This window comes from Zootoca vivipara, chromosome 2, assembly GCF_965207765.1.
Source record: "Zootoca vivipara chromosome 2, rZooViv2.hap1.1, whole genome shotgun sequence".
NCBI classification, from domain to species: Eukaryota; Metazoa; Chordata; class Lepidosauria; order Squamata; family Lacertidae; genus Zootoca; species Zootoca vivipara.
This window is the reverse complement of record NC_142584.1, coordinates 75,702,289-76,851,002: the sequence shown is the minus strand read 5'-3', so window position 1 is coordinate 76,851,002 and position 1,148,714 is coordinate 75,702,289. Positions and strand designations below refer to the sequence as shown.

Here is a 1,148,714-nt window from a genome sequence, read left to right as displayed (position 1 = left end):
AAAACCTATTATTACAGAGCTTTAATTACATATCTGTAAAATGGATCACTTAGGAGAAATACCTACTGACTAGAAGTCATCACTAATTGTTTCTTTGTTGTTGACATACTATCCAACTTGAATAATTATAGAGCTCTCCCTCACTAACCTTTGGTCCGATGGTCATTGAGACATATTTCTTCTCGGTCTATGCAGTTTTGAGTGTATCCCGAGAATAGGTTTCCAAGAGGCCTGTCAAGATAGGCTGCAGACTGAGAGAACAATTCCAACTCTTGGAACCGGTGAATATTTTGCTTCTGGTTTGACTGGAAGCTGGATTGTATTGGGGAAGGATAAAGATCGATCAGAATTAAATTGGAAAATCTAATAAAAATGTTTATTAAAAAAAAAAAAGATCGACCAGAATCTACGGATAGATCTCTGGGAAGATTTGGAGCAGACCAACCAGGGTTTGCTGACTCCTAATATTTAAACAATAACAATAACAAAATGATCCTAAATTAGACTTCTGAAATCAAGGAGGGTCCATGTGTCAAACCAGGGAGATAAATTTTTGTGAAAGGAATATGAGCTCTCTTCTTGTTTCAAAAATAATTTCCAGGGCTGACTATATACCATTCATGTCTAACTAACTTCACCCTGTGTGAAAGCTGTGGGTGAAAGTCAACATTGTACTCTTTCAATCATTCTGTCTGTGCAAGCATTTTAGCTCTCTCTTCCCCCTGCACATATTTCTCCAGACCCCCACAAGGCTATTTTTTTGGGGGGGGCACATTGGGGAGGAGAGGGGGAGAAAGCCGTCTTGTGCAATCAGATATCCTTGCATAGGGGTTCTGCCGACAGGGGTCATTAGGGGAATCCTGCCCTCTGTTTCTTTTTGCTGGATTCAATCAAATTCATAATTATAATAATTATTCATTATCTGAAATTTCTTTTTTATAAACTTTGGACTAGTTCAGATATTCAGAATCTTTTCCACTTGATGCACCCCAAATATTCCCAATGACACATTCTCGAGGAGAATGTCATGTGCGATCTGGCTTGTCCATGGATACAGCAGAAGCTTTCCAACTTTGATTTTCATAAAACAAACAAACCCCGACACATTTTCCAGCCATCATCGTAACAAGAATGACTTCTGATTCTCTTTATAAGTGATATGATTATCTTTTATGTTCCATAAATGCTTTATGGAGTCAATTAATGCATTGCTTTACGGTCCCCCTCCCTTCAGAATCTGGATACTTATATCCAGCACATCTGATTTATACAAGCCACAGGAATGCATATTTGCCTTCCATCCATTTTTAAAAGAAATCTTATAACCTGAACTTGCAGTTTGGGGCCATATTGTCAGTTTGGGATGGTAGAAAATAAATTGCCAGCCAGATACCCCTATCACCCTGGATGCCTGCTGCTTAGACACATCAGCCTCTGACTGATAGTAATGTAAGTAACTGAGTCAGACCCAAGTGTTTGGTTTATTACCTGGGACCAGTGAACTTCTTCCCATAATCACCAAAGTCAAATAAAGCAGCCTTGAGTATTCTAGTGATCTTAGCATGCGGCCCTAAAATTCAGCAGAGTTGTGTTTTATTTTTCTGCAAACCGATTGGCAGCCGAAAACAAGACAGGTGATCCTCTAGGTGTCAATGTGCCTTGTAGGTATGCATTTTCTTTATGAAGATATATATCTCACTCATAATGAATGTGCCATGTGATGGCAAGGTTGTCCTGGTTACAATGCAAATGATTGAATAACACTATGAATTGGTATGTAAACAGTAATACTTATCTAACTTATTGGCACAAAAGCAACTGCTGACAAGTGCATTCCTTAGGCTCCAAATACATTTCTTCCCAAAGCCCTCTTTACTTAAACAGCCTGCTCCCAACTTTGACGGAGCATTCCTCTCACCTCGTTGACTTCCGAAAACAGGGGACAAGGATGCTTCCTATGTGCATGTTTATCCTGCCACGCAATCAATGGGGTCTTCGTGGCGCTTTCAAGAGGTGGCATTGCATAACTGCTGCTTGTTGACTAATGTTAAAAAAAGAGGAAAGCTCCCCAAGTGCTTGTCAATAGAAGAAAGAAAAACATATGCCTGTTTTAGCACAATTTTAGCACCATGATAGTAATTCCACCACAAAAAGAAAACAGTTCATTTCAGAAAAAAATATATATTGGGGGGATGGGACCGTTATAAAAAAAATGAAATTCAATTGTCTTCTGGTTTAAATTACTCAGATGGAATAATACCAGTTTGTATCAATAAGAGCAGGGGTCAGCAAACTTTTTCAGCAAACTGTCCCTCAGACCTTGTGGGGGGCCGGACTATATTTTTTGGGGGGGAAATGATGCAAGAGCACCATGAGCCCCAGTGGCTGCTTATCTGTGTCTTGCGAGCTGCAGGGGCTGGCGGTGGCATCAGCGACTCCAGAGGGTCTGCTTAAAATGGCGGTCGTGCGACCGCTGCTGCTGCTGGCATCAACAAAGCCCAGCCCCCTTCCTCCTCTAGGCAGGGCGGGGAGAAGCCAGGAGGAGAGAGGGAGGGAGGAGGCACCACCGTGTGAGGGAGAGGGAAAGAACACGTGTGCTGGCGATTCACGCGGCGATTCCCGGACCACGTGCGGGCCGGATCCAGAAGGCAATTGGGCCTGATCTAGCCTGTGGGCCTTAGTTTGCCTACCCATGAACAAGAGGTTTGCAGCCTCAAGTGGTTCACCACACATTATGCTAGCCAACTGACCCAGAGATTGCTTAAGCGTACAATGCGCAAGAAACAAAAGGCAGCATGGCCTATGAAATGGTCCCCAGGAAATTATTCAGCTTTCTGTGTGACTCATGGGTTCATACCCCAAATCCATTACCTATTTGAATGCATAAGTGGCTATTTTCTGTAAACTTATATTTAGAGATGTTGCTGTTTCCATGTGCACAACATTAAAAGTGAAACCCTATATTTAATCCTCCACATACAGACTTTTGCTGTTGTTTTCAACTGCCTTTATCTGTTTACTCAGGACTATTTTTTTTTTAAAAAAAAAACCTGTCAGAAAATTCTCAATTACTACACAATATTTACACAATGCCACTTTGTACTTCCTTTCTGTTAATTGATAGTACAGTGACAGAAGGTTCTAAGGTGAGACCTGGAGTTCAGACCAAGTAATGTGTTGATTTCAAATGGATAAATTTAGACTGATGGGCTAATGAAAGGGGCATTGACAACCACTTGTGAGCTCCTTTAACATATCTATTTTCAGGAAATGTAACATCTGGTATATACCACATTCATTATCCCATCTGCCCAGTTTAAGTGCACACGAATAATATATGTACATGACCAATGTCTATGATAATGTCTTTATTCTTATGCTGAGCAGATGAAATTGGTGTATTGGGACTAAACATTTATCCGTACAATTTATATAATGCATACTTCTGTCAAATTGCATGAACGTGATTCATTACTCGATGTGTTTCACCTTTCCTGGGCCCTTGTAGTTTTTCACAGCTGAGACGATATTTGGAACATGTATATATCAATACAGACCAACCAACACTGTTTTCAGTTTTGGATTTTGAAGATTTTTGCTTCTGCCTACATATATATATATATATATATATATATATATATATATATATATGACACTAAGTGGAAACAATGCAATCATCTTTGCTGATCGTCTCATTTTTTATGTTTAACTACAACAACATTCACTGTTTATAAAGCACATAACGTATAGAAAGGCCCTACTGTGTATGTTCAAGATCTAAAATCATGCAACAATATAGTGTCCTGTTGTTTTATATGCCTGCTGAAAATTCTATTATTTTGGCATAAAAATTCATTTTCTATATTTCCTTCAAAATGTTTTACTGCTTTTATCTGTGTCATGTTGATAATTATTTTGTAGATTTGTTTTTTTAAAAGTTTTGTTGATTTTATCTGTGTTTTATTGATAATTTTATTTGGTTGAATCCAACATTTATTGCATTAGTTTAGTAAGTTCTGCTCAGGCAACAGAGCTTACCATTTGTGCAGCCCTGACTAACACACCATAGGAGAAAGCTCAGCATAGATCTAAAGGTTTCTGGTTCCAACTACAGCGGCTTCCAACACACACAAAAAAACACCTACCTTGCAAAACTTTAGATTTGAGTTATGATCTAATAATTGCTTAAAACACTTAGCAAAATGTATTAATTAACTCACAACCAGTTTCTTAATTACCTTCTTTGCCAGAAAGCTAAGATACAAATGATAATTTAAAAAGTAATGTTCTAATTTACTGTTTAGCCTGAAGCATGGCAATTTGAAGTGCCTTAAATATATCTGCTGTTGGCACACATGTAGGAATACCATCTACAAATATTAATATCCATCTGCCAGCTTTCATGTATGGGTGAAGGACTAAGGATAAGGCTGAAGGAACAACCAGAGCAGGGCGAAGCACTTAACTCTCCCACATTTTAAAATTTCAAAATTGGAGAGGGATGGGTTCCATCTCTCGCATTTATAGTCATGCCACCTGAAAGTTGCAGTCCGAAAGATTCTTACTAAGGAGTAAGTCAAGAATTCATTTGGGCCTACCTCTTAGTAGACATGGTTAATGGAGCAGCGTAAGGCTGTAGTGCACACATTGGTCTTGAAGCCCATGGTAAGTCTAACAGAAGCTGAGGTCGCATATTTTGTCCTTTCTAGTTTACTTAAATTTTCCCTTCAGTGTAAGCTTAATCAAAGTATTGTGGATTGTATCCAGCGAAGTCATCCCATTTGCTCAAGGGCTTCTAGTCGTTCAATGCGACTTCCCCTCCCTCTCCTACTCTCATGCCCTCCCCTCTACACACCCACCTGCTCCATAGCTTAGGGGAACCCTCAGAACAGATTTTGGAGTGCACAGGGGAGGGGGGGGTTCCACTCTGCAAGCAGAAGCACTTGTGCAAACAGGACAAATTGGTTAGATACAGCCCTAAGAGCTTTTTAGAATCAGTAGCTTAAAAAAGAAAAAGCCCAGAGAAAATAGGAGGTAGATCTATGCAGTGGCAGACTTTGGGCTTTCACATTTCAGCGGCGCTCTGTGCAGTGCTAAAATTCTGAACCCCTTGCCTCTTGGGCTCCATTCTGCAGCACTGTTGTGCTGCCCCCTGTGGTGTGGCACCTTGTGCAGCTGAACCAGCTGCCTACCTTAAACCCGCTTCTGACATATGGACATGGGACGCTATCTTATAATGAGTCAGATCATTCTTCTGTCCAGCCCAGTATTATTGCTGGAAAAGGCCATGTCATCACTAGCTCCTTGACAATTTCACTGGTTCTTCATGTAAATCATGTAGCGTATGAATCACTGAACGATGCCCCCAGAGCCTCTAATGTACAGGGCTCACTTTTTGAATCAGCTTGGCAAGTAGAGCTTCCCCAAGATCATACCTGGAGCCTTTCAGTTTTTAAATCAAAATCATAAGAATGCTACTGTTTGGGGTAATATTTAAATTCAGATCCAATTCACACACAGCGCCACCTGTCTGCAGGAGTAGTGACTTGTAGCTTTGTGTGTGTAGCTCGCCATAGCAAGCCATTTTTCTATTAAGCAGCTGTGCAACATGGCTGCAGGTTGTTGCCTACTTAAGCTGAAATCATTGCAACCCACTCTGCTTAAACAGATTGCCAAGTTAAGCTAGGTATGAACTCCTGCAATTCAAGTAGCCAACCACAAACAGAACTGCATGTGTGAATCATGCCATACATCAACCGGGAATTAGGTTTAAATACAAGGAAAATGAAAGACAGAAAGTGACAGGGGACTTCCAGTTATAAAAATAGGCTCCACATCCTTAAACGCCTCCCCTCAAAAAAACTAGTTGCTGTTTAACTAAGGAGAAGCTGGATAGCCATACATGAAGGAAAGAGAGTGTTCTGATGAAAACTGTGTTTGCTTTGACGTTCTTAAGAGTCAAGAGTCATCCTTTATGCTACAAATATTTTAGCACGTTCTGAACTGCAAGCATTATACACTGATTATACACTGTTCCACGGAATCCTCCCTAGGTTAGGTCTAGCATGCATCCTACCTGTGATGATTAAATCATACATCCTCACTCTTAACAAGGCATTTATTTACTAAGTTATTTCTTTAAAAATCTATTTCTACCTCACGTCTCTAAACTGAAGCACTGGGCACCATTGTTAAAGTCATGAAGTGAAGGAATAAATAAATATTTACAATGGGATGCTCTACAGTTCATGCAAAAAGGAAAAGAAAAGAAAGATAGACGCAGAGCGTAAACAAATCAGTTCTGAGCAAAAGAGCATAGGTTGGGATCCAAAGAGCTGCATGTGGTCTACTGTACGCACACAGTAGTTTTTCAACCCCTCTTTCTACTAATCCCTTTCCCCAATCCAAAGCCACCCCTAAAAGTTAAAGCATCATTTTAATGGAGTAGTTAGAGGGGCTGACAGAATGAAAATTAGTATGCCTCCCATGCATGCAGGCAAGGGCACCTTGGGATCCTGGTGATGTTCTCTGGGTGGCACCTGACTCAGTCATACTCAGTGAAGACCCATTGAAACCTACAGGCCTAAAGACATTTGAAATTAGTGCTAATAAAAAACAAACTACACCTGGGGTGTAGGCAGCGGCAGAGCATATGCCCCAGGGTGGGCATGCTCCCGAGGGGGGCAGGGCACAGAGGGTGCCCTCCCAGGCGCGGGATAGCTGCTCAGGTGCATGGAGCGGTGTGCGCGCCCTGCAGCCAGGGGCGGAATGAGCCACCCACGGGGGCCGATGGAGGACATTTGGCATGGCGCCCGCCCGCGACTGCCAAATGTCACCCCCCCTCAGTGAAGACACCCAGGCTGATCCACCCACACCACCTTCCTCTGCCCCTGGGCAGGGCCGTCTTAAGCGGGTCGGGCGCCCTAGCGCCATGGTGCGGGGATCGCTTCAGCGCCCCCGCCGAACCCCGTTTCTTCCCGCGGCTGGTGGGCGGGCACAGCGTGGTTTCCGTGCAGTGCCCCCCTGCCGACCCGGCACCTGGCGCCCCTCGCCATCCAGCCTACCCCTAGAGCCGGCCCTGCCCCTGGGTGTAGAAGGTGCTTGTGTGCGTGTATTTATGTTTCCTCATCACACATGCATATGTTTTTAAACATTAGTTTACAAAGTTTTTTTTTACATATATCTATAACATATAAAACTTTTAATGAGTCAAAACACAATAAGGTAGGAAGGCACAACCCAGAAAAAGGAAGGTGTGTCTAAGTTCCATTGAAATCAAGTGCACAATTAAGTGCTTAATTCCTGTAGATTTCATCGTGACTTAGGTGAGCTTAACTTCTTCTGAACTGTGCCCAGAGATCAGAATTCTCTGTAAGACCTCACACCAGCTTGCTGAACAGAACTCCTACTGCCAAATAATTAATGCTTGAGTCAACTTGTGGTTCTGGAGAATGGAGGTGATCCAGCCTTGTTCTTTTAAGCACTAAGAACACATACAATAATATGTACAGCACAAGATGCATGAAAGATTCAATACTTTTTTTTTTAACCAATGAATAGTGTAGGAAAGCATTTAATGGCTCCCTAAACAAAATAATAGACATACTGTGCAGTGTTCTCCAGAAACTGTGCTCTTATTTATTTATTTTTCATTTTCTTCAAGCCTTCTCCCCAATAGTTTCTTCTATAAGAGGTTGCTATAGCAATGATAATTATTCTTGATCAGCAGGATACCATAATTACCACAAGAGAGTTGTGTAAAGCTTGCCACAACATGTGTGAGCCAGGGATATTCTTGTCAATTATGTGCTCTTGTCTTTCAGATGAACTCAATTTCTTTAGTAATGAAACTGCAGTAAGTAAAACACGAAAATGAATTTTACATTTAACGAACTTCATTTTTAGAGCAGGGGGAATTACTAGCAGTTGCTGACAGCTTTGGGGTTTAACATGTCTTATTACTATCATTTCCATCCGGATCTTCTTTAAAGATTTATCTCTCTCATATTTCAGAACTTGTTGGTTGTCTTAAACCTATACTCAGTTTTTTGTTCTCCTGTATTACAGCAGTGATCTATAATAATAAGTAACACAACATTCAGAGACCCAGTCTGCTGTTGCTGAACTTTGATACCATGATTATCATGAAAGCAATTTATAATTTAATCTGTAGCATTCGGTATCACTGTGAACAACAAAATGAAAAAGAAAACAGAAAGGTATGGATATAGAATAAGGGATTGCTGTTAGTCTTGAGAAAGACCTGGAAAGGCTGAGTATGTTTAGCCTGAGTATGTTTAGCCTGAAGGCAGAAAGAGTGTTTCCTGCTTGGCAGGGGGTTGGACTGGATGGCCCTTGTGGTCTCTTCCAACTCTATGATTCTATGGTGATTGCAATAGCCCTAATAAATGTGATTATGTGATTATGTTACTTCAATGACAAATGCTATTTTAAGCTTTATGATGGAAGGAATTGTCTAAGTCCCCTTCACACTTATCTGGTGGTGATCATCTTCATTGCAGATCCCATACTACTTTGTGAATAATATGAAAACTTCTGTTCATGTGGTTTGGCTTCCTTGCATGTTCATATATCCACAAAGGCTGCTCACTTTGGAGAACTAGTGTGGTGATATGTACACTCAAGAAAGCCTAACCGCACCTTCCTCAGAGTTATTCCTGGGAACAGCTATGGAGATAACAGCAGCCATATCAGCCAAAGGGGAACCAAGAGAAGAGGTAATGCTGTATGCCTGTTTGGAGCAGGTTAGGCGTGAAGTATGGTGGCCATTTCAAGGAAGATACAAGGAGACAACAATGGAGATCATTAAAGTTTGGGATAAGTGACTTATGTGGAAAGGCTGAGCATGTTTAGCCTGAAGGCAGAAAGAGTAATGGGACTGAGTTTCATATAACATAAACAGAGAGAGATCAGTAGTTTACTAGAAGCCCTCAGGGAACATCTTTGCTGGTTTGTGTTGGAGCAAGATTAGGAAGAATGTCAGGAAGGATTCCCATCTGTAAGAATAACTGGAGATGGTGGGCTAAACGAGCATATTTTTATACCCTGGTCCCAGACCAATGGTGGGGAACCTTTGGCTCATGAGTCTAGTTAGGGCCTCTGGGCCTTCCCACTTGGCCTTGCAAGGTCATTTCAGTCAAGTCATGCTCACCTGCTGTACACCTGACATCAGAGATGACATCAGGTGTGGGGTAGGCAGGGCTGGCCTGCAGATAGGGCACCATGAGACAGTTGCCTCAATCTGCAGATTGGGGAACAGCTGGGAGGGGCAGCAGATCCAGGGAGTTGGAAGTCAACATCACCTGAGGACCACAGCCTGCCAATCCCTCCCTTACAGGATAAGTGGTATTCACTTGTTAGATGGGAAAAGAGAAAGTCTATGAGTGATCATCCTCATATTCCTGCCCTGCTTGGAAGACACTTCCTTTTCAATCCAAATTGCTCCTTCAGACTATCAGTAGGAGCACAAACAAATTCTCTAGCTATTGTACCACACTAGCCATCAAACTGAAGCATTTCCAAATGAATTAAAGAGAGAGAGAGTATGAGGATATGGTACATTTAATATATCTGGAATGTCCCAGCAAGCAGACAATAACAACATTAGAATACTTTGCTAGAAGATGACGTAAAAACAGCATGCAATCAGTTTGGTCCCCTTGCCTGGAAGTGTTTGTTCCAAGCACATCTTTCATTTCTCAAGGCTCAGAATTTTTCTTCCCATAAGGCGAGTGGCAAGAGATCAGTGTTTCCTTCTGTGTAAAACATGCAGATCTCTCTGTCCAAACAAGACAGTGTTTCATTTGTTCGTCTTACAAAAGGAAATGTTGGAAGATGCACAGACCTTCCACAAGGAGATCAAAGAGCTGACAAGACATGTTGGTCAAGTATTTCCCTTTCATCTGGATATATTGTTTGTGACATGCCATTCCTCAAGGGTGAGGAAGGTTTCTAATCACTATAAGGAGGAGATGACAGGGAAGAGGAAAAGGAAAGATTAAGGATCATCTATAAACAAATTGCAGAGAATGGAAGGTAAAATGGCAGTCAGAGGTTGACAGTTTTAATACAATAGGAAAGTCTCACCTTTATACGAATAAAAGAGGTATATTGAAAACATGGACAGTGTGCATGTAGAATTAGTTGAGAAGAGTAAGTAACGGGATTCTAGTCACAGTTGGTGTGACCATTTATTTTGTTAGGTGAGATACTCTGATAATCCTGTGAAATTGAAGAAGTGGGGCAGTAAATGTAAACAAAATAAATAATTATGAGTAAAATTTACTTCAATTATATGATCACTAAATCATATAGGTTAAAATTTATTTTATACTCCTGTCACACAGTTCTGTAACTGATTTGCTGGAGTAGAAGACTATTTCAGTATATTAAAAGATATGTAATATTTACCTGTCACTTTCGCAATAGCTAAATTCATAAAATGAAAAAAAGTGTGAGAATTCTATACTATGAGTGGAGAACTTGATTTCAGTTTTGTACTACAGCTGGGCATCATAAACCCCATGGGTTTCAATAGGGCTAAAGAAGCCCAGTTGTAAACAGGATTGTGATCTAATTTCCAGATAGACTACAGATGACAACAGCATGCTAAAAACCTTAGATGAGTACAACATAAAACAACATAAACTTTGGGCCTAGTTTGCTTCTGAATCCTCACAATACTGAACAAGCAATGGACTAGTCATTGAAAACACTGCTTCTTACTGAATGAAAATGTAGAAAAAAATTACAGGAAACACACAATTGCTCAGATTCAGTCATTAGTGTGGGCACGAAGCCTTCTGACCTAAACCATTGTTGCTGTTGAAAAAATACATTAGATCAAAAAAAGTACTCTGTAAATAGACATACTATGCTGAAATGCGGAAAGGACTACATTAAAAATATATTAGAAAATTTTGTGAGAGGGTGGAGCTAACTCTGTAGAAAGCGTTGCAGATTTCCAGGATAATTAAATGAGTTCATTGCCGCCGCCCCCTCCCTCCACATCACGGCAGGAAATAATTCAAGCCGTTCCCATCGTGTGTTTCTACGGTGGCGAAACTTCAATGCAGTAAGTTATTAGCCTAAAGCCAACTTCTGTGGTGGGTAATGAAGAACACATTGCCATTAGGAACCTATTGCAGATGCTGCATACATCTTGTGTCACTTTACATTGTAATGGCATTATCCCTTTTTTTTTGCTACCGTGGAAATGAAGAGATACTTGCTATGTAAATATTTATATAATGCGAACTATTCTGTGTAACCTGCAGGTGGACAGACAAATATTCAGTAACAAATGAAGTAAATAGTAAAATAGCCTTCAGACACAAAAAGCTTGTGTGTTTGGACAGATGGTCAGTCTGAATTTACTACCATTGTTTTTCCAGCGATGGACACAGCACGGGAGACAAACCTGTGACATCCTTTTGGTAGTTCCATACATAAAATTTTGAAGTTACCCGCAATACTCAGTAAGGAATACAGCCTTTTCACAGAATACACAGGCAATGCGATGGCGTATTTCCCCCTTCCTTCTTTGTCCCTGGACTGCACAATATAAAGCAAATATAGAAATAACCCTTTACATTTTACATAAGTGTGTGTGTGTGTGTGTGCTTAGTGACTTTTAAATAAAAGCTGGAAAGGAAACATTGCATCATAAGTTAAACAGGCTATTGCAGAACTTAAGAGGGTTCAATAAGTCTTTCATCAGTTCCTTTCAGTGGATCAAATAAGTGCTGATGGCCAGTGGACTCTCACTTCCATGGTAATTAACAATATTGTGTCCTTCTAAAGCTTCAGTGCCCTATTTTGACAACAAAAAGTGGTCTGCCGTGCAGTGCGCTACATCCGTGCAGGTTAGAAATGCCACTCAAGTATCCAGTTGCCGATCTGCAGATAGTTTACCTTTAAAAGCCCCTGTCAAGTGGCTACGTTTATGAAGAAATAAAAGGGTTTTAGTAAAAAACAAGCTCACCTGATCTTTTCCCTCAACATTTACCCGGCTTTCAGGAAAGGTGAGATGAAAGTATAGGATTATCCATATAAATCAACATACTGCTCAGTTTTTATTTTATTTTTTTAAATCCTGTTTTGTTTCTTTTCTCTTCCATGTATCACAGAGTGATGAAATATGGTCTCACAAAGTGCCACGTTCTTCTGGACCTGCTACTGAAAACAAGGCAACGAGCAGCAGCAACACCATTTGAGGAGAATGCAGGCAACCCGTCCTCCCATATTCTTTATGAAATATCCTTAACAAGTGCTCTTAAAATACTGTACACCGGTTTTTTTACAAGCAAGAAAGGACACCATTGCTGTGATTCTTGCTTCGTTCCCCACTGGAAATGTTGCTTGGCCCTGATGAATAAGCGCAGTCACCACTGCTTACAATCCACCTTTTGTAAATCCATGCTCAATTTCTGAGTTTTCTCATAGGAAAGCTTGCACCACATTAATGAGGCACATACATTCTAGCTGGCCAAATAGGATTCTCATGCTGTTCCTCCTTTTGGCCTTTTTTCTGTACCCTCACTTTTTCCTTTTCTTCATTGGAAGTGTTTCTACCTTCCTTCAAAATGCAGAATCGGTCATCTCCAGGCTTGATTATTGTAACTCACTCTACATGGGGCTGCCCTTCAAACTGACCCAGAAACTCCAGTGGGTGCAGAATGCCACTGCGAGACTCACCCTGCTGTGGGATCACATTAATCCAGTGCTATACCAGCTGCACTGGCTCCCCATGGAGTACAGGATCAGGTTTAAGGAGCTTGTTTTAACCTTTAAAGCCCTATACAACCAAGGACCCTTGTAACTATGGGACCGCCACCTTGGAGATCCCAAGCCTCAGAGAGATTAGGCTGGCCTCGATCAGGGCCATAGTCTTTTTGGCCTTGGCCCCGGCCTGGTGGAATGCTCTGCCACAAGAGATCAGGGCCCTGTGGGATTTGACATCTTTCCACAGGGCCTGCAAGACGGAGTTGTTCCGCCAGGCCTTTGGTCAGGGCTCAGCCTGACTCCCCTTATCTTTTTGTATAAGAATTAATACGAAAGAGGCCTCCCAGCATTCTCACAGGTGCATATAAGATCAGCGTAAACAGCTGGGCCGATGAGCACTTACTGCTCCCAACCCTAACTCTGTGGAAAGCTATATGATTTTGACCTGATTTTTAGGAGGTAATTTAATTATTGTTTGATTTTATACCAATAGTATATATCTGATGTTAGCCACCCTGAGCCCGACTTCGGCCAGGGAGGGCAGGATATAAATAAAATATTATTATTATTATTATTATTATTATTATTATTATTATTATTATTATCCCACTCATCTATGGGGTAATTGGCTAATTTCAAGCTGAAATCAATTCAAAGCCAGCAACTTCAGGATTATGTCCTCAGTTACACACACCATTTTGGGGACCACAGTTCAACCTATTTGCAACAAAGAAAATTCAGTTCATTTGAGACAAATAAATGTTCAAAAAAGCCTCTAATTCCTAGACTGCTTTAGAGCCTTTTAATCCTAAGAAATGCATATGATGGGCAAATACACAGCGATAAACACCAGGATTGGAAATGACAAAAATGAAATACACATGTTCACTCAGGAGTAAGTCCCATTGAGTTCTCTCGGGCTCATTCCCTAGCAAATGCATTAAGGATTGCTTTCACGATGAGCTGCAAACTAAACTACAAACAATTACAGAAACAATTTCAGCTTAACTTTCTTAAAAAGCAATTCCAAAGTGTTTCTCACAGTGCTGAGAATTCAATTTGAATATGAAAAGCTGTGTTAATAAAAGCAGAACACATTCTTTAAGATTTAGCAGAGAGACAGCAATTATATTTCAATACAGAACAGGGGGGAAAATCCCTACTAAATCTTGGGGGGGGGACTCTTTTCCTCCCACACTACCCATTTACAGTACTTAACTTGCACATTTTAGCACAATAATGCAAACATGCCTTGAGAAGACAATTTAAATTACCCTTCAAGTGATGTTTCCCCCCCCACACACACACGTGTGAGGGAAAGTAACATATCATTAGCATGACACTTCTTTTCTTTAAATGCAGTGAAGTGTTTGTTAGGCTGCAGTAAAGTACCAGGTAGGTATAAATGAAAAACACATTCTTCAGTTGGCGATAAAGAAAACGTGGAAACAAAAATGCCAATGTGACATCCTGGCTTCTGCTTTTTCTCACTCAAAAAAGGCTCTAACATCCATTTTAAAAATGAATGTAGGTCAGACATATTGGATGGGAAGCCTTTTCTATTGGCCTGTACTAAAATATAAATTATAAAGGGAGGCATCTTTCCCCCTCTTTTTATTTCTTTTAAAAAGTATATGTTTCTTACCTACTGTGGTATTTTAAAAGTTTCAGATATTACCACATAAAGGTAAAGGTAAAGGGACCCCTGACCATTAGGTCCAGTCGTGACCGACTCTGGGGTTGCGCGCTCATCTCGCATTATTGGCCGAGGGAGCCGGCGTATAGCTTCCAGGTCATGTGGCCAGCATGACAAAGCCGCTTCTGGCAAACCAGAGCAGCACATGGAAACGCCGTTTACCTTCCCGCTGGAGCGGTTCCTATTTATCTACTTGCATTTTGACGTGCTTTCGAACTGCTAGGTTGGCAGGAGCTGGGACCAAGCAACGGGAGCTCACCCCGTCACAGGGATTCGAACCGCCAACCTTCTGATCAGCAAGCCCTAGGCTCAGTGGTTTAACTACAGCGCCACCTGGGTCCCACATAAGGGACTCTTAAAACAATGTCCACCCTTTCCTATCTATTTTGTTCTCAAATCCTGTAAGAAGCAGAACAGAGGGTATTCAAATCTTACCCTCAAATTATTGGTTGTACCAATGACAAACAGCATCTTAACAGGTGAGATCACTTAATCATTGATATTGTATTTCATTTGGAGCTATAAAGCCGGAAGCACTGACAGAGTTGGTTTGGTTGCAAAGAATGTTCAGTTGTTAAGGTAGCAAATAGTTTGGAGTCTACCTTCTGTGAGGAAAGAGAAAGTTGTCAGTTTACTATTTAAGCCTCAGAAAGGAGCAGCATGAAGGTATGGAGGAAGTTCTGGGAGAACTACATGTAAGACTTATCCTTATTGCTGTGCTGCCCCTGATTTTGGCAGGTTCAGGGCAGAGATCTGAAAAAGGAAGTCTTTCTGTTAGCAACTGTTCATGCACAGAGGTTTGGTGTGAGCAGGATATTTCTATTACACACACACACACCCGTCCCGGTTAAGACTTCCCTAGTTGTGACATCGGCTAATTACAGTTAAGTAGTGCATGTGATAACCTCAGTGACACTGGGTAGCTACTCCGATTTGGCTGCATGCTGCATCACTGAGGAATGGATGGATGAAGATTATAGGATCTTCATTCAGTGTTCATATTCATTCTATATCCTTGATCTATAGTGAGGCTGATATTTCTTGGTCCAATGGGTGGACCAATCTGTAAAGTTGAGGACAAACAAATTCCTCCTGAGCAAGTTGAACACAGAATTTCCAAAAGCTTGTTGAAAGGGAGAGAGGGAAAGGGTCTTCATAAATCACTCCCCGGCCCCACTTCCTAAAATTATTGTCCTGCAATGGCAATCATTATGACTATGTTATGCAACAAAGCTTTCAATTTGCTATTTTGGTAGATCTAAAATGTAAGCAATTTAAGTGACTAATCCTTCAACATTCCACACTATTATTATTTCCACACATACTACAATATACCCTAATTAACCTAATTAATCTTAATTGGCATTTTAAATTTAATATCATAATTAGGGAAATATTTTGGCTGTCAGGTGAGCGTTACGCATCTAGTGATTTGTGTTTTTATAAAGTATATACCACCAGCTTTGATGTTGTTTGATTATGTAGGTGGATGCGCTGCTATCACCTTAAGCAATTCCCATTGAGAACTGGAAGGAGCTGCCAAATTTGAATCTTGAAATGGAATCCTGCATGATAGACTTACAGCATTCAGAAGTTCATCAGCAATGCCTTAGTAACACCACCAACAACAAAACACACACAAACACACACACACAGCCTTAAGCACCTGTCTTCTAAATGGTGTATTCACTTTGCTTTAGCTTGGTCAAGCACCAGAGGACTGCCACCGATATTCTGTCTGGTTATACCGAAACGCAGTAGTAAAAGGCTAATATATTTTAATTGCCTTTCTCTGTATAACGTTACGTCCTTGAGGCTCTCCCTAAATATCACTATTATGTCACTGCAGCTGGGATGGGCATGTATGAAATATACTAAGCATGTCTCACCAGGCAAATTTCAGGAGGCATATTGGGAACTAGGATCCTCCCATAGCTGCCAAGTTTTCCCTTTTCTCACGAGGAAGCCTATTCAGCATAAGGGAATTTCCCTTAAAAAAAGGGAGAACTTGGCAGCTATGGATCCTCCCTGTCTAGAGTGCAAGAGTACAACCCATATATTTGTGATATGGGGTTAATCCCCCAATTCACAGGCTGTGATCCAGAGCGCATGAAAGTATGGGACTTAATATCAGTCATGGCAAATGGAGTTCTGTGAATGTATGGGATTTTCTTTCTGTGCAATTGCTTACAATGGTTGCAGAGTTAGGCAGTCATAGTGCAGGTGGGGGAAAAACCTAAACAACTGGAACCACTGGGGGGGATTAGCTAGCAGAAGGGACAAGCTGCTTTTCCATTTACAACTGTTCAACCTGGTCATTGGCTGGAGTAAACAAGTGTAGTCTTTGGAACCTGAAGATGTGGACAAGGTTGAATCCTGTATGCTTGACAGTTGTGAACAACTGGCTGAACCTATGACTGACAACATGTGACACAATTGTTAAAACTTCTGCACTGGCTGCTCGTCTATTACCATGCCACTTCCAAAGCCCTTGGATTAATTAAAAAAGGTAAAGGACCCCTGACAGTTAAGTCCAGTCACAAACGACTCGGGGGTTGCGGCGCTCAGCTCGCTTTACTGGCCGACCGAGCCGACGTTTGTCCGCAGACAGTTTTTCGGGGTCATGTGTGGCCAGCATGACTAAGCCGCTTCTGGCGAAACCAGAGCAGCACATGGAAACGCCGTTTACCTTCCCGCTGTAGCGGTTCCTATTTATCTACTTGCATTTTGATGTGCTTTCGAACTGCTAGTTTGGCAGGAGCTGGGACCGAGCAACAGGAGCTCACCCCGTCACGGGGATTCGAACCACCAACCTTCCGATTGGCAAGCCCTAGGCTCAGTGGTTTAGACCACAGCGCCACCTGCGTCCCCGTGCATTCATTTACAAAGCCCCAAACAAGGTCCAAGGTACCTTGGGGACTGCCTGAGCCCTTATACAGTGGAACCTCGGTTGTCAAACACTTCAGAAGTCAAACGTTTTAGCTTTCAAATGCCAACAACCCATAAGTGAATGCTTCCGTTTTAGAATGCGCCTCAGCAGTTGGAACAGCTTCCAAGGTGCGTTTCTCCATTTTTTCAATGGATTTTGCTGACTGGCAATTGCGCCTCAGTTGTCGAACGTTCTGGAAGTCGAACGTTCTTCTGGAACAGATTACATTTGACAACCGAGGTTCCACTGTATCCCAGTTTGACCAAAGAGATAATTCACAAGAACATTTCTAGCCTGAGTTGGCAAGGCTCATTTGACAAGAAGCACAGACTTCAGTGGCCAGAATAGACAGAAAGTGTGTAAGAGTCAGGCAGAAGTAGTCAAAATAAAGACTATTCAGAAGATGTGCCGGAGCTGAAGTTGTTAGGAGACCCTCTACTCCCCTCACAGAGCTACAATTCACAGATGGTTTAACAAACAATATTCATTCGCAAGGAACTCTGGGAATTGCAGCTCTGTCATGGGGTGAAGGAGATGAAGGCAAGGTTCAGGATATGGTCAGAGGGCAGTGGAGCTTTGAGTTTATGGTGATGAACCTTTATATTTGCAATTCAACTCAGCAACAGCTTATAAACCTGTTACTTCTCTCCCTCTCTAGTGTTTGCACACACAGACAAACCCTTATCCATCAAGCAATACCAATTGCTTTACTATGCCTACACATTGAAGCAGGGGCGACTAACCTGTGGCTCTCAAGATGATGTGGGATTCCCAGCTCCCATCAGCCCCAGGCAGCATGGCCAGATATTTGGGAAATTGTATCCCAGTAACAGCTGCAGAGCTACAGGTTAGGCAATTCTGCCTTAAAGGTACAGTCATACCTCGGTTTAAGTACGCTTCGGTTTGAATATTTTCAGTTTAAGTACTCCGCGGACCTGTCTAGAACAGATTAATCCACTTTCCATTACTTTCAATGGGAAAGTTTGCTACAGGTTAATTACAGACTTCTGGAACCAATTGTGTTTGTAAACCGAGGTACCACTGTATTGTGAAGGGAAGTCTTATATAGTGGTACCTCGAGTTACAAACGCCTCAGGTTACAAACTCTGCTAACCTGGAAGAATTACCTCAAGTTGAGAACTTTGCCCCAGGAAGAGAATGGAAATCATGTGTTGGCGGCGCAGCGACAACAAGAGGCCCCATTAGCGAAAGCACGCCTCTAGTTAAGAACAGTTTCAGGTTAAGAACGGACCTCCGGAACGAATTAAGTTCGTAACTAGAGGTACCACTGTACCCTGCACCACATGACTGTTCACAAATAAGCGATTGGTAATGATGGTGAGAAACTGTCAAAATTCCAGATGTAACTTTGGTATCTTACTGACATTCAAAAGAGCAGAGAATGTTTTAATGTGTTCCTCCCCAAGACCTCTGGATGAATAAGTTCCGTTGGAAGGTAGGTTCTCTGACATGTAACTTTCTTTTCAAAACGAGTGAAAAAAAAAATACATTATCTGCAATACATTTACAGATGTTAGCAATTAGACCACTTGCTGCTGTCCCCGTTGACCAGAAATAACCCTAAGAAGCTGCATGGATGTACTCTGACAAAGAAGTTTAAAGAGACATTCTGTCTTGTTTATAATTAAGAGGTATACTGACTTCTTCCTCTAGGCTGACTTGCCCTGAAGTATTGGGGCTTGCTGGGAAACAAATGTCAGTAAAGGAATGTGACTTGTTCAGGTGCTTGAAGGTTATTCAAGAATTCCCCTTTCCTCTTAACTCGCAACTTTTGGTGTTTCAATAATGCTGGCTGTTTACACATACGTATATTATGTCCTTATCCTTCATGTGTGTGATTGCATACTTAAAAGCAAGCTGAATTGATTCTAGTGAATGTGGTTCACACATTTCAAACAAATAGAAAAGAAAGGGAAAATGTGATGTGAGGGTACCAGCAAAACCATGTCAATATTTGTAATTTCTAAGGACACTCCAGGTTTTAGGGCAGAGAATCATTTTCTGAAAAAAAGAAATTACATCAAACAGTAAATATGACCATATATTTATGATTTGCATTGATTCTCTTTAAATAATTTTTAATCTTTGTGTTCTGGTCACTTTGGTTAAGTGTCTTTTCCTTGTAAGCTGTTTTGGGAAAATGTATCTTTAAAATAAGATGTCCAATAAATCATTATAAAGTTAATTTGAGGAAATACATTGGAAGAACCTCTTATTATTACATATAAGCATAAACTACCTATATTGTATAGTTAGAAATGTATGTAATCTTGAGGACCATTCAACAAATTTAGGGCTCATATTAAACATTTCTCTGTTAATTAATAAGAATTATATTTTACAAAGTAGCCAGAGGTGGTTCACATTGAAGAATGCAACAGATACCCAATACACTCAGATTTTTTTTTATTTGTTCTACATATGAAATAAAACATGTTACAGCAAAGAATGAAATTTGATGAGGATTCTACCTTAAGGACAAAAAAATTCACCTTTTATAATAACAAATAGTTGGAACCGATGCATTGCTTTAGTGACATTGTTCACTTCAAGACAAGTCCAAACTGTTCAACATTATGAAAACTCTGCCTATTGCTTTGTAACAGAAAATTTATTACCCCCAAATCATTTACAACAGACAGCATGCATTCCAAAACTGATTTGTTACTTTAGGCCACAACAACTCACTTTCAAAGTCTAAAGAATTCATTATATTGTACAGCAGGAAGAGCGTGAATGAAACAACTCACTGGAAGCAGATTTTAATGAACATCTTCTCTAATGTATGCAGCTTCAGTTCAGACAAGCTGCAGTCTTGTCTATAATTTGGCAAAAACATTTCAGGCACACTAGAATTAATATAAAACAGCCCCCAGATCCACTGGCCAATCCTCTCATTTTTTTTTCATTTAGTTCTTTATACTATAGGGTTACTCTGACCAAATCTGATGCTATCCCTACTTTGATGTGTGGCAAGGACCACACAACAGAGGGCATTGTTCAGTTACATGAAGTTTTAAATATTGTAAATAAACAATTTACATTATTTATTAATTTATATAGTCCATGTTTCCTCCAAAAAGGCGAATGTGGTGTACATGGTTCTCTTCCTACCTATTTTATCCACAAAAACAACCCCATGAGGTAGTTTAGGTTGAGATGTAGCGATTGGCCCGAGGTCCCTCAGTGAGCTTCACGGATAAGTGGATCCTGAGTTCAAGTTCAACACTCTAACCATTACAAAATGCTGGCTTTCAAGACTTTGGTATTGACATGTTGAGATATGGTGACTCAGGAAAGGTTTGGCAAAAAAGGGGTTTGGAGGAGATATTTAAAAAATGAGAGGAGGGATAACTTTTCCAGAAATATGGAGTAGTATGATCAATAGAAAGCATCTATGGACTAATAAGAATAATTTGTTATTTGTACCTGCTGAGGTACAACCTGCTGGGTTACTAAGGCCATCCACGCATTGCTGACCTTGTCATGCAGTCAAGGTGGGGCTGCTCTCGGACCTGACTGATAAGTTCCAGAAGTACAGAATGTAGCAGCTAAACTGCTGATAGCAGAGGGCCAACAGTATGCAACACCTCTGTAACACATGCAACATCTCAATGACTTGGGTCCAGGATATCTTAAGGACCGCCTTATATCCTAGCTTGATCACTGACATCATCCACTGTGTGAGCACAGCCCTCTCCCCCCCAAGTGCGTCTTTCGGGCTCCACGATCTCATGTGGGTCACAAGACTCACGTGTGAGCATGGGTGGGAAGAGGCGCATTCTTGTCTTGGGACTCAAGATGCTGGAGGGTATGCAACGTCAAGGCCCCTGCTATTCTTCCTTCTTGTGGCTCTTGGTTTAGACTGCGCAGATAAAGGAAGGCAATACTTTCAATACATTCATACCTCATGTTGCGTCCACTGCAGGTTGCGTCTTTTCAAGATAAGAACGCGGCAAACCCAGAAGTGTTTACTTCTGGGTTTCGCCGAGCATGCATGTGCAGAAGCGCTCTATCGCACTTTCGTGCATGCGCAAAAGTGCCACTCTAGTTACGGACTTTTCGGGGTGCGAACGGCACCCCGGAACGGATCGAGTCCGTAACTAGAGGTACCACTGTATCGGAGGGATTCTAAGCTCACATGTTACACTGCTCACACAAAAAGACCACTCCCATGAGAGGAAGAAATCAAAATAAACAGCAAAGATAGGTGAATAAAAACAGAAAATCTCATTCATTCAACCATCTATAAATGATCCCCCCCCCTGCAGTAGCAATAATAACAATAATAACCCACAGACAATAAATTTACGAATTCCTATGAAGGAATCAATTAAGTCTGCAATCCTATACTGCTTACCTGGAAGTAAGAGCCATTGAACCTCATGGGCCTTAGTTCTGAGTAGACCTGTTTAGGAGTGTGTTGTAAGTTATTCCCCATCCATAACCCTGCACACAGCTTTTCATGAATGAAATCAGGCAAATTTTCTTTATATTATGCCAGAGAGGAGCTCTTCACAGTAGATTCGAAAGCAAGCCAGTGCTGTTGTTTCTGGATGCTCAGGTTAGTTCCATGCATTTCCCTATCATTCAAGAGTCATATATCTATATGCATCTATATGTCATAAACTTGCATATTTTAGCATTGTTTCATCCCTATCTAAACCCTTAATCTTGACTTTTTAGAACTATGAAACTAAGGCTATACAGATGCAGTAGCACAGGCAAATTCTGTGCAAACCTATCTCCACTTTAGCCACCACCGCCCCTTTTTGGTGACGCTTTCTCTCTCTCTCGGGGTGATGCATAACTTAACTCACCGTCCTATCTAGGAATAAATAGATATAGGGCAGTATTCAACCACATTTCTTGCTAGTGCAAGGATTAGCGCTAGTGTGAGGGGTTTATCCCATCATTCCACTGTGTAAGGCACTACTGGAACGAACTGCATCACACTATGTTGAATACAATCCATTATGAACACCCAAGCTACCACATATGTTACATCCAGTGTAAAACAGACTCCTGTTAAATCAGATATGGCTCACTAGGTGTGGTTGAACCAATATAGTTTCTCCCCATTCGCCTCTTCCCACCTGCCATGAGCCTAGCAAAGCAGCTTTGCCCCAGCGGGTGAATCACTCTTGGATAAAATTGGAGGGTATGTTTCCTACTAAGCTAATTGCTTAACTATATTTTAAGTGAATAAAGATGATGAATTTGAACCCATTCACCCTCAAATTTCTAAGGCTACAAAGGTGAGAGGGAGAAAAGATTTCTGTTAAAAAACCATTTCATGCAGAATGACAGGATTTCAAGTCTTGTTTTATCTTTGGAACATATCATTTGCTTCCCAAACTCATTGTCACAAGGTGACTAATATGAGGCTGCAGTTTATGGGTTTAAGTTCAAAAGGATGTGTTTCTAGTTCTCAAAACAAGCAAGCCATAAAGGACTTCTGCTTTTACAAAGTAGCAGTGTGCTAACAGACAGACAGGCAGCACCACACAGAATGTCAGCATAAGGATCTGTCATCAACCTTTGTTACACCAAAGCCTCCTTCAGCCAGGTGTTGAAAGTGTGGTTGGAAGGGCAGGCTCTTAAAGGCCTGCAATCTCTCTCCCCTGCTCTCCCGTTTAGGTTTCCAGCAACTTAGTACATCAGAAGACAGATGAAAGCCTGAGATTCTGAAGGCACTAAGGCTGCAACCCCTATGCACATTTAACTTGGAACTTAGTCCCACTGAACTCAAGGAAACTTGCTTCCGAGTAGACATGTACAGGATTGCACAACAAATCCACATGAAAATGCATGTGCCATATTCATTAACTCATTCTTTATGGAACTTAGATAATTATCCCACTCTTGATATTTGTAGAATGGAATATTTCGTCAAATAAATATTTGAATTAGAAAGGGACAAAAATGGAGGTTTCATGTGCAGAGGCAATACAACTCGGATTATATCTTACCAGATGTCGGGGACAAGGATCGAGGATGGTTATCTTCAACATGCCTTGCTTGTAAGTCTCCTAAAAGCACCTGCCTGTCTACTGATGGGAGCAAAATATTGGACCAGATGGTTCTTTGCTGCAATCCTAATCAGGCCTGGGGTTAGCCCCTAAGGCTGGGGCCCATCAGTGCTGACACTTGCCTCAGGCCTCCATGCTGTGAGACTAGATCTGCTAGTGTCAATTGTAATTTTCCCACCATACTCCAGACTGACACTACTTTGGGTGCCCTGGGCACTGTGGAAGGAAAAGAAAGGGCATCTCCCAGGCACTTTTAGAGTGCTGTTACTGCTGCCAGGTAAGCCCAAGGGGCATACCTGCCAAGTTGCTGTCGGAGAAATAAGGGACCGGGCCAGAAGTTGCACTGCAGCCATTTTGGAACTGGGCAGAGCAGCATCAAAAGTCGCTTCTGAGCATGCTCCGCCCAGTTCCAAAATGGCCGCCGCGCCAGAATAAACCAGGAAAAAACAAAAAAAATCCGTTTTTTCAGCTAGGAACAGCTGGAAAAACGGGGATTTCCCGGGGAATACGGGAGACTTGGCAGCTATGCCAAGGGGACCCACTGATGTAGGAGAGGGCCCACCAGAGGACACTTTGGCCAGGGCCCCCAGAAAGCAGGAACTGGCCCTGTTTTTAATATTGGCCAGTTATTCAGGTCTTTTCAGGACTGGCTCTATAAGCACAATAAGCACAACTGTGAACAGTTCTGAACTCTCATTTTTCACTAAAATATTTAAGGGTAGCTTGTTGTGTTATTCTTCACTGCATTGCTTTTATATTTACTTCTCTGAACAAGAATAACTGTGACTTGCTAGTTCTCTCTATTGGTCTTTAGACGAGTTTTCAGAAACCACTGAAACAAAGCAACTTGGCATACAGCCTATGAAGCAGTACATTTAAGGCCTTTGCAAACAGAGGAGAGGTTAGGGGCAAACATTGCATAAGTGGCATCAGAAATCCCTGAAATGCAAATGAGATCTTGGAAGCAACACAGAAACACATCTCCCAAGGCTTCACACTCCTCTGTTGTGAAATTAATAACACAGCCCCAGTAACGAGATATAAATTGTCACTGGGACTTCTGACATCAGCTATATGCAGTTGCCATCCACAGCTGCCTGCCAGCAATCAAAATTAATTAGTGCCTTTCTAGGCTAGAATATATTAATGTAGTGAAGCAGTACTATGTGGTTGTACTGCATCAGTTAATCTGTAAAAAGTTGCCTGACGACATCAACAAGTGCATGTCATTATTTGGATTGTTACTGAAAAATCAGGAATGGATTGCCACAATGTTCTGAGCCTGAGTCTATTTATTTATTTATTTATTAATAAATAAATGCATCAAGAAGGAAATGTAATAGATAGTATGCCTCTGAATGTCAGTTGCTAAGGAATCGCGTTGTGGAAGAGTGGTTAGGACCCTCGTACCTATGGGACCGCCTCTCCTGGTATGCCCCGCAGAGGACCTTAAGGTCCACAGATAACAACATTTTGGAGATCCCGAGCCATAAGGTGGTTAGACTGGTCTCAACTAGGGCCAGGGCCTTTCCAGTACTGGCCCCGACTTGGTGGAACACTCTCTCACAGGAGACCAGGGCCCTGCGAGATTTGACATCTTTCCGCAGGGCCTGCAAGATGGAGCTCTTCCGCCTGGCCTTTGGGCTGGACTCAGTCTGACCCCTATGTTTTCCTCCCTTAGGGTTTTGATTCGGGCTACTTTAAAATGAGGCTGCATTTAAAAATTTTAAATTTAAATTGTATTTCAACCCGTATTTTAATTAATTGTTTTTCTTTCTTTTACGTCTTATTGTAATTTTACTGGTGTCAGCCGCCCTGAGCCCGGTTTTGACTGGGGAGAGCAGGGTATAAATTATTATTATTATTATTATTATTATTATTATTATTATTATATTGTTGTTGTTGTTGTTGTTGTTTTGTTGTTGCACTCAGGTCATTATTTTGGGCTTCCCACTGCGAGAACAAAATGATGGACTAGATAGGCCTCTGACCTGATCCAGCAGGGTTGTTCTTATGCTACTTTGAAGGGCTCCCAACTCTTTGGAGATGGTTTTTTTGAGGTGCTAGAGCAGGCATCCCCAAACTTCGGCCCTCCAGATGTTTTGGACTACAATTCCCATCATCCCTGACCACTGGTCCTGTTAGCTAGGGATCATGGGAGTTGTAGGCCAAAACATCTGGAGGGCCGCAGTTTGGGGATGCCTGTGCTAGAGGCTTCAGGGAGGAGGAGGAGGAGCTATCAACAAAAAATGCCTTCCCTTTTATTTTGCTAGTGAAGATCTTCACTGGATCAAGTTATGAACTAGTTTCTCTTTGTCTCTCTCACTCTCCCTGTGGGGAGGGGTTCAACTCCTCTCCCTTGCTGCCATGACTCTAATCCTAATGGCTCTCTGCAGCTGCTTTGTCAACCACCAAACATGAATTTAACTCAGTTCAACAAAGCACCTAATGTAGGGGCGAGCCAAAATAGTCATCAAAACAGGGAGGATGTTTTTGAGGACAGGGGAAATGGTTGAAACATTTTTGTGAACACGGGGCTTACCTAGCAGCTTTATGAAAGCAGCCCAAGAGAGAGTATCGAAATCACCCCACCCTCTTCTGGAGACTGAAAGAGAGGGTTGTTGGCTGTCGCCACCTGCTTTTCCTCCAGAAGACAACAGGGCCTCTTCCTTTTGGGGTAAATTAAATGGAAGCTGGCAGTCCCCTCTCCTGCAAAAGTGTGAGGAGAGAGTACCTTGGAGTACTTAGAAAAAAAGGACATTCGGAAAGATAAGCAGCCCCACCTTGAATGGTCCTTCCTGTTCCACGACCCAGTTAGCATGGAGGGCCATTTCAGCCCAGTCCTATAACATCTGTCACACATAGTTTGCCCCTTAGGTCCAGTTCTTAAAACCCCTGCACTTTCTCAGATTTGCAATGGGAGTCTTGTCAGTGGTTCAGCATTGTTTGCAAAACAAGGTGTCCTTGCATGGAATACTTTTAAAACATTTTTTCAGAACATGTTCTGGCGTGCTTTGAACTTGTGTTGAACCATTCACAAGACTGGCTGATCATGTGTGCAACTACTGGAATTGTTAGTTCTGCTGTTAATTTTGAAAGAGAAAAAATAATTATTCCTGTGGACTGACTTAGATGATAGGAAAATGGGGACTTTGGTTATCATTTTCCTTTACTATCTTCTCTACAATGCGCGCCATCTTTCACTGACTGCAGTTTACCTCTGCTAATATTTCTAGAATGAATCTATAATTATTTAAACTATAACTTAATTGCAAATGCATCATTCAAATTAAATTCACTTTAGCGATATTTAATTTCATATGGCTGCAATTAAAATACACATAGCCACACACCCCAGGACATCTCTTTAAGAAATATAGTAAATAACTCAGCTATACTGTTACAAAATGGTATAGCCTCAGTCAAATAGGCATTCCAGTGGGAGTTAAGAGAACATCTAGGAATGCAGATTATGTCTTGCTGCACTTCTGATGTTTTGAAGCAATGCTAACTGGTACTTTTGATCTTGATCCCACCATCTCTATGCATTCATCATGAAGGCCAAATGATAAAGTGCCATGTTGGGGTGGGTCTATGGTTCATGTTGGGAGGAAAATGTTATTATGCATCTTTCTTCTGTTGTAACATAGGATTGTGTCCCATTAAATTCACACGGAAATGACAAGTGCTGCAGATATTTGGAAATAAAAACACATTACAGAGCCATTAACACCAGAAAGCCTGTAACACATTCTATCTGTCTTCTGTGAAATAGCTATCACAGGGAATCACAAGCACAAATATACAACAGGACACACTGATAATTCAATGAAACAGCTAAGTCTGGCTGGACAAGCCATTTTAGAAAAACCAGCACAGAAGAGGAATGGGTACACCAGTTCCTTCTGGCGTAAAAGGGGAGTCTAGCTATAGATCAGTGTGTGTCCGGATGCAGGACATTATTCAGAGGACTAAAAGCCTTACACAAATATATAATTATGGAGCTGCTGGCATGGATCTTCTCTCTGTGCATACAGATTTGGATTAGGGAGTAGAAGAACTGCCACCAGTGAGCAGTCTGTGCAGCTGGCATATCATTACTTCACTGAACATTATGGAGAGCAATAAATCACCCAGAGCTTGAGGGATTAGGGAACTCTGCCAAGTCCTCAAGAATGTCTGACACTTGATAAGAAATAAATATATGAGTTAATGCTATTTAGGTTCTATGTTTCTCTTTAAGAAAGTATGCCCAATATTTATATGCAATGTTCTTGGGTTGTCAGAATATTTTATGCCACTGTCTTGACCTGTTCTGCGATATCCCAGCTACAAAATCATGACACTACCATGCTGCTAATCTATAGATCCTTAACATTGTCTTCTGAAACCAAAGGTGTTGGTTCAATAGAGACCACATGGCAAAAGCACTCTATTCCAACAGAAAGGACTGTTCTGAAGCACAAAAACTGGACAAAGGCTGCCTACTGGTGAAGGATATTGTAGCTGCTTAATCTGTTAATTACATTTCCATACATGCTACATAACGCAGCATCTCAATAACATTATTATTATTTTTTTGTAATCTTGAACAAGAGAACAGTTTCCCTTTACGAGACAACTTAATATTTTGAAAAAAACAACAGACCTACCTCTTTCTGCTTAGAACAAAAAAAAAACTATCTTTATTATATTCCTCATGTTTATTAAACAGATGTCAAAGCCAGGCATCCCCAAACTTCGGCCCTCCAGATGTTTTGAACTACAATTCCCATCATCCCTGACCACTGGTCCTGTTAGATAGGGATCATGGGAGTTGTAGGCCAAAACATCTGGAGGCCAAAACATCTGGAGGGCCACAGTTTGGGGATGCCTGGTTAAAGCCTTCCAAGGGATATCAATTTAACTGGAGGTTTCTGGGACAAATGTAGGTAACAATACTATGGTCTTGTCCTTGTCATTGACTCACAAGGAGACATAAAAAGAACCTGCTGGATCAGGCAATGGCCCATCTAGACCAGCATCCTGTTCTCACTGACCAGATGCCTTTGGGAAGCCTGCAAGCTGGACTCCAGCACTCTGCCCACCTGTGATTCCCAGCATCTGGTATTCAGAGGCATAAGGCCCTTGACAATGGAGGTAGACCATAGCCATTGTGACTAGTACCATGGGTAGCCTTGTCCTCCCTGAATTTGCTGAGTCTTCCCCCCCCCCAAACAATCCAAGCCACTGTTGCCTCCTGTGAGAGCAAGTTCCATAACTTAATTATGTGCTGCATGTTTCTTTTATCTGTCCCGAATCTTCCATTATTTGGCTTCATTGGTCCTGGATCACTTTGAATGTGGCTGGAAGTGTGTTGGCAAAGGCAAGCTTAGAGTGTCCATCTCTTCCCCCAAAGTCTGGATTCCTTGTAGTTAATGGGAAGAGGGAATGAAATTGTAGTATTAACAACCCTACTACAGGCATTTTATAAATTGTTCTTACGTGGGCTTCCTTGGCATGTATGTTTGAGCTTGGAACATACTAAAACAACTGAGCTCACTGTCTAACATGTAGTCTTAGGGTTTTATCCTACACAAACTAGACTCAGCAAAGTTAATAGGCATGACTAACGTAGGTTCATTAATTTCACTAGGTCTACTCTGAGTAGAACTTAGTTGGCTAAGAGAAGATAGACTTTTACCAGACTGTACACTGTACAATAGCCACTCCGTTTCACAATCTCACAATTACAGATTTTCTAATGTTTTTAAAAAGCTACTTTTACCTCAGTTTTTATTGACATATTAATTTAGCTATGGTTTTGTTTATAAGATGTGTTGAGATGTTCCCAAACTTCACCTATGATGGCTATCTCTTGAGATTCTGAAAAGTATTGAATAACCTAGGGAAGTATGTCAAAACAGTGTGTGTTATGTGGTAATTTTTTTCATTAATTTTAATTACTGTCATTCTGTTTGGTAGTTAGCATCCTTAGCCCTTCGTCTCCCCAGAACGCGCTGGGATTTATGCCAGTTTTGCTATCATTCACTGGTTCCCTCAAGCACTGTTTAATAATGGAAGTGCTTTAACATGTTTTAATAAAAAGTGTAAATGTGCTGAAAGAGTTGTGAATGAGAAGGAAGCTATATTGTAAACAAAATATATAAATCCTCAATATGTTTTATTTCAAATAATGTGAGACAGGGAACTCATAGATGACTTGCTGTGTCAAGGAAGTATCTTTGTAAATGGTAAAGATATGATGAAATGTTTCTAGATGTGAGAAAAGAGAATCAAAGTATCACACACTCCTCATAAAGCAAATATTAAATTATCTACATAGATGTCCATATTAGATCCACATGGAAAAAACACAGAAAATCAAATATGAGCAGAAGTGACCTCACTCTCATATGTTTGAATGCAACAAGAATAGCCATTTTTTTTCAATTGCTTTCATTGTTTGGTACATGAAGAGATGTATCACTCAGTATCAGCGGAATTAGAGAATATACTCTATGCCTTGAAATAGAGCAAAGTTGATCCTGCACCAGCTTTTAGTATTATCAGAAAATCTGTATGTTGTGCAATCTCCATTACATTCTCAAGCAAACATTAGTAAAATGTGTAGTAAGTGAAAGCATAACAAAGGAAGCCACACTGCCAAGTTTTAGTTCTTCATTTAAAGGCTAGTGTCACAAATTAATGCACAATTTCAGTCTCTACTGTTCTGTGTTGGATTCTACCCTATACTCATGAATTCCCTAGGTTAGATGAAGTGGGGCTGGATATAGAGAGAGTTGCTTACTCAAAGCCCACCAGTAGGCTTTAGGATTGAGAAGACACTTGGTCTTTCTCACACCCATAGCCAACTTTCTCCCTAATTACTTGGCTTGTGGCTCACATCAGGGTGGGCAAATTGGCTCCAGCTCTTTGTGGGGACGTGTTGCAGGTGAGTCACCAAGCCTTCCCCCCCCCTCAGCGTGTGGGGGGGATGACTGCATCCCGCCTTTCACTGGGGAGGCCCAGCCATGCCAGTTAGCCAAGTGGCCAATCAGGTGGCTTGGGGGGCGTGGCTGGGGCTAATATAAACCACGGTGCGGCGCTGAATCTCCCCTTTTCAGCCTCGTGCCGCGGATCCCTCCCACCCTTTGTTCAGGTTGTGTCATTGGCCTTGTTATGGACTTTGGTTGGTTGCCGTTGAGGTGCCTGGTAGGACTTTTTCCAGTTGGCACTGGCCACTTGGTTTTCGCCTACCTCGTAGCAATTGTCACAACTTTGTAAGGTTTGGTGGTTAGGCATTGGAATAGCAGTGTGTGTGGGAGGGGAGGTGCGGCTATCACCTGCCCCTCCGTGCTCAAGGGTATTCCATTAAAGGAATCCGGGGGGGTGAATCTCGTCCGAAGCCCGGGGAGGGGCTAGGGCCATGCCACGACCCCAGCGGGAACCCAGGGGATGGTCGAGTGAATCCACATCAGCGGGGCTCCCCCTACTGGTGGTTTACCCTTACCAGACTTCCTGCAAAGGGGGCAGGAGTCAGATTATGCCAATGCCTAAGCCAATACCGCTCACATTCTGTAGCCAATAAATTTGTGGCCTAAATTTTGCCCATTAACAGTAACCTAAAATTTTGTGTCCTTGTGTCTTTATTCTCTTGGGGGCGGCTTGGGGCTTTGACATGCTAATACGTATGGTTTCTTTTTCCCAATCTTAAAATCATTTTTCCACATTTCCACACGAGTTTGCGAATTTGATTTTTTAAAGTACGCAGGAAAATTCATCAGCATTTTACTTCAAATGTCTCCTAATAGACACAAAACAATTTCTCTTAATACGTTGCCCCCCCCACTAACATGTGCATTTTTATTTTGGAAAAGTGTGAATTTCAAAGGATGTCTGTGCTTGAGTTTGCATTTTGTCATGGAAAGTGCAGATTAGGTAAGTTTGCCTTTATTTATTTTTTAAAAAGCAATTTATTAAGTTTTCCAATTAAACACATTTAAACAAAAAACAAACGACACATATAACCACAAACACAACAACACATATTAAACATAATAAACACAAAAAATTTCTCCTTAACATCTTATCAATTATTACAATTATCTTTGCTCTGCCGAGCTTTGACTTCCCTCCTTCCCCCCATTCAGTTTTCTTGTCCACTCCTATCTCGCAGTTCCTTTATTTCATCTACTTACAGTCAATTCGTAGGATTTATTTCAGTCCTGCAAGTGTTTTTAAACTTCTACAGTTCTTCTCCATATAGTCCACAAATTTACTCCAGTCTCTTTGGAACCTTGACTCTCCCTGGTTTCGGATCCTGCTAGTCAGTCTTGCTAATTCCGCATAGTCCATCATTTTCATCTGCCACTCTTCAAAAGTTTGCCTTTAAAAGTGATATGAATCAAGTTTCTTCATCATCCCATGACATCTATCTGACCACAACACAGAGGGTGATTTCTAGGCCCATAATGTGGGAGAAAGGGGGGGCTTGTGAGGGACTTCCTTCTACACCTGTGGACTTCCATCTCTACCCTTTGAAACATGATTGCTCTCTTAAGGACTTTGTTTATAGAACACTTTGGTTTCGAAGACTATGAGATCTGTGCCTATAAATATAATTCAGTTTATGGGTGTTGTTTTAATTACAAATGGATAAGAAGCTATATCTACCAAAAATAATGAATCTCAGATTTAACTTCTTATATAATTATAAAGTGCAGACAGGCTACTGTGAGAAAGTACACATATATGGGAGAGAAATGCTCAAGGGAATAGCAACAGTAAATATCTCCATTGCTCATTTCTGCTATAAATGTGAAAACCATATCCCAGATATTATTTACACCGCCTGTAGTAATGAATTGAAAAATTATGTTTCAACTAGATCCAACATGGTCCTACACAGCTTCTATGCAGAAGTATAATGAAAGCTACCTGAGCTGTCTTGTAGCATTGGGTGAAAACTATTGAATTCATTGTGTTTCCGCAAAAGCAATAAAGGGTTTTTATTTTTTTAAAATATTTATAGCCTGCTCTTCATTACCGAAAAGGCAACCCACGGTGAGCTGTAACATTAAATCCTTCAAAGACAACAATAAAACAACATGTGCAGCAACAAAACCAATAAAATTTCATCAGAGCAAAAGCCTGACCAAATAGCTGGGTTTTAACTGCATACCCCCCCCCAAGTGTCCCAATCTTCCAGGGACAGTCCTGGAATTTGGAAAACCATCCTTGCTTCTGATTTGCCCCTAGTTCCCCTGCCAGTGCCGCTGTCGCCAAGCTCAGGGAGGAGGGTGAGCCGCACTTGTTCCGTTGAGCTGCTGCTTCTGCAAGGAAGCATCCCATTGCCTCTCCATGTCCGCCGCTGCTGGGCTCCTCCTTTGGGCGGCTCGTAATGGGTGAGGAGAAGAGGCTGCTGCCCCAGAGGCCCAGCGCTGTGTGATGCACTACTCTGAGGGGCAGGCAGAGGACAAGGCTACCCTGGGAGGGAAGAAAGGGAGAGCAGAGCAGAACATAATGAGTCTTGATTTTTATTTTTTTAAAAATGCTTTGTGTTTCCACATCTACTCTTGCTGCTTTGTCAATCTACCAAAAAGTAAAATAATATCGGGATTAAGGGGTTTTCTCAGGGTGGTGGGTGGCATGTGTTCTGTGTTCTGTTCTTCTGATAGGAAAATCTCTGCTGGGGAGGGGTGTCCAGGAGGGTCAGTTGGTGGGTAGGGGAGTGAGAAATGTCCCATTTTCATCTGACAGATGTTGGTGTGTGTGTTCTTTGGCGATCACTCGTAGCCAAGTAAGATTGTCTTCCACGATCATGGTTTTAACAGTGAATGCGTAAGTGACTGTGGAGGCCAATTCTGGATCCACACGTCCTTCCACAGTGGGGATATGGTGAGGTTTTGCCAAGAGTGCCTTCCTCTTAGCACATTTCTCCCATTTCGTCCTGAGTTTGAGCGTCTTCAAAGCCCATGGAACATCCAGTTGGAGCGCTCACAGGCCAATGTTGTCGGTGTTTATATTGGAGTGTATGTAACTGGACCCCGAAGCACATAATGGTCAGTGCTGCCCTTATTTGAGAGGGGAAGGAAATTCATATGAGGGATGTTTGCACTGAGAATGCCCTTGCCTGCATAGCTGTATTAATGAATTTGAGGACAGGGTGACACTGCCAAGAGAGCAACTTGGGGCAAGTCTATGTAGGAGCAGGCACTCTGCCAAGTATCTGGGTCCCAAGCTCTTTTAAGTCTTTGGATGTCAGTACACATACCTTGAGTCTGGCATAGTAGCAGCCAGAATCTTGAACCTGGCTTAGAAGCAAATAGGTTGCTACACTCACCATAAATCACTGTGCCGCGAGAACCTAATTAAGTGCTAATAATGCTATTTTATTTACTCCTAGAATCTATAACTGGGGAGTCAATGGAATGTGTGTGTTACTTTGAATTGAGCATAAAATAGCACAACTACTAAATAAGATGAGCATGAAGTCTATGAACCCTTGCGGTGCTCTATTAATAGGGCTCATAAACTCATTACCCAAGCAGTGGGACTCCGGCTTCTCATGGTGAGTGAGCCCCATCTTATAGACAGGCTTGCAACAGAGAGTACTGTCATCACATGGAGAGTCTCCACACCCCACAGGACGTTTGTAGCCCTTGCCAGTATGTAGATGTTCAGCATGTTGCTGCTGATTCATATTGTAAGCACTTTTAAGGACTGAAACAAATAGCATACTTGCCACAGGGATTCCAGCAAAATCAGTGGGAGATGCAGAACCACACTTAAATGAGTAACTGTTTCCCTGCAAGTTTTCGCTTGCCTATGATCTGATGAAGAAGGAGCCAGACTGCAGCGAGGTTCCTCCAAGCCAGAATTTGGTGTCTTCCAACATTGGGGAATTTTTGAACAGGGGCCAAATGATGGCTATAAATTATTTTCTGTGCTGCAAACATGGCAGAGCAAGCACAAGATGGCTGTGTCCAGATGAAAACATGACCTGGCTTCATTTGGACTGGTAGTAAGAAGAATCATAGAATCATAGAGTTGGAAGAGACCACAAGGGCCATCCAGTCCAACCCCCTGCCAAGCATCACAGCATTCCTGACAGATGGCTGTCAAGCCTCCGCTTAAAGACCTCCAAAGAAGGAGACTCCACCACACTCCTTGGCAGCAAATTCCACTGTCGAACAGCTCTTACTGCCAGTCCAAATTTTGTAGCTAGAGCAGGAATACATATGAAACATGAGAATTTGAATATACAAATTAAGATTCTGAATGAGTATGGTCACTTCAGTTTTATTTCAACTGTAGTATAAACACCAAACATGCAGCTAAGGCAGCCTTCCCCAACCTGCTGATCTCCAGATGTTGCTAGCATAGCTAATGGTCAAGGATGATGGGAATTGTAGTCCAAAACATCTGGAAGGCACCAGGTTAGGGAAGCCTGAGCTAAGATATTCCTTCTGAAAACCAAGAATAGCTTAAATTCACAACTGTTCCAGTGAATAGCAATACTATCCTACACTTCCTGAATAATAATAAAAACCCACCATGTCCTGCAGGTCCTTCCAGAAACTTCAGTCAACAGACAGAAACATGGATTAAAAACTTCATATAGTCTTCCATATTGCATCCTGTCCACATCTTTGACAGCAAAGGACTGAAATTCATCAGCTGAAGAAATGATACGCAGACATTACTGACACTCCAGACATATGGACTCATTCTTAATTGTGGCATCCAAGATAGGGATGATTTTATCAGCCGGATGACTGGGAAACAATGTTCACAATGACCTGTAGATGATTCATTCTCAGGATGTGAATGGGAAAGCAGTAACAACCACATCCACCACCTAGAAGAGATATAGTTGACACACCGACAATACAATGGTAAGAGAAAATAACACCTTGACCTTCTTATACCACCACATCATAGACCCATAAGTAGGCTCTATGACTTTTTGATCAGATTTACCAGGAGTCTCCTAACATTTCCACTCCAGTCATCATCTTAACTGCCTCACAATTTTTTTCATTTGGAGTGAGCAGAATATGTCTAAGAGTCACTATATGAATGGGTGCATAGAGCCTTTGAGAGACAGACCATGCCACTGACCAAGCAGCTGTTGACCAGACCACTCTAGGAAAATAGGAAACTGCCTAATACCGATTCAGAAAATTGGTCCATCATGCTCAGTATTGTCTACCTTGACCAGGCATCCCTAAACTTGGCCCTCCAGATGTTTTGGGACTATAACTCCCATCATCCCTAGCTAACAGAACCAGTGGTCAGGGATAATGGGAACTGTAGTCCCAAAACATCTGGAGGGCTGAGTTTGGGGATGCCTGACCTTGACCAACAGCAGGTCACCAGGGCTTCAGCCAGATGTTTTTTCTAGCCCTTACTTGGAGATGCTGGGGATTGAACCTGGGACCTTCTGGGCGCAAAGCAGATGCTGTACCACTAAGATATCGCCCTTCCCACAACAGGGTCCTTACCATATACTTTGCAGGTCTATTGGATCCATTTCCAGGTGGAGACCATCCTACCAGAAAATGTATTATCCTAATTTGGGGAAAGACTATGCACATTTTGGCAACTCATTATTTATTTGGAACAGTCTACTTTGCCACATGTCCTGATTATGAGAATCACAACTGTTTTCAGGCTGAGAATCTGAGCAGGCCACAAGAGAATGGAAGGCAGTTTTGTAGAAGTCACTACTGGAATGAATTTCAATCTTCCTAGGGAAAAAGCTCCTCATTTCTCCTGTGTAGGATGAGCACAATGCTGTTTATTTTCACTTGCATTGGTGTCATGAGCATTAAATAAACACCATGCAAAGCTAAGACCATTTTTGCATTAATATAAATTTCCAAATCACAATATTGCACTTGGCTGCATTTACATCTTGTTCTGAGCTGTGATGGGGAAAGCAACGAATAAAAGATCCTTAACCCTACAACTAATTATTCTTGCCTCTAATTGTTTTAACTGGCTGCATTGTGGTATCTTTCTGTATATATTACTTTTCTTTCCATGAGAGCAATCTCAAAAAAGGGCAGGTATTTCCTTCTTTGTAGGCCTACTCCCCACATTTGTTTAGGCCTACCCTGCGTCTTCATGGTTTCATAATGGGAATTAGAAAGGCCACCGCCCCACCCCCACCCCCAAGGAAATGGTTTAAGATTATGCAATTTCCGGGGTGTAAACAGTTAACATAATTTTAAAATAAAATGATCTGATATGAGAACATTTCTGTTTCAGTTAAAAAAAACCCATAAAGATTTGTTATAAGATACTATTCAAAAATAACTAATAACAAATGTGCTCATTATGGCTACTGATGAAATGAAAATTCATGGAATTGCACATATATACCAGATCTGCCAAATTCCCATTAGGAACAGAACACACCCTACTTTAGGCATAGTTTCTGCCCTTGACACTGGGAATTTGGATCTGCCATTTTCGTCTTTGTTCTGGTTCACTTTCACATTTCCTGATGTTTTTCTTTAATGCAGGCCAGTTCGTGCCATCTAAATTTCGGATTATAACCCCTTTTTCATTTTTAATATTTTTGAGCTGTGTCTACAAAAAAGTGGTAAAATTATTTCAGACAGAGTTTGCCTATGGTTTCATAAAGGCAAAAAGTGGCATGTATCAACAAATTTCAATCAAGTTTCAAAGCTATGCCTTTGAGTAAAAAAGGAAGTCTTTTGAGGCGGAAAACAAAAATGTAAGTACTGTACTTAGAAGTGAGTCTCATTGAGTTAAATGGGACTTCATTTTGAGAAGACACATATAGGATTGTAAATTAATACAATAACGTGACTTGACCCTTATGCTTACACCAAGCATTCCCAAACTTCGGCCCTCCAGATGTTTTGGAATACAATTCCCATCTTCCCCGACCACTGGTCCTGTTAGCTAGGGATCATGGGAGTTGTAGGCCAAAACATCTGGAGGGCTGCAGTTTGGGGATGCCTGGCTTACACTATGGCAGCAGTAGGTTTCTTGATGTCCAAATTATATTGCTAAAAGGTAACAATGTTATCTAAAATCCTCCGCAGGAAGCGGCAATCTTGATAAATTATCCTCTTTGTATGATTCCACCTTGTCACCTGAGTTCCCAGCAATGACACACAGGATTGCAGCAGCACTGTTTTAGCCACCCCAGGAACCATGTCCAGCCAGCTCACATGTTACTTCCTCATAACTGTACCTATTGGGTTGCGCCACACAGAAGATTTTGAAGAGTAATAAGCGACCCGTTGTTATTGGCTATGAAGATGAGCTTGCTAGTTCAAAATATAGAAATTCAGCCCCAGCAACATGAAAGTAAGGTAAGTGCAACAAAATTGAGAATTCAGCAGCATTTTCTCCCCACTTTGATAATTTTGAATGCAGTTTATTTTCTCATTAATTGCAAGAGAAAAGATGGGGGAAATGAAAGAACTTATTTTATTCTATCCCCCCCCCCCCACAGCACTGTGCTGGTGGTAGAAGACACCAGCACAATAGCTCATCAGATGCATGTGTCCAGACTTGCATCAGATTGACCATCAGAGACAGAGACTGAAAAAAGGCTGGATTGATCTGAGTGATAGTGTGTGTGTGTGTGTGTGTGTGTGTGTGTGAGAGAGAGAGAGAGAGAGAGAGAGAGAGAGAGAGAGAGAGAGAGAGAGAGAGCGCTTATGGGTTCTGGTTGAAGGGCTGGCAGGCAGGATACTCTGAGCTATGGAGAAATCTCCTCTGAGAGATTGTCTTGTGGGCAAAAAGTTAATGAATATGTGGGGGGGGGGCAAGAGAGAGGCTGGGTTCTTCTGGATTCAGGGATCTGGGGGGGTCCTAGGATTCTTGGGAGGCTGCTGCCCCTGTTGACCAAGCTGACTCCCCTCCCCCATTCAAATACTTCAAGAGCACATCTATCATTTAAACGTGAAGACTGTATTGTTAAATATCAAAGAACATAGCCAGTGGAACGTACAAAATGAAGTCCACCAATGTAGACTAATTTGTCAATGGAGTATAACAGTTGGTTAGCAGTTACACATTTGTAACAGCAAATACAAAATACAGTTTGGCAATCCCGCGCATACTTTTTGTCAGAAAACAATTAATCCAAGAATAATCAACTCCTGGAAATCATTCACTGGCTGCTGGAACTGAACACAATGCACTAGCAGTTTGCCGTGCACCAGTGCTTTCAAATTGTACAGAAGTGACTCAAGAAGGGGTGGCTAGCCTTACAAATCCAGGTTGCATGCGGGATAAAATATCACCCACAGGATGAATGTTTCAAGGATTTATATTGTGGGACAGCTTGTATTGAAAGACTGGGTTTTGCTTTTCCAGTCAATGATGTCATGCCTAAGCTGGATACTTGTTATCCTGGAGCAGACTTAATAGACACATTTAACAAAACTGTGTTTTTGTGCCTAGCTTAAAATAATGGTTCTGTTCCAATTCCTAACGTTACCAATGCAAAATACATTACTACCCACTGCTCTATTGTTGACAAATGATCAGAAGGAAATATGATAAGCAACACTTAGATATCTGTGCTGGAGGAGACTCTTGAGAGTCCCATAGACTGCAAGAAGATCAAACAACTTAACCATTCTTAAGGAAATCAGCCCTGAGTGCTCACCGGAAGGATAGATCCTGAAGCTGAGGCTCCAATACTTCGGCCATCTCATGAGAAGAGAAGACTCCCTGGAAAAGACCCTGATGTTGGGAAAGATTGAGGGCACAAGGAGAAGGGGACTACAGACGATGAGATGGTTGGACAGTGTTCTCAAAGCTACCAACATGAGTTTGACCAAGCTGCGGGAGGCAGTGGAAGACAGGAGTGCCTGGCGTGCTCTGGTCCATGGGGTCACAAAGAGTAGGACACGACTAAATGACTAAACAACAACAAGAAGGGTATGGGTTGAAGCGGAGAAAAGAATTGAGCATACCAAAGCTTTAACAACTTGCAGAAAAAGGGGGAAACATATCAAAAAATAATAATTGGATACACATAAAAAGGCATTCATTAAACGAAGTGTCAAGGATCCACTTAATTGAACAAAATATGCTATTGAATGGCATTGTATGTTGAGATTTAGTACACTGTAAGGAATGTACACAATCTCCATGGTTAAATGCTCATGTCAGTCTTTGCTGCCAAATCCATGAACAAATGAGTTTTCATACTAGTCTTGGCTGAGCTCCTAGAGTAAAATCTTTACTGATGACCTTTACATGCTCTTTTTAGTATGCACTGCACCGAGAACTTACTTCAGCCTAAACAATAGAGCCAAACAAGTTAAAGATCCATTAAATATAAATGGCTACCATACATGGTCCCTATGTACCTTGAGGAAGTGCAGGGTGTGAGTTGACACAATAATCCAGAGACCAAAGCCCTCTAATGGAATAAGGCAACAAGGCAACTGGCACATGCAGATGATCTGTGCATAAAATGGTCTTCTGATTGGGGCATATAATAGTTTTTATCAAGAATGACTGTTAGTGGCAACTTTCTCAGGAGCTATGAATCTGAAATTATTTCCATGCATGGCCCAGCATGAAAATGTCGGCTTCTTGCTTCTGACAGGGTAGTCATAATTTTTTCAGGCTTGTGACTTCTGTGGGGTTATTTACAAGGCTATTCAAAATCCTGTTTATTTATCTATTACCTGCTACATAATTTCAAATACTTTAATGTATCCACTATGAATTGTGTACTTTTTGATAATAAATGTGGGAAAGTAGCATTGTAAAGGTGAGGTAGGCAACATTCAATTTTAATCAATAACAGGAGATGATGTGCGCATGGAGGGAGATACAATATCAGAGAGCAAACCCATTGATGAAAGTTCAATAATAAATCATTTTGTAACAAACACACATTCTGTATTTTAGCCTAGCAAAAACACAAGGTGTTTTGCTCTGCAGAAATTTGTTTCATATAAGAGCATTAATCATCTCAATGGGTAGCAAACAGAGTTAATTGTTAATCATGTGCAAAATTCCCTGGAAAATGACACAGTGCTAAAAGCAGACAAGCCAAACTCAACTAAGCCATAAATATTCAAAAGTTTAAAGACGAGCTGTCAGCTCTAACAATGGGATTTATTGGAAAGTATTGTTATATTCTCAAAGAAACACTATAGTCATAGCATTAGTCACTACCATTTAAGGGTTTGAGGACTTTAGATCCAAATTACTAGAGCTTCATTATCATGGCATCTTGATCAGCTGTGTAATTCCTGGATTACCTGAACACAACATGTTCAACACCTACCCAAGTGGTTATGAACACATTCCTAAATGAACAATGCCAACCTTATGGGGTTAGGTCAAGTCACCGGTTAGGAATGTGTCCATTTCTTCAGGGAACTTTCAGTTCACACAAACAAGGAATGTTTAATACATGTACAGGACTCTATAGAGAAAGATATATAGAAGGAAGGTTCGATCTTTATGGCTACCTCGTTTCAATCTGTCAAGAGAATAGCTGATGCTGTCCCTATGTGAGCACCCATGTTTTTACCACATAGTGATATACTTGAATGTGGGGTCCCATGGAGCAAGCCAGCACTACTTCTTTGACTGAGCCATCTGCAGTGTGAAAATGAGGATTCCCTGAAATGTGGTGTGAATGGACTGTGTCATCATAACTGAGACTCCGTATGGCCCTCCAATGGATTGGCTATAGACTCTTCAGACTCACTGAAGAGACTAGTAGACAAACAAACAAAAGGCATCAATGTACTTACGCGCTCTTTACTGCAAAGACAGTAGAAGAGAACGGCTTTAACAGAAATGCCTGTGAAATCTGGGCTCTGGAAGGTGCTGTGTAGATCCAGAGAAGGGTTCATAGAGAAATGAATTGTCTCCTCCAGCACCATAATTCAAAAGCATCAATTCTTTGGCGATCAGCCTTCTTTATGGTCCAGCTCTCACTTCCATACATCACTACTGGGAAAACCATAGCTTTAACTATACGGACCTTTGTTGGCAAGGTGATGTCTCTGCTTTTTAAGATGCTGTCTAAGTTTGTCATTGCTTTTCTCCCAAGAAGCAGGCGTCTTTTAATTTCGTGACTGCTGTCACCATCTGCAGTGATCATGGAACCCAAGAAAGTAAAATCTCTCACTGCCTCCATTTCTTCCCCTTCTATTTGCCAGGAGGTGATGGGACCAGTGGCCATGATCTTGGTTTTTTTGATGTTGAGCATCAGACCATATTTTGCACTCTCCTCTTTCACCCTCATTAAAAGGTTCTTTCATTCCTCCTCACTTTCTGCCATCAAGGTTGTGTCATCAGCATATATGAGGTTGTTGATATTTCTTCTGGCAATCTAAATTCCGGCTTGGGATTCATCCAGTCCAGCCTTTCGCATGATGAATTCTGCATATAAGTTAAATAATCAGGGAAACAATATACAACCTTGTCATACTCCTTTCCCAATTTTGAACCAATCAGTTATTCCATGTCCACTTCTAACTGTAGCTTCTTGTCCCACATAGAGATTTCTCAGGAGACAGATGAGATGATCAGGCACTCCCATTTCTTTAAGAACTTGCCATAGTTTGCTGTGGTCGACACAGTCAAATGCTTTTGCGTAGTCAATGAAGCAGAAGTAGGTAGATGTTTTTCTGGAACTCTCTAGCTTTCTCCATAATCCAGCGCATGTTTGCTATTTGGTCTCTGGTTCCTCTGCCCCTTCGAAATCCAGCTTGCACTTCTGGGGGTTCTCGGTCCACATACTGCTTAAGCCTGCCTTGTAGAATTTTAAGCATAACCTTGCTAGTGTGTGAAATGAGCGCAATTGTGCAGTAGCTGGAGCATTCTTTGGCACTGCCCTTCTTTGGGATTGGGATGTAGACTGATCTTCTCCAATCCTCTGGCCACTGCTGAGTTTTCCAAACTTGCTGGCATATTGAGTGTAGCACCTTAACAGCATCATCTTTTAACATTTTTAAAAGTTCAGCTGGAATATCATCACTTCCACTGGCCTTGTTATTAGCAGTGCTTTCTAAGGCCCATTTGACTTCACTCTCCAAGATGTCTGGTTCAAGGTCAGCAACCACACTACCTGGGGTGTACGAGACCTCCATATCTTTCTGGTATAATTCCTCTGTGTATTCTTGTAAATAAATATACTATTAAATAAAAATTCATATATTCATATATATCACAACCATACAATCGCTGCTAAATTCTATTGAATTTGCAGAAAATATACACAAAGCTTTAGCATTACACAGAAGCTTGGATTTAGTAACCAAGGAACTGAACTTGACCTTGAAACATTTCCATATTTTGGATCGTGCATTCTCAGTTGAAAGAAATTCAGTGATCTTGGCTGTAGGGTGAAATTGAAGCCTTGTTTCCAATTACAAATCCAGTTTAATTTGAGGGGGAAAATGATTGTAGGGTATATGAACATAAATTAAAGATAATCCATGTTAACAATGAATTGAACTTTTTTCTAAGCGAATAATGATCACTTTCTGGCAAAAGCAATTATTTTTGCGAGACGGTCAAATAATTTTTCAGCAACAATATTGTTTACTCATAGGCCATGAAAACCTGCCCAAATACATGCCCAAATTTGTAGATCTTCTAACATGCAAAACAGAAACTGACTTTTGGAACCGTGTCAAGTTGTCTCTCCTAGATTACAATGCAGGTCAAACCACATAGAGCAATCAAAGTCCTGGTTTATTAAAATTTGTAATTTATGTGCTGGAGAAAATACTTCATGTCTGTCTAAGATGAATGAGCTTAAAATTAACCCCTTTACTAGGGAAGATTGTTTATAAGTTTAATGAAAAAGGAAGCACAGGATTTCGGTCAAAAGCCTGATAATAACCAAGATGAGAAACCTCCCACACTAATGGCAACTGGACTAGTTTTTACCCAATATATCTTCCATTATGCCTGATTGTTGTGAAGGCTCACCAATGTCTTGACTGATGGCCAGAGTTCCCAGAGTCCCCCAGTTCAGGCATGGCTTCTGGCATGGTCCCTTACATTGCCCGAATTGTGGAAGCAAGGATTGGGAAGGTTGCTACTGTAGAGATCTTTTTCAAAACTGCTCCCTCAGGTACACAGCTGGCCATAAACATGAATTCACACCTCTTGAAACAATGGCTGCACTAGGAGAGATAATGAAAACATTTTGGCAAATGTAAGCAGGAGTCAAATTTAGGGGACAATGTTCAGGCAGTTTTCCTGTGGCATAGGACACCCATAGCCCCAGAGAACCATGGGATGTCCAGCGGATTCCTTCATATGGCAGGCTTTAACCAAACATGAAAAGCAAGGCTCCATAAATGAAATGAGCTTAAATAGGTTTGAGGAGCTCGTTTCTTCCTCTGCAACAACTGAAGCTGCTGTTTTTCTGGATAAGCAGAAGCCAAGGTTAACTCTTGCCCAGGAGCTGTGAGCACAAACCTTACCATGTCTATGTAACCTATGTAACCTAACTATGTATATGTAAACCTAAGTAACTCCTATTGAATCTGAAGTGGAAGGAATTGTAGAGTCCTGGTCACAGACTCCCTCCTCTGTGTATCTTGCCACCTGCCTACTGAGTTCAAAGCACTGGGCTCATGTTTGCCTTTTTCAGATTCATTTTGCTGGTGTCCCTGTTATCATACTGCAGTACACATGCTTCTGGGTTTTGGACTAGGATGACCTAATTTCTTGGCACCATTGATTGTGATTAGCTCTGGTGACCGTGTAATCAATGTCTCCTGGATGGAGGCCAAAGTCTGCCATCACATACATGTGCAACCTGCTCTGAATGTAATGAAGCTGAGCAATCTGAAATGAAGACAGCATTTGGCCTTTCTAATAGAGCAAAGAACCCCGTCCTCCACTTTTAGCTGCCTGCGTCATTCTTACTCACTCATTACAGAACATCAACAAGGGCCCAAAGGCCTGTGCTTAGAATTGCAAATGTTCTCTGTGGCAACTGGGTTCCTTTCTTAGCACTTGCCGTTAATGTTTGTCCTTGCTTTCACTTCCCACATCTCCTTGGCTTTGCTTCTTAACACCATCCCCCCGCCCCCTGGACATTTCTGGTCTTGACTTTGAGACGAATTCTCTGCCTGTACCACAAGGGAAATACTTGTAAACAAAATATTTCTCAGTAAGGTAAAAATGTAAAGGACCCCCAGACAGTCAAAGGCGACTATGGGGTTGGGGCACTCATCTCGCTTTCAGGCCGAGGGAGCCGGCGTTTGTCCACAGACAGCTTTCCGGGTCATGTGGCCAGCATGACTAAACCGCTTCTGGCGTAATGGAACACCGTGATGGAAACCAGAGCGCACAGAAACACTGTTGACCTTCCCACCTCAGCAGTACCTATTTATTTACTTGCACTGGTGTGCTTTCGAACTGCTAGCTTGACAGGAGCGGGGACAGAGCAACGGGAGCTCACCCTGTCACGGAGATTCGAACCGCTGACCTTCTGATTGGCAAGCCCAAGAGGCTCAGTGGTTTAGACCACAGCGCCACCCGCATCCCAAAGTAAATACCATTTCTCAGTAAATACATATTCAACGTTGATAGGATAGTTGAAATGGGGAGTTGATTGCGCAATGAAGAACGGAAAATTATGTGGTCAATATGAGACTATAAATCATGCCTCAAATTAATCTCAATTACTACCATAGGTGTTTAGTTCAACACCTACATGAGGTTGTTGTGACCACTCACTAGATTTGGAGCACAAGGACAGCTCCATTTCTCTAGAGCATCTGAATCAGGAGGTGATCTGAGCCAACAAACTGAAGCTGAATACCAGAGGCTCTGTGGGTGAGTTGTTTTTGGGTTGCCTGCTAGGATGGGGTTACACACCTTCAGAAAGAACAGGTGAGGAGCTTAGGAGTATTTCTTGGTCTAGCCTTATCACTGGAGGCTCAGGGGCGCCTTTGACCAGCTTTGTCACCAGCAATGGCCATTGTTGGACAGGAATAGCTGCACTTAACATGCAGCTGCCCTTGAATTGGGTCCAGAAGCTGCAGCTAGTGCAGAATGCTTCTGCATGTGGCGCCTCTGTTGAAAGCACTGCACTGGCTACCAATTTTTCTACTGAGTTAGATTCAAGTTTCTTCTGGCCTAGGGTCTCTGAGAAGCCACTTCTCCCTCTCTATCCCACCCCAGTCACTTAGATCTATGAATGAAGATTTGCTTTCAGGTTTGTGGCACCAGCACTCGGATAATCTGAGCCAACAATCTGAAGCTGAATCCCAGAGGTTGGGCTTCAGTTTCCCTGGAACTGAAGCAAGACCAACCTTGTTATGTTTTTGACGTTCTTCTAACCCCTCCATGCCGAGCCAATTTTGGGGGACTCAGAGGGCACATGGGGGTAGAAAGGGAGGAAGCCCCATTGCACAACCGGAAGTCCTTGTGCAGGGCTTCCGCTGATAGAGCTCATTAGGTGAATCTCACCCACTGTATACATATTGACTGTACCCAGTGTAAGTTGTGTCCTGCTGTTGGAACAGAGTGAAGTCCGCAACTGAAAGTAGAATTTTGCTCCTTTTAAATACGCATTAAATCTGTTGGGTTTGATCCAGATTTAGTCATGCTCAGAGCAAGCCAGATTAGGTTAGTCCAGTTAAATCACAATGGTTGCAATGGATCTGGATTAAGGATGACTAAGCCTGGATCAAACCCAGCACAGTCCTATCGTGTCTAGTCAGAAGCAAGTCTCACTGGTCTTACTCCCAGGTAAGTGTGCACAAAATTACAGCCTTTATCTCTCTCTCATATGGCAGAAATATGAAAGACTGATGTCAGTAACATACCTGGAAGGAATGCATCTTATTAATTCTTCCTTATGAAGCTTACAGAAGTTTTTTTTTTAAAAAAAAAGTTTAAGAGAACCAGCAAAAGGTGGAGGTGTATTCTGTAACATGTATCCTTTTACTACTCTTGGAACTGGATCCTTGATCTGCAATATGAATGGAATGAAAGAAGAACACTCCTAGCCTCTGGCCACCACTGCCAGTAATTTAATAGAGTGTCTTAAATCAGATCTCTTATTCAATCGACACAATTATATTAAAGGACTTGCATAATATGCACAATTAGTAGAAAGAAAGAAAGAAAGAAAGAAATACAGAAAGAAAGAAGTCACTGATTGTTAAAATGAAAGTATTTTTTCCTATTAAAGGAATGGTATTTAATGCATCTGGTCACAAATTTCATGTTCCAGTATTGAAATGATAGAGACTTTAACACTTTCCAGCTCCTTTTAAAGTTTAAGTGGTTCAGGCCAGAAGGAAGCATTGCCTTAGGGAGTTTGTGCATTAAATTTTCTGTGAAGATTTTTATTATTATTATTGTCATCATAATAGCTAAGTGAAGTCATTGGTGTTCCGTAGAACAAAGCAGGGAAAGGAAACCAAAAGCTATAAATCAATACCAGCTTCTATTAAAATATTAGTTACTGGAACAACAGGTGGCAAAGGAGACAAATCTGTAAATGAATTTTTGGGGGGTGGGGGGATGGGGGGAAATCAATCTGAAACACATTTCAGAATGATGGTGGGGGCTAAATGTCAGCCTGAAGACAGAGAGGAAGAGGAAATACCCGTGTGTTCCATCTTATTTATTTACTACATATGCTATGCTCTTCCTCAATGAAGCTCAAGGTGGCTTTTTTCTGTTTTATCTTCACAGCAACCCTATGAGAGAGATCACACACCACTTGTCAGTTTACGGGCAAGGGCCATAGTTCAGTGATGGAGCATTTGCTTTGAATGCAAAAGGTGCTGGGTTCAAACTCTGGCATCTCCAGCTTGATTTGGGAAAGTTCCCTGCCTGAAACTCTGGAGAGCTGCTGGCAGTCAGTGTAGATGATACTTCTTCTTCTTTGGCGATCACTCGTAGCCATAGCTGCCAAGTTTTCCCTTTTCTCGCGAGGAAGCCTATTCAGCATAAGGGAAAATCCCTTTAAAAAAGGGATAACTTGGCAGCTATGCTCGTAGCCGAGTAAGATTGTCTCCCAGAAACACGGTTTTAACAATGGGTCCGTAAGTGACTGTGGCGGCCAATTCTGGATCCACACGTCCTTCCACAGTGGGGACATTGGTTTCCAGGTGATGATACTGACCCAATAGTCTGACTCAGGATAGTGCAGTTCCTAATCTAAGGCAGGAATGGGCGTATGGTAGATTGCTGAAGGACTTGCAGCAAGGGTTCGTGACTCTCAATAATTCAACAATAGCTTGTATAATCAGAAGGAAAATAAAATACTGCTGTGTCAGGTCTGGCTTTTCTTGCTAATAGCTTACCAGCCTTTGTGTTTCTCTACAATAACATATGAATATTATTTGGTTGCTTTTGAGCAGGTCTATGTGCAGTTCTGGTAGCCAGTTTAAGACCTTTGCGCATGTGGCTATATTTTGTATATTCCAATATTTGACTTATGGGATGTAGTACATAATGGCTCTAGCCCATAGTTGTCACTTTTGACCTGGCAGACCTTGGAGTTCTAGCAAAACCACAAGCCTGAAACATGCTCATACGTGGTCTAAAGCAACCTATGTGAGATTTTAATCCAGATCCACTTCACCACACTCACTCCACTTTTACACGGGGTTTCACACTGTCACAACCATGAAATGCTTGACACTAGTGCCCAAATGAAGGATCATTCACTCAAGCTTCTCCTTTCCTCTTGTGTAGGGCCAACCTACATGTTACACTTTCAAAAAGATGCTGTCACAAACAACTTACCACAGGGATCATGGCTGTAATGTTCAGAGTGTCTCCACACCAAACCTGGATGTAGTAAAGGAGGAGGAGAAACATCAAAATGCTGCTAAGAATCAAATCATGATCAAATATGGGGATTTATATCACAATAATGTTTTCAATAAGTTGGTTTAAGTCTATATGACTAGTTATCATTATTAATAATTTCTTTTATATTAATACTAACATAGGAAGTTGCCTTACTGTGTCAGGGACCGTGCTGAGGAGGGCAGCACTGAGGAGGGATGGTGGGAGCCACCCCCTCGTTCTGATCCTGAATCTTCCCAGGAGCAGGAGGACAGTATAGATTTGGGAAAGTGGTTTGCAGAAGGGCATAGTTCAGAAGGCAAAAGCTGGGAAATATTGGGTGGGGAACAGCTGGCAGAAGAAACACCAGAAGAGAGAGAGTTAACAGCTTCACAGTCTCTGGAGAGTGTCCACCTCCCTTTCCCGAAGTCCCAGAGAGCTCAGAAAGTGGCAGAACAGAAAAACACAGTGGCTTCAAGCTCAGATGACAAGACATAGGAGTGATGTAGTTTAATAGGGATGGAGGGAAGAGGGAACTTAATTGGGAACACCACCATTTCTAGAAGGTGTGTTCTTTGTTCTCTCACTGTGATTATTAAAGTTTCTAACTGGTAAGAAGGCTCCTTTTCCTTTGTTCTGCTTATCTACTGCCACAGGGGGAAGAAGCTGATTCCCGGAAGCCTGACATACTGAGTCAGATCATTGATCCATCTACCTCAGTACTGTCAGCACCTGAGGTTCTCAGACTGTGACCTATGGACCACCAGTGGTCCACGAGCTTCATTCAGGTGGTCCATGGAATGTATGCGGATTTGTGGTTGGATATTTTTGTGATACTTGCATTATGATTTAGTTTAGGTCAGGCATAGACAAACTCGGCCCACCAGATGTTTTGGGACTGCAACTCCCATCATCCCTGACCACTGGTCCTGTTAGCTAGGGATGATGGGAGTTGTAGTCCCAAAACATCTGGTGGGCTGAGTTTGCCTATGCCTGGTTTAGGTTTTACTTCACAAACATGACATGAAGGCTGGCAACATTAACCCCACCATGTAGGAATCCCTTGCGGATGACTGCAGTGCCTGGAGACAGACAGACAGGTCGTGCATCCAGAGAAGTGACCAGAGGATGAATGAACACTGGGAGGAACACAGAGAGAAGAAACATCCTGATGTTCATTCATCTTGGCATTCATTCAGCACAACTGGGTGCCTTCATCTGCCTCAGCTGAAACAAAGCATGTGTCTCCTGTATCATTCTCTACAGTCACAGCTGTAACTCTGCAATGGTTTGACTTCATCCCAAAGGTACACTCCTGCATTGTCTCCCAAGACAGATGGGTGCCAACCAAGTTTTAGAATATGCCCCAAGTACAGCGGCACCTTGGTTTAAGAACAGCTTAGTTTATGAACAACTTGGATTAAGAACGCTGCAAACCCGGAAGTAGGTGTTTTGGTTTGTGAACTTTGCCTTGGAAGCAGAACATGTTTTGCTTCTTCCTGTTGAATGTGTTCCATTTGTAAATTGAGTTCCTTGCTGCTATGGGAAAGCACGCCTTGGTTTAAGAACGGTTTGGTTTAAGAACGGACTTCCGGAATGGATTAAGTTCGTGAACCAATGTATAAGAGTGTAAAAGGGGCTGGGGCAACCCAGTCAGATGGGCAGGTTATATTGTTGTTGTTGTTGTTACATTTAACAATAACAATAATAATAATGATGATTGTTCTTAGGTAAGTATTGTTTACTTAGTCCCCCCCCCCAGTGCCACCAAAGAAGGTTGTTTTTGACTGAAACAGGGTTGTACATTTAGCATTTCATAAAGCTTGACCCTGAAAATTACTGTATATCTATTTTTTGCCTTCTGGTGGTGTTTTTTTGGGGGGGGGACTATTCATTTTTGTTTTTGTCCCCCCCCCTTATTATATGATTATTCAACATACTTATATCAATTATTGTTATTGACTAATTGATTTTATGTTCAGGATTTATCAAAACACACAGAGAGTTCTTACCACCATTTTGAATTGCCACCCCTCTCTCTGTTTCTCTCTTGGTTTTTGGTGCCACCCCTCCTTTCTTTTCCTGGCAGAACGGAGGTGGTTGTAGCCAAGACATTCTTCAGTGGCTAGATCAGGCTTTAATGATAAATGCCATTTGGCTTCCCTGGGTTCCTTTCCCATACAGGACTACAGCAGTGCTGTGCTTTGGAATGAGGGAAATGTATTAAATTGTGTGGATGTGCAGTGTTTAGGAATTAGAGATATTTCCCTCAAGTAAGAAATATCTAGCAAGCCTAGATTAAACACCTACGAAACTTCCATTTCCCTCATATAGAGATATAAAGTCAGCATGTCATGGAAGGTTGCTGATCAGCCATCGTCCATCATTATTTCTTCTTCACAGTTTCACAAATTCCATACACATTCAGGTCAAATACAGTTTTTTAATATATATATATATATATATATATAAAGAGAGAGACATTCCACTGCTGTCTGTTAGAGATGGGGCAAATAAGAAAATGAGGAGCTCAAGGTGCCAACATGAATGATGACTAACCCAAACTCCATTGAAATCAATAGGTGTTAAGTGAAACTAACTGGATTTTACCTATTTCCTGTCACTTGCAACCCAAGAGTCAGCCAGAACTGCCTACTTATGATGCTGCAAAAACAAAATCGCAATTAGTGAAATAACATCACTGACACTTTGAACCCTTACACACAAAGAATCAGAACTGGCGCCCCGGACAGGAAAACCAAAAACAAATTTGCCCACTGATAGTAAACGACTAAACAACAACAACAAAGTACTAGGAGAATGAATTACAGGACCTGTTCATAAATGAAGAAGAAGAAAAAGACAAGGAGGAACCCCTGGAGCAATTAGATACCAATCACTTCACCACCACAAGGTTAGAAACAGGAAAGGACCTAGAGCCTGACACATGCGCCCAGGTCTCTTTAATCCTTTTTTTCCTTTCAGGCAAATTCCACCCGATTCCCATTTTCCACCTGCCTGCTACATAATTGCTGATCAATTACCCTGTTGAACTGAAAGTGAACCTGCTGCAAAGGGTTAAAATGTACTCTTGCAGTGCCGACTACCAATTTGAAAGGAAGGGGTTTTTTTTTTACTGTTGGGTTTTGTTTGCTTTCAGTATAGTGAGACCCAAGTAATATTACTAATTAATACCAATTTACAGCTCACTGCTGCAGAAATGTAAGTATATTTGGGGACCCATCTGAGCCGTAGATAATATGCCACAATTTGGGATTTACTTCCATATGAATATGCATAAAATTGGGGTTTTTATTTTAAAAATCTAGATTTAAAAAAAATCTCAAATTGATAGAGGTATTGAAGCCAAAGTCTTTTATTTGCACACAGCAGTGAATATAGAAGAAGAAGAGTTTGGATTTAATATCCCGCTTTATCACTACCCTAAGGAGTCTCAAAGTGGCTAACAATCTCCTTTTCCCTTCCTCCCCCACAACCAACACTCTGTGAGGTGAGTGAGGCTGAGAGACTTCAGAGAAGTGTGACTAGCCCAAGGTCACCCAGCAGCTGCATGTGGAGGAGCAGGGAATCGAACCCGGTTCACCAGATTATATCCCGCCCATCTGGCTGGGTTTCCCCAGCCACTCTGGGCAGCTTCCAACAGAAAAATGAAATAAAATAATCTATTAAACAGAAAAATGAAATAAAATAATATATTAAACATTAAAAGCCTCCCTAAACAGGGCTGCCTTCAGATGTCTTCTAAAAATCTGGTAGCTGTTTTTCTCTTTGACATCTGATGGGAGGGCATTCCACAGGGCAGGTGCCACCACCGAGAAGGCCCTCTGCCTGTTTCCCTGCAACTAGGCTTCTTGCAACGAGGGAACTGCCAGAAGGCCCTTGGTACTGGACCTCAGTGTCCGGGCAGAACGCCCAAGACTGTCTCCTTCAGCTCGGTCAGAGAAGCTGCTGAACAGCAAGGTGGATGGCACATCAGCAGTAATCCTAGTTTACTATCTCCCTTGCTGAACACCAGGTGGAGGCCCTCACCAACAGCATTCAGATATAGGAGTTTCCTGGATGTCCTGTGGACCACAGCAACTCCCTTGGCTCCTGTCACTGCAGCCTCTGGGCTGGCACACCTGGGTCAGATAACTCCCCAGGCGTCATGTCAAAGCAGCACCCTCATCCATGATCAAATAAAACATGAGTGTGGTGTTAAATGACAGCATACAAAACACTAGTGGACAGAGAAGACAAGCAAACAAGAACTGAGCCACAGGGGTGGTGAGAGTGAGGAACAAGGCACAAATAGTTTTGACTCACCTTACCAATGATCACTGAAATTGAATATTAGTAACAATGATTAGATTACAAATTACTCATACAAGCTTTGCAGTTTCAACACTTTTAGCTTTGCTAAATTCAAGTAAAGCAAACATGCTAAATCAGATCAATCTTTAGGGCAGGGGTAGCCAACTCCGCAAGAGACTGCGATCTATTCACAGAGTTAAAAACTGGCAGTGATCTACCCCCTTTTGGGGGGTTCAGGTCAAAGTTGTTGAGCTTTTCTTAGGAAGGAGGAAGGCCCAGGGGGGGGGGGTTCGGGTCAAAGTTGTTGAGTTTTTTCAGGGAGGAGGTAAACTGTTGAGCTTTTTTTAGGGGAGCCACAGTTGTTCAGCTTCTTTGGGGGAAGCCAATGATCTACCAGTGATCTACTGCAGACAGTAATCTACTGTTGGACGTGCCTGCTTTAGGGCATCAGACACGGGTGGCGCTGTGGTCTAAACCACTGAGCCTAGGGCTTGCCAATCGGAAGTTCGGCGGTTCAAATCCCCACAACGGGGTGAGCTCCCGTTGCTCGGTCCCAGCACCTGCCAACCTAGTAGTTCGAAAGCAGTCAAAGTACAAGTAGATAAATAGGTACCGCTCGGACGGGAAGGTAAACGGCATTTCAGTGTGCTGCTCTGGTTTTGCCAGAAGCAGCTTAGTCATGCTGGCCACATGACCCAGAAAAACTGTCTGTGGACAAACGTCGGCTCCCTCGGCAAGTAAAGCGAGATGAGCACCGCAACCCCAGAGTCGTTTGCAACTGGACTTAACTGTCAGGGGTCCTTTACCTTTACCTTTAGGGCATCAGAAATTTTCCAATGCAAACAGAAAATGTACAAATTTTCCAGTCCAATTTTTTCTGGAAAATCTGCACCACAGGTAAAATAAATAAATAAAAATGAGTTGATGCAGTCATGCTGGTGAAAGTTGATGACCTTCATGACTGCATCTGAAATGGCTCCTGCCGAAGACTACAGTTTTATTCGACTTGTTTATGTGCCAAAAGCTGCACACAACCAGGCCCTCTAGTAATGATCACATACATCACACAGCCCTTGTCCATGGGACATCTTTGTCTCCTTAACGGGAATCCAGCTCTTATGCCACTTAAGATAAATAGTTTCTCTTCCTATTTTCTTCTCTATCCTCTGCTGATCACTTGGTAGCCTGAGTTATAGACTTGATTGCCACCTTCTGCCCACTGCATTCCATTGCAACATTATGTCAGACTAGGAATATAAATGTATACTCATGTAGGAAATGGAACACGGAAAAGGAAAACACAGGACAAAGGGAACAGGGAACTGCTGAAGATGCTAACAAACATGAACCAGCAGTGTATGAATCCAGGCCCATGTGTACGTGATGTTATCTGATGTTGTTTTTATTTTATGTTTTTTCTTCAGTTGTGAGTGGGCAAGAAAATAAATAGAATAGGTATTTATTGGAACTCTCTATTTGAGCCATCCAATTTGAGACACCAATATGGTGTCCTCCAGATGTTGCAGACTACAACGTCCATCATTCTTGACTAATGGGCTATGCTGATGGGAGTTGTAGTCCAAAACATCCTGGCTATCCTTGTTTCAACTTATCAGTCTTCATCATTGTCTGACACCAAGGCTACCCATGCTGCTCCTGCTGCTGTTTACAACTGACCCTGATCCCCTTTCACTACCTAGAGATACAACACACATCTTAGGCAGTCGTGACTCCTCTAGACCTCCAGCAATACTGCCTTAGGGGCAGTACTGATCTTCGCATGAGGATTGCAACTGCAGATCAGCTAAAAGAAATCAATCTACCGTTGGCACCCCAGACAAAACCCCTTCTCATTCACTGTCGATTAGTGTGTTCTACATTGTGCCTACCCTTGTTTAAACTATTTGGGGTACTTCAGTTTATGGGTTTTCCACTTTGGCACAAATGAACTGTGAGGCATAGCTGAAATTCTTCTAGCCCACAAGGCAGGATACTTATAAATGACCACACAAGACCAAGGAGAAGCAGGTGTTTTCACTTCAAAGAAATTTACAGACAGGAATTAAATAATTGTCACTACATCCCTAATTAGGTAGGCATTATTATTTCATGCTTTTAAAGATGTGGAAACACGGGAGATAAAAGTATAAATTATGAGTGTGCTGGTTCATGGACAAGCAGTGAGTCTAATGATTTAACGGCTGTCAGAATATGATAAATTCATTTCATTTTCTCAGGAGTTACACAAATAGTATTTAGGGATGTGCTGCACCATTAGGTCAACCTCTGGTAGACCAAGGCAGAGCGCTTTCTACCAACAGGAGGTCTGATCATCATTCATACTTTAGAAGTGGGCAGAGCTCCAAAAGCAGGCGGAATATTGGTGTGTGTGTGTGTGTGTGTGTGTGTGTGAGAGAGAGAGAGAGAGAGAGAGAGAGAGAGAGAGAGAGAGAGTTGTGATGATTCTGCTTGGATGCTTTTATCCAACACACACACACACACACCTTTTCCCCTGACAGGCACTCAGAGTGGCTTCCAGATAAAATGGGAACAGCTAAAAACATGCACACCCCTTCTGTACATGCTAGCCCCTGCAAATCAGGCTTGGAAATCTTCCAGAAGGAGACACTTGCGAGGAAGATTTGAAATATTGTACTTCCCATTTTGGGGTAACAAGCGCACAGAAAACATATTGGATTGAAGCCAGCTAAGTTCTACTCAGAGTTTGGACCACTGACATTAATGATGCTAAGTTAGTCATGTGTATTCATTTTAATGGGCCTACTCTAAGTCAGAGTATATTGGATACACATGCACCCCTTAGAAGATAATTTTTAAAAAATCGAAAAACTAACATCCATATCATTGAATCCAGCCTCAAAAGTTTTGTCCCATTTTGTCGCATCACAAAGATTATATTATACGGTGTATGGTATCTTTATTCCAATGTGCAGGCAAATGTGGTCTCCCAAAAGCAATTCACATAAATAATAATTGTTGTTGTTGTTTAGTCGTGTCCAACTCTTCGTGTCCCCATGGACCAGAGCACGCCAGGCCCTCCTGTCTTCCACTGCCTCCCACAGCTTGGTCAGACTCATGTTCGTAGCTTCAAGAACACTGTCCAACCATCTCGTCCTCTGTCGTCCACTTCTCCTAGTGCCCTTCATCTTTCCCAGCATCAGGGTCTTTTCCAGGGAGTCTTCTCTTCTCATAAGGTGGCCAAAGTATTGGAGCCTCAGCTTCAGGATCTGTCCTTCCAGTGAGCACTCAGGGCTGATTTCCTTCCGAATGGATAAGTTTGATCTTCTTGCAGTCCATGGGACTCTCAAGAGTCTCCTCCAGCACCATAATTCAAAAGCAATAATAACAGAGACAGGCTTACAAACCAAAAAGGACGAGACACACAAGGGAAGGGATGTGGAGGGAAAAGGCAGAGCAGGCTGGCCAGTCTTTGAAGGCCAGGAAAAAGCATTGATGTGTTAACAGGCATTTATATCCACTGGGTGGGGTGGGTGGTGGAGTGAGGCTGATCTTCATCTGTTGCCTGACTTGCTTGGTTGGAGCTGCTGCATGTGACACAGCAGCCCTTGCATTCTGGCTGGGGGCAGAGGCCAGAGTGTACTTCTCTTCACTTCTGCAGACTGGGGACAACTGTTAGCTGGAGCTGCAGGTAAGTATGAAAGACTCCATATGGTTTGCTTCCGGGCTGAAAAAAGTTGGCCTGGGAAAAGCAAGATCAGTTACGCAATGGACATACATTGAAGTTCTCACATGATTGTTTAAGGCAATCACGCTCTTCAGGTGTTCAAGGGAACATGCAAAGAACATGCAGCAGAATCGCACATGCACCGTGGTGTGGCATGGGCTGCCAGAACTTGGGACCGCACGGAGGGGTGGGTGGGATACCATTTGCATCACCCTAGAAATCGCAGCCACAGAGATAAGAGAAGAAGAGTTGTTCCATTGTCTGGAGAGGTCACTTCCTGGTTCGCAGAGTATAAATTTATATTTCTAGTCTGACATAATGTTGCAATGGAATGCAGTGGGCAGAAGGTGGCAATCAAGTCTATAACTCAGGCTACCAAGTGATCAGCAGAGGATAGAGAAGAAAATAGGAAGAGAAACTGTTTATATTAAGTGGCATAAGAGCTGTTTTCAATGGAGCCCAGTGACGGAGGCGGCACCAGGTGTTGAAATTTTGTGCTCCTAACAATTCTGAACTTGGGGCAATGTGCCCCTGTGCCCCCACCCGCATGCTATGCCACTGTGTGCGCAAGCCCCACTCCCAACTTTTCCACCCCATAACTTTGTGTATTGAACAGAAAGCTCTGAAGGGGGCCTCTCCCCACATCTAGTTGAATGCAGTCAGAAGCTTCTGTATTCTCAGGGCTCCCAATGCCAGGGGGGGGGGGCTCCTAAGCGCATTCATTTGATATGCCCTTACCAAAGTCCCCTTCAGACCTTCCTGCTTAATGCCTGAAGGCTGGGGCACCACAAGCAGGTTGGGGGGCCAGGGCCAGCCTATGGGTTCCCCTGCCCTTTCTGCCCTTCCAGTCTTGCTTGGACTCAGAAGAGGGTGCTTGCCATCTGACTGTGTGTGAATAGATGGCTCGAGTCCAGATCCTCGCTGCAAGTCACAGAGATTAAGTTTAAAGCCTGGTTGTAGCCAAATGCAGCCAGTATCTATCCATGAGCTTGGAAAAAATAGCTCTGAAAGGGAATTCTAGGGAGTTGGCTCCGGTGTCAATGGGTGTCACTGACTTTTTATTATTATTATCAGTGCAGAGGAAACAAACAGGAGAGGACATGGAAAGAGAAAGCAATGGAAAGGCCACATGACATTATGAAAAAATGTACTCCACCGCTATATCTGAGATCAAATGAGCCACCCATTCTAAACGGAGTTTAGTAGCTGAGATTGCCTTTTGTCTATACTGCTATCATCATCTGGGACTGAGAGGGGAGGGGGTCAGGAGGGATTCAGGAATGCAAGGTAAGTGTCTGAATAATGTGAAAGAAAGAAAAAAGTGCAGACATACTGCACCTTAACTATTTACATTCCTATTTTATAATTATCTTAATTAAAGAGTCATTATTTCACTTGCAGATATGCTTGCCTCTGACAAGACGCTACCTGTCTGCCGCATTGGAAAATAAACATTAGAATTGTATTGGTGATATGATTCAGTGATTGCTCTTTGCTGTGAAGACAGTTTTAACCACAAGCAAAATACATTATAAATACCACTGGTATTCTGTATTCAGGATAAAAACAATCCGTTTGCTAATTCTGGAAGTACAATTTCCAGAGGCAGAAAGTCTGCTAGTCAAAAAAGTAATTTGCTTTTCCTTTGAAGAGATAATTTTAAACCAAGAAAGAAATTTACAATACCAAGAATTGCCTGTCCCTGTTACATGATTAACTACATTACCTTCCACTTTCCCCAAAGAATCAAAGACTGAATTAATTCCATTTTCCTGTAAGAAAACTACTATATAAGACTAAGCTTTCAATTTCTCCCCAGCTAATCCAAATTCCCAGTTAAAGGGACTGCAAGAACTGTGGTTTCAGTTATTTTGAGGTAAATAGCGGCACTCCATGTATTTATACTATGGATAAGGAGCAACCCACAAGTGGAATGGCAGGATGGGACAATTTGCCCTCTAGGGAATAGGTTAAATCAGGGCTAAAAGTAGCATCCAAGGCAAAATACAAAGACCACTAGTAGCACTCCAAAGAAATAACAGTGGCAAAATGGAATATTATCTCACTTTCATTTCTGGACAACATTATTTCAATGGCAGCATATTTACAAACAAACTTTACCTTTAGCTCAGCCTTATGCAAGACATCCTTGTTGAAGATTCATTGCCCGTGTCTGCAGTCATGGGATTGTTGTCTATCACATGACTGTGTATGTTTTAATTCCACAGAGTGGGAAGTGACGAAGACAGGATGTTTGTGTTACTGTGTGCCATGAAGTGGGACTATTGTCCTTTGTTCTCTCTTTGTTGCCTGATGCTAGAGAGAGAGGGAGCCATGTTGCAGTGCTCTTTGTGTGTTTATATGTAAATAAAAGTAGATTAGACAAAATGCTGAGTTACTGAGTTCTGTTATGCAACTGCACAAACTCTGTGGATCCATAAGTGTGCTGATGTTTCTTGGCATCAATCGCTGTGATGTTCGGGCTGAAGAAAGCTTTTAAAGCTCCTGAACGATCGACCAGGAGGGAGGGAACATGCCAGTTGGGCATGTGTCTCTGCCAGGGTCCTACTCGTGAGTAGGAGATCCTAACAATTCTGAGGGACATGGATCAATAAAAAGGATGAGGCAGCTTTCCTTAAGCTTCACTTTCACTGCCCCCTCCTATGAGTTCAAGGCTACACTTCTGTTCCTTTTTCTATTATCTGCAAGAGAAGATAAAAGGAGAAGGTGGCAGGTTTTTCTTACACAAATGAGATGGATGACCAACCCAAGACAGTACAAAAATGGCACTTAAAGTGATTTGGAAAGGAACTGAATGGCTATAAACATTTGGGGGAAATGTGTCACAGATTGCATGAAAAGGTCATTCCTATTTATATGAGTTCTTATCTTGACCTTACAATCCCCATGATTCACACTGTCCTCAATCATGAGCCTATAGAATGGGGATGAACTGAAGGCAGAATAAAAACAGCCATCTACTGTTTTTATATCAGTAAGCACTGAAAAGAAATAAACTATGAAAGGACATTTTATGATGGTGGTGGTGGTGGTGGTGATGATCTTTTTTTGTAAAAATGAGTTAAAATAAACACCTTACACACATATTTAACACACAGGCAAGCTCTAGTTATGTCTGCAGAGAGTGTGGATGTCAATTTTGTTATTGCCACAACCAGCTAACTATTTTCCCATGCAGTATATCAGCATCAGTTTGTTCATGACAAAGTTATAACTCACAGTGGTTGAGGCAGCCACCTAGATGGGAGAAGGTGTTATCACTTTTCTTACTGACAACCACAGAAACTTTATCTTTGAACTAGAGAGAGGCCCATAACATACACTACACTTTTAAATACTTTGCTTCCGAACCTCATGGCAGAGTTTGCCATACCTCCTCCACCCAACAGATAGATATATCCCTCACCATCTTATGTATTTATATTAAAATAATTTATCTACTGTTTTTCATGCCAAGGTGTACAGCAACAACACCTCATCAAAGTACACCTTAAAGTCAGATCACTAGCAAATTATCAGTACTGTACAATAACCATGGTGGCGTCAGGGACTGACATGGGAACAAAGGAGACAACTGAGGAAATAGATGCATTTTAGCTGTCTGTGGAAGCACTCTAGAGTTGGTGCCCGGGAAGGTCATTCCACTCACTTTGCATCTTCACAGGGAAGGCCTGCCTTGATACCAAAAATAAGACAAATGCCTGTAGACTGTGGTGTGGTTAAATAGGCCTCCTCCACAGATTCTTCTTACAGTAGGAGGTGTTTTCTTAGATAACCTGGTCCTGAGCTTCTGTAGGGCCTTATAGCCCCAAACGAATGCCTTGGCTCAGTAGCCAACAGGCAGTCTGGGCAGTTTCTTGGTTCTCGAACGGCTTAGTTGTCAAACAAATCGGCTCCTGAACGCTGGTTTGCGAATGTTTTTCGGAAGCCGAATGTCCGATGCGGAGTGCAGGAAGCTCCTGCAGCCGATTGGAAGCTGTGCCTTGGTTTTCGAACGGTTTCAGGAGTCGAACGGACTCCTGGAATGGATTAAGTTCGAGAACCAAGGTACCACTGTATATGCATAGAAGGAAGTCCTGCGGAGCTACTTAGCTGCCGTATTTCGCACCAGGTACAGTTTGCAAGTTAATTTTGGAAAGCCATTTCCAGCCAACCTTACTCTGCAAAATTAGCACTTGGGAATAGCAGAGACAAAGCTAAAATGAAATCAAACTGAAAATAAGAAACTCAGTGAAAGACCGGGGAAAAAAATTCTATAAGTACTAGGTGCCAGTATATTTATTTAACAAAATGTATAGCTTTCTTAATTAAAAAACTAAATAAATCTCTGCGCAGTTTACCTAGAACATTTATATGAGTCTTTCATAAATGTAATCAACTTTTTTTAAAAAAAGAAATGGTACAATATAGAAAGGATACTACAACAATGTTTAAAATTTGTAATAATTAAGGATAAGGAAATTGTACACATGTACAATATAAGACATTATAAAAGAACCAGGGGAGCAATTGGAGGGAAGTCAAGGGATCTGAGTAATCCCAAGATATGGATTAAATTTGGTGTGGAAATGTTGTATTTATTTTTTTAAATTGTTTTCGTTTGTTATGGTTTATATGATACTACATGATACTACAATGGTTACATAAGGGCATCTTCACTTTAACACTGTCAAGGTACTGAACCTGAACTGAAGAATATTAGAGAGTGTCTCCAGTGGCTTTGTGTCTCTCCCCCATGGGGGAAAAAAGATTTAAAAATAAATAAATAAATAAATGGAGAGTTGCATATCCACTTTCCTCCCCCTCTAACAATTTGAAAGTAGACGGGAAGGGAGCTGTAACCCCGAGGCTAAAAATGGCTCATTCCAGAAGCTGACACCTGGCATATTTTAAACTTATTATAAAATGGTTTTCTTTCCCTGGCCATTAGTTTCTTTTACAACTCTCTTTTTAGGCTTACTCTTGTCAGTTAAGGAAATACCTAGGGTTGCCTTGATCAGGCAGTCATATGAGTTTAGAGATATTTTTGGTATGCACATGATTGCAGGATCAGTACAGTTTATCCATCAAAATGAAGAGAGGCATAACTGCAGCATATTTAAAAGAAAGATGTGAAAGAGCAAATATTTGCACAGCGAAGGTCTTCCTATTCTCTAGTCTGCACCTCTGGTCTGCCCCCTAGTGGTTGTACAATGACATAAACTAAAACAAAGGGACCTGTATGTCCTCCGTGAATGCTTTTTACTTCTTTCAGAACTGTCATAGAATGTCCCATGGAAGATGGAGCAACCTTGTTTTCTTCTGCTCCGGAGGGTAGGACTTGAACCAATGGCTTCAAATTACAAGAAAGGAGATTCCGACTAAACATCAGGAACAGCTTTCTGACAGTAAGAACTAATAACAGTGGAATGGGCTCCCTCAGGAGGTGGCGGACTCTCCTTCCTTGGAGATTTTTAAGCAGCGTTTGGATGGCCATCTGTCATGGATGCTTTTGCTGTGATTCCTGCATTGCCGGGGGTTGGACTAGATGGCGCTTCGGGTCCCTTCCAACTGTACAGTTCTATGATTCTGTGACATAGTTTGACAGTGGGAAGTTTTATGTCTATATCTGTCATCATGCCAGCAGTCTTTAAGAATGAAGGCTGAGCACAAGGTGAAGACCTAACTTGGAAGGTCAATACAGCCATAGCTGCCAAGTACCCCGTTTTCCCCGGAAAACCCCCGCTTTTACTTACCTTTAACCCGGTGGTCCCCCGTATCACTTCGTCTCCCGTTTTTCTCCGTTATTTTCTCCTGCCGGCGGCCATTTTTTTCCTTTCCGATTTGCCCTTCTATGGGCACCAAAAATGGCCACCACCGGCTTCAAAAGTCACACCTACGCATGTCCGGAAGTGCATAGACACGACTTCCGTTGTCGGTGGTGGCCATTTTTGGTGCCCATAGATGGGCGGAGCGACACCGGAAGTTGCGTCGATGCACTTCCTGACATGCGTACAAGCGACTTTCGAAGCCGGCGGCAGCCATTTTTGGTGCCCATAGAAGGGCAAAGCGACACCGGAAGTTACGTCGATGCAACTTCCGGTGTCACATGGCTGCCGGTCCCGGATTCTGCAATCCGGGACTTGGAAGGTAAGATACAGCCCAGGTGGTTAGGAAGGCCCAACAGAGACTTCATTTCCCGAGGGTCTTGTGAAAGAACAAGGTTGGACAGAAACTGATGATTTCCTTCTATCGGTCCACGATAGAAAGTGTTCTCTCACACTGCATTACGGTGTGGTATGCTGGTTGGACAGCCATGGATGGAAAGTCCCTACGGAGGGTGGTGAAGAAAGCACATGATATCATGGGCTGTCCCCTGAGTCCGTGCGAGACCGTTGCCTCAGAAGAGCAAGGAACATTCTCAGGGATGACTCACACCCTGGCCAGCACCTTTTTAATCTCCTGCGCTCAGGCAGGAGATATAGAAGCAGGATAAGCCACACCAACAGGTTAAAGAACAGTTTCTACCCGTGGGCCGTGAGGCTGCTGAATGGAAGACAGCAACATTGCAGCTGACGTTCGGGGTTGGTGCTCGTAGAAGAGCACACAGAATGTAACAAAGACTGAGAGATTGTGGGGGGGAGGGGGGCTCGTTTAATCTCACTGTAAACAAGTGGTACAGTGACAATAAAGAATTTCTATTTCTATTTCTATTTCTATTCTATGTGAGTGATCTCCCGCAGGGAGGGAAAGCCTAGGCAGCCACAAGTGACGGGCAAGACACCAGTCTAGCCCAGTACTCCTCTCCACCAAAACCCCCTCTCTACCATTTAAATGGGATACCAATGAAGGCAAACTCTTTGAAAGTTTAAAAGATGTGACCAGCGGCTGTTGCCCATTTAGCAGACACCAATGACAGTTGTTGGTCCAGCCTTCAAACAGAAGTGCCCTGCTCTTTCTCCGTAATGTACAGAACATATTCAAGTAGGGCTTTGCCATTGTCTGCAGGAACACATAGATTGAGAATCCTGCAAACATCATTTGCATGAGTGCTCTGGTATCAGAGCTTCCTAGTCTCTTCATTAGATCCTTATCACCATCTTGAGGACAAAAAAATTAAATGGGGGGGAGCACATCAATTTTTATTGAAGGGTTTTCTGCCATTAAGAAGCTGATTTGGCTTGCTGTGTTCAGTGTACATAGAGGGGGGGAAATCAGCAGGCCTTATTTCAAATGCTAATATGCCTTCCCAAAGAAAGGGTGGCATGTGTGTAATATTATCCACATTCTACCCCATAAATTGGGAAAGACTGAGGGCACTTTGTGCTGTGACGTGGGGTTTGTGATTTCAGCTCTCTTGACAAAACATGCTGGAGACAGTTCTCTAGTAACAGCTCTTTATTAAAGTGAACAAGACTGACTGTGAGGGCAGGAAGGCTACATTTATAGGGACAGGGAACTAGCTAGAAGGGGATACATTTTGGAGGGAACAATATCAGGCAATCACAGTGCTGCCTTTTGGAGGGAACCAATAAGACAGAGGATCCAAATACAGCAGCTTAAATGAACCAATAGTAGCTGTACCCTCTGGAACCAAAAGGCAGTTACTTTATCCTAATGCAAATACAGACAATAATAATACAGAGATAAAATCCTTTGACTCAATACACAACACCCCTCCCCCCCTAGTGAGCACAGCAGACGTAATCCCTCAGGTACTGTGGGGTCCTACAACTTCTACCTGATCTCCTGACAACAGGTGTTGCAGGTTCTGGATTGGGTGTTACCTGTGGTGGAGGGGCTGCTATAGGGGTTTCATCAGGAACAGAGGGAGTCCCAGACATCTCAGGGTCCCCGACCTGTACCTCGTCATCATGAGGACTAGCAGACCCTGGTTCATTTGCTGAAGCCCCTGGTGACTGCACCTCTGGACCATTTTCACTCTGGTCTCGCAGCTGTGCGTCATTAGCCAGGGATGAATTATCTGACTCCTCCCTGCTGAGCGCCCGGCGCCTCAGCTGATCTATATGTCTCTTCCAAACTTGCCCATTTTCCAAGGTCACATAATAGGACACAGGTCCACTAGCCCGGGTGATCACACCGGCCACCCACCGCGGACCTCGTGAATAGTTCCTCACCCAGACCAGATCTTCAGGGGCAAGATACCTTGTTGTGTCAGTCTCAGCCTGGGGGGTTGCTCTTGAATTACGGTTTGGCATTTTATCTGGGTGGACATAATCCAGCACTGTTACCAGTCTTCTACCTAAGAGCAGCTCAGCTGGCGACTTGCCCGTCGCAGTACACGGCGTCGCATGCTGCAAAAATAACATTCGCGCAATGCGAGCCGACCAGTTACCCTCCATTAAGCGCGCAATGGATTCTTTGGCTGTTCTTACCATGCGCTCAGCCTGCCCATTGGAGGATGGGTGAAAGGGCGCGGATGTGACCCCTCTTATGAAGTTATCAGCCAAGAATGCCCTGAATTCTTGGGATACAAAAGCTGCCCCATTATCTGATACAATGGTCTCAGGTAACCCGTGGGTTGCAAACAGCTGCCTCAACACCTTGATTACGGCAGCTGATGCCATGCTAGGGACCAACGCCACTTCTAACCATTTGGAATATGCATCAACGATAACCAAAAAGACCTTCCCTTGGAATGGCCCCGCAAAATCTATGTGCAGCCGGCTCCAGGGAGTCCTGGACTGCTCCCACCAGTGGACTGGTGCTCTGGCCACTTCTGGCCGCACCTCTTGGCATGCCTTGCATGTTCGTACCCATTGTTCTATGTTCTGGTCCATTCCAGGCCACCACACATAACATCGGGCTAGCGACTTCATCCTGACCATTCCCGGGTGTCCCATGTGAAGCGTCTCAAGAACCCTGTTTCTCAGTGGTGCTGGGATGATCACCCTATCTCCCCATAGGAGACAACCCTTATGCATGGACAATTCGTGCTGCCTTGTCGCATAAGGCCTGAATTTTTCTTCATGCGGACCACCTGGCCACCCCCTCCCCACCCAAGTGAGCACACGGGAGAGAACAGCATCTTTCCTCGTTTTCTCAGCTATATCCGTAGCTGTTACAGGAGCCCCCGGAAGTGTTTCTAGCATCATAATGTGCTCCGCCGGAGCAGGATCCTCATTGCTCCCGCCAGGAAGGGGCAATCGACTCAGCGCATCAGCATGGCACAACTGTTTCCCCGGCACATGGGTCAAGGTGTACTGGAACCCATTCAGGAATATTGACCAACGCAACATTCTGGGGGAGAGAATTTGTGGCGTTTGTTTGTTTGGGTTGAACAACCCTAACAGTGGTTTGTGGTCCGTTTCAATGGAGAAATGGCGACCATACAAATAATCATAGAACCTTTTGATTCCTGACACAATTGCTAGTGCCTCTTTATCAATTTGAGCATAGTTGCGCTCCGTGGGTGACAACGTACGGGAATAGAAAGAGATGGGCTTTTCCGACCCATCCGGTTCCCTATGACTCAGCACAGCCCCCAGGCCGTATTGAGAGGCATCACATGCCAGGACCAGCGGCTTCGACTCATCATAATGAGCAAGGACGCTCCTGCTACTCAGCATTTCTCGCAAGGAGTCAAAAGCCTTTTGCTGCTCCCGCCCCCATCGCCACACATTCTTTTTCTGCAAAAGTCTATGTAATGGTTCAGCTACCGAAGCTTTCTGGGGTAAGAATGAATGATAAAAGTTAATAAGTCCCAGGAATGACTGCAACTCCGTCTTGTTCTGTGGTCGTGGTGCCTCGATGATGGCCTTAATCTTAGCATCTGTGGGGTGGATGCCTGATGCATCAATTTTAAACCCCAAGAAATCCACAGTTGGCACCCCAAAACTGCATTTTTCTTTTTTCAGTTGCAACCCCACCTCCTTGAACTTGAGCAACACTGCACGGACACGCGCAACCAGTTCCTGTGGGTCTTTTCCAGCAATCAAAACGTCATCAAAAAATGGCAAGACCCCCGGCAGACCCCTTAACAGGCGTTCCATGAGCCCTTGAAAAATCCCTGGGGCCACACAAACTCCGAACTGTAATCTGTTAACTCTGAACGCCCCTTTATGTGTGACAATAGTCTGTGCTTCTGCTGATTGTGGGGTTACTGGCAGCTGTTGGTAAGCTTGTGCCAGGTCAATTTTGGCGAACACCTTGCCCCCAGCCAGTTTAGCCAACAGATGTGATACGACTGGAATGGGGTATGAGTTTCCCCTGAGTGCCTTATTGATAGTACATTTGTAATCTGCACATATCCTGACTTCCCCATTTGCTTTAAGGGGCGTGACGATTGGAGTCTCCCACTTAGCAGAGTCCACGGGTGAGAGAACTCCCTGCTTGACCAATTTATCCAGCTCTGCCTCGATCTTGGGTTGCAGTGCAAATGGCACTCGCCTTGGTTTGAGTCGGATTGGGGCCACCCCGGGGTCCAACTCGAAGTCAACTGGGGGCCCTTTATAACAACCCAGTTTTCCATTAAAGAGACCAGCAAATTCCTTGCATAATGCCTCGCTCATCTCAGGGCAGGTTTGGATTGAATTAAGCCCTGAGATACTCAGTCCCAGGGCGGGGAACCAGTCAGTGCCCAGGAGACTGGGGCGACTGCCCTTCGCAATCACCAGTTTGAGTACAGCCTGTTTGTCCCGGAACTGTACTCTCACGGCACACATTCCCATAACATGGATGCGGCCTGCTGAGTACGACTGCAAGGTTGCCGGGAAGGGCTCCAGAGGGGGCAACTTACCCCTGGGGAAGAATGTCTTCGCGGTCTGGTCCGACACAATGGTGAATGCAGATCCAGAGTCCACCTCCATGTCGCACTGCTGACCCTCAATCTTCACCTTGACGTGTGCCTTGCCTTGCGCTGGAAACTGCACGGCCCTCCCGTTGATCTCCGTTATGTAGTGGCAGTCCTTTCGAAAATGAGTTGCTGTGGGCGGTCTGCGATGCTCCAGTCTAGGTGCTCCTGTTGCTCCCGCCGCCGCCGATCTACAGACCCTGGCGATGTGACCTGTCTTCCCGCACATCCGGCACATAGCATCCCTGAAACGACAACTCTTCCGCCCATGGTTTCCGCCACAACCTGGGCAACTGCCTCGGTGATCTTTGTGCACTGTGCAGGCCTGACGCACCAACTCGACCCCACGGACTGGGCTCTGGCTCGGAGTAGCCTCTAGCTCGTCCATGGCATGCGCAACTTCTATCTGTGGCTTAGTGGCCTTGCGACTGGCATCAAGCTCCTCTCTTTCATAATTCTCCGTGGCGGTGGCCTCCTTCAAGGCTGAAGCAAGGGTAACCTCTTCTTTAGCCACGATGCGTCTTCTGGCTTTCTTGCTGCTCAGACCACCAATAAACCGATCCAGGAGAGTCTCTTCCAGATTTTGGAAGCCACAGTGCTGAGCGAGCTTCCGGAGTTCAGCCAGAAATGCGGATACAGATTCCCCAGCATGCTGCTGCCTCTTATGGAACTCCATCCGCCGGGCCATCTTGGTCTCAGTAGGCGCCAAGTGGCTTGTTAGGCAGGCAAGAATATCTTGGAGAGATGTCTCACTCAGCTTCGCTGGAGCAAGTAATGCCTTGGCTAGCTTGAAGGTCTCGGGCCCACAGTAGCTCAGGAATGTGGCCCTTCTTTTGCTGGCATCGGTGATCCCTTGAGCCACTGCGAAGAACTCGAAGCGTTCGACGTAGTCTTCCCAGGTGTGGGGCTCTGATGGCTGGAAGGGCTCCAATACCCTTGGACTCTCCATTGTCCTAGCGGGCAGGGTCGTCTTCTCAGCTGGCCAGTGAGTCTTGTTCTCAGCTGCAATCCGGACTCTGAGGCAGGGTTGTGTTTAACCGCTCCTCAGCATTCCGGATCCCATCCTCGTCGCCAGTTGCTGTGACGTGGGGTTTGTGATTTCAGCTCTCTTGACAAAACATGCTGGAGACAGTTCTCTAGTAACAGCTCTTTATTAAAGTGAACAAGACTGACTGTGAGGGCAGGAAGGCTACATTTATAGGGACAGGGAACTAGCTAGAAGGGGATACATTTTGGAGGGAACAATATCAGGCAATCACAGTGCTGCCTTTTGGAGGGAACCAATAAGACAGAGGATCCAAATACAGCAGCTTAAATGAACCAATAGTAGCTGTACCCTCTGGAACCAAAAGGCAGTTACTTTATCCTAATGCAAATACAGACAATAATAATACAGAGATAAAATCCTTTGACTCAATACACAACACTTTGGGAAAGATTGAGGGCACTAGGAGAAGGGGACGACAGAGGACGAGATGGCTGGACAGTGTTCTCGAAGCTACGAACATGAGTTTGACCAAACTGCGGGAGGCAGTGCAAGACAGGAGTGCCTGGCGTACTATGGTCCATGGGGTCACAAAGAGTCGGACACGACTAAACGACTAAACAACAAAACCCCATAAAAGCAATTCTCATATTTCTATTGTTTCCTCAGGAAAAGCCTTGTCTGTACAGAGAGATTTGTTAACGCCATTATTTTTGTGTTGAAAAGGTGATGGAAATGTCTTAAACATATCTCCGATGACAAGGTTTGCCCCGATCCCCAATATAAACGCCTCTTCTCTATTTGCTGCTGCTTTAAAATTCTGCAGAAAATAACTCTGGCTCATTTCCTATGCCTGGGTATTCCGAAAAATGAACTGGCATTTTGTCAAACAATGTCTTTTTTTTTATTTGCTGATAAAGTGACTGGTGGAAGCAAGCAATTTGTCAAACCTTGCTATCCTTAAACATACAGACAGCTACAAAATAATATACGGAAGAGTTCCCGGTTAGTTTCTGAGTGCAGAAAGGAAAGGGTCAGCCTCATGTTCACTGTTTCTGAGTTATATGAGTGGCAAGAGTGCGCTTTTCCTATCGACTCATTAGCAGAAAGGAAATGAAGAAGATACCACGCTCTGTTGCAACCTGGGGCTGGAAGAGGAGGGAAGAGAATCGAGGGACGTCTCTTAAATCACAAAGTGCCCCTGCTTTAAGGAGGTGCGGGGGTGCTTACTGTTTTGTGGGTTTCGGCTTAATTGCCAGTATTGATTTTATTTTTCTTAATAGGAAGATAAAGCCAGAAACCTCTCTGCAAACATTCTGCAATTAAAATAAACTGTCCAACCATTACAGAGAAACTTCTGAGATACAAACATCGAGGTTATGGGATTAAATTGATTCATTCCTAGTGCTATACTATGACTCAGAGAACTGCAGCTGAATGATTAGACAACACTGTATAAAGGAGGGAACATTCCCAAGATGTTTTTCCAGGCTCTGAGCAAGGACACACTCCATAGGAAATGGTGGGAGCCAAGGGGGAGATTAGGGTATTTTAGGAGCCTGGCAGGGAAAAGGTTAGGGGTAACGAAGGTATGATCTAATCCCAACTTCCCTTTTATGAGAGGAATCAGTGCACTTGTTTGCTGGATGAGGCTGGGTAAATGTACTCTCCTGGTCACAGATATTCCCACACTCAAGGAAAGAAGAGACAAGACTCCCGTCTTGGGGTCTGAAGGAGAAATGACTTTAGCAAACATTAAAGGGACCTGCAACAGATTATTACGGTTAATGTTAATGAATTTCTCCCTCCAGTGCAGGTACACGACCAGGTTGACTTTTCGTCCTTTTCTCTCAGCTCTTTCTGGGTGAGCTTCCTTTGGCTCAGGGCCAAAGGCTAGTCATTTTCTTATCATGGCATCCCAGGGCTTTCACACTGAGGTACAGAAGAACAGGTCTGGCCAAAGATATTTTTTCCTGCCTGAGGCAAAAATCCCCCACCTATATTCTATATACAGAAACTGACAAGAGCATCAGTGTGATGCAGCAGCTAAAAATGCCAATGCAATTCAGGGCTGCATCAATATAGCATCTAGATCTAGGGAAGTAATAGTACCACTGTATTCTGCTCTGGCCAGACCTCACCTGGAGTACTGTGTCCAGTTCTGGGCACCACTGTTCAAGAAGGATATTGACAAGCTGGAACGTGTCCAGAGGAGGGCAACCAAAATGGTCAAAGGCCTGGAAACGATGCCTTATGAGGAACGGCTTAGGAAGCTGGGTATGTTTAGCCTGGAGAAGAGAAGGTTAAGGGGTGATATGATAGCCATGTTCAAATATATAAAAGGATGTCATATAGAGGAGGAAGAAAGGTTGTTTTCTGCTGCTCCAGAGAAGCGGACACGGAGCAATGGATTCAAACTACAAGAAAGAAGATTCCACCTAAACATTAGGAAGAACTTCCTGACAGTAAGAGCTGTTCAGCAGTGGAATTTGCTGTAAAAGAGTGTGGTGGAGTCTCCTTCTTTGGAGGTCTTTAAGCAGAGGCTTGACAGCCAGTGGTGGAGCTTCATGCTCCGGCACCAGGGGCGGGGCTGGCACCCGTTCTGGGGGTGGGGTGCACCTCCTGGAGGGGCGGATCACACTTCCCAGGGCTGCGGCGCGCCTCCCGGAGGGCCATGGCACGCGTTTCTGGGGCGTGGTGCGCCTCCCGGAGCGGCATGACATGCGTTCCGGGGGCGGGGCGCACGTTTTGGGGGTGGGGCAGGCGCCCACAACGGCGCCCCTTGGAGCCTGCCACTCAGGGCGGCCCGCCCCTACCGCCCCTATCTTCCTACGCCCCTGTTGACAGCCATCTGTCAAGAATGCTTTGATGGTGTTTCCTGCTCGGCAGGGGGTTGGACTGGATGGCCCTTGTGGTCTCTTCCAACTCTATGATTCTAGGATTCTATGATCAGTTCAATCCTACCTTAATACTGGCCTCCTGTGTACTTGGAGCAGGAGGCTAGGCTAGGGCATTTATGACAAGCCTGTAGCATCCATAGCTCTGATCTCCAACTGAGGGGAATGGCTGGGGGGCTCAGGATTGGGTGGGGGTGGCTGCTGTTCCTCCCCCCTCCCATCACCTACAGAGGTAACTGCTTCCTTCTGCCCAAAATGGAGAGTTGACCCTGCTGCAGGAGCGGCTGGCAGTACCACCCCACCCCTGGGCCTTGGGCCTTGCGTGTAAATGAGTGGGACAGGCTCCAAGGGAAGACCCTGTCCCTATCCTTTCTACTCCCATAGACCTGAAGGGGCAGGTCAGAGGAAGTTGCCTCCCTTTTCACCTTAACAGATGCCCTCAGGGTGCTCACCAAATGGCCGATTTCTTCAGTTTTGTTCCCCTTAAACTTCACCTGCCAAACTATGCCACTGTGATGCAGTGGCAGAACTTCATGCTCCGGCACCGGGGTGTGTGTGGAGAGCAGGCAGGGGCGGGGCCGGTACATGTCCTGGGGGCATGGTGCGTTGCCTGCGGGGGCGTGACACCCAGCGCGCGGGGGGGGGGGAGCCGCAATGGCACCCTGTTGGGATTGCGCTGCTGGGGGCGGTGTGCTCCCCCCGCACTCTTCTTCCTCCGCCAGTGCTGTGACGTCCACAGGTTTAACTCCCATTGTATACAGGGGGAGCAGGCAGGTGCTGAGCCAAAGGCGAAAAGGGAATCTGGGGCGTTATAGCACAACCATCCAATTCATAATTCAGCTATCAGGGCAGATAAACAGGAAGCATTTTGTCAATGAGCTGTGCACTTTCCTTCCTTTCACATGTACCATATTGGCCCAAATATAAGCCACACCTTTAAAATTCAGGGGGGGGGGGGAGAGACAAAAAAGACAATATCCAAATATAAGCTGCTCCCTTAAAATTCCACAGGCACTCGCACCTGTTCCATTTTACCGTATGTCTGTTTCAGCAGCAATATCAGCCAATTTTTGTAAGGTCACAAATTCAAGCCACACTTTAACTTTTCATGGTCAGAATTTGGGGGGAAAGTGAGGCTTATATTCAGGCCAATATGGTATGTGGATAGGTATAGTTCAGATAGACTAACACACAGTGCAATAAGCTGGGAGCTTATGAGAGCCGCCAACTCCTCCAGAAGGAGGGTTTTAACAATTACAAAAATGAACAAGAGGCACTTAGCAGTTTTAGAGTAAACCTTAAGAGTGCGGCACTCAGCATGGCAGAAATCCAGTGTATGCATGCCTTTTCTCTCTGGAAACTGCCACAGGAAACAGCCAAGATCCTTCAGAAACACTATCAAACTCTCAAGTGGGTGTTCAGCTGCTGCTGCTACTTCACACTTCAGGATATACTTCATTCCTAGGCTTCTCTTGGGCTCCTTGATCACTGCAGATGGTGACAGCAGTCACAAAATTAAAAGACGACTGCTTCTTGGGAGAAAAGCAATGACAAACCTAGACAGCATCTTAAAAAGCAGAGACATCACCTTGCCTACAAAGGTCCGTATAGTTAAAGCTATGGTTTTCCCAGTAGTGATGTATGGAAGTGAGAGCTGGACCATAAAGAAGGCTGATCGCCGAAGAATTGATGCTTTTGAATTATGGTGCTGGAGGAGACTCTTGAGAGTCCCATGGACTGCAAGAAGATCAAACCTATCCATTCTTAAGGAAATCAGCCCTGAGTGCTCACTGGAAGGACAGATCCTGAAGCTGAAGCTACAATACTTTGGCCACCTCATGAGAAGAGAAGACTCCCTGGAAAAGACCCTGATGTTGGGAAAGTTGGAGGGCACAAGGAGAAGGGGACGACAGAGGACGAGATGGCTGGACAGTGTTCTCGAAGCTACGAACATAAGTTTGACCAAACTGCGGGAGGCAATGGAAGACAGGAGTGCCTGGCGTGCTCTGGTCCATGGGGTCACGAAGAGTCGGACACGACTAAACGACTAAACAACAACAGGCTTCTCATGAACTTGGTTTTCAGCATCTCTACCTAAACAGCCTACTTTCAGAGGCAACAAATTCCAGCTATAAGTATAAATATATTGTTATAGGGTTGGTGTTTTTTGGAGGGGTGGTGTCAGTCTGTGGGTCCCTTCCTGGTCTGCAATTCTCTATCATGGAGGTTTCAAATCTAATAGAAGAGGCCTCTGAACCAGTCAGACCAGTTTCTTTGTAAGATAATGGCCACAGAAGGCTAGTCAAGTACTGCCATTTTTTTGTCCAAAGAGGTTTCCCTGTTGCCATAGAGACAAATGGGAGTAACCTTGTTATGCATCTGGCTGATGCTGGAAGCTACAGACACAGAGGTTTCTCTTGCACTATGATGGACCCAAATATTTGGTTTGGTTTGGGGATCTCCCATGGAACCTAATGGCTTGGCAAGATCTGTTGGAGTGTCAATGCTGAGAGCACTTCCATCCTACTATCAGGTTGTATATATGTGTAAATAAAACAATTTATCCTAAAGACACCACAGTTTCCACTGACCTTCTTTCCAAGGAAACAGAACACTGGGTAAATGCTGAAACCTCTGGTGTCTCTCACCAAGCAACAATACGTTTAGAAAAGATGTAAGAAATATATAAAAATCACTACTGTTGTATAACTAACAGAAAAAAACAACAGTACTGTAATATTGGGATTAGGAAAATACATGCATTTTAAAACTCCTTCAAGTCTTTAAGCATACAATTTTGCAAACCTTTCAAGCATAGATACTTTTTGAAGAGAACAATAAATGTCCTTTGAAGAACGTTATTTCCACCCTACAGTAGAAATTAGATTATTTCTGACTCATCCTAATCATTTTCTATTGCTTTCTTAAAATCTATCAGTGGAATACCTTCCACTTTTATTTGTGACTCTTTTCTTGAATCATACTAATGCATGCCTTTGTTTTAATCAATACAGCATGAAGAAACTCCAACGGCTAAATTAAAGGGATGAATGAGGTAATTTCTTTTATTCAGAGATTATTCATCAGAGAGAAAGCCTACAAAACTAGACACTAATGAACAGCATGTACACAAATGTACTACTGGGAAGGACTTGATCTTGGAGCTATTCACCAAACAAGACAATAGATAATGAATGGATTTCAACGTCACGCTAATACAATAATTACCTTAGTGCAACCGTTTCTGCTTGCCAGATTATATAATTGCAGAGTTGGAAGAGACACCAAGGGGACGCAGGGGTACACATTCCCCTGAACATTTTGGGAATCTAATGGAAGAAGAAACTATTATTATTATTTTTAAATAGTTTCTTCTCTAGCACAGTGAGTCGTCAGTTCTGTTGCTACCCCCGATGGCGGCCTCATTTCCTGTCATGGTGTTTCCTGAGTCTCAGATGGAAGCCAGTGTTTAATGTGTGAAGTAGGTGTTGGAATCTAGCACGGGGTGATCGGCCACTTTCGTTGTTACCACCTCCGATGGCGGCTTCCTTTCCTTTCCTGGTGATTTTCTTGAGTCAAAATGAGAGTACAGTACCCATAAACATTTTTAAAATATATATATAGAAAAAAGCACTGCTCAGAAATATATACATTTTCCAAGATTGGCACCCATGTTAGTTTGTTGCATAAAAAGCAACAAGAGTTTTGTGGCACCTTAAAAAACCAACACATTTATTACAGCAGAATCAAGATACATTATGTGTAAAACCCACTAGAGTTATCTAAACACATGAGTATAAAGGGGGAAACTGTAAAGGTTGGCTTAAATGGCAATGAAATGCAGAACGTACAGTCTGTGACAATTTAATTAGACATTAGAGCTTAAATGTATGCAAAAATATGTGAAGTGACTTGCGAAAAGTGAAGTAATTGGTGATAATGCAGCATTACGGCATAAGGGTTGGGGTGACCTCTACATCCCCTGCCCCAAACTGTGCACATTTGATGCCAGGGAATGTGGAAGAAGGACGCCTCAGTTAGGTGCAAACTCTCAGCAAGGCCAGTGCTAGGGTTTTTTGCGCCCTAGGCGAGATCACCTTCTGCCGCCCCGCCCCCCAATCATATTTCAAGCACAGATGTATTTCACATCCAACCATAGCTGCCAAGTTCTCCCTTTTCTTTAAGGGAAATTCCCTTATGCTGAATAGGCTTCCTCGCGAGAAAAGGGAAAACTTGGCAGCTATGCATCCAACCTGTTCCTTCATGTAACCATGATCTCTGCTACATGTTCCGAAGCAGTGGCAGCCCTGCTACCACAGAATAATAGTGCAGGGTGGGGAGGGAGGGGGGAGAGAGAGAGAAGGAAGGAAGGAAGGAAGGAAGGAAGGAGAGAGAGAGGGAGAGGGAGAGGAAAGGAGGGAGGGAGGGAGGGGAGAGAGAGAGAGAGAGAGAGAGAAAGGGAGAAAGGGAGGGAGGGAGGAGGGGGTGAGAGGGAAATAGCAAGATAGAGGGAGGAAGGGAAGAGAGAGGGAAGGAAGGAAGGAAGGAAGGAAGGAAGGAAGGAAGGAAGGGGTGGGTAAGAGAGAGAGAGAGAGAGAGAGAGAGAGAGAGAGAGAGAGAGAGAGAGAGAGAGAGAGAAAGAGGGGGGGGAGGAAGCCTGCTCTTGTGAGAGGCGGTGGTGGGATGAGTGCCCTGAAAGGAGCGCTTTTGGGGCGCTGATCCTGTCGCCACCTCTCGAGGGGCGGCCGCGTATCCCTTCTATCTAGCTCACTGTGGGGCGGGGGGAGGGAAAGCGGCCCAGACAGAGCCCTCCCTCGCTGCTCGCCCCAAAGCAGTGGGGCTAGGCAGGAGCTAAGTGTCTCCTGCGCAGCCCCACTGCTCCAATACAAGCCGCGAGGGAGAGAAACGGAGCCCTCCTTCAAGGCTTTGAAGCAGCGAAGCTGGGCAGGACTGTCTCCTCAGGATATGCTACAGTAAATTAGTTAATCTTTAGCTGCCAACCAACTCTTTGTTGGTTTTGCTGAGCTATTAAGAAATATTAACATTATTTTGTCAGTTTCCAGATACTGACCAACTTTAAGGCTGGGATAGGAATCTGTGGGCCAAGGGCCTTCGGTTAATTGCATGTGGCCCTCTACAAGCAATCAGCTCATACCTGCATTAATGGGGCAAATGGGGTGGTAGCAGAGGGGCCGACTTGGGCCCCAGACTATGGATGCCCAGTGGCGTGCGAGACATAACATCATGACGTCATGTCGCACGTGCGCTGCTCGGCCTCCACCTGCCACTGCTGCTCTCTGTGGGCCCAAACAGAGGCCCTGTGGTGGAGAAGGAGACCCTGGCCCAGTCGCTGCTGGAGAGTCAGAGGTAAGGCAGCAGGTGGTGGTGGATGGGTGCCCACAGAGAAAATTTTTGTGGGTGCCCAACACCCAGGGCGCCCTGGAGTTGGCTCCAGTGGGTGGTGATGGAATAGATGGAAAAGAGGAGGAGGAAAGCGTAAAGAAAGAAGGAGACAGATGGGGTGGCAGAGAGCAAGAAAAATGAGACAAGAGAGTGTGTGTTCTGCGATCTCTGCCTGCATGTGCCTCTTGCTGTACCCACCACTGGACACAGCCTACAGCTGACATTTCCTGCATGTCAATAACCTTTCACAGAGAAGAAGGTCATTCACCTTCTGCTGAAAGACAAAACCATATTGAGATCCATATTGAGATCCAAAAATAATCAGCCAGGAAACCGACAATGCTATTAATGGCTCATCCAGCCGTGGGTTGAGGCAATGTATGGTGTGCCCAGAATCCAGGCAAGAACCTAGAAACAGGATTACAGTCGTAGCTTGGGTTACGTACGCTTCGGGTTGCGTACTTTTTGGGTTACGTACTCGATGGACCCAGAAGCGTTTACTTCCGGGTTCGCGGTGCGTGCATGCGCAGAAGCGGTCTGCGCAGTTTGCGCATGAGCAGAAGCGTTCTTTTGCGGTTATTCAGGTTACATACTTTTGGGGTTACATACCGCACCCCGGAATGAATCAGGTATGTAACCTGAGGTACCACTGTACCTTACACCTGTAAGTGTCCAATCTGAAGAGCAGTTGGTCTCTAGATCCTTGTGCAAAAGTCCAACCCAATATCATTTATTTATTTGGACATGCCATGTGCTCTTGCACTGATCTGTTCTTGTAGAAATGGCTGCTGGTTCACAACACGTAAAACTCTCATTTATTTAAAAAAGGCTTTAGCTATTAGTTATTTATTTTATTTTTTTATTTCATAAAGCTATTTATATATTGCTCTATTATAAAGGAATAAGGTGGTGTACAGCCACATAAAACATATTATCATAATCGCATGAATGGCCAAGTGAGAAATTTAATAGTGTTAAATAGCCCTATCTACCCCTTTTCTTATGTCATCTATGCGGAAAATATATGACTGGGGGGGGAGGGAGTTTTCATACCATTTTTGTTAAAGGAAGTGCCAAGGTGATTCATGCTGAGTAACAGGAATAAATCATTTGCACCAGTCATCTTAAATTATGCAAAAGAGGTGACTTGTATTTCTGGAATGCTGACACATTGTTTGTAAATCCTCCATAGCAAGTGGATATCTGTTATTGTACACTTCATTATCTATGAAGGAAATCTGAAATGCTGCAGCTTATCAAGGACATCTTTTTCAAAACGATGCAGCCAAAATTCTAATCATCATGGTGTCTGAACAATTGCAAACAATGACAACTTTCTGGACTTCTATATTCAACCTTGACCTACCGAGCTCAGCATAAGTGCTATAGCTCAGAGTGCATTCCTGCGCTGTGATTCTAATGCCGGTACTCAAAATATGCTGGCAGTGGCTTGCTGTGAAATGACACTGCATAAGTTTATTTCCTGATTGTTTAGGGTTCATTTTTTTCCATTGTGGAGGAGGACAGTTGTCCATGGTGGCTGATATTCACATTTCTGGTCATTCTACTGGATTATATTTTGCAAGTCAAAACAAATAAATGTTAGGAGTGTGCAAGGGAAATGGCTGTGATTTCTATGGTTTAGCAGGCCTGTAGGGAGTGCAAAGGGATTTAACAACTGACTTGACAGAAAGAAAGGATTAAGTCCATTCAGCCAAAACATGATAGAGAACTCATTCAGCCCCCCACCAAAAGAAGCAACCGAACTAACTGTCAAAACCCCTGGACTGAGGCTCAAAATCAAGTAGGCGCAGCCTCTGGGCTTTCTTATTGTCAACCTATTAACCCTTTCTCTCCCTCAATTCAAACGTATCACCAAAGAATGGGGAAACGCCACAATAAGTTTTTAATGTTTGATGTTTTATCGTGTTTTTAATATTCTGTTGGGAGCTGCCCAGAGTGGCTGGGGAAGCCCAGCCAGATGGGTGGGGTATAAATAATAAATTATTGTGATTATGATTATGGTGCAGGCCCAGAAATTTATGAGGAATTTGAATGTGATAAAAGAGAGAACAATCAGAATGTGTAACTAATGGAACAAGCCAGTAGATGTCAGCATTGTTGCACACAATGCAGTTTTCATTCACTTACGTTTTCCCCTTTCTGATTTGTTTCTTCATTCCTGTATTTTGGCATCTTCCCTCCATCAACATGTTCTTACTCATCTTAGCTTTTCATCTTCCTCTCCATTTCTTATCTTCAACCTCTGTCCTCAGTTGCTGTAAACAACATATGGCAGTCTAGGGAAATTGTTGCCTGCTGGTGATATCTTTGGTTTTATATCAAAGCAGAAGATACTAAAGGTTGGATGTTATCCACACAAACTCAGAACCTTCTGTTTGCCTGTGTGCTGCCTGGGTTTAATGCAGGGACAAGAGCAGCCCTCATTTCCAGCTAAGATATGGGGCTGGGAGTTGGGGAGAGGAGAAAAAGTGCAGATTTCCCTGACAACCAAGTGATCAGGTTTTTTTTGCAGTGAGCCACTCCTGCTGAGTGCTGACTCCCTTTTGGGGTCCATCTCATCCATACAGTCAATCCCACTTTACTATTAGGAAGAGTGATATTTGCATTATTGTTTTGAATATACATGTATCCTACTGAAGTAATTTAAGCTTCCACCTTGTATTTTTAAAACACTGGACGTCCTACAACAAACTGAAATGTCCAGGTATTGCAAGAATATTTTTTAAAAAACAAAATATACAATATGATATAGCCTTGCTTTCGCTTAAAATTTCCTCTTGGCAAAGTGCCCAAGGCCAAGATAACCCAACCCCAATGCCAAATCGACTCATAAATCTACTCCTCGTCACTGCTTTTCTGGCTCAGCTATCTATAGCCAACATCTTTCTTTTCTCAACCCATGTTTTGGGTTACTTACAGGTGCCTAAGGCTGGCCAGACATTTTTCATTCAGCATCCTCTAGCTCTGCTTTATCTGGACCTTTTTCTAGAAGCTGAGAATGATATGAATCCAGCTCATTTCTAATCCACAAGGCTAACTTCTTCTTACTAACCAGACAGCAACCCCATTTTTATCATTTAAGATAAAATCCTTCAAGATTTATGTATGAGTCACGGCTGACTATAATTTCCTGTATTTGAACTGAAGATGTCAGTAGTTGCACACTGGTGTAGATCTTTGTGTGGGGAGAGAGGTAAGCAGTCGTCTCCATTTATAACCTAATAACAAGGACTCAGCAACTATGACTCTCTCTCATGCACCCTCTCCCATCCCGCTCCCTCACAGATAGCTGATGTAGAAACTGCCAATTACATTTACATTTCCAGAGCAACTTTGCCAACCATGAATCCTGATTGGCTCATTTTTCTTTGCTGAAAGGCAGAAATCTAGTAAAAATGTAAATTTCCTCTTGCTAACAGCTGGGAAACAAAAATCAATTCCAACAGCTTGCTGAGTAATGAAATTAGCAGAGGGCTCGGAAATGACAAATGTAGCTTAGGAGTGAACACAAGGCCAGCGCTGTCATTTCCACTTAACCCCTTTGACTAGCTCTCTTTTTCCCATAAACGTCCGGCAGATATCTCTTCTAAAGAGGAGAACTCAGTATTCTGTTTTCATTTTAAAGGGCAACAATTCTTGTTGCAAGCTGTTAAAATTCTGTCCTTGAAAACATGAAATGTGCTGGTAGTGTATGTTTATCAAGCTGGTTTTGTCATGGCAGTGGTCTCCAAGCTTTGGAAGGTACAAGCTTTTAGAAGGCATCTGAAAGCAGCCCTGTTTAGGGAAGTTTTTAATGTTTGATGTTTTTATCATGTTTTTAATATTCTGTTGGGAGCTGGGGAAACCCAGCCAGATGGGTGGGTTGTTGTTGTTGTTGTTGTTGTTGTTGTTGTTAGACACAACACATTTTTTTTAAAAAAATCACAGGTAGACACTTGTCAGCAGCACCACCAAGGATGGACCCAAAGCACAGATCCTTGTGGTTTTTATGTGGTATGCTAACAAAACCACCATCAAATCATGGACCAAATATGTGAACGAAGATGCAGCCTGCGATTTATTGGTGACTTACTTGTAAAAGAAAGCATGCCTCTCAAATCCCAATTGCACCGTGCTAGGGACAGCAGGTCTATGGAGCATTGGAGGGAGCCCCACAATCAAACACCTACCTGCATTAGCTGCCATCAGCCTCAGATACCGCCAGGGGAGAGTATAATAGACACCCAATTTCCATGTGTACTACAGGGACCAAATGCACCAAAATAGCACATCCATTGAAAGCTAGGCCCTCTCTCTACCCAGACCCTTGTGACACCCCGCTTTCTCTCCCCTTGGCTGCCGGTACTGCATACCAGCGCATACTGCCAGAAAAAAAGAACTGCTTGTTCCACGCCTGATGTCAGCTGAGTGACAGTGGGGAAGGGTGTCCAGGGGAAATGGTCCCATAGGGCTAAATTGAGGAGAGCTGGCCGGCTAATTAGATTTGCAGACCCAGAGGTTCCCCACTGCCTGTGATGTGGTACATTGCCGGCACCACAGGAGAATAAAATAAAATCTTCCTGAGGTTATCAACATTTGTCTTTGAATGAACTAGATTCATTTAGCTCTGGGTTTTGACAACATTGATAACCTACCATTTTTGGCCATATGGCTCTGCCTTTAACTGGGAACACCATGAAGAGGAAGGACATCTAGTTACTCCTAATTATGAACCTAACATTACGGGGCAGAAGATTTTTTTTATTTTTTTAAGTTGCTGCCTTGCAGGTCATACTCTGAATATAATGATGTGCAAGCACTTCTCACACAGAGAGGATCAGTCCAAATCCAACTATTAGTGCATAATAGCCAATCAGGCTCAATGGAAAATAGGTATGAAAAATGATGATCTCAGAAGCTAGCTCATTCAGACACTTTGTAGTGGTTTCTGCAATGCATTATTATTATTTTGCATTATTTAAAATTTATGTAATGATTGTCTTTAATTCAAAGGCCTCTTTCCAAATTGGCAAATCAGTATTCATAGTGCCAGAAGTAGAACCGAGGATCAGCGTTTTCATTATGAGCGCCTGATTCAGGAGCTTTGCTTATATATTTATTTTCCCGAACAAAAAGAAAACCACGCTGGTAGCAACTTGACATCTGGCTGCCAGCCCAGAAACACTTTAAAAATGTTTAAAAACAAAAAAAATCCATTTAGTGCTCCTTAAATTATAAGAATGTGCAAACACAGAGGTTCACAAATATAAAGGGAACTTTAGAGGTGCTTGCAATGTGTGCTGAGATTTTCAAGTGTTTATTTTAAAATAATGGCCCAGTATGTCAATGGACGCTATGCACAGTATGTTAGTAATCTTTCAGTGTTCAGATGCACCATAAAATTCCAGTAGTGCCAGTATAAGTTAGGCGCTGATAGCGTTGGCTTAATTCATCTCTCACTTTATTGGAAACATTTTGATTTTCAACTTAAAAGGCATGCTATACTCACAGTATCCCCTGTTCACCACTCCCTTCATACCAGGGAAAAATGAGAAATAGCTTTCATTGAAATTCACAAATATGTCTTCTCTGAAAGCTTACATGGCTTTCTTACGTTCTAATAGGGTTTCTGGTGTTCAAAGACAAACCTCTGCAGATTCAATAGGGCTGCTGTAGGCCTCCCAATAGGAGCCCAAAGCTCTTTAGATGTAAACCTGAATTCTCCAAATTAAATATCTCTGCATACAGGGAAAAGTCTAGGCCAGACATTTAGGGAGGACTGTGACCGTGTTGGTCAGTTGCACAGGCATACAAGCACAATGTGTCTGGTCACATGGACAGGGGCATACGAAGTGGGGGGCGGAGGGGGTGGTTCGCCCCCGGTGCAAACTCTGGGGGCGGGTGACAAGATGGCCCCTGCCTCCTCCCAGCTGTAGAGTGGCCATGGGGGTGCGCAGTCCATATGGGCGCCACTCGTGCAGTGTCTGTACGGGCTGCCGCTCTCGCGCACCGTCCATACAGGCGTCCGTAAGGGCTGCCTCTCACACGGCGATCATACGGGCTGCTGCGCGTGCGCACTCTGTACAGGATACCACACATGTGCAGTCCATACGGGATGCTGCACATGCACACTCCGTACAGGATGCCGCACATGCGCAGTCTGTACGGACATTGCACGTGCATCACGGGGCGGTTCATTCCACCCCTCGCTGTCCCCCCTCCCCAGGTGCCAGAGAGGGTTCCTCTGCCACTGCATGTGGAATTCTTTCACATTGTGACAAGGATCCACGCACACCAAAAAAAAGCTTCCACATGGAGGTTGGGGGAGGGAGGATCAAAATGCAAAACTGGGGTGTAAAATTGATGTGCACTCCAGTGTCATCAGAATGTACACATGAAAGTATAATAATAATTAATTAATTAATTAATTAATTAATTAATTTATACCCCGCCCATTTGGCTGGGTTTCCCCAGCCACTCTCGGCGGCTTCCAACAAAAGATTAAAAATACATCAAAACATCAGTCATTAAAAACTTCCCTAAACAGGGCTGCCTTCAGCATCAGAGAGTTGTTTATTTCCTTGACATCTGATTGGGGGGGGGGCGTTTCACAGGGCGGGTGCCACTACTGAGAAGGCCCTCTGCCTGGTTCCCTGTAACTTTGCTTCTCACAGTGAAGAAACTGCCAGAAGGCCCTCGGAGCTGGACCTCATTGTCTGGGCTGAACTATTGGGATGGAGACGTCATTTAGGGCTTTAAAGGTCAGCACCAACACTTTGAATTGTGCTCGGAATCATAGAGTTGGAAGGGACCCCATCGACCATCTAGTCCAAAGCTCCTGCATTACAGGAATATGCACTCATATGGGGATCAAACCTGTGACCTTGGTGTTATCAGCACCATGTTCCAAGCAACTGCAGCAGCTAGAATGGCCGGCGGCCGCCAAGACCACATAACACCAGTCCTGAAAGACCTACATTGACTCCCAGTACATTTCTGAGCACAATTCAAAGTGTTGGTGCTGACCATTAAAGCCCTAAATGACCTCAGCCCAGTATACCTGAAGGAGCGTCTCCACCCCCATCATCCAGCCTGGACACTGAGGTCCAGCTCCAAAGGCCTTCTGGTGGTTCCCTGACTGCGAGAAGTGAGGTTACAGGGAACCAGGCAGAGGGCCTTTTTAGTAGTGGCACCCGCCCTGTGGAACACCCTCCTAAGCAGTGCCCCCCTGGGACGCTAGCCCCACCCCCGTGTGCATAACATGTGCGCTGCTCCAGGTGCTGAAGCAGCTAGATCCACCTCTGGGCAGACCTACATTTTTGGAGCCCCGAAGCCCTTCACAACCAGCAACGAGATAACCCCTGCTCTCTTCTTCAGTGGGGTTGTTCCACGACTGATCACTACACCTTTGCAACACCTGTGCTACTAACTTTCAAACTTTGGGATTGTTGAAATTGACACAACAGAAAACGCAATCAATTTGATTACTAGTCCAAATATTTTTAAGCCGTGTAGACTAAAATGAGGCCCCTGTGGGATTAGGGGCCCTGTAGCTTCACAATCCACTCCTGGTTGTGGGCCCTTGCAAGGGCCTGAAAATGCCTACCAAGACCTGACTCTGCCTGCACTGAGCTGGATTCCCCACATTGCTGAAAAAATTAGCAGAATTATTATGACCTGGCTTTTTAGGTGGTAGGAGGAATACTGGAGAACAGACGATCCCCGTGGTCCCTTCCAACTCTATGATTCGATGATATTCAATCTACCTGTGCCACAACTGCAAATACCGGTATGAATAATGAACACTGGCTGCACACGCAGGTATAGCTGAAAGACCTCGAGGTCTTGTGGCTCTTCCGAAACAAATACAAAACTTAAGCAATAATGTCCACAGGGTGGCACCCTTGAACTATCTGAAAAAGGAGCTCTGCCGCCTCTGCTACGGTATCCCTGCATGACAGAAAGGTGTGCATGTGTGTATGTCGGCTTTGAAAAATCATCTTCCTAGATTACCAAAGCAACAGGGAAGGCTATTTTGAACTAGCAATCTACCCAAATCAACAGCAGTCAGGCAGCAATACATCAAGGCCCACACCTCTGTGCATTCTTCATGCCTGTGTCCAAATCCTTTGGATAAGCTGTTTTCAAAAATGGCTGTTGGTTCAGAAGAAGAACAGAATATCTTGTTTTCCTTTGCTTCTCGCAGATCTGCTCAGTTGACATTTAACATAGACTCCGTGACCAAAAGGTGCTCATTAACAGAAATGAAAAACCTCATACCTTATCAAAAACAATGTTGCTTTCGTAAGCACACTTTCTCTAGGACATTTTTATTATTATTATTATCCCACAGTTAAAAATAGAGTCAGGTTTCTTCAAAGAAACAGGCAGTGAGATGAAGAGGAGCAAAACAACCAGCCTGGTTCGGTTTAAGCTTCCACTATATCGTTAAAGGTCCAAGCGAAGTTGAAGGTCGAGGGATAAGCCAGGAATGACTCAATGTATGAGGCTTGCTTCACTTGCAGATCAAATCCATGTAGAACAGAACTGTATGAAATATGTATGACACAACTGGTCAAAATGGGGGGGGGGGGTCTTTAATGTAACATACATGAATTAGCTTCCCAACGTTGCCACTCGCAAGACCAAAACCAGAATTGCACTCCATGCCCAACCATGATACTTGTCCATGCCGATACATGATCTCAGAAGAGGCAAATGGTCAGGTGTGAAGCAGCCTTTCATCCAAATAAAACCAAGTCTATCACAAAGCAGAGCTGAAATGAATTTGTTCCCCACCTTTATCCTTCTGATCCTTCTGTGACGTTTTACGCTGATATTTCACTAGTGCTCTCTGGTTGCTTAAATAGAAGCTGTATGTTCTCGGAATATTTGACAGTTGTACATGTGATATTATTTGAGCTCATAATTTGGTCTTTGAGAGAGGATGCACACTTATGTGTGTGCAGGTCCTTTTGTGAGTGTCCTCAGTAGCTCACAATCATGCTTTTTAGCATCCATACGAAGCCGCTGGGAGAGACCATCAGCAATGTTCACCAATATGCAAATGATACCCAGCTCTACCTCTCATTTGAACTGAAACCAGTGAAAGCGGTGGACTTCCTCTGTGAGTGTCTGGAGGAGGTTGGAGGATGTTTGGCAGTCAACAGATTGTTATGTACTGAGCTGAATCCTAGAACAATAGGATTCAGAATCAGCGGGAGCTACCCAATCCAACTCCAGGTGGAAGTGAATCCGCAACCTGATTGGCCTGCTGGAGCAGCCAATCAGGCGACTGGCAGAAGTGAATCTGCTACCTGATTGGCCTGTAGGAGCAGCCAATCAGGCTGCAGGCAGAAGTCAATCCACAATATAATTGGCCCACAGGTGTAGCCCTGAAGTAGCCAATCACGCAAGGCCCATTGTGTAAATAATGTATATAAGCAGATGGTTTTGGGAAAAGAGCCATTCGTCTTCTCTTCTTCTCCTTGATGAATATGAGCTGAATAAAGAGCATGAAATTCACTCTCGACTCCGAGTATATTTCACTGGCGACGAAGATGGGATCCTGCTGAGCTGACCGCCACCACGCACTGCACCGCAGCACCGCCACCTGCTGCACCGCTGCATCGCACCGTGCATCCAGGCTTCAGCTCCAGGACCCAAGGAACCCAGAATGGCAACCGACAGCAGCTTCTTGCCATTCAAACCAGCATCAGGAGACTGGGAAGGGTACGCCGCCCGTTTCAACTTCCTCCTGCAAGCGAAAGAAGTCACCAACGATGCCATGAAGAGGGCGACATTCTTCAGCGTCTGTGGAGAGGAGACGTTTGAAATCGCCCGGGCTCTCCTTGCACCTAGAGATGTCGCTACCGTCTCTTACAAAACAATAATGGAACGGCTGAAGGAGCACTTTTCACCACAGCCCTCGGTGGTAGCTTGCCGAAATGCCTTCTACGCAAAGCGGCAAGCCCCGGGGGAAACCATAACTGGGTTTGTGACCTCCCTCCGCCAAGCCGCCCGGTTATGCAACTTCTCAGAGTTGGAGAACATGCTTCGTGACCGCCTCGTCGGTGGCCTGAGGGACGAGATGTTGCAACGACGCCTCTACGCCAAAAAAGACCTCACGTTCCAGATTGCTCTGGAGGAAGCCCTGGCAACCGAAGCCGCCGAGAGGTCAACGCAAGAGGCACGACCGGCCCCGCCATCCCAACCGAGGGTCTACCACGAAGACCTCACCGACGAATCCGAATCTGACAGGGAGGAAGTACACCGAGTACAGCGGCGCACTCAAGCAGCACACACACCACAGCAGCCTCGACGAGAAGGAGGGAACTGTGCAAGCTGCGGGGAGAACCACGAGAGGAGGACCTGTCGTTTCCGCAACGCAGAGTGCAGGCAGTGCAGAAAATTGGGACACATCGCCCGGGTGTGTCGGGCTCGACTCACCCGTCGACAAGCATCAGATGACCGACCCAGGAGCCCCAGGTCACACGGCACCATGCACCAAGGCAACTCGACAGAGATTACGGACTACCAGGTATTCCAGTTGCCCCATCCCAGCACAGAGAAAATTTATATAGAGGTACAGATAGAGGGAGCCCCATGCCGCATGGAGCTGGACACGGGTTCAACTCTATCCATAATCTCGGCCCGAACATTAAGGGAACTGTGCCCTAATGGGGGTCCCAAACTAAGGCCGGCCCCATTCACCCTCCGGGACTTCCAGAAACGTAAGGTCCCTACAATGGGGGTGGGGACCTTCAGGGTGCAATATCGAGGGCGAAAGCAACAATTGGACTTGCTGGTAGTTAAGGGCCCCTACGTTAGCTTACTGGGACTGGCATGGTTTGGACCTCTGGGGCTAGCCGTTACCGGGGTGAACCGCACTAGCTTACAAGTGGACGTGGACGCCATATGCAAAGAGTTTCCAGGGGTTTTCGATGGGGCATTGGGACGATATACAGGACCCCCCATTGCCCTACAGCTAGACCCCGCTGTACGACCTATCAGGCACAAGGCCCGCCGGGTCCCGTTCGCCCTGAAACCCCGCATAGACGAGGAATTGGACCGGCTCGTGGAGCAAGGAGTGCTGGAGCCGGTGCCCAACGCCCCCTGGGAAACTCCAATTGTCACACCCGTCAAGCCTAACGGTTCGGTCCGCATCTGTGCAGACTACAAATGCACCATAAACAAGGCTCTCACGGCCCATGCATACCCAGTGCCAGTGGTCAGCCATGTCCTCGCCACCCTGGCTGGGTCAAAAATCTTTGGCAAACTGGACTTGGCCCAAGCGTATCAACAGTTGCCTGTGGACGAAGCCACAGCAGAGGCTCAGACGATTGTGACGCACAGAGGGGCATTCAGAGTAAAGCGGCTGCAATTTGGCGTTAGCGTGGCACCAGGCATATTCCAGAATCTAATGGACTCTCTCCTTAAAGGGATTCCTGGCGTCACCCCCTTCTTCGATGATGTACTGATCGCCGGGCCCACACCAGAGGAATTTGAGGACCGCCTCCGCTCCGTCCTGCACCGTTTCCAGACGGCGGGCCTCAAGGTGAAGCGGGAAAAGTGTTTACTGGGAGTGCCGCAGGTGGACTTTCTGGGATTTAAGGTGGACGCAGAAGGGGTCCATCCAACCGGTGACAAGGTACGGGCCATTTGTGAGGCCCCAGCACCCAAGAGCAAGCCCGAACTTCAGTCATTCTTGGGACTATTGAACTTTTACCATGCCTTCCTTCCCCATAAGGCAGCGGTAGCGGAGCCCCTACACAGACTCCTAGATAAAAGGGCCCCTTGGGTGTGGGGCCAGCGACAAAGGGCCGCATTCCAGGCAGTCAAGGACTTGCTCGTCTCGAACTCGGTCTTGGCACACTTCGACGAGAGGCTGCCAGTGGTGCTGGCATGCGACGCCTCTCCCTATGGCATCGGCGCTGTCCTGGGACACCAACTCCCGGATGGAAGAGAGGTGCCGGTGGCATACTTCTCCCAGACGCTTGCTGCAGCCGAACGAAACTACTCACAGATTGACAAGGAGGGTCTGGCAATCGTGAAGGGCGTAAAAAAATTCCATGATTTCTTGTACGGGCGGCCCTTTACCATAGTGACTGACCACAAGCCGTTGCTTGGCCTGTTTGCCCCCGAGAAGCAGACCCCCCAAGTGTTGTCTCCACGTGTCCTTAGGTGGTCAATTTTCCTTGCCGGCTACCAGTATGCACTAATCCACCGCCCTGGGAAGGCGATGGGCCACGCAGACGCACTCAGCAGGCTACCACTACCAGAAACAGGCCCCGACCCAGCGCCTGCGCAAGAGGTTATGACCCTGGAGCTGCTTCCCGACCGACCCATTCAGGCACAAGAAGTTGCGCACCATTCCACAAAAGATAGGGTCATCTCCCGGGTCCTGGACTGGGTGTGGCGAGGATGGCCCAGCAGCAGCCCCGGGCCAGAATTCGCTGGCTACACAAACCGCAAACATGAACTGTCGGCCCACAAGGGGTGCCTGTTATGGGGAAGCAGGGTTGTTGTTCCCCAGCCCCTCCGCAAAAGGGTCCTCACAGCCCTACACGAGACACACCCAGGGGTAGTGAGGATGAAGGCCCTTGCCAGGAGTTATGTGTGGTGGCCGGGGATTGACAGAGAGATAGAGGCCTGGGTCCAACACTGCCAGACCTGCCAAGAATCCCGCCCGGATCCCCCAAGGGCCCCAGTCCAGCCCTGGGAGTCCGCCCGACATCCATGGTCACGCTTGCACGTGGACTTCGCTGGCCCCTTCCAGGGAAAAACATTCTTCATAGTGGTGGATTCCTACACCAAATGGCTGGAGGTCGCACTGGTACCGTCCACTTCTACGGCGGCAGCCATCCGGGTACTACGTAAGCTGTTTGCAACCCACGGGCTCCCTGACACCCTCGTCTCGGACAATGGAACCGCATTCACGTCAGAGGAGTTCCAGACCTTCACAGCGCAGAACGCCATCCGCCACATCCGCTCAGCACCATTCCACCCTGCCACCAATGGCCAAGCGGAGCGCATGGTGCGGACCACCAAGGACAGCCTCCGCCGCATAACACAAGGGGACTGGGAATACCGCCTTGCCGCATTTCTTCTAGCACAGCACAGCACCCCAAGCACAACGACGGGCCGGAGCCCAGCTGAACTACTCATGGGCCGGCGCCTTGCAACTAGACTGGACCGACTTCACCCCGACAGAGCTCAGGATGAGGTAGTGGTGGGGAAAGGCAGGAACCCCCGGACATTTGTGGCCCAGGACCCAGTGTATGCAAAGAATTTTGGGGCAGGCCCAGCATGGGTACCCGCCACAGTCACCAAGGTGACCGGTCCCGTGTCGTACGAGGTACTAACGGAAGGGGGGCAATGTTGGCGCCGCCACTGCGACCAGCTACGGCGACGATTCCCAGGAGGAACCCGGGAGGAGAGCGGGACAGAGGGGTCCCAAGGGGACAGCAGGGCAGTGAGGCCTGTAGAGCGAGAGGGGTGGGCAGGGGAAGCAGAAGCAGTAGGCACAGAGGGGCGCCCCGAGGCTGGAAGGACACCGGAACCAGAGTCACAACCTAGTGGTTCAGTGGCGCCAGACCAGACAGCCCCGGCACAGCCAGCAGCCTCGGAACACGAGCCAGAACCAGAACCCCTGACCAAGGAACACCCCAGGCCACAACGCACACGGAGGCGGCCAGCAGACCTTGGGGACTACGAATGCAACTTCCCGGGCAGGACTGGAACTTAGAGGGGAGGGGTGTTATGTACTGAGCTGAATCCTAGAACAATAGGATTCAGAATCAGCGGGAGCTACCCAATCCAACTCCAGGTGGAAGTGAATCCGCAACCTGATTGGCCTGCTGGAGCAGCCAATCAGGCGACTGGCAGAAGTGAATCTGCTACCTGATTGGCCTGTAGGAGCAGCCAATCAGGCTGCAGGCAGAAGTCAATCCACAATATAATTGGCCCACAGGTGTAGCCCTGAAGTAGCCAATCACGCAAGGCCCATTGTGTAAATAATGTATATAAGCAGATGGTTTTGGGAAAAGAGCCATTCGTCTTCTCTTCTTCTCCTTGATGAATATGAGCTGAATAAAGAGCATGAAATTCACTCTCGACTCCGAGTATATTTCAAGATTGAGGTTGAATCCTGACAGAAGTACTGCTTCTGAGGGACAGAGGGTGGGCAGGTGTGAGGGACTCCCTGGTCCTGGACAGGGTATCAGTGCCCCTAAAGGACTAGGTGCACAGCCTGGGGGTCATTTTGGACTTACAACCATCCATGAAGGAACACATTAACTCTGCATCCAGGGCAGCTGTAAACCAGCTTCATCTAGTATGCCTGCTGAGACTATACCTGCCTGCACACTGTGTTGGCAGAGTGAAACATGCTCTGGTTATCTCCCTCTTGGACTACTGCAATGTGCTCCATGTGGGGCTTATGCTGCAGCTCCTCCCTTGTGGCCTAAGGCTCCTCCTATGTTATCACAGCAGAATGGGCGCTGCAGCAGCTCCACTCTTTAATAGAGCCCAGTTTAATAACCATAGCTGCCAAGTCTCCCGTATTCCCCGGGAAACCCCCGTTTTTCCAGCCATTTCCCGCTGGAGCCTGGATTTTAAAAAACCCCGTAAATCCCCCAGATTCTTACGGGCCCTGGGAGGCTCCTTCTGCGCATGCCTGGAGTCTCTGGACATGCGCAGAAGCAATTTCTGGCACTGCCGCCATTTTGGAAATGGGCAGAGCATGTGTAGAAGCAACTTCCGATGCTGCTCTGCCCAGTTCCAAAATGGCCACAGCGCAACTTCTGATCCCGGATTTTTCAATCTGGGAGTTGGCACCTATGTTAATAACACAAAGGCATGCTGAGTAGTTCAGACACTTTCATTATCTCAGTGAACCCAGAAATCTGGCAATGATAAATGCCATCATTTGTACCACCTAATTATTTCCACTGATTAGTTCATTTCATATTTATTTTATTATTTGTAATGCTGCATAGAAGTATAAATGTAAATAGGCGAAAGATTTATACGATCTGAGGAGAAGCCAGAGTCCTGGGAGATACAATGAATGACAAGATCTTGAATTACATCACTACTCTGTATGTATTTTCACTGGGAACCAGGAGTAGAGAAGCAAAATGCTTCGTTTTTCCCTGGGTCTTGCGCTGCACATTTAAATAAAAGCAATAGGTCTAATTAAGATCATTAGAACTGTAATGGATGAATGTTAAAATATTAATGGAGCCCAAACCCTGGAGAGATAGCTGCATAGACCAAACAGATTCATTACAAGAGATGAATAAGTATTTGCAGGGGAAATTCCTAATTAATCAGCTCAAACAACTTTACATTAAAAAGAAAAATAAGCCCTTGTTTAGACCTAGGCAGACTTCCAAATGAACACAAATAGGTTGAAGGGGCAGTCTTTCCTTCCTGCATGCATTCACTACGCAAAGATAATGAACACCTGAATGGAGCTAAAGAGCTGTTCACATATAAAGGCTTTGTGCACAAGGAGGATTTTTATTTATCAGTTTATGAACTGAGTCAGCATGGAAAAGAATGGAATGTGTGAAATTCCTCCCCCTAAAGGTCAGAAATCTTATGGAAATACCGCCACATGTTCTTTTGAAATTTCTCAGATGGTTTATCTGTAGAGGATCTTCAGATTTCAGTGAAAAACATTGTGTTTAATTTATCTCCCTATTTCTCTCAACAAACTTTCTAATGATGGGGTGATAAGATACTGTAAGGCACCTGAAATAGGTCAAGTTAAAACTTAAAACTTCAATTCTGGCCTCTCAGAAGCCAGAATGCTACAGAGTGAAAGCAACAGGAAAGGCTTGTGTACAACCCTTCTGTCTAAAAAGATAGCAATCTGCAATATTTTCAGGACAAAGTCATTTCCTTTTCTGCCCTCTAGTAAATACTCTGTGCCCTTTAGTGATCAAGTACGGCTATTTTGGTAGGAGGAAGGCACAGCTGAGTCCATTTTTGTACAGATAGCCTAAACAACTGCTGAGCTTTACAGTAAAGCACACTGAGGTCCTAATAAAGTCATTGATTTCCTCACTGTCAAGGGAGTGAAAGGTTACACTTATCTTCTCACTCTGGCAATGGCAGTTAATGGGATGCTCTGCAGAATGCCCTACTTTGGCATAAATGCAGAGGAAATAAATGATACAAAAAGAAGGATTATTTCATGAATATTCTTAACTCAAATACATAACTCCTCACCTTTCAGAAATAAAACAACCAGGGGCAAACCATTTAAAAACAGCACATCTCTCAAAAGATGGATTGTATTTGATATCCCACTGTTATTATCATTATTTTTTAGAATGTGCTTTGTGATTGGGTGATGGTAATGTGAAAGCTGGCTGCAAAACTGCTTTGAGCATCAGTTTACTGACTGAAAGATTTGCTCAGAAAATCTCAATGGAAGGAAACAATGACAAGAGGCAGGTGAACACAGTATGGATTCCCTGCCCCCAAGCAGGAGTGACCTTTGGAAGGAAGACACTCGCACCAAGTAATCTAATATGTGATGCTCAGGATTAGTAATATATTCAGCATAAATTCAAGCAATTGTCATGGGATAGGGGAAAAGTGCTGTTTTGATCAAGGCAATTGCCACCAACCTTTCGTTCACACAGAATGTTTCTTCACATTGACTTTTTGGGAGTGCGCAGGTGAAGACAAAATCTGTATAGTCCAGCTAAAGTTTTTATCCTTTATGGGATGAAAAGCTTTGCTGAACAACTTGGCTCAGATATATTTTCTGGAACAATGCATGGCTCAGTTATGCAAAATAAGCTTTGTGAAACTTTGGAGCAGCAGAGATCTTTGCAGTTTCTCGGCACCTCCGAAATCTCCACTAATAGTAAGACAATCCTTGGACAGGATTGTCAGCAAATCAGAATTTGGAAACGGAAAAGAGCATGGATACAAATAAGTTGTTTAGCCCTGGCAACATCAAAGCATCTCAGCCCCTTACAATCCAAAACCAAATTTGATTTGGGGGTAAGTTCCCTCCTTGTCCCACTTCATAAAGTTGTCTCTTTTCCCTTTCTGAAAACCAGATTTATTTTTACTTATTCGCATTTTCCCTTTGAAGACTAAGCTCACACAGCTACCCGCAGTGCGATTCCACAGTGCTTCATTCCTGTAATGTCTTGGTACAGGAACTACGTGCGTAAATGACACGGCCCCTTCCCAAGCTAGCATTGCCCTTGCTGGGAATGCAAGCCAAAGTGGCTTAATATACGCTAATGCAGGCTAATAAGGTTCAGAAAATGCTCCAGTGTGCACTTTGCATCTCCTGTGAATGAATGGCTTTTTTATTTTTTACTTCAGTGCTTTCTTGAGATGTTAACTAATGAATTCCTTTGTGCCGCGTCTCAGCATTGTGAAGCTTTTCCTTTGCGAAAAGCCGCTTCCACCATCCAAGTCGTTATGTTGACTTGAGAAATCAAACGTATTTGTCAGTGTCATAATGAAGTGATGAAATTTAATGAGAAAAGCTAGCTCTGACTTTCATTTTAATAAGCAGCATATGTGAAAGCACTGCGGGGACACCGCTAGAGAAGCCAATGAGCATAATAGAAAGTAACCCTATGTGCCATTCAGTTTTGGGGACAGGATACAATGAGCTTTGCTGAGCAGCTAGGAAAGGATGCAACCAGAAATCGGAAAGTGATGTAAATGCAGCACTTATCTCCAAGGAAAACACTGCTGTAAGAGAACTAGTAACTAATGTGCTAACATTTGTTGTAGAATCATAGAATCTTGGAGTTGGAAGGTAACCCCCAAGGGTCATCTAGTCCAACCCCCCGCAATGCAAGAATCTCAGCTAAAGCATCCATGACAGATGGCCATCCAACCTCTGCTTAAAAACCTCCAAGGAAGGAGAGTCAACCATCTTTCGTGGGAGTCTGTTCCACTGCTGAACAGCTCTTACTGTCAGACAGTTTTTCTGAATGTTTAGTCGGAATCTCCTTTCTTGCAGCTTGAAGCCGTTGGTTCGAGTCCTGTGCTCCAGAGCAGGAGAAAACAAACATGCTCCCTCCTCCTTAAGATATTAGAAGATGGCTATCATATCTCCTCTCAGTCTCCTCCTTTCCAGGCTAAACATACCCAGCTCCTTTAAGCGCTCCTCATAAGGCTTAGTTTCCAGACAGAGGTGGAGGAAGCGGGGTGTGGTGGGTGGGTGGGTGTCGTCTCAGGTGTCACCACTGAGGGGGGGGGACACAAAATGTTGGGCGACACTCACCGCGGGCCTGCAACGTACCCGAGTCATGTGTCTCCCCTGGGAGATATGCAATGGCTTGGGCATGCGCAGGCTCTACGCTGCCCAAATGGTCCGCCCGCCGCCTTCACCCCCCCAGCTATAGGGCGATTGGGTGGGAGGAGGTAGGCAGACTCCGGAGGCCCTGCGGTGTGCCCCGTCCATAGCTGCCAAGTTTTCCCTTTTCTCGTGAGGAAGCCTATTCAGCATAATGGAAAATCCCTGAAAAAAAGGGATAACTTGGCAGCTATGGCCCCGTCCCTATGGGCTGCTCACCCTGCTCCTGGGTGCGCCGCCCCAGGTGCCCTAATGGCTTTCTCCGCCGCTGTTTCCAGGCCCTTGATCATCTTGGTTGCCCTCCTCTCCACATGTTCCAGCTTGTCAGCATCCTTCTTAAATTGTGGTGCCCAGAACTGGGCACAGTATTCCACATGTGGTTTGACTAAGGCAGAATAGAAGGGAACTATTACTTCCCTTGATCTGGACACTAGACTTCTGTTGAGGCAGCCTAGAATAGCATTAGCTTTTTTTGCTGCTGCATCATACTATTGACTCATGTTAAGCTTGTGGTTCACCAAGACCCCTAGATCCCTTTCACACGTACTGCTAGTAAGCCAGGTGTCCCCTATCCTGTGTTTGTGCATCTGGTTCTTCCTGCCTAAGTGCAGAACCTTACATTTGTACCTATTGAAATTCATTTTGTTAGCTTGCACCCAGTTCTCCAATCTATTAAGGTCATTTTGAACTCTGATTCTGTCTTCTGTGTCATTGCCTATCCCTCCCAGTTTTGTGTCATCTGCAGATTTGATGAGCACCCCCTCAATTCCTTCATTCCAAGTCCTTTATAAAGACGTTGAACAACAACAGATCCAGGACAGAACCCTGCGGCACCCCACTTGTCACTTTTTTCCAGGATGACGAGGAACCAGTAATGAGCACTCGTTGGGTTCGGTCAGTCAACCAGCTACAAATTCATATAGTCTAATCCCCTGCAATGCAGAAATCTCAACTAAAGCATCTATAACAGAAGGAGTATAAGGTGTCTTTATTAATTTCTACATGTTTCTTGGTGCCTGGGGTAGAGAATCAAAGGTAAAGATATGACTAGTGTTGACTTGTTCCAAATTCAGTTTCTTCAAGAATCAACAATGCTTCTCAGTGCTGAGCGCAATTCGATAAACGGTTCCTGGGCAACATTCCTGGAAGAGTGCTAACAATTTGTCGCTGGTGTGGATGGTTCTCGTTTTACATTAATGAACCTCACATCCTTAATCAGAAAGCCGATGAATGCAAAGATGATCATTAGCGCACTTTGGAGATAATGAATCACATTACTTTGCATGGCAGCAAAGGTGTGATAATCACAGCGATTGAGTCATTTATAGATCAAATTTGGCTGCAGCAGTTTTAACCCACCTCATAGCTACACCTGGCATGCAATAATAGAGGACTATGCGATTTCTTTCTTTTCTCTGTTTGATACCAACGTTGCATGCTTTTATCTGGATTTGTTTGCCAAATGATTCCCTGACGCCCAGGTCACATTCAATACACCATTTGAAAAGTGAAACCAGTTCCCAGTTCCCATCAATCTATTGGCTGCCATGGACAACTCCCTCTTATTTTCACAGCTCATGTGCAACATTTGTGTTCATGTCCTGCTTTGGTTTATCAAACACCAGCCTGTTTCTAGAGTAAACCCAATATACATGTGTTGTGCAATCACCCTGAGCTCAAGTAAGTGTGCATAAAATTGCCCTATTATAGTACTAAAGTTCACTTTAAAGCTCTTTTTTTCTCCACTTTCCTTTTTGGAACCTCAAGAATATATCAAATGCAACAAAATATAAACAAAAATTTAAAATGTGTTTCACAAATTGTGAAATAATGCAGATCCCAAGAGCGAAGGGATCTCTGACTCCTAATATGACTTCAAAATGTGCTGGTATGTTTTTGTTTGAGACTATATTGGTATTAAGCAGCATATAAATCTATTAAATTCTCCATGATAGAAGAAATACTAGAGGTGTCCTCTAGGAATCTGCCTAACCACCTTTTAAAGCCATCAAGATTAGGGTCATCATTACATCTTGTGGGAGTTGATTTCATACATCAGTTCTGTGTTGTGTAAATATTAGTAGTTTTTGTATTTTTTTTGTTCTGATTTCTCTGCCATTCTGCTTTCCTGGATGACTCAGAGTTCTTTAACTGTTGAAGACGCCTCATATAGAAACAGGTTTTTAGAAAGTAGTTCAAATACATTAGACAAATCAAATTCAGCAGATGACAAGGGTATACATTTCATAGATCTACACAAGAAGAAATTTCAGGAGGTGTGGTTTTTCTCACCTTTGCATGACAACGCCCACAACGCTCTCTTCCACCCTTTTCTGCATAGTCAACGTACAGCATGAGCATATCATGTTTACTTAGAAGTAAGTAGCATTAAATTCAATGAGACTTTCTCCCAGGTAAATAAGTACTGTATATGAGTGCAGCCTTAATGCTATTAAATAAGCCAAATTAAATGTGCCACAATTATACACGTGCATGAGCGTCAGCCATTTTCCTCCTGACAAACCAAACTTATGCATGCTTTCTTAGAAGTACGTCCCACCGTTTTCAGTGAGGACCATTCTCAGGTAAATAACATGCACAGGATCACAACCTTGTAGAAGTGGTATTACTAAGTAGTGAAGCTGTGGAATTTTCCCAGCAGAGAGCCTACAGATCTGAGCAAAAAGTGCAGCCTATTTGACTTTAAATACTGAAGAATCATGTCTTGCTTTCTTGTGGCACATGTGTGCACCTGTAGGGTTACTGGATACAAAGGAGAACTGGGGTCCCCTATCTTTTAACTGATATTTTTAAAATGCAAGGTGGCATTTGGTTTATCCTGTGCTTTGTTTTGTTTCCTTCAAGTCAGAAATACAACCATAGATGGTTTAAAATTTAGTCAAGGAATTCCTGCAAAGCTGCATCCTGCATGTTTGAATGATGCCCATCCTAAACATGAAGATATGCTCTAGATGCCAGTGCATCACTTTAAATGAATAAATAAACCTCTGGTGACTAAGGAGGATAGCAAAGCCAAGCCAATCTTAGCCCTTTCAACTTCCAAGTCATCCCTTCTCCAATAATGGAAAGGTGAGCTTTAAAATTGTTTCTGGAAGACTGATAAACCACAGCCTGGAATTTATACTAATCTGAAAGTGAACCTGATAAGCACTCTGCCAGTTGGTCAGCCCACATATGCAAGTAAGAATTCAGCTATCCTACTGCAATATAGGAAAAGAAGACAGCTCCCAAAATAAACTGTTGTCAGTCTGACAATTGTCTGGATGGAGATGCCCCCCCAGCACCTGAACTCATCCAGTTTTCATTTCTAAAGATCACTTGAGATCAGTTAGCCGTCTTCTTGAGCAGTGAAGTGGATCACCTGCCACTTACCCATTGGTTGCCAACCTTTTTTATCCAGTCATTTCCCCGCACCTTTGCATTTAACAACAGAAATTGAGCATGGGGGCCATTTCCCCATCAGCATATTCCCTTGTTAAGAAAAGACATACAGTGGTACCTCGGGTTACAGATGCTTCAGGTTACAGACTCCGTTAACCTGGAAATAGTACCTCGGGTTAAGAACTTTGCTTCAGGATGAGAACAGAAATGGTGTGGCGGCAGCGGGAGGCCCCATTAGCTAAAATGGTACCTCAGGTTAAGAACAGTTTCAGGTTAAGAATGGACCTCCAAAACGAATTAAGTTCTTAACCAGAGGTACCTCTGTACTAGGAAAGGACACAATCCTAACTAATCCAGTCCAGCTAATAACTAGTTCACTCCTTAGTGTTTCTCCATTTCCTTTCATCCAGAGCTGCTATATCTGCTGAAACTCTGAAAGTGATAGCAGATGGTGACATTTGGAATTAATGAGCGTCACAGAGTTCTACAGAGAAACCACCCTATGGCACATGGAACAACCCCTGATAACAAACTGTATATTATTTATAGAGCCAATTAGGGTAGACCAGGAAGAGGGAAACTTTTGTCCTGTTGTTGGACTACAGCTTCCATAATCTCTGACCTTTGGTCATGCTGTCTACTTAGGAGTTGGAGTCCTTCAACATTTAGAGAGCCAAAGGTTCCCCAGCTCTGGGATAGTTGGGGGTTTGTGTTCCTCCAGCTTGCACTAGTCAATAGGGCTATAGAACAAAACAGGAGAATCCTGTCAAACCAAGAAAAACCAAGTGCTCTTGAAGATGGGCTTGAATATCAGGGAGGGTTCCCACCTTTTTCTGACAGAGATGTTCTGTGCATATCATTTCTCCCTTCTTTCTCCATTGTCATCACATTCCAGGGAAGCACTGGAGCCTAGTGGAAACACACAGCTGGCTTATATATATATATGTGGCTGAACTTTATATGTAAGGCAGAAAAAGGGTTGTGCATATCCCCAACGTGTTATATTACTTTTTATTCTAAAGGTATGGAAGGGCTAGCAAATTTGACGAGGTTCTGGTTTGCCCTGCCAATGGCCTACCTTCTGGTTCTTACTGCAGGGCTGCTGTGTACCTTTGCTGCTCGCTTATTCTGGAATATGACTCCATGAAAGTATTCATATTTCACCTCAGCTCAGACTTTGCGGTAAATCCGCTGTAAAACTTTGATTTATTAACTGAAAATTGCAGCCATTTGGATGAACTCTGGGAGTAGGAGGAAAGGCAGGGAGGTTGATTCCCCCTCCCCTTTATTTTGCTGCCCTATATAGAATTAAAGGCACTGAGAATGAGAAGGGAAATGCCTTTAGTTCTGCCCCCTGATACTCTTCTTACCAAGGGAGGCTTATGTGCAACAGGGTAATTTCTATCACTAGCTCTTGTAGGTCGGGGTGGCGAACAGGATTTGTCTGGTGGGGCAGGTAGGTCTCTTCCTCACCCCTTGCAGGCCAGGTTTGAGAGGTGGGCTGGGGTGCTCACCTGTTGGCGACCTTTTTTCACCCGCATTGGTCTTGCAGAGGACTCAGCTAGAGTGCAGAGGCTAGGTCTCCATCCCCCAGTAACACCATGGCAGGAAGACTTACCGGAAGGCAGCATGATGGCATTTTTTGGCAGTTAGACACAACTCTGCCAACGTTTTCGCTTACCTATATTTTACTCACTACAAATTACTTGGTGGGGAAAGGTCTTCACTCAATTTCTAGGCAGTAGTAGGCCACAGCTACTGACAAACTTGAGCAAAATTGACAGAAAAAAAGGAATGAGGATCTGCACACAATAAATGATGGACGCATCCCAATAATCACGCTATATATTCACAGCCACAAAACAATATGCACAGAAAATAAAATAACAGAAAGAAACATGAACGCCTCACCAATGGCTGTGAACAACAATGGCCAAGTAAATTGCAGCCTGAAATTGCACTGGCTGCACAATAAGCACCACACACAATATTTTATGTTGTTGTTTTTACTTTTTAAAAATGTACGGCAGTTTTCTGGTTGTGGTGACAGTTGTATACACTACTTTTATATACACTGGGAGCCAGTGTGGTATAGTGGTTAAGAGCGGCAGACTTGTAATCTGGGGAACCAGGTTCGCGTCTCTGCTCCTCCACATGCAGCTGCTGGGTGACCTTGGGCTAGTCACACTTCTCTGAAGTCTTTCAGCCCCACCCACCTCACAGAGTGTTTGTTGTGGGGGAGGAAGGGAAAAGGAGATTGTGAGCCGCTTTGAGACTCTGTAGGGTAGTGATAAAGCAGGATATCAAATCCAAACTCTTCTTATTATTATGTTTCTTGCCATAATTTTCTATGTACCTTACATTTTCTAGCAACAAATTAATATATACATATTGGAATTCCAGGAGTTCTTTCTTTCTTTCTTTCTTTCTTTCTTTCTTTCTTTCTTTCTTTCTTTCTTTCTTTCTTTCTTTCTTTCTTTCATTACCATGCATAGTATTTTAACTGGCAATACAAGCTAGCCAAAATATAGATGAAGGAAGTTGCTGTCCTGACATCCTATGTACAGAAACGTTCTAGGGCTGTGCAATTTGTGTCTGATCTTCACAGTGCATTCAAAACACAACAGACAGAAAAGTGAGATGACTAATACTGGACTATCTTCATGTTCTGAGTACTTTTCCTTGGTGAACTGTGAATATATGTGTGTAGTGGGGGGATATAGGGGAATGACATGTTTCTTAGTCCATAAGAATTGTTCCGATATGGAACATACCACTCGGGGAAATAAAAGCATTTGGTTTGCCAGACGTGTCCAAAAGCCAGAGCTTATTTTAGTTTGAACATAATCTTTTGTCTCAGTGTCAAAATGAAAAGCGAGAGCGAAGAGAGATGCCAGGCCCTCACTGAAAGAAGTGTTTGTGGAATGCCGTGAAATGACAAGGAAAAGACTCTTACAGCTTATAGGCTGGCACTTCAGCCTGTGGCCCTGTGAGATCCTGCCCTTTTGAACTAGTTGTATCAGGCATAAATTTCCTTGGGAATTGAAGCTCTACAAGTGACTATTGTGATTAGTTTGCTTCTCAAGCCACAAAATCATGCCAAATGTCATGTTGCAGGAAAGGGTGGGGAGAAGGAGAGCAGGAAACATACACTGATCTGAGTTAAATTTTTTGTTCATTTCTCCCTGACCCCAATAGTTTTAAACAATGACAAATTTTGCAATGCCTGAAAGAAGTGACTCTCCAATCCTATTTGCATTTACTTGGTAGTAAATTTAAATAATTTTAAATCCCTGTGTTTTCAGAAGGTTCTCTGCAGACGTACGTAGCTCTGAATTCCTGTTCCACTGGCTGCACAAAATTAGAGTCAGTCTACCCCCAGCCATAATTTCCTGAGGCAGTTTAAAGCAGAGGGCACCAACATTTTTGGGGGGAGTGGATAGTAGGCACTTTGGAATTTCGAGACAGTCACAACATGGGAATGGAATAACACAAAATGGCAGTGCTTTTTTTCACAAAATGTGGGCAGTGCTTTTTTTTCTAGATAAATAGATGCTGGTACTCACAATGAAGTTTACAATAAGTGCCACACTTTTTAACAACAACAAAAGAGGTGCCAGTACTGTGTACCCTTGAGTACCCTCTGGAAAAAAAGCACTGACTGTGGGGGTTGGCATAACAAAAATGGCTGCCATGGTGGCACATATCCCTTAGATATGGCTGCCATTATCTAAGAGAACAGAAAAAGAGTCAGGGCCACAAAATTCTACAAGCAACTCCTCCCCACACCCAAGCCTCTTCTTAAATGTAAAAATGCACCTATGTTGATCTTGCTCATAGAGTAAATCTTTGCCCCTATCCTCTGTTCATAACTGAAGGGTGTGGGGATGTCCTGTTCTGTCATCCAATGAAATGTGGGCATGTTTAAGGGAGGGGGGTGTTTAATGTAGAACAGTCAAAATCAGTGCAAACCGGAACTGTTCGAGGGGATACTGAGATCTTTCGTGAAAGGCATAGGAAGTACCGTTGACCACACTGATGACCCCAAGTTTAAAGCAAAAATGGAGTGCTTCAGGCGCTGGCCATTTTATCTGATCCATGGGAGTCTCCCCACGTCCTGTTGCGTGTCCTTCTTGAGCCACTTTACCTGGCTGAAATGCATCTTTGAACTGTGATAAGCCTCTTGATTACCTGGATGCAGTGCAGTGCATGTGACAAAACCTCTGACTTTGCATGGCTGAATGTAGCCTATTATACAAAGTCACATCCATTGCTCCGCCCATTTTTGTCTCTGGTCCCACCCACCATAGGCATGTGATCCACAGAAGATTGCCTATGACAGAATGTATCCCTTGGGTTGAAAAATGTGGTTGGGTTTTTTTTTTAAAAAAAAGGAATGGGGAAATTATCCTTTCTTTTGTCCTCATTACATTTCTAAAAGCTCAGCATTTGTACACTTTTCTTCTGTCTGTGAACTCTGCGGGGCAGTCCTTGTTACACATCAAACGAAAACTTTGGAGACTAATACCTCATTTTAGAACAGTTTCAAGAACCTTTTGGTTCATTTTTCTCTTTCTTGAGAATGACTTAACTGGTGTCATTTCATTTGCCTGGCTTGATTTTTTCTGGTGAATTGGGATGTGATATCAGACTCTCATAGAAACATAAATCCCCATTTGTATTTCAAAATGTCACCTTTGATTTTGTTCCGCTAAGGCAGATGAGGGTTTTTTTTTCTTGCAAGATAAGAGAGAACTGAGCCTCTGGACTGACCCCACAGAAATAACCTTTATGTTACAATATAATACTGTTAAAGTTTCCTGTAATGATTTTATTTTAGATACACATTTATCTGATCAAAATTTTCACATCTAATCCAATGCATATCTTTTAATGAAGTAATTCTGTGCTGTAATGCTTGGATTAAGAATTTGGGCTACATATTTATCTGATGTCAGGCACCATAGCATCACTGATCTCAGACTAGTCATGCCAATTCGTGTGTATTTTTAAGGGTTCTGTTATGTACTGGGTGCTCCTCCTTCCACTTCAAAAATGGTTTTCTGTACTGCTGCACTATTGACTTCTCACTCTTGTCCTCTGCATAGCTGCCAAGTCTCCCGTTTTTCGCGGGAAACCCCTGTATTTAAACCCGTTTTCTGCTGTTATCCCGAATAGAGAAAAATCCCGTAAATCCCCCGGATTTCCTACCTGCCAGGGAGGCTCCTTCTGCGCATGTCTGGACATGCGCAGAAACGGTTTCGGGTGCCACTCTGCCCATGTCTGGGCACTGGAAATCGGGCAGAGTGGCACTGGAAGTCGCTTCTATGCATGTCCAGACATGCGTAGAAGCGACTTCCGGTGCTGCGCCGCTGCTGATACTGGATTTTTCTTACCGGGAGTTGGAGGGTATGGTCCTCTGACTCCTCTCAGTCTTTCGTTTCCATTCCTGCCATCTGCTCTTGCCTCCATTTCCCCCTTTTTAACAGCAGGAGTTAGTTGTGCTATGAAGGCATGGTATTTAGACCGCCACATGGTGCTATTATCTCCTGGCCTGGTATTCAGCAAGATTCAGCCAGTATTTGTAAAACCTTAAAAAGAGACAGAGAAACACCCCTCCCCACAAAAGAGGCATTAATTAGACTTGTGTGGTCTTCACACCTTGTCCCAATCCCCACCCCATCCCTTGCTGAAAGGAATGGTTGGAATCCTGCTTGGCAGTGTTTTCTCTTTCCCACTCTTAGGTCAGCATGCCTGACTACAAGAAACATTCACACAGTTACTGCCCACTATCCCCCACTTTTTAAACTGTAAGGTAGTTGCACTATAGTGAGAGAACCCTGAGGCCAGAGAGCAGGGCCCTCAAGATGGCTCCTAGAGCTGGCTCAGGAAGGGAGGGAAATGTGCAAAACAGAGACAGGTGGAGAAAGGCAAATACATACAAATGGACAGGGGGCAAGCAAATGGTGAGGGGGGGGGGAATGGGCTAGCTGGCATGGAGCAGACAGGTGGAAAAGCAAGCAGTGGGAAGGGCCAATGGAGTCCCTTGTACGTGTGCCCACATGCCTCCTGCTACCTATTTTTTTTTTGGAGCAATTTTAACTCACCAAATTGCCAGGGCATCCAGGCGCAAACATCTCCCCCTTCCTGGGCCCCCTTCAAGGGTGGTTATTTGTGCTATGACATCATGCCAACACCATGTCACCACATTACACTTCTAAGATATTTTAAAGTTTGTGATTGCTGTGCTTGTTTCCACCACCCCAGGAATGCCAGTATCCAGCATCAACAGGAAGCATGTCGCAAAGAAGCAAAGTTAAGTTGATGCATTGCCAGGGCATTATGGCACTATGACACAATGAAATCAGGACCAAAAAAGCTCCAAAAACAAAACCTGGAACATTTGTGGTATGAAAGGAACTCAAGTGCCCTGTATTATATAAAGATAGTGGCACATTAGCCATTTGTGAAAGTTGATGGAGTCACTGTAAATAGCAGTTCATTGTCAAGTGAGGTTGCACATTTTTATGGGTAACTGTCACTGAAATGGCATTGCTCCATAATTTCCCCACAGTTTGTTGTTTACCAGCCAGTAAAATCAATATGCAACCAACTGTGATACAGCAATGGAAAATTAATGTGGTGTTTGCTGTTCTCATGCCTCAATTCTACCACAGAGGACTCATCTATATAAGGATGAATAAATCTGAATGTATGAACAGAAAATGCCATCTTCTTGTGACATTTCCCCATCATTACTTTTATATAAACGTACCTGGAGAAACTAGGAATAACAAACTTGATCATGCATGAAGAAGCCGATGCTTTGTTAAATAAGTCAGAATCGAAGTAATTGTATTAATGAAATAAATATTGTAAACCTATCCATGGTCTCTAAAGCTGCGGAAGCTTAGTCAGCCTACATAATTCTTTTAAAAATGGTAATTAATAACAGTGCCTGCAATTCTAATTGTTACTTCCCATATGTCAATTCAGGACGCGGGTGGCGCTGTGGGTTAAACCACAGAGCCTAGGGCTTGCCAATCAGAAGGTCGGTGGTTCGAATCCCTGTGACGGGGTGAGCTCCCGTTGCTCGGTCTCAGCTCCTGCCAACCTAGCAGTTCAAAAACATGTCAAAGTGCAAGTAGATAAATAGGTACCACTACAGCTGGAAGGTAAACGGCGTTTCCATGTGCTGCTCTGGTTCGCCACAAGCGGCTTTGTCATGCTGGCCACATGACCTGGAAGCTGTACGCCGGCTCCCTCGGCCAATCACGCGAGCTGAGCACCGCAACCCCAGAGTTGGTCATGACTGGACCTAATGGTCGGGGGTCCCTTTACCTTTATATGTCAATTCAAGTTTGCTTCATTGAGTATATACTGTACCTGTATACCTATATGTGTATGTATATCTATATACAGTGGTACCTCGGGTTACAAACACTTCAGGTTACAAACTCCGCTAACCCAGAAGTTGTACCTTGGGTTGAGAACTTTGCCCCAGGATAAGAACGGAAATCGTGTGGTGGCGGGGTGGCGGCAGCAGGAGGCCCCATTAGTGAAAGCGTGCCTCAGGTTAAGAATGGTTTCGGGTTAAGAACAGATCTCCAGAACAAATTAAGTTCGTAACCCGAGGTACCACTGTAGGTCTATATAGATTATATCTACTACCTACCTATCTTCCTTCCTCCACCTATGGAAACAATGCATGGCCCTCTCCTCCATGAATTTGTCTAGCCCTCTTTCAAAGCCATCCAAGTCAGTGGCCATCACTGCCTCCTGTGGGAGAACATACCTGGGTCTTCAGCCACGTTTGCTCAAACATGTTCAACTTTTCTCTCTTTACTATCTAGGCTTCTTAGACTTTGTAGGTGACTGAAATACTTACTTATCAAAGTCTAATATATTTTTCCCAGGATATGTCCTTAATTAAACCTGAAGGAGCATCTCCACACCCATCGTTGAGCCCGGACACTGAGGTCCAGGTTTGAGGGCCTTCTGGCGGTTCCCTCTCTGTGAGAAGTGAGGTTACAGGAAACCAGGCAGAGGGCCTTCTCAGTAGTGGCGCCCACCCTGTGGAATGCCCTCCCATCAAATATCAAGGAAATAAACAGCTATCTGACTTTTAGAAGACAGGCAGCCCTGTTTAGGGAAGTTTTAATGTTTGATGTTTTATCATGTTTTTAATATTCTGTTGGAAGCCACCCAGAGTGGCTGGGGAAACCCAGCCAGAGGTCTTCTTCTTCTTCTTCTTCTTCTTCTTCTTCTTCTTCTTCTTCTTCTTCTTCTTCTTCTTCTTCTTCTTCTTCTTCTTCCTCCTCCTCCTCCTCCTCCTCCTCCTCCTCCTCCTCCTCCTCCTCCTCCTCCTCCTCCTCCTCCTCTTCTTCTTCTTCTTCTTCTTCTTCTTCTTCTTCTTCTTCTTCTTCTTCTTCTTCTTCTTCTTCTTCTTCTTCTTCTTCTTCTCCTCCTCCCTTGTCTTGGCTAATAGGCCTAGGTCTCCTTTACATTGTTGGTAAGTTTCTTCATTGGCTACTGTAACAGAATCCCCTGCATCTAATTCCATGTCTACTAGATGATTGTGAAACGGTAGGCTCCACTTTATCTCCCTGCCACCTCAATTGCACACTGTGAACCCCCTCATCTGCTTTCTCTCCCCTTATTTTCTTGTCCATTTCTTGACCTGACTTGGTTGTCCAACTAAATAGCCTCTCTGGCAATTTCTAGCTAAATGTCCAGTTTTTCTGCATTTCTGGCACCAAGACATTCTGTGTTTACAGAGGATGAATGCATTCCTCCACAATGACAACCCATCTCCAGATCTCTAGGCTTCTCCTGTGGGCTGTGCGCTTGGATTTATTGACTCATTTTGTCTGTATTTTGTCCTTATTGTTAAGTTCCATATCCTGTAGATTTCTCACTGCTGCTTCCATGGCTGTCACCCCCTTTAAAGCTTTGTCCCAGGTCAGCTCCATATCAGCCAGTCATTGATTTTGAATTTTAATATCACCAACTCCACACACAAAGTTGTCTCTTGACATCCAGAACATTTGCAAAAGAACAGCGTTCGGCAAGCTTTTTGCCACCAGCAATATACATTCACCTTCCTTCCTCCTCCTACAATGGCATTTGAAACGTTCCAGTGTTGTGCTTGGCCTTGGAATATAGTGGTCAGACAAGATCTTGTGCAACTCTGCTAAACTTTTGTCCCCTGGCTTTTGTGGTTGCACTAAAGATCTTAAAAGGGAGTAAGCTTCACTGCCAGAAACCAGCAGCATTGTTGCCTTTTGTTTCTCACCCTCAGTGATTTCATTAGCATGAAAATAGTGGTCCAGTCTTTCCACATTGCTGCCATTCTGCTGTTTCTGAATTAAATCCCTCAGTTTTCCCATAGGCGAAGAAGAAGAATCTTTACTACGGCTATAGGCCAGCATAAGGTAAAAGCACCCACATACGTACATTGCTGTTGTTGTTTAGTCGTTTAGTCATGTCCAACTCTTTGTGACCCCATGGACCAGAGCACGCCAGGCACTCCTGTCTTCCACTGCCTCCCACAGCTTGGTCAGACTCATGTTGGTGGCTTCGAGAACACTTTCCAACCATCTCGTCCTCTGTCGTCCCCTTCTCCTTGTGCCCTCAATCTTTCCCAACATCAGGGTCTTTCCCGGGGAATCTTCTCTTCTCATGAGGTGGCCAAAGTATTGGAGCCTCAGCTTCACGATCTGTCCTTCCAGTGAGCACTCAGGGCTGATTTCCTTCAGAATGGATAGGTTTGATCTTCTTGAAGTCCATGGGACTCTCAAGAGTCTCCTCCAGCACCACAATTCAAAAGCATCAATTCTTCGGCAATCAGCTTTCTTTGCTTTCTTTATGGTCCAGCTCTCACTTCCATACATCACTACTGGGAAAACCATAGCTTTAACTATATGGACCTTTGTCGGCAAGGTAATGTCTCTGCTTTTTAAGATGCTGTCTAGGTTTGTCATTGCTTTTCTCCCAAGAAGCAGGCGCCTTTTAATTTTGTGACTGCTGTCACCATCTGCAGTGATCATGGAACCCAAGAAAGTAAAATCTCTCACTGCCTCCATTTCTTCCCCTTCTATTTGCTAGGAGGTGATGGGACCAGTGGCCATGATCTTGGTTTTTTTGATGTTGAGCTTCAGACCATATTTTGCGCTCTCCTCTTTCACCCTCATTAAAAGGTTCTTTAATTTTTCCTCACTTTCTGTCATCAAGGTTGTGTCATCAGCATATCTGAGGTTGTTGATATTTCTTCCGGCAATCTTAATTCCGGTTTGGGATTCATCCAGTCCAGCCTTTCGCATGATGAATTCTGCATATAAGTTAAATAAGCAGGGAGACAATATACAGCCTTGTCATACTCCTTTCCCAATTTTGAACCAATCAGTTATTCCATATCCAGTTCTAACTGTAGCTTCTTGTCCCACATAGAGATTTCTCAGGAGACAGATGAGGTGATCAGGCACTCCCATTTCTTTAAGAACTTGCCATAGTTTGCATGCTAAATAGGCAATAGGGCAACTGTAGAAGTAGTGGGTACACATATTCATTCTCTCAATTACAACAAACCAGCATAAGATAAAAACACATAAAACACATAAATCATGTGGCACATACTATAGGATAATATGATATTCATTTACTTGTTGCTGCTGTAAAGTTCTTACTTATTTAACATTAAACAAAGTTGCTGCAGAACAACAGGTTGTTTGTTGATGAACAGGCTAGCACACAGCTGCATAAGAAATTGAGAGTACGCACAAGAACAAGCTAAAGGGGGGAGTCTTAACTCCAACGCATAACATGCTTGACTCTGAAATTACCAATTACTACATAAAGACGGGGGTGGCGCTGTGGTCTAAACCACTGAGCCACTTGGGCTTGCCGATTGGAAGGTCTGCAGTTCGAATCCCCACAATGGGGGTAAGCTCCCATTCTTCTGTCCCAGCTCCTGCCAACCTAGCAGTTCAAAAGCACGCCAGTGCAAGTACAGAAATTGGTACCGCTGTGGCAGGAAGCTAAACAACATTTCCGTGTGCTCTGGTTTCTGTCACGGTGTCCCATTGTGCCAAAAGCAGTTTAGTCATCCTGGCCAAATGACCCAGAAAGCCGTCTATGGACAAACGCCAGCTTCCTCGGCCTGAAAATGAGATGAGTGCCATACCCTATAGTCGCCTTGAACTGGACTTAACTGTCTAGGAGTCCTTTACATAAAGAAGCACAACAAGCAACAAGACTCAAAGCAGCCAAAATACCTAGGATTGTTCAAAAAGGCCAAGGTGAGCTATGTGCATAACTGAGACTATTTCCCAGAATCTTTTTCAACAATAAGGGGTCTTGTGATAGATATGTCTATGTGGAGAATTTTCTTTTCTGAAGGTAAAAAGTTTGCAATTTATTCTTCTAATTTATTTGGTGTTGCAGTAATTGTTCTATATTTAAAACTAGGTTAAACTAGGTTAACTAGATTAATTTTTAAAACTAGGTTAAAACTAACATTTTTTGCCTTGCTTTTGAACTGTACAGACTCCCAAAGCATCTTAAATGTGAAGAAATGACACAAAAAGAATTAAAGGAGTGGGGGCTGCAGAGGGGGGAGGGAAGCAGACTCAGGCACCCTTTATTCCAGTCGCATGGTTTTCATAATAATCAGCTGGGGTAGAAGCAGTACAGGGAAAGGAGGAGCTATGAGGAGCTGGTGTTTCAGCGGAGCTGGTGGAGTGGGCCTGCTTTCCTTGGCTTCTCTTCTCTCCTTCTATTGCAATGGCACTAATAAAATGCAAATAAAATGTCATTTCCTTAGCTTTGAAGCTGCTTTCATCATAAAGCCAACTGGTACACATGGACAAAATGAATGTGAGGTTTACTTTACTTTTGAGAGCCATCAGCTATGCTCACCTGGTTTAGCCAGTTAGTCAAAGCTACTTCCAGGGTGTGCCTGCTATCGCATGTGGACAGCTTCTAGGAGTCACAGGTGAGAGCTGACTGTAGGGTGGGGACCAAAAGTGAACAAACTACCCCAGAAGAAGTATGATATGTCCCCCAACCAGAGGTACTACCCATCTCCTAACACCTCATACCTGCTCATGTGTGGATATTGGAGTTGAGGGCAGCTTCTTCAGCATCCTAGGTTTAAGCTCCCTCACATTCTTTTGAGCATTTGAATAGTTCTGAGAAGATTGATAGGGAAATGAGCCTTAAACATTTTTTAGATTGTCCAAATTTATTAAAAGCTTTCATCATTGATAGGAGTGCAACGATTGCCCATTTATCACTTTGGCAGTAGCTTTCTTCAAAGCAGCTTAATCTGGGATTATTTTAAGGTAAAGCTAAAGCCAATTTCAAACTTCCTTAAAGCTTTTGAGTATCTAGCAAGACTAGTAAGTCAAATTCACATTTACACTCTCATGTGGCTCTATGAAAGAGCTTTGAAATTGGCATAAATTACATTATACTGACTTCAAGGATACATCACACACCACCGTCAGATGAACTGTCTAACTATAAAATGGCTGTCAGCTGCTGATAATCATTCATTCATTCAGTTAATCAATTAAACCCATTTGGTTACAGTATAAAATAAAGGCTCCTAAAGTGAGCAAGATCCTCAGTTTGCAATCCTACACACAGTTTCTTGGATGTCAGACCTATAGAATTTACTTCAATGTAGACATGTATAGGATTGCACTGTTAAGGTGGCTAGAAGTAAAGATACTTGATGCCTTTGTTAAACCAATGTTGACGTTGGAATTTTAGCTGTAAAATAACTTGTAAGCCGTAACATTCTGATCTGCCCACTTGGGACATCAAGGTTACATTGTAATCTTGGGACTCTTTTCAGACGACAACAGTACCCATGTCTACAGAGATTCCTGTTCAATTAGAGGAGAAAATGCACTAGCATTTCCACAAAAGCTAAAATGGTGCTTTCAGTGTTGGGAAAAGGAGAGTGGGCATGCCAAATAAAGTTGTTGCAAAAGAGTCTGTTTGGGACCCCACTCTCACACTGGACTTTATCAATTACCTCCATTAGAAAATGAAGAGTTGTCATTGGAAACTGCCTGCCAGTGACTTAACAAAATGATTGACTGCGGTTGCTTCTAGTCAGCGGAAGGTCTCTACATTACAAATTGCTTGTCCATTATTTCTCTGACAGGACAGACCAGTGGAGCTTGAATGGCATTTATACTCAATCAAATGCTAATGTTGATTGAAAATGCTGGGTTTCATAGTTTCTTGATGTGCCCTGCCGGGGCAAGGAGAACTCCACCACTCCATCATGTGTTTATTGCACAGAGCTTTTAAAAAAGCTTTCAGGTCTCATAACTGCATACTGCCCTGCTCCTCCTCTTTGCAGAAAGATGTGCTTAATTGTACTGCATATGCCTTGGAGATGGGCACACCATTCCACATTACTTATGGAATTCATGTCTTAGTTTGGGACACTTGGCTTTTGGCTTTTAATTTACTGGACTCTGGGACTGTAACTGAATCAAATAGGCTCCCAGTCTGTTCCAATGTGATTCATCCGCAGTTGAAGCTACAGCCCTACCCTGCCATCTCGGGTGGAATTTGAGAACTTCTCTAGTAAACCTATTTCCACCTGCTCTTTTATTGCTCATTTCTCAAGATGGTGTGCAGTAGAAAATGTGTAGCTCTTAGGGCTGAAGCTGTTTACACCAAGACACATTTTCTGTAGTTAATCTGCTTGTATCACATGATTTTCTGCAACTCTGCTATATGGTACGGTAGAATCCCGGATTTTGAACGTAATCTGTTCCAGAAGACCGTTCGACTTCCGAAATGTTCAAAAACCGGAAACCGAAAGTGGAAGCCTCAATACCATAGGGAAACTCAAAATGGAAGCCACGTGGCACGTTCAGCTTCCAAAAATCGTTCAGAAACTGGAGCAGTTACTTCCAGGTTTTTGGCGTTCGAAAGCTGAAACATTCATCAATGGAGACGTTTGAAAACCGAGGTTCCACTGTATATGGATAGCCTTTGAGTGGTGTGGTGAGATGCCTTTCTGGGGGAAGGGCTGTAATTATTTGCTAGACCATCTCTTTTATGTTTCCGAGCACAATTGAAAGTGTTGGTGCTGGCCTTTACAGCCTCGGCCCAGTATACCTAAAGGAGCGTCCCCACCCCCATCATTCTGCCCAGACAATGAGGTCCAGCGCCGAGGGCCTTCTGGTGGTTCCCTCGCTGTGAGATGCCGAGTTACAGGGAACCAGGCAGAGGTCCTTCTCAGTAGTAGCACCCACCCTGTGGAACGCCCTCCCACCAGATGTCAAAGAGAAAAACATCTACCAGACTTTTAGAAGACATCTGAAGGCAGCCCTGTTTAGGGAAGCTTTTAATGTTTAACAGACCATTGTATTTTAATATTCTGTTGGAAGCCGCCCAGAGTGGCTGGGGAAACCCAGCCAGATGGACGGGGAATAATTTATTATTATTATTATTATTATTATTATTATTATTATTATTACATGCAGAAGGGTTTCAGGTTCAACTCCTGGCATCTCTAAGTAGGGCTGGGAGACGCTCTGCCAGTCAGGGTGGACAATACTGAACTAGACGGATCAATGATCTGGCTCAGGATAATGCCAGCTTCCTATGTTCCTATACCCTTCTAAGTAAGGTTTCCTTGTTCCTAGTAATTAGAGTTCCTGGACATTGGCTCTCCTTCCCCATGTGTCCAATGATCCCTTTCCCATTGCTCTGTGAAGGAAAAATCTAGTTTCAGGAACCAACAAGTCATTTACTGAGACAGATGGACGAAGAAATGACCAGAGAATTGTGGTGGGAGAGATTCCTGCTGTATTTTCTCTTGTTGCCAACAGGCTATTTGGAGTAACAGCAAACGTCTCCAGGTTAGTACCTAGTAATTCCACTTTTAGCTCTAAGAGTCTATGTATTAGAATGGAAGCAAATATGCACTAAGAGACCAAGAAAAGAATTTATAGAAGCACAACCGTGTACTGTATAACATTAGCTAAAACCATACTTATGCTTTACTATGGACTGAAATCTCGACAGAAATAGCAGGGAAGACAACATTCAATAAATCTGATGACAACACATCTTTCCCCTCTCCCCTCACTCCCGTTAAACATAAAAAGCATTTACATGTTTAATCCACAGTACAAATTAGTATTTTACATTTCATAATACTGCAGCATTTTATAATACTTTTTATACTACTGTATAAAAAGGCCCTAAGGCTTGGCTTCTTCCTTGTTTTATATACAAAATAAGATCCACTACAATATAACAAAAGGATTAAACCATATCACAAAAAATCTATAAGTTGCAGTTATGGTTTTGATCAACAATATTTCATATGTTATTTATGTATAGCTGTGCTAAAACAAAATAAGTAAAAGATTTGCACTAGACTGTTCTATCTTTTTTTAAAAAAACCACACCATATATTTATTTTAAAATTCTGCTATTCACTTGCAAAAATTTTTTTAAAGTCTTTTGATTAAACTACTCATCAGTACACATGGCTGCTTGATTTGGCCCTTATCCAGTTTTCTATAAAATAAGAGAACTTGAAAAGAATTTAAACCTTGCATTGTTCTATTAGTATAGTATATGGTTTATTCAAGCTGCCAAATTAACTAAATTCCTACTTCTGCCATGTCATTTAGGCTGGAAAAGCAGAAAATAAATCTGATCTATTTCAAGTTTTATCTTAACATTCTAATTGGATAGCCATGACATTCAATAAGGTGTTAACAATGGTTTAGCATCTTTGGTCTGTCATGCTTCATCTTTGGCATTTCCTTAAAAAGTATAATACATCTTGTATGCACCCCCAAAAAGAATGGGCACCTTCAGTACTGAATTTAAATACAAAATCAGGCAAGTAAGGCGAACTGCAATGCCAATTTCAGCAAGAAAGCACAACACATCTCTCTATTCCATTGGATCTGAAAATTATTCAGCTTTGTTTAACTGTAAGCATGGATTAACTGCCACCCAAACTGTGTTCTTTCGTTAAGGGACCCGTGTTTGCAGATAAGTAGACATAAATTATGAGGACAAAAAAGAAAAGACATCTAATAGTAAGTGATTGACAGCACTATGCATGTCTAATAAGAAGTAAATCCCATTGATTCCAGGCAATTGTGTATACGATGTCAGCCTAAATGTTACCTAATATAGAAGTGTGGAATCTTTGGCCCTCCAGATGATGCTGAACTACAGCTCCCATCATCTCTGGCCACTGACAATGCTTGCTAGGGCTAATGGGAGCTTGCAGCCCAGGAACATCTAGAAAGATGGAGGTTCCCCACTCCTACTCTAGCACCACAGCTTGAACATTTACAAACAGCCCCACATAGCAAATGTGATTGCTGCATGTACACAGGCTGTACAGTTTGAGTCCTCAGACATGTAAATACTGGCTCCAGGTTTTAGCGGGCTTCGATTTCCCACATCCCAGCAATCCTGATGCAGCTAATATCACTATCCCCATGCTGTAAATAGCAGTGCAGTGACAGCAATCTTTTCTTCACTGCAGAGAGAAAGAGGATGGGCCTCTCTGTATAGGAGGTGGCCCAAGGCTGCTCACCTGTGGATTCAAAGGATGTATCCCTTGCTGATTTGCTGTGGCTGTATAGCATGCAGGACCAAGGAGGGGGGAAATTCATACCCAGCCCAGTGAAGAGGCAGAGATCAGAAGCAACAGGCCTGCCGCATTTGCCTGAGAGTACAGTGTGCTGACACTGGCTATATGTATTTCCCATGATGGGTGCAGTGGGTGGTATACCCTCAGCAATTGCAATTCCCATGTAAAGTGTGACACTGATCTGGCACTACTGGTGCTATATCTCTGATATGCCAGAAGGTGTAATTCCATGGCACCTGATAAGAGAATGCATGTAAGCATTGCCTGGGAGCAATCCCCATTTAATTCAATAGGACTTATTTCTGAGTAGACGTAGTTACAATTTTGCTGGTTGTCACACTCAGTGCACATCCAATGAAATCAATGGACTTAGGGTTAAGTTCACTGATTTCAGTGGGTTATTCTTAGCATGATGAACATTGGATTTGACCCGCTCCCCCCCCCCAAAAAAAAATATTGTTCAAGCTTCCTGGACAAGACCCAAGTGCCTAAGGAGGCTGGATTTCATCCCACCCTTTGGATTTCCACCTCTTGTCCTCCAAAGTTGAAAACACATGTAACTCTATAAGGAGAGCTCGCTGTGCTGTGCATTAGATCTGATATTAACCTTTTGCCTTCCTCCTGCCTGGAGGAAGAGAACGAGGCAGCTAAAGTTACTGAGCAGGCAATTGCATGAGGAGGGGTGAGACTATCATGTCCCCATCTGATTTGCTGGCATGCCAGAACGCAGCATATTTTTTTTGCTACGCAGTCCAAGCATAGTGAGCTCTCTTTGTATATGAGATGTAAATAAGTGGAAATATATTAAAGAGACTTTAAGGGCTTTGGGTCTTTTTAAAAGCTGCACTGGAAGAAGCTCAGCAGGTGGAAAGAGATCACTTGCTGAACAACTGTCTTCCATCAGACATTGCCATGGGCAAGGACTGACATCCTGCCTGCCTGCCAACCAACGCAATCCAACTGAACTTAAGCACAAAGTCAAACTAATTTCAGTGCCCGCATGATTAATTCTCTGGGAAATCAACAGGACCTTTAAGTGCTTAAGTTTGGATAGATTGTGCCCCCCCCCACCCAGCAACTCATTCTGAAATTGTCACTGGCACAATACCAATAGAAGATTTTAGAGCATCACGTAAATACTGTACATATATATTTGCTTTAAACCACAATGCCTTCTGCTGCTCAGTTAAAAATCCAGTTATAAGAGAAATGGGTAATGCGTTTTAAGTTAATTTTACAAAAACAAAGATGTTTTTAGAAAAATAATAAGGGAAAATGATTATTATTTTAAAAAATCTATAACTAGGTATCATAATAAGCTTTGGTAGAAAACACAAAGGTGATAGCACCAATAAACTCCCATGAGAGTACATATGCCTCAGTAGGCATGAGAGGAGATAAAGATGTAAATTTTAGCCAGGAAGGTCGTGTAGGTTCCTTGACGCCAAAGCTTCATTTCAACATCTAACAAAAAGTCTTTGGGTTCCTTCACTTGCCGCTGAAGGTAGACAATGCCTGTGTAGGAATTAAGCTTCCTGGTGTTGAAGTAGTTCTCTTCGTTTCCTTTGTTGATTGTGAGGATTATGTTGTCTCCAGCATAAGCAGGCGAGGGACCAATCCGGAAAATATGCGCTGGGATGACAATGTTAGTTTGGAAGTTAAGCTGATAGTAAGTAATTCGCAAAGGAGTGTTTTGGCAGTCCACATAGTTAAAGCAGTTGATACGCTCGCATCTCCTGAGAGAGAGGGGAGAAAAGGGAAATAGTTAGCACTGCAGAAACTGTGATTCAAAAGGATGCACATCTGGGCAATTTGCAAAGTCCCAGAAAAACCTCTCTCATGTGTTAGGCAGATGCACCACAGAGCTGCAAACTTTGACTGTGCAATTAACAGCTGCTCGCTCTTCTTTTACAACACTCTTTACACTGATGCAATTGTCAGCATAACAGCCAAGTATCAAAAGATCATGAACCCTGAAAGCCCCCTCTGGAAGCACCACAATGAGCACATAGAGGAAAACAGACAAAATCGTACTGTGCCGTTTGCCTGCAAAAGGAATCTGTGAACCATCAGAGTGCAGTGCTCTGATCAGGCTATATACAAAATCCCAGAGAGTCATGGTTACAAAGGCAGCCCGGGAGCGCCTTTTCCGCTTTCATTTAAAGCAGTACAGATCTAGGATAAAGAGCTGTCTTATGCTAAGTCACCTCAAATGTCCCAGGACCCACATGCCTGACAGCTCTGCAAACTCTCAAGCAGAACCTCCAGGTGACTGTAGTGGGTGCACTTCTGCCAGGGAAACACCTTGACATTATGCTGCCGTTATGTCCTGCTTTCAGGCTTCCCATAGGCATTGGGTTAGCCACTGCAGGAACAGTATTCTGTACTAGATCTAACTGGCCTCCTCTTATATGGTTATGACATGGTTTTGCAACTCTGTGCTATTGTAGAATATCCACTGGTGGCAGAGAGGGAAAGATCATGATTGCCCATTCTCCCTTCTTTTGCAGTGCCCCCCCCCCCACTCCAGAGAGATGAGGGACTAGGCCTGCCCTAATTGTCAGAGTTCATAATTTGGGTATGGGGTATACGATTTATTGTTTTTGGTGATTTCCGTTTTTTGTTTTAATAATATTGGTATGCTATGATGGATGTTTAATGCAATTTATGTTTGTATATTTTACTGTTGTAAGCCACCTTTTTTTGGGGGGGAGAGGGAGAATTAAGGATATACAGGATATACCGTCAGAAAAAAAGAAAGAAACCAAACTACCAGCAAACTACTGAACTACAGTGGTGCCTCGCTTTACGAATGCCTCGCACAACGAAAAACTCGCTAGACGAAAGAGTTTTGCGTTGCGAGAGGCATTCGCAAGACAACAAAATTTTCTTTGTCTTACGAAGCGCGGCCATAGAAAGCGGCAAAGGAAGATCAGCTGTCAGCGCAGGAAGCTGACAGGTAATCTTCCTTTGCCAGGGGGGATGGAGCTGAAACGCGGCGGTGCGGCGGCTGCCCCTGCCTGTCTTCCCCTTGGCTCGGGGAAGACAGGCGGGGGCAAGCAGCGCCTGCTGCGATTCGGCTCCGTCCCCCAGAGCCACCACACCGCCCCGCACCACCGGGGAAGACAGGCGGGAGGTGGCAGGGGGAGAAGCGCTTCTCTCCCCCGCCGCCTCGCCCCGCACCAGCGGCATAAGACGGCGCTTCGGAGGAGGTCTCCGAAGCGCCGTCTCATGTCGGGGGAGGCAGGCGGGAGGCGGCAGCGGGAGAAGCTCTTCCCCCGGCCGTGCACAGCCGGCACGGAGCACAACTTCGGAGGTCTCCGAAGCTGCGCTCCATGTCGGAGGAGGCAGGCAAGGCGGTGGCTGGGAGAAGAGAGCTTCTTCCCCCGCCGCCTTGCACACAGCCGGCATCGGACGGGGCTTCAGAGACCTTCTCCGAAGCCCCATTGCATGCCGCTGCCAGTCCCCCAGAGCCTATAGGAACACATTGATTAAGTTTCAATGCATTCCTATGGGAAAATGGGACTCGCTAGATGAAAAATTCGTTACACGAATTGACCCATGGGGCGAATTAATTTCATCTAGCGAGGCACCACTGTATTTTTATTATCTTATTATCTGCAGTTAATGGTGATTTTCCATTTGAAAGGAGGCTCTGGAATCCTTTTTTTAAAAAGTCATTATTTTCTTCTGTTTCCATTCTTGTGTCAACTAGTGCCAATTGCCACACTTCTGCACACTGTAAAAGTAATTAAAATTAAATGAGGTCAGGATGAAATGTTTGTAGGCAAACATTTTGGTAAGAGAGCTTTCAAAGGGAGGGGTCCAAAGTATACCCCAAACTCGCTCATTCATATCTTTTTGCATCTGTTTTATGCTTTTTGCCAGGGACAGTAGGGGTTCAACAAACTCTCTACGATATACCTACTGAGGAGAACTTTATCAATATCATCTGATTTAGTGGCTGTCTTATTGGACTTACATTTCAGACACTTTTCTGTAGTTCGCTGGGCACTCAAACAAAAGACACCGGAAGCTGCCCTGAACATTGTAGCAAGATTCGGTCGAGGAACAATTGTGGGTTCCCATTGCACATTCATCAATATCTGGGAATGAAGCACATAAGAAAGATCACGTAACATATTCACAAAACAGTGTAGTTGCAGCCTTATTCCAAATCACAAGATGCAGCTTTATTCCAAAACTATGCAAGAAATATCACTCACATGAGCAGAGTAGGTATGGGAACTATTGCTGTGCTACTGTATGCTAAGAGAAGCAGAGAATGCATTAAATTTGCTTTGATGTAACCATTTTTAAGGTTCAAGTACATCTGCTTCTTTGGAAAATACTAACTGCCAGTAGGGAAACCTGTCATGCTTACAGAGAAGTCTAATTGATCTAAACAAGCTTGATCCCAAGTAATTGAGCACACAACTGTAGCTTTAGAGTGCTGACTCAGGCATCTGAATCCTGTGCATGTTTATGGTGGTAAGACCTCCTGAGATCAGTAAGGCTTAAGACCAAGGGATCAGGCACAGGACCTCAGCCTTAGACTCAAAGCTTTGCTTCGTACACACAACAGTACAACAGTTATGAACAGTACAACAGTTATGTGGTGGGGAATTGATGCCAACCTCTCCACTTCTGCACACAAATAGCCTCCAGGGTGACACTCTGGGTGTGCTGCACTTTTGTATGTTTTGCAATAGGAATATGAGAAAAGCCCAGTTGGATCACACAAGCTTGAGTTCTTCTAAAGTCTAGCAACCTGATTCCAGCAGTGGCCAGCTGGAAGACGCCAGGGAGCTCACAAGCACAGCACAAAGTCAATAGCCCTCTCTCATTGGTTGGCCCTCAGCAAGGCTATGCAAATGGTGTGTGGCAGTATTTGTCTATCACCATAGCTGCCAAGTTCTCCCTTTTTTTAAGGGAAATTCCCTAATGCTGAATAGGCTTCCTCGCAAGAAAAGGGAAAACTTGGCAGCTATGCTATCACTCAGCAGGCATCTGCTCTGATACTTATATTTAAGTTGATATTTGGGCATGTACACCTGTGTACTCTGCAATAACAATGGAAAGGGAGAACCAATAATCAGTATTTGTTTCATACAAGTAGAAAGATAAAAGGATAAATATGCAGATTTGGACCAGACTATCATCCAGACTAACCACAGGTGGTGCTGTGGTTAAACCACTGAGCCTAGGGCTTGCTGATCAGAAGGTCGGCGGTTCGAATCCCTGTGACGGGGTGAGCTCCCGTTGCTTGGTCCCAGCTCCTGCCAACCTAGCAGTTCGAAAGCACGTCAAAATGCAAGTAGATAAATAGGAACTGCTCCAGCGGGAAGGTAAACGGCGTTTCCATGTGCTGCTCTGGTTTGCCAGAAGCGGCTTTGTCATGCTGGCCACATGACCTGGAAGCTATACGCTGGCTCCCTCGGCCAATAATGCGAGATGAGCGCGCAACCCCAGAGTCGGACACGACTGGACCTAATGGTCAGGGGTCCCTTTACTTTATCATCTTATTAGGACACTTTACTAAAGAAACAAAACCAGCAACAGAACCTTCTTCTGCACTTATAGTTGCATTAAGCTTTAAAAAAAAGATTGCAGACTTCCTGTATTTACCCTGCATTCAGAGAAGTTTATTTCCACAAAATGTGCTTAAGATCAGAATGAAAGACTCCTTTTGTTACTGAGCACAATAATGGTTTTTTTGAACAATAAGATGACAAAAAGTTAAATTGTGGTTCCGAAGATATGGGATACCAGATGCGATGGATCCAGTTCAAGGAGGGAGGGGAAAAACTGTCTGAGGACTGTGTGTAGCCACACAGAAAACTCTCAGATGTCTAGACAGCATTCAGAGGTTTGCAAATAAAATAAATGTTAACAGACAAACCATGTGGCAAAATCCTGTGGTGAAATTTGCCCGTTGTCATGCAGGAGGCAGGCTCTTAAAGAAATACCATAGCCTTCCCTGAGGGTCAAAATTGCTCTTGCATGGAGTGTGGCTTGGTTTAAAAGCCCAAAAGGCAAAAAGTTTAATAGGAAGTCAAAGAAAATTAAAGTAAATTAAGCCCCCTCCTCGCTGTTTCTTAAAACTAGGTGAAAAGGTTAAATTGTTTCCATATGGAACCCGATGTTGCAAAAAGATTTACTTCTCCATCTTGGCTGACTGAAGCTTTACCACATAGCTTTAAAAACAATGATCCATAACATAAAACTCTAGCATGCCAGTTCAAACAGATCAGCTTGAATTCACTCAACTATAAAAAGGCCATGAATGAAATGGAAGGAAGGGGGGTGGAATGACTCATAGGCGAATATGTCCCCGATACAAAAATATTTTCCCCTACATTCTCCCTGTGGTGTGGAAGTGAGCTCACCCATGTCTAAAGTCTCTGGAGTCCACAACTGGGCTTGTTGTTTAAATAGGCTTCCTGTGCTGAAAGTCCAGCATTGATAAATCATGTAGCCAGTATCTCCCCAAAATCTGGGAAGCAGCTATGTGACCCAGGTTCATGACCATCGGGTGTCCTGCTTGGTTTTTATGCCCATGCATGGGCTTCAAAAGGCAGTATGATTATGATCTTACTCTGCCTTCAAAAGTAGGATATTTTGGGGTTAAGATATCATCCAGGTGACTGGGCCAGTAATCCATTCAATGATCCTCAGCTAGGCAGCTTTCGACTTGTACCAGTTTTGATGCTGTAATCGCAGAAGCCCTGATATGCTACCAGTGTTATCAAATTGTATTAGGAAAATCAAGCAGAAATGCTGGTGTTTTGTTTCAGAGACAGCAGAGTATTATTTACATAGCCTATGATATCACCCCGGGGACATGAGAATAACGCTAGTGGTATGTGTCTATGCAAGCATTAGGGCTTTGTTACCACTGCAATTTTCTTATCACCTGTATAAATTCCTGTAATTCGAGATTACTGTGAAACAAAAAATAAACTAGCTGCTTATTCTATTCATTTACAAATAGTTACAGATATGGATTCTCCCAGATATAAATCATTTCTATTTTGCATTTGGAATATCTGACTCTAGGGATGGAGCAACCTAAATTCCAATTTCTTTCAGTTTCTCATTTCTCCAATCCTACACACAGTTTGCCATATTTCCACATCAGTTTTTGTAGGGTTTTTAAACAAACAAACAAACAAACAAACAAACAATGATGATGAAAAATTTTCAGCATTTGTGTCCTTATACATCTTTGTTTCCCTAATCCAACACATGCAGTTCTCCTAAAGTGTCATTTTCTACCCTTGTTATCTTTTCTAGATGTTTGTTCTTCTGTTCAAGTCCATGGTAGTCATTTAGTTAAGTAACAGACAGTTCATGCAAGCATATTATTGAAGTAATATCAAATGTAATATCAATGTAAAGGTTAAAAAAAGGTTAAAAAAAGTCTTCTTCTGAGTTCGGTTGATTGTTGTTGGCTTAGTCAGCAATTGCTAATTTTTGCTCAACTATTTAAGAGAGTATCACAGAAAGCACAGCAACCTTTGCTTGATCCATAGGATGTGAAATTACAACAAATAATCTAGCTAAATTGTAAAATTCTATTGACAGGGCACATATTTCAGCCTTAACCAATTCTAATAAGCTACCAATGTACATTCTCAGTTGTGATCATTCCCAGCACCAGCAGCACTAGCCAAAGACTCCAGGGGTTCAGAAAAACCCACCCCGGTCCTTCCTGTTAGGCCTCCATAGCTGTTGCAGCATTGGGTGGGGAGTATTGCAATTTCTGAATGGGACTCAGACTTGGCTCCCATCCACAGTGGAAGTAGTTGCCTACCATGTTTAATTACCCAACCCCCCTGCCCTGGATTATGTAGCAATAAAAATCTATAATCCTGGTGCTATCAGCACTGTAGATCTACTAAGTCTATAGATTTCATAGTTCTATAGGCTGGGGCACTGTAGTTTGGATAATTAAACATGGTCAGCAGTCATCATGGGTGGAAGCCAAGCTTGGCTCACATTCGAAAGGGCTGGGGGAGCTTGGTGGGGAGGATGACGTGGTGGCCCAGGGGGAGTGGGAGTGGGGGTGGGCATGGCAGCGAACAGGGCAGCTATCCTATCCTACATTGAAGGTGACCAAAATTATCTCTCCCCCTGCCAAACTCTCTCCACCCAGTGGAGTATTGTGATGAGAGCCCTGCTTGTACTTGAAAAACCAAGCAAAAGAGCCTTCTGTACTTTTGCCCCAAACAAACCACATAAGAGAAACAGAGCATGCCCTTTCAAATGCGATCTTTCCTTCCAAGTCCCCCCCCCCTTGTGCAACCTCAATAATAACTGGACTAATTGTTATTTTTATTGCAATCGTAATAATAGCAAACAGTGCGATAAGGATGTTTGACATGATGGCTGAACAGGTAGAATCTGAAGCACTTCCATCTCCTCCTTACCTCGACAAGTCCTTCCATTTGTTGCCATGGTATATCCTTGATCAGGACAAGCACACTGATAGCTTCCAGGCACATTCATGCAGCGGAAAGTGCACAGAATACCTGCACTTTGTGCACATTCATCAATATCTGAGGAAAAACAAGAATTTATAGACTTGTGAGGACAACAAAGTTGCTCTCCAGTAGGAACGTGCAATAGTAATGCCAATGGAAAGTTCAAAACATACCTTTGCAAGAATGGCTGTCTTCTGCTAATTGATAGCCTTGCCTGCAGTAACACTGATAGGAACCATATATATTAGCACATTCTTGACTGCATGGATTGTTGTCACATTCATTGATATCTGTATAAGAAGTATAGAAATCACTTTTAATCAGTCCAGCCACTGCCATGCCAGTCATTGTCTGTTATCAAATGAAGAACAGAAAGGTTAAAGAGAAGCCCCATTTTTTTGACAGTCATTGAATATGTATTGACTGTTGCAGAAATGTCTTGTGTCTTGAAGCATGATGATACATTTGATTCATCAGCAAAAATAATTGTTGATTGACCTGGTTGGATTCTTCTTTTTTTTACATATTTCATTCACAATGACATGTAACAATGAGCACATGGAAATGCTTGATGAAGAAAAGTTAAATAACAAAACAAGGGAAAGTAAAGCCATATTGAGCTAACTGTGTCTAAAACAGTAGAAGTAATTCTTATAACAGCCGTTTCATTATGTATCCAGCTAAGAAGATCAACACATACATAATGCAACAAAATCACTTGCTTGATCAGCAGCACAAATAAAACCTAGATTGAGTTGCATATCTGAATGTATATGTATATCCAAGGGAGGATACAGAGTATTGCTTTGAATGGGATGCACTTTCAGATATACGTTTGCATTGCCTTCATAGGTTTTTACACAACCAACTGCCTAACCTCCCCATTCAGTATCAAGTTTGGTGTCATCAGTATTTGTTCATGCAACCATCTGCTCACCAACACAGATAAAAATAACTTATTAATATCAGTCAAGCACATGTGAATCTCTGAAACCTAGAAATGTTTAGATTTAGATGTTTAGCCAAATACCTTCACAATGCTTCCCATCATATGCCAAGCGAAAGCCAGTAGAACAGGAACAATGATAGGATCCAGGAGTATTTTCACATGAGTGTTGGCAGAGTCGGCCAGGATAATTCCAGCATTCATTAATGTCTGCCACAAATGCACAGTAAACAAAAATATAAATCAGGAGAAAGAGAGAGAGAAAGGAAAGAAAGAACAGGAAAAATGTTGAGGACTGCATTGATTAATTGCTTTGATCTCAATTTTTATTTTCCTAACTTTGTATGCTACTTTGTATTAACATATGATGTAACAGACACTCAATTGGCATTATACATTTAAAGCAGTGTTATGTCACTTTAAACAATCATGACTTCCCTCAGAGAATCCTGATAACAGTAGCTTGTTAAGAGTGCTGGGAATTGTTAGGAGACTCCGCTATTCCCACCACAGAGCTACAGTTCTTGGAGGTTCTTGGGATTGTTGGTTAGGAACTCTTGCAATAACCGAAGATATTGCACATTTTCACTTTCAAAATACTGTGCACAAGATTTAGAGCAGGGGTTCCCAAACTAAGGCCTGGGGGCCGGATGTGGCCCAATCACCTTCTAAATCCGGCCCGCGGACAGTCCGGGAATGAGTTGAATGTCTCCTTTTATTTTAAATGCATCTCTGGGTTATTTGTGGGGCCTGCCTGGTGTTTTTACATGGGTTGAATGTGTCCTTAAAAAAATGCATCTCTGGGTTATTTGTGGGGCATAGGAATTCGTTAATTTTTTTCCTTCAAAATATAGTCCGGCCCCCCACAAGGCCTGAGGGACAGTGGACCAGCCCCCTGCTGAAAAAGTTTGCTGACCCCTGATTTAGAGTATCCACTGCCCCCCCCACTAGCATGCACACATTTTCCTATCCAGCTGCCAAACATTTTCCTCCCAATGAAAATTAAATTGGATAGAATTTGACATGAGGAGGGTCCAGAATATATACATGCCCCAACAGAACTAAGATACCTGCATCTAGGGAGGGGCATATCTGTCAGTTTTGGAATCTTTCAGTTTGACTACCCCAGGCATCCCCAAACTGTGGCCCTCCAGATGTTTTGGACTACAATTCCCATCATCCCTGATCACTGGTCCTGTTAGCTAGGGATCATGGGAGTTGTAGGCCAAAACATCTGGAGGGCCGCAGTTTGGGGATGCCTGGACCACCCCCACCCCTTTCTTAAGTTTGGTTCTTAAGCTTAGTTAAGAACACAGCCACATCTGGTGGTTTTTTTCAGTCCTCATGAAAATTCATTAACTCTTTAGTGCAATTTTCTCCTAGCGGACACCTTTTTGCATGCAATTTAACATGATATATTGTATTTTTGTATGTTATTTATGTGCACACTTAACCCCAGTATATTCATTTTTGTGGAGAACTGCATTGCAAAATTCAGAGAAGTGCTAATTTCAAAGGATGGCTGTATTTCAGTTCATATGCTGTTTCAGAAATGAAAGTGTGACTTGGGTAGATTTCCCTTTAAATGGGAATTGAATAGAATTTCTCCTCCAACCGTACTTGTGTCAGAAACTGAACTACTCTCTGGTCCACAAATTGTGGAATCTGGTCACAATTTGTGATATATTTACAGCAGAAGGATTTTTCACCTATGGAGTCTTCCCAATTCAGTTCTTATTCAATCAATTGCTTATACTTGAAATAAAATTAGAACATATTCTCTCTAGTGCTTCTGATTAAGAGACAAGCAGGTCACTGCGAGTGAAGGTGGTTACAGAAGCAATTCTATTATCTTGTTTGAGTTCTAGTGCTATGGAATTAATAATTGTGCTGGAAACGGCAGCACTGCGCACTGGCCTGAAGTCCATGTTTCATCAATCAGCAATATCATCTCCTCCTGTGCCACACATACCAATGCAGGTCCTGCTGAATGAATCATACTGATATCCTGTCTTGCAATCACAGCGGTAAGCTCCAGGTAGATTGTGACAAATCTGTCCCTCGCCACAGCGGTGTACGCCGGTTTGACATTCATCAACATCTACAGAAGCAAAAGGTAGCAATTACTCTCACCACAGAGGGCCAAGCTGATGGTCATTCTCTGACTATCACAGTTTGCAGGCAGCTGTACTGAATGAAGAGGCTTGCATCATGAGAGTCAACCTGGAGCAGAAGCACGGTTAACTTTTTCCTGACACTGCAGGAAAAGTGATTAGCGATCAGCAATCCCCGTTTCCCAAAGCTGGTTTCATGCAGGTCTATGCTTCCAGAGGCCAGTGTTTCAAAATGTAAATGAAGATGTAGCTGGCAAGATCTTAGAATGCACTCTGTGGTTGATTCCAAACAAAAAGATTATCAAAATAAAAAGAGATGTGCCCTTGACATTGTAACAACATCTACATTTATCTGACATTCTCCTGTTTGGTTTGTGATGCATTGATTCATTAAAACAGGATTTTCTGAGAATGGATGAGTTAGGCAAACAATAATAGTTTGACTTAATCACAATAGATATCTGTTTTCTCCCCTTAATCTCTCTTCCCACCTATTAAAAAACAACAACACACAGTCTGAGGATTGCTCACACAGAGGCATAGGTGCCAACTCCAAGATTGAAAAATCCGGGATTGGCGTGGCGTGGCACCGGAAGTCTCTCTGTGGCCATTTTGGAACTGGGCAGAGCAGCACCGGAAGTCGCTTCTACGCATGCTCTGCCCATTTCCAAAATGGCCGCAGCACCAGAAATCACTTTTGCACATGTCCAGAGACTCCAGACATGTGCAGAAGGAGCCTCCCCGGGCCAGTAAGAATCCGGGGGATTTATGGGGTTTTTTAAAATCCGGGCTGCCAGCGGGAAACGGCTGGAAAAACAGGGGGGGGGGGTTCCCAGGGAATACAGGAGACTTGGCAGCAATGCACAGAGGGTTGTAGCCTCTGGATACAATCCACCGTAAATTTCCTATACTCACACATTTCCCATGGTGTATGGAATCTACAAAGTGCTGGAGTCCCACCCAGCTATCAACTCCTTAAGATGAGGGAGTGATGGAGAAATGACATTTGCATATCTTTCCTATAAAATGGACTAAGGGATTTACCTCCAAACAAATATAGTTGGGTATATGGAAATCATAACCAGAGCACCAAATAACAACCCTCAATGATAGACATCAGTCATGTACTTAACGCTCAGAATTAAGAAGCAACCAAGGCCATTTTAGCTGAAATCTCTGGTGAATGATATTTGTATACAGTCGTACCTCGGGTTACGACCACCTCGGTTTGCGAACAGTTCGGGTTACGAACTGCGCAAACCCGGAAGTGTTTTCGCCGCACGCGTGCAATCGCACGATTTGCGCATGCGCAAAGCGCGAAAACCGCAAAAATCGCGCTTTGCGCATGCGCAAAATGGCGGCACCCATTGCGTTCGGTTTGCGAACTATTCGGGTTACGAACTGCGATCCGGAACGGATCGCGTTCGTAACCCGAGGTATTACTGTATATTAATGTTGATTGTAAGGCCTCACACTATGAGGCCTTCTGCACCCAGAGGTCTGCCAGACTGCTTTCCTTCTTCAAGATTGTTTTCTGGTTTCCACATCGCCTTAACTTGGATGCTACACAGGCATCTCTTGGGACCATTTATGCAGTGATAACTAATATCACATGCTTCTGGACAACTTACCATCTTTCCCCTTTCCTTTTTCCTCAGATAAAATAGCTCCTTGTCCAATCACTGTTGTGCTAGGCATAAGTTTAGGCCCAGCCCCCAGGCTGCATGAACTTACTGATCTGAAAAAGCCCCACCTCATGATGTCTTTCCCTGGGTTTAAATTGAAGTGCAGAAAGCCAGGGTAGCAGGTTCAAAACACATGAGATAGATGCAAACACCAGAGGAGGTATTGAGCCCCCCCCCATTGTTAAGAATGAATACAGGCCCTGCCATGTATTTTGGGAGATGGCAGCTCTGCTGTTGGGCACACAACAGGAACTGCCTTTTATCCATTATCTAATCAGTCGTGTTTTAAATAAATATATGAATCAATATTGGAAAGGATGAATATTTTTCATTAAAGCACTGTCCTTTTGCTTCTGTATTGCAGCAAGCATGGAAAGTTAATTTTAATATAGATTTAAATCTGCAAATTAGCAACTTTAGTTGCCATTAATTCATTGGTCCAGCCCTTTGATTAGCTTCTGTGAAATTGTGTGTTCCAGTGCATTCAGCTTTAATTATGTCCAGAACATTATTCAGTCAGAAGTGCACCATATTTCATGATAGCTACAGTATTTTTCAATTAAATATAGGATAAAGGTGCTGCTAACCAATCTACTGAATTAGAGAGAACGAACATCAATGAGAAGATGAATTTTCTAAACAAAAGAAAGCGACCACACAGGCTCAGTTTTGCTGCAGAGGCTTGTCCAGATGATCTATTTATATTACCATATGTTAATCCAATCTGAAAGCTAATTATCCAGAAAGATGCCTCTTATGAAAAAAGGAGAGAAAAGTCGAACCACAAAATCTCCTGGTTCTGTTGTTTATGCTCCTCCCTTACAAAAAACAAAAAAGAACACAGTTGAACATTTAGACTCTAACCAGAGGTGCATCACTTACCTGTCTAGAGAGAGGCGCAATGCTTTCATTGAGTGTGCCACAAGGCTGATCTCTGTACTTGCCAAATTTATAAAAGAATTGCAGTTGGGCAGAGGCAGGAAAATGCAGACACCACTAAGCAATGGTCTGGATTGACAGGATTGAGTGGCGCGCTTGGCAGTGGAGGTGGATATGTCTCCAAGAGCAATGTGCAGGAAAGGCCAAGGAGGTTCTTCCTCAGAACAAGGCCTTGTGGGGGAAGTAGCCAGGAGAGGGGCCTGCACCATCTCCATGGTTTGGGGATGTGGTGGTTTAAGCTTAAAAAGTGTTTAAATAAGTCACCACCAGCTTTAAACATTGTTTGCAACAAACGCTTCTATGTGTTATGGGAATCTGGGATGTACATATGTATAGAAAATTGTAATAATAAGATCTTTTTTGTGGTACAAATGATGCAATGATTTCAAAAACTCTCTTCTATATGTGGTGAAGCGTGTATGTCAGATATCAGATATCAGATCAGGACAGGGCCCTGTTTTGAATATTCTTTCTTCATCAGCAACGTCTTGGTGTCAGCGTTTACATGTAGTTCAAATTGCATCATTTGTATCACAAAAAGGACCTTATTATTACAGTAGCTTGAGTTCTTGTCCTCTTATCTTTTTTGTGCGATCCTCAGTCAAGAACTCCAACTTACTTATTTATGTATAGAAAACTGTAAAAAAAACAAAAACCCAACCCTATTTGAATGTAATTACAGTATTGGCATTTAAGGATGGGGGATATCCAGCAAAATCAGACAGGTTACATAGTCTGTCTTACCGACACATCTGGCTCCATCTTCACTCGAATGATATCCTCTGTTACACACTAAGAGGTTTCTCTGACAAGTATAAGACCCAACAGTATTGATGCAGTTGAAACCAGCCTTACATGGCTCCGTAAGTGATGTACATTCATTAATATCTGTGGAAGAGAATATACATTAAGCTTTCAGCTAGTAAATTAATCAGGGAGCCATCTTCCAGCTGTCATTTCCTTTCCTATTCATTTGGTTTTGATTTATTATTCAAGAAATTCTATGTTGCTGGAACTCTATGAAGCCAACGTTTATATATTTAATGCTATGTAAATCTAATCCTTTAAAAATAAAATAAAAATAGTGAGATAGGTTTTAGGGGGAGAACAGTAAAATCTGAAAGACCATTAAACTTGAACAATTATGGGTAATATAACAGTATGTGGAGCTCATTCATCTACAACTATATTGTTCGAGTTGAACTCACCAACACAATTACCCTCTGGATCTTGTAAAAATCCATCCATGCACCGCTGCTTTGATTCACAATAGAACGATCCTTTTGTATTTTGACATACAAAGTTTATCTTGCAGCTGTGAGTTCCTCGTTCACATTCATCAATGTCTTAAAGGAAATTAAAAAGTAAAAGTGGATTAATCTAGTGATAGCTTTCCTCATTTTGTTGTCTTGGCTTCTCTGATGTCTTTCATTTGTTCATTAATGTAGATTAGCTAAAAAAAAAAGGTTTTTAGAGGGTGACTCTACAATGCGAAGCTGCAATAATGTACAGCATCACAATTTAATCTGAGATCATTTATGGCATTCTTTTATTAACTAATCCAACTTAACCGGAGAATGTATTACTCTGTGTATTACGGATGTGTAACGGCAGAGCAAAATTCACACAGCCTATATGGTGGCTAACCTTTTCTTATTAAATATTCTAAAACAGAACATGCATCTTCATTTCATGTCAGATAAGCCATCTGAAGAATATTTGCGGAAAGAAAACCAACTCGTGCTGCCAACAATTCCAATCTGTAGCAAAATTCATGGATGAAGAAATCCAAAGACAGATGTCTCCTGCTGTTAAGTATCACACTCATATGTTACACTCTTTCAAATGTTGCCCACATTGCCTAGTTATTCTGCCAAGAAAACAGGATGAGGCATCTTAAAAATAATAAAGATGCATCTACACCACATGCAAATGCATGGAAATGACAGCAAGTAATCAGGCATTACTTATTATAGGGGCACTTGAATTATAGCCCTAGAGGCCGGCCATCCATCTGAGGGCCACTTAGGCACCTGCTTTGTAATTTTTAATACATTAGCTTTCAAATGAATAGCATATTAAATTTGGCATAAGATGCTACATAGAGTATGTGTGGAGAGATGTTCCTCAGCAGGTCACACTGCAAACCCTTTCCCATCATGCAGCAGGTCCAGCCCCTACCAAATTAAAGAAAATTTCACAGCCAAGTTCATAATTAAAATTAATTTATTCATCACATCAATTTCCTGCTCAAGGTAGCATGTACAGGGGGCAGTCTTCCATGCTAGTTTTACTCAGAGTAGATCCATTGAAGTTAATGGACATGATTAACTTAGATTAATTAATTTCAATGGGTCTACTCTGGGTAGGGATTAGTTAAATGCAACTCCGTGTTCCTAGATCATCTCCCATTCAATTTTATGGCAACAATTTTAGATATCAATTTGCTAAAATCATTCTTAAATTCATAAGCATCTGTAAATGCTAATGATGACAAATATTTGAAACCAGCTAACATAAACTGGAGCGTCTGTTAGCAATTCCAAGTTAGAGAGTTTCCTTGACAATTGTTATCACACTCCCCTTCATGTATCCAATAAACGTATGGAGAGAAGAGAGATAGTAGCTGCTGGACCCACAATGAACTTGTGTTCAGCTGATGGTCCTGCTCCAGCCCTAAGCAGAATGTAAGTAAATCAGGGAAGTAAATTACTGCCTGGTGCTTGGATTTCTTCCATATGAACACCTTTTCTAAGCATTAGCAGGGCAATCAGAGCTGGTGTAGCAAGCAGGACTGGATTAGACCCAATGACACCTAGTGACAGCAATAAGCCTAATGTAGTATAAATGTAGTATAATGTAGTATTAACACAGACAATTGGGAAACACTGCCCTGCGAGTGCTCCAATTGGAGAACAGCCTTTACCAAAGGTGTCATGGGTTTTGAAGATGCTCAAACTCAGGATGAAAGGGAGAAATGCGCTAAGATCAACTCCTGCCCAGAAACCTATGTCCCCACTGCAGAAGGACGTGTGGATCCAGAATTGGCCTCCACAGTCACTGTTATAACCATGTTTATGGAAGACGATCATACTCGGCTACGAGTGATCGCCAAAGAAGCAGCAGCAGTGGATCCCATGCTACCTCAGTCCATCCCTGCCCATAGAACATCCTGCACTTTCAGCAGGTAGAAGAGACCTTGTACCCTGATGGAATGGTGCTAGCACCACTTTATAGGCTGGGTGGCAGGAGATCTCCGCCACATCCAATCCTTCCCCAGTGTAGCGTATTTAAGATTTGAGTTGCACTCTGATTCATGTACTAGGTACATCTGCTTCTACTAAGAGGCTTTCTCTTTTTCTAAAGTATTAACTGCAACCCAAGATTCTTTTGGAAGACACATCTCATTGCATTTAGGTTGTTGTTATAGTGTGTTGTGCTTATACAGTATTTATTTTGAAAATTAAAAATATACTACCCCCAGCAAACAAATCACCACTCATACTAAAATAAATAAACTCACCAACACATTCACCATCCTTCAGCTCATAACCTGATTCACAGTTGAGTTGCTGAAGACATGTAAAGGATCCAATTGTGTTAACACAGTGCTCCCCTCTCTTGCAGGTATGAGCGTCTGTTATACATTCATTAATATCTATGAGAGGAAACAGATGTCAGTATAGCACACACCAAGGAACCTACCTCTTTTAAGTTCACTACAGGAAACCAAACATCTTAAAAGATTTAGTAGAAGTTATTTTGTCCAAAAGGAAAGGTTTACATGGTGCTATTTCCAGAGTTTCCTGCCAAGGTAGAGGAGCTTAAAGCACTTTCATTTTATAGGTAGAGTTATGAGACATATTCCTTCTTTTGATTTTGCACTGAATGATGCATTCATCAAGGTCACAGGGGAAAGAATTGATTAGACACAGAAGTTAGGAAAGCTTTGATGGAAAGCTTTACATGTCATGTGCAGAATGACCCCAGTTAAGACAGCACATATAATTTAGATTTCATGTTCATTAAAAACATTTTCAGAGAGATTAAACCACTTAGGTGCAACAGGGCGCAAAGGACAAACATGAGTGGAACAACAAAGCAACCAGGAGCAAGAACCACAAAGGAGGACAGATATTTTCCCCAGCACTTAAGTAAGACTAGTTCATGCTACACAATAGGAGTTTGCTCTAGGGCTGTAAAGAGGACCTATGGTTGACAGTTGGGCTGTGGAGGTCCTAAGATTTAAGCCAGAAGCTGAGTCTTGCCATTTCCAATTCAACTGTGACAGCAATACAGATATAGTCTGTAACAGATGTTGTGGTGGAGCTGTGTTCATCTGACCTCCCTCTGGCTGAGTTACTGCTGCAAACTAGGACAGAGAGAGTGAGGAGTGAGGAAGCAGCAAGGTTGGGGTACAGCAGATGTTCTGGCAAGAGCACTAGATTGGTTCCACTGGTTCCATTTGCACTATGCTGACCACACCACTAGTTCACTTCTTCTTTTCTCCATCCTGGTATGCAGCAGCATCTCAGCCAGAGGGAAGGCACTGTATGCTACTGGGTGACAGGCACATACATAGCAAGAGGCTGCAGCGGACTGAAATCCCTTCACTTGTTTTGCGAGAAGGTCCAGGAATTCCTAATATAGCCATATCAGTTCTATAGCTGCCAAGTTTTCCCTTTTCTCGTGAGGAAGCCTATTCAGCATAAGGAAATTTCCCTTTAAGAAAGGGATAACTTGGCAGCTATGCAGTTCCATATCCTCAATCAGTTGCATATAGACTTATTCACCAGATCTTACAGAAGGCAGTGTTCGCTAGGAGTGTTCACAGGTCCCAAGATTTCCTGTGTGAGTGTGGGTGTCCATGCTCTCACCATTTTGATCTGTGAATTAAAATGAAGTTCTGTGTCCCCCACTTGCTATAATAGAGATTCTTAAAAATATGCATAGCGTTCCCCCTTTTTGGCCAGAGTGGATAAAACTTGAGCCTCCCTCCTCCACAAACGGATTAAGCCTGCCCAATGTAGGCTGAGTGTATCTGGAGATTTTCATGCGGGAGACGTTTAAATTTTTCTTCTTTAAACAAAGGAAAATCTGTAACTTTTCTGTTTTCTATCCAAATTGGTGCAGTTTGCAGGCATGACCATCCCTTCTGAGCCTGTCAAATTCAGAATGATAGTTGCAGTGGTTCTCCTAGCAGGGAAGAACATTTTGCTGTGGATACAATGGAATTTGGGGCAGGTGGGATAGTATGGGTGGTGGGGAAAGAACATGGAAAGACTGGGATGGGGAAAATGTCACCACCCAGCAGGGACCCTGTTACTCCAAGGTTGGGAGGCAGTGGGTAATCTTCTGCCTCTCATGGATTTTTGCGGAATACAGTATCTTTTCCCTGGAAGAGAGATAATTCTGTATTTATTTCCAGAGGAGAAGCGAGTGTTGAAAAAAATATCCCTGAAAGTCTGGGGTGGGGAAATGTAACTTTAGCACAAGGACCATTACCCCAGCTTGCTTTTGTTTCTCAGAAACAATATGGCCATGCATTCTTTGGACAACTGAAGCCACAGATCCACCCAAAAGCTTAGATAGTCCCTGAGTTATCTTGAAATGTCCTGAAATGTCTGGCAACCCAGCCAGATTATTGTTGTTGTTGTTGTTGTTGTTGCTGCTGCTGTTGTTAATGGCACAATCCAACTCAGAAATGTGAGACCTTTCCCTGAATCACCCCAAATCACCTCATCGTTTGAGGTACACTCCACTAGAATCCAGTCCTTTTAGGAAAAGAGCAACTACAATAGCAATGTGTTCAGATAAAATAAATCCTGAAATAAATAAATCCTCAACCAGACAGTCCATCTGTAATGTACAGGCTTTATTTGATAGAAATACAACCAACAAGCAACTTACGTCTCATAAGCAAGAATAGTGCATCTCAAAAATAAATCATTTTTAAAATGTCAAAGGCAGAAAGGGTGTAGAAATACTACTGGGAGCCACAGAATAAGCCAGGCTGACAGTCATTATAAAAGCAGCCACATACTGAGTCAGACCAATGGTCCATCTAGCTTAGAATTGCCTTCACTGACTGGCAGTGGCTCTCTATGGCATCAGTCAGGAGTCTCTTCTAGCCCTACCTTGAGATGCCAGGGATTGAACCTGGGGCCTTCGGCATACAAGACAGATGTTCTACAGTACATTGTATTACAGTAAAGTAATATAATGGGAGAATACCTGACTCGGCAGTACTGCATGTGAAAATGATCTGAGGATTGCAGTTAATCACAAGCTGAGGGATGAGTCAAGAGTGTGATGATGATAATGACCTGATCTAGAGGTTCTCAGACCCCCTGAGCCAATTTGGGGAAGGGCAAGTTGTGGGAGGAGAAGAGGGGGCAAAAATACCGTTGAACTAACAGAAGACCTTGCATGGGCTTCTGCTAGCAGGACTAAGCTGAATCCTGTCCAATGAAGTTGGTTGGTGGTATGGGAAATAAGTCATATGAGAAAAGTCTGAAGGTCCTGGGTATGTTTAGCCTGGTGAAGAGAAGGCTGAGGGAGAATACCTGAAGGGCCTTCATATAGAAGAGGACAACAAATCCAGACACTGTTCCAGCACTTTCACAATGTCTCCTGATGAAGATGGAAAGGAGAGACAGAACTGAGTGTCGTCTGCACAGAGGTGACACCACACTCCAACTCTCCAGATGACTCCTCAAGGAATAGGAGGGTGGATTTCAGCTGTACATTAGGAGAAACTTCTCAGTTATGTTTGTCAACAAAACAAATTGCCTCTCCCTCACTGTCAGGGTCAGGAAGGAGACCAAAGGGTGGACAGAGGAACAGGAGGATGATCCAGGGGAAGAAGAAGAAGAGTTTGGATTTGATATCCCGCTTTATCACTACCCTACACAGTCTCAAAGCGGCTAACATTCTCCTTTCCCTTCCTCCCCCACAACAAACACTCTGTGAGGTGAGTGGAGCTGAGAGACTTCAAAGAAGTGTGACTAGCCCAAGGTCACCCAGCAGCTGCATGTGGAGGAGCAGAGACGCGAACCCGGTTCCCCAGATTACGAGTCTACCACTCTTAACCACTACACCACACTGGCTCTCTAAGGGGAAGTGGCCAGTGATTTGTGGGTTTCTACGCCACTCATGAGGCAGAGATGGGAGAAGAGGAGGCAGGAGAAGAGGTGCAGGAATGCATAGAGGTGGAAGACACAGCCTCAAAGAGAACTGGGATGTTAGCATTTCCTCTGTCCTCTCCTCTGCTGTCTCCAAAGATGAGGAGGGTTTAAAGTGACAGGAGCAGCTGCTGCTGCTGCACAGGAGAAGCCACCAGTTGCTTGCATACACTACATCAGAAGGTGGAGTTTAAATGTGCTGATTGAGGCATGATGCACATTTGCTCCAGGTCTGAAGAAGGAGATGCCTAGCTAGCTATTTAACAGGAGCTGTGCATGTGATTCTTGCACCTTAGGAGCTGATGTAATAGAGTGCTGTGCTTATAAAGAACTAAACTTCCAATCCAATGTCCTCATGGGAGCAAGGTGGGTTGTGCTCAGGACACTCACTAAAGTTTCCAAGCTGAGGCTGGGAAATCATCTGTTGGGAGAGGAGCAGGGTATGCTCTTGCTCTCTTCATTTCCTGTATCAAGCAAAGGGGCTGAGAGATGGTGTACAAGGCCCCTTCCAACTTTCTATGATTCTCAAAAAGCTGTCAGAGATTAAAGATGGAAGGAAACAGAATGTACTTGGAATCCCTAAGCTACCTTGAACATTTAATTAAAATTAGAATGATATGGAAACATGAAAACAGAAAAGACTCCAATTATTTCCACCATCTCCAATATGTATAAATAGCTTCCTCTCCTCCCTGGAATTTATACAAGTGAAATAAATTTCACAGGTTTGACTTGCATGCTGATTGATTTCAGTTGAATGTGAAGACTTGGTTGAGAGAAGAAAATGCAATCTATATTCTTTGGGAAATACTGACCTTTCTGGACACAAACTGAATCACACTGCGAAACAAATATTTTCAACATTGTCTAATTTGTAATGTGAAATCATGAAATTTGATGAATGCCAACAAAAGTTAAATAACTCACTGAGTCTAAGGAAATATTCACAGAAAAGTTTACTTGTGGCCCAATTCTATTGATGTTTACTCAATGAGACTTACTTCCAAGTTAGCATATCTTGGCTGTAATCCTCAAGACACTTACTTGGGAGTGAGCCCAAAGAAACACAATGAGGAGTGCTTCTGAGTATATCTTCTGCATAGCATATCTCCAACACTCCTAAAATATCTCCTTGAAGTATCCTCCCAGTCATCACGGAAATGTTCAGCTGATCCTGCCTTTTTTCTTTTTTTTACAACAAGCAACAGCGTTAACAAGTCCTCTCATGTTCAGTTCAGAGTCAGCTTTCCAAATATGTACAGCATATGGTTGCATTAATATACTGAAACCTGAGTGGATATTTTAATGGAATCTTTCGTGCTTTTTAGTTTAATTACTTTTCTAATATCTGCTACATTTCATTATTGCCTTCTGTGAATATTTGGGTAGCTTCAGACAAAGGAGCTGCAATGACATGAGTCAAAGACTTTCTGAGAGCTTGCAAGACTCCCACTGTAAACTGCTTGCTTTTACTCTAATGGCCTTCCTTCAAGGGTGGACTCCTAGCCAGTCTATCCACCACAAAACGACTGTCTGCAGTCATTTCTTGGCAAGTATCCATGTGCGCAAACTTGCAGAAGTGGCTTGGCAGATGGAGGTGGAGCCACTATGCTAGTTTCCTGGCATGCAGGCCACTGTTGCTTACCCAGAGAGAAAGAGAAGGGGGTGAGACCACAGGAAGGTCAGTGCTATGCAAACTCATAAGCAGGAGCAATGCAATGGCAACACTAGCACCATGCCAACCTCCCCACCACCTTGCCTCTCTCCCTACCCACAAGCAATAGTGACCCACCTGCCAGGAAGCTAGCATGGTCGCTCTGCCCCCGCCCAATGAGTCACTTGTGATGGGATGCATCAGCCTCTGCTATTCCTGCCAGCTTCTCAGTCATTTGAGGCTCTGCAGAGCACAGAGCTGACTACCGCCAGTAAACAAAGGGTAGTTTGGGGAGGGCCTGATATTCCTCAGGTGTTCATGACTGCGCTCAGAATTCCCATCCAGGAACACAGGGAATCTGCCATCCTACACAAATACACCCATGACACTAAAACTCAAGGTTGGTTAATGAAACTGATCAGCGGTTGAGGAGTTTAAAAGGAAAGTGTAGACCTGTATAGAAAAACAGACTCAGTCACAACTAAGTCTATAAGTTGAAATATACTGCTGAGCTGAATGCTAAAAACAGAGGTCTGCTAACCTTTGCGGTAAAGATCCCTTCCTGTGACCCCCTTTGGCAGAAGTCACTAATAAGTGGACTCATCCTTCCTGCCTGAAACCACTACTAGGATGAGAGGTTTGTGAGCCACACTTGTAGCTGGGATCTTGCTTACACTTCCTATTGGCCAAAGTGGCAAAGACCAAAAGGATCTACAGCAGCCATTTTGCTGCCACCTGTTGGTTGAAAGGATTTGTAAGAACATATACTGGTGGACAGTTTATGTTGCAACTTATTACATTTTTGCACAAAAGGAACACCACCTTACCAACTGCATCTTCAAATTACCATAACCAGAAGTACAGCCAAATGATTTTCATTAACACATCTAGACCTTGGGAGGAATATGGGTTTTGTTTGCTACCAGTCTCTTGTTGCTGTTGCCCGTTAGCTTGAATAGATGCTGTTGTTTGGCCATATCCCGGGGGGGGGGGGTTGTTTGAAGGGTGCTACCTAAAGATCACTGCCTAGACATCCAAACTGGGTCACCAGGGTTTCCTTGGGATAAACATGCAGAGCTAAAATTCCTAGGGTTGCCAGACTCAATAGAGGACAGGACTTCTGTGCCTTTAATTGCCCTGCTCTCTTTTGAGTCTGGAAACCTTAAAGAGAAACCAGCAGACCCTTTGCTTGGAAATTAAACAAAGGGTCTGCTGGTTTCTCTTTAAGGTTTCCAGACTCAAAAGAGAGCAGGGCAATTAAAGGCACAGATGTCCTGTCCTCTATTGAGTTTGGCAACCCCAAATGTTCCCAATGTTTGTAGAAGAACTGGCTGTTAAACCACTCTGAGAATTGTAGCTCTGTTAGGGAAATAGGGGTCTCCTAACAACTCTCAGCACCTTTAAAAAACTACAGTTCCCAGGATACTTTGGGTAAAGCTATTGTATATGTATAGCGCAGATGGGATGTATGGCTTTCCAGGATTGTGCAAATGTGCAGGACCTCAGAGACAGGCTCACAGCTGCTTTGCTCTTCCCATCCTCTATATTCCAATGGCACACTGAGCTAAATCAAAGTTTGGCTTAGTGTGTTGTCCAAACTTACACTCACTCCTCACCACAAGTTGCGACCAAGGAGTTGGAATAAAAAATGCTGGAGAGGAGCTTACTGTGTTGTGTGAACTAGGGCAAACATGAAGCTTTTAGGAGAGAAGAAAATGCAGTTCTTATTCATGGAACAACACAGAAGAGATGTCTCTAAGCTGCATTATAGACAGTGACTTTTACAGCATGTCTGACTATCAGGAATTCTGGAAACCCACTTAGGAATGCAGCTGGAATTTCAATCTTTCATTATTTAACTACAGGAAATTCAAGAGACAATATTCTTCTTAAGTGATCCATTTTGGAACCAGAGGAGATGGCTCCCTTAACGCTAGGTTTACACATACTGATACTATTAACAACTTCAGACATCAGAAATGTATAATTTGCAGGCATGAAGTTCAAAATCACTTGCATTTCCCCGCAAAATAGTTCAAGACGGGGCATGAAAGCAGTTGAGCTGGCCAAGGATTCTTTACAGCTTTTTCGAGGGACAGCAACTCAATAAAGTAGAAACCATCATATATCTGTGGTTTTCCCTGCCTCCTTAAAAAGTCAAGAAAATGTTAATAATGGCAAATGAGTACTCCATGTACCACACGTACAGCAAAGTCAAATGCAAGGACAGGAAACACGTGCAGCTGGAATATGTGTCAGAAACAACATTTATCTAGAACCATTTGTGCTGCAGTATAGCTCAGACAAAACTTAACTAGAAGGGGCATGTCTCGTTTTGAAAGAACAGCCACCATTTGGTATGTGTGAAAATTGTATGCATTACATCTCACACTAATAAGGAATCTTGGCATCAGTTACAACCAGTGCTGTTTTTCTATATAAAACAGAGGTGCCAGAACTCACCATGAACACCTCTTTTGTTCTCTTATAATGGTAATGGCGCCCACCTTAGAGGTGCCAGAACTGAGTTCCTGTGAGTTCCTGCTGAAAAAAGCCCTGGTTTCAACTGGGTTCAAATGTGAGCTTGGATTGGAACCAGCTGAAGGTAACAGGGAATTTTCAGAATGCTATCAAAGTGGCATAAAGGACAGCAACGCAGCCCAGGTTTGGCAAATCCTTCCACTGGATCACTGGCCCACCATTGACCATGCAGCTCCATGGCTTCCTATTAGGGATGGGTAAAATATAACCATTTCAGTTCCTCCCAGTTCCTTCTTCTCTCCCCACAGTCCTTCCTGGTTGCACTGTCTTTCACCGTGGTCATGAGACAAATACATGAAGCTGATATAACAAGACAAAAGCCACAGATGTTATCATGTTCATACAAAGGTAGGTGATTGAAATGGTTGCCTCTCCTCTACCAGAATGGAGCCATCACAGCTATGGATGTTTAGGACTATATAGGGATTTTGCCCTCAATCTTTGGGAAAGATTGAGGGCACTAGGAGAAGGGGACGACAGAGGACGAGATGGTTGGACAGTGTGCTTGAAGCTACGAACATGAGTTTGACCAAACTGTGGGAGGCAGTGCAAGACAGGAGTGCCTGGCGTGCTATGGTCCATGGGGTCACGAAGAGTCGGACACGACTAAACGACTAAACAACAACAACAGGGATTTTGCTTGGGCAAATGCCACACAACAGAAAATGGACACTGTTAAACACAATCCAGATAACAGGGCATGCCTTTCCATGAACTTAAATACAGAGATGGAAGGGGGGATTATAGTACCCAAGATATGAAGCTGAGCACATTGCGTAGCATGAAGAATTATGGTGCCGCCTATCATAGCCTCTTACCAACACATTTTCTATGCATGTTGAGTACAAAGCCCTCTGCACAGATAACACTGTGGTTGACACAGTAGAATGATCCCCATGTGTTCACACATAATTGTCTTCTGGAACAACTGTGAATACCTGTAAGGCACTCATCCAGGTCTTTATTAACACATTGCAGTCAAAAGGGAGGAAAAAAATTGGATTAGAATTACTCCGGGGATGAAATAACATTTGTTTCACACTGAAACTATCTAATTAACAATGTGCCTGAGTTATGGTGCTATAATTTCCTTGTGCTAAATTTTCAAATCGTTGAACTCGTTCAAGAATTGAAGGTCTCTGGATCTTCAGCTGGGCCCTTCTGCACTGTTGACTTCAATCTCTATGAATTGCTTCTGCAAACTTCTCCTTCAGCTTCCTTGGATTTAGTGGTGCTCTCTCTTACGTCTTACATGCCAAAGAGGCAGGAGGTGAAACACTGAAGCCCTCACAGGGTGAGGAAGATCCTTCCCAAAAGAAACATATTTGCTTCTTCTATTTGTTCAAGCAGACTAGTCACACAATAAACATGTGAGGTCGCTTTGCACAATATTACCTTTGACATCTTAAACTGAATGGCAAAGTCATTGCCCAAGAGTAGCACATATGACCGTCTTCAAATGACTTTCATTGGCCCTCAGCCAGAGTGGTTTCCTATTCGGTTTGCCACGGGAAACAGAACGTTTTCTCCATACTATCAAATCGCTCTCTCGCTCGCTCCCTTTTAGTTTGCGGTGGCATGAAGGAAATGCCACAATTCCTGTGGTATGCTCTTGCTTAAGCAAGACCTTCTTGCGTAAAGGAAGCAACCACAGGAGGCTTTCAGTGCAGTTTTCACCCTGTGGGTCATACACCAGCACTTAGGTCATGGGCAAAAACCAGGGCTTTGGTCTGATCATGAGGAAGGCAATGAAGGAGGTGTCTGACTCTCAATTGGCACTTAAATTAATTCATTTTCCACCCAGCGATATGTATCTCCAGGACAGAAAATTAACTTAGGTGCATGACAACATCAGAGGGAGTGTGGGCTTCTTCGTAGGGCCCTGAAAATAATGAATGGCAGTTTTATGCATCAGATTTTAAAGCAGGGCTGTAAAGCCTGTGGCCTCACAGCCACATATGGAGTTCACCCTAGAGGGAAGAAAAGGTTGGGGAAAGATGGCACAGAAAGAGAAAACTGGGGAGGGGAAAAATATAAAATATATACAGGTGAAAGTTGGAAAATTAGAATATCGTCAAAAAGTACATTTATTTCAGTAACGCAACTTAAAAGGTGAAACCAATATATGAGATAGATGCATGACATGCAAAGCAAGATATGACAAGCCTTTATTTGTTGTAATTGTAATTATTTGTTATTAGGCGGGTCAATTATAAATGGAATGTAATTAATGAAATGTAATAGCGATGTTCATTTTTGTATTATCGTAACTATTTGTTTTATTACTGTGGAATTTCCAAAAGAAAGCATTTGTAAAAATTAAAATTAAAATAAAAAATAATAAGTTGAATTACTGGAATAAATGCACTTTTCGATGATATTCTAATTTTCCGAGTTTCACCTGTATATGTTGTACTAACTTTTGGCCTTCAGCCCAGTCGTGACAAGCGTCAGCCCTGTTGACACATGGCCCTCAACAGAAACCTCACAAGGGATTGTGACCCTAGACACATTCTCCCTATTTTTGAGACAACAAATGCTGTTCAAGATCATCCACAACCCTTCACCCAACAAGGTGACAGCTATTTAGCACGATGTATAAAACTTGCCTCCAACAATATCAATGAACTGAGCAACTGGGCTGCCCAACCCCTCTTGTGTCATGGCCTGCACCAGTTAGCTAATGTTCTCATGAACCACTCCTGCAAACGAGCTGCTAGGAAGCTTCCCTGATACATTTCAATGTATGAAACAGAGTAGATAGAATTTCAGCATTCACGTACCTTCACACGAAACCCCGTCTGACATCAGAGCATATCCAGGTGAGCAAGAGCACACAACTGCCCCTTCCAAAGTATTACATATGTGCTTGCAGGGACCATTATCTAGGAAACACGGTGTTTGAAAAATGCATGAAATTCCTGTCCAAAGCAAAATTCCTTTCAAGTCCCAAGAATTCCCTCCTCTAATTATAACCCCTGTCATTGCACCAGGATGTAAAATGTGAAAACAAACAATCTATTCTCGTAACCTTAATCACTATGTAGGAGCCTTCTTTTATAGGCAAACACACCTGTGTCATTCATTCCCATCTGTGCATTTGAAATTACCATGTACAGCTGTGTTGCCTCAACAGCCCTAAATAGATAGTATGAAATAACCTTGAGTTCAGAAGCTAACCTCGAATTACCTCAGCACGTTACCTTCTGAGATTCTGTCCGTCTCTTGCTCTCTTCAGGCTAATACTGGAGGCAAGCAATGTGTGGACGTGTGTTGAAATCAAAACAACCGAAGAAGCTTTTGAATGTACTGCAGACTTGTAAAAACAATCTCAAGTCTCCACCTTGCCTATTTAGACATACCTTTACACTTCTCTTCCTCTTCGTTGATGGTTGCAGGCTGGATATTCAAGGCTTCTGGAGCAATAGTGGCTTTGTCCTGTAAGGCAGTATTTGGTCCATCTTCTTCAAAATCTATACATTTATATTATATAAAAAGGGAGGGAAACAACTTTAATTTGCTTCATATATATCTCAGTGACCACAGGGACATGAACAGTAACTAAACTATTATTTGTGGCTTATAAGGAAACACAGAATGCTTCCAGACAGAGAGCTGATGTTGTAAATGGATTGTTTAGGTCCAATTTCACTTTGTTTGGTATGTAAGGTCCCACATACTCCTGCTTTTTCAGTAATCCTATTCATGGTTGTTCCATTGCTTGCGATCCACACCAGTGGGTGAAGCTTTGTCCATTCCTCGCCTGCTCATTGAAAATTGGCTAAAGACAACTACTGTACAGTCATATTTGAGAAGGGAGGGATAAACATTTCTTTGTAAGGATACAAAGATAAAATGTAAGGATACATTTGTGACCGTATAATGATATTTTGAAGATATTTGTCATTATGATTGCTGACAAATATGTTTTCTGATCAAATGATGGGTATGGTCCATTCGAAGGGGAGCACTGGAAAATCCCATTGAGTTATTTGGAGTTATTCAGGAAGTGTTTAAACCTCTTCCATTTGTTGTTGTTGTTTAGTCGTTTAGTTGTGTCCGACTCTTCGTGACCCCATGGACCATAGCACGCCAGGCACTCGTGTCTTCCACTGCCTCCTGCAGTTTGGTCAAACTCATGTTCGTAGCTTCGAGAACACTGTCCAACCATCTCGTCCTCTGTCGTCCCCTTCTCCTAGTGCCCTCCATCTTTCCCAACATCAGGGTCTTTTCCAGGGAGTCTTCTCTTCTCATGAGGTGGCCAAAGTATTGGAGCCTCAGCTTCAGGATCTGTCCTTCCAGTGAGCACTCAGGGCTGATTTCCTTCAGAATGGATAGGTTTGATCTTCTTGCAGTCCATGGGACTCTCAAGAGTCTCCTTCAGCACTCTTCCATTTACAACTGTGTTAATTAAGGTTCTTAACTTTGGGTGGATGCTACCCATGTTTTAGCATCTCAAAAGTGTATTTTTCTTCTATTTGAAAGCATACACATATATTAGACACAGATGAATATGAATGGCTAGTCATCACTAAGAGAAGGAATTACAGTGTACGTCCACAAGAATATTTGATATGATTTTGTATAAATCAAGTTGTCCTATTTGATATTTAGAAGGCAGCTTGCAAGTATGAAAACTGTATTTGATACATTGGATCTCTTGCTGCAATTTAGTTTTGTTTGTAAAACAGTAAGAGCAGCATCTACTTAAAAGATAACAAGAGGTGGTTGTGGGGCAGGGGCTGCATGAGTTTCATATTTTGATTTAGTTACTTCTATTTGTCATAGAAATGTGAACTGTTTCACTTTAAGTGTGTGTCTGGCTTCATACAGAATACTACTCTGCTCCCTGCTATAGATTTAAAGCTGTGATTTACTTCCATCCATGGATATGATATATACTGGATGTCTGATTTTGAAAATGTGGGGCTGTTGTTACTATAAGAGGATTTTCAATAAAGTTTGCCAAGTAGTTAAGAAGTCCTAAAGCTGTAGGAGGATGAAGCACGATAAAAAAGGCAGGATAACATGACTCAGTTCTAGCCAAAGAGAATGCCCACATCCCACAAGGAGGGAGAGAGGTTCATATAGTCATGGTTTCCTAATCAGGACTGTCTATACAAATTAAAAACCAAGATCATGGCCACTGGTCCCATCACCTCCTGGCAAGTAGAAGGGGAAGAAATGGAGGCAGTGAGAGATTTTACTTTCTTGGGCTCCTTGATCACTGCAGATGGTGACAGCAGTCATGAAATTAAAAGACGCCTGCTGCTTGGGAGAAAAGCAATGACAACCCTAGACAGCATCTTAAAAAGTAGAGACATCACCTTGCCGACAAAGGTCCATATAGTTAAAGCTATGGTTTTCCCAGTAGTGATGTATGGAAGTGAGAGCTGGACCATAAAAAGGCTGATCGCTGAAGAATTGATGCTTTTGAATTATGGTGCCGGAGGAGACTCTTGAGAGTCCCATGGACTGCAAGAAGATCAAACCTATCAATTCTGAAGGAAATCAGCCCTGAGTGCTCACTGGAAGGACAGACCCTGAAGCTGAGGCTCCAATACTTTGGCCACCTCATGAGAAGAGGAGACTCCCTGGAAAGGACCCTGATGTTGGGAAAGATTGGGGGCACAAGGAGAAGGGGACGACAAAGAACGAGATGGTTGGACAGTGTTCTTGAAGCTACGAACATGAGTTTGACCAAGCTGTGGGAGGCAGTGGAAGACAGGCGTGCCTGGCGTGCTCTGGTCCATGGGGTCACGAAGAGTCGGACATGACTAAACAACTAAACAACAACAACAACATACAAGTTAAACAAATTGAAAGTTATTTGTACTTTCCACATCTCTTCCCAACCCCCACCTTCCAACCACCTTCTTATTTTTAGTGATGGGTGAGGAAATTACACACCGCAAACATTTGAAAAAAAAAATCCCGACAGTGGACAGAGTAAGCATAAAAATCCGAACCACCATGCTGCAACACATGTTTTTATGAATGCAACATCGCTGCTGGAGGGACTGCACCTAAATCCTGCTGGTTATCCCCCTGAAAAACTAATGAAACATGATTTTTTTTCTAAGAAAAATCACAACCTTTTTGTAGCGATTCTGCTGGAGTTTTCCAAAGGGAAAATAAGAAAGAGAAAGGGAGGGCGGAGAGGAAAACGTAAGGGGTGTTTTTTTTGCAGCAAGAAAATAAATGACTGGAATAGCTTTTGAAAAAGAAAATGTAAGGCTGGAAGCAGTACAAGCGAAAAGATCTTTGAATCAACCTGAGTTGTAATCAAGGACTGGTGTGGCACCAAGTATTTTGGAACCCTGGATGAGGAAATCTTATTGGCCTCCCATTCCTGCAGAAGCCAATGGAGTTATGCTTGCTGAGGAATTTAACCCTCTGGAGCCTGGGGCACCTCCATGCATACTATTGCAGGTAAACAAGCCACCGCCATTGCTAAATTCATACCCCCAATGAAGAGGCCTCCGATAAGGCCAAATATACCTCCAATGCATATTTGATGTCTCGTGAGACCTTAGTCATTTGCCAACGATCCCTCCTCTCTGCCCACAGGAGTTGCTCCCGAGTGATTCTCATGTGCCACTATACCCATAGAATTCATGCTCTCTTCAGCCAGCCCAAGAGCTGTTTGCTGTGCTGGATGAGCACCCTTTCTGTTGGGGTTGGAAGACACTGGATGTGCAGAGCATCCCCACACACCTTTCACAGATGAAGGTTTCATAGTACCTCACACACAAGACTCTTCAATGGACGCATTTCATACATTTGGTTGAAGATCATCAAGTGATTACAGTAACAGCTGATGCATATGTACATGTGTGCTGGCAGATTAGGAGGGGCTAAATATGAGAGTAAACCTATTGTAGTCAGACCCAATGCACATTTCCCCAGTGTGTCTTCTTCTCACCTGGATTGCAGCTGAGTCCATCATCCTGCAGAGTAAATCTTGGGAAACATGAGCACTTGTAGGATCCCACTGTGTTGATGCAAAGGTGTTGGCAGAGCTCTCCAGGATAGGCAAGACACTCGTCCAGGTCATCTCCAGGTAAGCTGTTTGACAATTCAGCTTCATTACTGATCGACAAGGCTTCATGGTGATCCTCAAACTCTGAAACTGTCAACATGTCCAAGCCATTAGTAAAGGCAAGGGGAAATGCATGTTCTTTATATGCAGATTACATGACTTTGAGCACTGTATACATTAGTGAAAAACCCATCAGTCTGACAGGCTGTAACTGGGAGAGTAGGAATAACCTTACTCCCATAGCTTGACTTGTCTCTGAATGACGATGGTAGCAGTAATTCATCTGACAGGTAGACTTTGGGGGATACAGGCAATGGTATACCTCTTTGCCAGGGTTCCTGTCACTAAGTGCCATGGTGGCAGAAAGGGGAGCATTTCTCATGACAAGAGCCCTGTAGACACATCATAATAGGCTCCCTATGCTTTGATCACACAGAGCCTTCTAGTTAGCCCTGCAGATGTCAGGGAACGGTATGAAGACGAGGACTAGGGAATGCATTCTATGGCAGAACAGCTTCTCTCCGATGGAGAGCTGGAGGAGGGAAAGTCACCCTCCTTGTCCACAGCATGTTCAGAAGCCGAAAGAGAGACAGAAGCTGAACAGTTTAGGAGGAGTTACCCAGTTTTGAGATAATGACAAGAGAACCAGAAGGGAGGGGGCAGCTAGTTGAGACGTTGCTTGAGAGTGTTCGGGGACCCCACCACTACCATGGACTTGGAGGTCCGAACGTACCAGAGAGCAAAGGAGTCAGAGGGAGGGAGGAACTTCCCGCTGGTGCCCAATATGCTGCAGAATCAGAAGGAGGGTTTAGAGTAGCCAACTGCCCTCTTTGCGGAGAGCTGTGTATTTGTGCTTGCAACATGATACTGTAATAAAAAGACTATAAATCTATCAACCGCTTGTTAATTCTTATCTGTGAAGTTACCGAAGGGAGGGGAGGACTCTCCACGCCTGACAGTAGAGGACAGGAGGGTGCAGGCCACTGGGAAGCCATATTTAAATGTGTAACACTGCAGAAAAATGCAAAGAGGTGGAACGACACTAAGAACAGCGGGGTATGGATGGAAATAAAAGTGATACATTTCCTGAGCTTCAGATATTTTCTGAATGTACAGCACCATCTTCAAGATGACAAGAGCATACAGAAGCAGCAGATGGTGGCTTACAAAGGCTGAAGAAGAACATGTGCCATGAACGAGGCAAATCCAGAGGATTTCCCTCATTCACAGTGCATGCATGCAAAGTCCACAGTTGAGGAACATATTAAAACCCAGGAGAGGGGATCTGTTTTTAATGGTGAACATCTTGTTTCAAGTTCTATCTAGAGCCTTGCCTCTGGGCAAGCTCTGAGCATACATCCACTTTAGCACATTGGACAACTTAGTCTTAGCCCTCCTCCGTTCTGCTCTCCCTGCCACAAGGAGGAGGGGAGGAGGCTGGGCAGAGAGGAAGCCTAAAGGTTAAATGCAATTGATCACAAACCTGGGAGGAGGGAGAGCTCTGAGAGAGGGAGAATTGAACTTTAAAATGGCCATTGATTAAAAGGAATTGCTTTAGCTCTTCGTGCACAGCTCATTTGGTCAGCAAATGTGGAGGGCAAACAGAGGAAATAAAGGAAAACCTATTTGCCGGAGGGCATGCAGAATAGGCAGTGGCTGGTGTAAACTTCGGTCGTCTAGAGACAGATTCCATTGCACTGTGCCATTTATCAAGAAATGGACTTTATAGTGCATTACAGATGATGATGCAAAATGCAACCATTTCCAGGGGGTTAGCCATGTTGGTCTCTTGCAGCAAAAACAACAAAGAATCTTGTGGCACCTTAAAAACTAACCAATCAATTTTGGCATGAGCTTTGATGAAATATCTTCTAGTACTACTAGTAGCATTGGGGAAGGAGGGGGTGCTTTTTTCCTTATGCTTCTGTATTGTTAGTGACTATGATCTAAAAGAATAATTCTGGAGCATGATGGATGTAGCCAGAGCTGATTAAATTCTGAGCTGGTTCTTTGACCATTAAATAGGAAGTGCCAAGTGAAAACAGATGACCACAAAAGAATCACGATCATTCTATTGGTGTCCAAAAGTCATTCTTTTAGATTCATGACTAAAGTTCACACACAGACACACACAGACACACAGACACACTACTTTTTTCTGGGGGGGTGCAGGGGTACGCATACCCCTAAACATTTTGTGAATCTTTGTACTTTTGTCCATTTACAGTATTTATTTTTCCCAATTTGAACTATAAAATGGTGATTTTCTGGAGTCGAAATGAGAGTACCCCTAAACACTTTTTTTAAAGAAAAAAACTCACTCTCTCTCTCTCTGTGTGTGTGTGTGTGTGTGAGAGAGAGAGAGAGAGAGAGAGAGAGAGATTAAGGGAGAGATAAGCAGAGCACAAGACAAAATAAAACTAACTTGACACCCAGCTCACCTACCTCCTTTGAGCAAGGTACAAAGTTCAACTGTTATGCTTGGCATATAAATAAATCTTCAAGATGCTCTTGTAAAAACCACCACCCCTTTATTTGAGCTGGCAGATGAGTGGATGGGGGAGGCCCAACCAAAGGGGAGGGGACCAGGGGCAACATGAGGCTGGTCACCTGGGCAGGTAACCTTCAAAAATGGGTGCTTTGGGGTTACTTTGCCCAGAAAGGGGATGGGGTACAGTTCGGAAAGCTCTCCTCTAGGGATGCTGCTATCAAAACACAAGTCACTCCATTCACATTTTAATCAGAAGCACAGAGTGGGCGAATATCTCCTTTGCACCACTTCTCCTGAAGTGCACAGCATCTGATCTCATTGTACCTCTCCCCCTCTTCTTTCCCTTCTCTCCTGTGTCTAAATTTAGATTGGTTCCTCAAGCAGGGAATTGCCTTTCTTGTGTCATTCAGGCGAAGTGCCATGCACGCTGATGTTCCTTTGTACACAAGAAATAAACAACAACAACAGAGCTGGACTCACACCTGCCATTCTATAAATCAGTGGTTCTCAAACTTTTTTTACTCTGGACCACACTTTCAGAATAAAAAATTACTCGCACCACACCATATATTTTTTATGGATAAGAAATACATTGGAAAACACTCCTAGCAGTGTTTGATTCATAACATAGAACACAACTACTTCATAATATTATCACGGGACACCCAGAAAGTATAAAACAATGCAGCTGCACAGGAACATGAATCATTCCCAAAATGTAATGTTGGGTGTCCTTTAATCTGCCTACAACACTAGCCGTCCTCTCCTGCCACAGCCTTTTGAGAACTACTGCTATAAATGGAAGGGTTCCTCCCATTCATGGAAGTGAGCTGGATCGAGCAGAGGTTCCTGCTCCACAAATTGGATGTTCTCATAGTAGGTGGAACTTGCCAACTCTGCTTCCTCCCTAAAAACCCCAGCAAAGCCTCCCTTGATATTCCAGATGTCCCTTCAACTCCTGGAGAAGGCTTTCAGGGACAGAGAGGGTTACGGAGGAGAAGGGATTAGAGAAATCCCCGCTTCCACCAGTAGGAGCATCCATTTCATGGAGTGCCACCGCACACAACTGAGAATCCAAGCTATAATCTTCAACTTTACACTGCAATCCAAACCTCCCCAATGCTGGCTAAACTGGCCTTCCGCCACCCGTTACCATTTGAGCAATGCCAAGTGCTACTCTATTGACACTGCACTCCCCCTTTGGCCCACCACATGTGCAGATGTAGTGGTTGTGGGGAGTTCCACTAGCAGATTCCCTGCTGATGGGAGCCAACACAAGGACCTGAAACAGGGCGGAGCTGAGTCACCCTGGAATCCTCTGGAACTCACGTCAGTCTCACTGCCTTTTCATGTCAGCATCAGGCCTGATGGAGGCTTGATCATCCTGCACCCCACCTTCCACTATTTGGGTAGCGGGGCTACAGATGTCGTGATGTTCTCGTTTCTCACCAAGTCTCCACTGGTGGCGGCATTGAGATTAGGATTGCCCCTTTAGCTATTGAACACTAGGGAGAAGACTTCAACGTTCCCTATCATTTTACTGCATTTCCCATAAATATTTTAATGCATTTCTACGTCAATGGAGAGCCTTTCCTTTGCCACCTGTCCAGCAAAGAAGCACAGTCGCTCTCTTTCAAGCGTGAGTCACCTTCATGGTTTTGTTTTTAATGCAATGTTTGAAAATCCATTAATATTTCTAAGTTTTTGAAAATGGCTTTTAAAGGAAACAGACAGAAACAAGAAGCTAAGAACATTTCAATAAAGGGGAAAATGGGGGGGGGCAGTAACAACAGACATTGTACAAGTTGCTAATAATATATAAATAAATATCAGCCTCTGAAGGGTAATGATATATTAGGCAGAAATTGTTCGCATTTCCCCAAAGCAGCTACAATCCAGGAGGGAGGAATGTGTTTGCTTCTGATAAGCTCAGCATTGCCAGTGTAAGTGACTAATCAGTGTTTTGTTACCTTTTTCCTATTCATTTCTTTTTTTGTGGCTTGCCAGTGGTTTGAAGTGGAGTACAGAAATAGCAAGGATAAAGAGGCAGGTATCAATTTACATTTTGACCTGGAGAGTTAAGGCAGGTCTCAGCTGATTTGAGATTTCTTTTATTCCTGTGGACTCTGCCTGAGTACAACAGACAAAAATGTTGGGTCAGGCTGTGCAGCTGCACAAGAAGCATCTCTTTCAGAAAAAGCACGTAGCTCCATAACACACATAAGTGTGTTCTTTCTAAAAGAAAGAAGATTCCACTTAAACATTAGGAAGAACTTCCTGACAGTAAGAGCTGTTCGGCAGTGGAATTTGCTACCAAGGAGTGTGGTGGAGTCTCCTTCTTTGGAGGTCTTTAAGCAGAGGCTTGACAGCCACCTGTCAGGAATGCTTTGATGGTGTTTCCTGCTTGGCAGGGGGGTTAGACTGGATGGCCCTTGTGGTCTCTTCAGCTCTACGATTCTATGATTCTATGAAGTGTGTGAACATTAGCAAATAATAAAAAAATGTTATCTGCTCAGGCAGTGCCATCAGCTTGTTGTTGTTGTTTAGTCGTTCAGTCGTGTCCGACCCTTCGTGACCCCATGGACCAGAGCACGCCAGGCACTCCTGTCTTCCACTGCCTCCCGCAGTTTGGTCAAACTCATGTTCGTAGCTTCGAGAACACTGTCCAACCATCTTGTCCTCTGACGTCCCCTTCTCCTAGTGCCCTCCATCTTTCCCAACATCAGGGTCTTTTCCAAGGATTCTTCTCTTCTCATGAGGTGGCCAAAGTATTGGAGCCTCAGCTTCACGATCTGTCCTTCCAGGGAGCACTCAGGGCTGATTTCCTTAAGAATGGATAGGTTTGATCTTCTAGCAGTCCATGGGACTCTCAAGAGTCTCCTCCAGCACCATAATTCAAAAGCATCAATTCTTCGGCGATCAGCCTTCTTTATGGTCCAGCTCTCACTTCCATACATCACTACTGGGAAAACCATAGCTTTAACTATACGGACCTTTGTCGGCAAGGTGATGTCTCTGCTTTTTAAGATGCTGTCTAGGTTTGTCATTGCTTTTCTCCCAAGAAGCAGGCGTCTTTTAATTTCGTGACTGCTGTCACCATCTGCAGTGATCAAGGAGCCATCAGCTTAACAAATATCAACTATGCATTCACCTGCACCATAATTCATATAAATATAACCCTCCCCCTCTCTTCTCTTCCTACTCACAGCCTTTGTCTATAATTTTTTGAGAATTCCTGGAGAACAGGTGAAGTCCCTGCAGACTGGAGGTGGGCAAATGTTGTCCCCATCTTCAAATAGGAGAAAAAAAGAAGACCCAAGTAACTATCAGCTGGTGAGCTTGACACTGATACTAGGAAAGGTCCCAGAGCAGATAATTAAACAGTCAGTCTGTGAGCACTTAGAAAATGATGGTGTGATTACTAAGAACCAGCATGGGTTTTTCCACAAACAAGTCATGCCAGATGAATCTCATTGCTTATTTTGATTAAGTTGAAAAGTTGGTGGATCAGGGGAATGCTGTGGATATAGTATATCTTGATTTCAGTAAGGTTGTTGACAAAGTTTCTTGTTCAGGCCAAACCTGGAAAACTGTGTCCAGTTCTGGGCACCACAATTTAAGAATATCATCAATAAGCTGGAACATGTGCAGAGGAACATGTCACATAGAGGATGGAACAAGCTTGTTTTGTCCTGTGGACCTGAACCAATGGATTCAAGTTACAAGAAAGGAGTTTCTGACTAAACATCAGGAATAACCTTCTGATGGTAAGAGCTGATTGACAGTAGAACAGATTCCCACAAGAGATGATGGACTCTCCTTCCTTGGAGGTTTTTACGCCATTACTTATATTATATCTTTCACCACCACATATCCAATTCAAATCTATTAACTAGTTATCCTTTATATTCTATTTAGGTTATTCTCATTGTGCACTTTTATGTCAGTCCTGCTAATGATTTAAGCTGATAGGAGGAGGAGGAGGAGGAATTTGATATCCCGCTTTTCAGTACCCGAAGGAGTCTCAAAGCGGCTAACATTCTCCTTTCCCTTCCTCCCCCACAACAAACACTCTGCGAGGTGAGTGGGGCTGAGAGACTTCAAAGAAGTGTGACTAGCCCAAGGTCACCAAACAGCTGCATGTGGAGGAGCGGAGACACGAACCTGGTTCACCAGATTACGGGTCTACCGCTCTTAACCACTACACCACACTGGCTCTCTCTCAGAAGAACTGGATTGATGCAATCAGACAGCTTGGTTCCAATGGACTCCATTCATTTGTTATTGGCACACAAAAAGGAATTATATGGTAGGATGTTATAAAAGAATATATTTTAGTAACTTTGACAGTATTTTTTTTCCAGAAAATTAAAAGAAGCAAGTAGCTTGTTTATCTATTTTTATATATGTATACAATATAGCAGAAGACCCAATAATCAATGTCTCAAAAGCTATGTACAACCCTCTAAAATCTGTGTAGAGTATCTGAAGAAGTGTGCATGCACACGAAAGCTCATACCAATGACAAACTTAGTTGGTCTCTAAGGTGCTACTGCAAGGAATTTTTTTTATTATGTTTCGACTACGTCAGACCAACACAGCTACCTACCTGCCTCTAAAATCTTGATATACATCACCTTATGGTGAAGCTATAAACCCTCAGTGGTGACCACAGAGGCACAACATCTCACTGAGAGTCAAGCAAAGCAACTGACAAGAAATATTACGGAAATATTCCTTCCACCCTCTAAAAGGTCCTATGAAAAGCTTCACAGTTAAATGCAAATCAGATGCTTTTACTCCTGGCCAGTTAACTTAATCTCCATGGCCACTGAGATGAGGAATTGAGATTGATTGACTGGCGGTTAAAGGGCAAAAAGTCATTAGTTGCGGAAAATAATCAAGTATCCTGTTGCCCAACTCAGACCAATATAACAGCTGTGCACATTCCTGGTTTAGTCAGTCCTGGCCATGATCTGACATGCATTATTTACATCTCATAGAATCATAGAATTGTAGAGTTGGAAGGGACCCTGAGGGTAGTCCAACCCCCTGCAATGCAGGAATCTCAGCTAAAGCATCCATGGCAGATGGCCATCCAACCTCTGCTTAAAAACCCCCAAAGAAGGAGAGTCCACAACCTCCCGAGGGGGTCCATTCCACTCTTGAACAGCTGGACTATTATCTCCACTAGACTATTATCCTATGCTCTATAAGGGGTTGCTCTTGAAAACTTCAATCAGTGGAGATTACTGCTGCTAGACTCTTGATTGGGACCTTGGGATCATGTGACCCCTTTATTTTATCAGCTGACTGGCTGCTGGTTCATTTCTATGTGCAATTCAAGGTGCTGGCTGTATTCTTTGAAGCCCCAAATAGCTTAGGACCAAGCTTCCCAAAGAACGGCCTCTTTCCATGTGAATCTGCTGGTCCTTTAAGATCAGTTGATGTGGCCCTCTTAAGCATGCCATTGGCTTCTGTTGGCAATTTGTGAGAGGGTTTTCTATGAAGCACCACCCCACATGTGGAACTCCCTGCACCAGGAAGTCAGGCCAACCTTCATCTTTACCTGTGTCCTGCTAGCAGCTGGAGACTCCCATCATCCTCAGCCAACATGGGCAATGGAAAGGGATCGTGAGAGTTGTAGTTCTCCAGCATATGTAGGGCTACAGGTTCCCCACACCCATTCTGTAAACCCGTGTTTCCAAAATTGGGTCTCCAGCTGTATTGGACTACAATTCCCATCATCTATGACCACTGGTCCTGCAACTAGGGATGGTGGGAGTTGTAGTCGAAAAACAGCTGGCGACCCAAATTTGGGAAACACTGTGTAGACTAATCTGTGCTTTTATTAAATACTTATTTTCCCTAATAGGTGTGACTGCAATAAAACTGCATCACACACTTAAGAGAGGCTTTGTTTTGAATCTATGTGAGTTTCAATCTGCTAACCTCCTTCTCTTAAAAAAAGGGGGGGAGGATTCATTGAATATTATTCTCTCTTTACTGCATTACTCCCTGACATGGATTTTGCTGTAATATATTACCGTGCTCTGTTTTATGTAAAACCTAATTAAACATCAAAAATAATAGTGTAATGCATTAATTACTTTACGATTTCCAAAAGCATAATTTATGGAACATTAAACCAAAATAATTCAGTTACACCCATAAAGTAAGTGAATTTACACCCTGAAGGTAAAAAGAACAGGAAAGGGAAAAGGTGCAGAATCTCCATAGCGACAGCTGGAAAAATGGCACCTGCAAACGACTGGAGTAGACATAATTTCACCTGGAATGTTGAAACCTTTCAGCTCATCAACCCCATGTTTTAACAAGGCCCAACCTACTCATAAGGCAAATCTCCTCTTACCCTCCCTCCCCCCCAGGCACTGGGCATTTGGAAGGTCCCATGCCACCAGCTGCCCTGTGCAAATGCTTTTGTTTTCTCAGCTAGCTCTCTTGCTACTTCCAGCCAAGAATGAAATTGCTTACAATTACTAGCAATTACAGGGAGCACTCTCAACAGAAGTCGGAGAAGAAGAAAGGGGGTGCGTGCACACAGTCCAGGAGGATCTGCTCGAAATGATTGTTTGGGCAGATCAATGGACTAATTTCTTTTATAATAGCTTTTATGCTGTAACCAAGTAGCAAATGTTATTGATTTTGTGGAGTGCCTGTCATTTAGGCAGGCAGAGGATGGGAGCAAAGAGGGATTGTGGATCACAGAGTCCCTAAAAAAGGGCAGAAAGGAATAATGCAATTCTATGTGGGTGGCACACAGAGATGCAAATCCCCCGCTCCCTGCGTCCACACAATAGGATCATTGTCCACAGAGGATGGGCTGTGTCCCAGAAACATCCATCCTTCCCCTTTATCTGTGTCAAGGAGAGAATTGGGGGGGGGCAAAGAAAACTAGTGTTTATGTGAATTCCTACATCTTACCAAGCCTTTTTTTTAGCTGTGAGATTATTTGGATTCAGGGTATTCTCCAGATACCTCTGAATTCCCTGGGCACCCTCTTCCCTGACATCAGCTTCTTAGATGGAGCTCTGCCACTCACTTCACTAGTTCATGAAGCTCCATTTCTCTCCACTCTTGATTCTTGTTTTCTGGAATGAACAAAGCAGGAGTTCCAGATCCAACAGCTGCAGTTCAGGTTCCCTCCCCACAATAATTCTGTTTGTGTTCTGAATGAAGTTGCCTTCTACCCGGTCATGTGAAAAATTAATAAACATATCAGTTGAAGGACTGGAACTGCTGGACGTATGAGAAGTAACTGGAGATGAATGAATCACACCCAAGAAGTTGATTAAATGAGTTGTGCAAAATTACAATGAGAAAACAGGAGGGATGTGAATGCAGCTGATTTTAAAGCTTGATTTATATCTAATTATTATTATTTTCTTATTAAGTTTTATTGCTTATGATCTCCCCTTGCTCATACAGAGCCCAAGGTGGCTTACATCATCTAAAACCACAGGCTTAAACAATATAATTAAAACCACAACCTAAAAAAAAAAGTAATCAAAGTGTAGAACAACCAGTGATACAGTTATAGCAAACGGGTCTCTCTTACTATGTCACAAAGGCCTGCAAAAACAAATAGATTTGGAGGTGATTCCTGAATGAAAATAGCAGGGAGACAACAGAAGTTCCACAGAGAGGATGCCACCACTGAGAAGGCCTTGCTGTGTGTAGGGCAACCCAGCGTTACATTCACCAAGGGATCCACAACCAGCACCAGCACCCCGACTACAGAACTCAAAACTTTGTTTGGCTGGTACTAGGGCAAGCTTGTTCAGGACTGTGCATGCTAGTATTGGCAACCTGAAATGATCTAATAAAATGGTATTATCGTGAACCGTATTTTAGTTTATGCATGTAGCCTGAATCCACATTTGCCAAGGGCAAAGCATATTACCCCTCAGTCCTCACCTCCCAGGAAATTCGAATAAAACCCCAATTTGAGTTCATTGCTAAGATTTTTGTCCAAGTGGTTGTGCTGCAAGTGGTCCAAGTGCTGCAGGAAGTAAGATTCCTTGGATGTGAATTTCGTTTTTTGGCTACAGGTTCCCTTGGCAACTCTTGCAACAATTTATTTTATCTTATTTCAACATTCATAGACCACTGATTATCCACTTCTTCTGGGCATTTATCAAGCAACAGGGTTATCACTTGGTAACATTATTTCTCATGTATATGTGTAGTAATTGCATTGTAAGAAACGTCTGTTGATATTAGCTAATCTTTGATAGCCATTTCCCATTCAAACAATGTAGTTTGATAACTGAAATTTCCATATCATAAATATGGTTGTATGATTGGTGCAGATTCTCTTACAACCGAGTATGTTGGGGATAAATTTTATGGTGTCTTGTTTTATAATGGTAACTAAATGTATCTTGTTCCAATATGTGTTTATTTTGTTGATGGTGTTTGTTTAATATTAAAGGCTGCCGATCAAGAAAGCAGGGGGAGACAGACAACAGACAGATCCTCAGTTAAGCTTTTGATGAACATAGACTCAAGGGATTGGGGGGGGGCAGGAAATACAAAGTATAATGTTATTGTTCTGTAATGGTAAAGGTAAAGGGACCCCTGACCATTAGGTCCAGTCGCAGACGACTCTGGGGTTGCGGCGCTCATCTCGCTTTATTGGCCAAGGGAGCCGGAGTACAGCTCCCAGGTCATGTGGCCAGCATGACTAAGCTGCTTATGACAAACCAGAGGAGCACACGGAAACGCCGTTTACCTTCCCACTGGAGCGGTACCTATTTATCTACTTGCACTTTGTGCTTTCGAACTGCTAGGTTGGCAGGAGCTGGGACCGAGCAACAGGAGCTCACCCCGTCACAGGGATTGGCAAGCCCTAGGCTCTGTGGTTTAACCCGCAGTGCCACCCACATCCCGCATAATGATATTGAAGCACACATTCCAAATACTTCTGTAGTAGATGTAAAATTATGTCCCACAGTACCTATATATTGATATGGTTTATGAAAACTTTGATTCCAGAAATGTACTACTGCAGTAAGGAGATTTCATGCCCCTCAATATGTGTGGATAGCATAAACTCTATGCTAAAAACCTCCATCTCTGTAAGTTGGAAAAACAGGTATATATACATTGTCCTTAACAACCCCTTATAAAACCTGCTTGGCCTTGTGGTAAAATGTGGCACTTCTCACAAATACTGCAACAAACAATAAACAGAAGAGACAGGAGCAGAATCGAGCATTGTGCAGAGGCAAATAATTGCTCTTGCAGTTGAGAGTCACCTAAATTTCTTGGAAATGGTTAGCCTAGAGAACGCAAGTTACCTCCAGGTTGATGGTTTTTACGGAGTGTGAAGAAGATGCCTCACATCTCTGCTTCCTGTAGTTAACAATGCAACACTTACGTTTCTCTGGTGTCGCTGTTGGCAGCGGTTCAGGGTGCCTCTTTAGCTCTGGAGGGATGAGGTGGTCTTCTCCTTCACAGCAGGAAAGCATTACATGGCTGCAAGGGTAGCCAAGATTGGGGTTGGGCTCGCAGCTTTGACCTTCACTTTTCACTCGTAGGCCCAACGCACAGCAATCACAGCATTGCTGCAAGAGAAGGGGACCGTTAGCATGGCAACTGTGGCAGTGTCACCAAATAACTACTATATATTATTCTTATTTACTAATCTATATACCACTTGTATGCCAAAATGGCTTCGAGCATGTTGATAGTCACTGGTGGGCAGGGACGTGAGAGGAATTCAGTTCAATTCATATTGAAAGTGAACCTACTAACTTCACACTTCCTCCAATAATACATGAACTGAAGCATGGCCATCCTAAGAAATGTGCACTTCCTTGTGCTTTTTTTCAGTTGGAGTGTGCCAGAGTGTCTCGGCACCTCTCAGGTGGGAACCATTGCTGGCTGGCACTCTCTCCCCCCCCCCACCTCGCTTCTTGCCTTTACGTACTTCTCAGAAGCCCAAAACAAACAATGCATGTCAAAATGGAAGCTGGTCAGCGTGTGCAAGTCTCCACTTTTTTAAAGATCTATGACACCACCTAGCTTTAAGCTGCAATTGGTCTAGCTACGGGGTGGGGCAAGTTCACAGTTTCTTCAATCTGTCTCCCTTGTAGTGGCAGCAGGCTTTAAGCTGTTTAGGAAAGCTTTTAATGTTTGATGGATTACTGCATTTTAATATTTTGTTGGAAGCTGCCCAGAGTGGCTGGGGAAGCCCAGCCAAATGGGTGGGGGTATAAATAATATAAATAATAATAATAATAATAATAATAATAATAATAATAATTTCCAGCTAGGCCTCTACCATTGCACACACACATTTGCACAAGGGCCCTTCCGAGCTGCCCTAGCCATCAGCCCGAATCTAAGAAAATGAGGGAGGCAGGCAGGGGTGCATTTATTTCACCTGCACCAGAATCAGGGGCACTGGAATCTGTTCAGGGCTGCCCTGTGTCACTCAGTGACTAACTGTAACAAATTCATGTGATATTTAATATATCAGGCTCATCTATGAACCAGCTTTTCAGTACAGCTGCACAAGACCTATTGTGCTTGGGCTTCAGCAGCTAAAATGGCATCTTTATGGTGGATGTCATCATTCTGCAAATCGGGTCCTCCTTTACAAGAGGGTACGTGTTGCAGTGGGACCTGGCAATCAGGCCTTCTGTTGTGGGTGGGAACATTGGAGCGGCCACAACACCCTATTGGTGGTCCCTCGATCTTGGGAGCAATTGGGTTAGCGGGACGCCAGTCAAAGCGATCGAGGGACCACTACTTAAGCCCATGCACGTGTCCCTGGGCTTCCTCTTTGGGGCTCAGTGCATCGGAACACCCGCCCACCTCTCCCTATATTTAGGGCTTGTGCTTGACCTTGCTATGCCGTCGTCTGTTGCCTGTCATTGAGACAGGGGCACGGCAGGAATTTTCCCCACTTGGCTGATTGGCTGGTGCCATTTGGGTTTCGCCTGCCACGTAGCAAATCGTCACAACTTGTAAGGTTGTGGATAGGCTCTGGTTCAGGTGATAGGGATGGGAGAACAGTCTCGCAATCCCTATGCATTGGGTATTCCGCTAAAGGAATCCATGGACTCATGGTTGGTCTTCCCTGAGAGGGGTTGTGCCCGGAGCCTGAGTCCAGGGGCCATCTGGGTGGAGGCCTAGCAGGGCTCCTGCTTGCCACTGTCCCAGGTGTTCACCCGAGGCCGACTTATGGTTGGTGCCCAGGGTCAGTGCTATCTGCAAGGGTGCAGGGAGCTAGTCAAATCAGAGCCTATGCAACCACTCACTTGATTGTAATCAATAACGTTGTGGCCTAAATTCCGCCAAAAACCAAACCTAAAATTTGAGCCTTGTCTGAATTTATTTTGGGGGTGGTTAAAAGGTCTACACATGCAAATCCCTGTTTTCAACGCAAAGGCTTCAGGATCATATATCAGATCTCTTCCCCCCCCCAATATGTTTCTTTATGATTTGTGACAAAATTCACATTAACGAACACAACAGTCGATCCATACCTACTAGTAAATGTTGCAATCACCCACAACAAGAAGTTTCAAAGCTGAAAATTCAAGTATAATAGACCTGTTCTTTCTTACTGAGAAACTTAATTTATAGCAGCAGGTAATTATAATTACCCCTACGGCATCCAATTTATGATTCCATTTTCAAACTGTTAAATCAAGCCACCACAAACAATAAAACTGCACATAATTTTCCAACAAACAAAAACAACTTAGAAGAGCTGGATTTTCCACCCAACAGCTCTTTCTTTCCTAGGTGCAATATAGAGAAGACAACTGAATGAGATGTTTTAATGTGTTTTTATATTAATTTAATGCTGCAACAAAGTGCTCATGTGTATTTTGAGGTGATGCCAAAATACCTCCCCCTATTCCTCCATTGGCAGGCAGGCTGATTGACAGTATAAGCAGCCAGTCACAAGAAATGTATTATTTTAATCTCAGGCCCATTTCTCTCTGGGCCTCATAATGTCTGCAGCAAAATTGCCCCCATTGCATATGAAGGAAGTGGTGAAGGGGGTAGTGCTCCTTAACTCAAAGAGGAAATAGCACCAAAGGCTCGGCATCTTCACAACTGCCCTGCAGAGTTCATGCCCATTTTCTGAAAATTACATTGGTTGCTGTTTTGATTACAGGCTGCTTTCAAGGTATTGATTTTTAACTTGAAAGCTGCAACCCTATAAGAATTTGCCTGGGAATAAATAAATCAGGTGCAAACTAAAATCTGGTGCAAACTAAAAATAATTCATTTTCCAGGTAAAGTAACCCCCTCTGATTACAATGAAACTTTTGCTTTGTCTTCTCCCCACTGTGCTATTGCCCAGGGCCGGAGCGTCCATTTAGGTGAACTAGGCAGTTGCCTAGGGTGCCAAAATGGAGGGGGCGCAGGCCAGCCTGCCCAGGGCCGTCCTGTCCTAGCCTAGCTTTGGCTGAGCAGGCGGAGGCGGCACAGCTCGGCGGAGCGCGAGCTAGGCGTTTCACCTGCCACATTTTGCCCTCCCTCCAGCTCCCCGTCACGCCCACCGGCAAGGCCAAGCGCGGCGGGTAGTCAGAGGGCGCGACGGGAAGCTGGAGGGTGCAACGCGGGGGGCAGGAACGCTGAACTCGCCTCCTCAGCCCCGCTGCTTTGGGGCAAACCACAAGGGAGCGCTCCGTTTCCCTCCCTCGCTGCTTCCTTTGAAGCCCTCCTTCAAGGCTTTGAAGCAGTCAGCTTTGAAGTGAGCCAGGGAGAAGGGAGACGCGGCCGTCCCTGCGAGAGGTAGCGACAGGATCAGCGCCCCGAAAGCACTCCTTTCAGGGCACTCATCCCGCCGCCGCCTCTCGCAAGAACAGGCTTCCTTCCCCTCACCTCTCTTTGTTTTTCTCTCTTCCTTCTTTCTCTCTCTCTCTCTCTTACCCACCCCTTCCTTCCTTCCTTCCCTCTCTCTCCCCCCTCCCTTCCCACCCTGCACTATTATTTTGTGGTAGCAGGACTGCCACTGCTTTGGAACATGTAGCAGAGATCATGGTTACAAGGAACAGGTTGGATGTGAAATACATCTGTGTTTGAAATATGGTTGGCGGGGTGGGGTGGGGGGCGCCAGAAGGTGATCTCGCCTAGGGCGCAAAAAACCCTAGCACCTGCCCTGCAGTATTGCCCATCACTCCTCCCTGGAGTTATGGTGTTATGGCAGGCTTAGAGACAGTATTTTTGCTTTTAATAGATACCTGTCTGAAGCAATTTTTTATTTAAAAAAAATCTGGATTGTGTTGGAGCCATGAAGCACTTCAGAGGTGCTTCAACACATACTGCCTTGAAGAGACCTCAGTTCACCTTTGGCAAGCCCTAAACCTTTTCAAAGCCGTCTTCTTCAGCTTGGGATTTGGAATTTATCTGAATCTGATGCACACCTCTAATATATATGTCTCCATGGAGCAAAGGTGATGTTTTATCAAACTTCTGAGATAAAATTAGCCTCCACCTGAAACATAGCAGGACCTGCACTGTGATTTTGCTCCCTAGAGAAACTGACCAGCTCCTTCCCACTGTGGTTTTTGTGAGATCTGTCAGGATGGCTTTATTCCACTGTGGTGTCTAAGAAGTAGGGCTACTTACTTTGACTTCTTAAGAAGACAGGATTGGTTCATTTGTGTTTAAGAAGACGGAATATTCTTAACATCTTGCATTCTTATGAACTGATTTTATAATGTTTTGCATTGTTGATGTTTTATTTTTCTTATAAGCTGCTACTTTGAGGACCCTGGTAGTCAAAATGTAGTAAACAAATTCAAATGTACATAAATACATTTTATATTCCTCCTAGAGTCTTCCGTAGACTCGAGAGTCATTATGAACCAAACTTGGAATCTTTAATGAGCAGAGCGTCCTGCAGCATTTTTTTGTTTTCCACGCCTGCTTTTATTCTTTTCTTCTAACTTCCTTCTCTTACAGATGTCATCTTTATTGTACTTCCCTCCATCTGGGCTTGAGGTTTTATCTTTTCAGTGCGTTGGATGGTTTCATATTCATATCTCTGTAGCCTGCCACAGAATACTAAATGATGTTTACGAGCTTGCATGCTTTTAAACCAACATTAATTGGCTCAATAAAAGGAATCTGTTATTTTATTTCTTTTTTATAGGTACACTACCCTTAATCAAAGCACAAATAATTTCAGTGAACTATAAGGCTGATTGGGCTGTCCCCAAAAAAACAGAATGCCCTCAGGACTAAGTGTTACACCTGTCTTAGTGACATTCACCACAACCTAGTCCAGGAATACAGATATGACAATATGCCTCCCTTTCCTATTCAACTTGTTTGCTCATTCTTGCCAATACCCCCACAGTGCACATTTGTAGTTGGGAAACCTAATCCCATTTTCTCTGTGCCTCAGAAATACTTTGCAGTCTTATTATTAACTGTTCTTTTGAAGGGATCTTCCTTGAACCATCAGCCAGTGAAGGCTGGCCCATTAGGGCAAATCAAGCCTTGGACTGCCAACCTCAGGCTGCCCTCAGCTGACCCCCAGCTGCCTGCCTTCTTAGTGACAACCAGCCCCACTGCAGGCCCTGGCCCTCAACTTCCTCCTTCTCCTTAGTCTGACAGAGTTGTAGAGTTGGAAGGGATCGCAAGGGCCATCTACCTGAAGGAGCATCTCCACCCCCATCGTTCTGCCCGGACACTGAGGTCCACCTCCAAGGGCCTTCTGGCAATTCCCTACCTGTGAGGTTACAGGGAACCAAGCAGAGGGCCTTCTTGGTAGTGGCGCCTGCCCTGTGGAACGCCCTCCCATCAGATGTCAAGGAAATAAACAACTATCTGACTTTCAGAAAACGTCTGAAGGCAGCACTGTTTAGGGAAGTTTTTAATGTTCGATGTTTTGTTGTGTTTTAAATATTCTGTTGGGAGCCACCCAGACTGGCTGAGGAAACCCAGCCAGATAGGCAGGGTATAAATATTAAATTGTTGTTGTTGTTGTTGTTGTTGTTGTTGTTTCCAACCTACTGCAGTACAGGAATCTTTTGCTCAATGTGTGGCTAGAACCCACTACTCTGAGATTAAGAGTCTCATGCTCTACTGACTGAGCTATCATATCAATGCCACACTTGTTGAACAAAGCAAGCAGGAGGATGGGAGCAAGCCATGCCATTGGCTTTACCTGTCATTGGCTCTGGCTCCACCTCCTCCACTCCCAGTCCCAATGGGCACCAGCCACCACTGCCAACAGCAGGAGGCTGAATGCTAGCAAACATGGCGCACATTTCCTATTTCAAACAGCTCACCATTCAACATGTATTTATTATGTGATCAGGTGTAGTTGCACCAGTAATACCACCCTGACTTCAGTGCTGCTTACAATGCAATTAGGTGCATGTCTCCTCATAAGCAAGTCACATCAGACCTTTTTATGGGACTTGCTCCCAGGTAAGCATGCATGAAATCACAGCCTCGTTCTCTGAAATAACGCACATGGAACAAGACTTCACTGCACAAAAAAGTAATTCCCAAAATGTTGAGGCGTCCTTGACAAGCAGTTCTCCCTGTTCACTCACTTGGAATTTTACGGCAAATGGACTGTACAGTTTATATCGTAGCAACATCCATTGCAGAAAAATGATCCATGACACAAATCTCAACTTAGAGTTTTTACTCATTTTCAGAAATAATCAAATACTGTAATAATGTCCTGAAAATTAGATTATTCAGTAGGAATAATAAGCCGCACCAACCAATTAACCCCTGTGTTGCACCAAGAATGACCTTACATTTTTCATACTAACAGAAGTTATTCGTAAGACACTTTGATATTACAAGACTTGGCAGGATTAATGCATTTCCTGCTGAGGCAATGGAAAATTACACTTGGGAGTATCAAACAACTATGTAAATGGTGATCAATGTTTAATGAATTCTGAAACCTTCAGTTTGGCTACAATCTGGAAGAAAGGACATAATAAATAAGGAGGCAGATCCTAAGCAGGCAGAAACTGGCAAGGCTCCATTGTACGGGAATCAATGAGGTGAATGAAGCTGTGGGATTTTTTTGCCAGGGGAAACACACACACACACCCCAATTTAGCATCTGCATCAATCTTTATTTATGAGCTAAAGTTTCTGGAGTCAAACATTTCTTCTTCTAAGTCAAGTGTTCTGTTCAACTGCTCAGTTCAGCTTCAGTCCAATAAGTGGCTAAGCAAGGAGAGGGAGGGGGCTGATGTAATCTACTTCCCTATCTATAATATGATTTTTAAAAAGCAAGTAACATGCTGTTAAGTATAATACTGGAGATAGACTTCTTAAGCAATTCACTAATGAAATTCTTATCTATTAGATATATGGAAAAGCAAATTAAAATGAAAGCCCTGAAATTCAAGATTGTGCATCTGGTTGAAGCAGAGAAATAAATATGAGCAGTCAAAATGCTTAGCTAAGTGAAATTTTCATTCCTGGTCCATGATGCTTTGCAATTAAGGAGAGAGAGAGAGAGAGAACAAATGCCAAACCCTTAAAAGTGCCAAAGCTTAACCTGATTTGAATTAGTTGTGGTGCCACAAAGGTTTCAGCATTGTGCCTTGCCTTATAAAATGATCCTCCGCAGGTCTCACTTTCATCCGGGCCACACAATTCACCTTCTCTGGCAGCAATCATGCCAGCAATGCAGCTGTTTTCCTTTAAATACGAGACACAACACTGCTTCTGAGCAATTCTACAACAAATAAAACACACGTTGCTCTCAAAAGGCAGGTTTCTACTTGCAAATGCCATTATTCAGTAAGAACTGACACCACTGGACATGCCAAATAGATATTCTGCATGCTTTCTTTGCCTTTCATTGACAGCACTATTTTGCAACTCAAAATGCTGAATCAAGAGGTCAATAGGGGCAAAGGTGTGTGTGTGTGTGTGTGTGTGTGTGTGTGTGTGTGTGTGTGTGTGTGTGTGTAGGGGCAGTACTGTGTTTGCCACAACAGGAAGGTTGTGGAATGATGTTAGTGGAGCTCTAGGTTCATGGCACTGTTGCCCTGCAGGGATCAATCCTGCAGACTGCTTTGCCAGCATGTTTCCCACAGGATTTCACTTCTCCACTCAATCCTGCTGGCTGCAAGGGGCTGCTTTGTGCTGGCAAAGCAGCACCCAGCAGGATTAAACCATCTGCTTGCCAGCTGGTTCAGTGCTGACGACTGCAGTGGTTTGCTTCACCACACCCAGCAGGACCAAACCCGGAGATTCCCCCCGCCCCTCCAGCACTTTACATTTGGCTTGGGAATGCATTGGCAACTAGCGCAACTGATGCAATCTTGGTCTTGCATGATCCAACTGTTTAGAGTTGACCGTGATTTTAGCAACCATGATTCAGAAAGATCTAGAGACCAAGTGGTGGATCTCACATCAGTTTTTCCATGTCCTTAAAATGCATCCATAACAACATGACTATTAGTACTGTCCATCTCAAGGGGGGGGGGGGTTCTGCAAGATGCCTAGCAATCCACTGGATGCTTACTTGTGAGTAAGTCCCTGTTCTGAAACCCGGGAGAGTTCTGACCTAGATGGACCAACAAGTCTGATTTAATACTGTAAGAGGCACTTTCCTATGGTCTCTGTGCAGAAACATACATTCCAGGTCTTGATCAACATAGAAATATTATATATTGCAGGGTGCCAACTTGAATAAAATATTGGGGGGCAGGTAAGCCCTGTCCCAACGTAATAGAGCACATGACACAGTGCACACACACTATTTGAATGGCAATGCTCATCAACCTTGGGGAGGACCAGCCCCCTCAAATATTTTATTCAGGGGGCCGAAGGGACCTTGGCCCCTAGGAGTTGGATCCTGTGTTATATTATCTTGCCAGAGACAATCATTACCATTCCATCCATGTCAAACATGGATCCAGTCATTCTCATTCTTTATTTATTGGCTCAGTATACATATATGCAGTCCATACCTTCCATTAGTACAATGCTCAGGCCATGATAAGAGGCAGGATTGTGCAATTGCTACACAAGCATAAAATGAGGAGGCTTGACAGGCTACTCTTTGTATAAATACATACCAAATATCATGCTTCCAGGGGCGTAGCAAGTGGGGGGTGATGGGGGCGGGCCGTCCCGAGCTCCACTCGGGGGGGGGGGCAACGCCGCCTCCCCACCTCCACCTCCGACGGCCGGTGCTGCCATGGCGCAACCGCTATCGTGGAGGCCCCAATGTTGCTCAGCATGCACTTTGTTTGTTCCTGGGTGAGGGGCGGGCCAGGGAGGGGCAACAGTGGCCACCCCTCGCCAAGGAACAAGCAAAGGTGAGCTGCAAAGTGCTGAGGATCGCCGAGGATCCCCCCGCCGCCACCAGCAACCCGCTCCACGGCTTGCTTGCAGTTTGCTGGCGGCGGCGCTCAAGCGTCAGGATCGCAGAGGATCATGGCACTCGAGTGCGGAGCTGCAGATGTGCTGCACGGAGAGGGTTGCCGGCACTACGGCGCTGGGGTCCTAGCGCTGGTGGCGGTAACCCACTTCGGAGTGCCCTTTGCAGGAAGAAGCAAAGCAAGCTACGAAGCGGGTTGCCAGTGCTGCGGGGCCGGGATCCTAGCGCCACTGGCGGTAACCTGCTTCAGAGTGCCCTTTGCAGGAAGAAGCAAAGGGTGCTCCGAAGCGGGTTGCGGGGCCGGGATCCTGGCGCCACCGGCAGCACCCCACTCCGGAGCTTGCTTTGCTTCTTCCTGTAAAGCGCGCTCTGAAGTGGGTTGCCGGCGCTGCGGGTTGCCGCCCCTGGTGACTGAGCGGCTCGCTGCGCCGCTGCATGCTTCTATCACCAAGTGCACTGTTTCCTCCTCGCTAAGCTCCTGTACTCCACTAATATCAGATCTTCTTTGGTTATTTGTAAACTTGCTATAGAAAGTTGCAGTGAAATGAATATAATCTTTTGAGCAGGAGTTCAGTCTGATATTTACATATGGAACGAGAATAAAGACCCATTAATTAAATTCTAAATCCCTTTGTAAGGAGCTCATTTACTTAAAATTTGATCTTTATTTATTTAGTTTCCATTTGTGCTAGACATTTCCCCCCACAAATGAGAGAGAAACTGGCTCACATTTTCTTAATTGCAGCATTCCTGCTATTTTAGACCAAGAATCTTGATTCCTTTACGCAGCTATAATAGTGCACTTCTTAGCAAATGGGTCATATCAAATTCTGTGAGATTACACTGGGGAAATAGATTTTGCAAAGGCCAAGATTCAGGTGGCAGTGATGGAAAGTAAGCATCCCATTAACTCAGTTCCATATGCACAGTCCTTTGCACAGTGCATTTTATGTGTGCCGTTTATGAGAAACAGACTTTTGCACTTAGCACAGATTCTCAGGAGGGAGCTTGATTTTTATCAGGCAAAATTAAAGGCCTTATCTCATTCATCTATAGCATTAAAAAAATCAACGTATGATCTGCGATAAGCCAAAATAATTGTTCTCCTGTAATTGGAGGAATGTGCATATTAAAAGGTTCAAGTACATGAAGGCTCTATATTTTGGGAGAGAAATGTTCCTTATATATACGTCAGGCCATCTTGCCACACTTCAGTAAGTTTATGCAGCATGTGCGCAGATGGGCTTATCCATAACTTTCTTCTGCACTTTCCAGACATGGTCTACAATGCATCCCTCCTCCCACCCCTCTGGAGCTTTCCCGGTGAAAACCAGCTCTTTATAGCTCCATCAGAACAAACGTCAATCTGCAGGAAACATGGATTGATGTTTGGTCTGATTTAAGTTTTAAAGAACAGGTTTTCATGAGAAAGGCTTGGGGGCAAAAAAAGGAGAAAAAGCATGCTTGGACACGGAGTGTTAAAACGTGGAACTCTGGGTGGAAAGAGCAGGGCCAATGGTAAGTGTGGATAATCCCTGTATGTGTGTAACAATCATATGTCAGATTATAAAATGCAGACTGTGATTTTTCAGCTTCTTAACTTTAGTTTACATACCTGCAAATGTCGCCATCAGCTCCACTTACAGGGATTTCTCTGCATTCATTGTTGTCAATAGCCCACTGTTGTCCAGCAGCACAGCAAGTTTCAATTAAATCTTTTGTTGAACCTGAAAAATAGCAGATATACAACTATATAAAATACGCCTTGGGAAAACGGATTTTTGTATGCTAGGATGAGTTCTGTGACCTGGTCTCCTGATTTCGTACAAAGGGAGACACCTGGGTATAGGTCTGTGAAAATTCCATTGTGCAGAAGCTTACAATTACAGCACAGTCATACCTTGGAAGTCGAATGGAATCCATTCCGGAAGTCTGTCTGTCTGTCTGACTGTCTGTCAAATGGAAACCAAAGCATGGCTTCTGATTGGCTGCAGGAAGCTCCTGCAGCCGGTAGGAAGCCGCAGAAGCCCCGTCGGATGTTCAGCTTCCAAAAATAGTTCGCAAAACGGGACAGTCACTTCTGGGTTTGCAGCATTCAGGAGCCAAAACGTTTGAGAACTAAGCTGTTTGAAAACCAAGGTACAACTGTACTGCTTCTTACACTTCTGTCTACTTAGAAGTAAGCCCAACTGAGTCCAATGGGAGTTACTGCCAGGTAAATGTATACATGGGATTGCAGCCTTCAAGCTTCTCTTGGACAGCTGCTCCAGCTGAGGGATACAGATCCTGTCCGAATATTTACTATTAACAACATATAACCTATGAATAGCTTCACCCACCTTGTCTTCCATCCTATACAGTGAGCTCATATAATTGATCCTTATATAGCCAAATTATACCTTCCACAGACAAGGTAGATGTATCAGCAAGCTTAGGGGAATACAAAGGTTTGCAGAAGTACCAAAATGTAAGGGGATTTTTTTTTAAAAAAATATGCCCAAAATAGCCCTATGGGGACTGAGCATACTCTGTGGCCACAGAATGCTGGCTGATTATTGGAAAGGAGAGAAATGGAAAGCAACGAAGAGGTGGGGGTGGGAGTGGAATGGAGTATCCTGTAAAAGGGCATGGATGTCTGCCACACCTTACTGCAACATTTTTTTACAGGTACCACTTGCATTTTCAGTTCTGCAATGCATTTTTCTTCAAGGTGGTTTCACAACACATCCTAGCAAGTGTTAGTTAAGATCAGTTAACCAGATTTTACTTCTCGAAAAGGAGCCTGCTTCCCAATAGCCCCTTCCAGCTTTTGAGGGCACAGGAACCTGTGCAACGCCATTGCTTCCAATACTATTCGGTATACAGTGGTGCCTCGCTAGACGAATGCCCTGTAAGATGAATTTTTCGCTTAACGAAGAGATTTTTTGAGCGGAGGTTGCCTCGCAAGACGAATTCGTTTTACGAAAAATTCGTCTAGCGAATTGCGGTTTCCCATAGGAATGCACTGAAATTCAATTAATGTGTTCCTATGGGCAAAAAAAATAATTTAAAAATTCCAATGCATTCCTATGGGATTCGCTAGACGAATTTTTCGTTATACGAATTGACCCGTGGAACGAATTAAAGTTGTCTAGCGAGGCACCACTGTAATTGGAGAGCCAAGGTTGTATAGAAGGAGCTTTCTCTGCGGCTCCTACCACACCAAAGCAGGAGCAACACAATCATGGAAATGAGCTGTGGTGTGACTTCGACTCTCCAAGATGACAGAAAGATGAGGAGCAGCTTCCACACCACTAAAACCAATGGCAGAAGGGACCAAAACTCAAATTCCAGAATTTGGTGTTTTATCTTTCCTAGCAGTCATATGGATTATTTTCTTTTTGTTTTGTCACTCACAAAATACATGTTTGATTGTGGTGTTTCTACGTAAAGCCAATTTTGATTAATCTTCTATATTGCTGATGGCAGAAGCAACAATGTAGCATACAAGAGGAATAACTATCTGGCAAGGATTTAACAAATGTTACTGTTTTGGATCAATATTCATGTGAGTAATATTGCATTAGAAAGCCATGTCTTTTATTGAATTATCATTAGTCAAGTACAGTATTGACCATATTCAGTGAAGAACAGACTCCTCAGGGCCTTAAGGCCCCCAAGAAAAAGAAGCTGAACTTTCCTTGTCGTGTGAGACCCTCAGTGCTCAGATTCAGTACAGAAGGTCAATGGGATGACTCCAAAATGAGTGGTTTGTGGCCAGTAGCTTTAGGCATACTCAATTACCAGCCCAATTTACAAGCCAGATGCAGCTGGCAAACCATTTAAGAATCCAGTGCTGTCAGCAAACAAAGCATATGACAGGCAGGCTGAACACTATCCGCTTTCATTGTTCATGTATTTTTAAACTCTCACAGGTAATAGCTTGTTCTGCAAGCTAAAAGAAAGAAAGAAAATCGGTTTCTTCTGTTGTCCACAGTGCAGCTTCTGGAAACAATTGGGTGTTACCTCAGGGTGGGGGTGGGGGGGCAGAATGATGTTCATAGCCCAGGCAAGCAGAATAAGCATGCTTCCCATACTGTAGGATTTCAGGAATAGGGTTAGTAGATCCAAGGAATGGTGTCTGTCTAAGCATACACATTGGGGTGAGGCCAGGTGTCAGTTCCTCCTCCTCATCATAATTTATTTATACCCTGCCCATCTGGCTGGGTTTCCCCAGCCACTCTGGGCAGCTCCCAACAGAATATTAAAAACACGATAAAGCATCAAACATTAAAAACTTCCCTAAACAGGGCTGCCTTCAGATGTCTTCTAAAAGTCAGATAGTTTTACTTGACATCTGATGGGAGGGTGTTCCACAGGGCGGGCACCACTACTGAGAAGGCCCTCTGCCTGGTTCCCTGTAACCTCACTTCTCGCAGTGAGGGAACTATCAGAAGGCCCTCGGAGCTGAACTTCAGTGTCCGGACTGAACGATGGGGGTGGAGACACTCACTCCTTCAGGTATACTGGGCTTTAAAGGTGAGCACCAACACTTTGAATTGTGCTTGGAAATGTACTGGAAGCCAATGTAGGTCTTTCAGGAGCAGTGTTGTATGGTCTCGGCGGCCACTCCCAGTCACCAGTCTAGCTGTTGCAGTTGTTTAGAACATGGTGCTGATAACACCATATCCACAGGTTTGATCCCCATATGAGCGCATATTCCTATATTGCAGGGGGTTGGACTAGATGGCCCATGGGGTCCCTTCCAACTCTATGATTCTATGTTTCTTTATTTATTTAAAGGTCTAGCCTGTTTCGCATCAATTAAAACTGCAAAACAAAAGCACACATAAACCAGCACCAGGATCCAAGAAGTGTTAATGATTCATTGAAGGTATCATCCACCTTGAAAGTACATCCCAACCATAGTACAAGCTTCCTGGTTCTAGGAGTATTTTAACAACTATTGCTCTTTGGGGGCAATGTGGCATTTTTTCAGCCTCTATCTCAAGTGTAGGTTGCAAGCACAAAGGCAATTATAGAAAATGTTTGGTCCTACATGGCCTTTGAACTTTTTTTCTGCAGGAATATCCACAAGAGACTCACAGATCAGCTATCATAGTTAAAATAATGGAAGGGTAAAAATACTTGCTGATGTTTGAACTATATGGTTCTAACATCTTTGCTTGATTTGGCTGGGCAGTGTTTGCAAATGAAGTGCCCAGATGAATTCTGATTTCACTCAAATTACAGATAATTTGTGGTAATATGAACTTTTTTGCAGGAAGGTTTGAAGTTCAGGAGGAATTTTTTTGTAGGAAACTCAAATCTCAGCATCAGAAACAACATCTAAATTACAGGAAATTTCTCATTTGCTGGTACATACTGTGAAAATATAAAACTGCAGGCCTTCTGCCACCACAGTGTGTATTTGGTATTGGAATTAGAGAAAGACCTGTGCTATGGAACATGTATTCTATAAGGTATAATCTAGCAGACAGTAGATGACTCATTCAAACTTGGATTACTGGGTCCTTGCCTCAAGAATCCTACAACTTCAAGCTGGCCTCAGATGCAGTCTAAGGAACAGCACTACACAGGAGACCTGAGTTAAGAGGATTCATCACTTGGCTGTTCCCCAAAGCCAGGAATCCAGACTTCAATCAAAGAATCACATTCTCCAGTTTCTCATCATCTTCTTGCTCTCCCTCCTTCGTAAGCTCTAACAAGTAGCAGAGAACATGATGATAATGGAAGCTGCCTAGTTACCACGTTAATTGCTCAGTTAGGCTCAGACCCTTACCAAAGCTATTTCCATTGCTCCTGGGAGTTAACACAAGGGGCCAAGTTGCCCCCAAAATTGAGGGGGCCCTGTACGCTGCGCGCATGTGTGACATCACATTTTCTGAAGGCTGAGCACTCTGATGGAGCCGGCCACTGAAACTGTGCTGCGCTCAGTTCCACACTTGGCTCCACTCTTGGCCTCCTCTGCTCCCTCCAGATTGAGGAGGGCCGGCCCACTTCCAACAAATATTAAGGGGGCTGAAGACATCTCCGCCCCCTAGAATTGGCACACCTGCTAGGGGCTATCCCAGATCTTGCCCTGCTTGAAGTGGCCTGCATCCTTTTGGAACAGATTTCTAGATCACATTAGTGTCTAGATCAGTTATGAGTCGCCTCTCCTGAAATATATGGACTACTAATACAGATCTACTTTTCTTTCTAGACGATTAACTCCAAGGACAGTAAGACAGTTGCATTAGTGAACTGAGCTTGTTAGTATCCTTGCCAACTCATAGTTTTTATCTGTATTATGTCTCATACTCTATTGCCATGTCAGCCTCTATGAAATCAAATGGAGGTTCTGAAACAGAATCAGGTAAAGTGGATTTCACCTACATACAGTGCACACACACACACACATTTTCAGGCATTTGAAACTAAATATTTATATGCAGAACCAATAAACTAAAATGATCAGGTTCTGACAATTTATTTGATTATGAACATGTCTTAATCCTGGAATTTTCCTAAATATACTGTACCTATATTTATATATAATATCTGATTTCAGTGCATCTACTTTGTGTATCACTTAGTCAAATAACACCCAGAATAATTGCAATGTTTCTAACATGAATTGGAATGACGGTAACAAAAAATTGTTCCTCAGTACAGTATTGCCTTAGTGCATATATATCCACACACAAACAGACATACATACTGTGGTTGATATGACAAAGATGGTAAAAACACAAGAATAAACAAATATTGAAACACTAATAACAATATCATCATTCCATTGAACCCACTGTGAATACTGAATAATTATTTGAATTCAAATTATAAGAGATTGAATTATGAAGGAAATTATATTGTGTGGAAAGTGTAATAATGGTTGTTAGGTGGCTGTTTCGGGGTGGAATCAAGAGTTTCCCATTACTATCTATTTTTCTTTATTAGTGACAATAAAGTTCTTGTCTAGCTTCTTGCCTTGTGTGTCCTCTAAGGCTTGCATAACAGAGGTATACAAGTTCATTGCCTTCAACCAGGGGTCAGCAAACTTTTTCAAGAGGGGGCCGGTTCAATGTCCCTCAGACCTTGTGGGGGACCCGACTATATTTGGGGGGACGGACAAATTCCTATGCCCCACAAATAATCAAGAGATGCATTTTATATAAAAGCACACATTCTACTCATGTAAAAACATGCTGATTCCTGGACCGTCCGTGGGCCGGATTTAGAAGGCGATTGAGCCTTAGTTTACCTACCCATGCCTTAAACTGTAAGGACAGCATTCTGAACAGTGTCTCATATTTCTGAATCACATAACTTGCATTACTAAGACAGGCAAGTAATTTCTCTGTCCTGAGAGGACCTCTGCTCACGTATACAAAATTATCTATAAGAGATCTTATATAGAGAAATGGTTTGTTTTTAAATTTATTTTTCCCTCTAAAGCTATTGCCATATCTGCTTCCAAAGTCATGCTTTCATAAATTGCTTGTTCATTTTTTTAAAAAAATAAAAATGGGTCTTTGATATGATTCCAATAATCCTCTCTTTGTTCATAGCTTACACTTTGCTGCATAAATGTTCTTTGGCTTGATTTCTCAGGTTAAAAATCCAGTTAGTCTGAAAAAAGACAACTAGAAAAAGCAGATAAATTGAGCTATCTCCTCACCCCATGAGCATATGCACATAACCATAAGCCTGAATGATTTGGTTGACTTTGCTCCTAATGCAAATGAACAGGCAAGTTAATATTCCCTCTGGCCAGAGTGTAGGATAATCCTCCTACTTTGAACTTTGAACCATCTGAGACAGAGGTCAACTAATTTAGCATGCTTAATCTATAATGTTTCCATGAAAGCATAATTTATTATCTCCGGGTTTAAATGGGGAAAAGGTAAAGGCTCTCTGTTGATGCTCAAAGATCCTTCAAACTTGAAAGTTCTATTCAAATAAATTACATCCTGTCTTCAGGATCAGTAGCTTAATGCATCCATTACTACTTCACACAATACCTACAGTGGTGCCAGGAAAATAAGAGGCCCTTCTCTTGGTTCCACCATCTTCAAAGGCATGCTTGATGGGGATGTGGGAGAGGATCTTCTTGGTGTCTGCTCCCAGACTTTGGAACTCCCTCCCTAGAGATGTTAGATTGGCTCACTCCTTGTTCTCCTTCCACTGCAGGTGAATACTTTTTTATTCCAGCAGGCTTTTTGGATCTGACTGTTTTGAATAAGGAGGTTGGCGAAAAAGTGAAATCTGGACACAAAAGTTGAGCTTTCTTTGGCCAAAGGGTGTGTGTGTGTGTGTGTTTTCCAAAATCTCAAACAAACAAAAACCAACTCACAACCAATGAAGTTTTTGAGCTATTTTTAATGATATTCACCAAATTCCACACATCCGACATGAGTTGCCATATGGTTGGATTTTCCCAGACATTAAAGCGTTTTCTGCCCAGGGTGCTGTTTCCAACAGCTGAATCCCAGCTATGTCTGGGAAATTCCAGATGTATGGCTGCCCTAATACAGTTGATCTCTAAGGTGCTACTGGACTTGCGTCAGACCAACACGGCTACCTATCTGAACACAGAGTATATATATGATTGAGCAGTGCTTACTGCACACACTGTAGAGGAAAATGAGGGCAGATGAGGCTCTTCAACCTTGGAGAGGGAAACTCTGATCCTAAACCTACTACCTTGCAGCTATGCTCATTCATGAGAAAGGCTTCAGGATTAAACCCCAAGGAAAAAATCCATACCTGTCCTGCTTTGCGGGACATTTTCTGGAGAAGAAAAGGCTAAGGAGTAAATGGCACACAATTCTGGAGTGGAGTCCCTAAGAAGGTTGGGTGGCTCCTTGTACGCCTCCTTCTGTCACCTCCTTCTGTCAACACCTGCAGCCCAGCTGGTGCCAAATGTATTGCTCTGCTTTCCTTTGGAACACAACAGCGAGATCAAGAGTGGGGTCTTTCGTCTGGGCAGCCCAGGACCTCCATGCACACTACCCAAGCTTGTGTCTCGGAGAGGTCACTTCAGTGCAGTTGATGCAGCAAAAACAACATAGGAGGCAGCAGTTATGAGTTAGCTGTCTCTGCAGCCAACAGATGGCATCCACTGGCTGCAGGCTTCTGTTGTTGGCATCCATCTGTCTCAAGAGATAGTGGAATGTGCCTCAGGGGGTGAAATCAAAATGTTGTGTAATTTAGTAATATTTTGTTTTAAGTTATTTGTTGTTGCTTCTTTTTTGTACGCCACTTAGATTTTTTAAAATATAGTAATATAGAAAATAATAATAATAATAATAATAATAAATAATAATAATAATAATAATAATAATAATAATAATAAAAGGCACCTCAAACTTTTTTCTTGGGCAGTAAAATGTTTGAGGCTAGCCATGCTAGGCAGCACAGTGGAGGAAGTCAGGCAGACCCTTGGCAACGGGACAAGACTCGGTCACCTACTCCCAGAGCAGTCTCGAGCAGGTCGCACGCCCTGGCGCTGAGGGGCGGAGATTGCTCCAGCGCCCCTACCCTCGCAGGGCGCAGCATGGCTGCCACGTGGCGCCCTGGCACCCCGCACCACCGGGACTCTACCTAGAGCCAGCCCTGCCTATTCCAGTAGATTGCAACTTCAGAGGCTGCATTACTTAGGACAGCACCACTACATTGCTTAGATCTGCTCTCCTTCTGCCTCTCAGCATGGTGCTGGAAGCTGCTTTGCATCAAGACAACATGGCTCAGAGCAGGGCCACCACCAGCAGTCATCATGGCTGCCAAATGCTGGGGCACATGAGGCCAGGTAGGCTCACCAAGGCTGACACCAGTTGTCAACATCCATTTTATCCCCTCTCTTCTGCCTCTAACCTGATTTTAGTTGAGGTGCAGGTACACTGCAAATCACCATCCAAGGCTGCCACCTCCTGCCACCTTTATCTCCCCAGAATGCCTTAGGGCATCAATGCAGATGAGCAAGCAGAGCTTGTGAAGGAATACGGCAGAAAGTGTAGCATCTTTTCTTGCTGCCTTGAAAATAGCAAAGGTGTGGGCAGGATCAGTGGGTTGCAATTTGGGCGTCCTATCTCGACTGTCATGAGCTACACTGATGAGAGCCAGAGCCAAAGTCAAGATAATGTGGTGTCATGAGTCGAGCATTTGCTTTCAAATCCCAAACACCTCAAAAGCCCAGTTCCTTCTAGATAAGAGAGGTTTTGACAGGGTGTTTGGCCAGAGGCCACTGGCTATTAATAGGAAGGAAATGCTTCAGATTCTCAATAGACATGAAGATGTCAAAACCTCCTTTTGGGGGGTGGGGGGAGGGACAAAAGCTCAAAGGCTTAGGACAGACATCTACTAGTCCACAGAACCATCTTTACAGATGATGGTGTCTGCTTACTATGTTCTGGGGCAAATAAACATAACATTTACAAAAGGCCAAGCACCGTTGCTCCTTATGGCTTGCTACTTTTGTCGCTTTATTAGCTGTCATAATCAGAGCTTGCAGAAGAATGTCAGCAATTAAGATTGCGGTCCAAGGTATTTCCTGGATTAAGGAAAAAGTTGATAGTCCAAAGCTCTGCCTTGATCCATTAAACTTGGCCAGCTCTGAAGTCCCCAGGAAATGTCTGCACTTGGAGCTATAACTGCTGTTAAAATTCATTGTGAGAGAGGTGGTTGGGAGAGATGGGATTAGTCAACATTCCCCTGCCTCCCAATATTGAAATATTTTTGTATGTGTTTATAGGATGACTGGGAAATATCATCTGAAATGACTGTCTGCTTATGTTATGAGCAAGTCAAGGAAATCACCAGGAACTATCAGAATCATAATCATAAATGTTATCTTTATATTCAGTCATGAACTTTGCATGATTATGCAAGAAAAACGGACTTTTCCAGTTTAAATCACCTAAACATGATAGCTTCTGCACCACTCTTTGACTTGATTTTTGGAAGGTTTCTTATCCAGGAGCACCTCCATCTTGCCCCCAGTCTTCATGTGATTCCCCCATCCCCAAAAACCTAGAGGAGGGAACATTGATTTCTGTTTTCCAACCCCAAAATGGCAAGTCTGTTATAGCAGCAGAACCACTCCACCTATCTTTTGGAATCTGGGCAGCCTGCATCCCCAGAAGAGAGACCATAGGAGCCAACTCCTAGGGGCCATGGGGGCTTCACCCCCCAATAAAATATTTGAGGGGGCTGAGCCCCCCAAATTGATGGGCACTGCCATTTGAATGGTACGTCATGTGATCAATTATGCAGAGTAGGGCATACCTGGGCCCTCACAATAATTTATTCAAGTTGGCACCACAGGAGAGACAACCACACCTGCCATCTGCATCCAATTCTAGCAGTTTTGTTGTTGTTGTTGTTGTTGTTGTTGTTGTTGTTGTTGTTGTTGTTTTAAGAAGAGGAGAGAGAGCTCAGATTGAACAATTTGAATCAGAATGACATAAAGTGGGTTGCAAACAGAAGGGGCTGCGTCCAAATTTTACAAAGGTGAATCTTGTGGTCACTTCCATGCCAGAACTCCTCCCTCCTGATCTCTAGGTTAAAATGCTAGAGCACCCAGGTTGGGGGTTATCTTCAGAGGCCTAACACCACCGCTTCCCTCTTCTCTTGGGCACAGGGGAGCCTGAGCTGCCCCATAAAGTCTGTCTGCATTTATAGGATAGATCATACCCACAAAGTTATTTCACCATTGCACCACAGTTACTTTATTTCATATGCATCAGCCAAGATATTCTTTTAATGCACCAAAACTCTTGTATTATTTTAAAAATTATCTTGAAGTGGAATGCTCACACTTGAGAGGGGTTGCAGGAATTTTTAAGGGGGAAAGTTTGTTTTTGGACATATTTAAAACATGTGGGATACAGCAAAGATGCCTGGCTAAGTCATAAATATGTTTTCTTCCAAAATAATGACTACTTTCCCTACAGTACACTTTGCAAAAATAAATTGGAATCACTCCATATATGTAATTTGCAGTTCAAGAACATATCCCTAAAAATTGTTGGAGATTCATTCCCCGTGTCTGCAGTCATGGGATTGTTGTCTATCACATTACGGTGTATGTTTTCATTCCACGGTGTGGAAAGTGACAGAGAAAAGGAGGCCACTTTTTGTGTTTTCACTGGATATTCACCATCATGTTCTGTGGTGAACTTCTGTTTTTCTCTTACAATGTAGCAGAACAATGCTGGGTTCAGTGCATTGCAAAGATGCAAAATGGCAGGCTGCCAACACAGTTGCCGCTGTAACTGCTTGCAGCAACAGCAGAAAACAAAACAAAATGAACACTTAAAAAGGAGGTGGGGAGAGAATTGTGCTGCTCCCACTCAGGGATGGCACTTCCCATTTCACCTCTTGAGACCAAACAGGAAGTGCTGGCCCGCCCTGCCATCATGCCTCCCCTGCCAAAGCATCCCTTATCAAGGCTGCGCGGCAGTGCTGCAAAGCAGAGGTGGCAGATTCCAGCAGGATCTGATGAGATCTCGCCAGAAACCAGCACTAATGCCAATGCCGCCTCTCCACAGCAGCAGAGGGGGCAGGGCAGGTAGAGTGCCCACCGCATGAGGCAGCTGCTTCATCCCACCTCATCTGTGAAGCCAACCCTGCTCCCACTGCTAATAGTGGGCCTCACTCCGGAGAAACCATTTCTCCCAGGGAAATTTGGTGCATCATCATAATTTATTTATACCCCGCCTATCTGGCTGGGTTTCCCCAGCCACTCTGGGCGGCTCCCAACAGAATATTAAAAACACGATAAAACTTCAAACATTAAAAACTTCCCTAAACAGGGCTGCCTTCAGATATCTTTTAAAAGTTAGATAGTTGTTTATTTCCTTGACATCTGATGGGGGTGGTATTCCACAGGGTGGGCACCACTACCGAGAAGGCCCTCTGCCTGGTTCCCTGTAACCTCACATCTCGCAGTGAGGGAACCACCAGACGGCCCTCGGAGCTGGACCTCAGCGCCCAGGCTGAACGATGGGGATGGAGACGTCGTTTAGGGCTTTAAAGGTCAGCACCAACACTTTGCATTGTGCTTGGAAACGTGCTGGGAGCCAATGTAGGTCTTTCAAGACAGGTGTTGTACACTCCCAGTCACCAGTCTAGCTGCAATATTTTGTTCTGCAAACTCAGTAGTATGCTAGGGCTTGTTTGCTGTTCTCCAAAATTGGTGCCAGGAGAATGCCTTCAAGTGGTGCCCTGTTAATTTCTCATTAGGGAAGTTTTGCCAGACTTTAATACTAGTGGCGCTTTCTTGCAGCAGTCTGCTAAAATGTAAGGACACACGTTATAGACCTTACTCATCCAAAACTTAAGCTCTTTTAAGCACTAATTATTTACAGCAGGAGACTTGCTGCTGAACTTTCTCCATTTGAAATCCATGACACTTCAGGTGTTTATCTTTGGGGGAATTCTGCCCTTAATTTGTAGAAATGGGTAAAGAAATAACGAGCCAGATGGTTATCGAGAGAAATGTGGGTCATAGTTGTACATCAAAGCAAGTATAGAAGGGGTGGGGAATTGGTGTCTCTCCAGATATTTTTGGACTCCATCAGCAGGGTCAACAGTCGGGGATAATGGAACCAGTCTAGGAACATCTGTAGGGCTACAGTTCTGTACTAAAGAAATACATCTAAGGCTGCAATTCTATATCCACTTACATAGTAGTAAGCCCTATTGAACTCAGTGGAACTTATTTCTAAGTGGATGTGTATAAGATTGCACTAGTCCATCAAGTTTCTAGGTAAATCTTGCAAAGGGAATCTTGGTAGATTCTCAGACCCTTTGTTCCTTGGTTGTATGCATAATAAATACCAGACATCTGTAGTAATACAATAATCAAATGATTCATTCATTTATTTTTTGGCCACATGAAGAGGAGGATATTTTAAAATTGTATTCCCATCAAGAGGCAAGCAATTGATGGTAACTACTTCAAATGACAAATTAGCCGAGGATCAGCCATATCAATAATTCCAAAACCGCAACCATAGTCTGCAAGACATAAAACAACACTTGGGAACATACTTAACATATAAAACGCATCTCTGCTTTACAGTTTAGTCTCAAATTTACTATTTGTGGAAAAACATAAAGATAATAGAAACACATAAAAATTATATAAACAGTTGATGTTTAGTGCACCCAAGTCTGGGATGGAATCTACACACATATAAAAAAAAGTTGTGAAAACGCTTTTTAAAAGAAGTTTTGAAAAATATATTGAATTTGCCGTAGCTCACAATCGCCATCTAGTGCCACATTTGTATAATACACTTTTTATTTGCAGCTCTATAGCTGAGTCCTCAATGTGGAATGGAAGTTGTGACATTTGGGAGGCATTGTAGCAGTAAGGAAACATGAGGCACTGCATTCAGAAGCATTGCTGCCTCCTGGGTCCTAAGAGTATGAGAGAATAAAAACTTATTCCCACCAGTTTTCATGACACCATGCATAATTTTATACACCTCTATTTTGTTCCCCGTTTACTTGCTTTTCTCATAAGCTAGAAAGCTTCAAACATCACAACCTTTCCTCGTGGAAGTAGCTCCAATTATTTTGGTTGCTCTCTTCTGCCCTTTGGTTGCTCTCTTCTGCTCTTTCGCCATTTCTGAAATGCTGTACACATTATTCCAGGTGGAATAAATGTAGAGATTTGCATAAAAGCATTATGACAGTAGCAGTTTTATTTCTGATCCATTTCCTAATGACTAATATTTCCATGACTCCCCAGCCCCAGTTCATTTTCCTGCCAGTTCAGACCCAGTTAGTGTGTATGAGAAGTGACTGTCCTAGGAAACCAACGATGTGCTAGATTTCTCTCTCTCTCTCAGAAGCAATGCTAAGAGAATGACAGCTCCAAGTGGCTTCAAGTGGGATGAATATGAAGATAATCCTGTCCAATTCCCAAGGCTCTTTCATATAATCCTTTCCATCTTCTTCATGCTCCCCCCCCACCTGTACACATATCAGCTAGAATACATCACAGAATTAGAAGAGATCGAAACACCATCCAGCCCTGCCACAATTCTACTGCCACCCATTGATCAGCCTTCCACAAGTCTACCCACTCAAGCCAAAATACAATGCACCACAAGCAAGAGAGCAGATGTACAGTGTCAAAGAAAGGGAAAGAAAATAGCTCCAGGTGATGATGATGATGATGATAATTATTATTATTATTTATTATTATTTATACCCCGCCCATCTGGCTGGGTTTCCCCAGCCACTCTGGGCGGCTTCCAACAGAAACATTAAAATACACTAATTTCTTAAACATTAAAAGCCTCCCTAAACAAGGCTGCCTTCAGATGTCTTCTAGAAATCTGATACCAGTGATACCAGGTGATACCAGAAAACAAGATATAACTATTTTTATTTATTTCAAAAGTATTTCAAAACTGTTTCACGTGTCTAATCAGGGCAGAAAAATGTAAATGGTAATAGTACAATGGTACCTTGGTTCCCGAATGGCTTAGTTATTGAACAAATTGCCTCCCAAACGTTGCAAGTAACTGTTTGGGTTTGCAAACATTTTTCAGAAGCCGAATGTGTGCCGTGGCTTCTGTGGCTTCTGCTTGAGTTCGGGAAGCTCTTGCAGCCCATTGGAAGCTGCGCCTTGGTTTTCGAATGGTTTCAGGAGTCGAACGGACTCCCGGAAAGGATTAAGTTCGAGAATCAAGGTACCACTGTACCATAAAAGAAACAGATAAAAACAGAAATCTAGTAGTAACAGAATCCAACCTTAAGAACATAAGAAGAGACTGCTGGATCAAGCCACTGGTAACCCATGTATTCTAGCATCCTGTTCTCACGGTGCCCAACCTGTGGGAAACCTGCAAGCAGGATTCGAGCACAAGAGCCCTCTCCCCTCGTGTTTTCCAGCAACTGGTTTCCAACTTCTGTGAGTGCAACAGGACTTCCCCTCCCTCTCTTCCCCCTTGTACACCATCCCCAAGTCTGCAGTGGGGAGTTGTGGGGAAACCTGGAGCAGATTGGGAAGGGCAACTCACATGAGGAGGAGAAGGAAAGAGTAATTCTGTTGTGCTTGCCAAAGTCATTCCCCACACAAAATGATTTTGTTAGATACAACCCCTCGTAGCGATGGCAGCAGTAGCCAATTGTGACAAAAGCAGAGATTGTTGTTTTAAAAAGTATTGTATATGACTTCAAAATGGGAACAAGTTTTGAGGAGGGAGATTGGAATGCAGGTAAGTTGTTTTTTTGCGATGTAGTCATTGCTGGAAAAGAGATTGGGCACAGTAACTGAAGCAACATGCTTAGCAGCTACTGTTCCCTTCTCTTCTCCCAAAGTGGGTCTTTTAACTGCTTGTTGAACTGCTTTCTTGCTTTCCTTGTTTGGTTTTGCTTTGAGTTTTTGTATTTGTATTATTCTTCTCTTTTTTCAAAAAAAGTCAATCAATGGCAAGTGTTCTAGCCTGCCTTGTCCCCAAAGCCTTGGAATCACTGTGGGTTGTAGCCAATGCTGGTCCTACTCTGAGTAGACCCCTTGAAGTTATTAGGCATGGCTATCAGGTTTGTTAATTTCAACAGGTTTCCTCTGTGTAGGACATAGTTGGATAAAACCCTTAATATTTATTATGACACAAACATTCCCACCTTTGCCAGCTTAACACGAGGCACCAAAAGCTAAGCCAAATAATAAAAAAGAATCTTTATTTTGACATGTCTCAAGAAAAAGTCCTTGAATCCAATGTAGTTTATGTAAACCAGATGGTTACAAAATGTACATAGTACACATTTTTGCCATAAAGGAGTCCCTTTGTTCTGAAATGCTATCCATGATCCAGAGCAAGTTATTCTTCTTCTTCTTCTTCTTCTTCTTCTTCTTCTTCTTCTTCTTCTTCTTCTTCTTCTTCTTCTTCTTCTTCTTCTTCTTCTTCTTCTTCTATTACAGATTTCATAGTTAGATATGATAAGTTTGAGAGTCTAGATTTCCCTGGTTTAAGGATGAGGTCTATTTACTTTGAATAGACTCATAGAATTGGAAGGGACCCCTAGGATCATCTAGTCCAGGCATCCCCAAACTACGGCCCTCCATATGTTTTGGCCTACAACTCCCATGATCCGTAGTTAACAGGACCAGTGGTCGGGGAAGATGGGAATTGTAGTCCAAAACATCTGGAGGGCTGAAGTTTTGGGGTGCCTGATCTAGTCCAACCCCCTGCAATGCAGGAATCTCAGTTAAAGCATCCAAGACAGATGGTTATCCAACCTCTCCTTAAAGACCTCCAAGGAAGGAGAGTCCATAACCTCCCAAGGTTGTACTGCTGGTTCAACGTAACTACAAGACTTAGCCACAAACTGTTAGCCAGGTGCTTTGCCCCAGTGACTCATCAGACAGAAACAAGTAAGCAAGTAATCCATATTACTAAGGTCTTAGCTAGATTGGTAAAGATAAAGCATTTCATATCTGTGACACCGGAGGGCGCTGTGGAGTTCCATTTTTGCCAACACGGTTTCTCATACAAAAACACATTGAATTGAAATGATTATTTGATGTATCTAGATCCAGCCTAAGTGTACTTAGAGAACCAAGTACACCATCCTAAGCTCTTTGGAAAAGTAAAAAATAAAAATAAAAAAAATAAACATCCAGTCCCCAAATCTTAGAACAGCTGACTTTTTTTACTGTATATTCCGGTGTATAAGACAACTGGGCATATAAGACGACCCCCGACTTTTGAGAAGATTTTCCTGGGTTAAAAAGTAGTCTTATATGCAGGAATATACAGTACTTATTTACTGCATTTAGAGCCCACATTTTTCTCCAAGGAGCTCAGGATGGTATACAGGTTTCTCCCCGTCTCATCTAATTTCTGCAACAACCCTGTGAGGTAGGTTAGGCTGACAGAGAATGATTGGCCCAGTGAGCTTTATGACCAAGGGCAGATTAGAGTCCTGGTCTCCCAGGTCCTAGTCTGGCACTCTAACCACGCTGTCTCTGAAATAGTCAGCATATACCTTGCCTCTGCGCAGCGTAGTTTTATTTTCCATTCCTAGCACCCAGGGCAAGCACATGCTGGCACCACGCACTAATTGTGGTAAGGAGAGTGCAAAGGAGACCTCTCACAGCTCCATGCAGCCAGCGTTTCAGGAAACTGTATCATGTCAAAGATTTTTATTACCATAAAATTAGCAAGATATGCAGTCAAGTCTATTATTTGGAACGGAATTCCCTTTTTCTCAGTACAGTAGAAAAGATTGCTATCGTCTCATAAATACAAACTGTAATGTGGCCTATGGAGACTCCAAATATATTCAACCACAGAGCACATTCCAGAAAGAGTCTGGTTCAGAAATGTAAACAATGTGAGGGGGTTGGTTGTCATTTGCAGCCTGCAACTAATTAAATGCCTATTCCATACCACCTACCAAGGGGCGGAGGGACTGGAAAGGAAACAAAACACAAAAGGCAGACTATACAATCCAAGGACCAGCCTTTTGACTTGTGTAAATTGGCAGAGCTACATCCACAGCAGCGAGAGACACTGAAATTCTGTTTTGACTTATGCCAACTAAGAAACTGGCCACAGATTGCGAATGTGTGCAAAGATATATAGATTTAAAAATATTTACATCCTGCCTTTCCACTAGAAAGTACCCATGATCGCCAACAGCATTATAGCTATGCGTGCTTAGACAGAAGCAACGCTCCCTGAATACTGTGGTCTCCGTTCTGACCAACCTCCCTCGCCCACACACACAAAGAATATCACAAAAGAGCAAACAATTAATGCCGATAAAGAACACTCTCAGTCAACACAGAGTAATGCAGATAAGTTCTATCCAACTAAGGAGTTGCCTGCCCAGAATCACTTCTGAGAGTGCGATGGAACTTCCTCTCCTTCTGCACTGTGTCCCCAAATCGGCTCTTGGGGCTCCCCCAATCTTCTGGAGCAGATTTGAGGTGTAAATGGGGGGCACATGACAGGAGAAGAGGGAGGGGAAGTTCCACTGTGTTTGCGGGTGTCATTCCATCCTTGTAATGATTTAGCTGGATTCAACCCAGTGTCAAAAAAACAAAAATTAATCTCCTTTCTCCTTCAAAGCGGGTATTTCTTTCACTTATCATCTAAACAGCAGGGAGGAGGCCAAGAAGACTTTTCTGTGGAGGACATTCTAAACGGCCTCGGTCCTGTATACCTGAAGGAGCGTCTCCATCCCCATCGTTCAGCCCGGACACTAAGATCCAGCGCCGAGGGCCTTCTGGCGGTTCCCTCACTGTGAGAAGCAAAACTACAGGGAACCAGGCAGAGGGCCTTCTCGGTAGTGACGCCCGCCCTGTGGAACACCCTCCCATCGGAGGTCAAGGAGATAAACAACTACCTGACATTTAGAAAACACCTAAAGGCAGCCCTGTTTAGGGAAGTTTGTGATATTTTAATGTATTTTGGTATTTGCTGGAAGCCGCCCAGAGTGGCGAGGGAATCCCAGCCAGATGGGTGGGGTATTAATAATAATAATAATAATAATAATAATAATAATAATAATAATAATAATAATAGGTCCCCCATGTCACTTTTGACAATTTGGTACACAGTGCAAGGTCTCCATTGATCAGTGCAGCATACATGCATGTTGATATTTATTTATTTATTAAGGGGGGCAGCACGGAAATCTTCTAAATAAATCTGAGATAAGACAATTCAGATATCATGCTCCCAATCAATTTATAGTGTAGGGTTTCAAAGGGCACAGTCAGCAGGCTGAGTTGTGCTTGATGATACAAATCATATACAGTAGAAGTTACAGTACTTAAATGACTGGTCTCAAACGCCTTGTAAGGATCAGAACAACAGCTGCCACACCTGGATAAGGTCAGGCATAGGCAAACTCAGCCCTCCAGATGCTTTGGGACTACAACTCCCATCATCCCTAGCTAACAAGACCAGTGGTGAGGGATGGTGGGAATTGTAGTCCCCAAACATCTGGAGGGCCGAGTTTGCCTATGCCTGGATAAGATAAAGAGGAGAAACAGAGCTAAGTGCCATCAGCATGTTGATAGCACTTTTGCCTCAAACAAACAGGTGACTAAGTTAAACAGCAGGGGAAATATTTAAGCACTCCATGTAATTGGGATACAGTGAACAAATAAACATAAATCCCAGCATTAGTTTCTGGAACTTCCAGTGTGATGTCTCAAAATTCTTGTCCATATAGATTGCCAGAAAGAATACTCTCGTTCAACAGAACCAGCAGACCCTCCCCATTTGGCTCATGAGGTCATTTTGGTCAAGCTACACCCACCTGACCTATCTACTATCAGGTGTGGGGCAGGTAAAAACACAGTTGCAGGCCGGCCGATGCTACCTATAAAGCATCTTGCCCAGTGCTTTGCAAGCCTTGAAAATCAGCTGATCAAAAGTGATCAAGGTACCCCGAAGAATCAACATAGCCATATTCTCAGTCTATATAGACCAGGCATCCCCAAACGTTGGCCCTCCAGATGTTTTGGACTGCAATTCCCATCATCCCTGACCACTGGTTCTGTTACCTAGGGATCATGGGAGTTGTAGGCCAAAACATCTGAAGGGGCGCAGTTTGGGGATGCCTGATATAGGTGCAAGCCAGCATAATACATACTACATCCTCTGCAACAGACCCAGTGAGGAAAAGCCATTATTTTGCTTTTTTCAGGATAAGCCAGAGATCACTGAGAATGTCATCATACCACAAAAGCATTCACATGAACGACTCAAAGCATATAGGGTAACAGTTGAATATTTCCAAGTCCCCAGAGCTAAATTCATTTGTGGCAACCAAAACTTTTGGAAAAGCTTCCCGCGCCGCGCACAAAGCCAAACCATTTTCATGTTTTCTTTGCACATTCTGGAAGGGGATGAAGGCAAAGTTGGCATGATTTCTAACATTGGAAATATTCTTAAGGAAATAAATTATTTGGGAAGAATGCCTCTTTTCAGCATTAATAATCTAATGCCCTTTGGCTGAAAAAAACACCCTTTAAATCTGAGAGTCAGCCCCCCCTTTTTTTTTGTAAGGAAGCAGCACACCATAGGGATACTGGAGCTTGACAGACCTCCTGGGGTAAGAGACAAGAAAGCCCTTGAAGTGCGAAGATTATTGTTTTTTCTTTCTTTCCAGAGACTCTGCCAGTGTGAACTCTTTCTGCAGTAGCTGCAGAATGACATCAGCAAGCCTTATCTGCTCTTTCCACAGCAAAGCTGAATCCCTGACCATGATAAAACAGGCTTCAGCATGACTTCATGCCTCCTGAGATGTCGATAATCTGGCTTGCAATATATTTGAGAGCCCCATTCAGAATCCTGTTTTCACAATTCTTTAAGATGGCGCATGTGTTACCCAAACACGTAAAAGGTTTGTGTGTGCTGCCATTAACACCTCTTTTATACTTTGAGCCCTGGGACCACTTCGTACCTTCTCTTCCTAATGGGACAAGAAATGTTGCTTTCTTTGCACCTATATTAAAATACAAGGAAAGCCCTGCCTGTATTTAGCCAAGGCCTGAATAGCTCAGTTGGATAGAGCATGGTGCTGATAATGCCAAGGTTGCAGGTTCAGTCCAACAGCTGCATATTTCTGCATTGCTAGATGATCCTCAGGGTCCCTTCCAACTCTACAATTCTATGACTCTATAATTCTATGAAGTTTTAATCTAGTCCATCCTCTTTCCAACGATGGACCACCAGATGCCTTTGGAAAGCCCCTCAGGTGGTGGTCAGAACTCCCCACTGATCTTTGCACCCTTCCAGAAACTTGAATCTGGAGGTTGCAATGACTTATCATGGCTAACAACCATTAACTCCCACTTGGACTACTGCAATGCACTCTACGTGGGGCTACCTTTGAAGGTGACCCGGAAATTACAACTAATCCAGAATACGGCATCTAGACTGGTGACTGGGAGCAGACGCCAAGACCACATAACAGCAGTCTTGAAAGACCTACATTGGCTCCCTGTACGTTTCCGAGCACAATTCAAAGTGTTGGTGCTGACCTTTAAAGCCCTAAACGGCCTCGGTTCATTATACCTGAAGGAGCGTCTCCACCCCCATCGTTCTGCCCGGACACTGAGGTCCAGCGCCGAGGGCCTTCTGGTTCCCTCGCTGTGAGAAGCCAAGTTACAGGGAACCAGGCAGAGGGCCTTCTCGGTAGTACCGTAGCGGCCGCCCTGTGGAACGCCCTCCCACCAGATGTCAAAGAGAAAAACAGCTACCAGATTTTTAGAAGACATCTGAAGGCAGCCCTGTTTAGGGATGCTTTTAATGTTTAATCGATTATTTTATTTTTCTGTTGGAAGCCGCCCAGAGTGGCTGGGGAAACCTAGCCAGATGGGCAGGGTATAAATAATATATTATTATTATTATTACTACTACTACTATTATTATTATTAATCTCCCTGGCCAATGATACTAGACAAATGCTTTCATTGGATTTTTTTTTAGTGCCTTTTTTATTTTGTTCCAGTAAGGCTACCCAGGCATGTAATTTTAGTCCCATGATTATAGTATGTTTCAAAATTACTTGTTTAATATTTGTAATTTCTTTAGTATTTATTTATTTCATAAAATTTATTCTAAAAAAAACCCCACACCTCAGAACAGTTACAAAGTATAAAACAGGAAAGTCACCACCATATAGTCATGCAAAACCTTTGCAACAGGGATTCTGCTGTCCTATTGTGAGGGTGGGAATTACATGTGAGAGAGCAACTGAATAGGACTTCTGTCACGGGATGTGCGAGAAACACTCTTTTTTTCAAAGCAAAGTTTAGTTCATTAAATTCAGCCCATGTTCGCACTCTGAAAGAGTGACCACATGATTAATTTATTGTCATTGCTTTATGCATCTTCATGTAAATTATTTCTGCCCAGAAGACAGAAATTCCCTTATGGAATTTGCAAAGCCAAGGCAAATAGCTACAGCAACGTTTGAGAATAATTATTGTACATTTCTATGAGGTAGGTTTCAAATAAATTAAGTATAAGAACTTGGAAGGCAGAATTTGATTATTTGATTGTGCTCTGTGTCGGATGTGTATATCTGAAGAAGTACAGTGGTACCTCTAATTATGAACTTAATTCGTTCCGGAGGTCCATTCTTAACCTGAAACTGTTCTTAACTAGAGGTGTGCTTTTGCTAATGGGGCCTCTTGCTGCCGCTGCGCTGCCAGCACATGATTTCCATTCTCATCCTGGGGTAAAGTTCTCAACTCAAGGTCACTCTTCCATGTTAGCGGAGTTTGTAACCTGAAACATTTGTAACCTGAGGCGTTTGTAACTCGAGGTACAAGTGTAAATGGAACATCAGTAGCAACGGCATGAAATGGATGCTGAAGAGCAGAAGTCGGAGATCTTCTGGCTAGATGTCACACAGGCACAAAGATGGGGAGCAGATTATGATCACTAGAGACAGGGCAAGGAACCAAGAAGCAAAGAGGTTTCTCTAGCAACAGCTGCAAGACAACTGAAGTATTGCAGCTAGAATTCCAACTATACACTGAGTCCACCATGTGACAAAATGCTTGGCATTTCAGGCTCAGAAACCAAATACAGCTCTCTAGGCATCTCTAGCCAGTCCTCGCGGCTTTACCCTCCTCTACATCCTCCTCCAGTTCGTTTGTCAGGATGGAGCTGTAATAATGCCTCTTGCTTGCCTAGATTGAAAGATGTACATGGTTTTGCACAGCTGGATATAGCCTCCTGTCAAAGATTCAAGTCACATCCATTGCCCTGTGGCCCTCAGCATGGGAATCCACTAGGGAATGCAGCCCTTGGACTCCAGAAGAGTCTCATTCCCTGTTCTAGACAGTTCACACAGCCATTTCCCCACTACTTAAGGGCAGCTAAGTCTCTCTTTCAGCAGGAACAAGTGAGCATGTTCATACGATCCATGCTATGCATTAATATAGCTATTTCCTAAAATGCAGCCATGAGGACTATAAAAGAGTCAACAGATCTACTACACCTTCTTGTTTCCTGACATGATCAAGCTTCCCTGCTTGCATGCAGGAAGATGTAACTGTTGTAACTGCAGGGAATTGCTCTGTCGATTGACCTATCCCACCTACATATCTGCTTACAGAGTAAATATGTCCTCTCAGAAACTGTTTGCTCTCAGAAACTTTTTGAGCACACCAGAACTTAAAGGCCAGCTTCAGAAACCAATCTCTTTCTGTCACTCATAGGACTCAAAGGAACAAGAGAGAGAGAGATTTCTCAATGGTGGTGCTGTGATTTATTTATTTAAATTATTTATATTCCACTTAATCACCACAATTTTTAAGCAGCAAACTCCCTCCGGGTTATGATTCTCTTTCCATCCATAGACAGATGGTAAAGTCTTTTTAATCCCATCTGGTTTTTAATCTGTGATCTACTTGCTTTACAATGTTAATCTTGTCATTTGGTAGAAGCTTTAGTTTTACTCTCTTACTGAACTATTAAATTCTTCTTGTTTTACTGTTTCGATGGGGGGTATAAATAAGTTGTTGTTGATGTTGTTGTTTAAATTGCTCTTGCTTTACTTTTTAATATTGTAAGCAACTTTTGTTATTGTAATAGAGAAAAGGGAACACAAATAATGAACTAAACTGAGTAACTAAAAACAACAACCCTGTCCTTATAAATGTGGCTTTATTGTGTACTAATAAATTTATTTCACTAAACATACCTTACAGGAGATGTTTGAACTAGCAAGAGATTGATACTGTTAGCCTCTACTCGAAGGTATGCTGATGAAATAATGGATCGTATCTCCCTGATTACTGTCCATGATAAATGACTGGATGATGAAGCCTTGATAATGTTGTCTTTAAATGAAAAATGAGCTTGTGAAACTGTTATTATAGACCAAGTAGTGACCTGAACTAATCCACACTGATAACAGCATGTTCACTTGTTTCTGTAATTGATGGCTTTAGAAACTTGGCAGTCTCCCACATCTTTTATGCCTCATTTTTAAAAAATAAAACTGCCATAAATTGCATAAAGGGACTATTTCTAGGCTTTGATTCAGAACCAAGGAAAGAGCAAATGTTGTTATCTGCAGGATTGGGCATTACCTGCCATTCAAGTGATTTCAATGGCAAATCATTCCATATTGGGTAGACAGTATCAACATTTTACAATAATATCATCCATGGAGCTCTGATGTTTTTGAAACAGGAGGTGGAAGCCACTAAAGATTTGGTCCAAGATGCAGTCTAAATAAGTTGGAAATGACTAATGAACTCACAAAATCTGAAAGGCTCATTAACCTGGCTAAATTCACAGCAATGTGGTGCCTGAACTCATATTGCAAAATTCAGCAATAAAGCTAAGTTTCAAATGAGAAAGTATTTGATAATTCATTCTGGTTGAGCAGACAGCCCACCTTACCTGTCACTCAAGATCATGCCAGAGCAAATAAAGATCTCAATTTCGATCTAGCATGCTAACCAAATAATGGGTTTAGACAGAGCTCTGTTTCTTGATTTATCTGATTTGACTGAGAATCTAGAATTATAAGGAGCTTCTCTGATGACATCATTATGCCCTTCTCTTAGACAGCATTTGCTTCTTGTTTCAATATTAAATTTAAGTGGAACAGGGTCTCATACTATTAATGTGCTATATATTTCAGATTAACAAAGGTTTTTCTTCTTCTTCTTCCATTCAAAATTTCCAAAGATCAATAAAGGTTGCTCTTTTTCTTACAACTTTAGTTCATGATCTCCCCAAAACAAGGGACAAATGTGGTATGTTTCTAAATCAGCCCACTGATTCCACGTGTGCTTAGCAAGCAAACAATGCTGGTTCACAGACGTGGGAAGAATTAAAAATTACTTGCTATGGAGATTGAAGAATGGAATTCAAGGGGACCTAACGCGGTGCCTTCCAAATGATGTTGGACTCCAACTCCCATCAGTCCAACAGTCAAGAATGGTGGTAATTGGAGGGCACAATGTTGACTACCACCATTCTAGTGTAATTAGACAAACTGAGCTTCAAGGAAACACTGCAGGAGCCCCCAACATTTCTATGTATCTCTAATACAATACTGTATATCCTCCCATTTCTCAAACCTAAGAAGCATGCTCACCAACTGTGCAACAAGCCCAGTTCTCTTATTCCTTGCCATTCCCAGCATCACATCCCAAGGCCCATAAAACTCAGTTCCCATGGTTTACTCCCATCTGCTTTCTGCCTCTCTTTCAAAATATGACAGAGATAAAAGAGGACATGGACTCCTGGCTTTTAGAATCCTTGAGGAAATAAGGTTTTCCTCCCTAGGGCTGGCTCTGACGTTTAAGGTTAAGAACAAAACTGGATCAGACCAGTCCAGCGAGTTCAGCATCTGTTTCCCACATACCACTGGGAAGTCCACAAGCAGGAAATGAAGGCAACAGCCCTCTCCTGCTGCTGCTCCTTTCCGAGCAAAGACAAACCACTGGTAGCCCTATCCACGGACTGTCCTATCCATCGGACACATCAATTCCCTTTTTTGGCATCTGAGGTAGTGGGTATTAGGGTTGCCATATGTCGGGAATTTCCCAGACATATCGTAAGAAGTCGTAAGCAGTGTCTAGGCAGAAATCGCTGAAATTTCTGGGAAAATCTGGATGTATGGCAACCCATGTTGGCAGTGTTCACAAATCTTGTGATAACAAATCCTAGAATCTAACCCAGATGTCTGGGAGGCAAAATTCCACACCAGTGCACTTTCTGTTGCAGAATTTGCACAGAGGTAGACTTGCAACAAACTTTCAAGGACATTGTCACCTGCACAGTAGGTAACATTATCTTCAGGGTTCAGCCATTTCCCATTTACAATTTTCCTTCTATACACAAAAAGTGTCTGGGGCACAAAATATCCCCAACTTAATTTTACAGGTAGGTGTGTTTTGCCTTTGGCCACAGCCAATGTAATGCATTTGGGGCAATTCCCCCCTGCCCCAAAAATAAAAATGATCCAGTGATGCAATTTGAGTGACCAGAAAGTGTTTTCTGAAGAAATTTCTTTGTTTGTTGTTGTCCTTACCACTGGAGTGTCTGTTCGCCCAACCCAAATGTTAATATGATGAGATTTAAAGAATGCCGCATGGCTTTTTGAGCCAAAAACTGACCCAAGGAAGCCTACTTCTTCTGACACTACATACTTGTGGTTTTACTACCACAAGAAACATCCAACTGTAGCTTGGTGGTTGCAATATAGCCACACCTGCTTTTCCAGGCCTGGAGTCGAAGAGCCCAACTCACTGTTGCCACTGCTGCCTACCAGGGCCCCAGTCTGACCACTAATCAGCTGCCTAGTCATGTGGTCAGGAGCCACTGGAGCACATGACAACCAGGAAGGGCAGCAGCTGCAACTTCAGTTTGCTCAAGGGATAAATGGTCTCTGGGAAAGGGGAACCACCCTCGCTTCATCTGCTTCCCACTTCATCCTGGTGGGAGTCATCTTTCATCAATCATCCACTCCCTGTGGAGCTCTGCAGTGCTCTGTACGTCTCTCCTGTCCACACACACCCTTCCTTCCCTTGTTGCTTGCCTTCGTCTGGCATGCCCAGAATTAAAGACAGCTTGCCACTGGATCTGAAAATGCCACTAGGCAAAGCTCTGACCTGCCAATGGGCTTGCTACTGTTTTTGTGTGCCGCTTCTATTTGAAGAGACATATTATTGCAACAAGATCAAATGAGATGAGATGGTGATGTTGCTGGGAAATTAAAGGCTGTCTGCGGTGATTTATTAGCAATTTGGGCCAATGGAGAAGTGGGGAGAGGGTGGAATGTTGCTTAGCATTTTAAAGACTTGAGGTGGGGAACAATGGAATTAATCTTATTGAATTTCTCATCTTTCATCCCTTCTGCACTCTTAGCAAAATAATGTGTGTCATGAGAAATGAACATTTTAAAGGAAGGGGGCTAGAAGGTAGGAAAGATGGCCTAAATACAGCTTAATATTTTGAGATGTTTTAATTGGGATCTGTTCAAGTGCATGGATAAGATTATCCATTCCTCTACCTTTAGCCCTAATTTAGACTACAGCCATTTACCTGGGAGTGAGCCCCATTGAACTCAATGGGACCTACTTCTGATTCTATGCTAATATGATACAAAATTGTGCCCTATAGGTTAGTGCCCACAGGAGCCAACTCCTAGAGGCTGAAGGCCCCCCCCAATAAAATATCTGACCCTCCCCCAAAGTTGATGAGCATTGCCATTCAAATGGTGTGTGTGCACTGCATCATGTGATCAATTATGCAGGAAGGGGCTTACCTGCCCCTCCCCCCAATATTTCATTCAACTTGGCAACCCTGTTTTTGTCCCTTAGTATTTTAAGTACCTAGCAACAATCTTAGTGTGGCTTGTCTATACATGTGGATGGTGTCTATAGAGGTTTAAATCACCAGTAGGGAATTTCAGACCCAGGGACCTCATATGGCCCTCCAGCCCTCTCAATCTGGCCCTTGGGACTCTCAACAGACCATAATAACTCTCACACTACATCTGTCACCATCCAGGCCAAAACCCTCTAGGAGGACTTTTGCCTAGCTAGAGTGTGTCTTAAAACGAAGATAATGCCTTTTGCCTGCCTGAATAGAGAGACTGGGATGTTTGTAGAAACCTCTAACATTTACATGGCTGGAATTTAGCCTACTGTGTAGAGGTACGGGCTACATCCATTGCTCTGCAAAACTTTGCCTCTGGCCCTTCCAGCAATGGTCTATGGTCCCAGGAGACTATCTGCAAGCAAATGGGGCCCTAGAGATGAAAAAAATATTCCCTACCACTGATTTAGATTAATGCACGGGGCTAGATGCAGAGCCAACAGGTATGACTCATTTTCCTAGATTACAACATGTAAAGTTTGAACTAGGAAACCAGATCCTATTCGAACAAGTCTGCACAATTTTATATATGACAATGGTTTATTAACATGGCACCAGCACAAAGTCCTGGCCACTGCTCGTACAAAGAGTTAAGAGTCGCTTTTAATGTTGAAGAAGCATTAAACCATCACTGGCTTCCATTTCAGAAACTCTCTTATTTTGGATCTTAAGGACTTCAAATTATCACTCTCAAATTAGCTTGCTGCACAAATTAAAGTAATTTACCAAAAACAAAAACAAAAGTTCCTAAGCATTATACAACTAAATATACCACTTAAAGACATGCTTGGGGGCAGAAAGTTTCCCTCCAACCTAATTAAGTTTCAAGTTTCAATTTGAAAAAGAAAATAGGAAAAGCCTTAAAACATGGAAATTCTTTGTCATCCCTGTTTGTGGTTTCTGCAGTCACAATGCAAAATACACAGCCAAGTTTGAGCTCTTGAGTCTTTGCCATTTTATATGTAACATAATTCAATAACGAAAGGCTCAAAGCATGCACTCCACAATCAACGATCAAAAAAATGCCCTACAAACAATAGTTCCTCAGGAGTTTTTGACAAAGGCAGGAAGGGGTCAACATGCTATAGAGGTTTGCTGTTTGGAATGATAACGTAATGACTTCTATCTCTCCAAAGAGCATTGGCTAAGAGCCATACGTGGCACCAGAGGGGGCGACAACTCATCTTGGAGAAAGCAGACAGTCTGGTGATAGTCAATAACATACAAAGCCTTTCCCCCACCTGAAAGCCTTTGTAAAAACCACCAGATACTTTTGACTTGCCATTTAAGAATCCCTCAAGAGGTAAGAGATATTGTCTATGGCAAGATCCAGCCTATTTTGTTCATGAGTGAGCATGTGTTACACAGTTCCTGCCCTGAGCTATGTGCACTCAAATCTCATTTGTTCGACGAAACACAACCATGCTTTATTGGATACACAACTGCAGCTGTGGAACTGCATTTCCCAGTGTTTGGGGGAAGAAATAATAACAGTTCAGCTCCCTCCCACCATGGGTTTAAATGCTGAAGGTGCAGTCCTGCTATCGGTTTGGCACAATTCCACAAATTCCTAGGCACAGGATTTCAGCCTTGGTATAGATGTGGTATGGCTTTTATCTACCACATGAATGAGCACTGAATCGATTAAAAAAAAAATCATAACCACGCGGGAGTAAATATTTTACATAATGTCTTCCTGCCAGTATTGTGTTTGGTTTTGCTGGAAGAGTTTTTGACAGTGGGCGGTTAATTAAATTAAACATCTCCTTTACTGAGGGATTGTCTATGTTCCATCTCTAAATTGATTGCCATCCACAAACAAAACAAAAGTCACCCAGGAAGGCATTTCCCGCATTTATAGTACAGTATATTCTTTTCCCATGTAGCCTATCCAAGCCTCATACTGAACATATTTCAGGAGTAATGGAAGACGTGTCTGTCTTGCTGTGCGAGTACTCTATACCAGCACAGGGAGTGGTATGGTCAGAGATAGGCAAGGACTGCTTTTCAATTCTTGCAGACATTTGTGGGAATCATTTATTTTATTTTTTTTATTTGCATTTTCACTCTTTCTGATACAGTGGAAATATACTGATGCAATGTGTGGATGAGCTCTATGGACCGTAGAACACATTCACGTATCCCAATAAGCCATACATACATACACCATGGCTTTCTGTGAATGTACAGCATGCTAGTTAATGCTGGTGATTCAACTCCATCCTTTGGCTCCTGGAGCCAGTAGCAACTAACCACGGACTTTGGCTTACTGCAACATGCAAACCAGTGCTCGCACTTTGGTGAAGGGAAAGAGTTTTGCTTTGGACTTTCGAATTGCAGATTGGGATAAACGAGTGCTGGTTTGCACATCGAGGCTCTCAGTTTGTTGTGTGCAGCTCCAGAAAGGATGGAGTAAAACAGGGGTGATTTAGCAGAGGTTTGGCATGCTGCTCATCCATGGTAGGTCATTTCTTTATGGCTCACCATGATGTGCAAACAGTATTTTCTCCCCTTCTCATGATTGCAATTCAAGTAAAATTAGTTGCTTTTAAGATTGTTCCAAGTACCGTGTTTCCCCTTTTTTAAGACACCGTCTTATAACTCCCCCCCCAAAAAAAACACAGGGTGTCTTATTTTTGGTGGGGTGTCTTTTTTTAAAAAAATTACCTGTCATCTAGCCCAAATTCTACCATCAAGTTACCCCAATGCAGATGCAGCACACGAGTGTCTGATGAGAGGTGAAAGAGACAGAGAAGGAGGGAGGGAGAGAAGTGCCAGAGCAACCCCCCAGTCCTCCGGATGCTGCAGGCACCCTCCCACCCAGTCCCCTGATTTCTGCCGATCCGGAGGCCACAGGCTCAGGCACTCCGCCCGGCCCGGCAAGGCACTCCAAGCACTTGGCATTGCGGAGCGCTCGGCATGCTCCATGCTGCAGCCACCAGTTTCGGGCGGCGGGGAGGCAGGCCTCCTTGGCTGGGCCAGGTGGATGCTGCTGGCTTAGGTGATCCGCCCGGCCCGGCAGGGCGCTCCAAGCGCTCGGCGCTCCGGAGCACTTGCTGTGCTCCACGCTGCAGCCGCCGGTTCTGGGCGGCGGGGAGGCAGGCTCAGTGTGCTCCACGTTGCAGCTGCCGGTTCTGGGTGGCGGGGAGGCAGGTCTCCTCAGCGGGGCCAGGCGGAGGCTGCTGGCTCAGGCGCTCCGCCCGGCCCGACAGAGTGCTCCAAGCGCTCGGTGCTCCGGAGCGCTCCACGTTGCAGCTGCCGGTTCTGGGTGGCGGGGAGGCAGGTCCCCTCGGCGGGGCCAGGCGGAGGCTGCTGGCTCAGGCACTCCGCCCAGCCCGGCAAGGCGCTCCAAGCACTTGGCGTTGCGGAGCGCTCGGCATGCTCCATGCTGCAGCCACCAGTTTCGGGCGGCGGGGAGGCAGGCCTCCTTGGCTGGGCCAGGTGGATGCTGCTGGCTTAGGCGATCCGCCCGGCCCGGCAGGGCGCTCCAAGCGTTTGGTGCTGCGGAGAGCTTGACATGCTCCACGCTGCAGCCGCCGGTTCTGGCTCCAGGCACCGAGCCCTCAGGCCTCCTGCTGCTGCTGCTGCTGCCGCAGCCAATGTTCTGAGTCCCGCTGGCTGGCTGGGGCGCTCGGCGGTCTCGCTCCACACGGCATGGAGGTATGCCTTATTTTCGGGGTATGTCTTACATTTCGCAAATGTTTTAAAATCCTGCCATGGCTTACTTTATGATTACGTCTTAAAAAAGGGGAAACACGGTACATGCAATCCTAAATTAAAGCAATGTAACCAAGCAGAGTAAACAAGTTCTGCTGATCAAAACAAACAAACAAACAAACAAACACCCATTGTCTTGTGGGAAAACATATCGGAAAGGATGGGAAAGCTGTAACGAAACTTGAGAACAATTCTTCTAAGCTATTCTATCTTCTCAACTTTGTTCATGACTTTTTTAGGATGAAGAAAGAGGACATATGGCATGGCAATAACTACCCCTTTTTGTTACTCTTGTGACACTTACAAGGTTGGAGCAATATTAATGCACCAAGCAAGGAACTGAATGAAGCCAAAGTCAGTCTTGACTCCCACCCTTTTGGTTGTAAACGTGCTCAAGTAATTAATTTATGCCTTCTGAGCTGAGTAGCTGCTTGTACTTCACTCTGAATGTTCCCAACAAATCCTCATGGAATGTACTAATTAGCATTTTTTCCCTTCTGGGAACAGCAGAAAGGCTAATGTATTGCTGGGGTGGAAAGGACGGGTCTGAATATAGGCAAAACAGAAGTATTTAAAACGTTTCCACGAGTGATGCAGCAACACAGACAAGAATTTAGAAAGAAAGAAAGAAAGAAAGAAAGAAAGAAAGAAAGAAAGAAAGAAAGAAAGAAAGAAAGAAAGAAAGAAAGAAAGTTCTCTTAGAAGGTAGAACAGTAGAAAACAAAATAATAAACTGTCAGGATATACGATGGGAGACCCTTGCTCTAAACAATGCCCTTTCTAGGTAGACATATCTCCCAGGAATGTAACACAGCAAAGCCCACCTGCCCAAACATGACGACCAAAGCATGGAGGGGGCACACCTTGGAAGAAAAGAGGGAGATGGAAATATTGGGAAGGAGTAGAAATAAGATCAGCTGGAGGAAGCGGATGGAGTGTGTTGTTTTTTGCTTTGTTTTAAAAATTGTAGCATTGATGGGGAGCATTCTTCCTAACCCAGGACTTTGGGGACGGCAGGATCTGGAGCTAAATGTGCCCCTCATGCACACATTGGTTTCCGTTTTACTTTTCCCATAAAAGTCAATGAACTAGTATTTACTGGATGGATCTGTATGGAGAAAGGGAGAGGGCCTGCCAATTACAAGGACCATAGCTATAGGAATTCATACCTACAACAAATCACACATGTTCTCTGCTTACATGTATGGCCATAGCTAAAGAACATTTTGAAAACCTAGAGGTACACAGGGCTGTCTGTAGGCCCGGGCTGAGTGGCACAAGGCGCCAGGGTGCCTGCTGCCACTCTAGGCAGGAGTCTCACTGATTCTCCTTCATAGAGGAAGCTCAATGGCTGCGCGCCACCACGACGTCCTGGAGCGGCCCCTGGAGGGAGGTGCGAAGGAGGGGCCGGTCCAGGGCGGGAGGCCAAGCAGCCCCCTCTGCGGGAGGTGGGCTCTGCTCCCAGGCCAGCCCTGCAAGGTGGTGCGTGCCGTCCAGACTCCGCCATCCTCCATCTCCGCCCCTCAGCCGCGCGCTACTGCCACCGTGGGGGGGGGGGCGCCAGAGGATTCTTGCACCACAGCACTGGATACCCTTAAGACGTATGGTACTGGAGGTACACCATGTCGTAAGGATCTGTAAGCAAAGAATAGTTGATTTAAGCAATCTGCAAGGTTCATGTGAACCTGGCCAAATACCAAGCCAAGAACGCTACCAAATGGGGGAAATTATTTTGTTGGCAAATAGGTCAAAGTCAACTAGATCCTTGGTTCTAAAAAGTCAATCCATTCACCTTCCTGAAGAACAAGACATCGTTTTCTTCATCTAACATAACTTTCTGTTTCTAGCTGTATGTTCATGTCCTTTTTACACTGAGAACTACCGGTAGTTTTGCAATAGCTAGGCTCCTAATATGATTGTTGTTGGTTTACAAAGTTCGCCTTCAGTATAAGGGTGATCAGTTCTGTCCTGAACTCAGTTCCTTTCTACCTAGGCCACAGAATAACTCTCCACCTCTCTCCCCTGTGTGGTGGTCACCAGGTTCTTTCGCCCATCCTTGCTATGGGTATTGGCACTGGTTCCATTGGGTGTCATCCATCAATGGCAGCTTCACCACTGACTTCGCTGGAATGCAGATCATCCCCATTATCTTCAAATCTTCTTGCTTTGATTTGTCTCTATTGTCTCAGATCAGCCCACCTGAACAAACAAAGGGCAATTTGCATTCACTGGTTTCCCTGATTAGCTTCCTGCATTGCTTGAAAGTTTGCATTGTGTTTGCCTTTTCTGAGTGTTACTTCAATCATTGTTGTTGTTGTTTAGTCATTTAGTCGTGTCCGACTCTTCGTGACCCCATGGACCATAGCACGCCAGGCACTCCTGTCTTCCACTGCATCCCGCAGTTTGGTCAAACTCATATTCGTAGCTTCGAGAACACTGTCCAACCATCTTGTCCTCTGTCGTCCCCTTCTCCTAGTGCCCTCAATCTTTCCCAACATCAAGGTCTTTTCCAAGGATTCTTCTCTTCTCATGAGGTGAGCACTCAGGGCTGATTTCCTGAAGAATGGATAGGTTTGATCTTCTTGCAGTCCATGGGACTCTCAAGAGTCTCCTCCAGCACTTCAATCATTATCTCTTAACTTATTCCGTGCCCATCAGTGTTGTTATGTATTAGTGTATATAGTTTTCCCTCAGGTCCTCAGGTCCTTGACAGTTGTTTTAGGAGGGAACTTTGAATTATGTTTGATACATTGTTTGAGCCAGCCTCTATAAAAGCAGGCCAGCTCGGCAATGCAGTGAGTTCTGTTCCAGCTTCCAAATAAAGAGCTGCTTTTGAAGAATCGCTGTGTCGCCTACCCACTATTTTACAAGTGTTATTCTTCCCAGAAAGATAATACAGTGTGCTTATGCAATACTAAAATCCCAAATTAAAAGAAAAATTGAAATTGAGAAGACAAAAAGAGGGAGGGGAAACCCAAGCTACATTATGTTATGATATGACACTCTACAGGTTAAAAGCTCACATGATTCAGAAGATGAAAACTGAATACCAAGCGGAGACATTAAAAAAAACACACACAACTTAAGTAGTAAAGCCAGATGTTTAACCAAAGGCATGAAGGAACCAACCACATCTGGATTGTTATTATTACGGTATTATTATTTGCCAGGAAACTTAATAATAAGAACAGAAAGATCAGCATTGCTTCCCACATTAGTAGAAATATAATAATCTGTTTGAACCTTTGCAAAGTTTCTGCTGTGAAAAGAGTCTCCTTTTGCATGCATACTTATACAGCTTATCTTTATATATTTATGTAGATTAGCTCTTCTGTAAACTTTCAATACATGCATAGATTTTTCAAGCTCTATAAACAAGAATAAAATTACAGAGACAGATAAGTGTGTGCAGAGACCAGTAATGCACATTTAAAACTCTACCAAGGGCAATCCTAGCCATGTCTACTCAAAAGCAAGTCGTACTCCGTTAAATAACCCTTAAAAGTGGTATATACTCTATGCATAAGCAACACAACCTGGCGTATATGTGATGAATCATACTGGGTTGCACAGAACTGCAGCTAGGGCAAATGGCGGACCCTTATGTCCTCTCATAGAATCAAAAGCTGGAAGTGACCAGTAAGGTCATCTAGTCCAACCCCCGCAATGCAGGAGTCTTTTGCCCAATGTGGGGCTCAAATCCGTGACCCTCTTAAGAATCTCAGGATCTACCGATTGAACTATCCCATACTGATACAGATTATACTCATGATATTAATAAGATTTAACAGAAGTTCAGTTATTAGGTGATTTTCATTTAATTTATTTTTACATTTATATATCCTACCTTTCCTCCAAGGTGGCGGGCATCCTTCTCTCTCACCTGCCCCACTCCAACCTCCATTTTATCTTCACAACAGCCCTGTGAGATAGTTTAGGCTGAGAGACAGTGGGTGGATCTAGACATGTCAATGAAGCGATTCAGTTTAACGTGTTGTAAACTCATACAGGGAAATCCAGTAGAGAAAGATGGGACTCCACAGCTCTATCTGATGTCACAGTGTTATATCACATATACAACACATACAAAATGCTTTTTCTCTACCAATCGAGCGGAGTCCGGTGTCTGGCCCTAGGTCACCCAGTGAACTTCTTGTCTGAGTGGGGATATGACCCCCGATTTCTTAGATCCTTCTCTGACACTAATGACTACACCACACTGTGCTCTGTGGTTGCCAATACATTTCCATCGCAAACCTTTCAGCTGAAAAATGTATTCACCCATTAAACGTCTGTGAACCTGAGAAATTTCAAAGCCCACTGCATGCTTGTATTGTCATCAGAATTATTAAACAGACTACCTTCTTCACTGACTAGAAACCATTAATTTAGAAGCAGCTAATTTCACCTTGCTTAAACCATTAGAGAGAAAGAGAGAGCTTAACAACTGCCCTCTTTAAAACAATTATCTCATTGCTTTTGTCAGTGAGTAACTGTGGGTTTCTGGAAGGCACTGGAAGGCAATTCCAGCATCTGCACTAACTTTCGCATTAGATGTGGTCTTAACAATCCCATTTCCCCCCCATTCCCAGCTAGTCAATTTTCTTTCAAACTCTCCACTCATACTAGCTCAAGGAATTACCAAGGAAAAAACCCTCAACATGTGTGTTTAATCATGAAACACATATGGATGCACTCATATGAGTCACTATTACCCCCAATTAAAGCGACTATCATTACCAGGCAGTAATTTGGTCCCACTCCCAACAATGACAGAAGACATTCCTAATTATGAGATGCTTTTTTAGATCCTTTGCAGTCTGCTTGTTTTAAAAGTGTGTAAATATCACCTATTTTCAAAGGGAAAATGGAAAACAAATGCCTTGATTCCTGTAATTTGTGCAGCTCTGATCATCGGTCTTTCGCAGCTGCTGCACTCGTTTCATGTCTATCCGAATAAGAAGGGTTATAGGGTTGCCAGACTCGATTGTGGACAGAACTTCTGTGCCTTTAATTGCCCTGCTCTCTTTTGAGTCTGGAAACCTTAAAGAGAAACCAGCAGGCCCTTTGTTTAATTTCCAAGCAAAGGGTCTGCTGGTTTCTCTTTAAAATTTCCAGACTCAAAAGAGAGCAGGGCAATTAAAGGCACAGAAGTCCTGTCCACTATTGAGTCTGGCAACCCTAGTTACATACAAAGTCTAGCCATAGCTATCCATGCTCTGCTAGTGGCCCATTTAGACTACGCTAATGGGACTGCCCTTGAGGATTGCCCAAAATTTTCAAGATTGCTGCTGTTGATACAATTTTAACTGGAATGGGATGGTGAGAGCATATCTCACCAGTTTTGCTGGCTGCTGGTTCACAACTAAGCCTGGTTCAAAGTGCTGATGTTCACATATAAAGTCGTCTCTGGCTAAGGGCCAAACTAGGACCCTGTATTCCATGGTTTTGAAGAAGTGTTGCCATATTTCAAAAAGTTGAGGTGTTTTTTTTTAAAAAAAACCAACAACAACACCCCACTGAATTCTGAAAATTCCGCCTCTATGCTATTTTCGATGGATGAATCCCAATATGTCTGGGACATTCCGGGCCTATCGGAGCCCTACTCTTGTCTCCATACAGTACACTGTTAACAGAGGTCAACCAAACAAGCTGCCTTACATTTGGGCCTCAAGTGGCACAATTGGTTTGTGCATCTGGCTGGTATCCAGAAGGCTGGTGGTTCGAGTCCACCCAGGGAAGGCTGTGGGTAGGATTCCTTTATTCCAGGGGATTGGACTAGATGACCCTCAGTGTCCCTTCAAACTCTACAATTCTATGATTCTAAGGCAGACTACCAGTCCCTCTAGCTCAGTATTGTCTATTCCAATCTGTGTCTATACCAGGATTTCAGACAGGGGACATTCCTAGCCCTACCTGGAAATGTCAGGATTTGAACCTGGAAGCTTTTGTATGCAAGGCTGATGTTCTACCACCGAGCTTTTGTCCTCTTACCTGCATCTACAAAACTTTAAAATGGGATGTCGGTCCTCCACTGTTGTGTTTTCAGCAACCAATATTCTATTTAGCTATCACGGCTGGCAGGACCCATGTAAGTAGAATACAGATGAAGGATAGCTTTAGGACTAAGTCTGAGTGTATAGAACTGACAGAAAGCATGATAGCTTGATAGGTTAGGTGGGACTTACAGCACTCCCACTTTTTGAGGCACCGGCAACCTTCGCCTTCCTCTAAAAAAAAAAAACCCATATGGCTCAAGTCTATGGTTTAGAAAATTTGCTGGTGCTGCCACAAAACCTATCCAGTCTGTGTCAGCAAAAGTAATATCCACAAAATATCACCAGATACTTTTCAAATGATGCCAAAATTAGTCATCGCGGCTACCTTGGAGCCATGATTGTAATATAATGGAGGAAACCGAAAGTGTTGAATGACTTAGTTCCAGCGTTCAGAGCTATTTCAAGATCCTGTAAATGTGAGAGTGGTAATGGATGTTTTCAGTGCCAGAAAGTGCATCCATTTCTTCCTAATATACCAATATATTTCTCAGTGAAGTTTAGATTTACTTAGATTTGCTAACACTTTATACCCAACTACATTTGCTGTTTTCCTTTCATGCTATCAAGAAAAATAACTGTGTTTACCTTGGTTAATGCAGCCACTCCAGAACTGCGCTACTATGTCTAAGTGTAAAAGCCAGGTGTGTATCTCACACCCACCATGAACCAGACCCTCTATGAGATACCCATCAGGCAGAGGCCTAGTTCAAATTAATCCCCCTCCCACTTTTTTGAGGGTCAAGAATAACATGAACAAGGCCCCTTGCATGCTTGTTGTTTAGTCGTGTCCGACTCTTTGTGCTTAGGTGTACGTGATTGTAGGCAGGCTGCTTCGCTTTGGGGGCTGTGTGGCAGCAGGGGGGGGCTTTACAGTGTTCCTCCATCACATGGTAGTGCTGCTTAAGATTGAGTGTATACATACTGTGTGTATGAAAGAAACACCTTTTTAACATGCTGATGAAGAAACAGTGCTGTAGCAAAAGTTTTTGTGGTAAAAACTAAACACAATTACCCACAGAATCAAGTCAGATGCTGACATGCAGTTCTGCACATAGCTGCCCTGTGTGGTGAGCCAGAAGGGTTACAGACCACCAGAGAGTGTCTCCCTGGGACAGGAGTAGCCAATGCGGTGCCCTCCAATTGTCCATGGAGTACAGCTCCCATCATCCTTGACCCATAGCTGCCAAGTCTCCCGTATTCCCCAGGAAACCCCCGTTTTTCCAGCTGTCCCCAGCCAATAAAATGGATTTTTTTGTTTTTTTCCTGGTTTATTCTGGTGCGGCGGCCATTTTGGAACTGGGAGGAGCATGCTCAGAAGCGACTTTTGATGCTGCTCTGCCCATTTCCAAAATGGCTGCAGCGCGACTTCTGGTGCGGCGGCCATTTTGGAACTGGGCACAGCAGCTACTTCCGGTCCGGTCCCTTATTTTTCAGAGAGGAACTTGGCAGGTATGTCCTTGACCATGCTGGCTGGAGCTGATGAGAGTTGTACGCCAACAAAACATCTGAAGGGCACCATGCTGGCTACACCTAGCCAAGGAAGAAAGCATCTCAAGGTACTGGAACTGGAGTAACAGGCTTGCCACTGATTTCTTTGCCAGGAAGAGGCTATAAAGCAGGGGTCAGCAAACAGGGATGTACCCAGGATCAAAATTAGGGGGGGGGGCAAGCCATGGTCGTTCAGGTTGTGACATTTCAGCATGGAAAAGGCGAATGAAACCATTTTATGAAAATTATATATACCATGTTTCTCTGAATATAAGACACCGTCTTATATTTATTTTCCTCAATAAGTCTATGGCTTATTTTCGGGGGGGGGGGTGTCTTATGGCAATTCCCGCCTACAATAAGCAGAGCAAAAAAACGCCTGACCACGCACTATGATGTACTCTTAAAGCAAACAATTTAGGCTACCACAAACAATAATACAAACGCCTCCCTCTAGAACAGAGAAATAGCCACAGATCGCAGCAAACTGCACCAACTGCTGCCCCGGGAACAGAACACAATTATTAGACGCAGTAACGGCTCCCATTAGGGAGCTAAGGACCTTCATGTGCTCACCCCCCCCACCAGCAAATCAAAACAATGGCAATGAACAAACGTTGTACAGCAAATACCGGTAGGAAGGAGAAACTCGGGCTATGATTTAGAGCAGGGGTGGCCAACTTCCAGGAGACTGTGATCTACTCATAGAGTTATAAACTGCAGGTGATCTACCCCGTTTTAGTGGGGTTCAGTGGGCTTTTTTTAGAGAGGGGAAATGACCTGTTCAATCACCCATTTTATTGGGATACAAGGTTAAAACTTCAGTTTGGGGGAGCCGCCTAACTTTCAGGGGCAAGGGGATTACTTGCTCACCAAAATATCACTGCAAAAACTCCATTCTTCATTCCACGGAACAGGATAAAATGCAGGGAGGGGAGAGGGGGTGGGGCCAGGTGCTCTTAGAAAAAAGCAAAGGAAAAGGAGCCCGCAATCTAGCCAAGAGCGATGGGAGAAAGATAAGGGTCGGGGGAAGAGATGGAGGGGAGGGTCAGAAGGGAAGGAATGAGAAAGGGAACAGGTGGGGGGAAATTAGATTGGAAGGCCAAAAAAAGGACGATAGAGCGAAAGAGGGAAAGACTAAGAGAGGCTAGAAATCAAAGCAGGGGGGACTTCGGAAGGATTAAGATCAGATTTAAAGATAAGGAGTGAATGAGAGGGTGGAGGGAAAGAAGCGAGGAGGAGTGTGTACCTTGTTGCAGGGGAAAAAATATTAGCCTCCTCGATTCATCACTTTATAACCATTTAATTTATTTTTTGCTTCTGGGGGGGGACAGCTGCCCCCCGCCCCTCGCTGGGTTCACCCATGTCAGCAAACTTTTTCAGCAGGGGGCCAGTCCTCTGTCCTTCAGACCTTGTGGGGGGCCAGACTATTTTGGGGGGGGTGAATAACCCAGAGATGCATTTTAAATAAAAGGACACATTCTACTCATGTAAAAACACGCTGATTTCTGGACCGTCCGCGGGCCAGATTTAGAAGGCGATTGGGCCTACCCATGCTGTTTAGGCTGGGACTTTGTTTAGGCAACAGTAGTCTATATTATGCCTGTCCAGTTCTGACACTCAACTTCTCTGAATTCTCAGCTCTGATCTTCTGCTTGACTCCTGTTTCCTGACCTCTACTCAGTGGCCAACTATGCCTCAACCCTGATGATTTTTGGCCCCATGTCTCCTCCTGCTCCTCCCCTCCCCTGGAAACATCAAAGTAATGTCTGACATGGTGTCAACATGCTATACCCCATCCCCTCATGCTACACTGGATGCTGCTTGCAGGGGTAGGGACACTCACAGTGTAGTGACATGTCGTCATGTCTTTTATAATAGCACAGGTTCTTGAGGGGAATGAGAAGTGCAGGAGAAGCAAGGCTGCTGCTTTGGTGGCAGAAACATGTCCCAAACTATATCTAGTTCCAACCTTAGTTGGATACAAACCTGAATCTTTACTTTACAGTACTTGCGTGTGTTGATTTCCAGTAAGTCGTTAAGTGGCAACTTCCCAACTTTAACACCAGCCAGGAATACAGCCCATTTACTGTACGAAATGAGTGCATTTTATCTTTTTGGCACTAGGCTATTTGACCTAGTTCAGGATATTATTTTACCACAGTTTGGAACATATAAGGTCTCCGTCTGATTAGGGTGGCAATTGTGACTGATTAAGTCAGCATTGGCAACAAAACAAATGAGAAACACAAGCCTGGGGACTCTCAGATTGACAGGAAAGGGAGAGGCAGACGTCCCAATCTTTAGATCGTGGATATGGTTTATTTTGGACAAGAACCATTGTGATCTGATCTCAGTTCTCATCTTATCAGAGTGGGAACAGGAAGGGATCACTTTATGGCTTATTGTTACTGTGAAGAAATGCAATGCAAAGTCAAGCCTCCAAAATAATCAGGGCCTTCCTGGACGTTTTTCAGATATTAAATGCGGGTACAAACAAACATGGTAGTGTGCTTATTAAGAAATATGTTAATGCCATGATCAAGGTGACATAAAGTCTGACAGAAAATGAACCCCAACTGTGTCACATATTCGTCACTATTCATATCAGTGGCCTTAGCTTTCACTGCTCTAAGGAAAATTAGGTTACTATGGATTACCACTGATAAATTATTTTTGCAGTCCCACAAAGTTTTCTAGAGCACAGACTTATGTATATGCACTTTACTTTATTCAAATCCACTGGGTGGAGGCTACCTACAGCCGTATCAGTAACAGATCATCATCAGTGCACAGTCATGTAGTAATAAGGCAACTTTTACCTCTTTTCTACTTTGCCACACTTCAGATTGCTAACAAAAGGAAATACCCACCAGCTCATGGCTAGATGCTACAGATAACAGGGAGTTTTGTGTGTACAGTGGTGCCTCGACTTACGATTTAATCCATTCCAAAGGCACCTTCGTAAGTCGAAAAATCCGTAAGTCGAAAAACGCCATTGGAAATGCAATTTCCCATAGGAATGCATTGAAACCAAAAAAAATCGTAAGCCGAAGCAACCCTATCTAAAAATTCGTAAGTCGAAAAAATCCCTATCTAAAACCGCTGTGTTTCCCCCCCCCCCCCGGATGTCGAGACATTCGTAAGCGTGCGGCCACTACCCCCATTCGTAAGTCAAAAAAATTGGTTGTCAAGTCATTCGTAAGTCGAGGTACCACTGTACTATGGTAAGCCCCTATGGCAAATGGTCATTTTGGTTGACACACTGTAGAGGCTAATCACAAAACATTGTAACCACTTAGAATTGTAACCATTTAGCAAACAATAATTAACAAACAGCATATCTGTCAGATAGATACTCCCTCTACACAGTTCATGAGACAATTGTGTTATATCTTGAGAGGATATCCCATAATGCATAGAAATGTCACAACAGATACCGTGTTTCTCCGAAAATAAGCCACACCCCGAAAATAAGCCATAGTGATAGGCAGTTTAACCTTGTAGGTTAAACTGTACCATACTTAATAAAAAAAAATAAGACATCCCCTGAAAATAAGCCACCGTGGGGTTTTTTTTGAGGAGAAATAAATACAGTATAAGACGGTGTCTTATTTTTGGAGAAACACGGTAGTACAGTATGTTCCAAATTCAACAGTTTATGGAGATTGACTTAACTTTCTATAAGCATTGTGCTTGTCACTAGGTTTACTAGCAACATTATTTTTAAAAGGCCATCATTTAGCATTTTGACCAGATATTTATAGCCAGGTGAGTTGTTTCTCAGACTGAACATCTGTAACGAACATCTGTAATGAAGATGCATAACTATAGATAGCACTGGCCAGATTCCATACAACAGTATGGACCTACAGATGTTGGTGGCGCCAACTCACATCAGTCCCAGCCAGCATAATCAGTGGTCAAGGGTAGATGGGACTTGCAGTCAAACCTCAAACCTCTGGAGGGCCACATATTAGCCACCTCTATGGTAAGACATAAGCCATGGTTTACTGTACATCACATGAGGAACCTCATGCCCAGGGACCAAATATGCCACACCATGCCTCACTATCCAGCCATCAGGACTCTGCCCAGGCCATACCCCACTCATACTCTGCACCCTCCTCTGGTGGTTTTACTAGGATGATGTGTGAACTGGGCCACTGTGAACAATCTACAAAGGAAAGTAGAGTGGATAGGAATACAATAATGAAAGTTCTACAAAAACAAACAATTATTCGTGGTTGTTTTTTAAAAATAATATATAATGCAGACGTTAAACTTCTCACTCTGAGAAATAGTTCTAATAAAACAATAGGCCACAATGGAACAAAGACTTGACCATTGATTGAGGCCACTCACATTGAGAATGAGTCGATAGTTTTGAAGATTAGAGCTATGTTTGACATCATACAAGGCAGGCAAAGCCAATATTCTGCTCTATTTCTTTTGAAACATTTAATGTTATGGTTTTGAATACAAAATCTTACCTTCTGGTAACTTGGACGAAGTCTGAACAGAGTTGGGATCTATGTCCTCTTCAGATGTGTAATGATAAAGAGTCTGGGGCTGTTTTAAGGATATCCTGTTGTTGTCTTCTTCCAGTGCAATGGGAGATTGTTGTGTTGGATTGAACTTGACCTTGGGGAACTTAATTTCCTCATGGTTCTCCTGCAAAGAGTTTAGCCCATGCGTTTGAGTCATATTGGACTCTTGTAAGACCAACAACCTGTTTTCTTTCTGCTTGTTGTCTTTCTTCATGTTTAGCTTGATTTTGAAGCGGGCATTTTCTTCTTGTTCATTCCTCTCCCTGTTGGCTGGCTTTCTCCTCTCCACATCTGCCATATTTCTGGGCCTCTCAGTTGTAACCGCAGCTTGTTCCTTTCTAATGCGGTTTGCAATGGTTGTGGGATGATGCCTTTGCTGTCCTTTGGGGGTTGATACCGTGCTTCTCGTATAAATCCCTTCCTCACTCTTTTCAGTGGTGCGACTAGTTTCAGGATAGTGCAGAACACGAGCAATTGTGGTCGTGGGTGGCAAAGCTTCCGTCCTTGAAGCAGGATGAGTTAATGACGGAGGAGTAACACTGCTGCTTGCAAGGTAATCGTAATCCTCTTGGCCCATGCTCTCTTGCTCTGTATGAGCCGAAAAACTGTAGAACTTTTTAGGTGGCTCCACCTGAGTGGTGTCACCTTCTGGTGCCTCCTGGTCATAACTGTAGGAATCATCATAGTGCCGCTCTGGTTCGGTGTCTCCGGTATCCGATGGGCTCTGAGGGTTTAATGTGGATTCATTACAGTCTGGGAGCAGGTAGCACATGAGATCCCCTCCAGAATTGGGGCAGTGGCAAACCTTGCACGGAGGCATGTGGAACGTGTGTCCCGCCGCATATTTCTGCTCTTCGTGGAGGCAGCCGATTCTCCCACACTGAGGGCACCCATCCGCGGGCAGCACAGCATCGATGCAGTTGGGCGGAAGGTCTGGACAGAGCATAAACTGGCAGCTGATTTTGCCACCCCCTTTGGGACAGGAGCACTCTGTGCTTCCAAAGTCGACATAGTAAGACTGCCCTTCGGGGACCTTGCCGTTGATGAAACCGACATTCACACAGTCATAGTACTGATAGCCTTCACAGGTGCAGCCATGCTGGAGACAAGAGGCGCAGCACTCGTCTGGCTCAAGCACTTCCTCAATGCAATTTTCCAGCGGCTTACACTCCACACCTGTGCAATCCTTCTGTGCTTTGGAGATGCCAATCCAAATAAGCACCAAGAGGACTGTGTTCAGCAAGCATAAATGTAGCACTCTGTGCCTATCCATAATCTTCCAAAACAAGTGCGGCAAAAATCCAGCCGTTTATTGGATTCGTTCTTTCTTTCTCTCTCTCTCACACACACGTGTTTTCCCCCTTTGGAATTTCTGCTCACTCAGCTCCTGGTCAGAAATATTTCCCTGGATTCTGCTTTGCAACTAGAGCCTAGGTTTATGAAAGAGAACTTTGTTAAAGGCTATACTCTGCACATATCCTGTTAGACATTAGAGATAGTTTTAAAATGGGATAAAATTCCAACATCTGGAAAGCTACAAGTAAAATTAATCATAATATCATCCAAGCACTATAGACACCCAACTCCAAGATGCATGTTTTTCATTTCTCTCTGTCTTTTGCCTCCCCTCTACCCTTTTTTTAAAAAAAGAAAGAAACAAGTGGCCTTTTTATCTATTCATAAAATATACACATAGTAAAATAAAAAGCAGTATTTTGTACTTTTGAAAACATTTGGTATGTATTTTTTATCTTTTTTATTTTATTTATTTTAGAAGCCTTGGTTTTTAAAAGAATAATAGTTGGCAGACAAATATACAGTTTTTTCTTCTTCAGATTTAACTTTCCTATATTTGATCATGGAATGTATTTATAGTGTCTGTAATTTTGCTTTTGTATACTGTATTTTACTTTGTGGAAACTGCCTTGTGTGTGAAGGGTTTTGCCCTGGAAGGCTGCCTGTGTGTTTGTGTGTGTGTGTCTATTTGAAGCAGTTTCTCAAGTCGATACACGCACACATTAAATTTCAAATTAAACTTCAGATGGGGCATTAAACTTCAAATGGGGGAGGGGTGAACATACTATATTTTGATCCCTTTGGAGTCTGAATTTGACCATCAAAATGGTCTCAAGTTTGGCAATTCTGGCATGAGTCCTTGTCCCTGATCCAAACTAACTTGATGGCAACAACTGCTCACAGCTGGACCTTCACTAGGCCCTAAATGCTGCGAGAAACATGAACCAGAAGGCCCTAGAGACACCAGGAGGCACAGAAAATGTAGAGAATCCGGGAATCTGACCAGCCATTTCCCCATGATTTATTGGGGCCCTAACCCCAACTGTGTACAGTATGCCCCTCACCAACATAGTCATTGTCACCGATACTATTATGATGGAAGAAAATATAAGAGGAGTCCCTCAGGCCCATCATTCTTATATTAATTGACAACGAAGCCCTTAACAACTTGGGTTCCAGGATACCTTAAGGATTCCTTAGTTCCCTGTTAGTAGCGCCCCCCCCCAATGGCACAGACATGCAACTCATATCCACCAGGAAGCATGCATTCATTATTATGGGTCCAGTGCTGAGGAACTTCTTCCTGGCTGAGTTAAGATAGACCACCTCTTAGTTGAACTTCTGGAACTTGGTGGAGACCTTTGTATTTCAAAAGGCATATCAAGCAAGTTTTTATGATTTATTTTAACTGATTTTTATCTATATTGCATCTTTTGCAAACATACTGTACACTGCTTATAGAGTATGGAATTAAGCTGCATATTGACTGTGGAAATGAAATAAATAATAATTTTCCCAGTGGCCTCACTGAGAGCACAGTGAACTCCAGTCCTAGAAAGGGATGATTGTAGTGTGTGAGGTGGGTTGCCACTGCTGCACTGGAGCTCAACAGGAATGGTATTAAGTGGAGAAATGCAAAGATGTGAAAGCATCCGACACGACCAACCCACTGTACCCGGGAAGACGATACAGGAATGGTACCCCACTTCCCATACCACACCTGTAATAGGTTCACCCCAAAAATGATGTTTTCCTCTGTGAAAACTAATCATTTTTCTTGAGTCTATTCAGAATCTTACTGGGAGAAGTTTAGCAACCATACTTTGTGTTTATAAATATATTTGATATGAATTCACTAATAGGAATGTGAATTTCTACGGCCCTAGAAATGAAACAACAGTGTGACAATGTGTTCCGAGAGCAGCTCAAAACAAGGAGAAACAAGGAGACGAGGGTTGTCTGTGCTGACTATGAATTCCAAACAAGAGCTCCTGGAGCTCACAACATCTGGAACTCAATTGCAAGAAAAGCCAGCCTCCTTTAGGTGTTACAGTCTCACCAAAGACCGCAGAAGCAGGAGTTAACTGCACAACTGCTTCCCCCGATTCGCCATAAGTTTTGAACTACTTCTTCAAGCAGTTTGCATAAGTCTTTCTTTTTTTTCCTTAAAAATACTGAACTCACCACAGCAGTATTCATCATTCAATGAAATGAGTCCAGGTTGCATCAATCATTTCAAACCCTGCTCCATCTTATTGCCAGAAAGAGCCGTTGTCTTTTTCAGCAACTTTACCAGCAACACAACATTATGAAATAGTGTTTCGGGCATGCAATCCATTTAAGAGAATCATAGAATTATAGAGTTGGAAGGATCATCGAGCCCAGCTCCCTACAATGCAGGCATCTCAACTAAAGCATCCATGGCAGATGGCCACCCCGCCTCTGCAGTTAAACCTCCAAGAGGTGTTATGTGTTGCAAGTCTTGAGACCAGGAGTTGCGGGGGATGGCCTCTTCTGGGCGGGGTTGTACACCCAATGGAAAGGGCAAGTCTGTAGCTTGCAGGGTGCTCATGGGGTGTTTGGACATTGAGGTGAGTCAGGGTGGTAAGATTAGGAGTTGCCTGTATGCTGCTTCTTGCACATAATTCTTCTCTCTGCTATACACATCCCTCTATCTTCTTTAAACCATCCTGTTTCTCCTACAGAGTCCATGCAGCCAGGGCCGGCTCTAGGGGTAGTCTGGGTGGCGCGGGGTGCCAGGGCATCGGCCCAGTAGGGGGGCGCCGCGTGGCAGAGCCACACGGAAACCGCGCTGCGCCCGCCCACCAGCAGGGCGCCAGACGTGCTTGAGACGGCCGTGCATGCAGCCTTGCCATCCTGGCCTGGGCCCTTCCCCACACACCCCAAAAGCCACCCATCCCTGCATCCTGTTTCCCAAAGTGCCTAGCCAGATGCCTCTGGGGAATCTCAGAAGACACACAGGCAACAAGACGTAGAACATAAGAGCCATGCTGGTCCACAGGGCTAATTCCCCTCCCCCTGCTTCCCTTTCTTTTAATATGTGTTTCTAATCTGATTTTTATTTTTAATTAGCTGCAGATTTTTTTGTAAATATTCATTCTTTGGTTTTATTGTCACATTGTTTTCTTGTTAATTATATGTGGATTTTCTTGGTGTCAACCTCATCATTTTACAGAATGGTTGGAGTAGGAATGTAATAAGTAGATCTGGAACTTATTCTAAGGGTTTGACTCAAATAAATCGTAAGAAGAAAATAAACATGGAAACGCCAAAACCTTATAACAATATGTTGTAATTTTTCTATGAGCCATGTTTTCCACTGTTGTACAGAAAGGTGACAGATGAAACTATGCTTGGAATTAAAATACAATGCATTTGAGAAAGAAAATAGGCACACTGACCAATTGGGCTGCCTCAACATGTTCATCCAACATCAGTGCAAAGTCGGATGCTTCCCCTTTCGCTATCAGTTTTTGCTTCTGTTTATCTGAACATGCAAGGTATCTTGGGGAAGGTCATTACTTCACTGCAACATTGGAGCTACAACTGAACAGACTTTAAAATTCTTGCAGTATTTCCTGCTTTTCTCATTTTCAGTAATCCATAATAGGAGGAAGTAATTCTGAATCTGATCTGTACAGAGACTCTTGTGCAAGTGCCCATATTCCAATGGCCATCTTATTGAATTATTCAAATGATACTGGTGAACAAAAACTGTTCCATGAAGCCTAAGGGCAAGAGGATTCCCCTCTTTATAAACATTTTCTGAGTTTTCTGAATTTAGGGTGATTATATTAAACATGTCTTTAGGATTTAAATGATGTCAGTTTATGCCATTTTTTTGTCCTCAAACAATGCTTGCTATTCCTGCTGTCTTTGGTTTCAGGAGTCCAATTCTGATCCATCTCAAGCAAGCAGTTTATCCTATACACTATATAGGATAATTACGGCATAATTACTGGCAGTTGCCAGTTGTTCGTTCATGTTCTGAAAAGCACTTCGGTTACCTCTGACAGTGTGGTTTGGTAAAAACTCCAAGAATATTCTCACACTAATTTTTGATGAGCTCACACATTTCTGGATTGTGGGTGTGTGAAAGGAAGCACTTATCTAATGGTTAGCACAGACTTTAAGTTGTATGTTTTATATATTTTGAACCTTATTCCCCTATTACTTCTTTTTGTTCAAAACATGTTTTCATACTGATCCGGCCCATCTCAATTACCTTTGTGCTTTGAAATTTTAGATTGCTTTTTGTACCAAAGTCAAATGGAACTAGCAAGTTTTGGCAAGTCTATCATGGTAAAAACAGAGGATATAATACTTGTGCTATACACTATGTATTTTTCAAATAATTATATAATGTAGAACACTTTCTATTCTATGTATTTATTGACCTGGATTCACTACGTAACACTGAGACATTGTTCATTTAGCGAAGGTGTGATTTGTTTGAATATCTGAACACTGTCTGACAGACAAACCACACTGTTTATTGTTTCCAGCAATAAACCATGATGTGAAGCCATAGTTTCCTGTTGGCTCATAAACCATGGCTTATTTTAACTATGGTTTAGCATTACATCCCAACCCAGCAACCTTGTTAACAATGGTTTGTTTGGGTACCCCACTGCACATACTTGCAAATCTACAGAGGCAAGAGACAAGAACAGCTGGAAAACAAAGTAACTTTGAAGAAACAAACTATGGCTTGTTTGATCATCTGTGAGACAGCTCTAAGGTTTATTCAATAAACCATGGGTTAAACAAAATGTGGCTTAGAATTATATGTGAATTCACTCATTATCTAGTCCACCTAACTTTGTGACTATGCTAACTGTGAACAGAGACCTCTATTTCCATGCCCACTTAAAAATCGTATACAGTACAAGAAAACAGAACATTCATAATCATAAGGAAATCTGAAAAACAAAAGCAACCACCAGCTGTGGGGAAAACATTCTTTTGAAGCAAAGAACATTGATTGGTGAGCAAAGCAGAAAAGTATAGCAATATAAAAGGAGGGAAAGGAAGGCTGAAAAACAATGGAAGAAATTGGCATATGGGCTTGCTATCCTAGACAGTAGAAACAAAACTGCTTTAATGGCAGTAATAATTTTAAAACACACACAATAGGGGCTGATTCTGCATCTTCTGTTTATGTGTCTGTTGTAATTATGTGGCTTACAAATATGTTCACTTTAATTTTATAATTGAGGTTTATACGATAATGGTAAATAGGTGTTTGCTTGTCTGGATGGACATGCAAATTAATGTGGATGAGATTAAGGAAGTATGCTGATAATTCTGTTAGGTTTCCAGAAATACGCGCACGCACACACACACGTTTGATATCAGGATACACACACACACACACACACACACACACACACCCAGTGTTTTCATGTCCTCTGGCACTCATCACTGTGCTCCGTGCACCAGAAGGGGTTTAGTCATGCTGGCCACATGACCCAGAAAAGCTGTCTGTGGACAAACACCGGCTCCCTCAGTCTGAAAGCAGAGCTGGGTGTTGCAGCCCATAGTCAAATTCGACTGGACTTAACTGTCCAGAGGTCCCTTGCCTTTTCTATATATGCAGGTAAAAAGGTAAAAGATAAATATCATGGACAACTTGAGTATACAGCGGAGTGTGAATGTGCTTAGTTCCAGTATTTCAGGCTTATGTGGCAAACTAAGAGTAGAAAAATGGAGCCATTTAGTAATTTTGACCTTAAAATACAATGTTCATCTAATTTCGTTATCCTCATTATTTCTCCTTCAGGACTTACACGCCTGCTTGCTATCTGTGAATTTGCCTGCCATGCCTTCAGTTCAGAGTGCGGCCTACATTCTTTTTCTGCTGGGAACTTCTGAAGAGAATGGAAAACGTAAATGTAAAATAAATAGCATTCTTCTGCCACTAGAAATATTATCTTTAGAGCCAGCTTTTAAATAAATCTCTCCCCCCCCTTTCTTTTAGTGCTTAACTTGGTAATATATTATTTGAATGTTACTCCAACATCTATGAATAGCCAGTTGTTATACCAGGGTTGGTTGGGGGAATGTGTCACTGGAAAGATCATACACCTGGGCTATTCTCACGAGACCCTTCCTTTTCCTCTCCCTTGCACTATTCTAATTAAACACATATTTTCAGCCACAAAAAAATCAAGTTTGTGTTTTGACTGGGCCTCTCGCACTCATGTGGACATGCTGTTATCCTTAGCACTGTTCTGTTAGGATTTTACCTGGTGGGTTCTTACTGAACTGCATGGAAGATATAGCTATATAGATATTGATATAGATGCTATAGATATTCACTGCTAAGTTTTGAAATGCCACAAATTAGTCAATGGATTGTGAAGGCGAGAGATGTAGAAACAGAAGGGCTGAGTTTTAGTCCTGCCAAACTGCATATGAATTTCCTTGTGCAGTGTGCAGGATACCCTACAACTGCAGATAGTAAGAGCTGGATTTCCAGGCTAAATCCAAGCTTTCATGACATTCTCTCACCGGAAACAGACAAAATCTTGTACATACAAATCTAGATAAAGAACAACTGTCAAACAGGCCCATTGAAACGTGCCATTTTCAAAGGAGCTTGCTAAGAATTTGACTTTTGACGTCAAATATTGGGATCCTTTCTATTTCTATGTCAGCATTTCTAGTTGGTTCTGAAATGACAAGCAGATCATGCCAGGGGGAGGCGAGGGAGACAGGTTATAGGGATGGTGTTGAGGGACGGTTCTGGAAAACGTTCTAGCTCACATAACACAAAGCCATGGTTTAGCATTATGAGGATAAGGCTAGCCTAGCCTGGGGTTCCATGAGTTCCCCTTTCTGCCTCTGGTGCAGCCACAAAAAGGAGAATAGGAATTTCTGCATTTCATCAGTTTGGCTTCTATTAAGTTTTTGCCTAGCACCTTTGCCAATTCAAGGAGAACCTAGATTACTCTTTACCTATAGAGGAACTTCCACCTATGAAGGAACAGCCAGTTCTTGAATTGTTGGAGATGGAGACCCAACCATTGTTAATCCTCTTTTTCAAAGCAAGATTTGTTTAATCCTGATTCCTGTAGATTCCCTAAAGAACAATTTTGGATTCCACATGGTGACCAAGTGCAAAATCAATGGCTTCAACACCAGCCCTTCCATTGCTGTTTACCATCAGCCTGATCAAAAAACAAAAACCTCTGGAACTAATGCTAATCCTTTACATTATTAGTTGCAAATGATGAGGATATTAGTGATCAGTCAATGAGCCATGGGAAATTTCAGTTTCGATCCCAGTTATCCTGGCTCCCCAAGCTGCCCAGGCTGAATGCTAGGGATATGTCAAAGCTGTAGGACCCCTCCCCCATGACTATCTGATCTCTTTAAACCACACTTTTTTGTTACCAAGATTCCCCCTGGCCAGGACATGGTAAATTTAGATGGGGGCGAATAAACACAAGCCTTCATCATTATGTACTGAGGCCATGATGGATTACGAACTAATTAAAATTCCTTCAATATCCCGATTGTATATATTAGCATATCATATGCTGAAACAAATCAGCATACAGCCTGGGAACTTATTTACTTAGAGTCTCCAAGTTCATTATTCATCTTTGTAACTGAAACAAAAAAACAAATTATGTAGTTCAGCATATTCCTGTTGCTCATAATTACATAAAAATACATCACATGCAACATTTAAAAGGGTGGGACAGAAAATTCTACAATATGCATAGGAAGATGCAGCCAGCATAGAGATTTCCATGCTCACAACTGGAGCAATTTTTCAACAATTTGTACATGCTGAACCAAGTAAAAAATAGTGAAACAATGTTAACATGCAAGAAAACTTGTAGTCAAAGGTCACCATAGCGGTCAAATCAATTATAGTACTTTGTAAAAAGGAGACAGATTTGCAACCAATCAAAAATGGGCTGGGGGCTGAGTCATAGCTGTCAACCCTCCCGTTTCTGGCGGGAAACCCCCAAATTTAAATCAGTTTCCCGCTGCACCCCCAGATTGTAAAATACCCTGTAAATGTCCCGCTGCTCGCTCACTTGCTGAGTGCTGCTGGAAATCGCCTCTGCGCATGCGCAGAAGCGATTTCTGGTGCCCAGACATGCGGACACGGGCAGCCCGGCACCTGGACATGCGCAGAAGCAACTTCCGGTGCCGCTCTGCCCTTGTCTGGGCACTGGAAATCGGGCCGAGCCGGCACTGGAAGTCTCTTCTGGACATGCACAGAAGCGACTTCCGATGCCGCGCTGCTGCTGATCCCTAATTTTCCAATCCAGAAGTTGACAGCTATGGGCTGAGTTGCAGCCTGTAAGAATGTATTTGGGAAAGAATTTGGTTTAATTGAACTGGTCCACATACTAGGGAATACTGGGCTGGGAATAGGAGCAAGCGGGTTGGGCAGGGAAGTAGCAGGGAAGTAACAGGAGTGGCAGGATAGGGGGTGTGGCAAGGACAGGAGATTATATTTTGCTTGCATTTTCCTCCATTTTTGTCGACTGTATATATTATATATGATGTTATCCACCTTTGGGATAAGGTAGGCCACAAGCCAGAATGAATAAATACATTCAGATATACATACACTGACCTTCCCTTCTGCATGTATAAAAGGTTACTTGTGTCCTTTCCACAGGCTGCCTCTCATACTTTCCTTTCCCACTCTGTTCTCCAAGGCATACACAGGTTATCCCCCAGAAATACAAGAACTACCCAAAGTTTAATGTTTCTTTGCATGTTTTCCAAAGGGGCTTGCGCATTTAAAAATATTAAGCAGAATGTGAATTTATGAAGGCTCAATTCACTGCAGGCAATTTTGCTGTTGAAATTTCTCCAGATAAATTACAAGTACAGTGGTACCTCTAGTTACGAACTTAATTCGTTCTGGAGGTCCGTTCTTAACCTGTAACTGTTCTTAACTAGAGGCGTGCTGCCAGCACACGATTTCCGTTCTCATCCTGGGGCAAAGTTCTCAACTTGAGGTAACTCTTCCACGTTAGCGGAGTTTGTAACCTGAAGCGTTTGTAACTCGAGGTACCACTGTATGTGTTGTTACCAGGCTCGCACATTACACAGAAACATGCATGCAAACACGTCACCACAGAGACATGATCTCTCAAGATTTCAGTTCTAGAGTCATGTTGCCTTCCACTTCAGGTAAAAATAGGAACATAGAAATATGTTTATCAGCTGTTTTCAGCAAACCAAGACTGTTCCTGAAATTGTTGAATTTCATGTTGGGAAATATCAGCATCAAAGCCCAGCATCCAGAAATCTTCCATAGTATGTCCGTCTTGGTAGTGCACCCTGAATTGTCAATTATACTTAGTGGTTTCACCTTCTGCTATAGTCATATCTCCAAAATAAAAGTTTAGTTTTGGTTCAAGTCTGATGAACTCTGAAAAAATCATGGAACATTTGTATCACAATAAATCTCACCACAAGAGTATTTGCTATTTATTGTAATAAATTGTCCGTCAAAGTTGTCTAGACGATGCCATTTCCATGATTAACAGTCATATTCGATTGCATTATACAGTAACATGTTAATTGCACCATATTGTGCTTTCTCCATATCAATCTCCAGCATGTTTTGGTTGCAGCCTTTCTATGATTTTGCACTCTCTGACAGCAAGAGACTGATTGCTGCAGATAAAGCTGGAGTCTATTAATGTGCTTGTGCTTTGATCTTCAAAATACTTGTGAACCACCTAAGAACTCTGGTTCTCCAGAGGATAAGATGCCAGTCATACCATTTTTCTAGCCTGGCTGGTGGTCTTGTAATGTGGGCAAATACACATCAGGCTTTTTAAAATAATAATAATCTTTTTTGTGTTTCACAAAGAATGACCCCTGCTGCTTTTCAAACAACACTTTTCAGAGCAATTTAAATGTATTAAACTGGTTCCTTTTCTGTGCTGCACTCACATACCTGTTACACTTCCTTAGATAAAAGGTAGTATATAACAATTAACTACTCTCCTTGTGTAAGGTCACACTTAAAAAGATGAAATATTCCACCTGTTATTTCTTTAGAGAAAAGATGCATTTGGCTTCTGAGTGATAAATATAGATATAGAACAACTCCTGCCAGGGCCGGCTTTAGGTAGACCCCCGGTGGCGCGGTGAGCCAGGGCGCCGGGCTGGTAGGTAGGGCGCCGGGCGGCAAAGCCGCGTGAAAACCATGCTGCGCCCCGCGAGGGCGGGGGCGCCGGAGCGATCTCCACCCCTCAGCGCCAGGGCGGCCGACCTGCTCAAGACTGCCCTGACTCCTGCTCTTCACATCTCTGCTTACCCATATAGCTGGTCCCGGTCCTACCCTTAAATATACTGTAGTGAGGCTGCCACCCCTAAGGCATCTGATTTGAGATGTCATGAAATAGTAAATTAAATAACCAGCAATTTGCTGCTAAGTGGGATTATCTGTCTCAGGAGCCAAAATGACTTGGCTGGCCTTGGGCATTATGCACCATGACTTGGAGATGGGGAGGCTATTGCTGCTCTGCTTCAAGGAGCAAGTAACTTGAGCTGCGCACCTTCCAGCCGACTTTCATTGACAGCATCTGCTCTCCATTAGACAGCGAGCTCTGGCACTAAACATAGATACTGTGCCTTTACTTAATAACACAAGAAGGATCCTTCAAAGTCCTGCATTCTAGTCTCACAGTAAGCAAGCAGGACACAAGCACAATAACCCTTTCCTAATCATAGAATCGTAGAGTTGGAAGAGACCACAAGGGCCATCCAGTCCAACCCCCTGCCGAGCAGGAAACACCATCAAAGCATTCTTGACATATGCCTGTCAAGATCATGATCCCCACTCATGATCCCCAGCAACTGATGGTTCGAAGCATTCTGCCTCTGATGCTGGAGGTAGCACAAAGTCATCATGGCTAGTAGCCACACACAGTCTTATCCTCCATGAATTTATCTCATCTCCTTTTCAAGTGATCCAAGTTGGTGGCCATCTTGCGGAATCCAATACATAGTTAAATTCCGCAGTTTAACCATGCATTGGGTGAGTTGGCACAACAGCTGAAATTTCTTGGAAATTAAGATGTGGCATAAATGCATCTAGCTTTTCCACTCACACCAGCAGCTTGTTTAGTTTACTATGAAACTCAATTGACAAAACAAACTTTCCTAATAATAATATATAAATACCAATTAATGTCATTTAGCTGGAGGCGAAAAATTATTGTTTTAATGCAGGACAAGCTGAAGCACGTCTTTGAAATACTCTGACTGAAATGTTAATCACTACCACAGATTTCAAACAAATTGAATTCAGACAAATGTTTCAGGAAGAGGGGAGTTTTTAATGACACAAAACCCAAACATGCTGAGAAACAGTACTTTCTAGTTTTCCTCCAGGAATGGAAGCAAAATCTTTGAAACTGAAGCTTAAATCTGTCATGCTGTTAATGAGTCTGCAACCATTAACCATCAGTCAAAAGCTTGTACAAAATCTCTCCGTAAAAGATAATGAAATTAATTTGATTTGTTAAGATACATAGATGCATGCCTTTCTCTTTGATGTAAAATGCTGCCATTCAGAAATATCAGTATCACCAGCTATAGAGGTTTCTCCAACAGATTCTCCCATGTAACTCATGTTTGCTTTTCAGTGTGCTGCACTTTGAATAAAGAACTGTGTGAAGTTGTGTGAGGGGTTTAAACTACAGTGTCAACAATATGCAAACCTCTCCCAGTTCTCTCTCTCTTTTCCATCAGATGCCAAGGAGGCAGTGCGAAACCTTAACAATGGTTTAGAAGCTGGGGGGGGGGCTTAATGCGAGCTAGCAAATGAAGGTTTATGTCCTGTTCAGAGTAGACCTACAGAAATTAATGGACCCAAAATTAATGGCATACTTTCCAACACTGGAGTGAGGAGAATTGGGGAAACCACCTTGATGGAGGACACGCCTCCTTTCACTCTGGCCCCACCCACTCAGGGCTACCTCCCTTGCATCTTTGTGCACTGCCTTCAGTCGCAGCTGCCATGGTCGCTGATACCATTGTGGCCAGTGTGGTGCTGGCTTCTGGAAGTATGTTAGCTGGAAAGGCACGGTAGAAGGAGAAAGAAAATTGTTGAGATGGGGGGGGCAAGGTAAGTTTTGCTTCTTTTTTGGTCCTGCACTCTGGTGTGAACCAATTTATGTGCGCCACAGCACCGGGGGGGGGGGAGCACACCCAGAGCATGGGAGCAAAAAATGGGACACCCAGGATTGGGGTCAGAAGCCAGGGTGGCTTCTGTAAATCTGGAATGTCCCACTTTAAATGGGACAGTTGTGCAGTATGTAATGGGCCCAAGAAGGATTCTTTGCTACACTGTCCATCAGTTATAGTAGAATCCTACACTACAATCCAGAAATTTCCCATTATGAGAACTGATCTGAATTCTAAACACTCTGGACTCCTCCCCTTTCATATATTCTTCTCCCTGTGTTTCTAATGTACATGGAGATCACCAGCTAGACATTTTATGCTGTGTGCACCACCTTGAGATCGTCAGATGAAGGGCAGTATGCAAATTAAATAGAGGAGGAGGAGGAGGAGGAGGAGGAGAAGAAGAAGAAGGAGGAGGAGGTGTTGTTGTTACTATTATTTGTGCTGTGGACTAGGAAACATCTAGTGAGAATCTTGTGAAATGGTCTTCTCTCCATAAAGTAATGGAAGTAGTATGCTGGGCACAACATTTTTAAAAAAAATAATTTATTTGCTCAACACACAACAAAAAAAAGGACAAAATAAGCCATATTTTAAGACGTACTCTAGGAAGCTAGGGTGATGTAGTGGTTGGCCTATGGCCTGGGAGATTGGGTTCAAATCCCCACTCAGTCATGAAGCTCACTGGGTGACCTTGGGCCGGTCACAGTCTCTTAAACTACCTCACAGGGTCATTCTAGGGATTAACTGAGGAGGGAGGTGAACCATGTACTCCTTGGAGAAAAAGGTGGTATACATTCAATAAGCTCTTCTGCTTACCTGCTTAAGAAAGGTGGAGGGCTCAGCCAGATGGAGATGTCACTCACCAATCTGGCATTCAGAGATCTCCAAGTAGTTGAAATTGGACCAGCACCAGTGGCAAAATGAGAATTTAATGAAAATCTATGTTATGCACCAGGTCTATCTTACATGGGGCTATTGGAGACCAGGACACGTGTTGGGAACCAGTTTGCTATTTTAGATGTGCTTAGAGATGCCTAGCAGATTTACTATTCACAGAACATCAGGCTTCAATCACTTACAATAAACTTCTTTTGAAAGTTAATGTTCAAAGCAGGGTGCCACGTGACACATGGGGGTAAGGAAGTAATGCTTGTGAATTACAAGCTACAAAATTGTGGGTTTGTCTGGTGGCTCAGACTAATTCTAACCCCAGTTTCCTGGGAGTAAGCCCCATTGACTTCAATAGGACTTACTTCTGGGTAGACAGGTTAGGAATGCATTGTAACTAACCTTTGGAAAAGAGCCAATATATATAGGTTGCATCATTATCTTAATTCAATTTGCAAACCCTTGAGGTCTGGGATTTTGTATACTACAGCTACATGGAATCTATGCACAGTAATTGCAAAGACCAGCCTTTCTGGGAATTTGGGGGAAATACTTACAGTCACATTATGCCCTTGATGTATTTGTGTGGTTCTCAGGATCTTAATGAGCTTGGAGCTTCATACCAGATTTCCTCCATAAACCAGAACCCCATTAGAATATCTGTTTTGGTTTCTTTTGTAAATTATATATTATGTTCCCTTATTACCACAGGAAGTTATTGTGGTCTTTTCCATAAGTAACATGTGGCTTACAAACCAGTCCTGTACCAAATGGGTTGCGCTGTACTTTATTAACAAATAAAAAGAAAAGGCTAAAGTGAAGGCCCTTGTCCATCAAATGTTGTATTACTGTGGCTAGTGTCATTGCCCCAAGTTGTATTATTTCCTGCTCAAACATAAATACCAGATGAAACAGACTGAAAGGAAGGAATGAGCACTTAAGCACAAGTCTGAGCATGGTGCTACTGGACAATTTTTTATTTTTTTTATTTATTTCGACTGTGTCAGACCAACGCGGCTACCTACCTGAATCCTTATCCTACAGTTGTTGCTTTTCTGGGGCAGGACCATTGTGCCTAAGTCTGCATCTAGCTTGACCCTTATTGACTTTACAGATCCGAACAGTCCGCAGGGAACTGTATCAAAAAGCCACCTTCCAACAACAGTTAGCTCCAACAGATTTTAACTCATCACCAAGGAACCTTAATGTCATTTTGTCAAAGTCTAGTCTCAAGATTGGTCCTAAGTGACAGGCCTACACAGCAAATCCACAGCAGTAACATTCAACCAGAGGTCAGCTGGCCGAGATGAGCCCCACATGCCCCAGTCAGATGTGGTAGGCTGACCCATTAATATCATAGGGTTTGGGTGTGGTCAGGGGACAGAGCTTGACAAGAGTGAAATTTCTGTGAGAGAAACAAGAAGAGAAACTCCTGTGTAAAATCTGTCATGGGCCAGTAAGGTTTTTCAAGTCTGACTGCTAAATTAAGCTTCCATTCAGGATAGAAGGGAGATGCAGTTATTGGTCATTCCGAAGTGCTTTACTACACAGCTGCCAGGGAAGCTATGAGGCATACAAGCAAGTTGATCTCTGGAGCAACCTCCACACATGCATTTTCACTGCCCTATTTAGTTAAAGTCTCCTAGACAAGTACAAGCCCAAATGTATGATACTATATCCCTACCACTTGGCATAAATGGGTGAAGGCAAGTCATCTGAGCATGGTAGCCACTCCGCGAAATGTTCTACTTTTGTCAGTTCTTCATTGCTTTGAAAACGAGCAACTTATTCGTTTTCCAGTAAAGGAAAATTATAAACACAAGCGGGATTAAGCAAGGGAATATAACTCATTATTACAAGGAAGGAAGAAAATGAGCTAATGCTCAAGCAATCCACTCATGTTGCCCACAGTCCGTAGACAACAGATAACAGAGCCAGTAAAAATTAATGCAACAGAAGAAAGCATGAAGAAACAACTGACATGAAAAGAAAGGCAGCTTCAATCTGATAGAAAGCACCATATGTTATCAATAAAATTAATACTCTATATATGTCTGCAACACATCTTCTTCCCCAGTGATAAGAATCGAACATTAGCTCTCGATTACATTTTGATTTATTAGAATCACGGTATAGACAGTGATCACACTGATAGGGAGGGAGGGAGCCCAGGGCAGGGCCCAATAAATATAACTTAGAGTTTGCTGCCCTTTCACAACACCTCAACACACTCTAGCTAATGGTAGGACGAGCCCTCTGAGGACCTGATGTAGCTCTTTAATGGAAGTGGAAGGCCTAGGTCAGGCATCCCCAAACTGCGGCCCTCCAGATGTTTTGGCCTACAACTCCCATGATCCCTAGCTAACAGGACCAGTGGTCAGGGATGATGGGAGTTGTAGTCCAAAACATCTGGAGGGCCGAGGTTTGGGGATGCCTGGCCTTTCACCTATTACATAAATATATAAATTGTTTGATGGGGTCCATGCATAGCCTGGGGTACACAGATGGTCCGGGGTGTGTGTGTGTCATGCTGGCCTATAAAATGTTAAATATTACATATTTTGAACCCTTAGCTGCAATACCATTCTTGCCCAGTGTAGCATTTCTGGAATACAAATGTACAAAAAGCTGAAGACCAAATTGGGATAGACCAGGGGTCCCCAAACTAAGGCCCGGGGGCTGGATGCGGCCCAATCGCCTTCTTAATCCAGCCCACGGATGGTCCGGGAAGCAGCATGTTTTTACATGAGTAGAATGTGTCCTTTTATTTAAAATGCATCTCTGGGTTATTTGTGGGGCATAGGAATTCGTTCATATTTTTTTTCAAAATATAGTCCGGCCCCCCACAAGGTCTGAGGGACAGTGGACTGGCCCCCTGCTGAAAAAGTTTGCTGACCCCTGGGATAGACCTACTGATAAGCTGCTAACTAGATGTTGAGGGAATGTCAAAACCCAGTAAGACCCCAGTTTATGAGCACCCACCAGGCAGCTGTAGCCAATATGATGCTCTCCCTGTGTGATTGGACTCCATTCCCCATCAGCCCAGCCAACCTGACCAGTGTTGAGGGAAAATGGGAGCTGTAGTTCAGTAACATCTAGAGGTCAGCACAAGAGAGTAAACAGGTGGCCCTTATTCCTATCTTTGAACAAACCAACCTCCTAGGACCTAGGTCTTTGGTCCAATCTAGTAGGGCACTTCTTATATTTTTTAACTCAGCTGATATATATTGTGCTGGCTAGGGCTAAACTCTAGCCAATTTGGTCAACAAATGCAACAATTAGCCTCATATACAGATGTATTTCTATAAATAAAGAACATCTGGTTTTTTTGGCAGCTTGTAATAGCTCATAAGTTTCTGAGCTTATTATCCTGGGCAGTGACCACTGTTCTCCACTGTCCTATGGGTACTTGGTGTTTTGCGCCTTGCTGTTTGTGCCTATCTGACAAAAATAGCACATTTAAGTGTACATGATGCCTTTGGACTGGGTAATGTTTGAGATACAGAACCACAAACAGCCCTTTTTCAAGACTGAATTTAAATTCTTTGAATTTATCTTGTTTACTTTACACAAACCCTGTTACTTCCATACAGATGGATACGATCTGTCAAAGACTTGGAACATTTTATCCCATAGCAGAACTTGTTTAAACTACCATCTGTTCTTTCTAGATGGGCACAATAGGACCAGGAACTATTTACCATTCCATAAATTAAGAACAGAATTTGGACAGCTGCTTACAAAAACGAGGTAAGGAATGAATCGGATGACTTCTGCTAGCACATCCTTCATAATAAACCAATATCAGGAGTTGTCTTTTTGTCTCTTGGTTAAGAAGTCATATACTGCTTAAGATGCACAGGGATAGCTCCTGTGACTTCTTCAATGGAGATAGCTGACCCTCAATCTTTTATGCATCATGATAGTATATTGTAGGCAGAGATTTATTAGTATGTAACACTACATCTTTGGTTAAATACTGGAGTCAAAGATCTGGACACCTATTTCAGATCAGTATGTGAACTTTGGCCTGTCTCACCTTTTCTCATGACTTGGCTGCATGGTCCTATTTTCGGTGTCCATTCTCTCTTACAGATTTTCTCCCATCTGATTCTTCTAGCTCTGACCTTTTATCTCATTCTTTTATGTTTCTTAGTATTTCAACTATCTTATTCAACTCCATCCTGGATATGCTGCTTTATGAGCCCACTGCCCCCTTCTTTCTTGGGGTCTCACTCCTTTGAAACCCCCCTTTCCCCAGACCCTGATTTCCTTTGCCCTTATCTAGAATTAGGGCAGCTGCTGTCTGCCCAACACACATTTAATACAAGCACAGCTCAAGCAATTGCTGACGAAAGCTTCACTTCCCCTATAAAATGCTTTAATGCCTTATAATATAGATGATTAATTCTCTTATATTCTGATGCATCTGTTATAGTGTATGCAAGAAACACGCGTGAATGCACAAAAATGCTCCTTTTTCTGCTTCTCAATAACGTACACACACACACACACACACCAATATCGTCTATTCACAATCGGCTCTAACATTGTCCCAGCTCCTGGAGGATTAGGCGAAGTTTAAAAGAAAAAAAATGTGCTCAGACACACTGTATCAAGAGACCTCATGATTAACCAGCAATAGGACTTGCAAAACAATTATGTCTTTCATTTGTCTTCTACATAATGAAGACAATTACTCAGATTGGAAGAGAATCTATTCATCAAAAGATTGCAAATACACACACTCTCTCTCTTTGCTAAAAAACAAAAAGGAGGCAGCAAATCGATTCATTGTTATGGTCTTCTTAGGGACAACTGTTCAGAGTGAACGTGCAATTTCTGTAAGCAGTGTTAATGAGAGTCGTGCTAGTTACATTTCATCACATGCCACAGTGAAAATGTAATCCTTATTAAGAGAAGACTGGTGCTTGGAGTATGCTGTATCTCATAGCATGTTTCCTAATGCAGAAAAACCCCTAAACATAGCTAATTTTGATTGATCTGAAGTGATTTAGCTATGACCATCAACTGAAAATACTACCCCTTGCTTACTCTGCACTCTTTGTAGCTGTTGTGATTCCTTAAGAATTCACATCACAAGAAATTCTGCAAAGAAATGCCTGCTCCCAAGCATTTTTCATCACACGAGCTAATAGAATGAGGAAAGGAAAAAAGCTCATGAAGCACTCGACACTGTCAGAATCTAAATTATTCTCTGATATTTTGTAACACACGCAATCAGCTTTTATAAAGGCTTGACCCTCTCAGTCTCATATGGCTCACATTCAATCTGTCACACTGAATCACAACTCCTCCTTGATTTGTACCATACCAACAAAAGCAAACTTTCTCTAAGAATGTAAAGTTTAAAAGACGTTGCTTAATTCAGCCCAAAGGCCAGACGCAGCATCTAAAGCAATTGCTTCTCATTAAAAAGAATGCATAAACCAATTTAAGATGTAATTAATACAAATACTTCTTTTTGCATCTGAGATACCTTGCAGAAAATTAGATTGCAAAGACTGTGTGTGCAACCTTCACCATAGTTTTTACAGTCAATAGCTAAAAATACCCACTAAATCATTTTACATCTGCTAAACGTTTTCAAACCTTGTCAGACAGAAGAAACTTAACAATAACTTTAAATGCTGAGACTTAAATCTTAAGAACAAAGCCTAGGAATAAAGAGGACAGCAATATATACTTTTAGAACCAGCAACTCGCAATATGTAGCAAAACCAAGGCTAAACCAAGAGATTTTTAAAATTCTTATGCATTAACAAACCTAATAGATGCATTTAGTTATCTATTACAATGCACATGTGGGTAGATTTACAGACCTGTGACTATAGTTACAGTTTCTTAAAACCTTTTGTCTCCAATCATATTACTGGTCCTCTTGTTTCCAAGTGCTGCTTTCAACTCACATCCATTCCAAAGGAACTGCCTAGATTTTGTGGTGTAATCTGAGCAGGGAAGTACCATGTGCCTATGATATGGTTAATTCACTTTTTACCTCCCTCTGATGTGCAACGGGGTGAGGGGAGAGCATAAAAATGGAAATACTGTTTTTCTGTTCAGCAGGATTTAGAAATTAACAGCAGCATATTTATATGTGGCCATTTTGGATTTTTTGTGTTTTATTGTGCATTTAAATAGATTCACTGCCTTGAAATACCACCACTTGGCTTTCATGCAGACCAGCTCTAACCCTGCCTGTTTGGTACAGATCTTTTTGCTAACTTTTTCTAGAGGCTCTGGAGGGAGTTGAGATGACTGAGATCAATCATACTCAAAGTAACAGTCATACATTGTGCAGGAGCACAGGCTTGCCAGCACTGCCTGTGCAAAGAATAGACTAAAAATATAATGGCTAGTTTTTCCTACTATTTAATCTTTATTACTTCATGCTAGTTGGGTTATGTGCTGCTTAAAGTCATCTAGAGATGTATGAAATTTGTTTCTTCACTAAAGTTCCCTGATTGGCTATCAATGCAAGCAATAATAATGGGCATTCTGTCCTGATATCCTTATTTGCTTTTCTGAACCCTTTTCTTTCCCATGAACTCTCCTCCACATCATGGGATGCTGCAGATTCACAACTCTTTGGGGCTCCCTCCCTGTTGCCCCCCCCCACACTTTTCTACAGTTGAGTCTGGAATGAAAACCTAAGTGAAATAGAATTTGATGAAGACACTTCCGTTGCCTTCCCAGATAGCCTGGAGAGAAAGAGACACCTGGAAGGGAAAGCTACATGACAAACAGTTGCAAGAGGAGATTAAAGATAAGCAACAGTGAGGCAATTCACAATAAGAAATAGATATAAAGCTAGAGCACAAAGGAAACACAAATCGTTTCATTAAAATTAGTGTGCTAGTTAAGTTGGACTCCTTAGAAGTAAGCAATTCTTCTTTAACTGGCTTGTGGAATGGGATATTTAAAGACATTGCATTTCTAGGTCATGCTAGAATTCATGGTTTTCCCCCCTACTTCTGTTATCGCAAGACAGCTGGAGTGAGACTCAATCAACCTTCTCTCAAAGAAGAAGAAGAAGAAAGAAGAAGAAGAAAGAAGAAGAAGAAAGAAGAAGAAAGAAGAAGAAGAAGAAGAAGAAGAAGAAGAAGAAGAAGAAGAAGAAGAAGAAGAAGAAGAGGAGGAGTTTGGATTTGATATCCCGCTTTATCACTACCCGAAGGAGTCTCAAAGTAGCTAACATTCTCCTTTCCCTTCCTCCCCCACAACAAACACTCTGTGAGGTGAATGGGGCTGAGAGCCTTCAGAGAAGTGTGACTAGCCCAAGGTCACCCAGCAGCTGCATGTGGAGGATCCCGGTTCACCAGATTACGAGTCCACCACTCTTAACCACTATACCACACTGGCTCACATCCCTTCCAGTCCCTGTATTTTGAATGTGTGGTGTTTTTTTTCCAGAGTCCCAAGACCTACCCCCTCTCTGCTTCCCTCAGAGGATCTCCAATGAGTCATAATGTTTATGAATATTCCATGACATTACAGCAGCTTGGCCAATAGCTAGGCAGACACAGGATATGGGAAATCAGTTCTTAGTCCATTGTGAAGATTCAAGGAAAATAAGATTTAGCTGATAAGTAATTGTGGAAGTGTAGACATTGCTAATATATGTCCCAGATAAAAGAAATGGAAAGAGTCAATCCTTCCTTCATAGGTGTCCATGCTGTCTCCCCAACAGGATCATACACAATTCTGAAAGGTCTTCAGTTGAGATAGCATCCTCCGAATAGTTCAGCAGGGTTGTATTTGATCCCTCATTTCTTCTGGCATTTTTTTCTGAAATTTTGCTCTCTATGTTTTATAGAGAGAAACAATCATTCTGCTACTCCATTTTTGTTTCTGAAACCTTCAGACATTTGGCCTACTACTAGCTAAGCCAGGCATAGGCAAACTAGGCCCTCCAGATGTTTTGGGACTACAGTTCCTATCATCCCTGACCACTGGTCCTATTAGCTAGGGATTATGGGAGTTGTAATCCCAAAACATATGGAGGGCTGAGTTTGCCCATGCCTGAGCTTGGGCAAGATAGTCCACGCTATCTTTAAGAGTTTTATTCTGCATACTATTTACAGTGCAGAGACAGCAGAAAACATGACCACCTAGTCACTTTCAGAGATCGGCAATGGCTTCCATCTGCTTCGGGGCCAGCATAAAAGCCTGGGCACCCAAAATGCCGCCCCTTAGCCCTACATGTGGGCGCGTGCCTCAATTCGGGCGCCGGAAGGAGCGGTCTCCCCTCTTGCTGGCTGGGGTGGCGCCTGGGCTCCGACGTCTTGCTAAGTCCCTCACCCGCTGTCCCTCTGACGCGTCTCTGAGCCCTTCCTGCCCGCTCTGTTCTCCAGAGCGTTGCCAGGGCCCGGACTCCTAACTGAGCCCTCCCTCCATTCCGCTCCATTCCTCGTTCCCTCCTCCTGACTTGCTGCTCGTGCTATCGCTGGGCGAAGTGCTGGTTAGGATGACGGGGGGGAGGCTCTCTGTAGGGAGTGCCCCTGACACCGCCCTTTGGGACTTCCCATAGGCATCTCTTATTTTTCAGCTACTAGAGGCAGAAAACCACCTCTGCCATCTACAAAGCCATTCCACACATGGGCTCCGGGTCCTGCTCCACTCTTGTGTGTGCTTGGCACGGATCTGTGATGTCACGCACGTGGCACACGTGTGACATCACACGGCAGGAGGAGGCCTGCAGAAAGTCTAATGGGGCTTGTTGCAGTCTCTGGAAAACCCAACAGGGCCCATTGTGGCCTGCAGAAGGCCCGACGGGGCCCGTCATGGCTGCAGGCAGGCTGCAATGGGCATCATCAGGCGTTCCTGCAGCCACAGTGGGCCCCAAAGAGCCTTCCGGAAGCTGCAACAGAAGGTAAGGAGGCATGCGGTTTGGGGGGGGTAGTGACAGTGCACTCCGGGGCCTTCTGGATTTGGCTGCCTCTCTCCTCAGCTGGACGGAGTGGGCTCCCTTGGGGACACACCCAGTGGGAGCATACGTTCTGCTGCTGGTCATGCTGATGTCAAGCACACATGCCCCCACAGTGTGCATGGCCCTGCCGCAAAAAATTGTGGGTGCCCTGCCTCTTCATGGGGTATGTTGTGTGGGCTGGAGCCCTCAGAGCCCTGCACACTTGGCGCCTGTGATTCCACACATTAGTCTCCTTGGCCATCCACACTTACAGCCCAAAGTACTTAATACAATAATGTATTGTGAGTTGAGTTTTGCTCATGAAACATGCCCAGCAGCGGAAGAGGAGCAGGCCATTTTTGCCAATTCACCCTTCCCTTGAAGCCAGCCATGACTTCTGAAAATCTGCTCTAGAAAGGTGGAAGACAGCACTGGAAGTACCACTGAGCACTGCAGGGGAAAGAAGATTGGTGGCAAATGTCTCCCCTCTTCTCCACCAGTGGGAATCTCTACTGAATAAAGCCCCCCTCCTCAAAGGGCAATGCATGGTCCAAGATTCAACATGCAGGAATCATTATCATTCATAGCTGCCAAGTTATCCCTTTTTTTAAGGGATTTTCCCTTATGCTGAATAGGCTTCCTCGCAAGAAAAGGGAAAACTTGGCAGCTATGTTATCATTGGCCATGATGGCTGGGGCTGATGGGAGTTGGGAGTCTAGCAACACCTGGATGGCTACAAAATTTCAATCCTTGGCCAACATAATAATTATTGGTAATTTGCCATTATGGTGTCTTATACAAGCTTGTTCACATCCACAGAGTTCTGTTCTTATGCTCTATATCAGGCATCCCCAAACTGCGGCCCTCCAGATGTTTTGGCCTACAACTCCCATGATCCCTAGCTAACAGGACCAATCTTCGGGGAAGATGGGAATTGTAGTCCAAAACATCTGGAGGGCCGCAGTTTGGGGATGCCTGCTCTATATTATTTTATAAACTATTTCCCCTTTAAAAGAAAATATAGTTTTCCTTTTCTTTTTAACCAGTGTAAAACTATTTATAAAAAAAAATAGTAGTCTGGAATCATCTGCAGGAGGGTAACTGGTTGTTTCATGAGTTGGTGACGCTCATTTGACAACAGCAAGAAGCCAAGATTTTAGTGTCATCAGTGGAATATAGATTCAGAAGACACCTTCTGTTTCAACTTTCAAACACCTGCTTTTCTATTCCATCACTTTTATGTAGGCAATTAAGAATAAATATTTCCATAACAGTTAATATATTTCTGACTTTTTATATGGTTTTTATAGTATGGTTTTATGCATGATTGTTGTGGTGTTTTTAAAGAATATAAATGCTCTGATGTGTTTTTTTAAGAACATAAATATTGTTATGAATCAAATAAATAAAACTTTTAATTGCATTATTTTTGAAAAAATATTTCATCTTATGGTATACCTTTCTTGAGCACTTAAAAGCACTGTGCAATTTGTAGACTACAGGCATCCTGATGAAATTAAAATAAACATTCCAGCCTATTAATCTAGTTCATAAATCCATTAATGGAGTGTTTCTGAAATTATTCCTTTAAACATTCTTGGTCCCAAATTGTTCCAATTAACCTCATGCTCCTGGACGCCAAGCTACAGAAGTATGTTAGCCAATTAGTAAGCCAGAGACTTCCAACTCAAATAGAACTGGTAGACTCACTTCAGGAGGTACATAATGGGTGCAGTTCAATTCTATTGAAATAAATGGCAGAAAAATAATAAGTGGGATAAAAGCAGTATTATACCACCCCAATCCAAAGACCAAATATGAGTCAAAGTGTTAGCAGATGTGCTAATGGATAATCTAGGTAAATTCTCTTCTGCCTGCTTGCCTGCTTCAGAAATACACACCTAGCGCATTCTGGAAAAATAAAAGGAAGGCCATCAGGAACAGCCATCCAAATGTGCTCTGTGGCTCCTCTATCCCCAAATGAATGAGAGATGGGCACACCTGGTACAAAATAACAAACTCATCCATTGGCATTCATTACTCGTGACATTAATTTCAGAACAAATAGAAATTGCACGAAGCAAGCTTCAATTGGTTAATTCTTATGATTTATTTTCAAATGAATTCAACCCCCAGCTGTTAAAGGGAAGCTACCTGCAGTATTGGGTATTTTTGGAATGGCCCTATGTCTATTACTCACTACAGTGGTACCTTGGTTCTCAAACGCCTTGGTACTCAAACAACTTGGAACCCAAACACTGCAAACCCAGAAATAAGTATTCCAGTTTGCAAACCTTTTTCAGAAGCCGAACATGCTCCATTTTGAGTGTTACGCTTCCGATTTGAGAGCCACAGTTCCGTTTTGAGTGTTCACGCTGAGGTCTGTCTGTTTTTGCTATTTACTTTGCGTTTTTGTGGTTCTGTTTGTTTTGTTTTTGTAACTGTGTGGGACCCAGTTCAGCTGCTGATTGATTGTGTGACTGCAGTACATTGTTTATTGCTTTCATTTTATGGATCAATGGTCTCGTTAGATAGTAAAATTCATGTTAAATTGCTGTTTTAGGGGTTGTTTTTAACAGTCTGGAACGGATTAATCCAGTTTGCATTACTTTCTACACACCTTGGTTTTGGAACGGACTTCCGGAACGGATTAAGTTTGAGAACCAAGGTACCACTGTATTTGCAAAAGAGGGGGGGTGTTAAAAGCAAGATGTCCAAAGATACTTTCTTGCCAAGGCAAACATAGTGACCAGTGAGTATTTCTGAAACTTTCTTCACTTCAGGTCCTCAGTGAACTACCTAACCTTTACGTTACAAATTATTCCAAACTTCACAAGGGGAAATCAGCAACCCTTTTTTACACTGGTTAAGAAGGAAAGGGAAAGTAAAGGAAACAACATCCTTTGTTTTAAAGGGGAAATGGTAAAGAATAGGAAAAACCACTAAATGCTCAAACTAAACCTTTAAAATTTGATTTTCCACCTCTGTTGCCAGCAGTGAGAGATGTCTCTCTGCTCTCATATAATTTTCAACGACCAGAAGAAAAGCAGGTTTTGCTAACTGTGGTTGCTCTTTTCATTCAAAATCCTTGATAACCAATGAAAACTATAATAGCAATCTGCTTATGAGAAAATATAAATAATATAAAATGAATCTAGATAATTAATGTATAATGTTGTTTTGGGGCAGCAGGTTGCTAAGACTATGCATGCCCACTCACACCACAAAGAACTCATAACCCACCTACTTTCAGCAGCCAGAAACATCATAACCAGACACTGGAGAGACCTGTCAGGAGTAAGCATAGACCAATGGTACCAAATAGTATGGGAAACAGCCCTACTAGAAAAATTAACCAATAAACTGAAACTGACATGGAGACGAATAGAAGAAGATGCCTTCCTCCCAGTATGGCTTCCCTTTATCACATACCATAGCTGTCAAGTTTTCCCTTTTCTCACGAGGAAGCCTATTCAGCATAAGGGAATTTCTCTTTTAAAAAGGGAGAACTTGACAGCTATGTCACCTACACAGCCCAACAAGACGACAAAAATTCACCAACAGCATACGAATCAATATGGCTAACCTGATACAAGAACACCCACCCACCCAACTCACACATGAAAACAAAGATCACCACAGCCAATCACAAATGAACAACCACACCCTAGGCCAACCCCAACCTCTCTCACCACCAAAGGAACACAAGCGAATAGCAAAGAGAACCTGCACAAGTGGCGCTGATACAAAACCCCACATATACATTAAGTAAAACAGAAACATCGCCACCCAACCCCAGCCCCACTCACCATGCCCCCTCCACCTCTTTCCCCCTTTCCCCCCCTAATGTAACACTAATGTCTCAACAGATGAAAGTGATCTGTAGAAAATTTAACTTGAAAAAAGAGACATAGCACATACTTTTGTAAACCAAGAAATCTTTAATAATAAAAAATTAAAGAATGTGAACTTTGAAAAACTGCTACAGAAAAGTTTGCATTTATTAGTTTTAATAAAGTTGCATTTTTATTTACCAAGCTGATATCAGACATTCTACAGTGTGCACATGCATGCACCAGTTGCTTCTGTAGACAGTTTTAATATGTGCAAAAGACAGATTTCTCTCGGACTCTCTCTCACACACACTTGTCACTCATTCAGTGATGAGAAAGCAGCATAACCCCCCTTTGACAACAGCAAATGAACTGATTTCAGTGGCCATCCCTGATGATTGTCCATTTTATGTTCCCTGAATGCCTCTGATTTTACACTGGGGACAGCACAAAATTGGAGAACATGCTTTTAATCCCCAGCATCTGCAGGTGGAGCTGAGAAAGATTCTTGGGGAAATAAAGAATCCTGAAAGAGCTGCTGTTGAGATTGCTGCATTGCAGGGGTCTCAAACAAGGATGTGGCTCTCCCATGCCCAGATTCCCGGCATGTTCAAACTCCTGTCTCAGCAATGTTTACACTGGCTTGGTCATGTCCACAGAATGGAAGATGGCAGGATCCCCAAGGCCATGCTCTATGGGGAGCTGGCTTCAGGCACCAGGCTTCTTGGTGGAGCATCTCTGCATTATAAAGGTGTCTGCATATGTGACATGAAGGCTGGCAACATTAATCCCACCGTGTGGGAATCCCTTACAGATGACCCACAGTGCCTGGAGACAGTCAGTCAGGGCATATATCAGTCACCAGAGGAGAAATGACAGCTGAGAGGAGTGCAGAGAGAAGAAACATCATGGTGCATCTGTAACAGTGAAACTGGATGCTTTCATCAGCCCCAGTTGCAATAAAACATGTCTCTCCCCTATTGGCCTCTACTGCCACAGCAGGTGCTGTAACCTTCCAAAAGATTGACTTCACCCCCAAAGGTGCACTCCTCCATTGTCTCACAAGACAGAAGGATGCCAGTCAGGGGGTTGGGTTTGAGGTCCCTTCCAACTCTAAAGTTCTATGATTTTATAATTCTGAGTGTAGGTAAAAGGTAAAGGACCCCTGAATGGTTAAGTCCAGTCAAAAGCAACTATGGGGTTGCGGTGCTCATCTCGCTTTCAGGCCAAGGGAACCGGCGTTTGTCCACAGACAGCTTTCCAGGTCATGTGGCAGAATGACGAAACCACTTCTGGCGCAACGGAACCCATGACACAAACCAGAGTGCACGGAAATGCCATTTACCTTCCCACCACAGCAGTACCTATTTATTTACTTGCACTGGCGGGCTTTCAAACTGCTAGGTTGGCAGGAGCTGGGACAGAGGAACGAGAGCTCACCCTGTCATGGGGATTTGAACAGCCAGCCTTCTGATCGGCACACCCAAGGGGCTCAATGGTTTAGACCACAGTGCCACCCGCATCCCTTCTGAGTGTGAGCCATACTGAGGTATATAGACCAATGGTCTGCCTCAGTATAGGCCAGTTTCCCATGTCTCACTCATATACAAGCACACAATAATCCACATTTACATTGACAGAAGAGGCAACCGGTCCACATACACAATGGGATGTATTCACAGCCCTCATATTTATATTCAATTTTTCCACCAAGGAGCTCAAGGAGGCATCCATCTCTCCCATCTCCATTGAATCCTCACAACAGCGATGTGATGTAGCTTAGACTCCGAAAGAGGCACATGGGGAACAGAAGTCACTTACAGAGAACCCTCAAGTGTGTTCTCTACATCCAAGGTATAGGTGGGGACCATTTTGCATGGGGGTTCCGTTTCTGGCCCCCACATCTGTTGGTGGAGCGAGCAAAAGCTGCACAACAATTGGATGAGCCTAAAATAGTTGCTGCCTGTATTTTTAAATATTTTTTTGTAGTCTCCATTCATCATTTGCCCAAATTAAATCTAACCATGGTGGAAACCATGGCTTGAACTGCATAGCTAAACCTGGCAAGGAGAGCAAACAAATGCTTCTGCCTGCTTAACTTTGCCAAGCAACTCCGAGGTTGCTTGGTATGCTGAGAAACCAACCCTGTTATGGGTTTTGAATGGAAGGACAAAGCAGCAATACTTTTGAGATTCAATAAGAATACATTCCTATCTTGCCAGAAAACATTAGCACATCAATTCTGCTGATAACGTTGGATTGATCATCATAGGCAGGAAGCCTGTTCTGTATTTTCTGATACTTACATTAAACCAAAAACATACAAAGTAAAGAGCAGATAAAGAACATTAAAGGCAGAAAAGCCTATTTGGTATCAAATATAAAATCCCTTCCACATGCAAAAATAAGGAGAAATAAAATCCCTGCAGATTTCAAAGGAAGTTACACAAGTAATCTGGAATGGGCGGCGTAACATCTAAGAGCAGAGCAAAAGTAAAGCTTGTATCAATATTCTAAGTATTCTGAAGTGTAGTCATTTGTCATGCCTCTGCAAATAGACAAGATTCTTAAAGTATCAGAGCATTTCATCTTTTTAAAACACATCCAGTCATTTTTTATTTCTTAGCTGCACACCTTCAAATGCAGAGTATTTATTGCCATTCTTTAAAGACATTTCTTTCCTGTGTTGTAACAAGATAGTAGATGTTCCGTATTTATTGTGTTTCACATAGATCTATATTGAATGCACTTAGGATATAAGGAAATGGCTCGGTTTATTGCCAGCCCTGTAAACTCAGCCTGGCATTTGAGGTGTGCCTTACACAAATGAGTGCAAAGTGCTTCCAGACCCTTCACAAACTCTTCAAAAAATACCTGTAGGCTTTGATCATTTGGTTTTAATGTAGAAATATAGAGATTACCTTTTGCTATAAGCAAAAGGCCATCACACAAGTCACATTGCCTCATTTGTCAGGTATACTTTGTGCACATCAACACCCGCCAGCCAATTAGGCAAATACGCCACCAAGCTTATTCAGGCAATTAAGAAATACCCTACTATAATAGTTGATTTCTGATCTTAAGGATCTCTGGGCTCCTTGGGGAGAAGGCCAGGATAGATATTTAATAAATACTAAATATGTATGGAGAGAAACAATCCATAGGCTATCAGCCACAGTTTTCTGGGAAATGTGGCTTAAATTCAGGGTGACTATCCCACAGTTCAGAGAACAGTTCTGGACACAGTACCACAATGACTTTGGAACCAGCAGCCCCCTCCCCCCAAAAAAGGTGTGAAATAGTGCTAGGGTCAGTAGAGTGCAGTGGCCTGATGGGGATGGAAATTGCCCTCTTCCTGATTTTCAGACAGATCATTTGATGAGCAGATCAGCTGGTGAGAGGAGAGTGTATAATAGGTGGCTCCACCTGCTTTTGCTGGTGTGTGTGGTCCTAGGAGAGTTGGCCAAAGATTAATGCAGCCCATGGATAAAAAGACTGAGCCACCCCTCGGTTGAACTAACCATGGTTTTCGATGTCTTCTAAAGGTTATATACTTATATTCTTGACTTGGGGGTTGCATAACTCCATACCCTCTTCTTTGATGAAAGTACAGACATCCTAAGGAAAAGCAGGACATTCTGGGATCAAATCAGAAACCAGGATGGCTTCTGTAAATCTGGAACTGTCCCTGGAGAAGAGGGTCTGCTACTGCAAGCAATATGAACGACCAAGCACCAATTCATTTATATGCTTTATGTCTCAGTCATTCCAGTAAAATTGCTGCCCCTTCTTGCCACTCCACTTTCCCCACTTCCCAAAAAAGAGGAAGGTGAACATGTCTAAGAACAGGGAATGGGGAACCTCCTGCATCAACCTTCTTCCAGGGATCGCTTACCAATTGTGGGTGTAGCAAAAGGGGTGGCCAGAAACACACTACTCTCCATCTTCCATCCAGGCAAGCAAGGTTACAGTGCAGGCAGGTAAGGTCACTAGAGGATAGTGCACAGCAGGGCCAGTGAGGGGTATGACCTGGGCAGGGTTCCAAAGGCCAGGCATGGAAGAGCACATCTAGTTGCCAGGGCTAAGGCTCCCACCCCTGCTAAGAGTATAAATTATTACAAGTCATTAGTTCAAATGTTAACACAGTTGTGGACCACGTAATGTTCATATCATCCCTCTCACCAGGAATGATAATCCTGACCAGGGCTTTTTTTCAGCTGGAACTCACCAGAACTCAGTTCTGGCACCTCATAGGTGAGTGCTATTGCTGTTGTGTCCTGAACCCCTGGCCTACCTGGCAGCAAGTCAGTATGTCAAGTCCCCAGTCCAAGGTCAACCCACATGTCGAAAGTCCAAACCAAATCACAGTCCTGCAGAGATCCTGGAGCATCCGAGTTGAGGCTCATAAACATGGGCAGCCACAGTCCCTCAGCTCCGCTGCCCTTTTATACTCTGCATGCTGATTGCCGCACCTGGGCTTGATGAGGCATGTGACCCTCACCTGCCCCAAGCCTACACCAGCTGAGGAATCACACACCTCTGGCCAGAGCTAGCACACCCCACCTGGCCAGCTAGGAAGCTGGGCTGTGGGTGCTTGCCTGCATCAGCTTCCTAGAGTGCTGCTCCTATTGCTCCCTATTCCTCAGAACCCACCATGTTCATGAGGGCAGGGACCTCTCTAGCTCTGGTGATGGGTCCTGCTGCTCTGGTTCCTGTGCACTGACCCCCACCCCCTCAATGTCCTCTGTTACCCTGTGAGTACTTCCTACACCAACATCACCTTCCCCAGCTTGCACTGGTGTGTCCCAGTCATAGCTGCCAAGTCTCCCACTGAAAAATGCGGGATCAGCAGCGGCACGGCATCGGAAGTCGCTTCTACGCATGTCCGGACATGGGTAGAAGCAACTTCCGGTGCCACACTACCCATGTATGGGCACCAGAAATCGGGCGGCACCAGGACCCAAAATGGAGCCTCCCTGGCAGGTAAGAAATCCAGGGGATTTACGGGATTTTTTCCAATCCAGGCTGCCAGTGGGAAACAGTTTAAAATACGGGGGTTTCTCGCAAAAAATGGGAGACTTGGCAGCTATGGTCCCAGTCCCAGCTCTACCCCTTGCTGGGATCCTTTTCCTCTTCTTCCTCCTCCTCCCCATTGTCCTGCCGGTTCACGACACATTATAAGACAACAAGGGAGACATTCAAGGTGAGTTCTGGCACCTCTTTTTCTAGAAAAATAGCACTGATCCTGACCTATATTATGATTGCATCAAAAGGCATCTTGCTACAACTTATGTGAAGTATTCTGAGCACCTGGGCAAAATTGAGATAAAAATACTATTATTATTATTATTATTATTATTATTATTATCATTATCATTATCATTATCATTATTAATTTATGTTCCTGTGTACATTGGGTCAAACTTAAAGCTTAACAAAGCTTCAAAAGTAATTGGGTAGATTTGAATGACCTCTGTGTGGGTCTAATAACCATTCAAACTATATGGCCACTGTGATTAAAGAGGGCTGAAAGAGTTAAAGGTTCTCCACAGGTTCAGGAGGTAATCAGCCAAAGAGTTGCCTGGGGCCTCACACAGTACAAGATGTCTCAAAAGCAGCAGTACTTAATCCTGTGCAACTCAGCACTGGTGCACTTTGTCATCAAACTACAGGGACACCCGTCTTGTGATAGATTATTCTCATCTCGGCCAAAAGGAAAATATCAGCTCTTTTTCTCTGCTTGGTATTACTGCTGGGAGTTTTGGGTTATGCGGTTGGTGTCTAGAACTCATTCAACCATCCATCTCAAGGTTACAGCTCAGTACATGTCCTTCTGCTACTTGCCACTAATGGGACCCGCACAGCTTCCGATACCTACTTCCATTCATAAAAATTAAAGTTTGTTCAGAGGTAGGGTGTTTTTTTGAACAATTATTCCCAATATCAATTAAATTCTTCTAGTCACATTTCATCACTAGCAGCATGGAATCAGGGCTGTTTATATTTTCGCTGTGCTTCTGGATTCAATCCAGGAACAGCAATCATTAGCAAGTAGGGTTTTTTTTTTTTTAAAGGAAATGTTCATGCCCTCTAAAACAGGAGATTACTGTAAATTGGAACAGCTTTGTGTTAGAGAACACAAAAGGCTGCATGCAACACAGGTAACCAAAGGATAAATACAACTCAGAAAAACATTTCTTCCTTCCAGCACCCTCAGCACAGGGCTAATGGGTCAAGAAAAAGGCCATCGTCTCTTTAATATTTTTATACTTTCATATAAATTAGCTCACTGAGCAACCATCTCCTGAAAAACATACAAATGCACTCACAATATACCAGTAAAAGGTGAAGGGACCCCAGACCATCAGGTCCAGTCGTGACTGACTCTGGGGTTGTGGCGCAAATCTTGCTTTATTGGCCAAGGGAGCCGGCATACAGCTTCCAGGTCACGTGGCCAGCATGACTAAGCTGCTTCTGGTGAACCAGAGCAGCACATGGAAACGCCGTTTACCTTCCCGCCAGAGCGGTACCTATTTATCTACTTGCACTTTGACATGCTTTCAAACTGCTAGGTTGGCAGAAGCAGGGACCAAGCAACAGGAGCTCACCCCGTCACAGGGATTTGAACCTCCGACCTTCTGATTGGCAAGCCCTAGGCTCTGTGGTTTAACCCACAGGGCCCCCCACACCCCAATATACTTGTAGTCTACCCAAATATCTAATGTGCAATTGAGCAGGCAGGCAATTCAGAAGATTATCAGTATCAGGGGAAAGAGGGAATAAAATAAAATAAAAATATTTTGAACCAAATTTACATTAGATCTGTTTATTTATTAAAAACTCATTTGGAGCCCCCCAAAGGTTCCTGCATACATAGCAGAGCGCTTGGCCTTTTTTCGTTCTGAGCACAGATCCTCTTAGAGCCAGCTTCCGGATGTGTCACAAGTCATCTGGTAGCACAGAAGCTCTAAATGAAGTTCACTAACGATGTTCTTTGTACCATGATCCTAGCTGGAGAAATGTAGTTTAAAAAACTGATAAGATATTAGTGGAGCTACACATATGCCCATAGCCTAGTGTTAATTAATTAAGTAAGCATATTTATAGCCTGCCTTTCTTTCATTAGGGATGCTTCAGTTATCTCCATCTTCAAATGAGATGAATTTTTAAAGATAAATATGCTCTTGATTCCTGGTCACATTTCATTCTTCATCGCTCTCTCTCTCTCACACACACACAAACAAGCTGATTTCTTCTTAACATTAAAATAACAAAAATATTATTTTTTCCTTCTGTTTCTTTTAAATCGGCAAAGAGCCAAAGCTTAGTAGAGTGCGTGCTTTAGATTCAGAAACTCCTCTCCGCTCTCTGGTTGTGGTTCCCTCTATAGCCAAATGGGAACCAACTGCATGCCCAGGCGCCATGTACCCTCTGCACTTCGAATAAAATAGCCACACTTACAGACATTCATTTGGTTCAAATTAGGCCACAACTTTATTGATTACAGATGGGAGTGGCTTGGGCTTAAGCATTGGGTATAACCATTATCAACCAAACCCGCTTGAAGCTCAGTTCTCTCAAGTGTCGTCAAACCCATATTGAGGGAGTCTATAACAAAAATCAAATAGGTATATCTGAAGAAGTGTGCATGCACACGAAAGCTCATACCAATGACAAACTTAGTTGGTCTCTAAGGTGCTACTGGAAAGAATTTTTTTATTTTTTATCAAATAGGTACAATCACACAGATATCATCTTGAGGAGTGCTATGGCCCTAGCCACTGCCTGGGGATCCAGAGAGAAACACCTCCTCCGGGATCCCTTTAATGGGATACCCCAATCATTGGAGGAGCAGGCAAGGCATACAACCTCCAGCCATGACTAAGGCTTTTACCCAGTGCCACCAGCTGGGACCTTAGTCTTTCCTGTGTGGCAAGTTCTGGCTGCTATGTTGAGTTGCTGTTCTGTTGCTTATCAATAAATGCAACTACTGCAGTTCTCTCCGCTCCTGTGGCTTCCTAGCGTTAGGGAAGACCCCTTGCAATGCTTCTTCTGGATACTACGCAGGGAGCCGTAGTAATGTGAAGGAAGGGGGAACCCCTTCACAATGAATGGGAAGTTCTTCATAGGAACTGGCATTTATCTGTATCATTCAGTTTTGTCAACCCTGACTGGTAAGGGTTCTTTAGGGTTTCAGAGGGGGGCAATACCAGCCCTACCTGAATGTTGCAGATTGAACCTGGGGCCTTTTACATACAAAGCATGTGCTCTGCTGCTGAGCTGCAACCTTTACCCCTTCATTCTGCATATGTTCTCAGGATCCATGTCTACTTACTGATGCTCGGTTTGTTGTACATTCACCAGACATAAGAAAAGCCTGGGAGAGGAAGGAGCATAAAGTACATTTCTGGTTCACAGGAACTAAAATTAGCACCAGCTAAAGACAAAAGAACCACACCAGGAGAATTGCAGTGGTTTTTATTACACTTGGTTATAATAAAATAAATTAAAGATACCTGGGGGAACTCTGGACCAGCAATTACTAGCTCCATTATGTTCCAGACCAGCCCAATTTGCAGTGGTTGGAAAGCTTCATAGATTTCTCAGCAAAATCTTAACTTTGGAGTATCTGATACAATTCAAAGAAGTACACTCTAATGAAATGATTTTGAGTTCGCTCTTTTGTTTTTATACCCCTAAATCAATATGTGGTGTGTGTGTGTGTGTGTGTGTGTGTGTGTGTGTGTGTGTGTGTTTACCATATTCACATTAGAGGTGGGAGAGAAACACGACGACACAGAATAATCATGTTTGTACACCTAACATCATTAACAAATCACTAAGGGGGTGTGCATTTTTCTTCTTCTGGGTATAGAAAAGACTGTGTTTCAGTTAATGCAATGATATTGCAGTGTTAATGCATTGATATTGCAGTTAATGCAATGTTACTGGTGCACCAAAGGTGTGTTGTATTGTAAGCATAAGAACCACCCTGCTGGAACAGAACCAAGGCCCATCTAGGCCAACATCCTGTCCTCCCCAAAGCACAGGAAGCCCCAAAGCATATCATCAGCCCCTGTGAGCACAGCCATGCTGGCTGAGACTGGTGAGCGTTACAGTCCAAAACACCAGACATCACCAGGTTGGCCAAGGCTAAACCAGAGGAATGAAGATCACAGGCTGGGATGTGCAGTGAGAATAGGGGGTGAAACTATGGAGGGCCATGAAGGGAATCACATTGGTTTTAGAGTACTGTAGATGAGAAGCCAGTGTAGGGACATCACATGTTCAGAGTGATAAGAGAGGGTTTTATTTTGCCTAGATGATGAGATGAGGCTGACCCGGCAGAAAACCAGAAATGAAAATACTGTAGAGGTCTAGGTGAGAGATAACTAGAGCATGGGCCAGAGGAACAACAAGGAAAGGATATATGTACTGTATTAAGGGTGAATGGCAACATTGTAAAAGAAAAAGCCAAGCATACATGAAGAAGGAGGCTTGAGATGAAAGACCAGACATTTGATCTTTGACATATTGAGTATTCCAGCAATAAGATCAGAGAGGCACTTCAAGATGTGGGGTGAGGAGGGCGGTTCAGAGGGGGGGAGGGTTGCTTTCATCAGTGTTTTAGGGGTTTCTGGGATCTGATGAGGTCATCCAGGGACAGCGTGCAGAGAGAGAAGAGAATAAAAGAGAGGGAAAGCAGAAGAAGAGTTTCCACATGTGGAGAAATTGAAAGAATGATTAGACAGGTAGGAGGAGAAGCAGATAAGGACAGAGTCACAGAGGAATCAAGTAGGAGAGAGTAGTAAACTATATCAAAGGCACTGTAGAAGTCAGGAATGTGGGTCGAATACAGGCTTTCAGCAAGGAGGACATTATCAGTGATTTGTGACATACAGTACAGTACTGTACAATGCTAGTTTCAGTGTAACCAACTCTTGACACACACACACACATACACACACACACATTGTATATAGCTGTTATTTTCCCTTGCTCACCATGATCTGTTGTCTTTTTTTATGGTACTCATATTCACTCATCTTGGCTTTGGGGCTACTGTAACTTTTAAATAGACCATATAGTACCTCTCTTTAAATAGTATGTGTGTTTGTGTGTGCAAGTGTGCATTACTAGTGCTACTTACACCATGTTTGTCTTTTTCAATGACTGTCTTTCAAGTCTCTGTGTTTGTTGTCAGCTTCTATCGCATCTCCATGGTGCACATTTAGAACCTAATGCCTAAGGGGTGACTCATCCCAACCCAGGGCTTTCTCAGCATCTGTTGGATTCCCCCAGGTGAATTCCTCAGCCCCAAATGCTAGATAAGGTGTCTTTTGGGATTTATTATTTCAGGAAGGACTTCTGAGAAGTAGCAAGCTATATTGCTGGTAGAAGAAGTGGCCTTCTGTTAATTGGGCACTAGTCTCTTGCACATCGTTTAGAGAACCACTGGCCTATACTGATGTCCCATTCTACCTGTGTATAGCAAAACACACACACTTGAACTATCACAACACCACCCTTTTTTGAGGCAGAGCCAGCTCTGTATCCAAGGCCAAAATGTAAGAATTGGCCAGGAAGTCAACAACTGAGATCAAACTGGCATCCTTCGCTTTCTCTCCTCAGATTTCCCTGGTATGCCTGCTAGAAGAAGTTCCGGTTAAAAGAATACTTTTTATGACAATGAGAGAGAGAGAGATGAGAAGCTTCCTGGAAGAGTAGCCTAGCTAGAGGAAGGAAGGAAATACCATCTTTTTGACTTCACAATGGCCCATGCTCCTGTGTAATACTGCTACATAGAATTACCTGGTGCTTCCTGGACATTATCTTGTAATCCTTACAACAACCCTGTTAGGTAGGCCAGTGGCATTATCACTTATATCACAAATGGGAGGGCTGTGAAGTGGAATTCTCAAGTATACCTTTTGCCCTTGTCTTCCCTGCTCTGCTCAGAAGCATAGTAGGAAAAGATTAGATTCATATCTCAACACACCTGACTTTGAGCTCCTTGCAGGAAAAGCAGAATATAAAATAAGTAAGTAGAGAAAAGATAGGTCATCTCCAGGGTCTCAGGGTCACTTCTGTGTTGGAGACCACTCATCAGTGACATGGATAGCACACAGTATACATTACAGGATGAGGAACCCTGCAGCTGACTGGTCGCCATGACATTCTTTCCCAAGTTCAGGGGTGAGTCCCCTTCCCTCTTTCTTTAAAGCTTTCCAGCCTAACCTCTAATCAGGCTAGAAACAAAGAAGGGAGCTTTATTTTTCCCCCAACCCTGCCCTGCCCCCAGCTCTGAAGCATCGCTCCATTTACAAATACCGTATCCACTAATCTGTCTCCACCCAGGGAATTGTTTGTAGCAAAGCAACAGCGCAGAAACATTCTGAAGTGCTCTTGTTTTGTTTTGTTTTGTTTTGTTTTGTTTCCTTCTTTCTCCCCGCCCCTTTTTTTTGTCCATGTATTTTCTAAATAACGTCAGGGAATATTGTTACACATGCTCCCCTCCCCCGTTTTAGAACCCTGAAACAATCTTTTCCTGGCTCGTGTAATTTCATACATTCTACCGCTCTGCGGCAGACTTTATACGTGCCAATGGGGTTTCCATCACTTCAGGGAGGGCCAATCGCTTTAACGGTGCTACAAGTTATGAGGCTCACAGCCTTGGCTTGAGAGAGTTCAGAGCGTGCTATGTTAGGCACCTCTTTAAAGCGTTACAAAGGAGAGCCCAATTTCGCACCGGAGGCGCCACAATGAGGATTTTTGGTGCTCTCTCTTCATTCACCAATTCTGTTCGTTACACCTGGGTTGAAAAAAATAAATAAAACCAATAACTTTTCAGGGAGAAGACGAGCACAGGACCTCTGAGACACAGTGCCATGGAGTATGTTTCCAGCCCTGGATGGGAGGCGGAGAGGAGGAATAACTTTGGGTCTGGAATTGATCTTTGCTCTAAAGCCTGCGTGGATTGCTGAAGGTCCATCTGTCCCTCATCAAGGACTCCCACCACCACCACCCCGGCCGCCCCCCCCCCTCTCGTCAGTTGCACAGATTGGTCCCTCCCGACGCCCACCCCTTTGGTCGCTTAGCTGCTCCACAAAAAAAAAGACTTACCCCCCCAATGCAGGCGCAATCGGCGTGTGCTGTTGCCGCCACCTCCACTGCCTTGTAAAAGGGGGATTTTTGGAAACCAGGAGGAGGAGGAGGGGAGGAGGAGGAGGAGGGACTTTTAACACCAAAAAAAAAAGTTTCAGGGAAGTTGACCAACTGCACGAATTGTTTATTTAACCTGAAACCCGGAGGCAGTGGCCCATCAATCATCGGTAATTACACCCTGATGCCAAAGCCTTCGGAGACCCCTTGATCTCTTCACACACACCCCGCCCTCCTCCGCCCCATCACCTTTCCACGAAAAGCCAGCGTTGCTGTATTGGTTGAGTTATCAGGGGATAACGCCTCGCTCCTATTCTGTTTCGCTGGATAAGTTTTATGGGAACGGAGACGCACGCAGCACTAGGTGCGTGAGAGAGAGAGAGAGAGAGAGAGAGAGAGAGGAACACGAAATGTACATATATATATGAACCCCTTGTCAATCTCTCCAGCAGACTGATTTCACCCACGCCCCCGCATTGATTGTTCGGCAGGCGGGGGCAGAAAAGTGGGGAAAGTGGATACAAAGTGCGGGGGGGGGGGCGGGGCGGATCTGGAACTGTTTCACTCTGGCATGAAAGAGAAAGAGGTGGGTCAGGTCTGTCCCTCTTTCCGCTCTCAGCCTGCATCTTCTCCCAAGAGAGGCTACAGCATCTTCCTCGCAAGGAACAGACCAGAAAGGCTCATTCCTTTCAGCAGCCGAATGCAGAGATGGGACGCACACACTGGAACAATAGCACAGTGTTGTGCTTTGCAGTACTAAGAGAGCAGGCTTTACTGATCACCCTAGTTGTTTTCTTAAAGGAGCCCAAGTTATTGGTTTATTATTCGGTTTCTGTCCTCCAAAGAGCTCAAGGTGACATGCCATGGGTCTCTTCCTCCCCGTTTTATCGTCCCTGCAACACTGCAGGCTAGGCTGAGAGTGAGTGAGTGGCCCAGGGTTCACCCAGTGAGTCTCATGGCTGAGTGGGGACAGGAAACCTGGTCTCCCTGGTCCTAGTCTGACACACTAACCACTACACCGCACTAGCAGTCTAACCATGCCACGCAAAAGTGCCTGGGTCAATTTGATTTATTTTTTATTTTTAAAATTATCATCATCATCAACCTGCCCTGCACTCCAACTATTTAAAAGACAATTAAAAAGGAAAGAAAGGAAAGTAATACTATTGACAGTGAAGCTCTATTTGGGATACAGGAGAATTTATCATATTTGTGTGGCTTGGGAGCCTGTTTATATAAATTCTACTTGGTCATAACTGTTGTATGTCTGCACATTATAAAGCACAATCAATGTTCATAAGTCTTTACACAAAGCAAGAGAATGGGCCCCTGCCCCTGGGAGCTTACAATCTAAAATTCAGCATGGGGAAAGGGAGGTGGGGGGGAGTGGAAGCAGGAGTAAATGAGGATGAATATGCAGAACTGGACAGTGTACTTCAGGTGAGGTTTGGTGCTGTGTGCAGGTTTGCGCACCTCATTTTCAGGAGGATACAAACCAGTTGTGGGCTAGGTGCTGAAATCCCAAAGGAGCAGAAAATACTACCGGTATTTATGTACGGGACCATGGCTGCATGGATGTTACTGGCCCAGAGATGGAAAGAAGATAAAGTCCCTACCAGATAAGAATGGCAGATGAAGTTAATGGACTATGCTGAAATGATGGAAATGACCAGAAGAGTCAGAAACAGGAAGACCAAAATTTTAATAAGGAATGGGGAAAATTTATAACTTATCTTAAAGACCATTGTAAACAGTTAAAATCATGCAGAGGATTGGAATATCACTTGTAGTTTAAGGTTGAATTCTGGACATAATGGAAGAGGTAAAGGATTTGGATTATCATAAAAGATACGTGAGGAAACGATTAATAATAGGACCCACAAATGGGAAGATGGAAGTCCAGGAAATTCCTAGGAATCTTGTTTTTATTATTTATGTTTATATCTCTGTGAAATTTTAATTTGAAAAAGCAAATAAATAAATTTTCAAAAGAAGACACCCAAAAACAAATTCAGGTGTGGGCAATCTGTCTGCCAGCATGTGTCTGCCAGCATAACAGAGTACCTCCAAGCAAAGACAGCCCTTGATGGGGGTAGGTGGGAAGGTTCTCCACTCCTGACATAGACAAATTGGAACAGACAACAGAGTTGGCCAGCAGTGTGGAAAGCACGTTCTATAAGGAAAGGTAGAAGGAACCAGGTGTGTTTAGCCTGGAGAAAGAAAAGACTCAGGGAGGAAATGAAAACAGCACTCTTCAAATTCCTGAAGGACTGTTATCTGGAAGATGACAAAGACTTCTTATCTGGTGCTCCAGACAGCAGGATTAGATTGAATAGGGTTAAATCACAAGAGGGTAGATTTTGGTTGAACATTAGCTGTCTTGACCATAGGAGCATTTGGAACCAGTTGCCTCAAGGGGTTTTCATGCAGAACTTGGACAGCTGTCTCTTGTAGATGCTCTGAATCTGGGTTTTCTGCCCAGAGCAGGGAGTTGGGCTACATGGCCTCGCCAACCCTGTGGCCCTGTTGTTGTTTTCAGTTACAGGTTACACTACAGTTAGCCGGGCATTCATGCAAAGCAAGGCTTAGGCAAATGAAACCCAAAGTGGAGCAGAGCTGTGTCCTGTTAAGGAAATATATTTGAAAGCCATGTTCTTCCCACTCTTGGAAAAAAGACAGCTTGTAAGCCAATAGCCATCTTCAGCTGACTTTACCCAAAAGAAGCTGTCTCCTGTGCTTAGTCTGTTGGTAATCACTGCTTTATTAAATAAGGCAGTGGTTTTAAGCAGAGCTTGAATAGTTTGTGAATGTGAATCCTCTGGCGGCAGTGCTCCGAGATGAAGGGAAATGTGGGAAGGAAGCCAAATAGAGTGACACGTAATTTGTCACCTAGAGGGCTTTACAGGTGATGCTCAACAGCCAAGCATTAGGCCAGGCACCCCCAAACTGTGGCCCTCCAGATGTTTGGCCTACAACTCCCATGATCCCTAGCTAACAGGACCAGTGGTCAGAGATGATGGGAACTGTAGTCCAAAACATCTGGAGGGCCGAAGTTTGGGGATGCCTGCATTAGGCTCTGCATTCACATAAGGAAGGATTTTGGGACAATTGCAATGATACACGCTTACTGCTGCTGGGGAAGCCTTTGCCCCACAGGCTCACCAAGAGAGGAGAGGAGCCTGTGATGGAACTGTGAGAGTTATTTGAGAGAAATAATGTTGGTAACAAAATTCCCTTAGGGGGAAGGCCGCAGCTCAGCAGAAGACCATCCTCTTGGCATGCAGATGGTCCAAGCTCAGATTCTGGAATCTCCAGATAGGGCTAAGAGAGAGGCTAGTCTGAAACCTTGGACAGCTGCTGGCAGTTAGTGTAGGCAATACTGAGCTCGATGGACTAATGGTCTGGCTCAGTATGAAGCAGTGTGCAACACCCACTCAAACAATCCAGCTATCAATCACTCTGAATAAGCGGCACATCTCACCAGGTTTTGAAAAATGCCCAGTAGCTCCTATTATTACCTTTTGTTGACAGCATTTCTGATGACCTTAGCCCTCCAGTATGTTGTCATTTGAAAAACGGGCCCCAGCCACTGCTGAGCTCATAAGCAAAATGTGCATGCAATTATGAAAGACCAGAGATGTAAGAGTTTCCACATTTCAGTAATATTATATCCTCTTTCCCATGCTGTCAAGGCTATTTAAAATAATAATAATAATAATAATAAAATACTACAAAATGTTACATTGTCGTACAAATTTTACTCTTGTTCCTCTGATCAACATTTGTTTTGCCATGGTTGTCCTCCCCCCCCCCCTAATTGTACAAGGCCATTGTAAAACTCTAATCTGAAGGAAATGATTGCTATCAGATGGAATTTCCCTGGGTGTAAAGGATGAAAAGCAGTTTGATTTTTCTTTTTTTTTGGAGGGTGGATCAATTTTTGTAAGTTGAGGCATTCGAGGTGCATTCTGTTTACAAAGCAACACAACCAAAGGTCAAATGAGGGTGCAGTATTTATCTCCTGCTAATCAGTAGTTTTATGGTGCAGCATTAAATGTTAAGTGTTGTAACTGGCTGTGCACATAACACAGAAGAAACAGCACAAAGAAAAAGGGTAGGAAAGAAAGTACACAGTGCTATCATGTTTGATGGGGGCAGAACGGAAGATTGAAAACATTTGTTCTAGCATGTTACAGACTGCGCAATTGGGGGGGGCACAAAATAAACTGTCATCAATTTGTAATAGCAAAAGCCTCAGTCCTGCAATGAATTGCATTTTAACAAATAGGTGAGATGAAAGGGGGGCAGTCAGCCACTCAGATTTCTTGACCCCTGTGGTTATTTGAAAGAAAGGTACTTTCCAGACAGAAATAGTAACTCAATCGTAATGCCAAATTAAAATACAGCTGCAGTTCTATGCTTATTTGAAAGTAAACTTGATAAAGTCACCAGAATGCCCTTCAGAGAAAGTATGTTTAGGATCATAGGCCTGTAGAGTTGGGACCATGAGGGTCATCCAGTCCAACCCCCTACAATGCAGGAATCTTTTGCCCAACATGGAGCTCAAGCTCACGACCCTGAGGTTAAGAGTTTCCTGCTCTACCTACTGAGCTATCCCCCATCTGGATGGAAGGGCTAATGTGAAACATATAATTATTTCTCTTTCAGAACTAACCTTGATCTGCCACTCCCTGAAATATAGTTTGTGCTCTTCCACCTTCCGCTATATTTTTCTGGTACCACCACCCAACTAAATGGTGATTGAATCTGATGTTGTAACACCTTTGGGCTGGGGTGTGCGGGTGGGATTGATGCAACAGCAATGGGACCTAATTCCCCTTTTCTTGTTGTGTTCTTCTGCAGCGTTTGGGGGGGGGGGTGTCCCGCCATCATTGCCTGCCCTCTTGCCCCATCTACAGCAGTGAAAGCACAACATCTATCAACAGCAGGCAGGAGAGAGATGTGGCTCCTGTCGCACAAGCAACAGTACTCTGCGTAATGTCCCATTAATCTAAACTGTTTGAAGAAATGGATGCAGTCTCCAGTTCAGGAAGTGAGGATCCTCTGCACCTAACAGCTGGAAATAGTTAATAAGATTGATGTTTAGCACACCTGAGTCTGGGGTGGAATCTACACACATATAAAAAACGTGTAAAAAAAAATATTAAAAAAAGTTTTGAAAAATATATTGAATATGCCATAGCTCACAATCGCCATCTAGTGTCACATTTGCATATTGCACTTTACAACACATTTAAAACGTTTAATTTGCAGTTGTATAGCTGAGTCCACATGCACACACACACCTGCTAATCCTTTTAGATTTTGATATTGAATATACAGAAGATGTTGATACCCTGCAATATCCTGTAGCAATATTAGCAATCTGTAATGAGAATGAGAAGTAATTTAACATGATGCATATAGAAACATCAGATTTGTGATATGGTAATATATGTGAGCCCATTCATCAGTGTGCTAAAAGAGCTAGAGGTAAATAGAATGGCATAATTAATATTTATGTCCCTGAAAGCATTGTTTTGCAGGAGGCTACCTTGAGTGGGGGACGTGGGTGGCGCTGTGGGTTAAACCACAGAGCCTAGGGCATGCTGATCAGAAGGTCGGCGGTTCGAATCCCCACGATGGGGTGAGCTCCTGTTGCTCAGTCCCAGCTCCTGCCAACCTAGCAGTTCAAAAGCACGTCAAAGTGCAAGTAGTTAAATAGGTATCGCTCTGGCGGGAAGGTAAAGGGCGTTTCGTGTGCTGCTCTGCACGGCTTAGTCATGCTGGCCACATGACCTGGAAGCTGTACGCCAGCTCACTTGGCCAATAGAGTGAGATAAGCACCGCAACCCCAGAGTTGGTCACGACTGGACCAAATGGTCAGGGGTCCCTTTACCTTTACCTTTACCTTGAGTGATATTTTATTATTGGAGACAGCTGTGCACATGGCAGATAAGGATGCAGGGGCAATTCGTTTCAACTGACATTTAAAAGTGAAACTACCTAGTTTGCAGTTTCCAAAACAAGATGTGGAATGAAACACCACCATCCATTAAAATTCACATTTCTCTGAAATTTGCAATGCAGTTCTCCAAAATTTTATTACAAAAAATGCATGCATAAAATGCATATATTACTTCAAATAGTATATAAAAATGCATTCAATTGGGAAAGTTGCTTTGCAAAAATGTGCATATTAGGCAGAATTGCATACAAAATATGTATACAATAAATGCTGATGTGAACATTTTTTAAAAAATGTGAACTGATATACAAATGTGAGCTGCATTTAAGATTGGGGGAAAATGAGAAACAGTGAGAAATCACAATTGACAGATTCCACTGTCATCTAGTGGTCCCATCCAACTCTACAATTCTATGATTATTAAAATATTGTTGTTGTTGTTTAGTCGTTTAGTCGTGTCCGACTCTTCGTGACCCCATGGACCATAGCACGCCAGGCACTCCTGTCTTGCACTGCCTCCCGCAGTTTGGTCAAACTCATGTTCGTAGCTTCGAGAACACTGTCCAACCATCTTGTCCTCTGTCGTCCCCTTCTCCTAGTGCCCTCAATCTTTCCCAACATCAGGGTCTTTTCCAAGGATTCTTCTCTTCTCATGAGGTGGCCAAAGTATTGGAGCCTCAGCTTCACGATCTGTCCTTCCAGGGAGCACTCAGGGCTGATTTCCTTCAGAATTGATAGGTTTGATCTTCTAGCAGTCCATGGGACTCTCAAGAGTCTCCTCCAGCACCATAATTCAAAAGCATCAATTCTTCGGCGATCAGCCTTCTTTATGGTCCAGCTCTCACTTCCATACATCACTACTGGGAAAACCATAGCTTTAACTATACGGACCTTTGTCGGCAAGGTGATGTCTCTGCTTTTTAAGATGCTGTCTAGGTTTGTCATTGCTTTTCTCCCAAGAAGCAGGCGTCTTTTAATTTCGTGACTGCTGTCACCATCTGCAGTGATCAAGGAGCCCAAGAAAGTGCCTCCATTTCTTCCCCTTCTATTTGCCAGGAGGTGATGGGACCAGTGGCCATGATCTTGGTTTTTTTGATGTTGAGCTTCAGACCATATTTTGCGCTCTCCTCTTTCACCCTCATTAAAAGGTTCTTTAATTCCTCCTCGCTTTCTGCCATCAAGGTTGTGTCATCTGCATATCTGAGGTTGTTGATATTTCTTCCGGCAATCTTAATTCCGGCTTGGGATTCATCTAGTCCAGCATTTCGCATGATGAATTCTGCATATAAGTTAAATAAGCAGGGAGACAATATACAACCTTGTCGTACTCCTTTCCCAATTTTGAACCAATCAGTTGTTCCATATCCAGTTCTAACTGTAGCTTCTTGTCCCACATAGAGATTTCTCAGGAGACAGATGAGGTGATCAGGCACTCCCATTTCTTTAAGAACTTGCCATAGTTTGCTGTGGTCGACACAGTCAAAGGCTTTTGCATAGTCAATGAAGCAGAAGTAGACGTTTTTCTGGAACTCTCTAGCTTTCTCCATAATCCAGCGCATGTTTGCTATTTGGTCTCTGGTTCCTCTGCCCCTATATTAAAATATAGCATAGTTTAAAAAAATAAAACAGTGCTTGCTAGTTACTGTACAAAAAAATCCTGACTCCTTGCAGTTCCTCACTGACAGTGCAGTTGAACACAGGTGATGTCCTTTCCAAACATTACCATGTGAACCATTGAGCCTACATCTAAAACATAATGTGTGATGGCCACAAATGTTTCAAATGGGTGCCTTCCACGGAGAACTGTGATGGGCTCCCTGTAGACCATGTACTTAGTGGCAAATGTGTTTTGTATGCAAAACAGTCCTATATCATCTCACAGAGCTAAAGCATCTACCACAGGGGTCAGCAAACTTTTTCAGCAGGGGGCCAGTCCACTGTCCCTCAGACCTTGTGGGGGGCTGGACTATATTTTGGAGAGAAAAAATGAATGAATTCCTATGTCCCACAAATAACCCAGAGATGCAATTTAAATAAAAGGTCACATTCTACTCATGTAAAAACATGCTGATTCCCAGACCGTCCGTAGGCCAGATTTAGAAGGCAATTTGGCCCCATCCGGCCCCCGGGCCTTTGTTTGGGGACCCCAATCTACCACATTTACCATAAAACATCCATTAATAGTGGAGATTGGAATCATAGACTTGTTGAGTTGGGGGGAGGGGTCATTTCATCCAACCCCCTGCAATGCAGGAATGTCAACACATGGTCCTGCTTTGAAACCCTCCTTAGCTTTGCAAATGTGCTAGCAGTTTTATTGCTGTTGTTTACTGGTAAATTAATTTGGTTCAGTGCTGGTCATTTCTCCCGTACTTTATGACTTTTTAATTTTATGATGTTTTAATGATTTATTGTACATCAGCATAATGGATTTTTTAAAAATTAAAATAAAAAATTAAAATTAACTGGTGGTTTATAAATGCCAGACACACATTTTTAACCCCTTTGTTGGAAATAATTTGTGACTAGAAATGTTGGCCTGGGTCTTCCATTGTCCTTTCTGGCAGAAGTCTCAGGTTTAGGTTCCTATTGCTTCATAGGGACAGATTCCAGTAGAGTTGCCTAGCTTGGTTCCTTAGGGGCAAATGGAACCAAAGCAAACTGGAGTTTGCTGGCTGATTTGCCCATTTCCTTTGGCTTGACTAGAAGCTCAGTTTGGTTAAATAAGCACACCTTTTTGCAGGGCAAATGTCTAAGCAATGATTTCAGTTGAAACAAAGTATGGAATTCCATTTGTCAAATTATCTGTTTGATGTCAGGAAAAGGGGGTTATTGTGAAGTTTAAGAGTGCTGATCCTGCTGAGGTAATGGCTCTTACGAGGTCAGCAGTCTCCCTTTCACTTCCTTAATCTCATCTGCTGATGCTTCATGGCCCATCTGCAGGTAGCTTGCCTAATACTTAGCATCTGTGAACCAACTTTCCAAGGAAATGGCTCGCCTGGATGGGGCGCACATGTCAAATGTCAGTTGAGAAGAGGCTGCTCATTAGGGAACAGGCAGCTTAAACCTGACACTGATACAAATGGTCAGATGTTAGTTACAGTTTGATTTTTCCAGCAGCCCTGACTTGGAATTTCCGCTCACCTCTTTGTAATCATATTCCCTCTCTCAGAGGAACCAAGATCTGTAAATTAGGTCAAGCGCAGTCAGATACAAAGCCCGAGCAATAAGCTACCTTTCTTTTTAGGCCTTCACAGTTGGCAGGGAGACGAAATTTTCTACTTCGGAGAAAAACTAAGCAAACCCTGGAAATCTGCTGTATGTTGAAAGGTAGCTTAGTGGCTAGCTCAGTGGCAGAGGATTTTGCCGGCACGTTTAGTCGGAATCTCCTTTCTTGCAACTTGAAGCCATTGGTTCGGGCCCTACCCTCTGGAGCAGGAAAAAACAAGTTTGGTTTGGTGAACAGGATTCCACTTTACCAGATGCACAAAATGCCATTGATCAGACGGCAAATATGGGGGCCATTGGCAATGAAATTCAAGAAGCCCAGTCTGAGACAGCTTAACTCGATTAAAGATGACACTCCTCTCTCAATTCCATATACAGATGCCAGCTGGAATGGCAGCTGAATCTCACTTCAAACTTTGGCAGCAGAGCACCATCCTCTTCTGCATCTCAAGGCAGCAAGTTAGCTTAGGTCAAGCACAGCACACACTGTTCTCTCTTCCCAACACCTAAGCCAGGCATCCCCAAACTGCGGCCCTCCAGATGTTTTGGCCTACAACTCCCATGATCCCTAGCTAACAGGACCAGTGATCGGGGAAGATGGGAATTGTAGTCCAAAACATCTGGAGGGGCGACGTTTGGGGATGCCTGACCTAAGCACTGCCCCCCCCCCCACCTCCCAGGATCTGCTGCCTGAGTGATGCCTAATGGTAGGGGTTTGACCATGTTGTGGTCCAAAGAAAGAAAGAAAGAAAGAAAGAAAGAAAGAAAGAAAGAAAGAAAGAAAGAAAGAAAGAAAGAAAGAAAGAAGGAAGGAAGGAAAGAAAGAACAAGCCATTTCTATGTTCTGCTCCATGTGAGGTTAGTTAAGAACATACGACACAGCACTATGATCACTCAGTCATTCTCCGCTGCCTTTAGTACATTGAGAAAATGAACCTATGCTGCCAATTCTCGTAGTAGACCGATATGAAATAAGCAGCACAAAGACGGCACACAAAAAGCTACCACACTATTCCACGTACTAAATCTAATGAAATGTACAAAAACTGTTACAGAAGCCACAAACAGACAACGCGTACAAATTTTGTCCAAAAGGAAATTTCAGTCTTTAGAATTCCTTAAGCCAGGCTCCTGTAGATATCAACGAAGGTAAAGTTGATCAAACGACGTGTCAATGGTATTGCACACAAGAATAAGACAGGGTGCCGGCATTTGTCACCTGTTTCGCCCATGAAGGGTTTCGGGCTTCTTCAGCAAATTCTCTCTCAAGGTTTTGTATATTTGTACACATACAAATTCATATGTTACATCTCAAATTTCTTTCTTCAGGAAATTCTCCACTTCATATGCTAAGTTCTTTTTGTGTGCCGTCTTTGTGCTGCTTATTTAATATCGGTACAGTACATTGATGTCTAGCATTAATTTACTAGGCAATCTTTCCCAATCATTGTATCTTCACATTAAGCACCAATTGACTTTTGTTTTATTAAAAAAAACTTGTCATGTGGCTGTTAAAATCACAGGAACCCTCCCAAACCAATCCTGCTTCTCATCCCAGATGTGTGTATGTGTGGCAGCTGGATGTGGTGTAGGAAAAACACTTTGCACATTTTAAGAAACATCCTCTAATCTTCTTTCTTTTAACTTCTGCCAGACTGAAGAGTACATGCACTATGCATTAATCCAATGTCTGCAGCTAGGTTGAGAGGAACCTTGTCATCACAGGGAGTAAAAAAGTGCATAAAGGCTGGTCTTTAAAGACCAGTGCAAGGGAAGGCAGAAGAGCAGACAGTTAGGCCACGAAAGGTATGGCGCTAGCTTCTGAAGAGCCCCCCGGAGGCTAGCTGTTTGCATTGCTTTATCTTTTTTTTTTTTTAACTGTGGTATATTCAATTGCAAACCTTGTATGGTGTGGCAGAAATGCTGCACAATAAACAAACAAATACCAAGAAGAAAAGCAATAGTGACCCAGCACTAGGAGAATGCAGGAAATCATAGAATCCTGAGTCAAGCTGGATGGTGCGGGCAGGCCATAAAAGGCATCATTCTGATCCGGTAGAAACAGACATTTAATAATATGGGCAGAGGTATAGCTGCCAAGTTATCCCTTTTTTACAGGGATTTTCCCTTATGCTGAATAGGCTTCCTCGCGAGAAAAGGGAAAACTTGGCAGCTATGGGCAGAGGCGCCATCTTGGACTGAAGATTGGAGGGGTCCAGAGGCGCACTGGGAACCTGTGACATCACAAGAGTGATGTGAGCACATCATTGGGAAGAGGCCCTGCCCAGCACCACGCAGCTTCAATGGCCACAGCTCCTCCTCTGTTGCACTCAGGAGGAGCCTGCATTTGATGGGGAGCCATGCTTGGCTCAGCAGTTCGACCTCCCCCGCCCCCTCAATATTGAGTTGGGGGTTGAGCCCCTTACTAAGGAATATTGAGGGGCTGACGACACCTCTGCCCCCTAGAGTAGGTGTGCCTGAATATGGGGATTCTTGCAGCCAATAGAGTTGAACAAGACTATGTGTGTGTTTGTGTGTGCACACATATACACACATGGACCACAAATACACTCCACGGGGTATTAGTGTGCAGGGAAGGGCTGTAGCTCCATGGCAGAGTATATACTTACATGCAAAAGTGTTCTACTTTGCAGAGGACAGTCCTCTCTTTCAAAGGACCTGTCAGATTGGAAGGTGTCCTCTATTTGAAGGCTGTCCACTCCAAAGCCACCTTCCTACCCTACATTTAAAGCCCTGTGATATTTATTTATCATTTATATATTTAACATATTTATATCCCGCCTTTCTCCCAAGTTGGGATTCAAGATTGCATTATAAAAACATCAAGTCTGCTTTAAAGATGTTGTTGTTGTTTAGTCGTTTAGTCGTGTCCGACTCTTCGTGACCCCATGGACCATAGCACGCCAGGCACTCCTGTCTTGCACTGCCTCCCGCAGTTTGGTCAAACTCATGTTCGTAGCTTCGAGAACACTGTCCAACCATCTTGTCCTCTGTCGTCCCCTTCTCCTAGTGCCCTCAATCTTTCCCAACATCAGGGTCTTTTCCAAGGATTCTTCTCTTCTCATGAGGTGGCCAAAGTATTGGAGCCTCAGCTTCACGATCTGTCCTTCCAGGGTGCACTCAGGGCTGATTTCCTTAAGAATTGATAGGTTTGATCTTCTTGCAGTCCATGGGACTCTCAAGAGTCTCCTCCAGCACCATAATTCAAAAGCATCAATTCTTCGGTGATCAGCCTTCTTTATGGTCCAGCTCTCACTTCCATACATCACTACTGGGAAAACCATAGCTTTAACTATACGGACCTTTGTCGGCAAGGTGATGTCTCTGCTTTTTAAGATGCTGTCTAGGTTTGTCATTGCTTTTCTCCCAAGAAGCAGGCGTCTTTTAATTTCGTGACTGCTGTCACCATCTGCAGTGATCAAGGAGCCCAAGAAAGTAAAATCTCTCACTGCCTCCATTTCTTCCCCTTCTATTTGCCAGGAGGTGATGGGACCGGTGGCCATGATCTTGGTTTTTTGATGTTGAGCTTCAGACCATATTTTGCGCTCTCCTCTTTCACCCTCATTAAAAGGTTCTTTAATTCCTCCTCGCTTTCTGCCATCAAGGTTGTGTCATCTGCATATCTGAGGTTGTTGATATTTCTTCCGGCAATCTTAATTCCGGCTTGGGATTCATCTAGTCCAGCCTTTCGCATGATGAATTCTGCATATAAGTTAAATAAGCAGGGAGACAATATACAACCTTGTCGTACTCCTTTCCCAATTTTGAACCACTCAGTTGTTCCATATCCAGTTCTAACTGTAGCTTCTTGTCCCACATAGAGATTTCTCAGGAGACAGATGAGGTGATCAGGCACTCCCATTTCTTTAAGAACTTGCCATAGTTTGCTGTGGTCGACACAGTCAAAGGCTTTTGCATAGTCAATGAAGCAGAAGTAGACGTTTTTCTGGAACTCTCTAGCTTTCTCCATAATCCAGCGCATGTTTGCTATTTGGTCTCTGGTTCCTCTGCCCTTTCGAAATCCAGCTTGCACTTCGAAAGGGTAAAGAACCACAAAAAAGATAAAGAACCACAAAAAAAGAGAGAGTGGGAACTTTGAAGTTGCCCAGTAAGAGTTAACAGCAGATACACAAGTCAAGAGGTGTCTTCCTCGCTATGGTGAGATGTATTGTATTTTTATATAAAGTACAATAAATTTGCAGCTGTTTATATAAATTACCTTATACAGTTTTATGCAAATTGGTGTCTGTTTGTTCTCTTTTCTGGCTATACCTACTGTAACTGGGGGACCCTAACAAGGTCCTAGGATCAATACCCAAATATCAGCAGGTAAACCTAGGATAAACCCCTGTCTGAAATTCTGGAGATCTTCTTCCAGTCAGTGTAGACCAGAGCTTTCCAAACTTTTCATGTTGGTGACACAATTTTTTAGACAGGTATCATTTCACGACACAGTAATTCAGTTTTACTAGCTACCTAGAACAGTGTTTCTCAACCTTTTTTGGGCCAAGGCACACTTGTTCCATGAAAAAAATCACGAGGCACACCACCATTAAAAAAGTTAAAAAATTTAACTCTGTGCCTATATTGATATATATATATATATATATATATATATATATATAGAGAGAGAGAGAGAGAGAGAGAGAGAGAGAGAGAGAGAGAGAGAGAGAGAGAGAGAGAGAGAGAGAGAGAGCCCAGTTTAGTTTGTGGGGTAAGTCCTAAATCTCAGTAAATTATGACTGTAAGAAACACTTGCCAATTGCTGTGTTGGTTGCAATCTCCTGTAATAAGGCTTCACAAGCCGCTGATTTCTCTGCCAGCACGTGCTCCTCGCCGAAGAGGCCACTCACTCCCTCGTAGACGCTGCTGGCTGCCCTCCGGAGGCTGTTCTGCTTGTCGGCCCGCGGCCTCACGCCGATCAAGCCCCGGGCGCCGCCAGCAAGAGCAGCGAGAGCGAGACAAACAGCAGCAGCAGCACCCGCTGGCCGCCTCTCACGTCCGAGGCCGTGGTGGTGGCTGTTGAGAGCTGCGCTCACCCCGCGTCGTGACCCGGCCGGCTTCCTTTCTGGCGGGTCAGTGCTGTCTATTGGCGGCCGCCAGGCACGTGACAATGCAAATCGCCCTTCTCGTCGCCGCACGTCGCGGCACACCAGCCAGCGTCTCGTGGCACACTAGTGTGCCGCGGAACAGCGGTTGAGAAACGCTGACCTAGAAGTTAAACTAAGCCCTTTTCAACCCCAGGAGGAGCATGGGGAACGTTTGCATGACACATCTACACACTGTCGTGGCACACAGTTTGGAAAGCTCTGGTGTAGACAGTATTGAGCTGGATGATTCAGCATAAGGCAGCTTCCTATCTTCCTAGGTTGATTGTTCCAACTAGACTGAAACTCAGAGGCATAATATTGAAAGTAAACCCTTTACAGAAATGGCATCAATTGGGCATCAATTGGGCTAAGTAAAGGAAACAGGTTAGTTTTCAAGACACCTATTGCTGCAGAAAGAATAAGGAGGCATATTTTAAATGAAAAACAGTTGCAAAAACCTTCGCCCCACTCCACTTGGTCCCCCTCCAAACTGAGAATAACTTTGGGGCTGGAACGCACTTCACCAGCAACCTATATGGAAATTCATTCCCTGGTGCTGACATTTACACCTAACCACATAAGGAAGTAGCATGGCTGTTACTCTTATGTTTCCTGGGTTGGATCCTACTTAAAAGCCAAGCGTGCAGAAATAGGTACCACTGCCCTGAACACAGTTCTCAGATTTCTGTAAAAGACCCTACAAAAGAATAGCATGACCCTCACAAAAGAATAGTTTTTGAGGCAAGGCCTCCTTTGCAGCTGCCTGCAATTTTATTCCTACTGTTTGGCCAGATGGTTCCTTGTAGGTCCACATCACAAGCATATACATGGAAATTGGGGGCTAGGGCAGAGGAAAAGTGAGAGGCAGAGCACATTCCATTTTCTTTGTAATGGTACTAGAGAAGACAAAAAGCAGCCCCGTGTTTTATTGCTCTATTAAAAACACCACTGTGAAGATTCCAATTACAGCAATGCAGCCTATTCATTCTTCAGCTCTGCTATTTTGCAGGGAGGTGCTAGGTTATAAGAAAAGAAAGATAGTCCCTTACAAATAGCTATTTGTTCATGAAGTTCTCATAGGTGGCCTCCTACATTGTAATTGATTGATTGATTGATTGATTGATGGCTTGCTTTTCACATATATCTTAAGACAATCTACAGACAAAACCACAAAACAGCTCAAGTTGTTTTAAAAACAGTGTAAAAAAATAAAAAAGATAGAAATCAACAGAAAACGAACACCTATAGGAGGAGTGGGGAGCCTCAGGGCCAAGGGAACAAATGTGACCCACACACCCAGGACTTCCCATCTGGACCTTGGACAATGGTGGGTGGTGGCTGTTGTTTTTTTAAGAGCTGCTACTTTGTATTTTCTGAATAATAAAATAGCTGCTTGTTGGAAGAATTTTCTGAATAATAAAATAGCCCATGTTGGAAGAATCCGTGGAACTGCAGTGGGGTTGCGGGGAGAGAAGCACCATATGAGAAACCCAAGAAAAGGGGGCGGAGAATTAATCGTGAAAGAAACACATTGCATGTTGACCTTCAACATGACCTTTACTAGGTAGCAAAGCGTGAAAAGGCAGCATTAATTTTAAAAGTTTAATAAACATGCTGCACGTAATTAGCACATTCCACAAGGAGCCACAACACTTGAACTTTATTACAAGTTAGATTGCAATTTAAAATGTAATAGAAGCAAGGTTTTCAATTTAATGTGTGCACAGAGCAGATCTTAATTTACTGCATTTATATTCTTCCGTAAGAGGTCACTTCTAGCCACACACCTTTTGTGAGTGACAGCAGGCATTTGATACCTGCACTCCACCTGGGTACAGTGGTACCTCGGTTTTTTAACGTAATCCATTCCAAAAGACCGTTCGACTTCCGAAACGTTCAAAAACCGAGGTGCAAAGGGCGGTTTGCAAATGCAATGGAGAAAATTGAAGGAAAAAAAACTCAGCAGAAGCCATTCGACTTCCAAGGCATGTTTGAAAATGGAAGCATTTACTTCTGGGTTTTTGGCATTCGAAAACCAAAACGTTTGGCTTCCGAGACATTTGAAAACTGAGGTACCACAGTATCTGTGATAGCAGCAGTGCAATTCTATGCATGAAAACACAGAATAAAGTCATCTGCATTAAATGGGACATACTCCTAGGTCAGCATACATCAGATTTCAATGTTGGTGCATGCCTACACTAAAAACCTTAACTGATTTCATACCAGTTTATCTAACATGGCCTCTTCTGCAAGAATCCTAAGGCTGCAATGCTGTTGGAAATTATGCCTGAGATATCTCGCTCACAAAATTATAACTCCCAGAGTTATTGACAGGGAAGAACCAAGACAGATGAAAGGATAAAAATGTACAATAGAAACCCAGCTGAAATTTAAGCTTTGTAGAGCAAATTTCAAGAATATCCAGTTGTGTGTGTGTGTGTGTGTGTGTTTAAAAAGCGGAAATCTTGGCTTTATGTAGATTTTATAATGGAGCTATTCAGTTCCATTTCCTTTACAGAAACAGTCTTTTATTGTGAGTCACAATCTTTCTGCAATTTGAAATGATTCTGGTAGTTCTTTTACTCAAATCAATTTAGTTTCATTACTTTGAGAATGTGCTCAAAGGCAGTAAGACATTCTCTCCCGCCAGATGCTTTACTTACAGGTGATTTACATGAGAAAAAAGTGCAAGGAATAATCAACACTTACATTTTTAACATTATTTGAAGATGTCTGCTCATTCATTTTCTTCTTTAGTTTTTTTCAATATACTGTATTTAGAAAGCTCATTTTGATTTTAGTATACGAACATATGAGTCTCATTAGCTTAATGGTGTACTTAGTTATTCTTCATCAAAATGCTGGCATAGGAGTTTCTTTAACTTCAGCAAAAGGCTAGATGAACTGCTTTAAAACATATACACACACATGCAAAACTACTGGATTTGTAATTGACATAAGAAATGACTTTGAAAAATTAGATACCAATAACCGGATCTATAATTTTGTCCTTGATTGTTATTTCCTTTTTGGACCAAGGAATTGAAACTTCTGCAGTGGGATGGTTGAAAATCATTTTTAAAATATGCTGAGCCCAATCAGCCGATATTTCTGCAATATCTTGTATCCATTCTCATCCCACCCACTCCCAGTAGCACCATGTGCTTAGCAGGTGTAAACCTAGAACACAAAATGGCTCCCATTCAAGAACAATCTTGGCCGTGAATCCTAGAAGACCTGTTCCTTGCCCTGTCCTGGGAGAGTTGGGGGGGGGGTCCTTACTGACTCTAGCTTTGGCTCTGACTCTGGTTTTTTATATCTTCATTTTAGATTTTGTAATTTAGATCTTGAAAATTGTTCAGTTGGGTTGCTCTTTTTCCCATGGTAGGGCCAGCCCTGCAGACAAGTATTGCGTATGTAATGTCAAAGGGAATGTATGTGAGTTTGTAGGGGTATAGACCTAGATAAAGTAATATCACACAATGTCATTCCTTGCCCCAAAGCTGAAAAGTGCAGTGCTAAAATTAAGGACTATCAAATATGACTCAGTAGCATACAGCATCTATATCCTATGATGGGGCAGTACAGGAAATAAGTCTATTAGTGGAGGAACCGGATATGTAACAGGAAACACCTTGCTGGTCTGCGATACGGGAAATTTTAAGAGACTAATTGCTGTGTGTCAAATAGTACATTACCATTTTGTGTATTTAACTCCCTATACAGTATAGAAACATGCAGCATATAATCCATGTGCTATACTGGCACTATGAGACAATTTTGATGTCTCGACATACCAGAATTTCATTCTCTCTCTCTCTCTCTCTCTCTCTCTGTGTGTGTGTGTGTGTGTGTGTTTTAAAAAAATGTTTTGTTCTGATAGTTGGAGGCCAGTTTAGGAAACCAAAAGGCTTTCTGGGCTAATACACTCCTTCAAGGAGGGTTGAAAGAAGGCTGGAGGAGAGGGCTGGGGGGGGGGACCTGTGACCACCCAGATGATGTCGTAGCCCAACTCCCATCACCTCCAACAGCATGGTCCATGGTCGATGGGGATTCTAACTCAACAACATCTGACTTAAAGGCTTAGAATACCACAAGTAGCTAGTGTTTGGAGTATGGGAACCACCTTAAGATACTATCACTACTGCCTGAGCACAGAATGCTCCCACCCCCACCCTCAACCACCTTCATTACTGCTGCATCTGGTTTTTGTTTTTATTGACAAGGAGCAGTGAAGGAGCTGCAGTAGAAATAGGGCAGGTCAAGAGCTAGGTGCTTGGGGAAAAAAGGGAAAGGGAAAGGTTTAAGAGGCAGAGCGTACAAGGTTGTTGCAAAGCTAGAGCGGCATGGTGGAATGTAGAAGACACAAAACAGAAGAAAGAAAACTATACAGGTGACTGAACAGGGGTTGGTGGAAAGAGGAGGCCAGGCTGTGCTGTAGGAGTAGCTGCATAAAAATGCCACCACTAGCTAGAAGGCAGCTCCTCATGGCAAATTATACATATGACCCAGGTTCCCCCATTGACTGATGAGAAAAAAATGACCCTTCTGCCAGTGCACAGACATTACTCAAGACTTCTTGCATCCATTAAAATCACAATCTCACAATAAAATTAACAACATCAGTAAAATACAATAGAGAAATGTATGGTGAGTTTTTTAAACACACACACACTCAAATCTGGGCATTATGTACCTGAAAATAATAATAGTTTAATAATACTTTATTACTTGTACCCTGCCCATCTGACTGGGTTAGCCACTTTGGGAGGCTTACAACAGAATATAAAACACTAGACATTAAAAGCTTCCTGATGTAAAGCTGCTTTTAAATGTCTATGGAAGGTCATATAATTGTTCATCTCTGTCAACTGATGGGAGGGCATTCCACAGGGTGGGTGCCACCACTGAGAAGTCCCTCTGCCTGGTTCCTTGTAGCTTCACTTCTTGGAGTGTGGGAACCCCCAGAAGGCCCATGGAGGTGGATCTCAGTGTCCGGGCTGAACGATGGGGATGGAGACGCGCAAAAGCCTGCTGGAACAGAAAAGTCTTCACTAGCCAATGGAAAACAGTGAGAGATTGCTCACCAAAACCTTATAGTGCAAATGTGGGTACAGTTTTAAATACCATTACCCCATAAACACAAACTACCCAAATGAGTGACAGTGATTACATGGTGAAAATCATAGGAGTGCACAGGATGAACATCACTCTCTTGGGCAGATGAACCACCTACTTTTAGTACCTCCATCTTGCCTGGACTGAGCTTCAGTTTACTGGCCTCAATGAGTTCATTATTGTGCTCAGGACCCAGGTGGCGCTGTGAGCTATACCACTGAGCCTAGGGGTTGCTGATCAGAAGGTCGGCGGTTCGAATCCCTGTGACGGGGTGAGCTCCCGTTGCTTGGTCCCAGCTCCTGCCAACCTAGCAGTTCAAAAGCACATCAAGTAGATAAATAGGAACTGCTATAACGGAAAGGTAAACGGTGTTTCCATGTGCTGCTCTGGTTTGCCAGAAGCGGCTTTGTCATGCTGGCCACATGACCTGGAAGCTATATGCCGGCTCCCTCGGCCAATAATGCGAGATGAGCGCGCAACTCCAGAGTCGGTCACGACTGGACCTAATGGTCAGGGGTCCCTTTACCTTTACCTTTAATGATGTAGCACTTCTACCATTTCACCTTAATTTGATGGAAAGGAAAAGTTGGGTGCCACCAGTACACTGATGACAGCTCAGGAAGATTTCATGCAGTGATCTCGTGCAAGTGTTAGATACCATGAGGAAAAGAATTGAAGCCCACAAGTCCCCCTAGCATAAATGCCAAGGAGTCAAGCAGTGGTCCCCTTGAACCCTTTCTGGAATCAGCCATTTGGGTGCCTCCAGCTGACCAGGGCAAGCATTAGAGCACTGCATTGCAGTGGTTGCATCAATGCTCGCTCCAGGCAGCTTACGCAGAAGGATACCATGGTTTATGGTACTGAAAGCCACTGAGAGATCTAGGATAACCAACAAGATCACACTTGCCCTTCCTTTGCCCTGGCATAGGCCATCCGTCAGAGCAGCCATAACAGCCCCAGTGCCAAGATCAGGCTTGAATTCCAGTTGAAATAGATCTAGAAACTCAGTTTCATCTCAGAGTGCTTGGAATTGTATAGCAATTGCCTCCTTTTTGTATCCTGCTTCCTTTCATTAGTCATCCTTAAATATCTTGTTACTGGCACTGTGTGCAGAAGTCAATATTCCTGTTTACTTTTAGTCTGGGAAACTCATCTCTTAGAGAACACTCATTAAGCATGTTAACAGAACCTTGTCTTGAATGTTACTTGAGACTGTTAGAGATTAAAGGAGACCAGTCATAATGGTCTGAAATCTTTCACTCTGCCAGCAGAAGCCAATCCTTCTGGGAAAAGGAGGTTTTGTGGGTTAGATGGATCAAACAAGGCATTTCCTGGAGGTAATTTACAGGTGTGTGTTTTTTTTAATACCAATGTATAAAAATGTTTTAGTCGTCAGGTCAAAGTGAAGACCATAAGCTTTTACATCTAACGGTGTCATGCTTAAATAATGAAAGATAAATCATGAGACAAGAGCATGTGTCCAATCATCCACTTTATTTTTTGCCCTACCTACACATTTATGTGTCTATCCAAAAGCCAAAAGGGAAGGAAGTATGGAAATATTTTTCTGAATACCCTTTTTTGCTAGGAACTGCATTCGAGAACACTTTTCTCCTGCTATGAGGAGGAAGTGCTTTTGTGATATCAACAGACATAGCACAAATCCACTCTCCAATCTATTTGCAACAGGGCTATGCACCAGCTTCAGTTGAATCCCATATAAAATCAGACCAGTTCAGCGGGATCAGGGCTTTGACCAAATTGGGCAGAGACTGCCCTGAATCACTGCAAGTTGGACAGGGCTGTGTGTGTCTGGCTCAGATTGTTGCAGAAGGTGCCTTTTCAATATTTGGTTGCTGCTGTCTTTCCATATTTTTGTGATTTTTTTCTGTTGTGTTTTCCCCCCCAAAATTCGCTTTCTGACACCTCCCTTTACATAGAAACAGAAATTTATTGCTGTCATCCCAGTGATTTGCCCTTTTAAGGTGAGGACCTTTCCCATCCCAAACAACTAGCTTGCTGCCTGCCTACCACTGCTGGGTGGTTCCCTGCAAGAATGCTTGCCCAATCGTAAAGCTCTCCGTTCTTTCTGTGCTCTCCCATATATATTTTCTGGTACCAGCACTGTTTTTATGTGTGAATATACATTAGCTTCACTGAAAACTAGCAGCTCTGTGTTTGTACGAATAAGTAGGCATTTTGCACAGATTAAAAGTGCACTCATATATTTTGATTCGGAAGTGAAAAAAGAGAAACAAATAAAAGTTAAGAAAAGCTTTAATACACAACTGGCAGTTGAACTGTGTTTTATTGGTCCTTTGTGACTCACTGATTAAGATATTTCCTCTGCGCTGGGAGCTGGGAGTGAGATAAAGATCACCTGTTGTTGAGTAGGAGCATGGCCTTTCCTCTTCATTTGTTGACATTAGATAAACCAGAGAGAAGTGACCTGATGATAAGCTAGCCATTGTGCCTGCTCTCCTTTAAATAATTGCTATTTGATATTCCTGAGACACCTACGGGGGCTCAAAATAGCTTCCCTTTTCCCTTAGAATGCCACTGAGTGAAAGCTTCCACACAATGATTGGATTAATTTCCTCTATATCTAATGAAATGTTAGAAAGAGCAAAACAAATTACCCAGTCTAACCTATTAAGATGATAACAAATAGAATCTCATTAGTATGTTTCAATGGTGATTTAAAAGCCCAAAATGAATAAAATGGCATTTAAGAATTAGACAGCAATTAGGTTCAATATCCTCCACATCTGTTTTATCACACATGTGGTGACACAGCACAATGAAATATTCATTCAAGTCACAGCTCTTTAGTTGATGGAGAATGGTAGCTATCATCATTTCAATATCTACTCCCAGGCTACTTCATTTGCAACTAAGAGCCAGTGAGTTCTTCAGCAAATTGTGTCTTTTCCAGCTGTATGGAGATATGGCTGACAACTCATGAGAAACTATGTCACGCTATAGCAATTAATAATGGGTCTTCTCATCTTCCATTGAGTTGTAATGTGCCCTAGCCATGCTGTGGCTTAGTCTTCTAGAACAAAGATGGGGAAGTTGTGGATCTCCCAAAGTTGCTGGCTGGGCATAACAGGAGTTGAAGTCCAACATCTAGAGAGCTATAGATTCCTCAACCCTCTCTGCACCCCTTCTACTTGTAGGTGGCAGCAGCACTCACTGCCACTTGGACTCTACTCAGGGCCGGATTTAGGTTTGATGAGGCCCTAAGCTACTGAAGGTAATAGGGCCCTTTATATGTCCAGCTGTCCTTTGTCAACAACAAACTGTCGCTATTTTTTGTGTTGAATATATGCTAAATGGTAATTTGTGGACCTGTCGTTGTTGTTTAGTTGTTTAGTCATGTCCGACTCTTCGTGACCCCATGGACCATAGCACACCAGGCACTCCTGTCTTCCACTGCCTCCCGCAGTTTGGTCAAACTCATGTTCGTAGCTTCGAGAACACTGTCCAACCATCTCATCCTCTGTCGTCCCCTTCTCCTTGTGCCCTCAATCTTTCCCAATATCAGGGTCTTTTCCAGGGAGTCTTCTCTTCTCATGAGGTGGCCAAAGTATTGGAGCCTCAGCTTCACGATCTGTCCTTCCAGTGAGCATTTGTGGACCTAATAGGTATCTAAAGCCTTTTGAGCATGTTGCCATGCAACCAGTCCATGCAGAATGTAGGCACCCTATATATAGAAATGAGCAAACCAGTGATATTTTAGGGAGCAGGCTAGCAGGCGGAGCCCATAACTTACATCATAGGAGCCTACACAATACAAAACACTGTTCCTCTATGTAGGTTTTATTTTATTTGTTTTTTATCTTATATTTTTGGAAATGTCCATCCAGTTTGTTTTTCCCTTTATTTATTTATTCTTTATTGGGGGGGGGCAAGAGAGTGGGGCCCTAAGCTATAGCTTGTTTAGCTTATACGTAAATCCGGCACTGAGTCTACTCAAGGTGCTGGTGTTTCTCTTTGAACCCTTCCATGGTATGCACCTGCCTGCACATCCTTAGGAATAGCAAGCCATGTCCTGCTAACTGAAACTTACCTTGATCTTGACTGCAATTCAAGCAAGTGCCAAATGAGGCACAACTACACAGCCAAAAAAATACACCCTCCTGCCTCTAAGTCCACCATGCTGCCTGCCCCTCCCATTTCCAGTTGTGTGGTTTCTGCAATTGTGGCCTTTCACAGGTGAGTTTTGCCCATCACAGTGTGTCCCCCCCCCAAGCCTCATTAATTTTATTTTTTTGAATATTCTGTTGCAGGGTTTTGTGTTTGCATACTTTTTACTGAGTTGTTATTTTGTTGTTTTAGAAAGCTGTGGATATATGGAACTTTTTGAAAGCCCTCCTGGGATATGAATACAGTAGGCAAAATAAATAACAAACTTGTCTTTCCTGCACAAGTCCTGGTTCCTTTCCATCTTTTTCTGGCCATTTTAAATAATAATGATAATAATAATAATGATGATAATGATAATAATAATAATAATAATAATACATTAAAACATTAGTCATTAAAACCTTCCCTTAACAGGGCTGCCTTCAGATGTCTTCTAAACATCAGATAGTTGTTTATTTCTTTGAAATCTGATGGGAGGGCGTTCCACAGGGCAGGCACCACTACAGAGAAGGCCCTCTGCCTGGTTCCCTGTGACTTCACTTCTTGCAATGAGGGAACGGCCAGAAGGCCCTTGGAGCTGGACCTCAGTGTCCGGACTGAATGACGGGAGTGGAGACGCTTCTTCGGGTATACTGGGCTGACGCCGTTTAGGGCTTAAAAGGTCAGCACCAACACTTTGAATTGTGCTTGGAAACATACTGGAAGCCAATGTAGGTCTTTTAAGATCGGTGTTATGTGGTCTTGGTGGCTGCTCCTAGTCACCAGTCTAGCTGCCGCATTCTGGATTAATACACTATTTCACTCCCATTGTTCCAAGTGGACAGCAGTGGGTTTCCTTTTCTCATCACACCTTCACATATAAGTGTAGAACAGCCAGCTTTGCACAGTACCAAGCAAGGCCACATGCTCATTATGCTATATTTATACTTTCAAGTTATCTGCAATGACACCCATCATTATACTTTTGTTATCTACAGTACATCTGTCTTGCACTGCAATCCTCTACCACTTACCACCGGGCAGTAAGCTCCATTGAATTCAGCTGAGCTAACTCCTGAGTAGAAATGCATAGGGTTGTATTGTTAACTACTCCCTTGGTGAAGGATTGGGAGGGAAAGGGGGCAACCTCTTAGATCTGATCTGTATTTCTTTTTTAGAGTTATTCTGAATCAATGGGCTGCATGCAGTATAAATTATTCAGTACCATATTGTTCAGTGACAGATGAAGAATTAGTGAATCATTTATATGTGATCTAGAAACTGATTTAATAATAGAGACATTTGTTCAATTAATTGATTCAGCATGAATGGAGGAAATATTCATTGGATCCATTATTTGTCATTAGTATCAAAGTGTACCTAATTATTTTAATCCATGCTTTGGTATGGAAAGAACATAGCAAACTACCAAGTAGAGCTGAAACTTTTTATTCAGGGCACACTGAATATCAAACCATCATCTTGAGAACAAACAAAAATGCAGTAAGAACCAATACATCTTGATTTTTACATCGTCATCCCTCACCCCTTATGGTAGTCAAGAGAACTTAATGAAGAGGTTTGGAGGCTTTGACCGGTAGCAGTGAATGGGTGAAGCTCCGTAGTCACTGAAGTATAGGTGGGTTTCCATGAGGCAAGACACAGTGATAACAGCAAGAACCTTTATCGAACTTCCAGAACTGGACAACAGGGGCAAAGCAACTGCATATACACATTTCTGAAGGCCTGGGCCACTCTCACTTCCAACATTATTGGCTGTCTCAACTTCCAAGCTGCGAATCATGACTGTGTTTAAGGGCCAATGGCAGAAGCCCAAATCCTGAAATGTTCTGTCATTGGATATCATGTATTGAATCAGAACACAGGGGCTCAGAATCCTTAGTCCAAACTCAAGCTCAGACAAACACAGACCACTGAATACACAACAGTCACCAAACCACAATTTCTCCACCAGTCCCCAAGAAACAGGACTCAGACAAAGGATGGAGCAGGCACACAATTTAAAGCATATTCATGGGCTGCTGTTGTCCATTCTGCAGTTATTCATGTTGATGATCCTTCCCTATCCGTCCTGCATGAAAAACAGTGGCTGGTATCTGTGCATTGCTGTGCCATCAGCGGTGGAACACAGAAATGTAGGAGGGTTCATTATACTGTGTCAGGCCACTGTCTCATCTAGCTCAGTGCTGTCTACACGGACTGGCAGCAGTTCTCTAGGATTTCATACAGACCTTCTTAGTCTTATGTGGAGATGCTGGGGGCTGAACCCAGGACCTTTTCCATGAAAGGTAGATGCTGTACCACTGAGCTACACTCCTTCCCCATAAATAGTCCCATTACTGTATATAGGCCTACTTACTGCAAGGCTGTGTATACATTACCAGTGTAAATCACAGCTAGGTTATTCCTTTTCACAATTTGAATCTAAGCTTGGGGGGGGGGATGCATAGAAATGCAATATTTCATAAGGAATGACAGCAAAGTCCGTGTGACTGGTAAGAGCCTCATTCTAGTCCTGCTGCCAACTCAGACTACAGTCACATGGGATGGAGGTGAATTAAAGAGAATATATAAGTATATCAAGGAACTCTGCCAGCCTGAGCTTTAGCTTTCTCACAGATTGCACCATTTCATTGGGCCCAAATCCTGAGAGCTTCTCTTGGTTTTGTCCTTTGTCAGTCCCTAGAGCATTTTTTTTTAAAAAAAAGAAACAGCCTTTTATGCTTGTGTACTTTAAATCCTCAGGAAAACTATCAGCAAGTTTTTGCAAGTTTTCCATTATTTTTAAATATTTAATAGAGTGCACAAAAGTGTTTGGGTTTTTTCTCAGACTGATTCTGCAGCATGTTAACATGCACTTTATTCCTGAACGTACACTTCTTTTGAGATCTATGTGTGCATGTTTTAAACGACCTTTAAAAAGCCTTTTCCTGCATTGACTCATCAGAAATAAATGTTCCCTGGGCATTACAAAGTATACACAAAAATGAAAAGAACATCAGAGTTCACCTTGCAAACGCTTTGTTGTTTGCAGGGGGACTTGAATGCAACCTGTGACCAGAAAAGAGTGTGTTTGCCCTTCCATAGTGTTCTTGACAAAACTAGACAAGGGTTAACTGTGCAAGCCACTCAGGATCATAGCTGTCAAGTTTTCCCTTTTCTTGCGAAGAAGCCTATTCAGCATAAGGGAATTTCCCTTTTAAAAAAAAGGGAGAACTTGACAGCTATGCTCAGGATAAATGTAGCAAATCAGGTGTAAGGGCCTGTGTCTCAAGGACCATCTCAATGCACATTCTTCCACAATCTGCATTGGGTGGTCATAAAATCCTACTTACTATTTGGCAGGACGTTGCTGATGGCCAAGCTCCAAGGGAGCTTGCTTCCCCTCTCCCTACCATAAAGCATGCTCTGCTCCAACTGCCAGTTGCCCTGGGACACCAGAGCTACGGGAATTTTGCTCTGGCTCCAGGCAAGGAAAGACTAACCAGGCCACATCTATCGGCCAGGGAAGGGACAGCTGCAAACAGCTTGCCATGCTCCCCCAGAACACTTGGCTCCACTGCATGCTTTCCTCTCCCCTCTCCCCTCTCCCCTCTCCCCTCCCTCATTCCCTTTTCCTTTTGTGTTCTGTCTATTAGGAGGAGGAAGAGGAAAGGCCTCAAAATGGCACTGCGAATGTACGTACTTGTAAAATTATAATAGAATGTCCTTATAGTGAAACATACGACTTGTTTCAGTAGGAGCTCGTCCACAGCCCCCTTGTCCTGTAGGTAGAAAGCATGGGTCTGAGCGGTTTTCCATGTGTCCCAGGCCTTCTATGCACGAGTCTGAGTGCCCTGATGCTTTCCCCCAGAAAACCCACTCTTCAGCACTAAATCAGAGCAAACCTGATTGATGTTTGCTCCGATTCAGCAGTAAACTGCAGGTTTTCCCCGGGAGTGGGGACACAATGGGGAAAGCAGAAGTGTGGGTGAGTCATCGTAGGTCATTATTAAGGGGCACTTTCCAAGGATGCCATTTTCCTATTAAGGCAACATCTGAATACTGTAGGGTGTTGCCTGGAATGTATTGTTTACTGCAAATAGCAGCTACAGAACCAAAGAGGAGGTGGGGTTTCTTTTCATCAGGGAAACATTGTGAGCAGGAAAAGCAAACCCCCTTGCCCCACATGGCAGAGACCTGATCTGGATCAGAGCCCCAAGTAGCAGCTTTCTGTGGGGAAAGTGGCAAATTCTAAGCTTACTTTTACAAATATTTGTGCTTAAGAGGATGGCCCTGATTCAGAAATCATATATATTCCATTCACCACATATGGGGGGAGGAGGGAGGGAGGGAGGGAGGGAGAGAGAGAGAGAGAGAGAGAGAGAGAGAGAGAGAGAGAGAGAGAGAGAGAGAGAGAGAGAGAGAGAATGTCTCAGAGCATGGAATGCAGTTTAAACAATACAGAAATCCCAGCGTCTCAGTTCTTTCCACATTTTAGCAATACTTCCACCTGTCAAACCACCACTTGACATCTCTTTTAACTAGCCTCTTAACTGAAATGCTATTATACTCCAATTTAGTATTACTTTAGCAATTAAGATTTGAAAAGCAGCACAAATCCAGGTCACTGCCGCTAAGCCCATCTATATACCAAATGCCAAAGAAAGGGAAAATGCCAGTGAGATTACGGAGAAAGAAATCCTTCAAAATGCTTGAGGAAAAGGATTGTAATCTAAGGTCTGTACATTCTGCCAAAAAGCAACAACAACAACAACAACTCCAAAAGAGCTGATTTCAGTGTGACTACACACCAGCTCCAAAATGGAATACAGAGATTCTGTTAACTTCAAATGCCACTTTTAAAATACATTTTGACATCATTGGAACCTTTCTATATTCTATTCCAGACTCACTTCTGTAAGTGCCCTTTCTAAAAGTAGCCACCACCCCCAAGAGGTTGGTATCAGTAGACTTGAGTCAACCCTGATGTTTGACAAAGTACGGAAGAATTTTTATGTTGTGAACGGCCCTGTGATCTGTGGATGAAGGATGGTATACAAATGTAATCAGTAAAATTTATTAATAAAGAAGGAAACCTTCAGAACCCTCTTCCTCCACCACGAAAAAGATAGCGCAATGTGTACTGAATGTGCTTAGTTAGTATGAGATGATGGCTGATTTTGGGGGGCAGGGAAATGGAGAGGCTGGGAAAGGAGGTCAAAGGAAGGGACTTGTAGATTCATTCACTAGTGAGCATAGTGAGCCAGTGAGCACTCACCATTCCGTTGCTTTCTCAACAGCTGACACCCATCCATTCACTCACCCTGGACAGAATCCTGCCCGTAAAGGGAAAGAATCAAAGGAACCTCCCAAACACACTTGCAACATTTTGTTGTGGGGCCCCACTTTTGAATTATTGCCAATCAACTATTACGAGAGAATTCCAAAGTTATCTAAGTTCTAGCAAGGCAGGATAGTGGAGCTTCCAGTAGTTGTCCATTGGAACTTGACCTTCATTCTACAAGCTGGGGAGGCAGGTGGGGGGATTCAAAAGAGAAATCCAGAGAGACAGTGTTTTGTTATAACGTGGTTGCAGCGATGAATTAATGCACCATAGAGAATATTGTTCTAGGTGTTTGGGGAGGGGGCAGAGAGAGAAAAGAAATAATGATGATCACTTTAATGTTCATTTTTTCTTTGCGAAATTGCCTACAGGCTAATTCCATTATTAAACATGACTGAGTAGCTTTAATATGTTAATGATAGATTCATGTCACAGCAACCTATTTCAATAATTGGGTTTCTTTCAGCTCTCTATTGACTAATGGCACACTTATAGCAATTATTAAAATCTGTTAGAGAAGGGGGGTAACGTTCTCTCGCCTCCCCATTGTTCTAACCACATCTCTCTGTTCCCAGCTCATTGCTTGCATCCGATCTGGGAATGGAGCATAGTGCTTAGGAACAGAGGAAGCCACCTTATACAGAGTCAGACCATTGCTCCATCTACATTGAGCAGCAGGGGCTTTCTGGGTTTCAGACAGGGTTCTCTCCCAGCCCTATTTGGAGATGCCGGGGATTGAATCTGGGGCCTTCTGCATTCAAAGCACTAAGCTATGGGCCTTCCCTTGCTTGGAGTAGCAGACTAAGGTAGTAAGGTGAAAAAGGGAGAAGCTTTAGCAGGCATGGTGTGTGTGTGTGGGGGGGAGGATGTAGTAATTCTCCATGCAATCCTTTTACTGTTAAAAGTAAAACACACATCTGCGTTACATATGAATGAGGTGGATATGTGAATAAAGGCCCATCACTTTGTGTTTTGTCATTAAATGCTGCAAACGAAAGCTCTCTAATGAATTAAGTCACCTACAGTGAATGCTGTGGCTGGTGGAACAATTGATTCCATTGCTGAGATGGATTCTTACTTTAGCAGGACAGAAGTTACCAAACCCTCTTAAGGGTATGTTCATATCAGCAGCTTTAAACACAACCAAGTCATTTTCCTCCACTGCATGTCAAGCTACATATGCATGGTATTATACATATCGGAGAGGGAGCAGGCATGTCTTGCCATCCAACAATGCATGACCTTTTTGGTCCACCCCCACCCCCACAAAGCCCCCTTCCCACAAGAACTATTCAGGAAACTGTCATATGCGCATGTGCTCTCATCTGTGGATGTGGGATGGCTGCCTCAAATGTTCACATGATTCTTAAGTACAAAGTGAACGTGACTTAGGTTTTCTAGTCAGGTTGAAGATGGCTTGATAAAAAATGCATCAAGCAGTAATATTTGTCAAGAAATTGCATTCTTGATATGGATTGTGGCTAACATCATGTGAATGTAACTTTGAAAACTAGCAGTGGGAGCACACTGGGTGCAGAGTAACGATATTGTGAACATACCCTTAATTAAACATCCTGGGGTGTTAATCCATTATTTAGATTTGAGCACTATAGACTGGCTGACTCCAAAGCAGAATGGCCAAAGTCATTAATCCTATTTCCTGTTTCTCAGTCAGGGGAAATTGTCTATTGACTATGTCTTATTGACAAGACAAAGCCCTGCCTTTCACTTAATTCCTATACTTCCTTTTTATAATATCAGAAATGACAGTTACAAGTTGCGAGTGATGAACATCTCCAAGTTTCAGAGTATATATTGGAAACGGATAAGGCTATGAACTGCTTAACTACTATGAGCTACTTAATTGTTATGAGCATAAGTGCAGCAGAAGGCGATGGCTATTAAGGCTGCAAACTGTAATTAGTTTGATCGGTAGATCAATCAACTGGAGCCTAGATGTCAGATTAAAATTTGGTCCCTGTTTATAATCAGTGGAGTTGAGATTAAAGGTCAGAGAGCCATTCAGTCTGCACAGTTGCACCAGCACCTCCTCCTCATAGTAAATTTGATTAAACAGAAGCATAAAAGCTAGATATAAAAGATTTAAAAAAATTCAGAAGAAGCAGAAAGGAAGAACACTGAAAGTGGAATTATACATATGGCTTGCTTGCTTTTTATAAAAGAGTTCCTTGTTAAACTTCTCTAGGAATTGTAGCTCTGTCAACTCCTAACAACTCTCAGGACTCTTAACAAACCTGTACATTTCCCATAATTCTTTGGGGGAAGCCATGGCTGTCAAAGTGGTATAACAGGGCTTTAAATGTATGTTATGGATGTGGTCCTAGCACTAACAACCACAGAAGTAGCTGAAGGTGATCATTTTCAGAAAGGTAGCCATGTTAGTTTTTTGCAGCAAAAATAACAGTCTTGTCTCGTGGCACCTCAACAAATTCACTATGCCATATGGAGAAGTGTTGCTTCTGTGGTAAAGGTTTTATTGTAAGGCTATTACAAAGGTTTTGGTACTGAGTTGGATGCAAAGGGTTAACCCTAATGTAATGTAAAGTGATGTGGTGTCTGCTGGGAGCTATATGTGTCAAGAAGCCAGAAGGTCACCTGAGTGATGGCTAAATTGACATTTGTAATAGTCTGTCAAATGAAAGTTGGTTGTGGCAGTGAGGTTTTATGACTATATATACAGAAGCAAGGCATTAAACTGTAATGAGTAGATGGACTGATGGTCAGCTTCCTACCATATACAGTACCTATGAATGGAATTTTTGAAATGCAAAGCATGTGTTACACCACTAAGTAACAATCGTTGTCTGAAATGCTAATCTGGTTTCACATGGGCACATCTGAGCTTCATCTCGGATAGCTGCAGGATAGCTCAGTTGGTAGAGCATGAGTTGCTCTGTCCCAGCTCCTGCCAACCTAGCAGTTCAAAAGCTCGCCAGTGCAAGTAGATAAATAGGTACCACTGTGGCAGGAAGATAAATTGTGTTTCCGTGCACTCTGGTTTCCGTCACGGTGTTCCGTTGCACCAGAAGCAGCTTAGTCATGCTGGCCATATGACATGGAAAGCTGTCTGTGGACAAATGCTGGCTCCCTTAGCCTGAAAGCAAGATGAGCGCTGCAACCCCATAGTTGCCTTTGACTGGACTTAACCGTCCAGGGGTCCTTTACCTATTTTGCCTTTAGAGCATGAGGCTCTCTGTATTGGACAAAAAGATTCCTGTACTGCAGGGAATTGGACTAGAATCAGGCATCCCCAAACTGCGGCCCTCCAGATGTTTTGGCCTACAACTCCCATGATCCCTAGCTAAGAGGACCAGTGGTCAGGGATGATGGGAATTGTAGTCCAAAACATCTGGAGGGCCGAAGTTTGGGGATGCCTTGACTAGATGATCCTTGTCGTCCTTTTCAACTCTACAATTCTATGATTCTAATTCTATTATTCTAATATCTGAGCTCCAAATAGGTTGGCCAAAATTTAGGGACAGGTGATTTCTAGAGGTGTGTGTGTGTGTGTGTGTGTGTGTATACACATGCACCTGTCCTTTTTTATCATGAACCCTTTCTGTGAAGAGCCAAGTTTAGACAGGAAAATATCCTTTTATTGTGTCTAATGTTTATTTTTGTATTAGCACTCATTATTTTGTTAAACATTTTTGGGTCTCTTGGGTTAGCTGCTGAATAAAATATCATTAAGCAAAACAGGCTATGTTTTGGAACACAAGAGAATTCATTATTCAGAACATCTAAAATTACACTGCAGTTGTTTGCATAGCTATCTGAAATGAGCTTCTGTGGGGAAAAGGTCCTGTAGTCTGTGTAAAATTAATCTAAAATGAAGCATATTTAATATGAAAAGTATTCCCAGTTTGTTGCTTTCCATTATAAAAAAATTAAGTTTTCAAAACAATATAATTGTATTTAAGATTATATCTAGCTGCAGAACACGTGAAACAATGAAAATTACCTGTATGAAAAGTTTTATTGAAAGCTAGTTAATGGTAGCATTGGCATATGCTAAGATCAAGTTTAGGTCGCGTTATCTAACTGTCTTTATTTACAGCCATTAGAAATACTTCAAAACAAAGACTGAAGCCTTACGAGTTGATGCACACATTATGATTTAGGTGTACACATAAGGTGACTTAGGTATAAGTCCTATGTGTCATAAATGTATTCTTCAAAGTACTGGTATGTTGTGAATATAGAAAGCACAATTATCAGAACAGCCACAGTCATAACTGGTTGCAGCTCACCTTTCGAGTGGAAAATCCCATTTGCCCTGAATTATATGTGCATATGTCCAAAGCCTTTGTTCTTTGAGAGAAGTTAGCCTGGCTCAAGTCTCTGTTTCAAATCCTGAACCATCTTTTTGTGTAGGGAGAAATTCCAAGAACATAACAGTAAAAAGTCTGGTATTCCTTAAGAATTTGCCCTTTTCTCAGCTGCCATAACCTGGGTCAGCATCTTCCCTGAGCTATCCACTTCAAGGTCTCTTTCCTGGTTAGTCTTTGTGAATTCAGACCCCATGAATGTATATGTGAAATTGGGATTACTTTTGTTTAACGACTTAGGCTGGCCCTGGCAGTCCATATGAAGTCCTGGACAGGGGAGCAAAATTCAGTCCAAAGGCTCTCCTCTTCTCCAGCAAGTAAATGATGCTGATTTTGGATTCAGCGTGTTAAGGCGTAAGAGAGAGAAAACCTATGAACATACAGCACACAGGGTATAAACCAGATGACTACAAAGTAAACATAATATGCCATCAATAACAAACAGAGTTGGATCCTGTTTCTGACTTAACAAAAGGCTATGCAATGGATTGCCAAAGCACTGTAAGCCAGATATCTAATCAAGTTCTGTAATGAATGACAAGAGCGTGACTGTACTAAAACGAAAAGCAAAATAAAAAGATAAAACAATTGGTGCAGGTCCATGAAGTAAAAATATATATGGAAAAGCCAGCTATAGGAGACGAGAAACCTACAATTCCAGACATTTTGGATCCAAGAACACACTTCTGAGACTATCTCTTACTATAAATCCCATTCTGTTTTCATTGTTGCCACTTGCCAACTGGCAACAGTTAATTAAATGGGAGCTTATCCTGTCCTTTTATCTCCTTTTTTCTGGCATTGGTTTGCAGGTGCTGCTCTTTGCCTAAATTGCAAACTCACCCCTGATACAATTTCTTTCTTTCTGATACACACCCTGTTCTTTCCATTTCCTAGTAAGCAAACTAGTGCTTACAGTAGCTGAAATGCAATGCTGGGGTTCAAATGTGAATTGTCTCTAGGTCAACAGCTGTAATGACGGTTTGAAACTTCCTAGTAACTCCCTCCTTCGCTTCACCATGCTACACAGATAAAATATTTGCCCTTTGCCCTTCCTCCTAAAGAAAACTTTGACTTCACTCTTCAGCCTATGGCTACCTCTGGGGCTTCATCACTGCCTTGAAGAAGAATAAGTCCAAACAGCAACAGCAGCAGGGCACCTAAACCATTCCTCCCTTTCCCTTGGGATCAGGGTGAGTTAACAGAGTTGCAGTTAAAGGTGATAAATGGCCAGGAAAAGCATCTCGTCTAAATAAATAGATGCATTCAAACCCTCCTCTTCCATGCCTCTAAAATGTTGTTGTTGTTTAGTCGTTTAGTCGTGTCTGACTCTTCGTGACCCCATGGACCATAGCACGCCAGGCACTCCTGTCTTGCACTGCCTCCCGCAGTTTGGTCAAACTCATGTTCGTAGCTTCGAGAACACTGTCCAACCATCTTGTCCTCTGTCGTCCCCTTCTCCTAGTGCCCTTAATCTTTCCCAACATCAGGGTCTTTTCCAAGGATTCTTCTCTTCTCATGAGGTGGCCAAAGTATTGGAGCCTCAGCTTCAAGATCTGTCCTTCCAGGGAGCACTCAGGGCTGATTTCCTTAAGAATTGATAGGTTTGATCTTCTTGCAGTCCATGGGACTCTCAAGAGTCTCCTCCAGCACCATAATTCAAAAGCATCAATTCTTCGGCGATCAGCCTTCTTTATGGTCCAGCTCTCACTTCCATACATCACTACTGGGAAAACCATAGCTTTAACTATACGGACCTTTGTCGGCAAGGTGATGTCTCTGCTTTTTAAGATGCTGTCTAGGTTTGTCATTGCTTTTCTCCCAAGAAGCAGGCGTCTTTTAATTTCGTGACTGCTGTCACCATCTGCAGTGATCAAGGAGCCCAAGAAAGTAAAATCTCTCACTGCCTCCATTTCTTCCCCTTCTATTTGCCAGGAGGTGATGGGACCAGTGGCCATGATCTTGGGTTTTTTGATGTTGAGCTTCAGACCATATTTTGCGCTCTCCTCTTTCACCCTCATTAAAAGGTTCTTTAATTCCTCCTCGCTTTCTGCCATCAAGGTTGCGTCATCTGCATATCTGAGGTTGTTGATATTTCTTCCGGCAATCTTAATTCCGGCTTGGGATTCATCTAGTCCAGCCTTTCGCATGATGAATTCTGCATATAAGTTAAATAAGCAGGGAGACAATATACAACCTTGTCGTACTCCTTTCCCAATTTTGAACCAATCAGTTGTTCCATATCCAGTTCTAACTGTAGCTTCTTGTCCCACATAGAGATTTCTCAGGAGACAGATGAGGTGATCAGGCACTCCCATTTCTTTAAGAACTTGCCAAAGTTTGCTGTGGTTGACACAGTCAAAGGCTTTTGCATAGTCAATGAAGCAGAAGTAGACGTTTTTCTGGAACTCTCTAGCTTTCTCCATAATCCAGCGCATGTTTGCTATTTGGTCTCTGGTTCCTCTGCCCTTTCGAAATCCAGCTTGCACTTCTGGGAGTTCTTGGTCCACATACTGCCTAAGCCTGCCTTGTAGAGTTTTAAGCATAACCTTGCTAGCGTGTGAAATGAGCGCAATAGTGCGGTAGTTGGAGCATTCTTTGGCACTGCCCTTCTTTGGAATTGGGATGTAGACTGATCTTCTCCAATCCTCTGGCCATTGCTGAGTTTTCCAAACTTGCTGGCATATTGGGTGTAGCACCTTAACAGCATCATCTTTAAAAATTTTAAATAGTTCAGCTTGAATACCATCACTTCCACTGGCCTTGTTATTAGCAATGCTTTCTAAGGCCCATTTGACTTCACTCTCCAAGATGTCTGGCTCAAGGTCAGCAACCACACTACCTGGGGTGTACGAGACCTCCATATCTTTCTGGTATAATTCCTCTGTGTATTCTTGCCACCTCTTCTTGATGTCTTCTGCTTCTGTTAGGTCCTTACCACTTTTGTCCTTGATTATGGTAATCTTTGTACGAAATGTTCCTTTCATATCTCCAATTTTCTTGAACAGATCTCTGGTTTTCCCCATTCTATTGTTTTCCTCTATTTCTTTGCATTGCTCATTTAAGAAGACCCTCTTGTCTCTCCTTGCTGTTTTTTGGAAATCTGCATTCAGTTTCCTGTATCTTTCCCTATCTCCCTTGCATTTTGCTTGCCTCCTCTCCTCCGCTATTTGTAAGGCCTCGTTGGACAGCCATTTTGCTTTCTTGCATTTCCTTTTCCTTGGGATGGTTTTCGTTGCTGCCTCCTGTATAATGTTACAAGCCTCCATCCATAGTTCTTCAGGCACTCTGTCCACCAAATCTAAATCCTTAAACCTGTTCCTCACTTCCACTGTGTATTCATAAGGGATTTGATTCAGATTGTATCTTACTGGCCCAGTGGTTTTTCCTACTTTCTTCAGTTTAAGCTGGAATTTTGCTATAAGAAGCTGATGATCTGAGTTACAGTCAGCTCCAGGTCTTGTTTTTGCTGACTGTATAGAGCTTCTCCATCTTTGGCTGCAGAGAATATAATCAATCTGATTTCGATGCTGCCCATTTGGTGATATCCATGTGTAGAGTCATCTCTTGTGTTGTTGGAAGAGAGTGCTTGTGATGACCAGCTTGTTCTCTTGACAGAACTCTATTAGCCTTTGTCCTGCTTCATTTTGAACTCCAAGGCCAAACTTGCCAGTTGTTCCTTTTATCTCTTGATTCCCTACTTTAGCATTCCAATCCCCTGTAATGAGAAGAACATCCTTCTTTGGTGTCATTTCTAGAAGGTGTTGTAGGTCTTCATAGAATTGGTCAATTTCACTTTCTTCAGCACCGGTAGTTGGTGCATAAACTTGGATTGCTGTGATGTTAAAAGGTCTGCCTTGGATTCGTATCGAGATCATTCTGTCATTTTTGAGATTGCATCCCATTACAGCTTTTGCCACCCTTTTGTTGACTATGAGGGCCACTCCATTTCTTCTACAGGATTCTTGCCCACAGTAGTAGATATGATAGTCACCCGAACTGAATTCGCCCATTCCCTTCCATTTTAGTTCACTGATGCCCAGGATGTTGATATTTATTCTTGTCATCTCATTTTTGACCACATCCAGCTTACCTCCATTCATGGTTCTTACATTCCAGGTTCCTATGCAATATTTTTCTTTACAGCATCGGACTTTCCTTTCGCTTCCAGGCATATCCGCAACTGAGCGTCCTTTCGGCTTTGGCCCAGCCGCTTCATCAGCTCTGAATCTACTTGTACTTGTCCTCCGCTCTTCCTCAGTAGCATGTTGGACGCCTTCCGACCTGAGGGGCTCATCTTCCAGCGTCATAACTTTTATATGCCTGTTGTCTTTGTCCATGGAGTTTTCTTGGCAGGGATACTGGAGTGGCTTGCCAGTTCCTTCTCCAGGTGGATCACGTTTAGTCAAAACTCTCCACTATGACCTGTCCATCTTGGGTGGCCCTGCATGGCATAGCTCATAGCTTCTCTGAGTTATTCAAGCCCCTTCGCCACGACAAGGCAATGATCCATGAAGGGGGCCTCTAAAATAGCTTGCAAAATATACTTATGGGAGCAGCAGTACCATAGATCTAATGTGCTAGGAACATATGAAGCTATCTTTTGTGGAGTCAAACCATTGATCCCCCTAGCTCAGCACTGTCCATACTGATGGTCAAATCTGTCATTTGAACAAAAAGGGTTGTTAACAGTAGGAGCTCTTTTTATTTCCAGCTCTTTTTCTCTCAGGTATTTTCTTAGGCTTTCCACACAAGTATACTGTATATCTCTGACGAATATTCCATTGAATGGATTTAATCGTTTTTATGTTTCCTTATGGGAAAGACAAACACCGCATGTGCAATGTACAGGCAAGCTGATTCAATTTATCTCGCTACCAATCAATACCTAGGGAGACACCACAGCTCATGCTCATTTGGCCTCATCCACTGATGCTTAGATACAATAAATCAGACAGCTGTACACCACATATTTATTCCATTAATACACAGTTCATGGTGACCAAGCCAGAAACCATCCATTGATTGATTTCAGGCTCTGCTAGATGTCACAACATATCTGCACACCTCATAAAAAGCCCTATAAAGCTATTGTATTAAAGTGGTACGGTTCCATTGCCATAAAGCGATGTCATTTCTTCCTTAATAAAAAGAAAGGAAGAAACCCTAATTCAGCAGGTTATAACTCAGGTGTAAAAATTCTCTCTGGGCTAAAACTTGGCATGACATGATTTCAAGGAGAAAGCTGGGCATAAATTTTGAAATGTTCCATCTGTTGCATATAAGGTTCTGCTGCTGTTGTTCTTGTTGCACATCCTACTATCAGAGTGGAACCAGCCTAGGAAAGCTTTCGGCAAAGCTTTATTTAATTTATTTTTTTGTAGAACTGACTTTAGATTGGTGTTAGTCTGTTGTAGCAAAAACACACACAAAAACTAGCACACAGGGAGCCTTAAGGTTAACCATAACACAGTAATTGTAGCATAGGTTTTCATGAACCACTTTATGAGATCCATGAAGTGTTATCCCAAACTGGCAGGTTTTCACATAGTTCAGAAGAAAGTGAAGTGGAGTGTGGTAAGCGGAATCCAAAAGAAAACAAGAATAAAACGTGATAATGACATAAAAGCAAAGATGTTACAGTGATAATTGACATGGCATTATTGGTGACAGCACTGACATCCTGCCACCAGTCAGCTAATTAACACATACAATGTAATAATAAAAAAATCATAATCACAATTTAAGTCACAGATGGTAGAACTGAATTTCCTGATAAAATGTAACTCAGCAGTTTTGTGCTGGACTCTCCCTTTGAGGTTCACTTGTTCAACAATAGCTACTGTAGAGTCAGCAACAGCGTGTTCTGGAAAGTTGCAATTGGCTTCTGAACGTTGCCATTTCTGATGTCAGATTTGTGCCCATTTGTGAGCCAAAAAAAAGAGACAGGCACAGGGTTGGGTTTAAATTACCCACAACTTTATTAAAGAGTTAAATTTATTTAAAGGCAACCTTAATTAATCCAAACCAGTGACAGATGAGAGACCTAAACTGCGAACAACCTGGAATCTGTCATGGCTGTCCTGGTATATGGTGTCCAGTTTTCAAGTCAGAGTTGAACTGCCCATGAGGTTGGGAAGCCACCATTCCTAGTCAGCAGTGTCATTCCTCAGGTTGCCACATGACCAAATCATGGGGCCAGCACCTCTCCCATGACCTAACCTGTTGAGAGGTTACAGAGCTGTTCCAGTGGCCATAACTGCTTTCTAATTGCTGTTGACTTTCCAGTTTAGACCCCAGACTCTGAACCCTTCACTACCGATTCACTGGCTGATTCGTGATAACAGGTACAAAATTATCAATGCACCCTTCCCCTCCACCACCATCTCCCCAGCTTATATAGTTGCTGTACAGTTTGACAATTCTGCTTTGTCTATTGTCCTTGAAACTTCTTCACTTTTTATGTAATTATCACTCTCTATCATTTTTGAACTTTGTTTCCTTTTGACCTTTTTATTCCCCACTGGCCAATTTGGTCTTTACACTTCATGCATCTGATGAAATGGGATCCGGTTCATGAAAGTTTATGCCATATTAAGTGTGTTAGCCTTTAGAATGCTACAACACTCTTGGTTGTTTTTCCAAGAGCTACTTTCAAAAATAAATAAATTGAAAACTACATTAAAGTGTTCTTTAATCAGCTGACGGCCCTAATAATTTCAGCTGAGTTGCAGACGTACCAAACTGAGGCAGCAGACAACTGCCACAGGGACATACACAGAGGGCGTATTCTTTCTTGCAAACTTATATGGCCTGTACTAGCTTAACTTTCAAGGTTTCCTCCAGGGAATTCTGGGAGCAATAGTTTGGTGTGAGATTGCTGAGAGTTCTCAGTTAGACATTTCCATGCCTTCTCAGAGAGAGCAACAATTCTCAGAGTTCCCTGCAGAGAAAGAATGATTACCAAACTAGTTTTAAGTCTGAATAGGCCTGAGGTCCATGTAAAACATTCCAGCCATAACTTCATGGATGTGAGGGCGATCTGGCTGCAATATCTGTCACCCTATTGATCCCCAGGGTTGATTCGGCTGATCTGGCTGGCTAGGCGGGTGTCCCCCTCCCTCCCTCACCTCTCCATGTGCGTCCCTCCCGAAGCTGCGCGCTCGGTGGAAGAGGACAACCATCCCAGATAGAAGGTGTGTTAATAATTACCTCTCACAAATCAGACTTATTCTTGAGTTCCTCAAATTTCAAAGTTTCATTATTTGAGGCACAAATGATTTGAGCCCAAGGAGCAATTTCTTGCTTTGTCCACTACAGCTTATTATGCTAATACAATAGGTTCACAATGTTCCAGGTTTGGGGAAGTTTCCATTAAGTGCACTGGAAATTGTGACTCTTTTAATCTAAGTCTCACCCAGTTCTTCATATTAGTTCATTAACAGAATACAAAGCACAAGTTAGTGTTTGTATGAGCAGAGCTTCCTATGATGCCTAAAGGGATCATTGGTTTGGTATTCTTTGTAGAATAATATTATGGATGTTTCTTTATTAGCTTCACAGCCTGCAGAATATTTAACAAATGTGCCGAAACCAGCAGCCGCAGCTTCGTATGTTGTGTTTTTGCTGAACATCCCCCAAATTTCACATTGCTATAAATCTAATGTCATTCTTCCTGCAGGTTGAAAATCCAAGTGTAGCCCCTGGGAGGTGAGTCATTTCCCCAAACTCTTCCACTCTGCTCCAGCTGCAACCCTCCCAACCTTTGGTTACACTTAGTGAAAGAGAGAGATTCATTTAAACAGCTTTAATCACACTCTCCGGGTAATTGAAAAAAAAATGCAATATAGGAGAAGTTAAATATTCTTATTCAGTCTCATATGGCAGTTAAATAATGGCATTAGTGATGTAAATATTAATAGCTGGGGAGCAGCTTGAGCGATCTCTACAGCATAAATCGCTTAGGTTGGGAAACGGATCGCGATGACCTCTTTTAAGTGACAGAGAGGTAATTTAGAATCTCGCCAATTAATCGCGCACTTATCTAAATAGTCTACCGTCACGCAAAATTTGCACCAATCCTGAGCACAGGACAAATTCCAGATAAATATTTCTTTCTTTTAAAAAGTTACATAAATGGGACATACATTTGTAACATGAGAAAGCAATCTCACATCTGCTGTGTTTATAACAAGCCAGCTTTCAAGTACTTTGGGGATATGATTCATTATTATTTTTTTAAAGGCACACCCCTGTACTTTTACTACTGAAAGTCTGTATTGTAAGGAAGTTGAGTTCCAAACTGGAAGGGCACAAAAGACAGATAGCTCAGAAATGTTACTTAGTTATTCCATAAAAAGTCAGCATCTTCTCAGCCTTAGTGAACCAATGAGTACACTTGCTCGGAAGTCAGTGACTGTGAACATAGTGGTATTTACTCCTGAGTGAACTAAACATAGGTTTGGATTTCAAACAGTGCTCTTTTTCCAGAAAAAGAAGTGATGGAACTCCTCATGAACACTCCCCTCATTACCTTAGAATGGCAATGGTGCCTACCTGAGAGGTACTGGAACTGAGTTCTGGCAATTTCCAGCTGAAAAAAAGCCCTGACTTCAAGTACGATGTTGTTATTATACCTAGTGATGAGGGGGAAATGAGAGGTTCAGTTTATTTGGGGCACCTTCAGAGGAAATAATTTGATTGTTAAAGTAGAGGAAAAGCTGTACATGTTTCCTTTTATTATGCACATTCATAGAATAGGAATACGTATTGCATATTAAGCCATTGGCTTTGCTCTCTTGAAACCATGATGCAAAAAAAATCAAAACTGGTTCAGCGAAAAGGGCTGTGCATGGTATCCGTGTTTGCCTGTGACTGTGCTGTTCCAAATTCATATTGCTACACTGCCCAGCTGAAATAACATGCAGAGCAGTGTGAACCAAATGTTCACAGTGGGCACATTTTCCCTCCTTCTGTTTGCAAATAAGAATCAAATGCAAACAGCAGCACCAGAATCCATCTCTGCCGAAAGGCAGCGTGAGAACATCAGCAAAGCCTTGACCAAGGTCGTAGATATGGCTTGCACTGAAATTATTATGGAGTGCAGCAAAAAACAAAAACAAAAAAACCTTTGCACTTAAAAAAAAGTTTACATTTTCATGCACACTCTTCCAAGCAGATGAAGTCAGCATAACACTATTTTTTAAATAAAACTTTATGGAGTTACAGCCAATAAATAATACATTGCATATCATCTCAGCTTCAGTACATTATTATACATTTATTTTCACATACGGTAACTGTTTTGAGCCTTTGACTTTCCTGTTCTAAAATATTAACTCCAGGCATATAGGTGGCATAACTCCACCTAAACATTAGGAAGAACTTCCTGACAGTAAGAGCTGTTCGGGTAAGAAAAGAAGGGTAAGAAAAAGGGTGAGAAGAAAAAAAAAAGAAAAAAGAGGGGGGGAAAAAGAAAAATTAAAGTTTGACTTCCCGTTACCTCTCTGTACCTCGTACATTACATTCTAATTCATGGCGCGAATCTTAATTTACATTTACATCTTATTAACTTACATCTTTTTTTTTTCTTCTCACCCTTTTTCTTACCCTTTTTCTTACCCTTTTTCTCCTTTCCCTCGCCTCTTCTGAGTTTATTAGATGAGGCATATACTTTTACTGGTTTACTGGTTTGTATTTCTTTATTGTGACTATGTATCTTCTCTTTTCGTTAGATTTGTATAAGATAGATATATATATATATATTTCTTCTTTCTTTGTAATATTGTTGTAATATTGTTGTATAGTGTGATTTTTAAATGGAAAACAATAAAATACTTTTTAATAGAAAAAAAAAAGAGCTGTTCGGCAGTGGAATTTGCTACCAAGGAGTGTGGGGGAGTCTCCTTCTTTGGAGGTCTTTAAGCAGAGGCTTGACAAGCATATGTCAAGAATGCTTTGATGGTGTTTCCTGCTTGGCAGGGGGTTGGACTGGATGACCCTTGTGGTCTCTTCCAACTCTATGATTCTATGATTCTATATACTGTATAAGTGATTGCTTTAAGACCCTGGGGGTTAATCAGGCTAATATCAACGTGAAGTTATGAGAATCTGAAATCACATTTCATAATACTGTTTGTGTGTGTGTGTGTGTGTGTGTGTGTGTGTGTGTGTGTGTGTGTGTTATTCATCAGAGAATTATCTTATTTCTGGAGTGGGTTACTCTTTCTCCCAACTTGTCACAGCAAGGAAAATCTGTCACAGCTGATGTATTCAGTGACTGTTTAAAATTGTGCTATTTATCATTAAGGAACAAACAGTATTATAAAACAAATAATTCTATTTAAACAAGCTTACTATTTGACTCTCTTGCTGCTGTCTCTCTATTCTTTCTACGCTGCATCACTTCCTGGTAGCTGCTCTCTTAACCTGTGCCTTCCTAAATGCTGTCCTAGCCCTCTTACTTAGCTCCACCTATGATGATGCATCTTTCCTTTTAAAACCAAAGAAATCACAGTTAACTATATCATTTCAAAAGTCCATATACAGCCTTGAATTTAGACAGTCTTTTAGGCAATGGAGTTTCTGTACTAGCCAACCTGCCCCGGGCCTTTATCTGTTTTGCCACAGAAGATGGAGTTCTTTCCTGGTGGTGATTAAAATCTGTGGTATCCAAACAGGTCATAGGGTTGCCATACATCTGGGAAAACCAAGATATGTCCTCTTTTGGGGGGCCAACATGCTCATCCAGATGGATTTTTACATTTTAAAGGAAATGTCTGGGTTTTGCGGGGACTTGGGTGGCTTGGGCTCAGGCTGTTCTGCACACCATGGAAGCTGCCAGCCCAAGCTGGGGAAAGAGGTATGGAGGCATGGCGGTGGCAGCCTCAAACTCCCACACTCGCATGCCTCTTTCCCCAGCTCAGGCTGGCAGCAGCTAGGGGTGTCCTCTTTTTGCTCTTCAAAATATGGCAACCCAGAGTGTGAGGAGAAGCTGGGCACTTTCCAGGCTGTGGGTCAAAACTACTGCACTGACATCTACTGCCTCCTGAAATTGCCTCTTCTTTAAGTCCTAGTAGTTGGTTGCTGCTCTGCAAATGTCTTCAATTCCTTCTCAGAACTTGGCCCTCTTGAGTTACCACCTCAAACAAGTGTATGCCCACTTGACTTTGATGTTGAGGTCCAGCTATGAAGGCAGGGCCGGCTCTAGGCCCACCCCCGGTGGCACGGGGCACCAGGGCGCCAGGCCACCAGGGGCGCCGCTGAGAGGCATGGCTGAGGCGGCCCTAGGCACGCCTCCACTGTTCAGCGGCTTCAGGCCGCTCTCCGGAGGCGCGCAGTCCTGGGGCCGCCTCTGCCACGCGCAGGGGCGTCGCAACAGGGGACGGGCAGCGCCCCCTGGCCCAGGGCCACCCCTACAGCAGACTGGGTGGCGCAGTGCAGCTGCGTGCGGCACCCACCCCCCGCCTGCCGCGCTGGGAAATGGGGGGGGGCACCGGAGAGATCCGTCGCACCACGGCGCCAGGCCTCAGGGCATGCTTAAGACGGCCCTGTATGAAGGCCTTCTGGCGATTCCTTCACTGTGACAAGTGAGGTTACAGGGAACCAGGCAGAGGGCCTTCTCGGTAGTGGCACCCGCCCTGTGGAACGCCCTCCCATCAAATGTCAAGGAAATAAACAAACTATGTGACTTTTAGAAGACATCTGAAGGCAGCCCTGTTTAAGGAAGTTTTTAATGTTTGATGTTTTCACTTTTTTATTAATATTAATATTCTGTTGGGAGCCGCCCAGAGTGGCTGGGGGAACCCAGGCACAGTATAAATATATTATTATTATTATTATTATTATTATTATTATTATTATTATTATTATTTGAACCTCAGCTTTCTTCCACTCGTTATGGTGTTACTCTGTTGGCTGTATCCAAATCTGCTCACCCACATGTAGTATGTGGTCCTTCATTGGTAACACAGTATTTGTCCTTCAGCCCATCAGTCCCTGTGCTGAGATCCCATCCACACCTTGTGAAGTAGATATGCATCAGTCCCTGCTTTTCTGCCTTTCTCTTTGCCATTTTGACGGCTGATTCAGCTTTCCCGTGGCTTGGGGGATAGGCAGGTGAAGATGTTGGAAGCTCAAATTCCCACTGCCTTTGGAACACCCTGAAACGTTCTGACACAAAATGCTCCATGCCTAGTGTGCAAAGAGATCTCTCAGATATTTAAATTATTTGCCTGGGAGCATCGCCCTTTACAGCATTATGTCAATTGGTTGTTCTTTCCAATGCAGCAGGATCCTGCTCATGATTTATGCTCTTTGCTCGGTTCCGTTATAAACCTCTGAACCCATGACACAAAAGTAGCCTTGACATTTTCCAAAATGTTCTCTTCCTGTCTCACGAGAGAGATCTATAAGGAGCAAGGCATGAGAAATTGCTTCCCCAACGTCTTTATTGGTGAGGGAAGAAAAAGAGCACAAGGCAGATAGAGCAACAGTGAGGATGTGCAGTATATCTTCTCCCTTCTACAAAGGGGGGGGGAGGAGCTAGCTCTGAGCTAGCACACAGGGGCCTGCAATTGGAGTACAAAGAAAACCATCTGTTAGCAGGAGAGGAGGAAGGGCTGTATGCCCTCTTGCGCCTCAGCTGCCAAGTGCCATTAAAGAGAGGGAGAGCGCAAATAGCATTGCAGTGTGGAATATTTCCCTTTTCATTAAAAAGACAGCAAGGTTGCAATCTGTTGCTTACATATATAAATGTCAGTACAGAGAAGGGTGAGTAAAATCATGGCAACAACAGCTCTCCAAACCTACATGCACAACAACCTTGGAAAGCAGCAAGCAGCAATTGTGTAAGGGGGCTTGAGCTCTGCAGCAGGAACATAAGTTTGGATAAGCAAACTTATCCAAGTTGTATAGTTGTACACTGTAGTTCAGGTTGTCCATGTGCTGTGTGCACAGTGCTGTGGAAAAGCTGTGACAACAAGTTATAGGAATACAAGGTTCACATACACAGCTTTACATGAAGTTGTGCAGATACATGCAGTTAAATTTCCAGTTGCTGGTTTAGTATCTTGAGTCACTTTCATGGTAGACATGGCAAATAAGGGAGCACATTACCATAAGGGAGCATTTATCAGCATGGCCGTCTTTACCCAGGGGTGCAGGGCACCTGGGCGCTGAATTTGGGGGGGGCGCCAGGCGCCCGCCGCTGAAGCCACCTAAGCTCTTAACTATCTACCTGTTATGAAATAATAAATAATTTTGATCAAGCTAGAAAAACAAAATACATATATTCTTAGGTATTACCGAAATGTATGCCTACTGTTTCACTAAAGGACTTTCAACTTTGTGCGCTCATTTACCAGACGTGCCACGCCAATGGCAGTGCTTTTGATTCACAATGGCGGTGCTTGTCATTCTCAACAGCGCTGTGCATGCAAAATTAACGCTTACAAACTAAATTTGGGGGCGCTGGGCGGATCTTTGCACCCCAGCAGCGCATATGCTAAAGACTCACTGTTTATCAGAAATAAAGGTGGAATCGACACACAAATTTAAAAAATGCTGTGAAAATGCTTTTTTTTAAAAAAAAAAGTTTTGAAAAAAATACATTGAATTTGCCACGGCTCACTTTCGCCATCTAGTGTCGCATTTGTATATTGCACTTTACAACACACTTAGGATGTTTTATTTGTAGCTGTAGAGCTGAGTCCAAAGTCACACACCTTTCCATTATTCCTTCCTCTCCCCCTTGTAGGAGGAAGGGAAAGAGGCATGTGCACCCAAGAGAATGCTTGAAAATACTCAGTAGATTAGGCTATGCACTTACAACTATCAACTACTTCAGGCAACTGTATCCATAGCTAATGCTCAATTTGAGGGTAGGCAGGAGCTGAGTCCCTATTGGCTCAGCTGCATGGCTTGCAACTACCAGAAACGCTGCATTCAGTGTAGTGGTCTGTGGAACTTCCTCCCAACTGGGACTGGAGAGATGCCCTCTGTGACAAATTGAAGCACTTTTGAGGCGTTTATTCCTACCCGGCTGGCAAAGAGTTAACCCACCTCCAGCCTGACTGACACAGAATTCTGATGGGGGCGGGACTGTGCCCGGTTCAAAAAGAGGGAGTGTCGGTTTGGTCAGTTAGGAGGGAGAGGGAGGAGGGTGTGGTGGCTTGTATGTAGAAAGTGGAGAGGCTAGGAAAACTTAAAGTTAAATGTTTGACTGAGTTTTGTTTTTGTACAACTGGAACAAGGCAATTAAATACATGACACGTTAAAGAAACACTTATGCTTTTAAAACAATAAAACTTCATCTCTGTTTTGCCAAAAAGGTTCGTCCTTATTTTTCCAGCGAGGTACCAGGACTCACAGCCGTGGTGGTTCAAGAGAGGGCAAAACTCACCTCAGGCAGGGAGGTGGCAGTTTGTGTCCTGGAGTTACACGGAGGAGGCTTAGAAGGGTAACCTGAGGTGCCAAGAAGTTGCCAGAGTGAAAAGGGCAAACTTGTACAGTGGGGAATCTAACTGAGGGAGACCCTTTACTGTAGGCAAGAGGTTATTCCATCGGACAGCCTAGAGTTTCTTAAGGTACCAGGCCACGTAAGCTGGAAAGCTCTCCTTACTAAGAAACCCACTAGTAAAAGGGATTTATTTTTGAGGCGGCAGGAGAAGAGGGTGGGTGTTTTCCCCTCTGGATTCCTGTGTCGCAGTGATAGTAAGAGAGAGTGGGACCGGTTGTCACACCCTCCTTGCTGAGGGAAGGTTGCATATAGCTCAGTACAATTAACTCATGCAATATGTAGGCATTCAATGGGGGTGATATCTTAACGTCATCCACACCCAGCAATCTGTGCAAAAAGGAGCGCCTTTGAAATGTTGAAATGTATATAGTAACAAGGAGAGATGTACCTTCGGTCAGAGCATTCCACAACCAAAGAAAAGATCCTCTCAAGTTCCACCACCCCACAAACGTCCCCTGCAGGTCTATAATGTTAATCTACATGACTTGCAGATTCCAAACCTTCCTCAAAGGCAGCCAAACACTGAAGCATTGTTGCTGTTTTCCAACAGTGTCCCCATCCTCTGAGATGGTCAACTGAGACGGCCGTTCTCTGGGAGCTGTAGCCATCTGAAGTGCGGCAAGCAGAGCCGCAAGAGACAAAGAGAGCCTTTTCAGTGGTGGCCCCTTGGCCTTCAAATACACCACCACCGCTAGGCCCATTGTTGTTTCCTGGCATCCTTCTTACCAAGGCTGGTTCTACCATTAGGCAGAGAGAGGTAGGAGCCTCAGGCAGTTACTTTTGGGTGTCAGCAAACATTTAGCTAGTTTATTTGTGACTGTATTTTTAGTGCCAAGGAGAGGGAGAGATGTTCTGACTCCATTGCCAAAATAACTTGGCTAGTCTTGGGTACGATGCACCTTGACTAGGTGAGGGAGGTGTGCATGCCATTTGCAGCTTCACTTCAGGCAGCAAAATGTTTGCTCCTATCATTTGAGCACCATGCAAAGGTATACCTATTCCCCCCCATGCATTTCAGAACTGCTACTGTTAGCATTTTTTAACATATAGCACTTTTGATTTTATTACCAAAAGAGTCCGATGAGCTGTAGCTGTTTTTACTTTGTATGCTCTGTTGTATCGTATGCCGTATTTATGGCACTTTTATTGCTTCTTCCTACTTTGCTAGCTGCTTTGGGAGCACAAATTTATGTTGAAGGTGCGGGATATAAATTATGCAAATACATAAATAAGTTATCAATCCTGCAGTGCCTTCCTTGGCCTGGTATTTTAACAAAATTGCATCAGCTGCCTTTTCTGAACAGCCTTCTGTCGTGAGGCCTATGGAATGGATTGCTCTGATTTAAGATATTTGGAGAAAGAAGTTCTGGCTGCCCCAACCTGGTGCTCTCCTGTTGTTAAACTTCAGCTTCCACCCCCCTTGACCATTGGCTATGCTACCTGCGGCTGATGAGAATTATAGGGTCAGATTGAACTACCCTGTTCCACTAGTGGAAGCCAGCTCAAAGACTCCCACTATTATTATTATTATTATTATTATTATTATTATTATTATTATCATCATTATTATCATTATTATCATTATTATTATTATTACCTCACCCATCTGGCTGGGTTGCCCCAGCCACTCTGGGTGGCTTCCAACAAACACACAAATGCAATAAAACATCAAACATTTAAAACTTTGCCATACAGGACTGCCTTCAGATGTCTTCTAAAAGTTGTACTATATCTCTGTGACATCTGATGGGAGGGCATTCCACAGCAGTGCGGATTTATGTATAAGCTAAACAAGCTATAGCTCAGGGCTCCACTCTCTTGGGGGGCCCCAAAAAAAATTAAAGGAAAAAAACACTGGATGTACATTTCTGAAATATAAAATAAAAAACAAATAAAACCTACATGCAGTTAGAGCTTAATAATTATTTCACTATTAATATTTCACTATTGTATTTCAGTTCAACAATTACTTTGATAAAATACATATTTTGTATGTGCAAATGGCTTTAGATACCTATTAGGTCCATCAATTACCATTCATATATTCAACACAAAAACCAGCGACAATTTGTTGTTGACAAAGGACAGCTGGACATATAACAGGCTCCATTACCTTCAGTAGCTTAAAGGTAAAGGTAAAGGGACCCCTGATCATTAGGTCCAGTCGTGACCGACTCTGGGGTTGCGGCGCTCATCTCGTGTTATTGGCCGAGGGAGCCGGCGTACAGCTTCCAGGTCATGTGGCCAGCATGACAAAGCCGCTTCTGGCGAACCAGAGCAGCACACAGAAATGCTGTTTACCTTCCTGCTGTAGCGGTACCTATTTATCAACTTGCACTTTGACGTGCTTTCGAACTGCTAGGTTGGCAGGAGCTGGGACCGAGCAACAGGAGCTCACCCCATCGCGGGGATTCAAACTGCTGACCTTCTGTTCGGCAAGCCCTAGGCTCTGTGGATTAACCCACAGCGCCACCCGCATCCACAGCACCACCCGTGCAGTAGCTTAGGGCCTCATCAAACCTAAATTCAGCCCTGTTCCACAGGGAGGGCAACCACTGCCTGGTTCCCTGTAACTTCACTTCTCGCAGTGATGGAACAGCCAGAAGACCTCCATGTTCAGGCTGAACGTATAGGTGGAGACACTCCTTCAGGTATACTGCAACGGGGATTCCTGCTACTTCCCCTCGGGCCCCCAAATCCACTCTGGAGCATCAGGGGAATCCCTCTTTTCAGAACAGCATGCAGGGGGAGGAGAGATGAGATTGTTCCATCTGCTTGCCTAACTGAAGGATCTGCTTAGTGCTACGTGGAATTCAGCTCATAGCCCCAAATGCTTGGAGGGTGCAGTGTTGGGAAGGCGGATCATTTGACATTTTGAAAGATTTATTCCTCGCTTTCTAACTCTGATTTGGATAGTCTTATTTCTAAGAAATATGGCTTCTGTGCAATCCATAAATTCAGCTGCTCCCCATACAGCAGACTTCAGATACATATCAAAACCAGAGATGGTAGCACCGGCGTTGACAAAACCCAGGTTTTCATCACTTCCCCTTCTTTTAAGAAGCTGTCTCAGCCTATTTTCTTTTTTAAAAAAAATGAATTACAGAGCCATAATCCATGGGTTTTCCAAGGTATCTGCCTGGTACACCTCCGTTCAGACTTGAAGCATATTTGCCTTTTTCGTGTAAAATCGGGCAGTGGATTTTTAATGCAAATGAGAAGAAAATGAATGGAATGTTTAATGTCTTTTTAAAGAGGTTGCTAGCTATATGACCCAGACATTAATCTATTACACTTACCATGGACTTTTAAATACAGATATTAACTCTGAAATGCAGAATGAAATATGTTTCTTAAAAGATGACTATGCTGCTCACTAATGAACTGCAGATGGTAACATGAATTTTGAGAGACTTTGAAAAATATTAGAAAAAATTCTTAAATGCCACAGTACATTGCTCTGTCTGAACTGGCATAGTATCAGTTACAAACATTTAATATTACATGTGTTGGTACTTTTGTTTAATTTGAGTTTAAAGTCTCAATGAGTTGATGCATGTATAATATAGACATAAATATTCGTCTTCCACAATACACACATGTCAGTAATAGTTAAGCTCTTCAGAGGACCAGGAAATCCCTGTCAGTGCAATTAGCCATATAAATAAGCAGGGCCTTTCAGAGGAGGAAATAACAAATCTGTTGTGATGTGAATCTTTTCATCATCATCATCATCATCATCATCATCATCATCATCATCATGTCTACCAGGAGAAAAAAAATACATTCTTCTTAAACCAAGAAAGGCCAAGCGGTTGGGTGTCTATCTGTCTGTCTATCTATCCTGCATAGAGTCTAGTATAGTTTTTTACATAATGTGACCTGGACAAGTCACTCCAGGGTGACTTATTATACTTAATATAATAAGTATATTATTATACTTAATATAACCCAACAATCAGCGGATTGTCAGGTCTTGAGAAGCAAATGGGTTTCTAGAAACAGCTGATCCACTGTTTGGCAATTCCTGAAGACCACTTCCAAATGATTCAGGTCTTTACCTGCCTCATACCTGATGCCATATATGATGTTGGGTGCAAGGAAGGTGAGCATGAGTTAGCCAAAATGATCCTGCAGGCCAAATGGGGAGGTCAGGTGGGCCTAATGAAACCTGTGGGCTGGAGATTCCCTGCCCCTCTGCCTTCCTGCCTTCTTTTGATGTCTCAACTGGCTTTGCTTCCCCTCAGCTATAACATCACATAGTCGAAGCAGATTGACTGTAACCACAACTTTTGCCATTTTTAGAAGATTGTTACCTGCCCCAAACGAATGGGATGAGAAAATGAATGATGGCACACACATCCCAAAAAACTTTTCTTACTGCAAGTAAGGCTGATCATACTGAAGGACAATCTTCTGTTCATAAAGTAAAGCTCATCTGCTCATCTGACAGACCTTCTGGAATGAAGCCATAGATGTTAACAAGGAAAATCTGCTAGATTTTGCAACTAATGCATGCACAGTGTGAGGGACTAGTACCCGACAGGGGGGGGGGATGTAATTTTTTTTGACAAACTGATTTTTTTTACTCCCAGAACCAGACTGATATTTGAAATGGTGTTTGGCACCTTCTGGGCACTGACATCAGAAAGTATCACTCAGTATTCCAACACAAAGCACAGCAGGAAATATAATCCCATGCATGAAGGCTAAACAGTGTATGCGAGAGAGAGTGTGTGTATATGCGTGCACACAAGTGTGCATAGCCATTTGGTTCTCATTCATGATCCTTGCAGAGGAAAAATCCAAGAAGGAAACCTAACCCCAACCCCAACCCCAGTTCTTTGTTCAATAGCTCTTGATTCATTTATACCCAGTCATGTGTAAGGCAGCAATGTTCCGATTTCTGAAATTCATTAAAATTAATGCTTGCTAGGGGGAAAATGTGAATCAAACCTCAGTGAAAAATGTGTGTCTTGAAAAGTTTCTTGGGCATATTTCCTGTAGCTTTAGCACAAAATGTCATGATTCCATATAAACATACAACTTTTTATGAAATAAATAACTATCACATTTGCTGGAAATGCCAGGTTGGGGAGACTGCTGCTGACTCGGATTCTGCTTTTGGGGTTCCCCTGGGCATCTGCTTGGCCACTGCAAGAACAGAGTACTGGGCTATATGGAACCTGATCCAGCCAGGCTCTTTCTAATGTTCTTCTGTTTCCACAACTTTAACTTGCTGGTCCTTTTTGACATAGCAAGTGCTGCTTTCTCCCTGTCCTTCCTGTAGAGTTTGCATCCAGATTTCCTGTTAAGCCCACTATGTCTACGTTGTCCTCTTAGAGCAAGCCCACCTTTGGCTCAGTTTATTAAGAAATAAACACTTATCTATTGTGTATCCCACCACACACCCACGGCGCAGGTGTTTCACAGCGCTGTGGCCTCTTTGAATTGCCATTATGTGCCGCCGCTCTCTCAGTCCCTTGGTTCTCCACTCCACTCCACTTTCCACACTTTAATCCCTTGGATGGTAAGCTGAGCACAATGTCCTGTTATTACTTCAGCAGCAAGGAAGTCTAGGGCTAGACACCTATGGCTGTCAGTTTAATATGGTACCTGGAACTACTGCCAGCAGCTTACTCTGATACTGCAGGAAAGAAAACGCTACCATAATGCAAGTGACCAAATTTCATTAAAAGTCAGGAAGTAAGTTTGCAGATAGCCCCTTTGCTGGCGCTACTGACGTCTCAGCAATTGCAGTGTCAGCATACAGGGAAAGAGAATTTCAGAACCTGGTTTGAAATGGCCTTTATTACCAGCAGTTGTAGTTATTCTCCATGGAATGTTGCAGATTTTGCTGAGAGGGGCTTAAGCAAATCAATGCAACATAAACCTGCATTATTCATCCACCTTTCGGTCAACTCTTCTACTCAGACAACCATTAGGGACTTCAACCTGCGTAAAAGGTAACTGTTCACAACAATGGATTCCAAAGGAATAATTGCTACAAAGCCCCACTCAGCCATGAAGCTCACTTGGGCCAGTCACTGCTGCCAACTTACCTGTTGTGAGAATTAAATGAGGAGGGGGAGAACCATGTGCAACACCTGAGGTCTTCGGAGAAAAAGGTGGGCTATAAATGCAATACACAAATCAATAATATATAATACAGCTGTTGACTTCAATGGCTACTAAATATAGGAGCTCACTCTACCCCCACCCCAAAAATAACTCAAAAGGTACTAAATGTAACAAAATACACGATTGCAAAATGTTATTAGAGAAGTTCATTGATCTGAAAAATGCTTAATAAAAGTTATGCATTTGGAATAAATTACGATTTCACTAGTCAGATCTTTAATTACCCCAATTATTCATTAGTCAGCATTCCCATTCTTATGGCTGACTTCAGCAAATAATGGAAATGAAAAGTTTTTGGGAAGCTCTAAAATTAAATTATGCATTTTAGGGGGTGGAAATGATAGTACTACTTCTTCTTTATTTGGCAATCACTCATATCCGAGTAAGATTGTCTTCCATAAACACGGTTTTAACAATGGGTCCGTAAGTGACTGTGGAGTAGGGTGGGTCATAAAAAACTTTTTTTGGAAAATGTTTCCTCCCTCGATCTTATATCAGGCGTATGGTATAAACATAGTCAAATTTCAAATTTGGGACAAATCGGTTAATATTTAGACCCTGCTCCTACAGATTGAAATTTTGCCTCACTACGAGTGATGAAAACATAGGAATTTGACTCATTTATTCTCAGTATGTTAAATTGTGAACTAATAAACATAAATTTTAGGTTTTATTTTTTGCAATATTTATTTATTTAAGATAAAACATTTTGATAATTTACATGAAAAACCAATGGTTTTGAACAAATTATATGGAACAATAAAGCAAACGGTGTACTAAACAAGTAAACATAAATATTAAACAATAAAACACCACTCATATTATGTGTTGCATCAAAACATCACATTATACTTAATTACTTAATTACTAATTACCAAAATAGAGGTTTAGTGTAAGGCATAAAAGCATATTTTTAGCATATATGGTGTACAAGTACAATATATAATATTGCATGCGGCATAATTTTATTAATTACACAAAATGTAAGCATTTAGTACAATTTATAGCTAAGTATTTTGACTATGTTTATACCATACGCCTGAAATAAGATCAAGGGAGGAAACATTTTCCCAAAAAAGTTTTTTATGACCCACCCTACTGTGGAGGCCAATTCTGGATACACACGTCCTTCCACAGTGGGGACATTGGTTTCCAGGCGGGAGTTGATCACGGTGTGGATTTGCCAAGCGTGCCTTCCTCTTAGCATGTTTCTCCCTTGCGTCCTGAGATTGAGTGTCTTCAAAGCCCATGACACCTTTGGTAAAGGCTGTTCTCCAACTGGAGCGCTCACAGACCAGTGTTTCCCAGTTGTCGGTGTTTATACTACATTTTTAAACATTTGCCTTGAGACAGTCTTTAAACCTCTTTTGTTGACCGCCAGCATTACGCTTTCCATTTTTTAGTTCGGAATAGAGTAGTGCTTTGGAAGACGATCATCAGGCATCCGCACAACATGACCAGTCCAACGAAGTTGATGTTGAAGAATCATTGCTTCAACACTGGTGATCTTTGCTTCTTCCAGTACACTTACATTAGTTCGCCTGTCTTCCCAAGTGATGTGTAAAAATTTTCGGAGACACTGTTGATGGAATCTTTCGAGGAGTTGGAGATGGCGTTTATAAGTGGTCCATGCTTCACAAGCATATAGTAAGGTTGGTAGTACAATAGCTTTGTAAAGAAGCATTTTGGTTTCCCTGCAAATGTCCCGGTCCTCAAACACTCTGCACTTCGATTGGGAGAAAGCCGCACTCGCAGAGCTCAGGCGGATTTCAGCATCAATGTTGGCCCTTGTGGAAAGGTAACTGCCTAGGTAGGAGAAGTGATCGACATTTTCCAACATTACACCACTGAGTTGGATTTGTGGCGCTGCAAAGGGGTTGTTTTGTACTTGTTGGTGCAGCACTTTGATTTTTGGGATGTTGAGTGATAGGCCAAGGAGTAGAAATCATATATCGAACAGATGAAAAGCTCTTCAATCTGAGCAGACTGAAAGCAAAAAGTAAGGTTACCGTAACTTCCGTCATAGAGATTCAGTATGCTGATGACAACGTAGTGTGCGCACGCTCAGAGGATGACTTCCAAACCATCCTAAATATCTTTGCAGTACTACTATCCCAATGGCGGTGCATTCTGCCAAATACTGTGACTTCATCCGTTCAGCATTTCCACATATAGGACAGTATCCAAAACATGCTCTGGCCTCTGTGGTTGTGAAGATAAGCCTTTGTATAGCTGGGACTGTGAGGAGATCAGATTGTAATGATAAAGGTGATCAGGACGGTGATGCCAAAGAGCAGCACCAGGATCCTATGAGGACAGTTCAATGCTCAGTGATCACAACTCCTGTCTGAGCACCTGCCAGTCAGACAGACAATACTGAGCAAGAAGGACCAACATTCCAACTCGGATGAAGCCTTCCTAGAGCAGATTACCAAGCATTCAAAAACAGGGAGGAACTGATCTATGAAATGAAAGTACTGTACTCGGAAACTTGGGAGGAAGTGATCACGTTCTCCTGGGTTTGATGATACAGAGGCAAGGGAAAGCTGAATGTAGTTGGACATGCGCTCTGGACATTAAGAAGGCCAATTTCAAAAAACTGAAGGAGCTACTGGGTGAGATCCCATGGTCAGAAATACTCAAAGAGAAGGAAGTTCAAGATGGATGGGGGTTTCTAAGAGGAGAAATATTGAAGACCCAAATGCAGACAATCCCAACAAGAAAGAAAAGTGAGAGGCATCTAAGGAAACCAGTGTAGTTTTCTGATCAAAAGTACTATTCACACTTCAAAATCAAATCCATGTGACAAGGGAACAAATCACACACAAACAGAAAGACTCCGCATAGTCACACTGGAAAAAGTAGACAAAATTCATATCTGGGCATTTTGTTTAATTTGGGGGTTTGGGGGGGGTGTATTTTATTTTATTTTTGTAAATCCACTCACAGGCAATCTGAACAAAGGAAAGCTATTAAAGCCACAAAATAATTGATAATTTATTACTCTGAGTCTAGTCAAGACAGGAGAAACACGATAAATCTCCCTGTGGTGAACATGCCTTGGAAAAAATGCCTTGGATACGTACGAGCAAATTCCCTGTGCAGTCATAACGAATTATGGATATAGCACTTATTCGCACATTTGAAGATGCCAGCAATTCAGCTGTAGAAACATGAATATAGGAGAGCAGATTACACAGAAATACATTACTGCAAACAAACTCAGCATTTTGGCAAGGAAGGCAGAAAGTAATAATGGAAAAGATAGACTTTGTAAAATGTACCACCTATATGCCCTGGAATTTCAATGTAATGTGTTGGCTGCAACTCTCAGACCCCTTGTTCTAGAATAGTCCCACAGGGTTCAAAGATCACTTGCTCAAAGTGGCTTGAGGAATAGGTTCCCCGGGGGTGCCAGCAGATGGGTAGAAGGGGCAATTGTGGGTCTCCTTGGGTCAGTTCTCAATGGCTGGTAGGAGACATCACATCCTCTTCCACCAGCCGTGAGGATTTGAACTTGGCCCACTTGCAAATTGGCCAATCACAGGTAGGCCTGGAGGCGGGCTTTGGTGGGTCAGAGCTGCCTGGGACTCCTGGTGGAGTAGGTCAGGTCCATTTCTTGGACTTAAATAAGGCCCGCCTCCAGTGGCGGAGCAAGCTGATTGGGCGCCTGGGGTGGCGCACGTGCCCTGCGCCCAGGGGCAGGGCCAGCCTCCCACAGGGTGGGGCGAGCGGGGCAGGGCACTCCATGGGGTCTCCAAGGAGTCCGCCTGCCTCCTTCCACTCAGCCACCCTACAGCTGAGAGGGAGGCGATGGGTGGACCGTTTGGGGCAGCACGGAGGTTGGGGTCACCCAAGCCACTGCGTCACTCTCAGGAGAGATGCGTGGCTCAGGTGTGCTGCAGAACACAGCTATCGTGGAACTTCACATACATCCTAACCCCCTGCGGCCCCTCCCCCCCAAAAAAAACCTAGGGAGGAATTCAACATCACACTTTTCTAACTGTTCTGTCAGCGCAAGCATTTCAGCTTTGGAGAGAGCAACCTGTGATTCCATGGAAATGGATTTCGTTCAGGGAAGGCTGTTAGCTGTACACAACATGCAAAAAGTTCCATTTCCAAGCCATGACATCTCCAGGCAGAGCTGAGAAAGTTTCCTGTCTCAGACCCTGGAAAGACACTGCCAGTCAGTGTAGACAATATGAAGTGAGATGGAACAAGGCATCTGACTTAGTATAAAGCTTCTTCCTGTGTCCTTAAGTGAAAGTATGGCAAAGATATTTTAGGCTGTAGGGTTTTGCAGTTTAATGTAATTCTAATTCTAGTAAAAAAAATCAAAAAAAATCTTTGCAGCACATGAATAGAACCTTATTTTTCCGCCCAAGGGCAAAGCTTTGATTAATCAGCCAATCCTATAAATTAGAATTTCATGGCATATTCTTTTTGATAATTCCCTTTGGCAGGACTGTGGTGTTTTTCCTCCCCACACACCACAGTGTTACACATCCAATACTTTCCAAACACTGCGCTCCTCTTCCATTGTTTTGACCTTAGATACTGTAGCAGTGCCTCAAATCTCATGCATCTGTCTGTCAAAAATACGTTTCCCATATGGATGTCTTTCAGTCAAGAGCAAACCTCCAGAGATCTCTGTATTAAATGACTCTCAATTGACAGAAGTGTTTTTTCATCTTTTGTAAGAATGGATCTCACCGTTATTGCACAAAAAAGAAAAAAGGTGACATTCTCACATATTGCTTCTTTAGTGCACTGCTCCCTAAATGGGGAGATCTTAGATTTAAACTCAAAGATGATACCTACCATATATTATCATCTGAGCCAATTTACCTTCAAGGCATAACTCCTCTTGGCCGTTTTCCATTGAGATCATACTTTCTGGATTACATAAGTTCTTCTGTCTCAAGAGGACCTTATTGTTTTCCCTCCTTTGTCAAAATTTCAGACATTATTTGGCTATGGTTTGCAAGCACAGCCATAGCAGATTTTTCATATTAAATGTTTTTTTCCTTTCTTTAAAAAAAGAAATCACAGCACTGTATATTTTATGGCGAGCCAAGGGTATTCTGATTATTAAAGCTATTCCGAGGGGAAGCTGCTGCACATCAACAGCGAAGGATGTTATAGAAAAACATAAAAGTACACTTGATGCAATGCACATGGCTGTCCCCATGCAAGGCAGGGGCTGCATCTGTATTGACGACCGAAACCCTTTAAGGGATTGTGTTTCCCCATGACCATACCATCACTTATTGGAGTTGGCTTCCATCCTAGATACCCTCTCTGCAACTCCCAAGGACTGAATAAAGGCCAGCTCTGTAATTCAGACCAGGGAAAGGCCTGTTTCTCTCCAACAGTGTGCAGCAGACAGTATCAGTAGCCACCAATTTGGAGGAAAAAGAATGTGTGGGATTCATAACTAAGAAAAGGTTTCCAGCTCCTCTGGAGTTGTATATTACCGTATGATTAATTTGGGAGGTTTAAGTAAGTGGCTTTATGATTAGCAAGTCCACTGTCTCTGGCTCAGAAGGTACTTGAGGGCCATACTGGGCAACATACTAAGTCTATGCATGCATTTGTATGCACCTAGTTTTTATTTAAAATCCGGGTTTTGCATGTGGCATATCAAAATTACGTGGGATAGCTCAGTTAAGCCGATGTAGAGCATGAGACTCTTGATCCCAGGGTGGTGGGTTCAAGCCCCACATTGGGCAAAAGATTCATGCATTGCAGAAGGTTGTGGTCCCTTTCTAACCCTTCTGCTTACCCTTTTAACCGGAGACCCCAGGGATTCAACCTGTGACCCTCTGTCACAAAGCTATGGGCACTCCGAGCTGAAGCTGAACCAGCTGCCTAAGAATGCCTTCAAACACAAGGTACACAGTTATGTGCCCTACCATATTAGCTCATTGGATCCCTCTTCATGCATTCTTCAAATGGATGGGCATCACATGAGTAAAGGGTCTGTGGGGATATGCCTGTGACAGTGACACCCTCTCAATGATGTGCAACTCCTCTCAGCCCTATCCCCACCATTCATGCATTGGCATAGATCTCTGTGCTGGAAAAACGTATGCTTAAACCCTGCATTAATCAGAGTTCCAAAATCAAAGGACACCTGAATGTTTAGAGGGAAGTCTACTTGCACACAGACTTCCCTGCCTTGGGTGTCCATGGAAGATGGGACCAGAAGAAGACATGAGCCACTGAGCGTAGGGCCAGAGGTTCAGACCTTGCATTCACACCAGTAATGCATGAAGGGTGCAAAATCAGTGCTTTTTTTCCTTGGGGGACACAGGGGGACGCATACCCCTAAACATTTTGTGAATCTAACAGGAGAAGAAACATTTTTTTAAAAAATGTTTTCTTCTCTAGCACAGTGAATCGTCAATACAAAATCAGTGCTTTTTTTCCTTGGGGGACACAGGGGGACGCATACCCCTAAACATTTTGTGAATATAACGGGAGAAGAAACATTTTTCAAAAATTAAAAATGGTTTCTTCTCTAGCACAGTGAATCGTCAGTTCCATTGCTACCCCAATGGCGGCCTCATTTCCTATCATGGTGTTTCCTGAGTCTCAGACGGAAGCGAGCGTTTAATGTGTGAAGCAGTGTGGAATGTGGATGTGTGGTGTTTTACTGATGAAAGTTTGGCCCTATTGAGGGGCAGTATTTCAATATGAGTAGGAAGATGTTAGTGCACACAACCTCATGCCAATGTGGAAGTTGTTGTGAGCTGTCAGCTGTGTAATATGAGGTAATGCATCTTCTTTGTGCTTTTGTCCATTTACTGTATGGACAATTTGAACTATAAAACGGTGTTTTAAATGTCAAAATGAGAGTACCCCTAAACATTTTTTAAGAAATAAAAAGCACTGGGTAAAATAGATAATAGTTTCTGAGCCATAATGCAAAAATCCTCTCTAACAATGATTAAGAACTAACCCACCCAGCCCATCTGCTTGGCTACTTCACTTCCTTTGCCACAAGTAGAGCAGTTCTTAACTAAAGGGTGAGATATCTCACCTTGAACCAAAGACACAATTATCAACAGATGCTGAGCATCATGGGTCCCATCCAGAATGCTCTTTGAAAGACTGCCAAAAATGCACACATATTCCCAACTGCAGTTGTATCCTTTTCATACAGCGCCCCCTCATCCTGCACCACCACATCACAAAAGGCTTTTGAAACCTTTCTGCTCCCCCCATGAGTGCCAAAGAGGATTCTCACATGGTGTTAAAAGCTGTTCTTTCCAAGGGGAGCAAAATTTTATCTCGTTTTTGTGATGCCGCCTAGCCCCGTGATTTTGCAAACATGCAAAACTACTGTATTTCACACAGAAGAACACAGCCGGTAACCATATTTTTGTCATTTTATTAATACCTTGAAAGCCTGTTGATTATAAACTTGTTGAAACACAACGCAGTCCGCAAATCAGCAAGAGCACTCAGGCTAATAGGGGATAACAAAGAGTCTTGTGCTTTTTCCTGTGTGTTTTTCTGGTACATGTTACAACTCCAGAATTTACTGCCATAGAACACCAGGTTTCCTTGTCATCACAATTTATTATAAATTAATCAAATTGTTTAGCAGAATGCTTCAGCCAAGGGAATTAAATTCTCTCCCTCTTTTATTTCTGTGCAGGACCTGCATTTTTAATACCTCCATCTCCACACTTACTTTAGTAATACTCCTTTCAGCTCCCATGCTTGAAGTTAGCACAATAACTAAGAGGTCCACTTACTAGTTTCTAAATCACTTTACACCTTGTATTCTGTTTTTAGGAATAGCTCACCTCTCAGTTTTAAATCACTTCTCTTTAACCAGCTGCGCTGTAGTCCTTGAGCTTGAAATGAAATATCACATTTTCATGCTTCCCTGTGTAGACACAACAATCTGTTTTGTTTGTATTTAAAGGGGGGGGGGAAACCACCAGGAAATAAGAGTTGCCATAAACTAAGGTCAAATATGCCTGCATGACAATAAATCACAAGCAAACCGAAACTTGTTTCCGTTGTTATTGGTTGATAAACTCAAGGATTTTTCAAAAGTCCCTTGTAGATAAACTCAGTTTCAAATTGTGCCAGATTATCACTCAGCCTAGGCTTAAAATAGGCAAGTCTTGGAGCTCAGATCTGCAGAGTTACTTCCAATATAGTTAATGAAGGAGAACTGAATTCCTTTAAATAAGTGGAGTCAGTCTCCACATGGTTAATGTTTTTTTAAAAAAAGAAAAAGAAAAGAAACACCCTTTAACACCGGAGGAAGCTCACAGCATGAAACTGGAGAAGGTGAAACTGGACCCAGTTCAATATTGTCTATACTCAGAATACCATATAACATATGTACTTGTAATTAATATTCTAACTCATTGTAAAATTGGTGGTTTTCCAAATTTTAATCAGTTTGCTGCACTGGAAACATATTACTGTGGAATTTGACAAGAGGCAATAGTCCAGAGATTTTATTTTATTTTATTTTTCAAACATGGTGGGAGTCCTGGAATTTTTCAGACTATGGCACATATTTCCACATCTCTACTTCAGCCAAAATCAGCAGGCTTAGTTCATTGTTAAATGGTTCTCCTGGGCATTCGCAGTGGAGACAGGAGTTCTAATCTCTTTTCAATTGCGCCAAATCTGCCTTCCAAATTCCACACACATTCAGGAGAGCTTTCCTTCAGTACAAATACCAGTTTGCAGGATCTCTAACACAGTCGTTTAGAAAGCACCATTTCAGCAATGCCAGGATCAAAACATACCGTTATATTGGCATCATGGAAAATAATTTTGGGATTACCAGCTGCCAGAGCAAATGTTTGAGACATAAGAGATAACTTGAAGCTAGTGGGATTTATTATCGTCAGCATTCATTATGTTCCAGCAAATAATGCCACTCTGGGTCAAGGACAGCTGGTGGAGCATGGCAGAATATCAGCAAAATTCCACCATATGGTCTGAAGGTACATGAGGCTACCATGTTGCTGAAGCTAAGCAGTTCTGGGGCTGGTCAGCACCTGGATGGGATCGTCATGTATCCTGCTGTGGGTTCCAGGATGGAAGAAATGCAGAATGCAAATAACAAGAAACAAATAAAATTAACCCCCCTCATGATTTCACTACTAGCCTTAGACAAGGCACTTGTATCTCAAGGGCAGCACCCCACCCACCCCCAGCTGCATTATGGGAAAAATAATAGTGTCTACTTCGTAGGATTGAATGAGATTACAAATGCGAATTACTAAGAATATTTAAAATGCACTCCAAATTCACATTCCAGCTGCACAGGGATGGCACAATCAGGATTTTAACCATGGTACACATAGTGCTAATGGAAATCTCCTCTCAAAACAGCTGTTGGCTTCAGAGAACAACCTTCCATTAGCGGAAGATTCTGTTCCAGAGATAATAGAAACTTCAGTGAGGACTGTGGCAAGGGATGAAAGGGGTTTGCCACATACTGTGGGTGTGATGTCATTCATGACCCCCCTGCAGCTTCCCTTTAAAATGAAAAAAGCAAGGGCATTGCTTGCATGCATGCATGCAATATAATGTAACATGTAGTTTGGTCCTAAGTCCCAAAGATTTTACTGGTTACATGTGCACTTAACTGTTTCCATCTGAAATCTACAGGTCCACCAAATCCTTAGCTTTAACTGGATTGTGCCCATTGTGTTTTCGAATTGGACCAACCATCAAACATTTGCAACCCAGGAGTTATAAACAAGCTGAACAATAAATGATTGGATTCTATTAAGTAATTTATTTGGTGATCTTTTGTAATTTTGATATTCTTGGAAAATATCTCTCTGTCTACACAAATTATGTAGATGCATTTGAAATGATATACAGGCACTGAAGGGATAGACTTTTCTTTGGTCTAATTTTCATAGTATGTGCTTGGAAACGCAATAGAAAAGAATCAGATTTCTCTCCTGTTTTAGAACACGTAGGTCAGCTGATTAAGAACTTGGAAGAGCTATAACAAAGGACCTTGTTGGCCTCCATTTGACAAAGAGGTATACTGGCCAAGAACTGCAAACCCACAGCTAAGTAACTAAAACATTTCACAATGTGATGTCCCCAAATGTATAATCTCGCTCATATTCAGCTATTGTATAATTCTCTTTCTACTCCAGTGATACATTGTCCAGAATTTTGTTAATGTTATTCTTTGGGTTCATTTTCTACCCAAACACTGGATTATAAAAATTAGATGATTTATTATTATTATTATTATTATTATTATTATTATTATTATTATTATTATTCCACCCTATACCTGGAGGCAAATACAACAAAAGCATACATGTGCATTTAGATTGATGCTGTGACTGCTGAGTTCATGTAAAGGGAGTTCTTTCCCACATTATTCCATAATCCTATACCAGTTGCAATTCATTCCAGGCCATTTTGTGTCAGCCAAAGGAGACACGCTCAGACTAAATGTTGCATGCATTTGACCTGGCATATGAAAAACTAGATTGCCACAACATTTGCTCCCAGCATATGAAAGCAACCTTTGATGTTGCGGCCATCCGTAATCGTCAGCAAAGTGACATGCTAAACGGCCTCGACTGGTTCAGGGGTTGAGAGCAAGGAGGACACCATATCCCTGTGCATTAAAAAACTTGGTTGTAGCAGGGTAGGCAGAAGTAGAACAGGAAACAGCTAAGAGAGGTCTGGAGGGTGGCAACACAAGAACAGGCCTTCTCTGCAGTGGCTCCCCGTCTGTGGAATGCTCTCCCCAGGGAAGTTCGCCTGACGCCTTCACTATACATCTTTAGGCGCCAGGCAAAAACATTCCTCTTCAACCAGGCCTGTGCCTGACCTGACATCCTATACCCTTTTTAAAATGCTGGCTCTTTTCCGGGGGGGGGGGGGGTGATCTGGTTTTTGTTTTGATTTTATGTAAGGGATTTTTAATGTGAACTGCCCTGAGACCTTCAAGTACAGGGCGGTATAGAAATAAAATGAAGAAGAAGAAGAAGAAGAAGAAGAAGAAGAAGAAGAAGAAGAAGAAGAAGAAGAAGAAGAAGAAGAAGAAGAAGAAGAAGAGCCTGACTTTAGTCCCAAAACAAACTGTTGCAATTGGATTCAGGGAACAGTGTCTGCCTAATACATGGACAGAGGTTTGAGATGACTGGAAGATGACCATCTTGCCATTTCTCAGGTCTCCATCAGTCATCTCTTCTGGGTCATTGAAGTTTTTGCAGTTGCAGTGCAATCATGGTTCCCTGTTCTGCCTGAACCAAAGCCATTGTGGTCATTTTCCAGCCCTGGTGAATGCACACTGGAAGCTCAGCAGTATGCTGTTCCTGAACAAAGCTACAATCCTGAGCATACTTACTCGGGAGTAAATCCCATTCGACTCTGTGTGTTGTATCCATCTTTCAATATGGTTGTGTTAGAACAAAGATGTCTGTCTGCACAAGGGGACTTCCGCTCCCTCTCCTGTTCCCATGCACCCCACCCAATCTGCTTTGCAGGATTAGGGGGAAACCCAGAATTTCAGCACAATACAATAAGCACACATCACAGACTTGCAGGTTAGAGATTTTTGTATTCTGTTCACATGCTTTTGGGTAGCATATACAGAGTTCTTTTGTTCGTTATTATGGTTATCAGGGCCGTCTTCAGCATATCTGGCGCCATGGTGCAAAGCTCCCTCCGGTGCCTGCCCGCCCCCGCCCCCCGTTTCCCATAGTTTTTTAAGGAGGATGGTGCTGCCGGCAGGGCTGGAAGAGATGGGCAGTGGCTGGACACGGCACCTCCCGGCTCAGCTGGCCGCTTCATGCCATGGTGGCCACAGCAGATGGAGGCTCCGGGCACGGTGCTGCTTCAGCGCGGCATGGCAGAGGGCGGCGAACTGATGCTGGGAGGTGCCGCGTCCAGCCTCCACCTATTCCCTGGTGCCCTCCAGAACTTGGCACCGTAGCACCCCCCACCACTATGGGTAAGACACCCCTGATGGTTGCAAAAGTATTCTAACCTGTGCCAGAATATACTGAGGTTACATGCATACTATACCTTTAAAGCACATTCAAAGCACATTTCCCCCACAAAGAATTCTGGGCACTGCAGTTTGTTAAGGAAATTGTAACTCTGTGAGGGATAAACCACAGTGCCAAGAATTCTTTGAGGGGTGAAATGCGCTTCAAATGTTCTTTAAAGGTATAGCATGTACTCAGTAGGAGTCAAGCACAATGAAAACTTTCAGGATCTAGCTCCTGAATAAGGAGCAGAGACAAAACAGTTGTAAAACACTCACCACATTCTGGAACAAGGGCCTGCTTGATATGCAAGCACCAATGATGAGCAATGCTGGCTATCGTGTCCTTTGACTAGCTAAACTTTCACATTCGATGACTGGAATGGAGAAGCATCTGTTTGCCCACAGATTTTCATATTGAAAAAAATGTGAGATGCTAAAAGACCAAATTCCTGACATTAGCTTTGATATATATTTTCTATTCTGGGGGTTATTTTAATCTATCTAATCTTCTCATTCATCCTTTATCCACCTCAGAGGAGTAAATCATAACATGAATGTATCATTTGGGTCAAGCAATATATTGCCATTTCCTCTTGGAAAATGGAAACACTAAATCATACATTTCTCTCTCTGCCAACATTTTGAAAGGTCTGCATTCTTTCTTGTTTCAGTCTCAAGTCTTCCCACAGCTAAAAAGTTATTACGAAGCCATTCAGGTTCACAGGGCATTCCCGCTCTAGCTAGCCAATTAATCCCAACGCAAAGCTCTTTAACATGCAGACTTGGTAATAGCACACTTATCCAAAACAAATAACGGTGCCTTCTCACTAGAGATTTATTATCATAATGCACTTGGCTGCACCTTGGCCTTGGATTAGAGGTCTAGGGGTTCTTAAAAAAAGTGAAAGTGAAAAAAGGAAGATCCTAAAACCCCTAAAGTTACAAAATTCTATTAGGAAGCAGATGGGGAAGATAATTATCCTGCAGCTCAACCATACTACTAATTAGGTATACTCTTTGCATTACATTTGCTTTATGAGATTGCAAAAAGTGTGTGTGTGTGTGTGTGTGTACACCTTAGCTCTTATGAACTGCTCAATATGAGTCAGAGATTAAATTAAGTTTCTTGCAATCCAGTTTTTCTCTTGCATTTGTTCTACTAAATGATACTAATAGGGCCACTTAAGAATAAATCAGCCAAGAGGCATAGGATAGTCCATAAGCAGAAGTGTGGTTTTATTTATTTGGGGTTTTTTGTTCATCAGATTTGTGTAACACCTTTTGAAAAATGCCTGTGGCAATGGAAGCTCCTGTCCCATCCTCCATCAGTGTACCACCATGTGTACAAGACTGTGAAGGAGAAAGATTTGAGTTAGCAGACCCAGCTAGGAGCCGCAGCAACTCATTTGAGTCATTGCCTTCATTTTCATTTTATAAATTAAAATCTAACTCCAGGGCTCATTCTCAGTGAGCTAGCAAATTGAAATATGGTATCTGGTGTAATAATTAAACCCATACAATTTTTGGAAATTGAACCCTTAGTGATATACTGTTTGCCTGTGATACAACATACAAGTGCACGTATTAGCAGTCCATCTTAAAAAAAAGAGAAAAAAGTGGCCTGGTTCACACATAACATGATTTCTGCTCGTGGTCTGTTTGGAGAGAACCAAACCAGGGGTCTCAAGAAGAAGTGTCCCAGCAGCATAGCAGCAGCAGAAGGGTGGTGTAGAGCAAATCAAGAACTTCCACCAGCCTGATGCATGATGTTCAGAAACCAAAGTTTGTTCTTAACTATGGTTTAATCCAGGGGTCAGCAAACTTTTTCAGCAGGGGGCCGGTCCACTGTCCCTCAGACCTTGTGGGGGGGCAGACTATTTGGAGGTGTGTGAATGAATTCCTATGCCCCACAAATAACCCAGGGATGCATTTTAAATAAAAGGACACATTCTACTCATGTAAAAACACCAGGCAGGCCCCACAAATAACCCAGGGATGCATTTTAAATGAAATGACACATTCTAGTCATGTAAAAACACGCTGATTCCCTGACCGTCCAAGGGCCAGACTGAGAAGGCGATTGGGCTGGATTTGGCCCCAGGCCTTAGTTTGCCTACCTATGGTTTAATGGGATGTGTAAAGCAGCCTGTGTGTGTTGTTGTGTGTTAAGACCTTTAAACCTCCCCCTTAAATTCAGACAAGACTCAAATTTTGGTTTGGTTTTTGGCAGAATTTAGGCCACAACTTTATTGATTACAGCAAGTGAGTGGTTGCATAGGCTCTGGTTCAACTAGCTCCCTGCACTGTTGCAGGTAGCACTGACCCAGGGCACCACCATAGGTCAGCCTAGGGTGAACACCTGGATAGCCAGAAAGCCAGGAGCAGGCTATGCCCGCCACCCGGATGTCCCCCTGGACTCTGGCACGGGCACATCACAGGGTTGACCAAACCATTGAGTCCCTGGATTCCTTTAATGGAATACCCTTCACATAGGGATGGCAAGAGCTTTTCCCCATCCCTATCACCTGACGATTTGCTATGTGGCAGGCGAAACCCAAATGGCACCAGCCAATCAGCCAAGTGGGGAAAATTCCTGCCATGCCCCTGTCCCAACGACAGACGACACACAACGGCATAGCAAGGTCTAGCGCACAAGCCCTAAAAGTAGGGAGAGATGGGCAGGTGTTCCGAATGCATGCACCGAAAGAGGAAGGTCTGGGTTACGTGCATGGGTATATATAGGTCCCTTGATCCATTTGGACTGTGCCCCATTGACCAGATTGAACCCAACATCGAGGGACCTACCAATTGGGTGTTGTGGCTGACCAATCTTACCTACCCACAACACAGGGTTTGGTTGCCAGGTCTCACTGCAACACTCTTTAAGGGAGGACCCGATAAATATGAAAAAACAGATACCGTAAAAGATGTGTTTGTCTTTCACAACTCACAATATTTGTATTTCATGACTCACATTTTCACAAATTGAAACTACAAAGAAGTGCTAAATGCAGGATCATTTTCTGCAATATTGTGTGAAGTGTTTGTAATCTAATCGCCACCCAAACATTCAAAAATATTCCTTCATTATTACACCCTATGTTCCACCCAGGTTGATACTTTTACCTATAAATCTCTAAGTGGCCTGGACTTTTCACATTTCCATATGTGCTCCTCAGTTTTCCACAGCAGATTCTATGATACGTCTGTGCATCAAAGCAGCACAAGCTGAGATCAAAAAGAGAAATGTTCTTCCTGGCTCTTTACCAGCTTTCTTCCCAGGGCTTAAGCCTGACAATTTTGAAGCAATATTTGGCTTTTTTCTCTCAACAACATTTATCATTAAGATAATTAAATGCCTGTTCATAAATTGTTATATGTTGCTTAGCGTAACATGAACTTAAGCTGCAACCCATGTGGCTTAAGATCTTACTTAGAAAGTTATCTCTTTCGGTCCCCAATAAGGTTTTTACTGTTAACCTTCCGAATTAAAAAATACATAAGATGCTGTAGGACAGGTATCCCCAAACTTCGGCCCTCCATATGTTTTGGACTACAATTCCCATCATCCCTGACCACTGGTTCGGTTAGCTAGGGATCATGGGAGTTGTAGGCCAAAACATCTGGAGGGCCGCAGTTTGGGGGTGCCTGTTGTAGGATATGGATAGTGTACGGCACTAGTGTACGGCAGTGTCGGTGTGGTTATGTAATAATGCATTTGTTAGTTGCTTTTTATCCCAAAGCAACTGAACAGCGAGATAAAAACAAACAGTTAAAATCAATTAAGAGCCAAATTGAAAACAACATAGAATTCAAAATTCCTAAAATGCTCCCCCAGCAGATTGTCTTGGCATATTTCCTACCAAATAAAAGCATATGTCTTAGTATAACTATTCTGAATTTACCACAAATCCAGAAAGGCCTTATTGCACATATCAATTATATTTCTTATATGGGGAGTATATCCCAAACTCTATATTTTAACTGGAAAAGTTAGGGGTCGTCTTATACGCCCAGTCGTCTTATACACTGGAATATATGGTAGTTTATATGATGGCCAGGTTCCTTGGGTATTTTTCCTCTTGACTGCACAGGCTTCTATTGGGGAGATCCATCAGAAAATTTTGGGTTCAAGCAGGCTTCTGTATGACTTGGGTGGGCACCAAATTTTGGCTTCTCACAGGGTGCCATAGTACCCAAGTCCACCACAGCATGCACATGTGCACACAGAAGCATCCTAGTCACACTAACACCAGGTGTGTTTGGTAAGTGTGAGAAGAAACCCTATGCATGTGCCAATGTACATGGAGTTTCTCCACACAAGAGGAAAGGCTCTCACTTGTGCAGAAATGAGCTTCTGAGTAGAATCTATTGTCATGTTTGCATGAGGTTGTTGCTGGCATGAGAGTAGGGACAGGACCCTCCCAAAGCATTTTCGATGGAACATTCTTACTGTCAGTATCTGTTGAAGGAATTATGGTTTTAAAACCAAAATTCCCCCAAACTATTTATTTCTCCATAAAGCCATAAAACTTCTTTAGGCAAGATTTAATAGTAAAAATTCCCCAGGTTCTCATGCTACATCACCAGACCAGTGTGTGTGTGTAGTAGTAGTAGTAGTACTCTATATCAATCAAAATCTTTGTCAAGCAAACATATTCATACCAAAGACAGGTTATTGGATATTCTTCATCTAGCCAACAGTGCTTTTTGCTAGCTATTCACGCATCTCAAACTTAGGCAGAACAATAAGGAAAGCAATTCATGAAACGACTGCATAACACAGACTCGGTCGTTATTTCAGCTGTTACTGGTCCAAACCAGTACGACTGTAATGGGAAAGCTGCAAGATGCAGCCCAAAACCTATTCTAGAAAAAAGCCCAAGGGATATAGAATTATAATTACAAACTAAATTTATGTGCAGATTTATTCAGGATGCAACAAAGTGAACACTGCTTCTTTCTTTACATATACTTCCCATTGGAATTCAGCACCAGCTGAAATGGAATTTGTAGCTGACAATGAATTTTATTCATTCATTAAAAAAATACGTTTGATTTTATAACCTTTGAGATTAACCTTGTTGACACTAATATATCTGTTGTTACAGTTATATGAAATTTGAAATGTAACTATTTAATAGTCTCTCCAGCTCCATGACTGAGGGACAGAAATAATAAGGCAAAGGAAAGGAAACTATTAATAATTGTTTCCTAAAGAGTGCCTACTGTAGATAAATCAAATGAGCATATGGTTTCATAAACCTAAAGCTTTGCATTCCGACAATCAAACTGCGACCAAATATTAAAACTGGAAAGGTGATAAAATGATTCTAAGAAAAGTGTTGGCATGGTAGACAAACTGACAAAGTGTGCGCAGTGACAAGAACTCACTTTAATTTATATTTTACTATTTTGCTTCTCTGATTTAACTGCTAGTGCGTCTAATATACATGAGCTGGATCACGTGAGTTGGCCTTATTTCTAAAATGAATGAAAATAAAAATGAATGCACCCTCGTTTGTTTCCATGGGAAACAAATGAAAATACAGAAATGAATGAGAAAACAAATGAATTTTATTTTTTGTTTCATTTCCCCTATTAATTTTTCATCAAAGAGATTCCTGACACTGTTAGGAGGCATTGCATTGCATGATAGAGCATCATTACATATACTGATATAGCCAGGGGACATTCTGTATGGAGCAGCAATCCTGAAAGTGGCCCCAAAGTGACAAGACATGAAAACAGTGCATTCTGAAGAATAAAACAGTGGGAAGCTTAAAGGATGACACTCCTAACTGCTTAGAACAGGGGTCAGCAAACTTTTTCAGCAGGGGACTGTTCCACTGTCCCTCAGACCTTGTGGGGGGCTGGACTATATTTTGAAAAAAATATGAACAATTTCCTATGCCCCACAAATAACCCACAGATGCATTTTAAATAAAAGGACACATTCTATTCATGTAAAAACACACTGATTCCCGGACCATCCACGGACTGGATTTAGAAGGCGATTGAGCCTAATAATATTTATTTATTTATTTATTTATTTATTTATTTATTTATTTATACCCCGCCCATCTGGCTGGGTTTCCCCAGCCACTCTGGGCAGCTTCCAACAGAATATTAAAATACAATAATCTATTAAACATTAAAAGCTTCCCTAAACAGGGCTGCCTTCAGATGTCTTCTAAAAGTCTGGCAGTTGTTTTTTTCTTTGACATCTGATGGGAGGGTGTTCCACAGGGCAGGTGCCACTACCGAGAAGGCCCTCTGCCTGGTTCCCTGTAACTCAGCTTCTTGCAATGAGGGAACTGCCAGAAGGCCCTCGGCACTGGACCTCAGTGTCCAGGCAGAACGATGGAGGTGGAGACGCTCCTTCAGGTATACTGGACCCCGGGCCTTAGTTTGCTTACCCATGGCTTAGAATATGGGATCTCCAACCTATCCGACACTTGGCAGGGGCAATCCAGCAGGGAATACCTCTAACATTAAAAATCATGCCATTTGGATAAAAAAACAGTAGCATTATTACCTCATAGATTTTTAAGTAGTATTTATTAGTTTCTCGCCTCTAATATAATTCAATGGTGAATGTTTACTGTACTTCTCAGATGTTTCCCCCTTATTGGAAGTACAACAGCAGAGATCATTATATGTTGGGTGTTGGTAAGAGGATATATTACTGATATTTAAACATCTCTACACCCACGTGTGTGGGTTAACGAACAAAAGAAAAACAGCTAGTGCCTGTTTTTAAAACCAGAGGGCTAGCAAATAAAAACATCACTAGCATAGGTTATTAAACCTTCTTTTAACAGAAGACCAAAACCTGTCTATTTTTTAATCCTCTCATTATGTACTCTTTTAGTTCAGTTTACCCAGTAAAATATTACCAGCTTATTTTCTGCTTATTATTTGTTCCTCTGGTAACACTACTTAAATCGTGAATGTTTGGGGATCAGTGGATTCCATGTGGACTCAAATGTCAACAATATCTTTGTTTTCTATACAAGTTATAGCAAAATGACTGACCCTGCAGCTGTACTGAGATTTTAAAAAATACTGCTCAACTATTTTTGTTGCTCAATATTGTTTGCTAATTTTTTGCTTATGTTTTGCTGTTATCTTTTACTCCCTGATTCCTAGAGCAGCAGCGGGGGCGGGGGGGGGAGCCCTTTTTGTGCCTCCTTTTTATATGTCTTTGCTTTTGGGTTTACTGCCATATGTATGATCAGCTAAACGTCTTGTAAATTGATGGGGATAAGCTCTGGAATCCATCTCGGAGGAACCGCAGTATTTTTAGGGCAAGAACTGCCAAGTACATTAATTTCTAAGACATCTGCAAAAACAGTTCACTGTCTACCAAAGCTGGAATCATCTCCTCCCACTACCACCACCAAATAAAGGTAAAAATGGATATTAATGCAAAAGTTACGCAGTGCACACTTGGAAGCACTGAAACCCATAGGCATTCCTATCAAGATTTGCTGTACTTGCTCTGTAAAATTGCAGTGTGGAGTATTTAAGAGCATACAAACTCAGCCAGCGATTTATCTGCCCATTTATGTGTGATAAGTCATGCACTGGCAGGGAAACTGCTACCATCGCAGGCTCTGCTGACCCAGAGCTAGCCTTCCAGAGGAGATGGTGCAAGATCAGTGCGCAAGTGGCTTATCATAAGAAACAGAAACATATTATAGATACAGAATATAATAAGATGGTTTCTCCCACCACCAGAGGATTCAGTACAGTGCTGAATAAATATTTGCCTCACATACGGAATTGATCTTGTCATCCGTCCTCCTGGAGGTGTTTGTGCATTAGAAGATGCTGAAGGAATACCAGAAGAGTACTTCTGAGGCCCTTCCTATATGCAGCTAGACATTCAGGCTGACCCATAACTTACAAAAGGTTATTGTAAATGGGTAGGTAGTAGAGATGTGGCAGGTATCAGAAACCAGATATTAATGCATTAATGTAAATAAGCCAGAACTTGGTGTATTGGTATCTGATGGTATCCTAGCATCTGTTTCTACTTCTAGGTGGAATGGGTTATTCTCAGCAAATACAGAAATATTGAAAGGAGGAAATGATTTTGTAGGAAGAACAAAAGGCAGAGAGAGGGTAGAGTGTGTGAGGTCTTGATGGAGACAAGGTGGTGGCCAAAAAGAAGCTATCCCAGAGCAAATATAATCTGATTTGAACAGATTGTAACAACTGCAATAGTCAGTTTCTGATCAGGAAAACATTAGAAGTTGCTGTGCAACAATTGCTGAGACACATCTCTAGGCCTAGATGCATTAAACGTGTGAAATGACACAATTAATGCCCTACATCTGCATTGATGCTAATTAATAAAATGAAACAACCAAATAGTAAAAAGCCAATGAAATGTATTTTCTACAGAATGTGAAATAGCTATGGACTATAATTCTAAAAGCAAATTATTATTATTTTGTACTTTCTGTATCATTATGAGGCATCTTAAATTTCCCACAAATCATGATGCATTTGAAATAATTATTGCACTTTCACAGAAGTTGCAACCAACCCTATCCAACACTTTACTGTATTCGCACCCTGGGGCCTTTGAGTGAAGAGTGGATTATAACTACTTTAAATAAATACTGATGGTTAGTGATAAACTGGATTACACTGGAGACAACAGCCCTTGTGGAGGCCAGTAGGCACTCAACAATGACACAATACCTCAAGGACCACCTCTCCCCGTAAGAACCTGGAACCATGTGATGATCATCATCTGAGACCCTGGTCTGGAGAACAGCTCCCTGTTTGTGGAATGTTCTTCCCAGGAAGGCTTGCTTGGCACCTTCGTTATACATTTTTAGGTGCCAGGCAAAAACACTTCTCTTCAACCAGGCCTTTGGTGATTAACATTCCATGTTCTTTTAAAGGTGTTTGTGGAGGAAGGGTTATGGGTTTGTTCTTGTTCTTATTATGTATTTTGTGTTTTTATTTTATATTTTTATGCTGTGAACCACCCTGAGATCTTTGGAATGAAAACCATTATACACATTTAATAAATAAATAAACATAATTATGTGTCAGCGCAAATACAAAGACAAAACCACAAGCGGGTTTTTGCTGAAGCAGTTGGATTTTCTGTAGGGACCTGCTGCCCATAGCAGACTACAGTGGAACCTCAGTTTATGAACACCTCGGTTTATGAATTTTCAGTTTACGAACGCCGCGGACCCATCTGGAATGGATTGATTCACTTTCCATTACTTTCAATGGGAAAGTTCGCTTCAGTTTATGAACGCTTCAGTTTATGAACAGACTTCCGGAACCAATTGTGTTCGTAAACCGAGGTACCACTGTATATCACATCCAATTTGTTGGAATTCTGTGAGGGCAAGAATATACTTATCCATCTGGAGATTGTCAAAGATGCTTCAAGGTTTTAATTTCAGTTTGAGGTGATACCTGGCGTTAATTGAGGTTTAACAGGTTGCCTTGAATCAAGTCTCTGAGCCTTTGTTGTTGTTTAGTCGTTTAGTCGTGTCCGACTCTTCGTGACCCCATGGACCATAGCACGCCAGGCACTCCTGTCTTGCACTGCCTCCCGCAGTTTGGTCAAACTCATGTTCGTAGCTTCGAGAACACTGTCCAACCATCTTGTCCTCTGTCGTCCCCTTCTCCTAGTGCCCTCAATCTTTCCCAACATCAGGGTCTTTTCCAAGGATTCTTCTCTTCTCATGAGGTGGCCAAAGTATTGGAGCCTCAGCTTCACGATCTGTCCTTCCAGGGAGCACTCAGGGCTGATTTCCTTAAGAATGGATAGGTTTGATCTTCTTGCAGTCCATGGGACTCTCAAGAGTCTCTTCCAGCACCATAATTCAAAAGCATCAATTCTTCGGCGATCAGCCTTCTTTATGGTCCAGCTCTCACTTCAATACATCACTACTGGGAAAACCATAGCTTTAACTATACGGACTTTGTAGGCAAGGTGATGTCTCTGCTTTTTAAGATGCTGTCTAGGTTTGTCATTGCTTTTCTCCCAAGAAGCAGGCGTCTTTTAATTTCGTGACTGCTGTCACCATCTGCAGTGATCAAGGAGCCCAAGAAAGTAAAATCTCTCACTACCTCCATTTCTTCCCCTTCTATTTGCCAGGAGGTGATGGGACCAGTGGCCATGATCTTGGTTTTTTTGATGTTGAGCTTCAGACCATATTTTGCGCTCTCCTCTTTCACCCTCATTAAAAGGTTCTTAAAAGGTTCTCTGAGCCTTACGTAAGTTAATTCCAGTAGCTAGGTTTCATTATCACATTTGTCATTCAAGTGAGACAATAAAACAGCTAATCGCAAGAAGCAGAAAATATTTGGTGCAGGGCTGCAGGGAGGAGAAGGGGCATTGTCAAATGTCTACCACACTTTGACACAAAGCCACAACATTATTTACATTTGGTGCCTCAGATAGTAATTAAAGGTAAAAGGTAAAGGGACCCCTGACCATTAGGTCCAGTCGTGACCGACTCTGGGGTTGCGCGCTCATCTCGCATTATTGGCCGAAGGAGCCGGCGTACAGCTTCCAGGTCATGTGGCCAGCATGACAAAGCCACTTCTGGCAAACCAGAGCAGCACATGGAAACGCTGTTTACCTTCCCGCTGTAGCGGTTCCTATTTATCTACTTGCATTTTGACATGCTTTCGAACTGCTAGGTTGGCAGGAGCTGGGACCAAGCAATGGGAGCTCATCCCGTCACAGGGATTTGAACCGCTGACCTTCTGATCAGCAAGCCCTAGGCTCAGTGGTTTAACCCACAGCACCACCTGGGTCCCATGCAAAAAGAGAAACATCTCACGGTTGCCTCCTTTCATCACAACTTTGTTGCTATGGCATGTCTATGAAAGTCTTGAATCCAAACAAGAGCAGAGAAATAAGAAACAGCAGTATCCATTCTCTAACACATTACCCTGGCAACCTCTGCCTTCTGAACAGCTGCAAGAGTCTAAGCAGAGGCATTTACTTTGTCCTGCTTCATCCTATGCCAAGGCTCAGTGAGAAGTCCTTTCTCCTTTATGAACTTGATTGTACATGAGGCATGGATAGGACATTTAAAAAGGAAGTTTTTCCAGTGAAAAAACCCACTGGAAAACAACTGTTTCCTGTCTATATCTTTTCCACAACATGCCTGCCATATTACATATTATTTCAATAGGCTAAAATAGAGGCCTCAACTGACAGTCATTAAGGTCTTCTATGTTTCCTTTAACAATGTAACCGTGCAATCCTATATATGTCTGTTGAAAACTAGGTCCCATTGGGTTCAATAGTCCTGTTCCCAGTTAAAATAGGATTGTAGTTTCAGTGTCCCATGGCATACTTCTTGTTTGAGAGTGCTAAATAGCATTAAAAACAGTTTGAGATAATTCTATAAGCCAGAGATTAGGGGACGCCTCTCCCCATATGAACCAACTTGGACCCTGTGATTATAATCTGAAGCCTGAATATATTTAGGATTATAAAACTAATCCTAAATATTGTTGTTGTTGTTTAGTCGTTTAGTCGTGTCCGACTCTTCGTGACCCCATGGACCATAGCACGCTAGGCACTCCTGTCTTGCACTGCCTCCCGCAGTTTGGTCAAACTCATGTTCGTAGCTTTGAGAACACTGTCCAACCATCTCGTCCTCTGTCATTCTAAATATTAAGGCTAATAAAAAAAGATGCAAGCTCCTAAAGATATCCCAAGCTTTTACGTTGGTCTAGTGGCAGTGCGAAAGAATTCTGTACAAATCCATCTGAAAATCTAGACTCTGACGATAGCTTCCGGTGGAGTATTTCCAGAAAGGATCCAGGTCCAGGAGCCACTACTTGCCAGCAGGTTGCAATCCAATTTGGAAATTTGGAGCAGCCTCACCTTCAAGAAAAGTGGATTCCCACTTCCAACTTGCTTTGTGACATGCTGCAAGCCAGGAAAGATCAGAGTGGCAGAGCAACCATTGCATCCTAAGCCCTCTCCCATAATACCGGAACTCAGGGTCATCCAATGGAGAGAAAAGTTGAAAGGTTCAGGACAGGGAAAAGAAAGTACTGCTTAACACAGTGCATAGCTGAACTGTGGAATTCACTCTGACAGGATGCCGTGACGAGCACCATCTTGGATCGCTTTAAAAGAGGACTGGACCAATTCGTGGAGGAAAAGGCTATGTTCTGCCTCTACTGTTGGAGGCAGTGTGCCTCTAAATACTAGTTGCTGGGTGTAACAAGTGCAAAGATCACTGTTGAGCTCATGGCCTGGTTGTAGGCTTGTCATGGGCACGTGGGAGGTTGCTGTGAGAACAGGAAGATGCATTAGATCAGTGTTTCCCAACCAGTGTGCCTCCAGATGTTTTGGGACTACAACTCCCAGAACCCCCAGCTAGCAAGACCAGTGGTCAGGAATGATGGGAGTTGTAGTCCCAAAACATCGGGAGGCACACTGGTTGGGAAACACTGCATTAGATGGACCTGTGGCCTGATCCAGCGGGGATTTTCTTATGCACTGCTGGCAGTTGCTTTCTGCCTGCCGTGGTGCAGCTGAACCCCCAGAGCAGCATGTATGTGTCAGGGACTGGACTAAGGAGGAATGGTGGAGACCGCCTCCCCCTCCTCCTGAACCTTCCAGAGAAGAAGAAGACAGTGTAGATTTACAACGCTGGTTTGCAGAAGGTCACGGCTCAGAGATAGAAGAGGGGCAAAGCTGGGAAATAATAGGAGAATGGGAGAGGGGAGAAGCACAGTCGGAGCAGCTGGCTGACACGTTATCACTAGAAAGCATTCCAGATGTGCCCCTTCTCCCAGAACCCGGCAAGCAGTGAAAGTAGGAGAGCAAAGAGCTAAGAGGCCTTAAGCAGCCACCGTAAGGGGGGTGGTGCTGTTGATAACTGAGAAGGGAAGGGGGTGGAGATTACTTAGAGCAACGCCATTATGGCAAGAGGCAGCATTTCTAAGCCTCTCTCTGTGAATATTGAATAAAAGACATTGGTAAGAGCTTCTTGTCTTTCTATTACTGGCAGCCTGCTTGGGGGGGGGCAGATCCGATTCCCTGAAGCCTGACAGTATGCACCATCCTAACCCACAAACAACACCAGGGTGGGGAGGTTAGAATTGTAGCCTAAGATGCAACTGTGTCAAGTCAACGTGGCTTGCTTCTTCGTCCCTCAAATGCCTGGCACAAGGAGGTGGGATTCAGTCATTCATAAACTCCGAACACATTTTTATGCCGTCATATTAGCTTCCCAAATTATGCAACTCAAGCTTTATAACAAAAGTTGTTCTGCCCTTTTGTTTCAGTAATTACACCCAAAGTGTTAGAAGGTAAGCATCAATTTAAGATAATAGTGGCAGTATATACTATAAACATCTTTGATGCATGGAATGCTTTGGGTAGTACTGCAATATCAATAGAACCTAATTTCTTTTTTAAAAAAACACAAAACAAAACATTGATTTCCACCACCTAACGACCCATTTTTCTTACTTTGCTGCTGACGACATTGCCTGAGTTCGTTTAATATTACAAAAATCTGTATTTAATAAAAGATGCATCAGTACTTATTGCACTGAGAAGAGACTCTGGCAGTCAAAAATGAACAAATTCTCTCAGTCAATTGCACTATTTTGGCCTCAAGCTGAATATTCACCATTAAACGTTCATATAGGCATTTGTTACTATCTACAAAATGTTCCTCATGTAATATGGAAGACCCTTTGGGAAGAGCCGATATGTCCATGATTCATAAAAGGAAGTATTTTTTCACACAGCACACAGTTAAGCTTTGGAACACTGATGGTCACCAGCCTGGATAACTTTAAAAGAGGATTGGACAAATTCATTGAGGAAAAAGCTACCAATGGCTACTAGCTTTGATGGCTATGCAGTACTCTGCCTCCATGGTTGGAGGCAGGCAATGCTCCTGAATACCAGTTGCTGGAAGCCACAGGAAGGGAAAGTGTTCCCATGCTCAGCTCCTGTTGCAAATCTCCTACAGGCATCTGGTTGGCCACTGGGAGAACAGAATGCATACAGCCATTGGCATCTTTGCACTAATAGAAAGCACCTCTACTCGTACAAAGTGGTGCTCTCAATTTCCATACCCATGGCAGCCCCATCCCAAAAAAAATTGGATCTGGAGTTGCAGCTACATTAAAGTGACTGGTGAGAATCAGGTACCTTTCCTTACATGGGATTTTCAGTTTTATTCCCATATAAATGTGCTCTGAGAATCCCAGAAAAACAGCAGTACTCAGACACTGTCTTTATATCAGTACAGTGGTACCTCGGGTTACGAACACGATCCGTTCCGGGTCGCAGTTCGTAACCCAAAAAGTTCGTAACCCGAAAAGGGCCCAAACCGCCGTTTTGCGCATGCGCAAAGCGCTATTTTAGCTATTTTCGCGCTTTGCGCGCGGCGCTTCTGCGCACGTGCGCGGGGTGAAAATACTTCCGGGTTTGCGAAGTTCGTAACCCGGGTTGTTCGTAACCCGAGGTGTTCGCAACCCGAGGTACGACTGTACAGTATTCAGTATTCAGGACCAGCCCACTATATCAGTATATCAGTATTCAGGACCAGCCCACTGTTACTGCCATTGCCAGAGTGGCAGTAATGGCTGTGGCCCACCCCATCTGTCTCTATAGTGGCCTTTTTGAAAATAGGAAGCACTGCTGGTCTCCCCCTGCCCCTGGGAAGAAATGGTAAGGGCTGCCTTCTGGGATTTCCCAGGCTCTGCACCCTCCCAGCATGATTCAAAGCAGAACCCTTCCCCCCTGCACAACAGCCTTTGATTTCCACTTCAACCATTGGTTAAGGTTTATTTGATTCCGCCCTTGTTCCCGATGTAGATTTTCACTCTCCCCTTCTTCCCTGGTGGTGAGGGTGCATCATTTTGTGGTTCCACTCAGGTTCAACAATGTCTTGGACCAGCCTGGTATTCTTATCTAACCAAAGAAAAGCATTGGATTTGAGCCATGGTTCAGAAGCATAATCTGCTTTGAAGGCCTGGAAACGATGCCTTATGAGGAACGGCTTAGGGAGCTGGGTATGTTTAGCCTGGAGAAGAGAAGATTAAGGGGTGATATGATAGCCATGTTCAAATATATTAAAGGATGTCACATAGAAGAGGGTGAAAGGTTGTTTTCTGTTGCTCCAGAGAAGCGGACACAGAGCAATGGATTCAAACTACAAGAAAGAAGATTCCACCTAAACACTAGGAAGAACTTCCTGACAGTAAGAGCTGTTCGACAGTGGAATTTGCTGCCAAGGAGTGTGGTGGAGTCTCCTTCTTTGGAGGTCTTTAAGCAGAGGCTTGACAGCCATCTGTTAGGAATGCTTTAATGGTGTTTCCTGCTTGGCAGGGGGCTGGACTGGATGGTCCTTGTGGTCTCTTCCAACTCTATGATTCTATGATTCTTAGTCACATAAATATAGCCTCTGAGCATGGGCAGAGCACCTCTCTTTCATCACCGGATAACTATAGGGCAGGTCATGCGGAAGAGCTTGGAGAGTGTGGAGACTGGACTAACAAAAAAGTGAGGCAATACGAAGATAGACACACGCACACACACACACACCAAACAGAATGCTAGAGACTGTTCTAATCATTATTCATTAATTGTATATTTCCTTCCCTAAAACGTTTGCTGATCTTCTTTATATTCCCTAATCATCGTTTCTACCTTCGGGTTTTCAGCTTCAACATCACATGAATGCTTTTTGTCAATAAGCCCTAGACTGTGCAAATTGAGAAGAGAATCTGCAGTTATCCATGCCTTCCTCTTCTGATCGCCTCCAGATGTCGCCATCAGGATCAGAATGTATGTTGTCTACCAGCTCCAAATACAATTTCATCTCTTTTTAAAAAGCAAAGCATCAAAAGAAACTGACAGAATGTGAATATTGAATTTCATTGTAGTTTGTAAACCCTCACAATATAACTTGTAGCTTCATAAAACTGGAGAAAAGAAAATCACATTTCTTTTGTTAAATGGAAATTAAAACAGGCGTTTTAAAGCTAATGAAGCATCTACATCAGGCATCCCCAAACTTTGGCCCTCCAGATGTTTTGGACTACAATTCCCATCTTCCCCGACCACTGGTCCTGTTAGCTAGGGATCATGGGAGTTGTAGGCCAAAACATCTGGAGGGCCACAGTTTGGGGATGCCTGATCTACATGTTCCATGCTGAGCTTCTGATGAGCTCTGGTGTGCTGGTGTTACAAGACTAAGGCAATTAATATATTATCCCTTATTCGTTAGAATCAATGAAGTGGATGTCTCTTTACCTTGGTACAAGGCTGGGTTACCTGTGTACCAAGGCAGCCTATCTATCACCAAGTTAGACCATTGGTCCATCTAGCTCAGAATTGTCTGGAAATAACTTTCCTTGGTTTCAGGCAAGGGACATTCCTTGTCCCATTAGGAGATGCCAGAGTTTGAACCTGGGACTTTCTGCATGCTCTACCATGGAGCTACAGCTCATCTTAGAAATCAGGAGCTGAAGCTGCCATCCTAAACACGCTTTTTAGAAGGCAAGTCTCATAAAACTCAGTGGGAGATACTCCGGAGTGAATCTGTTTAGAATTACTTGTCAGTCCTTTATCTGTAGCATACAGTGCCTCAGACAAGACCTCCCAAATGAAGCCATAGTACATTAAAGCTGTAGTATACCGTTTTACGGTATGCTGCTGTTCACTGACATTTTGCTCTAGGAGCCTTAGGTTGGTCTGAATCATGCTCATGTGCCTGCCTCTCTCTCTGCCAAGCAATGGCAAGAGCCCATGGGGTCCCAGGCACACACACATAGAAGACACGGTGGAGACTGTCATGCTTTAAGAAATCTGGTTGACTCGCCTATTTACGTACACCTTCAGTCTGAATGGAGGGAGTTCAGATCTTACGGCATAGTCATTCCAAGAGGCAGCAGCATAAGTTGTCTGCATCCAGTACCCTCCAAACATGGATCTTAGTCCTTCTTCCTCCTTCTCCCTCCCAGAAATCCCTTGTCTGAAAACTCCCTTTTCCTGTTCCCTCTAACATACATCCCATCACCTTGATACAGGGGCATAGGAAGATAGGGGCGGTGGGGGTGGGCCGCCCTGAGCAGCGGGCTCCAAGGGGTGCCCACCCCGCCCCCAAAATGTGTGCCTCGCCCCCGGAACATGTGTCACGCCCCTCCGGGAGGCGCCCCCCCACCCCCACCCCCGATGCCAGAGCATGAAGCTCCGCCACTGCCTTGATAACATTTCACCCCTAAGCTAAATTATTTCTCTCCCCAATGGCCCATCAACACCTTTTGTCATGTTAGGTTTGTTCTTCACTAAGCCAGTCAGACTGGCTGCATAAGACAGCCTAGGAATTCCTTGCTTGCATTCTCCTTTCATAACCCAAACCCTAGCATTGATTAATTTCTAAATCTATAACACCATTGTATATGTATATCCTGTTAAGCATTAGTTAGACTTACAGATAAACCTAGGTTAATAGTTCTCATATGCAGGCATGTAAAACGTTCATTTTTATATGTTGAGATGCACATTTTAAAAAAAATGCATGCATAGTTTTGTCTAAATGCATGCATAGTTTTGTTCTTGAAGCCATTTCCAATGTCTAAGGCTGTAACCCTATGGACATTTTCCTGGGGGTAGGGATGGGAACCCATTACTTTGGATAGAGATACCTAGAATTCCTCTGTAAATGGGTCGTTAACAATGCCTTCACAATTACCATTGAGCTCAGACGGACACTAAAGCCAAGTGAAAAGCCCTTCTTTGTATAAAACTGTGTCGAGAACAGGGTTGAAGAAACTCGGTCCCTATTGCAGCCTACCTGGCCTCACTATGTGGTCCCCAGGTTTCCCCCCCCCCCCACTCAGCCAGTGACACTTCCTTCTCAGTCACATCCCTGGTGTCTTGTTCAAGTGAATGGCACTTTCCTCCTCCTTCAGGTGTCGTACTGGCAGAGCACCTGCAAGTTAGCAGGGGCAGTCCCAGAATCAGAGTCTTACAGCAGTCCAAAGTTTAATCACAGGCTATGAAGGCTGAATTCCCCACTCCCAGTTACGGACATTAAGTAAAAGCGAAACAAAAGAAGTGCCATGGTCAGATCACTTTCTGGTGCAACTGGACTTCTCCGCAACCCTTTCCCTCTGCAGGGAGGTGGGACCGATTCGGATGGTCCGCCCCCGCTACTTAATGGATCCAATTGGCTTCCAAAGAGTGGTAGGGGATGTTTTATCCCATGTCGATGGCCTTTCAGCTGATTCCCTGGTGGCCCGCTGGAATGCGGAGTTAACCAGCGCTATTGACTGTCTGGCTCCGAAGCGCCCTCTCAGATTGCATGGAGCCCGGACAGCCCCGTGGTTTTCCCCGGCGCTGAGGGCAATGAAACAGTCGTTGAGACGGCTAGAGCGCCGGTGGCGGAAAACTCATTTTGAATCAGACCGGACACGGGCTAGAGCTCAACTTCGAGCCTACCAAGTGGCAATGGCGACGGCGAAGAGGACCTTCTTCACCGTCTCCATCGCATCTGCAGAAAACAGCAGCAGGAGACTCTTCCAGGTGGTTCGCAATTTAGCGGAACCACCTGCTCCATCCGGGCCCAGTACGGGCCACATGATCTCCTGCAATGATTTTGCAAAGTTTTTTGCAGATAAAGTCGCTCAGATTCGGGAAGAGGTAGACTCCACCGTGGGAGCAGGGCCGGGGCGGGGGAGTGCTAGAGTCCTGTCTAGTCAAGTTTTGTGGGATCAATTTCAATCTGTTACCTCCGAGGATGTGGACAGGCTGCTTAGACGAATGAAACCAACCACCTGTCTCCTTGATCCTTGCCCATCCTGGCTTATAAAAGCTAGCCAGGAAGGGCTGGGCGATGGGCTTCGCGGGTTGGTAAATGCTTCTCTCCATGAGGGAGCCTTCCCAGACCCGCTGAAAGAGGCGGTTATTAAACCGCTTCTTAAAAAACCATCTTTAGATCCGGCCAATATGGCCAACTATCGCCCAGTCTCAAATCTTCCATTCTTGGGCAAGGTGATTGAGCGAGTGGTTGCGGAACAACTCCAGGCACGCCTGGAAGAAGCGGACCATTTGGATCCCTTCCAGTCAGGATTCAGGCCTCATCATGGGACTGAAACTGCCTTGGTCGCACTGGTCGATGATCTCCGGCGGGCTAGGGACAAAGGTAAGAGCTGTTTCCTTGTTCTGCTGGATCTCTCAGCGGCTTTTGACACCATCGACCATAACATCCTTCTGGACCGTCTAGAGGGCTTGGGAGCTGGGGGCACTGTCATGCAGTGGTTCCGCTCCTTCCTCCTGGGCCGTGTTCAGAAAGTGGTGGTGGGGGATGAGTGTTCAGACCCCTGGGCGCTCACTTGTGGGGTGCCTCAGGGTTCTGTCCTCTCCCCCATGCTTTTTAACATCTATATGCAGCCACTGGGAGAGATCATCAGGGGGTTTGGGCTGGGTGTCCATCAGTATGCTGATGATACCCAGCTCTACCTCTCTTTTAAATCAGAACCAGTGAAGGCGGTGAAGGTCCTGTGTGAGTGCTTGGAGGCGGTTGGAGGATGGATGGCGGCTAACAGATTGAGATTGAATCCTGACAAGACAGAAGTACTGTTTGTGGGGGACAGGAGGCGGGCGGGTGTGGAGGACTCCCTGGTCCTGAATGGGGTAACTGTGCCCCTGAAAGACCAGGTGCGCAGCCTGGGAGTCATTTTAGACTCACAGCTGTCCATGGAGGCACAGGTCAACTCCGTGTCCAGGGCAGCTGTTTATCAGCTCCATCTGGTACGCAGGCTGAGTCCCTACCTGCCCACTGACTGTCTCTCCAGAGTGGTGCATGCTCTAGTTATCTCTCGCTTGGACTACTGCAATGCGCTCTACGTGGGGCTACCTTTGAAGGTGACCCGGAAACTACAACTAATCCAGAATGCGGCAGCTAGACTGGTGACTGGGAGCGGCCGCCGAGATCACATAACACCGGTCCTAAAAGACCTACATTGGCTCCCAGTACGTTTCCGAGCACAATTCAAAGTGTTGGTGTTGACCTTTAAAGCCCTAAACGGCCTCGGTCCGGTATACCTGAAGGAGCGTCTCCACCCCCATCGTTCTGCCCGGACACTGAGGTCCAGCTCTGAGGGCCTTCTGGCGGTTCCCTCATTACGAGAAGCCAAGTTACAGGGAACCAGGCAGAGGGCCTTCTCGGTAGTGGCACCCACCCTGTGGAATGCCCTCCCACTAGAGGTCAAAGAGAACAATTACCAGACCTTTAGAAGGCATCTCAAGGCAGCCCTGTTTAGGGAAGCTTTTAATGTTTGATGGATTTCTGTATTTTAGAATTTCTGTTTTTTTTTTTTGGAAGCCGCCCAGAGTGGCTGGGGGAACCCGGCCAGATGGGCGGGGTATAAATAATAAATTATTATTATTATTATTATTATTATTTAAGAGGGAGAAGACCCAGGGAACATTAGGAAGAAAAGCTGGCTAGTGCAGAGGAGGAGTCAAGTAAGGAAGAGAAATTAAACATCCCCCTGTGTCACTTGTATTCCTGGGTGCCTTAAAGCACAGAAATATGAAGTGCCTTCAACTTACATTTTAGTGTGCATTTATATTTGCAAATAAATATGTTCTCGAGGTCTATTTCCCTGCTCTGCTCCATCCTTGTTCTCATTCTACAATGAAGACTCCAGGCTCAATGAGAAGAAATTTTCCTGTTTTGATTTTCAAAAGCTGGCAAGTATGATCATAATTATTTGCAATCAATCAAGTTAGCAAACATTATGCAAATACTTCCTCCAACAGTCTGCTGAATATTCCAACACTCAAATGTTTGCTATGACCTTCAGAGTTTTCATTTGATGTTTAGATAGAACTTCAAATGACTGACTCTTTCTGGTAGAACTCAATTTTCTCCAAGGATCTGTATATTTTAGTCAGTTTAGGAATCTATCCATTTTTATTTCTTTTAGTTTCTCATTTCTCCAATTTTGAGTTCAGTTGTATGCATTTCCACAGCAATCTGAATTCTTAAAAAAAAAAAAAACTCACGAAAATTTATTAGCAGTTTAGGACAGATTTTTCCCAATATGCATACTTTTGTATGCAACTTTGCCTTATATACACATTTCTGCAAGCAATTTCCCATTATATAGTGCATTTTGTATGTTATATTACCAAATATATTCACACTTTTCATACACACTTTACCCCAGTGCACATTACTTGGTTGGAGAACTGCTTTGCAAAATTCAGAAAACTGTGAATTTTAATAGATTACTGTGTTTCAGGAAGTGTGTATTAGGTACAGTTGACTTCAAATGCAAACTAAAACAAATTTCTCCCCAACTCCTAGCTATCGTGCATTGCTGATGCAAGGTGCAGTTATAAACAGGGGCATGCCAGATCAGTCAACACTGGCAGCCAGGAAGCAGACCTGTGATTCAGTCAGCTCAGACGAAGCTTCAAGGCAGCCTGTGGCTAGAAAACAAATGAAACTGCTTAGGCTGTGTAGCTGGACCAGAGCCCATAGTTATATAGGGCCCTATGTGAATTCCTTAGCTTCTTAGTGGCCCTAATTCTGCCATACTGAAAGCTGCAGTACTCCTGCTGGCCATTTAGAGGATGGCGCTGCAGAGCAGCAAAACTCAGACCAGCAGTTCCCTCTACTGTACAAGCCATCTTAGTGGAACAGGAAGTAGATGCTGCCAGATTCCTGGTACAAGGCTCAGGGCACCTTACACTTTCTCTGTATCAATCGACCCCGTTCACTGATCTTCATCAGAAGTTCTTCCTTAGGAGTGCCCATCATTTGAGGCAAGGCAGGCTTTAGCTGGAAAGAGAACTATTTCAGTGGTGGTGGCCTGCTGATGGAATGCCCTCCCCAATGTTTCCTGACACCCATTCTGCTGTCATTCTAACAGCTGGCAAAGGCACTTTTTATTTTTCCTACCTTTAAGAAAAAACTTTTTAAGCTGTATCTTATTTCTTGTTTCAGCTAATCATTCCATCCCACATTGAGTTATTTTGAGTTCTTGCTATTCTATTTTTGTTCTCTTCCGTTCTTCTTTGAATCTTTGCAGTTTGTCTAGAGATCGTGAACCGCCTTGGGAATGCCAATATGCGCTGAAGGTGTGGAGAATAATTTATAAAAAATAAATACATACATAAATGAACAAACAAACAAACAAACAGATTCCCTTCACACAGCTATGCCCGGGGGAGGGGGCACACAGTGATTTTAAGCAGCTAAGCAGAGGGATGGGGAAAATATGGTACAATATTCTCAAGAGCAATTTTTCAACAATATGAATGGCAATACCATAATTAGGAAATGTGTTTTGAAGTCATTCTAAATGGCTTTACAAAGTCATATCAATTATAACATCATCTCCTAATGCTTAGCAATCCCGTCTCCTAGATAGATATACCCGTTGTAAACATTCATAATTTACAGTCTTCTGTTCTCCATAAAAGTACTTTTAATGGTTACCCCCCCCCCCTTATAAGAGAATTGCAACCAGTTAACACAAATCCAAGGCATATTACTGATGCTCAACACAAGTTAATGCATTGTTTCCTGTGAATATTGCTCCGAAGAATCCACAGGTTGCAACATTCATTGCAATGTAAAATTACAGTAGGTTAATATATTTACACATACACACTTTCTCTAGTGTATATTAAGGGATCTTCTTTAACCACAATATTTGCACTTCTGAGAATATTCCAGTGAAACATGCATCCAAATGAAACCTTTGAAATACAGATTTTTTTTCTTCACTTTTGGTCCGGGGGTGGGGGCAGGGGGAATAGAGAAACCAATTCTGACTATGGTACAAAATAAATCTGCGTGCATTCTAGAGCTGAACTGATATGTCCTAAAATCTCCAGAACACCTTATCTATACTTCTCAGAAGTTTTCTATAATGGTGAATATTTCAAGCTTGGCTTGCGCTTTTCTCCTGTCCCAAAAAACCTGAAAGTGTAAATTTCCAGGAGGACAGCAGGAAAATTGTGTGTTTCTGTTTCATTTGTAGTACTGAAAGCAAAATAGAAGTGTCAGGTTAAAAATCCTGTTAACATCATTTTGCATTGTAGGGGTTTTTTCCATCATTGTAATGATTCATTCTTAGACTCATTTAGCCTACTTAGTATAAGTTATCACACCTTTTAGATCACAAACTATTAGGAAAGTATTTTAATTACAGGTGACTTGATAACTTGCAAAAGGTAATCCTGTACCCAAGGCTCAAACAAAAAGTCTGAAAAACCATATTGATTTGTATGCTGTTGGTGGATTCTTGTCATTATCTTGTTGGGCTGCGTATGTGATACAGGGGAGCCATACCAGGATGAAGGCGTCTTCTTCTATTTGTCCCCGTGTCAGTTTCAGTTTATTGGTTAATTTTTCTAGTAAGTCTAATAATACCCACCCACCCCAATCACATAAAAACAAAGTTCACCACAGCCAATCACAAAGAAGCAACCACACCCTAGGGCAGGCATAGGCAACCTTGGCTCTCCAGATGTTTTGGAACTACAACTCCCATGATCCCTGACCACTGGCCCTGTTAGCCAGGGATCATGGGAGTTGTAGTTCCAAAACATCTGGAGAGCCAAGGTTGCCTATGCCTGCCCTCTAGGCCAACCCCAACTTCTCTCACCACCAAAGAAACACAAGCGAATAGCAAAGAGAACCTGTACAAACGACGCTGATACAAAAACTCACACATACATTAAGTAAAAGAGAAACATCGCCACCCAACCCCAACTCCACCCACCATGGCCCCCTCCACCTCTTCCCCCCTTTTCTTCCTCATGTAACACTAATGTCTCAACATATGAAACTGACCTGTAGAAAATGTAACTTGAAAAAAGAGACATTGCACATACTTTTGTAAACCAAGAAATCTTTAATAAAAAGTACTTTAAAAAAAAATCTGAAAAACCGGACTCAAAGCATATTTTTGAATTGCTTTTATTCCTTGAATGCTTTAATTTGTGCCTGAGACATGGCATAGATAGGATGGTTTAACTTTTGGGGTTTTTTTTGCCAACTCTGTTTCATTTAAGCAACACAAATGCTTCAAAATAGTTTCATGCAAAATAAATTTTCAAATAGCTAATTGAATCAGTGCATCTATTTTTTTCTTTTCCAAATCTTCTCTTTGAAAATAGAACAGCAAAGACAGCAATTATCCATCAATATGGCCAAATTAGACTTGTATAGCAAATTCACGCAATGCTCTTTCAACCCTTTTATAGAATTTAAATTTTGATTTGACATAATACATAATGAAAAGACAGAGTTGCTATTAATCCTTTAGCCCCGTGCCTGCGCTCTAGTTCCAGTACTGAAGGTCAAACTCATCCATTTTAGAAAATGCTGCTGTGATTATGCCTGGTGAGCTGATTATAATTCTGTTTAAGATCTTCCAGTGTCTTAGATTATAGCAAGTAAGCCCAAAGAATTCATCTGTTTCTGTAGTAAATCAGAACACAGCTTTTACATTCCAGCCACACGATGGAGCCACAGATCAGACGAAATATATAGCACACAGTATTTTGTTTAATTAATTGCATCCCCACAGTCAAAGATCATAAAATGTGTCTCTCAAGATAAGGTTGAGTAATTAATAATCAAACCCAATAACTGATTATATGGTGATTTTATATGACCAATTAGTTAAACGGCTGTTTTAAGTTTTGTAGCAAACAAGGCTAGAAACGTGAGGCTCATTTCATTTATTTTAGTCATAAGAACATGAGAACCCAGCTGGACCAGAAGAAAGGTCTATCTAGCCCAGCATTCTGCACCCTGCAGTGGGAAACTATGTAGATGCCCACACGAAGCACATGAACAGGCAGTGAGGGCAAGAGCCCTCTCCTGCAATTGCTGTCCACAACCGATATTCAGAGGTGTCCTGCCCCTGATGCAGGAGGCAGAATACAGTCACCAGGACAAGTAGCCACTGATACTGTCCTTGGATTTGTTTTAAATCCATCTGTTTGGCAACCAGCACTACAACTTCTGGCAGTGAATCCTATAACTTAATTCTGTTCTGCATAAAAAGTAGCTCCTTTCGTCTGTCCTGAATTTCCTTTTTAAAAAAAATATTTTTCTAATTTGATTTTACATGTATAAGAACCATACATGTATTACAACCATATTTACATCCATATTTAAAGATTCCTCTGAATCTCTGGACTTCCCACCTACACCTCTATGGGTCCTATTGTCAACCCTTTCAACTGCATATTATTCAGTAGTCCATATTTTATATCACTCCATTGTCTACATAGTATTTGCTACATTACAAGTGTTATTGCAATCCTGCTAGTGTTTTCGTCTGCTTCAAGTGGTCTCTTAGATAAATTATAATTTTTTTCCCATTCTTTATTGAAGTTTTGGTCTTCTTGGTTCCTGAGCCTTCCGATCAGTCTTGGCATTTCGGCATAATCCAACAGCTTAATTTGCCATTCCTCTTTGGTAGGGACTTTGTCTTTCTTTTCATTTCTGGATTAGTAGCATCAGTGCAGCTGTTGTCACATAGTGTGTCCAGAACTTCCCACTATACACCCCAAATGCTGTAACCTTTCCTTAGTGTGGAACTGATGCAGCCCCCCACTCATTTTGGCGCTTTTCACCAGCTCTAGCATCCTTCCTTTCTTTCACTTTCTTAGAAAGAGGCAGTGTGGTGTAGTGGTTAGTAAGACCTGGGAGACCAGGGTTCGAATTCCCATTCAGCCGTGAAGCCCACTGGCTGACTTTGGGTCAGAGATTGTCTCTCACAGGGTTTTTGTGGGGATAAAATGGAGGGGGGACAAGTGCATGCCAGCTTGAGCTCTTTGGATAAAAGGTGGGATCATAGAATCATAGAAATGTAGAGTTGGAAGGGACCACGAGGGTCATGTAGTCCAAACTCCTGAAGTGCAGGAATTTTTTTGCCCCACCCATGACCCTGATATTGAGAGTCTCAGGCTCTACCTACTGAACATAACAATAAATAAATTCTTTCCAGCTGCAGCTGTCAGAACTATGCACAATATTCAAAGTGTGATCACCCCATAGATTTGTATGAACAAACTGTGATATTGGCAGTTACCTATATTTTCAGTCCCTTTCCTAATGGTCCCTAGCATGGAATCTCTCCTTTCCACAGCTGTCTGACACTGGGTTGATGTCACCATGGGCCCAAGATCTCTTTTCTGCTCGGTCGCCACCAGCTGAGGCCCCCATCAGTGTATACATTTAGCCCCACTGTGCATTGATCTTCACACACTAACATTGAACTGCATTTGCCATTTACCCATTTTGAAACTATCTTTTTGGCAGGAGTGGCCTGCAGCAAGGGATACTGCTGCAACCCTGGTCTCCCAGCAGGAGCATTGATACAGAATACCAAGATGAGGTGGGTGGCAGGGCAATGACAAGGTTGGGCAGGCTGAGCTGATCAAATACTCCTGCTACATTGGCAGGACTCCGGACTTCTGCTTTGAATTAAATTGCTTAATTCCCACACCTGATGCCCATCCAGATCTTTAACACATCCCTTCAGAAACACATTCTCTACTTTCCAATGAGAGCTGGAATAAGATTTTTTTTTAATAAATAAAAAAGTAAAGGTAAAAGACAGTTGGGGAAAGGTGTGAGCCATTTAAAATGTAATGTTTCATCCTTGTGTAGAAATTCCATATTTGAGTGAATTATGGTACATATAATTTGAAAACCTTTTATAATATCAGATAAAGTAGGTGCATTCATTTTGAAACAGTTTCCTTAGCTGGATGCTTGTTAAATTTGCATTAAGTCTTTTATACTAGATTATTCAAATGTGCTTTCTTCCATCCATGAAACAAAGACAATACAGATTTCCTTTATTTACCAAAACAAATCTCAATATATCCATGTATCACTTTTGTGATCAATTTTCAGTTATCCATACAATGCCTATGTTTCCTGTGCAGAGAATTGACATCGCCACCCTTGTTCAGATCCCACCTTTTTCTTGAAGAATATTGTTGTGGGTTTGGGGAGTCAATCTGGATGATGCCAGTCCCCTTCAAATCTTGGGATCCTACATCTGTGGAGGGTAGAATGTATACAAGCAATTTTGTCAAACCAGTCCTTGGTTAATGGCTTCAGCTGACTAGTTAAGTACCACCATTAGCATAACCAAAAGAGTTGCTCTGTGCCATAGGACACCTAATTGCTAGTTAGGAGAATCATTGCCAGAGGTGTGCGAGAGCTGAACTAGAAGCAGGCAGGAAGTTGGACACAAAGATATGCTTGTGCTGGATCCAAATCTGTGAATAATGGAGAAGCAAGATATTTTAGAGTGTTAATGGTGTGAGCCCCTCCATCCTGTGTTCAGGCTGCATATATGCGTAAATAAAACCAAACATCCTCAATCACTATTTCTGCTGAGCTGACCTTCATTCTAAGGGAATTCTGGGCAAGTACTGCAACCTCTTGAATCTCTCACCACTGGAAGGTAGGCATGGCTTGTATGGCAAAAAAATCAAACAGGAAAAAACTCAGAATGTAGGGGAAGAAGTGATTGTAAATGTATTACCACCCTTTAGGCAGCTATCAAGGAATCAAGAAGCCACAATAATGCCAGAAAAATGCTGATGTGGATTGGACCCAGTTTGGTCTTTGGCATTGCCTAAATGGGTGTGTGCCTGGGAAGAGCTCAACTAAATACTTGTTTTCTGACATTCAAATGCTTTGGCTTCATAGGTCTCTCTGACTGGGTTGGACTTGTGATAGACACTATAATGTTGTACAGCCCTTTGATAATTTTGGCTGTCATTGAAACAGATTTAGCATAGTCAGTTATATTTTCCTTAAGAGTACACCTGGTAAAAACGAATCTAAATTAGTGGTTACCCATTAATTTCAATGGACCTTCTCTGAGCAAAAGCTAATAAATAACAAAAATAGTTGAGTACGGCATTTGCACAACATCCTCCACAATGATATCACTTGAAGAGAGTTGTTTTATTCCAATGATACCTGCCCTGGGTTCATATGAGAAAAGGCAGGCTAGAAGTGATCTCAGAAATAAAACAGTGATTTAAAAAAAAACAACCTAGAGGGGTAAAATAAAAAAATTCCTTCAGTAGCACCTTAAAGACCAACTAAGTTTTTATTTTGGTATGAGCTTTCGTGTGCATGCACACTTCTTCAGATACAGTGAAATAGGAGTCCCCAGGCACTTATGTAGAGAAGGGGTGGGGAGGGGGAGGGGAGGGGGGAATCACTCAGAAGGGTGGTGGAAGTGGGTGATTGACTGACTGATAGCTGTTGATGACCGAAAATGACCTAGAGGGGGAAAATGATATATTTGAATACATTTAGTTTAAATGCCAGCTGTTGTGGAAGATATCATTGTCACTATGAATATGAGGCTACTGAACAGATTGCTTCATCAGCCATGCTCCATTAGCCAGACCCATAATATCTTAATGAACAGCGTCTCTCGTTGTCTTTCTTGTATCCTATCACAGCAATGCTGCTCCTGAACATTCCTCATTCTTTACCCATCGAACCCAAACATAAAGAGGTCCCAGCTGTCAGCAGGGCTAACCTCCACCTTCCAAAAAGCAAATGTGGGGCATGCTAAGCCCAAGAAACGTCAACCCACATGTGCATAAAGATAGCAGGGTGGCGCTGGCAGCTACTGGAGTTGGGCTCCAGGGGTGAATATCAAATTGGTTTCATTTCATTAATCAGTGTTAGATGTCACTGAACAGCAGATGCAAACATGACCACCTTTGTTTATTATTTATTTAAAAATATTTTAAAATGCCTATTCGTTCTTATGGGTATCCAGGTGGTATACAACTAGCCGTACCAAAATAAAAGGTAATAATACAAGAGCAAATGGACAAAGGGCAGCTAACGTATCAACCTTTAACAGTGCAATACGACACACATCTCAGGAAATTGAGTAAAGCAAGTGTGGAGAATCTTTGGCCCTTCAGAGGTTGCAAGAACTCCCATCAACTCTGGCCTCTGGCCTTGCTTGCTGGGGCTGTTGGGAGTTGTAGTTCAGCAACATCTGGAGGGTAAAATGTTCCCACACCTGATGTTAAGGAATGCAGCCTTAAATTAATGTTGTAATTGCCTGGATGACTCTAAGATTTTTAACATGGCCCAAAGAATTAGTGTCTCTGCCATTTGTGCCCCTATAGGAAGGGTATTCCACAATTGGGGTGCCACCACAGAAAAGATCCCAGCAAAGGTAGGCAAAGAACAGCCTCTGCTACAACTGCAGATCTCAAGGCAATGGCACCTTGGTATAGGGAGAAGTATAGCAGGTCTTTGTATCCTAAGCTTTTAGATCATTAATGGCAAGCACCAGCACCTTGACCAGTGAACCAACACAGCTGTTTTAGAAGTGTAATATAATTCCACCAGTTAAAATTCAGGCCGCTGGATTATGCAATAGTCATAGCTTCCAAGTCATCTTCAAGGACAGTCCCACCTACAATGCAATGTGGTCCAGTAGTCCAATTGGGCTGTTGCTAGAGCATGGAGGACCATAGCTGAACTATTGATGTTCAGGAATGGTCATAACTGCTGGATCAAGGACTATCCCCAAGCTACATACCTGCTGTTTCAGGGGGAGTTCAACCCTCTTGCACACCCACTTGAACACATCTGATGCACCCTGGAGTTTGCAACTTATCTAGGCAACAGTATAAATAAGGTAACAAGATTCTTCTTCTTCTTCTTCTTCAACAAAGATATTCAATAACTCTTTCATTCTTATGCACCCCCAAACTTGTTGACACAGCTCTTTACTTCTAACTTTCCCATGTCATTTCTATAATAAGCCTGCAAGAGTTATTAGGAATGTTTTTGTTTTTTGCATTGCTATATAAAAATTACTCCAAAAGCATTAGTCCTCGAACATAATGAAATGCACCCCATTTTTCTTTTCAGTTGCACAAGAAAGATGGTATGGAAGCATGTTGTAAGGGGGAAAAGATCCTGTATCATTTTATACGATCAGGCTAATCTCTTTAAAAGCATCATTTACGTGAATATTAAACATCAATAATGTACAGGTTGAAACACTCTGTATATCAAAATGAAAGCAATTTCCCCGAAGCTTTATGCTATTAATCTATAAAAGCTGAATGCTTCAGAAATGCATCACAGAAGAGAAAAAATTAAAAAGAAATCCTGAATTTGTTTATTTCAGCTTCCTGCCTCAGTTTAAAGCAAAATCCAAAGAAGCTTTCGTCCAAGTGGTTAATAACTGTACACAGAGGCAAATCTTTCAAAGTTTTGCCACAGTATGGGATCATTATGTGTTATCCCATTAAATCCCACATTGCTTAGGATGGTAAAAATATAAAATGGGGCTGCAAAACATTATTGAGGGATCTGCTCAAACTGGTGAACAGGGAAATAAAATGATACATGTGGTTCAATGAAAGTAAGTGTGGTATATCGGGGCAAAAAGCCCGTACTTGCCCCCAATTGTTCTCATCCATCAGAAACATCACTCCCAATTTGCACCAATGGTACATCACCCCAAGTGACATGTTGGACATGTCATGTCTCAAGGGTTGAAATTGTGCCTCTAGAGATGGATATAAGCCAGGCATCCCCAAACTCCGGCCCTCCAGATGTTTTGGACTACAATTCCCATCCCTGACCACTGGTCCTCTTAGCTAGGGATCATATGAGTTGTAGGCCAAAACATCTGGAGGGCCACAGTTTGGGGATGCCTGATCTAAGCCCACACATCTATAGCTGAATCTCAAACTGTTGCACTCAGATCCTGCTTTGGCATCTAGCTGGCCACTGTGAGAACAGGATGCTGAATGACATGCACCTTTGGTCTAATCCAGTAGGATTGTCTTCCCCTGTCAAACCCCTCCCCTGATTCTACAGGATTAAAAATTGGGGTTGTACAACTATGAACATTTGTCATCTATTGAGCATCATAGGCGATCCTTGCAAGTCAAGCCTGAGATTCCTTTCCAAATCTGTGTTAAATTTTGTTATTCAGATACTCACGTCTATTGGGAGGGAGGAGTTTAGCCCATTTATAAAAGTAAAGGGACCCCTGACCGTTAGGTCCAGTTGCGGACAACTCTGAGGTTGCGGCGCTCATCTTGCTCTATAGCCCAAGGGAGCCAGCATTTGTCCGCAGACAACTTCCAGGTCATGACTAAGCCACTTCTGGTGAACCACAGCAGCGCACGGAAACACCGTTTACCTTCCCGTCGGAGTGGTACCTATTTATCTACTGGTACTTGACGTGCTTTCGAACTGCTAGGTTGGCAGGAGCAGGGACCGAGCAACAGGAGCTCACCCCGTCACAGGGAATCGAACCGCTGAGCTTCTGATCGGCAAGCCGTAGGCTCTGTGGTTTAGACCACAGCGCCACCCGCGTCCCTTTATCCCCTTTATACCCACCCCAAATCAAAGAAGCTGGTCTTGATTGTGTGCATTTGACAACCTAGGGAGCTTCCCCCTCCCCACCAGATCACACTTTCAAGCTACATGCTGTCACTCATGAGACGCAAGAGAAAAATAGATCAAACTTGTTAAACAGTGACTGGGGAGTCAGTTAGTAGTTCTCCCGCTGCCCCCAGCCTGTCCTAAGAGAGGGATGGTGGACTGTGACCCTACTCATTCTCCTGGGCTATTCTCTCAGCAGCTCCCAATACCATCAACCACTGTCTCCATTCCAATAAACTGAGTAGATTGGGAACTGGGTGCTCTGTACTTTAATGATCCTGTTCCTATTTGGAAGGCTGCTTCCAGAAGGTAATACTGAATAATTATGCTGTATATTCACATCAGATGTAATGAGGTTATTAAATCATTCCTGATGCAGAGATGCAGTACTATTATTCAACTTCAGAAAAGGCATGCCCTGGTGAGTGATTCTTACAGAGAGCACAGCACATGAGCTCTGCAAGAGACAGGCAATTCTCACACACACGCTAGAAGCAAACCTTGGGAGTGAGTGAAGCATGGCTCCGGTTTTGATCCCGAAAAGAAGTGTGGTAGGAAACACTGCTCGTAACCTCCTTGGTGCAGAGACTTGGCTTTTTGCATATGTATTGTTACACACCATCCCCATCTCTGAGTGGTGCAAGTTTCCAAGAGGTCCAGGCACTTACCCAGGATTCAGTTTCCTTGGAATGAAGGACAGTGGAGATGGTGGTGTCTTTAGGCTATATGGTTTATTTACACATATATAAACCCAAGCCTGCAATGGAGGGCTCACAGCATTAACACCCCATAAGGTCTTTTTTCTCCCATAGCCACAACCTTGATTTCCAGACGATATCAACCATTGCTGTCACTCTCTTGCATTTGCCTGCTTCTAGCTCAGCTCTCTCTCACACACACTCTGACTATCCTCCATCTCACAACAAGACAGGTGAGGGATGGCGCCAACTCATTTGCCCTCTGGCACGGAGCAGCTTCCTTTGTTACACTAAGGAACATACTTAAGCCCATTACCAAGAAGCTGGCCTGGATACTTCAACAATTCAATCCTCCATTAGATGTTAACCCTCTGTTGGATACAGGGGATTGGGTAAAGGTAAAGAGACCCCTGACCATTAGGTCCAGTTGCGAACGACTCTGGGGTTGCGGTGCTCATCTCGCTTTATTGGCCAAGGGAGCCAGCATACAGCTTCCGGGTCATGTAGCCAGCATGACAAAGCCGCTTCTGGCGAACCAGAGCAGCGCATGGAAATGCCGTTTACCTTCCCGCCGGAGCGGTACCTATTTATCTACTTGCACTTTGACATTCTTTCGAACTGCTAGGTTGGCAGGAGCTGGGACCACGCAACAGAAGCTCACCCCATTTCATGGATTCGAACCACCGACCTTCTGATCGGCAAGCCCTAGGCTCTGTGGTTTAACCCACAACGCCACCCGCGTCCATACAGGGGATTAAAAGGGACTTAATCATATTTTTAGGGAAAGGATAGGAATGTATTGCTACTTATCAACATTAATTGTCCTCCCACTATCAGTGACCTGTTTCCCTACTTAAAAAAAAAATGGAGTGGGGAGAATTTGCATGAATATTATGGGAGGTTACAGGTAGGTAGCCGTGTTGGTCTGGATCGAAGTAAAATAAAAAAATTCCTTCAGTAGCACCTTAAAGACCAACTAAGTTTTTATTTTGGTATGAGCTTTCGTGTGCATGCACACTTCTTCAGATACAGTGAAATGGAAGTTTCCAGGCACTTATGTAGAGAAGGGGTGGGGAGGGGTGGGGATGGGGAGGGGGGATCACTCAGAAGGGTGGTGGAAATGGGTGATTGACTGACTGATAGTTGTTGATGACCGCAAACGACTGCAAATGGTTTTGCATGAAAAAGCAAGGGTTGAGATGGCTGAAGATCGCTTATCATGTATAATGAGATAAGAACCCGATATCTCTGTTCAAACCAGGTCCCCAACATACCATCTCAGGACTATTTAATTGCTCATCCTCTAACATTGTGTATGCCATCAAATGCCAACAGTGCCCTTCAGCTCTCTATATTGGACAAACAGGCCAAACCCTACGCCAAAGGATAAATGGACATAAATCTGACATCAGGAACCAGAAGACAGAAAAACCAGTAGGAGAACACTTCAATCTCCCAGGACATTCTATACAAGATCTCAAAGTAGCTGTCTTACTACAAAAGAATTTCAGAAATAGACTGGAAAGAGAAGTTGCTGAATTGCAACTTATCACCAAGCTCAAAACCATGGAGGGACCTGGTTTGAACAGAGATATCGGGTTCTTATCTCATTATACATGATAAGCGATCTTCAGCCATCTCAACCCTTGCTTTTTCATGCAAAACCATTTGCAGTCGTTTGCGGTCATCAACAGCTATCAGTCAGTCAATCACCCATTTCCACCACCCTTCTGAGTGATCCCCCCTCCCCATCCCCACCCCTCCCCACCCCTTCTCTACATAAGTGCCTGGAAACTTCCATTTCACTGTATCTGAAGAAGTGTGCATGCACACGAAAGCTCATACCAAAATAAAAACTTAGTTGGTCTTTAAGGTGCTACTGAAGGAATTTTTTTATTATGGGAGGTGTTCAGTATGTTCTCAATCTAGGTATTTCTATTCATCCTAAACTGTATCCAAAGCTCAATAAATGGAACCACTTAATACATACCAAAGTAAAGTATAGCTCTTCAGCATAGTGCACATGAAACCCTCACTGTAATTAATACACTTTGCATGTTTCAACCATAATTTGGTTATTTCACAACTAATATTAATTTTGCTATGTAAGGTTGAACACTGACCCCTAGTAGCCAAACTGAAAAATGCGTAATATATTGTCTTTAAAAGATCTGCAAATGGCTATTACAAGAATGTATCTGAATACAGTTTCAGTTCTTAAGGAAAGTAACAAAGAATTCCTAACTTCCCCTAAAGTATAATTTGTAGTGGAGGATTGTTTCCTTTTCAACACCAGTGCAAATTATTTCTGTACTCTAAAAAAAATTCATAAACACCATTGAACATTCTGAAAGCAGAATTGAAGAGCAGTGATTACAATTATTTTTGTGTGATGTGTAGCTTAGTCAAGCTGCTTTGTCGCTGGTCATCAGCAAAACTGTACAATGACAAGGACAACACAACTAAATTTAATCTGTGGGTGGTTGGTGCTCATTGAGGTCAGCAGGGTGGAGGGTAGAACAGCCAACCAAGAGCCAGAGTCAGTGGTAGATAAGGCCAATTAATTCTGGTTTAATTCCCACCCTCTTCCTTTGTGTTGACACTAAGATCACTTAAGTACTGCATTACAATTCCTTGCTATCTTACTGAATGTAAGAATAGTAAATTTGTTTGCTGTCATCTTTGAATCTCTCTACTTGCTTCTACCACACTTGTTAATCCGGGCGCATCTGTCTGCTTCTAGTTCCACATTAGTTAAAGTGAAAGTTAGAACTGCCTGACCTTTTCTTAATGTATCTGAGCAAGTATAGCAACATAGGATTTTTTAAAACATTTAAGGATAAGGGTGCAGTGCTTCTGAAAATGATGCTTAAACAGCAACGGCGGCATATGCAGAAAAGCTTCTTCTGAATTACAAACCAGCAGATCAATATGACTTTCCAATAACCCTTTCTCAGTTTCCAAATACAGGTGGAAAGCATCCAAATTCAGATCTTAAAGGAAATTGGCTTCTGCATTAATCCACAGTTGCATCAACAGATTTACTTTGCCCATGTAATATTATATTTCAACAAGAATAAGCCTCTCCAATTAAAAGTATTCAGCTAATGTGCTGTGTGCAGCTTTAATATGGAGATCTATCAGCTGGTTTGTCAAGCTTTCAGATACAGATGGCAATGCAAAATTGTAATTAAGGCCTGGCGCACCCTTGGGCACTCACTTTAGTCTTTCTGTTGTTTTGTATTCTGTTGCTGCTTGTGTGTCTTGAAGTATAAAGCCTCTCTTTTCAAGGCACAGGCACAAAGTAATCCCAAAACAAATGTCTTTCTAAAATTACATAAGAATTGCTTAATGGTTTCAGGTTTTTTATTTATAGAAGAGCATCATGGGACTGAGTTCTATTTTTAAACCTATATTCTATATTCTCTTCCCCACCCCCACACCACAACGCATCATCCTCACTGTAATCCTAGCACTATGTTGGCAACCCAAAACTTTAAAAGTTACCCATGGATATTAGAATACTGAAACTAGTGAGGAAATTTTCTGTACCGTAGACATTGCTGCTTTGCACGCTTAAATTTGCTGGAGGGAATCTCCCACCCACTCCATCTCTCTGAATCCTGCTCCTTTCTGAGAGGGAGAGAAATATAAGAATAAGAATTTATTTATACCCTGCCCATCTGGCTGAGTTGCCCCAGCCCCTCTGGGCAGCTTCCAACACACATAAAAATAATTTTAAAAAATCAAACATCAATAGTAATAATCTGATCCAATATAAAAAGTCACAATAATGCGTCCCCATTTAAAGGGACATAGATTGCTTAATTAGCCAAGAAGTGAGAGACCAACCTGGGTTGTTCAATCACATCTCAGATATCCGAATGCATTTGTCAAAGTGTTTTGTATAGTGCAATTAGTAGAGATGATAATGATAATAAAAATAAAAATATGGGAATGGTGGGCTTGAGGACTGACCTGAATTTTGCTTTCTTCCACCAACCCAACCCCTATTTCATGTACAGAAGCTGGCTGGACTGAGATTTAAAGCTTCCTTCATCAATGACAACAGGCAAGAATCTTCCACTGAGCACAGCAGGCTACTTTAAAGGGTGAATGTCAACTCATGTGGCACATGGAAGAGAATAGTAGGGACATCAGGAAGAACAGCCAGGAGGCTGCTGCTACCACCTGCACATCCCAGAGCACCCACAGCCTGATATAGCCACCTCACGCTGCATATTGGATGGCTCAGCCCTGGTAGGGCTGTTTTGGACATGTAGGTCCAAATCAGTGCTTGTCCTGATTCGGTAGGTATGCCTGAATGGCCCTCCCCTCTTTCCTATGGTTCAGTTGACCCCTGGTCAATATAAAATGTACCTCTGAAATAGGAGGCCTGCATCACCTGTCCTTCTGCTTCTTTTAGGGTGTTTTGTCTCCACACTCAACCCAAGTCCCATATCCAGTGCTTTTTGGGGGGGGGAGACGCAGGGAGACGCATACCCCTAAACATTTTGTGAATCTTTGAACTTTTGTCCACTGACTGTATTTTTCCCAATTTGAACTATAAAGTGGTGGTTTTCTTGAGTCAAAATGAGAGTACCCCTAAACATTTTTTAAAGGGAAAAAAGCACTGCCCATATCCCATGACACGTGTGTTTGATGTCTGCTGCTGCTGCTGACTCTGTGATGTTGGAAGTGTGGCTTCATGTCCCAGTTATCTTAACTTGAGTCTTTAAAAAAACAAACCCAGATGGTGAAGTTTTTCTCCTGCTGGTCCTCCAACCTCTTGTCCCCACTTTCCCAACCATATATGCTATGCCATTATTGGGAATGGTGCTACTGCAGTGTCATTGTGTCTGGGTATTCTGATAATGGGAGCATGGCAACATCATTGGCTGCCTCCTATCTACAACATTTGTCATGTGAGCACCATTTTGGCTCTGATTGATGGACTGTTTCATAGTTTTGAGTTACACTGTGTTTATCAGTTTCCCACAGTTTTTGTTCTTTCTTTTTCCAATGAGTGCTGAGTGGGCATAAAGGTAAAGGTAAAGGGGGCCCTGACCATTAGGTCCAGTCGTGACCGACTCTGGGGTTGCGTGCTCATATCGCATTATTGGCCGAGGGAGCCAGCATACAGCTTCCAGGTCATGTGGCCAGCATGACAAAGCTGCTTCTGGTGAACCAGAGCAACGCACAGAAATGCAGTTTACCTTCCCGCTGTAGCGGTCCCTATTTATCTATTTGCACTTTGACATGCTTTCGAACTGCTAGGTTGGCAGGAGCTGGGACCGAACATGGGAGCTCACCCCATTTCAGGGATTCGAACCGCCGACCTTCTGATCAGCAAGCCCTAGGCTCTGTGGTTTAACCCACAGCACCACCTGCGTCCCGTTTGAGTGGGCATAGGTAAAGGTAAAAGCTAAATGACCCCTGGATGGTTAAAATGGTTGCGGCGCTCATCTTGCTTTCAGGCTGATGGAGCCAGCATTTGTCCATAGACAGCTTTCCAGGTCATGTGGCCAGCATGACTAAACCGCTTCTGGTGCACGGAAATGCCATTTACCTTCCCGCCACAGCAGTACCTGTTTATCTACTTGCATTGGTGTGCTTTTGAACTGCTAGGTTGGCAGGAGCTGTGTGATGGCCTGGGATTCGGACTCAGATGCTGAACCTGAGGGGTCTCAGCCTGCACAGGGTTCCCCGCCACCAGAACCAGCTGAGCCGGATCTAGGGCATGAGCCTGAAGGGCCTTCACCTGCGCAGGATTCTCTGGTGCAGCTGGGTCTGCATCAGCTGGGTCTGCTCTGGGCCCTGATGGGATGGAGGACCCATTGCCTGCAGCTGCTCCACTCACAGCCCCATCAGGGGAAGCTGAGGTTGCCCCTGCGTCCGGTGACCCACCAGCCTCTCCTGAGCTGCGGAGGCTCAGGGTAGAGAGGCGAAGGGAACTAAGTTCTTGCAGGAGGAGTGCTCGCCTCCAAGCCAGAAGGAGAGGCGAGTCACCGGAGGATCGGGGCTGCCCCTTGCCTCGGAGCAGATAAAAGCCAGCCAGACCCAGACCCAAGTTGCGTGAGCAACATAGATGCTAATGTGAGCCTGCCTGAAACCTCGTAAAATGCCTTCTTTTACTTTCTACAAATAAACTCACATAATTAAGACCTTTGCAATTTCTTCTTCGTCTTAATTAAAGGGATTGTAATATGCAAATAAGATTCACCTTCCAATACTACAAATGCCAGTGCATAACACTTTTCAATTATGCAAACTGGGTTTTTATTTTTCTTTAAACATAACTGCATATTAAACAGATAATTATAATACTTTATACGGGTACAAGGAAAGGTATCATATATGTCAATACTAAAAAATGTTTATAAAATGTTATAAATGCTCCTTTTTGTACAATTCAAAGCAATATTATTACCGTAAATGTTAAAGAACAGAGAGAAGATATGAGGCTAAGGAAAGCAAAATATATCAAAGGGTATTTGTGTACCAAACACAAATAGCTAGAAGATTCAAGCCTCATGCCATTAATTATTTACCTCAGTTCTTTACTGTCCTTTCCTGGAAAATCCACAGCCAAGTATGAGTGTTTAATTCACTAAATCATTAGAGCAGAAAATGCCAAAATTCAAAGAACAATAATGACTTAGGGAGGTGTGATAATAAATGAACATTTAGGATTAATTGGAACATTTAGCATTGTCAGCCCCCTATTGATATTTAATTTGCAAAAGCTGGGGCAAAACAACCCTCTAGCATAGTGCTTTCCAAACTTTTTTCTCTGGGTCACACTTTCAGAATAAAAATTTGCTAATGCCACACCAAAAAATTTATTGATAAGAAATACATTGGAAAACAAAGAGAAGCAACTCCTAGCAGTGCTTGATTTATAACACAGAACACAACTACTTTAAAATGCCATCATGGGGCATCCAGAAAGTAATGAAACAATGCAGCTACATGAGAACATGATTCGTTCCCAAAATATAATTAAAAATGTGCAGTCTGCTACATATGTACCTTAAGTTTGCTTTTGCCTGGTATTCTGTTATGATAGGTCTAACTGGAGACAAACAAACTGTCATCTACTCAACAACATAGAATCATAGAGTTGGAAGAGACCACAAGGGCCATCCAGTCCAACCCCCTGCCAAGCAGGAAACACCATCAAAGCATTCCTGACAGATGGCTGTCAAGCCTCTGCTTAAAGACCTCCAAAGAAGGAGACTCCACCACACTCCTTGGCAGCAAATTCCACTGTCAAACAGCTCTTACTGTCAGGAAGTTCTTCCTAATGTTTAGGTGGAATCTTCTTTCTTGTAGCTTGAATCCATTGCTCCGTGTCCGCTTCTCTGGAGCAGCAGAAAACAACATTTCTCCCTCCTCTATACGACATCCTTTTATATATTTGAACATGGCTATCATATCACCCCTTAACCTTCTCTTCTCCAGGCTAAACATACCCAGCTCCCTAAGCTGTTCCTCATAAGGCATTGTTTCCAGGCCTTTGACCATTTTGGTTGCCCTCCTCTGGACACGTTCCAGCTTGTCAATATCCTTCTTGAACTGTGGTGCCCAGAACTGGACACAGTATTCCAGGTGAGGTCTGACCAGAGCGGAATACAGTGGTACTATTACTTCCTGTGATCTAGATGCTACAAAAATAAGCATTTCTCTTTTCTGATCTTTCAAATTTGTCAGAGTTGAAAATCCCTGTTTGCAACAATAGGTTCAGGAGAACTGTAGACCATGCGTAGGCAAACTAAGGCCCGGTGGCCGGATCCGGCCCAATCGTCCTTTTATTTAAAATGCATCTCTGAGAATTACGATTACCATATTCTGTTAATAACACTGGTGTAGTTAATTAACTGCCATTCCTTTTGTTTATGATGGGGTCCTTAAACAGACCTCCGATTACTAGGTTTAAAATATGACTTATGGTGCTTTCAGATATCGGTGGCAGTGGGCGGTTTTCTTCCAAAGTTATAGAAATGCTATGATTCCTTATACTTGAAGCAGACTTTCATTTTGCTGTGTAAATGCAACAGGCATACTGGACTTTTGAGATTATCAAAGTGTTACAGTGAATACAGGGTAACGATTGTGCTGGCTGTTTGGGCTACAGTTACTGATTCCACCTGTTGTCCCTTTGCTTCTTTCCCCAACAACAGTGACCTAGGTTGGAAGTGTGTGCCAGCAAATAGAGTGCAATAGAGTGTTAGGGGCTGACCATAAATGATGACAACAGTTTGTAGCCTATACTTCATCACTGAATTTTGGTTTTACTCCCCACCCCACCCCCCATGTAAATGCATTCATACAAAAGCAAGAACAAAAAATGCAGGTGAAACAAAGCCATTCTACAGTAGTTATCAGAATCTGTTGTTCCATAATGTGAAGAAGAAGAAGAAGAAGAAGAAGAAGAAGAAGAAGAAGAAGAAGAAGAAGAAGAAGAAGAAGAAGAAGAAGAAGAAGAAGAAGAAGACAGGAAGGGAGAAATTATAGTCTGCAAACATGCCTTTGTAGCAAAAATTGAAAACCTACCTGCACACTTTTGTGCAGAAAGTGATCCACAGCACTGTTCTACAATGACATCAGAAAAACCAAATCCATCACCTCCACTCCAGCTGGAAGGGTTCTTTAAATGGATTGTGGAGAAAAGTGTTCAGTCCAGTGCTGATTTGTCTTGATCAATAGGATTGACAGTAGGGAAAACACCTGCTAAAGTGAAACCCTGGCTGGACCGAGCGGCTCTGTTGGAGCCCAGGCTTTGCTTTATTACATCCTAGGCAGAAAATAGACACATTACTGAAATAGCTCTCAGTATAGGCTTATGGTTTCTTTTCAGTCTCACAGCAATTTGCAATCAAGTTCTAGTGCCTACTGCTAGGTCTTTCAAATAGTTGTCCTTAGCTCACAGGGAACATCTAATGCTTCTTCTTTTGCCAAATGTTCTTCGTTGTATACACCTTAGAGAAATTAATCTCTTTTGAAACTTGCTTCCTCACTTTTTTTAAGAACACAGCTGTGGGGTTGTGACGTACTAAGTCATGCTCAGAGCAAACCCACTGGAACCAATACCCAGAATTTACCATTGCCTTTTGCATTCCAAAATATAATTTAGACTATTGAAATGTTCTCCATCTCTTTCTGGAGCAGTGACCTCATACTCTTCTGGCACAACATCTCAAACGCTTGAGATATTGCCATTTTCCATCAGGTAGAGCACAATGTTCTATGTGTAGCAGAATTTGGATGTTATCAAAGGCTCAGGTGTCTCAATATATATCTGATACAGTTTTGAGAGGCCAGTGGGTATATTCTCAGACTTATTTGCAAAGTGAAAAAAAAGAAATCCCCTCATTTGAATAACCTTTTATGCTCCTACCAAGGCTATAGAGAAGTGTTATCAAAGACAGGTGTAGACTTGCCGCCAAACAGCTGGTTAGCCAATTTACCTCCCCCAAATCAGATAAACTAGACCAGGGATAACAAGAAATGAATGCTCTCCAGATATGGTTGGATTGCATTTCCCATCAGTGTGACCAGTTCTGAGGGGAGATGGGAGTTGTTCCAACATCATCTAAAGGGCACTACATTGGCTACCACTGAATCAGACACATCGGGTCCTCCCTAACAAGAGGGCACGTGTTGCAGTGGGACCAGGCAACCAGACCTTGTGTTGTGGGTGGGAACGTTTGGATAGCCACAACACCCTGTTGGAGGTCCCTCAATCTCGGGAGCAATTGGGCAAAAGGGACACCAGTGAAAGCAATTGAGGGACCTCTATTTAAGCCCATGCACCTGTCCCTGAGCTTCCTCTTTTGGGCTCTGTGCATCGGAACACCCACCCACCCACCTCTCCCTATTTTTAGGGCTTGTGCGCTTGACCTTGCTATGCTGTCGTGTGTCGCCTGTTGTTGGGACAGGGGCACGGCAGGAATTTTCCCCGCTTGGCTGATTGGCTGGTGCCATTTGGGTTTCACCTGCCACATAGCAAATCGTCACAACTTGTAAGGTTGCAGATAGGCTCTGGTTCAGGTGGATAGGGGTGGGAGAATGGTCTCGTCATCCCTATGCGTTGGGTATTTTGCTAAAGGAATCCACGGACTCATGGTTTGTCTTCCCTGTGAGGGGTTGTGCCCTGAGCTTGAGTCCAGGGCTCATCTGGGTGGAGGCCTAGCAGGGCTCCTGCTTGCCACTGTCCCAGGTGTTCACCCGAGGCTGACCTATGGTTGGTGTCCAGGGTTAGTGCTCCCTGCAAGGGTGCAGGGAGCTAGTCAAACCAGAGCCTATGCAACCACTCACTTGATTGTAATCAATAACGTTGTGGCCTAAATTCTGCCAAAAACCAAACCAAAATTTTGAGTCTTGTCTGAATTTATTTTGGGAGTGGTTAAAAGGTATCCACAAGCAAAAGAAAAAGATAAATGGGGGCTACAGTCTTTGAAATCTCTTTTTGTTCTGACACTGATAGTTCAGCTAAACTATTTAGGTGTCATCAGTGCTTTTTTCTTTAAAAATGTTTAGGGGTACTGTAAGGGTGACTCCCTACAGGGACCCAGCCCCCATCATCCTGACGTCCACCTCGTCAAGTACAGAGAGCACCAGTGGTCTGAAGCAGCCACAGGGGGAGAGAGAGACTCGGAGGAGGAGAGAAATCAGAGGGAGGAAGAATGGGAAAGCTCGGGGGCGGAGGGATGCAGGCAGACGCTTAGGGATGCTGCAGAGCCAGGGAACCGACCACTGAGAGAGGAAGCTGAAAGGGCATCACTCCTTCCAGTGCCAGAAGTAAGGAGAGCACCGCAACGCAGGTCAAGGGGGCGGCGTTTTGGGGTGCCCAGACTACTTTGGCGTAGGAACAGACGTACGCCATTGCCGGATTCTGATTCAGGATGAGAGGTCATGTTTTAAGCTGTCTCTACACTGTAGATAAATAGCGCAATAAACATCTTTGAAGACAAACTGGACTCAGGCGGAGTTACTCCAGAGTAGCCACAACGACCCTCTGACAGGTACTCTCATTTTAACTCAAGAAAACCACCATTTTATAGTTCAAATCAGGAAAAATAAATACAGTGAATGGACAAAAGTACAAAGATTGAGAAAATGTTTAGGGGTATGCGTACTCTTGCGTACCCCCAGAAAAAAAAGCCCTGGGTGTTATAAAATGTTTTATAAGCATTCTGTTGTTTAGAAGTATAAAAACCAATCAGCCCACTGACCCTCAAGTCAGCACTCTCAGAGCCCCAGCTGACTTGGTGCCATACACAGAACTACTGCATATTTGCCAGAGCTCTCAGGTCTGACTGTGCCAGAACTTAGTAGAAAGAGGACTCATTCCAGTTGCCCTCTTCTCTCCCAGCTTCTCTTATTTAAGAAACGGCCCTTCCACTCGTTTCTCAGATTATTTATATCTGCACATTGTGGTTTCGTTTCTCTCTGGGCTCACAGAATAATTTACTCTTCATGAACTTATCTTTCAGTTAGAATATAGAATGGTACATTTTGAAATATTGGAAAGCTGCAGCCAAGTATAGGATTATACTTAAATTGCCAATACAGCATTCTCTTATTCTTTACTTTAAAAGTGCCATGTAATGCCAGTGAAACCTTTAAAGAGCTACTACATCCCATTTTGCTGAAAGGTTAATCCCCGCACTATAGAGTAGCTAGGATATGAAGTACTTCAGGATGATAGATGGTCCGTATCTCCATGCAGAGGCGAGAGCTAATGTGGCTGTTACTTGGCCGTTTGCTGGCATCATTCACATTCTTCTGAAGTAGGTTGCATTCGCTGCTGATGGAGGGTGGAATCATGAGCACTAGATATATAAACACTGATCTAGAGATACTCTGTTAATTATATCTAAATGTACTTAAGTTCTGTCGTATTGGAGGGTCGTATTTCACGACGAGCAATGATTTCACTTTTCGAACCTAAACACATTTATTTATGTTTCATTGGCTTCAATGAAGCTTGCATTCAGGTAAGGGTGCTTAATCTTAGCTAACTATGTACTTAACGTAGCTACGAGTTGTGACGGAAAAGTTTTTTTTTGCTGGGGCAGGTTGGGTCCCCAAGTTTTTTCTTTTCCCCATGCCAGAAAAGGGTTAATGTATGGCAGCCTCTGATTGGCCGAGGTTCCAGGAGGGGGAGTTGAAAAGGAGAGGATTTGGGGAGACAGTGAGTGAGTTTTGGAGGGAGTGTTGGGAGGAGGTTTTGGAACAGGTTGGTGTGTGTGTTTGGTTAATGAACAGGACTGTCCAGTTTTTAATGACACTTTTCTTCTGGAATTTTCAAAGAGTTAATCAGCAGGTAAAGTAGACTCTTCTTCGATGCCTTAGTGGAGATTGTGGGAGATTAGCAGCCCAAACTAACAACTGCATATTCTTCCTAGTTAACTTGAGAAGGAGCTAAGTCCACAGAGCTGTATTGCTGATAGGCAGATATGCATAGCTGCCAAGTTATCCCTTTTTAAAAGGGATTTTCCCTTATGCTGAATAGGCTTCCTCGCGAGAAAATGGAAAACTTGGCAGCTATGAGATATGCAGACCATAGAAATAGAATTGGTAGAGAGGGCTCTGTGTGATGTCATTTTCCCTCCTCTCCTGGAAGGAAAGCATATTTACCTTCCTGTTGCCTCCCCCCTTCCTTCAACCACCCAGTTGCCTGAAGATGCCTGAAGCTGATTATGCTGTAAAATTGAGCATTTTCCCTGCATAGATTTGCTGCTGCCTTTGCTGTGAACTAATACATGATTATAAAGTAAGCGAATCTTATTTTTAAATTTACTTTACAAGTTGTTGTCTGATACTTTCTTAAGGGGGGTAAGAAGGGGGAAGTCAGCTTACTTCATAGCCGGACTATGAAGGTTTTACAGCCTAATATTCCTATGTTTTTATTTTTGCTGCCAAGGATGGGATTATGAAACTCTGTACAACCCACACATGTGGGTGCCTGGAGAGGTAAATTGCAATTAATATATCCTCTCCTTCCTACCCATCTAAACTCATCCCCCAGGGATGATCCAAAAAAACACAGGCAACAAACTGGACTTTTATGACCAGCTGTCCTGTTCTCTACAAATGTATCAGGCATGACTGGATAACCATTATTTTTTAATTTAATTATTAAAACATTTATATCCTGTGCTTCAGGTGCAAAAGCAGCAGTAAGGTCTGTACAACATCTATAATTGCAGTTTCATTAAATGCCAACCAAGGAGGTTGCCCTCTCGTACCTGTAGGTCCTGCGCTAGCTGGATGACGAAGAGTGGTTTCTCCAGCTGAGGAACTGCCTCGGGAAGACACAGAGGAAGAAGGCTTAGACTCAGGGATGTGGTGGTGGGACACAGAAAACAGATCAGAGGAGGGGAGAGGCTTGAGTGAACAAGAAGTGGCAAGAAGAGGCAGGGAGCCTTCCAAGGAAAAGGACTAGATGTAATGGGATAGACATTGAGCTCAGGATCTGAAGGAGAAGACAGGGAGAGACCAGATATTGCAACAGCTTCACAGCAGCTGCCTAGTCCCTCTGCCTTGAGATCCCCTCCAAGGTCACTGAGCTTTACACATAGCTGAACAGAAAGTTTTTTAAAACCACAGGGGGGCACTCCTCCCCACTAGAGTTTAGGAGGTTTAAAAGGGGGATGAGGTGCAAAGAGCCAGTCTTGACAACATCTTCACTGAGGCAGCTGTGCCTGAGTGATATCTCTTGTATGCTTTTCCTGAATAGAAGAGTTGACTTTACTTTGAGTCTCTGAGTCTTCCTTCTGACTTGTTGATGTATCTGCTCCCCTGACAGCCCCCTGGCAGTTTGAATATTAGATGGTTTGTTTTGGTCTGCTAGTTTGTTTGTATTTTGAAACTTTAAATGTATTTGTTTAACCCTATCCCTCATGTACTAAAGAAGAAACTTATCTTCTCCAAGCACAGCTAATCAATAAAAGTCTACCAGAAACAACTGTCAGTGACAGTATCCGTCAAACCAGCGATTGGAAAGCTTTATCATTTTCTTTGAGAAACAGAAATAACATCATGCCATGACAGCCCCAGATGAATGGTTTCCAATTTAAAACCCCTTTCTTTTGTGTTAATGTTTAGTTTTGATGGATGCCTGGACATCACCTTGGCATTTATTTAGCAATAGGGAACAATTTCTGACTATATTCTGTTCTTTTGACTTTTATCTTTTAATAAACATTTCCTTTTATGGTGGCCTTTTATGCCAATAATTCAGATCAGTTGTTGATTGCTAATGACTGTCTTTTTACTGCTACTACTTAATTCTCTATACTAATTGGAGTTGATAGTTATTTTACTGTATGCGATTAATATGTGGCAGTTATTGCATAAGTATATCTATCTATCTACAGTGTATTTTGTTGTTTTAATTCCCATTTGTTTCTGATTCAATTCTTTTGGTTTTAAAGCACTTTTTCTCAATACAGTACTCGTAGAATTGTATATTCAGCTGAACCAGAGTCACTAACTATGTTTAAACCAGCCTTGGAGGACATTCCATTCGACTCTTAGAAATGACAAGTTCTGGATGCTTACTATCCAGGACTGCCACTTCCCCCCTTAATGGGCTCCTGTGCCTTTAACAACTGTGTGAGAGACAAAAATTCAGAGGCAAATAACCCTGTTACGGTCACTCTAGGAACTGTATCACCTGTTGAATTCCTTCCTCTCAGGGAGCTGTGTTTTTAGCAACCTCAGTCTGTACAACCTCAGAAATTCTTGTCATCATATATTCAAGCCTATCTCTGTTTAATAGGGGCTAGAAATGTACCCAAGCAAGTAAGCAAAAAAACAAAACAAAACATAATTGGAGAGTGCATGCCCATTCCTAATGTACACAATGTATCTAAGACAATTTTAAAAACCGAGATAATGGAAGTTAATGTGTTTCTCAAGGTCACTCAGCAAAATCATTGCAGTCGCAAATAAGATTTTCCTCTCTCATTCTTTAAACACTGTATGCTCTTATCTTGCTGCACTGAGAGAGCTGCAATCATTTTGGAGCCTTTTATGTACATATAAACCACAGCCTTGTGTATGGAGGAACAGTTCAATATCTGGATAGTGAAAACGCTAGAGAGTTGATGAATAGGGGGCACAATGCTGAGTGGGGTTGTGGTAAAATGCAGTCAGCAAAGGATCCAGATTCTACTGCCATAGATTTCTGCATTGTGCAATGCAAAGTCGTGCACCTGAGAATTTATGAGAAACTTGGATCAGTTTTGCATTGCATTGATTTATTATCAATTAAATGTGATTCAAAGCATGTTTCCTCAATTGTGCAAGTTCACATCCCAGACAATAAGGCAGCACAGCATTTAAATAAACAGGCAGGATATCTTCTTTCCCCTCTTTGCTGCCCTATAGAGCTCCATTACATGAATCTCTGAGGAATCTTTAATTACTACTTTTAGTGGAAAACATTTTCAGGACCTGTTCTGCTTAAATCTTTTTGATCCTCGATGCCTTTATCACTTACAAGGTGGCATGATTGAGATCAGAAACCCGTTTCCACAGTGTGCAGGAAATGTACAACTATTGATTTCTATAATCCAGCCGTGCAGAAAAAAAGAGCTGTTCTTTTTATAGCACAGAAGCAGCTTTAGTTTTCATATCTTAGGGATGTTTCCAGATGCTGGGCATGCAAGGCTTAGATGCTTCCGGAATACATCATTTTGCCATTCTCACAGTCTCATTTTTAACCACATGTAGCTCAGGTTCACATCGCTGGATTGTTGTTCCTGTTGTTGTTTGCAGTTCATGTATCTTAAATTCACCTTTAAAAAAGTGTCAGTCTTATCTTCCATTTTTTTTAGGACTGAAAATAAGGCTTTGTTTGTTTGCTGCATTTATATCCCACCTTTTCCTCCAAGGAGATCAAGGTGGCATATTGTACATAATTTTTCCTCAGTGAATTCCCACAACAACCCTAGAATCATGGAACTGTAGAGTTAGAAGGAACACCAAAGGTCATCTAGGGTCACATTCCTCCCTGAGAGGTAGTGACTCGCCAAAGGTCAGCCAGTGAGCTTCATGGCTGAGTGGCTTTCTTCCTAAACCAGCAGGTGTGTCTTTATAAATCAACAGAAATTACAAATCATTCCCTAGAGTTCTCTTTCTGCTGTCTAAAAGAAGCTCAACCCTGTACACTTACTCCTGGTCTACTCCCCACTTGGGGAAACGAGAGAATTGCGTAACACTTACTGTTTCTACTGATTGAGAGAGACTGCTAAATATAGCTGCTTATACTGTACTATGAAGGCTGTTAAAACTTCCCTTTTTAATCCAGCCTTTGAGCCTTCCTGAGTATTTCAGCTGCAGTGAGTTTTGTTCGTGATTTCTTCTTTGTTGGCTTTACTGTTTTTAATGTGCACTGCTCTGATCCCCTTAGGAATGAAGAGTGGGACAGAAATAAATAAAGATTGCTTCCAGCCAATATTTGGCACACACACCCCAACAGCAGCAGGAACAGAGCAATAGCCAGGTCTACTGCAAAGCAGGTGATTTTTTTGTTACCATCTTCCAGTTCCCCTGAAGGGAGAGGAGAGATGCTGGCAAGCATCCCAAGGGGGCGGTGTGGTGATGTCACACACCCCTCAGCGATGACACCCAGGTCAGACCGCACCGCCCACCCCCTTCCTCTGCCAGTGGCTGGACCATCCCTGAGGACACTGGACCCACCCACCTCTGGCCTTGACACCAGATGTCTTGGTGGGGTGGGGACTGGGAGGTTAAAGGGGAAAACATTGGTTTGATGTGAATGATTTTGGGGCTAAAGGGAGGTTGAGGTTTAGTTTGTTTGCTAATTAGTGGTTCAGATTGTTGTTTTGCTTATTATTTGAGGATTGCTAATGTTGTTCGCTACTATTTATATGGCTGGTGTGTTTTTTTAATTTTCCACGGGTGTTATGTTAGACGAAATATTAATGTATTATATGACTTTTTCTCCCCCCCTTTTGGCATTATGTGCTGTATATTTTTCTTTGCTGTAAGTCACTTGGAGACCTTTGGGTGACAAGCAACTAACAAGTTTAATTAATAATAATAAATATTAATGATGATGATGATGATGATGTGAGAGATGTTAATGACTTGGGGAGGGCTGTATTCAGGAGCTCGCACAATAACTTCATGGTGAACAGTTCATGGACCTTACAGATTCACCTCCCCATTGTGGATATGCATACCTATGCACTTTAGGCTGCAACTAGTGCAGAAAACTAACATGGACTAGTCTATATTTGTTTAAATATTCCTAACAGGATCATCAAAATACTATGAAATCTCATAGCTGTCCTCAAAGTGCAACCCTGCATGCCTCTTCCATCAGGGGGTGGTTGGGTCGTTAAAGGGTTCTTAAAGGGAATAAGCAAACTTGGCTCATCCTTGAAGTAGCAATAAAACTGATGTTTTTCCTAGATTTTTCTAATGACAATGGCACATTCCTTTCATCATTAACCCCTTCTACCTTTCTTTCTAGATGAGAGCGCCCCCTTGTGCCAATAAATGTTCCCTGCAGTACTATAGTGGCTTCTTTCTGTTCCTCTGGACAGCAAGGGCTGCCTGCTGACTTGGTGTGCTCAGAAGAGGATAGTTATTATTATTATTATTATTATTATTATTATTATTATTATTATTATTATTATTTATACCACGCCCATCTGGCTGGGTTTCCCCCACCACTCTGGGTGGCTTCCAACAAATACCAAAATACATTAAAATATCACAGATTAAAAACTTCCCTAAACAGGGCTGCTTTTAGGTGTTTTCTAAATGTCAGGTAGTTGTTTATCTCCTTGACCTCTGATGGAAGAGCGTTCCACAGTGCGGGCGCCACTACCAAGGAGGCCCTCTGCCTAGTTCCCTGTAGCTTTGCTTCTCGCAGTGAGGGAACTGCCAGAAGGCGCTCGGTGCTGGATCTCAGTGTCCGGGCTGAACAATGGGGGTGGAGGATAGGTACCTTGTGGCAGTTCCTCCCTTCCTTGCTGCACTCTCCACTCTCTCCTGAAGTTTGAATGGCAGCTAAGTGAGGGGAGAGGAATGCTGGGACACTGGTACTGACTGACCTCCCATTTTTTTCAGCCTGACCATGTTTATATCTGATCAATGCACAGCAGATGCCATTCTCAGCTACCACCCCAGCACTCCGTAGATACATTTTAATTCTTGCTATGATTGTTAGCTTTCTTTAAAATAAAAAAATTCCTTCCAGTAGCACCTTAGAGACCAACTAAGTTTGTCATAGGTATGAGCTTTCGTGTGCATGCACACTTCTTCAGATACTGTACACTGAAACAGAAGTCACCAGACCCTTACATATAGTGAGAGGGTGGGCAGGGGTATTACTCAGAAGGGTGGTGGGAATGGGTGGTTGGGTGACAGGTGTGGTAAACCTGTTGACAACTGTTAACAACTGCAATTGGTCTTGCAGGAAAAAAAGCAAGGGGTGAGATGGCTAAAAATACCTTTACCATGTATAATGAGATAAGAATCCAATGTCTCTATTAAGACCAGGTCTCTCCATGGTTTTAAGTTTGGTAATAAGTTGCAATTCAGCAACTTCTCTTTCCAGAAATAGACTTTTTATATTTTGTTTCAACTATGGCAAACCAACACAGCTACCTACCTGTAACTAGCTTTCTTTAAGTTTATGTATGAAGATAGATGCATAGCTATACTGTATACATTTGTGTTCAACTTAAAACTTTATAATTAGGAAGTAAAATTATACAGCTTATGACATGCTACTGAATGTTTCATTCCTATATTTTGCTGCTGGACATTTATGTTAATTAGTTTTAGTCCAGAGGCAGAACAAATAATTTTTTTAAAGAATCAAAGGCCCTTTGCTGTTGGAGCTGTGAATTATGAACAAAGTGACTCCGTCAATGAGAAACCTACTTTTTTTTCCATAAACCTAAAATATTCCACAAAATCAGACCTATATAGAACACATTTCCCACTGGGAGCCCTACATGTGGTTCCATTCTACAAATGCAGAGCTAAAACTAGCATCTTGTAATTAATTTTGTGAAATTAATGCATAAAGGACACGAAGAAAAAATCACAAAGAGAAGCCACATGCTGCCAAGTAACTTTGAAACCTTATTCCCGCTCTTCATAAATTAGCATTTCAGATCTCCATTTATATAGAGCAACACTGCAATTATCTTTTAATTGGAATAATTTAAAATAAATTATATTGCTCGCCTAGCATGTGATTGAAATTGTTGTGGTAAACTGAGTAAAAAGAATGAGATTTACTTTTTGAATTGTATAACATCAGGTGAAATTAGAAACCTTTGATTACAGATGCTCTGGCTTTTCTATAAAGTGGAAACCTTTGTTAAAACAATGGCAGGATGAGCTAAGTAAATGTATTTGGGAAGTTGGGCTGCTCTGTAATTTAACTGCTCTATGATTAAAGATTTCCTTGTAACCTTGAGATCCACCAACCAAGGAGCTATGGGAATCGGCAGAAGTGCCACTATGCTAGCAGAACTCAAGATACAGAACTTTCTCACAAAGCCAGCAGGACACTTGCCAGTGAAGAACATAGGCTTATCCTCATTGACAGCAAAACTTTACACCAGGCACCCCCAAACTTTGGCCCTCCAGATGTTTTGGACTACAATTCCCATCTTCCCTGACCACTGGTCCTGTTAGCTAGGGATCATGGGAGTTGTAGGCCAAAACATCTGGAGGGCCGTAGTTTGGGGATGCCTGCTTTACACAAACCCCAGATTAGTCTCAGGAATTTATTCTCTTTGCATGTGCTCCATGTACTGGTATACAACAACTAAAGGTGTTGCTAAAGATGGAGCTGGTATCCTAAAAGCCACTGGACCTGATACATTGCTGTCTATCAAACTACTGTCCAAGGCACAGGAGTTCTGTTACTTGGTTGGTAAGTCCACACTTGTCATTCCCTTTAAGGATCTCCTCCATCCCTGATGCTGTTCAGTGAAGGTTTTGACATTGTCACCTGCATTGCTTCCTTGTTGCTAGGAAGGGCAGAAGCCATTTCCGGCGCTGCACCGCGCCAGAAAAGGCAAGTGCACGCGTTCCCCTGCCCTCCGGCCCACTGCACGATCGGCGCCGGAGGAAGCGGCCTGAAGCTGGGTAAGTTTGGGGACCCCTGCCCTAGAATATCCAGGGGCTGGTGTTACTGCTGAAGCTAAGCACCAAACAGATGCACCTCCTGTCTTCAGATCTCAAGAGTATCTTTGGAACAACATTGAGTCTAGAGGCACTCAAAGGAACTAAAAATAGTGAGTGTGACCCTCTGCAGCTTCACTCCAATAACAGTGTATTTACTGACTATATTATTTTTAAAAAATATCAATTATTATTATTATTATTATTATTATTATTATTATTATTTTATTAATATACTGCCCTATACCCAAGAGTCTCAGGGTACCAGTAGTTCACCGAATAAAATCAAGATCTAAAACCACAAAAAACAAAAATAAAAACAACCCAATAGCCCCCCCCCCAAAAAAACACATTTTAAAGGGCATAGGATGTACATCGGATCAACCAAAGGCCTGGTTAAAAAGGAACGTTTTTTGCCTGGTGCCTAAAAGCATATAATGAAGGCGCTAGGCGAACTTCCCTGGGGAGAACATTCCACAGACGGGGAGCCACTGCAGAAAAGGCCCGTTTTCAAGTTGCCACCCTCCAGATCTCTCCAGGAGGAGGCACATGAAGGAGGGCCTCAGAAGATGATCTCAGGGTCTGGGTAGGTTCATATGGGAAGAGGCGGTCCTTGAGGTATTGTGGTCCTGAGCCGTTTACAATATACAGTACAGTATATAAAGGTAAAAAGCGGTTGAAGAAACTGCTAGTCTTTGTGGTACCCTTGTTGGCGGGGAGGGGTACAGATCTGTGAGCATGTGGTCTGGCCCTCGCAGTGCTACTGGCCAAAGGGACTGATGGAGAAGGTGTGCTCTGGTGCCATTGTGTGTGTTGGAGGTGAGTTCACTGGCTGCCTTTGTTTGCAGTCACCCTGCAGACATTGTCTTCAATCAAGAGTTGCTGTGACCATTTCTGTCATTTCCTGCTGTTTGGGGATTTTCTTCTCGTGTGTTTTCCCTCTCTTGAACTGAGCACAAATAGGATTTGGCAGCTGTTCCACCTGTGTGGTGGTGGCTGCGTATGTCCAGAGCCAGTGTAAGGTAAATAGAGGGTTATTCAGCCCCAACCCAACCATTTACAAAAGACAAGGATGAAAATAAAATTAGAAGATTCACAGCGATGGTCCCTCAGTTGCAATAATAAAAGGATATTTATGGAGCGATGGTATCTTGCAGAGAGCTGAACGTTTTAGTGATAACTCAGCAGAAATGCATCTGGGACCATATCAATAAATGGAATCAGGTATAAATAATAGAAGACAAGTTATAAGCCTCAATTTAAACATAATACAGAGAGAGGCGAGACATGAGGGTTTCAGACCAGAACAGGTCCCCCCTGAAGTGACATTAAGACAGCAGATTATAACAGACTATAATCCAACATAAGAGAAATGGTTTAAGTAAAGCACTGGAAATAATAAAAACTATTGAATCATGAAAGTCCGTGTGGTTAATATAGCATTTCAAATGTCAATCTGATCATGAATCACTCTCTTTCCATGATATAGTAGGATCGAAATGCTGCAATCAAATAAAACGGGCACCAGCGGTATATTAAAAAAGGAACTAACTTTTCAGACTTGATTGAACATAGGTAACAATAATTATTTCAGCAGCAGCATTGTCTGGGGGAAGGTGCAGCTATCCTAGTAATGAACAGAGTTCAGAAATTAGTACCATACAATGAAGCTAAAATGTTAAGATAATCAGTTTCTCCAATCCTTGCAAAGATGCTTGAGTGGGTTTCACTGATCACAGAAGTGGTCCGCCAGTATTGCCAATGATCCAGGGATTATGTAAACCGTAGTTCAACAAGGTGTGGAGGACCACTGGTTAGCCACCATCATCTATGGTTACATATAAATGAAGTTATTGGTTGGTTCAGTTATATATATGTTTCGGAGCACAATTCAAAGTGTTGGTGCTGACCTATAAAGCCCTAAACGGCCTTGGTCCTATATACCTGAAGGAGCGTCTCCAACCCCATTGTTCAGCCCGGACACTGCGATCCAGCACCGAGGGCCTTCTGGCGGTTCCCTCGCTGCGAGAAGCAAAGCTACAGGGAACTAGGCAGAGGGCCTTCTCGGTAGTGGCACCCGCCCTGTGGAACGCCCTCCCATCAGAGGTCAGAAAGATAAACAACTACCTGACATTTAGAAAATACCTAAAGGCAGCCCTGTTTAGGGAAGTTTTTAGTCTGTGATATTTTAATGTATTTTGATGTGTGTTGGAAGCCGCCCAGAGTGGCGGGTGAGACCCGGCCAGATGGGCGGGGTATAAATTATTATTATTATTATTATTATTATTATTATTATTATTATTATTATGTGGCCAGAGCCTAAGGGAAGTTGAAGAATCATGGAAAAAAACATGGGCCCCTTTCAATAAACAATAGGACAATTAATATGTCTGAACACACCTGGATCTACAAATTCTGCTGTAGAGAGCAAGAGTCTGCACTATCACCCTCTTCTCCCTAAAGATAATTTAAAACAAACAAACAAACAGGCTTGAGTTAAATAAGTGGGTGGCAAAGGGGGATTTGAAAATGAGTGAAAAGTCCATTTTCTTTACACTTCCCCATTAGATTAAAATTTCCATTAAAGGCAAAAATTTAAAAATCACTTTATAGCTTAGTAGCCAGGATACTGTACTGTATTGCAGGATGGTGGTGAAGATAACCCAAGACCAGTAAGTGCAGGAAATTAAGGCATATTATTCAACAACAACAACAACAACAACAACAACAACAACAACAACAACAACACAAACACACATTTCTGTCTTCTTGAATACAGTTGATGGCATTCCTTATCTGTCCACCCATGTGCGTTACTAACTGTAAAGCAAAGACAAGGGACAGAGTGTAGGGAAGCACCTGCAAGGGGGTCGTTCTCCCATCTTGCTCTTCCCAGTGACCACCTGCGCACTTTGCCTAGTGCAGCTGCTCCTAGGAAGGAAGAGGTGGCAGCTGGCAAGTGAAGGAGTCTGTGTTGGAGAGGCTTATCTGAACCCTTCTTCCATAGTGGGCTGGGAACCTTGATGTCATTTGCAGAAAGCTGAATTTGGGGGGGGGGGGAGAAAGAAGGAGAAGTCTGGTCCTGGTGCTGCTGTGGACACTAACCTGGGCATTTCCAACGAGCAAGGGAGGAGGGGGAAGAGAGAGGGAACAGTGGTGGCTGTATTGGTGATGGAGGAGGAGTAAATGAAGGAATGATGGAGAGGGGTTGCCTCCACATTGGAAATAAATGCCCCCCTGGGCCAGGGGCATAGCCAGGATCAGAATTGGGGGGCAAGGGGCGGGGCCAAGGCACAGGGGAGGGGCTACAGTGGGGCAAGGACAGCCATGGGCGTTCAGGGGCGAGGGGGCGCCAGGATCAGCCCAAAATTGGGCTGCTCTGACCCCCCCCTCCGCAACCGGCAGGGGCGAGGGGGCACCAGGATCAGCCCAAAATCAGGGTGCTCCGACCCCGTCCTCCCCCTCCACGATTGGCAGGGGCAAGGGGGCACCAGGATCAGCCCGAAAATGGGTTGCTCTGACCCCCCTCCCCCTCCACGATCGGCAGGGGCGAGGGGGCGCCAGGAGCAGCCCGAAATCGGGCTGCTCCAACCCCCTCCTCCCCCTCCGTGATCAGCAGGGGCAAGGGGGCGCCAGGATCAGCTCAAAATCGGGCTGCTCCGCCCCGCCCCCCCACGATCGGCAGGGGTGAGGGGGCGCCAGGATCAGCCCGAAATCGGGCTGCTCCGACCCCCTCCGCGATCGGCAGGGGCGAGAGGGCGCCAGGATCAGCCCGAAATCGAGCTGTTCCAATCCCCTCCTCCCCCTCCGTGATCGCCGGGGTGGGTGGAGGGAAAGCTGGCTTTCCCTCCACCCGCCCCACAGCCAGCAAGGGAGAAGGGAGACGTCCCTTCTAGCCGGCTGGCTGTGGGGCGGGCGGAGGGAAAGCCAGCCAAACGCTTTGCACAGCTCTTGGGCTTTCCCTCCACCTGCCCCACGGCCAGCCAGGGAGAAGGGAGACGGCACTGGGCGGCGGTGGGCAGCGGCCCTGCTTCTAGGGGGGCAACTGCCCCCCCTTGCCTACGCCCATGCCCTGGGCATTGGTAAATCTGGGCAAGGCGGAGAGGGCAAGAGAGGATTAGGCCAGTGGTCAGAAATAGTAAGGGTGTATGTTGAAGCAGGTAATTTTGCCACCCTCCTTAACTTGCCTCCTTGGACATATGCCCCCTTACACACATGCACACTGATCCAGCACTATGTCATAATATTTATTGTAGAATTACACAAAAGTAGCAGCCTATCATCGTCAAATACAAAAGGTCCCAAGATATTACATACACACAAACACATATATTATGCAGTCTATTAAAAAAAAGATCAAAGTCTCCATAAGGCTGTACCAGACAAATTGGTCTACTGAGTTAATGGTAACATTGCCAGAACACGATGGCAAACCAATAATGTACTGTTTTATTGTAGCTGGGTTTGTGATATCAGCATTTCCCAGGAGCAGTATTGAAACTTGCATCTCCTGCTTCCCACAGAAGTTGTGTTACCCCACTGAGCTGTAGCCTCTTCTATATATGATATTGTTAATGTTGCAAAATTAAAAGAATGAGTTGGGGGGGGGATGATCTTGCTCTTTCTATTCCACTAAAAAGCAATATAAATTGGAATTGCTATCACGTAGTACATATAAGTGTATTTTATAGTGTTCCAGTTATCCTGTTGTTAATATTTACTGTTATGGAAACCACATTGGGATAAAAATGCAAAAAGTAGCATATAAAAACCTCAAGATCACTATAATTTCTGGAAAGTTGCTTGCTCACTGTGTGTTTGAACACTTATTAAGATAGTGTAACCATTTTTTGCATCATGGTTCCTCAGATCAAGGAGGTTTCATCTGTGTTCAGATATAATTGGACACCATTCTGAATCAAGATGGACTGAACCTTTCAAAACTGCACTGATCTTTTGGGTTTCTTAGAATCCCCAAGCAATGTTGGATAGGAGCCTGCTAGCAAGTAACTAAAAATACTATGTCCATTATATCCATCCTATGTTCATTGTCATTTTGCTGCAAAACTAGCATCTCCATGATGTGGCTGCCTAAGCACAGTGTACTGAGGAATCAGCAGAGAGGTGTTGGTGCTGATATAAGTGGGCACTTGAATGCCTATCATGGGACTTTGAAGTCATTTCCAAGTTCCTCATGCCTCTGTAACCACTGAAGGAAGCAATGGGTTAGAATAGGCTATAGTTATGTGATGATGAGAGTAAGAAATGTTTCAAAGAACATTATAGGTGTTGCCCTTGGGTATCTGCTGGGTAAGGTACCTGGCCATTTGCCCCATTTGACACCTCAAAGTTACACAATTTCTTACTTTCCATTTCTTAAAATGTTAGATGAATTCCATCTATTTCCATTTGGCTTCTTTTTTATACAGCAAAAGTTTTCTTTGTGCTGTTTGCTTTATGTTTCCCAGTGAAGTATTAGAGTCCCTCGCCTGCAATCAGGTTCTGTAAAAGTCAAGAGTTTGCTGCTCATTCTGCTGACACTTTTCAATGCTGATATAATGAAACTTAAAGTTTTTCAAAACATCAGCAGTACACTTTTCTGAATTCTCAGGATGGGCATCACAAATGCAAACTTTGTCACGAGGCCCTCCTCCAGACTTCCTCCCAGACCCAATAGATTGTGGTCATAAACTAGTAAAGGCTGAAACAGTCCATGGAAGAACATAGGTAAAGGTAAAGGGACCCTTGATCGTTAGGTGCAGTCACGGACGACTTTGGTGTTGCAGCGCTCACCTCGCTCTATAGGCCAAGGGAGCCGGCGTTTGTCCACAGACAGCTTCCGGGTCATATGGCCAGCATGACAAAACCACTTCTGGCGAACCAGAGCAGCACAGGGAAACATCGTTTATCTACTTATCTACCTATTTATCTACTTACACTTTGATGTGCTTTTGAACTGCTAGGTTGGCAGGAGCTGGGACCGAGCAACGGGAGCTCACCCCATCTCAGGGATTTGAACCGCCGACCTTCTGATTGGCAAGCCCTAGGCTCTGTGGTTTAGACCACAGCCCCCACCCGCATCCCATAAACTAGTAAAGGCTGAAACAGTCCATGGAAGAACATAGTGGTAACTTAACAACTTCCTCTCTACTCCAATGCCAACATTGATAAACAACAACAGCCCAGGGGTCAACAACATCTGCACCTCATTTTCAAAGGTCTGTCTGTCTCCCTCCCAGCAGAAAGATAACAAGAACCTCCTTTGGGAGAGAATTCCACAATATGGAAGCAGCTAAGGAAAAGTATCTCTCTATGTCCACCAACCATACCTCTGATGTTGAGGGGACTGAGAGACCTGAAGATCTTAGCACCCAAGCAGGTTAATAAAGGTAGATATGATCTTTCAGGTAACCTTTGAACTGTGCCTGGAAATGGACCAGTAGCCAGTGAAGTTGTTTTAACAGGGCAGTAACAGGCTTCCTGTAAGCAGTATGGCCACAACATTCTGGACCAGCTGAAGCTTCTGAACATTTTTTTGAAGGCAACCCCACATAGAGCATGGTAAAGTAATGCAGTAGCACACATACCCCTATTAGTGCTATGTTGGGATTCCACAGGATTGTATTCCTCTAAATCTTACTCAGAGTAGACCCCACTGAAATTAATGAACGTAAGTTAGTTGTGCTGATTAACTTCAATGGGTCTACTCCAAGTAGGACTAGCACTACCCATTGTTATCACTGACACAACATAACTTGTTCCACTTACATTGTAAAGGACGCATTTAGAGTAATAGAGGCAGATGCCAATTTTACCAGTGACACTGATATTAATATCTTGAGGATCAGATAGCCAGACTTCACTAAATCCATAATGGCATGAATATGTGATAGTTAAAGGTACATAAAGTAAAATTGTTTCTTTTCAATTACCACTTCATCATTTCAACAACTGATTTTCTGTCCATAAAAATAGTATGACTTCACCATCAGAATCTGGCTGCTATGTACATTATCTTAAGTTAACACACATTTCTCTGAAGAACGAAGAGACTGATGGAAGCAATAAAACCAATACCCCCCTCTCTCTGAATCTGCCTTACTCTTCTAATATTTTCTACATATTTTAATATTAGTGATAAAGTAGAATCCAAGTTTAAAGCAGCAATCTTCAAACACTGGCATAGGAAGCCGCTCGGGCACCGGGAACGGCAAACATGACGTGCACCCGGGGGTGGGGTGTCGATACGTAACACACATGCGCAGCGTCACTACGTAGCGACGCTGCACATGCGTCGCTCATGGAGCTGGTAGCGGCGGGTGGGTGGGAGGGGACGCTTCTCCCCACAAGCCTCCCAGTAAAAAGCCTCACTTGGCACAGTGGCAGCTGGCTGGTTTGCTCGCTGACCTGCTCGGCCGGTGCACACTTTGCTTCTTCCTTCCTGCTGGGTGGAGCCGCGGAGGCGAGGAGCAGGCCAGGGGCCTCACCTCCATGGCTCCACCCAGAGGAAGAAGCAAAGTGTGTGCCAGCCGAGCAGGTGAGCGAGCAAGCCAGTCGCCGCTGCACCGAGCGAGACTTTTTACCGGGCGGCGTGGCTCGGCTTGGGAGTTGGGGGGCGCCGAGTGTCACTGCCCTCCAGGGTGGCACCCGGGGTGGCCCACACCCTACGCTACGCCCATCCTCAAACCACTGAGGAGTTTGGTCTTATAAGGGGTCTTATAAGGAATGTAAACCACTAGCTTAAAAAAAAACACCAAAGGATTTGACATGTTTACAAAAAAAGAGTTGTTCTGTTATTTGTAGACTGGGATGTCTGGAGGAATATGACCATAATAGAAAAGGGCTGCAATTTGGGGTTGCCTTCTGTGTGCACGTGAATAAAGTACAGCTCCTGCCAACATTAATGTCCTGTTCCAATACCGTATTATCCTTTGCACTACTATCCCTGGGCAAAGTGGTGTCACAACTGGAATGATAACTTCAATATCCAGTGAAATTTCTGTTTTCCATTTTACCTTGGGCACCCAGAGGCATTCTGAGGCTAATAAAGATAGTGGCAGCTGCTTCACACAACACTTGTCAGGCCACTGGGTAAAATGTAAAATAAAGATATAAAGATATGATAACATGATGTCCACATAGACATTTTCCCCGCCATGCCAGGTACCGATGCCTGAAAGGCATCCTTGGTCATGGTTGTAACCTGAGAGTCAAAATTAGATCTAGAACAACCCCTAGAGTATGACCCTGTGTTTTCAAAGGAGTGCTACCCATCCAGCACAGCCTGGGCCCCTATTTCTAGAATGGCCATTCTACTAATTTCTGCTTGTCTGGATTAAGTTCCAATTAGCTGGTTCTCATCCACATTGTTACTGATTTCATACGCCATTGCAGAGCTTCCATTGAATGTGGTGGAGACAAAACTGGGCATCATCTGCATACTGGGGGTACCAAACAAGGAAACCGCTATGATTTCTCTCAGCAGTTGCATACAGATAACAGCAGAACCCTGTGACACATCATAGGCCAATGGCCAAGAGGATGAGCAGGAGTCCTGTACCTTCTAGAGTTGTTTCTCCAGAAACATAACAGATGGTGCCTCTAAGCCCCAAGCCAGACAAGCAATCCCAGGAGGATACTATGATACTGGATGGGTTGCAAGAAACAGAAACAATATTAATAATAATAATTTTATTATTTATACCCCACCCACTCTGGGGAAGCATAATGATTATATATCCAGACATTCCTATGTTGCATTCATTATTTGCAGTAGACCCGTCCCAAAAGGTTTTCTCTTGTGGGTTGGCTTTCTGTATACAATGGTGTATATTCTTCATACAATTTAATATATTCATATATAACACACACCTGCAATTTAAAGTTTCAATGTTGGAGGCAGTTTCCATCCCCTTACTACCACAATAACTGCTGTGACTGAGAATTAAGCTATAGCATTAGCATTAGCATTAGCAACAAAGTATTCTGAGATCAAAGGACATGGGTGGCGCTCTAAACCACTGAGCCTCTTGGACTTGCAGTTCAGAAGGTTGGCGGTTCGAATTCCCATGATGGAGTGAGCTCCCATTGCTGCCCCAGCTCCTGCCAACCTAGCAGTTCGAAAGCATACTGGCCCAAGTAGATAAATAGGTACCGCTGTAGCGGGAAGGTAAACAGTGTTTCCGTGCACTCTGGTTTTCGTCACGGTGTTCTGCTGTACCAGAAACAGTTTAGTCATGCTGGCCACATGACCCGGAAAGCTGTCTGTGGACAAACACAGTTTCCCTTGGCCTGAAAGCGAGATGAGCGCTACAGCCCCATAGTCGCCTTTACCGTCCAGGGGTCTTTTACCTTTTACCTATTCTGAGATCTATAGGAGATGAACTAAAAGAGGCAGTGGTGCTTTTTTTTTTAATTAGACCAATGCATGAAAAAGTATCATGAGTTTTGATTAAGCCTATTATTGACATCGATTACAAGATCTGCAGGGCTCCGAGGCTGCCCTGTTAATTATAGTGTGATAGTGGGCTCCAAACTCCTCCTTGTTAATTCGTGGTAGTGCCTTGGCATCAACATTACCACCAAAACATCTGGCTAGGAGAAAGAGGCACGTGGAAGGAGGGAGGGAAAAGAGGGGCAGTATCTCCTTCCTCCGGTTTCCTTACTTCTATTTCCCTCGGGGATCAGGCCCCTACGGAAGCGCCCTTGGCGGCGAGCTGCGCTGGAAACAAACAAACACCCAAGCTGCCTCCCCTGCGGGTCAGGAAGCGGCAGCCTGCAGTGTCCCCAGCGGCCAGCAGGTGAGAGCAGCCTGGCGGCACCTGCTGCCGCTTCTCTCTCCGCTAACGGCTGCAGGCCTTCCTTCCCCGCCTCCGGCGCCTGGCCCTCAGCGCGGGGTCTCTGCCTCGGCTTGGCCCGCTGCGCCGTGACGTCCCTCGAATAGCAGCTCGAGGCGGGCGATTCCTGTGAGGAGGTTGGTTCAAGAGACGGCGCTGCCGCCACCGCTCCAGAAGCAGCCGCTTCCCTTTCCCTTCGGCTCAGGAAGGGCTTCGAGCGGGTCAGCTGCAGGGCGCGCGCTCCCCCGAAGGAGAGCTTGCGGAGAGCGGCGGCGGCACCCATTTCGCTTGGCGGGAGACGGTCACGAGTCCAGGCGCGATGGCACCCGCAACACCCCGCGCGTTGCTCGGGCTCCTTCTCCTCCTCCTCCTCCCCGTCGCCGTGGTGCCTTCCAAGCTGAACATTCCCAAAGTGCTGCTGCCCTTCACCCGAAGCACCAAGATCAACTTCACTCTGGAGGCAAGCGAGGGTTGCTACCGCTGGTGAGTGAGTGAGTGCGCGCGTGCGAGAGAGAGAGAGAGAGGCAGGACGGGGTCGAGCGCGCGGGGCCCCGCAGAGTTGAGCCACATGGCGCAGGTGTGGCGTTCAACTTTGCTGCTGAAACTGCAACACGTGAGGGTTGGGGTGCGCGCGAGAGAAGAGAGAACTGAGGCTGCAGCTCGCAGAAAAGAAGCCTTTGCCTGCGGCAGGCAGCTTGAGTTAGCGAGGTATTACTCCTAGGGTGGTGAGCGTCTTAGCCGGGCGGTACCGTTTTACTCGACTCATAAAACCGCGCAGCTGTTGAGTCTCTAGGACGCTTGCGCCATGCTTCAGGAGCGAAGGGACTGCTTTAAAAAAAAAAAAGTTTACAAGAAACATGATTGTTGTGGAGAGTTTGGCGCAGTTCCATTGCAAAAGATCAGATCAGGCGGTTTGGGGATGCCTGTTCTACACACACACACACACACACACACACACACACACACACACACACACACCGCTGCGATTTTTTTTAAAAAATTTTTTTTCAAAAAATACGTTGAATTTTGCAGAGCTACCTGTCCCCATCTACTGTCACATTTGTAGACTGGACTTTACAACACATTTTAAACATTTTGTTGCTGAGTCCACAGTGTGTTTTCTCCCCCCCCCTTTTTTAATTATTTTTTTATTAAAGATTTTCTTGGCTTACAAAAATATGTGCAATGTCTCTCGTAACATCCTTACAAATTAGTTTCATTTGTTGAGACATTGGGAAAGAGCGCTTTCTAAGTGTTGCAGGGTGTGTGAGAAAGAGACAGTCTGAAGTTTATCTGTCTGGGTTGACTTTGTCACTGTGAGGCATAGGCAACAGTGTGCCAAACCTAAGAAGCTTGAAGTGGTACAGTGATCGTGGCAGAAATCCAACCAGTACCAGAATGACAATACTGTGGATGCATAAAAGCCCTGAAGCTTGGAATACAGTAGCAACATGAAGTTACAAATTGTGTTTCTCAAAATGAGAGCAGACATTTTAATGTGCTTTGTTAAGACAGGGCAGGGGCATGGCCATTGCCAAGATTCAAGGACTGGCAGCCGACCCCGCCGCTTCCATGTATAACAGGTGGATGCTCAACAAGTTTTTAAGCATTTTAAAAGTGAACCTTTATCTAACAGAGATACGGTCTAACAAAGAAAGCTTCTCTGACTGACACATCATTTATTCAATGGTTGCCTGCCTCAATGGTGGCAAAAGTACATGTGAGCAGTACGGTACAGTACTGTGTTTTTCATATGATAGAAATTATTTAAAAAAGTTAGCTCTACCTCACAACCTCTTTTCCTGTACTGCCTTAACAAAATTTCAGTATAGAAGAAAAGGGGAAATGGTTCTTTTTAAAGTCTGCAAGGAAAGCATGCATTATGCACGTGGCAATAATCTACTATACTAAGAAAGTATAAAGGAAAACATCTTTCAATATTCTTGTAGCTCAAAACTGCTTGCTCATGTAAAATGAAAGAGTGTTTGATTTCCAAATGCTGTCCTATTCTAACCAAACAAACTATTAGGCTTGCTAATTATTGAGCATTTCTAGAGTGGCACTCCAAATGGCTTCACCTAGCAGCTTCATACTGATGTTAAACAGATGGGACATCAACAACTGGGTTGCACAGAAATTCCCCAGTAGCATATTCTGAAGCTGGCTTTGTAGATAGGAGTGGACCCAGCATAACATCATGTCTCCAACCTCCAGTGCACATAGCTGGTCAAGTAAATACCGGTCCATGGATCAATTGGTACCAGGCTGCCCAAGGAACATTTAAATCCAATTAAATTAAAATTATTAAATCAAAAAAATCTAACTAAAATATAAACAATCAACATCCCCCCTCAGCGGGCCGCGGTAAAATTATCAAACGTTGACTGGTCCGCGGCGATAAAAAGGTTGGGGAGCACTGCCATAACTGATAGTATCAAAAAGCCACTGATGGAGATTGAAGATCACTCCCCCAGTTCCTCTCTTGATACAGGTTTTGCAGGGCAAACAAGGTTGTTTCAATTCCAAAGCCAGACATGAATCCAGGCTGAAATGGGTCAAGATAATCTGCTTTCTGCAAGATTATCTGCAGCTGCATGTCCACCACCTTCTCGATACTTTTCAATGCCTGTGTGACCACCACACAATACCTTTATGAAGGGGTATTTTCACTAAGAGAAGGGACACTAGGAGAAGGGGACGACAGAGGACGAGATGGGTGGACAGGTTCTCGAAGCTACGAACATGAGTTTGACCAAACTGTGGGAGGCAGTGGAAGACAGGAGTGCCTGGCGTGCTATGGTCCATGGGGTCACGAAGAGTCGGACATGACTAAACAACTAAACAACAACAACAACAATTTTCAATTGAACAGCAGCTGTCATGAACCTCCTAGTTCTTGGGTGGACTTTTTCCAGAAGCGGCCTAACCACTTCCTGTATGAGGGTGACAGGCACCACTCCCTCTCACAGAGACCTTCACAGTCAGCCCATGTGTAGCTTCAAAAGGGTAAAGAAAGCAGGTAGTAGTCCATGCAAATCCAATCATCTAGTGCACATCCTCAGGTTGTAAAAGAAAGATGTAATTGAACCTTTAACACGTGGTAAGATATAGTTCTGGACACTCCCTCAATAATGGAGGTCAATAATGTGTTTTGACCTTACTTATATTAAGACCATAGCAGTGTGTGTAAAAATAGATAATTTCCCTCCAAAAAGAGTCATCAACTGATCATGTTAAAAAAGTACAGGAAACTGATGTTAAACTGGCCTGACCTGGCATGGGTATTTAACTGGGATCTTAGTTTTGATTATTGAGGGGAAGTCGTCATTCTAAAGTTTTCTCTTTGGACATTATTTTAATATTTTGATTTCTACATATATTTATTTTTTTACTTTTTATATCCCATCAACCATGGGCGTACCCAGGATCAAAACTAGGGGGGGCAAGGGGAGGGGCCAAGGCACAGAAGGGGAGGGGCCACAAAGTGGGCAGGAACGGCGAACTCGCGCTCCGCCGGGCTGTGCCCCTCCCTAGAAGCAGGGCTGGTGGGCGGAGGCGGAGCCCAGCCCAGTGGAGCGCGAGTTCAGCGTTCCCGCCCGCCGCGCCGCGCTCTCTGGTTCCCCGCCGTGCTTGGCCTTGCCAGAGGGCGCGACGGGGAGCTGGAGGGAGGGCGCAGCGCGACGGGCGGGAACGGCGAACTCGCGCTCCGCCGGGCTGTGCCCCTCCCTAGAAGCAGGGCTGGTGGGCGGAGGCGGAGCCCAGCCCAGCGGAGCGCGAGTTCGGCGTTCCCGCCCACCGCGCTGCGCTCCCTGGTTCCCCGCCGCGCTTGGCCTTGCCTGAGGGCGCGCCGGGGAGCTGGAGGGAGGGTGCGGCGCAGCGCGGCGGGAATGGCGAACTCGCGCTCCGCCGGGCTGTGCTCCGCCTCTGCCCACCAGCCCTGCTTCTAGAGTAGGGCAGCTGCCCTAACTTGCCCCGTGGTGGGTACGCCCTTGCCATCAACATAGTTCAGCAGAGCCTTCAGGATGTATTGCTCTAAGACATGGGAATAAATGGGGAAAATATCCAAATAACTGCATTGACTTTGGTCCAACACCTGTTCAGACAATCTAATACCACTAATAGGTTTAAACATTTAACTACCCATGACTGACTGATGTAATTAGGTTTGCTCAGCACAGCAATACTCACGAGATATTAGCAATTATCTTTGTGTTAGAGCTTCCCTCTTTTAAACCTGCTGTACAGACAGCTTGTGACATGTGTTTGGGAGCAATTGTATGTAGCCCTGTCACCAGTTTCTAGCGTCAGTCACCCAAGAAGCACAAGGGACCACAGGCTTCTTTGCCATTCATTCTGAGTGTGTAGCTGGGCCTCATGCAATGAACATGCTTATATGATTTGACCAGTTACTCCTGAAAGACAACACAGTAGAATTTATTATGAATTATCCTTAAGAGAACCATATACACATAGGTCAAGGTATTTATGTTCATAAGTCTATAACAGATAGATTTGACCAATTAGGAGGAATGAATATTAAATCTCAAATATTAAGTGCAATTGTGATTGCTCATGCTTCTTGATCCAGCCAGTGTTGTTGTTGTTTAGTCGTTTAGTCGTGTCCGACTCTTTGTGACCCCATGGACCATAGCACGCCAGGCACTCCTGTCTTCCACTGCCTCCCACAGTATGGTCAAACTCATGTTTGTAGCTTCGAGAACGCTGTCCAACCATCTCGTCCTCTGTCGTCCCCTTCTCCTAGTGCCCTCAATCTTTCCTAGTGCCCTCAATCTTTCCCTTTGTCCATGGAGTTTTCTTGGCAGGGATACTGGAGTGGCTTGCCAGTTCCTTCTCCAGGTGGATCACGTTTAGTCAAAACTCTCCACTATGACCTGTCCATCTTGGGTAGCCCTGCATGGCATAGCTCATAGCTTCTCTGAGTTATTCAAGCCCCTTCGCCACGACAAGGCATTGATCCATGAAGGGGCCAGCCAGTGTTAAGTAGCTGTAAGTCCCATTGATTCAACTGGCATGTGCTTAACTATTGCACCATTCACCACCTGATAACATTTAGCGAATGCAATAAGTATAATTAGTCCCAGCAATCTAACAAACTCCTAAAATGTGGACAGATGTTAGTATTAATTCTGTCTGTCAGAGTCCTCATAGCAGACAAATATTCCCTGTGTGTGTCTGAGGGGGGAGGTTAAATTTCTAATTTGTATAGCTATGAACTGGTAATTTAAATATGCAAATTCTACCCAGAAAGTCCTGAACTGAAAATATTGTAATAAATTATGCAAATCATGTGTGTTTTTATGTATGTACTTAATTTGCTTGCCTTTCATCTGTCTCAGAATTTGGAGTTGTCTAATTTTTTTATAGATCCAGGGAGAAGGGCATGGGGTTTAAGGAATAAGAACAGGGTAAGGCATGTGGGAAGCAGAGAGATGGATGAAAGTGGAGTTAAGAAGCTTTATAGTCCATATATATATATATATATAGAGAGAGAGAGAGAGAGAGAGAGAGAGAGAGAGAGAGAGAGAGAGAGAGAGAGAGAGAGAGAGATATGTTGTTGAGTATGTGTTTCTGGATCTGAATATATACTGTAAATCACATTCCCACACATGTGCATTAGACCCTTTGGTTTTTTTTACTATCTGAATGGCAGTTCCTCAGTATTCCAAACTGTTTATGAAAATAGGTTGGATGGATCAAGAATTGTCATCCCATGAATGGAAAAGCTTCTTCCATTTGCAGTAGGGACTCAATTCTAGCAGAGGCTTCAACAAAAGAAAGCAGGAGGGCAGGGAGAGAGAATTTGCATGGATTCCTCCTTCCCTCCATAGTCTCCAGCAGCAGTAGTCTGGAGGGTCACTCAACTATCCAAACCAGATTTTTTTTGGGGGGGGAGGGGGTTATAGGGGCAACAAGGGAAAAAGTGGAAGTGTCCTGTGAGCAGAGCTGTGCTGATCCAACCAACTGTTGATATTTATGGCAGTTTCTGATTTGTCATTTGAGTTATTAATGTTCTTTGGAAGTGAAGGAAATAACCCAGAGGGATTTCATTTCCACCTTGATATTTTTCTCTCCTTCATTTGGTATTTTGCTTATAACAATTTAATAGGTCTGTGTTAAATGACTTTTTCCCTTTTTGCTGCACTTAAAAAAAACAACAGAAAGTATAGTTTCATCTAAAGTATGCTTATATTCTCTGTTTGGGAAACAAAACGGAAGTAAAATTTTATATGTTGTTTTAAAAGTAAATAAATTGTTGATAGATGATGTGTTACATTTTCACCTGGAGCTGTTAACAAGGAATTATTTATGGAGTATTTTTTTTTAATCATTAATGGTTTCTAGAATCTCACAACAATCTGTTTTGCTAATTGCTTGTGGGAGGACTTGGAAATGCATGACAGATCTCATTGCACACACTATTCTTTTCCTCCCTATGCTCATCCTGCAAAGGGGTGTATGATCTTGAGGAGTAATGATTGCACAGGCTAGGCTTAAGTGTGTTGAACTCCGGTCACATAAATCTTAGTTAAATGTATTTTCAGTGTTGCATGGACAAATACAAGGTGAACCTTAGGCTGAAGTAACTGTGGGGCAAGAATGCAGAGGGACTGAGTGTGATTCTGCTTTCTCACTGCATACACAATCTACACATGTTAAAGTTTGGAAGGTGCACTCAGTATCAGCCACTGAATAAAAATATTCACAGTTATGCTGGATATTCGCCAGAAAAGGGAAACTTACTGAATCAGGCACTACAGTTAGAGACACTGACTCTAATTGTTAGGGACATTAACCTGTAATGCTAGTAAGTGTTACAGTTTATCACCAAAATTTAGAAGTTAGGTTATGGAGATAGCTAGATTAGACAACAGCTGTTTAATATTTTTGCTTGCTTGTGCATGGCAGTGGACCATATAACGTACTTTAGCAGTCTAGAGATGTCTGTTGACCACAAGAATAATATAGAGGCAGCCTGAGCTGTGTTTGTGGTCAGAAGAGTCTAGATGGCATCACTGTCCACTAAAACCAGTAAATGCAACCAAGAGTGAGAAATAGACACATTTTCCCAAAGATTAAATTGTGGTTGGCTCTTTATAATTTGTTTTGGCAAGCTGTTTATCCCACAATGTTTCAGAAAGTTACAGTTACTGGTGGCACCACCATCAGCAGCAGTGAGTCTATTTGCTTTATCTTTGCTTATTTAGCTCTTCAAATCAAGCTCCTTTTAGTACTTTGAAGTTAAGTCTTTAGATGATTCTTTCAAACACAATATAAGTATTCTTTTTCTGCTTTAGGGTTGTTCTCTGCAGCACAACAGACAGGATGTGTGGGTGATATGCTGTATTTGAAAGAATATGTGGAGGAAGTTGCAACACTAATAGTGAAATCCTTACTCAGTGTTGCTGCCCAAGTCGATTTGCAAGACTTCGTTTTTTAGTCCTACTTTTGAGTTAAATATAAGATAAAATCAAGTTAATTTGGCAGTTTTGAAAATTAAGCTTCTTCAAAGGATATAGATAAGATCAGGGGTAGGCAAACTTAAGGCCCGGGGGCCGGATTCGGCCCAATCGCATTCTCAATCTGGCCTGCGGATGGTCTAGGAATCAGCGTGTTTTTACATGAGTAGAATGTGCCCTTTTATTTAAAATGCATCTCTGGGTTATTTGTGGGACCTGCCTGGTGTTTTTACATGAGCAGAATGTGTGCTTTTATTTAAAATGCATCTCTGGGTTATTTGTGGGGCATAGGAATTCGTTCATTTCCCCCCCCAAAATATAGTCCAGCCCCCCACATAGTCTGAGGGACGATGGACCAGCCCACGGATAAAAAAGGTTGCTGACCCCTGATATAGATGGTTAATGAATGAGTTCACATAAATACACAACAAACTTAAGCCTGTGATGATGATGTTACATTGTCTACCACCCTTCACCTGACAATCGCAGGGCAATTTGCAGCATTAAAATAGAAGATAAAATCACAAAATGCATAATACCGTAAGAACAAGAACAAAACAACCCAATAACCCCACCCTACCCCTCACATGAAGTTTAACTCCCAGGGGCCAGACGGATGGATGCGGCAGACTGGGGATTCCCCATTCCTGTATTAAAGTGCAGTGAAAGCAGTTTCAGCACATGTTGTATCTGAATATCTTTGTACCCAGGAGAAAGTCAGTGGATCTGTGTTCGCCTTATCTCCACATTTAGGGTTTTTTTTAAAGACACAGTAGTATTCTCTGTAAAGTGCCAAATATAAAAGTGTTTTATATAGGATAACAACCTCATTTTTCTCCAGTTTTATCAGGAAGTAGAAAGCTGCAGCCTGCAGGGCAGTGAGCTCTTCAGGAATCCTGAATCTCTGCTTGTTGTCAGGCCCACCAATTAACTGGATAAAAATATTATTCTCTGATTAAAGGAGTAGCTGAACATTCCTCTACCAATTAGATCAGGCATAGGCAAACTCGGCCCTCCAGATGTTTTGGGACTACAACTCCCATCATCCCTAGCTAACACAACCTGTTATCAGGGATGATGGGAATTGTAGTCTCAAAACATCTGGAGTTTGCCTATGTCTGACGTAGATATAGCAGAGCTTGAAATCCAAACTTCTACATGCCGCTTTGAAAGTGGGCAATAAGATTTCTGATCTGTCTTGAATCTTCAGGGTTGCCATTCTTAGCCACCTCGAAAGAATTAGTACCATTTTTGTTCTATGGACTGCTTCAGTGAGTCATAGAATTATTTGCTGTAATAGGAGCCCCCACCCACCCACCCAGCATAGGCTTATTTTCTACTTGGCAGGGTAGCTAATCAAAAGAAACTAAAAGTACAGCAAGATTCAACATAGAACCAATGTGTTTGTAATAAGTAATAAGTGAAGCCGTAATTTAAAAAATGATTGGCTTGAAGATGTATTAGTAGGTTTTTCATTTGAAACTGACATTGCTGAGAAAGCAAGAACAATTTATATATTATACATGAATGAGAAAGTGAGAACAAAAGCTTTTCAATGGGTTTCTACATCTTCCAGACCTGCGGCATAATTCAGCTGAGAATGTGAACAATAAATAATTTCAAACTAGTAAGTAAATGACATCGGGTTGTCGCCCCCCCCCCCAGCCAAGCCATTTGGGGAAAGCTTTTCAGAACTTTATCTCCATAGAAAGTGGTAGAATGAGCTGGCCGTGATGCCATTGCTTTCTCTGGACACCTAGATGTACAGTATATTCAAATATACCTATACCGATTTTGCAGCTGGTGATACATTACTTAAAACTGATAGGAACTGCTGGTAATACAAAGTTAAATATAGCATGACATGTTAAAGGAAACTTTAATGGGCATCGACATTTATCAATAAGTCTCACTCCAGTAATTTTTGTTTGATTGTTTTAAGGTCTTCTACCAGACCAGAAGTTGCTAGCATAGAAGCTATAGAACAAGACAATCGTCAGTGTTCACAGAAGGCTATTGTGCAGGCCCGTTCATCGCAGGTGACACGCCTTACAAGTATTATTTTGGCTGAAGATATTTGTAAGTAGAGCAATATTCTTCCCATCTTATTTGGAGACGTGTATGTTTTAGATGACTTTGTTGTTAAGTTAATTCTACGCTATTCTTTGGTTGGAACACTCTATGCCCTGCATCCATGAAACTCTTGGTGGATACACTAAGCGCAAAAATATACTCTCCTACTTGTGTGTGTTTAAAATTTGTAACGAGCAAGGAAAAAGAGGGAGACAGAGAATGGCATGCATTACCTCCTTTCTACATTGAGAAATGGGAGGCTGAAAGATTGACATGTGTCCACAGAGGGAGTAGTGGAAGTGGAGAGGATACTATTGGGGAAAAGGGAGGAGCAAGGGTTTTTTTTGGGGGGGGGCTGTATTCTGGAGAAGAAGCATAGAGGGTTGAAAAGGAGCATACTGTACATTCAAAGTCATGAGATGCTAATAAAATCAAAGTGGAAAAAATGGATGAGACTTACAGTACCTTACTGTTTAAATTTTGCATTTTGCAACAGTTTTAAACTTGCTCATAGAATTTGCATTTGTGGAAGGACTCAAAGGATGTCCATAGCTTATATTTGCTTGGATTAATGACTAGTGTTTGTGGTAGGGATTTCCAAATTGATAACTGAAATGTATAGCTGATAACTCTGGCAGTTCTTTACTGAGTGAGTTTGTGTGCCTAGTGAGTATTCAGCCTGAAATTATGCACCCTTAAGCAGAAGTGTGTCCAGCTCAGTATGGCTTACTTTAAAGTAAGTAAATGGAGTTGGCTGTACATTAACAATAAATGGATTTTGCATATAATAAAACAGATTGCACGAGAAAATACACTTTAATGAATATGTTAGCGATGACCTTTTGAACATACTGTATATGAAACTGCCTTATATTGACTCCACAATGACTGGTCGTAACCCTTAAGACTAGGCAGCGCAGATTGTCCGTGGCCTTTTTTCTGAGATCCCTTTAACTGGAAATGTGTGGTGTTAAGCCTGGGATCTTCTGTATGCAAAGGATCCTCCTCACTATTGCAATCAATTGATAAATAATTGCATTATTATTTATTATTTATTTATTAATAAAAAATACAAAAATCAATTTGTTGGCATATAAAGTTACTCTTATATGATAGTTACCTGTGTGAGTTTAAAATGGCTGGCATTAATTTAAAATGTTGAAGCTTAACATTAAAGTATAAGTGTACATGAAAATGCCTCTAAACTTATTTTCTGCATCATTGAGCAAATGGAGAAAATTTCCACACACCTGAGTTGGATGGAATATATTCTAAATCAGAGGGTATTTTTGCCAGACAGACTTCAGCCTTGGCATCTCCCCTGCCTTTTGAACTTAAATATGATAAAATGGCTTGGAGCCAGAGGGTTAATGACAGAAAAGGGTACTGCTCCTCTCCTGACAGCAGCCTCATGGAAAGCCTGTTGTGGGAGTTGTTGGTGCCCTCCTTAATGGGATGGACTGTGGTTCTGAGGAAGAAGGGGGATTACATTCTGTGAACAATTCCCCCCCCCCATTCCCCATAGCCCCAGTTTACCTCAGTAAAATATTATAAATTTCTCTGGACTCTGCCTGCTTTATTCCAGTTTCTCTGCTAACACATGAGAGGTACTTTGGGGTGAGGAAGAGAAAGGAAAATCACATTCCATCAACCCTCTTTCACCAACACTTGTCTGGATCCAATACTACAAATAAAACAAGTCATGGAGTTTACCAAAAGCTAAAACAGCAGATGTTTTTTGTTGGAAACATATTGAAAGCTATACAGTACCAGCTCCCTTCAGTTTTGCTATTATTGTATTTAATTGCATATGTTTCATTTTGAACAAAACCATCCACTGAGGGATAATGGCATGCTTTCTCACAATGTCTCATCAAGTAACTGGCCAAGTCCTTCGCTGCGATGCTATAGTTGACCTTATTCATGATGTTCACATCGTGTCCACCACAAAAGAACTGTATCTAGAGGATTCACCATTGCAACTGAAAATCCAAGCTTTAGATTCTGAAGGTAAGGCTATATCTCTTTTAACGTAAAATTTTCATCCAGACAAAGAGCTCTTCCTGATGTTATGTTGGCTATGGCCACACATTTTCCTTCCTAAATCTACTGCTGTGTATCAGTAGGCTCAGCTTGAAATTCCTATCTGCATAAATGAGCTTCTAAATTTGCATTTTAATCATATTGGTATTTCTCTTTAAATTCAAAAACCTCCACCAATAAGGGGGGGGGGAATCACTGTCTCAGTCTAGTTTTGGGGTCAAGTGTCTCCTAAGAAAGCCATACAGATAAAATACCTGGCTGAAAGTATCACACACCCTAACACAATGCTGTGCTGGATAGTGTGCCCCCACCTCCCTTCATAGGCTGATTTGGTGCGATGTGAAGGTAGAGCCATCCTGTTTAGTGCACCAAAGAGCTGTCTCCAGAATACCCAATAAAACAGCTGTGTCGCTCATCTGGACCAAGTGAGGTTACTCTCTCTTTGCCTCAGCCTATGGTGGGTGGTGATCCTGCTTAGCCCTAGGCTTGGGTTCTCTGAAGGGAGCTGTTTTGTGAACCCAAACTCAGCACGAAGCAGCCTTGCTTCTCCCATCCCTGTCAAGTAGTGGGTAGGAGGGAAGAAAAGCTACCTTTTGCTAGTAGAAGCAGCAAACTCGAGAAGTCTCACTTGTTACTGTTGCTTGCAGACTCCAGCCTTGTTTCTCCCATCCCATCAGGTGTCAGGAAAGGGATAAGCAGAGCGATGTTTTGCGAGCAAAAGCCGCCTGTCAATCATGTGGCATTATAAACCTATCATGTGATATGTTTGGGCAGCCCTGTGACTTTGGCCCGCGGGGCTGATCCTGCTAAGGATGTGGTTCATGGAACCAAAAGGATTCCATCCTCAGTCCTGCAGTAAAGCAATATAATTGCAGAGGTGTCATTGGGATCAACAACACCCCATAATATAAAGTACATAAAGCTGCAAGACCTATGTGTGGGGCCTTAACATAAAATACTGTGACAGTAACAAAACATATGAAGTAATTATTACAGTTGTATTAGGACTGCAAAGGTCACGACTTGTGAATTACCTATAACAGGCCTTGCAATCATAGCTGACGGTATTTGAATAGCCTTCTAACTGCAGCTAACATGCAGGTAAAATGTGGTGGGAGGTATTCCTTTCTGTATTCAGAACCTCTAAAGATGAGAGTAAAAAAGAAATGAAGGAAGTATAGCATTTCCATGGCTAGTCAATGATATCAATATTTGTCTGCACTGGATATCAGAGATTCCGTTTCATGCATTGGACTAATAGACATATGCTGGTATCAGTTCAAGTAAACTTAAATTTTGAGGGGAGTTGAACTGTCTCCCGGGCATATTGTTCTTACAATACATGTGCGTAGGGGTGCTGTGGCCAATGTCACAGCAAGCATTTCACATCTCTTAGTGCCTGCTGCAGATTTGCAGCTTCAGCACTGTTCCGTTTCTCCCTGCGAAAGAAAAAAACACACACGATTTGATTTGTTTTTACTTTACATTTCAGCAACATTGAGGGAAGATTTACCTTAGCTCCGCAAAGTTCAACCAAGTGTTATGAAAACAACCAATTATGATTGTACATCTTGTATAAAATACCCTTGGGCACTTAGAATTCTATTTTCTGTGGTAGATTGCCTTTTTAAATAGAAATTTTAGGATGGAGTGCTAACCCACAGCACTCTACTCTGTATTAGGAACCCATGATTGAAAGGTATGTTTAGTCTTTGATACACTTAGATGCACTTTGAGGTGGAGGATGGTCATAGAGTGCATGTGTGACTGCAACAACATTTTTTACTGATTTTGCAGTAAAATCACACTATTGATTATTCGCCAATATTGAACACAACTACAAATTCATTTTTAATTAATCAAAATAATTTGAAAATAGAGAGAAGTGAAGGATCAAGTCTCAGATTTGTCAGATTGAGGAAAAACCTCTTGGGTTTCTGAATTTGTGTTATCAGTTAATTGTAAAAACAACCTTATTTCAGGCTTAGTTTTTTGGCAAGGTAGGAGGGGTTGGTTGGTTATTTATTTCTTAAAATTTATATGCCACTTGATTGTAAAAGAAAACTCAGACTGGTTTGCAGAAAGATGCAGGAATCGTTAAAATAGAAAAATAGAGAGAAATTAACAGAAATTCACTGCAACTACATCATCCATAAAGTTTTTATTGTAGGGCATTTCCATTCTTTTTAATTGCTTTAATTCTGGTTACATTGTTAGATCGACAACATTTGAGACATAGAATCTTTATTTACTTCCATTTCCAAATGATAGTTTGATAGGCTAAAAAAAAGATGTTTTTTTCTTTTTAAAAAAGAAAATTAATTACAGGTAAGCAAACAATAATTTTTATTAAAGTGATGTCTTTGAATTGTTGCTACATGAAACTTAACAATAAGAATAAAATTCTAAGCTTCTGAAATAGGCCTAATTCATGCCATCTTGTTTTGTAAATATATTATTCTGGTTCCTTTTCTTCTTCTTCTTCTGCTTATTGTAATTTCCAAGCATTTGGATTTCCAGGCAGAAAAGTTATTGATTGAGCTTTTTTATTTTTACTAAAGCTTAAAAGATTGACATTTCTGAGCTATTTTTAAGGAAAATCAGTGAAAACGACACTGCCCTACGTCTGGATTTTCCCGAACATATAGCCGATTTCCACCTAGACACTGCTATGAACTACAGTATTCTGGACATATGGCAATCCTAGATGTAGTTTTATGGCTGATTACCAAAATGTGGAAAGATTCTATAGCTGTTCTCACATTTGATAGTTTCTTAAATTACTTTAAGGAAACACCTTTAGCACTTTGGCGGGACTTGCTTTTGAGTGGACAATTATGAAAGACCCAGAAACTAATGGATTCTCAGATTCCCACAATGCACTGCGGTAAGCATCATTAAAATTGTTTCATTTGTTACTTTATGCATAAAGGACAATGGGCAGGGAAATATCAAGTACCAGCTTTGATCTCCAGTTCCTGTTGACATTGTCAAGGCAACTCATGATATAAAAATTTAAAGCAATCAACCAACAAAAAACATACTGAAAATGAAACATTTCTCAGAGAGTTAGGGATAGCAGATAAAATTTCATAGAAAACATCATTGATAGGCCAACTGGCAGCAAAAGACCATCAAAGGTGGCTCAGATCAGGCTTCTTTAGGCAGTGGGATCCACAACCAAGAATTCATAGAATTGTAGAGTTGGAAGGGGCCATGAGGTCCAACCTCCTGAAAATGACATTTCCTCAGTGTTTTTAATAGAACAATTAAAAGAACTGCAGGAATCTTTTGCCCAACATGGACACTGAGATTAAGAGTCTGAGCTATCCCATCTCTCAAGGTCCGTGGGATGGAGGGAGTACTCCCTCAGGTAAAAAAATGCTCTCACAATATCCCTGCTCAACTCCTCCAGCAAAGTAATCCGGAGGGGAGAGATGGAATTGCACACAGATATTATAGATAGATAGCCCAGGCCTAGTGCACCCCACCCACTGTGTTTTTCAGTTCTCAGCATGACACAAAATACAGTACAGGAAATTCATTGCATCTCTGGTGGCTGATGGGCTGTCTTCAACTTACTGGATCACAAGTTGTGCAGGCTTGAATGCTCATCTTCTTATAAGTAGCCTTTTATCTTGCTGATTTGCAGTTAAAAACTGAACTTAACTAAAGTACTGAACGTTAGTTAATTAACTTAGATTTATAACAGTTGCATGTTCCAGTTGGTACTCTCAGCAAACTCGTATGCCATTAAAATTACTCATAATTAAAACAGACTCGGCTCAATAATACATGCTCCATGGATTTAATCCACAAAGTAGCAATAAACTAAGGATAATGGTTTGCCTCAAATTGTGCCCCCTTCCTCTGACAGAAGCCTCTTCAATCCAGCAGAGGATTCACAAATTCCCCTGTTCTTCTGCAGCCCCCCTTCTGCCCCCACCTGTTTCTAAGGACTCAGCAATACAGCTGCAAATAAAACTATTTAAGTGTGTTTTAAGTGCAATATACACACTAGATGACGATGGTGAGCCTTAATAAAAATTCAATGTATTTTTAAAATGCTTTTTTTTAATAAAAAAGAAAAAAAGCATTTTCAGAACATTTTTTATAAGCGTGTAGATTCCACCAAAGGGTCCCTTATTCCTCTGGAAAATGTCTGAGTCATGAAGGGGACTGCAGGGAGAAGAGGGGAAGTTGCTTTCAAAAATTCCCAACTTCCCATAGCATAGAAAAAGACTACATGTTTGGTAAGTTAAAAATGGTTCACTCTTCAAAGGCTAGCTAGATTCATGTGCTTTTCCATACAGCAGCAAGAAAATATAGACAGTATAACTTAGGTTCCAAAATGGTAGGTGTTTTTAAATTATTTGTAAAAAAACACAAAGATGGCTTGCTTAGGCCATGCAGTCTAAACTTAGAGCATCCATCTTAGACATCCTTACTGGTCATGTTCACGTGGTAGAAAGAGAGAATTTAGTAACTCTTCCTCCCAAGGTGAGGGGGGCAGGTGACCTATCTAAGCCTTGCAGCAGAACTTTGTGATCTTAACCTCTTCATGCATTAGATTTAAGCATGTTGGCTATATGATAATACATATGCTCTGCAAAATTGTGTAAAGCAGTACACATATGTTGCATTTTTGCTTCCCCCAGTGTTTACAACACTTCATTGCTTTCAGACAGACCTTTTGAGTCTAAGTTTCCATTTGGTTAAAATTCCTCAGTTTTAAATCCTATCCAAGAGCGCTGTCTCTTTGGATATTTTTCATTTCATTCAATGTTGCAGCTCTGCTATTGATACTGACTCTTTGAAAATGGGTCTTCAATGAAGCCGAATCACTTTGTATATACCAATTTGGTTACAATCCATCATAATAAATGAAACAACAGGCATTGCATTTGTTTAATTTTTTTTGGAGCCTCCAAAGTACTTTTTCTGTTATTTTGGAGTTTCTAACCATATTCAAGAAGTACAAAGAACACTAAATCGGTTTTCCCTAATATAATTTTGCATATTAAAGCCAAGTAGAACATTAAACTGATAATCAGCAGCAAAAGGAGCTGTAAATTTAAACTGCACTTCAAGGCCCTAATTTTAAGGAGCAGGGCGCAGCCACAATTAAATACCAAGGGTTGAATTCAGCATGGTGCTAAGGAGATCGTTCCATTTTTTTTCTTGTCTAACAGAGCGATCTTCCTTTTCCTTCCCCCTGTGTGCTGTTCTAGGGTTTCTCCTGGCCCTCCAGAGTGGATCTGGAGGAATCATAGGGGAAGCAGGGGAAGCCCTATTGCACTAATGGGTGTCCTTGCTCTGGCTTCAGCTAATGGAACAGGGTAGTTGAATCCAACCCTAAGATTAAATATGTGCTGAACTCTCTTGCATTGAAATCATGACGACGACAACAACAACAATTATTAATAATAATAGTTTTATTCTGCTTTTCTACCAAAGTTCAGTTTGGTAGAAGTTAACAAGTATAGTATTTAAAACAGTAAAATAATATATAAGATTAATTACTAAAATAAATTTACAAATTTAACAGCAGTAGCTCAATTAAACTTCAGGGGGGAATGAAATGCATAGGCGTTCACATCATATGCTACCACAGCCTTGGGAGCATAAAAATGTTATCAGCTGGTGATGAAAGAATAGTAAATAAGGGACCTGGAAAATATACAGAGAATGGATTACGTGGCAATAAGAAAAAAGGCTGTGTCTCTGGTAGCCAACCTGTAAGGAGCTAAAAGTAGTTGCCATTCTGTATGTTAGCTCCTTTACGGGCCACTTGAGAGCAAGATTAAGAAAGCATCGTTCAAATACAACTTCATTAGCAACTTCACAGCAACTTCTTTAGAGCAAAATAAATTATCGTCCTTTGCCATCATATAATACAGGAATTTATGGGGGATTAGCAAGAAACGCAATTACTCCTTGGGCTAGCTCGTGCTTTTAAAAGAGGGGAAGAAAAGCTACCAGTAAGCATTCCATTATGAAATAAACAAATTAGAATAGGACTGATAGCATCTAATCAGCTGACTTGAAAAGAGAGTTAACATTAAAGTGGAACCTCGGTTTATGAACACCTTGCTTTACGAATTTTCAGTTTATGAACGCCGCGGACCCATCTGGAATGGATTAATTCACTTTCCATTACTTTCAATGGGAAAGTTCGCTTCAGTTTATGAACAGACTTCTGGAACCAATTACACCCATGCTTCGGGTTAAGTACGCTTCAGATTGAGTACTCCGCGAACCCGTCTGGAATGGATTAATCCATTTTCCATTACTTTCAATGGGAAAGTTCGCTTCAGTTTATGAATGCTTGTTTATGAACAGACTTTCGGAACCAATTGTGTTCATAAACCGAGGTACCACTGTATTTCCGTTCATCCAGATTGCTTCTATGCTGTGTACAGAAATGCCCCTTTTAACAGACAAGCATCAGTGCCTTGTGCTATCTTTCAATATAAAAATGTTCTATAGTCAGCACAGTGGTTTCCATTTCTCAACTTGGCCACCATATTCTGAAAAAGGAAGTTTTCAGATATGCATATTAGGCAGTCTCATGAATAACACATTACAACAGTTTAACCTGGACATTATCAAGGCATTGATGCCCCAGTAAGATCATGCAGCTGCTAGGTACAGTGATACCTCAGGTTACAGACGCTTCAAGTTACAGACACTTCAGGTTACAGACTCCACTAACCCAGAAATAGTGCCTCAGGTTAAGAACTTTGCTTCAGGATGAGAACAGAAATCATGCTCCGGTGGCACAGCAGCAGTGGAAGGCCCCATTAGCTAAAGTGGTACCTCAGGTTAAGAACAGTTTCAGGTTAAGAACGGACCTCCAGAACTAATTAAGTTCTTAACCCGAGGTTCTCTAAATAACAGGTGTCACTTGAGCTTTCATAGGTCAAACTGGATCTGTAGACTTTATAACTAAGGAGGACTTGCAATCCCATCTAAAGTAAACTTAATACAGTACACTGCCAATCCTTTGCATTTTTTAGATGACATTCCCCCTTCTTCATACAAAATACAGGTATATGAATATCTTAAGTTATGAACTATTTTTACAGCATCCTGAAGTTCTCAGAATCAACATATACACCACCTTCCTATATATTAGAGATGGAAAAAGTTGCCAAACAAGGGGACATTGTTTTAGTATCGGGCATGAAAACAGGAAGTTCGAAATTAAAAGCAAGGATACAAGAAAGTGTTTATCAGGTAAGGTCTTCTTCTGCAGTACGTTTATTATAGCAGTCTTCCGACAGGATGCTTTTTCTCCTCTTATAGCTATTGCCCAGTGATGGAAATAAGGTGATACTGATAAGTGAAACATATATACTGATCACAAAGCACAATTCAAAAACGTTCTTCAGGACTAACAAATGTACTGTGGCATAAGCTGCTCTAGACCAGATGCATGAAGCAGACAGATGCATGTATAATGTGGATGAAGGAATCTTTTACTGCTTTGTGTAGTGAGACTCAAAGGTGGCATACCATTGAATGTTGACAGTCACCTAAATGGGTTTCTGCATTCATTTCACTTCACATGTCCCAAAACTGCAAAAAAAAATGTACAACCTGTTTTCTGGCATTTGCAAAATTTATCTGGGATTTTTTTTGTGTCAACATACACATATGAATGTCAACATTCACCAGATAATTGCTCGAGATTAGAACAGACACCTTATTATTCCTCTGTCCCTTTACCCCTTTTTATTGTCATTGTTTGTATGGTTGTGAACAGTCCACATTTCTTTTCACTACTTCAGAAATGTCTGTACATAAACATTCAGGAGCTGCTTATATAATTTTATTAATCTAGATTTTCAAGATAGCCTACAAAAGAGAACCATAAAGCAGATATAAAACAGATCAAAAACACCAGAAACAAAAGCAATTATCGTAGCAACAGTAAAAGTACAAAAAACCAACAACACAGTAGATATAAAATCATTTAAAAACCTGGGCAATTTTTTTTTTAATGTCTAAAATGTGGCTCTCTGGTTAACCAAGTCACGTGGCGCCTTATAAATAATAGTATTTTTTATTAAGAAAGCCTACAGAAGGCTTCTGAATGGTAATGGCAGTTCAACAATGCAGCCAATTATGGTACATTTAGAAGGAGCTGTCCTTTGCTATAGGTCTTCAAGCAGAGGCTGCTGCAGACATTAGATTTCTGAAATCCCAGTATCCAGCAGGGGCATAGCAGTTGATGGCTTGTAAGATCTCCGCTGACTCTACTCGCCACTTATCATTGTTATAGGCTGTGGGAACTCTGGAAGTAGGGACTGACACACACCAGGACTGTTGAACCTGTTGTTCTCCAGTGATTCTTTGGGGGCTATTGCTAACTTTATTTTGCTGGTTTTGCTCAGTAAAGGATGTTGTAAGTGGAACATTGAAGAAGCGGTTAACAGGACTCCTAGGCTTCTGGGTGTTGTTTTTTCAGGGATTAAAAACTGCAAAATGATGCATTGTTTTCTGCATATTACAGTTCTTCAGGGTATTCAGATGCCTGACAGATAAAAATAGGTATCCATTACAAGTATGGATTTTGCAGCACCAACACCACTGTGGCAAAGTCAGCAAGATGCTACTCAGCAAGATTCTTTTCATATCAGCAGAAATGTATGTGTTTAGGGTATATGCAATTTTAAAAATAAAGAAAATTAACTAGGACTCAAGTGGAAAAAAATATGAAACACTTGGGTATTTGTATCCCACTCTGAAAAGACCTTTTTCTTTTCTTTTTCTTATTACTAATACTTTCTGCTGGAAATAGAGTTAAAGGGGGGGAAAGCATCGACTCTGAAGCTCCCCCTCTTTTAGACCCTCACAGTGCTATCTGGGAATATCTAGACCAGTTTTTTGCACAATCAGCCAAAGGTTACGGTCTAAACCAAGTTGCTTAATGTGTTGATGAAGAATGTTCCGCTGCAGCCTTATATTTTTTTAAGGAAGGTAAAGACCTCTGTGCATCTCTTTCAAGGTGCCCACCCTTTTTTAAAAAAAGTTTATGTATATGCATACAGTTATACAAACAATATTCATTAAATGGGTGGGAAAACTAAACTAATGGTGAATGATTGTGTACAGGAAATACATGACAAACGAGATACCATGTACTGGCAGTGTGGCCTGGGTGTCCCATTGAAGATTCCAGATAGCTGTAGGCTAACCTAGCCTGCCACACATCAGCCTGGGCTAGTGGCAAGATTTTAGTCTGAAAATTATTCCGCTGTATTGCATCATTTTATGAGCATAAGCCAACAGGTGTTTTAAAAAATCTCATGAAAATGAATATATTCACTCATACTTCCATGTGTTACAGCCTTTACAATCCACATTTACTGTGCATTTTGTTGCAACTGCAAAGCAAAGCAGTTTGGTAGTTGCTCTGTAATAAAATAGATTAAAGAGGAACTAGATAATGACCTTTTAGGAGACATTAACAGTGTTGATGTTTTCAACCATCAGGGTGCAAAAATTGGTGTGAGATCTGTACATAAGATGATATGGGAGTCTGGTGCTGCCTTCTCAATATTTTAAAGTTATTTTAGTCTAAGGTCAGTGAAATCTTCAAAGAGAAAGAAGTGGTGGAATGAAAACCACTTTCTGTTAACATTTTCCCAGTTTGTTTAATGGCATAGTTGAGCAGTTTTTATTCAGAATGGCTAGTTCAGTGGGACAGTGCTGCAGAATTCCCCTCCTGACACACCAGTGTTGCTGCTGCTTTCTTGGACTGTGTGTGGGGTGGGATAGGGCAGCAATAAGATTGCGGCTGTACAGGCCCACCAGTGGGAGTGCCAGATTGACCTGACCTCGCTCTCATTCTGTTTTGCACACTGGTGTCAAGGGAATAGATCCACAGTGTCATCCAGTGCAGCAAGAAACGGGAGTGGAGGGGGCCATGGGTCCCCACCCCGATCAATCAGCCAAGGCTGCCATGCGGCCTATAGCCGTGGCATGTGCTGCCCTCTTGGGCCTGGCACAGCACCAGCGGCAAGAAAAAATGGGAGCAGAGGGGGCCAAGTGCCCCCCTTCCCCATCCCGTTCTGCACACGCAAAGGCCGCCATGTGGCCTGAACGCTAGAGCGGGGGGGCATGCGGCCCCCCTCCCCGGGGCCAGTCACCAGTCGCCCAGGACAAGGCAGGCCGCCCTGTGGCCCGCCACCCGCTCAGACAAACCCGCAAGGAGGAAAGACCGCCATGCAGCCTAAGGATGGGGAAACCGACACCCAAAGCAAAAAAATGCCTTCCAAGAAACCTGGGGAGGGAAGGACCAAGGAAGCCCGTCGCCCCACCCCCTACACAGAAAAGCATAAGGACTTACCTTAAGCAGGTCTTCAACTGTCAGAAGGAACACATCCTGATCCTGGAAAAGAAAGACAAGTAAGAGTTGGCGGGGGATCAGGCCCTGTACATAGCAGCCATTGGCCTGCCAGGCAGGGGCGGGCCAAGCACTCAGCTACCTGGTGGGTGGCACCCGGCCAGGTGGCCCCACACGGGGTCGCAAACTCTGCCCACCTGTTGGGAGGGGGTGAGTGGGACTTGCACACTGGTGTCAAGAGAATAAGTCTACAGTATCATCCAGTCACAGCCCACCCATGAGGCACGGTGAGCCAACTGCCTCAGGCAGCAGGTTTCTCCAGGGTCACAGATCCTAATATAGTCCTCCCCCCTTGTTCCTGATGTAGAACTTCCCTGATCCCTTCTTTACTGGTGGGGAGAAGAGTGCCATTTTGGAGTCTTGGGCCAGCCCTGGTATCACCAGACCCCATCATTTGCAGCTCCTTTTTCCTAGCTGTCCAGAAGATCTCCAGTTAGGCTTGGCTTTTAAGTTTTCATTTCAGAATGAGAATTCTAGCTGAAAGAATGTGTCATATTAATTGCTTGCTTGTTAACACTGGATGTACCTCATTCACTGATTGCTTGAGTGCACATACATTTTCAGTGCTTGTAAAATTTAAAAGGCAATCATGCAGATTTGTGTATGGCAATATAACTAACCGTAGTATAACAATAAACAAACAGAATGTGATCTGATAAGGGCTTGACTGCTCTGTCAATACGTATTGATAGATGCTTACCACCATGCTAAGGTCCTTGTCTTAACTTTGTGCATAAGTTAGCACAAAGAATATGTTCATTGCATGATGTTCCTATTTTCCATTAATCCAGAGTATGGCCTTAGAAGAAGTTAACACAGTCATATTCATGTGAGAGTAGGCTGCCCTTTAGGTACCCAAAACCCCAGCTGCTTAAGTCTTTAAAAATCAAACTCATTACTTTTGACATCTACCTTGAAAGAAACTAGAAGCCCCTGCAAATCTATAAACACTGGCAGTGTTAAACCTGCTCCATAGGTCTCAGTTAATTACCTGGCCATTATTGAACTAGTTAACGTTTCTGAATACACCATGTTAGTTACCCCAATGAAGATAAATTTGAAAAAATCAGGTTCTCTCAAGAACACCTTCACTGGGGACATCAAAAATATGCTTTTCCCTTCTGAGACCTCGCAAGGAAAGGACTGAAAAGACACACACACATAAAGGCTGTGCACACATTCTGCCTTTAAAACTCATTCTTTCCCTCAAAGAATTGTGGGCAATGTCGTTTTTTAAGGGTCCTGGAAATTGTACCTCTGTGAGGAATAAGCTACATCTAGGGTTGCCAGACTCAATAGAGGACAGGACTTCTGTGCCTTTAATTGCCTTGCTCTCTTTTGAGTCTGGAAACCTTAAAGAGAAACCAGCAGACCCTTTGTTTAATTTCCAAGCAAAGGGTCTGCTGGTTTCTCTTTAAGGTTTCCAGACTCAAAAGAGAGCAGGGCAATTAAAGGCACAGAGGTCCTGTCCTCTATTGAGTCTGGCAACCATAACTGCCAGAATTCTTTGAGGGAGAGAATGTGCTTAAAAGGTAGAATGTGTACACAGTCATTATGTGTGTGTCTTCTAAACCTTTTTTTAAAAAAAGAAAAGAAGGAAAATTAACTTTTGAAATTACATAAAATGCAATTTATCTTTTTTTGCAAATCAACTCTTTGTTGTCATTTAAAGTTGGCATGTATCTTTTTCAAATAATTCTCCAGCATTTTTCTCCACACTTCTTCCTCTGCTTTCCTGGCTGAGCTGACTTGAGCAAGTACTGGTAGAACATTTTCACTAGAGATGTTAAGGAATCCCTTCTCACTGTGCTCTTTATAACTCACATGTGAGCTCAGAGAAAATTGAAAACCATACTTCATTCATCCACATGGCACTGCAGAATACCCACATGGCAATACAAAATACAGTTGCTTAAGTTAACTTGCTGCATTCTGTTTTCTCTGACAAGTTGACATTCATTTCTTCCCCCCAAAGCACCAAGAAAATACTTTCAAGAAAAAGTAATTATAACCACAGAATTGAATAATGTACATCTATTCTCAAAGGCAAAAACTAGACTTGGTACAAGAGATTTTTTTTCAACTGTTCAGGTAGATAACTTTTTTCTATTTTTTAAAAAACTAATGTTTTAAAAGACAGGCCACTGTACTGGGAAAAACACCACAACATGCATCGTCTCTGTTCCTCAGGCAGTGAGAACTTCCTGGGGGCAATGCTTACCCTGACTTGCTTTCCTTTGAAAGGGAAATCAATGGAGACATAAAGAGTTTATGTGCAAATATACAAGTTGAGCAAAGGCGGAGACAGACAGCAAAGCACTTGTCTATAGCAACAGATCCCCGAAAGAGGTAGCGCTAGAAGTTGCTTTTCAGAACTCAAAACTCTTCATTAGATTACATTATTCTTGGAGGGGGGGGTTATCTGACTCCATCAGAACCCTCAAGGAAGATACGACAGATCAGCTATTCAGGCCCATTAGCCGAAGCATTTGCCTGAAAAAGGATGCAGCTGGCACACCTGGCCTCTGTCTCCTGAGGATGTTAAGCCCTGTTAAAACTCTGCTGTCCAAACCCCCAAATTTAACACCAAGACATACAAATAGAGAATGGCCAAACTATTGAAGTTTTTTTTTAAAAAAAAACGAGAGAACTTATCCTTCAGCAGACTCCAGTAGAACTTTATACATTTTGCTATCTATAGAGATTTTGCTATGATGGTGGTGTCCACACAGTGGAAGCAGCATGGTTATTTATTATTGCTTAATTCCACAACAAGCCAGGTAATATGTACATTTTGCAAGGCCAACTGGACTCAGTTGTAGCCAGCTCCTGAGACCCCTGAAATCTTGCACCTTACAAACATTGGCAGAGCTATTAATTTGGGGATCTTTACTGGAGAAAATTGTGTGCTTGATAAGTCCTACTCAAGCAGACCCAATAAAATTCCTGAACCTGAATTGGCCATGTCTATTAACTTCATAGGTCTTCTGTAAGTAGTATTAGAAGGGTCTCTGCATACAGCCCACAAGCACATAACACTACTTAATTTGCTTATAACCCTTCTGAAAGGGCAATGGGACCAGCTGTTATTCCAAAACAAAATGAGTGCTTTTCTTGCTTTACATTTTCCAAGTTTGTTTTTCAGTGTGAAATCAAAACTTTACCATGAACCTAACTGCTTCTTTGGAAATCCCATTTGTGTGAGAGTTTTTAAACCTATATTCCCTCCCCCCCCTTCTTTTTTAACCTACAGAATGTACCTGCTGCTGAAGTCAGGTTGTTTATTTTGGAAAACATCATTCTGAATCCAGCTTATGATATCTACCTACTTGTAGGAATGTCAGTGCAATATAAAGTTCAGAAAATCAGACAGGGGAAGATTACAGGTTTGTCTTTTTGTTTTTTCAAACGTTGATATTTTGTATTCAGCCATTCTCATGAGAAAGACTGGAATGCAGATCTACCTGACAGAAATGATTACCACCCTTTATGTGTATCTATAGACCTGTACATATCCTCATTTAAGTCAAGAAGGGTGAGACTGTGAGTTGCAGTTCACTGAGCCAAATTTTGAGGCGTCATTTTAATATGCCATCTGGCAGACATTTCCTCCAAACTCTTGTGACAGGAAGGAAGGTTTCAGTTAGGCTACATCATATCAACCTGAGTGTATTCCTACAAATACTACGCTCTGTGTGTGTCTATACCAAAGAGCTCTCAGTAGCAGTATATGGAATTATACTTTTATCTGTTGCGTAAACCAGTTTTAGTGAGTATAAGGTATTTCCTTCACTTGATTTGAGTTGCTGCTTCAATCCATTTTTCTTTTTATTTATCATAACAAATTTATTGATGACTCGATATTTTACACTGGCAGGACTCCAAGGGTGACACCTTTTTGCTCTCATTACTTCTTGTGTCTTCTTCCTATATGTACAGAATTAATAATGCCTTCCGATCAGTATGAACTGCAGCTTCAGAACAAAACACTCAGCCCTGGGGGAGATCCAGCCTGGGCTGTTGCCAAGTTGGATCAGGAAACATCCAGAGTTACTGCATTGCAGCGGGGACAGATGAACATTGTACTTTGCCACAAAAATATCCTTTTTGAATAGTGTCCTACTGTTAGCCTTGAAGCTTGGTGAAATTATAGATTCTGGCTCACGCAGCAGTTGGAGAACTAGCCAGTAGACCTAGTTCACATGTCGTGCTGGATCAAACCTTGGATTAGCACGAATGCTGGAACATATAGGCTCCCAGATCATAGCTGTGTCATGATGAACTAATTCAAGTTTTGGCTTAGCATGTGGTCTGAACCAAGGTTTGTGGCTAAGCGGTTTCCAGGCTGACCACAAACTATAACCAAGGTTAGTTCAAACATTGGCTTAGCTCAGTACTTACAGCAGCATTAGGAATAGGGGGGTATCTTGTGCTTCTGTACAGTTGTGGCAGCTGCCGCTGCAATGGCCTGGAATCCTTTAAAAACATGGTAACTGAAACGGAAGCTGTGTGATCCAGACTTTGGGGGGGTTGTTTTTTCATGCATTGGTTACTTCAAGACTGGATTACTGCAATGCATTCTGGGTGGGACGTTCCTTGCACTTGATTTGGATGCTGCAGTTGTTGCAGAATCCTGCAGCACCATTGCTGTCAGAAGTGAAACCCTGATCTGTTACTGCGCCAAGTTCAAGGTGTTACTGTTATTATATAAAGCCCTTAACAACTTAACAGTTTACTTGTGGGGTTGCCTCACTCTGTATATGCCTACTCAACTGCTTCAATCTGTACCACTGACACTGTTATAGGTGGCATGTAATACTCGTTCTGCACTTGTAAGAAATTGGTATTTTAATATGGCAGCATTTCACTTTGGAATTCCTTGCCTGTTGACATCAGGCAGGTGCCTTCACTATACTCTTTTTGGCACCTGCTAAAACCATTTTTGTTTAGTCAAGCCTATTCAGAAATGCAGAATGTTGACATATGCTTATTGATTATTATTTTTTTAAAAAGTAGCCATTTTTAGTGATGATTGTATTTGTTTTATTACAATCAAGTGATATATAAACCCTGCAAAATAAATAAAACTTTTTTTTTTGCAGTGGTTAGGCAAAATGCAACATAGTGTATGGAACCATACAATCTTGAGTTGTTGCAAGTTGAGTATCAAGTCACCGGCTGCATTACCATATAATGCTAAACCATGGTTTAGTTTACAGGCATCCCCAACCTGCGGACCTCCAGATGTTTTGGCCTACAACTCCCATGATCCCTAGCCAACAGGACCAGTGGTCAGGGATGGTGGGAATTGTAGTCCAAAACATCTGGAGGGCCAAAGGTTGGGGGTGCCTGGTTTAGTACTACATGCATGTGCTATAGTGAGCTCATTTAAAGCACACAGAATGATTGAATTGCAGAGTTGGAAGCAACCCCAAGGGTCATCAAGTCCAACCCCCTGCAATGCAAGAATCTTTTTGCCCAACATGGGGCTTGAACCCATGACCATGACATTAAGAGTTTCATGTTCTACCAACTGAGCTATCCCATGAACTCCCTCGTCCTTCTCCTCATCCTGTGCAGCCAGGAAGATTTTATTGAAGATTAGTTTCATTTTTATGAAGGGCAGCATATCATGTTCTGTGCAGTGCTTTTTTTTCTTAAAAAAATGTTTAGGGGTACTCTCATTTTGACTCAAGAAAATCACCATTTTATAGAACAAATTGGGGGAAATAAATACAGTAGAGGAAATGGACAAAAGGCCACCATTGAGGGTAGCAATGGAACTGACGATTCACCGTGCTAGAGAAGAAACTAAAAAAAAAAAAATTCTTCTCCTGTCAGATTCACAAAATGTTTAGGGGTATGCAAACCCATGTGTCCCCCCAGGGGAAAAAAATGGTTCTATGAACTAGGAAACTGGTAAATTGCAAAGCAAACTAACTTCAGACTATGGGTTATGAAGCTGACTTGTTTATCTAATAAGAGTTTGACCCAGGAATCCTAGTTTACAACAAGGCAACAAAGTGAAACTGAACTCCAACTAAGTATTTTGCATGGCTGCCTGGGAGGAAGAGGGATGCCTGAGCCTGTTGCTTTGCTCAGGCTCACAGCAGCTCATGCATGCAGCATTAGATCACCGTATGCAAACATAGCCCACTGTGTGTTCTTTATGATGGCGTTATTCTCCTCATTAGTTTCAGTTAAAGAAGAAATTGTGTGCTGCTAAACTGTAACTGTACCAGAATCTCTTGACCTTGACAGTTTCCAAGCATTTCTATGAAAGGTGCTTCCAAATTACCAAATGGCACCATTTACGTTGTAGACCCTGGATACTTAGGTTAGTACTAGATGTTCAATCAAATGAATCTGTCAGTTTTGTCTTGTTAACTTTGGGGGGAAATAAATACTGTAACTTCTTTCTTCTAGCTATAATAACTTAATGTGTCCATTTATATTACAGTATGTTGATTTTTTAAAATATAATTCATATCTGTGGGTGACTGATGGGTGGCCTTTAAATTTGCATGGCCATAATTACAGCCTACTAGTTCATCTCATTTTCATTAGATTTGCAAATGTGTGAATGGTTAAACATTGTGCTTATCATACACAAAGCCATGAGCTTACTTGCCTCTTATTAATCTGTGGTTCCAAGCCCCTTCTCCACCTTTCTTCAAATGTCCTTTCCCTGTTTCCAAGCATTACTCTTGCCTTTGCTTGAAGTTCTTATGTTTCTAGCTATAACACACACACACACACACACACACACACACACACACACACACTGGGCATGTTGCAGATCAGGGAGCCTTTTGGGACTAACAGGTAAAGTAATAAATATTTACTTAATTGTTTTTCTACAGTCACAGAATGTGATTGTTGCTTATTTTTTATTGTGCCAAACTCTAGTGCCCTGGCTGAATATAAGAAGCCTCTTATCAACAGAATAAGAGTATTTTATTGAAAATATGATTCTGATAGCTCTTTATTAAATACGTATTTCTGTAGAGTATGATTTTCATTGCTTTCCTACTTTATAGGATTTTCAATTCATCCTGCTGATAGGTGGGTCTTGGAAACAGAGAGGCTCTATGAAATCACTGTTGATGTATATGATAAATCAAGTAATAAGGTGCACTTATCAGATGTAAGTGAAATATGGGCATACATTTTCTCTTAAATGTGTTTGTGTGTGTGTGTATTCTTATTCAGGCGTTTAATATTCATGGGGAAATGGGCTCACTTCATCCCAGTATGTGATGAGTGAGCAGCTTCAGCTTGAAGGAGGTCATTTCTGTATACATAGGGTTTCCTCTATGGAGAGGAGGGTGGTAACTCAAGAATAGTCCTTTTATGTGGTAGCTCCCTGTTTCTGGAATACTCTCCCCAGGGAGGCTCACCTGGTGCCTTCATTACATATCTTTAGGCATCAGGCAAAAACTTTTCTCCTCAAGCAGGTGTTTGGCTGATATCATTCCCAAAGTGTTGGGATGTTTTTGGTTTGTTTTTGTATTGTATTGTATTTTCTATTCTGAGTTTGTATTTTTATGTTGGATGAAGGCCTGTATACATTGTTGTTGTTGTTGTTGTTGTTAGTGGTTACCTTCAAGATGATAGTGATCATGTATCACCTAAGGCGAGCGCGAGTGGCTGGCATGCACATAGGCCTTGAGGGATAGGGCTAGCCCCATACATTCCCATTGACTCCTTCACATATCTGGTGCCCTTAATACCCCATGGGTACAGAATTATGGAATCTGGCTATTGTCGAATGGCATTTTAAGAAATTGTTGGATTTTGCTACCAGTTTAAATTAGGATTGAGGGAATGGGCTTCACTCTGGTGACTGAAAGCAGCAAAAAAATGTATTGAGCCTGCTGCCTTTCTTTTTTATCAAGTCAGGCTGATATTTTCCTTAACCCTATTTCTGTATCTATGACAGCAGGCTGGCATGCTTAGATTAAGTCAGTTAGGTTTACCTGTGTATGCCTGCCTACTATTAAAACACTAGAGCAGGGCAAGTAAAGCACCAAATATGAGTAGTAACATATAAAAACATTGGGTGGTTGGAACCATAACCAACATTAGACAAACAACTCAGAGCAGAGGCTCTGAGTTAATGGCAAGGGCTAGCTTAGGTCTCTTAATTTCATTGAGTCTACTCATGAGTAGAATTTAGCTGAGTAGAACAAAATTGGAAATACCATATACTGGTTTGGATTTGGAAATTTCTTGCATAAGGAGAAAAACTCTTCAGCTTTCACAAGGTAACCCTGCTAAATTGCTCTGATTTCCCTGTCCTGCTGCTGCTACCGCCACCACCTCCCATGCTCCAGCCCACAGCATTGCCAGAGATCCCCAGAATTCTGCAGAGAATGAACTGTATTCAGCCGAAGGAGTTAGGAAATCCCTGCTTTGTGAATGAAGTTCTGCTCAATCTTTCCTTGATCTATTCTATTATAGTATTTCTATGTCATATTTTGTGTTTTATTCAGAGTACATCCTCTTATGTCCAAGTAATTACACTCATCCTTTTTAAATTTCAGAATCTCAGAATTGATATTTCCTGGCCAAAAGCATACTTCAGGGTTCTTCAGTCCTCTCCAAATGGATCATATCATCATGTGAAAGCAATAAAGGAGGGACAAACCATTATAAGTGCTTCTTTAACATCCGTTGTAGATCAGGTATGTCTGCTGAAAGAGAAACATTTTGTCTTGCATTTGTTTAAAGTTGAAGCCTTGATCCTGAATGGTGTCTTAAGAGCAAATATGATACATCGAAGTTCAACATAGTTAAGGGGGAGTGGGAATTAACTTGTTTTAATAGAAACGGAGGACCCCTTACAACTATAAGCATATCTATTTGAAAATAAGTTCCATTGATTTCAGAAGAATTTCATTTCAAGTAATTGTCTTCGCAATTGCAAACTGGCTACATATCCCTAAATACATTAATTTGAAGCAACTCAGTTGGACATTTTCAATCACTGGGGCTTTTTTCTAAGTATTCAAGTAGTAAAGCTTTTTCTGAACTGTATTGTTTCATGCTATAGATATGGGTTGCTCAGCCATGATGAAAAAGCCCACTGTATACAAAGGAAAATAATGTGTTTGGGAGCTGACTAGGTTGCCTCTATTTGTTAACCTGACTCTTTTGTATATGCTTGAAGTTAGGGGCTTTCCCTCTCCTATCAGGGAGCATTCAAACATCCTAGGCAGGACAGTCCGGTAAAACCTTTACCAAACAATTAAGTGGAATGTTTTAATTGGGCTTCAATAATTTCCAAAACGCGAGGCTAAGCTGCAAAGCTAACTTCCTATAGACTGGCCCCATTTGCAAGTTTTGAAGCCCTTCCTGGTGTCTCATTTTACATCCTTAAGATATCAATGACTTTGCTTCTTTTCTTTCCATGGTTCATTTTACATATCATAAATCCCTGCATATTTTACAAAAAACTATACTATTCAGTATTCCATTATTATATCCATCAAAACTTGTTTACACTGTTGAATTTATCTTAATGCTGCCAGTGTTTTCAGCTGTATACAATTATTTCCCATTTATTCAATAAACGTTTTCCAGTCTTTTTTAAACATATGTTCTTCTTGTTCTCTTATTCTATATGTTAAGTCTGCAGGTTGTGCATATTCTGTCAACTTAAGTTGCCATTCTTCTTTAGTTGGGACATCGCTCGTTTTCCATTTTGGGGCTAACGAAACACGGGCTGCAGTGGTAGCATACATAGATAACCTTTTCTGACACCTGGGAATTTCAGTCTGAATTATCCCCAACAGAATGGACTCTGGGGTTTTTTTGGGGGGGGGGAGTACTTTAAAATATATTTTTTCAATAGTGTTGACAATTATTTCTTAACAATCTGACACCTGTTGGTCCTGAAGAGGCTGTAGAGGCAAGAGGCTTTTGCAGCTGCTCATGGAATGACGGAGGCCTGGCAAGTTTCTTCAGTGTTCAGTTATATGCTTCGCTGGCACCAAGGAGAGGGCAGGACTGTGAAGTTTTCTTCATACCTAGCCAACATGGGTATCAAAAAGGAAATGTTCCAATAATATAATTAAACCTGTAACATTCCTATAGTCCACTGGTGACTGAGTCCCTGCTATCAGTCTGGATGTGCAAAGTATCCCAAGGATGTAACACCATGCCAAAGTTTTGAGTGCCCCCATAACCAACATCATTGATTCCAGAATATCTTGTTAGCAACCTCCCACAGGAAATAAAGCAATGCTTCTGTGACTAATGAGAAGTTGCTGCTCAAGGCTGCAGATCTTGGCAGCCCTGGATAGTTGCAAGCTGATTTACTTGGGATAATTGTCTAGGGAATTGTTTCTTGACTTAGAATGTAATTGCCGGTATGGAGTTCAGAAAAACCTATTAATGGGAACAGATAAACAGCTTCTATTTTGAAATATACTTCTTTCTGGTTTAAAGTTTAGTGGATGTGGTCTTATCTAAGCATGGAAAGTGATGCATAGTTTAATAAGGAGACTGACTTACTTTATAATGCTGTTGTAAGGATTACAACTAGGTAACATATGTGAATTTAAAAGTGCTATTAAAGTGTTTATACTAATGTAGTGAGGAACGCGGGTGGCGCTGTGGGTTAAACCACTGAGCCTAGGGCTTGCTGATCAGAAGGTTGGCGGTTCGAATCCCTGCAATGGGGTGATCTCCCATTGCTTTGTCCCAGCTCCTGCCAACCTAGCAGTTCGAAAGCACGTCAAAGTGCAAGTAGATAAATAAGTACCGCTCCGGCAGGAAGGTAAACGGCGTTTCCGTGCGCTGCTCTGGTTTGCCAGAAGCGGCTTAGTCATTCTGGCCACATGACCCGGAAGCTGTACGCTGGCTCTCTCGGCCAGTAAAGCAAGATGAGCGCCGCAACCCCAGAGTCGTCCGTGACTGGACCTAATGGTCAGGGTCCCTTTACCTTTTACTAATGTAGTAGTAGTAGTAGTAGTAGTAGTAGTAGTAGTAGAAAATACTAAGTGGTTTTTTCACAATTAACTTTATTGTAAGCAACGTGTCTTTGGTTAACAATAGTAATTGTTATATACTGTAAGCCATTGCTTTTTGGGGTAACTATAGAGCATATCCAACTGAGTTACTTAGAGTAGACCCAATGAAATCAATGGATGCAATATTCATTAATTTCACTGAATCTACTCTGAATATAACTAATGTCTTAATATTGGAAACAACCTTATGATCCTAACATTACTTGCTTGGAGTTGAATGGAAGCCCCCAGAATGTAGTAGGGCCTTTGGACCAGAACCCATATCTTCAGGTTATCAATATCATACATTTCTAATACATATATGTTGACACAAATGTGCTCTGCAACACAAATTAGAAGGCTACTCTCTGTATCAGCTTCTTAGCCCATGTATGTATTTTTATTACTACTACCGTGTTTCTCCGAAAATAAGCCATACCCTGAAAATAAGTCAAAGTGATAGGCAGTTTAACCTTGTAGGTTAAACTGTACCATACTTAATAATAATAATAATAATAATAAAAGACATCCCCTGAAAATAAGCCACCGTGGGTTTTTTTGTGGGTTTTTGAGGAAAAATAAATATAAGACGGTGTCTTATTTTTGGAGAAACACAGTATTAAAAGACACTACCGTACACCTTTCAGTAATATTCTCTGGGTAACTATAGATTAAAACAGTAAAACAGCTTAGCAAAATAATAATCAGCACGCAGTCTTTAAATGGGGAAAATAAAGAGGTCTTTTCCTGGTGCTGAAAGTACATTAAATTGAGTGCCAGCTGAGATTGCCACCTCTGTAGGGTAACTTCAGAGACAGGGAGACATGGAGAAGTGTCTCCAGTGTATGTGATGATGCAGGAGTTCATGAACATGTCAAAAATGAAATAAGCATCCCTAAGTTCCCCCCAGCATTTCATCTTTTTAAGATTCAGACAGATTTTGTCAAATAAACAAAGTTTAATTAGTGCATAATTTATTTTAATAGGATGGAGGTGTTCACACACTACCTGTTCCTGTACAGAATCAGCAAGAAGTAGACATTTATCTTCCCATTGCTCTTTCGCCAAGCATTTTGACGTTTCCATGGCAGCCGAAAGCTGGAGCCTATCAGTACACAATAAAGGTAAGTGCTGAAAGCCATCTAAATGCAGAAAACAGTCCGCCTCGCTATTGGGTACTTGATGACTCTATTGTACGTTATTAACTTTTGAGGCTGCAACCCTCTTTCTATTGGAAAATGGAATTTTGTTACTCTTCTGCTGCAATTGGACACCTGCTGTTTCCAGAACGGCATTTTGTTTTATGGCACACTTATGATTAAGGAGCCTTCCTTTTAAAGTAGGTATGATTGCAGAACATAACCTGTGGTGGTAGAAAATGACAAATAGAAAATAAAAATTCTTATGGTTTACGGCAGGTAGGTTCCATAAGTTAGGAGCTGTGTTGACTGCTGAGAAGAGCAGCACTGGCCCCGACATACTTCACTTCCTCTGTTTCATCCACCATTGCAATAACATTGCTGTTGGGAGGCAAAGGCCATGACTTTATTTATAGTAGATCTTCCAACCATGACTCTTCTTCTGCAGTTTTCATGCTTTCTCAGTTTCCGGTAAATAAGGTTAACCAGAAGCATCTTTTCTTTGAACTTTCCTGGGAAAAACAAATTCTGTTACGCAAGCTTTTTTGGGGGGGGGTGTTGTTTACAGGTAACTCAGTTAAGGGTGTCAGCTCTTCAGATCTCTTACAAAGATTTTCGTCCTCTTTGTATGAGAAATTGTTTAACTCCAAAAGAGGCATCTTTGTGAAACATACTTTAGGAATAAATGCCAAGCTGTGTGAGCTTCTGACATGTAAAAATACAGAAGTCTTAGTTAAGCAATCTGATTTGAGAGAAAGAAATTTAAGTTATTGAGCTGAATCTAGATTTTTGCTTTCACAGGTAGGAGCATCTGTTGACCAGAATTCTACTCAAGGGATGCTCCTTGAGTGTGTGTATGTGTGGTTTGTGCTCCTGTTAATCTGTTAATCCAAAACCCTCCCCTTTGAATGTGAGAGGTGGTACAAGGGGATGCAGTGGGGACAGAATGTATTAGAACTCAATCCAACTCCAAGGGTATGGGAGATGTGTGGTGGCAATCAGCCCCTATTTAGAAATGTTTGATTATTTGGGCAGTTTGGCTTGTGAAGGTGAAATTATTTCCTGGGATTTTTAAATTTGTGCTTCTGCTTAGAATAATTCTAAACAAATTATTTATGATAATTTGAGAAACTCTCCTGCATGTGCAACCTCTCTGCATGTGGAGAATAATCTGACAGTGGAGAAGATGAGTGGTAAGGAATTCTGCATGTGGAAGAGTGTGGGTATTATAGGTAAAGGTAAAGGGACCCCTGACCATTAGGTCCAATCGTGACCGACTCTGGGGTTGCGGTGTTCATCTCGCCTTATTGGCCGAGGGAGTCAGCGTACAGCTTCCGGGTCATGTGGCCAGCATGACAAAGCCGTTTCTGGCGAACCAGAGCAGCACATGGAAACGCTGTTTACCTTCCTGCCTACCCATTTATCTACTTGCACTTTGACGTGCTTTCGAACTGCTAGGTTCGCAGGAGCTGGGACCTAGCAACGGGAGCTCACCCCGTCGCAGGGATTCAAACCGCTGACCTTCTGATCAGCAAGCCCTAGGCTCTGTGGTTTAACTCACAGCACCACCTGCGTCCCGCAGTGTGGGTATTATACAGTGCCCTTATTGGGTCCCCCCCCCCTTGCCAGAATTTATTACACATATCAGACTGCTATTGACGATATTCTACTTATGGCAGTGGGTTTTTTATAGAGCTGAAACAGATGGTATACATCTCTGATATGCATAGCATACAGAGCTATCCCATTGCTTGATCTGTGAGGTCATACATCTCTCCATAGTTTGCACGCTATAAAAACAGAGTACTGTAAATGCATCTTCTTGTTCAAGCCACAAACACAAAACGAAGATAAATGTGTGAAGATTTACTTAGCAGTTTTGATTTTAGGAAAGGACTTAGGGCTGATGACATGCATTTTACAGCTACTGAGTCCTTTAAAAGACTCTGGGTGTTGCAGGCCAAAGTATTCAGACCTTTGTAGGAAGCATAGTGAAAACTGGCACTCTTCATTGTTGTCAGCGGCTGACTTCTGATGAATTTTGGAAGCAATGTATATACACAGCTAACTTCCCCTTAAGACTAAAAATAAAGACATGATGACAGCAAGAAATCAATTTTCTGTGCCCCCTTTTGCCATTAATACTTTTCAGCAATTCCCATTGGTAGAAAAACACTTTCAGCAGTACACAGGTTAGCTGCACTGAGACTTGAAATCATTCAGTTGGCTGTCTTTGGCTTTCAGTAAAACGGAATTAATCGGAGTTCTTAAGAACGCAGCAATGCTATATGCTGGGCCTCTTGTGTGCTGACTTGTGAAATGATATGCTGACTACTGGCACTATTAATCACTGAGGTATCTCTCGGTATCAAAAATTTTGCCGGCGTAGAGAACCAGAGGGAGAGAGGTGTCTGTGGCCATTATAACTATGAATGAAACATCTTTGTGTAAGGAAATAAGAGATTAAAATGCAGCAGAGTGTGGATCCCTGATGTTTCTAGTTTAGCGGAAGAGTGTTTCTCTCCATGAATGTCTGGCTAGCAGTTCTAGGCTAGGCTATTCTAATCTATTTGAGTAATTTGCAGAATGGGTAACTTAGAGGTATATATGAGAACAAGTAATAAAATGAATATATATATTTTTAATGTTTTTTTCATTTGCCGTCTAGGCCCATGGTGGAAGTGGCAATTTTACTTGGTCCTCGTCTAACCAAAACATTGCTACAGTAACAGTCAAGGGAGTAATGACCACTGGAAATGAAATTGGTGTCAGTATTATACGTGCCAGTGACGTTCAGAATTCATTGCATTACGGGGAAATGAAGGCAAGTAATACTTATTTTGCTTTTCCTTCCAAGAAGGGTCTTATCAGAAACTGCAGAGAAGGCACACCATGCTATCACTCATGAAGCAGAAGAGTTCATGTCTGTTTCTGTGCCTAGGGAATTCTACCTGTGGGGCTTCAGAGCAGACAGGAAATGTTGGACATCCTTTCACTTCTCTCACAAGAGGGTTTCCCTAGATGAATTATTTATGTTTGTTAAATACCGCAGAAGCAGCTTTTCATACATATGGAGTACGAGACAAGTGGGGAAAACAGGATAAAATGCAAATACACACAGGATGACTGAGGCATGTCCCCTCTTACTATTGGCTAATTTTCTTATTTTTAAAGAAAACTCTAGGACTTGGAGATTTAGGGAAGTTAAACAGGAAAAAGGTTTCATTTTACAACAAAATTGGTAAAACAAAAGATGTGCCAGGAGGTAGAATTTTTTCAAGAAACTGTTAACTAATATTTATAGAACAATTCAGTGGATGCTACAGGTTTCTAAACAAGACGGTAAATACATACCATATTTTAATTCCTTAAACTACTTGCAGAGGTTTTGCAGCTTAGGTATTAATCCTTGAGTCCCGAGACAAGGTGGTACTTTGTCAGTTTCCCAGTCTTCTATAAATCTCATTCCTGAGGCTCCTCTACTAGTATAGCAGACCAGGGGATCAACACACCCCTCCTAATGGGTTTGGAATTATTCCTCTCTCTTTCCAGAAGATCTGTTCCCTTCTTACTGAATTGAGACCAAAGTAGAGTGTTTCCTCACAACTCCACTTCTCGTTTTTTCAAATTCAGCTTCCCAGTTCTCACTGCTCTGTATACTCTTAAAAGACAATAGTCACTATTTTTAATCTGAGTTCAGAGTCTTCTTTCTCTGGCTATAGATACTTTCCTCAGGGTGCATTTTACACAAAGCTCAAAGGCTGTTCTCCTATCCAGCTGGACACCAACTCCCAGCTGCTTTTCTTTTTCTCTCACAAAGTTCTGTCTCCCCTCCCCTCTGGCTAGCTGTGCCTGCTGCCAACTCTGCAAGCTGCACCAGTCTGGCAAAATTTCACAGCACTGCATCACCAAATTCTGGTCTACCTGAGCTTTCCGTCACAATGACCAACATTTTAATTTTGGCTCCTTTTTAAATTGCTAAAAGGTGAATAATGCTGTGCTTTATCCATTGTCATATGTATAAATGCTAACACCCTACAGATGTAGAGAGCTGCAGAAAGATTTGAATGCACGTGTTAAAACCTCCACTTCGCACAAACCTTTTAGCAAGGTTGCATTGGTGAAATTCAGGTTCCAAGACACAAAATTGACTTACCTGAAATAGTCTTTAGCCAGAAAAGGAAGAAGGAGGCTTCTAAATTATCTGTTCTCCTCCCAAAGTGAAATTGCAAACATTTAAAACTCCTGGAGAGCCAATTTTCAGCTACAATTATATATAATGACTGATCCATAGTTCATGCAGATTTCTGCACACTCACCTGTCAAACAGATGGTTAACCACACTTGTCACCTGTTGTGATTCTGGATTCAACTTCCCCTCTTCCTCCTAGTATTTCATTTTTTTTATAACTATTTTTATTAAAAAAATTTATAACATAAAAACATACCAAAATAGCTCAACAAAACATCAAAAACATCAATATACCAAAACCAAAAAGAAAACAAAAACACACCAATACAAACAAAAAAAACCACATACATCATCTTATATCATCTTTTTAACTCATTGTCCCTTTTGCTTCCCCAACTCCCCTCTATCTGATTTTCATTTTAGATACATCTGTAACAGTTTCTATTTCATTACTTTTAATTTTCATCATCCTGTATTTTCTTTAATTCCTCTTAATCCCATCCTCTTATTTATGTCTCAATTTTCCTACTTTATAATCTCCTCTTTTCTCCCTATTGCCTTTCCTCCTAGTATTTCAAATAGATGATGGCGCCATCAGAGCTTACCATATTTAACAACTGTGAAGAGGTGCATGTGCAAACCTAATCTAGTATGAATGGCAATACATGCAGAGCCAGGTGCTGAATGTGTTGTATGTTTGGGAGGGATAAATGTGGGTGATTGTGCACCCAGGCTAGTAAGCAGACAGGACCTAATTAGCAGGTTGCAGGACAATTGCTTCAGTCAAACTGTATACGGTAGCTGTAAACCAGAGAGAGAGAGAACTTACGAAGTTCCTAAAATGCTCATTCAAAAACACAGTAAGAAATGCCTGCCACACCCTACTAAAAACTGAGCACCATAGTAGAGGCTAACTTAACCAGCAAAAGCCTGGGTAAATCATGTCTTGGCCTGGTGCCCCCAAACTGACAGTGATGGTGCCAGACACATATCCCTGTGGAGAGCATTCCACAGATGGAGAGCCCCATTGAAGAAGCCTGTTGTTTTGTAGCCACCTTCCAGACCTCCCTAGGAACAGACACATGGAGGAGGTCCTCTGATGAAGATCTCTAAGTCTGGGCAGGTTCATGTGGAGAGAGGTGTTCCTTGAGGCATCTTTAGCCACGTAAGACTTAATACAGTAGGTGAAACCAGCACTTTGAATTGAGCTCAGAAACTAAACAGTAGCCAGTGTGATTGGGCCAGAATTGGTGTAATATGTTCAGATCTTCTGGTCCCAGTCCGTAATCTCACAGCTGAATTCTGTACTTGCTGTAGTTTCTGAACTGGCTTCAAAGACATCCCCACATACACAATTGCCCTGCCTCTAATAGCACAAGCAAAGCCTGACTTCTAAGATCAGCCAGGTATTATATGTGCCCAGCCTGACTCTCTAGAGCCTGTGTACTTAAGAATATATATGTTTTCATTTGGACTACTGTGTTATGTCAGCTAGATGGTACCACCTGGACCAGTTATAATGCAACAACTAATGGAGAGGAATCTGGTTAAAGAGCCACTGCCTGCTATTTTAATCAAGAGCTACTGGAATCCTGCCAAGTTCACATTGCGTGTTTGTTTTCTAAAAGCCCTTTTGCTAGGGTGCATTTTCCAGGAACATGGTGACTGTTCCAGAGCGAAAAGCCATTTACTAGACAGTCACTCTTGGTATGAAAGTAATACATGTTGCAGGAAATATATTTCTAAGCACGTTTTGTTCACTAGAACTGTTCTAGAAGTTGCATCTGCAGTGCCTATGGTGTATGTAACAGCTTGTTTTCAATCTGTTTTAAGCAGTCTGTCTGTCCTTTCAAAAATAATTTAAATGGACATTAAACACAGCAGTTTAAATATTAAGTTGCAGTGTTATCCTGCTTGCTAACCTACTACTAAAGTTAGATGGAGGTTTGTTATGCAGTCTTACACTGTGTGTATGTGCCACATAATATCTCTGTCCCCAAAATGTCATTTTCAGGAAATGATAGCTGCCTACATGAGGCTCAGAAATGAGATGTTTAGTTAAACCTTTACTTTGAGATTCATGATTCAAAGCGCAGAGCAATATGAGTGCACTTCATCTCATTTGAACTTGCAAGAATGAGCATTAAATGAAACAAGTGCCTTCAGTTTAACATTTTAACTGTCTCTGTTCAAGCTTTGCATCTTGTGTTTGAAGCAAACATCTGCCTGCTGACCTTGATTACCAGGTTATGCAAGTAGTCTATATGTTTCATGAGGATTGCATTTTTAACACCATGCCATATGGTCCACAATTTAACCTGAAGCATTAGACAGGTGGCTTAAAAAGTTAGACACCCTGAATAAAAGCTTTGATCAAGCAGTTGTTATGAAATGTTGCTATCCATCTGTGATGATTTCTTGATGATAGCGAGGAATAAAATATAAACTTGGAATTTAAGCATCTGCTTCTCCCCACATTTGAGGTAGCATTTCCATGTGTATATTATAGAAAATATGTGACAGAAGTGAGCTGTCAATAAACAAAACAGTCACATGCGTACTAAGCACGCGCCAAACCTGCTGTGCATTCACTCTGATTCAGTGTGATTGACCACAATCCTGTTTATATTTACGTGTCTGTAAGCTTTGTTTATTGAAATGGACAGAGCCTGCTGCTGCATGTAACAACATGTGGAGTATTAATGCAACACAGGCAAACAAAGGAGAATAGAAGAGGTTCTCTGACCTCCTAAGTCCATACACAGATAAAATATAAGAAGTAGCATCTCTTTCCACGTTCCCTTCTTTCCAAGTCATATTGAAGGAAGAGTGATGTCACCCCCTACAATCCAATCACTAAAGGTCTACTCCCAGGGGACATTCAATTGAGCCAACCTGTTTTGGCTTGGAGAGAAAAGCTTCACCTGCCACAAGGTCTTATGCTTCCCTGGGATTCCCTAGGCCTCTGATACACATTTTGAGAGCCATGGTATTGGATGCCCTTTCTGAAGAGAGAGAACTCCTTGAAGAAGTGAGGGGGATCAGAGTAATACACATACAGTGACTGCAATGTTTATAGGTGCTAAATTCCTATTCTACTATCATGCAGTGACATCCACACATTCACGTTTGGACAAGATGGTGTTCAAATGAGATGTTCAAATGCATTTCATTTTATTATTTCTATCTCTACAAAAGGATCTCAGCTTATCTGTTACCAGTAGCGTTGTCACTATCTCTTGCCCAATTCCTGAGCATTGAGCCAGAGATGAAATGAAGAAAGAATTTCCCTTTTGGACGACAGAAATTCAGCTTGGTCACTTTCATTGTCAGCATGTTATAAAGAATAAGCCCCAAATATTAAATCTCCTTAGGAACAGTAGGCACTCAACAAATGTTATATTAGCAAAGCCATTGTGGTGTTTGGCCATATGGTCAATACACAGATTTTAAATTTTGAGAAAATATCAAACCTAGAGGTTCTTAAAGCTTATCATGCTAAAAAAAAAAAATCCCACAATTGCAGAAATCTAGAGCATTTGCTTGCATTTAGATTTTCTAAAAAGGGTCTACTGCCTCTGTTATTCTTATATGAGGAATTAGATAAGTGTAGGTCCATTAGACATATGTATATTATTGAACCTTAAAGAACTAAAGTGTAATTTATGGGAAGTTAGCAAAGGATGTCATGTCTTCCCTAGTGCAATTCCATTGCCTTCTAAAGTCAGTTGCCACCATGCCTCTTTAATACATAAACAAAACCATATTGATGGGCTTTGCCCATGTCTGCCTTTGGACCTCTCCCTAGGTCTCACTTTTTTGACTGTGTGTGGGCATAAAGGGTGTAAGCTGTGTAATCGGGGTGTGTGTGTGTGTGTGTGTGAGAGAGAGAGAGAGAGAGAGAGAGAGAGAGGTCTAAGAGTCTCAGGAGCTCTGCAAGTTATTTGTGTCATGCTTTGTTCTGATTATAACTAAGTTGTTTGTCTGCAAGTCACGCATTTCAAATTAGAAGTAGGAAATTTTTGAGGTTAAAAGTGAAACTTTCAGATAGTTAAAAGCGGCTAAAAATAAGTAACTTCCTCTTGGCATTTCAAATTTTCCAGTTCAGGTTTTGTTCATTATCTCCATTCTGGCTGCTGTGTCTTACCTCATTATTGTCTCCTAGGTGTATGTGACAGAACCTAGTGGCATGGAGTTCACGCTGTGTCGAGTTGAAGCACGTGTGGGTGAAACCCTGGAGCTGCCTCTGAAGATTAATGGCCTAATGAATGAAGAAACCAGTCAGATGGTCACCCTGAGTGACTGTTCACATTTTGATTTAGTTGTCGAGGTTGAGAACCGTGGTGTATTCATTCCACTTCAAGGTGGCTTAAAAGGAATTACATTCATTTCAGTTTTTAAGATAAATAGAGGAACAAATATGTAATCCACTTACTGGCATGCTAAGGAATCTTTTATCAATAGCAAATGCTTATGAATAACTAAGAGGTGTTATATAGATCAGGGGTTGAGAGGTTATTGCTTTCCCAGTTGTTACAATTCCCATCACTCCTCACCATTGGCTATGCTGAATGGAGCTGATGGGAGTTGGAAGTCAGCAACCTATGGAAGGATACAGGTTCCTGGTCCACATTTGCTTTGTTTCGTCCATTTGTAATAACAATAATAAATGTGGGACGTGGGTGGCGCTGTGGTCTAAACTACAGAGCCTAGGGCTTGCCGATCAGAAGTTTGGCAGTTCGAATCCTCGCGATGGGGTGAGCTCCCGTTGCTCGGTCCCTGCTCCTGCCAACCTAGCAGTTCGAAAGCACGTCAAAGTGCAAGTAGATAAATAGGTACCGCTCCAGCGGGAAGGTAAACGGCGTTTCCGTGCGCTGCTCTGATTCGCCAGAAGAAGAAGAAGAGTTTGGATTTGATACCCCGCTTTATCACTACACGAAGGAGTCTCAAAGCGGCTAACAATCTCCTTTCCCCTCCTCCCCCACAACAGACACCCTGTGAGGTGGGTGGGGCTGAGAGACTTCAGAGAAGTGTGACTAGCCCAAGGTCACCCAGCAGCTGCATGTGGAGGAGCGGAGACGCGAACCCGGTTCCCCAGATTACAAGTCTACCGCTCTTAACCACTACACCACACTGGCTCTCAGAAGTGGCTTAGTCATGCTGGCCACATGACCCGGACGTTGTATGCAGACAAATGCTGGCTCCCTCGGCCTATAGAGCGAGATGAGCGCTGCAACCCCAGAGTCGTCCACGACTGGACCTAATGGTCAGGGGTACCTTTACCTTTAATAATAATAAAAGATTGTAAAAACAAAACAAAACACCCCACAACTGGTTGCATAACAGGGATTGATTGTACAGGTGGCACCCATTTTAGGCTTGTCCAACTGACATGCGATCACAACTCACGGGTCCTTTGAACCCAGAAGAAGGCAGAACAGGGGTGGGGGTGGGTCATGCTTACACATGCTCTGTCGCTGCGCACTGGGGCAGAAAATGGAACTCCTACGCAAAAAGGTCACTGACCTTTCCTTTCCCCACCCTCCACCCCAAGACTTTCTCAGTGCTAGGAATAGTGTTTTGATCCGCAGACTTTTCACTTCACTATTTGTTTTACTTTATATGTGTTCTTGTTCTTGTAAACCACCCTGAAAAATATTTAGGTTTTTCAGGGTGGTTTACTTATAAAAACAACATGAATAAATTTGATTTTAAATTTACTTCAGTAATATACACATTGCACATTTTTACTCTCCTTTTATTTCCTTAACAGGAAGACTAAAGCCAGCTTCTGAATACTGCAGTGGGGTCAGGGTAAAAGCTGAAGCCCAAGGATATACAGCACTTGTTGTTAGTTACACCCATGAACATATCCACCTCAGTGCCAGTATTACAATAGCTGCCCATCTGCCACTAAAAGTAAGCCTTTAGTTTCCCCTTTTTCTTAGTCTCCGTGGCTTTTGATTCTTCAGAAAATACTTACTTGCAATGTGAAGTGATTTGAGGTGAAGTATTATAGGAACCAAAGGATTTCTATCAAAATCAAATAGCTTCATTCCCTTATGCTTGGATCTCTGATGCTTTCTACCTTGAATAATCCCTATAAACTGTTTACGGGTTTCAGGAACTACAGAATGTCCAACCACTTGTGGACATGTACCCTTGAGCCTGTTTCATTAATGATGCAGTAATGTTGTTGTAGTTTAGTCGTTTAGTCATGTCCGACTCTTCGTGACCCCATGGACCAGAGCACGCCAGGCACTCCTGTCCTCCACTCCCTCCCGCAGTTTGGTCAAACTCATGTTCGTAGCTTCGAGAACAGTAATAGCTAGCTTGAATTAATCTAGAGCTTTTTAGTAGGTCTCAGTGGTCCAGAGCACTAGCTGTCACTTGCTTAAATAGATATCACATTATTTTTTAAAGCAGGTTTTTTGGGGGAGGGGGGAGACAAAGTGTGTGGGGGAGATTCAGAAAAGTCACTTGCATGGAGAAATTCCATGTTTGTAATGAGCTACAACTTTGGGGGGGGGATTAAACCAGCACTATGCTCTGAAATGTTATGCTTGTAAGCAAAGATAGTGAGGTAATACAGGTTTTGTCCCAATATTCCATTGTTTTCTAATGTCACTTCATATTCAGACAGCACTCCGAAACAACTTTAAGCTGTGCTTAAATCATACGATAATAGATTCCTAAACTTGGGAGAAAGTCGTTCAACATGAGAGATGATTTGATTTTTCACTGCTAAGTGTTCATTTAGTTAGGTTAGATTTATTTATACTTAGAGTTGCTGTTTTATTTTTTATAGTAATTTTGGATACAGTTTGGAGGCTTCAATATACATTTCAAGAATTCCAAGCAAAGTATATAATGGTAAATCTCATAGGTTAAACATGAAGAACAATGTGAGACAACAGTATGATGTGCTATTATTATATTATTCTCAGTATTTTTGTAGATTTGTACCAAATTCTAATCAGGGTTGTTTTTTCTTCTAGACTGTTGATCCCATATCTGCTGCCTTAGTAACTTTGGGCTCCTCCAAAGATATAATATTTGAAGGGGGACCCAGACCATGGGTTCTAGAACCATCCAAGTTCTACAGGAACATCAGTGCTGAAGATTCAGACAATGTCGGTTTATCATTACTAGGGCCACCTACAACTAGGAATCCTCTCCAACATTGGGTTAGAGCTTCTTGCAAAGCCCTGGGGGAACAAGTGAGTAAGACAGATGGAGATGATAAATTTTGTTTATCCCACAAAAATATATATTGAATTGCTATGCTTGTTCACTTGATGTCTTGTGAGCCGCTTTGGACACAGTTTTGTGGGAAAGTGGCATACAAATAAATTGAAATGGGGGGGGGAACCTGAGAGAGACAATTTTAGCCAACGGCTAAGATAATAAGGCTTCATAGAGTTGCATTCCATAAAGCAGGCATGTCCAACTCCCAAGAGACTGCGATCTACTCCCACTATAAAAGAAACTGGCAACCCAAACCCATTGGATTGACCAAAGTTGTTGAGCTTTTTTGTTGTTGAGCTTTTTTAGGGCGTGCCAATACAGTATAATACAAAGCTTGAATGCATAAATTAGTTGCTGTTCTTTATATAGATTCTGATAAATCTAATATCACTCTTGAGAACTAAGCATTTTAAAATTAGGTTAACATCACAAGTGCTTTTTCACAGGACCCTTTTATGTCACAGAATGTGTTAAAAGCTTCAACAGCTTAGTTCAGTTGCTGAGTACAAGACCACTGCTTTTTTTTTCAGAGGGCATTGAACAGTCACTGGTGTTTTTTCCTCCTTAAACTATTTTTGGAGGTTCTGCAGATATAAATGGAGAACTGTAAGAAAAGATAAGTGGCAAACTGTCTTGGGGTTATTGGACATCTGAACAATTTTCAGATATGTCATAAGTACAAATAGGGTGGGGGGAGACCAAAACAAACACTTATGGTCACCTAAGTCTCTCAGCTGTTCAATTTGCACTATTTGACTCTATTATCTTTCTGTGAGTGTGCTCAATTTCACAAGTGTCTTAAGACTTTGATGCACCCCATAAAAGGATCTGCATTTGCGTGTTCATTTAGATGAAAGTCACCTACTGTCTATTATCAGGTACAGCCAGGTATGGTCATTAAATATATTCATGTTCAGGTCAAGACAAAGAGAGGAAAAAAATATAGAACTAGCAACACTTAGAAAGTTGCTCTCATAGTTGTTCATATAAGCTACAATGACTTGAAATGTGCTGTCAGTTGATATTCTTATAGGGTAAGAATATTGCTTTTGTCAGGAAAGAAAATGAAAAAGCCTTGAGCATTAAGAAATAAACTAACAACTCTTAAACTAGCCTTTGGTATATGTACATACCAGTTACTTTGTACTTTCCTTTTTCTTGAAGAAAGAAAGCTCTGCCATCTGTTTCAAAATCTTAAAAGCTTGAATTTTGTTTTGCAGTGTTAAGCTTGGTATAATAGCAATAATCAGTGAGAAGGTGTGCTTTGATAACGGGCTGGAACTGTGTATAAAAATAAATGTCAAAATGATACATCTTTATATGTCAGGAGTGCAGGTTATTACTGGAACATAAACTCATGTTGGCTTAATGTTGAGAGAGAGAGAGAGAGAGAGAGAGAGAAAGAGAGGTGAGTTTGTTTTAGATTGTGCGACAACAAAATGCCTTCCTAGCACAGCATTCATATTTTCTTTTCATTCATTTTTGTGCAGGTAATTTCATTAATAATTGGAAACAAGCCCACGGTTACTAACCCCTTTCCAGCTGCTGAACCTGCTGTTGTGACGCTGATCTGTGCCAGTCCCTCCCGGTTCACTTTGGCACCTATATATGCAGAACCTGAGATAGGTCTCTCCTGTCCTTTTCTTCATCAAAACAAGCAAGGGGTAAGAATGATAGTACAATACCTATACCCTTTAGACATTTAAGAAAAGGCATATTTTTCTATGGCTTCATCTCAACATGCTGATTGAATGATTAAATTCCTGCTAGCACATGGTTGGGGCCAATCATGTAGGCAACCTTTCAACACGCTTGAGAGACGGGAAGTTTCCCCTGTTTTTTTCACAGAAATCCTCAAACATTTATTCAGTTGAAAAATATGATCGTTGCATTACAATACACCGTGGCTTGTCTTTCAATTCTACACAATTCCATGGATAATTTTTCCTGTTTGTAAACGAAATGATTTATCTTTCAGGTCCCTGTCTCAAAATATCGCAATCCGGTGTTGGAGATTGAGGTTTATGATCAACAGGGACGTAAATTTGACAATTTTAGTTCCCTTAATATTATCTGGGAATCAACAAAATATTCACTGGCCAGCATAGAAGCCAATAGGCCAATGGAGCTGTTTTCGAAAAATCATGGAAATGGTCAGAACAAAATGCATGGTACGACTCCAGGACATTATGTATTATTTGTCTAGGTGAACTGGTTGAACTCGGTGGCATTAGTGCTAGATCAAAATACGTTGCTTTCTGTAGGATGTTTTTTTCCTTCTTGGAATGGGTCTGATCCTTTCTTTTTGTTCACACTTTGATGAGAAAAATGCTATTTTAAAAAGTCTATTTTAAAGATACAATGAAATGATGGGAAGAAGACCAGTTACCTCCATGCTTCTGTATACTGATGCTTAACCAGGCAGTAAATGCTCCTTTTCCAGTTTTGTCTTTCTTTTTTCCTTAGGACTGCAAACTGTTTTAGTTCACAATAAACCTGGAGCAGTGACTATATCTGCCACTGCGGCTGGATATCAACATCTTCATCTTGCTGCTGCAGAAGTGAATAAACCGGTAATGCAGTTTTATTCCAGCTTTACCTACACTGCCCTAATGAGGTATATTTGCTATAGCCAGGTTTTTTAGTACATTTATAGAGCATTTTAGTAGCTTTAAAATATATTCATCATAATGCAGACAGTTATGGGCCTGACAGAACCACTTAAATACATTTATCCAGCACCAGAAGTGTGATTGCTCCCTTTTTCTTTTAGTACTATAAATCAATACTGTACTATGGAGTTCTGTGTTTGTATACCTGATTTGATAACTGATTCTGCCTTGATGCAGAGCATAGAAGTCACTTATTACAGCTGCAGCTCTAAATGCCTCATCATATGTCCCACATGCTTAACTAATGTCTCGCTTGCACCCTAATCATCCTCATCTACATTAAGGGAGCATCCATTGTCAGCATCACTACATAGTACCAAGTAATCTCTAAGATCATACGGTATTAAGTTCCATCTCACGAAGAGAAGGAGTGGGAGTTAGGAGATTTGGTTGAGAATGTAGAGCTAATGTGAGGAATTAATGAAGTCTGATTTTACTTCAGATCTCAAGTGGAAAACACAATTAGATGCCATTTCAAGGTACACCATTGAAACATGAGCTGAAGGAACAGGCTTATTTTGCCGAGGCTCGCCAAAATACATTGGGATGTTATGCCAAGATAGAGAAATACAGGAATGATGAACTAGCTACTAGGCAGTAGCGACCGACAGGGTGGCATTTCTTATGGGGCATCCTATCTTGGAGGTGAATTCCAGTAACTAAGAGGGTGAGGTGATGGGAAGTTGGCACTGGGCAGGTGCAGCAGCAGAGCCAATGAGATGTTCCTGCAGCTATACTGTGCTGACCTCTCTGCCACCACAGTCCTCCCTCTCACAGCAACCAGCAGCAACCTCTATGTTGGAAAGCCAAGTAAGCAATGCTGTCAGGTCCAGATACTACCTGCTTCTGGGAAGCAGTCGTCCACAATCTATTTAACTATAATAAAACACTGTGGTCTGAAGCTCAACATCAAAAAAACCAAGATCATGGCCACTGGTCCCATCACCTCCTGGCAAATAGAAGGGGAAGAAATGGAGGCAGTGAGAGATTTTACCTTCTTGGGCTCCTTGATCACTGCAGATGGTGACAGCAGTCACGAAATTAAAAGACACCTGCTTCTTGGGAGAAAAGCAATGACAAACCTAGACAGCATCTTAAAAAGCAGAGACATCACCTTGCCGACAAAGGTCCGTATAGTTAAAGCTATGGTTTTCCCAGTAGTGATGTATGGAAGTGAGAGCTGGACCATAAAGAAGGCTGATCGCCGAAGAATTGATACTTTTGAATTATGGTGCTGGAGGAGACTCTTGAGAGTCCCATGGACTGCAAGAAGATCAAACCTATCCATTCTGAAGGAAATCAGCCCTGAGTGCTCACTCGAAGGACAGATCGTGAAGCTGAGGCTCCAATACTTTGGCCACCTCATGAGAAGAGAAGACTCCCTGGAAAAGACCCTGATGTTGGGAAAGATTGAGGGCACTAGGAGAAGGGGACGACAGAGGATGAGATGGTTGGACAGTGTTCTCGAAGCTACGAACATGAGTTTGACCAAACTGCGGGAGGCAGTGGAAGACAGGAGTGCCTGGCGTGCTCTGCTCCATGGGGTCACGAAGAGTCGGACATGACTAAACGACTAAACAACAACAACAACTCTGCATTTTCATTTATCAATTAAATATTGTACATGCCACCATTTATATACTGCAATATCAGTATATGGTGTGCAGTGATAAAGCATAATTACAAACAGTACAAAACAATGTTTTTCTAAATGACCTCAGATCAGAAGATTAATGTGGCACTTTTGGGTTGCCTTCTTTATCCCTTACAGTATGAACCTCTTACACCTGTGTCCTCCAGCGTTGAGCTAATTCTTGTGGACGATGTAAAAGTGAGTCCTAAAGAAGTGACTATCTATAATCACCAGGCTGTCAAGGTAAGGCATTCCCTTTACACATTACTAAGCAAGCTGTGCAAAAATATAAGCTATGTAAATTATATAATATGTACTTTTCTTGGCAGGCTGAACTGTTCATAAAGGAGGGCTCTGGATATTTTCTTGTTAATACCAGTGCTCTCAACATTGCAAAAGTGACTTATGAAGAAGCTCAAGGTGTTGCAGTGGTAAGTAGCATAATGCACTGTTTTTACTTTAGAGGAGAAACTATTTAGTACACAATGTTTTTCTAAAGTAGAGTGGTGGGAGCCTGAAGTCATGATCATTAGTTTTAATAAAGCAGCCTTAGAATTTCCAACGAGAACTCCTCTATGTTAGGGAAATCATGGGTACAGCCTCCCAGGAACATATCCCAAACAAATCTATTTGGAATGAATAGGAGTTAAACAAGGCTCTGTATTTAATCTTAGCGGGCTTCTGAGAGATATATTCCTGGTGTCCAAAGCTGTGCATACTGTAAACCATTTTGAGGTTTTTTTCTTACAATCAAGTGGACTAGAGCCCAGGAACATGGTAAATCAAAACCTTGGATCTTAGTACATTGTATGCTGCATACTGCCTTGATATATACTTTTATGAAAGTGCAGGTTGTAAATACTTCAATAAATAATAAAGCTGGCTGACCACTATGAAGTTCTGGGAAATCAGAGAATTTTTCCATTTTACCCTGTGGTGACTAGGGCCTACCAAGACTCTTGACTGACTCTCCTCTGAGGCCTGGATAAAATATTCCCTGGCTAATTCAGACTGTGTCATTAAATTCAGCAAAACAAAAAACCCTTCTGTGTATGACTTATTTTGTTGCTGGGCAAATGTGTAGATAAAACATCTCTTTCCAAATGTAGAAATACAAGCATTGAAAAGAATTCTGTAGCTGTAATAATATAAACAATTACGTTAACAAAACATCTTAAAACTTGGATTAATACAATAATTTCTAATTCAGAGATTAGTTGGATCAGTTACTGCACCAGCAAGATTAGCTTGGCCCAAACTGACTGTAAATGCCTGTATACAAGTTGCCACTTCATTGGCTTTTTCAAACTGATTTCCTTCTTCTGTCATTTCCCTCCACTCCCCTTTCCTTGTGTGTCTTGTCCTTTTACACAGTTGAGGGTAGGACCTGCCTCTCATTTCTGTGTTGATGTGAGCCACTTGGAGAAGCAATAAAAAAAAATGGTTGTAATTAGTGCTATCTCAGGCTCGTTGATTTCAGTGGGTCTACTCTTGAGTAGGACTTGCTTGGCTACAACCCGTCAATTACATAAATAAATGCATCAGCCAATCAGATTTATGCATATTGCATCTTATGCCTTTTGTAGTAGTGAAATTAGGCTCAGCCATTCCAGAAAGTGTTGCACTTTAGCATGATATACGTTATCTTGCTTTTCTCAAATTTTGTCTGTATTTTCTTTTTGAAGGTCTTTTAAAAAAAGACCTCTTCCTTTCTCTTCATGATTTGTGTTTTGTTTTTGTGTTACTGATGCCAGTGGGGAGAATACAGGTCTAGAGGTTACCTTCTGCATTAGGGTCTGTTAATGCAATTGCTACCTACAGGCCCTTTGCACTAACTCAGTGACAGGAGAAAGCTTGTTTACAGCTTTACTTGAAAGGGGTAGATTCTCCTTTAGAGGAAAAATCCCTTTTAAAATGTTAGTGCAGTTCTCTTTTATCCAGGATAGCAGTGTTCCATTTGTTGATTGCTGTAAGAAAATTCAGAACCATTAAGAATTGCCTTTTGTATGTTCCCCCCTCCCACCCTTTCTGCTATTTTAGGTATATCCTTTACATCCAGGGTCACTGTCTATAATGATTCATGATTTGTGCCTTGCTTCTACTACTCTTGCCAAAGTGGAAGTGCATGTGTCTGATATACAAGTAGTATCTGTTGGAGTTGTTGACAAGGTTAGTATTAATTTCTATGTGATTACTCACGTACAGGGGAATAGCATGTTGGTTTCACTTTTAGCCCTGCCCCCAACTTTGTGTAGGCTTCCTTTGAAGAACCACTTGCAGTGGTTAAAAAAATGTAGGTGCTCTGGGCGATTGTACACCTGCACACCTAGGTGTCTTGACCCCACAGCACCCTTACTGGCAAGCAGAAGCTTGTGCATCAAGGTTTCCTTACAGACAACCACAACTCAATATGGGAACCAAATCTGCCAGCCCACTCAGCAGGAGCAGCAGGAGACGAAGTGGGAAGTGCTGTCTTGCCTTGCCTGACAGCCACTGCCAACAACAACAACCTCCTCTTGCCACCGCTGCCTGCTCTGCCACCACCGTGCATGCTGCCGCATCTGCTGGTGGCAAAGCGGCAGTGCCATCAGCGCTGATTTCAGGCAAAATCGTGCCAGTTTGGGATGTGATTTTGGGCAAGATATCGCCCCAAATGGATGCAATCGTGTCCAAAATCACCAGCAGTGGCACTTCACCACTGAATGAAGGCGGCAGGACATCGGCAGGTGTGTTGTCTGGGGGGCTTGTGCCACCTGCGGCAGCAGCCTCACCCTGCCTAATGACTGGGCCGGCTCTACCACTCAGAAGTCAACACGGTATTTCCCTTTACATGCATCTAATATGTTAACAGAACTTACTCTGTTGGCTATAAGACATTCTACTCAAGTGGGCTTTGGGGGGCTCATTCATTCATTACAAGTGGTGACTTGTGGGCTTAATTAGGATATTGTATCTAAGCTGCCCACATGCCCTAAGGAGTCCTGAAACAGAGTAATAGAGAGCTAGTAAAACATGCTGCCAAAGATACTGAAGTGAGAACTCACTAGGTGGCCTTCGACAAGTCACTATTTCTCAGCCTACCCTGCAATATGAGGATAATAATACTGACCTACCTAAAGTTACTGAGATAAAGGTCTCATTTAAATGTGATGCAATAACATAGCATTACCTCTGAACGAGACCAATGTATGCCAACGTTTTAACACTCTAATGTGCTGTGTTCCCCTCCCCTGGCCACCACCCAAAAAGTCATTTCTAGCCCCATACAAATATCACAATAATAATACCGGTAGTAGGCAAGGATGGCTATTCCAAGTCTGAGCAGGCTATCACCTCTGAAGGGTAAAGAGAATGACTTCCCTTCTTTTGCTACCTTGCAGTAGTCTGAGCCGGCCCTGGTAGCTTAACAACTTATCAGTATTAATCATAAGGGTGTTGACAATCTGGGAGAATTGCTTCAGAGAAAATGTGAACATCTGTAAACAAATGCATTGCAGGTAGAGATTGGCAAAAAAGTTACCGCTTACGTCAGAGTGCTGGATGCTTCCAAGAAATACTTTCCAGCTAAATACTTCGCCTTCATGGATTTAAATCTAAAGGCAGCATCTCCAATTATCTCATTAAAGTAAGTGCTATTTTAATTTGTGTTCTCTTATAGGCAAAAGGAACAAAAGTAATACTGCAAGGTATTTGCAGAGAGGCTGTACTGATAGTATGCATTCACAGAAGGGATAAATAGAAATATATTATGATGGATCTGGAAGATTATGTTAAACATCACTGCATTGTTTACAGTTATTATTTATATGTTTATAATCTTGCTTTTCTGTTACAAAATGTTCAAGATGACTTGCAAACTGCTAAAATGAGCAACTCACAAAATGGAAGAACACTCTGTGGAGAAAGCCTATCTGTGTCCATGTTAAGCCAGGAGCACTATAAAAAGTATCAGCATCTTTATTTGCCAGCAGAAACTATTCAGAGTGGGAGCAAAATGGGCCATGTTTGGAAGGAAGCTCCAAAACTGAAGTGCGACTGCTGAGGAAGCCCTGTCTTGCACTTCCACTGTCTTGCACTTGCGAGGCTCTTCTGAAAAGTCTCATTTTGGCAGTTGGGGAAATGGCAAGGAGATCCCATTGTCTTCTCTTCTAGCCTTAGTGTTCCATACCTGGGCTGCCAAGATCACACATGTGTCTCTCTGATTGTTGTCTCCTCATGGCAGCAGCTGTATTGCTGTGGTGAGGTGAAGGAGGTTGTGGCAGACGGGAGGATTGCACAGCTGCCAAAGAAGGTGGCAGAGCTGAGGAGAGGGACAGAGCAGATGGAGTAGAGGCCACAAGCCAGACTGAAAGACTGTAAGGACTGGGACCAACCCAGAGGCCTTCAGTTTCTCATTCCCTTCTACTCAAGGGGCTTTACATATAGATGCTGTTCCAAATAGATATTTTCCGTGTCTGTTGAGCAGATTGGTATTGGCAGGGATACTTGCTAGGGTGTCAGTGCCTCATCCTTGACAAAAGCTACTTAAGATTCAGTCAGCATCTGTGCCATTTTGTTTTTAACTTGTCGTTGTTGTATATTGCTCTACTTAGGACTTCATCATTCTAGACCCCGGTGCTGAATATTGTCTTCATTGCTTTGTACGCGGTTTGTCCAATTAATGTATTTTCTTACACTTCAGGCCTCTCGATGAAGCTTCTGATGAATACACTGCTGCTTTTCTAGTTCATGGACTGGCCATAGGTCAAACCAGTCTTACAGCATTTGCCACTGACAGATATGGAGAGAGGATCAGTTCAGCTCCACAGCAGATTGAAGTAAACCTTTTAACTCTTAACAGATAATGCTTTCTGGTTTCCTTAATATGGGGCTGCTTGGTTTCTCAAAGAACTCCTTTGATATGAATAAGATGAAATTATTAAATAATAATAATAATAATAATAATAATAATAATAATAATAATAAATAAATAAATAAATAAAGTATTGGTATCATTAAGCAAGAATATAAGCATGGTAATTCCTTCCATGTATTTAGCTTGTCAAAGCCAAAGCATTATAGTTCCCTGCAATGGTAGTGGCTAAGCAGTGGTTCTCCAGATGTTGCTGAACCATGACTCCCATCGGCCCCAGCCAGCATGGCTGATAACAAGGGACAATGGGAATTGTGGTTCAGGAACATCTGAAGGGCTACAGGTTAGCCATCTCTGCTATATAGTTTTGTTGTGTGTGTGTGTGTGTGTGTGTGTTGATACAGAAAGGCCCAAAAATGAAGGATAGATGGGACTTGATGGGGGTGGGATAGTAGTAATAGGGAAGGATAGCATAAATCACAGGAATATGTGATGAAGGTAAAAGCTCATGAAACAAGCACAGAATTTTATGGGACCTTCAATGAAAATACTGACTCATGGAAATTATAACAAAATGGAATTTAAAGATAAGGTCAACCAAACAATTAAAAAGAAGAAGAAGAGGGGAAGCTGGGCTGTAGATCTCATGGGCCAGAGCCACAATAAGTGACTAAAAACTGCTAAATGGCATTTCAGAGATGGAAAATGTAAGGTAAGGGTGAAAGAAGGAGATTTGAAAATGACCTGTATTGGAGAAGAGGAGGCCCTCAGCACCATCTCATTCCTCACCACAGGAAAGAGTCAAAGAGGCATAATTAGGAGAATAAACCAAATGTCAAGAAGTCCACATAGATGGTAAGGCATAGTGGGAGGTGTTGCTTGTATAGTCATTACTGTATTTTCCAGACATAGTAGCTGTCACTGATATAGATTACAGAAGGAGGAGAGAACACATGAAAAAAAGGAGGACAAGAGGAGGATTTGGACAAGTAGAAGAACTGCAAACACAAATTAAATGGATACGTAATCCTTGAAAAGTGGGCCTAAGTGGGCCTTTATTAATGCTTGCCCTTTCACTTCTAGGTCTTTCCACCTTTTAGACTGATGCCAAGAAAAGTCACATTGCTCATAGGTGCAGTGATTCAAGTGAGTTTTTGTTTGTTTATTTGTTTGTTTGTTTGATTATTGCACTGAATGAATTGTTTCTTAGTAAACCATCTATAGGTCTCATCATCATTGGCCATACTGGTGGGGCTGCTGAGAGTGATAATAGAAAGAATCTGGAGGTCATCAGATTGGGCAACACTGCTCTATCCTGCCATGAACTGTACTACAGTCAACTGTACTACAGTCAATGGACTGTACGGTACAGTCAATGGAGATCAACCTCTTGAAGAGACCTCTGCAGTAAATTAGAACTAAAATGAGGTCCTCCTAATAATCCTTTCACAAGTCCCAGACTGCATTATTTTCAGATGAAACAGATTCTGATCTTAAGATACAATCCAATACTTTTTTCCCCCTTTCACCTGGCAAGCATTTAGTGACTTTCGAATCATCCTTGTAAGGGGTTAAAAAAACAACAATGTTTTGGTTATGACTTTTAAGTTTTTGTTCCACTTTTGCAAGGTCCCTTGAATCTTCAAGGGTATGAGCCCTGTTGTATGTAATTGCTGTTAGTAATTAATTTGTTTTTTCAACAAACACAGATTACCTCTGAGGGAGGACCACAGCCGCAGTCCAACATAATATTTTCCACCAGCAATGCCAATATGGCCTCCGTCTACAGCAGTGGCCTTGTAACAGGAGTGTCATTGGGCAACAGTACTATAACAGGGATGGTTCAAGCTGTTAATGCAGACACTGGTAAAGTTGTGGTTGTATCCCAGGTAACGTTTGTTGTTGTTGTTTAGTCATTTAGCCGTGTCCGACTCTTTATGACCCCATGGACCATAGCACGCCAGGCACTCCTGTCTTCCACTGCCTCCCGTTACGTTTAGATATATGCATATCTTGTAACCTTGAGCTAGACTTTTATCTTATTTATTCTGCATTTTATTCTATAACCCAGACTTATACTTCCACATTGAGTACATTTACACATATAATAGACTGTGGTCTAGACATATTTTTTACATTGTGAATATGTCAAGTGAGCTCAGAATCGCTGTAGTTCACCAAAAGGTCCCACTTGACATAGCTATTTTGGAACAATTATCTGTTCCTTTTTTCCCCTTTTATACAAAGGCAGAGGCTGATAAACAGCTCCATTAAAATCTTGAGAGATCCAGTTTTCTGAAGGAGGCTATAAATGGATTTTCAAATGAAACCAGTGAAGGAAAAGTGCCCAAGATGGAAATAAGAAACATGTTATTTTTGGCAAAGCAGAGGAGACTTCCTGTCAGGAAGCAGACTGTCTTGACTTGTACGGAGTAATGGTTACTGAACTTTGAATCAAAATGGCTGCAGTTCAAATTCGCTGAAGGAAGCCCAATTCAACATGGCCGTCATTCTGCACTACAGTATCAGCTTTCCAGTTCGAAAACCTTATAACATAACCCCCATTTTGAAGGAAAGTTTCCTAAGTGCAGATGCTGGCAAAGTTAATCTTTCCCTCAAAAGTTATTACGTGACAGGCAACAGTGAAGGAGCACTTCCAGCAATGTAGGCTTCAGGCCTAAAGCTTGTTCCAAGCATATGCAGCAGCAGCCAGCTGGCAAATGAAGATAAGATCCTGGCCAGCTCAGTGGCAACATCAAAAGCAAGAAGTACCCTCTTCAGGGAGGATAGCTCTAAAACAGGCAGGGGGAAAGTCCAGACCTCTATACCCACACCCCATTCCTTGCAGCAGGTATCTTCAACCTTTTCAAATCCAGAACCCATTTTTAACCCTAACAGGCATTTAGGGACCCATTTCTTAATCTTTAACTACATATTTGTATGGGGATGCGCAGGCATCCCCAAACTGCGGCCCTCCAGATGTTTTGGACTACAATTCCCATCTTCCCCCACCACTGGTCCTGTTAGCTAGGGATCATGGGAGTTGTAGGCCAAAACATCTGGAGGGCCGCAGTTTGGGGATGCCTGGACTAGCAGGTCCCAACTCACCAGCTGAAGACCAGTAGCCTAGAGCAAATGGAACTGATGGTTGGGAGATAATGAAGTAAAATATCACACAGAGCAAGAAGCTGCTTGCAGTGATAAAATATACAATATACAAAATTTAAAAGAGAAATCAATCCTCAAAAATTTAAAACATCAGTTTTAACTCATTTACTCCTTTCTTTTCTGAAGGGGTGTACTTTCGTTCATGTCCATTTTCATCTGTACCATTCACCACTTCTTAGCCTAGATACATTAATGGAGATTTTTTAAGTTTCTGAGTAAGGACTGTAAATGTGAACCTGAACCTGATATGCAGCCTTAAAATGTCCTTTTATAACAAAGAACCTGAATCCTGTTCTGTTGATGTATTACTTTACTTTCCTGGATTCTGATGTGTCATTTACGGACAAGCACTTCATAATAAGTTGGCTTTGATCTGTCATTGAGTTTTTATAGTGTCCTGATTTATATATCACATCTGTAGTTTCATCTGTTCTGTCAGCACAGGCATACCTCAGTTAAACTTACATTTTTTCGAGACTTTGTTTACTGTTTTTTTAACTCAGTGGGGAAGAAAAGCTTTTAAAAATAATGATACAGTTCACAGCAAGATTATCTGATATTCTATTTAATCATAATTATACAAAAGTAGATGTTTATTAAAAACTTGGACCTCCTTCATTTCTTCCAGTGGCTAGTTCAGGATCTGGCAGGTTTTATTTTTAAATTGAGACATCACGTTTCCAAACAAAATAGAAGTGTGGATTATATACTTCAAGCCTCTGCCTGCCTAAACCTGTTAGTGGATATAGGGATTCTGTCAGGCTTTTGGTCAGTGGAATGTTTTGTCTGTTGATGTTTCCCGGATTCCTTGCTTTTATTTGATATTATTATCTGCTGTTTCCCACATATAGTAATTCTATGTATTTTTGTATTCGTTTTTTGTTTTATTGATCATGCTGTGGATTGCCTTGAGTGCCTTATTTGTTGCATTCCCGCATCACAGTAAACCATTATTTATCTTCATGGCAATGAGTCTATGGAAGCTTTGGGTTCACATACTCCTCCTCTCTCTTCGCCCGACACAGCTGCAAGGAGGGGTTTGGAAGATTCCATTTCTATTTTTTTTATTAACTCTCGCTTTTTTGATATCTGAACATGACGAACATGTAGTTAACTTAAAATATGGTTTGTTTGAAACAAACCAGCTTCAACCATTGGGTTATGAAAGTAGCTGGTTTCAACAAACCATAGTTAAGATTAACTACAATTTAGGCTTTGGGCAAAACACTATACTATGGTTAATTGAATGCAACAGCTTCCAATATTTTATTTATGTATTGAGGGGGGGAAATATCCCATCCTTCATCACAAATGATGTCAGGGTGAGTCACAGTCAATAAACAAATGCACTCAATGAAATCCTTCAATAAAACATTAAAAGCACATAAACTTCCACTTGAGTTTACCTACTCTCTATAATAGGCTCAGTATATGAATCCTCATCAAAGGCCTAGCGGAAGAGATGGGTTTTCAACTGGTGCCAGAAACTGAGCAATGTTGATGCCAGCCAATCCTCAGGATGAAGAGCATTCCACTTCTGGGTTGGAGCCAATGAACAGGCCCTATCCTATGCAAAAGTAGCCCTCTAACAGCTGCACCAGGGGGTGGGGAAGGGGAGGAGGGCACAAAAACCTCTAAAAAACATCACAACAAGGAAGGAGCATACTCACAGACCATAGAATGTTGACTGTTAATTGGGGGAAGGGAAGCAAAAAAAGGGTGTGATAGTCCTTTCTCTGTACAGTACATATCACAGGATGGGAATGTGAGCTCCCCATTGTGGATGGAGGCCAATTGCTACTTTCACTTCTTTTTGCTGCTTCTCCCTATATCAGATTTGATTTCAATTTGCCTTCACCAGTGCAGATCTCTCTTCCAGCTCTCCTGTGCTTGTTGTGAATCATCTGGTTCAGGCTTGCACTTTTGTGTGTGTTTTCTTTGTGTGTTGTTTCTGGTTGCAGTTCTCTGGTCTCTTTTTGTCCTGTCAGCTAATTTTGTTTTTTTTCTCAGACTGTTGTACTCTGACCTAATTTGCTAGTCTTTCCTCTTATATTTCTGCCTGGTATGTTGTTTGTTTGTTTGTTTGGTCTCCTGGCTAGAGCCATAGGCAGAAATCCCCTAGGGTAGATAAAGATACATGGCTGTGTGTGTGTGTGTGTGTGTGTGAGTCACTTGTAACAATATATTAAAGAGAAACCATTTTCTTATTTTGAATCTCTTCTATCCAAAAAATGACATGACTTACCATGTTTATGTTTCAGGTCAATTGCATCCCTTGTAACAAAATTCTGATTCTAAAACCACCTGCTTTCTGAGCAAAGCCTTGCAACCAGCATAGCTTACTCACCAATATTATGTGCCAGCATAAAAAAAAACATGTAGCTAAGTTATCTAATAACCTCTGCAATTTTTAGCATTTGAGTTTCGTGTTATTTGCTCAGAACAAGTCAAAGTTGCAGGTTTAGGAGAACTGCCTTTTCCCTAAAAGCCACCCAGTCAGCTAGCTTTACCCTCATTGAATATACTGTTGGTGTGCCCTCTTAATGACTCTCCACCCGACTCCTTTAGGCAACTATTTTCACCTTAAGACTCACCCAAACCTTAATTTAAATGTTCTCAGAACCACTGAAATACTTTTCCATTCTTGGCTAGCCCATGTTAGTCAGCGTTAAACTGTTAATGAGCATAAAAAATAATAAACATTTTATTCTTTTTTATTATTCTGCTGGATGGTTTACTGTTCTTGGTATTGAGCTCTAGGGATAAAGCAGCCTAGAATGTGAATAAATGAAGACAGCCAGGTATCCTAGTGGTTTATACACTTATCTCTTCCAAGGGGAGCAATTCATTCAAAAGATACAGAAGTGAAGTGAAAATCCACCTTTGAAGCCCAATTAATTAAATTAATATTGGACTTTGTATCTTTCCTTTTAGGATAAAGTGGAAGTTGAGGTAATTCAGCTTGAAGCTGTTAGAATTCATGCACCCATTACACGAATGAAAACTGGCACTCAGGTGAGTTGAATGTAGACAGTTCTCGATTTCATTTTCTTTCGGTTATGGTCAAATAAAATAGGGCCTGTTTTGACATAATATAATGGGGTGACTTGATGCAACTGATTATTACTACATATATCAACTTATTCTGTGTTTGTGACCTCAGCTTAGGAAAAATGCACTGGGTGATTTCTTTGTTAAAATGTGTGCTTTTCTTCCAGATGCCAGTGTATGTGGTGGGCATCACCAGCAACCAAGCTCCTTTTTCATTTGGCAATGCAGTGCCAGGGTTAACATTTCATTGGTCTGTCACAAAAAGGGATGTCCTGGATGTGAAAACAAGATTCAGTGAGGTAAACTTGTAATTTAAAATTTAAACACAGAGTGAGCCCCCCTACACACACACTAGGTGTTTTTTCACCCACGGGTGCATTTACTTTGATCTACATTTTCTAATAGCTTACCTTGAAGGCAGCTACAGAAAGTTAATTGTGTTTGTATATCTTCTTCCTTCAAGTCCCCACCCCCACCCCAATATTTTTTTTCTCCTGGTGCCAGAAATAATGGTTGCTTGGAGTTACAGGCATCATTTCCCATGTACAACTGGGTTAACCAATTCTGTTACCTGATTTCAGTGCCATATCTGTTGCTTGGAATGAATCTGATGGGCACCTTCCACTTCATAACAGTCTCCCAGTATCAAATGGTCACTAGGCATCATTCAACCTTAGAGCAATCTCATGGCAAGGTTTGCCTGGTGTCACGGGCTAACACGGGTTTTGTGTCAAAATGGTAGCTAGAGATCCAGCTAGAGGGTTTCACTGTGGTAGGTTGTTGTTTTCAGATAAGTATTTAGGAACAGCACAGGATGAGCCTTCCTGCTACTTCTGCTAACATCAGAACTCATTTGGCAATAGTTAACTGTACAGTGTGGCTTAGTCCACATGCTACATACTGTAGCCGGAAAAGGATCTGTACATACTGGCATGTCCTAATACCAATCTTCTCTAGTGCCCTCTGAACAGGCCCAGCCAACAGCAGATTCCTTTGGAGGATCCTAGTCCTACAACAATTCTGATTTTAAGTTCAGAGAAGAAATCTAGTAGCAACCAAAGTATACCTACATTTATAGGACGGCTTCTAATGATAATTCTATGTAGCTCTGTTGTCAGAGCTGAGATCAGGAACCTAAAGACTTTTGAAGTATTTTAGAACCAATATATTAAATGAAATTCCTTCCTTACTTAGACTAATATTTTGTCTTTCAGGCTTCTCTTCAGCTTTCCCCCCAGTGCAACTTTGCAGTGGATGTTTACGGTAAAGGGAAAGGAAGAACAGGGTTGAAGCTTGTTGTCAAAGCCCTTGATCCTTCCGCTGGGCAATTTGGCCACATGGTAAAAGAATTGTCAGATGAAATCCAAATACAGGTATTATTATATTGCTATTCCTTACAGGGCCATTCTGTTGTGCTTGGTGAAAAACAAGTTTTAGCTGTCAGGGCCAGTGCAGTACCGCAAGGCCTGTATGTGTCTTTCACAGTTCCACTTGTGCACATGGTGGGGAAATTGACAATGGCTGCATAATTGGCTGTGACCATGAGAACCTGAGTCTTGCTTGTTTTTATGCTGTGTCTATGAAGATGAACTCATAGGCAATATCTGGTAGAACCTCTGGAGCCAGAAGCATCTTAAGTATCTCACAGCATCCTGTCCCAGTCCTTAACTAGGAGAAGCACAACACATTGCTCTAAGCAAGTGAATATATGCAAATTTGTTGACATTTGCATAAGCTAGATGTTTCAGAATCCTGCTCTTCTAGTTACAGATTTTTTATATAAATTGTTTTCATAGTACAGTATAGGGTACACACAATCCTGAAGTTAGTGCATTGTAGCATTGGGTAAGTGCATCAGAATTCTCAGTTCAGTTTAAATGTGGAATTTCAGCCGTGCATCTCAAGGTCCTTACATTGGTAATATGTGTAGTTATAGAGAAATAGGGCTATGAAAGAATCTCTGGTGTCAACAAGATCATAATGCATATCAAGATGAACTCAACTTCTACCAGTATTTCAGATCTCCACAGTATTTGGATTTGTTTGTTTTGAATGTGATGTGTTTCATGATAACTTTTCTGGGGTTTAGCATTTATTTAGATGCTCTCTGATTGTGATAGTACAATTATGATCAACAGTCTTCAGTGAGTCTGTCACTTCACTCTGAACACAATTACAGCAGTGGTCCCATTGATTTCATTGGCTCCTAATTTGAAGAAAGTGTGCTTAGGATCACAGAGGAATTAATGAAGCTGAAATGGCATTTTCATGGAGCTAAATTAATTGAATTAATTAAAGCTGGCTAAAAAGGCCAACATACATTTATTTAGGTTAGTTTTTTAATTATGTACATCAGTGGTGTTCAAATGAATTCAGCACGTTCATATTAAACTTGCAAACCTCCATAAGTATATATAATTTGGAATTTGTTTTTTAAAAAGCTGGTTCAGGCTCCTTTAAATGTATACACAAGTAAAGCCCTAAGTGTAAGATATTTGAACCTGGCATTTTTATCTATATGCTGGTCCTGATCCAGTTATTGCATTCAAGGAAAGAGCTCCATGACAACATCAAAACCTGCCCTCCTCTCCCCCTGGGTTCTCCTCACACTGCCCCCAAATCTGTTCCCAGAGGATTGGGAAACCCTCAGAGCAGATTTGGGTGGCAAGCTGGAGGTGGAATTCGGTTGTATTCACAAAAGTTGTTCCTTCAGTACAACGATGGATATATTAATAAGATATCAATATCAATTGGCAGACAACATCGATACAGCTCAGTCTTCTGCTTTCATATCTTTGCCTAACAGTTGCACCTGCTTTTCCCAGATACTTTATTTTGCACTGTGTCAGCCAAGAAACCAGTCACAGAAGTTATAGGAGGCAAAAGTATATATGGAATGCAGACTCACAAAAATATGCCTGGGCTGCCTCTTAATTTCAGAAAACCATAACACTTTTATAATTCAAAAAATAATTTTTACAGACAAGTCCTTAACACTTACATTGAGTTCTTTTGTCGTAAATACTTTATTTAAGATTTGCTGCCCAAACTCCTGTGTGCCTGATTTCAATGATGTCAGTTTCTGTTCTTCCTGATATAAGTTTGGTTTCAGGATGCCATAATTAAGCCATAGATATTTAATAATCATCACTTCTAAAATGGCATTTTTAGGTTATCCTGGTGCAGGAGAATAGTTAGTGCTCTCTTTCCACTGGTTAATGGCACTACAGCTAGAAACTTCATGAGTCTCTATAAGTCTAACAATATCCCTTGCTACTGAGTATTCTGTGCTAGGAGCACTCTGGATGAAAATACTTTGTTTCAGAGCCTACACATTGCAAAACAGTTGAATGGAATCTAAATTTTTAAAAAGTTACATAATTTAACAAAAATGGAAAGAGTAGCTATCTGCATAGGGCTTTTAGCTAATCCCCTGCTTCAAGTTTGCTGGATGGAAATAATGGTCAACAGAAATTGCTGTTTAAAGTGCAGCACGGAAGATTTTCTTCTTTTCAAATTCCTTTTGCTCTCGTGTGCTGCTCGCTATAAGAAAGAAGTTGTAGGGAGCTAAGAATAAGATTTGTTGATGTGAAATGCCTCCATGTTTGGAGCTTCCATTATCCTTTATGACGTATCACATGACTCTTGAGATGCAATTGCAGCTGGAGAACGTGTTCCTTATGTGTGGTGGTAGAAATGTTTTTGACTCTACTGCACACTGAAGTACACTGGATATCAAATTACAGATTATGGCCCGCTGGTGTTCATACAATTTTCTTATAGGAACAGAATATACCTTTCAGCCCCCTTGTTTTTTCTCCAACTCTTAAGTAACATTAATGTCTGTCTGTCTGTCTGTCTGTCTGTCTGTCTGTCTGTCTGTCTGTCTCTGTTTTAAAAGCAGGTATATGTGCTATGGAGCAGTCATCTGCTCACAGTTGTGAAGTTGTATCTTTGTTAGCAGATAGGAAACAGAGAGATTTCATGTCATACATTTAGAAAGATAAGAAGAATAAATTGTTTGGCTCTTACGTACCATGGTAGTTATACAGCATCTGTGGTATTTACTGTTGCAGTAGCAATTGAGACTGGTTCCCATTCATTTTAGTAAAAGTACCCCACAAGTGGAATTCTTCTCTCTCAAATCTTACCATCCCACATCTTACATCTCTCTATTGTGAGAACTGTAAAAAATTAGTGAGACAGGACTTACCCTTGCAGAAGCCATGCTGGTTCTGCTTCAGCAAGACTTGTTTTGCTATATGCTTTGTAATTCTATCTTTAATAATGATTTCCACTGTTTTTTCCAGAGCAGATGTTAAGTTCATTAGCCTGTAATTCCCAGGGTCCCCCTTGGATCTCTTTACAAAGATGGTGTTACATAAGGAGAAGTTACATATTTTTGTTAGGAGATCAGCGGTTTCATAATTGACTAGTACATGTATCTATTTGCTACTTTTGTAAAAGCCTGAACAAATTTTTCTTCATTTTGTAGGTATTTGAGAAACTAGTTATTCTGGGAGTGGAAGTAGGACAGATCCTAATGTCGCCAAACTCTTTTTTTAAAGTTCAGACAAACAGGTTGGTGGTTAGGTTTTTCACATTTTGGTCTTATATATGATTTGATATAATAATGGTTTTTAATATGGAACCAAAAGCAAAATCATAGGGGATGAAAAACCAGGAGTAAGGGGGGGGGAGTGTCTTGTGGCACTCTAAAAAAATGTGTTTATTGTGGCATAAGCTTTCATGGACTAGATCTCCCTTTAACAAGGCATCTGACAAAGTGAGCTCTAGGCCATTTGTCAGTCTTTAAATTGCCATCTCATGGTGGTGGTAGTGTTGCATAACATGGTGGCCGCTCTAAAACTTCATAGAATCATAGAGCTGAAAAGGACCCTGGGGGTCTAGTCCAACCTACCCACCCACCCCCATGCAGGAATCTCAGCTAAAGCATCATGATAGATGGCCATCCAACCTCTGCTTTAAAATATTCAAGGAAGGAGAGTACTCCACTTCCTGAGGGAATCTGTTCCAACTAAGCATGTTTTAAGATGTTTCATTCTAGCTTTTTTTCCTAGAATTTTGCTTTGTATTTTTATATGTCACATGGAGCAAAGCTCTTTCCTAGAAAGGTGACTAATAAATGTTACGAGCTAGAATAAATGAAAATGTGTTTTTGACAGATGACAATCTGTTGATAGTTCTCATTCTAGCTTCTGAAACAATGAACAAACTGATTGTTTACTATGGGTAGTTAGTATTAAAGTACTTGTTCTTACAAATATTTTCAATTCAGCTATGTTTAGGAAAATGTAATCATTTTCAAATATAAAAGGGGAAGTAGATATCTGCTTTGCAGTGCAATCCTGTATAGTGGTACCTCGGGTTACAAATGCTTCGGGTTACAAACGCTTCAGGATGAGAACAGAAATCACGCAGCGGCAGCGGGAGGCCCCATTAGCTAAAGTGGTACCTCAGGTTAAGAACAGTTTCAGGTTAAGAACGAACCTCTGGAACGAATTAAGTTCTTAACCAAAGGTACCAGTGTACTCAGAAAAAAGACCCATTGAGCTGAATGGGGCTTTCTCCTAGGTAAGTGCGTATAGGACTGTAACAAGAAACACTTGAAATGATGATTTTCAAATTACACTTCCTTAAAGATTCACACATACAGACAATTTGGGATAAATGATCTCCCAAAGAAGTTTTAGTGTCCAGAAATCAGTTATTTGCTTCTGCTTAGTCATGTTCCTGTTGTGTATTTTTAATACCAGCTCTGAACCTGGCAGACTAATCTTACTCTAAAGCCTGTTTATAGGAAATACCTCTGAAGGCAGGCTGCATCCTGGAGTCCTGTCCATTAGTATTCTGAATCAAGTTTACATCAGTGAATGATGACACTGCAGGGCAGCAAACAGCAAGTGGATTGTAATATATGCATAAGCACAGATACGATGTCTTACAAGGATGCTTGAAATCAAAATCTGAACCCTTGAATCTTAGATAAAAATTCAACAGCATATCAGTGGTGTGCTGACATATGGCAACATGGTTTATATAAAATCATGTTGCGAACCTTGAGGTTTGCATTTTAAGAGTCTTAAAGTGGTTATATTTATTTTTCTCTTTGTTTTATCAAGGGACCGAGTTGCTGCTCTAACTTACCATGTCTTGGATGGTCAGGATAGAATTCCTGTGGTGCAGATTGATGAGAGAGGCCTCCTTAATTCTGGATCCTTGATAGGACTGTCAACAGTACAAGTAATTTCACAAGAGCCATTTGGAATCAACCAGACTCTTACTGTCACTATCAAGGTAGTGTTTTTGTGTTCTTTTTTCCTGTTCTCTTCAGGGAGATTAGAATGGCGAGTGCTATTTGCCTCTGATTTAAAATTGTAATTTCCCATTATTCCAGCTGGAGACAGTAATTGTAACTTCAGCTTGGAAAGTGCAAAAGAGTAGCCATCAGTTCTGTTTTAACAGAATGGCTAAGCACTTGTGCTGTTCTGCAATAAAACTTTGACATTGCTTGTTTGGAAAAGATTAGATGTAACGATGCTGACCAAAATTAAGAAAATATGGGTACACATGACTAATATATGAACCTGTTTTGCTGGACATAGATATACTAAAAAAAAGTTTATATATTGAAAACTAGATTGTAAAAATAAATGTGAAGCTTAAGCAACATTTTGTATAAGCTGTAATAAGTAACTGTTCCAATGCCTGTCAAAGCATTTGTTCTTGAAAGTTGCATATTGCTTGTGATTGTGGGGAGAGCATGTGTGGGGTACTCCCTGGTCCTGAAAGGGGGTAACTAAGACTCTGAAAGAAGAAGGATTCCCACTAGAATTTAATTACTTATAGGCTCATTGTGCTGGCTATAACTTATTCTGTTGGCATTCCATGGGCAAGGGGTAAGTCTGCTGTGTCCCTGCACATTGGCTCATTAAATGAGCTAGTTGTACCAATGGGGTGTGTGGCAGAAATCACTTTTTTAAAAAAATATACAGACTTTTGAGACAAAAAGGTTTGCCAGCTAGAACACCATAATATATCTACTGTACTTAAAACATAAAGAGTAATATAGGGGGTTTTTTTTAATCAGCAACAGATGTAAATTGTCATTATTATTTATTTCAAAGCAGACTGGATCATCCAGTCCTTGTTAAAAACAGTCAAGGATAGAACCAAGTTCATACCCTGTGGAAGGCAGTTCCATAGTGGTGGGGCCACTGCTTAAAAGGTGGGTCTTATTGGTATGACCTGTGGGAGTTAATAGTCCAGCAACATCTAGCAGGCCACAGGTTTCCACCCCTGCTTTAAAGGGCACAGGCAAACCTACCTCCCCATAGAAGTATCTACTTGCCCAAAGGGGGAATCTATTGGCCACAGCCAGTAGACAAGCTCAGGTCAGTAACTGGTGTGGAAGCAGCAGTTAAACTTCTAGTTTTAATTCGGGAAATATGTCTCTCAGCATCAGAACTTTGGGAAATATTGGCATAGAACAATATTTAGAGGTAATATAAAGTAAGAGCAAAATACTGTGTTGGAGGTGGGAAAGAGGCAGTACTAAATGGTAAAGTTTTTTTCTTTTAGAAAAAAATGTATAGTAGTATCAGACTTGTCAAGAGAGTTAACTGTAAAAGCAACTTGAATGCATGCTTGGAAAAGAATGGATGGACTTGGCATGAAGATAGCAGCATTTTAGAGGCAGCAAGACATGGCTTAAAATATAGGTGTATACAGCTCTGTCTTCTATTATTGGATATTACAAACCAAACAACCATGATATATGTCCTTTGCCCCAGATAGCTAGTAAAACACCATTTTAGAGTACATGTACATTTTGTAGGAAAACGTAAAACTATCAGAGCCTCTTCAGGAAGAAAAAAGAAAGGCCTTTCTTTGCTACAATGTAAACTAAGAGGAAGGGTTTCTCGTAGGTGTGTGAGGGTGTTTCTTTGTTTCCTTCATTTATTTTTCAGAGCAGTATCAAAGAAAATCCCCCCCTTTCTCTCTTCTTGAAAGCTAACCTAAAAAAGTCAAGCAGGTTTGCCTTCATTAATTAATAACAAAAATGCAGTCTCATAATAAATCCTTTGTAAATCCATTGACTTGACAGATCCTTGCAAGTTAATACTGCTGTGTATCTATTTAGGTTGCAGTATTTGCACACTTCCGGGAGTGTGCCCTGCTAATCACACAGTGATGCTTGCTTCTGAATAAACACACATAGGATTGTGCTTCTGAAGACCACCTATGGTGCAGTCAGCATGGAATGGATGAAACATGGGGTGTATTATGGCTTACCAGGTTCCTTACTTTCCACCTGTTTCTGCAATCCCAAGCAAGCAGCAAAAGCAGTGAATTAATGAGCCCATAGTTGTACATGACCACAAGTTGTACAGGCCTGAGAAAGAAGTTTGGTTGATACCATATTCACTATAGAATTTATTTATAAAAGGACTTGTCAATGATAGCAAGGTATATGAGTCCATGTACATTTAGTGGAACCTATCCTAATACGTTTTTATTTTAAATCCAGTGTCTAAGGAGGCATATAAGCATATTTCTTCTTACCCATGAGGTCTTGTGGCTTGCTTAATTAGTTTGTACATCGACAGAGCTTAAGCTTTTTTAAAATAAAAATAATCATATTCTCATGTTCTGTTGGAGTTTGGGGCTCATGGGAAAAGTAATAGTAATTACTAGAACCTATTAGAATTAAGCCAGACGGCTCCCAGGAGGCCTTGCTGGATGAGCTAAGGAAGATAACGTTTCAACAAAGGACCAAAGTCCATCTGTCAGGGCCTTCTCTTTAAATGGTTCTGCCCCTTTGGGACAGCTTACGCAATCTTTAAGGTGCACACTGTTGATTCTGTGGTCACACACTCCTAAGTAACTGAGGAGGAGGACTGGCCTGGGGAAGTTATCCCCAGGAGTTTGGGGATTATGGAGAAGCTACATCAGATGATACAGAATGGTGTAGATTAGAAGGCCCCTTATGGAGTGGGGTAACCTGGGAATAATCCAAATCAGGGTAAAACTGGGACCTGGGTGCACAGAAAATGAAACACGCAACCATTAGGATCTTTACATAAAAATCTGGATCCTAAATTGCTCCTCCATTCACATATATAGCCTCCTATATATCCCACACTATCCCTCCTATTCATCCCACACTAAATTTAGAAAGATAAAACAGCTTCGGAACTCCGATGGCATAATAATAATCCACCTTCCATGCAGTGAGTAGGAGATACACACATGCACACACTCACTATTCCACATCCCTGAAGCGTTTATTAGGAGTGCAATAAGGGTTAAAGATAAAAAACATTAAAGCAGGCACCCCCAAACTTCGGCCCTCCAGATGTTTTGGACTACAATTCCCATCATCCCTGACCACTGGTCCTCTTAGCTAGGGATCATGGGAGTTGTAGGCCAAAACATCTGGAGGGCCGCAGTTTGGGGGTGCCTGCATTAAAGGATATGATAGCTTATAAGCAATTTGGCCAGTAGGAAAAACGATCTCATACTCTTGTTTCCCCGTTTCCCTAGGTGGCTCCTATTTCCTACTTGAGAATATCAATGAACCCAATTTTCCGTACACAAAACCATGAAGCATTATTGGCATTCCCATTGGGCATGACGTTGACCTTGACCATCTACTTCCATGACAGCTTTGGAGATACTTTCCATTCACAAAATTCTGTGCTTAGCTTTGCAATCAACAGGTACTTGTCTATACAATTAGCTTAATTTTACAGGAGATATAAATAGCCGAGTATGTGAGTTGATTCAAGGTACTGATACCTCAGCAACTGACAACCCCCTTGGGCTAGCTGTTTAACTTTAAACATGTTCAGTGAACATATAAAAGAACTGAAAAGTGTGAATGAAAGCTGGTATACTGGTGCTTTGATAAGATCTGAACAAACCACCCGCCTGGAAAGTGATCAATGCACATCTTCCATGGAATTACTCCAAGGCTTTGCATGTATAGGAAAAAAGAAAGGAGAGTGCTTAAAAGTTCTTTAAATAACATTTTTTAAAAATCTGCTCAGGTCAAATCAGTGCTTTGAAACCGTGTATTTTCCCAGTTGGATTAAATAGTAATGCCTGTTCCTACTCACCTAGCAGTTCGAAAGCATGTCAAGTGCAAGTAGATAAATAGGTACCGCTCCGGCGGGAAAGTAAGCGGCGTTTCTGTGCGCTGCTTTGGTTCGCCAGAAGCAGCTTAGTCATGCTGGCCACATGACCCGGAAGCTGTCTGCGGACCAACGCCGGCTCCCTCGGCCAGTAAAGCGAGATGAGCATGCAACCCCAGAGTCATCCGTGACTGGACCTAATGGACCTTTACCTTTTAAACACATTTACTTGCCATAAATCCCACTTGTTCACAGAACTTTCAAGCCATTTTACTGAGCATCAAATACTAGTAATTTATAAAGTTTGCTCATCCTTTTTGGCATATTACAGCAGTTGCAGCCCAGTGTTGTTGCCTGGGGTCTTCTTTTCCAGCTCCCCAACAGCTAGTGGGAAGACATCACGTCCTCTCCAACTGGCTGTGGGGTTTGAATAAGGCCAGCCAGTGAATTTGGCCAATCACAAGTGGGCCTGAAGTTGGGTCCCAGATGGGTGCACCTGGCCAAGGACTCCTATGGAAGTCTTCACTCAGGTCAGCCCCTTACACATAAATTAAGACTGCCTACGGACCCAATTCCTATGGGATTCGACTTACAATTTTTTTCTACTTACAAATGTTCATTTGGAATGCATTAAATTCATAAGTAGAGGTACCACTGTATGTCATAGGGCAGTCCTAACTCAGGATCAACTCCCAATAATAATAGCAGGTGGGCTAGATATTTCGGGACACACCCAATGCTTATGTCAAAGCCTACTTACATCAGTAATCAAGATGTGGCCTGTTTTGATCCCAAAACATCATACTCTGGTTATGACTTCTGTCCACACCCCCAGCCTCAGAGGCGTCAGACACACTGTGTCTGGGCATGCAAATGACTCTTAACAGTTGATGATGGTTATGAGTGGCTGGTATCTGATACTATGTACATTTGCTTGGAAATCCTGCAGAAGGAACTGTGTATTGGAGTTCAATACCTTCCTAAAGTTTAGCTTTTGGAAAATATAAATGTTAACACAACTTTCTGTTGCATGTGGCTATTTTGATCTGCTGTCTTTTGACTTCCCTTGATTCTGGGATATAATAAAATGCTCTCATTTCCTTGGATACCACTTTTAAAACTATTTACTTCTTTTTGTCTATAGAGATGATTTTGTACAGGTAGGGAAAGGAGCCTCCAACAACACGTTAATAATCCGAACAATGAATGTAGGCCTAAGTTTGCTTAAAGTATGGGATGCAGAGAACAGCATTATTGCCGATTATGTGCCTCTCCCTGTGCAACATGCCATCTACCCTGAGCTCAGAGATATCGTCAAAGGTGACGTCCTTTGCTTAACTTCCTCACTGGTAAACCAAGAAGGTAAGGAATCAGAATAATAATTGACACTAACTGAGAATTGTGACAATAAAATAGGGTGTATGGCAACATTAAATTGCCATGGAAACTTCATACAGTTGTGGGTGCAGCACATTTTCAAAACAACCAAATACATTATTCATTATGTTGTTCCACTATCAAATGTCAGGCCCTATCCCTGCTAATGAGATGAACCAATTTAATCAGCTCCTCTGTCTTTAACTATATCAGATCGATATGTCATTTTGCTCTGAATGGTTGTCATTTCTATTGATCTTTAAAACAGTAATATAATTGAATTTTGCTATACGTATATCGAAAAACCAGAGGGACCACTTTTTATGTGAAGTAGGTCATGAGGCAGACAGTAAGATTTGAAGGAATGCGTGTCAGAGAGCCAAAGTGATGGCAGTCTCTTTTATATCATTTTTTAAGAAGAAAAAAATTCATAGAGTGATATACAGATTTCAGAGGATGGATTTAAAACTAATATGGTGTTGGTGTTGGCATGAGTGTGCCAGGATGCTGATTAGGAGGATAGGCCACACGATGCATGGATGAGAATGTGGCCTTCTGAAATATGCTAAATAATTCCACCATACCAGAAACAAGGTGCATGTATGAGATAAATAAGGCACTCCAAAGAAAGCTAATATGCCACCCATAGGCAGTTTTTATGTAACCTAGGCTGGGATAAAGTGGGCAGACTGGTTAAGAAGCCCTGTTAAGTTTTCTATCAGTGCCTTTTTCCTCTTGCTCTACTTGTGGGTGTGGTTGGTGCTGTGGGAAGACCAACTAGTTTACTCTTAAACTGCTTACCTTCTTGCCTTTAGTCTTTGCTGCAAGTGCTGCTGGTTCTGCTGTTTTGTTTTGTTTTAAATCCTGTTTACTGTTTATCTTCTGCTAGTTGTATGTTACAACTTCTTTTTGAACAATATAGTAGTCCCTTTGGGAGGGGGAATCCAATTACCAATTACCAATTATCGCTTGGGCCTATCATATCCCCCCTTTTCAAAGCTGGTCCGGTTTGGAAGGCCCCTTTTTCTATCAGTGATGCTTTTGGCTTACTGTATAAATGTTGTTGTTGTTGTTTAGTCGTTTAGTCGTGTCCGACTCTTTGTGACCCCATGGACCAGAGCACACCAGGCACTCCTGTCTTCCACTGCCTCCCGCAGTTTGGTCAGACTCATGTTCGTAGCTTCAAGAACACTGTCCAGCCATCTCGTCCTCTGTCATCCCCTTCTCCTTTGCTTTTAGAGGCAGCTATCACCTGGAAGTCATTTAAACTGCTCAACATGTAGGCTAGAGATGTGAGACAAGCGATTTGGGGCAGTTTTCTTCATTGGATCACAAACTGTGTTTTTCTCAGAGGTTTGTACTACCTTTGGAAGAAAAAGGAACACCCTCAGTACATGACTAGTGTTACCCCAGTTGCAGCGCTCACAGGCCAGTGTTTCCCAGTTATCAGTGCTTATACCATGTTTTTTTTAGATTTGCCTTGAGAGCGTCTTTAAACCTCTTTTGTTGTCCACTGGTATTTTGCTTTCCATTCTTAAGTTGGGATTCGAGTAGTTGCTTTGGAAGACAATAAGAAGCACGAACGCAGGGCGAAAAGGAGAAACGAGTTAAGAGGAAGGCTCATTTGGCAGACCCTCACCGTGATCAACTCCCACATGGAAACCTATGTCCCCACTGTGGAAGGATGTGTGGATCCAGAATTGGCCTCCACAATTTATGGACTCACTGTTAAGACTGTGTTCATGGAAGACAGTCTTACTTGGCTACGAGTGGATCGCCAAAGAGGAAGTAGTGTTACACCATGATCGGTGCAATGGAGCAATTTTGATCAGGACTCGTGTCACACCCATAATGAGTAGAGCAGCATTAAGCTTAACTCTGAAGGAGTTCTTCACCATTCTCTTTGTGGCCAGATAATCCACCTGTCTGCTTCCTGGCTGAGTGGCAGCAGTGACTAGTGTGGCTTTTGCTAAGGCAGTTGCTGTGACTGATCCGGATGCTGGGCTTTAGGCAGGATGTAAGACAAAAGCAGAAATCCCAGCAGGGTAGATGTAGCTCTACCCTGAAGCTGCAAAAGATGAACAAATGCACCAGGCCAGACCTTCTCATGTTTTGCCTTGTAAATCATTGTTCCTCACTAGATGGATGTCTGCCCCTGTTTGCAAAAAAAAAAAAGTGATCTCACACTCTGTATACGTGTGCATATTTTTATTCAGTTTTTATTAACCATGGCACATTTAACATTTAATTTTCAGAATCGGCATCAAGCTCCATGTTACATGCAATAGGTGTTCTTTTTGAGTAAGACTGGTGAAATAACTTGATATAGCAATAGTTAATCTGATTATATATTTTTCACAGGTTTGGCAGGAACGTGGAGTTCTTCTTCAAATAGTATTCTTCAGATTGATCCAAAGACAGGAGTAGCAGTAGCGAGGAATTCTGGAACTGTTACAATATATTATGAGATCCATGGATTGCTTAAGACCTACCGGGAGGTGAGACACTTCTGAATTTCATTTGCCACGTGGCTCTGTGTGGAGACTTCCTGTGACTAAAAGGAAATATATGCAGCACCTGAGTGTCCTTTTCTCATCAGCTGTGTCCACAGACCAAATTTCTTCAAGTTTAAAAAGCGTCTTTGAGATTTGATCCGCAAACTGTTTGAAAGGAAATGCCATGTTTTTAATAGTTCTATGCACCAAGCGGCATTTTTAAATTTGGGAAGACTTGCTGAGAGAAAAGCCTCTAATAAAATGCTTGAGGATATCCCATCTAGTCATCCATGTCAAAAGCAGCCATGTCACCTAATGTTACGTTTGCATCCGTCTGTTATTCTTATATGACAAGTTTCATCTGTGCATGGCTGAAATGTTTCTAAATTCCAAATAGCTTTGACATATTAGTATTCTATACTTGACTAAGTAGTATGAGTGAATTAAACAACTGGTGAGATTAAGCTATACTACAATTTTGCTCTGAAAAGGCTCTGTCGTTCAAGTACTGTGGGCAGGATTCTCCTAACGAGCCCTGCCAATGGAAGCTCTGCACAAGGACTTCTGCTTGTGCAATGGGGCTTTCTTCCCACCTCCCTCCACATGCTCCCCAAAATTGGCTTGGAGTGGGGCTCAGAGAATCCCCAGAACAGCACATGGAGGAGGAGAGGTGGAGTTGCTTCACAGAAAGAAGGTTCATCATTTAATTCAACTCTGCATAGCCAGATCTTTATACACAGACGGAAGCTTTTTTGTGGCTCCATGGGAATTGTATCCATATAAATAAGTGATAGTATGATCTCTTATTTTTCCCTCAAGGTGTTGATTAATGTACCTCAAAAGATTGTGGCAACACATGGAAGTGGAATGAAAGCAAGTTTGCAGGGCACTTTAACTTCGAAAGTTGTAGTTAAAGTTGGGCATGGAAGCAAAAATCTGAAAGGTATATTTAGTCACTTTCTTTATGTTTGAGTGTGAAAACTTGGACCAAACAAGCAAACTTTTCAGTGTAACATTAATTTTATGTATAAATACTACATTTATTATCTCTGTGTACAGCTTGTTGAGTTTCATTATGGGAAGGCATCTAAATAATTATTTTAGGGCATATGTAATTTTTCACTTAGCTGAATTAATGATGTTCAATATGTTTTAGTGGAGCACATACCTTTCATGGAAAAACAGCAAGGTTTCAGCCTCAACACAGACATGTATTTCATACATGCCCCTTAGGGGTTAAAGGAAGTAACCCATTTTGAAAGCGTTACTGGAAAGCAGACTATGACGTTAATAAATCAATAAACTGGGTGCTGCTGCACATATGCTAGTTTTTGGTGGAAGCCCGCCTTGTGTGATCCTTCCCTCTCATTAAATAACACAGGCATCCCCAAACTTCGGCCCTCCAGATGTTTTTGACTACAATTCCCATCATCCCTGACCACTGGTCCTGTTAGCTAGGGATCATGGGTGTTGTAGGCCAAAACATCTGGAGGGCTGCAGTTTGGGGATGCCTGAAATAACAGGAGAAGAAAATAAGAATCATGATTGTATACCCATGCTTATGTGCACATATCCTGGCTCAATTATGCCTTTATATGATCAGCAGAGGGGAACACAATCATCTACTTCTTTCACCAAGAGTGGCAATTTTTGGATGAGTGCATTTGGCCAACCATCTGCCAAACTTGTTCAATACTTTGATCTTTATTCCTTTTGAAGAACTTAATTTTGAGTTTGGGAAGGTGTTCTGAGAACATATACCTCTAAAAATTACTTAGAAGTATTTCTATGTTAAAAGCATAAATAGTAATTTCTGTGCCATTTAACACATGTTTAATGATTAACAAGCAAGCATATTCTAACAATGCAATGCTGAGTACTTTCTGATATATTGAGTACATGTCCAAGGGAACTAATGCTTCATTTCAATCCAATAATAAATGGCACAATTTATCTTCTTGACAACCTCTGGAAAACACATTAGTGAGACTTCCGTAGAATACCAGGCTTGCTGGTTACAAGGCCTTGATCCAAAGTTTAAATGAAGTGAAATTACCTGTGGCATAATATGACCCATCACCTGACAACACTTTATACCTCATTCACTCTCAATAATTATTGTTGTAAAGCTGTCGGTGTTAAATGTTTTCATGTCGTAGGTGAGAAAAGGCAGCTCTATAAGTCTTCCTGCTCTAATAAATGTCTCTTGGCTTATATGCTTAATGGTATAAAGAAAATTACAGTTAAAAATTAAATTTCTTACTACCAGGTACAGTACTGCTATTTCTTTTTTTTAAAGTTTGTTTTTCTTGAATTTTAATTCCTTTACACAATTTTCCTTAGGCGAATGTTCACCCACCCAGATTGAAGTAATTGAAGAAATGAGGCCCCAGTCTAGTATCAATTGCCAACTGCATTTCAACAATGATATATTTGATTTTCCAGCCTCTGAAATTTTTGCAGCAGAACCTGGGTTTGATGTAGATTCAGGTAAGACAAATGGAAGCCCCAAATCACACCAACCACTCTCCAGCCATCATGCATGCTACGGTACTATATTTATCCTGTTAAGATAATACTGAGTAATGAGTTGAGGGAGCAAAAATAATAATCCAGTACATAAGTAATAAAGTAATAATGAGCAACATGGGAATATAGAGATACAAATGTGCCAAACAAGTTTAATGATGATTGGCTAGAACTGCAGTGTTAAATGAAGACAACACAGCAGGTGATAGCAAGCTGCTTTTCAGTGTTTGCAAACACCCTTGTTTCTCAGTGCTTCAAAAAAGTGCAAAACATTGGACTTGGAAAGCTCTTCGCTCATTTCAATTTCAGTTTGCAAGCACAGAGCACTGTCTCTTATGTCAGCTCTACATATGACATTGACTGTGGTGTTTTCATGCTAAGGTTGCCCTATTGACATTAACTGAGCCTCTGAATAAACATGCTTAGGACTTGAGTGCAAAACACTCAACAGTAACACAGTGAAAACTACATTGAAGGGGGGAAAGCTATTATTCAAATTGTTCTTGGTTCCTTAGGACATTATACTTGTTCCATCACAATGCACAGACTTGCGGACAAGCAGCTAAAACAACTTAGTATGAGCAAAACGACTGTTGTTGTAACAGCTTCAGTCCAAGGCAGCCATTTCTCCGAGTGGATCAGTGCCGAAGTGCCATTTAATCCGGGGTTTTACGCTAATCGGACTGAAATTGCCTTGAATAATCATTACACAAGTTCTGATGTGAAGATATTTGGAGCCACTGAAATTCTTGAAAATCTTGTGGTAAGTCATGACCAGTATTTTCAATTTGTTAATGTCGTGTTTCCATGAGCCAATGTGGATACCACGCACAGCAGTCCAATAAACAGCAGCATTTGAGCTGCAATGAAAAATTCAAAGTGAATGGGATTTCAGGCAGTAACAGAAATTTGGGGTATGAAGACAATATCCATCATATTGTCAATCTTTGTATGAAAAGTTTAAAATAAGTTTAAAAGAGACCACTGAAAGGAAGTCAAAGGAGGCACTAACTTAGATCAGCTTGGGCTTTTATCTGTGCACTACACTATTCTGCATATATATTTCACATAGTTACTGTTTTGATTTCCTGTAATTAGGTGGGTGTTATCTAGGCCACCCAGTGCAAATTCTCCTTTAATTAGTTACATTAGTAAGCTAATAAAATTAGAAGTCAAATTAATTGAAGTTCATCTTTATGTGAATATACCCAAGGGTGGGAAGTAGAATGTAAGCAGTCATTAAAGGAAACAAATACTCATATTCAGCTTCATAAATTGAGTGGGGGGAAATACCATTAGCATTTTAGCTACCCTATTTTTAATACAGAAGGGTAGAGTTGGCAAGGGACTTGAACAAATGAAGACCAAAAATGATTTATGATACCATAACACACCTTTGGGAATATCAGGAGAGAATAATGCTCTACATAGTTCTCTGCTTCAGATGTTAAACTATAATCCATATAGGCACCAGTAGAAAGAGATACAAGAAATGCATAGCTGACGTGACTTGGAGAAAAGACTGTCCAGCTTGGTATGGCAGGTCGTCTTGAGCAGAGGGTGTCTATCAAGCAGCTAGAGAGCATCTGTGAGAGCTCACTCTTCCAGGGGAAGGGTTCTCTTTAATGGAGAAGTGCCATCAGAAGAGGGAAAGAAAATAACATTTTTTAAAAATCGAATAGATCTGTCTTGGTTGTGCATCTGACACAGGACTCAAGTGGCTCAAAGTCAAATTAAGAGAGGAGAGACGATCCCACAGTACAATTTTTCTCTATCTCTGAGTGCTGTCAGTAAATAATACGTGTTTATCTTGTAGGTGAAATCTGGCTCACCTCTGGTGGTGGCCTTTGAGAAGGAAAGGTCCTATGGCTTGCCTAGTTATGTAACATATACTGTCAGCTTATCAGATCCAAGACTTGCAAGCAAAGGGTCTCTATCTACTACACTTACCATATCCAGCACAGGGACTGACCAATCTATCACAATCCCAGTGACAATGTTTTATGTACCTGACAGACCCTTATCAGTGAGACGTAAGTTTCTCTTTCTATATTTATACCTTCCATTGTAGTAGTCCCTTTAAAAAAAAATTAAATGTGCTATTGAAAACATCAGTGTTTTTTTAGTGCTGGATTGGCATAAGTTTTATCTCCAAAGCTATATGTAGGCAAATGTGGTAGTGTAGCATTGCTAGAACATAGATTTTATTGCATACAGATTTTTCCTAATTTGAAAAAGTTCAGAAAATCAGTGCCAGTTTGGTATTCAATGCCTCTGTATTCACCAACATCCCAGAACCTTCCCTTTCTAGGGCAGGTCTTCGTGCTTCCAAAAAGCTCGTACAAAAGGGAGGGGACCCAGAGAGTGGCATTAGATCTATGGCTTTAGTTGAAAGAGCAACCTGGGAAAGCACCAATTTGCACATAATTATGTTTGGGTGCATGCATGGGAATTTTTGCTGTTCACTCACCATTGATCTCTCAGGAAGCACAGCATCATACTCTTAACTGATAATTCTTTAAAGCTGTATTTTAAGGATAATGGTATAACATTTTCAGGGGCTCTGGAAAGCAATTAATATTGACATTTAAATATATTTTTGAACTATCACAGGCATGCACATTCCAAACGTTGCTTTGAAATAGTCAAATAATGTTATTTAAATAGATAGCACAATCGCATTAAAAACAGTTTAGGGTGTTAGGTCTGTTTATAACATGGATACCCATATATCTTCTTTTCAATATGATCCTCAGATGAACCAAGCTTATTCCAACACTTCCTTGATTCCTATCAAGCCATGTTTTTCACACTTTTTGCACTACTAGCAGGGATGGCTGTTACAGTAATAGGTAAGTGTCAAGGAGTTCTGAAGCATTCCTCCCCCCTTAATGTTTTCATATTTTGTGTGGTTTCAACTTAATTTCTGCCCATTTGTTCTGCCATGTCTTTCAGTGCACTATGCTGTTTTCTCACCAAAGGAGCAGCTCACTCACCCAGCTTTTCTCCCAAGGACGAGTCCTGAGCATAGACAACGTAAGCAGATCTTCACCATTTTGAATTGAAACAAACTTTTCTCGCTTGAACTATTGTACTGCATAAACATTGCAGCAAGGGAGAGTGTTCCCCTCAGAGTAGACTGCCTGAGCCAAGTGGCATAACTGTACTTTGCAGGATACTGAAACTTGCCAATTTTGACTCTTATCACCTCACACAGGTTTCTTATTTAATTGTGGCTCCTCTGAGCCAATGGGCACACTAATTTTAGTTCTGTGCTTATGAAAGGAAACTACAAGAGCAGCTGTAACACTAAACCAAATCCTCTCTTCTTCTTAAAATGGCACAACTTTCAAAGAAAGTCAATCAGCTCGTGATAAACCCCAAAGAGATGTTTTGCCCCTCTTTTTTCTTATATAGCAGGGTGGGGAACTTGTGGCTGTGGGTGTTTTTGGATTCCAACTCCCATCAGGATGGCCATTGGTCAGGGATGATGGGAGTTGGAGTCCAACAGTGTCTGGAGGGTCAAAGGTTGCCCCTACCTGTTGCAGTGGTTCTCATTACAGAACACAACATTTGGAAATGGGGGGAAAGTTTCCATTTTCACTAAATTCATAGACTTTCTTCAGCTGCTATCTGTATACAGTAGTTAAAAGCAGCCCCAGAGGCTGCAGTTGGGAGCAGAATAGTATTGAGGAAAAATATTGTTGATCCTTTTCCCCACCCGCTATTTGTAGGTCCCCAGCTGCTTTTCTACCTATTGTCATCTTAAGGCTAGTTCTCAATGGCCTGATAAACTGTGGCTGAGCTTTCCTACTTCAGATTGTATACACATGTTCTTCCATAAAAAACAACTTCTCTCACCATGGAAACCAGGACAAGGACTCTAATCTAGCCTTTACCTGACATGCTAATGTTCTGTATGGAGCAGTGTTGCTGGGGGGTTTTTGTGGAGGAGTTTTCAGACATGTCAGGCCATCTGCAATCTGAAGTGTTATTTGTGAGAAATAGGTCTTAGCTGGTAGAACACTTGTTCGGAATAGTTGGTTGACGTGGCATTGTGCCTGATTTGTTCTCAAGATTGTTATTTAATGTTCAGTCTTACAAAGTTACATCCTGCCAATAGCTCAAGGCAGATATCCCTGAAGCCATCTCACATTATATTAGGGGAATTATTTTCAAAAGTCAAAATACAGTGGAACCTTGGTTCTCAAACGGCTTAGTTGACGAACAAATTGGCTCTTGAATGCCGAAAACCTGGAAGTACCGTAAATGTTCTGGTTTTCGAACGTGTTTTGGAAGCCGAATGTCTGATGCAGTTGTCAGCTATTGTTTCTGGGGCGCCTGCACCAATCGGAAGCCGCTTCTTGTTTTTTTAATGTTTCGGAAGTTGAACCGACTTCCGGAACGGAATATGTTCGAGAACCAAGGTACCACTATATTTGAAACAAAATCTACACAGCAGTAAGACAATAACAGCAAATGCTGGTAATCTTGCATCCCTCCTCTACAGATGATTTTAAATGAATAGTGGATACTTTTTAAAAAGTAATACTGAATATTTGTGTTCTGCGGCATTAAAACCATACTGGCCACATATGACACTGAAGACCACAATGACCTCTGCCACTACTTTCAAAATGCCCCCCACCTCCACCTTCTCCCAGTATCCTATTCACTGAATTGAAAATGGCTTGATAAAAATTTCATATATAAAGGGTAGGATTCAACTAAGTTGTGTGCACCTAATGAGGTTCACGGGTGCAATGGGATGTCTCCCACTTCTCCTTCCCCCGCAGCCTGAATCATGTTTTTGTGACTCCATGAAGATCCTTAACATGAAACAATCTAGCAACATTTTTATCATATATATGAATAATAATTCTGCCTTTTGTTTATAAATGTAGGATTTCCTGCTCGATCTGCAACTTCCTTCAGTTCCTCATCTTCAGGCACCATTAATGGCTCTCCCACCAGACTGTGGAGTCCTGGTTATGCTTCACAGTAGACAGAGCTTTTTCCCTCTCAAAAGACTCTTGTTTGTATTTTAAAGTACTAGTGCTTTTACTGGTAACTAATTCATTACCTGATGGTAGCTTGTCAAAGCTTAGCTTTTTGCTCAGTTTATTGCGACTCTCTTTCTTTGACGAATGCAACAAAATTTCTGTATACCTTAATTCACCATGCCCATATTATTTAAGGGTAGTAGAACCTACTCTTCTACAATCTATCATTATTAACAGTACTATCTGGATGTTGGGAGAGGAATTTATGGTTATTGCCCAGTATCTGTGTTGATCTAGCTTGCCTTTTCTTTCTTTGTATACTTCAGTTAATACTAGTTGTACCTCCTAGTTGTCCGTATCAATGCAGTGCATATGTTTGTTTACTTCCTGTGGAAATTGTATTTTTATAGTTTCATAATGAGGCTTAATGCAGATAAGGAAGAGAGATACAAGGACATAAACCAAAAACGTGAAAGGGATATATGCTTTTAAAGCCTAAAGTTTTAGTTTGGTTACAGATTTTATTAATTTATTTTGAGACTCAGGAATGAAAGTGCTGCACTATTACATTCTCACACCCTTTAGCCTTATAAATAATTTGAATTCCCCAGTTTAGAAAGTAGTTATGCTGTAATAACTATTGAATAGTTGTGCCTTTTTTGTGTAAGAATTGTAGTAGGGTCTCCTCTCACCTAAAAATAGTCAGCATGCACTTCACCAGTTGCTGCAAGTACCAAGACCCTCTGCTATTTACCTGCAAATGGATTTTTTATTATAGTTATTCTTTGACTATGCAGGGTTGTTTTTTTCTTTAAAAAAACAGGAATAGTTTTATTTTAAGGAAAAGTTTATTTTATGCTGAGCCTTTTTTTAAAGAAAATAATGTTGATATAAAGTGGGTGACCGTGTATTTTTTTAGTTCTTTGCAAATGTTAAATACCTCATCAGAAACTGGCCACATTTGGGCATCATGCTAAATCAGCGCTGGGGAATGTCTTTAGCTTCATGGGCCAGATCCTTTTCCAAATATGTCTTGTGGGTCAAATTTGGACAGGTAAGTGACCTACCTGTCAATCTCTTGGTGTTACAAATGACATTTCTATCCTTTGAACTGCCAAATGCCTGGAAGGAAAGGCACTCCTAAAAGCAAGCTTTCCCCCTTTGTTTGCAGTGAAACAGCTTCTGAAATGAAGGGGGAAACTTGCTTTTAGCAGCACCTTGCTGCCTGCTGCATACTTAGAAAATTAGCCAAATTGAGCAGGTAGGGGTGCACAACAGGGTTTCCTGCAGGGAGCTCTCTTGCACGCCCAGATCCAGCAAGGTTGCCCTTGCTGGGTTCCTGCTTTGTGCAACGCTTCAGAGGCTCCCGACAATCAGTTTGTTATTAGATTCTTTGGAAGAAGCACAAGGAGGCTTTGGCCAAGGGGTGCCCTTTTGGCTGAGTCAAGCCCCACCTTTACCTGTATGATGCCATGTGTAGGAAACACCCAAACCACCCTGGTGGGCCAAATTGGCCATACAAAACCATGCAAAATTGGCCCACAAAAGTAAGGTTCCTCACCTGCGTGCTAAAAAAAAATAGCTCCAAGGATGAGGCATCAGAATCCTAAACTGTGGCTAATGCTGATTAGAATATTCAGATTTATAACCTATGGTTTTAAGTTCCTTGTTTCAGTGAGCCAAAGTGACAAACAATTCCAGTTTGTCAAGTCTGAAGAATATGGTACGTTGTGGTAAATCTGAACTAGAAATGGAAAGCTTCCACATTCCTCCTGAGTGCATGGGAGTGGGGCTCATACAAGCCCAAAGCCCACTGTGGTTTATTGGCCAAGGCTCCGATGTGGCCAGTGAGTCTCACTGAGCACCTCTTGACCTGATACTGTGGCCTGGATTAGGACCCTTATACTTGAAGTGCTGCATGAGTGTCATGGAAATGTGGATAAGGGAGGGTACACAAAAGAGCAGTTCAGTCCTCACAAACTGACTCCCGCAACAGGAAATATTTTTATTTTTGTTGCGCTGTCTATACGGTTGTGAACTTCCCACGTGAACGTGTGCATGCCTTAGCTCTACTGACGTCAGTGCAGTTATTGTTCATTTCAAGCAGAACAAAAAAATTCCCCAAGGATTTAGAAATACAGCTGGTACAATAAATACTTTGTGTCGGCATGTAATCTACAATATGCACAGGTAGCCAAAGAAGTAACAACATACCACCACATATAGTATAAATTTGGACTGGAAACGTCACATGGTTTCTTGTGGACTTTTCTTCCTTCCTTTTTTCATACAATGGTTGCTGGGAAGTTCAGTGTCTACAACAACCAGCAGTGTGGTTCTTCGATGCCATAGCAGTAAGGAACTCAAAGATTGACCTGGAGTAATTGTTTCTAAATTCCAATTCACTAGCTCAAAGCTTCTGAAATGCCTGGCTGTTCAGTATTTACTGGGCCCAGAAGTAGGTCGCTGTGCAAATGCAGTGTTGCCAATCTGCCAGGAAACAAGACTGCCAACAAAATACAAAGGTGAAGTTTTTGCAGAGGTTCAACAAAAAAGAATGTGATGTTTACCAAGTGAATATTCTCTAGGTCTGGTCTTTGTACTGTGGCTGACATCCAACTGTGACAGCCCACTTGTACAACAGATTTCTGCTCAGCCAATAGGCGTTCCCTTTCTTTTCCTTCCTCCTATAATCCCCAACTGATCCAAAACTGCCATGAAGATTTGGAGAACCCTCTGGAATAGATCAGTGACATGGGGGGAGGGGCTACAAGAGGCAGGAGAACGGTGGGGTCCCATCACATTATCTGATGTGACATTGGATATCACCTACTGTCTGGTGTTGGGATTGTATCATAAACACCTTCTTTTCAACCCTAAGTATTAATAATTAACATTTAACAGGGATCAGTTTAGAACAAGAAATCTTAGTGCCTAATTCTAACACTGTGAGTGTATGTGACTGTGAACAATCCTTATTGTGATGCTTTAAAAAATGTCAATGCAGGGAATATTTCATGGAAACTTTGAAAGTTGTACAAAGATACTGTGACAAAGTTGTATTTGTATATTGAAAAGTTTTTGCTTGGTTTCCTACAGTTTATTTGCTTGAGAAATAAAAATATGGTTTAACACAAAAGCATTACCTAAAAATTATTAAATATAAACATTCAACCTTAGACATTTTTGTAATATAATCATGATGAGATGGATGTATAAATTGGTAACAAGGGAAGGGAAAACTTATACATGCAATACAGAATAATAATAAACAAAAGGCTCTGGAAGAAGAGCAGGGGGGCGTTGACGTTAACTGTCTTTTCACAATCTCCATGTTTTTGTTTTCTCACCCAGCTGTCAAAGGAATAGCCTTTACATTTGGGGATAGCATTTCCTTCTAATTCAAAGACAGCTACTGAGTTCATTGGGAGACGACCAGAGGTTCCCGGTTGCCCTAGGAATGTCTTTCAAGTAAAGTAGGCAGTGGCATCTGAGTTAAATTCTTATAAGCTCTGTTTTTACCCTAAATAAACTTTTATTTTGCTCTGTGAACCCTCCTCTTTCTGGGTACCAAAACAGAGTGATAGGGGAATAGGAAAGGGAGGGAAGATATAAGACCTTTTTCTAATGATGATGGTTGCCCTGGTTATTCCACCTAATATGTCTCTAGCTTTAAAATTTCTGCACCTACTGTGCTTAAACACTCTAGTGCCTTACATTTTACTGAAAAGCAGGTGTTGCAGTTTTCTATGAGAAAACTGAAGCACCCCCAAATCTAGAGAGAGCTAAAAAGAAAGTGTGTTTGGTTTTGGTAGCAGCTGATTAGAGTTTTGTGGGTTTATTGGCATTTCTTTTTAATAGGAACCATGTGAGGGTCAACTCAAAGAGGTTGGTAAAAAAAAACCAACAACACACATTGCTTAAAATCTATAGGCATATAACATTTTGAAGGTTTCTAATTTTGTGCTCTTTCCACTGAATTCAGTAGAGAATTGGATGTTAACTGCTCTTGAGCTGTGGTTGGCTGTAGTGCACATGTCCAAACACTGTTATTAAGACAAGTGGCTCTGAAGAACCCTTGGGAAGTCTGAACCCTGAAGGCTCTCCAAGCTATTGGTTCCAGACAAAACACAGTCCGACCACAAGAGGAAGATACTGATGTGTCTAGACTAGCTGCCTTCCTTTTTAACATGGCCTGCCACAGAAAACAGCCTGTGAATGTTCTGTGATCTGTCACTGATTTATCCCTCTTGCCTGATTTTCCCACACTTAAACTTGTATTTCTATAGCATCATATTATTTCCATAACTGGCTTAAACTTAATGATGTGTGATTAGAATTAGTTTCTTCTCCATACTACTGGGTCAGTCTTTTACTCTTCCCCTACTGTGATACTTGGAAGAAAGGGAACAATCCAGAAGAAAGACAGCATGGAACAGGGAAAGGCGCATGTAGTGGTTGTGCCCCCCAAGTGGCTAACATGACACCTACCTACAACATTTAATAGATTCTTGTAATTACGAGCACAGTACCATTATACATTGTTGAAGGCGGAACCTGCTATATATGGTATTTATGTATTTGCTTACAGTGAGTACATGACAGTGGGGTCCCAGGGTTAAATGTAGATTTTTTATATTGGGACTGAGGAACTTGAGATCCAGGAGCCAAATGCCAGAGGGTTCCCTATCTGAGCCTTAGATCTCTCCCAGCCAACACCCTTCCCTTCTTCACACCACAATCGTTTGCCTGGTTGGAATATGTCCTGGAACCCTTAGTGCCACTTGCCTATCTTGATGGAGTGGGGTGTGAGAATGTATGTAGAAACTAGCCTACTGTACAAAGATTAATAATAATAATAATAATTTATAATAATAATTTATTATTTATACCCCGCCCATCTGGCTGAGTTTCCCCAGCCACTCTGGGCGGCTTCCAACAGAAAAATAAAACACAGTGATCTATTAAACATTAAAAGCCTCCCTAAACAGGGCTGCCTTCAGATGCCTTCTAAAGGTCTGGTAATTGTTGTTCTCTTTGACCTCTGGTGGGAGGGCATTCCACAGGGTGGGCGCCACTACCGAGAAGGCCCTCTGCCTAGTTCCCTGCAACTTGGCTTCCCGTAGCGAGGGAACCACCAGAAGGCCCTCAGTGCTGGACCTCAGTGTCCGGGCAGAACGATGGAGGTGGAGACGCTCCTTCAGGTATACTGGACCGAGGCCATTCAGGGCTTTAAAGGTCAGCACCAACACTTTGAACTGTGCTTGGAAACGTACTGGGAGCCAATGTAGATCTTTCAAGACCGGTGTTATGTGGTCTCGGCGGCCGCTCCCAGTCACCAGTCTAGCTGCCACATTCTGGATTAGTTGTAGTTTCCGAGTCACCTTCAAAGGTAGCCCCATGTAGAGCGCATTGCAGTAGTCCAAGCGAGCAATAACTAGAGCATGCACCACTCTGGTGAGACAGTCTGCAGGCAGGTAGGGTCTCAGCCTGCGTACCAGATGGAGCTGATAGACAGCTGCCCTGGACACAGAATTGACCTGCGTCTCCATGGACAGCTGTGAGTCCAGAATGACTCCCAGGCTGCACACCCGGTCCTTCAGGGGCACAGTTACCCCATTCAGGACCAGGCAGTCCTCCACACCTGCCCGCCTCCTGTCCCCCACAAACAGTACTTCTGTCTTGTCAGGATTCAACCTCAATCTGTTAGCCGCCATCCATCCTCCAACCACCTCCAGGCACTCACACAGGACCTTCACTGCCTTCACTGGTTCTGATTTGAAAGAGAGGTAGAGCTGGGTATCATCCGCATACTGATGAACACCCAGCCCAAACCCCCTGATGATCTCTCCCAGCGGCTGCATGTAGATGTTAAAAAGCATGGGGGATAGGACAGAATCCTGAGGCACCCCACAAGTGAGAGCCCAGGGGTCTGAACACTCATCCCCCACCACCACTTTCTGAACACGGCCCAGGAGGAAGGAGCGGAACCACTGTATAACAGTGCCCCCAGCTCCCAACCCCTCTAGACGGTCCAGAAGGATGTTATGGTTGATGGTGTCAAAAGCCAATGAGAGATCCAGCAGAACTAGGAAACAGCTCTCACCTTTGTTCCTAGCCCGCCGGAGATCATCAACCAGTGCAACCAAGGCAGTTTCAGTCCCATGATGAGGCCTGAATCCCGACTGGAAGGGATCCAAATGGTCCGCTTCTTCCAGGCGTGCCTGGAAGATAAAGTTTACATTTCTTGCTCTGTCCACTTTTGCCTCTTACCTTGCCCATCACTGGCACGTGAGCCTCAGAAGGTTGCCCAGAAGGGAATGCAGTGCATGGGCTGACTGATTCCTGTTTTAGATACTCAGATATTGCATCATTATTATGTATCTGGTCTGCAGAATCTGCAAGGTATGTGTTAAATTCAAATTAATCTGGAAAAACTTTGAGGGTACAGTAAATGCAATTCCCTACTTAAGATTCATCTAGATCTGTTTTAGAGTGATTCTTCAACCTTTTTTCTTCAACCACACTGGCATAAATATTTAATCTTGATGTTCTTATGTCCACATGGATCTTTTCACTGCATGGACAAATTTCCATTGTGGACAGTGTTCTTTGAGACCAAATTAATAAATCCTTGGCTCTGACTTACCAGGTCCAGTGGAGGAATGAAGCTAAGGCCCTTTTTTAATACCGGTAGCTGCTGAAGTTTTCTGTATTTGGCCATAGTCATTCTGTCCCTTGTTGCAATGTCTCCAACAATGGAGAAGTCATGCTGGTCTTCCTAAATTGATCTAAATACATATCCTCTAAGTGTCTGAAATACACACTGAGTTTTAAATGTGTACGCACTTCTGTTGTTTGTTTAGGGTGTCCTCAAGTATCACAGGGCCTTTCCTACTCCCAGAATAGTAGGTCTCCAGCTGGAAAGTACATTTGGCACAAACAAACCATAGTGTATTACAGCTTTAATAAACAGGTATCTTCCCCTACCAGGTAATGTATTCCAAACTCATCCCCATACACTACTTTTTCTCTTTTTCTCTTTTAGATGCTCAAGTATGAAAGTCACAGCATGTGTAAGAACAACTCTTCTGCGTTCAGGGTATTTGCTCAGAGCTTGGCATTAGTAAGGATTACAAAACAGACAGTGGCATGGATCATCTTGAAATAAGTCTGCTAAAATCACAGTTAAATTGTGTCATCAGCTGTTGAATGAACTCATTCCTCCAAGGGATGGAAATGTCATGGTAATAAAGCTGAAGATATTTACTGAGTGGTAGCTGGCACCGAGTCAAGAACAGGGCTAGATCAGAAATAATGAATGCTCCTCAAAAACAACACCAACACAGGTGATTATTACAGAAGAATTACCTAAGATAAATTAACATACTAGAGATCTGTCTCCACCTCTTCCCAATTTAAACTTGCATTAGGATTAGTAGATTTCCCGATTCCCTATTTTGCCCAATTAAAGTTACCCTCAGGTTTTCTATGCTTTTCATGTGCAGACCATGCCAGAATCAGAGTATAGGATTTCATTCCAACCCGTTGGCAAAATGGCTCAGATCTGTCGCAAAGGATTTATAGCCTGAACTAAATGATGAGGCCACTTTCTTCAGGCAATGTGCAGTTGCTAAAATGTGCATTAAGCTGAGGAACTGCCGGGTGCGGTTTCTTTTCCTTTTAATAGTTAACGGCATTTCCCTGCACTGTCTCATGCCCAGAACTATAAATTGGACAGGCAATGGCCAGAAGTAGAATCAATGATATCTGGTCCCTAAAAACTAGATTAGATTTATGAAATGTGCCTTTCCTCCTGAGAACTATGCTGCCTGTGATGCCACAGTCCTGCTCTGACTGAGGATGAGCAGCGACATTTGGACAAATGTTTTGGGAAATCTGGATGTATGGCACATCATGTCAGCAGTGCTGATTTTGCTGATTTTTGCCTTAAAATAGCTCAAAATGGCAACAAAAAAAGCTCAACAACTTTCCTGTCTTTTTACTATTTGAAATATGGCAACCTTATTAATTAGTCACATGTATTCTACTTCTCCAGGGCTAAGTTGTTTAAAGCAGTTATGTGGGGAGCCCCAGATCTGTCTATCTGGCCCTCAGAAGTCTCCCCACTCTTCCAAAGTTACACCCCTCACTGCTCTCATTCATACATGCATTCTACATGCTATGAGCTTTCCGGAATGTGTCCTTCAAGTTTAATAGATGGTTTACACATGGAGGATAGAGAGGGGTGTCCCGGACCCCATCTACCACTGCCATGCAGTCCTCAGAAAGTTGCCCAGAAGGGAATGTGGCCCATCTATGCAGTAAGTGAAGAGTGTCCTCCTTTCTCATTTGACTCCCAGCTTGTCTAGAGGTTCACTAACACAGGATAATCAGGTTTGTTAGGCAACAGTAGATCTGCAGGTATTGCAGTTTTAAGTTAGTCCTTTTACACCACCTGCCCTCTTGAAGGGTAGTTTATGATATATGTGCACAGCATATTTTGCAATGGAAAGAATTTCATTTAAATTTGTGACGGGCAGATAAATATTTAGTATCACATTATTGTATATTGAATGAGGCCCATTATTACTCTCTGCTACAAGTGTGTACCATCATTACTCAGCTCTGGAGTTTATGACTATGCTTTATAGGATGCATATTGAACATATTGTTATGTGGTCTCGGCGGCCGCTCCCAGTCACCAGTCTAGCTGCCACATTCTGGATTAGTTGTAGTTTCCGAGTCACCTTCAAAGGTAGCCCCATGTAGAGCGCATTGCAGTAGTCCAAGCGAGCAATAACTAGAGCATGCACCACTCTGGTGAGACAGTCTGCAGGCAGGTAGGGTCTCAGCCTGCGTACCAGATGGAGCTGATAGACAGCTGCCCTGGACACAGAATTGACCTGCGTCTCCATGGACAGCTGTGAGTCCAGAATGACTCCCAGGCTGCACACCCGGTCCTTCAGGGGCACAGTTACCCCATTCAGGACCAGGCAGTCCTCCACACCTGCCCGCCTCCTGTCCCCCACAAACAGTACTTCTGTCTTGTCAGGATTCAACCTCAATCTGTTAGCCGCCATCCATCCTCCAACCACCTCCAGGCACTCACACAGGACCTTCACTGCCTTCACTGGTTCTGATTTGAAAGAGAGGTAGAGCTGGGTATCATCCGCATACTGATGAACACCCAGCCCAAACCCCCTGATGATCTCTCCCAGCGGCTGCATGTAGATGTTAAAAAGCATGGGGGATAGGACAGAATCCTGAGGCACCCCACAAGTGAGAGCCCAGGGGTCTGAACACTCATCCCCCACCACCACTTTCTGAACACGGCCCAGGAGGAAGGAGCGGAACCACTGTATAACAGTGCCCCCAGCTCCCAACCCCTCTAGACGGTCCAGAAGGATGTTATGGTTGATGGTGTCAAAAGCCAATGAGAGATCCAGCAGAACTAGGAAACAGCTCTCACCTTTGTTCCTAGCCCGCCGGAGATCATCAACCAGTGCAACCAAGGCAGTTTCAGTCCCATGATGAGGCCTGAATCCCGACTGGAAGGGATCCAAATGGTCCGCTTCTTCCAGGCGTGCCTGGAAGATAAAGTTTACATTTCTTGCTCTGTCCACTTTTGCCTCTTACCTTGCCCATCACTGGCACGTGAGCCTCAGAAGGTTGCCCAGAAGGGAATGCAGTGCATGGGCTGACTGATTCCTGTTTTAGATACTCAGATATTGCATCATTATTATGTATCTGGTCTGCAGAATCTGCAAGGTATGTGTTAAATTCAAATTAATCTGGAAAAACTTTGAGGGTACAGTAAATGCAATTCCCTACTTAAGATTCATCTAGATCTGTTTTAGAGTGATTCTTCAACCTTTTTTCTTCAACCACACTGGCATAAATATTTAATCTTGATGTTCTTATGTCCACATGGGTCTTTTCACTGCATGGACAAATTTCCATTGTGGACAGTGTTCTTTGAGACCAAATTAATAAATCCTTGGCTCTGACTTACCAGGTCCAGTGGAGGAATGAAGCTAAGGCCCTTTATTAATACCGGTAGCTGCTGAAGTTTTCTGTATTTGGCCATAGTCATTCTGTCCCTTGTTGCAATGTCTCCAACAATGGAGAAGTCATGCTGGTCTTCCTAAATTGATCTAAATACATATCCTCTAAGTGTCTGAAATACACACTGAGTTTTAAATGTGTACGCACTTCTGTTGTTTGTTTAGGGTGTCCTCAAGTATCACAGGGCCTTTCCTACTCCCAGAATAGTAGGTCTCCAGCTGGAAAGTACATTTGGCACAAACAAACCATAGTGTATTACAGCTTTAATAAACAGGTATCTTCCCCTACCAGGTAATGTATTCCAAACTCATCCCCATACACTACTTTTTCTCTTTTTCTCTTTTAGATGCTCAAGTATGAAAGTCACAGCATGTGTAAGAACAACTCTTCTGCGTTCAGGGTATTTGCTCAGAGCTTGGCATTAGTAAGGATTACAAAACAGACAGTGGCATGGATCATCTTGAAATAAGTCTGCTAAAATCACAGTTAAATTGTGTCATCAGCTGTTGAATGAACTCATTCCTCCAAGGGATGGAAATGTCATGGTAATAAAGCTGAAGATATTTACTGAGTGGTAGCTGGCACCGAGTCAAGAACAGGGCTAGATCAGAAATAATGAATGCTCCTCAAAAACAACACCAACACAGGTGATTATTACAGAAGAATTACCTAAGATAAATTAACATACTAGAGATCTGTCTCCACCTCTTCCCAATTTAAACTTGCATTAGGATTAGTAGATTTCCCGATTCCCTATTTTGCCCAATTAAAGTTACCCTCAGGTTTTCTATGCTTTTCATGTGCAGACCATGCCAGAATCAGAGTATAGGATTTCATTCCAACCCGTTGGCAAAATGGCTCAGATCTGTCGCAAAGGATTTATAGCCTGAACTAAATGATGAGGCCACTTTCTTCAGGCAATGTGCAGTTGCTAAAATGTGCATTAAGCTGAGGAACTGCCGGGTGCGGTTTCTTTTCCTTTTAATAGTTAACGGCATTTCCCTGCACTGTCTCATGCCCAGAACTATACATTGGACAGGCAATGGCCAGAAGTAGAATCAATGATATCTGGTCCCTAAAAACTAGATTAGATTTATGAAATGTGCCTTTCCTCCTGAGAACTATGCTGCCTGTGATGCCACAGTCCTGCTCTGACTGAGGATGAGCAGCGACATTTGGACAAATGTTTTGGGAAATCTGGATGTATGGCACATCATGTCAGCAGTGCTGATTTTGCTGATTTTTGCCTTAAAATAGCTCAAAATGGCAACAAAAAAAGCTCAACAACTTTCCTGTCTTTTTACTATTTGAAATATGGCAACCTTATTAATTAGTCACATGTATTCTACTTCTCCAGGGCTAAGTTGTTTAAAGCAGTTATGTGGGGAGCCCCAGATCTGTCTATCTGGCCCTCAGAAGTCTCCCCACTCTTCCAAAGTTACACCCCTCACTGCTCTCATTCATACATGCATTCTACATGCTATGAGCTTTCCGGAATGTGTCCTTCAAGTTTAATAGATGGTTTACACATGGAGGATAGAGAGGGGTGTCCCGGACCCCATCTACCACTGCCATGCAGTCCTCAGAAAGTTGCCCAGAAGGGAATGTGGCCCATCTATGCAGTAAGTGAAGAGTGTCCTCCTTTCTCATTTGACTCCCAGCTTGTCTAGAGGTTCACTAACACAGGATAATCAGGTTTGTTAGGCAACAGTAGATCTGCAGGTATTGCAGTTTTAAGTTAGTCCTTTTACACCACCTGCCCTCTTGAAGGGTAGTTTATGATATATGTGCACAGCATATTTTGCAATGGAAAGAATTTCATTTAAATTTGTGACGGGCAGATAAATATTTAGTATCACATTATTGTATATTGAATGAGGCCCATTATTACTCTCTGCTACAAGTGTGTACCATCATTACTCAGCTCTGGAGTTTATGACTATGCTTTATAGGATGCATATTGAACATTCATCTTCACTTAGCCTCTGGCACTTATGAAAAATACCTTGTGCAGTAAGCTGACTCCCCACCCCCCACCCCACCCCAAGAGCCTGCTTCTCTGAATGAAGGTTAGAGTTGACTTTATGCGTGCAGGGTTTGTTGTTGTCACTGCTTTTTATATTAATGGTCAGGAAACTAGCTCATGTTACTCATGGCTGTAGGAGCAGGATTCTGGGTTAGAGGGATATTTGCATATTGGTTACACTGATTTGTGTATATTTCATTGGCAGCAAACTAAAACCTAATTATACTTCCTGGATTTTTTTGAAAATTGCACATTGAAGGGTTAGTGCAGAGGTTAATATTAACAGCACAATCCTATGTGACCTTGCCTGGTAGTAAGCACCATTGAATACCAGGGAAAATACTACTAAGTAAGCACATAGAAGAATGGGCTGTAATCCTGTAAAAAGACTATGTTCATCCTAGTAATTTTGGAGCACTCTGTTACCTCCTGCCTTGCCCATCCCACCCCCATTATTCTTACCTCACGAGGTGCTTTTCAATGTTTAGCAGGGAATGCACAGCTGTCTGGACTGGGGGGTTGCCCTGTGGAGTAGATGGAGGTGGCATTTTCAGTCTTGCCTGGAGTAGCAAAACATCCTGAATATTAACAGCAACCTAATCCAAAGGTGGGGGTCCTGTTGCTCTCCAGGTGTTCCTGTATTACAGCTCCCATCATCCCTAACTATTGACCATACTGATCGGGGTTTATGGGAGTTGGGGTCCAACAATATCTGAAGGGCCAGTTGTGAACTGAAAAGGATCAGTTGTGTCTGTTAGAACTTGAGCAGAACCGTTCTCTTGCCTAACTGAACACTGAGGAGCTATATTGAATGAAGACGAAACATAAACAAATGTCAAGATAGTGATTTATAATAACAGTTAAAAATAATAATCCTAAATGACAAAGTGAGGAATTGATAGTTCAAGTCTGGCTCATGTACTGTGGCTATAAATACACATTCTCTGCTCATCTTGCTTTAAATGGATTTTATTTTTATCCCGTAATTTACCTAGCTTTGACATGGTTTTCGAGCAGAGTGTTTGTTTGTGGTATAATCAGCAATCAGACCCAAAGATCTAGGCAAAGTAATCTTCACAGCACAAGAATCACTTTTTCCTTATAGTAAGGTCGGATCCAAGTTGTCTCAACCACACAGTCTCCATAAATAGAAAATGAGAAAAATCTACGAGTTCTGACCCAGCTCCTCTTCCCTTTCCCACCTTCCTTCCTCCCTCAACCAGCATTCTGTTTTACTTTAGTTTCCTTTTTATTGTTATTGTTATATTTGTGTTTGTAGTGTTGATATAGACTGAAAACAAAATTCAGTGAAAATACTATTACTATACATAATAAAAATGAAAGCATCACCCTTCATTGTTGACCAAAGCTGCTGCAGAGACCTCCATTCTGAGAGCTTCACTGGCTCATAGGTTTTCAGGCAAAGTTCTTCTATGATCCTTTCAATAGCAAAGTGCTCTGGCCCAACCCACAGTTTTGGAAGAATGCCTGCACTCACTTCAGTTTTCCCGTGTTAGGAAGCCACTCTTTCTCCTGGGTGGCACCTCATCTTTGTGAAAGATGAGGGAGGCTCACCAGGCTAGTTTCTTCATTGGCTTTTATGAGTTAATCAAAGTATCCTTATTTTGAAAGGCTTTTGAAGAAGCTGGTGAATAAAATTTTATTGCTGCTGATTCTGCATTTTTATAGATTTTTAGCTTTCTGTTTGTTGTGGTTTCTTTTTTATATTTTTACTTCTTTGGGCTTTGAATTGTATTTGGAGTGATTTTTATGTGAACCTCCTGAGTGCCAAAGACACACACACACACACACACACACACACACACACACACACATATATATATATATATATATATATATATATATATATATATATATATATATATACAGTCATACCTTGGTTTAAGTACGCTTCGGTTTGAGTACTTTCAGTTTAAGTACTCCGCGGACCCATCTGGAACAGATGAATCCATAAATATATCACATACATTCTTATAACCCATTTAACTTAATTTCCCACAACTGATAAGTTCAAATTTCCTTCTTGTGAAAATGTTTTGGTTGAGATTATTTTGGGGTGCAGAGGTGTAAATAAAAATAATGTGCAATGCAGGGATACACATAATTCATCTTTAAGAAGCAATAAGAGAAAATGTGCAGGTCAACGTTTTAAAGATTACAGATGAACAGAGAGGCCCTGTCAAGGTGACATACTGTCATGAATTCATTGCACTGGCACAATGACAATGCATACCACTGGCATTACAGCACATGAGGATAGGAAGCCTCAGTTCAAGAACAGACCTGAAGCCACTGGAGCGGAGTGGATCCCACTGAATTAAGAGGTTTCATTGGGGCCTGTTCAGTCAGAGATTCAAAAAGGAAGGTTGAAGGTGAATGGTCACTTGGATGAGAGATCTGTGGCCTTGTCCAGAGTGAAACCAAGTGAATCTGTCCATGTTTATGCAGTCTTTATCAACAGTCATTCAAAAATGTGTTTATTCTTAATGGGACAAAGCCTAAGCTTTTGTGGAGGACAGTCAACAAGAACTCAGGTACTGCAAGCTTCCTTTTCATGACGGAGGTCTGCACTTACACATCCTCATTCAGGAAGGTAGGATTACTCTAAATAAAGGTAACATACTGGTAATGACCTTTTTAAAAAACCACCCCAAAATATATTAGAAAATGTAAGTTTAGGAATGGGGAGTGAGGTATCTATGTGTGTGGTGTTGGAGTGGTTAGGAAACGCTGATCACACACCTTATTTCTATCAAGCTGGCAAATAAATATCTGGAATCCCACATGCTGCAACAAGTGAATCTTGCCAAGCCAATATCTAATTTTGTCACTACTTGAAGCATCCATTCCTGGTATATCATGCCAAATGGACATTTTATATACGTTACCTTTACAGGAGGGACAGTGCTGTCCTGTTCACTTTTGATATGACTGCTGACAGCAATGCTTTCCCCTTTGCATTAGCTGACAATGTCGGTTTGCTTAATTATATAGAGCACCTGACTTTCGACCTTGAAAACTCAGAGGCATTGCAACCTCCTGGCAAAAATCCAGCCTGAATCATTATCTCCAAATCCAGGCTTGGTGGCTTTGTCTCTGCAGTCATGGTCCATCTCTTCAGATCTCTCTGCTGTTCTGTTCATTCAGTCCATTGCCAAGGCAAGAAAACAGTCCAGCACATCCACTGCCACGCCTGCAGATATAAAGGAGAAATGGAGCTGTGTGTCACCAGCATATTGCTGACAACATATAGCCAAAATCCAGATGGACCCCCCCCCCCCCGCACTCAGCAGTTTCAGGTAGATGTTAAACAGCATGGGGGATAAAATCAGAGCCTGCAGAACCCCACATTGAAAGACTCCACAGGGCCAAATAACACTCCCCAAACATCACCCTCTGGAAACATCCATCCAAGTAGGAACCCAACCACCACAAAGCAGTGCCACCCATTCCCCAGCTTGGACAACTGCTCCAGAAGGATACCATGACACTGAGAGGTCAAGGAGAATTAACAGGGAGAAATGAATTAATTAAAATAAAATAAAATACATTTGTTACTCCAGCTAATGAGATGTGAGTATACAAACAAGCTTCTGTACCTTTATCATTTCCTAGTATAGAAAATATTACACATTTAGCAGCCTTTGCTGATAAAGTGGGCAGGGTCAATGGTCCAGCATAGGCACCTTATAAGCTCAAGTCCAATAGTGTTTTCCTTTTAAGAATCCAAAAGCGGGACAGGGGAGCACTTCATTAGAAGCACATTTGTAACACATCGTGACTCTCAACTGGGAACCAATGAATGTTTTGTCTCACCCATAAAGTGACATTTTCAGCTTCTAAACTAAACTGATCTCATGAGATGCAAAACCAGAATGCTAATATTAAAAACAACAGCATGCCTAATATATGGTAGAAATGCACTATTATGTATAACAACAGGAAGGAAGAAAAATATGCAGTATGTTTCATCATATCCCCAATAGTAATGGAAAAGAACTCATACCCTTCTGAAATAATGCAAATTGTATTTTGCGTGTGACAAGAACCAGGAAGCACCATAAATTATCCAGCATTTGGACAGGTATTTATTATAGTGGTGGTTGTCACCCACGCACCTTAAACAGCACTGTCTTAACCATCACTGTTTCGCTTTTTGTTTTCTCAGTTGCGCCATCCTTTCCAGGTGAATCTCATCTCTATTTTTTTGAAGGAAGCAAGTGGTTGTGCTTTTGTTGGGACAGCACAAGTCATTTTGCTGCCTGAGGGTAAGGGCAAGGTAGCACTCCTGTCCACCCACCCATCCCCACTCTGCTGTTGTTCCATGTACCAGAAGAGCAGTTGAAACTTCTTCCAACAGTGGCAATGGGACATCCTCCACCGCAGCTGAGGGCTACAGGCTATCTTAGTTGACATGGGGAATTGTGGGGGTCTCCTGCCACCCTCAGTGGCCCACCGGGCTCATAAATCCAGCCCACGGACCCTGCAGACCCTGCTGCTTGCTCGGTCAGTCCCCGTGCTAAACCGGCGTGGAGTCCTCGCCACACAGGGATTGACTTCCACAATGCTGGCATGGCTTCCTGCAGCCAATCCAAAGCTGTGGACACCTCTGGGCAGGCGGCGACACTGGCAAGGCTTCAGATTGGCCTCCGCCGCCCAGGCCAGCGGCATGGGCTCTGCACCCCGCGGTCCCCTGACCGAGGCAGAGGACGATGACAACACTGCCAAAGACAGTGGTGGCGTCAGCAGCTGCGGCATGAGTGGTGGTGGTGGGGTCCTTTTGGGAGAGGGGGGTCCTTTCAGGAGAGTTCTGAGGGACAGTGGACCGACCCCCTCCTGAAAAAGTTTGCTGACCCCTGGGCTAAGGGTTAGTCTGGCAGAAGCAGGCCCATTTGTTAAATTTACCTGATTCTTATTACTGCACAGCTTGCCAAGTGAAGAAAAAACACAATGCAAGTATGTACATGACTAATCTGGCAGAATTCCTATTGAGTTCAATGGGGCTTACTCCCAGGTAAGAGGGTATAGAATTACAGCCTCTTGTGTCCTTGTCGGACCAAAGCCCTGCCAGTTCTCTCTTTGAAGCGACCAAATGGCTTCAGGGAGCCTTCAATGCATATTTAAACTTAAAGAGGTCTCTGTTTCAGAAAGTGGGGGTGGGGGAAAGCAATCTAGTCTCTGAAGAGTAATGAAGGTACAAAACAAATGCTCAAAAGCAAGGCTTTCTTCATATTTTATAGCCACGTCCAAAAATCAAATTATATTGGGATAAAATACGGGTATTAATAGAAGAACTTATGGGCTATGATCAACCAAGGGATCCTTTAATAATATTACTTGGCAATGCTAAAGAGGTGGTACTTCAGGAGGACCAAGAAATGATGATTCATCTGTTAACTGGCATTTGAATGACCATATGCCAGGCGCGCGCCGGGGGGGGGGGGGTTGGAGACTAGAACATCCTGGATTTTAAAAAATGGCTGAGTAAGGTCTAGGACTTAGCACAGATGATAAAATTAACAAACATAATCAGGATCAAGGAAAGAAGATGGCAGGATAACAGATTTATCCGAAAACTGAGTTTGTTCCTATCTTTTTGGAACAAGAAAATGTAAAATACATATATTTTTAAGTAGGAGATTTGTTTGATTGCATTTTGGGGGATCAATGATCTTCATTACATTTTATTGCAGTATCAAATATTATCTAAATCCTACCATTTATTAATTCCTAATATTCACTAACGGACTCTAGTTCCCTGACTATAGCAATACATTCATATTCTGGGTTTTTCATTCCTCCCCATTCCTACCTCATTTGAAATTGAACTCTCACACCTCCACTCTACTGGAGAGAAACAGTTCTCTTTTGGATGTGCCAGGGAACTGGAAGTGTGCACAACTCTTGAACTCTTGAAGTGAAATACCTTCTGTTCTGTTCTATCATAGTATTTCAGTTTCACCTTTTAATCATTCCTCTGGAATGGCATTTTATACGTGCACACAAAAATTACAAGAGAAGTATTTGATGAAAGAGAGATGGCCTCCAGAAAAAAAACATTACCAGAGGCTACTAGAGGGCCCAGGAATTCAAAACAACCATTGGAAATTATGTAATGCAGTATCTTTGAAAACTCATCTGCTATGATTTTAAGAACGAGAGCGTGTCCTCCCCATTTGACTTAAAACCATTTAGACATCAGAACAAGGATGAATCAGTATAGCAATTTGACATAGTGACAGCACACTGGTTCACATCAGCTTGATATTAGTTGACTGTAGTGGCTGTTTTATAAACTGTGCAATGATAAGATAAGAGACTTGTTTTGTTAATCATCCTATATAATAAAGTCCCTGTGTCTCTGCGTCCAGATTCCGTGTGTCCCTGGGTTTGCGCTACTGGGCATGTGCCCCAGGTACACAGGGATTGGACGCAGAGACTGCACTCTCTCTCTCTCTCTCTCTCTCTCTCTCTCTCTCTCTCTCTCTCTCTCTCTCTCTCTCTCCCCCCACCCCACCCCTCTGCCCTGCACTGGCTCAATAAGCAGTTAAAACAGAGGCCACCAAGTGGAAGGCAGGAGCAGGCAGCAAGGCCCCTAAGCAGGGTAGGCCCTCTCTCAATGTGCCCAAGGGCCTGAGGAGGAAGCCGGGACGACCAAAAAATCGAGGCCCCGGCTTCTCCTCACTAACAGGCCCGAAATTGAGGCCCAAACAGCGCAAGCAACCGGGAGACCCCCGCTGGGCCGGAACGGCCAGGAAAGGTGCGGGGAGGCCACCGAATGCTCAGCGCCAACCGCGGGACCCTCAGAAAGCTCCGGGGCGGGCACAAGCCCCCTGGACGGCAATGCTCCCTCCCGGACACAGCAGGCGACTGAAAAACAGCCACGGAGGCCAACAAAAGTAGCGGGAGCCACCTCCCCCCCCGAAAAACTGGGCGTACACCCCGGAGCAGCCGCCTGGGCCGTCCAGGAGCCAGAATTCGGCCACTGGGCCCTGGCAGCAGCAGCGCTATTGACGGGGGAAAATTAGGAACCATACGGCAGGCGCAAACAGCGCGCGAAAACAGGGTGGGGAGGGATCCGCACTCCAAACACAAGCTTCGGAGGGGGTAAAGGAAGAAATACCCCCCGCACCCCCCAGCCGAGCCCGGGCTGTAAAGGTAAAAAAGGGGGGACTTTGGCTTGGGGTTTGGGAACGGGGGGGGGGAGAAAATTAGGGATAAATTAAGGATCAAAGGGAGGGGGGAAGGAACAATCAATTAGACAAGGAATAAAAGCCCCCCACGCGCCGCTGCCACCGAAAAAGGCCGAATGTTCTAGCGCCCGTTTATTAAACGGGCTGAATGACACTAGTAAGTTCATAAATGAAACCAGTGCAGTTAGAGGCACTATTGGCAATTCTGGCAACCAAGTACAAAGGGGTAAATAAAGCAGCATCAATAATCAAAGCTGAAATTACGCATTTGTTTTTGAACAGGGACCTCTAGAAATATTACATGAAATAGTGAAAACCTGTATTTTTTTATTTTCATCTGAGCTGTTTTTTGAGCAGGACCCCTCTGCATCTCTCAGGCTGCCTTCGACTGCAGAAGAGGAATCACTGCTTAATTCACTGAGATTTTCCAGCACCTGTGTGTGCACATTTCACAACAGGACTCAACCTGTCCAACTGGGAATACACAAAATCTCAGTTTGGTAAGATATTACTTTAATAAATTTATATCCTGCCCAGGGCCAGCTCTAGGGGTAGGCTGGGTGGCACCGGGCTGGCAGGGGGCGCCACGCGGCAAAGCCACGCGGAAGCCATGCTGCACACTGCGCCCGTCCACCAGGGAGGGGGCGCCGGAGTGATCTCCGCACCATGGCGCCCGCCATGCTTGAGACGGCCCTGATCCTGCCCTTTCTCCCAAAGATATTACCATTCCCTAAATGTTCAAGGGAACATTACAATGAAGTACTGTGCTTAGTTTATATGGTGAATTCTTTTTATAAACACTCTGGACCACTGATTTCAAGTTTTTTTTTTTTAAAAAAAGAGTTCTCTTTGGATTGTGCCCAACCCTTGCTCAGCAAGTCTAATCCTGCTGCCATCCCTGGAGAAGGAGGTCCCATTCCTGTTCCTCCCATTTCTATATGAATGATGCTACCCAGATACGCGGGTGGAGATAATTGCAACGTTTTCTCCTCCTCCAAACCCCAGTCAGTGTCCTCAACGTTGGTGAAAGTTATTAAGTTCCAAAGGATTTCGTACTATACCCTTTTGGAGGCCAATTATGCAGCAGATTTTAGTCTCCGTTTCCAGATCCCATCCAGAAAAGCAGAGAGAAGCATATCAGGAGGGAACGCAGTAGTTTTGTTTTTTTTACCCTGCTACATTTCAAAATGCTTTCTGAATCAAATTTTAAAGCTAAGAATCTCACCAGCAGAATACTGTGGAAATCCACTGCTAGACTCCCAACAAAATAAGAGGTAAAAAAACAAACACAAAAAGCCTCCTGGTAGAAACTATCATTCATATTTAACCACTGCTATGCCCTGGCAGCTGTCTGATGTGGGAATTATGGGCCTTTTCAGCAGCATTCCCCTTCTATGGAATGCTATCCCCAGGGAAGCTTACCTGGAGCTAACATTGACATATTTTTAGCAAGGAGGGGTTGCGAAAGATTGTATTTTCTCTCAGGCATTTGCATGTTAGTCTTTTCTTTGCAGAAAAAAAATGGGTTGCAGCTCTCTGTGACCATTAGACGTACTGTATGTGAAGGGTTGGAGCAATTGGTTTTATGGTTTGTTTACCATGAATACTGCTTAACATTTAAATTATCTTGCTTTTCATATGTTGCATTGTGTATTTTCCTAGTACACGTAAGTCACTTTGAGACAATTGTGTAAAGTGACTGAGTTCAATAAATAAACATAATGTGATGATATGGTCTGTCCATTTTTATATATGCAGACACAGAGACACTTGGCCTGGAACAGCAAAGGCTGCAATCCATACCTGCGACTAAGCCCCACTGAATTCAGTAGGACTGACCTCTGAGTAGACATGGTTAGGATTGTAGCCACTGTAGGATTTATCCTGCTTGGTCACAAGTAAACAATAACTACAACCCTCTATACCATTTTAGAAGGATGTGACATGAATTGGGACAAACAAAACAGTAGATCAGAAAATAGTGCAGTGGTTCTCAAAAGGTTGTGATGTGCATCTCTGTTGTGGCAGAAGAGGGTGGCAAGTGTGGTGGGAAGATTCAAGGACAAAGCAAAATATCAACATTTCAGTATGGTGTAGTATTTCATTTTTTTTATAGAATCTGGATATTTTGGGAATGATTCAGGTTCTTATGTGAATGCACTGTTTTATACTTTTTGGATGCCCCATGGTATTATAATGCAGTAATGTTCTGTGTTATTGATAAAGCACTGCTAGGAGTTGTTTCTTTTTGTTTCCACTGTATTTCTTATCAATTAAAAAATCAGTGTTGTGTGACCAGATTTTTATTCTGAAAGTGTGGCCCAGAGTGGGGAAAAAGAGAACCATTGCTCTTGTGGCCATTTCTGCACATTACTACTGGCTTATTTCCCCATCAAAAGCAAACTACAGACTTCTGAATCCTACTGCTCATGGAAAATAGTAAAAAATCCAGCTAGGTTTTTAAGCTGAAATTAATATGCAGCTCAATTTTAAGAATTCATGCACATTTTTTGCAAGAGCTACCTGTGAATATGATGTCTAAAATTAGTCAAAGGGACTTGTAGAGAATGCAACTAGAGAGACAAAAGGGCAACGGCACATAGCAGAATTTCAACTTTATTGCTACATAATGCTGCACATGATTAGAATTTTATTATACCACTTAGACTTCAGTGCGTCTCAGCTGGATGAAATTCAATATGGCTGTGAGATGCAATAAGGCTGGGGATTTCAGGCTGTGTGGATAATTTAAATGACCAGAAGCTATAAATAAATCCAGCTGTCAAGAACACACTCTTTTCGTTTTGCTTTATTCTAACATGGTGTTTCTAATTCAGAAGTAGTAATTCCTCTGAACTCTATTAAAACAGGACTTTCCGTGAAAACAAAGGCTCGCTTCTGCTTCTTCTTTGAAGAATATGCCACTCCTGCCCTGTAGTAGGGGTGAATTTGCCATATTACACCTTTCTTGGGAGAAGATGCAAGTTGGTCTCTCATATGGGGAGAGTGCCTTCAGCATCACATGGACAGGCGTGCCCAATAGGAGGGGAGCAATCAAGCTGTTATTGAAGTCATGGCCACTTTCAAGGTAGTGTGGCTGGCATTACCTTTACTACCACGTCCGTCTTTGTGAAATAGCAGGAGACTTTGGGCTGGAAAACACTGTAGGCCATCCTTATTTCAATTCTCCAATAGAACATGTAGAACTACTTGCCTCATGGAGTACATAAAAAACAAAAGAGGAGCCTGAAAGATCAGGCCAGCCCATTCAGCCCAGAATCCTGTTTCACAGTAGCACCCAGATGCCCATGGTCGTGTGCAAGCACTCTTCCAACTTGTGATTCCCAGGAACTGGCATTCAGAGGCACACTGTATCCAACGGCAGAGGTGGACCACTCATAGCTTTATCTTTCATAAATTTGGTGGCTATTCACATTTTTATGGAAGAAGTACATCCATCGTGCCTCCATTCAATGATCCTGGCAATTATGGTACAGATATACTACAGAGTGTTCTCTGTGGCAAGCACTTCTAGCGATTAGGATGGGAGTGGATAGCCTGTCATGGAACGCAGCTTTCAGTGACATCTCTGGTGAACATAAGGTATGCTACAGCCCTTGAAAAGCAATGTTATGGACATGCCAACACCAGAATTAGTGCAAATCCCAATAAGAACTCCCCCATTCTTAGAGAACATTATTTGCAGGGGAAGGAGCACTGTTCAAAAGAGTTTTGAAAAATTTTTTAGAATAATCCTGCCTCAAGGATCTTGAGTTATAATGACCAAGGATGAAATTACTGTCCCATAGTGAGGAGGAATTAAAGAACCTTTTAATGAGGGTGAAAGAGGAGAGCGCAAAATATGGTCTGAAGCTCAACATCAAAAAAACCAAGATCATGGCCACTGGTCCCATCACCTCCTGGCAAATAGAAGGGGAAGAAATGGAGGCAGTGAGAGATTTTACTTTCTTGGGCTCCTTGATCACTGCAGATGGTGACAGCAGTCACGAAATTAAAAGACGTCTGCTTCTTGGGAGAAAAGCAATGACAAACCTAGACAGCATCTTAAAAAGCAGAGACATCACCTTGCCGACAAAGGTCCGTATAGTTAAAGCTATGGTTTTCCCAGTAGTGATGTATGGAAGTGAGAGCTGGACCATAAAGAAGGCTGATCGCCGAAGAATGGATGCTTTTGAATTATGGTGCTGAAGGAGACTCTTGAGAGTCCCATGGACTGCAAGAAGATCAAACCTATCCATTCTGAAGGAAATCAGCCCTGAGTGCTCCCTGGAAGGACAGATCGTGAAGCTGAGGCTCCAATACTTTGGCCACCTCATGAGAAGAGAAGAATCCTTGGAAAAGACCCTGATGTTGGGAAAGATTGAGGGCACTAGGAGAAGGGGACGACAGAGGACAAGATGGTTGGACAGTGTTCTCGAGGCTACGAACATGAGTTTGACCAAACTACGGGAGGCAGTGCAAGACAGGAGTGCCTGGCGTGCTATGGTCCATGGGGTCACGAAGAGTCGGACATGACTAAACGACTAAACAACAACAACTAAAAATACTTACGGTTGCTCTGACTTCTATTCGTTTTAATAAAACTTAGCCATGGATAATTTTAGTTAGATTGGGCTAGTGCAACTTTCACCAATTTAATGGTGTTTGGCATGGTAACCCACATCCGTCCTGGACAAGACACCTGTCCAAAACCTTTATAGGGCACCAGGTTGGCAAAGGCTGGGCAAGTGTCTGTAACACAACGAAGTACTGTAATATACTGTAGAGAGAACCATATGCAGAGCCAGAGATTTGCTTGTTATTTTCATCTTAGCAGATCCCACCACTTGAAAAGACAAGGGAAAGGCAGTTTGTTTTTCTGCTCTGGAAACTACGATTGGACAGACTGAGTCCCAATAAAAGAATCAAAAGTTTTGAAATACAACCTTATGAGAACAAATGTTACAATTCAAAGTCTTATGGAGCAACATGACCAAAAAGGTCACCTAGATTATGCTGAAGCAGAACACACCAGCCAAAGGTATCTTTAAAAGGTTAACTATATAAAAGTACAGTCATTCATGATCGAACTAAATTGCAGAGCCCCACAATTACTTAGTAATGAAGTTCTGTATTTTCCTTCCCCCTTGATCCATGTCATATGCAAAAGAGATTGACTTTGAATTTTTAATTTTATGATGAGAGAAAAAACATAAGTGACATTTTTCATAATGGCAAAGCTTGAATGGCTTGTAGGAGACATGGGAACAGCGCTAGGTGGAAATCATGCATGCTCTGTTCTTTCAGGTATGATAAACCAAGTTATTGGCCCTGTATTAAGAAATGTCGGATACATTATTCAAATGTGCTAGCTCTTGTCTTCTTCTTTTTGAAGCCTATCATTTATAAAGCTAGGATATGCACAATAAATAAATGTTAATAACAAAGCTGTGTGTGGCACCAACATAACAACGAACAACTACAGACCCATTTCCTCATTTTGAAAGACTAAACTAAAATAGATATTTTTAATCAGGAATGCAAAGTGAAGAAAAATCTACTAAGGAAAGCCATTATTTAATCCTCACGTATAAAAAGTGCCCCACCTCCTCTTTCTTCACTTTCATATAAATTGATGGAGTCTTTCCCACAAAGCAATGAAACCAATTTATCTTCATAAATGACACGAAATATATATCTTTCCCCCCCTCAAACCCTTTTGGAAACACTTTGTTAGCATCAGAAATACTCTGGTGAAGCCAGCCATGTCAAATGCTGACAGAAGTTTGCATAAATAAGAAAAATTAAGCAGGAATGAATATTTTGGTCAAGAAAGGGAGTAGGAGCAAATGTTAATCTTCAACTCTGACTGTGAAACTGTTCAAATGTTCACAGATTGCCATTGTTACTCATGGGAACTGGGCATGTTTTGGTAGCGAGGCAGTGTGATGTAATGGTTACAGTGTTGGGACTAGCTAGGACCTTGGGAGACCAGAGTTCAAATCCCTTGGGCCAGTCACTGTCTCTGAGCTTAACCAACCTCCCAGGGTTATTGTGAGGTCAAAAGGGGAAGGAGAAAAACCATGTACACCATTATTGAGCTTCTTAGAGGAAATGTGGGATATAAACATAATAAATTTATCTATCTACTCACTAATATGGCAAAAGGGCCAGAATTAGCATATTATCCTAAATGTGCTTATATATATGTGGCGCTGTGGTCTAAACTACAGAGCCTAGGGCTTCCCGATCAGAAGGTCAGCGGTTTGAATCCCCGTGATGGGGTGAGCTCCAGTTGCTCGGTCCCTGCTGCTGCCAACCTAGCAGTTCGAAAGCACGAAGTGCAATTAGATAAATAGGTACCACTCCGGCAGGAAGGTAAACGGCATTTCCGGGTGCTGCTTTGGTTCGCCAGAAATGGCTTAGTCATGCTGGCCACATGACCTAGAAGCTGTACGTTGGCTCCCTCGGCCAGTAAAGCGAGATGAGCCCCGCAACCCCAGAGTCGTCCGCAACTGGGCCTACTGGTCAGGGGTCCTTTTACCTTTACTTTATAGTGTCATTATATATTTTAGTCACTAGGTGGCACTGGATTTAGTGGCATCTGGGTAGAATCAGGTGCTCCCTATAGCTTTTCTTTCAGACAGTAAGGTTATTGTCATATTTCTCCATGTGGGTGGTGGTGTCATAAGCCTGCTGTGGCAATCCTTAATTAGATTTTAGTTTCTCTGGTTTACACACAGATGGTCTTAGGACAACATCCTTCAAATTCATTGTACCTTTTCTGTAGTTTTGTACAGAACCTGGAATCTGAAACTTTACCACATCAAAGAACTAGGAAGTTGATCTTACTGGTCCCTAGTACCAGGCAGGCAGGGAGTTATTTAGTAGTCATGGTGCACTAGAATACAAAATGGTGTGCAAGTCTTTATTTAGACAAAGTGCTCTGTCATTTTTTAAATTAATTTTCAGTTTTTTATTTCAAAACTAAAATATTACATGCTAGCAGTTAAACATATGGAAGCATAATGCCCAAAGTACACAAATAGGTTGATGAAATAATAAACAAGCAAACTTCAAACAAAAATAATTTCTAACAACACCCCCCCCCAAAAAAATGCTGATGACTTCTCTGTGTGTTAATGCTGAGACTCTGAACTGTGTACTGACCAAGTGCTGATATTTCAGTATGGTTTACTATTATTGTTTTAAGTATTTATTGATGTGGCACATCATGGGGTCTGGTGGCAGCTGGTAACATTTTGACTTGGTAGGGCTGCAATTTTATCCTTGCTGCCTTCATCACAATGAGACTCGTACAGGAAAATGTGCCAGTATAAATGTGCCGAGGGCCATTATCTCCTCATTAAAAGACATCAATTATTCTTTGCACATCTGTGGACAGGAATGTTTTTTTAAAAATGTGCTTTGCCCCCAGTAGCCCTAGTGCAAGAGCCTCCACGGTCTGGGGTCTTATGACAAATTTTAAAGTTACACAGTCATCGGGTTTTCCAAGCTATGTAAATTCCAGTTAAAAAAAAGCATTACCATTTTCCTGCTCCGATGTACCGCCTCAGAAGGCCCTGTCTTCTTTTTTATGGCAGTCCTTCCCTAAGAATTTCTGCCAAGAAAATGGTCATTTTTCGTATCTTAAAGAGTCCAGTAAGTCTTCCATCAGACTCTCCAGACATCAGAGACAACAATGGCTAGGGCTTAGATGCCTACTCAGTGCCCCTAGTGGCTCAAATGGATGTTTGTCCCTGAAAGTCTGGTTGAGATCAGCTTTCCTGGGCCTGTCATCTTCAAAGGGCTTATGCTTGTTTCACACTTAAATCAATAATTTATTTTGGCTGAGAAATCCATGTGGAGAAAAGCTCAACCAACCAACCAACCAACAAACAAACAAACAAACAAACTACAAGGCCCCTGTATTATGCTTTGTGGATACAAATTGGCCCAACAAAGTACCCCCCACCCACTACTCCTTAACCAGTTTTTACCAAAGCTTTATCTGTTCTGAAGCACAGTCCCACAAGGCACTTAAGCGCATGCTTAATTCTACAACTATAATGGTTGCCCTGAGACTGCAGAAAACAATGGCATTTGGACACTTTGCCACATCAACACTTTGAGGAACCAAGCAGCATTAATCACCACCCATCTGTGACTTTTTCCCTCAGGTTAAGTTAAAATTATCCCACACCTGTACCTTACAGGAAGTACCAAACTGCTGGGCTTCTTACAATAGAACTTCTCACATCAGCAAAGCTCACACATCTGGACTCTTTAGGGAACCTTTTAAGGGTCTGTGGTGCTATCACTAACATGAGAAGGCTCATTCATTTTTTTTCTAGACAGAGATAAGCTTGGCATAGTGAGAAAACACTACTTACACAAACACAAACACACACACACTTATCGCAGGAATGATATTTTGCACAAGTGCCTTGTTTAAAATAGTTACACTTTTGGAAGCTGCAGGATGCGAAAACAAAACATGACAATACTTAAACAGCTGCTGTGTTGATTCAGCTCCTAATCATCTGACCACTATTGTCTCACTTCCGTTACCCTGATTGTCTGTCATTTTCACACAATATCTTTTGCATTTTGATATCATTTTTAAAATAAAAAAATACATGAACTACCACACTTTTCGGTGTAGAAGACAAGGTTTTTTTTTACTCTAAAACAATGTTCAAAATCGGGTGTTGTCTTATACATGGATAGTGCAGAGGGGGGGACGGTTGCAGCCGTGAGCGAGAGCTTGTCAGCGGCAACTGGGTGGGTGAATGGTGGCTGTGGCAAGGGCTGCTTTGGATTGGCTGTTGCTGCAGCAATTGTGTTGGTGATTGATGGCTGCGGCAAGGGTTGATGTGGTTGTTCCTGCAATTGCCATCCGCTAGTTGCGAGTGGGCAGACATTTGTCAGTCGAGTGGGGTTTTTTGCACTTCCCCCCAAAAATTTCAACAACTCTGGCAATCCCCCGCCAAAAAAGTTCAACAATTCTGGGCAATCGCCCCCCCCAACTTAACAACTCTGAGCCATCTCCTACCATTTTCTTAAATTGGACTCCCCCAAAATAGGGGTCGTCTTATACATGGGTGATTGTTATACACGGAAAAATACAGTGTGTGTGGAGGGGCAAACATTAAGAAGAAATAACAGAATAACTGTCTTCCCTGCATCTGTGGTGCCAGCCTTTTTGGCAAATAGCAAACAAAAGTTATAAAACTAATTTTTGCTGCACCACAGTGATGGAATGGCAGGAAAAAGAGAGGGTTGCAGTTGACAATATTTTTAAAGTGGCAGAATGAGACACCTCAGACCTGGCCCAAGATGCAGCGGCCAAGAGGTTTGGTCACCACTGGTCCACTTAATATTTCTGTTCCAAGTCATAAACTAGAAAGGATCTGTGTCCTTTCAGAATAATACAGCTGCTTATGGTACTACTTAGCATTGCTAAGTCTTAGCTCAATATATGATCATTGCCAGGAGATGGCCAAAACCAGATTTCTGTACATAAGAGAAGGTTATAATGGGTCAATAGGATGAGGTGCACTTATTGCACCACACTTGTCTGTAAGCAAAGAGAATGTGGGGATTTTAACTTGCTGTAGCTGTAAGGTGTTTGCTGATTCATTATGTATAATTTTGCTTATGGTTACTGAATATTACTAAACAGCAGCCTGATGATGGTAAGCTGACCAGTAGTGGTGGCTATTTGTTTGTTTTTGCAAAAGTAACATTTTTTTCTAAGTAGGAAGGAAGTCTCATTTAATTCAAGGGAGTTACTTTTGATTAAAACATACCAAAGCCAGACAATTGTGTTTTTATCACTTTTCCACTGTCTCCTGAAACAGATGGATGTCAACCAACCAATGTAAAGACAGCACACTTGGAGAATAAATGAAATAATCTGGACACAAAGGAAAATGCTTAAGCAAACACACCCCAGTATCCTCCTCAATCCAGCATCAGGCTAGCAGCAAAGAGCCTCTCCTGGGTTTTTTTTGCTGCTTTGGGATGGCTCCCTCCAGAGTCCCAGGTGGAAGTGGTCAACAGTTCTTCCCTGATCACCTAGCAGCAGCGATTAAGTCACTGAGCATCCTTAGTAAGTGTGCTGCCTACCTCTGCTTTTGGTGCTCTAACTTTCTTCAGAAATGTCCTATGGACTTACTTAATAAAAGAAAGAAAGAAAGAAAGAAAGAAAGAAAGAAAGAAAGAAAGAAAGAAAGAAAGAAAGAAAGAAAGAAAAGTCTGCTAGCCCAGTAAATGTATATCCCCTCTACCCACCCACCCAATTGGAGCCCTGCAAAGGGTTATGGATGTTTGTTGTCTATGTTGAGACTCAAGCTTGCATAAGGTAGCAACAAATCTGGTGTGGGGAAAGGGTCAATCAGAGTAAGTGGTTTTGGATTGATATTAGTATTAATATATTTTTATTTATACCCCGGCCATCAGGCTGGGTTTCCCCAGCCACTCTGGGTGGTTCCCAACAGAATACTAAAAGCATGATAAAATATCAAACATTAAAAACTTCCCTAAACAGGATTTTCTTCAGATGTCTTCTAAAAGTAAGATAGTTGTTTATTTCCTTGACATCTGATGGGAGGGCATTCCACAGGGCAAGTGCCACTACTGAGAAGGCCCTCTGCCTGGTTCCCTGTAACCTCACTTCTTGCAGTGAGAGAACTGCCAGAAGGCCCTCGGAGCTGGACCTCAGTGTCCAGGCTGAACGATGGGGGGTGGAGGTGCTCCTTCAGTATACTGGGCTGAGGCCATTTAGGGCTTTAAAGGTCTGCACCAACATTTTGAATTGTGCTCGGAAATGTTTCAGGACCAGTGTTATGTGGTCTCAGCAGCCACTCCCAGTCACCAGTCTAGCCGCCGCATTCTGGATTAATTGTAGTTTCCAGGTCACCTTCAAAGGTAGCCCCGCAAAGTGTGCGTTGCAGTAGTCCAAGCCCCACATAGAGTGCATTGCAGTAGTCCATGATGTCTCCAGATTTCTTTTTCGCAGCGGAATTGTGCTAAAACAAATTAATGTAGTGTTAAAATCATTAAAAGCAGGATTCTTTGCTCCATTCTGACATCAGCTAATTATCTGGTTGTAGATTTAGAAGGCGGAGACTGAATGTTCCCGTTATGGTAGAAAGCATCATAAAACGCAATATGGGAAGGGAATCTATAACAATATAATAGGGGTTTTCTTTCTTCTAACCACTGCCGTCATAAGATTTTGTATAATTTGATGGCTTTAGCATGTTTTCTACAGAATATTGCAGTGAAGAATAAGGCAACTAACAGCTAATGAAGAAACATGTCAGCTTTTCATACACACTGAGGGGGCAAATGTGCCTGGTCATATATCCTCCTCCTCTAATAGCTTGAGACTATTGTTGGAAAACTGAAATTACACCAGGGTTGGGTTTTAAAAAAATATTTTGCATATTCCTTCTTGGAAAGTTATATGCTAATCCCATTATAAATTTTCTCTTGTACTTCACACATAAACAGAATACATAATTCTGCCTTTCTCTCTCCCTCTCTCTTTTTAGGAAGATGCTCTCAGACTGCCAGTCTCCAAAATAATCAGATGCTATATTCGGCATTCAAAAGCACTTCATGATCTATGAGCCTCAAGTCCTAAGCTTTTGCTCAGCTGCTTAGCTTTTGCCAGTTGTTCATTTAATTTCAAAGTGTATCTCTTTTTTAAGGACAACTGCAATGATGAAAGCTTGAAATTTCAAATGGTTGCCGAAATGTGAGAAAAAGTGTACAACAGCTTCATCACAGTGCACTTGCACACACACACACACACACACACACACACACACACACGTTGGTAACATGTATACAGTATTCATCTTTGTTCAGCCCAAGCAGGCCCATTGACAGTGGAAACTCCTCATACAGAAATAGGATAAATTCTCTAAATACAGCTATCTATTGGTCCCATTTTTATACATTATACATGTCTACCCAGAACTAATCAATCACATAAATCATATCTACTCTTGTCCTTAACCCAATTACGATACTTGCATAGCTGAGCACATATGGTAATGCACATTTCCTGAGTAGAACCTTTAAACAGTTGTAAGAACAGAAAAATCTAGAACAGAAAGAGATGGAGATTTGATTCATTGCAGCCCATTTTAATTTGTTGTCATTTAGTCGTGTCCGACTCTTCGTCACCCCATGGACCAGAGCACGCCAGGCACTCCTGTCTTCCACTGCCTCCCGCAGTTTGGTCAGGCTCATGTCCGTAGCTTCATGAACACTGTCCAACTATCTCGTCCTCTGTCGTCCCCTTCTCCTTGTGCCCTCCATCTTTCCCAACATCAGGGTCTTTTCCAGGGAGTCTTCTCTTCTCATGAGGTGGCCAATTTCCTGAGGGCTGATTTCCTTCAGAATGGATAGGTTTGATCTTCTTGCAGTCCATGGGACTCTCAAGAGTCTTCTCCAGCACCATAATTCAAAAGCATCAATTCTTCGGTGATCAGCCTTCCTTATGGTCCAGCTCTCACTTCCATACATCACTACTGGGAAAACTATAGCTTTAACTATATGGACCTTTGTTGGCAAGGTGATGTCTCTTCTTTTTAAGATGCTGTCTAGGTTTGTCATTGCTTTTCTCCCAAGAAGCAGGCGTCTTTTAATTTCGTGACTGAAGTCACCATCTGCAGTGATCATGGAACCCAAGAAAGTAAAATCTCTCACTGCCTCCATTTCTTTCCCTTCTATTTGCCAGGAGGAGATGGGACCAGTGGCCCTTATTTACTTATATTTATATATTCTGCCTTTTGTGTGTGTCATGGAACCCAAGACAGAGATTCTATCCAGCGTGAACAGAGACAGGATATTTGGAAGGTTGCCAGGGTAACTGGGAATGATGTCACAGGAAAAGTTTGGGGATACAACAGTCTCTGCAGCATCATGATTCTCACAGGCACATAGACCCCAGGTGAATGCTTGGAATCTTGCTACAGCTGGCAGAGATTGGAGGTGGTGTCCAGCTTTTGTAACACTACATTCATTTAGGGTGCATCTGCAGAAGTATTTCAGCTTGCCAGATGGAATGATCCCCTCTCTTCTTCCCCCATGTGTTGTTTTGGGGGTTCTGGAGATTGCCTTGTGCTCCTCACGTGGGAGGAAGTGTTTAACCCTTCCCCGATCACTAATTTCCCTTGCAAATACTTTTAACGTGGTCACTTTTAACTGTTCGATATGAGTCTGGACTGCATTTTCAGTGGGGGGCTGGGGGACACAGAAAGAGATAAGCATATTCCAGCCAACCAACTGCAAATGGTCCTTCTTCACTGCAACTGAGTTATCTTTGCAAAGATGACTTGGGGAACATGTCATTACTGAGGTAAAGTATGATTCCATCCTTAGGGCCAAACTAGACAAAACTCTAAAGTGATGGCTGTTACCATAAACATTTTTATCTTCCCCCTCCTCCAAGTAAGTTTTGTGAGTCCTGACATGACAGCATCCCAGCCTCCACTTGTGGCAGCTAACAATATGGAACAGGAAGCGGAAAAATTGAGGTTATTATGACACAACCATGTCAGGTAAGTGTCATTAGAGATTCAAGAGGGGGGAGCCAAACTTGCCCTTGTCACTTTTGACACCTTCTGAACAACTCGTGTAAGATCTTGAATGTTCCTGAAAGGAGCCATGCATGACAGATTATTTGTCATTGTTTCTGTATAAAGAGCAATATACTTATGGGGTGGGGATTTCTTGCTCAAATGAACCCAACTAAGACAGAATTGTTTACTTTGCCACCAGCTTTTCAAGTCTCCCTTGTCATATTTGCTAGCTACTGAACATATCTATGTGGCACTTGTCACCTTTCATCCAACAATCATTTCTTTATAGGTAACGAAGCTCTGTAATAGTCAGCACCAGATGGTAAATGGGAGAAAGTGTGCTTTTCAGCAAAGAGTGTTGCATACATTAATTAAGACACAAGCTGAACATTTTATAGATAGTGGCGAGGCTAATACTCAGACAGAGAGAAGACAAGAGTGCTCAGCAAAAAGTTGATGGCAGAAAAAAGAAACCAACCTGCAAAGTTCCTCTTAGGAGAACTTGCTGAAATCTCAAAACCAAGCATCATTACAACTAAAGAGCTCAGGGGAGAGGGCTGTGTACTGCTGCAACATACTTCTCACCAAGAAGACCAGAGACACTTGCTCCTGGAAAGCTGGTAGGTAGATTTGTAGACACATGGCCCCCTCCCTCATCAATGCTCAGAAGCTCTGAAAGCAGTTTTACAGTCTACCACTGGGATTTTATTTCCAGGACAAGAAAATGTAGAGCTAGGCACAGCTGTGACTTCATTGCTCTACAGCCTGGCTCCAGATAAGCATGGATTCATAGAACTGGAGAGTTGGAAGGGTCCCTGAGGTCAAACAGCTCTTACAAACTCAGAAAGCTCTTCCCGATAATCTTCTGGAGAAGGAAAAAAACAAGCTTGCTCCATCTTCCCCGTGACAGCCCTTTAGATATCTGAATATAGCCATCATAGGCATGAATGTGTCAGTTATGTCATTGCACTGTTATGTCCTAGCACTAACTTAATACTTAGCTCTAGTATTTTGAGCTACTATGTCCACAAAAGCAGCTGATTGGATATGGCCATAATTAAAGGTTAGCTTGTACTACACCAAACATTCAGCATATTCCTCTTTAAAAGGTAAGGGTCCCATGACTGAAATTCTGTCTTTTATTGACATCATTTTACTAGAGTCAGAAAAGGAGAAGAAAAACCAGAAAAGAGAAAATTGTTGCCTGCAGATCTTTCTGCTGCAGAAGGAATTAAGGGAGAGGGATATGAAAGACAACAATCCCAAATCCAATAAAAAGAAGGCAGCTGGTATAATTATAATAGGAATATGTGGTGGTGGTTGTTTCCTTTAATATCTGTTTCCTCAAGACTTATTGTAATAACAGCTCACTGCCTGAAAGTATGTTAGGCCTATGAGTTGAAATGAAGTCCAGGAAACGATGTGCATAATGGAGGGATGGGGGCCTCTCCCAACAGCATGCAATGGGGTGGGGTATGAGTGCTGTGATAAATCACCTGAAATTGGACAGAGGCAACTTCTGTGAGTGAATTTTCCTGCGCAAGATGACTCTGCTTGATTCTGGATGGTTTTCTCCACTGCTTTCCAACAGTCCCCTCACACACAACTATATAGGTGTGTCTCCCCATTTCCTGGAGCTTTTTTAAAAAAAGTGAAACAGGTGTACAACTAAATGCAAGAAGGTGAAGAGGGGTGGAAAGTTGTCTTCAGTTAGCCTCCTTCCATTCACAATTCTTACAAATCAAGACAGTATCTCAATGAAAAAATGTATTACTAACATAAGATTAAATGTATTTTTTAAAAACAAATAATTCAATAAATTTTATTACCTTTATTATTTATTAAAGTGATTTACAGGCTTTATTTCTGTTACTCATTGTTGTTCTGTTACTCATCTCCCTACACAAGCAGGTGCCAAAGTTTCCAACACTACCCTAATTTCAAGTCCGTTCTGTTCCTTCTGTATAGGAAACAAACATACTTGACAAATAGTGATGTTGATGTTTGGGAAAACAGCAGAAAACAAATGTCTGAGTGACAGAAAAGTGTGTATGCACTGCCACTGCCGCCCCAACAATGCTCTATTAGGTCCTTTTAGACAGAACTCATTACAAAATAACGACAGCGATGACAATTGAAATGTCCTCATAGCTGAATGCAATCTGTTCTTTTTCACCAAGAAGAAAATTGAAATTCTGTGTTGCTTTCCTTCCTTTTTGTGCTCAGAGGAGAGACAAAAGCAAGTAAAAACACGAGAATTGTGGCACACTCCACTGCTATGCCGAGTAGTGTATTATATTACAATTATGATAATCTTTTTTCCTCACGTTAGAAATTTGCTTGGGGGGGGAACCATCTGTTTCTCGGGCATCTTTGGCTGACTGGAGCAAATCAAACTTTTACTGAAAACAAATTATGGGAAACAGAATGAAAATATCATGGCTATATGCTTCAGAGCACTGATAGAACAGCTCTGCTGAACTGAGAGGGACAGAAGCAACTTTAAGATCCAATAGATTAATGCGCAAGTTACAGGAGGCAAAGTTTACATGTAATGGTTACAGGTAGGTAGCCGTGTTGGTCTGGATCGAAGTAAAATAAAAAAATTCCTTCAGTAGCACCTTAAAGACCAACTAAGTTTTTATTTTGGTATGAGCTTTCGTGTGCATGCACACTTCTTCAGATACCTTCAGGTATCTGAAGAAGTGTGCATGCACACGAAAGCTCATACCAAAATAAAAACTTAGTTGGTCTTTAAGGTGCTACTGAAGGAATTTTTTTATTTTACATGTAATGTCATTTCAAAATGCGAACGGCCACTGCAGAAATAATGGTAATACTTGTAGCCTTAGAAGGTATGAAATGATGAACCTTTCTGCAAACAACCATGACATATGTGGCTAAAATCAGCCCTGCAGACAGTGCTGGAATATTTACTAACCAAACCTAGAATAAAAGCGTAATAAAAGCCCTGTTGGATCATGCCTAAAGCCCATTTCCAGTGGCTGGTACAGAGATGCATACTACCACCGATAGTGGAGGTAGAATACAGCCATAGTATCTGGTAACCATTGATAGCTTTATCCTCCATCAATTCTCAAATCCTGTTCTAAGCCATGCACGTTTGTGGCCATCACTACATATTTTTGGAGCAGTACCTTCAAAACTAAGCACAAGTGAAGCCCCACACAGAGGATGTTGGAATGATCTAATTCTGAGGTTACAGGCACCTGAAGCACAGCGGCCAAGCTATTCCAGTCCATAAATTGGACTGCAGTTGCCTTACTGAAGTTTACAGAAAGTGCTCCTAGCCACCAAGACTTCTAGTAAAAAAGATGTGGTTCAGGAGCAGCCCCAGGCTGTAAACCAGAGGGAGTGGGAGCTCCTTCTGGAAATGGCAATTTGCCCATCTCCCGCCCATGGTGTTTTGATCTTTTGGATTCAAAGGCAAACACAACACAATTCTTGTTCAATGCTTTTATTACATTGCAGGCTTAAATACAGCACCAAAAAGCAGTGAAGCTGTCTTTAAGCAAAGTAACAGAAAATACTTCTCCATTCAATTACTGGGCGATCCAGGGATTAATAACTGAAAGACTCCAGCTGACTAAGATGCAACACCAAAGCTCCAAGGGACAGACCCTATTCAGGCATGGCCAAACTTGGCCCTCCATCTGTTTTGGGACTACAACTCTCATCATACCTAGCTAACAGGACCAGTTGTCAGGGATGATGGGAATTGTAGTCCCAAAACAGATGGAGGGCCAAGTTTGGCCATGCCTGGTTTATATACTCTGAACCCTTAGTGGCTATGTGCTGGCTGGTCTAATACCTAAATTCATTTCTCCTGTTAAGCTAGGCCAATATACAGGGGCCAGCATGGTTAAGCAACTCTGCAGCTGCACTACTGCCTGCAGGAACTCATCCTACAGCTGGCCCACTAGCAGATCTTCCCACATCCTGCTGACATCCTGCTGCCACTTATCCCTGGAGCACAAACAGTAAATCAAAACAATAAAGCAAACCCCAAACCCTTGCAATTACCAAAGGTGTCAATAAGTAGGGAAGAATCGTACAATTCAATCAACTTATGTCCTCATAATACAAATGTATTCCACAGTAGGTTTCCCCTACACATGGTAACCACTCATTCACTCACTCACTCACTCACTCACTCACTCACTCACTCACTGTGCCTCCATAGGATTCAAGCTTAGTATATTGGCCCTCATCAATGCACTCAGCACTGGTTCAGGGCTTGCACAGCCTCACTTGGTTCAATTGTAATAGAGAAGTAGAGCTGAGTGCCATATCAGAAATGCCCTAGGACAGAAAATACCTTAAATATCTTATGATTTTGTTTGATGCCATGTTTTATTCCAACTGTACATTGCATCTTCCATTTAAAACCCTGGAGACCTCCTGCCAGGAACTATACAGTATAGACAATAACAACCTAGACAGATCAATTGTTTGCTTCAGTACAAGGCAGCTTCCTATGTTGCTACTATACATTCTCTGTTTTGCTTTATTTTTTGCAACTGAGATGAAATTTATCAGATGACTTTTTCTGATTAAACTTTGCTAGGTCTTCTAGGGCAGTGTTCCCCAACCTTTTTCTGACTATGGTCCCTTTCTGAACTCGTTTCCTTCCTGTGCCCCCCATGGGTGTAGCCAAGGGGGGCGGGGGGTAGCTGCCCCTCAATAAGTAAAAATCAATACAAATCTGAGGTTCTGCCCCCCCCCAACAAAAGCCTGCACCCCTAAAAATGTGGAGGATGAAAAATGGCAGCCAGGGAGCAAAAATAAAACTTAGGGTGGAAAGAAAAACAGTACTACTGAAACTGCTAATGGTGAGCCAAATCCCCAAGAAACTTGGATAATTTTGAAGGTGTTGAAAGCACAACTATTTAGACCATGGGTAGGCAAACTAAGGCCCGGGGACTGAATCTGGCCCAATCGCCTTCTCAATCCGGCCCGTGGACCATCCGGGAATCAGCGTGTTTTTACATGAGTAGAATGTGTCCTTTTATTTAAAATGCATCTCTGGGTTATTTGTGGGGCATAGGAATTCATTCATTCCCCCCCCCCAAGATCTAAGGGACAGTGGGCCAGCCCCCTGCTGAAAAAGTTTGCTGACCCCTGATTTAGACAAACATTCCTGACCTCTTGACTGAACCTCCAACTTTGTTTTAACTGCTGGTATAACTGGTATGCTATTTAAATCACTTTGTTTATTGTATGTCTTAATTATGAATGTTTGAAGTTTGGATGAATTTATTGTGTATTTTCATTATGCATGGCCATATTTTTATAACCGGTTTTATACATGTAAACTGCCTAGAAGTCATTTTGGCAAGCAAGTGGTGTATAACTTAATAAATGCATTATTATTATTATTATTATTATTATTATTATTATTATTATTACAACCCCCACCATAATTTCTCTGCCACAAATAGGGTTGGAATACATGTAAGTCATTTTGGCAAGCAAGTGGTGTATAACTTAATAAATGCAGTATTGTTGTTGTTGTTCCGCCCACCCCCCACAATTTCTCTGCCACAAATAGGGTTGGAATTTTGAGAGGGCATGTATACAGCTCTAATTGCTTATAGTTAATAGATTAGCAGGGGAAATCCTAGTAGGAACAACCATGTTTATGCCTGACCTTTTCGTGTACTAGTCTTGGAGTCAGAGAAACTGTGATGTAGACTTAATTGTGCTACTTATTACCATGTCTTTGATCCACCACCTGGAAGATTAAAGTTTATATAACTCCTAAATTATCTACCCGGCTGCCTTCAGTTCTAGTTACAGGTAGGTAGCCGTGTTGGTCTGCCATAGTCAAAACAAAATAATTCCCCCCCTTCCAGTAGCATCTTAGAGACTAACTAAGTTTGTCATTGGTATGAGCTTTTGTGTGCATGTATCTGAAGAAGTGTGCATGCACATGAAAGCTCATACCAATAATAAATTTAGTTGGTCTCTAAGGTGCTACTGGAAGGGGGGGAAATTATTTTGTTTTGGCTGCCTTCAGTTTATCATATCTGGGTCAACTGAACATACATTTTGGGTCATTGGTCTCTACAGCCTGTGTAACCTAACTCCAGCAGGTGTCATACTTAAAATTTACTCTCCAAGGCTACAAGAGTCATTGTATCTAGAGAAAGTAGTTTAGTCCAGAGTTTGGACCATCCTTCCTTTCTTTATTCATGCTACTTTAAAAAAAAACCAACCCAACAGATTTTGCCTTCCCATATTAATTAAATTTTGCATGGTAGGCAAACAGTCTTTCCCTGCTTGGTAGTCGGGGCAGAGGGGAGGAACATAATTTCTAAGCACTAGATCCCGTGTCAGAAAAGTATGCCAATACCTATTCCTTCCTCAGATCTGGATTCCAACAAGCTTTTATTCTGTTCTGCACCTGGCATATGGAGGCACCTTGCTATTTCACAAGTCCTTTGTTTTGCCTAGCCTGGCACTCCAGTGTTGGGGAAATGGGTTATGATTCAATTTTTAAAAAGAAAGAAAAGAAAAGAAAAGCACCTGCTGTTGCATCTGGTGTAGTTGGAGCATATGCAAACTTGCGACAGCCAGGCCATTAATTTCTGCGCCAAGGATTTTATGAAAAGGGACACTGCTAAAATGTGAAATAACATAAAATAAACACGGGTAAGAATTGCCACATTCTACATGGCTACATCCTGTCATAACACTTATTCCAGTTCCTAATCCTGAACAAGCAACACAGAAAACATTTGAAGTCAAAAGGTTCCCACTCAGAAACATCATTTCCCATATGTCATCCATTTAACGGAAATGGGCACTGGGCCCACAATTAATATACCTGAACAAAACTGGAGCTTTGTTTTACCAGATTATATTAATCTGGTAATATAATTATTTTCATCCTATATTTCATCCTATGTGTTAGCATTTAGAACTTTTAAAACAGCAACCAATATAACTGTTGAGAAGCCTTGCATATTATAAACAATCCTTTGTTCCATTTGTAGTCAAGATATAGGCAGTATGGGGCAGATTTTCTTTCAAAATAACCTAGAGAGAAGTTGCAGACAGTCCACTGCTTCCCTTTGTTGTAGTAATTTTTGTCACATGTGCTGTGCTTTAAAAGAAATTTAGCTTTCTACTATAGTGCTGACAATAAAGCTGAGATTCTATTTACACTTTGGGATTAAGTCCCCCTGAACTCTGTGGGACTTACTTCCAAGTAAGCATGGATAAGATTGGTCAGCACATTTCCCATAGTGATGCGGTTGAAAAATAGATAACATTATTTCATTTTCTCATGTCGTGACTCTGACACATGGAATAATGAAGATGTGTCACCAACAAAACGGAATAACACAGATGTGTTTTGCAGATTCCACAAGTTTCATGCGTCACCCCTGTTCTGTGACAAAAAATAATTGCCAGAATGGCCTTTAGCTTTTCGACCCCCTTTATCAATATGAAACTTGACTTAAATGCACATGCAGGTAAAAAGTAAACATCTATATTTTAAGCTGCTTATACATGGTGCTGTTAATTTTCATAGTATACAGATGATAACCAGTAAAAGGGAAATGTGTGCTTTAACATTCTGGCAAAACAATTTTAACAACCCCACTGTGACGGAGTAGATGTGCATTATCTTCATTAGAAGGCTGACATGAATTTTCAGAATGTTTGTGGTCTGTAACTGCAGAACCTTCCTATTTCCACTCTCAACTTCCTCCAATTGTTACCAAAGAAAGGTCGTTTAGCTGCTGGTTACAATCAGATCACTGGAGAAGCCTGAGACCAATTTAGAAATATGAACAGGTGGAAGTAAACTGATGGTAGCAGATGTTCAACACTGCTAATTACACTTACCATTTGACAAGATTAACTTATACCTCAAACTAAGCCCTATTCATTAATTCTAACTAATTTCCAGCAATGCTGCATTATAAACACCCCTCTCCAGAAAAGTTGGAAAACAAATTGTGCTCTACTCACAAACTGTTTAATTCCTCTGTTCGTTGTCTTATTTTTGCCTGTTGATTGGCTAACAAAGTTTGAAAACAGGCACAACAAAGGAGGAATACATTCTCCCTCTGGGTATTCTTTTTTCTGTGTTTTTGGAAAGAAAACATACGTATCTTCATCAGTTTGGTTGCTATGGAGATGATTATGCTGACCCAGATGATTGCAGTTTCAGAGGATGAATAAGCAGTGAAGGAGATGGTGTACTTTAAAGAAATAAACATTTCAGTCTCGGTTTTCTATATATGGATAATTGTATGAGAAATAACAAGATAAACCTGAAATGCCCTGAAGAGGGAAGGAGTTACCGTATGTTAATTTTAGATAAAATGATTTATTGGCTTTGGGTGGGAATTTTGTCCTTTAAGTGAAAAAGCACACAGTTTACAGAGTATTTGTACCAGTAATGAAAGTAACAATAATGTGTCATCGTTCCTCTTATTTCAATGTTTAGCAGTGAGTGCTGGTGCTTCAGTATCTAAAGTTATACCATCTACATACAAGAGCAAAGTACCAAGAGGCTCAAGAAAGCCAAAAGGATTTGAAGAAGTACCAAAAATAGTTAGGAAAAAAGAAGCGAAGGACTAAGTGCACTGACTGTTTTGGGGGTGGACGTTAGGGTTAGGAACGGGTAGGAAATGTAATGGGAGTATCTTGGAATGCTGAATAGGAAGACTGCAGTGCAACATGCTTTACAGGTCCCACATGTTAAACTGAAGCACACTTTCTTAGCCTAACATACCATATTTTTCTGTGTATTACACTGCCCCCCCCGGTGTATAAGACGGCTGCTATTTTTTGGGACCCCAAATTAAGGAAATGGGGGGAGATTGCCCACAGTTATTGAGCTTTCTTTGGGGGGGGTGCCCAGTTTTTGATTGCCGACAAATGCTCAACCGCCTGACCGCCACTCCCAATTGCCCCAGCAGCAGCCAGTCGCCAGCAGGCCTTGATGCATCCACCAATCACACGCCCAATCGTCGCTGACAATCTCCTGCTCGCGGATGCCACCAATTGCCCATCCACAATCTGCATTATCCATGTATAAGACAACCCCCAATTTTGATTTTTTTTAATAATAATAAAGGGAACACAATCATGCACAGTCCTGAGCTCGGAGCTCCTTGAAAGGTGGGGTAACAAGGTAGAAATAAAACAATTATAAGTTCCAGGCTGGTTCTTCAGTGTTGAAAATTTGCTGAATGAACTAAACAAACTCACATCTGACTAAAGTGTCATCCTACACCATCCTACTCAAATTCCTGGACATGTGTCATTATTATTTTTATTATTTATACCCCACCCATCTGGCTGGGATTCCCTCACCACTCTGGGCGGCTTCCAGCAAATACCAAAATACATTAAAATATCACAAACTTCCCTAAACAGGGCTGCCTTTAGGTGTTTTCTAAATGTCAGGTAGTTGTTTATCTCCTTGACCTCCGATGGGAGGGTGTTCCACAGGGCGGGCGCCACTACCGAAAAGGCCCTCTGCCAGGTTCCCTGTAGCTTTGCTTCTCGCAGTGAGGTAACCGCCAGAAGGCCCTCGGCGCTGGATCTCATAGAAGAAGTGTTTCATAGAAGAAACACTGCTATTCAAGAGAAAGAGAGAGGGGGAGGAATGTTTGGATGAAGAATTTTGCTTTGGAGTGCTCAATCAAGTGGAGGAGCTGGAGCTTAATATAATGTGAAAAACCCTTGTGTAGTTTGTTAAGGGTGTTGGGAATTGTAGCTCTGTGAGGTGGAACTCAAGTCTCCAAGATTTTGGGAGGGAAGTCATGTGCTTTAAATGTGCATTGAGTGTACTTTAAATTTATGGTGGTGGATATGCATGTCAGTGATGTGGGACCATGAAAGGAGGAAAGGGTAAAATTCTCCCTCCCCATCATATCTGATGGTTCTCATGGTGCTCAGGCTCCCTTGCAGCTCTTATTAACTAATTGTGCACTTTAATTACACTCAAGCAGTTAATGGCATTTATAGTTGGTGCTTAGATGGGCAAAGCTGTGTAACTCATCAGGTGAGAAGGAAGTGTTTCAGGACAAAAGGAAGCAGTAGTTCTGAGGAACACTTTCACACTCACAATATTTTCCAAAAGACATTAGTGAACATGCAAGCTTAATTCGATTGTGTATCTTAAAAGGTGAGGGTGGTGGCATAGGCGCCATTAAGTATTCGTGAACTAGGGGAGGAAGTTTACATTGGCAGCAACCTATCATGAGGTGAAGGACAAAGAAGTCAGTCTGCAGTTCAGTAGGACAAAAATAAAATAAAAATACAGAATCAGTGGAGGTGGCTTTGCTGTAAGGAAGGTTAAGTGCAACAGAAATATTCCCGCTGCAGCTTTTCCTGTGGAAGTAACTGAGTTAAGAAAACATACTACAACAAAAGATAACAAGAGCTGGAAAAATATCAGCAGCTCTAGCATAATAATGTGTGATAAATTAAAACTGAATAAAGAGTCAGAGTCATTGGAAGTTATTATGCTTTGGCAAAATATGTATTAAATCCAGTGGCAATAACCTTTGGAAATATTGTCCACAGCCAGTTGTTTTTGCCGTATCATCAGCTATATGTAAACTCTGAAAAATGTGTAATGGGATTAAATCTGCCTGCTACACTAGGTTTATCAAATGCTCATATAGAATAAGCTGAGAAGAGCTCAGCCTGATACTTGAATTTTGATCAGACCATTTACCTCTGAAAGTCACAGATTAATCTGCCTTACAGCATTCCCATTTGGCAACTGCTTTCCAAAAATTTTATTAGGGCATTCTTCTGTTTCCGTGGTTTTGTCTGAAAAGTTAATAAAAATACTTCCAGACATTCAAGTCACATTCTTTTTGCATGGGGTGGTGGTTGTGTGATATTAGGTAGCAACCGAGCACCGGGCAACTTTACTGTCAGTGGTGAGATTGGCATTCTGCAGGTGCAGGACTGGTGCCACACAGGCATGGTCACAAATCAAAGGAGAGGGCTGCCTGTCAGCCGGCTGTGCACTTATGAAATACTAACTTCACTGCCTGAGTCTCCAGTGCTGCAACTTTCTCTGGGGTGTGGGTGTGAAGCTGGGGTGTGGGTGTGAAGCAACTGTAGCATTGTGAAAAGAAATTTAAACATAATAACGTTGTCCTACGATAATTCAAGTGCCCAGGCAGAGAACTATCAAATGCGTCAATCTGCAGAGCACACACTTTTTAAAGGGCCATGTAATATTCGTTCTGCATCTGCAAAGACTTGATTTTTTTAGTGTGGCAGCACTCATGTCCTGGACTTCCTGCCTCAGGCAGCAGCCTTCACTATAGACGCCTGCTAAAAAAAGGTTTTACTTCAGCAAGCCTATCGAAGCATGTAATTTTATTATGTATACTTGCATTTCAGTACTGCTGATTTTATCTATATTTTTTAATAATTTTTCACCATCAAATGAGTAAGAGGTGTTTTTTTTTTTAACTAAGTGGTCTGTAATAAGTCTTAAATAAAATAAGCAAGCAAACAAAGAGAATTTTGCTTCCTGATATTTATATGGTGTCCCTGAAGCACAAAAATATTTTACAACCAATCTGTAACCTATTAACTGATAAGTTCACCTTACGTTCTTATAGGCTTCAATGGGCATAAATCTTCACCTAATGATCGCTCTTGAAACCTGTAAGAATAAACTGATCTAAGCCCAAGTACTTTGACATAATTGGTTATGGATCAGGCCGCTAAGGTGCCATTTTCATCCATCAAAATAAATGGTAAACTTTGTGATTGTCATTGACATAAGAGGCATATGGAGCTAGCCTTGCTAGGTGTTTATTCTAGAGCTGACCCAGCACAGAATTTAAGTAAGAGTCTTAAGTGCAATCTAGGGATGAAGCTTAATGTATCCTTATAGCTCTCCGCATGATAGCTCAGGGCTAGGGAGCTAGGCACTCAACTGTCACAATTTAAGTCCAAGCTTAAAAAGCACTCCAAAAGCATGTAACCATTCCAGTTATTCCAATCATATGTGCATGTATGTTTTGACACAACCAAAATATGTTATTGCCCTCTAACATCTTGGGAAGATTTGCTGATAATAACGCAGGTCTGCACAACTCTAATCATGCTGACTGTGGTAGCATATCAGGGGCTTGATAAACTTCTACGTTTTGCTGCTTGTCCAAGGCTGCAAAAGCAAGTGATTTGTCAAGCACCTGGAAGGGGACAATATATGACAGTTGGACTATATTCAGCTTATGTTGTGCTGATCTGTAAGAGTAATTTTTGCCATGCATTATGTTTCATCTGACAACCAAATGAAAGGGTAAGAAGACTGAGTTTATTGCTCTATCTTATAAGAAGTTGCCTAAAACTTCAATACAAAATTACATTTTTTTTTAGAGACCAGCCTTACAACCAACCAGTAGGAAATAATATGCAACATCTTTCCTATAAAGAGAGGTTGAATTCACATTTGAAAAATCATATCTCTATTATGACTCTATTATTGAAGTGAGAGCTGGACCATAAAGAAGGCTGATCGCCGAAGAATTGATGCTTTTGAATTATGGTGCTGGAGGAGACTCTTGAGAGTCCCATGGACTGCAAGAAGATCAAACCTATCCATTCTGAAGGAAATCAGCCCTGAGTGCTCACTGGAAGGACACATCCTGAAGCTGAGGCTCCAATACTTTGGCCACCTCATGAGAAGAGAAGACTCCCTGGAAAAGACCCTGATGTTGGGAAAGATTGAGGGCACTAGGAGACGTGGACGACAGAGTACGAAATGGTTGGACAGTGTTCTCAAAGCTACGAACATGAGTTTGACCAAACTGCGGGAGGCAGTGGAAGACAGGAGTGCCTGGCGTGCTATGGTCCATGGGGTGACGAAGAGTCGGACACGACTAAATGACTAAACAACAACAACATTATGACTACTCAATATTATCTATTAATGTTCCAAAGATTGATATGAAAAAGAATGTCATTGTTAGAACATTTTTTCTTCATCAATGTTAACATTTTTGGCAGACAAAACCTGTAATAGTGGCACTGCCACAAGGCCCTCAGACACCTTATTTCGTACCTGCCAAGGCTCTCTGTCCCTCCAATTTCTTTTTTAAAAAGTTAAACAGGCATTTTGTGGCTCTCACACCGAATTTAGATTTCCAAACATGCCTCCAAGCCCCCAAATTGTTCAGAAATTAAGACCTGGTTTTAAAAAGTCTTTTAAAGTCTTTGAAAACTTTTTAAGGGGGAACAACTGGGCATTATTATATAAATAAAACTGAACAATACAGCAAGCTCTTCTGCTGTCACTGCACATTTTATTCAGGTGCAGAACTGAAATGGATCCAATTACATTCATAGAAAGAGCATTTTAATGAATTGCAAAATACTGCATTTTTTTAGTTTGCATAAAGCACTTGAACTGCATTTTCACTCTTCTGAGTCCTTTAATGTTTACTGCAGGTGGAAGAGTTGTGGTGCAGTAAGCAAAAGTATATCACAAATGTAGGCTCATAAATAATTTAGAATACTGAGCAGAATTAATTAGAAATAAAGTCATTGTGCACCATAAATCAATAAAAGCAGGGAATTTGGGGGAAGCAAGGAGGTTGGAGTAATGTGGTTTTTAAAGCATTTATAGAGGAATGAGATTGTTCCTTAATAAACTGATACCCTTTTTCTTATTAATATTTCTGAAATAGGAGAAATACATAAAACAGTCAGAAATAATGGCAAACCTGTAGCTACTCAAGTTAGTAATACTTTCTGTCATTGCACTATAGTACTGATTGAGGAGGCAGTTCTGTTTTAACAAAGTAGCACAGTATTGTCTACCTTGCCTGACAGCGGATCTCCAGGGTTGTAGACAGGGGCCTTTCCCAGACCTACCTGGTGATGCTAGAGATTGAACCTGAAGCTTATGCATGCAAAGCAGATGCTCTATGACTGAGCTACAGCACATGTCACAAATGAACATGAGCGGTTGTCTCTTCATGGCAGCAGTGACAGATACATCTTTTCCCACCCCAACCCCATCCAAATTTAACTCAAACTTCCCATTGAATTCAATTCACGCATAATGTTGCAGCCTAAATCTCAGACGGCCCAAAATGAGAGATGCCTCTAGAATCATTGTGGGTGGTGAAACATTTATTACTGTTACTGATATTAGATTTTTTGTATCATTATTTTAGATGTTATTATTATTATTATTATTATTATTATTTGTAACCTGCCCGTCTTGCTGGGTTTCCCCAGGCACTCTGGGCGGCTCCCAATAGAACACTAAAAACAGAATAAAACTACAAACATTAAAAACCTTCCTAAACAGGGAAAGTTATGTGGAAATTGTTTTGATTTGGTTGATGTTTTTTATTGTTTATGACTACTTTTGTTATTTTTGTAATAATACATTGTAAGCTGCCTTGAGCATGTTTTGAACTGCATTAAGGTGGCATACAAATAAAATCTGTATGTATGCATTTACACAATACAAAAAAAGGCTTTAAATGACAGCAACTCCTCTACATATCTGTAATCTTGCAATTGATTCCGTTCTGCAGCTAAGTCTTGAGACTCCAGACTCAGAACAGGAATATTCTACGTCATCCACATTATAAGAGTTCAGCAGGCCTTCAAACACGTTTCCTCGTTCTATCCATTTAATCAGCTGAACAGCAATTTTCCAACTATGTTTATGCTGGCCCATCCCTCTCCTCCTAATCCTATTTCCTTTGGCAGAACTGTTCAAAATACCAGGAAATCAACGTAAAGAGAGGCCTGCTGGATCCAAAGCCCTATCTAGTCCAACATTCTGTTTCCCACAGTATCCTACTAGGACATGAAAGTGATAGTCCTCTTTCCCTGTTGTTCCCTAACAACTTGTATTCATGAGGCACAGGCAGCCTCCCTGAATCTATGTAATCCTGCTTTAAAGTTAAGCTGGTGGCCCTGGTGCTGTGTGAAGAACTTCCTTTCCTTATTTCTGAATCTCCCACAATTTGCTTCATTCGATGAACTTGAGTTCATAGTATTGTGAAAGAAGAAAAACTCTATCTCCTTTTTCCACATCATACCTGACTTCGTAAACGCCTGTCATGTCCCCCCACCCTGCTTACTCAACTATTTCGAAGCTAAAAAGCCCCAAATACTGTAACATTTCCTCATGGGGGAATGAGTACCTAGAGCCTTCTGGTAATTTGCTTTTCAAACTGAACAGTCTACAGCAGGCATCCCCAAACTTCGGCCCTCCAGATGTTTTGGACTACAATTTCCATCTTCCCCGACCACTGGTCCTGTTAGCTAGGGATCATGGGAGTTGTAGGCCAAAACATCTGGAGGGCCGCAGTTTGGGGATGCCTGGGTCTACAGCATCATTTTGAGATGTAGCAACCAGAGGTCTGCACAGCATTGTGAGTTTGGTTGCAATAAAGATTTGCATAAAGGCCAGTGGTGCAGCTAGGTAATTTTAGACACTGTTTTAATTTCTCCACCACCTGCTTTGGACAGCCATGTGTATTACTTTAGGAAAAAAATAACATCCCCCCCTTCCTACCACACTCCATTCCATGCTTTGCAACTGCTTTTAAATTCCTAAAGTTGGAGCAAAAAAATCAAGTTTGCTAACCCTGATTTTAAAAACCATACTGTGAGCATGTGCAGATTTTAAACTCATATAAATTATAGCATAAACAAAACTACAGGAGTAAAATAGAGTTTGCTACTACTGTCCAGATGATAAGCACATGTACTTGAGAGAAGCAGCCTTTTATTGTAGAAAAGGATAATATCTTGTGTTGAGTCTGAGGTTGTGCTATATGATTTTTGGGGGGGGGGCACCTGCCTGTGAATTTATGTGGGGTTCCTGCAGAAAAGGTGCTATAAAACAGTCAGACCTGCTTCTTTGTTAGGTAAATAGCCTGTGAGGTAAATAGGTCTGTTAAGTATCTGATTTGTTATGTAAGCTTGGGGCAAGATGTTGCCATGGAAACCAAGTAGCTGAAAATCTTTCTGTAAAGGGACATGTTATCCTTCCTCTTCCCTTTGCTGGCTGGAGGTGATGTAATCAAGGCTGTGTATAAGAAAAAGACTAAAAGAAACAGGCAAACTTGGTACTACAAAGAAAGAAAGAAAAACAGAGACCTGACTTGCTATTTGTGCTGAATCCAAAGTTACTGTTTTAGTTCCCTTCCTCCTAAACCCAACAGGGGAGAAGAATACATTGGTGTGTTAATATGTACTGTGAGCATACCATCTTATGTCTGGTGCTGAAGTGACTTCAAAGCAATCTATTACAGTACAATCTACTGCAGCCTAACAGGATGGTCCCTCTGGAATTTGTCTCTCTCACACACACTTGTAAATCTGTCTGTGTTTGGCTACCCAGAGCTTAAATACAGCCTTTCAAACACATGCATTTTGAGAGGAGGATCCCTAAAGAAAGAGAAAGAGAAAAGAAAAAGAGAAGACATGAAATACAGGACAAAACAGTATAAACACAGGACACAGCATTTTACATTGAAATACGGGACAATATAGGACATGTGGAAACCCTAAGTGCTTTGGGCCCAAGTTTGTTGAAGAGGGGCAAGGATAAACATTTTCGGGGTACCCCTCCATTGAAGACTCCAAGTGTAAATATGTGTAAAATAAACCATATTTCTCAAAGACACTAGTCTCTGATGTGCCTCAATTTTCCCGACAGGAACACAATCCCAGGCAAGCGCCTGGAATCCCCTGGAATCATGCTACTGCTCAGCAGAGACTGGGATGGCACCTTTTGTAACAATATTTTCTCTTCTAAACGCATGCCTTTCTCTTTTGGTGGCAACAGGCTTGAATTCAGACATTAAGGCACGACTGCCCTGGAAAAGTGTTACACTAACACTAGATAGCACCCAACACCATGGACAACTTCAGCATAATTCTATCAATTTCAATGTATTTTGGCACATATTTGTAAATGTAAAATTACAACCAATTTCCATTTTATTTCGCATTCCCACTTGTCTGCCAAACTGTTAATAAATACTGCTTCTGATGCAGGATAGAGCCCACACCATTGCAACAGTGCACCCTTCCAAACCCAGCTTTTCTCCACTTGGGTCCCCTGTCTCCCAACTGCACATAGTCATGCTTCACCATGCTCATTTGTGCTGAAGGAAGGGCAGCCAAGTGAAATTGATCTTCACCTAGCTTTCCTCATCATGCAGATATAACCTATTCCATAGGGCTGTTGCTTTTCAAAACATTTTGCACTAGAGCTGTCCTTGAAAGCTTACCGTCCCTTAAGCAAATGCTATGTCTGAGAGCCTCCACATGCTCTTCTTTCTGCATGAACTAATATGTGGTAAGGACATTAAAAAGAGCCCTGTTGCATCTGAACAAAAGGCCATATAGTACAGCACCCTACTTGCAACAGCAGCCACTAGATCAACCAGATAAATGGATCTAACTGAACATCCCTGCCTTAATTTTTATTTTTTTATTTTTTTTGTATTCCATTTTTGGAATGCCATTTGTATTCCATCTTTCTCTCCAAGGAGCTCAAGGTGGCACACATGTTCTTCCTACCTTCGACCATTTTACCCACACAACAATGCTGTGGGGGAGGCTAGGCTGAGAAATAAGTGACTGGCCCAAGGTCACCTAGTGAGGCTGGTCCGCGTGGGGATTTGGATCCAGGTCTTCCCAGCTCTAGGATTCTTTGGAGGAATCCATGAGCTTCAAATGTATGGTATGGATGTGACCCCAAGTCAAAAACCCAATCTACTTTACCACACCGATTCTCTGCTGTCACCATCCTTTCCCCTGGCATAGCAATCTACAACATGAAGACATAAGCAGGAACTTGTAACGTTCTGCAGCATAAGGAGATCAAATTAAAGAAACAAGTTTTATGACTGTGCACTGGAACCATGAATATTGCTGTATTTGTCTGCCTCCGTGCCTTCCAACTATTTGAACCATTTAGCTAACTCAGAAGTGCCAAATCAAAATGGATTTAAATGAGCCATGTGCCTAGCAATGCCAACACACTTCTCTGTTAGTCAAAAAACCTCCTCCGTGGCAACATTGTCACATTGATGCCTTGTGTCCTTTTTGCTTGACAATACGTGCTGACACAATTGCAGCATGAATGAATCACGGGAGAAAAGTATTCTCCTGCCTTGACTTTATCACTATGCACCCCAACTGTGTGTATTCTGCATATGGAGATTGTGGTGGGCGTACAATAGGGTATAAAAGGCAATTTGTATAAAAGACAATTGTTGGGCTCTATTGAAGAGCATGGCATGATCTCATGCCTCGGTGGTACTGGCACAGTAGACAGCGATTTCATCTAGCATGGCCTTCTCATAGCCAGAGCTTAGTAAATCACTTTTACGTTTAATACTATTACATGCCACCCCAATCTCCATGAGCAGTGTGAGATTCCAGGGTTTCCATATACTAACCCAGGGTGTGTGTTTCCTTTTGGGAATAAGGCACAAAAAAGACTGTGGTGTCTTTATGATATATGATTTTATTTCACATGTATACAACCTGCACCAAGATGGTGGGAGGACTGGACTGCAGAGCATTCACATCTTATGTGGGTCTGCCTTCCCCCATAAGGGCAGCACTGGATTCCAAGGAAAGCAAAAACCCACCCTGTGTGTCTCTTTGTTCAACCTGCCATCCCCAGCTCACTTGGAGTTCTGCCACCCTTCTCCTTTTCATTGCTAACCAGCTCCAAGAATTCCAACACACACACACACACACACACACACACACACACACACACACACTTCATTCAAAGTTGAAACACTAAACCTGGGTTTTGTCTCTGCCCACTAGCACCCAGCAAAGAAGGGCTCCCACTCCTCTTTGTCAGGAAGACTTGCCCTCCTGATGGTTTCCTTGATGGGTCATCACTAGCTTTTGTTCCCTGCTTATGGCCCACCCAGGTAGCTCTGCCCAGCTGGCTTGGCTCCTTAGCATTACCAAATCCAGAAAGTTTCCATGTTTGGCAAAGTTTAACAAAACTTTTATTATTTATAACTTTTACTAAATTGTAACAAATTCAGGAGGCTTATCCCCCTCCCCTGGCACAAACTCATAACAATACAATATCAATCTTCAGAATGAAAACCACAGCACAACCTTCTGATGAGTTGCATTTAGCTTACAATCTCCTGTATTAGCTTTCTAAGAAGGTACAGATACAGAATCATAGTTTTATCCTATGGAATAAGTATGGAATACACATTGTGCCAAAAGGAGCAATTGCTCCAGGTCTGTTTCCTTGTGGTTGGAATCCTAAGCTTTTCAGCCCCATAGTCTATACAGCTTTGAGAGAAGAAAGTGTTAAATCTTACTCACTGAATCCTCTTCACTTACTCCTGCCAACACTGAACAAGGAGGGAGAGCAGCTTCAACAATGGCTGCCTCTCACTTTCATTCCTTCTTTAAACTACTACTGTAAACTACTGTAGTACACTTTTCTTATGGTAGAACAGGAAAACCTGTGGAGAACTTGTGGGAAAACTGCATCTGGAAAACTACAAGTCTTATGAGCTGCTGCCCACCATTTTGGGGAAAGGGAGCTATGTTGTTGCTCCTGGCTCTCCAATCATCTTAATCAGGTGGTGCCTAACAGGAATGGTCACAGGTTAACCAAAGCAACATGATGGTTTCCATGGGCTGTATTATTCTGAAATACAGCTTGGGCATTCACTTCAGATAGCAGAGTTTTACTTCCCCACTCCCTTTCCCAAGGCTGCCTTATACATACTGTATATCGAAAGAAGAATTCACCAAATTACTATCACAGGAACCTTTTGACCATCTTTTTAGAAAGTCAGGAAAATATTAATCACCGGGCATCAATTTCAGATGCAGTTAAGGAAAAATTGAATCAAGACACAAGCTGTACAGTTGCAGTAGTTAATCAGCAGAAAATTACATTGGAAAAATCCACAAGGGGCCTTGTGACTCTCCCTTATGCAGCACAATAGCTATGAAAAAATATATCTGTGACAGGAGGAGGAACTATGACAGCACTTTTTACTCAACATCCGAACTGCATATGGTCAGAGAATGTCAATGGGAACAGATCTGTGGATTCAGGGCAATAGTTATCAAAATGGTAGAGAGAATAGAAATGCACATGCACACACAAGCTGAAGAAATATGGCACATAATCCTTTCATAATGATGATATGATTTAAAACCTACTTTAAGAACATCTGTTTAATTTGTGGTTCTTTAATAGTCCAATCTACTGTCAGGGCTGACTTTGAGTATCTGCTAAGACCACTTGAAAGTGCCCTCTAGCGCCACACTTTCAGGAGATACACCAGCTGTGACGTAAAATAATGACTGGTAAAATTTCCCAGGAGTTCCAGGTTTGAGGTGGTCCAAGCAGAGCCTGAACATTTCCAAACAGCTTCTCCAACTACTTCAAATACTAAAGGGCACAATTCAAAACATCAGGAAGTATTTGTTGGGCCAAACCAAGGCGCACATAATTAAGTATTCCTATTTACTTTCTTGGGCTCCTTGATCACTGCAGATGGTGACAGCAGTCACGAAATTAAAAGACGCCTGCTTCTTGGAAGAAAAGCAATGACAAACCTAGACAGCATCTTAAAAAGCAGAGACATCACCTTGCCGACAAAGGTCCGTATAGTTAAAGCTATGGTTTTCCCAGTAGTGATGTATGGAAGTGAGAGCTGGACCATAAAGAAGGCTGATCGCCGAAGAATTGATGCTTTTGAATTATGGTGCTGGAGGAGACTCTTGAGAGTCCCATGGACTGCAAGAAGATCAAACCTATCCATTCTTAAGGAAATCAGCCCTGAGTGCTCCCTGGAAGGACAGATCGTGAAGCTCAGGCTCCAATACTTTGGCCACCTCATGAGAAGAGAAGAATCCTTGGAAAAGACCCTGATGTTGGGAAAGATTGAGGGCACTAGGAGAAGGGGACGACAGAGGACAAGATGGTTGGACAGTGTTCTCGAAGCTACGAACATGAGTTTGACCAAATTGCGGGAGGCAGTGCAAGACAGGAGTGCCTGGCGTGCTATGCTCCATGGGGTCACGAAGAGTCGGACACGACTAAACGACTAAACAACAACAACAACAATCCCAAGACTAGCCAGTTAGACATCTTTGGACATTCAGGGCATGAAGGTGATTGGCCATCCACAGAATTTGGTATTCAGAGGAACACTGCTTTGTACATGGAAGTTTCTACTTGTGTCTGCCAAGCATCCCACACTGACAGAGCGATACCAGGCATACTGAAAGAAAGAAGTAAAAATACACAGGGGGAATAAGGGTTGCAGAACCTCTGTCAGCTTTGGACAGGCAAATTCATGTATACATGCACTTTCCTGGAATAGCAAATAAACCTGTGAGCAGCATGTGTGTTGGTGGGGAAGGGGGATTTGCTAAGGAGTTCAGAGAGAAGTTCAGTTACAGTCCAAACTCATTGCAGTGTTTGATGGTAAGATATTTCCTGGTGCATCATGGAGTATTAGTATGCTGGACAACTTAGCAGCAGGCACTGAGCCATAGCCTGGCATGTTATAACTGACACCGTAAGAACTGAACAGGGCATTCTTGACACATTTCCCATAACACTACTTTGATTGTAGCTCTTTTCACAACAATTCAGACAATAAAACTAGTAGAAGTGTGAATTAGGCTCACAATCTTATTTATCATACAATTCGCTTTAGCATGCTCAGTGATAAGGAACATCTGTGTTTACATGTGCAAGCATGAGGGAATACAAACTCTGGCTTTGAGAAAATTATCCTATGTTATGTTAGAATAACCTTACCTCCAAGGAATTCTCATCCGAACAAGCTTATTTTGGTGAGGCTAGGTAATGAACTCCAGTGGGACCAATTATGTAGCCTAAAAAAACAGGAAGTGAAGCATATTTCCACTTGCTTCATAGTGGTGAGACTGAGCACCGTAATGGTTTAAATAAATGGATCAAATGTATTTTGTTCCCATTTGCCCTTGAATAATGACCATTTAAATGGAAAGGACATTTAAACCTAGTTCATGAGCAGTCATCTAACCAATTCTTCACCAGCACACCAACTTGTGTTAGGCTCTTTAACTGAAAAGAACTGAGTTATTCAGAAAGTGAGCTGAATAAAATGCTGAGTTGTTCAGGGCTTGTGGTTACAAAACTAGAATCAGAGGAATAAATTTTCCATGCCTTATTGGAAAGGTTTAGCTATAGCAGCACTATTACTCTTAATAGAGTCACATGGTTAAATCCCTGTGCATTATGCCAGAAGCCTACTGCATCACATTACTTTAATACACATTCTTTGGTGATTTAATTTACTTCTGCCACCAGGAGGGGGCACTTTCATTGGATTTATTACATTCAAAAATATCTTCTCCTCACTCCTCTAAGGCAATAGATTAAATTTGATTAAGGAGTAGTACACTATTTACATACATGGTTTTCATATAAAGAGCCACGGCTCTCCCTTTTCCTCTTTGACTTAAGTTCTTACCAAATGCACTTTTAGAAATAAACCTGTCTGAGAAGCAGCATTTTTATCTGTCTATCATCCATCTATCCATCCATCCATCCCTCTATGATTAAGCATGTAGATTATATTTTTATTGCTGACTATCATGCAGTTAAGAGCCCTAGTGCAACTGTTATCTCATCGTTACTCTGTAACCCTTTATTACTTAATCTGAATAAAAAAGTTGTGGTATTTATTTATAGTATTTTCAAAGGAACTATGGTATGTCAACATACAGAATTTAAAGTGCTCAGTAAAACAAAACAAAAACAAAAACAACAACCATGAAACAATGAACTGTTCCGCAATAAAAAAAAAGCTGCATAAATATGACAAAAACAAAACATTTTACTCAGTTTTACCCCTGAAGACACAACCAAATTTACACTAGTTATCACCACCAAAACTTTTAATGCCCCAAATCTTTTAATTATATTTAATGATTAACAAGGAGCAATTTTAAGTCTCACTTTATTCCAAAGCAGCTTGTTCGGACTTAATGCTAGCTAGACCCTCTTCCCAGATCCACCACCCTGAACAAGGTAGATGAAAAAGCTAGTTGCTGCTTGAAGCATGACTCTCCATCGACTTACTTCCAAAGTTGCTGCTTTCAGAACTATCTCTGCACAAAGAAGCAGAAGTCAGTTCTACCTCCAGAGGCAGTCATGAACATTTACCCTCCATTTGTACTTTTAAAAAGAAGCATTAAGAACACAAGAGAACCAAAGTTAATATGTATTACTGCCTCTGAAAAGGTATGAATTTATTTGGGATTAGGTATGACCAAGTGTAGCAAAAACCCCTTCTGTTTCTTAAAAGTATTAATGAATATTAATTCTTACTACACAATACTTCTGTAAATGGAGCTGATGCATTATCATAAGCCATAGCATAGATAGTGCTTCTAAGATTGCCACTGTAATCACCATAACTGTAGCAGGAAACTGCTCTATGTACAGATTAATTCCTTTCCTCTTAAACTGTAACACAAGGAAACAAAGAAAAAGAAATTTCAGAATACCTATGCAGACCAACAAACACTTTCAGTGGGGAAACATATTGTACTTCAAATCAAATTTAAGAGCATGAAGCCCAACATTGCAAATGATGGCAGAGTTTATTTAAGTAAAAAATGAAAGTGTGTGTGTGTGTGTGGAATAGCTATTTGACAAAGCACAGATCAACTGGCAGAAAAGAAACACCCAGAGTACTACAGACCATATAGCACTGTAGTAATGTTTATTGACATAACCACACATTAGCAAAGAAGGAGCAGCACATTTCCTCAAAATGCCTATATTTAATTATGTGGCAGACAATTATGCCTTAAGATGAAAACTTTTGTGTGTGAAGAAAATGGAGGGGACCCAAAATAGATGTTGCTTTCAAGCTGGGGACTTGCTTTCTACCTCTTCCAATTCTTAATAAATAGAGGCACTCACAAATTGAAAATCAGTTTTTCCCTTTAACCTCTAGCCGTGCCTTATAAACTGGACAGAAGAGAGTCATTTGAGATATAAGAAGACACTGAATTCAATTTCAGCTGCACAATATTGGTTTCCTTTAACATGGGTTCAAGTACCATTAACTGGAATTGCAATTTAGCGCCTTCATCCTACAGCTTCTTGAAGGAAATTCTAGTCATGGCTTTCAGAAACTATGACTAGAAGCCAGATTGGCCAGAAAGGAAGGAGTCATTCCTGATGGTACCAGGCAGCTCATCACATAGCAACGGCTAACTATTTGGATACTTCAAAGAGTGGCAGCAAAATTGTTTTCCATGCTATGTGTTGATACTGATATTACTTCTGGAAAATGTTGTTTATCAAGGTCTTTTTATCCCTTCTTTCTGTCTTGCAATAGGACAACTCCACACCAAACAAATAGAAAAGAGAAACAAGGGGTGAATCTACCAAAATTAATAAGTGTGTTAGACTGTTGACATATGAACATTAACTTATGTTATACAACAAAGGAAATTATAATAGTGCAACATATCTTCTGTCATGTAAACACAAACATCATCATTTTATTATTTATATGCTGCCCAACTGACTGGGTTGCCCCAGCCACTCTTGAGCGGCTCCTAACAAAAAATTAAAAACACAATAAAACATCAAACATTAAAAACTTTCCTATGCAGGGCTGTCTTCAGAAATTTTCTACAAGTCAAATAGTTGCTTATTTCTTTGACTTCTGATGGGAGGGCGTTCCACTGGGCAGGTTTCAATAATATGCATATCTACTCAGAAGTAAATTCCCTTAAATTCAGAAAGACTTACTCCCAATTAAGAGCATATATGATTGCAGCACAACTGTATTGAAGATGGCATCTCAGCAGAGATAGGGACCTACTGGTGACAGTGAAAAAAACAACCCTGACTAGACTTTCACCACATTGTCCTTGGCCCCATCTGGTTCTGCCACAGTTGGATTAAAAAAACCAAACCCACAGTTACTCTTGACCATCCTGTTAACTCGCAGAATGGACCCAAGTAGGCCAGACTCATTTCACAATTAAAATTTGTCCTTCCAAAGAAGGGAGCTTGTTATACCAAATGTTGAGACTCCTTTTCTGAGACCTAGCTTGAGACCTTTACCCACTTTGGATTACCTGACTTTCTTTATCTGAGCTGTGCTCTCTCTAATTTAGAGGTGGGCAGCCTCTGGCTCTCCAGATGATTATGGAACTACAGCTACCATAATCCCCGACCACTTAGCATGCTGGCTGGAGCTAATGGGAGCTGGGTTTCAACCAGCAGTGTGCTGTCAGTGGACTAGGTAGTGAGTTAAAGTGGCTTTCCCACAAAGAAATAACAAAGCATCTAGAGATGTTTAGCTTATGGAAGAAAGAAAGGAACACGGTAGAATATAAACCAAATCATGAAGGACATGAAGTATACTTTTGAATATAAAACACTCAGGACAAATGGGGCATGGCCAACAGCTTCCCAAGGCATCAGGCCTTAACAAATCTTTGAGAAAACTACTAATACACTCACTGGAAGGACAGATCCTGAAGCTGAGTCTCCAATACTTTGGCCACCTCATGAGAAGAGAAGAGTCCCTGGAAAAGACCCTGATGTTGGGAAAGATTGAGGGCACAAGGAGAAAGGAATGACAGAGGATGAGATGGCTGGACAGTGTTCTGGTAGCTACCAACATGAGTCTGACCAAACTTCAGGAGGCAGTGGAAGACAGGTGTGCCTAGCGTGCTCTGGTACATGGGGTCACAAAGTCAGAAACAACTAAAGGACTAAACAACTACTACTAATACATGGACACAGCCAGGGGGTGCAGGGGGTGCAGCTGCCCCACCCAAATCAAGTAAATAAATAAAAAATCTGACGAAGTGTGCATGCACACGAAAGTTCATACCAAAATAAAAACTTAGTTGGTCTTTAAGGTGCTACTGAAGGAATTTTTTTTATTTAAATAAAAATACTTAACTGACCATTGTGTTGCAGATAACTCGGTTCTGACCCCCCCCCAACATAATGCCTGCCCTCCCCCTAAAATAAATCCTCGCTACACCCATGCTACTAAAGTAGTGTTAAGGATGAGAATTCTAAAGATTACTAAAATAATTTTGCCCAAAGTTATCCCTGGTGGTGGAGGGGAAGATACAACATATTCTAAGTGATCTGAAAGACCTAGATTTCTGAGAACTGCCTTATGTAAGAATGAATCTCTTCTGCTCATTGTCAGGGAATTGACAAGGCTACAGCCATAAGTCTGCCTTACTGCAAGTAATCAAAAACAACATTTTAAGATTTCTTATTTAATCAGGTTTGATTTGAAATTTCCTGTTTGTCTAACTGGCCAGTCAATTCCCTGCATCTTCATTCACAGGCAACTTGCAGTTGGCTTTTGTGCGAACAGAACTTGAATGCGATACTGATGCTATAAATATGCTCTTTCTCCCTCCTTGTTGGCAAGCTTTCTTAATTCATCTGGTGCAATGAAGTGAATAGGCTGTTTAAAGCTCCTGGGAAGAATTGTGATTTCTCTCTAAACACTGCAGGCAGGAACCCAGCAGCATCCAGCAAACCAGAGGCTGTTCTTAGAGAACCTTTAAGCCAGTTTATTCAATGCTTTATTTTTTCCTGTTTCTTAAGAGAGGCGTTTTGAGGTGATTCTCTCCAGCCAAGGGAAAGTACCATAGCTATCCTTGACTGACAAGTTAACCTAATTAACCTGTTAATGAACTCTGCTCTGTAGATGCTATTCCTGATATCCCCAGAGCATAGAAAGTGGGGGAAGTTCTTAACAGACAGATGGAAAACATCTAAGAGAGATGTTTATTATGGTCTGTGTTGGATGCTCCTAAAAGAAAACAAATAACATGACTTTGAAAAGTAGAGGTTTGGTTTGAATCTGCAAAAAAGGACTCCGTTCCTGGGAAAAGAAAATGTTTCTTGTGATTAAGCAAGATAGTTAAAGGCACAGAATACTTACCAAAGAGAGAGAGAGAGAGAAAGGCAGCAACTTTAAAAGAGCTTGCCCCATCAATGTTTATTTCCTATCTTTATAGGAAACCTTTTAACCACAAGACCTCCCAAGCCAGTTTATAATAAAAACAAACAAACAATTCAAGTCATGAAGGAAATCTAAAAAATCCCAATAGTCTTAACTCAAATATTCTCCTCATGCTGGTAAGCATCACATGACATCACATGACCAAAGTAGGCAGAACAGCTGCAAAAATAACTTGGTTATTTTTCCCCTCTAAAGAAAGGAACTGTGCCTGCTGAACCCCTATTGGGGAAGCATTCCAAAGAACAATAGGGTGGCATCCAATATTTACCATAGTACACCCATTGAAATCAGTGAATTTAAGTCCTTTTATTCCAACTGATCTATTAAAATACTGTCATTTTTTTTTAAAAAAATTCTAATTTATATAGCATCATCAATGACTATTTCACATTAGAGTAACCTAAGCACAAAATTGTAGGAGCATATAATCTAAGGGTAGTAATCCAACAAAGTCATCCCATTAGTGCAAGGACTTCTGTACACTAGCTACAATGGCTATATTCTCTATTGTCAAAGGCAGCATGCATCTTTATGATAGATACTGGGATGACAAGTACCAGTAAGGAGAGTGCTATTGCACTCAGGTTCTGCTATTGGGCTTTCATGGGCATCTGGCTGGTTCCTATGAGAACATGATGCTGGACTAGATGTGCTACTAGCCTGATCCAGCAGCCGCCTCTTATGTCTGTCTTCACAATGTGCCTTCTTCTCCCTGCATGCCCCCACATCTACTCTGAGAGTTACGCCAACACTCCAGAGCAGATTTGGGTGACCCCAAGGACATGCAGAGACACAAAGTCTCATCACACAGGAAAAGCTAATGGAATGACTTTGCTGGATACAACCATATAAAACTCACTGCATTAAATCTGCAAAAAGAATATGTAAAATATCCCAGCGGTGATAGGGGGGGGGGGACTAGAACAAGAAGTCTTGTGGTACTTTAACACCTAAATGGATTGGTACAAGCTTTTTTGATGCAGGATGTGTTTTCCAGAAAGGTCAGGACACAAATTGTAGGAAAATATAAACATTATCATCAGTGGGGTTATTCACAAAAAACAGTTGTTGTTAACACAGATATTCCAGGATTTCATTTACTTCTGACCTCAGTTTTGACAATTTCCTTTCCTCACTCTGCAACCAGAAACTCAGGATAAAATTTCACTCATCTGATGCAGTCTTCATCTTGTAGGTTGGGACCCAATACCTGGTGAGATTCTGATTTAAGGTGGGTTGAAACAGCAGCACTACCACCACACAATTATATGTTTGTTTGTTTTTTTAAAAAAAGAGAGGATCTTAACATGTTTGGTTAAAGGAGGGCCTCAGATCAGAAAAAGTGAAAGATTTTGATGCAGTTATGAGGCATGTTCAGAATATGAAGCCTTATTCTATTGAAAACTTGTCAACAGGAGTAAGCCCCAGTGAACTCATGCCCAGATTCACACTGGAAGTGTTGGAAGGATACTTGCCCAGCTAGAATACAATGTCAGTACTGTAATTATTTCAGATAAGTCAAACCCAATTATGCACACCTGATTTCAATAAAACCTCCCAGTGAATAATTTTAGGCAGCATATTTATCCTTTTGCCTTGGAGGCTGCATATATCCCCTAGGAGGACGGATACAGCAGATATCATAGTTCTGTTTACAGCATGCTTTGGTTAAGAAACCCATGTTCATGTTAAAACATGTTGATAACCTTTGGAAGTTAAAAGTATGATTACAGAAAAATTCTATAGCTCAATACTGAAGTTCATTTGTTGTTGTTTTTTTAGCTTAGTTTCCTTTTATACAACAGTGAAGTGCTATCCCCAGGCAATTTGAAATGCTAGATATACTTTCATGAGACATTCACAGATTATATATTTTTCTAAAGATAATTTTGAAGGCAGCTTTTTTACAGCCCATTTGCTTGAGCAACCACATGAAAGTCAATGGGCCTGCCGTGGAAGGAGTGTTCTGGAGGTGTGCGATTGTTGTGGAGATGGGGGGGGGGAGGAAGTCCTTACCTCCTCCGCTCTGCTATCAGCTGCCCTCGGGTCACCTCCGGTGCTGAATCACTCTCTTCAGTCAAGCTGCCTATTCTGTCAAGTGTTAGCAAGAATTGCAGCCCAGGTTCCAGAGGAGCTGACTTTGCAGAAGAGGGGGCAGTGAAATTAGCGAAGCAGAAAAAAGCTAGGTACTGCGGCATTTGAGTATCAGTGAAAATTAAGAAACTTAGGAGAAGTGATTATGAAGAAGAGAAGGGTGGGGAGGAAGGTGATTAGGAAGAGGAAAGGAACAGAGAAATCAAGGGGTCGCACTTCCTGTCAGCTCCCTTTGGCTAACATACGTCCTCACTCTTTTTTTCATCTCTCCAAGCCAGCTTGTTTTCGATAACCTCTTCAGTCATTGCGCTGGGCCGCTGCCAAAAGATTTCCCACGAGCGCCTCCCTCCAACCTGATGCAGCCTCGACTGGGGATGCAGCGTTCCCACAACGAGGGTGCGCGTGTTTGTGCTTGTGCGTGGAGTATTCCCACTCGGAGCAGGCCGAGGCGAGGCAGGTTGCCGCTTTGCTAGCCAGCAGTTGCCAACCAGAGGAAGCGTCACTCCAGGCATATGGCTAGAGAGCCGCCGCCTGGAGCGCCGGGTGGCGATGTTTTCAAAACAGCCTCGGCTCTTGGCAGCAGCAGCCTTCTGTCAGCCCATCGCTCTCCATAACATCCCCGTTTCTCTCTCTCTCCTCCCAGGGGGAAGGAGGGGAGCCGGGCGGGTGGAGAGGGAGAAGAACGCGCGCCCGCCCGCAGAGGCATTAGCAATCGGCTTCTCCCTCATGCCATCGCCCCCCTCCCTCCCTTTCCTCAGAAATTCAATATTCTCTTATGAAATCCAGGAGCAGCAGCAGGGCAAGTTCAGCGCCACTAAAGAGGAGGCAAGAGAGAGAGGAGGGGAGGGGGGAGCATGGTGGTCGGCAAGCTGCCTGCAGACGTGGTTGATCTGGCGGGCGGGAGAGCACAAAAACCAAACTCCCGTCGCTGCTGGGATTTGTCGTCGGCCAGCTCGGTGGGGGCTCCGAGCAAGACGGGGACTGAAACATCTTTTTAAGGAAGGGAAAGAACTCGCCCCTCGTATCCCAACCAAACACACCTCGCTTTCTGCACACGCGTGCGCGCGCAATAACCTCCCGCCACCCCGCTTACCTGAGGGGCTTCTGCCTCGCTGGGCTGCCCCCGTCAGTTTCGCGGAGATGCCGCCCAGTTCGGAGCGGGGCGCGAGGTGGGGGAGAAGCGGGGCGCTGCCCTCTCTCCAGCCCACCTGCCCGCCCGCCAAGGCGCCGCTCCACGGGGCTCCTAGCGCGTTCCCCCCAAAACAGGAGCAGCTCTGAGGCGACCCGTCGCTGACTCGCTCGCTCCCCCCCCGGAGGGCGCCGCTATCCCGGGGGATATCTCCACCCCCCCCCCAAGGCGCTCAGGCCCCCGCTGTCGCAGCCCGTCCTGCAGCTATCACCAGCTGTCCCTCCTCCTCCTCCTCCTCGCCCCTCTGGAACCTGCTTCTCAGCCGTTCCGGGGCGTGTATGTGTTTGTGTGTGTGTGAGAGAGAGAGAGAGAAGGGGAAAGAGGGAGGGAGAGAGAGAAGCGCTCTGACTGACTCGCCTGCCCGGCGGCCGGGGGAGGAAGCCGCGGCGGCGGCAGCAGCGAACAGCGGCGGTGGCGGCTCAATCAGTTAGTCAGCAGGAGGCAGCAAGACCAGCTCCTCCTCCCCAGAGTCCGCGAAGCCGCGCGACGCCCAGTCAGGGAGCGGCGGCACTTTGCAAACTCCGCGCTGGACCCCGCGCACCGGCGCGCGTAGGGAAGCTGCTGTTGCTGCTTAAGAGCAGCAGCGGCGGGAGAAGCGGAGAAAGCGCCTGCATGAGCGGAAGACCGGGAGGGGGGGGGGTGGCAAGTAAGAAGGGAGAAAGAGACCGACCGACCAGGAGGAGTTAACGAGGGAAGAGGCGGAGGTGAAGGAAACTAGCCTCGAGCGATCCACGGGGCTGTCCGCGGAGACTTTTCTTGGGGTTTTGTTGGCGAGGAGGAGCAGGAAACGAGCCGGCGGCGGTTGCCTTAAGTGGAGAAGCGGAAGCCCGCGCGCCACAGCCGCGCAATAGCCGGACCCTCTGGGTGTAGGCGCAGCAACAGCAGCGAGCCGGCCGGGAGCCGTAGGAGGGCCCGTGGGCAATGGCGGCTCGAAGTACGAGCAGCTGCGTCGGCGCTCCCTAGCCGAGAAGCAGACTTGCGACTGGGCGGGAAAAGGTGTAGCCGGACTGGTGGCTTGGCTTGGCTTGGAGCGTTCGCGCTGCCGAGCTGAGCGTCCGGGCGCCGCCGCCGCCGCCGGCCCTCTCGGCGCTTTGGCCAGCCCCCGGGGCCCGCCGAGGTGCGCGGTGGGCAGCTGGGCTGGCCGGGGCCATGGAGACCCCGGCGGAGAACCCGAGCAAGGCGGCGGAGTACCTCAAGGAGCTCAACAAGATCATCGAGACGCAGCAGGAGCTGCTGGAGAAGCAGAAGCTCCGGATAGACGAGCTCGAGCAGCAAGTGGCCAAGCTGTATCACGAGAACGCCCGCCTGCAGGACGAGCACCAGCGGCACCTGGCCACATGCAGGCTCCTGCTCCTGCAACAGCAGCACGCGGCCCTGCCCGCCTTACCGCCGCTGCTGGGGGACCTCCAGGAGAACGCCAAGGATGAGAAGTAAGGAAGCGGGGGGGGGGGGCTTTCAAGGGACGCCTTGGGGACGCGGGGTGGTGGCAGAGTGTACGAACCGTCTGTTGGCTTTGCCAAACACACAAACGCATCTTGGAGCAACTGTGGTGCGGGTGTAGCCAGTGAACGTTTGCAGTGGGTGAGTGGTTGGAGGTCCGAAGTAGGTACCCAAGGCGGTTTGGTTACCCACGGCGCTACTGGAGGGTACTTGGCCTCCGGTCTCTCTCTGCCCCGAGGGTCGTAGGACAAACGCAAGGAGTGAGACAGGTTGTGTGGCTACGACGTCTGCGGAATCAACACCCCCACCCCCGGTTCCTTTTGTGCTTTGGTATCTGCTTTTACTTGGTTCGTCCTTGTTTTGACTTCTGATAGATGCGAGCAGAACTAGGAGGCGGTAAAGAAGCGCGCGGTTCTCTGGCATCCACAGTCTTATTTCGCTTCAGCAGCAAGACTGGCCTAAATCGGCAGTCTCCGACTAATTTCAGATTTGTTGCCCACCAAGGCCGACGGGATTACTCTGGAGTTAGAGCCTCGAGCCTTGCGGAGCTTGCCTGCGGGGGGGGGGGGGTGGACTGCTCTAGCGCTGGTCATATGTTCCTGGATTTAGGGGGCTTCCAAGAGGGAGAGATGTTTGGGAAAGGGATGTGCAGAATCCAGCCGGTGCTTCCTAGTTCAGGGGAAGGGGTTGTGCCTCTAGTCCAGAACGAGGCAGTGTGCTTAGTGGCGTTTGGTTGGTGACTCGGAAGGTGGAGTGAGGAGGAGCTGCTGATCCTGAAACTGACAGAATGACGGTCAGTAAACATTGGCAGGTGGCCACCCCCTTCCAAACTGTGACTAGTTCAAATCTAAACTTGTTGATCTTTGGAAACCTGTTTGCTCTCAATCCCGAGTCTATTTACAGAGTGCTTTAATCTTTAATTAATCATGTACTGCTCACTGTGCATGGGGACCTGCTTAAATGCATTACTGCTTAAAGTAAGGCCAATTCAGTAGTAGTTAAAGAACTACACATGCCTGACTCTCTTTACCTGCTTAAAATAGAATTTAAGTAGGAATGGAAAAGCCCATTTCTCACCTACCTTCACAGATTAAAATGTTTAAGGCATTTGTTATCTGGCTCTTTGTATCAGGCTTGGCTTATACGTTTCATTATAAACTTTTGGAAGCTCTTTTTAAAAACTTACACATCAAACTTTTATAGCTAGCTGCTTGGTTAGTTGCAGTATAGTAAGGAAGTACCGTAAGTTCCTGCCCACCTAGCAGTTCAAAAGCACGTCAGAGTGCAAGTAGATAAATAGGTACCACTCTGGCAGGAAGGTAAATGGCGTTTCCATGCGTTGCTCTGGTTCACCAGAAGCGGCTTTGTCATGCTGGCCACATGACCTGGAAGCTGTCTGCGGACAAACGCCGGCTCCCTCGGCCTATAGAGCGAGATGAGCGTGCAACCCCCGAGTCGCTCGCGACTGGACCTAATGGTCAGGGGTACCTTTACCTTTAAGGAAGAAAGTAGATTTGGAGAAGAATATTTCTGCTTTCTGGGTCTGCATTGGTTCATTGATTTACCCCAGAATGAGGACCTGGGACCACATGGTTGGCTTCCAGCTTTCATCAACGCTTGCCATTGGCTACTGACTGGTTGCTGCAGCTGATGGAAGTTTTTCGGGGGGCGGGGTCCAAGAATATCTGGAGGGACACAGGTTCCCCATTCCTGAGGTAAATTGAATTAAAACCTTGTGACTGATAAATGGTGTCTTCACAATTAATTTTAGATCATATATCTAATTAACTATTCGTGCTAGTGTTTATAGTACTGGTGGTGACCAATGTTATACGGCATCTTAAAAAGAGGGCAGAAGGTGCCTTCTGATATGGCACCTGTTGTGTGACACACGTACACATCATTTAGAACTAATCACTGTATGTTATCCTTTAGAATGTATGGTCAATGCCACAATTGTCTTTAACTTGGGTAGAATTAATTACACGATAAATTGATGTAAACTAATAATTGCCTAAGAGGGCTCTTTGGTATGCAGTTACAGGTAGGTAGCCGTTTTGGTCTGACTTAGTCGAAACAAAATTTAAAAAATCCTGCCAGCAGCATCTTAGAGACCAACTAAGTTTATCATTGGTATGAGCTTTGGTATGCAGTTAGTACCTTGCAAAGGAAAGTGATGGCTTTCTTGTACTAAGGTTTATATACATGGAGTGTGATGTTCCAAATGTCCTGTAGAGACAGCAATACGCATTTATCAAGGACAGATCATCAAGTAGTTATTTACATTCCTGCAGCATACAAAAGCTTTTGGTTAAACTACTTGGTTGCATGGCTATATTGCTAAAATTATACATTCCTTGCAAAGGTCATAATCTTTGTGCTTGATATTGTATACAGATACAATTTTAAAAGAATGAACTCAAAGGAATAGTGTCAATTGCTTATGTGCAGAGCTGATTTCAACCAGGGAGTTAGGCTATAGTGGATTATCTAAAACAACACTCTGCTCATTCTACCATGTGTTATTCGGTCTCCACAGCTCAGCTCTGTTTGGCAGGCTGTTTGTTCAGTGTAGAAATATGTTTAAGAGACTTCTTGTTCATATTTTGAATCTTGTCAATGCTCTTCTCCAATTCCCCCCATGATAATTATCCCCACCCCATTAGGTAGGGTGATATGCTTTCTTTAATTATGCAGGGCAGTGTTATTTATTTTAGAAAATATAACTTGAAAGAAATTGTGTTACCAGTAGCTTTAAAAAGAATGGACCAGAAATGATAAAATGGTTTGAAACATACAAATAATAATTATTATTAATAACAATAAATTAATAAAGGAATATGCCAATGGGTGTGTCAGAGCAGCTCCTTCAACAGTTGAAAGGGCATATCCCTGCTGGCAGGGAAGCAAATCTCTTGCTTTCATAACAAGAGGAGGACTGTTTTCAAAACTAAATTTAAATGAAATCCTTCTAATCTAGCTGGTGAGAGTTCCTTGTATAAAAAGACCGGGCTCGAGACCCCCCTCCACACCCCAGGTTCCGTCTTGCCAAGTGACATGCTAGAAATCATTTACTACGATTTCATAAGGTATTTCTCTTGACTCGCTAAGGGAGCAGCCTCTGAGCAATGGCCTTGATGACTCGGTCTTTTTAAGTCTCTTAAGTGGATTTGATGTTGGGATCAGAATTAATCTGGGATATTTATGGAATAGTTATAATCGTTCTGAGGTATAGTCTGAAGAGCTCAATGGGAAAGTCCAGATTGCCAGGCTTCTGCAGTCCTGTCCAACACGTAGAAACTTGGGGGGGGGATAAGGATGCCTGATACAGTGTGAAGGCATCATGGTAAGATTGCTAAGTTTTGGGGAGGAAAAACCTGTTCTCTTCTGGGTCTCAACAAGCCATCATATGCCTTGTTGAGCAATCATAAACTTCTAGGAGCTTCCAACTTTCAGTGTCAGCTGTTAGAAGCTCACCTAAAGTGAGAGTGCCCCACCATAAAGCACCCTCTGATGCTTTCTGCATATTCCCTCTAGGGCAGGAATGGGAACTCCTCACTGCATTCAGCTGGCTCTCTGGATCCCCTCCTTCCCCTCTTCTCAGTGGGCAGGAGCTAAATGGGAAATGATTTTGATGTTGTGCAAACTGTATAATTGTTCCTCCTTCACCTGGAAGAAGATCAAAGCAAAGGGAATGCTAGAAAAGAAGTAGACGTGTTTCTTGCAAATATGCTACAATGTCTATATGCTTTTCAGATGCATACAGTACATGCATTTTTAGGATGCAATTGCATTTTGAAGTTCGATGCTTTCAATAACTGTGATTCAGGACTTGCACGTCACCTGTTTGTTAATGTTAACTTGCAGGCTTTTAATGACCTTTCAGACAGAAAAGGTGCTGGAGAACTTTTGAAAAATTGTGTGGTGAAAATGGACAGTGGAACTACAATGGAGTTGTTACAGAATTAAATATATGGGGAATATATTTGGGTGTGTGTGTGTGTGCCTGACCCGACTACTTTTGGGTCCAGCCCTATTCACTACTGGAATGTGGTCTTCAACACTGGAGACATGTGGTCCATGGTCCCTTTAAAAAGCTGGTTATCCCAGATACAGGGTATAAGGATGGGAGCAACCAGCAATTTTATTGGCTGCTTTTACAGTTGCTTCCCAAGTTGCTTTCATTATTCTTCTGTGTATTGGCTTTACCCTGAGTCGCGCTTCTACTGTCTTCATATTCCGCCCCCCCCCGCCCCCCATGGAATAATTCCTGATATTAATATCTGAACTGGGGTATGTGTACATTTTTCATGCCACAACTTTCCTTTACTTTCACTTACTCCCCCCTTGAAAAAATGCATGCACAAGAGACATACATAAATATATTACAGCATGCAGAGGTACATGTGGGTAGGTAAGAATGTATTTATATATTTATTTTACAACATTTTTACTCTGTCTTTTTACCAAAGCATTTAAGGCATTTTAGAAAATTGGCCATTTAAAAGATGCTTTAAGAGAAGGAATGGGCAGATTTTTGTACCAACTCTTCCATAGTGTTTCATAATGAAATTACATAATGGCAGACAGTTCTGGGAAGAGACCAGTCAAATGGGAGGTGGTCCCAGCAGTAAGCATCTTGCTCTGCTGCATCAAAATGGAAAATCTGTTGGTGGAAACAACAGCATTGGTTCTATTCATTAAAAATGTGGTCCCTAGTTAGATCACAGGTTCTTATGAGGCATGTGTACATTGTTCCCAGTTCATTTAAAAGAGACAGGGTGGTGTAATGGTTAGAGTGTTGGACTAGGACCTCAGCCATAAAGCTTGCTGGGTGACCTTGAGCCAGTCACAATCTTAGCCTAACCTACCTCACAGGGTTGTTGTGAGGATGAAATAGGGAGGAGAACCATGTGCACCATCTTGAGATCCTTGGAAAATTAAGGGAGTGTATAAATGTAATAAATAAATAAGATAAAAACAGGAAATACTAAAAACAGGTACAAACTTATTGACATATCTTACAAAGAAATGTATAGTGCTTTTTGAGGCAGAGGATTTTATAGTCTCTAGAAAAATAAGGTCCTGCAAGATTTTTCAGGAGTAGCGATTTGCCTGTCCAAAGGACTTCATGAGTGTTTGTGTGTAGTGGTGGGGGAGAGATAGGCAAGCAATAAAATGAGCATGTTTTCATAGTCTCATTTTAAAAGAAGAAGGAGGAGGAAGTACTTCAGTACGTACACTTTTATAACATTCACCCTCACTCTGTGCACTGACTGCTCTAGCAGAGATGAGTAATCTCAAGTGTGATGGGCAATGGGATTATACTAGTGCTCCACTCCTTGCCCCCATCCCTCTGCAACTAGGTCCCAGGGTCTTTCTCTCAAAAGCAGTACTGCCATCATGCCTTGTAAGTTTGTTGTTGTTGTTTAGTCGTGTCGTGACCCTATGGACCAGAGCACACCAGGTACTCCTGTCTTCCACTGCCTCCCGCAGTTTGGTCAGACTCTTGTTGGTAGCTTCGAGAACACTGTCCAACCATCTCGTCCTCTGACGTCCTCTGTCTCCTTGTGCCCTCAATCTTTCCCAACATCAGGGTCTTTTCCAGGGAGTCTTCTCTTCTCATGAGGTGGCCAAATTACTGGAGCCTCAGCTTCACAATCTGTCCTTCCAGTGAGCACTCAGGGCTGATTTCCTTCAGAATGGATAGGTTTGATCTTCTTGAAGTCCATGGGACTCTCAAGTGTCTCTTCCAGCACCATAATTCAAAAGCATCCATTCTTTGGCGATCAGCCTTCTTTATGGTCCAGCTTTCACTTCCATACATCACTACTGGGAAAACCATAGCTTTCACTATACAGTGGTGCCTCGCTTAACGAATGCCCTGCTTAACGAAATTTCCGCTTAACGAAAGGATTTTTCGAGCGGAGGTTGCCTCGCAAGACGAATTCGTTTTATGAAAAATTCATCTAGCGAATCGCAGTTTCCCATAGGAATGCATTAAAATTCAATTAATGCGTTCCTATGGGCAAAAAAAAATTCAACAAAATTTCAATGCATTCCTATGGGATTTGTTAGACGAATTTTTCGTTATAAGAAAAGACCTGTGGAACGAATTAAATTCGTCTAGCGAGGCACCACTGTATTGACCTTTGTCGGCAAGGTGATGTATCTGCTTTTTAAGATGCTGTCTAGGTTTGTCATCGCTTTTCTCCCAAGAAGCAGGCGTCTTTTAATTTCGTGACTGCTGTTGCTATCTGCAGTGATCATGGAGCCCAAGAAAGTAAAATCTCTTGCTGCCTCCATTTCTTCCCCTTCTGTTTGCCAGGAGGTGATGGGACCAGTGGCCATGATCTTAGTTTCTTTGATGTTGAGCTTCAGACCATGTTTTGCGCTCTCCTCTTTTACCCTCATTAAAAGGTTCTTTAATTCCTCCTCACCTTGTAAGTTAGCAGGAAGCAGTTTACTATATTCTAAGACAAGAAAGATTCTGTTGTTGGAGCCTGTAACAACATGGGAATTTTCTTTTTGACTGACCTTTTATAGGCTGGAGTCAGAACAGTTGGGAGAGAGCTGTTATACTAGCTATAATTCTAGCTATAATAGTCCCTCATAATTCCCACTGAGGTATTAGGCAGTTTCTGAATGGAAAGGAATGGACAAGAATTCTCCATCCAAATATATCATAAAGGAAATAAAGAGTAATACTACTGACTTCCCATCATTGGGCTATACAAACATCTGGAGAGAAGGAAAGTGTTGTTTTATGTTTACATGTTACTGTGACACAGTAAATAAAAAGGATATTATACCTTTCTGCCATAAATTGTGATAAGAGAATTCTGTTCTTGCCAGGGATGTTGACAGATAAATGGCATATGTAGAAGGTTTGGGTTCAGTCTGCAGCATCTTCGGTTAAAATGATCTTTGTTGACAGGTGATGTCTACTGGTCTTTAATTTGGAAACTTCAGCCTTGTTTCTATTCTGATACGGCCCCCAATAAACTTATGTGTGGAAGTCCAATTGCTTGCAATGTGGATGTTAGTTCAGAAAGTTGCTTGAAGTTGCAGACTTGAAGGGTAGAGTTGATCAGCGCAAACTTTTTCTTCCAAAGCAATTTAGGAGATGAAACGGTAGGACGTCAGATAAATTATTATTACTGCTTAAGACTCCTCATAGCTGCATTTCATGGTTCCCTAGCTAAATACTAGCTGGTTTGCCAAAAGTGAGTGTCTTCTGGCTCCCTTTATGCTTGGCAGGAGATTCTCGGCATGCTTCGAAGTACTTGCTCAGCTTAAATGCCAGAATGGAGCTGAACACTTCTAAAAAGCTGATTGCACATTGCTGATTAGCAGAGGGGGCTGATCCATTAGAGCAAGTGCAGTGCTGCCCCACCAATACCAGCCCATCCCCAGCTGGTTCATGCATGCCTATTCATTACTTGATTAACACAACTTCTAGTAATGATTTGTTTGTGTGACTGAGACACCACAGATCTTAATACTTGCATATCATCCAATGTTACAGCAGATACAATTATTTTTTTGAGGAAATCAGTTCAGTTGTTTTGCCCTTTTTGTGGTCTACTGTCTAATATAGCTGCTTCTCTGGAACTTGATTCTGATAGTGAGTTTTCTCTCAGTTTCTGTCATACTAAGGATAGTTTCACACAAGAAAACTCAACATGACCTTTGCTTTGGCCATTACTTTGAATAGGGGTGGAGGAAGGGGGTGCTGTAGGTGCGGGCTACCCCAGGTGTCACCACTGGGGGGGTGACAAAATGCTGGATGGCACTCACCGCGGGGCCTGCAGCATGCCCGAGCCACCACATCTCTCCTGGGAGAGATGTGGTGGCTTGGGCGCATGCAGGCTCCGTGCTGCCCAAATAGTCCACCCGCTGCCTCCCCCCCCCCAGCTGTAGGGCGGCTGAGTGGGAGGAGGCAGGCAGACTCCGAAGGCCCCACAGTGCACCACACCCCTATGGGTGACTTGCCCCATCCCTGTGGGCGGCTCACGTCGCCCTGGGCACACCACCCCAGGCACCTGAGCGGCCATCTCCACCGCTGGGACCAAAATGCTCCTATCTCATTACATACGCCTCTCTGGTATCTACATTAACCATAGAACATTCACTTAGTGGGCAAGAGAAGTTTAAAAACATTCATTGATGCCTTTAGCTGGGGTTTCATATAAGTATAGGAAGGTGGGTAGGTAGCCTATTGTGTACCTGGGAGTTTTAAAAGAAAAAGAAAGAAGTTAAGACTTTTTCTTCTAAAGAAATCAGTGCAGAAAGAGTTCCTTGAAAGTTAAGAGGTGCTTTACTTAAAAAACAAATTCTTTGAGTGTATTGCGTATCCAGCATCCTTGGCTTCCTGTGCTTCAACTAAAAGTCAGGGGAAGACTTCGTGAAGGAAGCCTTCCATGGGGCTTTTCCAGACCAAGAAATGCAAGTGGCCGAGGAGTCTGCAGAATTCTGGATAAATGTGTAATTGAGAGAAAAGCACATGTACCACTCTTTACTACCTCAAAATGATAAGGTAAGCTGAATCACATAGCTACTGAGCTTCTAAAGTGATTTGAAGCACCTTGCAAAAGCGGGAGATAAATGGAAGCCTCAAAACCTTTGAGAATTCCCCCCCCCCCATAAAAATAATTGTCAGCTAAAAGTGTAGTGGTTAAGAGTGGTGGACTCGTAATCTGGTGAACCAGGTTCGCTTCCCCGCTCCTCCAAATGTAGCTGCTGGGTGTCCTTGGGCTAGTCACACTTCTCTGAAGTCTCTTAGCCTCACTCACCTCACAGAGTGTTTGTTGTGGGGGAGGAAGGGAAAATGAGATTGTTGGCCGCTTTGAGACTCCTTAGGGTAGTGAGAAAGCGGGATATCAAATCCAAACTCCTCCTCCTCTTCTTTTTCTTAGGGTTGCCATATTTCAAAAAGTAAAACCACTCTTCTTCTTCTTCAACACAATTTTTTGATTGACTTGCCTACGCTCCAAGACAAAGCACCACTTTTTGGAAATTCTCCCAGCCATCAATCCCACCTTTGAAATCCTGATAATGTCCAGAAAAATCTGAACGTATAGCGGTCCTTCCTTATCTACATTTTTAATAAATGTAAACTTGGAATAGAGTGGGGAGGAACAAGGTAGAATATTTTATCGAAAATTTGGTAGGGGAATTGGCATCAGCAAATAGATTTTAATCTGCCTCATGTCAAATTCTTTGCTTCCTTATTTTAAATTCCACTTTTTAAAAATATTTGATGGAATAGACTAGCTGCTTGACCCAGTCATGTTTTTCTTGTAATGCCAAGAAAGACAGTTAACTGAAGGCAGTTATTTTACTTTTCCATGTATAAGACTAGGTTTTTTTCTTTAAAAATCATGCAAAAAATGGGGGTCATCTCATACATGGGTAGTGCATAGGGTGGATGTTTGATTGGTTTCTGCCATGGCTGTTAGCGGCTGTTGTGCATGTTATTGGTTGCTGCATCAATGAGTGGTGTTGATTGGCTGATTGTGGCAATTTGGTGGGCGATTGGCAGCTTGTGCCGGCGTGGGGACTGTTGAGAGGTGGATTTTGCTATGTGTGTGGGTGAGCGATTTTCAGCAACGCCCCGTAAAAAAAGCTCAACAATACAAGGAAAAGTACAGTCAATAGTTACAATTCTTTGCTCTCTTGGGGAAGTTTCAGTAGGCAGACAATATCCCAAACAACTTTCAGTCTTGCTTCACTTACTTCAAATGTAGTAAGTAAATGGCTATAAAACTAACTTCACATTAAGCAAAGGGAGATGCTGATGGACTAGCTGATTGTAAGCCTTCATTAGAAGTAATGATCTAATATAGAGCCATAACAGTAGAGGCTCCTCAGGAGCTGAAGCATAATTTTCGGTCAATCTAGTTTACCTAGAACTGGGGAGATTAGATTACAGCAAAGCATTTGACAATCTACAACTTCTTTAATGTTATAACATACTGAATATGGGAAAAGAAGGCTTGCTTTTTATTGAATTGGACCTATTCTGTTAATGCCACAATATATTTTATAAATGTCTGGGGGAAAGGTTAAGACTCTGTAGTTAATCTTATTACAAAACTGTGTTGTAATTTTTAATGTACAAATTCAAGCACTGTTAGTGACTTGGTAGGTTTTTGCAAGATGAAAAGGTCTATTTCTTCAAGAGACTCCTTCTGGTAACTTTGTCAGTTTTCACGTGGAGAGAATTCAGATCAACACACATAAATTGGTTCTAAGTAAAGGCTTTATGCTAAAAGAAACTGATAATTTTCCTTCACTATGTACCGCTCCATTTCTTCCTGCCTCTTCTAAATAAAAAGAGAAGGCTTGATCACGTTTGAAGCAAATAACACTTTTATAATATGTACAAATGGAAGCTTTGACACTGAATATATGGCACTGAGTATGACTGAGGCGTGCAGTGTGAAACACAAAGACTGGTGTTGTCTGACTCAACTGAAGCTTATGAATCAGTACCTTTACAATTAATTTAATGACATCCTAGTTTAAATAATGCCTTGAGGCTTATAAAATTAGTTTGTGGTTCACATCTCACCATTAGTACTAAGTGCTAGTATTACTGACAGTCTGAGAGGCCTCACACTACATTAACAGTGAGGTGGCAAAGCAGGCTGAGGAAATGAATGTTACTTTCCACTGTGTGCGTATATGCTTAAAAATGAATGAATCAAACTTTCTAGCTATAACATTACTACAATTCATGTTGTGTCTTCTCTCCTAAGAGGTGAAGCCAGGTCTGTCCCCTGTGTAGGGTAGAGGACCTTTAAAAGATGCCAGAAACCTATTGGGTTCTGCTCGTGGGATGCTATGCTGCAAAAGGCAACTTTCACAAACTCTGTCATCATCCCAGGAAACCCCTGAAAATTTCATCAAGAAAGTTGGAGTACCCTCCACTACAGTGGAGGTGGCACTGGAGAAAGGGGGAGTTAATGAAAATTGCATCTTTCTTTTGCAGTCACCTCAGCTGTGTGATAGTCCACAAATGGAAGGAGCCCTTTTTGTTTGCAGAAGGGCATGTCCAGATCAAATCCATTGGTTCACAAAGTAATCTAAAGGTCAATATTGCTATTAAAAACCTGTCAAAATTATAAAAAAAACCCATGTTATCAGTTGTAACTTAATTGTGAAATATTCAAAATTTAGTTCAGTATGCTGAGCGCAATCGATGCAAAAGAAAGTACAGTATATGCAAGTCCTGTTTTTGAGGGATAATTAAATATGTACTTAAGTCTTTTTCTCCCTTTAAAATGAACAGAACTTACAAGTGCTTATCAATACCATCTGTATTGATTCATTATTTCAGTTGAATGCCAGTGGTTCCTCATCCCAGTGAGAGAGGATCACATAAGATCTACCAAAGGACAAGAAAATATTATTTTTTTATGCTTTTAACAGAAAGTAAGATTGCTAGGTAGTCTCTACCAACAATTATAATAATAGGTTCACTAAAATGAAAGGAAGGAAGAAGTAACTCAGTAGGCTACCTGTTTTAAGTAAGAGATGCTTCATTAATTGTAATAAAGGGTGTTTTGTTTGAATTATGCAGATGTTTTATAATTTCTGCTCTTAATTTTAGTAATTGTAAATCACATTTATAGTTACTACAATGACTTGTAATAATTTCCTGAAGCAAGGTATTTCTTTTGCATTTCAGTAAAGTGGGTTAGGTAAAGTACATAAATTTATTTTATCTCTGCCTCTATGCAGAGATGGTTAGAGCTCCCTGAATGCTGATTCACTAGATAGGCAAACCAGCTATTAATGAATTTATCTTCATTAGTATGCCTTACTAAAGCGTAATTTACATTATTAAAATGTAGTACATTTATTATGTCAATATTTCATGTACCTAAATATGTTGTCAGTAGGTTGCATGTGGGTCTACAGGATGAGAGCCCTAAAATATATGGAATCTGGCAGTTAAAAAGGAACTGCAGTTACAGTTAATGTCACTAGTTGATGCTATGGTAGTAATAATAGAATTATATAAGATTACGTATTGTGTTCACTCAGCAATCAAGAGCCTGTTCTGTTCCTTCATACACAATACCCACAATAGAACAAGCCCCAAGATGTTGTTTCCACCTGGACTTTAGGTTACTTCTCTGTAGCCCTGCTTTTATTATAAGTCTTTTGATTCCCTCTTGTAATTCTTTCATATGACATGCTTTTCAAAGAAAACACATCCATTTAACATGGATAGAGTATGTTCTGGCAAATTACCCTGTTTGAGTATTAGTGTTACATCACCTGATTGACATTGAAAAGTATGTTTGACTAAGTAGTTCGGCAAATTTTTAGAGAGAGAACTTGAGGAATACTGTGAGACTAATTAATTCAATATGTGTTACATATCTGCAGTGTTCAGCTAATGTTTAAGTTAATGTACAATGTGGGTTACTGATGCCAATATACGTATGAAGCTGATAAAGGGAAAACTGTACTTCAGAAAACAATTTAGCAGAATGACCCTTGTTAAGAGATACTGAAAGCTATATCTTTTTGTTTGTTTGTTGCAATACTCTTTCTTCCAGTATGAACATCCATTTGTCCTTCAGTGCTGAGTAGAACAACTCCTACAAATCAAACTGATTTAACTGAGTGGCAAGATAGAAAATGTGGTATCTTTTAATTGATCTACTTCAACTTTTTGTGATATGCTATTACGCTACAATCCACTTCAAATATGGGAAAAGTAGGCTAGAAACCAGTGCAAAACAATACAGTCATACCTCGGGTTAAGTACGTTTCAGGTTGAGTACTTTCAGGTTAAGTACTGTACTCTGCGGACCTGGAAGTGTTTACTTCTGGGTTCCGTAGCGCGCGCATATACAGAAGCATTCTGCGCACTTCACGCATGCGCAGAAGTGCTCTATCAGCGCTTCTCGCACGTGCGCTATCGCCACTCGTGTTAAGTACCGTGTTTCCCCTATTTTAAGACATCGTCATAAAATAAGCCGTAGCAGGATTTTTAAGGATTTGTGAAATATACCTCCGCATCGCGTGGAGCGAGACCGCCAAGCGCCCCAGCCAGCCAGCGGGACCCAGCACGCTGGCCACGGCAGGAGGAAGAGGCGGTAGCGGCCTTCAGGGTCTGCGCCCAGCAGCACCGTGCCGGATCGAGGAGGCGGCCAGCCGGGTTGGTGCCGATCAGTGCCGCGTGGAGCACCGGATTGAGGAAGCGGCCTGCAAGGTCAGCACACAGCAGCGCCGCATGAAGCAACGCCGCCTCAATCCAGCGCGGCGCTGCTGGACGCTGACTCTGCAGACCAGCTCCTCGATCCGGCACTCCACGGCGCTGCTGGGCACTGACCCGGCAGGTCGCCTCCGGGATCCAGCAGCGTGGCAGGAGGAGGAGGTTTGCTGCGCTCTCCAAGCCCTGAGCCAGCGGGACCCAGCAGCAGCAACGCTGGCTGCGGTAAGGAGGTACTTACAGTAATAATAAAATAAGACACCCCCCCCCCCAAAAAATAAGCCATAGGCTTATTTTCTTGAGTAAAATAAATATAAGACGGTGTCTTAAAATATGGGAAACACGGTACAGTACCCTTCGGGGTGCGAATGGCACCCCGGAACCAATTAAGTACTTAACCCGAGGTATCACTATAAATGTTAATGTTAAAAGTAGGGAGAGGTGGGCGGGAGTTCTGAATGCATGCACCGAAAGAGGAAGCTCTGGGTCACATGCATGGGCATATATAGGTCCCTTGATCTGTTTGGACTGTGCCTTATTGGCCAGATTGAACCCAACATTGAGGGACCTACCAATCGGGTGTTGTGGCTGACCAATCTTACCCACCCACAACACAGGTGGTCGGTCGCCAGGTCTCACCGCAACATGTGCCCTCTTTGAGGGAGGACCTGATTTATTGGTGATGCATAGGAGCCAGCTATAGGCAACCCATGTTAGAGAGGTTGCAAATGAACTGGACTCCAGATTTGCAAATGATTGACTGTCAGATGTAGTGATTAAATCAAATAAAGTGTTTCTCTTTAAGAGAACAACTGAAGCTGTGGAATCTCACAGGCCAGATCTCTTGATTTTAACAGCTGAGTGTAATTGGCATTCCTGTTCAGAGAAGCAGACCTCCCAAAGCCATTTAGGATGAAGTATTTTAGCAAAAACAAGCTCAGGCTTGTTTCTGAAAACTCTGTAGTCAGATCAACAAAACATGTCTGACTCTAAGGAGCCTATCTTTAGGGAACAAATTCTTTTAATGGCAGATGGTGGATGCAGTGCAGGGAGTGAGAGATAAACTACTTTTTTAAATGGATGCTGCCAAGGGAAGTAAATTATTAAATTTAAAATGTGATGAATTATTAAATCCTTGTTGCAATCCAGCATTACAAAAAAGTGGTCTTAATAGATGCTATTTGAAACCAGGAAGGCTTTATTCATTTAATGGGCAAATGGGTTTACATTGTTGGCCATTGAACTATATTCAGTACAGTACAAGCAAGGGTCATGGCAGGGATCCCAAGGGGCAGGAAAAAACATTCCTAGAAGGATTACAACAGCATGTGTAGTAGTAATGGGAAAGTAAGCTTGCCAGAAAGTCTTGTGTAGGCTGGAGTAATGGGCACAGTTCATAGCCAATAACTTGTAATGGACTGAAATCCACAAGCCAATTATTTAAATCCCAGTTGAAGTCAATGGGATCTAAGCAGTCTAACAGTGTTGAGGATTACAGCTGGGGTGCCTATCTGAGCCTTCTATGGAAACAATACTCTTACAGTCTTTATGCAGTAGAGCACAGCAATAAAATTGAAAACCTAGTGCATAGTGTCTCATTAAAGCATGCATAGGAGAGCATTTTCCCCTGCTTCCTGTCCAAAATTTCTCATTGATAAGAGAACTTGGTCTATTATCTTGCTCTACAGTTTTGTTTAGAAAATAATCTTTGTCCATCAGTTTTTCTTATCCAAAAGGAAAAAAAGCTGGCTTGGCATAGGGTTTTATAGAAATAATACAAGTACAAAGATGTTCTCATAACAGTCGGTCAAGTGATAATCAGAACTCTTGTATGTTCTGGCTTCAGTCTAAATGGCAGTAAAATGGAGTTTGCCAGTGTAAAATTTTGGATAATGCATGCTGTGTTTTAAATTGTGTATTCTATGGAGAGTATTCAAAATGTGAACTAATTGGCATTTTAGACTGCAGTCCTGTGCTCAGTTGCACAGGCTTAGAGTCTATTGAAACAACTCAGATTTGTATGTGTAACCAATTGCTGGGCTGCAGTTCAGTTTGTAACTGGTAAATTTGTAGTTAAATATGTATACAACCATAGCTAGTAATACAGTACAGCACTTGCTGTATTATTTTTATGAATCACTGATTCATGCTCCCTCTGCTGGTTTCACCAGCAATATTCCATCATTTTGAAGGTAACTGATTTTATTATAATACATTATAAATTGTAATGTGAGTGGGTGATTCTGTTTTAGGTTTCACTTTGCATGATGTAGAGTAGACTACAGTACTGAAGTGCTTTAGATAATAGGTTGAGAATATTTTCTTTCTTTTCCAAGCCTAATTTAAATATTGCTAACTCAGATTAGGATATTGGGGGGGGGGAGTCAATTCAGTAATTTGAAAGGAAAGTCAGCATGATGTAAGAAAGCTTTTCTAACTGTGCTTTATTTACAGTTGGCTTAAAGGATACATTTTCTAATGGTATCTTCTGATGATCTTTTTAATGTATTTTAAATCTTTGTTGGAAGCTGCCCAGAATGGCTGGGGAAACCCAGCTAGATGGGCGGGGTACTAATAATAAAATTATTATTATTATGATCTCATAAAGTATATCTTTGCAATAGCCCTGTGATGTAGGTTAAGGTGGGAGATTGTGACTCATTCAAGGCCACATAATGTTCTTTATAAAAGTGTCTAGCTGGGCTTCCCACATGCAAGCTTAACACAGGTCACAATTGAAGTGTTTTGGCAGTGCCATTGTAGGTTGCAGAAGAGAAGTAGATCTTGGACGTTAAAGCCAATTTCTCTTTTTACCACTGCTTTTTCACTAGGTAAGGAAATGATTAAAGTTCTGCCATCTTTAGAAAATTAATTATCTGACACTGATTGTATGAAAATATAAAGCAGTCTCCTCTAGAACTAGTTACAGGTAGGTAGCCGTGTTGGTCTGACGCAGTCAAAACAAAATAAAAAAATCCTTCCAGTAGCACCTTAGAGACCAACTAAGTTTGTCATAGGTATGAGCTTTCGTGTGCATGCACACTTCTTCAGATACCAATATCTGAAGATACCAATATCTGATACCAATATCTGATATCTGAAGAAGTGTGCATGCACACAAAAGCTCATACCTATGACAAACTTAGTTGGTCTCTAAGGTGCTACTGGAAGGATTTTTTTTTATTTTGTTTCCTCTAGAACTGTTCTCCAGCATTGCCATTCTAGGAATGTGCATTTGCTGTCATTTATAACCTATTTGGAACACATTCAGAAGCAAGTGGCATGTTGTTTAGTGGACTATGAATGGAATAAGTGTTAATCAAGAGCTGGAGTGGCTAGCCTATGGTCCTCCAGGTATTGGATTCCAATTTGCATCAGCCCTAGCTGATAGTCATGTGTGATGTAAGGCCACAGGTTAGCTATCCATGCTCTAGAGCAGGGATGTTGAAGCAGTCGACTGTGATCAACAGGTCGATCCCTAACAATGGAGGGGTTCACAGCATTGAACACCCCAAGAGGGTGTTGCTTCCCCCATCGCTGTAGTCTTGGTTTCAAGCAGAAATAAGGTATGGCCCTGACACTGTGTCTTCCCAGCCTGCTGCATCTCTTCTAGCTTTTAACACACATAAGTCAACTCTTGCTTTTGTCTTTTTAACTACCAGACAGTTGAGGGAGGTGGGGGGCATTCATTTGCCATATAGCACAGAGCCATTCCCTTTGTTTCCTTAATGGCCCTCAGGAAGCTAGCCTGGCTATTCCAGGAATTAGAAGGGCCTCGGGCATACAGCCTACTCCCCTGCCAAACTCATAAAAATACTGGTTTTTATTTATTGCCTATGAACAATTAATAAAAAAATAATGTCACCTCAGTTGCACACTTGGATGCTTCTTTAACCTTAGTTAGATTACTGCTTTATATGGAACGGCCTTAAACAGTTAAAAAAACTTTAGCTAATGCTAATTTGTTAACTAGAATGAAGCATTATGACCTTGTAAAACCCATGTTATGCCAAATGTGCTTGGGACATTCTTCAATTTAAGAATGAAGCTTTTGCATTCAGTATTTCACCCAGGACTTCATCGTCCCATTTTGTTGCTTTGCTTTGCATAGTAAAATGTAGGACTGAGAGCAAGCCCCGGTCAGTGGGGTGGCACAAATAACGCTCTTCTGGAAGGCTTCCTGCTCAAGCTGTCTTAGTGCTGTTGCAACCGGACAGCTAAACTTGCATTCACAATGACGCAGAGAAGATAGAGTATCATAAATTTAATCCTTTGTAAGATCCAAGGAAGGAAAGGAAGATTCTTATTGCAGCAATAAATGTGGAACTCTTTTGCAACTTGGCAGGAAAATAAAACAAATCTAAGCAGCCTACCAGAATTTAAGCCTTATAAATTACTTAAAGGAAATGAAGACTTTGCATGTGGTGGTTTTTATCTGTTGGATTTAATCTCCATAGATTACCCTTTAATCTTAATTCCCTTTAAATCTTTCAAAGAGAAACAAAGTTACATTTTGTATGAGATTTTTAAGGCACTTTACTTGGGAATATAATGTTTGTTTAATTATTTGTAAGATTCCTTACCCAGCCCATCACCATAAACTCCCAGGGCAGGCTGCGACAATATAATACCCAGGTACAATTATGGAAACTAGTAGAACAGTTCAACAGTATAAATTCAGCAAAAGAGGTGGGGCACACAAACTCACAAAAAGCGCCTTAGCAGTCAAATGTGAGAGTAGAAAGGTATGTATTCAGCACATGGCAGAAGCTGTGCAACAAAGATGATCGTAAGAGCTTGCTGGATCAGTCTAATGGCCCATTTAGTCCAGCATCCTCTTCTCCCTAGATGCCTGTGGGAAACCTGCAAGCAGAACACTCTCCTTTCCTGCAGCTGGTATTTAGAAGCATGCTGCCTCTAATCATGGAAGCAGTGTATACCCATCATAGCTAACATCCATTGATGGCTTTATCCCACATGGATTTATGTAATCCTCTTTGGTTGGTGGCCATCACTACCTCTTGTGGGAGCGAGTTCCATAGTTTTAACTATGCACTGTGAAGAAGTACTTTCTTTTATTTGTTCTGAATCATTCAATATTCAGCTTCAATAGATGTGTACGACTTCTAATTCTATGAGAGATTTTCCCCCTCTCACCACTTTCACCATGACGTGCATAATTTTATACACTCCTATCATGTCGCCTCTTGCTCACCTTTTCTCTAACAAGTCTTGAACACTGCAACCAACCATGGTTGTGAATAAAGTTTCTTCCCAGCCCATTAACCAGTAGCCAACTTTCTTTCGTAGCTAGGACAATATTATAGCAGGAGGCTGGCTGGATGCAGATGTCAGTCTGGGTGCATACAAAATGGAGCTAGTCTCCCTTCAGATCTGTGTCCCATGTTCTACCCCGCAAGCCAGCTGAGCATTCCGTTTGGCCCTCAAGCTCAGAGCCAGCCTAGGCCTCCAGCACAGCAACACGATCCCAGTTGCAAGAATAAGGCTGTTCCCTGCCAGCCACCTTGGACCTGGTACATAATGACGGTGAGTTGGTGAGTGTGTAAGTCCGCTCACCTCTCTTGGTGTGTTGGCATTGCTGGATGGAAGAGGCTTCACTGGGGCCCTGACGGTGGAATTCAAATGGCGATACCTTTCCTGATAGGCAGCAGGGGCATAAGTTTGCACCCTGCATTGGCGAATGGGGATGCAGGCTGGGACATGGGCTGTGCCAAGGGGCGGAGCCAATGGAGCCGACGGTGGACTTCCCTCAGATCCACCCCGTCCCCATTTAAGCAGCCCACACTTGGGGCACAGCCTGTTTGTTCCTGTGCTGGGTTTCCCCATCCCACCCACCCACATTTTACACTGATAGGCCAGTGTTTCTCAACCAGTGTGCCTCCAGATGTTTTGGGATTACAACTCCCATCATTCCTGACCACTGGTCTTGCTAGCTAGGGATGATGGGAGTTGTAGTCCCAAAACATCTGGAGGCACACTGGTTGAGAAACACTGTGATAGGCAATGACTTTGCTGTAGCTACGGTGGTCGCCATTCTTTATGGGGCCGGGTAGGAATTTGCCCACCGGGATAATTGGCTCTTACCTGGTGGTTTTGCGTACCTCATAGCAATTTGTCACAACTGGTTGAGCATTGGGGCAATCCCTTGTTTTGGATGGAGGGGAGGTTGTAGCCCCCGCCTGCCCCTCCAAACGCTGGGGTATCCCGTTAAAGGGATCCGGGGGGGAGTGGCCATGTCCACGTGCCCAGGGGGCCCAAGGCTGAAGGCCCCAGACGGCGGTCCCTGTGGGGGTTACCCTATTTGATGTAAGTCTTAGGAACCCCCGCCTGGATTGACCACATGTCACTTCCAGCGACTGGGCTGGAAGTATTTATATTGCCCCATGCCCAAGCCAAACCTCTTTCATCTGTATTCAAGTAAAGTTGTGGCCTGTTTTTACCCAATACCCAGTCTTATTGGTCTCTTATTTATATGGGTTGGGGTATGGGAAGTTCGATGCCTTGTGCTGCAAGTTTATTGCATTCATTGACTACACTATTTATAAGTTTGCCAAAGGCAGTAGACTGATTTAGGAGACAAGACTCCTCATTCCAATTCTAACACTAGCAAAACTAAATGGATTAAGAAAGGCATTTTCTGTTTGTTTGTTTGCTTGTTTGTTTTAATGTGTTTAATTTGCCTAAAGCAATTATTTTCTGAACATCATAACATAATATGATTATTTTTTAAATGATGCTCTTTAATTTGTAATGGCAAGGTAATATTTTACCATGAGCAATAACTGCTAGCGGGTGAGCATTAAATGGTTCTTTGACATTATCGAACTACTGTGTTTATCTACCATCAGGCCCTTTAATCTCTGTCACACTGGTCAAGTCTAAGATAAATTATTTGAGCTGCAATTCACACCCTTGTACTGATGGGTATAGTCCACTGGAACTTGTCTTACCCAAAAATGGAAATGAAACTATGTCTTTGTATCAGTGTTATTCTTTACTGCGGCAATGTCTTAAAAAAACACCTTTCCACTTATGGTGTTGGTATCTTGATAGAAATATATTTCAAAGAAGGCACTAGAAATCATTTAATTGTGTCAGATTGGTACTGTTCTAAATGGTATCTTATAGCAAATAGGGGAAAACTTTTCTGGTCATACTTCATGAAGAGTTTCTCCATCTGTTAATCAGAGATGGAAGTTCCACTTGTCTGTTAGAAAGCATAAAATGCCCTATTTCAATATAGATGTAAAATGTTTCTATATATGCATGTCAGACTTTTTTTGAGTCTTAACCATTAAGTACAAATTGCCAGCAAAGTATTTATGTCTTAGCCCTTGTGGTTCCTTTATCTAATTAAATCAATAAGAGGAGTATTGAGCAAATTACTTCTAGCCCTCACAGTCGGTTGAATCAGAGAAAGTCAAAATAATGTGGAGGTTATTCAGGCCAATAATTGCTATGCTGAAACTCACAACCTGGTCCCTAGCCAATCAAATAGCCCTACAAAATGTGTTTATGCTAATAATCATCTTTGTCCCAATGCAGTAGATCCCAATATTTATTGCAACATTATTTTAAAATGAAACTGACTTATAACATAATTATTTTAGGGTAAAGGGGCCCCTGACCATCAGGTCCAGTCGTGTCCGACTCTGGGGTTGCGGCGCTCATCTCGCTCTATAGGTCGAGGGAACCGGCATTTGTCCGCAGACAGCTTCCGGGTCATGTGGCCAGCATGACAAAGCTGCTTCTGGCGAACAAGAGCAGCGCACGGAAACGCCGTTTACCTTCCCGCTGGAGCGGTCGCTATTTATCTACTTGCACTTTGATGTGCTTTCGAACTGCTAGGTGGGCAGGAGCTGGGACCGAGCAACAGGAGCTCACCCCATTGCAGGGATTCGAACCGCCGACCTTCTGATCAGCAAGCCCTAGACTCTGTGGTTTAACCCACAGCGCCACCTGGGTCCCTTTCGACATAATTATTTACACTTGCATTAATAGGCTGTGTTCCCACAATAATAGTTCATAAATCTAATTCCTCTGATTTGCTGAGTTCTTCTCACTTTATTTTGAAATGAAAGTATTTTTCTACATTTTGTTCAGGGCTCCTTTTTGTGTGTTTTGATTAGGTTACATTTGCAACTCATGCTCTTTTCAATAGATTTTCAAAACTCTAGAGATGTGTGTTAGTTTGTCTAGTTGGTTGACGCTGTAGCACTCCCACTAAACAAGTGCTCAAGGTTTTCATATACTTTTAAAAAAAAATTCTGTAATTGTATTGAATATTTTATGTAGTTGGATTATTAGGAATTTTTTTGTTTATACTTGTGCTGTTTTAAGGTGTATGTTGAATAAAAACAGCCATATATTTCTATTTTTGGTAGAGACAGGTCAGAAGATAGATAATCCTGGTTAACATTGGAAAGTTTAAAAATTAATCCAATCAATTTTTCCCCAAATTTGGGAAATAGTTCAGCTCCTTTCCTAGAAAGTTTAAATTTGAAATAACTACGGTACCTGGGGAACTACCTGGGGAACAAAGTAAAGAAGAGCACAGCCCTTTCGCCTCCCTTAATCCTGGCCTAATCAGTCTACCCCTCCACCCCAAACACTGTCCATTCTGCTGTATAAATTGGAAGGAAAGTCCTCACTGGCCCTAGTGGTAGCTTTCATTACAATGAAAACAGCATCATGAATTGTTGGCATCTGTCTGTCTCAAAGGTAATGGTAAGCGCCTCTGGGAGTGAAACAAACCAATGGAGAATCACAGCGCCTGCTGTCACTTCAGAGACTGGTAACTCATAATTGCTGCCTCCTGTCTTGTTTTTGGTGCGTTAGCAGCACTGAAGTGGGACAAAGCTTCCCTCTCAGCCTCGCAGAGCAATACGTTTGGCACCAGCTTGGCTGCAGGAGTTCCTGGAAGGAGGCGTACAAGACACCATCCAGACATTTTTGAGGCTCCAATCTGGAATTGTGTAGGGTCGCACGAGGCAGAAAGGATCAAACTTCACCTCATCCTCCGCCTGTCAGGCTCGGGAATTCCTTGTGGCAGTTATTTCCATTAAAAACACATGTTGGGCAGTCCAACTTTTCATACCAACTGAGCCACGAGAGTTTTTCAACATGGAACCCCTTGACACTCCCACCCCTCAAGGTCAGGTAAGTGTGCTGCCTGGCTTTGGAAAGGAAATGTGAGGCTCTGGAAGGGTCTTAGAACCCACCTACCGCCTTCCCAAAGCTGGGAAAGCACTAGCTAGGCTTTGGGAAGGAGGTGGGAGACTCTAGGACCCTGTCAAAGCCCTCACACCTCTTTCCCAAAGCCCAGCACCTCATTTACCTGGCTTTGGGAAGGCAGCATGAGGGCTGGTGTGCGAGTGTCAAATGTTGCTGAGGGTCACCCCAAGAGGCCTTGAAGGCTGCATATAGCCCTCAAGCCATATGTTGGACCACCCTGTGTTAAATGTAACTGTTGTTAAATGTAACTGTTGAGTTAGTTTTTTAATTCAGTGAGTTACATTTATCAGCTTGTTTTCAGTTTCCTTTAAAATCTGATAGCCGTGGGACTTGATAGCTGTTTCTAAGTAAACTGCTGAAGAGGAAGATTAAAAAGGATGATGCTGTAATAATTTGGTTTATTTGCTCAGCATTTCTATTTTAAGCTGTTACATAAGATTTTTTTTAAAAAAGGAACAACTTGGTTGTATCTAATGCTGTCAGTCTCCTTTCACAAAGGCCTTTCCACTAATGTTGGTCAATATAGTGCAACAGAGAAATCAAGTGCAACTGGTCCACTGGCAGAACTGTTGTGCAAGAGATTGTGCTAGATGAAGTGTTTGCAAAACTACCATTTATCTTCCTATGATCTACATCCAGGTTGATGGCTTGTGCAAGCTATTGAAAAAGTAGATTGGTTTGTATGTGATGACTTGCCAGCAGAACAAATTCAGCATTAACACTCTTTAACTGTGTGCTACATTGAATGCAGCCTATTGTAAATTAGGGATGGATACCCTGTGGCTCTCCAGATGTTGTTAGGCTCAACTCCCATCAGTCCCAGTTAGCATAGCAAATTATCAGAGTTGTGATGGGAATTGGTTCAACAACATATGTAGGGTCACAGGTTCATCACTGTTGCAATAAACTAGCAATGTTCAAATGATTATTGGGTGGTGAGTCTCCTTGCTTTCATGCACACATCTTTGTCACTTTCTGGGTTAAGTGTATTTATTTCAAACTTTCTCTTTGTAAAAGATAATTTCAAGAAAGGATATAACTCAGTGGGGCTTACATTTGAGGAAATATGTCTAAGGTTGCATTGTTGAAAAAGTAAAATGTGTTGTAGCTATGTTCTTTAAAAAAAAATGGATTCAAAAAACTTGGCTACCAAATCATGACATATTTAAGCACTGCATGGTGTAACCACGTGGAATTGTCACACTTCACTATCAATATATGGAAGAGATGGCTTGTAAGGACTTGAAAAAGATAATATTCCATCAGAGGTACCTCTATGTACAAAGGCCTTTTCATATAATTATTTCCAGATTACTATATTCCACCTTTTGATAATATTGGAAAATATTGGAAAAGCAAGGCTCAGCTAGCATTCAACTTTAGCTAATTAATTACAAAATCGCAGTTGCAATTGCACAGTCAACTATAGCAGTGATTGTCATTGCAATTATCTGTATCTAAGAGTTACTTTTGGTAAAGGTTTTCTAATATTAAGTGGCTGAGCTACCGGTACTGATAAGCCCATGAGGGACTCTTGATATGATGGTTCTGTTAAATTTTGTATTCTCTGTTACGGGTATTAAAAAATTATCTTTAAAAGTGGATTATGAAATCTTTGAAATAAAATATCCCATTATCTTCTCCTACATAAAATTAATAATAAGCTTTTTTAAAAAAGGGAGCATCTGTTGACATTCCCATAATTGTTCTTGAAATTTGTTCTTGTTCTGATTCATATTTTCTGAATTTGTTTGCTGTAATACTGAATTTCCAGAGACTGAACATGTAGTGCTCCTATGTTTTTATTCATTTTGGCTTTCCCCCCTTTTGTTAAATGTTGTCAATATGGCAAAATTTGAGAAAACCTTTCTATTAAATTTACTCAAGGTAACAGTGAAAGTGTTATCAGTTTGGGGTATATTGCTTAAATATTCCATATATTTCAAAGTCAAAGAGTCACAGAATGCAGAGTTTGAAGGGACTACGAGGATCATCTAGTCCAGGGGTCCCCAGACTTACCTGGCTTTGAGCCGGAGGGCGGGGAAGTGCGCGCCCGTGCACATGCGCACACACACTTACTGGTGCGGTGGTGCGCTTCCAGGTCGGAAAAAGCGCCGGAAATCGTTTGTGCGCATGCGTATGGGCCTCCCCCGACCCGGAAATAACCTCTTCTGGATCGGGAGAGACGCATGCGCACAAACGATTTTCAGCGTTTTTTTCCGACCTGGAAGAGCGCCGCCACGCTGCGCGCCGTAAGAGCAGGCGGTGGCAGCGGGCGGCGGGGGTCATCACGGGCCGGATTGGGAGGCCAATTGGGCCGCATCTGGCCCACGAGCCATAGTCTGGGGACCCCTAATCTAGTCCAAACCCCTGCAATGCAGGAATGTAGGACTCGAACCAATGACCCTGAGATTAAGAGTCTCATTTTCTACCAATAGAGCTTATCCCATAGCAAAATGTGATCAAATACTCTGTATTCCAATTTGCTTGCATGAAACCAGCATTCAGAATGTGTGGGTTAAATAACATATGCACGACTGTGAAAGCCTAAGTAGCAGTAACTAACAGCAATGATTGGATCCAGATCCCAATTCCACAGGCAGGAATTATGCTCAGGGGATGCTCCCACTGGTGGAAGATGACACGGTCCCCCAGGACAATGTGAGAACTGGTGCTGAAGTTTGCATGAATGGGAAATCAGAAAAGGTAACCTACCTGCCTTTCCACCAGCCACACACCCCAATGAACCTAAACTTTCCCATGAAGCGAAGGACCTTCTCTGTCCATTGAAGGTGAAGTCTGTATCCAATGCAATCTTTTCAGGAGAAGGGCCAGGGCATGCTGGGGGGTGCTCTTCAGCCCTGTGGAGCCTTCAATGGGGGGTTCCTCAGCATTGGATTTTATCTCCCCTGCTGTTTAACATCTACATGAAACTGTTGACTGGTGCTATCCAGAGTTTTAGAGTCTGTTGTCAGTGTTATGCTGATGGCACACTGCTCTACTTCTCCTTTACATCTGCAGGTGTGGCAGTGGATGTGCTGGACTGGTGTCTTGCTTCAGTAAGGGATTGGGAGAGAGCCAACAAACTGAAGCTCCATCCAGATAAGACTGAGGCACTGTTAGGGAATGGTTCCCTAGTCTAGATGGATGGGAGGTTGCCTGCTTTTGATGGGGTTACACTCCTTCTGAAGGACCAGGTACACAGCTTGGGAGTACTTGAGGCTGAAGTGGCCTCTGTGGTGAGGAGTGCCTTACAATATATACTTATAAGAAACTTCCTTGGCTTCAGTTAGTCAGGTATATTGCCCTCTCGGCAACTGCTACAACCTCTGCAACTCACTGTTGTGTCTACCAAGAACTACAGTATGAATGAGCCAATTGCCTGGTTTATAGAATTAGATGGAAGAGCTGTTATGATTGTATGCCATTTATCTAATTTATTCATGGATCTTTTTAAAACTGCAAATTCTGTACTGATAGTAACTGCTTGCTTCTTTTGTATTAGTTCAATGTCAGTGAATGCAATCCTTTATTTTGTGGCTTACAATTATTTTTAACTTTGAATACTTATAGCAACTTCTTTATATGTAACAACTTTTTCATTGCACTAGCTGTTCAATTAGGTGAATGGTTAAGTTCTCTTAGTCTTAGACCATCACTATACAATTTCAAAGCTAAGCCACGAACTCCTCTTTGACTGTCATCCATATGCCAAGTTGTCTACTGAGAACATGCAGTGTTTTTGATGGTTGCGCCACAGTTATGAGCCTGAATTTTAATGGTCGCCAAAGCTTGAGCAATTTTCAAAAGTCCTGCTGAAACATCTGGATTGTTTGCCATTAAGTCACTTTCAAGTATATTTGTAGAGTAGATTATGCTTGCATTTAAAATAGTTACTTCCTCAGAGCTTTGAAGGTGAGGCAAGCTTGAAACACAAATAAATTTGTATTTATCTACCAATAATACTTTTGAGAATTTGTGCACTGTTTAGTCTAACCCACTGCAGTCATTCAAAGTAATGACAGGCTAGTTTGTGCCAAGTGCTTGGCAGTAATGACTGCTGATTTCAAACTAATAATGGTGAACAACAGCAGCAAACTGGCAGAGCTTCCAGCCTCAGCAGTTGCAAACAGCTTATAGCTTTCTTTATGACAGACAGTTTAAATGTGTAATGTATATCCTGGGATGTAATGCGATTTGAAATCCTGTGCAGATGAAAGGACAAATGTTGTTGTTATATAAAACAGCTATTTAAATACTATTGGGCACAAAGCATCATTTGCTAGTAGGCGGGGAAACCTCAGGAGTGATGTCTGCTAAGAAGAATAAAAGTCTTATTTCTTCTGGCAGGAGCTGCAAGTAGGGAATGTTTGAATTGCTCATTCAGAAATAAAACTTATTTCTTCTTGGAATTGGACCAGATTGTTAAATACCATAGTTAGTGCACTTTGTCATTCTACTTTTTTATTTTAAAAATGCATAGAGGAAAACCAAGCAATACCTATTATCTTCTAGAAAATGACTGATTTTTAAGTATGTTAATGTGGTTAAGTATGTTATTTGTCCAAATATGAATGATTAACCTATTAAACTGGGGATAAAAAACTAATATGAAAAGTTGTTATTCTAAAAATCTTCATCTACTTGCATATTAAAGTTATACCAGCAAGAATTAGTCTTTATGTAGAAAACTATGATTTAAATCAAGCCTTACTGACTAATGATTTAAATTGTGATTTAAATCAGTTTGATTTAAATCAAATCCACCCTGCTATTTATCTACTTGCACTTCGTGCTTTCGAACTGCTAGGTTGGCAGGAACTGGCATCGAGCAACGGGAGCTCACCACGTCGTGGGGATTCAAATTGCAGACCTCCTGATCAGCAAGCCCTAGGCTCTGTGGTTTAACCCACAGCACCACCCGCATCCCTTATGTGGCTAGTAGTTGCCTCTAAATAAATCATGCTGCAGGTTCTGGCTGAAGCTTGTGTAGTTGTGGAGAGAAGCCAGGATATGTTCAGTGGAGAGGCAGAACCAGCTGTTAGGACTACAGGGTAATCTTGGCAGCTGAATGAAACAGTCTGCTTTATTGCAATGCAGCACATTCTATAAAAGTTGTCATTGTTTTTGTTGACTTTGTCTGCTGCTCTTTGCATGCAGTTCTTTCTTTTGAAATAGAAACATTTAATAGAAGCATCAATATAAAATATCTTTTCCTGGCAGGCTTTAAGATGAGGAGCTGGTCTGGTGGGGGGGGGGGAGAGAGATTAAACAACAGAAATAATTAAAGGTGAAGACAAACATTCTAAAGCTGGTGTAGTCAGCATGGTGCCCTCCAGATTTTGTTAGACGTGAATTACCATCATCCCCAGTCAGCATGGCCAGTGGGTCAGGATGATGGAGGTTGTAGTACTGCAACATCTGGAGAGCACCACAATGGCCATCCCAGTAGGGAAAGTGGTTGGACCACACTTGCCTTTGTTTCAGTGGCAGAATGTGTCCCACTTGTACCACATTTTAGATCTTTCTTCACCGTTCCTCAACAATCAAACTTGAAAGTACCCATGTTTTGGGAGTTTGAAAGATATGTTGACTACAAGCTGTATTTGTACAAACACTTGGATTTCATATAGTCTGTGCTAGTCTTATTGTGTGTTGAGTTTGGGGTTTGCGTTTTTTTTGTTTTTGTTTACATTTCCCATGAAGACAGAAGCTTGTGTCTTCACCACCAAGACCTTTGAATGCAGGATTAGATGGCACTATGTTTTGAAAATACAAATTAAATCAGAGTAACATAGAATTGTGACAGAGAGATAGTTCTGAACTCAGCAAGTAGTGACTAAAAGTTTAATACATTGGGTTGAAACCCATTCCCATAGCTACATAGCCACTGGTTGAAGCAGCTAGAAATAAGCTGCTTCGTCTTTGTAGTTCTGCTGCCAGGAGATGAAAACTTCCTTGTTCCAAGAGGCTTTTGGGAATTGATCTTCCCATCAGGGGGAAAAGGAGGGGTATAAATAAATATCATGTTGTTGTTGTTTAGTCGTTTAGTCATGTCCGACTCTTCGTGACCCCATGGACCATAGCACGCCAGGCACTCCTGTCTTCCACTGCCTCCCGCAGTTTGGTCAAACTCATGTTCGTAGCTTCGAGAACACTGTCCAACCATCTCGTCCTCTGTCGTCCCCTTCTCCTAGTGCCCTCCATCTTTCCCAACATCAAGGTCTTTTCCAAAGATTCTTCTCTTCTCATGAGGTGGCCAAAGTATTGGAGCCTCAGCTTCACGATCTGTCCTTCCAGGGAGCACTCAAGGATGATTTCCTTAAGAATGGATAGGTTTGATCTTCTTGCAGTCCATGGGATATCATAATTATAATTATCATAATTATAATTATTCCATGGTTTCTGTGCAACAGATTGTGTCTTTTGCAGCAAAGAAGATGCCCCACAAGGGCCTCCTTTTTTGTCAGGATAGAATACTTCTGCCACCTGTTTCTCTAGTTTCTTCCCAAGGTAAGGGGTAGTAGGTGGCAGCAGTCTGCATCCGACCGAGGTCAAATGGAACTTGACCCAATTCAGATTGGAACAGACTTATTCAAGCAGGGGAAGTTCAGTTCCCACCTGGACTATTTAGAAACCCACACAGACTAGATGTTTGGCTTGGAAGTAGCCTCAAATTCTTAATCATTGTGTTGGATGTAGCCCTGTACTTTAAAAAAAGATAAGACAAACTAAGCATTTTCAAAAGCAGGCTATGTTCCTACCAGACAGAACTTGACACAGTCTAACGTCTGGAAGCTGAAGTAGCTGCCATCTACTTCTATGTAGTACCTTTGTCCGCAGTAAAAAGCCTCTCATTCCAGTCTGCTAAGGTCTCAGTGGTGACCTCAGGAGGCATGCAGATTATGTGTAATTGTAATCTAAGGATTTGTAAGGTCAAGTAATGGATCTCCTGTAGTAGGAGACTTGATTCATAGTGTTGGCAAATAGTTTTGAGCTGATTTTTTTTTATAAAAAAAAGATTATTGGATCATGTAGCTGCACAGGAAGAATTTATGTTGTTTTTATGGAGAAAGTTAGTGAATAAAAAAGCAAGCAATGGTTCTGAAAGCTCTAAGAAGCAATTTTAAATGGCTAATAGTATTATAGTTTCTCATCATATTGTAAAATATGAACAGCATTTCATTTTTATACCAGTCTTTTTATAGCTAGTCTGTTGTAATAGCTTGTATTCATTGAGATTAGGGGCCCTCAGTGCACATGCAGGTGTAGGAAATTGTACAGCATTCCTGAATTGGGGGTCTGACGTGCTGCAGGTAAAATGGTAATTCTCATTAACAGCACTACTTTGGAACTTGTCCATTCCAATAAAAACAGACAACTGTTTACATCAGTGTTGCAATACAGATTGTTACAAGTAGCACTTGTATAGCATAAATTTTCACATTATTCTAAATTGTGATTTAGCGATATGCTAACAAGCCTCGACTGCTCCTGGGCTTGCTCAGTCCCCAACCCCTCTCTTCCTCTCATGCATCGGGGAGGAGCTCAGAAGCTTTTGCTTTCTCTCAAATGCGGCATATCATTTTGTCTGAACTGAGGGATGTGGTTAAACAGCAACTTCATATCGTGGCTAATGAGGTTGGCTTGTTCAAAATAGTCAACATTAGTGTTAAACCATGGCCCCTAGTTTGGACAAAAGGGCATGCCATATTTTTAAGGGAAGGCAAAAGCTTCTGAATGCTTCCTTCCAGTTTTGTAGGAGGAGGAAGTGAGGGAAAGTGCAACCCCAGAAGGAGTCCAAGTTTATTCACATAGCAGTAAGACACTGTTCAGAGTTATATCCAAAGATAGCCACTGTAGCATAAAGTATATGCTTGCCTTTTCAGTCTTATGTCAGCAGTCTTCAGGCACTTCAGACTCAGACCCACCTTTATCACAAGCATGCATTTGGAGACCCAATTCTTAATTAAATAAACCATATATTTGTATGACAGTACTGCAACTGTTGCAACATTTGTTGGATTGGGCTGTGATTCAGTAGTGGGTCCCAACCTGCCAGCTGAAGACTAGTGGTTTAAGCAGGGCCGTCTTAAGCCATTCCAGCGTCGTGGTTCAGAGATCCCTCTGGCGCCCTGCCCCCCCTTTCCCAGCCGGAAAGCTGGAGCCACGCACTGCTCTGGGTTGGACTAGATGACCCTCATGGTCTCATCCAACTCTATAATTCTATGACCACTCCTCGTCTAGCGCTCACTTTATCACTGTGTAGGCAATATAAACCACCCGCTTTTTAAATCTTTACAAGGCGCTCCTTTTTCGGGTTAGGTCTTAAGCAGCGCAACCTTAAGCATCCCCAAATTTCAGCCCTCCAGATGTTTTGGACTACAATTCCCATTATCCCTGACCACTGGTCCTGTTAGCTAGGGATCATGGGAGTTGTAGGCTAAAGCATCTGGAGGGCCGCAGTTTGGGGATGCCTGATGTAAGTTGTTGTTTTTCCCCCTTGCCCTGACTTACTCGTCTCCTGCATCAGGGCCGGGTAGCTCCACTGTGCTTGCACATTTTTTCCCCACATGGAAAAGGTTTTTTTAGCTTGCCTAATACCACTAATTGCATTTTTATAATATTTAGTAGATCAGTAATTAAGCATGCCTTTTAAAATGATACAAGTAATACATATCCAGGATATGTATTTCAGAGGCTACTTTTTGAAGGTTGAAGCCATGATTTGTTGCTTATTCTACAAGGAGTGCACAGATTGGGATATAATGCATTTGTTTCTCTTGCCTGACTGCAATCAGAATGTTCATGGTTTCTCTTATTGTACAATACAATATATAACAATGGAACAATGGAACAAAAATCAAGGCTGTGTGCAGAATGTAGTAAATGAGTCTTCTGGTGGTGGCTATAACAGCTATTGAGTACTTAAAATATGTACAGTGGTGCCTCGCTAGACGAATGCCCTGTAAGATGAATTTTTCGCTTAACGAAGAGATTTTTCAAGTGGAGTTTGCCTCGCTAGACGAATTCGTTTTGTGAAAAATTCATCTAGCGAATCACGGTTTCCCATAGGAATGCATTGAAATTCAATTAATGTGTTCCTATGGGCAAATAAATAAATGCATTCCTATGGGATTCACTAGATGAATTTTTCGCAAAATGAATTGACTCACAGAACGAATTAAATTTGTCTAGCGAGGCACCACTGTACTGTACAAAGCACATGGGAAGACAGACCCTTCTCAAATAATCTTACAACACAACCAAGTCTTCACATTTTGTTTTTTTGGTTTTTGTCTAATACTTTCTTCTCTTCCCATTGAGAAAAATAGGAAATGTGTTGTCTTTCTCTGGATTTATTTCTAGGACAAATGTTCATTCATTCTAATTTGTACTGAAGATGCTGCCAATTTGCCGCAGGCTGTTCTTCCAATTCTATAAACCATGTGTGGAACACTATAAACATAGCTCAATGCCCCCAGTTAACTATATTAACAAATTTGAATGTTCTTTCTATGAAATCAGTTTCTTGGCACTGCTGCTCTGTGTGCCTTTGCACTACTTTTCTCCAGCCTGCTTCTCAAAAAATAAATAAAATACAAGTGCATTTCTAGGATTTTCTTCAATGAGAGAAAGTATGCCACTAGGCGCATGTAAAGATAGGGAGGAGACACTTGCCATCAGAAAAATAATGCACCAATGGTGTAATAACAGCAGCACATTGAGAATTACTATGTGTTACTTAGGGGGAAAGCAGTGTACCACTTGTGAAGCTTTCACAATGGCATACTAATAAACTGCTTGACTACAAAGCAACAAAGGAGCAGTCTTTTTTTACACAGAGATCGCTGGCTATGACATGAAAAGCTAGGGAGAATATATGCTGTAGTGTTTCTGATTGAGTTTAGGGGATGCAAACATAGGCTATTGAAACTTTCATATGTCTTTCATATGTCTAAAAATAGTATTTGTAGCCAGTCTTCCAATATCACTCATCACATCCTACTCCCATACCTCATGCATATCCAGAAACAAACACACCATCCACCCAGTGACTACAATGTCACCTAGTTAATCAACAAGTCACTGTAAAGATTTTAGATCCTCCCTGAGTGTTGATGTTTGGAAATAGTTGTATGAAAAATCAGTTCACATAGGCATGGGCCAGTACACTTTTCCCAAACATGATGCAAGTATGAGAATATCCCTTTTCTCTTTCCTTACTTGTGTTCACTTCAAGGCCCTCTGAGTGCAAGAGTAATACCTTTTAAAGATAGCATACAGAATAAAATGCATTGGGCATTATAATTGCAATCAATACCCCATCTTGGGTTTTTATGCATATATACCTGGTTAAAATGTTCTTGTGTGTAACTTCCAGTGGCCTTGCACCTTGGATAGTGCATTGAAGGGGAGGGAATAGGAAGTATGCTGCCATTTCCCCACTATGAGTAGATTTTGGAAGTTGGTTGCCTGATTTGGCCTCTAGAAAGCTAGTACATTATTATAATTAATCAGTAATACATCTTGGATGCGGTTTAGATAGGATTTTCTCTACTTACGAATTTTTAGATAGGGCTGCTTCTACTTAAGAATTTTTTCTCCCAATGCATTCCTATGGGATTCGACTTACAAATTTTTTCGACTTACGAATGTGCATTTGGAATGCATTAAATTCGTAAGTAGAGGTACCACTGTAATAATAAATTAGGGAGCTAAGATGGAATCCTTCTTCCTGACAAAGTAGCTTAAACTAGAGATTTTAACGTGGGAGAATATTTGAGCATGGAACACCCCCCCACCCCAAAAGCAACCTATATCACACTTCAACTGGAGCAAAAATGTCAGTGCCCTATAGTCCACAATGTTGGTGGAAGTTTTCTTTTTTTAGCATCTTCCTATGTTGTCAGTGATACAATTAATCATACGCCAAATGCTTCTGTAAAACACAAGATAAAAAACTGCCATTGGATATTTCCCTGCGTGCACAATAACCTGAGAATATAGTTATGTTTAATGAAGTATTTTTTTCCTATTCTTCTGGGATATGTAAAAGCTTACCTAATGCAGCTGGTTAGCAATCCTTTTGTTTTCAGTGTGGAGTAAAAAACAAAATACTGATAGCAGTTTGTGAAGTGGTTCTTCTTAGAAATCTAATGAGAATAGTTTTTCAGTAAAATAACATTTTTAAAACAAAATCTAGTAAAACATATTTTCAGTTAATGAGGTTTAGAATTCCTACTGGACTGTATGGAAAGACAATGTTTATTATAGAGCTGTCAGCTGGGAAGTGTAGTGATCTGTGTCACTTCCAATTTCATTTTTTCCCCATTCATCATGTAGTGAAGAGACTTTGGTTTTTTTGCAAACTCATTAAGACCAGAAAGTATTTGAAATCATAAACTTTTCATGCCTAAAATTAAATGTTAACAGAACCTTGTGGTGAGGCATAGGGATTTAAGGCCAGATTTCAGTTTTATTAACAAATTGAAAAGCTGTAAGAGAAAAACTGTTCAGGAAAATTGTTTCTATTTAGTACTGTAAAGTGCAACTGCAAAAGCCAGGTCACTGAACAGTGATATTTTCATATGGCCGGGGAGAAGGACATGGTCTCTTTGCTTGTAGTTTAGACGTATTTGGGAGTAATTGCTTGAGGTTATAAATTGGTGTCACTAAGCTGCCTAAATTGAGGAAAGCAAGTGTATCAAATCTAGATTATCTAGTGAGAAACAGCAATTTAGCTTTATCCCTATTAGGGTCGTTAGGATTGTTGATAACTTACCTAAACTTATTTTAGAATACAGTATTCTTCCAAAGTAAGCTCGTATTAAGAGGAATTCATTCTGCTTAAATACCTTAGTAGGAAAACTGTTCTCTCCATTATTTGTTCTTAAAATTCACTTTTATTAGCTGGCATCTGTCTGTCTCAGGAGCACAGTGAGTAAAGCAGATGAAGTAGACATTCACTTCTTATAAGTATTTTCCCTTTAAATCACATGTGCAAAGCACACATGGTATTAACTCCAGGTTTTCTTACGCATCTACTGTGATTGATACCTTTTCTCATTATCTCTGCCATTTTACTCTATGCTTGTCAAGGAAGCCTGCCAGCTGTAGCTATCCATCTGGATTAGGCACCTGCTATTTTTCTTCTTCTTTCTACGCCTTTGTTGGCATTGTTTCTGGTAAAACCTGGCATGACAAAGGCAAGCAGAAGTGGTGAAGGGCATAGAAGCAGGCAGAGCTGAAGATGAGCAGGATAGATGATCAGAAGCAGTGGAGAATGCTACTGTACATGTTTATTCCTGATCTAACTTGACCTCAGCTAGAGGAATTAAGGGTGCTCTTGCAATCTGCCACCATTCTGATAGTTCAGGGTGAACAAGTTATTACTGTGAATGATTGGCTATTTGAAAAACAACATTTTTAAAAATATTATCAGTTGCCGCAAAGATACAATACCAACATTCTGTCTGCACCATGTTTTCTAGGCTTGCACAATCACTCCCCCACCATTTTACAATGAAAATGATGTTTTTATGTCAACCCAAAAGCATGACCCAAAAGGAACATCAACAACAATTGACCCCAATGCCTGTTGATGCTGTCTATTTTGTTTCTTGGTATCCATGTCTGGTAAAAATGGAAACTAGCTTCTCAGTCTTCTAGCCACACACCTTTGGCTGCAAGCTGTGGACAAAGGGTTCTGTGTCTGCCAAGGCACTAGCTTCATATTGTTGCATGGTGGGGAGGAGAAAACATTTCAGTCAAGAGTTTCTGGTGTTACAGTACCTCTTCTCAACCAGCTCCACTCCCATATAAACTATCTCCATCTATGTAAAGAAAAATGTAATTGTCGGTTTATTTAGTTAGTTACTATGAATCTTCTACCGAGGCTCTCCTTGTTAGAAGGCGGAGAGGCAATTTTCACTGATTTCTCCATCCCCCTATGTATCTCTGGAAATGTACAGTGGAGGGTTGTGAGACTCTCTGGAATAGTGTGGGAGATGGTGCTGTGAGGGAAGAGGCAATGAATTGAATCTGTATCATTTGGGTATTTCTTGCATAAGGTAATAAAGCTGAAGTATAGGCTAAGTTTTGAGTTCTGTTTACTTAAGCTTGTGAAAGAATATTATTTTGGTGGGGGGGGGGGGTTAGGGGAGCAACTTAAATAAATTTCCCAAATGAAAAATGCTTGAGAAAATAGCAGGATAGAAGTGTTAGTGTACACTTTTTTGAAAGGAGAAATGATACACGGCAAGGATGTCATATAGTACTTTACTTTGGAATTGACTAGAGTAGGGAAAGGTGAGCAATTCTTGAAAGGGAGGACAAGAAACAATAACCAGACTGTGCATTTTGAAATAAAGGAAATAATAGATGGCATCACTTGGCTGCCTGTCTAAATTCCTGCTGGCTTGCAAAGCCATACAGCACATAAGCAGGAGTTGTCATTGTTCATTGAACCAACAGAGAGACTTTTTTTTTTCTTGGAGGAACAAAAATGTGTTGCTAAAAGTTCTAGGCCTCTATGCTTTGTGCTGCCTGTCAGTATATAATATTAGCTCTTATTTGAAGCCTCCAGTTCCTCTTTACATGTTCCAGTTTATAGATGGAGGGAAGTTGGTCAGCCCAGTACTTCCTGTCAAAGTACCATGGCTCTCTGTAACAAATGTATTGGGAAATACATTTCCCAACACTGTCTTGGGAAATACAGTGCTGCTTGATTTGATTAAGAATCAGATGAAGGTCTGACATTAAGTCATAGTGTAGTTACATACTGCTTTCCTCACAAATTTTGTATTTGTGCTTAAAAGCCGTTCACAGAAATAAGCAGTTTAGAATAATGACCCAAAATCATACTACATAAAATACATTATAGTTTCAATGCACTATTGTACTAACTGTTGAACAATTCGTACGAAATGTATCAAAAAGTAAGCATAAAGCTGATTAATAGTTAGTTAACTATATTCAGTATTTTTACATTTCAAAGTAACTCCAAGGTCGGTGGTACTAGTGGTTAGCAATCCCCCATCCCCATATAACTTTTAATACATGGCTTGTTCCAAAAGGGTAGAAAGCACCCTCACAGTTACTCTGGCAGCTGCATGAAGGCTCCTAGGGTAGTGGGCCAAGGCAAGTGTAAACATGACCCACCCCCTGATGAGAAACATAGAGCTACCATATTGAGAGTGTAGACACTTCCTTGCCTATTTCAATAGAAGTTTTCAGCATGGCCTTAAAAAAGCACTTTGCCCCAGTTTACAAGAGCTTTTCAAGCTTCCAGACAAAATGTAGCCTTCTGAACCAAGGTACTGGTGAGCTGTGGTAGTGGGGAGCGCATGCACAGTGGTGGCAGAATAGTGCACCATGGCAGCTAAGCTTTTAGTGACTTTTTGGAGTACCTCTGTTACAGTTGCTGAAATGGACGTCAGCCTGTGGCAAAATATCAGCCACTACAGCCGATATGCATGCCTTTACCATGTGTAGAATTCAGCATGGGACACACTGTGTGTGAAAAGCTGGAATATGAATATTTTGGTATTACGGGCAGGGTAGGCAAATGCAGCTGGAAGGTGGTACTGTAGAGTGAAGATGGTTGTGTGAATAGGGATAATGTAGGCTCCAATAGTATGCACATTTATTTACATTGAACACATTGAGTAAAAGTGCTTTAACTGTAAGCAGTAACATTATAGTCAGTCCTTATGTAAAAAGTTAAAGGGACCCCTGACCATTAGGTCCAGTCACGGACGACTCTGGGGCTGCAGCACTCATCTCGCTTTACTGGCCGAGGGAGCCGGCGTACAGCTTCCAGGTCATGTGGCCAGCATGACTGAGCCGCTTCTGGCAAACCAGAGCAGCGCATGGAAACACTGTTTAACTTCCCACCGGAGTGGTACCTATTTATCTACTTGTACTTCGTGCTTTTGAACTGCTAGGTTGGCAGGAGCAGGGACCGAGCAACAGGAGCTCACCCTGTCGCGGGGATTCGAACTGACAAGCTTCTGATCGCAGGAAAATGGAGGAATATATGGAAATTGCAAAACTAACATCGAGAATAAGACATCAAGGCAGCGGGGTGTACATGAAAGAATGGGGAAAATTCATAACATATATAGACAAAGTAGTAGAAATAACAACAGGGATGACAGAGGACAAGATGGCTGGACAGTGTTCTCGAAGCTACGAACATGAGTTTGACCAAACTGCGGGAGGCAGTGCAAGACAGGAGTGCCTGGTGTGCTATGGTCCATGGGGTCACGAAGAGTCGGACACGACTAAATGACTAAACAACAACAGTAGAAATAAAATAACATCTTTATTAACAAAATACTCGCAGAAGGAAACAAACTCACAACAACAAATTAGAAATCTTTATTGGATATACAGATAGGAAATACAAATACAATGTATAGCAAAAAGCAAACATATATAGAGGATCAAGTAAGAGGATATAAGTATAAAAGAAAGATGATGAAGGTTTAATAATGAAATGAAGAAAGTCGAATATAGACTAGAACTATAAGGAACGTTATACCGTGTAACCAGACATATGAATTTAAAAATAGCCGAAGAAAGTAGTGTGGAAGTCGATTTCGGAAATTTTTGTAATTTTAGGTTTGAAGTTTAAGTCTCTAATGTTAAGTTGAATTTTTATTTGAGAATTATAGACGAATTGTAAAATTAACAAATGCAACAAGATAAAATGTATGACTATCTAACATGTTGTATGTGAAAATCGATAAAAATCAATTTTAAAAAAACACACCTTCTGATCACCAAGCCCAAGGCTCAGTGGTTTAACCCACAGCGCCACCCGCAAGAACCTAATGACTTCAAAACTAATTTTTGGCTGCATACTTGCTTTGACCTCTTCATCAGAATTTTTGATCTCTTAATCCTCTTAACTACCCCTTAGATAGGAAAAAAAATGATTGAATGAATTGTGTTATTTTTTTTTATTATATCTGTATGTTTTAACAAAGCAACATCATGCACTTCTGTATTCTTATTATCTATTTTAAACAGCCTCCTGCAATAATTATGAATGGCTTTCACAAAAAAATCTTAACTAGAAAGAATGATTATGAAGGACTTCATACTACATGAAAAACACAGTGCCCAGAGAGGCTTTCCCCTAATCTATAAAGCGTATTAGTATAAAAATAAACTGTTTAATATGGTATGGTAAATATCTTACTTTAGTGTGTATTTGCAGTTGCTGGCAAAGCATATTGCAGCTTTTAAACACAGAGCAGTGAAATTCTTAACAATGGCTAGAAGGTGAGGGGAGGGGGCAGTTAGTTCCACATTCCCATGGCAGCTAAATTTCTCAAACAGTTTTATTTCCTGCTCAAACACACCCATGCATGTCACATGGCAACCTGCTTAGAAAATGGGTATGAGTTTCAAAAGCAGTTTTAATCATGTATTGTTAATACCAATGAACAAGATTTTTTTTAATGGAAAACATTGTTTTACGTTCACTGATAAAGATACCACAGCATTGCTCTTCAGCCATGGAAAACTATTAAGTAATTGTTAACTTAGTAACATTTGTTAGGTTGCTAAGATTTCCTCCAGTTCAGATTCAGGCTTCCCTCCTTAATTAGCGTGCTCTTCAGTTTGTCCTTTAAGGTATGGTCTTTCCATATTTACAAAAAAGAAACAATTGAAGGAAGTGAAATATAGAGATCCTTCCTGTTGCTCTAACTCTGAGCATATCCATGCTGAGATTCTGCTGGGCTCCCTTAAAAATAACCACAGAATTTTATTACTCTTGTCTTTGACTTGCAGTTATTTTTGAGGCTTATTTAGACAGTACTTTGGGTGGGATTCAACTAACAGCTTCTGCTAATGGAAGTATGTGCAAGGACTTCCACTAGCGCAGTTGGACATTTACTTCTCCCCACATCAGTCCCCGAAATTGGCCCGGGGTGCGGGTGTTGGGAGAACCCCTAAGACTGTACAGGGGAAGGAAAGGGGGGTCATCCTGTCTAATTACGCTGATGGAATCATTGCCACAGCATTATATTGAAATTTTCACATGGTCTGATCTGGACTCCTCAATTAAATATTATCCGTGTGGGCTGGGAAACACTGTGGTCTGGTTAGATCTTTAAAAGTCAAGAATACAGGGTATATATTATTCCATGACCATATATTCAGCCTTTTTTAAATTCTAGGTGTGTATTTCACAGTGTCATGGCAGAACACAAATTGGGAAGTAGTTCTGTGAATCCATTGCTTACTGAGTATCTAGATAATGTATTATATTTTTAAACACACTGTATATCTGAATGTTTAATTTAAGAGATCGCATGTCGCATACCATGGTGCAAAGGGAACATTTTGTTTTTTCTAGTTAGGATGGGATCAGTAGCATAAACAGAAAATTTGTATCCAGAGCAACTTGTTTACCTTCTGACTTCTCAGTCCATCAAAAGATAATTACTTTCTTCCTGTTGTGTTCATGGTTTATTATAGCAGTGAGTGCCAAATTGAGCATTTCCTGACTGGCACTGATTGGCTGGATTTGGTGTCTTTTGCCCAGGCTTTCAAGTCATTAATAAATAGCAAAGGGCGAATCAGAGGTGCACAATTTAAAGGAGTACATGGGTTGCTAATGAGTTTTCATCATGAATCCCCGAAACACAATTTGAAGCTGTGCAGAATAGTAGTACACATGCATGACACTGCAGTTCTAAGACATTTCCACTTAGGGAAAATGTAAACTGACAGATGCATTATCCGGGCAGGACAACTTAGTGATTAATTCAGGGGTTATCAAATTGTATTATGGCTGCAGGTGGTAAGATGCATTCAGTAGCCATCTGTAATTTATTTGCAGTTTGCTTAGGTAAAAACGTTTGAATCTGTATTGTTTTTAATATTTGGTTGGAAGCCGCCCAGAGTGGCTGGGTGGGGTATAAATAATAAATTATTATTATTATTATTATTATTACTATCTGCTTCAATGTTTGAATCTGCTTCAATGCTTGGGACACTGCATTAAGTTTAGTACCATTGGATAGTGAAGGGTGGTCCACTAGGGTGACTGGGGCACAGCCTTCCCAGTGAGAATACCAAGCAAATTTTAAATATTTCCCCCCCTTCATAATCTTAAAGCCACACACATTTTATACTTGTATTTGAACTCAGAGAAGCTCTGCAAACATTTCCGTCTATCTCTTGTTCTTGTGCATCCTGTCCAGCACAGCCACCATAGCAGATATGGGAGAAGTTGGGACTGCTTCAAAAACAGCCCTATGTATAGGCCTTAGTCTCTATCAGAGCATACTCGGTGCTCAAGGCTATACCTATGCTACCAAGCCCTTAGGAGTGTGTGTGTTTCCTAAGCAGCCTTGCTGTTTGCTTCATTTTATTTTTTTGCATAAACAAGCAGCACTGAGTTCAGTTTTTTGTTTGTTAAATAAATGCCTATTTGCAAACATAATTTTTGTTTTGTGGATGGGGGTATTGGAAGGACATAAATAGAAATAGAAATACTTTATTGTCACTGTACCACTGGTTTACAGTGAGATTAAACAAGCCTCCTCCCCACAATCTCTCGGTCCTTAATACACTCTGGGTGTTGTCGCACGGCCACCAACCCCGAATGTCAGCTGCAATGTTGCTGCCTTCCATTCACTAGCCATAAATTATTTTAAAATGTGTTTCTCAATCCTGCAGCAGGGAAAACAGAAGGGGAGAGAGATTTTTAGCCCGTCCCATGTTGAAAGTGTGGGTTCTTTGAAGCAGACATGAAACCTTTATTTTTTAAAAGCCGTCCATCCCACTGTGCTGGATTGTTTCAAGCCATTTGGGTGGGGCAAGATCCTTGAGCATGGGATGGCAACCCACCTCCAAGCTTCCTTGGACCAATTGTTTGGGTCCTTTTCAGTCCTATTTCTGGATTTTAGCACTGAAATTGCCTTGGTCACCTTGATAGATGATCTGTGCCAGGAGATGCATAAAGGGATTCCTTTTGTGGTACTGCTGGACCTCTTTGTAGCTTTTAATACAATTGACCGTTATATCTTTCTGGACCATCTTTTTGCGATGGGCTTTTGGTACACCATTTTTAGACTGTTCCTTCCTGATTGATATGTTTTTCAGAAAAGTGGTGGTAGAGATTTCCATTTGTTTTCATGCCCATTGTCTCATTGTGTCTTCAGGGTTCCATCTTATTCCCTGTGCTACCTAATACCTGTATGTAACAGCTGTGTGATATCAGTATGCCTGATTCCAGGGCGTGATGGAAATCCTGAACCGTTGCCTGGAACCAGTGAAATATTAGATATAGGCCAATAAATCCAAACAAAACAATAGGTGATTTTGGCCACTAAATTGCCAATCCTAGAGAGTGCAAGTGCCCTGAAAAAACAGGTTGGTATGTTGTGGTATTCCTGGACCAATAATTGCTGCTGGATATGCAGGTGGTGGCTTGGAGTATGTTAAAAATGCTGCTGCTAAAGTCCTGACTAGGGCCAGTCTGCTGTAACATGCAGTTCCTTTGCTCTTACAGTTGTACTGGCTACTAATTTGTTCCCATGCTCAATTCAAAGTGTTGCTTATTGCCTTGTATGGGCCAAGGTGGTTTGAGACCAAGGTACCTAAAGGACTGTCTTCTGTCTGCCTCTCCCATTAAAATTGGCTAGGGAGATACATTCTCACACATCCTATCTGCATCCTGGCAGAAATGTAGGGGAGAGCTCCTTTCTAGCTGTGCTCAACCCATAGAACATTCAGTCTCAGGAATACTGTGTGACATTGTTTTTGATGATATTTTGAATTTTTAAAAATCTGGCTAATTTTAATTGGTATCTGATGTGCCATTCCTGTTCTGTGCCTGTTTTAGCGATGCTGTGTTGTTGTTTTTTTAAAAAAATTCTGATTGTATTTGATATTGATATGATGTTTTAATTCTGTGCTGTTTTGTCACCTTGAATGTCATTGAATGAAAAAGTGGGGTATCAGTTGACTGAAAGCCAAATAAATAAATCAGGTAGATAATATTGGGTTACCAATATCAGGATGATTTGCCTTGTTCTATGCAAAGGATCCTTAAAGTGATCTTGATCTAATGTTTCTGTCCTCACCTTAAAACTTCCATAAGAGGGGAAGTGCACCAAGGCTGGCAGGATAGGTGGGCTAAAAGTATGTTTGGTAGTAGAAGCTGTGGAACAGATTATGAATACTGACTAGAGAATGTGCCTATTTCCCAGAGAATGGACAAAAATGTACATTCCCCAATGCCTGTTGGAGATGATGCATAATGGCTGGAGAATGTACAAAATTCAGTCACTATATGCAGATTCCAAGGCCCACTGGGGATTATATACATTGACCGGAAAATATGCATGATCCTGTCTTTATGGAAAGATTAGTGTGGAGCTAGGGATGGATGAATCTTTGGTTTTGGTCCTGTTTACTTTTACATATTTCCCCCTGTATATCTATTTCATTTCATTATAAAACTGAATAAAGTTTTGTTCTCAAAATATTATTTAATTTTTGTACACATTTATTTTTGGAGAATTGTGAAGTTCAGTAAGTTGCTAAATTCCAATCCACACAATAGTCTGAATTGTGAGGACCAGGTCAGTTCATCTGACCTGATTAACAAAGATGAAAATTATCAAGCACCCCTAGTCTGAAGCCCAAGTGTGGACTTCTTTTGTCACCAAAACAATGATTTTGTTGCAGTAAACTGTACGCAGCCAAAGCCTTTAATGCAGTGGACTAGATGGCTCCAAAATTCAGTATATTACGACTCAGTAGTTCTTTAAAATGCTGAAACTCAGAGGTTTTATCACAAAGGATGCAGATGTCATTTTGCTCTTCTGAATCTTAACAGTTGTAACAAGTTGTTTCACTCCCTGCTGCGAAAAAGATATTGCTGGCAGCCTGAGTGAAAAGGAAGTTGAGGAGGAAAGCTGTCAAGAGTTGTTCTTTGTACTTTAAGGGAGACAAAAATGACAAGAAAACAAAAAGTAGTCTACATACAGAAAGCTTCTATGGAGTATTTAGCTTTATTTTATTTCCCAGTAGGGAATTATTTAAAGCTTTATGTGTACTTACATAAAGGCATGTTGTGATTGTGTAGTTTGGAAAAGTCTGTTCACATGGAATGACTATGACACTGAGGTTTATATTGTCATGAAAGTAGTTGCAACATATATTTATTGGAACTTAGTTCTATATATTTTCTAGCCGTAACAAAAAATTATAATGCGTGTGCAAGCTGGTCTATAATGCTTGTTGAGCATAATAAAATGAAATTCTCTACATGCTACAACTTTTCATAATCTAAGACAGTTTCAAGTATAAAATATGGCTATTGCAGAAGGCAGGGTTTTTCAAAAGACACGAACGTATCCCAACAAGTAAATCCATAGTGTATTTAGTGTCTTGCAGTCTCCCACTCGTGCAGATGCTGCCACTGGGAAAGGTTTACTTGTAAACTGCCCAGAGAGCTTTTATTATTGTGCTGTATATAAATATTAAATGAATTAAGGGGATACATGACCAGATGTTCCTTTTGTTACTGAATTTTAGAACCTGCTTGATGAGAAAATTAGAAGCAGTTGTTGGGGAATAGTGCAGAGAATTGTCAACAATTTAGACAAAAGGTCTGGGGTTTTTCTAGAGGCAATAGAGACAGAGTAGAAAGAGGTGATGTAAATTTTCTTAAATGTTGAGTCCTGAAGGTCAGACTAGAAAGTGGTTTGCAATGTTGATAAAATCTGAAGAGTACTGCATAACACAGACCTTTGAAATAGTTTTTTTCTCTGTTACATTTAATGCAGATGCTGATGAAATTAGATGGCTGTATGTCACAGAACTTGACAAGACTCGGAAACACAATTATTTGTGAGATGACGTAAATGTAAAAATTGAAGGTGCAGACCAAAGTATTAATGAGTATTAAAATATGGTTTAGAAATTAAATGAGTGAGTGAGTGATGATGATGATGATGATTTAACAGTTTTATGCAAGAGGGTGCAGGCTGAGTTTCCTACACTATGAACAAGATAATCTCGGCATACAAGCAGGGATGGTTGAACTGGCCAGCAGTTAGGCTGCCCACAGATTGAATTCTTGCCCTGTACTAGGGCAAACTGTGGTTATTTTTAACTCATCTCATTCTGGGTGTTGTTATTGCTCTATTGCTTTGCCTTCAATCCTCGCTGCTAACACAGTAAAACATGGCTCCAAACCATGCCTTTCATTTGCAAACATTTGCCATAATTAGATAAAAATTTGCAAAACACTGCAGTGTCTTCCAAACTAAAAGCTTAAAGCATGCATTTGCTTTGAACTGAGGAAGTGAATGATATCTCTGGAGTTTAATAGAACAATACTCATTAATTAATTAATTAATTAATTATACCCAGCCTTTTTCCCTGACGGGACTCAAGGCAGTTTACAGATGAAAACAAGTGCTGTTAAAAACATAGAAATTGAATCATTAAAAAACAATTAAGCACTGATAGAATTAAAACCATATACATATATAAAATCTTATTTAAAACATACCAATAATTACAATAAAAATAGCATGGAACCAGCATTTTAACTAAAAGCAGTCACTTCACCAAGAAAGTCTTCAGCTGCCGGTGGAAGGACAGCAAGGAGGGAGCCAGTCTATCTTTCTCAGGAAAGCACTTCCACAGCCTGGGAGAAGCCACCAATATGGCCCTGTAAGTTGCCCTGGAATCAGACAATAGGGCTTGGGTTAATATCGGAGCTAGAGCATATAAAGAAAATTAATAATTATATGTGTATTCAAACAATATTATACTTCAGTTGCTGGCATCCATTTGTCTCAGGAGACAATGGGGAGTAGGCCTTTGGAGTGGGGCCTTTGGGGACAAGGTCAAGCTGTTGGAAGGTTGCAGCACCTGAGCAAACTTCTGTTCCCACTGGCTTGTGGGACATCTTTGGGAGAAGAAAAGGCTAAAGAGTAAACACAACACAAATCTGAAGTAAAGTCCCTAAGGCGATTGGATGGCATCTTGTATACTTCAGTATTCATTTTATAAAATGCCAATTGTTGTTTGCTTACATGCAGTTTGCAACTCCCACAGAATTTAAAATACATTTTACTGTACTTATTTTGGTTATCTTGCCTTTCTTCTGTTGAACCAACTACATTGTATATAGAGTTTCTAAGGCAGTTTACCATCCAGACACTGGCCAGACCCAAACTTAATTATTTTCAGCAGGTTTGCTACCTCATATGCTTTCATGTAATGCCTGGTTTCTGCAGACAATACTAGATGTGACAGCAGGAGATCATATGGGGCAAGTTGTAGCTTTGTAATAATTTTTCTTTGAGGTGAGGCAGGGAATGACACAAGGGGAGGAGTTAAACCCAGCTTCACTTAATGCCGAGGGCTCAGTTGATTCGATCCCATCTCCTAAATCTGATATTAAACATCTAAGGAGAGAAGAGATGGGAGAGGATCAAACTCAGTTTGACCTTTGAAAAGCCCAGAGACCAGGACACCAGTTACGTATTTTAGATCTTGCATAAACAAGTGAGCCAAATTTGAGTGCCCTTGGCCAGAACCAGAAGAGCTTTTCTACATTATCTTGTCATACTATTGCAACAATAACAACCCTTTACAAGCCGTATTTTTCATTAAGGTTTCACCTTGGAATGGTTTCTTGGCTAGGAATAATACAATTAGCTGCTTGCACGTCAAAGAGAGAGAGAGAGAGAGAGAGAGAGAGAGAGAGAGAGAGAGAGAGAGAGAGAGAGCAGTGATACATTATGGATGACATCCAAACTAGTGTGCCATCTAAACCTGCCCTTCAGTCCCTTCCTCTGTGAAAGAGACTTTGATTTTTCTGCTTCTTTCTTGGGGCTTTTTGTTTCCCCCTACCAATGGCAGGTCTTAGTATCACCTGGAAAGAACCCACTTAGGTTCAGGTGACAGTCCATGAGATGCTGCCAAAAGAAGTATAGAAGTAGTGTGTCTGGGAGTGTGGGGGGAGATGTGGCACTGGGTATATGAAATTAGGAGGGCATGAGGGAAATTATTATCCAGATTACTTGTTACCAGCAGGAGGCTGGAAGTTGTACATTTACCATGCTGTTTTTCCTAAACTGGAAGATTGAGCATTTCTTTTTTTTCTTTTTTTGTAGCATGTATTTCCTGCATTTTCCTCTCCAAAATGGCTAGCAAAAAATGTACAAAAAGAAATCAAATCCTTATTTCTTCTTCCCCCCGCAAACGTTCATTCACCATTTAACTTTTAAGAAGCTAAAATATATACACTGGAGAATACTGTCATTGCTGCCACTGACAAAACATTCAAATTATTATCGACTGTATTTTCAGTGAAGAAAGCACCACTCTTCCTAAGCAGAGATATTGTTTCATGCTGAGCTACTGGCTCTCAAGGATCCTTTCTGTGAATGTAGTACTGGCATGTTTATTTCTTGAAAATATTACCAATTGTAGCTAGAATGCCATAAACACTGTGTGAAATGCAGTCAGGGCCGTCTTAAGCGTATCTGGCGCCCTGGCGCCATGGTACGAAGATCCCTCCGGTGCCCCCCCCCTGTTTCCCAGCGTGGCTGTCTGACGGGCGCGGCGCCCCCCCTGGCCACCCGGCGCCCCCCAGCCTAGCCTTAGAGCCAGCCCTGAATGCAGTTGTCCCCAAATGCAATTTCTATCCCAGTTAGTACTGTGTGGTGTTTTATTTGTAGTCTTGCATAGTTTTTCTGGACTACCCAGTTATCCTGGATAGCTGGATATGTACATCTGGGATGGTTTAATAAAGCCCAGTATATAGTAGCCTCTCCCAATTTTGTGCCCTCCAAATGTTTTGGGCCACAACTCACTAGTGATTGGTCCTGCTGGCGACAACTGATGTGAATTGTAGCTCCCTCAAAAATTTGTTAAAGTACTGCTATTACTTTAGCAAAAGTTTTATTAGCAACTTAGCAGATCCATTTTGATGTATTGCATTCTGATAAGAAAATGGCTTCTTAATTTGGAATTAACTGTGTGTATTCATGTGCAAGTGCATGCAGTGGTTTCTACTGGAGCTCCTCCATATGTTTCTCTTTCATCAATCCTGGTTGTGCATCCCGAATCATTTAAATATTGTAATATTGATTTTGATGTTAGTGGCGAGTATGGGCCAAGTACAGTAGTTGTTTTCCAATAAGTGGTGTCAAAGCCATATGCTTTGCAGCCGGTTCATCCGGTTCATCATCTTCTGGGCAGGGTGGACTCATTGCAAAATTCAGCCAGAGAGAGAGAGAGAGATGGATATGTGCCATGAGTAACATGAAATGTGAAGTACTGGTATGATGTATAGTAAGGAAACTATTTTTAAAACACTTCCTAAATTTGGCATAATACTTTCATTATGACCACACCAAGGGACAGATAAGATTATCTATGCTCTCTGTTACAGAGAATACTTTTCTAAATATTATGAGAATGTTAGATACTAATTGTGTCCAAGCAGCATTATAAATTACCTAAACAGCAGCCCATAGTGTTTTTCGGACTATGTTGGATTCTTACATAAATAGCCCTAATACAACAGAACCTACCTGCAATATCAGGCTTCTTCTTGGCCGGTCCCGACTTTTATTTTTTATTTTTTTCTGACTGTTCCAGTAGCTGAGACTGCATACTTTCTAATTTTCAGGGCTAATCCAGACTTCTTTTTGCACTATGCTTTCCAGGCACAGGTCTGTGCTTTAAAGCTTTAAAGTTCCATGTCCTGGCCTGTTGTTGGTTTTTTGTCCTGGTGCTTTCCCTGGGAAAACTTGCATTTTATCGCTAAATCAAAGCAAAGGGTAATTCGCTGAAAACCCGATTACTGTTTGCCCCAGTTTCAGTGGTAAAACGTGGTTTTTACTGTGGAAGTTGCCAGAGCAAAACAACAACAACAAAACCACCCGGACCTGTGCTTAGAAACGTGGCACAAAACAAAATCTGGATGAGCTCTGAGATTACAAATCTAGGAGGGAAGGATTGGTAGGTTAGTTGAATTCAGCTTCTCTCTTCCATTTAGCATGCCTGCCTCCTTGAATGGATTATGAGAGCTATTGTCAGTAATCACACAGTGATTATGTGGATACAGTCCTGGCTGATCAAGCTTTTAACTGTTAGGAATTCATTTACAACCCATCATCCAAGTAGGAATACTTTTGTGGAGGTCTGGTTTTGCACATGTGTGCCCAAGATGAATTAAAGTGACTATCCAGGACCATCAGAATTTCACAATGATAACTCTTCTAATAAACATTGAAAATGTGGCTTTGTACATATCCAATTGCTACAGATTTTGTTATAGTCTTGTTATATTATATAGGTATAGGTTAGATCTTGGGTTGGCAAACTAAGGCTCGGGGGCTAGATCCGGCCCGCAGACGGTCCGGGAATCAGCGTATTTTTACATCTCTGGGTTATTTGTGGGGCATAGGAATTCGTTCATTATTTTTTAAAAAAATATAGTCCAGCCCCCCACAAGGTCTGAGGAACAGTGGACCAGCCCCCTGATGAAAAAGTTTGCTGACCCCTGGGTTAGATGATATAGGTAGGCACCTAAGGAGCTATCTGAACTGATTATAAATGTTACTGGGGGGTGGGGGAGAGAGAGAGAGAAAATTGGATTATAAATGGAAACAGTAACATCTACAGATTGCAGCTACCACCCACAGCGACTGGCCGTTAATCTCCAATATAGGGTTAAAATGGATAAACTAGCTAACTTGGTTAAATGCTAAGTAATTAAGGAAATCTTATAAAGAGTCTCTGTCACAGTGTTGTGTTTTTTTTTTAAAAAAAAATATATGTTATCTGCTCCTGTTATCTCTCCCACCCACCCACCCACCCCAAAAATGATCAAAAGAACTATCACACACAATTTTTGGCTACTTTCTGAAAAATATTTTCAATATTATGAATCTTTGATTATGAGCTTGTTAAAAACATTGTTAATGGTAAATTACCAAAGAGAACATGATAATCCATCCATTCTTTCAACAATGCTTGAATGCTAAGGCAATTGATTTGACTATCTTCTCCCCTGCTGTCAGAAAGAACTAGGCTACAGTGATACAGGCATATCCAAAGGTTGGGCATCCAGACAGACTGAGTTAAAGCTCTTCATTTGTCTCAATGTCCTTATTTGGGGGGGGGGGAGAGTTGGTCTGTCCTATCCCACTTTTGAGGAATTTTTACATTGCATGCCAGCTAAGAAACATCAACTTCATTTGCACATACCTGTGACTTAGCACAACCTTGGCTTAGCACACATGAGCAAAATTTGTGCAATCCCTAGGAAGGGATTGGGGCCACTTTGCTCCTCCTCTGGTCATTCTGCTACTGTGCTGCACTATGGTAAATCATAGCTTGGCTTGGCTTAGCATGTCATCTAAACCTTGGGCTGGTGGTTTATCTGTTTCTTCACAAATGTTGGATATAGCTTATGGTTTGTCTGGAGAGAGCTAAACCGTGAGCCCATGTTAGGATGATATGGTAAGTCAAAACATGGTTTCACACGGTATAGCAAGAGAACAACCAGTGGGGGAGCAAAGTAACCACGATCTCCTCTCCGTGAGCTCACATGTTGCTCATGTTAAATTATGCTTGTGTTACATGCAGAAAGCATCATAGTGTTTATAGAAGTATTCCACTGGGAAAATATTGACTGGATTTTGAGCAGGTATGAAAATATTCCCATAACACTAGTCATAACTGATTGTTGATGCTGACTGTTTAAGCTACATGCATATGATAGTATACTGCACTTCACTGGGTCCAGCAAGGGCCTTAAAGAGACCCCAGAAAAGTTTTGACCTTAAATATAAAGGTCTATTTATAGCACCATAGGTTAGGCCAGGCATAACCAAGCAAACTCTGCCCTCCAGATGTTTTGGGACTACAACTCCCATCATCCCTAGCTAACAGGACCAGTGGTCAGGGATGATGGGAGTTGTAGTCCCAAAACATCTGTAGGGCCGAGTTTGCCTATGTCTGGGTTAGGCACCCCTGCAGTGCAGTATCACAAGCTTGCCAAATATAGCATCATGCAACAGAGCTACCGTAATTCTTTGGTTGGTTGTTTTGGTTGGTTGGTGTATAAACTCCCACATATAGTAAATAAACTCTATATTCTGCCCAGGAGTACCGTATTTCTTTTTAGCTAACCAACCAGCTGGACTGACGGGATGTTTAATCCCCTCTTTCAGTGCCCCTGAATTGGCTATAGTTACTTAGGTTATTGGGTTTTTCTGGTTTCGCTTGCCATATGTCTCCAGATGTTATGCGTATATATATTTTTTAAAAAGTTCAACTAAAATTTTGTGTTCAATCATTATTTTCATTTCAAATAGTTAAATTTATACTATGGTTTTGCATGTTAAATGTTCAACTTCGCTTCAGTAATCCCTGTGGTAATTTCTTTTGGCAAAATAATTTGCTGATTGTTTTAAGCCTAAAAGCTCTTTGACACTTAAGAGATTTGGGCCATGGATTATAAAGTGCTGTTTAATCTTCACCTACGGATCCATTGCCTATGGATTATTGATGCAGTTAAGTCATTATGTCTAAGTCTGAACCTTTTAAATTTTCAGACCTGAGACTGAGAGTATAAATTGAACCTACAAATTGAAATATAGAAGGCTCCCATCCAAGGTTCTTGTCACACTTCTTAAAGTCTTAATTCCTTTATTTGTCTGCTCGGACAGTTTTGAGAATAAACAATGCAGATCATGATGCAGTTTAATTGTGCAAACTAATAATTATTTGGATGTTTTGAGGGGTCCTTCTGCCTATCAGGCAGGACCAGGTGCGCAGCCTGGGAGTCATTCTGGACTCACAGCTGTCCATGGAGGCACAGGTCAATTCTGTGTCCAGGGCAGCTGTCTTATCAGCTCCACCTGGTACGCAGGCTGAGACCATACCTGCCGGCAGCTAGAGTGGTGACTGGGAGCGGCCGCTGAGACCACATAACACCGGTCATGAAATATCTACATTGGCTCCCAGTATGTTTCCGAGCACAGTTCAAAGTGTTGGTGCTGACTTTTAAAGCCCTAAACGGCCTCGGTCCAGTATACCTAAAGGAGCATCTCCACCCCCATCGTTCTGCCCGGACACTGAGGTCCAGCTCCGAGGGCCTTCTGGCGGTTCCCTCATTGCGAGAAGCCAAGTTGCAGGGAACCAGGCAGAGGGCCTTCTCGGTGGTGGCGCCTGCCCTGTGGAACGCCCTCCCATCAGATGTCAAAAAGGAAAACAGCTACCAGATTTTTAGAAGACATCTGAAGGCAGCCCTGTTTAGGGAGGTTTTTAATGTTTAAGAAATTAGTGTATTTTAATGTTTCTGTTGGAAGCCGCCCAGAGTGGCTGGGGAAACCCAGCCAGATGGGCGGGGTATAAATAAATTATTATTATTATTATTATTATTATTATTATTATTATTATTATTATTATATAAACTACATTGTACAAGTAAAGACTTCCACATCCCCCCCTTTTTTAATTCTGACTTCTCTTCCAGTGGTAATCATAGTCTATTTAATCAAAGGTGTGGTCATTTTAGAACACCAGCACCCTGCGGACTAGAACCTTGTCAACCTGTCAAAACCATATTGAAAGGTTACACAAGAATATAAAGTGACAATTCCTTTTCTTAGTATATTAAGATTTTAAAGGAAACCTAAAGGAAGCATGCAGCAAAGTGTTAAGACAGATGAGACAATGTCTAACCTGTTTCTCCGAAAATAAGACGTAGCCATAAAATAAGCCATAGCAGGATTTTTAAGCATTCGAGGAATATAAGCCATACCCCGAAAATAAGCCATAGTGATAGGCAGTTTAACCTTGTAGGTTAAACTGTACCATACTTAATAAAAAAATAAGACAGCCCCTGAACATAAGCCATAGTGTGTTTCTTGAGGAAAAATAAATATAAGACGGTGTCTTATTTTTGGAGAAACGTGGTAGTTTCTTCTAACTTCAACAGGGAAAATACATATCGTACTGTAGTTGCAATCTAGGGTAAAAATGATAACACTACACAGAATATGGTTTCATCCAATGGAGGTGTCCACTAGAATATTTGCAAATTAGTCTCTTTCTCTTGCAGCACCTCATGCCACTTTCCACACTGTTCGCGAGAGGCTGCTAGTCATATGGAACACATTGGGGGATGCAGGTGGTTGCAGAGAGAAGGGGAAATTGTTTAAAATTGCCACCCATCCCAGTTCCATTCATAAAATGGAATACTCCTGTGAGTCCTGTGAGTACACAGGACACTGGCCAAGGAAATTTCATTTCTGACTCTTAAATGCATATTCTGTTATTTGGAGGGGGGAGTTTGTGATCTTAGCATCTTCTTAGTCTTGAATAGATTGAATGATTCACTATTAGTAATATCTTAAACTATGCTAGTATTTAAGTGCCAAAAGGAAACCACAGCTTCCTGTTCAGTCTCCATTTGAAAGCAACTACTGCACATTAGCAACAAAATTAGTGTTGCATAATGCCATCAGATTTACTTGCTACTCTACGGATATGTTTAAGCGTGACCCTCTAGAGGGCAAAGCTTGGTTAAGCAATCCATATATTGAGTCAGAAACAAATGCAACTGTAGTTATTAGCTTTAGGCAGTGCCACTCACTGAACACTATTTAAACGCTAAATTCAGTTCCTAACAATAGCTAAATAAAACATTTAGGATGGACTATAGTGAAATCATAGCCATGTTAATATTTATTGAACAAGCGTTGTCATTGTGTTTGTCAGATAACACATGATTCCAAGCATATGGGTCAGCAAGAGAGGTGTCTTTTAAGGGAGCAGAGACCTTTGGACATTGTTTGGTGGAGCTGTGGGAATCAAGATCATGGGCAGAAGGCCAGGTCTTTGGCATAAGGACAAGGATCCTGTGAATGTCACATGAGAGACATAAGGTGAATAATTTTTGCAGTAGCATGCTAGACAGATATGAGAGGACTGAGATGAGATAATAGAATACCAGAGATAAGAAAGTTGCAGTAGTAAAATCAAGAGAAGTTTATTTTATTTATGATGTAAAATGTAGAAAAGGCAAATGTTCTGGAAGATAAATTAGCTGTAATTGAATTGTTCCTGTTACTATTTGTTCTTGAACAATTTAGGGTGAATATCATGTTATATGTGGTTTTCTGCTTCATCCTTTCTTCAACAGACTTCAAGCAATTTTAATTTTAGTTTCAAGGTTGTCTGCTTCATAGTTGGGTACAATTGTTTTCATTCTGTTTTTGTTCTGTGTTTGAGTCATCTCGTCTTGAAATGGGCTAAAATCCCTGCTAGGAGAAAAATGATAGCTTTATAGTTGCTTTAACAATAATATTATATCGTGTTGCAAACTTGGTTATAGTCCAACTGAGTAAACTTGATTTTGTTACATATGGCTTTGTTGCTGAACATTAAGCTCTGTTCAGAGGAGTACTAAGAATGGCTCTGAAAGTATTGACCAGAAAAAAAGGAGATAGATAATAGTGTGTACTGAAATGAACAGCTAGAAACTGCAGCCATGAACATGAAATGCATCACTCAGAAAGCAAGACGCAGAATAGCTGGAGTTCAGTTGGAAACAGTTTCTACAGGACCATGGACAGCTCTGGGCAAGCTGACAGTTGGCTTCAACAGAGCTAGGGCTCAAAGTTTACATTATGCCATTCCTGTGCAAGAGTTTTCTTACACAAATAGCCAGCAGAGGGGAAAGGGGCTGATCCAGATTGGCACCCTGGCATTGGGACAGAGGGTGTTAAGTCTTTTCCCCCTGTGGTTCCAATCCAGATTGGGCTTCCTGTGCCTGCTATTAGCACAAGAAAGAAAAACATCTCTAATTCAGTTCAATGGGATATATTTTCCACCATGCCAATAGCAGCTGCAGAGGGGCCAACTCAGATAAGAATCACAGAGGCATGCAAATGGTTCAAGACCCCTACACTGCCAGTGCCCTGATCTAGGTGTGGCCCGCACATTATTAGTGAAAGAATAATCTTGCACTTAAGCAAGAACCATGTTAGCAACATGTTTAGTTCTGCTCTAGGACCAAATATTCTGGTGCAGGCCTTGACATTCCAACTTCCCCTTAGAGCAGGATCGACTAGATTCAAAGTGATGGAATCAAAAGTAGTATGCCTAGGGCTTTAAGACATTTTCTCACCCAGACCTAGAGCTGCTTAGATAGAGGTGTGCTTCAAGAACAGTCTGGCTTTCAATAATTGCTCAAAAGTATCATTGCATCTTGAAGCACTTGTTTTTGATACATATGGTGCTCTGCACAAAGAGATTTTATGAGATAGTCTTGCCCTTAAGATGCTTATCATTTAGTCCACAAGGCCATTTGGCAGGAAGATAATCTTAGGGATCCAAAATCCATTACGTTTTGAAAAGGTGCAGAAATGTATCGTTTGTACCCACAGCAAAATCTATTTTAAAAAATAGTAATAATGGTATCCCAATGACTGATCTCTCATATATCACATTCTCCATCTTAAGCTTGCATTTTTAATTTGCCTATTCCTCCCACTTGTACAGTTTGTTGTGACATCCAGTCCTACTGCCCTGGGAATCCTGATTGTCCTTTGCAGGGTAGGATATAAACTTAGAAATAAACTAAACTGGTTTGAGCAGTTGCTGTAGTCAAAGATTGCATACCAGAATTGTAGTGCGTGTTGGCTCTAAGACAATAGTAGGGAAGGGAGCTTTATGCTACTGGAGTGAAATGCTAAGTATATTTCCTAAGGAGGAAAAATAGAACATCCTTTCCTCCTAATATTCTGAAGAGTATACTGTCTAAAAATTGTTTGTTTGTTTTTAAATGAAATCCATGTATTTTTTCCTTTATATGCGATATCATTTTGCTATCAAATCTCATTTTTAATGGCTGATGCTTCTGCAAGGAAAAAATGTAGAAGCGAAAAAATAAAAATCAATAAATGTTTATCATCCTATCTTCAAAAGTCTGAAGGCACAGATACATGCCTGTGACTCTAGTAATGTATACAGTTTTAATATTTCATGAATAAGATGAACATTCAGTGGAGAATATATAAGATCATTTGCCTGAATCTGTCAAAAGTCTACATCAGTGTTCTCTTTTTACTTAGTAACATTGAATTTTGTATGTGTGTGAATGGCATTAATCTCCACATTCTTTTAAAAAAAGCTCATGAACATAAGAGCGGAAAGGAGATTATGTGATTCAGAAGCATCCAAAAGCATCCTTCATCTCCCCCCCTGCATCACTTTTAAATTGAGATTCACATGCAACATGTTGTTGTTGTTGTTTAGTCGTTTAGTCGTGTCCGACTCTTCGTGACCCCATGGACCATAGCACGCCAGGCACTCCTGTCTTGCACTGCCTCCCGCAGTTTGGTCAAACTCATGTTCGTAGCTTCGAGAACACTGTCCAACCATCTTGTCCTCTGTCGTCCCCTTCTCCTAGTGCCCTCAATCTTTCCCAACATCAGGGTCTTTTCCAAGGATTCTTCTCTTCTCATGAGGTGGCCAAAGTATTGGAGCCTCAGCTTCACGATCTGTCCTTCCAGGGAGCACTCAGGGCTGATTTCCTTCAGAATGGATAGGTTTGATCTTCTTGCAGTCCATGGGACTCTCAAGAGTCTCCTCCAGCACCATAATTCAAAAGCATCAATTCTTCGGCGATCAGCCTTCCTTATGGTCCAGCTCTCACTTCCATACATCACTACTGGGAAAACCATAGCTTTAACTATACGGACCTTTGTCGGCAAGGTGATGTCTCTGCTTTTTAAGATGCTGTCTAGGTTTGTCATTGCTTTTCTCCAAAGAAGCAGGCGTCTTTTAATTTCGTGACTGCTGTCACCATCTGCAGTGATCAAGGAGCCCAAGAAAGTAAAATCTCTCACTGCCTCCATTTCTTCCCCTTCTATTTGCCAGGAGGTGATGGGACCAGTGGCCATGATCTTGGTTTTTTTGATGTTGAGCTTCAGACCATATTTTGCGCTCTCCTCTTTCACCCTCATTAAAAGGTTCTTTAATTCCTCCTCGCTTTCTGCCATCAAGGTTGTGTCATCTGCATATCTGAGGTTGTTGATATTTCTTCCGGCAATCTTAATTCCGGCTTGGGATTCATCTAGTCCAGCCTTTCGCATGATGAATTCTGCATATAAGTTAAATAAGCAGGGAGACAATATACAACCTTGTCGTACTCCTTTCCCAATTTTGAACCAATCAGTTGTTCCATATCCAGTTCTAACTGTAGCTTCTTGTCCCACATAGAGATTTCTCAGGAGACAGATGAGGTGATCAGGCACTCCCATTTCTTTAAGAACTTGCCATAGTTTGCTGTGGTCGACACAGTCAAAGGCTTTTGCATAGTCAATGAAGCAGAGGTAGATGTTTTTCTGGAACTCTCTAGCTTTCTCCATAATCCAGCGCATGTTTGCTATTTGGTCTCTGGTTCCTCTGCCCTTTCGAAATCCAGCTTGCACTTCTGGGAGTTCTCGGTCCACATACTGCCTAAGCCTGCCTTGTAGAATTTTAAGCATAACCTTGCTAGCGTGTGAAATGAGCGCAATTGTGTGGTAGTTGGAGCATTCTTTGGCACTGCCCTTCTTTGGAATTGGGATGTAGACTGATCTTCTCCAATCCTCTGGCCATTGCTGAGTTTTCCAAACTTGCTGGCATATTGGGTGTAGCACCTTAACAGCATCATCTTTTAAAATTTTAAATAGTTCAGCTGGAATATCATCACTTCCACTGGCCTTGTTATTAGCAGTGCTTTCTAAGGCCCATTTGACTTCACTCTCCAAGATGTCTGGCTCAAGGTCAGCAACCACACTACCTGAGGTGTACGAGACCTCCATATTTTTCTGGTATAATTCCTCTGTGTATTCTTGCCACCTCTTCTTGATGTCTTCTGCTTCTGTTAGGTCCTTACCACTTTTGTCCTTGATTATGGTAATCTTTGTACGAAATGTTCCTTTCATATCTCCAATTTTCTTGAACAGATCTCTGGTTTTCCCCATTCTATTGTTTTCCTCTATTTCTTTGCATTGCTCATTTAAGAAGACCCTCTTGTCTCTCCTTGCTGTTTTTTGGAAATCTGCATTCAGTTTCCTGTATCTTTCCCTATCTCCCTTGCATTTTGCTTGCCTCCTCTCCTCCGCTATTTGTAAGGCCTCGTTGGACAGCCATTTTGCTTTCTTGCATTTCCTTTTCCTTGGGATGGTTTTCGTTGCTGCCTCCTGTATAATGTTACGAGCCTCCATCCATAGTTCTTCAGGCACTCTGTCCACCAAATCTAAATCCTTAAACCTGTTCCTCACTTCCACTGTGTATTCATAAGGGATTTGATTCAGATTGTATCTTACTGGCCCAGTGGTTTTTCCTACTTTCTTCAGTTTAAGCTGGAATTTTGCTATAAGAAGCTGATGATCTGAGTTACAGTCAGCTCCAGGTCTTGTTTTTACTGACTGTATAGAGCTTCTCCATCTTTGGCTGCAGAGAATATAATCAATCTGATTTCGATGCTGTCCATTTGGTGATATCCATGTGTAGAGTCGTCTCTTGTGTTGTTGGAAGAGAGTGTTTGTGATGACCAGCTTGTTCTCTTGACAGAACTCTATTAGCCTTTGCCCTGCTTCATTTTGAACTCCAAGGCCAAACTTGCCAGTTGTTCCTTTTATCTCTTGATTCCCTACTTTAGCATTCCAGCCCCCTGTAATGAGAAGAACATCCTTCTTTGGTGTCATTTCTAGAAGGTGTTGTAGGTCTTCATAGAATTGGTCAATTTCACTTTCTTCAGCACCGGTAGTTGGTGCATAAACTTGGATTACTGTGATGTTAAAAGGTCTGCCTTGGATTCGTATCGAGATCATTCTGTCATTTTTGAGATTGCATCCCATTACAGCTTTTGCCACTCTTTTGTTGACTATGAGGGCCACTCCATTTCTGCTACAGGATTCTTGCCCACAGTAGTAGATATGATAGTCATCCGAACTGAATTCGCCCATTCCCTTCCATTTTAGTTCACTGATGCCCAGGATGTCGATATTTATTCTTGTCATCTCATTTTTGACCACGTCCAGCTTACCTCCATTCATGGTTCTTACATTCCAGGTTCCTATGCAATATTTTTCTTTACAGCATCGGACTTTCCTTTCGCTTCCAGGCATATCCGCAACTGAGCGTCCTTTCGGCTTTGGCCCAGCCGCTTCATCAGCTCTGAATCTACTCGTACTTGTCCTCCGCTCTTCCTCAGTAGCATGTTGGACGCCTTCCGACCTGAGGGGCTCATCTTCCAGCGTCATAACTTTTATATGCCTGTTGTCTTTGTCCATGGAGTTTTCTTGGCAGGGATACTGGAGTGGCTTGCCAGTTCCTTCTCCAGGTGGATCACGTTTAGTCAAAACTCTCCACTATGACCTGTCCATCTTGGGTGGCCCTGCATGGCATAGCTCATAGCTTCTCTGAGTTATTCAAGCCCCTTCGCCACGACAAGGCATTGATCCATGAAGAGGCACATGCAACATAGGAAGCTCAAAAGCTCTCTTCACATGTACAGAACCTGGTCAGTCTTTTGGGATTCTTCTTGGGATTGCACCCTAGCCATTTAATATCCTTTTATTTTTCTTGATGGAAATACCATCATATCGGCTTTCCCTTGGATTTTATTGTATCCATCACTGTTCATTCAGTGAAGAACACTACTCCAGCTTTGACTTTGTTGGCACTAAATGCATTTGATCATATTTTATTCTACAATGTGTGGAGTTTTTTTAAAAAAACCCATTTAATACTAAAACCTGGAATAGGAAACAAATGTGGATAGTATAATGTGCTGCTAGTATTCTTTGTCTGGAATTGGGGTGTGTGTGTTTTAGCTAAAAGTAAAATAGTTACTTATTGCCTTGACATCTGCTGGGAGGGCGTTCCACAGCGCGGGTTCCACTACCGAGAAGGCCCTCTGTCTGGTTCCCTGCAACTTGGCTTCTCGCAATGAGGGAACAGCCAGAAGGCCCTCGGTGCTGGATCTCAGTGTCCGGGGTGAATGGTGGGGGTGGAGACACTCCTTCAGGTATTCAGGACCAAGGCCGTTTAGGGCTTTAAAGGTCAGTACCAACACTTTGAATTGTGCTCAGAAACGTACTGGAGCCAGTGTAGATCTCTCAGGACTGGTGTTATGTGGTCCCGGTGGCCACTCCCAGTCACTAGTCTAGCTGCCGCATTCTGGATTAATTGCAGTTTCCGGGTCACCTTCAAAGGTAGCCCCACGTAGAGCTCATTGCAGTAGTCCAAGCAGGAGATAACCAGAGCATGCACCACTCTGGCGAGACAGTCTGCGGGCATGTAGGGTCTCAGCCTGCGTACCAGATGGAGCCGCCCTGGACACAGAATTAACCTGTGCCTCCATGGACAGCTGTGAGTCCAAAATGACTCCCAGGCTGCGCACCTGGTCCTTCAGGGGCACAGATACCCCATTCAGGACCAGGGAGTCCTCCAAACATGTCTGCCTCCTGTCCCCCCCCCCAAAAAAATGAAAGGTCAGGAGTTGTGTAAGCATCACATAATAGAGGTCAATGCTATTAAGTGGGCTTCTGGCCACATAATATTCTCTGGACTAGAAGCGGCAAGTATAAATCAGAGACAAACTACACATGATGCTTGGCATATAGTTTACTCCAGCCTGCAAGATTGTTCTTTAATTTGGAGGGCAAGGTATATTGGCACCATGGTGTGCAAGGCAGAGGGAATTTAACCTTTTGCCCTCACTGCAGTCATGGTCAGTATTGAGAGCACAAGTGGCTGGCATTTGTGAAGCTAATTTGTGATGGCAAAGCGTACGCATATCCCCGCACACGCACACACACGCACATATGGATACATTGGCTCTTTCTAAAAAAAAGGGGGGGTGAACATTCCCCCCAGTTGTGATCCTTCTCCCTTGTCCACATCCCTCACTGACTGTGCTCCACAACCCTGCAAGTGTTTTTTGTTTTACTGAAATGTGTTCTTGAACTGCAGTGATTTCCCTTTCTTTTCTGAATGGAGAGGGATGTGTGCAGAAACCTTTAGCTAGATGTAGCCTACTCTGCAAAGGAAGAGTAGCACCTACTGCCTTGCCCGTTTTGTCTCTGGACCTGACAGTTTCTGTTATGTGGTCCCCATAAGGTTCCTCATGTGGTAATTTGACTCTGAAGCTCAGAAGGGTACCCCAGCCCTGTGAAATATTGCATTCCAGCACAAATTGCCACTCATTTGCATTCAGTTGTGTGGATACTGGCAGTCTACACTGCCAGGGGCGTACCCAGGATTAAAAATAGGGGTGCAAGGGGCAGGGCCAAGGCACGGGAGGGGAGGGGCCACAGTGGGAATGTGGGCGGGGCTATGGAGCCCAGGTGAAACTGACTCCGGTCTCACCTAGGTGCCGCGAAGCTTTTTGCAGTCGGAGGCGCCGGGGCTCCGCTGACAGCACGCAGCCAGGGAGCTTGCTCTGGCCCACTGGGCTGCCCCTGGTGCACTATGGCCAGGACCCCGGCGGAGCGCACAGCCGTGGGCGAGAGCGGCGCTGCCAGGAGGGGCTTGTGGGCAGAGGTGGAGGCGGAGCACAGCCCAGCTGAGCGCGAGTTCGGCGTTCGTGCCACGCTCTCTAGTTCCCCACCGCGCTTGGCCTTGCCGGAGGGCATGACGGGGAGCTGGAGGGAGGGCGCGGTGCGGTGGGCGGGAATGACAAACTCGCGCTCTGCCGGGCTGTGCTCCACCTCCGCCTCTGCCCACCGGCAGCCGCGCTCTCGCCCACGGCCCTGCTTCTAGGGGGCAGCTGCCCCCCTGCCCCGCGCTGGGTACGCCCATGTACACTGCATTGGTTTTAATTGGCTATTCATTCAAATGTACATCCCATTCCAACTAGTCTTTCTAGACCACACATTAGACTATTGTTATTTTTCCCTTGCTTGCTACTGTAGTGAAGGTAGCTTCACACCTCTCATTAGTAACAGCTTCAAGGTCAAAACGTACTAGTGAATAAATATCATCAAAATCTGCTAGTGAATAAATATAGTGAGAGACACCAACTTCTGCTGGGGAGTTCAAATTGGTAATCTGATTTTTACAATTTATTTTACAGGTCTGAAGGTGAAAGTTCAAGAAGCATCAGGTATGTATCTGTACAGTGTCTCTTGAACTATTTTATTATTACAAACACATGTGCTGCCTTTTGGCTTGATAGAACCATCATGGATAAAACAATTCATTAAAAAAGCTGTACTTTACAGTATCTAATTTTTTTTTACACTTTAATGCTGTAATTGTAAAATTAGACACCTCTGTTTTCTTAAACATGCCAAAGTTTTCTTTTCTGAAGTTAGGAATAACTAAAATAACATATAACATTGCATGTAAGGAGGTTTTCTGTACTTGAAGGAAGCCAAGATTCTCCAACTTTCTAAGATCTCGTTGGTTTAGGGTCAACATCCACAGACAGGTGTGCTTCACATGCAATTACATGTAAAATTAATTTCTTACAAGATTAGATTAGATTTGAATTGCCTGCTGCCTTAAAAAAACATTAGCTTTTTAGAAAGTATTTTCCAAAATACATATGCTTGAGAGATTTGAATGCTTTCATTTCCAGCTAAAGATATGTGTTGGTGTGTTGCCACAACTGTAAATCTTTGCACGTTTGGCTCTCTTCTAGAGACCACCTTGTTATTTAAACTGTAAGAATTGTCACCTGATACCAACTTGTTTTTCCATGTATCCAGTTAGGTACTTTTGTATCTGCTTCTCCCATATAGATTCTTTTATTTCCAATGAGACTATAATTAGCTCTTTTATTATTGCAGTTTGTGGTAGATGCAGTCTGAACTTGGTTGTTCCAGTATGTGACTTTAGCTATGATTAATTCTTGTTTTGAACCTTTTCACATTTAACAAATCTTACAAATGCTATGTGTTGGCTGGCAATTTCTATATTTTGAATGGTCTCAGGTTTTCTTTCTTTTACTTGAGTTTTAAAACATGCATATACCATTTCCATGGGTTAGTTACATTTTTATATTAAAATTGCTTTGTAAAAGCAATAATCATATGCTTACCTGTTGGGGCAGGTGTGTAGTCTCGGTGAAACATTTATGGTATTAATTTATTTTATATTGGTTTATCATTACTCTAAGAATATTCTGTAGATAGGGTGAATTACTTACCTAGATTATTGGATAAGGAGTAATGGAAACTTATATTAACACAATTTCAGCATTTTTTTTAAAAAAAGTTGATTTAAACATAGTTGGACATTATAAAATATATTAATATATGGACTTTTAATTCATAAAGCATAGCTTTAGGTAAACAAAAACAATTTAATATTTGGTATGCTCTGTGTTCAAACCCATAACCATCATTATGTCAGTCATGCAATGCACTATTTAAACCTAAATGTATGTACCTCTTCATATGCTGTAGCATCTTGGAGCTAAAATAAGTTTATGTGTGTTTTTAAATATAAATGAACTTGTCCAGCCAAAGCTAAGCATCCTTAAATATCACCGATCTCTGTGCTTCAGTTGGTGTGTTTCCGTTCGTTCCACTGAAATGTTCAGTTGGACTTGAATTGTTCAACTGTGGCTGGATTGGTACCTTAAATACTGTATTTAGCTAATCTGGCTAATAATCTATAATGTATATTGAAAACTCTAACCACCAATTTCTAGAAATAACAGCTTTAAACTGTCCTGATGCTTGGCTCTTGACATATATTGTATAGGTCCTTGATATTAAGTGGAAGCTGCTAACTTACCTTCTAACATTACAATTCAGATGACAGGAGGAATCCTTTCTTCTGTACATAGTGCTGTTATCTGTGGAGTCAAAGGGTGTTTCATATGTTTTAGTACATCCTGTTTTACCGCTGTAAATATATATAAATGGTATTCTATGATTCTATGATAAAAGTTATTTCAATCCTTAGTGTCATACTTGCAGATAGATTAAATTAGCAAATTGTCTGAGGCTATGGATGTTTATTCAGAAATGAGCCCAACTAAGTTCCAATCAACATGCTTAAAATGGCAGACTTAGGATATTTTTCTCAATATAGACTTAATAATGCAAACTTCAGGTTGTTTTATACCAGAGAATGTGTTTTCTGTGTTCTGCAACAGATATCCCAATTTAAAATTTATCAGTAAGATCTTTAAAAAGAATTTAAATGTCCATGAGTGTGAGAGGCACATTATTATTTCCATTTCTATATATCACGCAGATACTTAATATTCATAGGCTCTTCTGCTGCATTGTATATTTGCCATCATTCATTGCTTTCCTCTCACAGTCATTATCAGTGTGAGATGGTACTAGGGGTATTTAATAAGTATGCAGTTTAGCAGAGTGATAATTAAGTCACTTATTAAGGGCAAAGATCATGTTGCTGCTTCTGAGCAAAGGCAGGGAAATAGGGAAGGCTTGATTGCAAGCTATTTTATTTAGATTGTGGCTAACGTGATATAAACTCCTCTAAAGGAAGTAGAAAACTAATGGCTCTGAACCAATGTAGAGTAGAAAAGAGATGCAAAGTACTGTAAGAATAGCTTCTATATCAGTTGAATAACTTGTAACACTCTAATTAAAAGGGGAGGAGAAAGAACACCCCACAATTCTTAAGTGTGCCTTCTTTGCGGTTTACTAGCTGCCGAATACCGGTATTAACTAATAAAATAATTACTAGAGTGAAAGTAATAGAGTAAAGATACATTTTCAAATGTTACTACTATGGGCTTTTATTCAGTAATATAAAAGCTATATCTAACCTAGTCCACTATTCTGACATCCAAACACTATAGGTGTCTAATTAAGGATCAAACAAGATATATAAGTCCTAGCTAGGGGAGAACAGCAGCAAGGCTTGGATTGCTCAGGTACACTGGCAGAACCAACCCAGTACTTCCACTGGTGTGCTTGTGAACTTGCCACCACACTACCTTGCATCATCTCAGCAACTGGCAACCCTGCTGTCGAGAGACCAGTGTCGTCCCATGTTGCTGGCTCCTCCTGCCTATGAGAATCCCCTGGGCTGCCAAATTGATGAGGTAGATATACTCATGAGGGACTGATTATGCTACTAGAAAGGTATGCATAGCAACTTCAGTTGAACCTACAAGTCTGCAAGAAATAAGCAGCATGTGAGTCTATCTGCAAGTAATTTGCCAATTTTCCTATGTGTCACAGTGAATCTCCTTCTGAAGAGCCTGTTAAATCATCTGAACAATATCACATACCTGCCACATTCCTTCCTTCTTTACATTGGAATTATGTTTGCCTTCTCCGTGATGAATGTCAAGCTGGCAATTTTCTCATCATAGCTCGTATCTGACTCCTTACATTCTGAGTAGGATAACTCAAAGTACCAGCCCAAATTAATGGACAAGCTGTGGAGGGCAGGGTATATTTTATCATATCAGGCAGACTTGCCCAGGGATTTATAAGGTTTGGAATAAGGTTTTCAATTGATTACAGGAGAGATGTTGGCACGAGATCCACTTATGGCACTGTTGTCCATTATCAATTATGGAGACAAAAAGGAGTTAATGTTTTCCATTTTTATTGGGGTCCATATGGTGGTAGCCTGAAATTCGAAATTTGTAACAGCTAATTGGCTTGGAAGGGTGGTAATCTCAGATTTGGTTGGTGGCATTTATGAAAAAAATAACTTGTCAGCTGAATGAAGAAAGGATTCAAGAAATAAAAAGGTTTTATTTGAAATGGTTTTGTTCTATTAAATATGGGTCTGTCAAAAAACATGATGGGCTTTCTTCATCAAACCATGTGGCTTTATGGAGTGATATTAGAGGCGAATTAAATTATTTTTTCTTCCTCTTTACGCTTGGGTAGTTGATTACTTCTTTGATGTTTTCCTGAATGCTTCGCTTAGTGCTTATTTGTTCATGTGTTATGAACTGTATATTTAAAGCATATTTTGTTAGTTACCTGTTTTGCTCCTATATTTGCTGCAACAAAACATATAGGTATATGTGCTTTGAGTCTATTTTATTTCTTTGCTTGTTTTTCTTTGATATGGAAAGTCTTAATAACCTGTTCTTAATGCCCGTGATAAATTAAATAAATAAATCAAGTAAATAATTTATGCTATACTGTAATAAACTTCAACACAAAGAAAAGATATGAAAGATGTTCCTGGTTTCACTACTAAATTTGGGTTTCTTGGTACCCTAAATTAGTAGCACAGTGGAACCTCGGGTTACGTATTGTCCTCCTTATGAACATTTTGGGTAACGAGCGCCACTAACCCAGAAGTAGGTGTTCCGGGTAGCGAACTTTGCCCCGGGATGCAAGCAGAAGTCACGCGCTGGCTAGAGGCCCCATTAGCGAAAGCGCGCCTCAGGTTAAGAACAGTTTCAGGTTAAGAACCGACCTCCAGAACGAATTAAGTTCATTAACAGAGGTACCACTGTAGTAGTAGTAGTAGTAGTAAAATTGTGTGTGTGTGTGTGTGCATGTGTGTAACTTCTAGTTTTCTTTTGACCTTGAATTTTCAACCATGTTTTTGTTAACATATTTCAGTAGATTAAATACTTGCATGCACACCTGAAAAGATGAGTAGGCATTTTCACTTCTTTAGCATGCGAATCAAGAATGTGAAGGCACCTTCATGCTGCTTGAGAATCTGGTCATTCATGTGTGAAATAAACATCAGTATCGCATAACCGAGATGAGAGTTGAATTTTTGGGGATACTATTATTAGAGAATTCACTTGAGAGCAGGAGATATGCAAGGTCATGCACTTTACGCAAAACATTTATTAATATTAATAACCCTGTAGTGGAAGACTCAAGTTGTCCCCCTAGGTAATTTCACACAGGGCTATCTCAGTAGACATTCGTCAAAATATCTATATCAAAGTGTTAACAAGCTAATGATAAAAAGACGTGCTTTGGTTCCACAGAACTGACCCCGTACAAAATGCTTCGTAAGCAACCATATTTGTACTTTGTAGAACAGAAAGAATGTGAAATGAGAGGTCTTTCAGCTGAATAGATGCTTTATTAAGCATAAAAGCAGTACATACAAAATAGCTTCCAAAAGTATATTCTTATTCTGAACTTTTAAGCATTCAAGTAAATTATACCAGCAATGTTGATTTGTAATTTCTAATATCAGAATGATATCACAATCCAGTTAAGGTGAAATACTTTTAAATCACATGGCTTTCGATGGGAGATTTAAAGGCGATTAGTTTACTTCCACTGTATCATGCTGTGACACACTCCCTCAGTGAAGATGGGAAACGGAGCAACATGAATGAGTCTGGGGCGATTTAACCCTTGCCTCTCCCTGTCAACAACAGCCAAGAATTCAGGGTTCTCTGTATGTGGTGGCGTGTAATATAAACCCACAGCTAGGACTGTTGATAATAGGCTTCATTTGACAACTTGTTCCCTGAACTAGATATTTTTTAAAGCGGGGGCACAATGAAAATGGAAACTATTCTTATTAGCAAGCATTCAAAGAGGGATAAAGCTTGATCATTTTACAAATAAAGGCACAGCACTTATTTCATTTCAGAAACACTTGTTTCAGGTTTAAACAAGAACTTGTAATTCTCCACAATAGAACTGTTTCTATTAAAACAATTGCTTCCTAGAATGGCTATCTGCTTTTTACTCCTGCTATAAAACACCTGTAGCCCCTTTCTACATCCTTTCCCTCCACCTGGGAAAATTAAAGAGGTTTATCCTGCCTGACAAACTCCAAAGTACACCTAGCTACTTCCGTAGCTGGGCCCTGACTGCCAGGTAAATGGTCAGGTTTTCTCCTGCCTGGCTGTTTCCTCCTCCCATGCCATGATTGGCTTAGGGTCTCGAGGATGATAACCCCATAGTCCAGAGGTTTTCAACCTTTTTGAGTCCATGGCTCCCTTGGCCAACTACATTCGTTCTGCTGCTCCCCTGTGGGGAAATACTCTCTGTGCCTCAGAAGCCCAGTTCTATCACCCTTGCCTGGAGAGCCAGCAGCCCCTCACCCATTTTTGAACACCCTGCCTTGTGAAGTGTGCCCTTAGCCTCCTCTCCCCAATCCTTGGGAGTACTCTGGGCAGCCGCCACCATCACTCCTGGTCTCTGAGACACCAACCCCGGTCCAAAGAGAGGTGCCTGGGAAGAGGATGCCCCCACCTTTGTGGCCTGGTGGAGACTGGCCAAAGGTGAATGTGAGGCCAGCACCTTACTGACCTTGGGAGGCAGCAGTGGGCACCACCAGGCCTGCATGGTGGAAAGGATCCCCTTTGACGCTGGACACTCAGCTCCCAGGCAGGCCTTGCACACAGCAAGAATTTTTCAGTGAGAATGATGGAATTTTGCTTCTATGCATTTTGTCCCAATTTAATGCTAAATCCATCGTAACCATTAGAGGCAGTATCTGTCGTAACATTCTGATGCTGTCGAGTGTAGCAACAAAAAACTCAAAACTAGAACTTCATTTTGCCTACGAGAAAATCTGAGGTGAATATGGATAACTAGTGTCATTGAGCCCGTTAAATAAACGGGCACTAGAACATATGTGAGAGGAGCGGCGGGGCCGCGGCCTTCCCTCCCTCTCTGCGCTTAGCCGTGGGGCATGCCGGGAACGCAAGTAAACAAACTCGCTCTCCTGTCGTGCCCCGCAGCTGAGCGCAGAGAGGGAGGGAAGGCCGCGGCCCCGCCGCTCCTCTCACGGGCCAGGGAGGGTTGTGAGGAGGCGGAGGAGGAGGCAGTGGTGGACCAAGATGGTGGCATCGGGCTCCGGGGCGACAGCAGCTGCGGGAGCCGGACCGGGCTCCTCCTCGTCGGGCGGCGGGGGCGTCGTGGGCACGGCGGCGGCAGTCGCATCATCGTCGTCCAAGTGTCTCTGCGTTCCAAGTCCCAACGGCTGTCCATGGGGCACATGCGCAGTAGCGCAATCCCACGAGCACAGGGACTGGATGCAGAGACACTTGGACTTTATTATATAGGATACTGCTTGCATAAGTGAAATTTTGTAAAGTGGGGAGCATCCTCTAAAAAGCCTTTAAATGCCTATTTCCCCTGCTCTTCAGCACTCTCTCCTGCTCTCTCTCCAATCCAGACCAAAATACCTAGAGTTAAAGCTAAGCTTCTGAGGCTGGCTGGAGGATGCGAGGGAAGGCGATGGCTGCTGCTGCTGTTGTGCTACTCCACGTGCCAGCTGTTAGGTGGAGAGGCTGAGCAGCCTAAACAAAATCCTGCTGCAACTTGGGTCTCTTTGGGGCTTCCTCTGCTCTCATTGGCATCCTCTTCAGGCTCTGGGGATGATCTCATTGCGAGTCACAAGGACTCTCCAGCTGTCTCCCACCATTTCCATGTATGAATCTATCTATCTATCTATCTATCTATCTATCTATCTATCTATCTATCTATCTATCTATCATCTATCTATCTATCGTGCTGTGCATATATGTGAATACGCGTAATATATTTTTAATGCTGAGCTAAGAATTTTCTTGTGAACTTTGAGCACAAAATGTAGGGATGAAAGGAGTAGCCGGCTCCCTGGCAATAGGGAGAGATTTGTCATGGAAAAGCTCATTTCCTACATGCCTGGGATGCAAGCAATTTCCACTCCATATGGATTGAAAAATCTACCCTCCCTCCCCATTTTTCTGCCTATAAATTGGGCAGTGAAGCTGGAGATTATTTCAGGGTCACCCTAGATATGTTTGCAAGTTATTCAAATAAAACTTCTCACTGCTTGTATTCTATGAAGAGCTGTGATATATCACTCTCTCCTGTATCCTTACACTAAAAAATAATTATGAAAGCATGTGTCTGAGAAAGTCTATTTACATTTTGTTTTTGCAGAAATATATTCTAAAGCACACAAGACCAAACTCCATTAAATTTTTTATGGGAATGCATAGTGAAAGCAGAGACTTGCCCAGCTCATTAAACACATTTTATTGCTTCAAATAAAACGTGACATATGAAAGTGATTGTGTATAGATCAATTTACCTGTATTCTTTGAACTTTTAAGTTCGTATCTTATAAGAGACTTTCCTTCGGAGAGTATCACCATGTTGGTGGGGAAGGGCTTCAGCTTCCTAGGCAATGCAAAACTGACCACTTCTGAGGCTCTTCCAGAATATGCTGCCACAGCCTGAGATCCTCTAATAGGTCCAGTTACCTTCTAACCACGTGTTTTTATATCTGCCTTCCCCTATTTTTATAACTGACACTTGCTTTAATTTGTTGCAATTATCGAACTACAGTGGTACCTCGGGTTAAGAACATAATTCATTCTGGAGGTCCATTCTTAACCTGAAACTGTTCTCAACCTGAAGCACCACTTTAGCTAATGGGGCCTCCTGCTGCCGCCGCGTCGCCAAAGCATGATTTCTCTTCTCATTCTGAAGCAAAGTTCTTAACCCGAGGTACTATTTCTGGGTTAGTGGAGTCTGTAACCTGAAGCGTCTGTAGCCGGGGTACCACTGTGGTCACTCCCCAGTATTTTACTTTGTTGATGGTCCGTCATCTACACTGAAAAAATTCAATTATCATTTTTATTATTATCCAGGTGATCTTATGATGTTGTTGTTGCCTGGCACAACATACATCTGATCTGTTACAGATCTGTGCTCTTATAGCAGCATATGAATGAATGAGTGAGTGATCATATCGGCACACATGAATGAGTGATCATATTGGCACTTTAAAATGCTGCTTTTCTGTTTAAAAGGCACAGTGCATTCTTCTCCATTACAAGTGCTACATAATATTCCACATTTGTAAGATGTCAATCTTTCAGTGTGGCAACACCAATACTCTTCAGCTCCCTGCCTATGGACATCAGGCAGATGCCTTTACTCTTTTCAGTGTCCGCTAAAAATATTTTTGTTCAATCCCAAACATGTAAAACATTGGTGTATGTTTTAACCTTTATTTCAGTTTATAAAGCATCTTGCTATGTCATGGGAGTTCTTCCAAGCTTAAACCCTGGGAGTCAAATGAGAGTTAATGGGAGGTGAATCCTGCATTTCCCTTGTCCACTTGCAACAAGATCCAGGTGCTTGTAGGAAGCTCTGCTCCCTACCTGCTGTCTCTGCTTCATCACTTTATGAGCCTTCGTCTCTCACTCAGGTGTAGTGGTTAAGAGCAGTAGACTCGTAATCTGGTGAACTGGGTTCCATCCCCGCTCCTCCACATGCAGCTGCTGGGTAACCTTGGGTTAGTCACACTTCTCTGAAGTCTCTCAGCCTCACTCACCTCACAGAGTGTTTGTTGTGGGGGAGGAGGGAAAAGGAGATTGTTAGCCTCTTTGAGACTCCTTCGGGTAGTGATAAAGTGGGATATCAAATCCAAATCCAAACTCTTCTTCTTCTACTCAGTGCCAGCCAAAACACAGGAGCAGTGACAAAATGGGAAGGGAACGGGAGGGGTTTTCCCTCTTTCCACCCGTTTCTTTCTATTAATTCTGTAATTTAATTTAAATAACAAAATAACGTTTCAAAGATCACAAGATGAGAGAATTTAGAGAACTTCAATAACTTAATAATGAATAAATAATGTATTTCATGGTGGTAACAGCGGCTGTTTTGTGAAAGCCGGAAATTGGCTGCTGATATTTAATTGCTCCCTTTTCCTTGTGGAAGGTTCTGGCAGACCAAGAGTTCTCAAACCTGAAAAATTGTTTCCCAACGCTTGGAACTACATTTGTAATGTTTCAAAAGGATGACACTTTTCTCTCTTAGCCACCTAATAAGCCCTAGTAAACAGAGTGGAGTCTTAATAATGAGAAGTCATACCCCTTTCTATTAGACCTTTCTCATTGCAGCACCCTCACTATTGTATTCTTTTTTTTACTAAATGTATTTATATCCTGGCCTCACGCTTCCTCAGCAGCACTCATATGGGCTTACAACAGTTCAGTTTGAGAAGGATTTTCTTTCTTTTAAAACAAACAAATGTCATCAGCCAGAAAATACTCGTCCAGATCAAACACCTTTTAGGATAAGATGTGCTAACCAGGGGTTGAAAAGTCAGTAGAGTGTGGCCACAAGTGGTAAATTTGCCCATCCAAATTCGTGTAAAGACTCTCCCATCCTCAGAGGCCAGCAACTGCTATCGGTACTGCTCTGGCCAGTTTCACTTCTCTAGGGTCTGAGCTATTGCTGAGTCAAAGTATTGCCAATGGTAACCTTCAGGATAAAATGTAAGGGTTGTGTTAAAGTGCCCTCCCACCCCGGGGGCCCTGCAACTGTGTCTTTTTAATTTGCTGCTTCTGTAGTTGATTGCAAAGTGCACCATTCACCCTGGTGAATGCAGCACAGCCTATGGAGATACTGTTTGCCACCGAAAGCTAAACCCACAAGTCAAGGGCAACACATAACATGATGTCACACTGTGATTTTACCCACTGGAGAACCCGACCACCACCCTCCATAGCACAGTGGTAGAATAATTGTTTTGTATTCAAAAGGCTATAGGTTCACTTTTTGGCCTCCTTGGTTAAGTTGATCTGAGATGGTAAGGGTGTAAAACCTCTGCTTGACCTTACAGAACTTCTCCCAGTCAACGTATCTCATTATTTTATATCTACATCTGTATTCTACCTTTCTTCCATGATGTAACTCAACAATTCTGTCCACAGGTTAGCCAGAGAAGTCTTGCACCCTGGCAACTGGCTACATTTAGGACTCAGCTAGATTGGTAGAGAAAAAGTGATTTTATATGCATTGTACATGCGATGTAACATTGTGCCACCAGATGATGCTGTTGAGTCCCATTTTTCTCTACCTGTTTTCCCTGTTTAAATTTACAACGCGTTTAATGTGTCTTGATCCAGCCTTATACTTGCTTTAGTTCAGTGAAACTCCTTTTTCAAACTATTGGCTACAGAGTAAACAGTAGTGGCCTAGATGGATCAATGGTTTAACACAGCATAAATCAACTTAATTCATCTATGTGTCCTCCACCCCCAGTGCACATTATTGGATGCAGCTGGGAGGAGGCAGTGAAATGTCATAGCATTTCTCTAAAGAGATAAACGCAGGAGGAGGGTGGCTTATAAAAGGGGCTCCCATTTTTGGTGTCAGGTGTACATTTGAGTAATAGATATGTCATTTTGATGTAAGCTGTGTGCTGAGGCTAATGCTGTTAAGAGTACTATGAGGCGGTCGTGCAGACAGTAGCTGGAACAAGAGAGAAAACATAGGCTTCCCAGAGGCATCTGCTTGGCCACCTTGGGTACAAGGATGCTCGACCAGATGAGCATTTTGGCCCATCTGATCTACCCCAGTTCTTATATTTTTAAATGTAAATCAATAAATTACTGTGATGCAACAAAAGGCATGTATTTATTCATCCGTGAAATTTAGTTCATTTCTTGTTAATAATTCAGCTGAAAATTTCTACAACACAAATAAGTTGTGAAATAGAAGCAAGCACTTGGGGGAGGGGGGAGGTGCACTACAGTATATCGTATATCTGTGTAGCTTTCCTGCCTGTAGAGTTTTCTCTCTTACAGCAAATTGATATTTCAGGATATGGAAACTGGAAAGGGAAGAGGGAATGAGTTACACTCAATGGTAGATGAATCCCCAAGGTATGCACAAAGGTCTAGAGTTTTGGGGTGGGTGTCTGCTCACCTCCACCCACTTGCAGGTTCTCCCTGCTTTTGCCTTCTCCTCACCCTTCAGTAAGAATATGGCATCCCTCCCTCTTAACTGCTAAGGAAGCACTGGTCTCCTTAATTCCTGTTTCATAGTTCAGTAATGGTATCTATTTTAAAGCCAAAATAGTCTCTGGATTGCTGATATGGAAAGCCTGCTGGTGTAATGATATTTGTGGAAGTGGAGAAATGAGTCTTCAGGAGGAACAGGAGAAATAAAAATGTCTGCCCTATAATGTGACCAAAAGGCATATAGTGACCCTTTTAGCCTGTTATAATAAATATATGAATGAAGGAGAGAGGGCACAATAAAAGGCATATTTTGTGTGGCATATCTTAGAATATATGCTTTCCATTCGTTTGGAGGGATACTTTTGATGTGTGGGTGCTAACACACAAGGAACAAGCCTAGGATTTTCTTTGGAATACAGTCCTAGTTTCTCAGCTGTGTCAACAGAGATGTTCTTCAATGCCTTTCAGCAGCATTTTTTTTCCTTTGTAAACACTGTTGTGGTGCTCACTGGTTATATGGCAGGATTGTAACTTGAGACCAAAGGATGTGTTACCAAAGCAAATCCTTCTGAGTGATGACTATTGATCTACCGCTCAGGAACAGAAAGTTGCTTCAATAATCTCTGTAGAGTTTTCTATCTTTGTACGGTGGGGTGCTTTACTAAGAATGGCTTTTTCATTCTGTGTCCTGAGATCTGGGAATAAAGTGCCAATTACAGCTGTTCAGAATCTGATATAAGGACTTCACCAGCTGTGCTATCCCCAGTTGGATGGCATTTAACAGGTTTACTGAAATTCAATTCAGAGTGTTCATTGGAACAATATCTGCTTCCTCCCCAATTTATTGACCAGGATGAGGAAAACATGTAATGTGGATAAATGTATACATAAATGTTCTAGAACCATACAAAAAAAAAATATGAAAGCCTTCTTTAGTAATTCTTTGCTTCATTCTGCAGTTCTGCCTAAGGCAAAATTCATGTTCAGTTCAGATGTTTAGCCAGTTTGTTTCCTTTGCTCTCACATGCGTGCACATGTGCTCAGCAAGCAACAGCACTAAATTACTGAAGAAGACTTGTGCTTCTATTAGGAAAATGATTATTTATATATTTGCTAATCATTGTATTGTGAATTAGCATGGAACTTATTTTCTTTTCAAAAAAATTTTTTTTGTGTGTGTGTGTATATAGTGTGCAAGTCCATATGTGCGAGTCCAGCATTTCTAAATGTTGATTCTCCAGCATTGATGCGGATGGGAATCTTTCTTGTAGGAGCCAGACACTGTTATGAGACTTTAATTGATTTCTAGCATATATTTTTTAGCAGGGACCTTTTAATCACATATATACGGTAATAGAATCAACTCACATTGAAGTCAGCTATAGATTTAATATAAAATATTATAAAATACTAAGGATGGTATTCAACTACGTTTTACTCAGATTAGATAATTTTAAATTAATGGGTCTAATTTAGCCATGAATTTCAGGGGAGCCACTCACAAAAGAATTGTGATAATTTGTTCATTGCTCACAGTTTCTGAGTAACAGGCATACATTAACACACAGGTAACACTCCTTATTGTATTGCTCTGTAAGCCAATGTTTCTAATACAGTGGAATCTCGACTTACATATGCCTCGTCTCATGGACATTCCAAGTTGCAACCACGGCAAACCCGAAAGTAAACACCAGGTTTGCCGTGATTTGTGCATGTGCGGAAGCAGCTTCTGCCATCTGCACATGTGCACAAGTGACTGCTGCCATCTACGTGTGCGCACAAGTGTGCTGCCGCCGAATGTGCACATGCACAACGGCGCCTCTACTAGCATCCAGTTTCACCCAGCGGATGGGCCTCTGGAACGGATTATTATCATAAGTAGAGGTTGTACTGTATATGTTTGTAACTAGCTATAACATTTCTATACTTGTTTCTATTGATGTTGTGAGACAGATGCTGCCTGATTCATTCTCGATTAAGTTTTGTTCAGTGCTCCCGTACCTAGCAAGCATGTTGTGTTGCTGTATCAAGTAATCAAAATACATCATTGTGCAGTAAAGTTTATCCACAAAGTACTTTGATTGTCCTCATGTTGCTAGAATCACCATAGTGTGTGTTTCTGCTGTGCGCATAGAGAATTAAAATATACATTTCAGAAACATAGTTTCATTCAGATTGTTATTTCTGCTGGACAAATATACTAGGCATTGGGCCAAAGTCTAAACATACTGTATACAGTGGGCGCTTGGGTTGCGAACGTGATCCGTGTGGGAGGTATGTTTGCAACCCGCAACGTCTACGCATGCGCGGGTCGCAATTCGGCGCTCATGCACAAAGTGTGACTTAGTGTTTGTGCGCATGCGGGAGCGCCGAAACCTGAAAGTAACCCATTTGGGTACTTCCAGGTTCGCGCGGTGCACAACCTGAAGCATCTGTAACCTGAGGTATGACTGTAATATACTAATTTGCCATCTGCTGTAAGCACCATTGAACATAATGATGAGCTTCCAGTACCAAAGCCACCAGAATATTGGGATTTTACTTATGGTGACACCGAATGTGAAAGACTCATATCTGATGAGGAAGCTCAATGTGGAGAACAATATGACAACATTCCCTTATTTAAAGGACCTGGTTCTTCGACTCAACCCCATTTGAGACCTCAGACTGAACTGAATGACCTTTTTGTGATCTTAATCTGTCAATAGCTCAATCAGCACTTTTAGCATCTCAATTACAAGGATGGACACTCCTGCAGCATGGCACAAAAACACCTTCTTTTATGGAATGCTTTTCCCAGGAGGTGACCTTGTAAATCACAAGAATGTGAGCAACCTAATTGAAGCATTGGGACAACATAACCTGGACAATTGATGTTTGTTCATCGATTCCTCCAGACTCAGTTTGAAAGCTGTGTTGCTGCACATCAGCAACCAATACTCTTCTGATCCACTAGCTTATGCTATCCATATGAAGGAATTGCTTGACAACATGCAATTCTTCTAGAAGACATTCAGTGTAATAACTTTGCTTTGCATATCTGTGGTGATGCATCAAATACACAAAATACTGTTGTTTTATTTGTATGTTTGTGGAGCCGTTGACCCTGGGCCAACTCTAGCTTGCTTGTTGATTACTACTGGACGTTAGCAAAGGATGCTCCAGAAGCAAAATATAGACAAAAACATCAGCAGTAAATTAAGTGTGGTCATGATTTAATAAAGACTCCTGTTCACAGATTTTTTTTTTTGCCTTGCTTACTTTAAAAATAAATTATGTAGCACAATAGAGGCGGGTGAAATGCACGTAAGCACAAACACACACACACACAATAGATAGATAGATAGAGTGTGTGTCTTGTAGAAAATAGACTGCTGAAGTTGGAAATGACTTTGAATTTTGTCTGTCACAAACTTTTGTGTTTTTTGTCACATAGCATATTTGGACAAAAGTGAATGAATTGCATCTCAATTTCCTTATAAGATTGTATAGTTCCGCGGGGGGGGGGGGCAGTGGTCTTGAGGCCATGAAGAAGTAAGCTGACCCAAGTCAGTTGTTGGATGGAAACATAGACTAAGATCTGGAAATTACTCCCAGCAACGAAGACTTAATTCAGGGTGGGGGAACCTCAGGCCCAAGAATCAAATCTGGCCCTCCATGTCTCTTGATCTAAACCTCGGGACCAACCCCAGGCCCTAGCCCTGCCCTGCCCTTGAATTATGAGAGTGCCTCTTGCTTGTCTGTATGGAGCATGGTGCGTGTGTAGTTGCATGGTTGGAATGTAACCTGTACAAAGGTAAGAGTTGATTCATCCACTTCTATGACTCTTACCCTGCCTACCACTGGCATGCATCTCCAGCATTTTCCCATGAGAAAATGTAACCCTTGGCACCACTGGCTTACGATACAGCAAAAGCACTTTTGAAAATTTGGGTGCTATTTTGGTTTCTAGGTATTCTAACTAGATTTGGCTTTTGGAAACAAAAATCTGAAAGTTAAATATGTTAATCACAAATATGCATAGTATAGAAAAGTCACTGTGACCCAGAACGTCTTAAAAAGAAAAGTAAAAGGGAAACATAGCGGAATCTTCATGTTGTTCACAAAATGGATTTATGCTCTGTAAAATGGGACCCTTAGGGCCTGCCTTGTAAATTAATAGTGATATAATTCACTCTCCGTTGCTAAATATAAATGTGAAGAGAACATGGGGATATTAGCTGCCTGTCCATGCATATAAAGTTAATGATTCTTAGAATGCAGTGTCTGGATTGCAAATGCTTGCTATCCATTTGAAAAGGGACTGAAGTAACCAAGCAGTTATTTTTATGCAGTACTAATTGTTGCTTCTTCACTCCCAGGGGCCTGAATATGTTCTGGGTGCCATTTGTAGTCAGCTCAAGTCAGAGCCTCTTGTAAACAGCCATATGAGGAAGTCTTGAGCATGGTTTAAACAGGAAACAAAATAAGGTGTCTAATCCCATCTCCCACTAGGGTGGCCACTTACATATTGCCAATAAAAAGAAATGCATCACCAAATGTATGTGCAGAGATGAAAACGAAAATTTAGGATACTATAATTTTAAATAGAAGTACATCTTACTATAGGGGTAAAGTGGTGGCTAGATGACCCGTGTTCCTACTCAGTCTGCTGACCAGGTGCTAACTCAACACAAAGGGTTCCTGAGGTGGGGATGTGGGTCTCTGACTTTGGCATGACTCTGCCCTTTTTTTTGTATAGATCTGGCTGCCTCTTGAGATATCACCAAAATCAGCACAAGAGTTCCTGGGTTGGGGGGGGGCAGTTTTACTCACCACTGTTTGAATGTGGAATGCCATTTTGAATCAAGACAGCTGACTGAAACATCATGTTGTTCACTTGTTTGGTGAGATACTGTTGCCAAACTCTGCATGGGGGTTCTTGAGGTGGGGGTCTTTGTTACCATTTGGATATCAGATGCCATTTTTAATCAAGGTGGCATTCTAAAATGTAACTTTGGTGTGACTTCACCACCTTCTTTTTGACAATGGGTCCAAATCAGCAAATTACATTATCCATTTTAAAAATTCTGTATCTTTTTTGTTTCAAGAAAAACTTGGGTTGCACTAGACACTCCTAACTACTACTACTACTACTACTACTACTACTACTAGTCATGGTGGTGGTGGTGATAAATTCTGAATAAGATATTACCCTGGCTTCTGATGTTCCCTTTTCTGTTGCATCTTCTGGTACTTCTTAGCCAACATCTCATGTTTCTCACTTTGGCCTCCATGCCAAAGAGCTTTCTTTATATACAGTGGTACCTCATTTTATGAACTTAATCCACTCCTGAATTCCGTTCTTAAACCAAATCTGCTCTTAAACAGAGGCATGCTTTCCCTAATGAGGCCTCCCGCTGCCGGTGCCCTTCCACCATTTGGCTTCCGTTTGTAGACTGAGGTAAAGTTTGCAGACTGGAACACTACCCCCGGTTTTTCGGAGTTAGTAAACCAAATAGTTCATTAACAGGGCTGTTCGTAAACCGAGGTACCACTGTATGTGGATGAGATGAAGCACATAACAAACTCACTTTGGAGGTACGGGTCCCTTTGATTTCAACCAACAGCAATGTTTCATTTAAAATTTTATAACATAAATGCAAAATATGTCCAAACGCAAATAATTCCCTCTATAATAACCCTACTCTCCGAGAATATTTTATAGAACTCACTAATAAATTATTTTAACCTTAACAGATGGAACAACCTTCAATACAGAGATTTTGTGTAAATTTATTTGTAATCATTAGACAAGCGACCATAAGATCATAAGATTAAGAAAATAGAATAAAAATGCATGAAAAAACTGAAGGATGACTTATTGAGATTTAGGATTTTGTTGAAACTTGGGGGGGGGGCTAGCCCAGGGATCATATCTGCCTCCCTTGCAATATTTTTGTGATACTCAGGAACACCCCCCCCAATTTGAGGTTAAATAGACCATGTTTGTTTTAAAATGTCTGCTCCATGGATGACCTCCACTGTGATGTCAAAGTTTCATGTGTACTCCATTTATTTATATTTGTGTTTTGTTTTATTTCATTCACTGATTCTGTGGATGCCCTGCTGTGATTCCATGATTTCCCCAAAGTGTGTCCTTTTAAATACATATACAAACACAGTTATATATATTTACTGAATGGACTGGTGAATTTTAAGGGAAAGTGTTTATTAGAGATCAGTTAGCTTGCTTGCTATTAATAAACTGCCCAGCTCTTCTTTGTTGCAAAAAAAGGTGTGAAATAGCTTTTCCATATCATGTATAGATCACCTATTTTGTAAATTTTGTCATTGAATTCAAGTGAAGCACTTCTGAGTATAAAAATAGCTTTTCAACCATCTGCCGTGCTTTGTTATAGTTACAGTATTGTATGGAGAACTGTTCCTGGTTATCTTTTAGATTATTCTTATAACCTGCTGTATCACATATGAATGTCAAGGACAACCTGGCAAGGTAAACCAGCTTCAAATAACTGAAGTATTACTTATTAGTGCCAGCATGGATTAAAGTAGATAACAAAGCCATCAGTCTGAGTGGATCAGAGATTATATGCTGTAGAAGGATTATATAATAAAATCATTCCAAGTGCACCAAGGAAGTTTTTTCGTTGCAGTATTAAAGGGTTTTATGTTTCTTGTCCATATGAGGTCTCATTTAGCAACCTATTTGTGGATCTGAAACAGTAGACGTTTTAAAATATGCAAGTTTCAGGCAGGCAGAGACTTCAAACTTCAGCAATGCTTTTGGAAGAAGTAGCTCTCATGATCAGTATTCCTGATTAGAGCTCTTGTGTCACCTGTGATGCTTTGCACCAGAGAGCTGTTCTTCCTTTTTTCTTTCCTTTTGGCAACTTTGATTCTAAGAATTCAAGACTGCAAAGAGAAACATGAAAGTTACCTTGTTTGGGTTTATAGCCTCAAACTAAACTCTCTTGGGATCTGACTTACAAGAGGCATTGCTTTAGCATTCCTGACAGGGTTTCATGTTTGGCCATGTTGGGATTTCCAAAACGACAAAAATCCAACCTCCACTTTTTGAAGAAAATAGATGTTTGAACCTTTTTAGGTAGTTACACTTGCACATCTACACTTTAGTTTATTTGTAAAATTATTTCTATACTGCAGTATCATAAAGTATATCAAGGTGGCATGCACCATAAAATATCATTTAAAATAGATAAATACTGATAATCAAGTCAGCTGACTGACTAATAAAACATTAAACAGCTGCAAAGGCCTGTCAGCATTCTGAAGATGTTGGGCCTTTTCTGCAGTGGCTCCTCATTTGTGTTATGCTCTTCCCAGGGAGGCTCAGCTGGTGCCTTCATTACATATATTTAGGTGCCAGGTGGAAACATTCCTCTTCTTTCCGGCTTTTGGCCAATTAAACAATCTGTGACCTTTTAAACTGGGGGGTGGGGGTAGGAGGCAGTTATTGTTTTGTTAGTTATTATGTGTCTTAATATTGTAAACCACCCAGTGATCCTCAGATGAAGGGCTGTATAGAAATTTAATAAATAAATAAAATAAAATAAGTTAACGGAATTTAGCCACCCCTGTTTTAAACAATTGTTTGACTTATAAGATGTTGTTTACCATAACGTGGTAAGCAATATGATCGGATGTGTTTCGTGTCAACTGTGTTACATTCTTTTATATGAATCAAGTGAATTACTTGATGCAAGAAGGTTGTGTTTTCCTACAAGTTCTTATTTCTGCGCAAGGATGACACGCAATACAAGTTCTTATTTCTACTCATCAGCATTATTTATTGGAAGCACAGCACATTTTTGCCTTGCACAAAAGTGCTAATGTAATCGGTTCTGCTGTTGAAGTAATGACTGCCTTCACCGTGTTTTCATTCTCCCATGAAGGAACTGAAATGCCAAATAATATTTTATCTTAGTTTCATGATATATTCCAATATTTTTACATATTTTACATATTTATTATTATTATTATTATTGTGAATTGTCTAGTGAAGACTCCTGGCTGCAGAAATCTTCGGAAAAAAACAAAACAAAAAACCCTAAACTAATACAAATATGAGTAGAAACAGTATTGTTTGGGTATTAACAGTACTACTTGTATAAGATGCAAAGAGAAACAGCATCCAAAACAACCTAAAGATCAATTCTAGATTTATGAGAGCAGATTATGTTTGTCTAAGCTAAGGGAGCACCGTGATTCATATTCAAACAACTTAGGTTATGACACAATCCTAGGGACAATGAGAGAAATAAAGAAAATATGGCCTCTTGTGAGCCACCTGAGAGAGATACAGTTCACGGTGAAACCTTATTTCCCTTTTCTGCAACTTGTATTGAATGTAGGTAGTGGATGTAATAACATTCAAATGCCTATTAATTTTGTTCTAGATTAGACTTTTTCTGCTAGTTTAGTACTTTTGATTGCACATCTGAACAGCCAAAAGAAAAAAACTCTGTGACTGTTTGTATCAAAACTCCCTATTTTTTACTACCACTGCTCTTCGGTGTCTTATTATGGGCACGTCTCTTTTAGGCACTGCTGTAAGCAGGCTTATGGGCATAACATGAATTTTATTAACATGGGTGCTACTTACAGAAGTTAAGGGAAAGAAAATTGCTAAAGGCCATTAACAGGATCAAAAACATGTTCTCATCTCAAAATCCTTTTGAATTTCAGCAAGTATACTGCAGATTTGTATTAATGAGTATGTAATTAAAGGTCTTTTGCAAGTATTACAGAATTTTCATTTATGAGGCATGAATTATTTGAAATTTCTTGCCACTTTTTATTTGAGTGTTAATATAGATAGAATGCAGGCATTTGTAATGTGTATGAACATGTTGGCTAACATAACCCCCCCCCCCCAAAAAAAAAGTATTACAAATGAACTGAAGTAAGGTCCAGTTCAGACATGTCTGGTTTCCACACAGGACTAATCCTTCCCTCTATGGTGTGTTGCATTTTGAATACGTCTTACATTAATTAACCATAGTTTCCTAGTTTTGACCTATGTTTCACAACAAACCGAAATCTGAAAGCAAGGTTGAGGAAGCCATACCCATACAGAAGCAGATAGCCTTCCCGGTGCTGGGAGAAACTTAATGAATTGCTTCAGTTGATTTTGATTTTGACCATTAAGAGGGAAAGTCTGCAACAGATGAGCAGAGCAACCAAATGATGGAGCAGGAGGGAAAATATTCCCCAAAACATGAACTCTCTGCTGTTCTCACCTTGGCCAGAGTGCTAGGCTACTGGTGAGCAGCTAGAGAGGGAAAGGATCTGTCAGTTCCAGGGCTAGCATACCTGTTCTGGAAGCATGTCAGGGGAACAGGCTGATCCACCCCCATAATTTCCCCCTTTCTTACCCTCTCTGCTGTCACTGATGGAGATAGGGAACAGCAGTGGTCTTTTCTGTGCTGGTTGGAAGAGTGCTTTGAACTCCCTCTCCACCCACAAGGAAGGATATCCACAAAATGTTCCTCCTATGGACTATAGGATTTTGACTTAAATATATAATCTAGAGCAGGGGTAATGAGTGTGGTTACCTCCCCATGCTGGCTGAGAAGGATGGGGGTTGTAGTCCAACAACATCTAGGAACCCAAAGTTGAGAAAGTCTGATCTAGATGCTGAATGCAAAAGGCTACACTGATTACATCTTTAAAATGTAACACTTACATTTTTAATCACGTTCTAGGTTCTATTTCTGTCTAGGTTGCCTTGCTCAACTATATTTTATTTCTAGCTGTAAAGCCAAATGGTTCTCTAGTTTTGTAAAGCTGTCTTAACAGATATTGCACTGTGGTAGCATGAGAGTTGATTGCACATTCTCCCATGTAATCAGCTGTTTGTTTGTGCTTTTACACCTGTAATGTTTATGCAAATTTCTGATATAAATATACCACGTCTCTAGACATTTAGTTATAAAAGTTACAGAGTTGATTCTTTAAAGGCACATGATTGCCTTAACTACTCTAGTTTGAAGACTACGCACAAATTTTTGGAGTTGCAAAAATAACATACATAAAATGATCACATTAAATTGTAATTGTTTACATAATGCTAAGTATGGTTAGTGCCACTTTGGCAATAGTGTTTATTTTGTTTCTGATTAAATTGCACTTATGTGCCTTAAGAGGAAAATAAGTTAATTAACTGCCACTTGGTTATTGCAAAAGTTTGGGTTGTCCCATAGACGGATGTGTGTATGTGAACAGATGAAGCTTTCTGTCACCTTTTGGATAAAGCCCAAATTCACATATATTTCCCCCCTTACCATTTGCTCAGAAAGTGCTTGAGTAAATTGCATTGCCTGCACAGTGCATTCATCGCCAGCATTCTGTTTTGAAGCATTAATAGGGAGCCTCATCCTACATACTTCACTGAAAAGAAAATCCCTGAAAGATGATCAGATTCCCCCTGGGCTCAAAATCTTTGCATTCAGTAGAGCAAGCTACAAGAGATCTTTTCTGAAAAGGAAGTGTACATCGTCTATTTTTAATAGTGTGTAGAGGTTTCAAATAGGTTAGTAGAGGGTCTGGAGGGTGTAAGGCCAGTGCTTTTGATTCTTCCTGTCAAAAGAGAACATGGATCACACATACTCCGTTTAAAGAGAGTGAAAGAAGGATAGGCCACAGCAGCTAGTCTCTGTTTGAGGGAAGAAGTGTAGAAAGGTTGAGGTTGCTGAAGGGAGGGCAGGGAGGTGGAGAAAACTCTTCCATATGAAAACCAATGAAATGTGAGAAGGGATGGATTCTAGGGTGGCTGCTTTAATGTCACTAAAAAAAGATGAGCAGACCAAAGGTCCTAAGATGGGGGGGAAAACAAAAACAAACCATGAGTTCATAGAACAAACATTTCACACCGTCTCATCCACTCTGTAGCCCCCTGAGTCCCCTAAAAGTCTCCCCTGAACAATGTGGGCTGTCATGCGAAAGTCCCATCCTACATTGTTCTTGAGGGGCCCAAAAAATCTCCAAATAAGCTTTTATGGGGACAAAGGAATCTTTACGGAGAAGGGTGGGCAGAAATATTTCCTGCCATTCACTTTATATTATGATCAAAGCTATAGTGAGTAATTAAGTTGTAAATCAGCTGCCATTACATTTAAAGTATGGATGGCTTGAAAAAGATGTGCTGGATAAATGAAATATGTGCAAGATGGACCCATCAGTCATAATAATAAGGGATGAATATTACCATCATGGCCTTTCCATGAACTTCTGAGTCTGTGGATGTAAAGGAGGAAGTATACTCAATCATTTCATACCTCATGATTGACCTTAAATGCATGAACCCCCTCCAGTTTATTAAAATACAAGGATTAAAACAGGTCTATGGATTCTTGCTTCAAGAAATTATTCATGTGGGTCAAACTGTAGTTCGTCTTGAGACCTTGGAAAAGTACACAGCTTGCTAAAATATGTTCAGATCATTTTTTGGTCCAATACGTTCTGCGGTTTTCTAGGACAGGAACTGTTTAATGGGCAAGTGGTAGAATGGTCTCTACATATCAGTTCACAGGTCAGGAAAAGTGAATATTGGTGCATGGTGAAGCAGTGGATTCACAGCTGTTTTGCCGCCATGCCCTCCTCACTTCCATGTGATGGCATAATGCTTAACTGGAGTATTCAGACCTATAAGCAGCCCTATCTATAATGATTGGCCATGCTGGCTGCCACTGATGGGATCTTGAGTCCAACAGCAACTAGGAGGGCCACAGGCTTCCTGTTCTTGCTCTGTGTGTATGCCAAAAGCCACTGGGTCTCAAACGAAAAATGCTGTTCTAAGTTGTCTTCTGTGGCAATCCACTAGACTAGCTTGACCCTTTGTAGCACTTCCTGACACTTTTGTCACAACTGCTATGACAGAGCCCTGGCATGCAAAGTTGCACATTACATCTGTCACATGAAGTGAGGCAGGTCAGAAATTGAGTGAGCTGACAAAATTCTGCTATCCTATCTGCCTTGCTTTCAGTTTTTCATGCTGCTTATTTCTAACCTGTCTCCTCTTTAATTGCTAGACATTATTAGCAATCTCACTGGACAACTCTGTCATTAACCCTTTCCTTCCAAATGTCTGAAAGAGAACCACAAGGAGCTTCCTGTTTTTTCTGAAAAGCAGTAGTATGAGATACACATTGAGCCAAGGCATTGATTTTTAATTGGCTTCAATTTGTGTGAAACAGCCAACTAAATTGCAAAGTACTTAGATCTTGACTTTGGTATTTAATATATTTAGATCATGCTAATTCCTCTGAATTACATTTTGTGTTAAGCATTGTACTAATACAGATCATTTTATTTAGAATGTAAAGATTTTGTGATATATTGGAAGAAAATAATGGGCGGGGGAGAGAAATGAAATGATGTAGTTTCCCTTTACAATGAACATTTCCTGCGTAGTGTTGTAAATGCTAGCTGCTTGTTATTTCTGCTTGTTTGCATTTAGCTTATTGTAAAATGTGTGACTAAACACTTCTGATGCTTTCTACAGGAAATCACTGCCCTCATGTGGATGTTGGATGCATTTTTCTCTTTTTTTAAAAAAGTATTTTCTTTCTAAGATGCCGTACAGCTTCATAAAGGAAGTCAGGCTTCTTCTTCTTCTTCTTCTTCTTCTTCTTCTTCTTCTTCTTCTTCTTCTTCTTCTTCTTCTTCTTCTTCTTCTTCTTCTTCTTCTTCTTCCTCTTCAATGTAACTACACATTGAAGTGAACAGTTTAAAATCCATACCTATTGCTAACAAATTTATTTTGAAAATTATATCCTGCCATTCTTGCCAAAGCAATTCATGGCACCAATCAGTCATCCAAACAGTAAAAATACCACAAGACATAACAGCAAAAATAAAACTATATCATAACAAAAGCAAGAATTACATACTACAAACCCATTACAATCAGTAGAACAAAATGAACAAGAAATGAGAATTAAGTTGGAGCCCACTGCTACTGCTCTCAATTTGGTCCCAATACCTTACAATACAGCCAGGTTTCAGCTTGTTCCCTGAATCTATATAAGGTCTGAACCTAGTACGCCTCTCTGAGGATGCTATTCCACAAAGGTGCTACAACTGAAAAGGCCTAACTCCATCTAGTGGACATCCACTGTATGTCAGTAATGCACCTAAACAATGGCATCATACAATGACCTAGCAGGTCCCAAACTGTTGAGAGTTTTATAATAAAACCCAGAAAATTGAATTGTTCCCAGAAACAAACAAACAGGTAACCAATGTAAATTAAAGTATGTCAGAGTAACATGTTCCAAGTGACCAAGTTTAATCAGCAAATTGACAGTGGCAAGTTTTAGTTTCCAAAGGTCAAATCCAGATGGTGTACATTATAATAAACAAGCCTGCAGGCTTAACAAATCAATTGGAGCAAATCTGACAAGGAATTATTAATTTAGCTAGGTCCACTACCATAAATTTGGTGGTATGTACTACGTTTCCTAACTACTCCAATCCGGCAAACTAAGGCCTGGGGGCTGGATCCGGTCCAATCGCCTTCTAAATCCGGCCCACGGACGGTCCACGAACCAGCGTGTTTTTACATGAGTAGAATGTGTGCTTTTATTTAAAATGCATCTCTGGGTTATTTGTGGGGCATAGGAATTCGTTCATTCCCCCCCCCCTTCAAAATATAGTCCAGCCCCCCACAAGGTCTGGGGGACAATGGGCCGGCCCCCTGCTGGAAAAGTTTGCTGCCCCCTGCTTAAAATGAACCTATAAGATAGGTCAGTGTTAGTATTCTTACTAGTATTCTTCCCCTGACCACTGGTCCAGTTAGCTAGGGATCATGGGAGTTGTAGGCCAAAACATCTGGAGGGCCACAGTTTGGGGATGCCTGGTCCAGACCATAAGTGGTCACCTTGACTGATCCAAGCACCATGTCCGCATCCTCTGGACCAGGGGTAGTCAACCTTTTTATACCTACCCTCCACTAATGCATCTTTCCTGATGTGCTCGATGGAAGAAGGATTCAGCTTATGCTGTAGAACCCCCTACAAAGAATCCTGAAATGCCCACTAGTGGGCAGTAGGGACCAGGTGGACAACCCCTGCTCTAGACTTACCAACAGAAACTCATATAACACAACAGACAGTGCACTGGACACCCCTAGAGATTCATCTGCTGCAATCTCCCATCAGAGGTCAAAGAGATAAACAACTACCTGACATTTAGAACACATCTGAAGGCAGCCCTGTTTGGGGAAGTTTTTAATCTGTGACATTTTATTGTATTTTAATCTTTACTGGAAGCCGCCCAGAGTAGCTGGGGAGACCCAGCCGGATGGGCAGGGTACACATAATAAATTACTGTATATTCCTACGTATAAGACTACTTTTTAACCCAGGAAAATCTTCTCAAAAGTCGGGGGTCATCTTATACGCCGGGTCGTATTTCTTATACAACAAGTATATCCCAAACTCTATATTTTAACTGGAAAAGTTGGGGGTCGTCTTATACACCCAGTCGTCTTATACGCCGGAATATATGGTATTGGTATTATTATTATTATTAAGATCCTAGTGGGTGCAAGTGATTTTGTCCTCAAAATGCTTTGCAAACAGGTCACAGTGAGCTACCATTGGTTCTACCACCACCTTCAGACCAGACTGTAAGAGTCACTACCAAGAAAAGCTCTGCTGGACAGCACAAATGCCCAAATTAATTCAGTATCTCAGAGGTCTAGAGTAGCAAGTGGAACCTGCAACACTCGTGGTGGAGTGGTTCAGATAGGGTTCAAGGCATCAGCTAGCCACCTTTGAATATTCAGAATTTGTAAACTTTATAAAATATGAATAGGAAGCCAGCTGGTTCCAGGTATTTCAGCACTGGTTGTCTATGCAAAGTCATTAATCAAGGGAGGTTTGGCGAGATATTTTAACTTTCATATGTCACTAATAACTGACACCTCCAGCTTTGTTCTTTTGTAGTAGAAATGTGATGATTCACTCTTATCTCATAACGCAGACGTTTTTTTGGTGGTGGGAGGGAAGGGGTTAACAAATTTGTTGACAGTCAGATTGAGAGTTGGCAGATACATAAAACAATGTAGACACACACAAGGAAATGCAGCAAAAAAAGGAAACAGTTGCTTGATTTTGTTTATTTTGTGATAAAATTACATTGACTACTGATATATTAGGTCCAGAATTCTGAGCCTTGACTCCTAAGTGTGAGGTGAATCCAAGGAGTGGTAATAATGTGATAAATCAAATCTATTTTTCCACTTCAAACTACCATAATATTTCAAAGTGCCTCTCAAGCACTTAGAAGCTGTGCCTGAAGAAATCAGCAAGGATTCTTAATTTAATTAACAGCCATTTAGCAATAACTCACAGAAGCTTCCCTATTTGAAATGAACATCTGTAACACTTTATCTTTTATAGACACATCACTGAGACACATCACTGAGATTCAATGAATTTTTAAAAACTGAATCAGCTGTAGCTTAGGCTGAGCTACATATAACAAATTAGGCAGTGTTCTGTGATCTTTGCAGTGGAATAGTTCATAGAAAAACATTCTTAAGTTTTCTGCATCTCTTATTTGCTATTGCAATGCAATTTTATTGGAAAACAAGGGAGGTCACAGTATTTACAACACAAGCCAGTGTACCAGTACAGATATGGGGCTATTCAACATATTCAGGAAAAGTGTATCCTGCAGCTTAGCCAGAATACATGTAGCATAATAATATGATGGAGCTCTCCCCCTTACAAAAACTAGCAAATCTGAAGTCCTGCATGAATATTTGTTTCCTCTTCACGTGATTATTGGTTATGGCTGGGGGCACAGCAAAATACACTTGAGAGGCCTGCACCATGCACCCTCATGGCAGCACAACTTACTGCTTTTGCTGATATGATTGGGCTCTTACAATTTACATGTTGGCAAAATAGAAATGATTGCTAGAAACATCCAGTTTTTCTGAAGAGAACAAAAATAGTCTCTTAGCAGTCTGTGCTCATTATTGCCAGGAAATAGAATGCCTGAGCAAAGAAACAGTATCCTATTACTTCATGCTGTCATGGTTGTACAATCTGACTTGACAGTAGCTGAAGAGCTCTGTCGTCCTCAACAGAGAAGTGCTGCTAAAAGTGACGATTCCCCTCTCTGGTCTTTCCCGGAAGTACAATTTAGCTGAAAATGTTCAGTTTGCTTTTTCAAACCAGATTGAGGGGGGGAGGCTTTTTGTAGGAAAGCACGTATAGCTCTGCATATGCACCAGTGTCTGATGCTTTGAATAATCCAGTGCCATGTTTTAAATTAAGATTGCTGAATAGATCAATGAGTCATCATAATTATGCCTGCAAATGTAAGGCTTCCCAAGTGTCCTTGGAATACACACAGAGAGAGCGAGAGAGCAGGGTGATTTGTGCACTTTTCCCCTAGCTAATTTTTTATCCTTTCAGGAATGCAGCAATATTAGTCAGTGACTCAGATCTCTATAAATAAATGCTAAATATAGGCAGTCTACTGCCATCTTATATCAATGTCTCAATAAAGGCTCAAAGTGAGAATCTTAGTAGCAAGGCAAGTTAGAAAGTGAGCTGTATCATCCCCAGTGTATAGTGTCACACTTGATGAAGAATTTAAGGTAGTGTGATATTTTAAATCTTGTGAGATGCAAACTGAACAGTAATCAGTAACAATGATCACTGAACTATCAAGACTTGTGATAATTCCAGCAAAGCTTCTTCCTTTGCCATCCTCCTGGGAGGAACCTCACCTCGTTCTCCTATTAAAGAGAAAGCTTATTAGTATATCAAGGCTAAACAGTTTTCTTTAATCTATTAATGCTTTCCTTTAGGGATTTCTCTTTATAACACAATACAATTTTGAATAAATATTACTCTTAATGGTAAAATAAAAAAAATAGTTAGGTTGTCTGTAGGGATGGGCTAATTTATTGATTTTGTTTTATCATTTTCCAATCTTAAGTTCTCCACATTTTCATATCAGTTTGTGGGGGTTTTTTAAACTAATGAAAATTCATTGACATTTTAATGTGAATTTCTCTTAATACAAATATGATTTTGATAATGTGATATTGTACAACATTTTTGCAAGGCAATTTCCCCTAAAATATATTTTGTATGTTATATTTCACTAATAAATGCATTTTATGGGCCATTGGGACTACTGGATCACAGGCCTCCCAGTGAAGATGTAGAGAACTTATTTATTTTATTTATTTATTTTCAAAAACTCAAAGCCACACACTTTTTCCTGTCCCCTACACATTTTATACTTCCGTAATTTACAGAGGCATTTCTGTCAGTCTCCTGTACTCTGGCTAGACAGTTCTCTACACCCCTCAGCCAATACTAATTCAAAACTATAGCTATGGCAATGAGGTCCCTCCCATGCATCTCTAAATAGAAAAAACGTGACTGATTGGGCTGCTGGAAAGTCAGCATGAGCTGAAAGCCTTTATACCATCTGTTTTTATGAGGCTTGTCCAGCACAGCCCCTATAGCAGATATGGGAGGGGTTAGGATTGCCTTAGAAACTTTTTCCAACTCTTCAATATCATTTTTGAGAACCTTACATAGTATTCCAAATGTGATCACACCATAGATTTTGTTATGTACTGCTGATTGCTCACAACTAGACTGGACCACCTTCACCCCGACCGACCTCAGACTGATGCAGTGGTGGGGAAAGGCAGGAACCCCCGGACATTTGGGGCCCAGGACCCAGTGTACACAAAGAGTTTTGGGGCAGGCCCGGCATGGGTACCTGCCACAGGGTGACCGGTCCCGTGTCGTACGAGGTGCTTATGGAAGGGGGGCAATGTTGGCGCCGTCACTGCGACCAGCTACGGCAACGATTCCCAGGAGAAAACCAGGAGGAGAGTGGGACAGAGGGATCCCAAGGGGACAGTGGGGCAGTGAGGCCCATAGAGCGAGAAGGGTGGGCAGGGGAAGCAGAATCAGTAGGCACAGTGGGGCCCCCCGACGCCGGAAGGACACTGGAACCAGAGCCGCAACCGAGCGGGCTGGTTGTGCCAGACCAGACAGCCCCGTCACAGCCAGTAGCCTCGGAACACGAACCAGAACCCCTGACCAAGGAACACCCCAGGCCGCAACGCACGCGTAGGCGGCCGGCATACCTTGAGGACTACGATTGCAACCTCCCGGGCAGGACTGGGACTTAGAGGGGAGGGATGTTATGTACTGCTGATTGGTCTGCAGGAGCCACCCAATCCAGCTCCAGGTAGAAATGAATCAGCAACCTGATTGGCCCACAGGTGCAGCCCTGAAGTAGCCAATCACGCAAGGCCCATTGTGTAAATAATGTATATAAGCAGACATTTTGGGGAAAGAGCCATTCTTCTCTTCTTCTATTGCTACTACAAGCCGAATAAAGAGCATGAAATTCACTCTCGACTCCGAGTATATTTCAGATTTGTATAACAGCATTATGATACCAGCAGTTTTATCTTTAATTCCTTTCCTAATGTTTCCTAGCAAGGGAATTTGCCTTTTTCACAGCTGCTGCAACCTGGGTCGACACCTTCATTGAGCTTTGCACTATGACCCCAAGGTTTCATTCCTAGTCAGTCACCAGTCAGACCCCATTTTTTGCCCTGATATGCATTACCTCACTCCCCCTTTTGTTTTTTACATTGCATTGCACTTGCCATTTTGACACCCAGCTTGGCGAGGTCCTTTTGAGCAGCAGCAAACTTGGCCAACAAGTTAAAAATGATGACCCTAATACCAATCCTTGGGTGCACTCCACTTTCTACATATTTCCATTCCGAGAACTGTCTATTTATTCCTATTACTGCTTCCTGCTAGTTAAGCAATTCTTGATCCACAAGAGCATCTCTCCTTTTATTCCATGACTTCTAAGCTTACATGGGAGGGGTTTTTTATTTTTTTAAAAAAATCAATGTACATTGTGTCTCCCAGATTACTTTTATTTATATGATTGCTGACACACTCAAATAACTCAAATAGGATATTGAGTCAGGACTTTCCCTTGCAGAAGCCATGCTGGTTCTGCTTCAGCAGGACTTGTTCTTCTATATGCTTGGTTGTTTTATCCTTATCAGAGCTTGAGACAAGTGTCTTACCACCTTTTGTATAAGAGATTCGTGTGTGTGTGTGAGAGAGAGAGGGGGGGAGAGAGAGAGAGAGAGAGAGAACCTTCCTATCAGACTCTAGTCTGTCTAACTACTTGGGGAATTTCTAGACCCTACCTCCAGGACTCATCACTTCATATGAAGTCACAAAACTTTTTTAAAAAAAACCTTGTGAAATAGTCATAGAACACAAGGGGTAGGTTTAGTCTGTAACATAAGGGAAGATTCTACAGTGGAGCCTTCTGTTAACAGATAAAGAATTTTATTTGGATAAAGGAGAGGAAAAAAGGAATGCAACAGTCACAGTTTTCAAGTGTTTTCTAGGGAATTCCAAAATTCTGTGGTTGGGAAAGCATTAGAAAATTTCTCATAGGAATCAATGGGAATGTTCAAATCATTATGTGAATGCTCGCCTAACAAACCATTTCCTGAGAATGTGCATTGTGTTCAGATAGCAAATCCTGCATGTATAATCAATAAAGTCAATCTGAGTTAGCTTAGTTGTATGTTATTTTGTTTGAGCAAAGTCTTGGGGATCAGAGCTTAAATAGAGTTCATTGCAGATGTGAGGTTCTGTGAGAGAGCAGATTGGGGGTCCTGAGTTTCCAGGGAATCAAGACTGTGAGTGAAGGTGTGTGTGTGTGTGTGTGTGTGTGAGAGAGAGAGAGAGAGAGAGAGAGAGAGAGAGAGAGAGAGAGAGAGAGAGAGAGAGAGAATGATTGAATCTGAGACTAGTAAGACATCTAACAAATCTAAATATAAAATGAATAAATCCCTCAAAACTAATGTCAGCTAAATTACCGCTTCCTCATTCATTTGGTGGTGATGAAATGTTATTTGCCCCAGTCATGTGATCTGCTCCAATTCTGATGCCTTTGATCTTGGTCTCTGTAGCCAGCTAGAAATTTACTTAGAGACTAGTGCTACCTTCTAAACCTCTTCATTCTTACATATGGAAAGAGGTAGCAAGTTCTGAGCACTTAGCTTTTCAATGAACTGATTAATTTGAGAATGCATATTCAAAAACAAAACAGTGGATAGACATCTTCTTTGAGTTCACTGTGGAAGGCATGCAAACTCAGACACCCTATACGGTGCTGTTGAGCTACAATGCAAATACTTTATTACTTTATTGATTTATTAAATTTGTATATCACCCTTCATCCAAAGATCCACAGCATAAAAATACAGAATAAAACCACAAAGTACATAATAAAAACAAAAACAAAGCAAAACAATTACCCTTCCACCCACAAACACATTTAAAAGGAAATAGAATGTTAATCAGCCAAAGGCCTGGTTGAAGAGGAATGTTTCATAAAGGGGTTAATTGCACACAGTGATGCACACAATTGCAAGCTGGTTAGATTAATTCCTAACAGAGCCTAGGGCTAGCCGATCAGAAGGTCGGCGGTTCGAATCCCCACGACGGGGTGAGCTCCCATTGCTCGGTCCCAGCTCCTGCCAACCTAGCAGTTTGAAAGCACATTAAAGTGCAAGTAGATAAATAGGTACCACTACAGCATGAAGGTAAACGCCATTTCCGTGTGCTTCTCTAGTTCGCCAGAAGCAGCTTTGTCATGCTGGCCACATGACCTGGAAGCTGTACGCCGGCTCCCTCAGCCTATAACGTGAGATGAGTGCTGCAACTCCAGAGTCAGTCACAACTGGACCTAATGGTCAGGGGTCCATTTACCTTTACCTAGGTTAATTCCAGGTAGATTGATAGGAAAAATTCTTAAAGAAAACCCTTGTGTTCACATATGTCAGGAACCACTGTTTTAGAGTTCTTCAAGAATGTTAACAAGCATGTGCAATTTATTCTGAAATGGATCCAAAGGTTTGTCCAGTGTTTTTTGAGCTGCCAAACTATCCCCATCAACTTGTTGTTGTTTAGTCATGTCCGACTCTTCATGACCCCATGGACCAGAGCATGCCAGGCACTCCTATCTTCCACTGCCTCACGCAGTTTGGTCAGACTCATGTTCATAGCTTCAAGAACACTGTCCAACCATCTCGTCCTCTGTCTCCTTGTGCCCTCAATCTTTCCCAACATCAGGGTCTTTTCCAGGGAGTCTTCTCTTCTCATGAGGTGGCCAAAGTATTGGAGCCTCAGCTTCAGGGTCTGTCCTTCCAGTGAGCACTCAGGGCTGATTTCCTTAAGAATGGATAGGTTTGATCTTCTTGCAGTCCATGGGACTCTCAAGAGTCTCCTCCAGTAAACTACTCCTCAGTAAAGCATTAGCAGGCATGGAATATGATAATAGATTGTCTTAATCAATCAGTAACGTAGAATGGCCCATGGGATAAACTGTCTATGCCATATACAGTCTCCATCCCAGTGTTATAATAGGTTAAATCAACTTAATAGAACTAACAATACTACTCAAATATGCTACTTGTTTACTCTTTAGAATCTTAACCCTAAAGGCTATTAATATAAATAAAAAATAAATACTGCATTTAATTGAACCAGAATTTAAACAGATTTGCTTTCATTTCGAAAGCACTACAATTTATTCTGAAATGGATCCAAAGGTTTGTCCAGTGTTTTTTGAGCTGCCAAACTATCCCCATTAATCTGTGTTTGCCTTTATAGGTTTCAACAATAAAAACTGAAAATAGTTTTTAAGCATAAAGAAGAAAAAAGTGAATATTGGAACAGATCAATATTTAGCTACAGAAAATGCATATTCAAAGTGATAGATCCAAGCAGTGTGGATTTGGCCTGATTTCTTTCAGATCATTTGAAGCATTTTTGTTTGCACTGAAGTAATGGATTCCTGACACTGGAGATCTTGCTTGTGTACTCTGTGTACTCCTTAGGTGTAATAGACATGCTGGGTGAGCTGCTCTAGCAGTCCATGTTGAGGACTCACACTTCTATCGTTATGTGTGATTTAAATCATGGCCTCAAAAGGGCCCTTTTGGATGCAGCCCTCCCAGTTTGCTAAGCGATGGTTTCGCAAGCAGGGACCAACTACTCCTGCCCCAGCCCTTCCCTTGTGCAATAACTTTGGCGCTTTTATCCTGTTCAGCTTAAATCTGTTATATTGGTTTACCAACCAGGATGCTAAACCATTAAAACAAAACAAAACAACCCACATAACATTAAACTAGAGTCCCTACTTTAGGCCTATCAGAGAACTGGTTTAAACAGATCAGGTTTTTTTAAGCACCAAAGTCAGAGAACAAAGAAAGAAACAGCATGTGGTCCAAATGCCCATTCCTGACTTGCTAAACTATGGGGAAAAAACATGCCAGAAGTTTGACTGTGAGAAGTTAGACAGATGGCATTAACAGGTCTCCTGAAATATAACATGACTGCTCATTCGAAATAGCTCTCCATACCTCCTCCTTTTTTTCCAGCTCTCATTCAGAACTGTAACTGGAAACTTGAAGAAACTTGAGCTTGTTTTGTCTTTCAATTCTCTTATCTATAAAAGAGAGGAGGCGGCTTTCCTAAAACAGCACATCTTATGAGCAAGAAAAGATTCCTGCAAGAGGTTTCTCAGAGACTTACAATACAGGACATTCTTGTCAAAAACTAGGTAATGAACAAGGGAAATAGAGTGGTGTTTAATTATCTTCTGCCAGAACGTGCAAATACTTTATCAATCCAGTTTGTGAATTGTATTACTGCGATGCTTGTAAGACTTGGTGTAACAGCTTGCTGCTTTCCCTTGTACAGTATACTGAAATGATTGCATTCTTCAGTTGCTGTCTACATTGTTGCATTCTACCATTAAAGGGTAGTGTTGAATTCTTTTCCCCATGATTTTGTGCTGAAAAGCAATAAGGAAGTTGTTCGTTGTGGTGCTGTATCTACAGTACTAAGGTTGGAGGCAATCTTTTGACTATTTCTAATGCACTGTGTCCTAGTTTCCAGCAACCATTCCACCTGAAATCTAAAGGTGTACTCAAGGCTGTCCCTTTAGTGGGACGAGGTGAAGCAATTTGCCTCAGGTGGCAGTTCTGACTCCTTGTTCCTCCACTGCCAGCCACTCCATGACTTTGCGTGCACCACCACTGCTGCTGCCACCACTGCTTAATACTGCACCTTCAGCATGACAGCAGCAGAAGGGCAGCCATGGGCAAGGGTGCAGTTGTGGTGGCAGGGCCAGCAACAGGGAGGAGGGCCAGAAGGGGGCATTTTGCCTACATCTGCAAAATATCCTGGGCTACCCTTGGGTGTATTTTACCTGATGTACTAAGGTTTTTTTTTTTAAAAAAAAAGCAGCTGGTGACATTTATATCTGCATGTTCTTTGAGAACTCCGAAGTTATTTGTTTTATATCCATAAATATGTTGTTGTTGAAACAAAATTTTAAAAAAATTCCTTCCAGTAGCACCTTAGAGACCAACTAAGTTTGTCATTGGTGTGAGCTTTCGTGTGCATGCACACTTCTTCAGATACCTTCAGATACATGCACATGAAAGCTCATACCAATGACAAACTTAGTTGCTCTCTAAGGTGCTACTGGACGAATTTTTTTTATTTTGTTTTGACTACGGCAGACCAACACAGCTACCTACCTGTAACTAGAACTATGTTGTTGTTTTTAGTCATTTAGTCATGTCAGCTCTTCGTGACCCCATGGAACAGAGCACGCCAGGCACTCCTGTCTTCCACTGCCTCCCGCAGCTTGATCAGACTCATGTTGGTGGCTTTGAGAACACTGTCCAACCATCTCGTCCTCTGTCGTCCCCTTCTCCTAGTGCCCTCCATTTTTCCCAACATCAGGGTCTTTTCAGGGAGTCTTCTCTTCTCATGAGGTGGCCAAGGTATTGGAGCCTCAGCTTCAGGATCTGTCCTTCCAGTGAGCACTCAGGGCTGATTTCCTTCAGAATGGATAGGTTTGATCCGCCCTGTGGAATGCCCTCCCATCAGATGTCAAAGAGAAAAACAACTATCAGACTTTTACAAGACATCTGAAGGCAGCCCTGTTTAGGGAGGCTTTTAATGTTTAATAGATTATTTTATTTCATTTTTCTGTTGGAAGCCGCCCAGAGTGGCTGGGGAAACCCAGCCAGATGGGCAGGGTATAAATAAATTATTATTATTATTATTATTATTATTATTATTATTATTATTATTATTATTATCTTCTTGCAGTCCATGGGACTCTCAAGAGTCTCCTCCAGCACCATAATTCAAAACCATCTATTTTTCAGCGATCAGCCTCCTTTATGGTGGTCCAGCTCCCACTTCCATACATCACTACTGGGAAAACCATAGCTTTAACTATACGGACCTTTGTCGGCAAGGTGATGTCTCTGCTTTTTAAGATGCTGTCTAGGTTTGTCATTGCTTTTCTCCCAAGAAGCAGGTGTCTTTTAATTTCGTCACTGTCACCATCTGCAGTGATCATGGAACCCAAGAAAGTAAAATCTCTCACTGCCTCCATTTTCCTTCTATTTGTGAATTTACTTATCACTATAGCATTGTGTGTGTATGAAAGTGTTAACTTCCCTTTTAGTGTCAATTGTATAGAACCTATAAGTAAACTGTAGTAGCGGTAAAACAGGAGCAAAGGGGGAGCATGTAATGAAACAAAATTATGAGACCGCGCTTTTTGCAGTAAACATTTCAGTTGTTATGCTAATAATTTTCACGTACATAATGGATCATAACACTCACCCTTGTGAATTAACAGCACATGAGGAAAGTGGTCCATTATTTGCATTATGTGTAGTAACACATTCTCTGGAATCAGAAGGAATGGTGCAATTCATCAAGTTGACAAGTTGTGATTTTAAGACTCCTTACTAGGTGTTTTGCTTGAGCTCGCTTCAATTGTTTATAAGAACAGTAACAATTACAAGAAGTGTTTAAACAGAATGTGAATGCAGAGTGGTGTCTCGAAGAAACTACTTTTAACCAATAATTGTTTCTCCCAAAACATGTTTAGCAAACGTCTTTTTAAAACTGTCTGTCTGGTATGGCCTGTGTCACTGCTGCTCTGACTGTGGAGTCCACCTGCTAGGGTGATAATCTTTTACATCAAGCATAGGCAAACTCTGCCCTCCAGATGCTTTGGAACTACAACTCCCATCATCCCTGACCACTGGTCCTGTTAGCTAGGGATGATGGGAATTGTAGTCCCAAAACATCTGGAGGGCCGAGTTTGCCTGTGCCTGTTTTACATTATAAGTGGGCTACTGCAGTCAATCAGAATCTGTCTGTCTGTCTGTTCAGCACCTCTCTAACCAACCCCCTTCTCCCCCCCCCCTTAAGCCACTTACAGTGGAATTGTAACACCAGTTTGTATTTGCTTGGGCCTCTGTTTCGCTTGCAGCTGGTCTCAGCCTTGCTTTAGAGATTACATTGAGCAAAGGCACACCTCTGCTATCGTGGCTCCTGCCTAAAACATGCAGACAGACACTCTTACTTGTAAGAAAGAAATCTTATTCAGGCAGGTAAGAGTACAGCCTCAACAGCAGACACAGATCTCTGGGGTCATGATTTAGGAGTTCGGGAGAAGGGCAAGAAGTTCAGAACTGGACAAAAGTGATGAAGATGTCCCAACAGGTTTTGCTGCCCCTCTTGCCAAGTTTTAAAAGATGAGGCATGGCACACTCACTTGTGAGATTCTTTTCCCTTGTGGGGATATTAAGCTTGTAAGTGTGCTTTCTGTCATGGGGTGGGGGGGGGAGGTCCTGCACAAATCTGTGAGGGTAGAGTCTGGTTCTAAGTGACAAGACTGAGCCTTGCACCTTTGGTCACAGCTTTCCCCAACCCCACTAAGGCTGCAGGAGGGTCAGAGTGGAGAGATGGATTCCTTGGTCACCTCTCCAAAGGAGCTGAAGGTGAGACATAAAGGAGAGTTCCCCCTCCCCCAACCCAGGTTATCACCATTCAGCCCTCTTTCTTTGTCTGACCCTGTCAATGCAAGCCTGCTTCTGTCCAAACTAGGGGTGGGAGGGTGGCCCCATGACTCCTGTATTCCCGTTTCTACTTTACAATTTGCTCATCACTGCTTAGGTGGGGAACACAATCTTCTCCCCATTTCCCACAAAACACTGGAAGGCCTGAAGCAAGATAGCAGAAACAATGCCCCATAGTGCCCCATAAGGCTACAGTTTTGTTGCTCCTTGTGGCAATAGGCCACTTAATTTAAGAAAGATCAAGCAAGCAAGAAAACAACACCAGTGTCCTGGAGATTTTAGAATTCCATGCCTTGAATTAAGCAAACTCTGTGTGGAATAACTATCATAAATATATTATTCTTTGAATGTTTTGTTCACTGTGGAATCATTCCCATTATATGTAAAGTTAGCTTGCACTGAGCTACAAAAAAAAGGGGCTAAAGGACTTCCGACGTGGGTGGCGCTGTGGGTTAAACCACAGAGCCCAGGGCTTGCCGATCAGAAGGTCAGCGGTTTGAATCCCAGTGATGGGGTGAGCTCCCGTTGCTTGGTTCCAGCTCCTGCCAGCCTAGCAGTTTGAAAGTATGTCAAAAGTGCAAGTAGATAAATACCTGAAGGTACCGCTCCAGTGGGAAGGTAAACGGCGTTTCTGTGAGCTGTTCTGGTTCGCCAGAAGCGGCTTTGTCATGCTGTCCACATGACCTGCATGCTGTACGCCGGCTCCCTCGGCCAATAAAGCGAGATGAGCACCAGAACCCCAGAGTCATCCACGACTGAACCTAATGGTCAGGGGTCCCTTTACCTTTACAGTTGGGAAAGACCTGTGAGATATGCAGGGAAGTAATGCCTTTAAAGAGCATGGGGAAGGGATGCCATTACAAAAGTAAAGTTGTGTGACTTTGGTGTATTTTGTCAATGGAACAGGAGAGATGGGATTTTTGTCTATTACCACTTCCCCCGTGGGCCCCCCGCTATCTGCTCCAGAGGGTTGGGAAACCCTTCAAAACAGTGTGGAAGGTGGCATAGAGGGAGGCTGAAGGAGGGCAAACTGGCAAAATTTGCCTCTTTCTCTATTCTTACAGCCTCAACTGGATCAATGAACCTCCTGACTCTTCTCTAAAACACGCTGTAGTGATGGGAACCAAGGTTTGCACTTAATGTGTTGCCCTCATGCTGACAGCAGAGAGCATTGTGTATTTGTAAAGCCTCACCTGCCAGAGCTGAATTGGGCTCAAAAATTTCACACAGAAATCATTTAAATATTTTTGGAATGTGTGAAGATTTGCCACTTTACAGATTGAAGGATTGAGAGTTAGGTAGATATTGTCCTTGAATAATACATTTCTTCATGTCTGTTTTCACAACCAAATTCCCCCTCCCCTTGGGTCTTGTTAACTGTGAAGTTGAGTAGCCTCTGCTGCTTAAAGAACTGTATCTGATGTGCATACTTTGGAAGTCCAAGTACATAATGTTTACTAGATAATTTGTATCCACATGTCTATTAATATGCTCTAAAATGTTATGGAGGCAGGACTTACCTTTGCAGAAGCTATGTTGAGTTTTCTTCAGCAAGACTTGTCCTTCTGTATGCTTAATAATGTTATCTTTCATAATACTTTCCCGCCCCTTACCTTTCCCACCCCAACCTGGCCACAGTGATCCATGCGATGGTCACTTCCAGGCTGGACTACTGTAATTCGCTCTATGTGGGGCTGCCCTTGGAGCTGTCTCAGAAACTCCAGCGGGTGCAGAATGCTGCAGCGAGGCTCCTCACGGGTTCCCTGTCATGGAAGCATATTCGCCCAGTGTTTTTCCAGCTGCACTGGCTCCCGGTGGAGTACAGGGTCAGATTTAAGGTGCTGGTTTTGACCTTTAAAGCCCTTTACGGCCTAGGGCCCTCGTACTTACGGGACCATCTCTCCCGGTATGCCTCATGGAGGACCTTAAGGTCCATAAACAGTAATACCTTAGAGGTCCCGGGCCTGAAGGAAATCAGATTAGCCTCTACTAGAACCAGGGCCTTCTCAACACTGGCCCCAACCTGGTGGAATGCTCTGTCTCCTGACACCAGGGCCCTGCGGGACCTGATTTCTTTCTGCAGGGCCTGTAAGACAGAGTTGTTCCACCTGGCATTTGGCCTGGAGCCAACCTGATACCCTCCCCCATTTCCCCTTTCTTTTTCCCTTTTGTATGAGGATGCATTTTTAATTTTTAAATTTAAATGTATTTAGTCTTGTTGTTGAATTGTAGTTTAACTAGTTGTTCTATATTTGGTGTTAGCTGCTCTGAGCCAGGCCTTGGCTGGGGAGGGCGGGGTATAAATAAAATTATTATTATTGTTGTTGTTGTTGTTGTTGTTGTTACTCTCCACCAAATTATCTAGAGCAGTCATTCAGCTAACTTGCCTATAATTTCTTGCATCTTTTTTTTAATTATTCATTGGCCACTTTCCAGTCTTTTATTGCTGAGACCAATCTCAGGGACATGTTTCAGCTTCTGTTAGAAAACTCCACATTTGAGTTTTTTAAGAAGTTTTATATGGATATAATCTGGACTCAGTTATTTGTATGTTTTCAACTTGTAAATAAAGTCAAACTTGTCACCACTGTTTGCCTTGGTTCCTCAGACTCCCTTTCCGAAAATGTCAGTTCAGGCATCAATATCTATTCTCCATCTTCTGCAGTGAAGACATATGCAATCTTCTTATCATCCTTTAGCATATTCTTTCTCTACCCTCTTTCATCCAGTGCCCAACCTTCCTAGCCAGTTGAAATACTTAAAAAAAATATTGCTCTTGATTTCAGTGCTATGCTCCTCAAAGTTCTTGTGTGTGTGTTTGTGTTGCTTATTGCCTACTTGTAGTTATTTTGTACAAGTTTGTCCTCCTTTCCCTCCCTCTCCGTTTGAACAAGACTTCCATTTTCTGAACAAATCATTTCCCCCCATAAAAAGTTCCCTCGATGCTGCTTGTTAATCGCACTCATGACCTTTTGTACTTGGTGGCAACTTTCCTGACCTGTGGTATGCATTCAAGTTAAGCTTCCAATAGTGTGGGTTTGAGTAATCCCCATATGTTCTGGAAAAGTATGACCTTCTTGACTTTCCCTTTCAATTTCTTTTATGCCAGTCACTTCTCATTTTGGAGAAGTTTCCTCTTTTGAACTCATAGGTGTTGGATTTGCTTGGCAATTGTCCAGTTACATAGATGTTGAATTTGATAGCATTGTAGCCACTGTTTCCAAATGGTTCGACGATGTTTAGATCTCTCACTAAGTCCTGGGCACCACTTACTGTTTTGTTGAGAGTCACTTCCCCTGGAGTTTATTCCACTGTTTTAGGGCACAGTCATTTAGTGTACAGTAGTCATTTGCTGTGACCAGAGCATTCCTTTATCTGGTCTATGTAAGGGAATTGAATGCACCCATCACTATGACACTTTCTTCCTTGGATGCCCCTCTGATTTGATTATCATCCTGAGTATTTTGGTCAGGGAGTGATGGAATATCCCCCAGGACTAAATTACTTTTGGGGCCTCATATTGCCATCCAGTTATTTCTGTCAAAACCCTGGAAGCAAAGACCCAGGTTGGGGACAAGTACACTTTGGTGAGAGATTTAACATCATGAGATTTAACATCATGAAACATACAAGAAAGAAAAGAATGGGAATATAGGCTGTAAAACATTAAAAAATGTTCCCTTCCAGTAAGTCCCAGAATGTCACTTTTTAAAAGCTATTTCCAAGCTATCCTACTTCCCTAGCACAGAGGTGGACCACACATTTGGTAGGTCATAAAATACTTTACTTACAGAACTCTACAAAGGTCAGATTCAGGTGCTTTTCCATACAGCAGTCAGAAAAGATGCACAGGCAGTTGAAATGTTGCTTAGTTACAACAGGTAAAAGTTTCTAAACTACTAGTAGAGAAAGCTACTAGTTTCATTTTTTTTTAAACATAATTTTTATTGATTTTACAAATTACAAAAGATGGTACATACATAAACACCTTTTCCACCTTCTTCCCACCCCCCTCCATGGGTCCTCCCCTGCCACAGAAGTATCCCACGCAGGTGAACAGTCAGAAGTGGTCCATTTTATGATTGGGTTTCTGTCCTCCTCCCCCTCCCCTGCCCCCAAAGCCCCCCTGCCACCAGGGGGCTCCAGTGAACCAGGGCAGTACGCAGGAGTTCATCCATCCAACCATCTATTGTCATACAAAAAAAAAAGAAAATACAAAAAGAGAAAAAGAGAAAAAAGAGAAGAAGAAAAAAGACAAAAAGGAAAAAAGACAAAAACAAAAAAAAATTCATCATAATTGTTAAATTCATAATTGTTAAACCATATTTTGTGGGCTTCCCCACCCTTCCCCCTTCCCCGGTTTTCCTCCCTTATTTATCATCTTCAACAGTTTCATAGTTCATATTTTATAACATACACCTTTATATCTTATACCACTTTTAAACTAACTATTATCATTTTCGCCTAATGTCCAATCACTGAAAAATCAAACTCCCATTTTTTCTTCCCGTGCCTAATTTTTACCCCCTCTATAGGCCTCCATATTTTCACCTTTTTCCAGAATCAATTCACTTTTTAAACCTATAACTATTCCCAAACTAACCTTACACCCCCCGAGTACCGGCTCCACCCCACCAATCCAGCAAGTTCCATAGTCAGCAGTCCAGTTATAATCCTATTAACCCATCCTTACAATCACAACTTCACTTTCCCTTCACCCCACCCCCTGTTTACAGTCTTTTGCCATCCAGGCCTCCATATCAGACCCCTGAGCTTCTTCTCTTCTCTGCTTAATTTTTCCTTCTTCCCTGTGGTCATTCTGGAGTTCCAGTAAATCCAATCGTGCCCCCCTCGAAGGGGAGGCACTCCATCCAACTTTTTGTAGAGTAAAATCATCATTTTTTTCGTGGTGGGCTTCATTTTGTGTTAAATCATCACAGTCCTCATCATTGTCATTCTCACATTCGTCTTCTTCAGTTTCAAAAGCTTCATCTTCTAAGAAATCATATTCTGCCATCACCATCTGGAATTGTTGCTGTAACTCTTGCCGTTGTGTCTCCTCTTGACATAGTTCTATTCTTGCTTCCCACATTAAGGTCAAAACAGTCCGCTGAAACTCAGGCGGGTACCTTTTTGTTGACATAGTTCAGTCCTGTCAAGGTCAAAACTTGTCACATGGGGTGGAATATGATCGCAGTCTATTTTCTCGACTCCATTTTAACAAGCTGGCTGCATTCTTAAAAATAAAGTTCGAACTCACATTTCAAAAGCATATAGACCAAAAAAGAATTTCCAAAAAGTCCAGAGATAAAGATAGAAATAAAATTTAACTATAAATCCTGATCAGCTCACTGGGTTGTCTGGGCTGCCGGCTCCCGAGGAAAAGAAAGGTCTTTCTTAGCCTTAACCTCTTTCTGCAGGGCATTCACGACCACAGTCTCTCTCCCCTTTTACCCTGCATTTAGGGGAGATTCTCTTTGATGCCTTTGAGGAATCCTTTTAAGTTAAAATCTTCTGTTTACGGCTTCGGGTTTCTGTTTACTGTCTCTTATGTTACCGTAGGGGGGTGGGGTGGCTTCCTCTTTTCCCCTCTCTCCCAGGTCCAAATTGTTGCCTTAATTTACATTCCAAAGAATCCAAATTACTCACAGTCTATTCATTTGCTGAATGTTCTTTGAAGAATTGGCCACCTCCACTTCCCAGACTCGCAGCTTCGCACTCTCAGAGCAGCAGTGTCAGCCTGTCCGCCGCGGTTCACCTCCTCGCTCTCGGGGGCTTAAACAAAGCCGATCCGGGGAGGAGAGAGCCCGCTTTTGGCGCCGCCAGGCAAAATCCGTCCCCAAAAAGCTCGATTTGGGGCTTTTAAGGAGGTTTCGCTTCGCTGGAACGATTCCCTCCACCTCTGAAGCGCCGAGGTCCGCTCCACTGAGCGGACCCCCGTCTGAGCAAGATGGCGTGGTCAACCGGAAGCCGAAAGCTACTAGTTTCAGACTCCATTCTGGTCTGAAACAAAAGAGGCTGGTTAAAGCCATGTGGTTGAGCTCCTTACATGCTAAAATCCACTTGGAGAGTGAGAGATAAGGCTTGGTGACCCATTTCGTCTCAAGGTAAGGATATAGACCAAACCTGGCAGGACAGTTTACTTACTCTATGGTAACCCCTTCATGCACTAATTAGATTCAAACATGCTAGAGCAGGGGTCCCCATACCTACCGCGGTTCGGGCCGGTGCCTGCAGCGTTGATCATGCGGCAAGGCGGGGGAGCGCACACCCATATGCGTGTACACACGCTATTTCCAGCACACTTACAGGTTGCAGGAGCAAAGGAAATAGCTTGTGTGCATACACACAGGCCTCCTCCGACCCGGAAGTGTGCCAGAAATGATGCTTGTGCATGTGCACAAGCTATTTCCGGTGCTCCTGGGAACTGGAAGTGGGCAGCCGTGCTGTGCCAGTAAGAGTGGGCAGTGGGCGGTGGGCTGGATAAATGAGCCCTTCGGGCCGTATCCAGCCCCTGGGCCGTAGTCTGCAGACCCCTGTGCTAGAGTTATATTTGCCTTTATACTACAATTTTGTATAAGTCCAGTACCTAGAGTGTCTTGAAGAATAACATGCGTGAGGGGCATTGGTAAAAGTAAAGCTGAACATTGTTTTTAGTAGGTTTGAATGGTTTCTGATAATCTAGTGAAAGGATTGCTGCAGTGAGGGACTTTTATATCCCTGTGGTGGGAGAGGATTAAGCAAACAAAAAAAAGCAAATGAACAGTGCACACTTAAGCTGCATAGGAAGATAGGACATAAACACTTAGAAAACAGCACATCCTTTCAGACAAGAGGCTTCAGTTTAATTTTTACATCATTGCCATGATTATTCTTTTCAAAATATTTTAACGGGGAAAATATTTTAACTTTGCTACCGTAAATTGCTGTTGCTATTTTCTTTCTCTCTCCCTCTTTCTCATATATAACAATAAATTAATAATAGAAAGGCTTTTCTGCATCTCTGATTAATTTTTAAATGCATGGCCATCTTAAGTGAAATTAGGCACTATTATTTAAATGAACTGTCATTTTAGCAACAAATCCACTTAGATAACTAGTGACAATGTTACATTATAAAAGATTGGCCATGCACATTTCCCATACGATCCATTTATTTGGAAGATACTCAGTTTAGTTACCTTTTACTTTGCTCCAGAGAAGGCTTAGTTGCAAACCAGTTTGTTGAAGTGTTAGGACAGATGCCCATAATCCATTGCTTCCTTGTATGTGTGTGCCAAATGATAACCTTAATTCAAAGTGAAGGAGAATTGAGATATAAGATACGAAGATCCACCTAATGTTGAAACATTGGGCAGTTACACATGTGCATGGCAAATGTTACAAACACAGCTATAAAATATGTTTCCCTGATTTACTTTATCTTCTTTAAATTTTTAAGCATGTCACCATTCACAAAACCCCATGTACCTCTGCTACTTAAGAATATTATTAGACATTGTGGTGACGATCAACATTGGTCTGACAACTTTCTCTTCAAGGTGGCTGAAACGTTTCTAGGCTGTAGGATAGCTTTCAGTTCATACTTTAGACTTATCCATGAATATACATTCTCCTTGTAATATGTTTTACTTACTAATGGGAGCAGATGGGCATCATAATGACTCATCTGCCAAAAGAGACAGATTGGCTATCTTAATTATGTTGAAAGAATGCTGAATCACTCTAAAATTTAGGTGAGTTTCCCTTGTTCACCATTGCAGTCAGTAAGATTGTTATGAGTGAAATGAATCATTGGGTCCCTGACTAGATTTTATCACCTTAGGAAATGTTGCTCAGGGGTCCTTATTCAAAGAAAGTGTAGCATGAGACTTCTTTCTATTCTAGCAGAGCTGTTAGTGAAATGGTTCAGTAGTAAGAGTGCCACTCCCCATTCCATTTTTATTTTGTATAGACATTTTGGTAAACGGGTCTTGGAAGGGAGAAACATCATGAAAAGGGAACAATTGAAGAAAGTGGGGAAGGAGAGGTTTTTTTTAAAAAATCAAACATTTTGTAATGCAAGTTTTCTTTATATAATTAGATTTCAGATCATTCAAAGGATGTGTGGAAATTAGGTGCAATATTCTTATATTTAAGGTGTTGTATGTGTACACTGATTGTCAAGACATGGTGTGCATATTTTTTTAAATCAAAGAAGCATGTGTATAGCTTTCTCAAATACCTATACTGGAAGCAGCAGATGAACTATGATGCTCAAAGAGTAAGACTTCTAATGCAGACTGAAGGAAGGACTATCATGTAAAACAAAAATGCCCCTTTACATCTAAATATTGCTATAAAGCAGTTGTTCTGAAACAAATTACCAAAATATATTTCATTCACCTGTTTTTCTTCCATCTTCTGCTTTGTCAGTTAGCAGCACAGTGTATCACTATATATTCACTCTGCAGTAAAGAAGGGTGTAGAATTTGCCTCCACAGATGCTGCTGTTACCATGGAGATAAAAGGACCAATGGCCTTTTTCTAGTTTGGACTGTACTACACTGTTCATAAAAAGATGGTGAATTCTAAAACTGCATCATCTGATTTTTTTTAAAAAAATATGAAACAGAGTAACATAGGAGAATGCAATTGTGGTTCTATTTTAAATACAATAATCTCATTATAAATTGAAGATTTCTCATGAGACAGAGCATAAATGTGAGTCCTGTACTCGTGGCTTGCACACTGCCAATCCTCCTCCTTCTCCTCCTCCTCCTCCTCCTCAGAAAAACCTTTTCCTTTTGCAAAATATAGCCCCTTAGAGCCCTTGGGTTCATCTGATGCAGCATTTGATGCTGGTTACATCACAGGTTCCCTTATCTGTGGTATTCCTCTTTGAGAGTGAATGAGTCTGTGAAAGCTGTGAATGTGAATTTTGATTCCTGGAGGAGAGACGTGTTCTACCTTAGAAGAAGATAAGAAGCAAAGAGTCTTCTCAAAAAATCAGGATGGCTTGCAGAAGGTGTAATTTGTAAGTATTCTCCTCTTTGTTATCTATTAGCATCCATATTACTGAAGATGGGAATAAGAATAGCAATTCATTCATAGTACAGCAGCTTTCTCTTCATGAACCATTTTATGGGTGTTACCTTCCAGCACCACATTGATGTGCATGTTGAAATTCTGTAGCTGAATGGCTTCAGGACTGCAAATGTTGAAATAATTCAGCATCGTAGGAAATAAAGAGAGACCTGTTAGTGATTTGGTCAAACGTTGCTATTTTAAACGTGGGATTTTTCAGCAAAAAAGCGATCGAAAGAGATTATGTTTAGGAGTATTTCTCAATAATAAATACCTTCCATTTTGTATAAATGCTTTTGTTAATTGCTCATTTAGAAAAATGGTTTTAGATAAATAAGTCCCTGATGCTGCTTGTGACACAGCAGTATATAATTTCATGCTGCATGGCACAGTATTTATGTACTAGATAAGCCATTGTTCATGATATTTACACTGCAGGGATTTAGTTTTCAGAGGAATGTGTGTGCTTTTGGGTTTGTCTTGATGTTATGGTATTATAGTTTCCAAAAACCTGGTGGGAAAATGCAGTCATAAGGAGACTGTATGAGGTGAATTTATTGGAAGAACACCATAGACTTTGATTCATGAACCTGCAGTCATAAAGTCAAGTATACTAGTGTGCCTATCACTTTAAGCAGATTTAGAGCAAAAAAATAGATGAATGCCTGATAGTATATTTCACTGTATTATGCTAATTCCACCATTTTGTCTGAAGCACAGAATTCAAAAGGTTCAATATTTTAAATATGTCTTGCTTTTATTTCAATCGTATCGTGCATTGATGATGTCAATAGACGTACCAGAATGTGGTTAATGTTCAAAACTACTACTGTAATGCGTAAGTTTGCATTTTTTGACCCGCCAGTTCCCAGGAAGCTTATCCCCACAAATAGACTTCCTGAAAACCAGCCACGTACGAGAGAGGTGCTATGCAGCACAGACCTTGCCATAATTTACCTTAATTGAAGTCTGATTTGTACAACTCAGCTGAAGTTAAATTTAAGCCCAGTATTCCATTTTAAGAAGCAAAACTTCTATACTCACAGGTAAATATTACTTGGATGAAAGGTTTCAGTGGGAATAAACTGGCTTTAATCCAAAAGGTTGACTTTGCTTGCTTTTGGATCAAGATTTCAAACCACAGCCCATTGCCATTAACTTTAATGAAGTAGTTCTGGAGGAAAGATTGGGGGAGGAAACCCTTGGAACAACTTATTCCAGAGTGCTGGTTATTGAGATGAGTACATTTGAGGATTGCAGCTTTGGGGTGAAAGTAAGAAGTATCCTCTTTGACTATTTGGATGGTTGCTGATATGTTATGCCAGTTTTCCGTGCTTGGATTCAGACAATAACCTAATCTACGTTCTGTACTCTAAATGGTGAACAATCCAATGTCTTAGTGATATTTTGTCCGATGGGAAAAAATCTGCCACTATACTAGATTTCACTTGTATTAGTTAGCAGAGGTTCTGATTTTTTGGTTGGGGTTAGCAAACCTTAAATAGACTTTGCATAATCCGTGCAGGAAAATATAATATGTTGTCTAGTATAGAACTATAATGATAATATATTACGTTCATATAACAATATTAATTGTTTTCTCAAGCAATATGTGATCAAGAATGCCACTGTTATACAGATCTGTAAGGTGGCGATAATGATCCATGACTACTGCTCACTGTTTAGTTCCTTAGCACATTACTTGTCTGTCCTGATGAGGAAGGGTTTCCTTGTGGATCTAATTATTTGAGTTATTTAGAGATTACTTCCTTATAATGCCAGTGCTTTATTTTAAAAATCAAATAGCAATGTATCCTTTCCATGTGTAACAGAGCCAGGGCCATACGAGAACTTGTATTGTAGAATGAATGTAAGGCTTTGTCTCCTTTCATTTCAAGTTTTATATTTTAGTTTGATTGGGGGGGAAAACAGTATTTGTTTAAGGGTATATATAAAGGTAAAGTCATATCTGGCAAGAGGTATAGATCAGATTAAGGCTGCACAGATTGTATCTTGATGTTTCAAATAATGGCTTTAAATATTTTCATCGTGTCTGAATATTTAAGAGCTTTTCTTTAAAACACACAGACACACTGACACCATGAACAGATACTTTGAGCTGTTAAAAGTGTTCAAAATCTTGTCTTCAGCCCTTTACCAGAAACATAGATGGGTTCTATTATTTTAGCATCAGAGATTTTCCATGGATGAAACACATATTGGGTAACAAACTTTCCTTTACAGTAAATGATTTCCTTTCACAATCTCAAAATTTTTATTTTTCTATTTAGCTGCTGCTATGTTGTTTCCACATAGTATTTTTAAAATGAGCTTTCTGATGTATCTGTCTTAAGTATTTGATAGGTGATATCTGCTTTCTGATGTTAGTCATACTCAAACTCATTGAAATCCATGGACCTGAAGTCCATTTGTTTCAATCAGTCTACTCTGAGTCCGACTTAGTTGGATATCACCCAATGGAATTGCTGTATAGTAAAAAAAAATCATGAGAAAATTATTAATTGTCAGGAATGTATTGTGTGCTGTTCTTTTAAAATTTCTCTGCTAGTTCAGCTTCTTCTATTAATAATTTATTAATAATTCACTGTTAGGGATGTTAACTAAGTTGATTATATTCTACAACTTGCATATTACAGTGGCATCTCTTGCTGGGTACTGATGAAAATAAATTGGTTACTTAGGGGTAACAGAAAGGAACAGTATGTTTTATGTAGCTAACAGTGCATTGTTGCATTGTTGCCGATGTTTAGAAAGAGCATTAGAAGAGAAATATAATAGGTAAGGTGATATCTGTTGTTGAACCATTTTGTGATTGACTGATTTTCTGATATACACACACCACCTTCTTTTATTTGAAACCAAGGAATGCATATCATTTTGGAATTTTACTTGACTGTTGGTGAAGATTTGGAAAGAGTTATGACCTATTTAAAACTCATAGCTAAAAATAACCTCTGAAAATATGACTCATAAAGATATGAGACCAAAGCGGAGATCTCTAGAAAGGCTAGTTGTTTTATGCCTGTTGGTGACAGCATAAACAAAGAAAACTCATTTTGATAGCACGTTTTATTTGGGTGGAGTATATTCTTTTAAAAATGGGCTTATCTCCATTCTGAAAAAGGCAATACAGCACCTCACATTTATAAACCCCTAGATTCTTTTAAGATTCATGATAAAAATTAGAAGTTGCATTAAGAAGCTCTGTAAGCTCTGTTGTGTAGGTTAGCACTAAATATCTGCAAAGAACTTCATATACTTCAGCAAAGAAAAGGATTAGCTTAGCTTGGGCTTTTTTCTTTACCATGCTAATAATCAAGTCTGTGACAGAATCTAATAGGAATCTTCTCATAAGGGAAGCCAAGTGAGTTTTGCCAATTAGCCACATTTCATTTTCTTTCATGTCTGGTGGGTATCTTTTGCTTTTACTTAAGCACTTCATCCTATAGCCGTGAATCATAATGTATGCCAGTTCTATTGAATATGAATTGTCAAGGTGTTGTATCACAGGATTTTAATATCCATTATGGTTGTATAGAATTGAGTGATTTCCAATTCAGTCATCAATATAAAATGAACAGTTCATGTGATTAGTTTATATGGACACATGATTTCATATATCTTTACTATTATTATTACTATAGTTATATTGTGCCTTTCTCGCAAGGAGCTCAAGGTAGCGTACCATGGTTCTCTCCCCACCCCCACCCCATTTTATCCTCACAATCAACCCTGTGAGGGAGGGCTAGGCTTAGAGAAAGTGACTGGCCCAAGGTCACCCATCGAGCTCATTGGCTGAGTGGGGATTTTAACCAAGAATTCAACAGTCTGCCACACTGGACATACCGGTTTATAGCAAAAGCTTAGGGTGCACTTCGGTTTCTTATCTACGGGCAAATGCAGCAAAGTCACACCATAGTCCCAACATCAACACAGTCCATGAAGGGCAATGCCTCCCAGAGGTATTTTAGTACTTTTCACGCAGATCTGTGTACAGGCAATGCACATTGGCTGTACTTTCCAATGTCCCTATGTTGCTTTGAAACAGAATTTACGTGCATAGGCTCTGCGTACACAAAGCCATGTTAACAGACAGAGATTGCAGTGGGGCTAGCAAGCATAATCCTACTCTCCCTTCCATGCACTGATAGCATGTCTAATTGTTGAGAGAGAGAAAAAACTTGTGGTGCCCTGAGCTTAAGACTGGGAAGGAATAATGGGAGAATGTGTAGAGTGGATTGCAGTGGCCACGCAAATCCAGAAATCAGTGTCTTATGGAGCTACTGCACAAAGAATCTATTCAATCCTGCTGACTGGTAAATCCAGAATTCTCAGTTGATATTTAAATGTGCTCTCTCAATACCGTTTCCACATATGCACACTTCCTGTATCTGCTCACCAGACCCTCCATTTTGAAGACCAGATGCTAGTGACAGTAGAGAGACATCGTCTCCCTGCTCTGCTTGAAAGCTTCCAAAGACATATGGCAGGCTGCTACCAGAATGCTGCACTAGATATTTTGATTTGATCCCAGAAGACGATTTTTTATACTTTGTCTTCTATGCATTCCAAGCACTAGCATTCTACATGCAAATACATACGCTGCTTGATGCTGATGGGAGGGGAGGATGCCCATACCCCATCATGTTAAGCTGGGCATGGCATTGCTGTGGCACCTGGGAAGTCTGAGTACAATTTATTTTGAAGCTTCTTCGCTGGTGCAGATGAGTGTGAGTGTTCTTTATACTGTGTCTCTGAATTCTCATGCTGGGACTGGATCATGCTAATTGTTTCTAAATTCTCAATTGAAGTGTAGATTACCAAATATCTAGACTTAGTAATAATACTTACTATGCTTGTGGTGTGTGTTTCTTTCAGGGGGTTTGGCTGCATTTAGAGGCAATCTTATTTTCAACCGATGAACTTTGTTAAATTTATCTATGAAATGAACTTTCAGAAGCAATGCTCCTTAGGTTGATAATCTCAACTTTTAACATTGTGCATATGAAATTAAAATGAGGAGTTTTCTACAACCACATAGCCGTCCGTTGGTGGGGACCATGCAAACATCAGTGCAAATATAACTAGTTTCAGACCATATGTTTTCAGTTCTAAGTGCACATGTATTTTAACTAGGATTTGTGTGATTCAAACTGTATGGGCTGGTTACCATGGTTAAGAGATCGGAAAGAGGATGAAGGTTCAGCTCTTCCTGCGTGCCTTGAGAATGCCTAAGGTTGGTACAGATATAAGCCTTAATCATACTTAATGGTCAGCGGGGCCAAAATCCCCAGTAGCTTTCACCATAGTCAAGGTCTGTGCCTAGTTAAGACTTGATCATAGTTATGGCTATCAAAAGCATGGATCCCATGGACTGCTTTAAATTCATTAACTGTGATGAAAAAACCAGGACTTGATATGGCTATATAAGCTCTCTCAAAATGGTACTGTTGCAGCCTGAAGTATCACACCGGGGGTGGGGTGGGTCATAGTTCTATCAGAAAGAAAAGGAAAATAAGCCAATGTTTTGAAGTTGGGAGTTCCAATGAATAACCTGTGCAAATAGGATGCAGTCCTAGAGTTATACATGGTGCGTCCCACTGACCTCAGGGAAATTTATATGAGCAAATAGGGGCAGGAATGCATTCTAAAACTTTTAATGTATAGTAAGTATAAGGAAGCTGCCTTATACTGAATCAAACCATCCATCTAAATCAGTACAGTACTGTCTACACTGGCTGGCTACAGCTCTCCAGGGTTTCAGGCAAAGAGTCTTTCCCAGTAGCCTGCATGGCAGATTCTCTACCACTTAACTGCACCCCTTCCCTGGAATATTTATCATCCTTTTTCTCTCTTTCCTGTTGATGATGTTTTAATAACATAGATGATACCACTCATTTTTATCAGGTTGTTGGAAATTCCAGTCCAATGCAGCTTTGCAATTTGCTTCTTTAATAGTCGTTTTAAAAATGTCATTCTAGAATTCCACTAAGAGCTTCAGCAACCAAGAAAGTCAAATGTTGTTTTTAAGTGGGCGATTAAAATGTTTCAGTCGAAGGCAAATACGCTGTGGAAAATCACCAAAAGAAGCTAAATGTATATAGAGAATAAATTTATATTTAATTTGTTCTGCTTCTTCTGCCTTTGTTTTAGCACTAGAGTGGTTTGATCTTATTACAGGTTTCATCTTGGATGATCCAAACAATTTTAATGCTCTATGGTATGTCACACAAGGGAAATGTTATCTGATTTAGTTAGTAAATTTTAATATGCACCTGATTTGGCGTGTAGTATTGTGGAAATGCTGGCAGATAACAAATGGGTGCCATCAGCTTACTGTTGTTAAATAAGGGTCATTATAACTAGTGTTTGGGGAAACTTTCACAGTGGGTTTTTCTAGCCCTTTGAGGGGATGGGGTGGGGGTAAAGCGAACATGTTTCCAAAAAGGTCAGGTAGTGGGAGATAAAATTTATAGCACAAAAGCAGGTGACATTACATGCTTACATGGTCATACCAGGAAGTCCATTTACAGATATTCCCACACTGCAGGTGTGGTCCTCCCTAAACCTTTCAGGGGAAAGAGAGACAGGCTGGACCACTTGGCCCCCTCATTAAAGGGATGAAATAAATGCCACCCCACCACATAGCCTGTGATTTTTTTAAAAAGTGCAGTTTTTTTCACAAAACAGGTAGGAAAGGAGCACCACTTTCGCAGGAAGCGAATATTTTTCTGTACAGTGGTACCTCGGGTTACAAACGCTTCGGGTTGCAAAGACTTCAGGTTACAGACTCCGCTAACCCGGAAGTAGTACCTCAGGTTAAGAACTTTACTTCAGGATGAGAACAGAAATCGTGTGGTGGCTGCGTGGCGGCAGCGAGAGGCCCCATTAGCTAAAGGGGTACCTCAGGTTATGAACAGTTTCAGGTTAAGAACGGACCTCCGGAACGAATTAAGTTCTTAACCAGAGGTACCACTGTATTGGGTTCAGCACAGCAGTAATTATAGCTGAAGGTTGTTGCTGGTTGTTTTCTTTAAACTACACACAGAGCCATTTTAGTGTAATTATAAAAGGACAATTCATCCTAAACTAAACTTAAGCTGCATTTTTCAAAAAGTTGCGCAGTCTTTCTGTCTCAGTCTCAATTTTTCACCTATTGAGCAGCCATAATCTCCCCTTCTCACAGCAATTCATACTGTAGTGTTTGTTTACAGGAACTGCATGGCTTTCATACAAGTTTCCATACCCTTTAACATTTCATAGATGAAAATAGTAACAGTTCTGTCCATGAGGTGATGGGCAGACTCAGCAGCCAACAAGCAGAAAGTGGGAATTATAAGTGCATGTAAGCAGATAGCTACGGATGACAAATGTGATGAGGTGAACCACAAATTGCAAGGCAAATAAAATGCTTGTAATACACACATGTGTACTATATAACTGTTCTGCAATTTAGGCATTGAGCCATAGCCAGAAGTTACTAGTGATTCAAGATCTGTGAATCCATGACAGATGATAATCAGTAACACCTTTCTCATTACCAATGAGCAATTATAGCATCAATCTTTTCCAGAACTTTCCAAGTGATGGCTTGTATGTACACTGTAGCATTCCCATCTCTCTCTTTGGAAGTTAAAAATTGGCATTCCCTTTAGATAACATATGATAACATATGTCTGCTGTCCTTCTCCCAAACAATCCACACCTAGTTTTCTCTTTTCACTTTCTTTTCAGCATCTTCCTGTAAATCAATCAATCAGTCAGTGTTCTTTCTTGTTATAACCAAGGTTCCCTCATGTACCTATTAATGGGTTGTCCTTCCATTGTACAACTGCAGTCTCCTCTTTCTCTACATCCTTAGAACTGGGGACCAGGCTATATTGTCAAAAGCAGGAGTGAATAGACCACCACCAGAAAAGAGTGCACAAATACACTTTAAATGTGCATGTGTTAGTTTATATGTGTAGATACATTTCTTTTGAAATAATTAATTTAAATCTCATCAGGAGAATACTATGCCTTCTCGGTTTGCTGTCCAGGTGTTAACTGCTGAAGGACAATTTCACAGGCCCTTCTCTCCCTTCATAGTATCATAGAATTGTAATGTTGGAAAGACCCTGAGGCTCAATCCCCGGCAATGCAGGAACCAGTTTATAGTTGTACTGCACAGCCATTTAAATAGGTGGCACTTTCAAAGAGACGGTCATCCTATGTAAAATAGGTCTCATGACACATCCTACTCCAGATACCCAATTTACAAAAATATAGATTGCCACAACCACCCCTATTTGTAAAGCAACGAGTACAGTGACATTCCTGCATTCATGTTTTATTTTTACTTACGTGATTTGCCAGTAAATCATGGGAGTGGTTGCCCGGCTGATCCAAGCACTTTCCTATCCCAAATGGCTTCTGACTGTGCATCATATTCCCACCCCTGAAAATCTGAGATGCACTTCCAACGGCCTTTCCTTTTATGTTAACAGCCACCCAATCAGTCGCTCTCATTCTCTGTTCTCTACCTCTTCCTTGTTCTTCACCTCACCCTCCCACCCACCGAAGCTTTCAAAGAGGTGCACAGGAAGATAAAATGAGGGAAATTGCAATAAATACTCTAAAAAGATTTTGCTACAATTACTGCATGCAACCAGGAGTAATCACTAGATCACCTGCATGCAGGGGAAAGCCTTCTTAAACAAAAATGTATTTAGTAGCAAAAGTATCTGAACTTAAAAATAATACAATTTATGTCAGTTTCTTTGCTTACTTGAGAAAGAGAGGGAGATGAGAGTCAAAGCGACTGAATGTGGTTTCATCTTTGGAACATGGCTCTGAGTTCCAAACTGCACATTAAATTGGAGGTTGGTGTGTGGAGCTGATAGTTTTCTTTGTGTAAACAGGAGACAGAATCTATCTTCCATCGCTTGTTGCTGTCTCAATTCAGATTGCCCCACCCCCAATTTAAGCCTGCATTCTTTATTTCTATGCCGATTAGCCAGATGGTGCATTTGTATTGGGACAGAGATGCAGCCAGAAAGGGTTTGACAACTGATAAACATGGTTGTAGAAGATGCTATTCATTTGCTAATGTTTTATTAAACAAATATTAGCTTTCAGAATTTTGTTTGTTAGGCCAGAGGAATACATGGTTTGTTTACAGTAGGAAATACAGTCTATAGATAGAAGCTGGTCCACTATACTTTGAATTTATAGTGACTGGGAAATAACAAGGGACCATTGTGCAAAGTGATTGTATGGGGAAATGTGGGTTTAGATTTTTTTAATTGCAGACTTATTTCTAATACTAAATTCTGCTTATAATAAAAAGGTATTAATGATGACATGGTGGCACTGGTAAGTCATGTTATAAGCATGTATAAGTCATATTATAAGCATGTATAAGTTCTTCGGGTGATAGCCAAAGCCCCAGATCCCAAAATACGGTATTCAGCTTTTTGGGCAAGGACTGATTTATTACTGTTTATGGTACTTAGAAATTAGAGGCATTTAATGGCTGTTCAGGAAAAAACCAACTTGGGAATTAAAGGATGCTTGAAAGAAATTAAGACTGAAATGGAAAACAAAACAAAAATTTACAACATATATTCAGTAGGAAGACTTTTAAAAATTTAAATTATTTGCAAAACAGCCCATCGAACTCTTCTGAGTTTTATTTCTGCCCAAAATATGTTTCAGGATTTTCAAACACCTCCCACTGTTTTTGGTTAAGTATAACAATCAGTCTTCTTAGCTTTGAACATTTTGGATAAACAATATGATTCATGTTTAATTAGATATATTTCTCCTTGCTGTCATAGATAATATTGCTTATTTAACAAAATCTGTATACCATTTAACTATAAATAAAAACTATAAACAGTTTACAAAGACTATAAAATACATTGTAACATTGTTTGTTAAAACAAGTTTATAAAAAGCAAAATGAGTATAATAAACTTTATATGTGGATCATGTCGGGATCAACAATGAAATAATACAACATTCCTAAACAATCTCAATAATAAAGTTTGCTGCACTCTTCACACACTGTGAATGCATTTTACAGGGAGCTGCCAAAACTTAGCAGCCTTAAAGCCACTTCAAACATCCCAAAGTTGAGACTGGAGAGGTAGTCAGTATTTTCATGAAAAGCTGGATCAATAAGGTAGTTATTTCCTGATAACATATACTTTAGATCATTTCAACTGTAATGCCAAACCATAGTTTGGCCATCCTTGGACTAAGTTGCTGCCCTGTCCCTTTTTCCCTTGTGCATTGTTCCAGTTTTCTTCTAGGCTTCCTGGTTTCGACAAACTATTTGGCTTGCCATTATATCTAACTATGGCTTCTCCCCCAAATCACAGTTAGAAACCATAGTTTTAAGTGGATTTCCCTTTTTCCTTGGAGGGACAAACACAAACCATAGTTTGCCAATCCATCTGCAGTGGCAGATAGGGAAGCAGAATGCATAAGGGGATGTGGATAGGGCAGAGTCGAAGCCCACAGGTGGGCAAACTATGGTTTGATATTACGTACATTTGAACTCACTGTAGTGGGAAAAACCTGACTGTAAGTCATCACACATTACAACCCAAGACAAAAGTGTGACCATCTGTTTTCAGCTTTATAGTAGAATATAGTAAGTAGAATATTCTCACTTGCTAATGAGGTTTCTGATGTAAGTCTTAGCAGCAAGAGTCAGAGCAACCTGACCTTCATTTTTGAAAGATTAGTGCTTGATTCCCTCCTCTTTCTGGAGACAGACAGCATGACATATTTCTGCTTAACTCGTCTTTTTGATCTTTTAAGAGGATGACCTCATAGGACTCTGACTTTAATCACCTGAAACTAAAAATACACTGTGCTTATTGAAGCTCCCGGGAAACTGCCGTGAGCAAAAGAAGCAAAGAGAGCCAAGTGGAGTACTTTTCATACACATTATTATCATCTTTTCATGAATAGTCTCAAGTTTTATTTTGCATAATGGATAGCAGCTAGTGAATACCAGTTTTATCAGATCATTGGTGTGGGTTTTCATCTTCACCATCTTATCCAGATTGCTTTATTCAGGAAATTTGATTTTGTGGTTTCATCACACAATATTTTCTGTACTAAACCAAACTCAAAATGTTAATAACACATGCCAGCCATGAAGCATACTACTACTATGTATCTCCCATTTTGGTTTATTTGTTGTATCGTTTTGTGTCATCTTATGCATTGCCATCATTTTTCCAATATTTTGTTTGACTGGTTTAATTGTAGATGCATACTGAGAAATAATTCTTCAGGTGTAAAATTTATATATTTTTTCATGCTACAAAAGGGCTTACTGAACATACATTGGTGTTTGGTTCCATGGAATTAAAAGGAAAATAGGATTTTGCATAATTACATAAATAGATCATTATCTTAAGAAATTATACCACAAGTTTATTAAAATATTATATTTATTTGAGTATCTGATTATTTTCCTAATGCCTGAAAGCACAACAGAATTTGGAGTAGTTTAAAATAACAGCTAGACTGGTGCAGAGTGACCCGCATATCTTGCTTCATATTTCTGCAGAAATCCTAACCAACCCTTAACTTATCTTTGCTATTACTGTACTGAATATAGCAAAGACATTGATTTTAAAAACTTGTTATACATTTAGGGGGTCCTTCCCAACCCAACAACATTTAAACTCTTCATTACAATCGCCCATCATACTCATTTCTGATATATGCATACATTTGTATGGGGATTATTCCCCTTAATTTTTCCAGTAACTGGAAGTTGAGAGTTTTAATATATTTATTTTATTTTTTAGAAAGTGAAAAAGCTTATTGAAACATTTCAAATATAACCATTAGCACCTACCTTTCCATTAGAAAGCCCCTTAATAGACACTCAGTGTGTTGACTTTGTTTTTCCTTGTGTCGTAGGTCTATAAATACTCTGCACCAGTTTTGCTGTCCAGCTCCATTGTACCATACCCAGCTCACTGTCCCTGCCACACACTCAGAGTACAGGTAAGAGTAGTTATGGTCCACCCACTTTTTCCTTTCATAGACAGGGCTGACCATTTATTATATTTATTTTTGGTACCTCTATATGATAAATTTTTTACTTTAACAATCACATTTTAAAACATTTAAGCACACACTATTTTATAGTATAGGTCTTTGTAGAATTTCCACAGAAAATCAGTATAGCGTCTCCAGTTCCCCCCAGTTTATATGTTCACTAAATAAACAAATGCCGTGACATTTAAAGAATTGGCGTCCACATACCGGTACATCAATGAGGGCGCTTTCAAGCAAACACATAGAAAGCCCTCAAGACCTTGAGACCATGCTCTGCTGCTCCCTTCCACTCCTCCTTTGCCTGCCCAAGATAAATATACCTCAGGCAAAACAGTGCCCATAAGCAGGTCTGTGTTTGCTGTGATTTTGCTCATGAGCATGCAAGGAGGGTGCACCACCTATTTGAGAACCTCTTTCCAGTGCTCATGCTCAACTCATAACATACACATCTATGAAGTCCTGAGGTCTTACTTCCTGAGACAAAGGGCCGATTCCAAATTATTATCGGTAATCACTTTTTTCCAGGAAAGAAGATTCAAAGCGACTTGCGAAAGAAGTGTGAGTCAAAGCTCACTCATTAACACCGTTCTGTGAACTGTAGTCTCTAAAGCAGGAATATAGTTTCATTTGGGACCACATTATTGGGGAGGAATGCTCCCCTGCACAGACAACCTCTCTTTCTCAGCCCATTGTAGCCTCTGATGCAACCTTGGAATCTCCCTTACCTTGTCTTTGGCCTAGTGCTGCTACCATTGCAGCAATAGGAGAAGAGGCGCTAGAAGGCATGTAAGAACATAGGAAGCTGCCTTATACAGAGTCAGACCATCCATTTAGCTCAGTTCTATCTACACTAACTGGCAGTGGCTCTCCGTGATTTCACACAGGAAGCAATGGATTGAACCTGGAAAGCAGATGCTCTGTCAATGAGCTATGGCAATTCCCCATAGAGTTTGGATGCCAAACTATAGATTGTGGCTCCTACAGTGTTCTATCTATAGTGTTCTGTTGTTGGATATCAGATAACATATGTACAAGACCTGTGTGCCTTGTGGCAACAATGGTGCTTGATCAGAGACAAGGTATGAGAGACACTGGAGGCCATGGACTGAGGCAACAGGCCACATGCAGCCCACAGGCTGCAGGTTGTTCTGTCCCAAAGGCTGGAGCACCAAGTTCTCCTAAAGCAAAGCAAGTCCTAATGGCTGGGCTGCAAGTGGTTTCCTATAACAATGCTTTGCAATGCAGAGCTGTATGAGCCGTAGCTATTAGGGCTTGCTTTGTCAATTGATACACAGAATTGGGGGGGGGGATAGAAAGTGGGTAACTACATTGTGCCGAATGATCACACTAGTGTGCATTCAACTGGCATTCTGGTGGGAAGAACAAGGCAGCATAAAGAGCTCTGCATTTCCCTGTTCACCCAAACCAATGGCTTCAAGTTACAAGCAAGGAGATTCCGACTAAACATCAGGAAGAACTTTCTGACGGTAAGAGCTGTTTGTCAGTGGAATGGACTCACTTGGAAGGTGGTGGCCTCTCCATCATTGGAGGTTTTTAAGCAGAGGTAGGATGGTCACAGATGCTTTAGCTGAGATTCCCGCATAGCAGGTTGTTGGACTAGATGGTCCTCATGGTTTCTTCCAACTCTACAAGCCTAAGATTCTTTGACAATGCAAATAAAAGGGGGGAAATCGGAGGAGGAAAGACCCTTTGCTGCTACAGCATCTAGGTTCTTTTTAAATTAAAAAAGAGCAGGGGAAAGGTGTTTTCTTTCCCCTTTTCTGAAGCAATTCCTGCTTTGCTCTGCATCCTGAAACCCACCAGAATGCCTCCCACAATTTGAACCTGCAAAGTAGGGTGGGGAATTTTTGGCGCAGCTCTGAATTAGACTAGATCAGAACAGTCAGCAGTCTGTTTGGTCCTCTGGCTGCTTCAGTCTTTAAGTAGGCGTGCAAGGTTTGTTGTGAGGGCAGGCAGGTTTCCACTTAAAGCTATGAGCTGCAAATCCCTCCCTCCCTCTGCAGAAGCCCCATATACTGATCTTTTCCAACCCCTAGATCTTCCCCATTTCCTAATGCAAAGTAGGCACACAAAAGCTAGAGCCCACCAGCCTTTGGTTGAACAGTAAAGCATTCTGCATTACACATATCCTTGTCATGATTAACTAGATATTACAACAGACCAACACTTTTATTTTCCTTTCTAAATCCATTGCATATAAAAATCATATAAGTTGGTGGCTTTCAGCACACAGGCATCTGGATAAGTGTTTGGAGATGCTTGTATCCTACATAGATTTTGCAGTTCCTCATGACTGACTTTATATGGGATATTTACACAGTACAAAATAAAATACATATTTAGGGCTGTTAAAAATGGACACATAATTTTTCTTTATCTCATCAGTAAAAGTGAGTTAAATTATTTATAATTTGCCAGCTCATGAATAACATTCGTGTAAAATATTGTAAATATGGGGCTGAAAAAGGGTTGTGCTCACCTTGTGCTAGTAAAAAGAAGATAATCAGCAGTGAAACCTAAGTCTGTAAATGGATATGCATAAGGTTGTTGCTTTCATAATTGTGTGTTTCCCACATAGTTCATGTATTGCATATTTCTTTTCCATCATTTAAGCATTTTTCTTTTGTTTTGCCTTATGTTTGGTTTCCTTCCATCATAAATATACGCATTTTGGAATCAGTGAATGTGCTATCCACTTGTATGTGCTCCCTGTATTCTTAATCCAACTTGCCTAAACCAATGACACATGAAATAGGTTTTTCCCCTATAGAATGCGTGTACAGGTCTTGTGACCTACCAAGTCAATGGCATCCTTCCAGTTCTATAAGGCAGGTAGTCTACTAGGAGCTCAATAAATGTCCTAGCTCTGCTGTTTGCCTGGGCTATAAAAAAAGTTTGTAAACACTGGTGGTCTGCTTTCACCTTAACGGGTCACAAGATGCAGGACTGCTGTAGCCAAATACTGTAGTGGTTTTGCAATAGCTGAGGAAACTTGTTTAGCTTGAACAATTTTAAAACACCCTTAAATGACCTTTTGCAGTGCTTTGCTGAGCTGGGCTTCAGTGCGTACAATCCAGAATCACTTTAGGATTGCAGCATTGCAGTTCCACGATCCTTTAAAAGTTAATTTCATAATGAAATTAACTAATTCGTTAATGAACTTATTAACACATATAATAAAAATGTAATAAATAATGGTGACAAAAAGCCTTTTGTCTATAGGTACCGGTAGTTTAAGCAAAGATCTTTAGGGTGTGTGAACAGTGCCAGCATTGCTTTCACTACAACAAATCCTGAAAAACATGCAGTCACTTTTTTATTATTCCATTACATTCTCCTATAAATTATATTGGATTGAGTTATATTGAGTTCATCCATGCTCAGGTGGTGCTCATTTTGATCCTTAAAAGCACTCCTTTAATTTTTTTAAGGAACATCCTAAAGTACTCTTTCAAAGTATGAAAACCTTTCTTCCTAAACCTCTATGACTACGCAGCCAAAATTGTAGTCTCTGTATGGGAAATTCATTCCTTTATTCTCCATCATAATTTGTACAGTGCTCAAGCTTGACTTTTCCTTCTTCAAATAGTTAACATAACGTGCTTTTAGATTTGATACCTTCTCATAGTATAGGAGTGGGCATACTTCTGGGCCACTTGCAAGTGGATGGGGCAGCAGGTGATGTGACTCTCATCTTGTACAGTCCCACCACACAAGTCATAAGCTTCTGCATGAACATCTCTCTACCCAGGCAAGCAGGAGGCATTATTACATTTCAGCGCATACCAGCCAGGGGGGAATAACAGAGGGTGTGGAGTAGGGCCACTGAGGGGTGTGTCCTGTGGAGAGTCCCAAGGGTCAGATAGTAGGGTTGCCAGACTCAATAGAGGACAGGACTTCTGTGCCTTTAATTGCCCTGCTCTCTTTTGAATCTGGAAACCTTAAAGAGAAACCAGCAGACCCTTTGTTTAATTTCCAAGCAAAGGGTCTGCTGGTTTCTCTTTGAGGTTTCCAGACTCAGAAGAGAGCAGGGCAATTAAAGGCACAGAAGTCCTGTCCTCTATTGAGTCTGGCAACCCTATCAGATAGAGAGGCCTTGACACATACACTGCAGCCTGAGGTTCTCCACCCCTGTCATCTGCAACTCTTCAGTACCAGCAGCAATATCTCAAGACATTTTGTGTGACACTATTGCACACACCTCTTTTCCAGCTAAGTGTCTGTTTGGCAACTTACCAAATGCCATTCCTAGTCTTGAAATTAGTAGTCAGATGCCTTCATTTATAGTTTATTTTTAGATTGATGCCTTTGGGTTATTTTCCAAATAAATCTTGAAATCTAATACAAAGCACCAATTCATGGCTTTTGTTCTATTTTTGTAGTTCCTAATAGGTACAAATAAATGTAAGGCGTTGTGTTATTCCTGCTGCGATATATACACATAGAAAGCCACTAAAACGGTGCCTCCCCTTCTTGAATATACTGATGCTGCAGATAGCTAATTGATGGACATTTCAGTCACTGCTACACTTTTTCCCTAGCAGGCGGATTATGCACCATTCTTAAATAATTAACAAGGAATGAATGTGTGTTTGTAACATAAAAGGAAACCCCAACACTTTTCTTACTTATTTCTACATTGGTCAAAGTATACTGGGGAGAGAAGGGCCTGGTCAAAGGCAAGTAGCCAACATAATGCCCTCCAAATGTTGCTGGCCAGCATGGACAATAGTCAAGAATGATGTGTGCATTTTTATTATGCATCATATGTTTTGTGTGTGTGTGTGTATTGTTGTGCACTGCCATGACGTTTTATATGAGCTTGGGGTATATAAATATTTCAAATAAATAAATAAAATAAGTAAGTGATAGAATTTGGGATCCAGCAACATCTGTAGGGCACCATGTTGATTTCCCAGGTCTAGGGTTGCATGATGTGGTCACATTGCTGAAGCTAAGCAAGTGTGAGCCTGGTCCATGCTTGAATGGAAGACTACCAGGTAGCCCCATGTGCACTGATGGAAAGAAGACAGAATATAGATAAAACAAATAACTTTAGTTGCAAAATCAAGGTATTGTTTTTGTAAACTGCTTTGAGGGTTGTTATTTTTAAAAAATCAAACGGTGTATAAATTTTATGAAATAAATAAAATAAATCAATGCAATAATCTCAATATAATAATGTGCCATGTAGCAACAAGCCATCCTTGTTGTTTATCTCCTCATTCTAAGTGTTGTGTTTCTTCTTCCACCATATGTTCGGGATAAGTTCCAAAGACTGTGCCAGCAGAAGGCTGCTCATGCAAACAACCTTTCAGCTCCCCTTCAGAAACATCTCCAGACAGTCAAAGGCCTTCCTAAATAGAGCAGTTTGTGTTGTGGAGGAATGCCTGATCTGAGGCAATTCCCCACTTCCCACTGTAACCTCCTAGAACACAGCCCACACTGTTCAGGGAGGCAGCTGCCCTCTGTAAAGGCTTTGGAGAATGGACTACACAAAGGAAGGAAGGTTGCATATAATCAAAACATACAAATAGAAGACATTCACTTTTATGCCATTAGACATCTTATAAATAAATAAACTTCCCCAAATCCTTGTTTTGTTTGACATGATATCATATTTAGTTTTGATATTTAATTTTGATGCACATGGAATGATTTGACAGCTTCCATCCTAATCATGCCAAGCATTCCTCGTTTACATTACTGATCCTTCTGAATTCTCATGTCCATTTCTCAACACATTACATGAGCATCTTGAAACTGGAGACTTTCTCTCTTCTTTCCCCCCCAGTGATGCCTGTGAAAGCAAAAAGATATTGCAAAGGATGTTATAGTACCAAAGAAATCCCTTCATTTTCTTGCAGTACCTACCTGCATAATGTTTGTTCAACACCTCTATGAGGTAAAATCATTATTCTGACACTTTTTTTCTTACTTTGACATTAATTGCAGTTTTTTTGTTTTGTTTTCACAAATCATGGTGAGTAGCGTTTTAGCAAAGTTTTGTTTTCAAAGCAGCAGCACAAAAAAGGACTTAATTGGTCAACCATTACTGTGGTGGATTACTGGGACCACTGGGAAAAATACCTGTGACCATATTTAGTTCTGCCCTCAATCGGACTTGGGCACAACCTGATTATAACCAAGGGATCTGAAATTACTAGGAGGGAACAAGTGCTGCTGACTTGTTATCTGTAGGACTGAAGAACCTATATATGATGGACAATGATCTAAGCTTGTTCAATGCATTTTTTTCAAAATCTATTCTCAAAGATGCATGGGCATGATTATCCTTTTCCTACTCGCCCTACCCTGCATATTTTTATTCTCATTCCTGCTTTCTCACAATAATATGCATTCCCATGGACAGTCAGCTGTTCTTCTACGATATATTTGCAGGATGGAAGATACAATGGTAAGAATGAAACTTTGAAAGGATCATGAATATGAACAACTTCTGATGGAATTGGGTTGACATTTGGGTTGTTTAGCCTTTGACTTGGAGAAGATAGACTAAATCCTAAGTTTCCTCCTATATGTTAGAGCAACCTTTAAAAAATGTAAGGATTATAATTATTTTATTCTATTATACATATACATGAACCATTTTTATGAGTCTATAATCTGACAAGAATTTGCAGTGAATGGGTAAGCAGGGATACGTGGGTTTAGTGTGATGAGGAAATGTGCAGGATCCCAAAGAGGAGATTGTAGTGGCCTTTGTTCATTCCCGAGCATTTTGTTAATGTGCTATACTGAACTAGTCATCCAAACCCAGACTCATTGTTTAGCTCTCTTCAGACAAGCCACAAGTTGTAATCTATAGGACAAACTTTGGTTACAGTTTGTAGTTTGTCTAGAGAGAGCTAAACTATAGCTTAACCTAGCGCAGGATCCGAAAACAAAGAAAGACCAAAGCAGCCACAGTTTCCTCTCCAGAAGCCTGCATTTTTGCTCATTTGCACTAAGCCAAATTAGGAAGCTGCATGGATGGCTGTGGGGTACCCAGGTAGACTTTTCATTTGTTTCTCAAACAGCAAACATCCCATTGCCAAAGCTGTGCAGCAAACCACTTTAGAACTCAATTATCAGAAAAAGCAGTTGAAGGGCAAGCTGCTTTTCAAAGAACAGTCAAAGGCCTACTTAATGATTTGCTGTGTATTATAATAAAATATAAAACTATTGTGAATTGATATTCAAAATAAGGACTTTTTAATAGTAGCACATGATTATTGAATGGCACCCTCTACTGAAGTAGTCATGTTTTAAAGCAAATTTTAATGTGTATGATCTAGAGAGGAGGAGAAAACTTAAATCTATCCATTTGCAACACACTTGGTATTATTTAGCAGTACCTGGCAAATACAAGTGTTTGGCTTTAGATTTTTGTATTTTCTTTCTCTTTCCTATTCCTTTCCGTTATTCTTCTTTAGCTAGCTATTTAATTAAAGGAGATGGCCACTGTTGGTCATACTGATGATGAAGGGACTTCCTTCAGCTTCCTCCCGCCATAGGTTAAAAGTGTAGCTTTACAGATGGAGGTATTCCACGTTGTTTTTGCAATTTGAGTGGTAGACCTGGTTTGTAGCATTGTTCATGATGCTGGCAACTCATGAGACTTTGGAAGCAGAGTTCTTACCTGTTTGTGTGGGGTGTTTTTTAAGAGAGTACAGCCATATTTGTAAGTAGTAATTCTTGATGGGACATAGTCCTGTAGGTGGACCTGGAAAACTCCTAAATGAAATTTCTTTTTTGACCTTATTAAGCAAAAGTCTTGTAAAGCGGGGGCAAAATAAGTAAAGCATGTTTTCAGTGAAAGGTGCAGTTGCTAACACTGTTTCCTTTCTGTATTGTTTACAAAAGGGCTGCATTATTCTTAAATACTTTGTTCTCCTAACCATGTCCCTTTATGATTCTGTCCCTCTATCTCTTTTTCCCCCTCCTTGGCAGGGAAGATAATGTTCTACACCAGTTCTGTTGTCCACCTTCTGGGTCTAGTAGTCCATCTTCAAGATAACAAAGAAGTTCTGAGTCGCTAAACTGTGCAGTCAGAGTTCCACATCTGTACATTCCACTCCCTCTTCTTTCTCTGGCTGGTGTGTATGGAACTGACACTAACTTGCATGGATACACTAAAGGTTCTGGTTTGCAGCGAATTCAAATATATTCAGAATGCCTAATCATTTACACCCAGCATTTTCTACTACACGTTTTCACAACCCTCTTTATATGTTCTTATGTTATTTTGAATGGCCATAGAATGTAAACCAATATGTAAATCTCACATTTTTAAAAACTAAAATAAAAAATACCATAAACTTGACTTTTGTACAGTTTTGTTGCATACAGACCCAATGACTTTTTCAGTTTATATTCTAATGATAATTAGTAAGCCTTTAAATAAATCTCATTTTCCCTCTCTCTCTCTCTCTCTCTCTCTCTCTCTCTCTCTCTCTCTCTCTCTCTCTCTCCCCCCCCCCCTCTCTCTGTCTACCTCCCTCCCAGCATTTCACAACATTGTTGTTCTGGGGGTTTTGCAATACTGTCCAATCTGCAACTTAGAAATGAGGCTGAATTTTTCAATTTTGGGATCTGGAGCTGCTATTTATCCTACCTAGGGTTTTAAACATCACCTATGAGAACCATATTTCCTCAGTTTTTAAGAGCACTTTTGTGCCTTTGACTGTTAGGTGAATATCTGTTAAGTGCGTTTCTGAGGGAATATGCATTGTGTGTATATGACACCGATGGACCCACACTATTTCAATGGGAAGATCAAACCTGACATCGTTGGAATAAAATAATTATATTTCTGTGTTGTGTGGAGGCCCATGTGGGTACTTGAGAAATGTGGAAATTGCTTTGAAGGTCAATGTAAGGTACAATCCACATGGGAGAAAAAATAATTCAGTGCAGCCAAACTGGCTGGTTGCATTTTATTATGCTAACCTTTTATATTTTTAACTCTTTTCTTTTTATCTAATATAATGCTATCCTTTATCTTATACTCTCTTTTTGGTCCTCCTTGGCATTATTCCAGTAGTATCTTTCATACTAAGGGAGGCAGTTTTAAGAGCAAAAAAGAAAAAATGTATATATGTACCAAGTGTTTTGCTGACCCTGTCAATCCACAAATATTAAGTACAATGCTCATGTGATTCCATCTGTATAGTATTCTTTTAATATAAGATGTTGATGCAATAAGAAAGGATGCAGCAGTATATGATAATAATGCAGCAATATATGATAATGATAATGCAGTATCATTGTGTAAATGTCTGGATTTTGCTGGAATTATTAGCCTTTTACTTTATTTAGGGAGGAATACCTCATAGAGGGTAAGAATTTATGTTGTTGTGACTTGCTTTTCTTCTTCACAAACAAAAACAATAATTATCCCTGCCCTCAGTGTAGCGATGTATAGCACAGTAATTACTCCTTTTCTCACCCACTGAGATGTGTGGAATCTTTTAATCTAATTATAATTTTGTTTGTGCGTGTAAAGGCAAAAATAGAAGGGCCTGTTCTATGTAGCGAAGTTCAAAGCATTCATTTTGCGTGCCAGTTTGCAAGTTTAATAAAAAGAATGTTGATTAGTCTGGCCATAGTTACAATTAAGTTTGGGGTTTTTTCCTCTCTCTTTTTGGTTTTTGTGAAGGGCAACACAAGTTGGATCTTCGCTACCAGCTGTGGCTGTGCTTGGTTCTGTTCCTTTTTAAGCTTTCCAATTAAGAAGGCAGTCTTTGGACTTGTACACTCTTGATGTGTGAAATCTTTTTCATCCGTAAGGTCTTTGAAACAACATTTTTGTGTGTCAGGAAAGCTGACGTTCTGTACTACAGTGGAAGCCGGATATCCCATTTTCCTTTTGAAACGTGCTTGTATATCTTGTTCTTCTTCAGCGCTGGAGCAGGCAGATTTATCCCCTCATTAACATGTTGAGATGTAACCAGGCAAAGGAATTACTTTATAAAATAGAATAGAAAAACACTGCTGGGGAGAGGGGGAGCCATCCTGTCCACTGAACTTGTTTAAACTTCCATATCTGGCAGCACAGGCTGTATTTTCTACTGCGCATGAATGGATCTTTCAACAAACGTACTTAACATGCACATTTTAAAAAAAAAGAAAGTTGGGAGGATGAAAATAATGTTCCTTTTGCTAATTTCAATTGTGTGTAGCTCCTGCAAAATAAGTTTATAATAACCTTGAGAGAATGGCTTGAACAAAAAGACTCAATTTGGCACTCAATCTGGCCAGATTTCTAGCGGGATACAGCTCTGCAATGTGGGTCAGCCCCAGGACATGTGAACTTTAGCTTTTGCCAAAATGTTTTATAATCATTTACTTCCTTGAGATACATCATACTTACCAATAGCTCAAAATTTAATGACCTATAATAATGGATGTTTTATTTACCATTCAATGGAACAGAAAGCAGTTCAAAACCTACAGTTTTACATAAATTGTAATAATAATAATAATAATAATAATAATAATAATAATAATAATCAGAAAAAGCACATGTTCCCAGATGGACTTTTGACAAAATAATGAAAGCTGTTTTTCAAATGAAGTATGCATATGCTAATGAAAATGTCAATATAATGATGGTTGGTGGTTAATTTTTGTTGTTGTTGTTTAGTCATTTAGTCGTGTCCGACTCTTCGTGACCCCATGGACCAGAGCACGCCAGGCACTCCTGCCTTCCACTGCCTCCCGCAGTTTGGTCAAACTCATGTTTATAGCTTCCAGAACACTGTCCAGCCATCTTGTCCTCTGTCGTCTCCTTCTCCTTGTGCCCTCCATCTTTCCCAACATCAGGGTCTTTTCCAGGGAGTCTTCTCTTCTCATGAGGTGGCCAAAGTATTGGAGCCTCAGCTTCACGATCTGTCCTTCCAGTGAGCACTCGGGGCTGATTTCCTTCAGAATGGATAAGTTTGATCTTCTTGCAGTCCATGGGACTCTCAAGAGTCTCTTCCAACACCATAATTCAAAAGCATCAATTCTTCAGCAATCAGCCTTCTTTATGGTCCAGCTCTCACTTCCATTCATCACTACTGGGAAAACCATAGCTTTAACTATACAGACCTTCGTTGGCAAGGTGATGTCTCTGCTTTTTAATATGTTGTCTAGGTTTGTCATTGCTATTCTCCCAAGAAGCAGGCGTCTTTTAATTTCGTGACTGCTGTTGCTATCTGCAGTGATCCAGGAGCCCAGGAAAGTAAAATCTCTCACTGCCTCCATTTCGTTCCCTTCTATTTGCCAGGAGGTGATGGGACCAGTTGCCATGATCTTGGTTTTTTTGATGTTGAGCTTCAGACCATATTTTGCGCTCTCCTCTTTCACCCTCATTAAAAGGTTCTACATTTTTTTTTAATGTAGTCTTAAATTGAGTATATTTATTTTGCATTATTTTCTAAGTCCTTGCTGCGGAAATGTAACAAAACATGAAGTGAATTGCACAAACATATTTGTTTCACGTAAACGTAGATTAATTTTGGTCTTGGAGTATACAACTGTCTCTTTCCCCTTTCGCCTTCCTTACATTGTGAGGTGCTGTGCTGGCTAGGGCATTAATTCCAGTCTTTGCTCTTTTATTCCCTGAACTTGGGCACCATGGCTTATCAATTGCTCAGCTGGGACATGTCTGCGCTGGAGTGACCTACTTCCGTTACTGTGCTTTATGGGCATGCACCCTTCTCATCACTTCCTGCAATCACTATTTAATAATAATTACAGAGAGAGAGAGAGAGAGAGAGAGAGAGAGAGAGAGAGAGAGAGAGAGAGAGAGAGAGAGACTGCAGAATCTTTAAGGGATGCAAAAGTGACTTCAACATGCAACCTGATTGGGAATCTGTAAAAAGTCTGCAACTCAAAAGCAGGATGGCAGGAATCTGTGGAGCCCTGCGAAATGTTTGCTCTTAAGGTCTCCTAGACCTGGAGAAAGGGCAGTACAGTATGTGAAAGAAGTAGTTGATAGGTAAGGGAGCAAGAGACATGAGAGACAAATGGAAGGCCTGTAACTAGTAGCAGAAGTAAAACAGCAGAGTTTCTTAAATCTATGGGCACGTTCACCTGGAAGGCGCATGTTACAGAAGTCAAGGAAGATTCCTTGGGCTTTGTTCTGGCTGATTGGTGTTAAACTTTGCTAATCTAGCTGGCTACTCCTTTATCCTTTAGCCTGCATGGTTCACAGGCTTAATCCTTGCCTGAGCACCTCAGGATTTGCTGTAGGCTTAGGAGTGTCTGCTCCACAAGTGAGTTTGCCACTTGTTTTAGCTTTGATTCCACAAGGCTACTTCTGCAGCTGGAGTCGGTGGTTCATAATGTGGCTTATGCATTTCCAGAATGTAAGCTGTTGTGCATTTTGTTTCATTCACTGTTGTTGTTTTTTTAGTTAAAAAGATGGTGCTGCCTACACACCAAACTTATGATTAATGCATGCTGAGTCATAATACATTATTGCTTTTAACAAACAGCAGTGTTTAGCATTTAGCATTCAATCTTGTCAGTCTTGTCAAAACTATAAAAATGCAACAGTATGTGAGTCATAGTAATTCAAAATGTGCCTCTTTCTGCATTGGGATTTGAAAGAGCTATAAATAGGCTAATCAAGAACAACTTCCATTCTAAAAAATAATGCAACTTGCATTCCACAAGGATACCTGTGTATGGAAGCTAGAGGGAGCTCTGATGCTGTAAGTTCCAAAACATTCACAGAGTTGTTCAGCATTTCTGGTTGAGATTGTCATTTCTGTTTTGTGTTTGCACGTCTCTAAAATGCAAAAAAAGAAGAAGATAGCTACCATTAGTCTTACCTGTTATTGGTCTGTTCTCGTTTTTTAAAAAAAAGGCCCAGTAACACTGAAAATAGTTAGAATAGAATATCATTTTTTTCTTCAGAGCTATGGCAGTTCCTCTAGTCTAGTGAATGCTTCACCATCTGTTACAATTTATGAAAATTACAGACCTGTTTTAGATATGTTCACTGTTTTCATTGTCATTGAGTCTAGTGTTGATCTACAAAACTTAACCTGCAGGTATGAATGGAAAATTTAAGGAATAGCGGACTTTCATATGTTGGGTTACTGCTGTATCTGCAAACAAGGCAGAGATTGTGCACACTTTAAATTTATAGAAGCCACTGTGAGGTCACAGTACCAGACTTTATACATAAACAACACAGGTATGAAAAACTATGGGAAAATGATTTTAACTCAGTAAAAATGTTTGTTGAGTCATTAGAGCAGTGATAGCCAGCTTGGGCAGTTATTCTGGATTACAGCTCCCATCAGCCAGAATGGCCAATGGTCAGAGATTATGGGAGTTGCAGTCTGGAACATCTGAAGGCACCACTTTTGCTATCCCTTCTCATGCTTATACTGCAAATCTTGAGCTAAATCCATTTCATATTTTTAGACAAGGTTAAATAAATTCAGCCCGGGGAAGAGTTTTGGGTTTGTTTTCTAATTTATTAGATAGGCTTGGATTAAACAAAAACAACAACCCATACACAATCAACAAGTTCTGTGTGTCTGCAGAATGAAGGTACTACATGTTGTTTTTGGGATTTTTGGTAACAGTGGGCTATTCTCATGCCGTATGGCAGTGTGCTTTTGAAACAGAAGAATTTCAAAAGCACTTCGTAATATAAAATGTGGGTCACAGCAGCTGCTGTTCAAAGAAAAGCATTCAGAAATGCTTCTGGGTGTGCATAAGCCCTTGGGTATACTGAAATGGCTCTTTGAATCCTGGCCTTTAATTTTCTACATAATACAGTGGAATTTATTCACTAGTTAAAAATAGCAACACATTTTTAATGAGGTACTTTGCAACAGACAATATTGACAAATCAGTAGGGCACCGGATTCAGGGACACAACAGCTAAGTTCAGATTTGGTGGAGACATGATTATTGGATAAAGCAGTTTCTCTGTCAGGCAGACTTTGGTCTTTCAGATTTCAGCAGCACCCTGTGCAAGGCCAAAATTTAGTGCTCCTCCACCTCTTGCTTTCCAGTCTGCTCAATTCGCTATGTCATAACTGCAACACCACCTAGGCTCAGTGCCCAGTGTGGCAGAACTGGACACACTGCCCTAAACCCTCCTCTTTCTCTGTGAGCTAAATATAGTCTCTTCACTGATTGATTGATTGATTAATTAATTACATTATATTATATACGTCACTTGAGGGTGTTTTGGGTTTTGGGGTGTGGTGTGTTTTTGTTTTGTTTTTTGCACAATTTCAAAAAAATTGCACCTTGGTAAATGTGTAAGTCACTGAAGAGATGTTAAAAGTAAACTAAAAGTGTGTCCACATAAAATCAGAGGTGTAGGCAATCACAGTAAGTTTCTAGTTGACTTTAAGGATTGCTTCCATTAGGTTTAAGGAAAGTTGGAGACAAAAATGCAAATAGGTTTTTCTTGCCAATTTTCATGTTTAGTTTATTTTAAGTTTTTGTTTGAAAACCACACTTCTGTGCTAGATTGAAGAACAAGAAGCCATATGCAACATTTTCTCCCATTCCTCTTCTGAGAAGTACTCAGACTGGCAAGATAAACACACATTCACAATGGTTATTTCCATTTCCCAAGATGACAAAGACTACTTATATAACACATTTTGCTACTTAAATGAATCTAAAATTTTCTTCCCTTTACACAAACCCCTGTGCAAGGCTTTGAGCAAGCTTGTCTCAAAATGTTTTTATGAGCAACTCAACTATTTGCCTTATTCACCCTGTTTCTCATACTGTAAAGCAGGCATCAACATACTCGGCCCTCCAGATGTTTTGGAATACAATTCCCATCATCCCTGACCACTGGTCCTGTTAGCTAGGGATGATGGGAGTTGTAGTGCCAAAACATCTGGAGGGCTGAGTTTGCCTATGCCTGCTGTAAAGTAACTCCTGATACACTGTAGTCCTGCACTGCAAAGGCTGCTAACACTTCCTCAAGTGTTCACAGAACATTTTATCCTTCCACTTATATTGCAAATCTTCACTTTTGGAAGTGGACCTATGTGCTCCCCTGGAAACTGGTTGTGTTGGGGGAGCCTTTGCAAAGGGGAGAGGGAATCAACACAAACCGCCTCTCTCCTTTCACTGATGGAAATCTCAACTAGAGCAGAGGTCCTTCTGAAAATGGAAGGAGTCTTTCCATTGATGGAAGGGATGCTTAGGATCCAAGCATTTTTTTAAGTTTCACGCTACCTGCTTCTTTATTTCTGACACATTTTCAATTCCATCTGCTGATTTAATTCCTGGCTTTTCTGAACAGGGATTTGTTGCTTTTCTCTTTTGTCCAGTGCTTAGGACCTGGTTTTTCTTTTTTGTATTTAGAACTTATCCTTAATGTTTCATTGTATTGCTTATTCCATTTTTTTTCACTCTTCCTCCAAAGAGCTCAGGGTGTGGCACATAGGTCTAATTTCCCTTCCCCATTTTATTCTCAAAGCAGTTGTGACCTTACTAAGATTATTCAATGAGCTTTGTGACAGAGTGGAGATTTGAACCTGTGTGTCCTCTGTACTAACCTACTGTGGTTCAAAAGCATACCAATATGATTGGATAAATGGGTACCACTGTGGCAGGAAGGTAAACAGCATTTCCATGCTCTCTGGCACTCGTTACAAAGCTCCGTGCGCCAGAAGCGGTTTAGTCATGCTGGCCACATGACCCAGAAAAGCTGTCTGCAGACAAACGCCAGCTCCCTCAGCCTGAAAGCAGACATGAGCGCTACATCTCATAGTTGATTTCGACTGAACTTAACCATCCAGGGGTCCTTTACCTACTAACCTACTAGCTAATATCCATCCATAATGATTTCTCAAGTACTTTCTTACAATATCCTGTCAGAAATGGAAAAGTTCACAGGATGATCTTTCAGCTTTTTCAGAACTGAGTTCCAACTTTACCCTCAGCCTGCAACATAACTAAACATGTTTTTGTCATATTTGTCTGTCTTCCTGTATCTCCCACTCTCCATTTTCCTTCACCCTCATTTTTTTAAAATAATAATACAGAGTTAAATTGATTGTATGCTGCAAATGTTTGCACTTTGGTCCAGGTCACAACCCAGTTGTGGGTCCTTAGATACAAATTGGAAATCAAATACACCGTTTTGTGCCTGAAGCAAACCATAACCTTGATCAGATATAGCAAATGACCTTCCATAACAACAGATTTCTTGTAATAGCTCCTTGTTTTGTATTAAGTAAAGCAATTTCGTATTGTTCCGTTCTGGTTGTACATGAACTTTGCATTCTGTGTTCATAATAAGGTGCCACGTACTTTTGATTTTGTGAGCATGGGTAACACAGTTGCTGAGGACTTTTCCTAAATGTGGCAGATGTTTCTGACAAGTTTGTTTGGTAGCTAGGCATGAAGAGTCTGATTAAAGCAATTTTAATCTTCTTTGTTCTTAGTTAATCAGTGAGCTGTCAGCCGAGTCCTATCAATGCCAGCTGCCCATGAAATTGACAAGATTGCTACTCTGCTCTTTTTCTTCTCCTTCACCACCACCCAATCCTCTCATCTTATTCAAACACAAACAAAATTGTCTCAGGGCTACAGAATAACAAAAATTAGGTTTGACCATTGTATAAAGTAAAAACCAGTAGACTAGATAGGTTGACTATGTATGTATGTATAAACTGGTGCAAAGAAATAATATCTTTAGTAGAAAGAGGACATCTTGGTGAACAGTTTTAGCTATTCATCCTCCTTGTTATGAACTGTGAGTTCATAATGCCTGCAGGCATCATATATTCCAGCAAAAACAAAACAAAGCTGGTCTATATAATGTGCATTATTAAAAATATTTGAAGAGAGTGAGGAAAATAGGAAGTGCAGGCGCCAGGGATGTTCCAAGTCACTGCACAAGCAAGCCATGTCAGTGAAAACAGAACTAGCATTACTTTCCGGCTGGTAAAGGTGGAAAACGTAGTCCCAGTGAAGTCCACAGCAGAAAAGTAAGCTCTAAGGCAGGGGTCAGCAAACCTTTTCAGCAGGGAGCTGGTCCACTGTCCCTCAGACCTGGGGGTGGGGCAGACTCTACTTTGAAAAGAAAAAAGAATGAATTCCTATGCCCCACAAATAACCCAGAGATGTGTTTTAAATAAAAGGACACATTCTGCTCATGTAAAAACATGCTGATTCCCGGACTGTCCGCGGGCCGGATTTAGAAGTTGATTGGGCTGGATCCGGCCCCCAGGCCTTAGTTTGCCTACCCATGCTCTAAGGCCATCAACACTGTCACATCCTCCTACTTCTGCCTTGAGGACCGAGAGGAGGAGGCATCTGGAGGGGCTTGAGCCTTTGCAAATGCTCCATGTAAGTGTGCCCAAAATCTTCACAGGCTTCAATCCCTTTCATGGAAAGCTGGTAATTTGCTCCAATTCCACCTTTCATTACTTTCATGGTCTTTGTTCCAATTAATTGTACAAAATTGTTCCCCTGATGTTGGTGTAGAACTGGGGTGTGTGGTGGTGGTGACTTAAATGATTCCATGATGCAAATATTCTGTGTAAGCAAGCCACTTTGTTAAAATAATTTTTAAAATGTGGTTATTTAAGCCATTTACTTCCAGACAATTTAGGGTGCCTTATTGAAAGGCAGAAGGTGGGCACTGATGTGGTAACTACAGCTGGAAAAAAGCTGCTTTCTAATTGCCAGCTGATCTCTTTCCACTGCTATCACCTGCTACATCATTATTATTATTATTATGGCACTTCACTTTCACATATCAAGAATTTAAAGGCTTCACTGAGAAAGCCCGAATCAAACACTGTCTGGGCCTTTTTGGCTGCATTTCTTGTGTTTGAAGATAAGAGCCTTTCCAACCAATTTCACTACTTAAATATAATTATCTTTGTCCCATTTCCCCCTGTTTGAAATAGGAATAAGAGAAGAAAAGATTCCCCATTGTGAATGTGTTCCAAAATCTATAGATTGTCAACTGCAGGGAGCCTTTGACCCTCTCGGTTAGACAGCTTCATGTCCTGCTACCGTACTCATGTTATTTTTCTTGCTCTTTAAGTGCAAGCGTGTGTGTGTTTTTTTTAAAAAAAATATGGAATATACCAAACCCATTCTGTTCCTGAACTGTAATATAGAATTCTTATAATTTCAGGACGAACAGAACTATAATCAGACTTATTTTATTTCAGGCTGAAGAATGTGACTTATAAATCGGACCTTGGTATAATAATTGCCTAAAATGTTGAAAGGTACCCCTATGAGTTATTGAACAAGATTATTTCAGTTATCCAGAACACTTATGGTAAATCATGGATGATGAAACACAGTTCTAGAAGGCTCCAAAAGATGAAAGTCCATTCTTTGAATGGGTTTTGTTTATCCCATCATTATAAAGCTGTCATAAAGCTGAAGAATTAGCTGGAAGTGTGATAGGGATAGATGAAGAGGAGGATGCTGAAGCTTTACAAGTCTGCTTTATTCATTGGCTTCTGTTACTGGAATGAATGAACATGAATGAATGAATGCTTGTGGATCTACTAGAAATAGCTAAAATTCCTGGGGTATAGCTTTGATCGTCACACGACACATTATGAAATACAGCAGTGAAGCAGAGTATGATGGGATGCTAATGATACTATATACCGTACCTGCATTCTTGTACCTACAGTTGGCTCCCAAAATAGTTAAATGATTTGGCAACCCGTTCCAAAGTTTGGGCAATATGGGATGATGGGTGTGGCAGAATGCTTAATTTGTATGGGCATGCAAGAGTCAAGACATATGACATGTTTGTGTTGAGGTATGTTTATGTCCATATTTTTTTTCAAATGCTTCCACTTGAAATAAAGGAAATGAGAGCCGGAAAACAGCAGACATGAAGAGACAGATATATTTGAGACAAAAAGTATTCACATATTTTTCTAGGCATTTCTCAGAGAGTAGATGAGCAGCTGGAAAATGCTATATCTACCATATGCACAAGGCACAGGCTAAACATTCTAGTTGTGTGTTTGTGACATCCATGGCAAGTTTCAAATGGCCTGTCCTTAGATGTATTTGAGATTTGTAGCTCAGTTATATGCATGCTTACTCAGAAACAAACACCACGGGATTCAGTGAGAATTCCTGTGATTACTGAGTAGAATGTTGGGATTTGGACAAGGAAGACTGAAATTCCCATTCAGCCAAGAAGTGAGTTGCATGCAGTTCACCTAAACTCTTCCAGTCTGCTTTAACTGATGCTGGTTTTATATTGTATATATCTTACTAATAATTTATTTTGATTTGGAATATTTTAATGATATTGTTTTAGTTGATATTTTACTGTTTCATGATGTATGTTTTTATTTTGTAAAACACCTTGAGAAGGTTTTCACCTTCAAAAGCAATAAAATAATAATAAAATAAACTTCATAGGGTATTATAAAGGTGAAATGGAATATACCCATGCTTATCCATGGAGTAAGGACTTGGTTAAAGCATGCTAAATAAATGTTTCTTCCTTCCATGAAAGTGTGCATAGAATTAGGACTTAAGTCATGAATTGTGAAGGTGCCTTTGCTTCTAGTTCTAGCTGCTGCTTGTGTCATCAATTCACAGGACAAATAATTGTCCTTAACTTGGGACTGGGCTATGTCTTTCCCTTATATTTTCATATTTGGGGAATGACCCTAGCTGATGTCCTGAAGCCAGACCATTCCTAGAAAAATAATAATCTTAAAACCTAGAACAAACCTGCGCCCATAGGCAAGTAAAGAAGAGTACCATCACTTTCCTACAGGGGTGTAATTATTTAGACCACCTAGTTTTTTCCTCTGGTTTTGGAAATAACATGTGCTATTTTTAATGCATTTGTACACAAGCTGTTTTGTATCTGTACTCTAATTCCCTCGAGGTCACAAAAATGCTTAGTGTCACTCAGCACAATCAAGGTTCTACAGAGGCGATCAGCTAATCAGTGCGGCTTAGTGTCTCTTTAGCATATCTTCATTTTGTACAACAAATTGTCACTCCACGAAGAGGCAGAGAGGATGTTTAAATGTTCTAGTAACAATATTCTTAAGACAGTTTTTAAAAAATGTATTATGTTGAGGTCATATTCACAAATCTGCTGACACTTTCATGTGAAGGCTATATTAAATGAAACTTAATTACAAGTAAATTAAGTTCACCCTTGAGAATTGTCACATTAACAAAGAGAGGCAAGAAGACATTTATACAGAGAAGCCTCCTTAAAATTCATCACTTCCCTTCTTCTGGACTGGGCTGAAAGCAAACAAAGGGAACAGGGAGGGAAGCAACACTCTTTTAAAATTATACATGCTGTGAATTACAAGATGTGTTGAAATTGTGTCCTGTCTGGAAGATATATACATTTTTATAAGTGAATTTATAGATCAGGGGGAAAACAGATCAGCACCGTTACTTCAAAATTACCGGTATGTGTCAATATATGTGTCCTGTATCTTTTGATGCTGTTTATATATTGGAGCTGGAATTGTCTTTGCAGTAGGCATCTAGAGCACAGTTCAAAGCTTTTGACAGCAGTGGTAGGTAAATTGATCCAGGTATGTGTCCACCACTGCACCCACAGCCCCACAGAAGGTGGGGGTGAAGAGGCCAGAGGCTCGGAGCAGGCCTGTTGACATCACATGATAGGGGTCGGGCTGATTCGCGATCCAGCTGATCCTGTGATGGCTCCAACTTGTTCCTGAAATGCCCAATTTTGAAAGTTTGTACTTACTACTGATGGCAGGGATACTGGTAGCAGTGGCTTCTGCCATCATTGGGCAGGTACATTGGGATGCTGCTTTGCCGGTGGAGCCTCATCCCTCTGCCTCCTCAAAATCCTCACCAGCATGACAAATCAAAGGTTAGAATTGCTCTTTTAGTATAGAATTGCTTTCCTTTATTTTCACTTTTTACACAGAATCTATATGACACAATTGCTAACCCACTCACTATTATCCAAGTTTTTTCCTCTGTTGTTTTGGAGCGGGGAATGGTTGATTGCTGTAAACAGTTTTTCATTTAAAATGCAGTGGAACACATGACTGTCCTGTATAAGGCCACTGTGTCTTTATTTAGGAGCTTATTGTCCCTGTAATTGCTTCCTAAACAACAGACACATGCTGCATTGTGCCTAAATTAGAAAGCTGGGGGGTGGGGGTGGACCATAGCTCAGTGAGAGAAAATCTGCTTTGTATACAGAAGGTGTGTCAGGGTACGGTCTGAATCAGAGGATTGGGGGATGCATTATCAGGCAGATCAGCTCCTCTCTGAAGAGGAGGGGGAGGCCCCCCCACCCAATTTCTAGCAGTTTCGGGAGCAGAGAGAGACTCCAGCAGTTTCGACAGGAGTTGCCTAGTTACAAAATAATGGGAAGAGAGACAGAAGGGAGAGAACAGCCATCAGAGACGTCATTAGAGTGTGTAGGGGACCCTCCCTCCCCAAGAACTAGGAGGTCTGTCCATATTAGAGACAAAGAATGTGGAGAGGAGGAATTTCCTGTTGGTGCCCAGGATGTTGCTAGGGACAGAAGGGGGAGGATTTAGAGTAGCCAACTGCTCTCCTTGTGGAGAGATGTGGATTTTTGCTTGTAACCAGATGCCTGAATAAAAAGGACTATAAAATATAATCTCATTAATTCTTGTCTGTGAAGTTACTGAAGGGAGGAGAGGACTCTCCATGCCTGACAAGGTGCCAGGTTCAATACATGGCATCTCATGAAGGGCTGGATGAGATCCATGTCTGAAACCCTGGAAAGCCACTGCCAGTCAGAGTAAATAATACTGAACGAATGCTCTGACCTAGAATAAGGCAACTTCCTGTGCCCCTAACTTACTTCCTGATTACTGTTCTTTGGCGATCACTCGTAGCCAAGTAAGATTGTCTTGCTGTATTACAGTGTAGGTGCTTTAATTACTGGTTTACCCCCTTTAAAAAAATGAAAAAAAATGAAAGAAGTTAGATGGCACCATACATTAAAATTCCCTTGTGTGGGATACAGGTACTGACTAATGAAGTGGCAGCTATCATTGATGCTGTGGTCATGCCAAACAAAAGCAAGTGAGAGAGCTTTCTAAAAAAATGAAAATTTAAAGGGCTTCCACTAAATGGGATTTCAGCATAAGCATAGTAAAATGATCTTGTTTCTGAGGATGATCATTAGCAGATAATATTTTGTTGTTGTTTAGTCATTTAGTCGTGTCCAACTCTTCGTGACCCCATGGACCAGAGCACACCAGGCACTCCTGTCTTCCACTGCCTCCCACAGTTTGGTCAGACTCATGTTGATAGTTTCGAGAACACTGTCCAACCATCTCATCCTCTGTCGTCCCCTTCTCCTTGTGCCCTCAGTCTTTCCCAACATCAGGGTCTTTTCCAAGGAGTGCTTTGAGGAATCACTATTTTAATTTTGCCTCCAAGTGTTTATGGAAAAAGAATACTTCAGCAACTCTAATGGATGCTAGTGCGGGGAGAAAAGCTTGCTTGTCAAAAAAATGAAATTGTGTAGGTTGACTTAAAATGGTATCTGGGAAATGACAGATTTATTTTGTAACAGTAAATCGTGGTGTTTTTTTTAACTGCCTATGTATAAACAGAGAAGCCCACATTATGCATTATGATAAAGTATCCATTTGCAAACTGAAATTCACCATGGGAATTTTGTGTATGAAACAGCTGTATGTAATGGTGTGGTGGTTTCACCATGTAAGTGCAACTTACCTTTGGGTTATGAAGGCCACAAAAGAAGGCACTCACAATTTCATTTATGACCCATTGCTCAGTTGATTCTATTTTCAACTGTCAACTAAAAAACTTTGCAAAGTATGAGCCACCTTCAGTTTCAGGATTTCAAACATGTTTCTAATAGTCTAATGAAGCACAGTCCCTGTTGCACAGAATCAGTTGCAATAAATTGTGAAAGACTTTCAATATGAATGTTTATCATCTAAAGTGTGAATCTGTTTTTACCTAAGAGAAAGAAACAGAATAACGGTTTATCGTCTCTTTATTTTTTATTTTGGAAAAAGGTTCTTTAGCACATGTTTTATTAAAATTTTAAAAGACCAACATAATATTATTTATAGCAGTGTACCCTGAGTCCTAGATTTCCTATTCAAATAGAGTAAGCCTGCAGCATTACAGCAGCAAAGGTAAATTGGTTACCTAATTCTACCAGCCGTTTGAAAAGAGCTGAGAAATAAAATATCAAGGCTTTCCCTGTGAGCAATTTTCTCTTGTATTTCTTCATGCGTTTTCTCCTGGAGAGCCTTGTATTTAATGAAACGCTCTTAAAAAAAATTGTGTGTGTTTCCTGATTCTATACAACCATTATTCTTCATAGTAAGTATGTATATACAGTATATATTAAAGATGAAAGGGACAATTTCCTCATGTGTATGTAAATCACAGTGATCCCAGTTAACACCCATCTTTGATAAAATCAATTAATTCACGTCGTGCTCCTGTCCGGCCTTTCTCTCTATACAGAGCATCTTTTAAACTCCATGGGGATTATTGCACATGGAGCAATTGAGACTACTTATGCTAGTAAGGGTTGCACATGCAGGCAGATTACAAAAGCATTACTTTTGCTTTTAATTTTTGCAGACAGTCTGTCTAGGTCAAGAATAAGTTACAAACTCAAGTCGGTAATCTCTGTAGCTATTTCTGGTGTTTCTGATATGCCAGGAATAGCAACTGTGTAATACAGGTTTTCCACACAATGTCTTTCTGTGTCTTGTACTGTATTAGCAATGGAAAATGAATCCTGATTTCTTTCTGAGGAAAGAGCCACATTAAATAGATATTCAATTTTCTCCTAGTTAATATTACATCTGCACATACCAGTATGGCCTCTTTCAAATCTTGAAGGCTATTATAAAATGCCTGGAGGGAGCTCATATTTTAACTGCCATTGATTCCAGGTGAAGAGCCCTATGTTCATCTTTCATTTCCTGCCTTGGATACCATTTTACTGCTACAGTGGACATCTTTTCCCCCAACCACTGCAAACAAATATCTTTACTGTTTCCGTCTGGGGAAGCAACATGCTGTGTGTGGCATGCTAGACCAGATAAAGCAAAACATCAGCACCCGCATCAGGATGTCAGCCCTCAAAGGCACCATCGGAGGCCATGCTGAACAGCCACTTCAAAGGGCCTTTGATGATTTCCTTTGCATAAAGCCAGAGGAGGGCAGATTTCATCTGGTTCTTAATCTCTTGTCATTTTCCTTGCCTATAAACTTGTTTGAATCATGCCATTTCTTATAGCAATTTTATCCCATAGGGTAATTGGAGAAATGGAGAGGTAAGGCCAAAGGTGCCACAGGTTAAGGTGGTCTGAAAAAATTTCTGGGTTCGATTTAATTATTTGTTACATTTCTATGCTGTCCACCAGTGGACTCCTCTGGCCGGTTGAGACATAAGGCGGGCAGGCAGGCCTAGCTCTAGGACAAATATGCAGCACCTTGGGCAAGGAGTGCTTTCAACACAACTGTTCACCTTTGCAGGGCCACCCAGAGGGTTTATGGGGCCTGGTTCAGGTGTGATCCTTGTGGGCCCTGCTGCTGCCCACCTATGAGGACTCATGCATGTGTGTACAACGCTGGTGTCACATGTGAAAATCACTGCATGCACTAACTACAAATTCTCACCTGCAGCTCCTCTTTGCGGTGGAAATCCGCACAATGATAGATGTGCTTCATTTTTTTCTTATATGGGGTTAAGGGAATAAGGTTGTACTTCTCCTGAGTACCACCTCCAAATTCAAACACTCTTCTGACAGAGTTTCCTGGGGATCTGTCTCAAAGGACTTCTGGTTGTGGCCTTCTAATGGTCCTCTCCATCAGAGCAAAGAATCCTCCTCTGGTTGCTGCTGTGGACACAAGACCTGACTGTCTCCAGGCTCTACAGTAATCAGCAGTCAGCAGTGACCAGAGAATGAATGAATGCTGGGAGGAGTGCAGAGAGAAGACATGGCATGGTGTATCTGCAGCAGCGCTAGCGGACACTTTCATCTGCTCCAGCTGCAACAAAACATGCATCTCCCATATTGGTCTCTACAGCCACAGCAGGCGCTGTAACTCTCCAACAGTTTGACTTCACCCCCAAAGGCGCACTCCTCCATTGTCTCCTGAGACAGATGGTTGCCAACAAACCAAGATCCCGTAAAGCCTGGCCACACATGACTCCTACACCTTTTCTTGTGGTGACACAGAAAATTACTCTCCAGTAGCACCTTGTCTGGAAATTGTAGCTGGAATTTACTCACCATTTCCTCATTTATGGAACTCTTGCTGAAGACACTGATGAAAAAGCAGCATCAACATGAAGGACTGCTGCAGACAAGGTTTTGATAATGGTGCCAATGTGAAGGGGCAGAAAAAGGTGTCTAGGCAAGACTACTTAATACTGAACCCAACCTACAAATAGAATCTCTCGTTGTTGTTGTTGTTTAAAAAAATCCCAAAGCAGTTTACAAAACATTAAAACATCAAATAAAACAATCCAGAATAAAACATTGCTGAAGATCAACAACAGTCCTATGAGGGAGGTTATGCTGAGAGGCAACTCTAAGACGTCTTTAGCTGTGTAATTTTTAGTTCATGGTTTTAGTGTTCTAAATTTGTTTACAGTTGTTTTTATTGGGTTGATATGCTGTGTGGTTTTTTACTGCAATGGCACTTTTTAAATAGTGGGGATGACAGGTAAACAAAAGCCGTTTCAAAGTTGTACTGAAACCATCAGCACAAAAACCGAAGCTTTCTTAATCTCTCAAGCAGACTCTATAAAAATATGATAGCAGATTATTCATATACAGTTAAACATAACATTTGTAATCTGATGTAGCAGACTAGAGACTGATATAAAAAATAATATTTACACTGTAAGTTTCAAATACTTATACTGTAGCAAATTACACTAAAATTGTGTTCTCTAAAACGTTACTTTGGCAGGTGAAAATCTTTATGCATATGACATTCAGCTAAAACTTTGTTTTTCAAAGCTAATTGGCAGGATTTAAATCCAAGTTAAAATCACATTATTCAGTGTATTCTAATATGCAGCTTAAAAAACCCTTTAAATGTTAAACAACTTATTTTGGTATGGGACTTTCTTTTTGTGCTTGTCAAAATCTGTGTTTAATATTTTTAATTTTATTCTTTTGCAATTATCTCAGGACTTCCTTGGAAACACGAAGCAGCCTTTCAACTGATCCACTCAGGTATTGTAAAAACTACACTGCATATTTAAAGAAAACATAAATAGAAGTAGATGGGTTAGCTTCAGCGTGACAACACTATTTTTGATTTTGATTTTACTAGGCGCCTCCTCCCCTACTTGCACTGCTCACCAAACCTGCCTACCTGCCGCTCCCCTCATCTTCACCTTGTCCCAACCCCCAGCTCCTCACAGCTCCTTCAACCCACCCCATCCCTACATTTGCCTAAAACTCCCATAGTAACTAATGGTGGCAGCAACAGAAAGAGCCGGAAGGCTTGCAAAGCCCACCCTGCACTGATCCACCTGCCTGCCTGCAGTTACACTCCAGGGACACTCGTTGCCACAGGAGTTCTCCATAACTCTCCTGTTTTGTTGCTGCTTTCTTCTTCCTCAGCTTCTGATGCAGCTGAGGCGGCAACATCAGTGTTGTGTAACTTCATTGGAGCAGGGTTGTTGCTGGGGAACTGCCCCAGACTGCCCTCGCTGTTCCTTTGTGGTTCACTAGTGGCTCGATCTTTTTCAACGTGAAGTTCAAAGCATCACACAAAGAAATAAATTATTACCTTTCACACAAAACTTAATATACTTGTGAAAGTGTATTTCTACTAAGAAGTAATGGGGTGTGGCCAATGAAAGGTCACAAAGATGTGCCAAAGTTCTGGTATTTTCTGCATCCTCCTCCTTTGCAAAGACATTGTGGGCACTCTCTGAGTACTGATGTTCTACAAATAGCTAGCACCCAACTAAACTGAAAAATGTCTTGCTTTGCTTCAGAAGAGGTTCATGCTGGGAGAAAAGTTGTTTAACTGCCACCTGCTCTGGTTCTCTCTCTGTCTTCCTCCTCTGCAATGAAACATTGCAGTTTCGTGCATACTTAGTATTTAAGTGGCTCAGAAGTGGTCCCTGCTCTCATGATTTCTAGTGCGAATTCATGCCACAATAATTGTACATGACTCAGAAGTGAGCACCACTGAATTCCATGGGGATTGCTCCCTGGTGGGTAAAGGGTTGCAGCCTGAATTGGTAAATGTTAAAGGCACAACTGCTAATAAGGGACCCCATAAATTTCTAGACCTGGTTGGTTGGCTGGTTGGCTGGCTGGCTGGCATCTGTCTCTATTGGAAGATAGTGGAAGAGTGCACCTTTGGAGGTGAAGTCAAACTGTTGAAGAGTTACAGTGCCTGCTGATATGGGAGATACATGTTTTGTTGCAGCTGGGGCAGATGAAGGCATCTGCAGGTGCACCATGGCATTTCTTCTTTCTGTACTCCTCCCAGCAGTCATTACTCCTCTGGTCACTGCTGTGGATACATGACCTGACTGATTGTCTCTAGGCAATGTGGTTGTCTGCAAGAGATTCCCACACAGTGGGGTTAATGTTGCCAAACTCCATGTCACATTTGCAGACATCTTTGTAACTCAGAGTTGGTCTGCCAGTGGGCCTGGTGCCTGAAGCCAGATCCCCATAGAACACGTTCTTGGGGATCCTGCTATCTTCCATTCTTTGGACATGACCATGCCAGCGTAAATGTCACTGAGACAGGAGTGCAAACATGCTGGGAATGTGGGCTTGGGAGAGCACATCTTGTTTGAGACACTGTCCTGCCCTATGATGCCCAAATTCTTCCTGACACGGTGCATCAGAAGGCTTTGAGGCATCAGTCCTGGTGGGTGTAAGTTACGCACGTCTCATTACCATAAAGCAGCATGCTCAACACACAAGCCTGGTAGACCTTTATCTTGGTATCGGTCATTAACATCATATTATCCCACACCCTTTTAGAGAAGTGAGCAATTGTTGTAGCTGTCTTGCCAATACACTTGTCCAGTTCAGTGTCGATGGAGAGGTTGCTGGTTATGGTGGAGCCCAGATAGACAAAATTGTCTATCACCTTAAGTGTGGTGATCACCAATGCAGATGCATGAAATGCTGGCAGTGTCCTGACCCAGGATGTTGCTCTTCATCAGGATGATGGTAAGGCTGAACATCATGCAATCTTGGGCAAAATGGTATATGAGACTCCGTAGAGCTTCCTTGGAGTTCCCTATCAAGGCTGTGTCACCAGCAAACAACATGTCTCAGATAAGGACCCACCACACTTTTGTCTTGGCATGGAGACATGCCAAGTTAAACAGACCCCCTGTTTCTCCTTGAATGGATGTACACACCACCTTCAGTTGAGCTGAAGGCACATGAAAGAAAAGTGACTAATAAATGATGGTGGCATGATGATGATTCCTTTTGTGAGTTGCCTGAATGAGGTTGACCTGGGGACCTCATATTACATTGCCCAAACCAGTTGCCTATCAGGAGCATAAATATGCCTTAGGAGAATTTGTAAACTTTTCCATAGAGGGTGGCCTGAGCATCTCTAGAGGTTGGAGGCGCACTGTAACAGCAATGACTTGCTCAGAGCACCAAAAATACAGTCTCTGCCTTATCTTATTATATAAGAATGTACTGTATAAGAATTGTATGGGGAAAATTGTAGGAATCACACAGAAAAAATTCTTCAAAGTCCCCGTCTGCTTAAAGATTTGTTCGGGTTGAAATAACATTTTGTATAGTGTCTGCCAGCGATGACTACTTCCCTCTGCATGTGTCAAACTGGAACACATGATGCTATCAGCCAAAATAGTAAGCAGCAGTTGGGGAAAATGTGATGATGCTCAATTTGAATGAGTGTGCACTCTGGAAAATATCCAACCAAAGCTTTTAAAAAATATCTCAACACAACTAGAGATAGAGGAATATCGAGTTCTTGGTAGTATGGTATGGTTAGTTGTTTGTTTTTTGTTTTTTAGTGCAGATCAATCCAGGTAGGGGATTTTCACAAACATTTTAGTCTCTTCAAAACTTCTTTTACTGTGGATTTTGCCCTCCTTGCTTGACAAAAGGAGGATGAGCTTTTCATAAGTGGGTATAGATGGGACACATCCACATCAGCAGGGCCAGGGGGCTATAGATACCTTATCCTAATACAGTCGTGCAAGCCACTGTGTAGTGATGGGCACAGAATTTCGGGAGGGGCAAGGCTTAAAGGTTTTTAGTCCATAGTTCTATACACACTTACCTGGGAATAAGTCCAATTGAACTTATTTCTGAGTAGAAATGCATAGGATTATGCTTGGAGTGGACAGTGGACATGCCATGGAAGACCAAAGTTGGTTTCCCACATCCCTGCAAGTGTAAACTTTATGCTTTTATTTTCTTTTAGAAGCCTTGAGGTGTTCATCCTGATGGTCTTGGGCAGGCATCCCCAAACTGCGGCCCTCCAGATGTTTTGGCCTACAACTCCCATGATCCCTAGCTAACAGGACCAGTGGTCGGGGGAGATGGGAATTGTAGTCCAAAACATCTGGAGGGCCGAAGTCTGGGGATGCCTGGTCTTGGGTTTTGTAAGATGTAGAGTCCCAGAGAATTTGATACAGCTAGCAGCTCAAACACAGATGCTTATTCTGCTTTCCAATTACTGCTTCTGTCTTTAACTTTCCCCCCTTTACTGTTAGAATGCTTATGCATCACGCTACAAGAGTAACCATGGTTGTGGTTTCTTGAAAGGTTCTATGGCAATTCACTGAGACACTTCTAGGCAAATTGCACAAAATCATTGTACCCTTGGGGCAAGAATATATATATTTCACCTGTCTTCTTTATTATTTTTCAAGAGCATTTCATTGCAATGTAGGCCAGAACCTGAACTTACGCTGCAGTTAGTTCATATTCTCTCACCGATGCCTTTTAAACTAAAGGCTTGCATCTGCATCACTGATTGCTAAGGCAACCATTCTTCAAGAGGAGGTCTACTATATTTTTTCAGCTTATTCACCATAGCTTCTTCTTAATGGCCTCTTAGAGTACTCTCTTTTTGTTTGCTGCCGTCCACTGAGTTCCATAAATGAATATACAACAGCTGAACGCAGCTCACTGAACATCACAATGCGGAAGCTGCACTACGTCCAAAAGTTACTATGCTGTTTAAGCCTGTGAATCTGAAGACAAAGAAAGGAGCAGAAAAATGCCCTTTCAAAGAACCGGCTTTATATTCAGGCTGAGCGTGAGATGAAACTTAATGCAGTCTTACTTGTTTGTTTTCCAAGGGAAAGAGGGGAAAGATGGAGAACATGGGTGTTGAGATTGTTGCGCCTTTCATTCACAAAAGTCCCCATTAGCATTTGCTTTAAGCACAGTACAGTATACTCAGTAATAGAAGCTGTCAAAGTGTCTGGGTGAGTATTTTTTTTAAACCACTAAGCACCTACATTTTGAATACAGGCAGTGACAAACTTATTTTTTCTTCATCGAAAAGCAGGAAGAGGTCGCAGAAAAGGTCTGAACCTTCTACCACAAAGTGCTTTTGATAGTGCCCTGCTGTTTCTGTAGTGATTAACTTTCTCCCTTCCTTGTTTCTCCTGATGAATAATTTAATTTAAGCCGAGCATATTTACTTCAGATTGTATGTGTGCATGTGCAGTTGTGTGTAGATAATATAAAGATAGAATAGAACCCATAGCCAAATAATGGAGGAGTAAAGTGAATTTACAATAAATCCTTTCGTAATAAATCTGTTTCATTTAGGTACTGCTAACAACTTTCCGTGTGTGTGTGAGAGAGAGTGTGTGAGACGAGGGGGATGGTTTGCATAAAGAATTTGTTAGGTTAGGCATCAGCAACCTCCGGCCAGGGCCGTCTTTGGCACATCAGGCGCCCTGGTGCAGGGATCCCTCGGACGCCCCCACCCCCACTCTTTAAAAAAAATAACTCTGCACCTCCAGCTCTTCCCCTTCATTTAAAAAAAAGAGGAAAGCTCTTACCTTCCCTGGAGGAGCTCGCCGTCTCCCCCAAGCTGGAAGGCCTCGGGGCGACACCTCGGCTGAGCCGAGAGCCGCAGGGCCGGGAAGGGGAGAGCACGGCCTGCAGAGAGGCCCGGCTTCCCGGCCCCACGGAGCCAGCAGGGAGAGCCCCGCTCCTGCAGTCCGGAGGCCCCCCCCCCCCGCCGGCAGCGGAGGCCAGATGGGCGTCATGGAGCCAGCGGGCTGTGGGGAGAGTCCTAGACTGTGGGAAGGCATTTGAGCCTTCCTGCCAACAGGAACGCCAATGAAAAGCAGTGCCGCAGTGAGGGATAAACCCGGCGCTGCAGAGCAGAACATGGTCCTAGTGCCCCTGCTCCACTCGCTTACCTCCCTGAGTGGAGATCCTGAGCGGTGCGGCTCGTGGAGGGAAGGGAGGCGGCCGCGCAGCTCCTCCACTTGCTGGGGCGCCCCTGAGCGCCCCCCTGAGCGCCCAGGCGCCCCGGCGCCCCACGCCACTGGAGTCAATGGGCGAGCCGACCTGCCTCCGGCCCATGGAGGCCGTTTATCCGGCCCACGGACTGCCCTTGAACTGAGCCACCTGCTGCGGTAAACCGCCACAGAAGCGATTTCTGGCGCTGCGGACATTTTGGAAATGGGCAGCCAGCACCGGAAATCACTTCTACGCAGCCACGGACATGCACAGAAGCCGTTTCCAGTGTTTGGGACATGGGCAGTGCGGCACCGGAAATCGCTTCTGTGCCTGTGCGGCCCATGTCCAGCCTACGGACAATAGTCTGTGGGAATCCTCCGGCCCACGGGCAGAAAACGTTGCTGGCGCCTGCTTTAGGTGGTAGTGGAGAAACTCTTGTGCCCCGTTCTGCAGCCAAAAGTCTGAATTTTGAATAGCTTACAGGCCTGGTGTCACCACAGTCTCCTGCCACGCCCAAAGAGCACTGGGGGAACCTACTCCTGACTCCTGCCACTTATTCCATACATTTAAAGTAGTTGCACAAATGTAGTTGCTAGTGTGACACATTTGCTTCAGGACTACTGGTGTACTCAAGTAGATCTGAATGTGTGCTATGAATGTCTTGTTGTTAGTTAATTTCTCAGTTGGGTACTAATACCTACCTACCTCTTGAGATGAAAGTTGTGAGAGGCCATCTGTTACAGAAACAGACTTAGTGGACGTATATTTAGTGTCATAATTATAAGCTGCTAAGAACAATACCCATCTTTGGATGTGGGCAGGAGCTGTCTCTAGAATTCATCCTACTAAAAAGCAAAATGGGCAGCAGGAGTTAATATTATTATGTTAGTTTCCAATCATGCAGGGAATCGGGGAATGGCCAAGCTTCCTAACTCCCCAAAGAGGGCTTAAAGCTTTCTGATCTAATGGAGCATAGTTGATCTCTGTAGGGCTTAAATTTCTGGAAGCAAAACAAAGCTATGGCCCATTCTCACCCACCAGATACTACATGAGAAATCACAGCTCCAGTCCCAAAGGCAGAAGTGTCAACGCCAATGAGATTTCTACCGTGGTTTATAATGTGTTAGCATTTACTCTGACATGATAAGCCTTTTCACCTCTAGAATGGTTCTTTCACATTGCCCAGCCCATTCCCAATGTCATCTTTCATACGGTAGCAACTACTTCAGTATTCATGCACAACATTTCTGCGAATACTTTACAAGCCAAGTGAATGGATGAACATGCAATATATTAACTACATGAGGTGCTTTCTGAAATTATGTGCAGCCAAATTTATTGCAAATGTGCTCCAGATGATCCTCTTCACTGGATTCTGAAAGAATAGTGCTATATGGGGCATATCTAAAGCTTGGTGCACATTAGGAGTACCTAGTCTGTGTCAGAATGCAGGTGTAGATACCACTCTATTACCTCCAAAGTGGAGATAAGATGTTTGAGATGTAGGCTCAGGTGTAACTGCTGTCTCATAAAGATATCCCTCCCCCACCTAAAATGTACACTTGAATAAAACAAGCATTATACTAATGATACACATCAAAGGGGGAAAAACTCATCTCACTGGAAACAAGCACAGTGGAAATGGAAGACTTATATTGTTGTACCTTCTTGCAATGTTAGCAGTTATTTTTGCTCACGGTGATGCATTTTATTTATTTTATTTAATAAAATAAGCCGCTTGATTGAAAGAAAATATTTACAGGGAGCAACAGTAAAAAGTTATACAGGCACCTCCCCATTTACACAGGGGTTACACTGAGCTCTTTTTAAGGGAAATAGGAATAAATGGCACTGCCAACATAGGTTGCCATACATTCAGATTTTCCTGGACATTTTTGCCGATTTCTGCCTGGACACCGCTTCTGGGTATGTCCAGGAAATTCCAGACGTCTGGCAACCCTAGCAAACACCCCATTCTGCCCCATGGATGTCTTCAGCATACCACCATATCAGCCATTACTTGCATTTACCACCTCATTGTTTTCCTTGTTCTATCCATATACACACACAGGGAAGTTACCTCAGTGTTGTTAGAAAAGGCTATCATTTTAAAAATCAAAATATTTTTACATAAATCTTCCTTTTAAAATCTTGTTTTGCTTGATGCTTTTCAAGAAATTACATTAGCATAAGATGAGTGGTCAGAAGGCAGATTAACATATTTTCTAAGAGTAATTCAGTTTCCACAAACGTGTTCTTTTAATATGTGCTTGCCGTTAATTTTTTGAATACTTCATTAGAGCTAGTGAGAATGTTTGCAGAGGAAATCACTACATTTTAAAAATAACACAAAATGCAGAATTGAATCCTATAGTGTCTCTCTTTAAAAGATAAGAGACCTAAATGGATTGAGGGTTCAGAGGGTGATAAATGAAAGCTGCTTTTATCATTCCTATTTCACCCAAAGGATTTAAATAGAAAATGCTTCTAATTTTAAAACTCCCTTTCTCAAAGCATATCCTTGCTAATTGCTTATGTGCTCCCATTAGAATAAAAATGGTCTGCCTTTCCACTGTAACTAAATGAGGACTAGCTGCTGTTTCACACTGCTGTTAATTAGCCAACTCCCAAATTCATCCTCTGCTGATGAGATTGCTCTAAGAGTGCCTGAGCATTGCTTGTTACAGGCACATTAGATCTGTGTGAGCCAATGGAAAGCTGTCATCGTGCTTCCATTTTAGATTTTATCAATGTGTTCCTGTTACCATAGCAACTGGAATCAACCTATCTTGTGGGGGGGGCGGGCTTTATCTTGCTGGCTTTTATAGCTGGGAGCGTGCCCCACTGTGCACCATGTGGTTCAGATGATTAGTTTTTTTTCCCCCTTCACAGAGACCTTAACTGGCAAAGTGTGTTGGGATTAAGATAAGCATAATTTATTTTGCAAGTGGGGAGGGGTCTGCACTTAGGCTTGTCACTTCCCACTCCCTTCCACTCCCAGTCATAAGGAAACCAACATTTTTCATAGGTGGCTTGGCAGACAATGAAGCAGATGTGATTCACACCAGAGGAGCCGGCTTTTTTGCTATATGTAAAAAAAAAAAAAAAGTTGTATCCAGCGTAGTTACAGAACTGAGGAGTTTCCATATGATGCTGTCTCAAATCTTCTGGGATCACAGGACGTTTCTACTCAGCAGAGGGTGATATTTGCTTGTCTTTTCCCTAGGAATTTGTGAGTTCTAAGGATGCTTTCTGAGCGGCCCCCAAGAATCCTGACCGGAATATATGCTAATGATTTATTATCAAAGAGCTTTTGGAATGGCTGGAAGTAGCACTATTATTATTTTTTCCTCCTTTTGTTTGTGTGTAATAGCAACTACTGGCTATGTGGATGAACTCAGGGAAGATTAGCTGAAATGAGGAGCAACTAACAAAGTAAATGAATTTGCAGCCTTTGTACTACTGTCTCTTTGTATTAAAGTAGTTCATGCACTGTAGCTATGCAGGTGCGGTGCCATGTGGATAAAGAGCTTGCATATATTGGTGGCAACTAGAAAATACACGGCCGTCTGCCTAGAAAAGGGGAGGGGTATTGTATGCAATACCATTTGGTCTCTCTCTTTTTCCCCCCTGCAAAAAGTAGGACATTGTGTGTTTTTTAAAAAATAAAAAGCAAAAAAAGATTCCACTTGCTTGCAGTTGAACTGTTTTAAAATGCTGAAGTTAAAGGCCTTCTGCTTGGATTACTGGCAGTTTCTATGTCTCCAGCCTCTTCATGGCTTCTATAAAAGGTAAGGAAATATTAAATCTAAAATGCTTTTCAATAGTAAACGGCTGTAGGCTGCTGCATTCACTTGCTGTAAGGCACATTTGCATGGTGTGGAAAGGGGTGTGGTGGGGAAATTAATGCAGACTTATTACAAAGGGTGTAAATCTGCTTGTTCCTTTTAACTATAGTAGCTATTGCTACTTCTTCTCTGCCTGGATATTCGGGTGATGCTGTGCTGTGGATAGCATTTAATTTAAAACAAATAAGCTAAAACAGCCATTGTTTATTTTAATTCACTCTGGTTTTCTCTCACACACAAGAAGAACAGCTGTTAATGCTAAGTTTTTACATTACGGAGTTGGTGCTTGGGTATTGTTTTGGAATGTCTTGGATTTTTATGTAATGTAGATTAATATTCCTACAAGGAAAAAAGTTTTAATAGAACAGTTTGTTTCATATAGTATGAAATCAACTGCACACCACAGCAGCTCTGACAGAAAGCTGAAATGATGGTGACCGATGGTCAGAAGTAATGGAACTGGGTGCCGGATGCATTGTTCTTGCCAAAGTAATGGAATAACAACATAAGCAATTTAATTTGACATGTGTGGTGCACTTATCCTGATTTTTTTATCTAATCTTCAGAGGTCTCAGTATTCAGAATAGCTTATTAATGAAGAAAACATGTATAAGTAGTTCAGTATTCACAGCAAAACATGAAGGCTGTATTATTCTACCCCCACCCCCCATAAAATCATAAAGTCCGTTTTAAACACAGAAGGTGCTTTTTGTGAATGATAATTGCAGGTTTGTTTATTGTATGAAGATTGCAAGGGTGAAAGGGAAAGTCTTCCAGTCGTTTTCAATTAATTATGTCCTTTTAAATCATGATGTATAAGTAGACAAACAAAGTTGGGACTATGTTTATATCTGAAGAAGTGTGCATGCACACAAACGCTTATACCAAGAACAAAATTAGTTGGTCTCTAAGGTGCTACTGGACATTTTATATATATATATATAAAGTTGGGACTCTTTGCTTTCCAACATCGTGGGAGAAGCGTGTAAACTCCTTTTTAAAGTTAAGTTTCCAAACTTAGCAAAATCATGGTGCAGAAGATGGAACTTCACTCTTAAAGGATGGACAGTTCATTCTTATATTTACTGCTCCAGTTAAATATATTTGTTCTTAAAAGGTTGGATGTTTTCCTTCAACTCTATACTGTAATACAATTTAACTATAGAGCACATTTTTCAACCCTGCTAACACATGCCTAATTAGTGACATTCAGAAGATATTTAAAGAAAACATTTTTTGCTGGCTTAACAGTGACAAAAAGGTGTGTGAAAACAGGATTGCATGGTGAATGTAAAAATATACTACCCAGTTTCTAGTTCTTCTTCATTAGAGGTTTATGTCTTGTTCTTAATGTTCTTGGGAAAATGCCAGAAGGCCAACAAGAAAAGTGGGGGCATGTGGAGAAAGTGTGAAGGTGTGGGTGGATGTGCAAGAATGAGCTTGTTTTACAAGACCCGAAATAAAAATCTGAAGTTGATTAATACTTTGCTCAGCAGGTGTTCTGTGTGTGGACGTTAAACTGTGCCATTCATATTTTTATCGTTCTTTCATGCTAAAGCTACCTAAAGGGAGAAAGGGTTTTGCAAATGCAGGTTTTAAAAAAATGTAATCACTGGTTTCCAAGCTATTAAAAATAACACAAGACAGTCAAGACACTCTGCATCCAGTATCGTGTACCCACTCCTTAAACAATGTGAGAGACCTGAGGTTGAAAAGGATATAACTCACAATGATGCACTGAAATATTGCATAAACATTTAATCTGTTTCTTGAATCAAACTATTTTACATGCTTTCGAGTCAAAACTGTAGCACAGTCTTTATAGGTGCAATGCTATTGCTACTGCTGAAGTAAAATCTAGTTTATTTTCTGAATAACTTACATAAAGAAATTATTGGAAGGTACAAAATGGCCTTGGGTGACCTCCTAGGCCTTGTTGTTTCTGAGGAATGGAAAACGTGAGAAAAACCTCGGCTGTGAGTCTGGGGGACTTGCTCCCTGCCTGTATTTTGTGTTTTTTCTCTTGTATTTTTATGTTGGGGACCACCCTGAAATCTATGGATGAAGGACAACAGCTCATGATGAAGGACAACAGTTCATGTACTGTGTATATTGTAAATACATATTTAAAAAATGCAAAGCATGTTATCTCTGGTAGCTGGAGTTCTTTGTTGTAGGGCAACTCGGATCCCGTTCATGCAAATAGTTTTGGCCACAAGAGAATCTGTCAAGTCCATGGCTAATTCAGTGTGTATAGGCCAAATCTGCACTGTAATTCAGATTTAGCCTCTTCATTTCCCCCATGCTTTCAAAGGTTCAAGTGTCCGTTTAATCTGTGACAATCTGTTATAGAATCATATGACATTACTGCAGGTTATGCAAAGAATGACTAAGTCAAGTGTTCTGTTTCTATAATGCAGCAAGTGAGAAATGTTGCTATTAACACTATATAAAAAGTAAAATAAAAGGTGATAAAAAATCTGTTCCCAGCAGTGGTAAACACTGAATCACTGTAACATTCTTCGAAGGTCAGTTGCTGCAATCCTTCACACTTGGTCAGGAGTAATATCTGGAGAAAATCATTCTCACTGGGATGTTGCTGAAAAGGACCTCTACATGGCAGCAATCCAGTTGTAATGTAGAAGTAGTTGCTAAGGGGAATTGTGTCATTGTGTTAAAATCCACACCCCACTCAACAAATATGCCAGGAATATGGTATTGGTGTGTGGAGACTTGTAACATCATGGACAACTGTCAAGGCGCTGAGCATTCTACAGACAATGGCTGTTCTCTACAACTTTCATTGTTCTCTACAACTTCTCCATGGAACATGCAGTGTGCATTCCATCCTTAAACTGAGTGCTTCATTGCATTTTTGTATGTTGAATGGATTATGTTTAACCAGAATGCTGACGAAACGTGGACAATGGTCTGAAGGTTCACAAAATATGCTCTATGAAACCCAGAACAGGCATTGGGACAGAGCTATTCTGCCTGACCGCTTATGTCCTCCCATTGTTTGCCAGATTCCTGTAAAGATCCTGGCTTGTATTAAACCAAATTTCCCCATTATATCCAAACTGGAGAATTCTAGCTTAGTGTCAGTTAACAAGCTGGGGAAAATAAGACTAGGTCACATCCTCCCCGTTGCCCCCTTGAGCTCCTCCCCTTGCTCTGGTGCTTGTTCACAGCTTTAGCCTTAATGCCTATTCAGATTGGGCCACTCAGACACTTAGGAGCTGTTTCTCTCCCAATATTCTTGTCCAAGACCCTTAAGGCCTATATTACTTTCCTGTCTACCTTCATCATGTTTACACTGTATTTGCACAATAGAGGCCACTAAGGGAGTCATTAGCCTTAATTTACATGCAATTTGAAAGGAAGGCACAGATGCTGTAGATCATGTGTGCCATTATGGTCATCTGTTTTCGCTTTTGTTTAGGCCCCTGTTTTGTGGTATCAGCGGCAGGCAGTGGCATTATGAGATTAATCAGTTTTAACTAGAGTACATGGTTTGTACTTTCAGTATAGTGATAGGATACAGTTATATTACATTGTCAATCATAAGGTTTTCTTTTTTGAACATCAGTGGTTTCAGAAGTGACAGCTTCTATGGTGAAAATTGCCTAATCCTTCCTGTCCTCACATTACTGTACATTACTTTTGAGAAGGAGGCTTGCACATGCAGGGAAATGAATCTACTTCTGAACCCCTAATTTGTCCATTACTGAATAAGGCAAAAGCTAGAATGATAAACATGCCTGTCTATTCTAAATCTTACTCTCCCCCCTTTTTTTGTTTCTGAGAGGACTGTACCATATGCTTAGAACTTCAGTTTCATCAGTTTGGAGATGAAAGGCAACATTAATATTAAAATAAGTTGCTTTTACATAGCTTCTTTGAAGAAATAAAAGCTGTTGGATATCATTCATACTTTGTAATAATGAAGTGAGAAGAATTGCTTATACAATTGTTTGGAGGGGGGAACAGTATGCAGGAAAAAGAGTTAATGCAATTTTAATTATTACGTGTATTTATAGTCCCTGAGATAGAGGCCAGTTTCCTCCTATCTTGCAGCCTAGTCCTGTGCATACTGTTAAAGGTTGCTGGGGGAAGGGGCTAAACCCTTGAAATCATTAAATACCTCAATTTTGACTATTTGGTATATGAAGGGAGAAATACAAGCTGCAAAGGAATTCCTGGGCTAGCCTGTGCAAAAGGACCTCTGTCCAAGCTTAAGACCACTGAGAAACAATACAGGGCCATTTGCAGTGCAAGAGAACTGTCCTTCCCTCCTTCCCTGAAGTGAGAACAGAGATAGGGGATTTGGAAGACAGCCAAGGTAACTGGGTGTGATGTCCCAGGAAGAGTTTGGGGCCTTTGGCAGGAGGCTTGGGATAGCTGAGAAAAGCCCAGAACCATTTTGGCAGACTGGCTGAAGGCAAATAGAGAGAGGGAGAGATGCCTTGGACTTCACCTGCTGCACTGCTGTGGGGAACAAGCCCCTCTTGAGATGACCATGTGGTAAGATCTGGACTCCCTCCATCTAGATTCAGGTGTAAATATATGAATAAATCATATTTTTAAAAGCCACAACTACCTCTGTCATGTCTTTGATTCTCTAAAGGAGCACAGACTCTGGTTGAAGGCCAAGACCCGTAGAATCCCGTGCATGGCTTGGCAGGGTTTGGGGCAGCCTATAACATTATATACCAGGAAGTAAATGCCACTGAGTTTAATGGGATTTGCTTCCAAGTACTGTAAGTATGCTTAGGATTGGATATCAGCTGGATCACTATCTATATTGCCTCATAAATAAGTCCCGCTCCTTGGGGACCCTGTATATCATGAGGAAGACAATAGCAATAAGCTGGAAACCAAAGATGCATAGCGAGACCCCTTCTGAACTTGTATGTAGAGTTCATGATTGTAGTTGTTGTGAAGAACAAATGCTTTGCTTTCATTTGACAGTGACTTCACCCAGAGCTGGCCTATGAGTCATAGTGCCTGCAGTACAGCTCTCCAAAGAAGCTAGCGTTGGAGAAATTTGCTGCAACTGCAAAGCAGCTGAGTGTGTACATCCTCCTTTCCCTTCTCTCTAGCATACACTGTCATTCCATATAATTTTTACAGCATGTGCTGTGCATTCTGCAGAGAGTCTGCTTCATAATAAAATGATGGGAGACAGCCAACCAAAGCAAACTTCCAAATGACACACACGCAGCAAATGCATAAATAATGTAAAAGCTTTCAGCATCGTTCCATGCAAAACAGTTAGTACATGCAGTCCTTGCATTTGTGACCCTTTGCTTAGCTCTCAGGTTATGTAAATGGAAAAAACACCACTGTCTGTCCTATGATAAAAGGCACTTCATATGCTTGCAGTCTCCTAACAACACATGTGGTCTGAAGTTGGAAAGAACTGCTACTTATTGTGGATTCTCTAGGAATTTAGAATATTGTGTTTTACTCTCATGGCACCTTTCCTGGTAATATATTTTGCCTTGGGAAAATAGTATGCGAAGAGATCTGTGTCTAATTCTTCTTCATATTATCACAGTGTATGCCTTCCTTTCAGGTGGATTTGCACAATGCATTTCTGTTCCCCAAGGGCATGTACTAAGTGGCAATTTCTGTCACTTTCTAGTATGATGCTTACAGCAGATACCATATATCAGAAAGGCAGCCAAAGCGAAGGGCAACAGTGAGTGTAAAATCAGACATTCTCCCTTCAACTATGTGATTAAGTATGCAGGGGGGAGTGCTATATACAGGAAGCTGCTAAAGGTATTGGTAATATGCACCTGGGTGGTGTGTGTGTGTGTTTTTGTTTTTGTTTACTTCTATTCTTGTTGCTGGAATTCGCAAACTGTTTGAGTGGAGATTTTGTTCATGTTAACAGCATTTATATACTACTTAATCATCAGAGTCTATAAGCTGATTATCATCATCAACATCATCAACATCATCACTATCCTTATTTTGATTTTGCTCCCAGCGCAGGTATTCTGGGAATGAGAACAGTTCCTCCCCACAGGGCACCGAGCCAAGGGAACTCAAAACTATGGTGTAGCATACTTGAGAACATGCACAGAACAGAAGGCGAGAGGGGGAGGTCGCCAAATTTTGTCCTAGCTCAGGGCACCATATTATGAAAGTCCACTCCATTGCACCACAAAATAAATTATGGCTAGTGCAGACCAACATTTATCAAGGCCAGAATCCTGTTTTTTGTGAGAACTCACAATCAAGGCTACTGGTTATGATGGCTCTTGCTACCATTGGCATTGGAGGCACTTGAATACCAGCTGCTGGAGAGCAAACAACAGGGGAAGGCTATTGTCAGTGTGTTCTGCTTTGTATTTCCCTTAGGCATCTGCTTGGCCACTGTGGGAACAAAATGCTGGACAATATAGTACTTTGCTCTAATCCAGCAATGCTCTTCCTACATTCTTAGTCTCAAATACGCCAGAAGCATATGGCCGGAGGTGCAGAGTTAATTAGATTTCACTGAGGGAAATGAAAAATAGTTTTAATGGCTAGTGGGACAAAGAAGCAACATTGGGTGCTCTCCCTCTCAAATCTATTTAAAGAGCTAGACATTATAGATGAGCAAGGAAGTTACAATATTCAGGTGTTAGGGCACATGGTGTATTGTTGAGCAGATAAAGCTGAAAATGTAGTTGATATTCTTGATTGTTAGGGTACGTGTCCCTCAGATGTAAGGCACTTGTTTGGGTGGAGGCCATAGACTGTAAGAAAAGTCCTCCTGGATCAGACTCGGGGTCCATCCACTGAAATGTCCTGTTTTCAACAATGGCCACCAGATGCTTCTTAGAAACTTGTAACCAGGGCATGAAGCCAACAACCACACATTTGCCCCCATCTCCCACACAGAAGCTGGTAATGCCTCTGCATCTGCAGGTTCCTTTAGCTCTCATGCTAATAACACTTGATAGGGTTAATGCCCCTTTAAAGCTACCTAAGACAAGGGCTGCTGTCACACCAAATAAATTAATTATGCATTGTGTGTACAAGTACTTTCTTTTTCTGTTCTGAAATTACTGCTAATCAATTTCATTGGATGACCCCGAGTTCTAATATTAGGAAAGGGGGGGGGGAGAGGCACACTTTATCTTTCACTCTATTTTTGTTGAGCATTCATTCAGTTTGGAATAGATGCTGTTGGAGTCCTTTATTGTCTGCTTCAGTTTTCACCATCCTACATAAATGGAACCCAAGAGGTGAAAGCAAGCATAAGGTGTGTGGAGGCCAGACTTTTGCAGATTAGATGCTTCGAAACCCGAATGTGGGTTGTAGCCCAATGCTAAAGTAGACCCATTGAAATTACTAAACCCATGTCAGTCATGTCTGTTCATTTCAATGGGCCTACTCTGAGTAGGCCTAGCATTAGATACAGCTCTATAACTTTCTATTATAGTGGTGGAGGTAAGGCAGTAAAGAGAATTCAAAGATTCTGTGTAAAAGGAGGCATTCTAACACCCTCAAGTGAGCAGGTTCCTCATACAAATGACAAGTCAATGTTCAGTGAAACTGTATTGGATGAGACATGAATTTTCAGGTGGGAAGTTGGACAGCTATTTAATTTTTAATTAGTCACCTGAATAACCAACTGCATTTATTTATCTTAATTTTACTTGTTCTATAGCAGGCTTCCTCAACCTCGGCCGCCAGATCTTTTGAGACTACAATTCCCACATGAAAGCTCATATCAATGACAAACTTAGTTGGTCTCTAAGGTGCTACTGGAAGGAATTTTTTTATTTTGTTTCGACTACAGACCAACACGGCTACCTACCTGTATAAGTAAAGTACCTGAAATAAAAGCTTCAGTTAAAAGGTGCTTGTTAACTCTTGCATTGGAACACTTAGCTCAGGCATTACCAAACTTCGTCTCTTCAGATGTTTTGGGCTACAATTCCCATCTTCCCCAACCACTGGTCCTGCTAGCTAGGGATCATGGGAATCGTAGGTCAAAAACATCTGGAGGGCCAAGGTTGAGGAAGCCTGTTCTATACCTTCTTGATATGTTTCATGATATTGCAGTATGGAAATTGTACTACCTATTTAGTTTCACAAAAGATAAAGTAGTTTCCTTATGACATTATTAGTTTCTATTTAGTTAGTATTAATTGCCAACGTCTGAAAAGAAAAAAACCTGACAAGGTACACAATTTGACAAGACAATAGGTTTGTGATAAAGAGTTGCTGTACTTTATTCCATCAACGGTGTCTCCAAATTTTTTTACACATCACTTGGGAAGACAGGCGAACTAATGCCAGTATACTGGAAGAAGCAAAGATCACCAGTGTCAAAGCAATTATTCTTTAGCATCAGCTTTGTTGGGCTGATCATGTTGTTCAGATGCCTGACCAAAGCGACTAATCTATTCCGAACTTAAAAATGGAAAGCATAATGCTGGTGGTCAACAAAAGAGGTTTAAAGAAACTCTCAAGGCAAATCTTAAAAAATGTACTATAAACACCGACAACTGGGAAACACTGGCCTGCAAGAGCTCCAATTGGAGAACAGCCTTTACCAAAGATCAACTCCCGCCCGGTAACCTATGTCCCAACTGCGGAAGGATGTGTGGATCCAGAATTGGCCTCACAGTCATTTGTGGATTCAGTACTAAGACCGCGTTCATGGAAGACAATCTTACTTGGCTACAAGTGATTGCCAAAGAAGGAGAAGATATCCAGAACTGGAGCATAGCTGCCAAGTTATCCCTTTTTTTAAGGGATTTTCCCTTATGCTGAATAGGCTTCCTCGCAAGAAAAGGGAAAACTTGGCAGCTATGAACTGGAGACGCACAAAGTCTCATTAGTGGAAACGAAGTGCACAACAATGTTTCTTCCATCAGGGGAGCTGAAATTTGTAGTTATTGTCAAGTCTCCTAGCTTCATGTTGAGTTCATAGTACTGTTTACCAGTAAAGCAAGGCAGAAGACCTAGCGAGATTCTTATGAATGAAAGAGACTAAGATAAGTATTTGAATACTGCAGTGCTGGGAAACAAAAATACCAATGCAGGCCACTTGCCGAACAATGATGCTTTTATCTTTTTAATCCTTGTTTATCTGCTAAACAAAGCCCTATAGATTGAGGGAGGCTTTTTATATTAACTTTTTTTATTGTGAAGACAACTTTTATTCCAATTTGTATTTATAACATTCTTAATATAATTATAGTTGGGCTCCTATACAGTGATTTCACAGCCTTAACACACACACACACACACACACACACACACACACACACACACACCTTCAAGCTAATTCTAAGATAGATGGTTTGTTTGTTTGTTTGTAATTTAAAGTTTACATAATTGAAAATGCATTCATCTGTTAAAACCCATTTAAAGATGGCAGTCTTAGGAAAATCCTGTGCAAACATTTTTGAGACGTTATGTCCAATTGATTTCAATGGGTCTATTCTAAAGATGTCTAAATTCAGATTCCTAGTTTCCATAGCACATTCTGTGCTCTCAAATAAACTGTGATATTGCTCATTTCCATTTTTTGTAAGTTAAACCAAGTATGCTGATGATGAGTCAAAAGCCACTCAAAAAAGAGATACTTCCCATCTTTGATTTCATTCATGCTGAAAAACTTTATGTTCATTTTAACTATGTTTATAAAGTCCTCCATTCCAATTTCCACTGTAGTCATATAATGTGTACATTCGCAGCAAAATAAACACGTTAATTTCTTGTGCTTTACGTTTGGTTTTCTTAAGCTCAAACTACATATTAGATTAAATACCTAGTATGGAGCTCTATGTGGTTTTCTGTGTATGTGTGCATGTGTGTGTGTTTGTGTTTACACTGGAGGGCCAATCCAGATCAAGAGCACATGGAGAAGTTTAACCCCTCCTATCCGTGCAGAATGCTGAAATCTAGAGAAAGAAAAAGAGACAGCCCCAATGTCATATAATAAAAGATGGGCAGAAAGGCTTTCACTGGCACCAATGGGTCCTTTGCTCATTTTAAATCATTTAGTTTGCTCATTTTAAATCATTTATAACCTGAGTTTACACCTGCAACTCAGCACCTCTTCCCTTACTTTATCACTGCGTTCCAGTTTTCCTTGAGCCTGGTTCCAGCATCAGGAGCTGGGCAGGAAGAAGATTGCTGCAATGCCATGCCCCCTAAACTAACAACTGGTGGCCTGTTGCCTTGTTAGGAAAAAGATGCAGAGCAGGAATGGCTTACGGAGAAGGATTTATGTCCAATAAATTTCCTGACACTGGTGATGGCCTTAGCAAAAGGATCCATCAAGGCTAAATTATTCCCATCAGCACAGCAAATCAAAAGATGAATATCATTTTATTCCGAATGTGTGGTGAGCTAAAAGTAATGCTTAACCTGCATACAGTAACTATGGGAAATATATTAGTGGTATATTGTCAGTAACTTTAACTGCATAACCATATAAAATCAACTAACTTCCATACAAGGTGTGACCCTCATACAGCTTATTACTGTTTCACTGAAACATTTACATTTCAGCTACTGAAGTATAACTGAGTGTCCTAGCTGACTGATACATTATATATAATAAGAGGTTTAGATATTCATTCCTACAGTGTGTGTTCATGCCCAGCATTGGAAAATGACTCATTACTTTTTTTTGGCGCTAGTCAAGTTTTTTAAAAATCCAACTGCTAGCTGTTCATAGACTACGCTGTATGATTTAAGTGCATTTTGTAAGCATACTGTCCTAGCAAATGCTATGCTGGATCCCTGCAGACAAGAGTTTTTAAACGCAGTAAATGCTATCTGCTCTCTTACTGTTTTTTTTTAACTTGATCATCCAAAACAGTGACATGTAACTTTCCAAGCAGCACTGAATGATCCTAGTTAGTGAATAATGTAAACAGTTCTTGTAGATTGTAAAGAAAGCAGTAATTTGAGACCTCTGATGGGAAAGCTGGCTTCCCTCTGTGAGTTGCTCAGTTCAAGTCAGTGGAGGTTGGAGGAATCGTTTTTTTGAGTTCATGAATCAGAGCCTAGCTGTCTCCTGAAACTTGGCTAACTTTTGCTCTGCACCTTCTAAATGTACTACTTCGCTGGATTCTTCAGAATAAGTGTGTGTTTTTCCACACTGCAGAGGAGGTCATGAAGGGAGATGGCAGTGCAATGTGGAATCTGATGTGGAAATACTGCATTTCAGTCAGGACAATCAGGTACCTTTTGAAACTTGTGTGCCTGCCCCCGTGGGCTTAGGTTGTTAGCAGTTTGCCCTTAGCTATGTTTCTCATGTCTTCTGACAACTATAGAGGTCTTTCATAATGGCAAGTGCTGATTTATGAAGAATATTTATCTTTCCTAACTGCTTGATTTCAACCGGCATTGTAATCCTAAAATGTGTTTGCTACTTTGCAAAATTCTTTTGTGTAGAGTTGAATGTTGGGGGCTATAAAAAAATCTTTATGAATATTTCTGCATTTACTTTTGCTTCTTTTGAGTCACAGATGTTGTGAGTGAACTTTGAATGTAGAACTAAAAACAGCAAAAGGAATTGCTGGATCTAAATGTGCCCTTCTGTTGTATTCTCAGCCTTACTTGTATATCTTATATGTTTAAAGGACCCTCTGTTCAGTACAGGGACAGACTGTACAATAAGCTGGTCAGTTCATATTTGGACAATTCGTATTTGGCGTGCTGAATGTTTTTCCAAGCTCTGATACTGTAGGCTTTAGTGAAACTTATTTGGGGAGTGGCACCATTAAGCAAGTTAATAGTGTTTACTTGCAGCGACTTAGAGGGTTCCTTCCTTATTCCTCTCATGACTTCTTTATGTGGCTGAGCTGTATATTTTGAATGGGGTGTTTTGTGTGCTTCAAGGAAATGCGTAATCTAAATAATCACAGTATTTCACACTATGTAATTATTCACTGTGCTAAAAGGAACAGTCTAGTCTGGATTTCTGCATGAACTTCCAACAACCAGTTGTGTTGTTGTTTTTAATGGAACTTGGCATTTACCATAGATTTTTCTTTCTAAAATCTTAAGAGTAAAAACTCGGAGGAAGCAGTGGGTCCCGAGGGGGGGTCCATATGATGACAAAGAGATACTCATTATAGAAAGTGGGATTGATTACTTGAGCTTCACAAATGCAAATAATGGTTGGGGGTCAGATGAGGCGCACTAGAAAAGTGACTTCCTGGTGTTAATTTATATAGAAGTGGTTTCTCTTATCTTATGAATATTCACCCTGACCTTAAAGACATTAGAAAGTAACCCTCAAAATGTATCCTCAAAAGGTAAGCACTTTATCCAAGAAGTGTGCCGCATGAAAGACAAAAGCAAACACACATCGTCCCAAACACTGAGTATATTGAGCATCTCAGATGATTGCATTAGTCAGATTTGCCAACAATTTTCTGGGTTCTCAGCATCTTTGTGTCCAGCAACATCACAAGAAGATTAATCTTATAATCCATATTACAGTTTTGGTGGGCATAGCCCTATGGGCAAGCATTGCACTGCTAGAACACCACCCAGCACCTTAAAAGAACATACATCTATTGATCATGTTTTTACTGTTTGCTAAATACTTTGCTTTTATCCTAAGCCTTTCCAAATATATCTGTTGTTTCCAAAGTTTTTAATTCTTGTGGTTTTAATATTTTAATATTATTTTGACATCTGTATTATATTTGACATTCTGCTTCTGTGCACCATCCAGGTATCCTCTTAATGAAGAGTGGTTTATAAATTTTGAAATGAGCTCGTTTATTCATTTAACAGCCCTTGGCAATGGTCACAATGCAAGAAATACTAGATTTAAACCACATTGGACATTATCAGTCAAATCAGCAATTGTAACTGGGCCTAGAAACCAGTCAGCAACCGCTCTAGCTAATTTAGTATTGGAGATAGATGCTTCTTCCTGTCTAGGCTCAGATCAGGAAGTGAGCAGCCATATTATCTACAAGCTAATGTTAGAAGATAGTCCAAAGTAGAGTACCTTTCACTAATGCAACCAAGAGGTTAGAAAAATGTGGATGTTTGTTTGTTTTATACATTATTTATTACACAACACCATTAAAAGCATTGCAAATAATCATTAAAGTGAAAGACTAATCAAGAATGTTTTAAATACCTGCATAGGCTTGGTGGCATTAAAATGTTATCTGAAAGTCAAAAGTAGGGATCCCTACCAAATCTCTGCTGGTAGAGTGTTCCACAGAATGAGACCAACAACACTAAATGCTTGACCTCTAATTGAGGCCAGTCAGAGCACAACTAACAATGCTTATCCGAATGATCTCAGTGATCAAGTTGGGATATAAAGGTTCAAGTGTTCCTTAAGGTATTGTCAACAAAAGTTGGGTGCCTCCCCCTCTCTCTGCTGAGTGGTAGCAAAAGCCCATGGGGTTCCAGGCACTCACCCAGGATCTGTGTTCCTCTGGAGAATTGAGACACAGCAGAGGCTATCATAGCTTTAAGAAATATGGTTTATTCACCTATTTCCACCTTCAGTATGCATGGAGGGAGTCCAGATCTTACAGCATGGTCCTTTCAAGAGGGGCTTCTCCCTCACAGGAGTGCACCCAGCCAGCTCAAGATGTATTCCAGTCTTTCCTCTTCCTTCTTCTTGCCAGAATACCCTGCTAAAAACTCTTTGCCTGTCATCTCAAGCCCAGCTACCCTGGCAACCTTCCAAACTCCAGTCTCTGTTCACACCTTGTGGCCAGGGGAAGTATAGTTCACATGCATTGTCAAGGGTTCTCAATGGCCCTGTGTTGTTTCTTAATGGCCATAGCTTGGCCAGGTCATTTTGCATAGGCCCAGGAATTCCTTGTCTAGTGCAGTTCTGCAGCTTGTACTTTCATCTGTATTCCAATTAATAAAAAAAACCCTATTGTTTATTAATTTCTAGGGTTCCCCCCATTGTATAACAGTATATTGGACCCAATTCATTCAACGCAAGAGCCATGGACCTGGCCTGCTAGCATATGGGCAGTCAGTTCAGATGTGTTAGCAGAGGTGTCCCATGCTTATGGCCACCTGCCCCCATCTACATCTGCAGTCTACATTCTTCACCAATTGGAGCTTCTATATCAGGCCCAGGGCAGCCCTGGGCATACATAAGCACTGGGATTGCAGATTTTCTCAAAGGGAGGTTTGGATTTTGTATCCAGTAGTGGGTGAATTTCAGTCATAGGGTTGTGATTATTCTGGTTGCCAACATGCACAAAATAATGAATACTCAGTACAAATGAAAAGCAGGACTACATAAATCGGTGCAAATATTAATACTTTGCTTAAATGGTTGCTACCCAGCTTTGTTGTAATGAAAGGGAGTCTTACCATTCACTTACCATTAGGTGAATTGCACAATAGGTCTATTGTATGCCCTTCCTGTGCTGGGCAAATCCATAGCTGCACAGCTATACAAGTACAAAAGCATAATAACATACGCCGCACGAGGGCGGGAATAAAATAAATTAGGTATTGAATTACCAATGTTTTTAATAGCATGGCTTGAAGTAGTATATTCCCAAGATTTGGTTTAGTGGTTATAAAAGCAGACTGGAACAGTCTGAGTCAGCAAATCCACAACCCACAGGGAATAAATTGCAGGGTTTAAAAGGGAGTAATACATAGCTTTATGCTTGCATCTTAAAGTTCCATTTGCCAGGAATGGAAGAAAAGAGTCAATGGTTTGCTTTCAATGATCTACACATCTGGAAAAAGTAAAACATTTGTTCCTTCAATATGTGAGTTGTCATGGTGGTTTTTTTTTCTCCTCTGCTAAATTTTTCCATTGTTTTAGGGTCCTTCCTTTATAGTCATTATATTGCATTTGTGGCAAAAATATTTTATTTGGATACAAACAATACACCAGTATGTTTAATAGTAGTACTAGGTGCTAGTTGTGTCACCTAAGAACAGCATGAAGGCAAAACTTAAGTGATTTTTCTTTTTCTTTTTTAAGGAAGTGGCTCTGCAACTAGGGATAGGACAAAGTGACCAGTTCTGCTCTGTGGCATTTTGGCAGAAGTCATCCTATAATAGCTTCTACAATTCACTTGATATTGTGTACATGCTTGAGCCTAGGGTTCAATAAAAACACTATGCCTTAGCTAAATCAGAGAGGTTTCACAGTGGTTTCCAAAAGCATGCCAAAGGTATCCCTGAGATAACCATGGTTTCACAACCATATGAGTACAAAAGCAGAGTAACATAAACTGCCAGGATGAGGATACAAAAAGTTAGCTTTTGAATTACAAATGGACTCTACAACCCAATGCAATGCTCTCTTGATTCACTGAGGGAGTTGTATTCCTACTGACCCCTTGCTTTATCAGTTATGTATGAATGAATGAATGAATGAATGAATGAATGAATGAATGAATGCAGAGTGTATAATGCCTCAGGAACATCTTTGAGATGGGGTAGCTATCCCCTTCATAGAATTGTAGAATTGGATGGAACCCCTAAGATCATCTAGTCCTACCCCCTGCAATGCAATCTCAACTAAAGCATTCTGTGGCAGATGGTCATCCAACCTCTGCTTAGAAAACCTCCAAGGAAGGAGAGTCCACAACCTCCTGAGGGAGTCTTTTCCACTGTTAAACAGCTCTTGCTGTTAAAAAGTTCTTCCTGATGTTTAGTTGGAATCTCCATTCCTATAACTTCAATCCATTCGTTCGGGTTCTACTTCCTGCTACTTCTTCCATGTGACAGCCCTTCAGATATTTGAAGATGGCTATCATATTTCCTCTCTTTTCCTGGCTAGGCATTCCCAACTCCATAACCTAAAATTATCATTTAAGGCCTTAATCATTATGATAGCACCCAGTTTGTCAATATCCTTCTTAAATTGTGGTTCCCAGAACAGGACAGTCTGACCAAGGCAAACTAGAGCACAGGGGTGTAGCAAGGGAGGGGCATTGGGGACGCTACACCCCGGGCAGCGCACGATTCCGAGGGTGCAATGGCGGCTGCCCCCGACGCCCACGCTGGGCGCCCCGCCCCTAGAACGCATGCCATGCCCCTATGGCTAGCGCACCCCACCCCCAAAATGTGAGTCCCGCCCCCCAAAATGCGCACCCACCCCACACCCGCCTGCTCTCCTCCCCTGGTGGCGGAGCATGAAGCTACGCCACCGCTAGAACAGTACTGTTACTTCCATTAATCTGGACACTATACTTCGGTTGATGCAATAGCATCAGCTTTTTTTGCTGCTGCTGCTACACACACACACACACACACACACACACACACACACACACACACACACACACTGTAGAGCCATTAGAGTATATGATGAGGACATCATCATATATGGGGCATTACTGGGCTGTTCTCTTCCCCTCCAAGACACAGAGGGTAAAGTAAAGATTTGTAGGTGAGGGAGGACTGCTTTAGAGGCAGATGGAAACATACAACTTTCAATGGAGTTGGAAAAGTTAAAACTAGAATACTAAAACGTCTTCAAAAGACTAATATGAAAATAAATGTCTTGCGTCAGTTTCACTTCCTAAAAATGTATGAAAATAATTTAGCCAAACTGACACATTTGCTTCCCCCATTTATTTTTACCATTGTATTACACATGTTTCAATATTCTCTTATTGAAAACAAAATGTTCAGAAGTGTTTAACTCTAGCTAGATCATGCTCAAACTGAGTTGAACTGAATAGCAAAATTTACTGAACATGGGTTTATTCTCAAAAAGGGACGCAAACATGTTTACATTTCACTGAACTAGATCCGTGTGTTTTTTATCAGCTGAACTTTTAGTCAACACCACTAGCCTTTGATCTTAAGCTATGCTGAAGTCCTGCACTTTCATGGAACAGAGAACTGGCAGTATGCCGTGAAACCCTAGACATGAGAAACCCAATCTAGTCTGGCTAGAGAAGTTACAGAAACAATTCTATTATTTATTTACACAACACGTTTGCAAAGAGCTTCTTGAGGCAGAAGCATTGGTATCACTGGACTGATAGAACTGTTTACTTGAGACAAGAGTTATTCTGATGAAATTTGGTGAGTTAATATTCAGTCTGCTGTTTACAGCACAGGATAGTTATATGTTCTGTCATGCAGCAGCAACTGAGAACAGAGGTTCTGTTAGTGTTGAATGTGTTACTAATTTTCTGCTTTGTAATTACTTCCAAAATATGTGTGTCAGGAGCACTTGTCTTGATAAAAGGCTGGGGCTGACTTGATGATACCCCTGTATGCTGCTGCTATGTTTTTGAGCATGTACTTAATCACATATAGGAAGTCATAATTTTAAAAATAGTTTGTTATGGATCTCCATGATAGTTTACAGTGATAAATTATAGGTCTAGCAAAATATCTTTGATTCAATCAAAAGCAGTAGAATTTATGAAGATGAAATTCAAGTGTTGCAAATCCATATTTTTAGACTTCTTGATCAGGCGGCATTCTTGAGTAAATTGTCTTTTTAAATATCTGGTGAGTTTATGTGTGTCTAATTACATTTATGTTATTTTTATACAGTATAATAATGAACACTCGCAGGCCAGTGTTTCCCAGTTGTCAATGTTTATACTACATTTTTAAAGATTTGCCTTGAGACAGTCTTTAAACCTCTTTTGTTGACCACCAGCATTATGATTTCCATTTTTAAGTTCGATGGCTCAGGTGACACTACTCTGGTATTCTAATGTTGCATATGTAGAACATGGTGATATGTTTAAAAATATAATGCTGTCTGAATGGATGCCTTATGTATATTTGTATGTTATTATGTGGCAGGTGCCAAGATTGCCTTTGTTACTGTACTCAGGCTCAGGCAGAAGTCATAAATTGTTCCCCTCTTATTTATAGTAGATAATAATAAATAAAAAAGGAATGTATTTCTGCTCTTAAAACTGATTGTTTGGAAACCTCCAAGCAACTGCTAACAGTTTCCCTGATTGTCATAGAGCTTCAGAGTTAATATGTCAACAAACCAGCATTCTCTAGCAGTTTCCCCCTCTAGACTGTAAATCATATTAACCTAAGCAGACCTTGGGACCATATTGACAGCTTGTCTGACTATATTATTAAACAATATTCTGAAGGCCAATCTGTTTATATAAAACAAGCCTTCTTTAAATTACATGAATTGCCAATTTAAACGCAAATAGTGCTTGGTATTTTCTCAATTCTAGTTGTGCTGACAATTTTATTTCTAACTATAATAAATTACCCAGAATTTTCCTCTTGGTATTAGAATGTACAAATATTTGCTCAAGCCATTATTTTTCTGCTGAGTGAGTTTGATATCAGGGGAATTTGCTGGTGATGGATATTCCGAACCAATGCATCTCAATGGCTTGGAAAGACTTGGTATAATCAAGTCCTAGATCCAGTTCATTTACATCCCATAGTAGGTTGCTTGTTTAGTTCTTGAAAGTAAAAAAAAAGAAAGAAAGAATAAAACACATGGGAAAGGTCTCTCACATCAGAGCTTGCCTTTTCTTTTGGTTTGCTTTTTTAGTATTCCTGCTCCTTTGAAGCATAGATCTTGCTAATTAAACAATTAGGACAACAAACACTATCCAGCCACGGGTCAGGTAGAAAGTTCAAACCCCAGATGGTCCCTATCTACGCATGGCCCATCTACCAGATGAGTCCCCATCACACTGTGTTTTCCCCCCATGTTAAGCCAATTTGTTATAGTCTTAATCAAATATTTATGAGTCTTAGAGCTTTCACTAGGAAAAAAAATCAGCTTGTGCTTCACTGGCAGACATTTGCTGTATGTGTGAAGCTGAATGATGCTGCTTGTAAGCAGAATTAAGTGGTGCTGGGGAAGGTTTGTGCACTTATAAAGTGTGTGTGTGTGCCTGAGCCGCAGCATTCAAGCAACATTCATAGCACAAAGCACACCATTGTACAGCCACAACACCTTGGAGAACCAAGGTCAACTAAACCTAAGCCATGATACTGAAGCCAGGCATAATTATTCATGCTATTTCCTCATGCATATATGCATGTAAAGTGTGGAGAGGAGTCTATTTTGTACAAGATATCAGCTGTATACCTGTATAGGGTACACCTGAACAGAGAGGAGTAAAAAATCAGCCACGCCTTAACATACTGCTGTATTCTTTTGCTTTAAGCTATTTTCTTCTAGCTCATTTGAGAGCAGTGAGCCACGCTGTGAAGAACAAGGCCCGAAGCAAAGAAGCCCAGCAGTGAGGGGGGGGCAAGGTTTAGCTATGTTCACCCCACAGTCCTTTTACCATAATGGACTCTCTCCTGTCCTCCATTCACCCCACTTTGCAAAATTCACAGGACTTCTAAATATATCTGGGTTGTCCTTAAAAAAAAAAAATCAGCCTACTGAGTGCGGCATGGAATTTGCTGAAAGGGACTCTTGTCAGATAGCTAGTTCAACCAGCAGCCTTAAGTTTGATACCTTTCCCTACCCTACCGGTATTGATTAATTATAAAGATATTTGTAAACTCTCAACTCATAAAAAATATTGAGGTGGTATACAAAATATTAAAGCATCCTGAAGCTATAAAATATGGGACAAATGACCAACAGCTCTTCAAAAATGCTTGGAAAAACAAAGAGGTTTTCAGCATGGAACAAAAAAAGAGGATAGTAGGTCCCTGTCTTTATTATTATTATTATTACGGTACTGGTGCCACTGCATAAAAAATATTGGTTTAGTTAGAAACGAAACAAATAAGAGACAGCTGTGGGATACTCAGTGCACTAAGATGATCACACAAGTATCCCTAGAAATTCCTTTTCTTGCTCTTCTTTAAAAAATTCCAAGTTTTAAAAAATTCCCCAGTTTTTATAGGCAGCATGCCCTCCTGCTGAAAAGCATTCTCTCTCTCTCTCTCTCTCTCTTTCTCACTCACTCACACACTCACACACAAACACAAACCACACACTTCACACATACTAGTTTCCAAGATAAACCTATAATCCTTTGAATTAAATGTACTGAAAGTTGCAAAAAGCTGGCAGAAAACTTTTACTATAGCTGTATTAAAGCTTTTATTGGAAAAGGTCATTGTAAATTCAATGCAATGTCAGTACTGATCCCAAACCTGTGCTCCAAATCTAATATTCCAATAATATACTTAAGATAGGAATTGAAGGCATTCGTAGCTGAACATATTTGACATCCTTAAAATGTATTCAGTAACACACCCCAGTTGTATGCCAACACATATTCCAATGAAAGTGAGGAAGAATGGATGGAGATAGATAGATAGATAGATAGATAGATGATAGATAGATAGATAAAATATTGCTGCAGAGAAGTATCAATTAAAATGTATTAAATACTGTAGAAGCATAGTATTTATTTGGATTGTGAGATGTTTAGAGTAGGTGTTGACAGTATCCTTAGGAAGTAGCATCCACTGAAATGAAAGGATGAACATGTTTAGGGTTTGGGTGAACTGGAAATTTAAGTCTGCTGTAACAAATGGTGTGATGTGCCTCTGGGCAGTTTGATCTGAAATATTCATTAAGTAGGATCTGATAACAGAGCTTCCTCCATAATAAGCTACTTAAGATACAGCTTTCTTCTGCTACCCTTATTCCTAGTATTAATCATGATGGTTAAAAGAATAAACTGAACAAGTATTGACAAGCTACTTTTCCATTTTTTATTTCTCATTGGTTGTTGTATACAATATTGTGACATTATAATGTTGGTGCCCAAAGAGCTTGTCAAATTCAAGAAGCTGATACACTCTGGAAGCCAATTAAAAATAAGATTCTAAATTAATTTTAGAAGCAGTGTTGAATTAAATATAAAAGCAAATGTCTCCTTTTGAATGTTACCTTTAGGTTGTAATCATGTGCGTGCCTACCTGGGAGTAAGCCCCATTAAGCTAAGTGGGACTTGTGCCTGAGTAGAAATGTATAGAATTTACTGGTACAGCCGTACCTCAGGTTACGAACACCTCATGTTATGAACTCCGCAAACCCGGAAGTATTTTCGCTGTGCGCGCAGTCTGCACATGTGCAGAAACGGCACATGAGGTCTGGGCATGCAAAAATCGCGGTTTGCACATGCGCAAAATGGCGCTTCGGTTTACAACTGTTTCGGATTACGAACTGCGTCCCGGAACGGATAGTGTTCGTAACCCGAGGTACCACTGTAACTGTAAATCTTTAGACCTTTGAATTAAGTCACTGAATAGGATTTTAGCGTTCATCATGCAGACGCTACTTATTCTTAAATTTATAATCCATACGTTCACAGTATTCCAATATTTTAATAGAACTTTTCTTATCAGGTAAAGCTTCTAGACCAAGAAAAGCAGTCCAATAAATCATATTGGTGGGGATGAAATGGTAAAATCACCATGGCAATGTTGATCCCCGTGGCAAATGTAATGTCTAGACCAGTTCTAAATTTCAGTGAAGGAGAGGAAAATCAAATTGGTTAGAATAACCTCACACAGAGGGAGACCAACTAACAGTAGTTTTGCATGTGTACTTAAGCCTGATATGCCTCTAACAACCACTAGCAGTATTGTTGGAAATAAATTCAACATGTAATATGTAAGACTGCTTGTGTCAGGGTGTGGTATTAGCTTATTTTGCTAGACATGACACTAGATAATATGACTCCAAGCAGGTTTGAATTCCTTGGTCCCCAATACTGTCTTACTCTTTCCTTTCTATTGTGGTTTCTTAGGAGCACTCCTCTGTGACATGAAACCTCCACACACTCTTACAAAACTAGTATATGAAGAGTAGTATTAGACCCCCTCAATTTATAAACCCCCTTTCAATGAAGACTTGTGTGAAAATTGTAGGTGTGAATATTTTCCTGGAAGCATAATAAGCCCTGTTTATTTGGGGTAGGGGAGAAGAGTCTATTTTAGTTGACAAGTTTAATCCTGAGCTAAGCGGAGTGGGATACTGATTTTGCAATACAGAACTTTATTCTTGTTTTTATCTTTGTTTGTTCAAAAATGATTTTTAGAAGTTCTCTCCTTTTGAAACATAGTATGCCAGAGAAACAGGTAAAAGGGCAAATAAACTGCAGTGTACATGGAAATAATCAAATAGCGTAAAATGATCATCTACAAAAACAAATCAGAATGAAAACATGGCTTTTCTATGCATGGTTATTCAGAAGAAAACATTAATAAGTGAAACCATAGATTGCATTATATGTTTAAGTATTTATACACCACTGTTCATAAAAATATCAGCAATACAACAGTAGTACAGTGGTACCTCGGTTTAAGAACTGCCCTGTTTACGAACTATTCGGTTTACAAACTTCGCAAAACCGGAAGTAGTGTTCCTGTTAGTGAACTTTTCCTCGGTCTAAGAACGGAATCTGAATGATGGAAGGGCACTGGCGCTGGGAGGCATCATTAGGGAAAGTGCGCCTCGGTTTAAGAACTGTTTCAGTTTAAGAACAGACTTCCGGAACGGATTAAGTTCGTAAACCGAGGTACCACTGTATATAAAACTATAGAAATGAAAACAATTTTAAAAAGGTAAAATCAGAAATCAGTTGATTTTTTAAAAATATCTGGTTCTCGCGCTTCTTCTCAGACAAAAACGTGCCTAAAACTAGAATTGGACATATCTAGACATTTTGTTCACTTTGTAATAAGTAGCAGCAATTTGCTGCTATGTATCTACACACACACACACACACACAGAGAGAGAGAGAGAGAGAGAGAGAGAGAGATACATAGAGTGGATTCTTGGCCTGACTTCGAATGGCATAACATGCATTTTTTATTTACTTAATCAATACTGTTCTATTATCCAAATTTTACCATAATATATTTCATTAACATGCCCATTTTAGTTCTTACTATAAAGATGTTAACTGATGCAACCTATGCTTCAATTAAATGCCAAATTCTGAAAATGATAATCTGTTGTAATTACACCTAACATGTTAATTGGAATATCATGGTAACTGGCTATCCTGGAGGTGATTATCTAATATTACATTAGCCCCAGATACATTGCAAATGAAGGGGGAGGAAGCTGCAAGCCAAATTCAAAGCCATCCAATAAAAAATTACAGAACAAAAGAAGTCGTGCTCAGTGGTTTTTATTAAGCTTTTTCAGTCAGCTAGCAAAGATGTTGACTGAAGGAGCCTAGGTTTAACAGCTCTGGTTTTTGTATCTGTTTTAATGACTTAATTAGATGCTTTAAGGCCAGTTGACCCTGTTAACTGCTGAAGACTGATGTTCAGTTAATATCACTTCCAAATTACTATTGTATTGAATCTGATCAACTAATTTTTTCTTGCAATTAAGCATTCTCCCTGTCTTTTTTCTTTTTTGCATAAAAGCTAAAGTCCAGCCAACCACATGTTTAATTCTGATTGGTATCATAGGACCAGAGGGGACTATCAAGCTGACTAGGCAGCTGGTAGGCCCACTTATTCATTCATAGAAGCTAGGGTACGTCCCACTCCCCCGGTCAGTGGTCCCCATACAACAATCTGTCTTCTAGGACTAAATTAAAAGCGGTTTTAGCATATAATTAGCTGTATAGTGAAACCAGGCAAGGCGTATGCAGATCAAAGCACACTGGGAGGCAGAAGGATACACACAGCCTATTATTTTGCATTCCGTGTTTCACAAAGAAACAATGCATTTTCTTTTTAAAAAATGTACTGGATACAAAGGAACAATATTCCATTTTGAGATTAATCACTTTTGAGCAACAAAGTATAATCAACATTGCAAGCCTGCCAGACTCGTTGACCTCTTCTCAGGCTTGGGTACAGGAACACATTTTCAGAGATTTTGATTCTGTAAAATAACATAAGCTGGAAGCACAATGTTCTGTTTTTAAAAAACGCCACTTTATTCCTGTGGCCATGATGTGAAAAATTTGAAGGGGAAAAAAATTAAATGATCAGCATATTGAGTTATTTATTTAAATAGTTTTAACCCATGAAGTCCATGGTTTAAAATAAATGTTCCTAGTTGCACCACTGCATATTACATTAGATTTGATCCACAATTAATGTAGATAAAAATATTTATTGCTAGATTTATATTCTTGTCCATCTACACATTTTCCCAGGATGACTTACACAATAAACAATAAAATGTTTGTAGATTCTGCCATTTCTTTAATTTATTGCTAAAACTTCTATTGCCACCTCAGTAAGTAGAGACGATAGAGGGCAGCCCTGTTTGTTTGTTTGTTTGTTTGTTTGTATTATTATTATTATTATTATTATTACTATTATTACATTTTTATTCACTTTTCTTTTTCTATCGTTACATACATCTCATATCAATAACATTTATATTTCAACACCTCTTCCCTCCCCTCCAACTTTCACTTCTGGTTTGTTTCCCTCTTGTTACATACTGCTGTTACATACTGTTATATACTGCTGTTCCTTAGAATCCACTATATCATTTCTTTATCATTTTAAATGTTCTTTGTAATAAAGGTGAGAGTGTTTATTTAAATCCTGCCATCAAGTCAATAGTCTTCCTTTGTTTCTGCAAATATATTATAAATGGTTCCACTCTTTTTCAAAGTCACTGTTGTCTTTTTCTCGAAGTCTGTCCGTCAATTTTGCCAGTTCTGCATAGTTAGTCAATTTCTCTTGCCATTGTTCTTTAGTTGGCATTTCTCCGGTCTTCCACTTTCGTGCTATCAAAATTCTCACTGCTGTAGTAGCATACATAAATAGTGTCCTCTTCTCTTTCGGCAGATCTTGACCTAAAATGCCTAACGAAAAGGCTTCTGGTTGTTTAGCAAATGTTATTTTTAACATTTTCTTCAATTCATTATATATCATTTCCCAATACAATTTTACATTTTTACAGTCCCACCACATATGATGAAAAGTACCTTCAGCCACACACCTCAAACACACTTTCTTTTCATTTTTATACATTTCTGCCAATTTGACTGGTGATATGTACCATCTTCATGTAATTCTCTCTCAGCAATATGCAATCTGTAAATTTCAAATTTACTTTCCACATTTTTATCCAATCTTCAAATTGTATATTGTGACCTATATCTTGTGCCCATTTAATCATTACCGATTTTACTTCTTCATCTTTAGTTTCCCACTCCAAAAGGATATAATATGCCTTTTTTAATAGTTTCAAATTTCCTTCTATCACTTCCTTCTGGAATTTGGAAACCTTGTTGTTCTCTTTGAAGATATCCTTTAGCTGTCTATGGAGGAACCAACTTTGAAGATGTTCCTTTATTTCTTCATATTCTTTCAATTTTAATTTTCCCTCTTGTTCTACCAATAAATCTCTATATGTTGGCCATTCTTGCTTTTTTCCCAATGTTTTAAGTGACAATGCCTCAATAGGTAATAACCACCAAGGTGTCTTAGGTTCTAATAAATCTTTTATGTTTTACCATACTTTGAACAGTGATCTCCTTATTATATGACTATGAAAACAATAATAATAATAATAATAATAATAATAATAATAATAATAATAATAATTTATACCCCGCCCACCTGGCTGGTTTTCCCCAGCCATTCAGGGCAGCTTCCAACAGAAGAATAAAATAATCAATTAAAGATTAAAAGCCTCCCTAAACAGGGCTGCCTTCAGATGTCTTCTAAAAATCTGGTAGCTATTTTTCTCTTTGACATCTGATGGGAGGGCGTTCCACAGGGTGGGCGCCACTACCGAGAAGGCCCTCTGCCTGGTTCCCTGCAACTTGGCTTCTCGCAACAAGGGAACTGCCAGAAGGCCCTCGGCACTGGACCTCAGAGTCCGGGCAGAATGATGGGGCTGGAGACGCTCCTTCAGGTATACAGGACTGAGGCCATTTAGGGCTTTAAAGGTCAGTATTTATGTATTTTTGCTTTTCCATACCATATATAAGCATGCCATCCAAACCTATTGTCATGTCCTTCCAATTCTGTTGTTTCCTCCCTATCTAGATTGATCCAATCACGGATCCATATTAGGGATGCCACTTCATAGTACAATTTTAAGTCTGGAAGTGAGAATCCGCCTCTTTCCTTCGCATCTGTTAATATCTTATTTTTTATCCTTGGCTTTTTCCCACTCCAGACAAATCTTGAAATCTCTCTTTGCCATTCTTTGAAGCATGCATTCCCTGTTATTACTGGAATAGTTTGGAAAAGTAATAACATCCTTGGAAATACATTCATTTTTATAGTTGCAATTCTTCCAAATAAAGAGAGATTCATCCTATTCCATATTTCTTTTAATTTCATGCCAATTTTTTTTCATAATTATCTTTAAAAATATGTATATTTTTTGCTGTTATCCATACACACAAATACTTTACTTTTTATGCACTTCTATTCCTGTCATTTCTATTATTTCTTTCCTTTCAAGTTCTTTAAGATTTTTTAATAACAATTTAGTTTTGCTTTTATTTAATTTAAATCCTGCCACTTCACCAAATTCTTGTATTATATTCATTACTTTTGGGGGATGAAATTTTTGGATCTTCCACAGTTATTACCAAGTCATCTGCAAATGCTTTAAGCTTGTGCTCATTTTTCTTTACTTTTATTCCTGACACTCTTCTATCCTCTCTTACCCTTCTTGTCAAGACTTCCAGTACCAGAATGAACAACAGTGGTGACAATGGACATCCTTGTCTTGTTCCTTTTTGAATATTACATTTATCTGTTATCACCCGATTTACAATTATTTTTGCATTCTGTTCTAAGTAGACAGCTTGTATCCCCCTATTAAAATTTGGTCCAAATCCCATCTCCTTCATCACTTTCCTCATGAAGCTCCAAGAAACAGTATCAAATGCTTTTTCTGCATCTATAAACATCAATGCTGCTTTTTTTCTCATTTCTCACTTCCAGGTATTCTATGATATTCAATACATTTCTAATATTATCTTTAATTTGTCTACCTGGAAGGTATCCAGATTTATCATAATGGATAAAGTCTTTTAGAATTTTCTTCAATCTATTTGCCAAAACAAATGCAAACAATTTATAATCATTATTTAATAATGATATAGGCCTATAATTTTTTTTCCAGTGTTACATCTGAATCTTGTTTTGGTATCAAAGTTATATAGGCCTCTTTCCATGTTTCTGGGACTTCCCCTGTTTTTAAGGCCTCATTCATAGTATGTTTCAAGGGGTTCACAAGCTGTTCACCCAGTTTTTTGATATAATATTTAGCTGTTATTCCATCTGGCCCTGGAGACTTCCCTACCTTTGTTCGGTTTATTGCTTCAATTACTTTTTGGGACGATATTTTTGTATTTAATATCCTCATTTGTTTCTCTGTTATCTTTGGTAACTTACTATTTTTGATATAATCTTCTATCATCGTCAATCTCTCTGATCCCTTTTTATAAAGATCAGTAAAATATTTTACAAAGGCTTCGCTTATTTCCTTTGTTTTCTCAGTTATTCTACCGTTAAGCTTTATCCTGTTCACATAATTATTTTGCTCACTTTTTCTCAGTTGCCATGCCAGGCGTTTTCCTGGTTTATTGGCATTTTTTAAAAAAATCTGTTTTGTTTTTCTTAATTTTCCATGCTATTTCTTCATTAATTTCCATAGAATATTGTGATTGAAGTAATTTTATTGCCTGTTTTGTTGTTTCTTTATTTGGTGCTCTTATTAATTATTTTTCTTTTTCTGCTATTTTATTTAAAAAATTCCTTCTGTTTCTTCTCTCTTGACTTTTTTAAATTGAATTTTGCTGAATAAATAAGCCTCTCATAACCGCCTTACTATTTGAAGTTTAGTTTCATTATTCAATTCCCCCCCAAAAAAATATTCTCTTGTTGTCTTTTTTGTCTTTTCCAGGAAAGCTTTATCATCCAATATTTCTTCATTCAGTCTCCACCAAAAAGTGGACTGAGTATATTTTTGGATTTCCATAATTATAGAATTATGATCTGACAATGTTCTTGGGTCTATTTCAATTTTTTAAATTCTTGATTCTAATTCCTTAGAAACCCAAACCGCATCCAGTCTGGCACTACTTCCATGAACATGAGACAAAAAAGTGTTTTTCGAACGGGTGTTTAACTCTCCAAATGTCTACCAATTTTACTGTTTCTGTCATTTCAAAAAAGGTTTTAGGAAGCCTGCCTTCTTTCATGTCTTTTTTCCTGATCGTTCTATCTTTCTCTAGTGATGGGACTCTATTAAGGCCCCCCATCACTATTTTTTCCTATCTGCAAAATCTAATAATTCTGGTTCTAAATCTTGGAAGAATTTTGCTTTATTTTCATTTGGTCTATATATCCCTACCAAAATTATTTTTTCTCCTTGAACTTTAATTTGAACTACCAATTTTCTCCCTTTCTCATCCTTTTGAATTAGTTGTGATTCGAGGGCAGGTTTAATACGGAAAACCACTCCACGTTTTTTGGAAATATCTGCTGCAATAAATTCAATCCCTGATCTCTTATTAATCAAAATTTTCTCATGTTTTCTCACAACATGAGTCTCTTGAAGGCAAATTATATCCAAATTTCGTTTTAAAATCTCATGTTCCACTCTGTCCCTTTTTATTTTGTTATTTAAACCATTCACATTTGAAGTTAATAATTTAAGATTTGCCATTGTCTGCTTTGCTTAAAAACATTTTGCTTTCTCGCCATGCTCCTTCTGTTTTTTCCAGTTCATCTCTTTGCATCTCATAAGGGGGCTCTAAAGTCTCTTCCCGAGTTTTGAAACTCTGGGTCCTTGTTGTGTTTCTCTATAAACTCCTGTGCCTGACTCTCTGTCACTAATCTGTATCTCTTCTTTCTGTAGGTAAAGGAAACACCTTCTGGGAATTCCCATTTGTAATTTATCCCTTCTCCTTTAAGGATTGTTGTCAAATTTCCATACTTCCTCCTTTTAATTCTCAATTTGAATGGGATTTCTTTAAAAAATATCAACTTTCGGTCCTTCAACCACCAGACCTTCCTCATAGCTTTTTTGCATTACTGCATCTTTAACTTTTCTGGTTACAAAGGTCAGAAGTATATCTGGTGGCTGTCTTTTCTCTCTCGAGGCTCTTGTTCGGACTCTGTAAATGTTCTCAATAAATTCTTCCATTCCTTCTCCCCCCCCCCCAATCCATTCTGCCAGAATCCCACCCACATAGCGAGCAAGGCCTTGCTCCTTTTCCCTCTCCGGTAACATCCTTATTCAAACCGTATTTGCATTTAATCATAATTGGAGAAGTAGGTTCTGTTGTTCATTTTGTCTCTCAGTCAGGCCCCCTCCCAGCAGCAGCTGACATGAGACCTGACTGCTACTACCCCCATCATCTGCTGCTTTCTGAGTAGTCATTTGGGGTCCTCTGGACTGTGGGGTCATAGACTTCAGATCTAAGGTGCAACCCAAACTACATCACTGAGCCAAGGGCAAATTCTCAAAAAGCCTCCTGTTCCTTCAGATACAATCTACTGAGTTCTGCTGTGCATTTAATACACACTAGAGCAATGCTGATTAAATCAAGCAGGTCCTGATTTTCCATCAGAGAATAACTTGGATATTTTTTTTCCTGTAGTTCTAAATGAGAATCATATTACATAGTGTTTTTGTTGTTGGCTGCCAAGGAGGGGAGCTGGGTTAGGGAGAACATTTACGGCTTAGGGAGCTGGGTATGTTTAGCCTGGAGAAGAGAAGGTTAAGGGGTGATATGATAACCATGTTCAAATATATAAAAGGATGTCATATAGAGGAGGGAGAAAGGTTGTTTTCTGCTGCTCCAGAGAAGCGGACACGGAGCAACGGATTCAAACTACAAGAAAGAAAATTCCACCTAAACATTAGGAAGAACTTCCTGACAGTAAGAGCTGTTCGGCAGTGGAATTTGCTGCCAAGGAGTGTGGTGGAGTCTCCTTCTTTGGAGGTCTTTAAGCAGAGGCTTGACAGCCATCTGTCAGGAATGCTTTGATGGTGTTTCCTGCTTGGCAGGGGGTTGGACTGGATGGCCCTTGTGGTCTCTTCCAACTCTATGATTCTATGATTCTATGATTCTATGCCAAAGTGGAACAGATAGAATCTACTTTCACTTTGGGGTTTGTATAACAAAGTATGTGAAGTATTTGCCATGGAGAGATGCCTACTCAGCTAAAAGCAATATCCAACCCTAAATATAATTACAGTTATGAGGAAAAGTGGTTTCCTTTATTATCCAAACTAAACCCTACAGAATGGAAACACAAATGACCAGATATATTTTTGTTGATCCTCCTCTACTAATGCATTATTTGGGACTCAACTTGTTTTATGAAAAACATTTTTTTAAAAAATGTTGATTTAATGCTAAACCTGTTTCATATGCAAGTTGCATCTATTGTCCAGCCTTATTTTTCCCCTGTGATGAAAGATAAGTAAGAGACGACACAGGCATTTTTTAATGCAGTTGTAACTTTATACTCATTCAACTGAACAGCAACTTAATTTCTCACAAACACACTTAAAGGTTTCTTCCTATTATTGATTGTTTGAGTGCAAACTGCATCAAATTTATCGATATGTGTGCTTGTGAGCACAGGTGAATTTTGTACATGTGGCATTTATTACAAAAGTAAATTTAAAAATCTGAGCAAACACCAGCAAGACAAGCTTCTCTTGATGCATCCTATATCTGACAAACATTAATAGCGAACTGGAGAGACTAAAGTCTATATGAGTGCAGATAAAAATCATGCATACTTAACAATGGTATAATTTTAAACGACTCCTCCAGAAGGCTCAGCAGTGCTCCCCCCCTGGCAGCATGCCAGGAGCAAACCAGCAGTTTGAATTAGCTCTTTATTAGAAAAACAGAATCTGCACAGGGATGCTAGGCCTAATGAGCACAGCAACTCTTCTTCGGTAGGTCTTACCCCTATGAGACAGTTGCAGAAACTGAAGTTTCTCTATTTGTACTTTAAGAAAAATGCTGGTTCATTGTACATTTCCACAACCCATTTTGATCCTTGTCATATAATCTGCATGATGAGCATAAGCTCCTTATATCCAACATGGCAGGCTTGTACAAACAACTAGAGCAGAGGTTATTGGTTCACTTGCAGATAATTAATTAGGACCTTCTCCATACTTGTTATAATAGATGGCATCCTTCCTGATTAAACTCCATGTTTCCATTTACTTCTTGCTCTTCCTGGGCAGCCAATATTCTAGTTGGCTGTTCCAATATGGGCTTGTCTAGCAGGCAGTTGTCACACAGCTGTGTTAGCTTTATGCTGGAAATGCACCTCTCTATTTCCTTGATGAAGCCTCAGCTTTTTGGCCCTTATGCAGCCTATTACTATGCATAGGCATTAGTATGGCGCTTCCACTGCCTTATCTGAATTAGATTAAGAAGAGAAATAGAGCTCAGTGTCATCTACATGTTGATGGTAAAGGGTAAAGGGACCCCTGACCATTAGGTCCAGTCGTGACTGACTCTGGGGTTGCGGTGCTCATCTCACGTTATTGGCCGAGGGAGCCGGCGTACAGCTTCCGGGTCATGTGGCCAGCATGACAAAGCCGCTTCTGGTGAACCAGAGCAGCACACGGAAACATCGTTTACCTTCCCGCTGTAGTGGTACCTATTTATCTACTTGCACTTTGATGTGCTTTCAAAATGCTAGGTTGGCAGGAGCTGGGACCGAGCAACAGGAGCTCACCCCGTCGCAGGGATTCGAACCGCCAACCTTCTGATCAGCAAGCCCTAGGCTCAGTGGTTTAACCCACAGCGCCACCTGCGTCCCTGCCATAGCTGCCAAGTCTCCCGTATTCCCCGGGAAACCCCCGTTTTTCCAGCTGTTCCCAGCCAAAAAAACAGATTTTTTTGTTTTTCCCCGGTTTATTCTGGCACAGCGGCCATTTTGGAACTGGGCGGAGCATGCTCAGAAGCGACTTTTGATGCTGCTCTGCCCAGTTCCAAAATGGGTGCAGCGCGACCTCTGGTGCGGCGGCCATTTTGGAACTGGGCAAAGCAGCATCAAGTCACTTCTGAGCATGCTCTGCCCAGTTCCAAAATGGCGGCAGCGCTACTTCCAGTCTGCTACTTCCGGCTGCATTTTGATGGTACCTGAAGCCTAATCTCTATATGACCTTCCTCATCTGTTTCGTGTACAGGCACACCCCGGAGATATTGCAGGTTCCATTCCAGACCACCACCACAAAGCAAATATCACAAACAAACAAACAAAAAAACAAACAAGTTATGTTTACATTATCCTGTAGTCTGTTAAGCCAGGCTTCTCTGACTGTAAGGACAGGAAGGGATGTTCTTGCCAAAATGCTGTAAAAATAGTTAGACATTACCCCTAACACATTATTATTATTTTTATTTATATGTTCACCCCATCTCATCAGGGCAGTGCCTTAGAAAAATTTAAGGGCAATCCTAATGCACTGTTTCCTGGAAGTTCTTACCTGGGATTAAAGTCCACTGAACACAGTTGGCTTACGCACTTCTGAGTAAACATTTACAGAAGGCTTCCCCAAGATGGAGCCAAACAACAGCTCTAATCAGCCCCAGACAGAATGGCCAGTGGTCAGGATTTTTAAAAAAGAAAAAAAAGAGGAGGAACCCAGCTCTAGCCCTAGACAACTCCAGTCCCATGGCCAGAAGAGGGGTGGTGGCGGCAGCAGTGGGGGACCTCCTTCCTCTGGAAGCAGTCAGACTACCTGCAGCTGCACCTGCATCCTCATAAGGAGCAAAATCTGCAAAGCACAATAAAACAAGGTGTGCCTGTACAAGTTTGAAAGCATAGGGACAAGACTGAACCCTACTGCAAAAGTGCCAGGCAGTGGTGCCATGGAGCATCCCACTTCTAGTCCAGACTGCTCATCCAATATGGTACACCTCAAACATGGTATCCAGTTGTTACAGGTTCAAAGAAGTCTTCATTTGTGGGAAGCTGAAGCAGTGTCCCAATTTATGCTGTTTGATTATGGCTCATAACTCATTATAATCAGCATATATTTGTTCATCAAGAGTAATATTTTGAAAGTTACTGATTTTAGAATATTATTTTAAGAATGATGAAATGAGAAATCAACATCTCTCTTCCCCACCCCACTCCACCCCATAACTGTCTCTCTCCTCAGAACTTCCTGCTGTCTTTCCAATGTTTGCCAACATAGTTAATGAGATCCCCTGAGATGGATGAAGAATGGCATTGTGGTGCTGCAATTGTTTCGTCAATTAAAAGCATAATGGGAGACTGTCGGTGGTTGTCTCAAAGTCCAGATGTGATGCCATTTATCTGCTTCTCTTTGACTTTTAATGATCCTATATTGAATGTAGGGTGTCTGCTGAGGATCAGCTTGTTACTGGCACTCTCAACAATTATAAACCAATGAGTTTCTATAAAACTGTTTCAAATGTCAGCTACATTTGGAACAAACCTGTTTGTGGAAAACTTTGTTTAAAACTGGAAAAGTGTGATACAATTACTGTTATGCTGCGGGAGGGGCGATAGAACGCAACTATCCTTTGCATTTGTTCATGTTTTTTTTCTTTGGACTAAGAATACTTCTGGCTTATAAAGTAACATGGAAAGAAATATAATTAGCTTTGCTTTTACTTGTTCCCCCTTGCCCTTTCTCAGAAAAGGTGGTTGGAAGCAGACAATTTGTCCAGTCTAGGGTGGCTGCCTCAGGAATCTGGAAACTTGGCCCAGGCACAAGGTCAGACTTGGCACTCCCTCATTGCTGTCTGCAGGCCCACAAGATGTCCAGGATATTACTTTATCTCGAAGTAGTGTTCATCCATGTTGCTGACTTACCATTTCCAGTCAAGCATCTGGGCAAATGACGGAAGGGGAAACTTTATTTCTACAGGCTTCCAATGCAGCCAGCAAATCCAAGATGCAAAAAAAAGTACATGCTAGTATTTATCTGTCCTGCTTGAGCAACAGGGTCCTGGTTTCTATATTATTTATTTTCCTTTCAACATTTTATTTTATATACTGCCTCTTTAGAATTCCAGAGCTGTGTGCTTCTTCACAACAGGCATGTGAGATAGGCTAGTCAGAAAGATAATAATATACCCAAGACTAGCAGGGATTTTATATGAATCCGGTTCTCTACCAAGTATACACACTATCTTTTTACATGATTATTTATTCTGAATATGAGAATTCCCATTAATATTCAAAAAAGTTTAAGTTAAAAATGATTGCTCAACACTTTGATCCTAAACATCCCTCAGAAGCCATCATATTGCATATGGTGACCAAAATGATACTTGCATTATTTTGGATGTGTTCTTTTGTACATATTTGGTTATTCAGCACAGAGGTGGATTTCAACTATAGCTGTAAGAGGCCCTGCATTGGGACCTGTGGTATCTGAGAGGAGGGTTTAACCCTTTGATCCCTGCAATTTCCTGCCAAAAATTGCTCCCTGGTGCCATCTTCCTTGAAGGTGGTGCTTAGTGCAAATAACAGATTTGGGGGCAAACATCAGTAAGATGGGCAATATGTGTCAGAAAAATGGCATTAGGAGGCAATGGTTAAATCCTCTCCGAATGTGAAAGAGACCAGTTCTGGATTTCGGGGTCTGTGCAGCTGCCTTTTCTCAAAAAAGGAACTGGCCAGTGGTAAGCATGCTTTAAAACTGCAGACTTAACTGATGCTATTTTAGATCATGAAAACCACTGCTGGGTTAGATCATGAAAACTACACTGTTGTATGTCGTATATAGTCCCTCCACACCTCTTTTCTTCATCATGAGAATGATGAACAGCCAAAATCAGGCAGGCAGTGTTGCTTTTGCTGTTCCTTCTTGTGCCTAATGAAGTGCTGTTTTCAATGGCAATTCTGAGTTCTTTCAAGATATGCCCAGAGATCAACAATTATTAATCAGCAAGACAACTCTTAAAGGAAATTACTGATGACAGCAAAGGGGGAGCAGAGCATGAAAGTCCTACATGAAGTTAACAGCAAGTAAATTAGATGATAAACAGGAATGGGTCCTGGGAGATCTTTAATATTGAATGTTTTGTAATGTTAGGTGTTGAATGCTTTCAGGCAAATGCGTATTTAAATCAGAAGCATTTAAGATGGAAACACTTTTAGAACACTGCAAGATGGTGCATTTTGTGGGGCCTGGTCACAATCTCAAATTCAAAGGAAACTGAAGGTGGTCTTTGAATTAAAACCGTGACAGAGTATTTTATAAATATAGTTAAACAAATGCAAAAGGAGGAAAGTAAATCAAAGTAATCTAATGTAGTTGGGTCCATATTATCCTTTTAGGGAACTGTCACAGTGGCGCTGGTGGCTACTCTAGAGTAACGACTTCTCACAGCTCTGCATTTTTATCCTTTTATTTAGTGCAGTCTATTTACAGTGCTGAAACAGTGCTATGTACATGTTGTCAGTCGGGTGCAGAACCTCCGAATGGAGATCCCCGCATTTTCCTCCAGCAAAGTAGCCTGGGGATACTAAATCTCCGCCCACGACGTTTCCTGCGCAATTCCGGGGTCGCTGGGATCGGTCTTCTTCCCGCGGTTTCCCTGCTTCCCCCTTCCGTTCCCAAGCGGCGCCTTGGCTCGGCTACCTTGCCCAAGCCCTGGCTCCTACTTCCTGATTCCTCACTAGAAACATCCCCCTCCCCGCTCCCACTTGCGCTGGGCGAAGTCTATAGCTTCTGTCCCTCACAGGAACAATAGGAGCTGGTTATTTATGTCATGTTTTTGTATTACCTGTGGCTGTCAGCCAACAGTGGAACTGGGCTGCACCTTATCCACCACCCTTCCTCACCTGTAGATTCTGAAAGGGTCTACCCCACAACCAGCACAACTTGCTTGAGCCCTATAAAACGGAAGTAGGGAAAGCCCTGATTCCCAGCAGAAGCATTTCTCAGTGCTCACCAGCTAAAAGACACCCAGGTGATTGGTATGTAATAGAAAGCTCCCGTAAAGAAGCATTTGCCATATAGGTATGGTTATCTATTACTTGAGAAAGTAATTTTTTAAAACCTATGTTCTGTTTCTAAAACTGTGTTCATGCAACTACAAATTCATGGTGCTGGAAGTAAAATAAGGTAACGAGACAGTGTTGAATGCTTTCAGAATAGAATGCAGTCAGTTATTAGTATTTTGGTACAGTTTTCTATAGGGTAAGTTCCACATTGAAGAAAACGTAGTGGGTACATTTCCACCCATGTATTTGCCCACAGGATGCATATGTAGCATATGTAGTTCTATAACACATTAAGTGTGATCAGAAACTAACAGTCTTTATCAATAAAAGTGATGAAAAGGGGGCATGCCTGTACATGCTTGTATAGGAGTTGGTGGACTTGACCATGTCAGAGGCAACCTGTCTGGGATTATCAGATGCTGAGGTTAGAGAATGGGATATCATGGCCTATTAGTCAGAGCAAGGACATCCACCAGACCACACCTGGAAATATGTGGACCAGATATTCCTGTAGCAAGCTAATTCTTTCCTTCTTACACTATCCAAATATAATCCTTAGCTCATACGAAAGCTCATACCTATGACAAACTTAGTTGGTCTCTAAGGTGCTACTGGAAGGAATTTATGATGATGATGATGATTATTATTATTATTATTATTTGTTTTGACTACGTCAGACCAACACGGCTACCTACCTGTAACAAATATATATCTCTAGTCACTCAGTAGGATGGCCATAAAACTAATATTAAATCATAGTATAGTAATAATAGTACGTAATAATAATTTTATCATTTCTTATTTATGCCCCACCCATCTGGCTGGGTTTCCCCAGCCACTCTGGGCAGCTCCCAGCAGAATATTAAAAACACAATAAACCATCAGACATTAAAAACTTCCCTAAACAGGGCTGCCTTCAGAAGTCAGATAGTTGTTTATTTCCTTGACATCTGAAGGGAGGGTGTTCCACAGGGAGGGTGCCACTGCCGAGAGGGCCCCCTGCTTGGTTCCCCATAACTTCACTTCTCGCAGGGAGGGAACCAGCAGAAGACCCTTGGAAGAGGACCTCAGTGTCCGGGCTGAGCAATGTGGGTGGAGATGCTCCTTCAGCAGAACAGGGGTTTCCTATGTTTAAAATAAATATCTTGGCTCAACTTCCTACATCTTGGTACAGTCCCGTCCCCCCTTCTTTTAAAATAAGTGATTATGCAATATAGAAGAGGAGCCTGTGGGATGATTGCAGAGCCATGTTATATTTGCTTTAGTTTATATGTTCCTCCTGTCTGATTGTAATTGTAATTGTTACTGTGGAGTAGGAGTTGCCAATGCTTCAAGAATTGTAACTATGCTTCAAGAATTGTAACTATGGAGCTATACAGTTAGTGTTCATAGTTGTGTGGTGTTCATCTTCAAAATTTCATGGCCAGTCAACATTCTGTAGTAATTTAGTAACTTGTAAATTAAGAGATATAAGAGAAGGTTTGGAGAGGGTTTGGATGGAGTCAAGGTATCATTCCAGCCCAGCTCCTCTAACTCCACTAGTGGGGGAGCTCTGCCCAATAAATGCACCGCTATGCCCCTGCCAAACAGTATCCCCACTGGAGCACCCTAAGCCAGTGCAGTGTATCATGAGAGAGTAGTGTGCCTGGTCCCTGCCTCTTCACTGTACCATTTCCTATTTTCCCCACCCCACCTTCCATCATTGCCAGCATAAACTGCCAGCCAGGGGTTAGAATTGCAGCCTAATTCCAATAAAGAGAAATCTTCGAAAACTAATCTAGCCAGAATAACAACAACAACAATCTAAAAGCAAATTCCTTCTTTGTCATCTTTCTCCAGAAAAAAAGCTGCTACTCAAGGTGACTCTGTCAATAATAAAATTTATTAAACTGTTTAAAAACAACCAAAGGAAATTGAAGGTTGTTTGCAGCTGAAGATGAGAAATAAGAGTGTGGTGCCCGTCTGCCTTAGGGAAATGACAAGGATCCCGACTGTGAGAGGAGAAAGAAAAACAAGTGTGTAAAAATTGCAGTATAATTTCTACTAAACCACAGAGCCTCTTGGGCCTGTTGATGGTAAAGTCAGAAGTTCAAATCCATGCGATGGGTTCAGCTCTCGTTCCTCTGTCCCAGCTCCTGCCAACTTAGCAGTTTGAAAGCATACCAGCTTGAGTAGATAAATAGTTTCCACTGCTACTGGAAGGTAAACAGTGTTTTCATGCGCTCTGGCTTCTGTCACAGTGTCCTGTTGCTCAATAAGCAGTTTGCTGGTCACATGACCTGGAAAAGCTGTCTGCGGACAAACGCCAGTTCCCTCAGTCTGAAAGCAGAGATTAGCGTTGTACCCCATAGTCGAATTCAACTGGACTTAACCGTCCAGGTTTTTTTTTCATCTTTACCTTTACCAATAGGTATGCAATTACCTTCATTTTTCTCACTGTAAACTCCATTTCATTTTCAGTGGCTTGATGCGACTGATACTTTTAGAAAATCAGCTGCAGATCTAATTAAGTTGAGTAAAAATATATTTCTGCCAGGTTATGAGTTTGGTTAGTATAAGGGCTATTGTTAGTATGATGTTCTGTGTAATCAACGAAAATCGAAATATGCTTAATGAAAATCTTTTTCTGTAATACGAATTTAACATGCTCATTCCTGCATCTTATCATGTAACACAATTCTTATCTTGAAGCCACCCTGAGACCTAAACTGTCAGAATGGGTTTTACACAAACATGCAAATACATCATATGAGGTAGCTCACCTGAATCACAGTGGCTTCTCACACTTCCTTCAGCTCTTGGACAGACATATGTGGGCTGCCCTTGGATCCAATCTGGACGCTCCAGTTGATGTACAATGCTGCAGGTAGATGCTGAAGGGCAACTTTGAATCTAAGCCTATGATTAACTATTTATGTTGTATCCCAGCTTTAGTTATGCATTCCATGTTTGGTTTAATGAGCTAATCTTTTGTGTAGGGCCAATTCAGTAGCCCCACTGCACAGGGGCCTCTTCTGGACTCACATTCTAGCCAGAATTGTGCAAAGGTGCTATTTATTTTAATCTGCAGGGTGGCCACTAAAATGTGTGTGATCATAGCAGCTCTTTGTGGCATTAATTAGTTGCTCTCTGTATGTATGGCATCTTTATATATGGTTGTTATTTTTGTGAAAATTTTAATAAAAACATTATAAAAAAAGAAAGTAGGTAGAGAAAAGTTTCTCACAAGCTCTCATAGCACGGGAACTCATGGGCATCTAATGAAGCAAAATGTTGGAAGATTTAGGGCAGATTAAAGAACGTTCTTCCTCTTGCAGCACATAGTTAAACGATGGAACTTGTAACGGCCACCAACTTCAGTGGCTTTTAAAAAAGGATTACTGTATACAAATTCATGGAGGACAAGGCTATCATATGGCCACTAACCAGGTGGCTACATTTTACCTCTACTGTCAGAGGCACTATGACTGAGTACCAGTTGCTGGGAATCCCAAGTGGGTATTGCAGTTGTCCTGCTGCACTGAGAAAACAGGTTGGACTAGATGGGCCCATTGGCCTGATCCAGCAGGCTCTTATTATGTATCAACTAAACCATACCCTTTGTGAGCCTTGTCTTTGGTGAAGAATTCGTATTAGTTATTCTATTCTTTGATTAGCCTTAGACTTAACACAGCATTCCATTTGTTTTACCTCAGAGTTTTGCAATCAAACATGAGCTTTGTTTGTCTGTTTAAAACATTTTTTATGCGGCCATTCATCCTACTGAGGATTTCAGGGAAGCAGTTATGTCACAGCAGGGATACAAAATGTAAAATGTAAAATTTGTGTCAATTAAAATTCTCAATAGAAATAAAGTACCTGTCCCCAAAAGTGAAATGTTGGCACCAGCAGAGCAGGGCATTTAATAGCTATGGTGCCACTACCAAGAAAGCCCATTCTCTTGTTGGCAAGCAGTGTATCTTTCATAGAGGAGGCACCTAGAGAAATCCTTGACAGAAATTTTCATGCTTTATTGCACAATTCATAACTGCACTTTTCATACCCTGAATCAGTCTGGAAGGAACTATTCTTTAAGTGTCAAGACATTAAGTATCAGTATGCAATGTATGTTCAAGCAATAGTAAATAAGTAATGACTAAGTTCAGCATATTGACCCTAAAGACCAGCTGCATCACATTATTTAGTCAGAAGATCTACCCCAAGAAGAGCTCAAAGTTGGAAAAAAACTCAGTTAATCTCAGTGTCACTGTACAACATTTAATTACTCCTTTACTATACAGCACTTCAAAATTTCAAGTTCAAGAAGCTTGAATGGATATGTGTTATGAGAGGTTCTTTTTACCTACAGTTTTACTCTGCAGAGACACATTTTATCATCTCAGCATACTTGAACTATTGGTATTGGAGAATTGGTTAACCGGAGGGTTCATAGTATAAATTAGAGTAACAGAACTGCTGCTATCGTTTAAACTGAGGCTCTGCTTGGGTTTCTATTAAAATATGTTGCTTTGGGGGTTATTATTAAGTACTTATGTTCCCCTGTGGCTATGTTGGTTTTCTCAAGACACATCTGTCTAATCTCCAATGTCTGTGTGCTACTGTATGAAATCAATGTGGAAATTATTTTTCACCTGAAGGTCAAAATCCCCCTTGTGACATCACAAGTGATAGATGTGCAGTTGATTAATGTCATGGGGTGCTAAGTATAGGGGGCTTCAAGAGGAGCAATAAGCAGCAGGAACAAATGAACATTTATGAAATGATTGTGTTTTGCTTGGTGGCAAAGGACAAAAGTTCTAGGACATTTATGAACAAGATAGAATTGTAAAGTTCCAGTGTTACATACGTAGTCCATTGTTCTGGTCTCCTCCTTGTAAAGAGGCCACTACTGTGTGCGTGAAAGAATGTTCACATGTGTACATACACATACACACACACACACACACACACACACACCTTGCATTGGTAATTGCGTTGATTTCTTCCCTCCTTTGATTCTTCACTTCTTCTTTGATTCTTCTTTGATTCTTCACTTCACTTCAAGGTAATATTTGAGGTTAGTTCAGATTCATAAGGCATGTGTTACCCCTGCCCAACACCCACCTCAATATATTGTGCGTGTCTCCATATTGTATAGTTATCCTGAAACAGCTTTTCTTGAGTGAGTTTATCAGAAATAAATTATGCATTCCAATTAAAACATTTACATTCCATAGTCTATATATATATATATAAATGTAAAAATCGTGAAACTGCGTTTGACACTTTTCTCCGTAACCACTTGACCGATCGTCCAGAAATTTTGACACAACGATCCAGGCCACTCCTAGAGCGTTGTTGGGGGCAAAAATCCCTCAAATCACACACCTGCGCAGGTACAGACCTGCTTTTCCACCAACTCAAACAGCGCCCTCAAGTGGCGTAATACCCTCCTCCACCTCCTCCCTTCCTGTGAAATCTAAGCCACACCCACAAACCAAATGACATCATCATCAACCAAGCAACTGAAAACCCCCCAAGGTGGCCATTATCACACCACTACGCCTTTGTTTAATGTAGGCCCCTGACAGGCCCGAGGGGGGGGACCCACAACAACGCCCTTGGGGGCACAGCAAGGGGTTTTTACTTTACCATTTAGCACCACTAACCCCCACCCCAAAGAAAAACCCCACCAAAAAACCAACATTGCCAAGTGGAGGTCAGGGCCTGCCTGGGGGGGGGGGTGGCACAGGCCGCAACACGGCCTTTGATTTATGTAGGCCCCTGCATGCCAATGGGTTTTTACTTTACCATTTAGCAACACTACCACACCGGTCATGGGGGAGGGGAACAAACTGAATAGATCATGGATCAGGACACATGGGGCCAGTCACAGGGATTCGGCACAGCAACACACCACACCCACAAACCCTGCCTCTGCCACGAGATCCTGTAAAACAGGAGGCCTTGGCTCCATTTTACATACTAGGCCTCAGGTCTACAGCCCATTAAATACTATCCCAAATGGAGCCCTGGGTGGGAGGTGGGGGGAGGAGGAGCCCAAATAGGTCATGGACTGACATAGAGTGGGGGGGTCGATAACCCACAACAACGCCCTTGGGGGCACGGCAAGGGGTTTTTACTTTACCATTTAGCACCACTAACCCCCCCCCCAAAGAAAAACCCCACCAAAAAACCAACATTGCCAAGTGGAGGTCAGGGCCTGCCTGGGGGGGGGGTGGCACAGGCCGCAACACAGCCTTTGATTTATGTAGGCCCCTGCATGCCAAGGGGTTTTTACTTTACCATTTAGCAACAATACCACACCGGTCGGGGGGGGGGGGCAAACTGAATAGATCATGGATCGGGACACATGGGGCCAGTCACAGGGATTCGGCACAACAACACACCACACCCACAAACCCCGCCTCTGCCACGAGATCCTGTAAAACAGGAGGCCTTGGCTCCATTTTACATACTAGGCCTCAGGTCTACAGCCCATTAAATACTATCCCAAATGGAGCCCTGGGTGGGAGGTGGGGGGAGGAGGAGCCCAAATAGGTCATGGGCTGACATAGGGTGGGGGGGGGGTAGATAACCCACAACAATTCCCTTGGGGGCACGGCAAGGGGTTTTTACTTTACCATTTAGCACCACTACCCCCCCCCAAAAAAGAATCCACAAGACAAAAATAAATACCATCCTTCAAAACGTCATGAGATACGCCAGTCATGGGGGGGGGGACAGAATAGATCATGGATCGGGACACGTGGGGGCAGTCACAGGGATTAGCCACAGTCGTGCCCCTTTTTCAGGGGATGTCTTATTTTTTATTACGCGTCCAGCCTTACCTCTTCCTTGGGGCCCTCCAGAACTGCGCCTATCACTATGTCTTATTTTCGGGGTATGGCTTATATTGCACAAATGTCTTATTTTAGGAGAAACAACTGATTGTAAGCCTCTGTGTCTTTTTATTTATTTTAAAAAAACCATGCACTTTCTCTCCCCAGTTTAAGTCCTCAGATATTTGCAGTGGCCACCCCCCACCCCATTTACAATCCCCTACCTTCCCCTTGCCACTTCCTGGGTTTTTTATGGAACTGAACAACTCGGGTACTTCAGAACGCGCCTTCTGTTGCCAGGCCCTTACAGGGCCCGAGCCAGGTAGATAATGTGGCCCTGTTTTTAACCCTTTTGCTACTTTTATCATTTTACTGATTGTGAATATGCTGACCGAGGCCCCCTTTAGATTCGGAGGCCCGCACCAAGTGGCCCATATGACCCCCCTCCTTCTGTCTGGGCCTGTCTGTTGCTACGGGGCTATGGGGCTTCACTATTTGACCCCCCCCCCCGGGTTGGGATTCTTTAAGTAGTTCTCTGTGTCCCAGGGTGCATCATCTCCCCCATCCTTAATCTAAATATATAGAAATGTTCACGATGCGTGCGCAGGGGCCAATGTATGGAGATACAGGGGGAGGGGACAACAGAGGGCTCAGACAAAAGTAAATACTGGGAAATGGAACCCAGAAACTGACAACTCCTTCTCCAATGATGGGGGCCAATGTAGGAAGATACCGGGGGTAGGGGCCAACACTCCCCAGGGACAACAGAGGGATCAGACAAAAGTGCATGCTGGGAAATAGAACCCAGAACCTAACAGTTCCTTTTCGAAGGGTGGGGGCCAAGGTATGGAGATACAGGGGGGAGAGGCCAACACTCCCCAGGGACAACAGAGGGAAGGGTATCCTACCGAAACACAGGGATGAGCCGGGGTGGAGGGAGGAGGGGCAGGATACGTCATGGATCGGGACAGGGTGGGTGGGGATCACAAAAAAGAACCACAGCAACGCGTGGCCGGGTCACCTAGTATGCTATAATTTTCGTTCAGAATAATTGGATTTCAGGGAGTATATGTGTCATTTTATCCAACTCCCAGCCCTGTCCTAAGACAGGATTTTTCTGTTCTTAAAACATTTCTGGAATGTGTCAGCCCAGCATGTCCTTTTAAACTTAAAGCAGAGGTTCTACAATCTCTCTAGGCAAAATAAAATGCGGAACTTCTTCATATAGTACATAACTTCATAGAAACCACCTGCAATATATAAGATTACAGTGTTTCTCCAAAAATAAGACACCGTCTTATATTTATTTTTCCTCAAAAAAAAAAAACCCACAGTGGCTTATTTTCAGGGGATGTCTTATTTTTTTATTAAGTATGGTACAGTTTATTAAGTATGGTACAAGGTTAAACTGCCTATCACTATGGCTTATTTTCGGGGTATGGCATATTTTCAGAGAAACACGGTAAGTATAGTATAGGATCTACTATAACATATTATGGCCTGTTCCGCATGTCCTGTCCTCATTAGATAGGGAAGAAAGTTGCTTATGTTCTATTCTCAGTGACAGTCTTTTAAACAATTCTCTGAATATGCTTCTCAAAAATACGTTTTTCTGGCTTCCTCACACTAGCATGTCCCCTCATACTTTCCAGTTTGTCAACATCCTCCTTGAATTCCTGAGACCAGAGTGGAATTTATTTCAAATGAGCAAAGGGAACATTGCCACAGTTAGCCTTTCTTTTGTTTTTCCAGTAGCTGCCCAGGCTTATAAAATTTATATAGCTGACTCAAATAGGCTACTGATATCTTAGAAACCTCTAAAAGCAAGAGCTTTAGATGAAGAGCATAATAATATAATTGAAGTAGTATTTGTAGCCTCTACATATAGGCCCAGTGATCATTATCGTGTGCACTGTATATATATCTTCATCCTTGCAACAAAGAATTATTATTCACAGGCGTGTTGTACTAAAAGTGCTACCTTATGTCTGTTAATTATGAAGTAAGTCCCAGTAAATTATTCAAAAGTAATGGGGCTGATAAAAAATGCTTTCAATTCTAAAACAGAACCCTGTGCCTCATTTACCAACAAATTCAGTTCCAGGTAGGTAGCCGTGTTGGTCTGAGTCGAAACAAAATTTAAAAATTCCTTCAGTAGCACCTTAAAGACCAACTAAGTTTTTATTTTGGTATGAGCTTTCATGTGCATGCACACTTCGAAGTGTGCATGCACACGAAAGCTCATACCAAAATAAAAACATAGTTGGTCTTTAAGGTGCTACTGAAGGAATTCTTTTAACAAATTCAGTATTGGGGTACATAAAACATTCTATAGACAGTGACATTAGGGCATCAATCCGGCTGATGCCCCCAAATTGTAAGGGAGCTAAACCGCTTGAGGAACCTTTAAAGTAAAACACATCCATGTGGGTTTGAGTATTTCTGTGGTCAGCTGAACTGTTGATTCTTTGGGTACCACCAAATGTATTTCAGAAGCTGATCTATCTATCTATCTATCTATCTATCTATCTATCTATCTATCTATCTGTTTGTTTATGAAAAAGGCTTCTATTAACAAAACAGAATTCCTCTTCATATCTGGTGATCTTTTGGTGATCTGCCAAGCCAGCCATTGTCTGTCCAGTGTATTAGAAACTCTCTCTGCAGTCTTGGGCTTAATTCTCAGAAATGGCAAGTCCCCAGTCTAGGTCTAATTTTGAGAACTGGAAGATTGGTAAAGGTATATCTGGACTATGCAGCTTTAGGTTACAGGTGGGTAGACTACATGATTTATTGTTTTTCCATACACATAGAGAGCTGACCTTTGGTGAAGTAGCTGTCCTGAAATTGTTCTCCCTGATCTTTTTGTAACAGGGGATATTAAATTATGTGAACCCTCCCTCTTGCAATATTGCCAAAAGCAATAAAGTCCAGAAACAAGTACAGGCATACCTCGGAAATATTGTGGCTTCAGTTCCAGACCACCACAGTAAAGTGAATATTGCAATAAAGCAAGTCACACATTTATTTTTTATTTTTTTTGTTTCCCCATGCATATAAAAGTTTTGTTTGCACAATACTGTAGTCTATTAAGGGTGCAATAGCATTTCGAGTTTTTTAAAAAAGTGCATACCTTAATTAAAAAAATACTTAAAGTGTTAACCATTACCTGAGCCTTCAGCAAATAGTAATCTTTTTGCTGATGTTGATGGCTGCTGACTGATCAGGGTGGTGGTTGCTGAAGGCTGGGATGGCTGTGACAAATCCTTAAAATAAGCCAGCAATGAAGTTTGCTGCATCAGTTGACAAAATATTTCTCTTTAGCATGTGATGTTGCTTGATAGCATTTTATCCACAATAGAGCTTCTTTCAAAACATCTTCACCAGGCGTAGGTTCCATCTCAAGAAACTGCTTTCTTTGCTCATCTGAAAGAAGCAACTCCTCATCCATTAAAATTTTATCATGAAATTGCAGCAGTTCATTCACATTTTCAGGTTCCATTTCTAATTACAATTCTATCAGAGGAATCACTCTCTATGGCAGCTATACCCTTATCATTTCTTAAATAATAAGTCTTGAAAGTTGAAATTATGCCTTGATCCATGGTCTGCAGAATGGATGTAGATTTAGCAGGCATGAAAACAACATTAATCTCATTATACAACTCCATCAGAGTTCTAGGGTGACCAAGTGCATTGTCGATGAGCAGTAATATTTTGAGCAGCAGGTACCAACAGTAGGTTTAAAATAATACAGTAAGCCATGTTGTAAACAGATGTGCTTCCATCTAAGAGGCTTGTTGTTCCATTTATAGAGCATGGGCAGAGTAGATTTAGCATAATTCTTAGGGGCCATAGGATTTTCAGAATGGTAAATGAGCAGAAAGGATGGAGGGAAGTTTGATGGCTAACGCTGAGAAAGCCTACCCCCAGGCCCCCCTGGCAGCAGGGAGAGGATGGGAAAAACCTGGCTCCAGCCCTAACCAGCTCCATGCCCATGGCCTGAAGAGGGGCAGCGGCGGACTTTCTTCCCCTGGAAGTGGCCATGCTGCCTGCAGCTGCATCCATGTCCTTATAAGGACAGACACCTGCAGCCTTGTTTCCCGTCATTCAGTTTGTTAAAAAATAATAATAAAATATCTGTGATGTGCAGTAAAGCGAGGCAAACTACTTCACCACCTGTATGAAAATCAGGCAGTAGACATAAATGTTTCCCAGCACTATTGCATGAGATCCATTTTACTTCTCCTCTTGGAACCATCAACTTTGCACCAGGAACGGTAAATATCTGAAAGGTAAACACCTGAAAGGTAAAAATCAGTGGTTGTCAGCACTAAAAAAGAAATATTTAGATAGTTCATACTTATGGGCAATTTCAGCTATGTTAACCAATGTGAAAGCATGTTGTGATTGCCAGCACAACACCCCAGTACAATGGCTCCTCATGTCATGCCTTGCCATTCTTAATTCTTTATGCATTAACTTCTGGATTTCTGAAGCAGCAGTCATAGCCCTTATCGTACAGATAAGACCTAAACCATGCCAGAGTTTGAAGCTCAGTTATAAACTTGCCTGCATTTATATTACATAGATGACACATGGTACTCATGGTAAAAGGCTGTGTGTGTGTAATATTAATTTATTTGTTTATCAGGATACAAGGCAAGTTACTGGTAAAGGTAAATGGCCCCCTGACCATTAGGTCCAGTTGTGACCGACTCTGGGGTTGCGGCGCTCATCTCGTGTTATTGGCTGAGGGAGCTGGCATACAGCTTCCAGGCCATGTGGCCAGCATGACAAAACTGTTTCTGGCAAACCAGAGCAGCACACGGAAACGCTGTTTACCTTCCCACTGTAGTGGTACCTTTTTATCTACTTGCACTTTGACGTGCAAGGTTGGCAGGAAAGTTACTGGTACAAATGCAGAATTTAATATCACTGTGTAATTTTGTTGATGACATCTCAAAAACCTGTTAATTCAAAATATAACCACAAAGCACACTGATTTACGTCTAAAACTACAGTGTTGGTACCAGCCTAACCTGCAGAGAGAGTGCATTCAACAGCTAGGAGAGCCAGTGTGGTGTAGTGGTTAAGAGCAGTAGACTCATAATTTGGGGAACCGGGTTTGCTTCCCCGCTCCTCCACATGCAGCTGCTGGGTGACCTTGGGCTAGTCACACTTCTCTGAAGTCTCTCGGCCTCACTCACCTCACGGAGTGCTTGTTGTGGGGGAGGAAGGGAAAGGAGAATGTTAGCCGCTTTGAGACTCCTTAGGGTAGTGAGAAAGCGGGATATCAAATCCAAACTCTTCTTCTTCTGTTGCTGAGAAGGCTCTCCACAAATGCCATTGAATTTTGTATGTGAACACCTGAATTCTCACAAGAGATGAAAATGGCAGTTGTTTTGTATAGTGTTTGCTTGTGTCTCTGGAATTTGATTTTGGGTGTGTGCGTTTGTGTGTGTCCAAATAAACAAACATAATTGCTCAGCAGGGACTCGCAGTTTTTGAAATCATGTGGTTTAAGATGATTATATTTAAATCTATCTGTAAAATCACTGTAAAGCCTATGTAGAGAAGAATGTGCACCTGAAGTTCTTCTAGATTTTATTAACCAAACACATCACAAACAGTGTGAAATGTGTCAAACATACTTTTCAGTGTCATATGAAAAGAGGCATACTTTTGTTAGAGCCTTTGTTGTTGTGTCTATTTTGAATTTCTAATACTTTGGAGGGTGGGCGCAGCAGCAGCAGCTGGAGAATAGGAGACTATATGGGGAAAGAGGTTTTAAAAAATGTTGTATTAACAATGTTACCTTTTGCTTACACTGTATAGGTGTATAGCTAGCTTCCATTAACATGTTGAGTATGAGGAATTAACATGCTTTTGCTAGTCTACAATGAAGCACATATATTCCGAGTTTACTAGTTCAGTACTGCATGTATATGTGCACACAGATACATCCATGTGCTTGCACACATGTGCACTCACACAGTCACTCACATCCACATTCTTCCTCTTAAGCTGCAAAGGGCCATTGACCTTCCAATAGGATTGTTCTGACAGCAGAAGCATTGTAGAGATTAGGTATTACTTGGGTTACAGTGGCTTTGAAAGCTGCTGAGCAGAGATAGAAGAGGTCCAGCTCACATCCTAACAGTGTTAGGTAAATATGCTGATCATTACAGAGCATCTATCGGCAAAGAGCCCTGCACTCTGCTCCACAACGAGGCACTGACCCAGCTTCATCCCCCTATAAGAACTAGTAGAGGGTTTGCTTTTTCTCGTCTACTGTTGTTCTTCCGTATCCACTGCAAAGGGAAACTATGACACAGCTCCACCTGGATGTTTGATTCTTATTTTTCATGGCCTGTGGAACAATGAAGTCAGAGGTAAGTGAATGATGCAGTGCAGGAAGTTACTGCAGCAGTAGCATTTGCTAGGGATATAATTTAAAGAACCAGCATAGCAGAGAAATCTTGTTAAATTCTGTTTGTTTTGCATGCATTGGACAGAAGCAGAATAATAGCTGCTTTCTATATTTTAACATCTCCCCCCCTCCCCCAAACCCGGCCGGCAAATGTCCTTCTGTTGTGTTCATCATAGCACTGGAGAAAACAGACTTCTTCTTTTTTTTTCCTGAAGGGAAGAGAAAGCTGTATTTTTCTAGAGCACTGTACTTCTCAGCAATACAGATTAATAGGATTTTACAGCTTGTTTCACTATGTTGTAATAAGCTCCTTTCTAGAAATAATACATGCCTATCGTTGCAGCTGGTGCAGTTTATTTAGATTGCTCCCATTGATTGTGAGCTCACGTTCATGCTTCTTATTTGCATTTAGTCAATTAAGTATATAGGCTCATTCTGAGTCACTTCTGGTGAGTTTCCTTTTACTTTGTTGATTTAAAAGACGTAGGATACTTTATTCATTTATATTTCTTCCCAAACTATATTCCTTTTTAGACCCCCAACCAATTAACATGAGAAAGCAAAGCACTTTTATTTTCTAAAATCTTATACCTGCCCATTTTCCAGGAGGAGGTTCTTTTCTAGGTCATGGTCCTGCTTTTTCTGTGAATGGATTCGCTTTATCCCCAAGTCATGTTGTTAGAAGAGGAAGCACCCCCTTATAACATAGCTTTCAAGTGCATTGCAGCTACTGGTTAAAATGTAAATATATATATATTTATAGCTATGGGATGTATTGGAGGCTAATGTGAGGCAGGAAGGTAATAATTATACATTATTTTTTAAAAAATAATAATGCTATAAATCAAGTTTGCATTTATATGACTGTAAGATGAGGTGCCTTGCTAGTGTCTAAACTACGTCGTTTGATATGGGTTAGTATACTGTATTAATATATATATAATATTCTTGTAAAACTAAACATTTAATGCTTGGTTAGAGTGTGTACATGAAATTCATCTCTCTACCCCCCCTCCCACCACCCCAACTGCTATTTTTCACAGTATAGCAAAACAGAATGTAAGACAGCTGCTTGTTTAATTAATTGAGAAGTCATTGAGATAATGTATGAAAATTATCAAGACAAGAGAAAGCCATATTGATGCCTGGGTTTTATTTTTCACCGCTGCAATCTGACAAACATTTACTAGGGAACAGTCCCATTTAGCACATTGGGATATTTCCAAGTAAACAAGCTTTGGATTGCACTGTAAGTGTAACAAAAATTGAAAACGTAAAAATTGAAAGGGTGACTGTATTTAAAAGCTCTGGCACAACCTTAGTTAAAATTCATGACCAGGTAAAAGTTTTATGAGAAACTCCATAAACAGGGTGAAATATGGCCTGTGTTGTCATGAGACTAAAAAAAAATGTCAGATATTGATTAGCTACAACATGACTGGATGGCTTAATTAGAAAATGTAGATTCAGATTTTAGTGAATTGGAAATGTAAAGTGTATTCCTATCTGGCATTCCAATTCAGACTTTTCAACTAATTAAGTGCATCTGCTTTAAAATTTTATTCAGATTGTATAATACTGCTATTTTCCCTGAGCTCTTGGAATGATATATGTGTACATACAGTAAACAGGAGAAAGGTGGTGGAAGCATATTGTTTAAAGAGTTAAAAGTTTATCTTTTCGGAAGTTCATGGAGAGACAGTAACATGCACTGCTACTCTTCACATTTTTCTCTTTGAATTCTCTGTGCTATACAAGTGCCCAAATAGTCCTTTTTTCCTTTTCCTTTTTTGACATTTCTGTCTTTCTCATTTAGTTCAGTGTGTTGCATATTACCCACCATTGAACAGGTTGATCTTTATGAAATATTAAGCAGTCATTTATCTCAGGAAGTCAACAGTCTGTGTTCATGGGGTTGGCAAGCAATTAAACTGTTTAGGATATTTTTCCCTTTTTCATAAAGCATTTTGCCATAAAACCACAACATATTATATAGTTTGCATGCACTTAGCAGTATGTATGTGTCCATGCATTTTTTTGTGTGTGTGTGTGTGAGAGAGAGAGAGAGAGAGAGAGAGAGAGAGAGTATTCAGAGTGATAGCCACAAAAATAAGAAGAGTTCTATGTCTTAAATTGGTAGCAATTTGCCATTGCGATGCATGTGAAGTTGTTTATCGAATTTTATGTCACCCTTGATTCATAGAATGATTTATAGAATCCTAGGGTAGTGTGCAAGATATATAAAAACAATCCAACAATATTCCATCACAAACCTACAATGAAATCTCTATAAAATAATTTTTAAAAATACAGGACATCTGTAGCAGTCATAAAATACTGGTTCTAAAATTTAAGCTCCACCCCCACCCAAAAAAACCCCTGCCTGGATATTTATTAATAGTGTAATACTCTTGTTGACTTTAGCAGCTTCACCCAACTCTTTATAGCACTGTAGCTACTCAGAGGGCCTTTGGAGCTGCCTTTGCAATACAGTAGCACCATGCAGATGCTAAGCAAAACTTGCTAAGGAGTTTTTGTGCCCATTTGGAGGAATGGGAATTTACAAAGTTCTTCTCCAATACAGTGGTACCTCGGTTTATGAACACAATTGGTTCCGGAAGTCTGTTCATAAACTGAAGCGTTCATAAACTGAAGCGAACTTTCCCATTGAAAGTAATGGAAAGTGGATTAATCCGTTCCAGACGGTCCGCGGAGTAACCGTTCATAAACTGAAGCGAACTTTTCCATTGAAAGTAATGGAAAGTGGATTAATCCGTTCCAGACGGGTCCGTGAAGTACTTAAACTGAAGCGTTCATAAACTGAAACATGGGTGTAATTGGTTCCGGAAGTCTGTTCATAAACTGAAGCGTTCATAAACTGAAGCGAACTTTCCCATTAAAAGTAATGGAAAGTGAATTAATCCGTTCCAGATGGGTCCGCGGCGTTCCTAAACCGAAAATTCATAAACCGAGGTGTTCATAAACCGAGGTTCCACTGTAATTGAAAGGACACGTGGGAATCCGACTTGAGAAAGTAGTTAGTGTTTTATTACTTTCGAAGTTATGCCTTTTTGCTAAGAAACTCTTGTACATAAAGGCTGAATATCTCCCCATGCTGAAAAGTCACAAACTAATAAAATCTTTACTATCCATATGTTCAGTTTTGGATTTGAATCAATACATTTTTTTTCTTCCAATTTCAGTTTTACTCTTCAAATTGCAGAGTTGGTCACCTTCATTGTATAAAAAAAGAAAAGCATCTCTTAAAATAGTCATTCTAAAGTTCCATCCTAAAGTTCCCAAGGTTGATGGTGATTATGTATGCATTTATGCAATCACTTTTGAATAATGTATCCCACAATTCTGCTTGGAATTCGGAATTCAGCTCTACTGAGTTCCTGTCAAGCGTATTGTTGGGAGATTATGACTGTGGAAAATCATGGCTCTGGGGCAACTTGGGAGAGCTTCAGAAAAGAGGACTGATAACGGTTTTAGCAGTACAGAAGAAAACAAATAGAAGTTGTTTGTATTGGGTACAACACAGAGCTTATCTACACTCACCTTTCCAGGTCCAATCCATGCTTTAACGCTCCATATCCAAGTGCCCCCTTTTTTTGCTCCAGAGCTTTCCCCACAAAACCCACTCTCTAGCACTCAGTCAGAACAAACACCAATCCACAGAAAGCCTGAATTGATGTTTGCTCCGATTGAGCACTAAAGAGTGGGTTTTGGTGGGACAAGCTACAGGGGTGGGGTGGGGGGACAAAACCATTTGGACATGAATCTTTCAGGCTCAGACATGTACCTGGAAAGAATAGGGCAAGAGGTAAGTGTGGATAAGCCCCAACCAACATGAAGGCAGTGACAAAATGCATGGGAACCAGTAGAAGTTAGCCTTTGGAGGTCTATATGTTAAACAACAGATTCAAAAACAGCTAAGCAGATTCCAAAGAAAAGCGGAGCTGCCTCAAAAGAGGAGATGCACTTGACACGAGTAAGACATAAAAATATAGTAATCCAGTACTTTATTTCCTAGTAGCTGAACACGAGCCACAGTTAAAGTGGACTCAGACTGGGTCTTGTACATTAATCAAAGTTGCAGTCAGATACAGTTGCTTGGTAAATTAACCTGAGGGTTCTCCTCGGTGCCAGTAAGCTGGTGATGATGGTGATGATGATGATAATAAAGTAAAACAAAAAGTGTTCAGAACTATTTTGTTATATAGATTATCATAATCTCCATACAAGGCATTCGGAGCCTGAGGATTTTCAGCTTTCATCCCCCCCACCCCCGCCAAATTTAAATGAAATGATGCTGTTATCTACAAAAGACAGAAGTTGTAGTTTTTCTCCACATACAAAATTCACGTATGAAATTCATAATGGGTTTCTTATCACACAGTTTGCTGTAAGATTACTTTAGAGATACAACTCATCCCAAGTGGTTTGCAGGGAGATTGGGCAGGAAACTGCATACATACTCCTCTATGTACATTGTAAGCAAGCATTCTCAGTGCAATTTTCATAGAGCAATTAGTATTATGGCAGTGAAGAAGAAATGAGAAGAATGGACAGGGGCTGAATGAAGCTTTGAATGGTTCAGGCTTGGACTTTAGGATGCAGGGTGAAGTCAGGCGCATAGGTGATTGTGGGCTGGAAGGTGTTTTCTAATGAACATTTACTAGCATCTGGGTTCTCCCTGCAAATGAGTGAACAAAGTACTCAAGAGAATAGCTTGGGTGGGTACCAACAACTATGGCTCGCTGCTGGGTCACTACCCTACTGGTGGAGTAGGAGTGGCAATGGTGCACCCAAATTCAGTGCATTGTATGGCTGATTAAGTATGCTTAAGAGCAATAAAATCATGTATCTTTTATAAATGGATATAACAGTTTCTCTCATGTAAGTTAGAAATGTTGTGGTTCATTGTTGTCCAGGTGTCAGTGGTTTTCATGGACTGGCTGGATGCAGAAGAGTGGTGGGAGGCACCAGCTGGGGGAACCCCCAAGGGAAAAAAGGTTCAAAGCCCAGGGACTGGTGGTGGAGTGAAGAGGGGGGAACAGGCTGGGAAGAGGAAGTGTCAGAAGCTGAAGGGGCAACAGGATTTAGTGAGCAGCTGGGCCAGAAAGCCACCCTGATTCAGAGGCTGGAGAGGAGGAGGCGAGGGCCAGGAGACACATGCTGCTGAAGAATCCAGGGAGTCTCCCCCCTCCTGCACTGACCAGTTTCCCTACCCCCTGATCTCCCAGAATATGAAGAGAAATGAAAAGAGCAGAGGAGAGATTGGTTGTGCACAGGCTCAGTCTCCAGTTGGTTTGGGGAAACCCTGGAGAGGAGAGGACTTAGGCAGCTATGGGAAGGTGGGGACCTTCAGTCCTCATAACTGCCTCATTGGGACAAGACTTACTTGGAAGAATTGCTGGGATCACTAGGCTTGTGCTGCTTTGGTTTATTTGAATAAAGAACCTGGTCGTTCCTTTCTTCTCTCTGTCCCACTCAGGATGCTGTTTTGCTGCCCCTCTAACCTGCTGCCTAGAGTATGTGCTTCCTCTCGCCTGCCCCTCTCGATCGAGACTTGATATCTAGAACCACTAACATCTAAATTACACTTATTTGAGGAGCTTGTAAAAGATTGTTTTTAATCTAGAGTATAATTTTCAGTTCTAAATTACTGCTTTTGATTTCTACTTGCTCTGCTAATTCAGAAGCCTACTGGAACGATAAGGACATTCATTCGACAGTGGATGATGTGTTCACTTGCTGTATACAATCAGCCAATTTTATTTTATTTTATTTTTTTAGGGATGGAAGCATTACAGATGATGACCTATTCTGTCTCCAAGTTAGGTGCTTAATATTGATGTTATGCATCCCAGCTGTATTTTCCTGCAATTTAAGCTCTAAATAGCTCGACTTATACTGTCCTCAAGACAGCAATCAGCAGGGATCAAAAGAGGCCCTTTTTGAGAAATGGCCCATCATAATACTATGACTTTATTATGTTACTCAGAGAAAGCACAGTAGAGGGTGTTAGTTCAGCTGCAAACTCTAGCCCCATTTTGTTTCATCTAGAGATTCTTACAAGACCCTCTTTTAGACAAGGAAAACATAACATTGTTTTTGAGACATTGCTTGCTTTCTCCCTTTTTGGCAACGATTCCTAGCATGAGTTCAAGTCACATATGTTCCTTTCCAGTGCCAGAAATGGGGAAAACATTTCCTGTTAGCTAGCGGGTAATGGGCGAGCATTATCACAAAGGTAGGTTGGAAATGTTTGTGTAACAGAAATGGTATAGCAAGGTTTTTTGGTAACTCAACTTTGTCATGCTAATCAAATGGGCTAATGGACAAAATATTTCCTACAAATTATTTTTTAGGAAAAAAATAGTCTTTTATTAGACTAATTAGTATCCAGACTAATTTTATTAGACTAATTAGTATGTGAGTTCTTGCATTACATGACACTCTTCCTTACACCAGATGCTCAGAAAAATAAAGGCAGGGGGAACTATCTGAATATAGCGTTGCATCCAACACTGCTATTCTCATCATGCAGGAGATGTCAAATTGTGCAATGGAACTTCCCCCTCATTTCCATTTCCCTGCATCCCACCCTGCACCCTCAAAATCTACTCCAGAGGGTTAGGGCACCCTCCAGAGCAGATTTCGGGGTAGGGGACACAGGCAGGAGAGATGAATGAGAAGTCCTGGTGTCAGAATGAAACTCTTGCTTGTTTAGTGTTGTTACAACCCAGAGACATGAACTTGAGCTTGCTTACACTTACCTACAATTGTTTTTATTTTCACAGTCCTCCAAATGGATTAGACTAGAGGAAAGTATTTAGGGCAATCTAAACAGAAACCATTCCACACACAAGGTCCCATCCTCATCTCCTGATTTTATTAAAGCTTTTTTAATACAACAGATAAAAGGCAAGGGGGGGAAAGGAAGGAAGGAAGGAAAAGGAAGAGAAAAGGAAAAGAATTTCAAAATTGCTAGCTAACAGTTAAATAAATTATTCAAAACATTCGCTCCACTACGACATCCAACTATTCCCTTTTCCATAAACCAGTATTTTCCCATCTTCAAACCCAAATATTGCACTAGGTGTTCAAGTTACATCTGCTCATAAACAATATTAAGAATCTCTCCTTCTCACTCACTCACCTGTATCAGTGTCAGAATAAACATGATTTTAAAAAATCCTCTTTAATCATGGAATCATAGAGTTGGAAGAGACCACAAGGGCCATCCAGTCCAACCCCCTGCCAAGCACTTGATGATGCACTTGATTTAATGAATCTCAAATACTCGGTCAGAGTTTACCAGCGCTTTCAGTTCATAAATCAGTATCATACAAGCATTTGTGAAAACTTCCCTGTGCATTTGGGATAGCCAACACTGGATCCCTGAAACCAGAAAAGAGTGATTTGGGAGAAGCAGGCCAATAAAAATAATTAAGCCCAGGGCTGACCCACCCATGAAGTGGGGTGTAGCCACCACCTCAGATATCGGAAGCCCCTGAGGTGGGTGCCAGTTGGTGCCTCACTCACCCTGCCTCTGCTGACAGAGAAGCAGCGCCAGCATCAGGCTTCCAGTCCCCCCCCCCAGTTTAGTCTAAGGGTCCCAGTGCTGTGGCAGTGGACTGGACTGAAGCCTGGCTCTGTCAGGTCCATCACCAGTGGCCTGACCCCCTTGCAAATGGTTGTGATTGGCCAATTCAAAAATTAAATCTGGCAGGAAATCTCTTTGACCCCCATGGCCGGCTGAGGCAAATGACTGAGTTAGCTGACCACACATATAGGAACCCCTGCCACCCTCATCCCTCACTGCCATGTCAATAACCAGGCATCACCAAACTTCGGCCCTCCAGATGTTTTGGACTACAATTCCCATCATCCCTGACCACTGGTCCTGTTAGCTAGGGACCATGGGAGTTGTACACCAAAACATCTGGAGGGCCGCAGTTTGGGGATGCCTGTCAATAACGGTAAGCACACTTTGCCTTTTCTGGCCATAACATTTGAATTTAACAGTGTTTGAACACACTGTTTGGCCTACATTACAGTAGTGTTACACTGTGGTGCTTTTCTTACAGTAGCACACCCCGATTAAACTATTCAGCAGTGTGGAAACTTTGATGGCAACACCTCCTCCCACAAAATACGGTAAAACTGTGTTTTATAAGCATGCTTGCCAATCAGATATGTCCTCCTGCCCTCCTTTCCAGCATGGGAAATGAGCAGAGGAAATAAACAAAGGAAAAACTTGATCACCTTCAGGTGTAGATTTTAGCAACTGTCCCAAAATGTTATGAATTTTTTAAAAAAGATGTGGCATGTTAATGTATTGAGAAAGCTATTTATTATTCCTTTCCTTCCTGCTATCTTTTCTCAAAGTATAGGGGAAAGGCAACTGTAGCAAGCAGACAGTTCAGTAGTTCTTCCTCATTTCTCTCTCTCTCTATTTCTCTCTCTGTGTATGTATGAGAGAGAGCAGTGGGGAAGTTAAAAAAGAAAAAACAGAAGATATATCACTATCTTAGTTCTCATTTAATTATAGATAATGTATGGTTGATAGAAATCTATTTAATGTATTTATACTGTACTGCCTTTCAGGGTGCAAACACTAGCAAGATGGCTTACACACAAGTATATACACCAAACCATTAATTTAACACAATTAATATCAACAGGAAGTAATTCTTCTTATAATAATGTTTTATTCACTGAATAAAAGAGGTTATTTTATTTCATTGATCCTGGGTCTGTGCACGTTAGAAAAATATACCAGATTTGAAAGGTGGGGATTGCTCACATTCTAAATATGAATATAGAGAGCAACTTTGTGCTGTTACCTGATCAGTATGACCTGTAACTTAATATTGTTGACTTTGATAGCAAGGACGTGTCCTGTACCTGTGAAGATCTAAAATGTTGCAAACAAGCAGGGTTAAATGGACTGAGTACATTTCTACTTTGTAGTAAAATTGAGTCTTGCTATCAGAGTATTTTCCAATTTCATAAAAACACAGAGATTTATTAGAGAAAAAACAAGTTGACAGTGTAATATTTTTTCCAGATGTGGAATAATAATAATAATAATAATAATAATAATAATAATAATAATAATAATAATAATAATAATATATTATTTTTACCCCGCCCATCTGGCTGGGTTTCCCCAGCCACTCTGGGCGGCTTCCAACAGAAAAATGAAATAAAATAATCTATTAAACATTAAGAGCTGCCTTCAGATGTCTTCTAAAAATTTGGTAGCTGTTTTTCTTTTTGACATCTGATGGAACAGCTGACAAAATTGAGACTAGGGGGAAATCCACAAAACCTTAGTCATGACTGTTGTGAGGTGTTTTTTAATATATTATAATTCATTAAATGCCTCAAAATTGTTCTACAAATTTGGGGGGGGGAAAATGCCTCAACATTCTTTTGGATGATTTTGTATACAGTGGTACCTCGGTTTATGAGCACAATTGGTTCCGGAAGTCTGTTCATAAACTGAAGCGTTCATAAACTGAACCAAACTTTCCCATTGAAAGTAATGGAAAGTGAATTAATCCGTTCCAGATGGGTCCGCAGCGTTCGTAAACCGAAAATTCATAAACCGAGGTGTTCATAAACCGAGGTTCCACTGTACCATTAAAATTATTTAGCACTCTATAAAAAAAAATTAGGGATTATCCCACCCCCCAGCTGTAACCAGGGTAAGATTGGAAACAGGCCTCATACTCACATATTCTCCTTCCGTTTTCATAATGGAGAGAACATACCAAGTGAAACAGGAACATCATACATTTATTGAAACAGGATTTCCTTGACAGTGATAAAGGGTCAAGGAAGTCACATATTCCAGGGCATATCTAATCCCAACATTCACTGCAAGATCCAGAGGCAACGGTGTTTACTGAATTCATTACTCATTAAGTTGAAAACTGCAAACCAATATCTGTTTTACAGATCATCCTAAGTGTAAAATGAGGATGGTGGGATCCCACCCATGATTCTTCCTAGATATACAATATGCCAATGTGGATGTGTGGTAATACTCTTCCTTTTCCAGCAGCTCTTTAATAACACAAACCCTTCCATGGAAAGTTAAGTCAAAGGGCTACTCTTCTTATAGGGAGATGTGCCTGCTCCAAATATGGGGACAGCCCATGATAGCAGAGCTATACATTTCCTTCCTCTTCATGTTCAGCCAGTGTGGTGTAGTGGTTAAGAGCGGTGGACTCGTAATCTGGTGAACCGGGTTCACTTCCCCGCTCCTCCACATGCAGCTGCTGGGTGATCTTGGGCTAGTCACACTTCTCTGAAGTCTCTCAGCCCCACTCACCTCACAGAGTGTTTGTTGTGGAGGAAGAAGAGAAAGGAGAATGTTAGCCACTTTGAGACTCCTTCGGGTAGTGATAAAGCGGGATATCAAATCCAAACTCTTCTTCTTCCAGAAGTGCCAAAAGAAGCAGCCCTGTTTGCTCACCCTCCCTCGTCAGTTCTTTTCAGTAACATGCAAAGCCACCCTTGGTCTGTCTTCTAAGAGTTCCCTCTTTTAAATCCTAAGCAGCACAACTTTAACAGGTTCTGAGTAGCTGTATCTCAGGGCTTGACCATTGGCTGTTGTGAGGAAGTTAACATTTATTTAAAGAGTAATCTTACCTATTCACCTTTACTGCAGAATTTAAAAAACAAACAAACAAACAAAAACAGACAGACATGGGGATGTTAGCTGAAGAATATTTATTTTAGAAAATGTATCAACATTAATTATTGATTAAAGCAAGCAAGCATTGACTTAGCTTATTAGCAAATTTAAAATTACAGAAAGCATTTGAAAATATATGAAAAGGGACTTTCCAAAATAACCTTAAACTCAGGTTCATGCAGTGTGCAATATTCAGACCCAACCAGCTTTTTGTAACAGTATCAAATTAAAATCCCCACATTGTGTCATGAATACACTTAGTGTTCTACGCAACATAAAACAAAAATGTTCTACTTATAAAGACACTGTGTGAGCAAGCAGCAAGGTTCCAGAATGTGATAAAATATGTCTATTCAGAAAGTTTACATATTTGGTTGGCTTTTGGCTGTATGTCTTTCCTCTTGGCAAACCTGAGGAATGTCTACCACATGCTGAAGCCTGGCACAGATTATGCTCAGAGTGTCCAACAGAAAAAGTCTAATCTTCAGAAGGAAACTGAATGAACTATTTATGGATCTCTCTGTTGCATAACACAGTTCAGACTTTCCTGGACTGAGGATTCCTTTCAAAATATTTTTCAGAAAGCTGCCCTTCGAACAGGCTGCTGAAAGCACTGAATGAGCCCTTCAGATAGCTAAAGTTATTTTGAAATGCTAGTGTGCCTAATTTTAATTGGCAGCAGTGACATAAATGTGTCCCAGTGTTTATGTTTATTGTTTTAGTACTGAAGTTTGACTCTGCCTGGTCCCAATTCACTTAGAATATTCATTTTAAACTGATACGTGGTAAGAAGAAGAATTATACTGGAATTTTTGTTCTTAAAAAGTGAACTCCCTAGCCCACAGGTTTTCAACCTTTTGGGCTCCCTTAACCAACTACATTCTTTCTGCGGCACCCCTGTGGGGCTCAAGAGCCCAGTTAGGTCACCCCTTGCCTGCAGAGCTGGCAGCCTCTTAGCCTTTTTCGAACACCCTCCCTTGTGGAGTGTTCCCTCAGCCTCCTCTCCTCTCTCCTCTCCTTGGGAGTCCTCTGGGCAGCTGCTGCTGCCGTCCCTGGTCTCTGAGCTTCCCCCACCCCAAAGATAAGTGCCTCTCAGAGGCACCATTCACCTGCGAAGCTTATAGCCAAGACTGCTGCAATAAACCTTGGGAGGCAGAGATGTGAGAGTGCATCAGAGGAGGAAGGGAAAGAAAGAGAGTCAGGGGTCAGTGTTGCCTGCGGCACCCCTGAGCATCATTCAGGGCACCCTAGGGTGCCACAACACACTGGTTGAAAACCACAGACCAGCCACATGGCATGTTGGATATTCCCATTTTGTAGTATAAATGTATAAGTAAAAACAAAATTAAAATATTCCTTCCAGTAGCACCTTAGAGACCAACTAAGTTTGTCATTGGTATGAGCTTTCGTGTGCATGCACACTTCTTCTGAAGAACACGAAAGCTCATACCAATGACAAACTTAGTTGGTCTCTAAGGTGCTACTGGAAGGAATTCTTTCAATTTTGTTTAGACTACGGCAGACCAACATGGCTACCTACCTGGATAAGTAAAGTACCTGAAATAAAAGCTTCAGTTAAAAGGTGCTTGTTAACTCTTGCATTGGAACACTTAGCTAGTGCTTAGGGCTGAGGGAAGTGTGTCATCAGTTTATACAGCAACTTTCCATTATGGTGACCTCTTAATTTTGAACTGATATGGCTCATTAGATTCTACAAGATTTGGAGGCTCATGATATATGAATTATTTGGCATCTGTAATTTCTCATAAAATTTGTTTCTAGAGAAGATGCAGCCTTGCTTGGGAACAGTAAAGAAAAAAAAAAAGCAAGTGGATCATGTTGTGTCCCCCACTCACTCTCTCTGTCTCTCAGCTCTGTGCATGCATGGAGAATACGGAAATAGTTTTCTATGTCTCTTAACAATGAAAAAAAAACCACAGTGATTTTTGTTTTTGGTATATAGTTCTACTCTGAAGGCCTATAATTATAGGGATCTGGATGGAAACATGTCTAGAAATCTGTGTGGCCATGATAATTCCATGGAGTACAGTTGGGCCCTATTGTTATGGAATCAGGATAGATGTGAGCTTTTGATTATTGAGAAAAGGTTTTGCCCAAATGGAAAGATGCCCAGGTGACTAAAATACATGGAAGTTCTGGCTGGACACAAAAACTGTGTTTACTCGAATCCAGTGTACTGCCGCTGCTGGTTTTGGAAGGGGTATACACGCCAATGTTAGCCACAGTTCATGTCTATCCTGTTGTTTCCTATGGAATATTGCATTTTGATGGTTCCCCCCCCCAACCCATCTTTGATCAAAATTGAGAAAAAGAACAAACTAGCTGCATTTTAAGCCAGTAATATGTGCACAGCTTAGTGAATCCGCAAGTTGTTTCAGCATTGGAATTGTGCTGGTATGCAGCTGTCCCAGTAATCAGTTCTGTGCCAAGGATTGGATTAACACTGGATTATTATATATATATATGTGTGTGTGTGTGTGTGTGTGTGTGTGTGTGTGTGTGTGTGTGTGTGTGTGAAATGGAGAGTGTATCCTCACCTAGTATAGTGACCTTTCTTTCCTTAATGTTGGACCTGTGGAGATACTTTAAACAGCGGAGTACTCGCTGAAATCTGCTCTTCGTTGCAGAATCTAAATTCTGCAACTTCAGTAGGCAGAATCAAATAGGCTGCCTGCCCCAAAGTGGCTACTTGTGAACAAACTTTATCCTGCTGCTAAAGATCAACTTTGCCCCATTGCAAAGTTTTTTAACTACTCACAAAGAATCTTCACAAATTTTCAATGTCTTTGAGGTGAACAGATGAGTGGTTGTTCGTATCTAGGAAGAAATGGACAATTATTCTGTAAATTACCCAGTGCAATGTTAAACAACTGGGCCATTTAGCATGTGCCAACAACAGCATCTGGCCTTGAGAGATGAATGCCAGAAATGGTTACACAAATCTGGAACATCACAATTTAACTGTGAGTAGGTTGTGAGTATTTAAGGTTAAGGTGCTTGACCTGGGACAGAATGGATACTGCAAGCAAGTAAAACTTGCTTTATGGGCATAATATTTTAGATCTGACTGTATTGGAAGTTTTCTTCTCTGATACCATGCTTTTAATGCCTATTGCCTAAAATAATTAGATGACACGTAAATGGCATCTGTGCCAGTTTATTTTTTATCAGTAAACCCAGAAGAGCTTTTTAATAAAGCTCAACAACATTTGTTCCAAACAATACAGCATGCTGTATTATGCCCATGTAATTCATCTTCTCATTTAGAATGTCCATGCCCTTGGATTTATGGAGGTTTGCATTTTACAAATAAGTTTATATAAATGTCTGCTTAAGCTTTCTTCAAGATTCAGTACTCCTGATGCAAGAACACTCTCTTTCAGCCCTTTGTCCCCATTCCCGTCCAAAGACACACAAATCCTTTAATACCCTGGATTAGAACGAATATGGCTCTCCTTAGGTGACCTCAAAGTGAGTCAGCAAAAATAACTGTGCTGCTATGCAGGACCCGTCACCTAACGTTGCGAAGTTTCACTGAAGGGTGTTTAACTCCTTTTTATATCTGGGGTTTGCTACGTGATCCTAGCAGTGAAACCTTTCTTACAAGTTTTCAGGAATTGTTAGTATAGATATTAAGGAACTCTTCTAATAAATCTTGGATGGCTAACACTTTTAAGTTAGCAGAACATCTGAATAGTTGCAACTAATGTTGCCCACAACAGTTCTGTATTAAAAATGTATGCATGAGCTTGCATATTTGAGCCTTCCAAAAACATTGCTAGTTAGTGGGGGTTTTTTTATTTGCAGAGGTCTAGATTAATGAGATTTGCTAAATGAGCAAAAGTCAGACTTATTTTAGCAACACTTGAAGGATGTATTAGATTTATTTCAGTAACACTTTTTATACTAATTCTATACTATATACTATACTAATAACTCATTCTGAATCTGACCGGACACGGGTTAGAGCTCAATGTCGAGCCTACCAAGTGGCTATAGTAACGGCGAAGAAGACCTCCTCACCACTTCTATTGCATCTGCGGAAAACAGCAGCAGGCAGGAGACTCTTTCAGGTGGTTTGCAATTTAGTGCAACCACCTGCTCCATCAGGGCCCAGTACAGGCCACATGATTTCCTGCAATGATTTTGCAAAGTTTTTTGCAGATAAAGTCGCTCAGGTTCGGGAAGAGGTAGACTCCACTGTGGGAGCAGGGCCGGGGTGGGCGAGTGCTGGAGTCCTGTCTAGTCAAGTTGCGTAGGATCAATTCCAATCTGTTACCTCCAAGGATGTGGACAGGCTGCTTGGACGAGTGAAACCAACCACCTATCTCCTTGATCCTTGCCCATCCTGGCTTATAAAAGCTAGCTGGGAAGGGCTGGGTGATGGGTTTACCGGGTGATGAATGCTTCTCTCTGTGAGGGAGTCTTCCCAGACCCGCTGAAAGAGGCGGTTATCAAACCATCTTTAGATGCGGCCAATATGGCCAACTACCACCCAGTCTCAAATCTTCCATTCTTGGGCAAGGTGATTGAATGAGAGATTGCTGAACAACTCCAGGCACGCCTGGAAGAAGCAGACCATTTGGATCCCTTCCAGTCAGGATTCAGGCCTCATCATGGGCTTTTGGTACCATCAACCATAACATCCTTCTGGACCATCTAGAAGGGCTGGGAGCTGGGGGCACTGTTATACACTGGTTCCGCTCCTTCCTCCTGGGCTGTGTTCAGAAAGTGGTGGTGGGGGATGAGTGTTCAGACCCCTGGGCCCTCACTTGTGGGGTGCCTCAGGGTTCTGTCCTCTCCCCCATGCTTTTCAACATCTACATGCAGCCGCTGGGAGAGTTTGGGCTGGGGGTTTGGGCTGGGTGTTCATCAATATGCAGATGATACCCAGCTCTACCTCTCTTTCAAATCAGAACCATTGAAGGCGGTGAAGGTTCTGTGTGAGTGTCTGGAAGCGGTTGGAGGATGGATGGCGGCTAACAGATTGAGGTTGAATCCTGACAAGACAGAAGTACTGTTTGTGGGGGACTCACAGCTGTCCATGGAGGCACAGGTTAATTCTGTGTCCAGGGCAGCTGTCTACCAGCTCCATCTGGTACGCAGGCTGAGACCCTGCCTGTCCGCGGACTGTCTCGCCAGAGTGGTGCATGCTCTGGTTATCTCCCGCTTGGACTACTGCAATGCGCTCTATGTGGGGCTACCTTTGAAGGTGACCTGGAAACTGCAATTAATCCAGAATGCAGCAGCTAGACTAGTGACTGGGAGTGGCCGTCGGGACCACATAACACCGGTCCTGAGAGATCTACACTGGCTCCCAGTACATTTCCGAGCACAATTCAGAGTGTTGGTACTGACCTTTAAAGCCCTAAATGGCCTCGGTCCAGTATACCTGAAGGAGCGTCTCCACCCCCATTGTTCTACCTGGACACTGAGGTCCGGCACCGAGGGCCTTCTGGTGGTTCTCTCACTGCGAGAAGCCAAGTTACAGGGAACCAGGCAGAGGACCTTCTTGGTAGTGGCACCCACCCTGTGGAACGCCCTCCCACCAGATGTCAAAGAACAACAACTACCAGACTTTTAGAAGACACCTGAAGGCAGCCCTGTTTAGGAAAGCTTTTAATGTTTGATGGATTATAATTATGATATATGCGCTCAGATAGCATTTGTGACTCCAACAGTTTTACTGCCAGTGACTTGATCAGTGGACCCTTTCCGTACTGGGGTGCACTCTTAAGTTCACATAAAATGCTAATGAAGCTTGTGGATCTCTCTGTTCTCTTCTGTTCTCTCACTTGCTGTTCTCTCCAGCAAGTTTTAACATTTAAGCAAGGATTCAAATTTCAGGCCAGCCTCCTAGTGAGGTGATAGCCTAGGTAATGGACCATTAAGGGAACAATGGAAGTGTATCTGTGATAGCAAATGGGTGCCCCCCTCCCCCAACTGGCTAACTTATGTCCATTCATTTCAATGGGTCTACTTTGAGAGGAACTTATTGGATACAACCCTAGATCTGTATCACAAGCACACTAAATATTAGAAGAATATAGCTATGGCTTGTTCTGTTTCAGCTGTTCATTTGGCTTTGGTTTGGCTTTATTGCTTTCATTGTATTGCAAAACTTCAAGTTGGAGCAGAACTGAGAAATGAGAAGGGCGAGTAGGATGAGGGTTCACATGAGTCTGAGGTCCACGTTTCACGTAAGTGTCAGCAAAATATGTGTCTAAACAGCAGCTAGGATGCACCTACCTGATGAAAAATGTATTTCTTTGAAAGACAAAAACATTATAGGTCATTGATTGTTTCACCGTACATGTATTAATATATTTGCCCAGAATTGTCACAATGAGAAACCTTAATAAAACTGGAAGCATTTTATTTAGCATCTTTTGTCTTTCATAATTGAATTGGAGAAAGGGAAAATAGCTAATCAAGGATGTTGTGTAGCCTAACATTTTCTGCATATAATGAAGTCATTTTTAACTTTAAACATTTATTAGCACATTGTGCTAGTCTTCATTCAATTGTCATCATGTATTTGATAATGGCTGCTCAAAGTCTTTATTCATTCTTTAGCTTGTTTTGCTAGGAAATGTGTGAACTAATAAATTATGAAACCACAATGACAGTGTAATTATGGCTGTCAATTATATTGCTGTTTCATACTGGTGATGTGCCAGAAACACCATCCGATGTTTAAAAAAATGACAGTTTTATTGCATGGAAAGATATATTTATTCTCATTTCTTACTAAACATGCTATGTTTCAATGTCACAAGTTTGACTTCCTTGCCAGTCTCATCCTCCATATTCTAAAAATGCTAGTGCTATTTTAGCACGTGGGGTGGTTTGTTGTTTAAATTTGAGTGCTATTTTTTTAATTAGGCATTCAGTTAAGTACATAATATGTAATATATGAAGTTTATTAGAAAGCTAGAGGTGCAAATTATTTGCTTCTTAGAATAAAATCTTTCTGGGTAGTTTAGACCTCAGAATTCTTACTACACAGGTGCCACCTAAAGATGCTGTCTGTGCCAACAAGCAAGCAATCAAAAACCAAAAGTGATAGTGTATTAGCCTGATAAGCAGGTACTTCCGATTATTATGTGTCTAATAAAATAATTCCAGTATAGCATTTCTTGAGTCGATATGTTTGGAGTGTTCAGATCTCCAACCAGTTTGCTTGTTCGTTGAAGAATTTATAAACCTGTTAATTAAAAAAACCCTCTTAGTGGTGTACATAAAAGCAGTATAAAATATATACAGATAACAGCAAAAAATTAAAAATCAAGTGTGTTTAAATGATTATGTCCTGTATGCTATATGGGTGTGTATATAGCACACCTATAGCTATATAGATTATAAAGTCTGAAAAGTTTACTACAAGCAAGCAAGCAAGCAAATTGTATCAGAGAGACAGTACTTGCCTAATATTAATTGTCAGGAAGTCTTAAAGCCCGGATGCTGTCATACTGAAAGCTTGATGCTTCACAAATGTGGCGTGGATATTGTATTGTACTTGTAAATATAAATAAATAAATAAAGTTACTCCTTTATTTGTCTAGTGGAAAGTACAGCGGCTGGCAAAAAGAATAATTTCAGAAAAAATGTGCCTTGTCTGATGTGGGTGTTTCCCCCCAGCCCCACCTTAAATGAAAAGCCAAGCACCTCAACTGATTTAAAATTCTCTCAGATGTGGAAAATAGCAGCTTAATCAAATGAAGAGCATAAGGAGAAACTTGTAAGGACATATGAAGTGCCAAAATGTTGAAGCCAGGAAAGCTCTGAGCATTCTTCCTTTGACCCCTGAGGCAGACAGACCCATATGGTCTTTTAACAGTGTCACATAAGATAGTATTTAGTCTACACTAGACTAATATGTTGATCTTGAAGTGGAAAAAAAACCCAACACATTGCAAGAATATGAAAAGAGAGCAGCAAAGATGAAAACACTTCCCGAAGCCAAATTTGTTTTAGCTTACATCAAGCAAAGCTTGCACAACAGCATTAGTATTGATGGAAAGTTTAAGTAAGAACTTGCTATAAATATTATACTGTCTGGGTAAGGACTTTTAAAGGACCCATCTTTTTTCTTCTACATGTTACTTTGATCATAAAAGAGAAATATTTCAGTTCCTGGAAGATAAACAGTTTTTATCTCTGCTTTTAGAAGGCATTTTCTGAAGCCGTGTCATAAAGAGTTGTATTTTTTCAGAGTACAGTACTTTGTTTAAGTGCCTGATTCAGGCTGCAATCCCAACCCCATTTACCTAGGAGTGAGCCCCATTGAATTCAATAGGATTTACTTCTAAGTAGACATAGTTAGCAATGGCAGACTTTGGACTGTCAAATTTCATTGATGCCCTATACACCACTAAAATTTGGTGCCCCCCCCACCTCTCATTCTACAGCATCATTGTGGCACCCCCTGCAGCATGGTGCCCAGTACAGCCCAACTGGTTGCGCTACCATGAAACTGCCTCCGTCATTAGTCTTTCTCTGTTAATTAGCTAAATACCCCCCCCCTTTTAACAGAAAACCTAAATTTGACTATTTGCTTCTTTCTTTTACATTGGAGAAATACGGCCAATAATTGATTATATTGATGACAGTCTCTTAGAGAGAGAATTTCTGTTTCTTATGCTCCAGTTTTATGAGACTGGCTTTAGTTGCCATAGCAGGAAAGCAGAAACTGCTCAGTGACAACCTAAATACCATTCATTACTTGGCAACACCAATGAGCTGTAAGTTACTATGTATCCATGTAATGCCAATTTTAAGGCAAAACAGGAACATGCCATATTGCTACCACAGAGCCTAGGGCTTGCCGATCAGAACGTCGGCAGTTCGAATCCCCACGATGGGGTGAGCGCCCGTTGCTCGGTCCCTGCTCCTGCCAACCTAGCAGTTCAAAAGCACGTCAAAGTAAACGGGAAGGTAAACGGCGTTTCCGTGTGCTGCTCTGGTTCGCCAGAAGCAGCTTAGTCATGCTGGCCATATGACCAGCTGTACGCCGGCTCCCTTGGCCAGTAAAGTGAGATGAGCGCCACAACCCCATAGTTGTCCGCGACTGGACCTGACAGTCAGGGGTCCTTTTACCTTTTTCTCAGTTTATTTCTTCATTAAGGGTAGTACTAAAGTAAATCAAGCTCAGACCTAGTTTCTGCACAGGAACTGCCTTGGCCACCCTGTCAGATGAAAGATTTTGGGGGAGAGTGCAGCCCTATTGTTCTCCTTGATCTCTCAGAATCTTTCAGTACCACCAGCCATTGTATCCTCCTGGAGAACCTGTCTGAATTGGGAGCAGGTAGCACTGCTTTGCTGTGGTTCCAGTTTCTATTTGGGTGGCTGCCTCCAGAGCTTGGTGCTTGCAGGGTGCTGCTTGGCCTTTTAAGGCTTCAAAATGGGATTACACAGGTGTCAATTTTATCCCCCATGCTATTTATCATCTATGTGAAACCTCTGAGTGGTGTCAATGGGAGATTCAGAGTGCATCATTATCAACATGCTGATGACACACAGCTCTATTTCTCTTTTACATCTGCAGGTGTGGGGGCAAATGTGCTGAATCAGTGTCTAGCTTCAGTAATTGACTGGATGAGAGCTAATAAACCAAAGTTTAATCCAGATACGTTTAAGGCACTGTGAATGGGCACACCACTAGACAGAGTAGGTGACGTTCAACCAGTTCTGGAAGTAATTGCCCTCGTAAGGATCAGGTGCACAGGTTGGGAGTGCTTCTGAATCATTGCTGCTGCTGGAAGTACAGGTGGCCTCAGTGGCATGGAGTGCCTTCAATCAGCTTTGACTGGGGGCCCAGCCGTGACCATATATGGACTAAGATAAACTGGTTTCAGTTGTCTATGCTCCGGCAACTTCTAGGTTAGATTGCAATGGAGCTGCCCCTGAAGGCATTTCAGAAACCTTTCAGCCAAACTAGTAACTGGGACCAGAAGGTCTGATTCTGATACACCAATTCTGGTCTGACTGCACTGCTTTACTCATTAGTTTCTGGGGAAAATTAAAGTTTCTGGTTTTGCCTTATCTTCTTCTTCTTCTTTGGCAATCACTCGTAGCCGAGTAAGATTGTCTTCCATAAACACGATTTTAACAATGGGTCCATAAGTGACTGTGGAGGCCAATTCTGGATCCACACGTCCTTCCACAGTGGGGACATTGGTTTCCAGGTGGGATAACAGTGTATGTGGCTCATTAACTCAGTTCCCCAAAGACCACCTCTACCCTCATGAATCAGGCTTCATCAGAGGCCTTTCTCCATAGGTCTCATCCAAGGGAGGTGCAAAGGCTGGCTACCGAAGAATGGGCTTTTTCAGTGGTGGCGATCCATCTGTGGAATGCTCACCCTATGCTTGGCACCATTATTCTCAGTTTTTTGACATGAGGCTAAGGCAAATTTATTTACCTAGGATTTTGGTAGCTAAGTTACCCTCCACTGCACTGATCATCTTTTAGAGGGGTGGGGCAGGACTTGTTCTTCTTACTGCATTGCTAGCTGGGGATATCAAGAATGTAGCTGTGTTGTTGTTGTTTTGTCATTTAGTCGTGTCTGACTCTTTGTGACCCCATGGACCAGAACACGCCAGGCACTCCTGTAGCTATACATCATCTCAAATTGACTTTTAATTGATTTTATCTGTTGTATTTCATTAATCAGCTTTGATACATTTCTTTTTGTATAAAGTGACTAAAATGCAATCATTATCTTACATGTGTCACTACCAAAGGCATTTTTGGATGATACTGATTTACTTGGATTCATTCCAGTCTGAGATCAGGCCCAGTTATGCTTAATGCTTTTCATAAGGCCCCAAGGACCTACTTTTTCAGTTTTCCTTCCAGGCATGTTGTTTGTTAGCTGATTAAATTATGTTCTTTCCAGCTCTGTCTGGCCACAATGCATGTCTGGTTAAGCTTGGTGCAGGTCAGAAGCCACACAACTTTTATCTAGTCAGTAGAATATATTGTTTCATTTCCCCATTGCCACCCCATTTTTACTCTTTGACAGACTGGGATGATCAACTATCCTTACTTGAAAGGTTTATGCAAGAGCATGATTTTGCTAAGAAATTATGTAAGGCACAGTGGAACTATTTTGTTACCTTTCTATCTTTCAATTATTTTAAAATCAGAACAGATGATAGTTCCAAGATAGAGGTGCTTGCTTATCTGTAACTAAACTTTCAAATGATTGCTATAAGGTATGTAATCATTTCAACTATGTGCAGTCCACAATTTAAACAAAAGGTGGCATAACATTCAATAAACTATAGTTCCCGAATGGAGATGCTTATCTGCAACTGTGTATCTTGAAACGATTGCTATGTTTTTTAAGAAGCATTTCGACTTTTTGCAGTTCACAATTTAAACAAAAGGTGGCACAATAGTCAAACCTAACTAGACTAGCAATGCATTCAGAAGGGTTTTGTTTTGTTTTGTTTTGTTTATTATCCACATCACTCTCCTCAAAGTAGGCAGATCCATTGAATGACAGAATATATGTTCTCGGATGCTGGGGAACTTATTGTCTCTTGCTTGGAAAAAAAAAGTCCTTTGTTGAAATTGTTTTGAACATCATATATTTTATCAAGCTATATGAAGGTTTTAGGAATCTAGCTGCTACCTATTCTTTCTCTCACACACATACACAAAGAGGAAATGTCTTACTTTGAGAGAAAGGGACAGGGTACCATTTGGTGTAGGATCCTAAAATTTAGTGGAGGATCCCAGATTGTTTCCCTACAGCTGTTAGTGTACTTTATTGACACAGCCAGCTTGCATCAGTCTTGGAACACCTTCACTGGCTGCCAGTTAGCTACTAAGCATAGTTCAAGGGGGTTTTTTTTGCTGGCATTTAAAGACATTAACAACTTGCAACCAGGATACTTAGTGGCCTTGGCCCCAGCACAGGACAAGACAATCCGTAAGATTGTCCAAGGAGAATCTGCAGATCCTTCCATGACCAGCGGGATGCCACTTAGTAGCAAGGCAAAACTGTGCCTTCTCTGTGTACACATCACCCTCCAGGCTGCCTTTCCTCAGGCAGTTTGTGAGGTGGAGGCAGTGAATTGACCTTTAAGTGCTTCTTAGAAAACCTACATGTTTACCCAACTTTTCTTGAATCCTGACTCTTAATTTTTAATTTTCTGTTTTGTACACTGCTCAGCTTTATCTCTGATATATACCGGGCCTCATCAGCAGAAACCCTGTGCAAGGACTTCTGCTTTCACAACGGGGTCCCCCCCTTCTCCTCCCCTAAGCACCCCCCATGTCTCTGACATTTGCCTGGGTGGGGAAGGGATCCCCCACAGGGGAGATTATTCCATCTGGCAAGCTGAAAGGCTAGTGTAGGCGGAGTGTTCGTCATAGCACCACATTGAATTCCACCTATAGTTTGGTTCTGTTTTTAATTAGTTTTACCTTTGTGCTTTTATAGTTTTTATTTAAACTGCTTACAGCGCAGGTGGGGAATCTTGCAGCCCTTCAGGTGTTGTTTGGCTAAAACTCCCATTATCACTGACCATTTGCCATGCTGGGTGGGGTGGTGAGGTCTGGACAACATCTGGAGTCTGCAGGTTCCCCGTGGCTTAGAAGTTTACATTATAGTAAGGGGTATGAATTTTTTAATGAATGAAAGGATGCTGCTGGGAGTCAAAAGCGAACCCCTGGAAGGGAAGGCTCCTCCTCCAAGTTTTGAACTAATATATCAGTTTTTTTGCCTGAGGCTTCTAGTTGGCCTATGCCTTCCTGAGTCTGCTTTGCTGTATGTTTGAACAGTTAAAGGTGTAGCCCCTTTATCTTATGGCCTCTCTGTTCAACCTTTGCTATTCTGGTGAATCTTCTTAGTTAACAGAGAAACATACTGCCCTTGTGCCCTGGTTTACCTTTCTGTATGAGATACCATATTTGTCCTTTTGATCCTTTTAAATTACTTCCATGTGAAAATAACAGTACTGTCCAAGCCATATAGAAGGTTTCAGATCAATTTCTAACAATTTCAGTAACCTTGACCCTTTGATGATTTTCATAAATATTATTGCAGGAAACAAAGTGAATTCCTCATGAAACCTGCTCATAGCAGGTCTCTGCCTTTTAATATTCCTTTTGAAATTACATTCCTCAGCAGATTTCAAGCACATGAATAGCAGTCACTCTAATTAGGCGAGAAGACCATTTTCAACCCTTTTCATTGTACAAAAAAATGTCTTTCCTCTTCACCCCACATTTATTACCCTACCCCTATATGTTAGCATATGGTTAGTGTAGTTTAGGGTGGCTAGGGACTGTCAAGAGTTAACCCTTAGCACACTCACCAAATCACAGTACCCTAGAATCAGAGCAGTCCTATACATGTTTATTTCGGAGCAAATCGCTTAGAGCTTGGTCCTAGGCAGGTGTGTGTGGGATTGGAGCATTAATGAATGAAGGAACGACGATTACGGTAAACTGGCATGAAACTGATATGCAGTCATAGTGTAGATATATCCCCAGCAGTGATAAATACTGGAGTTGTAGAAGCAAGAAACAGCAGGAAAGTCAGCCCCTTGCCATAAAGTAATGCCTCGGTGCCTGCTTTTTAAAGCAGCCCCCCCCCCAAGTGTTTGAGAATACTTGTGACCCAACTCTTTATTTTTAAGTGATAAATAGATCAGTGTTTCTCAACCAGTGTGCCTCCAGATGTTTTGGGACTACAACTCCCATCATTCCTGACCACTGGTCTTGCTAGCTAGGGATGATGGGAGTTGTAGTCCCAAAACAGCTGGAGGCACACTGGTTGAGAAACACTGAAATAGATAACTCGTCTCCTGTACCAAACTACTTGCCAACAATTGGTCAGAGTTAGTGTGAGAGTACAGATTCTAGGCCCAAGATACAATATGCCTATCAGCCTACAATAAAAGGGCCATTGTTGCTGTTGGAACTAGTCAGGGCAGGGGTTCCCAACAAAATTTTCTCGAGGACCCCTCATCGAGCCGCTATTGTGACAAGGACCACCTGGAAACAGTAAGGAAAGGATAATAAGTACAGACTTGTGACCTTACACTATGAATGCATAATGGAAAATGGGCTTCCATTATACCCGTGGCTGTGTACAGCCTTCCCAATTCCTGCTGTCCAAGACAACAGGAATCTTTTTTGTGGCACCAGCTCCAGTCCAGCATAGAAGAATACCATGAGCAGTATTGTTTCTGCTGTACTTTTCATTGCTGCAGAAGGCAAATCTAACTATACACACACACACACACACACACACACACACACAGTGGTACCTCGGTTTAAGTACACAGTTGGTTTCAAAAGTCTGTACTTAACCTGAAGTGTACTTAACCTAAAGCGAACTTTCCCATTGAAAGTAATGGAAAATGGATTAATCCATTCCAGATGGGTCCGCGGAGTACTTAAACTGAAGCATACTTAACCTGAAGCAAACTTTCCCATTGAAAGCAATGGAAAGTGGATTAATCTGTTCCAGACGGTCCACGGAGTACTTAAACTGAAAGTACTCAAACCAAAGCATACTTAAACCGAGGTATGACTCGTGTGTGTGTGTGTGTGTGTGTGTGTGTGTGTGTGTGTGTAATAAAATCAATTGGTTGTTTATATTCTTTTAAATACTGCATGCAGACTCCTTTTAAAAACGATTTAGCTACATAATGTATTAATTATATAAGATAAGGCTGATGTAATGCAGTCACCTGATATGTTTACTCTGAGTGCAGTATCTATTACCATATACTGTAAAGAATAACAGCAATTTTGCTTTCCACTATTTCATTAGCCTTCATTCAAGTTAATCATTCAGGATAATGACAAATAGTAATTCTTCTTCAAATGGATTAAGGTCTGGTGCATTCAGGGCAGTTCTTGACTATACTTTAGAGTCCACATGGAAAAACACATGTTCACTGTGCAATCCCAGATACAACTGCCAGAAATTCTTAAAATTTCTTCAGTGCCCTTCAAAAAAATGATAAAGCAATTTGTAAGCCTCAGAAGCCTTTAACATTCATTGGGATGTGGCTGCTATTTTATACTTTATGCTTTTGTGCTTTTTTATTTTTGTCTATTTTATATGCTTGACTTGACCACTCTTCTTGGGAATTGCTGAGGACTTACATGACTCCTCAAGATTAAGTCTAATTTTCTACTTAGCACTATTTCTCTAAGATTTATTTATCTTGCATTTGCAGTGGACATGATTTGAGGATGGGCATGCTCAGGAAAGTCAGCTATATCACAGCCGATAAAGCTGCTTATTTCTTTATTTTTCAAATAAAGTGATTACAAGTTTTACCACTACTACATTTGAAAGTGAACACATTTATGCAAAGAACATCTCAGTCTACTATTCCTTACTAGCCACCAAATATTTGTGAATAAGCAATACAGAGTTATTCCAAATAACTCTGTTTATTTGGGCTTTGAAGTAGGATTTGGACTGAATATCATTCTTACTAGCTTACCAACATTTGAAAATCTTAATTCTTTCTTCAGTTCAGTATGTGGCAGTGGGCTAAATATAGCCCACAGATAATAGAATCTATTTCAGTTAGATATGCCTGGACTAACAACTTAATTAAAGCTTAACTGCCTGGAAAGAGTTTAAAACATTGTCTAGTGGCATTAAAGGAAAATAGTCATATGGCCATTAAGTCCAGCAGACATACACCGCAAGGCAAAACACTTTTGTCAGCCTTCTTCTAGTCAATAACCAGAATTTGGTGTGCTACAGCAGTGTTTCCCAACCTTGTGCCTCCAGATGTTTTCGGACTACAATTCCCATAATTCCTGACCACTGGTCTTGCTAGCTAGGGATGATGGGAGTTGTAGTCCAAAAACATCTGGAGGCACAAGGTTGGGAAACACTGTGCTACAGAAAAAGATAGAAAAGAGGTACAGACAGCCAGTTCAAGAAACCTTAGCAGCTGTGGATATTTTGCAGGTAACTGGCATGAAACATTCAGCAATAAACACAAAAGATTTATTGCTTGTGTCTAAGATACATAAGAAACATGTAGTTTTAATTTAGCTCAATGGGACTTCTGTATGTAACAGCACACTGCACTGCCTAACAAGCCTCATACTCACAAGTAAGTCCCATTGTCTGCAATGAGTCTTCCTTCCAGGTAAGTGTTTATTAGGATTCCAACTTTAAGGAAGTTTTAATGAAATGGAAAGGTTTCCTGTTTAATAGCCAGTGCATCTTATTGGAAATAAAGCTGCCCAAGTTTGCCTCATCTGCCTCTGCAATCCTAGCACTTCATATATTTTAAACCATCTGTTCTTGTGGGTGAAATACCTGAATCACTGGTTCTGCTGTTTCTCATGCATGCTCAAATTAGCTCATGGCAGTATCTGATGAATTCCACACATCATTTCAGGATGCTGTAGGTAATAGCTGTGAATAATGGTAGTTAAAGGCATTGTGTTACTCAAATAAGATTTTTCTGATCTTGGACAAAAGCAGTTATGCTGAAGTTAATTTAATCTGTTTGTTTTTTCAGAGTGTTTTTATTAGGTTTTCAGACATATACAGTTACAAAAAAGAAACACAGCAGAAGTATTACAAGGAAATTAAAATTGTCACGCGCGGGTGGCGCTGTGGTCTAAACCACTGAAACTAGGGGTGATTCAAATCCCTGTGGTGGGGTGAGCTCCTGTTGCTCGGTCCCAGCTCCTGCCCACCTAGCAGTTCGAAAGCACGTCAAAGTGCAAGTAGATAAATAGTTACTGCTCTGGTGGGAAGGTAAACAGCGTTTCCGTATGCTGCTCTGGTTCACCAGAAGCAGCTTAGTCATGCTGGCCACATGACCCGGAAGCTGTCTGCGGACAAACGGCTCTCTCGGCCTTTAGAGCTAGATAAGCGCTGCAACCCCGCGACTGGACCTAACAGTCAGGGGTACTTTTACCTTTACCTTTAGGAAACAATTTAATCACTTTTTTCCAGGTTTTAGACAAGGGAGGAAGCAACCCTGTTGTTTTTAAACAAGCATTTTCTACTGCTAAGAGCGCTTGCAAGCATAATTCAATACTTTCAAAAGAGGATGGTTAAAATAGTTTCACAAGAGGATTAAGAAAAAGAACCGTATTTGGCAAATGATCATCTATGTGCTTGTCAGTCAAATGTCAGCACATCCCTTAAATCAAAGTTGCACATTTCCAAATCGAGTCAGTTAATGATAGTATACATTCACTATTTTTGCACCACAATAAAACAACATAGTGGTAATATAAAGATGCTGTGTTTCCAGGAAGCTGATGAACTTGGGAACGGATTGCATGATCCAACCATTAAGGTAATGGATCAAGCCTTAGGTGATGGTAAAGAGTTGCTACATAGTAGGAGGACACTGCTTCATCATTCATAGATGGGCAACTTGGTTTGTGTGGTTTCCATCTGTGTGTCTCTGGCAAAGTGGCAAAAAACAAAACAGGAACTTCAGAGTATCTGGATGGCTTGCACCTCTGTGTTTGCATCTACTGCACCAAGGAATGAGTCCCGTCATCAGTTCTTATAGATTAGGGTGATGAATCTGTGGCCCTCCAGTAGTTGTAGGACCACAGTTCCCTTCAGTCTTGACCATTGGTCCTGCTGGCTAGAGCTGATGGAAAATGTAATACTTCTCTTAGTTACTGTATCCTGTTAATTATGATACCATGTGCTCAGATTCTCAGTGTGAGAAAAAAAACAGCAAAGAAACTTGTATCTGATGCTTATGCCATATTGTTTAGTTGTTAAGGTGCCGCAAGACTCTCTGTTATATTTGCTACAAAAGACTAACATGCCACCACCTGGAAACAGTAAGGAAAGGATAATAAGTACAGACTTGTGACCTTACACTACGAATGTATAATGGAAAAGGCAGCTGTGGTTTAAATATTTTCATGGCTGGTTTCATCTTCAAGTAATGAGTCAATGTTGCACAGTTCTGTCACTCAAATAATTTGAAATATTTAGAACACACGATTTCAAGTTTGGGGATGGGGACACCAGTAGTTTACTTCTTGTCATGATTCATCATGTTCCTCTGTTTCCCCCCAATGAAATGCACGTAGAGGTGACATAAAAATAAGCTTAGGATAGGAACGTCATGATTTAGAATGGGTGCGCATACTTGAGGCTTGTAGGAACTACTTTTTTATTTACTAGAATGCCCAAATCCGCCAGGTACAAACTTAGAATTAAAGAATTCCTTGATTTGTTTAGCAGTTGCCGCCAAATGCTTGCTTGCTATGATTGGGCTGGTTATGAGTCTGCAGAACAAGTTGAGGGAGCAGAGCAGCTATCAAGAGTGGAAGCCCTAGGCATTGTAATCTCTTGCACGTATGATATGGTTCCGATACATACGAGTATGTGCATTTTTACTGTAAATATATGAGAGAGTGTCTTATCCTGTTAAAGCCTGCCCATCCATTTCAATCAGACGGTGAATCTGTCATGGTAGGCCCTTCTTTGAATGAGGTGTGTAGTATGTAGTTTGTAGTATGGGGGCCAAGGCAAAGTTTTTTCTGTGGTAACTGCACAGCTGTAGAATCATCCGAGGTGCCACTTGCCTCTACAATGTATTTATTTAGTCAGCAGGTGAGGACTCGCCTCTTTTGTCAGGCTTTTAGAGGTAGAGAGTTATGATGGGTGAGGTAAATTCTAAAGATGACTATATATCCATTACGTAGTTATTTATGTAACTTATTTTAATGATTTTATTTTTGTTGTGTTTTGTTGTTCACTGTGGCAAATTTGGTGAAGGGCAGTAAAAAAAATCTTTAATAAAAAAAGTTGAAATTGTGTATCTGCCTTTAAAGATTTGTTTCTAGGACCATGTATGGAAAGTGCTTCTTTTGCCTTGTTGCTATGATATTCCTGTTAAGAATTTGAACTTCACATGTGAGTCTTAACTTGGCGCTCTTCCTGAATTACACTGGCATGAATGTTTTACCAGTAAGATGTGGAGTAGAAAGAAGCATGTAAATTGTACATAGTTTCTTGAAAGTAAATGTATTCCATTCCTAGAGGGATTTTGGTTCAACTTAAGTATCTAAGAAACACAGCCAAATTAAAATATATGTCAGATATACTGAAATCTAATGTCAAAAAAGCCATTTTTGTCAACTCTAGAAGTGTATTAAGGCCCCATTCATATAAATAAGACCACAATTAGATTTTGGTTCATTCAGCATTTTGCGTGTCAAGGTCCACAAGCAACCCTCAAATAAAACACAATTTACACAGAATTTTTGTTTAATGTTTTTGGCATAATTTTTTGGCCACAACTTTATTGATTACAGAATGTGAGTGGTTGCTTAGGCACTGGTTCGCGACTATCTGTTCCCACCTAGAGGTAGGAACAGAACTGACATCCACAAGCCTGCAGGAGTCAATAAGGGAAAACATTTTGGGGAGAGAATGGAGCTGGGTGCCAGGCCCTCACCTCTCCCCAAATGCTCCCAGAGGCTCTTTCGTGGCTCTAGCCCCTTGACAGGGGTTCAGACAAGAGCATGCCGAGCCCCTGGATTCCTTTAACTGAATACACTTGCAGCAGCAGCATTGGAGGGGCAGGCACAGCCAACCATACGCCTTCATCAACCAAATTTAACCAATGTCTAGCCTTACAAGTTGTGATGATTTTGCTACGCAGTAGGCAAAAAACCAAATGGCACCGGCCAATCAGCCAAATGGAAAAATTCCTACCAGGCCCCTGCCCCAAAGCAGATGACCCCATGACAGGCATAGCAAGGTCAATGCGAACAGCCCTAAATATAGGGAGGGTGGGCGGATGATCCAATGCGTGCAGCGAAAAGAGGCAGCTCAACACTGCGTGCAGGGAATAAATAGCCCCTTGGCCATCAATCATAAATTGCAACATCAAATTCTCCCCAACGACCGAGAGGTGCCCAATAAGATTCGTGGCCATCCAAACTAACCCGCCCAGCAACAGAGGGATGTCTTGTTTGCCCCCACCGCAACACGTGCTCTCCATGTAAAGAACACGCTTTGTATAAATCACTGTAATTTAACATGTTAATAGCCAAGATATCAATGTTTATAAATCCCCTGGAGTGCAACAAATGCAATTTGTAATTACAAGCACACAGCAATTTGTACTACATGTCATCTAAATCAGCAGTAATTGTTACCCTGGCTAAGAATAATTCCGAAGTTAATCACACTGAATACACTGGAATTCAACGCACCCCTAAAAGTGTGAAATATATATTTAAACAGATCTTGAATTAGTTTGTAAAAGGATAGGAGGCCATTAAAAAGACAAACATAATAGAAAGAGGCCGGATTATCCCTAAGAATTAAATTTACTATCTTAAAAAAAAAGTGGTCACACTTGATTAATAAATTACATGAGAAACAAAAAAACACATTGTGTTGGCTAGCATTTCATTTTTATTTCCATAACTACATCTAAATTTCACTCCTGCAGGTAGATACATCCCCTAAGGCCTAAGCAGAGCCTAGGAAATGCTATGATTATGTAAGGAGGCATGGGGCATCTCTATTGGAGAAGCTACAAGGGGAGGGGGGAAGCAAGGTACTGAAGATTTGAAAAGCCATGTAAGTGGCACAGCTATGAGACATTTTATGCTTCTTCCCTCTTCCAGTTTCTCCCTCAGCCCAAAGGTTCGGTGTCATCATGGGGGGGGGGGGAGTACAGGTGTGGCACCTCACTCCTATAGGAGGCAGCGATGGCCTTTGACTTGGATGACTCTGAAAAAGGATGTGCCAGAATCATGGAGGATAAGAGTATCAATGGCTACTAGCTATGATAGCTATTCTATTGCCTCAGTGGTTGGAGGCAGTAATGCTTCTGACTACCAATTGCTGGAAAGCACAGGGGGGAGGGCTCTGTGCTCAGGTCCTGCTTGTTGATTTCCAAGAGGCATCTTTTTGGCCACTGTGATAACAGAATGCTGGAGCAGGCCCAGCAGACACATCTTATAAGGGCCTTTGCAAGTCATCTCCTGCTTACAGAACATGCTCCCCAGTGAGTCCCACCTTGTGCCTACTTGAATATACTTACAGTGCCAGGTGAAGACGTCTTATTTTCCCATCTACTTAAAATTTAATTAGATTTATTTTTTTTAAAAAAATTCTCTCCTCTCTTTGATCTAGTTTTTATCTTAAGTTTTTTTAAAATGCTGCACTTCATCTTACTGTATTTTTATTGTGTTGCTTTTACCACGTTTTTATTTTGTGAGCTTCTTTTTGTTTTAGGGTAGCTTATAAATCAGGGTCGGGGGAACTTTTTTTGGCAGCAAGCCATGTTTGACATGTGGAAAGAGCCTCCCACCTGTCAGTCACCTGATATTAATATGGTGTCAGGTGATGCTGGGCTTTGAAGCTCCAGTTGTTGGAACTTCAAAGTGCAGCAGAAAGATGAGAGGAGGGGAAAGTTCTGTTGTGTGAGTGGAACTGCACACACAGTGTTGGCTACAACCCTAAGTATTTTTGCCTAATACATACTGTATACATTTTTGCAAGCGATTTCCCCTAATATTTTCTTTATGTTATTTTCACTGATAAATGCATTTTAATGTACACAGTACAACCCAAAATGTCTGGGTTAAAAAAACCCATAAAATTTATATACTCCTTGATTGGGTGAGCCCTAAAAGCAGTTTTTGCCTCCCCACTCCAGCTGACAGGCAGGCAGTGGCTATTTGACCACATGGAGCTGCTGAACAACTGGAGTCTGGCTCTAACAGGGGTCCCTTATGGGGAACAAGGACTGGGAAAATATGTAGAAAATCCCTTAAATATTAATAGGCACAAAAATGACTTCAAGGCTGTAACTTTCTGGTGTTCAGTTCTGGAGACCACACTTTCAAAAGGATATGCACAAAGTAGAACAGGATTGAGAAAGAGGGCAGTAAAGGTGGTGAGCAGCAAGGAACACAAATCCCATGAGAGAAGTTTGAAGGAACTGGGTATGTTTCGCCTGGAGAAGAGTGAGAGAAGACATGACAGCTCTCTTCACATAACCCTGAAAGGCTGTCATGGGCTTAAACTACAGAAGGTTAGGTTTTGGTTGAAGATCAGAAGACGTTTCTTGTCAGTAAGAGCAGTTCAACAATAGAACCAATTATCTAGAGGCGGATAGAATCTCCCTCCCAAAGGTCTTTATGTGAAGGCTGGGCAGCCATTTATTAGGAATGCTCTACCTTGGGGGGGGGGGTGTCTTATATGCTATCGTTTTGTGAAATACATGGAATTTAGCAGCACTTGACTATCAGGATTGTGCCCTGACAGAATAGCAAACATAAGCACATAAATTTACATGAAACAATGGTGCAACCACTGTGTAACAACTAGCAAAATGTTCTAGTTACAGGTAGGTAACCGTGTTGGTCTGACATAGTCGAAACAAAATTAAAAAAATCCTTCTAGTAGCACCTTAGAGACCAACTAAGTATGTCATTGGTATGAGCTTTTGTGTGCATGCACACTTCTTCAGATACATGCACACAAAAGCTCATACCAATGACAAACTTAGTTGGTCTCTAAGGTGCTACTGGAAGGATTTTTTTTTATTTTGTTTCAACTAGCAAAATATTTTTTAAAAACAAGTAGGACAGAGAGTTAACGTGGTGTCTTAATATAAGGCTGTGTTGAGTCTAATCAGTGAGACAACAATTTGAAGCTGTACAAGACATCTCATGCTTAGATTTTATGTACAAAAATGCAGTTTGGTGCTTTTTTCCTGGTTGTATGGGGCCTGTGGATGAGATATTATATATAATCTCCTGTCTTCCTTCATTAAAAAATAGGTTAATCTGCATATATATGTGTAATTTATTTTTAGGGTCAGAGAGCGATAAAAACAATAAGCTGTGTTTGCCACATACAATAAGGATTTGCCTCAGAAAATTCTTAGGACTGAAATCCCATAAAATCCCCACCCATGAATATTCACATCAATGGATTATAAATGTTATGGAGAGATTTATTGCATCAAGAGACAGAATGCATTGACTAAAAAGAAAACCCGGTGCCTTTTGACTCTGCTATTACATAAATAGCTATCTGCAAACCTAGTCTGAATGAATCTGGTCTAGTTTTCTCATAGATATTTAAATATAGATGAGGATAAATTTACACTTGAGATATTTGGAGGATTTTTCTATTTATACCATGTGTTGTGTTTCAGTAGGAAGCAGCTCATTAAATTCTAGCAAAGCACATGTTTAAATATCTCCTTGAAATGAGGGCTCTTGCATCTCTTAGGCAGAACCACCATCAACACCAAATACCGGTAGTCAAGATAACAGGATAAAAACATGGGCATTGTTAATTTAGGCTATAGTCCTATGATCTGTGGCAGGACAGTCCAGGGGTCAAAGGATGTTCAGCTCTCCCTCTCCAAGCAAGGCTAGTGTAGAAGGTTTGCATGGTCAGCACCTGCCAAGGCCCAAATGCCAGCAGACACCTGCACCGGTATAGGGGGTGCTAGCGGCTCCATCCCCCTCAATATTTTGAATCAGGGGGCCCAGCTCCCCCCAATATTGAGGGGGCCAACATCCACCGCCACTGCCAAGCACCCTCTGGGCGTCTCATCCCCCACCCAGGAGCAGGTTCAGACGAGCAAGGGCAACAATTGCCCTCCATGCATCTTGCCCCCTGGCGCATGCCGCAGGGAGGAGGCAGAGTGTAGAGCCCAGCACCATGCTCCTCCTCCTCCTCACGGTATGTCACACGGGGGACACATCACGTGATGCACCCTCCCCAATGCAGGGGGAAAGTTGGCACCCCTGCCAGTAGGGGACCCACTAACCAGAGTCATCTGGGCCTGTTCCTCCTCTTCAGTATTGCATCCTGCTACTTCACCCTCCTCTCACTCTGGCCCAGGGATGAGAAAGCAAACAAGAATGGTGGTGAGGAGGAGGAGGAGGAACTACCACTGCCTGCTTGTTAGTTGGCTTTGTTTGATGACAATGATGAGCCAGAGATGGAGCTATAGGTGGCAACAGTGGCAGTGAAGGGGTAGATTTATTGAGGAAGTGGAGGAGCACTGATGATGTTTTGCCCAAGTGCCCTCCGAAACCTTGAACCAACATTGTTCTCCAACGTGGAGAGAGTAGTCTGTCCCCGGAGAGAGAGAGATCCAGCCTCATGAGACCACCTCCTCCCGACACCAGAGAGATCACCATAGCCCTTGGTTAGGGGCAGATCAGGGGAAGGTATGGATCTTATTCCTCTGACGCTATCTGAAATGGTGGTGTTGTGCATATGTATTCTGTCTCCTATTGGAAACACCACCACCACTGAAAACAGAGCTGTAGCTACAGGGGGTATGGGGAGCCAGTTTTTTTGCCCCAGGTGAAGCCTCCAGAGGGGTACCATTGAGGCTCCCAGACTGTGTCTGTGTATGTACATGTACATGTACGTGGGTGGGTGTGCCAAACTGGATCTTTAAAGGAGGCAGGAGGGAAAGCAGCATTTCATCCTCCCTTCCAACCACATTCCTGACAGGGCTCTAGATATGGCATGTTGTCCATCTTTGGTTCTCCCTCTCCATCACCCCCTTTGGATTGCTGTGTTTTAAACCATTTTTACTGGTTTAAACAGCAGCCCCAAGTTGCATCCCACGCTAAACAGGAAACTTATGGGGATCTACTTTGATCCTCAGGGTTTTGTTTTGTTTTCCTCACAATGACTAAAAGTGCATATTCTTACTCGTCATGGTAGTAACATTTGGATACAGCAAAAACTCGAGAAATTACTGTACTGTTCTTTTACTGTGCAAATAAAATCTAACAATGCCATGAATAATTATTTGGAACTTCTACGGGGTTATTTTTAGTGCTACTATTCTAGCCAAATCATAATTTTAAAGCCACGTGCCTGGAACAAATGTGTGGAGGTTGAGAGCAATTTTTTGTTACCAGTCTTGGTGCAATAGCTGACACAGATGTATTTATTTTTGTGAGCAACTTTTTCCTCTCAATTTTTTTTAAGTGGGCAGGGGGGGATTCACATTTGTTTTCTTACTTTTATGCACTAGGAACACTTAGTAATAGTAGGTTTGAATAGATAAAGTGTTGTTGCACAAAAAAAGGAGTAGATTTTTTGAAGCTTGTAGCCTGAAGTTCATTTACTGTGTTTTCAAAAAAAAAAAAAAAGCTCAAATGAGTTCAAAATAATGCTATGTGCATTGGTTTTTTTAAAGCAGTGAAAAGCAAAAAAATGTAAAGATGTCTTTAATCTGCCTAAGTTTAAAGGGGAAATATCAAAAGACTGAAGAGAATGTATAAATATGTCACCTTACCTTATACAGTGAGTTTTTAGTTTTTGATATACAGCAATATACTGGGTCGTTGTAACACTTTGAGTAAGCCTCGTTGAGAAGTTAAACAGAAGTGCTGGTCTGATTTACATAAACAATTATTTCAATGTGGTAGCAAAAGCAACATGAAAAAAAGTTTCCTTTTGGTGCATGTCTGGGTGTACTTTAGTTTGATTCAAAAATCACATCTTTACTGTCTTGCCATAACCCCCACACGTTAAAGTTTTACTGGCTTAAAAACAAAACTACATCAAAGCTGCGAGATGGGCACAGTCCAAAGGTACAAGGCCTTACACACCGCAGTGTTCATTTCGTAGTCATTCATCTCTGTGCAAGCAGCTCTTAAACTGCTCCAGCTGCAGGCGCTTGGGAGTCGTTAGCTTGCCGTTTATAATAAAGAGTTCCGCAGTCCTTTTATCTTAAGATTTTAGTTTTAATTAACTCTAGGAGCAATTACGTCCGAAAGACGCCCTTCCCAAAGATAAGAAGGCATACATCGCATTATATTGCAAAGCATCCCAGCCGAAGCAAAACCGGGGAAACCAAAATGGGGCGGGGGCAGAGGGGGGGGAGAAAAAGAATGAGGGTCTCCGAAAGCAGCTCCAGGCGCTTTCCAAGCCAACGCAAACATTTGTTGCTACCCAAGCCAAGTGTGTGCCTGCCTGGGGGAGCAGCAGCTTCCAGTGACAGCGAAGCTGCTGAATAGCAATGAAGCCTGTCTTTCCCAGTCTGAATGCAGCTATTAATAGAGCTGCCAGAGCCCCCGCTCTTTCCGTCACGTGAAGAGAAGCGGGGAGTCAAGCGGGCGAGCGGGAGGCGGCTGCTCCTGCATTCTCCTCCTCCTTGTCACATTCCTGCAGTGGCAAAAGGACAAGGAGAGCGGGACACACACACACACACACACACACACACACCCCTTTCTGTGGCGGTCTCTACCGCCCCCCTTGCTCTCCTCTTCCATTTTCGCCCCCCCCCCCTCACCCCGTCCTGGAAACCAGCCTCGGCTTAATAAGATCAATGTTACCCCTCCCAGCTCTGGCATTTGTATTCCCAGCTCGCGCTTCTAGCGGAATGGATGTGTAAGCGTGTGTGAGTGGAGGGGCGGGAGCGCGCGAGCTAGCGAGAGCCTCCCTGTGTGTGTGTACGCGCCCGCGCGCGCCAGAGCTTGAGAGGGTGGACCTCGCGAGTGCCCGCGCCTTTCCCGGACCCCCGCTGAGCTGCTCCCTCCTCTCGCCCACGGAGACTTGTTGGGGGAGCTCCTCAGTGCCGTGCCCCCAGCCCCAGTTGCCTCTTTCGGCTGCCTCAGCGCGGGCCCCGAGGTGTTAGGGGAGCCCCCGGGAAGGATATGCTCGCAGCTCGGGGGCCCCTCCTTGTGACTTCTCTCTCCAGCCATGTGGTGCTTGCATTGTAACTCGGAGAGGACTCAGTCACTGCTGGAGCTGGAGCTTGACAGCTGGTAAGCCATTACCCTCTATTGGAAGCAGCAGCGTGGGTTTCCTAAAGCAAAAAGAGTCGAGCTTGGAGGGGAAGGAATTTTTTTTCTCTCTCTCTCTCCCTTTTTCTTTTTGGTTGCTTTGTGTTTCAGTTCCAGCCTCGGAACAGCTTAGTTTAAAATTAGTTCCGAACACTGGTTTAGTGTGTTGGTGGAAGAGAGGACCGAGCGTTTGTTTAAGCAAGCAGGCGAGCAAAACGATCGGCTGCTGCACATACATACAATACTAATCCCGTGACACAAAGGGTTTTATAGTGCTCAATCTCGCGTACTTTTTCTTCCTTTTCCTTCCACTGTGAAAGCTAAATCATTTTCTACAAAATTTTATTCTAGCTTATCCCAAATGTCAATGTAGAAATGACAGCTGTTGGTCACATAAATATGCATTCAGTTTTACTTATAAAAACTGAATGCACATTTAAAAATGCCATTTTTCTGCACCATTGTATGCACGCAAAGGGTTCAGTTTGCATATTGCAGGATGTAATAAACCCTGTTGCAAAGTTTTAAATGTTTTGCAAATGTGTCTTGATTACAGCCAACTGTAGCTTTGTTTCCAGTGTATGTTTGTCATTTTAGGAGCCTTTATATTCCATAGCTCATTTATCTGACTTTCAAAAACAAAAAAACCCTCTTACTGCAATGCCACCTGTCCTTCACAGAATTCAAATTAACATCTTATTCATTTGAATATGGAATTTAAAGTTGTTTAACTCCTTAACCACACAGCTCTTACTTGCAATATGAAACCGGCAGCAGAATCATTTAAAAGACATTACTCGTTCCATATATTTGCAGCATCTCAATGCCTCCTCCATTTTTTCTCACACAATACCTTTCTTATGCATTTTCATTATTCATTTAACAAAAACCCAGGCATTCTGAAGATAAATGTCAGTCTTTGCATCAATAATTGCAATGCTAAACACACTTTAAAAATGTATTTCTTACTGTTAGAGCCTACCTTTCTCCAAGAAGCTGAAGGTGGTATACATTGCTTTCCCCTTCCCCTTTATCTTTACAACAACCCTGTGAGGTAGATTAGACCAAGATTGTGACTGGCCCAAAATTGCCCTGTGAGTTTTGGGGCTGAATGGGGATGAAAACCTGAGTCTCTCCAGCCCCAATCTGACTCTATAACCACTACGCCACTGAAATCAGTGGGGCTTGCTTCTGAGCAAACATGGGCATGGTTATTTTGTGCTGCTCTATGTTTTGTCACATTCATGGGATGTTAAAGAGAACATAAATCAGTGACTTCAACTATACATTGAGTTACAAATGCTGAGGGCCATTGGCTTCAGTCGAATTAAGCCTATGTTCCGAGTTGAAATTCACTACTGGGTTGAAAATGCTCAACCGCTCTCACAGGGCCATTCATCTCCCACAAAAGGGGTGCATTTTTGGAAATGTTCCAGGTGAGTGTTGGAAGAAATTATATTTTTCTGGGGGTGGTTTTTATCTATCGTGGTAATGTGGCAAATGGTTGCTATCTTTCCTTTCCTGGAAATATTTGTAATGGTTACAGTAAGGAGCAGCAGCCTGTTGGTGTTCCTTAGTGAGAATGTGCCAATGAGCATGGCACTACTTCACAGTGATATGAGACTTCTGCCATACCAATGGTATGATGGTTTAAGATAGCTTATACCTCTTTGATTACATGCTTTTGTGAGAGAGGACAAAAATAAGACACTAAATAGTGACAGATCATTGGAGGTTGTGTGGATTCTACCACACCTTCATGTGAGTCCAAAACCATGTTCACAAAAACACATACTTGAGTGGCATAGTTATTGTGATTTTGGTGATTGTTTTAAAGCTGTTCCAGGTAGCATGTATGCATCTTGCAGCACATGGAACACTGTACGATTATGTTCTGTTTAACCAATGTAGTGTATATAGTGGGTGATTTACAAATATCAGTAAAATACAAGTCATAAAAAACCACAGTGACATAAAATCCACTTAATAATGCAGCATTAAACCAGTTTCAGAGCATGTAAAGGTGTCAGGTGTGCCAACTCTAGGAGACTGAAAGCACTTTGGCCCCCTCAATATTTGTATTAAGGGGGCTGGGCCATCTTAATGTTGAGGTGACCCTGCACTCGTTGCGTGCATGTGATGTCGTGTGCTGTCTGGTCCAGTGGCTGGCTCCTCCAGAGTGCATCACACACATGCTATGCACAACACATGTGCCAGGCCCTCAATCCTGGGGGCAACCTGGTACATGTGAAAGGTGTTAACAGGCCTAGTAAAAACAAGGTTTCAACTGGTACCAAAAATGTAAGTACCACACATGGCAAGGGCATCCAGATAAAGCTCATCACTCCAGAGCTGGTTGCCTTCATTTACTGATCAGAAAAGATTCATAAGATGAGTTTTTTACTATTATTTTAAGAGGAGAAAGATTTAAGGAACTTGCCTTGGGGAGTATGCTAAGTGTCTTGGGTGAATATTTCTTCTTGGCAGAACTGCCCTCTTATACCAGATCATTTTTGTAATTGACATATTTTATGTTCCTTTCAGGAAGACTTGATTATATGTGGTGCTTGAAACAAAATGAATTATGAAGGATTTAGTTTATTGTCATTTGTTCTCAGGGAATCTTCTTCACTCAGAGAATAAGTTTTATTGCATCTAATGATTGAATTTGACAGAATTTAAACACAGTTGAGAAAAAGTATGTGTATTCTATGCTTCTCCTTTTTGTATAGTACTTAAAATTATGTATTTATTTGTATGCCACTTTTCCATAGTTCAAACCACACTCAAGGTAGCTTACAGCATTAAAAAATGATACAGTGGTACCTCTGGTAATGAACTCAATTTGTTCTGTTCTTAACCTGAAACCGTTCTTAACCTGAGGTACCACTTTAGCTAATGGGACCTCCCACTGCCGCCACACTATTTCTGTTCTCATCCTGAGGTAAAGTTCTTAACCCAAGGTACTACTTCCGGGTTAGCGGAGTCTGTAACCCAATGTGTTTGTAACCCGAGGTGTTTTGTAACCCGAGGTACCACTGTAATTACAAACATAACAAAATTTGTCACAAACAGTAAATAAAACATCAAAAGTACACAACCAAATCAAACAATTTCCACATAATAAGATCTAAAATAGAGATCCAGAAATTAATATTGGTACAGTATTAGTAACAACAACCCCCTCCTCCCCAAAACCGCTAAACAATATTCCCGCTCAAGGGTCTGTTCAGCAGCTTCAGTTTTTGTAACTGGAGTCAGTCAGGGTCCGGCTTTCCCAGGCCATGTAGGAAAAGGCCTGCAAGAGCAGGTCTTCCAGGACTCACAGCCAAGATAGTAGCTAGTAAGAGTAAGCTTGTGGTTTAAATAATATCTGTTAATGTAACAGGTGATCGCTTCATCACCATCACATGATAACAAAGCAGTTGTCATGTTTCTCTCAGAATACTCTTGATTAAGACCAGGAGTGGTAGGCACTTGCGGAAGAGAATGTTGTTGAATGGGAGTAGAGCCCAGTTGACAGAGCCTGCATCCCCCGCCTCTGGACATGTCTGGCTGTGGTAGGAGTTTCACAGACTTCCTCTTCGCTGCTCATAGAAGAGAGAGGTCTGTCAGAAACTATGGAGGCCGCTTCTCTGTCAGAGCACATGGAGGACTCCAGGGCATGATCAGATGTGACAGAGGATTGGGAGGGGAGGCAGCTCTGCACTTAGTTGTCTTCCATGGAGAGGTTGATCATCAAGAGAAGAGGGGGGACGTGTCCCTATAGGCCAGTGGATCAAAAACATTTTTTTCTGGGCCACATTTTCAGAACAAAAAATTGCTCACCAATATCTTTTCAACTTGTTTGGGGCCATATTGGAACTGGAAAGCTTCTCACCACAGATCAAACACGTAGGCTGACAGATGTTTTCATCTCCAGTCCATGTGAAACCGACTCACGTATCTATCCACATATTGTTGACAAACTTTCTTTTTTGGAGGTTTGCCTGGACTTGCTACTGGGGTCAAATTAAACAAGTCTTCTCCAGCATGTTCGGACAGCGGTTCCAAATTACTACAGTCATACCTCGAATTCCGAAGGTTTCGACTTCTGAAGTCGACAAACCCGGAAGTCTTTTCGCAGTGCGTGCATTCTGCACCTGCGCAGAAGCAGCGGGCACGGTCAGCGCATGCGCAGAACGGGCGCTTCGACAACCGAAGACTTTGACTTATGAAGAGTGCCGCAGAACAATCATCTTCGTAAGTCGAGGTACCACTGTATTAGGATTGCCCTCAGTATCACTTGATGCGCTTGCTCTCAATTTGAAAAGATATCCAGCCATATTCTTCAAATAAAAAAAATTATGTAATATGCATGCATGTAGGATGGGAAAATGCAACAACCATATATTGCCCTAATTTCTGGCCAACTGTAGGTTATTGACGGGATGATTTAATTTAGGGTGTTTAGGTCGGTGCTGTATTATGCAATATTACAAATTCCTTATGGGTTATTGCTTAAAGTTAAAGTTTTAAAGTTGCTTTAAAGTTGCTATGTCAAATTCCAATACATTTAAAGCTTATATATATATATATATATATATATATATATATATATATATATTTAAAGAGGTCTTAGATTTCATCTTTTACTATTTCAAAAGGTTTCACGGTATGGCAGATACCGCAGACCTCCTTCGACAGAAATTCACACCTGATATAAGGTCTCATAAAAGGGTATATGAAACCACATCTAAACCTTTTGGAAATTTCATGTGCATATTTGGGTCTGTGATTTGTAACTCTGAGTAATCGCTTTAGAGCATTCCGAGGTTGTCCTAAACTTAAAGGGTGCTGAAGAGTATACTCTGTAGCTGTAGTTGCCAGGCTGTGATGATCCTGCAAGTTAAGCAGGGTCGTGCTAGGTCATTACACATGTACAGGAGTATTCTAAGACAAAGCTGCCGGAAGTAATGCAGTGATTCAGTTAGCAGAGCTCTTCCCTTCTGACTTTAAAGTGAGTTGAATTAGGAACGTCTGTGCTTCCTCTTGGAAGGATCTACCATTCACTTTGTTACTGATCATCTGTTGCTTCTAAAGATTCAAGAGCTTTTTCTGTAAAGGTATGAAATCTTAATCTGGGATCCTGATCTAATGTCAGCTCATGTAATTACTTTTCTGAAGTGTAAATATAGTATCGAGTTCACTTTCAGTTCTTTCAATATCCTGTGGTGTTGTATGATAGCATTAAAGAACTGTAGTGCTTCTTATAAACATAGCATATACGTTGCCTTTGGTAGTATTGCATGCTGCAAAAAGTCTTGGCTGGGGCAGATTTGCCAGGTTACTAGTTTTGCACTGTGGTTGTGTTGTCCTAGCCTTTCCTCTTAGTTGGGAAACACCATAGTTGTGAAACAGTGTGACATCAGTTTTAGAGGATGTTTTTTCCAGTTGTAATAGCACTTGACAAGAGAGTGCTTGAGCAATCAGCCATTTGATTTTAGATCATACCAAGAGAAAACATTTTCTGTGATTTTCAACATGAGCGAAATGCTTCTTGCTGCTAAAAGCTAACCACCGCCTCTTTGTGTTTTCTCCAATAATTGGTCATGGAAACAGTTTCTCTGAATAGGTAAGAACAAGAAAAAAGAAACAAAATACTGTACAGTAAGGCACTGTGTGTGCAGATTCTTATTAACTGTGAGGTATCTGTTGGTTAATTCATTTTAAATGGATAGCTCTTACGTTCTGGTATTTGCTATGGGTATCAAGATTCCTAAAAGCACTGAAACAGATGTTCAGGTGTTTTGGTTTTTTGTTGTTGGTCTGAAGAACATGTAAGCAAACGCTCACTTGTGGCTCTTAACTTTATTAGTTTAACTTGTGTGTTTATCGGTGACACTCAGAACTCTTTTGGGGTCAGAAAACACCTGTTTTCTGACCCCAAATTGGGGCTGTGATAAAGAAGCAGCTTTGATTCTTAGTGACTTTGAGTTCTCTGGGATAATGTAAATTCATAGCAATCTCCTTTTCACTCAGGATGTTTGTGCCACAGTAGGGAACAAGTTTTGCTCTTTCCAAAGTGATTTCTCGAATTCATTCCTCTCATTTTAGGGAAGTATGGTATCCATTCAATTTTATGGGGATAAAGTAAATAGTTTTTCAGGACAATACAGGAATCCTACAAGGGACTGCAGTAGATCTGTATGTACAGAACATACTGTACTAGAATTGCACATACAGCCCACTTGAGGTCCATTAACAACTGCTGCAGCTTAGAACTCATTTCTATCACAAATGAGGTTGTGGAAACTGCTAGGTTAGTTGATAAAACTGGCTTTACATTGTTTCATGGTAAAACTGTCCCTATTCCCTGACTTTAAAGACTTGTTCATACTGGAATACTAGTGTGCCATACACGATAGGTCAGTTGACCAGTCAAGAAAAAAGATTTGGATAGTTGTTCGATCAAATAATGTCAAATATTAAAAGGAACAACTTTGGAATAAATCTCAATTAGAACTCAATAAAATGCTTTAAAAATAGTACATCACTACTACATGTGCCCAGCCAGATTATAGAATTAATCATAAAACATCCAACCTTTGCTGGTGGGAATGCCATTTACCTGGCTCTCTTGTACACATGTGGTAGTTTTATCCAAAAATTATTCCCTTTTAGGAGAATGTGTTTTAAAATAATCAAATAATAATAATAAATGAATAATTTTTTATTTATATCCCACCCTCTCCGGCCAGAACCAGGCTCATGATGGTGCAATCACTATAACCACACCCAAAATTTGCCCTACTATAATATTTATCCTCCATTTATTAGCCTCAGCTAGATTAGTGCTTTTTTAAAAAATGGAGAACTTTAAATGCAAATCTTTTTGAAGCCTGGATGTTTAAAAAAAGTCTGCTACATCATGCTTATGCACATGCTTATAGACTCACACCTTCTGTACGACATGGTATTCTTTTATTGGCTTGGTTAAGACAATTGAACACATTTACACCCTCCATTGACTCATGGAACCTTTTAGAGAGACACTTTTATTGCGTTGCCTTTCTTGGAATGTCTAAAAAACTACAACCATCCATCGCTATTTTTCTTTTTCTTTTCTTCTGTACTACTACTAAACGCCGCTTTCCTTGTATGGATATGTTTTGTTACTTACATTTTTTTATAAAAAAAAATGTCAAATGGTCAAGTATTATTTTTTTCTATGCAAACATTAACTTTGTTAGAACATTTTTAGTGTTCATTGGGGTTGGTTTTTTTAAGTAGAACAGAAACATTCTTCAGTGATCAGTTGGTTTGATGCATATGCTGATTACAAAACAAATTAGTTCAGCTATTGTGAAACTGTGGGCAACATTCAGTGATGTCTGCAATGGAAATCTGCATGCATTGCAGGACTTCCAGTTTCTCTTCTCACTCCTCCAGTTCCACCATGTCCCCTCAAAATCTGCCTCATAGGGTTCCCATGCAACTATTGTAGGGGGAGAGGAGGAATAACCTCTGTTTCATGAGCAGATATCTGCTTATGCTACATTGGTTCTCACACTATGAAATAAGCTTTTGTTTTTCTAAAACGACAACAACACGGAATTCTTAAATGTAACATTTAACGTGATGCAAAGTTTCTGTGTATGTGAAATATTCAGAGCTTATTTTTAAAGAAATTTAAAAAGAAACAAAATTAAGTAACGGCAGTGGTGAAGAAGCCTAAGTCCGTTCACAAGAGGTAGCAGGCCAGTCTTTCAAGTCTCACCAGCTTGAATTCCCTTGTTCTTGCATCTGGCAAGACACGGTCACAGGCAACCTTTCCTAGGCAGCAACCTTTGCCTCTTACCACTGAGTGTATTCCTGTTGGGAAATTCCCACCGAGCTAACAGGCAGTCAGTAAGAGAGCTATGCTGTGCCAGTAGTTGTGCACCTAATTGCTGCGGGCCTAGAGAGCAAGTAGCCTTTGCCCCTGCCTTAATGAAATAAAAATAGATAAGCTTCCACCTACACATTGCCATTCTTGGCTTCAAATAATAGCTGACAAGCCCATTGGCAGCTTTTGACCAATATAGCGACTGGCATGTCAAACCCTAATAGTGCACCTTCCTTCTTTTTAAGAAGTGCGTGCAAAGTAAACTGTTGCTTGATTTCTCAAAAAGGACTGAAGTACATGCTATATGTATGTGAGTGCGTGCAGCCTGGATTACCATTTCTAGGCAAAGTGCTTTTGTGAGAAGGACATTTGTATGGAGAAGCTGCTAGCAAGTTCTTAACCTTTCCTTTGCCCACTGCTTTCTTCCTGTAACTCCCTTCCCAATCTGGTTTTCTTCCCATCAAATCCATACAATGCACTTCAAAGTTCAACACTCAATCCGAAAGCATGCAGCTTGCATACCCCCTCAATGGTTCCGGTTACCTGTTTTTTTGTGTGAGAGAGCATGGCGGCCACTTTTGGTGCCTCAATTTTTCCACAGAAAAATACACTTTGGGGGGGGGGGGGCTATGATCTTGTGCAGGTCATGTGACTCGCATGGCAGTGCGAACCTGGAAGACGCACATCCCGGGTTTTCACCTCAACGTGCTGGAGCTTGAGGTTGGGGAAGTTACAACAAAAAGCAGCACACTGATACATCTAGGAACTCTTCATATTGTATATTGCCTCCTCTCAATATCGCTTCACTTAGCAGTAATATTTGTATATGTATTGATGTGTAACATGGCGTTGAGTCCCAACTTCCATGGGAGAAAGCAAAACGTTTTACTCCAGACCACGTATTAGAATGAGGACCCGTGGTATATATTACTTAGATCCTCTATCACTGCTAAAATGCACATCTTGCTATTTTACATAAAAATATGTGGGAGCTTTAATAAAGATAAAATGGGTTTTCTTCCACATGCATGTGATTAACAGCCTTCTCTGAATTAAAAGACCTCAAAAACAGTCAAAGAAGAATCTAAAGTTTCAGCTAATTATAAAAATATTCTAAATTCACGAGTTGGATTGTGTTGAAGTGACAATTTATCCTATCATTATACAGTGGCTTGTGAATATGAACATACATTTTTAATAGAAAAAGTGTGTTTTGTCCAACCTTTAAGTTTTTTGAACAGTTTACGTAAAAGGCTACAGTCTTGTACACATGTATTTGGGAGTAAGTCACATTGAACTTGGTTGGATTGATATTCATAGGAGCAGGCTGCCTCTGCTGTTTCAACAGAGTTTTACTGAGCTGTATGACTGTTGTTAGAGGCTGTTTGTATGCTATTTGTTTGCTGATTTCCTACTCACAGTTCTCTTGGCCTATGAGTACAGGGACATATAGCTTGGTCAAAACATTCCCACTAGCACTGTATCCTATAGGCATTGATTTTAGGCAGCAAAAAGAAATTACTGTCAGAATGAACCTAGAAGCAGAATTTTCTAACTTTTATTTCATTTATATCCTGGTATAATTGCATTGTCTGGGTGGTATATTTCAACACATGAAACATTAAATGCAGCTTAATTAAAGCTTAAAAATGAATTCTCAAAAGTACGCAATCTGTGTCAACTAGGAAAAGGATGTTGCTGTGAAGAACTGAAAAGGGTCACAGAGCTGAAAGCTTATGCTTAGCTTCCTACAGATCCTAAATACCAGCAAATTGAATGTTCTGTAGACAAGGATGTCATCCAGTGTTGCCTCCTACACTGACTGGCTCAACATAGCAGCTGAGTCCACAGTCAAGTGGAAATTCAGTGTTGGCTGGTATGAGGGAAAGGATTATTTCACTGTGGAAAATTCACTCTCAGCTGTGTATGCAGGTTGCCGTCTCTTTTTCAACTTCACAGAAGCCAAATAATTCTCCTTAATTCTCAGAGTACACTTACTACAAAGATATTCAATGCAACGTATTCAGTGCAAATTGCCAGCTTAAATAACTAGAGTTTGTTTTAATAATATCACAGACCGGGTTAGTTGTAGAGCACAAATGAGTTATACATGGCAAAACTTTGCCTGAAATAGTTGAAAGTGGCATAGTGACTTAAGAGACTGAACTGTGGGTCCTCATTTTCAAATCTCTTCTCTGCTGTGATGTCGCTAGCTGGCCTTCAGCAAATCGTTCTCTCTCAATCACAGTCCTTTCCATCTGCAATAAGTGGGATAATACAGGCTTACATTACAGTGTTGCTATAAGGATTACAACCAGATAATGCATGTGAAATGCTTTGGACACTCGAAGTTGCTATCCAAATTATTGTTATTGTTATTGCTGAGTTAAAACTTAAACTATGGACTTGCAAAGCATGTTTAGGTTTTTAAACCTATGATTTATTTATTTTGTTGATTTGTTTAATATTGTGGATTTAATTTTAATGGGAATGGTTGCTTGCTTTTAAAAATAAAATTACCTGTGATTTTCTCCTTGCTCTTCTGTGTTGTGAGGTCAGTGCTTCTAGATAGCTGTGTGTGACACATGTGATTAATTCAAACACCACACTTGTGCTAAAAATACGCTATTTAATTCTCTGGGTGTGATACTTAACGCATACAGTACTTATTTGTTACAAGATATTGTTGACGTAAATGCTACCCCTCCCCTTCTATTAGGGCTGGGAAGTGTTACCCAGCTGTTGTTATTGTTGTTGTTGTTGTTGTTGTTGTTTAGTCATTTAGTCGGGTCCGACTCTCCGTGACCCCATGGACCATAGCACACCAGGCACTCCTGTCTTCCACTGCCTGCCACAGTTTGGTCAAACTCATGTTCGTAGCTTCGAGAACACTATCCAACCATCTCGTCCTCTGTTGACCGCTTCTCCTAGTGCCCTCCATCTTTCCCAACATCAGGGTCTTTTCCAGGGAGTCTTCTCTTCTCATGAGGTGGCCAAAGTATTAGAGCCTCAGCTTCACAATCTGTCCTTCCAGTGAGCACTCAGGGCTGATTTCCTTCAGAATGGATATGTTTGATCTTCTTGCAGTCCATGGGACTCTCAAGAGTCTCCTCCAGCACCATAATTCAAAAGCATCAATTCTCCGGCGATCAGCCTTCTTTATGGTCCAGCTCTCACTTCCATACATCACTACTGGGAAAACCATAGCTTTAACTATACGGACCTTTGTCGGCAAGGTGATGTCTCTTCTTTTTAAGATGCTGTCTAGGTTTGTCATTGCTTTTCTCCCGAGAAGCAGGCGTCTTTTAATTTCGTGACTGCTGTCACCATCTGCCAGTGATCAAGGAGCTTGGGCTGTAAATGCTACAGTTGCATGCTGTGTATGGCAAATGGGACAGACCCATCTTTTAGATAATGGTGTCTCTGTGGCAGGCAAATGGTCCAATAACAGCTTCCGGGCTGTTATTAGCTCCTCAACCATTCCACCCATACCCAATCCCTGCTCCATAAAAGGCCATGCTACAGAGGTGCTTGGAATGGGCGGGCATCATATGGTAAGAAATGGCTTGCTGGGTTAAGCCAGCACTTTTCCACCACTGATGAGTCAGATGCTATGTGAAATTCTAAAGCAGATCATTCTGGAGAAAACTATCCCTTATTTTTCTCCCCAGTATCTGGTCACTAGAGTTGTGCTGTCTTGGTTGACCATTCGCAGAGAATAGCTACCACCAGGGTACTGCAAGACCTATACTCTGTGAAACTGTCTAACCCTTTTTCAAAGAAGCCATCTAAGCAAGCAACCATTGAAACCACACACTGCAATTTTTCTGAAAGTTAATTGTGCCAGCCACTATATCACAGCAGCTCAAGACTGCTGGCTTCTGAAGTAACCCTTTATAAAACTTTATTCTGTTTTTATGTATTTTCAACAATATTATTTATTTAGCATCTCTTGAGGCACTAGCAACAAAGGACTGATGCAAAGACATGTAAGATGCATACATCAAGCAATATCCTGTCTTAAGGCTTATTTACACTTGCCTCCCCCCACCCCCACCCTGGTTTTCTAAGCACAGGTCTGCGCTTTAAAGCTCTGTTTCCAAGTGCTCACTTTTTTGCCCCAGAGCTTTCCCTTTGAAAACTCATTCTTTAAAGCTGAGCAGGGTTTCTGTGGACTGTTGTTTGCTCCGATTCAGCTTTAAAGAGTGGGGCTTCACGGGGAAAGCTCCAGCAAGGGGGGGGGGGGCTCTTTGACACAGAGTTTTAAAATGTGGACTGCCTGGAAAGCACATAGGCATGGTAAGTTTTCATTATAGATTCTGTATTTTTGTCGTTTAGTTGTTTAGTCGTGTCCAACTGTATAAATACCATGATAAAATAAACATTAGATTACTGGCCACTAAGGTTCTTTCTTCCAGACTGTTGCTATGAAATCTCTTTTATTGGCTTCACACTCAGTTCCAAAAGTTCTCTTAGTTTGGTCTTTAAGCTTTAAGCTGTTCTTGCTAGCCACAAAAAGGAAAAGCTATCTTGTAATCCCAAAGTGGTATTCTCCATATGGCTGCTAATAGCTCCAGAAAGGAAAAGGAAACTGCCAAACCCTGATCCTAGGGTTTCGGGACTTTACAGAAAGGAGGTAGCTAGGTATCTAACCACTAGTTCCTAATTCTACTGAGGATGAAATCATTTCTTTCTCACTATAGACTCCCTGCTCCATATTGGAGCTCTCCACACTTCACTTTGCTACTGAACATGTGCATAATTCTTAAAGGAGCATATTCATGTGGGTTACACTTCTTCAAGTGCACCTAAGGTTAATGAGGCTCCCCCCCCCTTACCTCTTTTTAGAGGTGCCATGCTCACTGTAATCAAACCCTGACACTAGTTTTGAGAGTGCATAATACTCACCATTGTATTGTAGGAGCCATTGGAATAACTTCCTGGAGCACTACTTTTGCCTTATCTACTGGCATGCCAGCATCTTTGTTGGAGAGGGGAGGAGATTTCAGATGTCCACCCATCTCTGTTTTCCTGTGCCAGAGCTCTGCTGCTGCCCCACCTGGATATGCATTGTTTAAAAGGGAGAGGCAGTAAATGAACAGGATTAGAAGAGCTGGATAGGTAGAAAGAAGATTATGCATGGTGGATTGGTGCAAAAAAAGTCTATTTTTGTGAAATAGCTTATGTTCCGAGCCAGTCAGGTATGATCCAGAAGAAAGTCACTGTTGCTATTCTTTTCTGTTGAACAGCACATCCCTTTGCCATATCATGAACTGCTTTTGAAAATTACCAATTCAAAAGTGATTTGCCATGTGGTATCAGAGGCTGCTATTTGAGAAACATATGTTTAAAGTCATCTTTGACATGCAGAAATAGTTGTGTGTTTCTTTGGATAGTGGCCAATATTTTTATCCCTGCATAAGTATCCCAAATACACAATCTTTGGATAATACATTTCTGGCCTTCCCATCTTTATGCCTTTCAGCAATATAAATAATTCTCTCTCTTTTTTGCAACACTTTTACTGACCTTTGATAGCTATACCAAACATAACCTTTACAATTTGACAGAAAGATCCCCTACTCCACAAGTTTCTTTTCAAGTACAATGCGTATTCATATAGTACTTCTTTAGTTAATTCTTGGTAACATGGAGGGGGAAATCAATTTGCAGCTGAAACAAATTTCATAGTATTGGTTAACATATTTTATTATCACTTAACATACTGTCTAGTTAAAGTACAGAGACTGTATAATTCCTTACTTTATTGCAGGAAAACAAATACTGTAACTATGGCATATGATACTTAAAGAAAAATTGAATACCTCTGAGAATTATTACTTATTATTATGCAGAATGTTGTTTTGTAAAGGCAACTAAACACATAGGTAAGCCTGACTTGGACAGTTTGGGATAGATGAAGGCAGAGTTGTTTAACCTTCACTGCCTCACCTGGAATCTGAGGGTAATCTCAACTAAGCTCTTTTTAGATGAGTATTTTTAGTTCTTAAACCTAAGAACCCACACATTTTCATCTAAAAATGAAAAGTTATGAGGAGAAGCATTTCCACCCCCCAGCCTAATCTCATCTTTACATGCTCCCAGTTATAAACTGTATTTTATTCATAGGTACCTTAAATTGGATGATTGCTTACAAAAGCCGAAGTTCAGTTGAAAATGTTGCTGTATGCATCTGATTTGCTAAAAGTGCTTTGCAGTCCACATGACATTGTTCTGAAATTCTGCTCTCTCTGTTTAGGGAGAGATTCATGTGCTTACTGATGGGGCAAATGGGGAATCTCAACTGAGTGCAACCATACGGACATCAGATGTAACATTTACCATAAACTCATCTGGTATCCAATAACCTTCCTTGCTGTTTCATCTCTTAGAAGAGCCGTATCTTGTTGGGATTTGGCCTTAAACAATTCTTGATTAAAACTCTAGCTGATATATGGTCTTACTGTGATGTGGCTTTGATGGTTTCCTTTCTTTGGCTTTGGCACAAACAGCTGATCTTGTGCATTTGTAAGGAAAAGAAGCTGGCCAATGTTTTTCTTGCTGATCTAAGCCTTTTAGATAATGCATAGAAGTGGCATTTCATCTGCCTATGGACTCTGAACTCAGTGCCCTCACAAGCAGATTAATTTACTGATAAAACCGTTGCAGCCTTTGAACAAAATAAGCAAAAACCGTTTTCCTGTTTATTCAACCTCTGTCTGGTAAATCAAGAGTGGGCAACCTTTTTTTCTGCTGAGGGTGCATAGGAGAAGCCAGAGTCTTTTTGTTAACTTCCCCCTCCTTGCCATCCACATTAAATTAGGCCAAGAGGTTGCCCAGTCCACCCCGACATAAACCATGCTTAAGATACTAATGAGAGTATGTCATATCAATGTTGCTTGCGATCTTTTTTTTAGCTCATGTGGGCAGAGATAGACTGAGATCTACCAGTAGATAGCTGGGTATTTTGTAGTATAGTGTCCTCCTCCCTTAATTGTACCGCTGAAATGAAGAAATTGAGCAGGTACAGTAAGCTGAAGTGGAAAGACTGTGAGCTCTGTTTAGTTCTGGCCTGTAAATTCCTGGGCTCTGGATTCTTTTGCTCTAAGTGTATGTCTTGCACACGTGATTCTGGCTGGTGGGTAAAAGAGTAGAACCTGGAAGCTAGAAGTCTGCCTCTGACAGTCTCTGCCCTCTTTGGTCAAAGGAGTTGGTCAACTAATGTGGAGGACATATGTATCACAGCTTTCAAGCAAAAGTTCTCCTCTGACAAAGCTGGAATGCATGAACAGTACTCATGCTTAAGTATTGAAAGTAGGCAACTGTGTTTAATAGGAGGTCTTTCCTCCAGCCTGTCAGAAATTTGATAGGTTTGCTTCCTACTGGGTGAAAAGGGGAACACGCAATCTGTTGGGAATGCAGGACAAGAAGACTCATTGAATGATAACTCACATGGTTTACCCAGAGCTCCCATCTCTAATCTGGAAAGCACAATTAATACAATTCCATGTGCTCCATAGGCTGGGTGGCTACTGCAGAGTGTCTAGCTTGATGCTTGCATCAAGCTGGTAAAGGGACCCTTGACCATTAGGTCCAGTTGTGACTGACTCTGCGGTTGTGGCGCTCATCTCGCTTTATTGGCCGAGGGAGCCGGCATACAGCTTCCTGGTCATGTGGCCAGCATGACTAAGCCGCTTCTGGCGAACCAGAGCAGCGCACGGAAATGCCGTTTACCTTCCCTCTGGAGCGGTACCTATTTATCTACTTGCACTTTGATGTGCTTTCGAACTGCTAGGTGGGCAGGAGCTGGGACCAAGCAACGGGAGCTCACCCTGTCATGGGGATTCGAACCGCCAACCTTCTGATCAGCAAGCCCTAGGCTCTGTGGTTTAACCCACAGCGTCACCCGCGTCCCACATCAAGCTGAGTTAGTGCCAAATCATGAATGGAAATCATAAGTTTCATTTACTGTATGTTGGTTTCTGTTTGCTTCTGCTGCTCAAGTGTTTCCTCTCCTCCCTCCCCACTTCCCAAGTTCTGCTATCACATAAGTGCTATCTCAAGTTCTGCTATCTCATAAGCTTCAGGTTGAATACTCCGTGGACCTGTCTGGAATGGATTAATCCACTTTCTATTACTTTCAATGGGAAAGTTCGCTTCAGTTTATGAACGCTTCAGTTTAAGTACTCCACGGACCATCTGGAACAGATTAATCCACTTGCCATTACTTTCAATGGGAAAGTTCGCTTCAGTTTATGAATGCTTCAGTTTATGAACAGACTTCTGGAACCAATTGTGTTCATAAATCGAGGTACCACTGTATAACAGCTGCTTCCACGGCTGCCATGCTTTTTGTTTCTAGTCACTTCAAGAGTTTCATTTCTGGTCACTGACACTACAGTAGTTTCCTAGAATTGTAGCAGCCAAGAGGTCTTAAACCTATTATAAAATTGTTGTTAGAAGCAGTAGGACGTATTGAGGCGAGTAGAAAACTGTTCAGAATCTTCTAGCATTTGTGTATGTCAACCTAAAGACTTGGTTCTGGGCATTGTAGTAGCGTTGGGCCATCATTACAGGGAAATATACCAGAGCAAACATTTGGGATGGGTTTGATTAATCAAGCACAGTCTTTGACCCGGAAGTTTGTTTGAAAGGACAGTGACTTCTTTGTTAATAGGTTTATGGTTTCCACACAGCTCATTGTTGCACAATGTGCACATGATCATACAGAAAAGAACCTTGGCTTCTTTTGTGACATATCTAGTAAACTTAAATGACCTGATGTTACTCTACATAAGGGTTTTTTACTTTTTAATAAAGCCTTTACCTATGTGGTTACTTTAAGAACTTGATCTTAAAATTCCTAGATCCTTTGAATGCTGAATGCTTTGAAATGTCTGTGTTAAGGAGTATTACAGTGACTGGAACACTGAGTCTGAAAAAGATTGTTTATGATGCTCTGAAACTATATTTTCTATGATAGGCTTCAGTATGATGGTGGATTGGATAGACTTAAGGAGGAAGAAGACAGTATGGCAGGAGCAATGGAGTTGTTCGAAAAGGATTTACATAGTCAAATGGTCTTTTGCCAAAAACAGAAAACAGACCACACACTTAGACTTTAATACTTTTCACATTTTGAGAGTAACTGATATTGAGCTTGGTGGTACTTGGTTCATACATAGAATTGGGTTATTAGGCATTTACAGCACCACAAGATAACTTAATTATTCTGAGCAACAGGTTATCTAGATCAGTAGCAAAAACAGGGATAAAGAAATTCTACCATGTTTCTTTTCTGTGGCCTACATTTATTATAATGTTGCATTTATTATAAATTTGGATCGTTGAGACCAGCCCTAAAGCTCATTGCTCCAGCACAGAAGTGTGTATATCCTATCCTACAACTGGCTGCTCCACTGAGCCGCCCAAAATACTTAATCATAGTATGTTACAGCGTTACATTGCAAATATGCAAGCATAAGTGTTTAGCAGGTATTTTGACTCAATATAGCCAATATTTGATAGAAAATTTGTTCATCTGTAATAGAAACCTTAAATATAAAAATAAGTTACAGGTAGGTTGGTCTGGCGTAGTCGAAAAAAAATAAAAAAATTCCTTCCAGTAGCACCTTAGAGACCAACTAAGTTTGTCATTGGTATGAGCTTCCGTGTGCATGCACATTTCAGATGTGCATCTGAAGAAGTGTGGATGCACACGGAAGCTCATACCAATGACAAACTTAGTTGGTCTCTAAGGTGCTACTGGAAGGAATTTTTTTATTTTGTTTCATAAAAATAAGGTTTGTGTTATTCTAAGCAAGATCAGTAGGAATCCATAATGCAACATCCATAATAGGAATCCTATTAGAAGAGGTTTGTGCAGAACAACAGAGAAACATATAAAAGCAGACATTTCAAAACTAGCCTCTGAGATTTTGACTGGTCCTCAGAGTATTAATCAGAGTAACTAAAACATACAACCAGACACAAAGATTTTAACTACTTTTTTCTTCTAGTTTTTCTCCTACAATGTTAATGCAACTCTTTATAGCTTGATGAAGGTCCTTACTGATTTCAACTAACTATACAACAGCTGCCTTCAAAGTATGAGAATTCTGGATCAATTATTGAAGGTAGTAATTGAGAAGATTGCTCACACTTCATCTGTCAATTTAAAGGGGAAGAGAGTCTCTGGTGATTTGATAAGCTTCATTAGTTGGCAGACATAACAGACAGCAAATTTGTAATTGATTGTAGATTACTCTGCTGCTTAGGTTTGCTTAGATTTCCTTTCAAAATGTTTTTGGTCTATCATGGGGTGTCAAATAACAATGTTTGTCCAAACTCATGGAAATGTTTCCTCCATGCAACAGGATCGTATTGGGGAAAATACAAAATGTTTTAGAGAGCAAGCAATTTGGGCACTTAAATGATTCAGTAGGATTTGTGTTTTTTATTTGCACACTATATGGAGACTTTACTCCTATTTTTGGCAAGTAAGCCATACTTTTAAAATGATCCAATTCCTATGGGGCAAAATGTGAATATTGCCATAGACAAAAGGGGCAGAGGTTTACCATCTGAATGCATTATTAGACATTTCTGTTTTTAGTATCTTCCAAGGGCTTTGGCACATCTTTCAGCTAGAATGCATGCCATTTATTTACACTATTTATATGTCTTTTATCAAAATTCTCAAGTGCTGTTTCAGCAGCTACAATGGAAGCAGAAGCTTGACTCACTGTAGGTAAAACAGTATAATATGCTAGGAACCATTCTGCTTGACCACACTTGTTCATTTTCACTGTACCTATCCCTCCCATTGATGCTAAAATCTAAAATGATGCATTGGCATGGCAAGCCCATTCCAGCAGTCCCTTGGATGCTATGTGTGGGGCTACTGATGCACAGCCTTGATACTGAGGACTTTGGTAACAAAACACATATCAATTTTCATACATTAGGTTGAAAATAAGGCAGGTTACTACTGCTGTTGTTGGCTGTTTTAGTATAAACAGGCCCCAAAGTAGGTATACTGCTTTAGAAACCACATCCTTTGTTCTTGACTCAAGTTCTCATCAATCACAATATCGGTAAAGAAAAATAATCATTTTACCTGACTCCACTATTCTTTCCAACTGCCAGCCTGAAATTTAACTGCTACTTTGTCTTGTGTCAGTTATGTGCACCCATATATTCTGTTGTGATGAATTTCATAGGCTCAACTGTATTACCTACTCCTGGGCCACCCTGTATACACATAGTGTTATTGTCTCTGGTGGTGACTACCTTAGGTTGGAACCATTTTGTGGCGGATGACTCACCGGTTAAAGACCAGTTGATCCCCCACTTGTAATTATCTGGTCACCTGTGCTGAGAAATGCTTCCACATAATTGGACACTTCAGAAATTGGATACTTCAGACACTTTTTACAACACACATGGCTAACAATGATGTGCTGAGATCTAATCAAATATGTATGGGTTTATAAATTTTCATCACTTCTGCGGGCAGGCCTGTGCACATTTAGTTGGTTTTAAGGCTGATTAGTATGTAATTTGTATGTTTTATTCCAGTTGTGTATTTGTGTTTTAAAATGGATGTGTACTTATGCTTTTAATAACAATTTTATTGTTGTTTTATATGACATGAGGATAATATCAGTTAGTATAAACTGATACATATGACATTTCAAAATGGTTGCTCTCCTTTGCTTCTGAAAAGCGCTTTTGGTGATAGTTCATTTTTTAACTCAGTAGAAGCCAGAAAGTCAGCTATAGGTCCTCCTGATAGGAAGAAAATGAGTTGGAAGTTATGAACACCTTGTTTTACATCTTTACATAGAACCATTTAATCAGCAACAAATATGAAACTATTGTTAGAAGAAATTAATTAAATTTCTTTTATCTCATGTCAAACAGGTGGTTCAGCTCTGGTAGCTTAGATACACAATGTGCATATCCTGAGTCCACAAGCTAAAATATAGGACAGGCTTTATTTTTCATCAGCTGCTGTCTGCATGTTGGTAGTTTTGTTTGAACAGAATAGAGCAGTTATCTTTGTCCTCTCCGGCATTCAGAATTCAACATCCCCAATTAGTTAGATGACCATTGACTGACTTTTTGATGAGGCCAGCAGATGACCTTGTTTCAACACGTGTTTCTTCAGTTGATGTGGTATAGTTTAGAGGGGAATAATGGATAGATCATTTGTAAGTCATGTATTCAAATAATGCAGAAGAAAACCTAGGCTTTGATTATGTGGACTTGATTCAGGTTATAAAGCTTCTGCATTCTTTTTTATATTTGATTTTTTAATTAAAATCAAGGTTCCTGATTCAGAGAAAAGGCAATGTTTCAACATACACATTTTCTCTAAAATACATGTGTATGAGTTTTTAATAATAATAATAATTTTTATTATTTATTATTTATACCCCGCCCATCTGGATGGGTTTCCCCAGCCACTCTGGGTGGCTCCCAATTGAATATTAAAACAATACAGCATTAAATATTAAAAGTTTCCCTAAACAGGGCTGCCTTCAAAATTCAAATGTATTTTAAAAGTATGATAGTTGCTTATTTCCTTGACATCTGCTGGGAGGGCATTCCACAGGACAGGCGCCACTACTGACAAGGCCCTCTGCCTGGTTCCCTGTAACCTCGCACTGAGGGAACCACCAGAAGGCCCTCGGTGCTGGACTTCAGTGTCCAGACTGAACGATGGGGGTGGAGACACTCCTTCAGGTACCTATACAGGAGGCTGTTTAGGGATTTAAGGGTCAGCACCAATACTTTGAATTGTGCTCGGAAACGTACTGGGAGCCAATGCAGGTCTCTCAGGACCGGTGTTATATGGTCTTAGCAGCCACTCCCAGTCACCAATCTAGCTGCCACATTCTGGATTAATTGCAGTTTCTGAGTCACCTTCAAAGGTAGCCCCACATAGAATGCATTGCAGTAGTCCAAGCAGGAGATAACTAGAGCATGCATCACTCTGGCGAGACAGTCTGTGGGCAGGTAGTGTACCAGATGGAACTGGTGGACAGCTGCCCTGGACACAGATTTGATCTGTGCCTCCATGGACATCTGTGAGTCCAAAATGACTCCCAGGCTGTGCACCTGGTCCTTCAGGGGCACAGTTACCCCATTCAGGACCAGGAAGTCCTCCACACCAGCCTGCCCCCCTGTCTCTCAAGAACAGTACTTCTGTCTTGTCAGGATTCAACCTCAATCCGTTAGCCGCCATCCATCCTCCAACCACCTCCAGACACTCACACAGGACCTTCACTGCCCTCACTGAAGTATCCCCCCCCCCCAATCTCACGCTGTGCCATCATTCCTTCCAGTTGGATATCCCCCTGTCTTTCTTATTTGTTGTTACTTCCATAGTAAGAATCACCATAACCAGTGCTGCTTATAAGCAGATAGATTTGTCTTCAACTTTTCAGATCAGGGCTCATACTTAGCCCATGCATGCAATGCAATGCATGAGCCATCTTACTACTGCTGTTGTTTAGCATATCTACGTATGGTGGTATTGTCTCTAGTCGTGACTACGGTACCTTAGGCTGCAACCAAGGGGATGGCCCACCAGTTAAAATCAGTAAATTAGACAGTTTTTGAAGAATGTGCTACAATTTTTTAAGTCTCTGCAAGCTTCTTCTTACTGTCAGCTACGGTTCTAGTGCTGATACAGGCAGTTGTAACAGTTTGTTTTCAAAACACTGGAGTTGCTGCGGAGGAATAGGATTGTGACTGAAATACTACAGATTCCTTCCTTTACTTTCTTCCTCGGACCAAAATACTTCTTCAGAATTCATACAGGCCTTTTCAAAATCTTATTCCAGAAAAGCAGCATGATGAGTTTTCTTAAGGTTCACCTGACATTAGCTTTCTGTACTATAGCTGGCTGGTTCTTCATTCATCTCTACAGGATTTGGCAGGAATTTCATCCTCGTCTTATGAGTCTGGCATATTACTAAATCCTATCCTCATGTTGAGGCATCTCCGTGCTATTGAACTGTATCTCTTAACAGTGGAAAGATAATACATATTCTGTGTTTATGAAGCTGCTGGGGAACGTCTGGCAGCGGAGTGGAAGCGAAAAGACAATTTCAAATGACAGGAGAAGGCATGCAGTTGTTCCTCTTTCTATACCGTAATTGCCTGCCAGCTCCTGTGACTATGCCTACATTCTCCTGTGGCTCTTCAGAAGGAGATTCCTTCCCCCTGACACACACACACACACACACATTTTTATATTCTCACTACTGTATAGAGATAGTTGGAATATGGGTCAGGGTGAACCTACCTTCTTTATTCATGGTCACCTACTTAATATACAGTTCATATTTCTTCAATTTTAGCATTCGCCATCAAACTTTATTTTATTAGCATCACAAAAATATTAGATTCGTTTAATTTCTGCCTGAGGGGAAAAATGAAATTCTGCATACCTATAGTACTATTAGTGTTTAACAGATTTTACATGGCCATGTAAATCTGCTCACTGATTATGGTAATTGCGATAGCTATACAAGTAGTAATTACTGTGATCTGATCAGATGACCATTGCTTTTACTGTGACAGCTGTGCCATTTCGTTGACTGATTATTATTGTGGGCCTGTGTGTTCTGTATATACTTCTAAGTTTGCACTCTGTGTTTGAAGCTCCGTGTGATAGTTAAGGATAAATCTTATACAAAATATTGTCAAAATGTGCATTGATTAGTTTTTTTCTGTTCTTATTTAAAAAATGTAATGCATTCATTTTTTGAAACATATTGCTATTCTTACTTGCATGGCATTGCGCTAGTGCAGCAGTAGCTAAAGTAGTGCCTTCCAGGTGTTGTTGGATTACAGTTCTCACCATACCTGACCTTTGACCTTGCTGCCTAGGGTTAATGGGAGCTGCAGTCCAATGATTACAGGAATGCAGCACTAGAGAATGAACCAGTTTTTACAGAAACTTGTGTCAGTAGGTGTTAAATATGATAATCTGTAGAAGGAATGGGTAACCTGTGACCCTCCAAACTTTGTGGGACTCGAGTTTCCATGAGTTCCAGCCAGCATGGCCAGTGTTCATGAATGGTGAGAATTGTAGGCTAACAACACCAGGAAGCCTACAAGTTTCCTGCTCCTGATCCGCAGCTTTCCAATACAAATGACAGAAACTGAATATTATAGATATGCATTGATTGTATATGATGTTTTACTTGAAACAAGCTACTGGGATCTTAATTGTGTTTTCTATTTCTTCTTTTTGTTTAGTGTTGAGGGTGAAGCTCCTGGAAGTGAAACAGGCACATCATTGGATAGTCCCTCTACCTATCATCAAGGAGCTATAACTCACAGTTCAGCTCTAAGCCCAGACCATTACGACCATTCTCCATACGGGCTGTATTCTGTCTCCCCAGGGCAGCAAAGGCCCCGGAGGCCAAAGCTTCAACACTCAACATCCATACTCAGAAAACAAGCAGAGGAAGAAGCTATTAAAAGGTCGAGGTCACTTTCAGAGAGCTATGAACTCTCATCGGACTTGCAGGATAAGCAGGTACTTGAGCTGTGCAATTCTATGAATCAAGCTAAAGTGTCATGGAAAAGTTATTCAGCTGTTCCTGGAAAATAACAGATTTTTTTTTTAGTCTGTTCCATAATTTGGCATATCTGAGTAATATTAATGTTTCCTTCTTCTGTCTTTTTCCATGACTTGCTAAACAATCAGCTGATATTAATGCTTAGCGATATGACTTTTCCTTCAAAGAAATAACTAATGCCTCCCTGTCTTTGAGCTGTGATTTTGCATATGTGGCTCATTGCTTAACTTGTGAAGCTATGCCAATTTTTTTTACTAGAGACTGTGCCATTTAAAACCAGAAGGACTTGGTTAGTATAAAAGCAAACTCTTTGCCTGGCCTCTGTATTAACAAAGTTCCCAGCCTTTCAATCAAGCAGTGCTTCTTTTAAGCTTTCCTTTAAGACTATGAACCAGGGGTTTTGCAGTTCTAGGCAAGATTGGCCTAATAATTTTTTTTCTGCCCTACCTCTGACTCTACCAAATCCATATTACCAAGACTACAACTTTATGTGGCGAAGTCCACATTATCACAAATTTCTGATATTTCTTTTTTGAGAGGACAGAAGGTTTACTTTTAAAATTAAGAAATGAACAGCTGCTCATCAGAAAGCAGGCTACCAGTTAAATTATTTTATTTACCCATAAATTATGGATCTCATTTGAAGTTTTTTCATTTGTATCACATCATTTGTGCTGTTTACACAGTTTAGAATGTTGAAATCTAAGATTAATATTGTAACTAATAATCAGGACATGCTTAGAATAGGCAGAGAGCCTTCTAGGCAGTGGAAGGCCCTCCCATCAGATGTCAGGGAGATAAAGAATTTCACAACTTTTAATAAACATCTGAAGACAGCCCTGTTCAGGGAAGTTTTTAATGTCTAACATTTTATTACTTTTTATATTTTGCTGGAAGCCACTTGGAAAACCCAGCCAGATGGGCAGGGTATAAACAATAAAATTAGTAGTAGTAATAGTAGTAGTAGTAGTAATAGTAGTAGTAAGTGACCATGAAGAATTTATTAAAGATAGAATATTATTATTTTGACAATTCATTAGGTGCCTACAATTTTTGAAGCACTAGATAAAGATAAAATGATTCAAACATGATGATTTCTTCATTCCTCCTTTTGCCCTTATTCATCTCTCTCATCATAAGCTTCCCAGGAGCACTGAGTTGACTGCTGTTGGAGACATATTGCTGAACCAGATTTACCCCTCCTTTATGTTCTTATTTTGAATAAAGGGCATTTCTTTATAGTTTGCCTGCTGTGGCCAGGTGCAGACATAATATTCCCAACTGACTAGATTGTTTGACCTTTGTGAGTACTTACCCTCTTCCTTGGTTTCACCTTAACCATTACATTTGCATTGGTACTAGCTATGGTTAATGCTAATCAGCATTGCCTTCATAATCATGAACCTGAAGTGAGGGAATCTAGTGAAAGTTAATAAATGCAGATAAAACATTGTTGCATGACTAAAGCAAACAGATGCCATGAAGGGGCAGTGGCGCTTACCTGACCTCCCAATAGCTGAGTCGTTGCTGCATACCAGAAGGGAGAGAGGACAGCTGAGTCGCTGCCAGCGTTTTTTCACTGCATTGACCCAGCCAGACATTGACCTGTCTGGCTGTAATAATAATAATAACAATAATAACAACAACAGCAACATCAAACATTAAGCATTAATGGAAGATAAATAAGGATTCGTACTGTGGGGGGGGGGAGTACAGATGCCTGCAATATGCTCCTGATTTTCTTACTGTGAATTTGGAAGCAGACTCATTTGAAAGCAAATAAAGCATGCCTGTCCAATAGTTTAGTACGGTAAAATGACTTGTGATATTGGGACTATTAACCGATCTTTTTTTATAAAAAAAAATGCTTGAGGTAAAAAACCTCAACATTTTTTTTATTAAAAGTAATCACTGCAAGCAGTTCTGTAATGTGAACTTCAGCTTAATTCAAATTTTAACATCCTATTTTTTTACTACTTTGCCTCTTTTAAAAATACACCACTGCAGTGATGAGAATCATTGGCAGTGTATCATATCAACGTAGCCAAGGATTTTCATAACTGCAAATGCACACTAAATTCTTGGTGGAAAGAATATAAAATAGATTAACATGGATCATAATAACTCTTGTTAAATCTCCTGCGGGTATCTGTGAAGCAGACAAGTTTTCTCCCAATTCATGCAAGGAAAGCCTGAGGGAGAGAGTTTTAAGTGTGAAATGTCATCAGTAAAATTGTTCATAACTGTTGAAAGTAAAATCTGACAAGGAATTGATTCAATTATACTCCAAAGGCACAGAGAATGCAATTTCTTGCTTTGTTAAAATTTTATGTATGCAGCATATACAGTGGTACTTCGTAAGTCGAACAGAATCCTGTCCGACTTCCAAAACATTAAGAAACTAAGGCACAGCTTCCGATTGGCTGCAGGAAGCTCCTGCAGCCGATCAGAAGCCACGTCAGACGTTCAGGTTCCAAAGAACGTTCGCAAATCGGAACACTCACTTCCAGGTTTGCGGCATTCAGGAGCCCAAACGCAAGGCATTTGAGGTCCAAGGTACAACTGTATTGGAACATAGGAAGCTGCCTTATATGAAGTCATACAATTGGTGCATCTAACTCAGTATTGCCTGCACTGACTGGTAAGCAGCTCTCCAGAGTTTCAGACTACGGACACTTCCAGTCCTGTCTGGGGATGCTAGGAATTGAACCTGGGATTTCTGTGTGCAAAGCAGATCCTGAGCTATGGCCTTTTCCATGGTGTGGCCACCCTCAACATAATTTAACCTTAGGGAATGCAAGATTCAGCAACTGTTATCATTCGTTCTATAAAGGAGCAATGCTACGTGACCGTAGAAAACTCTTCACTTTTCTTTTAATGTTGTTGTTGTCACTCTGGGCAGCTTCCAACAAAATATTAAAATACAATAGTCTGTCAAATATTAAAAGCTTCCCTAAGCAGGGCTGCCTTCAGATATCTTCTAAAAGTCTGGTAGTTGTTTTTCTCTTTGACATCCAGTGGGAGGGCGTTCCACAGGGCGGCCACTACTACCAAGAAGGCCCTCTGCCTGGTTCCCTGTAACTTGGCTTCTCACAGCGAGGGAACCGCCAGAAGGACCTCAGCGCTGGCAGAACAATGGGGGTGGAGACACTCCTTCAGGTATACTGGACCGAGGCTGTTCAGGGCATTAAAGGTCAGCACCAACACTTTGAATTGTGCTCGGAAACTTACTCGGAGCCAATGTAGGTCTTTCAAGACCAGTGTTATGTGGTCTCGGCAGTCGCTCCCAGTCACAGTCTAGCTGCCACATTCTGGATTAGTTGTAGTTTCCAGGTCACCATCAAAAGTACCCCACATAGAGCGCATTGCAGTAGTCTAAGCAAAGGATGACTAGAGCATGTGAGTTAGTTGCAGACCTAAAAAAATGACTTCTTCAGGTTCAATTACAAAAGCCGTTTGCATTTAATGTGGTTGAGTAAATAACAATTTTTGCCAAATTCTTTTCATAAAGAATGCCAGATGTGCTATTTAATTCTTATCTAAATTCTAACTGCTTGGATCAGCATTAAAAAAAACCACACCTCTTTATCTTATTTATTTTGAGATTTCTATCCCATACATCTAGTTTCTAAGCACTACTTGTGGAAGCATAAAATTTAACATCACAACTCCATGTGCAATTTATATTGTTGCATTGTTACAGTAAGTTTTGCAGAGGTATCATATCTTTCTATGTTTATAAAATATACTTGTGAGACAGTTATGAAAAGTATCTTCTTGGTGGATCATTTTACATGCACTTGTACAGGTAGTTTTCGATTGTCATGAGGTGGCCTTTACTTACTGAGTGTATTTCCATCTCAGAAATCTTTTTAGATCGTATGTTTCCTAGGAGATACATTTTTCTGAGCTAACTTCGAAACTCTTATTGCCTCAGGACTGTATTAGAGATCCATGCAGTAAGCACTATTAGTGCATGAGTGTTATCAAATATTTATATTTTCTTTTTAGGTTGAAATGCTAGAACGGAAATATGGAGGCCGTCTCATAACTAGACATGCCGCTCGTACTATACAGACTGCTTTCCGCCAGTATCAGATGAACAAAAACTTTGAGCGGCTTAGAAGTTCTATGTCTGAAAATCGTATGTCAAGACGCATCGTTCTATCCAATATGAGAATGCAGTTTTCGTTTGAAGGACCTGAGAAAGTCCACAGTTCCTACTTCGAGGGGAAGCAAGTTTCTGTTACAAATGATGGGTCAAAACTAGGAGCCCTTGTCCAATCTGAATGTAGTGACCTTGGTGAATCGGCTACAATGAAATCTCCAGCAGCGTCCACTGACTTTGCTGATGCCATAACGGAACTGGAGGATGCTTTTTCAAGACAAGTAAAATCTCTTGCCGAGTCCATTGACGATGCATTAAATTGTCGTAGCATGCACTCTGATGAGGTACAGATACCTGATCAAGTCAGAAGTCGGGAAATAGAGAGGGACAGTTGTCAAACTAAACCAACAAGCCATAATGTGGACCACAGGAAACTTGATGAAATGACTGCATCTTATAGTGACGTTACATTGTATATTGACGAAGAAGAACTATCCCCACCACTTCCCCTTTCCCAATCAGTAGATAGGCCATCTAGCATAGAATCTGACCTAAGACTTCGGTCAATGAACCCATCTCAAGAGTACTGGTCTATGACACACAAGGATCATAAGATAGATACTGACACGAGCTGCAGAAGTACCCCTTCACTAGAATCCCAGGAACAAAGAATGAGAATGGATCATTTGCCTTTGCTAACTATAGAACCACCTAGTGACAGTTCAGTGGACTTAAGTGATCGCTCAGAGAGAGGATCATTAAAGAGACAGAATGCGTATGATCGGGGAATTACTAGTACGCAAGGTAGTCCCAAGCATATCTCACATGGCATCCCTACCAAGATAATTTCCCGAGAGGACCAGGAGACTAGACATAGACCAAGGCCTATTGATAGCCACTTAGCCATTAATGGCACAGCAAACAGGCAAAGCAAATCTGAGTCTGATTACTCTGATGGAGACAATGATAGCATTAATAGCACTTCCAATTCCAATGACACAATAAACTGCAGCTCAGAGTCTTCTTCTCGAGACAGCTTAAGGGAACAAACACTGAGCAAGCAAACGTACCACAAAGAGACTCGCAATAGCTGGGATTCTCCTGCCTTCAGTAATGACATCATCAGGAAGCGTCACTACAGGATTGGGTTGAACCTTTTTAATAAGTGAGTACAATGCATTTTTTACATAGAAAAGAAATTCATCCCCAAATCACAGGATAATTAGATATTTCTGCAGCTCCATTGTGAAGGTTAACATGATCTCCAACAATGGCTATCTTTGGGTGTCATGCTAAACCAGGGTTGGGGAACCTGTGGCACATCAAGCCTGTGGCACCAGATGTTACTGGACTGCAACTCCTATCATCCCTGATTATTGGTAATGCTTTCTGGGGCTGATAGGAGTTGAAGCCAAACAAATATGGAAGACCACAGGTTCACTATTCATGTGCTAAGGTATGGTTTAGCAAGGTGTGGGTGAGCCCAGTCTCCTCCTAAACATGCAGCCAGAAGGATGAGTTCAGAAATTTATACCATGTTTTTTTGTGTCATCCGAACCGACAAACGGTGGTTAGTTTCAAGCATCCGACATCAAACCATGGTTTCTGAAGTAGCTTGTTTGAACTAACCATAGTTAATGTTCACCATAGCTTCAGGTTCTGATGAAATAGCAAGCTGTGGTTAACAGCAGAAGCAAATTCTTTCGAATTCCTCCTGTGAGCATGTTCATGTGTTACCAGACCATAGTTTAGGGTCATGTCTGATGCAGCCCTTTTGTGTGTGCACTTGTCTTTTCCCTCTTTTCAGCATGTTTACTTTCTTCTCTCTTCCCACCCCTGCAGTTGCCATTTCACTGCTTTAAATGCCAAGGTGTGCATCTTCAGCAAGCAGTATTTAAAACACACACACACTCACACTCACACTCAGAGAGAGGGCCCTTTTGTTGTCCTTCATATAAAAACATTTTCTTTTAAGCAACATTAAAAGGACAAATAAGTTTTTTCCATCTCATCCATTACTGTTCTAATTCAGTGTCATCAAAAAACAGTCATGTTGGGGTGAAATCCAGTGTTAAACGCACTCAGAGTAGACCCACTGAACTCAAGGCAATATGCCTACTCTTATGACTTAGTTGGATATGACCCATTTTTAATAAATAATTAACAATTAACAAAGCTATTTGCTCTGGCCAGAGTGTGCAATAGGGTTAAAAAATTATTTGTTTTTCCAAAGGGCTTCCTTACTTTCCTTAAGGATATATGCTTATTGACGTAACTGGCAGTGCTTTCCTTCCAATTCTTTCATATCTAAATACAGTATTATAAAACAGGCTGTCTACATATTATTGTAATAGATTTAATACTGAGCATGGAGTTTAATTTATTCAGTACCATATGGGTTAAGTTAGTATTGCCGATAGTGTAGTGGCTGATTGTCATAATATTTTTTCACACACTACATGTACTTTATTTTCCATGTAATACAGTGTATAAAAATTGCATATTTTAAATTTATAATTTCTTTTCTTGAGACAGCATGGAAATAATACAGATGGCAGAAGGTAATAAATAGTGATTTTTAAAAATCAATGTATTGTTAGCCTTACAGTAGCCTAGTGGAAGAGTTAGATCTAATTAAATTAGTGTAATCTGATTATTCTATTCATTGCCGTAGTCCTGCTTACCTTTGATTGCTCCCAATATGTTCCATAAAGGCCTTTGTACACTGTTGGGGCTAAAGAAAGGTATAATCTACCATTCTGCTGTTCCATGCACAACTGAGGGGCGTACACTGACAGCTCAGAGCCTCAACAAATATGGATACACAAGGCTAGGAGACTTTATTGACCCAGCAAGCATGCAATAATTCATGTTGTTGTGATTGCTAGGAGCATTGACAGCAGCTCCTCCTCTGAAGCAAAAGCTGTGTCACTCTGTTACTTGGCAAGGAGCTGTTGCAGCTGTTTATGCAGTCACAATTATTGTTGCACAGCTGGAGATAGGACAGAGGTTTACTGGAGCCATACTGCCTGTACAGGTGGAAGAAAGAATCAGCGCAGCTGATGTGGCTCAAGCTGCAAACATTTAGGATAATAGTAAATTTTGCCATCTTTAAAGGGGCATATTTATAGCACTAAGGAAGTTTATGTGAAATATATACACAACTGGCTCGTGTTGAACACCATGGCTTGGCATTGAATGTGTGAGCTTTGGGGTCATTTGCCTCCTCCTCCCTGTTGTAGGAATGCCATGGTCTGGTGTGCCATTTGAATTGGCAAGCTACTGTAGGTTTTTGCCTTCCAAACCAGAATTGGAAAAAAATTACATTGGTTTTTTTCTTCCGGTTTGGAGGGCAATTTGGAGTTAACTTGTTTATTCATAATAGCAAATTATAGTTTGCTTGAAACCAGAAGTCAGAGAGAGAATTGAAGCATTCGTAGAAAGGCTGGCATGTATGAGCTGAGGCTTGCTTGTGTAATGCAAAAATATGAGAAGCAGCTCAATACTTTTTTAAGGCAGACAATTTGTTATATCCTACCTAGATGCCGTGTTTCTCCAAAAATAAGACACCGTCTTATATTTATTTTTCCTCAAAAAAAAACCACGGTGGCTTATTTTCAGGGGTTGTCTTTTTTTTTTAAGTATGGTACAGTTTAACCTACAAGGTTAAACTGCCTATCACTATGGCTTATTTTCGGGGTATGGCTTATTTTCGGAGAAACGTGGTATTAGGGACTCGGGTGGTGCTGTGGGTTAAACCACAGAGCCTAGGGCTTGCCGATCAGAAGGTCGGCGGTTCGAATCCCTGTGACAGGGTGAGCTCCCGTTGCTCGGTCCCTGCTCCTGCCAACCTAGCAGTTCGAAAGCACCTCAAAGTGCAAGTAGATAAATAGGTACCGCTACAGCGGGAAGGTAAACGGCATTTCCGTGTGCTGCTCTGGTTCTCCAGAAGCGGCTTTGTCATGCTGGCCACATGACCTGGAAGCTGTACGCCGGCTCCCTTGGCCAATAACGCGAGATGAGCGCCGCAACCCTAGAATCGGTCGCGACTCGACCTAATGGTCAGGGGTACCTTTACCTTTACCTTTACCTAGATATTAAGGGATGTGGATGGTGCTTTGGTTCGAATCCCTGCAAAGGGGATTCATTCCCCGTGTTTGCATTCATGGGATTGTTGTCTATCACATGACTGTGTATGTTTTGACTCCGCACAGTGGGAAGTGACGAAGACAGGATGTTTGTGTTACTGTTTCCTGAAGTGGGACTGTTGTCCGTTCTTCTTTCTCTTTGCTGCCTGATGCTAGAGAGAGGGGGAGCCATGTTGCAGTGCTCTGTGTGTGTTTATATGTAAATAGATTAGCCAAATGCTGAGTTGCTGAGGTATGTTACACAATTGCGCAAATTCTGCTGATCCGTAACTGTGCTGATGTCAGTTGGCATCAGTCGCTGTGATGTTTGGGCTGGAGAAAGCTTTTGAAGCTCCCAAACGATCAACCAGGAAGGAGAGAACATGCCATTCGTGCATGTGTCTCTGCTAGGGTCCTACTTGTGAGTAAGAGATCCTAACAGCTCAGTCCCTGCTCCTGCCAACCTAGCAGTTCGAAAGCACATCAAAGTGCAAGTAGATAAATAGGTACCGTTCTGGCGTTTCCGTACGTTGCTCTGGTTCACCAGAAGCATCTTAGTCATGCTGGCCACATGACCCAGAAGCTGTCTGCGGACCAACGCCGTCTCTCTCAGCCAGTAAAGCGAGATGAGCGCCGCAACCCCAGAGTCGTCCGTGACTGGACCTAATGGTCAGGGGTCCCTTTCCTTTACCTTTTTACCTAGGTATTACATGGTTTGCTGTGCATGGTTTAAACAAAACCTTGAAAGAATCATTATTTTTACCTAGGTGCACTATCAATTTTATTTAGGAAGTAACCCAGCTGTGGTATTTTAAATATTTAAAATCTTTAATAACTTCACTCTTATGTATCTTTCTTAATATATTTATATTCTACCTTTACTCCAAGGAGCTCAAGATGGTATATATTGTTTTCCTCTTCCCATTTTATCCAGTCAACAACCCTCTAAGGTAGATAAGGTTGTGGAGAATGATTGGCTGAGTTCCTAGTCTGACCTCTCTAAGCACTTTACTGCACTGGCGCTTCCCATTAAAGATATGAACAGAAGAGCCACATCATATAAGTACTGTGCATTTAAAGTGCATGGTTTTCTGTAAAGAATCCTGGATCCTATAGTTCGTTAAGGGTGAAACTACAGTTCCAAGGTTATTTAGACAGCCTTGTGATTTAAATGTGTGTTTCATCTGCTCCCTGTCTTTAACAGTAAAGAAATAATGTTTCGTTGTTGTTGTTTAGTTGTTTAGTCGTTTAGTCGTGTCCGACTCTTCATGACCCCATGGACCAGAGCACACCAGGCACTCCTGTCTTCCACTGCCTCCCGCAGTTTGGTTAAACTCATGTTGGTAGCTTCGAGAACACTGTCCTCTGTTGTCCCCTTCTTCTTGTGCCCTCAATCTTTCCCAACATCAGGGAGTCTTCTCTTCTCATGAGGTGGCCAAAGTATTGGAGCCTCAGCTTCAGGATCTGTCCTTCCAGTGAGCACTCAGGGCTGATTTCCTTTAGAATGAATAGGTTTGATCTTCTTGCAGTCCATGGGACTCTGCACGGCATAGCTCATAGCTTCTCTGAGTTATTCAAGCCCCTTTGCCATGACAAGGCAGTGATCCATGAAGGAGAAATAATGTTTTAATTAAGGCCAAAAAGAAAATGTGGTTTGGAAACTTTTTAAAAAAGTTTTAATGCTTTTAAACCATTCAGTTTGGTTTAACTTTGAAATACTATGATACCGGTTTGGACAAACCTGATAACCAAGAATTCCTTTCTCTCCTCTTCAGTTAGCTTATTGATCTGTGTTGTTGTTATCTGCTGATGCATCTTGCTGTGATGCAGGCACACCCCTTTTGAGGTCTCACAAGAAAAAGGTGAGGATTATCACTCCATGGAATTATCAGGTGCCATTTTTGACTTTTCAAAGTACTCTGAAGGCTGAAAAACGAATCCCAATACAATATTCCATGTGGGAGAGACCATAAGATGTTTTATTTTTATTTTTTAAATTATCTTTATTCATTTTCACATAAAGAAAAAGCCATACAAAAATACAAAAAATAAGAAAAAAGAGAAAAAAAACATGAGAAAAAACAAAACAAAACAAGCACACAATGAAAAAAGCAAAAAAAAAAAGACAAAATTATCTAATGATCTTATATCAGCATCAAATCATTTAGACTTCCCCGGTTCCCCTCCCACTGATTCCCCATTTCAAATCTTTATAAAACAGTTTTCACATACTACCAATTATTTCCCAATTAATTACAATTTCCTCTCTTATTATCTCATTTCAATTTTATCTATTGACTCATTTTTTATATACCTACATTTCCAATTAAAAAATTCCCCAACTTAAAGTTTTCATCAAAAAAGAATTCCCTTTTATCACTTCGTTCTTCCCTCCTTCCCCCGGACCCCAGTACCCCAGAAAAGCCAGCAAACTCCATAATTCATACCAGTGTCAGACTTTCCAATCAATCCAGCCTTAAATCACGTAAATAAACTTTTTAACCCACCCCCACCCTTTCCACAAACTTCCCACAATATATTGTAAACTCAGCCTGTTGTTTCCCCATTTTTCTTGCTGCTTCCCAGCACCCTCCTCCCATCCCAGTTTCCCAGTGGTTTCCCAGCTCTCCCCCTCTCACTGGGAGTGCAAGGATCCTTTCTGGTACACAGTTGAGGGGTTCTTTAATCAAGTCCCAAGTCTGCCCCACATCTCTCACTTGTGGGTCATTTTGCCATCCTTTTTCCTCCTCTTCTTTGTATCTTTGAGCTTCTTCTCGAGTGTCGTTGTTGTCTATTTTTTGTGGTTCTTCCTCTCTTGTCTCAGAGCTGGTCTGTTCTCTTTCCTTATCTTTTTCCATGCTGTCCCTTGGTTCCTCCAGTCTTTTATTAATTTGTCTCAATTGGGTATTCTTGCCCAGCTCATCTTTAATGCACAAAAGTTCTAGGTAGATCTTTTGGTAATAGAAATCCTGTATTGGTGTTGGCACTTCCATCGTCATTACTCTTAAGTCCCGTGGGAAAACAGCAGATAGTGAAGCCGGATGTGGCAGGAATCAAGTTACATAATGGAATCCATTTTAAGTCCAGTCCTGGCTATTCCATTAATCCAAATAAAACACATCAACCCGTCATATTATTAACAAAATTTTAAGTCCATTCGCTGGTCTCTCCAGGGACCAAGGTCCAGCCTTCTGGAGGGTTTAAAAGTCTTATTTTTGACGAATTGGTTGCTCCTCTCCCTTCCCCCGTCAGGGATCAAATTACTGTATCTTAAAATACTCACTGTGGGAGACCGACTTCCGTTTTTTTAAAGTCTCCCAACATGTCCATCTTTAATCGAAATTTTGCCGCTCAAGGTTTTTACTCACGTGGAGTTCTTTTTCCAATTCTTTAAATTACGGAAGGCATCCACTGCTAACTGGCTGAAGGATCAGGGCTTCGTTTCTGGAGGTGGTGAAGGTGCCCAAAATGGCTCCCACAGCTACCACCCCGCTGACTCTCGAGAGCTCTGCGGCTTCTCGGGCAGCGGAGGAGTTGCGATTCGGAGCTCTGCCAGGCCAAAAAGCCCCCAGGAAGCCCAACCCGGGGTTTGTGGGGGTCCGCACGCCCCCGCGGGAATCCCCCCCCCTCCTCGAAAGCCAGAAGCCTCGGAGCTCGAGGCTTCCGTGCCCTCACGCCAGCGCAGCAGACCGGAAGTCCGACCATAAGATGTTTTAAATGGTTTCGCTGTACTGATTGGTGTCAATGCAGAATAAATGCCTGCTTTTTCTTGATGATGTGGTAGGTTTTAAAAAGCCAGACTAGGAGTGCTACACAGACTAGAAACATTACACAATAATCTTATTTTGGCTTGCTGTTTGAGTTTTGTTAGTTGTTCACTTTTTCCAGTTCAGCTTTCTTGTCTAGTTGGTCTCCTCGTTCTTCAGACACATGTTGAATCATCCATATTCCAGGAATAAAGGACTTTATGAGTTACGTACATGCAGTTTGCTTAGTGTTGTGAATCACATCAGACAACTTGAGCATCACACAGTTCCTACCTCTGTTACTGTGAAGCATTTTTAAGAAGGAACACTGGGAAAGCATAGCCATGTGCAGGTCCTCTTGTTCCCAGTCTTGTGAACATGCAATGAACCATTAAATTAAGTAACCCGTGATGTAAGGTTTTACAACTGATGAGGGTATAAAATAATTTTTTGTTGCATTGGCCCTTAAGTGATTTGACATAATTTGAAGATCAAGTAGTTTTTGGCTAAAGCTCAAATGCAATTTCCCCATTGCCTGCTGTGTTTGTTTGTTTGTTTGTTTTAAGATGACAGTCAAAGTGCTGCTGAGCACTAGCATAGATTGCAAGCCCCCTTCCACCTCTGACCTCATAGGTTCTGTACCTGGTGTCTTCTGGTATACAGACAGGTTCCCGCCCACCCCAAGTTTATGTGCATTCATTATGTGTGTGACTGTGTATATGCACATCGCGTTGAACCCAGAAGTGACCTGACCTGGAAACGTCATAAAGATTTAACTGAAACGTCACTAAAAGGGCGGGGCTGAACAGGGTGTTTGCAGGCTTTTTCAGTGGGTTTCAAATATATTCAAATGATTTCACTGACTAGGAACATAACCCCCGTGTTTAAATGGGGGGTTGCCTGTATTATTTGGGCAGCTGCGGGTTTTCCTGTTTTCTGTCACTTGCTTACTTTTTATATTATTTTTAATATTGTTTTACTGTTAATTGTAAGTTGCTCTGGTTTCATTAGAGTGGAAGACTGGAGTGTTAATAATTTCAAATAAATAAAAGTTACCTTTAAAAAAACCTGGGTTACTAATACAGAAGATACAGGGAGAGAGTTCACGGGCTGTCCCGCAACTTGTGAGTTAGTTAGTTTCTTTGTTTGTTTATTTATTTATTTATTTATTTATTTATTTACTTACTTACTTAAGAAATGACACTTCAATAACATACAAGAATAAATAAATAAACTGAAAAATGAAATGTACGGACAAAATAAACTTGTGGATTTAATGGTAGCTCTTTTCTTTTCCCATTTGTGACATGAACTGGCTGCCTTCCAAATATTTATTTGTTAAAAGTAGCAGATGAATGCTGATGAATTTATTTGTTTATTTGTTCCCTATTCATTTATATGACGGAAACACTCTTTTAAAGAACAAATCTGCTCCAGGAAGCAGTTTCTTGTGTGTAAGAGGTTTTTGATGACATGGGCAGAGTGACATTCCGGCATAATGCACAGCCAACTTTTGCATTACATTTGCAAAAATTTCTTCTTCCAAAAATCAGCTGTGAAGAGAAACATAGTGAGGACTCAGCCAAAAAACACTATAATCTCATGCACTTTATATGCAAGTAGGACTACTTCCAAATAAAGATGCACCTTTAACATACAAGTGTGTTTTAACAAGCTTTGCAAACTCTTGGTGTAAAGTTGCATCTAAGCAGGCTTGAGCTCATTTTGCTTCCAACCTTTTCACAAGCATAGCTGCCAAGTTATCCCTTTTTTAAAGGGATTTTCCCTTATGCTGAATAGGCTTCCTCGCGAGAAAAGGGAAAACTTGGCAGCTATGTTCACAAGTTACCTCGTAGTGCTGCTGCAATACAACTGCTTTCACATTTGCAAAGCTAAGCAAATGTTTCAAACTGGACACAGGACTACATGCTGTGATTCCTGCATTGCAGGGGGTTGGACTAGATGACCCTCAGGGTATCTTCTCGCTCTACAATCCTATGATTCTGTTAGATATGAGAAATGTCTGTTAAAGGTCTTCATGAAAGTGAATGCCAGCCTACTGGGAGTTTAGTATAAAAGAGTGTCTTTAGAACACCTGGAGTATAGATTACTCTGTAACAGCAACAGAAGGACTTCTTATGACTTTTCTCTTTTAAATAAATACCCAGTAATATGCATAGAGAGCAAAAGGCTCATAGCGTGAATCAGTTCAGGCTATAGTTTAGTGAAATGCTGGCTGCGTTCAAAAATGTAGGGAATGGATCCTTTATAGTCATTTACAGAGAATATATAAACCTTCCCTAATATTGAAAATCCATCCTTCAAAAGGCTATGGAGTCCATTATTAGCAGCTTGGAATAGCCTCAGAACCTGGAATGGAGTCATTACATCACTCCCATCCAATCAGGTCCATCTAGTATTAAACATTCCAAGCACACAATTTGCTATAACAGAGCTCCGTGCTAGGATTAAGCAGAATTCTCTTGCCACAATACCTAGAGAGCTGATGGGGATATAATTTTGTTGTGAAGTGCCCACTATAAAAAGGGAAGGCCAAGCATATGTCTGATTGTAATTATGGAGGTCAAGATTTGCCAGTTCATTTACTGTTCCCTGGAATTCAGGCTAGTTAGATTGTGAAAAGCAGAGGCAGCTGCCTTTTCAGCTATTTAGAGAATGAAAATTTATTAGTAGTGAATGCATTGCAAGAGGGAAGAGAGGGAAAGCAGCATGTGAGGATTTGGGACAATATGGCTAAAGAACTGAAACATCAGAAATCGGGAGGGGGGAAACAAGCAGCATATATTAAACAATGGCATTTGCGTAAGAGGTTGATTTCCACAAGCAGTTCTCCATCATGATTCAAATTGCTGTAGCAATTTCTAGTTTCTGGCAGTCAGTCCTAATGCCTGTTTAAAGAATTGGAGTGGGGCTGTCCTTATTGTTTCTTTGTCCCAGGGATTCTCTGCACAACTTGAAATAGTTATTCACCTAGCAGCACGTGCCAACACACCTTCTGCACTCCATTTTAAGACTATTGCAAACCAAAAGCTTTGTGGCTTTTCTTATCTCCTTCCTCCCTGCTGTTTTGTTTAATGTCCAGCCTGTAGAAGAGTTCTGGAGAATTCCAAAAACTTGCTCACTACTTTGTGACATTTTAAAGAGTCCTCATAAAGACCTTCTGTCGCTCTTTGATAATCTCCTAATGGACAACAAAATCTATACCTTGTAGACAGGTCTGGTGCCAGGATCTGGCCCACCCAGACAGCTGCTGTAGTCGCATTGCCAGGCAGCTGGGTCTGGGGAGCTTCCATTAACAATGTCGCACAAGTAGCACTGGCTTAGTGTGAACATGCAGGCTCCTGGCGAAGTGATTGTGGCTGCTTTGCTTTCTCGCTGGTAATTTATCTTGCAGTGAGCATGAGGCATAGTTTGGCTTGGTTGCCATCCGAATGACTGCTTCCCAGCCAGCCACAACTATTGCCAGGTAACAAGTGCAGGGGTGTGATGGAAAGCTCAGCAAGACCAGAGTTTGGTGATGCAGTGCTTTGGAATTCCACCAGAGTGCTGAGCTGTAGGTTCACCTGATTGGCTGTAGATACAGCAAGCACTTGGGGGGGTGGGGGGGAGTTGGGTGTTTTTGGTGTTCAGCTGGGTAGAGGTATAGCTCCTGAGCTGTATGTGAGAGAGATCCACTGCGAGGAAAATATCTGCAGCCAGAGAAGGAAGTCTCTGAATTTAGTTTGAAATACAGCAATTATTATCCTTTTTCAGGAGTATACAGACAAGAGAAAAACTGGGAAGCTGAATTGGGAACAGGAGAAGTAGAGTTGTTGGTGAACACTCTACTTGGGTGTTCAGTAAGAAGGGTGTTCAGTAAGAAGGGGGTAGAACGCCTTGAGAAAGAAGAATCCCAAACCAATTAGGAGGCGTTTGGTGATTCCCTAGGTCTATTATACAGTACTGCTAGAGGAGCCTCAGGAGTGTGATTAATAGAAGGTTGGGAAACTGACAGAAAGTACCACCTTGTTTTAGAACCCAAGTATTAAGAACTAAGCTATACAATTACGCTTAAGAAACTCGTGGGACAAACTGAAAAGAAGTTTTAAATCTGAACAAATTGGTTTGCATGCTTTTCTGCTCTTGAATTATTTGATTGTGTAGTGTAGTGTTCTCTTCACTTCTACCAAAGAATGGAGTGGCCAAGTAAATATAAACTGCTCTTAATTCAAGTACTGGTAGTAACTAACTACAGTGTGCATTTAACCACTACTTTAGCTAGTCTTCTATATTTTCCTGCCATGTGATTTCTCTGCTTTCTTAGATATTGGCTCAGATACATACCGTAAGTGGCTCTTGTTACTCATCTGCAACACAGTATGGATTAGTGTCTCACCAAGTGGCTCTCTGCGTATATTAGCAGACTATCAATCAATAAATGGTTGTCTGTATTTCCCCCCTCTGTCCATAAAAAAACTAGCATGTTTAGAATAACACTGGAAACAGAGCTGGCACCCAGTGAAAAAGGCATGCAGGAACAGCATAGCTTTTTGAAACCTCTCACATACCTCTTTAAAGTGTGTGATGCTGTGCAGAAGACATTCACTTTAAAAATGTACCAACCCTTTTGCCTTCATTATTTTTATTTTATTTTATTATTACTTTTATATTGCTCCTTTTCTCCAAGGAGCTCAAGGCAGCACACATACTTCTCCCTTTCCCCATTTTATCCTCACACAATCAGTGAGTGGCAATTTGAACCCTGGCCAGCAGTCTTAACTACTATTCTACATTGGCTCACATGGCTGCAGTCCTAGCCTCAGTTACATGAGCAAATACATTACTGGCCAGGTCAACAATCCAGGTTATGGTGTGTGTTTTTGATAGCATTTTCCATATGGAAATAATTCTACAGCATAACATATTTTCCATTCCTTTGCATTACTGTAATAATATTCTGCAAAAACACATTTTTATGTATTCATTATGTCCAGTCATCTTTGAATAACTAAAAATAGCACAAATAAAAATCCCCTTTTCTAATTTGATATTTGGCTTTTGTCTTCTTTCCATTTGACCATCTATTTCTTTCCCGAAAGTCCAGCTTTAAAACAGCCTTATTCAGAACCATTAATCTTTCTTTCTAGAAAATAATTAAAATACAGTACTTCAGAACATGAATGGTATTGGTAAAGCAGTGTTTTTCAACCTTTTTGGGGCAAAGGCACACTTGTTTCATGAAAAAAATCACGAGGCACACCACCATTAGAAAATGTTAAAAAAATTAACTCTGTGCCTATATTGACTATATATAAATCGAATTTTTCAATTTCCCCCATGGCACACCAGGCAACATCTCACGGCACACTAGTGTGCCGCGGAACAGTGGTTGACAAACACTGTGGTAAAGCATTGTCTTGCATATTTTTGACTAGTGGTTCAGTTGCCTCAAAACCTGAAAGAATATTATGTGCGTTCCCAAAAGAAAAGATTGAGATGTACAAGCAAGTTGTACAGCTTTATTCAGCCAAAGGAACAAAGCTTGTTGTAATGTACTGTATACTTGTACTGTCCACTTTGTACAGAACAAATGAGTTCAGATGGAGAAAAGAATTCTGATTCAGAATCCTAAGCATGTTTACTCGAAGTGAATCCCACTGACCTCAATGTAGCTTACTCAATAGTATGTGTGTTTAGGATTGTAGCTTTAGTTTCTTCTAGTTACAGGTAGGTAGCCGTGTTGGTCTGAGTCGAAGCAAAATAGAAAAAAAATCCTTCAGTAGCACCTTAAAGACCAACTAAGTTTTTATTTTGGTATGAGCTTTCGTGTGCATGCACACTTCTTCAGATACACTGAAATAGGAGTCCCCAATCAGTCAATCACCCACTTCCACCACACTTCTGAGTGATACCCCCTCCCCACCCCACCCCCTCCCCACCCCTTCTCCATATAAGCGCCTGGGGACTCCTATTTCAGTGTATCTGAAGAAGTGTGCATGCACACGAAAGCTCATACCAAAATAAAAACTTAGTTGGTCTTTAAGATGCTACTGAAGGATTTTTTTTTAGTTTCTTCTGTTTGCTTTGGGGAAAAATATTTTGAATAAAAGAAATATTATTTTAGCTTGCCCTTGTAGGAATAACAGCACATATTCTTTTTGTTTCAGATGCAAACTTTCAGGCAGGCAGATTTTAAGACATGGTGATGAGGCAGTTTTTCTATGGTACTCAGTTATGAGGGATTGTTTCTTTTACTTACCAGATATCATATTTTAACTAGTAAAGTCCAGCAGAGTAAGCATGTTAGGAGATTTGGTAATGTTATTGACAATAACCTACATGAGGAAAGATGTGGTTACATGACCATCTTGGTATAAAAATAGCAGGGTCACCTTGTTCTTGGAATTTGTTTTCACGTGTTTGAGCAGAAAGCTGCATCTTCCATCTGCAAAGTTGAAAATCCATTTGCATTTTCAGATACTTGTAATACCTTAGAAAATGGAGAACATAATGAAAATATTGAATTGTGGTTGGTCACTGTTGCAGTACACAAACCTTTGGATGTTTAAATAGCAGCAGATAAATGTATAATCTCTGTCTGCCTTGACTACTTCAGTCTCAATCTTGCAATTAGCATTCAGTGCATTCAATTCAGTACTATAAGGAGTGGTGATGACTATTGAAAAGAAAAAGATCATGGGTGGTGTATCAAGCAATATGTTCAGCACATGGAAGAACAGTACCCATACTTTAATGCACAGTCTGGCATGCATGAAGTTCGTTTTATAATTCCCCCCTCCTTCCTATAAATTATAATTGTTATTGATACAAAACACATTTTATTTATGGTCACCAATCAGAGCAATACACATTACTATACATCATTTCATTTCTGTAATAATCATAATAATTTTGGTATATACACTTCAACACAACTTTGTTAATATATGTAGAAATGTTTATCTGAGTTTTATTTTTTATTTTTATTTTATGCAATTGCTGCATGGCATATGCTCCATTGTAAACAAGGATATATCTTGATGCAACCATGTTAAACAGTTTAAATATGAAAATAACTTTTTAAGAAACCAATGTTATATTAAAAAAACCTGTCCACCCAGTAGCTAAATGGGATCTTAGAATTTAAAGGCCATATTCACTCCAGATGCTGGGAAAAACAGAGAAGGGCTACTGACTCCATGCCACAGCTTGCCTGCTTTCCTGGAGCATCTGTTTCATACTGTTTCAAACAGCATACTGTTTGTGGCAGAAGCAGAACCAGAGGGTTCCCTGGTATTGTCCATCAGTGCTTCTCACATAGGGGTGGGAGGGGGTGCTATTGAGAGAAAGGTCTGTGCAAAGCAAGAACTGCGAGTCTGCTAAGAATTGCAGAAATAAATGGCAGGTGTAAGTTTTAAAAAGCACTATGTTAAAGATGTGGTGCACATACTTTTTCATAGCTGCTGCAGTATTGTTATTCTCCACTGGTAATAACAGTAAAATTGGTCCTCAAATGATTTAAGTTGTACAGTTGTACCTCAAAAGTTGAATGGAATCGGTTCCGGAAGTCCATTCTACCTCCAAAACATTCGGAAACCAAGGCTCGGCTTCCGATTGGCTGCACGATGCTTCTGGAGCCAGTTGGAAGCCGCGGAAGCTTCGTCGGATGTTCGGGTTCCAAAGAACGTTCACAAACCGGAACACTCACTTCCGAGTTTGTGGCGTATGGGAGCCAAAAGGTTTGACTTGCAAGGCGTTTGACTTCCGAGGTACAACCGTATACCTCTGCCTTAGCAATTAAAAGATACTTGTGTTGATTGTGGAAGAGCCCTAAGCCTAAGACAACCCCAATCTTTATTTTATTTATGTTAAATTTATTTATGAAAATATTTATATAACACAAATTCCTTAGAGAAATCTAAGTGGTATACAGCAACAAATATTATACACGCACACACACAATAAAAATACATATGCTCCTGATTATGTTGTGCTGAAAGCGGCTAATGGGAGATTTGGGGTTTTTTCTTCTTGTAGAAAACCTGAAAAAGGAATCCAGTACCTAATTGAGAGAGGCTTTGTGCCAGATACGCCTGTTGGAGTTGCTCATTTCCTTCTACAGAGAAAAGGACTCAGCAGACAGATGATTGGAGAATTCCTCGGAAATCGACAAAAGCAGTTTAACCGGGATGTGTTGGAGTAAGTAGCAGATATGAAGCATCTGTTACATATTTAAGTGTACACTATGTGGATTTTAAAGAAAGGGATGTTCACCAATTGTTTTGTGCATAAGCTAAGTGCAGTTTCAGAGAAAAAGATAAACCAGGTTGCATAGGAATTAAGTTAGGAAGGAGTGAAGAAAAAAATTATTTCCCCATATACATTTACAGCTATGCCCATAACTCAGAAAGACTGTTCCAGAAGGAGGTTCTTAACTATTTATCTGCTATACTATAATCTATTATTATTTTAATTGCCTAGGATATGCTCATCAAGAAGGAAAGTGTCTATTGATTATAAGTCCTTTATTATTCCTTGAAGTATTACTCAATTCATTGTCTAAAATAAAATGACATGACAAAATTTGGAAGACTACAACCATCCAGAAAGCAAGTGCCACAATATTTTCAGTTTTGATGTGCTGTACTGCATGCCAGCTCATGATACCTTGTACATCTTGGCCCAAATTTATAGAATTATGTACACGTTACTTTGATGAAGAATTGCTGTTGAATGCTAAGGTTCCTGTTGATTAGTGGTACGCCTGAATCGGCAGAATGCACTCATATAAATATGCTTTAATGAAGCATTCTACACTTGGCAAGTGGGTTGTCTTATTACTGGACCCATTTGTTCTATATATTTCCGTACTACAAAGGAACAGTGAAGCAGGGCCTTCTTCGCCGGGGGGGGGGGGGGATCTGTCAGCTCATGGGTCTTCCTTGAAAAATCGACACAGATTTTAAATTCCAAAGTGCTGTTTTCTAAAAACAGTCCTGTAGATGAGAACGTTATGTTGGCATCTTGCCTAACTCTATTAAAGAGAGGCTTTTGTGCTGGGAGTTGCACCACGTGAAAATGTTATTGATGCCTATTTGACACAATGCCAAAACATATGATCTACAAATAGGCTAGGAAATTTAACCCTGATGACCTCCTCTTCATGTTTGCTTCATTGACTAAAATCTTATAAATTAAACATTGGATTTTTTTTTACCTGTTATTATGTTTTAAAGGCCATTCAATGGGGATTTGAGTGCACTTAACTGAGCACTGGAATGCAGCCAAAGGAATTAAATGTGCAATTGCAATGTTCAGTTAAAACAAGCAACCTTAGGAGTGCAGAAGCTTCCCATGTTAGCTTGTGTCAGGTACCAAGATGGCATTTATTTCTGTGTTGCATCGGGTTATGAAATATGTCCAGTTTTCCTGCATTATACAGCTAACCAAGGTACTAAAAAGACCTGGCTTTATTTGTTGACCGTTTGCTGCTTTCTGGATAGCTAATTCGATTATGAGGAAAATTTCATTTTCCATCTCAGGATCACCCTGGGCGTTTCGGTCAGGAGGATGATAGTATATGTTCAGTAGTAAGCTACTCTTGGGGACCTGGTACTGCCATCCACAGTAATTTTGTGGAGGAATCTGCCCATTTGAGATTTGGGACTGTATGCTTGATATCACCTCCAACACACCCTTCCCTGTCCTTTCTGCTAGTTCTCTCTATTCTACCAGGTTTCCATTATGCTCTGTATATCTATGCTATCCTTTAAAACAAAGTACGACAGCTCACACAACTTGACTCAGTGGCTTCCAGTATTAGCTCTTAAACTCCTGTGCATGGTGCGTCTTTGTGAATGTCTCTGGCACATATGTTTTATCCAAAGTATCCTCTTTGAATTGATACCTGTCCCTCTGCATTTTAATTGCCTGATTCTGCCCCTCTCTCATTTGGACAATCATAAACATTTTTGCCCTGATGCCATATGGCAATGCATTTTAATAAAAAGCCTTTTAGCATGGGTCATACGTTCTTACCGTGATACCTGCATTAGTCTATTGTACTTTGCAGAGATTGATCTTTCATTGTGTATAACCTCAAAAGCCTAATAAAAAGGGAAGAAACCTCTAGATTCTATTTTATTTTATTGGAAAGTAGACCTCTCAGGCAGCAGAAAAGGCAATTAGATCATGGTTTCACAAATCATGGTTTTGTATCAGCCTTTTAAATCAGCTCTGTCCACCTGAGTACCTTTTCTCCCTCTCTGCTCTCCCCTCTCCACTGTCTGCTACACAATTCCTCTCTCTTTTCCCTTCCAGTTATTGAAAAGAGTACGGAGGTGTTATTATGTACAACACTTTAACGGGGGAAATGGTGTGTGGTAACTGATACCCCTTCTGTCAGAGAAGGGGAAGTATATTGCTTTCCCCCTTTGCTATCCACTCAAAGGCATGCAGGAAGCAAAGTAAAAGAGCACAGGTCTTCTTGCTGCCACCCTCCCTTCTAGTGTTCATAGGATAGACAAGGAGGGGACTGGTGTCTGTTGCTCCGTGCCCTACTATTCAGTAAAGTAGTAAATTAAAGTAATGTTTGGTTGTTTTCTAATGGAGCTACTGACTGGGGGAAATTGCTTTCTGAAGGACATAAGTGATTATTATTTCTGCCAGAGAGATGTCTTCGAAAAATCATGACCCGCTTACATAAGCTTCTTTAATTGATATATAGTTGCTCATAATTCTCTCTTTGGCCTTTAATCATTGCATGCTTCATCTGACTGAATACTATACTAAGTACAGCAGTTGGTATTTTATTGAAGGCAGGGTGGCTTGCTGGGTGAGGGGGGGATATGTTGGAGGGTAGCAAAATCAAAACTCTTCTTCTTCTTTGTCCTAGCTGTGTTGTGGATGAAATGGACTTCTCAGCTATGGAACTAGATGAAGCACTCAGGAAATTCCAAGCTCATATCCGTGTCCAAGGGGAAGCTCAAAAAGTAGAACGACTCATTGAAGCTTTTAGGTATGGACTTAAACAGATAGGTATCACAAGGTTTAGTCACATACATAGTAGGTTTTAGTGTACTCAGGCTGAAGTAGGTGGTTATATATTCTCTTGATCTAAAATTCTGTTCTCATGATATTATATATTATAGACTAGCCTTCTGGAGTTGATGAGAGATGTACTCAGAAAACTCCAGAGGCCACTAGGTTGGGAAAAGGCGGCTATAGATTCTGGCAGCTTTATTTGATGTATCTTATGTTATCAAGTCTAAATGAGAACAAAGAAATGTTTACTGTCGGTTTAAACATTTTAAAGGAAATTAAGGTCACAAGCCTATACCCACTTACCCCGGTGTAAGGCCTACTGGACGCAGTGGGACTTACTTCTGAGTAGGCATGTAAAGGATTGTGCTGTAAATATTCTATGTTCTCATCTTGTTGAAATGGAAGCATTTATCCTTTATAACATTTTGCAATGTACTCTGCTGACCTTTTAATTAAGCAGTTTAGCTTAGCTGAGCAAAGAGCATTAACTTATTAAAGCCTAGACAAATGTTCTTTATCGATGGTGGGGACATGGGGAGAAATGTGAAGAATCTTCCAATATGCTAAAAATAAAGAGGCCTGTCCTCAGAGGGTGCCACAGATCTGTTGAAGCCATTGGTCAGACTCATTAGCATGAAATGTGTACAAATGGCATATTAGCATAGATATAAATTATGGATCAAAGTTGCATCAGATATTGTTGCATAGTTTGACTTTATGCTGGCATATTTGGGCTATATCTACATGGTTAGAAGGAGGAAATGGTTACCTGAGTCAGTGGTGCACTTCATTTGGACTGTGATGTTCAACCCAAGAAAATTTGGCGTTTCCATTGCATATTTTGCCCTACAAATATAAGCTTTTTTTACACTTGCAGTAGTTTTATATTACCTTCCTTTGCCATGAATAACGAATGTATAATTATCACCACTATCCAATTTCTGATGAATTGTGCAAATCTGGGTAATTTTTATCCTCTTTGATCCACTAGGTATGGTTTGCAGTCTGCAGTGATAAATATGTATATGTATATTTTATGTATATTTCTATACAACAAGTGAATATTGCAGGAAACTGAGGGCACTTACTGTAATGGAGTTAGACTAGCCTTAACCACCGGAATATCTAGATCAGCAAATAGTAATTTGGTTACAAAGAGTGGGTATAATAATACATCATCTGCATTAAAGATACTATTATTAGCTGAGATAATGTGATGGAATGGTAATTAATATTCAAGCATTAAATGTGTATGACAGGAATATAATTCCAGTATTCTCAATGAAACAGTTTATTGGTTTGTTCTAAAAGGCTTATCGACTCATCCTTGAATCTGACCACTCTTATTTCGGTGTCTTTTGTAGCCAGAGATACTGCATCTGCAATCCAGGTGTTGTGAGACAGTTTAGAAATCCTGATACCATCTTCATCCTAGCTTTTGCAATCATATTATTAAACACAGATATGTATAGTCCAAATGTGAAACCAGAACGCAAAATGAAGCTTGAAGATTTTGTCAAGAATCTAAGAGGTAGGCATAATTCAAAAATTTGCCAGGGTCTAAAGGATGGGTTTGTTTCATTTCCTCCAGTCTTGAACAGAAAATGTCAAAAGCCGCATTTTTCTTTATTTAAAACATCCAAGAGGCTAGTCTGCCATTTGTACTATGATTTGTTACCAGACCAGGAGGAGATTGGAAAGGGTTTTTGGGAAAGGACAACAGTCTGATTACTAACAATGCTGCAGCACCCGTTTCTAAATAGATCGCTTCTTAAATACAGTGGTACCTCAGGTTAATACTTAATTGGTTCTGGAAGTCTGTACTTAACCTGAAGCGAACTTTCCCATTGAAAGTAATGGAAGGTGGATTAATCCGTTCCAGATGGGTCCGCGGAGTACTTAACTTGAAAGTACTCAACCTGAAGCATACTTAACCCGAGGTATGACTGTACTATAGAGGTAGAAAAGTCTGTCACGTGGCTTTGGAAGCACATTGTAAAAACTGCAGCAATAAGTTGCAATTCTGCAATTTACATGGAAGTAAATCATTGAACACAGTAAGACTTACTTATGAGTAAACATGCATAGACATTTGCCATTATGGTCTACACCACAAAAACCGCAAAAGAATACAGTAATTAGATTCTGTTCCATATTACACGTTTGTGTGACTATACCCTACAAAAGTGTTTTAGAACTCTGAGGAGGCTGAGGAAAGTGAGATTCAAGTTCTGGAGAGAAAGGAAATGTTTTATAGCTGAAAGACCAACGTGGGGAAGCTTGTAATTTTGATTTCCTCTTGTATTTCTGCACTGCAAACCATCCCTCTCCAGGTCTATGGGCCAACTTCATTCACTAAGCTTTTCACAGAAGAAAGCCTTTGTTAATGTTTTTAAATAACTAGGTTGAGAATGTCCTTGATCTTTCATGAATGGTGCTTCAAGACTGCAGCATTTTTAACCAACACTGAGGTTTATTATTCCTGGGACATTTAACATTTGTGTGTGTGTGTGTGTGTGAGAGAGAGAGAGAGAGAGAGAGAGAGAGAGAGAGAGAACAATGCTATCTGTTACCTAATTCTACTGATACTCCACAGTACTCTTGGTTACTGTTGTTTTAATAACCAAAAAGAGGACAAATGTGTATTTTGCAGATAGGGCTAGAAATCTTTTAAGTAAATAAATATCATACTGATTTTAAAAGAGCATAACTGGAGATCTGTTGACTTCTGGGACCAATTCAGCGTAAACAGCTTGGAACCCAAATACTCAAAAGAGTGCCTCTTCCCAGATTAACCTACTTGTCTGTTAATATCTTCTGCCGACCGAGGCCCCTCTTCAAATGCCATTATCAGTGATATAATACATGAGAGCAAAGGGCCACCTTGGCAGTGGCACCCTGTTTATAGAAAGCTCTCCCTATACAGGTTCATCTGGCACCAATGTTGCAATCTTTTCTGCACCAGAACACCCTTTTGTTCACCCAGGCATTTTAATCTTATGTATATTTTAATTATTGTTTTCTTCGTTCTTCTGATGTTTCATTTTATGATTACTCTTACTGATTGCATACTGCCCTGGAATTCTAAACAGAATGAGGGGCAATATTTATATATCCAAATGTCATAGATTGAAATTCTCTTCTTTAATTGCTAAATGGCAGATTCTTTGGAGGTACTGGATTATGACATGCAGAGATTAATTATCACTTAGTATGACAACCGGTAGCTAGATTATGTTCTTTACAAGGCAGACATTGTCATCAGGTTGTAGAGGTATTGCAGTTTTTGAGCTGGTAACAATGATGTTGGGTTCTGCAGGTGTAGATGATGGTGAAGATATTCCACGGGAGATGCTTATTGGGATCTATGAAAGAATCCGAAAGCGGGAGCTCAAGACAAACGAGGATCATGTGTCACAGGTCCAAAAGGTTGAAAAACTCATAGTAGGAAAGAAACCGGTAAGTTATATTTTGCATTTGCGAGTTACATGTGCAAAAGTATATGCTTGCGCACTGAACCATTTCCTACTGAGCCATATCCAGCTTTGGGGACATAAATGACCGCTCAGAAAGTGTCTCTCCTGAGTTACTGGATCTATTTCATATAGTTTCTTTAGTTTTCTAAGTATTTATATCCCACCCACTCTAAAGCATAGAGGTTTTTATTCCTCTATATTAAACATGAAAACATTCCAACATATTTTTCTCCCTACGTTCCAGCTTAACACAAACAACCAAAAGTCAGCGCCAGTAAAGAAATCATATTGCACCTTAGGAATATGGCAAGAGTCCAAAGAAACAGAATTCCAAAGTTGTGGGGTAGCTGTTGTGTGTATATGGGAAGGTGGGCACACTCATTGCATCTTTGTATGCTTACAGATAATGGCTTTTCCAAAATGAAGAGGTAGAGTTATACAACTTTAATTGCCTTATAGACTGGAAAGCGGAATTTTGAAAGCTGCAGAAATATACTGCAGAATTTAAGCTTTGTGAGAAAGTCATTGGGATTAAATTAGCATTCCATGTGCTCATTCCTGCTTAGTGACAGTGTAACTGTGCAAAAGGGGGTTTGAAAATAAATGCCTATCATTATTTATAGGCATGTTTGCTTTTATAGGTGTTTAGTGATAGTAAGACCATGAAGTATTTGCTTGATATGATATGTATTTCTCTGAAATTTAATGAACTTGTATGTGTCTTTTTCTACTGTAGATTGGATCTCTACACCATGGACTTGGTTGTGTAGGTATTTCCTTTCATATTCATTTCTGTTCTATAAGCAAAGCTTGTCAGAAGGGCCCTAACATGTTTAAATCCTTTGTTGTTACTCAGATTTGGGCAGTTCATTGCTTTTTCATCCTAAATATTTAAAAGTGTCAATTGCTGACCTAATGAAACATTTCCATTTTGTAAAGGAGCCAGATTACGCTTTCTCTGTGGGGTTCAGTATCACACAGATAGAGCTTGGTGCAACAATGAAATATAAAAGTGAAATAATTAGCAAGCATAAGTGAAACTGGGGACAGCTTTGTTTATAAACCTGGCTGGGTTCCGTTGTGGTGAGCTGCCCTTGGACATATTTCCTAACAATTTTAAGCTTAAAAACAATTTGCCTCTCCCCTCAAAGGTGTGCATGGCCTCTGATCTGCAGATATTTAAATGTACATCTCTCTCTTCTGCATTATTTTAATGTCAGAATATTTCATAAATGTGCTTTGCTTTCATTGTTTTTAGTGTTTAATCAGCTTAATCAATCAGTGTGGAAATTTAGCACAAGATTATACATTAGAGGAATGTGGGACTGAGACATTCCTTTAGGATCTTTCACACGCACAAGCTGCAAAACGGAGAACATTGAGCATTGGGTGTGCCCTTGCATGTCACATATTGTCACATAATAAATGTTGGAATACTGTTGTTGGTGACTATTGTGGGACCTTTGACAGCAAGTATCCAGGCTTCTAGTTATCAAGGAAACCTCATTGCCATATGAAGTTAAATAGAGCATGCTTAGTGTTGTTATTCAGGTACCTCAAGCATTCTAGCATTACCTCTAGGAAAGAATTAGAACTAAAATAAAAGTTTAATATTGTGTTTAATATTAGAAATAAAACATAAGAATTTTCTTTGGAGCAAACCATTATTCCTCAGTAATTTTTGTACTAATTGATAAGATGAATTTCTGGCTTTGACCTTTTAGAACTTGACCTTTTAGAACAACTAGGTTTGGGTCTTAATTTACTCCTCCAGTCACCAACTCCTGCCATACCACATCCCAATTTCCAAAGGTCCACAACCTACAGGAGCCAATTGTTAAGTTGGTAGGGAATCTGTTCAGTGAACTCTGCTCCATTCACAGAAGGGAAGTCAAGATTCATGCCCCAAACCAGGAGAGGCTAACGTTTTCCACCATCCCTTACTACTGGCCATGGTAGCTGGAACTGATGGGAGTTGGAGTTCAACAACATTTAATGAGCCACAGATTAGCCACTCTTTATTCTGCTGTTAATCAGGAAACATAGATTTGCTATAGTTGCCCCATGTATTGAATAGAATTGGGCAACTGATCTGCAAGAGCTCAGAAGCTCACTGAATAAGAGAAAAATTTTCTTGCTGACTTTGTGTTAAACTTTGAGACACTTCATTAAAACATTTGTATGTATATGAAGTATATATTATATTCCTTATATGGAAGGAATTTTAAATTGTGCATGCTGCATCAATCATTGTAAAGGTAGGTGTGTGGCAGGTCACTTTGCTGATCAGGATTCCCCCCCCCCTCCATAAGTTTGGCACCTTTCCTTAGATGTCATGGATGGCAAAATAAAATTATTGGCTCAGGAACTATCTGAGATACTGGGGCTAAGAAGAACTTAGAATCTAAGAAGTTAGACTCTAATAAAAATTGCATTGCAATTAAAACTTCTTGTTAGTAGCCTTCTGTTTGTCCATGTACATAGGCTAGCATCTCATGGAAAAGACAGTGGAAAATCCGTATTGACCTTGGAGTAAAGGAACCTTAGTCCCTAAACTGTATCAGATACAATACATGCACTGGCATGGAGCTAGGGGGAATTATTTTCACCTATTCCCCCTACTGAGGAAAACCAGGATACTGTTGAAGAGTTAATGATAGTAAAGGTAAAATAAGTCCAGTCCAGTCCAGTCACGAACGGCTCTGGGGTTGCGGCGCTCATCTTGCTTTAAAGGCCAAGGGAGCCGGCATTTGTCCGCTTCTGCAGACAGTTTTTCCCGGGTCACGTGGCCAGCATGACTAAGCCGCTTCTGGCGAAACCAGAGCAGCACACGTAAACACCATTTACCTTCCCGCTGGAAGGTACTGTTTGCTTTTGAATTGCTAGGTCGGCAGGAGCTGGGATTGAACAATGGGAGCTCACCCTGTCGCAGGGATTTGAACCGCCAACCTTTCAATCAGCAAGCCCAAGCGGCACAGTGGTTTAACCCACAGCGCCATCCGCGTCCCTGTGTTAATGATTAGTAGCATTGGACAACAGGCTTCATGAAATAACATGAGTTTACCACCAATATATAAATATGATGACAAAAAAAGGAAAATCCAAAATGGTGCAAAGAGAGGCTAATGAAAAGCTTTTCCTTAAATGTTCCCCACCACCACCACCATTTTCAGCTATTTCCTCATTCACCATTGTGGAAAAGACTTCACCTAAATAATACTGAACTCCTTTTTAATTGACTAAGGTCAGCATTGTATTATATCCCACAGGTCCTTTCTCTTCCACATCGGAGACTTGTTTGCTACTGCAGGCTCTTTGAAGTTCCAGATCCAAATAAACCACAGAAGCTTGGATTACACCAGCGGGAAATATTTTTATTTAATGATCTGCTTGTGGTATGTATCTGACAGGCATATTTTTATAACACATTATTTTAATGCAAAGACTTCATTAAGTAAAGGGGCTTACTTAAATTGCAAATCCATGTAGGGGCACTATGTGGTTTTCTGCATGGATTGTTATTCATATGTGGATGAAGAGCTGTATGTACAACTACAGTTGCATGCAGTGCTCAGAATCAGCTAGGAAAGTTGTGTAGGGGAGCCAAAAGGCTAGTAAAGGGAAATGGTATTTAAGGCAGAGTTTGTCTTCAGGATGCTTACTGGTGTAATATTTGTTGTCCATACGTTTCAGTATTTTTAACTACCCAAATACTTTCTCTCCAACATTGATTTTTGTGCTTGTTGATATTTTTAGGTCACTAAGATCTTTCAAAAGAAGAAGAATTCAGTCACATACAGTTTTCGACAGTCCTTTTCCCTCTATGGAATGCAGGTGCTCCTTTTTGAGAATCAGTGTAAGTGTCTTTAGCCCCTCATATGACTTAAGGGTAAATTGGTGCACCTCATTTCTTAAGAATAACTATACAGTACCTTGAGGAAGCAATGGTAGTTTGACCCAGTTGAATGCTTTAGCCTCTGTTGTTGTTTCCTAATGGCTGTGGCTGACAAGTGGTCTGAAAGTTGGGATAGATAATGGTTTGTATAAATTAGAAATGTGATGAATTGAGAGGCTTCCGGATTCAGCGCCAGCGTCGATCGGCGGGGCTTCGTCTCGTCTCCGAGACGGCCCGTCTCTGCTAGGAGTGGGGAGGGCAGCGAGAGCGACGCTGCGCCCCTTAGAACCTCGGGAAGGGCGTCCCGAGGGCAATTTGCTCAGCACAGACCCAAACCGGACTCCCCAACTCTTCGGCTAGCTCTAATAAGAGCTCCGGAGCGAGGAGGGTAGAAGTCGCGGGGGCCATTTTGAGCGGCAACGTTATTCTAGCAGGGAGAAGCTTCAAGCCGAAGGCGGAGAGCGCTGGATTCTTCCGAAAATAAAACGATTGGAAAAGACTGTAAGTAATCTCATGATTTGGATTATTATAAAACAATTTGGATCTGGGAGAGAGGGGAGAAAAGAGGAAGCCACCCCCCCCCACGGCAACAAAAGAGACAGTAAATAGAAACCCGAAGCCATAAACAGAAGATTTACAATTCAAAGGATCCCTCAAAGGCATCAAAGAGAATCTCCCCTTTGATGCAGGGTGAAAAGGGGAGAGAGACTGCGGTTTATGACTGCCCTGCAATAAGAGGTACAGCCTAAGAAAAAACCTGTCTTTCCACTCGGGAGCCGGCAGCCCAGACAACCCAGTGAGTTGTCAGGATTTATAAGTCAAATTTTACTTCACTTTGTATTTCTGGACTTTGTGGAATTTCTTTTTTGGCTTAAGTGTTTGTGAAATGTGAGTTCGAACTCTATTGTCAATAAGACTTGAAGAATGCAGCCAGCTTGTTAAAATGGAGTCGAAAAAATAAACTGTGATCATATTCCACCCCACGTGACAAGTTTTGACCTTGGCAGGACTGAAATATGTCAACAAAAAAGTGTTCCCCTGAGTTCCAGCGGTCTGTTTTGACCTTAATGTGGGAAACAAGAATAGAGTTATGTCAAGAGGAGACACGACGGCAAGAGTTACAGAAAAAATTCCAGGAGGTGATGGCGGAATATGATTTTTTAGGAGATGAAGCTTTTGACACTGAAAAAGTTGAATGTGAGAATGACAAGGATGGGGAAGGAAAAGATGAAGATGAGGATTGTGATGATTCAACACAAAATGAAGCACACCACGAAAAAAATGATGACTCTACTCTACAAAAAGTTGGATGGAGTGCCCTGCTTTTGAGGGGGGCACGATTGGTATTATTGGAACTCCAGAACGCCCACAGGGAAGAAGGAAAAAATATGCAGAGAAGAGAAGAAATCCAGGGGTCCTGTATGGTGGCCTGGATGGCAAAAGACTGTAAACAGGGGGTGGGGTGAAGGGAAAGTGATGTTGTGATTAAGGATGGATTAACAGGTTTATAACTGGTCTGCTGATTTTGGAATTTGCTGGATTGGGGGGGTGGAGCCGGCAATCGGGGATGTAAGGTTAAATTGAGAATAGTTATAGTTTTAAAAGTGAATGGATTTTGGAAAATGTGAAAATATGGAGGCTTATAGAGGGAGAAAAAACAAAAAATTAGGCACGGGAAGAGAAAATGGGAGTTTGATTTCTCAGTGATTTGAATATTAGATGAAAATGTTAACAATTGATTTATAAGTTGTATAAGATGCAAAGGTGTATTTTTATAAAGTAAGAAACTGTTGCAGATGATTAAAAAGGGATGAAAACCTGGGAAGGGGGGGAGGGGAAGCCCACAAAATATGGTTTTACAACTATGAATGCAAGAAAAAATATTTTTTGTTTTGTATTGTTTTTTCTTTTTTCTTTTTTCGCCCTTTCTTTTTTTTTTTCTTCCCTTTTTTCCTATTTCTATTTTTCTCTTTTTTTGGGTATGACAATAGATGGTTGGATGGATGTCCTCCTGCGTACTGCCCTGGTTTGCTGGAGCTCCCTGGTGGCAGGGGGGGGGCTTTGGGGTCAGGGGAGGGGGGGGAGGACAGAAACCCAAGCATAAAATGGACCATCTCTGACTGTTCACATACATGGGATACTTCTGTGGCAGGGGAGGACCCATGTGGGTGGGTAGGAAGGAGGTGGAAAGGGGGTTTAAGTATGTACCGTTTTTTTGCTTTTTTGTATTTTGTAAAATTAATAAAAAGTATGCTCAAAAAAAAAAAAAGAAATGTGATGAATTGAACACCTGTACTCCAATGCTCACAATGGTGACATTCACACATTACACTAAAGCAGGGAAGAGGAATCTGTGGCCCTCCATGTTCCTGGTTTCCAACTAGCATAAGCCCGGAACAACTTGGCCTGGCCTGTTGAGAGTGTAACAACAACTTGGAGAGCCACACTACACTAAAGCATAGTTCAACGTGACATGAATAATCAGGAATGAAATACAGTGAGTCAAGTTCATGTGATCCCCACAAGGCCAGTAGGAACAGTTTGGAAGCTTTCACTTTACTGACAAACTAGTTAACTATGATTAATATCAACTATGCTTCAAAGGGACGCAGGTGGCGCTGTGGGTTAAACCACAGAGCCTAGGGCTTGTTGATCAGAAGGTTGGGGGTTAGAATCCCCGCAACGGGGTGAGCTCCCATTGCTCGGACCCTGCTCCTGCCAACCTAGCATTTCGAAAGCACCTCAAAGTGCAAGTAGATAAATACGTACCACTCCAGTGGGAAGGTAAATGGCATTTCCATGTGCTGCTCTGGTTTGCCAGAAGCGGCCTAGTCATGCTGGCCACATGACCCGGAAGCTGTACGCCGGCTCCCTCGGCCAATAAAGCGAGATGAGTGCCGCAACCCCAGAGTCATTCGCGACTGGACCTAAGGTCAGGGGTCCCTTTACCTTTACCTATGCTTTAAACAAGCTAAGAGTGATCTCAAGTTAATGTTACCCACAGTTTGTTGGTTCAAGATGAAATGATAAATCAGTTAAGCAGAAATGCAAAGCTGCCAAATTCCTCCTGAAGTATCAGCCCAAGGCTCATTGCAGCCCATTCCTGCTTTTTCACATCGCACTAAACTATTGTTTAGTGGGACATGTGAACACAGCCAATGTCAAGTCACTGCTTGACTGTGCTTGCTTCCACAAGTGCACTTCTGAAGTTACAGCCTATAATGATTTTTATGTAAGATAAGAGACATTGCAGTTAAAAACAATACACTCTGTGAACAGAAGGAAGACAACTGAAATATATGTATGCTCTGGTTAGAAACTGCAAAACTCAGCATGCTGATCTTTTATGCCGGTATAGTATATACTGCATAATAAGAATAAATTTAGCAATATCATAGAATCATAGAATCATAGAATCATAGAGTTGGAAGAGACCACAAGGGCCATCCAGTCCAACCCCCTGCCAAGCAGGAAACACCATCAAAGCATTCCTGACAGATGGCTGTCAAGCCTCTGCTTAAAGACCTCCAAAGAAGGAGACTCCACCACACTCCTTGGCAGCAAATTCCACTGCCGAACAGCTCTTACTGTCATGAAGTTCTTCCTAATGTTTAGGTGGAATCTTCTTTCTTGAAGTTTGAATCCATTGCTCCGTGTCCGCTTCTCTGGAGCAGCAGAAAACAACCTTTCTCCCTCCTCTATATGACATCCTTTTATATATTTGAACATGGTTATCATATCACCCCTTAACCTTCTCTTCTCCAGGCTAAACATACCCAGCTCCCTAAGCCGTTCCTCATAAGGCATCGTTTCCAGGCCTTTGACCATTTTGGTTGCCCTCTTCTGGACACGTTCCAGCTTATCAGTATCCTTCTTGAACTGTGGTGCCCAGAACTGGACACAGTACTCCAGGTGAGGTCTGACCAGAGCAGAATACAGTGGTACTATTACTTCCCTTGATCTAGATGCTATACTCCTATTGATGCAGCCCAGAATTGCATTGGCTTTTTTAGCTGCTGCATCACACTGCTGACTCATGTCAAGTTTGTGGTCTACCAAGACTCCTAGATCCTTTTCACATGTACTGCTCTCAAGCCAGGTGTCTCCCATCCTGTATTTGTGCCTTTCATTTTTTTTGCCCAAGTGTAGTACTTTACATTTCTCCTTGTTAAAATTCATCTTGTTTGCTTTGGCCCAGTTGTCTAATCTGTTAAGGTCATTCTGAAGTGTGATCCTGTCCTCTGGGGTGTTAGCCACCCCTCCCAATTTGGTGTCATCTGCAAACTTGCTCAGGATGCCCTCAAGCCCATCATCCAAGTCATTGATAAAGATGTTGAACAAGACTGGGCCCAAGACAGAACCCTGTGGCACCCCACTAGTCACTACTCTCCAGGATGAGGAGGAGCCATTGATGAGCACCCTTTGGGTTCGGTCAGTAAGCCAGTTACAAATCCACTGAATGGTAGCATTGTCTAGCCCACATTTTACCACCTTCTTTACAAGAATATCATGGGGCACCTTGTCAAAGGCCTTGCTGAAATCAAGATAGGCTACATCCACAGCGTTCCCTTCATCTACCAGGCTTGTAATTCTGTCAAAAAATGAGATCAGATTAGTCTGACATGACTTATTTTTCAGGAACCCGTGCTGACTTTTAGTGATCACAGAGTTTCTTTCTAGGTGCACACAGACTGTTTGCTTAATGATCTGCTCTAGAATCTTTCCTGGTATTGATGTCAGGCTGACTGGGCGGTAATTGTTTGGGTCCTCTCTTTTCCCCTTTTTGAAAATAGGGACAACATTTGCCCTCCTCCAGTCTGCTGGAACTTCGCCTGTTCTCCAGGAATTTTCAAAGATTATTGCCAGTGGTTCTGAAATCACCTCTGCCAGTTCTTTTAATACTCTTGGATGTAGTTCATCTGGCCCTGGAGACTTGAATACATCTAAACTAGCCAAGTATTCTTGTACTACCTCCTTACTTATTCTGGGCTGTGTTTCCCCTGCTGAATCATCTGCTCCATATTCTTCAGGTTGGGCGTTGTTTTCTTTCTTGGAGAAGACTGAGGCAAAGAAGGCATTGAGGAGTTCTGCCCTTTCTCTGTCCCCTGTTTGCATTTCACCATCTTCTCCTCTGAGTGACCCCACTGTTTCCTTGTTTTTCCTTTTGCTACGGACATACCCATAAAAGCCCTTTTTGTTGCTTTTAACCTCTCTAGCGAGCCTGAGTTCATTCTGTGCTTTAGCTTTTCTGACTTTGTCTCTACACGTGCTGGCTATATGTTTGAATTCCTCTCTGGAGATTTCCCCCCTTTTCCATTTTTTGTACATATCCCTTTTAAATCTTAACTCAGTCAAAAGTTCTTTAGATAGCCAGCCTGGCTTCTTTAGGCACCTTCCATGTTTCCGTCTCATTGGTATTGCCTGAAGTTGTGCTTTTAATATCTCCCTTTTAACAAACTCCCAACCATCATGAACTCCCTTCCCTTTTAGTATTACTGTCCATGGGATTTCACCCAGCGTTTCCCTAAGTTTTCTGAAGTCGGCTTTCTTAAAGTCTAGAATTTGGACCTTAGTATGCTTGGTTGCTCCTTTCCGCTGGATAATAAACTCCAGAAGAGCATGGTCACTCCCACCTAATGATCCTGCCACTTCTACCCCACTAACCAAGTCATCACTATTGGTTAGGACCAGATCTAAAATGGCTGATCCTCTTGTTGCTTCTCCCACTTTCTGGACAATGAAGTTGTCTGCAAGGCCAGTGAGGAATCTGTTCGACCTTATGCTCTTGGCTGAGTTTGACATCCAACAAATATCAGGATAGTTGAAATCCCCCATTACTACTATCTCACTTCCTTTGGAATGCTTGGCCATCTGTTCCAGGAAGGCATCATCTGTGTCCTCAGTTTGGCTTGGGGATCTATAGTAAACTCCCACAATGAGATCACTGTTGTTTTTCTCTCCCTTAATTTTGACCCAGATACTCTCAATTTGGCTTTGAAGTTTTAAATCCTGGATCTCTTCACAGGTATACATATCCCTAACATATAAAGCTACTCCTCCTCCTTTCCTGTTTGGTCTATTTCTCTTAAATAGATTGTATCCCTCTATTACTACATTCCAGTCATGAGACTCATCCCACCAGGTTTCAGTGATGCCTATTATGTCATATTTAGTTTGCTGTACCAAGAGCTCAAGTTCATCTTGTTTATTTCCCATGCTCTGTGCATTAGTATACAGACATTGAAGACCGTTGATCATTCCCCCATGTCTCTTATTTAAGGATATTTTCGTCCCACCACTAGGTCTGCATGCTGCTTGCTCCATTTGGTCCTTGACATTTGGATGATCATCTTCAGCATTTGATAGACTCCTACCTTCAGGACAACTGTCTCCCTCCCCCACATAAGTCAGTTTAAAGCCCTCCTGATGAGGTTTTTGAGTTTTGTGGCAAAAACATTCCTCCCAACTTTTGTGAGGTGCAGTCCATCACTTGCCAGAAGTCCATCTTCAAGAAACTGCAGACCGTGATCTAGGAATCCAAACCGTTCCTGTTTGCACCATTTGCGAAGCCAGTTGTTCACTTCCCCTATTTTTCCCTCTCTCCCTGGGCCATGTCGTTCAACTGGGAGGACAGAAGAGATGACAATTTGTGCATCTAATTGCTTCAACTTCCTGCCCAGAGCCTCATAATCATTTTTGATCTTCTGTAAGCTATGGCTTGCAGTGTCATTGGTTCCCACATGCACCAAAAGGAAGGGGTATTTGTCGGTGGGTTTTATGATTCCTTGCAGCCGTTCTGTTACATCTTTGATCTTGGCCCCAGGTAGACAGCACACCTCTCGAGACGTCTTGTCAGGCCCACAGATCACTGCTTCTGTACCCCTCAGTAGGGAATCCCCAATCACCACTACACGCCTCTTCATAGGCTTGGTTGGGATTCTTCCATGTGCTGTCCCTTCCAAGGTTACCTGCATATTCCCGGAGGACTGACTTTGCTGCTCGTCTTCATATTCCTCATCAACTGTGATGAGGGAGAGATCCTCAGGTGGAGTCTGTTCCTCGTCTTCCATGAGCACTTCAAAACGGTTGTGTAATTCTAAGCACTCAGAGCGATCCCTGGGCCTTCTACTTCTATGAGTCACGTTCCTCCATACATCTGGCTGCTGTGTTGGGGAACTGACCTCCTCCTCAGGGAGATCCCCTGTCTCCTCCTTGGTGCAGACAGTGTGCTCTGCTGCATCCAAGAAAAGCTCCAGCTCCTTAATTCTCTGGAGCGTAGATACACGCCCCTGAAGCTGCTGCACCTTCTCTTCCAGAAGGGCAACCTTGTTTTCTAGTAGGGCAACCAACTTGCAATGTGGAAAGACATTTGGATCTAAACTAAAGGAACATGATCTGATCTTCCAAAACATTGTAGTTGATTTGTGTAGAGCAGGGGTCCCCAGACTACGGCCCGGGGGCCACATATGGCCCCTGAGGCTCTTTTATGCGGCCCCCAGGGGCCCCCGCTGCCGCCACCCGCTCTTACCGGCGCGACTTCCGACCCGGAAAAGCGACAGAAAGAGCTTGTGCGCATGCGCAAGCATCATTTCCGGTGTACTTCCGGGTTGGGGGAGGCTTCTGCAAATGCGCACAAGCTATTTTCGGCACTTTCCAGGTTGGGAGTGTGCCAGAAATAGCGTATGTGCATGGGTGCGCACAGCCGCGCGCTCCCCCACCCTCCAGCCCACCACGCAATCAGCGCAGCAGGCATCCGGCCCAAAGTGTACAGTAGAGTAGAGTGTGTAGAGTTATGTTGTTATGTAAATTATTTTCAAAAAAATTTCAAAATATAAATAATTAATAAAAATACTTTTTTTAAAAAAGAATTCATTTGACATGCTAATCTCTGACATCAAGTTAAAATTCCTTGGCATCTGGTCTGTTCCAAAGCACAGCCACTTAGGATATCTAGTAGTGTGTCACTTCATCATCCCCAGAACATGCATTTACTCAGTCAAGGTGGCACACAAATAGTTTTATAAATCAATTACTTTGCCCCCACCCACCCACTTTTTAGGTTTTACACCCAAATCTGGTGGGTTTTTTTCCATTTTTTAGAAAAGATATTGCAGAAATGCAATGAAAACCTATTGTTAATAATGATGTGATAGTGTGTTTTGCTTTGTTACCACATTTATTTAAATGTTTATGAAAAAGAATAAGAATAGCATTCAAAGACTTTTAAAAATAAAGTATGAAATCGTGATTCTCTGAAAAATGTGAGCTATAATGGTTTAGTATATGTACACATACGGGATATTTGGGAGAAAGATCAGTTTGGTTCAACACAGCCTGACACTCTCCTCCAGATTTCTCCCCCTTCAACATTTTTCTTTAAGCAATGCAGAGCCATTATGGTAGCTGAAGGCAGCAAGCTACAAATATCCCACCCAGCCTATCTGCATGTTGCAGCTGTCAGATTCAACTTGTTCTCAAGGAATGGAATTCATATACCTTCTGAGAATTCTGTCAATTAAAGCAAAGGCAGTAAAAAGCATTCCATTTAGAAGCTGGCAAGGTGATGGGAATGATTGGCAACGGGGAGTGGATGATAAGGGTAAAATGTATTTTGAGGAATCAGTTAATTCTTTGAAAGGAAATAAAGTATTTATCTCCACGTTCGTAGGTCATGAGGGAAAGACAAAATAGATACTTCCACTTTTTCCAGAACAAACCTTCATTTTAAAAACATGAAGGTTTGCAGTTTCTTTTCACTAGAGACCACGTAACAGTGAAAATATATTCAGCAACTGCCTTCCTCCTGCCAATTCTAAACCTTTAAAAAGTCTTCAGAATATATTTTCATACCCCTTTCTGAGAATTGATCTAAGTGAACATTTGTGTATCCAGCTGTATATGTACTATTTTTGTACAAAATATGCATTGTTTTATATATCTTCTTTTGATGGTGGACAAATGCATTTAATATGGTTTTTAAACATTTATTGCCTTACTCAATTTCATGTGGGATTTATTTATTTATTTATCCTCAGGAAGTTGTATATTAGTGTTTCTTCTACAGTTCACATTACAGTTATGATTTAAGATTAATGACTATAAATCTTAAATATTTCTTTTATATGTATGGCTAAAAATTCTATAATATCATTTCTAGTGTCTGTTTGTGGCCCAATAAATCACTAAGTGTTAATGTTTTTTTACTTAGTACTTTTCTTAAAAGTACTAACATGCTTTATTTAGTACTTTTAGTACTTTTCTATTTAGTACTTTTCTATTTAGAAGGATTTTTAGTACTTTTAGTACTTTAAGTACTTTTCTATTTAGAAGGATTTTCTATTTAGTACTTTTCTATTTGTAAGGATTGGGGCAGATGACGGGGGGAACCCCACTTATATTTGATCGCCAAAGCTGTCAATCTGCTGGTGATATTTGTCTATTTACAATTTTATAAGATGCACTTTCATTAAAAAATACAACAAGGTGGAATACAACATATAAACACAAAATAAAGATATCCATTTTAAAAAGCTTTAAAACATCAGTAAATACTGATTGCCTTAACAAGAAAATTCATGTTGCAAAGGCCTTTCTGAACAATAAAGTCTTCAAGTGACATATGAAAGAAGGAGGGATAGTTCCCACCAAACCACTGCTGCAAGGAAGTTCCACAGGGAGGGCCTGCCTCACCAGAGTCCCTGGTGATGGCCTTGAGGGTGTGAGGAACCACCAGAAGTGCCCTGTCAGTGGATTTCAGTGATCATACAGTCTACCACTGCATTCAGTCTGTCATATATGGCGGAAATCCTTGAGTGAGTGGTGACTGTTGTTTTCCCTCAAACGTCCCTCATCATGTATTTGATTCACCCAGGAGACTTATGTGCCTGAAAAAAATGACAGCTAGTAGCCATCTACAGGATAAACCATAGGAAGTCCCTCTTTCAAGACTTCCCATAGGCATCTAGTCAGCCACTGTAAGAACAGGGTGCTGGTCTAGATGGGACTTCCATCTAATCCAACAGCATTCTTGGTTCTAAGAAAGTCATTTCCCATTTTTCTGCCTACAAATGGTGGGATTTTGCCAAGTTTAAGCCCTGAGACTCCAATACATATCTCCCTCAGGGTAAGTTGCCCGGTCTACTGTGGGAGGAGCACAATAGACACAGATGCTTCCAGGCCTCATCCTATCAGTTGCACATGGTTACCAAGAAATGTTAATGTGGTAATGGAAATTTTTGATGTACTGGGATGTACAGTGGTACCTTGGTTTACAAACTTAATCTGTTCCGGAAGTCCGTTCTTAAACCAAAGCATTCTTAAACCAAGGTGTGCTTTCCCATAGCAGCGGGGGATTCAGTTTATAAATGGAACACACTCAACAGGAAACAAAACATGTTCTTATTCCAAGGCAAAGTTCACAAACCAAAACATCTACTTCCGCGTTTGCAGCGTTCTTAATTCAAGTCGTTCATAAACTAAGCTGTTGTACCACTGTATCTTTTTCACATTTGGAGATGCAAATAGAGAACAGAAAACCCTTGAAAGAAATTAATATGCATATATCCCTTTTACCACTTCCTAGATTATCCTAATGGCATACGGCTCACATCAGCTGTTCCGGGAGCAGATATAAAAGTTTTGATAAATTTCAATGCGCCAAATCCCCAGGACAGAAAGAAATTTACAGATGATCTGAGGGAGTCTATTGCAGAGGTACAAGAAATGGAAAAGCACAGAATAGAGTGTAAGTACAAAGGTACATATAGTAGAGCATTTAAAATTAATTGTGTTAGGTGACTCTATTTTGGCATATTTACAAAAAGATTTCTTTATAAAGTTAAAATTTGCTCAGAAAGTGTGGCTGAATAGTACTCAAGATTAAACTGCAGTTGAAATACGAGAATGTTTTACTAAGTGCTGATATATTGCATTTTCCTCAGGAGACTTATAGTGTCCAAGGGCATCCATTTCAGCTGGTGGGCTCTGACCACACTTTTAAGCTCCATGACTGGCTGTTACCACATGGTTATGTGCCATCTGGAGTCTGGCCGAAGGATTTCCATTGGTATGCTGTTGTGATACAATTATGCACACAGACTACCAAGGTGCAGTGACAGCCAACCAAATGAAGACATGGCAAATTTGATAACATTGCTTTGTTCATTGCTACCTAATGTTTATTTATTTATTTAGCTTTGTGTGCCAGAGAGTATGTTGTGTGAGGTACTGTTTCTGAGCATTTCTGGTGCCAAAGGAGAAGGGATGGGCAAAAGGCTTGGGTACATGAAATATTCCCCAACATTGAAATTAATAGGAATGCGCCTTCTCACACAGAGCTTTCTGTTGCTGAAACCCTTAAAAGGCCCCAAATGCTGTGCCTTTTGCAGATGGAGCAAGCTTTATTTGTCCAGGTGCCAATTTTTAAAAGCATCGCATTTGGGGTTATTGAAATTATTAATGAGCCAACAAAGAGTCCATACATAATTTTTCAGTGCTACAATCTGAAAGAGCCAATAGATTAATTGCCTTCTGCTCTCTTTTCAGCTGAACTTGAAAAGCAGAAAGGTGTAGTACGACCAAGCATGTCTCAGTGCTCTAGCCTGAAAAAAGAGTCTGGCAATGGGACATTGAACCGTGCCTGCCTTGATGACAGTTACGCCACTGGGGAGGGTCTTAAAAGGAGTGCCCTTAGCAGCTCTCTTAGAGACCTCTCTGAAGCAGGTATGCATTTCTTCCCTCTTTGATAAATATATTCATTGAACCTTAATATATGTGTGTGTGTGTGTGCGTGTGTTCAAAGAATACACTAACGAATATGAAAATGTAAACATGTAATCCTGAGAAAGTTAAATATGTCTTATTGTTAGTAGTGTGGTTTTTTTCTGTTTTTTCCCCTCTGCTTATTCAAAAATTCCATTTGAAAATATTAAACTGTTGTAGCTTTCTATGTATACTTTAAAAGGAGAAAGAAGACAGAGAAAAATTGTAAGTTTATAATAAAATAATAGCTAATTAAATGCTAGGTATAATGCTAGGAGTAAACTGTTTAGTTTTGTGTCCCTTTTCGTTATTTTCTTCCTTATATTGTCATTAGGGGGGAAACCCACCCAAATCATTGTGTATTGGCTGCTTCTTGTGCATTTTGTGCTTATGTGTATCCATGTAGTATATTGATGAATGAAATTGAGTGAAGCCCTGCTAAATTCTATCTAGAGAAACATAAATCGGATATAGTTGTGTGACTGGTGCTACTTTATCGTATTGCTCAAAACGTAGACTCTAGATCTTGCTGAAACTGTGGCTTGTGTATATATTACACTACTGTTGCCAGCATAATGGGAAAGGAACCATTTTGGCAAAGTAGTGACTTCACCACTGCTTTTGGGCCTAAAGTTTGAACTGATCTGGATGGTGATGGAAATTTAAAATATATTTTAAATTATAGATGTTATACCTGGTTTTGGAATGTATGCATTTTAATCATTACATTTCACCCATGTGTGCAGAACGTAGAAAAATGCCACTACGATTATGATTGGAAATCAATGCCCTGGTGTATTTTGAATGTAAGGCACTACATTTCAGCTATGTGTGCAGAAGAACAGGCACATTATTGGTTCCTTCTGTTGCTAGTAGAATTGCTCTGCCTGTTAACACCATGTACACCATGCTAAATTATAATATACCACTAGCAAATAGATTTAAATTTTTGCTTACTTTTCATCCTATATATTATTTTGACCTCTATATAAAAGTAAAGTATACCTTTCTCTTTAAAATATCATGTGTAAGTTTCTACTGTGCTACAGTCATCAATACTAATCTTAAGTATGTGCTATGTGTAATTATGTGCACATGCCTATTCGTGCATCAAAATATACACATACTAAAATCTGCATCTCTATTTTTACCAAACGGGTTTACTTTCTATTTAGCCACAATTATTTATCCATAGTAATAATTATATATTATTTTACTTTGGGGACAATTCAGTGACAACTATGAATCCATTGCATGGAACAACACCAGTGCAAAGGTCCACTGAATTAATGCTTTTTAGAATTTTATTTAAAAATGTGCACTTGAGTAGACTTTGGATGAGGCCTCAGTCGTCATTATTTAGTTTCATGTAAGAGTGGTTTCACTTTTCTGTTTTCCATTGAGAATGACAACATTCATTTTTAGAAACAGGATTTTCACTAATGTACCTATTACTTGACATGATTCCCAGTTAACACTTTTCATCCTACAAGGAGCTTTCAAACATTTACTTCAGACATTGTCATGTAGCTAGCTTCATTTGGACGATTCTTTACCATAAACAAAATGAATTTTTCATAAGCATGAAACATCCCATATGTCAACAACATATGCCTTCTGTTGGCATACTCATCGCTGACAAGTTATTTTCTGTAGTTGAATATAGGTGTCAGACTGAAGGGTTTAAGCAGTGACTATGTTAAACCTAGCTAAACTTAATTTTAACATTTTTATTGAGTCATAATTACGGAGAGTTTATGTTTGGACTTGTGCAGTGCAATTAATTTAAGAAACACACACATACAGTCAGGTATTGGTGAGGATAACCTAGGTGGTCTTTTCATTGATTATGTTAGCTATTGCCAAGAACCAACTAGAAACAGGTGCAGTTCTATAGAAGTTGGCTTTTGGAGTGATTTCCATGGGTTTAAACATGGTGCCCCCACAGAAAGTTTCCTCCATGCAGTTTCAAATCATAGAGGTAAAATGCTTTGAATGGTAACACATTCTTTGTAAATTATAGGCTGATACTGATGATCCTTTGATTTCATGAAAAATGAACAAGATGTGTAGATAACATCTTTTACTACTTTTTTAAATGTGTGTATCTACAGGGTTCATGTTAAATACGATCTTCAATGATACTATGTTTGAACTGGCCCTCACTGCAGTGAGATTCTGAAGTGTTTAGCTTAAACAACACTGTCATTTTATGCCATCACTCTCCCTGCCCCCAATAGAAAGATTGAGCATGTAGCTAAAAATCATGTAGTGTTGCTTTGCTACAGAATGCAGGAGGAGGCTAATGAATTAGATTATGTGTATCTTATATAAGTAGAAACATGCTTTTTTCAAAAGGTGTGTTTTTTTCGAAAAAATTATAACTTAATTTTACCACTCAAACAGTGGTTACAACTGCTTTATAATTTTTATTTCAGAGATTATGTAAATATGTAATAATGTTTTTGGATACTATGATGCATGTAAAACTTGGATATTTAATGTTTGTCTTTTTAAAAGAAAAAGATGTCAAAAATGTTAAGGCAAAGCATCTTTTAGTTCAGGACCAGGGAACCTGTGACCCTCTACACCAGGCACCCCCAAACTCCGGCCCTCCAGATGTTTTGGACTACAATTCCCATCATCCCTGACCACTGGTCCTGTTAGCTAGGGATCATGGGAGTTGTAGGCCAAAACATCTGGAGGGCCGCAGTTTGGGGGTGCCTGCTCTACACGTTTCTGCACTACAACACTCATAACTCCTGACCATTGGTGGTACTAGCTGGGGCTGATGGGAGTTGTAGTCCAACAACATATGAAGGACTCTCTCTACCCTGCACGTTGGATTTTTTAAGCCCTTCTCACCACCTGAATTAGGTTTTCCAGGTCTCCAGCATTAAATACGTCCTTTAACACTTCTCCAATTTATTAAAGTATAATTTATTTAAAATAATAAATGGCTAGCTTTTAAAGGCTGCTTGTTCAGTTTGACAAAGTCAGGTTTACTTGTTTGTGTCTCATGCAGCCCAGACAACTTCCACAAGTTGTTTCATTGTGTGATAAAGAATAAATAGGTCCAAATGAAATATCTGTAAGCTGAAGTGCATATTTGCAATTTGTACTGTGACCTCCAGAAAAGGCCCTTGGTAACTGACCAGCCATTTGCTGCATGATGTTAGAGAAAAACTTGAGTCAGGGTTTGGATTGCTTTGGAAATATGACTGCAATTACCATCTTAAGCATCATTTTTTCCCACCTGCATAGTTGGGGGAGAGATTCAAGGGATAGTTGTGAAAGATTCAGAAATTTGCCAGATACATCACCAGATGGTGTTTTAAGAGTAGGATTGATTTTGAGTCAGAAACTTACCTCATGTGAGTCTGAGCATTTTAAGATGACAAGATGTAGTTTAAGATGATGAGATACAGTTGCTTAAATTAAAGCCTTCAAACATTGTGGTCCCTTCCTTATACTCAGGTTATATGAAGATTGTACTAATTTCCTGAAATTTGGAAAATATGTATCCAGGTTGTCTTCTCAAGGCAATGTCATTCCACAATTGCAGTGCCACACCAGAGAAGGCCCTGCTTCAGGAAGCTATAGATGTGATCAGAAGTGTAAAATTATTTATTTACTTATTTAAAACATTTTTACTGCTCTTCACTGCAAGTATGACGGGGAACATATGCCTGTCATAATAAAATAAAACAACATCAATAAAAGACAAATCTAAAATAAAAAAGAAATTGGGGCATTATATACATCTTAAAATGTCTGCATAAATAATCATTTATTAAGCTGGCATCTAAAAGCTTGTAAAGTAGACACCAAGCACATCTTATTAGACAGATATTCCAAAACTGGGACACTGCCACCGAAAAAACCTTCATTGTAGATATAGCAGATTTGTTTATCTGTATCTAGTTATCACCAATTAAAAGTATGAAAGTAACACACCTAACCAATGAAACCTCAGACCCAAATACAGTAGTAGAAGTGATGGGCAGCTGGGGCTCGTCAACTTGGGAAGGTAGCCTATCTAGAACAGGCATCCCCTACGGCCCTCCAGATGTTTTGGCCTACAACTCCCATGATCCCTAGCTAACAGGACCAGTGGTCAGGGATGATGGGAATTGTAGTCCAAAACATCTGGAGGGCCGAAGTTTGGGGGTGCCTGATCTAGAAGGAGAAGGAAAATTCTGCTGCCTTACGGGATATCTTCAATAGAAGAAAGGGCTAAGGAGTAAACCCTACACATATCCATAGTGGAGACCCTAAGACGCTCATCTCGCTCTATTGGCCGAGGGAGCCGGCATACAGCTTCTAGGCAAACCAGAGCAGCGCACGGAAACGCCGTTTACCTTCCCGCTGTAGCGGTACCTACTTACCTACTTGCACTTTGAGGTGCTTTCGAAATGCTAGGTTGGCAGGAGCTGGGACCGAGCAACGGGAGCTCACCCCGTCGCGGGGATTCGAACTACCGACCTTCTGATTGGCAAGCCCTAGGCTCTGTGGTTTAACCCACAGCGCCACCCGTGTCCCACCCTTTAAGTGTAGTTTGGAAAATATTACTCCCATAAAATGTGTTAAGCACTTAGAAAAGGCAAGCAACTCTACAAAACCTGATACGAAAGGGACTATAGAAAAAAGTTGCTGTCATGAAGCTGTGTTGTTTATTTCACCGTGGAAAAAGAGAGCTTATCATATTGTTAGGGCATTGAGGGAATTGTGTGGCTTTTGTGAGGAAACTAAGAAACCCTTCATACCTTGGAAATATGTAAAGAACTCAAGTCTCCATTAAGAAATGGGTTTCATCATTAAACTCTAGTTACTAACATTATGATTAATTTACTCTGGAGCTACTTTATTTTATCTGGACTGCTCTGGAGCCCAAAATGATCAAAGGGTTGGAGCAACTTGCCTGAGGAGAAAAGTTACAACATTTGGGCTTACTGTTGAAAAGGCAAGGAAAGAGGGCACATGATAGAGCTGTATTAAATTATGCATTGAGTGGGTAGGCTTCTCTCACACTACTGGAAATTGGGGCCATCCAACAAAGCTGAATGTTGGAAAATTCAGACAAAAGAAAGTACTGCTTTACACATAGTTACATGGAATTCTCTCCCACAAAATGTAATGATGGTACCTGGCGTGGATGTCTTTAAACAGATTAGACATGTTCATGTAAGGCTAACAATGGCTGCTAGCCATGCTTGGCCATGCTTTGTTGGAAACAGAATGTACTCAGGTCTTGCTTGTAGGCTTCATTCAGTAGGCATCTGGTTGGCCACTGAAAAACGGATGATGGACTATATGGGCCTTTGGCCTGATCCAGCATTGATGCTCCGACATTCTTACATGGCTTGTTAATAGAACAGAAAACTTTTATACTTGCTTAGTACATAAGTTAGTATTAAACAAACATACCAACCATATTTACTTTTATTTCAGTGTACATTCTCAAAAGGTGCATCAGTAGTAAGTTTTCAAAATCAGAGTACTTTGTTCTGTCTTTGGCCAGTCATGCTGCCATTTTGATGCCAAAATAAGTTATTTAGGAATATGAATCACCAAGTTAGGGGCCAGCGTCTGATCTGAGCACACATGTTTATAAAAACAAGACCCAAAGCCATAAACAGTAGGCAATTGTGGCTATATCTTAAATGTGTAAGCACTGCACAGTTGACAAACACAATCTCACCATAAGTATGGCACTGCAGTTTAAATTTTCTACATAAAATTAAGTTTAGTTTTACCATGGAAGAATGTTATATGAAATCCACTATTGTATCTTAATAATTATAATTTCAAGTACTAAAACTTTGAAATGCGGACAAAATGCCTATCCCATCCTTGGAGACGTTAAGACTGCAATAGTTTAACTCAGTGCAACTTCTGAATAAGCACTCTTAGGACTGCACTGCAACAGTGCCTGAAATATTTTTAAATGGTATTTAAGAAATACTTGATACATATAAAAACAGTTGTTAAAATCTGACCCATTGAAGGCCATTATAATACAACTATTGTACAGTATATCACCTACTGAGTGCATTAAGGATTCCGAGGCACAGGCATTCCCCCATAAACTACAGTTGAGAAAGACACGTAATTAAACGAGAAACTTTAAATTTCAATGGTTCCATCCATTGGGAGTTTCCCCTCTGACGTCAGTGGGATGTGAATTGCATCCTAAGGCTAGAATCCTAAGCACACTTACTTAAGAGCAAGCTCCGCCAAACAGAGTGGGGACTTTCTTCTGAGTAATCATGTACAGGATTGTGCTTTAAATGTTTACTAGTATAGTTTCAGTTCCTGTCCTATCACAACATGCAAAGTTAATCTCCAGACCCCACTAGAGGTTCCTACAAGCCATCAGCGAAGGCGGCTGTTGATCACCCAGGTCTTGTCTCAGTCTCTAATCTATGGTATTGCATGTCCTGGGCAGGCAAGCGTGGGCGTCGCAGCAGTGCAGGATCGCTAGACAGCAATATGGAAGTAAGTAGGAAGTTACTGATGTCTAGCTGGATGTGATGTGCATTTCAAACCTTTCTTTTATATACATTTTTTGCTCTTTTTCTTCTAACATACAACCTGCCTGCCTCAAATAAAAATGCATGCCAAGGCTACTCACTTCGTATTTTTTAGATTTTTATTTATTTATTTATTTTAAAAAAAAACAGCAACACTACTACTACTTCTGGCTTGTTTTTAGATCAAGTACCATTATTATTATTATTATTATTATTATTATTATTATTATTATTATTATTATTTCAGCTAACCTTGTCCCCTTCTGTTCCTGCAAGCATGGTTAAATGAATATGATGTGCCCTCTTGCCACCATTTCAGTCTGGTCCCTGCTTAAAGGCCCAGTGGTTATTTGTTACACAGTACACCGTTGGTGCTGTTTGATATTTAACTTAGCTACTGACGTCATGCTCAGCCATTCACATTGCTTATTTTTCGAGTTAAATTGCGAAATGTATGCAGTCGTGACACCATGGAATTGCATAGATAGGGCATGGGGAAAGAAAACAAATAAGACGGATGAATTCAATGTGGATTTCATGAGATTTCATTCATCTTCAAACCATTTATATACTGTTCATGTCTTTGAATTCAACCTGCAGGTGTGTGTGTGTGCGTGTTTGTACGCACGTATGTGTGTGTGTGATGTCTGTGTGTGTTTCAATTAGGTAGACTACAGTCTACATATAGCACACGATGCCTCACCTTTGCTATGTCCCTATAGCTGTCCATAAAGAAAATAAAGTGTCCACAGACTAACTAGATAGTCAACGGCTAAATAGCAGGAAATACTGGGCCACAGGTCAGGAGATGTGGGAACAAAGCACAAAACCTACTGATAAAGAGAAACAAGCATAGTCTCAGTCTAACGCTATTAGTGATAGCACACTTACTTTCTACATCTCAAAATAGAAGCAGTCTACTTTAAAGTTAATGTTAGAGGAGTATGCAGCATGAAATCTGAATGTTAACAGTGTGCTAGTTATTTCAGTTTAATTCATTGTAACTGTATACATGTATATATTTGTTCTTGAAGGGAGAAATAAATCACATGACTATAATATCTTAATAAGAAAAAATGTAGATTTAAAATCAGATCAAAAGGTTTTAATCACTGATTAGTGATTACTTTTTATTGGTCAATATTTTCATTTTTTTAAAAAAAAGAAAAATCACTACTTTCTATAATTGGGTCATATCTAGCATCACCTCACCTGTACCTTAAAGGAAGAAATTTGCAGACAGACAGACATATCTCCTATAGGTCATACAGCAGTTTATCCCTATGAGCTTTCAAGGAAAACATGATGGTCGCTGTGAACTTTTTTTTCTTTTACACATATTTTAAGGTTTTTTTAATTTTCATTTCTATTAATTTCTTTTTAGGGGTCCATCATTAGCAGTCCTCATATGCGCCGAAGAGCTACATCAACCCGAGAGTGTCCATCTCGCCCTCACCACCAGACTATGCCTAATTCTTCCTCACTACTAGGGTCCTTATTTGGTAGTAAAAGGGGAAAGCCTTCCCAAGGCCACCTAGCAACTGGCCCGTCACAGCACCCACCTCACCCTCCTATACTTTCACATCAGCAGCATTCGCAGCACTCTTCTTCCGCCCTGCACCACGCGGGGCCAGCGGAGGGGCAGACCCAGGCACAAGTGCACACCCACCATTCTCAGTACTGCCACATGCAGAACCCACCTCCGTACCATCACCACCACCACTACCACCCACCCCAGCATATCCAGCACCCACACCAGTACCACCACGTGCCGCATTCGCAGCATGTAGCGCATTCGCAGCATTCTTACATGCCACATTCCCACTCGCAACATTCTCATGCCCCCCATCCTCCATTACCCACTCCTCACCCCGTACACTCTTCCCACGCGCCACATCACCACGGCCAGCCGGTGCCCCCTTCTAGTTCAGCCAGCACTAAGCCCAAACATAGCGGCATCAGCACAATAGTCTAGAACCAAACTCCTCTGCCAGTAATTGTAGCTCTAGACAGGCACTTACAGGAAGCAGAAGCAGCCTATAAAACTGGAATGGTGTTTTTTTTATATAATAAATAAATAAAAATGAAACACAAGCCAGAAACAACTTAATTGACTCCTTTGCCTTAAGGATTCAATAGAACAACTCACATTAGCTTGATCAGTGCTGGTCTCACAACTGAACTCAGTGGTGATCTCTCTCCTTTTCTCCAGTAGCCTTGAAAATATGCTGCTTGCTGAAAACATTTATGCTACCTTTTGTTTCACACACCCCATGACAATTTTTAATGCATAATGAAAACCTAACCTCAAAATAAAAGGAAAAAAATATAAGAAATAGAACCAAGTGTTGCATTCTTGCTCCTTAATTGTCAATGGGCAAAAAGTAGACCTCATATGGTTGATGAAAGTACGTAAGTAAACTTTATATAATATAAATATATAAATATATACATACATATATATATATACTGTATAGTTAACATTTATGCTTACAACAAAACTTTTGCAGTCCACAAAGCTAGCAATATATACTTTACCAGGAATTCCATTTACTGATAGAAGGGCAGTACAGTAGTTGAACAGCGTAATAGAAAGTGTAGACCAAAAAACTAGGAACAAATTCCAGGCATTTCAGTGTTCTCATTAAAAGTTCTCTGGACTTTGAAAAATATCTCTAAGCAATCATTGCAAAGTGTGCCAAGTAACATAGCATTTAGCTGTTGTAGTCAAATATTGCTTTGTACAAATCCTTATTTTATTAACAAGATAATATACTTAATCAGTATTATAACTGTTCTACTATTTCAGGTAAGCAAACTAGTTAAGATGCAGTAACTATACAGTAGCAACATGAGACCACCTTTGTTAAGGGCTGTCTCTACATTTTGGTTACTCAGATTCTTAGACACTTTAAAGGCTGTGATAACTGTGAACTTACACAATCCATAGTTCTCCTTTTATATTCATATATGTTTTAATAAACTCACATGAAGATTTAAATGGAGGGTACTTGCGTACACGGCATAAACGTTCATCTCAGACCTTAAAACAAGAAGCATCCATCCCTTTCCAGACACATTGCCACTTTACCATAACTTACTCAGTTTATCTCTGTTAAAATAGACTGCGGTTCAGGCTTGCCTTTCCATATGAAAGTGATCTGAAACTTGAAGGCTTATTTTAGTACAGATTTTTTTATAACTGTAATTCCATGTAGCCATGTGCTGGCAGCAGGACTCTCCTACCATTTCTTCATCACATTTGTTAGTTTACCCAGCACTCAGCAGGCTGAGTCTTTGCTCGAACTGTCATGGTCCAGTTAAGTCGCAAGACATCTCGTAAGAGCCAACTGTGCTGTTGTTGCTTATGTGTTGTAACGAGTCATTCGCAAATCTGTATGCGATTTTTTTTGTACCCCCTAAATCCTATTTTTTTAAAATTTTAAAAAAAGAAAGAAATCATACATGGAGAATACTTTGTAGTTTCAGCATTTTGAGCCACCCCAGTCACAAGGACTGTACATCTAACTGGCAGAAACAAAAGGAACTGCAGAACTACACCAGCAGAATTGTGAATGTGGTTTAAAAGAAGAGGAAGGAAAAGTTCCAGTGAGAGATGGGTAAAACAAAAAAACACAAAAACGGTGTTGCTTCGGGATGTAGAAGTGATATGTGAAGATGACTCTTTATGTATTGGTGATCCCCGATGTCTCCAGTTTGTTTTGTTTTTTTCTCTCCCTCTCCTTCCTGCTATGGATTATATCATGATTACCAGCAAAACTAAAAACCAATTACTTCTGTTAACTTCCACTCAGCAAAAACAACCACCTAGAGTTTAGTCTGCTGTTTAAATTCGTCTGTTATTTTCTACGCTTGCAATACTTCCTGTTTTGTTTTCCCCCTATAAATTAAGTACATATGAAATGAAAGTAATAAAAGTCAATTTGATGGTCATCCAGGCAGATTACTGAAGAGGGTTCATCTCAGCCCCCTGAGGCTCTTTGTTCCTTGCAGTTTAAGCATTGTTTGTCCTTATGAGGGATAATAGAACTGTCTGCATGTCATCTAATGTTAATAGTATTAAAGCTACACTCTACATATTGTATATTTGCAAAATATATCAGTGTTACTGTTTATATTAGTTGAAGTAAAGTAATGACATATTTAAATATGTAGACTTTTCTTCAGACCTTTGTACCAATTGTAGAGTCTAACTGTAATTTATAAGTTGTTCCAGAAAAGATAAGTAGCTGGTGGGATACTTTCCCCGTGTTATCGCTCATTGAATATTCTGCATGAACCAGACTCAAAAACACATTCACTGGACAATCACATGGCTTTGCATTTGACAGATTAATATTGGCCACACACAAAAGTACTTTAGTGTTGCCCATCTATTTATACAATTTGGATGTCCTAGGGAACCCCATGAAAGGTTTTAAGCTCCCATACTGTTGCTTGTTTTAAGTTCACATACACACAAACATCCTTATATGATTCATATGAATTCCGTAAAATGAAGGTTATATATTATTATTTATTTCATTTTCTTGCCATATGCATATGGAACATATAAGTAGAGTGAATGTGTTAGAAACATAAGTGCATGAATCTCAACGCTCCATGAATACCTAAGGAGGTTCATTCGGGGGGAATGAGTATTTTCGGGGGGAATAAGTATTTTCGATAAGAACATCCTGTAACCAGCATTACTTCTCAAAACTTCACTGCTTTTTAGAGGAGCTATCTAAGGTGCAAGAATCCCTTTTATAGACCAAGAGTACAGAACCGTTTCTCTTAGATTGGGAAAATGACAGCAATCATCATTAGCTTCTATGTGCAGTTAGAGGAAATAAATTTTATAGCATGCAGCAGGGGGAAAGTAGTTACCGGAAAGCTTTTCTTCGTTTTTCCGTATTGATTAAAATCCATACAAAACACTATTGAACCATGTGTCTTTCTTCCCATGAATAGTATGGCTAGATAAAAGCAACAATTTGAAGTTAAAAGAAAAACTAAATAACCTTGCAAAAATATCTTTTCTGGGACAACGTCAAATATGTATTTGTTTTAATCCTTTTAAGTTAAGAATGAAATGTACAACAATGTAAAAAAAAAAGTAATCCTAATATAATGTACGTCTTGTATTGCTAAAAAGAAGTCTTCAAGCATAACATTGTAGAATGATTTCCCCATCAAGCACTGCATGCAGCAGAAGCCTCTTGTTTCTTGATTTTAAAATGAGCTGAAAGACAGTCAGCAGCTATTTAAACAATGACTCTCTACATGTTGACTTGCTGTTCCATATAAAGCTGTGTGTTTACTGCAGTTAAGCATGCATTTTGCTGTTTCCGTTGTAAAATATCATCACATCTTGCCTGCAAAAAATGAGTAATTGTGTATATAGTTAAAGAAAAAACTTGACCAATAATAAGATAAAATTTTGAGGGAGGGAAAGGATAGCGAAGCAGGACCAAGTAGGGAGAATAGCTAATTCTCTAAATTGTACATAGTGTGTAAATTAGTATTAATATCAGTCTGCAGTTACTTTCAGGTTGCATACAGTACCTGTCTCCTGCTAGGAACTTTAATCCCAGCCTTGCGTTGTATTAAACTGTTGGAATTAGGTCTTGAATGCAGACTGTTAAAAGACCTCAAGAAACATCATGCTCATGAAAAGCTTCTGTTATGGGAGGCTTCAGACCATTTTGTAACTGTTGGGAAGGAAGGAGTGCTTTCATTTTAATATGCATTGTTTGTAAGTAGTATCAGACCTTATCGTTGTAAAACTATAACTGTGATTATGTGGGAAATCAAATAAATCACTTTGAACTCACTCAGTTTCTCATCCTTTGTAGAACTGCAAGCACTTATATTTTTCATATAAAATGAATAAAATTACTATGCCACTTCAGTTCTTGGAAATCTCATTTTGTGTTGTTGTTTTTTTAAAAAAACCACCACAGTATCACATGCAAAAGGTAGAAACAAATAGCCCTGCTTTGTACAGGCAAGGCATTGGGCTCAAATTGGGACTGTTTATGTCTCAGCTGGACAGGACAGACAAATCAATGGTTTCCTATGGGGTAGCTAACCTGTGACCTCTAGCCGTTGTTGGATCCCCTTCTGCTGCAGTTGGCATGGCTGATGATCAGGGATGATATGTCAGCCATGTTGACTGAGGCAGATGGGAGTCTCGAAGGCATAGCTGCCAAGTTATCCCTTTTTTACAGGGATTTTCCCTTATGCTGAATAGGCTTCCTCGCGAGAAAAGCGAAAACTTGGCAGCTATGCTCGAAGGTCACAAGCTAACCACTCTCATTTAGAATGTAGTCTCACACAATCCATAGGATACAAGCAGTAAAACGAAAAATATACTCCAGATAAGAAACTTATGGCCCTCCCAGTGCTGTTGGACTCCAATGAGCCCCAGACACTGTGGCCAAAGATCAGGGATGATGGGAGGTTTTAGTCCCACCACAGGTTCCTCACCCTAAGTTAAGGAGTTGGCTTGTACAACAAAACTTATCAAATGTTGACAGGGATATGTTGTTATTGGAGACGGGAGGGGAAATTATTGTTTCAGGTAACTTGGTCCAGAGTTGTTTTGGGCTTTTTACATGCAAGTAACAAGACCTTAAAGCTGACTTGGCTAACGGCAGCTTGGGCAGATCCCTCAGCACTTTGGCTGCAGCCTTCTGCACTAGTTGCAGCCTCAAGACCAGACATAAAGGAAGCCCCACACAGAATGCATGGCAGTAGTCGAAACTAATCCCCACCCACGCTACAGTATTTCTGTTTTGTCCAGATGAAGCCTCTGCTTATTCTGCTCCATCCAAATCTACACCATCCTTAGCTAACCATTTTCTCTATGGTTTTAGACAACCGTTTGGTGCAAAAGTCATGTCGCCTAGAAACCAATTGCTGTATATGCAATATTTGAGCATGTTTGGCATTGCATTTCCTCATTATATAGTGAGTAAGTTAATAGAATACTAATGCCAGGTCAAAAACAGGTCTGCCATTGTGTTAACAACATGAAGCTTTCTAATGAGTGTGAGCTTAAATTGTAAGGAAACACACTTCTGGCCTCTCACTGCTGTAATAAAACAACAAACACTGACTCAAATTAAATGAGCCTTGGATTGTAAATTGCAGGAAATCAAGTAAGGTGCTTGGAAAGGAAAACTATGTACATTCCTGACTTTGCTGTGAATATAAATACAACAATCCAAGTATCAGACAGTGTTAAAACGAATAAGGCAATTACATAATAAAACCCCACTTCAATTAAAACCCATTTGTTTCCATTTCTGTAGGGGAAGCCATGCTGGTCTGTTTCAGGAAAAAGAACTGATGAAGTGGACTGTGGTCCACAAAAAACTTATTCCATCATAAATCTGTTAGTATTAAAGGTACCAGAATACACTTAGTAGTTTTAATTTGCTTCAGTGGGTTCTGTTTGTGCATATCAGAGCATCTTCAGAACTTAAATAATTCCATGACCGTGTACATTCAGCATGGAATTATGGATTGAAGACACTGAAAATCTTGATCTTGCTTAGAACAAAACTGCATTGTTGGATGATGATGATAATTTATTATTTATATGCTGCCCATCTGACTGTGTTCCCCCAGCCACTCTGGGCAGCTTCCAACAAATCATAAAACTACAGTAACACATCACACATTAAAAACCTCCCTATCCAGGGCTGCCTTCAGATGTCTTCTAAAAGTCAGTTGTTCATTTCCTTGGCAATTGACAGGAGTGTTCCACATGGCGGACACGACTACCAAGATTGTTTGAGAAGATACTGAGGAAGACAAAGAACCTCTGAGAACCAATGTGTACATTCATGCATATGCAGGCATGCACACACAACCAGAAGAGTATCTTGAGAGGAAAAGAACAACTCCAAAGAGGAGGCCAGGAAGTCTTCAAAACACTCAGTGAAAGCCACCAAGCCTTTTATTGCTGACAACAATGGTGAGGCAAGCTATCAATAAATCTATAGTACATTCAGATTCTTATACCAAACTTTTCTGGTTTTCCACTTCTTTTAAATTGTTTTTACCTGTTAACGTTAATGCTTGTTATACCTCCATTGTGTCATTGTTTCATAATTGGTTTTAGAGTTTGTTATGTAAGTTATATGGATTGTACTTTGCATTTTCAATGTTTTTACACAAACCACTCTGTGAACCTACTTATAAGGGTGTTATACAAAACTAAGCTTGCCATACAGTGAGGGGGGGGAAGTATTTGATTCCCAGCTAAATTTGCCTGTTTGCCCTCTGACGAAGAAATGACCAGTCCATAATTTTAATGGTAGGCTTATTGTAGATGTGAGAGACAGAATAACAACAGGAAAAACCCCAGAAACCCAGAAGACAAAAGTCAGAGATTGATGTGCATTATAATGAGTGAAATAAGTATTTGAACCCCTATCAACCAGCCAGATGTCAGGCTACCTGGTATCTTCACTGTATGTAATGAGCTGAGATTAGAAGCCCCTGCTGTAAGGGAGAGGTCTTACCTGTAATCCCAGCTCGTTACAGTACCTGTACAAACACCTGTCGATAGAAGCAATCAATCCAGCAGATTCCAAAGTAGCCACCATGACCAAGACCAAAGAGCTGTCCAAGGATATCAGGGACAAGACTAGACCTGCAAATTTAGCAGGGGGTCAAATACTTTCCCCCCTCATTGTAGGTGTAGAGCTAGATGTAAATGCTGTAAGTTTACTCCTGTTAATGCCATTATTTCGTTGAAGGAAGCCATGAGCTTTAAATGCATACCATGGGTGTGACCATAGGTCACCATTTAAATCATGTGACTTCCCCCCAATGAATCCTTAGTGGAACTACAATCCCCAGCACCCTTAACAAACTATAGTTCCCAGGATTCTTTGGGGGGAAACCATGTGCTTGAAATATATGGTGTGGATGTCTCTATCTCTAAAGGCTGGACTAGAACTGGCAGGATTCCTCACATTACACAGAGACTGAATAAGTGCTATAGACTAGAGCACTTCCATTACAGAGTGGTAGGGAACAGGTCACTAAGTCAGGAGGCAGTCTCCAGGAAAATAATGTAATAATTATTTGTAGAGGATGAACTGGAGTGGTTGTATTATTGCATATTTTCTCCTTCACCTTGTGTGTGTCTGTTTTGAATTTGAACCGCTGAACGAATATTGCATGAAGTGTCTCAAATAATTGTCCCAGCGTTTCAGAGGCTGTGCTAAGCTCTGTCTGGAGCACCAAGATAATTGCATTGTTGTAACACTTGAACTGTTTAATTTAGCTTATAGTAACAAGCACTCATTATCTTGCTGAAAAAGCTTTGCATTTTGTAAATACACAGTGCGCTTTTTGAACCGGGGAAAAATGTCATCATGATATTTTAGAAGCTTTGAACATTTTGTGAAACAACTTCATAGACTCATTTGGCTGTTCATCTGGAAAATATTTGTGTGTCTTATAATTACATCAATATCTTCAGAAACTGCAATGAAATCATTTCATTTCCTTTTCCTGTGAACAAGGCTGTATTTTTTCCAACTTACGTTACAGCCACAGGAGACAAATATTAATTCAGCTTGCATTCCTACCCACCTTTTTTTTAATTACGTGTTCCTACAAATATTTTAAAATTATTTCCTTTTTCTCATACTCAACCAATGTGAGAGGCTGTGTGTGTGTGTGTGTGAAGAAAGAGAGGAGGTTTTTTGAACACCATCCTACAAAGATGCTGGCAAACAATTTTTATTCCAAATCGCAATGTTGGAGGGCACTGATGCTGTTGCCCCAGTCCTCCAAAGGAAAAAAAGTTCAAGAGAGTAACCACAGAAATTTGCCATACAGGTATGTATTATTAAACACTGCATCAAATTACGCTCAACCTCTTCAAAAAGGTCGAGTAGTTTAACATCTGTCACGGGGTATTTTTGAGCACAACAATGAAGAGTTCAGGGCAAAGTCGGGATTTATTAACAACTCTTATACCAACAAGGCCCTTTACCTCCCTCCCCTGCACCTCCAATTTTCTCAGGGCATTAGGAGATCATGGCTGTACTTAAGGGCTTACTGACACTTCTTTTCCCCTTTGTGGGGCAAAGGCAGGGAATTGTTCTATACCATAAAGCTATGCTAATAAAAAAAATCATGAAATAAAAATATCATGAAATAAAAAAGATCATGAAGCTGAGGCTCCAATACTTTGGCCACCTCATGAGAGGAGAAGAATCCTTGGAAAAGACCCTGATGTTGGGAAAGATTGAGGGCAATAGGAGACGGGGACGACAGAGGACGAGATGGTTGGACAGTGTTCTCGAAGCTACGAACATGAGTCTGACCAAACTGCGGGAGGCAGTGGAAGACAGGAGTGCCTGACGTGCTATGGTCCATGGGGTCACGAAGAGTCGGACACGACTAAACGACTAAACAACAACAACAACAAAATAATTAGAAGAAGCCCGCAGCATGTTATGGGCACAATTGCACCCTCCTATGCAGATTCCCCAGTAACTGGTATTTAAATGATTTGAATGCAGACTAAATACCAGTTGTGCACACATGTGGAAAAGGATACACACTCAGAAATAAGGCATCAAACATGGTTCCATCTTGTATTAGGCGTATGCACACATTTTAATCTTCACTGCTCTTTCATGTTCATCTATCATGGGTAGGCAAACTAAGGCCCGGGGACCGGATCCGGCCCAATCGCCTTCTCAATCCGGCCCAGGGATGGTCCAGGAATCTGTGTTTTTATATGAGTAGAATGTGTGCTTTTATTTAAAATGCATCTCTGGGTTATTTGTGGGGCACAGGAATTTGTTCATTCCCCCCCCCAAAAAAATATAGTCTGAACCCCCCACAAGGTCTGAGGGACAGTGGACTGGCCCCCTGCTGAAAAAAATTGCTGACCCCTCTAAGTCATTTATAAATATGTTTAACAACAATGGACCCAGGACAGAACCCTGCAGCGCCTTACTAGTCACTTTTTTTCAGGATAATTAACCATTAGTAAGCAGTCTTTGGGATCCGTCAGTCAACCAGCTACAAATCCACCTAACCATGGCGTGGCGTGGGTGCATTTTGGGTGGCAGGTGTGCTGCTCATGCTACCCTCCCTGAGCCAGTCCTTCAGATCCCAGCCTCGCAAAGCTGTTCAGGGTGGGCGGCATGAGACCCAGCCTCGCAAAGGCAAGGCTGGGATCAAAGGGTTTGTGGATGTTGCATCCTTCTCATGTGTCCTCTCCAAATTGCTTTGCAAGAAGTGTTTCCATGGCGGGTCACGCAGTGTGAACGGAGCCTACCCAGTCTTGTCACCCAGGAGCATTTATCCATGCGGGGGACCTACTACTTGCTTCTTCCTCCTCAAACATAGCCAAAGAAACCTTATTTACGGTATTATTTTTAGCCTGTCTTGAAAGCTTGAGTTCATTCTTCGGTTTGGCCTGCCTGACCTTCTCCTTGCAACTGTTGGCTACTCATGTATACTCTTCCTTTATCATTTCTCCTTTCTTCCATTTCTTATACAGGCCCTTCTTACATCTCTCACATTTTGTCAACAACACATAGATTCTTGCAGCAAAATACAATTACGGTACTGTGGATTAGTTCTCGCTCATTCTTAATTTGTCTTGGTATTTCTCATTCTTTTTATCTGATCATATATTTTTTAAACTTTTCAGCCTATTAGATAAAATAAAGAAGTAGTTTCATAAATCATAGAAGACCTGAATGTGTGTGAAAGGGTGAAAAGACATATATTCAAAAGTTCAAAGGAGATTTGGGGAAGGATAACTGCCCAAGAAGGAAAAGTGATCAACGTTTTCCAACATTACACCATTAAGTTGGGTTTGTGGTGCTGCAGAGGGGTTGTTTTGTGCTTGTTGGTGCAACACTTTGTTTTTTTGATATTGAGTGATAGGCCAAGCTTTATGTAAGCTTCTGCAAAAATATTTGGGATGGTTTGATAAACACTAAGTTGACATCAGCATACTGAAGCTCTATGATGGAAGTAGCAATAACCTTACTCTTTGCTTTCAGCCTACTCAGGTTAAGAAGCTTTCCGTCTCTTTGATATATGATTTCTACCTCGGTGGGGAGTTTCCCTTCGGCAATGTGTCGGATCATGGCAATGAAGATAATATAGTTGGGGTGATAACACATCCCTGTTTAACGCGTGGTCCAACTGTGAATGGTTGACTTTGAGAGCCATGTAACAGGGCAGAGAGTATGAATAAATGGGACAATTCTCAGAATGGAGAGGTGTAGGATCAGTATGGGGCCCCTGAGATTGTGAAGAACTCTGAAAGGACCTATTGAAATGATTAATTAATGGGTAGCAAAATGGCAAATGCCCATTCAGTGTAAACAAGTGTGAAGTGATGCTTGTTGGGGCAAAATATATTAATTTCACATACATTGTATGTTCATGGGGTCTAGAATAGCAGGGTGTGTGACCAGGAATAAGAGGTCATAGTGGATAGCTCCATAAATATGTCAACCCAGTGTGCAGCAGCTGTGAAAAAGGTGAATCAAAACTTAAGTCAATAGGTTGGAAGAGATAGCACACGCCACCAGCAACTCATGCCTCTCTTGAACAACTTTAAAAATAATAGAGAAGGATGCGCTTTATCCAGGGCCATAGCTAGGGGGTGGTAAGGAAGGCCCCCGTCAGGGGGGCAGGCAAGGAGGGGGCGCAAAACCTGCTTAAAATATTTCCATAATATGACTATAAATAAAAATATCAATTATAGCCTCATAAGAAAAGGTTTTAAATAGAGGGTTTTTATATGGTATGCGGAGGCCCTGTTTTTCCATTTTTTTCTGTGCCACATTCCCTAGGGGGTGCTATCTGGGCGGTTCTGCCAGGGGCGCAAGATCACCTGACTACGGCTCTGGCTCGATATCACAACTATTCAAAATCCAACATATGAACCCGTTTTATACCTTTTTTGGAACATGGAATATGGAGGAGTGGGTGGCAAGGGGAATTAACATTAATACGTTTACATTCTTGTACTTCTGTACTCTGCACTGGAAGACCAGAAAAGAACTCTTCCATTTTCTTTTATCCCATGTGGAAAAATATTAAGTTATTGAGAGTCGTATACTGTACTGTAGTTTGGCCAACAACAACTGATTAAGTCTTGATTAGTTGCTGATTACTAAAGTTCAGGAAATTATGAAGGCATCGATCGATCCGGTACACCTTTGCTTTTGCACAAAGCCGCATTGAAGGCAGCAGCGCTTACAAGTACCGCTGCCGGCCGCCTTTTCAACGCCTTCCAGTTTCTGCAGCGAACGACCAGAAGTCAACCCGCCCCCCGCTTCCCCTTTGTGTCCGTTCGGCTCCGTATTCCACCAGGGGGCGCCCTTCCCGGGGCGGGCGTTTGAAAGGAAAGGCTTTGACGTCACAATTCCCATTGTTGCCTGTTGTAATCCGCCCGCCAGGCGCGCGCCCATGGATACAGAAGTGGCTGCTCCTTGGAAATAAAAGAGGAAATCCAGGATTTTAGTTCGGGCAGCGCAGCAACGTGCCCACCCAAACCTAAAAGGGAGCAACATGGTTACGTGCGAAAATTCAGATTTGTTTTTTTTTTCCAAAATGCGCTCTGCCAATGTAAATATAGTCCATGTGTACCCCACTCCCCGCCTCCCCACGTTGCTGGTTTAAGGGATAGTGGCAGAGAGAGAAGGTGTGTCGTGGGTTTAGGACAATATTCCATTGTGAGTCCCTTATTATTGTAGGAATGTGGCACTGAGTCCAAAGTCCCCCATGCAAGCACTGACTGGTTTGCAAACGCGCAGTGCGTTTCAAAGTTTTTTAAACATTAATTAAACACTTAAAAACATGTGTTATTTGGCGTGTAAAACATTTGTTGCTTTTTATTTTTATCCCCCCCCCCCAAAAAAGTAGCAAACATTTCCCACACCATATAGCATAGTAAGAAGTGGCGCTCTTGTCTTTTGTTTGCGTTGGACTACAGTGCTGTACTCTTAAAATCCTGGATTTGCCCACCTTTTCCTGTGGGCTATGGGCTTTTTCGCTGTTTCCATTCCTTCCTTCAACGGAGCAAAAAAAGTTAACCCGCAAGGTGTGCCCTGCGTATGAGTCTAATAAGAAGTCTATGGAGAAACTACGCGACAGAAAATAGTTGGGCGGCGGGGCGGGGCCAGGCGCTCCCCGCGTGAGAACGAGCCAGCTGCTCTGGCAATTGCGTCATCGGCGCGCGACGAGGCAGTGTCCGCGGAGAGACATGAGCGGCTTGGGCGTCCTTTTCCGTGCGGCTCGCGCCGCTTTCCCCGCCGGGGCCCGACAGCTCCGTACGGGCCTCCCTCGGCCTGCATTCGCCAAAGAGCTTTTTCTGGGGACGCTGCGAAAGGTGAGTCCCGTAGCTGCCGCAGCCCGCAGCGCCCCCGAGGCTCCTGCGTGTTTTCCCACAGACTCGGGAGCCTCCCACCCCAGACACCCGCTCCCCAAAACCCAGTGGGCGCCTGGCATCTTTTCACCCCTGCCGCCCTCTCTGAGGTTGCCAAGAACTGCTGCTGCTTTTCCATAAATCTCTTGGAAAATGCACACCTTCCCTGTCACACACGCACTGCACCCTCTGGATATCGCAGCCCGGACTTCAGCACAGCATTTATTGCAGTACGAAAACTTGCTACTTCAAAGGTTGGGAAAGTTTGACGGGAAGTTTCCTTTCAATTAAAGCTTTGCGCTTTCTCCATTTGTTGATGCTTCCGCCACCCCCAATAAACTTGATTATTCTTAAGCGGGGCTGTAAGCGGTCATTGACAGCGTCCTCATGTTTGAAAGCAGAGCTGGCGGGGGGGGGGGTATGCTTGGTGGGAAGGTTTGGGGTAGGTTATGCTCTGTTAAGCTTTTTTAAAAAATAAAAAAAGTGTGAACAGAAAATGCATTTTCCACCTTTATGATTTGTAGCACCCAATCTGTGCAACAGCTTCTTAAAGTTGTGGATAAGTATTGCTCTCCAGTCCCACACCCCTTTAATTGGACTACAGTATTTTATCATGCAAGACAATACTCTTTTTGAGGTTTTAGGCAGCTAGTGTATGGAACCAGCAGCTTCCTTTTGGAGCTGCCTGAAGTGGGGAGAAAAACTTCCAGAAGCCACAGTTGGTGGGATCAGTCTAAAGAACTTCTTATCAAACTCATTCCACTTCAGCCAGAAAACGCAACTACGTAAAGATAAATAAAAATCTCAGAGCTCCTAGAACATCCTTGGGATTTGGAAGATACATTTCATATACTGATTAGTTAGCCATAATTACTACTACCTATATCTTGGAGCCTCATAACTGAAAGTGAATACATTACACTGCAAAACAAAAATGTATAGACTGAGCATATTCTGCCATATCAATGCTAAGTAATGATTTGGGTATTTTTTCGGGATGTAAAGAGCAAATTCAGAGTGCCTTTTCTTAGCAGTGTTTATGTTTCTATATTTTTGGCAACCACGGCTGTCATCCTGAACATACCTTTAAGCAATATCCATTGACTCCGTGGACTTCCAAAACAAACCTGTTTAGCATTGCAGTAAAGGTATGTTTAAAAGCTTAATGGAGAATTGTGACGCCATTAGAGTGTTGTCTTCACCTTGTTCAGCAGTTTTCCAGCTGGGAAGAGAACAGGTCTTTCTGGATTCCAAAAAATGTGTATTCATACTACAGCTAAGGTCCTTGTTCCAACATGGGAGAAAGGGAGGCAGGATTTCCTCTGCCTTCACAGCTGCCTGCACACAACTCCCTAACACTTCAAATCCCCCAAATTTGGAGGACACAAGAACAATTTATATGGAAACTTGTGGGGAGGGGATAATGCACACAACCACTTTTTAAGATGCTGTGGTGGCAAATTCCAAAATGCGTCTGAGTGCTGGTGTTTACTGACCTTTCAAAGTTCTGGGGGTTGAGCATCACAGAAGGAGAAACTGAAGAAAACTCAAATGCACTTCTGAACTGTTGACATAAAGGCCCCATAAGTGACTACTGTATTCTCCTAATTAAAATGTATGCATAATGTCTGCAAAGGTTAACTGCCATCCGTCCCCATAAGGAGCAATGTTAAGTCCAGTTTTTGAGGCTTCTCTCTTTTTAAGTTGTTTTAATATAAAAAGAAAAATTCTGTCAAAATCTGTCATTCTAGGAAGATGTTTTCCCATTTCCTGAGATTAGCAATGAAGAATTGGAAGAAATCAACCAGTTTGTGGGGCCGGTAGAAAAATTCTTCAATGAAGATGGTAAACTCCTCTCCTCTTCATTAAGTCTTTATCTGTTAAGGTTTTTCATAACAAACCTTCTGTGAGGTCTTTCTTATTGTGCTAACAAAAAAAACACTGAGAAATACATAGTGTTGCTTACCCATATATACTTTCCACATACGAGGAAATCAGCATGTATTTTGAAACAGATATTGTACTACTGACTTAAACAGCTACCAAATATATTAAAATATTTTCTTGTCCACTGTCATGTTGTTGAGAATTCTCTGGCTATAATGGAGGGAGATTATACACCACATTATCTTGATGTGATACACCTGGTTGTGAAAATAATTTGAAAAACCTGCTCAAATTGTGCGGTCTGGCAAAAGTGATCTCTCAGCCTTGTTGTTGGGATATGTGGCTAGCTAGCCCCTCTCACTCAGTGGAAGAGCAGAAAAAATACTGACCTGTGGGAACTTTTAAGTTCTTGCGAGAAAAAAATAATAGACTTAAACGTCTCATTTGTGGTTGTTGGTATTCACACTGATCTAACTCCATAAATAAGCTTTCACTTAATGAGCTGGCCACACCTGAACTTTCTGTAATCCATTATATAAAATTACTGCATTTCACTGTATTTCAGTGGATTCTAAGAAAATTGACCAAGATGCTAAAATTCCACAAGAAACGCTTAATGGACTGAAGAACCTGGGGCTCTTTGGCATACAGATTCCAGAGGAATATGGTGAGAAAAAATGTACAGAAAATTGAGACTTTGCTCCTTGTTCTTTTCATATGAGAGAATCCTTGAAGTTTTTCTTCTCCTTACTTTATTAGTGTTACTGGACTTGATACAGTGGTACCTCGGTTTAGGTACACAATTGGTTCTGAAGGCCGTACTTAACCTAAAGCGTACTTAACCTGAAGCGAACTTTCCCATTGAAAGTAATGGAAAGTGGATTAATCCATTCCAGATAGGTCTACGGAGTACTCAACCTGAAGCGTACTTAACCCGAACTATGAGTGTAATTGGTTCTGGAAGTCCGTACTTAACCTGAAGCGAACTTTCTCATTTAAAGTAATGGATAGTGGATTAATCCGTTCCAGACGGGTCCGCAGTGTACTTAAACTGAAAGTACTCAAATGGAAGTGTACTTAAACTGAGTTATGACTGTACATTATAAGACACACACTCATCCTCTGCACTTTAAAGTAAGGCAGTCCCTGGATGGCTGAACCTCCTGGTATCTTTTTTCTTTCTTGTTGAAGCATTATAGAATGCATAATACAGTCACCCCTAATTTCTGTGATGGCATGATTTCCTTGCACACTTAAAATATAGTACAAAGGTATTGCATTACCAACCTTGTTTTTTAAAAAAAGATTTATTTATTCAAAACAAATCATGAGTCCTATATGTTGCAAATCTCTGAATGCTATTACTGTGAAGTAAAGTATTTTCATTTGAAGAAAACTCTGTTGTTTTGTGCCTCTAGTTAGTTAATCATCATCATAGGCTCTTCTGTTTGCTCTTTCTTCTTGCATAATGAAGCAGTGGCTGATAACATCAACCTATATAGACAAAAACGATTACAAATTTTTCCTTTATGCAACAACTGGGGCTAGGATCCTCTTGGCAGGGACAGAGGGAGAGACTTTGTACAGTAATTTAATCTTGAGACGGAACTTTTGTGTGAGTACGTTATATAGTAATGTCAATTAAGGTTTTGTTTTTATTTGTATGCTTTGTAAGAAACATGCACCCTCTTTATAAGTAATTTTAGTTACAATAAATGCTGAAAAGTATTTCTTGGTTGGTCTTACTTGCCTTTGAATGAGTGAAGCTGAATCCAGAGCCAGACCCTTCGGACACTACTAGACATCGGTTGCTAATTGGGTTATAAATTGTGAGCTAAACCATGCAACCCAGATAAGGGGCAGAAGGAGTCTCCCTAAACCTTCTAAACCTTCTAAGTAATAGCATGACGGGGAGTGGTGGCAGCCTACTTGCACTGTATTGCTAAGCTCTATGACAGCCCCTGGCTTTATCTAAGTTCCCGCCGGGGTAGAAGGGGCTTCAAAGGATCTCTACAGAGGGGTTCACAGCATTAACACCCCAAAAGGATCTTGTTTCTCCCATAGCCACAGCCTTGGATTCAAGCAGAGATCCAGCATCTCTCTCTCTCTCTCTCTCTCTCTCTCTCTCCTGGCCACTTTGATTCACATCACTGCCCACTCTGTTCTCAGCCCTGGGTTGTTGGTTTTTTTTAGGGAGGGAGCTCCACACATTTGCCATCTTGCACAAAGCTCCTTAATCCCTCATGACATCACCAGGAACCTAGTTTAGGTATTTCCCGAAATTAGAAGCCTTGAAGAGTTTTTAACAGTTGCTGGGGGCAGGGATTAGAGAGGTACAGCACACAGCTTAACACCACAAGCTCATAACAATAGGCCATAAGTCAGAAAAGTGCTTTTTATATGGGAAAGTTGCCGTTTCCAACCAGCCTCCCCCCCCCCAAGAGCTTTTTTCCAAACCTTTCCCCCTAAAATTCTAATACTTAACTAATAGATACAAGAATTTCAAGGAGCTTTGGAGAAAGGGCTGTAGTTCAGTGGTAGAGCAGGTGCTTTGCATGCAGAAGTATCTAGGTTCATTCTCCAGCATCTCCAGTAGAAACGCCTGCCTGAAACTCTGGAGAGTCGCTGCCAGTCAGTGAGGACAGTACTGATCTAGATGGACTATTTATTACAATAAAAGTGTTTAAGTAAAATATTGTTTGGTTTGACTAAAAATATTTTTCTATAGGTGGCCTTGGTCTTTCGAATACAATGTATGCTCGTTTAGGAGAAATTACTTCTCTGGATGGAGCTATTGCAGTAACCTTGGCAGCTCACCAAGCTATAGGACTGAAGGTAACATTGCCTTTATAATTGGATTTTGATCCTAAGGCACTGCAGTTTTGACATTTCATTGCTAATTGGGCATTTTCCCCCCTGCATTTACAAATAATGTCTCTCGTGTCATGGCAGGGAGACAATCAAGAAGTACAAAATAAGATTTATGGCTAAGATACCTTTTAAAGCAAAACATTTGTGAAGGATGAGTAATAAAGAACAGGATTAGTTACAGGTAGGTAGCCGTGTTGGTCTGACGTAGTCAAAACAAAATAAATAAAAAATCCTTCCAGTAGTACCTTAGAGACCAACTAAGTTTGTCATAGGTATGAGCTTTCGTGTGCATGCACACTTCTTGAGATACACTGAAACAGAAGTCACCAGACCCTTATGTATAGTCAGAGGTTGGGGAGGGGTATTACTCAGAAGGGTGGTGGGAATGGGTGATTGGCTGATAGGAGTGGTAAACCTGTTGGTGACTGTTAATGACTGTTAATGACTGCAATTGGTCTTGCAGGAAAAAGCAGGGGGTGAGGTGCTAAAGAAAGCTTTATCATGTATAATTAGATAAGAATCCAATGTCCTTATTCAAACCAGGTCTCCGTGGTTTTAAGCTTGGTAATGAGATGCAATTCAGCAACTTCTCTTTCCAGTCTGTTTCTGAAAATTTTCTGTAATAAAACAGCTACTTTGAGATCTTGTATAGAATGTCCTGGGAGATTGAAGTGCTCTCCTACTGGTTTCTCTATCTTGTGATTCCTGATGTCAGATTTATGTCCATTTATCCTTTGGCGTAGGGTTTGTACATGCATGCACACGAAAGCTCATACCTATGACAAACTTAGTTGGTCTCTAAGGTACTACTGGAAGTATTATTATTTTTTAAAGAACAGGATTGTTGGTTCAATTTTAGAACCATTCAGAGGAGTTTGTGTAAATATATGCTGGAGTTGAAAGGTGGAACTACAACAAAAGCAAATAGATAGGCTTAGTTCTGTTGGAATACATGTAAGATGAGATCTCTGAAAAATGGATTAGCTGTTCTAGCTATTTGGGAAATTCAAGTTTCTCTTAGTGTGAATTTGATTGTGATAAATAAGTCTGGCTAAATAGTGGTCTAAAACATCTATGACCTTCTTTGTGGCTGGCCATGGATGGCTCATCCCCCTCTTAACAAAACTGGTCCCATGCTAACAATTCTGATGGCTAGTCCTCCTCATGTATCTTCCTCCCCATATAAGTTGCATTTGTTGCAGCCCACCAAACAGCTGAGGGGGAGTCTGATTTTCCAGCACCAATCAATGGGGAAATGCATGATGGATTTGCAAAGATTCCATTGTGCACCTCCCCACTTCTGTCTCTAGTGGGGCAAGGAGGGATAGTGTGCAGCCCACCATCAAATGTGTTCTTCAGGGCCAAAAAGTTCATACACCCCTCTTTTAAACAAATAAATGGCTTGGTTTCAAGAATTAATTAGTAGTCTGTGTGTGTGTGTGTGTGTGTGTGTGTGTGTGTGTGTGTGTGTAGAGCCAAGGTGGTGTAGGGGTTAAGAGCGGTGGACTGGTAATCTGGTGAACTGGATTCGTGTCTCCGCTCCTCCACATGCAGGTGCTGGGTGACCTTGGGCTAGTCACACTTCTCTGAAGTCTCTCAGCCTCACCTCACAGAGTGTTTGTTGTACGGGAGGAAGGGAAAGGAGATTGTTAGCTGCTTTGAGACTCCTTAGGGTAGTGATAAAGCGGGATATCAAATCCAAACTACTACTCTTCTTCTTCTTCTTCTTCTTCTTCCTCTTCCTCTTCCTCTTCCTCTTCCTCTTCCTCTTCCTCTTCCTCCTCCTCCAGGGAATCCTAATTGCAGGCACTGAAGAACAGAAGAAAAAGTATCTGCCTAAACTGGCTTCAGGGGAGCACATTGCAGCATTTTGTCTGACTGAACCTGGAAGGTAGTATTTTTCCCTTTTTAAAAAAGAAATTACTTTAGGAGATGGTGCCGTGAAGCCACTGAGAAATTGAATTAGGAATTGGCAAAACTCTGGTTTAGAATCTCTCTCTCCTTCTGCCATGAATTCACATGATGGCTGCCATGCCATTCTTTGGCTCATGGTCTTCATTATGTGATTAACACCGACTTGCTTTACAGGATTCTTGCAAGGATTACAGCAAAGAAGTGTGTGGGAAGTTGTGAAAGGTCTGAAGCACTATATAAATGCTAAGTGTTACTTGAAGCAAGATCTGTTTTCGCTTTCTACTGTCATGTACCAGCTTGCGTAACTTAATTACGTTTGTGGAGCTTGAGATCAAATGATACCCAACTTTTGCCCAGCTCACCCTGTGCAGCTGGTTTTTCCATAGGCAATTTAACTGTGTTTAGGAAGTCAGAATGATGGGAATGTTTCTATCTTTCAGGTGTAAGGACTACAGAGTCTTGCTCAGTGCACCTGCTAAATTCCCATTTCATCTGTTTATATTTCAGTGGTAGTGATGCTGCATCCATCCAGAGCAGAGCTACTTTGAGCGAAGATGGGAAAAGTTTCATATTAAATGGTTCAAAGGTACTTATCCAAAGGAATTACTCCTTTTATGTTTTCTGTGTATTGGTTTTGCCAACTGTCTTCTTCATTTCCCTGCCTTATCTATTTGTGTGCAAAGTGAAAGTTTGCTGAACAAGATTCATAGGCAATGAAAACTGGCCTAGTTGTGATAATAATTGGATTGCCTTGAACCTTAAGTTAATCTGGAGTCGTTTTGTTTCCAACTCTGTGTTGAACCTTAGCTAACAATTCCCAAGTGGACAGATCCAAAATCAAAGGATATATCTTAAAATGGACAGTAATATTTGTCAGGAAAAGGGTGGCTGTGTCAACTGATCATATTTTATTAAATCAGTGTCATTTCATTCAAATCAGAGCAAACAATACTCATTTCTTTTTTCAATTGCAGATATGGATATCAAATGGTGGTATTGCAGATATCTTTACTGTGTTTGGAAGGACTGAGGTCGTTGACAAAGATGGTGCAGTAAAAGACAAAATCACTGCCTTCATCGTAGAAAGAGCTTTCGGTGGAGTCACTAATGGAAAGCCAGAGGATAAACTAGGCATTCGAGGATCTAACAGTAAGAACTAGTAAATGTTGGTTTGGAAAGATGTAGGATTCATATTCCTCTTGGATCAAGAGGAATCCAGATTTTTGTGTCATCTGCATTTTCTTAAATATCTGGGATAAGCTACATTTTAGTTGTTGGCCAAATAAAATGTATGTTTACTGATCATTAAGTATTTGTGGGTGTGGATCTTACGTTGATGCCACTCTGTATATCAAAGATGACATGGGTTCCAAGAAGTTAGAAATCATCAAAATGGACAGGCTCCTCCATGTGGGTAGTAGCACCAGACCCCAAGAGGCATTTGGAAATCAGGGACAGCCTGTCCCAAAATGCCTAGGGCAGTCTTGAGCAGAAAAACGAAATCAGGAGACATCCACAGGATGGGTGACTTAGATTACCTTCACATAGGGTGTGTAAACATGTGTTACAACTGGTGATGTGCAGCAGATTTTTTTCTGATGCAAACTGATAATTTTCCTTTGCAAATTTCCCTGGAGTCTAATTAGGATAGGATTCTCCCCAAGAAATTTTTCCATTCAGAATGTTTCAGAAAACCAACATCACTGATAACAACAAAGAGGCAAAATGTCTTGGTATGCTAAATGATTGCTCTAGAACAGTTGGCCATGGAATTGGCTAGAGGGGAGGAAACCCTAGACTTTTATCAGTGACTTCTAAAATAGTGCAATAGTAGTTTAATGCTCTGTCTTTCAGCGTGTGAAGTCCATTTTGAAAATACAAAAATTCCTATAGAGAATGTCATTGGAGAAGTTGGAGGGGGATTTAAGGTAAGATGCAAGGAATTACTATTTCCCCTGCCATAAAATTCATCTTCTGTATCATTTTTTAAAATGTATTTTATTGATTTTCAGTTACAAATGAATTGGTTATAAAAAGAGAAAAAGAATATCAGCAATAATAACAGGTAGGAGTACAGAGTTATCCCCCAGAAGGGGAAATATAACCGAAGCAGTTCCAGTTGTAGTTCATTGGATGTACAGTAGTCTGTATCTTATAAACTTATGGGTAAAGCAGAACTAACTTTAGTGGTGACATTTTAATGAGTAATCAAAAAAGCATCAAGCAATTCCGAGGAGGTATGAGTTCGTTTTTAAGAAAGAGGCAAGTTTGCTAGTAAAATAATAATAATTCACAATTCACAGTACTGGTATTGACTTCTGACCTAATTAATTTCTGTTGGAACACCAGTGGATCAAGGAATTGAAGCCAATTGGAGGTGTTGTCAGGCTATAATTCAGGCATCCCCAAACTGCGGCCCTCCAGACGTTTTGGCCTACAACTCCCATGATCCCTAGCTAACAGGACCAGTGGTCGGGGAAGATGGGAATTGTAGTCCAAAACATCTGGAGGGCCGAAGTTTGGGGATGCCTGCTATAATTCAACAGCTCTTTACTCTCCATTGTTTTGGGAGAAATTCTAATGTACACTGTTGTTAGAGTTATTTACTGTAGGTAATGGGACGCAGGTGGTGCTTTGGGTTAAACCACAGAGCCTAGGGCTTGCTGATCAGAAGATCACCTGCAACGGGGTGAGCTCCCGTTGTTCGGTCCCAGCTCCTGCCAACCTAGCAGTTCGAAAGCACATCAAAGTGCAAGTAGATAAATAGGTACCACTACAGCAGGAAGGTAAACGGCGTTTCCGGCCACATGACCTGGAAGCTGTACGCCGGCTCCCTCAGCCAATAACGCGAGATGAGTGCCGCAACTCCAGAGTCGGTCACAACTGGACCTAATGGTCAGGGGTCCCTTTACCTTTACCTATTTTAGGTAAAGTTTACAGATAAAAAAAAACAACCCACAGTGATCCTTGAATGTCCCATGTTAGTTTGACAAGAGGGTTTGTTTATTCAGTTAGTCATGGACTGTTAATAAGGAATGGTGTTTATCCATACATCAGGTTGAAGCTGTAAAGCTACGAAGAGAAACCTTGCTGGTAGCTTATTTAAGCTTTGTGGCACAGGCTTGTCAGAGCCTAAACATCTTTTGGAAGAATCAGGACTAAATTAGCTTTGCATTTCAGCATTTCTCATGTTTTACCTGTTTTAAGTCAATGTCAAACGAAGAGATGCCCCAAGGTTATAAAAAGAGAAAAAGTGATTGCACAGGGAGGTATCCTTCTAAGATACCATGATGTGCTCTCTATAGCAGGGGCAGACATCCAGCTAAAAGGCCATAATTGATATGGGCAGGGTCTTGTTTGTGGAGGAAAGACATTTTAATTATAATTTCCCTGAACAAGGATTACTTATATTCACTGTAGGTTGCTATGAATATTCTCAACAGCGGAAGATTTAGCATGGGCAGCGCATCTGCTGGAATGCTGAAGAAATTGATTGGTAAGACTACACTTGCTGCATTACGCTGGACAGAATGAATTTCTGCATTAGTTCTGCTGCTAAAGAAGATACTTAGATTCTGTGCCGGCCATTTCATTTTTATAAATATTAGGTTCAGTTACTAAATTGTTTCTATAATGTTGGCTTGAGATACAATGAAAGCCTGTTGATCCACAGTATTTTCTTTTTTGTAGTAGATACTACATGCTGATTTTAGTGAAACCCCAAGTTCAAATCTCCCCACAGCCATAAAACTCAATCAGGGTAGAAGAAAGGCCATATCCACCATAGGACTTTCTCCTCCTCTCCCCCGCCCTAGAGCAACTAGAAGCCTAAGAAGGCTCTCTTTTCCTCCTTTTGTTATTGCTGTGCCCAAGCCAGCTCTAGCACATCTCCCCAGGTGCTACTGGAGCTGCCTTGGACAATGCTTGCACAAAACCTGATTGATTGGGCTGGCAATACAGGGATGGACGGCTGCGATTGGCTATCAGGTTCACTGTTCCTAAATATTACCTATGGGGAGTAAGAACCAGTCAGATTTACAATCTGATTTACAATTTACAAGCAAGTACACTGTGTATATGTTGATGTTTCCATAAGTGAACGCTAAAATATGAAACTGATTAAAATTTGTAAGCGTGTGATAGGCGCATACTAGGGGAAATGAATTGGTGGCTGCTTCCTGGTGTGTACCACTGTATGTTACAAAAACACATCTCCCCTTTGAAATTTGTAGTGCTTGTGGTGGCAAACACCAGTATATGTATAGCACATAATCACTTGCCATAGAATCTGTATCTGATTGGTCTTTCCTGCCCATAGGTGAATACTTAGGAATAGATTATACTTCCTTCCTGCCAAGGCAGGAATCGGGAACAGGTCAGAAATAACTCACAAAGTGTCAGAGAAGTTATTTCAGGCCTAGTTAGCACAGAAACTTCCTGGTAGATCTTGCCCCAGTGAGGCAGTTGCAAGGACTGAAGATCCCCACCTTCCCACAGCTCCCTAAGTCTCCTCCTCCTCCAGGTCTTTCCTAAGCAACCTGAGACTTCTTTGCTTTGTCCCCTCTTTGCTTTGCCCTCTTCATACCTCTGTAGGTTCTGGAAGATTGGGCGGGGGAGAGCTGGTTGCAGCAAGATGGGGAGACCCCCCTGGCTTCTTTAGCAGCCTATCTCAACTCTGCTTCTTGGCCACCCTCTTCTCCAGCCTCTGGTCCTGCCTCTGATTCTGGACTTCTCTCTGCCACAGCCTCTTCCTGCTCACTAAACATATTCAGCTTCTGACACCTTCTTCTCCCAGTCTGCCCCCTCTTCTCCCTCTGACTGCTCATCCCACCACCAATCCCCTGGCTCTGAGCCTTCTTCCCCTGGGGGTTCCCCAGCTGGTGCCTCCCACCACTCCTGCATCCAGTCAATCCATGACACTTCCTACTTCTGAATATTCCTACTTTCCCTTAAAAGTGCATTATAAATCTGGTTAATCTGCTGTATCTGTCTGCTTTATTTGGTGTACAGTGTAGCACAAGACAAATTGACCCCAGCTTCAGGGCTGATGGTGTTTTACTCAACCCAAGGAAATGTTTTCGCCTGGTAGTAAGAGCTGCTACACCAAGTCAAGGGTAGATGGAATGGCTGTTATCATTATCTGATGTAGTAGGAGTTGTCCATTTTAATAATTAAAATAATGGTAAAGGGCCTTGTCCCATTCTGAAGATAAATATTTCAGCAACTGTTACATTTTTCAGAAGCAGTCGTAATATTTTGCCGCCTGATTAACTGCCTCTTCCTCTCACTTTTTTTAAAAGAAATGACAGCAGAGTATGCTTGTACAAGGAAACAGTTTAATAAGAAGCTGAGTGAATTTGGATTAATTCAGGTAACTGAAACACATTAAGGGTTTGAGGAATTCATGGGGAAAGTTTGATCTTTTTAAAAAACTGAACGGAAAGCTTTCCACCTTCTGGAGTGCCAGTTTTAAATGATGTAGCCTATGCACTTGGTGAGTCATGAATTTAGAAAGAATAATGTGCCAGTTGCCATATGTATTAAACTTAACGGGAATAATAATAATAATTATTTATTTATTTATTTATTTATTTATTTATACACCCCCCCATCTGGCTGGGTTTCCCCAGCCACTCTGGGTGGCTTCCAACAGAAAAATAAAATTTAGTAATCTATTAAACATTAAAAGCCTCCCTAAACAGGGCTGCCTTCAGATGTTTTCTAAAAATCTGGTAGCTGTTTTTCTCTTTGACATCTGATGGGAGGGCGTTCCACAGGGCGGGCGCCACCACCGAGAAGGCCCTCTGTCTGGTTCTCTGCAACTTGGCTTATCGCAAAAAGGGAACCGCCAGAAGGCCCTTGGCACTGGACCTCAGTGTCAGGGCAGAACGATGGGGGTGGTGACGCTCCTTCAGGTAAATGGTGATTAACCTTCTTGGTTGCATTGTTGTGTAGTTGTAGTATGAACAGCATGTCTTTGTTGCGCTTTCTTTCAGGAGAAATTTGCCCTGATGGCTCGGAAAGCGTATGTGATGGAAAGCATGGCCTACCTCACTGCAGGAATGATGGACAGGCCAGGGGTCCCAGACTGCTCCGTTGAAGCAGCCATGGTGAAAGTAAGCTTTACTGGAATGCTGAGTTAAAGCCATGGGTATTGGGGCTCATTTGGGAGGAAGGGTGGGATATAAGCATTTATTAATGTTCAAAGAAAAATAGGTTACTGTGATCCTCAGATTGTGGAAGCCATGTCAATGTTCATATGCAACCTTTCTCCATCTTCATTGTGAGCCTGATCTAGGGCATTGCATGGCAGTTCAGTACAAATTATATTAAATCACTCTTGAATAAAGCGTGGCAGATCTCTTTGAAGATATCTCACTGAAGCAAAGCGTGAGATCAGGAATTTCAAATGTCCCAGGAGGAGAGGCACTGGTGGAAGTAGAAAGCCACCAATCAAGAAGGCAATGTTGTGTGCGTATGTTCAGTCTCTGGGTTGATTTCAGTGTCCCTTATGAGAGAGATTATATGTGCTAATAGCAAACCTGGTACTTCCAAGTGCTCTCCTTATGTATGCAAAACAGAACCATCCATGCACAGATGGTACAGGCAGGCTTGAGGGAAACCAAAAAAAGATCATTGAGCATGCTCTCTTGACGTGAAGTACCATTATGTGTGTGTTGGGGCAGGGTGGTGGTAGAAAGCAGTTGTGGCAAGTGATACAACTGAGTATTCTGGAAAGAAGGCGTGGCTTGCTAGCTGGAACCCTGAACATTTTGCTGCAGATCCCTACCCTTTTTATATAGCCTCACAAGGGCTCAAAACTGGGTGGTATAAGGTATTTACATTTTCTTTCAGAGAACTTGACATTGGCGCTAACGCTTTTGCATAGCTCCAGCTTGGGCTTCATTTCTTGGTCACGCTACAGTGTGACAGCCGTTGAGGTCGACCAATGAACTGGCTTTTTATATTGCCAAGCTTAGAAATAAAATAACATCATTTAATAATTTCAATGGTTGTTGGCAGGTGTTTAGTTCTGAAGGCGCATGGGTTTGTGTGAGTGAAGCTTTACAAATTCTTGGAGGTCTCGGCTACATGAAAGATTTTCCGTATGAACGCTATCTCCGGGATAGCAGGATACTTCTGATTTTCGAGGTAAATATGAGGTCTTCTATAAGTTATATGCAATCTAAAACCACTAGTATAAAACCAGAGACAAGTAGATGTCATTGTGAGGGCCATCTGAGTGGCATTGAAGCATTGCCTCAAATAGTCACAGTTCTTTGTGATATGTGGACTGCCTAGTGATATATTTTAGATAAAGGTGGAAAGGAGGATATTCCTATTCTATATGCATTAATGTTAGAAGTAACTGTTTTTAAAATCTGTTTAATGGCACATTAATTTTATTATATTGATTGCAATAAATAGAATACAGTTGTACCCTGGAAGTTGAACGGAATCCGTTCTGGAAGTCCGATCGGCTGCCAAAACGTTCGGAAACCAAAGTGTGGCTTCTGATTGTCTGCAGGAAGCTTCTGCAGCCAATCAGAAGCCCTGTCGGACATTCAGGTTCCAAAGAACGTTCACAAACTGGAACACTCGCTTCTCGGTTTGCGCCATTTGGGAGCCAAAACGTTTGTATAATGGCATTATTTTCAGTTCCTTTCCTGCAGATATCTGGAATGGAAGGTGCATTTTTCACAACTGCTATGCACAGTGGGCCAATATCTTGGTTGAGCTATCCACTGTGACCGGTCTCATTCCTGGGCGGTCACTGCTCATTCAGATTATTAAGAAATTAATATTTTTTTGCCCCAACTTTCATCACTTTGCATTTGCCGTTTTACCACCTATTCAGTCAGTTTGGAGAGGATCTTTCGAAGCTCTTCACAATTTCTTTTTGTTTTAACCACCCCAAATTGTTGAATACCATCAGCAAGTTGGGCCATCTCACTGGTCAACCCTAACACTTGATCGTTTATGAACAAGTGGAAAAGCACAGGTCCCAACACCAAGCCTTGAGGGACTCCAATGAATTTCATTTTGTTAGTCTTGACCTGCTTTTCCTTTCTATCATGATGGTTTTGAATTTTATCCCTATCTTCTGAAGTGTTTTCAGTTTTTCTCCCAGTTTGTCACCTGCATATTTGATTCCTTCCAGTGCTTTATCAAAGTTATTGAAAAAAATGTTGAAGGGCATCAGGCCCATGACGAAACCATGTGTCACCCCACTCAAAACCTTCCTTCAATGGTGGACCTAGATATATGACTATACTGGTTTACATAGAAATATTTTTCATTAAATAAGGTGAAAGAATGCTCTAAAGTACGTTGATAATACAGTATGATTTGGAGACGGCTAGCACCTTGGCTCTTTCGCTACTCTCTGCTACAGCAGTAAGGTGAGCCTGCAGATTCTCCTCTTGTTGGTGATCCACTTTAAAAGGTCATTTTTTGCCATTCACTTATCTAGTTCTGAATGCCAGCAAGCTCCACTTGCTGCCGAAGAGTGATCCATAAAGAATGGTGTTCATGATTAAAACGAAGTATGCAACATTCATGCATTTAATTTAGCATCCCCAGTCAATGTATGCAGTGATTTTAATTAGCTTGTTTAGCCATCTGTTCATTCTGAAAGCTTTAATTGCTAAGCAGCACCTGCTTAAAAGTGTAGCGGCTATAGTCTTAGTCCATCAGCATTTTTTAATCTTTTAAAATCAAGCACTTCTAAAATGTAGGTGCTTTGCTTTCAGCTGTGCAGGTGTCGGATTTTTCTTTCAGCCTCCAAAGAGAGCGGTGTAACACTTTTCTGCATGTAAATTGCAATTCATGATATGCATTACTGAGAGAGGAGCCTGTTCTTGAAACTTTTCAAAACTACAGTTTTCATCTTGTTTGCCAAATAGTTTTGGGCAGATAACTTGCCTGTGTGGCACAGCATTTATTGTAACTAGTTTGTAAACTTTACTAAGGCCATTGCATCAAATGGAATTTAGCTAATGTTCGAGAGCTGAAAGATGTTTCCCCACCTCAGCCTAATACTGGTCAGAGTGTGGCTAGGAAACCTCAAGGACCTGGTGTGGTGCTATTAAGGTTATTTCTGTTACTACGTACGAGGTGCAAAGGCTTACAGAATGTGTGTTGCGGGAGGAGTTTATGTATCCAACATATACACACTCTGCTATTCATGCATTTGGTGTGAGAAGTGGCCATACCAGAGCATGCACAGATTTTGGTTCAGTCAGGAACCTTCTTCACATGAAGGTACTCTGTGTGTGTACATTGGTATTGGTCTAGAGCAGGCATCCCCAAACTTCGGCCCTCCAGATGTTTTCGACTACAATTCCCATCTTCCCCAACCACTGGTCCTGTTAGTTAGGGATCATGGGAGTTGTAGGCCAGAACATCTGGAGGGCCGCAGTTTGGGGGTGCCTGGTCTAGAGCCCTTTATTGGGTGTCCAAGGTGCAAAACTTTCCAGCCCTATGTTCCTCCTGTAGTCCTTAAAATTTTGGGACTGGTGGATGATGATTTTACTAAAGCTTTCAGGTGAATTAATAGTGCAGCTATAGAGATATTCCTAGAATTTTATAATGACAATGGAATTTTCATTCTTGAAAATAAACTAAATATGCCTCCACCTTAAGCTTTGGTAGGAAAGTTACCTTTCTTTTTTTCTATATGCAAGTGTATCTGTCTGGCAAATCCATGTTTAAGTAGCCTAAAAGAATCTCTCTTTTTTCCTGTTTCAGGGAACAAATGAAGTTCTGCGAATGTATATTGCTTTGACAGGCATGCAGTATGCCGGCAAGATCTTAACTGGGAAAATTAAGTGTGTGCTTTTTTGGAAATAGCCATTTTTGATAAATGATTACTGAATACAGATCAAAAAGTTGTAAAGGGGAACAGCATAGAAAGGGGGGGTAGCAAGATGAAATTTTCTTGAAAGTTTCAACATGAGCAGAAATAAGGGATGTCTTTCTTTAAAATGCTGATATAGTGTGTTGGTCTTAACTGTGCTTTTAAAAACCAAAACACTGTTATTTTAGTATGTTCTCATCTCTCATTTACTATGTGATGATACCTACTTAAACTTTTATTAAAAACACTTCCTAATTGATGTTTGTACCTACCAGTCAATTAATCACTGCTGCTCTGTGAACTCCATTCATTTCAATGGAGGGGAGTATGCAAGGTACATTTAAAATCAAGGCAAGTTAGTTATTCTGGAGTCTTTCAGGTTGTTGGTCATACTTTGATGGCTATCACTAATCACATCATTGGTAGCTGTTAATGTAGCTGTCCACTCCCTGTAGCATACAACATCAGAAAATTACAAAGAAAAAAAGCCTAATTTTTAGGGGTGGAAATATTCAGAAGTCCAGCTACTGTCTCTGGGGCGGATGGGGAGTTGACTTGTTGGGGAATGAAGTGATATTGGATAAATTGCCTAGTACTAAGGCAGCCTATGTATTTTTCACAGGGAAATCAAGAAAGGAAACGTAGGTGTGGCATTGAACATGTTTGTGAACACACTCCGTAACAGCATAGGCCGAACAGTAGATTTAGGATTAGTTGGTCAAGATGGAGTGGTGCATCCTAGTCTAGAGGTAAGTACTCAGTGCAGATGCCGTAACACTCTCAGCCACGCTTGGAAGATTTGCTTGTGTTGCATTATAAAAGTGGGGTTTCTTTGGGCTTATTGGCCCTGGTCCAGTGTCAAATCCTTTCCGTGTAGAAACATAGGAAACAACCTTGTACGATGTCAGACTACTGATCCATTGAGCTCAGTACACTGTATGTTGACTGGTTCTTTAGGGTTTCACACAACACTCTTTACCAGCTGTACATGCATGTGCAGAAAGCTGAACCTGGAATCTTCTGCATGAAAAGCGTGTGGACTACCATAGAGTTACGACTCGTCACACACAACTGCGCTCAGAAATGCTAGTGTCAGCTGCGCTGTATTGCTGTACAGCCAGCTCACAATACTGCATCTGTGTGGGATTGTATACCTACACCTATACATGGAGAAATTTTACACTGCGGTCCTTTTTTGGAGATTTATTCATGTAGCCCAAATAACTGCTTAAACTGTGAAAGTTATCAGTGTTCACTAAACCAAAACAAAACTTTTTAGATTTCATGGCTTAAGGAAAACTTGAAGCAAGCCCTGTAAGAACCCCAAGTGGAATGCCATTTAGGTTGCTCTGTTAAACTGTACCTTGCAATGCCCCTGTTGCCTCGGTCACGCTTGCTTCTGACGCAGTATGCACTAATCCTTATTATGCACACTATAATCTGAAACAGCATGGGACTTGGTATGGAAAACAATTCGGATCTTTCAAATGCTGTGATTGGGAAAGGGTACAAGGGGAAGTATCCAATGTTGTATAAGTGGACTTTCCCCTGGATACGGCTCAAGGGTTCTAGAAATTAGGGCTGAACTGGCTGCAATTCTAAAGCTGATAATGCACATGTGAAATGCTTGCCCTGCCAACTCTCAGTTGTTGAACCTGTACATACAAATGTGTGCCAGTTAAATAATACGAAGAACTGCCTCTTGGAAAAAGCTTTGGCACTTTGAGTTCGTCTTCCTTACAAATGCCAAATTCATTATCTAATGCCTATTTTTGTTTGTGTTCTCTACTTTTTTCTCTTTTAGAAAATCACCATAAAGCAGTGTGGGCATATTTGTTTTGTTCAGTCTCACTGAATTAGTTCAGTCATGGCGCTAATTCGTTAAACCTACATCAGGTGGAATCTGAATATTTAGGACTTAACTTGACTGCCCATCTACTGTGTGAATTCTAGATGGGCAGTTGTTGGACTCGGCAACTGGGAGCGCCAAAGTGAAACCCAGTTCCTCAAGAACTACCAGCTGGCTCCACAGTTGCAACACATTTAAAGACTGTGTGTGCATATATTATTTATACATAGAGGGAGAGATTAATGAATTGTTTGTGCAGAATTGACAAGTCGAAACCTATAGAGCCCTAAATATATATTTTTTTCATTGCAGGAAAGTGCCAAGAAACTTGAACAAAATATATATTATTTTGGTGTTACTGTAGAAGGCTTGTTGAGAAGATTTGGCAAGGTAGCTAGAATTTTCTAATGGATAATTAAACCAAAGTTGTTTTCTTTCTTTTTCTTCTCTGCTCTTCCTTCCAAAGAGCCTAATCAAAGTGAGTGTTTGAAACCAAACTGATTTCTAGCCTAGAAATTGTCTTCCAAGATGCATATTAAGGAGCTGTCAGGGAAGATAAATATTTAAAGATCATGTAGAAGCAGATGAAATGCACTGTGAGTATCTTTTCTTCCCCCAGCAACCTGAAAGACACACTGCAGGTTCTGAGACTGTCTAAATAAAAAGACACAGTCAAATGCTTTGATATAGTACAGAGCTTTCCAAACTTTTCATGTTGGTGACACACTTTTTAGACATGCATCATTTCGTGACATAGTAATTCAGTTTTACTAGCAAACCAGGTTAAACTAACCACTTTCTAGCCCCAGGAGGAGCATCAGGAGCGTTCTCACGAGTTTGTGACACACAAAGAGTCTGGAAAACTGTTTTAGTACATGTGTGAATACTGCCAACTAAGGGCAGCTGTCTTCATCTGTTGAAACATGTGTGATCAAGCAGTTCAGGATAAATCACTAAACTATTTGTGTGTTCTTTCTTTGGTGTTAGACTATTGTGGATGAGCAGATGGTTCTCAAAAGGGTAGCAGACATCCTCATCAATCTCTATGCAATGACAGCAGTTCTTTCCAGAGCTAGCCGATCAATCAGTATTGGTTTGCGCAATCATGATCATGAGGTGAGTACCCAGAGGTTTTATGCAACTTTAATTAATGTTGTAATCATGAATTAAAATCAGTATTAAGCAGACTGGTCAAGAAGGGGGGGGACAGAATTGCTTTTGAGACTATTATGATACTTTTGGATTCTGACAAGGAATATTTGGACTTGCAATTGTATAGTTTCTTATGTCTGAAAATGTATTTTGTGTCAAAAGGAACCTGGAAAACCCTCACCAGATTTCTATTCTTGTGCTCTTGGGGGGGGGGGGTGCATTGGTAGTAAATACATGGTGATGCCATTGGCTTTTTAGAAGCCATTAGATGTATTCATGATGAAATGTCCATTTTCAAAGATAGTGGGTACATCCACTGCGTTGTGTCAAAGGGTGAGGATAAATAAGGCAGGTTTTCTAGCATGCCCTGTTTCTAAGCATTCTGGGTGCTAGGGCTAAGCAATGTCAGCTTTTCAACATTGCTTTGCAATGTGCCACCAGCCAAACATGGCAATACATCGCAATGCTGAAACAGAGGTGATGCAACACAGACCATTAGGAGAGGGGGGGGGAGGATGAATGCCGCCTCCCTACTTTGCATCGCTCGCTAGCCTCTCCAGCACCACAGTCCTTTCCTTTCAGGGAAGCCGATTACTCCTCTTGAATCCTGTCTGATTTTAAGCACCCTTCACCCATCCACCCAATCTCAAGGCTGGGGCTGCCTGTTCCTGGGTTTGGAGGTGGTTTCACTTGTGATATACTGCCGGTTGAAGCTGCCATTGCACTCTGGCCCTCATCAGTACATCGCCCAAGCCAACTGGGTGCAGCAGGAGATAGAATGTTGTTAGCCTTCTAGTCTGAACCACCCTGCCAATGTAAGTACCTAGGCACAGTCTGTAAATTGCTGAGCCATGTGTATTGCAACATATTTCACAACAGCCAGGTATCGAACAAGTTTTGTATAGTATAAAGCTGTTTATGCTACTTAAAGGAGGTTCTTTAGAAAGTCTGCAATCATGATCAGGTTCCAGCTATTCTGGTGCCAATGGTAGAAAAGTCCCTTTTGTTAAACTTCAGCCATTCAGCTCTGGGGCAGCCGTTACTGTGAAAAAACAGAGGGAGGAGAAAGGATTATTAACTTCTACTTAAAGTCTTTTGCTGAGTATGTATGGGTGGTTTTTATTTCCATGAATTTATAATACTGAAATAAACGATATTGCAGTGTTTCTCATATTTTAAGGCATCCCTACAAAATAAGGCATGGCAGGATTTTCCTGAGGTGGAAAAATATAAGGCATACCTCGAAAATAAGCCGTACCGGGTGGTAGGAGCAGGTCTGTGGCAAAGGGTTGCTGCTGCTGCGTTAACCCCTGGTCCTGGCTGCAGCCTCAGCGCGCAGCGCGCGCAGCCCCAGAACCCGGTTGCAGCCTTTGTGCACCACGCGCGGACATCCGGAACCCGGCTGTAGCCGCAGCGCGCACAGCCCCAAGACCCGGCTTCAGCCTTTGCGCACCGCGCGCGGACACCCGGGACCCAGCTGTAGCCTCAGTGCGCAGCCCCAGGACCCGGCTGCAGCCTTTGCGCGCAGACCCCCGGGATCTGGCTGCAGCCTCAGCGCACGCAGCCCCAGGACCCAGCTTCAGCCTTTGTGCACCACGCGCGGACATCCGGAACCCGGCTGCAGCCGCAGCGCGCGCAGCCCCAAGACCCGGCTTCAGCCTTTGCGCACCGCGCGCGGACACCCGGGACCCGGCTGTAGCCCCAGGACCCGGCTGCAGCCTTTGCGCGCGGACACCCGGGACCCGGCTGTAGCCCCAGGACCCGGCTGCAGCCTTTGCGCGCAGACACCCGGGACCTGGCTGCAGCCTCAGCGCGCAGCCCCAGGACCCAGCTGCAGCCTTTGCCTGCCGCGCGCGAAGACCCAGTGGGAGCAGGTCCCGGTACTTAATTAAAAAATAAGACATCCCTTGAAATTAAGCCATGCTGTGTTTTTTTCAGGAAAAAATAAATACAAGACGTGTCTTATAATATGAGAAACACGGTACATGGAGTTGAATTCCAGTGGTCTAGTTTCCAATTTGCTAATGATTTAACTGACTTCCTAGGTGCTGCTTACAAATATTTTCTGCACTGAAGCTGGCTTCCAGAATAATTATGCTATGGCAGAATTAGAAAAACGTAAGTGTTGCACTCGAGTCAAATGTTAACAACTTATATTTCCTGCCTTGATACCAAATAAAAACTTGCTTTGATAGCAAAGGCACAGGAATCCCAGTCAGTACTCCTGCCAGTTTCTGTTCATAGGCTACATCTTCAGTTTGTGCTAAGAATCTAGATGCCAAGGCAAGCCTCGATAGTCCCATGGTTTGCTTGTTCCTTTAATTAGTGATAATGTGGCAGATGCTGCTAGTAGCTCAACAGCTTGTGTTTAGTGTCTTGGATCTTAAAAAGTCTGTTGCTCTCATTTAGATGTGACGCTAAAGGAATTGTTACTTCCGTTTCCATTATTCCTAGATGCTCCTGAAAACATGGATAACAGCATTAAAAAAGTAGCAAAGCAGGTGCTGGAAAAGAGAGCCTATATCTGTTCCCATCCACTGGAAAGAACATTTTGAAAATTGGGAAATGATGACCGACCTGCTGTGGAGCAAGATGCTCTGCGGTGCAAGTGAACTTTGGGGCAGAATGTGCAACTGGGAAGTTCCTCAATGGAGGTGTTGTTTTTATAAAATAAAACACTTTGATTTTATGCACGTGAAAATCCCAAGACAAAATCCAGGCATACAGCTTAAAGAGAAGTGCACAGTCAACCTACTTTCTAGTTTTATTTCATTTTAGAAACCCTATGCTGCATAATACTCACTATAATGCCCTTTATCCAGCTAGAGATAAATGAAAATTAGTCTGTAATAGCAAAAAGAGGTTTCTACCCCTAACCAGGGGCCTCTCTGTTTCCCAATGATACAACACTTAAAGATTCAGTAGAGGGCCCTGCCACTTGTGCCAGAGTAGCCAGTTGAAGTGCCCACAATTGAATGCTATCTCTGTACCCCAGCTCTTCTTCAAATTAACTTCAGTGTTGCACACAGAAAAAAAAGCAGAGTGACTACCACTACTTTAAGCCTATTAAACTCCTTAGCAAGACACAGGAAAAAGATCACTGGTTTGTGTACCACACTGTAACCAGTGCTTAATTCCCCTCATTACCTGCAGCCTGTGTATCCTCTGCTATTTGGATTCCTTCCTTAAAGACCAATTTCTGCAGAGGCGGCCCCCTGTACCGAAATGATCGCTTACGACAAATCAATCTGCAAAACAGAATAGACTTTTAAAAACAGGTGAAAATTTATGCTTAAGAGTAGCTACATTGCTGTGCTTTCATATTATGTGCTAAGTTTTTATTCAAACATTCACGGTACAAAATATGCTTTAAATCATGGCCTGACCCTACTGAAAGAGAAATGTCAAACCTTGCACCTTAAGAGATTAAAGCTCACTTTCCTACTCTTCCAACATGTTAACTTAATTTACACGTTTTTAGCAAGGTGGAGTATCTGGGTTATTCAGGTCTCAGAATGCATAACCAACTCCAGGGATGAGAGACCTCTGGCCCTCCAGCTGCTGAACTACATCTCCCATCATCCTTCACCGCTGACCATGCTTGCTGGGGTGGCAGGAGTTGGAGTTTAACAACATCTGGAGAGCAACAGGTTAGCTACCCCAGTTTACTATGTCCAAAGCTAAAAAGAGAACTCTGGACAACAGTTCAGAATTTCTGCAGTAATTTCCAAGCTAATGCCTTTCTATGATTCGATCTGCAATCCTGCACAACAGGGCTGGGAAACCTGTGGGGCTTCACGTTATTGGCAGCATGGCCATGGCCAGAAATAGTAGCATTGGGACCCAGGTGGCGCTGTGGTTAAACCACAGAGCCTAGGGCTTGCTGATCAGAAGGTCGGCGGTTCGAATCCCTGTGACAGGGTGAGCTCCCGTTGCTCGGTCCCAGCTCCTGCCAACCTAGCAGTTCGAAAGCACGTCAAAATGCAAGTAGATGAATAGGAAGGTACAGCGGGAAGGTAAACGGCGTTTCTGTGTGCTGCTCTGGTTTGCCAGAAGCGGCTTTGTCATGCTGGCCACATGACCTGGAAGCTATATGCCGGCTCCCTCGGCCAATAATGTGAGATGAGCGCGCAACCCCAGAGTCGGTCACGACTGGACCTAATGGTCAGGGGTCCCTTTACCTTTACCTTTAACATCTGGTGGGCTACAGGATCTTTACCTTTGCTGTACATACGTCCTAAGTACACATGCCAGTAAACTACCAATAACATCATCTTGCCATGCCAGTGTGTGGTACAGCAGCTAGATGACTTACCTGAAATCATCTCCCTTCAGCGTTTTAAATGTATCATGTTTCCTGTCATAGCATGGAACTATATTGTCATTCCTCTTCAGGCTGAGGAGTGGATCATCGCCAGGAACAAATGCTTTGGAGATCCTCTCCACATCCACTTGGTCTGCCATTCCAGCAACTGGGGTAGGCTAGTGGAACAGGAATAGCAGGTTTCAGAACATTGATTCTAAATATACAGCTTCATGTGTGCGTTCCCAACACTAGGAACCGGAAATACAATTCAGATCAAAGCTGCACTGAATACACTACAAGGTCATGTCTATAAGCTGGTACAGTGACCTGAAACAACACTGAAATGAATAAATTCAGGACTGGTGTGTCTTTGAAGTCTATTCAAAGAGTAATGGCAAATATATATTGTCTTCTTTTTTATATACTTATGCATCATACAAACAAGCATTACCGGAATTAAATCAAACAATTAATACCAAAACAGAAAAAAATACAAAAGCAAAAATACAAGGATATAAACAAAAATATAAACGTTATATTCGCCTAAAAAAAAGAAAAATGAAAAAGAAGAAAATTAGAACAAGGGGGGGGGGGGGGAGTGACTTCCAACTAACTCAATGCGGATCTTTCTTTCTCATATCACTGGTTATCTGTAATGATTAAATTTTTGGAGAGATATTCTAATTACCTGTGAGGTTTTTATTCTAAACTAAACCAAGTATGAATCTGGCAAATATATTGATGCCTTAGCAAATATGTGTTTTCGCTGGAATTTTGAACTCAACCAATGCTACTGTCTCGGGGGAATCCAAAACTCAGATCCACCACCCCATTGGGATGGGGTGGGGGGTGGGGGGAAATGCAAAGCATATCACCTTAATATGAACTCCGTATGTGCTATAACAAGGGTATGGACTGGATCCAGCTGGCTGGCCAGATCCTGGGCTCTCAAACCTTTGGGCCATAATACAGGTGGATGGGGCCAATCACCAAATGCCACACTGTCCGGTGACCCATTTTCCTTTGTAGTGTGGCAAGCCCAAGTGAGGCTTGAAGTTACTGCTCTTCAGCTGACAGGCATTGACTTAAACCTCCTTTCTGCCGGGAACATCTTCCCCATGGGGAACTCAATGGCACCGCTTTTCCCAACCTGCTTGCTCTCACTGCCTATCAGCTAATGGGCAGTGGCATCAAGCCTCCCTTGCCAATGCACAGGTAGAAGCCACCTTATGGTACCAGATTGTGGACTAGCAAAAGTGTTTTTCTTTGTTCCAGACCTGCCATCGCATTTGATGATGTGTTGAAACCAAACCTTGACAGCCAAATTGGGAGCCATGCCAGGTCTAACTAGGTGTGTAAATTGGCAAGTTCCCCATGACTTTGGTAGAAAAGCTGACCCCTTTAGGACTACCGGGTTTAGGGTTACTAAAAAGTCAATGTTACCAGCATTCTTAGGGACAGCTTGGCCGGTGCATCTTTCAGGAGTCCCTGGAGCCTGGCTAGCTGGCAGCTGGCTTTGGGTCCACTTGCAGTGAGCTCTGTCGATGGGGAGCATCGATGAACTTTCATTGCAGTGTTGCATTGTATCTCTTTCGGAGGCTCTTTTGTTCAGAAACATGTCAGTTGAAAAATGAAAAACAGAACTATATTATGAGAGATTTAGATCCTTAACCCACTTATAATTACTAGCTCTTAACGACTTTTGCCCCATCGGTTCTGGTAATGCATCTCCAAATCATAAGCATAGATGCTTTAGATTACATGATGAGGGACTTCTGCCACAGACCACAAAGGAGCACGGGTTGAGCCCTCCAGGGAAAACCCGAGCTTTTGTAGAGAAAACGAGGTCACACAAAGGCGCTGGGGACCTCAAAAACCCAGAAATGGTTAATTTCAGGTGCAGGGGGTTCTGGCTACGCTCTTAGTGGTCTCTCTCGCCTCTCGGATCGCTCCAAAAGGAGCGGAGAAGAAAGGTGAGATTGAGGTCTGGGCACTGGGATTCCCCTTTTATCTCTGCAAAAGCGAAGGCTCTGGCTCCTTGTGCATTATAGCAACAGGGTCTCCATGATTTTAAAAACCAAATCCTTTAAAAGAACGTGGAATTGATTGGAACAATCGATTGTTTTGGAACAATTTGGTTAGTGGCGGGGTGAAAAAAGGAGGTCCATCCTGACTGCTGTGAGAGACAAAATGCATGGAAACTACCGGTACTTACAAATCATAACATCATAATGGAAGTCTTCCCTACTGTGAGATTTAAAACTAAAGCTTACTACAGAAGTCTTTTTATACTCATTTCAGTACCGCTGTCCGTAATTTTGGGGGGACTCTCCTAAATTTTCATTAGCTCAAAGGCTTACTGCCAAAATAATCAATTGCATTTGTTCAGAAAAATACACTCCAGGAAGCCCTAACAGGAAGAAACTTGGTTTACATATTAAAGGTTGCAGTCCTTTTCACTGTAGGACTGCTGCAACCATTTTCCTCCCTCTATGCCTGTGCAACCACAGAAAATACAACCTTCGCAATTTCATTAAAAAGGTTAGCCAGCCTCTAAGGAGGAAAGCCTGCTGCTTAAGTCACTGGTGACATTTCCCCACCTCCATCACAATGCATTCAACAACAACAAAGATCCTCGTGCATTGCAACATTCTCTGGGAGCTGCTGTAGCATTTGAAAGCTTGCAGTTGTGGGGTGCGGTAAGCTCTGCAGGCCATTCCCACAAAATTGTTATTTTTACACATAACAGCTGCTGTAGGATGACCCCCTGGTAAAGTAGCTCCTACACCACTGCTCTCAATTATGTAAAGGGAACCTGGGTTTCCTGACATACAACGGCTGGGACCTCCCGTAACTGCGTAGTAGAAACGGGCATGTTGCATCAACACCCTTTTCTCGAACATATGCCACTTTCTGAGATGCTGGATACGATGTAAAAGCAACTGACTGCACGCCAAAATAGCTCTTTCAAACCTGGACAGTATTTCCATCTACTGAATGCAGAGATGCACCACTTCTTAAGGAGCTAAAGCCGCTCCAAGAAAAGGTATGGAAGCTAGTACATACCTTCTCTCCGAGTATCAAGAAGCACATGGGCACATGGAGGCTTCTTTTTGTAAAGCTCAAAATCTGCATGTCTCTTGTCCCAAGGCCATCTGTCCCGGTCCGGAATTGTCATGTCACTGGCTTTCAAGTGCTCCTGCCATGTCTAAATGAACATTGCAAATCTTTTAGCACAAAAGCTGTCTTCCTGAAACTTCCAGGACAGTATAAACTTCAAATCACACAGCAATATATGAATATGTCATATATACCATACTGACGGACGACAAACGTAACTTCCGTTAAGCAATTTCCTTAATATGGAAAAGAAGAAAGCCGCCACACAGATACTAATATTTTGTATGCTGAGATAACACCTCAAGACAGCCTGTGATCTATCAGTCCTTAGGGTCCACTTGATCTTGTTTCTCACACAGCAGGTCCCCATGCCAGACAGCAAACGTCTTTTGAACCTGAGGGGACTTTCCAAAGCAGTTTGCAAAATAGCATTGGTGATAGTCAAAGCAAATGGTTTCTTTTTTATATAAAAAAACCCCCACCTATTTGATTAAAAAATCAGCAGCAGCTGTGATAATTTATTACCCACCCTTCACTCCAAGCTCCAAGGGTTACAATAATGTAAAATACAGCTTAAAAACTTAAGAATTACAAAAGACTGTACAGTTTTAACGGTGGATTCTAGTCAGTTTCAGTGGTAGATAACATTACTGAATACATGCTTTAGCTGATTAATCAGCAAGGACAAATTTTAATTACTCGACCTAAGATTAGAAGATGCATGAGCAGGCAAAAAAAATATCTTAATTTCATGAATATACCCATGAGATCTGCTCACAAGCTACCAGCAGGATGCAGAAATGCATGTGCAGTTCCTTTTCACAACCAAAGCTGTTTTCTACCCCGCCTTTCCACTACGGTATATAAAAGTCTTCAAACCAGCTTAGAATAAAAATGGGCAAAGCAATCCTACTGGATCTGGGCCAGGAGCGCTATGGCAAATCCAGAGCCCTTGGAGAAGCGTTTTTCCTTTTGCCAGCATATTTTATTCTTTGGCTCTCTGTTTCTTCTTTAGTGGTCTGTAGTGTTTATTCTTCTGCTGGTTCTCTCCCTCTGTTCTGGGAGAGTGTTGAAGGTACAGGAGGGATCTGGATTCAGCAGATCCAAAGCCGCGTCTCCCATTCACCTCTGGTACATAGCCTACCTACTGATTACCCCAATTTTTGCCCTCTCTGCCAGTAGAGACCTAATGATAAAGAATTGATGGCAGCTGACCTTTCTATTGTGGCTGGATGAGATTCCAGGGCAGACCTCTCTCTCTCTGCCTGTGGAGCAGGAGATCTACAAAATGTTATAGTCCCTTGGGCAACCTCCCAGGACCACAGGCCTGCACCATAAAGTCACACACAAAAAATAAAAAGATCTTAAGGGTGCAATCCTGCGCATACTTATCTGGGCGTAAACCCCATTAAACACAGCAGGACTTGCTTCAAAGTAAACATGCACAGGGTTGTGCTGTAAATCTACCAATACTAAAATAAGACAGCAGTGCTGTTTAAAACACAGCATATAAGGGGAGAATAAAAACAACAAGTTCACACTGTTCAAGGACACACAGAATGTTGTCTGCCTTGTGCCTAAATGATCACAGAATCTTAGGATGGTGGAGCTGGAAGGGACCCTGATAATAAGATGTATGGTCGTGGAGAGTGAATACTGGGCCTTGAATTCAGAGGGATGAGCGTCAAAAATTTGCATCTGCCACAAAACTCACTGGATGGCCTGCAAGAAGACCCTGTCTCTTAAATCTTCGTCACAGGGTGGTTGTGAAGATAAAATGCCACACAGGGGAGATTATAGGTGTGGCATGAATTTAAAATCCGCCATTACCTCACGCAGCTCCATCACTCGTGCTTCGTCAGGCCTACGAGGATGCCGGTTGGACTCGAGGCTGCTCTTATATCCAGGATACACAAACCCTCCTGGGGAGAGCCACATCATCTCCGATTGGTGCATAGACTCCTTGAGCACACTGTCTTCATCTACTGGGTCAAATACGGCTGACAGATATTCATGATTGTAAGTAAACCTATTGCCTGGATACTAAGAAAGACAAATGTTTCTGTCAGAAAGAACTCTCATCCTCTGGGTTTCTCGCACCGAGAAACAAGTTTTGCTAAAAAGAGCAAAGCCTGAACTTTACAACAAAATTCTGTACATGTTCCTAACACAGCAATGATAATTGGGTTGGATTTAGAGTGTACAGAAAACACTTAAGAAACTTGGATATCTAGAAATCCCATAGATACTTAATTCACTTCAGAAGATAAAGCAATATTATTATGAATGCAAAGACAAAAATTCAGCCTGAAGAAGCAAGACATGAGGGATACACTCCCTTAAAATGCAAAAAGGTGAAACCTGGAGGATGGAGATATATATATATACACACACACACACACACACACACACACACACACTATGAATCTGAACCACTGGGCTCCCAAATCTTCACAAAATTCCTAGAAAAAAATAAAATCCCAAAATTTAACCAGACATACCAGAAATCATTAGATCAATCTTTAGCAGAAATCCAAAATGGGATGTACTACTCTCACCTCTGCCATCTCTTGACGAAGCAGCTTCTTTGCAATTTCTGCAGAATTGAACGTCTGGCAACTGTAATTAAAGATGGACTTGCCATCAGAAGGGAAAGCCCTGATGATTTTCCTGCCTTCCCTTTTCACCATCTTGCTGAGTAGATGTATATTCTCAATATTAGACTGGAAGACAAGTTAACGCATGTAATTATTCTGGTCTTGTTAGACAAAAAGAAATGTACTTTTGAAAATAGACACAGGACTTCTGCCATGGAAAAAGTCGGTAGCTGGACTGTCAGGTAAGTCAAATCAGTAAGCTGTAGCCAAGTCTCTCCAACTCAGCCCTCTGTCAGATTGTCTAAACCAGCCTTTCTCAACCATGGATCCCATCACCCCTGACCACTGGTCCTGCTAGCTAGGGATGATGGGAGTTGTAGTCCAGAAACAGCTGGGGACCCAAGGTTGAGAAAAGCTGCTCTAAACAGTCACCAGGCAGCACATAACTGAAGGTGAAGGTGTAAATGGAGTTGGAGCTCTAGCTGTGGGGTCTGATGTCGTACTTCCCTTGGGGGATGGGAGCTCACCTTGCGGACCGCCAGCTGCCAACCACTTTTCTTTGGAGACATTCAGCTTCCTATTTTCCACTATCAACCAAGCTAAGTTATTAACTGTAATAATGTTCATATTTTAGAAGTAAATACTTGTAACTTTTAGAAAACATATGGGGCACTAAAGACCATCACCTGCGCATCTTCCACAGAGGCTCTAAAACCCAGATGCTTGCTTAGTCTTTATTGCCCTAAAGGTGTCAGAATCCACAAAGGGTCCCTTCCCCTTATGAGCTGGCTTTTTAATGAACCCTCAGGCCTACTATCACTGTGATCACACAAGTCCAAATAACAACTTCTCCTTTCTGGGGGGCGGGAGATCCTTGTATCCATTTTGTTCTTTATCCTTGTTAAATTTGCTAAAGAAATAAATCCTCTATACCAGGCACGTCCAACAGGTAGATCGTGATCTACTGGTAGATCACCGGATGTCTCTGGTAGATTACTGCTAGATTACTGGCTCCCCTAAAAAAAGCTCACCCAAAAATTTCCTCCTCCCTAAAAAAAAAAAAAAAGCTGAACAACTAAGACCTGAAGCCCTTAAAAGAAATGGGCTTTCCTCCGTCCGAAAAGAAGCTCAACAAGTTTGACATGAATCCCCCAAAACAGGGCTTCCCTACCTAAAAAAAAAGCTCAACAGCTTTGACCTGAACACTGCCAGTTTTTAACTCTGTGAGTAGATCACAGTCTTGGGAGTTGGCCACCCCTGCTCTATACCAATGACCTGGGTTGCTGTTCCTAAGGTGTGAGTCCCACTGGATTCAGAGGGACTTTAAACAGCTTATGGTTTCTGACGGGGAAGAATGCAGGGATGGGGAATCTGCTGGCTTTTCCATTGTCCCTGACCACTGACTATGCTGGCTGGGGCTGATGGAAGTTGGGAGCCCAACAAAAAATAGATGGCTAAAGATTCCCCATCCCTGATATGTGTATACGTGAATCACAGGACAATAGAATACTTCTTCACATGAGCATCAGGAGCTTGCACCCAAAAATAAATGCAGCGGGGGGGGGGGGGGATTTGAGCATTTTCTCGCTTTCAAACTAAAAACCCCTCATGTGCATGCTATAATAGCACAACTCCATTAAGAAGGCACTTTGTGAGACATAGACATATCTGAACAATCTCTTTAGATAGGACTAGGCAATCTGTAGCACTCCAGATATTGCTGGACTACAACTCCCATCATCCTTGGCCATGCTGGCTAGGGCTGATGGGAGCTGTAGTCTGACAGCATGTGGATGGCTACCGTTTCCCCTTCCCTGTCTTAAGACAACCTTTCATTGCTGCAGCGCACACACCTGGATAAAGTCTTCTTGTGTCTGACTTTCCATTTCCCTTTTTCTAAGTATGTACTCTTCGTTGTGGTTATCTAGAGGGAAACGCCTGTATTTTCTCACATACGAATCCTTTGGTGGCATATCAAATATCCCTGAGATCTCTGGGTATTGCTGGATGACCAAGTCATCCCTTTTCAATGGGATCCCAAACTCTTGGCTCAACACTGTGATCATTTCTGCAGATGGCAAGAGATCGTGATGGACCACATCTCTTAACTTCATACTGCGGCAGATAGAATCAAGCCTGAAGAACAAGGCAGAGAGAGAGAGAGAAAAAACATAAGCATGTGGGTAAGGGTGACCCAACAGACACTGTGCACTTGGCTTTCAAAAAGCTTTTGATAGACTCCCTCACCAAAGATGATGATGATGATGATGATTTATTGAATTTATATACTAGGGTCTCAGGGAGGTTCACAGAATAAAATCAAGAGGAGGAGGTCCTCTTATGGATTAGTAATTGTCTAAACAACAGGAAGCAGAGAGTAAGAATAAAGGGACAGATCTCACAATGGAAGAAAATAATTGATTGATTGATTGATTGATTGATTGAATGAGAAAATAAAATATTTTTTTTAAAACCACAGTATTCCATGCATAGTTGCACCACAGACTTGTATAATGGCACCATGTTATTGGAAGGTTTTCCCCCCTCAATCCCTTTCCTCATGATCCCTAATACGGATCAACAATGGATCAACATCCATCATGAACTCAAGAATCCTTTCCTAGTCAGTTACAGTCAGTTCAGGTCCTATTAAGATGTAAATGAACTTGTGCGCTGCTTTAGTTGTTTACACTGAACCACATATACCATTTTAAGGCCCATTCACCCAATTTGGAGAAATCTTTCTCGGTTTCCTTATACTCAGCATGTGATCAGGGACCCCCAATAAAGCAGGAGCCCTGATTATGTGGAGTAGTTCAAGGGAATGAATGGAAGTAGAAGCCCCCTGCAGACCTTCCCCATGCAACAAAGGGACGCTTGGGGACTCAGGGGTATCTGCTACAGGCACGACGACATTGGGGGCAGGCCCTGTACATCTGCTCTTCCCTCATTTGCATATTCAGGTGACTTCTTGAATGTACCCTGAAAGGAAATGATGAAACACATTGCCAGAGCAAAGGATCTCATAACTGAGCTGAATCCAATTATTAAGGCAGTGTACTGTGATGAGGCTACAGAGAATCAGAATGATTTCACCACCACCCCTCTGCATGTTACCTTCTCTTCAGCTGAGATGAGATAGGACAAGATACTCAAAAGTGCTATGAAAATTCTCTCCAAAAGGTCTAGTGGAGGTTCCTCCTCTCCTCCACAACCAACATAGGCATATGTATAGAACAGCAAGACAGAAATCCAAGAACAATCTAACCTGATTAGAGCTTCAAAACACTGAAGGGGAACCATGTCCTTGATATATAACAAAGGCTGATTCACGATATTAGATAGTGGCTTGCAGAGACGGATATGAAGCAGGATGGCTTCAAGGTCTACATATAGGCGCTGATGAAAAGAGAAGTGTGAGTTATAGAATATTTGTAATCTTCCAATTTTAGATTCATGCAACCTGTAAGAGAGAAGAAATAGGACAGCATTGACCAAATACTTCATAATCCTGTGTTTCCTGACCTTTCGTACTACCTTTCCCCTTTCATAGTCAAGAGTTTTTTTTTTATTTTGAAGTGTTATAAAGCTGAGATTAAAACCCTGTATGATAAAGAAGAGAAGCAGGTATCATATCAAGAGCAACTAATGCAAAAAAACCTGCGTTGTTTTTAGATGCATGCATGCATGCATTGCAAGAAGAATCATTTTAAAAGAGGCATTTCCTCCTATGGGAGAGATAAAAGGGATGCCTAAGACAGTGTTTATGAGAACTTGTATTTTTTTTTAAAAAAAACTAAACTTAAAACTTCTAACTTGAATCAAGCACATCTTGAGTCAAGCAAGTTTTTTAAAAATTCACAAATACTGCTCCAAGAACATATTCCAGTCCTGGAAAGTTGACCCTACCGTATCACCAGTAGGGTCAAATTAACCAATCTCACAAAGATCTTAATTCCTATCTTTCCTATGTGTTAATTTTAATAGTACTTTAGTTGCAAACCTATAGAAGACTCATTTGGAGTAAGTCTCACTGAACTCAATGGAACTCCCATCTCTGTAGGATTGCATTACCAAGCCTATTTAAGAGCTCCATGTCAAAAGGCAGTCCTAAACATTTTCTTATTCAATTTAGATTATGCTTGGCATATACACAGATGATGACTTTTGGAAAAACGCGAGTCCCGCTTTGCTATTTTGGAAGCGCTAGTCCTGTGCTGTATAGAAATCTTATGGGGTGGGGAACTTGTTTGCTCTCTTTCCCTCTTTCCTAATTCGCAGCAGCATCCATAGTCCTATGAGTTTCAAAGAAGATGTGAGACTGACGACACCAGACTACAAAAGGGCTTCTCTAAGACCTAGCCTTTTGGGAAAAACAGCTAGTGAGATATACTGTTCCAGCATCTCCAGGTTGGGTTGGGAGCATCCCCTGTCTGAAAACCTGGAAAGTCACCGCAAGCCAGTGAGGGCAATACTGAGCTAGAAGGACCAATGGCTTGTCCTATATGTGGAAAGGCACTCATCCATCCACAGACAAAGGAAGGAAAAAATGTTTGGAGGAGGGGTAATGTGCTACTAATCCAAAAGGCATCCTTAGCACTCCCACCTGTATTTCTGGGGATTTTTTGTAGCGCTCTGAAAAACTCCAAAACCAGCCTAAAGCAACAAGCATAAATTAACACATGGGTAGGCAAACTATGGCCCGGGGGCTGGATCCGGCCCAATCGACTTCTCAATCCGGCCCATGGACGGTCCGGGAATCAGTGTGTTTTTACATGAGTAGAATGTGCCCTTTTATTTAAAATGCATCTCTGGGTTATTTGTGGGGCATAGGAATTTGTTCATCCCCCCCAAAAAAATATATATATAGCCTGGCCCCCCACAAGGTCTGAGGGACAGTGGACCAGCCCTCTGCTGAAAAAGTTTGCTGACCCCTGAATTAACAAGTGCCTGAAATGACTTTCACACAGCCTCAGCCTTCTAAATTCTTATCCTCCATCTTGCATTTCATCAAGCGACTCCTTTAAAAGTATGTGGCACTGTAACGTGTTAACATTTGTACATTATGACGCCAGCAAGGAAGAATGAAATTAAAAGTGCTCCACTATTGTCTGTGAACTCTGATTATTTTGTTTAGGAAAGATTGTTGGAAATGAAAGAGAAATAAACCAGTACGTTACTGAATGTACAATTACAGTATAAAACAAAACTAACATTAAAGGAAACAGTTTGATGACAAACAGCCCAACTGGCTGTAAAGCCTTTAAGGGCCAAACTAGATGAGATACCATTAGAAACTGCATGGAGGCTGAGGGGAGTTAATTATTTGCCCTGCAGTGTGGTCCCAGGCCCCATCAAGTCCCCGGCACCGGCAATTTATACCAGACATATACCCCAGGTTGCTGCAACCTGTTGAAGTCCATCTTGCAGCAACCTGGAAGACACTCTTTTCTGCAATGGCGCCCAGTTGGTGGAACAGCCTCGCCTCTGAAATAAGGCAAACGCTAACAAAGTAGACTTTCAGTGCTTGCTAAAAACGTTCATGTTTACCCCAGCATTTCCTAGCCATTGAAACTCGGGTTGTGGCAATTGTTATGCATTCTTGTTTTTAATGTTGTTTTTATCAGATTCTTTTCTATTATTGTGGCAAGCCACCTTTGAATTTATTTTTTAGAAAGGAAGGAGGGAAGGTTCATTCCATTAGTATGAATGGGAATTATTTCAGTGCAAAATAGGAGGCATGCAAGAACTCTGCCGTGAGGGGAAAGAGTTAATGCCTTCCTAGAAACACAGACACACCACCTGCTATTTACTTTAAAGAGATATCCACAGCGACCGCTAACTGCATAAATTACCATCTAATCTACTTTCTCCCTAGGAAGCAGGAACTGTAGCTCAGCATCAGACATAAGGTGCCTTAGCCTCTTCAGTGCCAAGACAGCATTGCACTAGTGAACTTCTAATGGGCAAAATGGGAACGAGGAAAACCAAGTGCTGCACTGGTCTAGTCTCATTATTTTCATAATTTTGACTGGTGCATTTTTATTAAAACACTGTGAAACAACCAAAGTACCCCAAAGTCCTGCCACTGAAATTTTGGGCTAACTTTCCGTTTTGAAAGCATCCTTGAACATATCCTGAAAGTGCTGTCTTCTATCCCTACATGAACTAGTAGAGCAGGGTTGGGAAGACGGTTGCTAAAGAATGCAGATTAAGAGCATCACTCATGACAAACACGCTCGGCTAATCACTGCAGACCAGAAGCACATTGTAAGAAATAAGAAGCAAATAAACAAATTGTTTCTCTATATACAAAACAGTTATTAAAAATATGAGGTCGAGTCCGACAAATCACCTTTGTAAAAAGACCATGGCAGAGGAAAATAGGTTTTAATTGCAAAACGTTTCTGGCTACCTGTCTATTCGTTTATTCCATAACCTCTTAAGGGCTTTGTTCTTTAAGCCTTCCACGATAAGAAGGTGAATGGATCCATCCAGAATATGAAACCCAGTAAGAACATCCAGTTGAGAAATCTCCTCGTAAGTCATCCTGTTATTCAGTTTTAAGGCATTAAGAGATTTATGAAGGATGCGTAGAGGATACGAATCCAGTTCTAGAGCCTCTGCATTGATTTTTGTAATCTCCTGCAGCAAGTAACTTATGAGAGAGCTGTTTTTATAGTCGAAAACATAGATGATGCAGCCATAGGGGCAATAATCATCTTGGGTGTCCTCTGCTTCATCTTGGGGACTTAATGGTACAGCTATTTCAACTCTTACTTTAAGAAAGGCCCCTGAGCTCACATAATGCCCCACTGGAATCTGGGACACCGGAGAGCCGTCAGCAGTCTTAGCTTTCTGAGTGGCACCAATATCCCGAGCAGAGCAGTTGTGAATTGGCGCAGAGAAATTCAAGGCCTTTTCACCTAGCAGTAGTTCAGCCAAGCGGATTTTGGCTACCCCATATGGGTGCCACATTTCCCCCATGCCTTTCATGGGATTCTGGGCCACATATCTAGAAGTGACCGAGCTCAAATGGCTTAGCCGGGGGTCTCCTGGCTCCTCTCCAAACAACGAAGGCTTTATATCGACATCTTGCCATATTTTGTCCCGATCATGAACCTCGATTTCCAAGGGTGGTCCTCTTAGATACTCCTCCAGTTCGTCACGTCTTATTGTTCCTGCAAGAACCACATTGGTATCCTTAAAGAAGACATGAGAGCCATGATCCCGGTTTTGCGTCCGATGTGGCTCCATATTATGGAATTTGTACTTGCAGTAAATAGGAAGGCATGAACGCTATCAAAAAGAAAGAGCAGACAGGAAAGGTGGGAGGGGGCTGTTTTGGTCTCCTTTATCTCTCAGAAAATATATATATACATATTCTCTCAATAAAATTAAGCAAGTATGAAATAAAAATGCACCTTTAATGGAGGTCAGTTTAGGCTAGCCCAGTACATTTTGCTGCCCAAGACACAGAAGCATAGCACCATTTGCCGGTGCCCAGGGCAGGCAAGGGCAGGCACATGGGGGGGACGCCACCCCAGCTCTCACCACTGACAACGATGGAGCAATCCCACCCCCACCAAAGCAAAGTGGGGTCACACTGAGCTGTCTGCCCACCCACACGGGGGAGCCAGCCAACGCAGCCCTTGGCGGGTGAAGAGGAGCACCAGGCTAGGCCATGCTGGAGGCATCTGGTTTATGCCCCCTCAAAAATTGTGTGCCGGGGCCATGGCCCCCCTGGCACCCCCATGCTATGCCCTTGCCAAGGCCAAGCAGCAAATGACCCACACCACCCTATCATGGGTACCCAAGGCTGATGAAAACTATTTTGGTACTCAGGGCAGGAAAATCCCACAAGCATCTCTTCTCTTCCCTGGCAGTAAAAGCACAATAACAAATTAATTATCCATTTGCTTTCTTTTCATGTTGCCCAAATAAGTTCTGCCTGAGGCAACCACCTCACTCTGCCTAGTGGTAGGGCTGTCCCAGCCATGTAGCATAATCCAAGGCAGATTGGTGTCAGGGATAGGCAATTTGGAAGCAGCAGCAACAACCTAGTGGTCAATGGCAGTGGCAGCAAGAAGGTGAGAGGGGCTGCCCTCACTCTTCTGCTTCCCCAGTCCACCGCCTGAACTTGCATACTCATGGAAGGGCCTGCTTTGAGGCGAGTGGGCAAACATGCTCCCTCAATGATTCTATGTGTATATAAAAAGTGCAAACAAGAGTTCTGGATTGGGGGGGGGGGCTTAAATGTGCTTGGTTTTCCACCACCATGTGTTATGTAAATGCAGCGATCCAATATGGCCACAAATTCACTTCAGGTCGTCTTTAGTTTGCAACTGTTTTGCAAACAAGAAATGGGGAAATTACAAATGTAAGAAGCAGGAGCTTTTCAGAATTCAATTCTGTCCCCCCCCCCCGAATGTCACTTGAGAAGAACACTTTGAATTACCTGTAGCACTTTAATTGGAACAGGGGTGTCTGGTAAGCACCTTGCGGAGTTAATCTTAATAATCAGTGGATTTAATTCATGTTTCTGTTTCTCACTCATCAGCGTCCCTTCAACAGAAAAGCTAAGGTATGCGTCGCAAAGTTTAGGGCATTTCTCTCCTAGCTGACTGACCACTTGGCGTTGTCCTGGAAGTGGAATTACATTGTTTATATAATCATTATAGCACCAGTACTAAAGAAGCAATATGTTCTATGTCATTGCTTGATAGCCTTATTAAACCACTGAGCCTCTTGGGCTGGCTGATCAGGTCAGCAGTTCGAATCCCTGCAATGAGGTGAGCTCCTGTTGCTCTGTCCCAGCTTCTGCCAACCTAGCAGTTCGAAAGCACACCAGTGCAAGTAGATAGATACCGCTGGGGCAGGAAGGTAAACAACATCTCTGTGCGCTCTGGCATCCGTCACAGTGTTCTGTACAGCAGAAGCGGTTTAGTCATGCTGGCCACATGACCCGGAAAGCTGTTTGTGGACAAACACTTGCTCCCCTTGGCCTGAAAGCATTATGAGCAACACACCCCATAGTCACCTTTGCCTGGACTTAACCATCCAGGGGTCCTTTACCATTTTTAGGCTTGTTCTCTGGAGAAACCACACCACATCATTTGGTCATTTGTGCCACTTTAACAAATGCAAGAACTTGCAGAGAGAGAAGCAAAAACTAGGACAACCTACCAGTGAGTGCTGTTCTAGTCAACCCCTGCCACAGTTGCAAAGGAAGCAAGGAGCACTTTGGGGGAAGGGACACAGCTCAGTGAGAGAGCATTTCCTGAGCATGCAGGACTGGGAGAGCCTTGCTTCAATCCCCGGCTTCTCCAGGCTAGAGAGCTACAGCCAGTCAGTGTAGACCATGAAAAAATGATGGACCCATGGTCTTCCTGTCTTAGTATAAGGCAACTTCCAATGTAGGAATATGACCACCACTTATGACCATGAGTGGGACCCATGTTTTGTTTTGTTTTGTTTTTAAAAAAGGTTTCATTGGCCTAGACTAGACCTGCCCCCTCCCTTTATTGCTCATGTGTGCCCAACTCTCTAAAAATGCTTCCAATTATTGCAGTCCTGAAACGGAACAACATGTGAAATCAACAAGCAGCATCAAAGAGCATCTCTCCCCACTCTCGCCCATTACTACCTCCTTTCCAGCTCTCCTGCTGCCAACACTTTTAATACTGAATTTTAAATTGATGTAACCTGCTTTTGACACCTGCTGTTGAAGGGCGGGCAGTAATTTTAATAATGGTGGTGGTTGTGTTAGTATATGATAAAACAAACTACTTAGGGGGAAATGACACATAACACTAAATTGCTTCCATTTGGTAAGCATGATCTTCCCCCCTGCCCCATTGCTCTTAACCTTCGGACTGCAGCATTTCTTGTTCATCTGCAGTTTGTAATGTTGTCTTCCATTCCCCTGCTCCAGCTTGCTTATTTTTACCTCTCCAAAGTTACTGCCTAATTCTTCTCTCCATTATGTCAGCTATAGGCTTAAAAAGAACCCAACTGTCCATTAGCATCTCTCTCTCTCTCTCTCTCTCTCTCTCTCTCTCTCTCTCTCTCTCTCTCTCTCTCTCTCTCTCTCTCTCTCTCTCTCGGCCCCTGTCACATATTTTCAGCCATCTCCTTATCAACAGTGCTCACACTCAATGAACGGACAGGCCTTGAACTCAACAGGGAACCCTATTTCTCAAGGGTCAGTTTTAGAAATTGTCACTGGACTTGGAAGTGCTGCAGATCACCAGCAGGGGGAAGGGAAAGTAAAGAACCCCTGGACAGTTAAGTCCTGTCAAAGGCGACTATGGGGTTGCAGCGCTCATCTCGCATTCAGGCCGAGGGAACTGGCATTTGTCCACAGACAGCTTTCCGGGTCATGTGGCCAGCATGACTAAACAACTTGTGGCACAACAGAGCACCGTGACACAAACCAAAGTGCACAACAACATCGTTTACCTTTCCGCCACAGTGGTACCTATTTATCTACGTGCACTGGCATGCTTTCGAACTGCTAGGTTGGCAGGAGCTGGGACAGAGCAATGGGAGCTCACCCCGTTGCAGGTCCCAGCAGGGGGAGCCCACATGCCAGCAGCAGAACTTCATATTGCAGATGAAAACAGGGTGCCAGAAGAGGGAGAACTCCAAAGGAGAAATAGAAGGCAAAGGCTTTGCAAACCTCACTTGCGACCACAAGGCATGGAATACTTTTAGCATTGATTGTACTACCTCTGTTAGTTTTGCTGAACAAAATTACAAAGCGCAAGAGAAACTGAAAGAAGCTCTGAATGTGCCAGAGTGCCGTCCAATTAATGCATCAATGCCCTTGAAACCTCAGCTTCAATTAAAAGTAAAACGCCAGGAAGCATGCAGCAAAAAGATAATTTGTATGTAAGCTGTCAGCTAAACCAGCAAAGCAGCATGCAGTCTCAGGGGGTTGCTGCTATATACCTTGCATTCCTAATAGAAGTGAAATCACCATGAGCTTTTACCTTTCAAGCTTTTGTATTTTGGGCAGCAGTGATGTCAAAAAAAGAAAGTGCACATCTCTGCAAACTGTATTAGCTGAACAGTTCAACAGCACAGCAGGCAGGCAGAATGTTCCTATCACCCAACATGCAACATTTTAAAGCCTTATTGCGGCCATATTTCCTGTAAGCTGCTATATTTTTCCTACATGGAAATATACAGCAGTAGCTAAATTGCATGCACACTGGCTGCAGGAAGAAGAAAAAAACTTGTGTTCTGTATGTGTGTTTTTCTATACAATGATTTGTTTGGTGGGGGATGTATGAAGCAGCTCTAAAATTAACCTGCAGCTCTTAACCTGCACTGAACTGGGGGGGGGATCTTGAACTGCAGCCTTTTAACTAGATTTAAAAAATTTAAACCCCACAGATAATGAAACCTTTTCCTGACACTTTATTTTGACAGTTACCAGACTGTTTTTGAAAGAAGAGTTATGTTTGCAAACATTAAGAAAAACCAAAATGAGAAATCTCAGTAATTTTAATGTCTTTCTTAATTTGCAATACAACAAACCCCTATGAGGGCCAGTCAATTCACAAAACCACAATTCCTGCTATTGGCTGAGTCCAGACAGGAAAATGTACATTAGGAAATGGCAGTCTGAATCCTTTGATCATAGATCTCCCACGCCTGTTATCCTTCTAACTAATACAGCTGCTGTGCCCGTACCTCTCTGCCTTAACTTTTTCATTTGGAGCCTCTGAGCATGCACAATTCCACTTCTGTACAGAGCCTGGCAAACTGCCGGCACTAATTAAATACTGATAGGAGTAACAAGTTCAACATCATTCATAAGCAGTATCGCAAAGGCAGAGGTATTTGATAACTTAGGGAAAGTGTCACTCAATTGTCTACAACAGCCTCCCCCAATCTTGGAGTCCACAGATGTTGTCAAAGAGCACTCCCCCCCCCATCTCCACTTATCCTGGCCAACCATCAGATATGATGGGAGTTGTAGTCCAATGATATCTGAGGGTTCAAGGTTAAGGGTCTTGTCTACAACATGAGGCAATATTTCCACCGCCAAGCCTCACTCTCCCCCCTCCTCCAGCTATTTTGAACTTTGAAAAGTTTGTCCTTCCTTTGCCTTATGGGGGTCAATTGCTAACCTAAGTGTACACAGATGGGCTGGTAAGTCAGTTAATGCTTCTGGATTTGTTTACAAGGCTGGTCTACTTCGAATCCACAGAAGCTTTCAGAAATCACTAGATTTTCAGCACAGCAAGATGCCCTTTTCTCCTCACAGACATATGCATGTTATGTTCTGACTTTACAGACTATCGGGCTATCTGAATTTGTCCATTTCCCACACTCTCTTGGCAGAGCCAGTATTTGCCCCAGCACTTAAATGCAGCTTCTCACAATAAAACAAGCCACCCCACCCCCTCATTCACCTCTGTAGCAAGCTGCTCGAGCATTTGACAATACCAAACTACATAACATCTAACCCAGGCTTCCTCAACCTCAGCCCTCCAAATGTTTTGAGACTACAATTCCCACCATCCCTGACCACTAGTCCTGCCAGCTAGGGATCATGGGAGTTGTAGGCCAAAAACATCTGGAGAGCCGAGACTGAGGAAGCCTGATCTAACCACCTCGCCCTGCAACCTTACCCTCCCCCCCCAAGTACTGGGACAGTGGGGGTGTGAGGGTGGGGAAATACCTGACAAGAGGGGCATGAGGTTCAGCTCTAAAAAAGCTATTCCAAACTTCTTTGCCAGAGCTGTTGCAGCTGCACTTTCTTTAGTAGTTGATTTCTGGGTGCTTGATGCAGATCTTTTGTCTAAAACTCGTGAGGGTTTCTTTTTTTCTGGTGACTGCTGGTGCCCTGAAAGAGAACATATATTTCAATATACAGTATCAACATATATTTCAATATATATTTCAGTATCTGAAGAAGTGTGCATGCACACGAAAGCTCATACCTATGACCAACTTAGTTGGTCTCTAAGGTGCTACTGGAAGCAATTTTTATTTTATTTTTTTGTTTCGACTACGTCAGACCAACACGGCTACCTACCTGTAACTATATATTCCAATGGTCAAGTGTCTGATAGAGAACAGAATTTTATCTGATACCATCCATCAACATTAAACAGTACCATAGCTGCCAAGTCTCCCGTTTTCCCCGGGAAATCCCTAGCTGAAAAAACAGGGTTTTTTTGTTTCCCCCCGGTTTATTCTGGCGCAGCGGCCATTTTGGAACTGGGCGGAGCATGCTCAGAAGCGACTTTTGATGCTGCTCTGCCCAGTTCCAAAATGGCTGCAGTGCGACTTCTGGCGTGGTGGCCATTTTGGAACTGGGCAAAGCAGCATCAAAAGTCACTTCTGAGCATGCTCCGGCAGCGCTACTTCCGGTCTGCTATTTCCGGCCCGGTCCCTTATTTCTCCGACAGCAACTTGGCAGGTATGCAGTACTGGTTTGATATATTTAAGAGAGCAACTGCTTGACCTGAAAAAGGCTGGGAAATTAACGCCTAGGCCATTAGCTGGGTTCAGCTATAGGTGACACAATCACACAGAATCACCTGCACTGAACACCTTGCTGCACTTGGGTAAAATAACTTCATCCAGTCTGCAACCAATTTCCATGCACTTGCAGCCTTACCCACTGCCCTTGCTTCACAGGTGACCAGCGTGTGCCGCCACGCACACTCTTTTCCTTTCAGCAAGAGGGAGGGAAGAGAATGATCTCGACACACAACTTGATTTGCGTATTTCTGGATAGTGCTGGATGTGTTGTGAACAGGTGTACCCTGTTTCTCATATTTTAAGACATACCCATAAAATAAGACATAGCAGGATTTTTAAGCATTCAAGGAATATAAGCCATACCCTGAAAATAAGACATAGTGATAGGCGCAGCAGCAATGCTGGCCGCAGCAGGAGGAGGAGGAAAAAAATAAGACATCCCTTGAAAATGAGCCATAGTGTGTTTTTTTGAGGAAAAAATAAATATAAGACATGTCTTATAATATGAGAAACACGGTATGGATCAAGCGCGGGTGGTGCTGTGGGTTAAACCACAGAGCCTTGGGCTTGCCGATCAGAAGGTCGGCGGTTCGAATCCCCGCGACGGGGTGAGCTCCCGTTGCACGGTCCCAGCTCCTGCCAACCTAGCAGTTCGAAAGCACGTCAAAGTGCAAGTAGATAAATAGGTACCGTTCCAAGCGGGAAGGTAAACGGCGTTTCCGTGCGCTGCTCCAGTTCGCCTGAAGTGGCTTTGTCATGCTGGCCACATGACCCGAAAGCTGTACGCCGGCTCCCTCGGCCAGTAAAGCAAGATGAGCGCCACAACCCCAGAGTCGTCCGCCACTGGACCTAATGGTCAGGGATCCCTTTACCTTTTAAGACAAGGGTAAGGCAGAGGGCACACAAAAAGATGGCCAGGTCCTGTCTGGTTCATTTTTCTCTAGGAAATTAAGAGTTCTTTCAAACTCTTAATTCTGAAAGATAGGCAAGGTGAGAAATGGGCAGGAGCCGGGGGGGGGGATGTTTCACTCCTCAGTTAAAGGTGTGTGTGTGTTGTAGGTGTTGCTGCTTGCTTAAATTGCAATTTTGCTTTCTGAAGTAGCTTTTATGTATTCTATTTTGTATAATAAACCAATCTTTCTTTATCCCTTTGGTGTGAGATGTTGTTGCAGGCATAAGGTTAAGGGTTATTCATAACAAGCGCATGTTGTAATTCCAGCAAAAGACCTTAAACTTCTCTTTTGCACACACATGTAGGTTCAGACACATACTGTTGCAGTGTTAATTTATAGGAAGGAAATAGACTTTGAGGAATGCTACGAAACTTATTCTTTGCACCTGTAGCTGTCCGTCATTTGTAACGAAAGTTAAAAGATTTTGTTCTCTACATTTTCACATTAATTTGAATTTTACTTTATTTTATTTACAAAAGAGTCCTCATGAGAATTCATCAGCATTTTAGTGTGAAATTTTCCTGATATGCGTATGTTTATATGTAATCTTGCCCCATAGACACATTTTTGGAAGGAAATTACAGTATCCAGAGCACAATGCATTTTTGTACGCCATTTTCACTAATTTATGACTCTATATGCACGCTTTACCCAATATATACAATTTGCACACATTGATTGAAAAACTGCATTGTAAGTTTCAGAGAAGTGTGCCTTTCAAAGCATAGGTGTGCTTCAGTTAACATATTGTTTCAGAAAGTGCAAATTAAGTACATTCTCCTTTAAATATGAACTAAAATGAATTTCTTCCCCATCCCTACCCTATGATTCTGATGAAGAACTGTGATGTAAATTATTATTGTATCTTTTTTATTTTTAAGTGAAAACTTGGGGGAAATAACTACAGCACGGTAAGCAACTCTGGGAGAGAGCTGTCCAATCATGTCTCAGCAGGCTTGAATATAACAAGCAAGCAAAACACCCCAGAAAAGTGTGTAAATGCTTATCAAAAGTGTATGGAAGAAAAGGCTCCAACTGCCTTCGATGTAAAGGAAATAGCAGCTTGAAGATTAAGACACAATGTGTGGAACTGATCTCATAAGTCACGGGTCCCTGGAGTCATGGGAAAGAGGGACTTAAACAGAGCCACAAAACAAACAAGGCAGACATGGGGAAGGGCTGAGCTTCTCAAGCAGAGATGCCTGCTGCAAATCTGCATGCGTGAGAGCAGGCTTCAAAATGCTCTCTATTCTCTTTGCCTTTGCATCAGATAAAGGAAGATAACCCACAGCAATAGTGAGTGTGAGTTCTCTAGCGTTAGCAGGCTTCAACACTGACTCTCGGGTCAGGAATCAGAGCAGGAAAAGTGTCACTGAGAAACAGAAAATTGCAGCTATCCCAACCCCCCCCCCCAAAAAAAACACACACACCAAAAAACCCAGTTGCATAAAATGGGCTATTTGACAGATTCACCATAAGAACAGATTTCTAGATTATTCAGGGAATGCAGTAACCACTCACAAAAGTGTGCGACTATTTGTCAGATTGTAATATAAACAAAGGAACGTACAGTGGTGCCTTGCAAGACAAATTAAATTCGTTCTGCGAGTCAATTCGTTTTGCGAAAAATTCGTCTTGTGAATCGCGGTTTCCCATAGGAATGCATTGAAATTTCTTTTTTTGCCCATAGGAACGCATTAATTAAATTCCAATGCATTCCTATGGGAAACCGCGATTCGCAAGACGAATTTTTCGCAAAATGAATTCGTCTTGCGAGTCATCATCAGATCGCAAGACGCATTCGTCTTGCAAAAAAATCGTCTTGCAGGGCATTCGTCTTGCGAGGTACCACTGTAACTTGCACCATAAGAAGCTGTCAGACTATTTGTCCAATTAGCCCTGTATCATCTACTCTGACTGGCTGTCCAGGGTTTCAGGGAAGGTCCAGGCCCAGGACCTGGTCTTTGCCTATGCTCTCGATTGTTCACAGACCAGCTTGAACATGACTTTGACTGCCCTGACCTTGCCTCTCACCTCAACTCTTGTTTTGGACTCTGATGACTTGGGCTCTGACTCCAAACCAGCCCTGGATACCACTTCTGCACAGCAGTCACACTTGAGCTTTTAGTACAGCTCTCCAAATCCTATTCATTAACCCCCCCCCCCATTTGTACGCCGCAATCTGACTAAATTAGTTGAGCTAATATTAATTCCTATGAGGTAGGGGGCAGGGAACAGACCTAAAATATTTTTCTTTTTTACGTTCTGCCACCCAAATGAAGGCATGTAACACACACAATTTAAGAATATTTCATCAGGTGTTACCTTGTGGAGGAATGTATTGTTTTGAGGATTTGCATTATTTGTTGAATACCCCTTATTAAATGACCCAGTGTCTACCTATTGCATAAAGCATTTGTCACCCACTACAGGCAAACTTTCCTCTACCGCTACCCTATTATCTTAAGAGGTATGCTATTTCGCCTAAAGCCACAATCCTATATACAGGTTTTTGGGAATAAGCCCCAATGAACTCAGTGGGACTTGCTTCTGAGGAAACAGTCATAGGATTCCACTTCACATCCTTTCTGCACTCACCTCCATCTGGTGTCTCCTTCCTTTCTGAATGTTCCATCATTTTTTCTATATTAGTTTTCAAAATTGCCGAGCCTGTTGCTTTAGTACGAGCTTTTGAATGCAATTTCTGCTTTAAAGCTTTGGCCTCCTGTTTAGTTCTTTCTCTGAGAGAAGAGGGTATGCTCCCAGAAATACTGAATGCACTTGGAAGAAAAACAATTGTTTTAAAAAACCTCGGAGGCATTTGGAAGATTAAAAAAATATACACAGCAACAATAGAAAAATGAAATTAAACTCAACACAGCAAATTATACAACCAAGGGAAACATCACGAACTTTTAATTATTTTAATAGATGTAGCTGCCATTATAAAACTATGTATATTGAAAACCAGGGATGGGGAAACATAATAATAATAATAAATAATAATAATAAATTTTTATTTATACCCCGCCCTCCCCAGTCAAAACCGGGCTCAGGGCGGCTCACACCAATAAAATTACAATAAAGCATAAAAAGCAATTAATTAAAATACAGATTAAAATACAGTATTAAAATTTAAAATGCAGCCTCATTTTAAGTAGTCCATAAATCCAAGCCATGAGGGAGATACTACAGCTTTTGTCTGCTTTGGGACTGGCACATATGAGATGGCTGCCAGTTGGCTTTAAAGTTCTATTCATGTTTACTGCCTTCATGCAACAATCCATCTGCATACAGTGGTGTGCGCCAAGGGGATTCTCTCTATATTTCAGTCCTCCAATAGAAAGCTTTTCTGGTGCCATAGGGGGGAAACATACGCCCTTCCCTATGGGAGGTACTGCACACAGACAGCTTGCCATATAAAGACAGCCATGAGGGGAATGGCTTAGAGCCCTCTCAGTCAAACACATGATGCCTCACTGAGCACAGGACTGAGCTCTTAGGTTCTAGATCTAGATTCTGTCTTCAAACATCTCCAGTAATCTGTCCTATCCTACACAGGGTTGTGGTGTCACCATGTTTCTGTTAGCAGAAATCCTACACATGGGTACAGCTGCAACATGTGACTGTTTTGTTTACATTTAAGACTGCTATTCTTTCCCACCGCAGGAGCCCGGATGTAACCTGACTCCCGTCATGTGATGTTCTTTGTTCTTTACTTTGCTTTCGCTTTTGACCGAGAGCAGATGGCAGCTTGCATCTGTCTCTTAATAAATTAGTTTTGCAACTAATAAAAATGTGTGCTGTCTTCTGTCACGGAGGGCAGCAGCAACACAAGAATACTGGGCTCCCCACACCAGTATTCTAACTGTTTCAACGGTACTTCTTTCATCAGGAAATGTTTTGCTGTAGCAGGGTGTGATGCGCATTGCTTACAGAACAGACCCAGCTTTTTGTATAAACCCTGCAACTCTTTGTTGGAGAATAACATGCTTGGATCTCTTTAACGTGGACTAGGAATATCCACGGGAGGGACGCGGGTGGCACTGTGGTCTAAACCACTGAGCCTCTTGGGCTTGCCGATCGGAAGGTTGGTGGTTTGAATCCCTGTGACGGGGTGAGCTCCCGTTCCTCGGTCCCAGCTCCTGCCAACCTAGCAGTTCGAAAACATGTCAAAGTGCAAGTAGATAAATAGGTACCACTCCGGCAGGAAGGTGAACAGCATTTCCATGCACTGCTCTGGTTTCGCCAGCAGCTGCTTAGTCATGCTGGCCACATGACCCAGAAAAGCTGTCTGCGGGCAAACACCGGCTCCCTCGGCCAGTAAAGCGAGATGAGCGCTGCAACCCCAGAGTCGTTTGCGACTGGACTTAACTGTCAGGGGTCCTTTACCTTTACCAGGAATATCCACAGGCACTAGTTTTCAAGCACTAGTTTATACTTAGAAAGCTAGGTCATCCACAATGCTATTTTCTGTGCCTTTCCTACATGCTTAATTTTTTATATTCCGTTTTCCTAAATAAACTGTATTTTTTGCTTAACTAGCTTCTTCTGGGTGGGTGGGAAAAGGGGGGAAACAAAAGGCACCTCCTCCATTCTGCCACTGGGAGCATTTTGTGAATGGAGCTTTGGTCACAGGGCCCTCTCACCAACAACTAGAACCTCAGGTTCCAAGCCATAATTTTGCCAATGATAATCTTCAAGGCTAGACAGTAGGAAGCATAAGAAGCCACTGGATAAGCAATTTCTACATAGCTCCTCTGACACCCTTTGAAGAAACTCCTTTGGGAGAAAGGATACACAAGGCATGGCGATCAGTTTCTCTAAGAGAAGAAGGCTGCCATTCTGTTTAATGTTAAGAATTTAAGGGGGGGGAACCCAACTCAGAACATTCTCCTTGCCTTTTTGAAAGCAGATATATTGTCAGGATATAATGAGACAATTAATAAGGTGTGTGCTATTAAAATGTTGGATTCTTAATTAACCCATTAAAATAATTATACACGCAAGGGAGGTCTTAGTTTTAGATAATGCTTTACAATATTTTGGAACACTGATAGAACAGGATTGTTAAAAAGTTTCTGATAAAAAGCTCACTAGGAGCTATATTTTTATTGGCAAGAATTAATTATGTAATTACTCATCACATGAGATTAAGTAGAATAGTTGTATAATGTAGATGAAATATGACCAGTGTTATGAGATTTTGCAGAAACTGACACACCAAATAATCAAGTGAAAATTGATTTATGCTAATGCTAGTCAAGCAAATAATTATGCCAGGCAATGTGTGGAATAGCCAATGTGAATGGAGAATAACCTATCAGGCTGGCTAACAGCGACCCAATACCAAAACCCAGCAAACTGTTCTTTTGAAATGTCTAAGCAATCATCAGACCAGTCAAGTTTTAGATTCCTATTCAGGCTTTGATGATAAAGAGACATATGCCTAATGCGACTGAAGGCTCAACTAGCTGAAAAATTGAACAATTATTGAAATTCTTTCTGAAGCACAAATAAAACCTAACTAGCATATTTAAAGAATGGTTAATGGCCAATATTTTTAATACTGACCTCTAAGACCTCTAAAACATATGTTTTGGGAGATAGATGTGCTGGCTGGGGCTGGTGGAAGTGCTAGACCAAAAGCATATGGAGGGCACCAAGTTGGCAAAGTCTGCATTAAAATATGCCTCTCCTAAAATCCCCTTTCTGTCATTCTACTACATCCATTCAATTAAGGTTGCCACCTTTGTTCTGGCAAAATACAGGGCAGGGCAGGGCAGGACATGGAAGTTGGGGGGCATCCCCCCCCCAATCTGGCGCTGATGTGAAAGCAATCCATTCTGATCTACTGCAGTCTTACAGGATGCCCCCTTTGGAATTTCACACACACAAACACACACAAAATTGTAAATCTGTCTGCTCGGGGCTACCTAGAGCTTAAATATGGCTCAGTTAGTAGAGCATGAGACTCTTAGGCTGGATATAGACACATTAAAGAAGTGATTCAGTTAAACAGTTTGTAAACTTCATACAGCGAAATCCCGATGGCGAAAAATGGGATTCCACAGTGCCATCTGGTGTCACAGTGTTATAACGCACATAAAGCACTTTATCTTTATGAATCTAACCAAGTCCTTAATCTCAGGGCGGTGAGTTCGATCCCCACGTTGGGCAGAAGGTTCCTGCATTGCAGGGGATTTGGCCAAAGGACTCTCGAGGTCCCATCCAACTATACAATCCTATGATTCCTATGACCGTTCACACACCTTTCAAACACATACATTTGGAGAAGATTCCTAACGTGGGAGACAGAGAGTGTGTGTTGAAATACGGGGGGGGGGGGGAGGAACTGTATCAATACAGATCATAGCATTTTACACTGAAATATGGGGCAATCCTGTATTATACAGGACAGGTGACAACCCTACATTCAATGAATATGTATCAAGGGTGAGGCACTAATGCAGGCACCCCCAAATTCGGCACTCCATATGTTTTGGGACTACAATTCCCACCATCCCTGACCACTGGTCCTGTTAGGTAGGGATGATGGGAGCTGTAGTTCCAAAACATCTGGAGGGCCGAGTTTGGGGATGCCTGCAGCATGCACAGCCAGGACCGATCTAAGCTACACAGAGCAGCACTTACACATACAGGGAACAATGCAGATACAAGATACCACAAGAAGCAATTCTATATGTCAGCTAGCGGAGCTCAATTTAAAAGGGCATGCTTGAATCCAGCATTATCCCTGCATGCTAAGTACTGTCAGTGACTAAGAGGAACTTTCACCTTCTCTGGCAGGCTAACCAACCACAATCCTACATGGCTGGTGTGTGTGTCCTCTGGCGTTGTGGCACTTATCTCGCTTTACTGGCCGAGGGCGCCGGCATGACTAAGCCGCTTCTAGTGAAACCAGAGCAGCACACGGAAACACTGTTTACCTTCCTGCCGGAGAGGTACCTATTTATCTACATGCACTTTGACGTGCTTTCGAACTGCTAGGTTGGCAGGAGCTGGGACCGAGCAATGGGCGCTCACCCCATCGCAGGGATTCGAACCGCTGACCTTCTGATCGGCAAGCCCTAGGCTCTGTGGTTCAACCCACAGCACCACCCGCGTCCCTTGTGTCCTCAGTTTAAAAAGGTAAAGGGACCCTGACCATTAGGTCCAGTCGCAGACAACTCTGGGGTTGCAGCGCTCATCTCACTTTACTGGCCGAGGGAGCCAGCGTACAGCTTCCCGAGTCATGTGGCCGGCATGACTAAGCCGCTTCTGGCGAACCAGAGCAGCGCACGGAAACGGCGTTTATCTTCCTGCCGGCATGCATTAATTACACCCAGCTTGAACTACTGCAATGCCTAAAAATAAGCAAGATGTTGAATTGGCTCCCAGCACTGTGTGTCAACTTAACGTGTGCAGTCATACAAATTGTTCAATGAATATAATGCTACCATAATGGGGTTCAGAACAAATCTCTGAACAAATGCAGGATTCCTCTGCGCCCTAATCTAGTTTCACAACACGTGGCTATCTTCCGGCGGATGAATGCATATAATTTAGGATTATAACAACACGCCACAAGTCAAGTGCAGAAATTAACAAGGTGCTCTCTCTCCCAGTACAATTCCAGAAATCTGCATTTTTAGTATGCCCTGAAAACACTGAATAAGGGATTATATTTTATTAAAGGACTAACACGAATGTTTTATTTCTAAAGGCACAACTCCTCTCGGCACAGCTCAGACATTCCGACTTAAAATCGCCTGGGAGAAAAGCTGTTTACTTTTTTAAAGGATTCAAATGTCATATTTGAAAGCCATAATCTGTCTAATTTATAACCATATCATGAAGAATTCTTTTTCATCACAAAGCTTACTTTCAAGTCAGATCCAGTAGTTAACACTTTAATTATATGAGGCACAATTTATAGCCACATAATGAAGTATTCTCATTCACACCCCAAGTGATATCATGTTACTTTATTTACAGGCAACAACAACAAAAAAGAGACTAGCATTCAAGACCGCAGGACCATTCAGCCACTCGCAACCTATACCATGGGCTGCATCTAACAATATCGTCTGATTTATTCAATGACTTCTGCTTATGCAAAAGAACTCCTCCTCACCCTGCATACGTTACTTCTCAGATAGGTTCTGGGTGTCCTCTACCATTCTCCAGAGCAGATTTGAGAGGCGTGCAGGGGAGGAGAGGGAGGGAAAGTTCTGCCAAGCGGAAGTGGAAATGGAACAACTATTGGATACAACCCTAAATCACCAATATCAAAAAATATATGCAGGCAGACGAGATGAAATTAATCAAAATTAATCTCTTCTTATGGAGCCACACCCATGCACTTAGGACTTCCATTAAGTCCATCAAAGCACCAGTGTGGTTTAGTGGTTAGAGTGATGTACCAGCACCTGGGAGACCAGGGTTCATATCCTGGCTCAGCCATGGAGCTCCCTAAGTGACCTTGGGCCAGTCACTGTCTCTGAGCTAACCTACTAGGGTTGTTGGTGGATAAAATGGGGAGGGGGGAAACCACGTGTGCTACCTTGAGCTCCCCTTGTAGGAAAGGTTGGGTACAAATCTGAATAAATAACTTCCCCCCTTTCTACACACATGTATGCATGCGTGCAAATACAGGCAGTGCTACAGGACCATTATGGGAAGCATGAGGTCTGGGTGTGCCTTCCACACTAAAAGGTAAAAAGTTAAAGCACCTACGGACGGTTAAGTCCAGTCAAAGGCGACTATGGGGTTGTAGAGCTCATCTCACTTTCAGGCCGAGGGAGCCAGCATTTGTCCACAGACAGCTTTCCGGGTCATGTGGCCAGTATGACTAAAGCGCTTATGGCACAACGAAACACTGTGACAGAAACGCCATTTACCTTCCCACAGCAGCGGTACCTATTTATCTATTTGCACTGGCATGCTTTTGAACTGCTAGGTTGGCAGGAACTGGGACAGAGCAACGGGAGCTCACCCCGTCGCGGGAATTCTAACCACCGACCTTCTGATCGGCAAGGCCAAGAGGCTCAGTGGTTTAGACCACAGCACCACCTGCTTGCTGCACTGCTGTGTGTGTGCTTGCAGAGGAAGGAAGAAGGCTCTGTTGAACTTATGCGAATCCTCCTGGTATGGGTGCTGTAGCAATGGTTAATACAAACACATTGGATAAGAGGGACTTCAGTATTATGATGGTTTTTGCATGTATCGTATGGTACCTCGAAACCTTGCCCCTGGGACTTCCAATTACTTCCTTTACTAGTGGGAGCAGAGAAGACTGAGCTGGGGTTACAAGGATTGCAAAATCAGAATGAAGAGTCAGGAACAGGCTGCAACTTAAGAAACTATATTTGATATGCTAGAACTGGCCAAGAGTTGGCCAGTGTAGAACTTTCCCCTATTATGCCATATAAAAACAAATTATTTTGGTGTGAAATATTGCAGCAAATACTTTAGCATCTCCATTTGGCAAGAGAAAGCCAAGTCTACCCCCTTATGGCCCACACAGTTCTCATATAGAAGGTGCCTGAATAATTCAAATGTGTACCACGATTAGGCATTAGTCAAAACAATGGTAAAATCAGTTCTGTGCCTCAAGAGCGCCCTAAATATAAAATAAAACCTACATTTACTGGTGGATGTGATTCCTACACAGGTAGGAAATAGGAATCATTACAATTCAAAGCTGAAATAACTATGGTGGTTTCATTTGCATTAGTGGCAGAAATGAATCCTTCCTGCAGCACAGTGTTAGAAACTGAGATATGAAAGCTAGGAGCTAAATGGCATGTTGGGTTTAAAAGAAAAGGAAGTTTTCAGGTCCCCAATCCATGCACGTTTTACTTGGGAGGAAGCCCCATAGAACTTGGTTGGAATTTACTTCTGAGTAACAGTGGCAATTTTAATCTGAAATCTTAGGCGCAGAGCTCAGAAACTGCTCACGTTTATGAAATTCCCTGTTGCAAAACACGCCTAGAACAATGGGAATTTCGAACGCTGCTGCAGCAGGATGGAATACTTCTGAGATGACCAACAAGAAATAAGAATCTCCAGGTGCTGCAATTAAAGCAAGAAGCTAATAGGTACACTGTACGTGTTACAACTGTCACAATTAAGGATTTATTGCTGTGCTGCTTAGAAACAAATTCTCACCTGCCCATTACAGGCAGAACACTACAGAGGTTGCAATACCATCTGTGGGAGTTTACAATCCCACTGAGATTTTTTTGCTGGAGCTGAAAGGGGAGGAAAAACCCTGAAGTACTGTGGTTGAAACATTCTTCATCCCCCATGCACACCAAGATGTGTGCTAGGACAAAAATAGCATTTCTGTCCAGGAATGTATGTTGTTCGCCAGATGTGATATTTGCAAGACTTTTTTGTGACAGTAATCACCGGTACAGAGTAGATTTTTTTCTGCTGGCACTCACAAGCACTTTTATCAATTTAAGAGTACTGGCAACTCATATTTTATCCCCCCCCCAAAAAAAACAAATGTGGATGTGATAGGGCTGCAGCTCTGACCTTTAGAAGACCATATGTTCGTGATCTTTAGCATGTAACACATTGCAAAAAAATATTTAATTGTTATCACCAATTATATCAATTTGAGCACAATGTCAATATTCTTTTTTTTTTGCTGACTTTTCCCCATGACAAACTTAATAATTTACCCCACCTATGAGACATCATGACGGACATTATGGTACAGTACTTGACTTCATGGCTCACAAGGGTTTGTTGCTACTTGTCCTATTAGGGTGTTGCCCACAAGCCACTGGTCTTGCAGTTTTACTGTGAAAGCAGCAGTCTGTATGCTATGCCCTCCTTAAGATAATTATTTGTGCAACAGCAGACCAAGTCAGATCAGATGCTTCCCATGTGCATAAATTCCTAGAAGAAAACTGTGGACAACAGCTGTGTTGACACGGCACAGTAAACCATAGTTAATAGGGGGTGAGGCTTGTTTCATTTCAAACAAACATGATGTGAAGCAAACCACAATCTCCACTTCAGGCATAACACTAAGGCAAGCATAGTAGTTTATTGTTCCCACTAGTACTAGGGGAGAACTGAAACAGGAACCATCCCAACATTCACAGTAAACTATTAACTATGACAGCACCATAGTTACTGTGTCGTGTAAAGTGGGCCAGAGTGCACCTCCAATGGCAATGGCCCCCTTGCTACACATTTTCAACTGCACACACTTAGTTACTGGTGACACATCAATGGCCAGACAGAAAAAGGTTTTTAGCACTCTCCATTTTAAAAAAAAGTGTCCCTGCCCAATTGCCCAGTGTTATTTCTTCCTAACTATGTCTACCTACACAAGAAGGTATTTACAAGCCTCACTTATGTCAACCAACTTGCTTTCCGATGTCAGTGTCCAGAACTAGACATAAATGGTAAATGGCTGGGGAAACCCAACCAGATGGGCAGGGTATAATCAATATAATAAAAATTATGGTGAATAAGTCCCACTTCTGCTCTACTTTCCTTCTATCCTGGAAACATCTAGCAATACAAAATTTGCAAATGATGCTTCTCTCCACTGTGAATTGCCCCATCACTTATGCAGAGTGAATGATGTGAAGTACAGACAAGGAAATCTGCAGTGTTTTGCATTATCACATTTTACCAAGTAAGGAACCAGATTTATTAGCTACTGTCCATTAGCTTTTCTTCTGAAGGTTTAATTCAGTTTTTTGTTTTGTTCAGCGGAGGATGCTCTTACCTAAGACCATATCCCACACTTAGTGAAACTGAAATGTCATGTCTGGCATGCCTTACCCTACAAACTGCCAAGAATAATGGTTCTTGGAATATGTTAGCTAGATGAGAGGAATTAGACATATATGGCAACTTGGATCAACTTGTACCAAGCCACTTGTGATTTATGTCAATGCCAACCATCTGCCACCATCCTCTAATTATAGAATCAGGGTGTCCTGCAGTGCAAAGCATCATTAATAGTCAAAGAACTATTAAATGAACTTTAAATGGGATTTTAGTTTCTGGCACTCTATCCGAACATTTATGCCAGCAAATCTGTTTGCAATGACAGAGGAACATTCCTGTGATGGCCAGTATAGCCTAATGTGTGATGTTGCCCTGATAAAGACAACATTTTGTTTGGCTGCAAACCTTATGTCTGTAAGGTTTTTGGAGATGCCAAATCTACCACACCCAAGTTATTTGGCAATGAAATGGTGTAACTCCATTTTCTAAGTAGCAGTCAAAAGTAATGTGACTTGTATTTTAAAAATGTCTACAAAATTTGTACTCCTGGGCTTTTATTTATATGCTTTATTAATCATCCTGTGAGACTGTTTTCCTATTGGGAAAATTAGAAGAGAAAATTATTGAATTGGCATGGACTTCAAAAGACAAGACCAGGAAATGGGTATTTAGTCTACAAAGCAGGAACTAAGTACTGTTGAAGAAAGGAGAGGCAGCAATTCAAGAAATCTTAAAATAGCAGCAGGAGGAGATTAAGCACACTCTACAATTTTCTCAAAAATCAAAACAAGCTTAACCCCATGCAACAAACATTTATATTACCCAGTGGCTTAAAGTAGTATTTTACATCAACACCTCTGTCCTATGAACATTATTCGACTGTTTACTAGGAATCGCTTTCCAAGTTGCAACAGATAGCAGCAATCCACGATCCTATGCACTCACCCGAGGTCCCTCACATCTTCCAATTCAGAAGCCCCTTCCCCTACCAAACTGCATTCAAGCTTCCTTTCACCTAATAAAAGCACTCTGTGCTTTGGGGGACAGCCGCTAACTAAAAATATTTATAAGGCACCAGATGCACATGGAAAACCTACTTGAATGTCTATTAGCAGCTTCTCCACAATGCAGCCAATATATTGAGATAGGCTGGCAAGATATTATGGATTGGAGGGGGGAATGCTTTTATGCTAAGGATCTCTCTCAACTCTCATAAAACATCTCTTGAAATAAAACCAGTCATGTTACTTGCATACATTAAGCTGTATTTTACAGCAGTGTTTCTCAACCTTTTTTGGGCCACGGCACACTTGTTCCATGAAAAAAAATCACGAGGCACACCACCATTAAAAAAGTTAAAAAAATTTAACTCTGTGCCGCCCTATGTTGACTATATAATTATGACTGTAAGAAACACTTGCCAATTGCTGTGTTGGTTGCAATCTCCTGTAATAAGGCTTCACAAGCCGCTGATTTCTCTGCCAGCACAATCCTTTGCTCAGCAAGTTTCAGGTTGAGCTCATCCAGCCAGCTTCTTTAAGTTTGTCTAAAACCACCCTCCAGTCGTTTGCACTGAGCTTTGGGAAAGAGGAGGAGAAATATTGCTTTCCGGCGGGTCAGCGCTGTTCATTGGCGGCCGCCAGGCACGTGACAATGCAAATCGCCCTTCTCGTCGCTGCACGTCGCGGCACACCAGCCAGCGTCTCACGGCACACTAGTGTGCCGCGGAACAGCGGTTGAGAAACGCTGTTTTACAGCTGGGATAGCACTACAATAAATTTGAAGTACAGAAATGTACCTGAAATGAAGAACATTTTCAAAAGTTCAATTTCCCCCTATTTTTCCAAGAAATTAAAGGTCATCTGAAAATGTCAAAGGAAGAAAGTAACAAACGATAGCCAGCTCTGTAATGTATCCCAAGATGCAATGATTAAAAAGTGAGCATGTTATGGCGGCTGCCTCTGTCTGTCTCTCTAGCTATCAAGCTACCAACAGAGTACTTAGACTGAGTGCAACCCAGCCTCTCCCGGCTTCCTTCCTTCCCTCTTGCTTTTCCCCAGGTATTAGGCCTTGGCAAAGCTTGGAGTCAGGCTGCCACTTGCCCATCCTGGTACAAGCAGACTGAGATCCAAAGGGCCAGAGGTAGATAACACAGCCAAGGAAAGACAAGGGTCAGGTTCTACATCACATAAACCAGGGGTGTCCAGCAGGTCGATCGGGATCGACGGGTCAATCCCCAGGAGGTTCTGGTCGATCGCTGCCGACTGCGGGCTCCTTTTCCTTTGGTTTTGCCTAAGAGCATCCACCCCCCCTCGCCCCGCCTTCCATTCCCGCATGATCGTTGGAACGGAAGACGTAGTCTTGGCTGTGAGGCAGCCATAGCGATCTTTTGGTGAGCGACTAAACCCCTTTTTGCCTTTACTGTAGTCTGACATTTCCCTCCCTAAAAAAAACCTCAGCAATTTTGGCCTGAACCCCCCCCCCCCAAAAAAAGGGGTAGATCACTGCCAGTTTTTTTTCCCCTGTGAGTAGATCGCCATCTTTTGGGAGTTGGGTGTCTCTGACATAAACCAATAGCAAGGGCTGGAGGCAAGTCACAGACAGGCTGGTGGTAGCATAAACACACTGGACAGATGAGGCGAGGACAGGCAAGAAGAGAAGCCTGCATAGCTATTGAGCACAACATGTTGCTCAGACTAAAACAAGTGATACCGAGTCAAACATGCACCCATTGCTTCCTTAAGCCATCTGGCTTGGTCACAATGATGAGCTGCATTATCTTTTCCAGACATTACCAGGTAGTGAAAGAGCCAAAAACTATTTCAGTCTCCAGAAACTGCCTTAGCGGCACTGGGAATATAAAGCACTTGGGCCTTGCTGCCAAGAGCCCAGTTTGAGCTTTCGGCAGTTTGAGTCCCACATTGCCTTACAAAAATTGTGGAGAGGCGCATGAAAGCAGCCACTAAGTGTCGCACTACGGAGAAATGGCACAGAGCTGGTGGTAGCAAGCAGTCCTGGCCTCCTTTGTACCCCCTGGATAAAAGGACAGGAGACAAGAAGAGATCCATAAATAGAGAATGTGTCATGACCCACCAATGGAAAACTTGCAGTTTGGCTGAGGACTTGGATGAGGACAAGTTTCGTGCTGGTTCCTCGAGGGGAGAACTACCAGTACCTTACTTTGCCCCCCCCCCCCAAGCTAGAGATGGCCTTGCCACCATCCTCTGCCTTAGAGAATGAGGCACTACCTCCGTCTGCCCAGACTTGTAGAAGCTAAAGGTTACAAGATAAACCCCCTTGCTTTTTTTTAAACCAACAAACTTAACTAAGTCTAGTGCTTTGGCAGCTTGCCAAAGGGGAAATTTGCAAATTAAGCTGGTAAACAAGAAAACAACAGTTTGGTAGTGACAAAAGCTACTGAGTCAATTTATAAATTAAAAAAGAGACAATTTTGCTTGTTGCAAAACACGTCGCTATTGGTCTTGCATTTTAAAGCTATAAGTACTCTGTAATCTTAAACCAGTTCTATAGATGTCAATGTCTAAGTATAAATTACAGCCCTGGGTTCTTTTGAGAGTATATAAATCAAATAAATAAATAAATAAATGACATGACATGACGTCCGGAAAAACAGCTGACTTCAGCTTTCTTTAAAGATGTACATGCATGCCCCAGTAGAAACAGAAATTGTTCCGATAGCCCTATGCCCTGGAGAGATTTACCTCAGCGATTTACGGGAAGTTTTTTGTTCAGTGACAGCATCTTCATCCAGGTGCTTGCTTGCAGCCGAACTAGGAGAACCTGTAACATACACAATACTAATTAGGGCTGCACTGTTCGATTAACTGATCATAGGTTAATTAATTTAAAAAGCACTTAACTGACTAAAAGTTTTTATTTTATTTATTAAAGTTCTACACCACCCTTCAGGTTCCCCTTCAGGGCAACTTACAATATAAAAACACAAAGATAACAAGCAAACAAATGAACCACTGATTAATATGGAATACATTTTAAATGATGATAATGATGGTGATGATGATGACGATGACGAAAATAATAATAATAATACAAGTACTTATAAAACTAGGAGTTGGAAAGCACCATCGTAAAGAGGCATTCTTATGGAAGGCCCATAGCTCAGTGGTAGAGCATGTGTACTGCATGTGTATTTTCAGGCAGGCCTGGGAAAGACTCTTGTCTGAAATTCTGGAGCGCCACTGCCAGTCAGCATGATGATACTGAACTAGATGAACCAATGCCCTGACAGTTTCCTGTCTTAAATAGGAGAGAATGTATTTTCTAAGAAGTTGCCTGCTATGAGACAGGGTGCATTTTCTCTTTGAAACTAGAATTACCCCCTTTCATATTTTCAAGTTTCTCAAAAGACTTCTAGATGAGAGTTAAATAATGTCTTTTCTTCTTGAGTTACCTTTGGGAAACTCAAGGTACACAAAATTTATCTGAACAGTTGAGTCATTTCCAACCAACTGAGCCCTTATGTCCCAGCCCAATCACTGGGATCATCTCGAAGATCACTGCGAGTTGCCCCACCCCCACCCCCCCGTATTACAAAGTCCCAAGTGGCCTCAGCCAGAAGTCAGGCATTTAGTCCCTGGCTGTGGAACACTGTTCCAGAAGTGATTCAGCGGGCATCCTCACTTGTGACTTTCAGACTTTTGAAGACTTTAATGACTACAGGCCTTGTTTACAATTTTCTTGAACAGCCAATTTTTAAAATCATTGTTCTATATTGGTTTTAAATGTTTTTATGTTGCTTATGTGTTGCAAGAGAATGGCATATAAATACTTCTATAAATAGGAGCAATTGTAAATAGACCATTTACAGATACATACTTCATTAATGCAAAGGAGGCATTTGACAGAATTGAGTGGATGTACCGTGTGGAGGGACGCGGATGGCACTGTGGTCTAAACCATAGAGCCTAGGGCTTGCCGATCAGAAGGTCAGCGGTTCGAATCCCCGTGACGGGGTGAACTCCCGTTGTTCGGTCCCAGCTCCTGCCCACCTAGCAATTCGAAAGCATGTCAAAGTGCAAGTAGATAAATAGGTACCGCTCCGGCAGGAAGGTAAACGCCGTTTCTGTGCGCTGCTCTGGTTTGCCAGAAGCGGCTTTGTCATGCTGGCCACATGACCCGGAATCTGTACGCCAGCTCCCTCGGCCAGTAAAGTGAGATGAGCGGCGCAACCCCAGAGTCGTCTGCGACTGGACCTAATGGTCAGGGGCCCCTTTACCTTTACCGCGTGAAAATTATGGAAACTGGAATTAATCTTTAAAAATGAGTGAATTATTTTACATAACTCCAAAGACAAGGTGGTTGTTAATGAAAATATAATCACATTAATTCTCCTTGGCCAAAGAGACTCTGCAATAATGTCATTCTCGGTGGTGGCGCCTGCCCTGTGGAACGCCCTCCCAACAGATGTCAAAGAGGAAAACTACTACCAGACTTTTAGAAGACATCTGAAGGCAGCCCTGTTCATGGAGGCTTTTAATGTTTGATAGATTATTGTGTTTTATTTTTCTGCTGGAAACCCAGCCAGATGGGTGGGGTATAAATAATAAATTATTATTATTATTATTATTATTATTATTATTATTATTATTATTATTATCATTATTATTATTTGTCCCCACCTTTACTTGTTTTAGTTACAGAACTCTTGGTAATGAGCTGGGATGGATCAGAGTATAAAGGGAGTTAAAATGAGAGAGCAAGAGTGCCCGCCATGAAGGTGTGGTGGGTGACTGCAGGTGATAGCTGCCAAACTTTGGAATATCCTCTCCAGATAAACACACTGATGCCATTTTGTAGCCAGAAAGATCTTATTTTCCCAGATTTTTAAATCTGTTTTAGCTTTAATCTGTGTTTTACTTTCTCCACAGTTTTCATGTTTATTTTTATTGTCACTGAACTTTCAATAGTTATGAGCTGCTATCAGAACTGTGCCATAAAAGAGACTATATAATAATTGCTTGGATCTGGTCAGAGTTTGTCTCCCACAAATGAAAGGCATCCTTCTCTCTGCAGAAAGCTGTTGATCCACTGGAGAAATGCCTCTGACGGTGGAAAGGAGGAGACAATTTTGGCCGATTCCTGAAGGGGCTGCAGATCTGCTCCAGAGGGTTGGGGAACGCACCCCCCCCAAAAAAAAATAACATGGAGATGGCCCTGGGGAAGTAAGCAAATCAGTGAAAGACATCTCCACTTTTCCAACAAGAAGAGCAAGTCTGGATCCAACCCACTGTTGTTAAATCCAGTGGTATCTCTGGTTACGAACACTTATGGTTACAAACGCTTCAGGTTACAAGCTCTGCTAATCCGGAAGTAGCTGCTCCTGGTTGCAAACTTTGCCCCAGGATGCGAACGGAAATTACGCGCCAGAGGCGCACGTGCAGCAGGAGGCCCCATTAGCGAAAGCGCGCCTCAGGATAAGAACGGTTTCAGCTTAAGAACGGACTTCCAGAACGGATTAAGTTCGTAACCAGAGGTACCACTGTAACATGTTATACAAGTTCAAGCGACAAAGAAGGCTGAAACAGTGAGATGGCTCATAGTTTCTGTAGAATAGTCACATAATGTAGCACCATGCTCATACTACTGTACCTTCTATAATGCCAACTGCTGACTTCACTGATACGGGGGACACTTCTGGTGGTGTAATTTTTGTGTAACTGGCTTTGGGTTGACGTTTTTCCAAGAAGTTTCTTTGAAGCAAAATCATTTGCTTTACTGTACATTGAGGGGAGGAAAGGTAAGAAGAAATTACAATCAGGACTCATGAGTTTTGTTAATATGTTGTCACCTTGTCATGTTCTCATTCATTTATTAGGCCATAGTAAAAAATAAACTATGGCTTACTATGAATGAGAATTTTGCTGGTTTGTTCCTATCTTAATACTCAGAGATTACTACTGAGAGATGCTGTGGGGGGGGGGGAGAGGGGGCACAAGCCCTGGTTCACTCATAATGCTAAGCCAAGCCTTCTTGTTGTTTCTTCCAAACAGTAGAGCAAAAGCAACTGTACCATGTTTTAATTCTGAATATGGATTAATGTTACGTGTGAAGAATGCCCAGTATCCAGTTTTTTTCTGATTCACGATACAAAGCAATCATCCCTGAAGCCTGCCAGGCTATGTTCCCAACAAAACCCTAAATAAGAACAGAAGCTTTCTGGGGGGGTTCTGCAAAGTAAAATATATTTATACTAGCAAAGGCTCAAGAGTTCTTCACCAACAGATATTTGCATGGGAGGCAGGATAGAGGAGGAATCCGTTTTAAAACTGATTTTACACATGGAATCTGGCAGTTCCCAATTCTGCAACTTGCAAGAGACCATCAGCGCCTGTGGAGGAGTCTCTTTTCTCACAAAGTTTTAGAAGAAAATTCGACAAAATCTGATGGGAATCTTTCAACTGATTTGGATGGGGCTTCAATACAGTCTTGCATCTAGGCAGTGACTAAACTGAGACCAGCTCAGGGTTAACCACAGCAGCCTGTGCCCTCCAGGGACATTCTTCAGTTATTTCCCCCCCCCCAAAAAACAGACATGCAAAATGGGAGGAAAACCCATTTTAGCAATGTTACGAATGCATCAGCGCACTGAGTTGGAAAACCAAACTGCTAATTCCTTTATCTGCACATAGTGTTTATAAAGTATTTTGTTGCTTAAATACTCTGCTTACCTTCAAGAGATCCTTGATCCGATGGTAGTGCAGTAGCCTTTGGTTTACTATACTTGGCTTTTGAACAAACCTTCTCCTTGCTGTCCCATATTCTCAGCTTTATACTGTGATCTCTTAGCTTCATTAGAAAGTCGGTGGTAACATTAATTTCAACACTATGATTCCATGACACCCATATCTGGTCGTTTTCAAGCCATGGTCTCACAACCTTTTTTAATTATTTATTTAAAAAAACAAAAAAACACAGACTGTTTAAAAATAATAAATAAATAAAGGGCCACAATAATTCTTCTTTGCATTTCAAAAGCAACTTAAGATGTATAAACTGGCCAACTTACAGGGGTTGCCAAGAACTGCTGTCCCTTCTTTAGTACCCACCAAAGCCCTCGTGGACATCTTGGTTTTTTATGCTTTTTATTTTATTTTACCCTCCAGTTGCTCCTCTCTATTCCCCATTTTCCCACATTATGCCTCTGGGCTCCATGTGCCACAGAAGCACACCAAGGAAGGGAGAGTGGTCAGAGTTGCCAAAGGCCTGGCCTTTGCTTTCCTGCATGAAGGCAGCCCAATTTGCCTTTCTTTTAAAAAGGGGGGGCTAGGACAAAAAGGGAGTTCAGCAGGGAGTCAGTGGAGAGTGGCGGAAGACAACCTGGAGCAGGGGGAAGTAACAGAAGCCAAGAAGCATTTTTTTACCTATTGGCAGCATGGAAGCCTAGTACTCAATATCCTAGAGCTTTGGGGTAGGAGAATTTTATCTCTTTGCCCCCACTGCAGTACAGTCATACCTCGGTTTAAGTACGCTTCAATTTGAGTACTTTCAGTTTAAGTACTCCGCGGACCCATCTGGAACGGATTAATCCACTTTCCATTACTTTCAATGGGAAAGCTCGCTTCAGGTTAAGTACGCTTCAGTTTAAGTGCAGACTTCCGGAACCAATTGTGTACTTAAACCGAGGTACCACTATACAGTACTGAATTTGACTAGGCCCACCTTGCATTGCTAAAAGGGGTCTTATTGAACCAAATTGTAGGTTTGGGAAGGGCACCAGTGTGGATTGAGACCACAGTGGGAGGCCAGAGAGTTAAAGACCCTTTACACCCCATGTCCTAACCTGGATCAATCCTCAATTTTTGAAAATTTCCTTTCCAAAAAAGAAAGCGGCCCTATTTGATTCAGTGGGATATCACCATCAGGAGCATGTGAGTGAGTGAAAGATCCCCGATTTTCCAGGTGGTGGGTAGGAGGGCAGTACAGAGTAATGGATCATTTTATCTTGCGTGCGGTTGCAACGTGGTGTGGCTTGTAGTTCTGCGTGAATGTGATGGCTAGATTGTGGGGTGGGTATGATATTTATGTGAGGAGCATTCCATTGTCCTTTTTAGGGTCAAACAGTGGTTTAGGCCTCAGACACAACCTCTACCTTGTTTTACAGGAAAGCCATTTCACCTTTGTGACTGGGCAACAGCCTTTTGTGACTTGTAGGGCTCTAACAGCAATCATTTTGTGGTGGCGCCCACAATAGTTTTTCCAAACATGCTTACAAGCCACAAAAGCCTGATAACTTTACTGGAGCTTGAAAATATATTGTATGAAACACCAAAACATTAAAGAGAACGAATAATGAATTTTAAAAAGCATTAGTTATTCCTCCCCTTGCCACCAATTGGAAAGACATAAAACTACAATATTCTTAACTATTAAAATCCACATTAAGATTGGGCAGGGCTAAAAAAATTGAATTCTCTCAAAATTCAAGTCATAACTTACTATGAAGGTTGTGTTCTGGTGACTTGCCTTCACCCAAAACTATGATTCATAGCCCTCTGAAGCTGCCTTATACCGTACCTATGAGAAATCCCACTTTTCTTAGTGTGCAAAACTAAAGCTGAAGTTCATGGGTTCATAATGAGGAAAAGGTACTGGTTTGGATATGCAGGAGAGAGAAAATGTATTCTAAGGGGTAGGAGCAAAATACGGTAGAGCCCAAAGTCCAATAGCATTTGCCATCTTATTTCACAATTTTACCATTTTCTTGCTATATTTGGAGATCAGCTGCAGCAAATGAACAAAGAGACAACATCTTGTTGGAGGGAAGTAGGAAAGAGAAGCATTTTTCAACAATTCCCTCTGCAGCCTTCTATGCTAATTCCCATGCTATTCCAGACAATACTCCAACCCTCTGGAGCAGCCTCTCAGGAACACAAGAGGAAGGGGAAATAGGCAAGTCACCTTTGTTCCCCCACTTTCCTCCAGGCAATAGTCCTATATAGTACACAGCGATATCATTATGATTTCATTATTGCCTGACGAGAGCCTTTGGCAATAGGTATTGTGTGATGTCATAACAAAACGCTATCATTAAGAAAGCAAGGTTCGTAAGAGGAACTACGGCGCTCTCTGGTCTCACTGCCAATAGCCAAATATAATCAGCAAATCCTTGGAATGGAACGTGGCGCTGGCCACATCTTTCTAGTTCAGCATCAATGGAACCGTCATGATTAAATGGCGCCGCCACACAAGAGAGTGTTCTGCCGCTGTCCTTGAGCGCAGGCCAACAGGATAGCAAGCTTCTACATTCTCCACCTCAGATTTAGCAGGCATAAACTCATTTCTAGAGCGGCTTTACAATCTTATACGCACTCACTGAAATATGCAGCGCACTTCCCTTTTTCGACTTGGGCCGCTCACTGTCCTTTGGAGTCTCTGGCTGATATAGTGAACAGGAGGAAAGAAGCAAGAGCAAAGGAAAGGAAAAGACAGGGGAAATGTAAAAATGTAGAGAGGTCCAGCAGCATGTTTCAGTTACACATCTCATACAAACTACACTACAGTACAAGAGCTTTCCCTTCCCAATAACAGCCCTCCAAAGCATTCACCACACCACTCTTATCTTTCCCAACACCTATATGGGCTGTACGGATTCTCCCAGAGTGGCTGGGGGAACCCAGTAGGATGGGTGGGGTATTAATATTATTAATAATAACAATATCCCCATTTCTTGTGCCAACTGTTTCCCACCATCCAGACTGCTGCCCCTGCTTCACAATCCCTGCTCCCCCTTTTCTCAGTTCTCTCCCTCCCCTACTTAGGCTCTCTCCATTTCAATATAATTTGGGGGAGGGAGGGGGGAGGAGAGGAAGGACAGCACAGCACAGCACAATCACCGCTGTATCCCCAGCACAGGAACTATTGTGACACATGCATGCAGAATTAAAAGAAGCAGCTGCTACTAATTTTGATTGTTTTCTTAAACTGCACAGGAGCCACCACCTGAGTGGATTAGGGAAGCGGTGTTTCTCTCACAATCAGGTTTGCAAACCACTGAAAAGGCAGAGTCAATAGCAGGCATCCCCAAACTTGGCCTTCCAGATGTATTGGGGCTACAATTCCCATCATCCCTGACCCACTGGTTCTGTTAGCTAGGGATGATGGGAGTTGTACTCCCAAAACATCTGGAGAACTGAGTTTGGGGATGCCTGGTCAATTGGGTTACAAACCCAATTATGAGAGAAATACCACTTCCCTCTTAAAAAGGAAAGCTTTACTTTTGTTTTGATTTTAAACATCAAGAATGCCTTGAGTTAAAAATTATTTGGAGGTGCGAGAATCCCACAGGAAAATGGGTTTCTGAGATCTGTGATAGTATCTCTTGAGGTCTTTTATCAAAGCTTTAAAACAGCTTTGCGGGGAGAAAACTGTAGTATGATACCGTGTTTCTCATATTATAAGACACGTCTTATATTTATTTTTTCCTCAAAAAACACACACTATGGCTTATTTTCAAGGGATGTCTTATTTTTTTCCTCTTCCTCCTGCTGCGGCCGGCATTGCTGCTGCGCCTATCACTATGTCTTATTTTCGGGGTATGGCTTATATTCATTGAATGCTTAAAAATCCTGCTATGGCTTATTTTATGGGTATGTCTTAAAATATGAGAAACAGGGTAATGCACTCAAGAGGAGGGTGCCCCCTGAAGCTGCTTTTAGCAATGGGGGACAGGCAGGTACCACACAAAGTGCACATCTCTCTTCCTCAGCAAGGGCTTATAGCAGCCAAAGGAGGGGTCTCCACTGCAGAAACACCATGGTGGGAAAACGTTAAGCTTTCAATACTGCAGTTCGTCAGGCCTCTCCACTGACCTGCAGCCGCTTTTAGTTTGTTCTCAGTGGTCAAAGAAACCTACCCAACCAGACTGCCTTGGACAATTCAGGAAATGGATAGGAACACTGTGTCTGATGTTGCCTGACTCCTGTCAGCCTCAGTTGGCATGATCAATGCCCAGGGATAATGGGAGCGATAGTATAGCAACATCTGGAAGGCCACAGGAAACCCTTGTATATGGGACTGCCATGCTCCTACATAACATTGTGAGCGGGGAGTGGGGACGAAGGTGGGCGCCTACTAGCCTCCCACTTAGTGATAAGGTACAAACCATCTTGATTGCAGGTATAATTTTTAAGTCAAACAACCCCTCATGCAACTGCTTCCCTTCCAAAACACCCAATTCTACAATTACACCTGCATAATCTGCCTACCCATGTGAAATCTTTTTCCCATGTGAAATCAGAAAGATTAAGCCTCCTAAATCAAAGCAGATGCCAACAAACCAACAAAAGATGTACTTGACAAGAATGCCTACTTTTTCAAAATAATTTCAACCTCCAATCTAAAAATGTTTAGAAACGGTGTGTGTTTAGAAACCGGAGTGGGGTGGGGTGTCACTGCTTTTACTCCAGTTGTTCAGACTGGAAGCTCTGTGGTTCTTATTCTGATTATTCTGAGCTGAGAAACCTGTTAACCTCACCAAGCAGCTCCCCCTTCCCAAATTTTATATGAATAGGATGTCTGCATAAATGTTATGGGGAATACAGCTTTTTATGCTTTAAAACTGCAGAATTATTGGCAGCAGCCTTCCCCAACCAGATGCCCTTCATATGCTTTGGACTAAAACTCCCATGAGCCCTGTGCCAGCAGGAGCAGATGAAAATCGTAGTCCTAAACATCTGGAAAGCACCAGGTTGACAAAGGCTGCTCAACGGAGTTCTAAGTATTGCCTAAGTATACAGACACTTCAACATCAGAATACCATTTGTATCAGCGTGGGGAAGCATTATTTGAAATTAATGGCTATTATTTCTAAAGCGGGTGGCGCTGTGGGTTAAACCACAGAGCCTAGGGCTTGCTGATCAGAAGGTCGGCAGTTTGAATCCCCGCGGCGGGGTGAGCTCCCGTTGCTCGGTCCCAGCTCCTGCCAACCTAGCAGTTCAAAAGCACGTCAAAGTGCAAGTAGATAAATAGGCACCGCTCCAGTGGGAAGGTAAACGGCATTTCCATGTGCTGCTCTGGTTTGCCAGAAGCGGCTTAGTCATGCTGGCCACATTACCTAGAAAAACTGTCTGCGGACAAACGCCGGCTCCACTGGCCAGTAAAGTGAGATGAGCGCCTAATGGTCAGGGGTCCCTTTACCTTTTTATTTCTAAAGCTGCTTGAATTGCTGTGTTGGTATCTAACTTTTTCAGAATCCATAGGTTACTTGCACATGTTCCAGCTGAAAAGCAAGGACTTAAAACTAGAGAACAGGCCAGGAAGTGGCCTGTGAAGGCTGTGTCAGGTTTCTGCCTGTTCAGGGCCTGAGTGATTCTTACCTAAGCCGCCCTAAGCTTCCTGAAGGAAGAGTACCGTAGGAAAGATGTGTAACAAACAAACACAGCTGAACTTTTCAAGAAACAAATCATAATCTCCTCTTGCTGCATATCAACAGTAACATAGGACGCTGTCTGATGCCAGGAGCAAATATTTGTCTATGTAGCCTATCTAGCCCAGGGAGTGGGAACCTGTGGCCTCTAGATGCTGCTGGAATTCAGCCCTTACCACTGGCTGCTATGCTGGCTGGGGCTGATGGGAATCTGAGTCAAGAACATGTGGAGGGTCACAGGTGGCTTTCCAGGGTCTCAAGAAAAGGTATTTCACTTCACCCTTTAGATACCAGGGAAACTACCTGGAACTTTCTGCATGCAGATCATGTGCTTTACCACTAAGCCAAGTTTCTGAAACTAGCTGCAAACTAGTCAACAATAAGTGACCTGGATCGACTGAACCCCCTGAAGTTAGTGGGAAACAGATTCAGAAGAGACACGTGAGAACAGATGCTAGGTTCATCTGATAAGATATAGTCTTGGTTATTGTCATATGCACTGAAGCTAGATACAAAGAAAATAACTATCGTAATATCTACTGACACAGGGCAGTATTTTGTACATAAATGTTTGTTATAAGTTGTTTTATAGATACCTCAGAAGAACACAGAGCAAGTATTTCAAAAATCCTTTGAAACCAGTCTAGGATTAAATTGCTATGCAGTAACCCCTTTCCTCAGATTTCAGTAATATTAGTAAATGTTGCTTATTCTTCTTACCTTAGATTCTGTTTCCAGAAAGAGTTTAGCCACTGGACCAAATAGCACCAAATCTAATTTTCGGGGTTCAACATCATCCGGCAGAAGAAAATATTCAATATGATAAAAACGATGCATTTTTGGAATATACGAGTCTCTCATTTTAGATGCTGTTCTTGAAATAGATTGTCTAGAGGCCATCGCAGGCTTATTTGCTAGAAAAATATCCCAACAGAAATTGGAAGTGGGAAGAGAATCCAACAGTTACAAAATATCATTTTCCACATTTTATGTAAACAAATCTTTCCAAGAATCTTATTTTTCGCACACACATCTTCTGCAGAGCTGTTGGGGTCCCTGCTAGGATCTGGCCTTCATTTCTAGTGGAAGTTGTACATTCAGTTTAACTCCCTGGCCAAACCAGGGAAACTCTCTTCCCAAAATCCTTTCTCAAAGGTAGTTTCCAAGCTGAGCAGGAGCATTAGTTCCTAAATTCTGTAGGCATGATACACGATAATCTTTCCCAATTCTTCAAACTTCGGTTCCAATATAAAGTATTTATCCACACCAGCCACAAGCCTAACCTATTTTTCCTTTCCAGAGGGAAAACATGTAAAGCATGTTGCTGAAAAACAACAGTCTTGTGGTACTATGACTGTGAGAATGTGCAAAGAAGCCCACACTACTGGAAGATGCTAAAGGAACAAGCGAGTGGCAGCTACAAAGGGCCAAATCAGGCTGAGGAAGGTGTTAACAGAGCATGATGCTCCATAATGGAGGGATCCACACCTTCATGCTTTTACACTGTATTTTATGCTGCTTTTATGTTTTATTACAATTTAAGTGGTTTAAATTTGTTGTTAGCCACCCTGAGCCCGGGTTTTTGAACCAAGAAGGGCAGGATATAAATTAAAAATTTATTATTATTATTTTATTTATTCAACTATTAAGACAAGAGCACACATGAACTAAAAATTATGCCAGTTTCAGGCTCACAAATATACAAGACCTGGGACAATCAGCCCAGTCATACAATATGCCAACATGTGGGCACTGACAAGAACTAAAAAATAGTAGAAAAAAACTTAAAAAATCCTTCCAGCAGCATTAGTGTGCATGCACACGAAAGCTCATACCAATGACAAACTTAGTTGGTCTCTAAGGTGCTGCTGGAAGGATTTTTTTTATTTTGTTTCGACTACGTCAGACCAACACAGCTACCCACGTGTAACTAAAAAACAGTAGGGACTCTGCATCACTATCAACTGTGAGAGAACCAGCAATATAACCATTGGGCAATGCAGAATAAGGCTTGTACATAACTATTGGGGAGGGGGGAACAGTTTTTCGGGGGGCAATGTTCTCCTTCATATTTTGGGACAACATCTTCTGAAAGGAATGAAAAGGACTGATAAATGCAATTTACCTACTTGAAGTTACAACTGGAACAGCCAGCGAGACTGAGAATGTACAGTTAATCTGGTGCTCAGAATCAAGCTCTTCACTTCTCACGGATTGAGAGCATGTTGCGCTTCCATCTTCAGGGGTAGGGTGACCACCGTCACCTGCCTCTGGGCTTTCAGTCCCAAAGGTGCTGTCGGAACGCACAGTGTTATCTGACCCCTTTGACTCAGCTGGCTCACACTCATCCTCATCTTGCTCCTCAAGATCTGGCAGTCTACTTGCCATCCTGTGATAGAATAAAAATTATTAGTTCTTTGGACTTCCAATTCCTTCTGTTCTGCATGCATACTTTTATAAGCAAGAACTATGCTCTACCAGAATTTGTCACGAGTAGAGGTGAAAAAAAAACATCTCCCAGTTATTTTTCACTTTCCAGCTAACGTATAACTCACAGCCCAGCCTTATGACTATTATTAGTATGACTGGTCATTCCATTTTGAGCATGGACTGCTTTTAGAATTATGATGCATGTTCATGACAAATCTGCAGCAAGCACAGTTCCCACATGGTACACAAGCACAAGAATACAGTCGTACCTTGGTTCTCGAACGCCTTGTGACTCGAATGTTTTGGTTCCCGAACGCCGCAAACCCAGAAGTGAGTGTTCTGTTTTTGCAAACGTTTTTTGGAAGCCGAACGTCCAACGCAGCTTGTAATTGAGTGCAGGAAGCTCCTGCAGCCAATCAGAAGCTGTGCCTTGGTTTCTGAATGTTTTCAGAAGTTGAATGGACTTCCGGAATGAACAAGGCACGATTGTAATTTATACAGTGCTTTTCTTAAGCACTTCAAATACTTCAGATACATTATGAAAGGGCAAATTCACATATGCATAATCATCACTTGATGGCCACAACATCAAGTGATGAGTTGCAGAACTGAAATGGCCAAATCTAACAAGACTACCTCAGGCACATTGTTATTTCAGTGCTCACACATTCAGCTGGGGCTCAAGAGATTATAACCAACTGAGTGATGAGAAATCAATTAGCATGTGATTCAGCCACAGTTATCCTTAAATTTGTAAAGTAGAATTATAAATAGCCACTCATCTGGTCACCTGTGGCAAGCAACAATTGTCTCCAGGTAGCCAAAAAGCAAAGCATTTGTAATTTGGTAGATAATTATTTTCTTCTCCAAGGCTATAAACATACCAGAAGTGGCCAATATTTATAGGTGGGCATTTTGGCCATCCGGCAAACATTTATGTGAGCTAGAATGGAAATGTTGCAGTAAGATACACCAGTTTTAGTCCCACAGGTCCAAGGGCAACCCTTCTGAAGCTAAGCTGGTCCAGGCCTGATCTTGAGAGACTACCTGAGAACCCTATGAACACCACCACCTTGAGTTCCAGGAGGAAATGTAATAAACAGTAAACAAAATATTGCACACAAAACACTAAAGCTATGAGAGGGAGTTTGCTTAAGGCTACTTTCAGAATGAGCTGAGATTTGACACTAGGACTTATTGGCTCATAGCTTACAATGAATCACTATGCTACTCCACCCTCTCTAATGTTGACTGAGCAATGTGCCAATCTGATGAAGACTCATCACTTTCCCCACAAGATCTGTGGAAGTTGAATTGAAAGGGAAAGGAATGGGTGGGGAAACGAACACCCAGGCAGCCACAGGCAAAAACAGTAACGTGGAATAACCAATGGCTGAGCACCCCAAGCCAATGATGGAAATGTGCATATAAAAGCAAGCTTCCTTTCACACATTCCCCACTACACCCAAAAGGGTGTCATGTACTTGATTCCCATGGCTGTATCGTACTTAGCTTTCCCACCACTGTGTGCATTCAACACACAATAAACACATTGCCTAATTTAAAACTGAAACCATCACACTCCCAATATGCAAACTAGGCAAATAACACTGCCTAGTTAGACTGGAAAATTAGTACCACATTAAATGGGGGGGGGAGAGAGAGAGCACAGACATCTGCTCAGCTTTGCCATTTTGAAGACTGATTTAGGTGCTACCCCCATCTGTAGCTTTGTCTCCTGTTGAAGCTACAGGTGGTGAATGCAATATCAAAAAGCTCTTTATCAGACGTACAGCCACTAGCCTGTAAAGCAGCACCTGCCTTGCAGCCTTGCATACCACCTGTTGGCAGGGGCGATGGCAGGCAAATGCTACATGTGTTCGGAGCTGAAAAAGCATGTCGCCAACGAAGAAGAATCTGTACATCTGCAACAACAAAAATCCTGACTGGAATTGAGGTCTCCAAAGTAGAAAAAGATTTCCGGTCAAGCCATTTCTTGGTTGTTAATATGTATGTGTGAACCACCACCATGTCCACATATAAACCAAGAGTAGCCAACATGGCACCCTTCAGACCAAGGTAGGCAGACCCTGAAGTTTTGGATCACAACACCTATCACCCCAGTCACTGACTGAGCTGGTGGGAGCTGCAGTACTTTGCAGAGCACTACATTGGCTACCTCCCCCCAAATAGGTGGGTTATCACCTACTCTGCGGCTACGGTAATCATGCATAAGTGCAGTGGCGGAGCTTCATGCTCCGGCACCAGGGGCAGGGGCGGGGCTGGCGCCCGTTCTGGGGGCGTGGTGCGCCTCCCAGAGGGGCGTGGCATGCGTTCCGGGGCGGGGTGCGCATTTTGGGGGCAGGCACCCGCGATGGCGCCCCTTGGAGCCCGCCGCTCGGTGCACCCCCCCACCGCCCCTATTTTTCTACGCCCCTGCATAAGTGTGAATGTCAGCTGGTGCCTGTTTAGCACTACAATACAGTGGAACCTCGGTTTATGAACACCTCGGTTTATGAATTTTCGGTTTATGAACACCGTGGACCCATCTGGAACGGATTAATTCATTTTCCATTACTTTCAATGGGAAAGTTCGCTTCAGTTTATGAACGCTTCAGTTTATGAACAGACTTCCGGAACCAATTGTGTTCATAAACCGAGGTACCACTGTATGGAGATCAATACCTTAACTAAAAGGTGTACTTTCAGGGAGCCTGAATACATGTGTTGGCCATCCAGCCACTACCTCACAGATAAACCAGAGAACCCAGAGTACTGGGCTTGTCCCAACAAAACAAATGATTAGCTACTGTTTCAGCTTGGCACTCATTAATGTGGTCATCAAAGATAGGCAGGTTGAGGGTTAAAGCACAACACATCCTCAATACACTCAAATTCAGAAACACACCTTCTCTCTCCTTCAAGAAATCACACTATGTGCACAATCAAGTTTCTCTTGTTTCTAGGCCCTCTGCAGGGGAACTATCCTCAAACTCCACAAAGAGGCGTTTTTAAAACCCTAATTACTATTTTTTTTTAAAAAAAACACCACGAAGTCTGCACATGGTCAGCCCCCCCCCCCCATTTTGTCTCCCAGGATTAGGTCTACTAAAAAAACACGAGGCAGCCAGGATGTCAATATATACACACAGAGAGAGAATTGAGAGCTTCTAACCTTCATTCAGACACACACCTGTGCTAATGGTGCAATCCCTACTTACCTGGGAGTAAGCCTCACTGAATTCAATAAGGCTCAATTCTGAGTAGGGATTTAAGTTGGGTGGGAAGGAGCAACGGAGTCCAGAGGCCTGTTCAGAAACCCCGTTAGATAAAGACAAAAAGACGTGCTCCATAACCACAGAGGTGTGAGATGAGGTTTTCTACTGGGCAAGTTTACAGGGCAAACCTATTCGCGTCTACTCGAAAGTAAGTCCCAGCAAGCTAAGCTGGGCAGAGGTCTAGCAGCTTTCGTCCCCTTGCAAAGCCAACAAAGCGTCAATAATTATTTCACTTCACAGCAAACGGGGAGGAAAATATAGAGGCGCGGGGGGTTGCTCAGCGCCTCTGAACACCAGAGTCCCCGCGTTTACCTCGCCCGACTAGTGTCACCAGCCATCCAGCCAACCTCGGTAGGAAACTCGCTCTGGCCTGGAGGCGCGCGGCAACACCAACAAAAGTAAACGCGGGCGGCTTAGGCGTGGGCGTTCTCCATTCCATCTCCCATTCCATCTCCATCCGCCACTCTGAAAAGAAGTCCCACTCCCGCCCCTTCCAGTGCAGCAAAAGAGCTGCCCCGTGTGCTCGTCGTCCGCTTTGATTGATGATCCTCGGCGTAGGGATCCCGAGAGAAGCACAAGTTGCTAAGGGATTCGTTTGCTCGGCCGCAAGAGGCTTGGCCCGAGAGCCCGCAGTTTGGAGAGGCAACAGCTATGGGTAAACCCCGTGGTAAGCAGAGTAAGTCGTGCCGACGCCAGCGAGGAAGGAGCACTGGGAGCCCAAGGAGGGTCCCGAGGAAAGGGACGCAAAACGGCGGGAGCCAGACCGTAGGCTACACGGCAAGCCCCAAGCAGCGACAAGCCCCAAGACCCCAAGCGGCGGCGTGGGATGTTGCAGGCGCGCCGTCGCGTTGCTAAAAGGCTGCCCTGCGGAGTTCCACGTGCAACGGACGCGTTCCAAACAACGCTCCTGTGGGTGTGCAAGGCTGCTAAGAGAACACTAGGAAGCCCCACAGAACTGGGACATACACATGCTTATGATGTGAAAGCATTTTACTTGAGGGGGCTGCCAATGACACCATTTAACCCCTGGGTGCAGCCAATGTTAAAATATAAACCATTTTAGAATATAAGCCAGTGCGTGGCAGACTGTGGGGGTTGGGGAGAGGAGGGCCTTTGCCATCATGAATAGTGCAGTACTGCTTCATAGGGAATATAGAAGGCTTGGAAAGGGCCACAATCCAAGAAAGGTAAAATGGCTGCAAAGATAATGGTTCTATACCTCCTGGGTCACTTGCTGCTTTGATAAGCTCATTGCTGGGTAATAGGCATGGAAGATGGTTTCTTGATTGCCAGACATCCTTCTTGGCTGTTTGACATTATATATGTGTCAGTATTTGGAGTCGGTGCCCCCACTGCAGCTTGAGGGAGGGGCAGGGAGAAATGAAAATTTCTGCCTGGCCTTAGTTTGAAATGGTATGCCTTTGGTGGAGGTTACACAAGTTCTCGGAGGATCTGCTGCCTGCTGACAGCATGCTCTGCTTGCATACTTGTAAATAAATATTGCAAAGTTGCCAGTCTCCAATGTACTTTAAAAGGAAACCAAACACCGAAGAAGAAGAAGAAGAAGAAGAAGAAGAAGAAGAAGAAGAAGAAGAAGAAGAAGAAGAAGAAGAAGAGTTTGGATTTGATATCCCACTTTATCACTACCCGAAGGAGTCTCAAAGCGGCTAACATTCTCCTTTCCCTTCCTCCCCCACAACAAACACTCTGTGAGGTAGGTGGGGCTGAGGGACTTCAAAGAAGTGTGACTAGCCCAAGGTCACCCAGCAGCTGCATGTGGAGGATCGGAGACACGAACCCAGTTCCCCAGATTACGAGTCTACCGCTCTTAACCACTACACCACACTGGCTCTGAACACACTGAAGTATTACCCCACTTATCACTCATAAGAGGAAAGTGCATATCAATATCTTTATCACAAGCTATCTTATTATATTAAGTAACATTTCAAACATTATTAACCTGACTTTTTCTTTTGCTTCTAGTTTTGTTTTTTGCTAAAATCAGCCTTGCTGCAGTAATTAAACTCTTTTAACTCACTGTGTTGAACTTTTTGAACACTTACATACAGGCCTGGCTAGAACATTGTCTCGACTATGAGCCAGAAAGTACAGTCAACACCCATCATATACACCCCTTTTGATTCTCTAACGTTATTCCCATCTGGATACAAAATCTGCCAAATCCTGCATAAGGGGTTATGAGATTGGAGAAGAATCCCAGCTGTTAATGGTATGATGAACACCAGCTCTTTTTGGTATCTAGTACATGGAAAATGAGTCATAAAATGTGAAGGCTTTGCTCTTGCATTAAATTCTTGAAAGAAGGGGTACTGAGTTATGTAGATTACTTAACAAACATAACAGAGAGTGGGATTCAAACCCTGCAGAAGGACTTCTTGCTTGCAAAAAGGACTTTCCTCCTTCACCCCTGCCCCCAGGACTCAAAAACCTCAGCCTTCCTACAGCATCTTTGGCTGAATTAAGGGGAAATGAGAAAGAGCCATGGGCATAGTCAGGATTTTGGTTAAGGGTGACAGAACCTCCTCAGCTGTGTATTTTGATTGAATTAGGGGGGCAACTGCCCCCTCCCTGCCGCCCCTTGGCTACGCCCATGGAAGGAGCTATAAAAGTAATGGGTGACCCTTCTTATGTGGCTTTTCCATAATACAAGCACTGCCAATCACAAACAGCTTAGCAATTCCATAAACTTGTTCAAAGGACTTGAAAGAAACAAACACGGCCACACAAACCTATAATAAAAGCAACATGGTGAATGACCTTGCTACTGGATTACGACATCCAGTACAGCCCTGGTTTATGTCTTGTGTCAACAAGATACTGTGGGTCCTTGATGCTGACAGACCACCATGTAAATCCACTGAGATCTATGGTTTGACTGTAGATACCGTAGGAGACAAAAGATGCTACGTTGCACAATGTCCCAGCAAATTGGCATGGGGGTAAATAAGCAGATCAAGAGGCTCAAAGTATCTTTATTGGCTCTTTGTGGATAGGAATCCCAGATGCTGTTGATTACTGTGAACTCAACAGTGGTGGATGAAAGACACAAAATGAACAAAGTGACCCTGGACAAAGGAACAAAGAATGTAGGAAATACTGTTTAGCCAGTGACTAAAGAAAGCTCCAGTACATTGCAGTCTCCTTCTGTACTCCCCTCCCCCCAATCAGCGTATCATTTTCTAGGCAAAAAGACATAACTACCTGAAAACAACAGATTGGTGGAGACCTTTCTATAGAATCCATCTGATACTAAGAAGGTATCTGAAGAAGTGTGCATGCACACGAAAGCTCATACCAAAATAAAAACTTAGTTGGTCTTTAAGGTGCTACTGAAAGAATTTTTTTATTTTAAGAAGGTACAGAAACCCTGAAAACCTACCTTGCCAGTGTGGTATAGTGGTTAGAATATTGGAAATGGACAGGGGAGACCCAGGTTCAAATCCCCCCCTCAGCCAAAAAGGTCACCAGATGTTCTTCAGCTGTTCACTCTCAGCCTACCCTACCTCAGAAGTTTGCTGTGAAGATACAGTTGGTGGGACAAGTGTGTACATAGCCCTCAGCTCTTTGGAAGAAGAAGTCGAGTCAGATTCCCTTCCTGATATCAAGCAGCCTGTTTGTTGAGAAGTGTATGTATATTATAGCTGTAGATTAGTTAACGCCATAAATAATGCACTTTAACTTTCAGTGTGTCTGCCTTTCAACCATATTGGTGATTTCAAGAGCTTAGTCATATTTGTGTGGCTAAGCCATTGATGATAAGCCTGAATCCTATTGATGGAGAAAAGGAATCCATTGTCTCCTGTACTGATCCTGAAGCCACATCTTAGTTCTGCTGCACATCAGGCAGAATCCGCCTTTTAAAAATAAGCCTGGTAACAGCCAGATTTATTTAATGCAAGTTCAATAATGTCAAGATTTTCAGCTACAGCTTCCTACATGCAGCTGCTTAATCCCTTACAATACATCTTCATTTCATTTGTTTCCACATGAGCAGATTGTTTATCTGCAGTTGCTTCTACAACTTTCTAGTATCATCACATTGTTTGGCACCAGCTGTCATATTGTAATAATTATTGCAAAACATTTCCATAGCAGAGAAGTGGCACTCTAGCTAGCAATAGCAGAAACCTTCACAGCAGCTAAATGGTGTTGATGAACTGGAGGGTATTTTACCTTTGTGTTGCTCAGTCCTGCTCTCAACAGGTCGCATGGCTTGACCACCTTTCTACACAATAATACTGCAGTCTTGTCCCCACTTACCTGGGAGTAAACCCTATTAAACAAGTAAAGGACTGCAGCATAAGGAAGGCTCCATAGCCCATAACTATGTGACTCTTACGTGGTTAATGTGTCTTTAAATGGTTCAGGAAAGGGGATTTGATGCAGCTAATATGTGCTGGGACAATTTTTTTACAATAATTATTGTTACTATTTATTAGTCCCCTATTCACAAATGTGACTCAAAGCAACATACTACAAAGTATAAACACTAAAAATAATTACAGCAAACAAACCAATACACCCCCCCCCAAAAAAATAACCCACCTCCATACAAATAAAAGACGGGTCTTACAGAACCTGCCCTATTAAAAGAGATACCTTGGTTCTCAAACTTAATCTGTTCCAGAAGTTCGTTCCAAAACCAAAGCATTCCAAAACCAAGGCACACTTTCCCATAGAAAGTAATGCAAAATGGATTAATCCATTCCAGACTTTTAAAAACAACCCCTAAAACAGCAATTTAACATGAATTTTCCTATCTAACGAGACCATTGATCCATAAAATGAAAGCAAATCAATCCACTGTACTATAAAATAAACAGTATTGTAGATGATAAAAATTTAAATTACTTTTTTTTCTTACCTGCACTGATTATAGTCATTGTTTGGATGTTTTTATCCATTTCTGCAGTCACACAGTCAATCAATCAGTAGTTGAACTGGGTTCCACACAGTCAGAAAAACAAATTAACTGAAAAAGCCTCAAAAACAAAAACGCAAAATAAACAGCGAAAGCAAAAGTGTCAAACTTAATCCATTCCGGAAGTCCATTTGACTTCCAAAATGTTCAAAAACCAAGGTGCAGCTTCTGATTGGTGCAGGCGCCCCGGAAACAATAGCTAACAACTGCATCAGACGTTTGGCTTCCAAAAAATGTTCGGAAACCGGAACACTTCTGGGTTTTCTTTGTTTGGGAACCAAGGCATTTGAAAACCAAGGTACCACTGTAATGAATCCAGAAGTACCCCCAAGGCTATGTAGCTTTAAGTAGCTGTGTAGCTTTAAGTAGCTATGTGTAAATATAAGATTGATACTGGGCTTGGATTCTTAAGTCTCACCTCAACTAGCTATCACTGGGTGGATTTCAGGAGGTTGGCATCTCTACACATAGGCCAGTGTTCTATGAGGTGGCTTGCTTCCCATGCTATTTGGCACATCCTCCTTGAAGGGCGTGGGAGCGTGCGGCTGTGCGCGCCCATGCGCAAATGCTATTTCTGGCACACTCCTGACCTGGAAAGCGCCAGAAATAGCTTGTGCGCATGTGCAGAAGCCTCCTCTGATCCGGAAGTACACCGGAAAAGACGCACGTGTGCACAAGCTATTTCCATCGCTTTTCCGGGTCGGAAATCGGCAGCTGCACTGCGCCGGTAAGAGCGGGCAGCGGGGTTACCCGGGGGCCGCATAAAAGAGCCTCAGGGGCCATATGTGGCCCCCGGGCTGTAGTCTGAGGACCCCTGGGGCCCTGGTGTAGACTATACCTATACAGTAAAGGTAAAGGAGTCCCTGACCATCAGGTCCAGTCGTGTCCGACTCTGGGGTTGCGGCGCTCATCTCTCTCTATAGGCTGAGGGAGCCAGCGTTTGTCCGCAGACAGCTTCCGGGTCATGTGGCCAGCATGACAAAGCTGCTTCTGGTGAACCAGAGCAGCGCACGGAAACGTCGTTTACCTTCCCGCCGGAGTGGTTCCTATTTATCTACTTGCACTTTGATGTGCTTTCGAACTGCTAGGTGGACAGGAGCTGGGACCGAGCAACGGGAGCTCACCCCATTGCAGGGATTCGAACCGCCGAACTTCTGATCAGCAAGCCCTAGGCTCAGTGGTTTAACCCACAGCGCCACCTGGGTCCCTGTTATACCTATACAGTACTGCTGTTCAAATTCTTAAAGTCAAAGTGTGGGTTCTCTGACCAATGGGTTACATGCTTTGAGGACTCTGCATTGAAATCAATGAGACTGAAGGTTACTAACACTGACTTCAGTGGATATACTCTCAGCAGGATGCAATCCTAAACCTGGGAGTAGGTCCTATTTAATTAAATGGGACTAACTTCTGAGGGCACAAGGAGAAGGGGACGTCAGAGGACGAGATGGTTGAACAGAGTTCTCAAAGCTAGGAACATGAGTCTGACCAAACTGCGGGAGGCAGTGAAAGACAGGAGTGCCTGGCGTGCTCTGGTCCATGGGGTCACGAAGAGTCGGACATGACTAAACGACTAAACAACAGCAACTTATGAGGCGGGTGGCACTGTGGTCTAAGCCACAGAGCCTAGGGCTTGCCGATCATAAGGTCGCCAGTTTGAATCCCCGTGACGGGGTGAGCTCCCGTTGCTCGGTCGCAGGCAGCTCCTGCCAACCTAGCAGTTCGAAGGCACGTCAAAGTGCAAGTAGATAAACAGGTACCGCTTCAGTGGGAAGGTAAACGGCATTTCCGTGCGCTGCTCTGGTTTGCCAGAAGTGGCTTAGTTATGCTGGCCACATGACCCAGAAGCTGTACACCGTCTCCCTCGGCCAATAAAGCGAGATGAGCGCTGCAACCCCAGAGTTGTCTGCAACTGGACCCAACGGACGTAACCTTTACCTTTAACCTTTGAGCAGACATAGCCAAAATTGCACTGCTTACCAATTGCTAAACAATTGTCTGATACTTTACAGCAAATACTTCTTGATAAGAGAGGTTAGCCCGAGAAGTGTTGTATCCTCACTTCAGGTACTGCATTATCTAGTAATGGTTCCTAAGGAAAATGCCAAATAGACACTAGAGTTTTCCATATTTGTTGGAGCAGTGACCTGTTCACTCTGCAGTTATACTGTCTGCATTGTGCTGAATTATTTCAATTACAGAATAATAATGTTATGGAATGGAATCTCGTGCCCTAGAAATAAGGGGAAAGAAGGACAGAGTATGTATTGTATCTCAAAAGGCTGTATGAGTTTATTTAATTATGGATTGTCATCATGTTGACCTTTTTGTTGTTGTTTAGTCGTTTAGTCGTGTCCGACTCTTCGTGACCCCATGGACCATAGCATGCCAGGCACTCCTGTCTTGCACTGCCTCCCGCAATTTGGTCAAACTCATGTTCGTAGCTTCGAGAACACTGTCCAACCATCTTGTCCTCTGTCGTCCCCTTCTCCTAGTGCCCTCAATCTTTCCCAACATCAGGGTCTTTTCCAAGGATTCTTCTCTTCTCATGAGGTGGCCAAAGTATTGGAGCCTCAGCTTCACGATCTGTCCTTCCAGGGAGCACTCAGGGCTGATTTCCTTAAGAATGGATAGGTTTGATCTTCTTGCAGTCCATGGGACTCTCAAGAGTCTCCTCCAGCACCATAATTCAAAAGCATCAATTCTTCGGCGATCAGCCTTCTTTATGGTCCAGCTCTCACTTCCATACATCACTACTGGGAAAACCATAGCTTTAACTATACGGACCTTTGTCGGCAAGGTGATGTCTCTGCTTTTTAAGATGCTGTCTAGGTTTGTCATTGCTTTTCTCCCAAGAAGCAGGCGTCTTTTAATTTCGTGACTGCTGTCACCATCTGCAGTGATCAAGGAGCCCAAGAAAGTAAAATCTCTCACTGCCTCCATTTCTTCCCCTTCTATTTGCCAGGAGGTGATGGGACCAGTGGCCATGATCTTGGTTTTTTTGATGTTGAGCTTCAGACCATATTTTGTGCTCTCCTCTTTCACCCTCATTAAAAGGTTCTTTAATTCCTCCTCGCTTTCTGCCATCAAGGTTGTGTCATCTGCATATCTGAGGTTGTTGATATTTCTTCCGGCAATCTTAATTCCGGCTTGGGATTCATCTAGTCCAGCCTTTCGCATGATGAATTCTGCATATAAGTTAAATAAGCAGGGAGACAATATACAACCTTGTCGTACTCCTTTCCCAATTTTGAACCAATCAGTTATTCCATATCCAGTTCTAACTGTAGCTTCTTGTCCCACATAGAGATTTCTCAGGAGACAGATGAGGTGATCAGGCACTCCCATTTCTTTAAGAACTTGCCATAGTTTGCTGTGGTCGACACAGTCAAAGGCTTTTGCATAGTCAATGAAGCAGACACTGCATAAAAAGTAAAAGATTTACCTTCAAATTATTCATCGTCAATTCTTTTAAATCAAAAGACCAGCAGATGGGCAGTTAGCAGTTCAACAAAGGCCCAGTGTCCTTCAACACCATTTTAATGCCTTTGTTCCAGTGAGAGAAGCAACCAAGAAACTCAATCACCACTCATGTGGAAACTGCAGGTGTTGTGGTAAAATTTACGCTGACACTTTTATCGCCTGGTAAAGATTTTGTTAGTCTTTAAATCAATTATCTCCACTTGGGGACATTTACTATTTAAAATAGCTGAGACAAACCAAATGTAATTGTTTCAACATCTGCCCCCTCAGGATCCTTCTGCTGTAGTTCTTCCCTGAGAGCCATTCAGTCGACAAATGCAGAAAAACAGATGTAACTTTACACAGTATTTGGTGGAAGAATTTAAATGGGCGAGGCTTTTCTACTTATTTTTCCTTTTCTTATTTAATTATTAATCAAACGAATATATTTTACTCAACCTAAAAATGTTGTACGAATCAAGTCAATACAAAAAGATGTATAACCCCCTTAGAGAATTGTTCAGTGTGACATGGATTTTTGTCGGTACAGCCTATTTCCCTTTCCTTGTATCTGCCAACCCAGCCTTTGCAGTTTTCATGGAAAGTCCTTCTCACGGACCCGTCAATGGGTAGAGCCCATTTGTCCTTAGGGTCTTTTGGCGGTTCAGTTGCTTTCCTCAAAGTCTCCTTCACTTTTCTGCATCAGCTTAAGACACATCTCTTTTACCTCCATTGCTGATTTCCTTTATTACTGGATATTGTGGCTTTAATTTAATAGTGTTGAGAGCTATTCGAATGGGATCCTATAGAACAAAAAGCGCTTTGAAATATAATACATAAATAAATACATGAAGATGGTGGCTGCTACAGAATAACTTCATGTTATGGGCCACCCAACCTCTGTTGAGCATTGTGGGATTCCAGGAGTCTTGGGCTGTGTTTCCTTCAGAAATTGGGCACAGCGGAGACAGCAGTGTCTTTCAGCTATATGGTTCTAATTACACATGCACACTTGAGTCTACTGTGGAGAGACAGAGCATTTATATCTCAGAGGGACTTGCTTCCTGTTGATGTGAGGCAATCTTACCTTTTGCAGAGTCTGACCACAATAGATAATATTGGGTCCAAAAAGGGGACCCAAGCTTCCCGCTTACTGAGCTATGCAATAAGCAATCAGACAATGGGCCTATTTTCCAGATGGATAGACACAGAGCTGGCCCAACCATTAGACAGAGTGAAGCAATCACTTCAGGTGTCCTTTAAGGGCAACAGACTGTTGGTTATTACAATATTTTGTTATGGTATTTTCACTGCCAGGGATGGAAAGAGAGACACTTTTGATATTTTCTACCTTAGGTGTCAAAGAAGTTTGACCTGTATTGGGGTGGGATAAGGTAGGAGGAATCATTTACTGCTTTTCCTTGGACACCAAAAACGTATTGGGCCAACCCTGGCTGGAAGGAGAGATAGGCCATATAACCCAGAACTGAGAAGACCTTTGCTTCAGGCTGTAGTTCACTAGAAGAACATAGGCTTAAAATAGTTCAAGTGCTCAATCATTGGCTTTTGCACCACAGGAAAAAAGCCAGGGAGCCTTGAACCAGTACCTTGGCTTTGATCCTAAAAGAAAGTTTATAATGTACCACCAGCCGTAGTGATCAATGATTACTTATTGTTGTCTACCTACAAGCAAAAGATGGTCATGCCTCTATGCCTAACCTAGCTCCCAAGGTTTCTGGGGGATTAAATAAGGAGGGAGAAGAACCAGATGCATCACCTTAAGATCCTTGGAGAAACAGGTGAGGCATAAATGCAATAGAATAAATAAATCTCCAGTTCAGAGCAATGTCACCCTATCAAGCACACCCTGAATGGGTATGGGATACTTGCTAACCTGCTCCCCTTTACCACTACATCATAATTCCATCCTTCACTAGATCTTCATGCACATGCACCGGCACATGGTTCTGGCATCGTGTTCCCGCACTGCATAAAACTAGTGATATAGTAACACACTGCTGCCATAAATCCACTGAGTGTTTGGTTGTTCCCTTGTCATCAAGGATTTAGTAGTCCCATTTCCACCCATTGACTGTAACATGCAGATAGAAATCTGTTAGGAAGATGTTACTAACATTTCCCTTCAGTTTATGGTCCTGTCAGCCTACAGGACTCAAGTGCGTATGGGAACACAAGGCATTACTCCTGCCATTTTGAGCTGCTAACTCACGGGATGGGGATGGGGGAGCCTAAAAAGTGCTTATGTTATGAATGTGCACATTTCATCATATGAATAGCCAGAAATCTGAATTTTATTAAAGCAGACAGGTCAATGGGCTCCTTTGTTCCTCGGAAACTGTTTGCTGTGGATATTCCCAGACCGATGAAATTAAGTAACTACTGTATTCTCAACTCGCTGTGAAAGGACAGTCATTTTAATCAGCAAACATTTATTATACCAAAAGCTGCCTGTCCTAATTGGGATGGGAAGCTCAATTTATCGCAACTACTCATGTGAAAGAAAAGGGGACAGTTTTAAAATCTGTACAAGCACAACACACATGCTTTCAACCACTCTATGCTTTGCCAAACATTTTGTAGGGTTAAGGGGCAAGTTACTTCATCAGTGAAGTATTTCTGCCTTCACAGCTTTTTTCGAAAACATGTTGATTTGAAGCAAGGTACTTTTAATTATATGTTGTGGCGGAGCAAATAAACATCTTTTAGAAGTTATAAGCAGCAAATCGTAAGATGCATAATTATTTTTAACCAGAATCCGTTGAAATCCATGGCATAATGCAGAAGAAGTGGAGCAAGGTGTTTTAAAGAGTTTGGCTACATGTAAACACCTGAAAGCCTGTCTCTGTCCCTACCAACCTTCAGGTACTGATATTTCCAGAGGGTGGGGGCCTCTCTTGATAGTTTCACCACCCTCAGAAGTGCAGGGAAGTGCCTGGAGACCACTTTTCCTGTGGCTGCTGAACTCTCTTCCCAAAGAGGTGTGTCGAGCTCAGGGGTCAGCAACCTTTTCCAGCCGTGGGCCAGTCCACTGTCCCTGAGACCATATGGTGGGCCAAACTATATATTTTTTGGGGGGGGGGATGAACGAATTCCTATGCTCCACAAATAAACCAGAGATGCATTTTAAATAAAAGGACACCTTCTACTCATTTAAAAACACGCTGATTCCCCGACCATCTGCAGGCCGGATTGAGAAGGCGATCGGGCCGCATCCGGCCCTTGGGCCTTAGGTTGCCTACCCTGGGAGTCTCACATCTTCCTTGCAAAGCTGAAGATGCATTTATTTACCCTGGCCTGTGACAGTTAAAGTACAGTGGTACCTCGCAAGACGAATGCCCTGCAAGACGAATTTTTCGCAAGACGAATGCGTCTTGCGATCTGATGGTGACTCGCAAGACAAATTCGTTTTCCGAGAAATTCGTCTTGCGAATCGCGGTTTCCCATAGGAATGCATTGAAATTTAATGCGTTTCTATGGGCAAAAAAAGAAAATTCAATGCATTCCTATGGGAAACCGCCATTCGCAAAATGAATTTTTCGCAAAGCGAATTGACTTGCAGAACGAATTAATTTTGTATTGCGAGGCACCACTGTAATTTGTTTAGTTGGACCCACCCCTTTTATATAGTCTGTTGTTGAATCCTGCCTGGGACCTTATGGTGAAGAGCAGGTAACAAATAAATAAATGCCCAAGTAGTTTCGTTGTCTTCTGGGAGTCAGTTCAGCTTTGTGAAATGTTAAACATACAGTGCAATCCTATGCATGTCTACTCCAAAGCCTTAGGTCTGCTGAGATTGACTGCCATGTGATTATATATGACTGTCACCTTATGTGCCTTGAAAAATGGGCCCATAACATTTCTGTTCCGAGTGACAGCTTAATTATTGAAACTTTATGAAGTTAGAAATGAACACTGAGACCAGCGCAAATGCAATAAAATAATAATTAAATAATGAGCTATTTGCCGACAAAACCCAGGAATGAATAAGCTGAGTCATTTTTTTTATCCTTCAGCAAAAACATGGTTGAATTTATTACTGTTGCTCTTGAGTGGTGCTACTATAACAAAGGTTTTGTAAACATTCCCATTTTAAAGTCCTGTTTCTGAAGATTAATTCTACTGAAAAAAATTGCTTCAGGTTGACAAAGTGGGAATGTCTTCAGAATGAATAGGCTATTTTAAAGGCTCAGCTAATTAGGAGACTGAGATTTACCAGTTTCAAGTGCATTTTTAAATTGCCTGATCACCACTTATTTTTCCAATTGGCTGGCCTCTAAAATTCACACAAAAAATAAAAATAAGAACCTCTTCATTTTGCACCAACTTGAAAATAGAGTGTGCCGTTTAAACAGAGGTATTTAAAAAGCGAATGCACATTTCTGACCAAGGGGGGAGGTATTTCACATGCAAGTACAGATGTGGGAAGATCCGAAAACTGCTGTCAGCCTCATGTGCAAAAAGTTTGCAGAGTTTATTGATCTGAATCAGATGCACGGCAAGCTTCTATGCTTGCAAGCGGTTTTTATCATATTTAGAGCCGTTTAGCAGGCCGGCAGGCGTGGTGATGGTTGCTATTACCGGTATAAACATCTAGCAAACCAGGAGGGAGGCGCCTTCTCGTTTCGCAAGGCAGGGGCGGAGCGAGGCAGGAGGCGTGGCCCGGGAGCTCTGCCCGTCCGGAGCCGGGGAACTCGATTGCAAGCGGGAAGCATGGTCGGAGGGAGCGGTAAGCAGAGTTGCGAGGAGGAGGCGGCGGCGCGCCAGGATGGAGCCGTCTGATGGCTGGGATCCCTACGGCCGCCCGGCCCGCCGGACCCAGTGGCTGGTCAGTGCCCTGGCATACCACTATGGGCTGGACCGGGGCGTGGAGAACGAAATCGTGGTACTGGCCACGGGCTTGGACCAGTACTTGCAAGAGATCTTCCACCACCTGGACTGCGAGGCCGAAGGCAGGATCCCCGGCGAGGACTTCCGCACCCTGTGCGGGGTGCTGGGGCTGCAGGCGGACGGCGGGGACGAGGCGGCCGCCGACCCGGAGGAATGCGCCGGCCTCTGCGAGGACGTCGCCCCGGAGCTGACTTTCCGGCAGTTCCACGCCAAGCTGTGCGGCTACTTTAGCGCCAAGGCCGGCTGCCCCGCGACGGGCCGGGGCGTCGCGGGGGTGGCGCGGCTGCCGGCCGGCAAGGAGAACGAGCACATCGAGACCCAGATCCGGCTCCGCAGCCCGCTGCGCCGCCGCCGGGAGAATGAGGCGGGGGTCGGGCACGGGCCGTCGAACAAGAAAGAGGGCGGCCGTCGGAGCAGCAGCAGCAGCAACGCGAGGGGGTCTGGTTCCACCTCGTGCACCTCCTCACCGTCGTCCTCGCCGTCCTCTCCGCCACCTTCTCCTCCCGGCCCCGGCTCGGATCGCCGGCTCGTGCCGCCGGGCTCGTGCTCCCGGGAGTGCTACGAGGAGATCGTGGCCTTGGAGCAGGCGGAGGACCGCATCGTCAAACTGGAGGACGAGAACGCTAGCCTGCGCGAGCTGGTGGAGGACATGAGGGCGGCTCTGCAAAGCAGCGACGCCCGGTGCTTGGCGCTGCAGGTGAGTTGGCCGGAGGGGGTTGGGGGGGGAGGCGGCTGTCCAAGCCTGGGCCCACTTCGTTGGAATTCAGGCAGAAAAGAGGTCATAGGAAGGAAGGAAGGAAGGAAGTGCCTGTAGGCATGTGCAAAAAAGTGTCTTTCTCTCAGCACCCTGTAAAGTCCCTGTAAAGTTTCATCAAATAGTTTTCAGATAGTTGAAGGACTGTTACATAGACAGCGCGCGGCCCTCTAGGGTTCTCTGGGCCTGGGAAATCTCCCCAGGCCACGCCTCCTCCACAGGCACGCCCACTCAAGGCCACGCCCCACAGCAGTGTCAGTTTCCACCTTCTATTCTGACTTCTCTTCGGATCTTATAGACCCCCTTTTACTGATTCCTACTTTTCCTGAGTGTTTTTACCTGAATGAAATGTGTCCTTGATTCTGAATAATGGCCCTCTTGGTTGCTTCTTGGACGAAGGAAAGAGACATGGATATGGGGGTGGGTGTAGAAAAACTAGCCCACCAAACAGGTCAACTTTTCATTTCTTGCTTCATGCGCTTTTGTCTCTGGTCCTGCCCAGCACTATCATGTGGCTGCCAGAAGGTTGTCTAGATGGGAAGGAGCCCCTTGATGTGAATGGAATTCAGAGCTCTGGCACAGGTGGTGGAGCAAATTTGTTTTTTGTTGCCCAGAGGGCAGGACCTGGAGGGAAAGGTCACCAACTAAAAGAAAATGGATTTTGACCAAACATGAGGAATAACTTTCAAACTGTAGCACTTGTCGCTGCTGTCACTCCCCACAAGTTTTCCTCATCTTCTCCTTCCTCAGCTCAGGGGATGGGTGGTCATAAATAGTACTCATCAGAGTTACTACCAGATCTGACTCCGCTATGCATAAGGTCCCTTACTGCAACTTGCAGACATCTGAGAAGGTGTAATCCCACTCTGTGATAACACAAGGCCTTATTAGCGGGAGCCCCCACTTTGTGGAGCTTCCTACCCAGGGAGGGCCCTCTGGCGTCCATGTTTCCTCTTCTTTTTCATATCAAAATTGTCCCGTTTCTAAAGCATTTTTGGTTGTGTGCATGTGTGAGTACACTTTGTCATTTGCTTAAAAAAAGACCCGCTGTGCCATTTTTATTGTTTTGTTTATATGTGATGATAGGTTGGAGCAACTCTTTTGAAAATGGAATATACCGGTAAATGTTTTAAATAACATTGAAAACTCCTGCCTGTGCCAACATGACTTCCTCTTCCTCTTTCCCGCCTCCCCACATGCACCCCCAGCTCTGTTCCAGAGGGTCCTCCAACTCCCTGGAGCAGATTGTGAGGAGTTCCACTGCACAGGCTGAAGCCTATATTCTCATGCATGGGCACCACTTGGATACAACCCAATAAAAACAAATGGTCATAAAAGCAGCTTTATCCTGTACTGATGTGTGGGTATATTTACTTTGAAGATAAACGTAAATACAAATTCAAAAAAACTTAAGTTTGTGTTCATAGTGATGATACAGTCTGCACTTCTACATTTGGTGCAACAAATCATACTATCAGGCTGTTAGTATGGGTACCCTGGTGCACTTCTGAATTTCTGGCAAGTTATTACATCAAAGTGTTTGTGACTTTGTGAGAGTCAAAGATACACAGAATACACTCTCAATTGTGTGTTCTGCAAGTTTGTTCTTGTATGGCTTCTAATGTGTTCATTGCTTAGCATGCATCATGATGACCCACCTTAAAAAATTTAGTACCATTCTGCTAAGATCCTAAGACCCTCCTGTTCACGGGTGATGCCTTGATCAGTTCTTGTATTACAAGGAAGCCACCCCATGTAATTGAAATGGAGGTGGGGAGGGAAAATTTGAGTACGATACAGTAAGCCCACAACTTACGCACTTAACTACAGCACATTCAGCTTTGCACACTTGGCTCTTTTTTGTAATTTATTTAAAAATAATAATAATTGGGGGCAGGCGTCTGGGGGAAAAAAGACTTTGGCAATCCCATCCACCACTGAACCCAACATGTTTTGACCACATGTGACTTTGGCTTTAGGAGTGATCCCCAAAATGTAACCCTGTGTAAGTTGTGGGCTGACTGTATTCATATTAATGTAAGAAAATGTAATGTACGGTAGTCACAGGTTTGTGCATAGGTGGCTATAGGAAGGAACGTAAAATGGCAGCAGTTTGCTTTCCAGCCTGTAACCATCACAAAGCAGTACTGTTTCTGTTCCACTGCGGTTTGGTTTCCACCAAATACTAGGTTATTTGTCTGATTGCCCACTATTTTAATGCTACTGTTAGATGTAAGCTATATAACATACATTGTTTTTACATTTCATTTACATTAGAAATCAATGTTAAAAGAATCCATTAATTATGTGTTGTTTGGGGACTTAAAACAACAGTGATGTTAACAAATATAGGTCATATTTGCTGACTGATTTCCATTCCTGACCATAGACTAAGATGCAAACTATAGCAATTTCATTTCCTTTTCTTGTTTTAATTGGAAATTTCTGACATCTATAGGTCTATGGTTCACTCTTTGTGGTACTTTAGCCTTGTTTGAGACCTATATGAGCTGCACTTTCTAAAACATCATAGACCAAAAGTGCATTTGAAACAAATTTGCTTGATTAAAGTGTAGCTTCTTTCCTTCTAATTTATATTTCTACCTTTGCCCTGTTGATTGTAGGTAGGATTGTGGAAGAGCCATGCTAACCATAAGAATAATGGGACCTGTTTTATAAGCAACCGGAGACAATTAGCTAACAGTCAGTCCCAGACTTCCAGGTGCCTTCAAAGTGTTCTAAAGGAGGTTGAATTAATCCGGAGTTCTAGGGATGGACAAATTGAAGAAGCAATTAGGTTCAACCAAGAACTGGAAAAAGAGCTGAGGAATTCTCACGAAGCTCTGGTCGCCCTGGAAGACTGCAACCGCAGTCTAAAGAGAGAGCAAGCGGAAATGAGGAAAAAGGTTGAAGAAGCACGGTATGCTGTCCTAAACAGCCTTGGAAAAGTAAAGGAACTCGAAGCTAAAGCCCATAAATTGCCACAGCTGCAGATATATATTCAGCAGCTAGAATCAGAGCTACAATATTATAGGTAAGCCTGAAATCGCCAAAAATAAATATCAGATGCAGCGTATATGTGTGGTTTGCAAACTCAGTTGTAAACGTCTTCTGAAATGTGGTGGGTAAAGAATTGGCCTCTACCTAGTTATTTTCTTAGTAGGGACTCTCAGCAAAGCGTCACTTATCTCCCTTCTAGTTAAGGCCACAGCAAGCATGATTGAGTTGGGAACAGGAAAGGCTATCAAAGAAAAGCCCAACATGCCATTGACAGAAATCAGCAGATGTTAACAATCTAATTTAGGAGACATTATTAATGGTCTTGTGGGAGTTGATGTTTAGAAAGGGCAACATGTAATCTAATGGGAGAGGCTGTTTTTTTTGGGGGGGGGAGGCAGAACCCACCAGCTGGTTATCATTAAGGGCCCTGGTTTCAGGCTGCATTTTAGCTTTATGTGAATATTTGTACAGCGCTACCCATTGGGATTCCTCATGTTTTGGCACTTCATGACTTTTCTTTATGCTGTTATACCAAATATTTCAGGCCACGCTTGAAGAAAGTTTCTACAGGAAGTTAAGAATGGTCATTTACATTGTTGTTTCTTAGGTTAGGCAACAGCTGCTTTGTCAGGATGATCTTCTAAAGTGAACTGCATTTGTGGGTTTGTCCATTTAAAACTAGTTTTAAAACTTGAAACTTAGTTATCAGTATGTGTTGCCATAACTGTATTCGCTAATCAAAACGGCAGTATGATGTGATATGTGCCAGCGTCTCGTTTTGCATATAGTTGTGAGCAATTATTCCCATTTCCCCAGTCGTGATGAAAAGAGCTAAGGGATCATAACACTACATGGATGTACTATGGAAGCTTATTACAATGCAATCCTATATGTATGCCTAGTTAGAAGGAAGTCCCATTCAGTTTAATGGGACTTGCTTTCCAGTTAAGTGCATATAGGATTTTTGCTTTAATGACTTGACTTTCTTTGCCTTACAGAAGTGGGGTGAAAATTTAAGGAGGAGTGAGCCACCTTTGCTTGAATTGTCAAAGGACTGTGGCTCACTGGTAGAACATCTGCCCTGCATATGGAAGATCCCTGGAATCTCTAGGAAAGATACCTGTTCCCAGGGCCGGCTCTAGGTAGAGTCCCGGTGGCGCGGGGCGCCAGGCTGGTAGGCAGGGCACTGCGCCGCAAAGCCGCGCGGAAGCCATGCTGCGCCCTGCGAGGGCGGGGGCGCTGGAGCGATCTCCGCCCCTCAGCGCCAGGGCGCGCGACCTGCTCGAGACTGCCCTGCCTGCTCCAAACCCTGGAGAGCTGCTGGCTGTTAGCATTCATAGACAGTGTAGTGATAGATGGACCAATAATTTGGTAAGGCAGATTCTAGTGTCCCTAAGTAATTTGACATACTAGTATCTTAAGTCCTAAAGATCTGGTGCTTGTATTAGCTGTATGTGCAGTGCCCTTCCAACATAACCGTATATGAGCTTTGAAATTTATTTATGCACACATGTACATTGGGGCTGTGTTTGGCACACTTATTTGCAGGTGCAGTACATTTTTTAGGACTGGACTGTAAGTGACATAAGTAGACTATAAATGTCTGCTTATAGTCCTTTTTTTAAGGTTAAGATAGTATCAATCCTTTCTCATGGTTAGTCAGTGCATTGATAAGCACTCTTAGGCTCCATAGATTCTGGAGAGACAAGCATCCATAGATATGTGTAGAATTATAACTAGTGTTTACTACTGTAAAGAAGGCATTTTGCTGCTTCGTTCTGTGCTCCACGGGTAAAACCAGATGATGACCCTCCAAGACAAAATGAGCCAAGGTGCATAGCTCTCATTATTGCTGACATAGTATACTTGGCTCTCCAAACAAACTTAATAGTGACACCAATCGTGGATAGTACCAATTCCATGCCTGGTAGCCACTAAATAGCCTTTCACTCAAGACGGACTAAATCAGCAACCAAAGCCAGAAGCAATTGAATAGACGGCTTTGCATTTTTTAATATACCCGGGAGCTCACTTTACCGTTTTTCTTAATAATGAGAACAATTACAGCATTAATTTGTATGGGGTATATCTGACCAAGCATGTTGCACTGAAATCTCATACAGCCCTAATGTAAAGAGGGTTGAGGGGGGTTGTGGGCCAAAGACCTTTTAGCTGGAATGGTTATTTCCAGTGTTATTTTTCTAGAAGAAGAGGTGGTGGAATTCACCATAAACACCTCCCTCGTTCTCTTAGAATGGCAATGGCACCCAGCTGAGAGGTGCAGGAATAGAGTTCCGGCTGAAAAAAAGTGCTGGTTATTTCCAAAGTGGCCTAAAGTGCATTATGGGCTTAGACCACTCAAACACACTATATATGTGTTAGTGTATTTATACAAGTTATTCAAAAGCGGAGATTTTGAAATCTCTGAGCAACTACAATAGCCATTTCCCTCCGTAACCTGACATTTCCTCTCAGAGCTTACAAGAGTTCCAAGTGAGTTATATGGGGAATCAAAGCTATTGTGTCCTGTAATTGTGAAGTAAAAGAAGTTTTTAAAATAGCCCGGTACCATTTTTATAAACACTGTATACATAATGAAACAGTTTGTTAAATGGTTGAGGGTTTTTTTAAATAAAAAGTTAATAAATGCTTTTGTCATTGGCAAGTGGATTCTTTTGACTTTCACCCCAATTTTAAGCACATTTCTAAAAAAATTAGTTCCATTAATTTTAGTGGTGGACAGTTCCCAGTGCTGTGTAGAATTGGGGCACTGTACAATTGTCAGTGGGACGCGGGTGGTGCTGTAGTCTAAACCACTGAGCCTAGGGCTTGCCAATCAGAAGGTCCGTGGTTCGAATCCCTGCAACGGGGTGAGCTCTTGTTGCTCGGTCCCTTCTCCTGCCAACCTAGCAGTTCGAAAGCACATCAAAAAGTGCAAGTAGATAAATAGGTACCGCTCCAGCGGGAAGGTAAACAGCGTTTCCGTGCACTGCTCTGGTTTCACCAGAAGGGGCTTTGTCATGCTGGCCACATTACCTAGAAAAACTGTCTGCGGACAAACGCCGGCTCCACTGGCCAGTAAAGCGAGATGAGCGCCGCAACCCCAGAGTCGTTCGCGACTGGACTTAACTGTCAGGGGTCCTTTACTTTTTACAATTGTCAGACGTGGGCGTTGACCAAGAGTTCCCTCTGCATCATTGTTGGGAGAAAAAGGGCTTGCAAGCGGGTATGTACTGGCCTTGGTACTGAGGGCTGAAGCTCAGCTCTAGAATCTTGCAAAGTTTTTTCCCCATTGTTTAATGGTGCATGAAATTCATCTTTTAAGAAAAGGGAGATTACCTGGTTACAGATCAATGGGAAATGAAGCCTGGGCTTGCCCAGGGAACACTTCAGAGAGCTACAGCAATATGACAATCTATGGCTGGAGAGTTTTATGTGTACAGCATGTGAGTAAAGGCATGTTCCTTGTAATAAATGATGATCATCTTATCTCAGGCCTGCTTGGAGGAAAATGTGAAAGCGTGTAATTTGGGAAATTCAGAATATGGCTTCCAATGCACAGTGTAGGAGGGCCCATAGAAACCTGGAATCTTTACTTCAAAAGAGAGAGGAAGTGAAAGAGGAAGTTTCTGTGTAATTTAATAAACTGTAGAATTGTGGAAGAAATTCTGTAGGAACCAGAATACTTATGTGCTTACCTCTGTATCCAGCTAGGGCAGGTGTGGCTCAGATCTCTGTTCACATTTTATTATTTGATGAGACAACTCTTCCCCCTCCCTTCTTTCTTTTTTATTTTTGGGAGCCCCTTTAGAAGCTTCAGAATTTAATGGCAGAAGAGGGGAAATGAAACAGGATACACACGAGCAGGCCATGCTTCCTATCCTGTGTGCTGCTTTGTTATGATGCCCATAGCAAAGAGAGGTGTAAAGCTTGTTTTGTATTAACAGCTTGCACATTTTACCACTGACGGAGTTTCAAAGCTTATGTTTTCAGCTGTTCTTTCGGCCGTTTTAAAGACTTGCAGAAAGCAGATGCGATTGACGCAGAGTCACCTCAAAGCCCTCCAGCGCCCAGACCTGTGCTTCCAGCCTATAGTTGAAAACATTCTGTTTGTTTTAGCTTTTGCTTCTTCTTACAAGGCCACCAGTCACTGTTTGCAGCTAATCCTTTGATTATTAGATTGTCTGCTGGAACTTCAGTCTGGGAGTGAATTACCCTTGTACTGGCTGGAGGCTGCGTTAACCTGAGCTGGATAGGACACAGTGAGAGCTATATAAAAGGAAGCACTCCGTGTTTCAGGGATCAGGATCATGTTTCTCTGAAGTGGGATGATAACCTTGTTTATTTGTGGTGCTGAGAAACTAGAGCACTTTCATGAATGTCCATAGACAGCATTAATTACTGTATAGCAAAATGTTTCCATTGTGGTTTTGCAGCACAGGAGCAACACCACCACTGCTACCTAAACTGGGTGCACGCCAGACATTTAAAGCACATGGCTTCTCCTGAAGAAACATGGGAGCTGTAGTTTGTCAAGGGTGCTGGGGATTGTAGCTCTGAGAGGGGTAAATGGCACCCATTTGCTCAGTCCACATGGCACTGAGGGAGGCTGGAGGACAGAGTCTGGAGAACAGATCACATGTGTTCCCTTGTCCAGCAGCTGGGCACTGTAGAACCAACATTTTTGTTATCGTTTCTGTTTCGAACAGTTAATTTATTTAAGAATTTACCCTTCCATGATGCTAAACTGTGAATATGTTGCAGGAGAGTACAATTCCACCCTAGTTTTCCCCCCCGCCTGCTTTAAATCTTGCTGTTCTTTTGAGTTTGTCTTTCGCAGCATATGCACGAAAGTTGGTTATAGCAGGAAAGCAAGTATTGCCTTGATCCCATGGAGACAAATCTCTCAAGTACTTTACCTGTTTAAAGTATCATGTTGGAAGTGGTCACAAATAGCAATAGGATTAAGGGTTTGGGGGAGTCCTCAACCAATATTCCAATTTAATTAATTTAAAGCCAGAGGTGGGCAGAATAGATAATAATAATAATATAATTTTTTATTTATACCCCGCCCATCTGGCTGGGTTTCCCCAGCCACTCTGGGCGGCTTCCAACAGAAAAATAAAACACAATAGTCTATTAAACATTAAAAGCCTTCCTGAACAGGGCTGCCTTCAGATGTCTTCTAAAAGTCTGGTAGTTGTTTTCCTCTTTGACATCTGTTGGGAGGGCGTTCCACAGGGCAGGCGCCACCACCGAGAAGGCCCTCTGCCTAGTTCCCTGCAACTTGGCTTCTCGCAACGAGAGAACCGCCAGAAGGCCCTCGGTGCTGGACCTCAGTGTCCGGGCAGAATGATAGAGGTGGAGAGGCTCCTTCAGGTATACTGGACCGAGGCCATTTAGGGCTTTAAAGGTCAGCACCAACACTTTGAATTGTGCTCGGAAACATACTGAGAGCCAATGTAGATCTTTCAAGACCAGTGTTATGTGGTCTCGACGGCTGCTCCCAATCACCAGTCTTGCTGCCGCATTCTGGATTAGTTGCAGTTTCCGAGTCACCTTCAAAGGTAGCCCCACGTAGAGCGCATTCCAGTAGTCCAGGCAGGAGATAACTAGAGCATGCAGTAGATGAGAATCTACTGCTGGATTTGTGCAGTCTATCATGGATTTCTGACTTAATTGTTCAGCAACAGCGGCAACTCTTCCCCCCCACCCCAATTTAGGTTGCTGCAATTAAAAAAGCTTTTTTGGGGAAAAATGAATGGATTTTTGTGAGAAAGGACAGTGAGGTTACTTCTGGCACAGAAGGACAGTGAGCACACTAATTTGCATTTGGCTTCTGTTGGTAAACCTGTGAGTTCTAGGGAGGGGGGGAGCAAAGTAGATATTGCTAGCTTGGAGGCATGTAGACGTTACGGGCTTAAAACACAGCAAGCTCCATTAAATCACCTCTGGTGTCATGACCTCCACCTCCTTGATCCAAGAACCAAGATCTGCAAGTTTTCTCTCTGATCCTTAAGGTTTCTCAGTTGTTGTGCCATTCCTTCCATTGTATTAAGAGAATAATCTGCCTGAGTTCCCCTGGTGGCTTTCTGTTATGCTAGCTGCCATTTTGGAAGCACCTAGAAGAAGAGGAGCTTAAGGAGTCTCCTCCTCCACAACAAACACTCAGTGAGGTGAGTGAGGCTGAGAGACTTCAGAGAAGTGTGACTAGCCCAAGGTCACCCAGCAGCTGCATGTGGAGGAGCTTGGAAGTGAACCCGGTTCACCAGATCACAAGTCCACCGCTCTTAACCACTACACCACGCTGGCTCTCAGCAGCTACAGCAGCTGGAGACCTCTAGGAGGCGGTTTTATATTTTAGTCTAAAAAAGTAAATAAGATAGGAATCGTTGCCTTTGCCCACTCCTGTCAGCACACTGTACCCAGAGCTGCTGTTTATAGCCAAATTGGCATACACAGGTCTTTGTTGTGGGCCAGAATCGGTCAAAATTTTGAGGAGCTCCACCACTGCATGTCCTTCTATAAGTTCTGCCTTCTCCACAAATTTCATTCCTTAAATTTCTTTTCAGTGAATATATTCAAGAAGGTGTCGAATTTTGTCTTCTCTTAGAACAATTCCATACTATTTTCATCTTACTCAAGTGGGACCTGAAACAAGATGTTGAAGTGTGGAGTACTCCTGTCCAGGTGTACTCCATACCCTTTCCCAGGAGAGCTGGATGTTTAATGAGGAACACTGAGACACCTGCCTTAGGCAGCAGATCACAAAGGGTGGTGGATTATGCCCAGCCTATTTGCCACCCATAGACCTGCCCTGACTCCCTGCCACTGCCACCAACTCTCTGACTAGCTGCTGCCTGCCCCCACCCCCGTTGGTGTTAGTGCCATGGCAGCTATCACCACCCCCACTAATAATCTCCCTCTTGAATGTGGCTGGATGCCATATTGGCTGCATAAGGATCCATACTTGGAAAATGAGTTAGCTATTGGTTTATATAATGTACTGATAAATTGACAATGGTGCTGTGCGCATGGATGTTTTGATTGCTGTCTTTAAAGCTGAAAGAGAAATATGGAACTGGGAAATGAAAATATGAATACTTAAGAACAGCTGACGTGGCTACCATAAATACAATCACTTTCAAGGTTAGTGGGAAAACACTGTATGGGTGTTGAACGAAGCATAGATTTCTCGCTTTTAGTTTGACATTTCAGCTGTTTACAACAAACCTCCAGCCTTTTCTAGATGATTGCACCTCCTTTTTTTCTTGCCACCCTCATCCCCTCCATTGTTCCCATCGTCTGAGTGTAGTTTATAATTAATTTGCATGCTGAACATCAAAAAAGAAAAAGTGATTTCATGATACGTGAGTGCATTTTCTGATCTGTTAACTACAGTTATAATGTTGAGCTGTAAAGAGTATCCATTATACTAAGTTATCTAGAATAAGGGATAAGAGTGTATTATGTGTGAGCTAATCACATTTTCAATATGCCAGCCTTATCTATTGTTGTCCTTATCTGTTTAACATGACAACTGGACAAAGCAAAACCTACCCTTCACAAGCCTTTTCAGTTTTGGAAATTTTATGGAAGTTGCATTTTGTTACAAAGCGTGTATTTTTAGGTAAGATTGCTAGACTTCTAATTAAATCTCCCATTTTCTCATTTGTTCTTTGTATAAAAAAAGGCTGGGGGGCATTGACTTAGTTGGGTTGGAGCAATTCCATGGAGGCACAATATAGTGTCACCCACTGTTCATTCAATCAGTTCTACATTTGCACAGTCTGAGAGATTCCATAAGCCTGTGTGGGAGCTGTTTGTTGCACATATTGTAACTGTCACTTAGCAACCTGCATTGTGATGCACACCTTCTCTATGCTAAATACTAAGGCTGTGGAGCAGTGGAATGGAAAACGGGGACATAAAAACCTTGCAGGCCAAAGGATCAAGGGAATTTTGTCAGTGTGTGTGGTACATTCTTCACCATAACAAAGAATCTTACAAGGTTCTGCCTTAAAAAAATAAAAATAAAGTATGCATATATCAAGAATTAGAATGCACACCATGTATATTTCTTCTCTTTTGTTTTCTGAATGCCATTTTCAGTTTATTTGCTTTTATAACCGTTGCATTTTGTTTTGTTTAGTATTTTAAGCTAAGTTCTATTTTGCGATTAATCATGTACTATACCAGTGCACTGGGTTGTATACGGTGTTAGTTGGAATAGTCCCATTTAATGGACATTACTAACTGGAAGGATTTTTTTTATTTTGTTAATAACTTTGGTTCATCAATTTCTGTGGGTCTTCTCTGAGTAGTCGCTTGAAGATAAGTAGCGAGGTCCAGTTACGTTTTTCTGTTGACTCTATTGCTTGTTGTATTTTTCTTCAGGAAGCGATCTTATTTATGCAGCTGATGTTTCCTGTCTTACATGTGTGAACTGGAACTAACAGTGATACAGCATCACAAACCTAAACTTCCATGTTCTTCACATAAAACAAACACAGTATATATGGTTTGTGATATAAAGAATCTAAGTAAAACAAAAGCCTTTCCAGACTTTAAGCATTTTCATGATACCAGCTGTATCATGCTGAATGCACTTGAATAATACCAAACTACAAACACATGGCAAGTTGATGAAGATTATAAATGATGGAGCAATTGCAATTGCAACATTGCATTGTATAATACCAGCTCTGCAAAACTATTGAAAAACTTGCACCCCTCCTTTTAGGCAACTACTACCTTCTTGTTTAATAACCAAGGGATTTTAGCACTCTCACTCAGTACCCATATTCACTGAAAATTTGGACAGTCCCTGCAACATCTAATCTATGTGTCCCTACCTGTGCAGCTGAAAATGAGCCAATACAGTCATACCTTGGGTTACAGGCACTTCAGGTTGCGTCTTTTCAGGTTGCGTCCCGCGCCGAACCCGGACATACCCGAACGGGTTACTTCCAGGTTTCAGTGCTCGCGCATGCGCAGAGGCACTAAATTGCGCATACGCAGAATCGCCGAATCGCAACCCGCACAGATGCGGCGCTGTGGGTTGCAAACGCTGCGGGTTGCAAACGTGCCTCCCACATGGATCATGTTCGCAACCCGAGCGTCCACTGTAATGGCTTTTAGCCCTGATTAAACTTTGAGAAGTCTCTGATAAGTTAATGCTCAAGAGACCAGGAACACACACAGTAGATGTGCATGCTATTGATGGAGATGCTTGTGAGTTTCCTGGGTGTACAGAATGCTGGACCTTGGGCCAAATGCATAAAAGTGATCCATGTGGTCTTGTGACTGAATGGTCCTTTGAAAATGCACGTTCCTGTGAAATAAAATTGGTTTACTGAAAGCAGCCTCTTTAGAACCTACTGAATGCTACTATGTGTCTGTGACAAGCTATGGAAAGTTTCCACATTCCAGGTACTAGCTGACAGCCCCTATCATTGACATGGATGGATGATAGAGGTGCTAAATACTAGGTAGCAGGTGGCTTTGGAAAAGAGATTCTTTTTTTTGCCATAGAACAAGATTAAGGTTGAGTGCTTTGTTGTGATGGAGTGTTTGTTTTCATAGTGCAGTGATTTAGTGGCGACTCACGACGTCACATTAGTCATAACACTGAGAAATTGGCACACAGTGCGTATCTGCTCTGTTTTTTATTCTCTACTCTTGACACGACCCCCAACCCAGTATACTTGGCACTAGTTCATATAACACACTGGAGGTATTTAGTAAAACATGTTGTGAGGTTAGCCAACTTTTAAGGTCCGGGAGATTTGAGTTTAGCTACTGGTTGCTTGAGTTAAGAATAATTGAAAATTCTTCACAGCAACCCAGTAGGTCTAGCATTGTGTTTAATGTCAGACTTGAAAGAAGCTGTTGAAGATGAAAACCAGCCTTTGGCCACCTGGTGCCAGCCAGATGTTTTGGAAAGCTGATGTAAACAATCCAGCTTCATGTAAAGCAAAGGCATCAGCTTATGCCATTTTGGATTGTAAATAAGAGAACACAGTGCCTAGACTTGTACTCTACTTGGCAATGAAACTTGCTGCAGAATTAGGTGGAGGAAGTTGAACTCAAACCCTATGCATGCTGATAGCACTATATAAGTAATGAAAGTAATACTGGGATTTTGAAGAGTCACCAGACCAACTTCAGCACTGGAGCAAAGTGGATGTCCTCGACAACTTCTACCCAAGAAGCCCAAAACAAGATTCAAAGAGGTTGGTGCTTCTCACAAACATTTGCATACACACAAACCAGGCTGCACATGCAAATGTTGGCATCTGTCTGGCTCAAGAGACAATGCAGTGCTCCAAGGCTGGGCAGTGTGTATGGAGGTCCTAGGCTGCCCAGACAACAATTCTCAAAAAATTGTAAGATGGCTTTTCATAAAAGAAAAGTGAGTTGCTGTGGAAAGGGATGGAGCCCAAAGTTCATTCTCTTCCTCAAAATACTCAATAGCCAAAGTCCAGATTCTGGTTTTTTTCACCTGCTTTTAAATAAGTGTGATAGCCCGGTTTGCATGTTTATCTCTCTGGACTCTCTCTATTCTGGTAGCAGGAAGTATACATCTCCTCTATCCTCTCCCAGCCCCTCAATTCCTGTTTTCGATTTAAGCAGGTGAACTTGAGGGTGCAACGTTAATGAATTTGTGAATCATCAGATGGGTCTATACAGGCTGTGATTTGTATTATTATGTGAGTTAATTCAAATTCTTCTCTTTTCCACTCAAGAAACTCTTAGCTGGCTGCTTGCATCCTGATTCTGGCTTCATTTCTGCCCTTCAGTGGAGCTGGATTACTTCATGATATCCCTATGACTATGCTGTTTCTTCCATTCTTTGAATGCTTTGTTTCTTTTCCCTCATTTCTTTTAACATAAAAAGAATATGAAAAAAAAAGATAAATCCAGAAATAGCAGGGCAGCATCTTCAAAAAGGGACATGGTGTAGAATTTCATATAAATAAAACACTACGTTTTGCAAGAAGATGGATTGTGCAGGGATTCAAATCTCCCAGGATGTAGAGTAGTATTAATCATTGGCGAAGTGTTCTTGAGCGGACAAACCGCATGTGAACAAATCATTGCAGTGAATCCTTATGGGATGATACCTATCAGAAAAGCTATGATGAATGTGTACAGATAGAGGTCATGCATTGGGAAATGGTACTGGAAGCAGAAGAAACCACATTTGCTATTCTCTCCATTCTTATTCTAGTAGCTTGTGTGCTAGTTAATGTTTGGTCGGATCTGGTTGCAGCACACAGCAGAGGTCATGCACTGGAGAGCCCATGTGGTGTGGTGGTTAGAACTAGGACCTGAGAGGCAAGAGCTGAAATCCCATGAAGCTTGATGGGTGACTTTGAGGCAGTCAGTGCCCCTCAGCCTAATGCAAGCATAGGCAAACTCGGCCCTCCAGATGTTTTGGGACTACAACTCCCACCATCCCTAGCTAACAGGACCTAGCTAACAGTGGTCAGGGATGAGGGGAATTGTGGTCACAAAACATCTGGAGGGCCGTGTTTGCCTATGCCTGGCCTAATCAATCTCATAGTTGCTATAAGGATAAAATAGGGGGAGGCCCTCTCCCACCACCTGCAATCAGGTAAACTTGGCTCTGCTGGGAGGAGGAGCCCCTTGCTTCTGGGTGGGAGGCCCAGCAAGCTGTCTTTGATCACAGCCCTCTGAAACCTGGTGCCTGGGCTTACAAAAATAAAAACACAAAAAGCTATTAAATTTAATGGGCAGTTGCTAGGAAAACAGAGAACCTTTCTGTGACTGACCAGGCCGAATATTGTCTTACACACTGTCCCCTTCCAATATGTACCAAAGAAAATTCTGCTTATTCATTCTTTTTCTGTTGCTCTCTAGCTGAGAACTATTTCACATTTTCTTGTCTTAGAAACCCTGGGCATTTTCTTTTTAAACTTAGAAGCTTATCACAATCAGGCTCGAGAAGCCTTATTGTAGACACATCATGACAACAAGTATATAATTGATTCTGAAGTGAAACTGGAGCAGACCCATTGAGCAAAGACACCTTTACCCCCAAAGTTGGAACAGTTTCCTTAAAACATCTTAATTCAGAATATTGATTTTGCCAAATACTCTTAAAAGGTTGCGGACCTACTTGCAGCATGCCCCATAGGCACAGTCATGAAGTGATAATGGGTGGAACAAACCTGACACAACTTTATGGAGTTAAGACTTGGCCACAACTTTATTCATTACAGATTTAGGTAGGCTTTGGCTGAGGCATTGGGTGTGTATCCTATATCAGCCTTCTGTGGGAAGGCTGACGTTTGGACAGGGTCATGCCTAGGTTATGGACCACCTCAAGACACAGGTCAATTAAGCTGGCCCTCCCCAGGCTGATTCCAGAAGTTCTATGGCACTTCTACACCCGCTTGGCTTCAGGACTGAAACTTCTACTCAAACCCCTTTACCGAGGTACCCTGATATTGGTTATAGATAGAATAGCACCTGATATTGGACTGAAAAAAATCTGTGTTTTGCTTTTGCAAAGCAAAGAACACAATAAAGCATCCAGTTCTACAAAGATCGCCTCCTGTCTTCTTATCCCTTGCATGCAAATCTGATTTATTCTTATGGATTAAAGTCTGATTGATACTGGAGATATAGCAGTAACCTTTTAGATCATTGAACAGACCTGAATGTCCTGTTTGCCAATGTAAAGAAACTTTGTTTTTGATGAGAGCCAAAAGTCATTGGTGTGCAGCCTGCACGCTTTCTGACTGCGAGGTACCCTGATGAAACTTTAATGCCATTTGTCAACAGATATCCTTTTATTGTATACAGGAAACAAGCAAGAGTTAGATAAGCTAAAAATAATCCTCGGGCTCAGCAGGGGATCCATTGGAAAAGCCCACATGTGGAGGCACAGAACATTATATGTGGAAGAGACTTCTGAGCTGATCCCCCCAACCTGCCCCTCTGTCCCCTCGGGGTTCCTTTATAGATGAAGAAAAGATGATAGTAAAAGGCCGGCAGGGAGAAGAGAGTGCAGTTTGGTTCATTACTGTGAAAAAGAAGCTGTCAATGTGTCACTTTCTTTCATTCTTCCTCCCTCGCCAGGCCTTTCTTGATCCAGGGAATGGAGACTTAAATCAAACAGTCAGGATGAATGATGAAACCACACAGTGTGTGTAAAACAAAACAAAGAAGAAGAAGAGGGCAACCAAGAGCGGGGCTGGATGTGGGGCACCATCTGGAGGCAGTGGAGAACAGTCATATGATTGTTTCCTTTATTTCGCTGAGGGCAGAGTCTGGTAGTTGAAAGGACTTGGTGGGGAGGCATTCCCTTGTCTCTGTGTAAAAAACAATAGCCAGGCCTTGTAAAGCCCCGGCATCTTCGAAGCATAGGTACTGTTTTTTTTATGGTATGATAAGACCAGAGGAGCAAAGAAGTAGCATTGCCTATCAGCGTTGGCGGGACAATGCCATCAGTTTTTAAAATGGAGCCTGATAGGTCCTTCTGTGTAGACTCTTACTTGGTTTTGTTTCTATTTATAGTTGTACCTCCGTTTACGTAACCCTCTCATTACGTACACGGCAAACCTGGAAGTATTTTATTGGGTTTCGCCGCGCATGCACAGAAGCGGTCCTCAGGTTGCGGAAACCTCGGGATCCGACTGGACCTCTGGAACAGATCCCATACGCAACCAGAGGTACCACTGTATTTATTTTGCAAAGACATTGGTTCTACTGGGCAGGTGATTGACCTGCAGCACCAGCAGGTTCCTTGCAGCTTATGCAACCTGGTGCAGAGGCACATTTAAGGGAGTGCGGCCCATTTGCCCACCCTGGGCACCGAGTCAAGAGGGTCCAGCAGGGGGCACCGCAACAATGTCTAAGGATGGGGAGAGCACAAAATTTTGGCATCTCGGGGCACTGCTGAAATTTTGATGCCCAAAGTCTGCCATTTCCTGGTGCCCTCCTTGTTCAACTTGTACATTTTCTTTTAGTCCAAAACACGTGGAAGGCACCAGGCTGGCAAAAATTGGTATATGCTATAAAGATTGCTTTATGGAGATGTTGCAAAATAGAGTCTCTTTGCAAAATCCTTTGCAAGCTGTAAGTGCAATGTATGTTCTAAATTGCCAGTGGTAATAATCATAATGTTTCCAAATAAATAAATAAATAAGCACTGAAACCTCCTTGGGAAAATGGGGTTGGGAGACTGGGCCTTGCAACAGAAGAGGCCCCAACTCCAGTAGCCACCCACTTAGCCTTTGAAGGTGCCTGAAGCTAGGCCTCAAATAATGTTCTCAGCACGTTCACACAAGCAGCCCTCCCTCAGTTTGCAAAGTAGTTCATCAGGAGTGTGTCACTTCCTAACGTTAAGAAACACTAAGATTAGAAGCCTGTTGGCGAAGTTGCCAGAATCCCTTGTGTGTTGTTTGGAGATCAGGACTGTTAATTTACATTTGTTTATTTTCATTGTTTGCTGACCGTTTTTCATACATTTTTATGGATGTTTTGGGTTTGTGAAGTTTTGAGGGTTTAAAAAATTATGATTTGCTGAGCTACTTGGAAGGGTTCTGTGGAAAAGCACATTATAAATGTGATAAATTGAACAGGGTATTTTTTTTACCTCTTTTTAATGCATCTGTTGATACCACAATGAACTGTGTCATTATGCAAATATGGCAGTTCTGTGGCTCATAGTTTCCTCAACTGTGTGCGGTCTAAACTCCCCTCATTATTGTTCACAGCCTGCCTCCACTGAGCAACCAGCAGAAGGACTTTTCCTGTGTTTACATTCAGCTTCCACAGATCCTAGCTTGCTATTACTTAGCAACAACTCATTTAAGACAAACTTGCAAGTTTCCAACCACGCTATTTCCAAACCATGGGTTATGAAGCTAGCTTGTTCATCTAATCCAGGTTTGATTTAAACCACAAGCCCTAGTTTGTACATAATAACAAACCAGGTTTTGTGGATATTGAAAGTAAACACAGTAGTAGGCATTTTGTTTTCTGTTCTCAGGTTTTATATATATATAAAAATAAAAGGCCACTTAAAAAGTAGAAGGTTATATTTAACTTCCTTCTGCCTTTTATTTTTTTTCAAGATTTGAGAAACTTATTTAAATTCTTTCTTGACTATATTAAAGGCAGTACTGTTAAAAGGATGAAAGAACAATCATTTGCAATGTACTGTATTCTCTTATTCATCTCAGAAAATAACTGAAAAAAATTATATTGTCTTGTTGGGTTTATAGTTTCCTGTTCTCTTTATGTGCATGTCCCTCTCTGTGTGTGAACAAGTCATACACATATATATATTCATAAAATAGATGTATGGATGCACACACAAAATATTTGTGTATGTGTGTACACATTCGGTAGACAGATAAAATATGGTCCACTGGTAATTCTGCATAATTTTGGCTGTGTTCCTTGCAGCATATTTATTAATTTATCACTGCTAGAAAAAACTCTGATATTCCATATATCAATATGTTGTAAATATTGGCTAACCTCCCCCCCCCCAAATGGCATGCATAGTTTTCTGCCTCTAAACAGGTTCAAATATCAGGTTCAACTTTCCTTTTTAATTTCTCAATGTAAAAATGAAATTCCTTAGCATTTTAAGGTACTCATTCTTGAGATCCATGTTGGTGCATATGCCAAGATCCCTGTTTGGGGCAAGTCTTCTTTGGTCAGAGAACCACAGCAGAGATATAAAATCACAAAATATGCAGCAAAGTAAAGCACGGAAATATAGGTTGTTGGACCTTTAAAATATGCCCCTCCAAGTGAGTTGCAAAATGTCCACTTAAAAAGTTTTTTTCCAAAGTTTTCTCAGGTTTTCCCCCAGCATAGGAATGGTATGTTAAAAATTGGTTTACTTACAAACTCTTCAAAGGTCAGGTTCATGTGCTGCAGAAAAAGTTGCACAGGCAGTAAAACGTAGCTTAGCTAGCAGGTGATAAAAGTTCCTAGTTTATTGGTATGGGAACAGGGTGAGCTCCCATTGTTCGGTCCCAGCTCCTGCCAACCTAGCAGTTCAAAAGCATTTCAAAGTGCAAGTATATAAATAGGTACCGCACGGGTAGGAAGGTAAACGGTGTTTCCATGAGCTGCTCTGGTTCACCAGAAGCGGCTTAGTCATGCTGGCCACATGACCCAGAAGCTGTCTGCGGACAAACACCGGCTCCTTCAGCCTGTAGAGCAGGATGAGTGCACAACCCCAGAGTTGTCCGCAATTGGACCTAACTGTCAGGGGTACCTTTACCTTTACCTTGAAAAGTATTGCAACCCTTTGAAGTTTGGGATAAGAGTGAAACCATAGTAAACAAAAATGGGGCTAAGTTGTTCCATGCCCTAGTTAGATGGATCGTCACCTGTGGTGCCTTAAGAACAAAAGGTTACAAAGGCTGTTGATATAATTAAAAGTTCATTTAGTCCTGCCCTAAGGATGTAGATACGGTAGATGTGTGGCTCTTAAAATTGGATTTCCACAAGAGAATGCAGCCCCACACGGTTGCAGTCCAAACCTCAGCAGGGTGTGCACTTGTTACCGTGTTCACCAGAGTTATTAGTCTGGAGCAGTTCTGAATTCCTATGTCTTCAGAATCACAATGCGAACTTGCATATTATGACTTCTATATGGAGGAATCTCTCCTTGGCAGCTGTTACCACAGTATGCCTAGTTCACGTGCAGCAATTTGCCACATGGATCAAACCGTCTTCATATCCCTTCAAACATCCAGAAAGGAAGATGGTATGAGCATTGCCAAATCTGCATGTTGAGCCACTGCACACAAATGATTTCAAATGTCATATACATGTTGGTCATTGTATGCAAACCAGGCCTTAGAGAATGCCTCTAGACATCTTGAAACAAGTTTATATATGGTCATTTCCTCCCCATGTTAAACTCTTGGCAATGATGGCAGAGCCCTGCAGATAATATCTGGGTGGAGTGGTGATGGAGAGGGTTTCTATTTTGTGCGACAGGGATATTTAATGCTTATTGCGAACATTCAAGATGAGCTGCTTATGAAGTATTGCTTATGTGATGCTCCATTGACTGTGCTTGCAACATAGAACAGGAGTTAAGTAAAGATCTATTATTTCATGACAGGTGAGTTGAGCATTCCCAATGAATGCATGCCCCACATTACTGTATACCGGTACTTAGGACAAGTTATTGATTTCAGTGGAAGCACGTGGAAGAAACCAGTTTTGCCAATAGTTGGAGGTAGTATAGTTGGAGGTAGTATATAGTAAGTCTTTTATGAATTGAGAGACACGGTCAGTAATAATGTTTTGGGGAAATGTTATATACTATGGGGTACCGGTAGCTATCCTAAGCATTTCCAGTACAGAATCTATGAACCACTACATCAGCATGCATTATGGTGTATAATGGTCTCCCAAAGTCTGATGAGAGGTACTAGTGAGTCAGTTTGTCCAGTCTCTGTGAATAAATAAATACAAATCTTTAATGTAAGTATAACTCTTATTATTCAGTGGGACCATGAAAATAAAGAAACAGCCTGGAGGCTTTATAATATATAGTTTCTTTTTCTTTTTTTTTAAGTGCCTTTGGGTCCCTCCAGCCCCATGTATAAGATCACAGTCTGGGTTTATTATGATACTGTAAACAGAGGAAGTGGTCTGTCTATTCAGCTAATAACTACGAACAGCTGGCTGTCTAGTGTCCCCTGATGCAACTAAAGCTGGAAACAAAAAATAAATAACTTGTGTCCAATTTCCATCCTGTATGGGGCCACCATTTTGTACGTTCCCATCCACCAACATTAAACTTTATGTGTCCTTGTAGTGTTGTATCATGGCAAGAACAGCTACAGTGGGAAAATTCCATGAACTTGTGAAATTGCTTACTGAGCAGCCTTTAACACAGATCACAATGCTCACACTATTAACCTGATAATATATCAGCAGCCCTTCACCAACACCATAGACTGATATACGACTACCTTTAATTTAGCTCATTTGTTGTTCTTATTATTATCCCTACTGTACCTTTTCTCCAACATAATTATTCCATTACATTGCCTCACTGTGGGTTTTCCTTATTCTGTAGCCTCCTTTCTTACTCATTCTGTAGATGTAGAATATGCCATTTTTTCAAAAGTTGGAATTTATTTGGGGCAAAGCAACCTCTCAAATAATTAGCAGGAGATGCAGATGCAAGGAGACTTTTGTCTTGGAATCCTATTAATGTTAACATTCGAATTCTAAAGTAAAGTGTGAGGGAAAAGTGAAGCTTATGTTGTGTTGTCCCGCCCCCGCTACTGACATCTTTGACTTTAGAAGAAACTAAATTGCAAAACTGACACTTCCCTCACCATCTAGAATATTTTTGCTTGGTATGGAGAGCCATTGCTATGTTAGTTCTCTGAGCAAGATAATAATTAATAATAATAATAATTTATTATTTATACCCTGCCCATCTGGCTGGGTTTCCCCAGCCACTCTGGGCGGCTTCCAACCGAATATTAAAAACAGTACAGCATCAAACATTAAAAACTTCCCTAAACAGGGCCGCCTTCAGTTGTCTTCCAAATGTAAAATAGTTGTTTATTGCCTTGACATCTGCTGGGAGGGCGTTCCACAGGGCGGGTGCCACTACCGAGAAGGCCCTCTGTCTGGTTCCCTGTAACCTCACTTCTTGCAATGAGGGAACCGCCAGAAGGCTCTTGGTGCTGGATCTCAGTGTCTGGGCTGAATGGTGGGGGTGGAGATGCTCCTTCAGGTATACAGGACCGAGGCCGTTTGGATGTAGAACAGGCAATGTTATGCACCAAACAAAGTGCCTTTTTATTTGATCTTATGATCCTGCTGATTTTCTCATTGTTGTACATTCTTGCTGCATGGTGTATATTTTTTAAAAAATCTTGATTGTTTCTATTTTTATCACTCTGTGAATTGTACAAGCCACCTGGAAAGCTAGGGTGAACCCTAAATCAGTAAAGACAGCTCATTTTCAAACAAAATTCAATCTGCGAAACCCCAAAGAAGGGCACATTTGATATATTGGTTAGAGTGACAGACCCTTGTTGATATTCCTCCTCAGTGATTGGGAGTAGGACCAGGAAACGTTTGCTTCTGTGTGTGGCATCCCCATATGGTGAACTGCTAGAACATGGGTAGGCAAACTAAGGCCTGGGGGCCAGATCCAGCTCAGTCACCTTCTAAATTTGGCCTGTGGACGGTCCGGGAATCGGCGTGTTTTTACATGAGTAGAATGTGTCCTTTTATTTAAAATGTATCTCTGGGTTATTTGTGGGACATAGGAATTTGTTCACCCCCCAGAAAAAAATAGTCCGCCCACCCACATGGTCTGAGGGACAGTGGACTGGCCCCCTGCTGAAAAAGTTTACTGACCCCTGTGCTAGAACTTCAACTGAGAACATCTTCCTGGTAGTGAAGTATTTCTCATAGTCTACATTGCCCCCCACCCCACCCAAGGTGGTACTGCACCCTCCTGGAGAGTGTAATAAAAGGTGTGTTGTTGTTTTTAATTGCAGCAGGGAAAGTATTCTTGACTTCGATGTGTTTCCATGGATTCCGTGAATGTGGCTCACTGGTTCAGCTCCTGACCTGAAAGATGGTTATGGGTTCAATCTTGACACCCAGGAAGCTCACTGGGTGGGCCAGTATCTCAGTGTCCCTAATCTACTTCCTAGGGCAGTTTGTGAGGGAGAAAAATGGGAGGAAGGCATCTGCTCTAACCTACCCACCCCACCCCTACAGGCTGCTATTTGCTAACGGCGAAAAATATATGGATACCTATATCTGTTGCTGATTTAGATTGGAAAAAGTAGGAGGAGGGAAGGGGTGAAGTTTTCCTTTCTCCTATGTACCATTGGTGAAAAGCAGCTAGGAGATCTGTGGCTTAGTTATTTTTCATCATTTGTCAGATTTCTTTCAAATTCATTCAGCGTGAATATATGTTACAGGGAATTCAGATTTGCCACCACATATTAGTTTATAGACTGGAGAGGAGGCAAGAGTAACCAAATTGCAGCACACAAGGTACTATAACCGTTTCTCCCTCTGTAGATTTAAGAAATACTTGCATCCCATTAAATGTAGCAGTTCAGGTTTTTTTTATAATTGTAAAGGGAATTGGTTTAGACGAATGCTGTAGTTTTGATCATAATATGCCCTTTAGAAAATGGGAGCTGATAAATGACTTCAGAATGATATATGATATCTGGTAAAGCCATTTGAAAAGGGAACAGTGGCAATGAATCACACTTTTCAGCGGTGTGGTTGCAAATATTGCATGTAAAGCGGCTCATTTCCCGTCGCATTCAGAATCAGCGTCCTTTGCTGGATTTTCCTTCCATGTTTGTTTCATTACTGCATTTTTATTTCAAGAGAATGGTTGTCTGTTTTCTGCGGCAGTTGTTGCTGAGCTCCATAGCTTACTTAAACAGACTGCCTACCAATTATATTTTGCTTAGAGAAATTTATCTGAGGTGTTTTAAACACATGTAAACCTCATGTGGGTACCATATTGCGGATGGAATTATAAATCCAGATACTGTAACTATCTCTCTAAAATATGGCAGACTTTGGTCATTTTCACTAATGGTCTGTATTTAAGTATACAAGATGGGGCTCCAAGCAGTTAGAGAGAATAATTTTGTCTCCTGAAAAGAAACCACTTTCTCTAGAAAACACAGATTCCCTAGCTTGAGCTTTGACCTTTAGGCCTGGGCAGGAGAGCAGTGAAGTATAGAAGAGGAATGTGACCCTGGGCCAGCCCCACCTACCCAGACTGCCTTTGGTTCTTTGGATTCTGGTCACTGTTGCTTGCTCTGAGCCCTTGGGACTGTCAGTGCATAAAATAAATAATTTTGTGTGCAGAATCATTGTTATTCATGTAATTGTTTACTTTTCACAGAATTTGTGGGTTTGATACACAAAGACAGAGCAGCCTTTGTGCTAAGGTACTCCCTGGTATACTGAGTAGGGCCTAGCTTTTAGCGTTTTTATATTATCTGAGCAAAAAAGCCTATTGCCAATCTGTTTAACAGTAACGATACTTTGTGAGCTATCCTTTGATCCAGCCTAACTTTTCAAAGGGCTCAAGTAAACAGGCAGATGTTTTGAGTACTTGTATTTTAGCTATAGCTTCGCACTCCAGTAATGTTCCTTTCTATTATTATTGTTTCATTTAAAATAACTTGCATTGAAAAATAATGTGGGATTCGGGAGGTGACTCACTGCAGTCTGTGCTGTGCTCCTGTTTTTTTGTCGCCAACAGTGTTTGAAATGAAGCAGTTGCAATACAAATGCAAGGCGTCTTCAGAGGAGATTGGGGCAGAATTGTATGTGGGTAGCGCCTTCACTTATTCTGGCAATAATTAAACATTTTAATTAGAATTTTTCAGTCAAAAACCTGGATACCTCACAACTAAACAAACAAAATATCCTGGAAAGTTTCCGTTAATTTACAAGGCATGCCAATGATTTCCATCAGACAGTTCTTAATGGAAGTTAAAATTCATTGTCGGCTAGTACCGTAGTTTCCCCTTAGATTTGAACTGGGATCAGTTATAGACTGATGTGTTCATTCTGGTGTTTCCTAATTTTTGGACAGGACAAACATTAAACGCCCTCCCTCCGACTCTCCTGATGGAATCCAGATTTCTGAATGCTTATGGGATGGCATCATTAATTCCTTAAGGAAATGAATTTACAGCTGGCTTCAGTTACAGACAGCAGTTTCCCTCCTCAGAAGCATAATTTCTTGTGAAATATTTGTATTTACATTGTATCCTATTCAACTTGCTTACTTGTAAATCATGTTTGATGGGAAGCTGTTGTTATAAGGGCAGTTAAAACTATTGGCCTATAGTTCCTAAAGGAGGAAGTCCGATAAAATAAAACTTTTTATTTTAAAGCTTATTTAGGTTGCAGTCCTGTCCACATTTACTTGGAAGAAAGCCCCACTGAACTTGATAGGACTTACTACTGAGCAGGCATCTATACACATTAAACTACCGGTATGTGATCTTCCCCCCTGTACCCCCGCCTCTCTCTAGTGACCATGTAGACCCAGGAGATTATTGGGATTTATAATTGTTGAGAGTATGTGAGTGAGTACTGTGACTACCATAATCAGAAAGCATAGACTGAAAATGTTAAGATACAGGGTTGTATCCAATAAAGTACGTTTCCGAGCACAATTCAAAGTGTTGGTGCTGAAGCCCTAAATGGCCTCGGTGCTCAGTTGGTGCTGAAGCCCTAAATGACCTCGGTCCAGTATACCTGAAGGAGCGTCTCCACCCCCATCGTTCTGCCCAGACACTGAGGTCCAGTGCCGAGGGCCTTCTGGCGGTTCCCTCGTTGCAAGAAGCCAAATTGCAGGGAACCAGGCAGAGGGCCTTCTCGGTAGTTGCGCCCACCCTGTGGAACACCCTCCCATCAGATGTCAAAGAGAAAAACAGCTACCAGATTTTTAGAAGACATCTGAAGGCAGCCCTGTTTAGAGAGGCTTTTAATCTTTAATTGATTATTTTATTCTTCTGTTGGAAGCCGCCCAGAGTGGCTGAGGAAACCCAGCCAGCTGTGCAAGTAGATAAATGGGTACTGCTGTGGTGGGAGTGTAAATGGTGTTTCTGTGCACTCTGGCTTCCGTCACGGTGTTCCATTGCATCGGAAGCAGTTTAGTCATGCTAGCCACATGACCTGGAAAGCTGTTTGTGAACAAACGCCGGCTCCCTCAGCCTGAAGGCGAGATGAGCGCCACAACCCCATACCGGTGGTCACTTTTTACTGGACTTAACTGTCCAGGGGTCCTTTACCTTACCTTTACCTAGGGAAAACCTCAGGGATGATTGGGAGGGGAGAAAGGGGGGGGTGTTGCATTGTGGAAGCAGAAGTTGTTCATTCAAGCAATGACTTTGTTGCATGCAACAACACATTTTTTTGAGAATGCCCACATTCATTTCTCCATAGTTAAAAGTGAAAGGAAATGCAATATTCAGAAAAGATAACATATTCATGTTGGGAGGAAAAAGTAGTTCTCTCCTTTCCATATTGTGATGTAGCTTTATTGGTTGCTTTTGCATCAAATGTTACCTTATGATTTGTAGCTTGAATTACATTTATTTCAGGTTTTCCTCCCATCACTGTGGCTTCCCTTTTCCAAGTGTTGTTATTCTGTTTTCATCCTCCTTTCCTCCTTTTCCGGTAATTGAGGAAATTACCGAAAAACAGGAAAAAGCTGTATCTGGGAACTTGCAAGGTTGTCAAAATGCATTTTTAAAAACAATTTCCTAAATTCATGGTGATCCTACCGTTTTGAGCTGAAACTCAAATCAGAGGAAGTTGCGATTTGCAAATGATGGATTAGAACTCTGCAGGACAGGCACCATTTCAGATTTTATTGATGGGGGCGAGGAGAGCAAAAAACATCCAGGGACAGGAATATTCTCAGCAAGGATCAAGGGCTGACTCTTGGTTGTGTTGAACAGTAGGCTTCAAAAAGTAGAGTTTTTAAAAGCATGTCTTATGGCTGATACATAGTGACGTTATCGACACCGTGATTTGTGCATTTGGCATGTGTACCTGGCACATGGATCCATTCCATTGTTATGATAATAGTTGCTCAGCGTATAAATTCAGAGAATTGGCTAGAAATCTTGGCACCCCTGAAGAATAATTTAATGGGATTCTGAAGCCTGGGAGAAGGCCCTCCTCTTTTTTTCTCACTCCCACTTTCAGCAGTGGATTGTGTGAGTGGACTCCTCAATGCTGTCAGTGCATGAGAGACTGTTTGCTCTTTCTCTCGGTTCCTCTTTGCCAGGGGTAAGCAAACTTTTTCAGCAGGGGGCCGCTCCACTGTCCCTCAGACCTTTTGGTGGGCCAAACTATTTTTGGGGTGTGGGTGTGTGAACGAATTCCTATGTCCCACAAATAACCCAGAGATACATTTTAAATAAAAGCACACATTCTACTCATGTAAAAACACGCTGATTCCCGGACTGTCCGCGGGCCGGATTTAGAAAGCGATTAGGCTGGATCCGGCTCCCGGGCCTTAGTTTGCCTACCCATGCTCTTTGCATTAGCTCACTGACTGCTGATTACTGACTGCTCCCATAGGTATTCCAATGTGACCCTGTGATGCTGAAAGATACATACTGCCACTTACAGTGGTGTACCTAGAGGATGGTCAGGTTGGCCCCTGCCAAGGGCGGCATGAAAACGGCACCTCTCTACACTGGCTTGGAGTGACTAGGAGCCCGTCCGCCTGCTCTCCGTGCTTCTCCTCTGGGCACCCAGTGTGCTGGTTCCTTTGGGCGCCTGGACAGAAGAATCTAGTTGCTGTTGTAGGCCGTTGCAGCAGCCCTGCGGGGCCCCCCTCCCCAATTGACCAGTGGTGCTATTAGAAGTGTTAGTGGAGCACCCAGAGGGGCTCAGAGGGAAGAAAGAGGGGGGGTTGAGAGTTGCAGCAGGAGGGAAATAGAAGGGAGGGAGAAAGGAGGCAGAAGGGATAGCAGTGAATAGAGGGAGGCAGAAAGGTAGGCAAGCAGACGAGAAGCGGAGGCAGACCCAACCCCAGTGGCCACAGAGGAAATCACTGGTGGAACGCAAAAGGCGACGAAAGTAAACTTTCTGCGTTTCTGGTCACAGTCTCTCCTGATTTTGGTCAAATGTCATCTACTGTGATTGCAAAAGGTTTTTGAAACTTGCTCTCCCCTCTCCTTTTGCCCTCTTTATTCAAAAAAGAAAAAGCCTATATCCACATTTGTGATTTGGTCACGCCTCCTTCGGCCACATCTGCTTTCATGTGTGGCCCTAACCCTGCAAATGTTGCTCGTGGGTCAATGTGGCAGCAATGTATGGTTGATTGATTCGTTAGAGTAATGCATTAAATATTTCTGATCAACTAAAAAAGGTGCCATCAATTGAGCAGCAGATTTTAAGTCCTGTTTAATGCAAGTACATTTATGTACCAATAAGTGTGAGAAAAGGGGGAATTCCTCTTCTCAGATGATGCCTCATGAAAAAGAAAGTATGCACTTTTCTTTCTTTAGAACAGTTGTAAAAAAATGTGTTTGACAGATTAATAATTTAATAGTGTGATATAATGGTTAGAGAAGGTTTCAGGAACCTGTGGCTCTCCAGGTGTTGCTAGAGTACAGTGGTCATAATCACTTACTGTTGGCCATGCTTGCTGATGGGAGCTCAACTCCAACTACACCTGGACGGCCACAGGTTCCCCATTGCTGAGTTAGACATTGTCTGGGGAGATCCAAGTTCGAGTCTCCACTCGGTCATGAGCATCTCTCAGCCGAAGCTTCAGGGCTGTTCTGATGGTAAAGTGGAAGGAGAAGAACCATGTGTGCGGCCCTAAGTTCACTGGAGGAAAGGCAGAATATAAATGTTACCATGAAATAATTAAGTTGTTATCTGTTTAATCCGATGATTACCTTAGTGATATTGCCTATAGTTTTGTAGCTGGCTGACTCGGCCTATTTCAGTTTCTATGCTGGCCTGTATTATGTTACAGGGAGCAAACATAGTAATTACAGATAAGCAAGATATACCTTGGATTAGATAATATTTTTGGTTAAAAGACACATAATGGAGAGCAAGTGGGCTTGTTGGCAGACATGTCTCCTCAGCTCCTGTCCTTCGTGAACATGACAAATGTTTAAAAATCACACGTGATTTCAGTACAGCACGGCCTACTTAATGGCTCTAGCCTGAAATGAGTTCTTATCCAACATCTCTTGACTGTGTGACAGTGACTATTCACAAGGAATGCTAACCCTTATGAATAATATTATAGGGCCATTGTTGTTGGAGAGAACAGAACAAGCTGTTTTCAAAACTGATATAATGGGGCAAAATTTCACCAACAGTAGCTAATGATGCACTGAATGAATTGAATGAATTTAAATGAATGAGCTTAAACGAATTTGAACAAATCCTATATCTAATTTTTTTCAACTAGATTTAATTTATTCTGACTGTCCAATATATTTAAAGTGCCAGTAAAATGGGAAGTACTTTGAATGTACTCACTGAATTCTCCCCCACCCCACCCCACCCCACCCCCTTTAACTTAACTAGTTCTGCTTCCAACTTCTCTGCTTCCAAACTCTGGCACAACAACAACAACAAAAAACCTAAATAAACAAACAAAATCCTGGGACAAGATATTGCTACATAATTTACCATCTGTTTCTGGTTTCTGACAGTCTGCTAGGCTCCACGGAATCTGGATGAAATGTACTCCTGAAAGGATTTGTATTTTAGCTCCTAGATGAGGATTTTTCAAAACCCAAGTTGAAAGCAGTCAGCATAAGAAGCCTTCCAGCACTGCCTGATTTCCAAATCAAATCCTCTTTCATCTTTTTTTTTTGAGCCCTAACTCACCTATCCCCCATTAGATCATACCAAAATACATTAGACCAATGATATGGAGACCTTTGATTTAATTATTTATTAAGGAATTCCTACATTGCTTTGGCCAAAAATTGGCCAAGACTTGCCTTGAAAAATAACAAATGGCTCCGGGTAGGTTTCATCACTGCTACATGTAACATAAAAAGGTAAAGGTAAAGGGGCCCCTGACCATCAGGTCCAGTCGTGTCCGACTCTGGGGTTGCGGCGCTCATCTCGCTCTATAGGCCGAGGGAGCCGGCGTTTGTCTGCAGACAGCTTCCGGGTCATGTGGCCGGCATGACTAAGCTGCTTCTGGCGAACCAGAGCAGCGCACGGAAACGCCGTTTACCTTCCCGCCGGAGCGGTCCCTATTTATCTACTTGCACTTTGATGTGCTTTCGAACTGCTACATGTTTCTAATTCGGTTCCATCCTTGACATATGATGAAATATAAGAAGACTCCGTTTAATAATGAAGCAAAGCCAAGATGGGTGGGAGAAAAATGAACGCGAAAGCAATAGTAAGCTTTATTTACAAACCCGTTCATTGGTAATTGCTTAGAGCAGTTGTCTCTTGTCTAACTAGAATTTCAGACCCAAACCCCATTCTTATAGGTATTCTACCGTATTAGAAGAAGCGAGGGAGAGGAGAGAATGTCAGTGGCCTGTAACTTCCTCATGCAAGACCGCAGCAGCCATTTTGTGGCATAGCTAAGGCATAATCACTTAAAGATTTATAAGCAGTACTTAAGTATGCCAGTCTCCAAGAGTAGTCCTCTGGAGGAATATAGATTGAACCCTGGGTTTAGACAAAAGTATATGTGTATCTATTGGGCACTGAAACACTTCCCCAGATTTTTCTTACTCACTAGTTTGTGGAGTAGTGCAGTGTTTCTCAACCTTTTTTGGGCCACGGCACACTTGTTCTATGAAAAAAAATCCCGCGGCACACCAACTCTGTGCCGCCCTATATTTGGTTTAGTTTGGAGGGGAGACGTAAAGCATGCCACTGAAGAACTGCTGCGCGGTAGCCAGGCGGACCCACCAGGCGCTCTCACCTGGGTTGGGGGGTGGCGAGGGGCCCTCTCCTCCCTATCTTTCCCTTTTCCCCTCACCTGGGGGGGGCCTCCCTCCTTTTCCTCTTCTCCTGGGGCGGCTGGGGTGGCGATGGCTGCGGCGACGAGGCAGGGCCGTCGCGTGGTGGGAGGTCCCGGGCTTCGGAGCTCTTCCCAGCCGCAGGCGGGCTCGCTGGGGGGCTTTAGCTGCTCCCCGCTTGATCCGCCGGGCGATTCCGATGCCCACGCGGCTGCCGCGGAGCCCAGGGGTCTGTCGATCCTCCAGCCGGGCGCTTTCGGTGTCACTCCGGTGGGGTCGCGGGGGGGGCCTCCAGCGGCTCCCCGGTTGATCCGCCGGGCTCACTTGGCGCCCGCGTACCGGCGGCGGCGGTTCCGGCGGTCCGGAGGCTAGGCTGGCAGCATGGGCACGCTGGTTGCTCTCAGGAGCTTCGCGCTGCCGTGCCGCGCGCCATCTTGTCTCGCCGGAAGTCCGTCAGCAATGCAAAGCGCCCTTTTCCTACTGTGCCGCGGAACACCAGTTGAGAAACGCTGGAGTAGTGCATTAGCTGTAATAGGAGATCTCACTGAACTGTAACACGTACCTTAATCGAAGAAAAGGCTTCGACAATAAATTGTACTCAATTAGCAAAATGGAATGGAATTATTTTGAAGGCATTGGAACAAAAATCCTGACTTCCCTGTTATCATTATTAATTGTTGTCTGAATGATATGCTTAACAGCAGACACATTGGCTGCAGTCAGGCAGGGGCTGTTTGGAGAGAGGATGCTCGATTTTAAATATTAGCTTTAGATTGTGGTTTCTAAGAAGAATGTGCTCATGAATAGTTGTGTTGAAATTAGAGCTAATTTGTATTTGGCTGCACTATATGGTGACAAATTTCTCAGGCCCCTCGCAATGATGAGATGTTTCTCCTGTTCCTAAATTTTATTTTCTTTAGCCCCATTTATCAGGATATTTTTTAAAAAAAACCTCAGAAGCGATTTATCACAATGTAATCAAAGTAATACAGGGATGCGGATGGCGCTGTGGGTTAAACCACTGAGCCTAGGGCTTGCTGATCAGAAGATCGGCGGTTCAAATCCCCGTGATGGGGTGAGCTCCTGTTGCTCAGTCCCTGCTCCTGCCAACCTAGCAGTTCGAAAGCACATCAAAAAGTGCAAGTAGATAAATAGGTACCGCTCCGGTGGGAAGGTAAACGGCGTTTCCGTGCACTGCTCTGGTTCGCCAGAAGCAGCTTAGTTATGCTGGCCACATGACCCGGAAGCTGTACGCCAGCTCCCTCGGCCAGTAAAGCGAGATGAGCGCTGCAACCCCAGAGTCGTCTGCGACTGGACCTAATGGTCAGGGGTCCCTTTACCTTTACTCAAAGTAATATCAGAGTGACGCCTAGAGGAGAATGAAATAACATCATGCTCTTCTGTAAAATGCTACATAACACAAAAAATGGTGGATAGCTGCTGTTAACTGCATAGAAATAACACCGTTATTCAAGGTGCTTAAATTTGCAGTCTTGTGCACAGTTACCTAGGAGCAAGTCCTTTTGAACTCACTCAGACTTCTAAGGAAATAAGGATAGGATCCAGCTGAATAGCTTTAAAGTTTGCTAGCTGCTAATTTGTTAGGTTCCCTCTCCCCAGGCAGCTTTGGAAACTGGCCCTTGAGACAGTCAGAAAGCTGCTTCTCTTTCCCTGGGTCTAAACAGCTTTTCAAGCAGGGGGGGATGAATTGGCTTAAGAACAGAAGTGCCAAATAGCCAGGTGTCAGGGACGAGGGAGAGATTAACCAGAAAGTCAGTTTGAATCAACCCTGGATCCAGTCAAGTATGGGTGGTGTTACAGAAGCAATGGGTGGGGAGAGAAACGGAGCATCCTAAATTAATGAAAACCCCGTAGGGTTCTAAAAGCAGGAGTTACCATGAAATAGACAAGAGCCCCTTTCAGTATTAGCACCTGTGTTTCATTGTAGCACAGATGTCTGTATGAAGGAGGTCTTTGCCCATACAGTCATACCTCTAGATACGAATGCTGCGGGTTGTGTACAACACGGGTTACGAACGCACTGAACCAGGAAGTAACGGAACAGGTTACTTCTGGGTTCAGTGATTCGCGCATGCGCAGATGTGCAGAATGACATCACGCGCATGCGCAGAAGCACTGAATTGCGCAGCGAGCATGCGCAGATTCGGCACTTCAGGTTAAGTACTGCTCTGGTTGCGTACGGGGCTCCGGAACGGATCCTGTTCGCATCCAGAGGTACCACTGTATTGCGGTATGCCCAAAAGGTTTCCACAGAATCTGGCACATCCCATTGTTCAGTGTATGTCAGGGGACAAGCAGAACATCAGGATAGTGCTTGGTACAGGCAGCAGCAGCAACAACAACAACAACAACACAACATGGGAGTTAGCATCTGAAGGGGGCTCTTGTTGCTTCAGCTATGTAAGAGTTGCTTTATTTTATTGTATTTATTAACTTTGTATCCCACATTTTTCTCCAAGGAGCCTAAGGTGCCATATGTAGTTCTTCCCCTCCTCATTCAATCCCCACAACAACCCTGTGAGGTAGGTTAGGCTGGGAGGCAGTGACTGGCCCAAGGTCACCCAGTGAGCTTCATGATCCAGTAGAGATTTGAACCCTGATCTCCCAGGTCCTTGTCTGGCACTCTAACTACTACACCACACACAGTAGGCTTTAAGAATGGAATCTTCTATGCAATTTACGTGCCAACAAACCCCACTCAACTCAGTGGGACTTACTTCTGAGTAAGTGAGCATAGGATGTTAGCCTTGCAAGGCATTATAATGTATGTGTGAGAATCATATAGTGCTCTAGAGATCTGTGCAGGTTATATAACAAATGATTCTGTTGTGGAAGAAAGCTGAAGTCAATACGGTCATTTTTGTCAGAGAATAATGCTTTCAAAGAGCAGGAAGTATGCCTCTGAATATTATTACTAAAGAAGGCAATATAATTCCAGCAGGTCCAGTCAGTTTAAATAAATCCATTAGGCTCAAGTGCTCTGCATTTAATTTGCTGCTAAAAAGCACTATTTAACTCTATTTTAAGATGCTGTATAGAAAGGCTGAAGTTTCAAAATGTTTTTATTTCTAGAGGAAATGCCAGTCAGTCCACCATCTGTCTGCTTGTCTGCCTCCTAGTCACTCACTCACTCACTCACTCACTCACTCACAAAAAGGACCTAAGGCAGACTTCCTCAACCTGATGCCCTCCAGATTTTTTGGACTACACATCCCATCAATCGAGTCAATGTGGCCAATGCTGGCCAGAGCTGATGGGAGTTCAGTTTGATGCACCTGGAGGAAACCAAGTTGGGGAAGGCTAATCTAAGGGAATCACAGCAATGCAAGAACATTGTGGTGTTGAGGGGATGAAGCCTTGAAGAATGTTTAAACCAGTTGTGGTTGGTTTGCAGAAGATAAATTATTTCACCTTCTGCTGATCTTAGGGAAGGGGAGATCTTGGTAGACACAAGCAGCCCTCAAGCTTCATTATGAAACCAATTTACCAACTATTTTGAAGTGATAGTATTAAGCAAGTAATTCTTTAGTTGAGCAGTTTTCCATTAGAGAAGAACTGCTAAACCAATATCCTCAGATTTAATGACTGGAGGAAAACTATCATTGGATTGTGACATTATTTAAATTTAATTCACATCACCTACTGGCTTTGGCTGGATCAGACCAAAGGTCCAGCTAGTTCAGCTTTCTGTCTCCAACAGCCAAATGCTTTAGGAGCATGTTGGAAAAACTGAGCCTTTTTATTCATATCCAACAGCCAAATGCTTTAGGAGCATGTTGGAAAAACTGAGCCTTTTTATTCAGATCCAGCTACTGAAATTACAAGATGCTGGAGGCAAACAACCCAGGACAGTGGTATAGTGGACAGGGAATACAGGGAACGCAACAAGAACAATGATGTCATCTGCTGAAGTGGTATTTGACCACACCCACACCATAAATTTAATGCACATTTAAATTTAAGTATTGGGAACTGCAGTTTGTTGAGGGTGCTGGCAATTGTAGCTCTGTGAAGGTAAATTATAGTTCCCAGGATTCTTTGGGGAAGCGACATGCTTTAAATGTATTGTATGGATGTGACCATTCTCGGTGTAAGAAACTTGGGCAATTAGAGGACAGGCCTGACTTGGCACACAGTCCCTTTTTTAGGTCGCCTAGACTCAGTTAATTATTGACCCAAAGGCTGTTCAGGGATCTGATCATAGCTGACCAGGGATCTGAAGTCATGTCTTCATAAACGAAGTCCAGCAGGCTAACCATTAAACTACCCTTTGCCAGTTCACTCTATCAATAGTAAATGGGTATTAGGTTATAGGATGAATAGATAGATAGATAGATAGATAGATAGATAGATAGATAGATAGATAGATAGATAGATAGATACTGGTAGGTAGGTAGGTAGGTAGGTAGGTAGGTAGGTAAACACAGCTGCCTGCATTCCTTTGGGACACTGTTATGGAATTCTTGGGCTATGAGGACCCCCATGATATCAGCTTCTGTGTTGCAACATTTCCCACAACACTACTGCCCAGCCACTGATAGTCCTATCCTCTTTAAACACATAAGCATATATAGAAATGTACTTTTTATCCAGTTGGGCTAACAAGCCAAACTAATCTCAGTTTTTACGCTAGTAGCAGCTGCCTCGAGTTGCATCCAAACGTCTCACTGATAGTGGAATAGCCTTAATTAAAAGCCAATTAGTCATGGACATTACTTTGAGGTCCAACAATATGCAGTCTTCCTTGCTTCTAGATATTCCCTCTTTCAGGCTTCTCATTATCTTCAACACAAAAGCCTTAAAATGAATGTGGTCTATTTGGCTGTCTCTATGGAAACCTTGCTATACTGCATGGTACACACGCACTTCCCAGAGCCAAAATCTCCTATGATCTTTGCTCCACACAGACGTGCTGCTTATTCACTCTTTTTTGACGTTTATGAATACTAATGAAAAAGAGCCAAGCCCTTTTTTTGGGGGGGGAGGATGACAGTGGTTCAATGAGATTTATAGTGCTTGCCTTAGACATTTTTACATCTAAAGTAAAAAAAAAGTTAAACTGTTCATTAAGAACACACACACACACACACACACACACACACACACACTTGTGGAATGAGAATTTGTATGCAAAAACAGACGGCCCTATTTGAAATTTACCACCTAGATTGTGGCTTCCCCTCACTTTGTGGTGAAGCAGGTCTTGGAAATTTGCAATGGACTGGTACAGACATTCATGCCTATGCTTGACCTAGCATATGACACATCTGAAAGTCTCTCTTTTGGGAAGGGGAAAGATCACATATTTGGCAACCCAGCCAGATGGGTGGGGTATTATTATTATTATTATTACTACTACTACTACTACTGGCTATCTTGCTATATCCAACTTTTGTAAGATACTGAATTTAATGCTGCAGAATATATTAGGCAAAAACAACAAAACCAGTAAAATAAGGGCTCCTTGGTGTATGTGCTTTAATAGAGAGAGGGAAAGAATAAGAGTTAGCTAGCTAGTTAAAGCAAATAAGGCACTGTGGGTAAGTGGGGGGGGAGTAAATATCTAAGTAAATGCATCAAAAACCTTGTTTTTCCCTAGAACAGGGTTGTAACTGGGAGAGGGGCCTTAGAGGTCACTTAGGGGTATCCCAGGGCCTTGCCTAGAATTTTCAGCTTTCTATAAGGATGGCGGAGGGTGGTTCTAGCCTTTTCACTTATTGCAGCATCAGGAAAAAAGCATGTAGGCAATATCCACCCACATCTGGTTGGGTGCCCATTGGGAATGGCTGGGAAGAAATCAGGAAGGACAATAGTAATTGGAGTCATGACAGACGGAGCCAGTGAATTCTAGTTTTGTCCCCAACCTCACAGCTGAGTTCCATAGCTGCCAAGTTTTCCCTTTTCTCGCGAGGAAGCCTATTCAGCATAAGGGAAAATCCCTTAAAAAAAGGGATAACTTGGCAGCTATGGAGTTCTACAAGGGCAAAACTGAGACTGAGGAGCTAGGAGGAAGCTGACAGCCAGAGCTACTGCCTGGACTTAGTTGTGAGTAATAAGGCAGGCAAGGTGGGAGGCTGGCTGATGGCCAAGTGAGATTGGTGGGACGGTGCCCCACTTGCCCTAATGAACCAACCTCTGCTGCCCTCATGAATACTGACATTTGGACCTTCTCTTTGTAGCTGGCCTGGACATCATTTAACTCTTCAAGGTGAACATAACTCAACAGCCATGTATGGCAGCTAGACTTTAGGAGCTTGGAAAGTCCTGTTTTTGCTGTCTGCCTGTGACTGCAAAAACAAGTGAGTTGCCAAGCACCTGGAAGGATGCAATACTATCTCCAGACTTAGATGATGTCAGAAGGTACCTTCTCCATCCCATGTTCTTCTGAACAAGGCAATAATTGTTCACACTGAATCACTTCATACTGTCTGATACAAGTTCACAATATTTTTTATTATTGTTAAAATATATTTCCTTGATTTTTCAAAATAACATGGAATAAAACTTCAGAATAATATTCAGCTTTTTAAAAATATATATATCAAAAATAAATAAATCTGGGACTTCACCACCCAATGGCAGTCAGTACGTTCAAATCCTAAAAAGGTTAACTATATATGGTGAGAAGGGTTATTTTTCATTAAGACATTGAATGCATGGATAGCGTTCAACTCTATTATAGCCGGAATCCCCAGTGTGAGAAACCAAAATGAGCAGCAGGAACCATTAAACTGTGAAATGTTCAAATACATCTGTTAAAAAAGATTTTCACTCTGGCAAGTGATGCTTAGTGTTAAACTTTAATTTGTGGGGTTTTCTTTGCATGCCCAAACAGTGTTTAGAAACTGTTACAAATGCCTCCATATTGTTCCAGCTTTGAAAATTCCAGGTGAAATACAAACGTACTACGTACCTTCACTCCATAATAACTGTACTATTTTGTTTATTTGCATTCGTGGCAAGATACACCGGTAAAGGGCCCCCGGACGTTTAACGGTCTATTGACCCAATACCTCCCTCGCCTATTTCTTCCCTTGCTGCCACCAACCAGTAAGTCTGTGTACTGGTACACAATTGATTGGAATCCAGTCAGATGAACAGTGAACAAAACAATTGAGTTTATTTAGGTGATGATCTTACAAGCATAAAATTTATTCACGGTTTCTCAAATACGTTTACTTAAACTTAACATTTAGTATTAGTTCTCCCCCTGTTCCTCCCTGGCTGAAGTTCCCTTCTTATTACTCTTACAGATTCTGCACCTTATATACCCCTGCTTCTGCCTGGAGAGCGCCCATTGGCCATTTACCTCCCTGCAACTTAACTCTTGCTAGAACCCTAGAGGTGAAACGCCACAGCATTGCAGGGGCAGAGTTAGTTGTTGTTAGTATTTTCGGCAGGGGACTCTTTTTGATGCACTTCTAATTCTGCTGGGCCGTACAATTGCTGAAGAACATCACGTGTGTGACATTGACACCGCCCCCCAAATTGCCTTCGCGGGCTGGTGCCTCTGGGTCCAAGAGTCTGTGACATGGCCATGACTAGCAAATTATGGCTTTCCCATAGTGTCCAAACTGGGCCACTACTAACATGAACTGCACAAGCTGCTGTCAGCATATACAGAGCAAACTGTTCCAATATCTGCCAGTGCAAACATATCCTTAGTGAAGCTGCTTGGGTGTTATGTAGCATCCTGCCATGCAAAGTGCTTATTTGGCTTTCTCTCCATTTGGCTGTTTACCTTTGTGTGTTTTTTTCAGGTTGGAAGTCCTGAAGCACCAGCTTCCTTCACAAGGCAGCTCGGACCAGAAGACAGCAGTGGCTGGGGGCCAGTATGCCTCATCAGTTGTACAGCGAGATAGAAGTTCACCCACTGGAGGTGCAGGGATGTCAGAGAATGGTATGGAAACCTCTGTGTGCATGTGGTTACAATGGCCACCAGCTTGGATGGCATCAAAATAGGTTTAGACAAATTTATGGAGAAGGCTATCCATGGACCAGCCATGATGCCCATGCTCTGCCTCCACGGTCAGAGGCACTAATGTTTCTGAATACCAGTTGCTGGAAACATCAGTAAGGGAGAGGGCTCTTGTGCTTGGATCCTGCTTGCAGGTTTCCTACAGGCATCTAGTTGGCCACTGCAAGAACAGGATGCTCAACTCGATGGGCCATTGACTTGACCCTGCAAGCTCTTTTGATCTTCTTAAAGGAGTACACCATATAGATCGACCCATCTTTTTGAGGGGATCATTTTGTCTGATGATCTTCTGTATTAAGCTCATGAGGAGGCAGCCATCCCAAGGAGCAACATAATGTTTCCTCCCAAAAAGATGGCAGTTTCATTTGCACCGTCTTTCTTGAGCTTGATAGAATTTCTCTTTTCACCGGAACTAGTTGGGGCAATTTAATTCTAGTGGGTTTCTTCTGGCTTGCAAGCATGATGTGGTGCCGCTTGCTTTCAGATACTGGCCATGAACTTCAGGCACTGTCTGCTTCAAGGAAGCATTTTGCAGTCATTTTCCAAATGGAAACGCATCTGGCACATTATTCATCAACCACATTCATTAAGAGAGTGCTCTGTGTTTGTGAGTCTTTGCCTGTTATCTGACAGGATTGCATGCAATACAGAGTTCTTACTCATGTCTGCAGGCTCACCAGAACTGCCTCTTTTTCCAAAGCAGTGCTAGAGAGAAAAACACACTTGCAGTATTCCACTGCCACCCCTTTTCCAATTTGTTCCCCATTCCTGCTTTGAAATGCATTGGAGGGTTTCATGTGAGTTTATGCCACTGCAGCAAAGTGGCCATGGCGCAAGAGCTCCTAAAGGCTCCCCAGGACGACCTCACATCACAGTGCCTCATTCTGAAGAAGGACCCTGGGTCATTTTCTCAGAGAGTCATTCGTCATCAGCACTTCACTGTGGTGGCTTATGCTGTTTAAAGTTTAAAAATGACTTGGAAAACTTTTAAACAGTTGGCAGCAACCATTCTAGTCAGCAACAGACTGCTCCATGGCCAGCAGGCATTTCCTATCCCAGCTGTCTCCGCTGAGCAGAGGACAGGCCGCTGACAACAGGGCAGGGGGAGCAGATTGGCTGGTGGAAGCAGCAGATGGATGCCAACCAGTAACAGGCAGCCCTGTGACCAGCTGACAGCCGTGTGTTTGTGTGTGTGTGTGTGTGTGTGGTGAGGAAGGGCGATGTGAGCATCCACCACCCTTCCCAAACCACTAAGAGGGTTTCCTGAATAAGATCATAGTTCACCACTTTCTGGGAAAGCTAGAAGAGTCTAAGCCGAGTCCCATTTCTCTACGTTAAAGCACTGCTTTAACAGCTGCTGGCGGCCCCTTCAGTAGCTGAACACATTCGCGCAGAAGTGAGGAGTATCTCCTTGAGTAGTAGGTAGCAGACAGGATGAAGCACAGAGGGCAAGACTGTTAATAGGGCAAGGCTGGAGCATGATGAGAAATGTGTATGTTATAAAACGGATTACATGTGCTCAGTTTTATATGGGAAAGGGAATCCCAGACAGGCTGAAATCTCAAGTTGATGCAGCTCAGTGAGTGGGATTTTACTTCTTTCCCTGTCCTTGTTCCCCCATTGCTAACATAAGTTTAGTAATCTCACTGCCAGCAACAAGAGCAACATTTGAGGAATGTGTATTTACCATTTTCAATAGTTATGATTCAAGCTGGTGTTTTGGTTTTAAAAAAGTGATGCCCTGTGCAGGAAAAATGACAGCAACAACACTACCTTCCATTATCTGCCTCAGTTCTTTCTACTGAATGTAAACCTTGGTAGGGAACCATTTCAGGAATCACAGCAGACCTACCGGTAGTATGCATTCCCTTGTTGCCAATAAAAGGGAATTGCTTCAGTGACACTCAGTGACAATTATATTGAAGCCATTTCCTTCTGCTGGCAGCAAACGTGTGTAAATTGGGGGTTCTACACTCATTGAATGTTGCATGTGAATAACTGTACAGACATACAGCTTAACGACTTGTGTACGTAGGAACACAGATTGTACACTCTTTGAATGTAACATGGGAACACCCTTCTAGCTATATACATAAGAAGAATCTTTCGACCATGCTCCTGGCTGAGATGATGTAGCCTAAAACTAAGCTTGAAGTTTGGTGTGCTTTGACTAGCTCCAGAACACAGACATGAAAGTAAGGAAACTTTCCCTAGTCTTGCAGGATGAACTCCCGGTACATTTTACCACAGTGAAATCCCACAGTGGTTGCCTCTTTTGGTATTCCCTTTAGCTGCTGTTAATTCTTGCAGTCAGACAGAAGCAGTGTCAGTCAGCTTAAGAACTAATCAGGAGTGACAAGGTACTGTATCTGAAGGGGAGGCTTGAAATCTAAACGTTCAGCTTCAAGGTCATGCCATGTCAAACTAAGTGAAAAGCGTTGGCATAAACAACTGTTTGGTAAATGGAAGACTTGCAAATGAGAAATAATAACACTGGGTCATCTTTTAGTGTGCTGTGGGCTAACATGGTCAGCAATTTGCAGAACAAACCCATGCAGAAAAGGTTTTTCCATTCTTGGGCAGGGGTGAGGGACAAGAATGATTGTTTAGTTGTGCAGGCAGGAAGGCTGCTTATAAGTTCATGCCTCCTGTGTGTTTGTAAAGAGCTAAGCTGGGTGTCCACTGTGCCCCAGTGACTCCTAAAACAAAAATGTAATCTTGGAGGTCAGACTCATCATTGGCTTGTGGGCCAACCTTCTCTGCTTGATCCACCATTGACTATTCTCCTTTGAACTCTTATTACCAAGAAATGTAGACTGCTGCCTGGAGCATTTTAAGCTGATCTATCACCAGAGTGAGCTGGCAGGTGATGGGGATGGGGCAGCAAGGTGTTGGGAGGGCAGAGTCGTGAATGCCATGTAGTCTGCCCTGCCCTTCCCAACCTTTCCTACTGCCCTCCGGTGCAATGGAAGGCGCTGTAAGTACTGAAATAAGATTAAACTGCAAGTCTGGTTGGCAGCTGTACATGGAATTGGGGTGGGAGCAGGGGAGAGCTTGCCCTTTGCCTCAGGCAGCAAAATGTCTTGAGCCAGCCCTGCCTATCACAGCTAGAAGAGCAGTGAGGATTTGTGTAGTGCCAAAAGAGAGAGGATTTATGAGGGAAAGGAAGACATGTGGGGCAAATTTGCATCCATAGCAATAAGGATGCAGGTTTGTAGTACAGTATTCTCACTCTGTAATTCAAGAGCATACGATACTGCTCTTTTCTGTTATTATCCTGCAGCCCTGCAGTGAGTTGTTTTGTTAAGCTCCTGCTACCATTTTTCTGTGTTTGCTATTACAGTAATGAAGAGTTGGGAGTTACAGTGAAACGGAAGGCTGCATTACTCCTCTCCCCTGCTTTACGCTTTGTGCTATGTCACTTCCTGGCTGAGAGCGTGTCCCATCAAATGTTGCCTTCCTCCTGTGCCACCGACTTTCTCCTCCTGTCTGAATTCCTGACTCTCTCACTTAGTTTCACACACTTAACCTGTGTGTGTGTTGTTGCAGTAGAAGAGGGGAAAAGTTTACAAGACACAATAACTTCCCTTCTGCTAAACTGGTCAAACTGTATTGGCTTCTTGTTCATTTGTTTGTTTTACAACAGTGCCCTCTCCTGGGCAGCATGAAAATTGTTCAGCATGTCTCGTCGCTGGCAGCAGAATATACATAGGAAGATATTAGAAGTCACCCCCTCCCCCCCACCTCCCACTACCACTCCATGCTGCTCTCTCCGTCAACCCAGCCTTGTGCCATCTCTTTTAAATACCTGTCAAACATTTGGTACAAAACAACAAGAATGTGACATGATCCAAGAGGCTTCATTTCAAAATATCGTAGCTGAACATCTCTCACTGCTCACAACATTAGTCATTTATTTATTGCATTTGTAGCCTAAACCTTTTGCCAGGAGGCCTTATGGCAGCATCTGCTATAAACATCTATAAACAACATCTGTACAAAACAGCAAAATGAGAATGGCCAATAAAACAACAGGACCAGAAAGTGAAAACCAGATAAAAGCAGAAAATAAAGCTGTTAAACTGGGTCTTGGATATCACGTCTTAAAGCAACAAAAGAACTAGGTGGAATTTGGCACCTCAAAAGTTCACAAAGGCAATGCCAGGCCAACATATTTAGGGAAGGAGACAATTTTGTCACTGCCACAAAAAATACACTCCTCCAGCTGGTCAACTAACCTCTGAAGGCAGGGACACCCAGAGAAGGGGCTCTGATATGGTCTTTATTATGAAGCTGAGGCTCCAATACTTTGGCCACCTCATGAGAAGAGAAGAATCCTTGGAAAAGACCCTGATGTTGGGAAACACTGAGGGCACTAGGAGAAGGGGACGACAGAGGACGAGATGGTTGGACAGTGTTCTCAAAGGTACGAACGTGAGTTTGACCAAACTGCGGGAGGCAGTGCAAGACAGGAGTGCCTGGCGTGCTCTGGTCCATGGGGTCACGAAGAGTCGGACACGACTAAACGACTAAACAACAACAATGCTAGAAGTGAGGCTTTACTGTTGTCAGTTGACATTGTCCATCTGCTGTTGTCAACCCACCCCTTGCAGACACAGTTCTACTTTAGATTCTCATTATTTCATTGGGTTCCTAACACTTTGCCTTCCCATTTGGGAGCCTTATATTCTCTGTGGTTTCAGTCTCTTTCTGCAGATGGATCAAACTAGCACATTTTTAAACCTGAAATGTAGAAAAATGCCACGAATATACATGCACATCCAATTCCACAGCTCTGTCTTAATGTTAAAGAGAGGCATCAAGTGTCAAACCGGCATAGAAAGAAAAAGAAAAAACACCAAGCAGGCTCATTAAAGCAGAAGCCCCGTCTTGCTCAGCCAAGTACGGAGCAGCGGTAATGCAGGTGACGGCTGATGGAACTCATTCTTTGAGCATATCTGGCAGAGATTCATCTCTTGAGAAGAAGGCTGTTTGTATTTCCCTAGCGACACACGTACTGTGATTAACGGAAAAACCTAGCACTCCAGTTTGCAAAGCAGCTACTTGCGATGAATGTGCGAGTAACGGCCAGCAGCACTCTTCCAACTCCAGTCTGTAAGGAAATCCATGTCTATAAAGCAGGCAATTATCTTAATCCCTCAGTCTATTTCTTTCTCCCTTGTGAATACACCCACATAGCTGGAATTGGAGTGACGCTACCTATAAGCTGCAAGCTTCTCTTCCTTTGCAAGCCTCTGTAACTTGACAGCATTGCAAAAATACGGTCCTTCCTCTGGGTCCCCACTGCGAAAGGTCTGCTTCACACCCTGCTGCACTGACTTTTCTGCCTGCTCTTCCACTGCCTCACCTTAATCCTCTTTTCTGCTGCTACAGAACATAGGAAGCTTCATTGTACTGAGTCAAAGCCATCGGTCCGTTTGTTTCACGTTGTCTACATTGACTGGCAGCAACACTCTCAGGTTTCAGACAGTAGCATTTCCCAGGCCCTATTGAGAGATTCAGGGATTGAATTTGGAACATTCTGCATGCATGGGAAACAGACACTGTGCCACTGAGCTTCCAAAATAATTCCATTCTCTCATCACACTGACTATATCACTTCATAAACCCCTACGCCGGATCCTTATCCACTACAAGATCCTGCACAAGCTTCTTGTTCTTATCTTTAAAATTCTCCATGGCCTTGCCCCACTCCTTATTGTTATTTCATCTGTTTGTTCTTATATTCTGCCTTTAGTTGCATTTAGAGGGCACTTCCGGACATTTCATTTCCTGTTCATTTTTGTGCTTTACATGGCCTTTCACAAACTGCAAAAGCAACCTTTGGAAATCTAGTGGAAGTTTAGTGCCTGTTTTTGTGTTAATTCATGTGCTTTTGGGGAGGGCTAGTTTTACGGTAAGCTTTGGTTCTGGGGGAAAGGTTGGTTTATATGAAAAAATGAGAAAAATATATATGAGAGCATGGGGACAGGGTGTGATGGCCGTGGGCAGGGCCAAGGACTAGTATTTGGTCCTATACTGGAACAGGGCTGAGGGGGGATCCATTCACAACCAGGAAGCTTTCTCAGACTCTTTTTGGCTTGCCACTAGTAGACTGATGCAGCTGTACTAGAAGTTGACATAGTATTTCACTTCTTCCTGAGCAAACTCCACTGTAATGAATTGGGGGGGGGGTGCTTTAGTGTGCCTTCCATTCATTTGCAAAGGAAGCTGTACGCCGGCTACCTCGGCCAATAATGCGAGATGAGCGCGCAACCCGAGTCGGTCACGACTGGACCTAATGGTCAGGGGTCCCTTTACCTTTACCTTTTTAGATAGAGGCAGTTTCAGACATATTGAGCCAACTGTTCTTAATTAAGAAAGTGACAGGAGCTTGGGGTGTATTATTATTATTTTAATGTAAGAGAGTCATCATTTTGGCTAAGTCTTCCCAAGGGGGAGTTCTCTTCTATCTAGTAATGAAACTTTTAGCATTTCTGCCAATTATTCATTTAAGATAACCCACTTGATCTTGCTTAAATTGAATCTCATTTGAAACTACTGTTTGAAGAAGGTGTTACGGTGAGCACCGCTAGATTTTAGGAAGAGGTTGTTCTTTGTTTCCAGGGGAAGAACAAATGTTTCGTTCTGTGGAAGGCCAGGCTGCTTCTGATGAAGAAGAGGAGAAATGGTCAGGAGAACAGCAATCCCAGGTGGCCGAAGTGAAGAAACTCCTCGCTAGACTTCCCTGTTGCAGTAGCGGGTATGTCCCAAAGAGAGCTTTTGTAGGACACTTCTTTATTGTCTGATAAAGGGGGCAATTAACGATGTATCGCAGGTCAGTTTCATTTGAAGCTGAACATGCAATATGGTTGTATCAAATCAAAAGGGTGGTAGTACACTGAGTACATCAGTGATTATCCCCTGTAGTTGTAGAACATATGTTAATTAAATCCATCCGATTCAAGTAGATGTTAGGGATGAGAACGGAGCTTCCCACACTGCTTTCCCTGGCATCTACAAGGTTCAGATGGTAAATGAAATTATTCTGATTCAGCGCCAGAGAGTAATGCCAAGCCCTATAATATTCAACAGCATAGCAGCGCGTTCGGGGAGAACTGTACATGCAAGCCAAGGTGTCTCTGCAGCTTCCACTGCAGTCACTCACGCAACTCGACAAGCAAGCTGACCTTAAACACGAAAACCAGCTTGCCTGTGAAACCCCGTGAGCTGCTGCTGTAGAACAACTTCAAGGATATCTCCAGCTGCATGCACCGTGTCCCATTGTCTAAGCACATAACTTTCTGGGATTGCAACCACAATTGCAATCCACAATTTGGTGTAGAAATTCTTGTAAATACAATTTCTTATTAGTTCTAAATTCCCACATTTAATTAGCAGAATTATTTCTCATGGCCTATTTTTCATGATTTCAAGTTGTGGAGATTCTACAAGTAATATTATTATTATTATTTATTAAATTTGTTAATCACTTTATCTTGACCAGGGCAACCCAAAATGACTTACATTCAAAAATAAAGCAAAAGACAGAGAAAGGCATGCTTTCATTTCTTGCCTATGCAGTTGAATCCTAATTTTGTTTCAGAAAGGGATTTTGTTCCCAGGGGTGCACAGTTCAAATATTTTATGCTGTGCAACGGAGGGCATTCATTTCTAACTTTATGAAGCTACAGTGGAGAAACACAGTCACTGGAGTCTTTCTGCCCACAGATGTGATGACACAATTCTGAAGAAGCTGATGGCCTCCTTTGGGAACATCAGAAAGGACGACCGTGAGAACACCATTGTGGAACTAGTTAAGCGACTCTCAAAGTTAACGGAACAGCTTGAGATGAAAGGGCAAGAAGTGAAAACACTGGGAACAAATATGGAAGAGGTAGATGTGTGTGTCTTATGCCTTTTGGGGGGGTGCAAATGCAGTGTGCCACTGCAGGCTGGCTGGGATCCAATAGAGTGCACAAATATTGCTGATCTCCATGTTTTGTCTCTGGTCACAGCTTCTGTCAGAAGCGACCTCCAAAAACCCTTCACATTTCAGGAGTTGTTTGTCAGGCAAGTGGTTTCAGCTGGAGGTGCTCAGAAGCTCTGCTGTGCATGTTCACTTTTTGCACAGAATTGGGAGCAGCTGGCAGAAAGGAACACCAGGGCCACGCCTGGCTTCCCAAGTACCAGTGCCACTGCGGCTTACCAGGAGGGGTGAGGTGGCGGGGAGTTCGGTGAACTGGTGGAGCCAATCCAGCACTTCTCCCAGTGTATCTGCATTGTGCCAATCTCCCAGCCACCCCTTCCATCACCTCTTGCCTTTGCCCCCTAGTAAACCACAGCGATGCCAGTGGTAGGAGGACAGGTGCATGCTGCTGTCTCTGCTGGCTGCCGCTGCTGCACAGTCCTTTAGATCACAGTCAATGCTAATCTCTATTTCTGTCTATCTCTTTCTCAACAAGACTCTGAAACGCGTAGGGTACTATATCGTGAATTAGAACAGCTAGCTCAAGGCCAGAACTTGCCCTTCCTCTCTTCTCTGGGAGAAATTCTCTGTGCACACACACCCTCCCAAATCTGTTTCCCCAACTCTTTTGGAATAGATTTGGGAAGGGCACAGGGTGTGGAGGGGAGAGAAGAGAGAGGGGAACGTCCATTGCACAAGCAGAAATCCTTGCACTAGTGGAACTGTCTTGTTGGATATCACCCACATTCTCTTACGACGTCCTGCATAGCTTGCTGGCAGAGAGCTGTTGTGTGACACTGTCCTGCCACTGTGGAGTGACACTGTATATATTGGGAATGTATACAGTGGTACCTCAACTTAAGAAGGCGATCCGTTCCACGGCGCTCTTCGTAAGTCGAAACCTTCGGATGTCGAAGCGTCCGTTTTGCGCATGCGTGAAGCACAATTTTGCACTTTGCGCATGCGCAGACCGTGCACGCCGCTTCTGTGCAAGCGGCGAAAATACTTCCGGTTTGCCGACTTCGTAAGTCTAAACCTTTGGAAGTCGAGGCATTCGGATGTCAAGGTACCACTGTATTTGTATGTAGATACAGTACAAGTAAATAATAGCTTCAGCAAGAATGCAATATGAGGTTGCTTCAGGCCTGTGTAGGTTGAAGTCCCAAAGCCCAGTAGCCTGTCCAATCTATGCTGATTACTGTTAAGAGGCAGATTTCATGCCTCAAAAAATGGATGGAATGATCCAGTTCTCAGAATTTTCAAATAATCTGTGCATCTTGGACTATGTGTATACAATTTTATAGTGTAACAATTATGATATCCTCCCCATCAGTAAATATCAAGCATCTCTGAACCTGGAATAAAATCTACGAGTGGGCTGAAATAGCCTCCTACTCAATTATACATAAAGCTTTTAAGTTAATATAGGAATTACTGCCAGACTGTCACTTTCTGTAGGCAGTTTGCTAAAACTGCACCTAAATGGCATGGTGTGCTCTTATTTATGCGTTCAAAACCGTACCTTTAAAGGCTGTTCAAACAAATGAAGCACAACAAAATTCCCCTTAGCTGCAGGCTGGCCAAGAGTAACAGCCACACGTATGGATCAATAATTGATCCAATCTAAAAGTACAAAGGCCAGGAGATGAAAAAGGTTGTTAACTTTGATTCCTTTTTAAGTATGCTCCAGTACGTAGCAGCAGTAAATTCAAAGAGCTGTCCTCCAAAGAAAGAGCTTAATGAATGTGTCAGGTCATAAATGATAGATTGAAGAAAACATTAGTAAATTTTGAAGATAAGTTGATGCTTTTCCAAGCCTAAAATGATTAAATATTGCCAGTGGCATAGAGACTAATACGTGGCTTTTGCTAGACAAATTAATCAAAAAGTGGAGTTGTTTTCATCCACCATGAAAGATGCCTAAATTTTATATAGGCAAAAGCAATTGGGCATAAAACCTGCTCATACACGAAACACTGTCTTTGCATGGAGGAACCACGGTCATGTAATAATGTCAAACCATGGTTTGGTGGTGTGTGAATGGAACTAGTGCACACCTTCCTCCCTCCCTCCACCCACCACACTCTCATTCCCTTCCTCAGTTCCAATCTCGCATCAAACCATAATTTGATGTGGCATCCACAGTGGGCAATCGTGGCCAAATCAAAAGTGAAAGAGGGGGCTTAGAGAGGGAATTAGATGGACTGGGGCTTTGATCAAGTAGGGCCAAACTATGGTTCCATTATATCAGCAACAATCTGTTGTCTTTATTTCAAAATGACCTTATGCAACATCAATTCTATATTAAACCATATTGTAGAGCTGCAATCCAGAAAACCAATTTTTAAAAACTGAGCCTCCAGTGGCTGTTGGAAGGAATGTGCTTTAGGTATTTGGGAAGAAATGGGAGTGCAGCAGTAGTCTAAATAGCCCTTTCTAAGCCTTGCATAGACCTAAAGGTGATATCTGGATTGTGCTTCAAAACTCTCTGTTTTCCAGTGGCAATTTGTGATGTAATAGTGGCTTTCAGAGATGCCCATTAGCAGCGTATGTGGATCCTGGCCAATTCCAATTGCACTTCTGCCACCAGGAATCTGTAGCAGCAACCATGATCAAAAGGATGAGAAGCATTACAATCTACATCCAGCCTGTGGTGTTATGTAAACTTCAAAGAAAATTATGAACTTGTGGCTGCAGCACAGTTTGCACAATAATTACAGCACCATTCAATAGCATTGATCAAGGAGAAAACAAGCTGTGTGTGTCCAACATGTTAAAGATCCCGAGTTGCTTTGTGGAATTTCTTCATTGGCTCTGAAAAGGCAGGTAGCAATTAGCTTCTTGATAAACTGAGGACTAGTGGATACTTACAAGAGAGCTCGTAATTGCCTTTGTTTATCTGTTCCAAACAAGGAGAAATAGGCAGAGAATAGAGAACACTGCGGAATATTCACGCAGTCAAAGTAAGCGTGTGTCGAATTGAAGCTCAAGAGATCTGGCAGCGTGGCTAAAGAGGGACACAGTTTTTGAGGGTCTTGGTGTGTTGTCCTGTTAATTGCTTCGAGTGAAGCAAATGCAGTCCTCCTGGCCTCTCTGTCTGACACTTGGGACTCTGTTTAGGCCACATCCTTCCACAGACCACTCCTGTGGTTCCACCCACTATCTGCCTCTATCCTTGCTGGGGACAGGAGAGAGATTTGATTCAGTTTGAATTTCCAAGTTGAATCTTATCAGATTTGTACTTTCTGAGACAGTATGCAAACCAAAACAAAGCAAAACAATCCATCAAAATTCATGCGTATCCAGGTTTTGCTGTGTAGTTCTCCAACCAATGTTTTTTTAAACACACACACACACACACTAGGGGGAACATTAGTGCACAAGAATGAATATATTAGTTTAAAAACTTACAAACCTGCATCATATTAGGAGCGATGGCTTGCAAAAATGCATTTATTAGGATAAATTCGCACAAGTGTCAAGGAATTTTCATGAGAGTTTTGTTTTTGTTCTAAATGAAAATTGAATCATAGAATCATAGAGTTGGAAGAGACCACAAGGGCCATCCAGTCCAACCCCCTGCCGAGCAGGAAACACCATCAAAGCATTCTTGACATATGCCTGTCAAGCCTCTGCTTAAAGACCTCCAAAGAAGGAGACTCCAATTGCCTGTAGAAATGTGGAGAACTGATTTTAAGATTTGAAAAATGAGAACTGAGGGAACTAAAACAGGCAGTCTTGCATCCCTAGTCCCTGCCTAGCATTGTGGGCCCCAGGAGATCGCCCATAAATGTAAGAACACATCCTTTGGTCTGAAAAAGGTTCCTTACTACTAGTTTAATGGATAGAGGGAAATAAAGACTTTGAAATGGATTCTGGATTTGGGAACACCTTTCTTGTAGAGTGTCAGTAGTGAATAGGAAAAGAACCTTGCTAGCCCAAGTTGGGGGGGGGGGAGTGCAGTGAAAGTAATCTACCACAGAGTCACACTGCACATGAAAGCTCATACCAGTAACAAACTTAGTTGGTCTCTAAGGTGCTAATGGAAAGATTTTTTAAATTTTTTTGCCTGGAATAACAGTTGCTTGATGCAATGTTGTTTAATCTTCCTGCAAACATACCTGCGGGTGGGATTCAACTGACGAGTCCCACTAATGGAAGCCTACCCAAGGATTTATGCTAGTACAAGGGGGCATACCCCCTCTCTTCCCCCTGTGCTCCTATGTTGTACAAATTGGCTACACAAGGGTCAGGAGAGCCCCTAAAACAAGACAGGGGAGTGGGGTGATCATTCCATCTGGCAAGCTTAAATGCTTGTGCTGCTTGAATTATTACCGCGGCACTAAGTTGGATACCTCCCCATATAAATGCTAAATAAACAGCTTGTCTGGAAGTGTCCTCATTAAATAGGCAAGCTGTCACAGTTTTGGGGAACATATTTCTCCTTTAAAAATAATAATGACAGTATTGCTTAAATAGAGCACAAACTGGTCCATGTTCAAGAGCATTGCCCCATGATTAGCTGTTAAACTGAATGGAACTTGTGACCACACAGAAGATTCAAGATGAATCTTGTGTGTTGAATTATTCAGCACAGGCGCCATGATTCAGTCGAGTTGCTCTGCTTCCTGCATTGTGACATTAACACTGCAAACCACACTTACCTGGAAATAAGCCCCATTGAATTCACTAGGACTTACTTCTGAGTAGGCATGATTAGGGTGTGCTATAAACTTCTAGCGCATGTGAAGGAAATGAATATTTTGGTGACAAAGATGTTTACTTAGACCCAGCTGGGTGGAAGTGGGTATTGACATGACCTTCAATTCAATGAAGCCCTTGACTATGTTCTTAAAAGAAAGAGGCAACCAATTCTAAAGTGCATGTTTAACTTGATCACACAGGTGGTCCCCCTGAAGTTAATGTATATGCCAATATTTTCTCTCCTGCTAAATGGTTCATACACTTAAACTTTAAGCAATCAAAAGTGTTTCACAGGAGTGCAGTGAAGCATGTGTTTCGTTAAGTAAGGGCTTTGCAAAATACTAATGGCTCAAGGAGAATGAAAAACACCAGCTGAGATCTTGATTTTATTTCTGCTACAGCAGACCCACCAGGCATACAGGTGCAATAAAAGCCATGGGATAGAATTAGTGGTGGAAGAGGTCAATCCTACCTGTATTGCTTCCTTTTGAAAATATATGTGAACCTACAAGGCACACTCAGAAAACCTGAAATCCCCAGACGATCTTGGCTATGTTGAACAGCCCATGAAATTCCTATTATTAATTATTATTATTATTATTATTATTATTATTATTATTATTCATTCAATGTGTATACCACCCTTTATCAAAAGATCCCAGGGTGGTAGACACGTTGCAGAACATCAATGATAAAAACAATAAAAAGCATACTGACAGGCAGCCTAATAATAAGGTAGTCATAATAATAACAGTCCTCTCCCAAATACTTTCACAGGCCATAGATTATTTAATAGCCATAGGCCTGGGTAAAGAGGAATGTTTTGCCTGGTGCCTAAAGAGTCGTTCTGGGGACAGCATTCCGCATTCAGGAAGCCACCACAGTAAAGGCCCAGAATGCAGATCTTTGCCTTTACTTCCTACTCACTATATCCTTTAGTGACACTTTCCACTTGGCAAAATTAAGTTCATGTTCATAATGGGCATTTACCACTGATTAAAAGAGTTGGGGAAGACATTTAATGCTTGTGCTCCAGTACTTTTCATGTCATCTATTGTTGTCCAGATGAAAGGCCCATTGCTAGGGGAACTGCAGCAGAAGGTGGAGGAGACTGAATTGCTGAAGATGGAGATGCAGATGTTGGAGACAGAGAGAGTAAGGCTGTCCCTGGTGGAAGAAAAGCTCTTGGATGTTTTGCAGCTGCTTCAGCAACTTCGGGACCTGGTATGGCAAGAAAATAGTGGGAGGTAGCTGAGAGTCTGGACCCTGCCCCTCCGTATGGATACACCACCTTGTATCTTTCCATAAGCTTTCCGCTAGGTGGCCACTTCCAGTGTCATTTTGAGTTTGCTGCAGGAAAGCTTGGCAGCGCATGGCTGCATTAGGAAATGACAGCCCAAACATCCAGATGAATAGCTTTCCCATCAGAGATATTCATCCTCTCTCTCTCCTAAGGAAGGTTTAGGTCTAATATTGCTTCAGATTGATCTAAAACATAGGTCGGCAACGTCCGGCCCATGGGCCAGATGCAGCCCACAAAGGACGTTTATCCAGCCCATGGGCCGCCTGTGTACCAACCGCCCACTCGACAACTCCCCTGCACGCTGCGCTAAACCACCCACTGCAAGCACATAAGGAGGAGTACAGGGAAGAAACAGCAATTGAGGGGGGATTGCACACCCCTTTGATACCTTGCACGGAACCAGCATTGTGAGAATCACAACTTCTCCAACCCTGCTTTTTTTTAAAAAAAGCAATAATAGTGGTGGCAGCTTCATCATTAGCACAACCATGGAAGTGCTAGACCTGATCCAGCACCAATGCTATACCAACATGCAGAAAATGGTGGTTACAATGAGGAAAAGTCTGCTTGCTTTCCTGTTTTATTCTTTTACATGTCTATATTAAAAGGTGGGTAATTGGCTTGATCAGGTTGTAAGGAGGCTACCGTTTTAGTTAATGTTATTCCTAAAGATTTTTATTTTTTTTAAAGACAGAACAAGAGAGAGGAAGAGAGAGACTAAGATTGTTTTATGTACTAGACAGAAGCTGTTCGTGTCATTTTTTAAAAGGTGTTTTAAAGAATAAAGAAAATATCTACACAAGCAAGGAAGGGAGCCTTTCCAAAAGGTTGTATGAATGCTCATGTGAATACATGAATTATGATATACATGAGGGTAGGGTAGGGAATCAAGAAAACTATAAAAAAAATTATCCAGGCATGCAAGTGAGTGGGTGATCTCATGGGATAATTTGCATGTAGAAGGTCCCAGATTCAATCCCTGGCAGTTTTGACCAATGTACACATTTTGCAAGCTATTTTCCCTAATGTAGCACAGTTTGTATGTTATTTACACTACTACATTCATTTTCAATGCACTTACCTGCAATATTTTTATAAACATTGTTTGGTTGGAGATCTGTGTCACAAAATATGGAGTTTTGAAGGATGATTGTGTTTCAGTTCTCATATTGTTTCGGGAAGTGCAAATATAACAGATACACCTCTAAATTCAAGCTGAATCGAACTTCTCCCCATCCCTTCCCTGTGCACAATTGTTCCATCTGGCAGGCTGAAATTGCTTGTGCTGACAGAACAGTAGACACAGCATGGCATGAATTTCCTCCTTTAGTGGAATGGAAGACACATGTACTTTCCTGAAAGCATCCTAGGGCATTTAGTGATCAGATGATTTTAGTTTCACCTGTTAGCATATCAAACATATAACAAGCTGTACAAATATTATATATACAACAAGACGTTAAGGGTAGATCATTTTTAAAAGTTGCTTTCATTGATTCGTAGGACTGGAGTAATGGTGACTGTGAGAAGCAAGGTCTTTCAAAACCATTTGAACAAAGCAAATTGGCCTGCTCTGCATCTTCATCTGGAGTTCACTCCTCTTGCTTTTAAATGCATGCAAAGCTGTTATTTATTGTGAATGTGATTGACTTGATGATTGCTTTATCATGTTTGAAATATGCCTCGATGCTGCTAGAGGCTCTCCAGAGTACGTAGCTTTTTTCTATTATGTTAACTCGCTACCCGGCTCGGCCGAGCCTTCATATCCTGAGTGTGGCAGTGCTTGCTCTTTGGATCAATAACAATCCCACGAAGGATATGCTATTAAAGCGCCATGACTGATTATGATTGGCAGAAAGCATTGTGGCGTTCTGTGTCAGGATTCTGTGACATGTCCCTCATTGACCGGCAGTCTCGCTGAAAGTCATCTCAGCTTAGCAGACGATCCATCAAGCAGCGTGTCACACCACTCTGAGAACAGTGTCATGAGTCCTGTATGCTGTCATATATTGTAGCTCAAGATGGTGATAAGATCTGTCAATGAATAGGGTGAATTACAGCACCCTGGGAGAAATGCCCCCACATTGTTAGGGTCTTGGGAATCGGTAAGGCTTTTGTTCTCTCACATGAAACTGAATGGCACTCTTGTAACCCTGAGGGAGACCAGTTTCATTTCTTGCTTTCACTGATGGATAGGAATATTTGAAGATGAGGGGACTTCTGCATCCTGAATAATTCCTTACTCTCATGATGTCCAGTCCTTGCTTCAGCGCCTCTGAGTATCTATTGCTGCCTATGACTCATGTATTTCTGCTTTTCACTCCTCTATTACCTTGGTGCCAGCCAAAATAATGTCGTTTGATCACATATGGATAAGCTGTGTTCAGATATCCATTGTTTGCATCCATCTGTCTCAAGAGACAATGGAAGAGTGTACCATTGGGGGTAAAGTCAAATTGTTGGAGTGTTACAGTGCCTGCTGTAGCTGTAGAGACCAAATGAGAGAGACATGTTTAGATATCCATTGTTTGCATCCATCTGTCTCAAGAGACAATGGAAGAGTGTACCATTGGGGGTAAAGTCAAATTGTTGGAGTGTTACAGTGCCTGCTGTAGCTGTAGAGACCAAATGAGAGAGACATGTTTTATTGCAGGTGGGGCAGATGAAGCTGTCTGGTTTCACTGTTACAGATGCACCATGGCGTTTCTTCTCTCTGCACTCCTCTCAGCTGTCATTTCTCCTCTGGGCACTGCTGTGGATACACAACCTCACTGTCTGTTTCCAGGCACTGCAGTCGTCTGCAATATACCCACACAGTGGGGTTAATGTTCCAGGCTTCATGTCACATTTGCAGACATCTTTGTAATGCAGAGTTGGTCTGCTGGTGGGCCTGGTGCCTGAAGCCAGCTCCCCATAGAGCAGGGGTTGGCAACCACAAGTGGCCCATGGGGGTCGTTTAACCGACCCATGGACCCCCACTGCCTGCTTGGTCGTTTCCCATGCGCAGCGCTAAACTGGCGCGGAGCAGAGCGGGGACCACCTTCCGCAATGCTGGCCAGATTACCATTGGCTGCAGGAAGCTCCTGCAGCCAATGGGAAGCTGCACACACATCCTCCGCGCCGGAAGGAGTACCGGAAATAGCATTTGTGCATGCATGCGCACTCTGGCCCACCGCGGCATCTGCAGGACCGTGAACCAGCCCAAGCCACAAAAACTCTGCCAACCCCTGCCATAGAGCATGTCCTTGGGGATCCTGCTATCTTCCATTCTGTGTACATAACCAAGTCAGCATAGATGTTGCTGAGACACAAGTGCAAACATGCTGGGAATGTGGGCTTGGGAAAGCACATCTTTGTTTGAGGCTCTGTTCTGCCATGTGGTGCCCCCAAAAAAGTAGCAGGTTCACATGAGAGGCCTCCTTATATATACTTTTCAAGTTTTACAAGTGATGTGGTAGGCTAAACCCTCATGTGCACAAAACTCATGTGCTGGGGCCATATGTGAACTGGACTCACTTTTTCCATTGCAAACTGATATGCTATCCACTTACACATTGCTTAAACTGCCGTTAGTATTATGCCATTAGCTCACAATCACTTTGAATGCTTTTTTTATTCCATATCCTCTGCTTGTACACCCTTGCACCCAGGTGTGTCCATGCATCATTGCATAGGTACTACCCTCTGAAACTGCACTCTAGAATTTATCTCTTGGTCAAAATATAACCAAAAATAAAGAATGCCAAAAATAAATCCTGTTTATGCCAGTTTATAGTTAGCAGTCTTTAGCTTTTCGTAAGGAAAAGGCACAGTATAGATCTTGTAAATACACAAAATAATGAATATGGGGGAGGTTTTTTTTTGTTAGATATAGTATTGAGTTTCCTTTTTTGTTTAGGGAGACTATTACTAATGTGCTTTCTATTTAGAAATGTCCATATAAGCCTCTGTTGAAGCTAAATGTTCCCTAATATTTTGTGTTTTGAAGAACATATCTAAGTGCGCCTTGGGGAAAATCTTACTGAGCACTTTGGAATCCTGCTGTGACCCAGAACATGGTAAGTGAGTAAAGCCATACATGGAGAGCCTTGTCATTAGGTGTCACTGTCCATAGAGAGACTGCCTAAAGCAGCAATTTGATGGGGAACATGATTTTGCTATTGCAGTGGATGGAAGAGACTTTTCATTCCAGCACTGCCTGGTACATTCTTTTGATACCCAGAAATGGCTAGGGAAGGAATGGGGAACCTGTAGCCCTCTGGATGTTGGACTCACAACTCCCATCATACCTAGCCAACATGGCCAATGGCCAGAAATGGTGGGAGTTGGGAGTACAAGAATATCAGAAGGACCATAATTTCCCCATCCCTGAGATAAAGAGAAGATGTTACACTCTTGAGAGTCAGGGATGGGTCCAATTAAGGAAATCCATCTAAGCACCAGTCCATAAGCAAGCTCAGGCATTGGTCAAAGGATGGAGCTCATAAAGACCCCAATGACTGTTCTCTGATAGTTGGACAAGAGAAAAGGTGAGATGGGTGAGCAGCTGTTGGGGAAGGCACCACTTCCTGTTTTTGTTTAGAGGGCCAGCATGTCTAATTGCTGTCCTGGCATAAAGCAAGTTGCAGGGGAGATGCTTTTGTCATTTGACACTTTTGGTGAGAAATAAATAAAATCTTAATTTCACCATTGCTGTGCTTTGAGAGAGAGGGAATTGTTACTTGAAGTCATCTATTAAATGGAAGGTCTTCCCATCTTTGAAATTACATGGAAATGGAAACATAAATACCGTAGATTCTGCCATTAGCATGAACTTTGTGGATAACTGGAGGCACCTCCCTCTCACTCAGTCTTTTTATCATTGACTGTAAGCTTTGCCCAAACGCATATTCAACCTATTCCTTTTCATTGGGATTCTACAGATATGTGAGAAAACAGAACACACCCTCTAGGCTAATTTTTTCCCCACTGCATAAAAGTTTCTTAGTGTAACAAAAGAGAATACATGTATAAAGGAAAGTAGCATCCTTTAGTGAAGGAAGTGGGTCAGACCTTCTTTGTAATAACCTTTCATGTTCATATGCAAAGCCTAAATCTGCTGAGTCCTCTCCTCAGGCAGTAGCCCCACCGTGCATAAGCTGTTGTTACGAGAACCTTTATGACCTGATGGGTTTTATTTGATTACTTGGTTTCTAATTGCAGAGTTTTTGCATTGACCTCCTTGAGAGGGAACTGGCATGCTGCACATGGACAGTTTGCAGGGAAAGGCAGAGCTTTTCAAACAGCAAAATGGGTTGAAGAATGGATGAAAATATATGAGATAACGATTCAAAATTTAGCCTGAATGATCTAAATGCAAGTAATGGGAGGGAATTAATGCATACAGAAGGGTTTGTTTTTTCCATTATCTCTTTGACTCCAGCAGGGACTCCTTGTACCTCAGTGCTAGGCATCTGGATATTTGAACCCTTCAATACAAGTCCTTCAATAAATGGCAAATAAACTAAGGCTGTGCCAAAATCCCCTCCCTAAAAATATCCTGCCCCCTACAAAAGTGGGGCATGGTTTTCTGTTGTTTTCTTGAGGGAGTGGCATGGAAGAGAAATTTCTTTGAATTTTTTAGGAGACTTAGGCTGAGAAGACGCTGAGAGGAATTCAACATGATGCTAAGGTGATTGTCAGGCCAAGCATTTCACCAGGCAGAATGACCTCCTCCTCCTCCTCCTCCTCCTCCTGTGTGCTGTTCTAGGGGGTTCTTCCATCCTCCCTTCCATTTAGGCAATTTATGGGGCCTGCAAGAGGAAGAGAACAGGGAAAGGCCCATTGCACAAGTGGAAGTCCCTTTGCAGGGCTTATGCTGATGGGGCTCCTTAGTTAAATCCTGCCCCGTACTTTTAAAGCACATTCAGAACACATTTTACACTCAAAGAATTCTGGGTACTGTTGCTGGGAATTGTAACATTGGCCCTGTCTGCACTATACATTTCACTTTGTATTATACCACTTTAAACAGACATGGCTTCCTCCAAAGAATCCTGGGGACTGTGGTTTGTTAAGGCTGCTGAGAAGTGTCAGGAGACCCCTGTACACCTCACAGAGCTACAATCCTTGGAGCTGTCTGACGATCAACCCCCATTCCCAGTGAAATCTGGGAATTGTAGCTTTGTGAGGAGACTTGGAGGAACATGTATGCACCTTGAACTCCTTGCAGGTCTGCTGCTTTTGTCAACAGCCCCGTGTGGAGCTTACAGTGCGGTTCCCTCCTTACTTCCCATTTCTTCCCTTGCTTCCCTCTCCTCCCCGCTTCTTTCCCCAACAAATAGAATTCTCTGCGTCCCAAATGAAAAGAAATTCAGCCCACAAGCATTCTATTTTAAGTCTGCCTCATTTGCAACATCAACTTTCTTTGTACTCACTACTGCACAAATTGCATCCTGAAATCTTGGTGTGCAGCACCTGCAGGACATCGCTGGCATTAAAATCCCAGCCCATATTTTCCCCCCATTTTATCTGGACTTACCCATTCCATGGAAAACAGGTTAAGTTATCTATTAAAAAAACCACCATTTTGCCAATGACTGGGTTTCAAAATCTGATTAACCTCTTTGCAATATTCAGCACCCGACTGGAAGCACCCACAATCAAACGTTACCAGGTGGATTTGGTTAGCAATTTTTTCTCATTGTGGTGGGAACTCGACCTTGATTTAGGCATGAGATTATTTTTTTACAGCCCAAAGGTTTTATCTGTGGCTATTTATTTGTGACTACAGCTTCAGGAGGTTTAGCCTTACAGCACATTGCCAACATACAGAGACAGATACATTTCAAAACTCATCTTTGTGTGTTCAAGGATGTGGATTAACTGACCACAGCGTGTGAAGCAGACGGAGCAGCCAAGATAACTGAAGATTGCTCCACTCTGCTTCACTTTGATATGAACAGGAATGTGTTCACCATGCAGTCCTTCAAAAAGTCTGCATCAAATTTTGGCAATTATGCCTACATTTTGTAAGAAAGGATATGTTATTGATATTCATACCGCTTCGTCTTTGTTTTGTTAACCTTCCAATTCACTATTTGCATTTTTTTTCTGTTTTAAAGGAAAACCACATATCATTGAAGTCTTAGATACCCTCTACCATGAACTGACTGCCTGTGAACTCATTCAAAGCAAGCCGCTTGAGAAAACTCCAGGTCACCAATCCTTGGCTAACTCTTTGGTTATCTCCTGTTGAGCAACAGTGCCACCCACAATGCATTGTGACTGTTACAACCCAGAGGGCTTAAAAGCTACAACAGCAAAGCACAAAGTTCTCCACAATCTAGAAATGTGTAAAAGCTGTAATAATAAAAGACAATTGCAGAAATATGAGGAGCCATTACAGAGTCCATGCACTGTCAGCAGTGACTTACAGTGGGTCTTGAACACATCTCTGGGGTCTGTGGTGTGTGTCTTTCTCAGACCATGAGCCCTGCTCCACAGGAAATTCCAGAAATTCAAACTTGAGACCTTATCTGTATACAACCTGTGTTCTGCTGCTTGTTCATTCTCTCACTTTAAATTGTGAAATTGGGTATGATACTTCTGGGAAGTTCTGTAATCTCTCATCTAATTTCTAAGCAAGCCTTATCCAGGAGACTGCTCCCTGCTCCCAAGAATAAGTGGCACCTAAAGCCTTCATGTTATTGGTACCAGAAATATTCTGATCCATTGTATTAAAATTATCCTGTTACTAACCCTGTAGAGCTTTAGCTTCCTGGTTATAATAAGAGAGATTAATGTTATCTGCTACATTTCAGTAGTTTGTCTTCCCTGGAGCATCTAACAGGTTTGTGTGCCAGGGAACCTTCATAATGTACAAAGGGAAAATGAGTGTATAATGAAAACACACCAAGGTCACTTAAACTTGAGGTAGCTATAGGTTGCTATCACTACCTACAGTCATGAGGGACTATGTGTCCTGCAAAGGGCATACATTTGTATGGTGTCAGTATGCATGCTTGTAAACACAGACCTTATTTAATTCTTATAGTTATGTCTGCATTTCTGTCCAGCCAGTTATTTTATTTAAAATGGTAGCCACCCTACAAATGTAGTTTTGCTTTGATAGGAGCTTTTTCACTACTATCGTATTGCAAATTTTAGATTGCTATATTAAATGCTACCTTTATCCTTTTGAAATGATGGCAGTGAATCTTTTGACTGGGTTGTTGGGCATTGAGAATACCTGGGGCAGTAGGAAGGCTGGGCTCTAGGGTGAGGGGCAAAGGCACAAAGAAAAATCCCCAGTAGGAACCTTGAGAGAGTGGAACTATTTAATCACACTCTTGCTTTTATCAGCATGCCAGATGTTGGATTCATCTGTGACCTATGAAGGAGCCTCCCTCACCCAGAATCTTCCGAACTCTTAGCTCTGCGCTTGCAGATACAGTAACATGAGGACTGGGAAACCTTTATATGTTGTTGGACTCCAACTCCCATCAGACCCAGCAAGCATGGATTTATAGTTCTGCAACCTCATGGAGGCCCACAGGCTCCCCAGTCCAGTACTAACGAAAGAGAAGATTGTGCCTTGTTCCCATACTTCCCCACACTGCCATGGACCAATGGAGAATTGCTGATGGTCATAGCAGACCACTCAACGCCTTTTCTGCCTGGTGTAGCTCTTGTACCGCATTGTGCTAGATGCCACATGATTTTTAACTGCATTTTTCTGGCATCTTTTATTTCTTATACATTGCACTCTATTGTTTTGCAATTTGCGTTCTGCAAAACTCAAATTGTAATACAATAAAACAAAACAAAACAAAACACCAAGATGTTATAAAAATACAATTAAGCCCCACAATGAATATTTAATGTACACATGCCGTGGACCAGCTAATGAAGGATACGAACCACTGGTGGCCAGGAACCACAGTTTGGGAACTCCTGATCTAAACTGTTGACTGTACTGGTTTGATCCATGTTCAGTTATGCCTTTGTAGTAACTAAATTGTTAGTACATGACCTTGGTCTACATCCAGTGCACCTGATTGGGAATTTGCTTTCCATAGTAGGTGCTGCTATACCACACCAAGAACAGATTCTCTGCTGTGTGCATATCAATCAGGAACACACTTGATGCTTTTGCAGCTGAATGCTTGAACCAACTCCATTGAAAATGGTTGTGTCTTGGGAGCTCCCTCCAGCTCCACAGTCCAGAATTGTCGGAATCCCTGCAAAAGTTTCAACCAAGTCGTTGAAACAATGCATGGACCTAAATGCAGCCATTCTTCAAAGTTCTCTGTTCTCTGCATTTTGCAATGCAGTTCTCCAGTCAAGTAATGTGTACAAATATACACAAATCAGGGCAGGTGAGCATAAATATGCACATTGTAGTGAAAATAACATACAGAAATGCATTTTTTGTGGGAAATTGATTTGCAAGCTGACATGGAAATGTGGAGAACTAAACTTCAAACTGGAAAAAATTAAGTCAAAGTCAAAAACGATGGCTGTGCCCATCCCTATTCTTACCCCATTGTTCTTGAGCAAAGAAGAAATAAGTCAGGATGTCTTATCTTATTTATGAAATATGTGCAATTTTAAATAGGTACTTTCCCAGTCCTTAATGGAATAAGATTTTGGATTTGGCTGAAATAGACAATTCAAGATGCAGAAGAACATTAATTCAAAATTAAGCCAAACTTTCCCCAGGGAAAATAGCTAAAGTCACAGACTCATTTTGAATGTGATTTTTTAAAATAAATTAGTGATGTTTTGTTTTCACACCACAGAGCAATTACTGTATAAAATACATCCTGAGCTACAAAATAGTATGCAAAACTATGCCATGTGCTGACAATACTATGAGGTTGGTATGCAGATAGCAAAAGCAAGGTCATGGTCTGAATATATTTTCACTATTGTTCCTGCAACTGATGCATATATAAACAGAGTGATATTTTGCTCAACACAGAAAGCCTCAAGAGAAGAAGTCATTATGGAAACAAGGGAACTGGATCTCTCACAAAAGAGAAATATAAGTGTGTGCAACCAAATTAAGAGACCATATATTTCCCTTCCTGCTTCATGATAATATCTTCTGAAGACCAGACAGTTCCCATACTAGAAGCAGCTGAGAAGATAAAAGAGAACAGCAAAATGCAGCATTCAGCCCATGGAATCTGAATGCCACACCGTCTTATATGCTCCTAGAGAGACCCAAAATGCATTCCACAATTAATATACGATTCCTATATAAGCCTCACTGGGAAAAACCAGAGGTGTATTCTACTGCCTATGCTTTTCATAAAGAAGGAGAGCGGGAAAATAATAGCAGGGAAATATATGACATACCTGACAAGGTATATTGTCCCGAAGGATGGCTGTGCCCTCAGGTCATTTACATGTAGATTCTGGATGTATTTTTGCTTCCCTTTGGGATATCCACTACATTAAGCAGTCATTTCTCCTAATGAGAAGCTGGGGAGCTATGTAACCCAGGTGCCCTATAGCCCAGACAAAACACCAATTATGGTGTAACCAGAGAAAGGAAAAAAGCTGTCACTGAACACAGGTGGTTGCTGCTGTGAAGAGCAGAGTAATGAGCAGGTGCTGAGAGAAGATTCTGCTAATAAATTATACTGGAATAAGCTCGATGCAGGAAGCAACAGAGTCTGTTCTTGTGGAGCCAATCGCGAAGGGCCAAACTAGATGTGATGGGGATCAATGAACAGGATATTCCACATCCCCCCCCCAAGTGTTAAGAGCAGCTGTGAGGAAAGGGTGATTTGAGCAGGGCCAAAGCACTGGCAGAAGCAGGGGCGAACCCTTTTTCGCCATGCATGGCATTTCGTCATTGGAAAGAACACGTTTTCCTTAAGGCGGTTCAAGCTGCCCACTCTTGCCAAAACACACAGGTCATCAATCACACAGGTGCCTGCATGGTTTGCCCTGTGAGGTAAACAGCATAGACTAGAGCATAGGAGAAAATATTAGCTGCTCCCTCCAGCACCACCACACTGTCTGAGGCCTCCCATGCAGCTGCTTTAAAAAGCAACACAGCTTCAGTGTTTTGCCCATGCCATGTCCTGTTTGGCTCTGTACTGTGAGGCTTTTCATTGTGACGACAAAATTAACAGAGTAAACTTGGGCACTTTCACATCCTACATTTGAAGCACTATGATATCACACTGAACAGTCATGGCTCCCCACAAAGAATTTGCCAAGGGTGCTGAGAGTTATTAGGCGACCTCATTCTATTCACAGAGCTCCAATTTCCAATCCCTCTTCATAAGCAACTTTTGGAATTGTACCTCCATGAGAGGACTAACAACTCCTAACAACTCTCAGCCCCCTGAACAAACGACAGCTCCCATAGTTGTTTTTTTTGTGTGGGAGAGCCATGGTTCTTTAAAGCAGTTTCCACAGTGCTTTGAACATACATTGTGAATGTGGCTTTAGAAAGATGGTCTAGAGCAGGCACCCCCAAACTCGGCCCTCCAGATGTTTTGGGACTACAATTCCCATCATCCCTGACCACTGGTCCTGTTAGCTAGGGATGATGGGAGCTGTAGCCCCAAACCACCTGGAGGGCTGAGTTTGGGGGTGCCTGGTCTAGAGGGTTTTATTGAACATGTCCAATATGTCTAAGTAAAATATTTGGAGGGGGTGAATTGAGAAATAGGGTTGTTGTTTTTTATCCAGACACATCCATGTAAAAACCATATTGAAAAATAGCAAAATATTCTACATGGAATAAAGACAATCCTTTTATAATAGGTATCTTCCTTTTTCTGGAGTGAGTTGCCCACAAAATTGCTTTTCACTGCCCACAAACACTGGCTGTCTCTTAACTAACTGTTAGAGGTTTAACAAGAGAATTAAAAGATTCCTCCTGTACCACCATTATGTATTCATTGTCATTTGAGTTGGAAGAAGGAATTAGAATTTATACCAGAAGTATATCCACTCCATGTACCCCCAAAATGTTCCAGTAGTTCTTCCCAACCCCCCATAACAGATTTAAGGGAAGCACAGGGCACTGAATAGGGATGATAGATACTATCCAAAATATCCCTACCTTCCCATTCCTCTGATAGATTATTTTCTCCAGGAAACTGTTGGATACCACCCTTCGTCATTAAGGTGCTTCAAGACTCTCTGGTTATTTAGTCCTTGTCACTGCAAAGAAATTTGTAATGAAATGACTAATGAGTTTCCAAAATGGAAATGCATCTTTACACAGGAAAGTCGCAGCACATTAATTAAATAGATTAGACATATACCTTGATCTGTGCCTTTTAGCAATGTGACTTCAGAAGGGAATTAACTTAAACTATATTGATAAGGTGCTGTGAAATCCAAATTGGTTTCCGGCACGACAAGAGGTGTTTGCACTTAGTTTGTTGTTAAAATTTCTTTCCCCATCGATATGAAGTGGTGTGACTGCCTCATCCAAGCATCAACATATTCTGCAACTGGATTGTTTCTCCAGAGGTTTTTCCAGTTTGTGTCATTATGGAGTGGGGTTCAGACTTTAAGTCTGGGTTCAGACTTTAAAAATGCTGATCTTCTATTTGTGGCCCCTCTGGAAGAGGAAAATGGACATTAGAGCATTTTTTCACACAACACTAAGCCATTGTTGCTATGTGCAAAGTCAGGAGATCAGGTTTAAATAATTTTTTAACCTTTTTTAAAAAACAAAACAAAACACCATTTGATTTTAAAATCAATAAATGAAGGTAGATTTAGAATCATCTTTCAACCTTCCTCTGTATTTGTTTCCCTTGTGAGCAGGTGCATTGCTTTGGGAGCACACTTTTAGTGCTCCGCCCAATATTTTTGGAGTTGGTTCTATACATTTAAATGTTATGATTAACCTCCACATTTCAATCTCAATTGTGTGAAAGTGTGGAGGGGAAGGCTTTTCATTTGCAATATCCCTCTCCCCATCTCCACTGAAACTCATAACTGAGAGAAGGACTCCTCTCTACTTGTGAAACTGACACAGTAAATCAGTTTCCCAGATAATTCCTATCGGTTTCTCAGATGCTGGAATAACTTTGCATATCCATCCTTTCCCCCGGTTACAGCTGCTGCTCCATGGAGAACAAATGGAGTTTTGGGGAGGAAGCACCCTCACAAGGGGTTCCTTAGAGCTCAGCACCCTTAACAAACTAAAGTTCCCAGGATTCTTTGGGGGAAGCACTTTAAATGTATGGTGTGGGTGTGACCTATGACCCTATCAAGTCAAAATATATGTTAAACAACAACAACAACAACAACAACAACAACAACAACAACAACAACAACAACGAAGCCCATCTAAGCACACCGTACTCTTGCTTACCCTCATTAATCTGCTTCCACTTGCCTTCCAATCCCTGATTTTTTAATACTCATGTCTGGTAATTATTCCCGAATTCCTTTTCCTGATGTTCTCTCTGGTTTTCATAACCTCTTGCACATTGAATTATGCAGAATTTTAGGCTATGTTCAACATAACTAATAATATTTGCAGGGTTGCATGGGGGGATCCTTTTTTATTCCCCCTCCCCTATTTTTCCAATTTCAGAGTAATCATCCTTCCAATGAACATTGTGAAAAAGCCTTGCTATTGAGGGTAAGCATGGGAATGAAATGACTCAGCTAGACAGCTGATGGTCTGCTCTTCTGCTTATTACTTCAATCACAATACTCTGTTATTTTGGGCTCCTACCCTCTGCACGTCAAGTCAACCTGCTGTCTCTGATTGCCAGCTCGCCTTAGCGCACATTTAGACCTTAATATAAATGTACATGCATGAGAGACCCATTGACATAATGGCTGTTAGCTCACTTACGGCTGGTGCTTTTGTCATTGACTTCAAAAGTATTAGCCTTGCAGGTAAAGACTGGCACCGATAAGGACATCTCAGGTGCATGTTAATTATCCACTCCATCTGGCACCAAAAACTGCCTGCAAGTGCAAAAATAGAGACCATTTCCTGAAGCAAGAGAGTGACTGTATCACAGGCACATTCTATTTTAAAAAGAATGATGTGCGGAAATATCTCATTTCTGAGGTTAAGTTCTAGCTGCGCTATAAATGTCATAATAAATCATGTATTATATTTCTTACTTATGGGGATGGCTGTTGAACCAAGGAATGAGCAAACCATCACTTGTGTTTGAAGCTGTGACATAGCAGCCTGCATCTTGGCAGGATCATCTGTGGCAGTGATGGGAAACCTCTGGCTCTCCGGTGGGACTACAGCTCCCATAATCTCTGAGCATTGGCCACGTGGGCTGTAGCTGATAGAATTTAAAGTCAATCAACCTCCAGATGGCCCAAAGTGGGTGGGTGGCCTTGAACTCTTATGACCTTGAGTCACCTAAGTGCTACATTTCCTTGAGTTCTCAGATCATGACTATAAACCACCAGTATTTGTTTTCCGTTAACATGGAGAAACCTTATTTTGCTTAGTAAGTAATTACCGTCGCTTCTGAAAAGTTACGGACACTTAAAGTTCAGTCCTACATATGTTTACTCAGAAATAAGTTCCACTTTTGTTCAGTTTCCAAGTAAGTGCACAGAGCATGGCAGTTTTAGCTTTCAAGTAAACGATCTTGCTTAAGATCCTTAATAAGCATATAGAAAGAGCAAAAAATGTTTTTTTATACCTACTTAGGTGTAATTTTGGGATGCATGTTGGCTACATGACCTCAACTTTTGGAATGTGCTTGTTTTCAAAAGCCACTGTTTGGGGTCAACCTACATGTGACGCTTAGCCTTGTGGAGCTTCTGACATTTTCTGTTTAAACCAACTTAATCTGCAAAAACAGCCGAGGTGAAGACTGGCATTGGAACGGCATTCTGAATGTTGGAGAATTCGGGACAGACGAAAGGAGGTACTTCTTTAATGTTGTGCACAATTAAACTATGACCCAAGAGGCAGGGATAGCCATCGACTTGGATGACTTTAAAAGAGGATCTGACAAATTAATGGAAGTAAAGGCTATCAACAACTACAATGGTGGGTATCCTCTGGCTCAGTGGTTGGAGGGAGTATCCTTCTGCATACCAGTTGCTGGAAAACACTGGAGGGCAGAGTGCTCTTGTGCTCGGGTCCTGCTTGCTGGCTTCCCTTAGGCATCTGGTTGGCCACTGTGTGAAAAGGATGCTCAACTAGATGAGCATGCTCTTCTTATGTTCTTTCCCTTCCTTTCTACTAAAAATTGCATCGCCAGCTGCATTTCCTCCTACAGGTCTTTCCTCCTGTAATAAGAAGAGCAGCTTTAGGGGTATTTTAACAGAACAAAAGTACTAGGGGCAGGGGAAGGTTTATGAAAGCGCATTCTCTTTGTGGTTCTCCACAGGCACATGTGTGCATACACACAGGCCTTCCACTTTAGACTGTGGACTCATGGTTGCATTTTTTTTAATAGAAAAAGAGAGAAATCAGGGGAAAGCCTAGAGAAGACAAGCATCAGGTACAGTTTGGCTCTAAGCTGCAAACAAATATACCATAGCAACTTGTAATCCATGCCTCCTAAGAAAATATATGAATTTAGAAACAGGAGACTTGGTTTAAATCAACAATTACAACTGGCATTTGCTTCCTTTGTGATTTAAATAAAATCAATCCATCCTCTGTGTTGATCCATCATGCAATGTGTTTAAATTATGAAAATTATTTTGCAAGTGCACATTTTGATTTCATTGTTTGAGGGGGGCATTATTTTACAATAGAATTCCTTTGCAAATCCACATGACAATAAGACTCTCAGGATGTGTGAGTGACAAATCATATTACCACACAAAGGCCTATCTTTAAGAAGAGAAATTTCATGGAGGTTTAATGCATAACCCTTAATTTTTACCTTGGCATACTTGTTGAAAAAGCTACCCATAACTCTGCATAATGCCAGCTTATGACAAGTGGAGTCTTAGCATGAAATTTAATTGAGCACCACCTTTCTTTCTGAAGCATTTGGATTTACAACGATGACTTTTGTACATTTACGGCTCCAATCTTATCCATCTCCAGCATGGTTATCTTTCTTCATTTTATGTGTAGGGCAGCATGGTGTGTGAGAGCCCAAAATAACAAATCTCTGTTTCTGGATGCAATTAATTCTTGTGCCTTTTGAAAGAAATGTAGAAAAGACTGACGTGGATGAAAGGAAAAGCAAACAACAGCCTCCCCTGCCCCAGCTCCACCCGATAAAATTAGACAATTGGGGTGGGTGGGGAAGAAGCATCAAAGAAGATAGTGCAGATCAAAAGTATGAAAGGAGGAAAAACAAGCCCAGATGCAGACAGAGAACAGATGCTATAGACAACTTAAAAATATATCTGAAGCACAAAAGAAGTTGTTGTTTTTTTCTAAGTGAGGAATGAAAAAAAGGGAGGGAGAAAACCATATTCTCTATAGTAAAAACAATTTCAAAAACCCGAAGAATTAGTATAGGTGGCATTGGCATATAAGGTTAAACTACAAGCATAACCAATGCAGCATTTTAAGACTGAAACCCCTTGCTGCAGGTTTTCGTTTTATGCTGCATTTTGTTTCCCTTTTACCATATTGAATTTTTTGTAAGCCTCACTGTGTTACTATGAAAAAAGGGAGGAATACAAATAAAATAACTATAATAATAATTTGATTTTGGAGATAAGCAGCAAATGGGAAAAGATCTGAGGTGATAGAATGGCTTGTACTACTTCAAAGACTAAATGTCTTATATAAAAGCTCGATGCAAGAACTGGAACAGCCTGAACTTATAAAATAAAAAATTGATAAACTCTCAACTTAAAGGGGTTGTTATATGGAAAAAAATGTTGAAAAATATCATACCCCACCTCCTGAGTGACACTGCTTTTCTGGATCAATTTCAAACTGGCTTTTGGATCAGAAACAGCTTTGGTCGTCTGAATGGATAACCTATACTGGAAGGAGAATGGGGGCAAGCACAACGCTGCTATTCCTCTGGACTTCTCAGCAGCTTTGATATGGTTGACCATGGTATCCTTCTGGTTTGCCTGAATAAGGTAAGAATTGAGATTGGGTACAATGCCCTTCAGTGATTCCTATCTGAATGTCCAGTTCAGGAAGGTGGCACTAGGGGACTCCTCCTTGCCCCATGGTGGTTGGCCGGGTTGCATTTTCTTCCCCATTCTGTTGAAACCACTGTGAGGGAGGTCATCCAGGGACTCCTGCTAACCTAAAAGCTTCAGCTTTCTAAAATTTTCATATTTTGAAAATTAATAAGTAAAACAGGAACATTATGGAAACTTTTGTAATGTTCAAAATACATAATCTAAACAGTAGTTTTCCATTAGAAGAAAGGGGAAATGAAGAAAGAACCCTGGGGCAAACTCCAGCTATCATAGCTTGGCACTTAAACATAACCAGTCAAGTTAGAAATCAAATTCACAGCATGCTCAGTTTACTCCCTGCTAGCATGGAGGAAAGCTGTCTTTTTGTCTCAAGAAATTCACTACGGAATGGGCAAGTTGTCAGGCTGTGTAGACAAATGACTATTTAAATAGCTAACAAAACAAGGAGATAACTCTGTGAAACCTGACATCAAGCACAAACCCACCACTGATAGCTATTTTATTTTCAAAGGTTTCCCCCCTTTCTAATAGCCCAAGAGATCAACAAACCTCGCACATTTTAAATTAACAGGATTTTAATTTCACATTATACAAGCTGTTTCACACTTTCCATTTCAGAAGAGGAATAGTCTCATTTGAAAAGATGGTAATTTGCATTTTAGAAAATATTAATCAGAACCATCAATTAAAGGGACTGTTTTCAAAAGAAACTATAGCAATGGATGCACTGATTCTAGGGAAACTGAAATTAAAGCTCACGCCACAGAAGAATGGCCAATACTCAGGGATGAAGCATCATTGAAACTGTTCTCTGTAATTCTATTACTGCTTGGTGTGGTACAGCCTCCAAGACAGACAAGAAAAGGCTCCAACGAGCTGTACGAATTGCAGAAAGGGTAATTGGTGCTAGCTTGCCTACAATAGAGACAATCTATGCTACCAGAGTTAAGAAGAGAGCAGAGAGAATTGCAGCAGATCCTTTACATCCCGGTCTTCATCTGCTAGATTTACTCACATCTGGACGTCCCTACAGGTCTTCATATACAAAATCGGCCAGGCACAGGAACAGTTTCCCCCCCCTTGTGCCAATAATTGTTAAATTTGTAGATGTGTAGCTGAAGGGGAGGTCAATTATGGGTGGGTTTCTTTGCTTATTTGTATTGTGAGCGGAACAGTGTGTGTATGTTTACATTGCAATGTAGCTGAAACAAATTCCAAGTATGTTGGAAAATGTACTTGGCCAATAATAAATTATTATTATTCTTCTTCTTCTTCTTCTTCTTCTTCTTCTTCTTCTTCTTCTTCTTCTTCTTCTTCTTCTTCTTCTTCTTCTTCTTCTTCTTCTTCTTCTTCTTCTTCTTCTTCTGGAAGTTGAAGTTCAACGGCATCTGAAGGGCCACAGGTTCCCCATCCCTGCTGCATAACAAAATACAGAGTAGAATTATGTTTGAACTGCTCTCGAGGAGGAGGAAGGGCAGGTGCTCCAATAAGTTCCATTGGTAAATCCCTTCCAGAGTTGCCACTTTTCAGCCAGGCAGATTATGGAAACTCCATATATCAGTTGCACTGAGGGGGCAAAATCAAACTAGGCTCTCAGTTGCTTAAGTGAAAAATGATAATTTTTCTGGAAATCTAGTCACAGTAGTTTTAGACCTCCAGGGATGCAGAACAGGCCAAGAATGTCTACTAATTATTCGGGCCTGAGGCATTGTACCCTTTCCTAGACAAAAAAGGATATGGCTATAGTTGTTCATACCTCAGTGATGTCCAGGTTAGACTACAATAAAAAGCTCTGTGTAGAGCTGTCTTTGAAAAGTGTTTGCATAGAATTGCATAGCCTAGAATTCAGAATAGGGATGGGGAACATTTTTTTTTTTTTTTACCTCAAGGATGCATTTCTCCTTGTGTTATGTCAGGGATCAGCAAACCTTTTCAGGAGGGGGCTGGTCCACTGTCCCTCAGACCTTGGGGGTGGTGGTGGTGGATTATATATATTTGGGGGGGGGGTGAACGAATTCCTATTCCCCACAAGTAACCCAGAGCTGCATTTTAAATAAAAGCATACATTCTACACATGTAAAAACGCCGATTCCTGCACCATCCGCAGGCCGGATTTAGAAGGCAATGGGGCCGGATCCGGCCCCCAGGCCTTAATTTGCCCACCCATACATTATGTAATGGAGGCCACTTGTCAATGGTGGGTAGAATGGAAGGATTTGTCCAATTTGGTTTTCTCCGTTTCTCATTTCCTCAATCTTAAATTGAGTTCACATTATTTAGCTATGGGGAGATTAAGGAGAACAAAACATTTCATGAAAATTCATCAACAGTTAGTGCAAGTTTTCCCAATAAACATATTTTATATGCCATTTTAACTAATATCCACAGTTTTGAAAGCAATTTCCCCTAATATAATATTTTTGTATGTTAATTTTCAGCAATATCTTCATGGGGGGGCGCTTTCCCATAAAAAAGGCATTTTTGTAAACATTGATTAGATAACTGCATTGCAAAAATCAGAGAAGTGTAAATTTCAAAGAGAGCTGTGTTTATGTTTGCATATTTTTTTGGAAAGTGCAAAGCTGATAGATTCAGCTTTAAGTGTGTACTGAATCAAATTTCTCCTCCATCCCTAGCAGAGCCAGGCAAAAGTGGGCTAGGCAATAAATGCAACTCTTACTGGTGGTCCTCAACAATAAATGAAAATGAAAAATAAAATTATGGAACTTCCTCCCTATGGAAATTCACCTTGCTGACATTCAGGTGTCATCTTTAGAAAACTCTCTTCCAGAGGCCTTTTGGAGTTTAGGAAAGTCTTGTCATTGCTAGTAGTTATTTTATGCCTTATAATTATTATAGCCCTTTCCTGTCTCAGGGCACTGGATTAGTAGCAGCTCTCAACTGTTGCAAAGCAGTCCTTAAGATTGGTCAGGTTTGATGGCACAAGATCTGTGCACTTGAGCATCAGCACAGAAAAAGGCACTACAAAATATCTCTTACACAGCCATGTTTCAAGGATTACCATCACAGTTTGCAGAAGAGTGCCCTCCATTCCAATGACTTTTTCCCTTTCTGAATATGAAGACACTTTTTGTGCATGACTCAAGCGATGTAACTGTTTGGGTCAACGGAAGGTTTTAGCAAGTATAATTAAGCATTGGATGGAGGCAGCTATACTTACGACAGAAAGGAAAACACAGCTGGAGATGCTTTTTCGTAGCTGACTTAACCTAAGAATAAATAGATCTGGCTGAGCCATGAATTTGCGTCATAAAATCAGAGTGAAAGAGACCACTCAGCTGAATAATAGCATATGAGAGGAACCATTTTAAAACACAAAAAACCCTTTTTATCACATAGCTTCTTTCGTTTTCCTTTTTCTCCTCTGTGTGCTTCAGCACAATTAACTCTCCTAGACAAGGAGACATATATTTTTGGCATTCTGTCTAAATTTTTATGAATGCTAAGCTACTGCAGGCACATGATACAGAAATCCCTTGTCTAAAATGCGAACGTTTACAACTCGTTAAGACTAGTAACAGATTTGAGAAGTGGGCCTGACTACATAATGTTGCAGTGTATCCACCTTGCCTCCTAACAATGGGGTGAGGAACCTGAGACCCAGGGACTGAATGCGGCCCCCAGTTCTCTTCATGTGGCCCTTGGGAATCCGCCCAGATCAAAGCCACAGTGACCCTGCTCTGCACCTTCCTCTAATACCTGAAGGAGCGTCTCCACCCCCATCGTTCTGCCCGGACACTGAGGTCCAGTACCGAGGGCCTTCTGGCGGTTCCCTCGTTGCGAGAAGCCAAGTTACAGGGAACCAGGCAGAGGGCCTTCTCGGTGGTGGCGCCCGCCCTGTGGAACGCCCTCCCATCAGATGTCAAAGAGGAAAACAGCTACCAGATTTTTAGAAGACATCTGAAGGCAGCCCTGTTTAGGGAGGCTTTTAATGTTTAATCGATTATTTTATTTCATTTTTCTGTTGGAAGCCGCCCAGAGTGGCTGGGGAAACCCAGCCAGATGGGCAGGGTATAAATAAAAAATTATGATGATGATGATGATGATTTTACTTGGCTGGAATGTTTCCTTGAACTGTCACAATTCCATTTGCTTGCTTGGGTGGACAGTGGTGTATGTCTGGCGACACCCACTTTGACCACACCCACCACTGGTATGCCGCCCCCAAAAGAAAGACTCAAGCGATGTAACCGAGGGAATGTGGTCCAGGGGCTAAAAAAAGGGTTCCCACCCCTAGCAGGAGACTTCATCTCGAGGGTTTCTCCCAGCTAGCCAGGCAGAAATGCCCCCCTCCATTTTCCTTTCCTGACACTCAACATTCTGTGGCTGCTGAGCATGCTCAGCCCTCACTGGGCTATTTTTGTTTAAAGGAAGAATTACCCACTAAGGATTTTATTATTATTAATGTACTTCTGCAAACCTCGAGGTTCTCCTGAGGAGACTGATACCTTCTCTTGTTCCATTTCTGCCACCATCTGAGTTTGCTCTGTTTGAAGGAATTCCATCTGCAGCCTCACATCCGTGATCCTAACTTGGGCATCTTGATAGTGTTCCACCTCCATAGGAGCACTGGGCTAAGAAGAAAAGGACAAATGTGAATTGCATTTCAAACGCTTTGCTAATATGAAATTGCCTAAGCACAGCAATAATAAGATATTTCACTCTACAAAATCCACCGTCTCTAAAGGAGGTTTATATAGGTATATGGAAGAGATATATAATTACTTCACGCTCGAAAGGCAAACTGAGAAGGAAGTCATTTTGTTTAAATGCTTTGCGTCCTAGGAACTAGATTGCACATATTAAAAATTACTGATTTTTGAGAAGTTGGATTTTACTTCTGCAGCTTGAAGACTGAGGAAATTGTGAGACTGGTGATGGTGTAAGCAGCTGGCATCATTCTGCCTCTTCCTTCAATTAAAATAGTGTGGATAGGAATATCCAAATAGGGATTCAGTGACTTTTAAGAACTTTAGAGGAGCCCTGCTGGATCTGGCCAAAAGCCCATCTAATCCAGCATCCTGTTCTCACAGTGGCTGACCAGATGCCTATGGGAAGTCAAAAAGCTGGACCTGAGTACAGTAATACTTTTCTCACTTGTGATTACCAGCAACTAATATTTCATTATTCTACTATGTTATCATTCAGTTACATAGTATGAACACTAAAGCATTGGCTTTTGTTCAAGTTCAATCATTAGCTGAGGAAATGAAGAAGATAATATAGACACGTAAACTTCCCGAATAAAGCAAATATAGTATTGGCCACGATGTCTTTGCTCTGTCTCCAGGGTCAGAAATAATAATAATAATAATAATAATAATAATAATAATAATAATAATAATAATATATTTATACCCTGCTCATCTGGCTGGGCTATATTTGCTCATATGGCTGGGCTATATTTTACATTGTTTTTAAGTTGTTTTTGGTTGATGTTTTATATTTGTTGTTAGCCGCCCTGAGACCGGTTTCTAAACTGGGAAGGGTAGGGTATAAATAAACATTTATTATTATATTATTATTCCCCAGCCACTCTGGGCAGCTCCCAACAGAATATTAAAAATGCAATAAAACATCAAACATTAAAAACTTCCCTAAACAGAGATGCCTTCAGATGTCTCCTAAAAGTCAGCTAGTTGTTTATTTCCTCGACTTCTGGTGGGAAGGTATTTAACAGGGCGGGTGCCACTACCGAGTTCCCTCTTGCAGGGAGGGAACTGCCAGATGGCCCTCAGAGCTCGGCCTCAGTGTCTGAATGATGGGGCTGAATGATGGGGTTGGAGATGCTCATACTGGGCCGAAGCCATTTAGGGCTTCAGCACCAACACTTTGAATTGTGCTCGGAAAAGTACTGAGAGAAGCAGTAATGCTTCTGAATACTAGTTGCTAGAAACTACAGGAGGCGAGAGGGCTCTTGTGATTGGGTCCTGCTTATGAGTTTTCCACAAGCATCTGGTTGGCCACTATGAGAACAAGATGCTGGACTAGATGGGCCATTGTCCTGATCCAGCAGGCTCTTCTTATGAAGCAAAACCCCTTATACTAGTAACCCTTTCTCTATCTTCTCTCAGTTGAACTAAACGTGCAAATGTTGCATTCCATACTCAAGGTCTGTGGAGCTTCTACATTTTCCCATTTATTTGCCACTTCTTTTTCAGCTGGTCTTATAAATTTAATGTAATTGTTTCTAACAGAAATACTAACAATGATAACACCTGTGCTGCTTAACTAGATAGGCCACTGATCTGATTCAGCAGGCTGTTCGTTCTTATGTTCACAACTTGTACCAGACCATAATCAATAAAGCAGAAGGTGACTGGCTGCATTAGAAAAATATTTATTTAAAAAATCACCCCACGGAATGCATCTGTTCTGTGGAATGAGTGCTAGCTGGTAATGACCACTAAGCACATCACTATGGTAATGAGAAAAACTCAGCGGGTATGCGGCACACTAAGGATTCTGGGAAATCAATGAATAGGCTGCCCGTGACGGTGGATGATTCCAATGGCTGACCTTTAAACAACTTTGTACAATGCAAGTAAATAAAAGAGGGAGATGTAATGGAACAAATATGGTCAATAAAGTGTCTCCAGTGCCCCTACTAATGAAGAGGACTCTCAAAGCACTTTTCTAGAATAAGCAGCAATAATTAAGTTCTCATATGTTCACAGTGTGGGCTGGGGCTGCCTAACAAAACAGAGCTATCAGCTGTTGAATAGCAACGCAGCACATGGTAGGATGGCTGGGCAAACACCCCTACCAAAATGGCAACTTGGCTCTCAGATATTTGCCCTTCCTGCTTCAACTGCTTCATACAGCAAATATTTTTGAGGCACTTTAACAGTAAAGGTGACCAGAACCAAAGCAAACTGTGGGGAACTGTAGCTCTATGAGGGGAATAGGGGTCTCCTAACAACTCTCAACACCCTTAACAAACTACAGTTCCCATGATCCTCTGGGGGAAGCCCTGACTGTTAACATAGTAGCTTAGTGCTTTAAATGTATGGTCCGGATATGACCACTGTTTTGACTTGCCAGAATAATCTAGCTTATCTCTGTTGTGGGCCTCATGACTCACCACTCTTGTCCTCTGTCTCAGTCTCTTTCTGTGTGTCTCTCTCCCATTTCAGTTTGTATTTCTCATTTCACCTTGTCCCCCCACAGTACTGTGTCCCTACATCTCTGTTTATGTCCATCTGCTAGCTTTTGTGACTGAGAGAACAAAGTTAAGTGTAGAATATACATTGAACAAAGGTACTTCAGAGACAAACCATAGTGTGAAACTGTTGAATTTACACTTATGAAGAAGTTCAGTTCCATCACTGTGACCTGAATGAAAATAATGGGTTTTGTGTATTACATGTGTTTATTAGCTCATCATGAGCGATGCTACCCTGTAATCATTTTTACACACATTTAAGAACAACATTCCCCACATCTGATAAAGAAAAGCTTATGTCACAATATATTTCAAGGTCCTGCTAAACTGTTGTTTTTGCTGCAACAAATTAACATGGCCACCGCCACCGCCCCCCCCCCAAAATTATAGTTATAGAGGACAGTTATCTCCACCACTTATAAATTTTGGTAACTGTGATATATAAATAGTTGAAAGAAATAAAATAAATGAATATATCTACAAAGAACTGCCAGTAAGTTCTGGAGCTTACTCACAAGTAAATGTACACAGGACTGGAACTTTAAAGGACCATGAAAATTCTCTGTATCTGTATCCATAGTCTCTAAACCACTGTATAAACATACCATATTTATTCTTAAATTCTATTGATCTGTCCTGCAATTCAAAAGAAAAATGCAATTTTCCTTTGTATGCTGACCAATTTCAGCAGTGTTTAAGTGGAGGCCATCTCTAGGCTGAAACAATTTTACGTCACAGATATAACTAAACTAGAGAGAAAAATACATGTCTGAGTTCTCAAGAGTCAATTTGAGCTGCTTGTGTCAATGCAGCTTAAAATATGCTGTGCTGCCCTGCAGAACTGTCAAGTCTGTTCTGCAGAACACACAGTGCAATGTTTGTGCTCCTCTATGTTGACCATCACATCTGTTTGCTAAACTCACAATGTGCAGAGGAGGTTCCATTTTGCTATTTTCTTTACCTGCCAAGTTGATTATATTATTAATTCCCTTTCTGACCCCACAATGTTACTTCAGAACATCAGTCAGATGAATTATCCCCCCACCCCCCCAAAAAACATAATAAAAGCTTTTTCAGAACTCATTGCCGATAACGTCTCCAAGAACTAGTTTTAAAAACAAGCAATTTATTAGAAATATAAGAACAGAATGTATCTGAAGTCAGTCTAGTCTGCAAAGAGCACAATTCAGGATACCAGTCTGGCCAATCACTGGAAATTTTTACTTATTTACCCGACTTCTCACCTTGCAGTATGAATTTGGGGGAAGAACTTAGCAGGAACAAGATTCATCCAACCCAGCTTCTGCAATGTCATAGGCATGTGAGACTGAACTTTGGAGACCTGCCTTTTGGGGATAGAATATACTTAAGCTGGTCCTGAGCCATCTTATGATATGAAGGCTACCAATAAAATCCGCTTGGGCTAGGTACAATAACACTAAGGACCAACCAGTTGCAAGGGATCCAACACTTCCTCTTCATCTTGCTACGGTTGGAATAGTTCAGTTGGCTCATGGCCCAGTTTAAACATGACCGCCACCATGCTGACTCTGACATAAGGCCCTTCCCCATGGTAACAGCAGGTGTGGTATTTAAGATTCATTGACAAGGGTTAGCAGAAGTGAGCAGATGCTGCATGCAGTTGGGGAGATTTGAGTGGGTGAGATCTTTTAATCCTAATTAAGGCCACCTCGCGGGCTGCCATCATTGGGAAGAGCTTTACTGACCTCTATATGGGAGACTCATAATGGTGCGCTGAGGAGGTCATTCCGTCAGCACCGCTCTGCTTGCCAGATGGAACAATCTCCCTTCTCCTCCCCTCGTGCACGGTTCTGGGTGAGCTATTGACCCTCCCGAGATTTGGAGAGGGCACGCCAGGGTGTGTGTAGGGGGAGCAGAGGAGGAAGTCTCATTCCACTGCCTTCTGCTAGAGAAACAACTTAGCTGAATCTGACCTACAAAGCTTAAATCAGACTGTTAAAGAAAGTGCTGACATTCTCTAGTGCGGGCATAATCTTGATTTATCCCTAATGCCCTTTAAGTGTGGTGTTGGTAACAGATGCCTGAGCAACACAATGGTTAGGGGAGGATAAAATGTCTCTCCCTAAAGAGTTATGTGCACCAGACTATGTGTATCTCTCTCCCATTCATTCAGATCTGCATAGCTGTGATGGCACACAGAGTATGTCATGCCAGTGATCTGCTTCCCATCACCTCTATGACAAGCTGTGTATTACTATGTACTCACTGTGATAGGTTAACATTGGTAGGAGTGTCTCTGTAAGTAGCTTCGGATGCTCAAATTTGCAAGCTAGGAGGACTGGAGGGTTGCAATTGGCTTCTGAGCCCAATGTTCCCCACCCATGATTTAAACATTGGTTTCATTTTATTTCAGGCAGCCCCACTGTGTGCCTCAATGCATTTGCAGAGTACAGAAAATATCTGAAAAGAACATATTATACATTTTTTAAAAAAAACTCAGCACAGACATCCGTGCAGCTTTAGCAATGGGCATTGCTGCCATGGCTAGAATTGCAGCAGGCATCCAGCCAGGCCAGATGCAAGACTAACACTGATTGATTTCAGATTCATCCAAGGGCCGTGGTGTTGACTGAAGGAGACAGAGTGCTCTCCTTCAGTTCCAAGCTCCTATTTTTTCCAATTAGAATGCTAGTTACTATTGGGGGTTCTGTGTCTGACAGACAACAGAGAGACAATGACATGACAAATGACATTGCAGAGCAGCCTCCAGCAATCTGAAGTCATCAGCACTGACATGGCTACTATCATAAATAACCTCTAAATAAGAAAGCCACTTGCACTGAGTTCCAACCAGCATCATTTCATTTGGACACCAGGAAGGACAAAGGCAGGCACAAGGAAAGCAGAAGCAGACACCAGCAGCATTCTCAATGACTTAGAAAAGCCACCAGAGGAAAAACCCTACTCTATCATTATAACACAATGCTGGCATGTGCAGCAAAATAGCCACAGCTTGAGATCTCTGAAGGACACTGTCTCCCACCCAGATTTCAAGTTTACATTTCCAGAGCCAATGCATTGTATATTCTCACTGTTTCCATACTAATTCTCTGGAATTGCCATCCTCGTCTATTCACTTTTATGAAGCATCCATGTCCTTATCAGCCCATTGCATTCAAGGTTTGTCTCTCTCTGTGTTTTTTCAGAACTGATTCCTTGCAATGCTTTTATTAAAAAATGCAGTTGCAACACCAGCCTATGTGGTGTACATAAGTAAAGCACTATTTACTTATTTACACTTATTTACACTATTTACATTGAACTTCTATGCACATTTTCCTGAGAATAAGTCTCATTGAACTCAGTGAGGCCCAGTTCTGGGTAAACATGCATAGGACTACATTCATAGATTATTCAGGACTCCTTTGCCTTTAATTAAATACTTCCCGTTTGCAGGTTCATCTCATTTTGTTTCTTCCTGATGAGTGGGTGGAAGAGCAGTAATGAATAGTCTCTTTATTGCTCTGATGCCAGTTTTTGTTTCTGAGTGAGGAGACTTTAATAGCAGAGTTTTTCTTCAATATTATTTTTATAGCAAAATATTGATATTTATTAAAAATGAAAGGAAATGGTTAACTGAACCAACCACTTTGCAAGATTTAAAAATATGTTGGATCTGCACGGAAAATGAACTATCCCATAGACTCTGCAACTGCAAAACTTTTGTGATGGTAATAGTCAGTCTAGGGGGACACAGGGTGACACATACCCCTAAACACTTTGTGAATCTAAGCTTGGCCTCATTAAGGGGCAATATTTTGATATGAGTAGGAAAATGAGAGTACCCCTAAACAATTTTTTAGAAATAAAGCAGTGGTAATAGTTGTGATAATCACTGAGAATGTACACACAATATATACATATGTCTGATTCAAAATATGAAAGCATCAGAGTTTCTGTACACTATCAGAATAGCTACTTGTAATATTTATTCGGGCTGAATTTTGAAGAGTCTCTTGAAATAAAAATAAAAATGTGTATGTATGTATGTATGTATGTATGTATGTATGTATGTATGTATATAAAGGTAAAGGGACCCCTGACCATTAGGTCCAGTCGTGACCGACTCTGGGGTTGCAGCACTCATCTCACATTATTGGCCGAGGGATCCAGCGTACAGCTTCCAGGTCATATGGCCAGCATGACAAAGCCACTTCTGGCGAACCAGAGCAGCACATGGAAACGCCGTTTACCTTCCTGCTGTAGCGGTACCTATTTATCTACTTGCACTTTGACGTGCTTTCGAACTGCTAGGTTGGCAAGAGCTGGGACTGAGCAACGAGAGCTCACCCCATCGCGGGGATTCAAACCGCCAAGCTTCTGATTGGCAAGCCCTAGGCTCTGTGGTTTAACCCACAGCGCCACCGGCACCCCAATTCCCAGTGTGTGTGTGTGTGTTATGGAGCTAGTCAAATTAGCTTCTTCTAAGAGAAAAGGGTGGGTGTATGACACAGCGTATATGAACGCAAGTGGAGATGGTTTTTTTAAAATGACTTAATCACAGCCGCGCAGCAAAGGTCTGATGTGGAGGTCACTCTGCTTGGCTTTTCTCCGTCTCCCTCTTTTGCATCAGCCACAAATTCATTCCTAATTGCTGCTGAGGAAAACAAACTGTCAGTGTGATGGTAAAGCGCAACACACAGCCCTTGCACTTATTGCTCATCAGGCAGAAAATGTCAGCACTTGCGCAGTGCTGGGGGCAAAGCCTCTGTTTTGTGCCAAGTTCTTTTAATGAAAAACAAAAACAAACTGTTCCAAGTGCTCTTTAATCTTATTGCATCTTTTATGATCCTGTCAGCGTTATTATGCAGTGGGTGGGAAAAGTCAATTACACATCTTTGGCACCCCTTGCTCTTCTCCACTCTCAGATATACTGACTGGCTTGAGGACAGGCTTACATTTTCAATCAAGCCAACTAATCTTAGACTAGCCAAGTGTTAGTGTGTGGAGCATGATGCTTACTTTCTTAATAATGCCATTTGATTAAAAGGGGATTCTCTCCTTCCCACCCCCACCTCCCAATCATAACCATTCTATGGATTAGCATTTCAATTTGAACAAGCTTTAATTTAATTATCTGATTCCTGGGGAAAAGATCTATCTTGATGTTTGGTTAATAAAACGCCTATCATTATGGTGTGTGGGTGGGTGTAGAGTGGGCATATAAATGACAAGGATTCTGGAGGATGCAGAGACACATTCCTCCTCTCACAGTTCTCAAGATGGTCATTTCCCCCTTTCCTTGCAGGACTTAATAGTAGTCATTCGCTTATCTGGAAGAAAGTAAAGGAATACAGACATTGAGGATGGAGAAGAAAATAGATCCATTTTGCATCTCAAGGTGAGCTTTCCCAATTAGCCTTTCTGAAACAGCACATGAAACGAAACACAACGCCATTTGAAATTTGCACTTCTCTGAAATTTGCAAAGCAGTTCTCCAGACGAGTATTGAGTACAAAAATGCACGTACATGGGTGAAGTGTGCATAAACAGGCATATACTGATGAAAATGGCATACAAAAAATGCATTATATTAAGGAAAATTGCTTAGCAAAAATGTGTGTGTTAGACAAAATTGCATAAAAAACTGTTATTAGGGGAAATGCCGTGCACTTCTGCCACTTGAGGCAATGCTCTTCAGCCCGTGCCATGGGTGGGCTAGCTCTGATCAGCACTGTAATCTACACCCCATAGCTCCAAAATGCTTGTACGTCGCTCAGAACGTGTGTATGATGTCTAATGCAAGGGAAAGACCACAGCTCAGAGGTACAGCACCTGCATTGCATGCAGAAGGTCTCAAGTGCAATCCCTGGCATCTTCAACTAGGGCTGGAAATGTTCCCTGCCTGAAGTTCTGGACATCTGCTGCTAGCTGGTGCAGACAAAACAGAGCTAAATGGATTATTGGTGTGACTTGGTATAAGGCAGCTTCCTATGTTCCCATATCCCGCTCTGTAAGCCAGTGGATAGCCAGCACTGGTTATGTAAACCCCAGCACTAAACCTGGGGGATCATTATCAGGACCTGTTGTTGGCAGGAAGCAAAATGGAATTGGCAGTTCCTTTTCAACACAGTCTGTCAATGCTTCTCAGCAGGGCCCTGACTGACAACACTCTCAGCTACTGAAGCACGTGGCAGGAGCATTAAAATTATTGACTTCTTCTCTCAAGATTATCGACTGCTATCCAAGAGCTGTGAAAGCTGGATCTGATTAATTCTAAAAGGGGCATGAGGATGAAGGAAGATTAGTGCAATTAGCCTTTTTTTTTTTAAAAAAAAAAAGGCATGCTTGGGGGGTCAGACCTAGAGACCAGCTGCTTGACCGTTCTTCAAGGGCAAACTCTGAAACATAGAACAGCTCTAAAGGGAAAAGTCTGCACCGAGTCTCAGACCATGAACAAGCGGAAAAGGCAAAATAGCATCTGACATTGGCTGAGAGGAACAGCCCAAAATTTGAGTGGAAGCACTATGTCTTACAGGGAACAATAAGCTCAAAGGAAGAGAGAATTCACACTATCTTACCTGTAGGCCTTTTTGGACTGCTACTGCTTTCATCTTCAACCTTGAACATGCTGCCTAGTGCTGATGGGAAATGTAGTCCAGTGGCCTCTGGAGGTCCCTAGGTTAGCCACTCCTGCTTTAGAGGCAATTCCTCTTCTACCCTCAACAGGATATAATAATACTACTACTACTACTACTACTACTACTACTACTAATAATAATAATAATTTATTATTTATACCCTGCCCATCTGGCTGGGTTTCCCCAGCCACTCTGGGCGGCTTCCAACAGAAGAATAAAATAATCGATTAAAGATTAAAAGCCTCTCTAAACAGGGCTGCCTTCAGATGTCTTCTAAAAATCTGGTAGCTGTTTTTCTCTTTGACATCTGGTGGGAGGGCATTCCACAGGGTGGGTGCCACTACCGAGAAGACCCTCTGCCTGGTTCCCTGTAACTTGGCTTCTCACAGCAAGGAAACCGCCAGAAGGCCCTCGGCACTGGACCTCAGTGTCTTGGCAGAATGATGGGGGTGGAGACACTCCATCAAGTATACTGGACCAAGGCCGTTTAGGGCTTTAAAGGTCAGCACCAACACTTCGAATTGTGCTCGGAAATGTGCTGGGAGCCAATGTAGGTCTTTCAAGACCGGTGTTATGTGGTCTCGGTGGCCACTCCCAGTCACCAGTCTAGCTGCCACATTCTGGATTAGTTGTAGTTTCTGGGTCACCTACAAAGGTAGTCCCACATAGAGCGCATTGCAGTAATTCAAGCGAGAGATAACTAGAGCATGCCCCACTCTGGCGAGACAGTCCGCGGGCAGGTAGGGTCTCAGCCTGCGTACCAGATGGAGCTGATAAACAGCTGCCCTGGACACAGAATTGACCTGCGCCTCCGTGGACAGCTGTGAGTCCAAAATGACTCCCAGGCTGCACACCTGGTCCTTCAGGGGCACATTTACCCCATTCAGGACCAGGGAGTCCTCCACACCTGCCCGCTTCCTGTCCCCCCAAAACAGTACTTCTGTCTTGTCAGGATTCAACTTCAATCTGTTAGCCGCCATCCATCCTCCAACCGCCTCCAGACACTCACAAAGGACCTTCACCACCTTCACTGGTTCCGATTTGAAAGAGAGGTAGAACTGGGTATCATCCGCATATTGATGAACACCCAGCCCAAACCCCCTGGTGATCTCTCCCAGCGGCTGCATATAGATGTTGAAAATTATGGAAGTCCCACAACAGTGTTGTGTCGAGCTGTTGAAATGTCACTAAGCAATGACAGTTGTGGTCTTTTGGAAGAAAAGTCTTATGCAAGCACTATGCGTGACCATATATATATCACACACACTAGCTGGCCCTGCCACGTGTTGCTGTGGGTTACCAGTTCCGTTCCCTGCAAACCTGAGCTATCCCGTCCCTGTCCTGCCCCCAGCCACAACGCAGGCGAGTCCCTACCTCCGTTCCCTGCAAACCTGAGCTATCTCGTCCCCGTCCTGCCCCCAGTAACAACGCAGGTGAGTCCCTTCCTCCGTTCCCTGTAAACCTGAGCTATCCTGTCTGCACTCTGTCCTGCCCTTGGAGATGCAGCTTCTGGGTTCTATTTCCCAGTATGCCCAGCAGTGTCTGCTGTCTTGAGTTTTGAGGTCCACAAAACGGGTGTGGGGTGTGCTGGGGTGTCATCTGTGTATGCAAATGGTATGTGGACATTTGCTTATTCGCATGTGACGTTGTGTCCAAATTTGAATGCAATCAGTCAAGCGGTTTTGGTGTGAGGTGGATACTAACCCACATGCCCAGTTTACATTTTTATATATATAGATGGTTACAGCATGTCTAATTCCTGGAAAGGTCTACTGTATCTGTACTAACTATGTACACATATATCTTACAATGTGCACATATATCTAAATGTTTCCTCCTTAACAGATCAACGTTATAACTGGACAACGAATAAGATCTATGTGAGCTTGCAGATTCCTTGGTATAAGAACTCTTCTGAAACTTGTTATCCTGGAGTTTGCTCTGTTCACCAGAATGAAGAACAACATGAAGCTAAACTCAGCATGATTTTTTCTTTCTCTAGTTTTTTTGTTTGTTTTAATATCAAAAATAAGGAATTTCCTACACAGAGAAAACTTAAAGGTAGGCTAAAGTGTTCAAACCCTTTACAGACTGTTGCATATGAAATTTCTGCACACATGCAAAATTTGCTTCTCAATTATGCAAAATTTGCTTCTCATGTTACAAAACTGAAGCAGACCTAAGCCATTTTATTGCACACATTCTTCCACATACGTGCCACTATGAACAAAACTACTTCAGCGACCCCTGCTGGGAGAAAGTTGAACACCCTAGGGTTTTTGTTTTTTCTTAAATCTCACTGAAATTCATTTAATGCAAGCATTCAGGTTCAATTTATAAGCTGATCAAATAACAGCATTAGGAAGGGAATCTGCATTTTAAAATAAAACAGAAACTTAAGATGTATATTGAGTGACAGCATTTCAAGTCCAACATACAGTACCAATATGCTTGGCCCCACTGACCTTCAGGATGCTATCTATGCACAGAACATTTAAATTAAAACTGATGATGGAGCCGCAGTGAATTTAGTGTTAGTCTTTCATCTTAAGCTAAACTGGGCTTTAATTCCCGCCCCCCCCCCCGCCCCCTGCACAATGGTTTGAAAGCTAAAAGTGTTTATGAAATCCATCCATCTATTTAAAGGGTTAAGCTAAGAAAAAGAGTTAAACACTCCTCCCCTGGCCCCACTTCCCCAAGCAGGCCCCATGTTGTGGCTGCTAATTAGTTAAAAGAATCATCCAGGGGAGTTCCAAATAATGCATCTCATGTGTCTTTATTATCTACGTCCACAGTATGTTATTCTATAGTAATCCAATTACAGAAGGGTGTGTTTCAACAGAGGTGGATTATCTGAGGCAATAGTCCTAGCTGCTTGGTGTTTAATTAGAATAATAAAAATCACCAGGCAACTGAAGTGAAGAAGCAGGTAAAAAGACTGAGAATTGTAAAAATCCAGGAATGAAAAGGTATTTGCCTTAGCAGCACAAATCACTCACAGCAATGAATGAGACCACAGTGCATTATTTCCTTAATGAGAGGATAGTAGCTTGTTCTCTGTAAGTGTACTTTGCATAGGTTGACCTGAGCAGACCAGTTGTGGACATTTAACTTTAATCCAGGTGTCCTGAACCTCGACTCCTGAAGAACAGCAAGAGCTCAAACACACCATTTGTATGCATGAATCAAGCTGTGCTCACACTGCTGATGGAATAATCAATCCCCAAAAGAAAACACTCTCTTGGAAGGAAGCTTTGAGGACACAAGAGGGTGGAAAATTTGCTAACGTCTGCTACATCCTAGCTCTCCCATGGCTTGAGCGGAAAACCCCAAGTGTCCTACAGAAAGGTCACAATCTCCAGGCTTTATTTGCTATTACATACACTTAGTCTGCGCACATAGGACACTTTCTTATTGAATCAGTGGAGACAGAGTACTTATTTTGTCTACATAATCTATGCACAATCTGGCTCTATTGCATCTTTGTTCCTGAAAAGCACTTATTGAGCAACTTGTTTTATCGTAAAATAGAAGCTCATTGGAGATTCCTTCTGCATTACCATCTGCATGTCCACCTGAAAGCAGGTGTAGGCAGGCCTAGGAATGGGGAAGGGAGAGGGATATATCCACACCTGCCCAATAATGTTGTGGGTGGGTGCATACCAAGATCACAACCACCACTTCCTTCTTCATTCACCTGGAGCGTGTGCCAGGGAGGAAAACGCTTGGATAACCTAATCAAATGGTTTTCAAATGTATATCAAGTAGCAACACCCACCTTTGTGGACAGCAGGATTTAGAATCAGTCTAGATTGACAGCAGCATGTTGAGGATAAGAATGAATGATTCCAGGTTGAGAAAAAAGAAAAATACATTTTTTCTGCTGCATGCAGGTTAGTGTGTACACAACCGGAGACATCCAGCATCTTAAAGTCCTCGTCAAGCCTGGTCGATGAGCTAGATGTGATTTTAAAAAAACTGGCACTGTGGATGAAAAAATGAAAAGGGGTGTGTGGTGCTTAGCAAGGTTTGTTTCTACATATAGCAGACTTTAGCTTTGGGGAGGCCCAGAGTGTTGCTTCACCTTATACATACGGTAGGACCAAGAGACATGGATGGGAGCTGCTGAAGTGACCTGCAACACCTGTACCATATCTGTTCTGCTCACCAAGTTCTGATGATGCGAACAGAAGCTGCTAAGAACCAGTAGCAGATTTTTTTAAAAAAATATGGAACCCTTCACGAATTTGCGTGTCATCCTTGCGCAGGGGCTATACTCACTTCTCTGTATCGTTCCAATTTTAGTATATGTCCTGCCGAAGCGAGTACAGTAGCAGGACTTTTAAGCTACATTGAATGGATCTTCCCTGCTCAACCACTCCATTTAACAGTCTCTTCAGAAACAGTTTGTTGCTTTGTAGTTGCAACAAGGCAGCCTACTCATTTTAATGGGTTGTTGTTGTTTTCCCCCCCCCCTCATTTTCTGCCATGATTATTATTTCTAAAGAGCTTCAAAGGAGTTTTCTGCCTTTTTTTATTCTTCTTCTGCTTGTAGCTCTGTTTCCGGATGCTCTTAAATGTTAGGAAACAAATGTGTGCCATAAATCACATTTTAAGGGAAGCTTACCAACTAATCTTAGGTGTTGGGTAATAAGAGTTGGGGTCCCTTCAGGCCAGTTTTTGAAAGTAAATAATAATTAAACAAAATCTCAGACAGGTTGTGGAGTATGGCAGGATTTTAAAAGTCAATAGCTTGTCTTGCCTCCTCATTTTTCTTACAAAACAATAGTTTATCATCATGAAAGAGGCAGGGTGCTCAGGTTGAAGACATGCAAAATTAGGGTTGGCAGACCCCCAGGCCTGAAGTTGCCAAGTTTGCCTGACTGGCCCCAGGTGCCAGGGGGAGGGTTTGAATTTCCAGGTGGGTGAGAGCCCCTATTTAAAAAAAATTAACAAGCTGATCGTGTGAGCAGCTTTCAAATTTCAACCTGGTGGGAGCTAACTGCAAACTATTGCATAGACTCTAGTCTAGGCAGAAGTGGGGGGGGCATTATTATTTTTAATGCAAAAAAGCACACAAATAAATCACTGCTGTGGTACACCCACAGTTGTGAGTCCCAAGATTATGATTATGTACCCCCTACAGCCCTACCTGTTGCCATTGGCTGCAGCCTACGTGTGACATCACGAATGTACATGGCAGCTGAGTGGACCCACAAAGGTGGGTCTTTTCCTCTTCTCCAACAGAACACATTGTGCAACAGCTGTGACATTCAGCATTGCCTTGTTTTCTTCCACTTGTAGGAGGAGAATTGGCAGATGGACGGATGTGATCATCTGGTTGTGAGATGCTATGGAGTGATAATAAGGCAAGGTCACTTGCTGAGCAGGACTGCAGCTTCAAGACAGCCAATACCCACAGCTGGAAAATGGCTGATGTCTAGTGATGGACTTAATGGAAGCTGGCAGGTGTTGGTGGGTGGAAACTGATAAAGATCATATTCAGAAGCCAGTGGCTAGAGCTGGCTGGTGTTCATGGGTGTAAGCTGCTTGAATTTCACCTTTGGAAGCTAGTCAACAGAAGCTGGTGGATATTTTTGAGTTGAAGCCAGGGCATGAATGTGAACTGGTGGAGAATGAAAGATGAATGAACATTATTCATTGGTGTTTTTCATGGATGAATGGCACCTATAAAAATGGGAGGTTTCAGTTGTGGTCAGGACAAATGATGTGTGTATGTGTATGAATGGTGGATATTCATGAACAGATGAAACCCATGGAAGATGGCAGGCTGAAGTCAGCAGATATTTTTAATGAAAAACAAACCCATAAACCAGGCAACTAGCAGCCTTTAAGCCAAATCTGGTCTCATAGACAACCAAATGGTCCACTTCTCTTTCCTGACCTTTAAGTACAGGGAAAAGAGTCTTTAAGCCAAACAAAGCTTCTTTGCAGCTGGCTTCAACTGAGTGAAGAAATATTCTCCTTTACAGATGACAATATTCTGTTTGAGGGACATTCAAAGCACTGTCCTCTATTCGGAGAGCTGTCTGACCCAAGTTTGGCTATCAACAGTTTGCCGGTCAGTTTTCTCCACTATGCTAAAATGTAAATTATAGTAATTATTTGCACATTTGCCTTTCTCAACATTAGTTAGCATATTCAAATTTTATGCAAATTTCTTGCTTTTTTGTAATTAGTTTTCTCATTTTGGGCAATACGTAAGGGTCAACCCTCTGGGAGACTGCCACATGGGCTACTTATTTATTGCAGGGTGCATCTTCCACCTGGCTCAGAAATCTAGTTAATCTAGTTTAAGAATACAGTTGTGTTAACAAAGGGGATGGAAAAAAGACTTGGGTCCTTGTCTTCCTGGTTGGCCAAGTACCCTCTTCTAGTTTGGATGATACCATGACCTCCAGCAGAAAGAAATGTGACAATCTCATCCCGTTCCAACACAAACCAAGGCATTCTATGAAGCTGCCTGAAAGTAACTTATGTTGGTCAATCTAGTCTAGTTTTATCCACTCTGACTGGCAGCACTGAATGCAGCCAATCTTATCAACTCTGCAGAATCAGCTGAACATTTGCTGCTCTGATTAATGGACTCCTATGTCAATGGCTCTCAGCTACTCATAGGTCTTACACTTTCCTGGCTAAGCAAAAGGGACAGCTCAGCATATTATTAGATTTGCTGTTTTATTTAAAGATAGCTATGCCATGATGCATCGTTGCTCTGCTCTCTGTGCACAATAATTTGTATGGGGAATAAGATATGATAAATCCTTCCTTGGTGCAGGATACAGACTAGATGGCCTCGGGGCTCATTCTAGCTCTTCGATTACAATTCCACTAGCTCCCAAAGCTTATATAGCCTAAATTGAGCAATGTACTTTAAGAAGTATAAAGAAAATTTGATGCTTATGAAAAAGTACATAGGGCTAAGAATGAGAAACAAAGAGAAACAAAGAAATTCATCTTGCTAAAACCTTTTGTTGTCTTTTAGGGAGCAAACAAAATATACTCCACAAGTATTGGGAATTATTTTTTCTTGCCTGCTGAACCCAATATAGAATAAAACAAAAGAATAACTCCCTTAGGAGGCTGGCATTCTGCATTTGTAAAGGCAACTGCTTTCAAACAGATAATGAAGAAGGCTTGGCTTATGTGGTGAGTTCTTTATGAACTCATTTCCTTCCTGGAGTTCAGGAATTATTCTACTTTGGCCATTGCTGCAAGACTGGAAGAAGCTTCAGTGGGAAGACACCAGCATTTCTTTTCTTTCTTTTTTAAGAAATAAGGTAAGGTGTGCAATTCAACCATCTTTTAGTTTGCAGTTCTATGAGAAAACTTGGCATTACTTAAGTTTCTTATTAAATCACACAGGATATTCTGCTGCATAGCATTTGTTGCTACTTCTATTTGGCAGTTGGAAACTCTTCTTTCATTTTCCACTAGATTTCATTTCAAGTTCTCTCCTTGGATAGTTGGATAGATTCACACACACAAATTACTGTTGTTGTTTTTGTGAGCTATTAGTATTCCAAGAGAAAACCACTGCAGTGGCATCTTGGGCATAGCCAGGATTTTTGTTAGGGTGGGCAGAACTGACGTGATTGGTCACTTAGTTAAGTATTTCTATTGTTTTACTTGATCTAGGGTGGCAGGTGCCCCCTGCCCCCCCCCTGGCTATGCCCATGAGTGGAATGGAGTGTATGATTAGTTCACTGTTATGGCTCCATAGCTCAGCGAGGAGGCATGGCCCTCTGACTAGACTGGGGCCACAATGGGAGACCAAGGGTTAAAGCCTGCTAATGCCTGTGCCTGGGTCTTAATCTGGGCTGGGTCCCTGTGCTAGCTATTTTTGAAAGAAAATTCCTGTGCTTAAGGACATGATTAACATATTGCTGAGTTTGACCCTTACTGGGCTTTACTAAGCTTGTAACTCTTGTTCTCACCAATATAAAATTGAGCTCTGGAGTAAATGCGGTGATGCTGATCTGGTGAATTGCCCACTTTTAGAGATAAAAGCCAGTTATTTCCTTAAATATGTGGCTTTCAGCACATTTAAAGCATTTCATTTCAGGTGTGTGCTGTAAACTTGTTTTCTTCAACTTAAATCTCTGCCTAATATATGTAATAAAAAAACTTTTGGCTCAGGAAACATGACCTATATTTTTCACAATGATAAAGATGAACTTTAAAAGAGCCTTCTGTACCAGAGTAGATAACTTTCATTACACCTTCAGTATGTATGCCCTCCACCCCACCCCCAATTCATAAGCCATTTTAAAAGGCTGAAAATAATATTCTATCAGGCTGGGGAAAGCTGTCCTAAACATAATGGTCAAAAACTGATGTTTCTATTGGATCTTCCTCTTTTGCCCTGATCCAACTAATTGTGCTTAAAAATGTATTTATATGTGTGACTATTCTGTTGAAAGATGCTTAGAAACAATTTACATTATTGAGCTGGCAGGGTGATAATGTAAACTGAATTATATTCCCTAAATTCTGCTTGTTGTGAAGTAATTATGTCATTATTTCAACAGTACCATGCACTGTCTCTCTCTCTGTGTCTCTTACTCACACACATACTGTACAGTTCCATATTTACCCTGCCAAATTAGACTCATTGCATTTTGTGTGACATCTATAAGAAACAACCACTATATAGAAATACCCAACCCAGCTAAGAAGATAGAGCCATGCACATAAGCAGGCTTAAGCATGCATATATGTTAGTAGATCAGGAACCATAGATGTAATTCCAATGCATATCAGAATAAAAATTTCAATGGGTTGGCTGTCTTCATTCTGGCACAACTAGTCAAACACTTCTCTTTTTTTAGCACAACAAGATGGATCAGGGTGTTCAGGTCATGTAAAGTGCTATTTGTTAATAAAAAGACAGTATGGGCACCATAGCTGCCAAGTTCTCCCTTTTTTTAAAGGAAATTCCATTATGCTGAATAAGCTTCCTCGCAAGAAAAGGGAAAACTTGGCAGTTATGATGGGCACAAGAGAAATGGCATAGAACTCCAGGCTGGTTTTGCATATTCTTGTGAATCAGTTGATAATTCAGCACTTCATTGGAAAGCTGTGCATTTAAAGTACCATCAATCAGGTGCTATGGAATTTCTATCTATACTCAATCTGTGATGCATCCATCCATACTTGAAAATCACTATGGTGAGCATGTATGTGTGAGTCGTCCCTCAGAGACAGAACAGAGAAAGATGAGGAGGAAAATAGGGTAATTTGGAGAGAAGTAGATAGATACAACCACTTTAACCTACATCTCCATCTAATGCATGGTATAACTAAAATCCTCATCACATGTCAATATGATACAGACAGAGATACCCTGCAGTGAGTCTTTCTTCATAGTTTGGCATGTTCAGGAAACTAGTTCAATAAGTCATTATATGCATATCATAGGAAGTGCTGAAGTTTCAACCCTATATAAAAACAGCTTCTTCTAAATACGAAGTATCTTTTTTAAAGTAATTTTTTGGGCAAATGGCCACAAATGAGAACACTGAAGCTTCTGACTGCTCAGCAACCGATCCGAATAAAATGAGAAATCTGAACAGTGTAAAGAAATCATCCTAGCACTTCTGAACATATGGAAAGGCATGAATCAGTGGCTGGTACACCAGACACTGATCATCTTCTATCCTCTGTTACCTTGATATTTCAATGGAAAATCAAGTTCCTGAACCAAAACCACTGACCAGATGAGTTGCTATTCAAATATTCTTCCCCCCCCCAATTTAGCCATGTACTCTGGGCAGCACCGTTTTCTAAAATAATGGGTTAAGCAAGAGGGAGTCAATGTAGTGCCCTCCAGATGTTGATGGACTACAACTCCCATCAGCCCCAGGCAGCATAATCAATGTTCAGGGATGATGGGAACTGTAGTCCATGAAGATCTGGAATACTTGGTGTAACCCTGAACATTATACAACAGCAGCATGAGTCTCTTCTACGTCTCTTGTTGCCACTCTTCCATATCATTTGAGGGTGCTGAATGCCATATATTGTATAGGAGCAATTTGTGCAGCATATTTCAAAGAAATTCTAGAATATCTATTGGTAGAATCCAGTGGGCAAAATTGTTTTGCTGTAAAAGACAGAGCAACAAATTGCATTATGCATATTCTTGTCCCACAGCTGAAATTATGAACAAAGTAAAGATCTCCTCCAACGCTGGGATACTGGTCATGCTACTGTTATTAAGCACAGCTCAACCCCAGCCCTGCCCTCCCTGTTTGTGTGAGCAGCAGGAAGACCTAAGGGGTTGGATTTTAAACTGCAGTTCTATGGGGCTGAAGGAATTGCCTCCCCTGTCATCAGAATTATGCCACTCTTGCCATACCATCAACATTCTTCATCTGCAAAACAACAGTTTGACCACGGTTCCTCCTGGTGCACTGGACAACTTAATTTACCTGAAAGAAGTTGATTTCTCCAACAACCCTTGGCACTGTGACTGCTCTATTTTATATTTCAAGCAGTGGCTGGAAGACTTCAGTAACGCTTCTCTTGCCAACCTTCAATGTGCATCTCCGGCTTCTGTAAAATTGAGAGCCTTGAGTCAGCTGACTGGGAATGAACTGGAAGGATGTAGGAAGCCTCAACCCATCAAATGCCTTGATTTCTTTTGGAGAGACTTTGCTCTTATTTTTGTGGCAATCATTGTCTTAATTTTAGCAACGTGCATTCTACGACACTCAAAAGAATTAACTTCCCAAGCCGCCAGGAAGCTACATCCTTCTGAAGTCCCACTGCTGCAGATTCATGACCCGGAAAAACAGAAATCAAAATGAGCTGCTGCGGTGACTAATAGCTCTTCAGTAAGATTACCAAAGTCATCTGTTTAAAAGGTTGTGTTTGTTCAGGCTCCAGGCGCATACAGAGCCATGACTAAATGTCCCTTAGGCTAAAGAAATAGCACCAGTTATATTCTGTTTGTTCTTGCTGATTACATAAGAACTTGTACAATGTACATAGTTACTTTATGTTTTCCCAAATGGCAATACCCACACCCTACCCTTGATGTTTCTGTGAGCCATTGGGGTGAAACCAAGGATAACCAAATTCTGTTGGCTGTGTAAATAGTTACGTAGTAATTATTACTACAAGTGCTAATACCATAGCATGGGGTAATGGAAATGTGCTCTCGTGCACCATGGCTTCTTCTGCTGTGGCACTCAACCGTATAAACATTCCCAAAGATAATTAATAATATCACTGCTATACAAACAGGGCTATGTATATGAAAAAAAATAGAGTTTAAGTTAATCTTAAACTAAATTGGGTACCAGGCCAAAGAATTTAGAACCTTAAACTCACACTCTTGCCTAAAAAGGAACTGGATTAGAGAGCTCAGTTTGCATCTCTTTTATGTTGGATCATTTATTAATGTGCTATAGCAAACTGGCGTGCTCTGGTCCATGGGGTCACGAAGAGTCGGTCATGACTAAACAACTAACCAACAACAATAGCAAACTATTTTAGAGCCCAACCAAAAGCCTGCTGTGATATCAAATGATTATTTGGGATGGAATTTATGGTGTGTATTAATGTATCATATACCCCATGAATATATTGTGAATAGAGAGCACCAGTTCTAAAAGTATTTGTCTTTTAAACACGTCTGTCTTCAGGAAGTGGATGGCTGAATTTCATGGCTTTGTCACTGAAACTTTAGTACTCTTTACTGATGAGTCTTCATCCATTGCATACTGTTCCTAACCACTAAGCCCAATAGTGACTTTGCTTGCAATAATGTTAGTTATGAATTTATAGTTGTAATGGTCTGTACACCCCCTGCTTCAAGACACCATGCTGGCTTTATTAGGATGCACCAGGATGCCTTTTGTTATTTAAGAGGACATAAATCCTCAAAAACGAGCAAGGTGTTTGTTGGTTTAAATAAAGCATGCTGATAGCTCACGCTCAGCAAGTTCTGTGGCATGTTTCCACAGCTATTCTGTCTCTTTCCAGTTTCATTACTTACACACACACACACACACAGAGAGAGAGAGAGAGAGAGAGAGAGAGAGATTGCTGTGTTCTCACTTAATGCCAGATATATTTCAGAGCAAGGATGGGGAACCTTCCAGATGTTGCTGGATTACAACTCCCATCACCCCTGACCATTGACCATGCTGGCTGGGGTTGGCTGGGACTGGAGTCCTAACAACATCTGGAGGGCCACAGGTTCCCCTCCTCTGGTTTGAGGATGCTATGGCAGTGACCCGTATTATTTCTCAACAGCTCTCATGAGGATGGCAAATACCTGAATTTAAGAAAAGGGTATTGGGTGAATAAGTGAGTGGCTGCTCCATGAGTAGGAATTCTGTCCACCATTTCTGAAGTAGGAACTCTCTCTTGTAAACAGCAGGGGTGCTTCCAGATTGAGTCCTTTAATACTACCCAGTCATTGCTCTTCCATGGTAAGCTACATGTGGAATTGAAAATGGCTATGGCCACCAAAATGTGGAAAGTCAATGTATGTGCATCATGCAAGGTTCTGTCCATGCTAGTAGGCATCATATAGGGAGGGTCAATGTGCCTGAGCACACCATGTTGCAGAAAATGTATATTTTAAATTTTGCACTAAAATACTTTTTTTCTTAAGTGCCATTGTGTTTTAAAGTGCTATAATTTTTTAAAGGCAGGCAGAACAGAAAGCCAAATATCTAAAAGTGAAAAAGTCAAAATGTCACCACTGCTGATAGTTGGGTGATCATCAGATTTTTTTTCTAGCAGTTGTCAGCTGAAATCCAATTCAGGGGGGGGGGGGAGGCAGAGGCAGGGACCCAAAAGTCTGGATACCTTGATCTCTGTTTACAGTGTGGATGGAATACTGAAGCTACATCTGTGCCAATTTCTGTAATAATTAGGGACTCTCTAAGAATCTTTAAACAATCGACAGCACAGTCATACACATGTCAACTGAGAAGTAAGTCCTACTAATCTCCTGCATTTGTTGCCAAATAATTGAGTATAGAATTGTATCCTTTGGAGCCTAGCTGCATTTGGATAAACACACAGTTCCTAAAATATATATAATTGGTTGGCATCCATCTGTCTTGTGAGACAATGGAGGAGTGTGCCTTTGGGGGTGAAGTCAAACTATTGGAAGGCTACAGCACCTGCTGTGGCTGTAGAAGCCAATACAGGTGTTTTGTTGGAGTGGGGGGCAGATGAAGGTTTTGCTGCTACAGGTGCACCATGGCATTTCTTCTCTCTGTGCTCCTCCCAGCAGTCATTCCTCCTCTGGTCACTGCTGTGGGTACACAACCTGTCTGTCTGTCTCCAGGCACTGTGGTCATCTGCAAGGGATTCCCACATGGCCAGGTTAAATTTGCCAGCCTTCATATCATGTTTGCAGACACCCTTGTAATGCAGAGTTGGTCTGCCAAGGGGCCTGGGGCCTGAAGCTAGTTCCCCACAGAGCACGTCCTTGGGGATCCTGCCGTCTTCCATGGCTGTGATGACACTTCAGATTTCAGAGAGCTCATGTCAACTTAAAATGAAAATGGACTAGCCCAGGAACGAATGAGAAGTCTTCTGTGTTTGGAAGCTGTCCAGAAATGAATATGGTGCATAATGGTGAATGTGACAGTATTTCTTTGGAAACAAGTCTTCTTATGAAAGTCTTAGCAGAAGTCATTGTGGAGCAGCAGTCTTTCCAATAAGCAGAATTCTCCTTATCAGGTGGGAACCCCTGTGCCTTTATCTGGGGGGATATTTCCAGAGCAGGAGCTAACTGGCTCAGAAAGAGGATGGAGGGAGCGTCACCAGCTTATCTTGCCCAGCCACTTCTTTCAGCAGCACTGGGCCACTTCCCATGCAGCCAATCAACTCCAGCTGCACAGTGCATGCTGTTGATTACAGTCTTTGCTGCCACAACCTGCAGAAAGGCAAGAAATTACTATGTCATGGATCTAAAATGGAACATACAGAAAAAGGCTCCTCCAAGGGATTTCGAAAAGCCCCTCAAGTAGTCTTCTGACCAACTCTACCTTCTCGTAGGCACTGAAGAGTATGCAGTGAATCCTGCTGCAAAATCAACATAAATACTAAAAAAAAAACCAAAAAAAAAAAGAATGCAGAGCTGTGAACTGATTGATCTCCTCATGTGTTTTGGACTTGAGGTAAGTGTCAGTATCTCTATGCGTCTTTTCTTTCTGCAGAGCCGCTCTTATGCTCTCTGTGCTGTCCATGACATGGTGTCCAAATGAACCTTATGGTATATCCACACATAGCAGAAATAATGAGAGAAAAGCACACAAAAAATTTTTTTAAGGGACCTGCATGCCCATGGTAGCAAAGAAAAAGTCTGAATGTTTTAAGTGTTTTTACCTTTCTTAATCCTTTTTTTTTTAACGTGGTGTTGGCAAAGTTTTTCACTGTATACTGTTAGGCATGGGTAGGCAAACTAAGGCCTGGGGGCCGGATCCGGCCCAATCGCCTTGTAAATCTGGCCCGCAGACAATCAGCGTGTTTTTACATGAGTAGAATGTGTGCTTTTATTTAAAATGCATCTCTGGGTTATTTGTGGGACATAGGAATTCGTTCACACACACCCCCAAAAAAATATAGTTCGGCCCACCAAAAGGTCTGAGGGACAGTGGACCGGCCCCCTGCTGAAAAAGTTTGCTGACCCCTGCTGTTAGGCATCTCAGTATTTTAAAAGGTTTTGCATTTGGTTGTTAACTAACAAACTTAATGGCCCTGAGTAATATAGTAGGATAACCTGAAATTATTATTCAAATCAAGTATTGTTTCTCTAGCAACCCATTGATTTTGGTAACTGACAGTTTAAACGCTACTGTGTAAAGTACTTTGGATTCACTTGGATAAAAGTACCTAGGTTTTTTTCAGTGAAAATAAACAAACTGATCTCCTTTATAAAACGAACCAACCACAATTAACATGTTTGGAGCATGCATAAATCATAACACAGGGGGTAATTTAACATTAATGGCTTTAATTTGCTTTAACATTTTCATTCACGATATGGTACATAATTAGATCTTATGAAAGGTTTCTTCTATGCATTTCATGCATCACAAGGTTTTCTTGCTCATTTGCTACAGATAAGCTTTAGCTCTCTTTGGAGAACACAGCAGGAACTGCTGCTGCATCAAAAAATGAAAGCACACAAGAAATTAAGGGATGTTCTCAAAAGTGGGGTGGGTGGTGCTCAAAGTTTGTTAGCAGGGTGCTGAGCTCCTCTCTGATACCCTCCTTCCCCAGACTAGGAACAATCTGTGACTGTTTCTTCATCTTGTTCTGTTTACCATCTATTAACCTGGGTAGGGAAAACCATGCTAGGACCACCACTTGGCCTTAGGAGAATGCTTCTCAAAATTTCTGTTTGTTGCCTGCCTCCATATCCAGCACTCCCCATCAGTTCCATGAATAAGAATGTGGGTCTATATGTGCAGCCCACTACCATGAAGAGATGTAGACAGGATAGTTTTCCAACATTGCCATTGCAAGAACAACAGAACAGGGCAGCTTTGCTTTTGTCTTAAAACCACATGCAGAAAAATACAATTGGGAACAAAGCTGCAATTTATCCTAAGGTAGGCTGTACTGGTCTCTCCTGGCTAAATCTTCATGCCTCCCATGTGTCCCTCCTCCAACCCCATAGGACACCCTTCCATAATTTGAAACATTAGCCTACAGGGCATTATTGTATGTGAGGCTTTGTTGTATTTAGATCAGTCCAACATGTCCTGCAAACATGGTATTGGTTTTTCTGTTTATACCCAAGGAAACTCAGCTGTCTTTTGAATTAAACAAAGTTTACTGGACAAAGGTTAAAAACTCTTTCTTCTAAGATGTTAATCTCTCTGGGCCAAACACTGCAGTGAAGCTTGCAACCATCAACAAATCTGTAAACAGGCACATCTATTTAGTGCATGGAGAAGAGGGGTGCTGGTTTGAACTGCCACCTTGACTCATTTCCTGCACTCACTGTTCTTCAAAATGTGTAGGATGGTGATGCTTACATATGAAATGTGTGATATATAAAATTATTATGACTTGTCTACAGAAAGCGTCAGATTCGCCACCTCTGAACAGCAAGCTCCACCAACTCCCTGAAATCTGCTTTCTTCAGACAAGATTATTGAGTCTAATCCCACATTTGGAGAAGGACTCTTCTTGTCCCTTCAGAGGTTAGTATTTAGTTATAAAAGAGATACCCCATAAGGAACAGGAAGCGGAGATGTAGTTCAGAGTAAGGAGTGTTTTTTCCCTTCCCCTTCTCTCTCCCCCACTCTGGCAGTGGTCTCCTTGGATATGCCCACCAGAGATAATTCCAAAATGTTCCATAGAGGAAAACATTAAATCAAAAGTTAAACTGATCCTCAATCTGATGTTTCAGCAATGGCCTGGTAAAACAAACAATACATTATTCCCTCCAAAGTAATATTCCCTTTCCCCATGGATGCCCACATGCTATAGACTTCCTACATGGGAGATGAAACTGCAATGGAAATGTGCAAAACCTATGTGTAGACTACAGTGGTGCCTCGGTTTAAGTACATAATTGGTTCTGGAAGTCTGTACTTAACCTGAAGCATACTTAACCTGAAGCGAACTTTCCCATTGAAAGTAATGGAAAGTGGATTAATCCGTTTCAGACGGGTCCGCGGAGTACTTAAACTGAAAGTACTCAAACTGAAGCATACTTAAACTGAGGTATGACTGTATAATGAGTGGCAAGAGCACACCTGAGAGTATACAATGGCTTGCACCCATGTCACTTTGTGATGCATACAGAAGACAAATCTATATGCAAGTTTCATGCTGTTTTGACAGGAAAGTGTAGGAAATCTATATCAGCCACTACTGGAGCCTCCCTTTATAGGAGAAGGGAACAATAGATTCAGCTGCAAAAGTACAGAATGGGGAGGGGAGAGGCATTATCTCTTGTTAAATTAAAATCTTTGAAAAAATACTATACATTAGTACACATTCATGAATGTGCTGTGACTTATTTCTTTGCACTGATGCCATGATTTCAACTTTCAGAATGGTCACAAGTCAAGGAATAGGATTACTGATACTTCTGTTCCTTGAAGCCACTTCTGCAAATTCCTGTCCGCACCCTTGTACATGCTCTCCACCTGACCACAACCCACTAAAAGTAGACTGTGGCTTCAGAGAGCTGGCAACTCTTCCACTTCTACCAAGTTCAACCCAAGAACTGTACCTCCAGAACAACAATCTGGAAACAATACCTGCAGGAGCGTTTGATAATCTTCAGGCACTGCGTATCATCAATTTATCTAGCAATCCGTGGCATTGCGATTGTGGAATTATGTACTTGAAGAACTGGTTAGAAGACCAAACGGGAAACACGTTGATTAGTGACATTAGATGCTTCACTCCACCTTCACTTCACAAAAAAGCAATATCTGAACTAAGAAGGAGTGAGCTTCCTTCTTGTTCCACACCCCGAAGATTCTGTTCCGATTTCTTGTTTAGTGACACATTCCTCTTCCTCTTCATTTTTGTGCTCTTTCTCTTCCTGTGGGTTTTGATTACAAAAAGGCCTAAATTTAAAGTAGAGATTTGCAACAACAGCATGGAGACCCCAAACACATTACCTTCAACTTCTTATCAGCTGAAAAGAAGAACAGCAAGAGTCTAGAGTAATTTATCACTGCCAGTGATTACTGCGTGTTAGATTGCCAAGTGAGAAGAAAGGTCAAGCAAATGATTTCTGTTTATCGTTAAAACTGAAAAGAATTGTTATTATTGGCTTTTCATTTTAAGGGGTGGGAATTCAATTCATCAAGAATGTGCTCACTGCATGAATACCATCATACACAACTTTAAAAGACTTTAGTGTCCTTATTTTAATCATTATGTTTCTGATTTATGATGCCTTCATGCTGCTGGTGAAAGCATATCCTGCAATTAGAGGTGCAACTTGGCTCTGAGATCTGAACCGTTATTACAGTTTTAGGCTAATGGGTCAGTGATAGGGCTTGCAGCTCTGGCTGAGCTGAGTTGTTTCCTGGTTGTGATCATCACCATATTGATAACCCATCAGCCCAAGCCTAGAGGCTGACGTGGTAACATTTTGTACAAGCCAATGGGGAAATATAGCTTTCATGCTCTGGTAACCCTGTTTATGTGACTGCTTGCATGTCAGAGAATTATCAATGTAAGTTCACAATGTAAAATAAAAAAATTCCTTCAGTAGCACCTTAAAGACCAACTAAGTTTTTATTTTGGTATGAGCTTTCGTGTGCATGCACACTTCTTCAGATCTGTATCTTCAGATCTGTATCTGAAGAAGTGTGCATGCACACGAAAGCTCATACCAAAATAAAAACTTGGTTGGTCTTTAAGGTGCTACTGAAGGAATTTTTTTATTTTACTTCGACCCAGACCAACACGGCTACCTACCTGTTCACAATGTGTTGTACATGGAGCTGCCCTTGAAGATGGGCCAAAGATTGCAGTTAGTGCATGCTGCAATGTTGACAGACACTTCACTCTGGTCATATGCAACTTTAGTGGAGGGTGGCCCAGAGCCATTGGGTTGCACCCCAGATCTTGTACTCTTCTAACCCCACCCTTTCTGTACTTGTACTTTTCTCACCCCACATTCTGCCTACAGGGAGGCTGAGCACCCTGGCAAAGCACAGTGCCAATGAGACCCAACTACTCACACCTTACTTTGCCCACAGGCACATGCAGTAGTTGGTTGTGATGGAGAGTAGGGATGGGAAGGTGGAGAAGGGGCATGTTAGATGTTGAACAAGACTTTTTTTAGCATTAATATGTCCATTAAAAAACCACTTCTTGCGGATAAGATTGTGGACAAAGTTGAGGGCCCAGTCTACATAATGGTGTGTGGGACCCATAAAATACTGCTGGCACCCAATAGCTCAGAGTAAGCCATGACAACAAGAGCCAGAGTTCCTCTTCTCCCTCTAAAAACTGGCCTAAATCAGCAACCATACATATAAATCACCATATGCAAATTTTATGTAAATTTGTGCCATAACTCTGACACACGTGCATGCATGCAGAACACATTTTCCTGTCTCAAATATACTTTAGCTACACCAAAGTCTATAAATGAAACCCATTAATTTGATTCTTACTCCAACTTAACTTAATTTTTTCTGATAACCATCTCTCACATACGTGAAAACAGCTAGAAATGTCTTTGTTATGTTACATAAAACAGACAGCTATTTAAATAAGGAGCTAAATGTCCATCATTATTACAGATGGAAGGTGAAGAAGGGGGTTTATATTGCAAGGAATATCTCGGGAGCAGAATAGGACAGTTCACAAACTACATTGCTCTTGCAGGACAAACCCGAATATAGCCCTCTAAGTCATAATAGTTAATGTGGTAGCATGGTTCGGGCGCACATTGTTCTACCTAGTAAGAAAAATTCCAGACGGGTTGAAAACTCAAGTTACTAGCTCTCAGGGAGGAGAATTTCCCCCTTTCACATCCTTTTATCCCTCACGATAGATGAATTACATCTACCTCCCAGGTCCCACCACTAGATGTCATATGGGGAACTGCTGGATAAACCATCTTCATAGAATTGGAAGGGATCTTGAGGATCATCTAGTCCAACCACCAGCAATGCAGGAATATGCAGCTTTTCCATATGGGCATAGTACCTAAGAGCCAGTGTGGTGTAGTGGTTAAGAATGGTAGACTTGTAATCTGGTGAACCGGGTTCGTGTCTCCGCTCCCCCACATGCAGCTGCTGTTTGACCTAGGGCTAGTCACACTTCTCTGAAGTCTCTCAGCCCCACTCACCTCACAGAGTGTTTGTTGTGGAGGAGGAAGGGAAAGGAGAATGTTAGCCGCTTTGAGACTCCTGAGGGTAGAGATAAAGCAGGATATCAAATCCAAACTCCTCCTCTTCTTCTTCTTCTGCAAACTTTGTGTTATCAGCACCATGCTCTAACCAACTCTGCTATCGGCTCCTCACTTTCCCAGTTCTTAAATTCAAATGCTTCCATGGGATGCCTACTCCCTGGGCAGAGGTCTATTATTTAGAATCCCATAGAGCTATCAACAAACTAAAACAAAGACTAGCTTTCCCCGTTTCTTTCCTGGTAGTAAAGAATCTGAGCAGACATTTTTCCAGTTCAGCAGAAATCACTCTTCAAAGCCCAAGCATGGGTAGGAATGAAAGTGCAAAGCAAAAGAATTACAAAGAACAAAGCATTTTTCTTTCTTGGATTACCTGTGGAGTGAAAAGCATTTTACCAAGATTAATAAGAACTAGACGTACACTTCAAGCCAAGGAATGTTCATTTGAAAACACCACACTATTTCTCTCTGTGTTTTATTAGTACTAGTGAAAGGGTAAGACAGTTAAAATGGTTGTGCACTATAGAAAGGTCTCATTAGTATTCAGTAAGAAAAGTGGCCGATTTTTCTCTCTCACACAAGACTTCAGATTATGTTCACATGCCTGGGCTGCTAATGCTTAGCAGCCAATCTTAATGAGAATCTTGCAAAATCAATCAAACCCTATCAAATATCTCATGGATGTCATGGTAAAAACAGAATGACTACAGTATATAACATCTGCATGCTAACAAAGAATGTGCGCTAACGGGATATATTCTTAGCCATTTTAAACATTTGAATGGATTTATCCAAAATCCATTGCATATCTTTTACTTGTATTGTTTGGCACCCAAGACCTGGTGCGAGATGTAAGTTTTGTCAAACCAATCCTGGGAACTGTAGTTTGTTAGGGGTGCTGGTAATTGTGGCTCTGTGAGTAGTAAACATCAGTCTCCATGATGCTTTGTGGGGGAGCTATGTGCTTTAAATGTATGGTGTGAACACAGCCTAAGTAAAAATAACTGAGACAGGATAATCAGTACAATTAACCATGTGGTGGGGCAACATACATCATCCTGAACAACAAATGCTTAAGAAAACAACCACATTTTTAAGATGGCACTGGAATGAGGGGATATGGCGCCAGTCATACCTCAGAGGGGGAGGTACTCCAGAAGTGGGACAACACCATGAGGAAGGCCCTGTACCATATTGTTGGTGGAGGAAGCCTGCAGCACGTGTGGGAGAGACACAGTAAAGAGAGGCTGCACATAATGTGCAACTCTGAGAAATGTGGCACTAAGAAGGGGCTCCTTAAGAGAACTTAAAGCTTGGTGGGCAGGACGGAAGAAACACAAGTATGCACATTTTTCATTGGGGGGGGGGATCAAGTACCTAGTTTCTATATAGTGTCTGTTTCAGAGATGCTGTTTCCAAATACAAAAATCCCTAGGTAACCTATCTAATATGATTTGAAGAGAAAATCAATAGGTACCCACAATTTGGCTATATAGTACTGTACTGTATCAATCTGAAACCATTAACTGTTGCCAGTACTCAAGTATTGATAAAAATGCTGTGGGTACCAGCACAACATGGCTGCTATGAGTAGCAAAAAAGAGGGGATTTATTTATTTATTTATACCCCGCCCATCTGGCTGGGTTTCCCCTGCCACTCTGGGTGGCTTCCAACAAATACCAAAAAACATTAAAATATTACAGATTAAAAACTTCCCTAAACAGGGCTGCCTTTAGGTGTTTTCTAAATGTCAGGTAGTTGTTTATCCCCTTGACCTCCGATGGGAGGGCGTTCCACAGGGCGGGTGCCACTACCGAGAAAGCCCTCTGCCTGGTTCCCTGTAGCTTTGCTTCTTGCAGTGAGGGAACCGCCAGAAGGCCCTCGGCGCTGGATCTCAGTGGATGGTAAAGAGTCATACTCTGAGAACTGATTTGGCTACATAGCATGAAACAGCTCTGTTGGCATTACACATGCACTCACTTTCATGTGCTAACAGGTTCCCATCTGCTAATTGTGTACATTTTCCATTTTGTTCAATAACAATTCAAAAAGCACCATTTTTGTCGACCATACTATTTAAAACAGACCTAGGCAACCTTGGCTCTCCAGATGTTTTGGAACTACAACTCCCATGATCCCTGACCACTGGCCCTGTTAGCTAGGGATCATGGGAGTTGTAGTTCCAAAACATCTGGAGAGCCAAGGTTGCCTATGCCTGATTTAAAACATCGAAGGATTCTGAGTGGCTAATCTGAAAAAGGCAGATCTGTAATCAGCAGCATAATGCACACTTACTCCGTTGCTATCCTATGGCAAGACATGTCTACCTGGAAGTAAGTTATGCTGAACTGAGGACTGCAGTCTCACTATTTTTAAAATAATGTAATATGTAGAATTCACACTTGGGGGAAATGTCCCTCTACAGCTAATTTAGACCTAACATCTTCAGAGCAGTCAGTCTGGTTCTCTTAATGTTTAGAATGGTATGAATATATAGATCTATGCTTTTTAATCATTGTTGACTGGCCTGAAAAAGCTGCACAATTAGTAGATTGCAGCCTTGTGGCATGCTATTTTAAAAGCTATTTATACTCCACCACCACCACCACCCACAATTTTTAAGACAAGCCTTCCAAAGCAGTCTACATTAACCTGACGAACACAAATACTGTACCATTTAAAACATTGTATCATTTAGAGTATCATACTGAAGTTAGTATATGTGCAATTGTACATTCATCATCATGAAGCACCACAACAAATGCTTCATATTTTCCTAATAACCATCATAATGCAGGCAACTCGGCCACAGAGGAAAAGCTTGTAAGAATAAATCGTTTTCAGTCGCCAGCTCTAGAGCTCTCTCATCTCAACTGATGGAGGGAAATCTCACTTTCTAAAAATTGCCAACAATCCTGCATTGCACTGTCTAATTAAGCTAAGTGTTCTCGGTCAAACAGAATAGCTTTGGAGCATTAATGGAGTCAAACTCTGACATGATTACTCTGGCTGAGCAATGTGCTCCTGCATTTCTAATAGTGCCCCTGTTTGAAATCTGGGCCCTGGGGACTGGCATTTGAAAAGTTAGCTATTCTCATCAGAGTATTGCAGTGTCACTTTCTCAATAAAAGCAGCAGGGATGAAATCACACATTTTCCAAACTGGTTTTTCCCTTGGAAGCTCCCCCCCCCCCCCCAAAAAGGCAGAAGCTAGAAAACAGAGAAGTTCTAAGGTGTACCAGGGAACTGCTAAGGTTCCATGAGGGGAAGGGAACACCCACACACCAAGAGAGAATATTGTTATGCGTTTGCATGGAGCAAGAATCCTCACACACTGTGCCAAGTTCTCCCCATACTGTACTTTCTAAAATTAGTAAATGTAGGGCTGGATCAATGGATTTAGCAAGGCCTAAAAAACAAATCAAGCCAGCTTTTTCAGGGTCAGAGCCATGGTTGATTTCTGCTGGCATCCAAGACTGTATCCATGGGAGAAACAAGACCCTTTTGGAATGATAATGCTATGAACCCCTCCATCGTAGGCCCAGGTTGTATATATGTGTAAATAAACCATATATCCACAGTCTCTGCTGTGCCTTATTCAGAAAATAAAACACAAACCATGGGTAAGCATTGGAACCCCTGGAATCTTGCACCACTTGGAGATTGGGGTGGAGTGCAACACTATTACGAATTGTAAAAGGGATCAGTTCATGCTTCACTTGCTTTATATTTAAAAGAAAATAAAAACGGATAGATTAAGATTGAAAACACGACACATTACTAATTAGACACTAGTTTAAGATGATATACATTTTCTGCTATTCTTTACTGATCCCTGGAATGATCATTTTAGTACTCCATGTAGACTCTGCGTAGATTGTTACCTACGTGAATGATTAAAAAAAAGACATTGCAAAAGCATTTTCTCAACTAATATTCTGTCCTGCACACTGCATAGACAAGAAAATTACACTATATTGGATAATTAATACTGAAAACAAACAAACAGGAAGACAGTTTAATTAGAGTGGGATTAGATTACTCGGGCCAGTAGTCAGCAGATTTTAGTCAATCAAATTCAGCCTTGTGTGGAAATGATCAAAAGCAGCTCTCAATTGATGCTCAATTAAAATTTATGTGGGGCTCTCCCTTCTGTTTAGAGACTTCTGACCAGCTATTAATCTAATAAATATTACAAGTAAAAATATGAATTCGGCCAAATGGCAATAAAAGAAACATGGATGATGTGGCAGGAAGCCCTACAAGTGCAGAAGCTACCCAATCACCATCAAAAAGTGAAAAACAGCAGCATATGTTTGTGCCTGAGCAGCCAGCCTCAGGCTCCTGATAGCACAGCAAGGGAAGAGACAGCTTTTAACTGCTGGATGCGCACCAGTGAGTTGTCAGATTGTTCAAAAAGGCAACCTGGGATAATTTTAGCCCAAATGTCGAAGGGAAAGCAATCTGTTCCTAGGACTCTAATGCTGCCCCACCACTTGCCTCACCACCATTTTCCAAGCTGCACTTGTGCACATCATTTGCCAGACTAATTAAGATGTGATTATTTTAATGTGGAGCAAAATGGAGAATGGGCAAGAATTGTGCAAAACACTCCAAATATTACTGCAGAGCAACCTTGAGTATCATTCGGGCTGCAGCATTTCCCTTTCTCTGTGAATTAACACGTCCAGAAATCAGTCGTAATTATCTCTTCTTTGTGGCAATCTTGACAACCAATTTGTGCTACCTGACACTATACCAACCATAGCTGCCAAGTTCTCCCTTTTTTTAAGGGAAATTCCATTATGCTTAATAGGCTTCCTCGCGAGAAAAGGAAAAACTTGGCAGCTATGATACCAACCAGCCTGCCAGGACATCATTGGCTCAGGGCATATTACACCCACACCTAGCATCCAAATTCAATTGTGGTGCAATTGCTATTTATTGTAATGCACCCACAGAATTGGGTGTGGGTTATGAAGTGGCACTATATTGTTTGATGATGATGATGATGATGATGATGATGATGATAATAATAATAATAATAAATAAATAAATAAATAATAAATAAATAAATTATTTCTACCCCACCCATCTGGCTGGGTTTCCCCAGCCACTCTGGGTGGCTACCAACAGAACATTAAAATACAATAATCTATCAAACAAGCTTCCCTAAACAGGGCTGCCTTCAGATGTCTTCTAAAAGTCTGGTAGTTGTTTTTTCTCTTTGACATCTGGTGAGAGGGCATTCCACAAGGCAGGTGCCACTACCGAGAAGGCCCTCTGCCTGGTTCCCTGTAACTTGGCTTCTCACAGTGAGGGAACCACCAGAAGGCCCTCGGCACTGGAGCTCAGTGTCCGGGCAGAACGATGGGAGTGGAGACGCTCCTTCAAGTATACTGGACCGAGGCCGTTTAGGGCTTTAAAGGTCAGCACCAACATTTCGAATTGTGCTCGGAAATGTACTGGGAGCCAATGTAGATCTTTCAAGACCGGTGTTATGTGGTCTCGGTGGCCGCTCCCAGTCACCAGTCTAGCTGCCGCATTCTGGATTAGTTGTAGTTTCCGTGTCACCTTCAAAGGCAGCCCCACATACAGCGCATTGCAGTAGCCCAAGCGAGAGTAAACTAGAGCATGCACCACTCTGGCGAGACAGTCTGCGGGCAGGTAGGGTCTCAGCCTGTGTACCAGATGGAGCTGGTAAACAGCTGCCCTGGACACAGAATTGATCTGCACCTCCATGGACAGCTGTGAGTCCAAAATGACTCCCAGGCTGCGCACCTGGTCCTTCAGGGGCACATTTACCCCATTCAGGACCAGGAAGTCCTCCACACCTGCCCACCTCCTGTCCCCCACAAACAGTACTTCTCTCTTGTCAGGATTCAACCTCAATCTGTTAACTGCCATCCATCCTCCAACCGCCTCCAGGCACTCACACAGGACCTTCACTGGTTCTGATTTGAAAGAGAGATAGAGCTGGGTATCATCCGCATATTGATGAACACCCAGCCCAAACCCCCTGATGATCTCTCCCAGCGGCTGCATGTAGATGTTGAAAAGCATGGGGGAGAGGACAGACCCCTGAGGCACGCCACAAGTGAGAGTCCAGGGGTCTGAACACTCATCCCCCACCACCACTTTCTGAATACGGCCCAGGAGGAAGGAGCGGAATCACTGTATGACAGTGCCCCCAGCTCCCAACCCCTCTAGACGGTCCAGAAGGATGTTATAGTCGATGGTGTCAAAAGCCGCTGAGAGATCCAGCAGGACTAGGAAACAGCTCTCACCTTTGTCCCTAGCCTGCCGGAGATCATCGACCAGTGCGACCAGGGCAGTTTCAGTCCCATGATGAGGCCTGAATCCCGACTCGAAGGAATCCAATGGTCCGCTTCTTTTAGGCGTGCCTGGAGTTGTTCAGCAACCACTCGCTCAATCACCTTGCCCAAGAATGGAAGATTTGAGACTGGGCGGTAGTTGGCCATATTGGCCGCATCTAAAGATGGTTTTTTAAGAAGCGGTTTAATAATTGCCTCTTTCAGCGGGTCTGGGAAGGCTCCCTCACAGAGAGAAGCATTCACCACCCCGCAAAGCCCATCACCCAGCCCTTCCCAGCTAGCTTTTATAAGCCAGGATGGGCAAGGATCAAGGAAACAGGTGGTTGGTTTCACTCATCCAAGCAGCCTGTCCACATCCTTGGAGGTAACAGATTGCTTACCCTCCAAGTTCCGGACTGCAGAATCCGGGACCGGCAGCCATTTGACACCGGAAGTTGCGTCAATGTAACTTCCGGTGTCGCTTTGCCCTTCTATGGGCACCCAAAATGGCCACCACCGGCTTCGAAAGTCGCTTGTACGCATGTCAGGAAGTGTGCCGACGCAACTTCCGGTGTCGCTCCGCCCATCTATGGGCACCAAAAATGGCCGTCGCCAACACCGGAAGTCACGTCTATGCACTTCCGGACATGCGTAGATACGACTTTTGAAGCTGGCAGCGGCCATTTTTTGTGCCCATAGAAGGGCAAATCGGAAAGAAAAAAAATGGCCACCGGCAGGAGAAAATAACGGAGAAAAACGGGAGACGAAGTGATACGGGGGACCACCGGGAAAAGGTAAGTAAAAAAGGGGTTTTCCCGGGGAAAACGGGAGACTTGGCAGCTATGAGATTGGAATTGATCCCACACAACTTGACTAGACAGGACTATAGCACTCCCACCCCGGCCCTGCTCCCAAGGTGGAGTCTACCTCTTCCCGAATCTGAGTGACTTTATCTGCAAAAAACTTTGCAAAAACATTGCAGATCATGTGGTCCGTACTGGGCCCCAATGGAGCAGGTGGTTCTGCTAAATTGAGGGGTGTACAGAAGCATCTACATGAATGGGTGAGAGATCCACACAAAAGTGCTGTGTGGAAGTGACCAGAGAACTCAGCTCCAGCCAGATCCTTTCCTTTCCCGCCCCTTGCCCTGCACTTCCTTCCTCCAGCTCCTTCTCCCAGATGTAGCAGCAACCCACCCAGTTTGAGCACATGCTCTACCTGTGCTGGGATGAGAGACTATCACCCTATCTATTTTGCCTTGAGGAAAAAGCTTAGGGATCCCAACTGTGTCATAGGGCTGCAAGAAAGGCCTTTCCAACTGCAACTCTATCGCCCACCCACCCCCAATTCTTAATTATTTCAAAATACTGTTGGTAAATTATCAGTACTTGCAGGCAGTGAATTTTGTACTGAAGTAAAATTTTAAGCTGGTTCCTATGAACCCAGAGAAATGGATCCTGACCCAGGGAGAGCCCAAGGATCCAGGCAAGCAGGCACGATGTTGCCGCTGGCCGTAGAATGACAGAGACCAAACTAAGGCTGTCAAAAGCAAAGTACAGTTTATTAAAGAATAAAAACTGTTGCAACAGGGTCCTTCCTCTCACGCAGGAGAACAAGGAAGGAACCCCAAACAGAGGTGTCTTGCCCTTAAAAAGAAATTTGAAATTGGTTTCAGCCCACCCCCCAGAAGCATCATCCATATGTCACAGAAGGGGTGTAGCCCAAGACCGCTCTCCCTAGATTCATCATAGGTACATCATGAACGGGGAGGTCTGGTGGCAGTAATCTGAGCAGTCTGGACCCTGCCCCCTGCCCCCAAAACCTAATCAACAAAAAAGAGAGATATTTACATTTCCCTGTTTCCCAGCCAAGTTAATCACACCCTTTTGTCTGGCACTCAGGTATCAATATGCCAGGGATTATCACTTTAATTCCTGAGACAATGAGAAGGTTCCCCCCACCTTCAAAATGGTGTCAGAAAGGCCTGTCTTCCTGTGCTGCTTCAGACATGTGCCTGTACTGTACATTCATGTACATGTTTTGTGAACAATTATTATATATATATATATATGACCTCAAAATTCTTATAACAGTACCATTCTACATGTATAAAATGCTGATTTATTTGAAAGGAATAACATCCTTTAGAAAAGCTGGGAGGAAAAAGCAGCTGGAATTCCCCAGAGCAGACAAAACATGGATAATTAAACATAGAGACCTTAAAGAACTTTCTTCGAGTTTAGTATGGTATATGTTCAGTTAGCAATGGATGGCTCTTAAGCTGGATCAACATTGTCACCTAGTGGCCGCTGATGTCCTTGGAAAACAGGAAAACTCAGATTTTTGCACCAGTGCTGTGACACACAGCTACATTTATTGTTGCATTGCAAACCTGATGCTTTCCCCACCATGAGATGATTCAAACCTAGCCCTGACCTAAAGTCCTAGCCAAATAGAGCAGAGGACAGGGGTCATCTGCCCCTCACATATGTGTAAGCCTTGGGTCAGCATCTAGGTTTTGGGTTCAGTATCTAAGGGATATTCTTATATTAAGTTCCGGCTCAGGCCCCCACTTAGGAAACCTGGAACTCCAGTTTAGTAGCCTTCCCACAACATGCATACATGCACACTCCTGAGGCATGTGCAAACAATGATATGTATTCAACAAACAAACAATGGTGGATCAACAAGAGATTAATATTTTAGAGAGCAGTACAAAAAGTGTACTTTTTGTCTAGAATGTCCCACCTTCTTCCATGGTCCACCTTTGCCAAAGGAAATCTGTGCTCTTAGGCTTACTCATGAGTTTGGAGGTGCAACCAATGATCAGGGTTCTTCTAGACGATGAATTTGAGAAAGTTGCAATTAAGAGACTCCAGGCAGAAATGAAATCTTACACTACAGCATCTAAAGAATTACAGAAATGCATAGGTTGGAGAAATCTTCAAGAGGGACATGTACACAGGGAAGAGAGTTCTGCATGAAGCTAGAACTTTGCCTGCCATTTTCATTTGCAGTTTTCACCACTCTTGTAGGAACAAGTCATTGTTAAACGGAATAAGTTGCTTATCTCTTTGGCAACCTTGAAGAATCAGAAATATTTTCCTCCAATGCCATTTTGTCAGATCATTGCAATTCTGTTCAAACTTTCTTCAGAGTATGCATACAGAGAGGAGTGAGACTGTGACCATTTGCAGCAGCTGCTGGCTCCATCCCTGCCCCATATATTTGCTTGTGAAAGATTCTACATGTATACAAACTGCTAATGCATAGGCTCTGTCCCCACGGTAACAGATCCTTGGTTAGGGTGTGATTGCAGAGACAAAGCCTACAGACATGCACTTTACACTTCATAGGCCCTTTCAGACCCCTCCTCCAAATGGTGGGGCCAAAGGCTGTGAGTGGACATGATTCCTCTTCCTCCCATATGCATGTTCAGAAGAAGAACAGCTGAATAGCACTGTAGTTTCTATTATAATATTTTAAAATGTATTGACCTAGTCAGTACAGTACAATGCAAGAATTAAAAATGCAGTATCTGTATATATATTTTTAATCTGGCTTTGTTAAGTATGTAACAAGGGTGGTCACTTCCACACTGCCACTGCCATGAACACACACACACACACACACACACACACACACACACACACACACACTTCTTTGGCAATGCATCTGTTTCTAACAAGCTGGCCTTCTTAATATTGGCAGGCTCCTCTACTTTTCTCTGCCAATGCTACATTTCCAAGTAACTCAGAATCCAACAGCACTTTGGATGAAAAGGCTCCCCTTTTATTCACTTATAATCACATAAGCCACAATAATTTTCCTTGTGGGTCTTCTCCAATAACCCTGCTGATTAAAGAGGTGCATGTGCTGTGTGTTCTTTGCTCAGTTCAGTGTAGATCACATCTAGAAGTTTGGAAAGTTGTGCAATGTGTTGAGTCCCCTTCCTTGAAGGAAGCCATGCAGTGTGTATCTTGCCTGGGGCAAGTATGCAATTCCCCTTAGGTGAGCAGCTAGGATGCAAGCTGGACCTGTCTGCTCTCCTGCTGCTGCCCTTGCTGTGCTGTGCTTCTCAGGTCAGGAAAACACAGCACAGTATCTGGACTCATCCTCTCCCTCATCCTTTCATCACCGAAGACAAGGAGTGACAACCACAATCACAGGGGCCATAGCTGTGCACTGCAGCAGCTACACTCCCCAGTGGTTGGAAGGGAAAGTGTAAGGCTGTCAGCTGTCACCACACTGCTGTGTTTTTTCTGGGAAACAAATAATAGTGCTGTGACAACTATGTGCCTTTTTCTTTCTTTTCCCCAAGGCATAATGTGAGGGGGAAAGGGGGTGCACTGATGAGGGGGGTGTTGTAGGAATGGGATTTCCTGAATTGGCAAGTGGGTAAACGAATGGCCCTTTAGGTTCCCACCAACACTAGGATTCTATTTCAATGCGGGGATAGCACAAAGAAACAAAACACACACACACACACACACACAAAACCAGAAGTTGGAAAAGGAACAATAAATAGTAATACAGAGTAATACAAATGGCAGACAGAACAGAGAAAATTCTTTCAAAACCCTGGACTCTTCCCTGTATAATTTTGATGCTTTCCTCTGGTGTCTCCAAAAGCTGTTTATTCCCTGCCACAGTTTAATGACTATTTGTTTTTAGGGCACAAAATTACAGGCAGGATTGAGGGACCACACACTGGTGAGAAGCCCAAAGCAACACCATTTATTGATCTTTTCCTTCATCATCACTATGAAGGTGGGCAAGGCCTCCTTCCCTGCTACTCCCCAGTCATACTGATTCATTGTCATGGTGGCAGCACTGCTGAAGTGGAGTGAGCTGAGGCAACTGGGCATACAGTATGTATCCAAGCACAATTCAAAGTGTTGACCTTTAAAGCCCTAAACGGCCTCGGTCCTGTATACCTGAAGGAGCGTCTCCACCCCCATCATTCAGCCCGGACACTGAGATCCAGCGCCAAGGGCCTTCTGGTGGTTCCCTCATTGCAAGAAGTGAGGTTACAGGGAACCAGACAGAGGGCCTTCTCGGTAGTGGCACCCGCCCTGTGGAATGCCCTTCCAACAGATGTCAAGGAAATAAGCAGTTATCCTATTTTTTAAAGACATCTGAAGGCAGCCCTGTTTAGGGAAGTTTTTAATATTTAATGCTGTATTGTTTTAATATTTGATTGGGAGATGCCCAGAGTGGCTGGGGAGACTTAGCCAGATGGGCAGGGTACAAATAATAAATTCTTATAATATTATTATTACAGGTCACTGTCTGGTACAAAGTCAAACTATTGGGCCAGCCAATTTAATATTGTTTACAGGATGTGAGGGTGATCTGACTCTGATGTCTGTCACCCCATTGATCTGCATGGTTGATTCAGCTGATCTGGCTGTCTAGGCAGGTGTCCCCTTCCTCCCTCACCGCTCCATGTGGTTCCCTCCCAAAGCTGACACTAAAACACTGGTTGAAGAGTGGTTCACTGGTTGAAGATTGAACCTGGGACCTTTTGCGTGCAAAGCAGGTTCTCTACTACTGCGCATGTGCTTGCAAGGAAGTGCATTAAGGGCCTCCACATAAATGGATAGCTCTGGTTTTTAGGAGTAGATTCTTACACCATTTTTTAACAGGAGGTGGATATTTCAGCAGAACAGTGGAGAACAGTAGCATTGAAGAAGGGATATACCTCATTTTTCACTTCTGATTCTATCTTTGGCCAAGGCCAATGGGAAATTGATTTGAATCTGTTGGGAACCTTTGTTTGCAGAAAATATTGAGATATCGGTCTATTTGTACAAATTGTTGTGAGGGACTTTACACATTGCTTAAATTATGTTCTCTGTTTATCAGATCAAGAAAAGCATGCAGGAGACTTATAAGGCTCTCAAAGTAAGGTGCCCCCATCTAACTTTACTTTGCAGGTTCTAATAAGTACTCAACTTTTTCCATTTAAGTGAGGCTTTATAAAACATTGTAGATTTTCATTCACAAGTATGTAATACCTTTTCAATTTGCACAATACCTTTTAATGTAATAATAATAGCAATAGAAAAAAATTTATTTATACCCCGCCCTCCCCAGTCAAAACCGGGCTCAGGGCGGCTAACACCAATAAAATTACAATAAAACATAAAAAGCAATAAATTAAAATACAGATTAAAATACAATATTAAAATTTAAAATGCAGCCTCATTTTAAGTAGTCCATAAATCCAAGCCATGAGCGAGGAAAACACACGGGTCAGACTAAGTCCAACCCAAAGGCCAGGCGGAACAGCTGTCTTGCAGGCCCTGCGGAAAGATGACAAATCCCGCAGGGCCCTGGTCTCCTGTAAAAGAGCGTTCCACCAAGTTGGCGCCAATACTGAAAAGGCCCTGGCCCTAGTAGAGGCCAATCTAGCCACCTTATGGCTCAGGATCTCCAGAATATTGTTGTTTGTGGACCTTAAGGTCCTCCGCGGGGCATACCAGGAGAGGTGGTCCCGTAAGTACGAGGGTCCCAAGCCGCATAGGGCTTTAAAGGTCAAACCCAGCACCTTAAACCTGATTCTGTACTCCACCGGGAGCCAGTGCAGCTGGTAAAGCACTGGATGAATGTGATCCCGCGGCCGGGACCCCGTAAGGGGCCTCGCCGCTGCATTCTGCACCTGCTGGAGTTTCTGGGTCAGCTTCAAGGGCAGCCCCGCGTAGAGTGAGTTACAATAATCAAGCCTGGAGGTGACCGTCGCATGGATCACTGTGGCCAGATCAGGGCGAGAGGTAAGGGACCAACTGCTTGATACGGCGGAGATGGAAAAATGCCACCTTAGCTGTGGCTGCAACCTGCGCCTCCATGGAAAGGGTGGCGTCGAAGGTTACACCCAGACTCTTGACAGAAAGCCCTGGCACTAATTGAGCCCCTGCAAGAGATGGGAGTTGGCCCCCCAACCCCATGTCGTCCCGACCCAGCCAGAGGACCTCTGTCTTCGAAGGATTTAGCTTCAACCGGCTCCCACGTAGCCATCCAGCCACAGCTTCCAAGCACTTGGTCAGTGTGTCCAGGGCCGAGGCAGGGTGGCCATCCATCAACAGATAAATCTGGGTGTCATCAGCACATTGATGACAACCCAGCCCAAAACTCTGGACAATCTGGGCAAGGGGGCGCATAAAGATATTAAAAAGCATTGGGGAAAGGATTGCGCCTTGCGGGACTCCACACACCAAGGAGTGCCACGGCGACAACTCCCTCCCTAGCGCCACCCTTTACACAGGAAATGGGCAGGTATAAAGCAAAATAATGGCCTGAAGGCAGATAATCTGTTGCACCATTATAGCTAAGCAGTTCTTGGCCTTCTCAGTGTTTGGATGGAATGTTTATGATCACAATACTGCAACAACTCAGCCTGCAAACTCCATATATGTCATTCCAAGTTTTCTGAATGAAGAGAGGACAAAAGGGCAATAAATAAAACCAAAAGCTTGTCAGGCTTCTGTAGATGCATTGCCCCTAACCTATGAAAAAGCAAAAATGGTAACTGAAAAGGGGAGGCGACATTACCTGGCTCTGGATCTTTTATTTCCTTGTGCTTCTGACAGTAAAATACAACTGAACAGTCATAACATGGATGACGAAATATGGAAATGTGGATGATCAGTTTTGTGTATCTAATTTTATGGCTTCCCTGTGACTCATGTTATACTACATCTCCCAGAAACCACTTGAGTAGACCTCAACCTGACAGCTTATCTCAGACACTGTGATATGTACAATGTTTTCCATATCTTACCAAGTGTCTCCATAACAGCTTCTGACAACATACCACTGAAGTAGCAAAGTTGTGGCATGAAGATACTGCACATTATACAGAAAAATGATGTGGTGTTGACAAATTCTATTATAATAATAACAGTAGAAGAACTTTCTTGTGTCATGTGGAGGCCATTCCAACCATTATCCAAATGATCACTGCCCTTGCTCAAGGTCAGAATCATGGGAAGAAGAGTTTGGATTTGATATCCCGCTTTATCACTACCCGAAGGAGTCTCAAAGCGGCTAACAATCTCCTTTCCTCTCCTCCCCCACAACAGACACCCTGTGAGGTGGGTGGGGCTGAGAGACTTCAAAGAAGTGTGACTAACCCAAGGTCACCCAGCAGCTGCATGTGGAGGAGCGGAGACGCGAACCCGGTTCCCCAGATTACGAATCTACCACTCTTAATCACTACACCACACTGGGAAAGCCAGAGAAAGAATCACAAAGTTGTTCCTTGTGCTTTTGACACCATTAAGCGTTGCATTGGGGTAAATGATGCCAGCTGATACGATTCCCAATTTGAAGTTGTGTTTGAACTGATAATATTATGATCCAGGCTAACATATTGTTTACTAGCTGATTCTTCTACCAAAAAAGTCAACTCAGAATTCGACTGCTATGCCATTTCGATTTTAAAAAACAACACCTATCTGAAGGTTTAATATTTATAATATATATTCATTTTGGTTAAAAGACAATTTTTATTCTACAGCATGAAGAGAATATAAATATATACAAAACTCTGCCCAATACACTTCTTTATCATGGAGTGCTGAACACCATATGAGTGCTTAACCTGCCAAATTCATCCATAAAGAATCTGGCAATATCTACAAAAACATTGGTTAATATTTTCCATTTGAAATTAAAAGCACAACTGTTTCACCTAGAAGTTATTAGATTGTACTAGAAAAACAAATAAAAAACAAAACAAAATATACTTTTGTAGATTACCCAAATCCTACTGAAGCAGAGGACTCAAGAATGTGCTCAGTTTTAAGAACATTCTAGATTGTCATTTAATTTTCATGAAAATGTACTGCGCAGTGTTTGGCACAGTGTCTCGCACTTAGGGCCAAACTAGATCAGATATCATTCATACATATCAATTGTGAATGGCTTTGTAAAAGTAAACAGCAGGCCTTCAAATCTGCACTGGACTGGTACCCTGGCAGGGGCTGGAGGCTTTAACTCTTTGTCCCAATCTGAGGTCCCAATCTGAAGCAGGGATCTGTGTGCTTGCTATTTGCATGGGAAGAAAAGCTCTTACTTGCACTATCTGAAGACTTTCTTCCCATGCAAATAGCAAGCACAGGGACCGCAAACTAGAGTGGGACCACAGTGAGGGTGAAAAGGGTAGAGCATCACCCACCCCCCAACAACAATCCCAGTATGGATTAGGGGTCCCAGACCTACAAATTACCAAAAAAAAAAAAAAAAATTGGGGGGGGGGGGACTTTACCATACCTGCTAGTTGTGTGAATGGCATTTCATCTTGTTTGTCCCTTAAACTCCTCTGGGATTTTTAGTCCTGTCCATGTCAAGTTAACTAAGAATAAGGCTTCTGCCTTAATTAGTAAGAAAAGAGAAAAGAACATGGAACAGTCACACCTTTTAAGAGGTAAAATTTGGTAAGGGAATACTTTTCCTGGGATGAATGTTTGCAGTAGGCATATGTACACTTAAGAGTTACTACTGATATTTCATTATGATGAATAAATCTACATAAAAATAGTAATAAGGGGTGTTTCAAGGTTCATATAATGCGTCAGTTGAATAAACCTCACTATAATAACGTCTCTAAAACATCTGTTTGAGCCTCCTAAGATTTATGAGTATTTCTTCATTGATTCAAAATACCTATACCCCATGGCTAAGAAAATCGTATTATTATATTGGGCAAAAAAATACACAGGGAAGGCATAAAACAAACTTGGCCAGAAAGATCTTTTTTTTAAAAAGAAAAGAAAAAAATAATGCCTCTCCTAGTAGCTATCCATTTGTCAAAAGGCTCACACTCTCTTTTTCAGTTGCTTAAACACAATACCACTTTTAGCTTTGCATATGTAGTATGGTCAGTGGTGCTATTGTTCTAGAAAAAGAGGTCCTGGATCTCACCATGATCACCTCCCTCATTCTCTTAACATAGCAATGGTGCTTACTTGAGAGGTGCCGGAAATAATTTTAGCAAGTTTTGGCTGAAAAAAAGCCCTGAGTATGGACATATAAATCATAGTTTTGTGCTCAAGCTACAGTTTCTTACAAAGCTATATAGCTGCTTACACAGCCTTCTTGCACGTGCAAACCAGAGGTACACAAACACAGAAAAGAACATAACCCACAAAAATAGATACACATATCCACAGTGGTGCTTACTTATCAAAAACTTTGTTTTTGATGCCTCCCAGTTGGCAACACCACTCTGAATGAAACTATGGCAAAGTTGTCAATTCTAACACATTCTAAAGCAGCTGCTTGCTGAATGTATATTGTAGAGATACACTCTGTACGCTTTTAGAGCAGGGGTGTGGGGGATCTTATTATGTCACTCAGTGAAATAGAACAATTGAGAGAAGGCATAGAAAATTAACTGCAAATGTTATTTTCAAGAAATCTGTTATTAATATATGCCATGTGGTATTATCTAAACACCATAGCAACTGTGCAAAATTTTAAATCAAAGAACTTTGATTCATAGCAGATCCCCAAATTACAGATAAATCCTTTTATTTATAGCATTTTTCATAGCTAACGAATTGTGGATGATCTCTGTGATAAAACTGCAATTTTACATTGGCATGCTTCAGTGTCATTTGACCAGCTGCAGAATTTAATTTGTGCCAAGGCTCAGCTTCACAACCTATTTCTTTATGAAATAAAGAATACACAGGTTATGAGAAGGCCATCTTAGCATGTGCTGAACATATTCCCATCACTGAGTAACCAAAGCCAGTTCCAGTAAGTAAATATAGTGTGAAATATGGAAAATCATTGGGACTGAATAATCTTAAAAGTGAGTAGGTGGTCTACTCTGATAGAAGAACAGTATGCTATCAGAACTCAAGATTCTGCAATATCATTGGAGAGAACCACAAGAAGAGTAAGGCAGGAATGAGAAAATGCTAGCCTTGCTGATTCTGATCCCCAGTCAGAAGCTCGGGAGAGAGGAAATTGAACTCACTCTGATATCGAACCTCTGTACTTACCTAATGAGTCGTGCTAATCAAAGGAAAATAGGAGAGATTTGTGTGCATTTACCTCTTTCTGCTTGTGGATCTGGCTCAGGACAACTATTGTTTTAATATGCCTTATCTGAGTGGAAATTTGAACCCTGGTTTCCCATGTTGCAGTCCAACCCTCTACCCACAATACCACACTGTCTCTTATATGTCACTGTTTCACAGTGGACCACCCAAAGGAGTATGAAACAGACGAGAGTTTTTAAAACATCATTATACAGTATGGTGGTGAACTGCTTTCAAAGAACAAATAGTAACAAAATCCCCACTGCTCACCTACAAATAACAGTATCAGCTACTTAGGCAGATGCTATCATGAAATTGAATTCAGACTTGTGAAATAAGGGGCAGTATCCAACAAAGTAGACGGGACCCAGGTGGCACTGTGGGTTAAACCACAGTCTAGGGCTTGCTGGTCAGAAGGTCGGTGGTTTGAATCCCTGCAATGGGGTGAGCTCCCGTTGCTCGGTCCCAGCTCCTGCCCACCTAGCAGTTCAAAAGCACATCAAAGTGCAAGTAGATAAATAGGGACCGCTCCGGCGGGAAGGTAAATGGCGTTTCCGTGCGCTGCTCTGGTTCACCAGATGCAGCTTTGTCATGCTGGCCACATGACCTGGAAGCTGTCTGCGGACAAACGCCGGCTCCCTTGGCCTATAGAGCGAGATGAGCGCCGCAACCCCAGAGTCGGACACAACTGGACCTGATGGTCAGGGGCCCCTTTACCTTTACCTAACGAAGTAGTTTTGTTGGCACAGAGTGTTTTATTTATGCAACAGAACTTTCCATTCCTCTCCTCTCCTCCATCCCCCTCTCCTGCCCTCCCCAAATCTGCACCAGAGGGTTAGGGTAACCACAAGAACAGACTGGGGGAGGTAGGAAGAGGAGGGAAGGGAAGGGGAAGTCCTTGTGCTAAATGGAACTACTTTGTTGGGTACAGCCCAAGGGCATTTTTGACAATGTTTGTAATCCTGTACATAATTGCTAAGGAGAAAATAAAAATCTGATGATTGCATTCCGTGCTTACTATATTAGCACATATTGCTGTACCTTAGCTGTGTTTACTTTTAGAGGAAACTTTAGCACATTTATCATGAACAACAGCAAAAACTGTTTATGCTAGGGGAAAGCTGCAAACCTTTGTTTTCATCCACAAGTAGTGATTAATACAGTGCATAGTTCTAAAATCACTGACATGAAAGCAATCCATTTAGTTTTCCACTGAACTACATCATGTTGTTACCTAAAATAAAAAGATTGGCAGCCCTAGTAGCATCTCATCCTGAAAATCTATTGTATCATAGGTTAGGACATTGATCAATTTATCAGCAAAATGCAAACTAACAGCACAATTTACTGCATACCACTATTAGTATTTTATTTCCTCATTAACAAACTTCTTTTCTTGACTCACCAGTGTGTTTTGTAGCTGGCTTTTTAACCAAGCTTGAAGATCTGTTGGATAAAGTAGACAGATCTTGGGAACAGGACCTACCGGTATAACACAGGAAATTTAAAGAACATGAAACTATGTGACTTTCACCAAAGAATCCTCTGAATTATAGTTTGTTAAGGGTGTTGGGAATTGTAGCTCTGTGAGACTTAAACTACAGTTTCCACGATTTTTTGGAAGGAAGTTATGTAATTTAAATGTATCATGTGTATGCAGTTGTATACTGTATATACTAACCTATTTTTATCAAAAAATGTACCTTTCCTTAATCCAGAATCATTCATGCTTGCTCTCAACATGCTGCTTTCAGTCTAGATTTATTCTAGATGCCACCATCCACAATGATAGGTGTGGTTATTTGAAACACCTTCATTTGGTTATCCATGCCTTTTTCTCCATGCCCATGCCCCAGGTGATGAAGAAGGAAGTAGTGATTGCAACCTTGGTATATGTACAAACATATGTAACTGGGCAGATACAGCTACACCCCTCCATTGCTAGGAACAACACCTACACCCAGGACTTATTCTCAGATGGAACTCACCAGAACTCAGTCCGGCACATCAGGTGGGTTCCAGAACCTCTCAGGTGAGTTCCAACACCTCTCGGGTGGGTGCCATTGCCATTCTAAGAAAAAGGAGGCATTCATAGTGAGTTCCTGCACTTCTTTTTCTAGAAAAATAGCACTACCTACACCTGTTTTCAAATGAACAAACTGCAGAAGAATGCAGAATCAATGAGCTTTTATTTTCAGAATGAAACCAGTTTCTCATAAAGTGCTTTTCAGGAGCAAAAAATATGCACTTGTGTGGACTGCATTGAAAAAAACAAGTACTGTCCCCATTGATGTCATAATAAAATGTCATGTGTACACACCAGCATCTGGGGCTGCTGAGGAGTAGCATGGCATACTCATTTGAGTGTTCAGGAATACTAAATGAAGCTGGGTGATGTGGAACAATATCAGGCTGCCACAAACTATGGGTTGCCTTAGGCTATAACAGTACAAGTAGTGCAAGTAGTGATTTTATTATGGAAAAAAAGATACAGCCTGAGGTAGCATAGGAATATTTGGGTGGTGTTTTATACAGTTTATTCTCCAGCACAAGAAGGATTAAAGCAGGGAAAAACGAAACCAGTCCACAAACATGGTATATTTCCCAGGGCACAACTCTTACTGCCATAGAAAGGGCTAACTTCTTTTCTAGAAAAGAGTGTGGGGGTTCTCCCCCCCCCTCAAAATGGGACTACTTAACATCAGAAGGAAGGCATACTTACCTAAATAGCCCTCACAACATATTCTACCATTCTTTGTACATGGCAAGTCAAGAGACAATCTCCAGCTATCATAGTTCATTCCCTCCTGCCTTTCCTTCTCTGCTTTGACAAGGCCAGCAATGAGGAAGATGGAAATTGGCCTCATGCTGTTTTCCAGAACCAATTATTTCTGAGATCAGTGCAAACCTATACCAATAGGACTTAACCTCTAAACCATTATTGGATTTCAGCATAAATCTGCATGCCTATGTATACTTGTACCTGGCTGGGAATAATCAGTGGGTCTTCAGAGGAAACATGAACAGGACTTCCTTATGGGGGAAAACGTTTTAAGAGAGCATATTCACACGTGGCTATCCAAAGGACTAATGAGGCTGCCCAGCCAAGGCCAGACCACAAGGAAGGTGGATCTGGGTTTGTTTGTTTTTAATAAAAAAAAACCTGGTAGAGCCCAATCATTCCACTGGGATCTCTTCCTCCAGTGTTCTGCTTGCGGGCACTGCAAGACTTTACACAATTTCGGTCGACATTCACGGGGTACGGCCTGAGGCAGCGGCCTCACCCTGCCCAATGGCTGGGCCGGCTCTGCTAAGCACATACACGTGTTCTTAAGGTTCCGTACACGTGGTAGGCAAATCCTCCCGCCCGCCCTCAATATAAGGGAAGCGTCTTTCTTTTCCAGAAATATGAGGCGCGACCCCTCCCTTCGCGGCTTCGGGCTGGTATATTCCTGCGCTGCCTGCGCCGGCCCTCAGCGCGAAGTGTGAAGGCAGGTCCCCGCCCCTCGTCCCGCCTGCCGCCACCTGAGGCGACGCTCCCCTCCTTCTTGCCCGCCCTTCCTGGCAAATGCATGAGGAAGAGCTTGCGGCTCCCACGGCGCATGCCCAGTCACCCGGTCTGGCGGGGCCGGGGACGATGCTGAGGCGGTCGCAGTCGCGGCCCAGACAGGCGCTCAAGGGGAGGCGAGCTCAGCGCTAGGCCGGGCCCGGCGCCGCGGAGCTCCCCGCCGCTGTGGAGCTGAGGAGGCCAAAGGAAGCAGCGGCAAGAGGTGCCCCAGCGCCGCTGCCGCCATGCCGGGTCCCCCCACGGCAGGAGCGCCCCCCGGGCTGGACCCGGAGGAGCGCTACGACTTCCTCTTCAAGCTGGTGCTGATCGGCGACGCCAGCGTGGGCAAGACGTGCCTGGTGCAGCGCTTCAAGACTGGGGCCTTCGCCGAGAGGCAGGGCAGCACCATCGGCGTGGACTTCACCATGAAGAGCCTGGAGATCCAGGGCAAGCGGGTCAAGGTGGGGGTTGGCCCGAGTGTGAGAGGAGGGAGGGTGACAAGGGGGGGCCTGGCTGGCCCGCCCCTCGCCACGACCCCCCCCGCCCCAGTTTGCAAGGGAAGGGGCTTCTTGCTCCTCCCACTCCCACTAGCCAGGCAGGTAACAGGTGTGGGGGAAGGGGGCTTAGGTGACACCAGACCCCTCTGTCCTCCTCCTGACTTCCACACAGGTGCACTCAATTCACTGCCAACAGACTGCTGAAGGGTTTGTGTTAGAACTTTACCCTAAATGCACTATACTAATTTCAAACAAACAAACAAACTTTGGTCCCGTCCCTGGACCAAAAGGTAAGGGCATCAGGTATGGTAGCTGAGAAAGTTTGGATTGTGTGCACTTCGTGTGATAACACACATCCAGTGGTACCTTGGTTCTCGAACTTATTATGTTCCGGAATTCCATTTGGCTTCTGAAATATTCGAAAACCAAGGCACGGCTTCTGATTGGTGCAGGCGGCCCCGAAACAATAACCGACAACCACATTGGACGTTCAGCTTTCAAAGAATGTTTGAAAACCAGGACAATTCCAGGTTTTTGGCATTTGGGAACCAATGCATTTGAGAACCAAGGTACCACTGTACAGCGTTGGATGCACAATGTCATCCTTGGCCCACACTGCTGGTCGATCTAAAGAGCATACTGCAGGAATGGTTTTAATCCATTTTGTGCCAAGGATGTTTTCTCAGGCGCTTGTTGCTGTCATGTATATACAGTGAATTTTTTTAGGCCCCTTCCTGTTGTGGCAGAGGGATGCAGAGAACATTGATGCACACCACTTGGGAAACTGCCTATCTGGATGTGCCGATAGTACGGATAGTAACTCCTGTTTTGGGCAAAGTCTGATTATTTCAAAATATTTATAGATCCATTGATTGTACTAAAACCTTACAGCAGTTTACAAAAAACAACAACAATTAAAAAATCAGTAAAAATCTGTTAAAAACAACTATTTAAAACTTTTTTAAAAGAAATAAACAATAAGAGATTAAAACACATGTCAACCTTCTTATGTCTGCATTGGCTTGCCTAAATAAACATGTTTGTAGGAAGCCTCGGAAAGAGTATAGTGAAGGCACCTGTCTGCTGTGAGTAGGGAGGCAGGTCCAAAGTGTGGGTGGCTACCACAATGAAAGATCACTTTCTTACAAGTGTTGAACAAGGATTATGTGGCACTTGCAACAGTGGCAGTTCCTCAGAATGAAGCAATTGAGTGGGCATATAATATTGTAAAAAAGGATATACAATTGAAAAATGCTATGTACAAAAGTGCTCTGCAAAAAAAGTCCCCTGTGCATTTCAAACCTTATGTGTATACATAGCCTTGTATGGAAATCCCTTTGGGAATGTTGTATGCCTTTCTGCAGTTGCTTATGAATTGGAAATACTTCCAAAGTTATTTATGAGGAAGCTCCAAGATAACCTCAGTTGGAGCATTTATTACCTACCTAAAGGAAACTTCCAAAGGAACATAAACTGTTCAAAATCGCCATCACATCAGTGGCGATAATAAAATGTACAGGATATAGTACACAGTGCTCCAATTATCAGGGTGTGTTCTGTTATCACCTAGTCAACTTAGTTTTAAGCCATAAAGCTCCCAACAGTCCACGTCAAACATCTGTTGACTGCTGTTAACTACAAAGGCTTGTGCTGCAATAAGCTTTTTCTTTTATTTCTTTTTTTCTGTTGCTACACACAGACTTAGGATTCATAGCCTATGTGTTTGCTGTGTTTACATGTTAATGCTACACACACAGGGACTGGCAAGTCAGTTTAAATGTGATTTCAGCCTCGTAACCCTAAGGTTTTGTTTTTGCCTGTCTAATGTCCATTTTACATCATGCTAACACAGTACCTTTCTAAAAAATTAACATATCTTTAGGCTATTTGTGCCTCTTACGTTATTAGACCTCACAGCAAATGCCATTTCCCCCTTTTTGACTGAGGAATGGTAGCTAAAGGATCACCCTAAAAACCATTTTTGAATCTCCCTGTCCACAATGTGACATGTACAGTACCTAGAATGCACTGTGCATATAAGTAATAGGAGAGAGCCTCAGATATGTTTGGTGTTATGACTGTATCCTTTTCTTCAGCATCACACCAGGATTTTCTAAGCAGGTTTGGAAAAGTGCTTCAGATCGTGCTAAACAGGTTTAAGAATAGGCTTGCAACAAATATCAACATGCGTGTTGTGCAACTGCTTTATCATCTGACTCAGCTTTCTAAAGTGGCTTAGAAAACTGTCCAAAGTACTAGCAAAGTAAATAAAATGCTTTTCCAGATGCCATCTTGGTTTCGAAACAAATAGCAGAGCGATACTGTTTTCCCAAGGGCAAATGCTCATTACCATAAACATTGTTATGACTGTGCAGTGCAGAATGCGTCCATACCAGGATTTGAACTCAAGACACTCCTTGCACTATCAATACAACTTCATCAGATACAGCCTTGGAATATTAACTAACATTGTCAGGCTATAGTGCAGGGGTGGGGAAGCTGTGGCCCTTTAGATGTTGCTTGACTCCACTTCTTTCAACCCTAGCCAGCGTGATCAATAGTCAGGGATTATGGGAAGTGGAACCCACCAACATTTAGAGGGCCACAGCTTCCCTGCTGTGCTGTAGTATGTGTGTGAGAGAGGCGTACATGATTTCCTGATTTCCTGTGTGGTAGATGTATCTGCTTTTAAATATAGGCTATGTAAGCTGCTGGGGTGGGGGTGCAATGAAAAATGTTAGTAAACATGGTAGTTTTACTTTACCTTATGTGTTGGAAGAGGTTTATTTTTATTTTTATCTAAATATACATTTATATTTTTAGTCTCTTTTTTTTCCTTTTCCCCCAGCAAAAAGGCTGTTGGGACATTTTTCCTCTGAGACTGAAGCTTGGTCAAGTTTATATGCCAAACACACACATGAATTGCAAATATTTTCCTTCCTGGGACTCCACCTAGTACCAGGTGTCTCTCTGAAGGGCTCTTGGAGTAGAGAGCAGTGCCAGCTGAAAAGTTAAAAAAGACTTCTTACATGTGGCATAAAATAAAAATAAATTTTCTGTGATTGGCAGTTACACATTACTGTAGAAGAAACTAGATACAATACACATAGTCTGCTTTTAGATCCCACTAGTAGATGGTACACTGGTGGGGTTTTTTTTTGGCATTTTGAACTAATTTTGGATAGTCTAACATTTGAGAAATTCAAACGACATTTCAGACTTCCTTAGCAGTGTTCAGTACTTGGCTTGGTTTAAATGAGCTTTCCCATATGTGGAGCTTTGACACTCATGTTGGAGGAAGATAAAATGGGACCAATGTCTTATCTGCTTACTCCTCTCATAAAACCATTGTCAAATGAGCAGTTTTGTACAAGTTTCAAAACCTTCCATAAGCTTGAATTTGTGTTCTGAGAAAAATACTGCACGCTGCATTTACATTCTTCTTGATTACAGGGGTACCATAGTTTTATTTTGTTCAGTAAAAACTAAAGGTATTTATTTTAAGAGGTAAATCAGGATAGTGTTCTTAATTGCAGAAGACGGTGAGGATAGTTGATGTGTTAATTAACCACAATGCATTTCAGTCTCACTGAATACATGGCACGTGTAGCATCCCCCAACCTTCCAGAACAGAATGAGGGTGGGAACTGAATATGAGAGAGGGAATTGGCAAAATAGTTGGTAAAGCAAAGAAAATAACAAGGAGCAATCCACCCAACATCCCTGTTCTCCCAGGCGTCACAGTGAGGAGCAGTGCCCCCATTTGCTTTGCAGCTACTCCTGAAATCTCCCTGCCTCCCTCCTTCCCACAGCTGTTATCACCAGTATGTTTAAGCTGTGTTACTGCATGGGAAGGGCAGGTTAACTCCTCACCCCATATACATGTAGTATTAATCAAGATGGGAGTCATTTCTGTTGTCTCCCCCCACCCCATAATTGCTTTGGTGGGCAAGAGCCTGAAGGTCCTTTCTCCTGTGAGTTACTTGCCAGAATTACTGGAATTCTGACTTGCCAACTTCTATTAGCTTTGTTGGACCATCCAGCTAATGTCTCAAGACTGAGTTTGTGTATGAAACAAAAGAACTGACAAGGGATTTATCCACCCTTTGTCTGGAGACTGGTCAGTTTTGGTTCCCATTTTAGTTTCCTCTTTGGACGTTGAGTGCTAGTGGTTAGATTCAGGATATGGTTTGGGCATGCGGGAAGAGGGGTTTATATTGCTCAGCAGTGTTACAATCATTATCCAGAAGTGTGGCTGGCACTTATATTATCAATCTAGACAGCACACCAAATTACTGTGGCCTACTAGCATCTTTACAGCAGTAACTTTGTGCTTTGAACTGGGAAAGTGCAGTGTCATCATCAGAAGTACTTCCTTGAGGCAAGTTGAGAGAATACAAGACTTCTCTGCATAAGCCATTGTTTTATCAACAGATAACTGCAAAAAGCTGTTACTGTGATAGGAAGGTCAAGGAAGAAGGAGATAGCATTTGCAGATCACTGCAGCTATGGTAGTTATCAGATTGCTCCATGTTGACACTTAACTCTCATTCTATTTCACATGCATCTGGCAGGATTTCCTGATCTTGAATGCTAAAATAGATCTTTTTGTTCTACTCATGCAAATGCCTGAAGCAATACCCTGACAAGGTTGGTTAGTTTGCGGCTTGAAACTGGGTAGCTGTGTTCTTATGAACAGCAAATCATGCTGTAGGCAAACTCGGCCCTCCAGATGTTTTGAGACTATAATCCCCATCATCCCTGACTACTGGTCCTGTTAGCTAGGGAGTTGTAGTCCCAAAACAGCTGGAGGGCCGAGTTTGCCTATGCCTGCTGTAGTAGGTCCATGAAAGCAAACTACAGGGGCTGCTAGTACAACCCCAGATGCTACAAGATTTGCCCATCAAAGTCAATCAAGTGTGACCTTAGAGCATCTGTAGTTTTTGTTATTTGACCCTGAAGAGATGTCCATTCATAAATCTTCCACAAATTAGCTATATTAATTGGGCAGAAATTGAATACTTTTCAAATTAGTGTGTACTTTAGTAACTTGCTCACCTTGGCTCAGCACTTGATTTTACAACAAGGAATTAAAAAAAAATCCCATGTGTTGCTTATGCAAATATTTTGTAAGGACATTGATTTATTAATTATTTTATTAAATGAACCTTCTGTTGGGCTATCTGATATTTGTTTTGTTAAATCTAATCTTTTGTAATGTCCCTAATGCCGTTTAATGTCTAAATGAAGCTGTTGGCGGTGGTAATTGGAAGATTTGGGGTGTGGTGTCATTAGTTCTTCTCTGTAACATTTGAATCTGGAGAAACTATGCAAGCCCTGGACCAAGTCCACCAATATTGATAGTAATTGATACTATTAATTGACTGATTGATAGTAAGATGGAGACACTGTGGGTATTGTCTTACTTGGATGGGGTTGTAGTTCCACCCTGAAGCAGCAATTTTGCAGTCTGGGGGTGCAATCTACGGTATCTCTGTCACTAGAGGCCCAGTCCCTCAGTGGCTAGGAGTGCCTTTTACCAGCTTCAGTTGGTAAGACAGCTATATCCGTTTCAGAACCAGGGTACCTTGACCACTGTCATTCATTTGCTGGCAACCTCCAGATTGGATTACTGCAATGTGCTCTATATGGGGCTGCCCTCAAGGCTTGCCAAGAAGCTGCTGCAGCTTGTGCAAAATTAGACAACTTCACTGTTCACTGGGACAGAATATTCCCATCCTATTGCTCTACTCTTGAACAAATTGCATTAGCTTGTAATTAGCTACCAGCCTAAGTTTAAGGTGCTGGTACTGGTGTACAAAAACCCTATACAGCTTGTAAGCAGGTTACCTAAAATATTATTACAAGAAAGGAGATTCCAACTAGACTTCAGAAATAACATTTTGGCAGTATTTTGACAGTGGAATGGATTTGCTCAAGGGGTGGTGGACTCTCCTTTATTGGATGTTTTTAAGCAGATGTTGGATGGGCATCTGTCATGGATGTGTTAGTTGAGATTCCTGCATTGCAGGGGGGTTGGACTAGATGACCCTTGGGGATCCTTCCAACTCTACAACTCTAATCTGTTCAGATAGAATGACAGCCCAGAGTTTGAAAACACAGTGGCAGATTGAAATGAGATTTCTGATCTGTAGACATGGTCCACATATACCCATTTCTCCTCTCAAGTTTAAATTTTTTATTAAAACAAAAAAGAAATGTACACTCCTGTAGTAAATATCTCTCCCCCCCCCCGCCCGGTTGAGATAAGGCATGTTGTTGTTTAGTCGTTTAGTCGTGTCCGACTCTTCGTGACCCTATGGACCATAGCACGCCAGGCACTCCTGTCTTCCACTGCCTCCCGCAGTTTGGTCAAACTCATGTTCGTAGCTTTGAGAACACTGTCCAGCCATCTCGTCCTCTGTCGTCCCCTTCTCCTAGTGCCCTCCATCTTTCCCAACATCAAGGTCTTTTCCAAGGATTCTTCTCTTCTCATGAGGTGGCCAAAGTATTGGAGCCTCAGCTTCACGATCTGTCCTTCCAGTGAGCACTCAGGGCTGATTTCCTTAAGAATGGATAGGTTTGATCTTCTTGCAGTCCATGGGACTCTCAAGAGTCTCCTCCAGCACCATAATTCAAAAGCATCAATTCTTCGGCGATCAGCCTTCTTTATGGTCCAGCTCTCACTTCCATACATCACTACTGGGAAAACCATAGCTTTAACTATACGGACCTTTGTAGGCAAGGTGATGTCTCTGCTTTTTAAGATGCTGTCTAGGTTTGTCATTGCTTTTCTCCCAAGAAGCAGGTGTCTTTTAATTTCGTGACTGCTGTCACCATCTGCAGTGATCAAGGAGCCCAAGAAAGTAAAATCTCTCACTGCCTCCATTTCTTCCCCTTCTATTTGCCAGGAGGTGATGGGACCAGTGGCCATGATCTTGTTTTTTTTTTTTTGATGTTGAGCTTCAGACCATATTTTGCATATCGCCTGAGAAATACAATCAATATATTGTAAGACCTGGCAACTTCTTTATTTATTTTTTAGTTGCAGATCTGGGACACAGCTGGTCAAGAACGGTTTCGGACCATCACCCAGAGTTACTATCGAAGTGCCAATGGAGCTATTCTAGCCTATGACATCAGCAAGAGAGGCTCTTTCCAGTCTATTCCTCGCTGGATCGAGGATGTGAGAAAGTATGCAGGTTCCAACATAGTACAGTTGCTGATTGGTGAGTGTGGGGTATATTTTGGAATGAGCTAGAAATACAAATTGCTATGCCTCTACTTCATAGGACAACCGCAGCCAGTACAGAGACATTTTCTTTATTTCCTGGATATCTTGGAGATGAAGAGACATTTATTCTGAGAGTTTGGAAAGCTTTGGCTTTTGGTTCCTACTGCAGTTCACATTTCCACATCATGCATTTTTGTTTGCTTTTGGGAAAAGCTGGTTTAGGATTCTATAGCCTTTATGCTTTTTCAAATTCAAAAATATATTTTAAAATACTAGGAATTATTTGAGCAAAGCACTATTGTGCCTTCAGCTCCTCTGGGATTTGACTCTTATAGTTTATAATATATGGTAAAGCTCCAACATACTTTAAGCCAGTGCTGTTTTTCTAGAAAAAGAGGAACTCACCTTTGTTCTCTTATAATGGCAATGGCGCCCACCTGAGGGGGGGGGAAGCCCTGCTTTAAACTGAATAGCATAAACAACTTCTGAAATCAGATGTATTCTAAATGATATGTTACTGGGCTAGTACGATAGCTTATGTCCAAGATGCCAAATGTACTTTGTTAAGGATATATTTTACTCTTCATTGCAGTTTATATATACAATGTTTGTCTAGAACTGGCACTGTAGGTAGACATTCAGAATCAAATTACTTCCAGAGATAAAAGCTGTATTTAAACCACAGTTTAATGTTACATCCTTGGTGGTGAATCTCAACTACAGATTGTTTGAAACAAGCCAGTTTCATGGTTTGAAACTGGCTTGTTTCCACCTTCTCCAGTTAAGATTCACCACTGTTAGCTGGCTTTGGATGACATGATAAGCTGCAGTTAATAAAAAATGGAAGCGAAAGCTTTCAGTCTTACCCTTGTGGCTGCGCCAGAGGAGGGAATTGGGGAATGCATGAGCCTGGTTGGAGGTTAGACATTCCAATCAAGACAAACCATGGTTTATTGCGATGTCCAAACACCGCCAATGAAATACAGAATAAGGAATATGAAGTTATAACCTTTAATTAGGCAAAGCACGGTAACTATGTTGAAGGTGAATGCTTTCTAAGCATCAAAACAGGATAAAATTAAATTTAAAATCCACAATCCAGAGTGCAAAATGTTATAAACCTATAGTGGCTCGGATTTCTTCGTCCTTCCTCCACAGACTTTCTATCAGCTTCTGCTTTCACCTGCTCTTTCTCATCTCCAAGATGTAAGTGGCATCTCATCTCCAGCCTACTTCCTTCACCTGTGCGATCCTGCTGCTTTCCAAGCACCTTTCCACGAGTCACTGCTATTGTGTCTCTCCCCTCCCTCCCATGGCTGAACACTTTCCCTGACCGTAGGAGATGCATTTACAAAATTAATCTGTAAACAATTCCACTTTCTCCCGCCAGGAAACAAGTCTGACCTAAGTGACCGTCGGGAGGTTCAGCTAGAGGAAGCTCAGAGTCTGGCTGAGCACTATGACATCACCTGTGCCATAGAGACTTCTGCAAAGGACTCCAGCAACGTGGAGGAGGCTTTTGTAAAGATGGCAACAGAGTTAATGATGAGGCATGGAGGCCCCATGTTCAGTGAGCAAAACACAGACAGCATCAAACTTGACAGCAAGGATGTGGAAGGATGGGGGTGTGGCTGCTGATGCAGGTTATGTTATCTCTAACTTTTACTGGAATTACGAGGGTACCTTCCCTTCCCTTACAATTACACACACACACTCTGCTGCATAACAAAGCAGCAGTATCCTTTTCCTGCAAGCCCAATATTTTTGTAAGGTTAGACATTAACATTTGCAGGATAATTTTAAATATGAAGGGGCTTTCTTTTGTAGATCTAAAAGTTAGCCTTCCACAGCAGTTACTCTGTAGCAGTTTCTACCACATTCTTTTCAGAGGAACTTGTGCAATTTGAAAGTTAAGTTGCACAGAAGGAAGCCACTGGGATCCCTTTGTATGAAATTGTCTGAACAAGAAATTACTGTGTTACCTGTTGTAAATCCCTGTACCATGGGAGCTTGTACAGAAGATGACACTTCTGCTTTTAGGTCAGTGAGTCTTAACACTGCCTCTGTTTTTAAACTCTCAGCATTCCAAGAAACAAATAATCAGAAACCACACAGTGTCATTCAGTTTCTCTGCAGGGACGTTTCAAGTATGAAATACTTGAAAGTTTCCTATATAGGACAAATCAGCTAACATTTGTTCAAAATGAGGAACCTCAATAGAAGATAGGTTTTTCTAGACATTAAATGTAGCATGTGGCGAGGGTTGATTAATGCTGCTGGTGCAAAGCTAGCTGGACAAGATTTTTGTATCACATTTTTCAGACAAGTAGAGAAACCAGTATGAGCAGAACTGAACTGAACACATGGGTCACTAATTTATTTTCTTTATTTCCATCTTGGAAGACTTGATCCTAAAAACATTTCATTGAATGGAAGTCCTACTGATTTCAACAGAACCTTCTTGGAGCGTAAATGCCTTTGAAAATTCATCAGGCTCACTTCCGAGTAAATAGGCTTAGGATTGTAATTTCAATATTAAGGTTTGTTCATCATATATTTTGCACATTTTATAGCCCCCTTCTTGAAGATAATATCGTGTACCTCTAATATTCAGTGTTATTATTTTCATTTAAAATTCATATTCAGTACCTATGAAAAGAAGATAATGTTTTTGTTTTTTTTACCCTTTGCTTCTTTAATTGCTGCAGTGCATCAAATCATTTTTATTGAAGCTTAGTTTCAGTTACACATGCTGATCATTAATGTTGTTCCTGGAGTATTTTTTCCATAGGATGTCATCCAGCTAGAGCTTCTTCCTGTTTAACTTTAGATATTAAATTTGTGGAGGAAATTGCAAGTAATGTTTTATTTTTTGTGCCATGAAATCAGCTCCTCGTGAAGATTGTCTGGGCCAGTTTTGTTAAGAAATTGATAAGTGTCTATAAACTGCACAGTCAGGTATAGGTGATCCCTGCTAATTTTCTTTAAATGTCCACCCATGTTATGGAGCCCCTATAAATCATGAAGCAATTGCTCTCATGTCATAAATTGGCTCAGGAACTCCTAATATGGGACACATTTTGTGGTTAAATAATTGAGCCTGTTCTCTTGTGGATCCCCCCCTGCCCCTGCCACTATTAGTTAATGCCACAGCACCTTCTTTTAAATTGTATCTTCTCATTTCTGTAAGAGGAAAAAAATCTCTTTTTTTGTAGGTCTGCAATGTATTAATGAAACTATGTGACTGTTTCTGCGCAGCACATTTAATTTACGGAGAGTTTATGTTCATCTCAGGTTAAAGTTATGCCTGCAGTTTAGATGTGCAGATGTTGCCCACATTTTTTCTCTTTTTAGCACCTTAAAACTAAAATAGGATGAATAACGGATTGAAACCAGAGAAAAAATGCACCAAAGGGGGCTAAAGGAAGCTGACTTTCCCACTTGCAGAAGGTGTCTCCACCTGATTTTCAGGGATCTCCTCTCAGCTATCCCCACTCCCACCCCCATGATACATCCCACTCCATACAATAGGGGCTGGGGGGCTGTCAGAAGAAAGAGGCATAGCTGCCAAGTTCTCCCTTTTTTTAAGGGAAATTCCCTTATGCTGAATAGGCTTCCTCGCGAGAAAAGGGAAAACTTGGCAGCTATGGAAAGAGGGGCTAGAAAGTAAATTTTTCTTTGGATTCAACTCCAAAGTATCTGCAGGCTGTTAAGCCAACTTTTCAGTGCTTAATGCATTGTACCTATTAAAGGGCCTTCAGTTCAGAGCAAAGTCTCTGAAAAGCAGGTCCTTGCACCTGGACACTCAGAAGTCCCTGATTTGTGTTAGGAAAATGGATATTGTAAATTCAGATTATAATTCAAAAACATCAATTTATGATTATTTCAATTAGCATTAAAGAAGAAGAAGAATCTTGGATCATTTTTAGAAATTGATATGATTAATCAGAAAATCCACCCATATCTATATAAAAAAGGGCATCTTCTGTCTGTTTTGGTTTTTGTCATACAAAGTAACTGACTGTAAAATTTGTTTAATTAAAAAACTCATCCCACTTTTTCCGATCAAAAATTAACCCAAAATGGGTTCTGTTGTGTTTCTGCTTGTAGCTTTGAGAACAGTGGCTTTGATTTCAAGTGTGTTAGATATAATAAATAAAGAGGCCTTACTTTCTGTTAGGGATAGTTTTCACAACTACGTTTTACATAGAAATGCAGTGTGAGGTGTAACAGAGAAGTTTTGCTTCTAAATAGGACTTCATACCAGGAGACGTCAGGTCCACTGCATCCAGAAATTTAAAAAGCTCTGACTGCCCAGCAGTAACTAATCACTGTATTTTGGAGTTACAGAAAACTCCAGTGATTACCTTAACTAATTGTTGGTATCAAACAAATGTTTCTACACTGTGAGTACAGTCCTCCAGGCACTTTGGTTGCATAATTTAAATGACTGGAAGCTGATTAGCAACTGTGCCTAGTGGACTTGGATCCATCCCCCTTAGGCCAAGCCCTAAACTGATGTGCCTGTGTTGTGCAGGAAAGTTTACATCATAGCCAGGTCTCAATCAACTGAGGGCTGTAAGGGTCTCCTCCAGCTAACTCTTTGATGAACTGATGCCATTACAGCTTTAGGATCACTTTGGATGGATTCTGACATGATGGTGCTCCCATGATGATGACGATGGTGATTTTAGAAATTGATCCTTAAATCTACATTCTGGGTGTGATCTATATAAGATTTCCAGGATTTAAGTGAACAGGATCCTGTTGGACTCTGCTCACAAGATTGTAGTCACAAGCTCCCAGTTCAAGACATTTTTCTGGGACCACCAAATGTTTCAGAATTGACCTGCTCCCTCCGATCTATGCACATTTTATAGCAAGTATGTTGAGAATACACAGAACTCAGCTGTTAGTGTTGTCTGACATTTTATATTCTGATGTAGCCTGAGAGTGAAAGAACAGAATACAATGGATACTTTTCCAAATTGGGTTCCATGTGAGCCTCCTCTTGTAGCCCTTGAATAGCCCTGAGTTTGCTACAAGTTGAGTTTTTTTTTCAGGCCAGTCATACAGATAAGATTGTACTGTAGCTCACCAAACATTGTGAAGGGACTGGCTTTTGTTACAAACAAATGCTTGTTGTTTCCTCACTAACATAGGTAAATTTGAGACCTAACTTTAAAGAGTAATACGAACCTATCTCGTATTTACAGAGTGTTCTGACACCCTTTGGAGCCAGTGCCTAGTAAAAGGGCATCAGCTGTTAACAGAATAGTGCAAGCAACTGGCAGCTGCCCAAGCCACCTGTATCACTGTGGATCTGTGTGTGCTTGCAAGTGTTTCATTGAAAAAGTGGTAATGAGGTTGCAGCAGATGGGATGGCTAAGCAGCTACTCTTTGTGTGTGATCCCTCCCTTCCTAGAGTGCTTAAACCTGATGCCCTACCAGGAGATGGAGTTGGTGGCAATGATTACTTGGGGATTGGTGAATGTGTAATAGGGGCTTATCTGTGGTTGGGAAGGTGGGAACAGAGATGCATCCATATATAGAGACAACAATGACCTTGTCTTGTACTCAAGTGGCATGTAGTGCTGCTTGTCCTAGGGATCTCCTGTGGAAGATGGCAGAATGTACTGCAAGGTAGAATTCAGGATTGTATCTCTAGACCATTTGGTCTGGTCTTTTAATGGGGGAACTTGGTGAGAAAACATTTGGAGCTGTCTCTTATCACTGGAAAGAAACTAAGCACTTTGTTTTTCCTCAGTCTTTTTAGTACAGTCAAACCTCGGTTTACGTCTACCTCGGCGAGCAACCGCTTCAGTGAGCGACTGCCGCGGACTCGGAAGTGTTTACATCCGGGTTCCGCGGCGTTGGATGCGCAGATGCGATCTGCGCAGCGTGCACAGAAGTGCTCTATCGGCGCTTTGCGCACGCACAGAAGCGTGCCTTCGGCGAGCAACCGCTTCGGCGAGCAATCGCATCCGCGGAATGGATTGCGGTCGCAAAGCGAGGTACCATTGTACAACCAATAGCTCGTTCCCACAAGTTTATTGTGTAGGAAATCTTTAAATCAGGCAGAAAAATGCATCTCTCAAAAGAAGCTTTCCAGTACAATATAGAAAGAATCACCCATCTTGGACACTGGGAAACAAGAATTCTTTGCTACAAATTAATGCATTTTTCTGCCTAGGATTTCTTTTCTTTCCCTCAAGACTCAGGGCTAAGTCACATTTTACTTTAGCAGTGGCAGTGGAGGGGCAGTCCTCTAGTTGTTTTGCCACTGGCCCAGATCATGGGCATTGGCCCTCAACCACCATGCAAATGATCTCTGGAGTTTGTCTGGCTCAGTCAGAGGTTATATAAAAATACATTGCAAATTGCTTTGCCTAAATCCAGTTTTTTCTTTCAAAATATTGTACAACTTCCTTAGATGAATGAAGTTGTCTTGTATCATTCAACATTGCTACATCAGAATAAAACACACTTTCATGCTAAAGACACAAAACAATAGAAGAGGGAAATGATTTGCCAAAATCAGTTTAGCATAGAATGTAGATGCATAGGTAGATTTCACATATATCGCTAGAAGAAGCACATAGAGCACACACAAGATTCTGATGCTGATACTAAATAGATAATCATTTGTACTAAAGACAATTCTCAATTAGAGTTTGGGTGCTTCAGATGTGCCACATTTGTTACACAGAAAGCATGTTTTGTGGCATATTTTCTGCACAAAAAATGCTGTTACTAAACCTGCCTGGCCAGTTAAGCACATATGTACCTTTCACAATTGATGGCACCAGACATGCATTTTACCATTTATAATTGGATTCTTTTTGTAGCAGAGCATTTTAAAAATAAAGTACAAACACTTACTAAAATAGAGTTCTATTTGTGTCCAAATTAACTTGGAAGTCTTTCATTAGAAGTGAGTACATTAAATCTTGCATTAGAAGTGAGTAAATGTGTGATTATTTGGTCTGTGAGTAGAGTTTATGGCCTAAATCTTTGAAAACTGTTTCCTGGTAGTTGGAACATAATCTAGACCTTTTAAAGAGTAGCTCATAGTTTTGAAAACTTTTCTGTTTATAGCAATAGCTATCAGCCTTAAAATACTGTTATTTGTAGTTGTTTTTTTCCTTTACTGGCTTGCAAGATTAAATATGAATTTTGCTATACAACAAGGAAAATATAGCTTATAAGTACTATGGATTTCACCACTTTTATAAGGATAGTACTTGTCCACAAAAATATTTTCCAAATGGCATAGCTTTTTTTTTTTTTGATGCCCGCCTTACCAACCTATTGGCAATTTCCATCTTAATGCATAATCTATGCAAATATTTGTTAATCTAAGATGTGAATTTAGTACAGTGCCTTCCTTTTGTGTTTTTTCAAAACATCTGAAATTAGGTAATGTTGGACCATATATATAGATATTTGCACCTAGTTATGTTTATCATTGACCCAGTACGAGATTGGATTATTCTTTATTAGACACAAAGGTCTTCAAGTGACTTACAATACATTTAAAAGTAAAAGGCCAGATTCAACTAACTGGTCCCACCAGTGGAAGCCCACAAAAGGGCTTTCCCCTCTCTCCTCCTCCCTGTGCCCTCTCAATTTGCCCTGTGGGGGTTGGGAGAACCCCCAGGACAGTGTATGAGGAGAGAAGAGGGGAAATTGTTCCACTGGGCAAGCAGAAATGCTTGTGCTGACAAACATTTGTACTTGTGCGCTAACAGAATGTATGTGGGAGCAAATATCGGCCACCATAGTAGGTAATACAGCACACATACAATCAATCATGCAGCCAGAGTGACTTTGTATATTACCTAAAAGTGTAGGAAGAGACGTCACACTTTTTGCTCTTTTCACTAACTCTGTAATTTTGAAGGAGTAACTCGTACATTTCTCATGGAAAGAGGAGGTGGAGGAATTGGCAGAGCTGTTCCTACTTTCTCTTCCATTCTATTCTCTTTTTCAAATGTGCAAAGTCACCCTGGTAGTCTAAATAAATACAATCTTTGCTTCAGAACAAAATGGTGAGTCATACTAGACAAAGCACCAGTTTCTCTGAATCCTCTTTCCCTACTTTAAAAACCGATCATCCAGGCAGCAACAGCAGAAGAAAATGCCTTCTGCCTTGCTCTCACATCTGTGTTTGCTTTGCTTTCCTTCCCTCTTCCTGCTCCTCCCTGACATTTTCCTGGGCCTGTTACGGTCATGGCTCTGCTTTGCACTTTTATTCTCAACTTTTAAAATAAACAGGGAGGTGGCGGCATCAGAATTAAGGACTTGGTGACAGCAACTTTTGAATTGCTCAGATGGGCAGAGCTGTCAGAAGTGTGGAAAACCTGGAACCTGAGAAGTGTAAGGAAATCATGCTGGGTATTATGGGTGTGATTTAGTGGATGAAAACTTTCCCCTTGGTCCCAAATTTGGGTACCAGGAAATACCATGGGAATGGGACCTCTCTGTATTTAGGACCAGTGTGTAAGCTCTCTACCTCACTGCACGGCAATCCTGAATCCCTTCTAATTTGTACAACTAGGAAAGAAATTTACAGGGTATAGTAAATAGACAATCTGGAATGGTTTGATACTATGGTTGCCTATGGTGCTTACACACTACCTTAGCTGCTTTGATTGTATTTTGAGAAAATAAAAAGTGCATGAGTGAGACACGTGCATGCTCTTAATATATTGCTGTTGGTCACAGTCCTCTTATTGTGATGCTAATAATTTTGCAGTTTATAAAATCTGGTTGTTTGTACTGTGGTATACAAAACTGTAAGGAAGTTTTTGTTTTTAAGCACTCTGCCTGGCGCGGGGGGGGGGGGGGGGGCGGGGAGCGGATGTTTGAGAGTTTCTCAAGCTTTAGAGAACTATTCCCTACCTTCCCAAAATTTTAGATCTCACAAGAAAGACCTGCATGCATGTCCAGCCTTCCATACACAGTTTTACTTAATTGGTACCCACGTGCAAATTAGCTCAATTGTGCAACTGCATTGTGATGTGTGTTCTCCAGTCCCCATCCACAGTGATACAGGAGATGTAATAGAAGAACATAGTGGCCCTAATCTGGAGCCTTGCCTAAGATTACAATCCTACACATGTGCACTGGGGAATAAGTACCATAGAAATCCATTGGCCCTACTAAGTATACATGATTTGGATTGTTTTTATAGCCAGGGTAAAATAAGTTATATGTATTGGGCCACAGCTCTTTAAGTCCTGCTGAGATTAATGGGATTTAAGGACAACTTCTTCTGTACCGAAATTGCATATCTTTATGAGAATCAGTAGTTTGATGTGAGCAGGTTAATCCAAATACTATCTCTAGTTCAATTTCCGTACACCAACTAAAATAACTTACAATGATTTGGGCAGTAGTAGGGAAGAACAAGTTAACCTTTATCTTTCTCCCATCTCTGCTCAGAAGCTTGCCCTTCCTGCAGCTGTTTGCCCATCTATGGGGGCAGATACAGAGTTGTGTCAGTACCTATTAAGTGCAGCGAAATTTGTCTTGTGTGTGTGCTATCACACTTAGTTGCTTTTGGCAACTAAACCTGACCATCAGGTCATAGTCTGATGGTAGAATCTGTAGAAAGATAGCACAAGGCTATAAATTCAGGTATTGGGGATGGGGATGGAAATGCAAGTCTGCGATTGTGGTGTTGGCACAGTCTGGAATGTGATAGAGATAATGCCAGCACTACTTTTGAAAGTGGTTTTTAGGGAAATATTTAGTGATGAATACTGACACGTTCTTTGGAGGTTCCTCATGTGCTCTGTGTTGTCAGTGGCATTTCCTATTCTGTAATAGTGCCTCAGATGTTGGTTGTGTGGTTAAAAAAATAAATCTCATGTCCCAGGGACATGCAGCTTCCACTAGCCATAAAAAGGCCTGGCTTACATACATAGTGGGGAGAAAGTTCTGATTCATATTGAATTCATTCACTTCATTCCAAAAAGGACTTTAAAAGGTTTGAAGAACTCCGGTGTAAACTGAAGTGTTCTGCATTTTTAAAGAAGTTTTATTGCTTGTAATAATCAAGGTTTCTGGGAACAGGCCTAGAGCCCATCTTTCTGATCACCGGCAACTGTCTTGCTTTTCCTAGCACAATGTTTACCAGGTGGGGTGGAATGCAAGATGGCAAGGGAACAAAGCTTGCGTACAATAGTCAATTTTGACGTTTTATTGTCACCTATTTATGAATTTATAAAATAAAGAAGTTTATTTTTAAAAACTATGAAACCTACTTTTTTGTAAATTTTAGCAAAGTCTGTAGCAAATGCATTGTAATGTGTATAATAAAAATGAGCATTTGGCTAATTTGTGTGTGTGTGTTTTCATTAACTGCATATAACCACAGTGTCACCGTTCACTCAACACCTAAAGCAAAATAGGTATTGAACAGAAACCGCAGATTTGCTCCCCCTCCCCCAGAAAAGTAGTTTTCTCAATTTTCACCCCAACTTTAAGCTCACCAGGAGATCTCCAGAAGGAGCTTAAATGGAGATATTGTAAATGCAGTGCAGCTGTTGACACTTCTGTACCTCTTTGGCACACAGGGTTCAAGCTTCTTTGAACTGAAACGTTCTCTTTCCATTGGCTTGGCTGAATAGTCCAACGACTTAACCCTATTTTACATCTGTAACAGAGAAGTGGAAATGAGATGGTAGAAAGGACTGTGCTACTTCATTGTAAGGAACTGTTCGTATTTTTTAAGACTTAAGAACCTTCTCCTCAAGGTGCTACATTTTGGAAGGGGGACACCCCACAATTGTAACCTGAGTGCTGAGTGCTCATTCTTCAGCAGGTGTAGATCAGATTTTAAGGGCAATTGGGAAAAGGAGTGAATAAAACACGGTAAGTGTGTTGGTCAGAATGTGACTGAGTGTGCATATGTATGTACATCTGTTCAAAAGTCCACTTGGTCCTTGCAAAGTTGGCTGGACTCAATAATCTAGACATGCAGGAGAGTCATAGATGTGGGTTTTGTATTTTTTATAAATAAATCAAACAACCAACCAACCAACCGTGCAAGGGCCAAGTAGAATTTTGAACAAATGGGGCAGTTATACTGTTCTGTTGAGATTGAGAAGCCAGTATTGAGATTGAGAAGCCAGAGAAGAAGAGCAACTTTTAAAATCTGAGAAGTTGGCCTGTCCACAGCTGCTGAAACCTAAAAGTGTGTACCTACAGTTGGATATAAATTCGCATGGCTTGGCATTTGAGTTGTGCTGTTTTTTTGGAGCAGGGCCCATTTTTGTAGATCTGCAGGAAATTATTATTGGAAACAACGTGATTCCCAGAGTCCAAACGTCCCTGCATCTGAAGCTAGATTGCTATAGCTACAGTGGAAGCAGGCTTTACTATGGCTCAGCTGCTTGCCACATTCATAGTCAGCTGCCACCTCCAAGCATAAATTAAGCAGATGGTTATCATTGTATTCAGAACAGGTCAACAGCAAGATTCTCTCACAATTTCATTGTTCAAAAAAACAGCAAGCATCCAAAATATGCTAAAGAAGAGAAGGTCTAGGAACTGTTCCGTTATCTACTATGTATTTTGGAAAGTGGTTTATCTGTTTTCTATACGACTGGACACCTCTTGAAATATAACCAAACTCGACACAAGGATTCCCAAAGTGGGGGTGGCAGTCCTTGTCAGAATTTAGATGCTGGATGCCATTTTGAATCAAGACAGTGTACCAAAACATCACTTTGGTGTGACTTTGCCCATTTTTTAGCATGAGTTTGGCTACCTCATGAGCTAATGTTGCCAAACTCGGCAAAAGGGTTTTTGGCATGGGTTGTCGATGGTTGGGTGCCAGACACCATTTTGAATCAAGATGACAGACGGAAATGTGACTTGGGGTTAGCTATGCCTATTTATTGGTCATCTCCTGAGATACTACCACCAAACATGGCATGAAGGTTCTCAAGGTGAGGGTCTTCATTATTGTTTGGGTGCCGATGTCATTTTGATTCAAGATGGTGGACCAAGATGTGACTTTGCTTGATTTTTGGCATGACTCACAAATTACACTATCCATTTTAAAATCATGATATATTTTGATTTCCAAAAATTCCCAGACATTGCTGGGCACTCCCTCCTAGTAACCTCATAATGAAAGTCCTGCTGTCTCAGACCAAGAATCCATCTAGTCAAGCATTTTGCTTCCCACAGAGGCTCCCCAAAACAGCCGGATGGCATTAGTACTTTCTCACCCTTCAGCAACTGGTATTTACTGGCATACTACATCTGACTCTGAAAGGTCAGTCTTGTCTTTGCAGGTTTCATTTGTCAATAGTGATTAATCACAAACAGAATGTTACAGTGTGGAATTTCCTTGTCCAGAGTGCCAGCTACCTATGCCCTTTTCTAGGACACACATTCTCTCCCCTGCCCCTTCATTCTTTTATTTCCCTCAACGGATTTGGCATTCTGTCAGCACTGAGCTATTTGTATTTCACTAAAGCGGGGGTTGCTACCCTTTGGGGGCATCTGCTCATATTTACAAATAAGAAACGTGTAGGCAACACACAATCACACTTTGCAACCATTGGCCAAAGTGCAGCTTGGGGGAGCCGGCTGGTGCCAGGGAAGGCCCATGGGCACCATGTTGGTGACACCTGTTCTAAAACCTCAGAATTCTTGACCATATCAATATCGCATTGTTTCTCGGTTTGGGTACAGTCCTGCTGGCACCAACTCGGTGTGCTATCAGGAAGAACTTTCTGCCAGTAAGAGCTGTTCAACAGTGAAACGGTCTCCCTCATGAGGTTGTGGACTCTCCTTGGAGGTTTATAAGCAGATGTTAGATGGCCATTTGTCATGGATGCTTTAGTTGAGAAACCAATGTCCCCACTGTGGAAGGACGTGTGGATCCAGAATTGGCCTCCACAGTCACTTACACATTGTTAAAACCGTGTTTATGGAAGACAATCTTACTCTGCTACGAGTGATCGCCAAAGAAGAAGAAAAGAAGTTGAGATTCCTGCATTGCAGGGGGTTGGACTAGATGACCCTTGGGTTCCCTTCCAACTCTGATTCTATGATGTGTTTCATCACATCACATCTAAGCTAGGGACACGTGGCAGTACCCCAGATTAAGGCTCCAAGATTTCCAAAACTACTATCTTCAATCATATATTCCCAAGTACCCAACAAAAACCCCATTGAAACAAAAAGCGGCCATCAGCTTCTCATGAACTTGCGGGCATTGGACTCTTTCAATTAGGAATAAATGCAACAGAATGTGGGCATTAGGAAATAGCTGCATCTTTCATTCGATATACCTCAAATCTGTGTGATGCTTACATCTAGTGAGAGAAGTGGATGCCATGAATCAGTTTGGTGTCACCCTATAAAGGGCAGAGTATAATGAAGGGAGAATGATTTGGAGAACATGGCTGATTTCTGTCAGCAATTGCTGGGACGACAGTGAAACTTCCTAGTCCTCCTGGGACCATATTGCCCTTCTGTTGCTTCAACTTTCCACTCACTGAGCTGAATATGAATGACACTTGTTAAGAAATCAGTTCTGGATGTTGTTCTGTTGGTGCTGTTGTTCATATTTTGTCATGTCCTCGGTGGAGCATGGTAATAAAAGCCAAACGCAACGTACAATACAGTGCAGCTCTATACTAGCAGAACCAAAGTGATAATTAAATACTGTATGGCATAAAGTTCTGTTTGCTTGCAGTATGAACAGCTGTTAGACAAGCTGTTTTGCTCTACTGCCCTCTAATGGATAATGGAGGGAATAACTAGCATATTTGTCTCTTCCACTCTCAAGATCTTAAATCAGGCTTCCCCAATTAAGGCCTGGGGTCCGGATGTGGCCCGCGAGGCTCTTTTATGCGGCCCCCAGCGACCCCCCACTGCCACCGCCTGCTCTTAACGGTGTGGTGCGGCACGGCTGCCCACTTCCGGGTTGCCATAGTGTCAGAAATAGCTTGTGCGCATGCGCAAGCATCATTTCTGGTGCACTTCCATGCCAGAGGAGGCCCATGCGCATGCACACAAGCTATTTCAGGTGTTCCAGCGACCCGGAAGTGCACCGAAAATCGCGTGTGTGTGCACGTATGGGTGCACGCTCCAGCCCGCAGCGCAATCAGCCCTCGGCAACATAGGTTTGGGGACCCCTGTCTTAAATGTTCTTCAGTCGCAGCACAGCTGGTTCACACATAATGCAAAGCCATGGTTAGACCATGCCTTTGGGTCATGTGTTAACCTTGCCCAGTACCTTAAAAATCTGAAGCCACAGTTTGTTGTTGGCTTACAAATATTGATTTATTTTAACTGTGACATGGAGTTATGAGCAAACCCAGCACCTGTCTTTAACCATGGCCACACCTACACAGATTTTATTGAGCTACAAAGGTATGTGACAAGAACATCTAGAAAAATAAAACAAACAAGCTCCGGGAAGGCAAACGGCGAAAAGCCCCCGCCGCGCCGCACTTCGGCTCGGGGACTGGCTTGGCGGCGGCGGGAAAAAGGGGAGGAATTCCTCCCCTTATTCCCGCCGCCGCCAAGCCAAAGCTGGCTTCCCTCGGCGCCCGCTGCCGCTTCGGCTTCCTCGGGGAAGGCAAGCAGGCGGGCTGTCTGCCTGCTTGTGTTCGCCGAGGAAGCGCCGTCCCATGCCGGCGGTGCGTGGCAAGGCTGCCGGGGGGAGCGCTTCTTTCCCCCGCCGCCTCACCGCGCACCTCCAGCATGAGACTGGGCTTCGGAGCGGCGGTTGGCGGAGCGGCGGTTGGCCGTTGTCTCTCCGTCCAATCCCTGTGTCTCTGGGGTACATGCGCAGTACCCCAGGGACACACGGGACTGGACGCAGGGACAACTTGGACTTTATTATATAGGATAACAGGTAAATAGTTAAGAGCTTAGGCGGCTTCAGCGGTGAGCACCTGGCACCCTCCAGAATTCGGCGCCCAGGTGCCCCACACCCCTTGCACCCCCGTGGAAAGACGGCCCTGTTCATATAAATGCTCAATAGCACTGGGTAGAGGATAGTACTCTTGCAGAACCCCACAGGACAAGTGCCAGGGGTCTGAGGAATGCTTACCCAGTGCTTCTCTATAGTCACAACCCTGAGGATACAAACAGAACCACTGTAAAACAGTGCCTCTAATACTCATTTCACTATATCAGTCTAGGAGGATACCATGGTCAATGTATTGAAAACCATGGAGAGATCAAGCAGAAGTAACGGGGTCACACTCCTGCCCCTCTCTCACAATAAAGGTTGATCAAGCCTGATTCAGTTCCAATACCAGATCTGAACTCAGATTGTGGTGGATCTAGATAATCTCGACCAGGAATACCTGCAGTAGCTCCACAATCACCCTCTTTGCCATCTTCACTAAGAAAGGGGTCAGACATACGACATATACAGAAAGCACAAAGAAAGAAAGATCTGTAGGCCGTTTTAAATATAAAATACTTTACTGGACAGGGTTAGGTTTTTTTGTTTGTTTTGTTTTTTGTTAAACATAATGCTTTATAAAACTGGTAGCATAAGAAATAAGTTATTATTTAAAACTTTACATCCATGAGATACATGGCCATTAAAGACCAGATACATGATACTTTGCAGAGGGAAGGAACCTCACGAGCATGTTCAACATCGCCACTGTGGTTTGGAGTTTCGGGTTTTAAGAAAGTAGCTCAAACAGCTATTGTGCATTCTGCAGTTCAGTGCAGGAGAAACACCGTGTTTAATAATAAAACTTGAGTGTATTTAAGAGTTTAATGATAAATCCAGACAGATAAGGGATAAAGCCTACCAGAAGCTTCTAGCTCTTTAGAACGGGATTTGAGCAAAATATTATACTGCTCAAAACCCATTCAGCCCATTGGTTTTTGCACAAACTTATGACTTGTGCCATAATTTTAGTCGAGCTTGAGCTGAAATCCAAAGAAAAGCACTGAACACAACGTTTCCCCTGAAGTGCAGATTCTATTTTCCATAAAGGAAACAGAAAAAAGAGTACAATGAGTCAGTGATATTTTTTTATGGAATTTGTAGCAAAAGAAAGCAAGATGTTATGGAGGGGAACACAGTAATCCCTTAGGAATAAACATATAAATCAGGGTTGACTAACCTATGGCTCTTCAAACGTTATTGGACTACAACTCCCACCAATTCTCACCATAAGCCATGCTGGCTGGGGTTCATGGGAACTGGAGTACAACAGGATCTGGGAGGTTAGCCACTCTTGCTTTAAACTCGGAACTGCATAGAGTTCATTACACACTATCTAAAACAGACTTGCCTTGACTGCTGAACACAGCTGATGTTCTTCCTCACTGTTCAGAGCATTAGATTTAACTCCGTGGCTAAATAGTGAAGTCAGCATGCAGAAAACAATTCATACAAAAAGTGCAGTCCATAGCAAGGGTGTTGGACGATGCAAAGGAATTATCAGAGCACAGAAACCGAAGTTAGATATCAAAGGTGCTGTTAGAACAAGCAGGAGTGTATTAGAAGTGTTACATATAAAAATATAAACATGTTAGGAAGGATATGCCACTAAGTGGTTACATTTGGCTTTTCAGGAAGAACAAGTACACAGAACACACAATGTTAAGAAAGTCATTAAGGAGTCCTGTAATTTTCATTTGGTACAAAGTTCTCTAGCTGGAAGATTAAGTCGACAGCAGCTTCAACATCTGGAACAATGTGGTTTGGTTCTACTAAAGCAGGATCAAACCTAAAATCCCTGTGCCCATGAAACACAGTCTCAGTTATGCACTCCCTCGTGTCAGAGGGCACCTCTGTGTGAGGGTTGTAAACTCCGGTGCAAACAAGGACAGACCTACAGCTTGTGGCAGTCGCAGTCGCTAATTCACTTTCCCAAGTGTTTTCATGTTCTTCTTCCTGAGTGACTGTGGCAGATCTTGAGCCGCCGGCAGCTTTGGCCTGGATACGTGCCTTGGAACCTCGTCTCGAGTTCTTTTCTTGAAGGTAGCGGTTGTAAAGATTAGCACCATAAATATCTGTCATTAGGTTATCCCTAGGGAGTCAAGAAAGTTACATCAGCATAAACATATTTCGGGTATATGGGCAATGCATCTGCTGATAGAGCTTGCTATTTCCATTATTACAGTGCACAGACTCTCATCTGCATACTGCAGTCTACGGGCTTTACAAGTGCACACATCTAAGCTCCCTTTCTGGACATCTCACTCCTGGTCTAGCAGCTCTGTGGATCCAAAGCCCAATGAAATGTGTCTCAGAGGGTTTCTCTTTGCCTTTGGGTAAATACACTTCAACCTGGCTCATGGAATCTTTTGTACATCCAAACTAGTCAAGAGGAATGGTGTGAAAACCAACAAATACTATAATATTAATGAAACATGAACATATTACAGGTTCACACATTTTACCACATTTAAGCCATTCATACTTTTCGCACACATCCCCACACTGAACCAGTATAGCCAAGGTTGCATATATTTTACCAGATGGCAACAGAAGTCAAGAAGCTGACATCTCGGAATCTTAATATTTTAAAGGTGTTCCCCACCCTCCACCCCCCAAAAAAACTTGTCACAGGAGTGAAGACCGAAAAGCATGAGCAGGATGTGAGGAAAAGAAGGGCTGACAGTGACTGAGAGCAAAGCTTCAGCATCCTCCAGAGCTCTCTATAGCAGCACTGTTCTCCTCTGATGGGCTTCTTTCACTCCACTGCAAGCCGAAATATTCTCAGTACAGAGCGGATGCAATTGCGACTTCATTAATGGAAAGCAAATTGAAGCTCAAAACCATCTCAAATCTGATTAAGTATCCCAGCATAAGTGATTAATCAAAAAGGCATAACCAAAAGTGATTGTGACGCAGTCCTCCCAAGGTGAAATCAGCAGGATTTGGCCCATGATCTTTCAACACCACGTGAACTAAAAGACAAGCTTATGCAGATAATTAGAGAGAAATAGTCTGTAACTGCTTAAGCAGACAGAAGCAGGTGACTTTGCTTGCTACTGACCACTGATGAAAAGATCTGAAAAAGGAGGTTTCAGATTCACCAGGAGCCAGACATTGTACAACTATATGAACAAGTATCTAGCAGATTCTTTCACTTCTTTGCTGCCTCGCTGAATTTGAAAGGGGAAGGGTGGTTTTGACAATCTGCAATGTTACTAGATAAGTTTTGAATAGGTTTTTCAGGGGGAGAATCACATTTATTTATTCCAGTCCCTTACCACTTTTAAACTTCGTAACAATAGCCTACCTAAAACATTCCCCTTCTCAACTGAATGGCAAATCATGAGTTTTGACTCATTCATTTTGACAAGTTTTATGAGTTCCTGTTTGCAACAGGAATACTTTACAATGAGAAACATCTTACCCAATGGCATAGAGGGTTTGAATAGGCTTCTTCCATTGTTTTGCAGTTGCTTGTGTCCTGATCAGGTATTCTGCATAGTGATAGGTCAGTTCACTAGGCTTTCCCATCAAAGCCTCATATTTCAGCTCTTTGCCAGTGATCTTTTTGTAAATGTTTTCCAGACAAACCATGAATGTTCCATGCCCAAACCTAAAACATACAGAAATAAAGCTTAGTCAGCGAGGATGAATGGTCAGCCAGGATAAAAACAAAATATCACATAAAAAGACAAAGCCATTTGTCCAGCTTCTAGTGAGGTAGATTGTGAAGGCTGAATTAATTCTGTTCAGTTTTACATAAATAGGCAGGTGAGTAGCTAACACACATACACTACGCTATCCATTTTTTAAAAAGCAGTATTTGTTGGTCTCTAAAAAATCCCAGGCAGCTCTGGGAATATCCACTACTGTAGTTGCATATATTTTGTGAGGAAACCCCCCCTCACGCATGAACATGGCAAATTAAACTATACCCCTAAATCAGAAAACAGTAGTTCAGTTAATTCCAAGCGCAGTTACAAATCAAAATGGGTCTGAGGTTAGGCGGGAACCTCCAGGTATCCAGCTTGGGGAGGCGAAGCTAGGCTGAACTGCCAGGGATTGTGTAGGATCAGGTGGTTGCATATGACCCCGCAAAAAGCACCCCCCATTTGAGATGGGGAGTGGTCATTACAGATCAGCAAGGCTCACTCTTCGAATCAAGGAATTATGAATGTTGGTGACATTGATGATACATTTTCGGGGTTTTATGCTGATATGCTTGGTGAACTCTTCAGATAACAAGAGTTCTCCCTTGCTGCTTGTACAGTTCTTGAAAAATGCACCCAGCACTCGCTGCCCTTGCCCTACCTTGGAGACTGGGCTTCAGCCATCCACATTAGATCCATGTTGCAAGCCAGTACAGGAATATGTGGGTGAGTTGCCTGAGCATATGGATTCCCAGGATAGCCACTTGTCAAAAGAACATCTATGATCAACTGCAGGTTTGTTTCCCATCTCACTGGCTCACCAAATAGAACAATCGCTACAAGGCAATCAACAGGGACACAAATTAGGTACACAATTCTACACAGCTACCACAATGTAACAATTCTTTCCTTGCTACGCACCATGAGATGGTACAAAGCCCGAAATAAATAGAGCAGAATTCCACTGAGTAGTAACTTATTTGCAGCTGTCTTGTTTTCAATCAACTTTCTTCTTCAGAAATTCATGAAATGCATAGTACAACTCCAGGGTCCATTGTTACCTTCATTCCATTCTTTCACTAATGCTTGATCAGTGTCTGTCTGAAGTGGACTGCTTCTACACACACACACACACACACACACACACACACACACACACGGTTTCAACATACAGGATATTCTCAAGGATGGGAACCCTGTATGCGCATGGAATCTGCCCCTTCAGATTGACACCAACCACATATTTCCTGGGGATATGGCTGACAGGTGTGTCAATTATCAATGGGGCAGGGCTAGAACTGTGCATTCCCACAGGCCCATCTATGTGTTGGGTACCCACACGTACTGAATGCCTGAACAGGTCTAGAATATTGTTCAAAGGTGCATCTTTGATGTAACGTAAGCACATCCCTAGCTAAGATTTTGTCCATCACTTCAGAATGCCACATGGCAAGCGCTTCATAAATGAAATAAATAATGCCGACGGTAATTTCTGTAGTATGGAATATGGTTTTGGAAAATTTGTTTGTGTATGTAGCTTGTTTTATACAGCAGTTTTTTAGTATCCGTCTTTTTTCTGGCCAGGGAGTGGGTGGGTGTTTAGTAAGCTAATGCCTAGTCAACTAGTGACACAACCAGCACAGGTCATAGGGTCGACCCCCTTGCTTTCAAGTTCTAATTTGGAATAGGGATTGTAAAGCTAAGACTTAGATAGCAGTGACAGAATGATGGCTTAGCCTAGAATGGCAGTGTTACAAGAGAACTTACTGAAATGAGACAAATAGGTAAGTTAGTGTTAAAGAGCAAGGGAATATAAACTCTACATGCCAAGTGCTATGCGCCTACCAGTCAGGTTCATCACAACCGGCCCCTGAGGGTATCAAAGTAGTATGTTTTTTGAAAGCCACTATGCATTCTACTTCACTTAGAAATCATGGGCTGCAGGACATACTGACCCTCAATCTTGGGAAGTTCCACTTCAGGCGGATGCTGCAGAGGGGGGAAAAAACAAGCTGTCTTTACTAAGAAAAACATCCTGGGGTTTTTCTTTGACTCTGACAGGCACACAAGTCCTGTTCATATGTAATTCTTTACATTTCTAAGAAATAAACGTATACCTATTACAGCAACAAGGAACTGGAATGGCACCTGTGTCGTTGAAAAGTACTTGCTGCTGGTTGTTGGTTTGGCTTCGTATTGTGCTTCCATACCAACCAAAACAATTGCTTGAGTCCCTTCACTCACTAATGCAAACCCCTGCTATGTGTTTTAGGGGGGGCGAAATTGTCTCAAAACGAACACTTCCCTCCTCTGGGTCTAGTATAGCATTGCCTTGCATGCTCAGGACGTTTGCATATTACCATTGTGCCCAAATGGATTTTACCCTTTGCACAATATTCAGCAACACAATACCCTAACTGTAAGGATGAGGTAGCACTGGGGTGTGGGAAGATTCCGTAATGCATTTCATTCCCTTCTCTATTTTTAGAAAATATTTTAATAACAATCAAATTCATTTTGTTGTCAACAGAAACAAAAATCCTGCACTCCCTTCAGAGTTAAAATTCACAATTTTCATGATGGGATTCCAGCATACAACAGACACTTTTCATCTGATTATTCCTTGAAGGCTTGCGATACCATCCTCAAAGCAGGCCAGACAAATTAACTTATTATAGAAACCCCATGAAATTTGATCATCCTCTTCCACTTCCTTGCCTTCCTCCAAAACTAACTTGGATGTGTGCGCTGTTGAAGATTCATTCCCTGTGTCTGCTGTCATGGGATTTTTGTTTATCACATGATGGTGTATGTTTTCATTGCACAGAGTTGGATGTGACGGAAACAGGATGTTTGCGTTACTGTGTTTCCTGAAGTGGGACTATTGTCCTTTGTTCTTTCTCTTTGCTGCCTGATGCTAGAGAGGGAGCCATGTTGCAGTGCTCCATGTGTGTTTATATGTAAATAAAAGTAGATTAGCCAAAATGCTGAGTTGCTGAGTTCTGTTACACAACTGCGCAAGCTCTGCGGATCCGTAAGTGTGCTGATGTTTATTGGCATCAGTCACTGTGATGTTCGAGCTGAAGAAAACTTTTGAAGCTCGCAAACAATCGACAAGGAGGGAGGGAACATGCCAGTCGGGCATGTGTCTCTGCCAGGGTCCTACTCGTGAGTAAGATATCTTAACATGTGCTTGTGCACTCCAGATAAAGAAGAAAGGACACACACCTGAGAAAGAGCAACCTAAAAAAAAGTTGCACAGAGTAATGCAACCACACATGGCTAATTTCCACAAAGGAAACGAGGAAGTACAGGTATTTAAAGGGCTGGTCAGTGTCCCAGCCCTTTCCTCCTGAAATAGTCTGGTTCAGTAGAACCCTCCTGCCCTCTGCAACCTCACATGATACTTGGGCAATGCTTTCATTAGTTCTTGGAAACATTTCCTCATGTTTCTGCTCTTTTCATTGCAGCCTAATCTATTGTGAGATCAGTCAATATTGGGTAACCTTCAGAACAAACTGTACAACCTTTTAAATGCTGTGGACAATATACAGGCAATTAAATTTGTCTTTCATTTGTCTATATAACAACTGCTTGGAAATATATTTTGTGGGGTTAAGCTAGTAGAACATCCTAAATTTATGAGCACATGAACAGTGGTCAGAGAGACTTCAAGGGCCAAACCAGGCTGTTAGGTAGGACATTTTTGTTAAGGACAATACAAAGCTCTCAAATCAATTATTAAGAGAAATGTAGTAAACAATATACTTACTGAAACTTTAGGTCTTCTGTTATGGTCAACCATGTCCAACAAGGGAAAGTTTTCTCGCAGCCTGTCGATTGTAATAGGCCGACAAAATCCAACACTAGCAATGTATTTGGTTATGGACAACAATACAATTTTATTACAATATTTTTCTGGAATGTACATTTCTGCTTTATGAAACAAGCAATAAGTTTGATTTGGCAGTAACTTCTTTTTTTCCACACAACCAAGAATTACTCCTACTCCTACTCCTATTATTTTAGGATCCACTGAACTACTCCTGCTGTATTCATTCCCTGCAGCCAAGACAAGAATCCACAATGACTTCAGAACAAGCTTGCAGGCTCCCTTTCACACAAACACACAGCATAACCACAACAGTGACTGGACAGCTGTTAGTGGCAGCCTCTCTACCTAAGCCAGATACGGCCTGCTCAAAGAGAGTGAGGAACTGAGGCAGCAACCAGGAGCTGGAAAGGTTAATAAAGAAAATAGGAAATGTTTCCTCTTCATTGCCTGCCCCTCATTTCCCTTGCTGCATTATTTATTTCAAGACCACACTTAAGAGTTGGACTGATTTCATCAGAGTTCATGGACAGCATAAACTACAAGATGTACCTATTAATCACTGTAAGAAAAAAACAAAAAACAAAAGCTTTTTCTGTATAACTTGGAATAATCCACATTTTCCAAAGGATACTGCTTAGCAATATCAAGAAGAGGCCCTTGTCCAGACACAAGAACACATTTGTCATGGTAACGTCTGAACATTCGCAAAGGACTGTGGGACATCATGACTTGGTCTTGGGAAATCTGTGTGAGAAAGAATGGGAGATCAGTTCCTTAATTAATATGCTCTCTTTTACCCTGGACATCTTTGCTCATGAATATAGTACTGAAAAATTAATTCAGATCAGATTTCTGTTTTCACAGCACACAACCAGTGCTTAAAATGGTTCTTGCCTCAGTCTCTCTCCACACGCGGCATCCGATTCTTGTTTCAGATGTAAGGTTTAAATTTAACCATAAACAAATTCTGAAGCAAAACAATAATGAGAAAGCAGCTTACAATTCATGAGGTTAATGTCACTTGGATAGAAGTACACACAATTTGCCCTGTAAAACATGAAGCTGATAAGCATCTTAATCCCCTAAGAGAAACCCTTGAAATGTTTTGGAACATATTGCATCTATTTTAAAAGACACCTGTAAGATTTGGAACTGAGATTTAAAGTTGCTGTCTTTATGAAGGCAAGACAAGAACTACTGAACTAAGTGGACTATTTATAAAAGAAATATTCCTTCATTATTCATGTGATTTATTTTTTTATTTTTTTAAAAAAACACCACATACAAAAGGCACTAAAATTACTCACTGGCACTCCAAGAATATGAGACAACTGGTCTGCTTTCTTCTGACGAAGGCAGTTTCCTGCATTCGTGACAAATACTACAGGAACCGAAAACTCTCCCTGAGAATTAAGTAGTTTTTGAAAGGCTTTTCTTGCGCCTGGAATTGGTGTCTTTCCTCGTACCAATACTCCATCAATGTCAAGCAGAAAGCCAAAGGTAGGTTGTATGTTGAGCTGAAATGAAAGAAAGCTTGCATTCATGATACTATTTTTCATTTGGTATGTATCTCCTGCCTTTTCTCCCTACCACCACCACCGTAAATCCCACATTGGTGTAACTTCTAAGGTTTAGCAATAACATTCTTTGGCCATTAAGAGCCATTTAGTTAATCAACATTTTAATACAGGGGTCAGCAAACTTTTTCAGCACTGTCCCTCAGACCTTGTGGGGGGGGCAGACTATATTTTGGGGAAAAAACAATGAACGAATTACTATGCCCCAGAAATAACCCAGAGATGCATTTTTTAAAAAAAATACACATTCTACTCATGTAAAAACATGCTGATTCCCAAATCTAAATCTAAATCGCTGGATTTAGAAGGCGATTGGGCCGGATCTGGCCCCCGGGCCTTAGTTTGCCTACCCATGTTTTAAGACATGTTTGAAGAATTGAAACGGGTGCATATCAGATAAAGTCATTCCCAAGAACAATTAAGCTGGGGTTAATGCCAGAGGCCAAATGCTGTATGAGCTATACATATTGACAGTTAAATTAATTATGTGATCTGCTTCATCTCAACCTACACTCAAATAATATATTATTCCTTCTAAGCCAGTTTGTACTGTTAGAATGGGCACAGTTGGCAAGAAATTAACAACAACAAAGTATTTATTTAGGTCAGTCAGCAAATCTTCCACTAATGGCTTCCAGGAGTAAGGAAGCACCAAACAAACACTGAGATGTTACTAAGGCCAAGCAGTATGTAGACTCGTACAAGTTTAAAAAGCAGCTCCAGAGTCGGTGTTGAGAAGACTGCTCCTTTGAAATGGATAATACGTAATTACATGTACTGCTTGCACATTCTCACATGCATAAAGGAAATTACCAGCTCAGTGATACTGCCCCTCTTTGGAGTTTCCTTGCAAAAATATACTTTGTTTTCCTAGGATAGTGAAAAATCTTCTCTCTATATAAAATCATGTCTCGCCTCATCAGGGCTGTCTCTAGGCCCGGGTCTGGTGGCGCGGGGCACCAGGGCGGCAGGCCACCAGGGGCGCTGCTGCACCCACTGAGAGGCGTGGCTGAGGTTGCCCCAGGCGCGCCTCTCAGCTGTTCAGCGGCTTCAGGCTGCTCTCCAGAGGTGCGCGGGCCTGGGGCCGCCTCCGCCGCGCGCAGGGGCTGCGTGGTGCAGTGCAGCTGCGCCTGCGGCAGCCACGCTCCACACGGCGCCCGCCGCGCTGGGAAACGGGGCGGGGCGCCGGAAGGATCCGTCGCACCACGGCGCCGGGTATGCTTAAGATGGCCCTGCACCTCATCTTTAAAATCAACCTGTTTCCAATGTTAAGGGGGTGAGTGTGCAGTTGCTTACAAAGCTGACATGGCATCACCCACAGACAAAACGAAGGCATCAGCAGATATGGGAGGGACCCTGAGATTTCCACAGGTATAAAGATTCTTTTAAAAATTAAAAAAAAAAAGGGCCAGAAAGCCCAAAACACAGGAGAATTCATTCTGTGTGCTTGTGGGTAGATCAGAGGGGCGGGGGAGGAGATGATTTGGCTGCTATGTGAAAGGAAGAGTGTTGTATTATTGGGACTAAAGGAGAATCAAAAGGCACTGGCAGAGGAAGGTGGTGGTGGTGGGGGTGCACTCCTCCAAGTGTCATCCCTGAGGGGGGGTGACATTTGGCGCGACGGACTCCCACGCCTACCGCGAGAAAAGTGGCAAAGCAGCGCAAGCCGTCGGGTGAAGGGGGAGCTGCTACACCGTTTTGACGCTTTGCTCGCGGTAGGCGTGGGAGACCGAGTCGCGGGCGGGTGGCACGCCGAATGTCACCCCCCTTTGTGCCAGCGGCAAAGCGGCGCAGCAGCTCCCCCTTCCCTTGACGGCTCATGGTAGGTGTGGGAGTTGCGGGAGGGCACCCTCCGCACCCCGCACCCCTCGGGAGCACGCCCACCCTGGGTAACGTGGGCATATGCTCAGCCACTGTCAAAAGGTAAAAGTTTCCGTCTCCATTTCTTCCATATGGTCAAATCTGATTCTAGAAAATGTCTTCTCATGTTGTGTTGTCCATTTTCTAATAAGGGAGTGAATGCATAAAGTCTTGGAACAGTTTTTAATGAGATTGTAGCCTGGATTAACTTCTACTGGGAATACAGTCAGCGAGCAACACCATCTGCAGATCTTATGGATTTAGTCTCTCTTTCCTCAGAATAGTGTAATCAAAATGGAAAGAAAATTAAGTTTAACTTTTCTGGCAACATAAGCCGATTTTCCTCTGCCATGAAAAGCTTAGAGGGGGAAATCACTAAATTTCAACTAGAACAGACTAGTACAAACACAGTGTACACATTAAAACTTTATTTAAAACATCTGATTAAGGAAGTACAGGTATTCAAATTAAAATCTGGCTATTTTTAAAGGTGATACTTTCCCTGACAACAAGGTATGGACAGGTTTCAAATATACTAACAGACATTAGCTTGTAGTTTTGCAGAGCCAACTGCCGCTAGAATAATTCAGTAAATTACCATCTGTTCATGCAAAGGTTTCTATGCCTCATCAATAGCTCTGAGTTTGTCACAATATTTTCAAAAATTTGGTTGTGGTGAGGTGAGAGGTTGAACATTTTGTCCCTGTCTGACATTACAACGTCAAGCTATGGAAGGTGGAAGTATTCACAGTTGTAAACACCACTGTGTCGTTACTGCAATCTGCAACTCACAGCGACAAAGGAAACTCCTCCAGGACCTGTCTGCTCCATCCCTTTTCAAGTTTAATGCCACAGTGCTTGTGGCCGTGCCACACAGATGCACAAAGGAGACAAGGGTTCGGTTCACAAGGGTGGCTGAATTTAAGTAGCTGTGTTTTTTAATAACATTTCAATTAATAAGAGTGTTTCAATGGTTACCCAACCACCCTCAAGGAAGGTAAATACTACAAATGTAAACAGATGAAGCTAATGCCCAATATGAATATTCATCATTTTGTTGAAATACCTTATTGCTTTCAATAAAAATAGAAGTTGAAAGAATCTTAAGAAGTGTGAGTACATTATGTCTTTCCTGTTGGGAGTCTATGACCTACTGATGTGTCTACTTTGCAATTCATGATACAGGCTTATGTGAAATAAGGCAGGACCCTACCCTGTCGCCCAACATCAGCACCACAAATGTCACATACGAAACATCTCAACACACCATCAATCTACACACTTTATATTTCTTAAGTTTCTTGTTTACAGGTGGCGATCATTTTAGGCACATCAAACTGACACATGATCACCGGTGTGTGGGTCCTTTTGGACCCAGAAGAAGGCAGAATAGAGGTGGAAACAGGTGTGGGGCAGGGCGGTGGAACACTCTGCTAACACACGCAGGGGCCAGGAACAGAGCCCCCACATGAAATGGTTGCTGCCTGTAATTTTTTAGATCTGAACTCAGGCTTCATACAAATTAGCATTCAGATTGCTTATTTATTTAAACTCTTTACATGTCACCCTGATTTATGTTAAATGAACTTTTTAATTGTTGATTTTTTTTCAGTGTTTTGTTGTAGGGATATTATACTTTTTATAATGTATCATTATCATACTTCTGCATTTACACTGTTTTTATGTGAACTGCTTTGAACAAAGATTTATTTGTAGGAAATGCAGTATATGGCCATCAGTTCTTGCAAGGTATACAAGAGAGACAGGGAACCTATGGTCCTCCAGAAATTGTTAGCAACCAAGCCCATTCAAGCTGAGCATTTAAACCAGCGCTATTCCAGAGCATTTGAAAATCCCAGGAGTCTGCAGTTCAAATGCCCAGCTTGAATAATAAAACTAAAGCAATCACTGCAGGTGCAAACATATACCAAATTTGCTTTTCTCTTCAGGATTACTCCATGCATATGTAAATAAAACTGAAGCAAGCTAAGGGAGTGTTTATTAAAAGATTAACCTGTTGCATAAGCAAGCCTCTTCAGCTGCTGGGGGTTGCTTCTACATAATGTTAGTCTGTGATTCTGTGGCTATACTCTAAATAGAGAAATAGCATGACAAGAGAAATAGCTGTTCTTGGTGATGGAAAAGGCAGCACGTACTCAAATAACATAATGGATATTTTGTCTTATTTACACTGGAATCACTTTAATGTTTAAACTATTTGGTTATCATCTGTGTGTTTTTATTTAAAAAAAGATAACTTCCTTTAAAAAGACACCTGAATGTAATGCAAACATATTAAAGCTTTCACTCGTGTACTCTTAAATCCAACACCAGGACCCTCCAGCAACCACCATAGCTGCCAAGTTATCCCTTTTTTAAAGGGATTTTCCCTTATGCTGAATAGGCTTCCTCGCGAGAAAAGGGAAAACTTGGCAGCTATGGCAACCACTGGGTGTTAAAACCCTGCTGTTCTATGTAAAAAAACAAAAAAAAACAAATTAAAAGAAACAATGTATGACTACTGAAGTCAAGCATTATTAGAATGACATATCTAGGTCACGTATTCTAATGTTGAAATTATGAGTATCTAGACTTTCAACCAAGTAGCATGGGCACTTAATATCCTTGTCATGCATTTGACAAGGAAACTCCACTGGGAAATGACTGTAGCTTGGTAGCACAGCATGTGCTTTGCAGAGCATAAGGTCAATAACATTGGCTGAGAAACATACAGCCGTTTGCATGTTTATTCAGAAGTTAAATACTATGTAGCTACTAAGCAAGTGTTCTACATACAGTACTTATTTTTTAAGTACTGTATGTGGTCATGCTCAGCGTCCTTAAGTAGAGGGCAGGCTGCACCAACCACTAATTCTTAATTTCCCATTTGTTCTGCAAAGCAAAAGTGCTCCATGTCCAAAGATTCTGGATTATGCTCCTGTGCAGCAAGAAGACTGTGTTTTAACTGCAAGAGTTACATAGCAATCGCTATGGCAACCTATTAGTATATACTGTATACTCATACAGAAAATCTACCAAGAAGACAGGAACTGGAACCAACCCTTTTCCTACCATGTCACTTTCGCATTCCAGAATTGAGAAGTACAGCACTAAGAAGAAAAAGAACATGTTCCAGGGGGGTGACTCCTCATTCCTTCACATTGTTAAGACCAGTCTTGACACCACAGGTGAAGAGAAGAGTAAATTTTAAAAAAGAAACCAGAAATGGGGGGAAGTAGGCTGGTGTGCACCATTAGGCAACTGCGAAGGCCCTAGCACATTGTGAGAACTCACCACTGCACATGACAGCACTGATTACCAAATGGCAGTGATTGCTTCTCAGCAGGCAGGAAAGCAAGCAATGTTGAAGATGAGCAGGGCAGCCTCCATTCACCATCTAGATCTAAGCAGCACAGAGGGATTCAATCCCAACCACTGCCTGCCCAAAGAGTGTGTAGAGATGGCAGAAGGTGCACTTTGTACCTGTCCCTGATGCTAAGCCAGGTGAGCAAGTAGCAGAGGTGGGCTCAAGGACCCCACCACACACTTTCTGCTCCCTCTAGTTGCTGCCCATGCTTGTCTGACAGACCCAACACAGAAGCACAGAAGACCTCTGTTGAATCTGCCTTCCCTAGGAGGAAGATTTGCACCCCCAGTGTGCAGCAGCGGGTGGGGTGGGGGTGGGGGTGGGCAGATGAAACGAGAGGTCCTAGTGGTGCAGCAATAAAACTGCTATCACATTTGCAAAGCTAAGCAGGCTCCATTATGGTTTCAAACTGCATAGCAAGTGGGCATTTTGAGATTCCAGCATTGCAGGGGGTTGGACTCGATGACCCCAGGGTACATCCCAACTCTGTGATTCTATGATGAAAGAAAGAAAGAAAGAAAGAAAGAAAGAAAGAAAGAGAAAGAAAGAAAGACAGAAAGACAGACAGACAGACAGACAGGAAGGAGAAAGAGGCAAAAAGAAGAGGCATGTACCTTGAAAAGAATGAACGATTAATGAAATGTCCTACCCCAAAACAACAAAAATTTCCAATCCGTTAATTCACAAAAAAGGTGCCTTTCAGCGGCCAATCAGCATTCCCAAGGAACTTACGAAAGAGGAGGAGGAGGAGAGGGAGCAGACCAAGAGCACAAAACAAACAAAGCAGCAGCTCAGGTTAAAAGTTAATACAGTACTAAGCAAAGACCATGAAGTCTCAAAGGAAAGAAACAAGACCTCTTCTTTCCTCTTCCCAACTTCTCGGTTCCCTCCCCCTCCCTCATCAGCTTCTTTCATTTTTCTTTCCTTTTTGTTTAAGAAACTGAAGCAGTCCAACCCCCTCCATCAACTGCTCAAAAAAGAAGCTCGGAGAGAGAGGGAGGCCGCCCCATCCCATGCCCGGCGCCCAGGAGCAGCTCGGGGGAGCCGCGGGAAACAGACCCCCCACCCCAGTGCTGCCAGGTACCTGCGAGCCCGCCTCGCTCTTCCCCGGGGCCGAGGCGGCAGGAGCAGCCGAGGCGGCGGCGGCGCTGCAAAGCCTTCTCGGCCCCGGAGGTCGCAGAGGCCGGCTGAGGAGGAGCGGCGGCAGCAGCAGCATTCCCCTCATGGCGGAGACGGAGCTCCCAGCCCGGCTGCGGCCCCTCCGTCGGGTCTCGCTCCTGCCACTGTCCAGTCGGGCGCCGGCGCCGCACCGGGCAGCAGCGACAGCCGACACCGGCTTCGCCTTATTCCCCGCCGGCCCCTCCTCCTGCCTACGCTGCAACCTCGCGGGGTGGAGCCTGCTCGGCAGCCTCGACTTGCCCCGCGGGAGCTTCCTCGCCGCCTCCGCGGTTCGCCAGCCAGGGCGCGTCTTCTTCAGCGCCGCCCTCACTTGGCAAAAGTTCCAAGAAGTGTAAGGCAGTGTTTTCTCCGCCCCCCCCCCCAAGCCCGCGTTTCTTCCTATTCATTTTATTACATTTCTATTTCTATACTGTACCACCTTTTTCCTCCAAGGAGCTCAAGGTGGTGTATGTCTCCTCCTAACAACCCTGTGAGGGAGGTAAGGCTAAGAGATGGTGAGCCGCCCAAGGTGAGCTTCATGACACTGAGTGGGGATTCAAACTTCCGTCTCCCCCAGGTCAGTCTAACCATTAGGTCATGCTGGCTCTTTTTTTTCTTTTTCTTTTTTGCTGCAGCAGGTTAACTGGCTCATATAGATTATGCCTGGTTACCTTGTCCTCTCCCTCCAGCTCGCCAAACTACTGCACATAGTTGACACAAAGGAGTAGGAAGGCAGGCGGCAGCGGGAGAAATGGGAGTAATGGCAACGTGCAACAGCAAGGCAAGGGCATCTCTGGTCCAAGACCATGCAAATCTACATTTTACGCCCAATCTTAGGTGTGTATACCAGAAATCGTCAACCTTTACAGGCCCGGGGCCACATTTAACCCATACATGCATTTGGGGGCCCTTTTCTTAATCCTTTCCCTTTCCCACCTTGGATCCGGGCCCCACCACTTGAAGATCATTGATGTATTTCTTTAAAAAACAAACCCAGTGTTCAATAATAGTTTGCTTCCAGGCAGCTGTATAAAGATAGCCTTACAGAACTTACATTACTCCTCCACACCCACACAACTGTTTTCTAACCTTCTGGTATCTCCTTCAAGGATTTTTGGAATGACATACATACATACATATATATATATATATATATATATATATATATATATATATATATTTACTATAATGTTGCTAGCAAGCACAAGTTGCCCCAAGTGAAAAGGGACCGGTGGCTAAGCTTCCATTACCAAACTGGTACTTGTAAATCAATCAAGCACTGTGACCCAAGGGATTGAATCAGTATAAGGCAACTATTAATGTGTAGGACTAATGTTAAATTCATTACAACCAAGAATAGGGTAAATACATGTAGGAAATTTGGCTATGTGCCTCAAAACAGAGAGACTTTATATAGCAGGGACTAAGATGTTTGGGACACCATTCATTCATTCCATTTCAAATGCTACTTTTCTTACTGTACGCTTTTTGTTTTTGAGTTTTCTTTACAACAGAAAATAATGAAGCTATACTAAACAATCCCCTGAGCAAGTTTGATGAGTGATTTCTAGATAACAAGCCTATAAAGCAAACTGAAGACATTGGAATTAAGAGTTCTGAAAATAACACTGGGGATTCATTTTATACAAATGGTCTTCTAGGCGCTGGTAGTTGCCAAATCACTGGAATTCAGGGATAATCAACCCATACTTTTCCTTGGTTGACTTTTCCTAATAGAAATCTTGTTCAACTCCCTTTCACAGCCACAATAAGCACGCAAACACATGACTACTAGTGGCCATACAAGGTTACATAATTTTTTTGTTTGTAAAAGCTATTTTAGGAAAGTAGGTCACAACAGATAAATCCCATGCTTTACCTGTGAATTAGACTAATACGACACAAACAGACACAGTGACTGCACTGTAATATTCCTTTGGGAAAATTACCCATAAAAATGTGTACCAGCTTCACCTGCAATATTACATCTTTCAAATGGTTTCCATGCACATACATTTCAGATAATGATCTTATTGATTTATGGAGTCCTAACATTTCTTGATTCTCAGTTTATTGAAACCTCCCTCGCTCATGTGATAAAGCAGATTCTGGCAGCTAAGAGGCTTTAGTCTCATGACTTTCCCATAAAGAAATAGACATATTTTCAAGCCACAGTGAAAACTATGAACAAATGTGTCCACATAAAAATTATTTACTGAAAAGATCCGAGTGTTATTACAAAGGTGAAACAGTATTTACAATATTAGTTGCTGAAATATCCAGCATTTCAGAAATCCAACCAAGTGGGTGTTCACATCAAGCTTTGAGCATGCTGCATAAAGCTGTATTAGTTGTGCAGAGCGTTTCAGTTCTGCTGTGAAGTCAAACATTTTTTTAAAAAATCACTGCAAAAACTGCCTTCAATTCTGTTCCAAATTTGCAGGCAATAAGGGTGAGCATCTAAATGCTGTTGTATTTTACTGAGGCTGGAGAAGTATACTGGAATGCTAATTTCTAATTTAAGAGCAACTGAAAATGCCATATAAAGCAGAAATTAAGCAAAAAGGAAAGTAGCTAGAAAAGGCCGACTCAAAGGCAAGCTGGCTAGTTATTTTGAGTTTTGACTACTGAAGCTGAAAACAAAAAATTGTACAGAATAGGACAGAGTAAAATGCTTGCAGTGAAATGTGCTTAGGGAAAGAAATCACCCTTCGTTTCCAGCATTTGTAAATACATTAATTTTGCAGAACCAATGTGCTTTAAGCAACTGCTCCCAGGATGCTTTAGGATGGATTATAAAACAGAACTGTCTCAACACACGCTACAGTCCTAGAAGTCTCTTAGCTTCTTCACTTTGAGCCATAAGAGCTTCACTGGCATACTTCTGAAGAAGTTCCATCTTCTTTCTTCGGACAAGAGCTTCCTCAATCTGCAGATTAAAAACATTCAGCCTTAAAATAAAGTACTGAAACTTCACAGATTGCAAATGATTTCGTAAAAATAGCTTATACATGCTGGCAATGAAAAGGAACTACGGTATCTAATGAAAGCTTTGAAGAAAGATTATTGCTGTGGCCAAAGTCTGATGTTCCTTGGCTTAAGTTGCCAGTGGCTTTTAGGATGCTGTATCACCACTTTTTCAGAACTGATACAAACTCTCCTTGCAAAGATGCTGAGGTGTAAGGGTGTATTCAACTAAGCAGATGTGCTGGTAGAAGCCAGGGCAAGAACTCTCACTAGTGCAGCAGCACTATACTTTCCTTTTCGTTGCACATCATGAGCTCAGAACCTTCTGAATTGGGGCTGCAGAAAACCAGTTTACTGTTTCATTGCAACAAGCACATTATGGTTTGCTGCAGCCCAGAAACAGAAGTTCTAATTTACCGAGTGGGAGAAGCAATGGAATCCCAAGGCTCATTCTTGTAATACTTAAGCGTGGCTCCGCATGGTTATGTCTGAAAAACCCCTTTATAGTTATCAAAGTGCAAAATGATTCTCTTCTGAGATACAAACACTTTCAGAACCTTAGTCTGGCTTTATTTTTCAGCTAAACTGTATATGTTTGCTTCAGTTATTTCACATAAATTTGAAAAATGCACTAATGAAATCAGGAATGACAGAGAAAACTCAGTAGCCGCAAAAAGGTGCCACAAAACTTTTTTCCCTGGCATAGGCCAACATAGCTATTCCTCTGGAAGTTCTATGTACCTGTACAACTTTCATTTTCTATTTGTTCCTTACCTCTTGTTGTGATGGCACTGGGACATGAGCAATAAACTTCTGCTGACTGTCCTCTCCTTCTTTTTCCTTTCCACTGTCTTCATCAGACTGCAATACATTTAAAACATTCAGTTTATGCAGCCACATGCATCATGCAGTGAAGAAAAAGTCACTGCTTCACAGGCGCCTGCTTTTGTTCTAGCTGGACTGTCCACACTCCTGCCACAAAGCCAATGAGCATCAACTGTCCTGTAGGAAAGAATATCAGGTGCTGGGCAGTAGATAGGAGTGCACCTTGCTCAGAGAAAGGGAAGCAGTTTCAATTCAGTGGGAACTGCTTCTTGCTCCCTGTGCTGTTCTTTGATGTCACCTCCAACACAGGGATCACAAAGCCCTTTGCAATCTTCCCCATGCTCTCCTTTACACCCCCAATGTCAAGGTGCAAAGGAGAATGGAATACATCACAGAGGGCTTTGAAAGCCTCCCCCCGTCTCTCATTTCCAGCCCTGATGCTGAAGGTGAAGTGCATGCATGGGAGAAGTAAACAAAGGAAAAGAAGTCTCCCCTTCATTCCCCACTCCCAACTTTGAGAAGCACGGGGGGGGGGGGAGTTTCTACATCTTCCTGCTGCACCCATTTTATACATATTCAGACAACACACATTGGGCTGAGCTGCTTTAAAAGTAAGATTTCTCCAAAGTTGGAAAGGGAGAAAATAGGTGAGGTTTCCTGTTAACTACATTTCCTAACTTGGTCAAATGCAAACTGACTAGCTTTCAAGTTCCATTATAAAAAGCCAAAGTGTTTTCTTTAAACCACACAAACACACAGCCATAAGTCCACAGCAGGCTTCATGCATGCTCTGTGTGTAGCCAGTACGCAGCAGGAAGTACAGCCTAAATTAAGACTTGATTCACCTTGATGTTTCATTCCAAATTCAGAAACACACCCCAGCTTCTGTTTTATCCACATAGAAAAGAAATTGTACTTATCACATACATAAAGACACTGAAATGCACAGACACTGAAATGGGCAGGCCTGTCCACGTTTGCTAACGTTTATGCCACTCTGCCGTTTACTGTTAATGAATTCTTCAACATTCATGACATGCTGTTATTAGCAGAACTGAAACCAGCACACTACCTCATCATCATTTACTGCATAGATGTTTATTTCCTCCTCCTCTTCTTCTTTATCACCTCTTGCAAGCCGTGCTTCTCTCTCTGCTTTCCATTTTTCCACTGCTTCTGCAATAACTGGGCAAGTAAAAAAAAAGGTAGTACTTTATATTTGGATTTTAAGAGGTTGACCAAGTACAATTCAAAAAGCACCAGCTCTTTCATTTCAGAGTCAATTATAAGAGTCAACGTTCGGTGAATTCACAAATGTATTTATCAGTTTTTACTTGCACTGTTTGGACTTTCCTTCCTTGAGAAGGGAACAGGAGCATTGGAGAAGGCATTTAGAAGGGTATAATTAGCAGAAACTTAACGGCAATCCTACTGTTGCGGGCAGGGGAGTTGTGGGCAGGGTTTTCTCATGCTATAGTTACAACAGATTGGGCTAGAAATAGGGGTGGCAGGTATCCAAGAGTGTCACTCAGTTGATAGCCTTCTGTCAGCTGAACAGTAAGGGAATCATCCCTCCTGCCCGGCACCTTGTCCCCCATTTTGATTCAAGTCTGCAGCACACATTACTCACCTTTATCCAGATAGAAACTGACAATATCTCCCTCTAAACCTTGTTTACCTTTTACCCAGTGCCGCGATAAGTTCTGAGAAAGCCTGAACTTTATTATGCTTTAAAATGGGTTGACTATACTTTAAAATGGTTTGCCTTCCCTGTACCGTATACATAAAGAATTCTTTCAGGTTTATGAGGTGTGACTCCTGTTAGGCTGACATCACTAGCATACATTTGTATGTGCTCAGTTTTTGAATACTATTTTTAACAACTCATGAAGGAATGAAGTAACCTCTAGGTTCGATTACTACAATGGCACTGCCTCTCAAGACGGTTCAGAAACTTCAGCTACTGCAGAATTCAGCAGCCAGGTTGCTCACTGGGGCAAGGTGATCTGAGAATATTACATTGATCCTGGCGCACCTGCACTGGCTACCAATGAGTTAGTCATTTAGTCGTGTCCGACTCTTCGTGACCCCATCGTTGTAGGTTTTGACCTACAAAGCCTTAAATGGCTCAGAACCACAATACCTCAAGGAGTGCCTCTCCCCACATGAACCAACCCTGACCCCGCAATCATCATCTGAAGCCCTTCTTCATGTGCCTCCTCTGCAAGAGGTCCACAGTGTGCCAACATGAATACTGTGGCTCCCCACTTGTGGGATGCTCTCCCTAGGGAGGCCCGCCTGGCACCTGCATTACATATATTTAGTTGCCAGGCAAAAACATTCCTCCCCTCCCAGTTCTTTGGCTAATTATGACCTTTTAAACTGGGGGTATTTTTGTTTGTTTGTAACTATGTTATGTATTTTTGTGTTTTTATACTGTATTGTAAGCCACTCTGAGATCCTCAGATGAAGGGCAGTATGGAAATGTAATAAATAAAATAAGTTAGATGCCCTGGGAAGCTGAAGTCAGTGGGACTTACTGCCAGGTAAGTGGTCAAAAGAATGTAGCCCTACTGTGATGGGAGCTTTCCATAGGCTCCAGTCTATTTTATCAAATGTATGAAGTGGCCTGGAAACATGACACACTTTTATACAGTAGGAGAAACAGGGTGATTTAAAAAGCCTTCAAATTAGGAAACTGATTGGAAGTGAGGTTGCCTACTTCCCATGATCTGCTCAAAGGAATCATAAATTTAAGGAATGTAGGTTCCTTAGGGATGCACCGGTATATATTTTAACTGAGAACTGTAGGTATCAGCAAGAGATGTTTTGTCCCTTTCTCTGCTGAGTCTCCCCTCAAAGTAGGTCACTGTATGATATCACTACAACCCATTTCTTAACCTCACTGGGTGGGTACTGTAGGCTTAACAATACCGATTGTGACTACCTTCAGAGGTCTCTTCCTCCTCCGGGGACTGGAGCAAAAGTGCTTAGCATTTGCAGCCCTTTGCATTTGAAGATGAACTTGTTTAACAAGCCTTCTTTACACCAAATATTACACTTCAAGAGAATGTATATGAGAATGCCCCATAAAAGCTGAGCATCTTCCCATCTTACTGTTTCCACCATCTTCCTGGTTCCCTCAAGCAGACCAGAACTTCTAAGTGTTATGTTCATTTGAAGATGGAAAATACTTTGCTGCAGGAAGTTTCAACTTCCCTGCTTCCTGCATTCATAGCACCATCTAGGCCAGGAATCAGGCAACAAGCAAGCTTGAGACCATCGTTGGAGCACCAGGACAGAGGAAAAGGCAGAGGAAAAACTAGAAATTAGTGCTGTTGAAAACAAGCTACCCAAAACCAGCCCCTGCATATTTAAGAGAATCTTTTCCAGCTTGCCAAACTTTGCTATATAGCTCCATAACTGGGTGTTCCAGAACTTGCTGCCAAATCTAGCTTTTCAGAACTGCCTAAAGGAGACCTGTTCAAACATGTCACAATTTACTGTTCTCTCCTTTAGCTGCAGTAAAATGTTCTTACTTTCTGGATTATCATTTCTGCCTTTGGCAAAATAAATCTTCCAAGCAAACTATACAAAGACACTTCAAAACCAGGGACCATAGTTAGAAAGGAGAAAAAGAACAATATAGGTATCTTAAAATTTATGTATGTAATTTTTTTTTAAAAAAAAAACCTTGAATCACACCTGTTGTTCTATATGCCTTCTGTACAAACAATGCAAGCGTCTAGAAAAAAAAGTGAAGAAGTTACTGGAAAACACAATGGGTTTACCAATACCAAATTGTAGTTCACAAACTTATGCAAATTAACTTGGAGGTAAGTGTCTTTGGGACCAATGGAACTTACTTCCAAGTAAATATTCACAAGTTCAGACAGCTTGAATCATCATTTGATACAGCAACAGGCTGAAATGAGAAGAGCACAGCAAAGCTCATAAATGTGAAGTGAGAATGACACTTAGCTGAACACTGGGGCTTAGTCTCAGGAAATGAAAGGAGGGTTGATATAGCCATGGTGCAGGATCAAAGCACACTTGGGAAAGGCATGGACTTACTGTGGAGAACTGATGAATGCTACTTTCAGGACCATGTGCCACTTATATACCAGTTTGTCATTAGTTGAACAGGTGTTGAATTTTATACTCTTAGATATGTAACAGTAATTCAAGAAGTTCTGCTAATTTCTGTAGAGATGTACAACTCTTCCCCACAATAAGGTCTATAGAGCATAGCAAGTCAGATTATCATAATGTACAGCCTGCAAACCTCAAACCCCAGGTAACGTAGTATGTCAATGAAAAGCCTCTAATAAAACAATCTAAGTAAAATTAGTAGCGTATTCATTTTTCAAAAGGCAATAACCAATCTTCTGAACTCAATAAGCAAAACAGCAGAAGATCTATCTTATTTAAAAGTATCAGAATGGTGGCAAGAAGGCAACTCTGTTGGGGGATAATTCATGTCAACTTATAATGCTTTGACATAATCAACAGCAGCAGCTTAGTTATTTCCTTCTAGTAGCTCATCTAATTTTCTTGAGGCTGGTTTCTTTCCAAAAGACTTGAATTAATTTCCTCTGCCCCCATGTGATTATCATCAACATAATCGAAGTTCTATTTATGGGAGCGAATTGCCAAGGAAGCAGATCCAGATGAGAGAAAAAGATAAATTTCAGATCTATTTTCTGAATAAAACAAGACCAATATCACTAGTACGGACATCTGACTGCCTTTTAGAAGAAGAAAAAACCTGCACTTTTGTAGCAGAAAAGCTCCAATATTGATTAACTCTTATTTGTTTATTTATTTAGTAATTTATACACCGCTTTATGTAAAAAAACAAAAACCCTCAAAGCAGTTTACAAAAGATAAAACTGTAAAATCAAGAACAAAAATCACAACCCTGTTTTAAAACATACAAGAGTTAAAACAGTAAAACAGATTAAAATTACCTCAGCTTTCTAAGCACCTGCGTAGGCGTGTCTTAAACAGGAGTGTTGTTAGCAAGCGCCAAAAAAATTAGTTGAATTGTCAGACAAAATTTGTAAAATAACCGCCTCTGGCATTTGACTTCAGGGCAATATAAAGGTCTTATCAAAAGGTTATTTTATCCAGTATAAAAAAGTGGGTAACGTGAACAACAGGTAAACACAAGCTTGATTAAAACTGGCTTCTAAATTGATCTGCAAATATTCAGTCAACAGATCTTAATCGAATCTCCGTTTGGGGAAGGGGACATACCTTTGTGACACATGCAGAAAGTCCCACATTCATAGATCCCTGGCAGCTAATTATTATTTTTTAAGAGTGGGGAGGGGATGAAATCAAGTAGCACGTGATGGGAAAGACTGTGCCTCAGACCCTGCCATTCAGAGCAGTCAGTACAGGACGAGACAGACAAATAGCCACACAAGAATCCACATGGAGAGAAAGAAGCAACACTACTGAGGTATTTAATGTGCAGCGTATGCCAAAATGGAAGACGTTCCCTCAACGACATGCCCACTACCGTTTCTTAAATAAGAAGCAGAAATAAGATCCTTTGAAAAGAACTGAACTGTTTTACAGTGGTACCTTGGCTCTCAAACTTAATCTGTTCCGGAAGTCCATTCCAAAACCAAAGCGTTCCAAAACCAAGGCGCGCTTTCCCATAGAAAGTAATGAAAAAATGGATTAATACATTACAGACTTTAATAAACAACCCCTAAAACAGCAATTTAACATGAATTTTACCATCTAATAAGACCAATGTGCTGTACTATAAAAGAAATAAGGCAGTATTGTAGATGATTAAAAAAAAATTCTTACCTGCACTGATGATACTTTCCACAGTCACACAATCAACCAATCAGAAGCTGGACTGGGTTCCACGCAGTCACAAAAACAAAAGCGCCAAACTTAATCCGTTCCACAAGTCTAATTGACTTTCCAAAATGTTCGAAAACCAAGGCGCAGCTTCTGATTGGTGAAGGTGCCCTGGAACCAATAGCTGACAACCGCATTGGATGTTTGGCTCCCGGAAAACGTTCGAAAACCAGAACACTTACTTCCAGGCTTTTGGCATTTGAGAACCAAGGTACCACTGTACTTCTTTGTCTTACAGGTAACTAGAAGTGGGGTCTCCTGTAAAAGACACTAAGCAAAGCAACAACCAATCTGAGGTTGACCATGCATACCTTTCTTTTCATGTTCCTGCTCCAATGGCTCCAGGACACCATCATCCTCATCTCTGTAGCCATAGTATTCTGCATCGATAGCCTTCATGAGTTCAGCTCGTGTCTTCCTGGGAGGAGGAAGGGCTGAAGGAACGAACACAAAGTCACTCTCCACCCAAGTAAGAGAAAATGGAAGCACATAGCTTTACCTGCTATGACTAGCTACGGTAGACATGAAGATTCAACCAAATAGCCTAGGACACCTACAGTATATTCAAACCACTGGGTAAGGCATCCGTAGAAAACATGCCAGCAATGACTGTAAGAAAGAGGAAATTCCAGCCTATCTGGATATGCCAGGGACAATTCCATCAATGTTTCTAAATTAAAATGGTAAATTTTAAATAAAAATAAACAGTAGCAATTGCACTGCAATAACTGAGCAGGGCAATCAGTTGCATATGTATTTTCTCCTCTAAGCATTTGCATTAAACTGAGAAGAAACTACAGGAAAATAACTCCCAACATGTCTTACGGGAAAATGTGTGCTACTCTGTAAAATTTTACACTAGATTTAATTTCTCTATTCATAATATATAATGAATTGAAAATTATGTTTAAAATAACCTTTGTAAAAAAACAAAAAACCAGAAGCTTTTCTTTGGGGAATTATAAGGACAGAACTACCTAAATTGTATAGAAATTTATTTATGTATGAGGCTATAGCAGCAAGAATGCTACTCGCCCCCAAATGGAAAGATGCAGAAGTCCCAGCAAAGGAAGAATGGATACAAAAACTTATGGAATATGCAGAAATGGCTAAACTTACCAGAAGAGTAAGAAATCAAGATAACAAACTTTTTATAAAATAATAGAAATAGTTTATTGAATATTAACAGATAAAAACATTGGCAGGATTATTGTAATAACCTGCAGTTTCATAAGAGTATATATTCAAAGTAGATAATTAAATGAGCAAATTAAATGAATTTTGATATGCATAAGATCTTAAAAAAATAAATTTAAGGAACCACAGAAAGAGGGGGAAGGAAGTCAAACTTTGAAATGTTAAAATGATTGTAAAATTAATGAAATGTATAAATTTGAAAAGTATAAATAAAAACTTTTTAAAAGATTTAATTTCTTTAATGCATATGCCACATGCAAAAAAAATACTTACGTTCTTTTTCAAAAAGCTCTCTGACACCAGGTAAATCTTTAGCAGCTCCAAAATATTTGTAACCCCTGTTTCCTGGAACTTCTTTTCCTTCATGATCAAGCATTTTGGGACCAATTCTCTTGAGGGGGAAGAAAGGGGTAAAAGCCACAATGCTTAATATTTCCTCTTGTGCGACTAATTAGACAGAACTTGTGAGTACAGGCAGAGTTTCACGTGGTTTGGGCAGACCGAGACTGGCATGGTCGAATCTGGAGAACTTCACACGAACTATTTATAACATGGAAGCACCAACAATACATTTGAATTATTGAGTTACCTATGTGGATAGCCACTTATACAAGTATTGGAGTAACTGGTTATGAGAATGGGTTAATTTCCTTCATGAGTGTAAATCACCCCATGATGAGGTAATAATAATAATAATAATAATAATAATAATAATAATAATAATTTATTTGTACCCCGCCCATCTGGTTGGGTTTCCCCAGCCACTCTGGGCAGCTTCCAACAAAAATTTAAAATACATTAAAATGTCACACATTAAAAACTTCCCTGAACAGGGCTGCTGACTTGTAGGTCTCTGTACAGTATCTGGAAAAGCCCACAAGCTGTATCTATCCATGTCCAGAACTGTTTTACTGTTTTACTGTTTCTACAACAGTATACTATCTGAACCTTTCTCTACTTCTGTGTGGTGAATGGTATTGAGAGCCACTGTGTGGGTATCTCACCTTAGATTGCCAACGATAAGAACCAGGCAGTGGTTATTATTTATCAAATTATAACAGATAAATTTGTATTGTGTTTGCACTTTCCTACATATGGATCTAATAATTTTTATATACTTACTGCATAATCGGGTCCTCCCAGCTCCTTTATCCGGACTTCCCAGTGACCCTTTTCTCTTAGGAGTTTGTTAATTTCATCATTCAAGTCACGGATTCTGAATTCACCTAAGCCAGCTTTTTTAAAGGAAATGGGGGGGGGGGGAGAGAGAGAATAGCTGTCTCAGTCATTGATTCTGAATTTTTCCAGGTACTGTAGGACAGTGTTTTTCAAACTATCTGATGTGGTAGACTGGCAATTTCTTTCCACCCCAATGTGCCAGGCAGGGAGCAGTGCTGTATTTGATCCCTGAAGTGCCCTACCCAACCTGGATTGAGGTGGAATTACCGCAGAGTAACAGCCAATGGCTCATGAACCAGCACCAATCCATGGACCACCACTTTGAGTAGCATTGCTGTAGAATATTGCTCATTCATATTGCTGTATTTCTCTCTATCACATGAAGACATCAATCCCTCTGCTTTTAGACAGCTTTTTATAGCAGGCTTCTTACTAAAGTAATTTTTAATGTGTGGGTATCAAAAGCACCAGAGCCAGTTATTATTCCAAAGACTCAAAGCACATCAGGATCAAGAAGATTGACCCACGACTTGCTTGGCTAGATAGGCTTGTTGAATATCAGATTCACAATTCAGATATCACAGCATCCTTTCCAACAAAAGCAGATTCTTAAGGCTCCAGAGCAGTAGCTCCTTTTATCAGTTCACTATCACAAGCCTAGACCTCAGAGCAGTGGCAGCTCTTCAGGGTCAGATAAGTCTCAAGTGTCAGAAATGTTAATGAAAAGTGCAATCTGCAGGCTCATAAGGATATTAACACTGCCCCTCCTTTAGGAATATGAACACTGCCCCTGCATTAGGAACTTACCATTTTGAATTTGTGCCACTTTCTTGGAAATTTCACCAATAATCTGTTTAAAAAGAGACATTATACAACAATTACTTTTCTCCTCAAACAAATCAGCGGCATCTATTTTAAGGCTGTATGACGCCATACCTTTGAAAAGGTTTTGTTTAATGAATAATAATTTTAAAGCTATTTATTTAAGGTACTGCATCATACAATCATTATTCAAAAAGAGCATTTCCAACATTTTCTCTCCCATGACCTAGAAATAGTTTCACAGACAGCCAATTTTGACAATTCATAGGTTTAAAACTTTGGAACTGTTTTGTTAAACTACAACAGCTGGTTTGTAGTTTAACACAATGATGCCGTGGTGTGCATAGGCCTAGCCCTGCCACTAGCCAGTGAGCCCCTTGCCTCAGGTGGCAGACTGAGAGGAGCAACAGAGCATGCTCCTCCTTGCCACAGCTCCCCCTCCCCACCTGTTGCTGCTATCACCCATATGCAGACCAAATCCTGCAGGCCTGTCGACTGCTGCATCATTTTCATTTACCATCTCCTCATCCGTGACAAAGCAGAGAAATACATGACTACAGTCGTACCTTTGAAGTCGAACAGAATCCATTCCCAGAGTCCATTCGACTCCCAAAACATTTGGAAAGCAAAGCGCAGCTTTTGATTGGCTACAGGAAGCTCCTGCAGCCAATTGGAAGCCCCGCCGGACGTTCGCCTTCCAAAAGAACGTTCAAAAACCGGAACACTCACTTCTCGGTTTTGATCGTTCAGGCGTTTGAGATCCAAGGTACGACTGTCTTTCGATAAATGAACAGAAGCTGGAACTATGTTATCAGGGGTTCATTTATGTACTTAGAGGACCTATTATTCAGAATCCACAACAGCAAATACCTGCCGCCTCCATTTCTCAGCTTTTGGCAGTTCATTACATTCTGAAGCAAGAAAAGGCCTTCGCTCCTGTTTGAAACAAAGAAATATAATATGATTGTGGTATCTTCAGATTTGTGTACTTTCTGCATTTTCAGTCTGTACATGCAGCCAATGCAACTCTCAACATTTCACTCCCGATACTTTCCACATCTCTGTAATAGTTCCAAGTATGCACAAAGTATGAGTCTAATTTCCTTTGCCTCACACTGCTGTTAGAATATTGGTTCCTCCTTTTGCACACCATATACAAACAACCAGTACACAGTCTGGCACTACCAGTGGCTGCTCTGGATTTCTGAAATTAATTTCCTTTTGCAAGTCAAAGCTTCCAGGAATACTGGAAACGCTTTTCTGGTCAAGCTGCTGTTGACCAAATATAAGGTAGCAAACATCTCTTAGATACAGGGCAAGTCTTAAATAAGACTGCATCAGGGTCCATCAACATTTTGGGAGCACTTATTCCAAATATCTCTCTTGGGATTGAAGCTTCTCTCCCTCCTCTTTCAACCCCAAGGGGGGGGGGCAGATAATTCCATGTGTCTCACACTCAGATTCTGGTAGCCACCTTGACTTTCTAGCTGTTATTTTGAAAATTGAAAAATACATGTTTTCGGTTTTACACTGCTTTCCCACTTATATTTTTTACAAGTTATTTTATGAGCTTTAACATGTAGTAAAACCTTTCCTAGGCGATATCCAACTACTCAAAGTATGATTAACACTTTATATCAGGCATCCCCAAACTTCGGCCCTCCAGATGTTTTGGACTACAGTTCCCAGCATCCCTGACCACTGATCCTGTTAGCTAGGGATCATGGGAGTTGTAGGCCAAAACATCTGGAGGGCCGCAGTTTGGGGATGCCTGCTTTATATCATCCCTAGCTTATAAGTTTCATGTAGGCAAACAAAATATCAGTGAATTCTTGGGTCAAAAATATTTACCATACCCCTTTCCCCACTGCAATAGATCATGTTTGCTCTTCTGTCACAATAGAGGCAGCCATTAATTTTGCACTGCTGCTATTGCCTTACTACGTTCTCTTGTCAGAAGAGATGCCAAAGGCTGCTTTATGAATAAGGTGCCACCACTGCTACCCTGTAGTTTTTGTCTGGACAACCAAACTACAGACGCCATTGGGGACACTTGACAGCTGAACAAGTATTTAATATTTAGGTGAAACTGCACTGTCTTGCCTGCAGTGGAACTCTGGACACTTCTGCAAGTACAAGTGGAGGAAGCAATTCTGGTCAGCTCTTCTTTCTCTCCATAACCCTCCCTGCCCCCAAAATGCTCCAGACAGTTGGACAGTGGGGGAAGATGGCAAAGGGAGCTTGCAGGGTGAAGGAAAGGTGGAATTATCGAAAGTCACCTCTTTCCCTTTCATCTAACTGGTTTGTTGTCTACTGGAGAAGAGAGCAGCCTTTCCATTCATGGAATAGACATTCTGGATTCAATGAGAATGGGACAGAGAAAGGAATCACTGTTTTAAAATCTAAAGGGGAAAAAACAGGGCTACAGAAGATGAATGAATCTTCCTTACAGTTTTTGGTAGAGGATTACACTCATGTTTTCCTGCCTTTCCTAAAGTTAATCTTCCTTTGCCCCATCACTCCCTTTGTCACTTTTAGCAGGACAGGTTTTTTTTTAAAAAAATTGTTTTATGCCACAACCTGTCATCAGCTTGTGAGTGCAACAGTAAAGGTAAAGGGACCCCTGACCATTAGGTCCAGTTGTGACCGACTCTGGGGTTGCGGCGCTCATCTTGCTTTATTGGCCGAGGGAGCCGGCGTACAGCATGACCAGCATGACTAAGCCGCTTCTGGCGAACCAGAGCAGCACATGGAAACGCCATTTACCTTCCCACCTATTTATCTACTTGCACTTTGACGTGCTTTCAAACTGCTAGGTTGGCAGGAGCTGGGACCGACCAACGGGAGCCCACCCCGCCGCGGGGATTCGAATCGCTGACCTTCTGATCGGCAAGCCTAGGCTCTGTGGTTTAACCCACAGCGCCACCCATGTCGAGTGCAACAATACACAAACACAATACACAATACACAAACATAAAACAAAATGTAACAGCTCTATTGTTTTACAAGATAGAAAAGGCATTGATTTGTAAAAGTTAAAATGAGACATCACATGGCTGTCCATTGGTACAACATGGTATCATGTGGAAGACTCGAGTTCGTAATCATGCCAAGAACAAAATGCTCAATAGTTGATTCTCTAGTAAGACAATTATCAAGGAGGCAAAAGTTTGGAGACTCACTTCCAGTTTACTTTGCAGAATAATGAAAGATAAGCAGAAACATATGACCAGGTCAATAGTCATGTATTAATGCATCTGTTCCAATGTTTTAGAAAAGTTTATCTGCTATGGTTGCATACGACTTTCAGTGGTCTGAGAAACCCTGATCTACCCCTACATTATTAGAAACTGCTCCTTTAATCTTCCTCCTCAGAAGCCAAGCTGGTTTTCTGCCTTACCTTAACTTTTCCTTCTTCTAGCTGAGCTTGACGAAATCTCGCCAAGGCCGTCCTAAAAGGAAGAAAGTTCCACGTCAAACAGACAATATGCAATCATAATACAGTGGTACCTCGACATCCGAATGACTCAACTTCCGAAGGTTTCGACTTCCGAAGTCGGCAAACCCAGAAGTCTTTTCACCACGCGCGCAGTCAGCGCCTGTGCAGAAGCGCAAAATCACACTTCATGCATGTGCAAAATGGACGCTTCGACAACCGAAGGATTCAACTTACGAAGAGCACCGCAGAACGGATCACCTTCGTAAGTCGAGGTACCACTGTACTCATAATTTATGTATCATAGATTTACACGATTTAGCATGGGAAGAACCAAACATAAGCCTTATAAAGAAATGGAGAAAAGATAAAAATTGTGTGTTTTAGGAATACTTTGTCACAGTCTGAAACACCATGCCCAAAATGTAACTAATAAGCACAGGCAGAGAATACAAAGAAAGCTGCAGAAGTGCAAAGTAACATTTCTTAAAACATTATGGATCAAAGGCAGAAGGCAGTTTAACTGTTAGAATATGCTGAAAATATTCTCAGTGACAAAATATCAATATTCAGACTACTTACATGGCCTTTTCTGCATTTCGAGCCTAAAATGAGAGAGTGGGAGAATAGGCTTTATTTGAGAACTGAATACCAGTAAAGCATAAGTCTAGAGAATATTATGCAAAGATAACTATAGAAACCTGGCCAATCAAGATGGTAAAAGGGTCAGATTTCCCATAGAGCCTTATTATTACATATAAACTTTATAGTGCAGCAGCATCTAAGCCACATTAATATATATTATATCAAATTAGACAACCCTCTCAATAATGCCACCTACACATTGTGATGAACTATAGCTAATAGATCAGGGGCTCCCAAACTAAGGCCCGGGGGCCGGATGCGGCCCAATCGCCTTCTAAATCGGGCCCGTGGACGGTCCGGGAATCAGCATGTTTTTACATGAGTAGAATGTGTCCTTTTATTTAAAATGCATCTCTGGGTTGTTTGTGGGATCTGCCTGGTGTTTTTACGTGAGTATAATGTGTCCTTTTATTTAAAATGCATCTCTGGGTTATTTGTGGGACATAGGAATTCATTCATTCCCCACCCCCAAATATAGTCCGGCCCCCCATAAGGTCTGAAGGACAGTGGACCGGCCCCCTGCTGAAAAAGTTTGCTGACCCCTGTAATAGATCAATGTGAATGTTTCTAAAAGGAATCATTTGCTCCTTCCTTCTTACACTGGGAGAAAACAAATACAATTTCTGGCTTTTTATTACATCTGAACCAAGGACCACAGTTGGCCTCATTCTCATCAAATCCCAACTCATAGCCAAAATTTGCTTGTGACATGTGAATGGGACCATGTTACCATTCACTTGAGTGTGAGGACTTTTTTTGCTTCAGTAACCAAGTCCCAGCAGCTGCTAAGGTCTTCAAAAACGAGAGAGAGCCAGTCAGCTGTTTTTGGAATATATTAAAAATGATGAGGTATTAAAGTTTACACCATACAGTATATGAAGCTGAGACACAGGGTAGAAATCGTTCAATCATTAAAGTTAACTAAGCAGTTGAAGAATATGGAAATTTATGCACTTCCCACTATAAAATGTGTTGTTTGCAAGTTGAATACTGATACCACCCTCAATTTTTAGCCACACCAGTACAACCCCGCTGTCTGTTGCTTTTGAAAAACTTGTTTGGTCATGATGGGTTCGAGTGTCACTATAAAGAGGAATGAAGCAGAATTGATGGTGTGAAGTTACCCAGAGCCAAGAGATGACAGCTATGGGGAAATATGTATGTAACGTGTTTAGCCGTTTTAATATTCCAAAACAAAGCAGTATGGCAAATACTCAGGAGAGGCAGAAATGCAACAGGTTCAGCATCATTTCCAGGAACAAGCTATGAAATGGTCTTACAGCAATTTTTGTCTATTTAAAATGTTGATATCCCACCCTTGCACTGCATTTGTAGCGCTCAGGACAGCTTGCAGCAGTTGTTTTTTTAAAACAACAACAACACCGAAATAATGCAGCAAAAAAAAGGACATAGCAAGCTACTGTTGTGAAATAAGTACTGTAAAGAGAAACAGAGGAAATGGGAATGAAGCCCCTGGAAGATGCCCAGAAAAGCACCGGCTTGGCTAAGGCGCCGGGGGAGGGCGCGCGCGAATAAAAACACGAGAGAGCGCCCGCCCTTTCACTCACCATGGCGGAAGATCCGCAGAAACGTAAAGCTACGCCGATCGCGGGATCCGAGGCGGAAACAGCTCCTTGGCGGCAATGCGGTGCGGCGCACGCGCGCAGGGGACACCGCCCCGGAAGAGGCTGGCCTTAAAGGGAGCGCGGGGGCTGCTGCCATCGCTGCAACTTCCCTGCGGCAACTTCCGGCTCTAGTTCGCAGGGTCCTGTTCATGCGGGGCGAGAAGCGATGGGAATCCATAGGAGAAATTGATGAGGCAACAGCTAAGCGGAGTACGGGCTAGAAAGCTCTCAGTACTTATTGAACTGGTGTACCGCCTTTTGCAGTTCTTACAACAAAAGCGCTTGATTCCCCACCCCGCAGCAGGGCTTTTAATACTGCATGATTTTTACTTCGGTTTGCTTTCCTAGCAGCAGGCAGCGGACCCAGGCAGACTCTGAGCTCCGTTCGGAGCCAGCCCTGGGAAAACACGGACCAGGGAAGACCGAGCTTGCTCAGTGAGTCATGGAAGAGCATTGAAAAGGAGCGCTCCGCGCAGCGACTTTTGTTACGTGCTCCCCTTGTAATCAGAGGAAGTTCAACCGATGGAGAGGCAGAGATTATAAACGTCGCTTTGTTGAATTTCGACCTTTCGTCCTCAACCTCGGCCCTCCAGATGTTTTTATCAAAACTTTTTTGCCTACAACTCCCATGATCCCTAGCTAGCAGGACCAGTGGTCAGGGATGATGGGAATTGTAGTCTCAAAACATCTGGATGGCCGAGGTTGAGGAAGCCTGGTCTACGTCGTTTTTTTTTAAAGCACAGAGAGAGTAAAATCCTAGTTGCAGTGCTTTGAAAAGCACCGTGGCTGCTCTCCACAATTGCAAAACCAAGCCACTGAGGCATCATTATTTGGTACGGGGGGGGGGGGGAGGTTCTGCGTTTCCAAAGCCTATGTGACAAGCAGATATTGAGCAGGCACACCTACTGCCCAGCCCATGCGCCTACATATAAAACATTCCATTCTTCTGACAGGGAGGTGTCAAATGTGCACCTTCTTCTATTGATATTTAAAGACTGCTCAGTTAGCAGCCCTTCTCTGGCCCAGTATATGCTAGTCCAAGCATTGCTAAGCTGGCGCCTATGAGCACAATGACACTAGCGAAGTTAGTGCCCCCAGGCAGAGGGCCCAATCTTTGAGCTTTCTTTACAGTCAATCTCAAGACCCCCCTAGAAACAATGTTATGGAGCAAAATTGGCAGGTACTCACCTAAGTGATTTCTATGAAATGAGCCAGCCTGACTGCTCCCATCACTGTTTTTAGCCAATGAATGATGTCAGATGATTGGTAAGTGATTTGTTTGAACACCAGGGAATAGTAATCCCTGTACCCCTAAAGAGTTGTTGTTTTGTCTGCTTCTGTATTTTGTTCTAGTCTTTGGAATCTAGTCTTTCTCACTAGCGATCAAGATGCATATTTCCTATGGTAGATTTGTCTGAGATCACCCTAGAAGTCGAGGAAACCGCATTTAAAACCGCCAACGGTTTCCGCTCGGATGTAGAAAAATTCGTAAGTGTGTGGCCATTTGTCCCGTTCGTAAGTCAAAAACTTCGGATGTCGAGTAATTCGTAAGTCAAGGGACCACTGTATCTATTCTTGACACTGCTATCACCCAATTAAGGTCATTATTACATATGCTATATTAATTTTACATAAGACTAAAGTTACTAACTTCTTTTGAAAGTTTTGTCATTTCAGCATTACCCTACCTGTGCATTCAGTATCAAAATGTGTGTACAAATTTTTATGGCAAAATGAGTCTGTATTCAGAACACATCAGACTTGCATTACTCATTCAGCTAATGATTGTGTTATATCGGAACTGACAAAATACACTTTGCTGGCTCTTTCCACTGTATTGCACCAAATAAAAAAAAAAGAATGGGACGCTGGTTAAGAGGGTCTCACACGTATGGTACTTTCCTTGTTTATAACAGAGCATTTTTTGTACTTGTCACAGAATACTATTGGCCATGCAGAATCTTCCTTTCCCCAGTGCTATATGTTCAGCTCTTAGGGTGCACTGAACAAATTTTACAAAGTCTCATTAGCCTCCACATAGCTGAAATCCAGTTGATGTTTCAGAGCCGAAATGACTGCATAGAAGTTGTCATTGGCAGAGTCCTGGTTCTAGCAATAAGCTTTTAAAAGGGATATAGATCAATCAGTCTTGTTACCAGATTTTTTGCTGTTTATCCATGCATCTTCTCCCCAGCAGGTAAAAAGAATCTACTTCCATATTTAGTCAATCTCAACTACACCCTATATTCTTGTCTGCCTTACATGGTCTCCAATAGCACACCAGTTAAGTGAATTTTTCTAATATAAAGGCTGAAGAATTGCCTTTTTCCCCCCTCCCGTTAGTGGAAACTTTTAATGTGATGGGCAGTTGGATAGAATAAAGATTTAACATAAATATCAATTGCTAGGTAAATCATTTAACCAGAGCATGGGTCCCTGTCAACTTCCTATTAGGTCACTTTCCAACAGTAAAACATCACATACCTGCAAAATCAGAGGGTGAAGGTGCACATACTTATTTCCCACTCCTCCTAGTTCATACAGACAATGGCCAAAGGTAGGCTCTTGCTTGCTCCATTTTTCTCCCAAGGAAGAGCTGGTCACACAAGGAGCAGTTTTCCACATGAAATTTTATGCCTCTTATTTTAGATGTCATTGTCTCAATACGTATGATTAGACATGCTTTCTAGCACTAATTGCTGCTTTTGGAGTATACAGAAATTCCATGCAAGCCTGTTTGACTGCAATATCAGCTGACAGCATTTATTGGTTTGATATAAGCCACCTTTGGTACCACAGGTATATGCTAGGGTGGGGCACACACCTACAAGTTTGCCCCTTCACTGCTAGATCCATGTGATTACTTGAATGAAATGTACTCTTCACATACTTCTTTCTCCACCACAAAATGTACTATGTCCATAATGTAGTTTTTCTAATGTGCAATTTGAAAGACTACAGGATTTTAACACAAGATATATAATCATGTTCTTGGATAGTATCTTTAGGAATACTATATATAAAATCGTTTTCCTAATTCTGCGGTTTGTCAATCTATGCAGAGAAAAAAGAATGCAAATATTGCTGCTGAAGTGATGATGTATTTAACAATTCTACAGTTTAAATGATACAGGAATTAACTTTGTATAATACAGTTGTGGTACAATAGTCAATGTCCAGCTTTTTTTCTTCCACATTTGCCTCTGTAATGTTAATTTGTACTATGTATCTGAAAAATAAACCCCAAACAAAAAACTTCAGCCAAACTCCCCTTCCTCCTCCAGCTTTATTGATAGTTTAAAATTACATTTCTATATTCTAGGACTTCAATTGCTTTTACCATCTGACTTTAAAAACTGATTACAAGCAAATGAAACTCAACAGTTGTCTAAGTGATATAGTATACAAAAATAACATCTTGATTTCTGTGAAAATGCATTTCTTTGCAAGTCCTGAATAGCTCCAAATTGTGTATGCTCTAAAGCACTGATGTTCTGGGTTTGATTTAATTTGAAATATTTAATGTTTCCCATTACCTTGTTATCTCATATTAGACATTCATTTATTGTATTACTGTTACTTCAGTTCTCGATTTCTCCCTCACTCTTGTGGCCATTAACAAGCATGTGCATTGTTTTGTTTATCCCACTTAGCTATACGCTCTAGGTAAGGCCTGATACAGATACTCGGTGTTATAACAGTTATTGAGGTCAGATAATCCAAGGCCATTATTGTAATTAGTTACTGTGGAAGTTCAGCTACTTCCAGTTTGTTTTCCTCCTGCATATGATCACTTCCATGGAACCCAGGGAGGCTTTGCTGGTCTGACTTAACTCTTTCCACTCATCCATCCCTATTCACCAGTGGCACGGAAAGGGGGTTCTTTAACAAAGCATTATACATAACACCTCTACCAAACTAAACATAAACATTTTTGTAGTTAAATGCAGAAAGTCGGTTTTTCCACCCCTTTCCTCCTTTTACACGGCAAGTAAAGCTCACTGGCCTGGGAATAGCCTCTATCTGCCAACCTTTGGCCAGTGAAGAGGATTCAGAGAAAAATAATACAACCATCAATCAGAAAAAGGAGGGGCGACAAAGGAAAACAGTTAAGCTGTAGCCTCAATTGTGCATTCCCGTGCAAGGTGTCCTGACTCGCCACAACGATAGCAGTTGACTTCGCTAGTCTTGCTGCAGTTGATGGCTACATGGCCAGTTTCACCACACCTGCAATCAGACAGGACAGAACTTCAGTCCCACACACATAGTACATCCATAGAAACACTACTGTATAGTATTCGGGACATTGCAGACATGATTCCTATGTCCCATGTTTTCAGCTTCTTCACAAAATAAACTCATTCTACACTTGTACAGTCATACCCTTACTGAAACCTAGTTGACCCTAAAATTTTTGGAGAACACCCAAGTGAGCACTGAGGTATTAGCAACTTGAGAAGTTACAAATCACGAGTTCTATGATAAGAGCACAAAATAATTTAATGGGACACAGAAAGAAAATCAATAAACAAATTTTATTACGGTAGAAACCGTTGCAAAAAAATTCCAAATGTTAACTAACCCCATATATTTTATTGTAAATACACAATTTGTTTATAAGAGACCTAAAGGTCAGCATAATGGGATTAATATTCACATTTGTTGATTTACCTATAGCATTTCACTTTGGTGCAGTCCTTTTGGATGTGTCCAAATTCCCCACAAGAATAGCACTTCTGCTCATCTGCATGGTCACAGTCGCGAGCCAAGTGGCCAGGTTTGCCACAGTTGTAGCAGCACTGCTCTCTCTCTCTCTTGGGCTCTTTGCAGTCCTTAGCAATATGGCCACCTCTACCGCAGTTATAGCAGGCTTCCACAATAAGAAAAAGGAGACAAACAAAGACTATAAAACCTGGAGAGAGTTCCAGAATATGTGCTTAACATTGTGTTACGTCCCATAATTAACTGGCAATGTTTCTCCCCATGCAAACTTTAGAAATACTTACCATCCTCCTGAAGATCACAATCCTTGGCAAGATGACCAGATTCACCACAGCGATAACAGATGTCTGGGAGTGATGATGACATAAACTGGAAGCCTATTTAGAAAGATAAAGCCATTTAACAATTCAGTGGTGGTACTACATGTACCATAATTAAACCACATAATGGGACAAAAAAGAGCATACCAATTTATTTTTGCTCACTCTATTGCACTGTAAATAAAATTAAAGCAGCTGTGTAAATAAGCCACAAAAAACCAGTCAGCCAGTAAAAAAACAAAACCAATCATGAAATCTCCCAGAGATACTGGCAGAGAAGGAATTACTCTGCTCGCCCCTCCAATGCATTTCCATTATTGTGTTGGGAGGAAAACTTTTCCTCCTCTGTAGCTAGTTTCAAAACCTAGAGGACTAGGTGATCAGTCCCTCCCTCCAAATATCTAGTTATTCACCTACATGGAATTCCTAGCGGTTGTGGCTAGGCTACCAAATGAGTTGTTAAAAGAGACTAACTAATGTTTACTTTTAATTTGTACAGATGCTTTGGGGGTGGGGAAATACCTCTGCCACGGCTTCGCATTCCACGCCCGCGACCCATTCCAGTAGGGCACTCCCGAGCCCAATGGCCAGTACGTCCACATTTGAAGCACTCGTTGCTGCTCATTGCTGCAATTAGGTTTCCTAAGAAAGAGGGAAAATGTTGTTTTAGAATAATGTATTTATTTCACAATATTTACAAGAACTGAAGTGCTTGATGCCAACTTGTAAACTACCTATACTGTTCAAATGTAAACTGCTTTCATTTTTCACAGTACTGACACAACTTAACCCAAAATTTCTAACAATACAGTATATTAATTCCAATGACAATACTTTAAACCTAACATGGAGGATAATATCCAACTCTACCTGTTACAAATTCATGCTGTGAACCTCACTTTCCTTTATCTGACTTTGCTCATGTGCTAATTTCATTATTTACATACCATCATTCTTTTGACATTAACTCATCTTCCATATAGGGAGTCCAAGCAATCTAACAGTTCTCCACCCTTCCCTTTATTCCCAGGAGATGTACCTGGTTCTTCTCCACCCAATAAGACCTTTATATGCTACCAATGTGAGCAGCATGTGAGCAGGGTTGAATAGCCAATACAACTAATATGAATCAAATATTAGCACCTAAGCCCTTCCTGTCTCATTTTAAGAGTCAGCTCCTTCCTATCAATTATTTGGCACATTCTTGCCGGAACTCAGGGGTACAGATGTCCATCTTTCAGCAGGCATCCTGTGAGAATGTTTTGAAATATGACATAGGCTGCTGTCAGCACCCAACTAGTGTACATTAGCACTTGGGCAATTCATGGGTCATGTCCCACATGCAGCCCTCACAGACTAACAATGTGATCCATCAGAGGCAGTGTTTGAAATTCATCAGGTGTATTTTGCACCTGGTTATCGGCCACCCGCGACCATGTGAAGATGCCCAGGCACCTCCACCATCTGGAGGTGCATGCCGGGGGATCCTTGGATATTGACTGTTTTCACACACCAGCAACACATACTGCAGAATTCTATGTATTATACTTTATCTGCAGAATCAGAATGAATTTCAGGAACCAAATGTTGTATTGAAAAATATGACTTTAGAGCAGTCGGGCCCCAAAATGGTAACTAGGAATTCCATTTTGGCGACTGTAACTGTAATTTAAGGAGCCATTTGGCACATAGCTTATATATCAGAGTTTCTAACAATGATCACAGGTGCCCAAGGCACCTGCCCCCAAAATTTCCTGACCACCATCAAATTTTGCCCTGTGGAACGCCCTCCCATCAGATGTCAAAAAGGAAAACAGCTACCAGATTTTTAGAAGACATCTGAAGGCAGCCCTGTTTAGGGAGGCTTTTAATGTTTAACAAATTAGTGTATTTTAATGTTTCTGTTCGAAGCCGCCCAGAGTGGCTGGGGAAACCCGGCCAGATGGGCGGGGTATAAATAATAAAAAATAATTATTATTATTATTATTATTATTATTACTATTGCTGCTGTCTTGGTAAAGGTACCCCTGACAGTTAAGTCCAGTCACAAACAACTCTGGGATTGCAGCACTCATCTCGCTCTATAGGCCGAGGGAGCCAGCGTTTGTTCACAGACAGCTTCCAGGTCATGTGGCCAGCATGACTAAGCCACTTCTGGCGAACCAGAGCAGTGCACAGAAATGCCATTTACCTTCCTGCCGGAGCGGTACCTGTTTATCTACTTGCACTTTGACATGCTTTCGAACTGCTAGGTGGGCAGGAGCTGGGACTGAACAATGGGAGCTCACCCCATCGTGGGGAGTAAGCTCAATTGTGATGGGAAGCATCATCTTCATGTGCCTTCTACCCCTTGTAAATGGCAGGGAGCATTTGTAGGAGAAGGAAGATGCCTTTCTCCCCATCACAATCAAGAAATAGTGAGGGTGTGTGAGAATAGCCCAGCCCTACACTGCGTTCGGCCATATCCAATGGCAAGTGGCTTAACTGTTCACCAATCACCCATGTGGCCCTTAGGTGAACTACTCCTACATTACAGGAATATGCTCTCTAATACTCAGGGAGAAGATGGGAAATAGACAGGATCAGATTTCCAACTCACACTATGGTGAGAGGCACTCAGAATGCTTCTGAAATGCAGTGTGAAGGCAATGAAGAGAAATTTACCAGAAAATGATTATAAACACAAATTGATACCTTTCTGATGAAATCTTTATTGTCACCATGAAGCAATTCTTTTCCACCTTTTGTCCCACATTTATTACAGTAGACTTTGCCCAGATTTTTCAATTCTGTAAGTTAAGGTCAAGACCCAGATCAGCTTAGGACAGGGGTAGGCAACCTAAGGCCCGTGGGTCTGATGCTGCCCGATCACCTTCTCAATCTGGCCAGTGGACGGTCCGGGAATCAGTGTGTTTTTACATGAGTAGAATGTGTCATTTTATTTAAAATGCATCTCTGGGTTATTTGTGGGGCATAGGAATTCGTTCATTTCCCCCGCTCAAAATATAGTCCTGAAAAAGCTTGCTGACCCCTGGGCTTAGGAGCTCAGACAAGTATATTTAATTAATAGTTAGCTTTAACAGTTCAGCCAAAGGGACACTCCAACTAGGCAAGGCTTTTAAGTAAATGATGTAGCTTGGGCATCTGTTCTTAAATCAGTTTGTTTTGGGGGTGCAATAACTTGTGTTTGTTATATTTACATTGTCTTTGATTTCATGGTTCCATTCCTTATTTGTATTCAATTCTTCTCTTATTTAAGCAATTTAAGTCACCCAGATAACTTTGCTATGAGGCAGCATAAAAATGCCTTAAATGACAAAGTAAACATATGTTAAATTCCTAAAGGGCAACAGTGTCAACCTGCTACAAACAAGTAATAATCCTAGAACATTTTAAATGCAAATGAAATTATAGTAGCATAAGCAACTGAGACCTGCATCAATATAAACTTCCTTGAGCACTATAAAGCTACCAGATCAGGACATACACAAGTATGCCACTGCCTTACTTTCAGACAACCTGCAGTTACCAAGTAGTAAAGAGCATCTGTTACACAAAATTCAAAAAGCTGCTTCAGCCAGGATTCAAGTGGGAATTTGGTATTTAGTTATGATCTACCCAAGCAGTAGCAACAGAATCAACAAGCAATATTTCCATGTACTTTAGAAGTAGTTCTGGTTAATAATGCTCTGGTGCCCCTTTTAAAGTCACCTGCTCTTTCAGGCTTCCTCCTCCCAGATTGTTCTTTAGTAACTGACCTCTCCATCAGAACACAGACTGCCTGGCTCATTTGAACTCTTCCTCAGCCTATTCCTTTAAATAGTACTCAAGTGATACAGAATACTACAATAAAGTCCTTGGCTGTCTGCACTGGATTTTAAACTGTCAAGTCCGCCAAGCATCGTGCTTGTCCCCCACGTTACTTAAAGCACCTAGCAGCGTACTGTATCACACTTTCGCAGAATGACCAGCGGTTCACACACGCCTTAAGGCTGCAAGCATATCCGCCTTGCTTGAGATCAAGTCCCACTGGAGCCAGCGCGGCTTGTTTTCCAACTGAGGGTCGGGCGCGCCGCCTTTCCCCGACCGAGGAGCGCGCCACACTCACCAATGGGCGGACAGCAGCACACGCCATCTTCGAGCGTCACAGACACGGCCATGAATTACAATGGATCGGCTAAATAGCTGGCTCCTCTTGCGAGTTACTCAGCCGAACACGTGGAGGACGCGCGGGAAGAAGGCGGCGGCGGCATCGGAGACGGGCACCTTTCCTGAACTAGCTAGAGGGAGGCCCCAGGCGGAACGCCTCGCTTTGAGGTCCCGAGCCTCCCCACGAGGACACACTCCCACGACGACACTGTTATGGGGAGCAGGCCGTGGGGGGGGGGGGGAGAAGAGGGAGCAGGCCGTGGGGGGGGGGAGAAGAGAGAGCAGCCTCGCGTGCTGAGCGAAGGCCTATTCTCCCTCCGCCTCACGATGTGTCCGCGTCCACCTCCAACCCTCGCGGCCCGTTTGAAATCTCACGCGCAGGCGCGCAGGGCCTGCACAGGGCCCAGACCAAACGAGCGCTTCTCGTGACTGGCAGGACCTGCCAGTTCCGTCTCCCTCCCGAGCGCGGGAGGTGGCCCCGTCTCCTTCCCTGCCCAGAAGGCGGGAACGAGGAGCCCACCTACTTGCAATCGCCTCAGCCGTCCCGCAAGGGGGTCGACCACAGAGCGCCCTCAGCGAGCCCTTCTTCCCGTCTTCCTCGGAAATGACCGCGGCCGAGTACGGTGTTTTTTTTCTTTTCCCGCGCAGTAGGCCGGAACGAGCCAGCGCCCTCCTTCCCTCACCCCGCCCAGAGAGCTTTCCTCCTCACTCAATCCCCCCCCAAACTACGCCAACCCCGTCGGCCTACCTCGCCGAGGGTTACCTCTCTCGATTTCGGTTCTGTTGTCGGTTGAAGCTGGACTTCCCCCGCGCGGCAATGGACTCTCCCCTCTCCTGCCCCCCTCTCCGCTGCTCCGCGTGCGCGCGACTTGGCCTCTCTCTCTCTCCTCCACCCGCTGCCGTTGAGTCCCTGCTGGCTGCGCCACACGCGGTTTGCACACGACCCCGCGCACCCTCCCTGCTGATGTGCGCACGGCTCCCTAATTCCGATCACCCCGGCCAATGGCCGCCCGCCGATTCTTCCGCGTGGCCTATCGACGACAGGGCTGGAAGGGGCCAATCAGCACCGTGAAAAGGGGGGAGGAGTCCGCCTACCGGAATCTCCTACGTTCATTCTCCTAGTGAGCCGAGGGGAGGGACGAAGAAAGAGAGTGGGTGGGAGGGAAGCGCGAGAAGAGGCGCTTTTCCCGCTCGCTGCCTTTCTCGGCCTCTCGGCTTTTCCACGGGAGGCGCTTGCTCGCCGGCCGCCCTGTTGTCGTACCTGAATTGGGAAAGGCGGCGCCTCGCCGTCTTAGTGCGGCGTCGCACTTCTGAGAGCTGCGGCAGGCGCCCCACAGGCCGGGTTGTTGAAAAATGTCGCAGCGTACAAAAATGCACCAGGAGCGGCCTCCATAGTTCTTCGCGTTACTTTAAAATTTCCCCTCAGGATGCCTGAAGGCTGCACTCCTTCAAACATTTTATCTGCAGGGAAGCCTAGTGGGTCTTAGTGAACCGCCCTAGATCTGTAGGTGAAGGGCGGTAAAAAAAATGTAATAATAAAATATAGAAAAGGCAAAGGATTCTAGCTGAGACTCCCACGTCCAGTGAAAACTTGTTGACAAAGCCAAGATCTGCCAGATAATACTGTACTGTATATGAAACAGCAGTTAGGCAAAGTCTTAGCTTTGCCACTACTGTACAGCTTATCTGTTTCCTTTTTTTGGAAAGGCATGTGGACTAAGTGGAACAAGTGAGTAACATTTGTAACACTTTTAGGCTGCAATCCTAGACTATCATGGATGGATAAAGAGTTTGGGATATTTTTGCAGTAGCCAATCAACCAGTTGAACTGGAGAGCAGTTTCAAATACAGAGGCAAGAGCTTGTCAGTTCTATTGGCTGCAGCAAAAACTTGCACACAACCAGAAGTACAGTGCATGGAGGAGCAGCTAATCTGCACCTTAAGGTCCCCTTATTGCCCTAGTGATTCTCTGAAAGTGCAGAAAGATTTAAAGCATTTTGTAAAGGACGGTGCTTGTTTGTTGTTGTTTTTTTTAAAAAGCCCTCTTCAGTGCGATTATACTTATCTGTTGAATTCTATATAAGGATAGTATGCAGTTTTAGGGAGTGAGTCATGTGGATGACATTTGGGCAGACAGAAATGATATCACCAAAAGAAAGATTTACTCAAATAGATTATCAATAAATAAATTAGTTAAACCTCATGTTACTAAATTTCCACATACATTTGAATAAAAATATAAAGACAATTTACCTCTATCAGCATAGCTGAGGAGCTGTAGTGCCTTGCATACTTTTATATACTAAAAATAGTCCTGGTCTCATTTTAGGAGCATGAGAAATCACAAGCAGAGGGTTAGTAGCAGAATCAGAAAAGGGTGCATAGCTGGGAGTTTTAAAAAGTGGAGGTCTCTGTAGAAGTGAGTAGCGGATTAAAAAGTTATGTGAATATTATCTATAGTTTGGGTTAGAAGAACTTTAATTACATAATTATTTCAAACTTCGTTTTTGTATTTTAAAAAGTAAAAGGTAAAGGTAAAGAGACCCCTGACCATTAGGTCCAGTTGTGACCGGCTCTGGGGTTGCGCGCTCAACTCGCATTATTGGCCGAGGGAGCCGGCATATAGCTTCCAGGTCATGTGGCCAGCATGACAAAGCCGCTTCTGGCAAACCAGAGCAGCACATGGAAACGCCGTTTGCCGTTTACCTTCCCGCTGTAGCGGTTCCTATTTATCTACTTGCATTTTGACGTGCTTTCGAACTGCTAGGTTGGCAGGAGCTGGGATCAAGCAACGGGAGCTCACCCCGTCTCAGGGATTCGAACCGCCGACCTTCTGATCGGCAAGCCCTAGGCTCAGTGGTTTAACCACAGCGCCACATGGGTCCCACATTTTAAAAAGTACCACTTTTCAAATACATACTGGGAAAAGTTAACAAATTTTAAAATCTAAAAATAACAATAAAATTAACCACCGGCGCTCTAGCCGTCCCAACGATTGTTTCATTGCCCTCAGCTCCAGGGAAAACCATGGGGCTGTCTGGTTAACTCCGCATTCCAGTGGATCACCAGGGAATCGGCTGAAAGGCCATCAACGTGGGATAAAATATCCCCTACCACTCTCTGGAAACCATTTGGATCCATTAAGTGGCCAGGGCAGACCATCCGAATCAGTCCCACCTCCCTGCAGAGGGGAAGCGTCGCAGATAAGTCCAGTCTATGCTCTGGTAACCTCTAGGTTGGATTTGTTATACCTTAGCTGCCTTCAAAGATGGTTTAGAAACTGCAGCAGGTGCAGAATTTGGTAGCCAGATTGTTGACAGGGCAGTCTGAACATAGAATTCGAATTCTGGCACAACTGAACAAGCTGCCAATTTTTCCCCTAGCTCAATTCAAAGTGTTAAGTTGACCTGTAACGCAATAGCTGTCTATGTATCAAATAAATGGGGACTGGCAGAGGGAATTATTTAGCGGAGCTGTGCTGACAGCTAAAATAATAATCTTGAGGCACTGAAAATTTAGAGTGGCACCAAGTATTGTAGTACGATCTCCTGCAGCTGGTTGCTCATAAAAGGGTCCCATCTGGTAAAATGCAGAAGGGTGGCCACTTCAATTCATATACAGATGTATATAATTGTATGCATGGAACACAGAGAAATATTTCTGTTGCTATTGTTGCTATTATTAATAATAGTATTTTTAATTTTCCATTTCTATTTTTGTTTCTTTAAGGAAGAAGGGTGGGTTATGTTTTGATGGGTGAGGAGGAGCGGGAAGTTTGCTGGAGTATTGCTGATAGATGCATTGTTTGCTGTATGGGAAGCTGTCAACAAACCATTAACAAACCCAAGTTTATATTTATTTTTGGAGGCTTAACTACACATTGCACATAAGTGTGTGTAACAGAAACTTTAGGAGGGGGTGATATGTAGCAGAGGAGTAGTGGGGAAAGGGTTGTGTGTATCTTTCCTCCATTTTTCTGATAGAATTCCCTTCCTGTATTCCCTACTCCCCCCAATGAGGGGGAAAGCAACTGAGAGGGACAATTTGCAATTGAAATGTTTTTAATGCTTCTGAATCTAGTGCTTTGGAAAATAGTCATACTTGGCCCTTTATGGTCAGTATAGTGTTCTCTGAGAAGGTTCAATGTGTTGCGGTTTTTCAGACATTTTGCATGACTATATGGAGAAAAATAATGCTAGATGGCATTGGCACATTCAGTCAGTGTGAAGTGTTTGCATGTCCACTGTTTCTTAAGGGCGCATGCTCTAAAAGTTTATATACTCTGTCACTTTGAAGGCAACACCAAGAGAGAGAAGCAGCAAGGCCCCTTGTATTAGCGATCTTGATTTTTTTTTCCAGTCAAAAAGGAAAGGTATAATATAGAAGAGCTGTAGCTCAGTGATAGAGCATCTGCTTTGTATGTATAAGGTCCCAGGTTCAATCCTTGGCATATCCAGATAGGACTGGGAGAGACCCCTGTCTGAAACAAAAGAGAGGCCTGCCTGCTAGTGTTGACTTAGTAGAAGACAGCTTCCTATGTTCCTAAATACTTTGATATTAAATAAATAAGGCAAAGGATTAATGCTAATATGCATTGGTTTAGCAGTGGAGCCACTTAAGAAACATATTTGGTTCCTTCACATTACCCAGTCCATGGCTGAACTCAGGGAATACCAGTCCTGCCAGTTTGCAGCAGAAATCAGCTGTGCACAAGACTTAATAGGTTTGTGATGCCACAAGAACCAGCCATTCTCTCCCTCCAATTTTGGAGTTGTTTTGCAACCCTTTAAAAATGAATCCCCCCCTTTAAAAACCACAAACCAATGTTTAATTAATATACTTCATGCTACACTTTACAAAATAAACAAGTTAAAGGGCCTGCCTGATGATTTGGTGACAGAAGATAGATGACTAAGATCAGCATTCAATAAGATGATAAATACATGTGTTGAGAAGGCAGGAAAAGCTGGTTCGCTCCATAGGAAAAGAAAAGAAAACATGTTGAATCCTGTACATCTGTACACAAACAAAAACTACCGAGAGGAAACTGATTGGAGCCCACTGAAATATTAAACTAGGCCAGTTTGCCTGTCATAATTTTTTTAAAATTAGCACATCATGTGTGGTTGGGTGCATAGCTTGTGCTGGAATTGGTAAAATGATTAAGATGCATGGCTGCCGACATGATGATACAAATTAAGTACAGAATAAAAGGGCTGAAATAAAGGACAAGTGGTGGAACAACAGACAGTTTGGGAGCTGCATACACACTTGTGACCCATGGTCACAGGATCCCATGCTCCTTTTATTTTCCCAGGTAAAAGCACTTCTAAAGGGGTGGATTTTGAGCCAAGAAGTAGGAGGAGGTACTACTAGCTTCTCTATTCCAAGCCTGCCTGCTGCTTTGACTCCTGTTAGATTTTAAAAGCACATTTATGAGAGCAAATAAAGGGTGGGAAGTAGTTTGGGGCATTTAGAGTAGAGAATTGGATAAAGCCTTAAACACCCCAACCGTTTCTGCTATGCTGCACTATAAACCACCTACTCACAAAGTTTTTAAAAAAATAAAATAGGAGAATAAGGTTGCTGCAGTTTGACTATATGCTTTCTGCCTATGAAATTGTACCACAGAATATGTTAAAAATCTTGGGAGTGATTTACATCAAAACCATCAAAATAAAACAATAGCATTTGGGGTGGGAAACTTTAATCATTCAGCTCTTACGACATTAATCACAACTAAGTTGTCCAAGACAAGATATCAAATGAAACTAAAATGGGAAGGTACACATATGTCTTTGCATATGCCACACAGCTGCTGATACAGCTGTTCCAATTACACAAGCCTGGGAAGGTACCTTAAGCTTCTCCACCCTACAATTAAAGCCATTCCTTATGACAAAGCTGGCAACAGACACTTTTCCTCTGTGCTTCTTTATGACAAAGTGGTGAAATTGCAGGAAGGGATGTAAGAGAAACGAGAATTTAGATGTAAGTTCAGATCCACCAGTGCTGATCCAGCATTGTTCACAGGGACTAATTTCTTTGGTGGCTGCTTAAAACATTTTTGTTTAATAAAGTCTATCCCAGGGATCCCCAAACTAAGGGCCATGGGCCAGATGCGGCCCAATCGCCTTCTAAATCTGGCCCACGGACGGTCTGGGAATCAGCATATTTTTACATGAGTAGAATGTGTCCTTTTATTTAAAATGCATCTCTAGGTTATTTGTGGGGCCTGCCTGGTGTTTTTACATGAGTAGAAAGTGTGCTTTTATTTAAAATGCATCCCTGGGTTATTTGTGGGGCATAGGAATTCGTTCATTTCCCTCCCAAAAAATATAGCCCGCCTCCCAACAAGGTCTGAGCGACAGTGGACCGGCCCCCTGCTGAAAAAGTTTGCTGACCCCTGGTCTATCCAAGCATGTACATGTCAATGTGTTTTAAAAATTCTTACTGTTAATTTCAGTTATTTTTAATTATTTTAAACAATTTTCATTGATATTTTAAATATTTATTGTAAACTGCTTAGAGGTTTTACAACAATCAAGTAGTGTATAAATTTTGATAAATAAAAATATATATAAACCTGTCACAGATCTCTTGAGTGACTTTCTTGCTTAATGTCTGAATTCCTGACCTGGACATTTGCCCAAAGTGACAAACTACATAAAGTACAGAAAGTTCAAAATACCTACCAGCATGTCCAAATAATGTGTGTTTTTTTAAATCCACTTCTGGCAAAAGTTCTTCCAATTTCCTTTCTCCCCACTTGGCACTCATATTCATAGACTGCCAGTTAATAAAGAGGTGTGGGCTAGCCAGACAGAGCAAAACAGTAAAAAGGGAAAGGGTTTGTGTTTGTGTACACAGGATTGTCAGGATGAACAAGAAGAAATGAGTTATTCCAACTTAACTGATTTTGCAGAAGCTGCTATCACTGAACCACCTGACCTGTTTCTTTTCAGGTCCCAGCATTCACTTTCTGAGCAAGTGAGGAAAAATAATTTGGGAACCAACCAGCCATAAGGCTCATGAGATTAGAAAGCAGAAGCCAAGAGGTAGAAAGTCAGCAAGTATTGAAGACTCTACAACTGTAGCAAATCTTACCTGTTCCCTTCTGTTCTGGTGGGTGATGGCAAATGGGCTCCTAGGGAGGAGCACTTCTTCTCTTGCTAGGAGCCACTGCCTTGTTCTTAAAACAGAAAATATGATACTTGAATCAGACTGTCTGACCTCAGCAATTATTATTACAAGGAATGCTGTCAATAGAAGGTCAGGAAGCCAGGGATTATGAGATCAATTCCATAAGTAGGTCACCAGCTATGCAGAGTTGGGGTTATGGAATTAGGGGTCACACCCACCATGAGTAATAATCCAGGAGGCATTAGCTTTGTTGAGTCAGCCCTGATGAAAGGTAGAAATGTAGAAACTTGGTAAGAATATGGCAGGGGTGGGAAACCTCAGGCTTGGGACAAATGCCGCTCTCCATAGGTCTCCGTCCATACGCCCTCAAAATGGCCCGGGCCACACCCCTCAATGCCCCTGTTCTCTGCCCTTCTGCAATATTTTACCTTGTTGGAATGTTTCGTTGAACTGTAATTATAGTTAAGTTTGTTTGTCTGGACGGACCTCTTGCCACACCCACTACTGGCATGTGGCCCCTGGAATGTTGCCATAGCTGCCAAGTTATCCCTTTTTTACAGGGATTTTCCCTTATGCTGAATAGGCTTCCTCGCGAGAAAAGCGAAAACTTGGCAGCTTTGAATGTTGCTTATGTGAGAATGTGGCTCTCAGGCTGAGAAAGGTCCTCACCCCTATGCTTAATGCTTTAGAGGCATTACTGGGTCATTACACATAACTGTGAGTAACAATGGCCTCTTTTATTTTTTATTATAATTAAGGAATAGCATCTTTTGTTGTTGTTGTTGTTGTTTAGTCGTTTAGTCGTGTCCGACTCTTCGTGACCCCATGGACCATAGCACGCCAGGCACTCCTGTCTTCCACTGCCTCCCGTAGTTTGGTCAAACTCATGTTCGTAGCTTCGAGAACACTGTCCAACCATCTTGTCCTCTGTCGTCCCCTTCTCCTAGTGCCCTCAATCTTTCCCAACATCAGGGTCTTTTCCAAGGATTCTTCTCTTCTCATGAGGTGGCCAAAGTATTGGAGCCTCAGCTTCACGATCTGTCCTTCCAGGGAGCACTCAGGGCTGATTTCCTTAAGAATGGATAGGTTTGATCTTCTAGCAGTCCATGGGACTCTCAAGAGTCTCCTCCAGCACCATAATTCAAAAGCATCAATTCTTCGGCGATCAGCCTTCTTTATGGTCCAGCTCTCACTTCCATACATCACTACTGGGAAAACCATAGCTTTAACTATACGGACCTTTGTCGGCAAGGTGATGTCTCTGCTTTTTAAGATGCTGTCTAGGTTTGTCATTGCTTTTCTCCCAAGAAGCAGGCGTCTTTTAATTTCGTGACTGCTGTCACCATCTGCAGTGATCAAGGAGCCCAAGAAAGTAAAATCTCTCACTGCCTCCATTTCTTCCCCTTCTATTTGCCAGGAGGTGATGGGACCAGTGGCCATGATCTTGGTTTTTTTGATGTTGAGCTTCAGACCATATTTTGCGCTCTCCTCTTTCACCCTCATTAAAAGGTTCTTTAATTCCTCCTCACTTTCTGCCATCAAGGTTGTGTCATCTGCATATCTGAGGTTGTTGATATTTCTTCCGGCAATCTTAATTCCTGCTTGGGATTCATCTAGTCCAGCCTTTCGCATGATGAATTCTGCATATAAGTTAAATAAGCAGGGAGACAATATACAACCTTGTCGTACTCCTTTCCCAATTTTGAACCAATCAGTTGTTCCATATCCAGTTCTAACTGTAGCTTCTTGTCCCACATAGAGATTTCTCAGGAGACAGATGAGGTGATCAGGCACTCCCATTTCTTTAAGAACTTGCCATAGTTTGCTGTGGTCGACACAGTCAAAGGCTTTTGCGTAGTCAATGAAGCAGAAGTAGACGTTTTTCTGGAACTCTCTAGCTTTCTCCATAATCCAGTGCATGTTTGCTATTTGGTCTCTGGTTCCTCTGCCCTTTCGAAATCCAGCTTGCACTTCTGGGAGTTCTCGATCCACATACTGCCTAAGCCTGCCTTGTAGAATTTTAAGCATAACCTTGCTAGCGTGTGAAATGAGGGCAATTGTGCGGTAGTTGGAGCATTCTTTGGCACTGCCCTTCTTTGGAATTGGGATGTAGACTGATCTTCTCCAATCCTCTGGCCATTGCTGAGTTTTCCAAACTTGCTGGCATATTGGGTGTAGCACCTTAACAGCATCATCTTTTAAAATTTTAAATAGTTCAGCTGGAATATCATCACTTCCACTGGCCTTGTTATTAGCAGTGCTTTCTAAGGCCCATTTGACTTCACTCTCCAAGATGTCTGGCTCAAGGTCAGCAACCACACTACCTGGGGTGTACGAGACCTCCATATCTTTCTGGTATTTAGGAGGTAGCAATTCTGAGCAAAGAAGGGGTGAGGAAGGAGATGCTTAATTCTTCTCTTGCAAGCATTTTCCCTCTCAAAATTGCTTCCTCCCCCAAGGTTCCTGATGCACGTTTACACATTTTGAAGGAAAGAATTAAGCACCTTCCGCCTCTGGCACTTCTCCACCCCAAATGTTCCACTTCCCAAACTGCTATTCTTTACAAAAAGTGGCTGCTGTTGGGGCTTTAAATGGATGCAGCTTCCAATGTGTACTTTGCCCCCTTCCCCTCCTATACACTCACAGGAAATCTTATAGAAAAGAGCCCAACAGGAATCACAAGGGGTGTCTTACGGGGAATGTGAGGTGTGATGTAAAGCTATTTGAGTACAGAGTTCTGCCTCTATAGTAGCTTAAGTGGGACCCTGCCAAGCATATTTAATGCAAGCCATTTAAAGACAGCCAATCCAATGGGTTTAGTAAACCTCTGAGCATGGATTTATGTTGACTCCTTCCTTTCACCCCTCCCCTACAAACAAACAATAAATCAAGTTTTAGAACCAGCATCTTTTGAAGAAGTGCAAATCATGTAAACAGGCTGTAGTGAAAACAGTATGCTGCCGTTACTTTAATGTGAAAGATTAAGAACCAATTAAGAACTAATGTTTCCGTGCACTTCCACTCTGAATCATATTGACATTACTCAGCATTTTCTCTCAAAGTTCCCAGTGGATCAAGCAAGTGGAGTGGAAAGGGGTGCACATCCCATCTTGAAGCTGAACACTGCCCAACAGCTTATCAACTTGGAAGAACAGAACTTGATGCTATATATGCCAGCATCAGCTTTAAAATTAAGATGTCACATATTTCAGGTGGAATGCAAAGGGTAGTCAGCATTTCAAAGGACATGTTGTTGCATGTTATAGCTCACTTGCCAGATTTTTTACGAAAGGTAGTGACGCAGAGCAAATCAGTGTCCCAGGTAACAGTAAACTTGTCCTTTCAGTGTCTCTCAAGCATGCCTCACATATGACCCTCCTTTTCTGGAGCTTTTCCATTTGCATGACACTTGTCACAATTAATAACAACAAGATCACTAATAATTTTATTATTTATACCCCACCCATCTGGTTGGGTTTTCCCAGCCTCTCTGGGTGCCTTACAGCTCACATATAAACAACATAGTAAAATGTCCAACATTAAAAACTTCCCTATACAGGACTGCCTTCAGTTGTCTTCTAAAAGTTGTGTAATTCTGTATCTCCTTGACATCTGATGGGAGGGCGTTCCAGAGGGAGGGTGCCATTGCCGTGAAGGCAGTGTATATAAACTGTATACTATTCTTCACATACTGCAACAGGTATGGGTGTAACCTTTAAACTGCAATGAGAAATACAGCCTTTACATTAGCAGAGGAATACCAAGGCTCCCTTGTGCACTTGGCAAGAAGGTGCATTGGTGCCCCCTGTTATTTGTGACAGCCCATGCCAGTGACAGGATTCTTCCACTGAGGCCCCCAGAGGAGCCTGCACACCTTGCCCAGCTGCCCAGAGCAGCGGAGGAGCAGCCCAGGGAATGCGCAGGCAGGTGGGCTCATAGCCACTCCAAGCCAGAGTGGAGACGCATGATTTTGTCGTCCCGCCCCCACTGGCCTGTGCCCTTGGCAGGGGCCAACCTAGCCAACTCCTAGGTACACCCCTGTACCTCAGGGTTAGGGAACCTATCGCGCTCCCGATGTTGGACTACAATTCCATAATCCTTGACTGTTGGACATTTGCCTGGGGCCAATGGAGTTGTAATTCAACAATTGCTGAAGAGTAACAGCAAACCACAGAATGGTGCTCCCCCACCAGGGAAGCTCTATTCAGTCACATCCCACCAAAGCCAGCCCGCACAATGAAAGCTAATTCCGAGCTCTTGCAAAACAAATCTGCTTCCCCAAAAGATCAGACTTCTTGCAATAAGGAAAGTGATGAGAAAATGCACTGGAAAGTGTGGGATAATGCTTGGCAGGAGGTTGTTTCACCACCCCACAAACAAATAGGATGAATGCTCATTAAATAGATGAAAGTTGTGTAATCTCTCCACAAACAACTCAGTCCGAATGCTCATCAAACGGGCAGTCCAGAAGCAAGCTAGAATCCCTTTGAGTTGACTCAAGTCCTGTTGCAGTCTTAAGCCCACTTACCTGAAATACTCATTGAAATTAATTGACTGAGCTCTCAGTTAACATAGCTATAGAGCTGTAAACTTGGCTTTGTATAGCAATGCTGTGTCTAAATAAGGACTTATGAGATGCATTTTGCTCAGCCTATAACCTGGCACTGGGATAGGCTTTAAAATAATAGCTGCACCTTTAATGCCTAGTTCCTCCTTTCAAGTGTGTAGTTTGGTGATACACGTGAATTCATAAAGGAGCAGGCCTCTGTGAGATGAAGACTAGAATAGGCATTCACTATACAAGCAAATGAACCACAATAGCATGCTTACACAAAAGGTTTTCAGGGTGCTCCTTCAACCAACAGATATACTTCAAGATCAAAGCAAGCATGGGTGGTAATATTCTTGGTTAAAATGCATGGTCATATTCCTCATGCACACCCTCTGCTTGGAAGCCTAGAAAGCTATAGGACCATTGATTAACACTTTGGTTTAGAAAGGCATGCAGCTACTTCTCAGTGGCTATTTTCCCTTTCCCTTTGCATTGTTTTGCAAAGGTTATAACAGAGAAACCCAATACACCTGAGGCAGATCCCCAAATCATGCCCCCTCCCCACCAGGAAAGAGGGTTGATCTACTTCATGAACAATGGGGAAGAAACATCAACATTGGGATCTGCTGCTCCTAGTAGATCTTGCCACCTGAGGTGGTCACCTCACCTTGCCTCATGCCTTGCCCTGAGAGAAACACATCATTTTCTGCCTTATACACCCCATTCCCTTTTGCTGTTGTGTTTCTCTGCAACTTTGGGTTCAGCCATACATTGAGTCAGTGCTTTTTTTCTGGGGCTGGGGTACGCATACCCCCTAAACATTTTGTGAATCTTTGTACTTTTGTCCATTTAATGTATTTATTTTTCCCGATTTGAACTATAAAATGGTAAATTTCTTGCATCAAAACGAGAGTACCCATAAACATTTTTAAATAAAAAAGCACTTCATTGAGTTAATGTAACAGTAAATTACCTCTACCTCAATTATCTGTTGTTCATAAGCAGGTTTCATCCTAATCACTGCCTCCTCACACTTCATTATCCCTCAATCCATATTTCCTCATATCCCTCCTTTTGGAAGTGTCCCTGGTATGAGAGTATCTGGACTGAGGAAGGGAAAAGTGTGGGAAGGCAATGATTTGGAGGAGAATGTCATATGGAAATTTAAGAATTAATGGTGGTACAGGAAGCTTGCCATCCACATTAAATGACAGTCCTTTAACTCAGGCTACTGACTGCAGCTTTATTGTGTTACAATTTAAAAAGCAGAGCTGACTCCAGTGAGTCACTCTTGTGTGTGTGTGTGTGTGTGTGTGTAGTATATTTGAGGCAAATATAAATATAAATATGTATGTATGACTTAGAATGACAAAGGTGATTCCCTTCCCATGGGATGCATGAACTGAACAGAACTGGAGGTCAGCAGATACCGCAGCTAATTCTTTCATGACACCTTGCATATCATTTCAAGAGAAAGGGGAGCTTTAAAAACTTGACATTAAACAGTAATGTGAGAAGCAGCCCTAAGATAAAGAGACAGAACTGTCTAGCTAGGCTAGTTTCTAATCTCTGTGTCTGGTACAATGTTTACACATATGTCTTAAAAAAAATGAAGCAAAATAGTCACCTTTACTTTGATACTCTGGACAAAATAAAAAAAATTCCTTCCAGCAGCACCTTAGAGACCAACTAAGTTTGTCATACTCTGGTTGCTCAACAGCATCAGCCTTTCTGTATTATGTTCAGAAATGTTGAATGCTTTGGCATGAGCAATGATTTTGGACATTGTGCTTCCAAGGGCAGTCACTTACAGAGCTGTCACCATTCTATATTTGAACAATTACAAGGCTGAGCCATATGGGAATGACGGGACTGTGGCTCAGTGTAGTATGAAATACAGAATGCACAAGGTCCGCCTTAGAAGTTTCCCCTGACGTGTGG

General features: G+C 42.0%; 12 protein-coding genes, 3 long non-coding RNA genes and 1 other non-coding gene across 47 annotated transcripts; 7 read left to right on the top strand and 9 right to left on the bottom strand.

Annotated features, from left to right (window-relative positions):
• Positions 1-113,038: 113,038 nt before the first annotated feature.
• FBLN2 (fibulin 2) lies at positions 113,039-251,790 on the bottom strand. Of its 2 annotated transcripts, none has more exons than XM_088662212.1 (17): positions 251,659-251,790; positions 212,329-213,815; positions 169,805-169,916; positions 166,404-166,533; positions 159,223-159,409; positions 147,212-147,418; positions 143,649-143,759; positions 143,070-143,171; positions 132,431-132,565; positions 130,116-130,253; positions 129,652-129,795; positions 126,142-126,270; positions 124,254-124,379; positions 123,397-123,513; positions 123,170-123,298; positions 118,720-118,843; positions 113,039-116,473 (listed from the first exon to the last, which is right to left on the bottom strand). In XM_088662212.1, exons 2-17 carry the CDS (start codon positions 213,656-213,658, stop codon positions 116,116-116,118), a joined length of 3,579 nt encoding a protein of 1,192 aa, XP_088518338.1. In that variant the 5' UTR covers positions 213,659-213,815; positions 251,659-251,790; the 3' UTR covers positions 113,039-116,115. The 2 variants fall into 2 exon arrangements, with proteins under 2 accessions (XP_088518338.1, XP_088518339.1); XM_088662213.1 differs by lacking the exon at positions 251,659-251,790 and adding an exon at positions 141,105-141,245 and having other exon boundaries at positions 113,098-116,473; positions 212,329-213,701.
• A 128,190-nt stretch (positions 251,791-379,980) lies between these two features.
• NUP210 (nucleoporin 210) lies at positions 379,981-465,522 on the top strand. Its single transcript, XM_088663252.1, has 40 exons — positions 379,981-380,327; positions 389,265-389,401; positions 391,274-391,405; positions 394,229-394,325; positions 398,527-398,677; positions 405,106-405,238; positions 405,792-405,950; positions 408,121-408,189; positions 408,893-408,999; positions 410,399-410,539; positions 413,854-413,991; positions 416,675-416,830; positions 422,364-422,562; positions 423,972-424,117; positions 425,197-425,418; positions 426,937-427,110; positions 427,425-427,617; positions 427,913-428,019; positions 429,890-429,994; positions 430,081-430,182; positions 431,792-431,920; positions 433,249-433,376; positions 434,433-434,568; positions 435,687-435,749; positions 436,313-436,492; positions 440,706-440,786; positions 440,990-441,121; positions 442,037-442,195; positions 445,318-445,403; positions 446,966-447,140; positions 450,390-450,565; positions 452,124-452,341; positions 454,718-454,854; positions 455,671-455,794; positions 457,195-457,341; positions 457,896-458,143; positions 459,197-459,413; positions 460,137-460,232; positions 460,336-460,416; positions 462,285-465,522. Exons 1-40 carry the CDS (start codon positions 380,164-380,166, stop codon positions 462,383-462,385), a joined length of 5,646 nt encoding a protein of 1,881 aa, XP_088519378.1. The 5' UTR covers positions 379,981-380,163; the 3' UTR covers positions 462,386-465,522.
• LOC148686923 (uncharacterized) lies at positions 457,386-459,984 on the bottom strand. The gene is made up of 2 exons (XR_015948457.1): positions 459,851-459,984; positions 457,386-459,000 (listed from the first exon to the last, which is right to left on the bottom strand). It is a non-coding gene; the product is annotated as an uncharacterized LOC148686923 (long non-coding RNA).
• A 6,333-nt stretch (positions 465,523-471,855) lies between the features above and the next one.
• On the bottom strand, positions 471,856-525,936 carry LOC118080685 (uncharacterized). The gene is made up of 4 exons (XR_015948455.1): positions 525,575-525,936; positions 477,387-477,691; positions 474,940-475,001; positions 471,856-471,973 (listed from the first exon to the last, which is right to left on the bottom strand). It is a non-coding gene; the product is annotated as an uncharacterized LOC118080685 (long non-coding RNA).
• LOC148686922 (uncharacterized) lies at positions 492,119-503,431 on the bottom strand. Its single transcript, XR_015948456.1, has 3 exons — positions 503,297-503,431; positions 501,842-501,935; positions 492,119-492,724 (listed from the first exon to the last, which is right to left on the bottom strand). It is a non-coding gene; the product is annotated as an uncharacterized LOC148686922 (long non-coding RNA).
• Positions 525,937-525,985: 49 nt separating the features above from the next.
• Positions 525,986-847,424, top strand: IQSEC1 (IQ motif and Sec7 domain ArfGEF 1). Of its 11 annotated transcripts, none has more exons than XM_035106288.3 (17): positions 526,034-527,100; positions 588,751-588,780; positions 647,348-647,434; positions 673,684-673,728; positions 792,575-792,857; positions 796,912-798,173; positions 812,919-813,080; positions 815,776-815,898; positions 817,289-817,455; positions 819,244-819,383; positions 820,137-820,166; positions 822,670-822,795; positions 823,157-823,256; positions 833,878-834,039; positions 834,840-835,016; positions 841,504-841,553; positions 845,072-847,424. In XM_035106288.3, exons 1-17 carry the CDS (start codon positions 526,820-526,822, stop codon positions 845,114-845,116), a joined length of 3,270 nt encoding a protein of 1,089 aa, XP_034962179.2. In that variant the 5' UTR covers positions 526,034-526,819; the 3' UTR covers positions 845,117-847,424. The 11 variants fall into 11 exon arrangements, with proteins under 11 accessions (XP_060127442.1, XP_034962179.2, XP_034962171.2 ...); XM_035106280.3 differs by having other exon boundaries at positions 842,973-847,424; XM_035106282.3 differs by lacking the exon at positions 647,348-647,434 and having other exon boundaries at positions 842,973-847,424.
• An 8,422-nt stretch (positions 847,425-855,846) lies between these two features.
• ACAD9 (acyl-CoA dehydrogenase family member 9) lies at positions 855,847-878,246 on the top strand. Its single transcript, XM_035106277.3, has 18 exons — positions 855,847-855,989; positions 857,777-857,870; positions 858,478-858,579; positions 860,641-860,747; positions 862,574-862,674; positions 863,205-863,283; positions 863,672-863,846; positions 864,552-864,625; positions 866,118-866,193; positions 867,998-868,068; positions 868,694-868,813; positions 869,721-869,849; positions 872,448-872,527; positions 873,179-873,305; positions 874,718-874,795; positions 875,393-875,521; positions 877,603-877,675; positions 878,012-878,246. The coding sequence occupies exons 1-18, from the start codon at positions 855,864-855,866 to the stop codon at positions 878,110-878,112; spliced, it is 1,842 nt and encodes a 613-aa protein (XP_034962168.1). The 5' UTR covers positions 855,847-855,863; the 3' UTR covers positions 878,113-878,246.
• CFAP92 (cilia and flagella associated protein 92 (putative)) lies at positions 876,395-931,715 on the bottom strand. Of its 4 annotated transcripts, none has more exons than XM_035106272.3 (20): positions 931,225-931,715; positions 927,334-927,593; positions 925,925-926,118; positions 922,154-922,216; positions 919,509-919,716; positions 918,430-918,555; positions 915,522-915,600; positions 902,635-902,816; positions 898,275-898,439; positions 894,039-894,223; positions 891,996-892,879; positions 888,849-889,043; positions 887,434-887,716; positions 885,542-885,706; positions 884,814-885,026; positions 882,930-883,071; positions 881,307-881,464; positions 879,873-880,039; positions 878,705-878,805; positions 876,395-876,599 (listed from the first exon to the last, which is right to left on the bottom strand). In XM_035106272.3, the coding sequence occupies exons 1-20, from the start codon at positions 931,248-931,250 to the stop codon at positions 876,571-876,573; spliced, it is 3,825 nt and encodes a 1,274-aa protein (XP_034962163.3). In that variant the 5' UTR covers positions 931,251-931,715; the 3' UTR covers positions 876,395-876,570. The 4 variants fall into 4 exon arrangements, with proteins under 4 accessions (XP_034962163.3, XP_088518337.1, XP_034962164.3 ...); XM_088662211.1 differs by lacking the exon at positions 931,225-931,715 and adding an exon at positions 930,856-930,926; XM_035106273.3 differs by lacking the exon at positions 922,154-922,216 and having other exon boundaries at positions 931,225-931,653.
• An 11,635-nt stretch (positions 931,716-943,350) lies between these two features.
• On the top strand, positions 943,351-1,005,658 carry EFCC1 (EF-hand and coiled-coil domain containing 1). Of its 3 annotated transcripts, none has more exons than XM_088662210.1 (8): positions 943,351-944,924; positions 947,606-948,015; positions 983,281-983,420; positions 990,126-990,261; positions 991,230-991,395; positions 997,237-997,326; positions 1,001,463-1,001,532; positions 1,004,578-1,005,658. In XM_088662210.1, the coding sequence occupies exons 1-8, from the start codon at positions 944,106-944,108 to the stop codon at positions 1,004,709-1,004,711; spliced, it is 1,965 nt and encodes a 654-aa protein (XP_088518336.1). In that variant the 5' UTR covers positions 943,351-944,105; the 3' UTR covers positions 1,004,712-1,005,658. The 3 variants fall into 3 exon arrangements, with proteins under 3 accessions (XP_088518336.1, XP_034962159.3, XP_034962161.3); XM_035106268.3 differs by having other exon boundaries at positions 997,237-997,395; XM_035106270.3 differs by lacking the exon at positions 997,237-997,326.
• A 26,936-nt stretch (positions 1,005,659-1,032,594) lies between these two features.
• LOC118081623 (U6 spliceosomal RNA) lies at positions 1,032,595-1,032,700 on the bottom strand. The gene has a single exon (XR_004692094.3). It is a non-coding gene; the product is annotated as a U6 spliceosomal RNA (small nuclear RNA).
• Positions 1,032,701-1,035,599: 2,899 nt separating this feature from the next.
• LOC118081574 (platelet glycoprotein IX-like) lies at positions 1,035,600-1,040,367 on the top strand. The gene is made up of 2 exons (XM_035108069.3): positions 1,035,600-1,035,672; positions 1,038,548-1,040,367. The coding sequence occupies exon 2, from the start codon at positions 1,038,556-1,038,558 to the stop codon at positions 1,039,201-1,039,203; it is 648 nt and encodes a 215-aa protein (XP_034963960.3). The 5' UTR covers positions 1,035,600-1,035,672; positions 1,038,548-1,038,555; the 3' UTR covers positions 1,039,204-1,040,367.
• A 1,892-nt stretch (positions 1,040,368-1,042,259) lies between these two features.
• LOC118081573 (platelet glycoprotein IX-like) lies at positions 1,042,260-1,046,535 on the top strand. The gene is made up of 3 exons (XM_035108067.3): positions 1,042,260-1,042,542; positions 1,044,453-1,044,576; positions 1,045,436-1,046,535. Exon 3 carries the CDS (start codon positions 1,045,437-1,045,439, stop codon positions 1,046,055-1,046,057), a length of 621 nt encoding a protein of 206 aa, XP_034963958.1. The 5' UTR covers positions 1,042,260-1,042,542; positions 1,044,453-1,044,576; position 1,045,436; the 3' UTR covers positions 1,046,058-1,046,535.
• A 22,691-nt stretch (positions 1,046,536-1,069,226) lies between these two features.
• Positions 1,069,227-1,087,255, top strand: RAB43 (RAB43, member RAS oncogene family). The gene is made up of 3 exons (XM_035106267.3): positions 1,069,227-1,069,641; positions 1,076,723-1,076,906; positions 1,078,302-1,087,255. Exons 1-3 carry the CDS (start codon positions 1,069,426-1,069,428, stop codon positions 1,078,547-1,078,549), a joined length of 648 nt encoding a protein of 215 aa, XP_034962158.1. The 5' UTR covers positions 1,069,227-1,069,425; the 3' UTR covers positions 1,078,550-1,087,255.
• Positions 1,087,256-1,092,360: 5,105 nt separating this feature from the next.
• On the bottom strand, positions 1,092,361-1,107,613 carry LOC118080677 (haloacid dehalogenase-like hydrolase domain-containing 5). Its single transcript, XM_035106266.3, has 8 exons — positions 1,107,235-1,107,613; positions 1,100,654-1,100,863; positions 1,099,978-1,100,090; positions 1,099,284-1,099,377; positions 1,097,467-1,097,500; positions 1,096,173-1,096,347; positions 1,095,286-1,095,474; positions 1,092,361-1,093,950 (listed from the first exon to the last, which is right to left on the bottom strand). Exons 1-8 carry the CDS (start codon positions 1,107,373-1,107,375, stop codon positions 1,093,533-1,093,535), a joined length of 1,374 nt encoding a protein of 457 aa, XP_034962157.1. The 5' UTR covers positions 1,107,376-1,107,613; the 3' UTR covers positions 1,092,361-1,093,532.
• A 1,891-nt stretch (positions 1,107,614-1,109,504) lies between these two features.
• ISY1 (ISY1 spliceosome associated protein) lies at positions 1,109,505-1,126,311 on the bottom strand. Its single transcript, XM_060271463.2, has 11 exons — positions 1,125,831-1,126,311; positions 1,124,200-1,124,222; positions 1,123,582-1,123,633; positions 1,121,052-1,121,117; positions 1,120,167-1,120,209; positions 1,119,303-1,119,415; positions 1,118,454-1,118,571; positions 1,117,295-1,117,417; positions 1,112,173-1,112,285; positions 1,111,050-1,111,136; positions 1,109,505-1,110,237 (listed from the first exon to the last, which is right to left on the bottom strand). Exons 1-11 carry the CDS (start codon positions 1,125,831-1,125,833, stop codon positions 1,110,130-1,110,132), a joined length of 849 nt encoding a protein of 282 aa, XP_060127446.1. The 5' UTR covers positions 1,125,834-1,126,311; the 3' UTR covers positions 1,109,505-1,110,129.
• A 2,657-nt stretch (positions 1,126,312-1,128,968) lies between these two features.
• CNBP (CCHC-type zinc finger nucleic acid binding protein) lies at positions 1,128,969-1,136,006 on the bottom strand. Of its 16 annotated transcripts, none has more exons than XM_088663268.1 (6): positions 1,135,038-1,136,006; positions 1,133,624-1,133,718; positions 1,131,452-1,131,571; positions 1,130,894-1,130,986; positions 1,130,559-1,130,757; positions 1,128,969-1,130,114 (listed from the first exon to the last, which is right to left on the bottom strand). In XM_088663268.1, exons 3-6 carry the CDS (start codon positions 1,131,552-1,131,554, stop codon positions 1,129,997-1,129,999), a joined length of 513 nt encoding a protein of 170 aa, XP_088519394.1. In that variant the 5' UTR covers positions 1,131,555-1,131,571; positions 1,133,624-1,133,718; positions 1,135,038-1,136,006; the 3' UTR covers positions 1,128,969-1,129,996. The 16 variants fall into 16 exon arrangements, with proteins under 16 accessions (XP_088519394.1, XP_088519389.1, XP_088519384.1 ...); XM_088663263.1 differs by having other exon boundaries at positions 1,135,827-1,136,006; XM_088663258.1 differs by having other exon boundaries at positions 1,130,559-1,130,761; positions 1,130,895-1,130,986; positions 1,135,827-1,136,006.
• Positions 1,136,007-1,148,714: the final 12,708 nt, after the last annotated feature.

What these genes read in the sequence shown, in the direction of transcription:
- FBLN2 (XM_088662213.1), bottom strand. Translation starts at nt 213,658, where the DNA reads ATGGATAGGCACAGAGTGCTACATTTATGCTTGCTGAACACAGTCCTC. An exon ending in AGATGGAGCCAGATGTGTCG is followed by an intron (nt 126,271 to 129,651) that starts GTAAGACAGACT and finishes TTGCTTCTGTAG; the next exon opens with ATGTTGATGAATGTCAAACC. An exon ending in AAATGGAAGGACTTGTCGAG is followed by an intron (nt 118,844 to 123,169) that starts GTAAGGAGGAGA and finishes CTTCATTCCCAG; the next exon opens with ATATTGATGAATGTGCAATG.
- NUP210 (XM_088663252.1), top strand. Translation starts at nt 380,164, where the DNA reads ATGGCACCCGCAACACCCCGCGCGTTGCTCGGGCTCCTTCTCCTCCTC. An exon ending in TCTCCAATTATCTCATTAAA is followed by an intron (nt 433,377 to 434,432) that starts GTAAGTGCTATT and finishes CTTACACTTCAG; the next exon opens with GCCTCTCGATGAAGCTTCTG. An exon ending in GAGTCCTGAGCATAGACAAC is followed by an intron (nt 460,417 to 462,284) that starts GTAAGCAGATCT and finishes TTATAAATGTAG; the next exon opens with GATTTCCTGCTCGATCTGCA.
- IQSEC1 (XM_035106280.3), top strand. Translation starts at nt 526,820, where the DNA reads ATGGAGACCCCGGCGGAGAACCCGAGCAAGGCGGCGGAGTACCTCAAG. An exon ending in TTTTGTCAAGAATCTAAGAG is followed by an intron (nt 817,456 to 819,243) that starts GTAGGCATAATT and finishes TGGGTTCTGCAG; the next exon opens with GTGTAGATGATGGTGAAGAT. An exon ending in TACACCATGGACTTGGTTGT is followed by an intron (nt 820,167 to 822,669) that starts GTAGGTATTTCC and finishes TATATCCCACAG; the next exon opens with GTCCTTTCTCTTCCACATCG.
- ACAD9 (XM_035106277.3), top strand. Translation starts at nt 855,864, where the DNA reads ATGAGCGGCTTGGGCGTCCTTTTCCGTGCGGCTCGCGCCGCTTTCCCC. An exon ending in AAAATTCTTCAATGAAGATG is followed by an intron (nt 857,871 to 858,477) that starts GTAAACTCCTCT and finishes ACTGTATTTCAG; the next exon opens with TGGATTCTAAGAAAATTGAC. An exon ending in ACCAAGCTATAGGACTGAAG is followed by an intron (nt 860,748 to 862,573) that starts GTAACATTGCCT and finishes CTCCTCCTCCAG; the next exon opens with GGAATCCTAATTGCAGGCAC.
- CFAP92 (XM_035106272.3), bottom strand. Translation starts at nt 931,250, where the DNA reads ATGGCTGGTGACACTAGTCGGGCGAG. An exon ending in TGTTCCAGTTGTAACTTCAA is followed by an intron (nt 926,119 to 927,333) that starts GTAGGTAAATTG and finishes ATATTTTTCTAG; the next exon opens with CAAATAAGCCTGCGATGGCC. An exon ending in CTGAAGGGAGATGATTTCAG is followed by an intron (nt 878,806 to 879,872) that starts GTAAGTCATCTA and finishes TCTGTTTTGCAG; the next exon opens with ATTGATTTGTCGTAAGCGAT.
- EFCC1 (XM_035106268.3), top strand. Translation starts at nt 944,106, where the DNA reads ATGGAGCCGTCTGATGGCTGGGATCCCTACGGCCGCCCGGCCCGCCGG. An exon ending in TCAGAGCTACAATATTATAG is followed by an intron (nt 948,016 to 983,280) that starts GTAAGCCTGAAA and finishes TGTTTTTTTCAG; the next exon opens with GTTGGAAGTCCTGAAGCACC. An exon ending in CTGCTGTGACCCAGAACATG is followed by an intron (nt 1,001,533 to 1,004,577) that starts GTAAGTGAGTAA and finishes TCTGTTTTAAAG; the next exon opens with GAAAACCACATATCATTGAA.
- LOC118081574 (XM_035108069.3), top strand. Translation starts at nt 1,038,556, where the DNA reads ATGAACAAAGTAAAGATCTCCTCCAACGCTGGGATACTGGTCATGCTA.
- LOC118081573 (XM_035108067.3), top strand. Translation starts at nt 1,045,437, where the DNA reads ATGGTCACAAGTCAAGGAATAGGATTACTGATACTTCTGTTCCTTGAA.
- RAB43 (XM_035106267.3), top strand. Translation starts at nt 1,069,426, where the DNA reads ATGCCGGGTCCCCCCACGGCAGGAGCGCCCCCCGGGCTGGACCCGGAG. An exon ending in TCCAGGGCAAGCGGGTCAAG is followed by an intron (nt 1,069,642 to 1,076,722) that starts GTGGGGGTTGGC and finishes TTTATTTTTTAG; the next exon opens with TTGCAGATCTGGGACACAGC. An exon ending in CATAGTACAGTTGCTGATTG is followed by an intron (nt 1,076,907 to 1,078,301) that starts GTGAGTGTGGGG and finishes TTCTCCCGCCAG; the next exon opens with GAAACAAGTCTGACCTAAGT.
- LOC118080677 (XM_035106266.3), bottom strand. Translation starts at nt 1,107,375, where the DNA reads ATGAGGGGAATGCTGCTGCTGCCGCCGCTCCTCCTCAGCCGGCCTCTG. An exon ending in CTTCTTGATATTGCTAAGCA is followed by an intron (nt 1,099,378 to 1,099,977) that starts GTATCCTTTGGA and finishes ATACATTGCTAG; the next exon opens with TGTTGGATTTTGTCGGCCTA. An exon ending in CAAACCCTCTATGCCATTGG is followed by an intron (nt 1,093,951 to 1,095,285) that starts GTAAGATGTTTC and finishes TTGACTCCCTAG; the next exon opens with GGATAACCTAATGACAGATA.
- ISY1 (XM_060271463.2), bottom strand. An exon ending in CGAAATGCAGAAAAGGCCAT is followed by an intron (nt 1,123,634 to 1,124,199) that starts GTAAGTAGTCTG and finishes TCTTCCTTTTAG; the next exon opens with GACGGCCTTGGCGAGATTTC. An exon ending in TAGAAGAAGGAAAAGTTAAG is followed by an intron (nt 1,121,118 to 1,123,581) that starts GTAAGGCAGAAA and finishes TGTTTCAAACAG; the next exon opens with GAGCGAAGGCCTTTTCTTGC.
- CNBP (XM_088663255.1), bottom strand. Translation starts at nt 1,135,089, where the DNA reads ATGGCCGTGTCTGTGACGCTCGAAGATGGCGTGTGCTGCTGTCCGCCC. An exon ending in GTGCTGCTGTCCGCCCATTG is followed by an intron (nt 1,131,572 to 1,135,037) that starts GTGAGTGTGGCG and finishes CCTCTTTCTTAG; the next exon opens with GAAACCTAATTGCAGCAATG. An exon ending in ATTGTGATCTTCAGGAGGAT is followed by an intron (nt 1,130,762 to 1,130,894) that starts GGTAAGTATTTC and finishes TTTCTTATTGTG; the next exon opens with GAAGCCTGCTATAACTGCGG.